General features: G+C 46.0%; 1 protein-coding gene across 1 annotated transcript; it reads left to right on the top strand.

Moving 5' to 3' along the window:
• Window positions 1-306,618: 306,618 nt before the first annotated feature.
• Window positions 306,619-810,503, top strand: B4GALT1 (beta-1,4-galactosyltransferase 1). Its single transcript, XM_086961693.1, has 6 exons — window positions 306,619-307,337; window positions 570,769-571,004; window positions 633,016-633,203; window positions 707,589-707,711; window positions 740,328-740,432; window positions 801,474-810,503. Exons 1-6 carry the CDS (start codon window positions 306,884-306,886, stop codon window positions 801,607-801,609), a joined length of 1,242 nt encoding a protein of 413 aa, XP_086817819.1. The 5' UTR covers window positions 306,619-306,883; the 3' UTR covers window positions 801,610-810,503.
• The last annotated feature ends 342,930 nt before the right edge of the window (window positions 810,504-1,153,433 follow it).

The following is a 1,153,433-nucleotide window of genomic DNA, read 5'->3' as shown; positions in this document are numbered from 1 at the left end:
CCCTCTGAATTTAATCTACATAGAAATTTCTTTGAGATGTGCGGACTTTTGTTTGCCCAATAAAGTCAGTGCCCATCCTTCCATTTAAGAAAAAAAAAGTGTGTGATAACGTGAATCGGTGTATGTTCAAAACATATAAAGAAACAGGGAAAAGGCTTGTCTTCACGTAGTTTATTAGGCCTGTCACTGAAGAGGCGGAATTGATTCCGGTCTAAACTTTTTTTTTAACCCTCTCACTCTCTTTCAATGTTCCAGGTGTGTTTCTAACGTTGACACCCAGGTATTTAACTTGCCCAATTGTAAAGTAAAGGACGGTTCTCCCTACAGGGGCAGCCTTAGGCATGTGCAAGCTGTGCACCTGCACAGGGCCGCCAAACCCCAAGGGCCGCCACGCCAGTATATATCCTTAATATAATAATCCTCTGAGGATGGATACATATTTGTGTGGCGGCCCCTGGCACGGATTTGGCGGCCTCCGGCTCTGTTCCACTTCCACACACCCTGACCCCCCTCTTCACTGGCCTCCGCGCCTGCGTTCCTCCTGGGGCCCCCTACCTACGCTCCCTGCCCAGGGCCGCCATGAGCCTAGAGCCGCCCCTGCTCCCTATGTTACCGGTCAGCCTTCAGTTTTGTCACCGTTTAATCAGAGACTTCTCCGAACCCCGCCCACCCGCCCAGTATGGCTGTTATATGTGATAATTACGTTGGAGGTCAGGATCCAAAATAAAAGGTAACTGAGGCCAAAAGTCTAAGTTTAGACCTAAAGTCTAATTTTACTGGTTGTAAAGTTTGACGTTTAGTCTAAACTTAGACCACAAGTCTAATTTCACTTGTAGTAAATTTAGACTTCATGTCTAAACTTAGACTTTTGGTCTAAACTTAGACTTTTGGTCTAAACTTAGACATTTGATCTAGGGAAAGGCAGTCTGTATTTGGCCTTCATAGATCTGAAGACTACGTTCGACCTGGTATCCCGGGAAAAACTCTGGCTGGTCCTCCAACAACTGGGCATTTCCCCCCAGGTCCTTGATATCATACAACGCATGCATATGACAACTATGCTAAAATTAGGTGGGGATCACAGGGACAACTGACAGAGAGGATCAAGGTGAACAGGGGGGTCCACCAGGGATGCGTGCTGGCCCCCACCCTGTTGCTTTATACATCAACGGGGTGGTTGACTATCTAAGGCAAGAACCAGCAGACGCTCCCACATTGGCGGAGGAGAAGACACCTACCCTCCTGTTTGCCGACAGTACGCTTTTGATCTCCAAATCACCATGTGGTCTCCAGAAACTTTTAAACAGGTTTGGCCATTTTTGTAATTCTTGAGGGTTGATAGTTAATACGACCAAAACAAAACTTATGACCATCAACCCGTCCAAACGTTTCGGAAATGGCATTACTCTCAACAATTCCCCCTTGGATACTGTTGAGTCTTTTGACTACTTGGGAATCCGTGTCTCTAAGAATATGAGGTGGGGTTCCCATCTAGCCAAAATGCTCCTAAGCCATAAGCGGGTGTCTGGGGCTATCGTTCGAGAGCAACATCTATCTGGGAGTAGGCCAGTTGCCCCGGCGCTTACAGTCTACGACGGCAAAGCATTACCCTCGGCCCTATACAGGTCTGATCTCTGGGGCTTCGAGAACGTCAGTGAACTTGCCAAATCTGAAAATAAGTTTATGAGAGATCTTATTTCCCTCCCTGTCTCGACCCCCTTGAAACCTCTATTTTATGATATGGGAAGGCGCTCCATTCAGGCTATTGTACGGTTGCGTCCCCTGCTCTTCTGGGCACGCATAAGAAGGACCGCTGAATTGTCTAACTATGCGGCTGCTCTTGATGAACTGATATTAGCTGACACAGGGAGTAGGATTAAATGAATAACTGACCTCCGACAGCTTTTAACAGACATAGGTTTTAAGGAGGCCTGGGTTAGCCAGGTCCCTCCCAGAAAGCAGGATCTGAAGCGTGCCTATTGGGATTGGGTGCAGTCACGCGAGTTTTTGAACCCCAAAATATGGAAACTTACCGAGGGGTTCTTTGTACACAAATCCATCTGTAAATTGGAACCCTACCTGGATTTTATACAGGTCCCTAGGGATAGGGCCCTGTATGTGAAGCTGAGACTAGGGACCCTTCCCATCAAAAGTGTGACAGCTTCCTGGAATGGGTTTAATTCAACACCTATACCCTGTCCAGGCTGCGCCTACCATAATGAGTCTATTGCACACCTTTTATTCGCCTGTCCGGCTTACAGATTGGCTAGAGCCAAGTGGCTCAAGCCAGTCTGTCAACTGATTGGCCCAATGAATCCTTGTGCCGCACTTCGAATCTTATGCACTGATACATCATCATTGACAGTGATTTGCGGAGTAGCTAAGTTTTTAGGTTGTGCATGGTTGCTACGAAACAAGATCTTGGCAAAAATGGTGATATGTCCCAATAGCTTCGATACGCTTGGCCAACAGCGAGAAAAGGACCTAGGAGTGATTACTGTTTAGCTTAATAGCCTTCATGTTTTTGTTATAATACTTTTACTCTGTGAAATGCACTGCCCTTTCTTATTCTCTATATTTTTTTAATGAATGGATTTTAATATGTAATGTTAATTGTGAAGTATAGCTAGCCTAACTTTAGGCACAGTTTGCCCTACATGGTAGTGCTTCCTTAACTTAACAAATAAAAGTTTGTGGAGAGAGAAGTGGATGGGTGGAGGGCCTCCCAGTCTGGTCCCAGTTCTAATAGACATTGTGGGTTGGGGTTGCTGGTTAACAACTAAGCCTACAAAGCAGTGCTTATTGTGAGCGGGAGCTATCCAGTGCTAAGCACCAACACTTAATTAGTTTCCGGTGCTTGGCACGGGCTAATTGTCAACACCATACTTAAAACAGTCCACCACATGGTGGCGCTGCTCCTCTAATTTAGAGATGAGCAGAACAACGGTAGTTGTCCCTCTTTGTCCCTTCCAACAGCTCCCGAGGCGGCCGACCAGCGGCAACTTCCCAGAGATTCAGCGTTCCAGTTTCTACGTGTGCGAATGAGGGCTCTTGGGGGTGGCATTCACAGATTGTCCACCCCCGTGCAGCTTCGGGCAATTGGCGCAGTCCAGGACAGTAAAGAGTCCTGATTGGCTGGCGCCTAGCGCGAGCAAGCAGGAGCGCAAATTTCTGTGGCGCACTTACTTCGGGCTGTGGTGTGAGGTAGGGTCATTCTTTTGGTGGCGTTGCTTTCCAATTATTTATTATATTTAGCGTGTTAGCACAATGGAAGCAGCAGCTTCTGTCTGGAAAGCCCTGCGCGTGCTGTGTGAAGCCGGGAGGGATAATTTAATTGTCCCCGGAGTTTAATCTGAGGTGTGGGTGGGCTTTGAGAGGCAGAAGAGTGATGGAGCGAGTTTCAGAAATATATTTGTTTTTGACTCGTAAAATCAATTTCCTATAATTGATAACAGTATTAATGATTATTGCATGATTTGTTTTAATCCAACCTAGTTTAAAAGTTTGCATACACTTATTCACTTCAGACAACACGCGGGACTAATGTGCATTTATGTTGCATTTGCAAGTTTGTGATACTTAATTACTAATTATGTCTATCGTTTGTCATTATTAATAGCAGCAGTTTATTCTAAATGGCATGTGCTTATTTTGCTTTTTGTCTGTGTCGTGTCATTTATGTGGCATAGGTTCGTGGAGGATGTCGTTTTGAAGAAGGTTTTTATGATGCAGCATATTTGTGCTTTTTGCTAGATAATGTAAACTAATGGGTTAACATTAGAAAGCTGGGTGGGAAACAGAATCAGTCTCAATTCTTTAATTAACTACTGTTTTGTGTTTGTTTGAATACTAGTTATTCCGAGTGGGCCTCAGACACCCATTTTGCCAAGCAGAGCTGATTTTGATGGCAGAGCAGAAATGATGACTTGATCAGAGTGAAGCCTTCACTCACGTCCTGTGATAAAGAATTTCCTGATAACAAAGGAGTTATGTGCAGGACAGTTGATGGATCGAGTAATGTGCGTTCTTGGAGGAAGTGTCAAGGAAGGACAGATTGCTTTGCTTGCAAAGAAAATGAAATGGAAGTCCATTTTGTGATGTCGAATGTTAATGTTGTAGGAAGCCGAAAGATGGTTTTCAAGAACAATAGGGGCTTATGATGTGCCCTGGACTTGGTCAGGAATGAGTGACACGCTGGTGGACTGACATGCTTCAGCCAATTGAGAAGCAGAATTTATGGTGACATCTTATATTTAGTTACTTAGTTAGTTAGAAAGGTATGAAAACGGATTCCTTGGAGTGGCCCTTGCTGCTGTTTGCCGTATCCTTGATGACGTGCTGAAGAACTTTTGCCGCACGTAAGACTCGTTTCTCTTTATTAAGATTTTCCTTTCCAGGTTGAGACTGAGTTAGACAGGGAATTAGATTTAATATGGTAAATGAACTTTGCAAACAGTTCATTGTTTCCTTACTTGCATTAAAGATGTTGGTTCATTAAGATGTGCCATGATTAATAAAGTTAACATTTGCTAATAAAATGATTTTAAGCTTTACTTGAATATTAAAATTAATTAATAAAATAGATTTTGAAATGACAAGCTGGACTTGTTCTTTTGAATCAGTTATCATGGTAAAATCCATTGCCTACGTGGCTTAATTAAAAGTGTACTTTATTTTATATATGTTAGAATCAAAACTATATGTTAGAATCAAAACTGCAGTTGTAAATACATGTAAATAGATTTCTTTAATTAGGTCACATGATTCAGTTGGCCTATTCTTGTCTCTTATGGGCCTAGAGTTTTAAGTTTTATTCACGGTGAGCATCATGGTAGTGATTATTGAGACAGAATTTCTTCAAGGCCGTTGGATCAATTCCTTGGTAGCAGAGATTGATGGTTACTATGGTAACAACTCGCTACGTATATATACATAGGATTATGACTAAAATATGTTAAGTTCGTATTTGTTATATGTAGTCGAAAGGTTTTTTCCAGCAGCGTGAAAAATCCTAGTTAAATCTGGCCAGAGCAGAGTGTGACTAGAAAAGTTACACAGTGCATTTGCTCTGTTTCAAAAGGTGATATAGAATATATCACTAGTATTGTGGACGTACAATACAAGTTTAGAGATTTAGGTATAAATGGTTGTTGTTTGCGTAGCAAGGAATGTCTATGAAATTGTAACATTGAAGTATAGGGACTGGGTGCCCGTTTTAAAACTCGCTGTGAAAAGAGTAATAGAATTTTTCCGAGCTTGAGTGAAGGGTAAGGAAGCGTCGTCTATTCTTACTGGCGAAACTAGATTTCTAAAGGTTGGTTAAAGTCCTGCGGGAGATTTCATGTATGCATGGTTAGGGTTTTCTGATTGAATGCGTAAAGGTGATTTGAGAAAATAGCGTCGTCTATTTTTGTGAAAGAAATTCTTGAATGTCAGCTAAAAACTATCTCTTTATTAGCGAAACAGGCAGATGGTTTGTTTTTCTGTAGTTACTAATTGAATACATCGAAAGAATTGTTTTTAAAATGGCGCTATGAAAATATTTTGTAAGGGAGGGGTGAGTTTTTGGAGGAAACGCGCACAGCTCCTCTGCAGCGGCGACCTACGTCACAGGGTCCGCGCTGTGATTGGCTAGTATATGTCACAGCAAGCGCATTAATTGGTTCACATGATCGTGACGAGCTGAAAGCAGATTAGTTTGTTCTGAAAACAGGATTTCTATTGGTTGAGCAAGGTAGTGACGTGGCTTAACCTGATTGGCTTGTTGGTGTGTTTCGCGCACGGATTGGTCAGAGTAGCGGAACAGCAAAAATACATACGATCTTTTCTGTATTAAGCAGAACATTTTTAAAATATGAGTAACTGGTATGGGGGTCAGGAAAAGAAGCCTTCATGGTTTCAGAAATTGAAAAATGTATTCAATTCAGACAAGAAAATTGTAACGCGAGGTGGAAAATTACTCCATAAATACAAAACACCTGCAGCGTACATGGAAGGCGAATATGGTTATCATACTGTTCTTTGGTTTGATAATTGGATGTTATATACCAAAGACGATGGTGTATGAGCTTGGTCCGAAGATGGGTCATTTAATCAAAAGATTTTAAGAAATTTGAGAGGAAAAATGATGGCTCTTGTGCCTAAACCTAGACCTACACAATTCGAGGCTCTAGTGGAATGGGAAGTTGAGATGATGGAACTTGAAAGAGAAAATAGAGGTATACCAAGACATCCAAAATTAGATATAAATAGGGAAACACATGAAGATAAGGTTCGTCGTTGGCCAAAATATGACATGTCTGATGGTTTATTTCCAGTCAGAGTAATGGTAACTGACACTCCAAATGAAAAGAAAATCGGAAATAGAGCTAGTCAAATTGATGAAGAATTAGATGATGCAGTTTTAGAAGAAATTTATGCTTCAAATCGCAAACCACCACCCTATCAGGCAAATTCACAGTCTACCCCGAGAGTTTCTTCAGAAACTTCTCCTAGTGCACCTCCAAGAGATTCTAATGAAAATTCACCTGGAGCTAGGTCAAAAGTTAAATCGATTACTCCAAAAGAAAATAGAATTTATACGAAACTTTCAAATCAGAGAAATGATTTTCCAAAAAATAAGGAGAGGGCGGAGAGACTTGAAAATCTGACAAATTCAGAATATTACAAAGCAAAGGAAGATTTAATTCAGCAATTAACAAAAGGAATGGAAGCAGTAACAGTTCCAGTAACAATTGGTCCTGTTGTACCAGTTTTTGACGAAAGAGAAAACAAACATCCAGCTATGACTCCATTAAATGTGGAAATTCATAAAGTAGCTGAAAAATTTTATTCAGAATTATCAGAATTACATCAAGAGAGACTAATGCCAGATTTATCATTTAACCAAAGTTTAACAAGTTTTCAGACACCACCATCTGTTGCAGGTTCTGATTTAAGTTCTCCTGAAAAGAGCACAAGTAAAATAGACTCGATAAGGTCATCGCACATGTCTCAAATCCCTAAAGTTAAAGAATTTGATGTGGCAAAATTAAAAGCAGATTTAAAGGAATTAATTATTGGCACAATTGGAACTAATTGTTTGAAGCAATATCAGGATGATGAGCTGTTATTTATCTGTAAAAGTATACAGTGGAAAACAAAAAAAATATGATCAATTTGAAGAAGTGGCTGCTGAATTAGACATTGATTTGACCGGACATAAACAATTGCAAAAGCATTACAGAGTGGATTTTTCAGAAAGTGATATAGAAAACCTAAATACCATAGGTAGGATTATTCATATAAAAGACTTAATAGTATTCCTAAAAAGATTAAGTGATTTAAACAAATGGAGAGTTAAATGGACAAAAAGAAAGGAAGAAGAGAAAAGAGTTAAAGGAGAAGTCGCTAGTGAATTCCCAATAAGAGAAATAGCTGGCGGAGGTTATGTGCATGTTCCTTGGTCAAGGCAAGACATTTTACTGTTTACTAATGATTTTCCCTGTTTAAGAGAAAAGCTGGTGGAATGGTATCGTCAAGTGGATAGATTCATTAAAGTGTCAAAAGTTCTGTGGATTGATCTGGATGGATTCTTTGACATTGTTGTTCCATCAGATCTTTGGACAGAATCTAAGATTTCTATAAGTTGGCCCAAAGAAGAACCAGCTCGAGATAAAATAACAGGTGCTCCTTCAGCTGATGTCATGGATCTCTATGAAAAAGTAATTGTTTGGTTGAAAAACAAAATTCCTGCAAAAGAAGTAGATTGGGTTAAAATTGACAGAACAAACCAGGAATCAAAAGAATCAGTACATTCATTTTATGAAAGATTACTGCTGGTTTTCAAACAATACAGTGGCTATGAAAAATTAAGCGAAAGTGACATGAGCCATTTTATATACAGATTTGTTTATGGTTTGAAACCTGAAATTGGAAACATGATAAGAAATGGAATTGTGGGTTGGCAGGCACTTTCGATTGATGACATCCTGAGAAAAGCAAAATATTGCAGTGATGAATTAGAAGCAAAACAGAAAAATCTCAAAGAGAAGGCAATGTGGGCACAAGTAACGGTAGCTGAACAGCAGATAGCAACCTTAGAAAATAAAACTTTTCAGCAGACTCCAGGAAAATTCAAAGGAAATTTTGCTAATAAACCTAAATTTAATATAAACATTGAAGAACTGAAACAAAAGTTACCTTGTTTTAATTGCGGCGAAATTGGACACTGGAAACGGGAGTGTAAGAATCCGCCCGGAAATTTTAAAAATTCATCGTTAAATCCACAGATACAGTGTGAGATAAATCAACAGCAACAGCTACAGCGACAGTTAAATGAAATAAGTCAGCAACAACAGCTACAGCGACAGTTAGTGAATCAGCAGAGCCAGGTGAATCAGCAGAGCCAATTGAATCAGCAGAGCCAAATTCCACAGCCACCCTTTCCAAATTTTACAAATGTGCAAAGATTCAATCCTGAGACGGGGTTCAGCGGAGATAATCAAGTAAATAATTCACAAAGAGTGAATGTGCCAAATGTTTCTCAACAATTTTGGATGAATGGAGGAAATGATTCTGAGGATAGTTCATGACGGTGCCTGAGAGAGGAAGAAGAGTGTGTGCTTGGAGCCGCTCTTGAGGTAGATCAGTCTGGTCCATTTGTAAATGGAAAAGTGAATGACAAAGAAATCACTTTCCTTGTGGACACTGGTGCTACCCGTTCTACTGTTAGATCAGTAGAAATTGAAAATATTCCTCTCTCGGGTGAGAAAATCCAGGTAGTTGGAGTAGCAAATCAATACATTAAAACAGATTTAACGGAACCAGTTAAAGTTGAACTTGGAAATTTTGTATATAAACATAGATTTGTTGTTTGTAACAGTAGTCCAGTTAATTTACTAGGAAGAGACATTCTCTGCAAGATGAACTGTAAAATATATTGCTCACCAGATGGTATCGAGCTTCAGACACTAGAAGAAGATGGTTTGTATAAATTAACAATGTTAATGGTTGAAGAAGAAAACAAATGATTTCCTGCATTTGACAAGAACAATTTGCCAGAAGAATTAAAAGAGGCTGTGAATCCAAATATTTGGGATTTAACAGGTGATGAAATGGGTTTGATGAAACATGTTGATCCAGTAAAAATTTCTGTGAAGCAAGGAATAGATTTTCCAAATATTCCCCAGTATAAGATGAAAGCTGAAACAATTCAAGGTGTCATTCCTGTAATTGAAAAATTCATTAAGCAAGGTGTTTTAAAAGAAATTGAGAGTAGTCCCTGTAACTCACCGATTATGGGGATTAAAAAGCCGAACGGAACTTACTGAATAGTTCAGGACCTGAGAAAGGTTAATCAAATTGCGGTCCCTTGCTGCCCAATTGTACCGAACCCAGCGGTAATTCTTTATCAGATTCCACATGATGCAGAATGGTACACAGTTATAGACCTATGTAATGCCTTCTTTACAGTTCCATTACATCCAGAAAGCCAACAAGTTTTTGCATTCAGGTTCCAAGGTCGTATTTTAGCATGGTGTTGTATCCCTCAAGGTTATACTGGGAGTCCATATATCTTTAATCAGTTATTAAGGAAATCCTTGAAAGATTTGGAATTACCTGGAAAATCAATATTAGTCCAATACATTGATGATCTCCTTGTAGCTGCAAAAACAAGAGAAAATTGTATAACAGACACTGTTACTCTTTTAAATCGTCTGGCAGATGAAGGGCACACGGTTTCACCTGCGAAACTACAGTTTTGCAAGCAAGAAGTAAAATAGCTTGGTCACAGAATCGCAAAAGGTATCAGACAAGTGACAATTGAAAGGATCAAAATGATTAAAGCAATACAACCTCCAACAACACAGAGACAGGTCAGAATGTTTTTGGGAATTGTAGGTTATTGTCGCCAATGGATTAGTGGATTTTCAATAATTGCAAAACCACTGCAGAGGCTGACAAAATCTGACATAAAGGATCCAATTACCCTGACAAAGACAGAGATAGAAGCCTTTGAAAAATTAAAGAAAAGTCTGTGTGAAGCTCCAGCATTGGGGATGCCAGACTATGACAAAGAATTTGAACTGTACTGCAGTGAGAGAGAAGGTTGTGCTTTGTCAGTTTTGATTCAGAGACATGGGAAAATGAGAAAGCCAATTGTTTGCTTTTCAGCTGTACTAGACCCTGTTGCTAAAGCATTGCCAGGTTGCTTAAAAGCAGTGGCTGCAACAAGTGTGAGTCTTGAGCAAAGTGAGGGAATCATAATGGGGTTTCCAGTGAAAGTATATGTGCCACACTCAGTTGAAACACTTCTTACCAGAAACAAAACACAGCATCTATCATGTAACAGGTTGACTAAATATGAAAAAGTTATTCTTGGATCAGATAATGTCTCGATTGCCAGATGCATTAATTTAAATCCGTCAACATTATTGCCAGATGGAGTTGTTACTGAAATTAATAATGAAGATGATGTTGATCATGAGTGTTTAGATGTTCTGGAATAGTGTACAAAACCTAGAAAAGACATAAAAGATGTGCCTCTAACAGAGTCAGACATTGTTTACTTTGTTGATGGCTCCTGTTTAAGAACAGATGAAAATTGCAAAAAACACAGTTGAGGGACAGAATGTAGAACAATGTCATACATTAACCCTAGTACAAGGATCTGGGCCTACATCCATAGTTTTTGGCACTCCACACCACCCTGGGTTAGACACTGGCTATATGCAAATCAGCTCTGACCCTGTGCCTCATGGGAACAGTCCATTCCGAACTACCAAGCCATGTCTTTCCCAGACCGGAATCAAGCATCCAAGGACCGGTTTCTGCCTATCAGCCTTCATCAGCCTGGATAGCTTGACTCCAGTGGTGTGGAGAGCCTGGGACTCACGTCTGAGTATACCCAGCACACTCGGGTGAAAATTGTAAAAAACACAGTTGATGGACAGAATGTAGAACAATGTCATACATTCACCCCAGTACAAGGATCTGGGCCTAAATCCATCGTTTTTTTGCACTCCACACCACCCTGGGTTAGACACTGGCTATATGCAAATCAGCTCTGACCCTGTGCCTCATGGGAACAGTCCAGTCCGAACTACCAAGCCATGTCTTTCCCAGACCGGAATCAAGCATCCAAGGACCGGTTTCTGAATATCAGCCTTCATCAGCCTGGATAGCTTGACTCCAGTGGTGTGGAGAGCCTGGGACTCACGTCTGAGTATACCCAGCACATTCGGCGTGAAAATTGCAAAAAACACAGTTGATGGACAGAATGTAGAACAATGTCATACATTCACCCCAGTACAAGGATCTGGGCCTAAATCCATCGTTTTTTTAAACTCCACACCACCCTGGGTTAGACACTGGCTATATGCAAATCAGCTCTGACCCTGTGCCTCATGGGAACAGTCCAGTCCAAACTACCAAGCCATGTCTTTCCCAGACCGGAATCAAGCACCCAAGGACCGGTTTTCCTGCTATCAGCCTTCATCAGCCTGGATAGCTTGACTCCAGTGGTGTGGAGAGCCTGGGACTCACGTCTGAGTACACCCAGCACACTCGGGGTGAAAATTGCAAAAAACACAGTTGATGGACAGAATGTAGAACAATGTCATACATTCACCCCAGTACAAGGATCTGGGCCTAAATCCATCGTTTTTTTCCACTCCACACCACCCTGGGTTAGACACTGGCTATATGCAAATCAGCTCTGACCCTGTGCCTCATGGGAACAGTCCAGTCCGAACTACCAAGCCATGTCTTTCCCAGACCGGAATCAAGCATCCAAGGACCGGTTTCTGGCTGTCAGCCTTCATCAGCCTGGATAGCTTGACTCCAGTGGTGTGGAGAGCCTAGGACTCACGTCTGAGTATACCCAGCACACTCGGGGTGAAAATTGCAAAAAACACAGTTGATGGACAGAATGTAGAACAATGTCATTCATTCACCCCAGTACAAGGATCTGGGCCTAAATCCATTGTTTTTTTGCACTCCACACCACCCTGGGTTAGACACTGGCTATATGCAAATCAGCTCTGACCCTGTACCTCATGGGAACAGTCCAGTCCGAACTACCAAGCCATGTCTTTCCCAGACCGGAATCAAGCATCCAAGGACCGGTTTCTGGCTATCAGCCTTCTTCAGCCTGGATAGCTTGACTCCAGTGGTGTGGAGAGCCTGGGACTCACGTCTGAGTATACCCAGCACACTCGGGGTGAAAATTGCAAAAAACACAGTTGATGGACAGAATGTAGAACAATGTCATACAGTCACCCCAGTACAAGGATCTGGGCCTAAATCCATCATTTTTTTGCACTCCACACCACCCTGGGTTAGACACTGGCTATATGCAAATCAGCTCTGACCCTGTGCCTCATGGGAACAGTCCAGTCCGAACTACCAAGCCATGTCTTTCCCAGACCGGAATCAAGCATCCAAGGACCGGTTTCTGGCTATCAGCCTTCATCCGCCTGGATAGCTTGACTCCAGTGGTGTGGAGAGCCTGGAACTCCCGTCTGAGTATTCCCAGCACACTCGGGGTGAAAATTGCAAAAAACACAGTTGATGGACAGAATGTAGAACAATGTCATTCATTCACCCCAGTACAAGGATCTGGGCCTAAATCCATTGTTTTTTTGCACTCCACACCACCCTGGGTTAGACACTGGCTATATGCAAATCAGCTCTGACCCTGTACCTCATGGGAACAGTCCAGTCCGAACTACCAACCCATGTCTTTCCCAGACCGGAATCAAGCATCCAAGGACCGGTTTCTGGCTATCAGCCTTCTTCAGCCTGGATAGCTTGACTCCAGTGGTGTGGAGAGCCTGGGACTCACGTCTGAGTATACCCAGCACACTCGGGGTGAAAATTGCAAAAAACACAGTTGATGGACAGAATGTAGAACAATGTCATACATTCACCCCAGTACAAGGATCTGGGCCTAAATCCATCATTTTTTTGCACTCCACACCACCCTGGGTTAGACACTGGCTATATGCAAATCAGCTCTGACCCTGTGCCTCATGGGAACAGTCCAGTCCGAACTACCAAGCCATGTCTTTCCCAGACCGGAATCAAGCATCCAAGGACCGGTTTCTGGCTATCAGCCTTCATCAGCCTGGATAGCTTGACTCCAGTGGTGTGGAGAGCCTGGGACTCACGTCTGAGTATACCCAGCACACTCGGGGTGAAAATTGCAAAAAACACAGTTGATGGACAGAATGTAGAACAATGTCATACATTCACCTCAGTACAAGGATCTGGGCCTAAATCCATCGTTTTTTTGCACTCCACACCACCCTGGGTTAGACACTGGCTATATGCAAATCAGCTCTGACCCTGTGCCTCATGGGAACAGTCCAGTCCGAACTACCAAGCCATGTCTTTCCCAGACCGGAATCAGGCATCCAAGGACCGGTTTCTGGCTGTCAGCTTTCATCAGCCTGGATAGCTTGACTCCAGTGTGTGGAGAGCCTGGAACTCCCGTCTGAGTATTCCCAGCACACTCGGGGTGAAAATTGCAAAAAACACTGTTGATGGACAGAATGTAGAACAATGTCATACATTCACCCCAGTACAAGGATCTGGGCCTAAATCCATCGTTTTTTTGCACTCCACACCACCCTGGGTTAGACACTGGCTATATGCAAATCAGCTCTGACCCTGTGCCTCATGGGAACAGTCCAGTCCGAACTACCAAGCCATGTCTTTCCCAGACCGGAATCAAGCATCCAAGGACCGGTTTCTGGCTATCAGCCTTCATCAGCCTGGATAGCTTGACTCCAGTGGTGTGGAGAGCCTGGGACTCATGTCTGAGTATACCCAGCACACTCAGGGTGAAAATTGCAAAAAACACAGTTGATGGACAGAATGTAGAACAATGTCATACATTCACCCCAGTACAAGGATCTGGGCCTAAATCCATCGTTTTTTTGCACTCCACACCACCCTGGGTTAGACACTGGCTATATGCAAATCATCTCTGACCCTGTGCCTCATGGGAACAGTCCCGTCCGAACTACCAAGCCATGTATTTCCCAGACTGGAATCAAGCATCCAAGGAACGGTTTCTGGCTATCAGCCTTCATCAGCCTGGATAGCTTGACTCCAGTGGTGTGGAGAGCCTGGGACTCACGTCTGAGTATACCCAGCACACTCGGGGTGAAAATTGCAAAAAACACAGTTGATGGACAGAATGTAGAACAATGTCATACATTCACCCCAGTACAAGGATCTGGGCCTAAATCCATCGTCTTTTTGCACTCCACACCACCCTGGGTTAGACACTGGCTATATGCAAATCAGCTCTGACCCTGTGCCTCATGGGAACAGTCCAGTCCGAACTACCAAGCCATGTCTTTCCCAGACCGGAATCAAGCATCCAAGGACCGGTTTCTGGCTGTCAGCCTTCATCAGCCTGGATAGCTTGACTCCAGTGGTGTGGAGAGCCTAGGACTCACGTCTGAGTATACCCAGCACACTCGGGGTGAAAATTGCAAAAAACACAGTTGATGGACAGAATGTAGAACAATGTCATGCATTCACCCCAGTACAAGGATCTGGGCCTAAATCCATTGTTTTTTTGCACTCCACACCACCCTGGGTTAGACACTGGCTATATGCAAATCAGCTCTGACCCTGTACCTCATGGGAACAGTCCAGTCCGAACTACCAAGCCATGTCTTTCCCAGACCGGAATCAAGCATCCAAGGACCGGTTTCTGGCTATCAGCCTTCATCCGCCTGGATAGCTTGACTCCAGTGGTGTGGAGAGCCTGGAACTCCCGTCTGAGTATTCCCAGCACACTCGGGGTGAAAATTGCAAAAAACACAGTTGATGGACAGAATGTAGAACAATGTCATACATTCACCCCAGTACAAGGATCTGGGACTAAATCCATCGTTTTTTTGCACTCCACACCACCCTGGGTTAGACACTGGCTATATGCAAATCAGCTCTGACCCTGTGCCTCATGGGAACAGTCCAGTCCGAACTACCAAGCCATGTCTTTCCCAGACCGGAATCAAGCATCCAAGGACTGGTTTCTGGCTATCAGCGTTCATCTGCCTGGATAGCTTGACTCCAGTGGTGTGGAGAGCCTGGGACTCATGTCTGAGTATACCCAGCACACTCAGGGTGAAAATTGCAAAAAACACAGTTGATGGACAGAATGTAGAACAATGTCATACATTCACCCCAGTACAAGGATCTGGGCCTAAATCCATCGTTTTTTTTGCACTCCACACCACCCTGGGTTAGACACTGGCTATATGCAAATCATCTCTGACCCTGTGCCTCATGGGAACAGTCCAGTCCGAACTACCAAGCCATGTATTTCCCAGACTGGAATCAAGCATCCAAGGAACGGTTTATGGCTATCAGCCTTCATCAGCCTGGATAGCTTGACTCCAGTGGTGTGGAGAGCCTGGGACTCACGTCTGAGTATACCCAGCACACTCGGGGTGAAAATTGCAAAAAACACAGTTGATGGACAGAATGTAGAACAATGTCATACATTCACCCCAGTACAAGGATCTGGGCCTAAATCCATCGTTATTTTGCACTCCACACCACCCTGGGTTAGACACTGGCTATATGCAAATCAGCTCTGACCCTGTGCCTCATGGGAACAGTCCAGTCCGAACTACCAAGCCATGTCTTTCCCAGACCGGAATCAAGCATCCAAGGACCGGTTTCTGGCTATCAGCCTTCATCAGCCTGGATAGCTTGACTCCAGTGGTGTGGAGAGCCTGGGACTCAAGTCTGAGTATGCCCAGCACACTCGGGGTGAAAATTGCAAAAAACACAGTTGATGGACAGAATGTAGAACAATGTCATACATTCACCCCAGTACAAGGATCTGGGCCTAAATCCATCATTTTTTTGCACTCCACACCACCCTGGGTTAGACACTGGCTATATGCAAATCAGCTCTGACCCTGTGCCTCATGGGAACAGTCCAGTCCGAACTACCAAGCCATGTCTTTCCCAGACCGGAATCAAGCAGCCAAGGACCGGTTTCTGGCTATAAGAACAGATGAAGGCATTTTGAGAACAGCATATGCAGTTTGCACAGTTGCTGAAGCAGTTGAAGGTTCAACTCTTGATGGAATTCGTTCAGCACAAATAGCATAATTAGTTGCTTTAATTCGTGCCTGTGAAAGAGGAAAAGGGAAAAAAGTTACCATAGTGACTGATAGTCAGTATGGATATGGCGTAGTTCATGACTATGGCCAATTGTGGTCCCAAAGAGGTTATCTAACATCTGCGGGAACTCCAATCAGGAATGCAAAATTGATCAAAAGATTGATTGATGGCATTCAGTTACCTGAGAAAATTGCTGTTGTAAAGTGTGCAGCTCACAAGAAAGGTGATGATTACATTGCCAAAGGAAATCGTTTTGCTGATGAGAATGCGCGATATTGTGCGAAAAACAATGTTTCAGTCAATCGTGAAAGAAATAATGAGCATGTTTTGAACTCTCTTATGCTAATATCTGTAGTAGAAACGTGGCAAGAGGTGAAGGATCTACATGATGAGGAGAAAAACACATGGCTAAAGTCAGGTTGCAGACAGAGGGAGGAAGATGAAGTGTGGGTTTACAAAGATGACAGACCTGTTTTGCCAAGTTGCATGATAGCTGACATGGCTCGGATGTACCATGGCCCAGGACATTTAGGAAGAGATTCCATGATTAGGTAATTTAGAGATATCTGGTATAATCCAAAGTTCAGGCTTATTGCAGAGTCACTTTGCCAAAGATGTTCGATCTGTCAACAGATAAACCCAAACAGGAAAACAGTTGTCAGCATGGGAACCATAGGACGGGAGGGTGGTCCTTTTACCAGGTTGCAAATGGATTTCATTGACATGCCACAACACAATAGACTAAAATATGTTTTAGTGATTGTTTGTCTGTTTTCAAGATGGGTGGAAGCATTTCCAACTCGTCACAATGATTCAATTATTGTGGCAAAATTGCTCTTAAGGGAGATCATACCAAGATACGGATTTCCAATTACTGTTGAAAGTGATCGTGGTACACATTTTGAAAACAGATTGCTCAAACAAATTTGTGAAGCGTTCAATATAGAACAAAAATTGCACTGTGCTTACAGACCAGAGGCATCAGGAGTTGTTGAACAGATTAATGGAACAATCAAAAATAGAATTTAAAAAATGTGTTTAGCTACTGGAATGAAGTGGGCTGACGCTCTTCCACTTATTTTAATGTCTTTAAGAAGTACAACAGACAAGAAGACAGGTTTGAGTCCACATGACATTTTAATGGGAAGAGTAATGAGACAAGCATTTACTCCTGTTGGAAAAATATTGGCAATCAATGAATGTGCAATCATGGAGTATTGTAAGAGTCTTTCTGACATCATGACTTCTGTAATCCATCAGGTGGGAACAGATGTAATTTCAAAAGAAAAGGAGCAAGTTCATGATCTGTTGCCAGGGGACTGGGTGAGAACAAAGATTCATCAGAGGAGAAATTGTTTGGTACCCAGATGGCAGAAAGCAAGACAGGTGATTCTGGTCACTACAAATGCTATTAAATGTTAAGGATTGAAAAGGTGGGTACATGTAAGTCATACCATTCGTGTACCAGCTCCAGAAAAACCTGATGAAGAAAGTGATACAACAACTGATTCAGATTCAGAAGGCGAACCTGAAAATTCAGATTCTGAAGAACGACCAGAAAATCCAGATTTTCAAGATCGACAAGAGGGTCGACATCTGGATGATGATATCAATGTGAGCGAAACATTGAATGAAAAGGATTAGGAAATTGTGATTGAAGATCAAGAAAAAATATCTGAGACAGAAGAAATTCGAAATCGGGAGAGTATTGAAAGGCAAAGTAGTAGCTCTGGAGGCAGGAACAAGAATCCTGAAATTGGGAAGCTAGAAGTAATTCCTGAAGAAAGAGATGAATTACCAAGTACCAGCTATAAGGATCAAGTAGTTCCTAACGGAGTGAAGCTGCCGAGTAAAGAAGTTTATCCTGAAACAAGATTTCAAGTCTCAGATTCTGAAGAAGATACAGATGAGAGTGATGAAAATTCTCAAATAAGAAAGTTCAGAAAAAGAACTTGGAAAACTGAAACCAGTGAGTATGAACCCAAAAAGAAACTGTTAAGAATAGGAGATATTTGGGCAAAAGAAAATCTTAAGTTTAAATTAGTAAAAGAACAGGTTAATGAGATTTCAAGTAAAAAATATAACTCTGAAAAGAAAAATAAAGCTGGAAAGAAAATTGAAGTAATTAGCAGTAGGAGCAAAAAGCCATTGAAACCGAATCAGAAATATAAGTCTCCTGAATGGGCATATATTATTGTACCACCAGTGATTGATGTAAGCAGCAGTAGTCAAGAAGATTTAGAAGAAACAAATAGTGACAACGATTGAAAACTGAAGATTATTTTCTGTTCTTGATGTGGTATATTTTTGGCATAAGGCTGAAGAAATTGTGTTAGGTGACACAAGGTTGAAGAAATTGTGTTAGACACTTTATGGACGTAAGGTCGAAGAAAAGCTGTTAGAGGGTTACAAAAAAAAAAATTAAAAGGGGAGGTATAGTAGTACTAATATTAATATTTTAAATTTTTGAATTTTTGATTTTGTTTGAAAAAAAAATGCCTAGTCACGAGAATTATAGGTGTGCTATTTTGAGGAGATGTTGTAAAATGTCTTCAATTTGTGTGATTTTGATTATCTTAGTATGGTTAATTTTGGCAGTCATCTTCCCTTTTGGCATTAATAAGGAGGATTACAAGACTAATATGACTAGTAAAGCTGAGCTAAAACAGGTTGATCATAATGTTGTAGGTAAAACTAATAGAGTTATTGAGCACAGACCATAGATCCACCGAGATAGATCAATTGGTGATTTTTCTACTAATTCTTTTTCAAGACTTTTGTCAGAATATGTTAAAGTCATGGATGTTAAAGATTGCTATGTCTGTGTGAAGTTACCTGCTTCAGTTTCAGAAGGGGTTAAGTATAATATGTTGCCTCTTACTTATGGCATAACATTCAGTGCGATAGCTAGCTTGTTCTATCAGACTGGTCGTCTGGAGTACTATTACTCAGACCATGATGAGATTTTTGCTAATCTGAAGATTGTAAATAGTTTAAACAAGGTTCGCCCTGCTAAACAGATGAGGAAATTCTTTCTGGTTACTAACAAATTAACCTATGAGTATGCTTATAAAAATAATTTAACCTGTAAAATGAGGCCTGAAGAGAAGTCTTTCCTTAATTTGGTTGAGGAGAGAAGAGCAATATACAAGAGAAATGAAATGCTGAAACAGACAAAATCGAGATTTTGGCAGCAGGAGGATGATAAGCTTAATGGTGGATATACTAATGCTGCTATTCATATAGATGATCCTGTTAGTGGGAAATTTTGTATTAGAAGAGATAACACATTGTATGATAACCATTTTGTGGGTGCAAGCCAATGTGAGGATACCTATAGTATCGTAGGGGGATGGGGATTCAAAGGTTGTAAAGATCCAATTTTCCCTGGAATTTATGTTATTTGTGGGAACAAGGCCTATTTCAGCCTTCCAGATCATTGGTATGGGACGTGTTACCTTGGAATGGTTTTTCCTAAAACATTTCATGTGGACAGGAGTGAGGAGGGTACATTCAAAATTGGTGAACATTTAAACAGATACAAGAGAGAGAGCTTTTCAGAAATTATGGGTGATATTTTTGGTGCGATAATTCCTATGGTGGGAATAACCCTGAATTCGATTAAAATCAGAAAAGTTTCCACAATTGTTGACATATTGTCCACGGATACAGCAAGTGGTTTCCAATTACTCAGCACAGAACTTGTTGCGACTAGAAGTATGGTTTTGCAGAATCGTCTTGCCCTAGATATTCTGCTAGCAAAAGCAAGTGGAGTTTGTAGAATTTTGCATGTACAGCATTGCTGCACATATATTCCAGATAAAAGTCTGAATATTGAGTTGCTTATTAAGAATATCACTGAAATTCATTCTGAGATAGAGCCTATGGAAGATGAAAATTTTTCTGAACGAATGGGCAGGAGATTTGAGGCAATTGGGGATTGGTTTAGACAAATTGGCAGTTCGATCATTGGCAAAGTGCTTTATCCTGTAATAATCATAGTTATTGTGACACTTTGTAAAAAATTAGTTGCATGATTCACAAGAGGAAGAAGCATGTGAGGGAAAAGAGAAGGATTTATAAACATAGAAAAGCTCAGGAGGAGGAAATTGAAATGGAAGAGTTTCGTAGAGCTCAATATGAGAGTTCCAGACAAACTGACGAGACAGGTGTTTAAGAATAATAACCTAAAGAGTGTTCAAAACAGTTCGTTTCTAAATTTAAAATTTGGTAAATTTTTGGTTTGTTTGGTGATTTTAAAATCACCAGATGAGGGAGTTGATGGAGCGAGTTTCAGAAATATATTTGTTTTTGACTCGTAAAATCAATTTCCTATAATTGATAACAGTATTAATGATTATGGCATGATTTATTTTAATCCAACCTAGTTTAAAAGTTTGCATACACTTATTCACTTCAGACAACACGCGGGACTAATGTGCATTTATGTTGCATTTGCAAGTTTGTGATACTTAATTACTAATTATGTCTATTGTTTGTCATTATTAATAGCAGCAGTTTATTCTAAATGGCATGTGCTTATTTTGCTTTTTGTCTGTGTCGTGTCATTTTGTGGCATAGGTTCGTGGAGGATGTCGTTTTGAAGAAGGTTTTTATGATGCAGCATATTTGTGCTTTTTGCTAGATAATGTAAACTAATGGGTTAACATTAGAAAGCTGGGTGGGAAACAGAATCAGTCTCAATTCTTTAATAAACTACTGTTTTGTGTTTGTTTGAATACTAGTTATTCCGAGTGGGCCTCAGGCACCCATTTTGCCAAGCAGAGCTTATTTTGATGGCAGAGCAGAAATGATGACTCGATCAGAGTGAAGCCTTCACTCACGTCCTGTGATAAAGAATTTCCTGCTAACAAAGGAGTTATGTGCAGGACAGTTGATGGATCGAGTAATGTGTGTTCTTGGAGGACGTGTCAAGGACGGACAGATTGCTTTGCTTGCCAAGAAAAGGAAATGGAAGTCCATTTTGTGATGTCGAATGTTACTTTTGTAGGAAGCCGAAAGATGGTTTTCAAGAACAATAGGGGCTTATGATGTGCCCTGGACTTGGTCAGGAATGAGTGACACGCTGGTGGACTGACATGCTTCAGCCAATTGAGAAGCAGAATTTATGGTGACATCTTATATTTAGTTACTTAGTTAGTTAGAAAGGTATAAAAACGGATTCCTTGGAGTGGCCCTTGCTGCTGTTTGCCGTATCCTTGATGACGTGCTGAAGAACTTTTGCCGCAAGTAAGACTCGTTTCTCTTTATTAAGATTTTCCTTTCCAGGTTGAGACTGAGTTAGACAGGGAATTAGATTTAATATGGTAAATTAACTTTGCAAAAAGTTCATTGTTTCCTGACTTGCATTAAAGATGTCGGTTCATTAAGATGTGCCATGATTAATAAAGTTAACATTTGCTAATAAAATGATTTTAAGCTTTACTTGAATATTAAAATTAATTAATAAAATAGATTTTGAAATGACAAGCTGGACTTGTTCTTTTGAATCAGTTATCATGGTAAAATCCATTGCCTACGTGGCTTTATTAAAAGTGTACTTTATTTTATATATGTTAGAATCAAAACTGCAATTGTAAATACATGTAAATAGATTTCTTCAATTAGGTCACATGATTCAGTTGGCCAATTCTTGTCTCTTATGGGCCTAGAGTTTTAAGTTTTATTCACGGTGAGTATCATGGTATGGAGTAGTGATTATTGAGACAGAATTTCTTCAAGGCCGCTGGATCAAGAGAAAGGTATCAAGTGGCATTTCAGCAGCTGTTACTGCTTGCAAGACTAGTGAAGGCTCCCCTGCCACCTCCCACAGAGAGTGTGGAGATTTATTGATTAACAAAGACTCCAACCGGCAGGCTCTAAATACCTCTGCCGCTCCAAGTTTCCTTGGCTCTTCAAAGAGAGGGAGGGTCAGGCCTCGCACATGCGTAGTGCCAAGCTCTCCCCACTCAAGGAGAAGAGACATTATAGGAGCAAAACTGATTAAAAAGGAGAGGGCTAATGTTAAAGATAGCTCAACTTCACCCCTAGTGGCCTGTCAGAACAAAAGGAAGTTTTCCATAGCCTGCAAAACAAAGAAGTGTTAGAATCAAAGAAAGACATTTTTATTTTTGGCAGAAAACGACTAAACACAGCAAATTTAAATATAGCGATTTCTGCAGAAAGGTGCTTGTCACCTATGGTCTCCAGCGAAACATGTGACATAGTTTTGCAGACAGGGCATACACCAATTACTTCAGAAAATTCATGTAAACTATTTAAACAGAATGCTGCCTTTTTAACTCATAATTCAGGGCGTACAGAGCCAGAAAAGGACAAAGAAGGTTCAGTTAAGATACTCAAAAAATAAAAAACACCGGTCCTGTTAACATTGCTAATAACTCAGAATCAGAAGGGCAGTGGGTCTGGATACCTAAATAAATTAACACCGAAGTAAGATTAGTTCATTTGAGGAGTGCAAAGGTTCCTGAGGCTATAAGTTCAAGCGTTTTGCGGTCCACCGAGGAAGAAATGCTGCCAAGCTAAATAAAGAGCAGTAAAGAAGTTTTGAACAGGTCTCTAGCATCCTGCAACGTAAGAAACACAGAAGGCGAGAATTTTCAAGGAAATATTCCCGCACCGTTGGACTGAAAAAGAGCTGCACTCTTCACCAAAGATATAAATTGGAAAGTATATGATGAGGGAATAGGGGACGGGGAATGTCCGCGTGGCAGTATGAGGGGAAGAAAGGAGCAGGGTAATGGGGTGATAGGTGAAGTTTGGATTGATGATGAATTTGAATCTTTGGAAGTAGGGGAAATTGAGGATGATGGGGATCAGTTTAAATTTGTACAGGAGTTGTCTGGGGAAAAGGGGGGGATTACTAAAAATGTCTCCAGAGATTATTTTTTACAGGATAAAGAAAATTAAAATTTGGAAGACTAAGTGCAAAACATCAAAACTCGAGGAAGAAAAGACCAACACTTGAGGTGGACCCTTATAGAGGAACAGGTGAGGTTCAGAAAGGGATTATTAATTAAAGATTATGTGTTGACAAGAATGTGGGAACGGATTGGTGCAAATAAAACTGTAAATTCTACTCAGGTTACAGCTAAGCAGGCGGTTAAAGTAGGAGAGAATTGCGATGCTAAAGTTTCCGTTGCAGAAAGCTCTGATAAGGTTAATAAACTCGAAGGTGGCACAACCGGTGAATCGAGTTTGAGACGTTTGCTTTAGATAGGGTTACCAATGCCCTCAGGATCGCATTGAAATAAGGCTACCAAAGAAAAGATTTGGAAGGGAGAGTTTATAGATGTTTTCAAGCTCCTTCATAGAGAAATACAGTCAAAGGAAGGTTCAAGGGAGGAAGCGTGGGAACTGGCAAAAAGGCCAAGGGTTCCAACCAATATCGATACACAGACATCTGCTTTCCTTATTTTCATGGGCGTTTATTGCAAAAACTTCCCTGATAGTTTAGTGGTGATATTCAAATACTTAGACATAATAAGGAAAGCTTATAGAGAATTTGGAGGTTTGCTTGGCTCCATTACGATGAGAGTATCGAGCTGGATTCATTTTGATTCCAGAAAAACCATGGGGGAAGGTAGATAATGAACTCTGGGTTCAATGGATGTACCCTCAGTGGCCTCCACTTTCCATGCATACCGCAATTGGCTTGGCGGTTCCTATCCAGCCTTTTCAGAACAGACCCACCCCGGGGTGGGGTGGGCAGGTGGAATAAATCTCAAACATTTGTGTCAGGCACCTGCTGGAACTTTAACAAGGGGTGTTGTGCGAAAAATCCTTGCAAATATAAACACGAGTGCTCCAGGTGCAGTAGGAAACATGCCATTCTCCTATGCTTCGGAGATCAGTCAAATTGGGGAGGTGTTATCCAAAACAGAGGGAGAGGTTACGCATTTCAATATGGAAACAAGGGCTTTTACACCAATTAATGTGGAGGTCTTGTGCCACTGGTTAAAATTTTACCCCAAAACAAGCGAAGCAACAATGTTGGAATGGGGGTTCAGAGAGGGGTTTAGGCTAGGTTATTAAGGGCCTAGATGCAGTAGATTTGCTGGAAATTTAAAATCTGTGAACGAGTTCCCTCAAATTGTGGGAAAGAAGCTTTTGATAGAAGTAAGAGAAGGGAAGATGGCAGGCCTGTTTGATTCATGGCCATTTAAAGACCTCATTGTTTCCCCCTCAGGCATCATTCCCAAGAAAACAGAAGGAGAATTCAGAATGTTTCAATATTTATCATAGCCTCTAGGTCTCTCTGTTAACGATTTTATAGCCAAAGAAGATTCCATGGTAAAGTTTGATTCAGTAGATACAGCATTAGGCTTGGTAAAGAAATGGGTGCGGACACTGAACTGGCGAAATGTGAAATCAGAACAGCTTTTTGGCTATTACCAGTACACCCATCAGATTTTTCTTTGCTGGGTATCTATTTTGAAGGAAAAATCTTCGTGGCTAAAGCACTCTTCATCTGTTGCGCAATCTTTTGCAAGCTATCTGAATCTTTCAGCACTTTTTTACAGTGGTTCTTCTCCTTTCGAACTGGACACAAAGATGTGACCCTCTATTTAGATGATTTTTTATTTATGGGAGCTACAGGCTCCCAGCAGTGTGAGAAAGCATTACGAGAATTTCAATTGGTAGCGAGGGACTTGGGAGTACCACTAGCTGACGAAAACAGTGAAGGTCCTAGTTGTTATTTAACTTAACTAGGCATTAAGATAGATACACAGAAAATGGAAGCTAGACTTCCTAATAAGAAAAGCTGATAAATTGACATTGTCTGAGGTTCAATACTTATTGGGACATTTAAATTGTGCTTGCAGAGTAGTTAGGGCAGGCAGAACCTTTTGCAGACGTCTTGGTTTTTCCATGTCAGGCGTTCGGCTACCACATCACAGAATCAGGATATCTGCTAGCATGAGAGCCGAATTTGAGGTGTGGCTAAGGTTTCTAAGAGATTTTAATTGTGTCATGATCTGGTCATTAGACGAAGATTTTGTTTGGCAGATGCAACTATTTTGAGATGGACGCTTCTGGTGCAAATGGTTTCGGCCTATTTTGGGACGGGAAATGGTGCGCAGAACAGTGGACAGTCAATTGAGTTTCAGAAAAGAAAAGCATTGCATTCCTTGAATTTTTTCCATTAATAGTCGCTCTGGCTGTATGGGGAAGAAAGTTAGCGAACAGACAGTGTTGTTTGATGTAGATAATAGAACAGTAGTGGACTTGGTGAATGGTCAGAGAGCCAAGGACAACCAGTTATTAAAGTTGTTACAAAGTTGGGATGCTTAATGTTTAACATAGTTTTCAAAGTAAGACATTTACCGGGTGTGGACAATAACATTGCAGATGCCTTATCTCGTTTTTTGTAGCAGAGATTCCGTATTTTGGTGCCCGGAGCGGATCTGCGTAAGACTTAGGTGCCCAGCGAGGTATGGGATTTAGAAAACTGAAAGCTTATCAACTTATTGAAAACTCTCTGGCAAACAGCACCAAATTAGCCTACAGGAGAGCATGGCTAGAGTTCTTAGATTCAGGTGCTTCTTATAGAGCTCATTCCATCGAAGGGTTGAAGAACCGTAGGGAGGGCATAATTATGTACATTATGATCAACATAGAAAGGAACATTTCTTCCACAGCAGTAGCAGAGAAATTAGCTAGAGTGTCATTTTATGGGAAGTTCTTTTGGGGATATGAGCCATCAGGAGGTGAAATGGGCGGGAGAATTCTTCAAGGTTGGGAGAAAATAAAAAAGAGAGGACTAATAAAACGAGAAACAATCTCTCTAAAATGATTATATAACATAACAAAAGGTTTGCAATCGATTTGTTTCTTGGAATTTGAATATCGGTTACTCAAGCTATGCATGATTTGGCTCTTTTTTGGTGCGTTCCGAATATCTGAATTGGTAGGTAAAGCGCACAATGATGACCTTAAAGTTAAAAATGTTTCTTTTGTTAAACATTCTATATTTATTTTTCTTGAGCGTTCCAAAACAGATAAATTAGGTAAGGATTCCAGAGTATTTTTGCAGACTTAAAGGACAATTATGCCCCAAACTTGGTTAAAATTTCTAGAAGTGGGAGGGGCTGCTTTGCATTTTGTTTTCAGAAATCGAGATGGCTCCCATCTCAAGGCTTCCCAATTGCTGTCAATCTTGAGAAAGACTCTAAACATTTTGGGTGAAAACCCTTTCAATTTTGGTACCCACTCCTTTCGCATTGGTGCGGCTTCAGAACTGGGGCATTGGTCTTCTAACTGTCGTCTACGATATATTATAGAATTAGATTCTGAAGTACACGACCAAGCATATTAATTGTTCTTTCTTTTCAGGTTCGACAACGGATTTCTCATTGTCTCAAAAAGAAGTTTGGATAGTGGGACATTCATTCGTTAAGTGGGCTGCAAAGCAAGCTTAGAAGAGACATTTAGGAAAGAATTTGGGTTTTCGTTCGGAGGAGGTTTCTTTTGTTTGGTTTAAGAAAAGTGGCATGAAGTGGGGTCAGTTAATGCCATTGATGAGTGAACTGTCTTTTAACAATAAACCGACATTATATTATTTCACCTGGGGGAAAATGCTTTAGTGCAGCTATCAGCCTTGGGGTTGCTCATAGAAATAGAGGCTGATTTGGAACTATTAACAAAAAAGTGGGGCAAACCAAAAATCATCTTGACGGCATTGATGCCACGCAGAGTCTGGAGGGCAGCAGAGAGATTCACTGCAGTAGAAAAAGCTAGGAGAAAAGTGAATAGAGAATTACATCATTTTTGTTCAATTAATGGATTTTATTGGTTACCGCATAGTGAAATTACAAAAGAAGATTATCAATTCTTTCAGCACGATGGGGTACATCTTTCTTGTATTGGCAATGAGATTTACATTGTGAATATGAAAGAAATGATTACCAAAAACCTTGCAGGTAAAAGCATGGTGTTGACAGTAAGCTGTTGGGCGACAGCTTCGTTTATATCGATGGTCAATAAAAAAAAATATTTCTATCCTATCCCCAATACCTTTTTCTATCCCTTAACCCCCACACCCCCCCCCGCCCCTCTATTCCCCCTCTCGTCACTATCATCCTTATCTCTTAGCAAAACAATTTACTGGTTCAAAGTTCATTACCTGCTAATTCTGTTGTTTAAGCGAAATTTGTGAAACCTTTTTTTTTTTGTTCACCTGTTTGGTGACATTGGTGCGTTGTGAATAAAAGTTGAAGATATTTTGTATTCCTAAAATACAAAAAAAAATTCACCTGTTTAGCTGCAGTGTATTTTTTGGTGAGCAAAAGTTGAAGTTATGTTATATACCTATATGAATAAATATTTACCTGTTTGGCGACAGTGTGTGTTGTTTATAACAAAAGGTGTTCAGAACAAAGCTTTTCGTTTCTAAACCTAAGAGGGGACAGGAAAAACTCCTGGGTTAGGGTTTCTCCAGGTGGCACAATTGGAGGAGATCAAGACAGGCAGGAAGGGTTGGGGGCATTCTGAATAGATTCGGACAGAGGGAAACCGGGGAACGAGGTTGGAGGCAAGAGGTAGGCAGGAGACGCAGATAGGGGTTGGGGAGGAGGATTACTCAGAACAATGTCGGGGAAGTTTGTTGTGGAGATTTGTTTTATGGGCGGGGTGATAGATTTGAATATGTTTAAGTGAGGCCTGATTCGTATATACACATATATTATTTGAAATTGCTTACCTGTCCAATAAAGCAGCTTTTTACCCAGTTTTGGCATGAGGATGTGCTTATTGCCCGATGCAGGCTCCTGGGGGTGGCATTCGCAGAGTGTCCACACCCGGGCAGCTTCAGGCAATGGCGCAGTTCAGGACAGTAAGCAGTCCTAATTGGCTGGCGCCTAACGCGAGCAAGCAGGAGTGCAAATTTTCTGTGGCGCACTTACTTTGGACTGTGGTGTGAGGTAGGGTCATTCTTTTGGTCCCATCCACCCTAAAAGATATATCATTCAGCAAGGGCAGCATATTTACAAAGTTAGAGAGATTTTGGCGGTTGTCGCTTGGACAGGTGTCAGAATTTGAGGAGATCAAGACAGGCAGGAAGGGTTGGGGGCATTCTGAATAGATTCTGACAGAGGGAAACAGGGAAGCGAGGTTGGAGGCAAGAGATAGGCAGGAGACGTAGATAGGGGTTGGGGAGGAGGATTAGTCAGAACAATGTTGGGGAAGTTTGTTGTGGAGATTTGTTTTACGGTCGGGTGATAGATTTCAATATGTATTAGTGAGGCCTGATTCGTCTATATACATGTATTATTTGAAATTGCTTACCTGTCCAATAAAGCTGTCTTTTACCCCACTTTGGCCTGAGGATGTGCTTATTGCCCGACCAGGGTTAGTGGTCTGGCTGCAGTTTTGGGGGTTAGCGAGGGGACCTCATAGCGTAGTCAGATTTTGATGGTTTAGGAAGGAGAGTGCTGACTCAGCTCTCTCCCGTGATACAATGAGGGGTGCCGCGCCTCTGGGTGCGGTTGGCGCCTATTAGAAACCATGGATGAAAGCAGGGCTTTAAGTGGGCCGGGTCTCAAGGGGTCTGAGCACCAGCAGTTTTTTTCATGGGGCCTCGAAACGGGTCTCTGTCGGGCTCTGTTTTGAGCCCTGACACAGGCAGCCTGTTTTTTTTCCCGGACTGCAATGACCGCTGTTTGCTGTCACTGCAGTCCGGAAAAAAAAGTGCCATGGCTCAAAACAAAGCCTGAGAGACCCGTTTCGAGACAGCACCAGGCACATGGATGTGCGCTGCTCACACTGTTCACTTCTCAGTAGTAGAGAAGTTACAGCATGACGTCATGCCAGGGGAGCGTTGTGGGGGAAGGGAAATCCTTTAAGAGTCATTTTCTTTCTGGATTTCCCTTCTCTTTCTGAAACTCAGGAGCAGCAACATTGTGGTAGGGTCACCATGGATTTAATTGGAAGCTTTGTCAATATTATATACAAGTCACAGTTGCAGCTTATTTATCTTCTGCAAGTAATAACCATTGACAACGCCAATATTCCTTACTTATTGTAGGTATGATGTTACTTGTATCAAATATCTGGATGCAATGACAGAAACAGCAAAATACAAGTCGGGCGGCACATTATGCTAAGCACAGATTTTTTGCGTAAGTGATTTAAAGCCACACCCCTAATTACATTGGCCACGCCCCTTTGAGAGACCCCCCACTTTTTTCATCCCACTTAAAGCCCTGGATGAAAGTATATGTATCAATACTCAGTGTATCAGCCGGGCGTTTCGCAAAGCCATACAAGATTTAATAATATAAAGTACTAATTTTTAAAAAGTGTGCTTGGCTATTCACTCTGTTATCGACAGCATTTACACTTCTAGTCCTATAGAGAATGGTAGGAACACTACAGAGGCTGGAATATATTGTTCTAGACAAAATATCACGAAAGAAGGCAAGAAGGGTATACAGACTTTCAAATTTGTCAGCTACTTCTTTCCGAAGCTGGGTAATGTTTTACATTCCTGTGGCGTGCGATCACCTGTGGTTTACCCACTAGGGGGCACCAAAAGACCAATGGCACCGTGGTGCAATGTTTTGCAATCTGAAAGTAGAGGTTTGCTATTAGAAGACGAGAAATGCCTACGCGTGTTCATAAATGCATTTTTAAGGAAAAGTAGCATATATAACTCTCAAATACAGTTTTCAACATAGGAAGGGAAGCACCTTGGTTTTCATTTTACAGGAGGATATAGTAAAGTGGGTAGACATATGCAAGTTATCGATGCATTCATTTCGAAGGCTGAAGGAGTGATGAGCAGGTTTTTTTATATTTGCTAACAATAGTTTAGCAGATTACAGATAGGCAACACCTGTGAGTAGGGCTCTTTAAACTCTGGAGTCATTATGGACGGTTTAGAGGCCTCGGATGGAAAAGACATTCTAGATAACACTAAACGTGTCCGTTATCTAGGCAATTAAAATGTGAGCAGGAAATATTCTATTGAAAACCCCCAGAGCCCAGGGTGAGTCAGTGATAAAGACGTTGGACCACCAACAGCATGTTCTGATCCGCAACCACAAAACTTTCTCTTGGTGTTACCGAGCAGGGATCGCCATTAAAATAGCAATGACACAATCACATCCTACTGGGACAGGCGGATTTTATTTTCAGGAGGAAAGCCGTTCCTGCACACATGGCCTGTTAGGTGGTGTTGTGTTCTTCTTAGCAGGAATACACAGGAGTCAGGTAAGAATGTTTATACTTCTTTTATTGTTACACTCGTTAGTGCTGCTTCTTGTCCCACATGTGCTCTTGTACCCTTGCCCTTGTAGTCTGAATTCCTCCTCACTCTCCTGACAGGAAGTGGTGTCCGGTTCTCGTCTCCTCCCCACCAGTCGGGTACAGGGTCCTAGGGTCCGATTCACAGAACTAACTTAAGACAAAATCCTAAACTTACTACCATTTTGGTATTCACAGAAGGTACTTACTCATTTTGGTATTCACAGAAGGCACTTGCTCATTTCGGTATTCACAGAAGTCAGGAGTCCTAACTTTAGGACTCCTAAATGCCTTCTGTGAATACCGAAAGTCTTAAAGTTAGGATTTTTCTCAGTTTAGGAGTAGTAAAGTTATGACTCCTAACTGGGGTTGAACCGAATCCCAGTGCGCGTGTGTATAGGCACACCGGGGCTGGATTCCAGGTGGGTGGTCTGTATCATCCTTCATAATTATCGGGACAGTCTGGCTTTACTCTGGCCCACGGGGTGCAGCTCATTGACATGGAGCTAAAGGAATAAAATAGACAAAAATGCATTTGGTGATTCGAAGCTTCTGCCACCGGGATCTTGACATTCAAGGTGGGGGTAGGATCCAGGCCTCCATTTATACAATTTGGTGCGGGAGAAATTAGCATAGGGAGGCCGCCGCCAAAATAGGTTGATCTGCTGGGGTTGCCACCACATGCTGCATATATTTACATTCACACCAATTAACCTGGCACAACTGGGCCACCATTATACTGGCACTAAAGGTGCACAGAGTGCCTGAAGTGTATCATCGCCCCCTCTTTCTTTAGCAAAAGGGTATGACTAGATGGCGAGGGGCCAACTGGGAAGTTGGTGCGCCAGGGTAGAGTCTAGCAGGAAGCACAGTCATCCTGTGGTTCTGGGCAAATCCCATGAAAGTCACATTGTTCTAACTTCCCTTGTGCCTAAGGGCGAACGTTTCCATCAGTAATGCAACCACGGTCCACGTGAAGCCCATGGAAACTGTCAGGCCGGGTTCACGCTATGTAACACGGCAAACCAAGTGGGTTGGGGGGTGGACGGGTCCCAGCACGTCTTTCTTTGAGAGCCTGTTGTTTTCACCATTATGAACATAAGGCTTTAGGTAATGTTCTCTTTTAGGGAGTGCGGCAGCACCAAAGGACATAGATTCAGGTAGACCCAGTGGCACTACATGCCCGAAGATGCCACTAAGCTCCTAACAAGACTTGGTTGCTTCCGTTCATGGAGCGAAATTCATGTCGAGTTACATAGGGTAATCAGTGAGGAGGATCTTGGGGGTGGATATGTAACGCCCCCCCCCACATATTTCTAGTGATGGCTGGCAAAGTGCAAGTTCAAAAGGCAAATTAATGGTACTAATTCAAAATTGATGGTTACTTGTTAAGTACAGTGGGACAATTATAGAAACAGCAATATGATTACCAAGAGAGGAGTTGGCCTAATGGCTAGGGCGTTCGACTTCGGACCTGGGGAACTGGATTTGAGTCTCAGTAACAACGCTGAACATCCTGTGATTCTGGGCAAATCACTCAATCTCCCCGTGCCTAACAAAAATTAATGTGTGCCCTCATGTAACGTAACTGGTGCTATGTAAATCGCTCTGATACCTGATTCCGTTGCGGGTCAAGTTCGCGCTATATAAAACTCTGCAAAAAAAAGCAACTGAAGCATGGGAAGCTGCCTTATATGGGACACTCGCTATAATCTAGCATTGCATCCGCCGTGAGGTACAAACACAGCTGGTCTCCTGGAATCACAGACAGATAAGGATAGCAGGGTCAACAATCTCAGCTGCGAACCTTTGCAGCATTGTTAGGTATTTGCAAATCTGGGGAATTAGGTTCTTAATTTCATCAGTGTAGCATGAAAGGCTCATAATGGGGATCGGGGGCAAAAATCATCTCCTAAAGCAAAAGCGGTGATTTAAACTGGATTTTCTGTTGTGCAATTATGGAACTGTATCCGGCACAGTACGTGGGGTTTCCATTCACAATGGAATATAAATGCCTCCAGTAGATGGCAGCACATAAGCAGTATTTTAATGGGTGATTAAGGTTCTACATCCCTGGAAGGGGCAGTGCAGGCTGTGCTCACAAATCTCGGGGAGCGTCTCGACCTGAGGCGATATACCTGGTCTTCACCAGCGGGCGGTTGCTTTTCGGTTGGATTCCAGGTAAGCTGGTCCTACCACTCGTCCTTTAGTGCTCTCTAAATGGTCAAACAGTTTAAAATGGCACGGTTCTCCACTGTAATCAGCGGGTGAATTGGAATGCATATTCGGCATGAGATATCCATGGCGCCACTGGGTGCAGCACCACAAGATGAAATACCACCCTTCCAGTGCAGTGGGGTAGCCTCCTTTTAATGGATATGGTCTGGGTCAGTGTGTCACAGGCTATTGAGGGGGCATATGGTCCAGGCAGCAAACAAGTAAATGGCATTACACAGTGATCTGCGTGGCAATCAGGACAGGCACTGAACATCTTCCTTCTTTGTGCTCTATGAGGTAGATGGGAGGCAACCAGAATTTACGTTTAGCAGGAAGGGATTTATCAGGCCTCCCGGCACATGGATACATTATGGTTAAGTGATGCCCGTGGTTTCAGAGACCCGGAGGGCACAAATCAAGGTTGGTTACGCTGAGGTAGGTGTTGGGCACTAAGGAACCGTTATTACTAGCACAGAGGCTGTACCTGAGGCCATAGCCTGTTCACCCTGTTATAGCCAGGCCCCATCCGCAACTGGCGGAGGGGCACACAGTTTGCTGTTAGTGGCTTTACCTGCACAGCATATTACGTGGCACACCTCACTGGGTCCCTATCATTTCTTGTAATGTTGACCTCTATGGGCAGGGCTATAATCAAATGGCAGTGGACCTCATATAGAGCGGGATGTATGCCAACAATGCTCAGGTGCTACCCAGCGAGGGGCAGGATCACAGGTGTTGGACCCTCATTCCACACTGTCAGGCATAAGGTGATCCGGATAACCAATGCGGAGTTATTGTAGCCGGATGGGGGCATATGTCTAGTGAAGGGATCGAGCTATTTATCAAACCATTCCATGGGCCATTGAAGTAGGGTCGGGTGGTCAAGCGGTAGGAGGGGGAGGGCGAGAGCACCAGTGACCTCCTCGCCCTGTGGCGGTGTCCCGGGCAAGAAAATGGAGTGGACTCCTTTTTTGCATGGACTTTCTGACCCTGGAACAGGGTGAGCATTCAATGGGGGCTCTGGGCTGGCGGGAGGGGGGACTGAACTGTTGGTGGTCCTGGACTCTCCTGCCCTACCTGAGATGCCTGGGTGTGTATTAAAGACGTTGGGGGGTATCCGGTGTTCAGGAACCTCGGTGGGGGCAAGGAGTTAAGCGGTGGCTTGGTGGTAAGGTCCTCCGGGATGGAAGACTGGAAAGTTACTACTGATAGAACAGTGCAAGTTGGGGCCTGCTGGCACAGCAAGCACAGAGGGATTGATTCATGACCGGAGTGCGTGTCTCGATATCCTGATGACTAACGCCATGTCTGGAATGTAAAGACAATCTGTTGCTAGAACAAGCCTACCTCTTCGGGGCTACAATATATGTGGTTGGTTTACCTGTGCCTGAATAAAATGATCCAGTGTGTTGACAATGAACAAATTAAAGAATAATACTTTAAGGTGTAATAAAAGACTACGCCGTGATAACCAACTATCTGCCTGATCTGTGGTGCCAAATGATGGGGAGGGTAAAGTCGTTATCTCACTGGGGCGATTTGTACAATGTATGCACACTATGACCGGCGCCACCCGCACCTAGGGGCGTGGTGCCCTTAGTGGTCTTTTCTGTTGGAGGACGGAAGTAAGGGGGCCAGGCCCTGCTGACATCATACAAGGGTGCAAGTGGTCCCTCACACGCCAAAGCAACTATAAAAGTGGCGGGAGAGGTCGGGAAACCCTCTTTGTCCCTTCCAACAGCTCCCGAGGTGCAGACCAGTGGCAAATTTCCCACCCACCCATCCCTAAGGCTAAGGACAAGGCTCGAGGTGTCCAGGGCAAGAAAATGGAGTGGACTCTTTTTTTGCGTGGACTGTCTGACCCTGGAACAGGGCAAACATTCAATGGGGGCTCTGGGCTGGCGGGTGGGGGGACTGACCTACTGGTGGTCCTGGACTCCCCTGCCCTACCTGAGAACGTTAAAGACGTTGGGGGGGTATCCGGTGTTCAGGAACCCCGGTGGGGGGTCAGGCGTTAAGCGGTGCCCTGGTGGTAAGTGCCTCCGGGAAGGAGGACTGGAAAGTTACTGCTGACAAAACAGTGCAAGTTGGGGCCTGCTGGCACAGCAAGCACAGAGGGATTGATTCATGACCGGAGTGCGTGTCTCGATATCCTGATGACTAAGGCCATGTCTGGAATGTAAAGACAATCTGTTGCTAGAATAAGCCTACCTCTTCGGGGCTACAATATCTGTGGTTGGTTTACCTATGCCTGAATAAAATGATCCAGTGTGTTGACAATGAACAAATTAAAGAAAAATACTTTAAGGTGTAATAAAAAACTACGCCGTGATGACCAACTATCTGCCTGATGTCTCTCTGTGTTGTCAGATGATAGGGAGGGTAACGTTGTTATCTCACTGGGGCGATTTGCACGATGTATGCACACTATAAGAATACAATCCATACTAATATAATAAAGAGAGAGCCCAAACCTTTGAGGCGCGTAATCTCAGGAACCACAGCACGAATCACAACACCCAATACAGCGTTGGAAAGGGCAGTTGCAGCAGAAGGACATAGGCTATGCAGACGCCCACCATATACATTTAAAAGGTAAAAGAACCGTGCCAGCAAAGTAGTCCCTTGTGGGCGTGTCTGCGTTGTGCTGTCGGCATGTGCTGGGGGCGTGACAAACGCTGGGGGCGTGTGGTACGTTCCGCCCTTCATGCCATGTCTCATATCGTGTGCTAATCCCACCCTGCTCCCTTTAAATACCCCTGCACCCCATAATCATAACCCACCCTTACTCCTTAAAATACCCCAACACCCTTAAGCACTAACCCATCTTAACCCTATAAATATACCCTGTACCCCAAAACCCAAACCTATCCCTAAATCCTAAAAATACCCCCGTACCCCAAAACCCAAACCTAGCCCTGAACCCTATAAATACCCCTGTACCTCAAAACCCAAACCTACCCCTGAACCCTAAAAATACCCCTGTACCCCAAAACCCAAACCTAGCCATGAACCCTAAAAATACCACTGTACCCCAAAACCCAAACCTATCCCTGAAGCCTAAAATACCCCTGTATCCCAAAACCCAAACCTAGCCCTGAACCCTTAAAATACCCCTGTACCCCAAAACCCAAACCTACCCCATAACCCTAAAAATACCCCTGTACCCCAAAACCCAAACCTAGCCCTGAACCCTAAAAATAACCCTGTACCCCAAAACCCAAACCTACCCCTGAACCCTAAAATACCCCTGTACCCCAAACCCCAAACCTAGCCCTGAACCCTTAAAATACCCCTGTACCCCAAAACCCAAACCTACCCCTCAACCCTAAAAATACCCCTATACCCCAAAACCCAAACCTAGCCCTGAACCCTAAAAATACCCCTGTACCCCAAAACCCATACCTATCCCTAAACCCTAAAACTACCCCTGTACCCCAGAACCCAAAACTATATCTGAACCCTTAAAATACCCAAACACCCCAAAACATATACCTCAGTACCCCAAAACATATGCCCCTATACCCATACTTACCTTATCCAAACATTTTAAAAAAACATGCTTTTACCATTCATGCATTTACAACGAATTTCGTTGTAAATGTATGCGTGGTAAAAGCATATAAAATGTAATGCCATGCATTATAATGGCATTGCGGAGTCATGGTACTTTCGTAATGAAAGTATGCGGAGTGATGGTATGCGGAAAGAAAGTTGCGGAATAATGGGTGTTTACCCTCCCCCGGTAAGTACATTGGTGGCATGGTGGCCCACATCTCCTGCAACATACTCATATTTTTTCACCACCCATTTGAAAAATGCACAGGTCCGGGGGCGGGGGGAGGCGAACGCTGCCCTGTCTGAGGGGGGAGATGCTTCATGGGTGATTGCGCAGCCCCGCCCCCCCTAGCGCGATGACGGCGAACATCCCCATACCCCTGAAGGTCCTGTCACTCAATGTTAAAGGGCTCAACTCCCCCAACAAGCGGAATCAGCTATGGCGCTATCTCCTGCACCACTCCCCCGACATTATCCTCCTCCAGGAGACGCACCTTCTGAAGGGGGACACCAGGCGCATGGCGCACCCTAGATATCCCATACAGTTCTGGGCCTCTTCTGACACTAAAACGGCGGGGGTGGCTATTCTCTGCAGGGCTGGCTTTAGACGGGGACCCACGAAACCCTTCAAGAGTGCAGACGGGCGTTTCCTCCGAGCCTCGTGCAGATGGGTAGTGTACAGTTCACCTTGGGTTGTGTATATGCGCCCAACCAGTCGCAGGATAAATATCTCCAAGCGCTCCTGCGGGACCAGCTTCCACCGGGTGACCCTTGCACGATCCTGGGCGGGGACTTCAATCTAGTGTGGGACCCGGAGTTAGACCGAGCGGGGACCTCCTTTAATGGCGCGGGGGCAATGTCTTCTGCCCTTCGGACGCAGATTACAGACCTGGGGCTTGTGGATGTGTGGCGCTACCACAACCCGGGAACCCGGGACTACTCCTTTTATTCTCACTCCCACAGGACGTACTCCCGTATAGATTATCTCTTTACATCCCTTGACTTGACCCGAGATTCCTTGACAGCCGCTATCTCCGACATTTCCTTATCGGACCATGTGCATGTGGAACTTCTGTTACAAGATCCGCTGGCCCGTACCGCTCGGGAGCGGAGGTGGGTACTCCCGCCGAGTGTCCTTCGGGACCCGGAGGATGTTGTTAGCATCCGTGACGCCATAGACTCGTACTTCGCCATTAACGATACCCCGGACTTGCCCTTCCACACGGTCTGGGATGCCTTTAAAGCCACCATTAGAGGCCACATTACCTCCCTGGCGGTGGCGCGAAGGCGGGAGGCGTTTAAGCTAGAAACCGACCTGGCCAGTGAGATCAAACAAGCGGAAACTCGGGACAGAGACTGCCCCTCGCAGGCGACTAAGAGAACGCTCGCCAACCTCAGGGGGCAACTCCGCACGCTGCGCACCAATAAGGCAGAGCGCTCCCTGCTGGCGCTCAAACAACGCTATTACGAGGGCGGGGACAAAATAGGACGCCTGCTGGCAGGCAGACTGCGGGCACGTGCGGCCAGGGCCCACATCGCCAACATCAGGCGGCAGGATGGCACCTGCGCCACCACTGAAAAAGCCAAGCAAGAGGCATTTGTCACCTATTACTCCTCCCTGTATGGAGAGGAGCCTACCTCTGCGGAGGCGCGGGAGGCCGTCCTCACGGACTTCGAGGGATCCCCGCTGTCACCGGCATGTGCGGCCGCGCTGGAAGACCCCCTGCAGGAGGAGGAAATATCAGCGGCCGTCAAAGACCTCCCCCCTGGGAAAACCCCGGGCCCGGACGGCCTGCCGTTGACTTTCTACCGCGTATTTCTGACCCAGCTCCGCCCGCACCTGCTGCGGCTGTACGGTTCCTTCTCTGACTCCACTGGCCCGTCCCCCGACATGGGCCTGGCGGAGATCGCCCTGATCCCTAAACCTGGGAAGGACCCTGACCTGTGCGCCTCCTATCGCCCTTCTGAATACCGATCTCAAGATCTACACCAAGATCCTGGCCAAACGGCTGGACCCGTACATGCCGGGATTGATAAACCCGGACCAGGTGGGTTTCATTCGGGATCGCCAGGGGGCCGATAACGTGCGCAGGTTGGCACATCTAGTGGGGAAGGTGCGACACTGGGACATCCCGGCCTGCCTTCTCTCGCTGGACGCAGAGAAGGCCTTCGACCGGGTCGACTGGACCTTCTTGAGAGCAGCCCTCCAGAAACTTGGTTTCGGTCCCAAAATTATCGCCAGGTGCATGGCCCCCTATCTCGGCCCACAGGCCAGAATCCGGGTCAACGGCCAGCTGACGCCGCCGCTCTCGATACACAGGGGCACGAGGCAGGGGTGCCCACTCTCGCCGCTTTTGTTCGCCCTCGCGGTGGAGCCGCTAGCGGCGCTGATTAGGCGCACTCCTGATATCCACGGAATCCCCCACGGGGGACGCGACAACAAGGTGGCGCTGTTCGCTGATGACCTGATCCTTACTCTTACACGCCCTCGGGACTCCCTCCCGGCGGTGCACGATGCTCTCTCCCTCTTTGAACGAGCGTCTGGCCTTAAAATTAATCACACCAAATCCTGGGCGCTCAACCTCACCATCCCTGAGGAGGAGGTCACTTTCCTGAAAGGGGTAGTGCCCTACCGTTGGGCGGAGAGCCACATAAAGTACTTGGGATTGGACCTGACGCCCCACTTGGACACCTGGTCCGCGCGGAACTGGGCGACCTGCCGCAAAGAAGTCCTGGCGGACCTGCGAAAATGGAAGCCCTTGATGGTTTCCTGGCTGGGGCGGCTCAACGCGGTCAAGATGTCGGTCCTCCCCCGTATTCTCTGTTTTTCAATGTTTGCCCACCCCAATCCCGCTCCACTGCATTAAGAGTCTCCAACGCAACCTCACATCGTTCATTTGGGGAGGTAAACGCCCCCGGTTCTCACAGAAAGTCCTCATGGAACCGAGGGATAGGGGCGGTCTCGCCTGCCCGAACCTTCTCCACTACTACTGGGCGGCGCACCTTCGGTTTGTCATAGAATGGGGTGCGCGCGAGAGCGACAAGCACTGGTTCCACATGGACCGGGTGGTCACGGGGCGCACCATCTGGGACCTGCCTTGGCTGCCGCGAGTGGCGCGCTCCAGGAGTGCGTATATGGCGGTCCCGACGAAAACGGTCCTGGACGTCTGGGACAGAGTAGCGGTGCCCAAAGGCCTTACCACGTTTCCCTCTCCACACACCACCATCGCTGGTAACCCGCACTTTCCCCCCGCAGCCCGGACCCACGCTTTTGAGCGCTGGATACAAGGGGACTGCAGAGTCATAGGGGACCTCTTTCTCGGAGGATCACCTAAATCGTGGCCCGACTGCAGGGAGGAATTCGATCTACCCTCGACCGCCGGCCTACAGTACGCCCAACTGCGCCACTGGACCATGGGAGACGACGTGTACCGGGCTGCCACCAGGGCCTACACGCCCTTCGAGAAACTGGCACGCTCCCTAGGGGGGCTGAAGAGACTTATCTCCCAGATTTATAACATACTGCAGCACCCCACCTCACCACCCGCACACCCCTACCAGAGGCAATGGCAGTTGGTGGCAGGTGCCGACATAACACCTTCTCAGTGGGCCAGGCTGTGGAACGACATCCCCAAAACCTTTCGCAGCATTCCGCAGAGGGAAAACGCCTACAAGATGCTTACGCAATGGTACTATACCCCCCTGAGACTCAGCAAAATGTTCCCGACTGCCTCGCCGCTGTGCTGGAGGTGTGGCACTGCGACTGGAGACTTTGTGCACATCTGGTGGACGTGCCCTACACTATCTGTCTTCTGGAAGGAGGTCCACAGTCACATCAAGAGGGTGTTGGGCTTCCCCCTGCCTGAAGAGGTCTGCACGCTCTTGCTGGGGATTCGACCCTCTGCGCTTAGGGCCCTTACGCGCAGCGACTGGATCCTCACGCTACACATGCTAGGCGCTGCCAAACAACTCATCGCTTTATACTGGAAACGGGCTGAAGCGCCGCCGATAGCCACCTGGTTTGTGCGCCTCTGGCAGGTCCTGGCTATGGAGCTGCTCACGGCGCGGATACAAATGAGAGGCGTGCGCTTCAAGGCAGTGTGGGAACCCCTCGTGCGCCACCTGTGCTCCATCAGCTACGCGCGCCACATGCCCCCTAGGCTTCGCGCTCTGCATCTATTTGAGGACGCCCTTATCCCTGCCGACCTGAGCAGACTATGCCCTTAACTACTCCCCTCAGTGCAGGCACTGTCGCGCCCCGCCACACCACACACCCACTTGTGTTTGCCCCCCTACCGGCAGCCGATATCTTATCCCCTGACCCCTCCCCTTCTCGCCTCTGCTTAACCTTCCTCCGACCTTTCCTTCCTTCCTACTTGCCACTCTGGCTTCCGCCCCCCTTAGGGGCAGTTCGAGACCCGTTGGGCCTTTGGAAAACGTGACACTGCAGTTATCACTTCTATGCGCGCCTCCCCCGCACAACGATGCGGCACTCGCATGTGAACAAATCTTGCCATCACTGCCCCTAAGCCACGCAGCCGGTCCCCTCCGAGGGGTTGTAGGCAGGACGCTGTGTTAATGCTTCATCCCTCCCCTGGATGGCACGCACCCACACGTTCTTTTTATGCGCGGCCGGCCCCGACATGGGGTTGTAGGCTTATCGCTGTGTTCACAATAAAAACAGATTTGAACAAAAAAATGCACAGGTCTCTCTCATTGATGGCCAGCACCGACATACACTTTTAGACACACCTCCCGCCACAAGTTCTAGAATTGCGAACTTTAGAGCTGGGGAGCTACGTTCGAATCTCTGCATCAGCTCAACATCCTGTGACTCTAGGCAAATCGCTTTGTCTCCCCGTGCCTACCACAAATGAATGTGTTCTTCTGTAATGTAAATTATGCTCATGCCATGTTGTCGAGTTCACGCTTTATAATATTGCAAGGAAAAATAAAGTAGGGAAACTCGAGTTCACACACTACTGAATGCGCACTCTTAAGTGCATCAGCAGTGCACTGTGAATCGAAGCGTTTCAAAGGCCTGTCACAGATAAGAAATGCTATCAAAACGAAATCCTACAAAACAATATACTACTGGCCGGCAGCAATTCATACCCGGACAACGTCGGGACGGGCTGCTAGTATACATTAAAATTGCAAAAACCTGCCTCCCCAGCAATTTCTTTAGCTTTGGGGACCTGGCATAATTTGAACTGTCACAATTACATGTGAGAGAGATGGTTAGTAGCTGTTTTGGCAGCGATGAAAAGGGTGATGGGTGGTGCAAGCTGCAGTGGCCTCCTGGCAAGTGCCCTGGCACTTAAAATTTTACAAATTAAGCACTGCGGCAGAGTAGGAGGAGTACAGACAGAGCCATCACATAGAGATTCTAATTTGGTCACTGGTGCTTGTCCTGAGCAACGTAGTCCAGAGAAATCCCAATTACCTCAACCAGATTCCTTCTCAGCAGCGGTTGGAATTCTGGCGATCAGTTTGTGTGAGCCTTGGCATGCACATTTGAAGATCTGGGTAATATTTTTGCAAGAAAGTTTGTCCCACACAAATCTTTGCTGGTGAAGATGTATCAAACGAAAAAGTTTTTCATTCGTTTATCATCCAAGATCGTAGCCTGTATTTGGCCTCTTCATTGAAGGGTGCAATCGGACAGTAAGAGGAGCAGGCTAGGGATTTTAATGGTTTAGGAATACAGTTACATGGCACATTGCCGAAACTGAGATGTAGGACCACCCAGGGCTCAGTTTGTAAAAAAAAAAAAAAATACGTGTCAGGGCGCTAGTCAGGAGGCCACTGCAGCTTACACCACACAATGCCCCTGCCATGCTGCCAATGATAGCAACAACACAACTAATAACTATTACACTACTACAACTGTGACAATTCGGTCTATTTCAGGCCTCCAAAGCTATACGAATGGCTTGGGCGGCAGGTAATAGTCATTTTAATGACTATTGAATTAACAATTAACTACTGTGGTCTTGTCTCAATTAGCCAGACAGTGCCACATGTGGCAGCATGTCTGGCACGCTGTGGTGCTGACAATTAAGTGCCGGTGCCGAGTACTGGAAACCACCAGCTCAAATTAAGCACTGGAACCATCGTTCTTTCTTGTAAACCATGACCAGGAATTCTACAAGGCTTTGTCATATTACTTTATATTGTTCACTTTGGAGCTACCTACGACAAAGCTTTAACAAAGGCCCCTGTGTGAACTGCCTTCTTTAGGGCCTGTATGAAGATGTCTCCTCTCGTCAGAGAATACTTTATTTCGGTTGACGACCATAAAAGCAGCATAAGATAAAAGTCGCGTTGGATTAATAAACAATTCCATAAATAGATTCAAAGCTGGGATTTTCCAAGGGGACAAAGCCATAATAAAAGATATTTCATGTTTAGGTGTAAATAAAATCTGAATAAAAACGTTTGCACTTTAAAACATACGTTTGAGGGTGATGCTGTATAACATCAAATTTTATTAAAGGTAAATCTTTGCTTGGGTTATTATGTTTAGTGTTCATTGAGTGATGGGGTGCAACTGTAGCTAAAAGGTCATTTTTACTGTCAGCTTTTTTTGCTCAGTGTTTGAGTTCTGGCGTTTGCGTAAGTATCCTAGTGCGAATGGGCCAGACTGATTCTAAAAATGTGGCTATTGAGAATATCACACAAGACCCCGTATATGACCTGCAGATGCGCAATGCTTGTTTATATAGCCTTGTTCCAAGGCATCTGTACAAGGGGACAATCCAGCGTCTTCGCTGTTTGGTATATGCAGGGCAAAAAAAGAGTGTCTGTCTCCTGTACTGTGCCACATACCGATCAAGTAACACTACCCCTTGGGTGGCATCTCCATTTGCTGGTAAAAGCTGCGAGTGGCAAAGTCCCCGGCCCTAATTTGATGTATAAAGATCTAGTAACTCCTCCTAATTTGACTGTTCCTCAAAATTGTCTGTGTGTGTGGGAGGATAGCCATACATTTGGTTCTATCAGCATTTATTGCTAGCCCATTGGGAGTACAAAATACATTGATTTGTTCTTGTCTCCTCTGCACTTTCATGGGGGAAATCCAGCCTCTGAATAAAAGTCAATTGCTTCCAGCATTGAGGCTACATATTTTGAACACAATTCTGTGTAGTATTTGGTAAATATGTTCACAATTTCAGAAGTAGAAGTGACAACCTTCTCTGATCCCCTTAACATGAAGAATTCTCTACATTGCATTTCTTAGTTTGTTATGCCAGCATATTATTGCCTTCCTCTGTTAAACTGTATTTAGCAAGAGCTTTAACAGTGCTTGTTTGGTTGTGCTACTGGTCATTTTGTGCATGTTCCACTGGACCCTCTTTGACCGCTCACCTCTCCCCCTCACCGCTTATCTTCCATATATGCGCTTCTTTCAGTAACCTTAAGCTTGCTGATAAAGTCAGCATTGGTGTGTGTCGCAATCGCTTCCTCGAAAATATCGACCCGCAGAAATGCCAACAGCACAGTATACCTACTGCCACTAGATCACCAAGGTAAGCATGCAGGAAGTGTACATTTAGAGCACTAATTCCACATTTAACAACCACCGCTTTATTTTGCAAGTCGACATTGTGTAGTTTATATTGCTGCAGGTTTTGGTATGCTGATGAAATGTCCAATGCCAGCAGTAGAACGGAGGATTCAAGGGAGCTGTATCTTGGGATAGCAATCGTGGTCTGAAAGGTGCCTACAAGACATGTACTTTTTGTCCAAACTTGGATGATCAGGTTTGATAAAAAAAAAAATATATATATATATATATATATTTAGGACCAGCTTCAAAATCGGCCAGAGTACGGTGTCCAGCATGGTTGCTGCCCCCTCTTTAGCTTAGATCTCAAAATAGCTCTTAGTTGACTGAATCAGTCAAGTTCTGAAAGTAAATATTCCAGACAAACCCTAGAATGCATGAACAATGCTTATCTGACAATTGCTATAAAGGTGTTGTTATGGGGACTGGATTGTGCAAATTGATGGCATATGTTAGAGCAATTGTTAAGGTTGTATGAAAAAAATATTGAGCACAAAATATTGTAGCTGGCATATCCACTACCAATGTAATGTGATACGTAGCTAATCATAGATTTATTATTCTTAACTCCAAGCACGTACCTCGATCATATATATAAAATAAATCACGCACCTTTACCACAATGATTCACATGTTCACTCCACATAGATGTACCTTCTCAAAATATATATGCCCATGCTGGTGGGGCATGTTAAAGAATCTTTTCTACATGAAGGATAATAGCATAGTTGTATCCTGTGTCAATAAAAACATGTTTTACTATTTTTTCTGGAAGAGTGAAAGGGAGGTAGATGGTTTCATGCCCAATGGTCAGCCAGCATGGAGCGCGAATGGTTATGTTATGTTTATTATACTTATATAGCGCTTTGTTAACCTGGGGTGTCCTGGTGCTAAGTACTGGTAACCTGGGGGGCAGCAGCCGATTAAAGAGAGAAAAAACATGTTTTAAGATCCCTGCGAAAAGAAGCAAGGTTTGACGTATTTCTAAGATGGAAGGGAAGTTCGTTCCAGGCTTTGGAGGCACAGTAGAGAAAACTTCTACCTCCCCAATTCATTTTCTTAAAGGTGGAAGTTTGGACTAGTTTGGATCCGGAAGAGCGCAAGATTCTGCTTGGAGCATACCATGTGAGTCTAGTTTTCAGAAACATCGGACCAACCCCGTTAACAGCCTTACAGACGACACAGAGTGCCTTAAAGCGTGATCTAAGTGGGACAGGGAGCCAATGCAGTTTCATGAGTTCTCCTTTAATTGAAACAAACCTAGGGGTTCCCGTCAGCAATCTCGCTGCCGCATTCTGGACCAATTGCAATTTGTTCATATGTTGTTTCTGAACATTAAGATAGAGACTGTTGCAATAGTCCAGGCGGGACATGATGAGTGCAGTGATGACCGTCCTTAAGTTATCTGCTGATTTTTAAAATTATTCTGAGGGCCATGAAGCATGCTGAGGTTACCTGATTAACTTGGTCCCCCATGGAAAGTTTGTTGTACACCATGACTCCCAAATTCTTAGCTTTCCTTGAGAGTATGGGGCATGATCCCAGGTCCTCCGGCCACCAATCTGGGGTCCAGACTCTGGGATTATTTCCAAATTGCAGCACCTCAGTTTTGGCTGAGTTAAACTTTAAACAATTGGACGACATCCAGGTGGAAATCAATCAATCAATCAATCAGAGTACTTGTAAAGCACGCTACTTACCCGTGAGGGTCTCAAGGCGCTGAGGGGAGGGGGTGCCACTACTGCTCAAAGAGCCAGGTCTTGAGGAGTCTTCTGAAGGCGAGTAGTTATTGGGTCTGACGTAGGTGGGTAGGGAGGGTGTTCCTGGTCTTGGCGGCGAGGTAGGAGAAGGATCTGTCACCGGAGGTTGTTTGTTGGATGCGGGGGACATCGGCGAGGGCGAGGCTGGTGGAGCGGAGCTGGTGAGTCGGGTGTAGAAGTTGAGTCTGCTGTTCAGGTAGGCTGGTCCGGCGTTGTGGAGTGCTTTGTGTGCGTGGGTGAGGAGCTTGAAGGTGATCCTCTTGTTGACGGGGAGCCAGTATAGGTCTCTCAGGTGGGGGGTGATGTGGCTGCGGCGGGGGACGTTGACGATCAGTCGGGCGGAGGCATTTTGGATGCGTTGTAGTCATTGTAGGTGTTTGGCTGGGATTCCTGCGTAGAGTGTGTTGCTGTAGTCCAGTCTGCTGCTGACGAGGGCCTGTGTCACCGTTCTTCTTGTTTCGGTCGGGATCCACTTGTAGATCCTGCGGAGCATGCAGAGGGTATTGTAGCAGGAGGAGGGGAAACGGCGTTGACCTGTTTAGACATGGAGAGGGAGGAGTCGAGGATGAATCCTAGGTTGCGTGCATGGTCGGTGGGTGCCGGTGCTGCTCCCAGTGTGGTCGGCCACCAGGAGTCGTCTCAGGCTGAGGGGGTGGGTCTGAGGATGAGTACCTCCGTCTTGTCCGAGTTTAGCTTCAGACGGCTGTTCTGCATCCAGTCGGCGACGGCCTTCATTCCTTCGTGGAGGTTGGTTTTGGCGGTGTGCGGGTCCTTAGTGAGGAAGAGGATGAGCTGGGTGTCATCGGTGTAGGAGATGATGTTGAAGTCGTGATGGCAGACCATTTGTGCGAGGGGGGCCATGTAGATGTTGAACAGCCTCGGGCTGAGGGATGAGCCCTGGGGGACGCCTCAGATGATGTTGGTGGCCTCGGATCGGAAGGGCGGAAGGCGAACACTCTGGGTTCTGCCGGAGAGGAAGGATGTGGTCCAGTCAAGGGCCTTCTCTTGGATTCCGGCTTCTAGGAGGCGTGTCCTTAGAGTGTGATGGCAGACCGTGTCGAAGGCAGCTGACAGGTCCGGGAGGATGAGGGCTGATGTTTTGCCGTTGTCTAGTTGGCGCCTGATGTCATCTGTGGCGGCGATGAGGGCTGTCTCGGTGCTGTGGTTTAGTCTGAACCCGGACTGGAACGGGTCCAAGATGTTGTTGTCTTCCAGGTGGCAGGCCAGTTGCATGTTGACGATTTTCTCGATGACCTTCGCCGGGAACGGGAGCAGGGAGATGGGCTGAAAGTTCTTGAGGTCCTTGGGGTCCGCCTTGGGCTTCTTGAGGAGGGCGCTGATTTCGGTGTGTTTCAAGCTTTCCAGGAATGTCGCTGTTTCGAAGGAGATGTTGATGACCTTCCGTAGTTGGGATGCGATGGCATCATCTTCTTTGTCGAATACATGGTGTGGGCACGGGTCTGACGGAGATCCTGAGTGGATGGAGTTCATGACCTTGCATTTCTCATCATCGTTGACGTTGGACCAGGAGGTCAGGCGGTTGGCCGTGGTGGTGTTCACAAGGAAGGTGGGGTCTGGCATAGTCGGGATGGTCAGGGTGTTGAAGCTGTCCTGGATGTCAGCGATCTTGCGGTGGAAGAAGATGGCCAGTGAGTTGCACAGTTCTTGTGAGGGCGGTATGTCGTTGGCGTTGGCGCTGGGGTTGGAGAAATCCTTTACGATGCTGAAGAGCTCTTTGCTGTCGTGCGCGTTGTTATCCAGGCGGTCTTTGAAGGAGGATCTCTTGGCTAATCTGATGAGGAGGTGATGTCTGCGGGTGGCGTCCTTGTGGGCTGCGTGGTTGTCCGGAGTGCGTTCGTGGAGCCATATCTTCTTCAGTTTCTGGCAGGCGCGTTTGGAGGTCTGCAGCTCGTCGGAGAACCAGGTGGCTCTCTTGCTGGTGTGGTTGTTGGAGGGTTTCTTGAGTGGAGCGAGGGTGTTGGCGCAGTCGTCGATCCACTGTCTGAGGTTGCGGGCTGCGGCATCAGAGTTGATGGGGTCGGTGGGTGGGTTCTGAGCGAGGGTGGTGATCAGCTGGTATTCAGTGACTTTGCTCCAGCAGTGGCGAGGCAGCTGTTGGATGCGGTGGTGCGCGGTGGGTTTGTTGAAGGTGAAATGGATGCAAAGGTGGTCGGTCCAGTAGAGTTCGGTGGTGTGGTCGAAGGTGACGTGGGTGCCTGTGGAGAAGATGGGGTCCAGTGTGTGGCCAGCGGCGTGGGTGGGTGCGGTGACGAGTTGTCTGAGGCCGAGGTTGGCAAGGTTGGCAATCAAGGTGGCGGCGTTGTCGTTGTTGTTGTTCTCGAGGTGGAAATTCAGGTCCCTAAGGAGGATGTAGTCTGTGGAGGCGAGTGCGTGGGTGCTGGCGAGGTCGGCGATGGAGTCGTGAATTGTGCTCGGGGTCCGGGTGGTCTGTAGATGAGTGTTCCTCTGAGGGAGGTGGTGGGGTCGGTGTGGATCCGGAATTGCAGGTGTTCAGCGGTTTTGAGGGTGTCGTCTGCGTGGGTGGCGACCTTGAGGGTGGACTTGTGGACGATGGCTATAACCCCTCCGATTGCGTTGGCACGATCCCTGCGGGTGATCTTGTAGCCGTCTGGGATGGCTATGGCGATGTCGGGCGCCGAGGAGTCGTTCCACCAGATCTCGGTCAGGAAGGCCACGAATGGGGCGGAGGTGTCGAGTAGATCCCAAAGCTCAACGGCGTGTTTGCATGCGGAGCGGGTGTTGAGGAGTATGCAGCGTAGGTGTTTGGGTCCGGTCCTTGGAGGTTTGGTGGTTCTGTCACAGGTGAAGCTGCAGGTGTGGCAGGTGAAAAGTCTGTGAGTCCGTTTTGGTGTGGCTTGGAAGCAGGTGTGGTTTCGGCCGGCGTTAAGTGCGTGGAGGATGCTGGCATCGTAGTAGAGTCTGGTGTTGTGGCGGTCACGGGTTCCAGGGGTTCTGGCGCTGGGCCCGGTCCAGGCGCAGACGGGCACGTGCGCCAGCGGCGTGGCCGCTGCGTGCCCGCTGCACGGTCTCCATAAGAGGTAGAAAGGGAGGGAGGAGCTGCTGGAAGGCAGGAGCGGGGTGGCAAATGGTTGTCAGGGGGCGGGGCCACAGGGACGCAACGGCGGGAATGAGGGGCGGCTGTGTGGTGGCGTGGGGAGCGACCTGCCTGTGAGCAGGGTTAAAGGTCGCGCTCATGCAGTTGTGGAACCTCTCCCCTGCCTCCCTTTCCGCTCCCTCCATCAGCGACAACATAATTTGTGTGTCATCAGCGTAGGAGGTGTGCTCGAAACCAAACAACTGAATGACACTGGCCATAGATGCCACCTAGATGTTAAAAAGCGTGGGGCTCAACGGGGAGCCTTGTGGCACCCCACAAGGGAGTGAGAAGGGTTCCGAGATGTTTGCTTCTAGTTCCACTGTCTGAACTCTGTCCGACAAGAAGGAATGTAACAGTTTCCACCCAGAGCCCCTCACCCTGATATCCGAGAGCCTATTCAACAGAATCTTATGGTGGACCGTATCAAAGGCCTCGGATAGGTCCAGGAGGATTAAGATGGCATTTCCTCCCCTATCCACGGCTTCTCTGATTTCCTCGGTTGATTTAATTAGCACCAGTTCCGGACTGTGAAAAGCCCTGAACCCATATTGCGATGGGTCCAAGAAATTATTGGTAGAGATGAAATTACTTATTTGAGTATTCATCTCATTTTCCAAAATTTTGGCCGGTAGTGGGAGCCTGGAAATAGGACGGCAGCTATTCACGTCCTTAGGGTCAAGGGATTGCTTCTTTAGAAGAGGAAGCACCGAGGCTTTTTTCCAGTTTTTAGGAAAGATACCCAACCGTAAAACCGCATTAAGCAAAGGTGTAAGAGCCAATCCGCTAATTTCCGGAATTTATTTTGAGCAATTCCAGCAGGGCAAGGATCACTGGGGGCACCCAATTTTATCTTAAGCAAAGATTTAACCAGATTTGATTTATCAATAGATGAAAAGTGTTCCAGTTCTTCTGCAGGGGCATCTAGGCTTCCTAGATCTGAAGGATTGACCTCCGTCAGAGTGTTTTCAATTCTGCCTGTGAGTGAGGTGAAAATAATTTCTACTTTGGATTTAAAGAACCCTGCTATTTTGTTACAGAATTCTGCATCTCCCCGATTCTTCGGAGTGTAAGGATTAGCTAGTTTAGAGTTCGTTCTAAACAGTTCTTTGGAATTGGACTCAGCCATAGTAATTGGTGTGAAAAATACTCTCTTTTAGCTTCCAAAAGTGTTGCTTGTACCTGGAGATACAAATTCTGTAGTTCTCCCTTTCGGTATTGTCATATGATTTCTGCCAAGTCCTCTCTGCATGTTTATAGACCAGTTTCTTGGCCCTAAGCTCCTCCAAATACCAGGGAGCGGGTGGGGACGTCCGTTTAGGAATCCATTTTTTGAGGGGGACAAGTTGATCACAGGCATCCAGAAGCCAATTGTTATAAGTGGTGGTGGCCTCCTCCACATCCAGCGGAATCTGGTACATGGAGTTTTCTAGAACATTTCCCAGTTTCTCCACAGCCAACTTGCCTCAGGATCTAATTCTGATCTCTTTAGGTTTTGTCTGACCAGAAGAATGGGCCAACAGGCACTTAAGAGCAAACTTAATCATACAGTGATCCGACCATAAGATCGGCAGGATAGAGATCTCATCTATATCCTTACTGTTGGAAAAAATACCATCTAAAGTGTGCCCCTTTTCATGAGTTGGCTCATTCACCCTTTGTGTCAGACCACCGGCGCCCATGATTTGATTAAGCCTTGAGGTATCTTAGAGAAGCGTGCCCAGGGACTCCAGAAAACCACCTTTGGGCCCTGGGGGGTGGTATATAAGCAGCCCTTTAAAGGGTTTATGCAAACGAGCATAAATTTCAAAAGCTAGGGCCTCACACGCCCGGTTAGAGGCTGCGGTAAACTTAAGAGAGAGTATTTCATGATGGATAATGGCAAGCCCTCCCCCTTCTTATTTGGCCGATCCAGTGTATGGCAGAAGAATCCTGAGGGTGTTGCTTTCACCAGATCAGGCCCTGAATTACTATCCTCTCAGGTCTCAGTGATAAAAGTGAGTTTGATCTTATGCTCCTCCAATAGGAGCGCACATTCTAAGCTATTTTTCACTAGTGATCTGGCATTAAGCAGTATACAATTCAGTGAATCCCTAATGCCATGTGCCTTTGTAATTAGATTTTCCTGAAGGATCTTACAATTGCAAACTGGCTGGTTGAGAATGGTAGGCAGGGGCAGCTGACAACAGCTGCACTGAGAGCTCTCTGTGTAATTGCTTGCCCTATCTAAAGACAGCCTGGTGCACTGTAGTAGCCTGCTGCCAGGGTTAAGTTAGTGTAGGACCCTGCTGGAAAAGTGTAATCCACCTACTATGGCACAACCAGGGGGACGGGCCCTGCACCCAGCCAGAGCGCGGACGGGCGCAGACGGGCTTGCCTTTGGCTTGCCTTCAGCACGGCGGCGGCGCACCCGCTGCGCGCATCCGCTGGTGCACGCAACATCGAGCATGCTAAATAGGCTGCCTTCAGTGACATGCTGTGCTTGGCTATGGGAAAGGTTTGATGGGGAAAGGAATGCATTTGGTGGCCTTGCTAGCTATTGATGGAGAGGCTTCTCTCAAGGTTGTTATTGTTTGGGTTGCCTACCTTGGGATGTCTGTGGCTTGCGATGTGATTGGTCAGTTGTAATCCACGCCCTGCTTCTTATGCAAAGGAGAATGGATCATTAGGCTTATTCTGTCTCCTCCTTATCAGGTTGTCTTTCTGCCTTGACCGTCTTCCAGGGGGTTGACTGCTGCATGATACTCCTCCGTTGAAGGGACATGTTGCACCCCCATGGCACTGGTGGTCATAACTCCATCTAGGAACAGCTGGGGCAGCAGACTGACATCCTGAATGCAGCTTTCCAGCAGTGCAAACGGAATAACATGACAGACGGCCGGGGCCTTGGGGAAATCTATTCGACAAGTTTGTCACACATATAAGGATTAGTTACTTTGAATACGTTATGGCCAAAAGGAGAGCCACTGATGCCTTGATATTTACTTTTTCACTATTTAGTAATGTATTGCATCTATTTATATGACAGTTTTATGATTTGTGATTTGAGGACGGTATTGCTTCTTCTTTGCTTTTGTCCATGAACTTTTCTCCCACAGGACAACCAGGGCTGACTATTTACATTCAGAGGGCACCACCCAACATCACAATAATATGTAAAAACCTCTGTTGTGTTACAGAGTGACGGTAAACATCGTTTACAACAATGTTTACACATACAATGTGTGGTTCTGAAATTCTGGACCCTGCTGTAATATGGTACCGAGGCCCAACCCTCGTGTCACAAAATATCATCGTACCATGACGAATTTGGTGTCGGCAGACCGGTAATGAGTAGGACATTATCCCTATGCATTTGCGTCGTGATTGAGTGATGCTAACATCCTTAAATCGTGGTTTCCGTTCCGAACCCTCGGACTCCATTTTGTGAACGGCATCCATCTTATGGCTTGCCCTCATATAGTCAATTGATTGAGGCCGAGCTTGATCTGAAAGGACACGTCTACCTTAGCTGACTTCCCCATGACCTGGCCGAGCTGACTCCACTGCCTCCAGCCAAACCTGTTCGGGCAGTTCCTCGCCCAGTGGCCGAGTAAGATAGCATCAAGGCACAACATGCCATAAACCATTCACCACATACAGACCATGTTTTCTACACACATACACCTGTCCATGTTTCTTGTTTATGGCCAGTTTTACGATGAGGAGGTGCCCGATTTTATTGGGGTTTCATCGATATCTGATGGTAGTTTGGGCCGGGCTGGGCCATCTATCACAAACTGGACATCTAAAATATGGGTTGGCCGACATGACTTTGCTTTTTGCTTTATTGTGGAAATATGTATATGACCGTATTGTAAACTGAAGAATTCTTGCCTGCAGCTGTTATTTTTGTATAAAAGGAGAAGGCTGGTTCTGTAAGAACGAACAGTCTCCTGAGAACTTACATCCCGTGCTGTTGTACTTCTAAGACACTTGTTACTTGGTTGCAGCCAATAAAACTCGATCTCTGACTTCACCTAGAAGACTCTTTGTTTCTGTGGTCCGGAACAGGGAGAACTCAGAGGTCTTCGGGTGTTATCCCCTGGCACCACCAGGTTCCTAAAAACCCGGCACCTCAGCTGGCGCCCAACTCGGGGCGGTATTAAGCGGTATCGGTCCAAGCCAGATGTTCGTGAGGAGCTTCGTGTGAAAATTCCAGAGGACGGCCAGCCACTTCAGCGACCCCTGTATGTCGACGTGGTTCCGAAGGTCTTTGCTGCGAGGTTCCCCCCGTCCCGACGGCTACGAAGGATTGCTGCCCTGACTATCGCCCTGTTTTGGACCCAGTGATCCTTGGTAGAGCGAAACGATAGACGAGTCTTCTAGTGACGTCATCGATCTTCAATACTTCAGTTAAGTATAAGTGGAGCGTCTCCCAGTCCTTAGTTTGATTCTTAGTTTTGGTATCCTTGAGATACACCTTGTTTGGAACTTGCAAGCGCCAAAACCGAGGGATTTGTGTATTCACGAGAATATCGTAAATCAATAATCCCTTGAAGTTTGAAGCTAGACTAGTGAGCAAAGATGCCTGGTCTTAGCAGACTTGGAAACTTGTTTTGTCTTGGTTGTAGTAAGGACTCCCGATTAGAGGATTTGTGTCCGGTTCCTCCGATTGGAACTCCAACATATGAGCTCTATATAAAGCACGGAGTAGGCCCTATCGCATATAATGAGGTATGGATAAAGTACACCAGAAAAGATGGTGTTTTAAAATGGCCCCAATATGGTAGCTTTGACGCAGAAATTTTAGATAACCTCGAGGTCAAACTCTTCAAGAAGAAAGCCCGGCCGGCGATGTTTGACTCTTTTCACTTGTGGCGCAAAGAAGCCAAACAGAAAGAAATGAAACTAGCTAAGAAAAATAAAAGAGGTATGACAATGGTGCAAGCTGCCCTTGCATACAGGGATAATGAGGAAGAGCAGGAAAGTGAACAAATGCTCAGAAGCAAGAAGTTAGCAGTAGATAAATGCTACCCAATGTTGCCGCATGAAGGACAAGGTTCAAAGGGAACATCCGAGAAAGATCCATTAATGTCCCATTTATTGAATTCACCACCCCCATATACATCGAGTATTACTGGACCCCCCGAAGCGTTTTGTTATACCGCGCCCGGCGCACGAAATGCAGCTCTTGCACAAGCACCAGCTCCTCTTCAGCTGGTTCCTACTTCTCCGGCGCAGCCTTCTCAAGGGCCACCACCTTTGCTACATACTACCTCTACTGTTCCTACGACTTTACCTACGGCTCCAACTGTTTTTCATGATACTACTTCTGCCACTGCCACGACTTCCTCTGCTATTGCCTCGACTTCCTCTGTTCATCAGCCTGTCTTTTCCGGCACATCTTCCTCTCCGCAAGCTTCTCCTTCTGTTCGACAGAGAGTGGCAAGTACTGTCACTGGTCTGTTCTCACCCTTCCTTGGGTCGCCTAAAACGACCCCTAAAACAGGACGTAGGCAGTTGCATAGTCAACTGCCTGATTATGAGGAAAGAGAAGTGCTGAATGAGTTAGCACGCAAATGGGTTACTGATACTGTTAGATTCGATGTTCAGTCTGTTATGGAAGTCTTCCGACAGTGGGATGCACCCACTCAAAGATATGTATTCGAAGAGATGTGTGTATATCTTTGCGAAGATTTGGAGACAAATGATCCCAAACGCAAAATGCAGGAATTATTCCGTATGCGATTCAAATTCTATGAAGGCATGATTGTAGGTGCCGATGTTGAAAGAGCAATAGATTTGTTGTTATCTTATAAGTGTAAGGGAAACGTGTCTAGATCACTATATGCGGATGACATGTCATGTAGGAAAAAGGCGCGACAGTACCCTATGAGAGAAGTTCCTCCAGTTTGGAGGGAAGGTGATGCGAATGCAAATCCACCCATTCCACCGCATTTCCAGCGTGTATGGGTATATGTCCCCTGGAAAAGATCTGAAGTTTTAGCACTCAAGCAGACATTACCTGATCCTCGCAAAAATCCTGCAGGATATTATAAGGAGTTATCACAGACTGCAAGCTCATGTATAATGAATTTAGCGGATGTAGACATGTTGTTTGGGAATGTTGTTCCACAGCCCTTGTGGAGTAAGATTCGTCATACAGACCATGACCAAGAATTAGGTGACACATGGGCTAATATTACTGCTGCAGATGCTAGACAAGTTGGTGGTTCCAAACCTGAGCCTTTAGTAGCTGAATTTCCTGGTAGAATTATCATGTACATGAAGACCTTAATGCCTGAATTGCGTGTAAATTGGGACAAGTTGTCTGCGTGCAAGCAGAAGAAAGATGAGAATGTGTCTGACTTTTTCACAAGGTTTGAAGAGACTTTCGTCGACCACAGTGGTCAGGATATGGCTACCGAGGGTGGCCAAAGATTGTTTGTAGACAAATTTGTACATAATTTGCTTCCTGAACTGTGTAATAAATTGAAAGATTCAGAGAGTGCTTGCGCTGTTTCCACGTCAGCGCAGATTTTAGCCACAGCCCAGTACTACGAAAATAGGCGCAAAGACGAGCTCGATAAGGCAGACAAAAAGACTAAAGATTTAAAAACTAAAGTTCTTCTCCAGCAAGCCTATCCGCCTCGCACTCCTAGTCAGCCCAATTATCAGCAACCACAGCAGTATTCGAGAAACTCGCAAGGAAACGAGTTTTCTCATCAGCTTTTACCGTATGGTCCGAATCAGTGTGCGCATTGCAAGGAAGAAGGTCATTTCAAGAATAATTGTCCAGCTTTATTGCGACGTTTAAATGGTGTTTCTGGTTCAAGAGGTAGAGGTGTTCAACAAGCTCCTAGGGGTAGGGGCCGTGGAAATTTCCCCCAGAATACCACTTCTTTTCCGCCTCAGAATTCTATGAATAGCTTTGATCAACAGAATAATGCGTCTTCTAGGTCAGCTCAGTACTATGCTGATGACTATTACGCAGAAAACAAGAATGAGGGTAATAATTGCTAGGACAGCCATGGACAAAGAGAGGGAGTTGTTTCAGTTCCAGTAGATCAGAATGGACCTTATGTTGAGGTGATTACATCAGGAGTGTCAGAACCTTTTCTGCTGGATACTGGTGCTACAAAAAGTTCGATTATGCACTCAAAACTTCCTGGCGCACCTTTGTCTGGCGAAATGAATGTTTCAGTAGGTTTTTATGGCGCCCCGGTTAGACACCCGATCTCTAGTCCTATGCCCCTTTCTGTTGGCCCATGTGAATTAGAAGCACCCCTCATTCTTACAACAGGTTGTGGTGAAAATTTGTTAGGTTTGGATTTGTTAAAGAGATTATATGCAACTTTGTACTGTTCTCCCTCAGGAGTACAACTTACCCTTGGTAAGAAAGTGGTTTCTCCGATGTATCTGTCAAGGGAAAATATCCCAACAGAATTGTCATCTCTTCCAGATGTACTTTGGGCTACTGGTTCTAATGATGTGGGTCTTTTGGAGATAGCGCCGTACGTCATAACATTGAAAGCCAATGTTAGGTTGCCACGTATTCCCCAAACAAGATCTCTAGCGAATGTGAAAAGGCGTTGTTAGCGATCATTTACGATCTGATCAAGAAAGATGTCATTGAAGAGACAACAGGCAACATTTGTAACAGTCCTGTTTTGCCAGTCTTAAAGCGTACTGATCCTTCACAGCCCCCTGTGTACAGATTTGTGATTGATCTCAGAGAAGTGAATAAGATTGTTGTACCACAGTTTCCAGTTGTCCCTGACATTACTGCCCTATTGACTGTGGTTCCAGCTTCAGCCACTTGGTTCTCGGTGATTGACCTGAAGAACGCTTTCTTCAGCATCCCGATTGCTGAGGAGAGCAGAGATATTTTTGGCTTCAATTTAGGAGGACGAAGCTTCCGCTTCAAACGCGCTCCTCAGGGCTATTGTGAGAGTCCATCGATATTCAGTCAGGCTCTGAAAACACAACTTGACACGATTGTTCTACCTGATGGTGCGACTCTGATTCAGTATGTAGACGATCTGCTGATCACTGCAGATACTGAAGAGATTTGCAAGCAAGCCACATTGTCGTTGTTGCGTCATTTATGTGACATGAAGCACAAAGTCTCTCTTTCAAAACTGCAATTTTGTCGACAAGAAGTGACCTACTTAGGTCACATCTTATCGAAGGAGGGAAGGAGACTGACCCCAGAAAGAATACAGGCAATTGCAAGATTGAGTGTCCCAAGGACACAAAGAGAAGTGCGTGATTTCTTGGGCATTACATCGTACTGTAGACAATGGATACCGAATTTTTCACTATTGGCTAAACCTTTGCTGGCACTAATCTGTAAAGACACACCCGATCCTATGCCTTGGTCTGAAGATTGTCAGACAAGTTTCCACGAGTTGCGTGATGCATTGTGTTCGGCTCCTGTGTTGGGCAACCCCGACTATAGTAAGCCTTTTACATTATATGTCCATGAGAAGGAAAGTTGCACATTATCAGTCCTGACACAATACTTTGGGGACAAACAGCGCCCATGCGCGTATTTCTCAGCGACTCTAGACCCTGTAGCTAAGGCATACCAAATTGCTTGAGGGCCACTGCTGCAGCAGCTGTCTGTATTCGACAGTCTGCTGGGTTAGTGATGAATAACACACTGATCGTTATGGTCCCACATGCAGTAGACATTTTACTAAACAGAACGAAGACACAGCATTTAACTGGTGCTCGACTGTCCAGTTATGAGCTGACACTATTAGCAAGTCACATACACATAAAGAGGTGTGATACACTCAACCCCGCTACGTTATTGCCTATTCCGGCAGAGACAGATGAGGTTGAAAAACATGATTGCTGCTTTAGGACAGAAGAAGAGACAAAAGGGAGAATAGACTTGCAGGCCACTCCCCTTCCTGAATGTAATGATACTTTATGGGTTGATGGTTCATGCTTCAAGTTGCCAAATGGTGATGCGACTGCAGCATACGCTGTAACAACATTGCACACAATTGTAGAGACTGCGCGCATTCCCCATAATTCCGCGCAAGCAGCCGAGTAAGTTGCACTTACAAGAGCGTGTGTGTTGGCAAAAGGAAAGCGAGTGAATGTGTATACAGATAGCCAATACGGGGTGCCGCTCGCTCAGAGGTCTCCAGTGTTTGAACTTTGACCGTCGCTACAGGAGTAGCTTGCCAGTGTGGCGTAAATAACAAGGACCCCCTGTTTATACAACGGAATTTGTTTTACAGGGAAAGATAGACAATGTAAGAAAGCTTGCCAGTTTTCCAGCCCTTTCTGCCTTCGGTGTGAGGAGGAAACCACCGGCGAGGCCGCAGAGGAGGTGAGAGGCGTGGCCCCGGGACTGCGAGGATCAGCATCTAATACCATCAGCTGTTTCCTCTTCCCGCGTGAGCCGCGCCTTCTCCCAGTGCCACGCCCCCACCAAAGTGCTCTTTACCTCTCGCGGCCCCCACTTCGCGGGCGCCGCTCGCTCAGAGGTCTCCAGTGTTTGAACTTTGACCGTCGCTACAGGAGTAGCTTGCCAGTGTTCCAGCCCTTTCTGCCTTCGGTGTGAGGAGGAAACCACCGGCGAGGCCGCAGAGGAGGTGAGAGGCGCGGCCCCGGGACTGCGAGGATCAGCATCTAATACCATCAGCTGTTTCCTCTTCCCGCGTGAGCCGCGCCCCCTCCCAGTGCCACGCCTCCCCTCACCCAACAGGAACTTAAGTAAGGTCACTAACGCGCATCGCGGGACGCGCGGGTCGCAGCCCGGGGCTAAGCCCGGGCAAAGGGCGGGCCCTCTACGGCCCTCAGCGGCCAGAGGAGGCCTGGCCGGGCCACCTCTCTTTCCTGTGGACCAACGAGAGATAAAGGTGAGGATCCTAAGACTCTTTATCCTGTCCACTTTGGTATTTAATCACATTGCCCTGATATAAACATGAGGAAGGGTTTCAAACCCGGCAGAGTGCCTGTTCTACGCTCCAAAACCAGACAAAAAGAATCTGTGCCGCAACCAGTCCCTACCCTCACAGCAATTGACATCATGCTACAACAAACTATTGGGGCAGTATCTTCTGCTATCGCTAGCACCGAAAGGAGGCTATCCTTGCCACCAACAATATTTCTGGCTGACACCCAAGAGGCGGCAGTGGACCTTGAGCCGGTAGGTCCTCTACAAGATGCAACTGACGACCTCGATATAAGCCTTGGGGTTACCGCCTCTTTTGCTGATCTTCCATGCGGTCAGCCCTTAATTGATTCTCAGGGAAACCCTCAATTCATATCTCCTGACCCAGTTCCCTCAAGGGTAGATGGGATGTTAACTAGTGTTTCGCCAGCACTAGGGAACATTGATCCTACTAAGAACATCCCTAAGATAAAGAAAATGCCTAAAAATAATCTTAGGAACCACAATTTAGTGTCACCCGCCCCTAATTCTGCATCTGGCATACCTTGCTGGGTCGAAAACATGGTGGCCGATCTAAAATCAGACCTTGAAGCTACGATAACGGCTCACATCAAGCCCTTAATGTCCAAAATTGATAGATTAACATCACTAATCAATACTAAATGGACTAATAAGGCAAGTGGAAATGTGTCCACACAGATGCATGGGAAAACAAAAGAAGCGCCCCTGGGAAACAACACTAACAGCAACCCATCAAAAGATCTTACCACAAAGGCCAAAACCTTACCTGATAAATAAGGAGCAGCAGCACAACATCTGTCTCAAAGGGGGGAAAAAGCTGCTGCACCTCCCCCAACTCCTAGTGGTGTTGAACCTACTTCAAAGCCTCAAACACCTTCCGGTCCTAAAAAAGTGCTTAACCAATCTGCAAAGGGTTCTAAAAGTTTGGCCACCAACTTGACAGCAACTACCTCTCCAAACAAGACTCAAGATCTAAAAACAAGGCCGGCTCGTTTTAAAACAATCAACTTGCCGCCGGAAGTCTCACCCTTTGTGATTGTCCTGACGGGTGTGCCACCACTGAAGGAGGGTAGAAGAGAAACCTTTGTTGAATTGAAAAATAAGTGTGCCCAGTGGCTCCAGCTGCACAAACCACTACCCATTCACATGTGTGGCGAAATACTCGCAGTTAGAAGAGGAGAGTGGGTGGGCAGAAACATCAAGACTATAGCAGGAGATGTTGTAACTGTTAACTTCAGGGATACAGGGGTAGTGAATTATATATGCAATACACCTAGCAGTGGACCTGCTACTCAAATCCATCCACTTCCCTTGTCTTACTTTTTACCCATGCCCCCAGTACAACATCCCCCTAGATTCAGTTTTCCAATTAATAGAGGGTATACACATGCTCCACAACATACTATTCATCAGTGGCAGCAACCATGGCAAGGCCCACCTCCTCTATTTGACCCCTTTGTATCCCAGTTTGCCCACTGGAATAGATTCTGTGCGCTGGATGAGGTAGACTGACTTAATTCTGATGAAGCTTCCTCCATACATTCTGTCATCAATAGGGGCGGGGAGGAGGGTTCTTCAGTCACATCTTATCCGACATGCCCTAATCTCCCAACTGCGACGACCACTAGCCTGACTAAGCTAACATCTTCTGCTCTAGAGAGGGAATGTGTAGAACCCCATAGCCTTAGAGACATTAATGGCACTAGAGGAGAAACCACCAAGGATAAAATAAAAATCCTCAGTTGGAACCTCGCGGGCATCCACAGGACATTGGGTCTGCCCGAGTGGAGTGATTTGGTTGAAGCACATAAGATCTGCATGTTTCAGGAGACCTGGAGCACTGAACCACTCCACCGGGTTGGGTTTGTTACCTATTTTGTCCCTGCAGAGAAACCTAGGCATGGGAAGGGGCGCCCCTCGGGGGGCCTCATTATTTGGGTAAGCATCTCCCTTAACTGCCGAATAACATCTAAGCAGATAAATAACTCAGATATCCTAGGAATTTCTCTGTCCAATCCCTGTAGAGGTTTGACTCTAGATCTTTACAACGTCTATGCTAGAGGCACAAAAAATGGGTGCACCTCATCTGTAATATCTGATCTTGAGGTGCAACTTAGGGACTACAAAGAAGCTGATCATACCCTAGTAGCAGGCGATTTTAACTGCACCTATGAGCCACTTCCCCTGGATGGTATCCCTGACCTAGGTGAAGAAGATAGTAGATGGGGTATTCCTTCACTTTCCATCCCCCCGATTAAGCGTTGGACCCGTAGTGCAGTGCAGTTAAATGCACTAACTTTGGAGTTTGGGCTAAGAGCCACCAATGGCCGTACATCTTCTGACCGGATGGGCGCTCTGACGTTCAACAGGGTTGGTCATACCTCGAGGATTGACTATATTCTGTTGGACTTGGGGCTCTGGAGTTCGGTCGAAGATATGACAATTATACCGACTGTGGAGAGCGACCATAATTCGCTTTCCCTAATCATTACGAATCCCTGGTCCAATGGAGCATTGTTAGCACCACCCAAATGTATACACAAGGTCATTGTCTCCTCCTGTGGAAGACGCCTAAAGTGGAACAAAGTTGCCAGTAACGCTGACAAACTTTCTAGTATAGATGAGGTACTTATGGCCTCACAAGCAGAGATCGATACCATTGATTTAGCCACGGTAGCGGATAGGGCAACACCTATTTTTGAAGCTGCTGTCAAGGCTATAGGGGACATTTTTTGGGTAAGGGGTACTACAGGGAAGAATATGTCCCAGAACAAAACCAAGGGGATGCATGACTGGTATACCGTAGCATGTAGGAAAGCTAAGACTCGGCTAATTGAGGCCGTTAAGGGCAAATCCCAACCCCTAATACAGATAGCCAGGAAAGAACACAAGAGAACACTGGGGCTAGCAAAAAAGGAGTGGGAAGAGGCCTACTGGCCTACCCTTACAGAAGCTAGCTCTAAGAAAGATTCAAAATGTTTTTGGGATACCATAAGAGCTCGAAATAGGCCAGATAGTGACTTGATAACTTGCAACATCCCAAGTCAGGCGTGGGTTAAACACTTTTCAAAGCTTTACACCCGTCAAGATGATCATCTTACTCCTACTGTTTCCAGTGATCCTGAAGGGGGGGTTGTGGCTCCATTATTGTTCCCTCCAATCTGGGACACCCAGCCTAATGACTTCGACTTTACAATTAAGGAAGTGGAATATGCAATAGGCACTATCATTCCCCAAAAAGCGGCTGGCCCGGACGGTATTCCTGGCGACCTCTTGAGATCAGATATCTTGAAGTGGGGAAAACTGATCCACTCCCTACTCGTCGCCATCTGTAGGGGCGCCCCTATCCCCTCTTCGTGGAAAGGGGCAGAGGTTGTCCCTATTTACAAAAAAGGCCCCAGAGAAGATCCATCAAACTATAGGCCCATTAGCCTGTTGGACATCAGCCAAAAAGTAGTCGGCAAGGTTCTACTGGTCAGAATACTAAACTGGGTAGAAGAAAATAAAATCCTTTCTGACTACCAGGCGGGCTTTAGAGTGGGCACCGGGACAATCGAACAAGCTTTTAGACTAATGATGGTGTATTGGAAAGTCATGGTCATAGGCAAGGGCAGTCTTTATCTCGCGTTTATCGATTTAAAGACTGCCTTTGACCTTGTACCTAGGGAGACCCTATGGAATGTATTGGCTGATATGGGGCTGCCTCACTACTTGCTATCACTACTTGCTAGGTTGCACGAAAATAGTTTTGCCCAGATTAGGTGGGGCCCAGGGGGGGAAAAAACAAATAGTATCCCGGTTGAGAGAGGTGTCCGCCAGGGATGTGTGTTAGCTCCCACCCTCTTTTCCCTTTACATCAATGGGGTGGTTGAGCATCTTTGGAAACATCCTTCAGATGAACCATCCCTGGCTGGCGAACGCATACCAACCCTCCTCTTCGCGGATGATACGCTTTTAATATCTAAAACCCCAATAGGCCTCCAAAGGCTCCTAAATAACTTTCAATCCTTCTGCACCAAACGAGGCCTGGTAATCAACACAAGCAAAACTAAATATCTTGTGCTGAATCCTTCCAAAAAAACAGTCCGCTCTCCTACCCTGAACGCTGAACCTTTGGAGAGGGTAGAAGTCTTCGACTATCTTGGGATACGCCTCTCACACAAAATGGAATGGACCCCACATTTGGACAAAATGCTGTTAACTCATAAGAGGATAACAGGAGCTCTCCTGAAAGAACAACGCTCCTGTACAATAAGACCAATAGCTACAGTCCTTGAGATCTATTCGGCCAAAGGGGTCAGTTCTGCTCTCTATGGGGACAAACTTTGGGGGTCATCCATTACTGACGTTTTACCAAGATCCGAGAAGAAATTTTGTAGAGCGATTATGTCTCTCCCGCAGGGCACTCCCACGGTCCCGCTAATGTTGGACTTAGGCTGTCGCCCAATTGATGACCTCGCAAAATTCCGCCCACTTTTGCTATGGGCACGTCTGTGGCGTGTGGAGGAACTCAGTAAATATGCGCAAGGCCTAGCAGAAATCATGTCACTGCCAGGGTGGCACAAAATCAAATGGTTGAGAGATATGAAGACGTTGCTAGTAAATCTGGGCCTAAATGAAGCGTGGATAAATAGAACCTCACCCCCGAAGTTAATTCTTAAGAAACTTTACTGGGACTGGATCCTCCTACAAAGGAACACTAGTACTACCATGGGCAGACTCACGGAGGACTTCTTGAAGTTTAAAGATCAACCTAAACGGGAAGTGTACCTTGACATTATTGAAAAACCTTTTGATAGGGCTTTATACTTCAAATTTAGAGCAGGAACTCTTCCCCTCTATTCTTTTACTTCACGTTGGAAATCTCGTGCACAAACTACAGAGCTTTGCCCAGCATGCCTAGATAAACCAGAGACATTGGCACATCTCATGTTCGAGTGCAGAGAGTATGCAATCCCAAGGAGGGTTTGGCTCAAAAACTTATGTCGGCAGTTGGGTACTAAGAGCCACGTGGCCGCAATCAGGATACTAATGTCTGATAGCCGTGCCACCTATGCTTGCGCCCTAACCAAATTTTTATCATGGGCCTGGTCTATTCGAACTAAAAGGCTAAAATTGACTGTTTAATTCTCCTTTAAATTGATTGCCTAATGAACTGCCTAATGAACTGCTTTGTAAATTTGTAAAAACTAAACGAACTAAAAGGCTAAAATTGACTGTTTAATTCTCTTTTAACTTGATTGCCTAATGAACTGCTTTGCAAACTTTTTTACTAGGTTAAATCTTTATTGTATCTTCACGTTTGCTTTTTTGCTTTTATAATTGATGTATTGTGATTTATGTGTTGCTTTTATGATAATTTTTTATCGAAATAAAGCCTTTTTGACTTGACTAGCCAATACGCCTTCGGCGTGGCTCACAGTTTTGGAAGATTGTGGCGTGAACGTGGGTTCCTGACGTCACATGGTGCAAGAATCCAACATGGTCAGCTAGTGAACGAGCTTCTCGAGTCACTGACCTTGCCACTACAAGTTGCAATTGTGAAATGCAGTGCACACAGAAAGATTCAAGATGATGTTGGTTGTGGGAATGCATTTGCAGATGAAGTTGCGAAAGAGACCGCAAGGAACACAATGAGTTGAATGTATGTTGTAGGTCCTGCGAGATGGATTGCTGATGTGGGTATGTGTGAGGACACTATTGAAAGTGTGAAGTCTATACAATCTGATGCCACTGAAAAAGAGGTGAATGAATGGAGAGAAAGCAAGGGTAGATTGGATGCGAATGGTTGTTGGGTCGAATTGTCAGAGCATCAAAGATGGCTGTTACCCGATGCATATGTGCTTGCAGTGGTGACAATGGCCCATGGAATGGCTCACATTAGTGCGAAAGGAATCTGTAAGTTGTTGGCCCCAGTATGGCAGAATAGTGGTATCCCGAAATGCGCAGAGAATTTGGTCAGGAACTGTATGGTGTGTTTGAAGTACAATCCCGGTAGGGGAACCCCAACTCCAGCTGGTCATTTTGCGCCTCCAACATATCCGTTCGAGGTTTTGCAGCTAGATTTCATCCACATGGAAAGATGCAACAATCTGAAATACGTGCTTGTTGTTGTTTGCGCCTTCTCCAGGTGGGTGGAAGCGTATCCCCTTAAGGACAACACTGCCTTGTCAACTGCCAAAGCCCTTGTCAAAGAATTCTTCCCTAGATTTGGTATGCCTAGAATGATCTGGAGTGATAATGGAAGTGAATTCGTGGGACGAGTGATGAAGAGAGTGTGCGAATGTCTAGGCATACACCAGAAGTTCCACGCTGCAAATCACCCCCAATCAGCGGGATTAGTAGAGTGCTACAACGGCACGTTAAAGTTAAAATTGGCCAAGATCCAAGCCAGCACCGGTCTTAAATGGCCTGACACCTTGCCTTTAGCACTCCTATCTACCAGAATGACTGTCCATTCTAGACTGGGACTTAGCCCCCACGAAATCGTGTTCGGGCGCCCAGCAAACATATGGGGAGTGCCAAGGCCCAAGAAACTAAGGGAGATAGAGCACCCTGTACTGCTTGACTATTTGTGCGAATTGACAACTAAATTGCGTGTTTTACACCAACAGGTTCACAGTTCCTCTCCGCCAGCATCTTATGATCCAGGTCACGCAATTGAACCTGGCACCTGGGTATTGGTGAAAAACTTTCAGAGAACAAAGAACGAACAGCCCAGGTGGACCGGCCCATACCTCGTCCTTCTTTCCACGAGATCAGCCGTTCGGGTGGAAGGAAAGAAGAACTGGATCCACGGGATCCATTGTAAACGGATCCCTCTGCCTCTTCCATATGACCGGTGGGTCCAGGAGGGAATTGCTGACTCTGAGACCGAGTCCGTACCACGCTTTGCACCCTTCAGCGATGCACGATTGATAGGAACTGGTACCGATAAGGAGAGCGATCATATTCTGCAAGGATTTGTGCCACAGTCAATGCAGTTGGACACTACAGAACCTGAAACATTGTTTGAAGACCACACCGTACCTGGGAAACAACGGTACAATCTAAGGCCAAGAGAAACGAACTAATGAAAACAAACTAATAAGACTTTTTTTCCCCCCAAGAACTATTTTTGATTTTACAGCTCTCTCGCCCAGGGAACTTGCTCATTTTTGATTTTCGAACCGCCATCCGGTTCTGCTGCTAGGGTCGCGGTTGACAGTCTGGGGAGTGCAGCTGGAGACGTTTAGGTCAACGGTTCTGGTTGGTCTGAGGGAATTACCCTGGGCTGAACAGAAAGCACTCTTTGGCAGAATCAATCTCCCACCGCGGGCAGCAACTAGAGGATGGAGTTTCCAAGGGTAGAGAGACCTGCTAGATCCACGAACTTTAAAAAGAAAATATGCACTGTGATGGCCAGAAAAAGATTTTTGATAATATGTATTTTAATGTTGTGTAGGATAATGATGTTCTTGATTGGCTATACTTTATTCACATTTTGAGTTACATTTGTAAATAACACTCAGCCCACACCTCCTCCTACTGTTTCTCCGCACTCCCTTCACCCTCTACCTGAACACGAGTCTGCCAGAAGACTAGAATTTGTAAATAACTCATTCATCCAGCTCCTACACCAGCACCAGTCTATAATGAACACATCGAACTGTTGGATATGTGGACTTATGCCGCACACAACAGATAAGGGCATCCCTTACTTCGTCCTGCCATTCAGTTACTATGGTTCTCTGTGGGCTTTCCAGACAATGTTCCTGTTTGCCATAAAACCATATCCCCCGCGTCCCACAGGGAGCAATTCCAGCAACAAGGCACTAGTGGCAGGAATAAGGAATATGAGCAGGGATATCGACACGTATCGAACGATTCCCAAAGATGAGTTTACCCCGTACAGTAGATGGAACATCACTAAGTATGGGATTTCCTTGAGTGAGAGCCAGAAAACAAAGAAATCCTCCCCGGTTTGGATAGTACCCCACCAAGGTCACCTATGTCTGCAAGGTATTGGCAGGGATCCCAAAGCACAGTTGGGGAAGAGCGTATGCACGGAAACGTATGTGTTTGCATCCCGAACTTCCCCTCCATTCTTAGCGGCTAAGGGTACCTACTTCGTCTGCCATGACAAAGTATACACATGGTTGCCCCCTGACTTCTCGGGCACATGTTTTATCTCGTTTCTGCTGCCACCCACCTACACGGCCGGGGCAGATTACCATCGGACAAGGACAGTTAGGGGTGTCGTGAGTCAAGACGACACTGCGGGTCAAGAGTTTGGAGACTTCGCAAAGGGTTTTCTGCCGTTTTGGGGGCCTATGGTGAACATCAGGAACATTCGCCAGTTAACGAGGGTAGTTGAATCCGCCGTGACCGAAACGGCCGGTGCCCTTAGTAACTTGACAGCTGAGCTCCAGTCGGACCGACTTATGACTCTTCAGAACAGGGTTGCCCTAGATGTCATACTTGCAGACTGTGGTGGTGTATGTAGAGTGATCCAATCCAGTTGCTGCATTTTCATCCCTGATAATGCTCCGACAGTGTACCAGGCCATCTCCAAACTGCACAAAATCTCTGATTCCCTTCACGTGGATAAAGGGGATTGGTCCCTGCTAGGGTGGTTCTGGGAACTGATCTCTGCCTGGGGATGGAAAACTCTGATCTTCATTGGGATGATCTTAGCCATTCTGTTTATGTTCTGCCTGTTTGTGCAGTGCGCTCCTGCAATATGTGGCCTCTGTGCTACTTCATGTGTAAGGAAGCCTGTGTCAAGGGACGAATTGAGCAACAGAATGATGCTACAGCAGCATCTCCATGAATTCATGAATACAGATTTGGACTCAGATTAGCATGAGTTATTGCCTAATATGAGGGCAAAAGGAGGGTCTGTGGTTCTGAAATTCTGGACCCTGCTGTAATATGGTACCGAGGCCCAACCCTCGTGTCACAAAATATCATCGTACCATGACGAATTTGGTGTCGACAGACAGGTAGTGAGTAGGACATTATCCCTATGCATTTGCGTCGTGATTGAGTGATGCTAACACCTTCAAATCGTGGTTTCCGTTCCGAACCCTCGGACTCCATTTTGTGAACGGCATCCATCTTATGGCTTGCCCTCATATAGTCAATTGATTGAGGCCGAGCTTGATCTGAAAGGACACGTCCACCTTAGCTGACTTCCCCATGACCTGGCCGAGCTGACTCCACTGCCTCCAGCCAAACCTGTTCGGGCAGTTCCTCGCCCAGTGGCCGAGTAAGATAGCATCAAGGCAAAACATGCCATAAACCATTCAGTACATACAGACCATGTTTTCTACACACATACACCTGTCCATGTTTCTTGTTTATGGCCAGTTTTACGATGAGGAGGTGCCCGATTTTATTGGGGTTTCATCGATATCTGATGGAAGTTCTGGGCCGGGCTGGGCCATCTATCACAAACTGGACATCTAAAATATGGGTTGGCCGACATGACTTTGCTTTTTGCTTTATTGTGGAAATATGTATATGACCGTATTGTAAACTGAAGAATTCTTGCCTGCAGCTGTTATTTTTGTATAAAAGGAGAAGGCTGGTTCTGTAAGAACGAACAGTCTCCTGAGAACTTACATCCCGTGCTGTTGTACTTCTAGGACACTTGTTACTTGGTTGCAGCCAATAAAACTCGATCTCTGACTTCACCTAGAAGACTCTTTGTTTCTGTGGTTCGGAACAGGGAGAACTCAGAGGTCTTCGGGTGTTATCCCCTGGCACCACCAGGTTCCTAAAAACCCGGCACCTCACATGCCATTACAACGCGGTCAATACAAGAACTGCGTTGTTACATCACATGCCATTACAACGCAAGTCGTTACAACGACCTGCTGTAGGGGCAGAAGGTGTTGGATTTTAAATTCAACATCTTCCCTACTGTTGCATAGACTGGAGTTGGAATAGTAAATTATACTATTCCAACATCCAGCGACCTCCTACAGCAAGTCGTTCTAATGAATTGCGTTGTAATGGGTTGCGATGTAACAACGTGGTCGTTGCAATGACCGCCTTGTGATGGCATGCGTTCTAAACGCATGCGGTGTAACATAGCCAGCGACCAGAGGGAGCAAGCTGCGTGAGTTCCGGGTCCTGGTTTAGTCCCCTGTGCTCAATGCCTATTCTTCAAGTTATCGATGGGACAGTGGCGATCCAATAATGGTCTGGCAGTACTTGGAGCTGGAAAAACAACAAGAAAGTAGCCTGGTCCCAAATCAATGTTCGTGTGCCATGTAGAGCCTAGAACCTAGAATCCATTAGTGACACTGGAGTGAAGACACTGAGCTAGAAAAAATCCCATCAGCCCACCCATTTGGTGGAGTATCGTCACGTGGGAGATGTATCATGAATCCAGATCTTAGTCAAGGCATCCAATATTGATGCAAAGATGGATTCTGTAGATATGATCTTAGCCCACAGTGCTTCACTGGTGATGCTAATGGAGTGCAGTGCAGGTGAAAAAAGTGAAAGTGAATATAAAATTGACTCAAAGAACCAAAAATAAGTTTATTGGGTATGGTGCTAGGGTCAAGATTAAAACAACAAAGCCCAATAGTTTTAAATAATAACTATATCGGGGCGTGATGTGGTGGGGTACTTGGAGCTGGTCCGGCAAGACTGAGCAACAGGAAAAGGCGCAGCCACGGTGCATAGACCTAGCTGTAATGGTGTGATTCTGGCACAGAATGCATCTTTAGCACAATCTTTCAGACATGATGCGGAAATGAGGGTTATGCCAATAAAGTTGAAGAACTGTACCATCCCATCTCAACCAACATGGGTTGAGCCATGCATATGTCCGACCACAGCTGGGCAACATGGAAATAGGCAGAACTGGCTTTACCTCATCCGAGACACTGGAATGCTTCACACATCTTGTTTTCTACAATTTTTTCTTTTTACTTTCCCAAGCCTCAAGCTGTAATTCTCTTCGCTCATTGAAGGTCTATACAGTGTTCAACAACATGTTTGAGACTGTCACATGTTCCTCACTGAATGGTTCACCTAAGTAAGATGTGCTAGACTCAAAAGTGCAATATCTGGCGACCTCGTCGGCGTATCTGTTACCCACAGTAACTAAATCATCGCCACTCCAGTGAGCAGCACACTTCACAAATTCTATTTCTTTTGGCAGTTGGAGTGTCATCACAAAATTCATAATGTACAGGCTATTTTGAATTGGGAAACCAGAGGAGGCATTTAACCCTCTCTGTGGCCCCAAATGTCCAAAGCACTGCATAACACCGAATCCATACTGACTTTCCCTGTAAATGGTAACTCTCAACCCATCATACTTACAGCATGCCCTTGTCAGAGCTATCAATTTGTCCGCTTGTGTAGAGGTTGAACAGCACAAGAGGGATGCTTCCACAACCCCATTTATTGTGCAGATGGCGTAAGCTGGTCTTAAAACACCAAGTTAGTCTCCCAGGCAAGAATCATCAATAAAAACATGTTATCAGGTTCCAAAAGTGGTACCTCTAAAATGTATGGTCTCGGTTTCTTGCATAAGTCGGTCACATTGATATAGTTGTGGAGAAGTGTGGCTCACTGGTTAGAGCAGGCAGACCCTGAAGCAGACCCTGAAGCAGAGGTCAGACCCAGGACCAGGGTTCAATTCCTGACGCGGCAGGGTCTTGAGCTCAAATGTCCATGGACTCGATAATTCTCGCTTCGGTGCCTGACCTAATCATGGGTTCACACTCTGCAACTCTGGGCATTAAGCTTGCTTAATCTCCACAACGGCCCCCCGCGGCGGGATGCCTGGCTTTCACCTTGGGGATGCCCTGTAGGGGCTATCTCACAGGGAAAAGCCAGGATGGGTTCCCAAGGCAAGCGCGGAGATACCCCTTCGGGGGTCGATTCAGGCGCTATATAAGAAACATAATAATAATAATAATAAATTCACACTAATCACCTTCCTCAAGGGTGGGCAGAAGTGTTACGGGGTCCAGTGTATTGCACACCCACAGCAAGACAATCTCAGCAGCCAAAATTACAATTTCGTAGGTGCTGAGTTCAAGTACGAGTCATAAGGACCATGGGGGACTATGAAAATGAAAAGGTGGGCCATTACACTGCCATCACGCTGTGCTACAGGATCAAGTATGGCTGAGAAATATGCCACTCGATGCTTTGCCTCCCCATGTGTCTGAGCCAAAGCAAATAGCACGCACCCATCATTTTCATGGCAAAATAAAAAGAACTCTTTGCTGTAGTCTAATATTCCAAGAGAGGGTGTGATATAAAGTAAATTTCTGAGCTATTGAAATGCTCCTACACTTTCCTCATCAACTGGCATAGGGCCATTGACATAATTGTGTGTGAGCCTCTGTAGGAGCTTCACCACAAGCATAACATTGTGAATCTACTGATGATAGTAGCCCATTATTCCCAAGGGCATTCTCACCTCTCTGTGTGGTAGGTTATTTCGTCTTCAGCATTAATGGGATACGCTCATGTGACATTCTCCTTGCTCCTTTCTCAATTTGATGTCCTGTATACCTAACATCTCTCTGGCAATACTGCAATTTGTAAGGAGAAAACCTGTGCCCATTTCCAGCAAGGTGGTTGAGCAGGGCAGTTGTGTCCTGTCTGCATGCCTCTATTGTTACAGATGCCACTAGCAGATCATCAATGTATTGCGCCAATGTTGAACTGCAAAGCAACTGTATGGTCTTTAAATTCTTCTTTGGAATCTGATTAAAGTATGATGGACTTCCTGTATACACTTGAGGAGCTTATCACCATATAAGAGTCTTATCTCGGAGTTTGAACGTGAAGAGATACTGGCCCTCTTCATAGAAACGAATGGAAAAGAATGCCCTACCCAAGTTCTTGACTTTAAACTATTAGGCTCTCTCAGGGAATTTGGAAAGGATAACAGTAGAGTTTGATACTACTGCACCAACCCCAAAGCCATAACCCGAGATTCGCATGGCCTCCCAAATACTTCTTTCAGATTGGCCTGTTTTATCATACTTTTAATGATTTCTGGGGTGAGGCATATTTAATCAGGACAATTTCTTTCCCTATAATAGCTTACTCTTCTTCTTTCACTGTTTCCTTTAAGACAGCTGGAAATTCTTCTTTGGTGAGGACAGGGTACAGCCTAGTTGCATATTCTTGGGATGTTAATTCAAATTCAGCATCAGCTGCCTGTGTCTCCATCTCCTCACCTGCTGGCATGCAGTAAATAAGGCTGTTGAGTTTTCAAAGCAGGTCCCTTTCCAGTAGGTTCAGGGGCTCGAATTGCAAAACACAAACTGGTGATCGAACCTATTCATACTGAGGTTGTTTGTGCACTGCTGTTTCGTGATGCCTACAATCTGAATTTCTCTTCCAAAGAGGGGCTGGTTTGTGACCGCCACCTTTCTGATGGTTGAATGAGTGGCTATAGTATTAATCACAAATTATACAGGATTTCAATTCACTTCACCTTCTATGGGCCACTGATCCACTTCTGAGCCTACCTGGGCTGTGCAATCCTCAATTTCTCTTTCCATCTCTTCTGTTTCGCTTCTATATTGTCACTACAGTATTAGGCATACTTCAAAATGTCATCAAGAGGTTTTGTCTGCTGAGAAATCACATTCTGCTGTATTTGAGAGCAAATCTTCAGGCAAAGCCTAAAGACAAAAGATTAAATGAACCCTCCCATGTTCTCACCAAGTGTGTCAATCATTGCACTATGTCTCATTACATTTGCATTAAGTACTGAAAGAAAGGTTGCATTGACTCCCAGGGCACTTGTGTTATCCTGAAAAATTTGGGCCAATTTACCACACTCTCTCCACAAGACCCTTGTTGTAGATGTGCAGTGACTGCATCATATTTGACTTTTTTACCATGATGTCGTATGAATTGTACATTCTCAAGTAAACCTGTGCATATGTTGGACAATATACATATTGGACTGGTGCAAGACTGATTCTGAGCCCCCCTCAGGATACTTTGGCCTATAGTCCTGATAGCTCACAGTGCACCACCTGTAACCCTAACCTTACAGGGTTGCTCAGCTTAAATCCTACCTTCTGTGCTCAGGAATTGTTATCTCCGCACTTTTGCCCTCTGAAGGAGCGCCCTCACCTCGTTCCACCACAGGGCCCTTACCCCGATTGTTGTGGAGGTTGACGTGCGTTGCACTTCAGCAAGATCACTCGCAGCTGGCGGGGGTCGGTGGAGGTGTGCTCGAACGATCACATGACCTAGAGCTCCCCTCTACTTGTAGCCTGCCATTCCTCATGCGCAGCGGACGGATCAGGTCAGTGTAATTTAACGCTGCCTGCACTTTTAAACCTTCATTTTTTATTTTTTATTTTGCTCAGCTTAAATCCTACCTTCTGTGCTCAGGAATTGTTATCTCCGCACTTTTCCGCACTGAAGGAGCGCCCTCACCTCGTTCCACCGCAGGGCCCCTTCCCTGATTGTTGTGGAGGGTGACGTGCGTTGCACTTCGGCAAGATCACTCGCAGCTGGTGGGGCTCGGTGGAGGTGTGCTCGGATGGTCACATGACCTAGAGCTCCCCTCTAATTTATTAAAAGCCCATGCCATTCCTCACTCGCAGCCAAAGGCAAGCCCGTCTGCGCCTGTCTGCGCCCGACTGGGGCAAGGGGCAGGTAACTATGCCCATTTTAACTCTCATACGGCTACTGCATTGATTCACCTCCATGACAATTGGCCTCTTAGCCCCAGCACTCAAGCCCTTCTCTATTCGTTGGGGGTTTTTAACCCTAGGACCACATTCCCCGAACGCACAGTCCCTCCTACTGTAGTTAACCTCTGCCCCAACCTTGCCAGCCCACTAGATCTCATATCCCCTCCGCCGAGGGGCAAAATTAACAACACCCTGGAAGTCAGCTACTTAAACACCCGCTCACTGGTTAAACATCAATAAGAAATTTTCCAGCTACTTGACTCAGACAAGCCAGATATACTTCTTGTTACGGAAACTTGGCTCACTACGGAGTCGACTCCAGATATTCTCGCGGCAGTGCCCCCAGGCTATTACATCCTCCAAGCCAACAGACCCTCGGGGAAGCCGGGAGGCGGGGTTGCGGCCATAATTCGTCACTCATTCAGGTTTACTGCCTTAAATATCGCTGGCATACCATCAGTTGACAGCCTCATCTTAAAACTCGAATCCTCCCTGTCCCCTCGCATTTGTGTCCTTGTTTACCGCCCCCCTCAACACATGCCTGGTTTTCCCTTACTGTTCGGCGAAATGCTGTCCCAATTAGTCATCAACAACTCTAAAATCTTGATTGTTGGTGACTTTAACTATTGGCCCACAGATGCGAAGGAGAGCACCAGCTCCTCAGACTTCACTGGCCTCCTATCTGGCATGAACTGTACTCAACACATACAGTCCCCTACACACGTTAAGGGACATGTCCTAGACCAAGTTTGGACCTCCAACCTAGAAATCACTCAACCCCTAATCTGTCCGTGCCCTTGGTCAGACCACTACATTATTACATTTTCTATGGCCTGCGCCCCCCACATAAAACAGGTCCTCACAGGGAATCATATGGCAAGAAACTGTAGCAGGGCCAACCTCAGCAAGTTCTACACCCTACTTAACACCTCATCTCCTATTGAAAAGGACTCCTTAGATAGTCAGGCTATCAGTATTAAACATTGGCTTGAATCAGCCAGCGACATCTTCGCACCCTTTAGGAGAATCAAACTCAAGCGCCCCCACGACGCCCAGCGATGGTTCTCGGACTAATTAAAAAATAAGAAACTCACACTCAGGCAGGCTGAACGTAGTTGGAGACGAGACTACGCCCCTGGGAGAAAAGCTCCATTTGTGGCGCTGCTTAAAGACTACAAACAATCAATTCTCTAGGCCAAAACTACATATTTCTCCCTGAAGATCACCAATTCTGCTACCAAGACCAAAGATATATTCTCCATAGTGGAGGAGCTCTCACACCCGGACAGAGTAACAATTAAGCCCCTCCCTTCTCAAACTCTCTGTGACTCCCTCAACCTATACTTCACGGAAAAGATTGCCACAATCGAAAGCAGCATCCCTTCATCCACACCCCCCACCACCCCTGCCACCACTATCAAAAACCCCCAGGTAGTGGACCAAATATCCCTGATATCCAAGGATGAGTTCATCGCTCTAGTAAAAAAGGTTGGCTCAGGCTCCCCCACAGATTGTTGCCCATCTCACATCCTACAAGAAGTTTTCGCCACTTGTCCTAACCCCCCTCTTGCACTCCTCAACAACTCCCTCAGACTAGGCTCAGTTGCCGACTCCTTTAAGATAGCTGAAGTCGTCCCTATTCTGAAAAAACCCAATGCCGACCCTTCCCTGATGAGCAATGTTCGTCCCATCTCGCTGCTCCCTTACCTCAGCAAGCTGCTTGAGGCTCATGTTACCAACTTCCTTAGCTCTTTCATTGAAAATTCTGGGTTCCTTGATCCCCAAAACGCAGGCTTTAGGCCAGCACATTCTACTGAGTTAGTCAATCTCTCAGTCATGGATGAACTTAGGAGGGGAGCTGACCATAACATCAGTCAGGCCTTACTGCTCCTGGATTTGTCGGCCACCTTTGACACTGTCGACCACAACATCTTGATCGACTGTGTCGGCGACGCCGGCATCCAGGGGTCGGCTCTCAGGTGGATTTCCAGCTTCCTTAGCAACCAACACCAGGCCGTCTGCCTTTTCAACTTTTCTGCTGAAAAAGTTAAGCTGACCTGTGGTGTCCCCCAGGGATCCTCCCTCTCCCCCCTTCTTTTCAACCTGTACCTGACTCCCCTTATTCAGTCCCTGCGTGGAAGTAATGTCACTGCTTTTAACTACGCAGACGACATCCAGCTGGTGTTCGACATTGACTCATCAGATCACTCAGTCAATAACTTCCGGTCCACCATGTGCCTCATTAGCGACTGGAAAGTGGCCAATCATTTAAAACTCAACCACGATAAGACTGAGCTGATCCTGACTGGAGGCCTCTCCAACCCGTGGAATTCTAACTTTTGGCCCTTCCCCCTGCCCGGCTGAATCTGTAAAAAGCCTGGGGGTTATAATCTGTAAAGACTTATCCATGAAGTCCCAGATTAGCGCAGTGATATCATCCTGCTTTTTCCACCTCCGCAGAATTCGAAAGATCTCTAGATTCTTAACCACGGAGGCCTTAACTCTGGCTCTTCTGGCCCTGGTCATCTCCCGCATTGACTATGCCAACTCACTTTATGTTGGCATCCCTGCCTACCAGCTCCGCCGTCTGCAAATGGTACAGAACCAGGCTGCTAGACTCATTTTCCACCAACCTAGACACCATCATGTTCGCACTCTGCTCAAAAGTCTTCACTGGCTCCCGGTGGCCAAACGCTGCGAATTCAAACTAGGCTGCATCACCTTCAAAGCATTGGCCGGCATCGGCCCAGCCTTCACTTCCTCTTTGATCCACCGCTATCTCCCCTCTCGTAATCTTCGCCCCTCCCACTTGGCTCTACTCACAACTCCCACTTTCAAACGTAAGATACACGGTGGTCTTAGATTTTCTCTTCTTGCGCCCTTCTGTTGGAATTCACTTCCTCTGGAACTTAGATTAACTACATCTTATACCCACTTCAGATCCCGCCTGAAAACTCTGCTGTTCTGTCAGGCCTACGAGTAACGCAATTCCCTCCTCTCACTCCTGGATGCTGGTTCTGCTGTCTCCCGTTCACAGCGCCATGAAACCGTTTGGTGTAAGTGCGCTTTAAAAATAATTTTAACATAACACAACATAACAGATGGATGTGCAACCTCAGATCTGGACAACCCTGACTCCCCAACAAAATCGTTGTAACGTCTCCAGAACCCTTTCGCTAAGTCACTTATGCATACCCAAAGAGATACACAAGAGATACACACTGTGCGGTTTCAATATTTATTAAAGCATTATTGAAGTGTTATTCTGGAGTAAAATACTTGTGTTGCAATAATTAATAGAAGAAAACAGAATGATGTGATTAACATTACGAGAATCGAGAAAAAGATGAACAGTTCAACCATTTTCAAAATTACAGGAAACTATATGCTTGCATACAAGTAGTGTAATATAGTGCACTCCTACCTAGCGGTTTCTACCCTATCATGTCTAAGGTGAGCGGATCTGCTACATCCCTATCAGGTAGTCTAACTTTCCATTTCCTGTGGGTAAGTGCCAAAAAGCTGTCTGTCCTGGTGTAGAGTTGGACAGCAATCCTTGCATGAGGTAACAGGTATTAGCTGAGCTGGAATTCCAGCATGGACTGACCTCTCGGTGCCAGTGAAATGCTCCTCTGAATAAACAAAGAATTGATGTCATATATATAATAACATACTCTATGTTGCCATGCCGCTATTGTTTATTCTATTGGTATAGCTCTGCCATCAAGCAGCCAAAAACATATACCAACTTCTTGCATGCTGAAATTAGCCCTTTTACAGAATATTCAAGGTGTCTTGATAGGATGCCTATGAAGAGGTGTTGTAAGCAAAACTCAGTGCGAAGAATGTTATCCCATATGTGTACGCAAATGAATGTGTGTCAAATGTCATCGTGAGAGAAGGCAACTTAGGATAGTGTGTATGCATGTAAAATGTTGATTTCCTAACTGGGCCTTATACCTCCATGTGGCAACGGTGAAGGGGGCATTTATGTATGGTGCCCTCACGGGGTCTTGTGTCGGCCAATCCACCACTCACTTTCACTTGGCCCACAATTCTTTGAGGACCACTACTTCAAAGAACATGTCTATCTCTTTCCAGAAGACCTTTGAAATGGTCGCAGTTTCTCTACCTGGGTGCACCACTTATCTGGGTTCTCTCTCAACTTCGGTAGACTGTGAAATAGAAAAGGTCTGCTCAAGGCCATTGGACAGTCACATAAGCTACTTCCTGCACCTCTCTCAGAGAGTACTGTCTTGCTGCCACCTCAGAGTTTTCGCCGTTCTCACCCTCGATTACCTTCTTTTTACTTTTCATCTTCATACTCTCGATCTTAAATCACTGCTCTCTAAACTTTTCCAAGTCACTTTGTTCTCTCTGTTACACTCTAACAATTCTTTAACATAGGTTTTTAATCCTTACTGCTTTACTGTCTCAAATCCCTGTCGATTACGGTTATTCTGAAATTCTTTTGTAACTTTTTTCTTTGGGACAAATCAAATCTGCACTCGTCAGCCTGTTTTTCCATTTTGGCAGGCACCTCTCATTGCACTTCTGAAGCTTCCTTGCTCATATACATCGATTCATTCTCACTGTAGTGTCACAGAAATTCTATTCCCAGATTTCCCTTCACAATCTCCTCAAGCTCAGTTTTCAACTGGGTGACATTTAGGAACCTTTACGCTAGATGAGGGGTGAGATTTCAAGAGTGTAACGGGGTTACTGTTATGAACCAGACACAAGAGGTTGGATCTAGGATATGGTTTATTATCTTCCCTTTGCCAGAGAAATGACACATGCTCAGGACAGTCATGATTCAGAGTGTGAAGGCTTTCTTTTTTTTGTTGACTTCTTATTGGCGTCTTCTCCTACCTGGTCCATCCAACAAACCGTCAAGGAAAACATATCTTGGAGGTGGTTAGTCTACTGTTTATGTTCTGCGAGGATTCTAACTGTCACCACACAGTGCTGTTTTATAATAACAATCATTGTGGGTATTTGTGCAAAGAAAGAAATTTTGGTTGACCAATTATTTGTTGCTCTCTGCTTGTTCCTGCCATTCTACAGAGACATAGATCAAGGTCCTCATGGGCTGTGCCAGTTTTGGGTTTGCCCATGCTCAGGTGCTTACACAGCAGCACAAGTCTTTGGTTTGTCTGAGAATACTCCTGGTCAGCAGAAACGCCTCAGTAGATAGTCCTCTGTCTTTTCTCTACCGTAATGACCTCCCCCTGTCTTACTGTGTGCCAAGTGCAGGACCTGGTCTCTAAATGATAAGGTTACTATCAGATGCACAACAATCGCCTCTTTTTACTTTGTGATTAAGCAGCCCCTTGGTTATGCAAAAATATGGTCCTACTTGACCATCCTCCTTGGTTTTGGCGGTGGCCCAGGCTTGTCATAGGTTGGGGTCCTCCCTCTGGGCTGCGCTAAAACTAAGTGTGTTGGTCTCCAGGGTTTCCTGCGGTAGAAGGGCCAGTGTTAGCTTTAGGGTTGCCTGCGAGAGCGTACTGACTATTATGCTCTCTTTTCTCCTTGCGACTAAAGGGTGTCTTACTCTTACCTGCTTGTATTGGTTCGCCTCTGAATGGACCGCCCTGGAATCAGGTCTGCTTTTCCTACTGTTTCTAATTGGTCATTGAAGCCTTCGTAGTCTATCCCTATGATCATTTCTTCAACCAGATGGGGTACTGCTCCCACCCTCAGGTACTGTTCCTGTCCCCGCCAGTTGGTGTATACTCTGGCCACAGGATACACCCTTCTGCCCCCATAAACACACGCTATCAGGACAGTTTCACCTTCCACCCATTGATGTGGGATTATTCTCTCAACACATACCACAGAGTGTAGACATCCTGATTCTACCAGGGTCTCGGTGGGTTAGGCATTTACTAGGAGCTATTGTTCGAATTTGGATGGACTACCCTCAGCCCAAAAAACCCTCCCCCTTGTATATCTTTCCATAGGCTCAGCTGGTTCACTTCTATGTGGACAATTGCAAGCAATGTGGCCCCATTCTGTGCACTGGAAACATTGGGGACCTTGACCATACTCTCTTCTCTGAGGTAGCATAGGGGGTCTGGTCTCTTGACTGGACTTAAACAATGGTTTCTGGTTGGGAAGGTTTCTCAATTTTGGGTTAGATGGTGGGATGCTACGGGAGGGATCGCATTTAAACTAAGGTGGCATGTGGAAAGCGCAGGCCAGGTCTATGGCCCCAGGAACTGTTACATCTGGGTGCTTCAGAATCCAAGCCCTAGTCTGACTCTGTAGGCCATGGCCTCCAGGAATTGTTCTAAGAAGATCTTACCAATTACTTCCTCCATGCTAGACTCATTGGGTTTCAGTCACTTAGTGCCCAAATCCTGTATCCTATAATAGAGGGTGCATGGGTTATCCTGGTGGTTCCCCCTTTGTTTCTAAACTTGACTCAGTGATGTTTGTTGTCAAGCCCCAGACAGTCTAAAATGGCCTTCTTGAACTCAGATAGGGGGTTCCACCAGAGGGGTTAGCAGCCTGATAGGCTGTTTGTAATTAACCTGGGAGAAGGCGTGCCACATACTGCCCCCCAGCGTTCTGGAGGGCATGTGGCAGGGATAGCTACTCTTTTTAAGTTGGTTAAGAATGAATTGGGGTCATCTCCCCCTTGTTATTTTGGAGTACAGAGCTCGGTACGTTTGGGTGCACTTTGGAACTGGCTATTGTCTATGCGAGACTCTTCAGGGCTGTTTTATGCACCAGTTGATTACTGGCCATGACTGTCGCCAGGGTGGTGAAAGCTGTCTGTAGGTTTTCTCGGTCTTGTTGAGCTGCTTTTCCCTGACCCTCCAAGACCAACTGTGATGTTGCTTGCCCTCCGCAAGTTGTTTTATCATCTTTTCTATTGGTAACGGGTTGGGCCATCCTGTCTCCCCGTTGTTTGAAAGAGAATCCCACTTCTGACACCACTGTAGAGGGTTACAATGATGACCAAGTCACAAGAGGTTGGATGTAGGATATGGTTAATTAGCTTTTCTTTGCTAGAGTAATGACACATGCTCAGGACATTCACGATTCAGAGTATAAGGGCTTTTTTGTATTTTTGACTCCTGATCATCCAAGACGACCCTCAGGGAAAACATATACAAGAGGTGGTTAGTCCACTTTTTATTTCCTTAGAGGAGTCTAACCATCACCACACCGTGCGTTTAATAAAAAGAAAATTCAGTTGATCAATTATTAGTTGCTCTCTGCTTGTTCGTGCCCTTCTGCAGAGATACCAATCAAGAGCCCACCTGGCCCCTGCCCATTCAATTTTGGGTATGCCCATGCTCCAGAGCTCCGGGGCAGTGTTTCTCATGATGTGCTCCCGTGTTGTGCCTTCCTTAGATCCCCACCAAGACTCCCCATGCCTGCGCCCACGAAACTTGCTTCTAAGAACCCCTTCCCAGTACTCGCCTAGGGCCATGACTCCGTCCATGAGTCATGGTGATGAAGCGGGCTGCAGAAAATATTTTATTCTGGCTTGTGGATACAATTCCCCATAACATTAACAAAAGTAATTAATGCACTGTTGCATGATTTATTTTATTAATCCAACCTAGATTAAGTTTGCACCACACATGTACACGCGGGAAACTAATTATATGTGCTCTTGTTGCATTTGCAAGTCTGTTTTTGCAACACATTATTAATATTGTCCTGTTTGTTATGTCTGTACTATTGTCTTTGTCACCATTAATATGCAGCTGATCATTCATGGCATGTGCTATTATATGTGCTTACATGTAAGTCTTATGTTGTGTATTGTCTGTCTGTGTATCATTTAATTATCTTTTTATTCTTTCAGAAACATAAAGCTGGACTACATGAAGAATGGTGGTTATTTTATGTGCTGCTTTAAATGTTTGCTTTTGCTAAATGTTTTTTATTAGTGGGTTAATTAATAATTAATAAGGGACTGGGTGGTACAGAAGGGTTTGCTTTACTTGAATTAATCACTCTTTTTGTGTTTGTTTAAATAATAGCTCAAGAGTGAGCTGAGGCCTAGTCTTTGCTTTGGAGAAAAGTTGGTCGGCCTGAACTGAGCAGAAGGAGCCAAGATGCACGTTGAAAGAAAAAAACTTTCCATGCAAGAGGTTATTGAACTTACTTCTCTGGCTCTGACTTTTAATAAAAAGAGACTCTTACAATGGAGAATATTTTCATGGACTGCTCTGAATGTTCTTATTCAAGGCCGAGGAAGTGACAAGCGTGAATCTGCCGAGCTTAGGTGGAAGTAGATTGGCAACTTTTTGTTGCAATGCCTCGGAAGTTGTTGTCACTCTAATGGACAATGGCACGGTGACGCGCATATTCCCTGGACTGGTAGCTGAGGTGGCCTGACGGCCATAAACCAATCACAGTGCTGAACTTTCCAAAATAATAACATTTAGTTAGTTTTGAGAGCGAAAAATGATATAAAATTGGCTCTCTTGAGGGGTTTGGGACTGTCTTTTCCAGAGGGGCGAAGCGCTGTCGGATTGCCTTGGGAGAGTAAGCATGCTACTGTTTATTATTTGTTTCTCTTTCAGGTTAGAAAATTAACTTAGAGAAAAAGTTATGATTTCTTAAATTCATCATTTTGATCAAGTCTATCTTGACAGCTTACATTGTGCCAATGATTATGTGATTTGAATTAATAAAACTAAATGCTTGATTTTAATAAAGAGAGTTATTAAAGATTTTTCAATTATGAATTTTAAAAAATAAACTTTTCAAAATGACAAGCTGGTCTTGTTTATTGTAGATAGTTTATTGCTAAAAGTTATACAACATATAGTATCCATTCACCTCACTCACTATGTTTATGGGCCTGGTATTGATTGGTAAGTGTGATAGTGGATTGAGTCATCATTTATAAAGAATTTTAGTTTCTGGGCTCCATCAATTTGGTAGCAGAGGATGGTTTATATGTTGTTTTTGACATGCATGTTACATATATGTTGGTATAGACATAGGATTGATGTTTAACAACTGTTAAGTTTTTGGTTATGTCAGATTGTTATATGTAGTCTTAAGGAATTTTTCCAGTAGTGTGAAAGATTCCTGGTTGATTGCCGGCCGGCAAGGTAGTGTGACTAGAAGAGTTACACAGTGCATTTGTCTGTTTCAAAATTGTGGTATAGAATATATCACGTGTTGTGGGCGTACAACACAAGTTTAGGGACCTTAGATTGTATGGTTAAATGTTTAGTGAGGATTGCCTATGAAATTGTAGCATTAAGCAGAGGGACCTGGTGAGCCTGTTTTAAAGCTTTCTGTGAAAAGAGTAGTAGGATTTATTCAAACTTGAGTGAAGGGTGAGATAGCGTCGTCTATTCTTATCAACGCCTGACGTTTTCTGTGGTTGGTTCAAGTCCTGCCAAGAATTTGTGTGTGTATGAGCAGGGTTTTCCTTGTTTGAAAGTGTGTGAATGGTTTGTAAAACTGAAGGGTAGGGTAAGAATTACTCTATTAGCAATTGAAAATATTCTGTGAGAATAGCGTCGTCTATTCCACACTAAGGATACTTGAATGAATGTTTAAAACTATCTCTTTGTTAGAGAAGCAGACAAATGGTTTGGTTTCAATGTTGTTATTAATTGCGTTTTTTATAAAATGATTGGAAACGTTTTTTGAGCCTTAAAGTAAAGAAAAGGCTGTTTTAGGGTATTATAAAGTGTTTTGTGCCATTTAAATACATTTAGAAACAGTGTGCGCTGTTTAAATCCATTTAAAAGTGCCCCGATCGAAAATTTTGAAGGGAGGGGCTGTTTTAGGAGTAAAGCGTGTGGGGAGAGAGCCTGCAACCGCAGCAGCTGCATACGTCAGAGCCTGCCGCGCTCTGATTGGTTAATATGCCTGGAGTGTCTGAGCAAAGTAGCGCTCTCATTGGTTGAGGCGCGATCAATGCTCGAAATACTGTTTTACTTAATAAGTATTTCTTTTTGTTCTGATTTTTGTCTTTGTTTGCAGATTACGCTATTTTAGTAAATACTGGCTTGATTACATTGCCCTAGTCTTGTGAGCTCGTTCAGTAGCGCCCCATCACCAGATTCTTTGTCAATTGCCGTGCTGCGTGTGCTTTTCTTTCATTTAGCTCACACGCTGCGTCCTGTGTTAAATAGTGTCAGAATCGGTGACACGAGTTTCCCACGTGTTCTTGACAAACAGTCTAGTTACACGCGCTCCATCTCGAGCCTTTCCTTTTACTTTACTGCTTGTTAGTGGATCGCTTTGTTTTTTGCCGAGTTTATGCAATGTGCCGAGCATTTTTTGTGAAGGAGGGGGGCTGCTAAGGAGCGAGTGGGAGAGCGGTCTGCAGCGGCTGTTTACGTCAGCCGCCGCGCTCTCATTGGTCCAAGTGCTGTCGCGTCATACACGGAGCCGCGCTCTGATTGGGCGAAGCTCCGTGTATTGTGCGAGGTCAGGGTGAGCCGCACTCTGAGGCTCTGGCAATCTGTAGTTTAATATTTTTTGCCCCTGTGAAAAGTTAACAGCGTGTCAGCTGTCGTCGCGCTGACATTGATTAAAGGCTCTGTTACGCCGCGCTCCCATTGGACGCTAACGCGTCGTGTCACTGGAGAGCCGCGTTCCTATTGGACGAGGCTTCGTGAGCCGCGCTCCTATTGGGCGAAGGTCCGTGGAGACTGAAGCTCTATTGGGCGAGGCTCCGGGGAGGTCTGTGATCGCGCTGTGTAGATGGTATTGAAGAAGCAAGCGCGTGTAATAGAAAGTGACACGCTCTCGTTAGAGCAGCGAGCGCGTATGATAGAAAAGTGACACGCTCTCGTTAGAGGAGCGAGCGTGTATGATAAAAGAGTGATATGGTCTTGTTTATGGTCGCGCAGGTTTCTGAGGAATTGACACGCTCTTGTTTATAATAGGGACGAGCATTTATCTCTGTTGAGGAGTAGAACAGCTGAGAGGAGGCTTTGTGAAGCTCCGTGAGACGAGGTGCATCACGAGGATCAGGAAGGAGTTGGCTGTGACGTGTGTAGTCACATGTTGCGTCCTGATTGGAGGCTGAAAGTTAGCTCTGTCCTGATTGGTTGATGACACTACAGTGTCATAGAGGCCGCGACCGGATTGGTCGAGAGACAGTAGGCATTCTCATTGGCTGAGTGCTGTGTAGCCACACGGTGATTGGTTAAAATACACAAACACATTGTTTACATTTCCCAGAATTGAATTTCCCACGCTATTAATGCTCAAAGCTTTATTTCTTTTAAATTTAAAAATTATTTTGATATTTATCACTGATAATTAGTAAATAATACAGCAATAAAGACCCTGATTAGGATAATAGTAGCAAAGGTGATTAAAATAAGGATATTAATTATTTAATTAATACAAATTAGATAAAAACAGTTGTTTAAAGTTACAAATAAAATTATAAATTTATAGCTTTTGAATTAAAATACAAACATGAGTTATTGGGATGATCATAAAAAAAAGCCTACATGGTTTCAAAAAGTGAAAAATTATTTTAAACCTGACAAGAAAATTGAGACACGTGGTGGTAAATTACTTCATAAGTACAAAACACCTGCAGCCTATATGGAAGGTGAATATGGTTATCATACTGTAATTTGGTTTGATAACTGGATGCAGTATACCAAAAAGGATGGTGTACTAGCCTGGCCAGAAGATGGGTCATTTAATATGAAAGTTTTACCAAATTTGAGAGGAAAGATGATGGATCTTGTACCAAAGCCAAGACCTACACAATTTGAAGCCCTAGTTGAATGGGAGGTTGAGATGATGGAACTTGAACGTGAAAGCAAGTGTACAGCACCTAAATATTCAAAATATGTTGTAAATAAAGAAACACATGAAGATAAAGTGAGACGCTGGAGAAAAGCAGACATGTATGATGGTCTGTATCCCATAAGAATAATGATTAATGAAGATTTAGAACAAAAGACAGCTGGAAGAGGAATTGATGAGGAATTAGATGATGCTGTTTTAGAAGATATTTATGCCACTAAACCCAAACCGCCACCTTATCAAGCAGGTTCTCAATCTACCCCGAGAGTTTCTACAGAAGCTTCTCCAAGTGCACCACCTAGAGAAGTTGAGGAAGGTTCTCCCAGATTTTTAAAATTACCTGGAAGGGTAGGCTCAGTAAATAATTGTAGTACACCTAACAGAAGCAGAGTAGCTTATCAAGAAAATAATTCTGTAAGGAATCAGGAAAGATTACCAGCTGAGCAAGAAATTTCTAGTTATAATAAAGCAAAGCATGATTTAATTGAACAGCTGACAAAAGGTATGGAAGCAGTTACAGTACCAGTAACTATTGGTCCTGTGGTACCAGTTTTTGACCAAGGAGAAAATAGGCAAACAGCCTTAACAGTTCCATTAAATGCTGAAATTCAAAAGGTTGCTGAAAAATTTTATTCAGAACTTTCAGAGATTCATAGAGAAAAATCTATGATGCCAAATTTAACGCTACATGGAAGTTTATCAAGCTCGCAAACACCAACTGTGGCAGGTTCAGACTCAGGTTTGTCAGAAAAAAGTTTAAACAGAACAGAATTATCTCAAAATGGAATGTCCCCTGAAGCCCCTGATTATAAAAAGCTTGATGTGGCTAAATTAAAAGCTGATCTGGAGGAATTGATCATTGGCACAATTGGTACTGATAATTTGAAGTTGTATCAAGATGATGAATTGTTATTCATTTGCAAGAGTATACAGTGGAAAACTAAAAACAGGTATGAACAACTGGAAGAAATGGCTGCTGAGTTAGAAATTAATTTGAGCAAACAAAAACATTTACAGAAACATTACAGGGTGGATTTCTCTGAGAGGGACATTGATAATTTAAATGCTGCTGGAAGAATAGCTCACATAAGAGAATTAATAAGCTTTCTCAGAAAATTAGGTGAATTAGGTAAATGGAGAATAAAATGGTCAAAGAAAGAACAAGATAAAAGACTAAGAAATGATGAAATTTCTGAATTTCCAATGAGAGAAATAGCTGGAGGAGGGTATGTGCATGTTCCTTGGTCTAGACAGGATATTCTTCTGTTTACCAATGATTTTCCACGTTTAAGGGAGAAACCAGTGGAGTGGTACTGTCAGGTAGACAGATTCATAAGAGTGTCAAAAGTTCTGTGGATTGATCTGGATGGATTCTTTGACATTGTTGTTCCATCAGATCTTTGGACAGAATGCAAGATCTCTATAGATTGGCCAAAAGAAGAACCTGCCCGAGATAAAATTACAGGTGCCCCATCAAAAGATGTCATGGACCTTTATAAGAAAGTAATTTATTGGCTGAAAGAGAGAATTCCTTCAAAAGAAGTAGACTGGGTTAAAATAGACAGAACAAATCAGGAACCAAAAGAATCAGTTCATTCATTTTATGAAAGGTTACTGTTAGTCTTTAAACAGTACAGTGGCTATGAAAAATTAAGTGAACAAGACATGAGCCACTTTATATACAGATTTGTATATGGCCTGAGACCTGAAATTGGTGACATGATTAGAAATGGAATTGTTTGTTGGCAATCATTATCAGTTGATGACATCCTGAGAAAAGCAAAATATTGCAGTGATGAGTTAGATGCAAGGCAGAAGAGTCTCAAGGAGAAAGCAATGTGGGCACAGGTGAAGGTAGCTGAGCAGCAACAACAACAACAGTTAGGTTCTATGCAACAGGGAAAGTTTAGGGGTAATTTTAATAATGCTAAGCCAAAATTTAATGTAAATATTGATGAGTTAAAACAAAAGCTCCCATGTTTTAATTGCGGCGAAATTGGACACTGGAAGCGAGAGTGTAAAAACCCGTCCAGAAATTTTAAAAATAATTCATTGAATCCACAGGTGCAGTGTGAATTAAGTCCGCAGCAACAGCAACAGCTACAGCGGCAACTGCATGAGTTAAATCAGCAGCGACAGCTACAGCGACAGATAGTGAACCAGACACAGCAAAGCCAGTTTCAACAACAAAATCAGGTACAGCAGAATCAAATTCAACAGAGTCAGTTACCTCAAGCACCATTTCCTGGTAGTGCTAACACACAGAGATTTTCTCCTGAAACAGGTTTCTGTGGAAATAATTCGGTTAAAAATGTGTCAAAAGTCAACATGACAAATGCTTCTCAATTTTGGTTAAGTGACAAAGAGGTGAGTGATTCATCAGAGGATTACTCATGACGGTGCCTGAGAGAGGAGGAAGAGTGTGTGCTTGGACCCACTCTTGAGGTAGATCAGTCTGGTCCATTTGTTAATGGTAAAGTAAATGATAAAGATATCACTTTCCTTGTGGACACAGGTGCTACCCGTTCTACTGTTAGATCAGCAGAAATAGAAAACCTTCCTCTCTCGGGTGAAACAATTCAAGTTGTAGGTGTAGCTAATCAGCAAATTAGAACCAGTTTGACAGATCCAGTAAAAGTGGAAATAGGCAACTACAAAGATAAACACAGATTTTTAGTTTGTGACAGTAGTCCTGTGAATCTGTTAGGTCGTGATATATTATGCAAAATGAATTGCAGAATATATTGCTCACCAGAAGGCATTGAAATGCAAACAGCAGAAGAAGATGGTCTTTATAAATGGACTATGATGATGGTGGAAGAAGAAAAAACACCACCAATGTTTCCTGTATTTGATAAAAATGATTTGCCAGAAGAGCTCAAAGAGCCAGTTAATCCAGCAATTTGGGACCTAACAGGTAATGATATGGGTCTTATGAAAAATATTGGTCCAGTAAAAATCACTGTTAAACAGGGAGTTGATTTTCCAAATGTTCCTCAATATAAAATGAAGGCAGAGACAATTGAAGGTGTCATTCCTGTGATTGAAAAATTCATAAGTCAAGGAGTATTAAAAGAAATTGAAAGCAGTCCATGCAATTCACCAATTATGGGTATTAAAAAGCCGAATGGAACATACAGAATTGTTCAAGATTTAAGAAAAATTAATCAGATAGTTGTTCCCTGCTGTCCCATTGTTCCAAATCCTGCAGTAATTCTTTACCAGATTCCACATGATGCAGAATGGTACACGGTCATTGACCTGTGCAATGCATTCTTTGCAGTTCCATTACATCCAGATAGCCAGAAAATGTTTGCTTTCAGATTCCAAAATAGGATCCTAGCATGGTGTCGTATCCCTCAAGGGTATACTGAGAGTTCATCTATCTTTAATCAATTATTAAAGAAATCCCTGGAAGATCTAGTGTTGCCTGGTAATTCCACATTGGTACAGTACATTGACGATTTGCTTGTGGCAGCCAAAACACGAGAACATTGTGTTACTGATACCATTACCCTGTTAAATCGTTTGGCAGATGAAGGACATAAAGTCTCTCCAGCAAAATTGCAGTTTTGTAAACAAGAAGTGAAATATCTTGGTCACAGAATTGCAAAAGGAATCAGAAAAGTGACAGTTGAAAGAATTAAAATGATTCGAGCAATACAACCACCGACAACACAGAGACAGGTGAGAATGTTTCTAGGAATGGTTGGTTACTGTCAACAATGGATTAGTGGGTTTTCAGTCATTGCAAAACCACTTCAGAGATTAACAAAGGCAGATGTAAAAGATCCAATTAAATTGTCAGAAATTGAGCTGGAAGCTTTTGAGCAGTTAAAAAAGAGCTTATGTGAAGCTCCTGCTCTGGGTATGCCAGATTATGAAAACGAATTTGAACTCTACTGCAGTGAAAGAGAAGGTTGTGCATTGTCAGTCCTTATTCAAAGGCACTGAAACTTGAGAAAACCAATTGCATACTTTTCAGCTGTTTTGGATCCTGTTGCAAAAGCTTTGCCAGGTTGCTTAAAAGCAGTGGCCGCAACAAGTGTAAGTCTTGAGCAAAGTGAGGGTATCATTATGGGTTTTCCTGTAAAGGTATATGTACCTCATTCAGTTGAAATTCTCCTTACAAGAAGTAGAACTCAACATTTAACAAGCAGCAGATTGACAAAATATGAGAAAACAATTTTGGGTTCAGACAACGTATCAGTTGTTAGATGTGTGAACTTGAACCCTTCCACATTATTGCCTGATGGAGCTATTACTGAGGTAAGTAATGAGGATGACATTGATCATGAATGCCTGGATGTTGTAGATTACTGCACAAAACCAAGACAGGACATAAAAGATGTCCCATTACAGGAATCAGATATAATATATTTTGTGGACGGATCTTGTTTGAGAAATGATGAAGGGATTCTGAGAGCAGCATACTCAGTGTGTACAGTTTCAGATGTTATTGAAGGTTCACCTTTGGATGGAATTCGTTCCGGTCAAATTGCAGAATTAAGTGGTTTAATTCGAGCCTGTGAAAGAGCAGTTGGCAAAAGAGTAACCATAGTGACTGATAGTCAGTATGGTTATGGTGTTGTTCATGATTATGGACAACTGTGGTCCAATAGAGGTTATTTAACTTCTGCAGGAACACCAATTAGAAATGCAAAATTAATCAAAATATTAATTGATGGCATTCAATTACCAGAACAAATAGCAGTAGTGAAGTGTTCAGCTCATAAAAAAGGTGATGATTACATTACCAAAGGAAATGCTTTTGCAGATGAGATGGCAAAATATTGTGCCAGAAACAATTACGCAATCAATCGGGAAAAAGACGAAAGTCACACAATGAATTCTCTCATGCTAATTTCTGTAGTTGAGACATGGCAGGAAGTAAAAGATTTACAGGATGAGGCAAGTGAGGAAGAGAAAGACACATGGCTAAAAGGTGATTGCAGACCAAGAGAGGAAGACGGGATCTGGGTACACAAAGATGGAAGAGTTGTAATGCCAGACAGCATGATTGCTGATATGGCACGATTGTGCCATGGTCAAGGTCATATGGGTAAAGGGTCCATGATTAGATTATTCAGACAAACATGGTACAATGTAAAATTTAGAACAATTGCGGAGTCACTTTGTCAAAGATGTTTAACCTGCCAACAGATGAATGCCCACAAAAAGGTTGTTGTAAGCTTGGGAATCATAGGACGGGAGGGTGGTCCTTTTACCAGATTGCAGATGGATTTTGTTGAAATGCCAAGACATAATGGTCTACATTATATTTTGGTATTTGTTTGTTTGTTTTCAAGATGGGTGGAAGCTTTCCCAACTCGTCATGCCAATGCTGTTACTGTAGCAAAGTTACTTCTAAGAGAAATCATACCTAGGTATGGATTTCCGGTTACCATTGAAAATGATCGTGGAAGGCATTTTGAGAACAGTTTGATGAAAAAGATCTGTAATGCTTTAGACATAGAACAGAAGATGCATTGTGCTTACAGACCACAAGCATCAGGTGTCGTTGAACAAATAAATGGCACTATCAAAAATAGGATCGCAAAGATGTGTGATGCTACAGGAGTAAAGTGGACAGATGCACTTCCACTTGTTCTAATATCAATGAGAAGCATTCCAGATAAAAAGACAGGTCTTAGTCCACACGATATTGTGATGGGCAGAGTGATGAGACAAGCATTTGTTCCAGTTGGCAAATTAATGAGTATTAATGATAGTGCAATCTTTGAGTACTGCCGAAATCTATCTGATGTAATGCATTCTGTATTTCATCACGTGGGAACTGACATTATTTCAAAAGAAAAAGTACAAGCTCATGATTTGCAACCCGGTGATTGGGTCAGAACGAAGGTTCACCGAAGAAGGAACTGTTTATCACCGAGGTGGCAGAAGCCACGTCAAGTTATCCTAATAACAACAAATGCAATTAAATGCAGAGGACTAAAAAGGTGGATTCATCCAAGCCATACAATTCGTGTGTCACCTCCTGAAAATGATGAAGAAGGTGATATTACAGCTTATTCAGATTCAGAAAGAGACCCAGAAGATCCTGATTCTGACACAGATCCTGATTCTGATGATTCTGATGATCAACAAGAAAATCAACATCAAGAGAATCTAGTTGGAAATCAGAACTTGAATAAAGAAGATCTGGAAACTGGAAATCGAGATGTTGAAGATGATGATTTGCTTGAAGAAGAGTCTCTGAGAGAAAAGAGAGATTCAGAAGAAGCAGAAAATTCTGAGCGAGACGAATATCTGAGCAATACCCTTGAAAGGCAAGGAAGAAGTAGCTCTGTGAACAAAAAACTTGAAACTGGGAAGCTGAAGGTGATTCCTGAAGAAGAAGAATTACCAAGTACCAGTAAAGGTATTGTTTCAAACGGAGTGAAGTTGCCGAGTAAAGAAATTCCTAGGTACAGATTTGATGTCTCTGATACAGACACTGAAAGTGATGAAGATTCTGAAATAAGAAAACACAGAAAAAGAGCTTGGAAAACTGAATGTAATGAAAGTGTGCCAAAGAAAAAAGTCTTGAGAAAAGGAGACATTTGGCCTGAAAATAATTTGAAATTCAAACTGGTGAAGAAATCAAAGGATCAGGTCAATGAAGTTTCTAGTCAAGGAAGTGAACTTGAAAAAAGTAACGAAGGTGAAAACAAGAAAATAGAGGTTATTACTCGCAAGACAAAAAGAGTAATTAGGCCAAACCAAAAATATAGATCTCCAGAATGGACATATATAATCATCCCACCTATTGTTGAAGTGGAAAGCAGTGGTCAGGAATTCTTGGAAAGTGACAGAGATTAAAATTGTTAGAAATCAGTTGAGGATCTATTTCCTGGCACAAGGCTGAAGAAAATATGTGTTAGGTAACTTTTTGTTTCCTGGCATAAGGCTGAAGAAAATTTGTTAGGTGACGTTAGGTCGAAGAAATTCTGTTTAGCTAAAAGAAGACATATTTTGTGACACAAGGTCGAAGAAAAACTGTTTAGGGTTAAAATCTTTTAAAAAAAAAAAAAAAAATTTTTAAAAGGGGGGATATAATTTTGATTTTGTTAGTTATATACTGTTAGTTATACTTACATTCCTATTTAAAATTTTTGTTTTTAGAAATGCCTAGATCAGATACTTCTAGGTGTTCAATTTTTAAAAGGTGTTGTAAGATGACCTCAATTTGTGTGATATTATTAATTTTACTTTGGCTAATTTTAGCTGTGGTCTATCCTTTTGATGTTAATAAGCAAAAATCTAAGGCTAATATAACTAGTAAAGTAGAGTCTAATCATGAGAAGCATGCTGGCAAGTCCAGTAGAGTTATTAATCATGATCCACTGTCTCATCAAGATAGATCAATTGGTGATTTTTCAACCAATTCGTTTTCAAGGCTTTTATTTGAATATGTCAAAGTAATGAATGTCAAAGATTGCTACGTGTGCGTAAAATTACCCGCTTCTGTTTCTGAGGGAGTGACATATAATATGTTACCGCTCACTTATGGCATTACCTGTAGTGTGATTGCTAGTCTGTTTTATCAAACTGGTCGTCTGGAGTATTATTACTCAGACTTTGATGAGGTTTTTGCAAATCTCAAAATTGTAAATAGCTTAAACAAAGTAAGATCTGCGAAGCAGAAGAGGGAATTCTTTTTAGTTACTAATGAACTAAACTATGAATACGCCTATAGAAATAATTTAACATGCAAAATGAGAGCTGAAGCAAAGACTTTCCTTAACATGGTTGAGGAGAGAAGGGCTGTTTACAAAAGAAATGAAAAACTAAAACATGCTAAATCCAAATACTGGCAGTTAGAAGATGCTAAATTAAATGGTGTTAATACTAATGCAGCAATACACATAGATGAACCAGTTAGTGGTAAATTTTGCATTAGAAGAGATAATACTTTATATGATAACTTTTTTGTAGGTGCTAGTCAATGTGAAGATACTTATCGTATTGAAGGGGGATGGGAATTCAAAGGTGGAAAGGATCCAATTTTCCCTGGAATTTATTTTATTTGTGGTAATAAGGCTTATTTTAGCCTCCCAGACCACTGGTATAGGACATGTTATCTTGGCCTGGTCTTTCCAAAAATATTTCATGTTGACAGAAATGAAAAAGGTACTTTTGAATTTGGCGAACACTTGAATCAAAATAGACACAAAAGAGAAAGTTTCTCTGAAATCCTGGGAGACATTTTTGGTGCTGTTATTTCTATGGTGGGGATTACAATGAATTCTATCAAAATTAGAAAAGTGTCTACAATTGTAGATAGGTTGTCAACTGATACTGCAAGTGGTTTCCAATTGGTTAGCACAGAACTTGTTGCAACTAGAAGTATGGTTATGCAGAATCGTCTTGCATTAGACATTCTGCTTGCAAAAGAGGGTGGAGTCTGTGGGGTCTTGCATGTCCAACATTGCTGTACTTATATACCTGACAAAAGTCGAGATATAGAGTTACTTGTTAAAAATATCACGCACTTCCATGAGGAAATTGAACCCATGGAGGAGGAAACCTTTACTGAGAAAATTGGGAAAAGAATGGAGGCTATCAAAGATTGGTTTTCAGAACTTGGCAGTTCCATCATTGGCAAAGTGCTCTATCCAGTAATTGTCATTATTATAATGATAATGCTGCTAAAAATTAGTTGTTTGATTCACAAGAGGAGGAAGCGTCAGAATGAAAAGAAAAGAATTTATAAACTCAGAAAGGAACAAGAAAAGGAATATGAATTAGAAGAAATGCGAAGAGTTCAGTTTGATAGAGATAATCAAACAGCTGAAACAGGGGTTTAGGGAAACTAATATCGAGAGAATTCAGTGTGTGTTGTCTCTAAAATGGGTAAAATTTTTCTAAAATTTTTGGTGTGTTGTTTGGTGATTTTTAAATCACCAGATGAGGGAGTTGATGAAGCGGGCTGCAGAAAATATTTTATTCTGGCTTGTGGATACAATTCCCCATAACATTAACAAAAGTAATTAATGCACTGTTGCATGATTTATTTTATTAATCCAACCTAGATTAAGTTTGCACCACACATGTACACGCGGGAAACTAATTATATGTGCTCTTGTTGCATTTGCAAGTCTGTTTTTGTAACACATTATTAATATTGTCCTGTTTGTTATGTCTGTCCTATTGTCTTTGTCACCATTAATATGCAGCTGATCATTCATGGTATGTGCTATTATATGTGCTTACATGTAAGTCTTATGTTGTGTATTGTCTGTCTGTGTATCATTTAATTATCTTTTTATTCTTTCAGAAACATAAAGCTGGACTACATGAAGAATGGTGGTTATTTTATGTGCTGCTTTAAATGTTTGCTTTTGCTAAATGTTTTTTATTAGTGGGTTAATTAATAATTAATAAGGGACTGGGTGGTACAGAAGGGTTTGCTTTACTTGAATTAATCACTCTTTTTGTGTTTGTTTAAATAATAGCTCAAGAGTGAGCTGAGGCCTAGTCTTTGCTTTGGAGAAAAGTTGGTCGGCCTGAACTGAGCAGAAGGAGCCAAGCTGCACGTTGAAAGAAAAAAACTTTCCATGCAAGAGGTTATTGAACTTACTTCTCTGGCTCTGACTTTTTATAAAAAGAGACTCTTACAATGGAGAATATTTTCATGGACTGCTCTGAATGTTCTTATTCAAGGCAGAGGAAGTGACAAGCGTTAATCTGCCGAGCTTAGGTGGAAGTAGATTGGCAACTTTTTGTTGCAATGCCTCGGAAGTTGTTGTCACTCTAATGGACAATGGCACGGTGACGAGCATATTCCCTGGACTGGTAGCTGAGGTGGCCTGACGGCCATAAACCAATCACAGTGCTGAACTTTCCAAAATAATAACATTTAGTTAGTTTTGAGAGCGAAAAATGATATAAAATTGGCTCTCTTGAGGGGTTTGGGACTGTCTTTTCCAGAGGGGCGAAGCGCTGTCGGATTGCCTTGGGAAAGTAAGCATGCTACTGTTTATTATTTGTTTCTCTTTCAGGTTAGAAAATTAACTTTTTTCTAAGTTATGATTTCTTAAATTCATCATTTTGATCAAGTCTATCTTGACAGCTTACATTGTGCCAATGATTATGTGATTTGAATTAATAAAACTAAATGCTTGATTTTAATAAAGAGAGTTATTAAAGATTTTTCAATTATGAATTTAAAAAAATAAACTTTTCAAAATGACAAGCTGGTCTTGTTTCTTGTAGATAGTTTATTGCTAAAAGTTATACAACATATAGTATCCATTCACCTCACTCACTATGTTTATGGGCCTGGTATTGATTGGTAAGTGTGATAGTGGATTGAGTCATCATTTATAAAGAATTTTAGTTTCTGGGCTCCATCAATGGCAATCTCGAACCCGATCGCCTTTCCCCAGGGAGTAGCAGAACTCCTCTTCCTTCAGTCTCTGCTCCTTATCGAGGGTGCTGGTTGGGCCATCTGTCACTCTGACACTCACGTCCTCCTCTCTCTCGGTCCTCGATCAGTATTGCTGTCCTTTGTCTCTCGGTGTTGTCCGTTTCTTCTTGTCTGCTTCCTCCCAAGCCGCATCTGCTTCCTCCTGCTTGCCAGTCATCAGTGTCTCAGTGGTTGGCCTACCTATAAGCGGTGCATCCGATCCAGGTGGTGTGGCTTTTACTGCCATAAGAACGGCTGCCTGCACCATATGCTCGCCACTGGGTTCCAGATCCAGGCTACTACAGCCTGTGATGCCTTGAAATTTTCCACAAGGAGCCTCAGCTGCTGCACCCACTCTTGTGGTAGGAATACTAGTGGGTCAGCCATCCAGAATCCTGGGTGGAGGGGATACCTGTGCCAACTGGAACTTGGAGAATACTTGAAGTTGCCTGAACCCGTGGAGTGCTCATAACTATGTGCATCAGGGGAATGTTCATGCTTATCAAAGTCTGAGATGTAATCAAGGAAACTGGTGACTGAGGGACATTTTGGGGAAGTACAGGTGTCTGCATAGCTTAAAGATGCACTCACCTCTGCAGAAGAGCGTGCTATGATTTCTTCTTCTGGGAGACTCTGGGGTGTTAACACTGTAAGTGAAAGTAAGTTGTACGGTGGGTCTTGATTTTTAAAGGTCATTTAGGAAATCATAATCATCATCAGTCTCTGCTCCTGTGTCATTCTTATGTTTCTTTTTGGTTGGGGATCTCTTCTTCTTGGGGGCGTCACTGGCTATTTTAGTGTAAGTGTCCAATCATGTTTTTCATACGAGATCTTTTGCCTCTCATCATCCTGAACACCTAACCATATACAGATTTTGTTTCGAGTCTGAATCTTATACATTTTATGGCTCTTCTTGTTCACCATCTGTTCCTAAAGACTCAATGCCTTAAATCGTGTGGGTCTAGGTTGGAGCTTCATGTCATGCATACTTATTCTTACATTGTAAAGTTTTGCTATGTGTAAAGTACTCTCTAATGGGAATTGTAGATCCCCAACTTTCTCGGTATACTGGTGTCATTGTTAGAGCCATACATACATCTATAGCCCTTCCTTTCTTGGGTGCCATATCTGCAGCAGATGTTCCCCCTTGCGGTAATTTCTCTTCGTTGGTCAAATATTTTGAAGCCTTCAAAGAATGATACTGCATGTTTCATCAATCTTCAAAAACCACTCAGGTATCCTGAACAAGCCTCTCTCGCAATCGATCCAGTCACAGTGCGGTCTCTATTACCTGTCACCATTCCAAGCATAACCAGGGCAAAAGTCAACTAATCATGGCATGGCTCACGACACCAATTAGCCTATCCCAGCGCAGCACTCTAAGATGCAAGCAGTACAGCAAAATGTCAGTGAACAAAGTTCAATAAACGTTTTTTCTAAACTACTATTGTCTGCTTCTCCTGAACAGAAAAGAATATTACAGTTTGAAGATACAGATGGTGCCTTTCACAACACTCAGAATGACAAAGCAGCAAATTCTTGACCTGCGGGAGCTCACATTTAACCAATATGTTCACTGCCATGCACCAAGGAAGAAACAAAAAAAGATCTAGATTAATGCATTCACACACCTCAATCCTCATAGACATGTAGACAAAAAAACTAGATCTTGAAATAACGGGAGCCAATTCAAAGAACTAATCTAAGACAAAATCCTAAACGTACTACTTTTGGTATTCACTGAAGGCACTTACGATTTTTGGTATTCACAGAATGCACTTATGACTCCTAACTTTACGTCCGCACTCGGGCCGAAATTTCCGCACTCGGCTGAAATTTCCACACCCGGACCGTACTCTAGGCACCTGGACCGTACTCTTCGCACCCAGACCATACTCTCCAGCTAGGGCCATACTCTCCGGCTAGGGTCGTACTCTCCGGCTCGAGCTGTAATCTCCGGCTGGAGCCGGATAAACTGTAATCAATGGGCCGGATCGCAATTTTTACAAAAAGGAACACTAGGAATGTGTGATAGATGGTAGAGGAGGTCATAAAAAACCGGTTGGGCAGGGAAAAGGGTATGGCCAGACACTACATCATAACCCAGAAAAGGTTTCTCCTTTGCATCATGGTACATGCAGTGCACAATTTGCGCTCCCCTCAGTGTTGACTGTGGTGGCAACACTACAGTCAACACTTAGGGGTCGATTATGATGGCGGACGGAAGGACAACCGCCGGCCTGGAGTATGCAGAAATTGCCTTTTTCAGTCTGCCAGCCGCGGCTATTCCGTCCACCATATTAGGATGGGATTCACTGTTAAATTTCCGTACGCCGCGGAAGAACATGCACCGCCATGTAAATACACCCGACTCCGCGGCGGACGTAACCAATCCAGAGACACCACCATACGGAATGACGTCTCCGACTGTCCTCGAAATCACGATGGCGGAAATGACACAGCAAATCGCTGCGGAGAAACCACCAGCCTGAACACGGGGGATTCACCACTGCGGAGAGGCAAAACATTGCAGAGATACCCACCACAGGCAGACCGCCGTCATGGACCCAGCTCTACACGCATTTCCGCTACTCTTCGTGCTCCACCACCAGCAAGTCATGGACCGTCGCTGACGACGACGCAGGTACGCAAACACACCAACCTCTGTCGGAAGGGGAGTACCCTCCGGGGCTGTGACTTGGGGAGGGGGAGGTGCATGTTGGAGGTCAACAATGTATGGTAAACGGATGTATGCAGGTAAGTGAACATATAAATAAATCGAACGAATCTGACCCCACCCACCCAGAACACACACGCACCGCCAACAAGCAGCCACACCACGGACAACGCAACGGAGCAGAGCAGAGCAGACGACGGAAATCATGCCCACAATCAACTACACAGGCAGGCAGGAATGGCTAGGCCACACAGATCACAGGCTCACATACACACACCAACACACAAGGCATACCACACATAAGGAGACATGCTGGCCCACCCTCAGGCCAACCCCACACCTACCACACTAACAGACAGGGGCCCATTCACAACACAGCACAAAAAACAACACTGCTGCACATGCACACACATAAACAACCAACACACACACACGATGAGCCCTGACATGTACACTGACAAAGTCGACACTGAACAACCTACTGTGTATCCACAAATCATGAGTGTGACACATGCACTAAATGAAAAACATCCACATAACCTGGATTGAATGGAAAGTCACTGTTGTACCAAAATAAGCCTCAGAGTACCTCCTCCACCCTTACACAGTCCACAGCCATATTGTAATGACTATCCCCCCAGCCAAACGAAAGGAAACAGTACTGGGCAATGGTAATGTGAAAGTGGCAGACACAGCATTTACGATAGCACCAATATATCAACAATGCAAGGAGACAACCAGGAATAACACAGAGAAACCACTACACAGGAGTAACTTGCTTTATTGCACATAATAGAGTTTGAGTCCTAAAGTACCCAGGAGCATGGCCACTGGATAGAACAGAACAGGTACATCTGAGGCGACACATCAGAGGGGCTAAGAGCATCAACAGCCCATGGTACAGAACAGGTACATCTGAGGCAGCACATGAGAGGGGCTAAGTGCATCAACAGTCCATGGTACAGAACAGGTACATCTGAGGCAGCACATGAATAGGGCAACGAGCATCAACAGTCCATGGTACAGAACAGGTACATCTGAGGCAGCACATGAGTAGGGCAACGAGCATCAACAGCCCATGGCACAGAGCAGGTACATCTGAGGCAGCACATGAGAGGGGCTAAGTGCATCAACAGGCCATGGCACAGAACAGGTACATCTGAGGCAGCGCATGAGAGGGGCTAAGTGCATCAACAGTCCATGGTACAGAGCAGGTACATCTGAGGCAGCACCTGAGAGGGGCTAGGTGCATCAACAGTCCATGGTACAGAACAGGTACATCAGAGGCAGCACATGAGAGGGGCTAAGTGCATCAACAGTTTATGGTACATAACAGGTACATCTGAGGCAGCACATGAGAGGGGCAACGAGCATCAACAGTCCATGGCACAGAACAGGTACATCTGAGGCAGCACATGAGTAGGGCAACAAGCATCAACAGCCCATGGCACAGAGCAGGTACATCTGAGGCAGCACATGAGAGGGGCTAAGTGCATCAACAGGCCATGGCACAGAACAGGTACATCTGAGGCAGCACATGAGTAGGGCAACGAGCATCAACAGTCCATGGCACAGACCAGGTACATCTGAGGCAGCACATGAGTAGGGCAACAAGCATCAACAGCCCATGGCACAGAGCAGGTACATCTGAGGCAGCACATGAGAGGGGCTAAGTGTATCAACAGGCCATGGCACAGAACAGGTACATCTGAGGCAGCACATGAGAGGGGATACGTGCATCAACAGTCCATGGTACAGAGCAGGTACATCTGAGGCAGCACCTGAGAGGGGCTAAGTGCATCAACAGTCCATGGTACAGAACAGGTACATCTGAGGCAGCACATGAGAGGGGCTAAGTGCATCAACAGGCCATGGCACAGAAGAGGTGCATCTGAGGCAGCACATGAGAGGGGCTAAGTGCATCAACAGTTTATGGTACAGAACAGGTACATCTGAGGCAGCACCTGAGAGGGGCGAAGTGCATCAACAGTCCATGGTACAGAACAGGTACATCTGAGGCAGCAAATGAGTAGGGCAACGAGCATCAACAGTCCATGGCACAGAACAGGTACATCTGAGGCAGCACATGAGTAGGGCAACGAGCATCAACATCCCATGGCACAGAGCAGGTACATCTGAGGCAGCACATGAGAGGGGCTAAGTGCATCAACAGTCCATGGCACAGAGCAGGTACATCTGAGGCAGCACATGAGAGGGGCTAAGTGCATCAACAGGCCATGGTACAGAACAGGTACATCTGAGGCAGCGCATGAGTAGGGCAAAGAGCATCAACAGGCCATGGCACAGAACAGGTACATCTGAGGCAGCACATGAGAGGGGCTAAGTGCATCAACAGGCCATGGCACAGAACAGGTACATCTGAGGCAGCACATGAGAGTGGCTAAGTGCATCAACAGTCCATGATACAGAACAGGTACATCTGAGGCAGCACATGAGTAGGGCAACGAGCATCAACAGTCCATGGCACAGAACAGGTACATCTGAGGCAGCACATGAGTAGGGCAACGAGCATCAACAGTCCATGGTATAGAACAGGTACATCTGAGGCAGCACATGAGTAGGGCAATGAGCATCAACAGGCCATGGCACAGAACAGGTACATCTGAGGCAGCACAAGGACGTGTGTCATGCGCACGTCCCATGGACAATAATAATGCAAGGGTGGTTACAATGGACATTCCTGACATCAATTACAATCACATTTCAGTCATGTGAACTGCACCTCACAGTACAGAATCAGGTGGACTGTGTGAGCTTGTAGCCTCGGACACAGTCGCAGGATCTGATACAGGAATGGGAGATACAGGCCCAGTACTAGTGACTGACACATGAGCCATAGACCCAGACACACTGGCAGCACCAGATACAGTAGTGTAAGAGACAGCCACATATCGACTGACTGACACATAAGCCATAGACCCAGACACACTGGCAGTACCAGATGCAGGAATGTGAGACACAGCCACAGATCGACTGACTGACACATGAGCCATAGACCCAGACACACTGGCAGCACCAGATACAGGAGTGTGAGACACAGCCACAGCCTGAGTGACTGACACATGAGCCATAGACCCAGACACACTGGCAGCACCAGATACAGGAGCGTGAGACACAGCCACAGATCTACTGACTGACACATGAGCCATAGACCCAGACACACTGCCAGGACATGTCCTTGTACAGTGACCAACAAATACCATGCCAGCATCTGAGACATGAGAGTGGCGGACACACACAGTGGCAGTACCTGAAACAGGAGAGGGCACTACTGACACAGTCCCACTATCTGACCCATGAGAGTGAACTGCAGCTGACCCACTAGGACCACTGAAATGATGAGCCACAGGGCTGTATGGTCCAGGAGGCAGGGTGGCTGTGGTGAGAGCTGTACTGGAGCGACATAGGGGTGGTCAGGTGTCACCGGTGTGTGTTTCCGTTTCTTTGGGATATGTAAGAGCACCCTGGACATCACTGGACTGGTAAGTGGTGCGGGCTCATCTGAAACATCACCCATCAAAGGTGGATCATGTGCTAGTGGGGGTCTGCTCTCTGGGGACATGTGGTCCTGCCTTCTGCCCTCTGCATCATGTGTAATGGGGGATGCAACAACAGTGTACTGCTTCCTCTGCTTCACCGTGGTGTGGATGGGAGTAGAGGTATGGGGGGACTTCACTGCTGACCCATGTGGTTTACGTTCCTTCACCAACACCAGCTTGAGGGGACGCAGGGGTGATGTATGCCTGTCCTTGGTGGATGTTGTGTCCATGGGAGAACCCTTGGCCCTGGGAGATGCCTGCTCCCTGGGAGGTGCCTTGGCCGTAGGAGACGCCTTGGCCTTAGGAGGTGTCCTGTCTTTGGAATGTGCCTTATCCGTGGGTGGTGCTCTGTCCCTAGGAGTTGGCTGTGTCCCTGTCCTTGGGAGTGTCCCTGTTCTTGGGAGTTGCCCTGTCCTTTGGAGTGTCCCTGTCCTTGGGAGTGTCCCTGTCCTTGGGAGGTGCCCTGTCCTTGGTAGTGTCCCTGACCTTGGGAGGTGCCCTGTCCTTGGGAGTGTCCCTGTCCTTGGGAGGTGCCCTGTCCTTGAGAGTGTCCCTGTCCTTGGTAGTGTCCCTGACCTTGGGAGGTGCTCTGTCCTTGGGAGTGTCCCTGTCCTTGGGAGTTTCCCTGTCCTTGGGAGTGTCCCTGTCCTTGGGAGGTGCCCCGCCCTTGGGAGTGTCCCTGTCCTTGGGAGGTGCCCTGTCCTTGGGAGGTGCCCTTTCCTTGGGAGTGTCCCTTTCCTTGGGAGGTGCCCTTTCCTTGGGAGGTGCCCTTTCCTTGGGAGGTGCTTTGCCTTGGGAGTACTTTTTGAGGGGGATGCCTGTGTGCCATGTGAATCCCTGTCCCCCAACACCCTTGAGGATCCTGTGTGTCAACTCCAGGGTAGCTGGTGTCATGTTCTGTGAAAGATTTCCCTGTCCCAGGGGATGGTGGCTGTGGCCTCCGTGCACTGCCTTGCTGCCTGTGCCTGCTTCTAGTGCAATAGCCAGAAAATTAGGCCTGTTCTGAAATGTCACTCTCCCCTGAGACATTAAGTGGTGTGGATGGGGGAACTGAAGTAGAACCTTGTCTATGCGACTGTTGAATGACTGTGTTGGCTAATGACTGTACTTTTCTGTGGAGACCTGCAACATCGTCATGCATCCTCTCCATGAATGCTACCACCTCACCCAACTTCCTATCGTGGTCCAGGAATGCATTAATCATGTTTGTCTGCCCTACACACAGCTGTCACAGAAGATCAACCGCCTCAGCACTAAGGGCAGTTTGTGTCACAGGGGCAGGAGCAGCGGTGCCTGCACCGAAGGCCACTCTGCTCCCCCTACTCTGGCGAGCACGAGCAGTACTTGTAGCAGTTGGTGGCAGTGTGGGCCCAGTGTGTTGTATACCTACTGAAGGTGTAGATTGTACACTCCCTGTCTCCAACAACAGTACAGACTCACCACCACTACTATTTACTCCAATCGGACATCCTAAAAGAAAAGCTCATACACCGCGGTTACCCGAAGAAACTCATTAAGGAGTCATTCAAAAGAGCAAGATATGCCAACCGAGATCTGATGTTCGATCCTAAAGAATCTGAAAACCTGGAACAATTGGTATATGTCACTCGTCATACGAATATGAATCACAAAATACGACAGATCATCAACTCTAGTTGGCACCTTCTTAATCTGGAAAAAGATCAAGCCTCCCTCAACCGACCGATATTCGCTTTCAAAAGAAACAGAAACCTAAAGAACTACCTTGTTAGGGGAAAAATATCGGAAAGTCCGTCTAGTACTCAAAAGGCTATCACTAATTCAGAACCGATTTTTGGCAACCATAGATGTGGCACATGCCACGCTTGTCCTCATGCAATAATTGGAGAATCCGTGAGTACCACTGAGCGGACCATCTCAGTGGCCCGTAACAAAAAAAATGACCAATTGCAGCCAATGTCATTTACATTATCCTCTGCCCGTGCAATCTCCCATATGTTGGAGAAACAGGACGGGAATGCCGCCTGAGAATCGGGAAACATAAATCCAACATCAGAAACAAAAAAACATCTACCCCCCTGGTCACTCATTGGCTGGACAAAGGCCACAATGAAAAAGACCTCCGATGGTTCATCCTGGAGAAAATTGTGGCACAGCCTGAAGGACTGGGTTTTTCTAAGACCCAGCGGTGCCAGGGATAACACCTGAAACCTTCGTGGGTAACCTGTTCCGGCGTACAAAAGACAGAGGCACGGGACACTTCCTTCGGCGTCAAAGATTCGAGGTTTATTTACTGCAGGGAACACAGAAGCCACAAGAAGTACAACACGTGTAGGTTCTAGGAGACTGCTTCAAATTGTATCTGTGGATCGCTCCTTTTATACAGTTTTCCGTCATAGGATAACATGGTAAACAAAAGATTACAACCCGGTTCCCACAGTAAATGTCATAGGGGTCGCTTTCATGTATTCAGGGTCCGGAACATAATTACAGTAGCATTTGGCAGTTCCCAACTGTAAAAGTACATCTTCCCACCATTAGTGCATTTCGTTCGACTGTAAACGAATCAAGGAAGAGACAAAAACAGGTGCCGAGGAAGACGAGGATAGCGAACAGATCGAAGAGAGTGAAAAAAAGGGGAGGTGTCAGGCCTAATGAATGCGCAACTGAGACAATAGACCAACACGGCAAGATGAGCCTCAAGCGGGGCCATCTGCCTTACAGTGTCATCCCCCTCATCATAAAGACACCCTCAAAGGAACACGTGTCTTCCGCAAGAGTTTGGGAATCCCAGGGTCACGAAGCGGACAGTGTCCGTTCGCTGGCTACTTGAGGGCAAGAAACAAAAATGGATGTCACATCTAAAATGGAACCCGTGGGTTCAGATGAAGAAACCCACGAAACAAACGAACGGTTTAGGCTAGCACAGCGAAAAACGTGTACACCCACTAAACTCGTCATTTGCGGTTCATAGATACCAGACTCGACCATATTCGGGCGAGTCAAAAACATCACTTACAATTGTCACAGAACCTCAGACGCTCCTTTTGCCCTCATGTAGGCAAGCACTAGTCGGAATCAGAATCGATTTCGATATTCATCAGACCATCCAGATATTGCTGCAACATTATCCTATCCATCAGCGCTTCCTTGGTAACAGGCGGCCGCCTTATACACGTCGTAGCACAGAGGCCACATAAGGCAGGACCACACTGCACACAAAGACAACACATGAACAGGAATGCTACAACAACCCCAATGATCATCAGAATCTTCCAACCCCAGGTCGACATCAGGCCCCAAAACCACCCTAGTAGCATCCAATCCCCTATGTCCACGTGTATGGATTCGGAGATCTTATGCAACTTCGAGATGGCTTGATAGACAGTTGGAGCGTTGTCAGGAATGAAAATACAACAGCTCGAATGGATCACCTTACATACTCCACCTCTATCTGCTAAGACGACATTTAAAACCATACGATTTTGTAACGTCATAAGCCTGTCCGCCTGAAGCTCTGCTGTGATATTGCCAAGAGCACTCGGAGTGATATTAGCGGTCGACTCCACCACTCGAGTCAACTGTCTCAGGTTCCTACTATTGATCATAGGTCCCCAAAACGGCAAGAAACCCTTAAAGAAATCTCCTGCTTCTTGACCGGCAGTGTCCTCTTGGCTAATCACGCCTCTCACAACTCTGGTCTTGTGATAATCGGAGGCAACCGTAAAAGTCGGTGGCAGCAAATTTGCAGTATAACAGGTGCCCGAGAAGTCAAGGGGCAACCATGTATATGCACGGTCGTAACAGACAAAGTACATACCCTTGGCAGTCAGGAGAACAGGGGAAGAGAGCATTGGTAAAACATACGTTTCAGTGCAAGCACTCTCCCCAAGGTGAGCTCTCGGGCTTCGACCACGACCTTTCAAACAGAAATTACCAAGGTGGGGTACGATCCATATCGGAGATGAACTTTTAAGCTGTCTATCACCCACTAGCACACTATACTCAGCCTCACTTAGATCTCTATAGGCTCGCACCTCTTCCTCTGGGATAAGCGATGGATCATAGATATCCCTATCTAAATCAGCAATCGCTATTGCCAAAGACTTATGGTACGGGCCGGGACCAAAGTGTGGAGAACGTGGCTCTCGATTGGGGTAGGAATCTAGTGCGCTACGAAACATTGTTTGGAATGCTCGAGCTGAACCCTGGGATCTGTAAGGAAGAACCAAGTACGGAATTCCCTTATCGGTGGTATGTGGCATTAACCCACACACCCAACAATTGGTAGTGTTTATCACCAACTGATGCTGATGAAGGAGCTGAACGAAGGAATTGTTCATAAAGTCCGCACGTCTAACCTGCTCGTGTTGGGGTAAGATGTAGAAGGAATGAGGAGAAACAGTAGAGATAGATTTAAGTTCAGAAGAAGGGGTAGGTGAGGCAGAAGGCAACAATGACTGTATCATATAATACACCCCACCCACCAACAACGAAGAAACAGTTAGGAACAGAAGGAACACCTGAAACATGAAGCATTTGGTACGTGCAATTCTATGCAGTTCGAATCTTTGAGATTGAGTCTTTTCCAATTCCGACAGCTTCGAGAAAGCCATCCTCTAAAACCGTCCGCAACGTTCTTGACGCACTTCGTTCTGTGTAGCAATAGTCAATCCCCAGGAGTTCCTAGGAATCGACGGTCTCCAACCTAGTGTCAGGACCTACTAACCAGAAGGAAGTACCCGCACGGCCCTACGGTCCACCCGGATGTAAGGTACTTTTAATTAAACAATATATACAAAATCTCCTAGCTGTGGAAAGAAACACATATATGCAGAAAAAGACTCAAAATTTACAAAAGTACAGTTATTCAAAAATGTTCAAAGTGATAATGGGGTAACGTGAATGTCAGGGCCGGAAGCAAAAATATTTTTTATTAGTCTCTAGTGTTGGAGCGGAGAAAATATCTGCTTCTCCCAGGACGAGTCTGATCTTCAAACAATTGGCCAGATGATGAAACAGAATCCTGTTGACCAGACAAAGGTTCAGATCTTGAGTTCTTTGATGACAAATGTTCAACAGTATCGTCCTGCTGCACTGAGGTATCTCCCACAGGCTGAGCGTCGCTGAATGGAACAAAGTTCGGTAAAACCTCAGCTTCAGACGAGGCGATGCCCTTCCTCACCCACGAGTCCGCTGGCAAAGGGATCGGTACCTTCTTGGTGTGGGTGGCGTGCACCCAGTGCTTGCGACCCTCCAAACGAACAGCAGTCCTCGTGGCAAGGAGCACCTGGTAGGGTCCGATGAACCTTGGCTCCAGATTTCGTTTTCGGCCAAAGTTCCTCGTAACCACCCAGTCTCCGGGCTGGAGCTGGTGGCCTGGACCCTCCGTCTGCGTCGGCAGTGCTTCAAAGACCTGTTGGTGAATTAACCTCAGTTTAGCAGTCAGATCATGAAGATAATCGATCAACATTGGGTACTCAAGATCAGCGAACACACTGGGTCTAGGTACCCCCCAAACATTGGCAGGACGGCCGAACACAATCTCATATGGGCTGAGCCCTACTCGAGAGTGTACAGTCGCCCTAGTTGACAGAAGAGCTAAGGGCAAAGCGTCAGGCCACGAGAGACCAGTCGTAGCCTGAATCTTCGCGAGTTTTAGTTTGAGAGTTCCATTGTATCCCTCAACCAAACCTGCTGACTGGGGATGGTTGGCGCTATGGAATTTTTGTGTGATTCCAAGGCCCTTACACACACTCTTCATCACACTCCCCACAAACTCACTTCCGTTATCAGACCATAAAATCCGTGGCATTCCATACCGAGGAAAGTATTCATTCAGTAGGACTTTTGCGGTGGACAGAGGGTAGGCTTCGATCCATCGGGAGAATGCGCAAACCACAACTAAAATGTATTTTAGGTTATTGCATCGCTCCATATGGATAAAATCCAACTGAATCACTTCAAAGGGACATGAAGGAGGAGCAAAGTGGCCAGGGGGTGTAGGAGTTCCCTTGCCAGGATTGTACATCATACATATCATGCAATTCTTGACCAATCTCTCAGCACACTTAGCGATACCATCATTCTTCCATACAGGGGACAACAACTTACAAATACCTTTCGCACTAATATGTGACAGGCCGTGTGCCATAGTCACAACAGCTAGCACATACGCATCCGGCAACATCCACCTCTTATTCTCCGACAAATCAATCCAACAGCCATTCGCATCCAGCTTTCCTGTACTCTCTTTCCACTTGGTCTTTTCAGTCTTGGTGGCTTCATTCTGAATCGCTTTCACACTCTCAATAGTGTCTTCACACATACCAGCTTCTGCAGGCCACCTTACCGAACTCGTCACATACATTCTAGTTGTAAGATTTCTTGCAGTCTCCTTAGCAATCTCATCAGCGAACGCATTGCCACGACCAACATCATCCGTCACCTTATGGTGTGCACCACATTTAATAATTGCCACCTGCTTGGGCAATGTAAGTGCGTCCAAAAGATCATTCACAAGCTGTCCATGCTGAATCTTCGTACCATGTGATGTCATAAAACCTCTCTCTCTCCACAATCGTCCAAAGCTATGCGCAACACCGAACGCATACTGACTATCCGTAAACACATTCACCCGTTTCCCTTTGGACAAAACACATGCTCTGGTCAAGGCAATCAGCTCTGCCGCCTGTGCAGAGTTCTGGTTCAATCTCGCAGTCTCCACAACCGTACTCAACGTCACCACAGCATACGCAGTCGTCACATCACCATTCGGCAACTTAAAACACGAACCATCCACATACAAGGTACCATCGGGGTCTTCCAATGGAGTGTTTTTCAGGTCCACACAACCTTTTGTTTCCTCCTCAGTTCGTAAGTAACAGTCGTGCGGTGCTACCTCGTCTGATTCCATATTGGTTGGCAACAAAGTCGCCGGGTTTAGGACATTGCAGCGCTTTATTTGAATGTGACTTGCCAGAAGCGTCAACTCATAACCAGACAACCTTGCGCTCGTCAAGTGTTGGGTTTTCGTACGATTCAAGAGAGTGTCAACTGCATGCGGAACCATCACCGTAAGCATATTATCCATGACCAATCCTGCAGACTGTCGGATGGACACCGCAGCTGCCGCTGTTGCTCTCAAACAACTCGGCAATGCTCTAGCTACTGGGTCCAAGGTCGAGGAAAAATATGCACATGGACGTTGCTTATCACCAAATTGTTGCGTCAAAACACTCAACGCACAACCTTCCCTCTCGTGAACGTATAGTGTAAACGGTTTACTGTAGTCAGGAGTACCTAACACAGGGGCCGAACACAACGCATCACGCAGTTCAGAAAAACTTTTCTGACATTCTTCCGTCCATGGTAAAGGAGTTGGGACATCCTTGCACGTAAGAGCCACCAATGGTTTCGCTAGCAATGAAAAATTTGGAATCCATTGCCTGCAGTATGACGTGATACCTAAAAAGGCACGTACATCTCTCTGAGTTGTTGGCACAGTCATTCGAGCAATCGCTGCAATTCTCTCTGGGGTCAACCGTCTTCCCTCCTTTGACAATAAGTGACCTAGATAGGTTACTTCTTGGCAACAATATTGCAGTTTAGAAGGTGACACCTTGTGATGTAAGTCACAGAGATGCTGCAACAACGACACCGTAGCAATTTTGCAAATGTCCTGTGTGTCCGCAGCCACCAATAAGTCATCGACATATTGGATCAAGGCCGCACCGGCCGGCAACATAAGCGCGTCAAGTTGGCTCTTCAAGGCTTGGCTATATATCGACGGGCTCTCACAATAGCCCTGAGGAGCGCGTTTGAACCTAAAGCTGCGGCCACCTAGAGAGAAACCGAAAAGATCCCTACTCTCCTCAGCAATCGGAATGCTAAAGAAAGAATTCTTCAGATCGATCACTGAGAACCAGGACGCAGATGCTGGAATCAGAGTCAGTAAAGCCGTAATGTCGGGCACCACAGGGAACTGAGGAATCACAATTTTATTCACCTCCCGTAAATCGATGACAAAACGATAAACAGGAGGCTTAGATGGATCAGTGCGTTTCAAGATCGGTAACACAGGGCTGTTACACACGTTTCCCCGAGTCTCTTCGATAACATCTTTTTCGATCAAATCGTAGATGATCGCTAACAGCACTCGCTCACCATCAAGGGATATACGATACTGGGGAATACGTGGTAAACGCACATTAGATTTCACTTGAACAACATAAGGGGAGATGTCAAGCAGGCCCACGTCATTGGGACCTGCTGCCCACAAAGATACAGGAAGAGAACTCAATTCCGGTGGAAGCTTATCGATGGATAAGTACATAGGAGAGATAACTCTCTCGCCCAATGTAAGCTTCACTCCCGCAGGAGAACAATACAAAGTCGCATACAGACGTTTCAGCAAATCCAGGCCCAAAAGATTTTCACCACAACCAGTAGTCAAAATCAAAGGAGCTTGCAGCTCACGAGGCCCAATTGTAAGGGGCAAAGGACGTGAAACCGGATTGCTAACAGGGGCGCCAGAGAATCCAACGGAAACATTTGTTAAGCCAGACAAAGGTGCGCCAGGGAGTTTCGAATGCATGATGGAACTTTTCGCTGCACCAGTGTCCAACAGAAAAGGCTCAACTGCGCCCGAGGTGGCAACTGCGACGTAAGGCCCTCTCTGATCAACCGGAACTGATACTACTCCCTCTCCTTGTCTATGGCTGTCCTAGTAATTACCGTCGTCAGCACCCTGATCGACGTAATAATCATCCACATTGTACTGTGCGGATCTACCTGATGATGATCCACGCTGATCGAAACAATTATTAGAATCAGAGGAATTATTAGAACGATCATTTTGAACACCGCGACCTCTACCTCGTGAAGCCTGTTGAGGACCACTACGGCCTCCTCTAAATGAATTACCACTATTTCGATCACGCAAAACTGGACAATCAAATTTTAAATGACCCTCACCCCTACAATAGGCACACTGATTGTACCCAAGCGTAGATCTCTGCGAAGAAGAGTCATTTCGAGAGTGTGACCTAGATGACTGCGATTGCGATCTATTTCGCTGCTGAGAATCATTCTGATTTGAGCGCGGAGGATATGCTTGTTGCAACAAAACTTTCGTTTTGAGTTCTTTCGTCTTTTTGTCTGCACGATCATTTTCCTCTTTTTCCCTATTTTCGTAATATTGGGCCGTAGCCAATATCTGAGCAGAAGTGGAAACAGCCCACGCACTCTCTGAATTTTTCAATTTGTTGCTTAGGTCCGGCAACAAATTCGACACAAATTTGTCCACAAACAATCTCTGGCCTCCCTCAGTGCCCATATCTTGACCACTGTTATCGATGAATGCCTCCTCAAATCTCGTGAAGAAATCGGAGACACTCTCATCCTTCTTTTGCTTGCAAGTGGACAATTTGTCCCAGTTAACTTTCATAGCTGGCATAAGCGTTTTCATAAGAGTAATTATTCTCTGAGGCAAAGCCGTAATTAACTGTTCAGGCTTAGCCCCACCAACTTGCAAACCATCCGCGGCTCTAAGTGCAGCCCAGTCACCACCTAATTCAGCTGCATGATCTTCCTGACGAATCTTTGCCCATACCGGTTGCGGTACGACATTGCCGAACAGCATATCGATGTCGGCAAGATTCATTATCGTAGCATCCACTAGCTGAGACAATTCTTTATAGTACCCTGCAGGATTCTTGCGAGGGTAAGGCAAAGATTGCTTCACCTGCAAGACTTCCGATCGTTTCCATGGAAGGTGTATCCACACTCTCTGGAAATGTGGCAGGATCGGCAGGGCAGCACCAGGGTTACCTGGCATATACACTGGGGGAACTTCACGCATGGGATACTGGCCAGGCGTTGATATCCATTCCTCTGTTTTGTCTGTAAACAATGCTTGAGGCATTATAGCAGGACGAAAAGATAGCAACTGCTCGACAGCATGTCGAACATTGCTACCCACCATTATTCCGCTCGAAAACTGGAGCTGAAGGTCAGTCAGAGCAGCCAATACATCATCAGCTGCATCTACTGATATCTCATCACGTAAGAGCTTGCACATTTCTTCAAACACGAATCTTTGTGTCAGCTCATTCAATTGAGAAAACGTATCGACAACCATACGTGGAGGATTCCTAAGGGGATATCTAATCCAACTTTTCGCCATATTGTATAGCGTGTCACGTTCCCTACCACCAGGAAGCTGACTCCGTCTTTGGGGAGCATCAGAACCAGCAGACCCAAGAATCGGTCCAAGAGAAGTGTAGAAGTTAGCAGCAACAGTAGGAACACGTCGTCGAACAGACGGGGTAGAAGAGAGAAGCAAAGGGGTAACAATAGAAGAGCCAGAAGCAGAAGGAGCAGCAGGAGTAGCCAAAAGAGTGGAAGTAGCGGGGACAGGAGTATGAGAAGGTATAGACGGAGGAGCAGTAGGAACAGGAGCAGGTAGAGGAACAGGAACAAGAGGAACAGCTACCGGAACAGCAGGTTGAGGAACAGGAGGAACCACGGGAACTGTGGTATCCTGTGCATATGGAGGTGGCGATTTCAGTAGATAAGACAACAAAGGGTCCTCTACTGCTTCCTCTCCCTTCTTATCCGTACCCGTCGGTAAAGCGGGGTAACGTTTGTCAACTGTCATACGCTGCAATCTGTCAAAAATTTCCTTCTCCTTCTCCTCTTTGTCTCGCTGAAACTGCTCTGCATTTTTCATTGTTGTAACGATACCTTCTCTCTTATTACGTTTAAGCTGCTTGATTTCTTTCTGCTTGGCTTCTTTACGCCACAACCGAAAGGAATCAAACATGGCCGGCCTTGCTTTTCTTTGGAACAATTTAGCTTCAAGATTATCTAAAATCGGGGCCTCAAAACTACCATGAGGTGGCCAACTAAGGACACCGTCATCTTTGGTGTAGCGAACCCAACACTCGTTGAATGTGATTGGACCCAAACCATGTCGACTATATAATTCGTAAGTTGGAGTTCCGACTGGAGGTATCAGACACGAGTCCTCCAACCGGGAATCCGCACCACAACCTCTAAAGCAGCTGAACAAAGTACTACGGCTAGGCATCGTGCACACTAACCGAGTTTCACAAACGTCAAGGGTTATAGGATTACAATGTCCCTGCAAAAGTGCAAAAACTCTCGTTTTTTGGCGACTGCAGACGTCAAATAGAACTACAAAGAACAAAATACCAAGAACCACAAATGCAATGGAACCATGCAACAACTAAGCACCCACAACAACAAAGAACTCTGGGAGCGACCCACAAATACTTAACTCAAAGATCAATGGCGTCACCAGGAAGGCCCGTCAATCGTCTAGCTATACCAAGGTCTACGCCAGGCGCCAAAACAGGTCTACAGTCAGGGCAGCAGTCCGTCGCAGCCGTCAGGAGGCGGGGATCTTCGCGGGAAAAGTCGTCGGGCCACTTCTTTCGACAACAGGATCGATGAAGCGGGTGCACCTTCCCTCGGAGATTTCACACGAAGTTCCTCACGATCGTTGGGCTTTGGACCGGTACCACTGATGCAGCCCAACGTTGGGCGCCAACTGAAGGACTGGGTTTTTCTAAGACCCAGCGGTGCCAGGGATAACACCTGAAACCTTCGTGGGTAACCTGTTCCGGCGTAAAAATGACAGAGGCACGGGACACTTCCTTCGGCATCAAAGATTCGAGGTTTATTTACTGCAGGGAACACAGAAGTCACAAGAAGTACAACACGTGTAGGTTCTAGGAGACTGCTTCAAATTGTATCTGTGGATCGCTCCTTTTATACAGTTTTCCGTCATAGGATAACATGGTAAACAAAAGATTACAACCCGGTTCCCACAGTAAATGGCATAGGGGGTCGCTTTCATGTATTCAGGGTCCGGAACATAATTACAGTAGCATTTGGCAGTTCCCAACTGTAAAAGTACATCTTCCCACCATTAGTGCATTTTGTTCGACTGTAAACGAATCAAGGAAGAGACAAAAACAGGTGCCGAGGAAGACGAGGATAGCGAACAGATCGAAGAGAGTGAAAAAAAGGGGAGGTGTCAGGCCTAATGAATGCGCAACTGAGACAATAGACCAACACGGCAAGATGAGCCTCGAGCAGAGCCATCTGCCTTACAGTGTCATCCCCCTCATCATAAAGACACCCTCAAAGGAACACGTGTCTTCCGCAAGAGTTTGGGAATCCCAGGGTCACGAAGCGGACAGTGTCCGTTCGCTGGCTACTTGAGGGCAAGAAACAAAAAAGGATGCCACATCTAAAATGGAACCCGTGGGTTCAGATGAAGAAACCCACGAAACAAACGAACGGTTTAGGCTAGCACAGCGAAAAACGCGTACACCCACTAAACTCGTCATTTGCGGTTCATAGATACCAGACTCGACCATAAACATCACTTACAATTGTCACAGAACCTCAAGCCTGGAGTTGACCCCACCAACCTCCGCAGGAAAAGAGAGGTGTTTTGGATATTTATGTTCAATTCAGTTGCTAAAGGCCATAATGAGGAATGCCCTTGGCAAAATGCCCTTCTGTAAGGCTCCCTTAAGCCCCCACCCCGGGACCTCACTCTGTCCTTTTTGAATCAGAAATACTGGATTTGTGGGCTCTTTTCTCCCTATAGGTGAGAATATAGAAATACCAGTCACTCCAATATGGCCACCGCCTTGATCCCCCCCCCATCCTGTGCCTTTTTCTCTCTCTTTTCCTTCCCTCTACTTTACCCATTCCTAACTGGCCGCCGCCTATCCGCTCTTACTACTCGAGTCTCTTTGCGCTTTTTATACTCTCTTGCGCACCTGACATCTATTAAGATTGTTTCCCTTTAAAAACTCCCGCCTTCTATTCAGGTCCTCTGTTCGCCGATTCTCCCCAGAGGACGCCGCCCAGCGGTCCGTGCTACCGCCCTTTGACCCAGGTAATTAGAACGCTCCTCAGGAGTCTGCAACGTGGAAATAGCGAGGACGCCGACTGATCACTGGAGCCTCCGCTAACCCCTCACTCTTTTATATTTGACAGGACGGTGTGTTAGCCTATCCGTATCTCCAGCAAAGAATTCAATTGATGCCACTGTGACATTTCTCTCCTCACGCATTTTAGGTAAGAGACTTGCCTTCATTCGATCGGCCCGTCTTCAGTGCACGCATATAAACCGCTATCCCCCCGTTCCATCCCTGGGGAGTCTAACACATACTCATTCATTGCAGGGGAAAAAAAAACCCTTATCGTTTTCTCCTGATTGGGAACAGAGAAGACCCTATCCTAATCCTCGGGACCTCAGATTCGGACCCCGATACCCTGTGAGTCCGAATAATAGCGTTGCTTTCTATGATCTGCTTTCCTAACTTCCCCTGCCGACATGAAGACTGCTAGATCCATCACCCTTTTAAAAAAAACTAACTCTAGCAGGTCTACCTTAACATCGCCTAAATATAACTTTGATTCCATTCCTTCCATACCTATTCTAATGTATATTTATGCTTTACACAGGGAGGCAGCTATCGCGATCCCGAGGGATCTACTTAAATGAATAGGAGTCTCCTCTAAGAACTTCTTTCGCGGAACACAGGTCCCCCACACCCCATTCAGGTAAATTCACCCTGTTGGACCCACTATATACTCTCACTGACACATAAGTCATTCTTAGCTGAATCGACAGTCACTATGAAATCAACCGTACTTACTGCCTCCTTTGCTCTTTTTTGAAGTGAGTGGTCTTGTGTTTGATTCCTGACACGCACTCCCACGGTGTTATTCTCTGAACCTCGGAGCCGAAGGGTCTCTGGAAACCGAAAGCTCCACAAAATACCCTCACCCCCTCACTGTGAAACATTGGTAAGTTTCCTATGGGACCGCCTTGTTACTAGACTTGTCCCCATAGGACTCATTTTCCTTAGTCCCATATTTTGCATATCTACCTTCCCCTTCGCTAAAGGCTTTGATGAAATGGCCCCTTGTCCTTAGAGATCAAGTTACTAATCTGAATGAATGTGAGACTGAACTCTTGTGAACACACTTCCTTAGAGGAATTCCTATATGTATTGAGTGACACTTATCAGAGCTGGGACACACGCATTGAGCCAATGTATTGCATAAAAAATGTGTAAGAAAATTACCTTTTAAACCTGTATCCTATATAGACTGTTGTTCAGAAAGTAAATGAAGGATAGGAAATAAATTATGATTAATTAGAAGTATGATGTTAAAGATGTATTATGGTTTATGAATACAAATTTTTTTTAAAATAAGATTCTCCTTCACTTACAGTGCTCATGTCCCCGCCCTGATGAAGATGCAGCCTAAATAGGCCCAGCATCAAAACGCGCGTTGGCGTGACTTCTCTGGATGGCCACTGTGTAGTGTTTGTTTTACCATCTCATGCACACTGTCTTGCCTCCATATTATAATTTTAGCTCTAGTAGCTATCAGATATTTTTACTGCAGGCTGCCATGTACCATCGCTACTGCCTATATATGAGCATATAAATATGACATTGAGTGTGGTTGTGAGTGTCTGTATGTCTAGTGGTTATGAGCGAGAGTATTAGTAGTGGATGACTGTGGGAGTGCGCGGGATTTGAATAAATGTATGTTACCATTAGCCTCTTATGGCACACTGTATAATAGATTCACTATCATTTGATGTTTTATGTGTTTCCGATTATTTATGCTGAACCCCTTAAAAATACGTTAGCTTGACTAATGAAAAATAAAATATATATTTTTCTATAAAATGTGTACGAACTCTATGTGATGAAACGCCAGCTCTGATGTGTAACCCCCTTGTCTCCTTTTGTTTGAGTGTTAGGATCCCCCTGTGGGACCTTGAAAGTTACCCTGGCAGGGTCTCCTCTTGTTCTATTCAGCTGCTATTTCCCCCATTTCCTGCCAGTATCCTAAAACCCCAATGGGGAACCCCCTTCTATTTTGTTGTTGTTGTTCAGATTCACCACCACTGTCTGAAGATGAGGACGATGGGCTCTCCACATGTGAGTCCTCAGGGACAGTTCTGTCCCTCTCTCCGGGACTGCTCTCTTCAGTCTCAGTCTGCGTGAGTGTGATCTCTGATCCGGATGCATTGCCACCACTAAGCTCCATCGTTTGTGGGTCTGTGCCCTCGTCCAAAGCTGAAAAAGAGAGAAAAGAGGTATACCTAAGTGCCACACTCACGTACTGCAAATTCCAAAATCCAAACTTCCTTGACAGCTGACCAACATGTAGCACCCATCCTGCACACGAACCACCCCTACCAGACATCCTCATGTCAAAGAACCGGGGATTGCCTGTGAAACATGTACATCAAACAAACAGGGCAAGTGCATGCAGACCACCACACATGTGATGCCATGGGACCCAGACCTTAATGGCATGTCTGTGGACCCTGCACTACAATGCAACTGGTATGTCCACCTGGCTGACATGGAGGCCAATGCTCACTCCGCAAATGGCACAAACATACAATTGCAGCACAAAAGATACACCACGGATGTCACTACTGTGTCCGAGCAGCAATACATGCATGCACTCACAAGTCACAAACCCATTCAGTGTGCTTACCGCTAGTTTGCTGCTGCTCCCCTCTCAACCGGGCGGATAGGTCAGGATGTGTCACAGCTATGATACGGAGCATTAGAGGGGTCATGGTACGTCGTGCAAGCAAGCCTGATCTTGGAATCACACACAAGGCGGTGGCTGACCACCCATACCAGGCGGTCTGCGGTGGGTGCTGCAATGTGACTAAAAAAGGGGGTACCAACTGCCATTTCCACTTGTACATTCAAATGTATGTGTTAGCCTGCCCCGCCCCGCGGAATGCGTGCTCTGCCATTGCGATGCCAGTGAGTGATGAATTTGAAATGATGCACCATCGCGGTAGCGCGCACATGCGGTTGGCGTTGTGTGACCGTGATGGACCTTGACCATGCAGCAAATGGTACGCAGAATTGCAATATCAAGGATCATATTCTGTGATGGTGGAAGGCATACCCGGATGCCGTGTGTATACACACTGCATGTCTCCGCACACATGTAATGATTGTAGGTGTACATGTGTGTCAGGCCATGTCCAGAAAACGACAATACTCGTTATGTCATGTAAATGGCCCCTGTCCATGTGTCACATTAATGTCCATTTGTTGCATGTGTGATTATGATAATGACCTTGCCAGTGCTTTACAAAGCACAGTGATGTGAGCCCAAGTTGCATCAGATGTGCATGGCAATGTGGTGACATATTGGGTTTGAGGTCACACGTTTGTAGTTGTACACATCTACACAGTCCATTAAGGCTGTGTACCAACATTTTGAAGCAGTCGTGAGTGTGTGTTTTGTGTGTGCAAGTAGCAATGATGGGGGTATACATGCTTTCTGTGTATGCGTCGGTGTGTCGTCTGTTGTATGTCCATGCCTGTCATGTGAGGATGCACAGCATTGTTGGTGGGGTCATGGGTGCATGAAGACAAGGAGGGTGTGTTCCATGTTCGTGTTGTGAGTTCACATCCATGTGTGTCTGTGGGGATGCTTGTCCACACATGGGCCCTCAGTCATGTGATGTTGGCTGTTCTTTCAACATGTGTGCACGTAGCATTGGACATGTTTGCACACAGGATGTTGTTTGTGTGTGAACAGTGTGTGTGCAGTTATTTGTAGTGCCTTACATTTCTGTCACGTCACACATACAATCAGTGTCTGCAACATGTATAATTTGTATTGTGTTGGTCAAGATGTGATAGTGTGGCACAGCTGTGCGGTATTGGACAGTTGACATCTGCTACCATCTACTCCCACAAAGGAGGGCTCCAAATGTGCATCGACCATACAATGTGCTGGAGGACATGGTTGAAGAGGAGGTGATACGCAAATTCCGGCTTGACCAACCGACATTGCAGGACCTTGTAGCACAATTGGCACCTCATCTGCAGCCACGCAGGCCATACCCTGGAGCAATTACACCCACAGCAAAGGTGATGGCGGCACTTCACTTCTTTGTGACAGGCACATTCCAGTACTCAGTTGGTCATGCCGGGGGGATGTCCCAATCCATGTTCAGCATGGTACTGCGGGATGTGCTGGAAGCCATGATGCGTTACAATGATGATTACATCCATTTCCCACGTCCGGCAGAGCTGGCTGTAGTGAAAGGGGACTTCTATGCCCTGGGCCAGATCCCACACATAGTGGGTTACATCGATGGCACACATATTGGTCTAGTTCCACCCCAGGCACGTGAACCCATCTATCGCAATCGGAAGCACTACCATTCTATCAATGTGCAAGTGGTGTGCCTGGCTGACAACATCATCTCACATGTGTGTGCCAGATTTCCTGGGTCCGCACATGACTCACACATCCTGCAGATCAGCATTGTCCCCCAACTGATGGCCAATCTGTGTCAAGAATGTGCGTGGCTTGTAGGTGAGTGTGCTGTGATGACTATTGTGTTGTATGTGTGCCATGCTGTTCACACCATTCCTGGTAATGATGTATGTGTCTGTCATCCCCCCACCTAGGTGACTTTGCGTACCCAAACCGCCCGTGGCTGCTAAGCCCCCACGGAATCCTACTATTCCAGGTGAAATGCGCTATAATGAGGCCCATGGGAAGACACGTAGGGTGGTGGAACGTACTTTTGGACTGCTGAAGTCTAGGTTTCGCTGCCTGGATAAAACCGGAGGGGCCCTGCCATACTCACCCGGCAAAGTATCCAAAATCGTGGTTGCCAGCTGCATGCTCCACAACCTGGTCTTGCGCAAGGATATTGAACTGATCATGGACCCTGCTAACCAACAGGTTGCTCCGCCTCCCATCGCACCCATGTCCAGTGATGAGGATAGTTGGGAGGAATATGGTGTGAACCAGAAGCGTCAGCTCATTGATTGGTACTTTCCTTGATTGTGAGTAACTACCTCTTGTGCTGCAGTTCAATGCATGATGTATGTCTGCTGGTGATGGGTGGATGTGGTGTGTGAATGCTGCCTATTCTGTTATGTTCTGTTTGCACATGTGTGTAGGACATGGTGTACGAGCAATGCTCCCTGATGTGTGTCCTGTGTTCCGCTTACTTTGTGATGATTGTGGTTTGTGGGATGTTGCAGTACGTTGTTGTGTGATGGGTGTGATTCAGTTTCCTGACCTGTGCTTGTTTTTCTCTGATTGTCCCTAGGTCACTCACACAGAGCCATGATTCCAAACAACATTGATCCCTGCACCTACTGATGACAACAATTGAGACAAGCTTAAATATGACCTTTATTGTTAGGACTCAGATTTGTCATAGGCACCTCGTTGGTGAGTTCATGAAGCCCTCACCCACCGACCTAGTTGGTGGCATGCTTCATCATCGGGCCCACCCAGTGACACCTAATGTGTCCCGGGTGTGCTGCGACGCCTGATTACAGCGGAGCTGGTATTATTACTGAGAGTGCAGTGTGAGGTGTAAAGTGAAGTGTGAATTAAAACGGCTTGGCGAGGGTCCCAGTACCCGGGGGTAAATTAAATTTTAATACCTGGGCCCCGTCAGCGTTTAAAATAAGGCTTGGGGATGTTTAAGGGAGGCGAGTTACTACCACCTACATCCATCAGTTGGTCGACATGTTTCAGCCAGTGCCTTAAATTATATCTGGCTTTCCTCAGGACCTTTTTAAAATAGAGAGTAGTGCAGGATAAAAAGGAGTGTAATCCAGGCTATGTGTTACACTCACTAAGGTGTTTCTCTAAGTGTGAGAGGGGATTCCCTTCTCATATATAAGTATGTTATATTTAAATTCTACGCTATCAAACGCTTTCCCTACTGTTGCACCCTCTGGAGTTGGAATAGTCATTTTTAACCCTACGCTATCCAACGCTTTCCCTACTGTTGCACCCTTTGGAGTTGGAATAGTAATTTTTACCCCTACACTTTCCAACGCTTTCCCTACTGTTGCACCCTCTGGAGTTGGAATAGTAATTTTTACCCCTATGCTATCCAACGTTTTCCTTATTGTTATACACTCTGGAGTTGGAATAGTAATTTTTACCTCTACGCTATCCAACGTTTTCCTTACTGTTTTACTCTATGGAGTTGGAATAGTACTTTTTACCCACCCGCTATCCAACGCTTTCCATACTGTTGCACTCTCTGGAGTGGGAATAGTAATTTTTACCCCTACGCTATCCAACGCTTTCCCTACTGTTGCACTCTCTGGAGTGGGAATAGTAATTTTTACCACTACGGTATCTAATGCTTTTCCTACTGTTGCACTCTCTGGAGTGGGAATAGTAATTTTTACCCTTACGCTATCCAACGTTTTCCCTATTGTTTCACTCTCTGGAGTCGGACTAGTAATTTTTACCCTTATGCTATTTAACGCTTTCCCTACTGTTTAATTTTCTGGAGTGGGAATAGTAATTTTACATTCTACGCTATCCAATGTTTTCATCACTGTAGTTTTTTTGGACTTTAAATAGTAGTTTTATTTATTTATGTATTTAATATTTTTTGTATTATTTTAGATACTGTTGTATTTAATTAAGTTTTAAAATATTGAAAGTATATTCAATTTTTTCAATTTATTAAATATATGTGTTTATTTTTATTTATGTTATTATTTTGTGTGTAGATATTTTTGTAATATATAGTAAACTTTAATAATTTATAAGTAATTAAAATAATTAATAAAATGTATTATTAGGTAAGTATATATTATATGTTATGTTTATTTTTAATTAAAGTTATATTATTCACTATGTATTATTTATTAATTTTAAACATTATTAAATATGGTTAAATATGTTTCTTTTATTTATAAGTATTATTTACTTTATTTTACTTTTTTTTTTACAGAAAAAAAAACGATATTTTAAATTACGATTTTTTTAACATCGATATTTTGGTTTCGATATTTTTGTACTTACCATGTTGTAGATAGGGTGTCGATATACTTGCCTTCGATATTCTAGCGTCGATGTTCTGTAGGTCGATATTATGTACGTTGATATTCTGTCATAGATTCCCTACGCCCACCTTTCATTACCCCGACACTCAGCCCGCTGGCATAAGTGCGCCCCTGAGTCATGCATCAACAGTACTTTGTGGCCTCCAAGGAAATGTTTGCAAGTACCCATGGATTAGAGCACAGATTAATGTAGCAAAAAGGGTTAGTTTAGGCAAAAATCGGTTCTTATTATTAAAGAGAACCCCCCAACCTATGGTGTTAAATTTTCAATTCTGAGTTTGTGCTTCTCCAGACCAAGCACTCTTAAACTATACTGCCTACCAGTATGAATGACATCACTCCTACACCTACACCTTGTAACCCTCTAGCTTATGTAACATATCCTACATGCTGATTTACACACTTATTATTGATTGTCTCTGTGTAATTTGTGTGTGATGCAAAGTGCCCTGACACCCGACACTGGTATGAGCGGCGCTATATAACTAATTAAATGCATATGAAAGAGAGTGGTTTTGGAGACTTGAGTAGCATTGTTAAAAGGTGCTGGTGAGGAAAACCGTGGAGGAGGTGGTCACCACCCTCCCCATGGATGCAGAGATGCCAACAAACATTGTTGCACGAGGCCCCACCAGCACCGAGGCCTGCCCTGCACCTGCACCTCCTCATGGCCTCCTCCTCGGATTTCATCACTACCGCCCAAGAAAAGTGTCCCCACTCCCACAGACCTTTCATTTCTTTCAAAGCGCTGGTGATGGCTGGCTTTACTGATCCACTCAGCTATCCACATAAAATACAGATCTGTTCTTTGTAGCAGGCACATTAACCCTCTGCACTTCTTTACGGTGAGTCAAAACTGCCACTAGACAAAACTCTGATCATTCTCTCTCCTGCAGGAACTCTATCACAAGAGTTATCTTGACATTGTTATTGCTGCCTGAAGCACAAGCAACTCTGCAGTATGTGCTTTTAAATCGTAAGTTCTTGCTAAACACAGCGTCCCTTGGGGTCAATGCCTCCTCCCAGGTTAGCGCCTAGTGCGACAGCACCAGTCACACTGCTCTAAAGCAGGTCCTGGAGGAGGGTGACATTTAATGAAAAGGAACTGCAGATAATTACTGAGGAGGTGGTGAAGGCGGGGGTGAAGGTGGTCCGAGGTCTGTGGGGCACCTACGGATAACAAGAAATTGACACAGCACTGTGTCGCAAGTCATTTTGTCAAAAGACCAAAAAAGTCATTTTGTTGCACTGCGCTGCGTTAGTTTTGAATCACAGGGATATGACATATGTACAACAATATGTCCCCATCTCTGTGCTTTCCCCTGCACTGGCGCACAAACTTCTGCCATGCGCCGGCACAGGCACCCTTGCACCATGGTGCAAGGACGCCTTAGTCGTGGGGAAATTGTATTTGTGCAGGAAGGGGCACCCTTCGTACAAAAACAATAGAAATAAAAACATTTCTCCTCATTGCACTTTGCTATGCATTCTGACGCATTTCTAGACTTACGATTCCTCGTAAATCTGGAAATGCATCAGTGAACATGGGTGTTGCGTGGGAACACCCACAGCAACACCCATGTCATGCCCCCTAACATGCAAAGTGTTGCGTAAAAAGGGGCGATATTTACATGCACAGGTAAAGTCAGGCAGGGTGGCTTTACGTGTGCTCAGCAGGTTGCGCACTGTGGGCAGGGGGCTTGAAAATCTGCCCCATTATGTGTACAAAAAAAATCACACTACAATAATAAATCACCTTGCAATAACCACCTCTGTTCCTACTGTACATAGCCAATTAATACTGATTCCATGTACTGCAGCTGGCACCAGTTAGCAGGACTTAAGTAAACATGCAGCACCACCAAGGGGAAGAGGGAGAAGCAGGATTTCTAAGATCTAAGCTCTGGCTTCTACTTCACAAACTCTAGCTGACACTATTGCTCCTACCAGCATAAGCAAAATCATACATGTAACTACTGTGTGTACAAAAGCGACACTGTGTAGATCCACAAGAGCAATAGACACCATACCATGCACTTCTGCAAGTGGCACTGCTGCCTCTACTATACAGGCCTCAGTCTCAGAGCCAAAAACGTCAGCTTCTGTACCCGAGTCCATCATATCTGGGGCCGCCACAGTAGTGGAAAGAGCAGGTTGAGCAAGAACAAGAACACAAGGTTCCCAAGGATGAGGCTGTGCTGACTTTGAGGCATCAGCCGCAGATGATAGATAGGACTTAGAGCCATCATCCCCACATCTAGCACAGCCCACCACCTCTATTAGGAGGATAAGCAGCGGTGGTGGCTGGAGAACTTTGAAGGAGGCGGGATGTAATACCTGCTAGGAGTTTGCCCCATGTTTTTTTTATTTGCCTTGAGAGTCCCCATATGTTAAGAATGACCTTCATTGTGCCAATGGCAGCATTTTGGTATGGGTACCCTTTATGACAAGAATTACATATTATATTCCTGTACTAGAATGTTGCCATTTATAAAGTTCATACACCGTCGGTAACCTTCATGTCAAAAATGTACTTGAGTATTTCAGAGGCAGCATTTTATCATGATTTGCTTCCCACAGCCCGCCATCTCAGCCCTAAATTGCCATGGATGCCCTCTGTGAGGCAAAGAATTACCTCCAATATGCCAACAACAGTTTTTTACCATAGGTGTCCCCTTATGCCTAGTATCACTTCCAGTATTTCATGGTCTGAATTTTACCTTGGGCACCTCCCTTTATGGCAAGAATTACCTGCAATATCCCAGTACCACCATTCTGCCACAGGTGCTCCAAGCCAAGATTTTCCTCCAGCATGTAGGTGCCAACATTTTTCCACAGAGGCCCATATGCTAAGAATTACTTCCAGTATGTCATGGCCTACATTTTGTAAGGGGTGCCCTCCCTTTTGCCAGTAATTCATTCCAATATGCCAGCGGCAGCAGGTTTCCTTGGGTGCCACCATAAGCCCAGAATTATATTGAGAATGCCACGGCCCAGAGTAGGCTTGCAATCATAAAACATGCAAACAAAAACAATGGCACTTACTCAGACTCACACTGTCTCACTCATACTCACTCCCCCTCAAATTCATTCTCTTCCCTCTCCTTCACTCTAGCTACGCTCTCACTCCTGCTCACTATCTCTCACCGTAACTCTCATGCAAACATACTCATACTCACTGGTTCTCACCGTCACTTACAAACACACTTACACACACTCTCCCTTTCACCTTCACTGACTGCACCCTCTGCACCAGACACTAGTGGTAATATGAAAGCCAAGGAAAATGATGATGTTTAGAATGAAATACAGATCTGTGTCTCCGATTGGTGTATCCAGAGGCCAGTGTCCACCTCCCATATGGTCAGTGGGTTGATGAACCCTTTCACTCCTGCGCAGTTCTGGGTGCCCAATCCAAGGGAAGGGTGGTGAAAATAGTGTTAGGTAATGCCATGTGAACCCCCCAAAAGGGGTATTCCTTTAAAATGAACAGGATTGCTCAAACTGTGGGAGAACCAATCTCTTGTGTAAGATTACAGTGGGTGCTGAGGGGAGACTAGGGTGACCACCCATCTGTAATCTTCACCCACCGTCCATGAATTATTCCTAATGTCCGTTGTCCATGATGGACATCTCAACGGATGGCATTTGTCCATAACTTCAGCCCTAGAGCTAAAAGACCAGTCTTACTGTTTAAGTGCCTCGGGTGAAGTGGAAGGTCTCATGTGCCCAGGGGGGTGGCAGACACATGAACGAGAAACAAGCCTTCTGGCGGGGGTGCCGGTTGCCTGAAAAGAGATGTAGATCTGTGCATTTGGTTAATTTGTAAATGTAAAGGTTTCCTGGGAGCGGTAGAGGTGGCATTAATTGATGAAGACCCTTTAGGCTCTCTAAAGACAAACCAAACAGAATTCAGTTCTATGGCCTGCTGGTCGCACACGTAGGCATCTATAGTGCTCACAATAGCTGACAGAGGTTTTATAACATAACATAGTGTATTTCTTACTGAATTTTGAAAACTTGCAATTACTTTTCATTTAAGGTGAGCATTATTTTATATGTAGTTACCTGATGGTGAAAGATTATAAAATAGTCACAGAATATTTCGTTCTTTTAGCTATGCCTTTGATTCTGCCTCCACCCTAACTGAACACATCAGCATTGCACTCAGGATCACAGAATCCATACTTTTTTTAATGCCCTTCGTTCACTGAGAAAGTCAGTGATGTCACCATCTGTTTACTTTCTTAGTACTGCTACTCATTTATAAATGCTACTGTCTACTGGTGATTTCAGTGCACTTATTTTACGCTAGAATAACGACTGTTCAATAAATACTATTGAAAACGTCCCACCCGTTTATTCTGTATATCTCTCTGAGATCAAGTGAGCACGAGTGACTGAGTGAAAAGTAAGTTACTGTTTCCACGGTCCTGAGGGATCAGGGTTGTCATGTCCGATAGTTGCCAAGAACTATTCTCGTGTTGGCGTGTAGATCTCCGGAAGTTCCGGAGATCTACACGCCAACACGAGAGGAGCGCCATGAACAGTTCGAGAGGCCCAAAATTGAAAAAGTGGGACCAGTTCTTAAATTAACACAAGAACAGCGTTTATTACAAATTGACGCCTTATTCTCGACGGCTCCAGAAACACGTGAGAGCATCTGAGTGTATTATTATGCCGTAATGACAAACAAGAAAATATAAGGAAATTATACTATAAGAAACCAAAGAATATTGTGATCAGCACAGCAATGAAAGGCTTATCAAGTATCCATCGATACCTTTAAGATATTGTGATAAAGAAACATTTTTGTCCTGAAGAACGTGCTAATATCAACTGTACACCGAAACGCCGCGTCAACTGTTTTTTTTTTTATGTTCAGAAAGGTTTTATTAAGTTTTAAGACAAAATGAAAAGAACAAGTACAATACAAAAAAGAGGAAGGAATTTACAAGCGTAAGCGATCAAATAATCAATATGAAATGCATTAAACCAAAATACGCAATATAAATATATAATAATAAAATAGAATCGCAATTAAAGAGGAAGGGAAAGGAGGAAAGGGAGGGAGAGGGGAAGGAAAGCACATGTCATAGGGTCATAAAGTCAAAAACTACAGAGTTACAATTAAATTGTAATGCAAAAATAGAACATAAGAAAATATTTAATAATATCATTGCAAAACATATGAATCAATAGGAAACCAAAACGACTGAAATGATTGTGAATTATGAGTAACGCCTTTAAGAGATAGCTGTGCACCTCTTCTCGTAAAGGTAATCCACGACCACCAAGCATGGACTGAAAGAGAAGAAGCATCTTTCCAACAGAAGGTGATAGATTTTAAGGCAGCTGTTATCAGAAAATTAAACAATTTTGCCTCTGACTCAGAAAGGGGATAAGTTAGGGCAATCGATTTGCAAATTAATAAATTAAAGGAAATATCATCTTGTAAAGGTAACATTTTTAAAATAACACTCCAGACTTCCAACCAAAATTTCATAATAACTGGACAGTCAAATAACATATGGCGAAGTGAACCTGGGCTAGCTTTGCAGTGCCAACAAACATCAGAAAGTAACAGTTTAGCATGAAATAGACGTGAAGGAGTCCACAAAGTGTTAAATAATATATAGGCATTGGTTTGATAAAGGGACACTGGGAGCCAGCCAGAGATACCGTCAAGCCATATAGAGGACCATGAATCGTCTGACAGGGAGATAGAAAGTTCCTTGTTCAAGAACGATGAAATAATCTGAACATTGGAGCCCTGTGAGGTAGAATTTTTTTTTAAAAAAACAGAGACAGCTTTAGGGGACGATGTTGCAGCTGTAAGGTAAATTAATAGGTCATTTGTGGTGGACGAGGGAATACCATTGGGAAAGGAATCAAAAATAGAGTTACATAAGAATTGATATTTTAAAAGGTCAGTAGCTGGAAGACCAAACTTTAACTGTATCTGTTCAAAGGGAATAAAAGCATTACCATTAAAAACATCCTTAAGATATAAAATTCCCTTTGAAATCCAAGAGGACCAAAAGGTAATGTTTCTGTTCAATTTAAGTAATGCACTGTGCCACAAAGACAAGTGGATTGTGGAAAGTAGGGGTAATTCAAAATTAGAATCTAAATCATTAATTATCAATCTGGAGGACTTAATGATAGAGGAAAGATGAACAACCTTCGCTGTGGAAGACATTGACATCAATGAAGGCAAAGAAAAGGGTCGTACAATGGAGGCTTTAATATCCAACCAAATTGGAGGCTTTACCATATGTGAAGTATGAAACCAAAGGGTACTCTGCTTTAAAATAAAAGCTTTATGGTAAAGGTGAAAGTCTGGCAGGGAAAAACCAGCCTGAGCCTTAGGAATTTTTAACTTTTTGTAAGCAATACGAGGGATTTTGTTAGACCAAAGGAATTCAGATAAGAGTGTGTCAATAGATTTATAAAAACTAAGAGGAAATTGGGTGGGGATCATTGCTAAAGAGTAGAAAACTTTAGGCGCTATATTCATTTTTATAGATTCCATTCTTCCCCACTAAGTGAGATGAAGGGCAGACCATTTGGACGTTTTGTTTTTAATGTAGTCAATTATGAAATCAGAATTAAGTTTTAATGTAGCTGGCAGCGATGAAGCAAATAGAATACCCAAATACTTAATTTTGGTTGGTTGCCAAAGAATATCTGTGTTTGGGAGCATCTCTGAGGTACAAAACACATTTAAAGGAAAAAATTCAGTTTTGCTTACATTTAATTTGTAACCTGAAACCATAGAGTATTGAGCAATAATGTCTAATAGGGAAGGAACAGAAGAAAGAGGGTTATTAATAAATAATAAAACATCATCTGCATATGCTAAAGTTTTAACAGTAACATCATTGATCGTAATACCCTGAATGTCATCACAAAGGCGAATATAATTAAGAAAAGGTTCAATGCCTAAAAGAAATAATAGTGGAGAAAGGGGACAACCTTGCCTAGTTCCTCTAAAAAGAGGAAACTGACTAGAAATTTGACCATTAATGAACAGACGAGCAGTAGGGGCGAAATATAAAGCAGAAATCATGTGAATAAAAGGGGCACCAAAATCAAAAGACAATAAAGTTTTAAATAAAAATTGCCAGTGAATCTTATCAAATGCTTTCTCAGCATCTAAGGCCATCACTCCCGCAGGAGAGGACAGGTGAGAACTTTGTTCAATAATGTGTAATAGAGTTCTAGTATTATTAGCCGAATATCTATTTTTCATGAAACCAGATTGATCTGGATGAATAATGGAATGGAGTACAGGAGCTAATCTAGTGGCAAGAATTTTCGCATAAAGCTTACAATCCTGGTTAATTAGGGAGATGGGGCGATAATTAGAGACTAAGGTAGGATCTTTATCAGGTTTGGGCAAAACAATAATTAAGGCATCCGGGAAAGAGCCTGAAATAGTACCAGAGGATCCAAAATGAGAGAAAAGGGTATTCAAATAAGGGAGGAGATGAGATTGGAATTCTTCGTAAAATTCTGCTGGGATACCATCCGGACCTGGGGATTTATTCTTGGGAAGTGACTTAATGGCAAGCAAAATCTCTTCAGATGTAATTGGGGAATCTAGACCTGTTCTATCTGATAAGGAAATATGGGGTAAATTGCAGTTACTTAAAAAAGAATCAATTAAAGATTCAGGGCAGTTGTCAGGTTTACTATAAAGGGTGGAATAAAAATTTAAAAATTCTTGTACAATATCATTATGAGAAATAGCTACATTGCCTTGTGTACCTCGTATTGAGGTAATCTGAGTTTTATCTCTTTTAATTCGTAAGTAATTTGCAAGGAGTTTTCCTGATCTATTGATGTTAAAACGAAATCTAGCATTGGACTTTGAAAGTTGAACACCTGCTCTTTGACTAAGGATGGCATTATATTCATAGCGGAGTTTTTGAAGTGTATGTTTGTACTGGGGGTCATTAGAAGAGATAAACAAATGCTCAAATTTTGCAATTTGCTTTTCCAAATGCTTAATGTTAGCGTTAAATTGTTTGTTTTCATGTGCCATAATAGAAATAGTGGTACCTCTGATGTAAGCCTTAAATGCATCCCATCTGGTGACAATTGACGTGGAATCCTCAGGGTTGAACAAAAAATAGTCTTGTATAGCTTGTAATAGTTTAGGTTTATGCTTATCAGTAAGGACAATACTCGAGTTCATACGCTACCTATTTTGTTTAGTAAAAGTAGAGGAGATATTTAAGACAAATGGTATTAAAGCATGGTCTGAAATGTCTATAGTGCCTATAACAGGATTTGTAGCTGACTGAAGTAAGGAGGGTGAAATCAAAAAATAATCAATCCTTGAATGAGAATTATGAGGATTAGAGAAAAAAGAAAACCATTTTTCAGTGGGAAAGTGTAGTCTCCATGCATCAGCCAATTTGGTTGTACTAAGGAAAGTTTTGAAAGCATGAAAAACTTTAGGAGGCCTAAACTTGGTAGTAGAAAGTCTATCAAGTAGCGGATCAATGATCACATTAAAATCCCCTCCAACAATCAAAGGAACTTGTCCCAACTTTAGAACTTCAGTAGATAAGTTAGACCAAAACGATGGGTCATCGGCCGTGGGGCCATATATATTAAGCAAAAAGAAGGTCGAGTCATGGATTTTAACTTTAACAACAATAAATCTACCGTCTGTATCTGTATATTTACTAATAATCTGACAGTGTAATCTCTTAGCAAAGAAAATCGCAACCCCATTTTTCTTACCAAGGGCAGGCGATGAGACAATATTGTCCACCCACTTTTTCTTCATATAGTGCAAAATGGTATCATCAACATGTGTTTCTTGGAGAAAACATATGTCAGCTTTAGATGCACCCAAATAGTCTAAAATTTTAGTTCTTTTAACTGGATGCCGTAGACCTTTAACATTAAGAGAAACAATTTTGATATCATGTGTACTAGCCATAAAGAAGTAAAAAGAGAACGAAAAGAGATGGTAAAGGAAGAGAAGAGAGTGAACAGCCATAGAAGAAAAGTAACTCTACGTAGAAAGCTAGAAAAGGCAAGGAAGGACACAAAAGGAAGAAACAGAAAAGGAGGAAAAAGCTACAAACAGGGCACATAAATAAGGACACAGAGACGCACACCCGTTTCACAAGCATGGCCAGATACCGTTGGAGCCCATGAAGAAAGAAGAATCATCAGGAATGCTCAGACTAATTGCGTTCAGGTAATAGGAGCTTGTGTCTCCATTGATGACGAAGCTTGTTGGTCCAGAAAAAGTCTCAAGTCTTCAGGACGATGAAAAGATTTTGAGAAGGTATCCTTCCAAACTCGCATTGTAGACGGATCAAATAGACCATACTTAAAACCAAGGCTTTTCAATTGTGGACGCAAAGATGAAAATTCCTTGCGAATAGCAACCGTTTCCTTTGCAAAGTCTTGATGGATAAATATTTTGGAGCCATTTACCAGAAGCGAAGGAATGTCTCTAGCTGCTTTCCTTATGAGGACCAAGTGATGGTGACGCAAAACCTTGAAAATCATTTGCCTGGGTTTTGCATGTCGTGGATTCCTGTGTGAGGGAATTCTATGCGCTTTGTCCACCTCAAATTTTTCCGGAAATTTGATATTTAGAAGACCAGGCAGCAAAGACTCCAGGTACAGGCGACAGTCGGAGCCCTCAACTTCCTCCGCCAAATTGAAAATGCGGAGATTATATTGTCTATTACGGTTTTCCAATTCCAATAGCTGGTTATGCATTGGTACTATCTGAGCCATCAAAGGTGTAAAAGCGTCAAGTTTGGTTTTATTGTCCTGAATTTTGATAGAATTATCAGAAACTTTCATGGACATAGACGCCATATCTTTGCGAACATTTTTCACTTCGTTTGCAATAGTATCAGTATTGATGCGTAGCGCTTTAATTTCTTCCAGTATCAGGTTAAGTGAAGGTTCAGAAGTTTCCACAACCTTAGATTTGTTTGAGGGAGGAGACACCTGCTGCTTCCTTTTGTTGTTAGCTAAATTTTTATTATCCATTTTGAGGAGAAAAAATAACTTTTTGTGTCAGAAAAATGTAAAAAACAAATCCACCTCAAAATTTTAAGAAATATGAGGGAAAAGGGTATTAAAAGCTCAAAAAGTTGTAGAAGAAAAGGCAGCTGAAGGGTTAAGTTGAGCCGTGGGAGTGGCTAGGCCCAAGCCAGGCCCTTTCCTCAGAAGTGCACCGCCCCCTGTGTTGATGCAATCGGCAGAACCTGAGCAGAGGCTGGGGAGAGGAGCCAGGAAGCAGACAGAGGGACCCTCGCGCGTTGAAAACGCTCAAAAATCACAGCCAAGGTAGGGGGCCGGCAGAGGAGGCAAGCGCTATGAAAAATGAGCAAACCTTGTGGTAATAATCGTCGATAATCAGCTCATTAGGCTGATGTAATTACGGAGCTCCGGTGGCGGCGGCCATCTTGTCGACGCGCTCGCGCGACTCTCCCGCGTCGACTGTTTTTAATTGTGTCTAAATAACTGTTTTTAACCGCATCGCTGCAGCGGCTTTTCCCGCTGTGTGCGGCAAATTACGAAAAGCAGCTTTACATGACGAGCTCAGCTCGTCATCCGCACACGACCACCGTGGCTGATGACGAGCTGAGCTCGTCATCAGCAGCGAAGGGGTTAAGATTTGTCTCCTAAAAGAGATATAAGCTGTATAGAAATTAGATTGTAACCCTCAAGGAGGCATTTTTATTTTTTATTTTTTATGTACAGAATAAATTGTTTTATTTTAATATCCTTATCTACGCATTGTTGATTAATCTTGCAACACTTTTGTGTCTTTTTCAAACTACAACATTGTGTGTCCCCCTCAACTTAGAGTCCGATCTTTACAAGTGTATTTTTCCTAGAAGTATGTGTTTGGGGTTCCAACGAGGTTCTGGGATTCACATTACAGGAGAACTTTTTTATGAGAGAGGTCGGTAGTCTCCATATCCCTGAGAGAGAAAAAGCTCTGGTCACACTATTGATCCACAAAAAAAACTCAGTATCCTGCCACCGTTACTTTATGTAATTTATCCTGGACTTGAACAGCAGTGCTATGGTCATTATGAGGGCACACTTTGTTAACAGGTAGACCTTGCATTCCGGACTAGGTCCTGATGCAAATGCCATATGAGCGTGATGGTAGGTCGAAAATAAAAAGTTGATGTGCTAGTTTCAAATACAGTCAGGCACTCAGGGCAGGGAAAACGCAATTTTACCATGCACGGGACATTCCCGTCACAGCACGAAGACTCCTTTTAGAAAGCTGCTTTCCTAGTGAGCCTTTGAAATAGATATCACTTACACGGCAGGCTCACGCACACAGAGTGAGGAGGAACTGCACCCCATTTCTTGGTAAGATATACTGTTCCTTTTTGTGTAGAAGCCAAGGTATCACTTTAACCGCCTCTCTCCTCCTTTTGTTTGGCGAGCCTCTTGCTCCCGCCTTTACCTTCCCTGTCCTCGAGACATAATCTTAGACGCCTTTCACACAAACGACTCTGTTCCTTGTTAACTCTTGCAGTACTGTATGCACAGCAGCTCCTGTACCTCAATGGAAGAGAGAGACAGACGAGACGCGTAGCACTGGTTCACCGAAGACGACAAGAGGATGGAAAGAACTAGAAGCCGGTGCGAGTTACAGGATCGGAAAGCTTCAAGTTACAAGCCTGAATGAAGGCGGCGACCGCGGAAGCTCGAGTTTCTCAGCATACATTAATTCATTTGAAGTGTCGACCGTTAAGAAGTCTGCTCGTATGTGATCCAAATCGAAATATTATGTATTACCTTATCAGAAAATCTAGAACAGAAATTTAAAAAGAAAAAAAATCTAGAACAGAATCAAAAGCATAATTTGGGTTCCATGCAGAGGTATGGATTTTGATTTAGAATAGGATTTGACATTTTTGAACTTCAGTGATGTACATTTGAAGGCATTTACAATGCATACATAGAGCTATGACTCTGAGGTATATTGAACGCATTTCTTCTCAGGCATTTAGCTTTTCTAAGGTTCCCACCACCGTTGGTACCTAATGCTGAATACCAAAGCTGACTGGTCTTTCTCCATTAACACATTTTTTTCTATTTTTCCTTTCCTCTTCCAGTTTCTCATTTCTTCCTTTCACTTTCTTACTGTGGGCCAAAGTCTGAAGGTGAAACAAATGCACTGATTCCCACACATGAGTGCCGGTGCCCACCGCCAGTAACCACCCTCACAAATTAAGCCCTGGGTAAACTTTCATTAATGCTGAAGTGGGTCTATTTTCTTATAGTTCACTAAAGGACGATGGTACATCGGTGGTGATGTTCACACTTGGGTGTCTTGCATTTTATTTATTCAACTAACATACCACACGAGTCAGACTCGATTAAGGCTGCATCTGCCTGCCTGGAGCCAAATACTGTGACACAGTGCCACCGGATGCAAAATATATTTTCTAAATGTAAACAGAGCGCAAAATTAGACACAGCATGTCTACCATCAACAAGAAACTAACATGGACTGCGACCATGGGATGAGTATGAAATAAAGTGGTTGCAGCAGCACAAAACCTGCAAAATCAGTAGCATACAGGATGGTACTTGCATAAAGGGATACTGCACACAATTGGAGAGTCCCTTCTCCTCTGATTGGACAGCTAAGAGGCATGAGCAGATGCCTTCTCTCCAAGAGACCGATATATGAGGCTTGGAATGTCCTCTGAGTCACCATAACATCTGGGAACCCTGGCAGGAACATTATAAATTAGAATAGACAGCTGGGGTAAGAGTGGGAACTATAACGAATTATCTTTCATCTCTCGCCCAATAACCTTACTAGTAGCTTTGCACCAGATTCTACTCCATGCTGCTACAGCTCATCTTCACTATGGAAATAAGTGCATGTGCTAAAAGACTCTTAATTTGTACGTGTGTTTATCGAATTTTTTATCATAAAAAGCAACGTTGATGGTCCTATAAAAGGAGGTAAGAAACAAAGCAGACCACAGGCACAATAATTAGAGGTGCAGAGGGCTATAAAATGTGCAGTGGGGATGCCACTTGCTAAGAGGAAACAGTGCTCTGTGGCATCTGCTTTCCTCTGCAGACTAGCCTAGACAAGACTGGGCCAAAAAGAAAGCTAATAAGAGGGCAGATATTGATACATCCTTACTTGCTGATGTCATGCTGCTGCACTCTATCATCCTAAGGTGTCCACCCCAACTTTACAAAGACCAACCACACTTGCATGTGCTGTGGATAATAGGAAAACATGCTGTAATGACCATTCTCTTACAGTGGCGGCCGGTATGTTTTGCAGGGAGCGGGGCGGATGTGACACACACACATGCACACATACACAAAACACTCACAACCATGCATTCAGACACGAGCGCACCACACACACAAACACATTTATTCACAACACTTTCCCAAACATTCATACATGCACACATGCACCAAACAACTAAAACAAAAAAAAACACAATTACCTTCAGCCAGCTCTGCGGTGCCTCAGCAGTTCTAGAAGGCTTAGGACTGCTTCCTTCCCTCATTGGCTGGCCTAAGGTCAGCCAATGAGGGAAGGCAGCAGTCCCAACGTCATCACAGAGTGGGATGGGGTCAGTGAGACTACTGACCCCACCCCACCTCCCTCTGTGATGAAGTGTCACTGATTGACACTCGACCCTGGGCGCTTCGAGGCTTAAAACTGAAGCGCCCTCGTGCAAGGCAATCAGTGACGCTACCCCTCGTCACTGAGGGGATGGCCTCAGCAACCTTTGCTGAACTGAGAACGTCACGCCCACCGGAGCGGTGACTTTTTCAACCCAGCAAAGTTCAGTTGAAGCAGCCAGGAGCTAGCGCTAAACGTGCATGTCTGGCCCCCGGCTGATTGAACTGAAAGTGAACAGTGTCTGTCAGGCTGACCTTTGTTCAGACTGACAGACACTGTTCATGAGGGGCAAGAGGTGCAGGGGTGTGGCCCCTCTGCCCAAATGGACCGGCCGCGCCTGTTCTCTTATCCTTCCCTTGTTAGGTTTGTGACACAACTTGTGCGGTGAACTATTGACATAGCATCAGCAGTCATGTCTCTGGGAGGGCAGATGGGGTCAGGGCCCCAGATCTTTTTGTCATGGCCCCACCTCTCCTTGTGCCCTCCACAACAGATGCTGAATGTACCAGGAGGCGACACTGAAAATAACACGCACAGCACCTTGCCCCACACATTAATTTGCCCAGCCACTTTCTATTGTAAAACAGTGTTGTTTGCTGCCTAGGTGCTGGCTGAGCTAGGGTCCCAAATCCACAGCTGGGCACATTGCGAAAAAAGGATCAGTTTTCGCTGTATAAATGTGATGTGTCCATGCTGCATTTTGGGAAGGTTCTTGTCGCGGGCACTAGGCCTACCACACAAGTGAGGTACCATTTGTATCGGGGGAATGCTGGGTGGGTGAAAGTTTGTGGCTCCCTGTCGATTCTAGAGCTTTCCATCAAAGAAATGTGAGTAAAAAAATGTTTCTTACAAAGTTTGAGGTTGGCTAAAGATTCTTGGTAACCGAACCTGGTAAGATCCACACAAGCCACCCCATTCTGGATTCCCCTGGGTGTCTAGTTTTAAAAAATGCATAGCTTTGCTAGGATTCTTTAGTTGTTGGCTGAGATAGGTTCCCAAATGCACAGCTAGGCTCATTGCAAAAAAAGGGTCAGTTTTCACTGGAAAAATATGATGTGTCCACGTTGCGTGTTGTGCCATTTCCTGTTGTGGACACGAGACCTACCCACACAAGTGGCGTATGTACTGTGTTATCGGGAGACTTAGGGAAACAAAATAATAGAACAAGTGTTATTACCAATTGACTTTCTATGCATTTCTGCCTTCCACATGTAAGACAATATGTAAAAATTGCTAGTATTGGTACCCAAAAATTTTGGAGATTTGCTAATAACCACTGCTTCTAAATTCCATGTTTATTTCCATTATATAGGTTTCCTTGATATCTATTTTCCATTCTTTATATTTTACCAAATTAATTGCTGTATAACCAGTACACAATGAAAAACCATTGCAAGGTGCAGCTCAGTTATTGACTCCGGGTACCTCGGGTACTTGGTGAACCTTTAAGTCCTATATATCCCTGCAACCAGAAGGGTCCAGCAGACGTAACTTTATATTGCTTTAAACAATCTGCCATACTTAGAAGAAGTTAGAGGTGAAAACGTAGGCACAAATGGCTGTTTTTTCAACTAAATTTCAATATTTCTTTTTATTTCAACTGTTAGTTTCTATAGAAAAACATTGAAGGATCTACACAATTGACCCCTTGCTAAATTTAGAATTTTGTCTACCTTTCAGAAATGTATAGTTTTCTGGGATCCATTATTGGTTTTAAACCCATTTCAATCACTAACTGGAAGGAAGTTGAAAGCACAAAAAATAGGAAAAATAGGATATGTCCCAGTAAAATGACAAAACCATGCAGAAGACTTTGGTTTTCTGACAAAAGTCAGCTTGTTCCTAAAAGCACGGACAATGGAGATTTTAGCACTGTAAACCCTTTGCTTATACCAATTTGCAGGGGAAAAAACAGCCACCTTCTTCTGCTGCACGTTTTTCCCCATTTTTCTCAGAAAAACACATTTATCTGTATTTTGGCAATTTTCTCTGCTTCTTCCAGGGGAATCCACAAACCCTGGGTATGTTTAGAATCCTCAGGATATTGGAAGAAAAGGACGCAAAGTTGGCATGGATACCTTATGTGAAGAAAAACTTACAGGAGCTTAAGCGCAAACTATTCCAAATAGCCAAAGAAAGGCTTTGCATGGGTGTGAAGGAGGTGGGGGGGGGGGGGGGGGAGGTCCTAGCAGCGAAGGGGTTAAGAGAGCTGTGGATATTTATTTGTACACAAAATACATGGGTGGATGTATGTAAACATCCATGCACAACCCATGTAATGCTTACCTTAAGCACAGAAATGCAATTTTCCTTTTTTTTTTTAACAAAGCTATGTTAAAACTATCTGATGAGACTATTTCCTCTTTGTGTGTGTGCTGCAAAATGCACCATCTATGCAAAGAGGAAATACCAATGATAAATAAAGGTATTTATACCTGTGCACCAGCCTCAGGAAGACTCACCAGTTTGGTGCAAACCTATGTTTACAAGTCTTTATAAACAAGGGTTTGCATCAAAATACATGGTTGGATGCAAGGAAACACCCAAGCACCGCCCATGTAATACCTTCCTGATGCAAGGGAATGCAAGGTAGGGCAATGTGCTGCCTTGTGTTAGTTTTTTTTTTTTTTACAAAGCCATGCAAACGGGATTTGTGTGGCACTGTAAATCCCAAAATAGATTTTACCCCAGGGTTGTGCCAGAAAATTGACTCAACCCTTGACACAAAATCAGGGCTTCAACTTATACATTCATTTTTTTTTTAACTCTACCGCAAAGAAATTGGCAACAAGGAGAAACTGGACAGTATTCTGTCTGCTTAGTTGGTTAAAAAGTCTGAATTTTAAAACACCTTATGGGGTTAAGGCACCCGCTGCAGAAATCTTTGTGTTTCTACTAAATGTGAGTGAATAATAATAATGGCAAGAAGTCTGGTCATTAAAGCATTTGCCCAAGATACCTATATTTTCTCTAGTCGCCGTTATGAATCAAAGTTCCATAGAGGTTTAATGTGTCTCCTGCAAAGCACATCGTGTGACAGACTTTTGTTTTATGTAGATCAGTGGATTACTGCTTTAAACACAGAGATCTTTTTGTTACTTGCAGTTACAGTGTAATCCTTCTAATATAGCACAGTGAGCTATGAAGGGTGATATGTGACTCCTACACCTTGTAACCCTCACTGTCTCATGTAACATATCTTGTATAATGATTTCCAAACTTGTATGATTCATTGTCAATGTAATGTGTACGTATTATGAAAAGTGCTCTGACACCCTACATTGGGATGAGTAGCACTTTAAACGAAATAACAAAATTCTGGTTTTTAAATTGTTATATTCTGTAAATAAGGGAACAAACCGACACATCTGACATTCTTACAAGCCAGGCATATGTCTTATGTACTAGGACTGACCAAAAAAAAGCATGCCTCTCTTAAATACCTGTGAAGTAATTACAAGCTGTGAGTTTGTGTTTCCTTTCCACTGCATTTGCATTTAGGTGTGAGGCTCGGATAGCTCCCAGCCAGGATACTCAAATAAATTCATTCTTTGTTATGGGCCCAGTTGTAATCTGATGAGCCCCATCGCCTCCATGTTGTTGCTCTGATTGAAAGCAGACAACGTGCAGGTGCTGCTTGATGTCCTGGTGTTTAAAAATTACACCGGGATGAGTTCGGCACATTTTTTAGCAGGCCCAACTTCTTCGCAGGCTGAACGGCGTCCACCATGTCAAAATAGTTGGGGGACGCTGTCCATCCGCATGTACCCCTGACTTGAGCCCTGTTTAGTAGCTGAGGATTGTCAGGGAGAGTGTTTCATGTGCATGTAAATATCCCAAGCGTGTGGTAGATGAACTGACCTGTGCTCACACAGTCCACACTTCCCCCTCCATCGATCACCCCTTCCAAACGTGAACGTGAACCCAGGCACTTTAGGCCTGCCATGCCGGTGCTAGGGCAGCTTTACACGACGGGAGCACCCCTACCTGCTGTGTCTGGGTGATGTGGGTTGCTTTAGCACCTCAAGAGACCAAAAGACCTCACCCATTCATGGGTGAATTCTAGAAATGATGGCCTAAACCAGGTACGCGTACTCCAGGCGCTAGCCCTAAGCTGATCAATCTGCAATGTTCAAGTTTAATTTCCTGAAGATATTAAACTCCATTGCTCACACCCTCCAGCAGTACAATTTTAGCTGTGTTGCACGTTTCACATTTGGTGTGCCAGGGGTGGAGAGTACTACCCGGAATGTGTTCTGTCTCAATGCAGCTCAGGAGTGACTTGTAAGATCTGTTTGTTCCCGTAGATGGCTGGTGTTTCAACAAAAAGGTGAGGTGAGGGCCTGGAGCCATGGTGTCTGCTCACTCCCCTCCCCCTCTCCCCTATAGATGCTACTAAACAGGGTGGCTGACTTTGAAGCTGGGGAACTAGGTTCCAGTCTGGTTGGAGTACTGGCGTAATGGAAACTGAGGGGGCCTTCCTGCACGGTACGTAGAGGGGCCCCCTCCGAGCTCAATTAGTAGCTCTCCGGCCAGAGTGCAGTGCCGAGGGGGCCCCCTGGAGCTTGGGGTCCCCTGCACCGCGGGGGCTGTGGGGGCCTGTGTTACACTCCTGGGTGGGAGGTTCAAACTTCCTGCGATTCTGAGCAAATCACTTAATCTCCCCATGCCTAAAATGAATGTGTCTGTCTGTAATGCAACTGGTGCTAATGTAAAGCACTCTGATACCTTCAGGTCAAGTTCGCGCTAAATAAAACTGCAAAAAAATTATAAGATCACACTTTACTTAATCTACTGCTGTGAGACTTCGTGTGACGGGAGATTGAAAATACCCAGGGCACGACCTGCACACTCCTTTGAAAAAAAAAGACTGACACCACGGAAGGATGGATCCCCAAATGCTCCAATGAAGAAGATTAAAGTCATGAAGAATCCGCAATTTAGGATTGTTCTGGAGGTTTTTCTGTAGTCAGAGGGGCCGGACCAGTGCTTTATATTGTCTTCACCTCAAAACCCCACCATATGAGAAACAAGCATTTGCAACGCGATAGGTCTCGCATTTGTCAGAGTTAGAGCTATTTACTTAATTGACAATGGCTTTTATCTCTGTGTTTTGGTTTGGAGTGTAGTGGATGTATTGACAGAGTCAGAGCTGCAGCACTGCCTAGAAAAGTGAAAATGAAGAATTACCACTCGGACCAGGGAAGCAGCCGAAGCAATGTCTAGAGGAGTTCGCATGAGGAATTACCACTGTGACCAGAGACACAGCAGCAGCACTCCCTAGAGGACTTAGAATGAGAAATTACTGATAAAACCAGAGTAGCAGCTAGCAGCACTGCCTAGAAGACTTAGAATGATGAAATACCGACTGGACCAGAGAAGAGGCTAGTAGCACTGCCTAGAGGACTTAGAATGATGAAATACCGACTGGACCAGAGAAGAGGCTAGTAGCACTGCCTAGAAGACTTAGAATGATGACATACCGACTGGACCAGAGAAGAGGCTAGTAGCACTGCCTAGAGGACTTAGAATGATGACATACCGACTGGACCAGAGAAGAGGCTAGTAGCACTGCCTAGAGGACTTAGAATGATGAAATACCGACTGGACCAGAGAAGAGGCTAGTAGCACTGCCTAGAAGACTTAGAATGATGAAATACCGACTGGACCAGAGAAGAGGCTAGTAGCACTGCCTAGAGGACTTAGAATGAGGAGCTACCACTGGGGCCCGAGAAGCAGCTGCAGAACTGTCTAGCAGACTAAGAATGAGGAATTATGACTGGGAACAGAGAAACAGCTGCAGCACTGTCTAGAGGACTTAGAATGGAGAAATTACTGAAAGGACCATAAAAGCTGCTGCAACTCTGTCTAGAGGACTTAAAATGAGTAATTACCGATGATACCAGAAAGACAGCTGCAGCACTGCCTAGAGGACTTAGAATGAGGAATAACCGAGGGGACCTGAGTAGCAGCTAGCAGCACTGCCTAGAGGACTTCGAATGATGAATTACCAATGGTACCAGAGAAGCAGCACTGAATAAAGGACTAAGAATGAGGAATTACCATTGAGACCAGAGAAGCAGCTGTAGGCCTGCCTAGAGGACCAAGAATGAGGAATTACCACTAGGGCCACAGAAGCAGCAAGCAGTACTGGCTAGAGCACTAACAATGAGGAATTACGACTGGGAACAGAGACGCAGCTACAGCACTGCCTGGGGGACGGAGAAAGGGGAATTACTACTGCGAATAGAGACACAGCTGCCACATTTCTGACCAGTTACAAAAACCAGATTTACAGCCCTGTTTACAGAAATGGAGCAAGGGAGCTCTGAACAAGTGAAACATAATTAATGTTAACAACGAAAGACTGGATGAAAGGGAACAAGCGACTAAAGTCAAATTTCTAACATTCTAACTTTGTGACTGCTCAACTTAATCTTAAGTGGCCCAGACTCTGCAGATCATAAGTGAAAGCTGAGGTGTGAAGGGGAGGACACACAGAGAAACAGTGGGTGGGAGGGAAAAGCAGTAGCACTTGTCAGCTGCTTGCATGTGCAAAATTTTCAGAACACGAGGCAGGTAATCAGAAAAAATTGTGTGCAAAATGAAGCAGCTGCAGCACTGCCTAGAGGACTAAGAATGGGGAATTACCACTGGGAATAGAGACACATCTGCAGCATTGTCTAGCAGACTTAGAATAGAATGACAAACTTACCGAGAGGGCCAACAAAGGTGCTGCAGCACTGCGTAGAGGACTTAAAGTCCCTCCCCTGTACCGCATGCGGATTTTTGCCCCCAATCATGTTGTGGCCAAGTCACGATTTTGGTATTTCGTTTCTCAACTTAAGAAGATGAAGAAGGCTTCCGGAGAAATTGTGTACTGTGGCCAGGTGTTTGATAAGTCTCCGTTGAAAGTTAAGAACTTTGGTATTTGGCTGCGTTACGATTCCCGCAGTGGCACCCACAACATGTACAGGGAGTACAGAGACTTGACAACTGCCAATGCTGTGACACAATGCTATCGGGATATGGGAGCTCGCCATCGTGCCAGAGCCCATTCTATTCAGATTATGAAGGTCGAGGAGATTGCGGCGAGCAAGTGCCGTAGGCCTGCAGTCAAACAGTTCCATGACTCTAAAATCAAGTTCCCTCTGCCTCACAGAGTTCTACGCCGCCAGCACAAACCACGTTTTACCACCAAGAGACCAAATACATTCTTCTAAAAGAGAACTTCTATTGGAGCTGTATAATAAAATTCTAGTTGGAAAAAAAAAAAAAAAAAAAAAAAAAAAAAAAAGAATGAGGAATTACAATGAAACGTGAAAAAAGCTTTTATTGTTCGATTAATTAAAATCATTACAATATGCTAACATTCTAAAATAATTATCTAAAAACCAAATAGATTAAAACCCCTGATTATTGCCACAGTCTAATTCAACCTAAAACATTCATTAAATGTAAATGTGACTGTTTTTGTACTTGTATAGCGCACAGCTACCCGCAGTGGGTTTCCCGGCGCTTGTACGAATACCGCAAGGGAACCCTTCCTGGTTTTCCCCGTGAAGTGTCCACTCCTGGGCACCCCCATGGTGCAGACCAGGCATCCCTCACGTTGTGGGGGCCGTTGTGGAGACTAAGCAAGCTATTGCCCAGAGTTGCAGCGTGGGACCCATGATCAGAATAGGCACTGAGGCGAGAAAATCCAGTCAGGGGAATTAATGAGCCCGAGACCCGCCGGGGCAGGAATCGAACCCTGGTCCCTGGCCAGAGCTCTGCATCGAGGTCTGCCTGCTCTAACCATTGAGCCACACTTCTCCATTATAGTATCATATTCTAGCAATACAGTTTTAGAACAAAGTGCGTTCATTTTTAAGACGAAGGTGTATCCACCTCTCCCCTGCTTCCAGTCCTACAGATTTATTTCTGCGGCTCAGCGTTTGCGGACAGTCCTGCACGGATTAGGTCTGTAAAGTTCCCCAGCCGTGCTGCTATTTAACTTTCTGTAGAAAAAACACAAGTCCGAGATTTCGCTGCATCGCTTGAGGCCCTGAACTCTGCAGATTGGGATGACCAAGCGATACCTCTCACTGGCTAGCTTTGGGCAGCAACACAGCAAATGATACCAGGATTCCTGATGGTAGTCACAAAGTCTGCATGCTACTAATTTGTCCGCACGGGCCCAACTTTGATTAAACTCCACAATGGGTATTGTAAGGAGCCTCATATAAGTGATCTTTTTTCGAGTTTGAACTGATAGTGCCTGCTCAAAATAAGGCTGTGCTTTTCCCACTTTGTAAGAGGCATCCAGTGTGGAAAGATTTGGATGGTGATGCAGACTTTCAAGATCTCTCGCGAATGAAACGTGCTTCACCTGTCTGTTCACTGCTCTTTTCCATGCAGCAATTGAAATATTAACATTGACCAGGTTTTGCTCCTCTATTTCTAGCAATTGAATAGCTCCTGTCAATTGTGCTTGCCATGGTGATCCGCTTTCTTCAAAGATTGTTTTAATTTGTGCTTTCAAGTGCTGATGTAGTATTTTATTGTGTCCCCCAGGCAAGAGATGTCTGGCCGAGAAAGCCCCAGTTCCAGCCTTACTCTGGCTCTCCTGGCCTGTCGTGGGATTGCCAGCACTTTCTTATAAATGGAAGTTTGAAAGCTCATGTAAAAATTGTCAAAGGCGCCGGCAAAGGTTAGGTGGCCATAATTAATTGAGAGCACTGTTTTTGCATTCAGAACTTTCAGGATGGGTTCAGTGGATGGACTATGTAATTTACGATTGAGATTTCACAAGCTGCAAATAATCCCAGCACCTTTATTTCTTAGATATTTCAAATGAGTTGTTGATTTTGCCCCTTCCCTGAGCCTGAGACCCAAGTAGTTGTAATTTTTGCAAGATCTAATTTGCTGATCCCCTAGGCGCCATTGAACTGTCTGTTTTCGATGGTACTTTCCAAAGATGAGGATCTTGGTCTTGTCCTGGTTTACCAGTAGGTTGTTCTTTTGATTAAAGCTATGTAGCGAGTCTAAGGCTTTCTGTAAGCCAGTCCTGGTATGATCCAAAATTACAAGATCGTCGGCATATTGAAGGATTTGCAGCCTCTCGTTCCCAATCTTCGGAATGACTAAGTTTGCCCCTCCAGTGCTTGACCCAGGTCGGATGTATAGATGTTAAAAAGGAGAGGTGCAAGAACGCACCCTTGTTTAAGGGCTATGTTTGTGTGGCCCTTGTTGGTCAGTGACGTTTGACTGGTCTTGATCCTTACCCAGGTCCCATCATATAAATACCTTATTGCCTTTAGCAGCTTTTGGGGAATACCCCAGTTAGTAAGTTTTCTAAATAGTATGCCACGGTCTACCCGGTCGAATTTCTGCACTATAATCTACAAAACAGCAAAACAAAGGAGGTTGAGTGGGCTGGATCGCACGTCTGGACAGGTATCCCAGTACTATGATGTTATCTACTGTGGAACATTGTGGTCTGAATCCTGTTTGGAAAAATGGAAGGATGTTGTTCTCCTCTGCACAGCTTTCCAGTTCCTTCAACAACACTCTAGCATATGCCATTACAATGAGACCAAAGACACAGCTGCAACACTCTCTAGAGGACTTAGAATGAGAAATAACCAAGGAGACCTGAATTGCAGCTAGCAGCACTGCATAGTAGACTTAAAATGAGGAATTACCAACAGAACCAGAGAAGCAGCTAGCAGCACTGTCTAGACTACTTAGAATGAGGAATTATCAATGGTACCAGAGAACCAGCACTGCCTAGAGGACTAAGAATGAGGTATTACCATTGGGACCAGAGAAGCAGCTGCAGCACTGACTAGATGACTAGGAATAAGGAACTACCACTTCGGCCAGAGAAGCAGCAAGCAGCACCGGCTAGAGGAATACGAATGAGGAATTGCCACTGGAAACAGAGACACAACAGCAGCACTGCCTGGGGGACCGAGAAAGGGGAATTACCACTGGGAATAGAGACACAGCTGCCACATTTGTGACCAGTTACAAAAAACAGATTTACAGCCCTGTCAACAGAAACAGAGCAATGGAGTTCCGAAAGAGTGAAACATAATTAATGCTAAAAACGAAAGACTGGATGAAAAGGAACAAGCGAGTAAAGCAAAATTTCTAACATTCTAACTTTGTGACTGCTCAACTCAATCTTAAGTGACTCAGACTCTGCGGATCATAAGTGAAAGCTAAGGTGCAAAGGGAGAACACACAAAGAAACCGTGGGTGGGATGGAAAAGCAGTAACACTTGTCAGCTTCTCGCATTTGCAACATTTCCAGAACACGAGGCGGACAATCAGAAAAAATAGTGTGCAAAATGAAGCGGCTGCAGCACTTACTAGAGGACTAAGAATGGGGAATTACTACTTGGAACAGAGACACAGCTGCAGTATTGTCTAGCGGACTTATAATGGAGAAATTGCCGACAGGACCAAAAAAGATGTTGCAGCACTGTGTAGAGGACTTAGAATGAGTAATTACTGATGAGACCAGAGACACAGCTGCAACACTGCCTAGAGGACTTAGAATGAGGGATAACCGAGGGGACCTGAGTAGCAGCTAGCAGCACTGCCTATGGGCTTAAAATGAAGAATTACCAGCAGAACCAGAGAAGCATCTAGCAGCACTGTCTAGAGGACTTAGCATGAGGAATTACCAATGATACCAGAGAAGCAGCACTGCCTAGAGGACTAAGAATGAGGAGTCACCATTGGGACCAGAGAAGCAGCTGCAGCACTGTCTAGAACACTAAGAATGAGGAATTACCACTGGGACCAGAGAAGCAGCGAGCAGCACCAGCTAGAGGACTAAGAATGAGGAACTGCCACTGGAAACAGAGACACAGCTGCAGCACTGCCTGGGAGACTAAGAAAGGGGAATTACCACTTGGACTAGAGACACAGCTTCCTTATTTGTGACCAGTTAAAGAACCAGATTTACAGCCCTGTTTCAAGAAATGGAGCAACGGAGCTCTGAACCTGTGAAACATAACTAACGCTAACAAATCAAACTGCAGTAGCAAAAGAGAGAGCCCTCGCACAGGGTAAGCGAATAATGGTAGTTACTCCTGTACCTGCCTTGGAGGCAGTGACAAAGCGAGCATTCCAAATGCTAAGGCTTTACATCCAAGATGGATACAATGGGTTAATTCTCTTGCTGCAACAGACGTTGAATATGTTTTTGACCCTTATTTGAAAACACAAGAATTTCTACAATATGAACATGAATGTCCTCTGCCTACTGAAATTCTTCCTCTAGAGCAGTATGAATGTATCATTTATACTGGCTGATCAGCTCAGCCCGCAATTGGGGGTAAACCAGCATTGAGTGCTGCGAGCATGATCGTTAAAAGTCGCTGGCGAGATGGCAAATTCCGGCCAAAGGTCACTAAAACTCAATCTCTAGGAGATTGTACAGCTCAGCGAGCTGAACTACAAGCATTCAAGACGGCGCTTGAAAATACTGATCGCGAATTCCCCACACTCATAGTGTGTGATTTGTATGATTGCATTCAATCTTACAATTAATTCTTGCAGAACTGGATTGAAAACTGTTACAAAGATGCAAAAGGTGGCACAATCAAGCATACGTTGCTTTGGGAACAAGTAGTTCAGTTACGACAAGAACTATAAAAAGCTCACATGATCCATACACTGAGTCATCAAAGTGATGGCGTTCACATTGCTGGGAATTCATTGGCTGATGAAGCAGCAAAAGCAGCTGTGCAAACAGCTTCCGTAGCTGCAATCACTCGTTCAAAAACGAAAATAGACGATGAAATAATGCTAGCTGTCAATGCGACTAGCAAAGGCAGCGGTGCAGCGTTACCTCAAAACTATCCACTCAAATATTCATACATAATTGACGCAAACTCCATTCCTTTTGCTCGAATTCCTGGAGTGGATGATACAGTAATTCCAAACAGGAAACGCAGAATAGCTGTGATACACGAAGCACATTTGGGAGAGGGTCTGATACATCAGGGGATCTTTAAATCTATGCTAGAATTAAAAGAGACATACTGGTGGCCAGGGATAAATGGTCACATTCACACATTTGCAATTAATTGCCCTTACTGCAACAGAGATCACAGCAGAGAACGCAGCCAGATACCTGACTTCAGTGTAGCCCGCCCAGTACAGACACCATTGTTAGAAAGCATTAGACTTTCTACACGCAGACGTCCTTATGGACAGATGTGGTCCCATGAATACTAAGACAAGATTCATTTGGATGTGGCCTCAGTGCTCGGCTGACGCTCAAACTGTTATAAAAGATTAGCAAATCTTTATCGGCACATACGCAGTCGGCACGCTACATTCTGACCAGGGTCCTGCGTTTAGCTCTCGAGCTTACAAAGAGGCCATGGCCAACCTGGGCGTTGCATTGCGGTATTCTAGTCCATTCCATCCTGAGGGAAATTTGGTAGTGGAGAGAAAAAAACGGGACATAAATCAATCTATAACAGCTAGGGTACTAGGCTCGGGTGTCGGGTGGGTCAAAGATCTAATAAGTGTCCAACGTAGTCTTAACAATCTGCCAAGAAGTTCTCTGGGGGTATCACTCCATATGAAATCCTATTTGGAACTATAATGATAGTGCAGGTCCTCGATTGTCACACTTCAGTGGTGGAACAAAAACCCTTTGATATCAAAGATCGTTTGGTTGTTTTACAGAACTTAAATGAAATAAGATCCAGTCAAAGTAACATACTCCTGATGCCAATAACCACTGAAGAGAAACCATCTGTCCCAGCAAGACCTGTCTGGATTCCAAAGATTGGGGATCTAGTCAGAGAAAAGATCGCGGACAAGAAGGAATTTGGGCCTTCTTACAGACAACCAGTACCTGTCCTAGCCATCCACGGATCAAGAACAGTATTACTGCCACCCCTTGCTGGTAAAAAAGAGAACAGGTTTGTGTCCATCAACCTGGTCAAACCACATCATGTGGCCGATAATAAGTAGTAGGCCAAGTGGACTCCAAAGATGTAGCAGACGCCCAAATCTGGCTACTATCCAAGAGGTTCAAACTGAGAGACTCATCACTTTTGAAGAATCTGCAGTGCGAAAAAAGGACTATGCAACAAAGCCATGGAACTTGTACCTCTTGAAACTCAAATAACAGTTCGCCAAGAAGCGCCTGTCTACAATGAAATAGCAACTGACTATACAAATGTAACAAGTGATCAAGTGGTTCCAGTGATTTCAACAAATCCTGAAGAAATCCCAACAATTGACAGAACTGCCTCTGGCTATTTTATTAACTTTGATACGTTTTCCGAGGATCCCAGCGAACCTGAAACGACGCCAAATAAAAAAACATTCAAAGAACAAGCAACAGAACTTTTTCATCAACTGGAAAAGACTTATATGGTTTCACCATGAATTGATCTTTGGATTGTGTTGGGTGTACTTTTTCTTCTACTTTGGTTGACTCTTGTATTTACTTTGGGAATGCTGATAAATGGAAGATATGTTAAAAAGGACACAGCAAGTAAGAACATCAACTTACTCCTCAAGCCACACAAATCATCTCATCTTGAACAAAGAGACTTGTCATCAGTGAACATCACAGCCATTCCTATACCAGGTGGTATGACTTGGGACAGAACAGAATATGACTGTCAGAGACTAAAGCTGATTCTTACCACTGAACTTGCGCAGTAGCAGAAATTGATGATTCCTTGATCTTGCGTGGGAGCTGAAGTAGCTAATTTCCGACTCCCTCTAAAAGATTCCCTAGAGCCCCTTTTAGAACTTGACTCTTTGAAACCCTCCAGGGGGAAGGGGGAGTGGATAAAATAGGAAATGGTAGAAGAGACTGTTCTGGAACTCTTCCTCTGCTTCTCTTGTCTAGTCCGTCCTGCAGACTTTGAATTCAGAAAAACCTAATAATGATAGCAGAAAGGTAATTCTACAGATTCCTACTCTACTCTAAGACTATTTCTATTCTACTCTATCAAATTCTTTACCTAATTTTGTCCAGAGATGTGCTTTTCTTCTCTTACGTCTTTTTGAGGGTTTTCTTATCTTAGTTGTATAAACCTAAAGTAACGAGATTAATCATTAACTTCTGATTTATCTTTTCTTTTCTCTCTTTTTTTTTTGCTCTTAGGGATAAGGACTCTTAGCTCTCTATATAAATTCTATGTCTTTATATCTTCCAAATCCTCTTAGTAATTACTCGACTATTCTATTTCCTAACACTAATTTTATATGTGCCTTTTTGTAAAACTATTTCTTCTTAAGTTAACTAGTGACTGTGGGGGGCGGAGCTTGCCAGCGCCGATAGCGGACGCTTGATTCCTAAGCTCCGCGCCATTGCCAGAAATATCCTTCACTAATCCTTCCGCGGCGGAGCCTTCAGGACCAGAACCGCACTGCTCAACGCCCGCACAACTCCGGTGGTCGGTGCGGGCGGAATTGGGGACATCGGGACTGCACAGACGAGGCTAACGGCGCACTGGGCCGCAGATCTGCGGACTCGATTTGGGCGCACGCCGGCGGACGTGATCTAACGTGCGCCCCTGAAGTGAAGCACCTGCCTGGTGGACGCTAGACCCCCATTGCAACCCGGGAGATAGGCCCGAAGAACTGCAACGAGGGAAGCTGAGAAACGTTCCTGATGCCATTGCAGCTCAACCTCATCGGGGGGCTCGACACAAGCGCTCTAAGGGGGTCTTCACCGAGGTGAGTGGGGGGGTCTCTGTGGGGCACGCAATCGGCTGCCCCCCCTCCATTTGTCCTTGCGGAGCACCATACTGGCCGCTGGCCCCCCCTGAGTGCTAGTAAACAGACTGGGGCGATCCTTGGGGCTACCCTCGCACTGCTGGTCACTCTGCGCCCTTCTGCATTGAGGACTCTGGGCACCTCGGGAGCGGGAACGGCCCTGCGCGCCCGAACGGAGGTAACCTCACCAGTGGAGGCAAGGCAATGTATCACGCCAATGTGCCTGCAGGGAGTGAAGCCTCACCACGGCTGGGTCTTCTCGTGGCCCGGTGAAAGCTCTAATCTCTGCATTGCTCTGAGGGTGCGGAGGAGACACCTACTCCAGAGCCCAACGCCTGGGGGAGGTTGGGCCGCTCTCTGATCTCGGGCGGCCCGCAACGGTCCATCTGCTCTGAGACATAGCCGAATACTGCTGGTGACGCGCGGTGAGAGTGGTGATCTTTCAATTGCCTGGTGCGTGTGGCCTTTGTAGCCTCGAGGTGATTGCTCTAACAGCTTTGCCGGGCCAGGCTTCAAAATGGGTAAAGGGGATAAGACCCAAAGTAAACTCCTCTTTGAGAACCGCCGCACTAAGACCCCCGAGGCCCAGGAGACGGGACCTGCACCCCCGCCTGGAGGTGCAGAAGGCACGATCTACACAGACATTAAGGCTTTACTGGTATCGATGGAGAAGGGCCTTCAAGACAGTATGGCAACCATAGGCACTAGGATTGATGCCCTAACTTAGCGAATGGACCGCATGGCAGAACGTGTGGACAAACATGCGGAGCACCTGGACATGTCTGAGCGGTGCCTAACAGAAGTAGAGGAAGCCCAAACGTAACTGGACAAGGACCGTAAACAAATCGGCAAGCTTCTGCAAGTAATACAAGACAAGTCAGAAGATTTGGAGGCCCGCTCGAGACGATCTAACATACGAATTACTGGAGTTTCGGAGACGACACAAACTGGAAAAATTGAATTCTTTGTCGAAAAACTCCTAACTAAACTGCTGGGTAAAGACGCCTTCTCCCCAATGTTCATCGTAGAGAGGGCACACCGATCACTGGGCCCTCGCCCATGCCCAGGGCCCCCCCCCCCCGAGGCCTATTATTGCCAAACTCTTAAATTACAGGGATAGGGATGCGGCCCTGCGGATCGCCCGAGAAAAGAAGACCCTACAATTTTAAGTCTCTGAAATCTCCTTATATCCGGACTTTACTGCAAAGGTGCAAGAAGAACGCAGACATTTTGCCCCATACAAGAAGCAGCTTCGTGACCTCGGGCTTGATTATGCCATGCTATACCCTGCAAAGCTAAGAATCAACCAGCAGGGCCATTCCCATATCTTCACAGACCCGGAGGATCTACAAAAAGCCTTGAAGGTATGGACTAAAGAACGTCGGAGAGACCCCAGCAGCCAGATGGACGGAGAGGGAAACTACAGCCAACTGGAGGAACAGGACTGAAGGCGCCAAGCAGTATGGTGGTCAAGCTCCACGAGGCGACTCCGCATTTGGAAGGATTACTCTGCCCGGACTCTGAGTCCGGAATTACATTGAACATCGACCTTGCTCCTGGATGAGGAGCATGAACGGGAATCCAGTGCTCAAAAAAGAGAGCAGGCGGACTGGCTTGTGGGTGAGATTATTCCGATCCGTATATTTTTAGGCACCAAGCATGCAGGTGCAGTAGGCATTAAGTTTATGAAAAAGTCTGTTTTGGGTGGGGAAAGGAACTGTCCTGGTATACATCTTGGAAGCTGCGCACTGAGGCTGAGAGACATTGTACCTGTTTAAGTGTGCTTTGATGATTTATGCCGAGATACGAACATATGGCGGTGGCGCTTGGGGTGGTACACAAGCCAGAACTCACCCAAGTTACTAACTGACTTCCTGGCAACCTCGGCCCTAGCGCTGTGTGCACCCGCAGCTCCTTTGGGGGCTTACTAGAGTTTTCATGGGAATGGGGTGGGATGCTGGCATGCTAGGCCGAGTTGGGGTTGGTCTGCTCTGGGAGGGGGTGGAGGGATGTTGGGGTGGGAGAGTTTAGTCATTCAAAGGGAGACATTCAGTGTTACTTCTTACACCAGGCCTACACTGAGCACACAGGTTGCGTTCATAATTGCTGCGCCCACAAACTGTAACGATGGTGACAATGGCGGATGAAGCAGACAACACGCGCTTACCTAGTCTCAGGGCACTCACATGGAATGTACGTGGTCTCAATGACCACAGAGAGGTCAGGAAAGTAATTGGCTACCTACAGCGCCAACGTATAGATTTAGCATTAATTCAGGAGAAGCACCTTCCTATTAACAGTACAATGCTGAAATGTAGGGGTCTAGAAGGGAATGTAGCTGCTGCGGGCTTCACTACACACGCCAGGGGGTCCTGAAATGGGTGAACCCAAAATCCAAGCTAACACTGCAGACCGTAGAGGCGGATTCAGAGGGTCGATACGTCATCTATAGTTGCACTGGCCTTGGCCTGAATTTCGAGTCCCCAACCTTTTATCGGTCCTTGGCGGCCAAGACCAGACAATACAATCCGAATAACCTTTGGTGGAGGGGAGATATGAACCTCACTCTTGACCCCACCCTGGACAGGTCAGCTGGCCCGCACTGTAAGCCATCGGCTGCAGCGGTGGAATTGCAGAGCGCTATGACATGCCTGGGCCTGGAGGATGCCTGGCGGTCCCTCAACCCGCAGCAGGGAGGCTACACACACTACTCTGCGTACAACGACATACATACCAGAATAGACTACTGGCTAATCCCCTCCTCCAGATTAGGACATATCAGTGACTGTAGAGTACTCCCGAGAACACTGTCGAACCACTCTCCTGTGCTCCTGGAGCTGCTAGCTCCGGGCAAGACTATCCCACCATTTACGTGGCAGTTCCCGCCATACTCTTTACTAGATCTGGTATTCAGAAGTGAATAGGCTGAAGCTATTGACGTGTTTTTTTACACTAATCTGGGCTCTGTTGAGAGCTTTCAAACTGTCTGGGAAGCCTTCAAAGTATACATACGGGGAGTAGCAATGTCTAAGCATTCCGGAATACTCAAATCCATTAGGAAGAAACTGCAGACCTAGAGAAACAGCTAGAAGCCCTGGAGGAGAGACAGAGAAAGCGGGCGGACAGTGAGGTGGGAGATGAAATCAAGACATTACTGGCTGAATACCACGAGGAGGCCGACAGGGAAATTAGACATATGCGGAAGTACGCCACGGCTAGGGTATACGGAGAGCGTGACAGACCTAGTGCGGTGTTAGCCGGGAACATTGAAGGGACGAGAAAACGACAGCACATCACAGAGATAAAGTCTCCTAACCGGGGAGGCCCTTACTGATCCTTTTGACATAGCTAATGCTTTTAAGGCCTACTACACAGAACTGTACACGTCGCAGAGTGGGTACCTTGAAGATAACATCGATGACTACCTTAGCCATATTGACATTCCCACATTAACAAACACACATAGGGAATTCCTCATGCTCCCTATTGAGAAAGATGAAATATCAGAGGCTCTGACAGGCATGAAGTCAGGTAGTGCTCCCGGTGCAGACGGCCTCACGGCGGGCTTTTACAAAGCTTTCAAGGCCCAACTGATCCCACACCTGTCGACTCTTTTTGACGATATATGCGCGGAGGGCAGTATGCCTGAGTCGATGAGAGAGGCTCTTCTGGTGACGATAATAAAGCCGGGCAAGCCTAGGGAGGAATGTAGTTCATATAGGCCTCTCTCCCTGCTCTATGTAGACGCAAAGCTATTTGCCAAAGTGTTAGCCACTCGGCTGGCACTCCTGGCACCTAAACTGGTGGCCCCAGAACAGGCGGGTTTTATCCCAAGCAGAAACCTGACATATAATATTCGGACAGTCCTAGGCACAATACAGCATGTCCGACAGGATAGGAAAGCATTGACGGTTTTCCTCGACATGGAAGAGGCCTTCGATTCCGTGGAATGGACGTTCATGAGGAAGGTTTTACTACGCATGGGCTTGGAACTACTTTTCCTCCAAATGGTGGGAGCGCTGTACTGCCGGCCGCGTGCTAGACTCAGATTGAATGACTTGGTCACAGACTCTTTTCCAATCACGAGGGGCACCAGGCAGGGTTGCCCACTCTCGCCTCTGCTATATGCCCTGGTGGCTGAACCACTGGCCTGCACCTTACAGGAGTTCCATGGAAACAAAGGCATATGCTTCCCAAACTATAAAATTGTAATGTCAATGTATGCTGATGACACCTTGCTATATGTCTGGGATCCTGATAACAACCTATCCTCGATCCTCAGGGAAGTAGTTTGTTTTGGTGCACTCTCTGGACTGAAGGTTAACTGGTCGAAATCACTGGCATTCCCCCTGACCCCTATCACGCAACCCACTACCATGGAGTACCCGCTTCACTGGACAACAGACACAATCAGATATCTGGGGGTGCACCTGCACACAGATCCTGAAACCCTATTTAGAGCTAACTATGTAACGGCCTTCAGAAAGTTGGAGGACGATGTGGCGACCTGGTGTAAGCTCCCGCTCTCCCAACTGGGGCGAATTGCTATAATGAAAATGGTTGTGCTCGGGGGCGTGGCTAAGGCGCCGATGTAGGTGGAAGCGGGACTCCGGAGCTCCTCCGTGCCCGCCTCGCACCACCGCATATCCTGAACCCCGGCTCGCACCCAGACCCCTCAAAAGTACATAGGAGGGCAACGGGGGCACGCAGGGTGAGTTTGGAGGACTGGGGGCCCCTGTGTACACCCCCCCTGGACTTAATGATTCGAGCGCGGCTCCCGGAGAGGAGAGCGCCCAAAATGGCGGCCGCCGTCCTGCCCTGAAGTGCCTGGCGGCTGACTCCAGGAGGCGAGGAAGGACCCCCTGACGCGGTGACGACTGACCGCTGGCCGGCGGAGAACCCCCGGAGACCGGACAAAGGTGAGGGGACCTGGCTGGCACACTCGCGGGTGACGCTGAAGGACGAGAGTCGGCGGCCATGCCTGACCCTAAAATGGCACCGGCGGAGACCGAGTGACCGCGTTGGCGGCCGGCGACGGAGCCCCTGGTGCTGCGTGGACCGCTGGACCAGCGCACAACACACGACCCGACCTCCTGGTGGTGGCGTTGGGGGGTGCGCGAGGACACTGGCCGTCAGGGAGAGCGGGGTTTGAGGGACTGACTGCCCTTCCCCCCCCCCTGCCACGAGGCGCCTACCTGGGCTGGGTGGCTGTCTGCGGAGCTGTGGGGGCCGAGTGGAGGCCTGGACCTACGAGCGGCACCTGTCCTGATATCCCGGTGACGGCCTTGCCAGGGAGCCTGTGCCACTGTGGATTGGCAGCACGCGCACAAGGGGGACGAAGAGGGGAACAGGAGACGAGGTGCTGACTCCCCACCCCCATGAGTCCCTGAAGCTCCGGGCGGGAAGAGGTGCCTGCCTGACCGGGGGCGTCCGAGCACAGCGGACCAGGTTCTCATCGGTGACTACCCTGCCTTAGCCTTCTAGGTGCCCGGACCAGGGGCACTGGTGCCACACGACGCCGGCGGAGACTGGCCCTTGAACTGGACCCCACGAGACGCAGGCCCAGTGGACGGAAGGCACGGCGGACCGGAGGCGGACCAAGGACGGAGAGAGGGGGAACATCGGTGGCCACCGCAGGGGCGCTTGACGATCACTGACCGCCAGGATGGTGCGGGGCAACAGCAGGAAGAAAGGCTTCGAGGCCCTGAGGCAGGATGACCCGGGGCACCTCGCCGAGGACGACCCGCCGAGGGAAGGGGCCGGGAGCTCGACCCGCCCACGGGATCCCTCCCTGGGGGACATAATGCAGGCGATTGTGGCGTCGCGGGAGGCACTTGAGAAGCGCATGGACACCATAGGGTCGGACCTAAGCCTGTTGAAGGACGACCACAGGAAACTGAAGGAGCGGGTGACGACCTCAGAGGTGGCCCTGAAAACCTTGCCAGGGGACGTGGCGGAGCTCAAAACGTCATTGGCGGTAATGGCCCAGAAGGTGCGGGTCCTGGAGATCCGAGCAGAGGACAGTGAAGGACGCTCTCGGCGCAATAACCTCCGCCTGGTGGGGGTCCCTGAGAACGCAGAGGGGCGGGATGCGGTCACCTACCTGGAGGGCTGGCTACGATCCGAGGTGGCCCCGGAGGGACTCTCGCCGTTCTTTGCCATTGAGCGCGCACACAGGGTCCCTGCGCGTCCCCCCAAACCGGGGGTGCCTCCGCGCCCGATTGTGCTGCGGCTGCTGCACTTCAGAGACAGAGACCATATACTGCGGAGGGTGAGGGAAATCCCGGACCTGAGAATAGACAACAGCAGGGTCATGGTCTTTCCGGACTTCACCAGAGATGTGCAGAAGCAGCGTGCCTCCTTCCTGGCGCTCAAACGAAAATTGAGATCACTGCACCTGCCCTACGCTATGCTGTTCCCGGCGCGGCTGCGGGTGGTCGATGGGGATCGCACTCACTTTTTCCTGACGCCGCAGGAAGCTTGGAGTTGGTTGGACGCGAGAGGGGAACCGGGCACGGGCCCCACGCCGCAGACCCCCCCCAGGAGACACTCCGCGGAAGGGACACCGACGCGACGATCTGGCTCCCCAACGGGCTGGCAGCAGGAGCGAGCCAAGGCGGTGCAAGCGGTGGCGGCCATCAGCCAGGGGGACGCCAGCCCCTCCAGCAGCGCATCTGAGCAGTCGAAGGACAGCACTCTCAGCCCTGGCTCCAGCAGTGGGCACGAACATTCTGAGACGGACCTGCCGGTGGTGACCCCCCAGACAGCGGAAGGTATCCTTGGCTGAGACGGATCGTGAGACCTTGGCTGCACAAGTAAGATAATGGGACATGCAGGTGGGGGGGGGGGACCGCTTCTGGACGCTCTGCAGTGGGATGCGGATGCCCCCCCGGGACTTCGCACTGGCACCGTGGGGGACGGGGTGAGTCGGGGGGCCTCTCCTGATTGTTGTTAGGGGTAGTGGGGCGGGGGCGGGGGGCTTCGGACCTGTCTGGAGCCGGCATCGCTGCCACTCCAACCCTACTATGTAGTGATACGCTCTTTGATTCTTGAGTTTGGATGGGGTTTCCACGTTGGTTGTCTGTCCGGGGGTGTGGGAGTTGGGGTAGTTTGATTGTGCAGGTTGGGGGGTGGACGGGGGGGGGGACCTAGGCGTGCTGGGGGGGTTGCCGGGAGAGTGAGTGGAGTGGATGGGGCTTGGCAGACTTTGCCATGGGATCCGACTTAGGCTATAGATGTCTCACATGGAACGTAAGGGGGATGCACTCGATGCACAGGCGTCATAAGATCCACTCATATCTGGTCAGGCGGGGCATACACATTGCCTTCCTTCAGGAAACCCATCTGCTGGACAAAGAAGGGAGGGCGCTGCAGCGGCGCTGGAGGGGGCAGGTCTTTCACACCGGCTACTCCGCTTATGCTAGGGGGGTGGCCATCTGGGTGCGGGCGGGGATTCCCTACCAATGCACACAACAGGTGATTGACCCAGAGGGGAGATACATAATGGTGCGCGGCAAGCTGGACGGGAGGGACCTTAACCTGGGTTGCATATACGCCCCAAATGTGGACCAACCTGCATTCCTCGCACAACTGTCCAATAAACTAGCTCAGTTTCTGGTGGAACCCTTGCTCCTGGGCGGCGACTTTAACAGCGTGGCGGACGTTAACCTGGATAGATCCCACCCTCCCCTTCCGAATGCACCAGCTGGTAAACTTGCACTCGCGCGCTCGGCCTGGCAGCGCCGGTGGGGACTGGTTGACTCCTGGAGGGCTAACCATCCGTCGGACAGGGACTACTCCTTCTTCTCCGCTCTCCACGAACTACATGTCCGCATTGACGCCTTCCTATGCTCGCAAGACGTGTACGCGGAGGTGTGCCACAGTGAGTATCTCACGCGCTCGATCTCGGACCACAACCCGCTCCTCATGCGGCTGCGCTGGTCGCAGCTCCGCCCGAGGATCCCGGCTTGGAAGCTCCGCCCTGAGGCACTGGACGATCAGCTCTTCCGTGCCACGATTGCCTCGGGCATTGAGGCATATTTCCAGGAGAACGCGGGTACGGCGGGGTCAGCCGCGACGGAATGGGACGCCTTCAAATCGGTACTTCGGGGCCAGTGCATTGCAACGGCTTCGGGAGTGCGGAGAACGCTACTGGATGACATCGAGAAAGAGGACGAGACCCTGCGGAGACTAGAGAGGGCGAGACCTGAGCGGCCGGACACTCACGAGGCCCTGCTAGAGGCGCGAGAGGCGGTGGCGGCGACAGTGGAGCGTCTCCGATGCTTTGACTACAAGGCCTACCTCACGCGAGCGCACTCGGAACGCGACAAATCGGGGGCTCTCCTGGCCTGGCTGGCCAACCCGTCCCGTCGAAGCTCGGTCATTCTTGAGCTCCGAGACCAGGCGGGGGCGGCGAGGTTCGATCAACAGGGAATTAACGCATTGTTTTATGACTACTACACAGAGCTCTACCGCAGCAGGGTCCTCCCGTCGGCGGAGGAGTTTAGGGCCTTTCTGGAGGGTCTTGACCTACCGGTGCTGGAGGAGGGGATCGCAAAGCGACTTGGGGACAAGATTGAGGAGAGGGAGGTACGGGTTGCCATCAAAAGCATGGCAAGAAATAAGACGCCGGGCACCGATGGATTCCCGACGGAATTCTACCTCACCTACACGGATCTCCTAGCGCCCCGGCTGACGTGGGTTTACAACGAGTCGAGGCGGCTAGGCTGCCTCCCGGCGTCCACGAGAGAGGCGCTGATAGTCCCCCTACTGAAGCCGGGTAAGCAGCCATGGGACAGGTCAGCGTATCGCCCACTGTCCATGCTCAACCTGGACTATAAGATTCTGAGCAAGATCTTGGCGACGCGTTTGCTCCCTCACATGCCCATGCTGGTACATGCGGACCAATCGGGCTTCATCCCGGCCCGCAATACAGCGCTTAACGTGCGGCGACTCCTGCACATACTAGAGGCCGACACTTACGACTGGGATGAGGCAGTGGTGTTTGCTGTCGACATGGAGAAGGCCTTCGACAGCCTGGAATGGCCGTATCTCTTCCATGTGTTGCGAGCGCTGGGCCTGGGCGAAGGCTTCGTAGATTGGACGAGGCTGCTCTATACAAACGCGACGGCAAGGGTCAGGACGGGGAGGATCATCTCTGAGATGTGCGGAGTGGGCAGGGGCACCCGTCAGGGTTGCCCTCTTTCCCCCCTGCTGTTTGCCTTGGCCGTCGAGCCGCTGGCGGCTCGGGCCCGGATGGGGCAGGCGTATCGGGGCCTGGACGTCTATGGTCAAGACCACCACATCGCACTATACGCAGATGATCTGCTGATGTTCCTGGCGGACTCGGCGGACTCCCTGCGAGGAGCTAAGGCCCTCCTGCAATCGCTGGGTAGAATCTCGGGCCTCCGAGTGAACTGGGAGAAGTCCCACCTATTCCCGGCCCGCCCACGGAGGACATGCCCGCAAACTACAGAGGGAGTGACCTGGGAAGAGAGGAGCCTGCGATACCTTGGCACCTCGATCTTCCATGACAGAGCCGATATTCTTGAGGGTAATATCGGTACGGCGATACGGCACACTAGAGAGAATTTCGACTTTTGGGGCACGCTCCCACTGTCGCTCATGGGCAGGGTGGCGTTGCTCAAGATGGTAACCCTCCCGCGGCTGCTTTACTTCTTCGGGACCCTCCCGATCTGGATCCCGGCGAGCTACTTTCGGCGGCTGCGATCGATGGTCATCGGCTTCCTGTGGGGGACGGGAAGGCGCAGGGTGGCCCATGCCACGCTTCTCCGCCCTAGGACGGAAGGAGGTCTAGCGGTGCCGGACTACGAGCTCTACTACTTAGCGGCGCAGCTGCAATGGCTGACACAATGGGTGGCTCGGGCCAGGAGGGGGGAGGATGGAGCAGGAGAACCGGCGGGTCCGGTCCAGGTGTTGTCCCGGATTGTCCTGGGACTTCCGATGGGGGATTTCCACCTCACCCAGGAGTTTGCGACGGCCCGGAAATGCTGGAACAGATATCGCCGGAGATGCGGTGTTACGGTTCCTTACGCACCAGAGATCCCGCTTAGACTCTGCGGGGCGCTTCCGCATGGAGGCTCGTGGCGCGGGCTGAGCGGCTGGGACCAGCAGGGGCTGTCATCCATAGGTGACCTGTACGAAAATGGAGTGATGTTGCCCTTCGACCTCCTGCAGGACCGCTTCGAACTGGCGGGTGGGGACTTCCTTCTTCATGCGGCTTTAACGGCGGCGATCCGCAAACACTGGGGGGCGGGCATTTCGGAGCCACCATTGTCCCTGGGATGTCAGTACGTCGTGATGATGGCAGGGACGGTCAAAGCGGTCACGTGCCTGACTCGACGCATGGTCTCGGAATCCACCGCTCCGCTGCTGACCCTGAAGACGAAATGGGAGGCCGATCTGGCGACTGAGATCCCCGAAGAGGCCTGGAATGGTATACTGGAGGGGGCCCGGAACGGCACGCGCAACGCAAGGTTCCAGCTGGTGCACTTTTATGTCCTACATAGGGCGTATCTGACCCCTGATAAATTACATAAGTACTTCCCGGCTCACCCAGCGTCCTGCCCGCGCTGCCCGGCGGATCCCGCAGATTTCCGACACATGTTCTGGTCCTGTCCCGAGCTGGGGCCCTTCTGGGGGGAGGTGGTGGAGGTCCTGAGGGAGGTGACGGAGAGGGACCTGCAACTCACCATGGCACATTGCATACTACACTGGTTCCCACACACATCAAAGAACAAAGTCACGAGCAAGTTCCTGGACTTGGGGCTTCTCCTGGCGAAGCGGGCCATTACGTCCCAGTGGAAGGCGTCCCGGGGCCCCGTAGTAGAGCGCTGGAAGGCTGAACTGCTTAAATGGGCTAGATGTGAGGGTGAGCTTCGCCTGCGAGCTGCGCTTAGGATAGACAATGACATGGCACTGGAGAGAGCCAGGGCGTGGGAGGGGCTGGTCCTAGATCTCACGCTCCTGGACGAGGAGGAGGAGGAATCCCCGGTACATAGCCCGGCTCCAGAGGGACGCCCGCCTGACGGGGGGGCGGCATAGTCCCGCTCGGCTATTGCACTGCCCTTGCGTTCCATTGAGATGTTTTACGGATGATTGCAGACGAATCCTGGTACCATGCTTCGGGTCTGATCTTGGTGACAAGGTTGAGAGTTCAATTAGGTGATACTCTGGCACGCCTGGGGGGGTGGGGGGGCTGGGTAGGGGGCGGGGAGAGTTGGGGGGGGGGATTCCTGGACGGGGATGACGGGGTAGGAAAAGTTGAGGGGGTTTAGGGGAAGGGGAGGGGGGTATGTTCACGGGAGTTGCACAGAAACTCTTGGCTTCAACTGGACTTGGGACAGGGGAGAGGGAGTGTTAGGTCCGAAAAGCAGCATTGCCGTTTCCCATCCACTTGTTGGCTGTAGCCACGCACAGAATGCTCCAGCGCAGTTTCCTATGTACCTGCGACTTTGCCGCTCGACCTCCGGGGTGCGAGCTGAATGGCTGTGTGATACTGGGGAGTGGGAGCGGAGCTCACACTGAGCATCAAGGGGAATGGCATAAATTGTACTGTATACTTATCTATCATTGCTGCAATAAAAAGATATTTACAAAAAAAAAAATGAAAATGGTTGTGCTCCCCAGATTCTTATTCCTATTTATGACCATTCCGATGGTCCTCCCCAAGTCATTCTTCCAGTGGTTACAACAATTGATGACAAAATTTGCCTGGGAAGGCAGTCAGCCCGTGTAAAATGGACACTCCTCACACTACCTTACTCCATGGGAGGGATTAGCGCGCCTGACCTCGAATTATATTACAGAGTAGCACAGGCCGCTCACTTACACACCTGGATACACGGGAGCCGAGACATACCACACGTGAAAATGGAGACCCTGTTTGCCCGGCCTCTATCACTCCCTCACACGATTTTTTAACCAACAGATCGTAGGACTGGAATACTAGATTCAATCTCGGCCACAAATCACGCGTGGTTCAGTCTTCTGCAGGTACAAAATGGCGCACTGCTGTACTCCCTAATATGCCTATTGATTGGGCCCGGTGGCTGCCTCCTCTCCAGGAGAAGGGGGTAGTTACTGAAATGCAGAAACTGAACATTAAGGTTGTGGGAGACTTGTTCAATGATGGAGTTGTCAAGACTTGGGAACAGGGGACAGGTGATTTGGAGTCACCATCACTCCTGACGAGGTTCCAGTTTTACAGAGTTCGCCATGCGCTTTCTGAACTTTTGGGAGGGGACATGGCAGAGCCCCCAGAGGTGAGAGAGCTCACCCACGTTATCAAGGCCACTTCTCCCCAAAAACTACTGTCTCACTTATACGCACTGTCGCAAACACATAGAGAAAATACGTACACCAAAGCACGACTGGCATGGCAGTCAGATTTACAAATCGTCTTGGATGATGAAATGTGACAATACTGCTGCACCAACACTAGGAAGCTTTCATTAAATGGCCGGCAAAGGCTGGTTCACTTTAAATTCCTAAATAGAATATATTATACACCAGCTAGGCTCTGCAGGTATGGTCTTAGAACCACAGCGGATTATGAGAGGTGTCATGCTCCTGATGCAGGCTTCCTATACCTAGCATGGCAATGCCCTAGAATATGTGACTTCTGGGACAAGATTTTTGCAGAAATGAGCACGGTTGCAGAAATTGACCTCACACCAGACCCTATGATGGCCTTGCTAGGATACCCAAAAAAACTGCCTAGAGCTGCGCATAGACTGGTAGACATGGGGTTATTAATAGCGCGCAGAATTGTAGCACGCTGCTGGATAAGAGGCCCTGCACCGACACCTAAAAGGTGGGCACATGAGATGATATATTGCTGTACGCAGTCGGAGAACTATAGTGAGCTCCTGCCCCCCACCAGTAGACCCAAAAACTTCTGAGGGCTATACCAGACTTACCTGGCTGGCAAAGGGGACAACACCAATGACACAGAGTCATAGGGAGTTTGAGACTGACGGGTGCCAAGGACAGCATAATTGGAACACTGAGTAAACTTTTAGTCTAGTGGAAATAACACAGCTTACTTATGTTAGCCGTGTTATGGACTATGAGCGCCGCCTGCCCCATTTTTTGGGTTGTTGGCTGAATGGCCGTGTATTTACCTGAGTGGAAGAGGTCACATGATTGATTCAATAGGGATGGAATGACAATTAGAGGGATGGGAGGGGGGATTTGGTAATCGCACTCTTGATCACTGTAAGTTACCTTTCTAAAATTTTCAAAATAAAATAATAAAAAAAATTTAAAAAAATAGTGACTGTACACTACTCTACTCTATAAGTGTAAATTCAACTACTCTAGTTCTATAACTGTAATTAGTAATTGCCTCTTTATCTTCTCTTTTCAGAAACAACCATCGTGATTTCCATGCTCAGGTAAGCGCTTTTTATTTCCTGTTCAAAGCAGTCTTAAACGTTGTTAAATAAAAATGTATACATCTTTATTGCCAGTTCAGGGACTTATCTGTATCTTCTTTTCTCTTTCTCTGTTGTCGTCGTGTTGCTACTCTCTCAAAGTGAACTGCTGTGGTTGGAGGTCTCATGACGAATGAAGTGAAGAATTAAATACCGGGTAAGAGCTCCTCTATAATCGGAACTCTCGCGCTCTGTACTTGAACTTGCTGCAACCTTCAAAACGCGCTAAATATATTTGCGCATCAAAACAGCATTTGACAAGACTTTGGGGAACTCAGGAACACTTGACTGCTCTCGGCGGAATCTCAGGTGAAGTGCGCAGCGGTTAGCTTTCGCGCGCTTCACATCACCTGAAACACCTGCGAATCTATAAACAACTAGACCGTCAACCCGCAATCATGGGCATTGGCCATCTTGAGGTTCCTATCATGAATCGGTACTCTCCATTCGTTGCACAGAGAAAACTTAATGTTGTTTTTCTTGCGCATTTTCCATTGAAGAGTGGAAATCAACAGACCATACCGCTTTGGGGTTCTGACAATGACATTCTTGGTCCGGCAGAGCTGTTGAAGATTCCACACCAATTCAAGATTTCCTTGAGTGACTTTTTTCATCTAGTACCTTTTCTGATGATTGGGACTTCAAGACTGTTATTAATATGATGTCAACTTAGAAATGTTTGCAAAGTTTACAGATCATGAATACTTAGAAGGTTCATCAGATTATGAACAAATGTATTGTTTTAATCACTATAGCCATCATTTCGTGTATAAATCTGCAAATCCTAGCAATGTATTAACTTAAAACCAATGGGAACATTATCCAACGCCACCAAAGGGTAGCTCAAAAACATATTTTGGCATGTTTCCAAACTTTTCAGGGTATAATGTTTCAACTCCAGAATCATTTTACTTTAAAAATGTTAAGAAGACAGGAATAAAAAGTATGCTGACAAATACAAAGCAAATTTATTCTGCAGCCTTTTATGCTCAGCTGTCTACATTAGGCTTTGACTTTTGGAAAGACACCATTGAGACAAAAACAGTCTGGGCACAAAGACCTGGCAGGTGCAGGGATTAGAAGCTTTATTTAGAGCCTGCATCATCCCAGAGCGAATAATGTTTTTGAAAGACACTGTTCAGCAGGACATCTTGTCTTGGGTTGGCCAAGATAAAAGATTTAAACAACCCGTCCATACCTACATCTACGACTGATAGCAGTAACACTTCAGAGGGCGTGGTCGACATACATACTATTTTGCTTCACAACAGAACAGATCTTGATTGGAAAAGATGGTTAATCTGGCCCACAAAATGATGGCCTGGTACAAAAGTAACCAGGAAACATGGCGGCAGTCGGCTGACTGCTGCAGTGCTCCGCTCCGCTTCCACCTCTAAGTCCCTAACGCACACTGCTCGCTATGCGATAATTTTGAGTTTGTTTCGAACGTTTTGAGAAGCGTTCCCTTTTTCAAATTATTTCCCGCTCCCTTTACCGAAATCCGCTACGGGAAGCACGCACGCCCCGATGTGCTTCGGTGAATGAGGCAAAGGAGGCGGGCGCCGAGTCACCGGCGAGAAGAGCTCTGTGAGCAGCACACCCAGCGATAGCAGCAGTAGCGGTCAACGCCCTTGTGCTCCGGATCGACGCCTTTCAGCTTCGAAGAGAGAGAGCGCACCTGGGCTTCTTCGGTGGAGGCAGGCCGCTCTGGAGCTGCGCTGGAACAGGCGGGTGAGAAGCCTTCGTGGCAGCCCACAATCAATGAGAGGGAGAAGAAATAGTTTTGTGAAATACCTTTTTCTTATTGCAGTTGTATGAAATATATCAATACAACCCCAACTTGGTCGAAAATTTCAGAAACGCGGTAAGTGTTGATCATGATTTAACATATAAAACCGATACTTCCCTGTTAAGCATCAAAAGTAACTGAAATTTCCTTTTTTCTTTTCTTTTTCTTCTCCCTCTCATTATAGACCCCTGACGGAGGGGCTTTTGCCCCGAAATGCATTGGGTTTTTCAGTTATGATTGTGTTTACTGCACAGTTTTGATTTATTTATATACTAATGCAATGAATTTATGAATTCAATTTGAATGGTATATTGATTATGTACTATTGATGAATAATCAAGTTTATTTGTGATGCTTTAACCTTAAAAATGTGATAAAAACGAAATACTGAATGTACAACTGGAGAATTTAATTTGTTTGTGCGTGCTAGAGTCCTGGTTACTTTTGTACCAGGCCATCATTTTGTTATTTAGTGGGCAGGCACTAATCTAGCGCAGCACATATACCGTTTGAACGTTTAAAACATTGAGTAAAGGAGTGCAGCACCCGTACACATTCATTAATCTGGCCCACAGACACAAACAACTGTCAAGATAGATTCCTGAATAAGACACAAGGGTTCACATTCACTAGGCCTGATCCAAGATATGTTCAGAGACAGCATCCAGGGATAGTAATATCATACAGTGTAGGGAAACTGTGCCTTGAGTGGCTACACAAAGTCTACACTGAAGGAAGTGAAACAACACGTATCTTTACTTAAAGATGGTGCTGACCTGAGGGACTTCTTACAAGGACCGAAAAAACTGTGTCATAAACGTTTTATATACGTCGGTATCTATGCTCTATATAATGAAGCGTGGAAGATTACGCAAGCAGAGACTGCAGACGAATACGAGAAATTGATTGTATTAATTTAGAGAAATCTCTCTCTGTAGTTGACAATGGGTTAACGACTCTGTCATCCAGAATATATTCTTTGGACAGCATATTATCCTCTGCCATTGACATAATGGAATAGGACTTGGTCATGTTGCAACATGGTCAGTCACAATTACGTCCTATCATGCTATTAGGCTGGACGTTACAAAACCTTCGTTCAGACTATGTGCCTTGGCGTTTAATCAACACAACGTCATTGTTTTCTGAATTTAATCTCACAGATAAACAAATCAAATTGGCGCAGAGGGAAACAGACTATACGGTGCTGAGCATTGAAAAACTGGAAAGATTGCCATTTACAGTCGCTGAAAAAACAGCTTTTGAATGGATAATACACGGTACAATCACTCTGCCTGTTACAATTTTCCATTTTCAGTATTGCTTAAAACGTATCCCAGCAGGCCGGTATGAAAGGTAGGGTAAAGAATACATCAAGACATCCTGGGAAGTACCTTACACACACAGATGTTGGAGTGGGGGAAAGAAGTGTTTCTTAGTGGCAATAACAGTGAAAACACACTAAGCGGTTCTCTCCTATTTCAGGGAATAAACTTACATGGTGCCTGCAATGGTTCCTCGAACAACCTATTCTACCACCTGCAAGGTTCACCAGCTGCAGTGATTGATCCAGTTTTTAAGCAACTTTCTAATGGAAGTTATATTATGTTGAATGATCACAGCTGCTATGGCATGTTGCCAGGTTTAGCCTATCTCGTAACTGTGTCAGCCAGGGTCACTTGCTGTATGCAAGTATTGTTTCCAAAAAGGAAGACAGACCGGGAGTCACGGTTATGGCCTTCACTGAACATCTCTTCTATACGAATCGATACTTTGAGCAGAATGAAAGCCATTCTTTTACAAAAAAAACTGTGCCATTGACCTCAGCCAAAGAAACCTATGATATGCAAGTCACAAGGACTTCTGCAGAGGTACACACCCTATTAACTACAAACTGCCCTGTACATTTTTCAGAAATGTTAGGCTGTATCTTAAACATGTCTGATACGAGTGGTATTGTACATGTATTTAAGACGATTTTTTCAGGACTGTTAGCACCTTTTGAAGCAGTCCTAAGAATATGTCCAAACTTCTTGCACTCTGTGTTTGGCGGACTGCCTCTCGTTTTGGGACTCACAGCAGGGATACTATTTTTGCTCCTTTTGCTCCGATATGGCAAGCCAAATCACAAGCGATAACCAGTTCACCATGGAGAACACTCTTCTGGCGATGAAGTGTCGTGAGCGCATAGTCCAAATTTTGGGATTAACTTGTTTAAGAAAATTAAATACCACATGGTTTATGCCATTCAGACCAATCTGGCAGGATTGCATCTTACCTGTTCCACGATGCCTGCTATTTGGAGAAGAATGCGTGTTAGACATCTGTCTCACACTCCCATCAGTCATGCCAATGGATGTTGATGCTTTGCTGGACCCGGTAAAGGCCCATGTGCAGTGTTGTCCCCAGCAGCTACCAATTCTGATGACGGCATTCATTAAGATCCCACAGACGCAAAATGCTGACTGTGAGGTACCAGAGGAAAGCGGCACACAGGTACCATCAAATTCGAACATTGCTAACGCAACCAATGCTGACGGCGATGCTTCACATCTTTGTGCAATTAATCTTCTTAATGAAGTAATCCAACTTTCACCTACAATGGTAGACGAATTCTTTTCAGACTTGATGTTTTCTCCAAACAATAACACTGACTTTTGAATAGCACACAGTGTTCTGAGAGACTGTGAATTTGACCTTCATTTTTTCAAAACAAATTTCTAACTTTGGAACTCTCAGGCTCAGGCTTGGACTCTGCGTTCCTAGTTCGCCCACGTTTATATCATGTGGTTCTATCGAGGGAGGGTGTCGTGGGCTGAGCCTTGCACTCACACTGTGTTAAGTTAGCATCCGTTCATTAGAAGCTTAAACGCCATTTTTGCTTTCCTGCTATGCTTTGCACCCGACACGCAATTTTGATATTGATTAGAGAAGGCTGAGTGTTTTGTTTCACATGAGAATAATTTGTTATGCTACATTTCTAGACTGCCTCGCTAGTTTAGTGTGTATAGTGAGAGCATGGAACATCAAGGTTATCTTGGATACTGTGTCTGTTATTCGGAATGATCCTCGCACGTTCGACCTATAACATATATGCAGGTGTTGCCACGTCTGATACTGGTGCGTTTAATAATGTATTGCGGAGGCATAATTAGACACAGTTGGAGAACATTGGTATCCTAACAGTTTGTGCAGAACTCAATGTGATCCACTACTGCTGAGTACCAGAGGTATGGGACCGTCCATGTAATCCTATGAGACCTTCTGTAGTTATAAACTAACCTGGTAGGTAGGGAGGGTGAAATATAGATATATTTTAAACCTGTTTCCCGTTAGCAATATAAGATGCTTTCTCACTTTGTTTTTTATGGAATAGTAACAATGCTGACAACTTTGTTTCTGATAATATGTTTGGTTGTATTATCTAAGGTACTGTGCATGAGATTACGGTGTTAGAAATAAACATTTCAAACTTGCACGTGTCTTTATTTACTCCATGTTTTGGACTGGTTTAAGACTATAACGAAAGAGTGCTCTTTTTATCTATCTTACTTGAGGTAATCTAAGTCACATGTTCTGGGTTGACTAGTCATTGGTGTTTTTGCTATAGGACGAAGAACCAATGAGTCACTGATTGGTAGTCTGGTAGGGGGTTTGGGTACTAAGGTGGGTTTTGGTACACTGTAATTCATTCAGGTCCTAAGTCTTTATGCACAGTTCTGTGTAGGAGTAGAATTCCTGCAACAGTAGTTACAACAAAAAGCTTGATAAAGGGCCTTGAGTTTGAATCAGAATATGAAATTGAAGAATAATTGATAACCCCAGCCAAGAAAGGGAGCAAGTGTGCAAATTTACAATGTCTTCGGCTGGGGACTTGTTACAATAAAAATGTTCGATAAAGGCCTGCACTTTGAATAGGTATATGAAATAGAAGAATATTTGATAATCACAGCTAATGTATGCAGCAAGTAGTTGTATGTATGTGTGGATGATGTGTTGATTGAGTGGAAGATGAAAAAGGTAAAAAATAAGACAGGTTGGAGACACGCAAACTACCCACTGCCTTGTCAGTGAAGAGAATCTTTGGATTTCCAGCTCATTACACAGATAGGGTGTTGGATTCTGCAGTGGGAGCAAGAGAAACGAGTAGCACATCTAAGGAAGCAAGCTAGTGCATAAAGTACACATAGTGTGCGGTAGTAAGGACGGAAGAAAGGACGGAAGTGTGGAAATTACCCACTGCTATTGATGGGTAGTAGTTATGAAGAAGACTGAATAAAGGGCCTTGACTTTGAATTTGAATTTAAGAAGAATTGATAAGCCCAGCCAAGAAAGGCAGTAAGTAGGTGTGTGTATTTGCGGATGATGTGTTGATTGAGCGGAAAATGAATGAGGTGGAAAAATAAGAGAGGCTGCAGAGATGTAAACTTTCCATTTCTTTGTAAGGGAAGTGGGTGTTTAGTTTTCCAGTGCATATATATATATATATATATATATATATATATATATTACCTACTGGCTATCGCCAGTAGGTATATATAGTTAGAATTTTTTCCCTATGGGACTTTTGAAAATTCTATGTCTAATAACTTTGGCGTTTGTGGACGGAATCGGCTGAAATTTTCAGGAAAATGGCACATTTTGTTTCTGAGCAGCCCCTGAAAATTTGGTGGGGTTTCGTCAAGGGGGGCTGAGAAAAAAGGGGGGTCCCAAAACGCGTTTTTCCCATTCATTTTTCCATAGGGCGGTTGGACTCACTTTTAGCTCGAACGGCTGAATGGATTTGCACGAAACTTGGCAAAATTGTAGGGACTGTTAGCCCGATGTGCCTTTGCTAGGTCTCAATATATGTGCTCCAGTAGTTTTTGAGAAATTAACGTTCAAACCAAGATATATATCTGTAACAGCGCTCTGGGCAGCGATCCGGTCCGCTTACTTTTCGCTTATCGGAACTTTGCGCGCAGAAAGCTGATTGGCTCTCCGGTGTCTGTCAACATTCTAAACAGTCCGGAGCGGACGCCATCTTGTCTCTCGGTAGGATCGAGAGAGAAGAAGAGGTGGAAAACGAAGGGGGAATTTAATGAAAGGGGGCAAGGTATCCCCCTCTTGACCCCCTAGGAATGTTGTTGGGGTTATTAAAGGGTCCCGTGGGGAAAATAAAAAAAAAATGATTTTTCACGGTAGAAGCGCGGCCGCGAACTGGTAGCGAAACGGGAATTCGCCATTTTGTGCTTCGTAAATTAAATTACTAGTTATAAGTGGGTGCGGGAGACGTATCCTAATCCCCTATGTTTCCTGAGGGTGGGTGAGGAGGCTGATATATGTTGATACATCTCTTCCAGCGGCTGTGCGTGAGCTTTTTTTTTTTTTTTGCTGCGTGACAGTCCGGAGCGGCCGCCATCTTGTCTCTCGGTAGGATCGAGAGAGAAGAAAAGGTGAAAAACTAAGGGGGAATTTAATGAAAGGGGGCAAGGTATCCCCCTCTTGACCCCCTAGGAATGTTGTTGGGGTTATTAAAGGGTCCCGTGGGGAAAATAAAAAAAAAATGATTTTTCACGGTAGAAGCGCTTCACGGGCCGCGAACTGGGCCGCAAACTGGTAGCGAAACGGGAATTCGCCATTTTGTGCTTCGTTAATTAAAGTACTAGGTATAAGGGGGTGCGGGAGACATATCCTAATCCCCTATGTTTCCTGAGGGTGGCTGAGGAGGCTGATATATGTTGATATATCTCTTCCAGCGGCTGCGCCATCTTGCCTTTTTTCGAATGCCACAATTTTGTCGTGCACGGCAGCCATTTTAGATGCCAGGCTGGTCCCAGGCTATCACCTACCCCTGCGGATGTAGTTTATGGCCCCAGCTGTAGAGAATTCAGACATGCCAATCCTCCTGATTCAGGCGTGTGAGTACTGATTTCAGTGCTAGTCTCCCGCCTCCCGATTTCTGCAAGCAAAAACCCGGGGGCATATTACGAACAACTAGCGATAATTTTTGTCTATAACTTGTTTAGAGACAAAAATTATCGCCGCACATCGGCGATTTTTATCGCAGATAAACCTTGCTATTATCGCAGAAAAGTCAGCGATATTCATGTATTATCGACCTAATGCTCTTAGCCATGTTATCCACCTCCCATTGGATAACATGGCTAAGAACTGCTCAGGGCAGGTGTTAGATTTTGGAGATATTCGCGCTTAGCGCGAATATCTCCAAAAGTTGGTAATAGAAGGTAGCGATGTTAGGGACTGTTTCCAGTCGCTAACATCTTGGCACGCCACTTTGCATGTCATTAGTGATAAGTATCACTGACATGCAAAGCCGGGCCCAAGATGGTCGCTATCTCCTTTTAGGTGTCACTAACTGGTGTTAGCGACAGTTTGATAATAGGGAAATAATTTTATCTCCGCTTTCATGGTTTTTAAAGCCAAAAAAGCGGAGATAAACCCCCTTGATAATATGCCCCACGATTCCTTGGGGGTTTCAGCTGACAGGGCTTGGTATTGTGTTACATGGTAATTTTTCCATGAAACGTCAGAGGGTCGATGTAGGGGTTCTAGAAGAGGTGATAAACCATTTAAGCCTCATGAACAAGCGCATGGTCTTTTAAAGATTTGTGAAGTACTCGGGGCGGCGGTGTGTGTGTGCCCTCTTTCAGGAGCGGGCGGGGGGGCACTGCCAGCAACTTGCCAGGTCAGGTAGTGTTCAACACGTGTATCACCCTTTCTCTGCCTGCTATTGCGCTCCATGCTTCGGAAAGGTAAGAAAAAGAACGTGCATTTGAGTTTGAAATGTCCGATCCTGCAGCAGCACACTTCCAAAGCCCACACATGACAATAACCCGATTCAAGGCCCCATTCACCCGTTTTTCAAAAAATAGATAACACTCCAACAAATTAAGGTTATAAAACTTTATTAACTTTTAACGATAATGAACAGAACAAAAACTAAAAACATTTAAACATTTATTAACACAAAAAGCAACAATGGTTAGAAGCTGTCTTTTGTGCGAATAGTCCCAAGGCAGCACAACGTGCAGAGTTCTGGACGGCACCCAGGTGATGTCGCCTGGGTGCCGCACTGGTTTAGGGATCCTACAATGCTGCTCCGAAAATTGGCGTGGGGCGTCCCGGGTGGGGCGGGGGGAGGCCTCGTCAGTAGCGGTCTGTTGTGCGAATAGTCCCAAGGCAGCACAACGTGCAGAGTTCTGGACGGCACCCAGGTGATGTCGCCTGGGTGCCGCACTGGTTTAGGGATCCTACAATGCAGCACAGAAAAACAGCGTGGGGCGTCCCGGGTGGTGCGGGGGGAGGCCTCGTCAGTAGCGGTCTGTGTCCAGTGTCACATGGCTGACACAACATGTACGACAGGCACCCAGGTGATGTCCAGTAAACTGCCGCACTGGTTTTGGTATCCTACAATGCTGCTCCGAAAATTGGCGTGCGGCGGCCCGGGGGGGGGGGGGGGGGGGGAGGCGGCGTGAACGGGCCTCCCCAGGTGGCGGCCATCTAGCTGAGTTGCGCTCGCTCTTGCGGCCACAGCGTCTCGCTCACCATGTTGTGGAGTTGCTCCCACTCTTGCAGTGCAGCGATAGGCGGCTGCCACATGGCTGTCAAAATGGCGGACGGCTCTTCGGTTTTGGGCCTGGTCCACTGAAATGGCCCTGGGACACCTTGGAAGTCGGACGCTTGCCTGCTAGGGCTTGGGCTCCATTCTCGAAAAGCGTCCCCTCAGCCGTGAAGATTGTATAAAAGTCTTGGGGGCCCCCGACTCCCGCAGGCTTCCGGTGGGGAGCGGCTGACATGATTGCTCGCGGAATGACCACGACGGAGCCAAGAGATGGTGGTGCTCTCATGCTGACGCCAGCTTCAGTCTGAATGATCCAGAAACAAGGTGGGGCTTTCATCGTTTGGGAAAAAAAAATGTTCTAAACCAATGAAAAGTGTTATTTTTAGGTCATATGACCAAGCCTTCCATCTTTAGGAAACCAAAAGTAAAATGAACCAATGAAAAGTTTTATAAACAAGTCACATGACCTGTTATGCGACATAGGGCTACAAAAAGCGTAGAAAATCCGTTGGCACGTGAGGCGGCGTCAGTAGCGGACCGATGTGCGAATAGGCCGAAGGCAGCACAACGCGCCGAGATCCGGATGGCACCGAGGTGGTGTCCAGCAAATTGCCGCACTGGTGTGGCCATCCTACAATGCTGCGCCGAAAGACGGCGTGTCCAGCTGAATTGCGGTCACTGTTGCGGTACAGTGACTCGAACGCGCCGAGATCCGGATGGCGCCGAGGTGGTGTCCAGCAAATTGCCGTACTGGTGTGGCCATCCTACAATGCTGCGCCGAAAGACGGCGTGTTCAGCTGAGTTCCGGTCACTCTTCCGGCACAGTGACTCGAACGCGCTGAGATCCGGATGGCACCGAGGTGGTGTCCAGCAAGTGGCTGCACTGGTGTGGCCATCCTACAATGCTGCGCCGGAAGTCGGCGTGGGGTGCCCCGTTGGCTTATGAGGTGATGTCAGTAGTGGACTGATGTGTGAATAGGTCGGAACCAGCACAAGGCGCCAAGATCCGAATGGCAAGTCCTGGATGTTGAGTGCCTCAGTTGAGATTTCTGAGCAGTGCTTGTAGAACTGTCTGAAGCTTATTTGCACCTGCTGCAGCTTCACTAGGTCCGGCGGAACTTGTTGCCTTTTCCTTTCTGCTTCTTTTCCTACAATGCGTTTCTTCTGAAGACACGACCAGGTCCCTGAATGTGTGCAGGGGGACGCTATTGAATGAATGAACGCGTCGAGATCTGGATGGCACCGAGGTGGTGTCCAGCAAATTGCCGCACTGGTGTGGCCATCCTACAATGCTGCGCCGAAAGTCGGCGTGGGGTGCCCCGTTGGTTTATGAGGTGATGTCAGTAGCGGACCGATGTGTGAATAGGTCGGAACCAGCACAAGGCGCCCTGCACTGTTGAGCCTTTTTCAATGTCTGTTTTTTGTTCTTTCCCCTCCATCAAAAACAAAACAAAAATACAAGGCGCCAAGATCCGAATGGCAAGTCCTGGATGTTGAGTGCCTCAGTTGAGAGTTCTGAGCAGTGCTTGTAAGACTGTCTGAAGCTTATTTGCACCTGCTGCAGCTTCACTAGGTCCGGCGGAACTTTTTTCCTTTTCCTTTCTGCTTCTTTTCCTACAATGCGTTTCATCTGAAGACACGACCAGGTCCCTGAATGTGTGCAGGGGGACGCTATTGATTGAATGAAAATGGCGGCTTGACACAAAGCTGACTCAAGCGTTACTGTTGGTGCTATACAGACAAAAATTGGTTTTCAGTTTGTACATTCTTCAGGTTTTTTTTTCCATCCAAGTCTGATTGAGAGTTTGTAGAAAAATGGCTTCAGATTTTCCACATACTACTCTTCAACATTCTTCCTAAATGTAACAATGTGAAACTCACTAGGAGAACGGCTGTTTCTGTTTCCTTTCAAAATGCTGCCACCAATATTTTCTGAATGGAAGACACCATCTTGTAACATAAAGGGCCGAAAGGGGTTCTGGTCTGGCCGATGGTTGGTGGAGACATTTTGACTATATCTTGGACCTGCCCGGCCTCGCCCAAAATGGCGCCGGTATAAATGGGACTCGTAACTCTTTGCCCACAAATGTATATCTAGAAAATGTTATTGTAAGTGGCCCTGTCGTATTTTAATTACAAAATGTACGTCCACCGATTCCGCAACTGTTAGACACCTTTGTTCTTGTCACCTAATGGCCCGCTCGTTACGTTCTTCTACAGTGTAAATGTCTCCTCATCATATACGATTTGAGTTTGCTCCGTGGCCGGCCCACGTGGTTATAGGCCCGTATTTGTATACTGACATTTTCACAATAAAGGTTTTTAAAACAAAACACGGTAGTAGTATTTTCATTTGTAAAGTTTTTACTTTTAGTGACTGTTTTCGAATCAGTAAAAGGCAAGTGAAATAAAGCAGTCCAATTACATGACGGATAAAAGGTATAATATGTAGGAACGCAGTAAAGATAAATGGTCAAGGGCAGTTGTGTTTTTCATGTCTGCAACATAAAGTGATCGATAAGAATCTGATAATCAGGCGTATCGGCGACTAAGACAGCAGGCCGAATCTCTTTTACTCAACGGCTCCGTCATGGAAGGAAGAAACGCCCTTTTTCTCGAAAAAGGAATATATTTTACTTGCAAGACAGTTGTAAATTTTCCGGGAAAGTACATTAGCCTGGAATATTATAACATATGTTTGAAAAAAAAATATTGTTCGAAAATAATAAAAAGCGTAATTTTTAGGTCATATGACCAAGCTTTTCATCATTAAATTAACAAAAGTAAAATGAACCAATGAAAAGTTTTATTAACAAGTCACATGACCTGTTATGCTTACGTTACGCGCTGCGCGCCGCGCCTCGGATCACTTCCGGGTGCGCTAACGCGGCGTGTCATAAAACGCATTACGCGACAACGTAGGTCAAGAATATAGTCTAAATGTCTCCACCAACCAGCGTTCAGAACACAACCCCTTTCAGCAGTCCAAAAAGTTCTGTTAAATGACAACAGAGGGGACAGGCAACAAGAACCATCAGTCAAAGAGGGGAGGGCAAGTTCTTCTCTTCCGGGACATGTTTGGGCGCTACCGGAACTGATCGAATTGGTAGTCTACAGTGTTTCTGGATGTTTCAGACTAAAGCTGGCGTCAGCATGAGACCACTACCATCTCGTAGCTCCGTCGTGGCCATTCCACGAGCAATCATGGCAGCCGCTCCCCACCAGAAGCCTGCGGGAGTCGGAGGCCCCCAAGACTTTTGTAGAATCTTCACGGCTGAGGGGACGCTTTTCGAGAATGGGACCCAAGCCCTAGCAGACAAGCGTCCGAGTTCCAAGGTGTCCCAGGGCCATTTTAGTGGACCAGGCCCAAAACCGAAGAGCCGGCCGCCATTTTGAGAGTCCTGTGGCAGCCGCCTATCGCTGCACCGCAAGAGCGGGCGCATCTCAACTACATGGTGAGCGAGACGCTGTAGTCGCAAGAGCGGGCGGAAAACAGCTGAATGGCGGAAGAGGCACAGTGTAGCAAAAGCGGGCGGAATGGCAACTAAAACGATAAAGGGGCGCCTCACTACAGCTTGTCTTCAGGTCAAACGGATTGTGGGACAAGGTCCAGAATTGAAGAGTCATCAAAAGGCAAAAAGTACCGCCGGACCCCGGGAGCCGGCCGCCTATGTCGGGGGCGATCTCAGGCTACACCAGTGCTATAAGACTTGGGGAGGGTGTCGGAGCCAAGCGTCTTCTCCGAGTCCATGGCCATCACAGCGCCCCTCAGGGGCCTCCGTCAAGCTGTTTAGGAAGGTAACATATCACATTGTTTTCTAATGCAGTCAGGTCCACAAACGACACTCACTTACTTTGAGAATAGTGAAGCTGCAGTAGGTGGAAATAAGCTTCAGACAGTGTTACAAGCGCTGCTCAGAACTCTTAACTATGGCACCCAACATCTAGAACTTATGCTATTTGAGAATGGTAGTGACATCGAAGCATCTCAGGGACCAAAACCATTAACGTACTTTCACGTATGAAAATCTTACTTGGGGAGGGGGCAGGAGCGAAGCGCCCCCTCCCAGTCAGCGCCACCACACCGTATGTTGAAAATCTGAAGCCATCGTTCTACAAAGTCAACCAAACTTGGATTGAAAAATCTAGAAAAATGTACAAACTGAAAACCAGTTTTGGTCTGCATAGCATCAGTAACAACGCTTGAGTCAGCTTTGTGTCAAGCCGCCATTTTGATTCAACAAAGCACAGGCATTGAAAAAGGCTGAAATTCAGAACTCTAAACTATGGCACCCAACATCCAGGAGCTTGCTATCCGGATCTTGGAGCCTTGTGCTGTTTTCGATCTATTCACACATCGGTCCACTACTGACATCATCTTATAAACCAACGTTATGTAAATAGTTTTTTAATAAAATGTTTTACCCTGTTTCTTTGCTGGTGTGTTGTCTATATTTTTAATATTTGCATAGGGTTTGTCATTATTTTGTGCGGGATGGGTGATGGAGCCGAGCTGTCTTGCAGCCCTCATGGTGTGGAGCTCAGTTCATCTCACTATTTTCGTATTTCTCAAGAAGGGTTGTTCCTAATATTTCTATTTTAGCGAGGTCAAAAAGAGATCCAATTAGTGGCCTACTGATTTTGCTCGATTACTTTTATTTTTTTACACGATTTTTCACTATCTGCAAAGACTAAACAGAGTATTGCGACTTTGTGCTTGTTTGTAAATAGAGAATGATCCAAAGAGAACCAATTCTAAAACAGTAAATGCTTGGACAACAATCAATCAAATGGAGAGACAAGGAGGTACGACGGATTACAACGGGGGTAAAGGCCTGCGTTAACTACCCTTCTGTATCTGCAAAGAGAGAGTACTACTAAGGCAAAAGAGGGGAGGGGGGGGGGGCAGCGTTCAAAGCACATCAGCGTGCATAAATACGAAAATGTTTTTATCTATCACGTACTTGACATTTTAAAGCTTTTCATATTTGCTATTAAAAAACCAATGAAATTCACAGAAAAAACTATAGGTTATAGTGGATATATAGTTAGGAATTTGCATTTACAAAACCTTGAAAATTCAATGAAAAAACCATAGGTTATAGGCCATATATAGTTAGGAATTAGCATTTACAAAACCTTATTTTACTCGCATAAAACCATTGAAATTCCATATATAGTTAGCTAACTATAAGCGCTAACTATATATCGCGCACCCGCAATCCACTGCTGATGATGTCACATATTACATCATTCATGACATTGTCAGTGACATCACTGATGACATCACTGATGACATCTCAAATGACATCACTGATGACAACTCAAATGATATCAATGATGACATCTCAAATGACATCACTGATGACATCACTGATGACAACTCAAATGACATCACTGATGACATCTCATTTGTCATCACTGATCACATCACTCATGTGATAATACAATGAACCTCTTCAGACTCTAATATAACCTTACATACACTCAGTATAAACAGACACTCACAGACTGTCACTCATCCATGGAGTTACTCACACACCTAGTCAGTCATGCAAAGAATCAATCACACCTCCATTTCCTCAACTATACAGTTATACACATCTTACTTATTCAAACATATAATAACACATATTTACTCTCTTATATAATCCCTGATACAAGCTCACAGTGATCGATACAGCCACTCACACATTCACTGGGTCTTATGTTCAGTTATTTATATATCTCAACTCTCACATGTATTGTGTTTTACATACGTACTTACTTGCACATGTAGCAATGAGAAATCCATTCACTCACCAACACACCCATGCACAGTCAACCGCCCATATAGCTGTTTCCACATGCACTCTTGAACTCATACTCCTAGTGAATCAACTGCTTACACATCTATGCACAGAGTCACGCACCTCCCAGCCACCCCCACACACACTCAGCCTCCCATTCAAATATTTGGGCAACCAATCAATAACCCATATGGCCACTCTTATAGCTACTGATCAACACATGCAGCAGCTTACACAACAACAAACATACTGATGCACGAATTAAGACAGTTTAGTCACTAACCCATGTACTCAGTGAGACACATTTAATCACTCACTCATACAGTCAGTCATGCACCTACTAAATTCTTCATCCAGACACTTATACATCCACTCATTCTTCAATATGTGAAACATATTTAAACTTTACAGACACATACAATCACTGGTTGTTTTGATCAGTGATGTCATCAGTGATGTCACTGACCATGTCATGAATGATGTAATATGTGACATCATCAGCAGTGGATTGCGGGTGCGCGATATATAGTTAGCGCTTATAGTTAGCTAACTATATATGGAATTTCAATGGTTTTATGCGAGTAAAATAAGGTTTTGTAAATGCTAATTCCTAACTATATATGGCCTATAACCTATGTTTTTTTCATTGAATATATATATATATATATATATATATATATATATATATATATATATATATATATATATATATATATATATGTATATATATATATACATATATATATATATATATATATATTCACTGAAAAAAAACATAGGTTTTAGCCTTTTTATAGTTAGGAAGTAGCATTTCAGAAACCTTAGAAATTCACTGAAAAAACCATACGTTTCACACAAGTTATAGTTAGGAATTAGCATTTAAAAAGCCTTTGAAATTCACTGAAAGAAACATAGGTTTCATTCACGTTATAGTGTCAAGACCTAAGTACACTGTCTCTTACCTTTTAGCAATGACTGGTAATCCTGTTGACAGTGTAGAGATTTTCACAGAGACGCAAGGGACCAACTTCCTGAAAACTCTAACTAAGCCTTGCTGACTAAACTTACAGCTAAGCATTAACCAGAACCTTCGGGAAGAGGGCCGGTACTGGACGTTGACTGGAGGGTTGCGTCTTCGACTGTCGACCTGCAGGTTCACAAGAACGATAAAGTTCAGAATCCTATCTATCTGAATAGTATTCCTACTTCTAGTCAACCCCCCCTTGACTCTCAATGTAATTTCTTGCTCTCCCCCATCTGCTTCCTACCTGCGATCAGTCCGGGTCCGTCCACCGTCCAGTATTTCTTTGTCTTGTCGGGGGTGCTGCAGTCTTGGGGATTGTCTTTTAGGATTTTGAAGTCTGCAATTTTAAACAAGAGAAATATTAACAAAACTCCTTTCTCTATTACTTCCTTAGTTCACTCTCTCCTCTTTTTCAGATATCTAATATCTAAAACTTACTTGAATTAACTCTTCTTTTAGATGACATGTGTTTTCTAAATATCCGCAAGAGTGTCCTTTTCCTAAGGGAATGAAACTCACCACAAAAACAACAACTCCAGCAATAATTATCCACTAAGAATTCAGTGAATGAATACTCCTCGACAAGATTTGTATTTCTAATAAACCTAAAACATAATTCTGCAAATCACAATTAACATTCTTGTGAATACCTTGTTAAGGGAAAAACAAACATAGACACCGTGAATCTTTAACCAGATTCAGTAATGGTTTTGACAGTCTAAATATAAATCAGCATTCAAAAGTTCAAATGAGAGAAGTTTTAAGATTTACTCTGAAATCAAAACAATTATTCCAAAACAATTGCAAAAAATAGCTCAGTTCTCTTTCTTGCGTTGGGCGCCTTAAAATTGTCCTCTGAACTTATCTTTTAATTTGGAGCTGGAATCCTAAGCTGCTCGCCGAGTTCTGAAACCTCGCGCTGAAGTAAGCAGTTCTGTAGGCCTTGAAGTCCTATCCCTCGAAGTCTTCCTTGAAGCGCTGGATAGACGTCCGCGATGCTGGTTCTCTGGAAACTCCAAGGCAAAGCGAGGCTTCAGGGAAGGGTGCGGTTTAAATAGCCTGCGCACCAAATGTCAACGTGCGCTTGCACGTTGCAACCGCTTTCAGCCCTCCGCGTGCAGCGCGAGCGGAAGGCTTTCGGCAGACAGCTGATCGAAAGCGCACGCATTTCAGCGTGCGAAGGCTGCTGAAAGAAAGCACACGTATCTCTCGCGTGTGAAGACCCCTCTTGATTCTCAATGTGAAAGCAAGGAACTGGTACTTCTAACGGCCCACGGGCCTGCCTGCAGAGATATTGTAGAATGATAGTTTCACTCATGCAATCACCACGAAATGCCTTTCATAATAAATGTCTCTGAAAGCATGTCTCTGAAAGCAAGTAACCTAAGCATAGAAATCAGTTACAAAATACACAAACATAAACACAAAGAGGTGCTGGTGCACGGGAAAGGGGTGGGTTTTTACAGATGGAAAGAAACCCTTGTCCAAGGTGTAATTCACTGTTGGGTATTTGGCGAGTGTCCCCAGGGAGGAACAGATGGGACTGGAGAATCGTGACAGTACTCCCTCCTCAAGATCCCCCCTAAGACTGGTGCTATGGGTTTGGGTTTCTCAGGATGTTAAGTATGAAATCTTTTCAACATTTTTGGAGCATGTTTTAGATTTTCCAAAGGTTCCCAGGACCTTTCTTCCGGACCGTAACCTTTCCAGTCGATCAAATAAAACAACCTTCCCCTAGATCTCTTGGAATCAAGAATTGTTTTAACTTCATATTCAGGGTTCCCCTCTATCTCAATGGAGGAGGGGGGTTGGACAGATCTAGTTTGGGCGTGAAAAGGCTTGATTAACGATACATGAAAAACTGGATGGATTTGAAATTTGGCAGGTAAGGTTAGTCTTATACATACAGGATTTATGATCTTTTCTATTGGAAAAGGGCCTATATACCTTGGATTAAACTTACGATTCCCTTTTAGCTTCAGATTCTTGGTGCTTAACCACACTTTATCCCCAGGTGAATAAAGCGGAGGTTCAGATCTGTGTTTATCAGCAAACCTCTTTTGATCCTCTTTTGCTTTGGCCAAATTAAAGGCTGCTTGCTCCTGAATAGAGGATAATGTAGAAACATAGTCAGAAATGGCTGGTACATGATTTAGCTCTTTTATCTCTTTAGGAAAAGAATTGGGATGATATCCTAGGTTACAGAAAAAAGGTGACATACCAAGGGAAGAATGATCTACATTGTTGTAAGCAAATTCTAGTTGACTTAAAAGAGTTGACCATTCTTCGCCTATATTTGTCAACATGCACCGAATGAACTGTTCAATGGTTTGATTGGTACGCTCAGTAAGACCATCAGTCTGAGGATGATAGCTAGAGGATAAACGTATGTCCATATTAAGGAGAAACCTTAAACTTTGCCACACTCGTGAAATAAACTGGGACCCTCTGTCCGAAATTACCACTGATGGAATACCATGTAAACGTACTACATTTTCCATAATTAAATGTGCTAATTCCATGCTAGTTGGTAGTTTCTTAAGTGGGACAAAGTGAGCCATGCGTGAAAACTGATCTACAATTGTAAGAATGGTGGTAAACCCCTTCTTAGTGATTGGTAACTCAACAATAAAATCCAGTGAAATAGTGTGCCAAGGTCGAGGTGGTAAAGGTAAAGGATTCAGCAAACCACTTGGACTTTGATGAGATGATTTGTTCTGAACACAAACCCCACAAGTTTCGACATAATGTTGCACATCCTTAAACATTGATGGCCACCAAAAGGTTCTTTTAACTAAATCATAGGTTTTTACCTTACTTGGGTGAGCAGATAAAGTAGTGTCATGATGGAAGTGTAGAATCTTTTCCTTTATCGTGTCAGTAGGTACGAAAATTAGGTTTTGCATGAAGAACAAATCATCTCTTTTCTGTAAATAAGGGTGTGACAGTTTCCATACTTCAAAGTCTTGTTTAGCTAATTCCTTCTTAATGTCAGATATAACATCACAAACCGTAATACTTGCTTGAAATCGGGATATCGGTATTACAGGTTTTACCTCAGACGGAGGATCTATCACAACCTCTCCCATTCTAGACAATGCATCAGCTTTCAAATTTTCTTTACCTGGTCGATAGGTGATGACAAAATTATAATCATTAAAGAACATTGACCATCTCAGTTGCCTAGCAGATAGAGCCTTTACTGATCTCAAGGCTTGAAGGTTTCTATGGTCCGTATATATTGTCACTGGATGTCTTGCTCCCAGCAAATAATGGCGCCATTCCTCAAATGCTGCTTTTATTGCTAGAAGTTCTTTATCCGCAATAGCATAATTCAACTCTGCTTCAGATAACTTTCTAGAGAAATACGCAATGGGATGCATTTGACCTGTATCTACATGTCTTTGCGACAAAATTCCTCCAACAGCAAATTGAGAAGCGTCAGCCTCCACAATAAAGGGCTGACTGGGATCTGGATGAGAAAGAATTGGAGCTGTAATAAACTTCTTTTTAAGTTTCTGAAAGGCTTCTTCAGCTAGTTCTGTCCACTCAAATTTAACTCCTTTCCTCAACAATCTTGTGATTGGAGTGATTGTTTTAGAGAAATCTTGAATGAAGCGGCGGTAGAAATTTGCGAACCCCAAAAAACTTTGAACTTGTTTTACCGAAGATGGACTGGACCAGGATTCTACCGCTTCAACCTTCTTTGGGTCCATTTCTATCCCCTTGGGACTGATGACATATCCCAGGAACTCAACCTTTGAAGCGTGAAACAAGCTTTTTTCCAATTTGACATACAAAGAATTTGCAAGCAGTTTTTTGAGAATAGCTCGGACCTGTTGTATATGCTCTTCTTCTGAATTTGAAAAGATCAGGATGTCATCTATATAGACCACACAACATACATCAATAAACTCATGCAAAACTTCATTTATAAAAAACTGGAAGGCTGCGGGGGCATTGCAAAGACCAAAAGGCATGACTTGGTATTCGAATAATCCAAATTTTGTGCGGAAAGCAGTTTTCCATTCGTCACCCTTTCGTACTCGTACCAAATGGTAAGCTCCCCGCAAGTCCAATTTTGTATAAATGGTTGCTTTCTTGACCTGATCTAGCAAAGTGGGGATCAACGGCAAAGGATATCGGTTTTTTATAGTCACATTGTTCAAGGCTCTATAGTCTATGCACGTGCGCAATTCACCTCCCTTTTTCGGAATAAAAAAGAGAGCTGAGGAGACAGGAGACTTAGAATGACGAATAAAGCCATTGGCTAAATACTCATCCAAGTATTCCCTAAGATGAATATTCTCTTTTTCTGTCAATGCATAGATTCGACTACATGGTAGAGTAGCACCGGGAACAAGATCTATTCTACAGTCAAAGTCTCTGTGTGGTGGGAGAGTATTTGCCTTTTTTTTGTCAAAAACGTCTTGTAGATCCGAGTAAACTGATGGAACCCCTTCTATCGCTAAAACTCTAGGTGAGTTAGAAGGAAAGTCAAACCCTTGAATTATTTCTCCTGATTTTTCCAAAAGGAAACAATTGTTTAAACAATGTGATGACTGAAAGGTTAGAGTCTGAGATACCCAATCTATACCTGGATTGTGTTTTACCAACCAAGGAATCCCCAAAATTAGCTTGAACTGTGGGGCGTCTATGATATCAAACTGTATTTTTTCACGATGAATAGGTGAACAGTCCATCTCAAGGATTTCAGTTTGTTGGCTGATAGGTCCTGAAGTTAACTCCTTGCCATCTACTGCTCTAACTATCTCGGGACAATCCTTTAAAACTGATTCAAAGCCTAACCGAGAGAAAAACTGAGTATCTATAAAGTTTCCCGTAGCTCCAGAGTCTATTACTGCTTCTACTCTTCTAGCTAAAGAGGAAGGCAAAAGACTTCTTAACTCGACTAGGATACCAAAATGCTTACATCCTAAAGGCGGAACAGTAGAGGCCAAACTAGGAATTACACTCGATGAACCGACCTCATCTTTCATCGAGCTTTCTAGTTTTCCGTCGACTCTTGAGTTAACGCAAGATCAGAGGATTTTACCTTAAACTTATTAGGTTTAGTAGGACAGTCTCTTACAAAATGTCCAGTCTTACCGCAGTAAAGACATTGATTTAACTTCCGCCTCTTCTCTTTTTCATCCTTAGAGAGCGGACCTCGAACAGTTCCAATTTGCATTGGTTCCACATGATCTGATTTCGAGCCTACCTCCTTGCCTGATGACGGATTTCTATCTTTAACAAATAAGATCTTATGGTCACTTTTCCCCTTCTCGCCCTTTCTCTCACTAAGACGGTGATTCAATTTAATCACAAGATCGATAAACTCGCTGATATCATCGGGAGGTTCCAAAATCTGAGTTACCATGTCTTTTAGATCTTCTCTAAGACCTCTATAAAAAATGGAAATTCTTTTATCATATGGCCAATTAGTCTCTAAAACCAAACGATTAAATTGGGAGATATAGTGAAGGAGATCAGAAGACCCTTGTTTTAAACTCAATAACTCATTGTCTGCAGACTGCACAAACATATGCTTTGCAAAGATCTTCTTTAACGCCCGTTCAAAGTTTCTAAAATTATACAGAATTGCATCATCCCTTTCTACAAAAGGAATGGACCAAAGGGCAGCATCCCCTCCAAAATACGATAGCATAAAAGCTACCTTGGAGGAGTCATCAGGAAAGGCTGATTTCTTGGCTAAGAAATGTAGATGACATTGTTGCAAAAAGATGGAAAACTTGTTGCAATCTCCATAAAAACGTTCTGGTGGAGCTAACGGCGTGGGCATTGGGGTAACTACCTGAATCTGAGCTCCCCCCCCTGAGTCTGAAGATGAAGCCTGCACACTAACTGTACTCTGCTGGATTGCTGCTTGTAAGGCGGTCATGTCGTTTCGTAAAGAAACATTCTCATCTCTAATATCCTTTAGAACTGCCGCTATGTCTTGCAGGGATACCTGGTCCATTGCGTCTGGGTGAAATATACTTCTTGGGCTTTGCCTTCTGTCAAGACCTAAGTACACTGTCTCTTACCTTTTAGCAATGACTGGTAATCCTGTTGACAGTGTAGAGATTTTCACAGAGACGCAAGGGACCAACTTCCTGAAAACTCTAACTAAGCCTTGCTGACTAAACTTACAGCTAAGCATTAACCAGAACCTTCGGGAAGAGGGCCGGTACTGGACGTTGACTGGAGGGTTGCGTCTTCGACTGTCGACCTGCAGGTTCACAAGAACGATAAAGTTCAGAATCCTATCTATCTGAATAGTATTCCTACTTCTAGTCAACCCCCCCTTGACTCTCAATGTAATTTCTTGCTCTCCCCCATCTGCTTCCTACCTGCGATCAGTCCGGGTCCGTCCACCGTCCAGTATTTCTTTGTCTTGTCGGGGGTGCTGCAGTCTTGGGGATTGTCTTTTAGGATTTTGAAGTCTGCAATTTTAAACAAGAGAAATATTAACAAAACTCCTTTCTCTATTACTTCCTTAGTTCACTCTCTCCTCTTTTTCAGATATCTAATATCTAAAACTTACTTGAATTAACTCTTCTTTTAGATGACATGTGTTTTCTAAATATCCGCAAGAGTGTCCTTTTCCTAAGGGAATGAAACTCACCACAAAAACAACAACTCCAGCAATAATTATCCACTAAGAATTCAGTGAATGAATACTCCTCGACAAGATTTGTATTTCTAATAAACCTAAAACATAATTCTGCAAATCACAATTAACATTCTTGTGAATACCTTGTTAAGGGAAAAACAAACATAGACACCGTGAATCTTTAACCAGATTCAGTAATGGTTTTGACAGTCTAAATATAAATCAGCATTCAAAAGTTCAAATGAGAGAAGTTTTAAGATTTACTCTGAAATCAAAACAATTATTCCAAAACAATTGCAAAAAATAGCTCAGTTCTCTTTCTTGCGTTGGGCGCCTTAAAATTGTCCTCTGAACTTATCTTTTAATTTGGAGCTGGAATCCTAAGCTGCTCGCCGAGTTCTGAAACCTCGCGCTGAAGTAAGCAGTTCTGTAGGCCTTGAAGTCCTATCCCTCGAAGTCTTCCTTGAAGCGCTGGATAGACGTCCGCGATGCTGGTTCTCTGGAAACTCCAAGGCAAAGCGAGGCTTCAGGGAAGGGTGCGGTTTAAATAGCCTGCGCACCAAATGTCAACGTGCGCTTGCACGTTGCAACCGCTTTCAGCCCTCCGCGTGCAGCGCGAGCGGAAGGCTTTCGGCAGACAGCTGATCGAAAGCGCACGCATTTCAGCGTGCGAAGGCTGCTGAAAGAAAGCACACGTATCTCTCGCGTGTGAAGACCCCTCTTGATTCTCAATGTGAAAGCAAGGAACTGGTACTTCTAACGGCCCACGGGCCTGCCTGCAGAGATATTGTAGAATGATAGTTTCACTCATGCAATCACCACGAAATGCCTTTCATAATAAATGTCTCTGAAAGCATGTCTCTGAAAGCAAGTAACCTAAGCATAGAAATCAGTTACAAAATACACAAACATAAACACAAAGAGGTGCTGGTGCACGGGAAAGGGGTGGGTTTTTACAGATGGAAAGAAACCCTTGTCCAAGGTGTAATTCACTGTTGGGTATTTGGCGAGTGTCCCCAGGGAGGAACAGATGGGACTGGAGAATCGTGACATATAGTTAGGAATTTGCATTAAAAAAAACTTAGAAATTCACTGAAAAAACCATAGGTTTCACAAGTTATAGTTAGCTGGGCGTTTCACTCATACAAAACCTTTGAAATTCCCCCGTTATAGTTAGTTCAGCTAACTATAACTCCTGCTCCTGCAATGCACTGCTGATGATGTCACATCTTACATCACTCATGACATGGTCAGTGACATCACTCATGACATCACTGATGACATCTCAAATTACATCACTGATGACATCATCCTTGTGAAAGAGTGGCAGACCTCATCTCACCCTAATATAAGCTTTGATACACACATTCAAAAATAGAACCTACAATATTTTTAAAAATGGAGATACCAATTCCAGTTAGAACAACCTATTCAATAATTCCAAAATATACATACACATCCACTCATTCACCAATAGTTCTATATAGTCACTCATACATGTACTCACTCATCATATGCACTCATACACCTATACATCCTGTTACACACCTACACTTATACATAGAGTTATTCACACATATACTCACACATGCAAATAAACTATCAAACATCCATTTACTTGCATATACAGCTCTACATACACCACTACACTTATTTCTACAGAAACGTACACATACTTACAATCAGTTATAGAAACACATACTTATTTACACAGGACAGGAACTCTTCAAATCTGTCGCTGTCATATATCCTTACTTATATACATCAATACTCACATATACTAGTTTAAAACATATGTACTTACTCATAAATACACTATTGAGGGAGTCATTCACTCACTAACACACCCATACACACAATCATCCACCCATACAGTCCTGCACACATGATGTCTTCAAAACACATACAAACAGTGAGTCAGTCATTCATGCATCTGGGCGCTAAGTAATACCCCTCACCAAACCATACAGACACTCATTCTGATACTCAAAAAACCAACTAATAACCCATATAAACACTCATGTAGCTACTCACTAACCCATGCAGCCACTTATACACAAAGTGAGACACTGAAACAGATATTTACATATTTAAACATTACTCGCTAATACATATATTCACTAAGATATACTTAATAAGTCAGTTATACAATCAATTTTACAAAAAAAACATATAGACACTTATTTACCCATTTATTCTTCCATCAACCTTTAAATATACATATATAAAAATATTTATTTTTCCGAAAGACACACATGCACTGGATGATGTCATCAGTGATGTCATCAGTGATGTCATGAGTGATGTTACTGACCATGTCATGAGTGATGTAATATGTGACATCATCAGCAGTGCATTGCGGGCGCGCAAGTTATAGTTAGCTGAACTAACTATAACGGGGGAATTTCAAAGGTTTTGTATGAGTGAAATGCCCAGCTAACTATAACATGAGTGAAACCTATGTTTTTTCAGAGAATATATATATATCTATCTATCTATATATATATATATATATATATATATATATATATATATATATATATATATATATATATATATATATATATATCTATCTATATATATATATATATATATATATATATTAAACACCCGGGGGAGTCCACCGAGGTATGGCTTGTGTGGATCCCCCAACGTTTTCCTACCCAGAATGCAAAAAAACTGGTTTTTTGTGATTGGCAATTTTGAAGTAATTTCAAAAGGTTTTGGGCCCTTGCCTGTAGCGGGTACTTGACCCACCCACACAAGTGAGGTACCACTTTTCTCAGATGACTTTGGGGAATGCGGGGTGGGTGGAACTTTGTGGATCCACACATATTCCAGAACTTTCCATCACAGAGATGTGAGGAAATGTGTTTTTTGGACAAATTTTGAGGTTTGCAAGGGATTCTGGGTAACAGAACCAGGGGAGAGTCAGACAAGTCACCCCATCCTGGATTCCCCTGGGTGTCTAGTTTTCAAATATGTATAGGTTTGCAAGCTTTCTCTAGGTGCCGGCAGAGCTAGGGTTCCAAATCTACAGCTAGGCACTTTGCAAAAAAAATGTCAGTTTTCACTGTGAAAATGTGGTGTGTCCACGTTGCGTTTTGAGCCGTTATCTTTCGCGGGCACTAAGCCTACCCACACAAGTGAGGTACTATTTTTAGGTCTCGTCTGAGCAAGCGCATGCGCTGTGTATGGCGAGAATTTTAGTTAAGGGCTTCAGAAAATGCTACCACTGTGGCCTAGAGCTTGCATGCATTAGCGCGTGCACGCACGCAGCCGCCAGCTTTCAGCGCCCGAGGCGTGCTTTTATAAAATTTCCTTTTGATGCTTAGTGCGTGTGCACTCCCCCAGCCTTCCCAATTGTTTACTTCTTGCCGCAAGGCCATTTCCTTTTGATGCTTAGAGCGCGTGAATGCACTCTCCCCACCCCTCCCACTTGTTGTTTCTTTTATTAGAGCCAGTCGTTCTCACCTCATTTGTCATAGCTCGTAAATATATATATATCTCCAACGATCAGTCCAAAACAGCAACCAGAGGACACAGCGGGTAAATGAAATCCTTTTAATCAACACCTCCAGCAGCACAAACAACTTCGGCATGATGCATTTCGGCTCATTAGCCTTCCTCAGATGCCGCTGATGACACACAAGTTACACCCTCATCTTCTTTTGAAACTCCACCAGCTCTCTCATTGGTGAGAGTTCAGCTGTCCCCACTTTGATGTCAATACTCTCTGCTACAGTCTCGAGTCCTGGACTGCAGCTCCCAGCATGCCACTGGCTGGGTAAGTGCTACTCTGGGACCCAATGTTCTTAATAAGTGCTGTATTACCTTGCAAAAAGAGAGGTGCTTGCGTTATTTGTCTGGTTAACCTGGTTCAGGGGCTGTTCTGGATTTACCCGAGTCCCATACGTCCGGCCCCAATCTCGAGACTCAGTCGGGCCCCGAAATGCTCGTACAATGACAGCAAACCCCCGTGAAGTCACGGACTGCTCCTGGCAGAGGATGCTTGCTAGGCCTGATCTCGAGGCGATACTGGGCTACTCAATACCTTGAGAATGTACCACGTTGCCAGTAAAAAGCCCAGAACGCTTCAGGACGGGTCCTCCAAACGCGCTCCTGGCAGGCACGACAAATATCACATCAACGATCGCTCCAAAACAGCAACCAGAGGACACAGCGGGGAAAGGAAATCCTTTTAATGAACACCTCCAGCAAAACAAACAACTCCTGCATGATGCATTTCGGCTCATTAGCCTTCCTCAGATGCCGCTGAAATATATATAAAATCTCCAAATCCACTGCCTTTTCAATCTGCTCTTCACCGAGCAAAGCAGGCCCGGACCACAGAGTAAGTGCTTTAATTATTTATTTTGCATCAGCCATAATGCGTTTCGGTCCAGCTGGACCTTGATCACATATGTCACTTCATAGTATTTATAGATGTTATTTAATAAGATGCTTATGGATCACTGTTTTATTTATCTGTCACGATATGTACATATTATCATAACTATTTTATCTACAAGTGCTTCACTATTGAAAAATTGAAGAAAATATAAAATCAAAATAAAATACATTTAAAAAAATAGTTATAAAAATACACAAATCAATTAGCTTCAATTACAGCAAAACTTAAAAGGCTGAGTTCATACAATACAACTTTAAAACTCTATGTATTGTCTTCCTTATACATGTATACCCTTTCTATGTAGTTATGTATCTATATATTTATTACTTTACTCCTACTGTAGAAGAAGAAAAAAACTTTGACTCTCTCCAATACACTACCCTATGTCTCACCTTATACCTCTCTCAATATATCCTCTACCTCCACTCTTTGACTCATTCAAAACCTCATTCTACTACTATGTTCTCCAAAATAACTGTTTCTAGAATCTTCCCCCCTCTGTCCTTCTTTGGCTCACACCAAACCTCATTTTACTGCTAAGATCTCCAAAACAACCATTTCTACATTCTTCCCTCATGTCCCACCTTTGACTGACCCCAAACCTCATTTTACTTCTGTTAGATCCATAATCCCTTTCTAGAGGCTGTTAATAATGATAATAATAAAAACAGCTTGTATAGCGCCTGGTTACACTAGGAAACAGTGTGTCCCCGCGCTGTGTAGTCAGTAAGGTGAGCCGTATCAAAGAAATTACAAATGACTGGGGTCTTTCAGAGAGTCTCATAATTTCGGAAAAAGATGTGTTTTTAGTTTTTGACGGAACCTTGTCTCCGATGTTCCCTCCCCCATCTCTCCTTTTACCCATCCCAACCCTCATGTTACTACTATGAACTCTCAAATATTACCTTCTAGACTCTTCCCTCTTCTATCCCTCCATTATCATATTCAATCCAACCCACAGACTTGCATGTCCACTGCTCAAATTAACTCTAATACTCTGCTGATCCACCACTAATCATTTTTGGGTTCCAGAGTAGCGCCTCATCAGGGGTAGTAAACCCTATATAAATACAATTACAATAGTTTAGCATTTGAAAGAGAATTTCAGTGAGATGCACAGCATGCCAAGCTGGTTGGATGCAAATTAAGGTTCACTGGTGATAGGCCAGCTGGAAAAATCCGCCTGATGGGACCTTTGCACACACAGCAGGAGCTCGAGGCTTTAACTGCGCTAAGTGGTTCGGCTTCCCAGGTAGAGCTAGTTCAGGTTCAGGAGTGTAGCGCCTCAGGAACCTGTCGGTTCTGAGCAGAGATGAAAGCTTCCGGGCGGCATGTGAGCGCTAGCTCCACTGTCATCAACCTGAGCCTGGAATGCTGGGAAGGCCCCTGGTGTCAGAAATTGTAATAATCTGAGGGATCCGTGTGGAATCTGAAGTTTCAGATTTTAAAATCTAGATAACCAGTGGAAACGGTCTGCATTCCACTCCTAAAATGCCTAATCCTAGAGGTAGCCAGTACTTGCCAATAGATAGCCAAGACATGCAGGGACATGAGTAACCTGGGAGACAGCTCTGCCGTCTGAGTCACAAACTTGGAAAATCGGACATCTGGGTAATCGGAGGAATAGTTCTGCTGATCAGATAAGAATTCTGAAATCTCTGCTTTCTGAGATCTCAAAAAATATAAAAAACGGTGTTTAATTTTGTGGACAGGCTTGTTCTCTGACCCAGTGAGATCTAAGTAGTCCTAGAGATGAAGACACTGCAGTCTGAGCCTGCAGTCTGTGTTACTACCCCAAAAATAATTCTGCTTTTTTGTTTTTATTCAGATGTGACAGTCAGTTGTTCTGTCTGTAAGGGGTATAAACTCGCGTAGACGGAAAATGCAGTGAGATAAACCCAGGGAGGGACTCCGGCCGTCTGTGGGTGTTTAATGTAAAGTGGCTTGCGCCACAGTCAACAAAGCTCCCTCTGAAGTCTGCACTCGTCTCAAAGTCTCACACCTTACGCAGCACAGCCGGCTGTGAAACCTAAGGCTCACAGGTTTAACGCCCTGCAAATTGTAACAGTTGGCGGTCTAGTAGCTAACACTCACCCACCCACTACATCCGCAGGCCAGGCATGGCCTGCGGGGCTGCAATAAAAGGGGTGAGGCCGCTCGTGGTCGTCACTTTCGACCGGAGTAGAAGTGTGTGGTCTGGTATCTGTCGAGTAAGCGCTCCTGCCCCTGCGCAAGGTCTCCCTTCGCATAGTGGCGGTTGAATAGCCCCAGGTCTACCCCACGACACTGCCAACGAGCGGAGGGGGCCCAACCCTCGCTCGCACCTCACCTCACATTGCTCCGTGTAGCGGCCGCCTCACGAGCGTGATGGAGCTGCGGTACATCGGCGGAGTGCACACCCCGCCCCCATCCTCAGCGTCTGCTGCGGTCAGTGCGGGAAGCACCCAAGGAGTCTACGGGTCTTCAGACGCCCACGACGGCAAGCTCAGGGCATCCAGGCACGCCCCCGCCATGAATCGGCTCTCCAGGCCCTGCAGAAGAGTTGAGCTGCTCGAGGCCCCATCTGATCGGCTGCTCCCTGCTGCCCAAGAGTTTTGCCACAGACACAGAGAAAGGGAATAATCAAGCACTGGCAAATCCAAGGAACTGCAAAGAAAAAGGAAGGGTGCACATTGGCTGCTCCCAGCTGCCTGAGCGTTTGCCACAGCCACAGAGGAACCAAGCACTGGCAAATCCAAGGAACTGAAAAGGAAAAAGAAGAGAGCACCGGGTGTGACCACGCGCCATTTTCCCCTAGACCCAGCCTGAGCACGTGGCGCACCATCGGCCTGCACACAGTAAAAGACTATCTCCGCCAAGCACTGCCAAGCATGGGAGACGACAACAACACTGCAGTGCCAGCCTGCGCCCCGGTCCAGCACGCTGCATCAGGAGTCCTGCCTCCTTTCAGTGAGCTAGAAGATCCCGTATCAGCCTTCCCTCATTGGAGAATATGGATCGAACGCCTCAACAACTACTTCGTCGCGTACAGGGAAACGGATGAAGTGGTAAAAAGATCCCTGCTACTCCACTATGCAGAAAATTAGATTTTTAAGCTTTTCAAGCACCTACCCAACACAGGGGCGGCTAACGACTATGATGCGGCAGTAACAGCACTACATGGCCATTTTAATCCATAACTGAAACCGAATTACGAAGTCTTTAAGCTCGGACAAGCCCGCCAGAGGGAAGGAGAATCCATGGACATGTTCTATGCACGTCTCTGAGAGCTTGCCAGCACGTGCAATGATGAAGACCAGCCAAAGGAGATCCGGAGACAACTAATCCAGGGGTGCCGCGACAAGACCCTACAAGGACTCATACTGCGCAAACCAAGAATCACGCTTGGGGACATACTGATATTATCCATATCACATGACCTATCCGCAGCGAGAAGGATCCACCCCTAACCAAACCCCACGGGATGCCGGACTCCATCAAGAGGGAACGAGCCGATGCATGAGAACCAAGCCCAGGGGGGACACATTCGGAGACACCCCCAGATCAAGATGCGGATACTGTGGCCATGAACCACATGCCGCCAAAGACTGTCCCGCCCAAGGAAAGACCTGCACCAACTGCAGGATACCTAATCACTTTGCATCTGTCTGCAGAAGGCGCAACAGAAACCAAGACTTCTGAGGGCAGAACCCCCCAACCCGAGCCGTCTGGGAACTATCGGTGACAGACACCATGTCTAATGACCACGCACAGAGGAGACCAGCGAAACACCTGCCAACGGTGGAAGGTTCGTCAGAAGATGACGATGAATATGTGTGTATAGTATCTTTCGCAAGGGAGCTCAAACAGCACCGCTGACCTCAACCCACGTGCATAGTCCAAGTCGCGGGAACGGAGGTTAAGGCGGTCATCGACACAGGAGCGACGGTGAACGTCATGGGCCTACAACAATTCAGAAGCCTACGCCCTCGCCCTCCTATAGTGCCGTCCAAAACCAGAATCTATGCGTATGGAGCGGACACGCCTTTACCGCTGAAGGGGAAGATCTCCGTACCCATTAAAGCAGATGACCTTGAGGTGACGGCGACCATCCATGTCCTCGACAGGGAAGCGGATACCCTACTGAGTAGTCACAATAGGAGAATCTAAAGCTAATCGCTTTCGCCAGACGAATTCGGACATACCAGGTTGAAGAGCTCCTCGGACGATTCCCCGAGCTGTTCCAAGGCCTCGGGTGCATCAAGTGCGACCCTATCAAACTACACATTGACAGATCGGTCGCCTCAGTCGCCCTGTGACACAGGAGAGTTCCTTTCCACCTGCGGCCGCTCGTGGAGAAGGAACTGGAAGCACTAGAAGAAAACTGAGTCATCGAAAAAGTATCCGGGCCGACAAAATGGGTGTCCCCGATGGTCATCGTGGAAAAGCCAAAACAGCCAGGAGCCATACGCCTATGTATCGACATGCGGTTGCCCAATAAAGCAATTAAGAGAGAACGCCACATAACGCCAACAAGGATGACATCATTGCGGATGTCAAGGGATCCAAGTGGTTCTCGAAAATTGACTTAAACGCAGGGTATCACCAACTACCCCTGTCCGAGGAGAGCAGATACCTCACCACTTTCATCACAAATCTAGGGCTCAGAAGATACAAACGGCTGAATTTTGGAATATCCTCGGCGGACGAAGTGTTCCAGAACACGATACGGGAGCTGTTATCAGGCCTACCTGGAGTGCTGAACGTGAGTGACGACATCCTCATCCACTCAACAACGGCCGCCGATCACCACCAACATCTCTGCAGCACGATGAGATGCCTTAGCGAATACAGACCCACACTACACAAAGACAAGTGCCAGTTTTTCCAACCGTCCCTCGAGTTCTTCGGCTACGTCTTCAACCAAGAGGGCATACAGGTAGACCCGAGGAAGTCGCAAGCAATTAAGGATACCCCGGCGCCAAAGACACCGACGGAAGTACGGAGCTTCCTGGGAATGGCCACGTACTGTGGGCGATTTATACCCGGTCTGGCCACCCGGAGCGAGCCGCTGCTGGCCCTCACGAGAGCAGATGCAGCATGGCACTGCGGCCCAAAGGAGGAAGAGGCATTCCAAGGGATAAAAGATGCCCTCCTAGGAGAAGCAACGCTGGCTTACTTTGATCCCGAAAAGCGAACAGAGGTGCTAGTTGATGCAAGCCCTGTAGGACTCGGTGCGGTACTAGCCCAGGAACGTGAGCCAGGCCAGTGGGCCGCCCTAGCATTTGTCAGCAAGTCCCTCACCCCCACCAAAACAAGGTATGCCCAGATTGAGAGCGAAGCGCTCGCCATCAAGTGGGTAAGCAGTCATTTTCATCTGTACCTCCATGGACGTCCGTTTACCATGGTCACCTACCATCAGCCTCTCGTTCCCCTCTTCAAAGGGACCACACCGTATCCACCCCCACGCATTGAGCGCTGGGCCGTCCAGTTGCAACCATACCAAATGGAGGTGGTGTACGGCCCAGGGTCCAAAAACCCGGCTGACTTCCTCTCGAGACACCCAGTTTGGCTGGAGAAGCAAGAAGACGATGAGGAGGTCGAACACTATGCCCATCTGGTGGCGCTGGCAGCATGCCCCCAGAGCATGTCCTTAGACGACATCAGAGAAGCTGCCGCCGAGGATGCAGTCTACGCCAGGACCTTATGTGCGGTGCAAGAAGGTTCGTGGACCAACTACCTTCGCCAGGCCAACACGTGGACCCCAGAAGATTGTGACACTTTAATGAAGATGTGGAGGGTCCGTCACAAACTCAGTGCGACCAACGATGGCGTCCTGTTAAGAGGACCCAGGCTAGTGATCCCACAGAGCCTCCAACATCGGGCAGTCCATTTAGCCCACGGAGGACAACAAGGTATCACCAAAAAGAAAGCGCGGATGCGAGAGAAAGTCTGGTTCCCAGAGCTTGAAGACATGGTCGAAGAATATGTTAGACGCTGCTCATTGTGCCAGCTGGCCAGCGGCCCTGAGAAACCCGTCCCGGTCATCACCGAAGAAGCCTGCACCGTCCCGTGGTCCAAAGTGAGCATAGATTTCGGGAGTTTCCCTGGAGGAAGACACACCGTAGTGTTCATAGACGCATACTCAAATACCCTATAGTGGAACCTGTTGCATCCACTGCGTTCATCCACGTCGGACCAGTGTTAGAGAAAACTTTTGCCATGTTTGGGTTTCCCCAAGAAGTGCGCAGTGACAATGGTCCACCGTTCCAAGGAGCTGAGCTCGCCACGTTCCTCCAACAGCGAGGCATATCTCATCGCCGCATCACCCCTCAGTGGCCTCAAGCCAATGGGGATGTCGAACGTTTTATGCGCACCTTAAACAAAATGGTCCGCATAGCGGTCGTGGAACAAGTCGATCCAGAAGAGAGGCTACACGAATTCTTAAGGGAGTACCGAAGCACCTCCCATTGCACGACCCAACGAAGCCCGTGGGCCCTCATGCTCCATGGGGCTCGCCGAGACCTGCTCCCCACCTACCCAGGGTGGTCACCACCGCAGTTAGAGGTAGAAGTGCAAGAGAGAAGAAGCCGACACAACCAGGATGCCAGCGTTCGTCGACGTGCTCGTCCGTTGATGCGCCACCTCAAGAGTGATCAGCCCTGGAACGACGGTCCTCCTGCGAAACCGGCATCAAGGGGTAAAGTTCAGAACGAATTACGAACCTGGCACCTGGACAGTCACTGCCAACCATTACACCATGATAACCGCACGCAGAGGAGAAAAGGAGGTATCCAGAAACATCTCATGGTTCAAGGAGGTCCCGTCAGCACATCCACGGGAGACCCCAAGTGGCCAGACAAGACCCATTGCCAGTGCTGCACCCCAAGGTTGGGAGGAAGAATCGGCGAGTGGCAGAGCTGAGGAGGCTCCAGAAGCAAACCCACCATCTCAATTTGGAGCCCACTCTGAAGACCCCAGCCTGAGCCTCACCGGCGGGCACACTGGCACCCAAAGATACAGCCTGAGACCGAACCCCCACCCGAGCCAGCGTCTGAGAGACTATGCCTGCTAAAGGTGTCCTGATACCATCGGCTAGAGCAAGTGCAAGTACTGAACTAATGTACTAAACTGTATGACATGTTTAAGACTGTGGTCTTGTGTTTAAGAAAAAGAACTGAGTTGGATAGGGATGTAACAGTTGGCGGTCTAGTAGCCAACACTCACCCACCCACTACATATGCAGGCCAGGCGTGGTCTGCGGGGCTGAAATAAAAGGGGTGCGGCCGCTCGTAGTCGTCACTTCTGACCGGAGTAGAAATGTGTGGTCTGGTATCTGTTGCGTAAGTGCTCCTGCCCCCCACGCAAGGCCTCCCTTCGCATAACGGCAGTTGAATAGCCCCAGGTCTACCCCACGACACAAATGTCAATATAGTCAGAATGGAGTGCAACACCAAGTGTGGAAGGCATCCATCCCCGTGAAGTTCTTTTAAACTGAAATATTTTTTACGCATATACCAGTGCTTAATCTGAGCTGTGGTTTCCGGTGCCTGATACCTGCACTTTATTCTAAACACGGACACCCTACATGGTAATAGTGTTCGTCTGATATCGAGATGAGCACAAGACATTGTTTAATAATTCAATATACATTATTAAGTAATAATACCTGCCACCCAAGCCATACCCAAAGCTTTGGGTGGCCAGGAAAAGTCTGAATTGTCACACTTGTAGGAGGGCACATGTTAGTAGTTGAGTTCATTCTGCTATTAGCACCGATGGCAGGAGCCAGGCGCGCAACGCCCATTGGCTCCAAGGGCTTCAGTCCCCCCCCCCCTCCCCGTCGTGTGTCAGCGGGGGCTGAGACAGCTTCTCCGGCACACACAGCCGCACCCGAGTACATCACAGGTCTTTAAAAGACCATTTATTTGTTAACAAGGCTTTGTTGTTCTTACACCCCTTCTTAGAGCCCCTGCTTCTTCGCTCTGCGGATTGCTGGAAGAATTACCCCCCCCTCAAAATATTTATTAGCCCCCCAAAATGTCACTCTAGTTGCACTTCTGGCAGGAGGAAAGTGGTGGTTCGAGTGGGCTCCTGAGAAGGGCCCTGGCGTTTAATTAAGCAGTAAAAACACCAGAAGAATCATTACACCAGCAGCAGAGTCAATATGAAGACATAGTGGACAGTACAATGTGTATACTTTAACAAAGGGCTTTTGCATAGTACAAACCTGACTCGAAGAAGCAGCCTTGTGCTATACAGGGAACATTCTTAGGGTTGACAAGTAATCTAGTCTCTTCTGTCTTCATGCTTTAGTGCCAATATCGGCAACACTCCTCAGTTCTCACACAGCAACATACATAAATAAACCACAAGACACCTTGTTAGTGGAGAAATTGCTGAAGGTTTATTTGCATAACAAATATGCCAACATGGTGGGTTATCTTACGGGTGTTCCAAGGACAGGCCAGCCCCTATGCCGCCTGCCCGCCTGATGAGCCAAATGACACCGTGGCCGTCGCCAATCGGTGGTTACCAATTTTGAGAGGGGCCACCCCTCCCATCAGTGTATATACTTACTCACGTCCCCCAAAAGGGGGTGGAGCATTCCAGGCAGCCCCCGGTTAATAAGGCCCACAACCGCCTTAGAGGGGACACGCATAGACATCCCCTTAATGTGCTGCTGCATGTACCTTACAGACTCTGGATCGCCCTGTAACTCCTCCACAGCTCTGGGGGTGGCCACCGTCACAACCAGGGCCCCCCACCAAGGTAGGCATCTTTACCTTTATCCTGCTGATTACTGGGCCTCTCCCAGGTCCAGCCAAAACAAGTCCAAGCCCATACCGGACCAGAGGCCAGCATGCCCCTTCTGGACAGGTGCCCCCATCCTTTGTAAACTTCCTGTGGACTTTAGACTGATAACCAAAACCCCTCTGTTCAGGGATGGATGCATAACTTACACCAGGGGGAATTCAATTCTGGCAGCAGGACCCTCTTACCCTGGAAAGTAAAATCATTGCCTCCCAGTTGTCAGACCCCAGTTGTGAGAAGGGAGACACCCCCCCTGCCTGGGCCGCTGCTTCTACAGAAGCTGTTCTAGCGCTGGCACAATTACACCACCCCTGCCAGGGTGGCTTACGGCCGGCTGTCCCCTCAAATGCCTTTGGATTCCCATCGCCCCACCTGTTAGCATGTCCTGCTGGATCTGCAACTGGGAAGGGGACCCAGTATCCGTGGTCTCCGCCTCACTCAGCCCTTCAGGTATATGCGCCCAGGATGACCTAAAACCAATAGTTTGGTGTTGGTTCAATGTCAACATTGCCTGGCTGAAGAGCAATACCTTTGACATGCCACTCCTGACAAGAAGTGCCAATGCGGGTGGAAGTAAGAGTTAACAAACCCGCTTTACTTCCTCTTTTACCCAGTTATCTGTATATAGCACTTGTCGAAGTATGTCCATCATATTCAGTCAGTCACCACCCTAGGTGACGCCTTGCCCTCCCAAATTTCTGCTAGTATACCAGGGAGCAGACAGGACAGTGTGAACCAGAGGGGAACCTTAAGTATGAATACCAGCCCTTTTTTAATACTGGGAAAGCCAAGTGTTCTTTAATACTTTGTAGCCCATTTGTGTTTAACCCAGGGGTTTCCCCAATCTTATGGACCATAGCACACTCGTTGAATTACAACTTCCACAACCTGCATGGCTCCCAGCCAAGGCTATAGGGCAGGAGAATTAGCACATGATATTGGTACTCACTCATTGGTACTCGTTTTATTGACCTCAGAGGATGAACTGCTTAGTGGACCTACTCGGATCTGAACCTGTGACCAGCGCTCAAACCCAAGCCCCTTTTCAGTTCTGCCGCTCTACATGCCTGTGAACTTGTATCCCAGAGCAGACTTCAGGCACTATAACCCATACTTGGACCTGCCGGAGCTAGAAACCCAATTCAAAAAAACCTGCCAACCAGCTAACCACCAACATTGTAGTCCGAATGTTCGCTGACAACTCCCAAGGAAAATTCGCTTCACTGAAGCAACTGGCAACATGCCAACCATTAATCAATTTAACCTTAAATATGACTGTAAAATGTGCTCTGGTAGATGTCCGTATTAGTGTTCCATCCCCTCCATATCAGTACTAACCAGGGCAACCCGCATCCTCTTGGGAATGGCACACTTACGGCCCAGCTGACAGAAAGTGCCTATTCATGTGTAGCCCACGACCTTATGTTTATCACTGACAGTATGAATGAAAGAAGCAAACAGTTCTTGTAGATGCGCGGACTTAGCCCAAATGGGCGTCAAGGCGCCTAAATCAAATGCAGAAGCTAGCAAACTACAAAGTCCTATTTACTCATAGGTAGGCCCTCTTAAAGAAGTAGGTTTTGAGAGCCTTTTTGAAAGACTCGATGGTCGGGAGCATTTTTATTTCTGTGGGAATGGAGTTCCACAGCTGCGGAGCAACCACGGAAAAAGCTCTGGCGCCCCATCTGGCAAGTTTGAAACGATTATTTGAAATTATTGTTCATATGTAGAAATTATTACCCGAAATGTAAGGTGTATCATGAGAAATTGACTGAGATGGCCTCAGAGATTGGAGTCAAAAATGGGGAGACCATGACAGGTGGAGAACAAGTTGATGAGGAAAAAGGAGGAAGCACTAGCAAGTCGAACACTGTCTGAGTACTTACTAAAAGTATCAGGAAGGGCAGAGAGGTTGTGTCCTATGAGAGAAGTACCTGGTGGTGGATATGTTCATGTCCGTGGAGCAAACAGGATAATTTGTCATTTACAAATGATTTCCCAAAATTGAGAGGAAAGACAGTGGAATGGTATAAACAAGTTAAATGGTGAAGGTTTCGAAGGTTCTGTTGAAAGACCTGGATGGCTGTTTGGCATTGTGGTGCCTGCAGATTTGTGGACAGAGTGCAAGATCACAGTTGATTGGCCAAGTGAGGAGTATCCAAGAGATGCTAAAACAGGAGCTCTCCCAGATGATGTGATGAAGAAATATCATCAAGTAATTACTATCTTAAAAGGGAAAATTCCTCCAAAAGAGACAGACTGGGTAAAAATAGAACAACTCAAGAAACAAATGAGTCTGTACATGCCTATTATGAAAGGCTTTTACAAGTATTTAAACAGTACAGTGGTTTTGAAAATATTGGTGATAAGGACATGGGACATTTTGTGTATTAGTTTGTGTATGGTTTGAAACCGGAGATTACTCAGATGATTCAGCAGCATATGCTTTGCTGGCAGAGCAAAAGCATTGACAACATTTCAAAGTACGCCAAATACTGTGGCGATGACATTGAGGCCAGGCATAAAAAGTTAAAAGAGAAAATGATGTGGGCACAAGTGAAATTGGCAGAACAGCAGGAATTACAATTAAATACACAGACTGACAAAGAGATGAACCAGAGTGATCAGGGAATGAATGGTGGTAAATTTAATGGACGAATGAATAGAGAGGATACGAAAAAGAAAATTCCATGTCAGGATGCGGAAAGCTTGGACATTGGAGAAATGAATGTAAGAGTATTCAGAATAATAATGGGAGAAATCTAAATTTAAACCCACAGACGCAGACTGAAGGGGTTAAGAATCAACCACAGCAGGTAGTTAATCCACAGTATCAGGTGCCCCCAGGTCCTATGACAAACTTTGTGAACCATCCAAAACATAATACTGACGCCAGAGTTCCGGGAGGAAGTGGTAAGAAAAATTCTGTGATTTACAATATCTTTAGAAAAGTAATGACAGTGATTCTGATGATTGACGGTGCCTGAGAAGGGAGGAAGAGGAATGCGTACTTGGCACATCTTTGCTGGTAGATCAGTCAGGGCCATTTATTGATGGGAAAGTAGAAGGCAATTATATCACTTTTCTAATGGATACTGGTGCTACCCGTTCTACTGTGAGAAAAGCAGACATCCCAAACCTACCCCTCTTGGGAGATTGCATCCAAGTAGTTGGTCTTTCGAATCAGCAAATTAAAACCCCACTTACAAAACCAATAGAGGTGCACATTGGAAACTTTAAAGATATGCATAGATTTATAGTATGCAATTCTAGTCCTATAAATCTATTAGGTAGGGACTTGTTGTGCAGAATGAATTGCACAATCTATTGCACACCGGATGGTGTTGCATTCCAAACTCCAGATGAAGATATTATCTATAAGGTAATGCTTTCCAAGCAAGATACCGAAATAAATTAAATGTTTTCCCTGCTGACTTCAACTGAATTACCAGAAGAGTTGAAAACCACAGTGAACGTAGAAGTGTGGGATTCTACAGGAAAAGAAATTAGATTAATGGCAAACATAGATCCAGTGAAAGAAGGTGCAGTCTAACCAAACACACAACAATACAAGATGAGTCCAGAAGCAAAAACAGGAGTTGTTCTAGAAATTGAATGAATAATTTAACTAGGCATTTTAAAAGAAATTATGAGTAGTCCTTGTAATTCACCCATAATAGGACTTGAAATGCCTAACGGGAAGTATAGAGTAGGACAGGATTTGAGAAAGATAAATAAATTTGTAGTGCCTAGCTGTCCAGAAGTACCAAATCCTGCAGTGATTTTATACCAGATACCCTGGAATGCAGGTTGGTTTACTTTAATTGATTTGTGTGACTCCTTTTTCTCCATTCCTTTGCATCCAGATAGTCAATATCTGTTTGCCTTTAAGTTTGATGATGGTGTCTTGGCATGGTGCCGAGTTCCTCAAGGGTATATTATTTCTTCGATCTTTAATCAGATCCTGAAAATGTGTTTAGAAACACTAATCATGCCCCAAAAATCAGTCCTGGTGCAGTATATTGATGACCTACTGGTCGCATCAAGGTCTCACGAAGACTGTGTCACTGACTCAATTGCCTTACTGAACCGTTTGACGGAAGGAGGACACTTAGGGGCCGATTCCGATCCGGGTCGGAAAGCACTCCAAACACCGCTCATCCTCCCGCTTTCCCCATGCAAACAGCTTTGCCGGTGCAAAATATAGATTAAATACCGTCTTATATAACTGTGCTTTTAGATTAGAGGATAAGAAGGTTTCTGCCGACAGGTCCAAGGTTCTATAGATATCTATATCTGGATTACTCAGTTTCCCAGCCCAGGATGTTTCTACTTTACCCAGATCATCTGGCATGTTTGCCAACAAAAGCTTATATACCACTCCTATTCTACATAGTTTGTTACTAATTAACTCCATTAGAGGAATTTTCTCAATCATTACCCTTGGCCTATATGCCATTAATTTGCTATTAACCTGTAAGAATTTAAAAACCTGATTAGGCTGTATCCCAAACCTATGTTGTAAATCCAAAAATTGCGGCTGTTGGTTCCCCCCAAAAAATCTCCAATGTTGATTATACCCTTAGCCTCCCACTCCCACCCCACTGAGTCAAAGGCGGATTTTGAAAAAATTGAGCTATAACACAAGGGTGTATACTGTGTCACATGAGGAATTTCCATAAATGTAGATATTTGTTTCCATATACACCCTGCGCTCCTAATGATCTTAAACCTCACTTTATTGTAATAACCATACTCAACTTCTTTTAAAGATAATCCTGCTGCATTCTTTCCTACTGCTAATTCGAATATTGTTGGGATTCTTTCCCCTGTATTCAGGCACTCCCTTTCACCCATCCTCAGTAAGTATGATATTTGATGTAAAAAGGCAGCCCAGAAATATAATGCAATATTTGGGATCGCCAGGCCCCCTCGCTCTTGCGTCCATGCCATTAATTTCAAGGACCTCCTTATTTTACCGTACTGCCAAATAAAATTTGAGAACATCGAGTTAACATTTTTAAGCATACTATCATGAATTGCTACCGGAATTGACCTAAACAAATATAAAAATGTAGGTAAAATGCTCATTTTCAAAAAATGTCCTCTTCTTATAATTGACAGATGGAGGCCGTCGATACTATTTAACTTCAATGCTACAGATTTGGTAAGTGGGTCAAAATTAGCTTTTATTATGTTATCCACATTTGCCATAACCCGTACCCCTAGATAGACTGCAGAATCCGCTTGCCTCTCGTAATCCAAATTTTGCGTACAGACCACAATCGTTTTTTCCTCATTCAAACTGTATCCTGATATTTTACCGAACATCCCTGTTATCTGTGTGATTTCTTCAATTGCTTCCCTGGGGTCAGTAGTTATAATTGCCACGTCATCCACGTAGGCTAGTACTTTTGTTTGATATCCCCTAGTGAAGACTGGTTTAAATTTGTCTGTTCGAAGCCATTTTTCCAGAAGAGGATTTATATATAGAGCAAATAAAATGGGTGAGCAGGGGCATCCCTGCCGGGTTCCCCTGCCTATCAGCACCTCCCCTGACTCCCTACCCATTACCTGAATCCGGGCTTTAGGTCCACTATACATGGCTCTGATTGATCTTATAAATCCCTGGCCAAATCCCTTCAGCTCCAGGACACCCCACAGAAATGCCCATGTGCCCCGATCGAATGCCTTTTCGGCATCTAGGAGGACCATGGCCATCCGTCCCCCCATTACTGACATGATATCAAACAAGGAGATTGTTCTCCGAACATGGTAAAATGTAAATGTAAATTGATACTTGTATAGCGCACTACTCACCCGCAAGGGTCTCAAGGCACTTGTACGAATACCGCTGTGGAACCCATCCTGGCTTTCCCTGTGAGGAGTCCATTCCTGGGCACCCCCAAGGTGGAGGCCTGGCATCCTTAGCGTTGTGGGGGCCGTTGTGGAGATTAAGCAAGCTATTGCCCAGAGTTGCAGAGTGGGACTCCATGACTGGAATAGGCACTGAGGCGAGAATTATCAGGTCCATGGAATTTTTGAGCCTAAGACCCACCGAGGCGGGGAATTGAACCCTGGTCCCGGGCAAGACCTCTGCATCAGGGTCTGCTGCTCTAATCATTGAGCCACACTTCTCCCAGTTGTCAGTGGTCAGTGGTCAGTTGTTTGCCTTCCTGGTATAAAGCCATGTTGCCACAGGGAGACCAGACGGCCAATGACCCCTCCTAGCCTGGTTTCCAAGGTTTTGCAGGGCTCGACAAATCCACTCGACCGCTCGCATTTGCGAGGTAAATTCAATGAGGTCGAGCTATTTTTAGGTCTTACTCGCCCTTTCTGGCGAGTAGGAAAATATACTAACTTTTGTCCTCTGTCTTTACGGAGGTCAAGTAGGTTACTGTTAGGTTGAGGAGATTTTTCAAGGTACTAGACCTGCAGGACTAGTACCATTTTCCAGATTTTTTGAGCCCTGTGTTGAGTATATTTTTATATCTGAATTAATTAGGGAGATTGGTCTATATGACCCTGGGTTCTCCGGTGGTTTCCCCTTCTTCAGGAAGATGACAATTCTAGTATCTCGCCATGATTCTGGGATATTTTCATTATACTGAATCCCCTTAAACAATTCTAATAAGAGAGGTATTATTATGTTGCTTAATACTTTATACAGCTCAAGGGGTTTTTGGTCAGGACCTGTGGATTTTCCAGCAGCGAGGCACAGTAATGCATTTTCAATCTCGCTTTGTGTGATTTCTGCTTCTATTTCATTTTTCTGATCCTCCTTTAACACCTCCCCCAATTTCTCTTTTGATACAACCTGTCTGATATCCTCTGGCCTAATATCCTCTCCCCCTATCCCCAGCGTATAGAAGTTGGTAGTACTCTTTAAAGGCTTTGACTATGTCATCTGAATTGGTAAGTTCCGCACCACACACTTTAATAGTTGCAATATGGTTCTGCACTTGTGTTTGTCTTGTGTGGAGGGCTATCATCCTTCCCACTGATTCTCCGCTCTCGTATAACCTATTATGACCAGATTAATATTCCTCTGCTGCTCTTTCTGTAAGCCACCCATTGATCTCTGCCTTGAGAACCAAAACCTGTTCCTGCTCCTGCACCTGATGCTGCCTTGCCGCCTCCCCCTGCCTTAGTGTGCGTACATGCTCATCTTCTGCTGCCTTCAATCTTCTCGTTACCTCCTTATTTTTTTCTTACACATTGCTCGTTTTCTGGCCACATAGGCAATGGTTTCTCCCCTTATGTCAGCCTTAAACGCATCCCAAACTATTGTTCTTGAGGCACTATATCTGTTAATATCAAAGTAGTCTACTGCCCATTTTCGTATATACTCGATATAAACCTTATCGACAAGTAACTTTTTATCAAACGTCCACCGTCCCCTCTGCTGACTTCCATCTGTTACTTCCACCCCCAAGACTATTGGATTGTAGTCTGATATGATCTTAGGTAGGATTATTATATCAGCCTTATTGACAAGTCCTTGTGTGCAAAAGATATAATCTATCCTTACATATTTCTTATGGGGAAATGAATAGAATGTACTACCCAAACCCGGAAAAATATTTTTGGCCTGTCACACATCCACTAACGTGTGACTCCTTATCAATGATGTAAGTGCTCTATAGACCTTTGGTTTTCGCCGGTGATAACTCCCCTGATTGTTAGCGGCAGATACAGTATCCAGAGCAATGTTAAAATCTCCACATAAACTAGGGGTGTAGGCCATGTTGCCAATTCCACCTCAAGATCTTCGAAAATATGAGGATCATCGTAATTTGACACATATGTTGAGCATATTTTTTTTTTTTTTTTTTTTTTTCACTTTATTCGATTAAATTAAAATCACAAAAGTATGCTATACATTCATAGTTGATTATTGGAGTATATAGAGAAAAAAATTTTTAAAAGCTTAAAAACAAGACACATTATATACAAATACAAAATTTCCTATTTACAAATTTCATTTTACAAAAGTTATAGAAAAATTTAAATGTTTATCCTCGTACTGCACTGTCTGTGGTTTGCTACTCAATTTCATTTAAACATTATGTGGAATGGAGTTTGTTCAATAATATATTTACAATAATATTTACAAACCTATAATACAATCCTATTAACAGTGCTACCCCTACTGGGCATACAGTTTTTAACAAAGGCTAGGACAATTGATTGATGCCTTCGCTCTGTTTCGACGCAACCTGATGGACATAGTGAGAAAGTTTGCCACCCCGTACATGATTAGGGGTGTTTCCATTAACTGTAAAAACAGAAAGGCCGGTTTCACTTGGGTGAACTTGTTATCCTTTAATATGGGCTTAATGTATTTCTCTCTTGCAATTCTGAAAAAAGGACAAAAAAAGAAGAAGTGAAGAGAATCCTGGTCTGAGAAGTCGTCACACTTACAGGGGGCGTTCTCATGTGGCTTACACCATTTATTGTATTCACCCAGCAAGAAGTGAGACTGATCAAAGCGAAATTTAGTGAGAAGCCACCGGTGGAAGGGTTTATTTACTACCGCCAGGTATGGTTCGATAGCTAAAGATGTTATTGTCAAAAAATGGGACCTCACGGTTGGCTTCATAATCTCGCGAGTTTCTCTATCGGCTTCTCTTTTCTTTATGTATTCCAATTTTGCCCAACTGATATCATCTTTTTGTAGGCCTTCAGGATTGGTGTACAACTCAGGGCGGCCCAGATATTGTGCTATTTTCTTAATATAAGAAAGCCACTCGATCTCAGCCACACGATCCCGCCCCATACAGTCTTTTATAATCGTGTGGTTCAAGGTTAAATTGGGATTAAGCCAGGTTTTAATCCATGCCCTCAGCGGTGCAAGAGACAACATATCTTCAATGTAACCCACCCCTAGTTCCATATGTACTGAGTGAGCAGGTGTGGAGTTAGGTAAGCCCAGAACATTTCGCAGAAAAATGTTCTCTGCCCTTTGGATTTGGGTTGTGTTCTTATGTCCCCAGATGGAGGCTCCATATCTTGCTATTGCCAGGGTTTTGGCTTTGTATATGGATAATATAGCCTCAGGTGGTTTGCCGCCTAAACGTTTTGCGAACCCCAATATGGCAGCAGAAGATCTTTTTACTGCTGCGGTCTTGTTCTGGATTTGTGGTGCCCATGTCCCTTTCTCGTCGAACACCACACCTAGATATGTGAAGGTTTTTACCTTAGTAAGTACGGCACCGTTACAGGTCAGGGTTCTGATATTACTTTTTGAATTACCCACAGCCATGACGTGCGATTTTCCTGCGTTAATCACTAAATCCAGCTCTTGCATAAAAGCCCCAAAGGTGTTAAGGAGAAGTTGAAGGCCCCTCGGGGTCCTTGACATCAGCACCGTGTCGTCGGCATATAAGAGTACCGGCGTCACGGAACCACCCATGCAGGGCACATCTGCAGAGGCAGTTTTCAGCGAGTCACCAAGGGAGTTAATATAAAGGGAGAAGAGCATAGGTGCCAAAATGCACCCTTGGCGCACTCCCCTACCCGATTTAAAAAAGGAGGTACAGTTCCCTTCTTGGGTCATGCGGATAGTTGCCTTTAGATCACTGTGGAGTCGCGCCAAAAAATCCACAAGAGCCCGATCCAGTCCCAATTCTAGGAGTATTGTCCACAGCTTTGACCTATTAACTAGATCAAAAGCTGTGGACAAGTCCATGAAGGCCAGGTACATCATCCCCCTTGATGCTACAGTGTATTTGCTAAGTATAAGGTGCAAATTGAGGCATTGGTCTTCTGTACCTCTTGCAGATCTAAACCCATACTGTGCATCACACAAGATGTTTTTGTCGGTTGACCAGGCTGAGATTCTCTCTAGTATTATTTTACCCAAGATTTTAAAAGAGGAATCTAGCAGGGATATGGGTCTGTAGCATCTAGGGTCCCCCCTTTGGCCCTTCTTGAATATGGGGATGATGACAGCTTGTGACCAAGTAGTTGGAGGTCTTATCTTATCTATACCAACTACGTTAAAAACATTAGTAAGAACAACTGACCACATTGCTGAATTTGTTTTGTACATATCTGCGGGTACGCCATCTGGCCCAGGGGCCTTCTGTGATGACATGCCTTCGATAGCACTCTGTACCTCTTTAATGGTAAAACTTAAAAGAGGGGCTTGAATGTCGATTGGCGTTAAATTAACAGGACCTAAGTCAATATTGCTGCCATAAATTTTTTGGAAATGGTCCAGCCATTCCTTCTCAGAGATATTTAGTTCCAATGGCGCATTTTCTTTCCCATTGAACAACGGTGTATTAACAATGGTCCAGAACTTTGCGCTGTCCCTCAGGGTAGCTTTTTCATACAAATCATCCCACGCCTGTTTCTTAATTTCCTTCTTCCTAGCTAGGATATCCTGATTGTATTGTTTCCTGAGCCTCGCCACCTCCATTCTATCACGGGGAACCTTTTTCAGTGCTTTCTGGAGTACTCGGTGTGATTTGGAGCATGCCTTATTGAACCACCCCTCAGCCTTTCTCTCTCTCTTTGTGGCTTTGCATTTTAGGTCATCTGCCACCTGGCGACAGATGGCTTCAAAAGACCCAATGATGTTCCCTTTAAATCTCAGGGGCTCTCTACAAACATTAATATCGCTGCCCACTTTCTCGTTAAGAGAGTGAAAGAACTCCTCTGGAATAACTTTGCTCCATTTCACCCGTCTCCCTTGATCCTTTACAGTGATATCAACAGCGATATCTACTTCTGAGTTTTTATTAAACAGTGATAAAATATTATCCTCCATATTCAACACAACCGGGTTGTGGTCACTATGTATGGTATGTATAGCATTGTAAAAAATAACATTCTGCAACATAACTGGTGAGATAAAAATATAATCTATAATACTGTTACAATCCCTAGCTCTGTAGGTTGGGACCCTTTCATTGCTGTCAAAAAACTCTGGTTCATAAAGTTCGTTTTCTAGAAGCAGATTTTCTAGGGTTGATCCTTTAACAGAGTGTTCAAAATGTGGGGGTTGGAACATATCTACATTCAAATTGTCTATAAAGTGACAGTTTTGCTGGCATAAATGTACATTAAAATCTCCCAACAAAATAAAATATATCGACGCGGTTTGACTCTCTTTAAAATCACACAAAAACTTATTCAGGGAATTGAGATTTTCGATATCACCAGTGCCTTGGGTAGCGTTATAGAAGTTAATGTAAACGCATTTAGATTGATTAGTCAATGTGACTTCCAAGGCTAAAATATTTTGGGATAGACTGTTTATTACTTTTATGGTTCCATTCATTTTTACTGACATTAAAAATTGTAAACCTCCTTTGTTTCGGCCTGAGTTTGAGGGTTGTGCAGCAAGAAAGTAGGATATATACCCATCTATCCAGAAATCACCAACCGTATCCCATGTCTCCTGCAACGCTATCACATCATATTTTTTCAGTATATTCAACCAATTTAAATCTTCCCTTTTAGAGCGGAGTCCTGCAATGTTCCAGCTCATTAGGTTAACTATAGAACCCCTAGCATTGCTATTATTAGTTGTAGACACGGGGTCAGTAACACTATCGTCAGGTATTAGTCAATCAATTTCCTCCAATATGGTAACCCCTATTCCCAGCTCAGCTATGGCCCAACTTCCATACTTACAGCAGCCTTGCGCTTAACTGGCCCCAATGACGTTTTAGCCAAAATGGCTACTCCCCGAACGTTTGATGTTTGCGTTGTAACTGATAATAAATTATACCACTGCACATTCAATAAGTGTCTTTTCCCCCAGGGAAGATGGATCTCTTGAAAGCAAATACCATCAAATGCGTTCACTTTCACCAACGCCCACAACTTGCCCCTTTTGGCTGCATCGTTCAAACCTGCCACATTAATCGAACAGATTTGTATTCTCCCCATCCTAGTTTGGCTCTACCTCTTCCAACCCTTTCTAACATGTACATTAATCTTGTTTTCACACTTCTTTACCATTAGATTCACTACTTTAGTCAATTGTTTTTGTACAATATTTATCTGGCGTTTACATCAGCATCTTCTCTGCATGTGTCTTTTCCGAATCTTTACCCCAAATCCCCTCCCACCCTCCCCTCCGCCCATTCCCCCCCCTCCGAGAGACACTCAGACATTAGTCTGTGTGTGATGATTGCTTCGCACCAACCCGAGTGCCCATGTACAGCCCATTTCTTCATCTTTCTGTTTTAATCTACTCATTTAAATTTTTCACCCGTGCATAATATAAAGCTATAGTAAACCATTCTTTAGATGGAAGGGAACCCCACAATGAATACCATGAAACCGTGAAACCAAGTTTGCTCTTTCCAGCCTGCTCGCCTATATTATTTCGCCCCCTCCCTCTCTCATACCACTAGGCTGTCGAGGTACTCATTGGCTTTTATCTCCGACTGGAAGAACCTGGTTTGCCCACTCCAAATTGCCTTCAATTTTGTGAGGTTATTTAAGAAAGCCTGAGCCTTCTTGTCTTGATAAGGCCTGATCATCTGCCTCAACCTCCACCGTCTTTCAACAGTGGTGTAGCAGAAATCAGGCCTGACAAAATATGACACCCCATCTCTGGTACGTTAGGCCTCGGGCCTTGCTTTTTCAAATATTGCCTGCCATAACAGGAAGCTACCAAAATACACCAATATAGCTCGGGGTAATGACCCTGCCCTAACTGGATGCCTTTGCAGTTTGCACAAAGGGTACGCTATGTGCTCGCTGAATTTCACGAGACCAGTTCCAATCTGTAAGTTCTGGGAGCGAGTCGCTAAACAGTCCGATAACATATCTGCGGATATCCTCTCCCTCTGCCCCTTCAGGTACCCCCAGAACCCGCCAATTGTTCCGTCGTTGGCGATTCTCATGGTCTTCCAGTTTCCACTGGATATCAGTTAACTGTGCTTCTTGGGACCTAGCCAACTCCTGGGTGCTAGCCATATCTGTCTTGGTTGCGCTCATTCGTGTTTCCAAATCTGTCACTCGTTCCCCAAACGTACTGCACGTTTTAGACAGCTGTCGCACCACCCCCTGGAGCTTCCTCATCGCGGCTTGGGCCTTACGGCTGTCTTGTCGAGATTCCTCGCGATGGGCACAAATTGCCTGCATAATGGCCTCAAGTATTAGTGATGTGTTGGCATTGGCACAACTTGCTCCCACCTCCGGAATACCTGTCAGCTGTACTGAGGCAGTATAATCCCATGAAAGCTCTTTCTCCTGTAGGCCTTTCCTCTTCTGGATAGTCCTGAGTCCCCCATCCTCTAAGATCTCCTGCTCACTATCTCTCATTTCTGGATTACTGTTGATTGTGGCCTCGTCTGTCCATTCTCCTCCATTCGAGACAGAATAGAAGTCCAGCTCCTTTTCCGAGTCTTTCTCAGGGTTTCTACTGCTGGGACTCCCCTGATCCTTCTCTAGCTCAGCCTGCAGCGATATCCGGGATGGGGCATCCATATTATTATTGTCCTCTCCCCCTTTAGCAACTTGCGCACTGGTGTTCACGTCTATACAGTTGCCCTCAGACTCGGCTGGGTTGCCACTAGGTCCTGGCCCACCTCCATTGTCCCCATCCACCAGTACCTGGTTGTTTTGTTCAATTTGTTCAAGTTGTAGATCTTCCCGGGATGTGGCACTACTATTCTGTGCAGTGGGTGTGTCTTTAGCTTCGCACACAGGTGCCACCATTGTTACTGCTGCCCCCGCTGTCCCCCTGATGCTGCTGGGCCTCAGGAGGTCCACTACCATATGACCGGTCTGCCTCGTTGCTATTCCTCCTTTTTTTTCCTCTTCGAGGGGGTTTTGACCCCTGAGCCTGTCCTGCTCCTGGTCCCGGTGACCTCTCCTCCATGCGGCTTCAATGGTGTTGGTGGTGTATTTAATGTTTGATCCACAGGTGATTTAGCCGTTAGATTCTTTGAGGCGAGCCTAGTTTTAGCCTTTACTTATGCTGCCACCACTTTTGGGGCCATTTCCAATCCCCTGATTTGTTGCTCGGTATCCCCGAGTGCTGTGGTATCCTTTGCGCACTGCAGCCTCTCAATCTTAGTTCCAAGGCTACCAAAATCACCTACTGATTCTCTCAGACTTAGCTGCTCTGCTCCTACTTGCGCAGTCTACACTTCTACTGAGCCGAAATAAATGCTGGTGTATCCCTCAGATGCAGTCACACATTCCCCATTGGCCAAATCAGTACCTTTTTGCCTTTGCTTTGGGAGTCCTGAGACCAGCAACAGCGGGGGTGCCTGGAACGCCAATCTCCAACCCAGCGTCAGCAACAAGACTCACAGCCTGTGTGAGCCGAGCAGTGCCAACCCGACGCAGGCCGCCAACCGCAGACTCCGCCCCTGCCGGTTCCACGGAGGCAGCGAAGCTGGCGGAGCCGAAGCACAACAAGTGAGCTCCACTGCCTCGCTCCCGTTCTCTAAGCCGCTCATGTCCCCGGCCCTTGAAGCAACTTATTTTCTTAGCCCGAGTGTGTTCTGTATTCTGTATGCAATCCGGGTTAGCAACGTTTCCTTAAGACGGTCTCCACATGCTCTCTCTTTCGTTGAATCTACGGGCCTTGGGTGATGTGGTGCGAGCTACGGTTTTGACCGACCGCCATCTTGCCTCTCACCCACACCCACCCTTTCAAAGGGAACCCCCACCACAGGTAATGGTATTAGGGGGGCCTTTGAGGGGCCACCTGTCTTGCCACTGACCTGACAGGTGACACAGGAGTTGACACGCTCCTTTACTTTTTGATGCATCTGGGGCTAGTAAAAGTGGCTAACTAGCCTTTCCCAAGTCTTGGTTTGGCTCAGATGTCCAGCTAGGGCGATGTCATTAGCTAAAGTTAGGAGAAACTCCCTATACTTCTGAGGCACTACCACTCTCCTATTTGCTCCAGGTTTGGGGTCTCTCGCCTCAGTGTACAGTAGTCCCTCTTCCCAATAAAATCTGTGGGTACCACTGATATCTCCTCTTTCCTGTACAGCAGCTTGCTGTCTCAGGCTTTCAAGAGTTGGGTAGACCTGCTGTCCAAGGCACAGCTCTTCCCTAGAGGGTCCCCCTGGACCTAAGAGTTCAACCTGGTAAGGGTCAAGCTCCATGGGCTCAGTTCCCTCTGGGGTGTCCAAGTCCTCTCCCTGAGGAGAAGGTCCTGATCCTTTTGCTGTATAGAAGTTGGTTCCTCAGTCTTCTTACCTTTTCTCTTAGAAGGTTGGGCCATACTTTCAGGCTCCAACACTTCTTTTTCAACCTGTCTCTTGCTTTGTGCTCTGGTCTTAACACACACCAATTCAGGGATATCCAGCATTGCTGCCTGGGTTTTCAGTTCAACCTCAGCCCATACTGAGGTTTCCAGGTCATTGCCAAGCAGACATGCAGCTGGTAGCTTTGGAGAGGCCACTCCCTGCTTCAGGCCAGTAACTCCCCTCCCCCAGTCTAATGTCACCATATCCATTGCATGGTTAGCGATAACACTATCAGCATTGGTGACAGGGTAAGTTCTCTCAATCAAGTATTGCTCTGGGGAAACCAGTGTGCCTCACACTTTAGTGACACTGGCACCTGTATCCCTCAGAGCTTCTATCACAGTTCCATTAATCCAAGGTAATTGTACTTTTTTAAGTTGGGTGGCCACACAACTAGAGTAGCAAACTTAACTTACCCTTCTGAAACCAGTACTGGTTCAGTGTGCAACCCGATTTGCTCTTGGCACACTGTTGATCCCATATGGAGACTTGCTACCCCAGGAGTAGCTGTAGTAGGACTAGGGGCCTTCTTGCTTGGGCAAGCAGCATCTCCAGTTAAGTGTACCAACGTCTTACAGTTGTTACACCAGGTCTTTAAAGGATCACAGTTCTTTCCCCTGTACCTATTTATGGACAGGGAAGAGTTTTGGGACCAACCCCCCTGTGCAGGTTTGTGGGGCTCTTTAGAAGACTCAGCCTTTTTAACTTGGGGATTCTCACCACATTTCCCCTGGGGAGGTTTTATATCCCCTTTCTTTTGGTCACCCCCAGTGGTTGTTTTTGTCAGCCTTGTCTTGACCTAGTGGTCTGCCTTCTTTCCCCTTCTTTCCCAATTCTTGGGAAGAAATTAGATCTAGGTCTACCAAATGCTGATGTAACTTTTCATTAGTGCAATTACTTAAAATATGCTCTTTCATAAACAGATTGTAAAGTCTATTGAAATCATGCACATTGTGTCCAGTTAAACAGTCGACAGAAAACAACCTAGGCAATTATAACTAGAACTTAATATTACAAAAGAAGTATTAAAGGAAAGAGAGCTACCAATGAATTCAGATTATAATATTTATTAACATATATATTAAAAAGGACATTAATTTCATATACATAAAAAAATCATAACCAGATCAATTAATCACTGTACATAAAAAACTAAACACAACACACACTTTTTGACTTATCATAAAAATAATTCATGTATAAGAAGTGGCACAATAATTCTCAACGCGCATTTCGGCGACCAGCGCCTTCTTCTGGAGGAGCCACGTGTTTTATATAAAGACGATATGTTTAAAATAGGAGCATGAATGGCTCAAAGTATTTCTTTCTTCTTAGTTATTCTCTGTTTAGAAAATATCCAAATGGTGGGCGGCTTATCGGGTCTCAGAACCTGGCGTGGCGTCCGATTTTTACACCACGTTACCATATAAATCTGTGATTTCTGTTTGCGATAGAACCGGGTCTGTTACAAAAAATGAAACAGGCTTGGCCTTCTCGCCGTCTGTACTACAGGTAGACTAATAATTAGCTACGTGGGTGTAAATGTACCCTTCGTGCTGGGAACGTTCCTCCTGATATGGGGAAATTCCTTCTGTTTAGGTTTCTCCTAGCAATGTTGTGAAGAACTCTAACGGTCCGACGGCGAGAGGCGTGGTTCCAGGTACTACATCCGATAAACAAAATGCATTCGTTTATCGGATGTAGCACCTGGAACTCACGTAGCTAATTATTAGTCTACCGGTAGTACAGACGGCGAGAAGGCCAAGCCCGTTTTATTTTTTGTAACAGACCCGGTTCTATCTCAAACAGAAATCACAGATTTATATGGTAACGTGGTGTAAAAATCGGATGCCACGCCAGGTTCTGAGACCCGATAAGCCGCCCACCATTTGGATATTTTCTAAACAGAGAATAACTAAGAAGAAAGAAATACTTTGAGCCATTCATGCTCCTGTTTTAAACATATCGTCTTTATATAAAACACGTGGCTCCTCCAGAAGAAGGCGCTGGTCGCCGAAACGCGCGTCGAGAATTATTGTGCCACTTCTTATACATGAATTATTTTTATGATAAGTCAATAAGTGTGTGTTGTATTTCGTTTTTTATGTACGGTGATTAATTGATCTGGTTATGATTTTTTTATGTATATGAAATTAATGTCCTTTTTAATATATATGTTAATAAATATTATAATCTGAATTCATTGGTAGCTCTCTTTCCTTTAATACTTCTTTTGTAATATTAAGTTCTAGTTATGATTCCCTAGGTTGTTTTCTGTCGACTGTTTATCTATCCCTGACCTAGGAATCACAAACTCTATGTAACCAGGGGGTCCTTGATAATTATACATCCTTGTGTCCAGTTAACCAACCATCTAGTGTTTTAACTGAGTAGTCTACAAAGTCAATCCAGGATTGGTTTTGGGAGCCGCCCTGAATCTAGTTCTATAATCCTCAGTTGTGAGTCCAAATCCCTCAATCAGAGTTCTCTTCATGAGGCCATAAGACCCAACATATGCCCCTGTAAAGGTCATGAGTCTGACTCTGCAGTTACCAGAGAATAGTTCCCAAAGGAGTGTCCCTCAGTGTTACTGCTTCAGTTTTCTCATTTCACAAGCCCTCTCAAAGGCTGTGAACCATTCTGTGATATCATCATTCTCTTCATTTTAGGATCATAAGATTGATCTTAATCCTTATTAAGTAAATTGCTGCCACCATTAATGGGTGCTAGGCTCATCTCTGCTCTCTCCCTTTCTAGAAACATCAACCTGGTCTCTAGATCCAGTCTTTTGACCAGCCTTACTAAAAGGCTGTCCCCCATCATCGAGGCTGTCCTCGGTGTTACCTGATCCACCTGTGTGGGCTCTAGGTGCTAAGAGGTTGATTCTTGGAATCAAGGGTACTTGGACCTTTTTCTCCCTAGGAAGTGGAGGGGATTGATCTACCCGGTCATCCCCTTCCACTCCTTCCTCATATGACTGATCTTCACCATTTTCAGATGGGTGGTCCTTAGCAGACCCAGCCAACAGCTCCTAGAGATTCTGTTTGGTAGGATGGGATCCCATAGTTATGTTTTTAAGTTTGCATAGGGACCTTACCTCCTTGAAAGATAAGTAAAGGTAAGGGGTGAGGTCAAGCTCCTCAACTATGTCATTCTACCCTGCTTCATTCTATGCCACTCGACCTCATTCTACTCTATCCCACTGTAGGAAGCTGTCTCTCTATATTCTATACCAAAGTGAAGTATAGTGCGCACAGAGTCCAGTGGATCCCCAAAGGTAGGCAGAGGTAAAGTTAGATAGCACCTCATTCTCTATTTGTGGTAGTGTGGTCGAGCAGTAAGGCAGTATCAGAGGACAATGTTCAGAATTTGTTGTACCCACTCAATCAGCAAAGGATTTCAGACATTTAAAGACTGAACTTCAGACCAATTGGTTTTGTATAAAAATATTCTTTTAGTTATTTTATTTCCTAGAACCAAGCAAGCCTGGCACAGGTAAGTTGATGAATATTTTGCAGTAAATATACAGTTTGGAATGCAGTTGTAAATGTGCTTTGAAATGGTTACAGTTTGAATTACTGGACATACAATACTGTGGAATGCTGTACGTGTACTTTGTATCGATTTTGCAGGAAAAATTACAGTTACTTTTACATTACTTTTGAAGATTACTTTTTAGATGGATTTTTCTACTCGATGTGATATGCCTTGATATCATACTGGGACATTTCCTGGAGAAAAGGTAAGTAAAGTCAGTTTTGCACAATTGTTATTTTTCAGGTTTCAATACAAATCAACACCACACTTAGAACATTTTTCAGGGAAAAACAGTCACTATGTCCCTATGGAGAAAAATGAAGTTAACGGTTCCCAGGTAAGGAATCGGTCTTTGGAGTTGAGCTTCTGGGGTTAGAACAAAGGTCCCCCCACGGTCAAGGATGCACTCTCATTACACCCTCAGAGGAACTAGGGCGGCTGGGTGCAGTGTGCTGAGGCCAATGGTATCCAATTGTCCAATGGGGGACAGAGGGCTTCCAGTTGCAGTCCCGGAGATCATTAACCCCAAAGTGAATATCATTATAAACTCCTCCCTTCTTGAGGCTTGGGTGCTGAAGGCCTGGAAGCAGGCTAAAATCCTCCCACTTCTAAAAAAGCCCATCCTTGACCCCCAGATCCCAGGGAATTACCGCCCCATCTCCCTCCTGCCCAGTCTAGCCAAAGTTGGTGAAAAGATGGTGACCAGACAACTAACAGAGTTTGTCAAAGGGTCAGATATTCTGCATCCAGCCCAGTCAGGGTTTCAATTGTCCTACAGCCCTGGGTCAGCATTGGTGGAGGTTTCCAAGGCCATTTGCGAGTGTCTGGATGCCAGTGGGAGAGCAGCCTAAGTAATGCTCGACCTATCGGCAGCGTTTGACATGGTTCAACACTCACTGCTGCTTGCCCAGCTCACTGAGAGTGGCGTCTCAGGCTCTGCCTGGGGCTGGCTTAGGTCCTTCCTGGAAGGACAGGTGCAGCAGGTCTGGCTGCCGCTGGCCACATCAGCCCTGCAGCCCGGAGCCACAGGGGTCCCGCAGAGGTCTTCCCTTAGCCCCCTTCTTTTTAACATATATGTCACTCCTCTGGTCTACTTGGTCAAGGACTTGGGGGCTAAGGTGATTGCTAACGCAGATGACACCCAGCTCCTCTTTACCTTGGAAAAGGATGTGGTCTCTGTATCCTCTGTCCAGCGCTGCTTGTCTTCGGTTTTCAAGTGGCTTGCTGCAGTGCAACTCAAATGTAATTCCCCCCCCCCCCCCTCCCCCACCTGGTTTCAGGGACACGATCTGGCCCTCTGGGTTTACCCTACCGACTTCTAATGAAAAATCCCCTAAGAATCTGGGAGTGTGGTTCGAGGACAATTTATCCTTTTCCACCCAGGTTAAGAAGCTCCCAGGCAGCTGATCTGGCCTCCTCAAAACCTTAAGGAGATACCTCCCTCTTCTTCCTAAGCCTGCTAAAGAGACTGTCATCCGCGCTTTGATTCTGGCCCGCTTGGATTACGACAACGCTTTGTACGCGGGCATCCCGGGTTTATGCATTGAATAAAACTTCACGTTGTCCAAAATGCAGCAGCCAGGCTTCTCCTTGGAATTTCCAATAGGAGAAGCGTGCGCGAACATCTACGCTCACTGCACTGGCTTCCCGTAGCCGAACTGGCCAAATTGAAATTCCTTGTCATTGTCCATTGTGCCCTCCATGGTCATGGCCCCGCCTATTTACGGAAGCGGTTTTCCTTCTATTTCCCGCTGAGACAATTACGCTCATCAGCACTCCTTTTAGCTGAAGTGCCCCACTTTATTCGCCACCGGCCGGGCGGCTGTTACCTTGCAGAGAAAGCCGCCCAGGCTTGGAATGCCCTTCCTTTTGCTCTTTGCGATATCCAAGACCCTCTGGTCTTCAAGAAACATCTGAAAACCTACCTCTTTTCCTAGAGTTAGTTTGGCGACCCCTCTTGGTTTCGTGTTGGGACACTCCTTTGAGTAGCTGTGCGCGTTATAAAACAATATAACATAACATAACATAAACTCAAAAGTTATAAACAAAATTTCCCTTTGAAAATCCCCGAACAATATTTATCCACATTCAGGGAATTCAACAGATTTGTCAACTCACATACGCAATCATAATCAATGCTCCACTAAGATTGTATTAGCACTTATATACATATTTAATAAATGTTGTTAAACAGATTACAAAAATACATGTATATCACCATATAAAACAATACAAAACATTTTTAAAACTCTGTGACCCCAAACTAGTGCAATTATGTAATATCAAAAACATCCTGGAAAGGAAAAAGTTTAACTTGTAGAAGACAGTAAACTTTGTCTTATCGTTCTTAATTTGAAATATTAATAGACAGCACACTGCAGGGGAATAACTTCCCTGTCTTTAACTGACTGCTGACTCTTAATCAAATTCAACAAAAGTACTCAGCGTCGATGCATTTCGGTGGGACAGTAGCAGTTAGGCCACCTTCTTCAGACTCACATTTTTCTTTCCTCCTTTCCTTATTCATATGTCATACAGTATGTTACATATGCACCGGTGCTTGAGTATTTTGGGAATTATTGCTCCAATATAGATTATTAGATGCTACTCTGTTGATTCTGGTTATAGCTGGATGTCTTCCCTTTGATTATGGGATGAACAGTGTAATTACTGGTTAAAAGAAAGTTAAATTACACCCTTTTGTTTGTATGAGCAGGGAGAATAATACGGAATATCTTGTGTTATAGTCAACCGGAGCGCATATCCGCAGCTTAGCGTTCTGATGGGTACCGCGTACTCCGGTGCCTCCACTCGGCTGTTTGCTCAATGTGCATTGTCCAGTAATTACACAGGATGCTTGTTTCCGGTCAAGGGAGGACCTGGCTGGGCAGTTCGGTCTGGGCTGTTCCCATGAGGGACAGGGTCAATACTGATTTGCGTATAGCTGGGCCCAAACTGGGGTTGTGTAGTGGGAAAAAGAACAATGGATATAACCCAGATCTCTTGACTGGGGGAGAATGTTTGAATCATTCAGCATTCCATCCATCATTTGTTGCAGTTAAACTTTTCGCCATAAGTGGGATGTGTATGCCTAGACGTGGGTCCCTTGCACACTGTGCCACTGGATTCAAGCTAGCCTGGCTGAAGAAGGGTGAAATACCCCGAAACCGGTCCCAGGATGCTTGTTTCCGGCCAGGGAGGACCTGGCTTAGCAGCTCGGGCTGGACTGTTCCCACAAGGAACAGGGTCAAGACTGATTTGCATATGGCTGGGTCCAAACTGGGGTGGTGTGGTGAGCAAAAGAATGATGGATTTAACGCAGATCCATGTGACTGGGGGTGAATGTTTGCATTGTCCCGCATTCCATCCATCAACTATTTCTTTTGCACGTGTCGCCCTAAGTGGGAAGGGTATGCCTAGATGTGGGTCCCATGCTCACTACACCACTGGATTCAAGCTAGCCTGGCTGATGAAGGGTGACGCCCTGAAACCAGTCCCAAGATGCTTGTTTCCGATCCAGGGAGGACCTGGCTAGGCAGTTTGGACTGGAATGTTCCACAAGGAACAGGGCCAAGACTGATTTGCATATGGCTGGGTCCAAACTGGGGCGGTGTGGTACGCAAAAGAAAGAGGCATTTAACCCAGATCCCTGTGACTGGGGTGAATGTTTGCATTGTCCAGCATTCCGTCCATCAACTGCTTCTTTCGCACATGTCGCCCTAAGTGGGAAGAGTATGCCCAGACGTGGGTCCGATGCTCACTACACCACTGGATTCAAGCTAGCCTGGCTGATGATGGGTGATTCCCTGACCCTGGTCCCAGGATGCTTATTTCCGGTCCAGGAAGAACCTGGCTTAGAAGTTAGGGCTGGAATGTTCCCACAAAGAACAGGGTCAAGACTTATTTGCTATTGGCTGGGTCCAAATTGGGGTGGTGTGGTGAGAAAAATAATTATGGATTTAGCCCAGATCCATGTGACTGGGGGGTGAATCGCCGCCACCGATGACATCCGAGCCCTGATGGACAACGGAGAAACAGCGGCCCTCATCCTCCTAGACCTCTCCGCGGCATTCGACACGGTCTGCCACCGCACCCTAGTACAGCGCCTCAGCAACGTCGGAATCCAGGACAAGGCGCTGGAATGGGTCATCTCCTTCCTCGACGGAAGAACACAGAGAGTCCGCCTACCACCGTACAAGTCAGAAGCCACCGAAGTCATCTGCGGCGTCCCTCAAGGATCCTCGCTGAGCCCCACCCTCTTCAACGTCTATATGAGCCCCCTCGCGGCCATCGCACGCCAGCACAACCTCAACATAATCTCCTACGCCGACGACACCCAACTGATCCTCTCCCTGACCAACGACCCCGCCACCGCCAGAGCCAACCTGCACGAAGGGATGAAAGAGGTAGCCGAGTGGATGACGACCAGCCGCCTGAAACTGAACTCGGACAAGACGGAGGTCCTCATCCTGGGCCCCTCACCCTCCGCCTGGGACGACTCCTGGTGGCCTCCCGCCCTGGGCACCGCAACCAAACCGACAGACCATGCACGCAACCTGGGCTTCATCCTGGACTCCTCCCTCTCCATGACCAGGCAAGTCAACAACGTTTCCTCGGCGTGCTTCAACATCCTATGCATGCTACGGAAGATCTTCTGGTGGATCCCCACCGAGACCAGGAAGACCGTCACCCAGGCCCTCGTCACTAGCCGACTGGACTACGGCAACGCCCTCTATGCCGGTACCACCGCCAAGCTCCAGAAGAGACTCCAGCGGATCCAGAACGCCTCAGCCAGACTCATCCTCGACATCCCACGAACCAGCCACATCTCCGGACACCTGAAAGACCTTCACTGGCTCCCCGTCAACAAAAGAATCACCTTCCGCCTCCTCACCCACGCACACAAAGCCCTACACGACCAAGGCCCGAGCTACCTCAACAGCCGAATCAACTTCTACGCTCCCAAACGCCACCTCCGATCAGCCAACCACGCCCTCGCCGCCGTCCCCCGCATCCGAAGAGCGACTACAGGAGGAAGGTCCTTCTCCTACCTGGCCGCCAAGACCTGGAACTCCCTCCCGACCGACCTGCGCCTGACCCAAGACCACCTCTCCTTCAGGAAGAAGCTGAAGACCTGGCTGTTCGAGCAGTAGCGGCACCCCCCCCCCCCCACCCCCAGCGCCTTGAGACCCTACGGGTATGTAGTGCGCTTTATAAATGTCATTGATTGATTGATTGATTGATTGAATGTTTGCATTGTCCAGCATTCCGTCCATCAACTGTTTCTTTTGTACAGAGAAAAATAACTGACATCTTCAAACACCTCACTTGACAAAAACCTCTAACTCTAGTAAAAGAGAGAAAAATAAACCTCATTTTCCATCAGCAATTAGTTGTAAGACCAACTGATATTTTATCTCTTTCCTTGAACAGACAGCAAATGTGTCAAGATAAACACAAGATTTAATGCCATCTTTAATGCTCATTGCTCATTCACTTCCTGAATTACCAGTGTGGAAATTTGGCAGAGATCGATGTTAGCATTTAGCTGAAGCCATCTTGTTTCCGGCAGCCATTTTGTCAACCATGTGCTTGCCATGTGCTCTTTCCTTCTTCTCTCCCTTTTGCCCCCGGGCTTTGCTCAAAGAACTGGCTATACTTAGCCTCTGCTACTCTGCACATGCTCAGAAGAATTTGTAGCTGCCCATGCACCTGCTTTGAGTTGTTACTGTCAGGATGTTTCTACTAAAGTCAGCAACTGTTGGCTCCTCCTTTTTTGTTGACTGAGCATTTCTGTATGACCATTTATGTATGTACCTCTCCTATGTGTGCTTGTACCACCTTCTTTTGAGCGCCTGTGTGGGTATAAAAGACCCATGGTTCTTCTACTCCTTGTGCTACTTCATACACTACTGAAGGGTGTTGTGTGAATGTAGTTCCACCTCATGAGGTTAATAAAATATCTTTTTGCTATTTCAGTTTCCGTGCCAACTTCTATTTAGTCTGAGGACTTGTGTGCAGAGAAAAGCAAACCCATAGCATTGTTAGGCCTTGCTGAGGCCCACCTCTATAGATTAGTGCCAAACCAAGTGGGGCTCATCGATGACTCGGATGCCCGAAGGAGTGGTCGAAATGGAGGATTGGAATCTCGCTACGGACGATCACTGCCCGAGGAGACTCGCGTCATGGCAACCAGAGCATTTTTTCCTCTCTTCCTGATCTGACCCTCCAGGCGGTTCTGGTCCTTGACTGAGATCTCTTCTGGTGTTCGCCATGCAGAGACCCTTTAGTCGATTGAGAACTTGGCACTTGGAATCTGGAGACTTTTGCATGGTAAGGTTGTTTGTTGCGACGCTTTTGGTTTTAGGAATTGTATGGAAATTGGCCAATATTTGGAATTTGGATATATATGAATTGCAATTTATATAGCCAGGTAATGAGGAGACTTTTCTCTACTTTTTATAAAATGTGAAAGGCACACCGTACTTTAAGTGCCAATTTGCGTATAATATTGCATATACTGCAATATTTTTGGCATGCCTGTTCTTAGCACACTTCGTGGAATGTGTTGCTTTTGTGGAGGTACCAGTATGGAACTTTAGCGGAATCAGCCGGCTCCACCGGAGGGGACACCAAATAGGAACATGTATATTAAAAATGGTATTTCTTCTATAATGTACAGCACTTTATGGAATAAATATACTAGTAAGGATCCTGAGTTGTGCTGGCCTATAAATGGGTCATTTGATCTTAAAATGATTAAGTATGTGGAGCAATGTATGTTTAAACGCAAAAGTAGACAGGGTATGTTTGACTGTGTATGAATGTGGGAGAAAGAAGCGCGTGAACGAGTGAGAAGAGAGCAAGCTTTGATAGAAAAAGAATAACGCAAAAATATTCACACGAAAGAGTTGGAACTAAATAATAAAGAAACAAAGGAAATAAAAGAGAGAGAGGATAGGGAGCGTTGTTTACAGGTAAATGGCCAATACCCTGTCTGACGCCCCTTTACTCTCCCCTCAATAAACCACAAGACGATTCTATATTGTTAGATCGCTCACCGCCACCATATACTTTTCCCTCTCCCCCTACTATTGACTCTGATGATGATATTTCTCCTTCAGATCCGGATAAGTTAGGATCCGATGCTCAACGTCAGACTCGCTCAATTCTACCGGCAGATCATGCAGCCACTCTTAGATCAGCTGCTCGCAAAGCAGCTTGTGATGACATTTCTGCTTCAGATCTTGTAGCTGAAGTACAACAATGGCAGGATAGAGAACAGTTATATTTTGTAGAAATGTTTGCCACAGAAGTAATTGAACGGTTTAGAAAGCATTCCACAGAGTTAGAGCCTGTTGACATAGCAATCGATTATAAACAATTGTGTGATGGTTTTTTTCTCCCTTCCCAGGTGGCTGATTTAATTAGACGCATGGTTAAACTACGAGCTGATGCACTCCGTTTGCAAAAGGAGAAAAAGGCAACTATTGCAGCTGAGCAAACAGTTCAGACCTCCGTGCCACAGTATGACACTTCAGGGACAGATAAGAATGTTGTTGTTCATGGGAAACCTATGCAGGAAGCCGCGCCTTTGTATGTCCCCCCTAAGGGTACGGGAACAGATGATAATAAGGATTCCACGGATGCGAAGGGTTATTTTATGTATAATTGGGTTTAAACTCCATGGAGTAGAGCAGATGTCACGGCTCTTAAAGCTGCTTTACCTGATCAACGGAAAAATCTGTCCGCCTTTTATGAAGAAGTTGAGGGAGTTATTAATTCTTGTACAATTACTTTGTCTGATATTGATACTTTTTTGGGCTTATTCTACCCCCTGATATGTGGAGATCTTTCCGTAAAGTTGATGATTATGTAACTTTTGGGGATGTTTGGAAGAAATTAGAGAGGATCGATTCAGAACGGGAACCCGCCCAGAAACCGCAACAAGTGATTTTAGATCTTCCAAAAGCTATAGTAGTTAAATTGAAAACTCTTATTCCAGCCAAAAAGATAGATTGGACTGTGTTAGCATCCTGTAAGCAAAAGGCAGATGAATCGGTCTCTGAATTCTTTACACGTTTTGGGGAGGCATTCCACGACTTTAGTGGCCAGTCATTGACAGATGACACAGGCAGGCATCTGTTTGTCGATAAATTTGCCGCGAACATGTTGCCAGGAATAGCTAGGCACCTTAAGGCCAGGGAAAGGTCATGGACTACATCTTCTCCACTCTCTCTTTTGACTATGACTCAGTATTATGAAAGTCAGGAATTGGAAGCTAAGGGCAATGAGGACGAGAAGACTAAGGAGTTGAAAATGACGGTTATGCTAGCTCAGGCTTATGGCCTGTCCTATAGAGGTGCTGGCAGAGGTGGACGTGCGTCTTATTGTCCAACCTTACCCACTTACGCTCGACCAATTCTGTCTTCTAATCAGTGTGCGTATTGTAGGAAGATTGGACATTGGGCTGTTGATTGTGAAGCATTGCGTGCTCAGCAGTATCCGGGTGGACGAGGGCAAACGGGAAGCCATCTGGGGTATTCAGGGCCTAGAAGAGGGATGGATGACCATGCTAGGTTTGACACTGTTGCGCATGATCAGAATGCTTTCAATACTTTTGACAGAACTAATATCAAATGTCTGATTATTTATCATCTGTATTGAAAGATTCTGCTTACGCATAGGACTGCCTAGGATGGGGTAAGGAATCAGTTGAAGATCCAGTAGATCAGAAGGGTCCCCATGTTCAAGCACATGTTTTGGGTTCTACTGATCGTTTTCTGGTTGACACAGGAGCTACTCGTAGTGCACTGTCTAAGCAATTAATTCCAAGGGCTCTTCTGTCTGGCTTACACATTACATCAATAGGTTTCGATGGGACACCTTCCCTTAGCCCACTGTCACAACCACTTACATTTTATATTAATAAATTTGCTGCTCCATGTCCATTTTTGCTTTCCCCTAATAAACCGGACAATATTGTGGGTCTTGATATGCTTAAGTATTTTAGGGCTACGATACATTGTTCCCCAGAAGGTGTGCGTCTTTTTTTGAATGATAACTATCCCATGGTTGAAAAGTCTTGTCTCATTAGAGAAAATGTTGCGTTGGCTTAACTTCCTAGTACTTTGTGGGCTACATCAGATACCTATGTGGGACAAATGGTCATTCCACCAGTGCATATTCAGGTGAAGGAGGGTGCTTCATTGCCTCGATTGCCTCGGTATAGAATTTCTCATGAAGGTGAAGAAGCACTCGTACGCATTGTTCATGATCTGATTGATGTGTGGGTTGTGGAAGAAGTACCTTACAATGTTTGTAATAGCCGTTTTCTTCCTATTCTGAAGAAAGACACTGATACTAAAATCTACAGGTTTATCATTGATTTGCGAGAGGTTAACAAGTTTGTAGTGCCACAGTACCCAGTAGTTTCTGACATCACGACACTCCTTACCATGGTTCCTCCGACAGCGACTACCTTTTCTGTGATTGACTTGAAGAATGCTTTCTTCTCAATCCCAATTCATACTGACAGCCGATATCTGTTTCGCTTCTCTTTGAATAATCGCTCCTACAGATTCTGTAGAGTACCTCAAGGGTATACGGAGAGCACCGTTCCCTCTAGGGCGTGCGCGCACCTCCCCAGACGTCAGCGCGCACCACCTCGCGTGGAGCGCGCACACAGGACGTCGCTCGAAGGAGTCGCGTTGCCAGCCTCTTTAAAGTAGCGAGCAGCGTGATCATAAATGAGCGGGCGTGAGGAGTGCCGGTAAGGAAGCGGGGCGGGGCGGGGGCTGGTGGGGATTGTGGCGCTTGCGGCTATGTGGGAGCAGGGCAGACTGTGGCCTTTTGTTTAAATATTGTTGTTAATCAGAGCCCCTTCATGGGCTCCGATTAACATCAATACTTAAACAAAAGGCCACAGTCTGCTCCGCGCTTTACTAACAAAAGCGTAGAGACAGTTTCAAAACACAGCGCATACTTTAGCACACGCTGTGTTTTGAAACTGTCTCTACCATTTTGTTAGTAAAGTGCGGGGCAGACTGTGGCCTTTTGTTTAAGTTTTGATGTTAATTGGAGCCCGTGAAGGGGCTCTGATTAACAACAATATTTAAACAAAAGACCACAGAGGCTGGAGAAATGAGTGGAACAGAAGGCAAGAGGGCAGAAAGGCACAACAAATGAATGGGACTGAGACAGAGAGCAGAAAGGCACAATAAACGAGTGGGACAGAGAGCATAAAGGCACAAAAATCGAGTGGGACAGAGAGCAGAATGGCACAAAAAAACGAGTGGGACAGAGACAGAGGGCAGAAAGGCACAAAAAACGACTGGGAAAGAGAGCAGAAAGGCACAAAAACTAGTGGGACAGAGACAGAGGGCAGAAAGGCACAAAAAACGAGTGGGACAGAGATGGAGGGCAGAAAGGCACAAAAAACAAGTGGGACAGAGGGCAGAAAGGCACAAAAAACGAGTGGGACAGAGACAGAGGGCAGAAAGGCACAAAAAACGAGTGGGACAGAGGGCAGAAAGGCACAAAAAACGAGTGGGACAGAGAGCATAAAGGCACAAAAAATGAGTGGGACAGAGAGCATAAAGGCACAAAAAATGAGTGGGACAGAGGGCAGAAAGGCACAAAAAATTAGTGGGACAGAGGGCAGAAAGGCACAAAAAATTAGTGGGACAGAGACAGAGGGCATAAAGGCACAAAAAACGAGTGGCACAGAGGGCAGACGGGCACAAAAAACTAATGGCACAGAGGCAAAATACAGAAATATAGGGGCAGCTAAGAACAGAAGGCAGAATGAGCAGAGAGGTATGGGGCAGCGAGGGGAACAGAAGGTAATACTGGGCAGAGACACGGGCAGCGAGGGGTACAGAAGGAAAGACCAGGCATAGAGAGCATGGGGACAGCGAGGGGAAAAGAGGGAAGAAAAAGGGGCACGGACCACATACAGGCAGCGGGGAAGACAGACAACAGCAGTCACAGGCACAACAATGAAAATACAGGCAATGCAATAAAACTGCCCTTAAGACCCTTATTGTTGCGGTGTATGTGTGAAAATGCACCATCTTTTCACTTTTTAAAGTATACGTTTTGAGTGCCATTTGGCGCCGCAGACACGCGCGGTTTAGTTCCTGGCGCACATAGCCATGGTTGCAGCACACAGAGACCCTCCACTGCCGCACACAGAGGAAATAAATTAGAGGGAACATTGACGGAGAGTCCTAGTATTTACAGTCGGACATTGAAGAGACAGCCTGATTCTTTCCCTGTGCCGACTGGGGTGGCTCTCATACAATATGTCGATGACATCTTGTGTGCAGCTGATACGCCTGAACAGTGTGAGGAGGGAACACTGTCATTGCTTCTATTTCTTGCATCACACCACCACAAAGTTTCTCAGAAGAAATTGTAGTATTGTACACAGAAGGTTACCTATTAAGGTCACCTCTTGTCTAAGGAGGGACGTGCACTTACATCAGACCGCATTCAAGCTATCTTAGACACACCAGTGCCCCGTACTCAGAAAGATGTCTGCGCATTCATTGGTCTTACCTCTTTTTGTAGGCAATGGATTTTAGGCTTCTCACACATTGTTAAACCTTTGTTGGCTCTTCTGACTAAAGACACTCCAATATCCCTTTCATGGATTAATGAATGTCAGAATGCTTTCCACCAGTTGCGTCAAGCTCTTTGTTCTGCACCAGTATTAGGCACTCCAGATTACACTAATACTTTTACACTCTATGTACTAGAGAGAGATGGGTGTGCACTTTCAGTTTTAGTACAGACACACAGTGACAAGCAACGTCCTTGTGCATATTTTTTTAGCTGTTCTTGATTTAGTTGCTCATGCATTGCCTGGGTGCTTCCGTTCTGTCGCAACGGCAGCTGTGTCTATACGCCAGAGTGAAGGGATAGCTTTGTCACATAGACTGTTGGTGTTAGTACCCCATGCAGTTGATGCCCTTTTTTTTTTGTAAAATATTTATTTATTGTATAGCAAGCAAAAAGGAGGAAATGAAGAGAGAGAAAAAGACAGAAGCAGAACAGACGGCAGGTCCGCAGCAATATTCAAGCAAGGGTTTTGTAAGAATCTCAGACAGAGGCACTTGCGGCAATACACAACATCAATCTGGGCAGTCCTGAAGGCAGTGTATGCCAGCGGAAGTCAAGGAAATCAAAGTCAGCCGCCCCTCGATGCCTCGGCAGTCCTCTCCAAAAGGAAAGTCATTCCAACATAATCAGGGTGCTGCGAAAGCCCCCGGGCAATCAATATCCTCCGTCAGCCATGCAGTGCCGCAACAAGTAAGAAACAACCCCCCCAACTTACCCCCACCCAACCCCCGTCCCCCCCCCCCCCAGGTGGTGGCGCCAACACACGTTCTCAATCTCAGTCCCACAGTTACACAGTCTGGTTAAATCTGGAAGAGGTGAAGGGCACGTAGGGCGGATGGGCATACCGCAGATGGCAAACCTCGTGACAGAAATCGGACCAAAGGTCCCCACCGAAACATACAATTCTTAAAGTTGCCAAAGAAGATGTCCGCCATTCTCTCCATGCTCAATAACCTCCACAGTTTTGCGTGCCATAATGACATAGCTGGGGCCGTCGATTTTTTCCAGGCCGCGGCTAGCGTAAGCTTAGCCGCTCCTAGGCATAGCCATAAAATCTGTTTATCCGCCTTCGTTTGGTATTCCAACAACGGGTCCCGAAGGCCCAGGATGACAAAGGACAAGGAATCCGGGATTGGATATCCCAATATGTCTTTGATATGAGACAAAATTTCGGTCCAAAATGGCCGGATGACCGGGCAGTCCCACCAAATGTGGCGGAAGTCTCCCAACAATCCACAGCCCCTCCAACATCGGTCCGAAGAAGCCGGGAATATGTGATGTAGTTTTGAAGGGTAGAGGTACCAATCTAACATGGTTTTAAGATGGGCTTCCCGCAGGTTCACAGAGTGATTGTGAGCTCTAATATCTCACCAGAAACCCTTCCATTCTTCCTCGGCTATGTCCCAACCCAGGAGAACCTCCCAGTGGTCCATGTAGCGGGGACGAGGAGAGACTACAGTGGTTAGCAAGAGTTTTTATAGAAAGGAATCCGTCCCCTTCATCGTGGAAGTCCGTAGAAGAAAGGCCTCGAAAAGTGAGAATGGTCTAGTAGCCGCCTCTCTCATTCCCCTCGAGGTTGCCCAGTGGGGCAGCTGAGCATGTCGGAAGTGTTCCGTGGGTGGGAGGCCATAGTCACGCATGCAATTATGAAATGAGAGGGGTTCTGTACCGTGGAATAAGTGCGTAAGGGCTCTACAACCTCCCTCCCTCCATAGTCGGAATGTTCCCTCCTGCAACTCCGGTGGAAAGGCCGGATTAAAATGTAAAGGAGTGAAGGGAGAAGGGAACGTTGTCCAACGCTCATCCCCCGTGACCGTGTCCCACACCTTCAAAACAGTGCCAGTGGGCGTGCTGATGTAGGCGTTTTTAGGCCTGTCCACTTTGGGTTTCCAGGCAAGATCCCAGATCGATCTCCCGGCCACACTCCTGTCCATATGCAGCCAGTGTTTCTCAGATTCTTGCTGCGACCATTCCACCAACACCCGCAGCTGTGCGGCTTTATAGTACAAGTGCATATCAGGGAGACCCACTCCTCCCTCCTCCCGTGGGCGCCGCAAAGTTGGGAAGGAGAAGCGCGCCCGGCTCCCATGCCAGATGAATTTCAGCAGAAGAGTCTTAAGGCGCGGGAAGAAGTCCGTCTCCATAGGGATGGGGAGGGCCTGGAAGAGGTACAGAAACCTAGGGAGGAGGACCATCTTGATGGCATGGATACCCAGCCAAGAGATGTATTTCGGCTTCCATCAGTCCAGTTCTCTGCGCACAGCTGCCAGCATAGGCGGGAAGTTTGCTGTGAATAAGGATCCTATAGTAGGAGTCAGGCGGACACCCAGATATAACAGGAAGGCAGGCGCCCATGCCAAAGGCGTGAGCGAGTGCATTCGCTCCAGCTCTGCTGGAGGGAGGGTCAAATTTAAGATATACGATTTATCAAAATTAACCTTAAATCCGGCCACTTCTTCATAGTCGGGCAGCAGAGTCTGTATGTGTGGTAAAGATTGAGCCGGGTCCCCCACCGATAGCAACACGTCGTCCGCAAAAAGGGAGATTTTATGCTGTTCACCCAAAAAGGGGAGTTCCTTTATCTGCTCTCGCTCACGCACCGCAAGGGCCAGAGGTTCAATGCTTAAGGCAAAGAGGAGAGGGGAAAGGGGGCAGCCCTGTCTTGTTCCCCGGGAGTGAGCGAAGCTGGCGGAGCGATGTCCATTAATCACCACTTTAGAGTTGGGAGCGCTGTAGTTCGCACGGATCATTGTGACGAATTGGTGCGAGAAGCCTAAGGCCTCCAGGGTGCGGAACATGAACCCCCAGTTAACCCGGTCAAAGGCTTTTTCTGCATCCAACCCCTTCAGTACTGCCGGGATACGGAACCTGGTGGCCTTCTCTATTAGGTGTATAACCCTCCTCAAATTGTCATGCGTCTGCCGGCCTTTAATAAACCCTGATTGATCCGGGTGGATGATGGCCGGTATCAGATCCTGGAGCCTGCGCGCAATGATAGTGGAATATAGTTTAGCATCAACATTGAGAAGTGCTATCGGACGGTACAACAAGCATTTAGAGAGGTCCTTATCTGGTTTGGGAATCACGGTTATCACGGCTTCGGCCATGGTGCCCGTGGTCCGCCCCGTGATCGCCATTTCGTTGAATAGGGACACCAAGAAATCGCAGAGCTCTGCCACAAAGGATTTGTAAAACAAAGCCGTGTAGCCATCTGGACCCGGCGCCTTGTGGAGCTTCAGATCTCTGATAGCATCCAACACTTCTGATCTGGAGATGGGGGCAGCCAAGAGTTCATTCCACTCCTTCGACACTTGTGGGATGGGAAGGTCAGACAGAAAGCGGTCCTGAGCCGCTTGATCTAGGGAGTCACCCTCGTAGAGCGCCTCATAAAAGCGGCCAAAGATATTTGCCTTATCCACATCTCTGTGTTGTAGTGAACCAGAGGAGTCCAGAATTCCACCAATATAATCCCTCTCCCTCTTGTCCCGGAGCTGACGAGCCAAGTGCCTGCCTATTTTGTTCCCCTGTGAGTAGGAAACGCCGAAGCCGCAGGCGGGTAAACTCTGCACGGTTGTTGTAGTGGGCCCTCAATTTAAACCGCACGGCAGTCAGCGGTCTAAGAGTCAATCTAGACGGGTTAGTTTTGTGTGCTTTTATTTATTTATTTATGGGTTTTTAATGTGCCGGAATCACACCCAGAGGTGTATCTCCGCGCAGTGCTGTCGGAGGGTGCAAAGAGATGGGAGCGCTAGTACTGAAACAGCGTGGTCTTAAGACTCTTCCTGAAGATAGAGTGGCTGGTACACTGCCTAAGAGAAAGGGGAAAGTTATTCCACAGTCGTGGACCCATCACAGAGAGGGCACGTCCTCCCTGTCTGGTCTTGCTGATTCGGGGAACCTGCAGTAACAGCTGGTTACTAGACAGGGCCGGACTGGGAACTGAGAGCAGCCCTGGCAAATTTTGTCAGACCAGCCCCCATCCGGCACGTAGCGAACCAGCCCCCGTCCGGCGCGTAGCGAGCGAGCGCAGCGTGAACAGCGAGAAGTGGTTGGCGCTTCCTGTTTCTGAGTTGTGCTGTCTGCATCTCATGCACTAACTGGAAGTTGCCGAGTTAGTATAAGTAACCACCCGTCTGGTACATAGATTAAAGTAAAATATCTCATCAATATTTTCAAAGCTCAATAAGTCGCAATTAAGCCAAGCGATTCAATACATCACAAATCTCAAAGCCAGGTTTGAGGCAAAAATGTATACATCATATTTATTCACAATATTCAACGATTCTTATGGTACATACACCTAGACTTAGGTATATACAATATCTATTCAAATGCCAACACCACAGTAGCAATATTCATAACAATGTATGTACACCCTGGAGAGACCCAGGCTCAACCCCCCAAATACCACAGTCAAACTATCAATCGCACTACATACATTCCATTCAAATCACACATATCAGTCCCTTGTACGAATAACGCTGTGGAACCCATCCTGGCTTTCCCAGTGAGGTTCCACTCCTGGGCACCCCCAAGGTGGAGGCCAGGCATCCTTAGCGTTGTGGGGGCTGTTGTGGAGATTAAGCAAGCTATTGCCCAGAGTTGCAGAGTGGGACTCCATGATTGGAATAGGCACCGAGGCGAGAATTATCAGGTCCATGGAATTTTGAGCCCAAGACCCGCCGAGGCGGGGAATTGAACCCTGGTCTGGGCTAGACCTCTGTATCAGGGTCTGCCGCTCTAACCATTGAGCCACACTTCTCCTATCAAGAGGGCCTAACAAGAATTATTACTGTGCAAATCTTTTATCTCCACGATTTGTCAGTAGGGGTATTTACCAGCAATACCCTTGCGTACTACAGTAATCTGTGTGATTCGAAATATCAAACGCCGCTCTGCAGGCTTGAATAAAGAGTACTAACAATCCACCCTTAAATTCCTGACTTTTACATATGCAGTTCACAATAAGTACCTCAGGCCTACTGTCTTTATCGTAACTTTTCATAAAAAGCAGTTGAAGCCAAAAGCCAAAAGCCAAAAGCCCTGATCATTGGCTTGCCAAAATAACAATCTCAGTCCTGTGGTACTGATCAGAAGCTTCCCCACTCGGGAAAAAAAAGTGCAATAAAGTAGTCTTTTTCGGAGGAAGCACACATTTCCCCCCCCCCCCCCCCCTGACCCCTGCCCCTGGGCTGTGTTCCTAAACTACTCCACTCCACCCTATCCCCAGTAACTTTTTCGCCCGCCCTTCTCTCAAAACCCTGCAAACTACACCTAAGCCCTTAAAACTACCCTGCCCCCTTAAGTCCTAAGAAGTATTACGATCCCTGCCCTGCCCTGATCCCTAAGATGGCACCCAAGCCCTGAAAACGGCCCCAACCCCACCGCACTTTAAACTACCCCCAACCCCCGCAGCCCTTTAAACTGCCCAAACTCGCCCCAGCCCTGGAAAGTTCCTCGTCCCCTCCCCAACCCAGAAAATTACTCCTGACCCACCCCCAGCCCACAAAACTACTCCTGACCCACCCTCAGCCCACAAAACAACCCCGACCCACCCCCCAGCCCCACTAAAATAACCCAACCCACAAAACACACCTGTGCACGACACATTGTTTAATGGGCACTTTGAAGAGCATTTATTTCAAGGGCGCTAAGGGAACACTGACAGGTCAGTGAGTATCTGCATAGAAATGCACTAATAAATAAATCAATTGTGAACGATAAGTATACAATCTGAAAACACAACTGCACAGTTCAAGAACAAACACTAATAATGCACCTTCCCCTTTACTATGTACAGAAAAGGCTTTGAGACAGTCAATTTTCAGGAGAAGTCATTGATAAAAACAGTTTACAACTCGGCACATTGAATTTGTTAATGCGTTTCCACTCAGTCTGAAGGGCCTTCATCAAAGGAAAAAAGAAGCTTTACAGTTCCACCCACGGCTCTTTAATTTTTACTCTTCCTCAAGAAACTGCCAAATAGAGACAACTGTGCTGGTTAGTTCACTGATGTGGTATAAAATATAGAAAATCAATATTTCAATCTGTCGATGGTATCATTTTAGTGCCTGTATTAAGTTCAGAGAAAGCGAGGAAAGGCCTCGGAAACTTTCTGCTTGAAAACAGAAGCCAAAAATTGATTCTTTGCAGTTGTTTGCTCTATACATTTTGCAAGAGTATACATTGGGGAGAAGCTTCTCTTACAACTAACCAAGCGATAAGCAAAACAAGACAGTAATCTATTTTCTTTCTTTCTAGGGATGTGCGTACCCACAGTTGCACGCAGCACGCGCCAAATGTGCTTGCTTTTGTTCACTGCATATCTTAAAAATAGAGGTGGGGAAGCTATGCGAACGTCGTGAAATTCAATTCTTAAATCTCACAAACATCATGCCGAGAATTTCTTTAAGGAGAAACATAACCGGGGGCGCAGTGAGTAGAGAGAGGTCACAGAACAGTCGCTCAGACGGAGTCAGGGAACACACTGGCAGGAATATGCCCTGTGCCTTCTCAGTGCGGGGGGGGGGGAGGGGGTGGGGGGGAGTCTCCGCTCGCGTGAGCTCTCACCTGCCTGTCTTGTTGACGATCATCTCGTCGTCGAAGCCCTCCCACAGCTCCTTGTCCTGGAGGCACTCTCTCTGATCTGGTACACTGTGAGGCGACGGCCTAGCACCCTTTAAGGTCGGATGGCGGCCGCGGGAGTAAAAAGAAGGGCGTCTGGTGTTGCGCGCACGTTCTCGCGCGCGCAACGCCAGGACGCACTTCTATTTACTCCTGCGGCCGCCTTCCAATAGACCAATACAGACTTATGTGGCTTCTTCTAAGAGAGTGACGTGACGCTATTTGGGGCCGATTTTCAGTCCGACCGTCACAGGCTGTGACGGGCGGACTGAAAATCGGCCCCCAGCCACAAAACCGGCCCCCGTTTTGAAAATCGGCCCCCACCCCCTCCAGCTGACCGGGGGATTTCCCGGTGCCCGGCATTGCCAGTCCGGGCCTGTTACTAGAGCGCAGGTTTCGTGAGGGGCGATGATGGACAAATTTGTCAGCTAGGTAGGATGGCCCTAGGTTATGCAGACTTTTGTGCACCACGCAGCAGGTCCTAAATTCCACCCGTTTCCGGATGGGCAACCAGTGGAGCAGCTTAAGAAGGGGCCGGGATGGAGTTCTGGGTGGGGCATTTGTCACCAGGCGTGCTGCGGTGTTCTGTACTACTTGGAGTTTGTTTAAAACGCCCTCATTGGCCGCTAGGAGAAGACCATTACAGTAGTCCAAGCGACTCAACACGAGAGCCTGAACCAAGGTCTTCCTCGAGCTGTCGGGGAGAAGAGGGAACACCTTCCGAAGGAGGCTGATGACATGAAAACAAGACCCCACCGTGATGTTAACGTGATGTACAAGTGAGAGGTCTTGGTCAAGGCGGACCCCCAGATTTTTCACCACCTGTTTAGGGGAGGGGGCCTCTCCCAGGCTGGTAGGCCACCAGTCAGGGGCCCACCGGATTTTAGCTTCCCCGAACAACATGACTTCTGACTTTCCCACATTACACTGGAGAAAGTTGTTGGCCATCCAACTGGCGACCGCCGTCATGCTACTCGAGAAGGCTTGCCTTACCACAGGGTGAAGGTTTTAAAGGTAAACAACAACTGAGTGTCATCGGCGTATGATATGGGTACAAACCCGTAAGACCTCATAATACTGGCCAGAGAGGCAACATAAACATTAAACAGCGTAGGGCTGAGACAGGAGCCCTGCGGGACTCCTCTAGTGATTTTGGAAGGGGTGGAACTGAAAGTGCCCATGTTCACCTGCTGGGTACGGTCTGTGAGGAAGCTGGTGAACCACGCCAGGGCAGATTTTTCCAAGCCAATCTCCTCTAGTCTTCTTAGAAGAATGGCATGTGATATGGTGTCGAATGCTGCGGATAAGTCCAACAGCACCAACACCACAGACAAACCCCTGTCCAGAGACATACGTATAGTATCCGTGACCGAAAGGAGAGCAGTCTCGGTACTATACTTTGGCCTGAACCCTGATTGAGAATGGTCCAGGCATCCGGCCTGCTCAATGAAACTGGAGAAATGAAGGTTGACATGTTTCCCCATCAGTTTGCCGACAAACGGCAAAAGGGAGATGGGCCTCAAGTTGGACATATCAGACCAAGGGACGGAGGTGTTTTTCCTAATGGGCTTGACAAGGGCATTTTTCCACTCCAGTGGAACTAAACCTTCAGATAACGAGCGGTTAATCAGGGTCTGAATAGTAGGACTAAGAGTGTCTCCTATGAGATGCATCACTCGGGCAGGAACGAGGTCCGCCGGGCAACCTGATTTAATGGTGCCAATCAGTGAATTAACATCGTCCAAACTGATCTCAGGAATGCAGGACAGTTTAGTGGGGCCAGATTCAACAGTCTCGTGCTGAGGGCTTAGAAAGGAATCACTTGTATCGACCAAAATACTAGATTGGGCAATTTTTTGGTAGATAGAGTCGATCTTATTCGAGAGGAACCCAGCAGTGTCATCACACAGTTGTTGGGACACAGTCTCTGGATTTTCACAAGCTACAGGCTTAGTGAAGGTTCAGAGAACCTGATAAAGTATTTTCGGGTCATTGCCTGCCTCAGACAGTTGAGAAATAATATGTTTTTTACGAGCAGCTCTGATATTTCTGTGATAAGATCTCATGGCAGAGTGGTAGCGAAATTTATCTGCTACAGTATGGGAGTTTCTCCAGGTCTTCTCCAACTTCCTGCATACTTTCTTTTCTGCACGCAGTAGATCAGAGTACCATAATTCCTGCCGGCGGTTAGACCGCTGGTTACAGACTCTTAAAGGGGCGATAAGATTAACTGCAGTATTCAGGGCTGCATTGTATTTGGAAAGGGCCATATCCGGGGTATCCGAGGTGGAAATGTTCGGGGGAACAAAGATGTCTCTAAAGGCCTCCACGGACACCTTGTGCCACTGCCTGCGCCATAGAGAGAGAGGGGCAGGTTGGGGGCGATCTTCTGTCAGAATGGGAAGGGAGAAACCTATCACGAAGGTTGCTTGCTCCAAGACGGCTAATTCCGCCTCCAAGTCCTCTCGTTCCTTCCTCCTCAACCTATTGAGGTTAGCGTTGAGGCATAGGCAGGTGCCCCGCAAGGAGGCCTTGCACGCATCCCACGTATTAAAGAGGGAAGTGTCTGCAACCGGGTTGAGGGCCAGAAACTCCCCTATCGCTTTACGCAATTCCTTACAGGAGGTATCATCCCGGACAAGCGCCGGCGGGAAATATCATTTCCTCACCCCGTCACCTCCGGCCGGCCAGTGGAGCCCTAGAACCAGCAAGCTATGGTCTGACAAGAGAGCGGGAAGCCACTAGAATCACGGACATCTCCCCTGAGGGCTTGGCTCACAAAGATATGATCCAAACGGGAATAGGTATGATGAACATGGGAAAAGAAGGTGTAATCTCGCGCCTGTGGAAGCAGGAACCGCCAACTGTCAATCAATCCAAGCTCACTAACCATACTCTGTGTTTCCGTAGAGAAAACCCCAGTGTCCGCTCTCTGGGCTCGGGAGCTGTCTAAGTACTTGTCCCAAACCATGTTGAAATCCCCCATTAGAACCACATGCCCCTCAACAAAGTCCCCCGCCCTATCCAACTGATCTCTAAGAAAAGCATTCTGCCCAGAGTTGGGAACATACATCACCACAAACGTACAGGTTCTGCCGTAAAGCACACCCTTGACCATCAGCCAACGTCCCTCCTTGTCACAGCTGATCCCCATAGGTTGGAAGTGCAGGGACGCTCGGAACAGAAGTGCCACCCCTCTATGTTTAGTAGATGCGGAGGACCTATAGATGAGTGGGAAATGTCTATGACGTAATCGAAGTTCATCTTTACACGCCAGGTGGGTCTCTTGGAGCCCCACAATATCCAAGTGGTGGTCAGACAAATATTTCCAAATTTTCTGGCGCTTCTGAGGGGAGTTGAGGCCCTTTACATTCCATGTCCCAATACTAAGCGGCATGGGAAACAGTCAGAACCCAACTCTGTATGTACGCCTCGACAACCTGCCCACCCTCCCACCCCACCTGTCACGGTCCAACGGCTCCTCAGGATCGGAAGATGCTATATGGGTTCGACCTCCAGCTTTCTCCGTGCTCTAGGAATAAATACCACCGAGCACGATAGTAAGCAGGCAAGGGAAAAAAGGTCCGGGACTGGAAACGATTGTAGACGAGGTTTCTGTAAAGACACAAAGAACACACAGTAAGAGGAGAACCCTATCCTTAATGTCCCTCACTAGATCCCTCTGCTGAATTCCTTCCTACCTGATTCTTCTCAGGACCTCTCCCTTCTACATATGAGATACTTTCTCTCAACACCCGCGTATTTATCTGGAAAATACAAGAATACACACACGGGATTAAATTCACTTCCCTCCCGAAACTCTGACTATATACCTTGGTGTGGGTTTCCATACATACCCTATATTTTCCAGTCCCTTACTTTAAAAGGTTCTACTTCGGCTTCCTTTTTACTGACAAGAAGCCACAGGATTATTTCAGGAAACGAGAACTATAAAAGTTATGACTGTTCTGGTTTGATACCAAGTACCTTCTTCACCAGCTACCAAGTATGGAACTACTTGAACAACACCCCATCAGTTATGCTGCTCTTACCAGTCACCGGAATTGAAGAAGGAATTAAATGTCATTCCGAAAATACCATGGCCCACCGACCATGAGAGGGGGCAATCCTGCGTCTCTCACGTCGGAAGAACTCAATCTGTTTACTGAAACAGATCAACTCGGTTGTGTCACTCGAGAGGGTGCAAATCCAGCGTCTCTCACGTGAACCCAAAACCCCACCACCAGTGTGTAAACAGTATTCAAAACGCCGCACTCGAGAGGGTGAAATCCGGCGTCTCTCCGAATGCCACAAAACGAGTTCTAACACAGTTCCCGAAATCACGAGAGGGTGCAATCCTCGCGTCCCTCGTGTCGGGTAGACTCGATCCTAGTACAAGGTAACCCCGCAGCCGCGGGTTACGGAAACACAATTTCGAACGCTTGTAATCCAGAAGACAGTCACTGAAGCTTCCAATCTCCGATCTCCGAAAAGACAAAATTACGTGCACCGCACTCCAATTCTCGCGGAGTTTTATGTTCTCATTCCTAACCGATGCACGCTAGGCTTTCTGGGATCTGTAGTTTCTGGGCTATCATTGGGTAGGCACAGGTCGGATCCTGACAGTATGCCCCCCTCCCCCGTGCCTCCTAGCGCCCGGCTTCCCTGGATGCAGGCGATAGAAGTCCCGAACAGCCCTAGGAGCATGAACAGCTGTACTCGGCTCCCATGAATCATCTTCAGGCTGGTATCCCTTCCACGAGATGAGAAACCACAGAGTGCCCTGGCGGAATCTCGAGTCCAGAATCCTCCGGACCTCGTACTCCAACTGATCATCCCTCAAAATAGGAGGAGCCGCCGACATTTTCGCCCTCCCTGCTGGCTTCAACAAGCTACAATGGAATACCGGATGTATTCTCAAGTGTACCGGCAATTTCAGTTTATATGCCACTGGATTAATCTTCCGGAGTATGGTATAGGGCCCGATAAAACGTGGATGAAACACGCTATGATAGCGGAATCGGATATTCTTAGTGGAGAGCCATACTCTGTCACCTGCCTTGCACTCCGGCCCATCCTGTCGATGTTTGTCAGCCCATGCTTTGTAAGTTGCCTTAGATTGATTCAAGGTCTTCCGAATGACTTTATGGATTTTTGTCAATTCCTCCACATGAGATGCCACAGAGGGGTGGTTATGCACTTCACTTGGTATTACTATGGGCAAGGTCTTTGCATGGAAACCGTTATTAGCCCTGAATGGCGTTTCCTTGATGGAGCTATGCCAGGTGTTATTATATGAGAGTTCCGCCAGCCACAACATAGAGACCCATGATTGTTCCACCTCTTTCGCATAACACCTCAGATATTTCTTAAGAGTTTGATTCATCCTCTCAGTTTGTCCATCCGACTGAGGATGGAAGCTGGTGGACAAGGCATCCTCTACATGTAGTGCCTTGCACCACATGTGCCAAAACCGGGCAATGAACTGGGGTCCTCTGTCGGACACGATGACTCGCGGAATACCATGTAGACGCACCACTTGTGTTAACAACAGGTGGGCAGTTTGTTTGGCCGTTGGAAGGTTATGGCAGGGTATAAAATGAGCCATTTTAGTAAGGCTATCCACTACCACTAATATGGCGCTGCAGTTCTGATCTTTAGGCAGCCCCACAATGAAGTCCACACTAATGGTATGCCAGGGATGAGAAGGCGTTGGTAGTGGCATTAGTTTCCCCTTTGACCTACACTGCTCCCCCTTTGCCCTAGCACACACCTCACACTGTCCTACCCAGTTCTCCACGTCTTTACCCATACCTCCCCACCAGAAATGGCGTTGTATTAGGAGAAGGGTCTTCTTGTTACCTGGATGACCGGCCACTACAGCATTATGACACCAGTTAAAGGCTTGCAACCTAAGGGAATGCGTGGGTAGATATAACTTTCCATTATACAAGGGTACCCCATGTTTCAGTACTCTGTTGTGATCCTGATTCGCCCAAGCGGACCACTGTATAGCACTCTTCTGCTTCACTACTTGGGACACAAACTGCTCTACTGCATTCGCACACAGCACTTTCTCTGAGGGAATGATGGCCTGTGTTTCTTGTATCGATGTTTCTTTTTCTGTCTGTCTTGACAGTGAGTCAGCCTTCTTATTGTCCGACCCTGGACGGAACGTGACCACAAAGTCAAAACCAGCAAAAAACAACATCCATCTCATCTGTCTCTGTGATAAGTGGCGAGCTGTCTTCATATAGACAAGATTCCGGTGATCCGAATACACCGTGATGGTATGTCTTGCTCCCCATAAATAATGCCTCCACTCCATGAAGGCCTTCTTTATGGCGAACAATTCCTTCTCCGCCACGGTATAATTGGTTTCAGCGGAGGACAGCTTTTTGGACAAAAATGCCACCGGGTGTAATTGTCCAGTATTCTTGTCCCTTTGTGAGAGGATAGCTCCGACCGCGGCATCCGAGGCGTCCGCCTCTACCACAAACAGAACGTCCATTTGGGGATGTTTCAATATGGGGGCCGTACTGAACGCAGTCTTCAAACGATTGAAGGCTTCGTCCGCACCGATCGTCCATTCGAATGATGTCCCTTTTCTCAGCAAACGAGTAATCGGAGCAGCCACTGCCGAGAATTGTGCTATGAATCTTCGGTAATAGTTTGAGAAACCTAAGAAACACTGCACCTCCTTCACACTCTTGGGAGTTGGCCACTGCTGAACTGCCTCCACCTTTCGATCCGCCATACGGAAACCTAAGGGGCTCAATATGACTCCCAAAAACTCCACCTCATCTACTCCGAACTCGCACTTGCTAAGTTTGCAATACAAGCTGTTATCCAATAGCCTCTTCAGAACCAAAATGACGTGACTAGCATGTTGAGGAATAGACCTAGAATACACCAAGATGTCATCTATGTATACAATGACAAACTGGTCTATATAATCCTTCAACACGTCATTTAAAAAGTACTGGAATGCCGCAGGGGCATTGCAAAGACCGAACGGCATTACCAAGTACTCAAATAACCCGTATCGAGTCTTGAAGGCCGTTTTCCACTCATCCCCGCTGCGGATCCTCACCAGATGGTACGCACCCCGGAGGTCCAACCGAGTGTAAATGTTGGCCTCCCTTACTTGGTCCAATAACACAGGGATGAGTGGCAATGGATAACGATTCTTAACTGTCTGCCTATTCAACAGGCGATAATCGATACAGGTTCGCAACTCCCCGTTGGCTTTGGCTATGAAAAACAGAGGTGAAGCCACAGGGGACCGAGAGGGACGAATAAACCCCATGGCACAAAATTCTCTCAAATACTCCTGCAGGTGTTTTGTTTCAGGCTCCGAAAGGGCGTATACTCTACATGAGGGTATCACTGCACCGTCCACCAGATCAATACGACAGTCGTATTCACGGTGAGGTGGCAACGACGCAGCCTTGATTTCACTAAACACCTCACTATACTCCTCATAAACAGATGGTAGGCTAACATCTTTTTCAACGGCTGTAGCTACCTGATACCCTTGTGCTAGAGCAAGCAGATGATGGACCTTTTCTTTCATGTATGAAGCTCGGCATTCAGCCGACTGAAAGCTGGTGGTTTTCTGTCTCCAATCCATAGTAGGATTGTGCAGACCTAACCAAGGCATGCCCAGGATAACCTCATATTGAGGTGCTTCGATGATATTCAGCACGATAGTTTCTACATGCTCCATAGGTTCTCCCGGGAGATGCAGCTGTGTTCTATAATGGGGCCGGACTTCAGCGGAGTGCCATCTACCGCCAGCACTCTTTCTGGTTTGTGCATAGCCACTCTCACCAACCCCAAACGAGCAACCAACCCTTCGTCTATGAAGTTTCCCGTGGCCCCAGAGTCCACCATACTATGGACTGGATGTAGCTTTCCTCGCACTTGTAACAACATAGACAATACGATGTGTGCTTCCGTATTCGTGGCAGAACCCCCTGCAACCGCCATCCTTGTTCCTCGGGTTTTTCTTCCAGCAACAATGATGTACTCTCGGAGTCCCCCATGGCCGCTGGAACAGCCTGAGTCCTTCCCATCGAATACGGACGGCCTTTCTTGGGTTTCACCGTACAATCTTTGACATAATGGCCCTTTTTTCCGCAATACATGCAGAGACCCAAGGTACGGCGACTTTCTCTTTCTGCTCTCGATAAAGGAGCCCTGATAGCTCCTACTTCCATAGGTTCAGCTCCACCTCCCTTCTCCGTGGGAAGACCACCTTCAACTCTCCCCTGACCCCCAAGAGGACGATACCCACGTCTCCGTTCACCCGAACGATCCGCTCGACGATGGTCAAGTCTCAGTGTCAGATTGATAAGATCTGTACAAGTAACTGGCTGTGGATCGATCTGAGCCAGAACATCCTTCAGCTCGTCTGAAAGACCATGATAATATAACGCCATTCTCTTCTCCTCTGGCCAGGCCGTCTCTGCGATCAGACGGTTGAAGGCGGTCATGTATGTAATTAAATCATTACGACCTTGTTTCAAATCAAGAATATCACTGTCTGCACTTAAGGTTGTGGCTCTCCTATCGAATATCCTTTCAAATTCTCTCCGAAAGGCACCCCAATCAGTTAGAAGAGGATCGTCGTTCTTAACCAGAGGCTCTGCCCAATTTGCTGCATCCCCGGTTAAATACGAAATTGCAAATGCTACTCTAGATAAATTCGTGGGGAAAGACGCAGGGCGACATGAAAAATGTAAAGTTATTTGCGTCAAAAAGTTTTGTACAGATGTAGGACTACCAGAATATCGTTCCGGACTGGCCAACGGAATAGGCTGAGGGACTGTAACCTGTACCTGCTGAACACCTGCAGAAGCATTAAAGGGATTTCTGCCCTGTCTCTCTACCTGTTCCTTCAGAGCGGCAGCTTCCGCTCGTGAAGTAACCAACTCTTGTTGAACAAGCAACAATGCGGCCATTACATCTTCCAAGGTAGCCATCACTGGACTACCCGATCAGGAGGAGACTATTTCGTGGGCACGTAATTCTGTCACGGTCCAACGGCTCCTCAGGATCGGAAGATGCTATATGGGTTCCACCTCCAGCTTTCTCCGTGCTCTAGGAATAAATACCACCGAGCACGATAGTAAGCAGGCAAGGGAAAAAAGGTCCGGGACTGGAAACGATTGTAGACGAGGTTTCTGTAAAGACACAAAGAACACACAGTAAGAGGAGAACCCTATCCTTAATGTCCCTCACTAGATCCCTCTGCTGAATTCCTTCCTACCTGATTCTTCTCAGGACCTCTCCCTTCTACATATGAGATACTTTCTCTCAACACCCGGATATTTATCTGGAAAATACAAGAATACACACACGGGGTTAAATTCACTTCCCTCCCGAAACTCTGACTATATACCTTGGTGTGGGTTTCCATACATACCCTATATTTTCCAGTCCCTTACTTTAAAAGGTTCTACTTCGGCTTCCTTTTTACTGACAAGAAGCCACAGGATTATTTCAGGAAACGAGAACTATAAAAGTTATGACTGTTCTGGTTTGATACCAAGTACCTTCTTCACCAGCTACCAAGTATGGAACTACTTGAACAACACCCCATCAGTTATGCTGCTCTTACCAGTCACCGGAATTGAAGAAGGAATTAAATGTCATTCCGAAAATACCATGGCACACCGACCATGAGAGGGGGCAATCCTGCGTCTCTCACGTCGGAAGAACTCAATCTGTTTACTGAAACAGATCAACTCGGTTGTGTCACTCGAGAGGGTGCAAATCCAGCGTCTCTCACGTGAACCCAAAACCCCACCACCAGTGTGTAAACAATATTCAAAACGCCGCACTCGAGAGGGTGAAATCCGGCATCTCTCCGAATGCCACAAAACGAGTTCTAACACAGTTCCCGAAATCACGAGAGGGTGCAATCCTTGCGTCCCTCGTGTCGGGTAGACTCGATCCTAGAACAAGGTAACCCCGCAGCCGCGGGTTACGGAAACACAATTTCGAACGCTTGTAATCCAGAAGACAGTCACTGAAGCTTCCAATCTCCTATCTCCGAAAAGACAAAATTACGTGCACCGCACTCCTATTCTCGCGGAGTTTTATGTTCTCATTCCTAACCGATGCACGCTAGGCTTTCTGGGATCTGTAGTTTCTGGGCTATCATTGGGTAGGCACAGGTCGGATCCTGACACCACCAAAGGCAGCCAGGCAGCTCCTCGAACCCCATCCGTCTAAAGCTCCTCATCGCCCACTCCACTCCCCCCAGATCCCGGCTGCCCAAACCCGGTAACAACTCCAAACCAATAAGCAGTCCCCTCCAGAGGCCTGGCAAGTGAGATCGCAATCGTCTCACAAGTAGAGAGAAAAAAGCAAACTTCACATTCACACCGGATGCCACCACCTCCCATTCCAACCCCCACCCGTTCCCCAACAACCCCCCCCCCCCTCAATTGCTCCCCAGGTCCTTCCCACCTCCCCCCCCAAGACCAAAACCAAAACAAAAACAGTGTACTTAGCAGTCCCAGTGGATAGTAGTTCGTGGAATTCCTCCTGGGTCGGGCCACGGACCGGGATGTCTTCTCCAAAAGTACAATCAAACCCACGGTACCTGAAGTCATGTGCCCCTCCGGCACCTACCAGCTGGAGGCTTACAGATCAAGCAGCTCCTGAGCTTTGCTGGGAAGACGCCAAAGTCGCCGAGGCCACCGAAGCCACAGCATCCCCTCTCTCCAGTAGGTTAGCCGTACGATCAGGCCGCCTACGTTCCATATCCGGGCCCACTCTCTGCCATGAGGAAGAACGCCTACGCCTCCGCGGCGGCGAGCCGCCAGCTTCCTGTGAGGGAGTCACATCGTCCAGACCCAAAAGATCCTTCACCACCTGAAGAGAGCGAATCTGCGCCAGCCTGTTCTCCCACCTGAAGATGATGCGGAAGGGATGACCCCACGAATAGGAAATGCCGCGTTCCCGGAGAAAGGCGGTCACCGGACGGAACTCCCGCCTCTTCTGAAGGGTCGATGCTGGCAGGTCCTGATAGAGCTGCGGACGGTGCTCTCTGAATTGCAGTGATGAGATGGTCCGCGCCTTCCGTAAGATACGTTCTTTCAGCTGGAAATCGTGTACACAAACTAAAATGTCCGGGGGCGGCCCCCCCCCTCTCCTAGGAAGACCGACCCTGTGTACCCTGTCCATTCTGATTTCCTGAACATCATCATCGCCCAACACCTGCAGGAAGAGAGCTTGGACAAATCTCCGCAGATTACCTGCTTCTCCGTCCCACGGTACAGCGCGAATGAGGATGTTGTTCCGGCGGGAACGGTTCTCCAGATCCTCTGTGTGGGTCTGGAGGTCCAAGTTCTGCTCCGTGAGCCGAATGATGTCTTGCTGTAGCTGGTGGACATCGTTCGCCATGCTTAAGTCGTGATCCTCCAAGGTAGCCACCCTCTCTCCAATACCGTCCACATCTCTCCGCACTTCACGGAGGTCCGATGCAAGCTGGGTGCGAAGTTCCGAGATATCTTCTTTAATGGAGGCAAAGAGTTCCATCATAAAGGCCTTGGTCGCTGGGGCCTCATCGTCCGATTTCTTGGGCGATGCGCTGGGTCCGGGGGACGCCAGTTGCTGAGAAATTTTCGCTGCGCCATCCTTCCCAGGCTTCCCTTTGTGTAACGTGGAGGACATCGTGGCACCCCCTAGTCCGAATGCAGCGCACCCCCGATGTCAGGCCAGCCCTCCACCGGATGGTGCGACCGGCGCCTCAACGATCCGCTGCCTGTTGAAGCCAAATGCAGGCGCTCCCCACCGTGCAGGGCCCCCAGTTCTCACTTGCTAGTCCTCCCAGGTAAGACCAACCATTGTGGCAGTGCAACTCCACGTTCCCTCAGGTGCAGCATCAGTAGGAAAGCGCAGAGGACCCCCTGTGAGACCTTCCTAGGTGCCCAGCCCTCGGAGGGCAGCTCCACTGCCAGGCAGCTACAGTCGTCGAGGCGGGTCAAAGCAGGGTGGGGGGAAGAATCTGTGCAGCCGCCGAATCCGCTTTACGCTCAAGGCCGTGCTTGTAGTGTCCACTCTCCAGCCTCAGCAGGCCCCTCACCAGTGCAGCCCCCCGCGCCATCCAGCACAGCACAGCACCCCCCGGCAGTTGGTATGCCAAGGCCCAAAGTCCGGAGGCTCACCCTGCCACGACTCCGCAGCCACCACTGTCTCTCCCCTCTGCAGTGCAGGAAGGTCGGGCCCTCCAGTTACGCAAGGCCAGGGAATACAGGCCTACAGTCCGCCGGGCACCACGGCCCAAGTCCCAGCCGCTGCCGGATCTGAACGAGGTGCAGGGCCTCTCCACTCTGCTGCTAGGGGTCACTACCAGCAGGGGGAAAGCCTCCCAGCACAGCAGCCTCGCCTGAGCAGTCGGGCAGGAACAGAAGGAGGGGGGTAAGGGTGCCGCCGTTCCGCCGGACTCCACCGGCCCGCACCGCTAGAGGTCACGCGGCGGCCGCGGTTCCCGTCTTGGGCGAGGCCTCTCCTCCCTGTCACCCCAACGGCAGTCTCAGTAAGCAGCGAAGCAGGAGCCGCGAACGCCGGGTCCGCTTCTGCCCTCCTCCAGGGTTCGCGCCGTGCAGCCGCGGACAGGAAGTCCAGCCTCCACCGCTACTCAAGGCCGGGGATTACAGGCCGCGCATCGTCGCCACTCCAGGGACCACGTCCAGCCCTCCACAACTCTCGCTCGTGGCTCCGGAGTTGACCTCCACTCTCCGGGGAGCCGAAGCTGACCACGTAGGGCCGAGTAGCACGCCGCTATCAGTGCTAAGCAAGGCTAAGCTGGGCTCGGCACCTGAGGGACTCAAAAAGACGTCTCACTCCGTCGCCATCTTGGCCACACCCCCTTGATGCCCTTTTTAACCAAACTAAAACACAGCATTTAACTAGTGTTAGGTTGACAGGATATGAATTGACACTCTTGGCCCCTCATATCACCTTGAAAAGATGTTCAACCCTGAATACAGCTACCTTGTTGCCATACCCAGCGACTCAGTCTCAGTCACAAGAGTCTCATGATTGTATATTCCTTACTAAGGAACAGACAAAGGGTTGTGTTGATTTGGAAGATACACCCCTCTCAAATGTTGATGGGGAACTGTGGGTTGATGGGTCCTGTTTGAAATTACCAGATGGTACGACATCAGCTGCATATCCAATTACAACACTTCAGACGGTAGTTGAGACAGCTTGTATCCCACAGAAGTCAGCTCAGGCAGCTGAACTAATAGCTTTGACACGAGCGTGTGAACTGAGTACTGACTTGTCTGTGAACATTTATACTGACAGCTGCTATGCTTTCGGAGTGGCTCATGATTTTGCGTTACTCTGGAAGCAAAGAGGCTTTCTTACATCCCATGAGATGCAAATAATGCATGGAGAATTGGTACATAATGTTCTGACTGCCTTGACATACCCAAAGAAAATAGCAATTGTTAAATGTAGCACACACAAGTGACCTATAAAACAGGACAAGGCAATGCCCTCGCAGATCACACATCCCGTGAAACGGAAATGCAGCGAAGCATCACATCTATGTACGTAGTGAAGTCACAGGCTGAACGTTGGCATGATGTTAGGCAGGAAGTGCTAGACATGCAGAGATCTGCTTCTGCAGAAGAACTTGAGCAATGGTCTAAGGGGGGAACATTGGATGATGAGGGCTGTTGGCGAAATAAAGACATGACCAAGTGGAAACTGCCCACAGACTATTTACAACCTATGATTCATATATGGCACATGTTGGAGCTTCCCCGATGACGAAAGTGCTTAGGCAAGTTTGGGAGCATTCAAAAATTGCCGGCACAGCTAAAAACTTTAGTGCAGTCCTTCTTAATTTGTCTTCAGTACAATCCTGGAAAAGGGACATGAACTCCTACAGGAGGGTTTGCTACACCAACTGCACCTTTTGAAGTTTTGCAAATGGCTTACATCCAGATTGAACGCTGTAATAATCTTAAATATGTCCTAGTAGTGGTATGTGCCTTCAGTAAGTGGATAGAGGTGTACAATACAAAATATAATACAGCTCTTACTAAAGCAAAGGTGCTTCTAAAGGAATTCTTCCCAGATTTGGTGTTTGCAAACTTTTATGGAGTGATAACGGACCCCATTTTATTGGGCAAGTTGTTGGGTATGTCCTGAAAGGATTAGGGATTAAGCAGAAGTTACATGCCGCCTTCCATCCACTATGAGCAGGGTTACTGGAGAGATACACTACCTGTCACAGTTGACTGACAGTTTAATTTCTATTCATCAACAGGTTTGAGAAGCTCTTCCTGACAGGTCTGAAGGTGAGAGCCATGGATTACGGCCCGGCGACCATGGCAGGTCCAATCCTTCCAGAGGTCGAGCAGCTTGAAGCCTACGAGGCGCAGCTCAGATAAAAAATCCTCTTAGCAAAGAGAACTGCGGTTCGAGTGACGAACAGGAGGAACAGGGTGCATTCTATAGACTGCAAGAAGGTGCTGTCTACCCTGGTGGAATCTGCTGCCTTGATCGACCATCGAGACATCCTGGATACGGAGAAAGGCCAAGCCAAATCACCTGAAGAACCTGAGGAAGTCTTTCTGGACCATACGATCCCTGGTGTATCCCGATATCAACTGCGGCCCTGGAAAGAAACTTCATTGTTGAAAAAGACTGGTTGAGCAACTGTCCTGGGTTTGTAAAAAACTGAACTGAAGAGGGGGGGGGGGAGTGATCTTCTGTGTAGTGACACCCATCTTAACCCTCAGTGAAAAAACCAACGGCTGCCCAGGGCTTTAGTGCTAAAACAGTTTTGTTACTTCAACAAGATGAATATGCCTGTGGAGGAAAAATCAATTGCTGCAAGGATCTGTGATAAAAAGATAATGTGCAATGTTGGATTTATTGTCACTGTGGTCACTATGGCAGTGATAACTTGGGTTTTAGAGGAAGTGGCTCCTGCTCGACAAATACTGACTACCACTACTCGAGCACCCATTGAACACCACTATTTTACTCTCCCTTATCATGAGCAGAAGTATAGGCAGTCTTATCTGAACAACACGTTCATCCAGATGTTGCACCACACGCACAATGCTATGAACATTACTAACTGTTGGGTGTGTGACTGTGTCGAATGATGCCAGCTCATCAGAAAAAGGGAGGAACACCTTTCATTCTTCTTCCCCTTTCCAACAACGGCTCTTGTCAAGCTTGGTTTGCACTCCTATTTGCTTCTCAAGAGGCTAATATTACTGATATGGCTGTAGGGAGAATAAACTATTATCTTAAAGCAAATTATCCTGATGAAGAAGGTGATCTGCAAGCTAAAGGGACTAAATGGGAGATGGAGGAGTACCGACGAGGAAAGGCTTCTACACATTATGTTTTCCTAAATACTCGAACTGCTAAGGGTAATGGACCATTTGCTGTAGCTGTCACTAGAGTCCGAGCAGATTTGTGTGTGAGTAGTGTTGGGAAAATTCCAGTGGGAAGAAGCAAATGTACTCAGGTTTTGACTATTGATGGTACCAATAAGAGCAGCTTTACGTCTTCACATAATACCTACTTTATTTGTGGAAACAAGGGATACTACTGTCTACCTGTTGGATGGTCTGGAGTCTGTTATGTGTCCTTTTTGCAACCTCCTGTGTTTTTGGCACGTGCATCATATCACAAGGACTATCGATTGTTTGATGACATTTCTAACAACAGATACAAGAGAACAATGAGCAATGATGAGGTGGACCAGACTGACACCGCACTACAGCAATATGTTGACTTTAACTTAAGGCTGTTCTTTTTCGTTGGTGCTGCCTTGAACAGCAGGAAAATCAGACGGTTGACTCATGTTGCGGAAGCTGTGACCAACCAGACAGCTAAAGCATTTGTTAACATCACAGAGGAACTGCAAATTGCAAGGATTGTGCGCTCCAAAATCGTATGGTTCTAGATGTGGTTTTGGCTGATCGAGGTGGTGCATGTTGCATCATCTGAAGTAGCTGTTGTGTAGCCACTCCAGATCATGCCCCTTCAGTTTTTGATGCGATCTCTCAACTCCACAAAATTGCTGCTGAGATCCACCATGATACTGGCACATGGACTTTCGCCAGTTGGTTTTGGACATTGCTCACTACCTGGGGCTGGAAACTTTTGACAGTTCTGTGTATATTATTTGCAATTCTACTGACATGCTGCCTATGTATACAATGTGGTCCAATGCTTTGCTCCATCTGTATCACAAATGCCCAGCGTATACTAGACAAAGAAGTTGATAGACGGATGAAAATAGACATACATGATGTATATTTAGACTTCTCTAGGGTATGAATGTCTTCAGCTAATGCTAAAAGGGTCGCCTGTGGAAATTTAGCAAAGATCGATGTTAGCATTTAGCTGGAGCCATCTTGTTTCCGGTATCCATTTTGTCAACCATGTGCTCTTTCCTTCTTCTCTGTCGTTTGCCCTTGTGCTTTGCTCAAAGAAGTGGCTATACTTAGCCTCTGCTACTCTGCACATGCTCTGAAGAGTTTGTAGCTGTCCATGCACCTGCTTAGGTTTGTTACTGTCAGGATGTTTCTACTAAAATCAGCAACTGCTGGCTCCTTCTTCTTTGTTGACTGTGCAATTCTGTATGACCATTTATGTATGTAACTCTCCTATGTGTGCTTGTACCGCGTTCTTTTGAGCTTCTCTGTGGGTATAAAAGACCCACAGTTCTTCTACTCCTTGCGCTACTTCATACACTGCAAAAGGGTGTTGTGTGAATGTAGTTCCACCTCATGAGGTTAATAAAATATCTTTTTGCTATTTCAGTTTCCGTGCCAACTTCTATTTACTGGTCTGAGGACTTGTGTGCAGAGAAAGACGAACCCCTAGCACTGGTAGGCCTTGCTGAGGCCCACCTCTACAACAGAACACCTGTTCCTTTCCAGCCTAAGTTTACTCACCAGATGGGACTAGTAGATGCTAAAAAAAGCTTGACCTGATAAAATTGTACTCGCAATTGCGAGTGGGCGAGTAGATTTTTCGAGGCCTGGTGGGGGACGTCTCTTGCGACCAGAGCGTCTGGCACAGGAGATTACAAAAATGTCATCATCATTGTCTTCGAATTGGGCAGCGGCCCCTTGCGTGGGCTGTACCTCTGCGTTGGCGGGATCTTCCGGTGTCAGCTAATCTAGGGTCATGGCAGGTTCTCTTGAAGCACCTCCTCTGGGTCGCCCTCTTCCACTGCAGCAGCCACTTGCATAGTGATTGACTCTGCCGCACTTGGAGCATGTCTACCCTATTGCCGGGCACTGTTCCGATGACTTATGATCAAAACCGCAGTACCTGCACTTTTTGCGGTACTTCCCAGGGGTAGTCCACGGCTGAGCCAGCCCCGGGCATCGTTTTATCACGTCCACCATCTCCTCTTTGACCGGGGTTGTCCTCAGTGCTGATGGGGCTGGAGAACTCTTGACCCTGGCAGCTTCCAGTTCATTCTAGCGTGCGAGGATTAGGATTTCATCGAGGGACATTCCGGGTTGGCGGAGTATTTGGCATTGAAGTGGGACGGACTTACATCGCTGTATGATTTGCGCATGGATCTCCTCTCGTTAATCAATATGCTTACGAACTTTCACAGTTTGGGGTAGAACATGTCTACCAACTCTGTGTCTGTCTGCTTAGCTTGATGCAGTTTCAAACGCTCGTAGTCTGGATTCTTCTGGGAGTCGAAATACCTGTTGAGGACAGCAATGGCCGCCTCATAGTCATAATCTTCTCCCGTGTTCAGTAGGGTCTCAAACAGTTCATAGAGCTCATCACCCCCAAAGTGCATCAACAGCGAGTGCTTCACGGCCCCATCGGTCTCTCACATGCACATAAAGTAATGGCTGAGGCATCCGAGCGATAGCCTCCACCGAGGCTGAGCCGTTGCAGGATTGGCTAGCTGGCAGGAGTGGCAGCGGAGTGACAGAGGCATGCGAGTATGGCACAGGTGGCACCTGGTCAGGCTGTAGTTGCTGAGGAGATGGTGGGTCCCCCATTGGCGGTATGGCACAGGCTGCGGACGCACTTGGGACCAGAGACAGTGAGGGTGTGCTAAGGTCACTGATGTGGAGCCTTGCTGATGAGGGCACTCACTCTTGACGATGCCAGGACACTGCTGGTGTGAGGTGGTGGGACTGTGCCTGCGTAGATGGAAGGCCTTGCTGCTTGACTGAGTGTACACATGCAGGGGAGCTTCTTCCTGTGCACTTGTGCAGATTAGCAGCCACTTCATCCCCTTAGACAGTGGCCAGCACATGGGGTAGTAGAGGGAGGGAGGCACGCTGCGCTTGTAGACAGTTATCTGGGACCATCCCTCTGTTGATCTTCCTCTCACCTGCTCTCTTCTCCTCGGGCAGTGAGGCACAACTCAGCCGCTCGTGAAGGTGCTGGCAGCTGTGAGGCATTGGGCCGTCCCCCGCCGGGTAAAGCAGGGCCGCTTTGCTGGGACGCTGCACCCCTGGTCAGGGCTGGCGCTAGGCATGGGCAGTATGGGCAGCTACCCAGGGCCTCGCTTTCAGCCCACCAGCATGGGGCCCAGCACCAGTGCAACACACCACCAAACCTCTTGTGCCCCTGCTGATCCCATTGAAGAAAGGTGTCTTTTTGCAATTGGGGTTACAGGAGAGGATCCCCTCGCTGGGCCTCTCAGGGATGGTATGGGGAGGCTTAGGGGAGGGGGACCCTTCATCTTGTGCAATTGCATTTTGCAGGTGTGTCCGACAATAAGGTCTCCTGCCTGGCTGCCCATTGAGAGACATTGCAGGACACCCATTTCCAGCACTTTATAATCTGCACTGTTTTAACTCTCAGCCCCCAAGCTATTCTCACACCTTCAGCCCGTTATGAGCTGTGAAAGAAGTGCTTGTAGGTAGCGGAGAGGGGAGCTGCGACCCAGGAGGAGTCTGCACAAAGCAGCTTCCGGAGCCCTGATGGTGTCACTTATGTAAATTAGAGGGGCTGTGCACATTCCCCTTCGGCCGGGGCCCCAAAAATCCTATAACCGGCCGTGCCCCTGGTGATGCAAGCCCAATGCAGGCCACGGAGGTAGCTGGCCGCAGCTGCGGGCAGGAGCCCAAAGTACCTGGAGGTGGATGCATGCACCGCTGAGGCCCGTGACGTTGCTGGAGCCGCCAGGATCAGCAGGAGGGGTGGAGTCTGAATACTCCGGCGTCCCAACCACCCAGCAGCAATGGAGCCAGATGGCTGTTGGACAATGCAAGGTTGTTACTCACTTGTTGCCAGTGCGGTGTGTGGCACGAGATATGTGTCTTGGCCTCAGCGATGGACAAAGCTTACGCCGAGTGTCTTTGTTCAGAGAGTGGTCATGTGCGACCACTGTCCCAGGGCTTTAAGTGGGATGAAAATACTGGGCGGCTCTCTCAAGGGGGTGTGAGCAATGTAATTAAGGGCGTGGCTTAAAACACGTAAGCTAAAATTCTGTGCCTAGTATTGTGTGCCACCAGACTTGTATTTTGCTGTTTCTCTCATTGCATCCAGATATATGATACAAGTAACATCATATCTACAAGTCAGGACTTTTGGCTTTCTCAATGGTTGTTAGTGGCTTAAGATAAAGAAGCAGCAACTATGGCTTGTATATAATATTGAAAAAGCTTCCACTTAAAGTCCTGGTGACACCACGATGATGTTACTGCTTCCAAGTTTCCAAAAGAGAAGGAAAATCCAGAGAGAAAATGACTCTCTTTAAAGGTTTTCCCTTCCCCTACAAAGCTCACCTGTCATGACATCATGCTGTAACTTCTCCACTATTGAGAAGTAAGCAGTGTGAGCAAGCGCACATGATGTGCCAGCTGTCACTGCAGTCCGGGAAAAAAAGAACCAACCGGCTGTGCCAGGGCACAAAACAGAGCCCGATATAGACCCGTTTCGAGGCCCTCCTCCAAAAAAATCTACCGGTGCTCAGCACCGGTGAGAGCCGGCCTATTTAAAGCCCTGCTGACTGCCCCTTTATTTATCCCCTACGGCCACGAGGGGTGACAGTGGATACATTTAGGAGGGGAGAGGCTGAGTGGCTGAGTGGCTCTCTACATCGGTCTCCAGAAAAAGGCTACCTCACGTGGACCTGCAAAAGAAATATTAAGCCGTCACATTGGAAAATAAAGTTCAAGTAGCTGGACATCTCGTTGCAAAATTCAAAGTCGCACTTAACTTTGCTATCAGAATTTTAGCGTTTTACATTTGGTAATGAATAATTTTAATGTATTTCAATCCGCTCCAGAGAACTTTACCTAGCTGATCAATCGTGTGGTGTAGTCAGTCAGATGACTGACACACTGTCGATCTCTACATCGGCCTCGTTTTTCCGGAATAGGCTCAAACTTATGTCATGTAACTGGTTGTGTTATACAGTCCTGCCAAGCATCACGCATCAGGTGTGACATTCACGCATTTCAGTGCGGTGTTCCGCATCACCGCACTGAAATGTATTGTCATGCATTTTGCCACCTCAGTGCGCGCCACCAGCTGCATCTCTGCACCGGGCTCTGCTGCTCCCGAGAGACGTGCTGCATTGCTGGGCTGACTCCTAAATAGTTCAATCCGACCGGCATCTGCTCTCAGCTCTCGAGTGCAGAGAGCTACAATGTATCAAATTTCTGCCCGGCAGGCAGCCAACAGAATTATTAGCTGTGCTGCTGTGCGGTTTAGTCATTCACACACAGTCACTGTCTGCTGCCAATTACGGGGGCGGGGTGGTCAGGGAGGACTGCCCTCTCAGCAGTCGATGCAGCTGTTAGTCAAGCAGTGGCACACCATGGGGGCCGTCCCGGGATATCAGGATGATGTGCAGTGATGGACGGTGCCCACACGTCCGGAAGAGGAAGTCAAGGGAGCAGCACTGAGAAACGGCGGGGAATTTGAGACTCTCATTCGACGACTCGAGTCCACGAGTGAGTCAGCCTGGATTGTGAAGAAGACTGCTGTTGCAGTGTGCATAGATTTATGCAGCAGCAGTGCAGTCACGGACCCGGGAAGAGTCTCTGAACTCCACAAGTAAATGTATTATAACTAGTATAAGTACGAGTCATGATCATCTAAAAAAATTTAAAAAGCATCGATCTCATCTGCAGGGCTGCTCGGTCTAATGACCCTTCCGGAGTCAGTGAGCCGGAGTCCTGTTTAGCTTATCTCTCTGCAGTCTCACGTGATTTATTACTACTAACTAGTACATGATGAGTCATGATATTGACATCACAGGTGAGCTTAGTTACGGGAAGCGTCGTAGGCAGAAACTGTTATGGGGAGTAGAGTTTACGATGACGTTACAGAGCTGGAGCGTGATCTCATATGTGTGGGGAAGTGATGCAGTTTGCATGAGTTTGGTGTGTTGTTTTGATGCTTTTCATTTTTGTGTCTCGTAGTGTTTGGAGTTGTCTCTTAGGTATTGTAGATACTTCTGACAAGTTACGTTTTGCACTGCTGCCAGGGTTTCATTGTGCTTATTTATGTGTGACATTTCTTTTTTTTTAAACTTCTTTTTATTGAAAGAAAAACAGTTCCATCATAATACACACTTAGGGGCAGTGAAAGAGCAGAATTAGCTTACAGTGTAAAAACCACATCAGTCCAATCATTAACGGTTATTGGGATGTTCCACCTCCAGTCCAGTGTACCCTCTGGCCTGACTCCGGCCTTCAGTCCGTCCCCTGCCCATCTAGCCATCTACCCTCCGGACTCCCCCTCCTCCCCCATCCCTCCTCCGAAAATGCAGCCCGAAGCCGAGCCTAAAACCATAGCCTCCTTGTAAGGAGGGAACGCAGACATATCACGGGCGATGCCCGACTTGGCAAGGCCTCTCTACTCATCCTCCGAGGCGTCCATCCACTCTCCCCTGTACCTTCTCCAGGCCTGCCAGATCCTTTCCCATTTTCTGGGGCAGCCCCTACTGTTATATATGACCTTCTCCGCCCTCTGGCACCAGTCCAAGTCCCGCTCCCATTCCTCTATTGTTGGTAGCAGGTCACTCCCCCAGAGACGCGCAATATTTCTCTTGGCCACCATGCTCGCAAAGGCCAGCCACACCTTTTCTCCCTTGGGCCATGTTACCACTCCCGTGACTCCTAATATATGCCACCTGGCCTCCAGCGGCACCTCCGCTCCAACCACTTCCTCCATTATGCCTTTCAACCTGACCCAGTAAGAGCGAATTTTGGGGCAATGCCAGAGGATGTGGAAGAATGTACCCTCATACCCGCACCCTCTCAGGCAGAAGCGTGATGTTGTGTATCCCATTTTAAATTGCACCGTGTGTGGGGTGTAAGACCTATGGAGTATACGAAGCTGTACTAGACGGAATCTTGCCTGAATCGCTACTTCCCTGGGGCCCTGTAAGGCCTCGCTCCAATCGTCATCTTCTAGTAAGCCCAAGTCAGGTTCCCACTTTTCCCGCAGTGGCCCGAGTATATCTGGGAGGTTATTGATTAACTTCTTGTAGGTGAGGAGATAGCCTTATCAATCATTGGGTCTAGAAGCAGCCTGTCTTCGAGTGGGGCGTACTCAGGTAGCTGGTCCCCCTGCGATAAGTGTGAAGCTATGGCATGCGCAAATTGTTGGTAGTGGAGAAACTCGCCATTCCCCATCTGGAATTCAGACTGCAAAGAAGCGAATTCCACCACTTGCCCCCTCTTCCAGACATCACCCATAGGTCTATGCCAATGAGGCTCCAGTTATGCAGATCGCGGAGTTTAATTACTTCCCTCAGGAAGTCCCCCTTCCATAGGAGCGTCTGAGCCGTAAGCTTCTTCTCCCAGCTGAGCAACTTCATCGCCCGCTTCCAGATTTGGACCACCACCGCGATCTGGGGGGGTAAGGGCAGACTACGCCATGTCCCAGAATAAAGGGCCGCCAAATAGGTGCCCATGGCTGCCCGATCCACCCGATACGCCGGTTCCTCCTGTGGGGCAAAAACCCAGCCGTTAACATTGGCCAGCTGAGCCACCCAGTAGTAGAGACGGATGTCAGGGACCGCCAGTCCCCCCTCATAGGGACCGCGCTGCAGCTTACCAAGGGCAATCCGCGGGCAGCCACCGCTCCACAGAAGGGAACGTTGCTCCGCCTCCACCGTTTTAAAAACCTGGTCCGGGATCCAAAAGGGGGAGCTCTGCATCACGTATAGCAGCCGTGGCAGGGCCATCATTTTGAAGAGTACCGCTCTCCCCATAAGGGAGACCGGCAGAGTGCGCCAGTGTTGCACGTCGCCGTGCAAGCGGTCAAGTTGTAGCTGTACATTAAGCCGGAGGAACTCAGAGGCCGTCGGCGTAATCCATATCCCGAGGTAGCGAAACGCCTCCTACCACACCAGGCCCTCACATCCTACCACCACGGGCGGTTGGGGTCCCGTCAAAACATAGCTGAGGGATTTACTCCAGTTGATCTGGTATCCGGAATATTCTACAAAAGCACATAGTATAGTCATAAGACGCTGAATCGATTCCACCGGCCTCCAGGTGAATAGTAGGATGTCATCGGCGTAGAGCGAGATACGCTCTTCCCAACCGCCATCCATTGCTATCCCCAACACCCCCGGGTCCCTCCTCACCCAGTGTGCCAGCGGCTCCAGTGCCAGGACAAAGAGGGTCGGAGACAGGGGGAAACCCTGTCTCGTACCACATCCTAGTCGAAACTCACGAGACGTGGCCCCATTCACTCGGACTCGCGCCAGTGGTTCCGCGTACAGCAGTTTCACCCATGAACAGCAGTTCAGTCCGAAACCCAGTTTTTTTAGTACTGCGTAGATATAGCACCATTCGACACTGTCGAAGGCCATATGGGCGTCCAGGAAGAGCAAGGACGCTGGAGCTCCCGCCGGTGCGGTGACTGTCTGTAGGACCCCAAACAGCCGGCGCAGGTTAAGTCTCGTGTTCCGGTGGGGCATGAAGCCCGACTGGTCCGAGTGGACCAATGACCGGATCACCGCCCCAGGCGCGTAGCTAAGATCTTTCCGAGGACCTTCGTCTCGTAGTTGAGTAGGGAGATAGGCCTGTAGGAGCTACAGACACCACATGGTTTCCCCGCCTTGTGGATCACCACGATCATGGCCAAGCGCAAATCCCGCGAAAGGTGACCCACGTCACGCGCCTCAAGGAGCATATTGCATAGATGCGGTGCAATGTGGCTGGCCACACAGCCGAATGCCTCCGCCAGAAACCCGTTGTGTCCCGGGGCCTTTCCCATTTGCAAATCCCCCATGGCCTCTTCTACTTCCTTGACAGTGATTTCAGCCTCCAGCACATCCCTGCCCACCGCTTCCAGGACCAGAAGTTGCAAGGGGGCAAGGAAGTCATGACAGTCTTGGCCAGTACGGGACGTGTGGGGGCGGTAGACCTCTTCATAATAGCGCGCAAAGTCCTCCGCTATAGCCCTACTGGTGGTACTCACCGATCCATCTGGGTGCTCTGTATTCGGTACCCAGCTACGGTCCCGGTCTCTCCTTTCCAACCAGACAATCATTCTGTTCGCCTTGTCACCCATGTCATACACTCTGCGCTGGGTGGCTACTGCGTGCGCCCGTGCTTGGTCCGTCTGGAGATCCCTCACTTCTTTGCTGAGCAGGCGCGCCCTATGCACTCTAACTCGGTCTTGGTCCGGGATGAGCCCTGTCTCGCTGTTCAGAGCCATAATCTCCGCCTCTAAACGCTCCACCTGAGCATATTTATCTTTACGCCTCCGCCCTACTTCGGCTTTTACGGAGCCTACATTCTCAGTAAAATATTGATCCACTCTCTCCCCAAAGCGCTCCTGAAAGTCCTTATCTTTAAAGAGGAAAGAGTCAAGCCGAGGGGGGACGCTCCAGTCCCGGGTGGGACACAACAACTGGACCCCCACCGGTGCATGGTCTGAAATTCCTCTGGCCTGAAGGTGCCCATCTCGGAACAGGTTCATGCTGTCTGCGCGCGTGAAAATATAGTCAATCCTAGAGGAGGACCCATGGGCCGCTGATAGGTGCGTGTACTGTCTGAGGTGCGGGTTATGTGTTCGCCATAGATCAAGGAGACCCATTTCTTGCGTAAAGTCCCTGAGATGGCGAGTCCCCCCCACACCCAACAAGGGCGACGACCTATCCAAGTCTCTGGCCATCTCATCATTCATATCTCCGCCCAGTATTAACGTCCCCGGAGGCAAGTCCAGCAGCAACCGCCCCACATCCGGTAGAGTGAACGTGTGCAACCTTGGGGGTATGTAGAGTGAGCAGAAGTTCAGAGGGCGGCCCTCCCGTTGTGCAGATAGTGCCACATAGCGTCCCAGGGGATCAACCCAACTTTGTCCCAGAACCAATGGCAGTGAGTTTTTTATAAGTATACCCACACCCCTTGAGCCTGTCGTAAAACCAGAGTGTGCATGGAGGGTATACCCGAATCTGTCCAAGGCCCTGCAGTGATTCCCCAACAGATGCGTCTCCTGTAGGAGAACAACATCAGGAGCATGTCTGCGGAGGTACTGTAGAACGACTGTCCATTTGATTTTATTCGGCAGACCGTTCACATTCCAGGATAAAATGTTTATATGTTGCGTCTTAAGTGAGTGTGTGTCTGCCATATCTCCTGCCAGTCCTTAATGTGGAAGAACCATCCCTTCCCTCCCTCCGCCCCCTCCGCCCTGCAAGTGTGTTGATGGAATTAGAACCATGATAGAATACAAAAACCACAGATGAATAAGTGAACCAAGCCCCCCGTTCCCCCCCCACAACAGCCCCCCACTCTGCTACACTGCCATTCCAGCCAACTGCGCCGGACATCCCCAATCAGCAGAGCGCCTGTAGCCCTGAAAAACAATAACCTTAGGGGTGAGTGATGCAGCCAATCCCACCCTAATGTGCGACATTTCTATGTTCGTGATGTGCCTAAGTGTCACGTTTGATTCGATGGGATCATCAGTACGTTTTGGCTCTGAATTTAGATAGTAGGTTTGTGTTGTAAGTAGATTAGGTAGGCAGCAGGACACGTCTTCAGGTTATTAAGATAGATTTAATAAGTTACACAGCAGAGCATTAAACCTCACAGCTGACCAGACCATCAAATGCCAAGGATGGAACCTTCACATACTAGATAGAACACTCCCAGGTATTATGGGAGAATGGTAAGATAGGAACAGTAAGAAAGGACTTCTGACACCATGTAGCCATATCGAAGTAAGTATAAATATACAACATATCTTCTCCCTTTACAGATAAAACAAGAATGAAAGACTCATTTTTTTTTCATTTCATAAGGCTTTATTCGGAGCATAAAGACAATGTCCATAAAAGCACATACATTTACATTACATAAACAATAATCAATAAAAACCATGGTAGAAAATGCAGTACAGAATACATGGTTAAAAACAGTTAAAAAATCATACTAGTCCTTGCCTTAATAGCATGAAGAAGGAAAGTAGCGGTAAAAAAGCAAACGTCATGGTGCGGCATGTTAAAAAGCAACTTCATGGTATCATGTACATTTCTAACTCCAAACTTGATGAAAATGGGTTTTAAAAAGGCTGAACGAAAGTTACCGTAAAGTTTACACAGCAATAGAAAGTGCATAGTGCTTTTGAAGGACTGGGTTCTTTAAGACCCAGCGGTGCCAGGGGACAACACCTGAAACCTTCGTGGGTAACCTGCTCCGGCGTACGAATGACAGAGACACGGGACACTTCCTTCGGCGTCAAAGATTCAAGGTTTATTTACTGCAGGGAAACACAGAAGTCACAGGAAGTACAACGAGTGTAGTTCGGGGAGACTGCTTCAAATTGGTTCTGTGGATCGCTCCTTTTATACAGAATTCTCCCATAGGTTTACATAGCACACAAAGGTTTACAACCCGGTTCCCACAATTATCCCCGAGAGGGGTCGCTTTGGTCACTTTGATACTCATAAGGTCCGGAACATAAGTGCGGAAACATTTGGCGGTTCCCAACTGTAAAAACCCATCTTCCCACCATTAGTACATTCCAATCAGCAGTAAAACAGATCGAAGAAGGAACAAGGACAGGTGCAGAGGAAGATGGAAACAGTAGGGAAATTGGAAAGGGTGTAAAAGGGGAGGTATCGGGAAACACGAGCTACAGGCATCAAAGGGACGTGCCTAATGAGATGCACGGCTGAGACAATAAACCGGCACGGCGAGATGAGCCTCGAGCGGGGCCATCTGCCTTACAGTATCATCCCCCTCATCATAAAGACACTTACAAAGGACATGTGTCTTCCGCAAATATCTTGGGAGCCCCAGGGTCGCGAAGCGGACAACGTCCGTTCGCTGGCTACTTGAGGGCAAGAGACAAAATGGATGCCGTATCTAAGATGGAACCCGTGGGTACAGATGAAAAACCCACGTAACAAACGAACGGTTTAAGTTAGCACAGCGAAACTGCGCACACTTACTAAACTCGTCATTTGCGGTTCGTAGATACCAGACTCGACCATATTCGACGAGTCGAAAACACCACTTACAATTGTCAAGGAACCTCAGACGCTCCTTTTGCCCTCATGTAGGCAAGCACTAGTCGGAATCATACTCGATATTCATCAGACCATCTAGATGTTGCTGTAGCATAGCTCTGTCCAACCGAGTTCCATTGGTAACAGGCGGCTGTCTCATACACGTTGTAGCACAGAGGCCACATAAGGCAGGACCGCACTGCACACAAAGGCAACACGTGAACAGGAACGCCACAACGACTCCGATGATCATCAGAATCTTCCATCCCCAAGTCGACATCAGGCCCCAAAACCACCCAAGTAGCGTCCAATCCCCTACATCCACGTGTATGGATTCAGAGATCTTATGCAACTTGGAGATGGCTTGATAGACAGTCGGAGCGTTATCAGGAATGAAAATACAGCAACTCGAATGGATCACCTTACATACCCCACCTCGATCTGCTAAGATCACGTCTAAAACCATACGGTTTTGTAACGTCATAAGTCTATCCGCCTGAAGTTCTGTGGTGATATTACCAAGGGCACTGGCAGTAATATTAGCTGTTGATTCTACCACTCGAGTCAATTGTCTCAGGTTCCTACTATTAACCATAGGTCCCCAAAACGGGAGGAAACCCTGGAAAAAGTCTCCTGCCTCTTGACCGGCAGTATCCTCTTCGCTAATTACGCCTCTCACAACTCTAGTCTTGTGATAATCTGCATCTACAGTGAACGTCGGAGGCAACAAGTTTGCGATAAAACATGAGCCCATGAAGTCAGAGGGCAACCATGCATACGCACGATCATGACAGACAAAGTAGGTACCCTTGGCAGCCAGAAACACAGGGGACGAGATCATCGGCAGCATGTAATTTTCGGTGCAAGCACTCTCTCCAAGTCGGGCTTTCGATCTTCGGCCACGACCCATTAGACAAAAATTGCCAATGTGGGGTACGACCCATTTCGGAGGCGAGCTTTTAAGCTGTTTATCACTCGTGAGCGCACTATACTCAACCTTACTCAGGACCCTATAGGCTTGTACCTCTTCCACTGGAATGAGCGACGGCTCATAGATATCTCTATCTAAGTCTTCTATCGCTATAGACAAAGGCTTATAGTACGAGCCAGGGCCAAGGTAGGGAGAACGTGGCTCTCGATTGGGGTGAGAATCTAATGCGCTTCGAAACATTGTTTGAAATGCTCGAGCAGACCCTTGGGAACTATACGGTAACACCAGATATGGAATTCCCTTATCCGTAGTATGTGGCATCAACCCACACACCCAACAATTAGTAGTGTTAACCACTAACTGGTGCTGGTGAAGGAGCTGAATAAAGGAATTGTTGCGGAATTCTGCACGTCTAGCCTGTTCGTGTTCGGGTAAGAAGTGAAAAGAATGGGGAGATGCAACAGTGGTAGGTTTAGGATCAGGGGTAGGAGTAGGTATGGCAGGAGATAAGAAACAAGACATCATATAATACACCCCACCCGCCAATAATGCAGAAACAGTCAAAAGCAATACGAATATTTGGAACATAAAACATTTGGTACGACTAAGTTGTTGCAACTTGAACCTTTGCGCCTGAGCTTCTTCCAAGTCCATCAGCTTCGAAAATGCCATCCCCTACGACCGTCCGCAACGTTTCTTGACGCACTTCGTTCTGTGTAGCAGTAGTCAATCCCTAGGAGTTCCCAGGAACCGACGGTCTTTAACCTTGTGTCAAGACCTACTAACCAGAAGGAAGTACACGCGCGGCCCTACGGCCTTTATTCACAATTATGTGTATGCAAAGTGTCTCTCAGCTGTGGAAGCAAAAATATGAGGAACGAAACTCAATGAATATATACAAAAATAATTACAATGATACGAGTGTTCAAACTGATCGTGGAAAACGGGATAATGCAGTTGTCAAGGGACAGAACAGGATTTTTATTAGTCTTTAGTGCTGGATCGCAAAAAGTATCGGGTTTTCCCAGGACGTGTCTGTTCGTCAAACAAAGCATCCGTTGAAGGGACAGCGCCCTGTTGATCAGTTGAAAGTTCTGGTCTTGAGTCTTTAGATGACAAATGTTCAACAGTGTCTTTCTGCTGCACTGAGGATTCTCCGACAGGTTGTGCGTCGCTGAAAGGTACAAACGCCGGCAATCCTTCGGTTTCAGTTGATGCAATGCCTCTCCTCACCCACGAGTCTGCCGGCAACGGAATAGGGACTTTTTTTGTATGGGTGGCATGCACCCAGTTTTTCCGACCCTCTAGACGAACAGCAGTTCTCGTGGCAAGGAGGACCTGGAAGGGTCCAGTGAATCTGGGCTCCAAATTCTTCTTGCGCGAAAAATTGCGCGTCACCACCCAGTCTCCGGGCTGGAGCTGGTGGCCTGGACCCTCCGTCTGCGTCGGCAATGCTTCGTAAACCTGTTGGTGAATTAACCTCAGTTTAGCAGTCAAGTCATGAAGATAATCGATCAACATTGGATACTCAAGATCACAGGACACACCCGGTCTAGGGACCCCCCAAACATTTGCAGGACGACCGAACACTATTTCATAGGGACTAAGCCCTACTCGGGAGTGTACGGTTGCCCTTGTTGACAGTAATGCTAAGGGTAAAGCGTCAGGCCACGAAAGACCAGTCGTAGCCTGAATCTTCGCTAGCTTTAGTTTAAGGGTGCCGTTATACCCTTCAACCAAACCAGCTGACTGGGGATGATTGGCGCTATGGAATTTTTGATTAATTCCAAGGCCCTTACACACACTCTTCATCACACTCCCCACAAACTCACTTCCGTTATCCGACCATACAATCCGAGGCATTCCATACCGAGGAAAGTATTCCTTCAGTAGGATTTTCGCAGTTGACAAAGCAGTGTTGTCCTTAAGAGGGTAGGCTTCGATCCATCGGGAGAATGCGCAAACCACAACTAAAACATACTTCAAGTTATTGCATCTCTCCATATGGATGAAGTCTAGTTGGATCACCTCAAAGGGACATGAAGGGGGAGCAAAACTACCAGGAGGAGTTGGGGTTCCCTTACCAGGATTGTACAACATACATACCATACAATTCTTAACCAAGCGTTCAGCACATTTCGTGATACCATCATTCTTCCACACAGGAGACAACAACTTACAAATACCTTTCGCGCTAATATGTGCTAACCCATGTGCCATTGTCACAACAGCCAGCACATACGCATCCGGTAACATCCATCTCTTATGTTCCGACAAATCAATCCAACAACCATTTGCATCCAACTTTCCCGTACTTTCTTTCCACTTCGTCTTTTCAGTCTCAGTGGCCTCATTCTGAATTGCCTTCACACTCTCGATAGTGTCCTCACACATACTCGACTCTGTAGGCCACCTAACCGAATTCGTCACATACATTCGAGTGCTAAGGTTCCGGGCAGTCTCCTTAGCAGTCTCATCCGCAAACGCATTACCACGACCAACATCATCCGTCACCTTACGATGCGCACTACATTTAACAATCGCTACCTGCTTAGGCAACTTAAGTGCATCCAAAAGATCATTCACAAGCTGACCATGCTGAATCTTCGTACCATGCGATGTCAGAAAACCTCTCTCTCTCCACAATCGTCCAAAGCTATGGGCGACGCCAAAAGCGTATTGGCTGTCGGTAAACACATTCACACGTTTCCCTTTCGCTAACACACACGCTCTAGTTAGAGCGATCAGCTCTGCAGCTTGGGCAGAATTCTGATTTAATCTTGCAGTCTCAACAACAGTATTCAACGTTACAACAGCATATGCAGTAGTCACATCGCCATTCGGCAGTTTAAAACATGAACCATCCACATACAACGTTCCATCTGGGTCTTCCAAAGGAGTGTTTTTAAGGTCCACTCGACCTTTTGTTTCCTCTTCTGTTCTCAAATAACAGTCGTGTTCTGTTATTTCATCTGACTCTGAGCTAATTGGTAACAAAGTCGCCGGATTCAGGACATTACAACGTTTTATCTGAATGTGGCTTGCCAGCAGCGTCAACTCGTACCCAGACAATCTCGCACTCGTCAAGTGCTGGGTTTTCGTACGATTTAAAAGAGTGTCAACTGCATGCGGAACCATCACCGTAAGCATATTATCCATGACCAATCCTGCTGATTGTCGGATGGACACCGCAGCTGCCGCTGTTGCTCTCAAACAACTCGGCAATTGTTAGACGGACCGGGAGGGTCGGCCGAGATTACGGGGAGAGGTCTCCAGGGAGAGCCGTCTCCAACGACTGTACAGATAAGTAACTTCCCCCCCACAGACGGACACCACACAAGATTGAAGGTTCACGAGACTTTATATGCACTTCTTAGGTTACGTTGATATAATACAAGGAGGTCTGGACTCAGGGGTCCCCTCGGTTCTGATCTCTGGTTGAGGAAAAGGGTAGCGGGACAGTCTTAGTTACCAATGAGTTCAATAGCTCTCAATCCTCGAGCTCGGCGTGGTTGCTGATCGGGCCGTGGAGGAGCCAAGCAGGTCCCGAGATGGATGAAGGGTGGTCGACGGGCCGTGGAGAAGCCAAGCAGGTCCCGAGATGGATGAAGGATGGTCGACGGGCCGTGGAGAAGCCAAGCAGGTCCCGATGCAGATGACAGTTACAACGGTCCGCGGCCTCGCCAGCAGATCCGGACGACGGTGAAGGATGAAGGTTACGACGGCTGTGGCAGCGCCACCAGGCAGGATGATGGTGCACAGGACAGAGCTACGGCAGCGCCAGTAGTCCGTCCAGGATGAGTTCTTCTTTCGTCTCTCGACTCCAAGATACAACTGCCTTCCTGTTCTGGAGCTGCCCCAGTTATAGGGCTGGCGTGCTTTGATGTCCGGACCCTCGCACTTGGAGGTCGGGAGGTCCGGGATGAGGGAGTCCAGACACCCAGCAGGGGGGTGGAGCCAGCGCCCGGGGAGGCGATGGGCGAGCGGCACTGGCCGGGGGAGAACCATCGACACCTCTTTCTCCCATTGACTGGCCAAGTAGCTCGCTCACCTCCTGGGTGGAGGGTGGTGCCGGAATGTCTGAGGCCGGGCTAGGCCCAGGGTTGAGGTCGATCGGGGGCCAGGCGGCCTCGTGGCGAAGTGTCCAAGATGGCGGCCCGGGCTGGGCGCGTGGGTCGGCCGTGGATCGGACCCACGAGGTTATCATGCTGGAGAGTTACCCATCCTCTTGGGGACTCTCTTCGTCGAGGCGGAAAAACCGGGACAGGCCATCCGCGTTGGCGTGGTCAGACCCAGGCCGGTGTTCAACGGTAAAGTCCATACCTTGCAAGGAGATGGACCAGCGTAGCAGTTTTGGGTTTTCCCCCCGCATATGCATCAACCACTGCAGGGGTCGGTGGTCAGTCTGCACCCGGAAGTGGGTGCCAAAAAGGTAGGGTCGGAGCTTCTTGAGGGCCCATACCACAGCGAAGGCTTCCCTCTCTATGGTGCTCCAGCGTTGCTCCCGTGGTAGGAGTCTCCGGCTGATGAAGGCCACCGGTTGATCAAGGCCTTCGGTGTTCACCTGGGACAGGACCGCCCCAATGCCCTGGTCGGAGGCGTCCGTCTGGACGACGAACTCCCGGCTGTAGTCTGGGGCCTGGAGTACAGGAGCGGAACACATGGCGGCCTTTAGCTGTTCGAAGGCCGCTTGACACTCTGGGGTCCAGTTCACCTTCTTGGGCTGATTTTTCGACGTGAGTTCGGTGAGAGGCCCCACGATGGTACCATAGTCTTTCACGAACCTTCGGTAGTAGCCCGTGAGGCCCAGGAAGGCTCGCACCTCAGTTTGAGTGTTAGGGGGTTGCCAGTTCTGGATGGCGGCAATTTTCAGTTGAAGAGGGGCCACTAGACCGCTTCCCACTTGGTGTCCGAGGTAGGTCACTGACCCTTGTCCAATTTGACATTTGCTGGCCTTGATCGTGAGGCCAGCTCGCTGAAGGGCTTGCAACACTGCTTGGAGGTGGTGGAGGTGCTCGGTCCAGTGGTGGCTGTACACAGCGATGTCGTCCAGGTAGGCGGCGCTGAACTCTTCGAGCCCCGCCAGGACCTGATTGACGAGCCGTTGGAAAGTCGCTGGGGCATTTTTCATGCCGAAGGGCATGACCGTGAAGTGATAGTGGCCATCGGGGGTGGAGAAGGCAGAACGTTCTTGTGCTCGGGGTGTGAGGCCGATCTGCCAATAGCCTGCCGTTAGATCGAAGATGCTGAGGTAGCGGGCAGCGCCCATTCGGTCGACCAGTTCATCTGCCCGGGGGATGGGGTGTGCGTCCGTTCTGGTGACTTCATTCAGGCCCCGGTAGTCGACACAGAACCGGAGTTCGGGTGTGGTTCCGGGGGCGGCTGCTTTGGGGACCAGTACGACCGGGCTGGCCCATGGACTGTCGGAGGGCTCGATGACCCCGAGCGTGAGCATCTTAGTCACTTCCGCCTGGATGCAGGCCCGTACCCGATCAGGTACGCGGTAGGCCCGGTGGCGGATAGGAGGGCTGTCTCCGGTGTCCACATCGTGCACACACCAGGCAGTGACACCTGGGGTGAGGGAGAACAGGCTGGCAAATCGTGATAGGAGGGCTTGGCACTCTTGGCGTTGTTCCTGGGTGAGGGTCTCCGAGAGTCGGACCCCATCCACGGAGCCGTCTTGCTCCTGGGTCCGCAAGAGGTCAGGGAGAGGCTCGGAGTCGTCCTCAACCCCGTTGTCTGTGGCCATCAAGAGGCTGAGTTCTGTTCGTGCAAAGTGGGGTTTCAGTCTGTTGGTGTGGAGGACTCGGAGCGGATTCCGGGCGGACTCCATATCGATCAGATAGGTGGCGGGTCCCTTGCGCTCGATTACCTTGAAGGGTCCCGTCCATTTGTCTTGGAGAGCGCACGGTTCTGTGGGGGACATTACCCAGACCTGTTGCCCCGGCTCGAATTCAATAGATGAGGCGTTCTGGTCATACCATCTCTTCATGTCCTCTTGACTGGCCTCTAGGTTGGCTTTCGCTAGGTCTCTGAACCGCTGGGACTGGTTGCGGAGGGTGAGGAGGTACCGGAAGACATCTGGAGGACTCTTGGCCGGAGGCAACTCCCAGCCTTCTTTGATCAGGCTGAGTGGCCCCCGTACTGGGTGCCCATAGAGCAGCTCGAATGGGCTGAAGCCTAGGGACTTCTGTGGGACCTCCCGGTAGGCGAAGAGGAGGCACGGCAGCAGCACGTCCCACTGGCGACGGAGGGGTTCTTCCAATCCCCCGATCATCCCTTTTAGTGTGCGATTGAACCGCTCAACAAGTCCGTTTCCTTGGGGGTGATAGGGGGTCGTGAAGCGGTAGGTGACCCCACACTGTTGCCAGAGGGACTTCATGTATTTGGAAATAAAGTTCGTGCCTCTGTCACTGACGACTTCTCGGGGGAACCCCACACGGGAGAAGATCCCCATCAGGGCCCTGCCGACCACTGGGGCTGTGACGGTCCGGAGAGGAATAGCCTCAGGGTAGCGGGTGGCGTGGTCCACTAGTACGAGGATGAAGCGATGGCCTTGTCTTGTACGTGGGTCTAGGGGTCCCACAATGTCTATTCCGACCCTCTCAAATGGGGTTGTGACTACGGGAAAGGGTTGCAGGGGGGCCTTTAATTTGCGGCCGCTCTTCCCACTGGCTTGGCACGTGGGGCAAGATCGGCAATGCTGGTGCACATCGTTTCTCATTTTTGGCCAGAAGAAGTGGGTCACTAGGCGGCTGTAGGTTTTATCTTGTCCCAGGTGCCCTGCCAGGGGGACATCGTGGGCCAGATTTAGCAGGAAGTCTCTAAAGCGGAGTGGCACCACTAGTACTCGGTTGGCCCCCAGCTCGGCGATTCGTTGCTCGCTGTACAGTAGGTCATTGTCCCAGTAGACCCAATGAGTTCCGGAGGTATCCCCTGCGCTTTGGGCGAGCGCTTGTTGTCGGAGTCCCTCAAGGGAGGGACAGGTCTTTTGCTCCTGACGAAATTGTTCTTGTGTGGGCCCCCCTTCTTGAGCCCACTGGTCGAGATTAGCAAGGTCGGAAGGTTGAGCAGGTTCGAGGGGGATGCACTGGTCGGGGGTCTCGGCGGGGGCGACCGGAGGCGGAGGCGCCGGCCATTCTGGTTCTTCCGGGTGATGGTTGGCACGGGCGGCCATAGACCGGGTGGTGACGCACGCCCAGTCTGGGACGCCCAACATCCCCAAATGTTCTTTTCGCTCCACGGCTGCCCACGGGGAGCTTTCCAGGTCATTTCCGAGGAGGCAGTCCACGGGGGCGTCGTCTCGGACCGTTACTTTCAACATGCCGGAGACCCCTCCCCACTCAAAGGGGACGCAGGCCATCCGACACAGACTCTCCGAGTTGTCGGCTGATCGTACAGGGCATAGAATGTTCGGTAGATATTGCTCTGGGGTTACCAGATGACAGCGGACGGCTGTCACACTGGCCCCGGTGTCTCGAAGGGCTTCGGCCCGTTGTCCATTGATGCTCACCCATTGGCCGTACTTCTGGGTGTTAGCGGGTAGGGGGACCCGCGGGACCAGGTCTCTTCCCCCTAAGCACGCGAGAGTCATGGCGGCTGGCTCCCACCCTTGATACTCTTGCTCGTCTGTTTCTTGTTCCTCGGAGATCTGTTCTTCCCCTAGTGCCGCGGCGGTCACCTGGCGGGGTCTTGGGCTCTGATACTGCGGGCAGCTTGGGTCATTTGCATAGTGGCCGACTCGTTGGCATCGGTGACATGTAACATTGGCTTTGTATCCCGGTCGCGCCGGGGTGCTGCCCCGGTTGGCCGGGGGGGTGGTGCTGGTAATGGGGGCGGCCGGAGTGTTGTCTCTTCCTCGTCCTTGGCCCCCTCCTCCTCCTCTGGATCGGTGGTGACCATTGTTGTTCCTGTTCTGCTCGTAGGACCCATTCCGGCCCACTCGGGTGATCTCCCACCGGTCAGCTTCGGCTGCGAGCTGCCGGGGATCGGTTAACTTGCTGTCGAGGAGGTGTTGGCGTAGTTCAATGAAGCAGTTGTTGGACAGATGCTCCCATACCATCAGATTGAACAACTGCTCGTAGGTCGTGACGTTGTTCCCTCTGATCCAGCCTTCGAAGGCTCGGCTAAAGTACGTTACATAGTCCACCCAAGTTGTACCTGGAATGCGTGTGCAGTCTCGGAACCTCTGACGGTACATCTCGGGCGTGAGGCCATAGCGAGTGAGGAGGGCCGCTTTCATATGGTCGTAGGAGGTCATCTGGTGGTCTGGGAGCTGTAACAGAGTATCGCGGCCCTCATTGAGGAATTTGCCCCATAGGCCGGCTCCCCAGTCGGCTCTATCGATCCGGTGCGCAGTCATCGCGATTTCATATGCTTTAAACCATTGCTGGATGTCGTCTTCTCGAAAATATTCTCGGACCACATCCTTGGGGATGTGCACTTTTTTGTCCGTGGTCCCGGGGGTGGACGGTCTGTCGGCCACCCCTAATTCTTTATTCTGTTTGCGCAGGTTGATCTCGGCTAGGTTCCGCTCGTGCTCGTACGTTAGTCTTTTTTCCTCGAGCTCCCTTTGCCTCTGTTTCTCCTCTCTTTCTTCTCGGAGGCGAAGGTGCTCTAAGTTTATTTTTTGCTCGGCCAATTTGAGTTCTATGTCCATCTTGAGTCGGGCCATTTCAAGTTCGTGTAGTCGGGCTTTTTCTCTTTCTTGGATCTCGTCTTGCGAGAGACCCGTTCTTTGCTCTTCAGGGGCCGTGTTGGTCTTTTTCGCGGTGCTTTGCTCCGGGGCTTCGACATCCCCGGTCTCTGCCCAAGATTCTAGGGCATGCTTAAAATCGTCCTTGGTACTTAGTCCGGTGGTAGCGATACCTAGTTCGATACAGAACTGCTTTAGTTCACGATGGCTGTATTCCTCTAGCTTTTCCATTTGGAACTTCTCAGTTGATCCGCTCTCTTTAGTCGACATTGTTGTTCGTTGTGGGGTGAGCTACTCTCTGTACGTTATGCGGTGATTCGGATCGCGCCGCTGGCCACCAATGTTAGACGGACCGGGAGGGTCGGCCGAGATTACGGGGAGAGGTCTCCAGGGAGAGCCGTCTCCAACGACTGTACAGATAAGTAACTTCCCCCCCACAGACGGACACCACACAAGATTGAAGGTTCACGAGACTTTATATGCACTTCTTAGGTTACGTTGATATAATACAAGGAGGTCTGGACTCAGGGGTCCCCTCGGTTCTGATCTCTGGTTGAGGAAAAGGGTAGCGGGACAGTCTTAGTTACCAATGAGTTCAATAGCTCTCAATCCTCGAGCTCGGCGTGGTTGCTGATCGGGCCGTGGAGGAGCCAAGCAGGTCCCGAGATGGATGAAGGGTGGTCGACGGGCCGTGGAGAAGCCAAGCAGGTCCCGAGATGGATGAAGGATGGTCGACGGGCCGTGGAGAAGCCAAGCAGGTCCCGATGCAGATGACAGTTACAACGGTCCGCGGCCTCGCCAGCAGATCCGGACGACGGTGAAGGATGAAGGTTACGACGGCTGTGGCAGCGCCACCAGGCAGGATGATGGTGCACAGGACAGAGCTACGGCAGCGCCAGTAGTCCGTCCAGGATGAGTTCTTCTTTCGTCTCTCGACTCCAAGATACAACTGCCTTCCTGTTCTGGAGCTGCCCCAGTTATAGGGCTGGCGTGCTTTGATGTCCGGACCCTCGCACTTGGAGGTCGGGAGGTCCGGGATGAGGGAGTCCAGACACCCAGCAGGGGGGTGGAGCCAGCGCCCGGGGAGGCGATGGGCGAGCGGCACTGGCCGGGGGAGAACCATCGACACCTCTTTCTCCCATTGACTGGCCAAGTAGCTCGCTCACCTCCTGGGTGGAGGGTGGTGCCGGAATGTCTGAGGCCGGGCTAGGCCCAGGGTTGAGGTCGATCGGGGGCCAGGCGGCCTCGTGGCGAAGTGTCCAAGATGGCGGCCCGGGCTGGGCGCGTGGGTCGGCCGTGGATCGGACCCACGAGGTTATCATGCTCGGGGGCAGGTGTCCCTGAGGGGACGTAGGACGTGCAATGGTGGGGTGTGGTGCTTGTATGACTGGCTCGGGCTTGGTCGAGCCGGGGGAGAGCGGCCCGTCACGTGGCCTGTCCAACAGCAATGCTCTAGCTACCGGGTCCAAGGTCGAGGAAAAATATGCACATGGACGTTGCTTACCACCAAAAGGTTGCGTTAAGACACTCAACGCACAACCTTCTCTCTCGTGAACATATAATGTAAACGGCTTACTGTAGTCAGGAGTACCTAACACAGGAGCCGAACACAATGAATCACGTAATTCAGAAAAACTTTTCTGACATTCTTCCGTCCATGGTAAAGGAGTTGAAACATCCTTGCACGTAAGAGCTACCAATGGTTTCGCTAGCAATGAAAAATTTGGAATCCATTGCCTGCAATACGACGTGATACCTAGAAAGGCACGCACATCTCTTTGGGTTGTTGGCACAGCCATTCGCGCAATCGCTGCAATTCTCTCTGGGGTCAACCGCCTTCCCTCCTTTGACAATAAGTGACCTAGATAGGTTACTTCTTGACAACAATATTGGAGTTTAGAAGGTGACACCTTGTGATTTAACTCGCAGAGATGTTGCAGCAGCGACACCGTAGCAATTTTGCAAATGTCCTGAGTATCTGCAGCTACCAATAAGTCATCAACGTATTGGATTAAGGCCGCACCAGCCGGCAACATGAACGCATCCAGTTGACCCTTCAAGGCTTGACTGTAAATCGATGGACTTTCACAGTAGCCCTGAGGAGCGCGTTTGAGCCGGAAGCTGCGTCCACCAAGAGAGAAACCGAAAAGGTCTCTGCTCTCTTCTGCGATCGGGATGCTGAAGAACGCATTCTTCAAATCAATCACCGAAAACCACGATGCAGAAGCTGGAATCAGAGTCAGTAGCGCCGTGATGTCAGGCACAACGGGGAACTGAGGAATCACAATTTTATTCACCTCCCGTAAATCGATAACAAAACGATAAACAGGTGGTTTCGAAGGATCAGTACGTTTTAGAATGGGCAGTACAGGGCTGTTGCACACGTTTCCCCGTGTTTCTTCAATTACGTCTTTCTCGATCAAATCATAGATGATCGCTAACAATGCTCGTTCACCATCAAGAGAGATACGATACTGGGGAATACGTGGCAACCGCACATTAGATTTCAACTGTACAACATAAGGGGAGATGTCAAGCAGGCCCACGTCATTGGGACCTGTTGCCCACAAAGATGCAGGAAGAGAACTCAATTCCGGTGGAAGCTTATCGAGAGACAAGTACATAGGAGAGACAACCCTCTCTCCTAACGTAAGCTTTACACCCGCTGGAGAACAATACAGAGTTGCATACAAGCGTTTTAGCAAATCCAGGCCTAAAAGATTTTCACCACAACCCGTAGTCAAAATCAACGGAGCTTCTAGTTCACAAGGCCCAATTGTAAGGGGCAAAGGGCGCGAAACTGGATTGCTAACGGGGGCGCCAGAGAATCCAACGGAAACATTTGTTAAGCCAGACAAAGGTGCGCCAGGGAGTTTCGAATGCTTTATGGAACTTTTCGCTGCACCAGTGTCCAACAGAAAAGGCTCAACGACGCCCGATGTAGCAACTGCGACGTAAGGCCCTCTCTGATCAACCGGAACTGATACCACTCCCTCTCCTTGTCTATGGCTGTCCTAGTAATTACTGTCGTCAGTTCCCTGATCGACGTAATAATCGTCTACATTGTACTGCGCAGATCGTCCTTGCGATGATCCACGTTGATCAAAACAATTATCGGAATTTGATGAGTTATCTGAACGGTCATTCTGAGCACCACGACCTCTACCGCGTGATGTCTGCTGTGAACCACCACGACCTCCTCTAGATGAATTACCGCTATTACGATCGTTTAGAACAGGACAATTGAATTTGATATGACCCTCCTGTCTACAATAGGCACATTGGTTGTACCCTAACGAAGATCTTTGGGAAGAGGAGTCATTTCGAGATTGTGAGCGAGTCGATTGCGACTGCGATCTATTCTGTTGCGAAGCATTCTGATTCGAACGTGGGGGATAGGCCTGCTGTAACAACACTTTAGTTTTGAGTTCTTTCGTCTTTTTATCAGCGCGGTCGTTTTCTTCTTTCTCTCTATTCTCATAATATTGTGCTGTGGCCAATATCTGAGCTGAGGTAGAAACGGCCCACGCACTTTCTGAATTCTTCAATTTATTGCTCAAATCGGGCAATAAGTTTGAAACAAATTTGTCTACGAACAACCGCTGACCACCCTCAGTGCTCATATCCTGACCACTATGGTCGATGAATGCCTCCTCGAATCTCGTAAAGAAGTCGGAGACACTCTCGTCCTTCTTCTGTCTACAAGCTGACAATTTGTCCCAATTCACCCTCATAGCTGGCATCAGAGTTTTCATTAGCGTGATTATTCTTTGAGGAAGAGCAGCAATCAACTGCTCGGGTTTAGCACCACCAGTTTGTCGACCATCCGCCGCTACTATGGCAGCCCAATCACCGCCTAATTCATTCGGATGATTTTCCTGCCGAATCTTAGCCCATACCGGTTGCGGTACAACATTGCCAAACAGCATGTCAATATCAGCAAGATTCATTACCGTAGCATCTACGAGCTGCGATAATTCTTTATAATACCCTGCAGGATTTTTGCGAGGGTCAGGCAAAGACTGCTTCACCTGCAACACTTCAGAGCGTTTCCATGGGAGATGTATCCACACTCTCTGGAAGTATGGTAGAATAATGGGATTAGCATTAGGATCGCCTGGCATCCACACTGGTGGAACTTCCCGCATAGGAAATTGACCAGACTCATCTGACTGTCTTTCAACATCCTCAACAAACAAGGCTTGAGGTAAAGGAGTGGGACGGAAAGATAGCAACCGCTCAACAGCACGTCGAACGTTGGTATCCACTATCAGTCCAGTCGAGAACTGAAGCTGTAGGTCAGACAAAGCGGTCAGCACCTCGTCAGGTGCATCGGCCGATATCTGATCGCGAAGGACCTTACACATTTCTTCGAACACGAATCTTTGGGTTGGTATATTGAATTGACAGAATGTATCGAGTACAACACGTGGTGGATTTCTAAGAGGATGTGTCATCCAACCCATCGCCATATTATATAGCGAAGCACGTTCCCTGTTACCGGGAAGCTGACTACGTCTCTGAGGACCATCTGAACCAGCGGACCCAAGGACAGGTCCGAGAGAATGAAAGAAGCTAGCCGCAAGAGGAGAAGTACGACTACGAGTAGAGGGAGAAGTATAGGACACAGGACTAACAAGCGAAGGAGTAGAGACAGAAGCAACAGCAGGAGTTAACAGAGCAGGAGCAGGAGCAGGAGTATGTGGAAGCGGAGGAGCAGTAGGGATAGCAACAGGCAAAGGAGCAGGAACAGTCGGAACAACGGGTGCAGGTTGAGGAACAGGCGGAGGAAGAATAGGTGGAAGAATAGGTACAGGGGGAACCACAGGAGCTGCGGTACCCTGTACATACGGAGGTGGCGACTTCATAAGATAGGACATTAAAGGATCCTCAACTGCTTCTTCCTTCTTTTCCGACTCCGTAGGCAAAGCAGGATAACATTTATCTATAGTCATACGTTGTAGCCTATCAAACACTTCCTTTTCCTTAACCTCCTTGTCACGCTGAAATTGCTCTGCTTTCTTTACAATGGTAGCAACACCATCTCTCTGATTTCGTTTAGTCTGTCTGATTTCTTTCTGTCGGGCTTCTTTACGCCACAACCGAAAGGCATCAAACATGGCCGGCCTTGACTTTTTCTCAAACAATTTAGCCTCTAGGTTATCTAAGATCGGGGTCTCAAAGCTACCATGAGGTGGCCAACTAAGGACACCGTCCTTCTTAGTATAGCGAATCCAATAAGCATTAAAAGTAATCGGGCCTAGCCCATGTTTACTGTACAGTTCATAAGTCGGAGTTCCAACCGGAGGTATCGGACACGAGTCCTCCAGTCGGGAATCCGCACCACAACGTCTGAAACAACTAAACAAAGTACTGCGACCAGGCATCTTGCACACTAGCCGAGTTTCACAAACGTCAAGGGTTACGGGATTTACCAAGTCCCAGCAAAGAGCAAAAACCCTCGGTTTTTGGCGGCTGCAGTCGTCAAACAACACAACAAAGTACCAAGAACTACAAATGCAATGGAACCATGCAACCACTAAGCAACCACAACCAAGAACTCTGGGAGCGACCCACAAATACTTAACTCAAAGATCGATGGCGTCACCAGGAAGGCCCGTCAGTCGTCTCGCTCTACCAAGGTCTACGCCAGGCGCCAAAACAGGTCTACAGTCAGGGCAGCAGTCCGTCGCAGCCGTCAGGAGGCGGGAATCTTCGCGGGAAAAGTCTTCGGGCCACTTGTTTCGACAACAGGATCGATGAAGCGGAGTGCACCTTCCCTCGGAGATTTCACACGAAGTTCCTCACGATCGTCGGGCTTGGACCGGTACCACTGATGCAGCCCAACGTTGGGCGCCAACTGAAGGACTGGGTTCTTTAAGACCCAGCGGTGCCAGGGGACAACACCTGAAACCTTCGTGGGTAACCTGCTCCGGCGTACGAATGACAGAGACACGGGACACTTCCTTCGGCGTCAAAGATTCAAGGTTTATTTACTGCAGGGAAACACAGAAGTCACAGGAAGTACAACGAGTGTAGTTCGGGGAGACTGCTTCAAATTGGGTCTGTGGATCGCTCCTTTTATACAGAATTCTCCCATAGGTTTACATAGCACACAAAGGTTTACAACCCGGTTCCCACAATTATCCCCGAGAGGGGTCGCTTTGGTCACTTTGATACTCATAAGGTCCGGAACATAAGTGCGGAAACATTTGGCGGTTCCCAACTGTAAAAACCCATCTTCCCACCATTAGTACATTCCAATCAGCAGTAAAACAGATCGAAGAAGGAACAAGGACAGGTGCAGAGGAAGATGGAAACAGTAGGGAAATTGGAAACGGTGTAAAAGGGGAGGTATCGGGAAACACGAGCTACAGGCATCAAAGGGACGTGCCTAATGAGATGCACGGCTGAGACAATAAACCGGCACGGCGAGATGAGCCTCGAGCGGGGCCATCTGCCTTACAGTATCATCCCCCTCATCATAAAGACACTTACAAAGGACATGTGTCTTCCGCAAATATCTTGGGAGCCCCAGGGTCGCGAAGCGGACAACGTCCGTTCGCTGGCTACTTGAGGGCAAGAGACAAAATGGATGCCGTATCTAAGATGGAACCCGTGGGTACAGATGAAAAACCCACGTAACAAACGAACGGTTTAAGTTAGCACAGTGAAACTGCGCACACTTACTAAACTCGTCATTTGCGGTTCGTAGATACCAGACTCGACCATATTCGTGCGAGTCGAAAACACCACTTACAATTGTCACGGAACCTCACTTTGTGCTGAAATATTGTCACATGGGCACGGACCAGTCGGATGTTTTTTGTTGCAGGGGAAGGCCACCAGGTGGTGCACGATCCCGAACCTTAGTCTCATTAAGACAAACTGGTGGGAAGCTCTGGTGACATGACTCAAATAGGGTTGGTAGCCCACATTCTCGCAATATCTTCCATAGTGCACACAGGTGGGGAGATTGCCACAGTCCCTCCCCCGCCTCTCTGACTTATAGCTCACGAAGGCAGTCTTCATCTCGGATTTGGACAGACTAGAAGCAACATAGCTATCCTCTCTTATATCGAGACCATAAATCTCTGAAAAACTATTGATGACAAATTTAATCAAAGGAATCTTTAAATGGTTATCGGTAGAGAGACAATCTTCTATGATGGCTCTATTTAGGGAAGTCTCCTCCTTCAACCAAATAGCACGCCATAACATTAATGGTCTTAAGGCAATCAGATCTGAAAGATGTTGGATCCCAAGCTCTCTGTGCACCAGGTCGTTAGGGGCTGATTTGGGCAAACACAGGAGTCTCTTTAAAAAGAGATTTTCCTCCACTTGTAGGCACCCTGCCGTGAAGTGTCCCCAAACCCCAGCACCATAGAGGGCAATGGAAAGGCATCTCAATTGATAGATTTTTAGCATGTCTTTAATCCGTTTGTCCCCTAATTTGGTAGCAAACTTGAACACCCCGTGGGCGCATTTCGCCATCTTGGCCCGAACATTGGTAAGCTCACTAGTCCAGCTACAGTTCTTAGAAAATGTGGTGCCAAGATAGATAATGGTATCCACCGTTTGCACCTTGTGCCCATCGATAAAATAGGAATGGGGTTTCCCTCGCCCTGTTCCACATTCCATAATGTAGGTTTTGGATTTATTGATCAACAACTTTCTATCCTTGATGAACAGCGAGAACCTGTCCATCAGGCGTTGTAGACCTATGGGGGTCCTGGACAAGATCACGGCATCGTCCGCGTAGAGTAATACTGGGACGTTAAGATCATTGATTTTTGGGGCATCTGCCGCAATTGTCTTTAAGACGGAGTCAACTTCATTGATGAAGAGGGTAAAGAGTAGGGGGTCGAGAACACACCCTTGTCTTATGCCACGCCTGATCTTAAACTTTGGGGTGCGCTCACCGCCAGGGCCATAAAGGACACTGGTGCTTAGGTTGGCATAGAGTCGGGCCAGAAAATAAACAATGCCGTCAGGTGCCCCCATTTCTAACAATTTAGAATGATTTATTATCATTCTGGTTGGTGATGTGTCTGTTATAACGTTCACTGCCATTATTTGCCTGTGTATGTGGTAGTTAGGTGAGATGTCGTATTTTGGAGTTGTTTTTCGTTTTTTATTCTATTCTTTTCTTTTCTGCTGTTGTGTAAGGAGGGAGGATGGTTTGTATGTTTAGTTCCTATTCCTATTTCTGGATTTCTCTTTGTTCCATTGTTCAATTTCTATTCCTTTATTTCTCTTGTTGCTTTGCTTGTGACAGGGTGTTCCCCTTTCCCTGTTACTTTCCTTCTTTTGCTTACTTTGCTTGTTTTTATTTCTCTGGTTCTTATTTGTGGTTTCTAGCTTTTGTTTTCTGTATAAGAAAAGGGGATATGTAGTATCCTGCTATTCTCAATGTGATGCCTTTCCACCACCAATTATGTGACAAAAAGGAGTTTGGCCCATGCGGACAGAAGTGGGGTAAGGGCCCAAATACTTTGTTACAAAGAAGGTAACCCACACTTCAATATGTTTTACACCATTCTGTTTTGGGTGAACAGATAAACAAAACTTAATATGTTTATCAAGGAGATTATTTGCGCCGTTTTTATTTTTCAATTTTTGTAGAAAAAAGTTTTTACGTGTACAGAGAAATCACACTGCCATTTGCGTAATAACCAACCAAGTTTGAGGTATTGTTCACTACACAAATCATAAATTTACAAACATAAACAATATGAAAACAGTGAGAAAAAGGTTTTTTGTATACAACAAAGTGAACATGTATCATAAACGGGGGGAGGGAAAGATGTCAAATTGTTTTTTCAAAAACATCAACAAACGCAATTAAGCAAACATATTTCTAACCAAAAGCAATTATTGCCCAAGGAGCAGCCTTTAAATGAATCTGCATGAAAACAAAATAACCTCTCGGAAACAATGTTTATAAGGCTATTGATTCCCAAGTGTTTTTTTACGTATTTCCAAACTTAGGACGTAATCCTGTTCGCCTACGCGTTTCGAGTTTGCAGGGTATCTTCGCAAACTCTCTTCAGGCCCAAATGAATTCTTTCCCCTGTTTCTCAACCTAAGGGGACTTGAGGTAAGTTCGGTTTGTCCAGAGTATTAAAATGGGATTTTTCGAGTCTGTGCGTTTTCTGGATACGTGACTCAGGGGGAATCGAGTGGATTCTTCAATTCTGTGTTCAGAGTTGGGCGTTAATTCGCTTCCCAAACTTTTTTGTTTCGGGAGGGTCCTGGAGCGGTCAACTCTAACTGATGGAATGAGGAAGTGGAACACGCTGACATACCAGCAGATATAGACAAGGATTAGTAAAAGGGAACCGGTCCGCTCCAGGACCCTCCCGAAACAAAAAAGTTTGGGAAGCGAATTAACGCCCAACTCTGAACACAGAATTGAAGAATCCACTCGATTCCCCCTGAGTCACGTATCCAGAAAACGCACAGACTCGAAAAATCCCATTTTAATACTCTGGACAAACCGAACTTACCTCAAGTCCCCTGAGGTTGAGAAACAGGGGAAAGAATTCATTTGGCCCTGAAGAGAGTTTGCGAAGATACCCTGCAAACTCGAAACGCGTAGGCGAACAGGATTACGTCCTAAGTTTGGAAATACGTAAAAAAACACTTGGGAATCAATAGCCTTATAAACATTGTTTCCGAGAGGTTATTTTGTTTCCATGCAGATTCATTTAAAGGCTGCTCCTTGGGCAATAATTGCTTTTGGTTAGAAATATGTTTGCTTAATTGCGTTTGTTGATGTTTTTGAAAAAACAATTTGACATCTTTCCCTCCCCCCGTTTATGATACATGTTCACTTTGTTGTATACAAAAAACCTTTTTCTCACTGTTTTCATATTGTTTATGTTTGTAAATTTATGATTTGTGTAGTGAAAAATACCTCAAACTTGGTTGGTTATTACGCAAATGGCAGTGTGATTTCTCTGTACACGTAAAAACTTTTTTCTACAAAAATTGAAAAATAAAAACGGCGCAAACAATCGCCTTGATAAACATATTAAGTTTTGTTTATCTGTTCACCCAAAACAGAATGGTGTAAAACATATTGAAGTGTGGGTTACCTTCTTTCCACCACCAATGGAATGTTCATTGGAGCAGCTGTCAGAATGTTGGTGTTCTGCCTAGGTAGTGACAGTTGGCTGGGCTGAGCACCTAGATGGATGCTCCTGGTGGGGTTTCCCTATGGTCTCCCTATGGTCTCCTAATGAAGTTGTACTGGTCTCCTATTGAGCTTGAACCGGTCTTGACCTAACTGCTCAATAAATCTACTTGAGAACTACCTACTAGCGTGGACTTCATTACTACATTATGTTATGATCCAAGATGTCGAAGGCACTACTCAAATCTGCAAAGCAGAGATAGAGAGAGCCTTTCTTAGCCTGCGTATATTTCCCAATTAAGAATTCAAGGTTAATGCATTGTTCAATAGTCCCACGTCCCTTTCTAAAGCCATATTGGCAATTGGCCAGTATGCATTTGGATTCGGCCCATTCTTCCAGCCTAACCAAAAGCACCCTGCTCATTATTTTCATTGAGGAACCAAGCAAGGAAATTGGGCGATAGTTCTTCACATCCCCCCATCTCCCTTCTTATAGATTGGAATAATGATGGATTCCTCCCAGGTAGGTGGGACACCCTTACATACAGCAGCATTAAAAACGTTAGTTAGCAACGGGCTCCACAACTCCGGTTCTAGTTTGTACACATCGAAGGGCACCCCATCGGGCCCCTGGGCCTTCCCACCATTACTGGAGGTGATGCTTCCCAGAACTTCAACGGTGGAAATGTCCAGCGGAACGATAGGCCAGCAGTCCTCATGTACACCCATCTGTCTATCCGAATCAAAGATCATGGAGAAGTGGGTAACCCAATTTTCCACACTAACGTTAGCCGTCAATTCGGGCACCTTGTCGCCCTTAAGAAACGGACAGTTAGCTGTGGCCCAAAATAAAGAGGAGTCCGAAGTTGCGGCTGCCTGGTCTAAATTATGCCAGGCCTCTTGCCGTAGTTCGGTCTTCTTGAATGAAAGACTCAAACACATATTAAGAGTTAAAGACTCAAACACATAGTAAGAGTTAAAGCATGGAGAAACACGGAGAAGAAAACATATAACACAAAAAAGGTCAATGACTTCAAAGACTTCCAGATCACAAAGGAAGAGAATAAGGATCAAGATGAGAATGATAATAAAGATCATGATGACCACCTTCTCCCCTTCGATTAACAAACCATGAAGAGCCAGTCTACTCTCTACAAACCATCACTGTGGCCATCAAAAACGGAAATAGACAGTTTACTTTCTCCAATCAGTGTTTGTCCGTCGCGGCTTCCCACTCATTGTTGAAGATAGAACAGTTCAACAAATACCTCAATGGGTGAAAAAGTCCTGAAAGGATGTTCCAGTAGAAAAAAATTTAGGGCCAGATCTCTTGTCCAAGATGACATTCTGGACCAGATGTCTCGGTCCTGGTTCTTTTTCTCTGGTTGTGAGCCTCTAGTTGTGATTAGAGCCTCTGAGTTTCCTTTAAATTATATTTCTTTTGTGGACAAACTGTCTCAGTACTGTGGGCTATACAACCTGGTTCAAATCGCGGAACATTTATCCCGGTTCAAAGAACCACCTTGTCACAACTTTTTGTCGTGGTACTGGAACTCTTGTCCTTCACGAAACTTGGTCGTGGACTCTGCTGGTCCTGGAACTCCCTTTGTCCACTCCCGGTACTGATTGTGGGACTTTTGTCCTCTTCCTGTCCTAGGACGTCCTTTGTCCTCTCGCGGTTAGATTCTGGGACCTTTGTCCCCTTCCGGTTCTGGGACATTCTTCGTCCTCTCCCAGTACTGATTCTGGGACCTTACTTTGTCCCCCTCTGGTTCTGCCGGTCCTTGGACATGTATTGTCCTCTCGTTGATCTGATTATGTCAGTCCCGGTCCAGGTTCAAGACGGACTCTCACAGTCCTTAGTTTTGCCTGAATTGGGTTTGGCTCACAATAGTTTCTCACCAGGTGAATTTTGAAATAGAAATTGCCACTTCCCAATTTCCAATTTGGATTTCATCTCCTGAAATTTACAGTCTTTCAATAACTTTAAACAACGGCATCTCTTCCTCTGACTTTAAGTCTGATTTTTTATTTATTTTTTGTTTGCATGCAATTCTGCCTCACTTGTCTTTGAGCTGCTCTTTGTCAAACACTGGAATAAAATGAATTACTCCCTGCAGAAATTGATGGTGGCTGCCAAACAAGCTTTCCCAATTTATATTTGCAATACAGAATCTACAAATACTTCTTTTTGTGCTTCTTCAGTGACATTACTGTAAAAGCGCTAATGAACATCACCATTAAACTATTTACTGTAACAGTTACTAGATTGACTCTTCTCACTTTTACTCCAAATCCTTAAGTTGTAATGAGAATTGAAAATGAAATCTATATTGTGACGATTGAATTCTTCATTTTATAAAAATGAGCCAAACATATAATATTTCAAAAATCCACTAGGTGGCACTGTTGTCAAGGATTTTACTGAGTAACTGTGTCCATTTGTGTACAAAAAACAAATCTTACGAAGGCTCGTATTAATTACTGTTCTCAGAGCCGCTCCTAGGCCTTCTGAGGCCCCGGGCGAAAGGGAAGATGTGAGGCCCCTCTAATTGCATATTGTGTCGCAAGAAGTGACATCACAGAAACTGACTTCGCAGGACTTTTGATCTTAGTTATTTGGCATCACTGAAGCAAACTAATGTGGATATCAGTAACATGGACAAAAAGTAGAGGGGATGGAAAACGGGTGAGCTGCAAATATCCATGAGTGTAACACTTGCTGGCTCCTTGAAGATTTACTGATTTTGACAGATAAATACAGACAGAAAACATTTCTTTTCTTGTCTGTATTTATTTTTAAATGTGGATAAAAACGGAAATTGGGTTGCTTTTTGAGTAACTCTAAATACTGCCTGCCATGGCTGCCTGCCATGCATGGCTGCCAGGCCAGTAGCTGTGTGGATTGATAGGTTACGGGGCTAAAAAAGAAAGGAGTTTTAGTAAAGAGGCTTTAACAGCAGTAGATATGCACAAGGTTGATTCTGAAATTAGCATATTTCCTTTTAAGTGCATTGATTTATCTTTTGCAGGCAGTGTTTACAGCATTGAAACATGATAGGCATTCAATTATGACAGCATATTTATCGGTTAAATAAATGTAGAAATATAGTAATTTCAGCTTCATTTTTCCACAAAACCAGAAATAAATATGGATAAATACAGATAAAATTGGCAACAAATAAATGTGGATAAATACAGACAGAAAGGGCAAAAAAATAGATACCATAAAACCGGGAGCCCTATTGTTCTTCTAAAGAGGAGCATATGGCAGCCTAAAAATGCCATGCACGGCTGTGCTGTGCCTCGGCCCTCACCTCAAACTGTTGCTCTAAATAGGACTCGAGGGTGACCTAGATGATGGGTGTATTTCATATTCTGATACTAGAAAGAGGTCACAGTTGGCATCGCCAACACTGCAGTCTGAAGTTTTTAACATTGGAGTACATCCCAGGCAACTGCATTTCATTACAGCGAGATTAGCTTTGCTCTCACTCCCTAGGCAAAATCAATGTAGCATCAGGTATTTTTTTGCTTTCAATGCAGCTTTTGCGAAATTTCACACCCTCTAACTCACAGAAGTGGTTACAAAATACCATACTAGTATGTACTCAGTCCTAATTGCCAGCAAGCAAATGCCTTTATCAGGCAAGCTCAGTACCACTCCGATCAGAAGAAAAATGTCATTTTTCAGACACCCAAGTCACAGATTGTAATTCAGTGGGATATGAGAGCACCATACAAGACACCCACTCCTCTGAACAGTGGGTAAGTTGGGTGGGTGGGGGGGGGGGGGGGTAAACGTTTGTGGGCAGTATGAGGTCTCTAGTTAGGAACGTTGGGTTAGCCCCTTAACCGCATCGCTGCTGCGGTGATTTTTCCCCTACGCGGCTTTTTTTCAAAAGCCGCGTTAGATGACGAGCTCAGCTCGTCATCAGCATCGAAGGGGTTAAGGAAACATGACACAAATTTTATTCACCCTTTCTAGTGCAAAGCTATTCTCTACAGTAGAGACTCTACCTCATAACCATCCCCAAATACCCAGACATTGGATCAGAATAATGCACCATTTCAATTACACTATGGGGTCACATCTTGGACACAAATCTAGCAGCAAATAACCTATCTCCTAAGATCCTAACGGTAGGAAGACGGTGTAGTCTTTCAAGGTGCTGCACACATCACAAGGGCCACCTCAGAGTTTGAAGCACAGCAGACCATTCTAATATCCTGATTCCCGCGTTAGCGCTGCAGTGCTGGTGAATGAAAGTGTTCTCAACAACTCTTCATAAAAGATTCTAACTTGAGTTGTTTCATAGCAACCAGATGTCGGTGTTAATTAAAGCTGTAGGTGGTATCGACACTCAATAGCTGAACTTGTTTTTTTAGGTATAATCAGACAATTTTTATTGATTTTCTTGTACAAAAATGAAAATGAATGAATGACAAACAGCAAGCGATGGACCAGCCAGCCAGGTCTCGTCTTTCTTACCTTAAGACGTTAACTCTTTATTTATGCCAGCATTGCCAACCAACAACGCGGCCCGTCCCGAACCGACTCCCGACACCACCCTCCTCCTGGCCAGGGAGCGCACGGCGCGTACGGGGTGCATGCTGCGTCACCAGGTCTGTGCGTCAGTGCTGTTAACTGCAGAGCGGGGGCTGGCCAAAATTATGTCCAGGGCCGTCATTGGTAGCGCTTTTGCGCGCTACCAGATTGACAGCCCTGGGACCCACATCTTTAACGGACTGGCCTGGCGCCCACGCACTGCGCACGGCACCACCACCACCACTAAGCTAGTTGGTCCTCACTAAGCTTGGTGGTGGGGTGCGTGCACGGTAACTGCGGGCCGGCCGGCAGCCCATTTCATGGTGGGCCGGCCGGCGGTGGGCCCACTGCTCTGTGGTCTACTGCGGGGCCAGCGGCGGGGCCCCCCGGAGCGCGAGTTCCTGGGCAGCTGCCCATACCGCCCATGCCTAGGACCGGCCCTGACTGTTCTTCCTCTTTAAGAACAGAACTAACGCACAGATGCATGCAGTAGAGACAAGTTGTGATCCCTTTCACACATATACCATGAAAACATAAACACGTCTTCGGGTTAATAAGATAGATTTATTAAGTTACACAGCAGAGCAGTAAACCTCACAGCTGACCAGACCATCAACTGCCAAGGCTGGAACCTTCACATACTAGATAGAACACTCTTAGGTATTATGGGAGAATGGTAAGATAGGAACAGTAAGAAAGGACTACTGACACCAAGTAGCCATTTTGAAGTATGTATAAATATACAACAGTTTGGATGCATATTGAAAATGACTAAACTACAAAGTACCGGATTTCTGTGGAGAAAGGGACTAACTAGATGGCGCACTTGAAACCCCTTGTTATGTCTCAACCCACTTTTATTCTTACGACCATAGCAGCATTATTGTTAGTAATAAAAAATCTGCTGTCTGCTGTTGAATTCATTCTGTCGGAAGCCTTACAGACAAAGAAAAGAGAAACCTGTGCAAGTAAACATGGAACAGGCACTCTGGAGCACATGCTTAGTCAATGGTCTCTCTGAAATCTAGGGTGGGTACTTTTTTGGAGATACCTGGGTTTTGACGAGGTTATACCTACTGCATCTGAAAAAAGAATTTCACACAAGCATCGATCTGCAGGGCTGCTCTGTCTGATCATCCTCCCGGAGTCAGTGAGCCTGAGTCCTGGTTTAGTTATCTCTCTGCAGCCAGTCTCACCTGATTATCACAGTTATATGCAGGTGCGGGCGGCAGGCTGCTCTGTCTGAGTCTCATCTAGGGCACTGAGAGAGTACAGTAGTTAGGTATAATTAACTTCAAGTCGGGTCAGTGCATGACTGTTAACATGGCTCTCTCTGCAGTGTTCAATGTTCAAAGTGTTTTTTAGTTCTTGCGACCTGCGTGGCACTGCGCGACCTTTAGTAGGTGAAAAACGGGGAAATCAAGCTGACCTAGGAATCGCACACGCTCGTGCGTTTCCTTTTCAGCTCCCCCATTGGCCTTTGCGTGCGTCTTATTCTAAAAGACTGCACGCAATTGGCCTGAAGCACGCGCATAGCTCCTCCCATGGCCTATTGGTGTCTATTACGCGCATCAAGCGGAGCTATGATTGTGGCCACACAGGCGTGACGTGCGCGCCACTTGTTTTTTTTAACATTGCTTGCACTGCAACGTTTATTATATCATCACGGCGAACGCTAAACAGGCCGCCGCACTTTAAATTTTATTGCCATCATGGTGTCCGCTTCACGGGTCACCGCACTGGGCTAAGGGACGGTCATTCGATGCATGGCGCAGAGGATACGTGCCGATTAAAGTTGTGCTTTTACCTAAGTCTATTGAGCTTTTACACTGCGAAATTCGGCAACGAGGATGGAATGTGATTACATCCTTTAATGGTCAGCGTGTGATAACAGTGCGATTGTTGTGTGAAGCGCACTTTCATGACATGCTTGCTTAAGACCCCACTTTCCACCGAGCACAGACAACTCTTCACCACCAGTCCTTGCAAATCTCCGCCCTTTCCAAAAACCTCTAGCTGTTCTCAGCTACATGATTTGCGCTGGGTTGGTCTATTCTCTGGCCTCCTTGAGCCTGACATGCGTCATTGGGAGGTACGTACCAGCTATTACACTACAGTGTGCCTCTGACTGATCCTGGGCGGGCCTCACCGCTATGCTTAAGAACACTATAAACCAAAACACAATACCAGTATTGCCAACTTAATTACACTTGGACCACGGATGATCACTCGAATCGCTGACTGAAACAGTGACTCTCGGAGAACAGTTTTGTCCGAAATCAATCAAAATGTTTTAATTTTTATATCACATATACCATATCAATGGGCAATTTTTGTTTTTTAGATAAACATTTGGATAGCTCCACAGAAGTATGTCAAAACAACAAATAATGAAAACGAGTAGAAAAGACACTTTTTAGACTAATTGACAACTTGCATTCAACATTCATACGGGACAACACACATATAAGTATACATATATACACATTCAAAAGATTCTATTTACAGCATATATTTTTGAAAAACAAAGCATTGGAACAAACAACTAAACAGTTTTCATGTGTTTGAGAGTAAATCAACAATTCCTAATGCTGGATAGAGGAGGTCTACGCGTTTCGATGACCCCTTGTTGTGGGGAAATCTCGTCAGGACCAAAAGCCTGTGAATGAAGAAACAAGATTGGGTCAACTAAGGGGACCGGACTCTACCTCTCAACGTATCAGAAAGGATAAGTGAAACTAATCCTACCTTAGAGTTGCTGGGTTCTCTTTTGAGATTTATACTGTAATAAAAACAGAAGTTCTCATCCATAAGTGGAGGAAGAGGAGATCTACAAAAATGGAAGGACTAGTAAGAGATCTAGTGGTTTAGCTGGTGGTAGCAGTTGCTATCAGTGAACCGGAGACTACTTACATCTAGTTGAAGCGTGGAGACGGGGCTGTTTCCCGGATCCGCACGGTGAAACGCCTTGTTAGATTGATTGGTTCCTGAAAGGAAAAGTGAAGACTACTGTCAGTATTCTTCGTAGGAACTACGTGGGCAGGATGGCTGTTCTATCACGGTTCTGTCAAGTTGTTCCGATATACCTGTAGGTTTGTAGTATGATGAGTATATCTGGGGGTCCACGTTCTTCGGTCTCTGTCAAGTGAATGCAGATACCGTCATCGTCCAGTTCGATGTTTCTTGTCTCGTGTGTCCTGGTTTTTAACTCACTTCCTGGTCATAGGATTTGTGGGGATTGTAGTTTTTAGGATTCGTCGTCATGGAGACGTTGTGTCTGTCATGTGACCTTGTGTAGTCGGGCTCGCAGTCTGCGCAGGAGACGGTAACCCGAATCTTTCCATGTATGAGTTTATAGACGGTAGATCTCAGAGAGTTCGTTAAGGCCATCTGTAGCTGTATTAAACTTGACAATAAGCATGGCTTCGTGGCGAGATAGTTTAGCCTCAATATCTCCTCCTCTGGGGTCTTTTTCGATTTTGGCAATGACTGTCCATTTCAGGTCGTCTAGTGTGTGCTCGTGACTGATCGTGCCGGTGGTTGCTTCTTTTGTTCTCCTGAGGCGAAAAGCCGGGAGCGTGTTTTAAACCTGTTCTTATCTGTTTTTAAAATATTTGAAAGTCACCTACTTTACTTGTGTGCACTCCCTCTTCCTGCTTGGCACTTTAAAACTCTTCGCTTGTGAGGCGCTGCAGCGGAGTTCAGCGCTGCCGCCCTTCCGTCGTCGAGTGAGGCCACGCCCCCTTTCTCGAGGCCACGCCCCCCTCGAGGTCGTAGAGCACTCATAAGGACGCTGAACAAAAGCGCCGGTGGTTGCTTCTTTTGATCTCCTGAGGCGAAAAGCCGGGAGCGTGTTTTAAACCTGTTCTTATCTGTTTTTAAAATATTTGAAAGTCACCTACTTTACTTGTGTGCACTCCCTCTTCTTGCTTGGCACTTTAAAACTCTTCGCTTGTGAGGCGCTGCAGCGGAGTTCAGCGCTGCCGCCCTTCCGTCGTCGAGTGAGGCCACGCCCCCTTTCTCGAGGCCACGCCCCCCTACTGACGTCATCTACAACTATAAAATATGTGCTTCCCTCGGAAGCGCAGCGGACGAGCGCAGCGGGAGCGCCGTTTGCGCGCCGAAGGCGCGCCTAAGGCAAGCCCGTCTGCGCCCGTCCGCGACCGGATCGCGGCCAGCGCTAGTCACGCTGCCTGTGAGAACAGGGCGAACAAGAGGATCGTCTTGCCAAGAGAGAAATTACTAGAACTAAATAAATCCAATATGTGTCAGGCGATTAGTTCTGACCTGGCCAAAACTGCTCTACCATTGATGTGCTCTAAATGCCGCAAAACATTCTGTGATGCTTCTTCATCACAAGTATTACACTTAAAATCAAAAATGAAACCGTCAGCTCATCACGCTGAGACTACTATTAAGGCTGGCTTACTAAACTGCAGATCCCTGCCGAGACATGCTGATGACATCTGGTTGCTATTGGTTGATTCTGAATGGGACGTCTTATTCCTTACGGAAACGTGGTTATCTGAGGAAAATATGGCCTCCATATCATTGGCAGTCCCGCCTGGCTTTAAAATAAGTTTTTCGAATAGAGAAAATGGTAGAAGGGGTGGTGGGGTAGCCATTATCTTTAAAAACAAATTTACATTGGCGTCCTCTACTCCTACCACTCTTTCAGGCATAGAGGGGTTACTTTTTTGCCTTCAAATTAATCCTCAACTATCTGTAGCTGGTCTGATTATTTACAGACCCCCGGATTGCTCCTCAACCAACACCTATGAACTCATGGATTTTATAGTCCAAAGCTCTTTGGCTTATTCATACTTCATTGTAGCTGGCGACTTTAATATTCACGTAGATAGTCCTGATTGCCCCTTGGCCTTGCAACTTATCTCAACACTGGAAGCTGCGAATTTACCCCAAATTATTCTAGAACCTACGCATAAGGCAGGCCATATGCTGGACCTGATTTTTTCCAACATCATGGACATAACCGCTAATCCACCACAGCCACTGCTATGGACGGATCACTTTTTTATCCCTTTTTCATTCTCTCTCTCTCACCAGCACCGAACAAATGGGAGACGTTCATATGTACGTAGAAAATGGGACAATATATCAGCAGACTCCCTTTGCCCCGCTCTTGCAGCTACCCCCCCGGTTCTGTCTTCGGACGTGAACATTGATGCGGCAGCGTTGAATTCCTGGATAGGAAATACGGTGGACATCATAGCCCCGGCAACAGTCGCCATATCACGGAGGGAATCCCCCTCCGCCCCTTGGTTCTCTACTGAGCTGAGGGAAACAAAAAGCGACTGTAAAAGGCTTGAGCGTCTGTGACGGGCAAATTATTGCAACTCAGCAAAAACTCGCTATAAAGAAGCCCTCCATGGTCTACACCAAGCCGTAAGGAAAGCAAAAAAGATATTTTTTGCGTCTTCCATTGAGCGTGCGGAGCAGTCCAGCAAAGAAGTCTTCAAGATTGTTCAATCTTTTTTTAAGCCCTCATCTATTGAGACTGAAGTCACTCCGTCGGAGAAACTCTGCGAGGATATTTCAGATTTTTTTGATAAAAAAATTGAGAAGGTTTATGCCTCTTTCATTAGCCCTGAGCCCACAGTATTGACGGATATGACCGACATAGTGCTGCCCTCCCCCTCCCTAGCCCATTTTCACCCCATTCCCTTGGCCGAGGCCCTGTTGGAAATAAAAAAATGTAAAGCAGGGGCCCCTGACGACCCCTGCCCGCCTAAGCTTTGGTCAATGATGTCGGAGGCGATCGCTCTACCGCTCTTACACATATGGAACACGTCCATTGCATCAGGCATATTTCCGGATTGTTGGAAACATGCCACTCTCCTTCCCCTGAAAAAGAAGCCAAATGGCGCTCCGGATGATCTAAGTAATCTCCGCCCAATCTCCCTTCTAGCAGCCCCGGGCAAAATGCTCGAAAAATTGATACAACGTCAATTGAACAGATTTATCGAGGACAACGAGATTCTGCATGAAACTCAATCAGGCTTCAGATCGGGATTTAGCACCGAGACTGCCCTCATTGAGGTGGCTGAGTCGATTAGATGGTCTTTAGATTCAGGAGCATCAGCCATGCTGGTACTCCTGGATCTATCAGCCGCATTTGATACGGTGGATCACGACAGATTGATCTCACGGCTGAAGGATATAGGACTGAAAGATAAAGCGTTGGGCTGGCTACAATCCTATCTTACAGATCGCTCCCAGAAAGTAGCGCTGGGCACCTTCACCTCAAAACCAAAACACCTCAAGTGTGGCGTCCCTCAGGGGTCGGCTCTCAGCCCATTACTCTTTAATGTTTATTTAGCCCCACTCTTTACCTTGATCTCAAAATGGGGAGTGAAGGCAATTTCGTATGCAGATGATACGCAATTAGTCTTCCCTTTCTCTGACGTATCTGAGGCAGCCTTCAGCAAATTGAGGGGATGTCTTCGGGATATTTCCAGCTGGATGAATACTAACAAATTAAAACTGAATGCGGGCAAAACGGAGGTTGTCTTTTTTGGCAAACATAATCGTCCTCCCTCTGACTTGTGGTGGCCTCCTGAAATGGGTCCCCCTCCTCCTCCTAGCACCTATGCGAAGAACTTAGGTGTCAGATGGGACGAGGGTCTCTCCTTTTCGTCACACATACAACAAGTCACAACTGGCTGTCTTTTCAAACTTAGGAACCTTCGGAAGTTCCTTGCGCTTTTGCCAGCAGACTGCCGAAAAATGGTAGTCCATGCAACAGTTACATCCAGATTGGACTACGCGAATGGCCTATATCTTGGCCTACCCAAATACTTGGTACATCGCCTGCAGATCGTGCAGAATGCGGCTGCGAGACTGCTAAAACACATCCCTTTTAGACAGCATGTCTCTCCGCATCTACACGACCTGCATTGGCTCCCTGTGGCTAGTAGAATAAAGTTCAAAGCTCTAACCTTGGCGTTCAGAGCACTTAAGGGGTCCTGTCCTGATTACTTAAAACTTAGACTCCCCAGGTATCACCAGGAGAGGCACCTGCGTTCTAACGCTCGGCTTCAGCTCCTCGTCCCTCACGCCAAAAAAGCCAGACTCGGTGGCAGGTCCTTCTCTGCTAACACGGCAATTCTTTGGAATACCCTGCCGGTCGCCATCCAAGCTGCCACGACTGAATCCTGTTTCAAGAAGCTAATAAAGACCTGGCTTTTTCCCAGAAAAAATAAGCACTCTCCCCCCTTTTTTGTTTTTCCTTCCTAACAAGAGTTGCCCACCTAGCGCCGGGACACCTCCTTGTGAGGTAGCTGATCGCGCTTTAGAAATATCAGTATTATTATTATTATTATTATCCAATGATTGACAAGGGGGGCAGTTGTGACTTTCTTTTTTATACGGGATTTGTGTTGAGTGATGCGGCATCTAATTTCTTGGCTTGTTTTCCCAATATATAGCATGTCACAGGGACATTTTATGCCGTAGATGACGTATTTTGATTTGCAGTTCGTGAACTTTTCGTGTTTCCAAAAAAGTTGTTTATGTTGAAACAAGCATCCTTCTTCTGTGCTTGCGCAACAAATGCAAGATCCGCATTTGTGGTGACCCTGTATGGGTGGTAGGCCTAGCATGGTGTTAATTGTGGGCGGGTTCTGCTTCACTGCTGCTCGTACAAGGTGGTTGGCCACACTCTGGTCCTTTTTAAAGGCAAATAATGGCTTCTCTTTTAGTGTCTCAGCTACATTTTCTACTAGATGCCAATTTTGTAGAATGGTTTTCTTGAGTTGGTTGGAATTGGGGCAAAATGTTGAGACACATACTATCCTGTCGAGAGATGGTTTTGTCCTTTTTACTAGGAGTGTTTCTCGAGGGATCCACCATACTCTCTTCATAGTTCTTTTGAGTAGTTTGACGGGATAGCCTCTTGATGCTAGATTGTCAGTGAGGTTGGAAGCGTGGAACATGTATTCGTCTTTAAAATGGCAATTTCTTTTTATCCGCAAGTACTGTCCGAAGGGAAGATTTTCTTTTAGGTTTCGCGGATGATTGCTTGTAAAGTGTAAAGCCTTGTTTCTGTCTGTCACTTTCTTAAATAATGTAGTCACCAAGCCTTCATCTGTAGGATATACTTCAACATCGAGGAATGACATTTTTACTTTGGAAAAGTTCATGCTGAACTTGATCTCTTCTGTGCGAGTATTAAGCCACTCGTGAAATTCTTTTAATTCTTCTTCTGATCCTCTCCAAGTTAAGAAGACGTCGTCTATGTAACGACTCCAACTTGTAATATTTTCCGAGTATGGATTTGATTGGTAGACAAATTAGTAGACAAATTTCTCTTCATAGAGTGACATAAATAATACAGCCAATTCTGGGGCGAACGGACACCCCATGGCTACACCGCTTATCTGGTAGAAAAAATCTCCGTTAAAATTGAAACACGAGATGCTACAGAAAAATAGCCAGAAATCCAACGACAGAACTTCAACAATTACTCAACCCAATTTTGGAGAAAGGATTGACAGACGGAATAATTGGGAAGAAAGAATATGAATACCTTAAATGCAACAACCCAAGGATACCCTTATTTTATGTCTTACCCAAAATCCACAAAGACATTAATGCCCCTCCCGGAAGACCAATTGTCTCCGGTTGCGAGTCTCTGTTTGAACCGGTATCAAAGTTTGTAGATTTCTTCCTGAAACCCTTCATGTCCGAGGTGAAGTCATTCCTCCGAGACACGACGGATTTTATAAATAAATTGCCAACTATTCCTTTTGAACAGAATGAAGATTTCCTGGTGACAATGGACGTGAGTTCATTGTACACCCAGATTCCTCAGAGTGACGGCCTGGACGCCATTCAGTACTATCTTGACCAACGACCCAAACCGACTAGAGTACCAACGGATTTTATCATGCAACTAGCTACATTGGCTCTGAAGAAAAACTATTTCAATTTTAACGGAGATTTTTTCTACCAGATAAGCGGTGTAGCCATGGGGTGTCCGTTCGCCCCAGAATTGGCTGTATTATTTATGTCACTCTATGAAGAGAAATTTGTCTACCAATCAAATCCATACTCGGAAAATATTACAAGTTGGAGTCGTTACATAGACGACGTCTTCTTAACTTGGAGAGGTTCAGAAGAAGAATTAAAAGAATTTCACGAGTGGCTTAATACTCGCACAGAAGAGATCAAGTTCAGCATGAACTTTTCCAAAGTAAAAATGTCATTCCTCGATGTTGAAGTATATCCTACAGATGAAGGCTTGGTGACTACATTATTTAAGAAAGTGACAGACAGAAACAAGGCTTTACACTTTACAAGCAATCATCCGCGAAACCTAAAAGAAAATCTTCCCTTCGGACAGTACTTGCGGATAAAAAGAAATTGCCATTTTAAAGACGAATACATGTTCCACGCTTCCAACCTCACTGACAATCTAGCATCAAGAGGCTATCCCGTCAAACTACTCAAAAGAACTATGAAGAGAGTATGGTGGATCCCTCGAGAAACACTCCTAGTAAAAAGGACAAAACCATCTCTCGACAGGATAGTATGTGTCTCAACATTTTGCCCCAATTCCAACCAACTCAAGAAAACCATTCTACAAAATTGGCATCTAGTAGAAAATGTAGCTGAGACACTAAAAGAGAAGCCATTATTTGCCTTTAAAAAGGACCAGAGTGTGGCCAACCACCTTGTACGAGCAGCAGTGAAGCAGAACCCGCCCACAATTAACACCATGCTAGGCCTACCACCCATACAGGGTCACCACAAATGCGGATCTTGCATTTGTTGCGCAAGCACAGAAGAAGGATGCTTGTTTCAACATAAACAACTTTTTTGGAAACACGAAAAGTTCACGAACTGCAAATCAAAATACGTCATCTACGGCATAAAATGTCCCTGTGACATGCTATATATTGGGAAAACAAGCCAAGAAATTAGATGCCGCATCACTCAACACAAATCCCGTATAAAAAAGAAAGTCACAACTGCCCCCCTTGTCAATCATTGGATCAGTCACGAGCACACACTAGACGACCTGAAATGGACAGTCATTGCCAAAATCGAAAAAGACCCCAGAGGAGGAGATATTGAGGCTAAACTATCTCGCCACGAAGCCATGCTTATTGTCAAGTTTAATACAGCTACAGATGGCCTTAACGAACTCTCTGAGATCTACCGTCTATAAACTCATACATGGAAAGATTCGGGTTACCGTCTCCTGCGCAGACTGCGAGCCCGACTACACAAGGTCACATGACAGACACAACGTCTCCATGACGACAAATCCTAAAAACTACAATCCCCACAAATCCTATGACCAGGAAGTGAGTTAAAAACCAGGACACACGAGACAAGAAACATCGAACTGGACGATGCCGGTATCTGCATTCACTTGACAGAGACCGAAGAACGTGGACCCCCAGATATACTCATCATACTACAAACCTACAGGTATATCGGAACAACTTGACAGAACCGTGATAGAACAGCCATCCTGCCCACGTAGTTCCTACGAAGAATACTGACAGTAGTCTTCACTTTTCCTTTCAGGAACCAATCAATCTAACAAGGCGTTTCACCGTGCGGATCCGGGAAACAGCCCCGTCTCCACGCTTCAACTAGATGTAAGTAGTCTCCGGTTCACTGATAGCAACTGCTACCACCAGCTAAACCACTAGATCTCTTACTAGTCCTTCCATTTTTGTAGATCTCCACTTCCTCCACTTATGGATGAGAACTTCTGTTTTTATTACAGTATAAATCTCAAAAGAGAACCCAGCAACTCTAAGGTAGGATTAGTTTCACTTATCCTTTCTGATACGTTGAGAGGTAGAGTCCGGTCCCCTTAGTTGACCCAATCTTGTTTCTTCATTCACAGGCTTTTGGTCCTGACGAGATTTCCCCACAACAAGGGGTCATCGAAACGCGTAGACCTCCTCTATCCAGCATTAGGAATTGTTGATTTACTCTCAAACACATGAAAACTGTTTAGTTGTTTGTTCCAATGCTTTGTTTTTCAAAAATATATGCTGTAAATAGAATCTTTTGAATGTGTATATATGTATACTTATATGTGTGTTGTCCCGTATGAATGTTGAATGCAAGTTGTCAATTTGTCTAAAAAGTGTATTTTCTACTCGTTTTCATTATTTGTTGTTTTGCCATACTTCTGTGGAGCTATCCAAATGTTTATCTAAAAAACAAAAATTGCCCATTGATATGGTATATGTGATATAAAAATTAAAACATTTTGATTGATTTCGGACAAAACTGTTCTCCGAGAGTCACTGTTTCAGTCAGCGATTCGAGTGATCATCCGTGGTCCAAGTGTAATTAAGTTGGCAATACTGGTATTGTGTTTTGGTTTATAGTTTATTGATAGTGAGGCTTGTCCTTATTGCCAGTGAGCCCAGACCCTGTTTTGGTTTTGATGCTTAAGAACACAGCATGCTCATTGTAGCGAGGGTGAAATGCATGTTTGCGGGTCTTGCGCCCTCCTCCTTTTAATTCGCCTGCTGGAGAGCTTTTAATTACACATTCTATCCAAATTTCCAGCATGCAAAATATGCACACAAAACCTGTGTAGAAACCGGTGTAGTGTTACACTTATTTTCACTGCTCTATAAGGCGTGGACGGCAGATAAAGTGGTACAGTGAAACATATACGGTGTGCAGTTCTTTTTCATTCTATCAAAATTTCTAACGTGGAAAATATGCACACAAAACGTGCGTAAGCAACCTGTGTAGCATTGCATTTTTCACTGCTCGCTTAGGGATGCACTGAAGAGTAAAAGTGTTACATTTAAATACATAAGGTGTGAGGTGCTTTTTTACAATAAACAACCAATGGTGGTCTGTCCGTTTATGTATCAGGGAGCTGCCTACATAGCAAAAAATAAGGGTTGTTCTCCAATCTTCGTTAATATTTTGAAAAATAACCATGTATGCTTGTAACCTGCCCGTGAAAACACCATTTGAGAAATTAGGTCAGATGTGCTGAATACCAATCTGAGATTGCGATGCAGAAAAAACTACATTTTGCATGATTAAGGTGTGTGTGTATTTTTGACGGAAAACAAGAGTGTTACTTCCAGAACCTATCCTTTTTAATCCAGTTTTTACGACTTCCCCCACCCCAACCCATCATGCTATCCCTGTTTTTGCGTGCCTCATGTTTACAGCTGTTCAATGCATCTATAACGGATCTGCAGCCAAACACGTCTTTAGCAGTTGTAACGTAGTTATTTTGTTCCCCAAGGTTTACAGGAGACTGGGTGGTGTGAACAGGTTTATTGTATATATATATATATATATATATATATATATATATATATATATATATTAAAGAGCACCGGGAGACACGTCCATGCCATCGCCTGGCCGCTCGCACAGTGCGCACAAAATGGCGGCCACGCATGACGCTGTTACGCAGCCACGTAACAGCTAAACTGCAACACTACATATCTCCCTCTTTTATAAAAATCTTTACACAGGTACACACCAGTCTTACAGTCTTCCAACCCTCCAGTGTTCACCGCTATTCATCGTAGTCCCTGTACCTTGTCGGTATTACCACCGACCTCCGTGAGCGAGTGAGTCTCACCGGTGTGATTGGATGACTCTCCGGACTCTTTTCTCCAGCGGTTGTTGCCCCACTTCTGGCTTCCAGGGGAGTTTCTCTGTCCATAGCTTGGCAGGGGCTGCCCTGGTGCTCCTCACTTCCAGGGTCATATGCTCCTTCCATAACTTCTTCCTCTCCCCTTGTCCATGAGTTCCCATCGCCTTCCGTCGACGGTCTGCTGTCCTCCTGTCGATTCTGGCTTCCTTGATGTTGCTCTTTCTCTCGGGCCCACTGCAATATCTTATTGCATTTTGACATCCTATCTTGGGACCACGTTTTCCCATCGCTCAGCAGTGCAGCCCTGTCGTACACTTCATTCACTTGTAAGGGCTCGCTAAATTTGCTGCCTCCTTTTCTTTTCATCTGGGCCAATTAATTTGACTCTGACCCATTCCCCTCTTTCTAAATTTGTTTCCTTCACATTCCTCCTCTTGTTATAATGTTCAGTGTAGATCCTCTGGCCCTTTTCAAATTATGATCGACCACTGCTGGGGACCATTTGCTTGTGACTGTACATTCCTTCCATACTATGTTGTCCTTTGTGAAAGGGTCACGTCCTCTCAAAATTTGGAAAGCACTGTAGCCTGTGCATGTCGGGGTGATTCTGTACGCCCACAGGGTACTCTTCACTTCCTTTTCCCAGTCCTTTCCCGCTCCTATTTCAGCTTGAATAGAGCCCATTATGACTTGATTGAATCACTCGGCCAGCCCGTTGCCAGCCGGGTGATATATGGAGGTGTGTTTTATCTTAATGCCATTCCTTCTCATAAAGTTATTCCATCTTGCTGAGATGAACTGAGGGCCATTATCACTCAAATGGAACGAGGGATACCTTCTCTAATGAAAGTGGCCGTGAGGAACTTTAGCACTCTCTCCGTGTCCATATCCTCCTGGATGTCTATTTCTGGCCACTTGGAATACCAATCAATGAGCACTGTCATGTATTTTTGTACTACCTGTGCATCCAGCACCGGACCAAGAATGTCTATTGACAACTTTTTCCACGGATTTGCAGGAGTGTCAAAGGTTCCTAGGGAAGGGTGCATCAATGTTTGCGACTTGTACGCACCTTGGCATTGTTCACAATCCCGGTCATATCTTTCAATCATGCTGTCCATCGCTGGCCACCAATACATCAACTTCGCCCTTATTTTTGTTCCTAGGTGACCTTCATGCAGGATGGCCATCAACCGCCTCGTCAGCAAAGCTGGGGGAACAACTTTTTCACCTCAGAATAGGAATATGCCCCGATCTCCTATTGACAGCTCCTCCCTTACTTCAAAGAACTTCCTCAGCTCCGGTTTCATGTGTTTCTTTTCTGGCCACACCCGTAGTATGAAGTGCTTCACTCCTTCCATGTCCTGATCAGCCTCATATGCTCTCTCCCACTCCTGTTCGCTTATTACCCTCTCATGGTCCTCCATGAATGCGACACTGTCTTCTTCATCTTCCAATTGGGAGGGGGCTTCTTCCATGGCGGAGGCTCGACTGAGATAGTCTGTCACTGTGTTCCTTGCTCCTGGAATGTATTCCACATCATACCTGTAATCCAACAGTTTCAGAGTCATTTTGAGTCTGAATCTGGTACCCCAGATGAATTGTCGGAACTTGCCCATGGCTCATACAACAGCCAGCATTTCCTTTTCTATTACGCTGAATTTCTGTTCCATGGGTGAGTGTCCTTGACGCAAAGCTGATGGTGACCATCTCTCCATTTCTCCTCTTTTGCATGAGGATGGCTCCCAGGCCCTTCTCACTGGCATCCGTAGTCAGTATGGATTCCTCTCGTTGATCAAACCCCTGCAAGGGAATGGCCTTGCTGATCTCTTCCTTGATTCTTCGGAACTCTTCGTGAGCCTCCTCAGTACATTCGTAAGTCAACTTGTCTCGTAGGAGCTGACGCAAATGGTGAGTTTTAGAGGAGAAGTGCTGTACAAATTTGCTGTAGTACTCTGCCATTCCAAAGAAGGATCTCACGTCTTCCTTACTCGTCGGTGGAGGTGCTTCACATATGGCGCTAACATTGGCGTGTTTGGGTGTGATCCCTAGATTGCTTATCTCATGACCCAAGTATGTTACTGAGGTCATTCCAAATCGACACTTCTCCCATTTTGCTGTGAGACCGTTCTGTTCCAGAATCTGCAACACTTATCCCAGCTTCTTGTCATGGTCTGTTTGGTCCTTGCCCATCACTAATATGTTGTCCTGGAAGTATTGCACCCCCTCTATGTCCTTGAATAGTCTGTGCATGAGTTTTTTGGAACACCGCCACTGCAGACGCCAACCCGAAGGGCATTCAGGGGAATTGGTAACATCCAAACGGTGTTATGAACGACGTGAGTTTCCGACTCGAGTGATGAAGAGCTATTTGATGGTAGGCTGAGGTGAGGTCAATGGTGGAGAACCACTTTATTCCCTTGGTCTTTGTCAACATCTCATCTATCCTGGGCAGAGGGAATTTTTCCACTATGATGTTCTTGTTTAGCTCCCTCAAGTCCACACATAAGCGGACCTTGCCGTTGGATTTCCTTACCACAACTAAGGGCGCCAACCATTCCGCACAACTTATCGGCTCAATGATTCCATTATCTTCCAGCCTCTGCAATTCTTGCTGCACTGTATCTCTGATGGCTAACGGGATGTTTCTCACCTTGTGAGACACTGGTTTCGCGTCGGTCCTGAGGTCTATCTTGTGTGTAAATTTCGTCAATTTCCCCAGTTTACCTACAAACACTGTGGGGAATTTTTCCCTCAAACTGGAGATGTCGGGTCGTCGTTCCGAGCCAGTCATCAAGACTTGAGTGGCGCCTCCTGGATCTACTTGTATGCCCAGGTCACCTTGATCCAGCCAAGCACTGAGGGGCCCTTTTACGCCACTAACAACTTACACTCCGCACTGCGATCCTTAAATACAAATTTCAACTTTCGAAATCCTACCATGGGGATGGGCTCACCCGTGTAGGTGACCGGTCGAATGTCCGGAGGCTCCAGCCGTGACCCCAGGGTTGCCTTTGAAGCGTTCATCCCACATAGTCCTTTGTATTATGGTGTACGGGGACCTTGAGTCCGCCACCATTTTGATCGGTACTCCCCCTATTATCTGATCACATTGCGGTTTCCTAGAACGGTTGCAGTTGATGCCCAGAATGTGTTCCTCTACACACAGCACGCTGTCCTCTTCTTCCTCTTCTTCGTCTCCTTCTTCCCTTGGCTCCCGAGCTATGTACTTGATTGTTGGCCTCTGCTTTTTGCGGCGGCACACCTTCTCATAATGCCTCACAATTCCACAAAACATGCATTTGGCGCGGAAGGCCGGGCAGCGTTTGTCATACTCTGCATGGGAAGAGCTGCCACATCTGTAACACTCCTTCTTGTTCCTTTTGGTTTGGCTCCTTCCATATTCTGCCCGGGGTGTCCCTTTGGACTGTGTCTTCCCTTCCACAGAAGCTACTTTATCCCTCTCAGGTGGTTCCGCGTTGGTGATCCTGTTGACCATGGGCTTGGTTGCTGCATCTCTTTTAGCCGCCTCTGCGCATCTCTTGGATAGTTCCGCCTTTTTTACCATGGCAATTACTTCCTTCAGCTTGGCGTCTCCATTAGCCCACAGTTTGTCTTGGACGACCGAATTTGTCGTGTGCATGACTATTTGGTCCTTGATGAACTGCAACATACTCATCGATGGACTCTCCTACCACATGTTTCCTTTGTTGGAAATTGTATCGGTCTATGGATGTACACACCGCTGGCCTATAGTGATTGTTCAGATCCTCTATGGCATGCTGAAATACATCGTCATCGCCGTCATGTCGTGGTGCTGGGACTAGGTTCTGGAATACCCTAATACCTTCTGGGCCTAGGTTGAGGAGCAATATCCTTCTTCTTGGAAATTTTTCTCCATTTTCATCTTCTAGCGCTTCCAAGTAGTTCTTAAAGTATTCCCTCCAGTCTTCCCATTTCATCACGGGATCACCTGGCTTGGGAAGGAACGGGATTGGCGTTGTGAGTGACAAGGTTTGGGCACTCATCTCTTCACACCCGACCCACTGTGGTGTGCGCGGTCTGGCTGAGGGCTGGATGCGCCCCCTTCTCTTCGAGGAGCGTGTTCCGCCAGTGCCCTTGATGCTTGGCTGTGTGTTCTTGAGGCCTGCAGTGTGCTGCTGAGGGTGGACCTCTCTTTTCTCCCTTGCTGCGTTGGGCCTTGGTACTCACGGTGGGCAGTTCCTGTCTTTGCCTCCTTGCTGGCTGAGCTTGCCCTGCAGTTCGCACTGTGACTGGGCATGGGTCTGTGCTCTGGACCATGGTGCTCTCCACTGCCGCGCTCTCCCTGTATGTCCACCTGTTACCTCTGGATAGTGATCTCTGTCCTTGTAGGGTGTTGGGTTCAGTGCTCGGTGGCTGGGTGTCTCGTTTAGTTTTTTCTGTGGTTGCCGCTGCCGAGTCCTGGCCTCGTCACCACTGTAATGTGGTTATTTTGTCCCCCAACGATTATAGGAGACTGTGTGTATATATATATATATATATATATTAAAGAGCGCCGGGAGACACGTTTGTGCCGTCGCCTGGCCGCTTGCTCAGTGCGCAAAAAATGGCGGCAACGCATGACGCTGTTATGCAGCCGCGTAACAGCTAGACCGCAACACTACAGTAGTGTGTGTTTTGTAGCGAAAGGAAGTGCATTGGGTATATATTGTACCCCAAAATGCCATTTCCATTGATTTTTATCGTAATTTCAGTGTGTCTGCCACTCATTGTTTGGTGCGGCTGTGTAGCCTGTCTTTAGACACAGAACTAAAATAGTTTGTACACAGAATATAGAATTGTTTCATATCCATTTTATGTAACAAACTAATATATTTGTGATGAATGTAACAAGCATTTGCAATGCAATAAGTCTCGCGTTATTGAAAGTTTGAGCTATTGTGATTGCAAATAATAATGCCACGGCAGTAGTTAAAACTTTCATTAATGCGAGACCTATTGCATTGCAAATGCTTGTTTTCATTTGTGCCGGCCTGCCCGGCAACACACACACTGACGTCTCACACACACACCTGTGTTGTTGACTTACAGTACATTCAGGTTACAGGAGGGAGCACTAGGGTTAGTGTCCTTCCATTTCTGGTGCTCTACAACAGTTTCAAGAAGTTCTTGGAGTTTCTTGTTGCGCAACTGGCTGAAATTTCTGATATTTATATCTTTTCCTCCTCTTCATTGCATGATTTTTGCTCGCGAGAAAGTGTCACTCATAGTCGTTGAAATGTCACTCATAATTTCACTGAAATTATAAAAATGTCACTCATGGCAATCTGAAACATTGGCAGCTATGGCAGCGCTCTACACCGTCTGGTAAAGTTCGCGCTGTATAAAAACGCCTAAATAAATAAACTATGTTATGACCTCCACGGAGAGGCGGCCGAGGAGAATGTTTCTGTTAACGGACATACGAACCTACACAAAAATGTTGCAGTCCTAAAAATCAAGTTCTGCTTTCAACTTTCGATTGCCCCAGGTCCTCAAGTTTTATGCCAAGCGTAACGCTCACGCGTCACGGCGAGAAAAGCGGGCGGGCGGTGAGTCACACGGAGCGGGGGCGAGGCCTCCATGGCTCCAATGACATCCTCCGCTGCCCTCCTGGGACCCCCTCCCAGTCTGTCCGCGATGATGTCACGGGGACGACGGTTGGTGTAGGTGAAGAGAGGGGGGCAGTGGCAGTGCGCGCGAGCCCCTCCTGGTGGTTTCGCACTCTGTGGCCACTGCCCAGCCAGCTATAGAAAGCGTTCGTCAGCGAGGCGGCGCTTCTTTTTGTACTGCTCAACGTCGGGAAAAACTGTTATCTCTCAGACCAATAAAGAAACACACAACACTAGACCAGACCGACATCCTAGCCGCTCCCCCTCCCTTTCCCCCATCCCAAAGCAAACTTCCCAGAGTTGCGCTCTTCATGCGCTTCCTGAGGCGAAGGGGAAAGTTGGCCGCGCCGAGTTTATGAGCCCTGGAGTCTCCGTGGCTGCCGCTGGCATGAAGGACCCCCCGCCCTCTCTGCTGCTGCCGGGAACCTCTCTGCAGAAGGCATGCCGCCTGCTGGTGCTTTTCTGTGCCCTGCACCTCAGTGTCACCTTGGTGTATTACTTGGTTGGCAGCGAGCGGGGCATCTTTTGGTTCTTCGCCGACGTGCAGCAATTCACGGGTGGGGCCCACCGCAATGCCACGCTACCCCCGGCCCCGCGGGAAGAAGCTAGCCTACCGCCCGAGGACCCAGGCGGGGGCAGCAGGATGAATGGGGTCAACGAGGTTCTGGGAGAGGACGCCGAGATACCGTGGCTGCCGGAGAACACTCAGCGCGCCACCCTGAGGACACTGCCAACCCAGGAGGCTCACGGGGTGCCCGCGCTGGCCACTGCCCCCCAGATAGACTGCCCGGAAATGCCACCCCAGCTCGGTAAGCGACTGGAAGAGCTCTCTCTGTTCTCCTTTTCTGACTTCGTTAATTAACTGTTGATGCTTTGTGTTTGTCCCTACCTTTAAATTGAGCAATACAGTTACACAGATTTTAAGTCCCAAAATCGAAACATGATTTCTTTCAGTGTTCATGGACACAGGACCATAGACACCGTACCTTCCAATACAAATAATCTCAATGTCAAAGTGCCCTTTTTGCAGATATGGCAGGTTGAAGGATACGTTACGTAACCCTTTATCTGATGCTAATGCTTGTCAAAAAGCGGCGTCTTTGCCCAAGTATTGTGAGTGGATTGTGATGGTGGAGCAGGGAGATAAGTACACGCGGGCCTTCAGTTAACTTTTCGAGCGAAATAGCGTGCTTTGAATTTTGGAAATCAAGTTGCATTGCTTTGTAAATCTTAAAGCATTAATCCCTTAAATTTGGATATGTATAGGTTCCCTTAACCAGAACGCAAGTAAACCATGACCGGTTTTGCCTTAGTTAGGGGCTCATCAGCCGGGTGCAACTTAGTCCCACTGACACTCACAGTAAGCACGGGTCACACCCATCCAATTTAGGACGACACACTGAAGTATACAACACAGTGAGGATGGGATGCTTGAATTCATCTCAGCCAATGGCGATTACTCGGGATCGCGTCCCAATCCATCCGTTTTCGCCTACAATGCCTCCTCCGTTTGGACCCAGCCACGTAGAAATCAGTCTTGACACTTCTCATGGAGCAGTCCAGCCCTAACTGACCCGCAACCGGAATACAAGCCCTCTCTGCTACAAGTGGACTGCTCTGCTGCTGCCCTGCAACTAGTGGTAGCATGTTTTGCTACTTTTGTCGGTTTTTGCTGGGATGTTTTTGTTCTTCAATCTACAAATTATGCAGATGATAGGTTCAGTGGCGAGTGCAGGAAATATGATGGCCGCAGAATTGCATAATTCCAGTGGTCCTCGGTAAAGGGCTCATACCATGTTATAACGCATTTACAGTGTTTTATAAATGCAGAGGCTTGTTAAATGAAGCTGTAAAGGCAGTGGACCTTAAGCTGTCCCTGTTTATGATTTTGTTTTGCGCGGTGCGTGAAATTGTTGTTTTGCATAAATTATTGTGCTCCACAGGGACCCTGTTAATATATCATACATGGGCCAATAGGTATAATAATTAAGAGATCAACACTTAAAATTAGTTGGGAAGTTATTGCAGCTCTACTCATTCATGAGGATTAAAAACAAATAACTTGGTTGAAAAATACTGCAAAACAAAATATTTATATGACGAATAATGAGTAATTCTTTTCACGGTTGGAAATGTTTAAATATGTTTAAGTATGAAGACAACAGTTCCCCAGGTCATCCTTGATGCACAATATTAACACAAATTGGAAAAAAAATGACCTATTTGGCTAGATTCAGCATTCCTGTTTATAGGCACTGTTCTTTGTATTATACGTGGAGATGTATGTTCACTGAAAAAAAACGAAGCTTAAAGGGACATTATAGTTAGGTGAAAATGTCAGTTCAAACATCATGTTTTAAACTAACATAAGCATTGAAATTCACCTTTTATAGTTATCTCAAGTAACTATAACTCATGCCCTAAACTAACTATAACTTGTTCCCTCACCATGCAGGGTTGTTATCAAAGATGTCGTTTTAGATGTCATTAGGTATGTTAACAATGAAGCCATTGAATATGTCCTGAGTGATGATATATGCAAGATTAGAATTGGTGTATGGCGAGGGCACAAGTGTAACGGATCTACCACACGTGCGATTGGCAGCATAGCAGTAATACTAGCTTGTTAGAATTGACCCAATGAATTGCTCTGATGTAGCTTATATTTTTTTCTTGCTGTATTAAAACTATTGTCTTTTTATGATTTGGCAAAAGAGAATTGTCTGCTGCTTAGGCAGATTTGTGTATATGGTTAATTAATGCAAAGCATTTACTATTAGGACGAGCACTTTAAGACATTCAGGGAGGTGTAAGCTCAGCTTGTGTTACTGACATCGGTACCAAAATAAAAAAATGTACACGTTTGCAATATGCAAAGATTCGCAGCTATTTGTAATGCTCCGAGAATGCTCCAATATACTAGGCAAATACATGCAGAAGAATGGAAGCAAGATTGGCAACTGTTTTAAAAATATCTACCTACATTTTCATAGTTTAGGAAAAGAACAGACAAAAGTAGCAGGCAGTTTGGCTAAACTATCATGCAATATTAAGGGCAACATTAAATACTTTTTCTCTAAGCCATTATTTATTAAAACATGTTTGATGCATGCCATATTTTAAACTAATTAATATTGGGAGAGTCTGTGTAAAAAATCATGAAGGGCATTGGTATGATAAAAAAAGGCCCTATTCTTAAAGTTGCAAAAGTGCAGCAGCAGTTGTATGACTACTTTGGTGCATGTTTCTACTTTCTGGAATTCAAAGAGTGTACAGAAGTAGGCTTACAAACCATACTCCTTGCGCAAACATTTGTTACCTACCTACTACCACTCCCCCCCCCCCCCCCCCGCTTGCACCCCTTGAGTAGATTTTCGGGCACACACATCTTTTTGTACTGAATTCCTTTTAAGAGTGGAAGATCAGCTTTTCCAAGTGCAAGTTAAGGTTAACTGTGTAAAATGCTTTGAGAATTGATTGGGCCCACAATATTTTTGCTCTAACCTTGTATAGTTCATCTAGTAATTAACTGTAAATGAATGTCCTGTTATGCATAAAGCACAAAGTATATGCTTGCAAATAGAACAATGGGAAATGAGGCACATTGAGATGAAGTGACTTCCCAAGAATTACACTATGTGCTTAAGTTGAAAAGGTCAGCCTGTGAGCAGTCTCATTGAATCTCAGTTGGCAGCATAAACACAGACCGGCAAATATCTGGGTTTTCTTACAGTAACATTTTGTGACATTGGGTAAACACTTTAAAAATGTTTTATTCATAACTTCTTTTTATTCAAGATTTGCATGTGTACAGCGAACTAAAATCATATCATTCTTACAGTGGATACAGGATGGATTTCACATTGCTTCTACGTTTGATCAGTTATTCGTTCAGAGCTTATGATCCCATTCGCAGTCACATCATAAGTAGATTAGCGGTGGGTCTTCAGCCATAAGCAGTAATCTCTCTTTTGGAGCAATGATATACTCAAGAATTAACAAAATATATTGAAGAATTGCATGCCAAGCCGTCCAACCAGGAGTCGGGTGGGTGGGGGGGCGATCAGAGGGGAAAATCAGGGGGGGGGGGGGGAAGTCCTTCATATGCATCAGGATAGGGGGACATTGTTAGCCAATCTAGCCCTAGCAGTTAGTTTGTAAAGTGTCACTCCTGGCCACTCGGGGTGTGGGGGAGCGGGACCTCAGTCGGCGTGCGCAAACTGAAATAGAGTTTCAGCGGGCCCCATGCATCCTTAGGCCGGGATTGTGTCGGCAGTAAGTCCCAGTATGCGGGCAACTGTTTCTGGCATAGTGTGGCGTCCCTGATCCAAGTCTCAATTTGTGGTGTCTGCGTCCTGCCCAATGTCATGGCAATGTTTTGCCTGGCAAGTAAAAGGAGCATCGCCACAAGCTTTCTGCTGTCCATCGGGAGGTCTCTAGCTAAGTATCGCTGTCAGTGGGGATCTTACAAGGGAGTTACCTGTCATCTCCTCAAAAACGTCTATCCATTACTAGTGGATCTTGGTGTAATTCCATGCAAGATGACGGAAGGTCTCATCCGGTGAGCAGCATCGCTGACACCACGCCTCTGCAAACAGGCTTACCTTTTGGAACCAGGCTGGTGTCCTGCAGAGGCTAAGCAAGAATTTAAATTGTATGAGGCCCAGTCTGTATTTCAGGGAGAGAGCTCATACTTGCATACAGTAAAATGCCCATTGTTCTTGTGTAATGGAGATGTAAAGTGCGCCCTTCCACTAAAGGTGGGCCCGCGGTGTGTGCACCTGCATTAGGTAAACAATTCAAAGTAAATTTGTCAAAGCACTTCACAAAATTCTTTGTAAGAAACTAGAGTAAAAAGGTAGGAATTGTACTGGTAGAACAATGGTATATTCTGGTTTTAGCAGATTTCAGAACTCTTGCCTGACACAAGTGCTGGCATTTTCAGAGCACTACTGTGATGAAACAGCAACCCTAAGCAGGGAACTTTCATAAACAGTCTGTGAATATTCAAGTTAGTGATACAAGTAGAACTATGGTGGGTTCAGCATCTTTATGGCCAGAAATGTGCCATTATTAGAGCATTGCTAGAATACAAATAGATATGTAAATAAAATATAAAATTGAACAGTCCTCATCTGACACAATACAATGCACAGTTTTGTGGATTCAGCTTGCAATGTGTGTTTGACAGTGTCCACAGTGAAAACGAAGTAACTGTGTGCTTTTCTTTCTTTGTCAAGTGCACACAAGTTGCCAGCTCCATCAGTGAATGATCTCTGAAAAGAGAAAGAAGGCTCACGTTTTAAATCCTAACAACTGTCCCAAACCAGCAAATGGATGGTATCCAAGTCTGTTTGATTACCATTGATCCAGCGCTCTGATTGAAAAACTGTCTCATAAACGCTACCTATCACCTCAATACTCACCATTATTCATGAAACACATATAAAGGCCCATAAACCAATGAGACAGTTTTTGAGCAACTGAATCAGGTGGTATGATTAATAAAACTATTCACATATTATTTACAAAATTATATACAACTGCAGTTTATCTTTCTTTACCATGGTTTTAAACATTCTTTAATCAGACCACTAAGGCGATTGGATCAACTGATGGAAACTAGACCATGAATAAACAAGACCAGCTTGTCTCTTCAAATCTAATTTTATTAATTTTATTTTTCATAAAGGAAAAGCATTTACGTTTTAGAATCTTCATTTTATAAGCAATTAAGAAAGCAGCATTTTGATAAGGAAATGAATTAAAACTGACATCTTCAAAATAAGCTCAGACAAGCATTTTAAAAACAGATAAATAAATGGCATTGTCATTTACAACGCCAATAGCTTAATCTCTCGCAAATGCGAGACCTATTGCATTTGCACCCACACGCACACACACACAGAGCCACCCACACACACAGCCACCCACACACAGAGCCACCTACAAAAAAAAACTAGCCACACAGACAGAGCCCCAACACACACAGAGCCAAGCTAAAACGGGAGGAGTGGGCTGGTTGGCAAGAGACACATGGTAGGGTGGAGGGCGATGTGAAGCAAAAAACAGCCAAGCAATGAGGAGACAACGAACACCAGGGAAGTGGAGCAGCAAAACAATGGAAGGCAGGCAGGAAGGTTCCGAGCAAACTACGACAGTGAATGGGGGGGGGGAGGGTGAGAGGGGACGGTGGTGCGAACCAAGCAAGAATGAAAGGGTGGGCTGGTTGGTATGGTGAAAGCTACAAAAGTTAGTGGTGGGGAAAAACAACGGGCAATCCAGGACAGGTTAACAAACAACAGAAAAAGAGGGCAGCAGGACAAAGGAGGGCGAGAAGGGGGCGGGGCAAACAACAATGATGATAGAGAAGACCGACTGCAAACATATGCACTAGTATGAGGTACTTCAAACAACGTAAAACAAGCATTAAGCACGGACAGCGGGAGGGGGGGCGGGTTAACAGGCACACGGACAGCGGGAGGGGGGAGGGTTAACGGGCACAAGGACAGCGGGAGGGGGGGTGGGAATGGGCACAAGTTACAAGCATACCGGGCAAAGCGAAACATTCACAACACGAGGCAGCAACGAGACACACGAAGACGTAAAAAAAACAGTTTAAAATATAAACAAAATGCTGCTTACCTAATCGCAAATAAAAACAACACCACTCCGGCTAAAGGCACTTCGAAAAAGACGAAAACAACACGGTTAAAAAAAAAAACCACACGCCCACCGCTGCAATGACGTGCTAAAAGGGGCTGGATGAGAAAAAATCGCCGGAACGCCCACGAGTCGCCTCGCAGAATGACGGACGCCTCTGAATTCGTATTGTGCAAACAGCTGCCCTTATGTTTGTCCCGGTGCCGTAAAGGAAGTCAGAATGTATAGTAAACAAAATCAACCTAAAGCAAATCGAAAAACCAAGTTCGACACTGTGCGCTAAAGAAAACTAGTATTTGTACTGTCGAAAACTTTTAACAAAAGCAAGGTAAAGTCTAATATGTCAACCATGTCATCACTAAAAAACATAAAACGGATAAAATCTGAATTGTCGTAAAAGGCTGAAGCTACCTACCTACCACTGTAACCGCGATTGCCATCAGTTATGAATTGCTACTGACAAGGTACTAATGTTGAATAAATTATGTTACTTGGACAGATAGCATCAGATAACTTTCTAAAAAAACAAATGTTTTAACCTTATGAGAGACTGTCCTTTTCAGCGATCATTTTACAATTGAACCTGTACAATTATAATCACCCCTGTTGACTGCTAAGGAACTTTTGTTCTCTACGTGACAATCGGAGCTCAGTAACAGAGGCGTTAACCCAAGGAGCTATGTCACTGTGTATGGAAACTGACTAGCAGGTGACAGGCCCCTGTGGCAGATATTTAAACCTACTTAGCAAAGCTACAGAAATTGAAATCTGTGACCGGTAAGGGGGGCCTACAGACCTGATGAACTGAGGTGGTAAGCCCAATAGGCCACTCCGATACTCGTCGCACAACACAAACTACTTTACTTGCTTCATAGTCTCATCTCATCATATCTTGTCACTTTGAATACGTTTAAATGACTTATGTAACTAATGCACTGTCGACAACTGATATTTTAAAATGTATACATGTTTCGATAAAACAAGTATTATTAATTTTATGAGCTTATTGTTATGGTTTTAGCTAACTAAAACAATAAAGAATATTCGATTTGCCTACAGACTTGTGCACAGGTACCATATCCTACTTGGTAATCCTATTGGATTTGTAACTGTGCCATGTACACGAGGATTGAAACACTTCAAGTAATGCATTATTCTACTGCGCTAATGGGACTGGAAATTGCAACACACAGAATTAAGACAGATTTCTGCAGAGTATGCAATCTCCCACAGAGTTGAGATCCTGGGACTGGGACCGTGCATCTGCCGGTAACACTTGAACATGTAACCCAATGGTTTCACGCAGATTTCGGCAATAGGTGCATTATCCTGCCGAGCTCTCACCAGCGAGTGGCAAGAACCACGGATTCAAGGACTGGAGGGTTATTTGGATGATGTACTGCACATGCCCACTCGGGAGACAATCCACGCTTCAACTGAGACAGAAACGCCAATCGGTGGGAGGCGGCGGGTGGGACGAGCCAAGCTAAAATGGGAGGAGTGGGCTGGTTGGCATGAGCCAAGAGACTCATGGTGGGGTGGAGAGCGATGTGAAGCAAAAAAACAGCCAAGCAATGACGAGACAACAAACACCAGGGAAGTGGAGCAGCAAAACAATGGAAGGCAGGCAGGAAGGGTCAGAGCAAACTACGACAGTGAAGGGGGGGGGGAGGGTGAGAGGGGACGGTGGTGCGAACCAAGCAAGAATGAAAGGGTGGGCTGGTTGGTATGGTGAAAGCTACAAAAGTTGGTGGTGGGGTAAAACAACGGGCAATCCAGGACAGATTAACAAACAGAAAAAGAGCGCAGCAGGACAATGGAGGGCGAGAAGGGGCTGGGGCAAACAACAATGATGATAGAGAAAACCGACTGCAAACATATGCACTCGTATGAGGTGCTTCAAACAATGCAAAACAAACGTTAAGCACGGACAGCGGGAGGGGGGGGCAGGTTAACGGCACGCGGAAAGCGGGAGGGGGGGCGGGTTAACAGGCACACGGACAGCGGGAGGGGGGGCGGGATAACGGGCACACGGACAGCGGGAGGGGGATAGGAAACGTAATCAAAAACAAGAGAACCCCCCCTAAGACTAAATCTATTAAATGGCAAACACTCTAATCCATAACAGACATAATAGTAGTCCCACACCGAGAGTATTTATTTGAAAAACATATATCTATTTATTATTATTTTCTGAAGTTTTCATTTATATATCATACAATAATTAAGGCACAAATGTATATACAATTCTATTTACATATCAAAATGTATGCGGCACATACCCTCTCACACCTTCAAAGGGGGGGCGGGAACGGGCACAAGTTACAAGCATACGTGCAAAGCGAAACGTTCACAACACGAGGCAGCAACGAGACACAAAAAGACGTAAAACAAACAGTTTAAAATATAAACAAAATGCCACTTACCTGATCGAAAATAAAAACAACACCACTCCGGCTAAAGGCACTTCGAAAAAGACGAAAACAACACGGTTAAAAAAAAACCGCCCACCGCCGATGACGTGCTAAAAGGGGCTGGATGAGAAAAAATTGCCGGAACGCCCACGAATCGCCTCGCAGAATGACGGACGCCTCTCTTCCAATGGCTAGCCTCCATTTATGGAGCTAGCCAATGGAAGACAGAGGCGGGACAAAGCCCACATACTTATAAACAAAAGATTTCGCCTGCGCGAAACGCTTCTGCGCAGCTTTCGACAGGCGAAACCTAAAAAACGAAGTATTAGCAAAATAACAGTTTCCCGTTCCCTAAATCTATTTCCCTGACTATTTCCCGCTTCACTTAGAAAGGAAAAATCATTTAAAGTCTGCTGTCCTTACATGCACCAAAGGTCCAACAACATGTCACGTCATTCAGGAATCGGTAAGTAAGAGTTTTTTCCCTGCTCATAGTGACAACTTTATACCTTTCACTCTAGCTAAACTTTCTACATTTTACATTCTTTTAAGCAAATCCGAGCTTTTCATTGGCTGTCCTGTGTCAGTCCATGATAAAAATGTTCAGTCATCTCAAACTCTTGACCAAGTCCAGGCTTCAAATAAGCCCTATTGTCTTTCATTTCCACATCCTTCAGCTTCCTCAAGAAAGTTACTTTTTCCTCGAGTTTCGAACATTTACTTCCTAGCCTTGGCAGACACTTTAAGTTCCTGTCCTTGAGCCTTTTTTTCCATGAGCACATTCAAACATGACCAAAGAACTGCTTTTTCAATCAACGATGTCAATGCAGTAAAAATCTTCACAGCTACGTATGTGCGAAGGCTTCACTCTGGACAAGCTTTTGCGTCTGCGCTCTGTCAGCCATATTTTCTGAACCACCTTTAGGCCTCACTTTGGAAACTATTATTAAACAAACACAAGACATCAATTGTTTAAAGAATTGAGACCTATTCTGTTACCCGCCTCCTTTACTAATTAATCTTGTTATTTATGTTACCTAGCAAAAGCACAGTCAAGCAGCATTATATTTACTTTTCCTTCTCGAACAGCGTGAACTCCATAAGCTCTTTATCACAGAAAAACATAACATAAGCACATAAAATAAGCACATGCTATTAATTTAACTGCCGCATTTAATACTGACAAAGACAATAGACAAGGTTAGTTTATTATTTTTTTCTTTGCATTTGCAACATAGAGCACATTAGTTTATTCCACGTGTACTGATGAATGTATTCTTAAACTAAGTTGATTAGTAATTTCACCACAAGCTTATTAATTTCATTATGGTTATGGGAGATTAACTTCACAAGTTTGAACAAAATCTTGTTCTTCACCTTGCTCCATCAACTTCCAGGCAGGGCTGTCGGGATCACACCTACAGCTTTCTTTTGCTGTGCCTTGTTCCGGGGCTAACTCGTGCTGCTTGCTATTAGATTGTTTTTAAGCCTCTTGTTTAAGAGTTTGTCCTGGAATGCCATGAATGGTGCACTGCCGGGCTCAGAGAATTACTCGATGGAAGTGTTTTGTTGTTTGTGTCTTACAGTTTTGTCGCATCACTTCAGCACCCTAACCATTCCAAAATAACCTTTTCTTACTTTTGAAAAACATATTACTGTTTGATGGCACATACTCTGTGCTCAGTCTTAAGTTGGCTGAAGGACAGTTGTTAATGTGCAAAGGGATCAAATTGATGGAGTGCTAGAAAACCTAATGACACATATTAATAGTTGTCACACACCAAATGGCTAGATCTGCCTGACCAAACCCCGTTTTCCCAAACCCTTGAAAAAGGTTAATGTAATTTCACTTAGAGAGCATGGAACACGATGACATCGGCAGCTCTTGTGATGTTTGAGTGTTCCATGCCTCCAAAGTGACAGTTGCAGACTGAGCTCCTTAGCATGAAGACGTTACTCATGTTTGTACTTGTAATGAAGCAATGGAATCAGCGAGTATATAAAAAATACTTGTTTAAGTGCCATGAAAGGACCCACTGGTGCAAGAGCTAAAGCGTCCAGCTAAGGCGAACTCCAACCGCTTATGCTGGCATTCAAACCAAAGCTCCTGCATCAGTGAATTCCAACTTACATATTCCTGTTCCAAATGACATGCACAATACTAAAACGACATGGATGACTCGAAGTTCTATAATGAACATAAAAGAAAGACCCAATTACCACATGAATCCCTTAACAAAACACAAAAAAGATTCCAAAATATAATCATCACATTTCTTGGGTACCATGGTACTTCTCTTTTGCAACGCAAGATTAACCTCAACAGAGGAGTCAGCACTCTCTTCCACGGTAGATTCTAACTGACGTGCATCAGGAATGGTGTTGCCTCCATCCCCCGTAAAACTTTGAGGAGAAGCACCCGAGTACCATTCTCATCAAACCACACATCATCCTCTACAGACTTTTCCAAAACACATTCTTGCTCCGGTTTGAGAACTACAATAGAACGTTTTGTTCCACCAACCCTTTTCCCTCATTAAAACAGCAGAATCAGTCACCCTTTCCACCTTGAAGGGAACAGTGAACTTAGATGAACCCTTACGGGTCAATGTAGGTTTGATATTGCGTACCCAGTTACCAATTTCCACACTCTTACTTTTAGTTTTGTAACCGATGTCATGATAAGACTTACCACAAACACGAGAAACTTATATTTCCTCTAGCTTTGGCAAAAGAAGATTCAAAAGTGTCCCCCGCCCCACCCCCCCCAAATTCTTCTTGAAAAGAGGCGTCAACAAAGACTTGACCTGTCTACCTCTCATCAAAAAGTATGGAGACACTCCACTCATGCATTAGGGGTTATGTGATAACTCCAAACTTTTTTTTTTTTTTTTTTTTATGTATTAAATATTTTATTGAGCATAAGCAAAAAATGCACCTCATCGATTTCTGCAAGGGCCGCCACCAGTCTAGGGAGGCCGAGATCAGCGACCCCGCGGACGCCCCGCATAGGGCCAGCGGATATGTCATCTTATTAACACAGCAAGCCGCCTACAACCCAAAGGGCCGGCCGCGTCTTAAGAGGTGCTACAACGGTGCAAGCTGGTCAGTGCTAGTGCATTGTAAGAAAAACGAGAATCAAAGAACTGTAAACAACCCCGCCACCCACCCCACCCCAGCCCACCCTTCTCCTTGTCCATTTCCGGGATCTAGCTATAGGCCGTGAACCACCCTCAACAGTCAGTGGATGCCACGCGCGTGGGGCCTGTGCGCTTACGGGTATGTGATTTGGGGTCCGGGAGAGGTGTTTCCGCCAAGCGGAGCAGACGCAGGTAGCGTGGACAGCTCACCTCCCGAAACTCCCCAGTAAGCAAGGCGAGGAATGGCCGCCAAAGCTCCGCAAAGTCCGCCCCCCTCCCCGCTGCCGCCAGCGATAGTTTCTCCATTCCCAGGATTGCCCACAGACAATGAAGCCACCCCAGCTGTTGCGGAGCCTGGGTCGCCCTCCAGTGCGCCACAATGTTCTGGACTGCAGCCCCAAGCGCAAGCGCGATCAGGCGCCCGCGCCAGGATTTCAGAGGATACATGAGTGCGTTTGGGAGGCCTAGCAGAATGTACGCTGGGAAGCGCGGCAGTTGTGTGTCTAGATGTGCATCTATAAGATCCAGGATAGGGTCCCAGTAGGGGCGCAGCGCCTTACAGCTCCAAAGCAGATGTTCCAGTGTCCCTAGTTCCCCACATCCCCTCCAGCATCTGTCACTGATTCGGGCATCCCAGTGGTGTAGTCTCTCAGGGGTGTGGTACCAGTATGTTGCTACCTTCGTCAAGGTCTCGGTAAGGCCAGTGTGGTGCGCCGAGTGTCTGGCTCTATGGTATACCCCCTCCCATTCCTTCCTAGTGAGCTGCCTCCCCAAATCCCTCTCCCACCGGACCTGGCCCGAATTGTATGTGTGTGCCTGCGTGAGCAGCAGCTGCTGATAGAGGTCCGATATCAGCTTCTTGTCGGAGGTGCGTGTCAGCAGCCATCGTTCATAAGGCGTGAGGTGACGTTGGGCTCCGGGCTGGACCGAGGGATGGAGCACCCAGTGGCGCACCTGCAGGTACTGCAAGCGTTCTGATTCGGCCACGCCGTAATCTGCCTTGACCTGCTGGAACGACAGTACGCCCTTGAGATCGAACATGTGTCCTGCCGCGCGGCAGGGTGTCGTCCGCCACGTCGTGAACGTGCCGGCGTCCAAGCCCGGTGTGAAGTCGGGGTTCTCAAAGATAGGAGTCATGGGTGAGGGGAAGGTGGTCAGCCCCTTGGCCACGGCCACTCTATCCCACACCCGCAGGGCTGTGCTGGTGATTGCAGAGGCGTACAGGTTAGGAGGACGGTGTCGGCGCGGGAGGAAGGGCACGCCCTGGAGGGTACGGCCGGCCACTGCCTGATCGAGGAAGAGCCAGTGCTTACCGGACTCCAGCTGGAACCACTCCACAAAGGTGCGCAACTGAGCCGCCTGGAAATACAGTGTGAGGTCTGGCACCCCGACCCCTCCGTTCGCGGGGGGTAGGGTGGCGAGGGTGTGCTTGAACCTGGGTCGCCGGCCGTTCCAGATGAACCGTGACAGTTCCGATTGCGTTTGTTGGAGCCAACCCGTCGGGGGGTCCAGGGGGAGCGTCTGGAACAGGTACAGAATCTGCGGCAGCAGTGTCATTTTGACTGCGGCAATTCTTCCTAACCACGACAGCGTGAGTGGCTTCCAGCGTCGGAGCTGCTCCCGGAGCTTGCGGGTGAGGGCCTCGTAATTGGCCCGCGCAGTGTCTCGGACAGTAGGAGCCAGGCGAACGCCCAGGTACGGGACGGATGCGCCCGACCATTGGATCTGGAATTCCGATTTAATCTCGGCCACCACGTCCGGGCTCAGCGACACATTCAAAGCCTCAGATTTGGCTTCGTTGATCTTGAAGCCCGAGGCCAGGGCGAAGGTGTGCAGCTCCACGAAGAGAGCACGCAGGGATCGCATCGGGTCAGTGAGGGACAGCAGGACGTCGTCGGCGTACAGGCTGATCTTATGCGTGTCGGCCCCGAATTTGATACCTGAGATGTGAGCATGTTGCCGCACCCTCTGGGCCATCGGCTCCATGTATAATGCGAATAGGAGCGGCGACAGCGGGCAACCCTGGCGTGTACCCCTGCCAATGTCGAACCTCGGGGAGGTGTGACCGTTCACCCGTACCGCGGCGTTGGGCCGGCGGTAGCAGTTGAAGATGCGGTGGCGGAGTTTCTCTCCAAAGCCGAAGTGACGGAGGGCCTGGTCGAGGTATGGCCAGTGTACTCTGTCGAAGGCCTTCTCCGCATCAATGGTGAGCAGCATGCAGCCGGGTTTAGTGCGCGATCCGGCCTCAATGAGGTGCAGCACCCGCTTGGTGTTGTCGCTGGTCTGCCGTTGGGGGATAAAGCCCGCTTGGTCGGGGTCTATCAGTTGTTGCATATATGGGGCGATGCGGCTCGCTAGTATGCCAGTGTAGAGCTTCAGGTCTACGTTCAGTAGCGATATGGGTCTGTAGGAGCCGCAGACTGCCGGATCGCGACCGGGTTTGGGAATAACAGAGATCGACGCCTCCAGCAGGTCCGGGTGTATGGCGCCAGGCGTGTCAAACGTGTTGAACAGGTCGCGCAAGAGGGGGGCAAGCTGCTGGCAAAAGGTCTTGTAAAACGCCGCGGTATAGCCGTCGGGTCCCGGGGATTTCCCGACCTTGAGGCGGGCAATGGCCGAGATGACCTCTTCCAGGCCTATGGGCCGCTCCAGAAAGTCCGCCTGGGCTTGGGTAAGGGCGGGGAGGTCCGCACCCCGCACATAGGCTAGGCCGGCGTCCGGATCTAAGTGATCCGCGTCGTAGAGCGCCGCATAGAAATTGCCAAAAGCCGTCGCAATCGCTGCGTTTTCTGTGACCAGGTCGCCACTGGGCAACCGGAGCGAGCGCACCTGTTGCCTCTGGGTTTGCGCCCGAAGTCTACTCGCCAGCAGTCTCCCACAGCGGTCGCCACCGGTATAGTAGACGTGTTTGAGGCGCATCGCGGCGTATTCCGCCACATCTTGGTCCAAGGCCGCTAGCATTTTCCGCTCGGCGCATAGTTGACGCCACGCTCTGGCTGCCCCTGTGCGTTGGTGCATCTGTTCCAATTCCGCCACGCGCTGGGAGAGCTCGGCACGTTTCAGCTCCCTCTCCTTGTTGTTGGCCGTGGCGATGGAGATGATGTCCCCGCGTAGGACCGCTTTGAGGGCTGCCCACTGGGTCGCTTTGGTAGTGTCATCATTGGCGTTGTGCTCCAGGAAACGGTTAATCGCCGTCGTGAGCCGGGCCTGGGTGTCAGGCAGGTGTAAGAGACCGTCCCGCAGCCTCCAGTGCCGTTGTGGAGTCGGCATTGCTCCTACCCGAAGCGTCGCTGCCACCGGGGAGTGGTCCGAGAGCGAGGCTGGCAGTATCTCCACGCTCTCCACTTGTAGCGCCAGCTGCGAGGAGCCCAGAAAATAGTCCAGCCTCGCGTATGTCTTATGCGCCGCCGAGTAGTACGTGTAGGCGGTAGTTTGGGGGTGTGCGTGCCGCCAGAGGTCGATGAGGCCCAGGTCCGTCAGGTGTGCGTGACCCGCCGCCGTGAGCGCCCCTACCTGACCGGATCTCTGACCCGAGCGATCCGCTGTGTTATGAAAGACTATGTTGAGGTCCCCCCCCAGCAGCAAGTGAGTGTGTGTGGTGGCTGTAACGGTCTCTAGAGCTGTATGCAGGAACCTTTCCTGACCCTCGTTCGGGCCATAAACAGAACCCACCAACAAGGTGTGGCCCGCGATTAGGAAGCTATAGAGTAGGAGCCGCCCTTTAACTTCGGCCTCTTTTTGGAGGACTTTCCCCTCAAAGGACTTAGCCACTAGGATCGCCACCCCTGCAGATTTCTTCGGGGAAGAGGAAAAGAACTGCCATGGGAACGCGCGGGATTTGAGTCTATGCTGGTCGCTGCGCACAAGGTGTGTTTCCTGAAGAAGGCAGATATCCGCCTTGGAGCGCTCGAGGTAGGATAATATCGCCCTGCGTTTATTCGGGCTGTTGAGTCCCCGCACATTAAGCGTAAGCACTATGAGGTGTCGTGGCATAACAGGAGTCGTACAAGGAAAGCCAAGCCTGCCCTGCGGCCGGGATCGTGGGCCCGTGGGTCGCGAAAGTCACTGCGCTAGGGATCGCGGCAGAGCACCATTTGGCGACCGAAGCCTCTGGACAAGGAGAACCCCCCCCGCCCCTCCCCCCTCTCTCCCCAGGAACCCCCCAACTCAACCTGCCCCCCCAATCGGAGCAATCGTCCCGCCTGAACCCCCCCCCTCTGTAGTGCAAACTCCCCCCGCTCAACACCCCCCACCCGTAACCCCCCCCAACCCCTTTCCCCAACAAGCAAAGAAACATGGTCTATCATTGTCCCAGGTCCAGCCCCATGGCCGCTGGACCCGTGGTAAGGTAAGTTCGTAGAATGGGAGCAGTGGCGACGTCGCAAGCAGGTCCGCTCACTCAGAGTGCACCAATGCCGGTGAAACGTCAGTGTCATCAGTAGGGAAGGCCAAGGAGCGCGTTGCCCGCGCCCCCGCCGCCGGGCTAGCGGAGCCCGGACCGACTAACTCCTGCACCACCAGTACGTTGCTCCCCCATCGGTCAGCCATTGTTCGCAGGCGCCAGGCCCTGTGCTACCGTCTCCACCGCCGACCTCCGCCCCTCCTCTATCTCCGTGTCCGCCGGGCGTCGCGGCCTGCGTCTGCGCCGCTGTTGCTGCCAGCGGCCTGGGCCCGCTTCATTAGACGATCTGTCCCCTGACGACTCGACATCAGCTCTCGGTTCATCCAGTCCCAGCACCTGGCAGGCGTCTCGAAGAGTGCGTGGTTGGTGTAGGACATTGCCCAGCCGAAACACCAGTCGGAAGGGGTGCCCCCAGCTGTAGGAAATGTTGCGCTGTCTCAGCTCCGCCGTTACCGGCCGGAAGGTGCGCCTCTTCTCCAGAGTGAGTGCAGCCAGGTCTTGGTAAAGCACCGGGGAGTGCCCGCCGAAGGAGATCTTCTCCATGTGGCGAGCCTTGTTCAGGATTTCCTCTTTTGTCTTGTAGTCTTGCACGCACACCAGGATGTCCGGCGGGTTCGTCGCGTTGGCCCTCGGCGGGCCCGTCCGGTGGGCTCTGTCCAGGTGGAGGGGGGCATCCGCTTGACGGCCCAAGACGTGATTGAAGAGACCCTGTGTGAACCGGAAGAGATCCTCTGTGTCTGGGGACAATTTCACTCCTCTGATCCGAATATTATGCCGCCGGGAGCGGTTTTCTAAGTCCTCGGCGTGTGTCTGGAGGTCCACTTGCTGGTCGTGGATGCGAGCCAATTCCTGTCGTAGGGCCTCTATTTCGGCGTCTCGTGTGTCGCTCTTGGTTTCCAGGTCTGCTACTCTCTCCCCTATGGCATCGGTGTCACGGCGGACCTCCCTAATCTCATCCTGAAGTTCCTTCTTTAGGGCATGGATGTCCTCACGCAGGCTAGAGAACAGGGACTCCAAGAAGGACCGCGTGACTGGAGCTTCGGGGTCTGCTTCCTCGGGGGGCGATGAGGCCCCCTCCTTCTTGTCCGTGTCCACTCGGGGGGGTAGAGCCCGCGGGGCCGTTCCGCTTCCCCGTGGTGGGGGGGTGAAGAGGTCCTTGATGGAACGGTCCTTTCTGGGCCTCCCGCCGGACATCTCGCTTCAGGGCCCTCAGGCTCGCCCCTCCGTCGGCTGCGAAGCAAGTCCCAGGCCCTCTGGGCGCCAACCCGGGTCCGGGTGGCTAACGTTGTGGAGGCGGGTCCCCCGCGTTCCCCAAAATCCAGGCGGGCAGCGCAGCGTCGCAGGGCGCGGTAGGGGCGCAGGAAAGGCGTAGGGACTCCGGGTCCAACGGCGAGGCGGGAAATGCCAGCTAGGGAGCCGCCAAGATGGCGTCTGCCGCGTTCCGCCCTGCCTCCTCCAGGGCCAAGAGCGCAGCAAGGTAGCTGGGCCTCCCCACGTCCAGTAGGCCTCTTTCACCTCCGCGGGGGCTGCTGCGGGCGTGCGTGGCTGCTGGTTTTGGTGTCCCTGGGGTACACTCCGCTACAACAGGCAGGGCGCCACGCCAGGGGACGAGGCCTGTAGGTGCAGTCTATATGGGGGCAATCCCGCAGGGGCAGGCCCGCTGGGGGGGGGGGGGGACGCCTGACCTCCCCCACTCCGCACTCCCCCACTCCGCACTCTTCTCCCCTGGGCTCCCCTGGGCTCTTCGGGCCGACTCCGGGCCAAGCTCCGCGGTCTCCTGGTGCCCCACAGTGCCTCCGCGGCGTGGCGTGTGGCGCTCGGTGTCAGTGGCAGCAGTGTGCAGCGGGCAGGCCACCCAAGCCTGTGGTCCCTTGGTGCGGGTCGCTCCACCCCAACCGGGTCAGGCGGGAAGCGGGAGCTCCGCGGAGAGGGGGGGGGGGGGGGCCCGCTGCCACTGTCCTACCCCCCCCTGGTACCTCCGCTCCGCTGCTACGGGTCCGCCTCGAGCCGGGGACACGCGTCTGCTCCGGGGCCTCACCTCCGCGCGCCAGGCGCCGCTGCTGGGTCTTCAGGCGGAGGCCGGTGGCAATCTGGGCAAAGGCCACTCAGCTGTCCCGGGTGCGCTGCAGGTCCGCAGAAGCCCCCACAGACCGCTGTGAGAGGCCTCGCGCAGCTCCGCGCGGGCCGGACCTGCTACTGCCGATCCTGGGCGACTCCGGGCGGCACCGTGGCTCCGCCCACCTCGGCCTCGCTCTCGTCTCCGACCAGGGCTCGGGAGCGCACTAGGCCTCAGGCGCCGTCGCTCTCGCGGTCAGCCGCAAAGGGGATCAGGCTGTCGCTGGACACCAGGCCGGCCCAAAAGTCGTCGCTGCCGCTTCACTGGCGTCGGGTGGTCATCGAGGGTCAGTTGCGGCCGGGTAAGTGCTGGAAATGTGCTTAATTCAGCGGCCGGCGGCGGGAGCTCGGCAAGGCACGTCTGCTCACGCCTCCATCTTGGCCACGCCCTTTTTTTTTTTTTTTTTTTTTTTTTAAATTCAAAGACATCAAGGATGCCCTCCAATGCAGCCTGGATCCCTTCTTTTATGAACCTGTTGGCCCTTTCCACTTGACCATTGGAACGGGGGCAATACAGCGGTGCCCTCTCAGATCGCACACCAAACTTACTTAAGAAATTTTGCTTCTTGGTAGAAATTAATTGCACCACGTTGTCTGACATAAGAGTACAGGTGTTCCCTCAATTCAAAAAATATGTTCTAAAAATAATATAACTATCAATAACCGGGTGTTCCACTAAGGTGTAATACAACCCTTTGGAAAAGTTGTCAATGACAACAATCAAAAACCTCTTCTCCCTGCCCAAACACTCATACTGGCCTGACAAATCAATAGAAGCTTTCTCCCACTGTTCCATAGGAGTGTCCTGAACAGACAAGGGTTCAGTAGAGGCTTTCCAATGTTTGTCAGATTTAACACATACAGAACAGTTATTCACAAACCGCTCAACATAAGCATCCATACCCGGCCACCAGTAGTGAACTTTGTGCAACTTTTTTTTCCAGACACTCCAGGATTCCCAGAATGAGCTAACTGGATACTTTTTTTTCTGAAACCCGCCGGTGGCACAAATAAATCATGCCTCAATAAGATGTCATTTTCAATGCTGAGCTTATTGTTAACATGTGCAAAACTTCGAAGAGGGGTTGCTAAATTCATGCAAGCCTTCCAACCATTAGCCACAAAATGCTTAACTTTTGACAAAACCGTATCAACCGCTACAAAGTCATTCCATTCTTTTTCAGAAATGGCAGAAATACAAGAATTAATGGCATCTATCATAGCCACGACACATTCATGCTGGTCAATGACCTCACCCTCACATTCTTTAACCGGTGGAAGTCTAGATAAACAATCCTCAGTGACATTTTTTCCACCAGGAATGTGTTGAATTTCAAAATTAAACTCCTGCAATCTGGCAATGAGTCTTAGCAGCCTGGACGAAGCATTACCACTCCTAAACAAGTGGCTTGTGATCAGTAACTAAGACGAAAGGTAATCCCCACAAGAAGTTTTAAGGTTTTTCTACTGCCCATACGCAAGCCAAAGCCTCTTTTTCAATGGTGCTATAATGTTTCTCTGCACCTCGAATGCCCCTAGAGATGAAAGAAATAACTCTCTCCTTGCTTTCCACCATCTGTGTAAACACAGCACCTAGTCCAACAGCACTGTCATCAACAGTAACCTAGGATTTGCCCTGAGGGTTAAATGTATTGAGACCAGGAGCTCTAGCTATAAGTTTTTTGACATTATTAACCCCTTGCATATGGCACACATTTGCGCTGTGCGGGCGATCTGAATAGTGGGCGGGATTCGGATGCCCCGTCCGTCCTCCGCACACTCCCACCGTGACGTTGGACGGCCGGGGGCCGTCGGAAGTATGCAAGGGATTAAAGGCTTCATCATGAATAGCAGTCCAAGTAAATGGAGACACTTTTTTTAAAGTTGTCTAAGAGGCTCTATAACAAGGGCATAGCCCGTAATAAACCTGGCATAATATTCGCCTAGACCTAGAAAAGAACGCAATTAATCCTTATCCTGAGGTTTGCTAGCTTTATCCAAGGTGTTACTGAGATCTTCCTTGGGAAATATGCCATTTGAAGTGATCCTATGACCCAAGTAATCAATCTCATTAACTAGAAATTTAAATTTGTCCTTACTCACGGTCATTTCTTTACTTTCTAAAATCTTTTACACATTATCAAGAATGATGTTGTATTGATAACTTGTCTCAGAAAAAATTAAAATGTCATCCTGGAATGACTGCACACCACTCGAAACCTGAAATAAACTCTCAATTAATTTCTGAAATACGCTGGCCGCTGAGGCCAGCCTGAACGGCATTCTTAAAAATCTGTACAGACCAAATAGAGTGATAAACGCAGTTAGATCTTTTGAAGTCTCGTCAAGGACTACTTGGTGGTAAGCCGACTTCAGGTCAATTACTGAAAAATATTTTGCACCATTCACAGCTGCCAACTGTACCTGAATTCTGGGCAAGAGGCAAGTATCTATCACAATGTTTTTGTTCAAAGACCTAAGGTTACACACACAATCTCCAGTCTTGATGTTTCTTAAGGGCATACTTATAAAAAGTATGCATTTCACTGTTGTACAGGCATAGATGTAATTCGCAATGAAAGTGTGTGCATCACTGTGATGCACAAGAAGAAAACCATAAAAAAAATACCAATAGAAACAACGTCTTGTAGTACAGTGTGCGACCCACTGAATCCGCAAAAGATGGTAAAATCCTCCGGAAGACTGAAGAAATGCACACAGAACTGCAGTAAGACTTGAGCTGAGATAAGCAGTTCGTGTGTGAAGACGCAAACAAAGGTAGAAGCAATATGGCTGCCAATTAGCATTAAAACATGCCGAAAAGACCAGCTAAGATGTCCGCCAGTGACTTAGGGTGCGTGGAAAATGTGTGCTGAACGTAGCAGGGAATATTCTCGCAACGGCTGTCGTCAGGCAAGCAGAGACATCACAAGAAGACACAGAAATGCTTGCGTGCAGAGCTTCCTGCACATGCCAATTCCACAGTGTGTGCAGGCTCATGAGCGAACAAGGGCCACAGGCGAACGGTAAGTATAAGGAAAAGTACAGTACCTTGGATTTGAGCTCAAAAATGAATAGTAAGCATTGCTGAAGTAACCCAGAGTCGCAAAGATGGCCTTGAATAATTCCTCCATGCAAGGATGATCAAAAGGCAGGTAACGGCGAAATGAGTCCCTCAAAGGAAATGAAAATTAAACAAAAGCGCAGTTAGGCGGCACTAAAAACAACTCGTCACCATTGTAATGAAGCGATGGAGTCAGCGAGTATATAAAAAATGCTTGTTTATTTAAGTGCCATGAAAGGACCCACTGGTGCAAGAGCTAATGCTTCAAGCTAAACCTAAGCTCTTGCATTAATGAATTCCAAATTACATATTCCAGTTCCACATGACATGCAAAATACTAAAATGACATGGATGCCTCTAAGTTCTATAATGAACATAAAAGAAAGACACGATTACCAAGGGTGCTCATGTTAATAAACCTGTTTATTTCACATTAAGAGTGCAGAGCTCGTCTTTGCAGTATTGGCGACAAGGAGAAAGTGGAAGGTATTTCAGGAAGAAACTCTGTAAGTAGTGTTTATCTATTTGTATTGCAGCATCGTTAGTAGATGTTTAAGAAGTGCGGGCACAGAGACAGGTTTAAACTGAGCGTGCCATCGGGTTCGATTTCAGTCATTCAAGAAGTGTACCGAGGGAAAAGTAGCGGATAAAAAGTATATTTCAGAGGCAAAAGGATCGGGTAAGCGTACATTGGCCACATTAGAACCTTGAGTTTGAGCGCACTGCTTAGGCGTGCCTCAGAATCTCCTCGCGCATAGAGGCGTGGCTCAGCTTTAATTGCCTTTGTGTGTGTGTAGTGTATTTAGTCTTTCTTTCATATCCTTCTTTCACATGCATGTGCATACTAGCTGTTACCTAGCATGCATGCTGTATTTGTGTTTGTACTTGGGTCCATGTTCTGTGTTCCTTCTCCTTGGTTCCTTACTCCAACTCAGCCAGTTGGATTTGGGAACTCATGGAGAAAGGATCATCAGGACGTGGGCTCCTTTTCTTCTGTAAAGTTAACTGAAGTGTTCTACAAAACATCAAGCTGTCTCCGGGCCTGCTTTCTATTATATTACCCACCTCTTCGTTTGGCTACAAGCAACATTTTTTACAAGAAGCCAACTGTCATTTTCTTGAAATCTAACAGGATGGGTCGATCGCTTTCCTCTTATTGCGCAGCCACCAAGACTTCCTTTGAGTTTTATGACGATACCTTGCACAGGGTTATTTTGAGGCGTGTACCTTTTGGCGTGCCCTGCGCAGCGCATATGTCATCAGGCAGGTCATTTACAAGCCTGATTGACGTTCTCTACCCCTTGTACAGCCGTCGCTTCAGGAGCTACACGTGTTACACGCATAAGTGCTACCGTGACAAATGGAGAGGATGTCTGAAATCCTCAACCCGGTCAGGAAGCATCCACAGCACGGCATATCCACCACCACGGAGATCATCCAGCAGCATTTATAACACACAGATACGACTTGCTTAAAGGTATTTGGTGCCTTTGTGAGCAGTTGAACCTGATTTTGATTTTGTGGCTGAAAATTCTTCTGACATTGTTTGAGAAGTTGGCCTGGTATATGCTGTCCAGTAATTAAAGTGGGCACCTTCAGGGGTGTGGAATTTAATAAAATATCTACTTGTCCATGGGGAAGGTTGCTTCATAAATCTACTTGTCCTGTAACAAAATCAACTTGCCCCTTTGGTGCCATGTAGGGCAGCGACAAATTATGGCAGCAATCTCATGATATAAGAGCTCTGATATAGCTAATCTGATTATGCCAGGGCTCATACCATAGTAGTTTTGAATATCCTACAATCCCTTTATGTTGCCACGTTTCCGCAGATCTACATGCTGAGGCTGAAGGTAGTGGTAAGCAATAGTTCCAAGTAATGCTCTTTTGAGTCTGTGAAAACATACTAACTTACATGTTTTAAGAGTTTTCAACAACCCATACTGATAAATGTTGGAAATTTACTCCTGATAATGACGTAAACCTTCTTCCAGAGTTAGGAAAACAGTGGTTGGAGGGAAAGTGAGCTTACAAACATTCAGATTTTCGCATGAGCAAATCTACACATGCAGATTTGCTCATGCTAAAATGCAGGTAACAAATATTTAGGAGTACCATTTCTTGTACTACTTCTGTAAATTGTTGGAAATTCATGAAAGCCATATAGCTGCACTTAATGCAAGGACATACACCATGGGTGCACTTTTGAGACTTTCTTTAATAATAAGGCCCCTAATTAGGTCTGACTTTGACCGTGACCTTTTTAATTAAAATTCTGTCTCTCTCTCTATATAGGCTGGTTTCACTGTGAGTGACATAATTTTGATCATTACCAGTAACTACTGCGGCAGTGTGTACTTTTGGAGACCAAAAAAACCAATGTTTGCTTTTGCCAATGTTTGTTATAATGGTGAAGACCCGGCAGCTTCCACACCAATACGTTTTTATAAAAACGTGCCAAAACAAGTCACACATTGTCAAAACTAAAAAGCTGACCACCAATTTCAGAACTACTGCATTTGCCAATGCTTGTTTATTTTTGTTTTCCATAATCTTATTCAAACTGGTTACACTGATTTCCCATTATGAATATTTTTGGGAAGTACTAGCATGCATCAACACATTACTAAATTATGCTGCAAAGAAATGGTACCTGAAATTTTACAGTAGTTTAGCAAAATGTTTTGTTTCCTACTTTCATTTTTTTATGAACATTTTATTTTAAAAGCAAAGAATCATCAATCTTGCTTTCAAGCTTCTGCAAATATTTGCATCAAATCAGAGAGCATTCTGGGAGCATTATAAATAGCCTCACATTGCTAAACTTTGAAAACGTGTACACTTTTTTTAATACTGGAACCACTGTCAGTGCAGTTGGAGCATGCAACATTTACCTGGAGCGCTCACTCTAATAATAAAGGATTTCAATTAATCAACCATAAATACAAGTTTGAACAGCATTGACACATGGGCAAAAACATTACCTTAACTGTAGACCGTGCCCTTCCTTGATCCATAATGTGGTACTGCAAACTTTGTGGGGCAGGGGGTTGGACCTACTTGTCCCAAGGACAAAATACACATGAAAACTTGTTGCCCTTGACCTCAAACAATATGTCCTGGGCGTCGGTCTATAGGAATTTCACATCCCTGACCTTGTACCTGTCCAAACAACCCTTATAGTGATTTAAGAGGTCAAAGATAACATTAGAAAGCTATGCAAGTGGTAGCTGTGGAGAGCAGCCTTCAGGCTTAGTCTTGAAGGAATGTAAAGCAGCTTGTTTTTACCAGAATGCAACCTTATTGTATTGGTTAAATGAAAGGAGAAGCACACAGTAGTTATAAAAATATGTATTTATTAATATAACACTCTAAATACCTCACAGTATCTGCTACACGCTAATACACACTGGGCTCCAGGGGGAGAACCATATACTAAAATAGTGGTATAAGAACCACAAGACCGTGTCTAGAGGTTGTAGAATTGCTGGGATCCCAAGGAACCCACCAAGGTGAGTAATTAGGGACCCCACGGAGGACGGGTGCAGTGTGAGAACATGACCGCGTGCTACATACAATTCAATCGGAAATTCGCAGTTGCAGTTTTAAAGTTTAAGGACCCTTCCTAGTGGATTACGAAAAAACCCTTTGGGTACTAGGAGGTTCAAGAGCCACCCCAACTGTGGATACCATAGTACCAGAGTTACCTGTCCCAAGGTAGCAGGGTTGATAGGGCCGAAGTGATGTCAGGAACCACCATCGATCTCAATGGAGGACTTCAAGGAAATGCTTCTGCGGAAAAGAAGAAAAGTGTCTGATGGAATTCCAGGGTGGATTCTTGATGAAGAGTACCTGAAAACAGAAGCATCAGAGTCTGGGTCACTCAGGAGTGACCAGGGGCTCGGTAGTCGAATGCCCACCGATGTCTGGTCCTTCAGGTGTGATGATGGAGACCTTGACTTTACAGCTGCAGGGACCAGGAGCCGTCGAGGACGACCAGGAGCCAGGTACGAGCTATCTTATAAAGGATGTTGAATGCTAAGGGATCGGTGTCTGGCGGGAGCACCAACAAGCCTTGGCAGTGGCAGCCCATGAAGAAGATCAAAGAAGGTTACGGTCTGGCCCAGCAAGGACCAGAGGACTCACCACAGCAAGGGAAGTCGGGGCAGGCCTGGAGCAACCAGTGGAGCCGAAGTATAGCAGTGTTGTCCCTCAAATAGACCCACAGGCCGAAGGCACAGGAGTCGCGAGGGGACCTCCTAGCAGTTTCCCAAAGTAACACCTTGCAGGGCACAGAGTGCGAGGAGGCCGAAGTCCTTTGTACGAAATGTGTGCAGAGTTTAGGGCTATCAATAACCCAATGCCCTTAATTGGAAAACGCAAACAAACATATGCACTCGCAAAAGTACACAGTGCACAGGGATTTGGATTATGCGGGCCCCACAGCGGATACTGGCCTCAAACTTGGTGAGAGGGCAGCTTGACCTCAAGGAACGTAGGAACCCACCTCCTGTGTTGCTGAAGTCTAGGAAGTCCGCAGGAGCTCAGGTCAGCAGACCGGTCAGTTGCATTGCAGTGCCAGTGAATGCATGGGAGTGACTCCTTCACCCCAAGGGAGATAACTTCAGTTGTTGATGCTCCACAGGTCCTACATGGAGCCTGTACGGTGCACTGGCACAGACAATGCTTCCGACATAGAGTGAGCCAAAGTCTGGCCCAATCAAAGTCCAGAGTGTCCAGATGGTCGTAGGTCAGTGGTTTCTTGTTCAGAAGCTTGTCCACATCGAATCTAGGGTCTTACAGTCAGGTAAGCCCTTAAGTACCCACTGCAGACTTTCAGGCACTTTGGAAGTGCACACACCCAGCCCCAATACTAAACCCTCTCTGGGAAGTGGTCACACTTCCTTGTGACAGGATGCCTATTATCCTACCTTCCCCATCTCAAGCTTGGCTCAGCAGCAGGAAATGCAGAAATGTGTCTCTGGTAAGCAGCAACCATTTTATGATGCCCGGGTCGAGATGGCTGGTACCGGGAAGACCAGGGACCCCAAGAAACTCACTTCAGAGGGGTGGAATCATACCTCTGCATGATTCCAAGGTTTTTGATACCAAACACAACATGTTTTGCTGCAGCTGTTTTCGAGATGGCATTTTACGCAAGCACATAATGCACCTCTACCTATATGTCTGGCAGCACCCTGCCATCAGGATTGACAAGGCCTGTTAGACGGGTGACTGATTTTAAGTGTAGTGACTTATAGATCTAGTAAACCTATATCTAAAGTAAGTGGTGCATGCACCATCTTACACCAGCTGCAATGGTAGGCCTGTAGTTCCATTTTGCATGGCCTCTCATGGGTGGCATAATACATGCTTCACGCAATGGGAGTCCTCTGGGGTACCTATGCCCTGGGTATATTTGTATCTCATACTAAGAACCGCCAAGGGTACCCCAGTATCCAAACTGGAGTGCACCTAAGTACATGGTATAACATTTAAGGGAGAAAGCAGATAGACTGGGGTCCTGATTTGCAAGAACCCAGTCAGACTAGTCAAAAACAGTGTAACATCAAGCAAAAAGTGGGGGTAACCATAAGAAGCAGACCCTACTTTCCTACACATTGGCTAAATATTTCATAAAGGTGACAATTAAAAAAAATTATTTTTTTTAAAAAATATATTTTTATTGCAGAGTTATAAACCACAGGATACAATTAATCAGCCAGTTCACTCGTGACATCCCCCCGTTCAATAAGAAATCCAAATCGTACACAGCCATTCAGCCCGCATCCCGGAGGCCGGGCGGCATATTACTTCATTCAATAGGAAAACATCACGGTGCACGTCCCATAGGGACCATGGTTGAAATGTCGTTTTGCGTATCTGCTTTTACCCCCCCACCCACAACATCACTCCCGTCAGCCATCCCAGTTATAATCAGTGGTACCGCCCTTGTCGGGACCTGCCCTAGGCGCTATGGATCTGTCACGCCTGGCCGCTCCCCCCAGCCACTCCACACTCCACACAGTACCCACCATCCTAGTAGATCCAAGGTGCCCTAGCGGGCTATCTTCTGATGGCTTCCGGCCCACCCCAAACTCCCATTAACCAGGCCCCCCAAAAACCCCCCCTCCCCTGGCAACTGCTAAGGTGTATGCCTCGTCCTGTCGAGCTAAATGGATCCACTACAGTGCAGGGTATAATACTCTTGTGTTCGCCCCGTGGTGTCCATCGGCTTAGACCTCACCATCCTCATCCTCTACCAAAGAATCACGCAAAGCCTGTACCACTAACTCCCATGCACCCGCCGCATCCAATGCCTTCTCATTCCCCATCTTGACAGCCTGCTTCATCCGGAGCACACTCTCGCAGTCAGACCACCGCAGCAATTCATTCTTCCATCTACGCAGTGAGGGTCCCCCCCTGGATTTCCAATGCCACGTTATTTCCCTCTGCGCCAATATCAGACCCAGGTCAATGAATTTGCTCGTCACCTTGGTGTGTTTGGTATGCGGGAACCAGAGCAGCAGACACGCCGCCATATCGAATTCCACCTCCCTGTCAGTCACTTCGTTCAGGAGTTCCCCTACCTCCGCCCAATAGGTCCCCAAGTGTGAGCACCCCCAAAACAAATGGTCCATGTCCGCTCCTAGAGTCGAACACCGTGGGCATCGGGCATCCGGTACCTGGAAGTACCGCTGTAATTTCTCAGGAGTTAAATAAGCCCTATGAAGCACATAGAAATGTACTTGCTGAAAGCGCGCATTTCTCGTGCCCTTCCACGTGCGCCGCAGGATGTGGCCCCATGCCGTATCCGGTATAGGCCGGCCCACGCTCTCCTCCCATTTAGCCTTGAGCCCTAGGAGCGGTTCCAGTCCCTCGTTCAGCATCCTATTATGGAGGCACGTCACAGCTTTGAACGTACCTGCTGCCATCACCACATATTGGCACGCCATGGTCGTTGTTGGTTCCATGAGCCCCCCTTTCCAGTGCTTCTGCATGGCAGCCACCACTGCCGCGTGTAGGAGGAATCCCCCATCGGGCAGCCCGAACTGGTCCCGGAGCGCTTCGAACGGCGCCAAAGCCCCGTCTATGTATAAGTCACCTACTACCTGCAGTCCCGCCTCTTCCCAATCCAGCAACGGGGACCAGTCACCCCCGTGCGGCAAGGCCGTCAGCATTCCAATCGGGATCTCCGGTGCATAAGGCCGCGACGCCTTCGCTCTCCGAAGGCTCCTCTGCCAGCACAGCCGGAGCGTCCGCTCCTCCATGGTGAGGGCCTGCAACTCGAGCCTCTGTTGCATGATGATATAGGACAGCACGTGGCGTTGAATCCCCCGGTCCCGGTCCTCCTCTGGACCCCGAAACACCCTAGCTACGTTCTGTGTAAGGACCTGCAACTGCGCCGCTAGATAATACAGCTCGAAGTCGGGCACAGCCATGCCCCCTTCTAGCTTGGGGCGAAGTAGCGTGCTCAGGGCCACTCTACGGCGGCCATGCCCCCATAGGAAGCCAATAATCATCGACCTCAGGTCTCTAAAGACCCCCTGGGGAATCCAGACAGGCAGCGTTCGAAAGTAATAGAGGAAGCGGGGGAGCGCCACCATTTTCAAAAGTGCAATCCTACCCAGAACCGTCAGCGGGAGGGTCGACCAGAAAGACAAGCTGCCCCTCAATGCCCGGACACAGCGACCAATGTTGCCCTCCAATAAGTCCGCAGTCGCGTGGTAGATGCGTACACCCAAATAGGTGAAGCAAGAGGGCTCCCACACCACACCCAAGTCGCCGCCAGGGTCTGGCGATCCCGCTCGCAGCGGGAACACACATTTCTTCGCCCAATTGACCTTAAGGCCCTACAGCCGGCCGAACTCAGACAACAGATCCATCGCTCCGACCAATGCCCGCGAGGTATCAGCGAGGTACAGGAGCAAGTCGTCCGCATATAGCGATATGTAATGCCACTGCCCGCCGCTGGCTATCCCCGCATACCTGTCACCTGACCTCGCATGGACCGCCAAGGGTTCCATCGCCAGAGCAAACAATAGGGGGGACAGAGAACAACCCTGTTGCGTGCCCCTGCCCACCGGGTACGCCGCAGACACCAGGCCGCCCAAACGCACTCTCGCTGTCGCCGAGGTATACAAGACCCTCGTCCACCTGCGGAACCCCTCGCCCATGCCAAACCTTTCTAACACTCCATCCAGAAAAGACCATTCCAAACTATCAAAGGCCTTCTCGATGTCTACGGACAGGACCGCCGGAGCTCCCTCCTCGTCCAAGATGGCGTCCATTATTCCCACTAGGCGGCGAATATTCAGCGCCGTGCTCCTCGTGGGTATAAACCCGGCCTGGTCCCTGTGTACCAGGCCCGTCATATGTGGGGCCAGCCTGGTGGCTAGGATTCGGCTCAGAATCTTATAATCTACCGTCAGCATGGATAGCGGGCGATAAGACCTCACATCCGCGGCATCCCTGCCAGGCTTTAGGAGCGGTACAATCAAGGCCTCCCGCATGGACCCAGGCAATACCCCAGCCTCGAAAGCTTCCGTATACACCACCAGCAGCCTGGGAGCCAAGCTATCCACATACTGTTGATAAAATTCAATCGGCAGTCCGTCCACCCCGGGCGTTTTGTTGCGGGCCATATGTTTGATGGCCACTCGTATTTCTGTGAGCGTGATCGGGCTACCCAGCTCCTTCGCGTCCTCCTCGTCCAAGACCGGAAGCTGCCTCTCCCCCAGGTATTCCGCAATGTCCTGAACCTCCACTCCCAGCTGACTCCGGTACAATTCCTCATAATACCCCCTGAAACGTTCCAATACCGCTGCCTGGGAGTACACCATGTCTCCCTGCGCATTACTAATGCTGAGGATCGGGCAGCCCCTAAGTTCCGGGTTAGCTAGTCTGGCCAAGAGGGTACCCACCTTGTCCCTTTCTGCATGTGCCCTGAGGATATACTGCCTGTAGTCATAGCACCTCAAACGTTCCGTCTCGGTGGCAACCACTTCCTTCGCTTCCAATAACTGGGTCTGTAAATCTGGCCTAGCCGGCCTGCGGCGCTCCAAGTCCCTCAAAGTGTCTTCCGCTTTCGTGAGTTCGTTCAACACAGTCGTGCGAGCATTCGAGAACCTACCCAAACACACCCCTCTCACCACCACTTTCATCGCATCCCATTCAGTGGACCTACTCGTGGCCGTGCCCTCATTCACTCCGAAATAGCTATCAATGCCTTGCCGAACCGCATCGCTGAACACAGAATCCTCAAGCGTCTCCGGCCGAAGCCGCCATGTTGGTATCACTGAGCGCTCTCTCTGCCACTGAATGTGTACCAATAGGGGGTTATGATCAGAGATAGTCCTAGCCAGGTACTCCGCATGGGAAATCAATGGGGCTAGGGATCCACCGCAGAGCACCGAATCAATCCTGACATGCAGATCATGGAGAGCAGAATAAAAGGAATAATCCCTGGCTCCCCTGTGCCGCTCCCTCCAGACATCCAGCAACCCCCATCTATCCTGCCAGTCCTTCCTGTGCGCGGCCAACCTGCGCACCGGGGAGTCCACCAGGGGGGGGATGGGACCTATCCAGAGCCACATCCGTGATCGAATTGAAGTCCCCCCCTAACACTATCGGGCCCGCCAGGAAAGAGGCCAAGGACCCCGAGAGGCTATCAAAGTATCGAGCTTGATCAGTATTCGGTGCATATACACAGCAGAAAACCACATCCCGTCCATATAACCTCCCCTCCACCGCCACAAACCGGCCATCCGGATCCACTACTTGATTCAGCACTTGAAAGGGTATCCCCGCCCTCACCCAGATCAACACCCCCCTGGCATACGCTGAGTAAGTGGTGCCGAACACCTGGCCCCGCCATCTTTTCTGCATAGCAGCGCACTCTTTTTTAGTGAGATGAGTCTCCTGGAGCATAGCAATCTGAACCCCCCTGCGTACTAGATAGGCATGGACTTTGTGACGTTTCACCATAGTTCGCAGCCCCCGGACATTCCACGTCAGGCATTTCAAATTAGGTAATGTCCCCATTCCAGCTTCGTACAGTCCGATTCAAATAACGATGGTTCATAGCCCCCCCAATGCAGTTGCCCCCCCCCCCGAACATACCCAAAACAGAAAAACTTCCCAAACCCCACTCCCCAGGACAGAGCACACGAACCCAATGTCCGCCCCCATCCAAACCTTGAACCAAAGTCTTGCACTCTTACCCTGTGGTCTCCACCACAGTCGGCCTTAAGGGCCCAAGGGGGGTGAGTCACCGCCGACCCCAGCAAGCGGAGCCCGCGCCCCGCGCCTTCATCCCCTCCGAAGCACACAGCTCCCCTACCCGGCATCCCGCCCTCCATCAACAGGATACCACCCTACCATGAAGTCTCGATCTAGTCCCAATTCAATCTCAGCCGCAGAAGATACCATCCGATGTCTGTGGGGTCACTATCGGCCCCTTCGAACTTTCCGCCTCTGAGAGTTCCTCTCCCGTCCTGCTACCTTCTCCTCCCGAGTCCGTTTCTGCCCGTTCACTGTTCTGTTGCGACCCTGTAATGGCCGCCGTCGCTGCGAGCGCATCCCTCTTCTCCGCCGCCATTTGAGCCTCCCGTTTCTCCCGCTGGCGCCTGTTGCGGGATCTGATGCGTTGTGATTGCCTCACCCGGGGCTGCTTGGGTTGGTCTCGCCTACTTTTATGCGATCTGTCCGTCCCCGCTCTATACGACTCCAGCCATTGCCACACTTCATCCGGAGTCTGAAAAAAGTGCGTAGAGCCGTCCATAATGATCCGCAGCTTAGCCGGGTAGAGCAAGGAGTACTGGATGCCTTCCTCCCTGAGCTCCTTCTTCACCGCTAGGAACGATGCCCTGTTCTTCTGGACCGCTTGAGTATAGTCCGGGAAGATTGTAACCTTACTGTTCTCCACCTCATACGGGCCCGACATCCTGGCCCGCTGGATGAGGAGATCCCGGTCCTTGTAGTGGAGGAGCCGCACCACCATCGGTCGGGGGGGCGGCCAAGCCCCGGCGGACGAGCAGGTACCCGGTGAGCTCGCTCCAGAGTGAAAAAAGGAGTAAGGCCCTCCGGCGCTACCACAGTGCGGAACCAGTTCTCCATATAGGCCACCGCATCCTCCCCCTCAATCCGTTCCGGCAGGCCTACGACCCGCACGTTGTTCTGTCTATTGCGGCCTTCGGCATCCTCCGCCCTCCGCTCCAGCGAGTCCAGCCGGGCCAATATGTCCGTGATCCTGTGCTCTGCGGTCACCACCGAGGGCTTCAGGTCCAGCAACAGTTGGTCATGGTCCTTGACCCTGTCCGCTAGCTTCGCATGATCCGCGCGTAGCAGCCCCAGGCCCGTGGCCACTTGGGCAATGTCTTGATGCAATGCTTCCTTAGTTGAGGTGATCGCATCAAGTATGGCATCCAAACGCCGGTTCAGCCGCTGTTCTTGGTCGAGCTCCGGGGAGGGACTCTCGCCCAGCCGAGGTGATGTCGCCGAGTCCCCCTCAGCACGTCTCTCGGCCATCGGCCCTCCGATCGCCGCCATCCCAGGGTGCTGCGTCACAGGGCCAGGAGCCCGTTTTGCGTTGGCGCCCGTAGTTCCGTGCCAGTCCCCGGGCACCGGGCCGTGCAATGTCCCCACCGACGCTCTCAGGAGCAATGACCAGTTAGATGAGCTCCGTTCCGTCGCCCCCCTCGGAAGCCTGAGGGGGGAAGGATGAGTCTTAGGGCAGTGGCCAACGAGGGTCCCCAAGCTCCGGGCGAATCTAGTCAGCGTCCTCTGGTCCCAGGACACAGCACCGCCGATCCTAGTGCCTCGATCAGCCGATTGCAGGATCTCTTGCCAGTCGGCGACAACTTGGCTCAGGGCTGAAGTTCGGGGCCGTCGGACCTCCTCGCCGCCATTTTCTTCGCACCCTCGGCAACACCTCGGCCGCCTCTTCAACACGGTCTTCTCGGGGCCAGCAGTCCCCCAGCGACTCTCCGATTGTGCCCAGCTGTCCCCTTACACTTCAGAGGGCAGGAGCGTCATCTCCGGGTCGCCTAGGGTTCCGAAAACAGGAGAATTAGCGGGATTCCGCGCGGAGCTGCGAGCTCACGCCGCCATCCCGATCGGCGTCCAAGCCACGCCCCAATTTAAAAAAATTATAATAAGAATAAATACAACTCAAAGAAAATGTATTTTCTATTGAAAGTTACTTAAGAAAAACGTTTATCATTTTTAACTATTTCCAATAAAACATAGGATATATGGATTTGCAGTTGCGTGTTTACATAAATCTACATTTATTTGCTTGACTCATACATACAAACTTCGTAGTATCATTGCAGTTTGTAACAAATTCACGTTACATTAGCCATTTCTTCCTTTTGTCCCCTATGAGCCTGACTGCTGGCCGTAAGCACTGACCCTGCCCTTTTTTTTTTTTTGAAAACAGATTTCATTGTGTGAACTCACATATCATGCATACCTCTGACACCCAGAGACAAATGCCACCATCAATGTACCAGCTATATCTTTAGTCACATGCATAACAATGAATATCCCTAAACACCCCCCCGCTGATGAATTAGTACCACAGTATGTAATCAATGTGCACACCCCCTCCCTCTCCCCCCTCCCGCACCCTCCCTGCGTGCCAACTCACCCACCTGATGCATAATATAGCAAAACATTACATGCCATGTACAATCCATACCAACTGCCACTGTTCATAGTCCGTGTTCTCCTATCGTCGGGAGGGGGGCCTCCTCGGGTGGCGGGTCACGGTCCAGACCCCGGTAGTCCGCCCACCGTTTCCAGATTTTGAAGTGCTTCCGGGGACAGGCCCTTGCTAGAAATACAGGTTGTCCCAAGCCCATGCAATAGTCCATTCCGTGACCCTGCCCTTTAATGTTTAATTTCTGCATAGAGATCTGTGTATGTGTCCCATTTGTTATGTTTCTTGCTCTGGAGTGCGTCCCCCTCAGCTAGTCTGTGTGTACCCTTCCGCCTGTTGCCGAAGATATTCCCTTAATGGTTGCCATATCTCCCTTGGGCGTCATGTGGGTGATTGTAGCTTGGCATAGATTTAACTTGTGGTGTCGCAATAGGACATGCTCTCAAGCCGCCCCTTAACTGTTGGATTCTGTCTGGTACCCGAACGTATGACTATTTCCCGTTTCGCCAGGAGTACCACTGCCAAAAATCTGCGACTACTTTCGGATAATGGGGAAAAGGGTAACTGTAGTCCAGTCATCTGTTGTAGTTTATCAAATATAGCTTCTCAATAGGTGTTTAATGCCAACATGTCCTAGTCATTTGTAGGAAAGAAGCTGCCAGAAGGTTGCACCTAAGACAATGCGCAAATTTAGTGCCATTTATCCGGGCCATCTGTTGCGGTGTTACGTAGGCCCGTCTTAGCATCTTGATATGAATGAGTTTGTGTCTAGGATTGCACAAGGCTAATGTGGTTTGCCTACAACAGCCTTTCCATATTTTGTCACTGAGCGGCTGCCCTATATCGGTTGACCAAGCATCTCTAGTTTTAGTGTCATGTTGCGGCATCAGAGCAAGGCACTCCTTGTACTGTCGAGAAGTAATGTGCTCCCTGCTACTATCTTTAATAACTAGTGTAAATGGTTCGAACTTGTCTGGCTCTATAGGGTACGTTGGGAGAACATCCCTGAGTGTACGTTGCATACGGGTCAGTACAAACTACTCCATGAATGTGGCAGAAGGGAAACGAGGGTCCTGTGTCCTAGAAAACAAGTGCCCTCCCGGGAACATGTTGCCTATGGTGTCTATCCCAAAGCAAGCCAATGTACGTCTAGTCAGAGCTTCAAGCATCGGGGGTAGCCAAGGATTGGCTAATATTGGTAGTGCCAGTGAATATAATATCTCCCTACCAGTCCTCCTGAGGAGCTTCTACCATGCCCAACTCGCAGTAGAAATTGTTTGCATGTCATGCGGATCCCCTATCAAAAGTTACTTTTAACATTCAGCCTTCCATTATAAATTGGTAAGCTTTGTACATTGACATTTTATAATGAGCAACTTAGCACAACTGGTTCATTTACAGCCTTTTTTACAGTCACCAGGCAAGCCTCCATTAGCATGGAAACAATGGTTTAAAGTTTTCGAAAGTTATTTGGTTGCTTTACGGAAGCTGAAAAGTACTCTCCAAAAAGGAAGGCCGCAATACGTTTCAACAATTTGGGCACTGAAGGGCAACAGGTTTTTGGTGACTTACCTATAATTACGAAGTAGAAAATGAAGTCCGCTGTACTCCTCTGTAATTATAGTGGTGGAAATAGTAATCAATGAAGTTCAATCATTCAGGGTGCTCAGGGTGAACCCCTTCTGCCCAAGAGGGGCAGTGGCACAATGTGGAAGGAAGGACCTTACAGGCGTAAGGTGAGAAACCTGAGCACTCCTCTGTGCTAAATATATGCAAGTTACACACAATTGTTCAAATGTTCAACGTTTAATTCACTTTGTGATTTATGAAGGAATGTTATTCATACTTCTGAATTATAAGTATTCCTTTGGGTGAAAGATGATTCAAGTTTAACTATTGCAGAATAGTTCCATAATCAAAGGGTTAAATACATCAAATACATCATGGTTGTATGTCAATATCCCCGATGCATTTCGAGCTAAATAGCTCTTCTTCAGGGGGTCAATGTAATCTGAAGAAAAAAGGAGGAAATGTTTGAAATTACTGGTCGGGACCCGAGTGGAAAAGTAATCAAGATCAGAAAGAAATAGTAGTGCTACGTAAACGCCGACAGCAAGAACATCGTAAGTGAGGTGACTACGTGCGTACATAAGTTAACTAGTGCCCTGCTACAAACTATGTATAGCCAGTGAGATTAGTACACTTACCCAAGGTGTTGCGCGGTGAACGTGTGGGTACAAAGCTGCGAAAAGGTAAAACGCCGACCGTAGAATACGGAAGTGCCAGAAATGTGCGCGTGCGCAGAATATCAAAGCCAATGGGAATAGAAAGAGGACTGGTATGGTGGGTCACGTGAAGGGAAGAGCGCGAGTGAAACAGTTTTATTAATAAAGCTTTTAGAATGAAAAAAACGGTAGACAATGGATACCTAGATAAAATCAATATGTGAAACACAATGCATGAGAAAAAATGCGTACACACTGATAATGTTGTTTTTAAAAAATGGCTTATGAAAACAGTATAGAAAACGGACAGTGTGAAAAACATCTAGTGAACCGGAGGGTTGGAACAAATGTATGAAGAACATTGCAAGATTAGAAGTCTTTTTTTACTGAGCAGCCAAGTGTACTTTTGGAACGTTTCAACTTCTCTAAAAGGAATACGTGTCCAGAGTAGTCTGTTGAAGATTACGTATCCGCCCTTAGTCATGAAGCAGCTAACTGTAATTTTGGATTTACCTTAGAATCTAGCATTAGAGGTCAATTTGTATTTGGCTGTAAATCTAAGAAAATTCAAGAATGTTTATTAAGTTGCAGGGACCCTACTCTTTCAGAGGTCATAGATTTAGCAAAAGCAATCAAAAGGTCAATTGTCTCAACTGAAAGGATGGGAAATGGGTTAAATAATCATTGTTAATGTATTGCAAGAACTTAACACAGTTAATACTTTATCTTACAGGGGGAAAAACAAAGAACAGGTACAAAAAAGGGCCCTGGTTTTTGTTTTAAATGTGGGTCAAAATTTCATTTAAGCAACTTCAGTGGTTGCCCGGCTTTAGGATAAAGGAGCAACAAGTGTTGCAAAATTGGACACTTTCAAGGAGTGTGTTGGGACAAAGATAACATTCAAGTGCATAATGTTGATGCTAATACCTCCCTTTCTTACATCATGCATCATCTCACACTAGACACAGTTGAGGTTGATTGCAAGCCCGTCAAAGGACCTTTCTTTGAAGCAAATGTTGCTGGGGTTGCATTTCAAATGATGGCTGATTCTGGTGCCCTGATCACCATTGTTTCAGATGTTTTGTACGCTCAACACTGGGGTGAATCGAAAGTTTTACACCCAACTGGTTTCAACCTCAAAGCATATGGAGACCAGGACATCACTGTGTTAGTATTTTTCACTGAAATAATACTGTCTTGGGTGAAGGGTCTCAACAAAAATGTATGTTGATCTCAAAGTCAAACTGATAATTGGCTGGCAAGATCTAGCTAAACTTGGTCTCATGTTAATTCCTGGTTCCAAAATTCCAGTGGTAATTAACCCTGTTGTTGTTGCAACTGTTTATGAATCATCAGTCAAGGATGAAGGGTTTATAAGTATTTTAAAACGTTATCCAGATGTTTTTCATTCCAAAATAGGGACCTGTGTTTTATCATCGGATGAAGTTGAAGGCACACGCTATCCCGATTTTTCACAAACTTAGACCTGTACCTTTGTCAGTGAGGAAAGAACTACAAGCCTTGTTTCAGAACTTGGTGTTGGAAGGTGTGATTGCCCCAACTACCTCTTCTGAATGGGTCAGTCCGATTGTTATAGGGCGTAAAAAGGATGGCGATATTCGTTTGTGGGGACTTATGCACCCTAAAAAACAGCATACATTATAGATTGTCATCCCCTCCCAAAATTCACGACCTTTTGGCTAACCTATCAGATGCAAGGTATTTTTCCCTGTTAGACTTACGATCAGCCTATCACCAGGTACCACTCACTGCAGAATCACAAGACTTAACCTTTGTAACTCCATTTGGGGCTTACAAATTTGTAAGACTCCAATTTGGATTGGCTTCTGCAGCGAGTGTCCAAAAACTCACGAACACCATATTGCTAGACAACCCTGATACCCAACCATATTAGGATGATGTGCTGATCTTTGGCAAGTCTGTTCAAGAACTCAATGAAAGCTTGATTAATGTGTTGTATGTTGTTAAAAAATATGGCATAACCTTGAAACGGAATAAGTATTGTTTCCTAGTTCAAGAACTTGAATACTTGGGTCATCGTGTTTCTGTTAAGGATATTAAACCAACATTTTCTCTGGTGAAAGCCATTTCCAATGTGCTGGCCCCTAAATACAAAGAAGAACTGAAGTCATTCCGGAGGATGAGTGAGTACTATTCATGCGTTGTTCAAAAGTATGCTTTTGTTATGGAACCTCTACGCAGGATGTTAAGAAAAGGGGAAAAGTTCACTTGGAACACCTCTTCAGATCAGGCGTTTGATGCCATAAAAAAGTTAATTGTTCAAGCTCCAGAACTACTCTCATACAAGTCAGGATGCGAGTGAGTGTATTTTGATGGTGGATGTCAGTCAGATTGGTCTTGGTGCTGTACTCCCAAAAGATGCATGATGTGGAACACAGCATTGCTTTTGCCACACGCCTTCTCTTGCAATCTGAGAAGGCTTGCAGCACGATTGAAAGAGAGGCTCTATCGTGCTCTTGGGCAGTAGAAAAGTTTGAGTTTGCTTTGGGGCACACACTTTACACTTCTTACTGATCACAAACTCCATATGCTGAATGGTAACCGTTCAGGTAAAGCCTCTGCAAGACTGGTAAAGCTGTTATCTTCACTCCAAGAGTACATTATTTCCATTAGGCATTCACCTGGTGGAAGAATTGTCAGGGCAGATTGCATGTCTGGGTTTCCGTTGACTGATGTGCAGCCTGATGATGTGAAGAATGATGTGGAATGTGTAGAAGCTAATCTAGATGAGGTACTTTAATTCACAGCTGGCACAGTATCTAAACTCCAGTGAATAGAAGCACAGGACAAGGATGAAATACTTGCTTTGGTCAAAGAGTTTGTAGTTAAGGGTTGGCCAAAAGAGAGATTGTTAGCAACCCCTCAAAACCATTTGCACAAGTTCATAAGGAACTTTAGTTAGTTGACGATGTTCTCCTGAGGAATGACGCATGCATTCATCCCTCTTCCATTAGGGAGCATATCATTGTAGCAGGCCATTCTGGTCACTTGGGTGTAGAAGGCACATGGAAAACAGTTTTACTGGTGGCCGTCCCTGGACACAGAAGTTGCTAACTGGGTATCAAAGTGTCCCACATGTCTACTGTTTGGACAACCCACCTCACACCTTTACATCCATTGGCACTACCAGGAGATGCGTGGTCTAAAGTTGCGATGGATTTTGATGGTCCATTTGACATATTACCAGTCAGTCAAAAATACCTCATTGTTTTGATTGACTACTTTTCAAAATGGGTATATTTTGAGTTTTTGTCCGCACCAACCACTTCAAATGTCATTACATTTTTGCAAAGAGTTTTTGTTATAAAAGGCCCACCTAGAGAATTAATAATGGACAACGCAACTCATTTCAACTACGCACAAATCAGAGTTCTTGGCAAAGCATCATGTGCGACACTTGCAGGTGGTACTATACTCACTTACCTCCAATGGTTTAGTGGAGAGGATGAACAGATTTCTCAAAGTGTCCAAACGGCAATAACTAATAATTTACCAGAGGAAGATTTTTTGAGGGAAAAGGTTTGGTCTTAAGCCAACACACCACATAGCACAACTGGCATTGTGCCTTTCTGCCTCTTGAGGAAAAGGGCACCTAAAAATATTGTGTGACCAGACTGGATCAGAAACCTGCTTTCTAAAGAAAAGCTGTGTTGGTGGGAAGTCAATGATTTGGTCAGAGTGAGTGTATCACAAAAACAGGAGGAACAAAAGCTACTCTATAATGTTAGACATGATGTAAAGTTGGTTGATTTTTGTATGGGTGATTCTGGGTTATGTAAAACTTCACATAGAGTAAGAAAAGGTGAAACATAATTTTCACATCCGCTCAAAGTAACAAAAGTGCCAAAAGGTCACTCCAAATACATGGTGAAGGCTGGTGGAGCAAAAGAGCAGTAGTGAAACTCAACCCAGAGCAAGCATTTTTAATTTAGAAGACACAATGGGTACATTGACTGTAGTCCGTCTTCTGCTGACTTGTGGGTTTCCTCACTCCTGCAGGCTTTACCTGGCTTTCATTCAGTTCTTAAAGATATTGCACAGTCTTTCACCACTTTGACCTCAACCGATGGTCTAACTGAACCTCTTTCACGAGAGGTCACAGAGGAAAGAGTGTCAAAGATATTCTCAGTGCGAATGTTTCATTTGATAAAAGTGGTTCAATGTCTGATGGTTCCTTTCAACAGTGATCCTGTGACTTCATTTCCAATGCACTTAGTGGATCCACTCATGTTCAAAGGTCATCATGCATTGTTACATTACCTACCAGGTGTAAAGATTATCATATGTCCTAATTTAAATGTCATATTGCTTTATAGTTGTGCACATTTGTCTGATACGTTTAGCTGTAGTCAACTTTGTTATAAACTTTTTATTTCTGTAAAAAGGGGGAGACAATGTAGTTTTGGTTAGTCTATTTTCATATAATTTCCCGTACATGTGCATGCTAGCTGTTGCCTAGCATGCACGCTCTATTTATGTTTGTACTTAGATATATGTTCTGTTTTCCTACTCCATGGTTGCCATCTCCAACTCCGCCAGTTGGAGTTGGGAACTGATGGAGAGGATCGTCGGTATGTGGGCTCCTTTTCTTCAATAAAGTTAACTCAAGTTTTCTACAAAATATCAAGCTGTCTCCGAGCCTGCTTTCCATTATATTATCCCCTCTTCAGCGTATGATAACAAGACTATTTCTGTCTCTCGCATGCAATTTAAAGTGATTTACAGCACGACAAAATCATACGAGAAGCAGTCCTACCTGCAGTGAGATGCCATATCTGATAGTCAGCTGTCCTGTAGAGCCTCTATCTAATCTCAACAGGCATGAGATTAACTTGATGCAACTTAAAAAGAGGACTATCATACTCGTCGGCCATATTGGAAAGAGTGATTTTAAAAGTAACCCAGCGCACGTCAGTGATTTGCACGCTATTTAAGGTGACGGTGTTCCCTTGTCAGCTGTTCTGAAAGATTATTTGAGGAAACCAGTGTGAATCTCAGCGATGTGCACGCTTAAGATATTCAAGTTTGTCTACATTGGCATGTGTTTTAACGTGTTGGCTGCTGCCGTCGGCTAACGATCGTCGCGTGCACTACCTTGGTAGTGCTGCGCACGTCTGTTGGCCGACGCTGCCCCAACCGTTTTTCGAACGTTCAGCACTGGAGCTGAACGTTCGACGCAGCCAATGGGTTAAAGCACAGTGCAGCATCCAACGACATGCACAATAATGTGCAACTCTATTGATTTGCCCACTGCTGCAGTGGAGGTTTATGGGGCAAAGTACTACTATTGGCTTGTGCACAGTGTTGCAAATTGGGAATGTTTTTACTGATTTGCATACCTAAAGTACAGAGTACATAGATTTGCATGCATATTCTTTTTCTTTTCTCAAATTGTGCATGTCAAATTGGAAAACTGTGGAAAGTGTACAAATTTGTATACCTACTGAGCAAAGTACATCGATTTGCACACCCACACCCGCTACGACCACAACACAGATTCCCGACCCCAACCACCTAGAATGCATCCTTCTCAACACCCGCTCGGTCCACAGGCACGCCATTGACCTTTGGAACCTACTAGACACCATCTCTCCTGACGTCACCTTCCTAACGGAAACATGGATGAACGCTTCCTCCGCCCCTGACATTGCCATCGCTATCCCTGACGACTATAAGATCACACGCAAGGACCGCACCGACCATACAGGAGGTGGAATCGCTATCGTCCATAAGAAATCAATCCGCATCTCAACCAGCTCTGACGCCAACCTCGCTAACTCCGAACACCTTCACTTCCAGATCCACATCGACCCCAAGACCACACTCAGAGGCACCCTCCTCTACAGACCACCAGGACCCCGCGCAAAATTCAGTGAAGACATCACGGACTTCATCACCCCACACGCGCTCCCCTCCAAAGACTACATCCTTCTGGGAGACCTCAACTTCCACCTTGAAAAGATCAACGACCGCAACACCTCCGCCCTCTTGGACAACCTAGCCAACCTCGGACTTAAACAACTGGTCACTTCCCCCACCCACATTGCAGGTCACACACTCGACCCCATCTTCACCTCCAGCAATCATGTCTCCTTCAGCCACACTACGGATCTCCTCTGGACTGACCACAGCTGCGTTCACTTCACCTACAACAAGCCGAAACCCATCATCCACCTCCAACCAACTCTACAAAGAAACTGGAACAAAATCACCACGGAGCAGATCTCCACATCGCTCCTTCAAACCTCCCCAGCCCCCTCTTCTAACGCCAACGAAGCCGCCTCCAACCTCACCCTTTGGTTATCCAACACCGCCGACACCTTAGCACCACTGAAAAAACGTCAACACAAACTTGGCATCAAGAAGGCCTCATGGTTCAACGATGACCTCAAGAAGTCCAAGAAACTGTGCCGCTCCCTTGAAAAGGCCTGGAAAAAAGACCCATCCACCAGCAACAAGGACGCCTTCAAAAGCGCCATCCGTACTCACCACCAACTGATCCGAAAAGCCAAGAAAACAGCATTCAAGGATCGACTTGACAACAACGCCCACAACAGCAAGGAACTTTTCAACATCGTCAAGGAATTTTCCAACCCCTCGGCCAACTCCAACGACGTCACCCCCTCTCAAACCCTCTGCGACTCCCTAGCCTCTTTTTTCCACAACAAGATTGCTGACATCCACAACAGCTTTGACATCCAACCCGGAAGCCAACCCACCCTACCATCAGCTGACCATCTTCCCCCCGTTAACACCCTTAACGCCTGGAACCCAATCTCCACTGAGGACACCATCCGCCTGATGAATTCCATCCACTCTGGATCCCCCACAGACCCATGCCCTCACCACATCTTCAACAAAGCAGACTCCGTCATAGCTCCGCACCTCCGAGACGTCATCAACTTCTCCTTCAACTCCGCTACCTTCCCAGAAGACTGGAAACACGCTGAACTCACCGCCCTTCTGAAAAAACCAACAGCAGACCCCACCGAACTCAAAAACTACCGCCCCATCTCGCTTCTTCCATTCCCGGCCAAAGTCATCAAGAAAGCTGTCAACAACCAGCTCGCCGCATTCCTCGAAACCAACAAATCCCTCGACTCCTCACAGTCCGGCTTCCGAGCAAAACACAGCACTGAGACCGCCCTCATCGCAGCAACAGACGACATTCGAACTCTACTGGACAATGGAGACACAGTCGCCCTCATCCTCCTCGACCTCTCTGCAGCCTTCGACACAGTCTGCCACAGCACCCTTTTACAACGCCTCAGAAACATCGGAATCCAAGGAAAGGCAATGGAATGGATCACCTCGTTCCTCACCGGAAGAACGCAGAGAGTCCGCCTCCCACCATTCAAGTCCGAGGCCTCTGAAATCATCTGCGGCGTACCACAAGGATCCTCACTCAGTCCCACCCTCTTCAACGTATACATGAGCCCCCTCGCGGCCATCGCACGCCAACACAACCTCAACATCATCTCTTATGCGGATGACACTCAACTGATCCTTTCTCTCACCAATGACCCCAGCACCGCCAAGACTAACCTACACGAAGGAATGAAAGAAGTCGCCGAATTGATGAAACAAAGCCGTCTGAAACTGAACTCAGACAAAACAGAAGTCCTCATCTTAGGTAAATCCCCCTCTGCATGGGACGACTCCTGGTGGCCGGAAGCCCTCGGAAATGCACCCATCCCGACAGACCACGCACGGAACCTTGGCGTCATCCTGGATTCTTCACTCTCAATGAACAGACAAGTCAGCGCCGTATCCTCTTCCTGCTTTAACATTCTTTGCATGCTGAGAAAAACATTTCGCTGGATCCCCACCGAAACAAGGAAAACAGTCACCCACGCTCTAGTCACGAGCCGACTGGACTACGGAAACACCCTCTACGCAGGTACCACCGCTAAACTCCAGAAGAAACTACAACGAATCCAAAACGCCTCAGCCAGGCTCATATTAGACATCCCACGCTACGAACACATCTCTGGTCACCTTAAAGACCTCCACTGGCTACCCGTCAATAAGAGGATTACTTTCCGACTGCTTACCCACGCACACAAATCACTCTACGACATCGGACCAGACTGCCTCAACTCTCGACTGTCTTCTACACCCCCTCCCGCCAACTTCGCTCTTCCAGCCAAGCCTTCGCCACTGTACCTCGCATCAACAAGACCACCATGGGAGGCAGATCCTTCTCATACCTGGCTGCCAAAACATGGAACTCACTCCCCGCTTACCTTCGCCTCACCCAGAATCACCTAGCGTTCAGAAAGCAGCTTAAAACGTGGATTTTTGACAAATAATCCTCCTCCCCTTCCTAAGCGCCTTGAAACCCTCTGGGTATGTAGTGCGCTATATAAATTTTATGACTTATGACTTGACATATTGTGCAAGGCAAAGTTTTATTAACAGCAGAGATAAATATTTTCAGTTCACACAATACAAATGCACCTCCAGCACCTTTACGTCAGGAACCGGGGGCTCCACCATTGGATGGAAATTATGGCTGAAGTCCTTCAAGACTTGCCTTAGGAGCAATAGATGGCCAACGATTTAGACCTAAAAGAAAATAAGAGCTTGATGTACTATTATTTAGGAATAGAGGGTCAAAATGTGTTGGAACCACTTACCAGTTTATTAACTTTCAGAGGATGAAGCCTTTGCTGAATTTGAAGTGGCAGTATTACAATTGGACAAATATTTTCCAAAAATAAAAAATGTTGTGGTGCATAGGTACAAATGTTTTACTAGAATGCAACAACCTAATGAAAGTATAGATACAATTATAACAGCTTTAAAAGTATTGGTGACTAAATGCAAATTTGAAAATGTTTTTTCTCCGTTAATAGCAGGTCGGTTAATTGCAAGATGCTATTCCAAGAAAATTCTGGGAAAATTGTTGACATGCAAAGATCCTTTGTTAGATACAGCAATAGACATTGCAAATAGCAGAGAATGTTCCTATAAGGTTTTGAAGCAATTAGAAGTAGCACTTTTTAAAACCACTATATCAGCAGCATTAGCTTATAAAACATCTCAAAATCAAGATAGTAAGAAACAGAGTTCGACTACAGTCCAGGATACCAGAAAGCTAAGTCTTAACAGTAAGAGTAGAGTTAATACACAATGTAAGTCGCAACAAAAGATGGTTTGTTACAGATGTGATTCGCCTACGCATGTGTCTTCATTTAGATACTGTAACAATGAACCTACAGTGTAGGAATTGTGGCAAAATAGGCCATTATGCTAAAGTGTGTTGAGATCAAAACGTAATAGAATCAAATGTGTTTTCAATGAATATGAAGATGATGAACGTGAAATTAAAAATGATAAAGAATTTGTTCTAGTCATGAAGGATGTGAGTTTACAGGATAAAAATTTAATTGCTGATCCAAATGTTGATGTTTTAATGGGCAATGTGCAAGTCAAACCTTTGGTTGATACAGCAGCCCGTATTATGATTGTGTCTCAAGAGAAGTCTAATGAGTTTTGAAAAAACAAAATTCTATGTCCTCCTTACGTATTTACGGTAGCGTTCAAAGGGAGTAGAATAGGTCTCAGTGGTTACTTTTGGGCATCCATTATTCGGGGAAAGGTTGATGTGGCAAATGGATATCAATGGGTCTACCCACAACCTCAAACAAAGAACATCGGTTTTGTTTCCAGTATAGTTTAATTCTGGCATGGATCCATGAGACCTGTATGAAGGTTCCAATACCATATTGGCATTGTTTGCAAAAAGTGGCTGTCCCAGTTCCCATCTACCACAGTCTTTTAGGAGTATAGTAAGTTTTGTGGACTAAGGCGAGCTTATATGGCCTGGGTACATGGCGCCATCTTGTCTTTGCCCCCTCACCCTTTTCATTGGGACACCGACAATCTTCCTAGCTAGTATGGAATGCTATGGCAACTAATAGGGAGCAATATAGTGGTGAAATGCCCCTACTTGCCAACGGCTCTGGTATCAGTTCAGCTTCCAATGAGTTTTGTTCTGTAAGCTTGGTCAGCTGCTTTTTGTGCAGGTCAAGAGCATATCCTAATTGGAGAAAGGGAAAGAAATGTTATTGTCTAGCATAACTTTCACCTTTGGTTTCTTCAAAGGATTTAATGTGGCTTCCCTCCCACACATTACCCTGACTAGAACTTTCGATGCCATCCCATTCCCTGAATCTCCGAAGCCTTGAGACTTTCATGAGCAATTTACTGTAATGAAGGGTTTCCCGCAAGGGCTTCCTGTGCCATATATGTTTTATGGAACTGTGCCAAGCTAATATCATGACTTTTGAGATCTCCGAGAGTATCTGTAATCTATATTTATAAATTAAAAGGAAGGTGTATAGCCCTGTGGAGGATATAGGCCTAGCTTGAGGCGATGAGCGTAGTCATCTGTCTTTCTGAATAGCCAGTCGTTGATGGTGGCCATTTGGTTTGGCTAATAATAAAGCTGTATGCGAACAACACATAATCTTCCACCACAGGCCACTGTGTTCATTTAACAAATGATTTCTGTAGCAAGTCTGCCTTTTCCCCTTGGTCACTCTAGAGTTTTTGCCTTTTTCTGGACCCTATTTTTGCTTGACCTAAAACACTGTGCACTGTTTCCCCTGCTAAACAGGAGTAAAATTCCTGTTCTTCCTTTGAAAACATTGTTAAATTGGCTTACTCCAATTAACTAATTTATCTACCAGTCCCTAGTATATGGTGTGTATAAAATGTACCCCAGGCCTGGAAGTTGAATGCCGCCTGTGGGCTTCATTACCTATTGTACCATGCACAGAGTGGGCCTATAAATCATGGCTTCATGCTATCATGTGTATCCTGACTTCAGCAGCCTGTATGAATAATTTAGAAGAGGGTAAAATAGTTTGGTCAGAGTTATCATTTTATACAATACATATCTGCCCAAGATCGACCAGGGTAGGGTGGCACCTGTGCAGCTCTTCACCCATCATGTTTATTTCAATTGTTTGAGCCCCAATTTTCTTGTGGGAATAGAAAATGTGAAATCTTAAGTATTTCACAATCTAGGTCCGATTTGGATCTTGTTGTGCTATTGTGCCTTCTGTGCAGTCCATTCCCACTAGGGTGAGCACTCATTTGTCACAGTTTGCCGTCTGGCCTGCGGCTCTCCTGTATGTGTCAAATATTTTCAAAGGCCTTGCCCTTTTAGTAAGTCAGATATTTTTTGGTTTGTTTGGTGTCTTGGGGCAGGGCCAGAAGACATCCTCGGTCTCTATAATTTGCTGTATCAGGTCGACTGAAGCCCAGGCATATTCCTTCTTCTGCCGGTAAGTTTCTGGAGCAGTCCATCAGGGTGATGGGTACTTACTTGGAAGAAGTGCAGGGTGTAAGTGATTTCACCACCACAGCAAATCATAGTGAGTTTAGGGTAATTAAATTAGCTTTGATGCACGAGTGCTTTGTTCATTTCTCACCTGAACTTTACTGTTCAACCGCAAAACCTTACATGGCGTTCCAGCAGTTAATAACTCCTATAGTTCATTGATGAACAATGTACCGAAAACTGTTGGGTTTGGGATCAGACTGAGAGAGGAAGAAATAATGTATGAATTACTACTAGTTCTACTGTTCTGTTTCACGGTTTGTAAGACCCTCTAGCTCCCATCCCCACGAGCCCACTTTTTATGACCTTTGTCTATGGAGACCTCTGATAGGCGGGTGTCGCAACCTTGTATACTCCTCCCACCACCCCTCCATTGTGGCATTAAGGGCGGGTGGGAACAACTGTTCACCAAAATAGGCTGAGGTTTAATGTCACAGAGGTGGCACCGACTTAATTGTAAGGACAATAGTGAACAAGAGTTGGACTAGGATTAATGATGAGGTAACACTTTTATCAGATCTATACAGAGTAACTCCTCGAAACAAGGGGGCAGGGTTGTGTCAATCAGATATCTCAAATATTCCCCTTGATACAGTCAAACCATACAGTCACCCATAAATATCACTTCTGAAGAACTCACACACATGAATTTGTGTTTAAAACAGGCCGAATACCACAAAAAGTTCAAAAAATATATATGGCTTTAATTCAATTATATAATCTAAAAACAGTCTTTTAAAAAATATATGCAAAAATAGACCACACAATTCCTCTTTCAATGTGTGCGCCACCATGTATGTCACTCAGTGCCCTTGCAGTTTATTGATGGTATATAGAGCTTACTGGTTCATTGTAGTTTATGCTTTTCCAATCTCGCCTATGCGGTGGAAAACGTAGTAGCTAAACAACCCCCTTCTTCGGGTCTTTTATGTTGAATATTACTACCTACTCCACTTATCCTCTCCAAATATAATCTGAGGCATCATTAGTTAGATAATGCTTAGATTCAAAGAGATATGAACAAAGCTTATGCCATATATATATTTCAAGCCTTTTGTGGTATTCGGCTTGTAATACAAATGACTGTGTGTGTGTGTGTATGTGTGTTATTCAGATATGAGTTTTATGGGTGAAGTGCAAAGGGATTCTATTGTTTGACTGTATTAAGGGAAATTTTTGAGCTCTATGGTTAAACATTTTTTACTCACAATATCTTAAGTACCTTCTTTGAACAAAAACAGTCTATTAAACCAAAATGCTCAAGAATGGACTGAAGGGATGGAAGGGGGACAGAGTGTTTAATGCAGCAAATGTTTTTTTAAAGATGTTTTTATTGGGGGTTTACATCAAAACTTGTACAAACAGCGGGTTGCACCGCAAGATTCAACAATGCAGCAAACTTTGATAATATTGTTACCAAAAGCTAGAAAAGAAAAACATAGTGCCTAAAAATTATGTTGTACTATGCTATGGCAATGCATATGCAATCTTGCCACGTATGTAATTACAACGCAGTTGTTACAACGATTGTATTGTAACAAAGCATGTCCTTACTCCGCAAGTCAGAACCACGACTTGCTCCAGGGGGGGCGCTGGATGGTGGAATAGTATCATTTACTATTCCAACTCCAGTCTGTGCAACAGTAGGGAAGGTGTTGAATTTTAAATCCAACACCTTCTGGAACCTCTGAAAGTCGTTGTTCCGGCTTGCAGAGTAAGGGCATACGTTATTAAAACGCGGTCGTTGTAACTACGGAATTATAATTGCATGCGGTTTTCCGGATTTCTGGGTAAACTATGCTTACCAAAGGCAATAAACATGTAATTGATATTTTCGCTTTCAAGTCTTTAAGCCATAGTGTATGCAAAACATTTAAGCTGTTCTCATGTTCATGAGGGGCAGGACACATCTGAAGCGGGATGGACAGTTTGAAAAAACAAGAGAGGTCAGTCACGGCCAGCATGACTTGCAGGTTGGCGGGCAGCGAGCGCGCAGGTTTGCGGGGGGTCGTGTTTAATTAAAATGTTAAAACGTACCTTATTGGGTAACGTGCGACTCAATGCCTCAGCTCCTGGCATTTTCCTGCTGCTCTCCTGAACAGGAAGCAGCCACAGGCAGCCTCTATACCCTCCCCCAGCCAATCACAATGTTGCAATGGCAGCGTTGTGATTGTTCGGGACAGTGCCTAACCAGGCACTTATGGGGAGACAATCTACTCTATGTAGGCAGCATGCAGCCTACATAGAGAAAGTGGAAAGTGCACATGACTGGTTTGGTCGGCCCCAGAGGACCGACCAAACAGTAGGGTCGGATTGGGATCACAATTCGGCCCGGGCACTGACGAAAAAAGTGGCCCACATTCAAGAGGCGTGGCCCATTTTTAAGGGGCGTGGTCCACATTCAAGGGGCGTGCCCTTTCATGAAACACTATTTGCACAGACAAGGAATTAAAGTGGGAGGATACTGTTCTTGCACAGGACACAGGGCAAAGGTGCCAATGGCCTACATGCTGAGCAACTAAAAAAAATAGCAAGGCCCCTTTCTGTCACAAAATTATTCCAGCCCTCCAGCACAGGAGCACCTGAAAAGCAGCAAAGCCCCTGCTATTACTAACCTACTTAGCCCTCCCCAGACCTTCAGCTGAGGAGCACATGAACAGAGGTAAGGCCCCTGCAATTAGTAAATTAATCAGCCCTCCAGGCCTCAGGAAAATGTCTTGGCAGGGGAGCACAATGTGAAAGAAGGAAAAACCTGTGATTTATGGTGAACTAAATAGAGTCAGGGATGCTGACTGGAACTAGACTATACTAGGGAAAAACTAATTTCTAAAGATAAGTCATCACAACATGATATGGTAATAGTTAGAATATCAAGCACACTCCATTTATATAACTCCACACAACATTATAATTAATAAACAAAGTATAACAGGTAAACACACAACAATAACATTTGAAAGGTATAAACACAATTTAATAAAATACCTCCCTATGAGGGTTACAATCTAAATAAAATCCAATAAAATATTCACAAAGGTGAAATAAATCTTAAAAGAACTTAAAAAAGGGGGGTCAAAGTGCAAAGGTCGACGCTGCGTTTCGGTGTTCGTTTATATTGTTTACACCGTCTTCAGGACACTTTGACGATTCACAATTAATCTGATATTATAAGAAGTTTCTCTTTTAGCCATTAAGAAGACCTCTTAGTCAACCAGATATATATGCATCATCAGGTATGTATGCATCATCAGTTTCTTCAATTTGCACTGTGACCTGTTTGTCAATTCAAGGTACACAGTAAAGAAACAACGGAGGAGCCACCGGACTTCTTTCTCAATCGGAGTCTATATGGTGCAGTCTTGGGTCCTTTTCTGAATTTTTGAGATCCCACACTTATATAGCCTCTTTCAAACGGTGTATATGTTTGAATAGCAGAGGTTCATCACCTGAAAGTTTTTGGTCGGCCTCCCTGCTCCTCCGTGTTCTGCGTCATCCAAAACACAGCTTTCTGGGTCATCCAAGGTAGCCAGGTAGCCAGGGGGGAGGCTGAGGTGAAGCTTGTGCATGGGAAGTACCTTCCCAGTGTGTTCTGGCAGTTTGAGTGTTTACCATTTACTGTAGTATTACCCTTGTACCTGTGTATGGTACCCTTTTGTAACTTGCACACGTCACTTTTCTCTGGTATCACACTGTATGCTACCTCTCACTTTTGTTTGCTTTAGATACTTGCACAAGTGCCACCATTGCCTACGTAACGTTTGTTCTTGTGCTTTGCAGTATTATACCTCTTCTTTTTATTTTGTACGCTCTTGTAACCTGCACACATATCACTTTTTCCTCCTGTAATGTACCGATTGCTACCTCGTGTATTTTGGTTGCTCACTATTGTCACTTTTGATTCATGTAACTTAACGTTTGCTTTTGTAATTTGTCCACTTGTAATTTTTCTCCTCATATTTTATTGCTGTTCCTTATGTGAAGCGCTCTGACACCTTCGGGTAAAGTGTGCGCTACATAAAATTGCATAAATAAATAAATAAAATAAAAAAATTCCAAACATCACCTGGCCCCCACAGCAAGACCCATTCTTCCTCGTCCACTATGCCCTGAATGTGAAAGGCTGTGGGCGAGGTGCTAAGACTAACACCGTTTCTGGGCTGCATGGGCCCCAGGGGGGCCGAGGGAAAATGGCTCGAAGGCCTGAGAAACACCTGGCCCCCAGGGAGGCTGATTCTTGCAAACAATCACCCATGCCCAGCCTCAGCTTGATTGCTTGGCAGGGCAGGGGTGAAGGAGAGGCCACAGCTGACAATCGCTGTCCGGCCGCACTGCGAGGCTGCTTTCATTTTCTCTGTCTGTCTCGTGCCCTCCGTGGGCCGTTTTTTTTCTCCCCTTTCCTAGTCCACTCTCTGTGGACTGGGACAGGGGAGAAAAAAACGGCCCACAGAGGGCACTAAGGCACCGGCCCTTCGGCCCATTCCCGAATGCCCGCCTTGCCAATCTGCCCCTGCCAAACAGTCGGGGCCCACAGCATTGGGCAGGCCATTTCTCCCCGACCTGGAACCAAACCAGGCATACCCTTCTGCTTTCTCGCAGTGCGAGAAACAGAAACATGAAATAGTATTTAAAATACCATTTTATGTTTCTGCTTCTCGCACTGCGAGAAAGCAGTGGGGCGACGCTCCTCTGCCCTAATGGAGAAGCCATCACTGACAGAGGCACATTTAGAGGATAAGTCTTAGCTTCTGGAGAAAGTCAGATCTTGTATTCTACAACACGGGATAGACAACGGGAATTGTAACTGAAAAAAATGAAACCGCGTCCAGGAGCTCATCCTAGTGAAATAGAGGTGAGGGAGGCCAGAATTGCCGAGTGTGGCTAGTGGTTAATGTCAGTGTTGGAAATGATCATCTTCTACGTGGTATTAACACAGACTTTTTTGCCTTTTTTTCTGAACCCTACTTTTACTGGCTAAAGAGCTCTGTGCACTTTAACCCTGCTAACCTGAGCTAAACTGCTTGTGCTCCTCCTTTCAGCATGATGGAATTGGCATACCCACGATTGGCATACTTAACTTACCTATAAGTACCTGGTTAATGGTACCCCTAGGGTACTAAGGAGACCTATGTTACAGGCGGGTGGCAGCACTCATTGTGCCACCCACTGTAGCAACGATTCAAACGTGACTGCAGTAGCCTGGCTGTGCAGGTTTTTATACTGCATTTTCGATCTGTCAAATAACCCCTTTTTATAGAGCTAACCCCTTCTTTTTTAAATATTAATGCCAGCCTAAATGTTATTTAATTTACTAGCACCTGCCCAGTTTTTTAGAGTGACATGTCCTTTTTTGAGAGACCTGTGAACTTTCTAGTCGCAGTTTTGACTCCTCATAAGTTAGCACATGTCGTTAGTGTGCCTGCTGCAACGAACGTGTAGCTTATGAGACTCCTGTACTAATTGAACTACTTTTTGGGAGATTAAAAAATTATCTAATCTAGAGAGCGTTCCTTGTAGAGGATTTAAATGTGTATTCAGTATCCGGCGAATGATAAAGACGCCAATGATCTATCAGGCCATTATCCTCAAGTATGTCACCCAAAAGAGCTTTATCCGCTGCATTATTCTTATCAAGAGGGCCAGTTTTATCCAAAATTGGATCTCTCACAAGATTCCAATCTCCTCCAATTATATATTGTGAAGCACTGATCTCTGATAGTAAACAATTCAAATGAAGAAAAAAAGATTTTTTCGTGCCTGTCTGGGCATAAACTGATCCCACACAAATATGGGTTTCTCCTATGCGTAGTTTGACAAACCCATATCTTCCATCTGGGTCTTCCCATATTTTTGATATCGTAACTGGTAGAGATTTATGGATAAGGATTGCCACACCACATTTACGGATGGGACCTGCATCTGAGGGTCGTTTTTCCTGTATACTGCTGGGAAACACCTTTCTTACCCATTCTCTACATAGCTTTTCAGATTCCAGCGCCTCAAGATGTGTTTCTTGGAGTAAAGCCACATCTACTTTTTTGTTTGTAAATAAGAAAGTACTTTTTTCCTCCTGATATAATGTGTTAGACCATTAACATTCATGTTATGACACGTGAAGGTCATAGCATATAGACATGCTAACACAAGGAGTGTTAGCATGTCTATATGTATATCAGTGATTTTATGAGGTTTTGATGAGTAATAGACCAATAAATGAGGGTGAGTGCGTTAATTGAATGTATTGAGTACAATATCCAGAGTTAAGTTTATTTTCTGATTAGTCAAACATATTCGAGGGGAGAGGAGTAACTAAACAAAAGAGCACTTTTAATGTTACGTGAAGGTCAATGGGACTTAATAGGAGAAAATTCCTGGAGAAAAGAAAATCAGTGAAAAGAGAAGCAAATAGAAAAGAGCACACTAGATTCAATATAGCTGCAAAGTTATTCTACTTTAAACTTTAAAATTATTTTTTGAAGATCTGAATATTCAAGTACATACAATACTGTCTAGTGACATTTAAATAAATACTAAACCATCAATAATTTGAAAAGTGCAGTGAAAAGTAACTGTATAACATATCAAGAATTTAAACAATTCTATAGGTTCAATAAATTATAGTATTTCATGTCAGATATGATAGAAAAGGTATAATGTAGAGAAATCTACACTATATTAATGTGCATTCCTCGAACGCGCAGCGGGCGAGCGCAATGGGCGCGCCTAAGGGAAGCCCGTCTGCGCCCGACCGGGCCCAGGGGCCAGCCAGGCCGGCCATATCATCACTTATTCGGCCGACTCCTTGAGGGATCTACAGTCCCCCAACCTCACACCCTCCCCCTCTACCATCAGACGCATCCTCACGACCGGTATCGCCCCACCGGATCGGCACTCCACCAACCTGGTCGCATCCCCTAGCCAGCCTATCAAGAGCAATACCACCATCAGAGTTCTATATTTAAACACCCGCTCCTTGGCTAAACATCACGCCGATATCTTCATCCTTCTTTCCAACGAAAAACCGACGTCCTCCTGCTCACTGAAACTTGGCTGACTGCGGACTCACTCCCTGACATTCTGGCAGCCCTCCCCCCAGACTATTACATCCTCCGTGCCGATCAGCCAGGAAACCGCCCTGGGGGCGGGGTAGCGGCCATAATCTCCAAACGCCTTAACTCCAACTCTACTCCATCCACCTCACTCCTGGGAGTAGATAATCTTATCTTTAGCCTAAATACGGATAGCGGGGCTTTAACTATTCTTCTTCTTTACCGCCCCCCCCCCCCCCCAACCGATGCCTTCTTTCGCGGCCACCTTGTCCGATCAATTGATCAACCTCCTCACTTCCCATCCCAGATTCGCCCTTTTCGGCGATCTTAATTACTGGTTTAATGACATCAACGCCGGGCCCCACGCCTCGGAGGCCCTCACCAGTCTCAACCTGTCTCAACAAATCACCTCGCCTACACATATCAAGGGCCTCATTCTAGACCAAATATGGACCCAAAACCTTATTCTCTCCCCCCCCCCCTCCGTCTCACCCTGTACTTGGTCAGGCCACCACTTAATAGATACCACCCTTACGATCAGTGGCAATTCCCCCACCCCACTGATGGCCGGTGGTCTATCCCGCAAATGGAATGCCTACGATTACGAAGGATTTCTTGCGACTCTCTCAGACACCCGCCCTGTCCCCGTTTCATGTACCAACGTTGATGAACTAGAAAGTGACATCTGCCTCTGGCTGCAGTCAGCCAGTGACCAATTTGCCCCCATAATCAAATTTCCACCGACCAGACATCACAACTCCCATAGATGGTTCTCGGACGACCTAAAAAAACTTAAACTGAAGGTACGTCAGTTAGAAAGGGCATGGAGACGCACCTACTCCGAACCAGCCAGATCACAATACATCTCAGCCCGCAGAGACTATAAAACTGCTATAGTTTCCGCCAAATCTACTAATTTCTTTGACAGAATCTCTTCCTCGGACAACAAATCCAAAGAAATTTTCAAAATCATGAACGAACCGACATCTGACGATAGAACCCTTCCAGGTCAGACCCTCACTCAAGAAACTTGCGACGCTCTCAATCTCTTTTTCGTCGAAAAAATTAATAAAATCAAGGCATCGATTTCAACCGCCCCTCAGATCACCACCCCGGAAACTCCCTTTAACAACCCTTCCGTCTTCACCGAATTCCCCCCCATCAATCCTATTTCCCTAGTACAGCTTGCGTCCCGGATAAAATCAGGTTCCCCGAACGACAGCTGTCCACCCTCAGTCCTGCGAAGTGTATGTCATTCCTTACCTGAATACACTCTACCTCTCTTGAACGGCTCGCTCAGCACAGGCACTGTCCCCAGATCCTTCAAAGAAGCCATCTTAGTCCCGCTACTAAAAAAAAACAGGCGCGGAACTCTCCAATTATCGCCCCATATCGCTTCTGCGTTATTTCTCAAAACTCCTCGAAGCACATGTTACTAGATGCCTCTCCAATTTCATTGAGTCCTCTTGCTACTTGGAGCCTAATCAGGCCGGCTTCAGGCCTTCATTTTCTACTGAAGCCGTCATCCTAGCTGTCGTCGATACGCTGAGGAGAAATGCCGACTCAGGAACTCCCCAGGCCCTAGTCCTCTTAGACCTCTCGGCTGCGTTCGACACGGTTGACCACAACATCTTGCTCAACCATGTCGAACAGGCTGGCATCCAGGATTCTGCCCTCAGCTGGATCCGGTCTTTCTTGTCTGGTAGAACCCAAGCCGTCCGGCTGGGCCCCTACACAGCACCCAAGACCTCCACAACTTGCGGAGTCCCCCAGGGCTCCTCCCTGTCACCTTTACTGTTCAATCTGTACCTCCGGCCCCTACTCCACTCACTCCGTAACTGGGACATTACAGTTTATAACTATGCCGACGATCTGCAGATCATTTTTCCACTCAACTCTCCCAATGCGATAGACAACTTTCACTCTGTCATGCTCCATATCCAAGATTGGATGAATTCCAACCAATTGAAGCTTAACCCCGGGAAAACCGAGCTTCTTCTCCCGGGCTCCAGCCCCTCTTTCTGGGGAACCCAGTTCTGGCCCACCGAACTGGGCCTCCCACCGACCCCCTCCACCTCTGTAAAAAGTCTCGGCATGACCATCGACGCCGAACTCTCCCTCCGACCCTATATCGGCTCTGTGATTTCATCCTGTTCTTTCCAACTCAGAAAGATCCGGAAGGTCAGCCACTTGCTCCCCCCACCTGCTCTGATTCAAGTTATCATGTCTCTCGTGCTCTCCCGCTTGGACTTTTCCAACTGCATTTACCACGGACTTCCCAAAACCCTCCTCCATCGTCTTCAGGTGGTCCAAAACCAAGCAGCACGGTTCATCTTTAAATCTCCAAAATGGCAATCTGCCAAACCCTTGATGCACAAACTCCACTGGCTACCCATAGAACAAAGGGTGGCCTTCAAGTTGGGCTGCCTCACATTCAAAGCCCTCCACTGCCCCAGTCCTGCCTTCCTGACTTCCCTCATCACTCCCTACTGTCCAAACCGCAATCTTCGCTCTGCTCATCTTAAATCACTCGTCATACCCAAAACCAGAACCAACAAATTTGGCGGACGAAGGTTTGCCCTTTTGGCTCCAAAGTTCTGGAACTCCCTTCCCCTGACCATCAAATCGAGCAGCTCCCTCCTACATTTTAGGAAGCTGCTCAAAACTTTTCTCTTTCCCCCACCCTGCTAATCCTGCACTAAACCTCAGTCTGTGATCATCTCTGTCCTATAGCGCCAGGAAACTCATGGTGTCAGTGCGCTCTACAAATTCCATTTAATAATAATAATAAAAATCTAAAGTTCATAAGTATAAGTAATATATGATATATATATATATATATATATATATATATATATATATATATATATATATATATATATATATATTCTATAGATACTTTAAATACAATAAATACATATGTAAATAGAAGTATTATTTAACATGTAACACCAAAAATAATTGAACTGATACGTTTTTGGACTATTTGTATATACTAATCACCTTTGGAACATATGAACAATGTAATATATATTAATATATAGGCTTTAATGTAAAAAACTTGAAAACAATTATATAAAGAATGGTAGCATAAACATAATCATATTAAAGAAGGCATATTTTTGCAAGAACCTACTTTTCAACTATAGGAGAATCTGAATAGTTCAATAGCTTCAATGAATTAACATTATATTTCAAATATAATTGATGCAATTCAATTTTGAGGTCTCATGAATCAAGACTGTAAATATTGTACATAAATATATGGACATCCTATGCAGCATGAGCATATTTCATAACATAAAATATTTTCAGTAATATGGATGGAAATAGATTAATATGTATATCATTTAAGAAATAAGTTATAATATATAATGTGATTAATACTCATCCATCGTTTATGCAGTTGCTAATGTTCTCTAAAGCATGAAGAATGAAGAACGTAGGCTAGTAAATGTCTGATGTGAGGAACTCTCAGGATGACTATATGGAAGACATAAGCTAAAGCCATATCACCAATAGAAGGAATATATCATTAAAGCCTATTCTTATCTGATGCTGACTTTAAAGGAGAACGAGATTTGTCTGCAAAGAAGAGGTTTTGTCTTCACGTGTACAATTGAATGTATTCAATATCTCTACCACAAAGACAAGCCTCACTGATATTACGACGTCTGTTAGCTGTCGATTGTTGAGAAGATTTAGGTCCTTGAAAAGTCTGGCATGGTAAAGTATGTTGCTTATCATATCCTGCATAATCGTATCGTCCAAAAAATGCTGCAAATTCTCAGGGTTGTAAAAGTCTTTTGAATCACCGTTTTTGGTAATGCGGAAACTAGCTGGGTCAAACAAACCACATTTGATGTCCATTTTACGCAGTTGAGGCCTCATGGATAGACATGCTTTTCTTCTTTCGTTAGTTTCTCTTGAGAAGTCAGCCGCCATACAGATTTCATGAATATCATATATATATAGGCCTTGAGTGGGCGCCGCCATTAATAATTGCTTCACTTGTTCATGTCTCAAGAAGCAGGCAATGAGTGGTCTCGGACGAGCATCCAATTCTTTGTGGGGAGGGCCGATACGATGTGTCCGTTGAATTTCATGCATGGGGTCGAAGTGAATAACCACCAATTTGGGAAGAATATCGCACAAGAATGCCCTGGCATTCTGATTTTCAATTTTCTCTGGAAAGCCGAAGAAACAAATATTATCTCTTCTGCTACAATCTTCCAGATCAACCTCCATGCTGCGAAGAAGTAATAGTTCTTGATCTCTGTTTTGTACTCAGTCAAGTTTGGTTTCTGCTATTGTTAATCGATGGCCCAGCCCTTCAGTTTTATTATGAAACTGTACAATGTCTGCTTTATTTGACTTGGCCTCTGTCGCTAGAGAAGAGATGTTGGTGTCCATTTCTGTCAAACAACAGCTGATTGTCAATATTTCTTGTAGAGTGCGATCAATCGTTTCCTCTGATATTGCAGTTGAAGCAGTCTGAGGTGGGTTAGACGATGGTAAGGTCGAACATTTCGTAGACATATTGTGTGATTGTTTAAGTACGTCTGCAAAGAGTAATTAGGAGATTTGTTCTCGTGCTTAGGCATTCATACAACTTGTATTTTTAAATATAGTGTGAGTAATTCATATTTATTGTTAGATAAACAATTAGAATTTAAATGTATTTCATATTGTATTAACAGTTGTAAAGTAAGTCTCAAGTTAGAATGGTATTATAATTCTGCTGCTTTTTGGTTACACCATTATGTAAAATGAACTTGTATTTTGACCATTATTTCAGTGATGAGACACCGTCATCCATTCTGCGTATCCGCTGCTTTGAAATATTTATTTCGGTTGGGCAGCTGCTCTATTTGTAGATTATGTACAGAGGCAGTCAGGCAAGGCGGTGGTAATAAGTATGTGGAACACTGTCTTTATAGAATTTAGCTGGTATGTAGTCAATGCAGCTCATTAAAGAAGAAACCACCCAGCGACGGTATAAATACTGTTAGTAATGTAACGTTGTGAAAGTTCAGTGTTTCACAAAGAATGAAAGAAATGTGACTGAAGAAAGGTGCAAATCATCTGTCAATCTCTGCTCTCCAAGAGGAAAAGATTGACGTGAAAAAGCGTCTCCAGAACAATATGCACGCAAACTCCTGTTTCGCGGAAGCGCGGATTATGAGAAACTTTTATCTTTGAGACTGTGGTACACTAAAACACCATTCGTTCACCTCTGTTCCTCAAGAGTAAATGAAATACGTAAAAATACACCTCAATAACAATACGCGTACAAACAAATCTCACATTGAAGCTCTGATTACGAGGAATTATGTTTTATCTGCAGAGCCGCAGTAAATAGAAACATCACATAGGGCACAGAGGCGGGCGGTTTAATAAAACATTGATCTCTGGAGCGTCACCCGTCCTGCTTACATCGGCTACCTCAATTTGAGATGTCTCCAGACTCAAAAAATATCGGAAGCATGAAGAGGTGAAGAAAGCTTGCCTTACTTTATGTTGGTGTCGTGAATAAGTTCCTTCCTGTTGCAGCGAACGTGTATGGAGCCCGTTGTACGCTGGTTTTGACGAGTTCTCACTGGATGGCAGTCGTACGCGAGCTCCGAGGCTTCCGGTATCTCTCAGGGCCTATAAAGCGTGAATGCCTCAGAACTTCTTTACCTCAGAATTAGTGCAAAAGAGGCTCATTTTTAATATGAATTCGAGCCAGCTTCACCTGTAGCGTAAGATGTCTTAAAACCTTCATCACTACATTCCTGGTCACGCTGAGGAGAGCGCCATCTTCATTCGAGGTCCGTCCCGCGGCAGAGCTCAGTCTTCAGGCGGCCATTTTCCTTCGGTGCCAGACCACACCCCAAGGTAAGGCTGTTTGAAAGAGTTTGGAAGGTATATAGCTTAATGGCTATTTTTTAAACTCTTACTTACAAACATTGAGCATGTATCATGGCGATATCTCCAGATAATCTCTCCTATTTTCAATTTTAAATCACCTTTGCCTCTGAGCGCCTATGCCAGCCATTAGGCACATTTACTGACTCAGACTTCATCCATATTTATTATTGTACCACTAGTAAATTATAGCTTGTAATTCATTGCAGGTATTGTAAAAAAAAAAGAGGCAGAAACAAGGGTGAACCACCACTGAAAACGAAAGATTTCTGATTTATGTGATAATCCGGGTCGCAGACACAGTTAATTGAGAAAGGAAAATGCTTCTAACCTTGCTCAAGGAGTTCACACTGAAAGTACGTTTTCAGTTTTTACAACTACAGTGTTTCCAGTCTTCACCAATGCTATTTACCCTTCAAGATTAAAAATGCTTAATGTACCACACATTTCTCACAATATTAGCCCACTGATACTAAAAGAATGTTTTGTGAAAGATTGCACTCCATGAATGTGGGCCACTTTTTTTCTGTTGCCCGGGCCGATTTTTGTGACCAATCTGACCCTGGTGTCTTAGTGGGGTTCTGGGATTCCAATAACGATGCAGTGGGGGTAGGGGTGCCGACGGTTAAGAGCCACTGGTCCAGTTGTTATATCTGTAGTATGCACTTGTACTGCAGACTTGCACAGTGTGCTTTAGGCCACTAATACTGTACGTGCTGAGCATGACACAGGGCATGGCCTTGCATTGGGTGATTTACCAAAACTGAGAATGTGACCGTGCCTGTGTGGGCCACACCAAGTGCAGCGAACTCCATTATACTCGCACGTGGTGTGTGTAGTCATGAGCACTATGTGGTAGAGAAATAATGAAACTACATTAGTGACACATTTCTGTGATGTTGAGTTTCTTCCCAATCCGATTGTATCCAAATGATTTTCAAAAAATCGTAAAGCTTTTTGCACTTTTAGTGAAGATCATTTCTTTTGGTTGAATTTGTGAGCATTTGCTAAGGATGCTTACTGAATTTCATGCACCTGCTCACAGTGTTACCACACTTGACTGCTCGCTTGTTTTCCTTTGGGCTTGCTACGTAGTTATCTCGTCTGTGTTCATGGTTACCAAAGGTTCGTTCCTTGGGGCTTGCTTTGGCAAGCAAAGGCTTTGTAACTAGCATCACCCTGTACCCTGAGGAATCAAACGTGTGCTTGTGGGTAAGTGTACGGAATTTTAGTGACCCCTGAGGTTGTGGACACTTTAACATTTTTGTAGTGAGAAAAAGAGCACACCAGGGCAGAAAAGTACTCTGTACACCAATCGTGCTGAAAACCGCACACACATCAGAAAATGTTGCTTTAAATGCAGTTCTGGTGGTCGATTACAGATCGGGAGCAATGTTCCCGCCCATGCTGATGATCACCCTTACTCCTTGTGCTCGGTTCAGAGCCGGGCTGTGCACTTGATTACACAAAACAATGCGCTTCAAGTTGTAGTAAGCACTGGAGAAAAATAGCAGTGATGAGCGGATCAGTGCTTCAAGTTGCTGCTTCATATTTCACTGCGGAAGTCCTGTGAATTAGGGGGAGGTAGGAACTGTGTAACTGCAGTGCTTAATTTGAAAACAAATAAGTGCAGGGGCCTTCGTGATGAGGCCACCGCCGTTTGCAGCACACATTGCCAGTGCCAGCGCTGCCAATATCAGAACTTACACAACTACTAACCATAACACTGCTACAAATGTGAGAATCCCTGTGCTAAGCCTTTTTTTGGATTAGGCCCCTGTAATTTTTTGACCATATAAGGTACCCACGCCAAATTTGCGACCTTTTCTTCCAACATCATGGGGATTCTAAAGGTACCAAGGGTTTGTGGATTCCCCTGGAGGGGACCCATAAAGTAGCCAAAATGCAGCTACATTTTGGTTCCTTTGGCAAAATGGGAAAAAGGGCTACAGATGAAAGCATCTGTTTTTTCCTTGCAAATGGTATCAACAAAGGGTTTTTTTGTGCTTTCAATCTCCTTCCATTTAATGGTAGAAATGGGTATGAAAGCAATAATGGATCCTGGAAAGCTATAGATTTTAGAAAGTAGACACAATTCTGAATTCAGCAAGCAGTCATTTGTGTAGATCTTTCAAGGTTTCTTTATAGAAACTAAAAGTTGAATATAGGAATAATTGAAAAGTGGTTGAAAGAAAACCGCAATTTGTGTCAACATTTTCACCTGTAACTTCTTCTAATTATGACAGCTGTTTGAAAGCAATATACTGTTACATCCGCTGGACCTTTCTGGTTGTGGGGATATATAGGACTTGTAGGTTCACCAAGAACCCGACGAACCCAGAGCCAATAACTGAGCAGCTTCTTGCAATGGTTTTTAGGTCGAGCCTATGCCATCCCGTAGGGATGGTGGGCGAGATTTATAGTAAGGCTTCCGAAAAGTATCCTCAAACTGCGGATTAGGTACAGTTCATGTGAGGCAGGCGCGTGCACATCGCCAGCCACATCCCACACCTTGCCTCGGCATTAGACTTCAAAGGAAGCCGCTCCCCCGCCACGCAATGCCGTTCACCCGCACCCACCACGCAAGCCGAGAGCTTGTTCTCTTTCGGGCTCCTTCACTCCTTCACTCCCTCTTTCTTTCTTTCTCATTTCCTGTGCCTACCATCTACTGATATGAACATCAAGCGAGCCAGCTGCTAGACCCCTCCTGTCAGCAGCTTTTAATCATATTAAGAAGGCATTAGAGCGTGTTTCGGTGCACACCGGATACCGCTCCCCCAGCTGTACGGGCACCCCTCCCCCCAGCTGCTCCGCTATTACCCCCATCAAACTACACCTTCGTACCCTGTAGTTTACTCCGCTATGCCCCCATCAAACTACACCTCCGTACCCTGTAGTTTACTCTGCTATGCCCCCATCAAACTACACCTCCGTACCCTGCAGTTTACTCCACCATGCTCCTCATTAAACTACAGCTCCGTGCCGTGTGCTCTATCCCCCCCGCATCTCTCTCATCAAACTGCAATGCTAAGCCTCACAGTTCTACTCTTGTTTTTTGCGTTATCAATTGGATTCTGTGCTTTGTTGTGGCCCTTGTTATTGGAATCGGAAGATGGAATAACAGCTGTGCCGACATTTCAGGAAAAGTCTCGTCTGACAATCCTCCCTCTGTTTGCGCCACACAGACAGTGCGATTGTTTATACACGTACCCGTTTTCATGGCCTTTCTATTGAGTGACCATGAAATGGGCCGAGCACCGTGACATTAGAACATGCCCGCAAAATACCATGAAATTAACCTGTTCTGCTTGAGGCCTGGCCCTGCGTCGCCTTTGCGGGCTGTCCAGGAAGTTACTGGCGCTTCCTGTGTTCACTTTCTGGGGGTGTCATTCAGCATGCGTCGTTGGCTATTACCGTCGGTCACTTCCGTTCGATTTTTACTTAAAGATCTTTGTCTCTTTTCCAGTGTATGTTGAGCAAATCTTACGTACACGTGCCTTGTTGCGAAAATGATGCATTCTTAGGTTATACCGAGCCCTGTGCAAACAATTTCCGGCTTTTTGTGTGCATTAGGGCATGCGTGGCACAGGGCAGCGTTCGGAAAAAATGATGGCTTCACAGGTTTTACTCAATGTTTATGTTTTGGCGATTTTTATAGCGCGCAAATACCCTGAGGTGTCTCGGCGCTTTGGGTAATCAGAGAATGACAGTTACAACATTTTTAATGTGGATACAGCCATGTTTTCAATTGTTTCCGGAAGCTGAGGAGGGTTGGGGAGGTTTTGATGGTGAGGGGAAGGGAATTCCATAGTCTGTCTGTAGAAATCACAAAGCATCTATCGCCCCAGTTGGCTTTCCTGGTACGTTGGACGTTGAGCAAGTAAGCAGATGATGAGCGAAGGGTCCTGGAGTTTACAAGTGGACGGAAAGCATATTTAAGGTACTGGGGGCCAGAGTTGTTAATTGCTTTATAAGCAATACAGAGTGCTTTGAATTTCGTACGGCTTCTTACAGGAAGCCAGTGAAGCTGTTGAATGGCGGGTATGACGGAAGTAAACTTCGGTATGCCCAGTAGAATTCTAGTTGAGGCATTTTGCACCAATTGAAGCTTGTTTAGGACTTTTTCCTGCGCATGTCACATTTGGGAAAGTTATAACTATTGGCATTGTAAATGACAAGCTATTAATTTCGCTTTTTTCAAAACCAACACATAAATAAAAAATGTGTCCTTTACAATACCAATAGCTCAAACTTTCCTAATGCGAGACCTATTGCATTGCAAATGCTTTTTAGGTTTCGCCTATTATCATTCGCTTGCGAATGTAATAGGCGAAAATTCAAGTGCTCCATTCGACTGGTCAAACCACTGCGGTTTTTCCACAGTGCATGTGAGTCACGTGACCACAAAAGCGGGTCACGTGACCACACAAGCACGCGCATCTCCCTAATCCGCAAACAGCATTCATTCAAAAACACAGAAACCCACGCCCCCATCCGGCTTCCCTCCGCGCATCTGCCTGCCACACTTCTCCTCCCCTCGCTCGCATTCCCACCCCCCCCCACCAGGCTCTCCCGCCCCCATCCGGCTTCCCTTGTTCTACTGGCTCCTTTGCTCGCACTCCCCCTCCCTTCTTGCCAGCTTTAATCAGGCTCCTTTGTTTCTCGCCTGGTCGTTACTGTGGCCCACTAGCACACACAACTCACATGTGCATCATATGCCTGGGTCATGTTGTCATAAACACGCACACTCATACAGATCACAAAGTTGTGCTGCAAGTAAGCGGTATTAAAACAGCACACTCTAATACACACAACTCCAATCCCAATCACGGGCAACAGCAACTTGGACATGGCTCTGCCTCGCCGTAGTCCCGCGCGCACAATGCCAGCAGCACCTAATGCAGTCACAGGGCAGCAAGTCTGGCCGTGACAGACCCACCTCCAGTCCAGTGTCTGGTGGCGGGGGAGGGGCGGCCCCCCCTCCTACTGCATTTGAGTGGGAATACCCTGGGGAAGCCCTTTTCCCCACAGGCCGGAGAGGAGGGACGGCCCACAGTGCTGAGGAGAGAGCGCTCTTCATACCCTTTTGCTAAGCCTATTCGGGTGCTCCTCCTCTCGCTCCACGGCACTGAGATGAGAACTGTGCCACCCCTCCCCCCGCATAACCCTCCCCACCCGCTCTATCTATGTGGAGGGCCGCACTTCCACTTTCAGCTCTGCGCACATTAAGCTTTAACTAGAACAACATTTTGTAGGATTGTATCACTTCCTCGTGCATTCGGCAAAAAAGGATCACAAGGCAAAATGATCACATGGTCCAGCAAGACCAGGGTGGTGCAAGCTTCACTTCATTAGATAACAAGCACTGGTGTTGCCAATAGGTTTCGCATTTGGAAAGTTGGAGCTATTGATTTTGTAAATGACATTTTATATTTATATATCGTTATTGGCATTGTCAATAACAATATATAAATATAAAATGTCATTTACAAAACCAATAGCTCCAGCTTTCCAAATGCGAAACCTATTGGCAACGCCAGTGCTTGTTTATTATGTACCGAGTATTTAGCAATTTATTTGGGAAAATATATACATGCAAAAATTGGTATGAAAGACATCTATGTATTTCTGAAATTGGAACAAAATATAGAGTTTAGAAACAGTAGATATTTGCACATATCCAAAATTGTGAGTAGCCTTACTAATATGAGAATTATAGGTCATTTTTTAAAATGACTTTTTTACACATTGTCTTTCATTTGGAAGGTAGAAATGCATCAACAATAAATAGGTAATAACAGTTTATATACAGTTCTGTGTTACCCTGAGTCTCCCGATAAAAATGGTACCTCACTTGTATGGGTAGGCCTAGTGCCCGCGACAAGAAACGGCTCAAAAAGCAACGTGGACACACCACATTTTCACAGAAAACTGACCCTTTTTTTGCAAAGTGCCTTGCTGTAGATTTGGAACCGTAGCTCTGCCGGCACCTAGGGAAACCTAGCAAACCTATACATTTTTAAAAACTAGACACCCAAGGGAATCCAAGATGGGGTGACTTGACTGGCTCTCACCAGAAAGTTTCCGACGCCCCGCCTTCAGGCCCGGCAACGAAACTGAAACAGAAACCGAAACTCTCGGCCTCCCACCATGTCGGATCCAAGAAACGGTCGACATCGACACCGAAGCTCCATACAAAGGAAAGCTCAGCATCGAAACATTCCATGTCGAAACCGAAACATGCTTTAACGTCGAAGACTTACTCGACACTGAAAAAATCGGAAACAAGCAAATTCTCGGTGCCGAAAACACAGAACAATGACGGTCAGAAGCAAAGCCACCTTTCGGAACCAAAAACTTTGGTACCGACACAGGAGCAGCAGACAGATCCAAAACAAAAGACTTTGTTTATCGATCCGCAAACTGGCAAAGTGGTGACAAAATCACCGAAAAAGAGGAAGAATGAACTAGATGACAAAGCGATTCCTCCTAAAAAGAGAACAATGGGGACAAATACCACTCCTCCCCTTTCTCCTCAGCCTAGAGACACACCCTCTTCTCCTATTCCTCACACTAGGCCAGCTATTCCTCCACCAAGACCATCTACACCTCAAACAGATGTAGACAGTGATACAGGGGAGAGAGAACCTCATGGAGATGACAACACTATCCCAGATGAGGAAGACCCATGGGAAAATTATGATGCAGGGTTAGACGATGATAACGATCCAGAATTATACCCCTCAAAACCTTCACCACCTGATGATAATACAGGTTTTGTGCAGTTGAATAATAGGGCAGCTAAATACCATAAGGTAGATTTACAAACAGAACCTCAAATAGAGGATTTCCTTTTAGAAACACTACCTGCTGCAAAAAAAAGAACATCAGGCACACTACCTATGCTAAAGGGTCTTCTCAATCACACAGCAGACATATTCAAAGACCCTGTGAGGGTTAGGGTATTAAACCCAAGAATTGATAAAAATATAAGGCAGCCCCAAAGGACCCAATATTTATCAAAGGGCAAGTACCTCTGGACTCGCTTGTAGTTACAAACGCTCGTAAAAGAGCAAATTCATTATCTACAGGAGAAGCTCCTCCTCCTGATAAGGAGTCCAAGCTAATAGATGCATCAGGCAAAAGGGTAGCATCCCAAGCAGCAAACAGCTGGTGCATAGCTAATACACAAGCGCTACTTGCACGCTATGATAGAGCGCATTATGATGAGTTAGAAAAACTCATCACACATCTCCCTAAGGAACATCAAAAAAGGGCAGATCAGCTTATACAGGAAGGGAAGATAATAACTAACACTTCCATTAAGTGCGCATTAGACGCAGCAGACACTGCAGCAAGATCCATCAACACCAGTATCATGTTAAGAAGACATGCATGGCTTAGGGTCTCAGGGTTCAAACAAGAAGTACAAACATCTTTATTGAACCAGCCTTTTGATCAAAAAACACTTTTCGGCTCAGGTACAGATGATACTTTAGAAAACTTGAAAAAAGACACAGAAACGGCTAAATCAATGGGAGCTTTACAACAACCAACTCAAAGGGGTTCCTTTCGTAGGTCCACCTGTAGAGGGGGGTCAAAAAATACAGGCACAAGCCAACAATCTACCTCTTTTACACCAACATCACCCAGAGGTAATTCAAGAGGCAGTTACAGAGGTAACAACAACAAGGGTAGAGGTCGCAGAAATAATAACAACCGCAACTCCCCAACCCCAAAACAGTGACTTAATACAACTCCCCCCAGACCATATAACACCGGTCGGGGGACGTTTATCACAGTTCCTACCTGTCTGGGAAAACATCACATCAGACAGGTGGGTGAGACAGATTATCCAACATGGTTATTGCCTAGAACTCACAGCTACCCCACCAAACATCAGCGTCCAATGAGTCAAGATCATCTAACATTGTTAAAACAATAAGTACTATCACTACTACAAAAGCATGCCATAGAGAAGGTTCCAAAACACCAGCAAGGGACAGTAGTATACTCTCTATACTTCCTAATCCCCAAAAAAGACGGGTCTCTAAGACCAATCTTAGACCTGAGACCTCTCAATGCATACATAAACTCGGAACATTTCCACATGGTCACGCCCTAACAAGTACTTCCTTTACTGAAGAAAGGGGACTTTTTTTCTACACTGGATCTAAAAGACGCTTACTTTCACATCCCAATTCACAAAGCCCACAGAAAATACCTCAGGTTTGTAGTAGAAGGACAACATTATCAGTTCAAAGTCCTTCCGTTTGGGGTCACAACAGCACCAAGGGTGTTCACAAAATGCCTAGCAGTAGTTATAGCACACCTAAGAAGACAAGAAATACATGTCTTCCCTTACTTGGACGATTGGCTAATAAAAGCCAAGTCACAGGAAGAATGTCTTCAAAACACACAAAAGACCTTTCAATTGCTGCACCAGCTAGGGTTTACGGTGAACTACACAAAATCCCACCTACAACCAAACAAGATTCAACAATACCTAGGGGCTACTATAGACACAGAAAAAGCCAAAGTATACCCCAATCCAATCAGGATTCAAACAATGATCACGTTGATCCAAAAATTTCAACCACAACACTCACTAACAGCTCGAGTGTTCATGCAGCTGCTAGGGATGATGTCCTCCTGCATACTGCTTATACCATATGCCAAACTACAAATGCGTCCACTGCAAGAGTGTCTAGCGACACAGTGGAATCAGGCTCAAGGTCAGATTACAGATCTGGTGTTGGTAGACGACCGCACACATCGCTCTCTGAAGTGATGGAACACAACAAACATTTCCAAGGGACGGTCGTTCCTAGAACCGATTCCACAAGTGATACTAACAGCGGATGCATCGCTCACCGGATGGGGAGCGCATATGGAGAAATATACAGTACAGGGAAAATGGAGTGTACAGCAAAAAAGACTGCACATCAATTATCTGGAACTACTAGCAGTGTTTCTAGCATTGAAAGCTTTCCAAATGCAAATCCTCAACAAAGCAGTGCTAATCAGAACAGACAACATGACTGCAATGTATTACATTCAAAAACAGGGGGGGACACACTCTCTCCAACTATCCAGACTAGCACAGGACATTTGGAGATGGGCCATTCCTCAAAAGATCTATCTGTTAGCCAAACACCTACCAGGAGTTCAAAATCAGATACCAGACATCCTAAGCAGAGAGTCAGAACAAATACACGAATGGGAACTGCACAACCAAATACTGCAGCCATTCTTCCAAAGATGGGGACAACCAGAGATAGATCTCTTTGCCACTCATCAGAACGCAAAATGCCAAAACTTCGCATCCAGGTACCCACACCACCTGTCCCAGGGCAATGCGCTATGGATAAATTGGTCCAACAAATTTACTTACGCTTTTCCCCCTCTCCCGCTAATTCCATTAGTGGTTCGGAAACTGCAACAACATTCAATGACAATGATACTAGTAGCACCCACGTGGGCAAGACAGCCGTGGTTCACCACGCTACTGCAATTCTCACAGGTGCCACATCAAAAGCTGAGATTATTACCCTTGCACCTTACACAGAACCATGGAGAAATAATGCACCCAGATCCCAAACAATTGAACCTAGCGATCTGGCTCCTGAGGTCATAGAATTTGGATACTTAGATTTACCTCCAGACTGTATGTAAATCATTAAGCAAGCAAGACGTCCTACCACCAGAGCATGCTATGCAGCAAAGTGGAAAAGGTTTGCTGTATACTGTAACAGTAACAGTAACAACATCAACCCTCTGGATGCATCCACTAAACAGATTATTTACTATTTACTACACTTGCAGCAATGTAACCTTGCCTACACCTCTATTAGAGTACATCGTGCAGCTATAGCGGCGTACCTACAAAACAGACAACATCTTTCCCTGTTTAAAGTACCAGCAATAAAAGCTTTCATGGAAGGCCTCAAGAGTCATTCCACCAAGACTACCGCCTGCCCCAGTCTGGAATCTCAACATAGTACTTACCAGACTAATGGGACCACCTTTCGAACCTATGCATAGGTATGAAATACAATTCCTCACATGGTAGGTGGCCTTTCTTATAGCTATTACTTCACTCAGAAGAGTAAGTGAATTGCAAGCATTTACAATACAAGAACAATTTCTGCAGTTACACCAAAATAAAGTGGTTCTTAGAACAAACCCAAAATTCTTGCCTAAAGTAATTTCAGCATTCCACATCAATCAGCCAGTGGAACTACCGGTCTTCTTTCCAAAACCACAGACGGTAGCAGAAAGAGCCCTACATACATTAGATGTCAGAAGGGCGATATTGTACTACATAGAAAGAACACAAACTTTCAGAAAGACAAAACAGCTATTGGTAGCGTTTTCTCCTACACATAAGGGCAATCCTATCTCTAAAGCAGGCATTGCCAGGTGGATTGTAAAATGTATACAAATATGCTACTTAAAAGCAAAGAGGACATTAACTGTTCCTCCTAGAGCTCACTCTACACGTAAACTAGGAGCATCTATGGCATTCTTAGGAAACATTCCCCTGGATGACATATGCAAAGCCGCTACCTGGGTTACACCGCATACCTTCACAAAACACTACTGTGTAGATGTGCAGGCAACACAACAGGCTAGAGTGGGACAAGCTGTACTAAAGACTTTATTTCAGACTGTTGCAACAGACACTGGTGACCACCGCTAGGGAGATAACTGCTGTATAGTCTATTCATGCGCCGGGAAACCTCCGGGTAGCTGTGCGCTTAACAAATGTAATTATAAATAAATAAATAAATAAATAAAATTCATAATGTACCATCTGCAGCCCATATGCCTCGAACGGAATATGCTACTTACCAGTATGCATCTGTTCTTGGCATAGAGGGCTGCAGAGTGGTACATGCCCTCCCAGCCTCCCAGGAAACCTGTGTCTGTTCCAACACTATCTTATTTAGATACACTTACATGGGCATTTCTATCTGTATTCTATCATACTACTCCATCTAACCCTACTATGGCAAAACAATCTAAGGATGGAGCCGATGCCCATGCAAACTAGCACCCAAAGGAGAAGTCACCAGTCTCGTGACGACAAAAGACTTCTCCACGAGAAAAACAAGTGCAATCATCCGAGCCCAACACCAGATGGCGATCTATTCATAATGTACCACTCTGCAGCCCTCTATGCCAAGAACAGATGCATACTGGTAAGTAGCATATTCCATACAAAGGGCTTTGATCTTATGAGGCATGAAACAAACTGCTACTGTTAATAGGACCTACATTGTTTAAAGGAAGATAATTTTGAATAAATGAAAGAAAGTAACTTATTGCAAAAATCGTGCTTTTCTTTGTATATTGAAAAATCGACTTTAAAGGGTGAAGCTCAGACAACAATCAAAAGACCAAACATTTGAGGGCTACGTAAAGTAGATACTGTATGTCAGTACTACAATGATCCATCTTACTCAGGCGTTGTGACAGCACTCATTCCGCCTAATTTTATACTTCGTTACAAAAGGGGGTGGTGATGGACGGAGCATCTGAATCAATCAAACACTCACACCCAGTCAAAATATCTGGTTTTAATCCATCACCGTTCTTTAGCCCACTCTGCCACCCCAGGTCAGACATGGCTATATGCAAATCAGTCTGACCCTGTGCCTCATGGGAACAGTCCAGCCCGAACTGCCAAGCCATGTCTTCCTTGGACCGGAAACAAGCTTCCGAGGACCGGTTTCTCGCATTTTAGCCGTCTTCAGCCCGGCTTGCTTGAATCCAGTGGCAAAGTGAGCAAGGGACTCACGTCTGAGCATACCCTGCCACACTTATGGCGGCCAAAAGCAATACAAAAGGGGGTGGTGATGGACGGAGCATCACCCCCTTTTGTACCGTAATTTTATACTTCAGCATGTTTTCTGAAAAACAAACGCTGAACACCGTAGGTATATTTCGTACCCCTCAGTGGTTAATAAATTATCCTTTGGCAACCATTGGAGTGTGCAGGAGGATGCGAAAGATAAGGTACGAAAACCCAGACAGGTGCTTTGCCCAGCAATACACGGTGCTTTGCTTTGTGGGAAACATTTGACTCTTCTATGTCCGTTGTTAAACAGAAGTGCAAACGTAGGAGCAGAGCAGCACAACTTTGTTTCCCAGCGATGGCTTCCTCGGTCTGTAACGGAATTCTAAGGCACAAATCAATGCACGCGCTCCTGACTGCGACCATGCGCTCCTGGCTGCGATCAGTCAAGCAGGGAGCAGTCGTAAAAGAATCAGCTGCCTGGGAGTTGATTGCGCTCAGACAGAGGTCACGCAGAGATCACAACTTTCAGTGTGTGGCTGTTATCAGAAACTTGAGACTTAACTATCTCCAACAGAGAGCAGAAGGAGCATAACCTATCTCTTTATTGATTGCTGATGGGTCAATCAATATGACCGTAGCCATCATGAACTCTGACCTGCATGATAGATGTGAGAGAAGAAGCAACTTTACGAGCTATGACAAATGAGGTGAGAACGACTGGCTCTAATAAAAGAAACAACAAGTGGGAGGGGTGGGGAGAGTGCATTCACGCGCTCTAAGCATCAAAAGGAAATGGCCTTGCGGCAAGAAGTAAACAAGTGGGAGGGCTGGGGGAGTGCACACGCACTAAGCATCAAAAGGAAATTTTATAAAAGCACGCCTCGGGCGCTGAAAGCTGGCGGCTGCGTGCGTGCACGCGCTAATGCATGCAAGCTCTAGGCCACAGTGGTAGCATTTTCTGAAGCCCTTAACTAAAATTCTCGCCATACACAGCGCATGCGCTTGCTCAGAGGAGACCTAAAAATAGTACCTCACTTGTGTGGGTAGGCTTAGTGCCCGCGAAAGATAACGGCTCAAAACGCAACGTGGACACACCACATTTTCACAGTGAAAACTGACATTTTTTTTGCAAAGTGCCTAGCTGTAGATTTGGAACCCTAGCTCTGCCGGCACCTAGAGAAAGCTTGCAAACCTATACATATTTGAAAACTAGACACCCAGGGGAATCCAGGATGGGGTGACTTGTCTGACTCTCCCCTGGTTCTGTTACCCAGAATCCCTTGCAAACCTCACAATTTGTCCAAAAAACACATTTCCTCACATCTCTGTGATGGAAAGTTCTGGAATATGTGTGGATCCAACGCGTTTCAGCCTCACAGGGCTTTGTGAACAAAGCCCTGTGAGGCTGAAACATGTTGGTGGGGTGAAGCTCTGATTAAAAGGCTTTAATCAGAAATTTGGTGTGCCGCTCCCTTTGTGACACAAAAATATATATATATATTTGAAGGATCGTTCTCCAAAGGAATAACTAACAGCAGACCCAGGAGTGCAGGTGAAGTTTAATTTATTTCAAATAAGTGCAGCAACAACAACCGGCATGACGCGTTTCAGCCTCAACTGAGGCCTTGATCACATGATATATATATGTGTGTGTGTGTATATGTATATATATATATATACATATCTTTTTAAATACAAATATAAACGCATGCATACATATACATACATATGCATGTTATGTACATGAAAGTTTGAAAAACACTAATAAAAGCAAATCTCAAAAGCCACCTAATTACAAACAGAATTGCTTTAACTAGGGCAAGACCTATTGCATTTTCAATGCTTGTTCTCTGAAGACTTTGAGGAATGCAGGGTGGTTGGAATTTTGTGGATCCATCCAAATTCCAGAACTTTCTATCACAAAGTTTGAGGAAACTGTGTTTTTTCCACCCACAAATGTTGCGCTAGGGACCAAAATCCACAGGTAGGAACATTGCTTAAAACAAGTCTGTACATGTTGAGCTTTCTGCCTCCCTGGGGGGGAATTGGGGTGGGTAGCTGCCCCGATATACCCCCAAGGGGGGCAGAAAGTTTGTGGCTATTGTTATTGGGGGCATTGGTATGGCTATTCTGGGCAGCCCCCACACCCACGCATAAAACAAGCCAGAGGAATCGCTGGCGCCTAGTGGGCTTTCTGCCCCCCCCCCCTGTTGAGGGCTGCCTCTGCGCTCCATAGACACAAGATTGCTGAGGCCATTGACAGTTTCTTCTGTGCCAATAAACCAGAAGACGCGCCATTGGCAGTGAAGTTGGATACCTCAAGATGATCTTTAGTGGGATCTGTACAGCTTTTGAAGTGTGGGTTAGGCAAGAGATACAAAATTGGTGGATCAGAACCTGGCAAGCTCCCAAATGGAAGAAAAAGCACATTAGGAGAAACCTACAAAGCAGGGACTACTGACCAACATTGCCCATTAGTGGGACTGCTGAATGTTCTTTGCACAACCAGAGGAAAACTGAAACAGTCTCTCTTAGATCGTTTTATTAAAAAGATAATAATGCAGACCAGCTTCTATCAATACACCCAAGTGTTAGGCTGACCAAAGCCTATGTCTCTAACATGCGTTCATTGGCAGGCCAATCGGTTGATGAGGAAAAGCCATGGACAATTGGCTCTTTAAGAACTTTTATCAAAGTACATTAGGGGCACCGAAACTGAGGCTGATTTCCTCTGAGGTAGAACTGTCCAATCTACTCCTTAGAACTGGATAGACCAGTGGCAATAGAGGAAGTCTACTTGGCGATTGACCCAGATGGTGCTGCTCTACTGGACTGAGTTCAGATGGTCTTAAAGTGAAAAATAATTATTTTTAATTCTTACACCCAAATATGGGTGTTTCAGAGTCTATGTGGATGCTGGATATTACCCTCATTTTGAAACCCAGGAATGACCTAACCAAATGAGAGACTTCATTTGATGGCTGTGTCATATACATTTTATTTAGATTAATTCACTCCCTTGCTTATTGTATATTTTTCAAGCCCATCTGGTCCCAATTTTGAGGCTAGGATTAGCTGAGCTCCAGAACTATTCTCTACAATGTATCTGGGCTGAGAACTGATCTACAATCTTCTCTTAAGCTCTTGGTGGCACAGAAGAATGGTGGGGTAAAGGTATTGCCACATCTGTGTAAATATTAGCATTTGCTGCACTTGATGATGCGCAATGAACGGGTAGTAGGAATCGGATAGGAAGTGGATTCACATGAATGCAGCAGTGGTGGGTTAACCCGTCTGCGAACTAGCCTAGCCTGGCTGAACAGGGAATCTAGACACAAATATTTACGTGAGACAAGTTATGGAGGGCACGCTGAAGGTTTTGGACACAACCTCAGTGAAGCTTGTTTTCACTTTCTTTCCATCTCCACAGACTCTAATACTAGCAAACCATCCATTCTCCCCAGCTGTGGAAGATAAGGCGTTTGTGAATTGGAATGTTGGGGGCATGCAGTCAGAACATATCAAAACCTTCCATTCCTGCAGTGGACAGGAATTCAGACCCACGGAACAAGAGAGGCAAGGCTTTCTTCTGCTACAACACTGTTGTCTCCATCCACTGCATAAAGAACCAGCCATTGGATTACTGGCACCCTGTAAGAGTTTAATCTTATGACTGAATAGGTCATCTTGCTAAAGGCTGAACAAACAAGCATTTGCAATTTAAAAGGTCTCGCATTTATGAGAGTTTGAGCTAGTGGCATTGCAAATAACCATGCCTTTTATTTATGTGTTGATTTTTAAAACATATACAAAAGGTGTTGTCATTTACAATTCTAATAGCTTAAAATCTCGCAAATGCCAGACCTATTGCATTACAAATGCTTGCTTATAAAACCGCCCCATGCCGCACACTCACTTTAATGTTGGGCACACCCTTTCTTTAGACGTCCCATGTCTAAAGAAAGGTGCAAGGCTGACATTAATGTGAAATCGCGGCATGGGGTGCTTGTTCCAAATAAAGCATTTGTTAAGCTTCATAGCATGTGCACAAGTGCTATGCTGTGCAGGGACCATTTTTTCAAAGATAAAGCGCAGCGTCCATGATCGGGCACCGCACAGTCAGGAAAACAGTATGGGTTAGGGAGAGCCTGTCGTACCTGCAACAGCAGCTAGAATAAAATTAATGAAGAAAATAGTGCTCACAGACTGTAGATAAAACAGACTGTGTACCAACACAAGTAAAAAGTCCTATCATCATGGGTGGTTACAAAAGCAGATAAGGCGGTACTATGGAGGGATACTAAGCCTATTCAGGAATCAAATGCAACCATTTTTAAAGGACTGTAACAGGAGCCAATTGAAAAGAAGGGCGAAAAATGGACAGAGCTTCAAGTCCATACCTGAATACAGCATGCCTTGCAGAGCTGCTCTGCGCATGTGCTGGCCAGGCTCAACCTAAAAACATGGGATTGTAGTTTGGGAGAATGATCGATCTGGGGAGCATGGGAAAAGTTCTGGGTTCTGGACAGGCACACAGCAGAGCGGCCGATGCATTCTATATTGGATGGAGATATATATATATATATATCTCCAGATTTCGTCACCTTCTTCAAGAAACGACAGGGGACCCAATGGCTCTTAAAAGGCAGGTTTATTTAGCAATCAGCATGACTCGTTTCGGTGATTACCTTCTTCAGATTCTGACCATGTACTGCACTGGTGCCAGAAACAGTCCTGTTTAGAATAGCGAGTGCTGCCTCCCCATTGGTGGAAATACCAGGACTGCAATATCCAGCATCCCTCTTGTCAGATGATGGAACAGGCTGCCAGGACCCAGTGTCTCTTCCTTTAGACCAAATCAGCCCGCCTATTATGACCAAAGCCTTCTGCAGCCTCAGTAGCGGACGAATCCGAGGAGCAGTGCGACAATGCTACGTGCTCCACCGTGAAGTCACAGTCCAATTTCAGGCCAAGAAATCGGCCTCCTGTGGCCGCAGCGTTACAAGCACCTTTTGATCCCTCAAAAGTCACCTCCTTGTTGCCACTGGCGTGCTTGTCTCGTTAAGGCGGGTCCCCCTACTTGCGCTGTGGCCGCACAACAAATATCCAGATTTCATCACCTTCTTCAAGAAACAGGGGACCCAATGGCTCGTAACAGGTAGGTTTATTTAGCAATCAGCATGACGCGTTTTGGTGATTAACTTCTTTACCCACGTACTGCACTGGTGCCAGAAACAGTCCTGTTTTAAATAGCGAGTGCTGCCTCCCCATTGGTGGAAATACCAGGACTGCAATATCCAGCATCCCTCTTGTCGGATGATGGAACAGGCTGCTAGGACCCAGTGTCTCTTCCTTTAGACCAAACAAGCCCGCCTATTATGACCAAAGCCTTCTGCAGCCTCCGTAGCGGGCGAATCCGAGGAGCTGCGCGACAATGCTACGCGCTCCACCGTGAAGTCACAGGCCAATTTCAGGCCGAGAAATCGGCCTCCCGTGGCCGCAGCGTTACAAGCACCTTTTGATCCCTCAAAATTCACCTCCTTGTTGCCACTGGCGTGCTTGTTTCGTTAGGGCGGGTCCCCCTACTTGCGCTGTGGCCGCACAACAAATATCCAGATTTCATCACCTTCTTCAAGAAACGACAGGGGACCCAATATATATAGGGAATATATATATATATCCTCGAACTCCGTGAAATTGTTGCAGCAGCCTGCTTGTATCGCCTGCTCCAATTAACACGGACCTGGTTCCGGTGCAAATTTATTTATTTACGCATGCTTGTCGCCATAACGTTTCGGCTCGAAAAGAGCCTTGTTCACATGACAACGTGAATACAAGAACACACATTTTTAAAGTGACCATTACCCTACACGTGATACTGATTGTCAAAATAGACATAGAAAACAGATTCAATCTGCCACTTTGATATATATATACAGGTACATTCGATATTATTAGATGTTATGTGCAAATGTGCAGTAATTGATACATTGTATCTAAATCATCAGATATGCTTATTAATTTCTTAAATACTAGATATAAAAAATGGGTATTTAAAAGCATTGCAACTTTGTTTGTTAATACAAAAACGAGATCAGGTTGTGCAAGATTGCTCTATATATATATATATATATATATATATATATATATATATATAATCACACCAACAAGATGCTCCTCAGGGGGATCCCTCGTCTTCGTAGGGGTGGCTCAATTCCGGTGGAGCAGCCGGTAATAAAAATCACCAAAAAACACGGGGTTCCATCGGGCACTCAGGTCAAATAACACACAAGACTCCCGTCGCTTAAGTCAAATAATCCTGGTTTATTAGAGCCATAAACCAAACGTGACACGTTTCGCACTTCAAGAGCGCTTGTTCACACAGTTTGGAAAAATAAAGTTACTCCATTTTAACAATTCTCGTAACAGCAAAAGAGTGGTCATAGAAAGCGGACTGACACGTAAAGGTAGGCGCCATCATTCAATGTGTTAACTCTGATTATGTGTAAAAGTGAAATACATTGTCACAATCCTCATGTATAAAACACAAAACAAGTCTGCAAACTATGCACTTCATCTGTACATACATTCACATCATAATTCAAATATAATTGTAACGGCGAGACGAATGTATTTTTCGCAATGCATTGTTGGTAACGTAGTTCATCGTCCCTAATTTCAAAACAATAATTTGAACAATATCAATGTAGTAAGTCACGAGAATAGCATATGTGTGCTAGTGCAGGAAATGAATAATTGTGGTTCTCACGTGTATTACCTCTGTTACCGATGGAACCCCGTGTTTTTTGGTGATCTATATATATCGATAATGTTTATATACTTGCAATTACTGACATGACTGTGTAAACCTGACGCCAGAGCATTCAGGTAACCCCAATATATTCAGAATCTGGCTTGTGCAAAATAGCCGTTAATGTGGAAAATATTGCAAATATAACTATTGACTGAGCACCCCACTCATCATGATCAAGTAAAGTGCATAGATCATTGAAGACCGTATACAAAACAATCGAATCATTGTGTTTTCTATTTAGAAAATTTTTGGACCTTGTCAAAATTGCGGGATAAATCCCCATATGCCTGGTCCAATCATATAGTACCATCGTGGACTGTAAATACTTACAGCTGTGCAAAATAGTGCAAAAAAAGTACTATGTGTGTGTAAAAGAACAAACTACTGAATATAATTAGTTTTTAACGAGAAAGCAGTAAACATCATATTTATCGCTAGCTATATGAGTGGACTGAGCCCAATCACACTCAAGATCTCCTTACAGTAACCTACTATCAATATAATTATAATCATCTTAATAGGAATTGTATTGGACGTAATGTCATAGAGGAAAAGAGGAATAAAGTGCATCAGTACAAAAATTCATAACAGATGTTTGATATGAGTACCAACCCCCCTCACCATGACTGGTTTGAACCTGAGTGACAGTGGATTATGAAGAACAAAGATATTTTAAAACACATTAAGATAATAAATAGTATATAAATGATTAAAAAAATGATTAAAAAATCACTAGAAAACCATTCACTAATATATACAGGTAATTAAAGTGTCTATTGAACCCCGAATGCTAAGACCTGTTTGTTAATACCCAAGGCTGGTGTGCAAATCTTCCGTAATATTTAATCCACCCGGCTGTTTAGAGTCTAGACGGAGGATATATTTTGTTCCAGTTTTCAAAGCATAGCTTCTCTGTCCCCTCCACGTCTGCTCGCTATCACAGCATCGATAACATAGAATTTTAGCCCTTTGTTGTTACTTTGGTGTACTTCTTTAAAGTGGCGGGCTACCGGGTAGGTATTGTCTTGGCTTGTGATAGCCCTTAGGTGCTGCAGGATGCGCTTATGCGCCACCAACTTTGTACTCCCTACATACCTAAGGGAACATGGACATTGGAGCACATAAATGGCATACTCAGTTTTGCATGTTAAAACCTTGTCTATTTTGTGTTCCTTATCACTGAACCCATCTTTGTAAATCTTGGTGTTAACACCATGTGTACATGATTTGCAGGTTTTGCACTTAAAAAAGCCCCTATTGGTTTGTAACCAAGTTGTTTTTTCCATAATTTCGGGGTTAGTATTAATGAGGCGATCCCTCATAGAGGGTGCTCGGCTGTATGTAAGGGTTGCCTTGTGTGGTAGGGTAGGACCAATGATGGGATCACATTTTAGTGTCGACCAATTACGGTTGATAATACCATATAGCTCTCGATGTTGTTTATTAAAACCTGTAATGATCCTAAAATCATGTTGTGGTTTGTTGGCACTATTTGGACATACAGAGCTACCACTTGGAATTGTGGGATCATATTTGGTCAACAGATCCCATCTTTCTTTGAGTTTGGATTTGGTAATGGCCCTATCCACCAATTCTTCTGAATATCCCCTTTCTAGGAATCTGATCTTGCTAGTGGTCTGTGCCTCCCCTAGTTCAGTCTCACTGCTACATACCCTGCGTAATCGCAACATCTCGCATATGGTATACTTGCTATCAGATTGTTTGGGTGAGCACTAGCCGCATGCAAAATTGTATTGCCGGCTGTCTCCTTTCTGAAGAGCCTGGTCTCAATCTTGTTATTCTCAATATAAACCTCGGTATCCAAAATGGTTACACTGGTCTGGCTCATTGTAACCGGGAATTTTAGATTGACCTTGTTGATATTAATCGCTTTTACAAATTCCTCGGCGTCCTCTTTCCCACCATTCCATACAACAAACAAGTCGTCTATGAAACAATACCATGCAATGATGTTCAAGTTGAATACCTCACTGTATTCTGCTTTGAGGACCAGTTCCTCCCAAGCTCCCATGTGTAAACATGCGTAGCTTGGGGAGAAACTGGCCCCCATCGCAACTCCTTGTAGCTGACGATAAAGTAGACTATTGAACATGAACACGTTGTTGTTCAAACATATACGAAGCATTATAAGTAGCATAGCATTGTGATCATTGTATTGCTCTGCCCGTCCGGATAAATAATACTGTACTGCAGCAACCCCATCATTTTTTTTTAAATTATATTTTTATTGCAGAGTTATAAACAGCAGGAAAAAAGTAAACAGCCAGTGCACTTGTGGGCCCCCCCCGTCCAATAACAGTTCACAGTTGTACACAGCCATTCAGCCCGCATCCCGGGGGCCGGGCGGCATATCAGATCGCTCTAGAGGAGCACAACACAGTGTACGTCCCATTGGGACCCTGGCGTAAGATCGTTTTACGTATCTGCTTTTACCCCCCCACCCGTAACAACATTCCCGTCAGCCATCCCCATGGTATCAACGTAATTGCCCCCGTCGGGGCCTGCTCTAGGCTATTCGGGCCTTCGTGCCAGGCCGTCCCACCCAATCAGTCCGCCCGCCACTCAATACCCCCTGTCCCAGTGGGTCTAGGCCTCCAACAGCAACCCTCCAATGGCTTCCGGCCCCCCCCAGCCCCCCTACAACTAACCCCCCAACGCCCCCCCCCCCCTGGCAACTGCTAAGGTGTGTACTTCGCTCTACCGAACTGGATGGTTCCATTACAGTGCGTAATGACATACTTCTGTGTTCGCCCCGCGGTGTCCAGCGGCTTAGTCCTCGCCGTCCTCGTCCTCAACCAAAGCATCACGCAGAGCCTGTACCACTAACTCCCATGCACGCGCCGCATCCAGAGCCTTCTCATTCCCCAACTTCACTGCTTGATTCATCCGGAGCACGCTCTCGCAGTCAGACCATCGCAGCAACTCACTCTTCCATCTACGCAATGAGGGACCCCCCCTGGCCTTCCAGTGCCACAATATTTCCCTTTGAGCCAATATCAGACCCAGATCTATGAATTTACTGGTCACCTTGGTGTGCTTAGTATGCGGGAACCAGAGCAATAGACACGTCGCCATGTCGAATTCTACCTCCCTGTCAGTCACTTCATTCAGGAGTTCCCCTACCTCCGCCCAATAAGTTCCTAGTTGTGGACACCCCCAAAACAAGTGGTCCATGTCCGCCCCTAGGGACGAGCACCGGGGGCAACAGGCATCCGGCACCCGAAAGTGCCGCTGTAGTTTCTCTGGGGTTAGATAGGCCCTATGGAGCACATAAAAATGGACCTGCTGAAAGCGCGCGTTCCTGGTGCCCTTCCACGTGCGTCGCAGGATATGGCCCCATGCCGTGTCCGGTATGGGCCGGCCAACGCTCCCCTCCCATTTAGCTTTGAGCCCATGGAGTGGTTCTAGCCCGTCGTTCAGCATCCTATTATGGAGGCACGTTACAGCTTTGAATGTACCAGCCGCCATCACCACATATTGGCATGCCATAGTCGTCGCAGGTTCCAGGAGCCCCTCCTTCCAGTGCTTTTGTATGGCAGCCACTACAGCCGCGTGTAGTAGGAAGCCCCCCTCAGGCAGTCCGAACTGGTCCCGGAGCACGTCGAACGGTGCCAACGCCCCATCAATATACAAGTCACCCACCACCTGCAACCCCGCGTCCTCCCAATCCATCAACGGGGACCAATCCCCTCCGTGCGGCAAAGCCGTCAACATCCCGATCGGAATCTCCGGGGCATAAGGCCGTGATGCCCTCGCTCTCCGGAGGCTCCTCTGCCAGCACAGCCGGAGCGTCCGCTCCTCCATGGTGAGGGCCCGTAATTCGAGCCGTTGCTGCATAATGATGTACGACAGCACGTGGCGCTGTATCCCCCGACCCCGGTCTTCCTCCGGCCCCCGGAACACCCTGGCTACGTTCTGCGTAAGGACCTGCAACTGCGCCGCTAAATAATACAGCTCCAGGTCGGGTACGGCCATGCCCCCCTCCAGCTTGGGGCGAAGTAGCGTGCTCAAGGCTATCCTGCGACGGCCATGCCCCCACAGAAAGCCAATAATCATTGACCGCAGTTCCTTAAACACCCCCTGGGGAATCCAGACAGGTAGCGTTCGGAAATAATAAAGGAAGCGGGGGAGCGCCACCATTTTCAACAACGCTATCCTGCCCAGAACTGTCAGCGGGAGGGTCGACCAGAAAGACAAGCTACCCCGCAGTGACCGGACACAACGGCCAATGTTACCCTCCAAAAGGTCAGTAGCCGAGTGGTAGATGCGGACACCCAAGTAGGTGATGCAAGAGGGTTCCCACACCACACCCAGGTCGCTGCTAGGGGCTGGCGATCCCGCTCTCAGCGGAAACACGCAGGTCTTCGCCCAATTGACCTTAAGGCCCGACAGTCGGCCGAACTCGGACAGCAGATCCATCGCTCCACCCAGTGCCCCCGAAGTGTCAGCTAGGTATAGGAGCAGGTCATCCGCATAGAGCGATATATAATGCCATTGCCCATCACTCACCATTCCCGCGTATCGTTCGCCTGACCTCGCATGGGCCGCCAAGGGTTCCATCGCCAGGGCAAACAACAGAGGGGAGAGAGAGCATCCCTGTCGTGTTCCCCTGCCCACCGGATACGCGGCAGATACCAGGCCGCCCAACCGAACTCTCGCCGTCGCCGAATTATACAAGACCCTCGTCCACCTCCGAAACCCATCGCCCATGCCAAACCGCTCCAGCACTCCATCCAAGAAAGGCCATTCCAAACTATCGAAGGCCTTCTCGATATCCACGGACAGAACCGCCGGCGACCCCTCTCCATCCAAGATGGCGTCCATTATTCCCACCAGGCGGCGGATATTCATCGCCGTGCTCCTCGTGGGTATAAACCCGGCCTGATCCCTGTGCACCAGGCCCGTCATGTGCGGGGCTAGTCTAGAGGCTAAAATGCGACTCAGGATCTTATAGTCCACCGTTAGCATGGACAGCGGGCGATAAGATCTCACGTCCGCGGCATCCCGGCCGGGCTTGAGGAGTGGCACTATCAAGGCCTCCCGCATGGAGGCAGGCAACGCCCCCTTCTCGAAGGCCTCCGTATACACCACCAGCAGCCTGGGCGCCAGAGCGTCTACATAGTGCTGATAAAACTCGATTGGGAGTCCGTCCACCCCGGGCGTCTTATTACGGGCCATCTGTTTGATAGCCACTCGAATTTCCGTTAGCGTGATCGGGCTACCCAGGTCCTTCGCGTCGTCCTCGTCCAAGACCGGAAGCGGCCTCTCCCCCAGGTACTCCACGATGTCCTGGACCCCCACTCCCAGCTGGCTCCGGTACAATTCCTCATAGTAACCCCTAAAGCGGTCCAATACAGCTGCCTGGGAGTACACCATCTCTCCCCGCGCGTCAATAATGCTGAGGATCGGGCAACCCCTAAGTTCCGGGCTAGCTAATCTGGCTAAGAGGGTACCCACCTTGTCCCTTTCTGCGTGTGCCCTGATAATGTACTGCCTATAATCATAGCATCGCAAACGTTCCGTCTCCGCGGCTACCGCTTCCTTCGCTTCCAATAACTGGGCCTGTAGATCTGGCCTAGTGGGCCTGCGGCACTCCAGGTCCCTCAAAGCTTCCTCCGCTTTCATTAAGTCATTCAGCACAGTCGTTCGAGCATTCGAGAACCTGCCCAAGCACACCCCTCTCACCACCACTTTCATTGCATCCCATTCAACAGACCTGCTCGTCGCCGTTCCTTCGTTCACACCGAAATAACTATCAATACCCTGCCGGACCGCATCGTCGAACACAGAATCCTCTAGCGTCTCCGGACGAAGCCGCCATGTTGGTATTGCTGAGCGCTCCCTCTGCCATTGGATATGTACCAACAGGGGGTTATGATCGGATATCGTCCTAGCAAGGTACTCAGCATGGGTAATCATTGGGGCTAGGGAGCTCCCGCAAAGCACCGAATCAATCCTGACATGTAAATCATGTAGAGCGGAATAAAAGGAGTAATCCCTGGTTCCCCTGTGCCTCTCCCTCCAGACATCCAGTAACCCCCATCGTTCTTGCCAGTCCTTCCTGTGCGCGGCCAGCCTGCGCACAGGAGAGTCTACTAGGGGGGGATGGGACCTATCCAGAGCCACATCCGTAATCGAATTGAAGTCCCCCCCTAGCACTATTGGGCCCGCCAGGAAAGAGGCCAAGGACCCCGAGAGGCTATCAAAGTATCGGCCTTGGTCAGAGTTCGGTGCATAAACACAACATAAAACCACATCCCGTCCATACAATCTCCCTTCCACCGCTACATACCTGCCATCCGAATCTATTACCTGATTCAGCACCTGAAAGGGTATCCCCGCCCTCACCCAGATCAAGACCCCCCTGGCATACGCCGAATAAGTGGTGCCAAAAACCTGGCCCCGCCACCTTTTCTGCAAGGCAGCGCACTCTTTTTTGGTAAGGTGAGTCTCCTGGAGCATGGCTATCTGAACCCCCCTGCGTACCAGGTATGCATGTACTTTGTGGCGTTTCACCATAGTCCGCAGCCCCCGGACATTCCACGTCAGGCATTTCAGATTAGGTAACGTCCCCATACCAAGTCCGTACAGTCCGAATTAAACTCCGACGGTCCATGACCCCCCCAATGCAGTTGCCCCCCCCCAAACAACCCCAAAACTGAAACATTCCCCAAACCCCACTCCCCAGGACAGAGCACACGAACCCAATGGCCGCCCCCATCCAAACCTTGATGCAACTTCTCGCACACTTACCCTGTGGTCTCCACCACAGTCGGCCTTAAGGGCCTAGGGGGGGTGAGTCGCCGCCGACCCCAGCTAGCGGAGCCCGCGTCCCGCCCTTCATCCCCTCTGATACCCTCAGCTCCCCCACCCGGCAACCCGCCCTCCAGCAACAGGATATCACCCTACCATGAAGTCTCAGTCTAGGCCAAAGTCTATCTTAGCCGCAGCAAATATTATCCGAGGTCTGTGGGGTCACTGTCGGCCCCTTCTGGCTCTCTGCCTCCGAAAGTTCCTCTCCTGTTCTGCTGCCTTCTCCTCCCGAGTCCGTTTCGGCCCGTTCACTGTTCTGTTGCGACCCTGTAATGGCCGCCGTCGCTGCTAGTGCATCCCTCTTCTCCGCCGCCATTTGAGCCTCCCGCTTCTCCCGCTGGCGCCTGTTGCGGGACCTGATGCGTTGTGACTGCCGCACCCGGGGCTGCTTGGGCTGGTCTCGCCTACTTTGGTGTGTCCTGTCCGTCCCCGCTCTGTACGATTCAAGCCAGTGCCAAACTTCGTCCGGAGTGAGGAAAAAGTGTGTGGTGCCATCCATGATAATCCGCAGCTTGGCCGGGTAGAGCAAGGAGTACTGAATGCCTTCCTCCCTGAGCTCCTTCTTCACAGCCAGGAACGATGCCCTGTCCTTCTGGACCGCCTGCGTATAGTCCGGAAAGATCGTTACCTTGCTGTTCTCCACCCCATAAGGGCCCGACATCCTGGCCCGCTGGATGAGGAGGTCTCGGTCTTTGTAGTGGAGGAGCCGCACCACCATCGGTCGGGGGGGGCGGCCCAGCCCCGGCGGGCGAGCGGGCACCCGGTGAGCTCGCTCCAGAGTGAAAAAAGGAGTAAGCCCCTCCGGCGCCACCACAGTGCGGAACCAGTTCTCCATGTAGGCCACCGCATCCTCCCCCTCAATCCGTTCCGGCAGGCCTACGACCCGCACGTTGTTCCGCCTATTGCGGCCTTCGGCATCCTCCGCCCTCCGCTCTAGAGTGTCCAGTCGGGCCAAAATGTCTGTAATCCTGTGCTCCGCGGTCACCACCGAGGGCTTCAGGTCCAGCAACAGTTGGTCATGATCCTTGACCCGATCCGCCAGCTTCGCGTGGTCCGCGCGTAGTAGCCCCAGGCCCGTGGCCACTTGGGCAATGTCGTTGTGCAACGCCTCCTTGGTGGAAGTGATCGCCTCAAGGATGGCATCCAAGCGCCGGTTCAGCCGCTGTTCCTGGTCAAGCTCCGGGGAGGGACTCTCACCCAGCCGGGTCGATGTCGCCGAGTCCCCCTCGCGGCTCCCGGGCATCGGCCCTCCGATCGCCGCCATGTCAGGGTGCTGCGTCACAAGTCCGGTCACCCGTACTGTGGGTGCTCCCGTGGGTCCGTGCCGATTACCGGGTACCGAGCAATGCAATGCCACCGCCAATGGTCTCAGGAGCAATGATCAGGCGGATGAGCTCCGTTCCGTCACCCCCACTGGACCTGTGGGGGGAGGATGAGCCGTGGGACGGTGGCCAACTAGAACCCCCGATCTCCTGGGCGAATCGGGCAGCGTCCCCCCGGTCTCAGGGCTTCGCGCCGCCAATCCCAGTGCGTCGGGCAGCCGGGTGCAAGGTCCCTCTCTGCTTGGCGACAGTCGGACTCAGGGCTGAAGTTCAGGACCGTCCGACCTCCACGCCGCCATTTTCTTCCCACCCCGGTCTACACCTCGTCCGCCTCTTCCTCGATCTCCCCGGGGCCAGCAGTCCCCCAGCGATTCACCGATTACGTCCAGCTGTCCCCTCACCCTTCAGAGGGTAGGAACGTCGTCTCCGGGTCGCCTAGGGTCCCGAAAAACAGGAGAATTAGCGGGATTCCGCGCGGAGCTGCGAGCTCACGCCGCCATCCCGATCGGCGTCCAAGCCACGCCCCGCAGCAACCCCATCATCATGTAATATGCTCGTATATAAAGCAGACACATCAATTGCCAACATCCAATAACCCTCTACCCACTCAATGGCTTGCAATTTGAATAGAAACTCCCCAGTGTCCTGAATGTAAGAGAGCAGTGATTTAACCAGACCCTGCAGGAAGTAGTCTATGTATACCGAAGTTTTTTCTAATAATCCACCCCTGGCCGAGATGATAGGCCAGCCAGCGGGGTTTGCCATGTCTGTCCTTATGCACTTTTGGGATGAAGTAGATGAATGGGATTATCGAATGATCATTCTTCAATTACTTGTATTCGTCATCAGAAAGCATTCTCTTGTTTTTCCATTTGGACAGTTTTGAATGGTACTCCACTTGCATTGCTTTCGCTTTAGCCATGTTAGTTCGTTCATAGTGTTCTCTATTGTTTAGCTGTGGGTATGCTTCTTTATTGTACATTGGTTTTGTGAGGAGTACAATGTTCCCACCTTTGTCACTTCCCTGTACTATGGTTTCCTTGTCATCACTTAATTTCTGTATCAATGCCTCATACTGATTTTTCCTCATATCAAATTTATGGGTTTTTTTACTTACTTTTTCATACAAATCCTTGATCGGGGAAATGACATTTTCATTAAATATATCAATTGAATCCCGGGGCAGGAGTGGACTGAATTTCGAGGCAGGTTTGAATGGAGTGGCGGGTGATATTTGCTTTATTCCCTGATTACTTGCAGATTCACTGATCCTGTGAGTTGTTCCCACTCCAAAATCTGCCCCTTCTGTCATCCATAGATCTATTATCCCACTGGGCATGGTTGATCGAGATGCCGTGATATTGTCAGCGCTCTCATGTGCCACATCAGTAGCCGGATTTTTATTTTTCATTAAATGGAATTTTCGTGATTTCAACTTGCGCACTGCTTTGTAGACATCAATTCTTGGGGCAGCATAGTTCATCTTTGTTTGAGGGGCATATGATAAACCAAGTTTTAAAATGTTTTCTTCTTCCTTGGTTAGCTGTGTTGAGGTCAGGTTTATGATAGAAGTTTCATTTGCTAATTTATCTACTACTTTTTGGCCGCCCATTGCCCCCTGCCTCTCTTTTTGAATGTTGCTCCTCTTCCTTGCCCTGCATCTCTGCCTGCATTTGTAGTTTGCGTGTTTCCTCCGTAATTCCTTTGTACGTGCGGTCGCAGTGACTGCATTCTCTCCTGGCACAAAAAATGAATTTCTTCGCCCGGTAATGGTTTGGTGATATTACTCGCTTCCATCTTGCCTCGTTGGTCAGAGTCAGATTCACTGCCTGCCCCAGAGCTTATGTCTGATATAGTTGAGTCAGTTTGATCCTTACTTCTTATTGTTGTTTTTACTTGTCCTTGGGCCTTATTTTTAGTTCCCCGATAGGCATCATATTTTTTGGAGAAGGTAAAGATATATCCTAGCTTGTAGTCATTGCGGTCGCGTTTAAATTTATACGCCTTTCTATCCATTATTTTTGTCTGTTCTTCTTTGAGTTTATCATTCATTTCCTCCGTCAGTTTTTTCTTTTCCTCATTTTCCTCAGTAGCATCCAATTCCTCATACAATGTGGCGATTTCTTTTAGCAATTGCGCCCTGTCTATCTCCGCATATTTCACCAATATGAGCACCAGTCGCCGTGAAGCCTTGAAATTGCTCTCGGCCCATTCCTTCATGAGGTCCGGGTTCGGATTTCAGTAGCGTGGTGCTGTTAATATACGTAAACCCCTTGGTATCCGGTTTACGTCGATATAACGTTGCAGGGACTTTGCTTCCCACCATTTGCTCTGTTCGTTTCTGAGCTTTTTTTCCAAAACTTTAAATTTGTCTTTTAGATTGCTGTTTTTAATAGTAGGCTCACTGCTGCTTTTATCCCTTATATTTGATGGTATCGTAGGCTGTCTGAAAACATTTTCATGGCAGTAGCCTCTCGTTCCTTCACGTTGTCGGCCGACATTTTTGTGAAGCACAATATGCAATTTGATTATTTTTCAGGGGATCATAGAACGGGTTCAAAACTTCTCCTCGAACCACGTAGCCCCTGTGCACCACAACTCTCCACCCCTGGACCAAATGAAAATATGAATACAACACTCTATCCCAAAATTACAGACTGGGTAATAGAAATGTCAGTATTGTTCAGATTTCATAAATAATGTCTGTGCAAATACATAGGGACAAATCATATTTAAACAAATGTCAAAATGACATAAAAGTTAGCGCATGTTTAAATAAAATGCATCAATTATATGAATGGTAACAAGAACAAACAACATTAATAATTGCATAATACATCATCTCAATTATACAATTGAACTTGAAACATTACATATATTACTCACTTATTATCATCGCATTCATGAACTGCGCCCAAAACTATCCCTTTCATTGACTTTTGAAACATGGTCCAGACCCTATCTACACCATGATCTCCAGAAAGTGCCAGTGGTAAAGTGCATGTCAAAGAAATGGTGATTTATATATGTCTAATAATTACCTCTATAATAACCCCAACAAGAATCTAAATAGACATGGGACAAATCATAAAATGTCTACTGGGCCCAGCCGGGTTCAATGTCATGGGGTTAAAAAGTTGGGACGAGAAAAAGACATAAAAGAGGAGCAAAATCTGAAAAAGGCAATTAATCAATCATAGTTAAGACTGGGAACAGATAGATAGAATAATTTTTAATTTAATGGTTGTTTTTAGGATCAAAATACGAAAATACGAATAAAATGGACAGAAACATAAGGTCAAACATAGATCTATTTCGAGTATATTGAGTCCTTAGCCATTCCAGAGACAGTCAATAATACCGGACGCGTGTGTCAATAAATACCATAAAACCAATTGTTCATAAATCAAAGTTTCATAAATTCATGGTTAAATACATAAAAACTGACCACAAGACCGACATAAAAACCATCAATGCTAAAATGACTAAAAACCAATAAATATCAACTAGAATAGTTAGAATACAGTTTCCTTCATAAAATCGTCAATTTCATATTTATACATCTATGTTGCAACCCGGTAGAAAAACCCAAAATAAAAAATTGCCCTATAAATAATGATGCAGATCCTCACAGATATTAAGACCTCTTAGACTCTTGGTATCTAGTTCAATGATGTATTTTGTTTCCAATTGCCTAAGGGTCTTTTCCCTGTTGCCTCCCCTCTTATTCAGTGGGACACTGTCAATCACAAAATATTGCAGAATAGTAAGATTGTTGTTGTGTTGTGTCTTGACGTGTCTGGCAACAGGGTATGTTGGATCTGAATTGACAGTAGCCCTCAAATGCTGCAAAATACGAGCATGGACTTGAAGCTTGGTGCTTCCTACGTATCTGAGTCCGCAAATGCATTTTAAAACATAAACGGCATAGTCGGTTCTGCAAGTAAAATGTCCACTTATTTTGATTGGAACCTCTGAGAAAGCATTTGAATAAGAATTAGTGTTAATACCAAACTTGCATGCCCTGCATGTGCTGCATTTGAAAAAACCTTTTTTAGGGGACAGCCAGTTACTTTTGTTGTAGAGTTCTGGGCTAGTTTTAACAAGGTCACTCCGCATGGAGTGTGCCTTGCGATAAGTAAAATTGGGTTTACCCGGTAATACTTCCTGTAGAACAGCATCAGTGAGAACTATTAGCCATTGTGTATTAATGATTTTTTTGATAGAATGTGACTGTTTACTGTAAGTTGAAATAAATCTGCAAGAATTCGCAGGTTCAGTATTGACCCTTGTGATAGGGTCAACCAAAACATCAGATGTATCCACTATTTTAATCAACTCGGACCAGTCTTTTTTATTAGCCCTTTTCATTGCCAAGTCAAGTTTATGTGGATCATAGCCACGTTCAATTAATCTACACTTAGCAGCTGTTTGAGCTTCTGTTAATGCAGACTCAGTGCTGCATGCCCTACGGATTCTCAAAAATTCTCCATAGGGCAAACTGGCAATAGTATGGTGGGGGTGAAAACTGGAGGCATGTAAGTGTGTATTGCCTGCAGCTGGCTTTCTATATAGACTAGTTTCAATAGTATTGTTGCAAATTTCCACCTTAATATCCAAAAAAGTGGTTGATACTGGATCGATATGGGATGTAAATTTGAGATTTAATTCATTTACATTTAAGACGTCTACAAATGCTTTCGCCTCCTCCTCATTACCTCTCCAAATTATAAAAACAGTGCCTTGTGCTGTTTTTTGAGGACATGCTCCTCCCACCAGCCTACATGTAAACATGCATAGCTGGGGGAGAAGCATGCCCCCATTGCCACGCCCTGTTTTTATTTATAGACTTTACCATCAAACATGAACATATTGTTAAAAGGACACCATTTTATCATTCCTAAAAACATTTTGTTGTGTTGATACATGTCTATGTTCCTATGCCTAAGATAGAATTCTACAGCATGGAGACCATCATCATGTCTGATGGAAGTATATAATGAGGCTATGTCCAAAGTTAAAAACAAATAGTCCTGGGCCCACTGTACAATGTGTAATTTAGATAAAAAGTCTCTGGAATCCTGTAAAAAAGTAGGCAATGATATTACATGTTCCTGAAGGAAAAAGTATACATATCTGGATGTACATTCAAAAGTGCTATTGATTGCCGATATAATGGGTCGTCCCTGCGATGGGTCCAGTCCCCTGTGCACCGCAACTCTCCACCCCTGATATATATGTATGTATGTATGTATGTATGCATGTATATATGTATGTATGCATGTATATATATATATATATATATATATATATATATATATATATATATATATATATATATATATATATATATATATATATATATATATATATATATATATATATATATATATATATATATATATATATATATATATATATATACCAGCAATCTTCACCACCGCTGCAGTGAAATGAAGAGTCGGACCCCTGTTGGCAAGGTAAGATTTATTTTGTACCTCTCAACGGGCGACGCGTTTCGAGCATCACATGCTCTTGTTCACACAGCGTACACCCGGTCAGCTTTGATTTTATATACTTTTCTTGGTGTTGCTCCACCTCTTAAGTGAGTCACAAGGTCAGTAGTAAACATAAACAAAGTACTTTAGTTTACAAAAGGATCCTATTTACAAATTACATATTCACATTGTGGAAAATGAACATGATGCCTTATCTTATCAACTGGCTTTGAAGAAACATATTAATTCCTGCATGAATGATGCCTAATAATCAGCAGATATGGATTAAACAGTGTATCTAAGGTGCATTATGAAGGGCATTACATTAACGTGATCAAAAAATGATAATCAATACAGATAAAACATAGAATACATTCTATGAATCCCATATTTACAATAATTGTACATGATTTACAAATTTACATATTGCGGCTTAAATGCATTTGGTTCCACTGGAACCAATTACTCGATCACCTAATTGTTTTATTGGATGTTACATGCCTACTATCCTGCACCTCCTGGGATACTACTATGTATACCACCACTGAAACATGTTACCTCTTTATGCCTGGCATATGGATATGTTATGTTCCCTGTATATACTATTGTTTGTTGGACCTAACAAGACCTGTGTTACATAAAAATTGGTGACTTCAAACGTGATACCCTCCATTCCGAAGCTAAAGGAAGGTTGATCTATACCGTGTAACAAGTTTGTTTCATTCCTTACAGCGTTTCAGACCCCTGTTTTTTTATCCAAAAAAAAACAAACCTATTTACAACTGTGGTGTATACATACATATTTACAAATGTGGATGACAACTGACAATACAAAAACAGAAAATTTCATTTATCATCAATATTTACAATGTACGGTCTGAAATGGTATTTCGGGCTACATAAATTCAGCTTTTTCTCTTTGTTGTTACTTATGTACAACCGTTTTCCAGCATAGCACTACATCACACAGCAGTCCTCATAATTCACTGATTTACTTCTGTAGGGAACTTCCCTTGTAATGGAAACACAAATTTTGAAATTTACAGTCAAAAACGGAGCTTCAATCAACGAAATGCCAGAAAGTTATACAGGAAGTCATTTGATTCTATGGCAGGACCGGAGGCTCAGATTATGCTTTTCTTTCTCCGCAATTTATTATAACATAAAAAACACAGCAGCTTCAGAAAAGCTTACAATGAAAAAATGCTTATATCTCAACAAAAGTGAAGCATTATCCATAAAACAATCCAAGAAAAAGTCTCTGGGACTACAACTCCCATCGTCCCAATATAGTCAGTGTCCACGGAGTCCTTCCACCATGTCTACCATCCATAGATAGGCAGTCCCTTCTCCATGGTCTCCCTCTTTCTTCGCTGCTCACGCAGCCAGATAAGTGTTTTCCTTTTCTTCCCGGGTTAAATGACACAGCTGGTGGGGGAGGAATTCTGTTGTTGCATTGTTTTGGGGGCTGCGGGGTCTCTGTTGTCTTCTTTCCTTTCACAGAGCCCCAGGTGAGTCGCGGAAGCGCCGTTTCGCTTCCTTCGCGACTTTTGTTCCCGTGTACTTGTTGCGGTGCGCTGCCAACCGCTAGAGGGCGATGCCGCGTCTCGTTTATTTATTTATTTATTTATGTAGTTTGTAGAGCGCACAGCTACCCCCGAGGGGGTGTCCAGGCGCTAGAACCTGAACCTCCAGGGGAGAGGAGAGGAGCATGGAGGGAAAACAGCAGAGTAAATCAGAGTCCAGAGAAGAGCCAGGTTTTGAGTCTGGCCCGGAAGATGGATTCGGAGGGACAGAATCTCAGATCGATTGGCAGAGCGTTCCACAGTTTTGCCACAATAACACTGAACCCTCTGCCACCCATTCTAGAGAGTCTGAAACGGGGAGAGATCAGAAGGCGGAGGTCGTTGGATCTCAAGGATCTGATGGAACGGGAAATTGAGACACGTTTTTTCAGGTAGTTGGGTCCGAGATCGTTGATGGCTCGGTAGGCCAGGGTAAGGATCTTGAACTGGATACGGCTGGCCACTGGTAGCCAGTGAAGTTCCTTACGATAAGCGGAGACTGATTGACGGTAGGGAATATTGCCAATCAATCTGGCCGCCGCATTCTGGACAATCTGAAGCCGGTCTATCAGGTATTGGGGGGCTCCAGCATAAAGGCTGTTAGCATAATCCAGGTGGGACGTGATGAGGGCATGGGTAACTGTACGGCGGGAATCCAGAGGGAGATAGGGGAGTATCTTTTTGATCATGCGCAACTTCAGGAAGCAGGCAGAGGTCACTTTATTGACCTGAGTTTTGCATGAGAGGGAGTCGTCAAACTGGAAGCCCAGGTTGCGAGCAGAGTGGACGGGAGAGGGAGCGGGATCAAGTGCCGTGGGCCACCACCAAGAGGAAGGGATGGAATTTTTCTGGTTAAAAAACAGCACCTCTGTCTTGTCTGCATTGAGTCTAAGGTGGTTTTCAGACATCCAGCCACTGATGTTGTTGAGACACTGGCGGAAGTTGGTGAACGCGGAGTCAGAGTGGTCTCTGAAGGAAAACACCAGCTGAGTATCGTCAGCATAGGAGACCACCCTGACTCCGTAGGACTCCACAACGTCGGCCAGTGGGGCAAGATAGATGTTAAAAAACAGAGGGCTGAGGGCAGAGCCCTGTGGCACACCGCATGACAAGGGTTTTTCCTCCGATTTAAAAGGCCGCAACAATACCCTCTGACTTCTTCCTGAAAGGAAGGACTCGATCCAGCTAAAGGCAGTGCCGCCAATGCCAATCTGTTTGAGTCGGTCAAGGAGGATGAGGTGGGAGACCGTATCAAATGCAGCGGACAGGTCGAGGAGGACTAGCATGGCCTCCTCGCCCCTGTCCACGCATTCCCGAATTGTTTCCGATACTTCCAGCAATGCCGTCTCTGTGCTGAATCCCGCCCGAAATCCAGATTGTGAGTCGTGTAGTAGAGAGTTGCTTTCCAAATACTCCGTGAGTTGCAACTGCACGGCTTTTTCCAGGACCTTTGCGGGTTTGGGGAGAAGGGAAATGGGACGGTAGTTGGCGAAAACAGTGGGATCAGCATCAGCCTTTTTTAGGATGGGAATCACCAAGGCCTCCTTCCAAGTGGTAGGAAAAAAGCCATGGTGAAGGGAGGCGTTCCAGATGGAGAGGAAGGAGCAGGCTAGCGCGGGGGCCAGCTCTCCCATGAGTTTAGCAGGGACAGGGTCAGAGGGAGCACCAGATTTGCAGTGGATGAGTAACCTAATAGCATCGTCCCGGGTGAGTTTATTGAAGGATAGGAAGGACGGAGAAGCTGGGGGATTTGTGGAAGGAGGCAGGGAGACTAGCCCTTTAGGGAAGGAGATACAAAGCTTGTTTATTTTTTCAAGGAAGTAGTCAGAAAGTCCCTCGCACAGGGCCTGACTCGCAGAGGTCTGAGTGGTTCTAGCCGGAGGATTAATGAAGTCTTTGACAATGGTGAAGAGGGTTTTTGAAGAGTTTTTGGCATTGGCAATTTGAAGGGAGAAATGATCTTTCATAGTGATTTTTTTATTTTTGAGGAATTTTTTCAAGGCAGATTTGTAGGTAAATTTAGCTTCAGGGTCATAGTTTAGTCTCCACTTCCGTTCGAGTGCTTTGCATCTGCTTTTTTCCTCACGGAGGGAGGTGGAGAACCAGGGAGCGGAGGGGCGAGATATAGTGGAGGCAATGATTTTCTGGGGAGCAATGGAGTCAATAGCATTGATAAGGGCAGTATTTAGCCTAGAGACATTTTCGTCAATATCAGAGGATAGATGATCCGTCTGGAAGTGGAATACCGGGTCCAAGGTGGCACATGTGACTTTGTGCCACTTTCTTCCCAACTCCTTCCTAGGGGCCAGGGGGACAGATTTCCGGCCTAGGGCAAGAGAGAAGGGGATAAGATAGTGGTCGGACCAGGTAAGGGGGAGGGGAGGGAAGACAGTGATAGTCGGAAAATTGGCGAAAATAAGGTCTAAGGTGTGACCAGCCACATGAGTGGGACCGGTGACTAATTGTGTGAGGTTCAGACTATCCATGATTTCCAGCAGATTGTTCGCCTTCACGCAGAGAGGGTTGTCTACGTGGAGGTTAAAGTCACCTAGGACTAGAAAACATTGGTGTTTAAGGGATAGATCAGCCAGCTGGTGGGTAAGAGCAGTAAGAGAAAGGGAGGCGGCGGTTGGGGGGTTATAAACTAAGGTGCCAGCCAGTATAACTGCCGCGGAGTCAGATACAGAGAAGTACAAGGCTTCAATTATACCAATGTTGGTAAGTTTGGTAGTGGTCAGCTGAAGATGAGATTTGAGGATGACGGCTAGTCCGCCTCCAGTTTTTCCTCCAGCCCGGTTAATGCATTTTATGTCGTAGCCTGGTGGGATGGCCAGATAGATGTCCGGAGAGGAGGAATCAGTGATCCAGGACTCAGTGAGAAATAAAATATCCCACTCGTCAGAGGAGATAGACATCCAGATGTCGTTAGCATGACGGGGGAGAGACCGGCAGTTGACCAAGCCTGCTTTCAGCGTCCTGTGGTTAGATGCGGGGAGCTGCGGTGTGGGATGAGAAGGCAAACGAGATAGGTAGGACGGGAGAGTGAAGTTGCATTGAGAGCAATGGAAAGGAACGGATTCTAAATGGTCTGGGTTGCAGAGGGTAATGGCCGGGCAGTGGGAGGGATTAAGTAGGTGTAGTTGGGAGTTAGTCCAGCACGTGCGGGTGGAATCGGTGGAACAGGCAGGGGGTCTGGCCCTGGGCTCGGTCCAGGCCCGGACGGGCCCAGACGGGCTTGCCTTTGGCGCACCTTCGGCGCGCTGACGGCGCGCCCGCTGCGCCCGTCCGCTGCGCTTCCTAGCGAGACACATGATTTATGACTGTGGGGGAGGGCGTCACGGGGGTGTGGCCAGCTGAGGTGGGCGTGTCTGACGTTGCGCCTCGCCCTCGGTAGTGGCGAAGAGAAAGTATCGTTGCAGCGCTAGATCCGCTGTTTGTGAGCAAGGAGGTGAGTGGAATTAAAAGTAGCAGAGTATCACACAGCAATAAATTTTAAAATTACAAGCTCACTCGCGGCTTCCGCCTCAGGAGACTCGAGGTTCAGAGTGTCGCGCTTTCCAGCTGCGCGCACTTTTATATTCGAATTAGGGGGCGTGGCCAGCTGAGGTGGGCGTGTCTGACGTCGCGCCTCGCCCTCGGTAATGGCGAAGAGAAAGTATCGTTGCAGCGCTAGATCCGCTGTTTGTGAGCAAGGAGGTGAGTGGAATTAAAAGTAGCAGAGTATCACACAGCAATAAATTTTAAAAATTACAAGCTCACTCCCGGCTTCCGCCTCAGGAGACTCGAGGTTCAGAGTGCCGCGCTTTCCAGCTGCGCGCACTTTTATATTCGAATTAGGGGGCGTGGCCAGCTGAGGTGGGCGTGTCTGACGTCGCGCCTCGCCCTCGGTAATGGTGAAGAGAAAGTATTGTTGCAGCGCTAGATCCGCTGTTTGTGAGCAAGGAGGTGAGTGGAATTAAAAGTAGCAGAGTATCACACAGCAATAAATTTTAAAAATTACAAGCTCACTCCCGGCTTCCGCCTCAGGAGACTCGAGGTTCAGAGTGTCGCGCTTTCCAGCTGCGCGCACTTTTATATTCGAATTAGGGGGCGTGGCCAGCTGAGGTGGGCGTGTCTGACGTCGCGCCTCGCCCTCGGTAATGGCGAAGAGAAAGTATCGTTGCAGCGCTAGATCTGCTGTTTGTGAGCAAGGAGGTGAGTGGAATTAAAAGTAGCAGAGTATCACACAGCAATAAATTTTAAAAATTACAAGCTCACTCCCGGCTTCCGCCTCAGGAGACTCGAGGTTCAGGAGTTGGTCTCCAGCGCGGCATTTTCCTCACGGAGGAGCCGCGCTGAGGAGACCAACTGCAGCGGAGCCGTGCCCTCGAGCTGCCTCTTGAACGCCCGGTTTTTCCGGGTCTCTAGCCCCCATTTGCCCATTTGCCTTTGTTGAACGCCCCTGTGGGGTCTGTACAGCGGTTCTGTACCGCAGCTGACGCCTTGTGGCAAGTTTTTGCACTCTTTTCTTGATAACGGTGTGGTAGCGCGCTAAGAGGTGGCTGACCTGGTCCCTGGAGGTGGGTCTGCGCGCTGTGGGGGTGAGTGCTCCCTATTCCTGCCAGTCCCTGGCGTAAAACTTTATTGCAGTCCTCCGGTCTGCCCACATTGTTATAACACCCACGTTGGTTGGGTTGTGTGTGAATCTTGATACTGGTGTGGTGGCATGGAGGGCGAGTACTACGAAGATGACTCGCAGTCCTATCTGCAGGATGAGGAGTTCTATCAAGCTGTGGATAGTTCCATTTACCGTTGCGTGACGGAGGTAGTAGCTCCTATGGAGGAGCGTCTCTCCGCGCGCATTGTGGAGGAATACGCCAAGCTAGCCCAGGTGCAGGGAGGGCTTCCATATTCCCCCCCCCCTCCCCGCTCCTAAGAAGCCATGCAGGGAGGGGTTGTCGGAGGGCGCCCAGGGGGTGGACAAGGGAGCCTTTGAGCGTCTGCGTGACATTTTTCCTCTGTAGTGGCTCTTGAAACTGCCCCTACGTCTCCAGGGGATTCCCCAGATTCGGACGGGGATGGAGAGTCGGTGCGCTCTTGGCGGCCTTCGAGCTCGTCCGCCGAGTTACCGCGGGACAGCTCAGATATGCTGGACCCGGATGAGATCATTCATCCGCGGTCCGCGGCCTGGTTCCCGGGCGACAAGGTGGCGAAGTTCGTGTCTAGCCGGTTGCGCAAGCCTCTGGAGAAAGAGGCAAGGGGGTGCCTTTGTGGGGCATGCCCTATGCCTACCTTAGAGGGTAAAGTGGCCATGACACCGGATTTAGATCCTAAGATGGCGACCTTTCTAGCGAAATTTATGAAGGACCCGCGGAAAGGAATCGACCGATCCTGGCGGTCGTGCCAGGATAAGCTGCTTGACGCAGTGGGGCCCATTACGAAAATCCTTGATACGGCGGAGGAAGCTAAGGTCACTGGGACTGCCATTTCTCCCGACGTCCTGTCGAATTGGGCGCAGAGGGTGATTATATTTTTAGGCAACGCCAACTGTGCCCTTTCGACCGAATGCCGAATGTCTTTCCTGATTAAACTTGATCCGAAGTTGGGAGACCTAGCCTCTTCTGAGGCGGGGGCGGTTGTCCAGGGCGGTCTTTTTGGAGAGCCGTTTATTAAAGAGTTGGGCAAGTTTGTTTCAACCTTCACCTCCCTGGATAAGGCCCAGACCAGTATTAACCGCGTCTTCCAGCAGCGTTTCTCCCAAGGGGCCGGTCGCGGTAGGGGCAGCTCGACCGGCCATGGCGGGCAGAATGCCGGCAATAGAGGGCAAGGCTCCGGGCGAGGGCAGTACAACACCTCAGCCAATTTCAACTCCTTCTACCCTACAAGAGGGCAACGCTTCGGAGGTCGAGGCTTCAAAAAGAACTCCGGCGCCAACAACAACGGTGAGTGATCTACCTGCGGAGCAGGTTCGGATTGTCGGTCGGTTAGCGGCCTTTCAGGGGGCATGGGAGGACCTTACAGCGGATGCGTGGGTGTTGCAGACCATCCGCGGCTTTCACATCGAATTCTACGACCAACCCTATCAGGTGGGTACCCCACGCCCTATAACCTTCTCGGTGTCAGATGCTCAGTTGGTAGACGAAGAGGTCGCGGAGCTCCTCCGCAAAGGGGCCATTCGTCAGTCAACTCGGCACCCTTCAGGGTTCATCAGCAATCTTTGCTTGGTAGACAAGCCCAGCAGTGGCCGTCGGCCGGTAATCAACCTCAAAGAATTCAACGGATGGTTGGTTTACCGTCATTTCAAAATGGAGGGGATTCATCTTCTTCGGGACGTACTCCTCCCGCGAGATTGGTTGGTGTGGTTGGGTCTCAAGGACGCTTATCTAGTGGTTCCGATCAATCCCCCGCACCGTCGCTTCCTGCAGTTCCTCTGGAGGGAACGGATGTTCAAGTTTACCGCCCTGCCGTTCGGGCTATCCTCTGCCCCGTGGTGTTTCACGAAAGTGTTACATCCCGTGGTGGAGTTCCTGCGGGGGCAGGGGATACGCCTGATCGTCTATTTGGACGACATTTTGCTGATGGCGCAATGTCCACACAGTTTGCTTTCCCAGCTGCGGCAGACTGTGGACCTCCTGCAAGAGCTCTGCTTTATCATCAACGGTACAAAGTCGGTTCTCGTGCCTTCTCAGAAGGTAGAATTCTTGGGTTTCGTCACAGATTCCGCCGACGCTTCCCTCAGTCTTCCGTCGTGGAAATTGTCCAAAATCAAGCATGTCTTGCGGCAGACAATAGCAAAGCCCTGCACGTCGTTGCGGCAAGTGGCCAGAGTGGTGGGGCTTCTGTCGTCCTCGATCCAAGCCATCTTTCAGGGCCCTCTTCATTACAGGGCCCTTCAGCGTCTCAAGGCTTACCATCTGCGCAGGGACATGTCTTACGACCAGATGGTTCCCTTCTCGGAGGAGGTGAAGGACGAGATGTCGTGGTGGCTAACCCACATGGAGGCCTGGAATGGCTGAGCGATTTTCGGGTCTACCCCGGATCTCGTTATCGAGTCCGATGCCAGCAGGGTCGGATAGGGGCGCGCTGTGGAGATTTTTCCACAGGCGGCACCTGGTCTTTGGAAGAACAGAAGATGCTTATCAACTGTCTAGAACTTCTGGCAGGTTCATTCGCAGTACGCTGCTGGGCCGGAGACTCAGTGAAGTTGTGTGTGCTCTTGAAGATGGACAATATGTCGGCAGTTCGATATGTGAACCACCTAGGGGTTCGAAGTCTCGGGCACTGGCGAATTTGGCAAAACAGTTCTGGGATTACTGTCTGGACCGTCACGTTTCTGTGACGGCGTAGTACCTACCGGGCCAGGCCAACCAAGTTGTGGACTGGCACTCCAGATACCTTTTGGGATTCTAGTCTGTGGATGTTCAGGTTTTTCGCTGGCTGAACGAGCTGTGGGGTCCTTTCTCAGTATGACCTGTTTGCGTCCCGCTTGGACCATCAACTTCCGAGGTTCTTCAGTTGGAGGCCGGATCCGCTGGCAGAGGCCACGGACGCTTTCCTCCAGGACTGGAGCCAGGAGAGACCCTTTGCGTTTCCCCCCTTTTCGATGGTGATGCGGTCGGCGGCTCAGGTTCGCCGGCAGGTGTTGGAGCTGGTTCTAGTGACGCCGTTTTGGCGGTACCAAGTCTGGTTTCCAGTTCTTCTGGAACTTTCCTGGGATTCTCCAATCCTACTCCCCCAGTTTCCTCACCTGCTTCTCAATCCAGATCGGGAGCCGCATCATCTCATCGTTCAGGGCCCTCTCCGCCTCATGGCATGGAGGCTTTCAGGAGACGTTGGTCGCTCCCAGGCCTTTCGAGATCGGCTGAGGGACTTTTGTCCAAGGCCTGGGCAGTCAGTACGTTGAAGCGCTACAAATCCGCTTGGTCTAAGTGGGTTCGTTGGTGTCTTCGACGGAGCTTGGATCCCTTGGTCGCGGAAGTCGTTCCCCTGTTGAATTTTTTTGCGGAACTGGCCGTGGAAGGGTTTGCATACCGCACAATCAATGCTATGCGTTCAGCTATCTCGGCAGCACACCGTCCAGTTGCTGGTTCCCCTATTGGGATTCATCCTTTTGTGTGCCGGCTTTTGCGGGGCATCCGGTTGTCATTGCCTCCGGAGCCGCGATACTCTGTCCTTTGGGATGTCAATGTGGTGTTGAACCTTTTTCTATCCTGGCAGCCTAATAGGTATCTATCCTTCAAGGAACTCTCGGCGAAGTTGGCAATGCTGTTATGCTTAGTGTCCTGTTGCAGAGTGTCAGATGTGCGTGCTTTGGATGTTTAAGCACGCGTATTTTCACCGATGGAGTCACTTTCACGATTGGTCGCCGCACAAAATCGGCTTCTAGGACCATTTCGTACCTGGCTTTTGTGGATGCTCCGAAGTTGGGTGTTGTTCAGTGTCTGAAAGCTTATGAGGATGTGACTTGGGACATTCGCCCTCCGGGCGAGAGACAGTTGTTGATTGCCTTGCGAAAACCACACCATGCAGTCTCTTCCCGCACCATAGCCAGGTGGGTGCGCTGGGTCATGCAGGAGGCAGGCATTGATACCAAACGTTTCGGAGCTCACTCTGCCAGGGGGGCCATGGCCTCTAAGGCTTTCTCTGCAGGAGCTCGTTTAGAGGATTTGCTGCGGGCCGCTGACTGGTCCTCCGATTCCACCTTTAAGAGGTTTTACTTTAAACCTGTGGTGGATATTGCTCATTTGGTGGTAAGTAAGCTTTGAACTAGCATAATCTGAGCCTCCGGTCCTGCCATAGAATCGAAATTTGCCTAGCTAATGTAACAGTAAGTTTCAATTCTATTAAGGACACGGAGGCGAGGATTATCCCACCCAGGACGTCTTCGAACGACATCCCGCCCGTATGACAGTAACTAATCAGGTTTTGATGGTTTATTCCTCGTGGTTGAATTTGGTCATGTTGATGTTTATTTCAGTCGTAAGCACATATATTTTCAGTTACAACGCTTATGCTGCTTTATTTTTTCTCTTAGGAAATGATGGTTCCAAGCCAGACCAATGAACTGAGTGCGTAATTCGCGCGAAGAAAGAGGAAGATCATGGAGAAGGGACTGCCTATCTATGGATGGTAGACATGGTGGAAGGACTCCATGGACACTGACTATATTGGGACGATGGGAGTTGTAGTCCCAGAGACTTTTTCTTGGATTGTTTTATGGATAATGCTTCACTTTTGTTGAGATATAAGCATTTTTTCATTGTAAGCTTTTCTGAGGCTGCTGTGTTTTTTCTATTATAATAAATTGGGGAGAAAGAAAAGCATAATCCTCGCCTCCGTGTCCTTAATAGAATTGAAACTTACCGTTACATTAGCTAGGCAAATTTCGATTCTACAGGAAATTGTGTAGATCTTCAGTTGTATTGAGCCTGTTGGGATATTTACTATCAAGCTCCACTATATATCTCCCTCCTTCTTAGGGTCTTCTCTCTATCACCTCCTCTTCTGGGGGGCGCCACTGCGTCTATCACATAATAGGAGAGACATGTCAGATCATTGTTGTGTGTGGATCTGAAGTGGCGAGCTACAGGATATGCACTGTCATTGTTCACTATTGCCCTTAGATGTTGTAATATCCTGACGTGCACCTGTAATTTAGTGCACGTTTAGTGCAGGCCACAGGTCACGTCAGGACATAAATTGCATATTCACTGTGACAGTTGTAATTGCCTCTGATAGCTATGCTGGCCTTGTTGAAGGGGGTATTATAATGTGTGGTATTGATACCAAATTTACACGCCCGACACGTCAAGCACTTGAAGAAACCATCTTTGAGTTTGAGCCAGGTGCTGCCACCACCTAGCTCAGGGCTCGATTTGACTATACAATTGTGCATGCTTCTGGCTTTTCTATACGTTATAGTTGGAGTCTTGGGGAGTCCATCATTAAGGATCCCATCTGTCATTAGAATTGGCCAGTGTTTTTTGACAATGGATTTGATCTATCGTTCCTGCCTGCTGAAAGATAGAATCAGGTGCGGAGCTTCATTGTCATTAGATTCCTTCAGGATCTCAGATTGCAAAAGGGATTCCCTAGATATTTCTCGACTTTTAGCTAGGGCCCTTTGTAATGTTGCATTGCTAAATCCCCTAGCTTTTAATATTGCCAACATTGATTGAGCTTCTCTTTCGAAAATTTCAGGAGTGCTGCTGATTCTTTTTAAACGCAGCAGTTCCCCATAGGGGATATTTTCAATTACATGTTTGCGGTGTCCACTGCTGGCATGCAGAATGCAATTGCCAGCAGTGGATTTACGGAAAAGTGATGTGACTATGGTGTTGTCCTTCACTGAAATATCTACATCAAGGAATTCAGACTTGAGTTTATTTATGCTGGAGGTAAAAAACAAATTGTCTTGATTTTGATTTAATGCATTGACAAACTCTTGGGCACTAGATTAGTCACCCTCCCATACACAAAACACATAATCTATGAAACGCATCCAGTATTTCACATGATTAAAACCGGGTGTGACGACAAGACTCCGCTCCTCCCACCAGCCTACGTGTAAACACGCTTTGCTAGGGGAGAAGCAGGATCCCATCGCCACACCCCTAACCTGTTTCCAAATGTCTTTTCCAAACATGAAAAAATTATTATGGAGGCACCAATTCACCAGTTCACACATCATCTTATTGTGGCCATAATACTCACACGTTCTCTGTTCAAAAAAATGTTTGACAGCTTCGACACCTTTGGAGTGATCAATGCAGGTATATAACGACTCGATGTCCAGAGTCACGAAGCACCAATCCTTGTGTCATTGAATTTGATTTAACGTATTAAAAAAGTCTCCTGTGTCTTTCAAATATGGCAGACTCCTGACCAGGTCCTGGAGGAAAAAATCAATATAGCGAGAAATGTTTTCACTCATCCTATTGATGGCTGATATTATTGGTCTGCCTGGAGTTGGTGTCTTCATCTTATGCACTTTCGGAATTAAATACAATATCCATATCACAGGGTGTTCCACATGCAAAAAGTCGAACTCAGTGGATGTTATGGAGTTCAATCTTTTGTAAGATGATAAAAAAAATTTCAGTCCTTCGCTTGCTTTTTTGTAGGCCAGGCCATTGGATCTTACATAGCAATTAGTCATTTAATTGCCTCATGGCTTCAATGATGTAGTCCTTTTTTTGCCATAAAACAATATTTCTGCCTTTATCTGACTTGTTTATTACCACTTCCTGGTTTTGCTTAAGTTTGTTCATCAACGTTGTGTATTGATTATGTTCAAAAGACTGGATTTGCCTCTGTCCCCTCACTTGCCAATTGAGTTTCTTTAAGTCTTCCAGTATACATTCGTGGTAAATGTCCACAGCATCTTTAGGCATAACAGGCATAAATGTGATTGATGGTTTGAATGGACTGTCGCCTGCTCCTTTCTGTTTTATGGCAATGTTTTGTAATTCCTGCTGTGTACTGGGGAGTTCCGTATTGTCAATGTTGCTATTAGATTTGTGCCCATCGCACAGCTCACAAAGTGTAAGTAAAAGTTTAGTATCTTTTGCGGTTGGAACCGAGGTTTTGCGACTTTTTGATGGTTCGATATCGTTTGGTCGTTCACCCACTTAAGGAGATGATTTGGTGGAAAAAACTTTTTAATTTTGAGCTTTCTAATGAAGCGGAACACATCTGCCCTTGTTTTGGAATAATTAAACGTACTTTCAGGGCAGTAATTTAACCCCAGGGCTAGAAGCTGTTCCTCCGCAGCAGTTAAAATTACATCCGATATAATAACAGGTAGGTTTTTTATTTCAGCATGGCATAATGCGTTTCGGACGTAATGCCTTTATCAAATGCCTGCTGCAACATTAGTCCTCACAGCCAGTCAGCCTTCATGTAGTACATATCGTTTTTCCATTGGTGGAAAATCCAGGTGGCTTGTATTGTTTTGACCAACCACTGTGGCTGCATCGGCAAACCACAAACCTAGAATGCACTGCCACTGCACCTCGGGTGAATGTCCAGCATCAACACCACTTAATCTCATAATGAGTCCTGGATGTTTAAAAACGTGCTCCTGCTGTATGGCGACCAAGTTGCTGGTGAAAAAAACTTCCCACCTGGGTCCCGCCATTCACCTCAACCACAAAGTCCAAATGCAGAGTGCCCTGTGGCCTCGGATTCAGTGAACCTGAACCTTCCGTGAAGTCACGGTGCTGCATATATATATGAATATATATATGAATATATGAATCTTCACTCCTTTCACGAATATTTGTATTCAGCCAGTCATAAACATGACGCGTTTCAGCCACTGCTTTCGTCTGATGTTACTTAACATGTTGAACACGCTACTTATTTACAGTTGTTATAAACCGTTTCTCTTTTGGACACAGGCCTCTAACAGTTCATGCGTGCTGTGCTTAAAATCAATGTCAAGTTTTTCATTTTTTTTTTCTATTTTGTGAATCAGCTGCAACTTGCTGAATATGGCTCAAAGAAGAGAAAGTTCCCTAGAATGTACGCAGGGATGCTTTGGTCATAAAAAGAGCAGATGGCTTCAACAGAGTCAGTGTCAGAAAGGTCTGCAAGGCACAAACAACAAGTGCGTAGAGACCCACGTGGATCAAACATGTTTTTTTTCACTCCTACCTCTTTGATCATTATACTTTTTAGGTGATAGATCCTGCGAAATGTTCATCAGGGAGTGTAGCACATATTGCTTTGATGTGAAACATCCCTCCTATCCACTAAGAATCCCCCACCCCCCAACCCTCCAAACAACACAACAAACAAACTCGCCTGAATATATTCATCGCAGGATCTCGCTGGCGAGATTTTGTTTTCCAGAGTGGGGCTTGACCCCGCCCCTCTTCTTCATTGGCTAGCTTCCTAAACGGAGGCCAGCCACTGGAGGAGAGGAGCGTCTGTCCATTTAAGCCCCGTCTTTTTCGGATTCGGGGGTGTGTTTTTAGGTTCTTTCTCTGCTCTTCCCATTGGCTGGAATTTTACATTCCAACCAATGGGAAGAGGAGAGAAAGAAAAACACGCCACCCAGTCGGAAAATGACGGGGCTTTTCTGAGAGTAATTTCTGCTTGACCGCCACAGGAAGAAGTATAGAAGCTGCCGGAGCGGGGCTCCCCTGGTTAAGGGAGAGCCCCGCAGAAGCCCCTGGTGCAGCCCAACGGCGAAGGGGGCGCAAGGCACATTGCCGGTGCCTGCCCCCACCGCGGGAGAAGCAAGGGAAAACGTCAGAGTCCTCCGTCCCACCCAGTGAGTGGTCGCTTTTCTTGCCTCTGTTCCCTACATTGCGGGGTCTGATATTAGCTCCTTTGGGGCATCTGCTGCGGGAAGAGAGTTGATTCTTCCGGATTTGCACAGGGTTAATTAAATAAGAGTGTTCTCCAGGGAGTTGAAGGGTGGACTCCGGTGTTTGCCTCAGCCATCCATGGCTGCACTTAACATGTCCTGACTCCCGAATTGCAAACAGACACTTTGGGGCTGTTGATTTTGCTGCTAGGTGCCACTAAATGATTTTTTGCAGCGAGACCTCGATCGGCGCAAAATGGCGGCCCCGGAAGGAACTTGCCGTTAAACTCTCCTACAGGGAAACTCTCCTGTCCCTGTGCCGCGACCTGAGCTCATGGTGCCCATCTGGGGTTTTGGACCTGCCTGATTGTCCATCTGTCATTGGCACACTGCGGAAGGGCTGTGTTCCGCGCTCGCTCTTCTGCACATCAGGACGGTCAGCCGCCATTCCAGGATCCGACTCATTGAGGTGAGGTGAAGGCGCTGCGGCCCCTGCCTGTTCCGGCGGCTAGGGGAAGAGAAGCATTCTGAGGGACCTGAGAGTGGCAGACTTGCACAGAACGCGCCCGAACATAGCATACACTTACTGCTGTCATCCTGTTGTTCCCTGTGCGGCCTGGGACTCTCCCGCCTCCATGAACGCAGCCTCAATGGTCCGAACTAATGCTGGGGCATATCCATCTACTTGGAGCCCTCTCGTTGCCGGTGTTGCCCGCTCCAGTGTCGCGGTCTCTGCTCTGGCAGCCCGGCGCTCCTATCTGTTTCTGCGCCACCTGTCATGCCTGCAATGAATCACTGCAGAACGTAGCGCCATCGCGCCCTCAGGTAGGCAGCGGAACGAAGTGATTGCACTGTCGGAGGGACCGGAAGGAGAACTGTATGCAGAGGAATTACTTGTGTTTTATCTGCAATTTGGCTGACATACTGTGTACACCGGGGCCTCTGTTTTAATTGCCGCCTTCCTGCCTTTACAATTTCCACCTCTGTGGCCTGGCGCAGCGGCTGGGGAGTGAGCGGCTAGCTTGAATCATTGCCGGCGATACACCCTCCTGAAATCGTGCCTTCAGAACTGGGGGCCCTTGAATTGCCTCATTGTTTTCCCCATCTGCTGTGGTTACAGCATGTCTCTACGCTACGTGGCGCTGCTTTGAATAACGTTCATCGCTGACTGTGAACCGACCCACTGTGACCTCATGTGTGCTGCTGTGCGGGGAGATTGCGTGATGTGATCACCATGGTTCTTTGTGAACTCTTTGTGGCTGCAGTGCTGTGCGCTACCCACCTCACTGGAAAGCTAAGTGTAGAAGTACTTCGCCTGTGTTTGCTATAAGTTTACTACTCTTTCCTATCCTGGCGCAGGAGTCAGCTCCCAACGCAGTTGCAGATCTCCCGGTGAGCACTGCATTGGACATCTGGGTCACCGGTGAGTTGGGGCCTGCCCGCCATTAGCAATCCTGACTGGGGCGGGACCTGGCTTAGCAACGGCTGCTACGCTGGCATTTACTTTAGGGGAATACCTAGCTGACCAACTAGATTTCCTCCCCTAGCGCCCCCAGCTGCTGATAGGGGGCAAAGTCTGAGGGCCCGCTATCTGTACAGGAGGGAGAGCTGAGCTGATGCTGGCGATGGGGGGCACGAGTCTTTAGTGTGTGTGGTTCTGTGTGTGAGGTTCTGTGTGTGAGGTTCTGTGTGTGAGGTTCTGTGTGTGAGGTTCTGTGTGTGAGGTTCTGTGTGTGAGGTTCTGTGTGTGAGGTTCTGTATGTGAGGTTCTGTGTGTGGCTCTGTGTGTGTGGCTCTGTGTGTGTGGCTCTGTGTGTGTGGCTCTGTGTGTGTGGCTCTGTGTGTGGCTCTGTGTGTGGCTCTGTGTGTGGCTCTGTGTGTGGCTCTGTGTGTGGCTCTGTGTGTGGCTCTGTGTGTGGCTCTGTGTGTGGCTCTGTGTGTGGTTCTGTGTGTGTGGTTCTGTGTGTGTGGTTCTGTGTGTGTGTGGTTCTCTGTGTGTGTGTGTCTGGCTCTGTGTGTGTGTGTGTCTGGCTCTGTGTGTGTGTGTCTGGCTCTGTGTGTGTGTCTGGCTCTGTGTGTGTGTCTGGCTCTGTGTGTGTGTGGCTCTGTGTGTGTGTGTGTGTGTCTGGCTCTGTGTGTGTGTGTGTGTGTGGCTCTGTGTGTGTGTGTGGCTCTCTCTGTGTGGCTCTGTGTGTGGCTCTCTCTGTGTGGCTCTCTCTGTGTGGCTCTCTCTGTGTGGCTCTCTCTGTGTGGCTCTCTGTGTGTGTGTGTGTGTGGCTCTGTGTGTGTGTGTGGCTCTCTGTGTGGCTCTCTGTGTGTGTGTGTGTGGCTCTGTGTGTGTGTGGCTCTGTGTGTCTGTGTGTGTGTGGCTGTGTGTGTGTGTGGCTCTGTGTGTCTGTGTGTGTGTGGCTGTGTGTGTGAGGCTCTGTGTCTGCTAATACTCTCTACTACTCTAATGCTCACCTATTGCCATTGTAAATGACAATATCATTTATTTGTTTTTTTTTTTAAACGAAAAATGAAAATGCCATTTGCAATGCCAATAGCTCTAACTTTAACAAATACGAGACCATTGCATTGTAAATGCTTGTTTTCCTTCTTCTTTCGGTGCATACATGAAGAGTTAATGCGTCTCAACAAAGAATATGGCGGAAGTGGTCAGTAAAGGCAAATATCCCTAGACGTTTTAATTTGGTTTTATTGAAGAATATAAACTATGCAGTTTTGGGCTTCCAGAGAAAAAAATCAAACAGTAAAGAAAGTGTGGCAAAAGAGTGGCTTTACTTCTCTAGCGCTTGGGGCTGAACAAATCTCCTCTATGCGTTATGAGCAGACATACTCTGGTCGGTCCTTGTGTTTCTCCGGCTTGGTGTGAACAATGACCCCTCCCGTCTTGAACTGCGGCGACAACAGACTGTGCACAACAATGCGCTCACTTCTCATGTGGGCATACTGCAGAAACCTCCCTATGAGTACAAAACTATAAACTGTGTAGGGGACCTCAGTAGCTCATGTGAACAACCCTTTGCTATCCCCCCACACACACCTTATCTCTGATCGTGACAACCTCCCGTGTAGTTGCAATAAACTCTCGCAGAGCTCTGAGCTCCATGCGGCGAGAAGCCACCAGCGCACTTGGCCCATTTGGTAGTTTTGCAGCTCTCTCAAAACTTGCATTTGCAAAGCAATTGGTCTCACATTCACGCAAGTTTAAGCTATTGGCATTGCAAATGACAATGCCTTTTATTTATGTTTAAAAACATAAAGGAAGAGGATGGAAAACTAAGTACGTTTGTTTTTTCGTTAGACATTTTTCCAGTGAAATTGTGTATACATTAGAGGTGATGAGGCAGCTTACTATATAAATAGAAGTTACAATGCCTTGAAAAGGCATAAGGCAGAGTAGCTGAAGGAAAGGTCGGAAAGCACCAGCATTAACTAAGGGGGTGATTACGATGCTGGAAGGCCCGCCACCGCCAGCCGTGCTGTGGCGGACCATCAGACAGCATTTTTTCCCCCAGCCAAATTAGGATGGTACGGGGAATCGGACCGCGACCGTGGCAGGCGCAAAGACCGCCCGCCACAGGCAATCGTTCCGATTGCCTGGTGGAGCGGTCAGCATCTGTAAAATGGTGGCGGTGCCTGCTAGGCACCGTCCACCAAATTACAATGCTGTTTGCAGCCAGCCTTTCCGTGACAGGTAAACAACTATTGAAAGGCTGGCACGAATTGGTTTCGGGGGCCTGTTGTGGGGGAAAGTGGTACCACTACATTTCCCTGCATTAAGTGGTAGGCACCGCTTGGTGCCTGACATGTAGTGCAGGGAAAGGCACAACATGCATTTTTCACATTTCGTCGGGTGCTGTAGCCAGCACCACCCGCCGCAGTGGTAAAGATGCAAGATGCAACCCTAGAGTGGCGGTCGCATCGTGATTCTACGTGCGGGAGCACCGCCATACAGCCGGGCGATCCCAAGCACCACCACGATGGCGGGCGGACTCAAGCCCGCCCGCCATTGTAATGACCCCCTAAATCTTTATTAATTTGTCAAGAACAGCAGACAGAGCATGTGGAAAGAAGTGTTTCGACAGGAGCTCAGACCAGCTTCTTTGGGAGTAGCCTGTTCTTTTCTTGCTCACGATTTCAATATGCACTTTAGATTGAATTTTGTTTAGTGCCACAACAGTACACTGTCTCGAGGTAAGCCTTTTGGTTATGAGCTTAATAAAACCGCTCTTTCGGTAGATTTTCAAGGTTCTTCAGAAAGCGACACTCCAGTCTGGTGACGCTTTGAATGGTTTCTGCTTCCCGGTTTAATGTTCCTGTGAAAGGTTACTGATATTGCATTACCTTCTCAGATCTATTCTCCTATTGAGATCCAGTCTTATAAGCTTACTTTGTTTTTTACGTCTAGACTTTACTATACTTGGAGTAGAACAAGGACGTTTATTTTCTTTTCGTTAATAGCTTGCACTGATACCAGTAAAATCATTAAGCACAAAACACTCTAACAAAGGGATTTGCGAAGCTAGTCCATTTTTATTATCTGTACTATTTTGCATTCATATTCGGACATTGTACCGTGTGAGTATTTTGTGTTCTCTAACAAATAGATAAGTTAGTTTGCTGTACAAATGGCAACACTATGAATTTTTTTTCGAAACAGCATGCTTGGAGAGTTAACGTTTAATATATGCTCTTCGGGTTAGAAGTAGAAAACACACTAATCCCATGGGCTCAGCGTTGTTCTCTGTAGGCAATATTTCCATTACCGTGTTTGCTGAGCCAGTGATCCGATCAGCAAACTCAATTCTAAGACGTGGGAAAGCACGCTTTAAAGTGATTTTTTTTCCTTTTTCCGATGCCGTTGATAGATATTCTCCATGTGTTTGAAAATGTTTTGTCCGATCATTCTGGTAAACCTTACACAATTTGCAGTTAGCTGTTGCAGTGAAGAATGTAGTTTCACAAATCACTAAAAGTGGCACTAACAGGCCTATTTCCCTGTTACACTACCCTGCAAAAGGGACGGAAAATATGTGAAACAAATACCTAGCATCCCACCTCACTGATGACTGAACACCACCTCCTTGGCACCCCTCAGTCCTGATTCAGGCCCAACCACAGAGACCGCCCTCCTCGCCGCCATGAACATCCAGATGATTGTGGGCACTGGTGACACTGCATTCCTTATATTGCTGGATCTTTCCGCTTCCTTCTACCCCAGCTCCCTACCCATCCTTATCGAACACCTGCAACAAGCCAGCAACCAAGGTCCCACTGGAATTGCTCATTCCTGACTGGCCAAATCCATTCGGTCAGCCTGAACTCCTTCACCTCGAATGCAGTCAATCTCGCCTGCGGAGTTCTACAAGGGTCCTCACTCAGGCCAACTCTGTTCAACACCTACACGACCGTACTCACCAGCATCATCCGCACCCAAGAATCAACATCATATCCTATGGTGATGACACCTAGCTCATACGCTCCCTCTCAGACAAGAAAAGAACACCTGGACCAATTTCTCCACCTGCATGACCGAAATTGTTAGAAAGATGAAAACTAATTACCTCACGCTCAAAACAGACAAGACGGAAGTAGTAATCATGGGCAAAGACACCCTGCTCTGTGACTTCACCTGGTGGCCTTCCAAATATGGACCCATACCTCTCCCAGCAAATCATGCAAAGAGCCTCAGAATAGTAATCAGCAGTCAACACAGGATGACCAGCCAAATGAACGCAGCCTCCATCTCCTGCTTCCACACTTTCCTCACCGAAGCCGTCATCACTAGTGAGCTGGACTACAGCAACACACACACTATGCTAGAATCAACACTCAACTGACCAGAATAATACCGACTATCAAAACTCAGCAACCAGGCTCAGCCTCAAACTCCCAGCCCACACTACCATCACACCGTTTCTCAAAGACATCCACTGTCTCCCAAACCACAAATGAGCACTCCAAACTCCTCATGCACATGAACAAAGCCTTACACAACATTGCCCCCATGCAGGGAGAATCTGGATTTCATTATAGGCACGGAGGCTAGTATTATGGGATCACTGACAAAATTGGAACACAATATATTGTGTAAAAAATATAGAGGACCAAAATATCGAGAAGGTAAGTGCAAATAGGCAAGTATGGATTTGCTATTCTGAACTCCACATCTACGTACCCTAAAGATATACATATATATATATATATATATTGTCAAGGCACATACATGTGGAGTTATAAATAGTAAAACTTTACTTACCTGTAGAAACTTAAATGTTCTATATTTTTGTTCTCGAGCTTCTTGACACAGTATTTTGTCCCACGATAAATTTGGTTCAGGTATTCAGTTTAAACACCAGTATTCTGTAAAGAACTTGAATTGCTGTTCCCTGCAGCCAATCTTAAACAAACCTCTATGCATCATAAAAACACATTTTCCAAAATAGAGTGCTCTATTTATTTCTTTGTAAAGCCTCAGCAGTCTCTCCTCTTCCTCTTTTTAGGCTGTGTTGACTCTGCATTCCACAGTATCCTTTCTAAATCTCAGCATGTCCCCTTCATGAAATCATATTGCAGGTTCTCTGTAAAGCAAAAACAATATCATAACATCTGATCCGGACTCATTAAAAATTTCTACTTTTTTTCCTTATTAAAGAAAACCATATCCAATATCTATTAATCCAATCTTCTTTTTTTTCTCCATCCCAGTCTTTCTTCTCTACATTTTTTCCTCCATGAACAGAAGGGAGATGTAGGTGGAATAATGTGATAATGCTAACCTGGGTCAATAAAAAACATTAGGTTCTCTCTTCAATAACAATTTGAGAATTGCCATTTCATTACAAGGCCGGAGGCTAGCATTATGCATGTTGAAAGCCCTGGATTACCACATTGGCCACATGCTCTACCGGACACAAATACAATCTTGCAGACTTTGCTTGCATTAGACCAATCTGCTGCTCTTGAATTCTATGTCAGGACCGGAGGCTTCAGATTATGCTATATCTTCCTTCGCTTTATTAACATAAAGAAACCACAGCAGCTTAGGAAAAGATATAATAAGAACAAAAAATGCTTTAAACATAAAGCATTGACGTAATGTTCAACAAAAAATCAACAACAACTCCCAAGAGTCTCTTTGTTATAATCATAGTCCACAGTCCTTTGTCACTGTTCATCATCCCTATATAACCGGACTTCCCATCATCTTCCTCCTCTTTCTTCGCTGCTCCCGCAGCCAGATAAGTGCTTTTCTATTTGTCTTCTTTTATTGTGCTTGATGTCTTGCGGTCTTTGGGGACTCCTTGCATGGTTTATTTCCTTTCAGAGTCCCCTAGTTGCGGGAACGTTCTGCCGTTCCTACGCGACTTTTTTTCCCACTTGTGTGCGGTGTGTACATAGACCGCAAGGGGGCGGCCTGTCGCCTCGCCGACCCTCCGGCGCGCCTCCGCGGTGCGAGGAGCCGCGCCGTGGGGTCTGCTTGCGCAGGGGCCGACCCTCGCGTACCCCTCTGACACCTGGTGCTCCGGGTCTGTACTTCACAAATTGACGCCCTTTGGGGTCTGTATGGCGGTTTTGACCGCGTGAATCGCCTTCGGGCGAGATCTGTGCACCTCTTTATTCGTGTGTGGCCTAGCGCGCTTGAGGGGTACGTAGACCCGGTCCCGGCGAGGAGGGTCTGCGCGCTTGGGGGTTGGTGCAGCCCACCTGCCACGTCAGCTGGCCCAAAACGTGATCGCAGCCGCTGGGCCTGCCCACATTCGAGAACTTTCTCGGTTGCCGCCCTCTTGGGTGCCCCGCATTTGCCCTTGGTTCCGACATGGAAGGGGAGTATGATGAGGAGGCCTGCCCCTATCTGCAGGATGATGAGTTTTATCAGGCGGTGGACAGCTCCATCTATCGTTGTGTGACGGAGGTGGTAGGGCCCATGGAGGACCGCCTTTCGGCCCGCATCGTAGAGGAGTGTGCCAAGCTGGCAGCGGCGCAGGTGCCGCCGCCCCCCGAGCTCCCGGGGACGTCCGGCGGGTTGCCGCCCGCTCCGAAGAGACCCCGGGGTGAGGGGCCTTCATCGGAGGCCCAAGGCGTGGATAAGGGCGCCTTCGAGCGTCTTCGTGACGCCTTCCTGGCCAAGGCGACGGCGGTGCCTCCGACACCCTTGGTGGACCCTGGCACTTCGGGCGGTCTGTCAACGGCGCCCGCCTCCCCGATCTACGACTCTCCGGACACGGATGACGACGGGGAGTCGACCCGGTCTTGGCTCCCGGCGCCTTCGGGAAAGGAGATGCCCCGAGATGAGTCGGGCATGTTGGACCCGGACGAGATCGTCCACCCCCGATCCGCGGCCTGGGCCCCGGGGGAGACGGTGGCGAAGTTTGTCGCGGGCCGGCTGCGCAAGCCCCTGGAGAAGGAGGCGAGGGGTTGCCTGCGCGGGGAATGCCCTCGGCCTACTTTGGAGGGGAAGGTGGCTATGACCCCAGAATTGGACCCCAAGATGGCCACCTTCCTGGCGAAATTCATGAAGGACCCCAGGAAGGGGATCGATCGGTCCTGGCGGGCCTGCCAGGACAAGCTGTTGGATGCGGTCGGGCCCGCCACGAAGATCCTCGATATGGCGGAGGAGGCTCGAGCGAATGGCACCGCCATTTCACCGGAGGTGCTCTCCAACTGGGCCCAGAGGGTGATCGTCTTCTTGGGCAACGCCAACTGTGCCCTGTCCACGGAGCGGCGGCGGTCGCTCCTTATTAAGCTGGACCCGAAGCTGGGGGACCTGGCCTCGTCGGAGGCAGGTGCCGTGGCCCAGGGTGGCCTCTTCGGTGAACCTTTCATCCGCGAGCTTGGGAAGTTCGTGAACACGTTCACGTCGCTGGACAAGGCCCAGTCCAGCATCAAGAGGGTGTTTCACCAGCGTTTTTCTGGAGGGGCCGGTCGCGGCAGGGGCCGCGCGATCGGCCGTGGTCAGCAGACCAACAACCGTGGACAAGGCTCCGGAAGAGGTCAGTACCAGACCTCGGCCAACTACACCAATTTCTACCCCACGAGGGGACAACGCTATGGTGGAAGAGGATTCCAAAAGAAGTCCGGACAGGGAAATGCCCCCGGTAAGTGTACTTTGCTTGGATCAAGTTCCGATTGGGGGGCGGCTGGCAAGCTTTTACGGGGAGTGGGAGTTGCTCACTGCCGATGCTTGGGTTTTGCAAACTGTGAGAGGTTTCCATATAGAGTTTCACGACCAGCCAACTCAGGTGAGGCCCCCGCGCCCAATGGTTTTCTCAGATTCCGACGCGCGATTGATAGACGGGGAGGTCTCGGACTTGCTGCGCAAGGGAGCCATCCGCCTATCAACGCGCCACCCGCATGGGTTCCTCAGCAACGTCTTCTTGGTAGACAAGACGGATGGGGGCAAGAGGCCTGTGATCAATCTCAAGGAATTCAATGGGTGGTTGGTCTACCGTCACTTCAAGATGGAGGGGATCCACCTCCTTCGGGACGTGCTCCTCCCTCGGGATTGGATGGTGCGACTGGATCTCAAGGATGCCTACTTGGTCGTTCCCATCCACCCCCCTCATCGTCGTTTCCTACAATTCCTGTGGGACGGCCAGGTGTTCGAATTCACCGCCCTGCCGTTCGGCCTTTCTTCGGCCCCGTGGTGCTTCACGAAGGTCCTTCACCCGGTAGTGGAGTTTCTCAGAAGCCAGGGGGTCCGTATGATAGTATACTTAGACGACATCCTCCTCATAGGGCAGTGCCCGGAGGTGCTGGCAGGACAACTGCGTCAAGCGGTCAGCCTGCTTCAGAGACTGGGGTTCGTCGTCAACGGCTCCAAGTCGGTCTTGGTTCCCACTCAGCAGATCACCTTTTTAGGTTTCGTGGTGGACTCGGTGCAGGCGGTCTTGAGCCTACCGAGCCGGAAGGTCGCAAAGATACGGCACCTGCTTCGGCAGACGATCGCGAGGGATCGTACGTCACTGCGCCATGTCGCCAAGGTGGTGGGTCTTCTGTCGTCCTCCATCCAGGCGATTTTCCCAGGCCCGCTGCACTACAGGGCTCTTCAGCGCCTGAAAGCGCAGCATTTGCGCCGTGGGATGTGTTACGATCAGTGGGTTCCCCTCACGGACGAAGTGAAGGAGGAGATGTCATGGTGGCTGCCTCACATGGAGGCATGGAATGGGCGAGCGATCTTCGGGTCAGCTCCGGACTTAATCATAGAGTCCGACGCCAGCAGGTCGGGCTGGGGCGCCCGGTGCGGGGATTTTTCCACCGGCGGCGCCTGGTCGTCAGAAGAACAACAATTGCATATCCATTGTTTGGAGCTCCTTGCGGGCTCCTTCGCGGTTCGCTGTTGGACCAAAGATTCGGTCAAGGCTTGTGTCCTGCTCCGGATGGACAATGTTTCGGCGGTCCGATATGTGAACCACCTGGGAGGTCCTCGGTCCCGCGCCTTGGCGGACTTAGCGAAGGACTTCTGGGATTATTGCCTGTCTCGTCACATTGCGGTGACGGCGGAGTATCTGCCAGGCCAGTCCAATCAGGTAGCGGATTGGCACTCTCGACATCTCAGGGATGCCAGCCAGTGGAAACTGGATCCGGGAGTCTTCCGGTGGCTACACTCCCTTTGGGGCCCCTTCTCGGTGGACCTCTTCGCGTCCCGTCTCGACCACCAGCTGCCGCGGTTTTACAGCTGGAGGCCGGACCCTCTGGCGGAGGCCACGGACGCGTTCTTGCAGGATTGGAGTCGGGAACAGCCGTTTGCGTTTCCCCCGTTCTCCATGATCATGCGAACGGCGGCTCAAATACGCCGCCAGGGTGCGGACCTGGTGTTGGTTACACCGCTGTGGAGGTCTCAAGTATGGTTTCCGGTTCTTCTGGAACTTTCCTGGGATTTTCCAATCCTACTCCCCCTGTTTCCTCTGCTCCTGACGAGCCCGGATCGGGAACCTCACCCTCTCGTCATGCAGAACACTCTCCGCCTCGTGGCGTGGAGGCTCTCAGGAGACGCTGGACGCTCCCGGGCCTTTCGGGGTCAGCTGAGCACTTGCTCTCCAAAGCATGGGCCGATAGTACGACGAAGCGTTACAGATCCGCTTGGCTTAAGTGGATGCGTTGGTGTTTACGAAGGGATTTGGATCCCGTGGTCGCCGGCCTTGTTCCCGTGCTGAATTTCCTGGCTCATTTGGCCGACAAGGGTTTGGCGTATAGAACGATCAATGCTATCCGGTCGGCGATTTCTGCGGGCCATGATAACATCGATGGCCATCCGGTAGGGGAACACCCTTTTGTGTGCCGGCTTCTGCGAGCGGTTCGCCTCGCGCTGCCGCCAGAGCCCAGGTACTCCGTCCTTTGGGACGTCAATTTGGTCCTGAACCTGTTCCTATCGTGGCCAGCGAATTCTTATCTGTCTCTGAAGGAGCTTTCGGCGAAATTAGCCATGTTGTTATGTCTGGTCTCTTGTAGGCGCGTCTCGGACGTGCGCGCGCTGGATGTTTATGCACGCATTTTTTCCCCGGAGGGGGTTACTTTTACGGTGGGTCGACGCACTAAGACGTCGTCGCGTTCCATTTCTTATCCAGCCTTTACTGACACTCCTAAGTTGTGTGTCGTGCAATGCCTCAAAGCATATGAGGACCTGACCTTGGATCTACGCCCTCCGGGCGAGCGTCAGTTGTTGATTGCCCTGCGGAAGCCACACAAAGCTGTCTCCTCCCCCACCATCGCTAGGTGGGTGCGTTGGGTCATGCAAGAAGCGGGCATCAATACTTCTCTCTTTGGAGCACACTCCGCCAGGGGGGCCATGGCCTCTAAGGCATTCTCGGTGGGTGCTCGTCTGGAGGACCTTATGCGAGCGGCGGACTGGTCCTCGGATTCCACCTTCAAGAGGTTTTATTTTAAGCCGGTGGTGGATTTAGCTCAGTTGGTGGTAAGTAAGCTTTAAACTAGCATAATCTGAAGCCTCCGGTCCTGACATAGAATCGAAATTTGCCTAGCTTACGTAACGGTAAGTTTCAATTCTATTAAGGACACGGAGGCGAGGATTATCCCACCCGGACTACGGTGGTGTCTCTACCCACCCGTATGGCAGTAAGTAAAGCGTTTTCCTTTACGTTGTCTGTACTGTGTTGTTCACTGAATGCTCCTCGCCTTGTTGTAGCCTTTTCCTGGGCCACCTCGCTGATGCTGTTCCTTTTTTGGCAGGCAACGACGGTGCTAAACAGGACCAATGAGGCTTAAGCGTGATCTGCGCGAAGAAAGAGGAGGAAGATGATGGGAAGTCCGGTTATATAGGGATGATGAACAGTGACAAAGGACTGTGGACTATGATTATAACAAAGAGACTCTTGGGAGTTGTTGTTGATTTTTTGTTGAACATTACGTCAATGCTTTATGTTTAAAGCATTTTTTGTTCTTATTATATCTTTTCCTAAGCTGCTGTGGTTTCTTTATGTTAATAAAGCGAAGGAAGATATAGCATAATCCTCGCCTCCGTGTCCTTAATAGAATTGAAACTTACCGTTACGTAAGCTAGGCAAATTTCGATTCTCACTTAGAATGAATCCAGACCAAAAACCCTCACTTGCCATAGTACCTCTAGAAGAGTGTGCTCCAAATCTAGATAAATCCACACCCAACTCTTTCATCACAGATTTCACCTATCCTGCCATAGTAGCTATACAAACTACAGTGCAGGGTTTTAGATATGAAACCAACAATTGATCCACGTTGCGTCCTACGCTTGTCTTGTTTATCTGCGGTCAGCCCACAATATGTAACGTATTGTAATGCTCAAAACTCGGATAACACCCATTATTAGACATAGTCTTGGTTCTCTTCCACACTTCAAATGTACGCCTTTAGTACTGTAATCAGGACTGGACTCGTCGTGCTGGTCACCGGGCGTTTCCCTTGTGGGCCGCCAGGGTGGGGCCGGCTTTGGGCCCTTGGGGGGCCAGTTTTGTTACAGGGCCGTTTTTGCAGCATATCAATAGCGGCCCCTGTCACAAAACCGGCCCTGGTTGTGTTAGGTTGATTACCTGTTGATGACCTCTTAAGGAATCACTGAGTCGGGCATCCCTCTTTCTGGCGTATACCCTAACCCAATGCTATACTTTATACTACCTTGTTAAAGTGTATTTATTGATACTATCAGAACGCGGTTGACTGCAACCTTCGTTTTTGTGTGCTGAACAGAGGGGTGTTATTTAGACATTACTATATTGAAGATACATCAAGACTAAAGAGCTTGACCTTTGATTGCGAGAATTTGAGACCTTATCAGCCCTGAAGAAGTCTTTTTGTGCTACAGCACAAGATGAAATACGAGTTGGCTATTTGTGAAATTTGCATCAAGCTCTATCTTGAAAAACAACCTGGGCTATCTGTGAAATTTGCATCAAGCTGTATCTTGAATAACAACCTGGTTGAACTGTGGATATCTGTGAATACAATAGTATCTTGGAAAATCGACCTGATGGAATAAAGACAAAAATTTGGAACAAGTTCATTGAATTTGCTGGTATATTTTGGACTGGAAATTGTGACTTTGTGTGCTCGGGGTAGACCCCCTTGTGTTATGTTGTATCTTGTTTGGAGGTAGTATGTGGTAGAATTAGTAACCAACCACTCTTCCCCTTATAGCACCAATTTAGATATATTTCTTTAGCGTGTTACATTGCCTTTTACATCAGTTGAGTGCCTAGAGTGTGGTCTTTACCTGGTTACCAAGTTGAGATTGCTATGATTCTCTATCATTGTGGTATTAAGGGGGTGATGAGAGCCACTTAGTGGCCCGGATGTACAAGGCAGCAGTGGCATTTCTCCCATGCCATGATGTGAGTGTGCGGGCAGCATGGGAGCGCGATCTTGGGTACACCTTGACCGATGTGCAGTGGGGGCGGTGTTGTGTTCAGATACGCCCTGTGTCTCCAAATCACAGGCAACTGCTGCATTTTAAATTTCTATGGAGGGCATACATGACCCCTAGTAAGATGCATTGTATGGATCCCACTCGTCAGCACGCGTGCCCGCGGAGTCTCTCACCTGGGGGCAATTTTGCACACATGACGTGGACCTGCCCTAGAATAGAGGATTATTGGAGGTAAATTTCTAGAGAGGTGTCCCGGATGATGGAGGTTGAGATTGAGCCATCGCCCGTATTAGCACTGTTGGGATATGTTCACATTCTCCCTAAGTCCAAACTTTGCTTGTTGCCATGGCGCTACTGCTCACTAAGAGTGAAATTGCTATCAAATGTGCCAGCCTGCAGCCCCCCATACTTGCTGCATGGCTTTATAGTATGACGTTTTGCAACACCACCAGCGACACATATGCTCAGCTACAGCCGCAGGCTTCTCGACCTGTAGACATCTGGCAGATGCTCCGTCCATCACCAACCCCTTTTGTACCGCAAACTTATCTTTTGGCAGCACAAAACTCCCCTTGGCCTACACATTTGTAAAGGTATATTTGCTTTGTGTTGTCCCTCTGATTCAGGACTATTGCACTCAAAAGCTGGTTCTTTTGTAAGGAAGGCCTACCAGTGGATTAATATCTGGCACTGTTCGGGACCCTATATTTCGTGCTATGTCTGTACATGTTACCCTGCTATGTAGGATGGTACTGCATGTCTCTACCTATATTGCTACTCTGTAACGCTATGTACATTGTGTTTTCTTTATTTTGTTCTTTGTAAACTCAATAAAAAATTAAAAAAGAGATTCTCTATCATTACTAGCTTACTCTCTGTGGCCTTTCAATATTTTAAATAGGTTGCCATCAAGAGGGATTCACTGTGAGTTCCAAATCCTGTCTCTCGCCTCTTTCATCCCTCACCTTTTGCACTCCTCCTGGTTTAAAAGCCAGGAGGAATTCTTCATTCCTCTCTTTGCCCTTGTTCGCTTCGAGGGGTAGTGATAATGATAGTGAAAATATTTATAGAGCGAACTGCTGCTCAAGAGTGTCCTGCCACTATATAGTCTGAGGAAAAAAGCAGCAGATGGCAATTAGTGAGAGAAAAGCCACGTCTTAAGCTTTTTCTTGAAAACCGCTGAATGTATGTCCTTATTCCGCTGTATTTCTCCCCGCAGGGAATCACAATGCGGTCGTGACAACGACCGTGTTGTGATTCCGCATACCATTACTCCGCAAGTCAGAACGACGACTTACGGAGGGGGGGGGTGCAGGATGTTGTAACAGTATAATTTACTTTTCCAACTCCAGTCTGTCCAGACACTAGGGAAGGTGTTGGATTTTAAATTCAACACCTTCCCCCCTCTCCCCTTCGCAAGTTGTTGTTCCGACTTGCGGTGTAATGGTATGCGGTAACAACGCGGTCATTGTTACGACCGCGTTGTGTTTCCCTGCGGGGAGAAAGATTTGTGGTAAACATTGTTTACCAAAACAGCTTCAGCCTTTGTTTGATGCAAGTCAAGAGGGATCTTGTTCCACCCTACAGGGCCCAGGACAGAACAAGACTGACCGCGTACTGTAGCCAAACGCTAGGGTCCTTGGACAGATGGCTACCAGACTAGCATAAGATTCTCTCATGACAATAAAGAGCAATCCTAGCTGAAAGATAGTCAGGTCCAGACTGATGGGAGGGTTCTATGCCTCAAGAGAACTGCTTTAAAAATGTTCTATATGTTTTTCAATGGGAGAGCAGTGCAGATTGTTCTTGATGTTAGGTGTGTTTCTGATTTTTTTTTTTTAGGCGTGTCCGCAGTGATTTTTGTCTCCATGATGTCTGTGCTGGTTTAGCCCCACCCTTCCCTTCTCATGCTGTGCAGTTCATTTGCATTTACTAACCAGGCAAATATTGATTTCATCATTTTAAACAGCGCGCTTTCACATTCCTAGTAGCTGCTACACGCCTGCCAGCGCTGCTGCTCCCCGGACTCCTATGACACCCCCACCCTCCGCCCCCACTCCTGAGCCCCAGAAGCAGCATTGCCACCCGGTCTCAAATGCCATCCTGCAGGAACAAAGCGGGCGGCAATGCAAGGTTACTGGCACAAGATTAGTTTTTAGGGCTTGGCTGCATGGGCTGCGCACATGCGTAGTCTCGCTGGTGAGATTTTATGTTTGTGAGAGCTTTCAGTAACGGGCTTTAAGCCCCCTGCCCCTCTTTTCCATTGGCCGTCGTCACCTTTTATGCTAAATGGTGGCCAGCCATTGGGAAAGAGGTTTGTATGACGTACACTTTTCTCTTTTACAGACGGCCCACTTGGATGGGCTCGCCTGATTTAAGTTTGTTGCAGAAGGATTCTTATCTTCATGGGGCCATGTGTTTCAAAGACATGGACCCATAAAGACAAGCTCTGCCGCGTGTTTATTTTTGCATATCACTTTCACTTTAAAGTGAAAGCGAGCTGCAAAAATAAGCCACGGCTGCCTGGCGAGCGCTTGTTTTAACATTCAGTTCATGGTGGTTTCAAGACACCCACGCTCAGTTTTTTGGGGTGTGTTTTCGTAATGCTTTTTTTGTTTTTATTTTGATGACGTCCTTGAAAACCCAAACAATGCAAATGTCTGCCCGAGCCGTCATGCTATGTCCCGTTGGCATTGTGCATTTTCGCTGAAAGAGCTCCCGCTGTAATTGTAAGCACTTGAGCCGGAGGGGGCCGCCTGGTCCAGAAGGCTGCGCCGCCTCACCTCTCTGTGCACAGGGTGCAGGGAGCTGTAGGAGGTGCCCAGCAGTTCTGCAGAGACCTGCGGAGTCCTGCAGATGCACTTTGCACAATCCACTTCCTGGAGCTGCACTCTGCCCAGGGCTGGAGACTGCACTGCTCTCTAGATGCCTGCGTGCTGGAGCCTCTCTGTAACAAACAGGCTTACGGAGTTGCAGAGCCGTTTTGAGAAGTTGAATCCTAGGCTGGGGCACTCGGCTCAGATTTCGGCCACTGCGTTCGAGAAAGTTCTGACTGGGACACTTCAGCACAGGGGGACGAGACTTCCATTTCTGCACATGTCCTGCACACGTCAGCCATCAATGGATGTTGTTTGTTTAAGGAATGATGGATTTTGGGTCCAAAGACTCCACAGGCAGCCTCTACGGGTCTGACGCTGAGAAAGACAGAAACGGGCAGAGTACCGCTTTGATTGCAGTGAGCAGGTCAGGCTGGTTTCTATCAATGTGGAAAGATCTGTGGAGGGGACATGTTCTGGCAGCAGGTTTGGGGGTGTCGTCGACGCTTCTGCTGGCGGCCTTTCTTCGTGGCTCTAGGGGTGGCTGCCTCTCTTCTATACTCTGATGCCCAATGGGAGTGAGCCATGGACACAGCCCCCCGTTCCCAGCATCTCACAGGACCACGAGGAAGGGCGCCCTCCACCTCTCCTTACAGCCTGTCCTGGGACCAGCGTCAAGCAATCCAGCAGGTAAGAGTGCAGAGCCCGGGTGTCTAATAAACGTTAGTATTGGCACGAGCAGTGGAGGACAGTGCCAGTGTCATTCAGGTCTGGGGGTCCAGCAGGCATGCAAGTGACGTGGTTAATGCCGATATTGAGCAGAATAATGTGATGTTTGTGAATTGTGTTGAACTTAGTATGGTTAAATTGGCATAGTGTTACCTACACATGATTGTGGATTGTGCAGTTCCATAACGAGTGTGAACTAGATGGCAGTGATTATATATTTCAATTTATTTCTTCTGTAATGGTATAAAAGTGGATCAAGTGGGAAATTGTTAACCTCCCCTCGCAGCAAAGAGAGGAGGTGTTAATGTTGTGTCAGCATTTCATGGGCAGGAAGTGACGGGACTTGCATATTGGATCACATATTTGAAACTTCAATACCCTGTATGTAGTAGTTTTTACTGTACCTTGGTTATGACAAAAGCATACTCCTCATCTGTGTGTCCTTTATAGAATTAAAACTGTCAGACGCGAATGCAAGGACATTTTGTCTCTACTCAGTAACCTCAAACCAGCAGGCTCATTTGTGTCTGAGCTTGGCTGGCTCCTTAGACAGTTAATTACCCATTTCACTTACATTATTCTCGACCTAAAGAACCTCTCCATTAGGAAAAGCATATGTTGCTAACACTTTAAAAGAATTGTTGATCACCCTTATTGTTACACTAGTAAATCTCTCATTGTGATCCAGTCACCTTTTGGCCCATTACCACATTTTCAGTCTAGGCAAACATCTGGGTAAAAACAATAAAAATCGAAAAGTTGTATCCTTTTTTTGAACCATAAGAACATTTGTCATGTCTATTCTGGCATACGGATACATTGTGGGATTAAAAAATAAAAAGAGAACTGCTGGATTTTGGCATGAAGCCATGAAGTTCACTGACAAAGGTACTGCCTCCATGGTCAGCCCCCTGGCACAGCAGTCGCATCCTGATAGAGTATTTGGACATCAAGTCATGGGCTTTGGAGGGCATAAGAACAAGTTAGGCTGTTTTGCTATACTTCACGAATTGCACTACTTGGGTGTAGTGTGCCCTCACTACCTTTGTCTAAAGCCTTTTGTAATGTCTCAACTTCTGCCCTCTTTTCAGTCTCTACAGACCCGTCCCGTCATAGAGATTTGGATGTCATGTGTGACATAAAAGCCTGGATGTCTGCTAAATTCTTTCAATCAAAAGTTTGAAAACAGAGGGTATCATTTTTGGGACCACCCAATTATCCTGGTGTAAACATTAAGATAGCAAAGAAGGTTTCAGAACTTGGGGGTAGTATTTCATGTGGATACCACCCAGATCTTTCAGGATGTCAGTGGACAGATCTGCTTTTATCAACTGTACAGATTAAAATCCCTCCTCCCTCTCCTCACTTATAAAGATAAACCTTGGTGATAGGGACAGGGATCAATTTTCCCCTGGATTACTAAAACACCTTATATATTGAAATATCAAAGACCTTAATACTCAGGCTCCAGAGAGCACAAAAAGCAGCAGGGTAATAAAAGGGCTCATAAAAAGGGATTGCAAACTAATGCCCAATTATGAATTTTCTGGCAATGTTTTGGGGTAGAATTATTTATGGTCATCAGGTTAACAGACATTCTGCCTGATGTCAAAATATATATATTTTTCCCAGTTTGTAAATTATTTATTTTTTTACTTCAGTTTTTGAAAGGGGTATGGCTAAACATTCTTTTTGCTTCAAATATGAAAGGAAAGTATTTTTGTTTATCTTTTAAGCAGTACTGCAACAACTTTGTCAGCAGATTAAATGAATAACTGCTGTATTGGCAGTACAATACCAACAGGATCCACATTTCTAATCTTATGTAAATTCTACCAACATAGTGTTGGTTTCACACATAGGACTCCCTGCAGAAGAATAGGAAGGCCACGTTGTCAGATAATGAATAGTGCAAAAGCCAGACACAAGCTTTCAAATTCAAGGACAATTTCATGGATATATATGAGCCGAGGACAAGTAAATTGAATCAGGAAATTTCCCTGAAAATCAGTTAATAATAGTAAACTTACGCTCAATTAATCAATCTGAGAAAAACTTACCAGGAGTTGATCTATAGTGGCAGCTTTATACATTTTCCAATGTTGTCAATCTTTTCAACACAGAATGAGTTGATGGTGTTGCATTTGTTTGTGGATTAAGTTGTGATGGGTCTAATATGGTGTGGATTTGAAGACATTTGTTCCTATTACATACGTCTGTGATGTCAAATGTGTAGTAGTATATGGCTGTGGCTGCAGTGATAAGGGTTGTGTATGTGAAGTACAAACTTTTCAGTTCTGTCAAGTTTTCCTTTAATTATTGTTTGTACCATTTTTCATGTGCAGATGGAGTGTTTTCTGGTAGAGGATTCTTCAATATACCAAAGAGTACAACTTTCTGTTTTTGTGGATTGTAGTTTTATTATAGCGTTGCTTGGCTTGTTTTGGTTAACTGGTATGGGGTAGATTGAGAAGTGAATGGTAACATGACCTCTAAAATACAGCTGTGTTGGTGGGTGGCATTCATGGAATTGTATGGCTTTTGCACGTTGATAGCAGAAAAGCACAACTCTGGATCAGTCTTAGCCAACATCTAAGAGCCACACTCATCCTTCCAGACTTCAAAAGAACTGCAAAGACCATTTATTTCAAGAAAGTCTCTTCCATCATCTCTGGACCTACACCACTAATGTAACAAGCATTGAAAATGCAATAGGTCTCGCCTTTTATTAAGTTAAAGCCATTTGCTTTGCTATACAATACCATTAGCACAGCAAATGGCTTTAACTTAATCAAAGGCGAGATCTATTGCATTTCTAATGTTTGTTGTCAGTGTGTCCACTTGAAGTGAATGTGTGAACATTGCAGGCAGGAGTTACCCCTGGAAGTATGAACTTTTGCAGGTCATTCTGAACATAAACTTTCAAATATTCCCTTCAGGGCCTTCAATTTCACGACACTAACCACGCATGCCATCATTCCGTCATGAATACATGCCTGACCAGTTAGGGACGCGGACACTGGGTCTGTTTTTGTTGGTGAATAAAATATGAATGGTATAATACAGGTTTTGCAATATTCTGTGTTGTACAACTTTGGATCAGAGTCACAATGTCTCATTTCTTGTGTTTGTGGAATCATTTGTGAAACACGCTACTCGGGCCCCATGTGCTCATGCTGTCTAAGAGTGCTTGTTTCATGGGTCTCATTACAACATACTTGTTCCTCTTCATGGTCCCCAGTAAGTCAGATAACCTTCATCCATCATGCCTCAGTATCGGTAGAACAAGTGAAGGTACCAGAGGTGCAGTACAAACTAGAATGTGCAATGCAATGAAAGTTTGAGCTACTAGCATTGCATTATTTGCAATGCCAAAAGTTCCGACTTTTAGTATTGCGAGACCTATTGCATTGCAAATGCTTGTTATTTACCTATTTTGGTGCTTGCTCATCTCCATGAGGCAGTTTCTTGTCAGCTGCATATCTCAGTGTATATTAAATATAAAATCCAATTTAAAATTCTCTACCTGGTTGCTGTGAGCACAGTCTCTATCCAAGTAGAGACTCTTGATGACTACCATTAAGTAATCTGGTAATAGTTAATCGCTCTGATAATCCGTTTCTGCAGAATAAGAGACTGATCTTAAATCAACCATAGTTTACCATTTAATGTCATCCTTGTACAGCCCTTCTAGCTGTATATGAACACACTTCAAGCTGATGCCGCAATCGACTAGACCACAAACAGCAAAGACGACATTCATTTCTGTATAGGAGTTTAGGCTGGAAGAGGCAGCAGTGTTAGGTACACAAGACGAATTTAAGTGAAAGAAATCACCTACCAACAATAAGGATAATTCGAAATGCAGCATGACAAACTAGTGACGAAATTCATCTCTCAACTTGTGAGACTCCGTGTTTGGAGACACTGGGGCAGAGTTGGTGGAGAACAATAGATATTAGATATATATATTTTAAGGTTGAATAACCCTGAAGTATACAAATAATGCAGGCAACACACTCAGGCTGGGGAGGTACCGCTTGCAGGAACAAATGTCACTTCCATTGCAATTCCATAAGAAAAGAAAATGTGGTTTAATATAGTGTTGCTCACAGGTTAGGGAAAACTATAACTGAGATAGCAGGGCCACCAGAATGTTAAATGCACTCTTCACAGGTATTCACACAGGTCTTGGGATTTACTATTAACACTAGTAGATAATTCAAACAGTGGACTGCATGCCTAGCAACATTTCTGCATTTGAAGCCCTGCCAGAGCCTTGGAGGCCTTTTTAGGTCTCGCCTAGACGAAAGCAAAAGCGAAGCTTTTGCTGTCTATGCGAGACAACTTATGTTGCCACTTTTCTGGGAATATTGTGGACATCAGACTGTTACGAGCTTTTTCTGCTGTAGTCAGGCTGTCACGAGCTTCTCCTTTGGAGATTTGACCTCGTGAGCGCGCCTTGACTGCATCTAATGGGCCGTGCGCTTCCTTTAGTCAGTTTCACTTTGACGCCTGCACTTTCAAAGTGAAATGAAACAATGTGTCTGGTAGTTGTTCATGTGGAGTGCCTTCTGACCTCGTGAGCGCGCCTTGACTGCATCTAATGTGTGTGGCTTTTTTTTTCAACGTGGCTTGCTTCAGTCAGTTTCACTTTTAAGGTGCAGGCGTCAATGGGTCTGGTACTTGTTTTATTTCCATTTAATGCTCTTTGGAACAACAATTTTATATTACTTGTGTGTATTACCACTGGCCAGAATTTTAAAGACTTATATTCACGCAGGTGAAATAATACTATTGTGATTAGGGCCGATTTTTGGAGTCTGACCGTTCAGAGTGCAGAGTGGAGCTTCAGAGTGGAGCTTCAGAGTGGAGCTTCAGAGTGGAGCTTCAGAGTGGAGCTTCAGAGTGGAGCTTCAGAGTGGAGCTTCAGAGTGGAGCTTCAGAGTGGAGCTTCAGAGTGGAGCTTCAGAGTGGAGCTTCAGAGTGCAGAGTGGAGCTTCAGAGTGCAGAGTGGAGCTTCAGAGTGCAGAGTGGAGCTTAAGAGTAGAGCTTAAGAGTAGAGCTTCAGAGTGGAGCTTCAGAGTGCAGAGTGGAGCTTCAGAGTGCAGAGTGGAGCTTAAGAGTAGAGCTTAAGAGTAGAGCTTCAGAGTGGAGCTTCAGAGTGCAGAGTGGAGCTTCAGAGTGCAGAGTGGAGCTTCAGAGTGGAGCTTCAGAGTGGAGCTTCAGAGTGGAGCTTCAGAGTGGAGCTTCAGAGTGGAGCTTCAGAGTGGAGCTTCAGAGTGGAGCTTCAGAGTGGAGCTTCAGAGTGCAGAGTGGAGCTTCAGAGTGCAGAGTGGAGCTTCAGAGTGCAGAGTGGAGCTTCAGAGTGCAGAGTGGAGCTTCAGAGTGGAGCTTCAGAGTGGAGCTTCAGAGTGGAGCTTCAGAGTGGAGCTTCAGAGTGGAGCTTCAGAGTGGAGCTTCAGAGTGGAGAGTGGAGCTTCAGAGTGGAGCTTCAGAGTGCAGAGTGGAGCTTCAGAGTGGAGCTTCAGAGTGCAGAGTGGAGCTTCAGAGTGCAGAGTGGAGCTTCAGAGTGCAGAGTGGAGCTTCAGAGTGGAGCTTCAGAGTGCAGAGTGGAGCTTCAGAGTGGAGCTTCAGAGTGGAGCTTCAGAGTGGAGCTTCAGAGTGCAGAGTGGAGCTTCAGAGTGGAGCTTCAGAGTGCAGAGTGGAGCTTCAGAGTGGAGCTTCAGAGTGGAGCTTCAGAGTGGAGCTTCAGAGTGCAGAGTGGAGCTTCAGAGTGGAGCTTCAGAGTGCAGAGTGGAGCTTCAGAGTGGAGCTTCAGAGTGCAGAGTGGAGCTTCAGAGTGCAGAGTGGAGCTTCAGAGTGGAGCTTCAGAGTGGAGCTTCAGAGTGGAGCTTCAGAGTGGAGCTTCAGAGTGGAGCTTCAGAGTGGAGCTTCAGAGTGGAGCTTCAGAGTGGAGCTTCAGAGTGGAGCTTCAGAGTGGAGCTTCAGAGTGGAGCTTCAGAGTGGAGCTTCAGAGTGCAGAGTGGAGCTTCAGAGTGCAGAGTGGAGCTTCAGAGTGCAGAGTGGAGCTTCAGAGTGCAGAGTGGAGCTTCAGAGTGGAGCTTAAGAGTGGAGCTTAAGAGTGCAGAGTGGAGCTTCAGAGTGGAGCTTCAGAGTGGAGCTTCAGAGTGGAGCTTCAGAGTGGAGCTTCAGAGTGGAGCTTCAGAGTGGAGCTTCAGAGTGGAGCTTCAGAGTGGAGCTTCAGAGTGCAGAGTGGAGCTTCAGAGTGCAGAGTGGAGCTTCAGAGTGCAGAGTGGAGCTTCAGAGTGCAGAGTGGAGCTTCAGAGTGCAGAGTGGAGCTTCAGAGTGGAGCTTCAGAGTGCAGAGTGGAGCTTCAGAGTGGAGCTTCAGAGTGCAGAGTGGAGCTTCAGAGTGCAGCTTCAGAGTGCAGAGTGGAGCTTCAGAGTGGAGCTTCAGAGTGCAGAGTGGAGCTTCAGAGTGGAGCTTCAGAGTGCAGAGTGGAGCTTCAGAGTGGAGCTTCAGAGTGCAGAGTGGAGCTTCAGAGTGGAGCTTCAGAGTGCAGAGTGGAGCTTCAGAGTGGAGCTTCAGAGTGCAGAGTGGAGCTTCAGAGTGGAGCTTCAGAGTGCAGAGTGGAGCTTCAGAGTGGAGCTTCAGAGTGCAGAGTGGAGCTTCAGAGTGCAGAGTGGAGCTTCAGAGTGCAGAGTGGAGCTTCAGAGTGGAGCTTCAGAGTGCAGAGTGGAGCTTCAGAGTGGAGCTTCAGAGTGGAGCTTCAGAGTGGAGCTTCAGAGTGGAGCTTCAGAGTGGAGCGTGGAGCTTCAGAGTGGAGAGTGGAGAGTGGAGCTTCAGAGTGGAGAGTGGAGCTTCAGAGTGCAGAGTGGAGCTTCAGAATGCAGAGTGGAGCTTCAGAATGCAGAGTGGAGCTTCAGAGTGTCAAGAGCAATGCCAATAGCTCTAACTTTAACAAAGGCAAAACCATTGCATTGTAAATGCTTGTTATTTTACCGAATCACATGCTCATGCTGCTGCCTGGTTTGTCTACATGCACACAGGCAGAATCACTCGGTACAAAATGGCTCCTGTTCACTCGCCAGTACGGTCTTGCGCCGCCCCACCTTCCCCCTGCCAAATACATTCATTCCAAATACTGCTTATTTTCATATCAGACTGACTTCTCACATCTGGGATAGCAGGGGCACCTTCCACAGTGATTAGTGCTTCACAAAAAATAATTCTCGGCTAGCGCTCAGAAGCCTTGAAGCTTCGATTGAATGACACTGCAGTTTGATGCCCCGCTCGTTTTTTGATGCTATGCGTTCCAGACACTGATTTTATTAAGACTCACTTGGAGCTCTAAACTGTCACTTGATCTTTCTTTGGGTCATTTCGTTTGCCCGGAAGGACTAACATATCTGTGAAACCCTCTTCTTTTATAGTTTGAGCATCGTCTTCGTTTAGCAGGATAACATTATACATTTGAAAATACAAATATCCGGGAAGAGAAGAGAGCAAATCTCCGCGATGTTGGGCATTCTCCTATCATAAAGGAAGCGTGTTGGTGGGACCTGTGGCATCTAACGCATCATTTAACCCTATATGCGTGGGCACCTACCACAATAATGTATAGGATGAGTTTGTTCCGTTCCTGTTTTTAATTTGATGTAAAACTCAAATCACTGCACACTCTCTACTACACACTCTCTACTACACACTCTCTACTACAGTCACTACTCTCTACTACACACTCCCTACTACAGTCACTACTCTCTACTACACATTCTGCTACACACTCTCTACTACAGTCACTACTCTCTGCTACGCACTCTACTCTCTACTACACTCTACTACACACTCTCTACTACACACTCTACTACACACTCTCTACTACAGTCACTACTCTCTGCTACGCACTCTACTCTCTACTACACACTCTCTACTACACACTCTCTACTACACACTCTACTACACACTCTCTACTACAGTCGCTACTCTCTACTACACACTGTACTACACACTCTACTACAGTCACTACTCTCTACTACACACTACTACACACTCTCTACTACAGTCACTACTCTCTACTACACACTCACTACACACTCACTACTACAGCCACTACTGTTCTTCGACACACTCTATACTAGACACTCTCTACTACACACTATCTACTACAGTCACTACTCTCTACTACACACTGTACTACACACTCTACTACAGTCACTACTCTCTACTACACACTACTACACACTCTCTACTACAGTCACTACTCTCTACTACACACTCTACTACACACTCACTACACACTCACTACTACAGCCACTACTCTCTTCGACACACTCTATACTAGACACTCTCTACTACACACTATCTACTACAGTCACTACTTACTACACTCTCTACTACACACTCTACTACACACTCTACTACACACTCTACTACACACTCTACTACACACTCTACATTACACACTCTACATTACACACTCTACATTACACACTCTACATTACACACTCTACATTACACACTCTCTACTACACACTCTCTACTACACACTCTCTACTACACACTCTACACTACACACTCTACTACACTCTACTACACACACGCTCTACTACACACTCTACTACACACCCTCTACTACTCTCTACTACTCTACTACACATTCTCTACTACTCTACTACACACTCACTACTTTCTACTACACTCTACTACAGACTCTCCACTCTCTACTCCACACTCTCTACTTCAATCTCTCTAATTCAATCTCTCTAATTCAATCTCTCTACCTCAATCTCTTTACTTCAATCTCTCTACTTCAATCTCTCTACTTCACATTCTGTATTACACACTCTCTACTACACACTCACTACTCTCTAGTACACACTCTCTACTACACACTCTACTACACTCCCTACTACACATTCTCCTACACACTCTACTACACACTCACCACTCTACTACACACTCACCACTCTACTACACACTCACTAGTCTCTACTGCTCACTCTCTACTACACACTCTCTACTACACACTCTCTACTACACACTCTTCTACACACTCACTACTCTCTACTACACACTCACTACTCTCTACTACACACTCACTACTCTCTACTACACACTCACTACTCTCTACTACACACTCTACTACTCACTTACTACTCTCTACTCACTCTCTACTACTCACTACTACTCTCTCTACTACTCACTACTACTCTCTCTACTACTCTCTCTACTACTCACTCTCTACTACTCACTCTCTACTGCTCATGACAATGCCATTTATTTATCTGTTTCCAAAACCAACACATACATAAAACATTTGTCATTTACAATGCCAAAAGCGCTAACTTTTGCAAAGGCGAGACCGTTGCATTGTAAATGCTTGTTTCTTCAACCAGGCTGCAGCTACTAACTGTGCAAGGCTAAAATAGTGACCTTTTCTTGGTTTACTTGGCTGTCCTCCCATAACTTTCTCCTGTTTGATTTCAAGTAAATATTAACATCCAGCCACCTCCACTACATGCAGTGCTGTTAACCTTGTGCCCCCACTACTCATGCCCTAACTCTTCATCATGGCCACCGTGCAGGGAGTTTTAACAACCCTTCCCCTCGCCTCTCCTCGTCTTCCATTTGCTTGTTCGGATAGCAGCCTCTATCATTCGGGCAGCTGAGTTTATTGGGGTGTAGATCTGCTGAGGTGTGACTTCGGCCCCTTTTTGTCTGCAGAGTGTATTTGAAGTTTGTGCTCGCCCCTGAGATTGTGTGTGTACCGTGGGTAGGGATGTGTGTATGTCTTGTCACAGCAGGTTGAGTGTGCACACAGATGGATTTGCATATGTCAGTAGGGCATGTCTTTGAAGGGTGCGTGTTGGAGGGTCGGTAGGAACGTCTGCGTGGTGGATGTCATTTCAGCAGGCTGTCTGAGGAATGTATTTCTGCAAACAGTGTGTGTTTCTTGCTGGATGGAGGAGTACGCCTGCTATGATGGGTATGTTTAACGTTGAAGGGTGTGTCTGCCATAGCTGTCTCTGCAGGGTCTGCCTTTGTGCTGCTGTGGAGAATGAGCATCAAAGAATGTGTCTCTTCAGTGTGTGAGAGTTAATGTTACTTTGAAAATGTATGTGCGGTTCTACGTAGTATGTCCTCGCATCTGCACTCTGCATAATAGAGACCTATGTGATCTGAAGGTTAAACATCTGCTCCCTCAACTATCTTCTCTCCCATCCTTGGGACATGGTCTGGCGAACTGAAGAGCAAACAGATAAGAAGAGAAAAGATGGAAAGGTGACAGAAAAGAAGTAATTAAACAGAAATAGCATTAATAAAACAGAAAAAGTAAAGAAAATCCAAATGTTATTAGCAAAATTATAGGAAAGGATAAACCACAGGCCAAGGAACAAGAGAGAAGAGTTGGTGGAAAAGGGGAAAAGAATGAGCAATTAAAAGTAATAAAGAAACTAAATTGTATATTGGTTAAAATGTGATTGAGATGCCACATTAAATGGGCCTAGACTTATAGCTGTAATCTGCAGTTTACTGAATGCCAGGCCTGGTTGAACAGTGCAGTGGGTTAATAATTGAGGTTTAGCATGCATATGGCAGGTTTTAATCACAAAACTATGCACAGATCAGTGTGTATTGTTTAGTCACGTATTATAATCCCATGAAGAAAATACAGTAGGTTAAAGCACTCGGTGAAAGACTTATTTTTTTACTTTTGTATCACAGGTTCCAATTTTAGATAAATCTCCATACTCCTTATACCAGCAGAGTGCTGAAGAGGTTAAAACTTAAAAACACGAATGGAAACATTTACTCTCTGAATGTACCAGTATTACATGTAGAAGCCCCTCATGCCCTGGACATGTTTTTGTTTGTAAACTAAGAAAAATTTTAACTTTGGCACTGTTGCAAAGTATTACATTCATTTTGCAATTTCAGGAAAATAAAAAATGAGTTAGTTCCAGCCAGATAATGATGTATATGTAGTATTTGGGACAATTTGGATTTCTTTACTGGACAAGTAGATTTCAGTAATATTTTACCCCTTAGACAGGTACATTTTCTAACGAATTCCGCAACCCTGGTCTATCTTAAGTTTGATGTTCACTTATTCATTTATCGATCTTTCCTGAAACATTGCCTGGCCACTGTTTACATCTGATTCTAGTAACAGTGTGTCCCATCCAACAAATCATAATGGGGAGTTTTTAAAGATTAGACTCGCTGAACATTATTGCCCTCAGTTAGTTCACTGCCCAACGTAATACTTTTTGTGAACACTGAACGTTTTCTACTGTGCCAAAAAAAGGAAAACTACAAGTGTTGTAAAGCGAATACAGTCATCAAGGAAATCTCTGTCCCTGACTCATGACTCCAAAAAGGTTGACCAATCGCAAAACTAACAATTTCACTTCGTTATCAATGAATTCATTACACCAATTAGGCTTCAATATGTATGAATGATGTGATATGCCACTTCCAGTGGCAAACTCGGCAGACATTGGCAAAGCCAATAGGCCGTGCCTTTGTGAGCAACTGGCTTGGTCAATGTTTCTCACCAGTGCTGTACAGCATTGGCAAACAGAAATGTTTTTTTACCAATGTTATGCAGCATCAGAAAAAAGAAAGAAAGAAAAATAATTGCAATGACCTGTAGACGCACACAAGTCATGATACTATGGCAACCTAGCATGCTGATGTATGTGTATGCATCTATTACCAAGTATGTGTATGCATAGTTTTTGATTTTAAATGTATTGTGCTAATTTGGCAGAAGCCATGTGGAACGAGCAATAACAAACAAAAAAGTTAGCATTGGCAAAGCCAATAGGTCTTGGGTTTATGTGCTAATGCATTTAAAGATAGAAATGCAGAGCTGCTGCTTCCATGTGGTATTGCATTGAAGCAAGGCACAGTGTTAAAATCCACTGTAGGTAATTGGCAGACTGCCTGCTAGCCCTAAAAGGAGGGGAAGATTTGAGAGAGACAGTATTCGTCGTCATTACAGAGGAATGATCATGGAACACACAATTCAAGCGCAGTACCATGTCACAACTGATTTGTATGCAATATCAGCTAACACAACGAATAATACTTATGGTGAACAAAAACAGGTATTTTTACTTTAGCAACAGCTTTGTGGTGCTTATCTTGTTCTATGGGAAGTACATGGCCTTTCCATTGTGTGATTAAGACTTCCTCTTGCTGTGGCTCTAGAAAAAGAGCTTTCTAAAAAATGTTATCTGCCTGTTTTAAAAAAAAATATTTTTATTAACTTTGTTCGATGACTCAAAGAATATATAGCAGTGTTCAATTGGCATGAAATATGATAGCAATTCATTGTACATTCAGAGGCATACAATACAGTATTGTAAAACCACAACCAGTGTCACTCTTATCCTGCACCCCCCCCCCATTGTTCGGTACTTCCGCCAGGGACCCCAGATGCTCCTCCATTTCTTCCTGCAACCCCTGGCCTTATGCATCGTTTCCTCTGCCCTCAGGCACCAATCCAAATCTCGTTGCCACTGGTCCCATTGTGAGGCCTCCTGCGCCCCTCAACCCCTGGCTATATTCCTTTTGGCCACCCCGGCCGCCAAGGCCAGCCCGATCTCATTGTACCTTGACCAGTCTGTCGGCCCTTTAATCAGTAATAGAAGCCACCTAGGTTCCACCGGGACTGGCGATCCCACCACTGTCGCCATAGTGTGGGCCACCCTGGTTCAGAAAGGTACCACATTTGGACAATCCCAGAGAATATGAAAGAAAGTTCCCTCCTCTTGGCAACCCCTCGCACACAAGGGAGACTGGCTCCTGCCCCACGAGAACAGGTGAGTTTGCATGTAATACACCCAGTGCAAGAATTTTAATTGGACAAGACGGAACCTAATCCGTATCGTGATTTCGCAAGGGCTCTGCAGGGCGTCCTGCCAATCGTCATCTTCCAGGCTGCCGATATCTTCTTTCCATCTCGCCCGCAGAGACAGCAGGGGGCCAGGCATATTATCTATGAGTTTGTGATAGATAGTGGCCGTGGGTTTCTCTAAGATGGGGTCAAGCAGGAGCCTGTCTTCCATAGGTGAGTACTCCGGGACTGAAGTGTCTGTGTGGATATGGGTGCGTAGGGTGTGCGTGAGACACAAGTAGTGGTAGTGTTGGGAGTCATGCATTTGATACTCTTTCTTGAGGTAGTCGAAGGACCTAGGGGCGCCCCTCTTCCAAACATCACTCAGATATTCCATCCCAATCAGCTTCCAGCCCTTGAAACCGGCTAGCCTTTTCACCTCCGTTAACTGGTCCCTAAACCAGATCGGGGTCCTACCCGTTATAGTACCCGTCCACCCCAGGAATTTATTGGCCTCCCTCCAGCACTTCAGCACCACTCCTGTATGTGAGGGTAAGTCCCTCTGATTCTTCCGCGAGTATAAAAGAGGTTCACAGTTGCCCCCCGGCATGGCATATCTATCCACCCTATAAGCCGGTTCCGACCCCGCCACATACATCCAGTCATTAATCACCTGTAGCTGAGACGCCCAATAATACAACTGGACGTCCGGTAGAGCCAGCCCCCCGTCATACACCCCCTGCGTGAGTTTACGCAAATCTATTCTCTGGTTCCCACCATCCCAGAGCAGCGTTCGCCGAGGACCGGATACGGCATATTCTGCAGGATATAGAGGAGGCGCGGCAATGCTAACATTTTGAAGAGTGCGGCACGTCCCATCAGGGTGAGAGGCAAGGACCTCCAGTGAGCTACATCCGATGCTAACCACGCCAAATGCGGCTCTAGATTTTTCGTGAAGAACTCCGCCCTGTCCCTAGAGACATACACCCCGAGGTATTTAAATCCCTCAGTAACTACCAAGGCTGGACCCGAGAGCAGATAGATCAGGGACTTTGCCCAATTAATCTTGTAGCCGGAGTAACTACCAAATAGCTCAAAAGAGAGGGAGCGCCATAGAGTGGTAGGGTCTGGCCATGTAGTGGACAATGTCGTCAGCGTATAAAGATATACGCTCCTCCCACTCATCTGTAAGCACCAGGCCCCAGAAAGACCGGTCTCTTCCAATCCAGTGGGCCAGTGGCTCCAGAGCCTGGGTGAAGAGGAGAGGAGACAAAGGGCACCCCTGCCATGGTACCCCGCCGCAGGGAAAACTCACGGGACATCACTCCGTTAACCCGCACCCTTGCCACCGGCTGTTCATACAACAGATGCACCCAGCTGCAAAAGACCGGCCCGAAGTCCAAACGTTGCAGGACCATGAATAAGTACGCCATTCGATACTGTCAAAGGCCATTGAGGCGTCCAGCGCCATCAACGCCGTTTGGGTGTCGCCCACGTCCTCTGTCATATACAGCACCCCGTTGAGCCGTCGTAAGTTATGCCGAGTGCTCCTGGGGGGAATGAAGCCAGACTGCTCCACATGGGCAAGTCAGGTAGAACTGAGAGCAGTTGCGTTGCCAAGGCTTTAGTCAACACCTTGGCCTCCACGTTCAGGAGTGATATAGGGCGATAAGACGAGCATTGGTCAGCCGGTTTCCCAGCCTTGTGGATGACCATGATCATGACATCCCGTTCTCGCTTCAAGGAACATTCGCCTCAGGGGTTCAATCACAACGTTGAAATGCAACAAACTAGGGATTAAGGCAAAGTGCTTGCACTACTGGTAGAATACCACAACTGAGTCAAAGTAGAAGGTGCTAGATCCAGGAGCGTAATCCCCATACGATCCTAACAAGGAGTTGAGAAACTCTACTCCCTAATTGACATACACCTGAGATTTGGTCTGCACCCGTCAAAATTCAATTTCTCATTCCAAATAACAGAAAGTATTATTATGATAACAATAACTCATAAGTACAAAATATGTAATTTGTTTCCCCAAAAGGACAGCAAAACAAAGAGTCTTCACTTCAGTTCTTTCTTTTATTCAGTTTTCTTTTAAAAGTTGCAGAAAGCCAGATAGCCAACGCGTTTCGTCCGTTACCGGACTTCTTCAGGGTTATACAAAACACATATTTACAAAGTGCTATTTACAAATATATATAAAAAACAATATAACCACACTACAAGAACCAGAACTTGACAAGATTGTTTTTTGATTCTATTTAAGATTTCATTTGGGAAAACATACTAAGGAGGCATTGATAACAATATAGACTTCAACTTCCACATAGTGTGTGTATATTTACATAAAGGATATATCTGCTAAAATAAGAACAGAATAGCACAGTGTCACATATTTTCATATCGTTCACATTCTCATGTATATAATTGTTCATACCTAAGAATAATAATCCTTTTAAAGTACCATGAACAAAGTTCATTTAAGATACATAGAAAGAAGGAAAGGGGTTCGTTTAATATACCTGAATGACTTCCAACAAATGGCAGGTTCATTTAAAATTCATACAGCTGATTATTTGTTGATCTGTCAATACAATAACCCCCCAAAAAATAGATGTAGAGATGTATTTCACATTGTATATTCAATAATCGTATTGTTACACTATCAAACCCCCCTGTTCGTTCTCAACAGTTTCATAAAGTCAAATAATCAGTAGATGTCCCAAGAACCAGTCACATCCATGGGGTCCTCATATGGCAATTTCAAGTTTTTATAATGCACAGGTAGAGCCATCATTTATTAAAATAATGCAAGACTGATTTTATTAGGAAGCCGAATATAGGGAAAGCCATCATTCATTAAAGTGCTACGAGACTGACTTGTTCGAAAGTGGTACGTGTATGATATCTCAGTACTCACTTATTTATATTCTTGTTATTATGTTGAAAAGAGCGCTCCTATGTATTGACGATAGGTTCAGTGTTAATAATCTCAATCAAAGAATAAAGCCTAAAGACAAGATCAAATAGGAAAATTTCTTTTTTAGGAAAGTTCTAATTTCTTAATTTTTAATTCTAAACATTTTTATTTTATTATATAAAACCTCATCCATGTGTTCAATTAATTAAGATTGATAAGCAATCTCCAAAAGGTAGCTGCTTCTATTTATACAAATTAAAAAATATATAACAGAGCATACATCACAAGTCACAACCGATTTCCGATATGGCAGACATCTTTAAGAGGGGGCCCCATATTGTAATCCGTGTCACCCCCACTGTTACTCAAAACCTAACACTGTCCCAAAGGCTGGTACCCATGTTTAACTGTGCCGTCTACAGTTATGCATCTTATTTCTCATCAATTTGACGGTAGTCGTTGTTCAAGAAAAAAGTTAGACACCACTGGGCACATATTACTAGATAACATCACGTATTTACTAGTGCCGGCAGTTTAAAAAATGCAACCGAGTACGTTATCGTTTCGATTCTCGTTCCTATATTAAACTGTGCGGTCTATGGGTTTTTATATACTTTCTGTACACCGCTTTTATACTGATTTTTAGCCGTTTATTCAAGAGACACACCCTCGACCATTTAGAGTGACTAACAAAAATCTAAAATAATGACGGTGTCCATAATGAAAGTCCACCATTTAAACACTACTGGGCACCTGTTGCTTGATAGTATCACGTATTTATTAGTACCAACAGTTAGTTAAAAAACACAACAAACAAGCATGTGCGTTATTGTTTCAAATCTCGTTATAACACACCATTATCGTATGCTAACTCAGTCCTTTACCATGAAAGCGATAAATTTATCCAGATCCTTATCTAAAAACATATCGGTAATTTGTAGCAACATTTTTTTAGGAAACGGGCGTCGCATTCAAGGATACATCGTAGTCACCTCATTCAAGCGCCATTTTGAAGTGGCAGATGCAGTGCTACAGGAATATAGGTAATACCCAAAATAACACAACTATAACCACACTGTTTAGGAATTACTGAACTTCCGTGAGTCTAAAAGAAGACTCAAAAGAAGGCTTAACCTGTCCTTGTAAAACGCTGCTACGCTACCCCTACTTACCACAAAAATACGTGGTTGTCGGTCACAATGCGGTCGTCTGGTTCACTCGTTTACTGAGTGGCCAGTCATTTTATAGGTGTAGTCTAAGCAATTAAAACCAATTAGTCATTTGGATTATTATCCTTAGGTATGAACAATTATATACATGAGAATGTGAACCATATGAACATATGTGAAACTGTGCTATTCTGTTCTTATTATAGCAGATATATCCATTATATGTAAATATACACACACTATGTGGAAGTTGAAGTCTATATTGTTACCAATGCCGCCTTAGTATGTTTTCCCAAATGAAATCTTAAATAGAATCAAAAAACAATCTTGTAAAGTTCTGGTTCTTGTAGTGTGGTTATATTGTTTTTTATATATATATTTGTAAATAGCACTTTGTAAATATGCGTTATGTATTTTGTATTTTGTATAGCCCTGAAGAAGTCCGGTAACGGACTAAACGTGTTGGCTATCTGGCTTTCTGCAAATTTTAAAAGAAAACTGAATAAAAGAAAGAACTGAAGTGAAGACTCTTTGTTTTGCTGTCCTTTTGGGAAAACAAATTACATATTTTGTACTTATGAGTGATTGTTATCATAATAATACTTTCTGTCAATCACAACGTTGGCCTGTCTCTTGTAGATTTCAACTGGGAGGCCATTGGGCCCCTGCGCTTTCCCGGCCTGAAGTTCGTTAAGGGCTTCACCCAGTTCCAGTACCGTGAGGTCCGCCACTAGGCTATCGGTTTGCTCCTGGGGTAGTGAAGGAAGGACGAAATCCCGTAGGAACTCCTCACAGTCAGATTCCGATCTGGTACACACCGGGGTGTATACCCTCTCCTAGTAAGACGCTAAGGACTCTGCTATGTCGATCCCCGCCGCTACCAATGAGCCCGACTCGTTCCTCACTTCCGAGACCCAGGATTGCTCCTGTGTCCTAGGCTCGAGCCATGCTAATAGCTTCATACTTTTATCCCCGGCATCATATATCCAATGTTGCGTGGCAAGGGAATAGGCGCGCGCCTCACCCTCCGCCAATGAGCGAAGTTCTTGTTGCTTGAGGGCAAGCTTGTGACTGTGCGCCACTGAGGGGACCCCACCCACCCCTGTTCCAGCGCCTCCACTTCCCGCTCCAACTGCGCAATCTGAAGTGCTTCTTCCTTCTTTTGAGCGCCAATAAACGCCTGGACCTGGCCCCTCAAGACTGTCTTAAATGCTTCCCACAAGGTTAACTGGGAATCAACCGAGCCTGGTTCTCAGCAAAGTATAGTTGGGAGCTCTCCCGCAACTTATTGACTATAGAATAGTCATTGAGGCGCCATGGGTCTCTCCACGGGAAGGCCGCCCTTGCCGTTACCGCCCCTTTGAGAGCGACGCCCACCGGTGAATGATCTGGGATTCCCTGGGCCATAATGCAGGAGTCCGCGAAGTCGCCCAATTGGTCCACCCTGGCCAAGAGGTGAACTATTCTAGAGAAGGACCCATGTCGGGCAGAGTAAAAAGTGTATTGTCTTTGTGTGGGTGATGTGCGCGCCATATGTCGCTGAGGCCCATTGCTGTGGCGAAGCTTCACAAGCCTGCTTCTCCCCTATTACCCTGCCTCTCTCCCAAGCGGTCCAGGTCCGTATCCATGACCGCGTTAGTGTCTCCTCCCAATACCAGAGTACCCCACGGAAGATTCGCCATGGTGGGTCCCAAGTTTCACATATGTCAGGGCATGCAATCCGGGTGGGATATAGCAGGAGCTAAACACTAGCGTGCAACCCTCTCATTTGGCCGCCACCGCCACCATACATCCCGAGTCGTCCTCCCACGTGCCTGTGACAATCATTGGAAGGGCTTTACGGACGAGAATCCCCACCCCCCTGGAGCCAGAAGTGAACCCAGAATGGGCCACCATCTTGTAGCCAAACCGGTCCAATGCCCTGCAAGCATTACCCCGCAAATGTCTCCTGTAGGAGAACTATGTCCGGGGCATGGCGCTTTACATACTGCAGGACTAATGTACGCTTTATTTTATTGCCCAAACCATTCACGTTCCACGACCAGATCCTTATCCGTGACTGGTCACCCATTGAAGTACAACAACGTAGACGGTTTCGGATCTCTCACATGCCACTGCTTGCTGCTGTAAGCTACATTTGAATTTGAAACGCCATGAGCCAACCATAAACATTCCCACAAAACACTGCCCCTCCAACACGTGCCCCCTTCCCTGCCTCCCTCCTAAGTGGGCCCCCAAATACCCACCTCTTGAACACGCAGAGTGCCTGTCGCCCCGTCCACCCCACACCAACAGAATGAGGGAACATAAACCTGCATCCGCAGAAGAAGACATACTTAAGTGGCAGAGTGCACACCTCATGGAAGAAACCTGCTGCATGGACCCCACCCCCCCAGCCCCCTCCCCACCAAACACACTGAACCAATGCCGAAGGCCTTGAATGGTGAACCATAAACACAATGTGAGCCCAAACCTTACAGCAATTGAAAAGTTCACTGTACCACTATAGTCACTTGATCGGTGTCTGTTCAATCTGCTGGGGCTTTCGTGATTGGCTGTCGCTGTTCTGGGTCCCTTGACCAGCCCGGCTGTATGGGAAGCGTTGTGACCCGTTCTGGCGGCCCACGGTCCGCCAACCCTCCATCCAGTCGCTCGCCTCAGTCGGGGAGTAAAAAAAGAACGCTTTATCACCATCCAGGATCATGAGACGTGCATGATATAACATCATGTACTTTATTCCTTGCTCCCTGAGGGCCCTCGTGACCCCTTCAAATGATCTACGCTGACGCTGTACATTGATCGTAAAGTCCGGGAAAAAACGATTCGTGGGATTGTCCAGATGCAGGTCCCCTGACACCATTGACGCCTCCAGGATGGCATCCCGGTCTCTATAGTTCAGGATACGGGCAATAATGGTGCGCGGAGGGACCCCAGGCTTGGGCCTCCCCCCCCAAGCAAACGGTGAGCTTTTTCCATCGAGAAGAAGTTAGATAGGCGCTTCGGCTTGAGTTGCTTGAGTATAAGATCCTCCACAAACCAGTCCGTAGACGGCCTCTGCATGACCTCCGGCACGCCCACGATACTAATATTATTGCGCCACGCCCGGCCTTCCTGATCCTGAAGGTGGGTGGCAATATCGGCTTGGTTCTTCGTTAGTGTGGCTAACTGCTCCTCGAGCCTCTTTGTTTTAGACTGCAAACTGCCGATGCCACTTTCAGCCTCCGTGACCTTATCTGACATCTTTCTCAAGTCCATGCTGAGTAAATTGACTTCTTCGGTCCCGAGTCCAGCTTGGGCTCCATGGTGCCCGCATCTCTTTTATGGTGCCACACATCTCCATGATAGCCAACATGATGTCCTTACGCGATCGGTCTGTCCCATTGTTCGTTGCCTCGCTTCGCTGGCTCCCTCCCTGATGATCATCCTCCCTCCCCATGCTGACCGTATATTTATCTATGTGGTTGGCCTGGCCTTGTGCCAGCGGTCTGTTGCGGCCCATGGTCTTGGAATCCACCTCTGCAGTAGATTCAGCCTGCTCCCGGGCCAACCCCAGGACACTCACCGGGATGTTGCCTTCACTCTTGGACTTGGTCCGCTGGGTACGGCACCCCCCTTTCGCGCACAATGACTCTAGTCCACTCTTGGTCCGTCCCGCCGCTAAACCTGGCCACAATCCCAACTGCTCCCTTTCCGTCCCAGGCCGACGCCTGCACGCGGGCCCAGGCACAGATCAGGCCCAGAGATGCGGGGGAACACTGATGCACAGCAGTAGGACCTCCACTTGTCCCAGGGATCAGCCAACACCACAGAAGCCGCCAAATATCGAATGGAATGTGAGCCAGAGCCTGCCCTACTGTGCCTCATTCGCTCCTGTCGCCAGACTTAGGTACCCGTGGGCGCTCCAGACGCCACCTTGCCATGGCTGCCAATGCATTTTCACCTCGTGGGGGGGGGGGGGGTGGGGGGGGGGGGGGGAGTCTAATGATGATGGCCCTTCCACACGGCCCAAATCACGCTTCACTCTGCCACCGCAGGCCAGCTCAGCTACAACCAGGCCTGAACAGATCCTCGTGTCCCTCCGGGCTGCTTTGCTGTCTATCTACAGGGCACCTCCACCCACCAGGCTGGGCTGCACCCGCCTGCAAGTCACACGAACCTTTGTTTGCCTGGGAACCGCTGTCCTACCTGCAGCACCCCCAGGCACCGCAGACTGCCTCTGCACAATTCTCTGCACAGGGCCAGCCGTGGCACACCCGACCCTTGCCTTCACAACGCTCCTTGTATCATCGATGTCCCCCGCCTTCCGGATCGGGACAGGCTGCCCCCAGCGTCCACGAGCCCGCTGCCACCAGAACAGGGGTCGCACTTCCAAGCGGGGTGGAGCGTCCAACGGTGTCAGTCTTCTAGGATCCACACAACCCTCATCGGCCGCCGCCTGCCAGCAGCCTCGTCTGGTCCCCGTCAGGCACCAGGATTCAATGACAGCTCACAGCAGCAGCGGGCGCCATTTTCGAACGGCCAGACTCACAGCCCGGGCCCCGAATCAGCAGCCTGGGAATACCGCTGTATGCAGTCCAGTGTCTCCGCAATGTCCCCAGGTGGTAGGTACCGCTCAAAAGCTCGGATGGAGGGTGTAATTGGTGTTTCTGCTAGAGCAGCTCGCCTAATGTGTGGCCATCTTCTTTGGCTGGAGGCCATGCCCCCGCTTGTTGTTATTCTTCATGATGTTTGATCATCCTCAAGTGTTAAAAACTGCTACACAAATAACAGTAAAATAGGCCCTGTTGTGCGATAGCAAACAGACATACCTTAAAGATCCATAAAAGGCAGTAAAATTCAAATAAAAAATGAAATTTGAAGGCGACTGTGTTTGTATTTTTATAAATCTATAAACCTAGTGGCCTAATGCTCTAAAGTAATTCTAGAGCTCATGCCATGCACTGCTAATTACCCTCCATATTACATCACTCATGACATAATCTATCATTGAGAGCAGGACTGCAACAACTGAAATGACATAATTTATGACAAGACTATGTGTGGCGGGTGCATGAGTATAGTTCCTACAGATAACTATAGCTGGTTAATTTCAGTGGTTCTTTGAGTTTAAAATTTTACGTTGCCACTGAAATGTTAACCAAACTATGTTACTTTAACCTTAGGACCAAGTTTCCATAAGAAAAGCATTTGTTTGTTTGCTAACAACTTAAGCAGTTTGAGAAATCTTCATGACACTTTCCAAAAAACACATGTTCTTCCACCTCCGCTCCATCCTGAAACGTTTCAGAGTGATCTGTCAAGCAGGGGGTCGAGATAAAGAGGCTGTCCCAAAACCCTTTTCACTCATTAATGTTTCCAAAGGAACTTTAGATACAGCTCCTGCTCAATCGCCTGATTGGATTTACACCAGATTTGGCAGAATGCTAGATCTAGGGCCAGAAAAGGTGCTTTTGTGATTTGGTAAATCTATTGAGTAGTTTATGATCAATTAAGGCTAAATAATTGTATATTTCACACCACGGAAGATCCTCTGGGCTGATAGATCCCAACCCATCAAAAGAATAAAAAAGACATAAGGGGGCACGGTAGTGATACCCTGACCCCCTTGGCCTTGTGTTCTGGGACCCAAAACGGAAATTGTGGAGGATATGCAAACCTCAGGCAAAATGCAACCCCCCCAAAAAAACTAGCGTGGGCTCGAGGCTACTAATAACCCCCCTGATCCCTGCAAGGATTGGTCAGGGCTTAGGGGATGGTGCTAAACATTCCTTCTGGGAAGGGTAGGCCCCTCTTGAGTGCCTGGGAGGCCCCAGCGTCCTCATCCCCTGGGGCCGGCATGGAAAAATAACGGGCTGGGGTGCTTAATTCCATACAAAAGGAAAGAGATGCCTCGTTGCCCCATTCCTTGAGCCTTGATTGGCCCTGTGGACCCCATCCTCAGGGATGAATATAACTTCAAAATGAGGGAAGCGTGCCACCCACTATTCCTAGATTCTAAATTGACTAGCAAACCCTTCCCCCCGTGCTAGCTTAATTGTGGTTTTCTGGAAGCTTAACCCAGGGACAGAAAAACGTATGTCTGCTCTTACCTGGCAGGGCATTTATAAAACTCCTGCAGGGTGGGTACTGACATGCCTTCCCTGCTTGCAGGAACTGACGCTGGGATGGCTTGTCTGCTCTCACTCAATGGGAACTTTAAAAATTGTCCTGCCTGGTGGAACAGACTGGTTCTCGGTGGCAGCAAACAAAATAGCTGCTCCAACCAGTCGGGGACAATGCTGGCTTTTTCAGCACTGAAGTTGGGTGCTACCCCCACAGGTCTCAACTTACTATTTGGAGGGTGCCGCGGGTGGGCACCAGAACACCCACCCAAAAGGACAACAAGTGCGATGTGTGCGGTGCCCGGGGCCTATTGAGGCTCGGGATTGGGGCCATTTGCCTCCCTTCCCTCTACAAATATCTTTTTCCCCGGAGGGTGGGGTCCCCTGGGGCCACTATTTGCTCAGGAAGGGAGGCTGTGCCCCCCTCTCTTTAACTGAAAAACAACCAAAGAAAGACCCAGGAGATGTGGTCCCCGAGGCTCAAAGTGGCTTAGGGAGGGGGTCCATGCGCTAGTGGTTTTGGCGCATGTCCTGGCTCCAGGCCAGCCCCTAAGGCCAGTCCCAAGGTGTGCAGGACTGAAGGCCTTGTGTGGCGTGGGATTGGCTGCCTGAGTGGGGTTGGCTACAGGGACTGGCCACAAACATGGCTGGTTATACGTAGGGTAATAAATATTACTTTACAGTTTAAGAAAACTTAGAAATTCACTGAAAAAACAAAGGTTGAAATAAAGTTATAGTTGGGTAAAAAGTAAAGTGACCTAACATTTTAAACATGCAAAGCACCTGAAATTCACCAGTTCTAGTAATCAGAAGTAACTATAACTTGTGGCGTAAGCCAATTATAACTCGCACCCTCGCCATGAGCTACTAATTACCCCACATAGTCCATCCCTCATAGTCCATCCCTCAAAACCTCTTCTATTACACCATTGATAATATCACTGCAACATTCGCAATTAAATTATTGATGAGAAAACCGAGCATGGCGAAGGTGTGAGTTATAGTTTTTCTCAAGTTTAACTCGTGCCCTAGAGAAACTATAACTGGTGAACTATAATGTTACTTTAAAAGTTTTTGAGGGAGATGGATGGAGATATCTATTACGATTTGTATAAGCAGCAGAAAGTAGAATATCTTCGTGTCTTAGATTTCTCTATAAACCGAAGGAAAGTCAGCAAGTATGAACCGGCTTGGTTAATTGATAGGCAGCCAGTAAGGTATCGTCATTAAAATACTTCTAAAATCTTAGAAGCAGAGTTAGTTATTACACGGGTGGGTGAAGTGGATGCAGCATTTTTATGCACAGCAATATTGTATTATTTTATAAATGAATTGGGTTTTACTTTTTATATTTGAAAATTGAAAACCTGTAGATAACTCACTACATGTTGTTGTACTCTCCCACACCTAAGAGGTCACAATAATTAGGTGAGCAATTTAAGGGCAATAATTAGGTGAACAACTTAAAAGGGCGGATCCAGTTAGTTGCAAACAGCGTCTGTCTGTGCAACTATGCAAATAACGCAAGTCCTTTTACAAGCAGAATGTTGGACATGCATACGGTGAAAAGTTTGTTTGCAGCATAGCATCCTTTGAAAACGTCTGTTCCTGTTTTGGTCTTTGTGTCACAATGAGCTAGAAAAACCGAGTTGTGAATGAATCTACAAGAGCCCCAGCAGAATATACCATTTTGTAAACCACATCTACACTTTCTACATTGTGTTCATTGGAGGTAGGGAATCGAGCTGGCACCGATCAAAGTATTTTGTATATTATGTGTGCCAGCATAAGTAAAGGAGAATTTCACCAGCAGCAATCTCACTTTTTCATTAAATGCAACATTCATCGGGACAATACACAATTCGTTTTTTTGGGTGAGAAAAACATTCATAAGTTTGACAGTTTTGTTAAAAGCCCACGCCTAAGCGTGGCTTTTTTTGGCCAGCTCCTATTCCCTCCCGACACACACATGCTGCTCTGCCTTAGGACTAGATTCTGGTACAATAACGATGACACTGAGAGCTGACGCTTCAAAGGAAAATTGAGAGGTGGTAGGCCGTTCTCTGCCTCAACTGAAAGCACGAAAAGCAGTCCAAATTGATTCCTGCCGCAACCAAAAGGTAACTGGGTAATTTGAGTTTTAAATTATCTTTACATTCCTCGGCTCTTTGAGGGCCATTCAATTAATTTTCATCGACTGGGTTGAGAACAGATTGAAGGGTAGCCATGTTGTTATGTTTTTTTTTTTTTAATTATTTTTATTAACAAAGGACGAAACAGGTGGCAATCATCACATTCAAGCGTTATTTCGGCTACATTTTAAGCGCACGGAATCTCAGAACATATACATTAAACACAGTGTAGAGGTATACAAAGGTACATCAAACAGAGTTCACATTACAAGTGGTTCGTCATTTAGAGCGGTCTGGGGGGGGTTCACAGATGTTTCCTCTGTATTCGTTCCAGGTGGACCATATCTGCGTCCACTTCCGAGGGCATCCCCGTGCCTCATACACCGTCTTCTCCTGAAGCATACACCACTCCATATCGGACCTCCATTGTCCAATCTTAGGAGGTTGAGCCCCTCCCCACAACCTTGCAATGTTTCTTTTAGCAACCATAAATCCTAGAGTGGCCCACACTTTACCACTATGTGACAGGTCCGTAGGTTCCCAGATGTTCAACAGGCATTTTTTGGCTTCAAGCCTGACCTCCACCTCCCACACCTCCTGCATACAGCGGGTCACTCGGGTCCAGTAGTGTGTCAACCGCGGGCAGTCCCAAAGTATGTGGAAGAAGGTCCCCACCTCTCCACACCCCCGCCTACAAAGTCCATCTGCACTTCGGCCCATTCGCTGCAATCTAGTCCCTGAGAGGTAGACACGATGTAGGATTTTTAGTTGAATGAGCCAAAGTCTGGCCGAGATAGCCACCTCCTTAGGGGACGCCAGTGCAATTCTCCATTCCTCCTCATCTATCTCTAGTCCATCAGCTTCCCATTTACCCATGAGGGGGGACAGTAGGTCAGGGGACTGATTAATGATTTTTTTGTACGTGAGTGAGATTGCGTGTTCGGGGAGGTGACCATCAAGGAGCCTGTCCTCCAGCAGTGAGGAGGCAGGGGGCTGCGTTCCCGCAGGAATGTTGGCTTGGAGGGAGTGTCTGACCTGCGTGTATCTGAAGTATTCCGTGTGAGCTAGTTCGTATGTTTGCTGGAGTGATGCAAATGGTATCATCCCCTTCAGGCCCCACAGATCTCGGATGTGAGAAATGCCTATGAGGTCCCAGTTACGGAACCCCTTAGTGCGGCCAAGCCTGCCGAACCTCTCCGAGACCCACAGGTGGGTGGCCATCGTGAGGACATCAGCCCAACCTAGTGTGCGCTGTACAACATGCCACAGCTGGACCGAGTGGTGTGTAGGCCCCGTAAGCAGGTATCGTCCCGGTTTGGAGTAGAGTGCCGCCTCGAAGTTCCCGCCCTGTAGCAGCCATCGGTCCATACCGAACGCCGGGTCGTTCCCATCGCTGTAGGTGCTTTGGGTAATGGCAGCGAGATGCGCTGCCCAGTAGTATTTGCGGATGTCAGGAAGTGCTATTCCACCGTCTAACCTTCCCAGGGTCAATTTCTGTATGGAGATGTGGGGCATTCCAGACCATAACAGTTCCCTTTGTGTGGCCTCAATAGAGGCGAAGTATGCCTTCGGGACCAGGTCCAGGTGGTTTTGTAGGGCGTACAGGAACCTAGGCAGTGTCATCATTTTGAAGAGTGCTGCCCGCCCGAGGAGGGACAGCGGGAGTCGCCGCCAGGAGGCAGTGTCTCTCTTGAACCGCTGGAGAGGCGGAAGGAGGTTCTTCTCGTATCTCACCTCCGGATCTTTGGATATGAATACCCACAGGTAGCGGAACCCCTCGGTGGCCACCGTGATAGGGCAGTTCCTTTGGAGCACGGGAACCTCTCCCTGTAGTACGTAGAGAACGAATATGCTCCAGTTGATGCTGTAGCCAGGGTTTTTCCCAAAGTTGTTAATGATGTCCATGACCACTATTAGGGACTTGCGGGGTTTAGTGAGGTATAGTAGGACATCATCCGCGTAAAGCGAAATCCTGTCCTCCCAGCCATCAGTCCAGCGTGTTCCCTTCAGGGATAGATCTTGCCTAATCCTCGCGGCCAGGGGCTCTAGTGAGAGGGCAAAGAGGAGGGGCGAGAGGGGACAGCCCTGTCTCGTTCCCCGTCCAAGATCAAAAATTGTGGAAATGTTATTGTTAATGGAGACTTGGGCTAAGGGGGCTTTGTACAGGAGGTGCACCCACCCTATAAAGCTAGGGCCAAATCCGAATTTGCGGAGGACCGCCATCATATAGGACCACTCAAGCGGGTCAAACGCCATCGTAGCGTCAAGGGAGAGCAACACCGCATCCTCTTGGAGAGTGTGGCAACAGCCAAGAACTCCATGCAGCCGTCGGAGGTTGAGCGCAGTGTTCCGGTGTGGCATAAAGCCAGGCTGGTCCGGGTGGACTAGAGCGGGGAGGACCGGTTTTAGTCTGTTGGCGAGGACTTTGGGCAATATTTTGGGCTCAGCATTCAGAAGGGATATGGGCCTGTAGGAGGCACAGGAGTCTCTGGGTTTCCCTTCTTTGTGGATGGCCACTATCGTGGCTATGCACTGATCTTGCGGCAAAATACCTAGTTCCTTGCATTCCTCGAACATCTTTTTTAGGTGTGGGCCGGGGCCAGAGGGGTTTAGCTTATATAGTTCTATTGGTAAGCCATTTGGCCTTAAAGCCTTTCCAGATTGAAGGTCTCCGATTGCTCGGGTAAGTTCTTCAACGGTGATCGGCGCCTCTAGGTCCTCTCTCTCCAAGTCTGAGAGAGAGGGCATTCGAATATCTGTCAATAAGGAGACCGAGTCCTCCTCTGGCCCGTTACTGTATACTTTTTGGTAATGTGACGCAAATTCCCTAACGATGTCTCGGGATTCGGTAAGTAGAAACTAGACTCCGTTCGGAGTTCAGCGACTATTCTGTGTGCCTGTTATTTTTTGTCTAACCAGGCAATGAGCTTTCCCGCCTTGTCCCCTTGGTCGTACAACCTACCCTCTTTGTCCCTGGCTATGGTCTTGGCCGCATCAGTGACTAGGGCGCTCTATATTCCGCTGCCTTCAGTTCCATAAGATGAACTGCCGCAGGCTTACCCCCTGCGTTAGCCTCTGCTTCTCGCTGTAAAAGGTCTCTCTCCATACTTATAATTTGCTCTGCACGCTCCTTCCGGCGACCGGAGATTGCCGATAGGGCCTCTCCTCTAAGCACGGTTTTAAAGCCCTCCCAGAGCACTGTGGACGAGTCCACCGTACCATCGTTTTCTGCGAAGTAACGGTCTATAGAAAGTAGGAGACTACGTCTGATGGGTTCGCAGCGCAGGTACCACGCGTTAATCGGCGACGTGCAGCCCTCTTGTTTGTCGCCCATTGTGAGGTAGGCCATCAGCGGCGAGTGCTCTGAGATTCCTCTCGCCAGGTGTGTAACCTCCTGGAGTGTTGTGTCGTGATGTTGTGGCGCTAGTATGTAGTCGAGGCGTGAGAACGATCAGTGTGGGCCCGAGAAGAAGGTGTACTGTGTGTCTCGTGGGTGGCGGGTGCGCCAAAATTCTAGAAGGCCGAATGCATCTAGAAAGTCAGTGAGCCATCTGTGACCCTGTGGGATGTCTCTAGGTGGAAATCTGTCTAGGGTCCCTGACACTAGAGCGTTAGTCACCCCCTATCAGAAGGCGCCCTTCGGGAAGCGAAAGGATCAGCTTACCCAGATCTTGGTATAATTGTGTCTGAAGACCAGGTGCTATATAGGCCGTGACTAGGTTAACCTTATAACCCTCCCAGGAACCTGACAACGCAGCGACGCGCCCCAGGGGGTCTGAGTCTGAATGCTCTATGACTAAGGGGAAGTTGCACCGAAGCAGTATGCCTACCCCGCGTGATCCTGAAGTGAAACATGAGTGTGCCGCCATATAGTAGCCCCACCGGTTCAGTGCGTGGCATGCATTGCCTAATAGATGTGTTTCCTGCAGGAGTACTACGTCAGGGAGGTGTCTTTTGATAGCCTGTAGAACGATGGTGTGTATGAGCTTTTCCCCCAGTCTGTTGACGTTCCAACTAAGTACTTTTAGACTCTTATCCCACTTCATCAAGACGTGTATCAACTATCTGATTCTCCCTTCAAACCTCCTGCAAGCGTAGAGAACAGTATTTTTGGCCTGAGGCCCTGCACAGAGTAGCGTTACTTTTCCCAGAGCAATAGCATGATTGACGTGACATTGCAAAATCCACGAAACAGATCCCAACCACCTCCCATCCCTTTCCACCCACTTCCCCAACACCCTGTGCTCCATTCCCCCGCCCTGCTCCGCATGTTTAGAACGACCCACATCCCCAATTAGCAGAGTGCCTTTCGCCTGAGTTACACACCCCTGAATAGGAAGAAACTACAACTCTAAACAACCCGTCTTCCCTCTAGATGGACCTTTCACTTGGAGCGTGTATTGGCCCAGCCCCACCCGCTGCCCGCGACCCTCCCCCCACCACTTCAATATAAGAATTGTCCACAAGTCCTGCAACTTGGAATGCCCAGTGTCTACACTTAGTTATGATGCCAGGTGGGTCACTAAACCCCTTTGGGTCGGCACCTCAGGGCCAATAGCAACAGATCAATATACAAAGTGACACTTATCGGCATTGTAGGTCTCTCGTTTCTCGCCTCAGGACGTCTCGCTGCTGTGCCCCTCATCTCGGACTCGCGGAGCGGGATCTCCAGGAGTGTTGACTTTGAACATCTTGTTCAGATCTCCCGGCCGTAGAGCCTGGGGATGAAGTCCGGGTGTCTCTCCAGTTCTGACCTTCCGCACCCTCGCCTGCAGCGGGCACCTCCTTATCAATCCAGTCCTGCACCTCCGACAGCGAAGTGAAAAAGAAGGATTTGTCTCCCACGAGAACCTTGAGTTTGGCAGGGAAAAACATCATGTATTTGATGCCTTTTTCTCGGAGCGCCCTCTTCACACCCGCAAAGGATCTCCTCTCCCGCTGGACCTGGAGGGTGAAGTCAGGGAAGAATCGAATTGTGGCGTTCTCGTAGAGTAGGTCCCCAGTTTGTCTGGCGCCTGCAGGACGGCGTCTCTGTCTCTGTAGTTGAGAATTTTAGCGATGATAGTCCTCTGCGGTGCTCCCGGTTTAGGTTTTGGGATGGGCGCCCGGTGTGCACGCTCAATAGTGAATATTTTGGATAGGCGTTTTGGCTTGAGGTGATTAAGGATTAAGTCCTCAACAAAGAGCTCCACACTGGGCCCCTCGAGGTCCTCCGGAACACCTACAAGGCAGACGTTACTTCTTCGGGCCCTTCCTTCCTGGTTGTCCAGCCGTATCGTCATCTGACAGTGTTGATGGACCAGGTCATTTACGCGCCTTTCCAGTTGCTTAGTAGACGTCTGCAGGTCCGCAATGTTGGCCTCATTAGCCTTAGTCTTTTCCGACGTTTTGTTAACGTCAGCTCGGAAGAGGTTAACCTCTATGGCCATTTTGTCTACTTTGGTTTCCAGGTTCGTGCCCAGTGATTGAACGACCGTCTTGATACTGGCCAGCGACGGTTCTTTCGGACTCTGTCGGTCGTCTGCCGGCACCTCCGTCTGCGGCGTGCCCCTCTGCACTGTGTATTTGTCGAGGTTATTCGCTTGGGTGGACGTTCCCTGCTTAGGCCTCATAGTTGCGCTTCAGTTGTAGACCAGTCCCGTGGGTAGGAACGGTGATTTGTCGCAATAGAGACCCGCAGGGGACAGCGGGAGAAGGTCACCAGGAGGGACGCTACCAGAACACGCGCCGTGGCTCTTCAGAATGTAGTCTCGCCGCAGCCGCCCCTCCAGAGCACCAGCGCGTCAACCGGCCGGGCAGTGGATCCCACTGCGTAGAGGACAGGACCGCCAGGTCAGGCAGAGTAGTATGTGCTTCAAGAAAGTGCGTTAAGGGCCAAAGAGTATGTAGCAAGTGATAAGAGCACCAAGGGCCGCACAAACAGGCCACCCGGCACTGCTGTGATTTACTGGCAGGGTTGGTGACCGCCTTCGGGCCGTCCCGCCAAAACTGCAGTTCAGGGACCACTTCTCCGACGATAAGGCACTTCTGCTCATCAGACCCAGGCACAATAGGGCCACAGCCACCCAGCACAAGTGCGCCGGCGCTCCGGAGGCCACAGCCGGTTCCGCCTTCTTCGGTGCCCCGCTGTCTCTCACTGGCCTCCTGCCTCCTAAGCCCGGTGCGCCACACTCACAGTCCCACCGGCGTTGCGCCGAGGTTTCTCGCACCCAGAGAGCCTCACCATCACGGGGTGCCGCATGGAGGAAGTCGGGCACCTGCTCCAGGGCTCAGTCCGCCCCGCAGATATTAGGCCGCAATCCGGGGCCTCGCGTAGCGCGGCCCGCCGGCCGCGATGCACTCTCTTCTTGGGCCTTCCCCCGGGCCGCCACTCTGAGGGCCGCTTCTCGGCAGTGGAAAGACGCAGAGGGGCCGGAGTTAGACCGCTATTCTCTTCTCTTCTCCTGTGCCGATCTGCTGTTCTCTTCCACCCCACCTCCTTCTTTAACTCCCTGTTCTCTTCTCCTGTGCTGATCTGCTGCTCTCTTCCACCCCTCCTCCTTCTTTAACTCCCTGTTCTTTTCTCCCATGCTGATCTGCTGCTCTCTTCCACCTGCCCCCTTCTCCAACTCGGTTTTCTTCTCCCGTGCTGATCTGCTGCTCTCTTCCACCCACCTCTTTCTATAACTCCCTGTTCTCTATCTATCGCCATCTATCTATCTATCTATCTGTCTGTCTGTCTGTCTGTCTATCTATTATCTATCGCCCTCACTCTATCTATCGCCCTCACTTTATCTATCTATCCTATCTATCTATCTATCTATCTATCTATCTATCTATCTATCTATCTATCTATCTATCTATCTATCTATATATCTATCTATCTATCTATCTATCGCCCTCACTCTATCTATTGCACCACCACAGCATCACTCAGGGGCACCACAACATCACTCAGGGGCACCACAACATCACTCAGGGGCACCACAACATCACTCAGGGGCACCACAACATCACTCAGGGGCACCACAACATCACTCAGGGGCACCACAACATCACTATGCGCTACTACAGCATCACTGAACGCCACCGCATCACTCGTCGCCACCACAACATCAATCTGTGCAACTATTCAACAACAACTGGTTCAAATATGTTCTCTCAATGTGTCAAGCTTTATTACAAATGTCACAAAAATATGTTAATATTTCACTTCTGTTCTTGGATTTTCGCCACAATAAAATACACTGAACATAATCTTCACAAAAGTTATTTACTGAAGTTTAAGCTATTGCCATTATAAACTACAATAACTTTTATTTAAGGATTAATTATTTAAAAAAAAATAATAGCCATTGTTATTTGTAATATCAATACATCTAAGTCACGTAAATACAAAACATGTTGCATTACAAATGCTATAGGTGTCACATTTGCAAAAGTTAAAAGTATTGGCATTGTAAATGACAAAGCTATTAATTTCCTTATTTTCAAAACCAACACATAAATAAAAAAATTGTCATTTACAAGACCAATAGCTCGAACTTTCCTAATGCAAGACCTATTGCATTGCAAATGCTTGTTTTTCATTTGTCACCTTGAGTGGGACGGGTGTGGACAGACGTGAGACGGGTATGGACAGACGTGGGACAGGTATGGACAGACGTGGGTCCCGTGCTCTCCATGCCACTGGAGTCAAGCTATCCTTGCTGATGAGGGCTGAAAGTCCGAAACCGGTCCTAGGATGCTTATTTCCAGTCCAGGATGGACCTGGCCTGGCAGTTCGGGCTGGACTGGTCCCATGGGGCACAGGGTTAAGACTGTTTTGCATATGGCTGGTTCCAAACTGGAATGGCATGGTGAGCAAAAAAAAAATTGATTTGGGCCCAGATCTCTGTACTGGGGTAAATGTATGACATTGTTCTGCATTCTGTCCATTAATTGTTCTTTTTGCATTAGCCTGCAATTGCAGGCACGACTTTCTCTCCCGCAACCTTTTTTTTTTTTTTAACCAAGCATGCTGTTCACCTTTCTATATGCAGGCAGGCCATATTTACTCTAAGAAACAAAGTCTTTTTTTTTCCAAAGTGCACCATGCAGCGCTTTCAATTTAAAGGTGGGCGTGCCCCTTTCTTTAGATGCGACTCGCTGTATTCAATTTAACAAACTTTTTGTAATACCTCCCCATGCCATGCTTTCAATTTAATGGCGGCCGCGCTTGCATGCACGGTTCTTCTTGCTGGCCCTGATGCACCAAGGGCTGAGGCTCGGACGTCAGCGTGACATGGCGTGCTGCATCTGGACAGCAACAGTGTGTCCATTTCTCAAGAGGGAACTAAGTAGGAAGTTAAGTTACCAGTGAGGTGAGCGGCGATGCGAGCCGGTGGAAGTTATGGATTTGTTTCTTTAGTTTCAGTTTGATCAGCAGCCACTGCTCGCACCGCTGCCTGTGCCGAATTGATGCCTCATCATGCCGCTGCAGGATAACTTAATGCTATCTGCCTGAAAAAAAAATTTCTTCTTCTAAATAAATGTTTGTTTGGTTTAGAGGTCGCTTAGCTTCAATGCTCACTCCAGATTCCGGTCCTCGGAAGCTTGTTTCCGGTCCAGGGAAGACATGACTTGGCAATTCGGGCTGGACTGATCCCATGAGGCACAGGGTCAGACTGATTTGCATATAGCCATGTCTGAACTGGGGTGGCAGAGTGGGCTAAAGAACGGTGATGGATTAAACCCAGATCTTTTGACTGGGTGTGAGTGTTTGATTGATTCAGATGCTCCGTCCATCACCACCCCCTTTTGTACCGCTTTTGGCCGCCATAAGTGTGGTAGGGTATGCTCAGACGTGAGTCCCTTGCTCACTTTGCCACTGGATTCAAGCAAGCCGGGCTGAAGACGGTTGGAATGCCAGAAACCGGTCCTCGGACGCTTGTTTCTGGTCCAGGGAAGACATGGCTTGGTAGTTCGGGCTGGACTGTTCCCATGAGGCACAGGGTCAGACGGATTTGCATATAGCCATGTCTGAACTGGGGTGGCAGAGTGGGCTAAAGAACAGTGATGGATTAAACCCAGATCTTTTGACTGGGTGTGAGTGTTTGATTGATTCAGATGCTCCGTCCATCACCACCCCCTTTTGTACCGTGTTTGGTTTAGAGGTCGCTTAGCTTCAATGCTCACTCCAGATTCTGTCATGTGTATTGATTGTACTGCATAATTTGTTTTCTTTAAACAAAGGGACTGATTTCCTTAAATAACAGTGAGTAATCAGCTGGTGAGCAGGCAGATTAAAGGAATATTTGCTAGTCTCCACATTTATTGGAATCTGTCGTTTAAAACAAATATATATTTACTTCTGATAAATTATGGAAAATACTGCCCAGGTGTGACATCGTTGCCCTCATTTATTGGCTTTGGAACTGTGTGTTCAGCAACACTAGCATTGCATGCAATCTATAGGGCTGGCTGTCACGTACTTGCCGTTTAGAACCACTGCCCTTAACTTTATTATCCTAATTTTGTGGTGTTCATTTCATCAACCTCGGAAGGTTGATAAATTGACCGACCCACTTGCTTTCAAAACAGTGCCTACACTTCCTGAACACCGATTTCCTGTTATTTTGCATTCGTGGCATCTGTTTGTTTTTAGATCCGCCCGAGTCCCTCTCGTTTACATCGTTATCATTGCCACTGATTCAACGCCCCACTGTTGCTGCTCATGAGGTTTGGTTGTTTAAGGTTCTACCTGTCTGTCTCTGTGTAGTGTCAGCACAGTTTGCAGGATAAATGTCTGGCTGTCAAGAGCTTAGGGCTCGGAGGTTTCCCGTTTCAGCTGTCAAACTTGAGCAAACCAACATGTTCTAGTAAAAGTGGTCTCACTTGGAAGCAGCGTACAGTGGCATGCCCGTGGTTTACTGAACACTACCTTTAGGCACGAGCTTTGGGCGCTGGTGGTGGAGTTCCCCGGATTTGTAGTCTCTGTCCCTTTTGGGGGAGATGGTGGATAATGGTGGCAGTCATCTTTCCATTGGCGCGTACAATTGTCAGTGATGACTCTGTTCCCCAAGCCCTCATTTCTATTGCCACAGTTCCTTTGAGGGATACAATTGGATTATGGCGGAGTGGTCCTCGGACATTGTCAATGCTCTAATCTTTCTTTTAAGATAAATTGCATTGCATGGTCTTTTCATCTGTACAGCGATTTCTTTCCTCTTGCAAGGCCCTAGTCACGTTTTCATCGTAGAATAATAGACTACTCTCTTTGTTGTGCATGTTTGATAGTGTGTCTGTACGGAAAGAGTCTATTGTTGGCGTGTTTGAAGTTTGGGGATTTTGTTCCACTCATGTTGCAGTAAACTTCTAGCGGTTTTTAAGCATGGCCTGTAGAAAGACATGTAGGAAGTTATATGCATTTAGCATTACTATATATAGCTTACCATTGAAGGTGGTGTATCAGGTCCACTAGAGCTTAGAGGACATAGCAATCTAAGTATAACCACAGACACAACTGTGTAGGGCCGGTCGAGGACCACCAAACAAACTGTGTTGATGCAACACACACACACACACACACACTCCCTCACACACACACACACACTCACTCACACACACTTTTTTCCGTGACCGGTCTGCGAAGCCCACACAACGCAGTGAGATTCAAGTAATTATAATCACAGCCCTCCTCAGTTGAGAATCCACGATGTACCACCCAGTACTGATGGAGGACATTCCGCATGCGTCAGTAGAGCATTCACTGGGTCGACCCAGAAGCAATGGAGGCTCGGGTTCCGCATCACCTTGATAAAGAGGTTGGCTTGTAATCAGGGAAACGGAGAGGAGATGTCATTCTAACCCTACTTTCTGTTGGATGGTTTCTGGATATGCTCATGTGTGTAGGGGGCCCTACTTGCTGAATACTGCAGCCCTGTGATACAAAATGAAGATTGCTTTATTGTGTATTCATGTTATTAGCCCATCTTTCATTTAACGCAAATCTAGGATAATTTCTGTTATTTGAAGACGAAGTGTCTCGTAAAAATGCTTTCGTCACTGCATCGGATTTCTTCTAAAGGGAGTTCTCCTTTTCTTAACTGTATTAATTGCCCCTGAGCTTAAACATGCACTTTGTACTTCTAGCCCTCACGAGAAGCAAGGCTGGTAGTAACTACGCCTCTTTTACTTTACTTGATTGCAAGAATAGAGTAATGAGTACAGCTTATTTTCGAAATCTCTAGATGAGCGATCTATTACCTGCTACAACATCTGCTTCTAATTCCTTTTTTAGGTCGAGCTGGAGAAAGCATGCGAAGCATGCTGGAGTCCAGCTCGACAACTATAGCCGCCCGTCTCCTGGGAATCTGAGACAGGGGCCGGGCACGAGCGTCAACTTCACCTCATGGGCGCACACACCCAGCCTGGTGCCGTGCACATCCCCTGCCTCAGATTCACAGCAAGACAGGCTCTCGCCCGCGCGCACACACAGCCACTCTCTCGCATGCGCACACACATACACCCACGCAGGCACACAGACCCACATATACACACGCACAGCTAACAGACACACAGTCACACATATACATACACACGCACAGCTACACACACGCGCACACACACAGCTACACCCCCCTCCCCCTCTTACCTCACCGGGCTTCCCGATGTTCTTCACTCGGGCCCCCTCCTGGGACCTGGGACTTCAGCTGCCGGACTTGGGGGGGGCTGCCCGCGCATGCGCGGCATTTGTAACTGGGGCTCTAAAGAATAAAAGTTAGAAATTCCGCGCATGCGTGGGCAGCCCCCGCCCTCCTAGGTCTCCTCATAGCCGGGATAGAGACCTAGTTTTATCGCGGATTCACGTCCGCCCGTCCGCCCGCCCGACTTTTTTACAGAAACAGAAATAAGCCCAGCGCTCTTAAGAAATCAATTATTCTTCCCGAATTTCTGACCAAATATTCACGTGGTGCGAGCGAGAAGAGATCGGGTGAGTTGATCAGTGAAAAACTCTCAGATGTTTATTGTTTTCACAGTTGTGGCAGACAGAAGGGCCAGGCGCGGTCTAAAGTGGTTGTAAAGCCAGGGGCCTTGCAGTATTTGCTCACTTATGACAACATTTTCTTATAATTTACAATTCATCATCTTCTTTCCTAGTACAAACCAGCAAAAACCTTAAAAAGACATAGCAATCGCATCTTAAGACGCTTTATAGGAGTGGGTCTTTTGGACAGAAAAATACATTTAAAAACACAACAAAGCCCATTTGTTTGAGCCTCAGCAGAGCAGACATTTGAGAGAACGGAGAATGCCTGTAGTTTTAGTGGCGCCGAGGAGTTTATAAATGGCGCCTGAGAATCAACATCCCACCCCGAGCCCTGCTTCCCCCTTCACCTGTTTCTGTGTTTAGCTTTTGGTAATCAGGATATTTTACACCGAGTGTAATATCTCCCACCCCTATTTCCTTCCTAAACTCTACATTCTGTACCTCCACCCCACACGCCCTCTCCCCCACCCACCACACACGCTGCTGAAGTGCCATGGTATTGATTAACCCTTTCAGTGCTAAAGATTGGGTTTCTCCTTTTCCAAAAGGCTAAGTTTGCCATCTGAGAGGAAAGATAGGGGCATTGTTGTTCTGCTCAAGTGCCCCCTCCCAGACTTGCAGGCCTGGCTTGGGGTGTAAACTTCAAACACCTCTCGCAAAGCAGAGCACACCAGTTGTTGAGATGACAAACTGGGCCTGCCTGATTGAATGACAGTGGGCGAGGCAGTGACAGCTTTCCCTTCCAATTGATACCCAAAATCCAGGCGTGAATTATGATAAAAAGCACGTCCACGCCGTGGCGGGGAGAGCGAATCTGCAGTGTTTTTAAAGGCCCCTTGCAGCTCCACCCACACAAGACGGGGGCCATGGCCTGCTCTGTCCGGAGCCCTGAAAGAGTTAATGGTCCCCGGCAGCATTGATAAGTCGTGATGGCCTCCGAGATTTAAATGGGTTTCTGGCCCGTGAGAGGTGGAGGGTTTCTGCCTCTCTCCACCGCCTTTGAATCCTACCCCCCTGGCTGGGAGTTTGGCCCTAATTGCATACATGGCATTCCTTCTGGATGGGTGGTATCACCTTTTACAACCCCCCACCCCTTCCTCAGGGAAGGCCTGTAAAAACCTTTCAGGTTCCACCGAACAAAATCAATAGGACGGACTGGGCTGTGTGCCATAAAAATTAGAACACAATGAGCGCCACACCATGGTGCAGTGTAAAGGACGGAGCAGACGCCTGCTAACGCCAGCGGTGGAACAGGATTTTTTCAAATTATTTTATTGTTATTTGACTGTGATTCCCATCCTTGTTAAGGGGAGCTCCCCCAGAGAGAAGAAACAAGCGAGAAAAAAAACCTTTATTAGTGAGCCTCACTTGGGACTTTCTTCACAAACTAAGGGGACACTTGGAAAGAAAAGGAAAACATTAATTTTGTCATAAAAGCTCTGGAGGATTTATTTGTCAGGCATCAGATAGTTTGTGATTTTTATGATGATGTTGTAGACCTGAACGTCAGCTTCAAGTCGCTTTTAATAATGTCAGGGACACCCTCTCGCCCTTCCATAGCTGCAACTATCTTTGTTTTATATAGAAATGTTCTAATTAATCACACAGACTCCTCTGGTGCTCACGTATCTCTTTGATGTAGGTGTTTTTCAGAATGAAAATTAGGTCAGAATTGTGAATCATTTGAGTGTATTTTAGTCCTAATCTTGCCCCTTTCATTATTCTTGTTGATGTCCAATTTCGTATTTCTTCTTTAATCAATTACAGTTCAAGGGATGGTGAAAATATGTGGTTTCCAATTTGTCAGACAAGTTCTAAAGTGCCTCAAGCAGTGCAAATAATAAAGTAATTCATTGATTCGTAACAAATAATGCACAATCCCCAGTGGAATAGCACAGCCCTTAAAGTACTGTCAGTGGAAGTTTAGCAGATATATCTTTTGCGTTTCCCTCATGAACACTTGCTCTGTAGGAAGTTAGCTGTTTATTCTTGTTATGTGGTTGCGAAATGTGAATGTTCTTATGCTCTTTGTAAATATTCAGGTTTCATTTCTTAAATTGCACTAAGTATGAGAAGGAAATAATTTCCATATGTGTTTGTTAAATGCATACTAATGTCAGCGCAACCTCATGTAATTAGGTTAAAAGAAGCTTAGCACCTATAAAAATGTGTACACAACACATCGCAGTAATGAGATATGTTATACCGTAGAAAGCTTCCATGTCGCAGGAGGGCATTACTCACTAGAATGGAACAAACAAATGTCGATTTGAGACTCCCAGAATCCCCTCTGCCCCAAAATAGAGGGGGGCTGGGGGCTCCCTAGTAATCTGTCTTTAATGATCAGCCACACAGTCAAATAGTAGGCTGTAGCATGGTGCAGAGGACCTTTCTGCCTTTTATGCCCTCTGAAGGCTTAATACCTGAAGGTACTTGAAAGCTTACCACGCAGTGCCACATAATTACACGCCACATAATTACACTGCACTCAATGCAACATACACTCCAAATACCACTCAGTGCCACATAATTACACGCCAAATAATTACATTGCACTCAATGCAACTTACACTCCAAATACCACTCAGTGCCACATAATTACACGCCACATAATTACACTCTACTCAATGCAACATAAATACACTTAATCTATCTCTCTATCGCCATCCCTCTAGCTGTCTATCTATTGCACTCACTCTATCTATCGCCATCACTCTATCTATCGTGGAGAAGTGTGGCTCAATGGTTAGAGCGGCAGACCCTGATGCAGAGGTCTAGCCTGGGACCAGGGTTCAATTCCCCGCCTCGGCGGGTCTTGAGCTCAAAATTCCACGGACCTGATAATTCTCGCCTCGGTGCCTATTCTAATCATGGAGTCCCACTCTGCAACTCTGGGCAATAGCTTGCTTAATCTCCACATTGGCCCCCACAACGCTAAGGATGCCTGGCCCCCACCCTGGGGTGCCCAGGAGTGGACGCCTCACAGGGAAAGCCAGGACCGGTTCCACAGCGGTATTCGTACAACTGCCTTGAGACCCTTGCGGGTGAGCAGTGCGCTATACAAGTATCAATTTACATTTTTTTTTAAAACACCTTTATTAATGCAAATAGGTACATACACGGCTTGCAGCCTACAACCCCCCCCCCCCCCCCTCCCCCCCCCCCCCCGGGCCGGCAATGCAACAGAACATATATATTCAGCAATCATGTGTCTAGTAATACACAGCCATGTGCCGTCAATCCTGGGGTACGGCGGCGCAAGGGTTCCTAAGAGAATATATTTTGACCGCAAGGAACAGTTGGAACCATGGCAGAGCATCATGCAAAAGTCCACAGAAATGATACAGTAGGTCCGTGTAAGCCTTATCCTCAGAAGTAAGAAATGAAGGTGCATTTTATATTGAAAGAAACCCCCCCCCTCTCCTAGTGCACCCCCCTCTATATACAACACCCCCTGAACCCCCCCCCCAACTATGCAACCAGTTCGCTGACCTTCATGCTGCAAAAAGCTACTCTACGTGATGCTCTAGTGCTCGTGACTTCCCGCCCTGAGTATACCTGCCCCAGAGTGTGCAGTGTGTGCTCAGTGCTCCTCCAGTGAGCGGCCTGTGTATTACACAGCTGACATCATACTACGGTGTGTCCAGGTATCCATACTCCACCCAGCCACCGCTGACTCCAACAGGTGCCCATCTAACGTCTCTCCCTATACCGCCATGAAGAGCCTTCACCAATGTGTAAATCACTGCGTACCCTCCACCCCTACCCGCTGTGTATCGGCAATGTCTTCTCTAGTGTGTCTAAAGGTGTTATATAGACCCCAGAAGATTTTGGGGCAACTGCTGGGGGGAAGAAGCTCGCTGTAGTGTTCAGTTTGCGTGCAGCAGTATACCATGTCTCTGGCCCACCGCTTCTTTGTTGGCGTCGGACCCCTCATCCAGCACTGTGCTACTGTACGTCTTGCCAATAGTAGGCCCATGTCTGTCAATGGCCTGCATGCCATCGGTAACGCCTTCGAGTAGCCCAGCAGTGCTAAGGCCGGGTCAACAGGAAGTTCATAATTCAGTATCTCGCTCAGCTCCGCGATTACTGCTGCCCAGAACTCGTATATCCTGCGGCATCCCCACGCCAGGTGGAGGAAATCAGCCACAGGCGCATGGCAACCCTCGCACTCAGGGGATTGCCGAAGGCCATAACGGTGTAGCCGCTCTGGGGTGTAGTACACCCTCTGCAAGAATTTAAAATGGATCAACCTGTGGCGTCCATTCAGGGACAGCTTTCTGGTGTTAACGCAACAATATTTCCACATAGGGTCATCTATCGTGATCTCCAGGTCACTCTGCCAGGCGAGGCGGGCCTTAGAGGGTTCCTGCGCCCTATGCGGGGTAATGGCCTTGTATAAGTGTGCTGTCATATGTCGTGATGATGCAGTGTCTATGATATGGGAAAGTTCCGGGAGGTCTGGCGGCTCATCCAAGTCTGGGCCCAGAACCTCCTTCAGGGCACTTCAGACTCTGTGAAAGTGGAACCGCTGTAGCAGCGTTGGGCGATCTACTCCCTGGGCTATCTGGTCCCATGTTTTAACTTTCCCTTCCGCAAACATCGCACCCGCCGTCTTAATCCCTAGCTCGTGCAAGGCCCGGACAACACCCTTCTCTTCGATAGGGGATAGCCACTGCATCCACTTCACCGCCATTAAGGGGGAGTAAATCAACTCTCCTCCCCTGGCCTTCAGCAACGAGTTCCAGGCATGCATTGTAGCCGTAATAGAGTCCAGCACTCCAATTCTGCGGTCTGCGGGAGTGCAGACCGTGGCGGGGAGTGGAAGAGGGTCCGCAAAGAGTTGTTCCATCCGCACATGTGGGATGTTCCTCTCACCATGAATCCACGTATGCAAATGGGCGGCCTGAGCCACCCCATAGTATCGCTCAAGATCATGCGCTCCAAGCTCCACCGAGCTCATACAGAAGCGTGAGTGTGCTCCACTTGACCCTTGGCTGCCGACCACCCCAGGCCAATCTAACCATCAGTTTCGTTAAGTTCCCAAAGAAGGCTTTCAAGAGTATAATGGGCAGAGTATTGAACAGTAAAAGTAATCGCAGTAGAATCACCATCTTCATGATAGCTATTCGGCCCATCAGGGAGAGAGGGAGTTTGCACCACTTTTCCACATCATCCTCACACTTACTGAAGGCAACACCATAGTTCTCGCGGAACAATACCTCCGCATTCGTGTGAATCATAATGCCAAGATATCTCACCGGGTCTGTCGACCAGTGCAGAGGATATTCCATGTCAAAGTGGTCAGTCACCGGAGTCAACGGGATCACCACTGATTTCTCCCAAGTATCAATTTACATTTACATTTACATATCTATCTATCGCCCTTACTCTATCTGTCTATCGATCGCCCTCACTCTGTCTGTCTGTCTGTCTGTCTGTATCTATCTATCGCCCCTTCCCTCTATCTATCACTCTCTATCTATCTATCGCACTCTATCTATCGCTATCTATCTATCGCCCTCTATCTATCGCCCCTCCCTCTATCTATCGCCCTCTATCTATCGCCCCCTCCCTCTATCTATCGCCCTCTATCGCCCTCTATCTATCACCCCCTCCCTCTATCTATCTCTCTCTATCTATCTATCGCCCCCTCCCTCTACCTATCGCTCTCTATCTATCTATCTATCGCCCTCTATCTATCTATCGCCCTCAATCTATCGCCCCTCCCTCTATCTATCACCCTCTATCTATCTATCGTCCCCTCCCTCTATCTATCGCTCTCTATCTATCTATCCCCCCTCTATCTATCGCTCTCTATCGCCCCTCCCTCTATCTAACGCCCCCTCCCTCTATCTATCGCTCTCTATCTATCTATCCCCCCCTCTATCTATCGCTCTCTATCTATCTATTACCCCCTCCCTCTATCGCCCCCTCCCACTATCGCTCTCTATCTATCTATCGCCCCCTCCCTCTATCTATCGCTCTCACTCTATCTATCTATCGCATCACCATAGCATCATTCAGCATCAGAGGCACCACAACATCACTCAGCACCACCACAGCATCTATCTGTGCAACCATTCAACAACAACTGGTTCAAATATGTTCTCTCAATGTTTCAAGCTTTATTACAAATGTCACAAAAACCTGTTAATATTTCACTTCTGTTCTTGGATTTTCATCACAATAAAATACAATGAACATAATCTTTACAAAAGTTATTTACAAAAGCTATTGCCATTATAAATTACAATAACTTTTATATTGCATTACAAATGCTATAGGTGTCACATTTGCCAAAGTTAAAACTATTGGCATTGTAAATGACAAAGCTATTAATTTCGCTATTTTCAAAAACAACACATAACTAAAAAAATTGTCATTTACAATACCAATAGCTCAAACTTTCCTAATGCGAGACCTATTGCATTGCAAGTGCTTGTTTTTATCTTTTTTGCAGCAAACAAGTATTACAATGCTCGGTTAACTGAATACAATGTGCCTACAGTTTGAAACAGCGTTTTTGGTCAATAATAAGACAGTACATGGTCTCAACATTGAGCAAGTATACATTTCATCCACCCTCAGGCATTCCTTTGTGGTTGCTAATAGGTTTGCCAGTATTTTTCCATTGTTTATCCCAACTGAGAGGCAATTTGACACAATGCGCTTAGATAGACGTAGTCCAATAGACAATGTCTCTGTCGCATATGCATTGAGAAACGTTAAAGGATATAAACTACAAAAACATTACAAAGTGAATGTGTCAAATAAGAGACAAGTTAAAAGAAAAAAGAGAAGAAAAGAAAGGGGCGGAGGTAGCCAGCACAATCCTCAAAGTTTATGATTAACATATAAGGGTACCTTAGTTTATAAAGCCTTTTCCCATCCCTGACAGCTCAGGGCTAGTTATCCCCCTCCTCCACCAACGCCATCCATGTGAGTGCTCTGAAAAGTAATGGTACCTACATTTTCATTAACCTCAGCCTTTGCTGGCATCTTGGTTGTTATTCTGACATGGGTCAAACGGCTTATTCTTGTTGATGGATTTACTGCATGAAACGTGGGAGCCAACATGCAATATTCAGATGATGTATTAAGTCTTGTGTTAAGGAGCTGTGGAAAACAAATAAAGGGAAATGTTGGTTCTCACAAATACTACAGCGTTCTGGGTAACGGATTAATGGCACTTTGTGATATCCCTATGCTTGTGCATTCTCTTTTTCAGAACAATTTATTGGTATTTAACGTTAATAGCAATGCATTACAATCGCATCTTTATAGTGTTACATTTCATCTCTTGAGTAAATAACTTCCTAAGTAATTCCTTAAATTAGATTTTCCAGTTGCTACGAAAACATTGATTAGGCCAGAGTAATTCAGCCATGGTCCCCATACTTTGTCTTTTTTTGGGGGGGGACACTCGCATGGTAGACCTCCTTTTCGGTGATTGCGTAGACGTCCATGCCTCTTGTCCATTTAGATATCGTTGACATCTGTTCTGTCCTCCAGTTGCTCACAATGTGTATTTTCCCTATCGGCCAACCTATCCCAATCATTGTATGTGTATACTGTGAGCCCTGCCACTCTACCGTTATTCCCAATAGACATGTTTTTGGTGGGCTATCTACTGGTTGGCTTAATGCTTGCAAAAATATTTTCTATTCTCTGCCAATATTCCTAAATCTTTTGGTATTTGAAAGCTATGTGGAAGTAGTCAGCTTTTTCTGCTGTGCATTGTGAACACGGAAAATCCCTGAGCCCCATTTTATAAAGGATGTTAGGGTAGTGGTAACATCCATGTAGGTATTTCGCTTGGATGTGATGTAGTTGTGCCAATATGGGCAGTTCACAAGGTGCCATTCTGGCTTCTATCCATTCCTAATCTTCAAGTGGCCCAGTGTTCAATCCCATGCCCATTGTAATACCATTAAGCGATTTAGTGCATTTATTGTTTGAGACTGATAAATGTGTGATGTTTAATGTCTTCCTGATGGTACTATGCTATCTTAGTTTACAAGGGGCTGAATTCTGGGAGGGAGTACAGCTTTTGTTCGGTCTGATCAATTGCATATCACAATTGCTGATACCTATAACATTGTGTATGTTGTAGCCCATATCCCTTAGAAAGCATCTTGAAGGACTTAAGGTGACTGCATCCCTATAGGATTCCCCCATTTGAAATAGCTATGAGGCTCAATTGACGGTTACCCTTCCAGTTTTGCTGCTTGTTTAAGTTTGGTGCCATGCCAGAGAAGGGTTTCACATGTTGCTACATTTATTTGTTTTAAAAATAAATTGCAATGCTCTACACCAGCAGAAGAACACCGTTTTTGGTTGGTACTGGAAGGGAGGTGGAGAATCAGGCTATATATAGGTAATGTCACAGTGCTGATCTTTCCCACGTGTAACGTGCACCCCAGATAGAGGGATCATCCCTGTTGCCAAATATTTACTTGTTTACAGTGAGAAGTTGTGAGGTCCAATAATACAAGTCAAATGCCTGTCATTTCCAGTCTGCTATTGTATGTCTAGATGCATTTTTTGCAAGAGATTTTGGGGTGTTACCCTTGCAAACGAATTTCCTGACTTTACCTTTCACGGTGTCAAAGAATTGTGTGGCACTTCCCCCGTATCTTTTTGGACCACATATAATATTCTGGGGAAAGCTGTCATTTTGAAACTGACGACTGCCTAGCATGCTGATGTGAACACTGTCCTGTGCTTGCTTTGAAATCTTGGCAGAAATTTATCAGAGGAGGCCAAAATAAGTTCCCATCAAGATATTGCTTCTGAGGATATATGTATTCCTAAGTACTTGAAGATGTTCAGTAACCTGAGCCTGAAGCCCACCACTCTACTGCACTTCCTTCCTGCATTTTCAGCCTGCATTGGGAAGACAGACGATTTCTTCCAATTTACCTCTAGACTAAAGGCCTCACTTTAGAGGCTAAATATTTGCACAAACTACTCTCCCGTCCATTTAGTATCACAGAGGTAAAACCCTATTCCTGCCATCTCTTGTGTTGTCCCATTTGAATCCCTGCATAAGCCCATCCATCTTAATCCGGTTTGCCGGGACGTTCTGTTGTAAATGCGAAAAATGGTGAGGAAGCGGGCATCCTTGCCTAGTAACCTGCACAACAGGAAATGGAGACAACCTTACTCCATTTATCTTCACCTGTGCCCAAAGTGATTGAGATAGAGCCATGAGAACAAGGCTGAAATACATTTTTTGATGGACTTACCATAAGAATTGCCACATAAAGGAAGAAAATGGTTTCCCAAAGTATATTCCTAGTGCGCTAGTCCCAGGCTGCCTTTGGATGCGAACCAATACTGATTGTTGGCAATATCGGATATCCCTGCCTGGCATTGCGTTATTTTGGTCTTTCTGGAGTAAGGAAGTTATTACTCCTGATAGCCTATTTGTGAGAATTCCCATATTATTTTAACCTCCGTATTAATTAAAGCACTTGGGCAGGCTGGTTTTAAGATTACAAAATAGTTGCTTCACTAAGGTCTCTGGACAAAGTGCCAATAAGAGTTGCTTTGTTAAATAATGTCAGGAAATGAGGAGTTAGCTATGATGCCCGATTCTTAAGGAATTCCACTGTTAGTCTCTTTGGGCCTTATGTCATACCGGTTTGCGTGGAAGTCAGGGTTTGCTATCTCCTCTTTGAATAAGGGCTCTTATTCTAATTCAGTCAGTGTGGGAATTGGCAGTACCATGAGCAGGGGTCGCTTCTGTGGTCTTTTGTTAACAAAGCACCACTTATAAAGTTGCCTGCAGTACTCAGCAAAGGCTGCAGCAGTTCTGACCACATTGGTTTCCATTGTTTTCATGTTTCAGGTAGCATTGTCACAGCTGGCTAGCAAGTAAATAAGCTTGCCGGGCATACACCTGTGTCATGCTCGCAGATCTTTGAGGCGAGCCATATTGTCCGGGCCTTCTCCTATACCATAGTTTAGAGTTAGTGAGATGCGTTCTCTAGTTGTCAGAGTATAGTCTCTTCCGTAGTTGACATAAACTCTCATGTGTGTACATTCATGCATCTCTGCCCCTAATTACTTGGCTCTTTCCTGGTGAGCTAGGCGGATTTTCGGCATCTGAAGTCTGTGTCTCACTTATGCTAAAGGCACATGATGTCCTCATTCACATTTTAAGACAACTCACAATTTCATATCTGATCCCTCAAAGCACCTTCCCTTAAAAAAAGCCCCTCCTCGAAGATGTCAAAATCAAAGGTGAAATGGGGCAAAGGAGACATTAAGCACTAGCAATGACAGTAGGTCTGGCTTTAAAGGAATGTTGTATGGTAGTGTGAAGCACTACAAGTAAGTAGCACTGGAATAGATAAGTATTTGTGTGGAAGAAAAATACAGTAGAATAATCTTGGTGTCGGTTAAAAGATCACGTTACAATTGCACTGTCAAGCTAGAATTAAAATTATTGTAGATTAATGACTGCCCTCCCCCGTCTGTATTGGGACAAGATAAATTGTCTAGTTATCTAAGACAATTTAATAACATTCCAATTGTGTGTGTGTGCCCCTGAAATTTCAACTTGGGCAGCGGGATGAATAACAACATGATCAAAACTCTGTGATGAGCAGGCACTTTTTTTGTGGAAGGACACAATTTCTGCTCAATCAAAACATGTACTCGAAGCTCCCAGCATGTGGGTGGAGCCAAAGACCTTCCTTAGTGATGCTCACTTAACTGTCAGGTGACAGCTGCGTTGTCAAGCCACACCATACAAAGTAGATATGGTATCAATGGGAAGTAGTCACAAACATCATTGCTAATTTCTTTAAAAGAATAATGGACAGAAGAAATGTCTTAACCTGTATCTTCCCAATCGTATGCTTACAACAGAGATGGCTGCATGTTTGAACTCCCCTGCATCCACACTTCCAATAACTATTTCAGGGGAAAAAAGATGAACTTGCACTGACAAAATCAGAAGACAGTGCGATTCGATCCACATGTAGGCTATGAGGGAGTCCTTTTTCAATCAATGATATCACCCTTCCTGATGCTCAAAATGTTGTGCTATTAGCAAAAAGAATATACAAATAGAGACTGTAACAATAAAAATATGGCGACCTCTAGGGCTCGATTCCAGCAAATTCATTCTACATAATTCCTTAATTGATTTGAAAGGCCTACTCTCCTGCAAGGGAAGAACCGGAATGAACAGCAAGTGTTTCTTTGTAGGAGGTTTAAGCTGTTCGAACAGTGAAGACGAGGAAGACATTGGGTGTCTTTCCATTTGAGGGTCACTGTGGTTACTTCTAGTGGAAGACTAGACTCCACCACATGAGGCATACGATGGGGTGCCCCATCTATTTTGGAGAGTGACAGTGCACTTAATCATGTTGTCTCCCTTCCTGTAACGGCGATTCTGCTGCTGCAAGAGGTCCTTCAGTTTGCGAACCAAGCCATTGGAGCACATATTTTTCTGGGTCCTTGTTCTTTTTCTTCTTCTTCTTCCCTTGTCCTGAAGAGGCCTGAATGGATGCGCCGAAACGAGTCAACTTTTGGGATTTGGAGGAGTCCAATTAACCCGTTGGCTATTGGCCGACGGCAGCACTACCTCGCTGGTGCTGCCGTCGGCCAATGGCCGACGCAACCGCGCCCGTTTTTTAAAAAGGCCGCAAAAAAGTGGAAGCAGCCAACGGGTTAAGTACCAAATTTTCAACTATTTCAATAGTGTGATATTTGTTTTTGATGACCTTCTGTGTAGCCTGACTGGGCTACTTCCTTTATGGACTGCTACTGATTAATAAGTATTGCAACTATACTGATAAACTGTTCGGATGATAGACTAAGTACATGTATATGTTTTATATGTACTGTTTTGTGATTGTCACTGTAGGATGTGTGAAATAATACATTTGGTTATGCTGTTAATGTGCCATTTGTTTGTCTGATGATACACACCCAAAACTAGGAGATGGATTTGCGTGTGATTGAAGTCAAATAAATGATGTTTAGTGTAGTGATATACAGTACTAGTGATTAATTGATATTTTCACTGTCAGAGTCACGATTCCATTTGTTCCCACCTCTTACCAATTTATTTCTATGCTATACCTTATTCTCAGGATGTGGTGAGATAAAGATGGCAAATCCCTAGACTGTGGAGTTTACTCTCCTTTTTAGCCTTTGAAGATATAGAAGACTGTGAGGGGTTGCTCCCCATCATGAGGCTGCTCTCCCACTCTGAAACTGAAGGATCACCTACGTTTGTCGTATATGAACTGCATGCATAACATCTTCACCTCAATAATGCAGCCAGTAGAACAGGATCATATTTTAGTCGTCCAAACTAGTATTCTACAAAGTTTTACCTCAGAGCGATGATTGAGCAATTTCTGAAATGTTTACAACTGCAGAGAAATGAACAACAAACTGAATTCGTGGGGATGGGTGGTACTTTAAAAACAAAACGGTGCCAAGTCAGGCCAAATCATAGAAAGGATCGATTTGTCCAAGTAAAAAGACTTCTGTTTCAGAGCCTGGGGCGAGATAGCCTCTTTTCAAATGTTACAGAAGGAGACCCAAATGTATGTTTTAATCCTTATGAATCTTTAATTGTAATCACAGAGGTGGCTTTGGGCACCATGTTTTCTGGGACAGTGCTTCTCTCCAAGGCCTCAAAAAAGAGATTTCGAAGCCAAGAGAAAGCTCTTGGCCAGTGTTTCCAATTTTCAAGGTCCACATACCTTTAGAGGAAGAATATTAATTGCATACTCCTATCATAAAGAAGAGACGGACATTTTGGAGAATTGATCGAAAATGCTTTTGAAAAGTAAAGTTTGCAGAGAGGGCTGACATCATGGAAGTCGAACTACCAAATCTAGAGTCACTTTTTGCTAAGGGCTGCAAGATCTGAACATAAATGACTTGGGTAACTACTTTTACTAAGAATCACAGACCCAAAATTCTCGCTCCCCAATAGTACAAACCTGATTGTCATAGTGCCCTGGATTCATTCCGAAATGATTAGACAAGAGAAGAGGGTCAACAGTCCATACTGGAGGGTCCCCTTGCTCTTATCTCGACTTGGAATGTCCCTGTTGAACACCTCAGTGAGGTTAGCCTATGTTTTTCCAGCAGGCATGGATAGGGTGCACCCCCGCTGAATAGGTCAAGACGCTGAACATATTTAATAGTCTCCCCAGTATGAGGGCATTGCCTTTGGAGGGCTGCTACCTGGTTAAACTGATGAAGACCACTCAAAGTGCCAATAGTAATGTGGAGGACATCATAATGTTTACCACATTGCCTCTGAACTTGTCTACAATATAGTGATGCATTGAAAGTGGTTGATGTGGACATTAGGGCAGTGACATCTTGGAGGGCAGCAAGATGAGCGGATCAACGTGGATCTTGTTGGTAGAAAATCAAATGTCTCTAAGTTTCTAACCCCATTTATGAGTAAAATGTGCCTCATAATTCCTTTCCAGATTGCCTAACTTAGTTCAACAAATATAAGAATTTACAAATTAGGGTATAGGCTAACCAAAGACCAGTGAACGTGCCTCAGCAAGACACGTACTGCGAAACTCTAAGTACAATAACTGGAGTTGGATGCCAGCAGTGCTGTATTCTACCCATCCATGTCCCTTACAGTGCTAACAAAACCCTAGACCTACTTAGCTGAAAAATAGCAGTTATGGCACAATACCTTGCCAATCTTGCTTTGAAGTGGTTCCTGAACAGGACATAGTTGTTTTACAAGAGGCCTGGCTATTAAAATAATTCTTGTTGCTCAATTTGTTTACCCATTGCCACTTCTGCTGCCACAGAGATCCACAAGGAGAATTTACTATCTGTCAGCAAGGAATGGAATTATTCCAGGCTTAACTCTCAAAAAAATAGTTTAGCAGGCTTCGCATTGAACATTCCTTTAAGGTTCAACTGAAAAATGTTTACCCCTGCCCGGTATGGCAAAAACATGTTTGCATTAGTAATGCAAAACAGTAGACAATTGGTCCTTGGTAGATTCAATCCACTCAAATACTGCTGGGCGACTATAATTAGCAAATATAACATTAGATTCGGTTTTGAAATCTGAAATAATTATCAAAAATGAATGTTGGAGTCTATTACCATAATAACTATCACATAGATTCATCATCGGCATGTTTTGCGAGTCTGTAATAGCGATTATTAAGGAATCGCTATTACAGACTCGCAAAACGGGATTCATGTAGATATGGCAATATTTATTGCGATTTCTACAGCTTCCTTATTTGCGATTAGCTAATTGCTAATCGCAAATAAGGAATAACTCCCCATTCATTCCTATGAGCCTAAAGGCCCATAGGAATGAATGGGAAGACATATCAATGTGCGAATCGCTATTAGTGATTCGCATGTTGAGTTTGCGATTTCAAGGGTGCAGGGGTGTCCAAAGGACACCCTGTTGCACCCCTGAAATGATACTGGATGCTGGTGTTACGCACACATATGTCCCAAGGACATGTGTGTGTGTAACACACAACTTAGAAAAATGCACTTAAGTGCATTTTTCTAAATTTCCGCTATTTACCACAAGGTTTGACTTGGCGGTAAATAGCCGCCCAAAGTTGCGAAATCGCAATTTTTAAATGTTTCATGAATTGCATGAAAGGAATCTCAAATAGAGATTCCTTAAATTCAATTCCTCGCAAATTTGCGATTTCTATAATATTGAATTTTGCATTTGGGATGATGAATACCAAATGCAAAAATTGCGCTCACAAAGGGCCAGATTCTCAGAATTTGGCCCTTTGCAAGCCGATTTTCCCTTGATGAATCTGGCCGTATGCAATCTAAAATGTGATCAACAAGGTAAATTGGTTTATGGTGGTTCTCTAGGTAGAACCGGACTACGAATAATGTGGTGCAGAGGAAGGGTTTCATTAATATTAATTTACATTTTTTGTGCATCCATATTTGTGGAGTAAAACTAAGGGCTTGATTATTTTGAATCAATGAGAATGTGATCATAATCCCCTACACCTAAAATTTCAAATGCTACCTTCCTCATACACTGACCTTTAATCTCACGTGGAGAAATTAACAGTTTGGAAGCAATAAACTGTAAGAAAATTGACCCAAGTTGACCAGAATCTAAGTAGCGCTCTAGAAGGAGTTTTAGAATCCTCAACAGCCAAATCTTCTGATTTGATTTAGCAAGATCATAATGAGAGTTTGAGTCCTATTAACAAATTTTGCTAGAAAGAGTGGGGACCAAACAGAGAAAGGCAGAGATGGTTGTGGATGTATTTGGGAATTGAGAAAAAAGAAGCATTCACAGTTTTGGGCAATCTCCACTCTGAAATGCTCTAATCAAAAGGGCAACATAGCACAAGTTAATAAGGAAAGTGGAAGACTTGCTGAGGGAAATGGGACGAGGTGGCCATAGCACTACAAGGAGAGGGTATGCTTATTTTCTGGCAAATATTAAAAAGCTAAAGACCCACCTGTTCTCCAAATAACACCATTCGGCTACCTTCCCTCTCAATAGGAGTCAAGTTACATAGCGCGGGGATGCCCTTGGGTCACCAGGCGCTTTAGAAATCGCTAAAATAAATAAATAAATAAATAAATATTGGCCAAGGTAATAGGAAAGAAGTGTTTTAAAGAGTGGCCCTCGTAGAACTAAAGAGGTGGTACTCACTCTTTGACTCTCTGTATAAAGCTAATGGGGACTAAGCAGGCCAAAGCTTCTGGAAGGTTAATTAACCATTAACGATGATCTGATGCTCACAGTTCCTACTGAGGTACAGGTACGTTTTTATCACAAGAAATATTAGAATGCTGGGTGATGGAAATTTTGTACATAACTTTCCCACAAAGAAATGTCAGGGAATGGCTGATATTAGCCAAATATTTCCATTTGTAGTGCATTCTGGGTACGAAAAGGTAGTGGGATCAAAGCAAGTCACACTACCCTGGTCTCCCCAGGGGCGTCTAATTTTCAGAAAAGACTGCTGTTGGTAGGTTTCCCTCCATGTCAGGTCCAAGTACAGCAGCTACCCACATCACAGGAATGGGTCACTCTTTAACGAAACATTTTGTCATCAGATTGCATTTCAGGGCATTCCCTTTCACGTCCAATACGTCCACCTAGAGAATTGGGGTATTGTTTAATCAAGAGAGGTATGAGAGCACAGAGTAGTGGAACGAACGTTTGCTATTATCAACTGAATTTCTTTTCATTTGGCTTCCAAATATGTAAATGCGTAAGAAAGAACCCATTTTTGATAACGTTCCTCCGATTCACAGGACTGCAGGGATAATACCAAATCAGGTTTGTACAAATAACCAGTATTAGTAAAGTCAATGCCTAGATCACATTTATAAGACGGCATAGGTTACAATCATGGGCGTTTTTTTACTTGCTATAGTTTACAGTATGAATTGAAGCCTGGTTGGCACAGAGTGAACTGTCATTATAAACTATGACCTGAAGGGGCACATTACTTTTGTAAATCTGCTATAGTGGCAAAAAATACAGATGAAGAAAACACTGTCATATATTTGTTTCCTATTTTGTTTGTAATGTGTTGGATTTTTAATGATTAGCTTTTTCTGGGAAAACCTTACATTATCTACCCAAATTCCTAATGTATAACTCTCCGTTTTCATATCTGTTTCCTCTGCAAAGGGAAACTAGGTAGAAAGCACAAAAAAGAGGCACATTTAACTATCCGTTCAAAAAATGCAAAAGTCTGGTAAAACAGATATACATATATTTTACAACTCTGCCTGCCCCTGAAAACTGGGAGGAGGGTGAATTTGACATTGTAAACCTTTTGTTGATGCCCTTTTTTAGAAATAAAAAACTATACACTTCCTTGCACAGCACTTTCCCTCCATTTTTCCTAATAAATAAAATCTGAAATTGTGCTATATTATGGCAATGTCCTCGGTTCCCTCCAGGGTATTTAACAAACCCTGTGTATCTTTAGCATTCCCAGAATTTAATTTGTAGTGGTGGGTGGGAGGGAGGGGAGGGGGGAGGCTCAGGTAAAGGACATACATTTGACTTTTCTTTTTTTTTTTTCAAATGTGTTTTATTAATTTTTTCAATAAAAGCAATGATAGACATCTTGATACAATATAAAGGCATCAGGCATATACAGCTGGCGGGACAGACGAGCATGTCTTCCCTCAGGACCAGATGACAAGGGAGGTTTAAATACCTAAAGGGAATATGGATGTCAGGAAAGCGGCTAGTGACCGCTGCAAGAAGATACAATAAGGAAATCAACAACCAAACCCACCCCTCCAACCGCAAACCAATCCCCCCTCCCCCACCCCATCCAGTGTGCCAAGTACCGGCATGAAGTTTATCAGTGGACCAATGTTGACCGGTGTAAGTGACCAAGTGTTCAATGAGGGTCGCATGGAACATCAGTGAGGCGTAGAACTCGAAGATACCTAGGGCAAGGGACTTCATTGAATTCTTTGGATAGAAGAGACAGCAGTGGAAGCCATATTTTACGGAAAGTGGTGGTAGAATTTGTGATTGTGGCTTGTATGCGTTCCATTCCAAGGGTGAACCAGAGTTTATGTAGCCACCCCGTGCGGGTGGGCTTGGTGGTTGAGCCCCACAATGATAAGATGTGCTGTGTGGCCGCTTGCATAGTGTAATGATGGGAAGTCCACACGTAGATTAGTATTTAGTGATGCTTTATTCTAAGATGTAAAGGGAGACCCCACCAGGAGCATCCAACATGGTGCTCAGCCCAGCCAACTGTAATCTCAGGCAGATCACCAACATTCTGTTAGATGCATCACATCAACATTCTAATAGAGGTAGAGAGGGAAGAGCATCCAACATGGTGCTCAGCCCAGCCAACTGTAATCTCAGGCAGATCACCAACATTCTGTTAGATGCATCACATCAACATTCTAATAGAGGTAGAGAGGGAAGGCATAGGGAATAACAAGATACTACACATAGCGATCCCCATTTGATGACCCCTCATCGATTTTAGTGGGAAGGTGAGTGCATTGGGCAGGCCGAGAATAGTATAGGCCGGGAATATCTGTATCAAAGGTGGAGTTGATGTCATCCAGTATTGCCTCCCAGTAACTCCGGAGTTCTGGGCATTCCCAGAGAAGATGTTATGTTATAAAGGCTTTTGTAGCGCGCTCTATTACTAAAAATAGTATCCTGCCCTGTTCCCCGCAACCCCTCCAGCACAGCGCGCTACGCGCTGGATTTCCTTTGTGTAGGCGGACCGGGGTGAGGTGCCAATATATTGCTAGTTTCACCGCTGCCTCTCTGGCTGCCGTATTGCGTGTGGTGTGTGAGGCTCTGTGAGAAGTTGGCCTGATATGTAGTGTTTCCAATTCTGGAACCACTGGGTATCAGTCCAAACAAACCCCAAAGATGTCTGGTTGTAAGTCAACCTTGTTAGACAAGCTATCCTAGTGGTAGCATGGACTAAGCAGCCTTAAAGGCTTAACTTAAGAGGTCGTGTTAAGCGAGCTGTTTTACCACATACAATCCTGTAATCAAATGAAAGGACACCACACAAGTATATATTATAAGAATATATGTATTTATTTCTAAATTACTCCCCAGTACTCTTTATGAGGAAAGGGGGCACAAGCGTTAAATCAAAAGCACAGTAAAACATATAAAGTTGCACAATTATGGATGAGGGCGGGTGGCCACTCAGACCATATACTAAAAAAGTGGTATAAGTAACACTTATCGAACAATGGTTAGGCCTAGGGCCTAGAGATTCGCTGGGAGCAGTCAGGACTAGCAATGATGAAGTCGGGAGTAGCCCACAGGAGACGGGTGCAGCACGGAAAGTGCGGCGCGCACCAATGCACTGTCAATGGTGCGTAAAAGTTAGTTAAAGTGAATTAAAAGATACTTCCGCTGAACCTAGGAACACAAAACTTTAGACACAGACCCTAGAGGTGTGTACCAGTGTGGGAACACCGGCGTTGCAATGTTACCTCACCCACAGGCCGTGGGTGCACAGGGTCGAAGTGGCGTCGGGTTCTGTCACGCAGGTTCTTGGTGCTTGAAGCTGTTGCAGCTGCAGGCGCTGTGAAGCAGAAGTGTCCGGTGCGATCCAAGGGTGGATCGAAGTAGAAAAGTACCTGAAAGCAGAGGGGACAGAGTCTGGGTCACTCAGCAGTGACCAGGGTGGAACCAGGACGGAACCAGGCAATGTCGGGCGCAGTCAGGCGGTTGTCGATAGGCTTCTCTCCGCTGTCACGTGGGCTCTGGGGCATCTGCGACGTCCAGGAGCAGGTCACGATCTGTCCCACGTAGGCTCTCGCCGTCAGCACCGTCGGCTTCAAGATTGCAGCAAACAGCACTTGGCAAAAGCAATCCACGCGGAACCGGGAGATTGCTTATCACTCGAACCAGGAGGGTCAGAGTGGGGGCTCCTTTTCACAGGAGCTGGTGCAGATCTGGAGCAACCAGAAAAGCGAGTCGTATTTCAAGTTTCGTCGGCACAGGGGCCACAAGCCAGCTGGCAAGTGACCGGGCCAACGCGTCGAGCCCACACAAGCAGAAGGGCCCCACGCAGCACTCGTCGAGTGTGGAGGGGTGAGCTTTGGTGCAAGTGGAGCTCGGGGCTGGGGCTTCTCAAACCCCGGTGCACAGCTTCGAGGGTCACTCGTGGGCTGCACGGTCAGCGTCTCGTGGCCTTTTCAAGATGGCGTGCCCCACGCTTCCGGTCGCCTCCACGGGTCTCAGCTCTGCAGGGACTGTGGATCGGGCAGGTAGAAGGCAGGCAAGCTTGATCTCGTCGATCTCTGTCGCTCGAGTTCCGGCGGGAACTGCAACAAAGCAAGGGTCGAGGGCTGGATGGTGCCTGTTTGCACAGGGTGGTCACTCCTTGACCACAAGGGAGATTCTTCAGTCTTCTCACGTCGTGTAGAAAGTCGAAGGGTCCAGAATTCGTTTCTTATGTTTCTTCAGGATGATCTGAGTTGCATTGGGACTGCTCCCCCTCTTATTCGAATCTGGGGGGTTGGACATCCTGCTAGGTCCCCTCCTATGGGTGGGACCCAGGAAGGGGGTGGTTACACCCCTCTCCTTTGATCCTGGCCGCGCTGGGACAGGGGCTGGGAGGCCCCAGAACCGGTTTGGCCGGATTATGCAAGGGGCAGCCTTGTGCTCCCCAGGCAGTGTCTGGTTTCTTTGAAACCTCCCTACTCCAATCCACTATCTCCTGTCTGGGGTGGTTTGACACCGCCCTGTGACAGGAAACTCTTTGTCCAGGCCTCCTCTGCCGAGTTTCGGTCAGCAGCAGGAGGCCAGACCCGTGTCTGTGGCAGGGGCATCCATTTTGTGGATCTGAGGCTCATTTTAAATCAACCGCGTTTCAGTAAAGTAACATGTCTTCTCCCTCTAGAAGGGTGGAATGCTACCCCCGTCGCCAGAACTGGCGAGGGGGTAGTATTCCAATTCGTATGACACCTTACACGACATGTTTTGATAAAGCCAAACCAAAGTTGCTATATAACCGCGAGGATTATAAGGCGCTTAAGAGTATATGGTATGGCATTATCCCGGATCAGCTTAGGGAGTTGTTCCCGACAGCTGCAGACAGGCTCAGCTCATGCCAGAGCTCCATCTCACATAAAACCACGCACTCTGCCTCCAGGATTGATGAGGCCTTCCATAGGAGTGGCTTACAGGCTATATATGTGTCCAGATATAGGTTTAGATATAGGTATACTATATCTAAGCAAGGAGTGATTACACTCACTTGCCCCAGCTGAGTGATCAGCCAGTTGTGTCAATTTAAGAACCAGCCAGGGGTGGCAAAAGCTATGCTTCAGCCCCTGGTAGGCCTTGGTGGCACCTATGCCCTGAGCACCTATAGTGCATGGTACAGGGGCTGACAAGGAGTCCATTTCCAATTGTGGTATGTACCTATAGCACATGTATTATAAATTTAGAGAGAGAACAGCAGGCTGGGGGTCTGATTAGCAGGCCCACAGCCTCAGTAAGTCGAAAACCAGTGAAGCAAAAAGCAAAAATTGGGGTGACCATAGGATAGCAGACCCTACTCTCCTACACAACCCCCCCCCCCCAAACGCAGGGACATTAAACTTAACCTTGACCAGATAAGTCTTCATGTTCTAAGTGGAAGTACCTGGAGAGACCATCTGCATTACCATGGTCAGTCCCTGGGCGGTGCTCCACTGTAAAGTCCATCCCCTGTAGGGAAATGGACCACCTGAGCAGTTTGGGATTTTCACCCTTCATCTGATTTAGCCACAAGAGGGGCTTATGGTCTGTCTGAATTAGGAAGTGAGTACCAAACAAGTATGGCCTCAACTTCTTCAGGGCCCAAACCACAGCAAAGGCCTCCCTCTCAATAGCTGACCAACGTTTCTCCCTGGGGGTCAGCCTTCTGCTAATAAAAGCAATGGGCTGGTCTTGACCATCTTGATTAAGTTGTGAAAGCACAGCTCCCACCCCCAACTCAGAAGCATCTGTCTGTACAATGAACTGTTTGGAGTAGTCAGGACTCTTCAGGATAGGTGCAGAGCACATGGCCTTCTTCAGGTCATCAAATGCCTTTTGACAGCTAACTGTCCACTGAACCTTTTTGGGCATCTTCTTGGATGTCAAGTCATTCAATGGTGTCACAATGGACCCATAGTTCTTTACAAATTTTCTGTAATACCCAGTCAGGCCCAAGAAGGCTCTGACTTGTGTCTGGGTAGTTGGAGGAGCCCAGTCCTGTATGGTCTGGATCTTGCTCTCCAGTGGTTGAACTTGAACCCCACCTACTAGGTGGCCCAAGTACACAACCTTGCTCTGCCCTATCTGGCACTTAGTAGCCTTGATAGTCAGGCCTGCCTTTTGCAGGGCCTCCAGAACCTTCTTCAGGTGGATCAGGTGATCCTCCCAGGTGGAGCTAAAGACAGCAATATCATCTAGATATGCTGCACAAAAGTCATCCAACCCAGCAAGGACTTGATTCACCAACCTTTGGAAGGTGGCAGGTGCATTCTTCAAACCAAAGGGCATTACCACAAACTGATAATGTCCACTAGGGGTAGAGAATGCTGTTTTGGCTTTTGACTCTTCAGCTAGTCTGATTTGCCAGTAGCCAGCTGTCAAATCAAATGTGCTCAGAAACTTGGCAGAAGCCAATTTATCAATGAGCTCATCTGCTCTTGGAATGGGATGAGCATCTGTCCTAGTGACAGCATTGAGACCTCTGTAGTCCACACAAAACCTCATTTCTCTCTTCCCATCTTTGGTATGAGGTTTTGGCACAAGGACCACTGGGCTAGCCCATGGGCTCTCTGATGGCTCAATCACTCCAAGCTCCAACATCTTTTGCACCTCAGCCTTTATACAATCCCTGACATGGTCAGGTTGCCTGTAGATCTTATTCTTCACAGGCAGATTGTCACCAGTGTCCACCTCATGGGTGCACCAGTTAGTCTGACTGGGTGAGAGTGAAAACAAATGTCTGTGGGCCTGCAACACCTGTCTGCAGTCCACCTGTTGCTGCTCAGTGAGGCTGCCTGCCAAGGCTACTCCATCAACTGAACCATCATCAGGGTTCTGGGAAAGCAGGTCTGGGAGAGGGTCACTCTCTTCCTCCTGTTCCCCATCTGTGGCCATGAGGAGACTCATGTCCTCCCTGTCAACAAATGCTTTCAAACGATTCACATGGAGCACCATGTGGGGGCTCCTAGGGGTACCAAAGTCAACCAAGTAGGTGACTTCTCCCTTCTTTTCAATGATAGGGTAGGGTCCAGTCCATTGGTCCTGGAGAGCTGCTGGCCCCACTGGGTCCAACACCCACACCTTCTGCCCTGGCTGGTACTCAACCAGAACAGCCTTTTGGTCATGCCAAGCTTTCTGTAATTCTTGACTTGCCTCAAGGTTTTTGGATGCTCTCTCTATGTATTCAGCCATCCTGGAGCGGAGACCAAGTACATAGTCCACAATGTCTAGTTTAGGCTTTTTGAGAGGTAACTCCCATCCTTCCTTCACCAAACTCAGTGGACCCCTTACAGGGTGGCCAAACAAAAGTTCAAAAGGGCTGTAGCCAACCCCCTTCTGTGGGACCTCTCTGTAAGCAAAGAGCAAGCAGGGTAAAAGGATGTCCCATTTCCGCCTAAGCTTCTCTGGTAAACCTTTTATCATTCCCTTTAGGGTCTTGTTGAACCTTTCCACAAGCCCATTGCACTGTGGATGGTAGGGTGTGGTAAACTTATAGTTTACTCCACACTCTTTCCACATTGCTTTTAAGTATCCAGACATAAAGTTGGTACCTCTGTCTGAAAGAACCTCCTTTGGAAAGCCCACTCTTGAGAAAACTGCAATGAGGGCTTTTGCCACCACAGGAGCTGTGGTGGTCCTCAGGGGAATTGCCTCTGGATACCTGGTGGCATGATCCACTACCACCAGTATAAATCTGTGCCCAGATGCTGTTGGAGGATCCATGGGACCCACAATGTCTATTCCAACTCTTTCAAAGGGTACCCCCACCACAGGTAGTGGTATCAGGGGGGCCTTTGTTGTGCCACCTGACTTACCACTGGCTTGGCAAGTGACACAGGAGCGACAAAACTCCTTGACATTTTCTGACATGTGAGGCCAGTGAAAGTGTGGAACAAGCCTGTCCCAAGTCTTATTCTGGCCTAAGTGTCCTGCAAGGGGAATATCATGGGCCAAGGTAAGAAGGAAGCCCCTAAACTTCAAAGGTATAACCAACCTCCTGGTTGTGCCAGGCTTGGGGTCTCTAGCCTCTGAATAAAGGAGTCCTTCATCCCAATACACTTTATGGGTACCTTGAGCATTCCCTGCAGCCTCAGCAGCAGCTTGCTGTCTGAGGGGTTCAAGTGAAGGGCAATCTAATTGGGCCTGCCCCAGGTCTGCCCTTGAGGGTCCCCCTGTCCCCAGAAACTCAACCTGATCAGGTTCAAGCTCCTCTGAGACAGTCTCCTCTTGGACTGCAGAATCAGTTTCCTGTGAAACTTGATCCTCAACCTGGGGCAAGTGGGAAGGCACAGCCTTAACCCTCTTGCTCCTTCTCTTGGGTTGTGGTTGGTCTATTGTTTCAAGATCCACCACTGGTTCAGGAAGGCACTTCTTAGCCTGAGACCGCAAGGACATGAGCTGAAATCCCTAGCATTTCTGCATGAGTCCTGTACTCCACTTCTGACCAAACTGAGCTTTCAAGATCATTGCCTAACAGACAGTCTACTGGGAGGTCTGCACTCACAACAACTTTCTTTAGGCCATCTACCCCTCCCCAGGAGAAGTTCACAACAGCCACACTATGGGAAGTAGTGGAGTTGCTTGCATTGGTCACTAGGTAACTTTCACCTAGTACAATCTGTCCAGGGTCCACAAAGCCAGGTGTCACCATTGTGACACTGGCACAAGTGTCCCTGTAGGCCTGAGCCAGTTTCTCATTGATTAAGGGAGTCTGCCTATATTTGCCCAGGTTACTGGGGCTTACTGCAGTGGCCAAAGATAAGTCCACATCATATAGGAGAACTGCCTGTGTGGGGATTCTGACTAGGCCAGATTCCACCTCAGTACCCAGGGTCAACCCTACTAAACCCTTTGGCTGTGTACCACCACTGTTAACTGTACTAGGGGGTGCAGGTGCTTTAGGAGCTGCAGTGGTGGGGACTGGATTTTTCTTAGTGCATTCACTGCCCCAGTGTGAAACTGATTTGCAGGTATTACATCAAGGTTTCTTTGGGCCATCATTCTTCTTTTTCTTGTTTCCATTTTGGGAACCCCCCTCCTTATTGCTAGTTTGGGGGCCTGAAGACTTCTGGTCTTTTTCTTTATCTTTCTGATTCCCACCCTTCTGGTCTGTTTTCTTCTGGTCACCTTGGTTCTGGTTTTTCTGCTTAATCCTTGTTCTGACCCATTTGTCTGCCTTCTTTCACAATTCTTGGGGAGAGGTCAAATCAGAGTCAACAAGGTATTGATGCAACAGCTGGTTCTGACAGTTATTAAGGATCTGCTCTCTCATCATAAGATTGTACAATCCTGTATAGTCTGAAACTTTACTTCCCTGCAGCCAACCCTCCAGAGCCTTAGTGGCACAATCTACAAAATCAGTCCAGTCCTGAGTCTGTGCTTTTTGGGTGTCTCTGAACAACAACCTGTATTGCTCAGTGGTTAGGCCAAACCCTTCAATAAGAGCACTCTTCAGAACAGAGTAGTTTTTGGCATCCTCAGGTCTAACAGTGAGGAGCCTGTCCCTCCCTTTCTCAGAAAAGGAGTACCATAAAATTGCTGCCCACTGATCCTCAGGGACCTGCTGTACCATGCAGGCCCTCTCAAGAGCAGTCATCCATTTGTGGATATCATCCCCTTCCTTGTAGGGGGGCACAATTTTTGTCAGGTTTCTATTGTCATAGGCCCTGTCTTTTTCTTTAGGAACTTTGCTGCCACCAGTGGCATCTAAGCCACACAATTTTCTTTCTCTTGCTAAAGCAAGTTTAGCTTGAGCCAAGGCTACCTCTTCCCTTTCTATTTGGAGTTGGACAGCCCTCATCCTGGCCCTATGCTCTTTTCTCTGGGAGGAAGTCATCCCTCTTTGAGATTCTCTTGAGGCACTAGAAAGATGAGAGTCCCCTGATGGAGATCTCACCCTCCTGTTGCCTGGGAGAATTTTGTTATGAGATCTGGAGTGGTGCTGGCCCTCTCCATTCTCATGTAGGTCCAAGTTGGCCTGGTTAAGCCTGGCAACCTGTACCTGGTTTCCCCCCTGATCCTGATCTTCAGGCTCTTCTAAATCAGTCTTCCTCTTCCTCCTCCTCCACTACTTCATTGTCAGGAAGATCCTCATTCTCAGGGGAGTTTATCCCTTCACCTGTTTCTAAGGGAGCCTGACTCACCTTATCTAAGTCATCCTTTTCTAGGATAGCTATTAGGGAAGGAATGGTAGGGCCTCTGCCCCTTTTTAGCCCCCTGGCTGTGCACAAGGCACTCAGGTCTTTGTGGCTAAGGTTGTCATATCTGGATGTTGTCCCTATAGGATCAACTATTACAGGAGCAGAGCCTGAGGCTCTACCTGTATCAGACATGACTGCTAGTGAGGTGTAAGTGATGCACTTACCTACACTAAGTGGTTTCCTACTGTACCTTGCTAGTGAGTTGTAGTCAGGGTGTGCTAATCCCTTTAATCTACAACTACTAAGTTCAGTAGAACTTAATATGCTAAGCTTTTGATTTATATGTACCTAGAGGTACTTGATGTGATCTTTCAATTTGATAAAGATTGCAATGGTAAAACAAACAGCAAGCTCAAATCCGCACCACTGCACACCAATGTGAGAAGTTGGCCTGATATGTAGTGTTTCCAATTCTGGAACCACTGGGTATCAGTCCAAACAAACCCCAAAGATGTCTGGTTGTAAGTCAACCTTGTTAGACAAGCTATCCTAGTGGTAGCATGGACTAAGCAGCCTTAAAGGCTTAACTTAAGAGGTCGTGTTAAGCGAGCTGTTTTACCACATACAATCCTGTAATCAAATGAAAGGACACCACACAAGTATATATTATAAGAATATATGTATTTATTTCTAAATTACTCCCCAGTACTCTTTATGAGGAAAGGGGCACAAGCGTTAAATCAAAAGCACAGTAAAACATATAAAGTTGCACAATTATGGATGAGGGCGGGTGGCCACTCAGACATATGCTAAAAAAGTGGTATAAGTAACACTTATCGAACAATGGTTAGGCCTAGGGCCTAGAGATTCGCTGGGAGCAGTCAGGACTAGCAATGATGAAGTCGGGAGTAGCCCACAGGAGACGGGTGCAGCACGGAAAGTGCGGCGCGCACCAATGCACTGTCAATGGTGCGTAAAAGTTAGTTAAAGTGAATTAAAAGATACTTCCGCTGAACCTAGGAACACAAAACTTTAGACACAGACCCTAGAGGTGTGTACCAGTGTGGGAACACCGGCGTTGCAATGTTACCTCACCCACAGGCCGTGGGTGCACAGGGTTGAAGTGGAGTCGGGTTCTGTCACGCAGGTTCTTGGTGCTTGAAGCTGTTGCAGCTGCAGGCGCTGTGAAGCAGAAGTGTCCGGTGCGATCCAAGGGTGGATCGAAGTAGAAAAGTACCTGAAAGCAGAGGGGACAGAGTCTGGGTCACTCAGCAGTGACCAGGGTGGAACCAGGACGGAACCAGGCAATGTCGGGCGCAGTCAGGCGGTTGTCGATAGGCTTCTCTCCGCTGTCACGTGGGCTCTGGGGCATCTGCGACGTCCAGGAGCAGGTCACGATCTGTCCCACGTAGGCTCTCGCCGTCAGCACCGTCGGCTTCAAGATTGCAGCAAACAGCACTTGGCAAAAGCAATCCACGCGGAACCGGGAGATTGCTTATCACTCGAACCAGGAGGGTCAGAGTGGGGGCTCCTTTTCACAGGAGCTGGTGCAGATCTGGAGCAACCAGAAAAGCGAGTCGTATTTCAAGTTTTGTCGGCACAGGGGCCACAAGCCAGCTGGCAAGTGACCGGGCCAATGCGTCGAGCCCACACAAGCAGAAGGGCCCCACGCAGCACTCGTCGAGTGTGGAGGGGTGAGCTTTGGTGCAAGTGGAGCTCGGGGCTGGGGCTTCTCAAACCCCGGTGCACAGCTTCGAGGGTCACTCGTGGGCTGCACGGTCAGCGTCTCGTGGCCTTTTCAAGATGGCATGCCCCACGCTTCCGGTCGCCTCCACGGGTCTCAGCTCTGCAGGGACTGTGGATCGGGCAGGTAGAAGGCAGGCAAGCTTGATCTCGTCGATCTCTGTCGCTCGAGTTCCGGCGGGAACTGCAACAAAGCAAGGGTCGAGGGCTGGATGGTGCCTGTTTGCACAGGGTGGTCACTCCTTGACCACAAGGGAGATTCTTCAGTCTTCTCACGTCGTGTAGAAAGTCGAAGGGTCCAGAATTCGTTTCTTATGTTTCTTCAGGATGATCTGAGTTGCATTGGGACTGCTCCCCCTCTTATTCGAATCTGGGGGGTTGGACATCCTGCTAGGTCCCCTCCTATGGGTGGGACCCAGGAAGGGGGTGGTTACACCCCTCTCCTTTGATCCTGGCCGCGCTGGGACAGGGGCTGGGAGGCCCCAGAACCGGTTTGGCCGGATTATGCAAGGGGCAGCCTTGTGCTCCCCAGGCAGTGTCTGGTTTCTTTGAAACCTCCCTACTCCAATCCACTATCTCCTGTCTGGGGTGGTTTGACACCGCCCTGTGACAGGAAACTCTTTGTCCAGGCCTCCTCTGCCGAGTTTCGGTCAGCAGCAGGAGGCCAGACCCGTGTCTGTGGCAGGGGCATCCATTTTGTGGATCTGAGGCTCATTTTAAATCAACCGCGTTTCAGTAAAGTAACATGTCTTCTCCCTCTAGAAGGGTGGAATGCTACCCCCGTCGCCAGAACTGGCGAGGGGGTAGTATTCCAATTCGTATGACACCTTACACGACATGTTTTGATAAAGCCAAACCAAAGTTGCTATATAACCGCGAGGATTATAAGGCGCTTAAGAGTATATGGTATGGCATTGTCCCGGATCAGCTTAGGGAGTTGTTCCAGACAGCTGCAGACAGGCTCAGCTCATGCCAGAGCTCCATCTCACATAAAACCACGCACTCTGCCTCCAGGATTGATGAGGCCTTCCATAGGAGTGGCTTACAGGCTATATATGTGTCCAGATATAGGTTTAGATATAGGTATACTATATCTAAGCAAGGAGTGATTACACTCACTTGCCCCAGCTGAGTGATCAGCCAGTTGTGTCAATTTAAGAAACAGCCAGGGGTGGCAAAAGCTATGCTTCAGCCCCTGGTAGGCCTTGGTGGCACCTATGCCCTGAGCACCTATAGTGCATGGTACAGGGGCTGACAAGGAGTCCATTTCCAATTGTGGTATGTACCTATAGCACATGTATTATAAATTTAGAGAGAGAACAGCAGGCTGGGGGTCTGATTAGCAGGCCCACAGCCTCAGTAAGTCGAAAACCAGTGAAGCAAAAAGCAAAAATTGGGGTGACCATAGGATAGCAGACCCTACTCTCCTACAGGCTCTGTAATACACATCCCTCCACTCTCTAGGAGTCAGCATCCTCCCTAGCTCAGCCTCCCAGCGCCTCTGACCCGGTGTCTTATCTGGACTAGGTGGTGGTGTAAGCATCTTGTAAATTTCTGAGATGAGATGTTTGTCTGTGTCCTTAGTGATTAGCCACTTCTCGAAGGTCGTCTTTGGGCGCCCTACCAGTGTAACAGTGGGAGGGTTGTTGAGCCAGTGTCGAAGTTGAAAGTATTGGAAGATGTGGGGGTTGTCTATTCCGTATCCTTGTTTAATTTCGGAAAGGGGGAGAAAGCCCTCTGTGTCAAAAAGATCTCCGCCGCAGCGAAACTCGGTACCGCGCCATTGTGAGAACGCACGTGGATCATTGCCCGGAGGAAATTCCGGGTTGTCTAATATGGGAGTGAATGGGGACGGGAAGGTCGTCAGTTCCCTCTTGAGGGCAACACTATCCCAGACCTTCAAAGTCGTGCGGGTAATAGGGGATTTCAATAGGTAACGTGGCCGGTGTTGTTTGGTAAGGAATGGGATCCTCCAAAGTGGGGTTTGAGCCATGGCCCTATCCTGGAAGAGCCATCTTTTCTCCGATTCCGGCCTGTACCACTCCACCAAATAGCGGAGCTGAGAGGCTTGAAAATATTGCAGCAGATTCGGGATGCCAAGGCCCCCCTCATCCATACTCCTAAATGCTAGCTGTTTATAGATACGTTTGCGGTGACCTTTCCAGATGAAGTTGTGGAGATCAGCCTGTAGGTCCTATAAAGTGCCCACAGGGGGCATGACCGGGAGGGTCTGAAAAAGATAGAGAATACTAGGCAGAATGGACATTTTCACAGCCGCAACCCTCCCTAAAAGAGAGAGAGGTTGTTTCAACCAGCGTGCGAGATCCGTCCAGATCTCGGTTGTCAAGGATTTGTAATTAGTAAGGACAGTTGAGTCTGTCGAGGAGGTAAGGGTGATTCCCAGGTATGGGATATTTGTGGAGAGCTGAAGACCACTTCCCCCGGCAATGGCGGGGTCATTGTACTGCGCGTTCTTTCCCAGCGGTAATATCGGGGATTTCCCTCTGTAGATGCAAAATCCCGAAATGGAACCAAATTTGTCAAGTTCCTCCATAATGGTGGTGTAAGAGCGGGCAGGGTGGTCAAGGGCTGCTATGACGTCATCAGCGTAGAGGCTGATCGTGTGGGGCTTGTGGCCAAAGGTGATGCCTTGAATGTCGGGGTTATCCCGAACCTTCTGTGCCAGAGGTTCTATGTAAAGGGCAAACAGAAGGGGGGAAAGAGGGCACCCCTGTCTGGTGCCGCGCTGGATCTCAAATGGGTCTCAGCGTAAGCCGCCTAGTCGTACTTTGGCCTGGGGATGGCAATAACAACTAGCAATCCAAGCTTGAAATCTGTCCCCTAACCCGAAGTGCTTTAGGACTCGTAAGTAAGGCCATTACACGCGGTCAAACGCTTTTTCAGCATCAATACTAAGTAGCGCGGAGTCCGAGGATTGAAAGTGGGCCTTGTCAATCAAGTGCAGTATCCTTTTGGGGATTGGTGTCACTACAACGCATGCTTTTACATCGCATGCCTTTACAACGCGGTTTTTACCACGCAGTCCATTACAACGCATAATGCTTTGAGGCGCTGGATAGTGAATTATTTAATTTACTATTCCAACTCCAGTCCCCGTGGATAGCAGGGAAGGTGTTGGATAGTAAATTAAATATATTCCCTATCTTAGAGCGCCCCCCAGCGCAATGCGTTGTAATGGTATGCGATGTAATGGTTGCGATGTAATGGTAGTGCGTTGTAAAAAATGCGTTGTAAGTGATGTTCCCCCCTTTTGGTGTTGTCACTACATTGTCGATTGGACACAAAGCCCGATTGGTCTGGTTCCAAAGTCCCCGACAAGCAGGGGCCAAGACGCGCAGCAAGAATACCAGTGAAGAGCTTCAGGTCGAGGTTCAGTAATGAAATAGGGCGGAAGGCAGAGCAATGCGTGGGTTTCTTACCCAGTTTGGGCAATACTACCACCTCAGCAGCCAACATATCCGGGGGGATGGAGCCCGGCCCCTCAAAGGAATTAAAGAGGCGGGTAAGCTCCGGAGCCACCTGTGGACTAAAGGTCTTGTAAAATCCTCCCGAGAAGGCGCCTGGCCCCGGGGATTTAAGCGGGCGTAGCCGGGATATGGCCGCCAACACCTCGTCCTGGTGAATGGGGGCTTCCAAGGCATCTATGTTTGCCTGGGAGAATTCGGTGACCGCCGTTGTGTCCAGGTACGTCTCGATATTCTCTGGGGACGTCACCTCAGCCCCGTACAGCGAGGCATAGTAAGATCGGAACGACTCGGCTACCTGGGTGTCCTCCGTGAGAACCGCACCAGTATCGTCTATGAGGTCAGTGATCTTGGAGCGCTGGGTCTTGGTCTTCAAGGCGCTAGCCAGCAAACTACCTGTTTTGTTACCACCAACATAATAGGTATGTCGAAGGCGGAGGGCGGCGAATTGTGGCCCTGTCCGTATCCAGGCTGGCTAGTTGGGCTCTGGCCGCTTTTAACGGTCTCCACACACGGGGAGCGCAGGTGCGACTGTGTACTCTTTCCAGTTCCGAGACCTGTGCGGTGAGACCATCTCGTTTCGCTTTGCGGTCTTTAGCCTCAGCGGCAGCTATGGCAAGAAGTTCGCCCCGGACAACAGACTTAAGAGCCCCCCACAGAGCTGTCACAGGTATCCCCGGCGTGTCGTTGGTAGCTAGATAGTCATTAATGCTGTCGCTGATCCTTTTAGTAACCTCTGGTCGCTGCAGTAGGGTTTCGCGCAAGCGCCACGAGCCTTGAGGGTGAGGGGGTGCTCGGATCTTGATCAACATCTCCACCGCATCATGATCCGAAATGGCCGCGGGTATTATATTGATCTCATCTAGAGTTGCAAGCAATTCCGAGGAACCCAATAAGTAATCGAGCCTGGCATACGTGTGATGTACGTGTGAGTAAAATGTGAATTGTGATGCTTGTGGGTGAGCGTCTCTCCAGAAGTCCACCATACCCCTCTCCTTTAGCCATTCGAGCCCAGTTGTCGAAATCGCCCCAGTATCCCCATATCTGCGTCCCGACCTATCTGTGTGGGTATCCATGACTATGTTAAGATCCCCGCCCAGAAGTAAAAGAGAAGCAGAGGATTGAAGTGACTCAGAGACTGCGCTCTTTAGAAATGTCTCCTTACCCGTATTCGGGGCGTAGATAGAACCAATCGTGAGGTGTGTGTTGCCAATCCGGAATGTGTATGCCAGGAGGCGGCCCTTAATGTCCCCAATTTTGTCCCCTACCTTTCCTTTAAAGTGTTTCGATATCAGAATTGCCACTCTTGCCTTCTTCGTGGGGAGAGAGGAAAAAACACTGTTGTGGGAAGGCACGGGATCGCATTCTATGCCAGTCTTTGGGCAGGAGATGAGTCTCCTGTAATAAGCAGACATCAGCACCAGAGTGTTCAAGGTAGGATATAACCGCCCTTCTTTTGATGGGGTTGTTCAGCCCCTTCACATTGAGAGTTAATACTTTCAGCTTGGTGTCAGCCATGAGAAGGTGAGTGTGTGGTATAGCGCGAGATTGGAGATATAACTAGTCTGTCATTGAAGAAACCTGTATGGCACACTGGAACCCACCCTCGGTCCCTCCCGTACCCCCCAAACCCTTCCCTCCCGTGATCCCCAAACCCCTCCCAAACCAAGTCCCATCCCAAACATCCCTGTCTAGAACCCGCTCCCCACCCCAACTTTGGTCCCCCTCCCCTCCCTCCCGGAGAGGTAGCCGGTCCTGTCATCGCCCCCGAGGACTCGTCGAGATCTATTCCCAGGAGTGTTCATGTGTCCTGCAAGGATCGGAGCTGATGTAGGGATCCATTCCATTTAAAGATTATGCGAAAGGGATGGCCCCACGAATATAGAACACCCTTTTCTCGCAGGAACGATGTGACCGGTTTGAAGGATTTCCTCTTCTGCAGGGTGAGGGCTGAGAGGTCCTGGTATAACAATAACGATATGGAGTGGCCTTGGAAGGTGAGGGGCTTTTTCTTACGGGCCTCCTGAAGAATACGCTCTTTTAACGGAAAGTCCGGAAGGAATGCTAGGATGTCCGGGGGTGGAGCAGAAGTGCGGCGCTCCAGACCCACCCTGTGCGCTCTGTCAATGCGTATGACCAGGCCTTCATCGTCCCCCAAGATGTCTCTGAATAAACCCTGCAAAGAAGAGGGCAACGTCTGACCCTTCCATTTTGAGTGGCACACATCGGACCCTTATGTTGTTTCTTCGAGACTGGTTTTCAAGGTCTTCGGCGTGGGCCTGCAGGTCCATCTGCTGGTCTTTGAGACGCACCACCTCCTGCTGCAGTTGCGCTATTTCTTCTCCTTTGGAGAGATCGGCCTCCTCCACCGCCGCCACCCGCTCTCCCAGTCCGTCCACATCCCTGCGCAGTTCTCTAAACTCTCCCGCCATGTCCTGTTTCAACATCTGGAAATCGTCTCTCAAGGTGTTAAAGAGCGTTTCCAAGAAGGATTTGGTGATGGGGGTGTACGTGTTGTCCGATTCCGGGACGGTCCTTGGCGTCCCCATGTGTGCAGGGCTTTTGTCTCCCTTGGGGGCGCCTTTTCCCAGCACCTCCGTGATTGTTCAGCCGGCCCTACGGTGGCCCGTGGCCATGATGCGTGGAGATACCAGCCGCAGGGAGCCGCCAGCTGCTATCTCAGGAATGAGAGCAGAGCCAGTATGTAGGTGTGTAGCAGCAGCCGAGTAGTATAGGCGTTTAATGGCGTCCCTGCAGCCGGTGCCTGCCTGTCTGTGATGTTGGCCCTCACGTGTCCCCCATGAGCCGGCACCGCAAGTATGTTCAATCCCTGGTTCTCCGCCACCGGGCCCAGGCCTTGGATCTCAGCCCACCTTCGCAGGACTGCTCCCCAATGCTATTCCTCGGCGGTACCCACCGTCGTCGTCACAGTCTCTTAGTGTACTGCGCCTGCAGTCCGATTCCGGCGGCAACACTAGGCCCAGAAGCCGGGGACTCAATTCCGCCCTTCAGGCAGCAAGGCACCACCCCCTCTCCGGGTGAGCGCGCACTCACCGGCGTTTCGGCATGGGCCGCTGTGCCGCTTCTCACCGCCGGCAGATCCGCTCCTTCTCCCGGACCGCTAGGGCAGTGACAGTGTGGGAGGGAGACACCGCCTCAGACTAAGCCCTCGGACCAGGCCTCCAAGCCGGGGGCTCGAGTGACGCGGCAGTCCGTCAGTGTCGGCCTCGGTCCGCCGCCGCTCCCACAGTGGTGGGCTGCGTCGGGACGACTTCCGCAGCCCAACGCCGCTCCTCGGTTCGTCTCTCACCGGGGCTCAGGCTCTCCAGCAGGCAAGGGCCGCAGATCTCTTCGCCGGTGTCCCCGCGCTGCCTCCCACAAGATGGCGGGTCCGGCCTCCGCCGGGAAGGAGAGCGTGTTCAGGGACGCTACGGGACAGCGGCAGCCGCCGGCAGCAGCTGAATCCGGCCCGGGAGGTCTCGGGCCCCCAGCGTTCATTTTTAGGGGGCTGCTGTGAGGGGTACAGGCGAATTCAGGTCAGGAATGGGGATTTGAGCCGGGAGCCTCACTCGGCAACGTCCGTCCTGGTCGCCATCTTTGCCACGCCCCCTTTGATACTTTTCTAAAGGCTAAAGTGTGACGTCCAACAAACATAACAAAAAAGACAAAGCTCTAAGGGTGGAAAAGCAACTTCAGTAAAAGGGTTAATCATTGTTCATTTATTTAAATAAATTGTGCTTTTTACAACTACTGCCTGGGTGATTAGAAATGTCTTTTTATTAACATGACCTGGGAGAGAGATGGGATGCATATTTTAAGCACGGTGTGTTATTTTTTTAAAGGCTGTCTGGAGGCTTTGGGACATAATGAGTGCACGTGGGTGCATCAGACCCGTGTAGCTTCCGTCTTCCCTCTCTGCTCTTAACATCGGGCAAGAAGAGTTTACTTTCACTGGGCTGAAATACATATCCATGGCACTTTTTCGCCCTTCTGGTGTGCGAAGGCTCGCTGGCAGGCAGTTTAGTTAATAAGGTATGTCATGTCACCATCCGCAGGGCTTCAATGTGAGCCATGGCTGAATTAATTACAGCCTGAAGGAACAGAACAACACATTACTTAAAGGAGTGTCAAATATGACCTCACACAGCGTAAAAGATTGATTGAGAATCTCTGCGAAGTGCAAAAATGCGAGGCTTTAAAACAGCTGGCTTGCAACACTTGTTAACTAGCGGAAAATACCCGTTTGACGCGTACTGCTCTTGCAATTTACATACTAAATTGCCAGGGAAACGACCCCCCCACGTTGATTTCAGAGCAGGCAGACAGCATAGAATTTAAATCTGCTGACCTTTGCACCAAGGACAACGTGTCTGCCACAGTAAGACTGTAGGTAAATGTTTTTCAAATGAGTAGAAAACTGCAGGTTTACCTGCTCTGAGTTAGCCTCTTTCGCTTTTCAGATCGACAACACTTGAGTCTGATTTGTTCATGCACTGGATTAAGTCCTTTGAGCTATGTGATCTATCCATCTATCTATCGATTGCTCGATCGATCTCACTTAAACTTTATTCGGTTTTAAATAATTAATCCATAAAGAAACGAGATAAAAAAAATACAACATGCAATCCACCGAGGGACATACCCAGTTTAACCATAATATATACAAAAATTAGAAATGTGTAATTACCAAGACTTCACGAACTCAGTGATGGTACCAGTTTATAATTCATTCTGGAGAAGACAATAGACCCATACGTGTGATCAGATTGTTGGTTGTGCGGGCGGAGCAAGATAAAGTGCATAGTGCCAGAGGTAGTATTAGGGGTCAAGCTTGACGTCTCATGGGCTTATGGCCTCATATCCTTATCGTTTCAGACACCATGTCATAATGTATGAATTTTCCAATCTTTGCGAACATTGTTTGATTCTGAACATGATGCCGATTCTATGTGCTGTTATCATATGCTTCCTTGCATTTACTCTTTCTGTTGCCGCACATACATTTTGTGTCAACTTTGTTTTTCTTTTTACACACACGTAACTTTGAGTTCCTGCTGTTGAAATTTCGTGTTCCACAATGTTGCTCTCTGCTTGTAGCTTGACTTTGTACATGATTGACAATAGAAATGGAGCTTTACAAAGAATAGTCTGATGATTTGTACAGAAGGTTATGCCTATTAATATTCTTTCTCATTACTTTCACTTAATCCATTTTTATTACTTTTTTTCTCCTTTATACCTTTATAATGCTATCAGCACCCTTGATAACATTGCCATCCCCGGGAGTAACTCTTCTCTCCAGTCCATCCACACTCAGGCAGGTTAGCGGACTATTTGCCCTGTCTCAAGGGATCTACATTTAGGCCCCTTTTTTATGTCGATGATACCGGCGATTTACTCGCTTCCTGTTCCTGCACGGGTTAGCGGTCCAGCGTTCTAACTAGACACCAGGTTTTCCCGCCCATTTCCATTATAACTACTGAGTACCGGCACATCCCTCACTTGCCAGCCCCTTAGGAAGACAGGACCCGTCTCTCCGCTGCCATATCCCAGGTAAGAGTCCCCCCAGATAACAGTACTTGACTACGCCCCCCTGTTTGACTCTTATGCAGGGCTAGTCTGGAATCTCATGCCCTTGTTTAGTCTTTATTTTGCTAGGCATTAGCTGGTTTGAGACGGATGTACCCGCCCGTCTCTGAGTCCACAGTGACTCACTATCGCTGATTCTTTCAACCCAGACCCCAGACGCCGGGTCCGAAATATCACCGGCTATACAGTGAGTCAACTTTTCATGCCCACACGTCTTAACTTTCTTGTGGGTTCCCTGCCTTCACCTGTTACTTACTGCCCCCCCCTGCCTTTTCTTTTCTTTCAACAGGACCGTTACCTCATTTGTGCTTACAGGTATTTCTTACGCCGAAACCTTTGCTGCTGCGCCAGGATGCTCCCACCCGCCCATCCCCCTTTTTTTCTTTTTCTACGGTAACCTTACCATTCTTTCTTTACTCACCTCGTGGCCGCAATTCGTTCTAAAACCTTTTTTACATAAACCATGTGATCACTTTTCGCTCATTGATTTCTGGATTAAGACTGGTCTTAACAACACCATAGCAACTTTTGTTTTTCATCGAGGCCATTGATTACCTGTGCATGTAATTTATCGTTTGGGTATCTAGACTTTCTTAAGCCTGACTTGAATGTGAACCTTTCGTTCTATTATCTTAAACATTAACTCTTTTTGCATGTCATTTAAGTTATATGACCTGAAAATATCTGTCTCTGACTGCCCCTGGACCTTTTTAACACTGTTTTTTCACGAAGTGGTAATGTTTTGCTTTTTGTTCATAGTCCGGGTTTTTACCCTTCTCCATGAATGAAATGTTGATTGAATTTCTCTGTCTAACTAGCCAATCTGCTTGTTCTTTTGAATGGAACGTCTTTTTGATTTTTTCATTTGTTGCCGGCATAACCGATGAGACTTATTTTCCAGACTGTATGGTTGTCTTTTTTTCTAAACCTATATAATTCTTACTGTTGATACTGTTACCTACCATTCCAATTCTCACCATTTCACGCGTCACGTTATCCTCTTTTTTGGGTTCCTAGCCAGAGTACCGACTCTGTCCTTCTAGATTATTGATATTGGTTGTTTTTTGATTTCTTGTGTTTCTTCTCAGTATTCACGGAACCATATTTGTATATTTCCTCACCTGGTTTCCATCTATCTCATGTGTGATGTCACTACCTAACGTGCAAAATTTATTTATTTTTTTCTCGATTTCACATCCATAAGGGTTTTCACTCACATAAGGTGATCTTCTGTGCTATGCACCATTTCACAGACAATACGCCAAGTACATATTTTTCAATACTGTACTATGTTTTTCATCTCACCCCCAGCCCTGAAGAGTCACAGGCTCATTGCCCGCTTGACGGAACACGTGTCGGCTGGTCATTTGCTTTTGAAGTTACCTTTCAACAAAGGACTTTCTATCGTGTCCACTTTGTTTCATTTACTACCTATTGTGTTCTTTTGATTAAGCATGATGCATGTATACACCTCGCTTAACGTGTGCACAGGATTCTTGTCATAATTACCGAGTGGGCCCTGGCCACTCTCTGCAGAGGTTTCGGGGTCTCCTCTGACCTTGCTGCACAGTCTTCCTTATTGTTGTTTTTTACCTAACACACACCGCTACCAGTTAAGGCGCCACACTTCCTGTACACGTCAAACCCCTCCACAGAACCCGCAGTCAGGCTAATTAGTCACAGCTTGCCCTAAGCCTGATCGTGGATTAAAAAAAATTATGCACATAAAAGACAGTATTACCCGTCAACATTTGTAAAAAATAAATAAACGCAGGCCGTACTTGGCTAAAGTTAGCCTTTTTTCAAAATAGGAATAAAAAATTATTTTATGGGGGGGTATCATAAAATAGGCAAAACATCCTAAAATTAACTATATCCTGTGGAGATTTCCCATCGCATGGAGCACATTCTATGGCAGTATTTTTATGATACTTTGTCACGTTACCACACGTTAATATGTAATGATGGATATTTTTAACTGCAGATTTCTCAACTTTTGAATATCCCCCAGATTGGCTCCAAAGAATCTTTTAGCAGTGCTCACGTGTGCCGAAAGATTTGTATGTACTTGTACTTTATGGAGTGCGAACCTAGTTAAAAAATGATGGTTGCATTATTTGGTCTGCACTGACTCTTTAGTGCTCCAGAAGTCATGGAACAGAGTCGCATGTAAGTACCACCTTTACATGCTGACTTCCGTCCCTTCTTTGTAAGGCTTCCAACGTGGATCTGAAAATCTGTTACCAACTTTGTCGGCCTTCCGACTCTATATCTTTCACATTGTGCTAGCTAGAGAAGAATGTCATCACTGAAGACAACTGGATTAAAATTCGTTAAAACTGCAGGAAGTAGATGTCCGTCATAGCGGCACAATGTGTTCCTTTGATGCTTTGATGCTTCGGCTCGAGCCAAAATGTTTAAGTTATATGAATGGGATCCAAAGTCAGAGAGATTAGGGGAATTATTGATGCTACCTCCTAGCCCATGAAACAGGACAGGCCTGTTTCGGAACTTTGACCCCCGAGGGCCTACCTGCAGATATTTTTATTTATTTATTTAGGTTTCTTGTAGAGCGCTAACAATCATCCCAAAGGGATATCACGGCGCTAAGTTTGCTAAAGTACGGGTGCAGTGGGCATCGTTGCTTGATTTAGTCGAAGTGGGGGAACAGGAAAGTTTTTAGTTTTTTCCTAAATGCCAGGTGGCATTCTGTGAGTCGGAGGGCCACAGGCAGTTCGTTCCACTTCCTTGCTGCGACGTGGGAAAAGGCTCGTTCGCCCATCTTGGCTCTTTTAACCCGGGGGATGCTAGCTAGCGCCGAAAGTTGAGAGCGGAGGTTTCTGGTGGGAGTGTAGAAGTGAATCCTGTTTCTCAGTATGAGAGGTCCTGTCTGATGCAGTGCTCTATGAGTGATGCATAACATTTTAAAAGTTGCTCTTTGCTTCATTGGCAGCCAGTGCAGATCACGCAGGCAGTTTGAGGCCGAGTCGTATTTCCTTTTCATGCAGATGGCTTTGGCTGCTGCGTTCTGCACCAATTGAAGTTTGGTGAATAGGTACTCCGCCATGCCTACGAACAAGGAGTTTCCATAGTCCAGCCTACTCATCAAGAGAGACTGAACTAGGATCCTTCTGCACTCTATTGGAACCCATGGAAAGACTCTTTTGAGCATTTTCAGGGTTGCAAAGCCTTTGCCGCATATAGTGGCTACATGAGTTTTCATGGAGAGGGAGGTGTCAATAGTTATTCCAAGGTTCTTCGCTGTTGATGTCGGGGCAGGAGGGACACCCAGGGCTTCCGGCCACCAGGTGTCGTTCCACAGTTCAGTATGGCCTCCGAACAACAGTATCTCTGATTTGTCTGCATTTAGCTTAAGATAGTGCTTGTGCATCCAGTCAGCCAAATCAGAGAGACAGTTTATAAGCCTATCCTTGGGGTTATCCTCCTCATCCAAAATTACAGTAAGTTGGGTGTCATCAGCATAGGAACAGATTTCAACACCCCATCTTCTGCCAACTTCAGCGAGGGAAGACACGAAAACATTAAACATGGTAGGGCTTAGCGAGGCCCCTTGCGGGACCCCGTATTTGATAGTCCGGCGAGGGGATGAGAAATTGCCCAGGTGCACTGATTGTGATCTTTCCGATAGGAAAGACCGCAGCCATCCCAGTGCTCTGTCCCTGATGCCCCTGGATGCCAAGGTTTCCAGGAGCAGATTGTGGGGGACAGTGTCGAATGCTGCCGAGAGGTCTAACAGGATTAGGGCAACTGTTTTCCCCTGGTCCACATGCATTCTGATGTTGTCAAGCACAGCAAGGAGAGTAGTTTCAGTGCTGTTGTTGGCCCTAAATCCTGTTTGTGTAATGTCTAGGAGGTTGTTTGTTTCGAGAAAACTGACCAGTTGCCTGTTGACCAGTTTCTCTAGGACTTTCGACAGATAGGGAAGTTGGGAGATGGGTCTATAGTTGGCCGGGTTGTTGATATCAAGACCTGCTTTTTTTTAGAAGGGGGTGACTGTGGCATTCTTCCAGCTGGATGGAAATTCTGCTGTTTCTAGTGAATGATTCAGCACCTGGGTTACTGCAGGGCAAATCAGAGGAATGAGTTGCCGGAAAATATGGTGGGGGCAAGGGTCCAAGGGGGAGCCGGATTTAATTTCGAGCATTGCTTTGCCTACTTCCTCTTCGGAGAATGGGCCGAAGCTAGTGCAGTGGGCATGGGAGGTGGGTGGCTCGTGTTCCTCCGGGAGGCCCGTCTCAGGATTGGGGAAGGAAGAATAGATCTTGTCTATCTTTTCACAAAAGAAGTTGTTCATTTTGTCACAGCTGATTTGCGAGGGAACCAGATTAGATGATAAGCTGGGCGGGCAGCATAGCTCTTTGACAATTTTAAAGAGCTCTTTGGAGGAGTCTTTCTTCTCTAGAATTCTATTGGAAAAGTAGTCCTTTTTTTGCCTTTCTAATGGCTTTAGTATATTGCGACAGTTCTTTTTTGTAAATTGACCTGGTCTCTTGGGATCTCGTTAGCCTCCATTTGTGTTCGAGCATAGTGCATTTCCTTTTTAGTGATTTTAGTTCCTGGCCGTACCACTTTTCAGACATAGTGCGCCTGGGTTTAGGATTCCGGCACTGTCGAGTACAGTGCTCTAGAGCCGTTGCGATGTGGTCCTGAAGTCTATCTGTTGCTTCATCAACACTTGTTACTCCAGAAGGGGGATGTACAAAATGTTTCTTAAAAGTTTCAACCTTGAAGTTCGCAAAACTTCGTTTATGGGTTGCTAACTGACGAGAAGGCCTGGTATTTTTGACCGGTAGGTGAATATCAAATTCAACCATAAAGTGGTCTGTCCACGGTAATGGTCTTATCCCTGAGATGGAGATAGGGTTAATATTGGAGAAAATCAGGTCGAGGGTATGTCCGGCCCGGTGGGTTGGTTGCTTAATTCGCTGAGACAGCTGCAGTATCTCCATATTTTCAGTTAATTGTTTAGTAAGGGTGTTATTACTATCATCATAGTGGATATTAAAATCCCCTAGGAGTAATATGTTTTTGTTCTGAAGACAAATTGGCATGACTTGTGCTAAAAGATGAGTGTTGAATTCCGCGGTGCAGCCCGGGGGGTTATAGATGATGGCTCCACAAAATAGGATGGTGGAGTTAGTGGATAGGGAAAATGCCATAACTTCGTGGATACCGACCTGAGTGATCATTTCCTGTCTACAAGTAAATGAGTCTTTAAACAGTAGTGCTACCCCCCCTCCCTTCTTTTTCTTCCTATTAAGGTTGAGAATTTTGTAGTTGTCTGGGAGGGCCGTGGCAATATCCTGAGTATTATGGGTATCTAACCAAGTCTCTGTGAGAAAGGCTAGGTCTGGTTGGTCATTTTCTAGAATATCCCATACTTCGATTGCATGTTTGGGGAGGGACCTTCCGTTAAGGTGGATACATTTTAGAGTCACTTCAAGGGAAGCGGGAATGGTGGGGCAGTGCCAGGGGTTGCTCAGCCAGTGGCAGTTCCGACAGCTGACTGGTCCCACGGTGTTTAAGGGTTCCAGTTGTGTACATGATGCTTGGGTCTGAGAGTTAGCGGTGTTGAATTTTCTTAGCTCGCTCCCTGAGTAGGTGATGGAGCGTTTGCTCAGAGGCCGTGGGTGGCTGGCGGGTGGGACAGGGATTGTGGCCCCGGGTCCCGGTCTGTCGCGGACGGGCGCAGACGGGCTGACGACGCGCCCGCTGCGCCCGTCCGCTGCGCTTCCGGCGTGGTGGCTCCATTTTGTAGTGGCGAGGGGCGGGAGGGTGGGAGGGGCTGAGCACTCGCCTGCTCGCCCTGCTCCTGCCCTCACCCAAGATGGCGGGGACCCCGGCAGCGTTTACTCGGCTGCACTGGGGAACATCAGTGGCACATCGTGGTGAGTGGCAACGCTAAATTGGGCTCTCGGTTTTGTCAGACTTATTAAATCAGCCGAACAATTTTAAACATATAAAAACAATTTCGCCAAGTTTTTTAAAATCGCTAGTACAGTGTACAAAATAGCAGATTAAAAGTCCCGGCTTTCCGCCTCAGGACGCTTTTAACTTACACTCCACGTTCAGTAGCAAACACTGAGGGAATGCGCGCTGGATCTTTTGTAGTGGCGAGGGGCGGGAGGGTGGGAGGGGCTGATCACTCGCCTGCTCGCCCTGCTCCTGCCCTCACCCAAGATGGCGGGGACCCCGGCAGCGTTTACTCGGCTGCACTGGGGAACATCAAGGGCACATCGTGGTGAGTGGCAACGCTAAATTGGGCTCTCGGTTTTGTCAGACTTATTAAATCAGCCGAACAATTTTAAACATATAAAAACAATTTCGCCAAGTTTTTAAAATCGCTAGTACAGTGTGCAAAATAGCAGATTAAAAGTCCCGGCTTTCCGCCTCAAGACGCTTTTAACTTACACTCCACGTTCAGTAGCAAATTTAAAATGCTCACATTGACTCGGTTCCTATCTGCTCTGGACTGGGAGACTGGATGGTCTCCTTGGACTTGCAGAACGCCTCTTTTCATGTACCCATGCTGCCTATGATTCCAGGTGGGCTAGGAACACTTTCAATTTGCCTACTCCCCTTCGGCTTCACCTCCACCCCTAGGGTGCTTGCGAAAGTGATGCCTGTGTTCACAGCCCATCTATGCAGATGAGTTGTTCCGGTATTCCTGTACATTGACGACTGGCTGGTGAAAGTGAGACTTCTATAGTCAGTCATAGACCACCTCTGAATGATGACAGAACTCCTAATATTGTTGAGTTTTACCATAAATCAGTGCAAGTCTCACCTCATTCCCTCACAAAAACTTCAATTTTTGGGGGTGATTCTGGATGTAGTGAAGTTCAAGGCATTTCCTTCGCTGCTTTGAGTTTGTGACATTCGGGTTGTTGTCCTGGTATTTTAGATTGATCTTGAATCCCAGTGAGGGTGGCTCTGAGGCTTCTTGATCTGGGGGCAAGTGCATTACTAGAAAAGATCTTTCTCAGCTTCTCCTTTACATTAGGGAGAACTTTGGGTCCGATCCTCCATCGGCGTAAAAAAACGAGTGGTTATTTCCAAAAGTTCAAAATGTGAAGTGTTAGCTGCCCTATCCCCTCGAAGGTCAGTGATCTGACTTTCAGGAATTGAAAGGATCTAGATCAAGCTAGAGATTCTAAGTTGCTGCTGAAATCCTACACACTCGAAGAGGGAAAAAGAGTTCTTCCACAGTACATTGAGGTGGATTCTATCTTGCCACCACTAATTGGCCGCTCCTCCCAGAATCCAGAATACTAATGACTGTTCGCCTACATATCAACTGAATTGGAAAGTAGGATTTTGGCTGAAGAAATGTTTTGGTGCATTCAATTTGTTGTTAAAGAGCATCTGCCAACTCAGCGTACACCTTGCAGTCGTAGGTTATTGACTTTCAATGGTTTATGGAGACCTTCCAGGAAGGTATAGATGTCTTTAAGATACAGGTTAAGATGGAACAGCGAGCCAAATATCTTGTGGATGTGTCATCTGACATAATTATGCCTGCTGTGGTTACTTTATGTTTCGCAATTGTAGCTAGAAGGAATCAAGCTTGTGACTTAAAGGCTGACTTTTTGGAGAAGACATGTTTCTAAATCATCATCTTTGATGAGAAGAAACTCTTTGGGAATGAACTTGACAATATGATAAGGAAGTTCTTTAAAAAACACACATGGTCTTACAAGGCCTCTTCTGCTAAACCTTCCAAGGATAATTGCCTAAAAAGGAAACAAAGTCTTATTCTTCAAAGAGAAGAAAGTGTCAACCGAAGACGACAGGCAACCTAGGATTTGGTGACCAGGAAGAGGAATCCAAACATTGCTGTTTCTCCTCCACTTGTATCAGATTAAATCAGTGGGAGAATCATGGATTTTCACGACTCTTGGCTCAGTTCATTCTCAACTTTGGGTTTTGAATCTGATCAAGAGAGGTTGTATTCTAGCATTTGACTCCGTGCCTCCCAGCAGCATGATGGCGTCCCTACACCTGTACCCAGAGATTCACGCTAGAATGAGGCCCAGTGTCCCAGCATTTTGGCATTTTTATCAAAGAAAGCAATCATTCCGGTGCCCCAGGTGAAGATGGGTCATAATGTACACAGTTCTACTACTGGTACAGAAGATTTCAGTAGACCAGGGGCAGCTGCTCCATTTGAGGTGAGGAGCGTTACATCCACACGCCCCAGAGCTGAAAAATAAAACGGTTATAAAGTTAATTTATTACCATTTTATTTTTCAGCAACTGACCCGTCCTGGACGAAGTGTCACGATGGGGTGGTGAAGTAATTAAAAGCAAGACATCAAAGTGGAGAGACACATACTTTATTGCCCGTTTCTTACAATTAACTCTTACAGCACAACAAGCAAGAGCATCAACTCTTACAGGTGAACAAAACTTGGATAAACATTTAGGTACATTGTGAGGTGACTTGAGTTTTACCCAATCACCTACACACATTTTTTAATTAAATTCTTTAAAAGTTAGTCAAATTGGACTGTTTAGATGAGCCACACATCTCAGGTGAGTCCCTCCTCTTGATAAGAGAACCCCATTTTTTCATCCACGCAGGACAAAGATGAAATTAAGCTTCTCTACCTCTAAGTAGTTTAAACTGACTTGAACCAGTGATGGCACTTGGTGTTGACGTTGTACCCGCAAAATGCTTTGAACTGCTTCTTTGATATCAATTTTCGAGGATACAACCCACTAAATACACTCCACAAGAATGCGGTTGGTCCTCTCAATGAAACCATTTGCCTGCGGATGAGAAAGAGCCACACGTTTGTGAATAATACCAGATTGGCATAAGAATTCAGACCTTTATCATGAAGTAAATTGTACTCCGTTGTCTGAAACTATTTCTTTAGGAAATCCTTCTCTTGCAAATAAACTTTGAACATTTTTTATAACTTCCATTTAATTTGGATCAGATATAAAATGAACCTCCCACCATTTACTAAAATAATCTACTACCACTAGAGCAAATTTGTACTTACTTGGCAGAATATTAAATGGTCCGACAAAGTCCACTACCAATTTTAACCAAGGACCATCAGGAAGCGTGTCTTCTTGGACATGAGGCAAGAATATCTTTACAACCTTGTCACTTGAATTACATGTCATGCAACCTTCTACCACAACATTAATCTGACGATCTATAGAGGGACACAAATAATAGCTATGAATTCTCTTTTTAGTGTTCGTTTGTCAAAGATGTCCCTCATGTCCGAAATCAATAATACGACTTCTCAATGACTCAGGTGGGACAAACTTATCACCTCACATGATCATCCCACCCTCCTCTAAGGTGAGGTCAATAGCAATTTTTGCAAAAGGATGAAAATGGCACTCAAGATATTTTTCTTTAGGCCATCCCGAAACAATATAGTTTTTAAAATCTTTGAGAATAAGATCAGATTCCATAGCAGAAAACCAATCTTGTTCAGTAAAACACCCCAAAGAACTTGCATCTACAGCAGCAATTAGACATTTCTCATCAACATTTTTTTCTAAATCATGTGTAGAAAGAGGAAGAGGAAACCTAGATAGAAAATCAGCTTGTGTGTTCTTTCCTCCTGGTATATGTGCAACACGAAAATTGTATTGTAATAACTTAGAACTAAGTCTGGCAATCCTTGGAGTATGATCTTTCACACCTTTTCCTTGAAGAATGGGAACAAGTGGTTTGTGATCTGTTAGAAGATTAAAACTTTTCCCCCACAAAAAACATATGAACCTCTCAATGGCCCAACAACGTGCAAGCAACTCACGTTCAATTACTGAGTAATTTTTTTCGCTTGGTCGTAAAGCCCGTGAGGCAAACCCCACTGTAAATTCTTTCCCCTGTTTAACTTAAGAAATCATGCCCCCCAGGCCATATAAACTAGCATCAACTGACAGAGTATATTTTAGACTGGGATCAAAAGGTGTAAGAATTTGACAAGACCCCCAACTCCTTTTTTTTAAGCAGGTAAATTCATCTTGACAAACATCATCCCATTTGAAAATGGCTCTTTTCTTAAGTAGTTATCTCATGTGTACAGTCTTCATTGAAAAGTTTGGAATAAACTTAGAATAAAATTCACACATACCTAAAAATGAAGAAACCATTTCTTTTGATGAAGGACTGGGAGCATTGACAATGGCCTGAAAAAGACCCTCCCTGGGTACAATTCCTTCTCCTGAAATGTGATGTCCTAAATATTCAATGGATTGTATACCAAAAATACATTTGAGTATATGTACCACAATGCCTTTAGATTGTAACCTTTCCAAAACAGAATGAAGATTTGTCATGTGACTTTTTACAATTTCTTGCTACTAGAATGTCATCCTGATAAACAACCGTATCAGTGACACCCTCTAATACCTTTTCCATTATTCGTTGGAAGACTGATGCGCCGAGGCCAGCCCAAACGGCATTCTCTTGAATTGAAATGTACCTATGGGTGATACAAATGCTGTAACATGTTTAATTGCAGGCTCTAATTCAATTTGATGATAAGCCAATGCCAAATCGATTTTAGAAAAGTATTTCGCACCAGTAAACTTAGACAAAATATCGTCAATACGAGGGAGAGGGTGGGAATCAACCCAAATTTCTCTATTTACACTGCGTAAGTCAATACAGACCCTAAGACTTCCATTTTTTTCCCATCTCCCGACCAACGGAGACAACCAAAGAGATGACTCAATGGGTTCAATTACACCTGATTAACACATTTTCCAGAGTTCAACTGACAGATCATCTCTTACACTAAAAGGTACATTAGGTAATTTGTGCTTAATTGGAGTTGCCCCTTCTTTCACCTTGATAAAATGTTTGAACCCAGTAATACCTCCTAAGTTATTTCCAAAAACCTTAGGAAACTTGCAAAACCAGGACGTAGAGGTTCCATTAACACTGTGTTCTTCCACAACAGAAACATGTACTTTAGTGCCTGGCCTAAGTGTAATGCCAAATATCCCTTGATGGCACCATCCTAATATGCTGAGCGCTTTTTTAGCTACATACACTTTGTTTGTTCTTAAATACCAGAGATGTTTAAAAAAAACAGATATTTCAATTTTTCTTCCCTCATAAGAAACTGGACTCCTTTCCGGCGGATTAAGTGGTTTTTCATTTCATGCCTTCTCAAACAGTTCGTCTGTAATCATTGTCATACGCGCCCCCGAATCAACCAAAAGATTAAGGGGTTTATTATCTACTAAGATCTCAACCACCAGGTCAATACAATCTTCAGAATCATCTTTGACGACAACAACTAAATCAGATAAAGAACTAACAACCTCACATTCTACCTCAACTGGCTTGTCATCTTCATCATATACCACACTCATGCTTCCTTTATATTTGCATACTTTTGCAAAATGACCCGGTTTTCCACATTTGTGAGATAATGCAGTCTTAGCTGGACAAATCTTAGAATTAGGAAAATGATCAGCAAAACCACAGTTACCACACACGTTCTTTGAGACAAAATGCTTTCTTTCATATTTGTTAGATACATATCTTGAACATATAGATTCATTACGTGGCTTGAACAATGGAGCTTTAACTTTTAAATTTTTCTCTCCAGCATCTGTAACAGCTCCAACCAGAGTTTTGTCTAGTTTCAACTCCTTTTTCGACTTTTGAGACAATTCAATACTCTTAACTATAGAAATTGTCTCTTCTTATGAAGGATATTTAAGAGTAAGCAATTTCTTTTGCACTTTCCTATCATTAGTATGAACAACAATTTGATTGCGAATAAGCTGCAATGTAAAATGTTTAAACTTACATTCAGACGCAAGTATACGAAGTGCTGCAACATAAGCAACTACATTCTCATCCTTTTCCTGTTCTCTAGTAAAAAACTTATGTCTAGCCACCACAAGACTGCTTTCTACATCAAATTGTTTGTGCAACATTTTAACCGTTTATTGATATTCATCTAACTCATCCTCACCTTCAACTACCTCAAGAGGGGGAAGATGTTCTAAAACAGCCTGCCCTTCAAAACCTAAATTGTGTTCCAAGATAAAAAGTTTCCTCTGTGCACTAAACCTACTCCCTCCCATTGCTCCTAAGTTTTTCTCAAAAGCCCTGAACCACACCTTCCACCTAACCGGTGGATCCCCTGGAAGCTGCAAAAATGGTGGAGGAGCTTGTACGTTCTGCATATTCAAAATGTTTTTTAATAAGTACTCAGCTTAAAACTAACCATGTAATATTAGAAAAAATTGAGGTTAAATATAAACCTGACTATAACAGTGAGATAATGGGTGCAATAATTCCACCTAATGAGCAAAAATAATTATACACAGTGTAACATTTAGTATAAAAAATATATATATATTATAGTCTGATCCTGAATGTTCAAATTGTATATGTATTTACCAAGAATGTAGGTAAAATGTTTGAAGAAGATCATGAATTCCTTTCCTTGGATCCGATAGTTTTCTTTAGTTGTCCAAAGTACATCTACATAAATAAATATAGATTAAAACTGTGCATCTCACCTCTACCAAATGCACACTCGTCATGTCCATGAATAATACACCAATATACTTGCCCAAATTGAAAAAAACAGTTCAATCACATGCGCATTACAAACTAGTTTGACAGTTTAACACATGTGAAGACTTGACGTGGCTTGTATCCTGTATAACAACATATTTCCTTTGTCAACCTTCAGCGTAGACAATGCAGATGTCGGATTCACAAGGTTAACGTAGCCGACGTTCAGCGTAAATAACACATTCACCAAGCTGACGTAGTTGAAACGCACCGGATTCACTGAGCTGACGTATCCACCATTCAGCGCAGACGCCGCAGTCACTAAGCTGACGTAGCAAAGATTCAGACGACGTAGTTCACACTCACCAATATTAGGGAGAATTCGACGACGTCATCATTCACTCAAAAGCTACTGAACAGTTAACTTTTGCGACCGGCAGGAACAGTAAGCTACAACAGGGTAAGTGTCACACTCGATTTAGTATTTTGTTGTTGAAAAATCCACACGCAGGGAGTGACAAAACATTCAAAAAAAGAACTTGCGTTATCACAATGATAGTTTTTTTTTTAAGGCTCAGCTCCTCCATACATATTGGAACACTTTAAATTCTTCTCTTCAATAGAAACAAAGTACTTCCTTTCTTTAATGAAAGCGGAGTTCACAGAGCTTTTCACTGATTGTGAAATGAGTTTACAGAGCTTCTTCACGACTATACCGAGATCCAAGATCCCATCGGTATTAAGCTTTATGCCAATGACATTCAGATGACACTGGATAATCCACAATTAATATATAGGGTCGTTCAAGGGCATCAAAGAAGAAGCTGCACACTTGGGTGGTGGGCTAACGGCCAGTCCTCGTTGCCAAATTGAAGTAATTAAAAGCAAGACATCAAATTGGAGAGACAAAAACTTTATTGTCCGTTAGCCACAGCAGCTCCCAGGAAACTGACAAGTCATCACAGATGATGAACATTCAAACATCACCATTCTATTACTATGGGGATGGGGTGACATAATGGTAACATGTGGGAAGAGGGATTAAATACTAGAAAGGAGAGGAAGAGGAAGATTACTACAGGTGGGCCAGCACTGCCGAGCGGCAGCAGCAGGGAGCTGAGCGCTTTAAAATGTGCATATCTCTTTGGCTTGCCATCTTGGGACGGCCAGCCAGACATGTGCATGTTAAAGTTCTCTAATCTAGTTGTTTAAGACAGCTAGGTTAGAGAAAGTGCAGGCCTCCAGTGCAGATAGGAGCTCTGAGAGAGGCCCCTCTAGCCAATCCTGGCGCTGCTCTCATGTTTTGAGAAAAGCACCAGGATTGGTTAGTACGGTTTCCTGGTCCCGAGATGGAGCCTGCCTGCCAGAGAAGATCGAAGCGTAGTTAATTGCTCTGGTGTCAAGCACTGACTTCCTTGCAACATTAGATTTACAGGACAACAACTTACAGGCCTAGCCACCTGGCTCATCCCAAACACCTATGATTTGCAGTACAGGACTCAAACTTTCATTTCAGGTTTCTCCCGTTCAGTCTGAAGTCTGCCCCTCAAATGTCCAAAAAGGTGTTAGCACTGTTGTTGGCATTACTTATTCAGCACAGGATCTGTGTCCAACCTTATTTGGACGAATATCTGGTCCTCTCATCATCTCAGTAGCAAGCTACTGATCATGTGCACAATGTCCTGGATATGTTGACAAGCCATGGATTTCTTATAAATCTCAAGAAATCTCAGCTAGTGCAGACGAGGGGCAAACTTTTAAAGGGGCAAGGTTCCGTACAGAACAAGGAGTGGTTACCTTACCAGAGAAAAGAGTGTTGAAATTTCATCGTATTTCAGATCAACTGGAAAGAGATGTGATCAGACTGCAAATTTGGCATTTTCTCACCTTCTGTTTCACGAAACAGAATGGACAACATGATAGCAGAATCTTATATAAAGCATCAGTGCGGGACAAGGGCTTCCTTGCTTTCAGCAACTTCAGGCCAGATTTGCCTGGGCAGTAGCCAGTATCAGTTCTCTGAGAGAAGTATACATTAAGGGGGACTCTCAATGTTCAAGTAGACAGGTTAAGTCTGGAAATTCAGAGTGTGGATCTGTTTGCGACCTCTTACAGTTGCCAACTTCCTCCGTTTTGTTCAAGGACAAGGGAAGCCAACTCCTAGGGCATGGGCACTCTATCTTGTCCTTGGCCAAGGGACCTCATGTATGCTTTTCTTCCGTTCCCTATGATTTGTCTATTTCTGTTCAGGGTGAGGTGGAAGAAGAATTGTATGATCCTGATTGCTCCAGCCAGGCATTGCTCATCTTGTTTTCATCTGCTGGTAGCAATAAAGGGAGATCAGGAATGGTTGTTACCAACAGTGCCATCTCCTGTAGTCTTTCCCAATCACTAGACTACCTTTCTAATAAGACTCTAGTTAATGGCCTAGTAGTGAAAGGGCAGGATTAAAATCCAGGGGGTTGTCTGATTCTGTCTATTGTTCAGTTCAGGCTTCCAGAATACCATCTACTCTTTCTTCTTACTAAAGGCACTGGACATCTTTTAGGAAGTGGTGTTCAGATAGATAGTGTTTGCCGCTTTCTGTTACTCTTACTCAGATTCCAGACTTCCTCTAGGATGATTTTTACTTAGACTACTATATTCTAGCCTTAGAATCTAGTGGGCCATGATCAAAGCATCTACAGAGTGCTTCAGTAATCTGAAGGATGGTCAGGGGCTAGTGCAAAGATTATTCAAGGAATTTGATAATATCCATCCTGCAGTTCTTTTTTCTTGTCCAGCCTGGGATCGCCCAAGCCTCTTCACTCAATTGACATCAAGATCCTAACATTTAAAGGTATTTTTCCTTGTGACCATCATTTTGGCCAGAAGGTTGAGCGAGTTGGGTTCTCTCCCCTGCACACTAGCTTTCTTTTGGATGTTCGAAAACAGAATTATGCTGAGTCCAGCTCCACCGTTTATTCATATGGTTAACTCCTCTTTTCATGCTCAGCAGGAGGTTATCTTACCTGTATTCTTTCCAAATCCACAGTATCCTGAGGAGGTTGCGTTTTATTCTATGAATGTGATTAAAGCATTGTTAGTCGATCTTGATACGGTGGCTGATTTTAGACTCTCTTCTTCCCTACTTTGGAACATCGGTCATGCCAAAAAGTGTTTGAAGTCGCTCGTCTAATTCTGGATTAATGGGTCAGGGCTTTAATTTCTTTCCTGTACAATGAATATTGGCTTCCATCTCCCTCTGGACATCCTAGCTGATCAGCAAGAGACATGCCTACTACTCTAACAAAGTTTCAGGGGCTTCATTGAAAGCAATTTGTAGAGTGTCCGCCTTGTCGGCTCCATCCAAATTTATTAAGCACTTGCAGGGTGGTACAAGGTCGGGAAATGGAGTACGTTTTGGTTCAGAAGTTCTGCCTGCTGTGGAATAAATAGTGGAAATGAATTTCAGAATAACATTTTTTTCTTTGTGCAGAAATGTACAGTTCTAGTGTTTTTTGGCCTTAGGTCTATCTCAACATGTAGTTGAGCAAAGGAAGAGGCACTAGGGGGGTAATACTTTGGTAACTACTGGCAATTGCATTGGTTAATTATTTCTTCTCTTCTGCGTTGTTCCACCAGTCTAACTCTAATGGCATGAGCTTGGTGAAATAAACCAATGATGTGGAGCGGGGAAGGTACTTTTTATTTTGAATTTTTTGCCGGTGTGTCTAAGAGGCGCAAGGACTTCAACTTGTAATTGATCAAATCTAGAAATGGACTCTGAGTAATGCAATTACTCGAGCTTTTGCAGAACTGAACTAAATTGGACTAGGCCCATGCTACACTCCCTTGTGCCTTATGCTGAACCATTTAGCAATGTGTGACCACCTAGGTAGTCTGGTACTGGCATTGCCGCGCTTTGGGCCAGATGTACGATCCTTGTATTTTGCAACTTGCAATATGCACTCAATTGCGAGTTGCAAATTGCGAAGCTCAATTTACAATGTACTACAGTGTCAGAGACTGTGATTATGATTCCCATTGGGGTCTCAAAATGCGAGGCTCATGAATATTAATAACCCACTCACAATTTGCAACCCCATTGGTAAGGGCTGGCCCTCCCAGGGATGGAGACCTGCTGGATTTTCCCCTGCATTTGCAAAGGGGAAGGATTGCCCTGGGAACCCCTTCCCTTTTGCGAGAGAATTACCACCCTCTTGAAGAGGGTGGTAATTTGCTAGTGTTTTGCGATCACAATTGAGGTTGCAAACCATTCATTCATGGCTTTGGGGTCGCTACTAGGAAGGGAACGCCACTTCGTAAAAGCGACTCGCAATTCCTAAATAGCGATGTGCAAATACATTGCAACTCGCTATTTAGGAATTGTACATGGCCCTGTGACATTTTGCATGCGCAAACTGGTCGCAAACCCGTTTGCGCATGCAAAATAGGGTCGTACATATGGCTCATAGTTCTATAAACTCATCAAAACAAAAAAAAATAGTTATGAAATTTATCAGTGGCTGGCACATAACATGCACAGTCACGAGGACAACAGAGTTGTTACATGTAGCTTTCATTACAAATTATGGACGACCAATATCAAGAAATAACAGGAAAACAGCACTGGACAAGTCATTCCCAATGGACATTGCAAAACTCAGGACACATCTCTGCATAATTACGGAAGATGCTTATTTTAATTAAATGGCAAAATGCAAGGTGTATTTGAATTTCTGCAGTGCTGCACAAATCTAATGGGAAATCCGTGAAGAGCAAGAGGGCTCCCACAGGATCCATGTCAGAGAGAAGGACAAACCCATAGACGGCTCCAGCCATTGCAGCGGGAAGTGCCAGCGTTTAACTCATGAAAAGATTTGTGCCCGCACCTATAGATTAAAATAAATAAATAAATTAGGCACTTACCGACAAACTGTGGAAAAGAATGAAATTAAAAATATGGGGACTGAAGTAATGTGGAGGAATGTTGAATCGCAGAATATGTGTAAGAACCAGCAGCTTTTATCAATTTAGTGAATCACTTTTTTTTCAACAAAACCACACACGGTGCGCGTTGTCCGTAATTTCTGCAAAAAGCCTTCCTGTAGTCTTATTTTTTATTTGTTTTACCCTGCTAGCTATTGGCTCTAAGGCTACGCACAGAACGTGTTGTGTGCAACCGATGTAGCCATGTGTAGGAAAGAGATTTGTCTGTTATTTACAAGTGTGTTAATTCTCACAATACTACACTGCAAAAGTGAAATTCAGTGTTCTCACTACCATACAACATCAATCGCGTTGAAAAAACTGCTTAGTGTTTCTTAGAATGTGTGTAACAGTAACCTAGGGGAGGACAACAACTGACATAATTGTAACCATGCCTGTAAAATCAGATTTACCTCATCGTATAGATACGTCTCAGTTTTATTTAAAAAAAACTTTCTTTATAACTATTACACAACACATGGCTTAATCCAGCATGGAGGTCTGCTTAAACTAATTAATTGGGTACTTTGTTTCCATACTATTGGAATGAGCCTGCATACCAAGGCAGGTCATGCTCGGTGAGAGGTCTGAGCTGCTCCTGCTACACCCGTTCCGTTTAACTTGTGCCTCGTGCGCTATTTCCATCCCTGTGGCTTTTGTGACAAGTGTTTGAGATTGGAGGGGTTCCTAGTTTTGCAGACCACCGTAGGCTATTTCCTAAACGGATATTGCTTAACATTAGTGAAGCTTGAGAATGAACTGTGCGTCATTGTTCTTGGTAAACGTTTCATTTGAAATGGACCATGTGAAATAAAGATTGCTTCATGGTCAGGGAAAGCATGTTCACTTCTCGAGTTGGTTTTATGCATTTTTCACTGTCGCGTTCTCCTCAGCTTAGTAGCATAGCATGTAAATGAATCACACCGCATACAGCGCTGGGATTACAGGACTTTATTCTCCAGAGTGTGTAGCCGTTCACCGACGGGTACTGCGTCATGAATTAAGTCCCAAAGGCGAAACCTATTGAATATGCCAGTGCTTGTTGTCGGAGTAACCAATCCGCCAACCTCTAAGTAAGCCCCAGGTGTGCAGGGTGCGAGATCTTGGTGCGTGCATGCACACGATGCGCAGGCAGGACTGTGGTTCCCAGAGATGCCTGGATTAAATAGGAAGCCAGATTCCTTTCTACGTAAGGAATTTCGTCATTGCGGAGTTTAACCCTAATCTCCCCGTTACAAACAAATTAAAGGCTGGCCTGTTCATTTCCTCCCATTCAACTTTGCCAGCACCCTTGGCATGACTCCTGGTGGCCAATCTGTGCACCTATGCGGCTATGGGGTGGAGTTGGTTGGCACCACATATGTAACACTAGGCCATGGGGATTGACCAGTTACTCACCGGTAATATTCATTACTCCGAGTCGTAGCCCTCCCCGTCCCAGTCCTAACTACATGAGCATAGCTCCTCCCACCAGAAACTCCCAAGCAACTTGAAACCCATCCCTTCCCATCCCTTCCCTCCAGGCCACACCCATACCCTGAGGCATATAACCCTGTGACCTGCCAATCAACAACCTGTACCCAAAAAGGGAGGGATGGGAACCTGGACTGGGACGGGGAGGGCTACGACTCGGAGTAATGAATATTACCGGTGAGTAACCGGTCATTACCTCCTCGTCAGCCCTCCCAGTCCCAGTCCTAACTACATGAGCAGATACCAAAGCAATAATCGGCTTCACTCAGTAGCAAAAAACAGACTTTATTAAAGCACAGAAAAGTCACACCACCGGAGTAGAACGCAACACAGCGTCCCCAAACCCAGCAGAATCAGTCCCCCCAACCACCAAACGATAATGGGACATAAAGGTGTGCGGAGAACTCCAGGTAGCAGCCCTGCAGATTTCAGCCATGGAAGCCCCCTGAAAACAAGCCCAGGAAGCCGCCACCCCCCGAGTCGACCTTCCCTGAACAGACCCCGGAGCCAACACACCACAGGCCTCATACGCAGCACCCACAGCCCAGCGCAGCCAACGACTGAGGGTAGCCCCAGAAGGCTTAAGACCCTGACCAGCCAGGCCAAAGGTCACAAAAAGGGATTCCACCTTACGAAATGGCCCAGTACGCAACAAATAGATCTCTAGAACCCTCCGAACGTCCAAACAGTGCAGCCGCACCTCAACCTCTGAAAGAGGATCAGGACATAAAACAGGCAAAACCAGATCCGCAGAGCAGTGAAAAGAGGAAGGGACCTTGGGAACAAAGGAAGGATCAGGCCGCAGTACCACCCGATCAGGAAAGAAACGTAAAAAAGGGGCCGAACAAAGCAAGGAGCCCAACTCCCCAATCCGCCTAGCCGACGTAATAGCCACCAGGAACAGCACCTTGATCGTCAGAAACCTCAAAGACACCTCCAGCAGAGGCTCAAAGGGAGCCCCCTGCAAAGCCCCCAAAACCAGAGGCAGATCCCAACTAGGAGCAAAGGACCGAATGACAGGCTTCTGAAGGAAGCAACTCCGCAACAAACGGGACACCAGGGGAACCACCGGGTCACAGACCGAACCCCGAAAGGCCCGAACAGCAGCCCACTGAGCCCTCAGGGAGGACACAGCCAGAGCCAAGTCAAAGCCGTCCTTCAAAAAGTCAAAGACCAGTACCGGATCCACCTCCAATGCAGACCACCCACGCGCCGTACACCAAGACTGAAAAGAAACCCAATGCCGGGCATAGGATTTGAGAGTCGAAGGGCGCCTGGACCTCTGAATAAATTCCGCCACAGAAGGAGAACACCCCAACGCCACAAGGTTCATCCTCTCAACAGCCAACCCGCCAGCCTCAGGCGGACCAGACACTCCCGAGACAGAGGGGGAAATGACAAGGGACAAGGGACCACCGGCAACCTCCAGCAAGGCCCCACTGCCAACTTCAATAACAGAGGGAACCAAGGCCGCCTGGACCAATCCGGAGCCACCAGGATCACCGAAGCCCGATCCAATTTGACCTTCAGCAGAACACGCGGCAGCAGGGCAATAGGGGGAAAGGCATACATCAGGCCCCCCTCCCACCGGAAGGACAGGGCATCCACCCTCCAAACCTCGGCAGAGCGAACCAGAGAACAAAACGTCTCCCTCAAGGCGTTCCCCGGGGCTGCAAACAGGTCCTCCACCGGGACCCCGAACCGGGCCATCAGGCAACGAAAGACTTCCTGAGACAGGCACAAGTCCGACAGGGAGGGAAACACCCTGCTCAGGCGATCCGCCTCTGAGTTCAAAATCCCAGGCAGATGTAAAGCCCTCAGAGACAACAAGTGAGACTCCGCCCACAGGCCTATACTTTGAGTCAACAAATTGAGGGAAGCCACCCTCGCGCTCCCCTGGTGGTTGATATAACACACCACCACCGTGTTGTCCGACCGCATCATCACATCCCTCTGGAGGACCCAAGGCAGAAAATGAGACGACGCCAACTGAACCGCCTTCAATTCCCGCCAATTCGAGGACATCTCCGCCTCCGGCACAGACCAAAGACCCTGCACAGACTCCCGACCCAAGATCGCACCCCAACCCAGTTCGCTGGCGTCGGTCGTCAGGACCAACCTCACTTGGGACACAAAGGGCGAGCCCTGTAAGAGGTTCCGATCCACCAGCCACCAGGACAACTCCCGGGCGATAGACACACTCCCCGGAACCAACAGCTCGTAATTCAGAGATGCAAAGAGACAGAGAAGCCAAACCGGCACGCCCTCGGCGCGATGAAAAAGCCAGCCACACACCCCCCCTCCCTCCCCGGGTGTACCCGCTAGAGCAGGGAACGAACCCGGAAGAGGGGAGGCCGCAGCAGGGAGTCACCACCCCACACCAGGCAGTCCGGATCCCCAACCCCACGGTCCCGCTACAGCAGGGACTCAAAGCAAATGCCCACAAGGTAAAATAAAAACGGGCACAATAGGGGTCAAAAAACGGGCGCTTAACATCCCGTCTCACACTTACCAGACAGGAGGCCAATTCCAGTGCCACCCTCGATGAAGTCTGCTCGGAAGTGATTCCGCAGAAAAAACAAACAGGTTGTTGATTGGCAGGTCACAGGGTTTTATGCCTCAGGGTATGGGTGTGGCCTGGAGGGAAGGGATGGGTTTCAAGTTGCTTGGGAGTTTCTGGTGGGAGGAGCTATGCTCATGTAGTTAGGACTGGGACAGGGAGGGCTGACGAGGAGGTAATGGGGTGGAGTTGGTTGGCACCACATATGTAACACCAGGCCATGGGGATTTGGTACACGAGGCCTGGGTTTACCACTGAAATTGTTTCAAGCTCTTTCTAAAGCCATCTGAAAACGCTAATCGCTAATCCGCAGGACGACCGGGGGCTGCTGGAGTAAGAAAAAGTATTTTACATTTTACATTTGATAGAAAACGCTTCCAAATTTGGACAACGCCGTTTTTTTTCTATTTAAAAAAATAGTAAGTATGCAGTGAAAAGCAATGGCCCGGAGGAGACTGCCATTGCGATGGGGTCTCTTTTTGATGCGCAACCTTCTCACCTCCAGATCAGAAAACCTCCGTCTCTCCCAGGAACAGTAAACTACCACAAAAAATAAGACCTCTTTCCTTCATCTGAGGGACCCTGCCGCGTGGACAAGAGACTGTACCCTAACTGAACTACTTATGTACGAAAAAACAAACATTTGTCCGGCTGGCTCGCCTTCACATAGGGGCGGGGAGTAGGGCGACTATGAGGTTTGTTACGCAGAATCACAAAGCACTGCATTGTTTTTACCAGCCATATAACGCTAAGAAAAAAATGATAAACATTACAAAAATACAATTACTGTCATTTATGCACCGACTACAGCTACCAGAATGCATTAGTGTACTAAATGAAAGCGAAGGGGTCGAACAGTGTTAAGATGACTGTTGTGCCAATTTAGGGCTAGAGAACGCAAGGAGAATTAGCAGAACTAGGAAAGAGGGTGTCAGCACAAAGGTACAGAGTGACATGGGTAACCAACAATAATTTATTGTATCAGCTCATAGCATTTCAACAATAGATGTTGTAACAGGAACCAGTTACGTACAACGCTTTCTTTATATGACCACTGAACAGGATGTAGGTTCCTTGGATGGTGTTTTTTTAAACCGGAAAAAATAAAACTAGATATTTCAATATACAGTTGTACTGCTTTGGTGTGATAAAACAGCGAAAGAGAATTGTGAAGACGCGTTCTACAATAAGGCTGCTTTCTAGGGGCTAATGGGTCAGAGATTCTCCAGAGCTAATGCATTATAAACAGCTGGAGAGACTCCAGGCACAATGATAAACACCGAGAGAAGTGGGTGTGAGTGGGAAATGTCCAGGAACTCCGGCCCAGAGAGGTTTACAAACTGAATGGCACTAAGCCTGCATTGGCAAAGCCAAACAGTCTGACTGTAGCAAGCAGGCAAAGTGCTTTGCTTTTTCTTTTTTATTGCAAAATATGAACACTGCCTTCTAAAATACCCTTTAATCATAATGTAATACAATGGTACGAGTGCTACCTAGAAATAACTGGACTTTAGTATAGACACCCTTTAGTTTATATGCAATACAGAAAAATATGATAACTGCCACAAGGCAGTACAATTGACTTCTACTTGCTGTAAATTATAGATTATTTTCTTAGACAAAGATAACTAAAATAAACAAGCATTTGAAAAGTTGATGGGGCAGGCTTTGGCAAACGGGTATGTTGTTATTGTTTTTATTGTAAGAATAAGCCACAATAAAAGAAATGTAATAAACTTGGCCACCTAAACATGACCACCGTGTACATATGCTTTCATTTTTTTTATTTCAATTGAGATGTACTAATGTGCAGTTTTGCTACTTGTTATATACCACAAGCCTGTCAGTTGTCATGCATGTTATTATATTTGAAGAACAATCACCAGCTAACAAAGCACTGAAATCGCAGGCAGCTACAGTGTTACAATGTCACCTAAACATTTTAACTTTAAAAAGGAGACACCATCTAACTGACCGTCTGTGGTGTGGCAAAATAAACAGCCTTTTTAAACCATCTAAAAACAACAAAAATAAAAAAGCAGTTGGAACCCGGTTCATCATTGAAGAGATTTTATTTGAACTGTTTGAAGGTGAATGTGAACAAAGTGCACAGGCGTTGTTTGTACAGTCACTCAGAGTTAAGGGAGCTGATCTGTAAAGTTGGCGGCCCTCTTCCCCATACAGTATGGGTAGAAGAAAAATGTGAATGACAATCTTGCAGACCAGTGGGTGAGAAGGCTGACCGAAAGCCCCTCTATGTATTTTTTATAGTAAGTATATCGGTTTTGGACAAACAGTCCGGGACGCCAAAGGGCCATAATTAAAAAATAATAAATAATGCAAAGGAAACAAAGGCAAATGAAAGCCCTAGAAAGGAAGTGCACATCTTTGTAGGTGGGTGTACACTTGATCAAACACTACGCTCTCAGCCATACAAAGTGAAAAAGCAATGGTTAGCGTCTGCTGGCCAATTCCCACCACATGCTCTATGCTGCAGTGGGTGGAAACAGGGCTTTAAGCGGGCCATCAGCGCCGGCAGTTCACAAAAAAAAATATGTGCAGAGACGGGTCCCTATCGGGCTCTCAATTTTTGCCTTATTTCTGCGCTCTCTAGTATTTGAAATATCGAGGGGCGGGCCTTTCACAGATAGCCAACCCACACTTCTAAAACAGCGACCTTGGTGTCGCTCTTCATGGGCAGGCCCTGTATAGCCTTCAGATCCCGTGCCTAAGGTAAACAGAAACCGCAACACACTGATCGAAAGCTGCAGCGCTAGCCATAATAATGAGTTTACAGTAGAACACAGTGTCAAGATGCAGCGGGGTTGTCTTATTAAAAGTATAACACCTTGTTATGTAATGTTAGTGCTCGTTATCACGTTACAGGTGAAATACAGCTGAGGAGTGACTTGCAAATAGTGCCCCGTTTAAAGGGCGAGGGTACTGTAAATACTTATAGCGCACTTCAATTTCAGGGAGGAGGCCCGGATTGCCCACAAGAAACAAGTGATTGCATGGAAGACAAGCCCGGGAGTTGTGTGCGCGCACGCGATTGACGCGGCCGCCAAAGTGAAAGTGATTGCGGGCTGGAAGGGCTCCCATGAAGTATGCACTTAATGAGCCATGACAGAAGCGCGTAACCGCAAGCTCTAGGACAGTGATAGCATTTTCTGAAGCCCTTACTAAAAGTCTCGCCAGAGTAGAGCATGTGCTGGCTCAGGCGAGACCTAAAAAGAAGCGGGGGACTAACCTAGTTAGGCAGTATGCAAGTGACATCAGGGAGCGCGACAATCCAGTGCGCAACATCACACATGGCATCACAGGAATTGACATCATAGAAAGTGGCATCATAAGCCACGACTTTACAGGAAGACATCAGATTTAAAGCCCTCACGTATATGTCTAGCATGTCTATCGTGTATTTTTGAGCGCTTTACATGGATAATAGCACAGTGAGCTATGGAAGATATGTGACTTCTACACCTTGCAGTCCCCCAGTTTTATGTAACACATCCTGTACCTTCATTTACAAACTTATATAATGTATTGTACATGTATTATAAGCGTGTTGAAGTAAATTGCGGTGACACCCTGCATTGGGCTATACAAGACAAAATAGTGGTACTTCAAATCCTCCTAAGGGGTAGTAAGCTCTAAATAAATTAAATTTGCTTTGTGTAAATACTGGGAAAGACAGACACATCTGTGATTCATACAGTGCATGCATATCTCCTAAACAGGGACTGAAAAAAGTGAAAAGCTGCCACTCAAGTATGTGTGAAGTGTTAAGTAGGTGTGAGTCTTTGTTTCCCCTCCACTTCATTTGCATCAGGTGTGAGGCTCTTGACTGCTCCCAGCCAAGAGACTCGAACAAAAGGAGGCTAGATGACCCCTCAAATTCGGCCTTTGTTATGGGCCCAGCAGGAGCATTAAATAAGAAAGCCCCGTCCCTGCCTGCACATTTTTGCTTTTTGCAGATGGAAACCAGACAACGTGCAGGGCCTGCTGAAACTGTCCCAGTGTTTGGAAATTACACCGGGGCTAGTTCAGCACACTATTCAATGGGGCCCAAATTCTTGGCAGGTTGGACGGCGTTCACCCTGTGAAAATAGTGAGTGGACGCCGTCCACCCGCATGTATCCCCGACACTTAAGTCATTAGATTGTGGAGTCCGTTAGGGACCAGAGTGGTACTGAGCTCTATAATAAACAAGAAACTACACTCACCTCCTCCCACTATCGGACATTTGGAGCGAATGGCAGTGAAAATCTGTCATAGAACTTTGCCAAACCTACCTTCTGTTCATGTCCAGTGTCTTAACAAAACTCAAAACCCCCAAAGGTTTCTACTCCTGTTGTACAGCAGATTGACCGTTGATCAGCATGGCTAAAAGTATGAAGGAAAAAAAGGCTATGCTCAAGGGAGAACAGACACGAGAAGAAGAAGGCAATCCATTAAATAAGAAGCAAGCTAAACCAGAGTGACAATAAAACCAACCATTAGTAAGTAATTGCCGGGCTCTAAGCCCCGCTGGATATTTTTGGTATGGTCTAAAAGAGGCTTTTGCCTACAGACAGCTATAATCTGTCTGTAGCCAAAACCTAACAAAGCGTAAACCTTTATTGTAAAACACATGAGACAACGAGATGCCCATATAGTGGTTATACTGCACAGCCTGAGACCAAAAAAACTGGGATCCATCTCTGCTTCCTTGGTTGGCCAAACTGTGTGATTCTAGGCAATTTTTTTTTTACATGGCCTCTTTTTTTCTTCATTATCACATATAAAAGCACCTTGAAATTAGTGAGTTCAGGATCTACGCTGGACAAAAACTTTGTATGTGTTTGATTTAATAGACTAATACTTAGGATCCTGCAATCCCTGTATGAAAGCCTGTCTAAATTTCCTTACTGCAATTACGTTGGTGTGTCTTTAGTCACCTGTGATAACAAAATGAGATAGCTGCTCAACTGTTATTACACTGGAGGTGTGACATCATATCGCCTCCACCCACAGCTAGCAGCCAAAGTGAAAGGCAGGATACAGTGTATAATTCCAGCTGCACTTCATGGTTTATATCTCTTTATTGATTTATCATCAACAGGAAAGAAAGGAAAACAAGTAATACTGAATCAACAACATATGGGGCCCATCTGTCAGGGCCAAGTGCTCTGTAGGGTGTCAATCTTCAAACCCCCAACTACCACCCCACGTTCCGGACCTAGTGAGTGCTATGAAGGAGAGAAATGAGAGACAGAGAAGGGAAAAAAAGGGAGGGGAAGATCGTAGCCTGTCTCATGCCCTGAAGTGACGTATGTCATGATCTCCAGGTAGAGGCTACGGAAGGCCTCGGCCAATCTTAGGAGCCGTAGATATTTGGGGCAGGTAAGTTCCCTCAATTTGGGTGTCAGTAGGATTAGAAATAGTCCCAACATTTCAGGTAAAGAAGCACTTTGGTTAGACAAGGGGAGAGTGATACGCTCCATCCCTAAGATATGCCATAACCGGTGTAACCATCCTATGTGTGGGTAGCAGCCCTGAGTCCTAGTGGGAAAAAATGTTCTGTGGAGCCACCCCTAGGGCCATGTCGCTATGTTTACCTCTCTTTGACCTAAGGGGAAAGTGAGGGGATTGGGGAGTCCCAATACAAAGTAGGCTAGGAATCTGGGGAGTAACGTGTCGAAGTGTGTGTCTATATCTGAGAGTACTTGCTCCCAGTACGGCTGTATTTTAGAGCAGTTCCATAAAGTGCGCAGTAACGTGGCGGGTTGCCGGCATTGACACTAGCATTCCGGCGATCTGGGTGAGTTATACCTTTCTGTCCACTATGCAGGCATTATCGGATACATTTTTTTTAACTTAATCTATTTGGTCATTATGATCAAATTCTAAATGTTGTAATAAATATTGTGCTTTAAAAATAAAGTTAATATATAAAAGCTATGCTATATTTTACTTCTAAACAGGCTTTCACAAGTGCAGTCATAATTTGAATGGTGCAGCAGGTGCAGTGGCACCGGGCCAAAAGTTGTCAGAACTCTTCTAAACACTTAATATTGCTATATTTTATTACTATACAGGCAGACACAATTGCTGTTATCTTGCAGTTAAAAGGGACTGGATTGAGTGGTGCAGCAGGTGTGGTGGCACTGGGGCCAACAGCTCTAGGAAACCCACTAAATCCAGAATATTGCTAAATTTTACTACTAAACAGGCTGTCACAAGTGTAGTTATCTAGCAGGCACTAGGGCCATGATTTCAATAGTGCTGCAGGTGCAGTGACACCGGGGCCAACAGTTTGCAGAACTCATCTAAACACCAAATATTTATCTATATAAAACTACTAAATAAGCAGTTGCTAGTGCAGTTACCTTGCAGGCACTAGGGTCATGATTTCAATGGTGCAGCAGGTGCAGTGACACATTGACTAAAGCTCTAGGAACCCCTGTAAAACACCAAATATTGCAATATTTCACTACTAAACAGGCAGTCACATCTGCAGTTATCTTGCAGGCACTAGGGGCATGATTTGAATGGTGCAGCTGGTGCTGTGGCACCTGGGCCAAACGTTGTCATAACTCCTTTAAACCCATATTCCTGTTACATCAATGAATTCTATTATTTCCCACTCATTTCATTTTTCAAACTTCTACTATTACTTAGCCTCACTAGACCTCTAGTATCAGCACGATATATTGCCTTTTTGTACATAAACAAGTCATAACACTTTAACAAACTTTCTGTAACTTATATTGTACAACTACTCAACAAGCTAGAACTTGCAACAAAAACAGCGTATTATTAATCACATAGGCGAAACCTAATGCCTTTACCAATGCCTGTTATTTATGTATGTATTTATTTTGTGCAGTTTTATATAGCGTGTACTCGACCTGAAGGTATTGAAGCACTTTACATGAGCACCAGTTACATTACACAAGGATACATACATTTTTTTAGACATGGGGAGATCAAGTGGTTTGCCCAGAATCACAGGATGTTGAGCCAATGCAGCTACTCAAACCTGGTTCCCCAGTTCAAAAGTCGACAGCTCTGACCGGGACCCCACATCCTCTCCACAGCCTCATCCATACTGAAGTGCATTCAGTACAGCCTTCGTCTTTTTTAGAAGGTGGTGCAATAGTAGATGAACCATCACTTAATTAAAGAAGAGGTGCACCTTGGGCACAGACAGTGCGGGCAGGATGGCAAGCATAAGCCACTTGCAGGCTCTGCTGGTTATGGGCTCGAGGTTCCAACAGGAACTCAAGCTGAGCTAGAGCCAGGCTTTAGACTCTAGACTAGCTTGAGCTTTAAGTGGCTCGCCCACCTCTAATCAGACCTGTTGTTAGTGTGGATTCTTTCAACGTTTTGAAAAGTAGATGTTGCCTAGTAGGTCTTTCTTATTTGGAGTAGTTCAGCTATGTCGTAAGTAACTATTCTGTAGACATGCACACAAATGCCGCACTCTTCAAAAGATTGTGAATGCGCGTGCACCAGGTGCGATGCAATCCCAGTCTTAGTACTGTTCAGAGACACACTGTTTTCACTGTTCAGAGAGGCCGATGTGGGACAGTTCCCCTGTGATGTCTATCTGACTGCAGTAAAGTACTCATAAGGCCACCCTTTCATCTCTGTTAGAAAGGGTGGCCTGTTCGCCATGAACCTCTTACCCTCTGACTGCCCTGCTGAATAGGACCATCAATATGTACGCCGCCCATCGGACTAAAGGGGCCATAAGGCCTCTTTTTGTCGGACTATCCTGCTTGGGAGCTATTGGGAGCCTCACACCTAGATTCAATGGAGGGGATACAAAGACTCACATCCTATCACTTCACAGGTACTGCACACATGCTTTTGAATTTGTTCAGTCCCTGTTTATTAGAGATATGCGTACACTGAAAGAATCTCAGATGTGTTGATCGCCACAGTATTTATACAAATAACAATTTAAGTGCCACTATTTTGTTTTATTTCTTTTATAGCTTTTTAGCACTATTCATCCCAATGCAGGGTGTCAGAGCGCTTTGCATCACATGAACAGATTTTACGTTGACAGTAAATCATGTGTGTGTACATCAATATAAAGGATGTGTTACATAAGAGAGTGAGAGTTACAAGGTGTAGGAGCCACATGCCCTTCATACCTCACTGTGCTATTTTAGAAGGATTACAATTTATGAACTGCAAGTAAAAAGAGAATCTCTGTCTTAAAAGCAGTAACACACTTACCCATTTACATAAAATAAAAATCTGTCATCTGCGTGTTGTGTTACATAATGTACTTGGCAGGAGACACAATAACCCCCTATGCTACTTTGGTTCAAAACTAGGACTAGGCAAAACACAGCTCTCTCCAGCAAATACTTTAACCTCCAGAGTTATATTACCATTTTTATTATTCCCTGAGATTTAGCTGGCGCACAAAGATCTCTTAGCAGGTGCCTTAACCCTTAAGATAGTTTGAAATACGAACATTGCAACCAGTTAATCAGAACAAATTTACTGCCATATTTGTCTGTGCTGTCAATTTCTTTGTGGCAATGTTTAAAGAAAATAAATGCAACATCTAATTTGTTAAATATTGTAATGCACTCATGATAGACCTGCTAGACATATATGAGGTCTTAATATCTGATGCCACTTCCTGGGATGCCATATACAATGTCACTTCCTGTGATGGCCCTTCCTGTAATGTAACACCCAGTGATGTCACTTCCTGTGATATCAGGCACGGTGCTGTACACAGTCACTCCCATTCTGCCTAACTTGGTGAGTCCCCTAACTTCATTTTTTTAAGGACTTGAGCCCTGATTGCATTCACAAGGTTCGACCCGCCCCACACCAACTCTAGGCTGTCTTGATCCATTACTGCGTATCCCAATCCCATACTAAGTGCTATGTTGTAGCTCTACATTGAAGAGATTGCCTTGCTTTGATTGGGCAGGGGGCAAGGTGCTGTAATTTTATGGTCATTTGAAGTTTGATTTTTATTGTCCTAGGGCAGTCTGAGCTACAGTATGTACAGTGAAAAAATATCAAGAAAAATACACGTCTTAATATATACACCAGGACTCGAAACCAAGTATCCCAAACTCTGGTAAAGGCACATGCTGCTCTTCCTGTTTTCTAGTAATTCTTTGAGACTATATAAATTTTTAGAGAACTCCTGTTACCTCATCCCCTGCCCATCATACTTTGGCGGCTTCTTTCCAATATCTGTCAAACAGGCATTTAAACATTCTGTCATTGACAACGTTTCTAGGACATGCATGGGAAGGGCAGACAGGATGGACTGAACCCGAATTTCCCAGAAGAGGAACATCTCACTTCTGCAAACCAATACTTTTACTCAGTAAAAAGTTGAGTGAAATAGGTTGTGTAAAATCAAGTTTATAGGATTGAGAAGATCCAATGTTGGTGGAGAAGAAAGTTTATTCCAAGAAGGAATCGTCCCATCCATCCAGTAGGTTGCGTCAGGTTCAAGTGACAATCCTAACCTGCAGTTCCCTAGTACCAGGTTCTATCACCATGGTGCTACTCAAATACATACAGTTTAAGACCGGCTTATAATGATGTGGAGAATACAGTGAATTACAGAATACAGTGATTTATAGTACATTACTACACACCTTCCCTCTTTACACAAAAGATTAAAAAAATAGGTGAAGGATGTGGTAACATCAACTAAAAGTAAAACAAAGCTTAAGGCTCTGAACATAACAATTATGACATAACATAGTCTTTGAACCTTGAGAGTTGTCTTGCAAGCCTTCTCCCTCTTTGAGATACCACATTCTTGCTTTCCTTGTAAGGTGCAGACGTCATTGCACGTGATGAAGATTAATTTAAAGACTGACCATTATCCTCATTACCTGCTAACTTGCTGTTCTTGATTACAACCACTCTATTGAGATTCCAAATGCGTGAATCTTCAGTTTTTATGGCATTCGGTAAAACTTTGACCACTTAATGTGGTCTCTGAAACAAAACTGGACACTTTTCTACCAAAAGGGTCTCTAATCATGACATAATCTCCAATTTTTACATGAGTGATCTTGACACCTTTCTTAGAGTCAAAAGTCAACTTCCGTGCCTCAATCCTTTGACGTTCCTTAAGCTTCCACTTACCCTCCGAAATTGTCAGCCCCTTTCTTGATTCAGCTTCATTAACCCAATAAGGAGCAATTAACGTGTTGGGGGCACCTTCCCTCGTCTCGGGATGATATAATGAACACAGCTTGTGCCTGATGGAACAACTTAATAAGTTCTCTTCCATGTCCTTGGAGACTAATTGGACTCCATTGTCTGTTAGTATGACCCCAGGTAAGCCTCTCCATCCAAAAACCTCCCTGAGAAACGAAACAACATGCTTAGTGTCAATGCCCCTAGTAACTTAACTTCTGGCCATCTGGAATACATATCAATGAGTACAAATACATAATTTCCACAACCATTCCCTTGTATGTGCCCCAAAATATCAAATGCTAGTTCTTCCTTAGGCCCTTTGGGACGCTCTCTGACGACCATGGGTTGTACTCTAGGTTTTAGACTCTTTTCACTCAAGCTGCAAGGTACACATTCTCCCACCAGACGTTCGAACTGCAGATCCATACCAGGCCACCAATAGTTAAGTCTAAGCCTTTCTTTCGTTTTTGACATTCCCTGATGTCCTTGATGAGCCAAATCCAGACGTTCTTGACAAAGAGAAACAGGTGGAACCAATCTGGTTCCTCAAAATATAAGACCTTCACATTCAGACAGTTTATGCCTTCCAATACTTTGCACAGTCACCCTTGACCTTGTTGTCCCACCCTTCCTTGAGTAACGAGGCCAGCTCAAGAAATTCTTTGTCCATAGCACACTCCTCACGCCATCTGTTATCTTTCATCCCATCATTTTCAATGCTGCAAACCCATTCATTTGGTTTGTCTTCTTCAGAATTCAAATCACCTTCATTTTGTGGAACAAGCCGCGAAAGAGTATCTCCTATTCTATTGGTTCCTGGCAGATAGTCAACTTCAAAGTCATATCCCTGGAGCGCAACCACCCACTTGGATATTCTTCCAGAAATTGCATTAATGCCTTTTTTATTAAACACTTGGCAAAGAGGTTTGTGATCAGTCAACACAACAAATTTCAAACCCCACAGGAGGCTTTTGAGTTTCTTTACGGCCCAGTGTAGAGCAAGTGGCTCCCTTTCTATGACTGAATAACGCAACTCAGCCTCTCGAAGGCTTTGTGACAGAAAAAGAATCTCACTTTCTTTTTCCCCACCTCTTTGTTGCAGGACGGCTCCCAAACCTTTCATGCTGGCATCTGTGATGAGAATTTTTTTCTTATAGGGATCAAAACTCCTCAACTTAGGAGTGCTTCTAAGCATTTATTTACTTCTTTAAACTCTGCTTCACAAACATCAGAACAGATCAAATCTACCCCCTTGAACAATAACTTTCGCATATTGACACACTTCACAGCAACTCATCCTTTCATAAAAACATCAGACAGGATGGGCAGTAACATAGAATATTTATATGTATTAATTTTATTAATGCTAACAATTGTAAAACAGTATTAGTGAATAGCCAATTAAATGTCTCATGACTGTTTCCTAGACAGCTTAGACAGGCTCCAAAAAAAAAAGAGAGAAAACATAAATTTGCCTACCCTTAATTTGTAGAGGAAATAGCCTCCTTCCCCCATTTCGACAGTAGGAAAACCTAAAAAACAGGTTGACACTATCTACTTCTATTTGTGGCACCTGGGTACAAATACACTTGTAGGAGGTAAATAGCTCATGCCGCTAGCTAGAAAACATTAATAACCAACCACCAATCCCTTAGAAAGTATACTAGTTGTAACATGAGGTTGAATTAATTCAAACTAAATCCCATTGCCTTATTATCTCAGCCCTTGCACAGTAATCTTCAAACTAAAAGCCTTAGTGCTACATACAGGCGAGAGCTATTGTCTTAATCAGAGCCCACATAAACCATTATATTGCCTTCTGTTCATATGAGTGCACAAAAACGTGCTTTTGCCAAAAATAGTAAGCACAACTTCTCTTCTCTACCTGCGCTGTCATCTTGTCTTTCAAAAAGTTTCAGAGGTCGAAGTGTCAAAGCAAACCTTGCTCTGAGCCCTGCTAGGCTGCTAAATGCAGAACTCGACCTTTAACCCTTACCAGCTGCCCTATTTTTGTGCAAGGCTTTCCATGCGGCTTTCCCAAATCAAAGCAACTATGAAGAATCACAGCTGAAAGGCAGTCCTGTTCATTCCTGTTTTCCAGTAATTTAGTGGTACGCTTAATAACTTCTGCTGTTTTTTTTAGATTTAGTTTCATTTGTGTGCAGTGTGCTTTTCTAGCAGTATAGAGGCCAGCTATTCATTCTATACTTACATGTGTGCATTTACTGAAGCCTGAGATCAGCTTGAACGCTGCTCTGAGTGGCAGAACTGCTTTTAAACAGTGAATTTTGCCTAATTTCGACTTTATTCATTTTTGAGTGCCCCAAACACCAATCTACAATGTTTTGGCATATTAGTCAACCCCAGAGTGTCCTCTACATATCCCAGAGATGGGGAATCAGAAATGTATAAGGTACACCCTTATAAAAATGAGTTTTGTACGCCTGGGTAAAGTGACTTTTCACATTTTAGTTCCCCTCTATTGCGGTACAGCACTGCTTAAATTCATCTTTGATGCTAGGAGTTCACAGTATGATAATTAGGCATTATAAATATAAAGAAACGTTTTAGTGCACTTATTTTTAATGAACATTTTTGTTTTCATATAATCAAAATTTCTTTAAAAAAAACATTTTTTTTAATAACACCAACCCTTTTGATGGTTATAAAAAGGCATTAAGAAAGGAAAATCCCTACTTTCATTTTTTTTCTCTATTATCCTAAATAAAGAAACTGTTTTTTGTAACTTTTAAGATTAGTCTGTAATGCAGGCTTTTATACCAGGTTTACACTGACTTAAAATCTAGTTGACTTAGCAGTTTCCTTGTGGCTTGCGGTCAGGAATAGCCATGTGCTATTGACGCAGCAGTTGCTGTGACCAGCAGGCGTCAAATTCTCACGCCTTTCAAGCCAGCACAAATATATCGTTCTGTTTTTTTTTTATATATATTTATAGTTTTATTGTTTTCTTGAAAGGAAATACAGCAATACATAACAAAAATCCAGCTTGAATACATACAACATACAAGACTTAAAAGTTCAAACAAAATGGTTAGATCCAGTCAGCAATAGGTGCCCAAATTTTCTCCCCCAAAGCTCTTCTTTTGATCCCTTTTAACTTATAAATAGCAGACTCAGTATTATACATAAACAGTAGTTTTTCACGCCAGGTAAAAAAATAAGGAGGGTCTGGGTTAATCCACTCCCTAGTAATACACGCTCTGGCTACCACCATACAAATAAATAAGAAATAAGTTACTGGTTTTGATCTGGAGGGAATAAGCTCAATACCCAATAACACCATCTCGGTGGTTACCGTAATATCACATTTAAGAACAACAGCAAGAAAACTTTCAATTTGTTGAAAAAAAGCCCTAAGTTTGGGGCGAAGAAAAAACGTATGCAAATCATCAGCTGCGTATAACCCACAGCGACTACAATTCGTTCCAGTGGTCGTACTCCATTTAGCAACCTTACTTGGAGTGTAATAAAGGTTATGTATGCACATAAAATGCTGAGATTTCATCATCCCTGTAATCAAGCATTCTGAAGCACACTTAACGGAAGACAAAACATCAATACCAGGGATACCTAATTTATTAGCCCATTTCGACTGGCACTGTTCCATATCGTCCCCACATTCTTGAATCAAGCTTAAATAAAGAGAACCTATAGGGGCTTTTTTCTGCAAAAGTTCCAATAAAGGAATTTTTGTCATTCTAACTAAAGTAGTAAATGAAAAACTCTGTAAAAAAACTACGGATCTGAAGAAATGTAAAAAAGTCATTTCTTGGCAAAGAAAAGTTGTTCTCTAGTTCCTGGAATGAAGCAATTTGACCGTTAAAAAATAAATCACCTAAATATCGTAGTCCTTTCTGCTCCCACCTATAAATCGTTAAATCACAGAAAATAGCTGGCAGAAGGCCAGGCGATGCTAAGGGGGTATAGGCACTTAATTTGGATAAGCCCAGATGCTTTCGCACTTTTTGCCAAGCTCCAAAAGCTGCCTTCAACGTCTTATACTTTGTTTTTTATGATAACTGGGCTCAACAACCTTAAGAAAACTACCTTTCACTTTCTCACCCATAGTCATTTCGAATATCGTTGGAATTTGACAAGCAGGTATGTTTACTCTATCTCCCATTATAAGAGGACTAATAAATTGAAGTGTTGCCGCTAAGTAATAAAATAAAAAGTAAGGGACATTCCATCCCCCACACTCATTACCATTTTTTTAAGGGCTTTACGATGGCGTTTATAGCCCCACAAAAACCTAGAAGTAGTCCTTTCTAAGTTTTTAAAACAGAGAGAATGAAATTCCAGCGGTATAGTACGGTGCATATACAGCACTTTTGGTAGGATCAGCATTTTTAAAATGTTAAGTCTACCATACAGTGATAGATGTAAGTGATCTAAGCGCTGTAACATAGTATTAATTTGTGCTATCACAGGTTTTATGTTAAGTTCCGGTATTTTCTCTATGGGCAATGATATCTTAATTCCCAAATATGTGACCTCTGAGATGGTAGAGATATTCGGGGGTGGATTATCCCCAGAAAATAGGATCTGTGTTTTCTCCAGGTTAAGTTTATAACCGGAGAATGATCCAAATTGTTTAGCAAGATCATTAATTGCCGGAAGAGCTGTCTGGACATCGGTGGTGGTTATCCCAATATCATCGGCAAAAGCCAATGCTCGATAGTTAGTATTGGCTAAATAAATAGGTCTACTCTCTTGTTCCAAAATAAAACTGTTAATTAAGGGGTCAATATAAAATGCAAAAAGTAAATGCGAACAGGGACATCCTTGACGGGTGCCCCTGGTGATTAAAAAAAAAAGGGGAAGCTTGGCCATTGATTCGACTACAAGCTTTTGGAGCGGTATACATGTGCCGTTAGAAAGCCTGGACCTAATCCCTTCCTGGCTAACACGTCCCACAGATAAACCCAGGCAACCCAGTCAAAGGCTTTTTCAGCGTCTAAAAATACGAGTCTGACATTAGACCGGGGTGCCTGGGACCAATCAAGATACGTGATCACCCGTCGAATATGATCCGCAGTGTCACGGGCAGGAATGAAACCATGTTGATATTTGGAAACTAGCGGAGAAATAATATTGGATAATCGCGAGGCAAGAATTTTAGATTTTCTTTTACTATCGGCGTTTATAAGTGAAATGGGACGAAAAGATGACGGTAGCAGAGGGGGTTTGCCCTTTTTAAGAAATACAGTTATTATAGAGTCATGCCATGACTGAGGGGCAATGCCTTGTTGAGCTCTTAAAAATAAATCCACCAGTTATAATCTTAGAATACCACGAAAATGCTTAAAAAACTCCAGGGGAATAGCATAAGGACCTACAGCTTTTCCAGAAGCTAAGGACAACAGTGACAACTCAATCTCATCCCAAGTAATTGGCAGATCCAGCTTCTCCCTCTCCTGTGTAGATAAAATACCATTCAAAGCAGATTTGGTAAATGGAGTAATCTGGTCTATGCAATCTCCTACCACATCCTCAGTATATAGTTTAGAATAAAAGTCGCAAAACACTTTAAGTATATCAGCAGTTTTGTTAACAGTTGCCCCTGCAGTATTTTTAATTTTGTCAATACTAGCAAACACAGCTTTTTGCCTTGCCCTCTTGGCCAAATGTTTTCCTGAATTTTCCCCTACTTCATAAACCTCCGTTCGAAAAGCAGCAAGTTGCTGAGCAAACTTTAAAGCAAATCCTTGATGGATCTTGACCTTACGAGCCTGTAGCTTCTTAGTAATGGTGTCTGTGGCTAGTCCCTTGTTACAAGCCTGCATGAGCTGAATCTCTAACAGTCTCAGATTATTCATCTCTGTTTCCTCTTTCTTTCGAGTCTCCCTCTGTTTTCTTATTGAGTAGCTCAAAGTTTCTCCTCGAACCCCACACTTAAATGTATTCCAAACTACCTCTGCAGAAGCGGGTCCCCTGTTATTAGCAAAAAACTCAGGAATCCAGGTATTCATATGCTCAACGTAGGATAAGTCAAACAGAAGCTTACGATCAAAAGACCACGGCCGGGGGCTGAATGGAATGTTTAGATCAAAACTAAGAGTAATGGGATTGTGATCCGATATCATTTTTGGTAACACCCTATATTCCATTTGAGCAAGTTCGTTATGTAAAGTCCTAGCAACGAAAAAATAATCCAGCCTAAAGTGTCTTTGATGGGGGGCAGAAAAAAAAGTGCAGCCAAAAGTCCCCCCCTTCTTTCATACCCCACATCTATCAATCTATGCTCTTGAACAATCCCCTTAACTGCTTTGAATACATTCTTTTTTCTCCCTGCAAATGGAGTATTTCCGCAAATGTCAAATGTTTCATCCAAATGCAAGTTAAAGTCCCCACATAATATTAGCCGAGGTGGCCATGGAGCTAACTCCACACTTAATTGATGAAATACTGTGGGGCCATCGACAGTAGAAGCATAAACCGAACAAATAGTAATGGTCGATCCCCCAAGTTTGAGTTCGGCAATAACCCATCGTCCCAATGGATCTTCTTTAATTCTTTTAACTTCACCCAGCCCAAACCTCTTTAAAATGGCCAACCCCCTTATTGTAGAGCTTTGACGAGAGCACCCCACAACCTCCAATCCAAGATCCTTGAGCCATCCTCTATTTGCCCAAGAGACATGGGTCTCCTGAATACAGATTAAATCTGTCCGCATAACTTTAAACATCTGAGCCATTATACCCCTTTTTCTTTTATCGTTTAAACCACAAACATTAATGGAGCAAATCGATAATCTAACCATTTTCTTGTATTAGTACAATTCTGCAATTAAGCTTGCAATAACAAAAAATTCCAAAATTTGTCACCACCCGCAAAAAAATCCTAAACACCAAAACTAGGCGTCCTTCAGCTGTACTTCCTTGCACCCTCTCCCACCCACACACCCCCCCAACCCACCCCCCCAACCCACCCTCCTCCCAAAACCCCACCACCGGAAGCTTAAGGGCAAATGCCCTCATTGATGGAAAGTGAGTGTAAACTATGTGATTCTACCCGAGCTGACCAGACCCATATTGTACCTTACCCCCAGCAAAAAAATAAAAAAGGGCAAACCACGAAGAGCATAAAGAAAGTGTATGATCCTTATCCCATCTCTGCTACATTGCATCTTAGGATTGCTGTGCTTTAACCTCAGACACAAAAAAAATAGTTTTCCCCTTATGCACAACCTCGAGTTTTGCAGGGTTTAGTAGAAAAACTTACCCCCCCTTAGACTGAATTGGTGCCATTAGCTGTTTAAACCTCCAACGTTGCTGCAGTGTTACCGGGCAGAAATCGGGCCGTACAAAGAACAAGCCCTCTCTAGTCTTTAAAGGTCTAGCCAAATCATACAAGATCTCATGAAGCAAATAGTTTTGTAGGTATATGAGGATAGCTCTTGGGTTCTTATTTTCCCCCCCCATATTGCGTTTTTGATTAAAAGGAAAGCAATGAGCTCTTATAATTTCTTTATCCCAGTCCCATCCTTTGAGATCTGGAAAAGCATCCGAGAAGACCTCGACAACAAAACGACGAGTGTCTCTTTCCTCTGATTGTTCAGCTATCCCCAATATGCGCAAGTTATTGCGCCGTGCGCGATTCTCCAGGTCGGTCAGCTTCCAGTCAATATCTTGTCTGGTATTCTCCAAGTCCTTAATTGACGTTTTCTGTGTGGATAGTTCATCTTCCACGGCAGAAATCCGAGCTTCAGTCTCCTGTACTCTCGAATTAGTTTAATTGCTGGATTTAGCTAAGCGACGAACGACGTTCTGCAGTTTACGAACAGCTCCTTGGGTGCGGAGCCCCTCTGCCTTGGTCTCCTCTCTATGAGCCATGATTAACCTGTACATAGAGGTTTGCAGCTTATAGATAGATTTTAGTGTAATTTCCTCGTCTCCCTCCAACAGTTCTGGGAATTCAGCCTGGATTTTTGATGCCGCTCCAACCCCTTCCAACTGAGGTTGGTCTATCACACCTGAGTTTTCACCTGCGAGGGGGTTCTGTACCTCCACAACCCTTCGAACTGTGTTAGGAGCTCCTTCATTCACCAGGAAATCGGAACCAAGAAGTTCTTCCTCAGAAGTTTGATTGCAATCATCGGCCCAGTCTTTTGAAAGCGAGTGACCATTATTAATCAACTCCTCACCAAACTCCCCATCAGATGCTACCGAAACATCGGACATGGAGTAGAATTGTCCCCCCGATTCAATAGATTCTGCATCATTTGTAGTTAGGCCATTGACCCGTGGCGAGACTCTGACCTCCTCCACCACTTGACAAAGTTCTACTAAGTCATCATCACTGCCCTTTTCGAGGGAGGGAGGCCCTCCATCTCCAGCTGTGGACGAAATCAAATTTGTGGGGGTCTGAAATAAGAGAGTTGCACCCAGGTTTTTGGGTACAGCACCAGACAGGTCAGTAGCAGGTCCTTGCGCACTTCCTTGGATACGAACTCCAGGCATCTGACTACTGCTCTTGGATGAAGCAGCGAAGTTCTTCTTTCTAAATAAATCAGGTATTACTGGCTCCTTAATGACCCCATTCTGCTGACGAGCTCGAATCTCAGGGATATCTCTACTAAGCGAATTAAGCTCTGTCGCTGACGAAATATTTTCCACAGCATTGGACGTCATACTAGCAGCGTTGGCTGAGTTAATATCAGCTTTTTTTGTCCCTCTGCCTTTAGGCGCCATAATTGTCGCTTAAACAATAAAGAGGCTTTGAAGTTTCTAGCAGCCTGCTTACTGCTTACGATGCTGTATTAATATATAGCAATATATAGCAATGCCGGATAACAGTCCGACAGAGAAACGGGCAGAAGCGGCAAGTTTCTTTGAGACTTGTTGCAAACTACTTACTGCTACTAGAAATGTCCTGGGCAGGTGTGCCTTCAATGAAAGAAGAAATGGGAGCAAGCCTGTTCGAGTAGCGTAGGTGTTTGTAATAATGTATCCACTCCCAGCTTTCTTCTCGCGTCTGCGTCTTACACCTCTTGCAGCTGCTCTGTAGCTGCTCCAGCTTCTGACGGCGAGAACGATACGTCCCCGTAACAGCCTTGCAGCTCTCCGAAACAAGCGCCAGCAGAACAACGTCTTCAGCCCTTTGCACGCCTCTGTTTTTCCCCGCCTACCGCCTCCGCTACAGAGTGAAGCTCTCCACAGCTCTCGCCGCTACGGACTGAGGCTCTCCGCTGCTCTTGCAGCTCTCACCGACTCTCCGCGGCTCCAGATACCGCTGAGCTGACCCCAGTAAGCACGCCGGCCCTGAAGCGCAGCACCATACGCTCAAAGGGGCTTATACAAAACAGCAGCATCAGACAGCGAGCCGGCCGGACCTCAGGTAGGACGCCACACAGTTCCTCACTCGGCTGCAGTAGAAGACGCCATCTTGCTTCCTCGATCAGGAATAGCCTTGTGCTATTGTCGCAGCTGTTGCTGTGACCAGCAGGCGTCAAATTCTCACGCCTTTCAAGCCAGCACAAATATATCGTTCTGGGGGGGCGCTAGAGGGCGCACTAGCTGAATGGCTGCACCTTCGTGAGGCTCCAGCAGCCTGGCATGACAATCCTGAATTGATCCTACTTTCCCTGCACGCACCCGCCCGAAAATCCCCACGGAGGGGCATCTGGCACCACTCCACCCTCGGTGCGACTTTGGAGGCTCTACCCCCTCGGACGCCGAAGTTACAACTGGCGGAACTCCTGGCCGACGTGAGCCTGACTGCTGCGGTGCCGGACCTCGGCTCCCAGATCTACGCGAGCCCCCGGCTCACCACGAGGCAGGCAGGCCCTCCGACCTTGGCGAATGGCCCGCCCAGGGCTTACAGAGTGTCCGGTGTGATCGGCGGCGGAGGGCATTACGGTGAGCACTATATGCGGAGCTGGGGCAGAGGGGGTGTGGTGCTCCCACCGGCTTTACCCACCTGAGGCCCCCTTTTGCTGTCAACAAAGAAAGGAGATTCTGGCGCGCTTAGCTTTGCCGGCTGTTACCTGCAGGGCGCCCGTGACCCCTACCAGCCCGCCTAGGACCTGGCTGTATCCAGACTAAATGCCCGCTCTCTGCCGCTTCGTTTGCACTCTGACGGCGCTTACGTTTTGGGGCTCCTTGGTGCTCCCTCGAGGGCCTTCACATTTGCTGGGCGAGTCCTGCACCTTGACATCTCTATCTGCACTTCTCCTCGCTTCACACCGTCTTTAGGAGGACTGCCCTGAGAGCGCCCCTGCTGCCTGGTGCCAAGGTTGGAACAGGGGAGTCTTGGCCTACATTGAACTGCCTGGCGTGGGACTGCTATCTCTGGCGCCGATTCACGTCCTGCCACCGTGCGGAAAGAGCCTGGACGCAGGGGCACACTTTATCTTACTGAGCCGTAATGGGGATGCTCCTACCCCTTTAGGCGCTACGTCCTTTGCTGGGGTTCCTGCGCTTTCTCCTGCGGGGCCTGTCTACACCTGCACTGCACTATTGTCGCGGAGAGCCACCCCGCAAACACTTGCTGAGCTTCCCCCACTACCTGGCACGTTGGTTGCAGAAACGGCGTTGCTGCACCGCACTACATAGTGTTTGGCCGCTATATCATCCACAAGCCCTGCTCCGACGGCGGTGCGAACAGCGCAAAGGCGCATAAAGTCCATACATATCTTTGCCGACATGGGGAAGCCGGACAGTCGCCAACCCAAACTGCAGTTTGAAACTGCATCGCAGGAAAAGGGGACTCGTCACACAGGAGACGCTGTGCCACCCCGAAGCCCGGTCACGGAGGCCTCAACGTCGACCCTACTGACCCCGGATATGGCCGCCATCCTGCAAGAAATGCGACAGGGCTTTGCGACGGTGGTCGACAAAGTGGACAGGCTCACATCTCGGATGGACAGCATTGCCCAAAAGATGGATGTCCATGAAGAACGCATATCTGAGGCGGAACGCAGAATATCGGCAAATGATGACGCGACCGCGGCACATGACACTCGCCTTGCCAGAATGGACAATGTCTTGAGGGTAATCGCTGCCAAAAACGAGGAGTTGGAAGCCAGGAGCCGGCGGAATAACATTCGCGTCACGGGCATTCCGGAATCGACCAACACGGGGAGGATGGAACTGTATATCGAGAAACTGCTTACGGCAACAGTGGGGGCAGAAGCTCTTTCGGCTCACTTTATTGTGGAACGCGCACATCGCTCCCTTGGGCCTCAACCCCAACCGGGGACCCCACCGCGACCCATAATTGCACGCCTGCTCAACTACCGAGATCGCGATGCGGCGCTAAGAGCAGCCAGAGCGAACCAGAACCTGACATATGATGGCGTGCCCTTCTCGATATACCCTGACTTTACCCCGGTGGTTCAAGAACAGTGACGGAAATTTCTTGCTGTTAAAAGGAAGCTTCGTGACTTGAACATTGACTATGCTCTCCTGTACCCTGCCAAGTTACGAGTCACTCACCAGGGTACACAGCACTTTTTTCTCAACCCACAACAGGTCGAAGACTACCTTAAAACCCTGCCCAAAAGACCCAAGCGGACTGCGGACGCTGAAGACTTAAATACATCTGGTCCCGAATGAGTGGCGGCTGGCTCTCTTCGGTTCCTCCTCCTGCAATTGATTGGTTCATCCTCACTCCCCTCGATGGTAGGGGGAACTCATCCTGCTTGGAGATGGCTGCGGCTGCCCCTGGGGTGCCATGGACGGGTGTTGGACTGCAGGTGGTAATGTATGCCAGGCCCCACCCCCTTCATCCCTCTCTGCTCCGAGGGTGACCCCCAGGGTGGACATGCACGGAGTGGGATGGCTGGGGGTGGTGGACCGTGCACCTCTGATGACCCCAACTGGGTGTTCCCCAATGACATTCACGTGGCTGTTTGTTTGTTGGTTGCTATTTAGCACTGTTTTGGTTTATGGGTGGGGGGTGGGAATGGGATGCTGGCGAGTTGGGGTGGCTTCAGTGGGTGGGGGGTGGTGGACTGACAATTGGGCAGAACGGGCTGACGCTGAGCGATGTGGACCCTCCTTTGGAAGCTCTGGGATGCTTTGTTGTGTATGGTTACATATTGAGAACTGTCTGTCCTTTCTCCAGCTAGGTCCGGTTGCTGGAGTTGTCGGGGGGGGGATGGGGGGAGAGGTCCGCTGGGTATTCTGTTGGGATTCAAGTTTTGACATGTGCATGTTGTGTTCTGAACTCACATATTTGCCCTTTGGAGGGCTCCTTGATTTTATTCCGGGGATGCGGGGGCGGGATGGGTGTGCTGCACATTACTTATGGTGGGGGTGTGGCGGAGGGGTTGGGGACGATTCCTTTCTGTTCCATTTTTTGTTCCCACTTGAGGGCGATGGGCTGGTCCGACTGGATGATGATCTGATTGTTGCTAAGGGTGGATTGGTCGCCTCCCATGCTTTCATCCTGCAGTTATTGTATTACACGATTACATGGATGACACGCGCCTAACTGTGATTACTTGGAATGTGAGAGGGCTGGGAGATCATAGGAAGAGGAGACAAATACTGAGCTACCTTGATCGTCACAATGTTCACATTGCTTTCCTACAGGAAACGCATTTTGCGCCCCACAAATCGCAAGCCTTTGGGAGTAGGTGGGCTTCTCACTCAATATTTGCTAACTACTCCTCATATGCACGAGGTACGGCCATTCTTGTTAAGAGATCCACACCCTTTCGGCCTGCTGGCTCCAGGGTGGATCCCCAGGGGAGGTATTGTTTACTTTGGGGTAGACTAGGACACATGTCAGTAACGCTTGTCTGTTGTTATGGGCCCAACACGGATGACCCACAATTCTTTACCTCTCTATGGGCGGCAATAGTTGAGACAGGACCACAACACATCATATGGGGAGGAGATTTCAACGTGTCCCTGCACCCCCCCCTGGATAGATCACACCCCGCCCCGCACCACTATACTAATGGGCGCGAAGTCCTTAAAGCGACAATTGCCGGTAACAATCTCGTTGACGCCTGGCGGTCACACTGCGGGACTAGAGAGGAGGGTACACACTTTACAGCGCAGGCTAAGTCATGGGCGCGACTTGACTATTTCCTCTTAACCTCACAACTCTTTACAGCGCTAATACATGCGTCACATCTCCCCAGGACGTACTCAGATCACTCCCCCGTTTTGATCACGTTGACTGGTTCTGAGCTTGGCCCCCCGGTGACGGCGTGGCGCATGCAGCCCACTATGTTATTGGACGCGATGTTCCAGGAGGAGCTCCGTGATGAATGCTTAGATTTCTTCAAACGCAATAAAGACTCTGTACAAGACGTTGAGACCATATGGGATGCCTTTAAGTCCACACTCCGAGGCTTATGTATATCGAAGGGCTCGGGAGTGCTCAAGAGCATAATGGCTCGTTTACGCAGCATAGAGGCTGACTTACGCAGTGCTGAAAGCCGCCTTAGGGCAAACCCTGACAATACGACCCTCGCTACCATTCGCAACAAATTGTCGGAATTCTCTGAAGAGGCTGCTCGCGAGGTAAAGTTTAGGAACAAATACTGGGTGGCCAGGCGATATGGGGAGGGTGAGAGGCCGGGGAAGGCACTAGCAGCGACGGTCAAACTAATGCGATCTCCGACGATAATATTAGAACTTGAGACGGCGGAGGGGCTGAAACTTAGAGACACCACCCAAATCCTTAACGAATTTGTGTGGCATTATGGTGTACTGTACTCCACTAGCAGACATGGTGAACTCACATTGGATGACTATCTGGCAGATGTCTCCTTAGGTTGGTTGAGTGATGCGCAGAGGTCCTTCTTGAACGCCCCTTTTGACTTGGATGAGGTCAGGGAAGCTATTATGGGCATGAAATCGGGTAAGGCCACCGGATTAGATGGCATACCTATAGAATTCTATAAGACGTTTATTGACTTCATGGCACCGGTGTTGCGGGAAGTTTTTGAAGACGCACTGGAGGTGGGCCATCTCCCTGCCTCCATGAGAGTTGCCCTCATTACATCGCTGCTTAGGCCAGGGAAACCCGCCTCGAGCTGCGACTCCTACAGACCTTTGTCCCTATTAAACTGCGACGTTAAAATCCTTGCGAAACTAATTGCAACGCGCATCAGCCTCCTCCTGCCTGCTCTTATCCTTCCGGACCAGGCCGGATTTGTCCCTGGAAGGGCTACATCACATAATCTCCGTACTTTTTTCTCAGTATACGACTCCGTCCATGAGGACCTCCCAATGGCAGCCATTTTTTTGGACGCCACCAAGGCGTTTGACTCGCTCGAGTGGGACTATGTGTTTAAAGTTCTGGAGCGAATGGGTTTCCCACCTCTCTTTATTTCCTGGATTAAATTGCTGTATACGCATCCAACTGCCAGAGTACTCATCAATGGGAAATTGTCGTCGGACTTCCCGATCACCAGGGGGACAAGGCAGGGATGCCCCCTGTCCCCCCTTCTTTTTGCCATAGCCACTGAACCCCTGGCGGCTAAGCTGCGACAACATCATCAGGACAGGGCACTGCGCTGCTTTCAGAGACAGTTACTCGTCTCTATGTATGCTGATGATATCACCCTCTATGTTCGCCACCCAAGCGAGAACTTACATCCCATACTCCGTGAATTCATTCGGTTTGGTGCTCTTTCGGGGGTTCAAATCCACTGGAAGAAATCATGTATCTTCCCCCTTACTGCCGCGACAGTTCAGTTCCCGCTGGAATTCCCACTTGCCTGGAGCACAGGGGATTTTAAATACCTGGGTATACATGTGGAAAAGAGTAGAGAAGAACTGATTCGGGCGAATTATGGCACTGTGATGGACAGGATGAGCGACAACATATCTAGGTGGATCACGCTCCCTCTTTCCATGGCGGGACGTGCCTCTTTAGTCAAAATGGTCATACTCCCTCAACTTTTGTACTTATTCTTGAACATTCCGTACCACCCCGGATCCCACTTCTTTCGTCTGCTACGCTCAGAATTGCTCCGACTAGTGTGGGGTGGTAAAACACCCAGACTCAAATGGGAGATCCTTGTCCGGCCGTTCTCACAAGGGGGATTTGGAATCCCTGACTTTGAGCTCTATTACCGAGCTGCTCAGGCCCACTATGCATACTTTTGGGTGCGCCAGCAGAGATATATGCCTCAACTGGCGGCTGAGCACTGGTTGGCACACCCGATCGCTATTGAAGGCGCGCTCTATTCCCAGGTTGAGGGTAGGGACAAGACCCCTTCCACTGTGTCGAGCACGGTGACGGCATGGCACTCTATTGTGTCTAAGCTGGACTTGCACTTCCTATACGCACCGAAACTGCCGCTGGCCTATCACCCACAGCTGCCGCTCCTACAAGAGGCTGGCTTTCAAAAATTATTAAAAAAGATTGGTGTCACTACATGGGGAGACTTGTACCTAGATGGCGTCTTCCGAACTAGGGAACATTTATATGAGAGCATTCACCCAACACCCCTGGACTTGTTTTATTATGTCAGGCTCAGGCACGGACTGCGAGCTATCACGCCTGATTTCCCCTGTGAGCCCCCGGTGCTACCTCCCTTACAAAACATGCTGCTTCACGACCACCCTATTAAACTGGTGTCTGCACTCTATAAATGTATACGGGCCAACACGACATACACTGCTCTGCCCGCTAGGCAGAAATGGGAACAGGATCTAGCCTTGACTTTCACGGACACACAATGGGAATTTTGCCTACAGCAAACTGAGCGCATATCGTCTAACAGCCGGTTTAGGATAATCCACTATAAATTCCTGCACAGGTTGTACCACACTCCAGCGCGCCTACACAGATTCCAGCTTAGGCCTACAGATGCCTGCGACAGGTGTGGGGCCCCAGGGGCTGATTTCCTTCACCTTGCATGGGGATGTCCTGAAGTGAATAGATACTGGACTCAGGTCTTTCAGGCCCTCTCCAAAATGATACACATAACGGTGGATCCATCCCCATTGGTAGCCCTGCTGGGATATGTTGCACCTCTCCAAGCGGCTCACCGCAAATATGTGGCACTGGCAATGCTTCTGGCTAAACGCAGGGTGGCCTGTAGATGGGGGAGGGGAAGAGCGCCCAAATTCAAGGATTGGATGAGTGATATGGTGTACTGCCAGGAGCAATTGCATACCTATTCTGAACTACTGCCGCCTGCTTCTAGGCCTACTGATATATGGGCCCCGTTGCAATGTTATTTGATAACTGATCCGCCCGAGGATGACAGCAATTGAAGTTAGGCAGTAGAGACCCTTCGATGATATTTCTTGGTCTTGCAATGTAGCACCTGGACTGCTATATATGGCATGATGTGGTTGCTGCTCCCTCCCCCCCCCCCATTCCCGCCCGAGGCTGACAGCAATTGAAGTTGGGAAGTAATGATCCTTATGGTCTCTTGACTCTGCCAACCCCGTACCTACCGAGATTAGATATGCCCGCCTGGATGCCTATGTGCCCCCCCCCCCCCCCGGCACCCCTGAGTTTGTATAGACACTGCACATGTTACTGGTTATAAAAAAAAAAAATCGAAAAAACTCGAGACTCATTTGTTTAGCTGTGAAGACGCTGCATTTGTCATTTAGATGGTACTGTTGGCAGAACTGTTTTAGCACACATGCATGTTGGAAATGATTTGTATTTATGTATGCACTGATAGCGGCCGGCCTCCGGGTTGTTGGTGAAAAGCTGTGTATTCCTGACAATGCTCAATAAATGTCTTGAACCAAAAAAAACAAAAAAAAATATATCGTTCTGTAATGTGTGTTTAGTTCAGCAACAACTAACTCACTCAGATGATGTGAATGCCTTTCATTGTCTAATACAGTGTATCTAAGGAAAATGCTGTAACATTTTGTATTTTAGTCATAATTATTGCAAAACACACAATTTAGTTTTTCTTCCTCTGTATGAGGCGTATTTTAATCCTATTGAATGTGAATTCTAATGTTATCGTTAGCATTCTGGCAATTTGTACACATGTATAGTTTCTTAATTTGTCAATTTTAATGATAGCGTGCTGCTATTTAGCATATGTTACATAATTCATTTCGGGATTATTTTTTTAATGTATTTTATTTAATGATATTTTGCATAACAGAATGATGACAAAAACAAACAAACACATTGAGCTAATTCCAGACATTTTCAGAAGGGGGTCATACACTCAGAACACACAATACAGAGCGCTTTAGGCTAGCTATTCTTACACAAAGAGCGCAATCGCTACTTACTCACACAAGTACCACCGATGTCAAATCACAAACCACATAGACATTTAAGCACACATTTAACCCACAAATCAACACTTATGACAGAAACAAAAGACAGCCCACAGACTGTACTTCAACCAAACCATTTGTAAATACTAATTGTAAGTCATATTTACAAGAAGAGCTTCTCAAAAGTAGCTCTAAAGACTCCGCAAAAAACAGCCAAAAGACTTTTCCATGTTCAAGAAGCCAAAATGCACCAAATTCGCTAGTTTTGGCTGGCAGAACACTCAAATAGCGCTCTGCATATCACTACTTAGAAAAGTTTAAAGTGTACAAATCAGGATCCTTTTTCATGTACATTTTTAATTCCATGGGGTACTTAGTCACCAAGGAATGAATACGTTTTTATACCTAAACCTATTTAAGTTTCCCCTCTAGGGGAGCCGGCTGATTCCATTCTAATTCCATTATGGTACCTCCAAGAAAGCAACACATTCTACGATGTGTGCTAAGAACAGGCATGCCAAAAATATTGCAGCATATGCAATATTATACGTAATGTAGCACTTATCTCAATGTGTGACGTTCAAGTTTTATAAAAAGTTGAGAAAATCTCCTCATCACCTCTCTATATAAATTGCAATTCTTACATATCCAAATTCCAAATATTTGCCAATTTCCATACAATTCCAAAACCAAAAAGCGTCGCAAGAAACAACCTTACCAAGCACAAATCTCCATCCTCTCACTGCCAGGTTCTGAGTGACCTAACAGTTGTTTTAGAATACTCAATCCAAAAGGGTTCTCCGTCAGGAGTGGTTAACATTTGGAGGATCAAACCAGAAATATACTGGGCTGCAGAGACAGAGAATCTCAGTGCGCAGGGTACCTCCTTAGTAGAGTTTTGTCCTCCTCAGTAGATTCCTGTCTCCTGTCAAGACCACTCCCTTGGATAGCCGCTTCTCTGATGAGGTCCACGTTTCGGACGCCATTTGAAGAAATATAAACCTCCTAAGGTTCACTGATACACCTGGTCCTTTTAAACCAACAAAGAAGAGATTGGCACAGAAGCTGTGAAAATATATTTATTAACCTCAGATGAGGGAGACTACGTCAGACAGTACCCCCAGGCCACTGTAGGAGGCATTCTATGGAGTAAAGAGAACAGGGGCCTTATATATACATAGGTTACAGAGTCAGCATAAAACCAAGGGGGGGTCCTGGCACATAAAAGTATACTTACTGACTAATATGGCTATACAAAATTTGCTTGCTCAACAAAGTGGAAACATTTGAAACATTTCTCCTTACATCAGCAAGAATAGCTTGACAGTTATAACATAAGAGCAGATGCATTCTGACAGCTAGGCCTTTCTGACCATGTGCAAAGCTCTGGAAGAGGGAAAAAGCACATGGCAAGCACATGGCTAACTAAGATGGCTGCCAAGTACAAAATGGCTTTCAGCTCATGCTAACAGAGATCCCTGCCATCTTTAACACGCTGACATTGATTGACTAGAACTTGGCCAAGACCATTAATATGTAAGTAACAAATAAAAGGGGCAAGCACGCAGCCTTGTCTCACCCCTTTTCTAATTGGGAATTTGGCTGTTACATTCACCCATATTTCCGTATCGGACCCTTGCGCCTGCGTCTCGGTATAGCTGCCTCATGAAGTTTATAAATGGTAGTTTGACTCCCATTTCCTCAAGCCTACTCCAGAGTCCGTCATGTCTCACACAATCGAACGCAGAGCTGAGGTCCACAAAGGCCAGAAATAGCTTCCCCTGCTTAGCTCGCGTATATTTATCTAACAATTGGCTTAAATGTAGTCCCTTTTCGATTGTCCCTAGACCCTGACGACAGCCATATTGTAGTTCGGAGATGACACCTGTATCTTCCGCCCATGTCTCCAATCTGTTTAATATGATATGGCCTGTCACTTTAAGAAAATAATCTAAAACGGAAATCGGTCGATAACGTGGGCATATTACAATCACCCTTTTTAAATATCGGGACCAAGAGCAGTTCGAGCCAGGATGGAATAAAGCCATGATGTCAGCTAGCTGTTAGGCAAAAGTTAGCAACGGGCTCTAGAGAGAAGAATTTGACTTATACCAGTCAGCAGGGACTCCGTCCTGGCCCGGAGCTTTACCCCCTGCACTGGCATTTATGGGTATGAACACTTCATCTATTGAGAAATGAAAATCAAGGGGAAACAAATTTAAAATTCAGGCTCTGGAAGAAGTTTGGATTCAGCTAGTGGCGCTACCTGCTACTCGTCATTATATAATGTAGTAAAATGATCCACCGATTTATCCTCACTGATAGCGTTTTCTATTGTTGGAAGATCTCTGGGAGCTAAAAAAGGCGCATTAACTGCCTTCCAGAAACTAATATGGTCTTTGCATAAGGATGCTTCATGAAGGGCCCCCCAGGATTCAGCTCTGTGTCTCCTTACGTTCTTTTAGCGCACGTCTATAGGCACTTGTAGCCATGCTAATTTCCAGCTGGTTTTTGTTAGGTTTGTGTGAGACTTTTTTCAAAGCTTTATGGGCTTTTGTGCATTGAAAGTCAAGCCACCCCTTTTTCTTAGACTGACACTTTTTGGTTTCCACAGTTAAACTCTTCTTAATCTCTATGGAGATAGAACCAAAGTAGTTCAAAACATCCACATAAACAGTGGACTCATTAAGGCAAACAAAAAAAAATCAGATTTGCATTTAGCTAAAAGTGATTTAGTGAACTCGACTGGTTCTACTTTAGACCAGATCAGGGAGTACCCATTAGTTCTATTAAGAGCAAGATTATGCGCAAAATGCTCTGAAATTCCCTCTGTGTTTAACACACTACTTGGTAGTTGGAAGGTGATACTCATAGGATAATTGTCACTCATTGCGTTGGAATGCATCTCAAAATTAGTCAGCCTACTTGAATGGTGATTTGAGAACAAAATAAAATCAATAATAGAACCAAGCCCTGTGCCATTGTAAGTACAGCTAAATGGAACTGTAGGCGTACATAGTTCATTTGCGAACCCCAAATCAAATAAAAACAAAAGTGAATTTAGAAGGCCCCCACAGGTAGTGTGTGGAAAATTTGCATAATCAGCACCTTTTCTAAGGGCTAAGCCACAGGTACCCCCCTTTGCATGTGAACACAAGACATGATTAAAAACCCCTCCCCAAACACCACACATATCTTTGGCCATATCATTCTGTAGAATAGACAGATCGTTCTGTAATTTGTTCAGCACACCCACAAACTGCTCCTTGGGAATATTGTTATAAAAGTTTAACAGAGCAACGCAGTGCTTTTTAGGTCTCGTGGCGTTAACCGCGCGTAAGCGCGGTCTTGCCAGAGACCTATAGTCAGCGACACAGCTTTCCAGGAGACAGGAGCTGTCCGCGCGCATCTTGAAGAAGGCGATCGGAGCGGGCCACGCGCGAACGCGCACGCTGTGGCCTTCTCCTGTCTCCTGGGAAGCGCAAACACACACGCATGCGCAGACACACAGACCCACACGAGCGCCCATACATGCACGCACACATACAGAGACTTCCCCCCCGCCCGCACACATACACACACGCGCGCACACACGTGCGCACACACACACACACACGTGCGCACCGAGACCGCCCCCCCCCCCCGCCGCCTAGAAATGTGAGCACCAACCTAAAAGGTCTCGCTCTGGGCCCCCACCGCTCCTCACCTGCCTCACCAGTTCTCCAAATTGTGTTCTACTCTCTGTAGCAGAGTGAGGTCAAAATGTCACCGCCGGCCGCTCGATGTCTAGCGCGGCTCACAGGCCGCGAGCGGCTCATCGGTGCCCAACAGCTCCTGCATACAATTGTTGCGGTTGACAATGCTTCCGCGCTCAGCTGCGGCCCCGGCAGCAACCAGGAAAACCACGGAGGCACGGACCTGGGGCACTCTCTTCACTAAGCAGAGTTAGCGGTCATCGTCAGGTCAGGGCTGGGGTCCGGGCACCCGCACAACTCCGGGTCCATGCCACACTCTGGCACCAGCTCACAACGGCAGTCGCAGGCCGGGCCACGCGCAACACTCCGATGTTGGGTGGCTGGGGCTCCGCGGTCCACTGCAGCTCCGGAGGTCGCATATTGCAGCCCAGGGAATGTGTTGACCGGGACGACAGGTAGGATATCGTGAATTTAGGATTTACAGCAGGATTGTGTCGGATTACTACGGGGCTATGTGAGCCGGGCTAAGACACGCCCCCCCATGCTGGTTGTCATTGCACGCGCACGTCTTGTTTTTCAAGCGATCGCGAAAGTGAAAGCAATCTCTTTGTCTGCCGTGCCTCCCGGGCTCGCTACGAGAGGGAGCTGTGAATAATAAATGCCGGCAGCCCCGTGCTGAGGTGCATCATCAGAGCTGTGTTAATAATAACTGCGTCAGCCCAGTGCTGAGGTGCATCATCAGAGCTGTGTGAATAATAACTGCGTCAGCCCCGTGCTGAGGTGCATCATCAGAGCTGTGTGAATAATAACAGCTGTGAGCCCGTGCCTGAGGTGCATCATCAGAGCTGTGTGAATAATAACTGTGTCAGCCCCGTGCTGAGGTACATAATCAGAGCTGTGTGAATAATAACAGCTGTGAGCCCATGCCTGAGGTGCATCATCAGAGCTGTGTGAATAATAACTGCGTCAGCCCCGTGCGTGAGGTGCATCATCAGAGCTGTGTGAATAATAACTGCGTCAGCCCCGTGCTGAGGTGCATCATCAGAGCTGTGTGAATAATAACTGCGTCAGCCCCGTGCTGAGGTGCATCATCAGAGCTGTGTGAATAATAACAGCTGTGAGCCTGTGCCTGAGGTGCATCATCAGACCTGTGTGAATAACTGTGGTGAGCCCGTGCCTGAGGTGCATCATCAGAGCTGTGTGAATAATAACTGGGTCAGCCCCGTGCGTGAGGTGCATCATCAGAGTTGTGTGAATAATAACAGCTGTGAGCCCGTGCCTGAGGTGCATCATCAGAGCTGTGTGAATAATAACTGCGTCAGCCCCGTGCGTGAGGTGCATCATCAGTGCTGTGTGAATAATAACAGCTGTGAGCAACAACATACTCTTGCACACACACTCACTGCTCACCAATTCAAAGTTTGCTAAAAATTTTATGCAGTGCATTGTCATACACAATGCCAATAACTCAAACTTTAATGCTGCGAGACCTATTGCATTGTAATGCTTGTTTTTCACATGTAACAAGACAATCTGATAGTAAATGGTTGAAGTCATGAGTACATTCTTATTGATGTTTACTCGTATTAGAGACATAAGTGAACAGGCCTCTCTTGTTTCTCCCATGTTCTGTGGTTTCCGCTGGTGAGTGGAAAGTTTTATAGCCATTGATATGCAAACTTTTCTCCAGCCAGTTACTTATAGACACAGTATGGTAAAATCTTCAACACAACGTAACCTCATAGGATCACTGACATTAGTTTGAAGCCCGCGACATTCCAAAATACTATATTACAAATAGGCGACCTGCTCTTGCCGCCTTCACACTGTGTGATGGCCTTAACATGGCGTACGATTTTATATTGTTGGACTGTATGAGCCAATGTATCCTGAGTACATACTGAGGTCTTACCTAGAGGGGCTAGATTAAAACTTTTGACCGTGGTGGCTGGCGTATTTATGGGTGTAGCAGATATTCCGAGAGATGCAAGTACATCAGATCCCTCTATTTGGATACCACTTGCATCAGGGGCATTGGGTCAATGTATGTCTTCTAGAGTGGGTAAAATGTCAAAACAATTAGATACCAGGACATTATAAGACTCGGATGAAGTAGCCGAGGGGCCCCTGTTCTGTATTCGTGTGTGAGTTGCACAATAAGGTTGATGAAAGTACCCAAAGGCAGAGTGTTAATGCCCGTAAGCGTTATCTGTTGGTTACCAGCTCTAGATAGAATCGTCTGTGTTAAATGTGGAGACCGAAAAGTCCGTACTACACAGTCTCCAGCCAAAGATTTGTGGTCTCTACCAACCCAGGTAACCCTTCTAGCCATTTTACATTCCGCAAATAAAGCCTCTATTAAACCTGTTTTTGTGCCCAACCAAAAAAAAGCTTTACTTCCCAGGGCATCCCCTGATTCACTTGTCTGCGTTATAAGGACTGGGACGTTGACCAGAACTATAGTGTTAGGAGTTGCTGCCGGGGGTAAGTCGAGCGTACGTGCATCCATAAAGACTTGGATTGGGGAGGAGGAACTGGCTGCTGTTTTCTCTTATATTCGATATGGCAGGAACCCTCAAAATGGAATCTGGAATGCAGTTTGCTGGATTCACATTAATAGTAGAAGGGTTTGGGTCCATGGCCTGTTGATCTAAAATTCATTAATGACATCATAGGGCCAACCCTTTCATATGGGTCTATGCGTGAAGCTTGGCCTGCGGGCTGATGTGCTTGGTCCATATAGGGACAAATGTCAGTATAAACCTTTGTGGCGGAGTGCTGAGTACCTACTTTGTGTTTTAGTATATCCTCAATTTCCTCTACTCTAGCCATTAGCTTAGTTAATATATCACTTACAGTTTTATGTAAATCATCTTTTTTATCTACAATCTTAGATATCAGCTGACTGGTCCATAATTAGGACTTTATTGGAGGGTGAGGTCTTCCTAGCAACGTCGGGTTTGCTTGCTTTGTTCCTTTTTTCCCCGCTTCTTTTTAATATCTGTCCTAAGTGATGATTGAATTGGCTCTATATGATTAGGGATACATAGGGGTTTCTAGATCGCTTAGACATGGCTGAGTGTCGCAATCCAGATCGCTCACATATATATTCCCTGATGTTTTTTTAACACAACCATTCCGAGGTAATTGACCAGGTGCGACCTCTGGTTGGCTAGTTAGAAAGGCATTGTGTACAACTGCCTGAGGGCTCCTAGCTACCCCACCATCTGCCTTCCCTCTTGTTAGTGACTCTTCAACTGAATTTATTTGTTTTTCAATGGTCCCATAGCCCTGATCAGATAGTTCATTAAAGATTTCTGTGCACCCCCTGGTGGTTTGGAAGTGTTCCCCAATTTTCTCTTGCCCTTCCGCACCCTCCCTCTCAGGAAAAACAAAAAGAATTACAACACACTCAGAACGGTAAATGAGGTAGAGAAAGCCTCAGTAAAAACGGATGCCTACAGCGTTAAAGCCCCCTAACATGCAGTTTCCCTAATCAGCAAATGTCTCAAGTCAATTCCCCCACAGTAGCGGAAGCTCAAACTTCACTTGACAGTTCCAATTAAATCCTGTGGTTACTTGTCTTTGTTAATATAGGGCCTCAGGCGGCCTCCTGTTTTTGATCAACGAGATAGACGATCTGGAGATAGTTGTACAAAAGACTTACCCCCCCTAGACTCAAACCTCTGTTAGTGGATTTTTCAGGGGGTGGCCCAGCCGAATGCTTATGTAGCGCTCCTGCTCTGAATTTCCAGCGTGGCATGGCGTGGTCCCTCCCCTCTCGGCCAGGGATCAATGGAGCAGTAATAAAGCGCTCCGTTCAATGAGACAGGACAGGGACAGTGGTCAAAGTGCTTCGAGCTTCTTTAGCTGCCAAAAAACACAAGTGTCAGTAGAATGAGGGTCCCCAATAGTGTAATAATACAAATGAGTCATCCAGTCTTCCTTTTATTGTCCAAATCTTTCTTTAATTGTTTGATTCTCTGCCAGCCAACATGTGTTTCATCAGTGGGTGTGCCTCACCCTACGACTTCCTCAGAGCTGTAATCCACAGTTGCACTCTGAAGTCAGTAGAATATATCCCCAATTTAAAAAGAAGAGTAGCAGTGTTGAATACATCAGAATACAAAATAGGTGTGTCTTCACCTATAAAAACCTGTGATCCGTGTCTGGGCCGAAAGTTCAGGAACCTCTGTCTCAGCGAGTGCGGCCGGGGATATATTCTACTGACTTCACAGTACAACTGTGAATTACAGCCCTAAGGAAGTCGTAAGGACGACTGGATGACTCATTTGTATTAACACACTATTGCGTGTGGTGAGACTTGTTTCAACCTTGACATGGTAACCTTTTCTTCAGCGATGAGGGACTTTTTATTTCTAAATTGCGCAGGCAAAGCCAGGCTTTTCTCATTTACAAATTATCTTTCTCTACCCCTCGCAGAGAAAATGTTTTGTTCCAGGGAGCCGGGCAGCAATCCTGGACGGACTGTGCAGAGGCTGGGTTGGTAGCGAAGGATTGTATCTATCCTGGGCAGGGTTGGATTGGGATAAAAAATCGTCCCGGGCACACCCATAAACAAGCATTTACAATGCAACAGTCTCGCCTTCGAAAAAGTTAGAGCTATTGACATTATTATTTATTTTTAAAAAAATTATTATTTGAAACATTTATAAAGCGCAACTGTCACCTGACAGGTATCCTGGCGCTGAGAGCTTACTCCTAAAATGGAAAGAGACGGGAGGCTAAGGGAATTAAAGATGACCGGGATTAGGGAATAGCCAAGTTTTAATTCGCTTTCTGAATGGCAGGAGTTGTGGAATTTGGCGAATGTCGACCGGCAGCCTGTTCCAAAGTTTGGCGGCGGCCACTCTGAAGGATCTTCCCCCGGTCCTTACCTTGTGAAATCTGGGTACCGACACAAGGCAGGTTGAGGTGGATCGAAGAGTTCTGATGGGGGTGTACCAGGAAAACATTTTTTGTAGGGATCTGGGGCCCGTTCCGTGTAGAGCCTTAAAAACAAGGCAGAGTGCTTTAAAAGCTATTCTCTACTTCAAAGGGAGCCAATGTAGTTCGGCTAAGGCTGCTGTGGCCGAGGATCTCCTGGTCCAACCCAGGGCAAGTTTGGCTGCAGCAGACTGGACTCTTTGGAGTCTGTCCAGTAGAACAGCTGGGGACTCGAGCAGAAGAGCATTGCAGTAGTCAAGGCGACTAAGGATAGTACACCTGACTATTAGTGCTCGGGCCTGGGCGGGGAGTAGTGGCATGATTTTACGTAAAGAACGTAGTAGCGCCGAGCAGGTAGAGACTGTTTTGGTTACCTGCGTTTCCATGCTGATGTTGCTGTTTAGCATAACACCCGGATTGCGGACACTAGTGACCGGCTGTGGTTTTCCTGGATTTTCCGGGGGCCAGAATTCTGTAGGAAATAGACGAGGAATCCGGCTCCCAGAGCAGAACAGGACCTCGGTCTTGAAGGAATTGAATTGCAGGGAATTCAAGTGCAGCCAGCCGGCTGTGTCTCTTAAGCAGTCATGGAACGATTCCATGGGGATTGAGTCATCCCCCTCCCAGGAGAGGATGAGCTGAGTGTCATCCGCGTAGTTTACAGTTTTCAGTCTGTGGGATTTGATTAAAGTGACCAGTGGTTTTAGATAAACGTTAAAAAGGATCGGGCTGATGGACGATCCCTGGGGTACACCGTGAAGCACTGGGGAAAAAGTGGATTGAAAAGGGGGAAGGGACACAGCCTGTTTCCTATCTCTTAGGTATGAATGGAACCAGAGCAGGGCGGTGCCGTCGACCCCTGCCTCTCTAAGCCTCTTCAGCAGAATCCCATGGTTAACCGTATCGAATGCGGCAGACAGGTCCAATAGGATCAAGGCCACTGCATGGCCCCTGTCTGCATGGCATCCGAAGTTCTTCCATGGCTGTAAGCACAGCCGTTTCGGTGCCATGGGCTGGGCGAAAACCGAATTGGAAGTCGTCCAGGATGTGATTCTGCTCAAGATGTGTCGAGAGACAGGAGCTGACCCATCGTTCCACCACTTTCGCTGGAAAGGGTAGAAGCGATATAGGTCGAAAGTTGGATAGGCACTCTGGGTTCAAGGAGGGTTTTTTCAGCAGCGGGGTGATGAGTGCTTGCTTCCAGGGGGTGGGGACAAATCCACAGCACATTGTAAATGACAATCTTTTTATTTATGTGTTGGTTTTGAAAACAGATAAATAAATGGCATTGTCATTTACAATCCCAATAGCTTAATCTCTCGCAGATACGAGACCTATTGCATTTGCACCTACACACAGAGAGCCACACACGGCCACACACACACGGCCACACACACACACACGGCCACACACACACACACGGCCACACACACACACACACGCGGCCACACACACACACACACGGCCACACACACACACACACACACACACGGCAACACACACGGCAACACACACGGCAACACACACGGCCACACACACGGCCACACGGACACACACACACGCACACACACACACACACACCCACACACACACACACACCCCCCCCCCATATGACTGCTCCCTAGTTCCTAGGGATGTACACTTTCCCAGGTTCCTTCATCCTAGACCACCTGCGGCGCGTTCTAAAATAGGATTTAATTATAATTGAATGCGATTTTATATAGTGCGAACATTACCCCAAGATGTGATATGGGAGTGACATACTACTAGGCATGGTGCAAACTACGGAGGAAAGGATTGAGTAACGATTTGCGGCGAAAGGGCATGCTGAAGCAGGAAAGTGCCGAGGATTACACAAGAACTACACACAGTAGGACGGCTGGGGCCCTATGGTGACTGCGGGCGAGGATCTTCAGACTCACCAGTCGGGCACATGGGGCGCAAATGGCGGGGAAGACGGCCTGCCTATGGTGACTGCGGGCGAGGATCTTCAGGCTCACCAGTTGTGCACATTAACAGAGGAGGAGGAGGGAGGGGGCGCAAATGGCGGGGAAGATGGCCTGCCTATGGTGACTGCGGGCGAGGATCTTCAGGCTCACCAGTCGGGTACATTAACAGAGGAGGAGAGGGGGGCGCAACTGGCGGGGAAGATGGCCTGCCTATGGTGACTGCGGGCGAGGATCTTCAGACTCACCAGTCTGGTACATTAACAGAGGAGGAGGGGGTGGCGCAAATGGCGGGGAAGACGGCCTGCCTATGGTGACTGCGGGCGAGGATCTTCAAACTCACCAGTCGGGCACATTAACAGAGGAGGAGGAGGGTGGGGGGGGCGCAAATGGTGGGGAAGACGGCCTGCCTATGGTGACTGCGGGCGAGGATCTTCAGACTCACCAGTCGGGCACATCAACAGAGGAGGAGGAGGGGGGGGTGCAAACGGCGGGTAAGACGGCCTGAGCTCTGACAGGAATATCACCCGCCAACAAGCCTTTCAGTCACGAGTAGTAGCGCCGCATGCCCCCGGCCTGAGGAGCACTTCTGTCTGCTCCTCCCTTGGTACACCGGCAGTAACTTCAGGCCCCGCTCCGGCTACCTCCACACCGGCCTGTGTCCCGGCAAGTAACCCGTTCCCCGGCCCCTCTCCCGCCGGACCACGCGCACCTTGTGGCAGTATGGGCAGCTGGTCTTGCTAAACACCACGGCTCCTCAGGTCCACGCGGCTGCCGGTGGTGTGTGGCATGTTTGCAGCCAGTAGGAAAGATTTCTAGAAAACGCAACAAAAGTAAAGCACACGCCTTACACTTTTACAGGAACACTTTTGTCTGTAAGCCCCGTCCTTTTTAGACTGGGGGCGTGTTTTTGACTGAGAACATCACTAGGTAGCAAGAAAGTCAAAAACATTCCCCCCAATCCGAAAAGTACGGGGCTTAGATCCAAAGAAGAACGTCACTGGGACCTCTTCTCCAATGGAGAAGAGGGGCAGGGCTTAACCTCGCTACTCCAAGTCATTAAATCTCGCCAGTGAGACTGCGCATGTGCGCAGCCTACGCTAGCCAAGACCTAAAAATGGCCCACATTTGCATATAGCCATTTCCTCAGAACACTGCTTCAGCGAAGTTTAATGAAAAGAAAGGGGGTGGGGGGCATGTTTTATTAACTTCACTTAGATAAAATAAAATGCATAGATTAGTTCACACTGCTAAGCTACACATAAATGCAAGTGAGACCACTTCTGCTCAGGCCCCCCGCCCCCACTCAATCAGCATACATTAATGGGCCGGTCTAGCGAGAGAAAGAGAGTGATACCTCAGCCCATCTGCCTCTAGAAAGGCCACTCAGGAACCCACTGGGCTGCTGGCGGCATCCTCTCCGCACAGACAGCCGCCAGGCAGCCCAAAAATCAGCCCACAGCTAGAACTCGGCTACCAGCCCTCCGGCCATTTCCTGAGGGCCTGCATTACCAATCCGACCCAGATCCCGGAAGGAGGAGTGGGCAGCAGCAGGCAGTGTGTGCTCCAGCTGACCATGGCCGCCAGCGACATAGACAGGTCTTCGCAGCGTACTGCAGCATGCTCACCCGTTTGCATTCACCGGTGCCGCCCGTCCCTGCGGGCTGCAGATTATGTAGATATATCACTCATGAGCTCTACTGTTTTGTAGATGGAGGGGAGGTGGAGAACGCAATTGCAATTTTATGAGGCTTAAAAAATGTGTGTGCGTGGCTGTGTTGGGGGTCTACCAATTAAGGATCTGCTTCTTCATGAGAAGGGATTGTTACTTTAAACAAATAAGCACCTCTTAGTTTATCTTACACTGCCTAGGAGAGGGGTGCTCACATACATCACATTACCTGAGATATGCTCTACATATTGTACTTGGTACATTGTGGTTATAAGAGGGGCATACACACAGAAGGTTCAAGGTCCTGTAGCATTACCATACGAAGAGGAAAAGGTTGACAGAAAGTTAGTGCTCTGACCGGTTGGTTTGTTTTGCCCTCTGAGACACAGTGAACGCTACTGAGGCTGTTTTCCTAGGTTTGGCACTGAGATGTATTGCTCAATGCTGTTTCTAAATGATGTACTTCTTTTGCATGTCAGGGTTGTAGTTTGATGCGATTACGTTTAAAATTTGATCGTTGTATTCTGATGTTAGAGTAGTTTGCATTTTTACTCTAATTCAGTGTTTCTTCAGTAGAGTTTATGCAATTCTGGACAGGCGCCTCTAATGCTAGGATGCTAGGCTGTAGCAATAGGGTAAACAGGCGTCCCGGATTTGCCCGTTCTGTCCCGATTTTGCGCCAGCTGTCCCGGCACATTTCAGGAAATTAAGCTCATGTCCTGGTTTTTAGAGAGGGTCGGCTGAAAACGGCAGGAGGTATCTTTTCATGTTTTGCAAAGCAGGAATAGTTGGCTCCTGTTATAAGAAAGCAATTTAATTAACAGGCATGCTACTAGCTCTAAAATGGCATTTCATGTACGTTCTTACTGCCTCTTCTGTAATTCTCTGCTAAGGAGTACTGTCATTCTGTGCGCTGGGTTGAAATAAAATTGTAGTTCTTCTCCTAAATTTGGGAAATTTCCCTGCTTTTGGCTTTAGCATTCTGGTCTCCCTATGTAGCAACATTTGATTTGAGCATTTATAGAGCGCACAACTTCCCCGAGGCGTCTAGGTTGTCAACATCTGGGGCCCCGCCCTCATCTCCCTTCTGCAGAGAACAGCTGTTTCCAGTACTCTCTGAAGCGGAGGTAGGAGGTTGAGAGCACTGGGTGAAAATTAAAATCTGCTGTACAAACGTTTTACAATGACCTTGCGGTGGTCCCCACACTGCCCCCTCATCCTGTGCAGCAGAAGTATAGACTGGGAGGGTGGTGCTGATGAGGAACCAGAGTTTCGGTAGGCCGTTTACGAGTAGGTAGCTTTGCTGCTGACGCCAGCACCGGATTATTCAGACACTGTGCTCACTTTGATCTGAAGTTGTCGCTTGGAAGCAGACGTGTGTTTTATTGTATAGCAAATTGAAATCATGCACCACTGTGGTGACACTTGAATATTCATCTATTTGCAAGATGGAAGTTAGTGTGGTCCAATAAACTTGTAGAACCGGTACAATGATCTCTTTTGGAAAAATGCCTCCAGCTTGATTTGGATTTGTGCATGCCTGTGGCTGTGACAGCCCGGGTACTGTGGTATAGCGCTATGCACTTAGCTGAACTCGACTTCTTTGGACTTTCTTGTGTCCACTGCAGTATTTACTTACCAACAGACTTGTGTTTGTCTTGATATCCTGCTGTTGGGTCGACACTCTGTGTGTGACTATTAATAGTGTTTATTATGTACTAACTGCAGACGAGATAATCCTGTCTGGCTGCTATATTACTGTTTGAATATGTGCTCAGTCTAAAAGTGACCTGCTCGGCAACATCTCGCTAAACTGTTACCTCTTTACTTTGCTCCTAAAACTTTAAAATTTACAATCCTCTTACAATTGTGGAATTGTATCCGCACTTTCTACATATTTTATTGCACCCACTTGCCTATTGGACAAAAAAATTTCCTACACAGATTTAAGTATCTGTCGTGCACAATTCTTTGTAACGATTGATGTCTGGATAAAGAACACTCTGGTTGTGAGGCTCTTCTAGTTCTCTGGGTAATCTCCAAAAGAGCAAACGATGTATCTTCCTTTTTTTGCATGCACAGATAACAAGCACTCGAACCACTCTCCCTGCACTCATACACTGCTCCCACACCGCTTATTAATTCCATAGGCGAAACCTAATGCATTTGCCAATGCTTGTTAGACTTGACTGTAGGCTAATGCCTTTTGCGTGCACACAGTATGCCTGCTGTCTGCCATTGGTTGCAAGTCGTGTCGGAGAGGTGCTTGTGCAGTATGTTAGTGTACAGGTGAGGAAAGGGCCATACTTATCATGTATAAGTGCCACCCCTTTTCTGCACTTGACTGTTTTTAGCCCTCGCCTGGCGTTAGCAGCGCGCATGCGCTGCTCTCTCCATGCTAGGGCCTTTTGCGATCAAATAAGCCAAAGCTGAATATGCACCCGTAGGGATGGATAAACATGGCTGCTCTCGCCATTGACACAAAGCAAAACATGCATGCGTACGTACGGGCAGTGGACAGTCCGACACCATCTTGCTTTGCTTCTGCCAAAAGCTTTCACACGCGCGAGCATGGTGACGTGCTTTTAATAAGCTTGAACTTAGCGCAATCGCTTTCACTTTCTCAGCCGTGCTTGTTTTAAAAAAAAATGAAATCGGGTAGATTTTTTTCCATGTTTCTTTTTGACTTCTTCGTTTAAATGCCAGTAAATGACACAATAGAAACATTATACTGAAACACTGAAGAGAGAGAGAGAGAGAGAGAGAGAGCTGGGGTTTCAGCTGATTGTAATCTCTGGACCAACACTTAAGTTTGCTACTCGGTTGTACTGACTTCAGTCTGGAAATAACGGATAATGCTGGAGCATACATCAGAAAATAAGACGTATGCATTTCAGAAGGAAGGCGCACTGTCAAATCACTGAAACAAAAATCTAGGTATACAAAACATCAACACCGTTATATGTCATGTATATTAATTTGCTGAATCAAATCATTTTAGAAATATAAAAATCATGAAAATCTTTAATATTTATACTAAACAGAACATGGCGGCAAGAAAGATCAGAACAACGGTGCGACCAGCAGTACAACAATGGAGCAGTGAGGCCCTAGGGGAAACCCGCCTCAGGGCGACGAGGAAGGGGGAAGACTGGGGATAAAGTAAGAGGTTGTAGGGAAAGCTGTAAAGCAGCACAAGTTAAACCCCCTGTAGCTGCGACTGCCGGCTTGCCCTTGGGTGTCCTTAGGAGTCCATAAGGCGGTCCCAGGAGAAACCAAGCATTGAAAATGCAATAGGTCTCGCTTTTGATTAAGTTAAAGTAATTTGATTTGCTATACAATACCATTAGCAAAGCAAATGGCTTAATCAAAGGCGAGCCCCATTGCATTTTCAATGCTTGTTTTTCTCCTTACCAATTTGAAGACTCCACTAGACGTGTGACACTTTTGGTGTCTTTGTGATTGTGTATAGTGGCGAATTCCTCTCCGCTTCTGTACAGCTCGCTTTTGAAATGTGCTCATTTTAATGCAAATGACAAAGGAAGTATTTTGAGCTGTGAACCTCATTATTAAAACTTGTTTTGTTTATTTTCAGTCGGCCCGCTCCTGATTGAATTTTCTAAACCAGTGAATATGGAAGAAGATAGGAAGGCGAACCCCGAAGTCCGGGAAGGCGGACGCTTTACTCCAAAGAACTGCAGAGCTCTCCAGAAAGTAGCCCTCATAATTCCCTTTAGAAATCGTGAGGAGCACTTGAAATACTGGCTGCATTATTTGCACCCCATCCTGCAGCGACAACAACTCGATTATGGGGTGTATGTCATTGATCAGGTAAGATGGCAGTATGTGCTACCTAGAATCCCTTAACTCAAACCCCAGTGTGACAAGACAACACACCCTCTTGGTTAACTTGCAATCTGTATCGAACCTGACTGCACTGTCATGCACTTAAGAAGAGAGAAGGATAGTTATGGGACATAGACTAGCATTGTGTTTAGCGCCATGGGTTTCTCGTTCTCGCATTGTGTTATTTTGAGTGAAAGACTGGTAATTTGGTCATTCTTCAGCAGTGTTTCCTTTTCTGATTAATAATCCTAAAATGATTCGCCACTGTTAGGCGGGACTTCGGTGACCACAATTTAAACCCTTTTCTTTATTTTTTTTAACATTCTACGTTTTCTTAGAAATGTATAAAGTGAGGGGGCATGGATCTGTCCACAAAAGAGATGGCAGCTCTTCTGTATTTTCCTAAGAGCTCTCAGTGCTGCACCATTCGCTGACGACTATGGAGGCTATATGGGCTGAATTGATGGTGAGAACGGGCGCAGATGGTGGAATAATGCTGGAGCCAATGACTACGGACCCGTGAGCTTGGAGTTCCGCACCGGCCTGCATATTTATCCGGTCCAATTGCTGTTGCCCCAATTCCGGGGGCATGCCTCTGACCCCACCGTGCTTGGGCAGCGCCTGGGCTGGCTTTTTGGGAGTACGGAGTGCCCATGACGCTGCGGCGACCAAGAAGAGTGAGAGGTGAAGCTCTGTCAAGGATTGCCAAGATGGCGGCGTTCTGCCTAAGAGCTCTCGGACCGGTGGAGGTGGAGATGGGCCACCAGTCCTGAGTGAACGCCTGCCTTGCTTTGGAGATCGCGCTGGGGCTCTGCTGACCTGGATTCACCTTCTGGGGGCCGCTGAGGTGAGCACTGCCCGCTGCAGTGCTCTCCTGACCTGGAGACTCGAGAGCCGCAACGGAGCCCCCGCGCGCTTGATTGTGATCCCGGTGGCTGGTTTAAACCCGGATTGGGCTCTGCTGTTGCTGCGGCGCTTAGATCCTGCGGTCTGCAGGAAGGGGGCCCCCCATTGGACACCCCGACAGTGCCTTGCTGCTGAGTGGGACAGTACTCTAGATGTCAGCGCCATTTTCTTGCTGGTGAGGCGGGTGGTGATCCCCGGTTGCGGCACTGCTGCAGTGCATTGCGACCTCCTTGAACTGCTGAAGCGGAAGACTCCTGGTGGTGACTGGTGACTGAAGGTGGGGACCTCCTGGGCGGACTGCCACGCCACGGCCAGGCCAACGTGAATGCTGCTATTTATTTCCGGGGCCTGGATATCGAGACTGGGATTGCCCTCGGAGGGTTGTGCACCCCTTCTTGCTGTCTGTGACTGAGCAGTGCGGAACCCGGGCATATGCCCTCGGGGTCTCTAATCCTGTGCCCCACAGTCTGGTGGAGGAAGCGGTCGCTGTCGGGCCATCGCTGCGGGCCCCCGCTTTCCTTTGGGGCTTTGATCCTGCCGGGGAGGCAGCCGAGCTCTGCTCCTGCTGGATCTACCGCATGCTGAGTCTCTTTCCTGGAGGAGGACGGGGTACCCGGCCTCCGGGTGCTTTATGTCACTGACTTTTTAGCACTGCTCGTGGTGTTTGGGACCCGGTGCCAGGAACTTGAGTTCTCCATAGCTAATCAATGGGGGCAATATCTGGTCACCACTGTTGACCTGGCACGTGGATTGCCACTTCCACCGGTCTTGGCGGACGAGCTGGTTCGCACCAGTGTTCATCTATACTTGGTGAGTGACGTCATTCCTCTGGGGGTATGGGAAAACCCAGGGGCAAACAACTGGGTGCTCTCCCAGGCCAAGATGAGCCGGCCTTGGTGCACAGGCGACCGGATTCCCCAGAACCGCCGGCTGACAACTTAGTTCAGCAGCAAATGGCCCAGATATTGCAGGCTATAGCGGACACTAAAGATACTCTGCATCAGGATATTGCCAATGTGGCTGTGGGGCTCAGGCTCCTACAGGCAGAACATACTAAGCTGGCTGACCGGGTGAAGCAAACGGAGGCCTCCCTGGCAGATATGACAGTGGTGCAGTAGTCTCTCTCTGCCCAGATGGGGGACATCTCTCACAGAGTTCAGTTGCTGGAGAAGAGGGCTGAGGATGCTGAAGGGCATAATTGCTGAAATCACATATGAGTGCTGGGTCTCCAGGAGAAGGTTCTAATATGATCACCTACCTGGAGGGCCGGACTTGTGATGTGGTGGCAGCTGCTGAGCTGACCCAGTTTTATACCTTAGAGAGAGCCCATTGTTTCCCTGCCCGACCTCCGGCACAGAGAAGTCCTCCCAGACTGGTGGTCGCCCGACTCCTTCACTACAAAGACAGGGATGTCCTGCTGCAGAAGGCGTGCTCATCGGGGCCCTAGCAAAGTTTCGATCTTCCCTGAATATACTTGGAGTTCCAGCATCGCCGCACATCCTTTTAAGCGGTCAAGAGGGCCTTGTGTGATGAGGGGCTCCAGTACTCCTTGATGTTCCCGGCTTGACTGCGTATTCTACATGGCAAGACACACTTTTGCGATGATCCTTAGGAGGCTTGGGACTGGATTGAATCTTACCAAACTGGCCGTGGACCGACGGAGCGAAGACACACACCTCCCCCTGGGGACAGCTCCTGCGAAGAGCTTGAAGGACAAGACATCGTCGTGGACCCCTGCGGACACCTAGTGCCTTCCATACAGAGAGGGAGAGGACTGCTGCGCTGTGGGCTGTATCAGGACCGTCGCAGGATCATACGATGCCGCCCATGGCAGACACTGGGTCGGACAAGGCCTTCTGATGGCTCGGCCAAGGAGGTGTCCCAAGATGACAGTGTTAAGTTACCGCATGTTACTCCAGGCACAGCTGATGATATTATTTGAGTGCTCTGCTGCCTTTACTAGAGCTCCGTGGCTCTTTCTCTTACCTCTTGGCTGCCGCTTCTTCTTTTCCCGGGCTTCCCGGCGCTAACCTATCTTTTTTGGCACTGTAGTGATAATGGGAAGGTGGGGGAGGGTTACTAAGTTCTCTGGTATGCGCACCCGGATATGGGGCAATGTATGTTTCTAAAGGCACAGACGCTGCTTTGATTATTGCTTGCCTTGCTAACCGACGTTGGATTATAGCTGCTTTCCCCTTTGCTCCTCTGTAGTTACTAGAGGATACCGAGTGTATAGTTAGTTTGGATGGGGACTAGTGTTTTAGTACCTGTTCTGGGGAGGGGGAGTTGGGGGTTTCTTTTCTTTTGTAATGGGATGTTTCTGGGAACCCGGCGTGTAATTTTCAGGGGGTTTCTATGATACTTTGTACCGCTCTCTCGTGGGTTTGTTACTTGACTTAAAATGTATATCATGGAATGTCAGGGGCATGCATACAATGGTGCGCCATCACAAAATACATGCGTACCTAGTACATAGAGGGGTCTAATAGCTTTCCTTCAGGAGACATTACACGCCAAGAGGGTCTTCCTCTGCAGCGTAGATGGCAGGACCAGGTTTTCTATGCAACTTATTCTGCCTTTGCGCGAAGAGTTTTAATATGGGTCAGGGCAGGGGTTCCTTTCCAGTCCACACACCAATTAGCAGACCCAGAAGGGAGGTATGTAATGGTTACGGGACGATAAAATGGCAGGGAATTAGTGCTGAACAAGGTTCATGCCCCCAACTGGCCTTCTTTACCCAGCTGTCCGGGAAACTGGTGCAATATCTAACAGGGTCAGTGATTATGGGCGGGAACTTTGACCCGATTTTTTTTTTTTTTTAATCTTTATTTGTAGTACATGCAGTTACAAGTATGGGCCTAGAACCATCCCATCCCATCCCATGCTAAACAGAATGAGAATACTGCAAGCAATATGTATAGTTATAGCAGTTTGAAACCCGGGGTCATAAAATAACGGTACATAGCTTGTAATCAGACACAACAGATTGAAATCAGGATTTAAGAGGTTCATTTTCAAAAAAGAAACTAAGGAAGAGGTGTCGCACAGTCGTACACAGTCCCGCAATAGTGTGCAAATCAGGATATCTACAGTGTTAATACGAAGGAAATATCGGGGGGTAAGATATACAAAGCAGAAGAAATGCAGGCGCAACCCCAGCGTGTAGCAAGTCTAACTCCCGCCCCTCATCACCAAACATACCGCAAAGAACATGAGCGACGACGACACTAAAAAGAGAAGAAAGACTAAAGGACCATAGAAACAAATATCGCTCAACCACCCATCCCGCAACCCCCCACCCTGCACACCCGCAGAAGGCCATGGCCTACCCCCCCAGCAGCGTGCCTGTCGCCCTAATAGAGACCCGAAATATAGAAAGATAGAGAAAAGAGGAAAAGAAAATAAGCGGAGGAGGGCCCTCATCGTGCCGCCCGGCCCCGCCCTTCGCCCCTACACCTCGGAAATCCCAGAAAGGAAGTAATACTGTAATGAAGAATAACCAATCCCAAGCACAATAGCGATGAAATATCGATCGAACATACCCACTGCACTGTCTGTCAACAATAAAGCCAATAGACCATGAACCACTTCATCCCTGACCCTGTCTAGCAGCGGTACCGCCAGAAGTCCAGTCATTAATCAATTTAAAGCACAGTCCTGAGGGTCCAAACAATATGGGTGGATCCGGGTTTGGCGCAGACCCAGAAAAGCACAACAATCCAAGTCCATCTAAGTACCGACAGCAAAGATCAGACAATATCAACTCCGGTCTCGGGAACTTCCAAAAGCTCACAGATAATAACACCATCCAGGAGAGGAGAGTCACACAGTTTGGCCACCGCTGCGGCATAACCAGGCCAGTCCAAGAGAGAAAATAGCGCTCCATCCCCAGCCGCCAGTTGGACATGTGTCCCAAGGAGACATCCATACGAGCAATCAAGTCGGTCCGCGCGGGCACGGGAGCCCGAACCTCGAGCGGCTCCCGGTGCCTCTGCGGAGCTGGAACTTCCTCCATGGACTCAGCAGCAAGTTCATCGGCAGCCCCCTGGAATCGGACCGTGGCCGTTAGAGACGGCGAGACAGCAATGGCGTCCATTCTTTCACCCAGGTCCCAGGCATGGCAAATCATGGTCTTGTGCAAAACTGTTAGGGCAGCCAACACGTCCCAGGGTGTAAACTCCTGCGTATGTTGCGAGCATCCCGGCCCCATCCGTGCAACAGCCACCTGACGTGGACGCGGGCCGAAGAGGAGAGCACCAGCCGCCATCTTAATCCAGTCGGCCCCATCCCTCTTCACCACTGTCAGGGACCATGCCTCACCTCGAGGGCGCCACGGGATGCGTCCCTGGGGCAAAAAGCTGTGAGGCAGGCTCCTGAAAGGAGAGCCACCAAAAGGCTAAAATCCCTGCCAGGCCCCGGGAGTCGCCCGCCTATGTCAGGGGCAGTCCTTGGCTATGCCCGGGCACCAAAGTTTGGGGAGGGGGCAGGAGGCATGCGCCCCCTCCGATCCTGTGCCACCACACTGCCCCTCAAGGGTCACCGTCCAGCGGACCGGGTCTTCACCGCTAGCAGCGGTCCTTCATGTCAACGGCACCCACCGAAAGGCCCCCCCCACCGCCATCTACGGCCGCCGATGCTGCAGCTTCGGCCGGAGGCCCTGCCGAGTCAACGCCCCGGTCTCATCGCCGCGTGGGCCGCGGAGCCGTCGGGGACGGTTCTCAGGATCTGCTGCACGCAGGAGCTTCGGGAGCAAACGGTAGGTGCTCGTTTTCTTTCTCCTATTCTTTTGACCCGATTTTTGATGTCTCCCTGGATAGGTCTCATCCCCTCCTCCTTGATGCACCTATTTATAAGGTTTCTAAGGCTCGATGGGATTGGCAGCAGAGATGGGGGTTAGTTGATACTTGGAGGGCACTCCACCCGAGAGTTTGTCATTACTCCTTCTTTTCGGCTCTCAATGAGCTCCAGGTTCGTTTAGATGAGATTCTCTGTTCCCCAGATATTCACATGTCAAGCAGAGTAAATACCTCACCAGAACAATCTCAGATCATAACCCACTACTACTGAGGATACATTGGGCCTGTGGCGTCCAACAATTCCGGCATGGCGCTTAAATCCAGAACTGTTAGAAGATAAGGCCTTTCGAGCGGTGGTGGGTACTGGCATTACTCAATATTTCCTAGAGAATACTGGTACGGCCTCTTCATCTGCTGTAGAGTGGGATGCTTTTTAAGCTGTATTACAAGGTCACTGCATTACCAAAATGATGGGGGTGCATAGGACGCTCTTATGAGAGATAGCGACTGTGGACCAGCGTCTGCATGAAGTGGAACAGGAGAGGCCTGTGCATCTTGATAGACAACAGGATTTACTGGAGGCGAGGGCGGCGGTTGCCACACAGGTCGAGAGATTGCGCTGTTTTGATTATAAAAAACATTTTGCGGCACTCATGCAGAGCGCAACAATTCCGGAGTGGCGTTTGCCAATCCCGCTAGGCGAGGGACGGTCATATTAGAATTGTGTAGCCCAACTGGGGAAATTTGCTATACCCAGCAAGGGGTTAACAATCAGTTCCTTGCTTATAAGTGTGAGAAGTTAGCCTGGCATGTGATGTCCACTAGTTCTAGTGGGCACCTTTCACCAGTCTAATCGACCCTTATTGGTGGTGGTTGTAAAGTCAACCTTATAGAAAGCTATCCTAGGAGTAGCAGTGGCGAGCAGTCTTCAGGCTAAGATATATGTATTTATTCTAAACACAACCCCTCTGCACTCTTTATCAGGTCAGAGGTAAAAGTACAATACAAGTTACTTAATTAGCATACGATAAGTTGCACAGTATATGTTTTGCCCTAGGGGCCTCACAAACCATATACTAAAATAGTGGTATAAGAACCACGTGAGAATTAGAAAACAGGCCTGGAGCCTGTGGAATCGCTGGGGCTACTCTAAACAACCAAAGGTTAGAATGTAGGAGGCCCACGGGAGACCTGTGCAGTGACTAAACACAGCATCGGGTTACCATTGACTTTCTATGGGAAACAAACAAGTTACAAATTTGCAAATTAAGGACACTTCTAAATAAACTACGATGGAACCCTTTTAGACTTAGACACTAGGAGGACCAATACCCTCGAGACTACCAGAGTACTCGTGTTACCTCACCCATGGAAGCCGGGTGCATAGGTCTCTTTTGGAGTCGGGTTTCGTCGTCGATTTCAATGGAGATCTGCAAAGAAGTGCTGCAGGCGACCAGAGAAAAAGTGTCCGGGTGGATCCAAGGGTGGATCGAAGATCTGTAGAACCTGAAAGCAGAAGGGGCAGAGCCTGCCCACTTGCCAGTTACCAGGGTGGCGATAGGAAGATGCCACCAGATGTCGGGTGATTTCAGGTGAAAAGGTGAAGTTTGTCTCTTCAGCCACGAGGACCAGGAGGCATCGATGACGACCAGGAGCTGGATCCGAGCTGTCCCACGAAGGATCTAGTTGACTGTGGTGTCGGTATCTGGATGGGACCCAACCAGCCTTGGCAAACGCAACCCACGCAGGATGTCTAGATTGGCTTTGGTGAAGACCAGCAAGGTCTGTGGAACTTCTCCTTTGCAGCGAAGTTGGAGCAAGCCTGGAGCAACCAGCAAAGCAAGTTAGATTAAAGGGTTGTCTTCTTGGGGGCTCACTAGCCAACGGACTAGGAACCGCGAAGATGCGTCGAGCAGAAATGCACAAAGCGAGCCCACGGGCCACTCGTAGAGTGTGGAGCTCTGTGCTTTGGTGCAAAAGGTGCTCGGGTCTGGGGCTTCAAGCACCCCAATGCACAACTTCAGGATACCTTGGGAAGTCGATGCAGGTAGCAAAATGCAGGATGTCCAGGAGTTCCGGTCCCACGTCTCTCGTGTCAGCCACGGGTCTCGGCTTTGCTGTGAGCGAAGGTCGGGTCAGAGATGTCTGGAAGTCCGTGTCCTGTGTCGCAGATTCTTCAGGATCTGGCGGGAACCTGGAAAATGCAGACCAGCAAAGATGCTTTTGGTGCCTGTTTGAACAGGGTGATCACTCCTTGACCACAAGGGAGATGTCTTCAGTCTTCCAGTCGAAATGGAATGTCGAAGGTCCAGGATATATGATTCAGAGTTTCGTCCAGGGTAATCTAAGGTCTTAGGGACTGGGATCCTATACTTATACTAAGTTTAGGGGTTGGACTAACTTTAAGGTCCTTCCTATGGGTGGACCTGGGGTGGGGGTGGTTACACCCCTTCCCCTTTGTCCAGTTTCGCGCCAGAGATGGGGCTGAGTGCCCCAGCAGCCGGTTTGAACTGGGAAATGCATGGAGCACCTAGTGTGCCCCAGGCAGTGTCTGGAAAGCATTCACTGAATGCAGCCCTCCCTGCCCCAATACACAAAGATCCTGTCTGAGGAGGTGCCAGCACCTCCCTGGGCAGGAAACCTATTGTCCAGGCCTCCCCTGCCGGAGTTTTGTCCAGCAGCAGGAGGGCAGACTCGTGACTGTGGCAGCAGCATCCATTTTCTGATGCTGAGGCTCTGTTTAACTTTAACCAGGTAAACCAGTAACTACATGTCTTCTCCCTCTAGAAGGGTGGAATGCTACCCCCAGCCGCCAGAACTGGCGGGGGGTAGTATTCCAAAGTGTTTGACACCTTACACGACATGTTTTGATAAAGCCAAACCAAAGTTATCTATATCATAGAACAGCTATAAGGAGATGGTTCCGAAAGCTGCAGAGGGGCTCAGCTCATGCTAGGGCACCCTCTCACATAAAACCAAGCACTCTGCCTTCAGATTGTCAAGGCCTGCCATAGGAGTGACTAATAGGTGTATAATTGTTTATGTGTATATATAGATATAGGTATACTATATCTAATTAAGGGGTGATTACACCAACTTACCCAGGCTGTGTAAACAGACCTGTGGTGGCAGTTTGGAAGGCAAACCAGGGGTGGCACTATACATGCTGCAGCCCCTGGTAGGCCTAGGGTGCTTCTATGCCCTGGGTACCTATGGTACACTATACAGGGGCTTTCAAGGGTGACCCAGTACCTAAAGTACATGGTATCAATTTAGAGAGAGAACAGCTGGGCTGTGGGCCTGATTAGCAGATCCCCAGCCACACTAAAGTCGAAAAACCAGAGAATCAAAGCAAAAAGTGGGGGTAACCATAGGAAGCAGACCCTACTCTCCTACAATAAGGATCTTTATCAGAGCAAGGTGCTGTTGAACGAAGGGGCCCTTGAAGAGTTTTTAGCTGCAGCTGCCCTTCCAAAGTTAGACAGGATGCAGGTGGAGCTGCAGGGTCAAGATATAACCATTGGGGAAGTTAGGGAAGCGATCAAACACATGGCGCGGAGCAAAACGCCTGGGGCAGATGGTCTGCTGATTGAATTTTATTTGACCTACATTGACCTGCTGGCTTCTAAATTGGTGCTCCTTTATAATATGGCGAAGCGAGCAGGGCAACTGCCTGCCACCACTCGCGAACTTATTATTATTCCACTACTGAAACCGGGAAAGCCGCCCTCTGATCAGACCGCTTATCGTCCGCTGTGCATGCTCACCACTGACTATAAGATTTTGAGTCGAATCTTGGCAACCAGACTGCTCCCGCATATGGTCCATTTAATACATAGAGAGCAAGCGGGATTTTTCCCGACCAGGAACACAACCATAAATGTGAGATGCCTGGTTCGTATATAAGAAGCTGACACTTATCTGAAGGAATCCGCTTTTGTTTCAGCAGTAAATATTGAGAAAGCTTTCGACAGTCTCGAATGGCCCTATTTATTTCAAGTCATGCGCAATTTTTGCTTGGGAGATAGTTTTGTGGATTGGATGGCTTTAATATACAAGCACTCCACTGCTAGGGTTAAAACGGGTCGACTGTTCTCGGACGCTTGCGCTGTGAGCCGTAGGATACAGCAGGGCTGCCCGCTCTCCCCTCTGTTATTTGCCCTGGCTGTGGGGCCACTTAACGTCCCAGGCCAGGACGGGGCTTTGCGTGCATGGTCAATTCCATCACATCGCGCTTTATGCCGATGACCTACTCATGTGTTTAGCGAATACCGCATACGCCCTCGTTGGAGCAAAGCGTCTACTTTATGACCTTGGCGCTGTTGCTGGACTCAAAGTCAACTGGGCAAAGTCTTGCCTGTTCCTCGCTGCCCCATTGGCTGATGGCCCTTTGCATACAGATGGGGTGCACTGAGAATACCGCTGCCTGACGTATCTGGGGACCCAATTCTATCATACACAGGCTAACTTGCTGGAAGGTAATGTGGGTAGAGCGATCCGGGATCTTAAAAGTAACCTTCAATTTAGGGAAACTCTGCCTCTCTCGTGGCTGTCCGAGTGGCCCGCCTTAAGATGGTGACCCTCCCCAGGCTGCTGTACTATTTTCAAACCCTCCCAGTTTGGATACCTGCTTTGATTTTTAAACAACTTCAGTCAATGATTACGGGGTTTCTCTGTACTGCTGGTAGACGGAGGGTGGCGCTGAAAATACAAATGTGACTGAAATCCGAAGGCGGGCTGGTGGTTCCGGATTTCGAGACTTACTATTTAGCAGCCCAATTACAGTGACTTACCCAAGCAGTAGCATTGGAATTTGGTGGGCCGGACGGACAAGACGACGGGCAGGTCCCCGGGCAGGTCCTCTCCTGAATTATCTTACAACTGCCTCTGGGGCTTAAGATACTCCCTAACGAATTGAGGACTTTTCGGCTTAGCTGGAATTGGAGTCAGAGGAGGGCACAGATCACCCATCATTATGCTCCTGAGATCCCTTTGGCCATGTGCCACGCTCTACCCCATGGGGGCAATTGGACCATGCTGACCACCTGGAAGGAGTAAGGTCTGTCTACATTGGGGGATTTATATGAGGATAGCATTTTGCTTCCCTTTGGTACATTACAGGAAAGGTTTGATCCACCTCGCTGGGACTTTCTGCTCCACTCGGCCCTAGTGGTGGGCATCAAGAGGCATTGGAGGGAGTAGCTAACAGAACCACAGACTTCAATGGCCTGCCAATACGTAGTGTTAGTGGCGGGTAACTTTAAGGCAGTTACCTGCCTCTATAGACGAATGACACATGAGGTATTGACCCTGTTGCTGGCACTGCACCAGAAGTGGGAGGAGGACTTGGGTGAAGAGATAACTGAGAAAATATGGGCAGAGTTGGTTGAGCGGGCGTGGAAAAGCACTAGGAATGCCTGTTTCCAACTGGTGCATTTTTTTATACTGCACAGGGCGTATCTTACCCTGGCAAAAAATAATAAATATTTTGGCACGGATGCAGCGAGTTGCCCGCACTGCAACACGGAGGGTGCGGTCTTCCGTCACATGATGTGGGGCTGCCCTCAGCTTGGGACTTATTGAGAGGAGGTAGTTACACTACTCCGCGATATCACTGAGAGAGAGGTAGAGCCCACTATAGGCATTTGCTTGCTGCATTGGTTTCCCCACACATCCAAGAATAAGATCACTAGTAAATTTTTAAACGTAGGCCTTCTATTGGCCAAACGAGACATTACAGTGCATTGGAAATCAAAGAAGGGCCCAAGCGTCCAGCGATGGAAGGCTGACCTCCTTAAATGGGCGGAATGTGAAGGCACCGTTAGATTACAGCTGGCTAACCGGGGAAATAGTGATAGAGCTTTGGAAGCAGCAAGGGCTTGGGAAGCATTAGTGGTCTTGCTGAAAGTCCTAGATGCTGATTTGGACAAAGATACCCTGGCTGATGACCTGGCGGTTCTGCCCCAACCACAGTATACTCACTACCTTACTATATGTAACTATTGCGTCCCTTATTACACTTGCCTCTGGCATAGACGAACTCCTTGATACTTGTTGTAGCAGACCTTTATTCTGGTCCCTTGTGATACACCTTGCTGTTTCCATAATTTTTGTTCTATTTGACACGCCGGGGAGGGGGAGGGTTAAGAGGGGGGGGGGGGGGTTCGTTTGGTAGTCCTGAATGTGCAGCAAGGATGCTTTTCTCATTACGCTCATTGACAACTGGTCGTTATTAATATATTGGCTTCTCAAGGGTCCTGTTGACATCTGGTGCATTTGTATTGAAGTACTGTACGTAATAACTATGTCTGACACTTGTCCCTGGCTGCGACCAGGTTGTATTGTCGCTATATGAGCACCTGCTTGCCTATGTATCCTGGAAATTATTGCATTGCTTTGTTTTGGAATTAATAAAAATATATCAAAAGAAAAAAGAAAATGGGCGCAGATCTCACATATGACTCGACAAACTAAGCGACTAAACATAGCACTCCTAACTGTGTTTCGGCCTGCAATGCTTGCTCAAACAGGGCCCCGTAGACCATGGTTTGCTGCAATAGACACAGTGGGAAATCGCGAGCGGCAGAGTAGTTTCTCAATGCCATCGACAAGCACCACTTAGGCATGTTGCAAAGTAGCTCTACGCCTCATCGAATACAGCCTCTACACCAGCCCCGTAAATTGCAGAACTGTTGGGAGGTGTACGACACCGTTCCAGCATGGGGCTGACCTGATGCATGGACTCCCTGCCTACCCTGATCTGTAATTTAGCTGAACAACACTCTACCAGTTCTGCAGTGCCAGGTGTGTTGATGGCAAAGCTCTAACGTTACAATCACAGGAACTGCAGTGCAACTGCACTAACGGTGACTGAATGATGCATGCACTGCACTGATTTTATTTAACTCCATGAGATTTCCACCATAAACGTGACCCACCTAAAGGGCTACTGACTAAATCTTAATGCTCACTGACTGGCCTGATCCTGATGGATCTCACTGTTGGGGCTCTCATCAGTAGTCCTATTGCTGGCACTAATGACCTCCCTGCGTAACCCTGGCACCCTGAACATTGGTCAGCCCCAAGACAACCCCACGTTTTGAGGCCTCAATCATTCATCTCGGGTCATAAAACAGGGAGGGAGCACACTCCTGACCTCTCAACCGGGTCGCCCCTTCGCATTCTGGTACATGGAGTTCACACAATTCAGGACAAAGTTCGTAAGTATTACACCAAGGTTGGTGCAAGCAGGTGCTTGGTACAAGGTATCTCTAGACACGAGACATGGCTCGTGTTTCAGGATAGTATCCTTCATCAGTAGAGATCAGTCTGGGGTGGCTAAGAGGCTGCCAAACAATCCAGGCTTCGTTGCCTCTCGGGCGTGGAGGTGCTTCGCCTATAGCTCGTCAGCTACGGAGGCTCACGGGAGCCCCAAAAACAGGAAACCGGGAGGGAGCACACTCCTGACCACTCAACCGGGTCACCCCTTCGCATTCTGGTACATGGAGTTCACACGATTCAGGACAAAGTTCGTAAGTATTACACCAAGGTTGGTGCAAGCAGGTGCTTAGTACCAGGTATCTCTAGACATGAGACATGGCTCGTGTTTCAGGATAGTATCCTTCATCAGTAGAGATCAGTCTGGGGTGGCTAAGAGGCTGCCAAACAATCCAGGCTTCGTTGCCTCTTGGGCGCGGAGGTGCTTCGCCTATAGCTCGTCAGCTACGGAGGCTCACAGGAGCCCCAAAAACAGGAAACAGGGAAGGGTGCACACTCCTGACCTCTCAACCAGGTCGCCCCTTCACATTCTGGTACATGGAGTTCACACGATTCAGGACAAAGTTCGTAAGTATTACACCAAGGTTAGTGCAAGCAGGTGCTTGGTACAAGGTATCTCTAGACACGAGACATGGCACGTGTTTCAGGATAGTATCCTTCATCAGTAGAGATCAGTCTGGGGTGGCTAAGAGGCTGCCAAACAATCCAGGCTTCGTTGCCTCTCGGGCCATGACATCTTGATGTCTTTCCTGGTGAACCTCTCTCCGATAAGGTCAGATAGCTGTACTCAAACCTGTTGCTGAATTGACCCTAGGAATGCCAATTTCCCCTACATTCTGTGTCCAGCATTGGTCCTAACCAACACTGTTCATTAGACTATGGTCCCAAATTCCCAGGTTCTGGCTTGGCCCACTATGCACGTTCAGAATGAGTACTAGGTCATTCCTGTAGGCTCTTGGTCATGCTGGAAGCTGAGTGTTTATTTTGGTGTCTGGACTTCTCATGGGCTGACTGTTGCGGACTAGAAAGACCACATGGAGAAGGAAGGGAAAGACCGGAAGGGCAGCCTTAAAAGATCAAAACATGAACCCCCCTCTTCCAGAATCCCATAAAAGAAAAACACAATAACTTAAATACTTTAGAGGCAAACGTGAGCTAACTCAACAAGGTCCATTACATGGCTCACAGCACCAAAACAAATACTAATATCTTATAAGAGGAGGCCTCTGGGATTCGCAAAGATCTAAAGGACCTTAATCTCAGGATAGCCAATGCAGAATTGGAATGGTGAAAGGCCGTATATCTGCTCAACATAACAGCCTGACGAGATCCTATATGAAGATGATCTTGCTTAAATAGGAAATTACAAATTTTGAGGACCGCAACAGGCATAGCAATCTTTGGATTTTTGGTCTCCTTGAAGATGTAGATTCGGATGACCCCTCTGTGGTTGTCTTTCTGAAAAGTGGCTTCCGACGGTCCTGGGCCTTTTCTTTGACCGAGACTTTGTATTTGAACACGCTCATCGGATTCCCACTCACAAAACCAAAGCTGCTGCAACTCCATGAGTTCTAATCTTTAAATACCTTCGACACAGACATACCGAGTTGATTCAGACATGCATGGGGAAAGGCAGTTCACTCCGATGGAAGAGCGCCAGGGTAGCCATCTCTCAGGACTTTGCAAGAGATACAGTCACCGGTAGGAAGGGCTCTGAGGAAAACCCTTGCAGACTGGGCAATGCAATACTCCTTCGTGGGCCCGTCCAAGTTCAGAATTGTCTTCAAAGACCGAACACACATTTTTAGGAACCTGCAGAACTGATAACCTTTATTGACAATACTTTTGAGTCAAAGATGGAGGCAAACAATGACAAGTCTGCCTGATCTGGTTGATGCGGATGTGTGTTCTGTGGCCTACATCAGCCTTGGGCCCAATCAAGGCCATGTGTCTGCCTTGTCCACTTATCTATTCTCAAGACGCCTGGGCATTCAACCCCACATCTGTATATCTTTCCCCACTGCTTTGGTTTGGAGTCACCTGTGACAGTGGGCGATGGATTTCCAGGAACATGACAATTTGATACTTTTCTACCTAGTATTTTACGTACCATGTCTTATTGCATGTTTGGATATTCCGGTCAAATTTGTTCTCCTATGGACTTTATCAGTAGTTTGTGTTGATCTCTTTCTTGCCTCATTGTCCCCATCAGACCACTAACTGCAGTTCCAGGCCTCTGGCCTGTAGTTCCACCTTAATTCTGAGGATGACATACTGTGCTGTAATGTTTTAACGTCCTCTCAGTTTCTCATTGTCCTCATTATATATGCATAATTGCTTTTTCTATCCTCAAGCCAACTGGTATTCTTGATTGTGCATCTGGTAGGCTGAGCTGGCATCGTTCTCGTGTCCTGGCTACACTGTTTGTTTAGACCTAATCCTGGGGCCGCCTCTCTTGCATTGTGGCATTCTCAAACTACCAGGACATTCTGTACCCCCGAGTGCAGGCCCTGCTTTTTCTGTCAATTTGGTCCTCTTGGATATATCTTAGACTGTGGTCTGGTTTGCTTAGTTTACTCGTATATCTATGCACTATTACTAATGTGTATTTTTTTGTGCTGTTTTACCCCAATTCTCTACAATGCTCCTTGGGGGACTGTCTTCATCTGTACAACTGTCTTTTAGTTGCTGCAGGCTTAGGGGTGGATTCGTGTGGTTCGACTTTATCTATATGTTAAACCAGCCGTCCTCTTTAAACTATTTGTTGCATGAGTAATGATTCTAGTATTAGGGGATTCATGCAGCTGGTTACTTGCAGATGTTGTTACTGTTTATGTTCCTCTTTTTATTGGATCACTATGTTGTCATTTAACTACACAGTTAACCTGTCTTACTCTGTAACTGCTGATGGGGGGTGCTGTCTATTGCTCTCCTTGAGATCCTTCTCCCACCTTTTAGGTAGTCTTCATGTTGTTTGGCTTTAACCTTTTCTTCTCTTCTTTATCTTTACAATATTTCTCTTCTTTGGGGCCAATGCACCCTCTACTGTGCATCCCCCCTACTGGTTGCTACTTAACCAGCAATCACCACTTGCACCAAATAGTTCATTATGGCCCTATTCCACCTGACCTATGTCTTCTCTAAAAGATGTTTCTCTAAACACAAAAAGGCTTAACCATCCTGTGAAGTGTAGGAAGCTCTCAGATTATTGCAACTCACTGAAGGCGGACATAGTATTTCTACGGCAAAAAAAGATTGGCTATAAAGAAGCTCTTTCTATGCACAATAGTTGGGTACATAACCTTTTGTGCTCCCCGGCAATGTCTAAGAAAAATGGAGTAGTTAACGTAACATCCAGGAATTCCAGCCTTTCAAGCATTACCTCGGACCAGGATGGCAGTGGCAGATGGCTGATTACCCAACTTCAAGCAGGAAACTCAGAAGGGGTTGCAATAAACATATACGCTCCGAACACTGAGGACCCTGCCTTCTAGTTCAAATTAGCCATCAAAACAACACTGCTTCCCACAAGGTCCTGTGTCATTTTGGAGGGTACTTTAACTTACCAAAGGATACTATTCTAGATAGGAATTCAGTATTTAAATGCAGAGCCCATGAAGCAAAGCCCTCACTCTGTACAACGCATGTGCTAGCAAATGTTTGAAGGGTACTTAATCCTACCGGTAACGACTTCATCTTCTCCCCCACAGTTTCTTCTGAATTGATTACAATTTGTTTGATAATTCACCCTCACAAGACACTTGCTCTTCTGCTATTAAACCCATCACCATCTCTGATCATGCAGCTATCACTCTTTCTATTCTGCCACCTCAGACTAAAACCTGATCGTGGCAAATGATTACGGAAATTCTAGAGAATGAAGCACAAGCTCGGGAATTAAGCCAAGAGTTAGCATTGTTCTTCCTCAGTCTCTTCTCTTGTGATGCTTTGGGATACCCTGAAAATGCTTTTTTCGCGGTCAAGTAATAAACTGTAAGTCTAAGAAAAAAAAAAATTCGGATCTCCCTAGACAAAGTTGGAGTTGGACAAAAACCATGAAATTCTATTCAGAAGTTCGAAAGACCCTTCTGAAGAAAATGAAATATATTACAAAATTGTATGTAAATTTGCAAGTTTGTGAGTCCAGGTCCCGGAATCTGAATGATTATTCTATTTAATAAAGGGGGCAAAACACTTGCTGCCTACTAAAAATTCAAGGAGAACTCCACATTGATTTCTAATATTAAAGACCGCTGAAGCTCCACCAAAACGAGTGATATTCTCACAATCTTAAAAATATTTTATACCGAGCTATATTCCCACTCTGTTTCAACTCCCAAGGATATCTGCTTAAAGTTTCTTCAGTCCCTATTAATTTGTATTATCTCTAACAGAGATGATACGATGTTAACCGAGCCAATAGAGCAGAGCGAGATCCAGAAAATTATGAAGCTCATTCCATCCAGGAAGGCACCTGCACAGGATGCCTCCCCATTAGGTTTTTACAAAACCTTGGAGTCTGTAATGAGGGTCCCATTAGAACGTTTGCTTGACAACTTTGTGTCTGCAGGGGAAGTTACGGGTATTGCTGGGGAAGCCATCCTTGTAGTAATCCCCAAAGAGAGAAAGGATTCTTCCGATTCCCAAAAACTGTAGACCGATTTCTTTAATAAACATGGAATCTAAATTTATGGCAAAATATTAGCATCCTGACCCGCTTTTTTTAATAACAAAGCTAATTTCAGGATTTGTCAAAGTCAGGCCAGCAAGTGATAACATTCAATTGTTCTGCCATGTTTTGGTAAAGAATCCTTTCTGTAAGCTCCCACTGCGGCAGCCATAGCTCTGTGTGCAGTGAAAGCCTTCGATAAGGCTTCCTGGCCTTTTCTAAAGGCTATACTAACTAGGTGCAATCCTTGAGGGTGGCTGCTGTTGGGGGGGGGGGGGTATATCAAAATGATCCTGGCCTTATATGCCAAGCCTACCGCACGAATCAGAGTTGATGGAGAGCTATCCTCCCTGGTTCTACTCCAGCAGGGCATTCGTCAAGGGTGCCCACTGTCCCACTGCTCTTTTTATTGGCTATTGACCCCCTGAATTTTCTGTTGAATATATCTGCAGACATTGAAGGGACGAGGATTGGGATATGGTCTTTAAAACTGCTGCTTATGCGGATGACATTTTAATCTTCTCTGAAGAAACGGACATGGCTATTCCTACCATATTGGATATAGTCAACAAGTTCTCCTTTTTTTCGGGGTGCTCTTTAAATAGCAAAAACACTGAACTGATGCCTCTTAATGTCCTCTGTACCTCCTCTTGTCTGGGTACCTCCCAGTTTCAGAAACAACCTAAAATCATTAACTACTTGGGCGCCTGGTTCTGTAGTAATGTGACCGAATCTGTCTCCCAGAGCGAAAGCAAAACAATAAAATTAAAGACCTCCGATCAGCATCTTCCGCCAAATTTATATCATGGTGAGGAAGGTTGGACACTCTGAGGATGGTGCATTTCTAATGGCTCAAGACATATGTTGGTTGGACCTGAACCCTGCTGATGTCCGGTGTTGGCTTCGGATTGAAAGATAGATTAGCTACCCAATTCCATTATCGGCGACTTTGACTATGCCCCACCAAAATTTTGCCCACTCCCACGTCATTCTAAACAACACGATTAAAGCCCTATTATTTTTAGACCAGCTTCTGACCCCCAACATCAATAAATCTCTTTCCACTTCTTTATGGGACAATACGAAGCTCTTAACGTCTACCCAATTAGCTTTAGACATGGAAGGGGCCAAAAGAAGTATTGATTTCCCTTGTCTCAGATTTATACATAGACAAGGAGCTCCTCTCATTTACGGCTTTACAAGGGAAGTATGCATTACTTAACTTGGATTTTTATGATTTCATGAAGCTCAAGGCAAGAATTTCTAAACTAGGACCATTTCACTTCACCCCTTTTGTTTGCTACTCTTAAACTTATCCAATCAGGTGGGCATGTAGCCTCCAAGGTCTCTAAAATAATTCACGAAGGTTTCACCCTACCGACATCTTGCATGGGAACCAAATGGGCTAGTAACTTTACTGCAAGGGTATGACTCCACGGATAATACTCCTGGGGTAAGATAGGTTCCTCCCTGCTTCAAGGCAAACTTGTTCCTTTGCTGCTACAAATTAAATTCATTCTACCCCACCCGCTCTACTAGACCACTAGTAAACATTTTAGACTGAAACTGAAGGATACAGATACCTGCTAGTCCTGCGGAACAATGTGTGGTGATGTGGGAGACATGTTATTTTCATGCTCCTATCTTACTCCATACTATCAAGATCTAGCAACTCAATGAAGTAAAGTATTCAACACTATTGTCTTGTTGGACTTTCTGTCTATCTATCTTGGTCCACATGCTTCTGGGAAATCCCTCAAACTCACCGATCTCACGCTCTTTGAAAGGTTGACCACCATTGCGATTAAAGTTATTTTAATCGATTGGAAAGTATTCAAAAATGTCTCTCAGCATGCTTATATCTTAGAGCACAAACTCTGCCCAACCACATCACACTTGCAAACCAGTCCCATCTATGTGTGTCTGGGCAACCTTTGGCTCTTTTATAAATAATCTAGAGTAACAGACCATTGATCTTGCCCACTGCCGGACTCCAGTTGCCCTGGTCAGGCGATGTCATACTTGTGGCCCTAGCAACCTACTACTTGTCTCTATTTTTACTCTCTCTGCTCTCTTCTCGTTTCCCTTTCTCTCCTTTTCTTCTATTCATCTTTTGTTTCACAGTCTATGGGTGTGAATGTACTCTTGTCATCTTCTCTCGAAGTACAGTTTAGAGTTTGGGAACACGCACCAGTATCTAGTCCACTAATGATATTACATTAGATGTATATATATTTAACTTTGACCAATACTGGTAGTGTGCACTTATAATCGATTGTATGACATGGGTACCAAGATTTCAATGCTTTTCGATAAAAAATTTGGTTGCCCTTGCATTTTTGTATTTATTCTCCGGAACACTGGTAAACAAACTTGACTGTTAGTCTGGATGGAGAGGGTTTCTCTTTTTGTACTGCACTAAAACTCCCAAAAAATCTTTTGGAACAAAAGATAAGAAAAGTATAAAGTGAGAATACAGGAACCAAAGTCAGTTCATGTTTTATAAGCCTCCCACTATAGTGAGCATTGCTTACCTTAGGGTGAAGAGGTCTGTCCTCAAGTAGCTATTTTACTAGAAGTTTTTTTTCTGACTGGACAGAGTGGGATCTAGGAACACCTTTCAGGTTAGTCACCACTTTCTTTGCTTAGAAGAGGTGCTCTTTTTCCCCTATAAGACATTTCCTGTATGTTTAGCTTTAATCTGATTTTTTATCAGAGATAAAGGTTGACCGTTTCCCTTCTCTGGATAATATGGGTTTAGTGCAAATAATGCAGCCTGTGTGATGGCAAAGTGTTGGGTGTAGACAGGCACTCAAATGCCTGTACTGGCTTCCTCCTAACCATTACTTCCACGCCATCAGGCAGAATCAGTTCAAGCTGTTTTATCTCATAATTTTGGACGCATGAATGTTTGCTTTTTGACACTCTAGAAGCCCTTTCACGCAGAAGAGATATATCCCGAAAATTCAAGCTTGTTGGACCAAGTCAGTTCTATGTCTTTGACTCCTGTAGTCCTCTAAGATGGGAGAGCAGGTGCAAGTCTCTAGAGTCTGACTCTGTCTTCTTTTGGAGGTTGTTCTGCTTATTCTATATTGACGTAATCAGCAACACAGAAGTGTCCTGGGGACTTGGCAGAAGCCCCTCCCACAGAATTCTGTTGAAGGCCCCATGATTAGGCTGTAACATCAACAAAGAAGATCCATTTACTCTTTTGTCAGGCAGACAGCTTGACTAGGCATTTTATAGAATCGCATGAGTGAGAACATTACCTAGATGTTGCGTGCTCTTTTTTTGACCCCTGTGAAGAGTGCCTGGTCCATCTAGTTGTGACAGAAAACAATACAAATGGTATCCAAGCTAGGATGTCTTGAGAATTCAATGTTGATAGTCTGGTCCATGGAACAATTGTATTCCTTTTAAATGATTCCATTGATTCTGAAGACTGTGAGTACGCCAAGAGATCAGTGTCCACAATATCAGCTATCTAGGCAAGGAAAACGAGGTACATGGCTCCTCTAAGAATATTCACAGAATCTTACATTACACTTTCTTGCAGCCAGGATTTGATGTCCAGGTTACATGCAAGAGCAGGATCTACCACCACAGCCTGAGCTCCCTACTTTGATTACATGGCACTTGAAATCAGTCAAAACAGACACTTTACTTGACTACTACATGAATTTCCTTGACTTAGATCTACCAGTCATCTATTTTTCATTACTGCACTCTGTGAGTCATTGTATCGTGGTTACTTTTGAAGGGGCCGGCCATTCATGATATTTTTGATCGGTTGAAAAGAGAGTACTTCTCCTTCCAGAAATTGTATCTGCTGCTCCCCCTTGGAACTCAATGTGGTTCCATCTCAACTAATGAGTTCACCATTTGTGCATATGCACAAATTTGAAATTAAATCACTGGCCATGGTTGCTGTCTTGGTTAGAGCACCTTGGTGAGAAGAATTGGTGTGATGGAAGTGCTGTCAGTGGATGAGCCATTCACTGTTTTCCATTGAGCTAAGATGATGCATAAAGCTCTTCCTTCATTCTTAACACCATTGGTGCGGTGCAGATTTACCCTGTGCGCTGACCATCATCGATTCCCATTGTTCATGACCAGCTCAGCTCGTCATGAGTGTACGAGAGGTGTACCTCATGACGAGCTGAGCTCGTCATGAGCATCGAAGGGGTTAATGAAGGTAGCGTCAGGTTTTCATATGAAACATGCTATTTCCTTGCCAGCTTTCTTCTGGATTCTGAGGTTTCTGCTCAGCCTGCTTTCTACTTGCTTAACATGAGAAGTCTTTTGAAACAATATATTTAAAGGCCTAAGTCATCATGGAGAGTCTGGTTACCTGTCCTCAAAGTAGTACTGTTAAACAGGTCACTCTTAATTAATTTCTTCTTAAAAATGGGGACATTCAGTTTTTCACTAAAGCAGGCAGACCTCTCTCAGCTTGTACTTTGACACACACAAGTGAAGTGTTCAAGCCTACTTTTTCTCTTCTTGAACTTGTAATGTAGCGAATTAGAGGTCTTTGCATACCTCATGTGCTCAGTATTGCTTAGATTCAGAGGCTAGAGATGATGCTCTAGCAGGACAGGAGTCCCAATCTAATTTCCCCTTCCCAGTTATGACTAGGCGCGTGATATGATTGGACTAATGACAGCCATTATAGATATACTGAGGAAGGGCAAAGATAGCCTTTTTTTGAAGACTTCACCTCACAACAATACGTCAGTGAGTTGGTTTGACAAGACTTGTTCGAAAGCCCTCAAAAACCTGCATCAAGCACTTCGAGCCACTCCAAGAGATCAAAATCTGATAATTGGCTTGAGTAGCTAGGATTAGGGGGCTGCGGGAGGAAGCATGGGAGAACCTGTCTAGGGCAGCAGAGACAAATAACCCACAGGATTTCTGGAGTTAAATAAATGTACCATTTTTGAACGAGGAGTCTTATCCCACTTTAGATACTCATGTGGGAGAGGAAGGCTATGTGGCCATTTTGAGCATATCTTTGAAGGAAGTGATGAGTTGCTGGATCCGTCTTATACTGTTTCGCAGAATCCTCTTTAGGAGACCCTGGTAGTCAATATTTAAGAGCTGAGACTGGGCTCTTGGCACAATGTACCCATTTATAAGCTCCAGGCCCAGACTGGGTCCACCTACCAAGACATCTGGATTAATTTTTTTAACAAATATTTTTAATACTATAAGTAGAGTGGGACCCCCAGCTTCTTGGAATACATCGGAAATAGTTCCCATATACAAAAAAGGGGAATAGGTCGAATCCAAAAAACTATAGACTTATCTCCCTTTTAGATAGTACTGCAAAATTGTTAGGGCGACTTCTGTTGAACAGACTGGAGGCGTGGGTCACAGAGAAGAACATTTTACTACTGGTACAATATGGTTTCCAGAAAGGCAAGGGAACAATTGATCAATGTCTTAACGTAAGTCTAATTATAGCAAAATACACAGCGGTTCGATCCGAAAAAATACATATGGCCTTTATGGATCTGTCGGCCGCTTTTGATTGTGCTTCCCTCCCCAAACTGTGGGCCATCATGGAGGAAATGGGCATTGACCCCCCAATAATTGTTTTTATTCGTCAAATGTATGCCCAGGCCACTGCTTGTGTTCGGTACGGTAGGGATGGGGAATGCACTAAGCTGTTTAAAATAAAAGGGGGGTTAAGACAGGGCCGGGTCCTTGCCCCTTTTCGGTTTTCACTATATACCAATGGTATACAGGAAGCTGTGATTGTAGTAACACACGATCTACTAACCTTAAATGCAGTATACCTCTTCCAATTCTTCTTTACGCAGATTATGCAGTATTGATCGCAAAAACTGGGATGGGCTTACAGAAATTGATTGCAGCCTATTCAAAATGTATGTCCAGTCTGGATCTTCGAATGAATGAAAGAGTCAAATAATAACTTTATTGCGTGATTTAAAAAACCATTGCAAGTACAGGATTTAGAAGGTATCAAAAAGTGTCATTTAAAATACGTTTAAAAGTTCATTTAAAAGAGTGAATAAGTAATAATCAATATGGGTAAGTAATGTCAGATATGGGTAAAAGTGACTGGTGAAGCCTGCCAGGTCATTTTGCCAGGAGTGACCACAGACTGTGGACCCCTCACAAAGTTTTTTTGCTGCGTGATCCATAAATCTGACAAGGGCACAGTTTAATTTAGTGTTCCTCGGATCGAAGCAAGCTAGGACTGCTGCCCTACATGTTCTAATCATTTTTGTATTCCATAGATGCTTGAAGAGGGCCCGTCTTTCAGTCAGCAGCTTGGGGCAAAGACAAATGATATGTATTATGTCTTCCTTATATTCCCAGCAAAGTCAGCATGAGTCTCGTCCTTGCTCTCTTTTCCATTTTGGCAAATGAACCAACAAGTTAAGAACTCCCAGTCTCAATTTTAAAAAGCTTAATTTTGTTTGTGCATTGAAGGATACGGTTAGATACTGCTGTGGGATCAACAAGGAATACGATTGCAGAGTCAGCCACCCATGACTTCTTTTAGCTAGGCGCGCCTTGTCTTCGACTATTGAAAGCTGTTTGGTGCTTATTTTCGCCAGCCTTTTGAATTCATTCTGAGTTACATACATGCTCCAGAGATCCTTTAGGCATAGGGTTGTTAGCCCTTTTAACCAGTAATCATGGCCTGCTCGCCATGAATTCGATTGAAGGGTGGCCCACAAGTAATGTCCTAGGCTGCCTTCCTTTGACGACCTCAGTTTGTGACAACACACAAGAAAAGTCATAGCCCTGGCAAGTGGTTGATGGCAAATTCCCAGTTCCAACCTTATTTGTGCGGGTGATGTTTGGGGTGGTAGCTTAAACACTGATCTATATATTTTTGTAATAATTTTGTCCAATTGGCCGCTGTCCAGACCTTTTAGGACTTCGCTACCATAGGTTAGAGTAGGGATGATTTTTGCCTGTGCAGCCTGTATAGTTGGTGCGAAAGTTGGGCCTTGTAGTTTCTTCTGAATTGAACCAATTGCAAAGGCAAGTGCAGCACCCTTCCTTTTTTGTTGTTCTAAATGAGATTTATAGCTATCGTTGTTGTTGAAAATAACTCCCAGATACTTATGGCTGTGTGATTCCACAACACATTCCTTGTTCAAATTCCAAGACAGTTTTTTTGCTTTCCCCGGACGGACTGCCAACATTTTCGTCTTCTTATTGTTGATTTGGAGCTCGTTCTTAATTGCGTATTCAGAGGTCGCATCCAGGAGCCTTTGCATTCCAATCTTTGTTTTGCTGAGGAGGACCACGTCATCAGCATACAAAAGGTTTGACAGCAGCAGATCAGCCACTTTAGGGGCGTGAGAATTAACCTTATTTAGGGCGTCAGGAAGGTCAGATAAAAATAGGTTAAAAAGTATCAGGGCCAGAACACAACCCTGCTTTAAGCCTTTTGTTGTCGGAATTGGGCGTGATAATCTCGAGCCGTCCCCGATCTTAATCCTGACACATGTATCTTGATGTAGAAGTTGTATGGCTCTTAAGAGGTCAGGTGGAATATTGAGTCTGGACAACTTCTGCCATTACTTTGATCTGTTCACATTGTCGAAGGCCGCTTGAAAGTCAATGAACCCCATGTAGAGTGGGCAGGAGCTAAATTTTGCTTGGTCAATCAGGCAGGAGAGGGTCATGAGATTGACTGAAGTGCCAGTGTTGATTGTAAAACCAGTCTGGTTTGGAGGAATGATGGAGTTTTCGTCCACCCATGCCCTGAGTGAGTTGAGCAGCAGACCCGCGAAGTACTTAGCCTCATTGTCGATAAGGGCAATGAGGCGATAGTTCCCAGGGGAATTTTTTTCTCCGCCTTTAAAAAGTGGTGCCAGGATCGATCCCCGCCAAGCAGGTGGTATGATGTTATTGTACAGGATTGAGTTAAATAAGATGCTTAACTTCTCAGCCCAGAAGGTAACGTCTTCCTTGTACAAGGCCTGGGGGATTCCTCCTGGGCCTGGTGCCCCGTCATTCCGATCCTTTTTTATCAGTTTCACAATTTCTGCCTTGTCGATAGTTGTTGGATCCTTGCTATTATGAGTCAAAGAGCACACGTTTGATATTTCCATTTTTTGGTCTCCCTTAAGGTGTTCCTTCATTAGGGGGTTTGTTGTGTTCTGGACTGTAACCCGATCAGCATCTTTTTGGCCCGCGTTATCATCGGAGGGGGAGCTCTGGTGTTCATTAAAGTGAAGATAGAGGAAATCAACCCACTCTGACTCCAGTATACATGAAGAAGCGACTTTAGGTGCGCGCCCGGATGCACTGTTAATTGTGCGCCAAAATCTGGCGGAGTTGTTTGTTTTGATGTCATGCTGTAATTTGGCCCAAAACAAGTTCCATTGGTTTCTGCGCAGCTCACTTTTGACTTTCTTAAGGTAGTTACGGGCCTCTCTCAGTTTTGATATTTTTATGGGGTCCGTTGGATCAGTTTTTAACGCCCGCCATGATCGATTCATGGTTCTAGTTGCGGATTGTATCACAGGATTCGAACTAGACATGTTCATTTGCCTAGTCTGGGCTGTGTGCTTTATCAGTTTCCCATGTTTGTGAATTAGTTCGGTTACAAATGCTGACCAGTTGGCGATTGTGTCTTCCGGGCACCTACTGTGACGCTCAATAGATTGTTTTGCCTCTGTTGCTATCTGTTGAAAATTACTGAATGAGCATTTGATTCGTTTTAGATTGATTCTAAAACTCTCAGATGGCAATGCCCTTTCTTCTTCAAGTTGCACGAGACTGGTCATCAGTGATATCTCTTGGGGACAGTGGTCGCTTTCTGTTCTGCTCCTAAGGCGGTAGCATGTTATTTGGTTGAGTAATGAAAGGCTGACAAGGGTATAGTCGATTAGTGAAGTACCCTTTTTCGATAAGTAGGAGAAGCGGGGAGGCTTATCTAGAGGAAAACGCCCATTTAGAGCTCTAAGCCCCAAGTTTTCGAGGTTACCTTGTAGGGAACGTCCCTTTGGGTCATCTTTGTGCCATCCTGGCAGGTCCTGCGGAGGTATCTCCCAAATACTATCATGTGATTTGGTGACCTCATTTTTTTGTAGGTCTGACATTAACCACATGTTAAAGTCACCTGTTAGTAAAATATCTGGATCAAGAGGTCCCGATTTCACTCTCACTACTGTTGCTATAACTTCTTCTACAAAGGATTGCTTTGCAGCTGTGTTTGGGCGGACATAGGCGTTTATTAAGTTCAAAGTTCCGCGTTGGCTTTTATTAGAAGTATAGGAGATTCCCACGCACTGAACACAATGTGATGAACCCAACTTGTCCCAGGAGGAAACGACATTTTTCGTTGATATGTAGATTGCTAGGCCACCACTCCCTCTTCCTAAGCGTTTCTGTTTGTGAGCTGGAATGTGGTGAGTTTTGAAGCCTTCTATATGCTGCGGTTCAGAAAGCCATGTTTCTTGTAGTAGAAGTATCTCGAACTCCTGGAAATAGGATGTTATGGCGTTGTCCTCGAGTTTTCTTGTTAGGCCGTTGATGTTCCATGAACAGATCTTTAGAGGAGGCTTTTCATTTCGATGTTCCCTGTTCGACTGTCATCGTAAGAGTCGGGTAGTGTTCAGAGTGCCAGCCACCCATGACCATTTGCCAACCTCTTCCTGATCCCTAGTGGGTATATGCCCATCTTCTCTTGGATTCCTCTGTTTGTACTCAAGGCTGGGGGTTTTATTGCGCGCTCCCCTGAGAACTGAGTACACAGCTCCCCTCTCTACTAGTCTATGTTCACTGGCTTGACTTGCCTGCAGGACATGGGGATAACCCGCTTCCCTGCCCGGTTGTATCAGTATCCCCCATTGCTTAAAGGTGTTGGTTTGCCCTAAGATTTTATTCATTGCTTCTAAGGAGCTCCAGGTGACCTTGGTTGTTTCATTAGTTTGGCCTTGGCACGGTCCAATAAATTCAATCGATGTAATGTCTTGTGAGGTTATTTCGTTTGACAGTCCTGTTGCTTGTATCAGTTTAATAATGTTTCCCCGGTTTAGGACGTTGTGACTGCCTTTTGACTTATATTCCGGGTAGAAGAGGGTGAAGAGAGCATCCCCACTCAGTGATGTGCTGAACAGTCTTGGAGTTACCTCTATTTTTCCGCACTAGACATCTGAACTGCTTTTGTAGTAGGGCCCTTGGAGTGGGCCTCATTCAGCACCCTGTCAGGCCTATCGTTTTTTCCAGTCCCTCGACTCCCTTAACACTGGCTGGAATTGCGCCCTGTCGCTTGTTATCACAGCTTGTGGCGTCTACCTGGATTGTGATCGTAGCGCCACCAAGTTGGATTGTCCTGTGGCAGGGGAATTGGCTCTGGGCCATTATATTCTGCGTGATAAGTGTATTTGGAGGATCCATGAGGGTGATTATGTTGTGCTCTTTTATCCCGCTGTACACCCTTTTTTCAAGGGGGGCCATTATCGATGGAGCAGGGGAAGTGCCACTCGTCATTTTTCCGCTGTCACGCGTGATTGGTTTTTCTCCCCTTATGGTTGTTGGTTTTTCCTCACTTAAGGTTGTTGGTTCGGAGAAATTTTTTGGGTCGTCGTTATCTGTGGCTACTGGACGTCTTAGAGTGTTAAACATAGGGTAGAGGCTTAGATCTTGTTTGCCCCTTCTCGTTTTGTTATGTCCTTTCCGCTTCCTCTGCCTTTTCACGTTTCCCACAGAATTTTCCAGGTTTTGTTCGATTGCGGAGGGAGGGGTGATGTTTTCCTTGCTGGTGACCGGAGAGGAATTAAAACGGCAAGCTTGCCCAGATGGATCTTGGGGTTGGGAGAATTTGGTTCCTGCGACCACCATTGGCCCTGAGTTTGAAACTGTGTTTATGTGCGGATCTTCACTTAGGTCTCCCAGGTTTGCATCACTGCCATTCCCAGCGGTGGTTTGAACTTTTGCTATTTCTTTTAGGTCTGCCACAAGCTTTTCCATGACCCCAGGGAGTGAGCTGAGTTTCTCCACTATAGGTGTACAGTCACAACCTTGTTGCGGATGGTCAGCCGCTTCTTGGGCCCGTCTGATCAAGCTGTTTAAGTTTGAAATCCTGTCGTCAATTTTGACGACGTACACAGCAAGTGTGTTTAGAAGGCTAATTTGAATGTCCATTTTGTCCGCTTGATAAGACATTGCATTGGCTGATTTTTGAAGAATGTCAAGGGCGATCGTCCATGCCTCCTCTTGTGAGTGGCCATCGCGTTTGTCCTGCCTTGGTGACGCTTGTGGCTGAGGATGCTCAGAGGTAATGTTCCCGTATGGGAGCGGCATTTTCTCCCACCTCTTTGACCCAAAGTGGGAGAATTCTTTCACCCCTCCATCTAGTTCCTCTGTGGTTTCCTCTGTATTTTCAGCAGGCTCTAATTCTCTCACTCTATGCTGTTTATGTTTGGCTGTGTCGATTTCGACGCCCCTGAGAGAGATACCAAATCCATCCGTCATCAAAGCCCCAGCACTATCCATTCCCAGATGGTTTGGGAAGCCCCCATTTTGACTGCATGGGATGCTGAAGCTAGCTTCGTGCAGCATTCGATTTAGATCTTCTGAGTTACTGGTTTCCTCTCCAATTGATTCTATTTGGAGATCCAGAGAGTCGATTACTGCGTTGATTTTGACGACGGGGGGTGGAGCAGGGTTAACCTGACACACTTGCTGGGCTGAGATTTCCTTAGTTACTTGACTACCTCTGGCCTCAGCCGTATGTGCCACTGACCAAGGCTTGCTGGTGACGGGGGCTGACATGTGGCTGCTTTGTGGGGTCCAAGTCGGCCCTTTTACAGCAGAGCTGCCATTAATGATGGTCACTAGAGGACTGAGGGGGCTCGGATGGCCCATTATGTTCCTGTTGCTTGAGAAAGCTGCGGATCCGACATCTTTAAGAAAACAAAATTTCGATGTTATCCTGGGTTGGTTACCGCAGGATTTATGGGCTATCCTATCAGGGCCCGTTTGAGTCATGCTTTCTATATTATCAGAGACATTCAACAGGAGGTTTGATGTCTGCTCAGAGTCCATAATTGACTTTGCAGTTTTCCCTTTCCCTTTGCTTTTCTTCTTCTTTTGTGGGCTCGATAACCTCACCCTACCAGATCTCATCTCAAGTAGACAGGGATCAAGGTACGGGGAGTGAGAGTGGCAGAAAGGTGGAGCAGCACAAAACCCCTACCTCGGTCCTCCGCCACCACCACTTCAGCCAGTGCTTCGTCCACTTGTCTCCGGCCACTTATCCAGTAATCCAGCAATCGAGAAACGCTCACAGCGGCTCCCCAGCTCCTACTCCTGCTCCACTCTGCTCTCAAATCCGCGGCACAGCTCTGCTCAGCAGTGCCAAAAAAATTTGATTACTGCAAGATATCCACCAGATGTCCACCAGATGTCCAGGGGATAGGCGCAGGCCGGACTCTTTACTCCGTGCCAACCCCTACGTCTCGACGGCACTCCTGCGGTGGAAGAAGCTCTGACCGTGACTCTTCCTCTACAGTAGTGCTTAGATTTCACACTTATCTGAAGCTGGGTGCGGTACTGTTGTCGTGGTGGTGCAGCCTATTACCTGTTACCTACACTATTGAGCAATTGAGCATTTGCAGGGAATAGGCAACTGATGAAAAGACTGATGAAAAGACTGAAGAGCAAGGCCTAGGTCAGGTCAGGTCAGGTCTGGTCCGTTAGGCGCAGAAGCTCGAGACCCAGAGCCGCAGTATCCCTTAAACTCGTCTGCACTGCCCCTGGAACAATCACAAAGCTTCTCCCGAGCTCTACCCAGGCCAAAGTAGTAATAGTGGTAGTAATTCCGCCGCCACCGCCGAACACACAGCCTGCCGGGCACTCCCCCACTTGCGGCACGTGCGCTTCTGGCAACTCGCTGCGATCTGCTCCCCCTGTGCACAGCTGCTTCTATCACCAGCCAATACTGACAACAGCCGGTGCCCTCATTCTCTTATTCCTGACCTTTCAGTCTCCGTCCTCCAGCCTCTCACCCCGAGTTCACCTGGGCCACAGAGCCCCCGTGGCAGCCTCAACTTCACCGAGGTCACTGTGAAAGGGTCAGATGGAGCGCCGCGTCAATTCCACCAGCTGAGCTCAACCAGCCTCTACCGGCGTCCGCAGGCCGCCTCCACAGGCCACGCTCAATCCCCCGCCGGGTGCCGCTGAGCGTAGGTGGGCACCTGGAACCGAGAGCTGGAAGCTTCCCACCGGTACCGGACAGGGAAGCTCTCGACACGTATACCAAAGTGGCTCTCCTTCTGCTCACTGCACTGCCTGCCGATCTTCAAATGAATGAAGATAAATCTTTTGCGCTGGTGGCAGGTACTCGCCCTAACAAACGCCCAATGCTTCACATAGAGCAGCTCAAATTGACAGTGGTTTTACTTACCTGGGGGTTGTATTTGATAGAAAAAGCACTTGGTCCAATATGTTGAGCAATAGAGCTCTTGCCATGGAGAAAAGCGTGAGGAGCTCTTGCCATGGAGAAAAGCGTGAGGGACATATCTTCCTTTACTAAGAAGTTGGGAGCCAAGAGGATTGATGGTGTAAAAAAAAAGGTGTATGCTGCAAAAGCTGTTACTGCAGCATCTAATTAGGCTGGGGCCTGGTGGCAATTGACCAACTGCAAAGAATAGAACATAGTTTCTTTAAAAGAATGTTACACTCCCAAGCAACTGCGCAAATTACATCTGACACACTGAGTTGGATGCCACATATCTCAGATGTAGTGAGACTTGCCCTGATTAAGCTATGGCACTCGATTTGGAAGAGAGATACGGTCACTGTGACTCATAATATCATTATTAAGGACTGTTTGGCCCTAGACAACGCACACAAGATTGCTTGGTTGTGATATGTTATATCAGTGCTGTAGAGTTTGGGGCTGGGGGACCTATCTGTTAACCCGTCTAGCTGTAGAACTATGTCCAAAGATGGAGTTAAGCTAATATTCTTGGACAAATCTGCAAGTGATCGTGCTGATGCTAGTCGCATTAAAAACTCAGTAAACCCATATCTTACATGCCCCCTTTCCACTCTGGTGAATGAGTCATATTTGATATTCGTGACAAACCCCAACATTGTTTTATCCTCGCCAGCTTCTGTATGAATTTTTAATACTTTGTCAATAATTGATCTTCCAGTGTGCATCTGTGATGAAAGTTCTGTACAGTCTGATTTGCATATACTATTCTTCTGTGAATTTTATACCACATATAGAAAGAGGTTCAGCCTCCCCCTTTTGCGAAAGTGTCATTTTAAACAATGCCATCCTGCACTTTACTATATTAGACAACCATCTAATCCTTTTATCTGTAATAGTACGGCATCGTTTTTATGGTCCTCATGGACTAACAGGAAAGTATTGACAGAATGGGATAGTGGAGGGGGAAAGGGAAATACTGGACACTAAGACATTAGGACTGATGGCACGATGTGGTTTTGCCATTTTAATGGTGATTGTGATATGATATTTATGTATATTTTATGATAATACCAAATTATTGGATATGTTTGTTAGATTAGCAATGCAAAAAGGAATAATTGAAACAAATTTTTGAATGCACAATGCACTTTATATTATTGGGAAGATTAATCTCAAAGCAACACTCCACCTCCAAGTGGTGGGGTGCCCACATTTGAAGGCACAGTGAATTTTATATATCTGTTTATGTGGTGTTTGTATATGCAGTTGATTTTTAATGATGAATTTTTACTGATGTGATATTTTTTTAGAGATGCCTTTTTTAACCATGTACTTTATATGCCTTGGAAACAATGAGAAATACAGATGATTGCATGATTGTCTTTGCTTTATGCTTGATGCTAAGGGTATACATCTGGGGAGGATTCTTTTATTTATTTATTTATTTATTCAAAGTTTTATATAGCGCGAACAGGATCCTTACAGATATCAGAGCGCTTCACAAAGACAGGGAGGGGCAATAGGAGTAAACAGAGATAATGGGAACAGTATAATAGTCAGTGACATGGTAATAACATGGATGATAAAAACAAACATAAAACCAATCCATATATGATCAGGTAAATAACATGGTAACATGGTAATAACATGGTAATAACATGGTAAGTAACATGGTAATAACATGGATGATAAAAACAAACATAAAACCAATCCATATATGATAAGGTAAGGGAGTAGTATAGAGCAGCACAGGTCATTGATCCGACTACAATGGCGTACAGGTGGATCAGTAAACCAACGTGTATCATATCTTGGTCGGTAGTAAGAGAGTAGCGTAATAGTGCCCCCAACAAGTCAAGTATAGTGCCAGGGGATAGGCAGAGCAGCGGTACAAGCAATGCAGAGTCTCTGACCCAACATCTGTAGCGATCAGGAGATCTTGGCCAGAAGCATTGTTTTCACCTCTTTCTTGAAGAGTGCAGTGGAGGTGATTAGCCTTGTTTCAGGAGGGAGCGCATTCCAGATCCTGGGTGCCATTCCAGAGAAGGAGCGTTTGTAAGTTTTCGCTTTCCGAAATCTACGAGGTTTCAGGAGTAGATTTTTAGCACTCCTATTGGATCTCGAACCTCCTGATATAGACAGCTTTTGAGCGAGGTAGTTGGGTGCCTTGTGGTGCACGGCCGCGTGTGTCATAGTTGCAATTTTTAGCTGTATTCTGGCTTCAAAAGGCAGCCATTTTAGAGACTTTAGGTCTGGGGATATGTGCGAGTGCTTTCTAGAGCCAGTAATGAGTCTCGCGGCAGCGTTCAGGGAGGCTCTTAAGGGTGCTGTTGTGGATTGTGGGAGACCGCTGAGGGTCGCAATTCCGTAGTCTATTCGAGGGATGACTAGAGCTTGTACAGCAGTTTGGAAGTCTTTGGCCGGGAGGAAGGGTTTAATTTTCCTCAGCGTGTTAATTTGGAAATTAGCTGCTTTTGTGGCTTTGCTGACGTGCTGCTGCATGTCGAGCTTGGCGTCGAGTGTGATGCCTAGGGATTTCGCCGAGTCCACGATGGTAGGTTGGACATTGAGTGCTGTTAGGTTGTTGAGCCAGGTTTGGGTGGTGGAGATTTTCGCCGGAGGTGAGATGAGTAGGAACTCAGTTTTTTGAGCATTCAGTTTGAGGTGATTATCGGCCAGCCAGGATTGGGTGTTAATAAGCGTGGAATTCAGCTGTTTGATATCTTCCGGGGACTGTAACTTTAGGTAGAGTTGTGTGTCATCAGCGTACATATGGAATTGAACATTGGATGCTTGAAGCAAGGTGGCGAGGGGTTCCATAACGAGGTTGAACAGTGTAGGAGAGAGGGTGGATCCTTGTGGAACCCCTAGATCTGCAGGCACAGGTGTAGATAGTACATTGTCGATCTTGAACCTCTGAGACCGGTTGTGAAGGAAAGACGAAAACCATTTGAGAACAGTTCCCGATAGCCCCATCCTAGTACTTAGCAGCTCCAACAAGTTCTCATGTTTGACCGTGTCAAATGCTGACGAGAGATCAAGAAGGATGAGGAGGCAGGACTCATTACGATCCAGAATTTGGAGGGCGTCATCAATTATGTGTGTCATAGCTGTTTCCGTGCTATGTTTCGCTCTGAAACCTGATTGATGAGGGTTGAGGAGGTCAAATTGATCAATGTGTTTTGTTAGTTGGAGTTGGACACATTTCTCCAACAGTTTGGCCAGGGTGGGGATATTGGTGATGGGCTGATAATTGTTTAGGTCAGACGGATCAGCTGTAGGTTTCTTGAGTATAGGCGTGACTTGCCCCACCTTAAGGGAGTCTGGAATGTGTCCTTGTTGCAAAGAGCTGTTAATGATCTTGGTCCAGAGAGGGAGGAGCAAGGGGATAAAGTCTTTTACAGCATTAGCAGGTAGAGGGTCTGTGAGGTGATTAGAGGGCTTCAAAGTGCAGAGCAGTTTGTGTATAGCTTCTTCCGAGTAGGTGTCGAAGTACTGCCAGGATGCCTTGTTTTTAGGTTGAGTGTCAGCCATTCTGGTGTAGTTGGAGTATCGATTTACATCCATGATGAGGTCATTTCTTATGTTGTCAGTCTTATGTTTAAAGAAAGCAGAGAAGGCTTCACAGTGTGGAGTGTCATTTGTTGTGCTATTTGATTGTGTGGGTTGTGCCTTTGTTTGGGTCTTGATTAGCTCGAACAGTTTTCTTGGCCTATTCTTCGCTTGGTCCAACTGGCGGCTGAAGAAGTCCGACTTTGTGCGCTTTATTTTCCTAAAGTAGGCATTTCTCTTGTTCTTGAGCTTTTTGAGATGCAGTGCTGAAGGGTCCGATCTCCAGGTGCGCTCTGCCATTCGCATATTACGCCTTTCGTCATTGAGACTGTCATCATACCAGGGGTTAGAAATTTTGGTGGAGACTCTCTTCAGTTGCAGAGGGGCGACTTCATTGACTATTGTATTCATAGAGTCAAGGTAGTGGTCAGTCAGTGATTGAACATCTGAGGCACCTGAAGGGGGAAGGAGGAGGTTGCCGATGTGGGGAGGTAGGGTGGAGGGGTTAAGATTCTTCAAATCCCTTTTCCATGTTTTGGATTTGATTGGTTGAGTAGGGTTAGGTTTAACTTTTTCGTTGATAAAGAAGGTGATAATGCGGTGATCTGACCAATCGCAGGGTAGAATCGCTTCCAGTTGAATAGCGTTCTCTTTGGCAATGATGAGATCGAGTATCGCGCCTCTGTCGTGTGTTGGTTTATCGCATAATTGGGTGAGGTCAAGCGCATTGAGGAAAGTTTTTAGACTATTCACTGAAGTGTCTTTCTGATCGTTCCAGTGGAGATTGAAGTCACCCAGGTAGACTTGAGTGGTCTGCCGACCGGCGTTGGAAGTGATCAGGTCCATGACTTGTTGGGTGAATATGAGATTGTCACCAGGCGGGTGATAAATGAGATGTAGAGTACATACTTGTTTGCCCTCACTGATGATGTCTAGGCAGAGGAGTTCACAGGAGGAGAGGGAGGGTGAGGTGACTTGAGTAACGGAGAGGTTGCTCTTAACAATGCATGCAATTCCCCCGCCCGTCTTGCCAGGAGACCTGTCCAGCCTAATGATGTGATAGTTGGGGGGGACTAGTATGTCCATAATCGGGGTAGAGGCTTCAGTGAGCCACGTTTCCGTTAGAAAGGCTAGGTCTAGCTCCCTATTTGAGACAAGATCCGCGATGTCGGAGGAATGTCTCTGGGCCGATCTGCAGTTTAGTAGGATGCATTTGAGTTTGGGAGAGAGAAGGGTGGTCGAGCTTTCTAGTGTGAGGGGAACTTTCCTGAGGTTGTTAGGGACGGAGCCTCTGTTGTTGAGTGTTGGGAGCCTCAGAGCGTTTGTGGGAATTGTGGGTATGGGGATGTGCGAATTGGAAAAACCTTTTACCGGACCTGGGCCATAAGAGCGTAGGAGAGAGCAAAGGTCGAGGTCCGACAAGGGGCTGAGAACATGACGGGGGCGGTGGGAGTTATTGCGAACGGGGATAGTGGACCATTGCTGGTGTCGTCGGGGGCGAGTGTATGTAGGAAGGGTGCGTCGTTTGTAAGGTAATGGGATGGTGGGAGGTAGACTGGGCTGTGAGGAGAGAAGGTCTTTGATTGCGTGGATGTCTTTTTTGATTTGTAAAGTTTCCTCCTTGACTTGTTGGAGTGTGGATAAGGTCAAGTCAGGAGGGTTGATGAGGTGTTCCGCGGTGCTAATGGGTGGGATGGTATTCAAGGTGTGGACGTGTTTGTGGGCGAGGGGTGTGAGTGGTGAAGGTGAGGCAGGCGGAGGGTGGGAAGCATAGATAGTGACTTCAGTGGGAGACGGTACAGGTGAGTAGAAGAGTGAGTGAAGGTTGAAGACAGTGGGGGAGACAGGAGGGTAGTGAGGGCTAAGAATAGGAGGTGGGAGAGAGGGGGGTGATAGGGTAAGTGAGGAGGTATGTTCTGTATCTTGTGTTGGGAGGGGGATGACGTTATGAGTGGGAGTGGGGAGGGAGCGGGGAAGGGAGAGGTGTCTGCCATGGGGGGGATGGGGTGGTTGGGTGGATAAACTCCGAGTGATGGTGTGTGTAGATGTAGGCGTGTTGTGGGTGGGAGTTGTTGTGTCGGGTGTGAGAGACACGTGGGTGGGAGTGGAGAGAGAGATGGGGAGGGAGAGGTGTCTGTCGAGGGGGAGATGGGAGGGGGTGGATAAACTTTGGGCGGTGGCTTGTTCAAATGGTGGAGTGTTGTGGGTGGGGGATGATCTGTCCGAGGGGAGAGGGATGGAGGGGGTGTGTGTGGGGATAAGAAGTGTCATGTTGGAGGGGCTACTAGTATGTGCGGTGGGGATATTCGTGACTGTCCTTGGGGAGTGGCCATTTACCTTAATAGTTCTCCAGCAAGGGGTGCTATTCAGATTCATAACTGACTACGCCCTCATGTTAGAAGGTCTTTGACAGCTTACATCTCCTGACAAAATAATTGATTAAAATGACTGCTTGTGGACTCGTGTATCTAGCACGAAATAAGCCCTGATCACGGTTCAAAGAGGTTTTAATTCAATTTAATTTCTTATTTCCGCTTAATCTAACGTTACATATTACCGAGAAAATTAGAAAGTTAGAAAAGTGTGTTTAAAAAAGTGGAGGTTTAGTGGTACTCCCGAGGCCCAGCTTGGGGGTAGGTAATGGTTGTATGATAATGAATCTGCGGAGGATCCCTTACCTGGTAAGTATTGTTTCAGGTAAGTAACTTTTGCTTATTGGTGCATTGGTATTCTATTTTTCTCTTCTACTACTCCCAGTGGCCTCATTCACAGATTGGAAAGCAGTGAAGTGAGGACTCACCAATGGGTTATATAGCAGACAATAAAATCCACAAGGTGTGGCTTAAAGGATGATTTGTTAATAATACTGTTTAGATGCAGCAGTCTAATAAAGAACTCCACGTTTTTGGATGATGTTAAGAGGGTCTCCCGAATTGCAGTAGAATTTTGGGGGACGGGGCCTAAGTTATGGTTTGTAATGCTTATATTACTATTACAAGATTTTCGGTATTCCAAGGGAACAACCATAAGCCAGAGATTAAATCTTTTCTACAGTTTGCTGCTACTTTGTGACTGCGGTAGGGACCCGCTCGCAGCCAACCAATACTGTAACAGAACATAATAAATACGTTGCATGAGACTGGATGAACCAATGTTTAGATCCTAATCTAATAACATGAACAAAGGAATTCAAACTAATCTGTAAATTCCTTCTGTTGAATCTGATGTGGAACACATTGAAATAAAATACATGTCTCTCTCTGCTGTCTAGACAGATAACGTCTTTTGAGTATCTCACCTTTGGCTCCATCCTGCCTTTGTTCGTTCCTTTGTTATGGTCCTAGCAACAGCCACTGCTACAAGGAGTGTCACTTCTTTGATCTGCCGTGGTACTCTTTCCTCTTCACGTCTATCTCCTCCCATTAATCTCTTAGAAAAGAACGAGAAGTACAGAGGAGCTGAAAGCATTATCTACAAATTTGGTAATCGGGCAAAAAGAAAACGTTGAGGCTTCTGTTGTTTGCAATCCTTCACTCACACAAGACATCATCCACATTTTTTTAAATATTTGCAAAATCAATTTGAATTGTCCAATAGCTCGCCATCCCACGCCCATCCCACAGTACTGCTTGCGCTCTTCTGCCAGCATCAGATTATATTCACCATTGAAACAAATCTTGCTGGCCAAATCACACCACCCACATGCAGTGTTTAATTGTAAAAAAGATAAAATGAATAAATAAGTGCCTGGGCCCAAATATGTATTACTGCCCATTGGAATGATGGAATTTCTCAGCCATTAAAAATATCACGCAATTAAAGGCTTGTTACTTGTTTGTGTTTATCTACTGCATACTTCTCAAAAAATGGAAATTTTAAACCAGCATTCCATGGTTAAAATGAAAGTTTGGTTGCCGAAATTGTAAACGAGTAGAACAATTTTTAAGGATCCTGCTCACTGATTAAAAAATAAATCCCTGCAGCGTAATTGCTCTTTCGAGAAACATCAGTTAACATCAAATCTATTTTCTAAAGTTATGTAATTAGTTATTAATATTAAATTGTGGAACCTTCTATTTATTTATTTATTTATTTAAACTTATAAGGCGCACGGCTACCCGCAGTGGGTTTCCCGGCGCCAAGGGATAGACTGAAGAAGAAAGAACTACCAGGCATCAATGAGTGGAGCTACCAAAAGACTGTTCAAAATTATTGCTGGAAAAGCCAAGTTTTTAAGCCCTTGCGAAACCGAAGAAGATCTGTTTCCAACTTCAGCCTCACAGGCAGAGCATTCCAGGATTTGGTGCCCAAATGAGAAAACGAGCAGCTGACCATCTTCACTAACCTAAATCTAGGAACAGTGAAATCTCCTTTTTCTGAGGATCTCAGACTGCGACTAGGTATGTAAGCATGAATGAGATTCTGTAGATACCTCGGGGCAGAGCCCGGTTTTATCTTAAAGATGTAACATAAGGCCTTGAATTTGATTCTATTCATTATTCTCAGCCAGTGCTGGTCACGAAAAGCTTGAGAAGCAGATGTTTTCCGAGGAACATTGCGTAACTGCCGTGCGGCCGCGTTTTGAACAACCTGAAGTTTGTTCAAAGTTGTCAAATCGGCACCAAGATAAATGACTTTCCCGTAGTCCAGGCGAGATATTACCAAGGCCTGGGCTACCGTCCTTTGTGTAGAGGCAGGAAGCATCCACAAAATTTTTTGAAGCCATCTCAAGGTTGTAAAACAGATAGAAGCCACCTTGACGGCCTGTTGTTGCATTGTAAGCTTTTCATCAATTAAGAATCAGAGATTGCGAACCTGGGTCACGGGTTGCGGGGTAAGACCCATACTCTCGGGCCAGTGTTGAGGGCCCCAGAGATCTTTATCCTTGCCCAGGATCACAATCTTGGTCTTATCTCCATTTAACTTAAGGAAATTCTCCTGCATCCACCTTGCCACCTGGGACAGGCCCTGCTTAAGAGCCGAAGTATTATTACCTTCCCTGTTAGACAGGGAGAAAATGATTTGTGTGTCATGGGCGTAAGAAAATGTCAAACCAGCTTCCTCCACAATGGTGGCCAGGGGTCTAACATAGATGTTAAATAGTAATGGGTTAAGAATAGACCCCTGGGGAACGCCATACGCTGATGCACAAGTTTTTGAGGATGCTTTAGCCGAAAAAACCTGGAAGGTACGCTCACTTAAAAAAGAAGCAATCCAAGCCAGAGCTGGACCCCCAACTCCCAGAGATTGGAGAGATGTGAGAAGAATGGAATGGGACACGGTATCGAACGCTGCACTTAAATCCAAAAGGATAAGTGCAGATGTTTCCCCGCTATCGATACCGTGCCGTAAATTCTCAGTAACTCCCAAGAGTGTAGTCTCTGTGGAGTGGTGTGCTCTAAATCCAGATTGTGATGGATGTAAAAAGCCCAGACTCTCTACCAAGAGAGTTAGTTGTGAATTAATGTGCCTTTCTAGAATTTTCGAAAAAATAGGCAACAACGAAATGGGCCTACAATTGGATAGATTTGAAACATCCGCTCCAGCCTTTTCAGCAGAGGGACTACCATCGCGTGTTTCCATTTCTGTGGAACACATAATTCTATCAGTTAGGCATTAAGGAGCTTCATCACCACTCAATTGGTCAGATTTGATTTTCTGGTACCATTAGTTTGAGGCACCCAATATATTCCTATTGTAACTGAGAGACTGAAGACCTAAATCATGTTGTCTTCCTCTGTCTTCGTTCATTGGCTACATTTTTGTAAATTTTACTTAAAAGCGATTTTAAAAGGTACAATGTTGATACCTTTTCTGAAGCAGTTACTTGAATATCAACTTAAATCACCTGATGTCTGCAATTGATTGTATATTTTCTAAAAAAGTAAAAAAATCCTTTATTTGAACTGAATTTGGTCATTTTATTAATCTTGTTGAGCATGCATTATTTGAAATATTTCTGCAGCTTTTGGCAGTTTCTGATCATGTTTAAGACTTTGTGTAGTCATGGTGTGGTGGCCATGGTTAAAAGGGCATGTTAAACCTGGCATGTGAAAGTGAGAATAACTTAAGAGCGCTCTTGTTTTGGCGTTTGAGTCAAGTTTGAGCTAAGCAGAGGGAAACATCCTTTACAACGCAACTGTTACTCCGCCCTACCATTACGACGCAACTTTTACAACGCAAGTCATTACAACGACTTGCGCTGGGGGGCGCTCCAGGATAGGGAATAGGTTAATTTACTATCCAACACCTTCCCTACTATCCACGGGGACTGGAGTTGGAATAGTAAATTAAACTATTCACTATCCAGCGCCCCCCAACGCAAGTAGTTGTAAAGACTTGCGTTGTAAAAGTTGCGTCGTAATGGCATGCGTTGTAACAGCATGCATTGTAACGACGTACATTCCTAAGCAGAATCCCAAAACTGCCAATTTGCAACTGTGGGCTGCAATTTGTGACAAAATATGTGAAAGGAGTGGTTTGTATGAGGCTGCAGAATGTTGCTTTATCCTCCTGGTTCCAATTCAAAATCTCCAGAATTGTACAATATGTAATTATTATTCAGTGGGGTTGTATGTTGGCTAACAGAAAACAGAAGCTATTACATCACAAAGCATAGGATGCAATAGCTTTGACAACTTAAGTGATCATGGTTACAGTTTAAACCATGTATTCAGATAAAATGTTTTTGTAGGACATTTCGCAAGTAGAGGCTGAAACTGAGTTAAGAGTGAAAGGTATTACAGATAGTGTATCCAGTGATTTTACCTTTACTAGTCTCCTCCCTGTTCTGCGCATTTTGACACCTACAGTAATCGTTTAATGGGCACAGGAAAGAATAAAGAAATTCAATTGTAATATTTGGGTGCTAGAAATGGGGGTCTCTAGTTGGCAGAGGTATGTACCTTTGTCCAAGTAGGGATCCTTGCTTCTAGTCAGGGTAAGGGGGATATTAACTTTAGATCCCCCCTGCTCATTCCCTTGGTAGCTTGTCACAAGCAGATAGGCTTATCCCAAAGCCAATGTATAAAGTATGTTTTACTCAAGACACACAGTAACACAGTGAAAACACCAGAAATGAACACCACACCAGTTTAAAAAAAGAAAGTATGCTTATCTAAACTAAACAATATCAAAACAACAAAAATCCAACATACATATGCCAAAATATTACTTAAAAACAGTTACTTGCAGAAATAGCACTTGTGGAAACAAATAGCTCCACCTGGGTGTATTATGACGTCATGACAGGCATAAATCCAAAGTATGGAGCCGATCGCAAGGTGCGTAGTGTCGGCATGGAGTCACACGGACCACAAACTACAGAACCTAGGAAAACAAAGTCTATGGACTGTGCACGACGTCATGGAGGTGAGGCGTCGGTGTCGAGGCTGGTTCCCTGGTTGCCACGGGGAGGTGAGGCGTTGTGTATGCGAGCAGGCGACGTGTTGAGTCCAGGACAGGGGAAGATGGTGGAGTCGGTGGTGAGGCGATGCGAAGTCAAAGAGCTTGTGAAGTCACCATCGTCTGTTATCGGCTCCATGATAAAGGGATGCTGGCGCTGGTGTTGATTAGAGCGCTGTTGTCGGGGAGGCTGATAACTGCCGGCGGCAAACGGGATTAGAGCTGTGGTGCAGGCAGGGCGGTACATCGTGCACTTCACGAGCAGTGCCCCTGCCTTCGGTGCAGGTCGCTGCGTCAATGACCGAACATTTCCCTCAGTTACAGAGAAGCAAGATGGCGCTGTGTGAGAGGAGCCGCAGAGCAGCAGCGGTGATATGGTGCAACGTGAGTCCATAAACCCCCAGTAATGGCGATAATTCACTTTTTTCTTTCGGGCAGAAGGAATGAGGAATGAATAACCAAATCTAATGCTGTACCTTACTGCCTGGAAAGCCGGGATTGCAGGCCTAGGAGCGGGGGTCGGGCTGCTCAGGTTGCTGGTTAGCGTCCTGGCGCTTTGGATCCGGCGCCGGCAGCGTTGTGGGCGTGGTAGCGGAGCATGCCGAGCCAGGAGAGCCGAGCAGAGCGGCACGAGATGGCAGAGCCGGCACCTGAGTTTGGGAGATATGGGCCCTAAAGCGACGGCAGGAGCAGCTGCAAAAGCAGCAGAGGCAGCTGCCAAGAGAAAAGCACAAGCAGCTCAAGCCACGGAGCAACCCGAGCAGGAGACAACGGAGGAAATATCCCCACCCAAGCTGTGTACGCCTACGGGGGAATCTTCAAAAAAGGGGAAGCATGCCTCAGTGAGATTGCGGCAAGCCCCCTCTATTCCTGAGCTGTTTGCCCGGAGTGGTAAAGGACAGAATACCAAGGATGTGAACGCCGGCACGACAGATGCTCAGGAGCCCGCCCAGGTATCCGCCCTACAGGAGGGCCCGTGACAGGTACGAGTGCTGTATGTACCCCTTTGCCAGAAGATGTTGTGGTACGGATTGGTGGCCCACTTGAAGGCTTGATTGCGGCGGGGGAACAAGGGCAAAGGTCTGCAGGGACTGATGGGCTAGTAGCTGGGCTAGCAGCTGGGAGTAATGTCGTTAATGAAACAGCTGCTGCATCCGCACCCGTATATGTTGGCCAACCAGAGGCGGTTTTAGGGCAAGGACTGGAAACAGGAGAGGATGGGGGAGAAGAGGCAACGATGTCATGCCCCCCCTGGTCCAAACGACCCTAATGGATGATAAAGATCAGGAGAAGGAGAAAGAGAAGGATAGCAGCGAGCGTTTTTTTTTCTGTCTCAGAGGAAGCCGAATGGTCAGACGACGATAGAAGCTCATCCCAGGGGGGAAGTGACCTTGAGTCCGACAGTGATATAGAACAGAACCCCCCCAGTACAGCTAAAAGACCAGCTGACCAAGGGAACGCTCATGATCAACCTTCTCGGGACTTAACGTGGGACCATTCATCAGCTATGCCACTACAGGGAAGCCCTAATGTTGAGGTTCCAGCATCTCATCCCCCCCCCCCTCCTAGATGTTATTTATCAGACTCTCCTCACGCATAGGGAAGAAGCGCGTCAGGACAGTCCGAAATCGCAAGCGGCAATGCGTAAGATGCAAGGTGTCGTTAGAAAGCTGTCCAAAGCATACATCAATGTGGGGGATAGAGTCACTAATCTGGAGGAAAGGATTGTAGACTGAATCAGAGGCCGCTGCAGCCACCACCAAAGTTGAGTCTCAAAGTACCCAGGTTGTTGATATCCAGTGGAAACTGGAGGATATGGAAAACAGGTTAAGGCGCAATAACCTACGGGTGCTGGGGATACCAGAAGGGGCAGAGGGATCAGATGCTAGGGCCTAGATGATTAATCTTTTTAAGACTGCATTCCCAGAACTTTCTGAATGGAACTGGTCGGAAGAAATCCAGAGGACACACCGCACTCTGTTTAGGGTCCGTCCGGGGACAAGAAGTAGTGACCAGCCAAGGGCAGTCTTTTTTTTTTAAACATTTTTATTTGCATTTTAGTGTAACTCAACAATTCAATCATGTCATCTTCAGCGCACATTTCCCGCTCTCCCATTCTCCACCTCCCTCCCCAAACATCTCTAGCTAGTTCCAAAGCAATGTAATCCAGAGTCCTAAGTGCAATAGTACAGTAGTCTCTCATATTCGGCCTGCGATGTCTCCCTAGTTGGCTTAGACACATTCTTGATTCCCCTATATATATATATATATATATATATATATATATATATATATATATATATATATATATATATATATATATATATATATATATATATATATATATATATATATATATATATATCCTTCATAGCCCAGCATCCAGCCCGTGATATGTTCTCCATTTACCCCATACCTTATGGAACTTCTTCGGGCATCCCCTCGCCTTGTAAGTGACCCTTTCAGCGGCCATGTAATGGTCCATCCCTCTCCTCCATTCCTTCAATTCTGGTGATTCTGGCGCTACCCAATGTTTAGCTATGTCCCGTTTGGCCATTACCAACGCCAGAACCAAAAAGATCAGCAGGGGACGAGCCAGATCTACGTCATTTGTCATTCCTAGAAGGGCCAATTTGGGCTCTGGGGCGATAGGGGTCTCCAACACCTCACTTAACTCCGTGAATATAGTTCCCCAATATGCTTGGATTGTAGTGCATGTCCATATGATGTGGTAGAAGTCTCCTCCAGTCTCCCTGTATCTAAGGCATCTAGTGTCTTCCGTCCGTCCCATTTTATGAAGCCTCACTCTATCATAGTATGTTCTGTGCAGCACATTAAACTGGATGAGTCGCAGTCTAGACTTTTTGGCCACCTCCCTGCGATGTGTTAGGACCATTTCCCAATCAATGTCCTCCATGTCCCCCACCTCACTCTCCCATGTTCTCCTGAGTTTCTCCAGGTCCCCTAGCATATTGTTTGTTAATGTTCTATATGTGAGAGATACAGCTTTTTCTTGTACCTGTTCCTGTAACAACCTACCCTCTAGAGGTGCATAATCCGGTAGTTCGTCTAGTGGTATTTTTTCCGCTCTCCAGGCGTGTCGTAACTGGGCATATTTGAAGAACTGCGTGCGGTGCAGTCCAAATTCGGACCTCAGTGCTGCGAATGATTTCAGGTCTCCCCCCTGCCACTATGTCGCCCAAGGTGGAGATCCCAATATCGTCCCACCTCCGGAAGCCTTTTAGCATATTCAATTCCACGAGCCACACACAGTGCCAAATCGGCGTCTGGCGGGTGGGTTTCTTTCCCCAGCCAGAGCGGCGCATCGCCTTTTCCCACAGTTGTAGGGTAGTACTCGTAGCGGGGAGAAGCTGTCCTCGTCGAGCGACGCCGTACAGATAGTACAGCAATGGACTGACTGAGAGTTTATGTCTCTCAAGAGCATAGGTGGGGTGGTCTGCCGGTGCATGCATCCAATCGTTGATCGGGGCTATATGTTCCGCCCAGTAGTATGCCTCCAAATTCGAGAGCGAGATCCCTCCCCTGTATTGATGGCGTTGGAGTGTGCGCAGTGCCACTCTGGATTTTTTACCCAGCCACAGGAAGGACCTAAGTTCCGCCTGAATCTTCCCAAAGATTTTGGTCGGGAGAGGGTAGTACTCATTCTCTAGAGCATATAAAAATTTGGGGAGTGTGATCATCTTAAACATAGCCGCCCGGCCCAGTATGGTTAGAGGGAGCTGCCTCCACCGGGTCGCGTCCTCTATAAAATTCAACATTATTTGTTCTATGTTCCGTTGGTAGGACTGTGTGCAATCCAGGGTGTCATACACTCCAGGGTATTTAAACCCCTCCACTGTCGTCAACAACCTTCCAGGAAGGTCTGGCCAGCTTCCCTGTCCCTTGGGATCATAGAGGACCGACTTGTGCCAGTTTACCTGGTACCCCGCATGCCTGCCATACCGTTCCAGTTCCAGAAATATTTCCGGAATTGTGGATTCCGGTTGTGTAATGTATAAGAGGATGTCATCCGCATAGAGCGATATTTTTTCGTCTGCAGAGTCCGACTCACTCCGTCTGAATCCCCTAATGGCTACATTCTGGCGCACTCTAGCTGCCAGCACCTCTATCGTGAGTGCGAACAGGAGGGGGGACAACGGGCAGCCTTGTCTGGTCCCCCTTTGGACTGGGAATTCCCTCGATACAGCCCGTTCGCTCTCACCTTAGCTCTAGGTTCTGTATAGAGCAATTGAACCCATTTCCGGAATTTGGGGCCGAAACCGAACTTTTGCAGGACACCCTCAAGAAATGTCCAATGTACCGCGTCATAAGCTTTCTCAGCGTCAAGGGAGAGGAACCAGTGTGGATCCTCCCTTTCTCTTACTTCTTGCGACCAATTGTGGGTACGTCAGAGATTTAACCTAGTGGCCCTATTCGGGAGGAACCCTGTTTGATCGAGATGTACTAGTTCCGATGCCACCAGGCGAAGGCGTAATGCTAGAATAGTTGACAGAAGTTTCGCCTCTATATTCAAGAGGGAGATAGGGCGGTACGACGCACAATCGTCGTGTGGCTTCCCTTCCTTGTGTATCGGGACTATTATTGCCAGACTCAGATCTGGGGGGAGTCTCCCCTCCTCCAACACCCCGTCGAAAAGTCCCTTTAGATGGGGTGTCAAGAGGTCCGCCGTATGTTTACAAAATTCGGCCGGGTACCCGTTGGGACCCGGGGTTTTACCCGGTCTTAGCCAAGCCAGGGCCTTGGTGATGTCGTCAAGAGCAATGTCGGCCTCTAGGCCTTGATGGGCCTCAGAGGGTAGGGTCGGTAATTCAACCGTTTCCATGTACTGTAGCGCCTCATCACAAGTTCCTAAATCTCTAGCTCAGTAGAAGCTTTCATAATGGTCTGCAAATGTCTCGGCAATAATAGCATCTGATCTTATCAGTACTCCCTTAGTGTCTCTGATTTGCTCCACCCATCTCGCTGCGCGCTCTTTTTTACTTAGCCACGCCAGTAGTTTGCCCGACTTATCCCCCACATCATACAGCCGATACAACGTGGATAGTGCCTGGGTTTTGGCCTCTCCCGTGACCAACTCTCTGTACTGTCTCTGTGTATCTGTCAGTCGCCTGAGAGTCCCCGTCTCTTTCGAGACCTGGTATTCCCTCTCCAGATCCAGAATGCTTGTCTCCAGTGCCACTGTGTCAGCATGGAGCTTCCTCCGTTCAGCCGCTAATCTATTCTGTGCATTGGCTCTCATGACCGTTTTTAGAGCCTCCCACAATGTTACTCTGGAGTGGACCGTCCCTTCATTGTCGGCCACATAAACCTTCACGTCTGCTCTCAGACCCTTTAATACGCTCACATTTTGTTAATCCCATGCCGTCAATCTCCATGACCCTCCACTCCTATCTCTCCCCAATCCCACTCTTGCTAGAAGTGGGGAGTGATCAGAGATCCGTCTTGCCTTATATTCCACCGTGTCGTCTATTGCCAGGTGTTGCCTGGACATAAAGATGTAATCCAGCCTCGAGAACACTTTATGCGAGCCCGAGAAGGAGTAGGTCCTCTGGTCTGAGTGTAACCACCTCCACACGTCTGTGAGTCCCATGTTTGTAATCATTTGGGACAGGGAGGTCCGGGTCTGGTCTCTGGACGCCAGTCCCGTCCGGTCCATCCCTGGGTCCATCACATCATTAAAATCCCCACCAAGGATCTGTATAGTGTCAGCTGTGTCAAGGAGTATATCCACTACTTTCTTAAGCGTGTTGGCCTGAAGTTATGGGGGGGGCGTTTTCTGACAGTATCGTGTACTCGCGTCTGTTCCAAGTCCCCTTCACCCCCACGTACGTCCTCTCTGTATCAGTCCATGTTTTAGCTATGTGGAACGGTGTAGTTTTCTTCAGAATTATGGCCACTCCTCTCGAGCCGGTGGTGTATCCTGCATGTGCTAGAACCTTGTAGTGTCCTCTAGCTAGGAATGCACAATTTGTCCCCTTGAGGTGCGTTTCCTGCAATAGTGTTATGTCAGAGCTTAGCCGTTTAAAGTAGGAATTCACCAGACCCCACTTAATCTTACTGCCTAGGCCGTTTACGTTCCATGTTAGGACGCTGAATCCCCTTTGGTCTCTGTGGTTTTTTCTATTGTCACCCGAGAATCTGCTGTGTGTGCGGCTTAGTGTAGTCTGCCCCCTGCGGGGAGGTGTCTCCCGGAAGACTTGAATGTGCAGCTAGTATGACATGATCGTTCCCCCCCTCCCCCCTTCACCCCCAACTCCCCTACTCCCCCCCCCCCCCCCCTCTGGTACCTATGGCCCCTCCATTAAGGAACTTTGAACAACCCCAACTTTTCCCCTCCCCCATCAGTCCCACCATCTACCTCCCTCTGTGATAGGACCTATTGGCGGGAAAAGGTCTGTTGCCCCCCCTGGTGTCTCTCCCCTCTTCTGACCTACCCCAACTTGGCACCCTACAAGAACTAGGAAGGATACTTTCCCACAGTGCCCACAGTTCTATGAGGTAGTTCGTGATAAGAAAAGGAAAAATACAATAATAACCAAACAGTACTTAATGAAAAATAACAATTGAGAGGCATGCTGCCCGCCAGTCTAGCCTATATCTCTTCCATCCAGCGTGATTCATGTTCAAGTATTGAGGTCCTTGTCCTCGCCCCGCACTGGGGCACTGCATGTAGGCGGGTCCCTCTCCAGCTCGTTGATGGCAGCCAACAGCGGATGAAGTGACTGATCTTCCTCCTCATTGCTCCCTGTCGTAGCACCACCAGTGTCGCCCTCATCCTCTGGACGTTCCTTAGCGGCTAGAGCACAAAATCTGGATCCCGCTTGGGTATCCTGACGTGGGGAGGCAGGGTCTCGGTGTCTCCTAGGGGACCTAGTCTGTGAGGGGTACGGCGGCGTCTGTGTCTTCCTTGTCCCCCGTAGTCTGCGCTGTCGCTGTGGTTTCACCATCTCCCAGAGGTTGCCAGTTGTGGGGCCCTCCAACTCCCTGTTCAGCTCGCCCCCTTCACCTCTCCGGGATGGTGGGCGTTCTTCTAGCCATTGCCATGCGTCATCCGGATGAGTGAAGAAGTGGGTCTTTTCCTTATATATTACTTTAAGTTTAGCTGGGAAAAGGAGCATATATTGTATCATATATATCAACAATAAGAGAGGAAAGGGTTCAAAGGACACTCCTCTACCCCAGTCTGGATATAACCAACAACAAAGGAGTGACTATCAAAAACAAAACTGAACAAAAATATATCTAAAGTGAAGTGGAAAGTGGAAAAAATAAACAAAACTTTTTTGTATTACCCTCACTCACCCGACTATTGGGTGACATGCTTCATCATTGGGTATTTTTCACCAGGTAGGTAAAAGACCTATCTGGTGTGCTACGACACCTGCTGTTGCAGTGGAGCTGGTTATGAGTAAAATCAGTGAAAATAGTGATGGTGATAAAGTTAAAAAGGTGCGGACATTGATCCAAACCAAACTTTAATGAAGATCAATGTGGGCATCTATGTAAAAAAGATGACGAGGACAATATAGACTATAAATTTGAGTCAAATTATCCTAGTCATGGAGTCAAATGGTCGACATGTTTCTGCTCTTAGGGGCCAATTAGGCCGAGCTTTCATCAGGACCAAGCCAAAGTTCAACACTGGGCGGTGTGCGCACTCTAAGGTGTACCCTGACCTCAGCGTTCCCTCAAATATTTCTTAACTCACGGTTCTGAATACCGGTTTTGCCTGGAATTTCCAGGTTTTGGTATGTGAACCCGAAGTCTGTCTCACATCATGGGCAAAGTGGTGGGGGTTACTTCACACCGGAGGGATTTGCACTCCGATGGCTCCCCGCGTAGTGACCTAACCAGTACACTACCACCGCCCATATATTGTATCTTCAGATCACTAAGTTTAGCTTTTACTGTGTCAAAGGAGCGTCTCATTTTCTGTACCTCTCTGCTGTAGTCCGGGAAGATCATTATTTGTGAGTTTTCTACTCGTATCTCACCCAGCTTCCTGGCTTCTCGCAAGATCGCCATGAGTGCTCTGTGAGCCCTTTCAATGATGAGAGTTGGAAAATGTCGCTTGGGGCAGCATTTCGATCAGCCATGTGCACAAGAACTCCGCCGTATTGGACCCCTTGATTCCTTCCCTAAATCCCACAAAGCGGAGGTTGTTGCGTCTTGCCCTGTTTTCGGCATCATCAACTTTCCACAGCAGTTGCTTATGGGAGTCCGTCAGTTCTTTGACATCTTTCCGTAGGTCATGTATGACATCCTCTGCTTCGCTCAGCCTCGTTTCCGCCGTAGTTATTGTTAATGTAACTTATATAGCGTATGGCTACCCCAACGACGGGGCGTCCCAGCGCTTGTGGACGTGCCTAAGGACAGGGCAACCTAGCTTGTGAGAGTGACCTGTAATGCCTCGTAGGTACCCTAGATGGAGGGGAACAACCAGGTTTTGATTTGTTTTCTAAAGGACAGATAGTTCTTTGTAGCACGCATTTCCGAGGGGATTGAATTCCACAGTTTCGGGGCCAAATACCTGAAGGAACGGCCGCCAGCTCTGCTCCTCCGAATTTTGATAGTACAGGCAAGGTGAAGGTCCGCCGAGCGGAGAGCACGTGTAGGAACATAGAAGGAACACAGACCTCGCAAGATTTGAGCGCCAGAATAATGAAGAATTTTGTGAATTAGACAGAGGGTCTTGAAGTGGATACATTGTTTTACAGGTAGCCAATGTATACGCCGCAGAATTTGGGACGTATGACAGTGTTTTTGGTAGTGCAAACAGAATGCGAGCGGCTGCATTCTGGGCCCTTTGGAGTCTGTTAATAGCTGTCCAGTTGGAGCCAAGCATTAAGACATTACAATAGTCTATATGCGATAGAACCAGGGCTTGGACAATCGTCTGGCGTACAGGTGGTTCAAAAAAGCCCAAAATGGGTTTGAGAGACCGTAAATGACCATAACACGTGCCTGCCACTCTTTTTGCGTGGGACTCTAGAGCGAGTGAGTTATCCACAGTCACGCCCAAGTTTTTAACTTCCTTCTTAGGGGTGGGAGGTGGGCCTAACGTTGGGGGCCACCAGTGATCATCCCACTTGTGTGTATCCTTGCCAATCAGAAGTACCTCCGTTTTTGATGAATTTAGCTGCAGGCAGTTCACGGTCATCCAGCTTGAAATGGCCAGAATATCTTCTTGTAATTTGGCTCGCTCTGTATCGGTGTTATTGGAAAAGGAGAAAATGAGTTGCGTATCGTCCGCGTATGAGATTAATTTGATCTTACTTTCTCTAGCCAACACAGCCAGAGGGCAGACATACACGTTAAACAAAGTTGGGCTGAGAGCCGACCCCTGCGAAACACCACAGCACAGCGGAAGCCTGCTGGATGAGTACGGCGGAGCATGGACCTGGAAGGAACGGCCCGATAGAAACGACACAAACCAATCCAGGGCTCCATCTCGGACTCCGATCTCCCAGAGTCTTAAAAATAGGATCTCATGGGAGACCGTGTCAAACGCCGCACTCAAATCCAGCAGGACTAGAGCAGACGTGCCACCCAGATCCTGTGCCGCCTTCAGTTGTTCCGTGATGGCCAACAGGGCAGATTCCGTGCTGTGGTTAGACCGGAATCCGTTTTGCAAATCATCCAGAATCCCCTTAATCTCCAAGTAGTCAGTCAGGATGGAATTCACGTGCGCTTCTGCCACCTTGGCCAAGTAAGGTAACAGGGAGATAGGTCTGAAGATTTAAGGCCTTGCAGGGTCTAAGGTGGGCTTTCTGAATAGAGGGACAACCTTGGCGTGTTTCCACGAGTTAGGGATGGTGGCTGACTAAAAAGATTTATTAATCAGTTCCCGACCCTCCACCAGGATAGGATCCTGGAAGTGGTGACTCTCTCCGTGAGGTTACGGAAATCCTGCTGTAGTAGGTTGACCTCCACTCCCACCTCTCCTATTTTCACCTCTAGGGCCGCTCGAGAGGCCTGAATATCTTCCCTGGACGCCTGTATCGCTCCCATCATTAGGGCCGTGTCCGAGCCACTGCAAACTTATCTATGGGTCCATGCTTCAGGGTCTTGGGGATCGCGTCCTTCTTCCCCATACCGGCCCGGTCTCGCAGCCTGGGAAGGTGGAGGGTGAGGTCTGTGTTCCTTGCGGCGTTCCGGCCTCCGCTCCGGCCCTCCACTGCGCCGCCTCTGTGGGCTTCGTCTGACTCTGTAAATGCCTTCCTTGTCCGCCTTTCACCACTGTCCCGAAAGTCTAGGGTTTCGCCCTGCTAAGGGTCACACTCCGCGGTGCAGTGTTTCTCGCCATGGCCAGGGCGCGCAGAACGGCGTGGCCGTCGTGTGATGAGGGTAACTCAGTGCATTGGATCAAGCAGTGTGGCCATGTCCTTATCCCGTTCCCGGCCCTGCGTTGCCAACAGTCTCGCTATCGCACATGCGGGAGTGGTTGTAAAGAGCGGAGGAATTATATTGCCACAGTGTTGCAGCACTGCCTATTCCTTGCCCCCCCGAAAGTTGTGGCGCTTTGGGTCTTCTGGGACTATCGCCGGTGACTTGTGTAGGGCAGGACCATCAGTTTCGCTCGGGCCTGGGGAGACACGGGGGAGACTAGTGGCACCCGGCTCCAATCTCTCTCCCCTTACCCCAGGAAGCGCCCGAGCCATCACCTGGGCCTATGTCCTTCTGTGATCAGCCTTGGCCATCTCTAGTGAGGTGCCCCGTGTGTCTCGTCCGCTCCTCCCGACCGTCGATATTTAGCGGGGGGAGACGGGCAGGAACCAGACCACGTCTCCTCCTCAGCTTGTGTGTCCCTCGGATGAGCTGTTGTGCCCGCAGTAGGTGCAGGGGGAGCGCGGGCAGATTCTCCCTCTGTCTTTTTTTCCCCGGAGGTGTCCGTAGCTTGTTGGGCCATTCCCTCGGTCCGGTAGCTCCCATCCGCCCGATGCTCTCTCCCGGGTATATGGCCAGGCTCCCCACCTCTGACGGCAGTCCGGGGAGTGCAATAACGTGGGCTCCTGTCCCGTCCGGACTCGCGGTCGATCTGGCCCACAGCTCCGATCTAGGCTGCGGTGGGCGCCGCCATTTTGGATCCGAGTTCGGATCGGCGCACTGGAGCTTTCCCGATGTGTTTCTTCCTCCGATCGGCCCCCAGGAGTCACCAGGGCCGCCTCCGTGGTCCGTGTGTTGCCCACTACCTTTTGGAGGGATTAAAGGGTTGCTGGATGGGGTAAGTGCAGTCGGATAAAGTCGGCTCGGCGGAGCTGCGGCAAAGTGCGGCTCACTCGGCCATGTTGCTGGCCACACCTCAAGCCAAGGGCAGTCTTAATATTTTTGGGCAATTTTATTCTCCGACAAGCCATATCGTAAAAGGCCCGACCCGAGGCAAGAAGGTCTAGCGAGGGGGTGTCTTTTTTTCATTAGGCCAGACTTTTGCCACGCAACAGTTGAGAGGCGTTGGAGACTAAGACAACTGATCAAACCTCTCCAGGATAAACATATGCAAGTGTATCTTGTTAATCCAGCACAGCTCAAGGTTGTGAGAGATGGCCGGACCCAATATTTCTCTTCTGAAGTAAAGGCAAAGGAGTTTCTGGACTCTCTGGGTACTTAGTGGCAAGTTGATAGCAGAGTGAATAAGGAGAGTGTGGGCCCGGGATTGGGATGTTTGGCACTACGGGGTTGGTTTGTGGTATCGTATTTGTATTTGCTTGAATGGCTACAATTTTCTAATGGCATATTCTTTATCCATCAATGTTCTGATACCCGGTCCAAACCCAGGGTTCTCTGCGGGGCCCTTCCCCCCTCTCCGCCGGGGGAGGGGAGTACTTTGGTATTTAACTCTTCTCTCTTTTTTTTGTTTTGTAATTGGATGTTGCACCTATGCATCTCCGCTGCTGCATTCGCACATCACAAGCCCAGACTTCGGTCTGAGCACTTCAAGTGGGAGGAGGAAGGGGATTGGGCTAGGGAGGGGTTCAGGAGGGTTTGGGGGTCAGCGGGTGTGGGGGTATGGGGGAAAAGCAAAAAAAGAAAAGAGAATTTATGGTACAAAGTTTGTTTCTTTTTCTAATATAGGATATGGTATCTATGCTAGGAGAGCTTTTTATACCCAATTTCTGGCAATAAAAATGATAGAAATGCTTGAAATAAAAAATGTCGAGCCTTAGTATATACTTGATTAATATAGGCGGGCTGAACGATTGGAAAAAAGGGCCAGATTGTCCGAGTTTTTTAAAACAGAGCCCATTGACATCCTGTGTCTTCAGGAAACAAATCCACCATGGGCGAAAAAACAGCTTCTCAGGGTTGGCGGCTGTGACATTCTGGCATGCTCATCTGAGACTTCAACAGTAAGGGGGGTGACGATCCTAGGTAAAACGGTATTGGGCGAGGCCAAACAGCTTAAAACGGATGCGTTAGGTAGATGGGCTCTGGTTGAGATGGAATGTGGGCTAACAATATGTTGGATATATGGATCTAATCAAGATGACCCCGAAGTATTCGAAATATTGGAGGGGGAACTGGCAACCTGGCCCGTTCCCATTCTGGTATGCGGGGATTTCAATATATCAGCTAACCTGGCCGACAGAAGTCTGTATACTGGTATAAAGCCCAAGGTGTATAGGGCACTCTGCTCCCTGGTGCAGATGCATGGACTAATAGATGTATGGGGTGCGAAGGAGCCGGGCGATCCAGGGTTCACATTTTTCATACCCACATCAGAAGTACACCAAACTGGATTATATTCTAATTTCATCTACAGAAATAAGTAAAGTTAATATCAGGAAGCTCCCCAAGGTCCTCTCGGATCATAGCCCACTGGCAATTAGGTATCATGGGGTAGAGCCAGTTAGAAAACAAAGGGCGTGGACATTCAATAGGAAACTTCTGGCTGACACCCCTTTTGTTGAGTATCTGAGGAAATGGGCTCGTGAGTTTTTTTAGGCCAATCGCTATGATGCATCTAGAAATTGTGTCTGGGATACGTTCAAAGCCGCATTGAGAGGGGAGACAACTAGCTATACCGCCCAAGCTAGGAAAAAAATCACAGGTGGGAAAGGACAAGCACCTAGCAGATTTGGCCAAGGCAGAAGGCAGAAACAGTTGGCCGAGAAAGCAGCGTCAGAATATTGGACATATAGAGGGTAAATGTACGAGACAGGGGAGCAGGCAGGCAAGGCACTGGCGCTGAGGATCAGGCAGGACAACACGAAAAATATAATAACTAGAATCCAGGAGAATGGGCGCGAGTTTGTGGAACCACAGGATATTCTTGGGGTATTCGCAAACTTTTACCAAACCTTATACAAGGAAGAGAGAGTGCGTGAGTTGCCACATGAAAATTACCAGGATGGAGGACCCAAACTGGGTGAGTTTGAGAGGGAAAAGCTAGAGAGTTAAGACGGTCGATGAAGTCCGGGAGGCATTATTAGATCTGGCGGCCGGCAAAGCAGTGGGACCAGATGGCATCCCATTGGAGCTATATAAGCGTCTCTCGGTCGAGGTGGTTCCAATGCTGTTAGATCTCTTTAATGGAATTATGTGCACTGGGATAATACCTGAAACATGGAAGGACACAAATATAGTGGTTTTCCATAAAACAAGGGAAGCCGAAAGAAAATCCTGGGTCCTATAGGCCGATCTCTCTTTTAAACTCAGACAATAAGCTCTATGCGAAGATTCTGGCTACGCGTCTGGGGAGGGTCATTGGCGGGCTGGTTTCCCCCTGGCAGCATGGCTTTATTCCAGGGCGAGGAACAACGGACCATATTAGAAGGGCAATTTCGCTGCTCGAGGCCTATGCTGCTGGGGGTCGCTATGATCCTCCTCGACGCGGAAAAAGCCTTGGATCGCGTCAGATGGCACTACCTGTGGGGTGTCCTTGTGGGGAGAGGCTTCGGTCAAAGAATCCTGACGGCTATAAAAGCCATGTATTCCGATCCGGCCGCCAGAATACAGATGATGGGTGAGTGTTCAGATAAATTCACGATAACTAGGGGCACCCGTCACGGGTGTCCCTGCTCACCCATCCTATTTGCGCTTTATATCGATCCACTGGTTAGGCAAATACTGGGGAATTGTGTGATCAAGCCAGTAATAACCAATGGATTCGAGAGCAAAATATTAGCCTATGCTGACGATCTGGCAGTGATTTCATCAGAACCTGCCGAGGCTATGCGAATATTGGTGGAGATCACTAGGGAATTTGGATACCACTCTGGATATCGTCTGAATGAGGCGAAAACCCAGGTAATATGCTCAAAGAACATTATTAAGTCCGATCAAAGGTATGTTGACTCAGCAACATATCTTGGGGTGATAATCAATGCAGCAACAGGATCAATTATCCAGGATAATTTTGACCCACTTATTAAAAAAATTTAGAAAGATCTGAAGAGATTGGACACGTTGCGCCTATCTCTTATAGGTAGGACAAATGTGCTCAAAATGACCATGCTGCCTAAAATCCTCTACTTGTTCCGCTCCATTCCTTTCTTAATTGAGGAGGGGGTGATTAAAAAAATCGAGTCTATCTTTAACAGCTTTCTGTGGCAATACGGGAAGATAAGACGGCCATTAAAATATATGATCCTCCCGCAGGAACGTGGGGGCTTGGAGTCCCGAATTTAAGGTACTATCACTGGGCCTGTCTGCTGACACAGATGTCGATTCTATTTGATCCAGTGTCAAGCAAAAGGCACACCCAAGACCCGACATCTGAGCTCAATGATATTCCATCGAGGAGCTATTAATGGGAAAGGAGGCTTTGGGCGCCCTGCTAAGGAAAACGGATCGCAGATATTTTAAGAAAATGCGCTACAAGGTTTCTGTAAGCGCCTGGGAGCTGTGGAAAACACTCCAGAAAGTGTTACAAGTTCAAAGGATTAATCTATATACGCCGTTGTGTAAATCAGGCCATTTTCCTAATTTGAGCCTGGACAGTGCATGGAAATGCTGGGAACAGCAGGGCATTCGGACAGTGGGGGACATAATGAAGGATGGCAGTATCATGAGTTTTAACGCCATCCAGCAGAAGTATGGCCTACCCATTCGTCAAAGTTTTAAATACGTTCAGGTCTTGCAAACGCTTAAAGCTATAATACCTGGCATATCCCCAGGTATTTGTTGTCCTGTGTTGGAATACTTATTAAAAGGGCGGAATAGGATCAAAGTTATATATCAGGACTTAATTGAAAGGGTGTCTGATGATCTGGAGAAACATGAGGCTGTCTGGGCAGTTAAACTGCAGGATCCGGACTCGGATCTCGATAAAGCCCTATATCTGGATAAGCTGGTATTACGGTCATCAAATCTGAAGGTACAACATTTTAAAACACTCTTTAATCTTTATTTTACACCCTCTAAATTTTTTGATTGGGGTATGACGGTGGACAACAACTGCACCAGATGTCAGAAAGGCCCGGGGGATTTACTGCACATGTTCTATTATTGTGAGAAACTTAGCTTGATTAAAGGCGAGATCGAGAAATTCCTGGAGGGGCTGCTAGGCTCTAAGATCAGCCTATCCCCGACAGTGGTGATTCTCGGGAGTGATAGTAAGATGGGTCTTAATAGTGAGACGGAAGCATTTATCTTTTTAGCCGTTGCGGTATTGCGTATTCTTCTGTCAGCGGCTTGGAAAGATTCAAATGCCCCATCCTTTCAAATGTGGCTGACCAGGCTCCTCGGTATTCACAATATCAAATCTACATTGTATGTGCATAAGGGTAGGAAAACACGTGAGTTTGGTTGCAAAATATGGGCACCCTTGAAAGATTGGAGGGATGGGCAATTGTAAATTTGGGCCAAGGTATGTGTATTGTGATATATGATTGTAATCTATGTCGGGTACATGCTATGAAGTCCTTGTAAATGTTTGAAACCACGCTCCCCTTCTGGTAGGATTATATTTATATCTATTTATTGTATGATAACGAATTGTATTATGATATCCTGTGATCTTTGGCATTTCGAAATCTCTTCTACGATCATGATTACTTTTATTTTTGTACCAATATAAATTCTCAATAAAAAATAAAAAAATTAAAAAAGGTTACTTGCAGAAATAGCACTTGTAGAAACAAATAGCTCCACCTGGAGGTATTATGCTGTCATGACAGGCATACATCCAAAGTATGGAGCCGATCGCAAGGTGCGTAGTGTCGGCATGGAGTCACACGGACCACAAACTACAGAACCTTGGAAAACAAAGTCTATGGACTGTGCACGGCGCCATGGAGGTGAGGCATCGGTGTCGAGGCTGGTTCCCTGGTTGCCACAGGGAGGTGAGGCGTTGTGTCTGCGAGCAGGCGACGTGTTGAGTCCAGGACAGGGGAAGATGGTGGCGTCGGTGGTGAGGCGATGTGAAGTCAAAGAGCTTGTGAAGTCACCATTGTCTGTTATCGGCTCCATGATAACTGGATACTGGCGCTGGTGGTGACGGTGTTAATTAGAGCGCTGTTGTCAGGAAAGCTGATAACTGCCGGCGGCAAACGGGATTAGAGCTGTGGTGCAGGCAGGGCGGTACATTGTGCACTTCACGAGCAGTGCCCCTGCCTTCGGTGCAGGTCGCTGCGTCAATCACCGCGTCATAGTTGTTTTTCTTGCTTTCTTTGAGTTTCATCCAGCTCCCATCAGCAGGAACAACCTCCAGAGGCCCAGAACTAGAACAAGCACCTCCTGACAGGTCAGAACTCTCAGCAGTGGAGTTAAGGGTGGCTGGTGGTGAAGTGTTTGTGTCTCTGAGTCTTCAGAATAGGAGGCCAGTGCACACAAGCCCTTGAACATTCTTCTTCAAGCAGTTTCTCAGCAAAGTTCCAGTCTTTGTCCTATTACTAGCAGAAGCAGCAACTGCAGGCCTACCTAGCAAATTACACAGCAAAGGGGCAGTACTCCTTATAGCTCTCCAGTTCTTCTCCTTGGCAAAAGGTTCCTCTTGAGTCCGGAAGTGATCTAATTCTCTGGAGTTTAAGGTCCACTACTTATACCACATGTTGTCTTGGTTCTCCTTGTGGCAAGGGTCTCTGAGCCCAGCCCAAACCAATTCTGTACTCTCTAGTGCAGCATCACTACAGGAGGTGGAGAAAGCATTGTGCAGAGGAGACACTGTCTATTCAGGTGTAAGTGAAACTCCTCCCACCACTCTAAATGCAGCCAAGGTCTATTCAGCTCAGCTCTGAGTCACCCAAGAATGTCAGGACACACCTCAAACACCCATTCCTCCCGGTGACTGTCTACAGTGAATACGCACCCGCAGTCCCTGTCACTCCAAAACCAGACAGTCAATACTCAAACCAGCAGAGGCAATCAGAATGGTTAAAAAAGAAAAGGCCTACTATCTAAAAGTGGCATTTTCAAACACAATTTAAAAACCATCTCCCTAAGAAGATCTGTTATTAACCCCTTCCCTGCTCATGACGAGCTCAGCTCGTCATGAGGCACGGTTGAGCTGTGCTTATGACGAGCTGAGCTCGTCATGAACAATGAGGAATTCAAGTAATCAGCACAGGAGGAAAATGCCTCTAGCAGCCAAGGTGTTAAATTCTGATTTTAAGGAGCCTAAACTCCATTCTCTATTTTGTCTCAATAGAAAGTTATACTTCTAAGATGTTACAAAGTAACTCCCATGTTAGCCTATAGGACAGATACCCTTTCAATAGTGAAAAACGAAATTGGCAGTGTTTCACTATCATGACATGTAAAACACATCAGCACATGTCCTACCTATTACCTACGCTGCACCCTGACCTTGGGCCTACCTGAGGGGTCCCTTACATGGAAGAAAGTGGAAGGTATGGACTATCAAGTTGGGGCATTTGCCAGGTCGACATGGCAGTTTAAAACTGGCTGCAGACCCTGCAGTGGCAGATCTGAGATACCTTTTACACGGCTACTCATGTGGGTGGCACAATCAGTGCTGCAGGCCCACTAGTAGCATTTGTATTACAGGCCCTGGCATACTTCAGTGCACTTTACTGGGGGCTTACCAGTAAATCAGTCATGCCAACCATACCTAACCAATCATAATAATTTACACAGGGAGCACTTGCACTTTGACACTTAGACACTTATCAGCAGGGGCAAAGTGTCCAAAGCATGTAAGCCAGCAAAAACGAAATCCAGCCCAGCATAAAAAATACAGGAAATAGAGGCAAAACGTCAGGGGGCATCAAGCCAAGGATGCCAAGTCTAACATTGGGTAAATAGTAAGCAGCTGTTCGTGTGCATGCCTACTACTGCTTTTATGTAGCGCCTTAAAGGAGACCCTTTTCTTTTATTATGATGTTTAAAACATTTATACTATCAATTCAGGTGTTCCCATGTTTTCATTCTTTATCTAGGTGAGCCTCTTAGTCCTACAGCTATCAGTAAGTATTAGGAAGAACACTTGCTTACTCTGTCGTGGCTTGATGTGTATAAGTGATAGGGGGTAAGAGGCCTTACGGCCCTGCTGTTTCTCTGTTTTTAGTCAAGCATAGAAAAGTAAGTAATATTGTATCTATCGCCCAACTGATGATTTTTTTTGCAAGTTGAACCAATACCGTTGCTTCTTGTGTTTGGTATTCGCATAGCATGGTGGCCATCCTGTCTAGGTCCAACACCCATCCCGTGCCAGAAAGCAAAGAACTTGGGCATCTGGTTTGATACTGACCTTACCTTCGGCCCCCAGATCAATCAGGTGGTCGGATCATGCTTTGGGACCCTCAAAAGTCTCAGGAAGACTTTGAAGTTTCTACCTATGAGAGCCCGACAAACCTTGGTGCATGCACTAGTCACATCAAAGATGGACTATGGCAATCTTCTCTATTTAGGGACCTTGGAGAAGAATCTCAGCCGCCTACAGGTCCTACAGAATGCCGCTGCCCGACTAGTGCTTAGACTACCCAGAAGAGCCGCATCTGCAGCAGCCCTCCGGTCTCTGCATTGGCTCCCGGTCAGAAGCAGGGTAGAATTCAAAGTACTGTGCACGTGCCATCGGATCATCAATGGGAGATCTCCTCTCCCTTTGCAAGGACTTCTGACGCCTTACGAGCCGTCCCGCTCTTTGAGATCCTCCGGCTCTGGACTCCTGGTTATTCCCAAGGTGTCTAGAGCACGGATGGGCGGAAGATCCTTCAGGTACCTTGCAGCCTCGAGATGGAACAAACTACCCATGGCACTGAGATTAGAGCCATCAGAATCAATTTTTAGAGCCAAGCTTAAAACTGCACTATTCGCTCAGTAAGGTATGTCGCTTCTGTAGGTTCCAGTTAGAGTCTCTCCTCAGCGCGGGGACACGCCGCTGTTGCGTCACCATGCGCTCTACAAAACCCCCTAAATAGAAATAGAAATAATGCAAACACATATACCTAAGAAACCATGTTTTCTTCCAAAACAAAAATATATGGCTTCTGTTTGACCTAAACTGTGTCACCAGTAAGATTCCATTCATTTGCTTGTCCATGTCGTACCAATATTTTTCGTTCACTTAACTTCAAAATTCGTTTGAAAGAAATCACTGAGCATTGAAGGTTCTAACATTCATTATCACAACATACTTATGCTTCCTCCTCCAAATATCAAACTACAAGCAAAATGTGCACCCTTTATGCTATGGTAATGCAATACAGATCTAGAATGCTGTAAATACTGTAAAGCTGCTAATGCTATGTGGTTTGGAGGCATAAAATATTAAATTTGATATGGCCTCCCCAGCCAAGATAGTCTGTCATGTGACCAAATTAATTTTAGAGAAAATGGTTTGATATTATGCAGTGGGAGAAGTATAATTTCAAATGCACCCTGTGCCTTCATTGTTCTTGCAGTACTTTGGCGTGCCGTTATGCTGTCGATACCTATTTTTCTGTTGTTTTCTAATCATTTCAAACAGTACTGTTATTCAAGTGAAATGAGTTGTAGCTCCTAAAAACTGTTTTAATTTCTGCAAAACAGGATGGCGATGCAACCTTCAACCGTGCTAAACTTCTGAATGTAGGTTATGCTGAGGCCTTAAAGGAGTATGACTATGACTGCTTTGTATTTAGTGACGTTGACTTGATTCCAATGGATGATCGGAATATTTACAAGTGTTACGACCAACCAAGACACCTCTCTGTATCAATGGACAAATTTGGATTCAGGTAGGTGCCCATCTGTTATCAAGCTGTTCTATCACGTTCAATTATAATCATTTATCATTCTGGCTTTACAGAAGAGTGGTTGCACAAAGCTTTAGTACTAAGAATACCATGTACAACCGAATAAATGTGCACTGCAAAATTACATCTATTTTCAGGAGGTTGATGCAGGCTGCTGATCGCTTAAGAAACAAAACAGATGTCATACAAAGTTACCGGCGCACCACAGACGCATAGGTTCATAAGAGAACAAGCATTTGCAATGAAATAGGTCTCGCATTAATTAAGTTTGAGCTATTGGCATTGCTAAATATTGCAACACCAATTGCAACCAAAGTCTATAAATTGTAGGCCAAAACAATGTGTTTTTTTTTTGTAGCAATGGTGGCATGCTGCGCTTTAGATGAATATGTTTAAAAGTAAAGTGCGCCATACTGCGATTGCTACAATAGTTAATTGTGGATGCGTTAACAATTGATGTGTGCACTGATGGCTGGTGGTGTGTGTGCCTGTAGAAATTGTGCACTGATGGCTGGTGGTGTGTGTGGCTGGCGGTGTGTGTGCCTGGTGGAAGTGTGCACTGCCGGCTGGTGATGCGTGTGCCTGGTGGAAGTGTGCACTGCTGGCTGGTGGTGTGTGTGCCTGGTGGAAGCGTGCACGGACGGCTGGTGGTGTGTGTGCCTGGTGAAAGCGTGCACTGATGGCTGGTGGTGTGTACCTGGTGAAAGCGTGCCCTGACGGCTGGTGGTGTGTGTGTGTGTGTGTGTGTGTGTGTGTGTGTGTGTGTGTGTGCCTGGTGAAAGCGTGCACTGACGGCTGGTGGTGTGTGTGTTCCTGGTGAAAGCGTGCACTGATGGCTGGTGGTGTGTGTGTGCCTGGTGAAAGCGTGCACTGACATCTGGTGGTGTGTGCCTGGTGGAAGCGTGCACTGATGGCTGGTGGTGTTTGTGCCCGGTGAAAGCGTGCACTGATGACTGGTATTTGTGCCTGGTGAAAGTGTGCACGGATGGGGTGTGGTTGTGTCTGTGGTTGTGTGTCTGTGGTTGTGTGTCTGTGGTTGTGTGTGTGTGGTTGTGTGTGTGGTTGTGTGTGTGGTTGGTTGTGTGTGTGGTTGGTTGTGTGTGTGGTTGTATGTGTGGGTGTGGTTGTGTGTGTGTGTGGTTGTATGTGTGCTTGTATGTGTGGGTGTGGTTGTGTGTCGCTGTGTGTGGTTGTATGTGTGGTTGTGTGTGTGAGGTTGTGTGTGTGCTGTGTGTGTGTGGTTGTGTGTGTGGTTGTGTGTGGGTGCGGTTGTGTGTGGATGGGTGTGGCTGTGTGTGGTTGTGTGTGTGGTTGTGTGTCTGTTTGTGTGTGGTTGTATGTGTGGTTGTGGTTGTGTGTGTGGTGTGTGTGCGTGTGTGGTTGTACTCACGAAAATACTGTGGCTATTCACGGCAGTGTTTTGGTACTCCTAGAAACCGCAGTGAAGGTGTTCAGATTAGGCACTGCCACGCTCGTGAATGCCTTACCACATGCATAGCAGGAGTCAAAAGTGCTTCGGCACTGCACACTGCCACCACCACACCACCAGTGCTGGAGTCCTGAAAGGGAGCAAAGGGGCCCTTGTATCATACCTCAGTCAAGCTAAAAGCACCAGTGAAGGTCTTACTGTAAACAGCAGGAGTCAATGGTGCTTCGGCACTGCACACCACGCACTACCCCCCACCACGCCACCAGTGCTGGAGGCCTGGAAGGTAGCAAGAGGTCCTGTATCATAATAAAAGCACCAATGAATGCAGGAATCAATGGTGCTTCGGCACTACACATCAAAGAAAGAGAGAGAATGCATGTGTGCATGAGTGCCTGTGTGTGCGCGCGAGGGCGAGAGAGAAAGTGTGTGTGCATGGGTGTGTGTATGTCTGTGTGTGGAGAGCGCGAGAGAGAGCGTGCATGTGTGTGCATGCGTGTGAGAGAGCAAGAGCGCGCATGTGTCCGTGCATGGGTGTGTGTGAAAGAGAGAGAGTGCATGTGTTTGTGCGTGTGTGTGAGTGAGAGAATGTGTGTGTGCGTGTGGCTGTGTGTGTGAGAGAGAGCGTGCATGTGAGTGAGAGGGGGAGAGAGAAAGAAAGCAGAGAGCCTGCTTGTGTGAGTATGCGTGTGTGTGAGTGCGAGAGAGCGTGCCTGTGAGAAAGAGAGAGCGTGCACGTGTGCGTGCCTGTGTGTGTGTGTGTGTGTGAGAGAGAGAGAGGAGGAGAGGGAGACAGAGAGAGCGTGCATGTGTGCGTGCATGCATGTGTGAGAGAGGGAGAGAGAGAGCTTGTGTGCGTGAAAGAGAGAGAGAGTTGATGCTGCATGGCAGAGCATGTTTGGGGATCCCACAGCAACCCTCGAACCCCTCTAGGCATGTATTTCGTGGAAAACATGAATATGAGTCCAACTCGAGGTTTGTAGGCGTGTGTAGGGCACCCTGCCATCCCAGAACAGTAGACTGAATGTTAACTCTGATACCGGTACGAGAATGGAGTTTTATGAAGCGCATGTTAGTAAGGTGACTTCTGCGTAGTTCGTGGTAATTATGGCACAGAATCTGGTCAGACCACAAGCTACAGAAGGATGCGATTTCCACTAAGCCCTCTGTGCCCTAAATGGGTTATTAACCCCGGTCCCAAATTAATTTAACTGTTTTTGAAAGTTAAGAACGTACACAGCATCAAAGGGCTGGCCGAGAAGGGAGGGGGGAATGCGAGGAGCCAAAATGAAACTGACAACAAACAGTAAGGTCAGTGCATTTAAATGCAGATTTTGGCTAGCATATCATCTCATTAACAAGGAACTCTCAGAACTTCGATTTCGACAGTGAATGCTACATCACTCTTAAGGCGATGTAAGGTCTCTGAGTGCATACTATTGCAAGGTGAACTTTAAAAAAACAACAAAGTGTTTGCTTTTGTCAGTGCTTGTTTATTATTTCCTTTCAGTTGAAAGAAGCAACTTTTTTTCCAACTAATGCCGGGTTAAAAACGTCTTAACCGAGTTGTGACACTGATGTGCTGTGAAATCACTTATCCACGACTCTTTTAACGGAAGTGCCGATTAATCATACTCATGACAGCACCCAAATGTTTTAGCATCCGGTGGTCGTGGTAAACCACTAAAAACACACTATTTGATGGGTGATTATGAAATAGACAAGGGCTGTCATTCTTCATTCAGTTGCACGGGGGAGGAACAGACTGCAGGGGATTTGCATCTCAAACACATGCATTTAGGCGCTGCTCCTAAGGAACAGGACCTATGCTTAATCCACCCTATGTGAAGTTAAAAGATACAAAGGTGCCCCCCACCCCACGTCCTGTTTGCATTTGAGAAGCGCCTCGTCCGTCTGCCTGTCTTGGGTTTGATTGATGTACTGGCTCGAGATTAGATGCACAGCTGAAGCTCCAAAGATAATTGCTTGCCTCTCTGTCAATCATATGGAAAATAGGCCGGCAACGTGTTCTCTGTAGTTTGGAGTGCAGAAGTGATTTAAAGCGCATAGAAGATGTGTACCGTGCATTAGAGAAGATGCTCGAACAGTACCATCTCTCCTCGCCACAAAACTTACCTGGGTTATTCAATGTGTTTGTAAATTAGCGTTCGTATAGCGCTTGAAACTATGGGTGTGGCGCCGCCACAAAACCTACCTCTGTTACTCACGGTGTTTGTAAATTAGCATTCGTATAGCGCTTCAAACTACAGGCGTGGCTCAGCCACAAAACTTACCTCTGTTACTCACGGTGTTTGTAAATTAGCATTCGTATAGCGCTTCAAACGACTGGCGTGGCTCAGCCACAAAACCTACCTCTGTTACTCACGGTGTTTGTAAATTAGCATTCGTATAGCGCTTCAAACTACAGGCGTGGCTCAGCCACAAAACCTACCTCTGTTACTCACGGTGTTTGTAAATTAGCATTCGTATAGCGCTTGAAACTACAGGCGTGGCTCCGCCACAAAAGCTAGCAGTGTTATTCAAGGTGTTTGTAAATTAGCATTCGAATATCGCTTGAAACTATGGGCGTGGCTCCGCTACAAAAGCTAGCTCTGTTATTGAAGGTGTTTGCAAATTAGCGTTCGTATAGCACTTCATACTTTAGAGCACTGTGCTGTTGAGGCTATCCAGGCTCTATTTATGCTTTGGTGTACGGACTCTGGAACGCTTTTAGTGTTGTGTGTGTGTGTGGGGGGGGGGATGTTGCTCCTGTTGTATCACTGCAGGAGTGTTGCGCTTTGACACGAGTATGGCTCAGTAGGGTGCCAGAAGGAAGTTTGGAATCATAGTGATGACATATTGTATTTGTAGGCACAAATCCCCACTTGGGTGTCCACCTGGTGAAGTCCGTAACCAGTGGTCACTCTTTCACCTCCGCTAAGTAGACTGGTGACTGACACTGAGAGGCATCCGAAAAATAAGTAAGCTGGGGTACATGGCAGGAAGGACACAGGTGAATTTTGCCAGTGGAAGTCGTAAGAGGGCAGAAGAAGGAGCTGGGCAGCAATGCAGCTCAGTGGTAGAAAAGCAGAGAAGAGGACATCTTGAAAGGAAGAGTGCAGATTAAAAGGCTTCCAATAACAAGGAAAAGTGACGTGGCCGCGCGCCCGCCCGTGAAAGTGATTGCGATCAAAGAGAAAGACAGATGGCGGCGCGATCGCGATCAAGTGAGAACTAAAAACAGGGAAGATGGAGGTTAAGTCTGAGGGCCGTACAGAGCTGGGATCTACGTCTCTCTGTCCAACCTGTTTAAAAAGCACATGAGTTTAGGTCTCCATCATCCATCAAAATGTGTAAGTGGGAGAACGTCATTCTTTTTTTCTTTCCATTAAAAAGGCTAATGAGGAAAAAAAAGATTCATAACATGTTCAATAGCTCTGTAAAGCTATGGTGCATTAGGAGGATATGCGTTTTCGAAATACTTTTTTTTCAATTTAATTCGCACATACAGTGTAGCTTATTCGTTCACAGTTTACATAGCATGTCATATTTATGCATATACATACATTAATAATTTCCATTGGTTCGCGCAGCAAGGTCTAGTGTTTAACTCTTCATTGCCCCACATTTCAGTGACAAAAACCCAGCATGGTTTACAGCACGTCATTTGTCATTTGATATTACATTACGTTACACATGGAAATTATCCCACAAACCATACCCCCTGCGCTTAGTGGCTAAGAAAACAAGCCAGCACTGGGAGGGGTGCTGGGCACGAAGGAAGGAGAAATGTGAGTCACAGCGGCCGTGAAGTGTGAAGCAGATCCCTTTGAAGCTCTCGGAGGCAGGAGCAAATGGTAAGGGGAGGAGAAATGCTGCTGGGGTGAATGCCTGAGGCCAAATCCGGATCGTAAAAGTCAGCTTTGTGGATGGACGGCATTAGGTCTCTCTACGAGACCTAAAAAGCAGGGGTCTTGTGCCCTTCTAAATGTTATAATTAGTTCAAGATCCTTCACGGTTGCTTGAATTTTTTTGCCTGTTTTAACAAATTGATTTTTAATTATTGTGTTTTTTAATTATACACCCAGATATTGATTGATATTCATTAACACAATTCATTCTATGTCCTTCCCATGACACAATTATTGGACAGAGCCTTTTGCCATAGAGGGGCAGTCAATCTTGAAAATATTCATCCATACTAATATAATAAAGAGAGAGCCCAAACCTTTGAGGCGGGTAATCTCAGGAACCACAGCACCAATCACAACACCCAATACAGCGTTGGAAAGGGCAGTTGCAGCAGAAGGACATAGGCTATGCAGTCGCCCAACATATACATTTAAAAGGTAAAAGAACCATGCCAGCAAAGTAGTCCCTGGTGGGCGTGTCTGCGTTGTGCTGTGGGCGTGTGCTGTGGGCGTGACAAACGCTGGGGGCGTGTGGTACGTTCCGCCCTTCATGCCATATCTCATATCATGTGCTAATCCCACCCTGCTCCCTTTAAATACCCCTGCACTCCATAATCATAACCCACCCTTACTCCTTAAAATATCCCAACACCCTTAAACACTAACCCATCTTAACCCTATAAATATACCCTGTACCCCAAAACCCAAACCTATCCCTAAACCCTAAAAATACCCCTGTACCACAAAACCCAAACCTAGCCGTGAACCCTAAAAATACCCCTGTACCACAAAACCCAAACCTATCCCGAAACCCTAAAAAATCCCCTGTACCCCAAAACCCAAACCTAGCCATGAACCCTAAAAATACCACTGTACCCCAAAACCCAAACCTACCCCTGAACCCTAAAATACCCCTGCACCCCAAAACCCAAACCTACCCCTGAACCCTAAAAATAACCCTGTACCCCAAAACCCAAACCTACCCCTGAACCCTAAAATACCTCTGTACCCCAAAACCAGCCCTGAACCCTAAAAATACCCCTTTATCCCAAAACCCAAACCTAGCCCTGAACCCTTAAAATACCCCTGTACCCCAAAACCCAAACCTACCCCTGAACCCTAAAAATACCCCTGTACCCCAAAACCCAAACCTATCCCTAAACCCTAAAACTACCCCTGTAACCCATAACCCAAAACTATATCTGAACCCTTAAAATACCCAAACACCCCAAAACATATACCTCAGTATCCCAAAACATATACCCCTATACCCATACTTACCTTATCCAAACATTAAAAAAAAACATACTTTTACCATTTATGCATTTACAACGAATTTAGTTGTAAATGTATGTGTGGTAAAAGCATATAAAATGTAATGCCATGCGTTATAATGGCATTGCGGAGTCATGATACTTTCGTAATGAAAGTGTGCGGAGGGATGGTATGCGGAAAGAAAGTTGCGGAATAATGGGTGTTTACCCTCCCCTGGTAAGTACATTGGTGGCACTGCGGCCCACATCTCCAGCAACATACTCATATTTTTTCACCACCCAGTTGAAAAATGCACAGGTCTCTCTCATTGATGACCAGCACCGACATACACTTTTAGACACACCTCCCACCACAAATTCTAGAATTGCGAACTTTAGAGCTGGGGAGCTACGTTCAAATCTCGGCATCAGCTCAACATCCTGTGATTCCAGGCAAATCGCTTTGTCTTCCCGTGCCTACCACAAATGAATGTGTTCTTCTGTAATGTAAATTGTGCTCATGCCATGTTGTCGAGTTCGCGCTATATAATATTGCAAGGAAAAATAAAGTAGGGAAACTCGAGTTCACACACTACTGAACGTGCACACTTAAGTGCATCAGCAGTGCACTGTGATTCGGAGCGTTTCACAGGCCTGTCACAGATAAGAAATGCTATCAAAACGAAATCCTACAAAACAATATAGTACTGGCCGGCAGCAATTCATACCAGGACAACGTCGGGACGGGCTGCTAGTTTTAAACATAAATCAGTGGCTTCGAGGAATCAATGTAGGCCAGTTGGGGTTCTATCACACATTCCTTTATCGTCAGCATGCATTGGGCATTTCATGTACAGTGATCCCAACTTTAATGGTGATTGTATGTTTGTACTTTATTGTGCTCTCTTTGAAGGGCATGGATATACAGATCAAATACGTGGGGCCAGTAGGTAAGCTGGTACACTGGTAGAGGGAAGACCTACGACTTACAAAGCACCATTGCAAGGAGCAAGAGTGTCATTAGCGACTCATCCAAAATGACAGCGATGAACAGACCTACAAATCAGCCTTCCAACACTACCACCAGCAGCTCGGAGCCACCAAGTGGGCAACTTCGACTGAATGTAAAACACACAATAAATAGCTCTGACCTGCTGGACCACCATCACTTCCATGGTAACTGCCACCACCATGCACTCCATCCACTCGGGCACCCACTGTGAACCTTGTAGGCACTTCGCCTTCTACAAACTACAAGCCCATTTCCCTGCTACTCTACCTGGCAAACGTCTTGGAGAAACTTGTCGATAAACAACTAAAGACTGACTAAACATCTCAAAAACATCTCTCCTGGACTCATCCCAGTTTGGATTCAAACCTAGCCACAGCACCAAAACCGCCCATTTGCCTCCACAGACAGCATCCTCTTCCTCAAGTAACAAAGTGGCACCACCGCCTTCTTCCTCCTTGATCTCTCCACAGCATTTGACTGTCTCCCAACTGATCCCAATCCAAGGCCTCTACAAGTCAGGAAAAAGCGGATAACAAGCATTGAAAATGCAATAGGTCTCGCCTTTGATTAAGTGAAAGCCATTTGCTTTGCTAATGGTATTGTATAGCAAAGTAAATGGCTTTAACTTAATGAAAGGCAAGACCTATTGCATTTTTAATGCTTGTTCCTGTTGCTCACAGTTAGTGTCCAGGTCCTGAATGCAGATTCTACACAATATACGGGACACAATTTAGTTTTCAATGATAAGTCAGGAACGTGAGACGCGAACAACGAGGTGGAAAAGAGAAGCAATGAATAAAAAAAAGTTTATGCGCATCAACTTGGGAGGCCAAGTTGCGCGCTGATGATCTAAAGCGGTGGCATGAAGGTCCCAAATTGAGGCAAGTCCCATGCTGATCACGTCTGAGAATTCGAGGGGATTCCACTGTCATGAAGAAGGTCTGGACATGAGGTCTCCAAAGGAGTTAGGGGCTGCACCATACATAAAGAAAAAATCGTGCCAGCCTGCCTCAAGCACTCCTCACAAGCAGCCCTGCCTGCCAATCACATAAACTTCCTGTGCCTGAATGTGCCCTTGTGTAACATAACCGGAGTTCATGTAAAGCAATCCAATACCTTTGGGTATTGTATTGTAATTGCATTTATATAGCACTTACTACCCCTGACTGGGTCGTCAAAGCACTTTTTAGGCGAGTAGCACGCTACTCCGGAACCCATAATGGATTAGTGTTGAGTTAATATAGTGAAATATGAAAGTAATTTGAGTGGAGGATAGGTTAGTCAGTTAATTGGATTCAGAAGGATAGCAGAGGGATAAAAGGGGGGAAAAGGCTGGCATTTATATAGGGCTTCTTACCCCTAATGGGGTGTTAAAGCACATTCTTGGAGAGTAGCAGGCTACTCCGGAACCCATAAGGATTAGTGGTGAATTAGTGTAGTGAAATATGAAAGTAATTTGAGTTGTGGATAGTAGTCAGTTATTTGGATTGAGAAGAACAGTGGAAGGATAGTCATGTCAATTTTATTGTATAAAATTATAAAAAATTATTACAAAATGCATTTAGATCATCATAGAACATAAAACACGTGTTAAAATATTAGCAAATAGAAACTGTTTGCCAAATGACAAAGTAAATGTCATATATTTCAATTTGGTGGTGTGATTCCATGTTCATCTTGCTGCAAGAGAGATTGGGCTTTCATCATATATCTGACCCCCCTGCAGGCCAACACAGGACATGATCCATCTAGCCATCGAATTATAGCTTGCCTACATGTCCGAATGTTCAATTTGTTAAAATTTTTCTTTAAAAGCCGTCTCCTCAAATCCTTAAGCGCCGGGTAAACACATAGTAAGTGCGTTAATGTTTCATTTTGATATCCACATAAACGACAATGGGGGTCAGTGTGACAATTTATCCAGGATGGTAACAAATCCTTTGAAAACTGTAGTCCTAGTCGATGTTTTATATATCTTTGTTTTAGGGAACTATTAAAGTGGCATTCCAGGTAGGTCTGTGGTTTTATCCCGGAATATGAATTTATCACAGTCCACCCGTGTCGTCTTTTTGCGGTATTTATTTTATCTTCCAGATAGGATTCCCATTTGACCGCGTTGTTTGCAATTTTGTCAAAAGTATGTCTATCTGGCCTTGTGTCCCAAATTTCTTCAATTCCTACACAGTTAAGGGATTGGGACAGATAGCCTCCCCAACTGTTTGGAACGTGCAGTTTCTGCTGGGTGTCGATTTCTTTCCAGCACAGGTTGTCCAATGAGTCTTCTTCTGAGATGCGTATTTTATGACAGAGTTTCACAAAGGTTCCCATACTGCGAAACTTCTGATTTAGAAGGCCAAATTCTAGACGAACCTGCGCCGGTGCCGATGATTTTGGGAGGTTTAGAACTGCCTTGTATACTTTTGTTTGTAGGCTGTTTAACAGCCCTGCTTCTTTGCCACACCAGGTGGCCAGTGCGTATGACAAGGAGGGTAGGGTTTGTGCTTTTATCACTTTCAGCAGGTGTGTATAATTTGGACAACTTCGTTTTTTTTGTAATTGCCGGTATGCGTTGATCAGAGACTGTGCTTTAGCTTTTAGATCGATTTTATGTTCTTTATTCGTCGGCCCTCGTCCCAATTTCAAACCTAAGTACTTATATGATGTTTCCTCCTTTATTGGAGAACTATTTGCATACCATTTGAATGTTGGCTTTTTTGGATCCACAATGCGGACAACTTTAGTTTTGTCTTTATTCAGTTCCAAACATTCGTGTTCCAAATAAGTTGTCAAATTGTTGATCGATCTTTGCAGGCCTATTGGTGTTTGCAGGAAAGGGATAGGAATTTTTTGACAACTAGGGTGGATGGCATTCCCCGACCTCCATGTGGCTGACAATGTCTGCCATGTAAAGGTTGAATAAACTTGGGGCCAGTACACAGCCTTGTTTTAAGCCCTGTTGTGTTCTAATTTCGGCCGTTAGGCTGCTACCGTCTCCCAATTTTACTCGAGCCCAGGTGTTACTGTACAAGCCTATAATAGCCTCCAATAGCTTCTTCGGGATACCCCATGATCTTAGTTTTTCCCATAGCCGGGTTCTGTTCACTCTGTCAAAGGCTGATCGCAGGTCTATAAAGCAAGCGTACAGTCTTGTCTTCCTTTTTTCAGCTTTTTCCTTCAGGAGCGCCAGAGTTATCAAGTTTGTTAGTGTACCGGTCCTTGGCCGGAAACCAGTTTGGAACATTGGTATTATTTTCGTGTCTTCCATCCAGTCCTGAAGAAGTGATAGTAGGCATGACCCGTATAATTTTGCCTCAACATCCATCAGCTAAATCAGCCTGTAGTTCCCCGGCTTGTTGTGATCACCTTGTATGAAAAAGGGGTGAATTATACTCCCATTCCAGGATCTCGGCAGTTTGTTCTGATTGTATATTGAATTGAAGAATGGTGTTAAGTATTCTGCCCAGAATTCAGGTGAATATTTAAAGATAGTTTGGAAGCCCGTTAGGACCCGCTGAACCCTCTTTTTTCAGGGGATTTATTATAGCTTTAAGCTGGTCTGTTGTTACTATGGTGTTGGGCATGGCGTTCACTAGTTTTTCTGATTTACTAACTAGTGTGTTTTCACGTTTGTTCTCATTTCCACTACCCAAAGATTGCTTCAGATTTTCATCTGGTGGATTATCTCCTTTTCCTAGGATAGTTTCCGCATGTTCGGAGTTTCTAGTGCACAATTTGCACTCTGGTTTACAGGGCCTCTTTTCACCATCCATCCTGTCGATAAACATGTTTTCAACATGCTGAGTCCATGTACTTTCTCCAATGCCTGCCTCCTGTCTTAGGGTGTTCCCCCTTGTCAGTTTGTTGATAATACCCCAAAATGTTCTGGCGTTTTTGTGTTTCCCGGCAATTAGTAAGTTTGTCCACATTTCCTCTTGGTACAATGTTTTTGCACTACTTAGCATGATCTTATATCTTTTTCGCATGACTTTCAATTTTGATTTATTTGATTTTATTCCACTTTTTATCAATAATGCCTGCTTGCGGACTTCTCGTGCGATTTTTCTTTTTTCTTCCCTCAGGGTGATTGTATACCAAGGCTTTTTCCCAGTATTGAATCTTCTTGAATTTTGATTTGTGATTGGGGGATTTCTTGTTACTGCTTCACATAGATGTTCCCATGTTTTTACCGGATTTTCTTTTTCTTCCGATGTTAGAATAAGCAGTTCATTTTTTAATTTGTCTCTTGTTGGTTTTATATCCTTACCTCCCCATTTCAGTTTACGTAGATTGAATTTTTCGGTATGCTGGATGACGGTGTTTTGTTTTTCCGTCTTGGTGACCAGCATTTTTATTTTAGTAATTAGAGGGAAATGATCACTTTCCACACGTTGCACCACTGAAAATGCACTCACCTTCGATATCAGGCTGTTGCTCAGTATTGTGAAGTCTATTGTTGACTTTTGATTACCGCTTACAAAAGTTATAGGTATGCCACTGTCCCCACTGTCTTTCTTATTTAGAATAAAAAGGCCCAGTTCTTCAAGAGCTTGAGTTATTTTGTTATCTTTTGTTAGATTGCTATTAAAATCACCTGATATAATCATGGAGTGCGACTCATGAGTGCTTTGCAAGGCCCTGATCAAGGTTAGTAGTGTAATCAGTTTTTCATTTTTCTCCTTCTTTTCCGGGTGTACATAAACGTTAAGCACTAGTAGATTGCAAGTACCTTAACCAGAGACCAACTTCTCCGTAAGTTTTATTACTTGTATCCAGTTTACCACAGTGTCTACTTCATCCGAATGCCATCTGTATTGTTGGGCGATATACGTTGATAAACCTCCTCTAGGGTGACCAAAGTTAGAGAGTTTTTCGGCGAGGACGTGGAACTCGATAAAGCCCGGGATGGAGATTTGGCGCAGGTTCCGGGTTTCTTGTAGCAGTATTAAGTCCTGTTGATCCAAGAAGTTTGCGGTTTCGTGGTCATGCCACATACTATTAAAACCATGAACGTTCCAGGAGCAGAGGCTGATCGTGTGTGGGTTTGCAGCAATGGATTCCTTTTGATTACCAATTATTATCCGTGGGTGTAATGTTGTATCTTCTTTTAAATGACTGGACATGTTAGGAACATTTATTGCTCAAAGCCGATGCCACCCAGGACCAATCAGTTATCTGTTCCTGAGCGCCTCCTTGCGCCACTGCATTTTCGTGTCTCCTTATATTTTGTGTTATGTTTTTTTGCGGAGTTACTGCACACGCTCCTTTTAGACATGATTTTTGGGTGTTCCCCTCTTCAATTTTCTTTTTACCTACGGTTAAGGTTTTTAAAAGTGGAAATGGATATTTTTTCTGTTTGTCTCGCCTCAGTGCTATGCCCCAGGCTTCAAAGGAGAAACTCATTGCAAGTATTCTATCAACTATGTCTTTGGATGACCAGGTGGTTAAGGACTCTTCTACCTCTGAAATATTTTTTGTACACCTAAGTTCTACAGACAAAAGATCTTGGGATTCTATGTTGTTCAGTTCTGGGATTTCTCTTAATAGCCGCATTATATTACCTCTATTCAGGAAGGCTTGGCGCCCTATTGTCTGGAATTCCGGTATAAATGCCAGTTTATTGTTTGTTTCTGCTTGTGTTTGTGAGCTCGTTTTAGCTTTTGTATCTTCTTCTGATTTTGTATTTTGTGTTGTTTCCCCATTTACGGTTATTCTTCTCCCTTGTCTCAGTGTTTTTATTATTAGTTCTTCATATGAACCGTCTGTTCTTTTAAAGTAGGTGATTGGTTCATTAATCCTGTCCGTATTTTTATCAATGTTCGTGTTTTGTAGTATATGAGTACACCTTGTTTGTTTGTTTGCTTGATAAATACTGCAGGTTCGTCCATCTTCGTTTGAATTAATATTTATTGGTGTTTTTTTGTTTACCTTTTCATCTGCTCTTTTTATGGATTGACTTTGGTTAGTTTATCTATTATATTTTGTTTGGTATCCGCGTTGATTGGGTCATTTTGGTACCTTGTTTCCTGGTTTGCTGGTTTGACCTGAAGTGTTTGCGTTTCGTCTATCTGGTGGATCGTTACTATCTGATTTATACAGGCCTCTTGAGTTAAGACCCTTTCGTCAGTCTCATCTTGAATCTTATCTTTATCCTGAGTTCCTGGGGGTTTTTTTTGTTTCTTTTTCTGGCTATTTGGTTGTATAATCCCTTGTGTCTGTTTTGATTTTGAGGAGGTTGGGAGGAGTGGGGATTCTATAATCAGGCTGGTCCCATTCACAGCATTTGACTGGGCTGATTGGTCCGGGGGCATGTCTATATGTTTTGAAACAGTTACTTCAGAAGCTGGTTTCTCTTTCTTAGTAGTGGTATGATGAAAGATGGGATAGGTATGAATATCTGTTGAAGGTTGGATTTTAAGTTGATCCCTCCCTTTCCTAGCGCGTCTTCTTTGTCTTTTTGTTAACTTGACTTTAGTATGGATTATTGCGTGTTATGCCTCCTCTATTTGACCTGCTTCATTGTCCGATTTTTCTTTACTTCTCTTGCTTATTTCTTCCTCTACATAGCTGTTTTGGGTAGAATCTCTTACTATGTATTGGCTTCCAATTTCAACGTCAGATATTATTGCCACAGTATTGCTCATAGTTTTGGTGTTATGTTTTGTATCCATTGATGATTGAACCACCCTTAGTATGTCATTTAGTATTACTGGTAAATTTGACATATTATCCACTAATTTGCCACATACACAGCTTGGCTGGATAGTCTCTGTGCGGAATCCCTTATCAACCCTCCCTAGAAGCATGGGTGCCATGTGGTCCAACCTGGTGTTTATACCTGAAATATGGCCCGCTATGAGATTTATCAAGTCGATTTGAACGTCCATTTTATCCGACTGGAAGTTCAGTGCTTTGATTGCCTGGTCTAAGGTGTTTAATAATGTTTTACTCCATGGGGACTTATCTTCTTCTTTGGGCGGTGTTTCCTGTACATCTAATTCTTCGTCTGCCCTGCTCATTGATGATATCGTAATTGGAGATTCCTGGTTTAAGTTGTTTTTTGACCATCCTTTTGTTTTGTTTTGGCCTTTGTCCCGTTCGTGGGAGTTGACACTTGGATGCAATGGTGTAGATTCCAGTCGTCCGTTACCCCCTGGTCCGTTTTTCTCATGTTCTTGTGATCTATAATTGGCATGCGGACCTTGGCTGGTCTTTAGGTGTGCTTCTAACTGAGAATGGGTGGTTTTTTCCATTCCTGTTTGTATGCCCAAGCTTATGTCGTCAGGTAGGGAGAAGGAGGTTGGCCATGAGTCATCCTGTGCAGTAATTTGCCCCGCCACTAATTTATTCCTTGGTGTTACTTCTTCCACCTTGCCCTTGCCCTTGTCCTTGGTCTTTTTTCTTATCTTTCATGAGTTTGGGAGTCGTTCCTATTTATTTGGGCTATTACCAAAATGGAATTGCCACAGCCAATGTTACTATTTTGCTTGACGAAAGACCGAGAGATTTGTTTCTGGTCAGGTGGATTGTTTATTGGACTACTCTCACTATGAGTGTCCTGTGGATCGTTTTTCTTTTCCTTTATACTATTTGATTGTAGCTGCACATTCTCTTTTACACTTGGTGGCGGTGTGATTGGGCTTGATTGGAGGGCTTGTTCCTGCGTTTGCCCGTAAATTGACGTCATGGGGTCCTTTAGAAAAAAGAATTTTTGGATCCCTATATTACTTTGTTTTGAACTTGGGGTTGTTAGCTCAGGTGCCAACACTAATCTCTCTCTTTGTTGTGCCATCCTCTTCCTTTTTCTACTTGACTTTTGTGTGCCCTGGTTCCTGTCTTCTTCGTCATTTCTTGACCTTACACTTATGTTGTGCCGCACTTTTCCAGATCTCATTCTTTCAGGTCTATTTAATTGGATTAAACCTGGCAGCCTGGTATCTGTGCCCGTTGTACCACCTCTACCACTTCTCCTCCAAATCCCACTCCACCTCCACTCCCCCTCCCAAGCCTGTCTGTCCCTCTAAATAGGAATAGCTGCCGTCAGGGAGGATAGCGAGATGCGGTTTGCGGAGTCTAGCGAGGTGTAGCGTATGAGGTGTGGTAACTACTGGCTTTGAAAGTCACTTTTGGAAGTCAGTTTTACCAGGTAATTTGGTAAAGCCAGGTGGAGCCCTTGTGTGAGCTATTTGACATACAGTTAGTCTGCTGTTAGTCCGCCAATAGTCTGCCAAGAGTCTGCCTCGACTGTTAAGTAGTGTCAGGAGGATATTTCCATTAGTTACGTGTTTGTCCGAAAGGGCAGTTTAATAATGCTTAGTTTAGTGCATAAAATGCGAAAAGTAAAATTCATAGAATGCTTGTTGACACAATTAAAATGCGTTTAGGATGTTTGCCAGTAATACCGCCAGTGCGGGGACCTCCCACCCATGAGGGCTTGCTGCAGCTGTGTCTATAATCAGTTGCCTGGTCTGCCAAATCTTTCGTTTTTGCTGATGACTTTTTGCTCGGCTATTGACTCTATTATTGTTTTCATTGTTTGGTTTTTTTTGGCTCTCTGCTGCTCTCTGCTGGCCACAGGCAGCAATGCTCATTAAGTCAAAAAGATCAAAAAGTTGATGGATTCAATAGAATGAAATCGCCAAAAGACCAAGCTCCGAGCGCCAAGCGAAGGTTTATTTTGAACGAGAATCAACTCGCACCCCAGTCAGCTTGCGTGGGATCCGTGATACATCAGGCGCTCCCTCGCCCCCCCTTCCTCATTGTTTGCAGGCAGGGGGAATATGTACAAATATGACCGTGTACAGAGGCCGAGCTGGGGGCAGAGATGGGGGGTTCCTGAAAACGCTGGTTCTGTGAGCCTCACCTCGTCTCGCCGCCGCTTTGCCGTCTCCCGCAGCTTGTCTGATGATCCCCCGCAGCCCCTGAGTTAGTGCCGCTCGCACCCGAGGTGCCGTTCCTTTACCGGCGGCGAGCAGCTTGGGAGCTTGGGACCGGCGGCACTGTTGGAATGTCGACGGTGATCCGTGTGCTCCGAATGCATCTCGATCACAGCTCTGGCACTGCTGCGCTCTCTCTGCTCGCTGGCGCCCTCTCAGCTTCCGCCAAAAAATGGAAGTGTGATTCAATCCTTTATCAGCGGAAGGATAGAAGAGGGAAAAAGGTTTGCATTTATGTAGCGTTTGTTACCCCAGCAAGATTGTCATGTAGAGGCGTTTAAAACTGTGATTGGGGGGAAGCACTGTCAGCCATCTCAGGTAAACGGAAAGAAAAGCGCTCTCAGGTCACGGCAGTTGAGGCAGATCTCGCAGAACTTGAGAAGGAGGCGCTCGAAAAAGGGGCCAGTACGAATCGACACAAGTTGCAGATCAAGTTGGCAGAGTAAAAAGCATTGGTTTCTCAAGAGGCCCAGACGGTGGCTAGGCATAGGATGGGTAGGCTGTATGATCAGGGCGACAAAGCCGGAAAACTCATCGCCTGGCTCGACAAAAAGCAGCAGGCCAGAAAGGTAGTGCCGATAATACACACGGTATCCGGGACGTTACTCACAGAGCCTCGGGACATAGTGGACGAATTTGCTAAACACTACAAACAGGTTTACATGCGGGTATCTGACCGTCCAGAGGAGGACTCTATAGCCCTCCTCGTCGACATACGAATGCCGTGCCTATCGGATGATGATCGGGAAGCCATTGATAGCCCCCTCACGGAGGCCGAAATACAGCGGGAAATAGGAGAACTCCGTCCAGGGAAAGCGCTGGGTCCCAACGGCCTCCCAATAGAATTGTACAAGCTTAAACCTGAGGCTATTAGTAAACACCTTAAATCCATGTTTGAAACCAGCAGGAAGACGGGAATACTGCTGCGCGACCAACGCATAGCTACTATAGTGGCGATCCCAAAAGAAGGGAAACCCAAAGAATCCTGTGCCTCTTATAGGCCAATATCCCTTCTCAACGCGGAGCCCAAAATACTGGCAAAAACACTCGCCAACCGGCTTAAGTCGGTACTGAGTACATTGGTCCATCCTGACCAGTCAGGCTTTATGCCACAACGCAATACAGCCCTCAATATTCGACGCCTACACGGAGTGATCGGGCAACGCCATAGACTGCGGGAAGACGCGGTTGTGGTCTCCCTGGACGCCACCATGGCGTTTGACACCCTAGAGTGGCCCTACATGTTTGCTGTCCTACGCAAATTGGGCTTCGGACCCCAATTTATAACTTGGGTCCGTCTTCTTTATTCCGAACCGCTGGCACAGGTACTGGTGAACAACAAGGTATCGGAGGTCTTCACTATAGAGCGGGGGACTAGGCAGGGCTGCCCCCTTTCTCCCCTCCTGTTTGCCCTTTCCTTGGAATCTTTAGCAGCCTGGATCAGACAAGACGTCTACCTGAGAGGAATAGAGTGGGCGGAGGGATGGGAAGACAAAATATCCCTCTACGCAGATGATATTCTTCTATACCTCTGCAAGCCACGAAGATCGATACTTGCGGCACTTGACATCTTCGCAAGCTTTGGTCGAAATTCCGGCTTCTGAGTCAACTGGAGCGAATCGTATCTTTACGTCCTGCGCGGGGACCCCCCAAGGCTCCCCGACACGTGTCCCATCACAGTTGCGGAGGACGGCTTCAAATACCTGGGAGTTTTCATCTCCACGGACAAGGCCTTGTCCTACGAGCGTAATCTTCAACCACCCCTAAGACGACTTCAGAGCGAGGCCAAGTCCTGGCAGAACCTGCCTTTGTCGTTACTGGGCCGAGCTGCCTTATTTAAAATGATGGTGCTGCCAAGGTTCCTCTACGCCCTCCAAAATTACCCTGACCTGGTGCCTAATGCTTACTTTACAGCAATTGAGGCGGCTCAACGTGACCTCCTGTGGGCAGGCGGCCCGCGCATTGCATTGTCAAAACTCACACTGGGATGGTATGACGGTGGCATAGCCCTCCCCGACATCCGTAAATACTACTGGGCAGCCCATCTTGCAGCAATCAATTAAGGGACATATGGGGATGGTAATGATCCGGCATATGGGATGGACAGATGGCTACTCCCTGGGGGGAACTATGAAATTGCACTCTACTCTAAGACGGGCAGACATCAACTCACTGGGCCTACACAACACTCGGTACAGATATGGCACATAGCCCATAAGAAACTAGGATGGTCAGAGGTCCTCACCATGGCTACACCACTCTGGGCCTCTGAAAAGTTAGGCAACCTGGGTCGCACAAAAGGGTTCCGGAACTGGGACCTGATTGGGATCTCCCAAATAAAAGACATCTGGGGTCCTAAAGGTATTCACACGTTTGCTCACCTGCAGGAAACGTACGAGCTGGCGCACACCGAATACTTCAGATATATGCAGGTGAGGCACTCCCTTCAGGCAAATATCCCACCTAACACTAAACTGCCTCAAATCTCCCCTCTTGAAGACAGACTACTAGATGGCCATATGCCAGAACACGCCATATCTCTCACAAACAAAAAACTAATCAATAATACCCCCGACCTGCTCCTTCCCCTGAAAGAGAAATGGATTGCCGATGGGCTGGAAATTGACGAGGAAGAATGGATGTAAGCTCTTGCCTCACCGCGTGAGGTGGTGATATCAGCCCGATTGCGCCTAATTCAACTGAAAATACTGCATAGAATTTATATTTTGTGTACGAGGCTGCAAATGATGGGGAGAGGGGGGGACGGGCTATGCAGAAGGGGATGTGGTGCAACAGGTACCTTTTTTCATATACAGTGGGGATGCCAAAAAGTGCAAAAGTACTGGAGAAGGGTGGTGCACTGCATGCAGGATGTGTGGGAGGTGGAGATTCGCCTAGAGGCCAAGAGATGTCTTAACATTTGGGAACCCACGGACCTATCGCCAAAAGGGAAACTTTGGGTAATGCTTTGGCAGATGGTGGCGAAGAGAAACATTGCTAGATTGTGGGGTGACCCTAATCCACCGAAGCTGAGAGACTGGCAGTGTGACATGGACTGGTGTATGCTGCAGGAAAAGACAGTATATATAACGAGAGGGTGTCCTCGTAAGTGGGTGGAAATATGGTCCAGGTGGAACGATTACATCTGTGAGTCTCCTCATACCACGCAGACCAGCTCTTTGGACATATAATGCATCTCATTACTAAATGACTCTAAGCACTTAAACACGATTAGATATCATATACGTACCGGAACTGCGCTGTACTCGATTGTGCTGTAACTTAACGACCAAGTTAGTGGGAAGTTTGTTCTTTGTTTGTTCCTTTTTAAAAAAAAAAAAATTAAACTGTGGACCTTCTCCTATGCACTAAAATATAAAAATAGACCTTCATCATCCTGCCGTATACTTCATGATCTCATGCACATGCACTTTAAAACGCCACTGTACCTCCGGGTTGACGGCACAGGGGCTGTGTCTTTCATGCTATGGTAACAACACTGCTTTGATTGTTTGGCTGGCCCGTTGTGTTGTAGGCGAGAATTTTGTATAATGTGATCTGCTAAATAAAGGTCTTAAAAAAAAAAAAAAGATTGTCATGTAGGTCACTCACATTTTACAGTAAGATAAATAAAAATAAACTCCATTTAAAAGAATAAGCAGTCATGTGTCAGAATACTAGACTGAATGACAAGATACAACACAAAATTCCCTGTCATCTTTAATGCTCATTGACCTTAGGAGCTCCAGCAGCACCTGCGCCTCTATCCCAGAGTATATGCATGCTTTGCTACTCTTTACTGAAAGCCCAGTTCTGCAGCCCTCAGCTTTGCTACCCCTGTCTGCCCTTCTCAGTTCCACCGCCCCAGGGATTGCCGACTCTGCTATCCCGGAATGAACCCTCAGCTCTAGCAGTATTACCTCCAGCGCTGCTGCCTAAGTATGAGCGGCTGCCCCTCGAACCTATACCAATGCCACAGGTGCAGACCCAATTTTACAAATTAAGACTCCTGCCTCATCCCCTTTGTAGAGTCTCACGCCTAATCCCCTTTGCAGAGTCTCACGTCTCATCCCCTTTGCAAACCGATGACCATTTTCTCTGCTATCCAAACGCCTTAGGTTTACAGGTTACACCATCCTTAACAAGCACGCCAGCCGGCCCTACAACACCTGAATCATTCCCCCACGATGGTCAGATTTGGCCCAGGCCGATACCTGCTCTGCTGTCCGCTTTCACTGCAGCGTGCCAGTGCGTTAAACATGGAGCTGCCACCCACCTCAAACACCCCTTCTTCGTCAAACTCCTCAGTCATTGCTCTCCGCCATGCTAATCCGCTGCACTCCGGGAAATGTCCAAATGTTGCCTGTATGTTGTCGTCCTGGAGCGCACCTTGGAAGAGACGCAGGAGGGCAGGAGCGTTACCCCATGAGCGTGCAAGTTCCCTGCGGCTCGCGCGTTCACAGACCGGTGTCTGCTCGTGCACCGGTCTGTGCCACTTGGGGAGGGAAGACAAAGACAACAAGATCCCAGAAGACGTCTGTATCACCGAGCTTCGGTAACAATGCCCCCTCCACCACCACGACCTCAGCTTCTCCATTACGAACCTCAACAAATGGACCACCACCTGCTCAGACTCCATGGCTCCCCTAAAACCGCCTTCATAACCTGGGCCAGGTGGCAAGCAAGCTGGTACACAGAGGACCTCGAGCTCACCGAGTGTCACTGCAAGGATATGGAACGATGGTGGCGCTACACACACACACCGCAAGACACCTACAAATCAGCCCTGTAGATTTACCACCAACTAATCAGAACCACCAAGAGCCTGGCCCTCACCAATAGGATGCAAAACAGCCCGACACCTCGAAAGAAATCTTCATCATAGTGAAGAAATTCCTATTCCCTTCCACCAGCTTCATGCCCATCATCCTCTCAAAGAAACTCTGTTTCCTACGCTCTCATTACTTCAACAACAAAATCATCATCTCCAACAACTCTGCCTCCAACCGGACCTCACAACCCTACATCCCAGACCCTTCCCATCCTGACTCAGGCCTACCACGGCAAAGACAGCCCTCCTCGTGCCCACCAAACACTGGGATGAAGAGATCTTTAACGAACGAAGAAATAGTTGATAAGTAAAAATAATGTACCTTAAGATACAAGGTTTCAAATGTAAGTCTCATAAACCTTAGTAAAAAACACAAAACAAACGTAACCTAAATGTGCGCCATGATCCTTCACACATTTTGCGTCATACACCTAGCTCCGCAATCTATGACATCAGTACTGAATAAATACAAAGGAAATATTGCCCTCTAGTGGATATAAGTTGCTAAAACAATCTAACAATACTGATTAAAACATCTTCGATAGAAAGATGTGACATGGCATCCGTTTAGAAAGGGTGCAGGTACCTGTGCTGGCATACACAATTTTGAAAACATATTTTCAATGGACATTTCGCTGTAGTGACATTTATTATGTTACATTACGGATGAGTGGAAATCTTGCACCCCTGCCTACCACGCCACCCCTTCAGCACAGCTCTACTGTCTCAGGCTTAACGACACGACTTCGGCAGTTTTTATACTAAAAGGTATTTGTTTTGTCACTATAAACATAGAGCAGGCAGTTCGGAAAAAAGAATGCAATTCAGGAACAAGTCGGCCTGGAGCGCGCCTTGGAAGAGACGCGGGAGGGCAGGAGCATGACGCCGTGAGCGTGCCCGTTGGCGTTTCCTGCGGCTCGCGCGTTCACAGACCGGTGTCTGCTCGTGCACCGGTCTGTACCACTTGGGAGACCTTCACAACGACAATAAGGCTCGCTAGCGGCAGCGCTTCGGGCTGCAACGCCAGGCGAGGCCTTAAAAGCTCTTATATGGTTAATCTATTTCCTTATAGGCCACAAGTAGATGATCTGCATAGTCCCTTGCACCTCCGAATCCTCCAGCCTGATAAGTAGTGTACCCCAGAGATCTTCTCGGGCCCAACGCTCGTCAACATCTACATAAGCCCGCTCACAAACATAATCAAACACATGGCTTACACATTTTCCCATATGCAGACAACCTGCAGCTCATCCTTTCCTTTTCCAAGTATACCCCCCAGCACCCAAGCAGATTTCATCGAATCTATGTCCGAAGTCACCCACTGGATAAAATCAAATCAAACAAACTCCGACAAGGCAGAGGTGGTACTCTTCTGAAAAGACACTACGCTTTGGTTCTCGGCCTGGTGGCCATCCGAACTGGAACAAACACACAGCCTGTCCAGCCAGGCCAGGAACTTAGGGATCAAGATTGACAGTTATATATCTATGTCCAGCCAGATTAACTTAGTCGACACCTTCTCCCTTCACACCCTGAAGAACATATGGAGAGTCTTCAGCTGGCTTCCTTTAAACACTCGTCGACCCATCACTCAAGCTCTAATCACTAGTGAGCTAGACAGTGGGAACACTCGCTATGTAGGAATCTCTGCCCATCTTACCAAGAGGCTCCAGATCATCCAGAACATAGCAGCCAGACTCATACTCAACCCCACATCCACATATCCACTCACCTCAAAGACCTCGACTGGCTCCCCATCCACAAGCGCACTCTTTTCAAACTTTTCACACACACATAAAAAGCTCTGCACAACCCAGGTGGCACCTACCTGCAAAACTGGTCTTACTCTTTATAACTGAATCATGGTTGGGAGATGACTTGGCTCCAGTGTTGCATGAAACCGTTCCTGTAGGCTATCAAACTATCACACAAAAACATATAGGCAAAAGAGGCTATGGACTAACTGTTGTGTTCAAGCAAACAATAAAAATCACTAAAGCTGACATTTCTTTACAAGGTTGTGAGGTCCTCTTCACTAGATCAACCCTACACCACCATTCTCCTTTAACTTCCTACTTATTTACAGTCCTCCACCTAGCAATGCAACATTCCCAAATTCATTCCTAGAGTCTATTTCAAACCTGATAACACTACACTCCAGCCTATGCATTCCGAGTGACCTCAACATTTGGTTTGATAAACCCAATATGCCCCTTTCAAAAACCATCATCTCTGGCCTTGACACACTGAACCTACATCAGATCGTCCACAAACCCACACACATGGCTGGACACATCCTAGATGTCATTTCTGCAAATCCAGAACTAGTTAACTTTTAAATGATTACTCCAGTCATGTGGTCAGACCACCATTTGCTTTCTTACATAAAACACCACAAAGCAACCAACACACCTAAAGCCACCTTACATGAATCCACCTATCAACTGTGGAACAAACTTAATTTTGAATATTTAGAAACACAACCAACATGTGGTAAATGGTTCTATGTATTTTCCCTCTCTACCACTTTATGAGAATGTCCTGTGACATCATGGAATGTTAGTGTACCTCCCTGTGTGGAGATTGTCAGTTGGTCATCTGAGGCTGAGGAGCTGGTAGCTCTCTCCTGGTGGGGTTTCTCCTTGTAACTTCCTATCCTGTAACCTGCCACCTAACTACCTGTCAATAAAGAGGGATCTTCTACTACACCTTGACTACGCATCCTTGTTTGTTTACCACATTTTGGCGACGTTTCTTGGACTAACCTATGCTGCACATGAAGAGGACTGTAACTGAGCACTAAGGAAAGCAAGGACTGTTTTGGGATCCAGTCAAAATTTAAACAGAAGTAAGTTTACGTGACTCAGCTATAAGGAGACCAAGAGCCATGTTTTGAAGCTGATGAATCTACCTGTCAACTAGGAACAAGTGTCTACTTAACCAAGTAAATTTTAAAAGAAGGAACCTAAATTTGCATTAAAGGTAACGCCCAGCAAACCCCACCAGTGTCCTTTTCCACTTGGACAGGGCGTCTGTTTTGTGAAGGAGCTAACTGCCAGCCTGCTGTCATCTGGAGATTGTCTGCCTCCAGCTTTAAAAGCGAGTGTGACCCAGCTGGCCTGATCAACCTGTTGTGTCTCTGTTGCTTTTACACCTTGACAGTTCGCCCTCGCTACATTTTACTGTGGGACTTGTGAGACAACTGTGTTCTCCCACATTTCTTAGGTGAGCTTTTGCCTTCATGGACGCGCCGGGCGCAAGCAGTACTCCCTTCACAACAGCCAACACTATTCTTCCTGTGTCTGCTCACAACTTCTAACTCTTTCAGCGTCTGCAAGCAGCGTGTCTGGAATTTTTGCGGTGAGTGGGGACACATTTGAGGTGTTTTCTGTACTTTTATTTTTGTTCTACTTTGAGGCGGTTGAGCTCCTACAAGTTAATAAATCAACTGCCATGGCGCGCACACATTCTTACCCGCCTAGTGGAGCTCGCGTCTTGCCCTGTGTGACGTCTTCCCCTCTGCCGCTGTCTCCTCCTTGGCGTCTCTGGACAGCACATCATCGCCATGACCCGTCCGGCGCTGACGTGACGACGTGCCTCCATTTTGTTTGCTTTTACTGCGCAAGTCCGCGCAGTATGTACTGGATCGTTTGCTCCTTTCACTTGGCTGTCAGCTATACTGTTTTTCATGGTCCGCTCCAGTCTGCCTTCTGTGCAAGTCGTTCAGCGAATGGTTGAACTTCAGCAGCGTTTGTTTTCGGAGTCCTACCGAGAATGTTTTCCTTGACTTTCTTCATGTTATTAAGCATTTCCATTCGGATGTGTTTTTTTAAAAAGTTTTTCGGCATTTCTCGGCACATTTGGGACTTACCACTTAAAGGAGGAGCTTCTTGCAAGAACTCGGGTGAGACAGTAATTTCGTGACTCTTTTTACATTTTAAATATCTTCATTTCGATGCTTTTAAGCTTCCTCTACTTCGTTGGTTGCATTTGAGTCTTGCCACTTTCAAGAGGGGGTGTTTACAGGAACCTGGGGATTGTGGATGTCCTACCTTTAGACGTACTCCTGGTTAGAGGATGCCTGCATGTCACCCTACTTAGTTTCCTGCTGTGAAGTCTTTCATAAGAACCTTTGGACAATTCTGGATAAGAAGACCTCGGGTGAGATATCGCTCACCGGAGCTGAATTCTTTTGTTTATTCTTATGCTTCAACTTATTTGTTTTTCAGTGTATGTTGTGGGTTGGTGTGTGTGTTGAGCATAATGGATTGTTATATTTACCTTTGGGAGGTTGTTGTATGTCAGTGGTTGTTTTATGCTGTACTCTACTTTTGTGAGTTTGAGTTCGGTTCCTAAGGCAATGTTATAACCCTACGGTGTACCCTTATTTAGGGGAGGGTGTGTGGCCAGTCAATGCCATATTTTGTAACTAGGGCGATGTTGTACCTTATGGTGTACCCTGTATATTTATAGGGGATGTTGTAGTTTTGGTCTCACAGGGTGTGTATCCTGTGTTTCACCCTGCTTGGGCAGCTAGGGTGTTTGTGTCTAATTCATACCTCATCCATGTACTTAGGGTTAGTACTTATGGTGTACCCTTACTAAGGGGAGGTTGTGGGGTTGTGGTGCCAGTCAGTGCCTACATTTTGCTTCCTAGGGTCTTGTTGTTACCCTTTGGAGAAGTTACATTGCGCACTTTCACGTGGTGTACCCTTTTATTAGGGGAGGTTGTCTGCATGTAACTATTTTGTTCAAAAGTTTCAAGGATTGGTATCCTTGTGTACCCTTTTCTGGGGAAGGTGGTGTGCGTTGTCAGCGCCGCCATTAAGTGATGTTGCGTTGAACAATTTCTATATTGTTCAATTGTGTACCCTTTTGTTAGGGGAGGTTGGCTGTGTTGGTCTAAGTTGCATCACTCTATGTGGGTTGTCGGGGTGCGTTGTCAGCGCTACCTCTTGGTGTAGTTACGCCACTATTGCCAGTGTGCGGCTACTGTGTACTTTGTTCCAGGGGCGTTAGTTTCCTCTGGTGTACCCTTTCCTGGGGAGTTGTTTCGTTCCACAGTTTAAAGGTTGCCTTGTTTGGTGTACCCTTGGAGGGGAGGTTGTTAGTGCTTGTCATGCACTAATCTTTATTGCAAGACATTCCCTTTTTCTGTGTAGGTTGCTATGTTCATCGTATTGTGCTTATTTCCATCTGCACTGATTTTGTCATTAAGTTGTTACACCCTGCTTGATTTGCCAGGATCGCTACCTTGTTTTATTAAGGAGGGTGGATGGGCATGTTATGTAATTTGCATTTAGTTCATCTGTGCATCTTATGTTTATCTTTCTACATGCCTCTTTTTATTGTCCTTTGTTTTTGCTTTCATGCTTGAGTTTCCTTCTTTTCAAATTGTCTCTTTTACTAGCTCTTGTGTCTACAGTCTCCTCTGAATCCTTCTGCTCCGTCTTGACTTCTTACTAGCTGTTGTTTGTTAACGGAAGAGGATGTGTGGTAAATGGTTCTATGTATTTTCCCTCTCTACCACTTTATGAGAATGTCCTGTGACATCATGGAATGTTAGTGTGCCTCCCTGTGTGGAGATTGTCAGTTGGTCATCTGAGGCTGAGGAGCTGGTAGCTCTCTCCTGGTGGGGTTTCTCCTTGTAACTTTCTATCCTGTAACCTGCCACCTAACTACCTGTCAATAAAGAGGGATCTTCTACTACACCTGGACTACGCATCCTTGTTTGTTTACCACACAACATCCAACACAGATCTAGACACAATACATTCTGTTAAAATACTATATGAGTGGCTACAGGAAGCTTTGTATAGCCGAACACCACTCCGAACAACAACCGACAAAAGAAAACAGGCACCTTGGAGAAATACATAACTAAACGAGACAAAACAACAAATTAGAAAGCTGCAACACACCTGGCTCAAAACAAAGAGGAATCGAGATTAACTTCACCTACAGAAACTTACAATATCATACAAGTCAGCTAATAAAAAAACTAAAAATTATACTATTGACAGAATTTAAAATACTAAATAAGCAAATAAAGTTTTTCAAAATTCTCACAGAATTTCATGAACCTAAATGCATAGAAAGAACCCCATTACTCAAGACTTCATGGACAAACTGGCAAATCATTACACAACCAAAGCAGACATGTTGGACTCCTATTTAAAACAAAGGAAAACCCCCAGTGCCCACCCATTTCCAAAAATACTCTCCAAGAGTAAGCTAATCTAGCCTCTCCATTACTTCAAACAAATATCACAAAGTGAATTCATGGATCTGGTCAAAGCAAACAGGCTTTCCAGCAGCCCTACTGGCCCTTATCCTCCACAAATATTCAAGAACATTCTTCTAACTACCTCTGCTGCCACACCAGTAAGAAGAATCATCAATAATTATTTAACTATGGGAATTTTTTCAGAAGACTTAAAAATGGCATACATACGTCCATCATTAAAGAAAACTAACCTGGCCTGCTTGACCCCGACAGCCACAGATCGATTACAAAAGGACATTTCCTGGCAAACTGATAGAAAGAGCAACATTTGCCCAGATGTCGCAATTCATTGAAGGTAACTCCATACTTTCCAACTTCCGAAAAAGGATTCCGTCCAGGAAGAGTCACAGAATCTGCCATCATTGCCATCTGGGATAACCATAAAAACACAGTAGACCGCAACGGGGTTGCTGCACTACTCCTCTTGGAACTCTCAGCTGCCTTCGACACAGTTGATCATGACACTCTAATCCAAATACTCTACAAAGCCGGCATAGAGGAGACTACCCTCGACTGGATTACATCCTACCTTCAAAACAGAACAAATGTCACTCATTCTCCACCTTTCTCATCCAACCCGTACTTCACAGAAGCAGGGGTCCCACAGGCTCTATTCCCCTCACCCGTGCTGTACAACCTCTATAAAAAAGTCATTATCAGCAATCGTCAAGGAATTTCAGCTCACATGCTATAACTTTGCAGACACACAAATACTTCTTAAACTGGAAAGGCTCAAAGACATTGGAAACTCACCAATAAGTTGCATCCGAGATGTTGATCAGTGGATGACATGGAGCTAACTCAAATTCCCCCAAAAAATAGCCACATGTGGCGATTGGAATAATAATGACTCACTTTGTGCCCGGCCTGACGATCTGGGACCATCTGCTAAATATCTAAGGAAGAAAGAAACCTTGGAAATACCATGGCTCCAAGTAATTCATAAATTCCCAAGTGGACAAATTAGCACGTATCAAGCTTCATTACTATGAAAACTCTGCAACACATCTTCACCCACCTGGGATTTCCACACAAGGTCCAAGCAACTATCTCTTGTACTGTCTAAACTTGATAATGCCAATGGCCTATACCATGGATCATCGTTATCAACTATTAAGACTACTACGGATTCAGAACCTTGCTGCCAGACTATTCTTACATGTAAAGCCACAAGCCCACACTTTCCCCTGCCTTGAGGGCGCTACATTGGTTACCGATTGTCAGAAGATCCACATTCAAGCTGCTTTGTATCACCCACAAAGCAATACATGGAACAGGACCGCTTTTCATCAGGAATAAAATCACCAAGTACATTCAACAAAGGAGCCTCTGCTCTAGAGTGGCACCTCGCCTCAAAATCCCACTACACAAAAAAAAAAAACACCATAGGTGGCACATCTTGCTTCATTCAAACAGCCACACTATTGAATTCATCACCTCCAAACATAAGATGCAAAGATAACTATCTTATCTTCAGAAGACTACTCAAGAGCTGTCTCTTTCTTACATATCCCCCATACTCAAATACAAATGTGCCCCATATCCCTGTGTATATAAACACTTAATTTGATTATATGTGTATCTAGATATGTGTATTTGCTGATATAAATAGGTATAATATGTACTTATGTATCTATATATCTATTCTTTTACTCTTACTGTAACAAAAAATATCTTTGACTCTCTCCAATGCTCTACCCTATATATAGTTCACCCTAAAACTCTCTCAATTTATCCTCTACCTCCACTCTCTGACTCATCCCAAACCTCATTCTACTACTACGATCTCTGAAATAACCCTTTCTAGACTCTTCCCTCCTTGGATCACCCCAAACCTCATTTTAATACTATGATCTCCCAAACAAACTTTGTAAATTCTTCCCTCACCTATTCCTCTTTTGACTCATCCCAAGAATCATTTTACTACTACTCTCTTGCTAGTCCAATTCTAGAGATTCTTCCCTCCTAAATCTTGCTTTATACTCACCCCAAACCTCATCTTACTACTGTGATCTCCCAATAAACACTTTCTAGACTCTTCCCTCTTCTATCCCCCATTATTTGTTTCATCCATCTAAGAGACTCACATATCCACCACTTAAATTGACTCAAATTTCACTATACTAATCCACCACTAATTCTTTTTGGGCTTGGTAGTAGCATGCTGCTTGCCGTAAAGCACTTTGACGCCTCAACAAGGGTAGTAAGCACTATATAAACACAATTATAATACAATACCCTGCGTTGTTTCCCCCCTCGTGTTGCTCGTGCCCTTTCTTGTTTCTTCTGCCTCATCTGCTTTTTTCTTTATAGTTACCCATTCTACTCAGATTTCTACATAAACTGAAAAAAACACCTGCATCATTTTCCTAGGCAAGCTCATGTATAGTGTGCATGCCTAAAAATGATGCAGGGAGCAGCAGCAACGGCTTTTTTTCATTCTTTAGTCAAGAGGAAAAGCATACCCTATAAGATGTGTATGGGCCAGGCCCAGTGGTAGTAATGTGTGCAGGTATGGAGAAGGAAGCATTACAGAATGGTTCTATGGAACAACAGGGGAGCTCTAGATCCTGTGAGAGTATGCCTGTGAGCCATGGAGGTTGGGGTGGGAAAGCCGGATACTCTGACGCCAGAGCCCGTGTGATGGAAGGTGAGAGGGCGGTTACCTGTGGCTTTAGGCTAACAGACACTGTTTTGTTTTGCCACCTTCTCGCTGGGAACCTATATTTGCGGAGGTAAAGATCTTAAGCTAAGGACAATGAAATGAAAAGAAGAAAACCCATCCCAAGGCAAACAGAAAGAAATGTGGAAAACTGTCTGTTGCGACCCTTCTGTTCTCAGTAGCACCTCTGTGATCATCTACATCTCATGGCACAAAGCAGTACTGGATGGGGCTGTAAATATTTCTCAGATATCAGATCCTTGACACTAAAGAGCACATTCCCCATGTTTTGTCAGCATCATACTCTCTAATATAGGAAGTGAATTTGAATCCTTTGACACAATTGTTGGCTCTTTTACATAAACCACTGATGAAATCTGTGTCCTGGGCTGGGGACTGATGTATTGGCTGACCTTCTGCGTCTTGTACGTGGGAGAGTGGCATCTTTTTGGACCCTCTGTATCTACTACACTGCTTCTCGTGATATTAACATATAGCTATGTCTCCAACAAAAACCTCAGGACCGCTCCTTTTTGGGGAGGCATTTAGGGGTCTAAAACAGACATCTGTAGCAGCACCCACGACCCATCTCAGCATCACCTTGGGTAGCATATTGCACGAAATCACAGCTGTGGGATCTAGATTTTACACAATGGGCAATAACATAATCACGCTGACGATGAAAATCAAGTCAATCAGAACAGATTTTGCTTCCCTTCTTAACAGATTGACATAGAAGCAGAAAAGTTTGGAGAACATAGATGATCATTTGGACTCGATTTCAGATTGCAAACAGCAGGTTTGGCGCCTATGCAGAAAAATTAGGCCTTGAGGGTTGGCCCAGACAGGCTATTGTACACCTTCGCAGCATACGTGATTGAATGATGATGTTGCACCAAAGCACCTATTCGCCCCCAGAAATTGTACAATAAAAAGTGTAGGGAAGCTCACACTGACCTGATCAAAGCTGTTAAGTCCCGGAATATGGGTATAGTGAAAGCGGCTAGACTAACATACAGGAAAATACAGAGAGAAGCCAAATTGGAGTGGGAGGACAAGTACTGGTTAGACCTACTTGAAGCTTCCACATCCAATAACCCCATTAAATTCTGGGAAATAGTTAAGTGGGGGAAGGATCCGGATGCACGCATCCCCGTAAACCATGTGTCCCCCACCGAGTGGGTGACCTTTTACTCATCCCAGTTCTGTGCTGTGAATCCCATGCCACCCAGTACTCTGGGTATGGCATCCCATCTCTCTATTCAAAGCGAGACCATCATCTTCACAGAAGGTGAGGTCGAGCTTGCATTAAATCTCACTATGCGAGGGAAAGCACCAGGCATGGATCTTATACCCGCCGACTTGTTCAAAGCCAACCCCACTCTGTGGACACCATATATCACCAAGGTGGCAAATTCCATAGCTGCAGGAGCAAGAATACCCAAATCTTGGAAGGGGGCGGAGATTTTACCGATTTTTAAAAAGGGCAGTAGGTCAAACCCAGGTAATTACCGCCCGATCAGTCTTATAGACTCCATGCAAAAACTCATCGCTCGCATGGTTCTGGGTAGGGTCCAAGGCTGGATCGAAATGGAGGACATTCTATCTCCAATGCAGGCGGGCTTCAGATCAGGAACCAGTACCATCGATCAGGTGTTCAGATTCTGCCTGATCTACTGGAAGGTGGTACTGCTTGGCGGCGGTACCATCTTCGCAGCGTTCATTGATCTGAAGTCCGCCTTCGATCTAGTCCCGAGGGACAAACTGTGGGCAGTATTGAGGAGTTTGGGAATGCCCGTAGAACTGCTTGATTTGATAATCAAATTGCACGATGAGAATTTTGCGAGGGTAAGGTGGGGAGGACAGGGTCAAGTGACAGAACCTTTCCCAGTTACCCGTGGTGTCCGCCAGGGGTGTGTACTGGCACCCACCCTTTTCTTATTGTTCATCGACCAAGTGGTCAAATTCTTCGAATCAACCCCGACTGATGCCCCAATGCTGGCAGGACAGCGTTTCCCAATGCTCATCTTTGCTGATGACACCTTACTCCTCTCCAGAACTCGTGGCGGACTACAGCGGGCTTTGGACCGCTTTGAGGAGTTTTGTGCCATCAGCGGCCTCAAGGTGAACGTGGGAAAAACCAAATTTATGGTGTTAACAAAGAACTGCCCTGTCCAGAGTTCAGTTAGTATGGGTGGTGTCAATCTGGACCAGGTAGAGAGTATGATATATCTGGGGGTCACGTTAGATAGTCGTTTGAAATGGAAAGCCCAAGTTGGTGCTCAACATCTCAAGCTTGCCCGACTGACCGGCTGCCTCCTTAGTGAGCAAAGGAAATCTATCACTAAGCGGGTCACCCCAGCACTCAAAATCTATGATGCAAAAATCAATCCCGCGATTTTGTATGGTGCAGATTTGTGGGGCCATATGGATCTTACGGGTCTGTTTAAAATACAATGTAAATTTCTCCGAAGCTTGGTGGGTTTGCCACAGTCGTCCCCCTCTATTCCCCTCTGCCTGGATTTGGGCTGTCCTCCGATTAATGATATGGCCAGATTTAGACTGGTTGCCTTCTGGAGGCGCCTATGGACCTCCCCTGACCTTACCTTATTTGCAAATGGGGTAGCAGAAGTTAGGTCAATCATGGGATCGGGGAAAATCCCCTGGTTCCAAATGGTAAAATCTATCCTAGTGGACATGGGTTTAGAGCAGCTCTGGTTATCCCCTGCCACCAGTACCTTTCCATCTAAACTGGCACTTAAAGAGTTGTATTGGGCTACGCTCCGTCTGAACAGAATCAATGCCTCAAGCTCCACTAATCTCACGGGTAGGTTCCTCACTTTCAAACTGGACCCTTCTCGCGAAAAATATTGGGACACGGTTTCTAAATCCTTAGATAGGAAACTATATCACCAGTTTCGGGTGGGAACATTACCACTGAACACCTTTACGAAAAACTGGCCATCAAGCACCACGGACCATTGTAAATGGTGCCCAGGCCATAAGGAAACTGTGGGTCATTTTTTGTTTGCTTGCCCCAGATACCAGGCACCAAGGGCCAAATGGTTAAAACCACTGTTCCAGCGCCTGCCCATTAGGAAATCTGAAGAGGCCATTCATGTATTAAAAACTAATACACTTGAAATTATCACAGTGTGTACGGCCAAATACCTGGGCTGGGCCTGGATACTCAGGGCAAAACAATAGTTCAACCTTGGATTGTTATTAATGCACTGATGGTCAGAGCATCCTTTTCGTAAAGTTTGCCTATCTGCTCCTGTTAATGATTTCTTCCTATTGTGATTTATCTATATTGTCCCTTTTTTTTACAAATTATTGCTTGATATTTATTTGTAAACCCTTCTCCCTATAAGGAGAACTTGTTTTAGGATTGTCTTTAAACTGTTTAATGTTCATTTCATGGTCAAGGAATATCTATTTATCGTCAATTAATGTTTGTTATTATATGTCTTTTATGATTATTTTAATCGAAATAAAGACTCTAAAACCTGAAACCTGATGATGTTGCAGGGTTTCTAATATTCCTTCCTGAACTCCTGGGTGTAACCTTATACCGACCTCTTGAATACCACAGAGCATGAAGGATTTGTTCATAAACACAATAGGGATGCATCTCTAAGTCTGGTCATAGCATGCTTCCTGCGACATGTCAAGCTCATTAAGTGATCCAAACCGCTTTAAACACAGTCCATGAGAGTTTGAGTCACAACATTATAATTTCTGCCGACTTCTCTTTTGAAACCAAAATGAAATACAAAGCCTTTCTGGCCTTAAACACTGGGCTCCGTAAAGGGGATGTTTTATACGATCTGCTGCAACCCTCAACAATGTGAATTGCTGTTGTCAAATCCTCAGATTACACAGAACGGCACAACTTGGACAGCATAGAATCCACAAACCTGGATTGTACCCCCTTTACAATTCACGAAGCCTGAAACCTGTTCCTCACATCAAATCGCAGAGACAGAAATTACTGGGGAACTGAAACATAAACAACATCACATTTGGCCGGATAAGAAGGGCCTGGGCAAGCTGGTATAGACAATCCCTAGGGATGGAGATAGGCCCAGATCTCCACACAAACCCACTCTCCAGAGCCTGGCAACCGGACCCCTCCCCCTTTTCTTTTTCACATGGTCCTTAGACATCCAATATACAATTGACAGATTCCTTTATTTCTCTCTCTGGCCATGAATATTGGTGGGGCTTATATAGCAGATATCACGATGATGATTATTTATTCGTGTTTTGTTAATCGTACTAAGCGAACCGGACTGTTAAGAAAGTCATCATGAAGCCAGATCCAAGTGAAGGAAAATTTTCCCTTGGCACAAAAGGAATGGAAAACTATGGACATTCAGATGCTCCAAGGGGAGTCACATTTCAGGAAAGGACCATGTTAAATGGCTTAATTGTATTTTAATGTATCCGTTTCAATTCGTGTTTCAGATGGAAGAGAGTTCCATTGTGGGGATGCAGACCCCAACAATTATCTTCCACCTACTGTAATGGATTTGTTGTTAGGAATTTTTAACAATACTTTGTCCACTGACCTAAGGGAATGAGAATGGACCAGCTGTAGCTTATGCATTGCATATTTAGGCAGATATAAAGGCAGCGCATTACAGTATTTGAATTGAGAGGGGAAATAGACAGGGTGAGTTCTACCTTTCCGGAACTTGCAAACTGACTCCGAGATGTCCAGTCTTTAGACCAGAATCTGTTTAATGGCGTAGACGGTTCCAGCAGAGTCAATGCTGCTGGAATAACTTGTTCAAGTCTGCGACTGCCGCTGTCTCAGTTCTGCAGCCAAAATGGAAGCTAGCTTGTCTGGGATACTGCAAGTGGTTGGTTACTATGTACTTTCATAAATGAGAAAAAAAACTGACTTCTCAAGTAGTTTAGCCGCACTTTGGTTACTGAGAAATGGGATGGTAATTTCCCAGATTTTCAGGACTATATCTGTGAAACTTGTTGGCAGGGTTAAAGACCTATTGACAGAGAGATTGCTCATGCTGATTTATATTTTCTCTCTGTGGGTCTAGCAGACATTGGTAGGGAGGGGCACAGCACAGACCACGGACCACTTGTATTTTGTGAAAAAGGCCACTTTATCGAAACAGGTGCAAATTACAAACTTTATCTGGGCAATCCGCCATACAAAACTAAAATGTTGCTATACATGAATTGAACTATCGAATATTCTACCCCCACTTCTACTGTACCACCCACATACCACACTCCACAACTATCTCATTCGTACTTTAGTGCATTTCAACATTTTGCAACTTGAACTTTCCCCTACAGCCTATGACTGCATGCATTATCATCTAAGGAACTAAACTTCCTGTCTTTAACCTTGACCGCCCTGTTCTGTTGCTTTCTGGGCATAGCTGCAGATCATTACGGTTTAAGCCATGGTTGAAGTGGTCCTTAATTGTTTTTCTCACTGTATGCCACTGACCCCTGGATAAGTGACGAAGCGCAGTGACAGACTGGGCACTGGCCCCAGAGTGGCCACTGACTCACAGATCAGAGGCCGGCAGGCAGAGAGCAGGATGTTTAGAAGCACAGGAGAGAGCAACACAATCACATGGCTCTCTCCACCCCAGCCACTCCCCCCAGATTGCACCGGTCAGATTAATTAACCATACTAGACCACCCTTCCAGTAAGTTATACTGACAACCAGAAGCATGTTTTCCTTTAATTCATATTTCAGATGCACTTGAACAAATCTCTCCAGACGTCGCCTTCCTAACAGAAACATGGATGAACGCTTCCTCCGCCCCAGACATCACCATTGCCATCCCTGAAGACTATAAGATCACACGCAAGGACCGTACCGGCCACACAGGAGGAGGAATCGCTATCGTCCATAAAAAATGAATCCACATCTCAACCAGCTCTGACGTCAATCTCGCCAACTCTGAACACCTTCACTTCCAGATCCACATCGACCCCAAGACCACACTCAGAGGCACCCTCCTTTACAGGCCACCAGGACCCCGCGCACAATTCAGTGAAGACATCACGGACTTCATCACTCCACACGCGCTCCCCTCCAAAGATTACATCCTTCTGGGAGATCTCAATTTTCACCTTGAAAAGAACAACGACCGCAACACCACCACCCTCTTGGACAACCTCGCCAACCTCGGACTTAAACAACTGGTCACTTCCCCCACCCACATCGCAGGTCACACTCTCGACCCTATCTTCACCTCCAGCAATCACGTCTCCTTCAGCCACACTACGGCTCTCCTCTGGACTGACCACAGCTGCGTTCACTTTACCTACAACAAGCCTAAACCCATCAACCACCCCCAACCAACTCTGCAAAGAAACTGGAACAAAATCACCATCGACCAGATCTCCTCATCGCTCCTTCTAAACACCCCAGCCCACTCTTCAAACCCCGACCAAGCCGCCACCAACTTCACCCTATGGTTATCCAACAGCGCCGACATCCTAGCACCACTGAAAAAACGACAAAGCAAACCTGGCAGCAAGAAGGCCTCATGGTTCAACGATGATCTTAAGAAGTCCAAGAAACTCTGCCGCTCCCTTGAGAAGGCCTGGAAAAAAGACCCAACCACCAGCACCAAGGACGCCTTCAAAAACGCCACCCGCATACACCACCAACTAATCCGAAAGGCCAAGAAAACCGCCTTCAAGGATCGACTAGATAGCAACGCCCACAACAGCAAGGAACTTTTCAACATCGTCAAGGAATTTACCAACCCCTCGGCCAACTCCAACGACATCACCCCCTCTCAAGCCCTCTGCGACTCCCTAGCTTCATTCTTCCACAACAAAATTGCAGACATCCACAACAGCTTCGACAACCAACCCGGAGACCAACCCATCCAACCATATGCTGAACATTCACCCCCCTTGAACATCCTTAACGACTGGAACCCAATCTCCACTGAGGACACCATCCGCCTGATGAACTCCATCCACTCAGGATCCCCCACAGACCCATGCCCTCACCACATCTTCAACAAAGCAGACTCCGTCATAGCACCGCACCTCCGAGACGTCATCAACTGCTCCTTCAACTCCGCCACCTTCCCGGAAAGCTGGAAACACGCTGAACTCAGCGCCCTTCTGAAAAAACCCACAGCGGACCCCACCGAACTCAAAAATTACCGCCCCATCTCGCTCCTTCCATTCCCGGCCAAAGTCATAGAGAAAGCTGTCAACAACCAGCTCGCCGCCTTCCTCGAAACCAACAAATCCCTTGACTCCTCACAGTCCGGCTTCCGAGCCAAACACAGCACTGAGACCGCCCTCATCGCAGCAACAGACGACATTCGAACTCTACTGGACAATGGAGACACAGTCGCCCTCATCCTCCTCGACCTCTCCGCAGCCTTCGACACAGTCTGCCACAGCACCCTTCTACAGCGCCTCAGAAACATCGGAATACAAGGAAAAGCACTTGAATGGATCACCTCGTTCCTCACCGGAAGAACCCAGAGAGTCCGCCTTCCACCATTCAAGTCAGAGGCCACTGAAGTCATTTGCGGTGTTCCACAAGGATCCTCACTCAGCCCCACCCTCTTCAACGTATACATGAGCCCCCTCGCGGCCATCGCCCGCCAACACAACCTCAACATCATCTCCTACGCGGATGACACTCCACTGATCCTTTCACTCACCAATGACCCTAGCACCGCCAAAACTAACCTACACGAAGGAATGAAAGAAGTTGCCGAATGGATGAAACACAGCCGTCTGAAACTGAACTCAGATAAAACAGAAGTCCTCATCTTAGGTACATCCCCCTCCGCATGGGACGACTCTTGGTGGCCGGAAGCCCTTGGAAAAGCACCCATCCCGACAGACCACGCACGGAACCTAGGCGTCATCCTGGATTCCTCACTTTCAATGAACAGACAAGTCAACGCCGTCTCCTCATCCTGCTTCAACATTCTGCGCATGCTCAAAAAAACATTTCGCTGGATCCCCACCGAAACTAGGGAAATGGTCACCCACGCTCTGGTCACGAGCCGACTGGACTACAGAAACACCCTCTACGCAGGTACTACTGCTAAACTCCAGAAAAAAATTCCAACGAATCCAAAACGCCTCAGCCAGGATCATATTAGACATCCCGCGTAAAGAACACATCTCTGGTCACCTGAAAAACCTCCACTGGCTTCCCGTCAATAAGAGGATCACTTTCCGGCTCCTAACTCACGCACACAAAGCACTATACGAAATCGGACCAGAATGCCTCAACACACGACTGTCCTTCTACACCCCCTCCCGCCAACTACGATCTTCCAACCAAGCCCTCGCCACTGTACCTCGCATCAACAAAACCACCATGGGAGGTAGATCCTTCTCCTACCTGGCAGCTAAAACATGGAACTCACTTCCCACTTACCTTCGCCTTACCCAGAACCACCTAGCATTCAGAAAGCAACTTAAAACGTGGATATTTGACAAGTAATCCCCCACCCCTCCCTAAGCGCCTTGAGACCCTCTGGGTATGTAGAGCGCTATATAAATTCTATGACTTGACTTGACTTGACACCGAGAAGGAATGGGTGGTACATTTAGGAAAAATTGCCAGGCTTGCAGATAAAAAAACTTCTGTTTTCATAAATGTAAAAAACATCTTTAAACAAGAATTCAACAAGAGTTTGGACCTGCGGCGGGCAGAATGCCACAAATATCTTTTTCCAGTGCCCGTTTTAGATACATTTGCAGAAGCAGCAATTTTCTTCACCTCTCCACAGAACTTCCTTAAGAGCAAATCTAAAGCAAAAATATATATATATTTTTTATTTGTATTTTGCACTTTGATCATCCTACTCCTTAACTAGCCAGTTTTTTATTAAAGTACTTTAACTTAACAACAGACCCTGGACGTTCAATTATGTTGCTATGTTTGTATACCTGAAACGGATTTATTCCACTCAGACAGCATAATTCCTCTATTTGCTTGTGGTTATGCTAGACTATTACACTGATCTCTCTCTACCGCCATGCCTCATATTTACATCTCTAGCTCATCGAACTGGAATTTTTGGGGCTGCAAAGCAAAATCTGGACTCATAATCCCCGGACGCCATTATGTTTGAGGATAGGCCGACCTCTTACAGAAAACCACGGGTTTCTACTCCTAAACCTCAACTATGGAAATTATACATTCTGTGGCTAGGACCATTCATGCTTCTGCCAAGCATTCAATCAACTTCTTGGAGCAACTGCATTATGTTCCGAGTATGCAAATAATTACAGCAACAAAAAGCTTATTACACTTCTCTTTGACAGAGCATAACATGCAGACATCAATGGTCCAACAAAGAAAAATGCAAAAAATAGAAGAGTTTAAAAAAAATACTTGTTTTTCTTGAGGATGAAAATCGTGCTTAGTATTATGGGTATCGATTTATGCTGTGTCGAATGTATTTCTAATTTATATGTCCGAGGTAGAGGTCTGACGAAATATGTATGTTGATGGCCGACGCTTTACCTTCCTCTTAAATACTTCTTTTTAATGCATAATATGTGATGTCTGAGCCGTATTAAGGTATTTAACACCCATTCCTTACCACCACTCTGAAATGTTGTTTACCGCGTGTTGGGCTTCTTTTAGAGATCCTCTTGCGCCTCAATAAATACAAATGCAGCGCTTCGATGCTGCGAGGCGAATGTAAGCGCTACACACAAAATATGAATTACATCTACCAGACAGATAGAAGTAGGACGGGGCAGCAGCGTAGGTCTCTGGTCTCTCAATGAAAGCGCTGAAGGGCGCGGGGAGAGCATCACTGGAGAGGCGCAGATGCCTTGCAATCGGGAAAACAAAGCCGCGAGTGGTGCGCGCGCCTTTCCTGCCATATGCTTTGAATTATCACGCACTATAATTGAAAGCAATATGTCAGGAAATGCGCGTAACAGACACCAATAGGCCAGTGGCGGAGCTATGCGCCCGCCTCTGACCTATGGTATGCTCGCTTTTAAACAAAAGCACACACGAAGGCCAATAGCAGACCGGAAAGGAAAAAACACACGCACGAGCGTGTGGAATTTGTGGAATTTACAGGTCCATTTTTAAAACGCCTGTAAAAGGGCTTTTCGCATCGCTTTCGCTCTGCGAGCCCTAAAAAAAAAAGCAGTATGAAAACGGAAAGATGATTAAAGGACCACATCCCTATGAAATAACATCCTACTTAGTCCTTACAGTTTACCTTACTGTAAAAGCTAAGCACTCATCATCCTATGAATTATATATATATGGTGCTGCTTGGATGCCATGCACTAAAGCCAGTCTTCAAATAAATGATCTTGTTCAGTTTGATACTGTAGTTGTCATAAAAGAACAAGTGGCCTTCTCCAAAATGAAAGAGCGTAAATCAGACAAGATGAGAAAAAGGTTGGGATTTGCACTGTTTTACTCTGCTCCCCACAATGTGACAGCCATAACCAAAGGACAGAGTTCCAAGAACGCAGTCCTACTGCCCCCTGCCTTCAACTGCGCCGGCCGCTCCTCCAGGCACCATCTCCCATGCCAATACATGCCAAAACCCACACCCCCTGCCGTATCCGAGAATATTTGCACATCCCAACCCAGATCTTCCTGCCTGGCTAAGGGAATCCCATTGAAGGAATTCAAGAAAAAGCCCCACTTCCTAAGATTTGTCTTAACCCCTGCTGACATGCGCACATGATGATGTGGCACCAAGGTACCAGAAAGAGCCAAGTCCAACATCCTGCAAAATGTTCTCCCAACCGAGACCAGCCACAATGCAAAATTTAGGTGCCCCAGCAACACTTGAATCTCCCGCACTTTCACCTTCTCCTTAGTCCGCATGCTAGTCAACAACGCCTGCAATACTTCCTTTTAGTCCTGTGGCAACTGATCCTCCATTGCTTGAGAATCCATTTCAATCCCCAGCAAGGGCAACACCGTACTAATGCCCACAGTTTTCTCAGGTGCCATAGGCATACCCAAGTCCCCCATGAGCTCTTCAAAACTTACCAGCATCTGCTGGCAGTCTACAGAGCCAGGTTCCCCGACAAAAAAGAAATCATCCAAGTAAGGTGTCACCAGCTTATGGCCTGTACACCATATAAAGAGCCACTGCAAGAATGAACCGAAACACTCAAACAGTTCACATGAGATTGCACATCCCATGGCAGAGCCTTGTCCACGTACCATAGCTCTTCACATTGCATGTCCAATAGTTGAAAATCATCTGAATGAACCAGAAACAGCTGAAAAGTTGACTTGATATTTCGCTTTGCTATCTGTGCTCCTAGTTCCGCCGTCATCACCAGTGACATGGCCATGTCCACTTTGGAATATGACATTGATGCCATGCCTAAATCTCACAAAAAGAAGAGGGATAATAAAGCTACGTGAAGGTAGATAAGTGTGTGGGAATGCACCAACTTTGTAAACACCGCCCTCACACACAGCAAGCTCCAGCGTTGGGCTGACACAGAGGTGTGTTAGCAGCCCTATGATGAAGCATGACACAGCTTTCTGTGTGAGGGCAGTTTTTACAAAGTTGGTGCATTCCCACACCCTTATCTACTTTCACGTAGCTTTATTATCCCTCTTCTTTTTGTGAGATTTGAACTATTGAGCGGGAGGTCGAAGAGGGTTTGTTATCCTCTCACCCCACTGTATCTTGTGTTTTTTTATTGACGCCATGCCCTCAGAAATGAAATCATTAACCGACCCGCCCTCTGGCCAGGAAAGGTGCTGGATTGATTGAAACTGCCATTATTCTTTATTGGGTACCACACCATTTGGATACACAATCATATTTTCCATTGGCCAGTCACCAAAGGAGCCTGCCGTCCTCCCTTCCAATACCTTTTTGTCCATTTTGTCCTGCACCACCTGTCTGTGATCCCTTGTGGACTGCAAATTTTCTGCCCGTATCTGAACCCAGAGGGCCCTCGTACCCCAAACTAAAACCCCCCTTTGAAACTATCCCACAATGCCCTTGCCTCCTCTGGCTGATTGTAAAACCCCACCCAGTGCTCCAACCTGTCCACTTTATCCAGAGTATGATCCTTATGTGCCAGACCCTTGTGCTCCCTTCCTCCTCTGTTGCCATATCACTGTTGCTTGTAGTGTTTCCCCTGACCGCTAGCATATGACTGCCACTGTCCAGCATTTGATCCCTGGTGTTCCCCCGCAGCCCTGAAGCAATGAATGAATGTGTGTCTATCCGCACACTTGAAACACCCATGCCAAAATGTGCAGTACTCCCTGGGACACAACCCCTTGTTGTAGTTCACTATGCTAGCCGGCGTCCTGGCTCTTACCTGGCTCCAAGGTTGGTGCCAGTACAAATGCTTGCATCCTCACCACTGGCCTCAGCATTCCCAACACCAAACTCTGCCAAGCCTCACTGCCTCATTTTTTTGTTTGAATATATTTTATTAGTTTTTCAGCGTTTAAGTCCATTACACACTTAGTTATTTCACGAGAGGAAATGATAGACATAATCTGCACATCATCACATCGACAATTTAGTACATTTGGCAATATATGGTAAGTTGTTGAACACACATCACATTGCTTTAACAGGGTTAACGGAAAATGTAGAACAAGATGGTGACCATTTGCATCCGCTAGCGTGGCGTCGTATGGTGTCTTGTGCATTATGGTTCGAGACATGGGGATAAGATATGATGTGGGGCGGCGTGTTCTTTCGTTTGTGCTCCTTCCCTTGATCTCACCTGCATAGTCAGTTTGTGGTGTCTACCCCAGCGTTGAGTTGCAATGTGAAGTGGTCCTGAGTAAACAGATAGTTGTAGCTAATATTATATTCACAGTTTTATAACAAACGCGTCATGGGGGGGGAACTGTTTTGACACCCGAACTTAACCAAAAGAGAGAGAACAAGGAAAGGAATATGGCCCAAAAAGGAAAAGGTGAGGGTAAAGGGTTGGTGTGTCGGGAAGAATGTCCATGTGTTTCCAAGGAGGTAAGCTTCCAGTTCTGGGGCAAGGGCGCGCGGTGGTCAGGGCCGCCTGTGGGGTGGGTCTCCTCCATGAAGGTGATGGGGGGGAGGGGGGAAGAAGCGGTACCATAGGGTCCGATGGGCACCGGGGGGGTCAGCGTCGTGGCGGTAGGGGTCCTAGGTGGGTGTCATGTTAGGTCTCTGCAGCACCGTCTCGTCATGCAGGTGCGAGTTGTGTCCTTCACCAGGTTGGACCGATGAGGCGTCTGAGGGGATACAATGTGTTCTATCTCTGCCTTTGCCCAGGTCCTGCCCAGGGATGGGTGTCACTCAAGTGATCCCCTGTTCTAGGCTCGCCTGCTGAAAGGATATCAGTATTTCGTCCCATAGCTGTGCAATGGGGAATTTCCTCAGTCCCGCCGTCTCTTCCCTGCGCAGCACAATACCCTCCGCTCTCGCCCAGTTATCAAAGGAAGCTTACCAATGTTTGGCGCGTGGGGGTTCGTTCTTTTTCCACCGCTTGGTGAGCAAGCGCTTGGCTGTAATTAGTCCCAGGTCCCGGAACCTGGCCGGAACCCTGTTTAATCTGGTCCTCTTGTATAGTCCCAGAACGCAAGCCTCCCATGTGTGTGGCAGGTCATCGCCAGTGCTCGGCTTCAGCAGGGTGGTCACCGTGTTCCAATATGCCGATATGATGGGGCAGGCCCAGAGCGTGTGTAGGAGGTCTGTATCGACCAGGGAGCATCTGGGGCACGCGGTATTAGTGGCCGAGAAGTATTTGTTAATCTTGTCTGGTGACAGGTAAGCACAGTGTAGTATGTAATATTGTATTGTCTTGAATCGGGAGTTGCGTGGGATATTGGTTGGGCTGGCCAGCACCACTGCCCTTTCTTTGGCTGTCCATGCTCTCCCTCTATCCACCTCCCATTTATCTCGTAATTGTTGGGTAGGGTGTTGTGTGTGTGTTAGAAGAGCTTTTGTCAGCCAGTTGACCATGTGCGTGCCATTGCCCATAACATGGAGGTATTGTATGAAGTGATGTGTCGGCGGTTCTTCGGTTATGTCTCCCCAAGGGCGCGCAAGTGAGTGTGTTATGGACACATGCAGGAGGAATTGTCCGGCTGGCAGGCCTGTGTCTCTCGCCAGTGCCTCAAAGGGAAGCAATGCGCCGTTCGCGTAGAAGTCGCCCAGTGTCTCCACCCCAGCCTGCACCCATCTGTCCAGCATTGCCTCTGTCACCACTCCGCCGTCTCTGGGGGTACCCAATAGCGGGAGTGCCGTGGCATAGGGCCTCACCTCGCGTGTTAATTTTAAGGTGCATAGGAAGCATCTGCGGGCTACAGCTACATGTAGCTGTGTTGGGCAGGGGGCTCTGTTCAGGGGGTGAAACAGCGCATACGCCTGCGCATGGGTCCAGACCGTAGCGTCCGTAGCGGTATCATCTAGGTTCCTGTCGCTTAGCCATCCCGTCACCCACTGCATCTGGGCTGCCAGGTAATACAGTTCCAGGTTGGGGACCGCGAGGCCCCCGGCCTCCGTGGGGGCATATAGCTTTGTCAAAGCTACACGGGGTCTGCCAGTGTTCCAGATGAGGTTCCGGAGTAGTTTCTCTAGCTCCTGGAATAACCGAGTTGGAACATATGTTGGGATATTGGCATAATAATATAGTAGCCTCGGCAAGTCTATCATTTTTATGAGCGCAATGCGGCTAGGCACGTTCAGAGGGAGTGTCTTCCAAAACTTTATTTGCGCTTGTAGGGAGGAGATAGCCCTGACCAGGTTCCCGTCCAGTATGTCTGGCGGGTCTCTGTAAATGTGTATTCCGAGGTACCTGAACGTCGTAGGGTACCAGGTGAGTCTCCCGCCATTGATGGTAATGTTGCATTCCTGTGTTTCTGGACTGAAGGAGTACGCTCCTGATTTGGCCCAGTTGACTTTGAGTCCCGACATGGACTCGAAGGTCCGAAAGATATCCAATAGGGATTGTGGTATGAGGGTCAGGTCTCTGATATATATAGGAGTAAATCATCCGCGTAGAGCGAGACCGTATGCAGGCCATCTGCCAGCGGGATCCCCCATTCCTCTCCCTGCGCCCTCAACAATGCTGCGAGGGGTTCCATGGCCATCGAGAATAGCAACGGAGACAGGGGGCAGTCTTGCTTGGTCCCCCTCCGCACCTGGATTTCGTCCGACAACAGCCTGCCTGTGCGCACACGTACGGTCGGCTTTTGATAAAGCAGTCTCACCATGTCGATGTAGTCGTCCCAGAGGTTGTATTTCTCCAGCGTTGCCCTGATGTAGGGCCACTCGACAGAGTCAAAGGCCTTCTCGAGGTCCAAGACAAGGCATCCCGATCGGGGCCATTGGTGGGTGGCATAAGTTTGTACTCTAAACAGTCTGCGTATGTTGCGGTATGTGCTACGCGCGGGTACAAATTCGTCTGGTCTTGGTGCACAAGGGTTGGGACCAGTGGGGCCAGGCGCTGGGCTAAGGCAGAGGCAAGTATTTTGTAATCGGTATTCAGTAGTGCCAGCAGCCGGTAAGAGCCAATTTGTGTGCCATCCCTGCCGGGTTTTAGGAGGGAGATGAGAGTGGCCTCATTCAACGTGGGGGGAAGAGCGAAGTCCTCAACGGCAGCTGCATACATTTTTAACAGTTCGGGAATTAGAACATCTGAATATGCTTTGTAGTATTCAGCTGGTAACCCGTCAGGGCCTGGGGATTTACCATTCGACAAGGCAAAGATAACGGTACGGAGCTCCTTGGGTGTGAGTGGCGCCCCTAGGTCATCCTGCTGCGTAGCAGTCAGCTCCGGTAGCTGTATGGCCGAGAGATAGTTTGCGATATCCGTGGTGGAGACCCGAAGTTGGGAGCGATATAGAGCCTGATAGTGGCCCGTGAAGGCCTTGTGTATTTGAGCCTGTGTGCATACCACCTCACCTCCGTCAGTACATATTGCAGATATGGGCGCCAAGCGGTTGTCCTGCTTGATTAGCCAAGCCAATAATTTTCCAGGCTTATCACTGAGATGGTGCGTGCATGCCGAGTGGGCCGTGTAATTGACATGGCATAGCCGTTCCAGTAGTCGTGCGTGTTCTGTGCGTGTTGTGAGCAGTGGTCCATCTGCGCCCCCTATTGCCTCCTGTTCCCTCCGGAGTAGGTCGGCCTCTGAGTGCCAGGTCCCTCTCTAGCTGCTTCTGTAAGTGTCCCTATGTGCCTAGACAGTGTCCCCTGATTACAGCCTCAAAGGCTTGTATTGTTTGTGCGGAAAGGGAGTCGCGGAAGGGGGCATCTTAGAGTAATGCTGGCTGCAGTCTCCAAGTTGGGACGGGCAGGTGGGGCCGATCCCATGCTATTTTTAGGGTATGTGGGTTGTGACCGAAGTGGGTGCGGCACATATAGCACGTGTCTGTGACAAGAGGTAGAAGGTCCGTGGCTATCATGTACCTGTCTAATCGTACGTGTAAGGTGTGCGCTCCCGAGAAGTAGAAGTATACTCTGGAGGTGGGGTTGCGTGTGGGCCAAGCGTTGTGAAGTCCCCACCGTGTCGCCCAGTTAGTGAGAGCTTTCATGGCTCCATGTGCCAGTGTGCCGGGGTGGGGTGGGGAGGAACGGTCCAGTGCAGCATCCAGTATGCAATTATAGTAGCTTCCCAGTATACAGGGGATGCCATGCCAGGGCGCCAGTTTTGTGGATAGCTGCGCAAAGAAATCACCTTGGTCAGTATTGGGGGAGTATAGGGAGGCAAGAACCACCAGCTGCCCATCTAATCGGCCCTGAACCATCACATACCTGCCCTCAGGGTCTATGTGTGAGTGTGTGATCGTGAAGGGGGTCCCGGGTCTCACCCATAGCAGCGCTCTGCGGGCATAGGAGGAGTATTCCGTGGCATGTAATTGCCCACGCCATCTACAGCGCAGTGTCTGCGCTTCCGTCTTATTTAAATGTGTCTCCTGCAGGAGCGCGATGTGTACCCGGTGGCGCTTGAGGTAGGAGTAAATTTGATACCTGTGCGAAGGTGTGTGCATACCTCTGACGTTCCAGGTGCATATGTGTATCTCGTTCATTGTATCACATTAGGTAATCCCCACATCTGCCCTCCACCTCATCCCCACCCCAGGAGCCCGTCCCCACAACCCCCACGTACCCCCGCCGTCCATCCACAAAGACATCTTCGGTGACACCAAAATTGTTTCTTTAAAAGGGCAAAAAGGTTGGGGATCAAGGAACGTAATAGACCATGAAGTATTAAACCAATAAAAAATACCAAAAGGTCGGTTGCTGAACATGCCGCCGTCCAAACTCTCAAGTGAGATATGCAACCTTTGAATTCAGGGGGTCGCCAAATGGCAGGTACAGCTGCGGCGTTAGAACAGGACAGTCAGTGGAGAGGGCATCGCCCCTTCCCAGGCCTTGGAAAGCAGGTAATGCCCGGCTAAGAGCTTGCTAGTCTATTGTACCATGAGCCACTATGCATGTGTCCCTTCGGCGCGGATCATAGTTGGGCCGATGGGATAGTTCAGTGTGCCCCGTCCGTGAATGAGCCTTCAATAGTCAGTGCCCAGCATGTGTGGGCGACACAGGGCTAACACCAGCGTGGCATCACATCGCCGGGGAGACATCGAAAGGTAGTACTCACTGCGTATCCCGACCATGGTTGTATGCTTCGACCGGGGCCTCGCCCCGGGCGCACACCAGTCCGTAGTCCAATAGGGACATTCACGGGTCCAGACCCGAGCCGCGCCCGTCGGGGGTGTCCCACCAGAGATCGGTGATGTTGTCAATTAATCAGATCTGCAGTTTGCGGTGTTACGTCCGGTCGTTCCACTGATTGCTGAGAGTCAGGAATTCCATAGATAGCCTCGTCATCGCTCGGGAAATCCCTGGAGCTGGCCTCCAGAGCCGGATTTGATGATCAGGAACTGCTTATTTCCGTGACTTTACAGAGAGCGTCCTGCTGCTCAAGGAGGTAAAGTTCTGGGGATGGAGAGTGTTCTGTTGACCCCTGTGGCCGGTGGATTGACGGTGTCTTGTGCCTGCGGCGTCTCTGCGGTCCGCGGGCGCGTGCCGTCGTGGTGGACCCTGATGTTCGCCTGGGTGTCGAGTCCACTCCATTGTCCAGCCAGGCCTCGGTGTCCTCCGGGCTGGTAAAGAAGTGCGTTTTGTCCTGTGCCACCACCCTTAGTTTGGCTGGAAGGAGGAGGGAGTATTTGAGGCCGGCATTGCACAGTCGCTGTTTCACCGCTAGGAAGGAGAGTCTCTGGCGCTGTACCTGGACTGTATAGTCAGGAAAGAACATTACTTTAGCGTTGTCTATCTGGACGTCCCCGATCTTCCTGGTTTCGCGCAGGATTGAATCCCGGTCTCGGTAATTCAAGATTCGGTGGAGTAGTGGTCTAGGATTGGATCCTGTGGGTAGGGATCTCGTCGGCACTCTGTGTGCGCGCTCCACCACGAAGTGTGGGGACAGGGCGCCTTCTGGTAGCATTGCCCTCAGCCAGTCTTCCACACGCTGCGTAGGGTCCTTCCCTCAAGCCTCACTGCCTCATGTTAGCTGGATGTCCCTCCAAAGTGCCAACCCGTGCCTCTACAGCTTCTCTCCTACTTGTACCCGCCTTCCTCAAGGCTCCCTTTATCATAAACCAACAGCGTCATACTCATAGGGTCGCCCACCCTAGTCCAACTCAGGCCTGCACTCATTCCTTGTCGAGTTACAGTTGCTCTTAATTGAGTCATGTGCCCGTAGGTAGCATCCCTGGAGACTGTAACTACCCCACCATACCGCTCTGCCGACCACACCAGTCTGTCCATCACGCTGTAATAGCTGGAGGCCGTTCTAGACTTTCCTGTCGGTGGAGCTAACAAGGTCGCACCGGACATTCTTCTGCCAGCTGCATAGGGTCTCCCGACGCTGTATGACGAATTGTATTGGGCCAGCCATCACTTCACCTTGGTCCACTTGAGCCACACTAAGCTCTCCAGAGTCTGGAAACGAGTGTAGCACCTCAACCTGGAAAAAGACGACAGGACTGTGCTGTGTTAGAAGTATATATGATGTTTTGCCTCCTGTGTTCCATTGCATATTTGTCTGCAGTTTCTTAGCAGTTAGTACTGTTGTGAGCCAGGCTTTAGCTTGCTAAATGTCATACCTGGGCAGTACAGGCAGCATTTACACAGTTGTGTTAATATATTGTGCTCAATATTAGAGTGTCCCATGTGGGGAGCTGCGAACACTGAAATGCTTTATATTGCTTGCAGAAGGGGACTGTTAAAAGTTAAGGTGATGACAGAGGAGAACACTTTCTGTGCCTCCAAAAGCCTCAGGAATAGTAGCTTTGGGAAAATTACTGAATATTGACACGCAGCTAAATACAATTTCTAGAGGCAAAATGGGATGACAACGCCACCTTTTCTGCTATTTTATGAAAAAAGTCCTTCCATTAAAGTCAAGGAATGGTGTGTAGCGTATTGAAGTGGTTGTTCCATCTTATTTGTAATATAGCTGCTGTTGACGAGATGTTTTTAAAACATTCATCGCCTTGACAGAATAAAACTTTAGCTGATGGAGGACTAAGATTTGTTCTGGGGGTACCAGATCCCTGAAGGAAAGCTTTTTCGTAGCTGCAGCAGGAAAATGCTCATGTAAAAAAAATGTTAATTTGTTTTTAATAATTTGTAATACAGGCCTTCATACATGAGAAAGGTAACTTCAAAGAAAACTTACCTAACGTGAATGAGCAAATATGTAGAGTTTGATTGATATACCCCAATTGTACTTTGCACTACAGCATCCAGAAATAAGTAGGTATAGTGTTGTCAGTGATATTTAAGTATGAAACAGTGAAAGTCCTTTTAGCCATTTTGAGTGCCCATACAGTGCCCAGATTACATAATTAAGAGACGCTCACATGTTTATACCAATGCTTTAACTGGAATTCATGGGGATAGATGTATGTACGACTGGTCACAAAATACAGGCCATAATTTGGAAGCAGTATTTTGCCCCCAGTCTGGTAATTTGCGAAGTGACTTTTGTACTAATAGGTCATTTTGCAAATTACTAATTGGTAGTGGGTCGCAATTGGACCTACCACATCAATATTAACCCCTTCAGTGCTGCGCGAATTCCGCTGCGGTGCTGAAGGTTCTAAAGAACCTATGGACTCATGACGGAACACAGGCCAACCGACGCTCATGACGGAACCGTTCCGTCATGAGCACCGAAGGGGCTAAGAAGGTACACAGACCACCATATCTGTGATTTTTTTAAATAAAGCAATTTTGTTTAATGCAGTCTATTTTCTTTAAAGGAAAACGGGATGTGTTTAAATATAAAAATTAAATGTTTCATTTTTAGGTCGCGCCTGAGCCAGCGCATGTGTTGCTCTGGCGAGACATTTAGTAAGTGGGGCTTAAGAAATGCGACCACAAGCTTTTGCTTGTGGCCTAAAGCTTGTGGTTACACGAGCATGCACGCGTGCAGCTGCCATCTGGCTTTCTGTCATTGCTCATTCAGCCTTACAACCCTTACAGCGCGCTCCCTCCCCCACCAAAGAGCGTGTCTCGCGTCTTGCTTAAAGAAGCCATAAAGGATAAGTGACTTTGGTACTGTTTTAACTTGTTTTTAAAATCTCTCATTGGCATCTTTCATATGTTGTGATTTATTGACCAACCCTTCCTTTTTAACGGCGCCGCTTATTTGACACGCGGTCCCAGTCTGTAAGAGGGGGGCATCCGTGCTTGTCGGGGTCAGCGGTCTAGTCTTTGTTATCCAGGGCTACTTACAACTCTTACAGCGCGCTCCTCCCCCTCCCCCACCACCGATTGCGTCTCGCAGCTGCGGTCTTGCTTAAAGAAGCCATAAAGGGTAAGTAACTGCATTTACTTTATGGAGAAAGCATTTAATTGCAATCAACCTAGAATACGCCTTACAGCCTAAACTTCTTTCCTTGTTATTACAATAACTTTATTTTTACCCTGAAAAATGCCCGTTAAGCATCCAGGCAAACACAAACCTGCTCCTTTCGAACGTCATTTCAGTTTCCCTGTCCTGTCACCGCCCCCCCATGCGTTGCCCGTAACACATTTCCCGTTCAAGCCACTGAAGTCACTGATCAGAGCCAGCACCCCCCACGTCCCTCGCACAACCGAGCTCGATTCGCCTGCCTTGCATTTTCCCCTCCCATCATTATGAACTCCTTCCGCCTGCTTTTCCTTTTACCAGACGGGCCCAGACCCTATCCTCCAAGCGGCAATCAACAAACCAACAAATGCCCAAAGGACCTCCTGTATCAAAAAGGGCTTGATACCCAAAACAGTCTCACTTAAAAGTATGAGGAGTCCTCAACCCCTACTGCTTTTAAAGCTGAATTCTCTGGAAACAACAGCCTCTTGCTGAATGTCTACTACTTCCAGTTGTGTCCAGGGATAACAAGGCTTCTCAACGGTTACTACATCCCTTGCCGACCACGCCCACACTCCGGCAGAGTGGATTTCAGCAATCGTCTAACACCCAGGCTTTAAACCATTCCCTTCCAAACTGGGGTATCGCAATCTTGATTTAGCGTTTTAAATAACGTACAGAAGAAGGTGACTACTCTAAACTAACACGTAGGCTTATGGGTTCCTTAATTAAAATGGAGCACTTCTTTTTTGGAAGTGGTGAGAGTAGATGCGATGCTACAAGTGGATAATGTCACTGTTTGGTTAAGCCACCAGTTGTAAAGCAAGGACACACAGGACACGAAATGGAAGTATAAAATGAGTCATGCAAGTGCACAAGAAGGTAACTCGCAAGCAAAGGGCAGTGTGGCTTGCGATTCTTAATTTTTCCCCTTGTGCATTTGAATCTGTTAGCCTAGTGTAGACAGATCTGCCGACCTTAGAGCAGGGGAACCAGGTTCGAGCTTCTGCGTCGGCTCAACGTCCTGTGATTTGGGGCAAATCACTTAAATTCTCTATGCCTACCAAAAATGAATGTGTCCTTTTGTAACGTAACTGGTGGTCATGTAAAGGGCTCGATTACCTTGGGGTTGAGTTTGCGCTATATAAAACTGTAAAAAAACAAAAAACCCAACAAAAACTTGCTCAGCTGTGAGGTATCCGCCATTGAGATGAGCTGCTCCTGGAAGTCCCCTCTGCACTGAGGGAACTTCCATCCCTCCCCCGACAGAGAGAGTGCGGGTGTATAATAACTACTCTTCCCAGATTGGCTGCTCTTACAACCAATGACAGAGCGGATTAACCCAGCAACGAGCAGTTTTCGCCCCCTACTTGAGAGCCACAACTCCCCGCTGACGTACACTGTCAATCAGACGCATTGCAGGAAGTGGCCAGGCTTTGGAGATTTCCAAGTTAATATTTGTTTATTTCTCTATTGCGATCATTGTTCTTTGTTTTGAAAGCCACAACCCTTTAGCTAAATGCGAGTCATCTGGCAGGTTTCAACCAAGCCTTTTGGCAGGTGGAGCGCTCGTTGCTTTTGGGAAGGCGGAAGGTGTGTGTCCATATTAAGCAGTATGCTATTTTAGGCGAGGGAGTCCTGCATTTGAATGTTTGTAGTTTCCTCAAATAGAAACTGGAATTTGTGCACTCCAATTGGGACAGTTCTGACCTGACGGCTTCCTATTAAAACACCCTGAGCTACACCGAATATAAGACGCCAAAGCTGCAGAAAGAAGCCTGCCAAAACGTTCATGTTTAAATTGCTGACAAAATGTTTTGTGGTCCTAGCTTTTGATGGTAATTTGCATTTTGAACCTTTGCAAACCTTTTTGTTCATTGTGCCTATGTCAGTTTTGTCTTGAGGGAGTAATACGATTCGGAAATGCAAAGTTAGTATCTTGGCCTAAACTTTAGCCTTAATTTGAACAACATTTTGAGTTTTGTTGTTCCAGGTGTGAGAATTGGTCGTACCTCTCTGCATCTCTGAATCAGTATCACCGATGTGAGTGTCAGAGGCCACAGGCCCACTGTCCCTCAGGATTGCAAATGTGAAGGTTGCGCCTGATCCCTGTATATGCCAGCTGTGAGAATTGGTCGTACCTCTCTGCATTAGTATCACTGATGTGAGGGTCAGATGCTGCAGGCCCACTGTCCCTCAGGATTGCAAATGTGAAGGTTGCGCCTGATCCCTGTATATGCCAGCTGTGAGAATTGGTCGTACCTCTCTGCATTAGTATCACTGATGTGAGGGTCAGATGCTGCAGGCCCACTATCCCTCAGGATTGCAAATGTGAAGGTTGCACCGGATCCCTATTTACTTCAGCTGTGAGATTAGGTCACATCTCTCTGCATCAGTATCACATGGGAGGCCAGAGTCCTCCTGTCCCTCAGGTTTAAGGCTCTGAGATTCCGAGAGCTGACACGGCCTGTCCCTCATTTTTATTTACTGCCTCTACCTCCTGCTATTCACACGCTTACATACAATGCATCCAAACTATAAGACTTTTTCTTAGTAAAAATATCTCCTCCTTTAATGAAAAAATTATTTTGTAAACAGCGTTAAGAATGTTATTTTTTATGACCTTTTGGGAGCACGTTTTGGGGAGGGACATTACAGATGGGAAAGGATCCCATATCTGGAGGGATATCTCCAAGCATAATAGATCACTGGCTCTCCGAGAAGCCCACTATAAACCCTATACGATTGGTACCTATACCCCACTAAGCTTCTACGCATCTTTCCTGACACCTCAGATCTTTGTTGGCGGGGTGTGGGCTCCAGGGAGACTTTAGGCATATATGGTGGCACTGCCCTAAGATTCGGCCTTTTTGGGACGAGATTCTTTCTCATATCAAAGACATATTGGGATACCCGTTTCCAGCCTCCACTGACTTTGCTGTCCTTGGCCTCCGAGATGCCCTCCTGACTAGGCAAACTAAGGCTGACAAAGCGATTTTGTGGTCCAGTCTGGGGGCAGCCAAACTCACTTTAGCAGCTGCATGGAAGGAGACAGAGGCCCGGCAATTTCGTTGTGGCATGCGCGATTATGGAGGATCATATCCATGGAGCGCCTAGCGGACATTTTCCAGAGTGTCTATGAGGACTTTGTGCTTCGTTGGGGGCCTCTGGTGACCTTTTTGTCTCGTGGTCTCCCCTCAGTGGTCTGTCCACCGACTGTGCGGGCCATGCACCTCTTCCTGTTATAGGTTCTCTCTACTTGATCCCAATGGCCTTAGGGGGCTCCTTAGCTTATACTACGGAACGGCCTGAATCTCACCACTAGTTGATGCACCAATGTTTTATTCTGTCTCAGCTGTATTATTTTCATTCTGTTTTCATTAGCATTTTGTCACCACCGGATTGGGGAGGGAGGGGGGGATTTGTTTGTTTTGGGGAAGGGGTGTTATATGTTCTTGAAACAGGCATCATACATTTTGTACAGGTCTGTAGCAGTCATGGGGATCATGCGAAGCTGAACCTATCATAGCTGTTGGTATTGCAACCCTGGAAACTGCACGCCCCATTGTGCCATTGTGGGTGTTGTCTTTTGTATATGAAATGGTTTGATGCTTAATAATAAAAAGACAAATTTGAGAAAAGAAAATATTTTTTTTTAAAACAAAACAGTTCATAAATAGTTCGTAAAATATTTTTAAAGAAGAGGTGCACCTTCTGATTTAGTGCTCTCTTGTAAGTGAGCTCCAGAGCGGGTCTTATAATATCATGATCTTAGAGGCTCCATATTGTTTCGGTGTGTCCCATGTTACTTCATTATTTTAGAGTCTGTTATTGTTCAGGCTGTGTAGCATGTGAATTAGCCTACTGAACTGCTGCAAAATTAATTATTTTAGAGCTCAGCTTCTGTGTCCGCTTCTTGTCCTCTATTCCCATTAGTAGAAGGCCTTAGTTATGAATTAAAAGTAGGAATTACGAAAACAAGCATTAGCATAGCCAATAGGTCTCGCCTATGGGACCTTATAAGTGTTTAGCCATGCAACAGTCGATGTTGTTGCACCAAGGATATTGTGCTGCATAACTAAATACTTATAAGGTCCCCAAAGCGAGACCTGTTGGCTAGCCAATGCTTGTTATTTTTTAAGAGCAGGCAGTGATTTGTGGAACCACGGCCTGCTCTTAAATATTTTTCTAATGGGCATTTTGGTTGTAAAATACTAGTACATACCATTATAATTTGGTATTTGGAAGGGACGCCCTAAACAAGCTCCTTCCAAATACCAAACCATTATTAGCTTGTAAACCCAAATAGCGATATGGTGATGTGTTAACAAATCGCGTTTGCAAATAGCCCGATTCTATGAATCAGGCCGTTAGCAACTGCAAAAAAGTTACCCTGGCTCCCACAGTTTCATATTGGGGGCAGTATATGTTTAAGGTCATTAACCTCAATCATGAAGGTGAAGAGTGTGGGTGGAGAGGGGCTCCATATGGAAGGGTTTTAAGGCATGTTATTAAATCAAGGACGTTTCTGTCAACATTTTGAAACCGGTTTTAATTTTACCTACTATTTAATCTGTTGATGTACAGACAGCATGCATCTGGCTACCAAAGGTGGATGCTTACTGTCAATTTCAAACAGTAAGTGAAGCCTGAAGAGTCCGAGTTCTTCGGCGTGTTCAACGTGGCAATTTGAGGACATAGAGACTAAAATGGGAGCCCATGCTTCCTGTAAGGCTGAACTAGTCGATCGCCCCCATTGCTGAGCAACAAACTGATTATTTCCAAGTGACTCGGCGCTTGATACAGCCTCAAGCAAGAGACCTAGAGAGCAAGGGTGGGGTCAAAGGATTTATCAGGGTGCGCCAGAGACAGAACTCAGGCTGTTATCAGGGAGTCAGAAGTGGGCTAAGCCAGTCACAGATCTGTAAATAGCCTGGTTTGCTACTTAAAATTGTTTGTTTTGAAAAAGCATAATCCATACGGAAATTCCTCCATAAAGAAAATAGCTTTGAAGAAATGCATTTCAGTTGACAATAACAATCGTAACCATTTCTTACTTTAAACGTGCAATATCTTATACTTGTTCCTCAAAAGTACGAAATCTTTCCTACCAACCATTAAAACTCTCTGTAGCTAATAGACTACTTTTTTTTTTATCCAGAGGGAAATGTACCTTATTCTTAAGTCCTTGCCTTCACCTTCCAGAAAATCACGTGCTCCGGTTTCCAAGAAAACTTTGACGTTTCCAGCAAGGCCTTTTGTCTAGTTGCGCCGGCCCGTGCAAGGAAGGCCCCTTGTCCCTCCTAATAGGCAGCTGGCAAAGGATACTTAAACTTCTTGTTCGAGGGAATCATATTAAAATTACAGGCATTTCTTCTTGCTGCCTGCCTTTTGTAGAATGTATCCGGTTGTTAGATTTGTATCTAACTTCTCGCAGATCAATGTTTGACAGCGCACTGGCTGGTACTATATGTGAGCAACAGAAAAAATGATTTCAGAGTACCCCTTAGAGAGGGGCTTAGGACCCGCCCACACTTTGGCTTCCTTGAGTACAGCAGAGCATTGCCAGAACGCGCGTGTTCTCTTGAAATTAGTTGATTCTACTGCACTTTTTGGGTTTCGCCTGGGGCCGGAGCTACAGGAGAAATCTAATGTCCCTACAGTGTGGGGCTTAGTCCCGCCCTCTGTTCCATTGGCTAGCTCCATAAATGGAGGCTAGCCATTGGAACAGAGATCTGTCTGTCATGGCCGGACCAGATTCGTGGGCGTTCCTGCAATTTTTTCCCTCTCCACCCTTTTCGCATCGTCATCGCGGCCGTGGGCGGGGTTTATTTTTTTTTGTCTTCTGTTTGTTTTCTTCCCATTCTGCGGCCAACCGCCGCCGGAAGAAGTCCAGGTGAGTGCCCGTTCCCGCCCCACCCCTCCCACTGACCGTGCGCCGTTCCCGCCCCCTCCCTCCCGCTGTCCGTGCACCGTTTCCGCCCCCCCCCCCTCTGTCCGTTCCCGCCCCCCCCTCCCGCTGTCAGTGCGCCGTTCCCGCCCCCACTTCCGCTGTCCTCCATCTATTGAATATGCTGGCTCTTTAAGCCGCTCGACTTCCCGAGTATGCTACGGGACATATTACCTTGCCCATCGGATACCCCCACAGCCTCCCTGGCCGCTGCACTCGGTGAAAAAACCTCCTTTCCCTTGGCGTGTTCTGTGCGGCTGTCCTGGGCACTGAAGACTGCTTTATAGCGCCTCCCTGTGAACCGGAACTCCTCAAGGCGCTGCCCGCGTGACTTGGCATAGTGCTCCGCTCACTGTGTGGATGGGGCCCGTTGTGTCTGTGTTTTAGGAAGTCAGCGCTGTAATTGGGGAAGCGCCCCTGGCATGCGTGTGACCCCCTGAGCTTGTGACTAGTCGCCATGGTTGGCTCAGAAGGAAAGGCCTCAGGGAAGAGTGCATAAGAAACTCGGCGGCCCCAGTAAAACACAGCACAGTACATCTACAGTAGTAAAGAGGGTACGGTAACCGCTATGTATACCCAGAGTTTCAATTCAATGACTAGCCCAAGTCTCGATCAAACTTGGGGAATAACAGGATGATTTGGCGGCATGTCCGTTTGCACCTATGGTTTGATGGTCATGCATGTGTGTATGTATGTGTGTGAGACGTTCGACGCTCACCTGGCTACATAATGGAAAACTCCACGTCACACAGGGCGGAGGGGTGAGAAGTCAGAAGGTAATGTATAATAGCTTAGGATAACAGTACAGATAATTGCCAAACGTCGTTATCCGAAGAAAACCTGGAAACCATATTTACCGTATATACAGAATTTGGTTTTAAATAATGGATGTTTCGAGCGATTGCGCTTTTCAATGCGGCAGTTGCCGTGTAGCTGGACACAATGATATCTGACGTGTAAACAAACTTCTGTGCCGGTAGAGACTTATCACCCAGCACAATGCGGGGCATTCTTCAGCCGAGGGGCTCCGGGGCCCAATTATCACATCTGCCTTATCCTGCGGGAGGGGCTCTCGGCAGACTCGTGTCTGACACTGTGTGCTCTGCAGACGGGGAGGGGGCAGTGCAAGACATTAGTGTCAGTGTTCTGGGGAGGAGACAGGAGCGTGGTGGGGTGAACTGAAAACAACCCTTTACGACGTGTTATTTTCTTTTTTTCTAAAGAACTCGGTATGTCTCGTGTTCCGTGGGAGGAGACAGTTCAGTTAAGATTGTTCCAAGCGCTGTAAAGCAGCATTTGAGTCAATTCACGAGCCTACAGGTTTGCTTAAAATCTGACCTTTTACGTATTTGCATACGATCGAATATTGCTAAATTTCAAAATTCAAATGAGTAAAAACCGCGACAGCATTTGCAGTTTATTTCACGCGGACATTCCGATCTAAGCAGCCGGGATTCCGATTCTGTGATACGAAGCCTGGGGGCACCTGCAGAGAGGTGTTTTCTCGAAAATCCACTTGACCGACTGCAATGATGTATTCCATCCAGATGTAGGGAAGCATATGGGCTTTAGACAAAAAAAACTATACGTCTGGCAGAAAACAACGTAGTTACTGTTGTTAATAAAAAAATGACAAGAATAGACTCCTTTACTTAGACCATCTTTCGCTCCCTTCAAAATGACAAGATACGATACAACTAGAACTAGCAGGAATTCAGAGCCGCCAGTTGGCCTTGTAGATGCCTTTCTTCGAAAACCTACCATGAGCTTTTAGCTAATGTCAATTTACTTTCAGGGTCTTCCAATTTAGAACTTCCCATTGTCTGTAGGGACTGGCTGGATGTCGCGCAGTACGTCATGCTTAATTTGTTCACCGATAGGTGCCGGAGCCAAAGGTTTTGTTTAGAAACCTGCCGCCTGACCGTGCTACGAATTTCGCGGTGGGCTGGGGGGGGGGGGGGCGGGGGGCAAATACCAAGACGGGTCGTCTTGATTCCACCTTATGTCTCTTTAATCTAGCACTTGCCTGTGCCGTGCGTCACACGTGCAAAACCGGGCCTACTTGTCAGCCACAGGAGCTTTTATCTCAGTGTATCTGTATAAATCCAAACACCCATATGCCAACAACGGAATCTGGTGGAAATGGGAGGGTAGGGCTGCGGAGAGGTCAGTCTCTCTCGGAAGGAAGGAGATGAGAGGGGTGGGACTGAAGTGGCTTTTTAACAGCGCGTGCAAAAACGTGTGTTTAGGTTCTTTGAAATGCGCTTTACCTCGTTTGGCTCGCTCTTTGCACTTTTAGGGTCTACCAGGCAGTGCTTATTTGCATTTTCGTAATATTGTCATTACTCAAGCAGCACCTGTGTGTGTGTGTGTCACTAATATCTAGCTTGGCAATACTTACTTTTTCAACCTTGGAAGGATGATAGCCCCCAATTGACTTGCAGCTATTCAAAATCGTGATCTGCAGGTCACATTACACCGAAGAAACGCGTTCTGTAGCTGAGCGGTCATTCGGATCGTATAACTTTGTATCACTAACATAAGAAAGGGACCCCGGAAGTGCCGCGTGGAGCCCCAAGGAACAATCAGCCGACACAAGACCTGACCTGAGGCAGAATTCTTTTGTTAGAGATAAACATCTCTCGCCGTGTTTTTAACAAGAACATATTTTGGAAAACATTAATGACTGACAATTACTTCACCAATCAACAAATTACAGTTCTTGGCAAATATTAATGCTCCCCATACAGATGACGCTAAAGTAGACATGTTAATTTATCCAGCCCAATTCACAATTTTCGTGAGCCCACTATGTGACTCTTCTCCTGGTTCTTAACATCCCCAGAAACCAGATAAAAGATCCCACCCGTAATAAGAAAGTCCCCCAAAATATTGCTTCCTCAGAGTCACTCGGATACAAATCTAAAATAACCATGCCAGAAGTAAGCCACCCCTGTAGGGCCCCGAGCCTCAAGAAAAGAGATGGGCTGAGCAGCCGGACCAATAATGGATACCCTGGCACAGATCACATCCCTCAAAACCCAAAAGAGCTAAAACAATGGAGCCCCCAGCCAAATGCGGGCCAGACACTGCTGTGGCAGCACCCACCCTCAACCAAAATATTTGTAAGGCTCCCAAATGCCCCATTGGAGGCTCAAGATGAAAACAGCCAATCATACAAATTCAATAATACAGAATTGTTTCTGAAGTGAGCTGCATTGCTAACCATAATCCTCCCGCCCCAAAATACTACAGTTCTAGAAGAAGAAAAGTATCAACCATGCAACTGTAAACAAGCCATAAAAACGCTTCTATTACAACAATGCAACCCCTAAAACTGAAAACTCCCAAACCTGAAAGGGATATGTTGATGGGAATACTGACTGGCAGGGATCACGTGAGGAGGTGCTTGGAGGTCATTCAACAAAAGAGGCTGCCCAACTCTTAACCCCCACCTTTTATAGGTAGTTGACCCACACACAGTCATCCCTTTTCCACGCCAAGAAACGCCCGCGCCACCCACATCTTCCTCCGGAAGAAGAACTTTGCCAAACAGATCCCCATGATCATAGGCACTGCTGTATTTCGAGAGGCTTCACCTGACCGTTGCATTCATTCCTGGAGGCTTTTTCTTGCATGTCGTATCCAACATTGCAATCCATCTGAAGGGTATTGGGTCAATTTCCAAGCACTTGCCTGTGTCATGAATGTCGGCTTCTCAAGTGCCAGGGTGGAGTGGGGCATTGCTAGATCATGACCCGAAAGAAAGGAAGAGGAACAGGATTGCCTGCTAGGAGCAAGTTTGGACAAGGGAGTTGGGGTTGGTTTGTCTCACATCAAAATCAGTCTCTCCCAAGGTAGCTAAACAGACTACAACCTGCTTTTGAACATAAAACCTACAGATTGGACGGATCTGAAGTGCACATATAATCTCTTCTCAAAGCACAGTAAGGAATGCAAAAGATGACTGTGGTGGATGTAAAACCTGAATGTCCAACTAAAATCCTTTTTAAGTTTCGCCTCGCCGAAGGCTGCGCTCTGCGCAGCTTTTCGGCGCAGGCGAAATCTAATGTTAGAAAGAGTGTGGCTTGAATCCGCCCCTCTGTTCCATTGGCTAGCTCCATAAATGGAGGCTAGCCATTGGAACAGAGATCTGTACGTCATGGCCGGACCAGATTCGTGGGCGTTCCCGCGATTTCTTCCCTCCGCAACGTCATGCGGCCGTGGGCGGGGTTTGTGTCCCGCAGAATGTGGGAGTCCCGCTGCAGTTAATTAGCACGTCATGTGGCTGTGGGCGGATGTTATTTTTTTTTTTTTCGACGCCATGTTTTGATCATTTGCCGGATCAATGTCCAGGTGAGTGCCCCCCCCTCCCGCTGCCCGTTTCCGCCCCCTCCCGCTGTCTGTGTGCCCGCCCGCCCACCTCCCGCTGTCTGTGTGCCCGCCCGCCCCCCTCCCGCTGTCCGTGTGACCAGTTTAAAGAGACCTAGAAAAAAAACGATTCTGTCCAGTGTTCCGTGTGCCTGCCCGCCCCCCTCCCGCTGTCTGTGTTAGTAGTTGTTACACGTGAGTCACAAGATGGTTCTCATGTGCAATAGTGGTCCGGTTTACACTACGTGATTTACTTGTGACCTTGTTACACTAAGGTACACACGGTACAAGGTCCAAGCAAGTAAACTCAATTTTTTGTTAGGTGGAAGTTGTTGCACAGACTGTTCTGCCAACGGCGAGGTAATGCAAATGCCAAAAGGAGAGTGCTGCACGCTAACAAGCAGTCTAAAAAAGCACATGCAATCGCTTGGGCGTCAACTAGCTTGGACCATTAGCGCTGCTAGTTCAAGAACCACGACGGCTGCCAGCAAGGCTTAGAGGCAAAACAACTCTGATCTGCAAATCCATAAACTGCCCGGTGTTGACCGCTCCATTTGTGGCAGCAATAAATCAAATAACACCTAAACGAAACTGGCAAGAATGTATCATTAGAGGATTTTTTTGGTAAAAATAAGTTCTCTGTTCTAACCCCACTACGAGACTCCACCTGCTCCATAGCCACTTTAAACATCCCGGATGTTATAGAATCCCTTACTATGTCCTTTGCTAAACAAAATTATGAGGGACGACAACTCAATCATCGAAATGTCCTCAGCCCTTTGTTGTGAGATCAAGCTCTGCTAGCATGCTGGCCAAAGACAGAGGGAAGCACACCTTGCTCTCATAGCTCCTGCCCCCAATGTTTATTCTCAGCACTACGAGTTAATTACTCCCCAATGATGTTAATTATTACTTTCACCCGGGTCCACAGCCCTCGAGTGCAAGCAGGTGGCACTCTCGCGCAGGGTGCCAGCATGGAAAACCCAGAGCCGGCAGTTAGCAGGCATTGTGTTGGAACAGGTAGACTCTCTCAATGCCACTCAGGCCCACAAGGACCATCACTATGACATAAATGACACAGCTACCCGGCAGCAAAACATTTTTTTTTAAATCAACAACTCCGCAGGCCGACCGCCGCCGGAAGAAGTCCAGGTGAGTGCTTTGTTTTTTTGTTTTATTTTTCTTGCCTTCTGTTTGATTGTGCCCGTTCCCGCCCCCCTCCCGCTGTTTGATTGTGCCCGTTCCCACCCCCCTCCTGCTGTCTGTGTGCCTGTTCCCGCCCCCCCTCCCGCTGTGCGGGTGCCCGTTAGCCCCCCCCCCCCCCCCCGCTGTCCGTGTCTTCTGTTTTGAATATTTTTCCATACGTTTGATATGCGGTTCTACACGGCATGCAGCAATTTAGTAAATATATTTCCATACGGGTGACCCTTGAGCCGAGCTAACTGGGTACAAGGGGTGCCCTTAGGGGGGCGGTCTGCAGAAATACGGGGGCGCAGTTTAGGGACCTTCAACAAATGGGCATCCCTTGCTGGAGTTTTATATCCTGCGGTCTGCATGTCTATAGCCCCTGCTAACACCTGTTCGGACTCGCAGCGCTTTTAGTGTGTGAACTTAACCAGGTGAGATGTGAGGAGTGCAGAAATCGTGGCTAATATTAAGGTCATAAAGGCAAATGTCTTGCGGTGCCGAACCCCATTACTCACCCCCTTTTCGACCCCAAATATTTGCTAACTTCGAAAATGGTATTTATGAATTAAAAATAGATTGTCGTTGGACCAGGAGTATGTGTGCCTTTTGTCGAATGTATTTCGCAGTGAATCCAATATGAGTTAATAAGGCAACATTACAGCCTCCACCAGAGAAACGTTTTGTTTCCTCAAACAATGCTGAAGTTTCCCCCCTTTTCCTACGTGTAATGGCCCACTTTCTGCCTGGCATAAAAAAAACTCTTGTTACGAGTATTGTAGGGCCGGTGCCTCCTCCTGTGCAGAAAATAGCCCCACGAGGCGGCGAACAAGCTCTATAAAATGCGCACTGTAATGTTCAGATAGCAGGCGGCACAACTACACATGAAAAGGGGGGTCGGGGGGGCAGATTCGAAGTGATTTATAAACCCATTGCACGTATTTCTCGTGTATGTCTTCGCAATACATGTTTTAATGAAAATGAGAAAAATTAAACCTTGTAAAATGTTCACTAACCGCATTTCTTAAAACATAATGCGTCTCATGTGAGACATGTTTATGCACCCCCCCCCTTCTCCCACAGGAAGGGGGGGGGGCTCCCCTATGTGGGCAGGGTGGCAGCGTGCCAGGCCAGCGGCACACTGGAAGCGCCTGTGATCTGCGGTATAAACTCCCCCCGTGAACAGTGCATGCATGATGCACCCAGTCCCATGCTCCAGGGGTGAATAATAAACGAGCACAGGCAAAGCCAATAGGTCCGGCCTGCCTGCCAGGCTTTGACGATACCTGCTTGGTTTTGCCAGTGGTTTTGTAAATCTGTAATATTGTGAAAGCTGCCGGGCCCTTTCCTAAAAAAAAAAAGGTCTGAACTCAAAAAAATCACTTTGTGTATGGATGTGCTGCTGTAGGAGGTTGAATGCCGTCACTCACATTGAAATGAGCCAATGGGAGGAAGCAATATCTGAATGACAACAATAACAGACCAATGGATGAAGAGGGTTGGGTGAAAGACCATATAAGGAAGTATGTCACACATGTAATGTTAACTAAATGGAAAAGTCTTGGCTGACGCTGAAAACTAAAAACAAACTTTCTATTGGCTCCATGTTCGGAGCAGGTCTTTTACTGTGTGCACATATACACGCCTGGCTGCCGTGCCAAACCTGGCACCCCTGTGCCTACAGGGCCACGGTGAATGCCAGTTGAGAAACCTGTGTGTGCCCCATTGGGCGGTGGAATATTGTATTTTACCCACTCTAGGTTGATGTGCGTAATGCCCCGTGTCTGTAAGCTGAGTGCTCAGTATGACACAGATGTCAGCAGGTTCAGAAAAATATTATGGTTGGCAGCTAGGTTTTTGTTTTCCAGCTGGTGGAGCTGATTTTGCACTGTGTATCGTGGTTGACGGGCCTTGGCATGCACTGTGTTTTGCTATAAAGCTTCATGTGTAGGGTATGGTAAAGCTTCATGTGTAGGGTATGGTAGTTGAACTGCACATCATAGGCTACATAGGTAGGTGCTTGCAGTGTATTTTGGTGACATAGATCTGCTCAGTATAGGTGACATAGCAGAGTGCTTACAATATGTGAACGAGCTAGGTTGAATATATATGTACAAAATAAGCATGCATTCTTTACAGTGTGCAGCTGCCTACAAATGTGTACTCATTACAGAGCGTTGGTGCACAGTCCTCAACTTATTTTCTGTACTGTGTGTGTGGGGCTCTGTTTGTGGGTGGCTCTGTGTGTGTGTGTGTGGGTGGCTCTGTGTGTGTGTGGGTGCAAATGCAATAGGTCTCGCTATTGCAATAGCTATTGGCATTGTAAATGACAATGCCATTTATTTATCAGTTTTCAAAAACAAAACACATAAATAAAAAAATTGTCATTTACAATGCCAATAGCTCTAACTTTTACAAAGGCGAAACCGTTGCATTGTAAATGCTTGTTGTCTCGTGGGAAAGCTTATGCTCAAAACAGGACCGAGATGGTCATGGCGGCAAGCCATTGATCAAGGCTATAGGCCTGATCTGTTTGTGATTAAAAGTTACCATAAAGGCAGTAGGCTTGCCATATTAACTGTACAAACCATGCTATAATTAATAGGCATTTAAGGGGTTGTTAGTTTAAACTCTGTGATAAAGCCTGCTGTGGGATATTTTGTTACAAGCAATCTGGCAGATATCACAGCAGGCAAGGGTTTTGGTATTGGTTACTCGCATGGAAGATTTGCACTGTGATGATCTCTCTTGGATCCTTTTAGGAGGGATAATCCTTTGTTTTGCTAACTGTCATTTTGTAGACATTTGTAATTTCATGACTGTATGCCTGATGGTTGACACTTGTGGGAAAGTTTATGCTTATTACAGTAGTCTGTTGGTTATGATGATAAATCATTTGTGGTACCATTACGTTGCTGCTTAGATTGTAGTATTTCCAAATTCTCTCTCCCTCTCTTTCTGTATATGTCGCTGTATATATATATATATATATATATATATATAGAGAGAGAGAGAAGAAAAGCGAAGCCCAACTCAGTGCCACACTGGCCTTTAATGTGTCTCAGGAAAGGCAGTACATCAACCCTGACGCATTTCGGCCGTTGAATATGGCCTTGTTCACAGGTGAGGCAATTCACAATCTGTAAAATCGCACATCTTCAATCACAATGATCACATGACACAGTGCAGTACTACTGTTTCCACAATGCACCTGTATTATTATTACGAACTGCGGTAGATATACAATTATGCTGGATAACCCCATAGTCCAAAACAGATTCATATCCCGGTGCTCAAACTGTGATGTTGTACAAATCATACTTTAATAGCATTTCATTTCATCTCATTTTCTTTTCATTTCATTCGAACATTACAGTGCACTTGGATTTGACTGTGAGATGAAACACTATTGAGCACGATTTTTACAACATCACAGTTGTAAGAATCAGTAGCGGACGGATACTAGAATCAACAGACCCCAGATTTCGAGGGCAGACTGAGGTGGTGCGGAGGTGATGCTCAATGATACTCAGGTGGTGCTGAGTGAGGTTGTGGTGTGCTGATGTGGAGTTGATGCTAAGGTACTACTGATTGCTGCTGAGTTTCTGCTGAGTCATGCTAAGATGGTACCGTGCTGGTGCTCAGGGGGTGCTGCGGTGATGCGGAGGTGATACTTCGCTGATGCTGAAGTGTTGCTGTGTTGGTAGAGGTGGGGTTGCAAGGGTGGTGCTGTGCTGATGTTGAGGTGGTGCTGCACTAATACTGAGTTGGTGCTGCACTGGTGGTGGTGCACCAATGATTAGGAGGGGGTACTGTGCTGATCCTGAGATTATGCTGTGCTGAGGTGGTGCTCAGGTGATGCAGCGTTCTACTGACATGGTGCTGAGGTGGTGGTGTGCTTGTGCAGAGGTGGTGCTGAGTGATACTGAGGTGGTGTTCAGTGATGTAAAGTGATGCTTTGGTGCTCTAGTGTTGCTGTGCTCAGATGGTGCCGAGTGATGCAGAGATGGTGCTATGCTGGTGCTAAGGTGATGCTACACTGGTGCTAAGGTGGCGCTGTGCTGATACTGAGGTGGTGCTGTGGTAGTGTTGAGTGAGGCTGAGATGGTGCAGTGATGCTGACTGATGCTGTGTTGGTGCTGGGTAATGCTGTGCAGATGCGTTGATGCTAAGGTAGTGGTGCTGCACTGATGCTGAGGTACTGCTTCACTGCTCATGAGGAGGTGCTGTGCTGGTGCTGAGTAATGCTGAGGTGGTGCAGTCCTGGTGTCATTGTGCTTTAGTGCTGTTGAGTGACACTTAGGTGGTGCTGCAGTGGTGCTAAGTGAGGTTGACTGGTGCTGAGGTAGTGCTACCTGCACTGATGCTGAGGTGGTGCTACGTTGATGGTTGGTGCTACAGTGTTGTGGTGCACTGGATGCTGTGGTGCTGTGCTGATGCCGAGATTGTGCTGTGCTGATGTGTTACTGTGCTGTTGCTGATGTGTTACTGTGCTGTTGCTGATGTGTTACTGTGCTGTTGCTGAGATGGTGCTGTGCTGATGCTGTACTGGTGCTGAGGTGGTCCGGAGTGATACTGGGGTACGTAAAAGAAAGCAAGTTGATGGCCTAAGTATTGGGAGGGGGCCCACATGTGCTGTAAGATGGAGTAGTGAAACTAAGAGCTACAAAAGTGAAGTTAACGGGCTACCGACCGGTTCGTTTGAACGTTCTTTCTTTGCCCATCAATCTTCAAAAAGCACCGGTCCACCCAAATGTGCAGCCCTACACGTGCACTCAGCCATGATGCACGATTCTCAGGCCATATAATGCACTGTTTGCTTTTGATAATCTATGACATTTATGTTCTGAAATTCCACCTGCTTACATTGTCTCAAACCGTCTGAAGAGGATAAAGTGCAATGCGTCGGCAACAGGCAAAACAACTAAATAAACATACATATACATTAGATTAAACACAACAGCACCATTATTGGTTCATAGTAAAAAAAAAAATTAAAGCTTAAAGTAGCTACGGGGGAGCGAAGAGAAAGAGCTGCAACAAGCATAAGGCGTTTTAGCGCTAAGACAGAAACTGGTTGTGGGGGCACAGCATGCGAACACAAGAGAGTTAAAACTTTGAGAGAAAGTCTCCTGTGTGGTGTGATTGCTACGCATAAGTACCTTGTTGATTAGTTACACTTTACAAATGAATGGATTCCTATCCCACTTAAGTGGTTCAAAAGAACTGCCTTTACCACTGTGTACTGGGAGTGGATAGAAGACTAGTTTTACCAGTTGAACACTTTCAGGGCAAAAGTAGGTCGAAGGACAGCTCACAAGATCCAGTGAACTCAGAAGCAGCACTGTATCTTTCATCACAGCCGAACTAGCCTATTTTGTAACATGGTTTGAATATTTATGTTCAATGTCGGACTATTCAATAGTTATTTTTTTCCGTGCCAGTGTGCTGTGTGCCTCATTCAAACAACAAAAGCAATATTTTCAATTCATAACAACCTACTGTGAGAACAGTGTGTGAAACATGAACGGGTGCGGTTATACTGACGCACGCATTGCAAAATAACACATTTGGTTTTATTAGTCATTAACAAAGGATTAATCTGCCATACAATAATCCTTAACTTGACTTGCAAATATAGCATGCATTACCTGATAAAGCCAATAGGTCTGGTTTTTATACACAGGATGTGCTTATTTACGACCAGAAGATTTGAGGCCCACATTAGGCAGTAAAAACAAATAATATGCTACACAAACTAGCAGGCACTAAAATGCAGGCAACTTCCACTCGGGCACACACACAAGCACATATAAAACTAGCAGACCAGTATATGATACATGCTAATTGACAATATAAATGCATGATCACACACGCATTAAAACCCTTGATCCTGTCACCAAGCAGGTCGCTCCCCTCACCGCCACGCAGCCCCCTTGTGTGACCTCAGCCCCTGTTGCTGCTGCTCGTAACTGGTTTGTGCCCCGCTAATACTGCCTGCTTCTTGCTCATTTGTATTTACTGTGCCTCTTCTGTTTTCTCTCTTTACACCCTTGTGCCCCCTTGCCTCGTGTGACCCCCGCCCGCTCCCCACTCCGTGTTCCCGCCGCAACGTCCCCTGCTGCCCCGCCCCCCTGCATTCCCATTCACCACCCCGCTCCCGCCTCCCAGCTGCTCTTCCCTCCCTCATCCTTTCATATGGAGGCCACGCAGCGGCCGCGCCTAAGGCAAGCCCGTCTGCGCCTATCCACGCCCAGCGCCAGGACCCCTGGCCCCTGCACACACCACGTTGCCCGCCTCCGCTACGACTTCAGCACCCTACACGCACTCAACACCTGACGATCACGCACCTGCTGCCTGGCCGCCCCAAAGCGCACCCAAGGACCCTTCGCCTGCCGGAACTGCAGCTTCACCAGCATTCGGCCCGCCAACCTCCTCAACAAGAATCCCAACTTCCTCAGATGCATCCTGCTCAACACCCGCTCTGCCCGCCCACACGTGGTCGAACTCTGGGACCTACTCAACACCAACGCCCCAGATGTCGCCTTCCTGACGGAGACCTGGCTGACCGCCTCCTCAGGACCGGATATCGCCATAGCCATCCCGGAAGGCTACAAGATCACCTGCATGGACCGCACCAACAGAATAGGAGGAGGAATTGCCATCGTTCACAGAAACACTCTCAAAATATCAACAGACCCCGGTGACACCCTCCGCACCGCCGAACACCTGCACTTCCAGATCCACACTGACCCGCACACCACCCTCGGAGGTACCCTCTTCTACAGACCCCTCGGACCCCGACCACAGTTCAGCGACTCTATCGCTGACTTCATCAGCCCACACACCCTCGCCTCCACAGACTACATCCTCCTCGGGGACCTGAACTTCCACCTCGAGAACAACAACAACGACAAATCCTCCACCCTGATCGGCAACCTCGGACTCAGACAACTCGTCGGAACACCCACGCACTCTGCCAGCAACACGCTAGTCTCCATCTTTTCAGCAAGCTCCCACGTCATCTTCGATCCACCACCGAACTCCACTGGACCAACCACCGCTGCATCCACTTCACCTTCCGGAAACCCACCACACACCACCGCACCCAGCAGACACCTCGCCGCAGCTGGGGCAAGATCACCGATGACCAGCCAACCATCGCCCAGAGCCCACCCGCAGACCCGACCGAAGCCGCAGCCTCAGACAATGGATCAATGACTGCGCCAACACCCTCTCCCCGCTCAAGAAGCCCCTCAACACCCACACTAGCAAGAGAGTCAACTGGTTCACCGAAGACCTCCAGGTCTCCAAGCGAACCTGCCGAAAACTAGAAAAAAATTGGACCCGCGAAAGAACACCGGAAAGCCACACAGCCCACAGGAACGCGACCCGCCGACACCACCAACTCATCAGATCCGCCAAAATGACCGCCTTCAGAGACCACAAAGAGCTCTTCAGCATCGTGAAGGAACTCTCCATCCACTGCTCCAACACCAACGACATCCCACCGTCACAAGACCTATGCGACTCACTGGCCACCTTCTTCCATCGCAAGATCGCAAACATCCACAACAGCTTCGACGCTGTCACCACCCCGGCAACCGCCAACACCCCCCGCTCCCACGACCACCAACCGCCTGTGCGCCTGGACCAACATCAATGATGACAACACCATCAATATCATGAACACCGTCCACTCCGGATCCCCGGAAGACCCCTGCCCACACCACATCTTCAACAAAGCCAGCAGCACCATTGCACCCCACCACCGGAAAACCATCAACATCTCCTTCGAGACAGCGACCTTCCCGGAGAGCTGGAAGCACACAGAGATCAACGCCTTACTTAAGAAATCCAAGTCAGACCCCAAAGACCTCAAGAACTTCCGACCTATCTCCCTCCTCCTGTTCCCAGCAAAGGTCACCGAAAAGGCAGTCAAAAAACAACTGACCAACTTCCTCGAAGAGAACAACATCCTGGACCCATCCCAGTCCGGGTTCCGCAGCAACCACAGCACTGAAACTGCTCTCATCTCCGCCACCGACGACATCAGGCTCCTGCTTGACAACAAAGAAACCGCGGCCCTCATCCTCCTGGACCTGTCAGCCGCTTTCGACACAGTCTGCCATCGCACACTAAGAGCAGGCCTCCACGACACCGGAATCTAAGAGAAGGCTCTGGACTGGACCACCTCCTTCCTCTCCGGGAGAACTCAGAGCGTCCGCCCCTCCCCATTCCGCTCCGAAACCACCAAGATCTGCGGCGTACCCCAAGGCTCATCCCTCAGCCCAACGCTGTTCAACGTCTACATGGCACCAATCGCCCATGCCGCCCAACAACACGACCTAAACATCATCTACTACACCGACGACACCCAGCTGATCTCTCGCTCACCAAGGCCGCAAAAACCAACCTCAACGAAGGAATGAAGGCCGTCACCGACTGGATGAGGAACAGCCGATTGAATCTGAACTCGGACAAGATGGAGGTCCTCTTCCTCGGTTCCACTCCCTCAGCCTGGGACGACTCCTGGTGGCCGACGGTACTAGGAACACCTGCGTATCTCAACAGACGACTCAGCCTCTACAACGCCGCCCGCCAGCTCCGCAGACCGCGCCCTTGCCACCGTCCTCCGCATCCGAGGAGTTACCACCGGCGGCAAATCATTCTCCCATCTCGCCGCTGAGACGTGGAACACCCTACCCATCAGCCCACGGCAGACCGAAGACCTCCTAACCTTCAGGAGACTCCTCAAGACCTGGCTCTTCGAACAGAAGCAGCGCTGCCCCCATTCCACCCCCCCACCCCCACCCCAAGCGCCTTTAGACCGTCACGGGTATGAAGTGCTCTTTACAAATGCTATGATTGATTGAAACCCAACAACGGATGCGGTCACAGAATCCATTATTAAGCAGAGCTATGAGGGTTCAGTATAATCTGCTATTGGTGCTGCCACAGAGACAAGATGCAAGGTCACAACAACCTTGAAGGTCAGACATGGAAACTGCATCCAGGGCACCTGAATGTTAAAGAAGGATTTTGTGGCACGCGTGGACAGATCTGCTGTTCGGGCTACAAAGTAGCACCATAAAGAAATTACAGTTTACTCTGGAAAAAATAGAATATTAACCACATTTTAAAAGTCCTAGTAATACAGAGGCCTCCGGTTTAGGGGGACCAGACAGAAATATTGGCAGGCCTGGCCCCACTTGTTCCCCCCGTTGCTACAGCCCTTGGAAATACCTCCAGATAAGTGTGTCCTTGTTGAAAAGCATTGAGTAAAGTCTTCAGAACTGTTACGTTAATAATTGGCAAATACCATTGAAATAAGACCTGTGAAAGTAATGAAAAGGATACATGCTATCTGTTTCGCGAAAATGTAGACTCCACATAATAGTGGAAGTCGAAAGGATTACCATGTCAGAACGAAAATCTAAGTCCTTGGAATCCTTTGCTTTTAGTTGCAACTAATTACAGCAGTAGTAAAATTGGATCCCTGGGGTGAGTAGTGAAGCAGGAGGAGGGGCTATCACTCGCTCTAACAGAAAGAATCCTTTAAAAGCGTGGTTGGCCAACAGAAATGTTCACTAAGCTAACTTGCCTGGGCTCCAAACAAGAAACCAAGAAAGGGACTTTGGAAATCAATCCATCAATAGGGGGCCAGCATTTCTGATTGGCACAGCAGGGAGTGAGTGTCCGTTGATGGGCTTGGTTCAAGCCCATATTGTAGATACATAAAGTCTCTCAGAGCAGCACATGCACGCAGACTCTAGGCTTGACCTAAAAAAGAACAAGGTAATGATTCTTGTCTTTATTTCCTTTTTTCTCTCTTTTTTTGGAAATTATCACACGTGTAGTGTAGTGTAAACAGCCACAGCCAATGCGTTTTGTCCATAGAACGACTGATTTTCTGCAGGACAGAGCGGTGCAGCAGGCTGACGCCAGTCATACACCAGTTGTAGTGTTTCACAGAGCCTATTGGTCTGCCTCACCACCATTACTAATTTGATTAGCCTTCAACTGTCAAGACCACCTCCAGGCCTGTTTTTATCGTAGCATCTACCTGGCATCACTGTGGACGATGAAGACGGATTAATCATATCCCTTGACTATTAATATCATGCATCCTCTCAGGGGTCATACATTTTAACCGCACCAAAATGAGGATGTTAGGCCGCCCTGTCCCAGTGAATACACCTACCCTGAAGAAGTCCATTATATGGACAAAACGTGTTTGCTGTGGCTGTTTCCACTACACATGTTCTTTTTGGGTTATTATGGAGCATCTCTAAGTCGTATATACATTCTGCTGCCACCCATGACATCATATGGCAATAGGTCATCCCACATAAGCCATTGACTCTCTTGCCCTGAGTAATGACATTTGTCTGATCATGTGCACATCTACCTGAGAATAGGTGTGAATCTGTTCCTAAGCTGCTGGGGCAGTCCTTTAGCTTTCCAGTGTTTTTCTTTTATGTGTCCCTTTTCATTTCTTCCCCTCTTCTCGTTTTCTAAAGCATACTGCATCTCAGACAGTGCTAATAGGCCATTTGCTTCTTGTTCCTTTCACTACTTGCAGTACGCTGTACCCTGCCTGGCTACTGCTTCTATGTTGGTTCTAAATGCAGGAGCCATCTTGGAACTTCAAAACATCAATATACTGCATACAAAGCAATAGTAATACTGCGACACACTGCAATGTTTAATTTTGTTATTGCAAGCAAGTGCCTGCCATGTTTATGGCATGGTTTATATTTTCGTTTGCTTTATTGTACATATTTTATTGAGTTTGTGTTTGTTTTATTGTGGTCATGTAAGTGAGTGAATGCAATAATGAGGCAGTGAATGGATTCATAAGTTCACAGATGAGTAGTTGACAGAATGCATGCATTATGTCTCAGTGAGCGCCTAAACCCAGTGCTTAATTTGAAATTAAGAGTGCCAGTGCCTGAAGCTGCTGACACTGGCCTGCCAAATATCAAGGCTGATAATCTTAAATTCACCTCATGCATCTTTAATCAACAACCAGACTCTCCCCGCCCACTTATCTCACTCTTTCAGGTTCCTGCTTTCTCTTTGTGATGGCTTTTCCATCTCTCTATTCCCCCGTCTTTCCCTGGTTTGGACATTTCCCGAGAGTAAGTGAGAGAAAAACACATTCAGGAAAAATAAGTACTGATCCCCAAAAATAAGTGCCGGTGGCAGCCACCAACTCAAAATTAAGTACGGCCTAAGCCCATTGATAACCGAAAAGACACTTTCAGCTTTAAGTCAGACCTATTTGCATTGCCAATGCCTGTTGCTCCTTTTATGTGTACTGATGATTTGCCACTCTTAGCCATTTTGCAACTGTTTGTCTTTCACCAGTTTCACTCATTGGCGAAAGGTTATACGGTGGCACATCAGCCATAATTTTCAGTTTAATATTTTTGTCATTTTCCCTCTCTTTCTGTTCACCATAAGATTATCCGAAGTCGGACCTAGACACTGGACTGAATTACCACATTTAACATTTATACCTTTGCAACAGTCTAACAAAAAGAGATAGAAGCCGTGTTGGTGGCACCATGCAATGTGTTGTGAATCCTTGTTCGTGTAGAATTGCAAATATTGTTAAGCTGTACTAAAACGCAAATCTGGTTAACCTTTTGTGATTATTGTTTTTGTCCATCTAGGTTGCCATACAACCAGTTCTTCGGAGGTGTGTCTGCTTTAAGCAAGGCTCAGTACCAAAGGATTAACGGCCTACCTAACAATTATTGGGGATGGGGAGGAGAAGATGATGACATATATAACAGGTAAACTTTAAATCGGTTGAAATGAACTACAGCCTTTTGAAAAAACAAAACGCAATCGTCTAAGCAGTATCCTGTTCTCAGGCAGTAACCCGTGCTTAACCATTTAATGCTTCTTGTCTCGTTATCGGATTCTTGAAATGTTTTACATTCCTGCGTTAATCTTTTGTTACTGTTTTCCTATCCCTTTCTTCAATATTATTTCTTACTTTTCTCTCATCCTCTCTCTTGCTGTGGTTTGCAGTCTGATTATTAAAAATAGGTCCCAGTCCCCAAAAATACCTGCTGATGCCCATTAGATGCAACCACTGGCACAAATTAAGCACAGGAAGCAACATTCCAACTAATGTTACTCCAGTGGTACTTGCCATGCTTTAAATAAAATGAGCATCTTAAGAACATGTAGACAATGAAACTGGTTGTATGTTAACTATCAATATCCAACTTCGCATGTGTCCATTTTATTACAAAGCATGGCCTAAGATTAAAGAATGTATGAATGTTAATTACTTAAGTTTTTTCTTAAGTGGCTACCGACTTGAATGCACAGTTCAATGGTTCTGACCTTTATTTACTCACTCATTTTTTTTACCTTTTTTCTCCATATTCATGTGGATCGCCCCATGGCTCCTCTAATTTACGGTGCTAAAAGCACACCTTCTTCAAAGACTACTACAACACCTTGCATTAAAAGTTCACTTACTCTCCTCAGCTACCCCTTCCAGCATTTTGTTGACTCTTATCTTTGCCCTTAACCATGTACACTGCTCTTCTTCCTTTGTTAGATTAACACTCTACAAATACAGCATACATATATAGAATTGGAAATTGGTTGTCTACTGTCAGTTACAATAACAGTTGAACACGTGGCAGAAGTATGTATTAAATAAGGCCCCTCCCAATGCCAAGGACCCAAATGGATTATCCATAAAAATATTTTAGAAGGCCCCATGATAGCGGAGTCACTGCCCAAGTATTTATTACCCTCTTGAATGTAAGCTACTTACTGGTCATTTGAGGGGAGCCATTCCACTTGAAATTTTCAAGCAGGGTGAATCTCGTAATCATGGCGACAACAGATCATCATTATCTATGTTAAATCCCCCAGTGAAACTTTGTTACCCACAAGATAGAACTTTGGGTTTAGCCGAATTAAGATCTTACCTTATTCAAAACTCAATACCCCTGGTAACCAGGTTTAGATAGGGCGCACTACCATAAGTAAGGGTAAAGTAACAGTGTCACGAGTAAATTCAGTCCATCAAAAGGGTGGAAAAGAGGTCGGCTACCAGACAACCCCACAACACCCACGTAGTGGGCACTAAATTAATGTACATACAATCCTCCCTGACCACTATAATTTTCCTCACAGCCCATCTGCATGAGCTGCATCTGCCACAACAATAGAAACCTTTTCATTGGTTACCTAACCAATTTGTGTTTGTTACTCCTCTGGGGTAGCTGGGACTTACAATATTGGATAAGGTAATTCCTTTTCTAAAAGTAATGCTGGGTTTCTCTTCCAAACATGGGGAGACATCCCCATCACTCCTCAACAGGTGCCAGTACTTAGAAAGCAGTCCATATAGTTTATGGCTCCCTTCACCAAAATTAGTGACCATTCTGACTATCTCTTGCTTGTCTCCTGTTAATGGAGATCTGATTTTAGTCCTGAGGGTCTCTTCCCTCTTACGTCTGGTTGCCCTTGTCTTTGCTTTATTAATGACCCTCTCATGTTACCCTCTGGCTCTGAATCTAGATGTCATGTCATCAAGGTTAATCTTCAAAGTTTCGCTGTTCTGAGCAGTTTCTCTGTGCTCTTAACATCTCTCCATATGGGATGGCGTTAATTTGACTTTTAGGGTGACAGCTACTCGCATGTAACAATGCATTGCAACTCGTCTCCTTACGAAACATTCTACTATACAGTTTGCCCTTCTCAACAAACAATTCAATGTCTAGAAAAACAAGGTGTTCAAGATTGTGTGCTGTAGAGAATCGTATATGAACTTCATTAGTATTCAGATAATCAAAAAATTCCTTCATTTCTTCTACTGTCCCTGTCCAAATAAGGAGAAAGTCATCTATATATATGTAGTAGAAATAGTCATAAATACAATTTGCAATTTGTTGAGCTAAGGATATCCAAAAGGAGGGATCACCAACCGTAGGGGCGTATATATTTGGTAAAGAAACTGTAGCATTACCAATCAAAAGTTTAGTAAACAACCGTCTGCCTCTTTCATCAGAACATTGTGACAGTAATTTAACAGAAAGTGATTTAGGACATAAGGTTAGGACCCCATTGCGCTTGCCATCTCCTGGTGAGTAAAAAAAACCTCCTCAACCCAGCCTCTCTTTAATTTTATTGATTACTCTGCTGTTAAATAGAATTCCTGCAAACAAGCTATGTCCGCACCCAATTTGGCTAGATTAGTCAGCACTCTTTGCCTTTTATTAGGTGAATGCAAACCTCTGACATTCTGAGAGACAAGATTTAAAGTAATGGGATGAATGAGAGAATAAATATAAGCCAACAAGAAATATATTTAAAAAACGGCCAACTATCCGTAAAACAGAACAAACTTGTTGGAGAGGGAGGAAGATAAAAATAAAGATGTATGTTTATATGTGACAATTGTATTGTAAGGTAAGAAAAAGCAATATGTGTAAGACTGAAAGAAGAATAATAAGGTAAGAATAAGTAAGGGAAATATAAGTGGAAGAATAGGGCAAGATAAATGAAAGAGAATAGGTAAAGTGACACAGTATGCGAAAATAAGTTAGAAATAAAAGACAGAAAAGAGGTGAAGGAGAAAGAACTTGCTTTGAAAGATAGTAAAGGAAAAAAAACTGTAACTAGAAGTAGTCCAAAACATATAAAGGGTGAGGGGGAGGAGGCCGCATGGAACAATGACATGTCCAGACTCCACAAGGTGAGGCGGGGGAGACTTCAGGATAAACGACCACAAGACAAATAAGTCAGACAATACAGAGAAGAAACCTGTAGGGAGAAAAAAATGATTAGAGCAATTAAAGCATTGTTGAATTGAAAGCAGTTAACTTAACTTTCTAGAGTTTAAGATTACGAAATTACAGTACCGAACAATAAAATTCCAGTAAGATAAACAAGCCAGTATCTGAACTGGTAAATTATCTATGAACTTCATAAGAAATTGACCAGATTAAACATATAAGGCTGTGTCCCAAAAATACTACGAAAGGGGGCGTGGCTAGCAGCCGATGATGGCGGCAGCAACCTAGAGAGGCTCCCGTAGCGCGACGGCTTCCCGCATCAATCCTCATGCCTATCCGCTCAACAATTAACCCAGAAGGGGTGTCCCGGGTCCGGTGACCGAACGACGGCTGCAGGAGAAATTTGGGAGCGTTTTCGCCCCGGGAAGAGGAAGAAGGAACTACTTTGGCTAATCTCAGAAGTGCGGCCTGGTGGCAAGAGTGCAACCGCGGTGGCTGAGTTGAGTTCTATCCGGGCGGAAGTGGACCTTCACCGGCGCGGCCTAACGGAAGTGCCCGCAGCGACCGCAGATCGACACCGGCGGACCCTCGGACTGGCGGGTCCTTCTTGGTCACTCAACTTCTGGCTCTAACTCTCCGGTGCCAAGGCGGAGCAGTGGATTACGGCGGCGATTACCACAACTGAAGTTCGAAAGTCACTGCGTAGTCGCCGCCATTTTGCACCTCGTCTGCCAGTGCTGATGCAGACTCACAGCCGAAGGGTCTAAAACGCTATTAGTGACTTGCAAACTGTACCTGGCGTGTCTCTCTGCCAAGACGCCTTGGCGCCACTGGACAAAGGAGGCCTGCTTACCCTTCTACTGAGAGTGCTCAGACGTCGAACCACAATGGCGGGGAAGGGACCCCGACAAACCGCCGCTCAGGCGAAGCTCGACAAATTCGCCTACGACAAACAGACACTTTCCCAGTCGGAGCAGCGCAAATCTCTGGGCAAAGGCGCAGACAATGATGGGGCTAAGAAGGCTACCCTGGAAGATGTCCTACTCGCCCTTGTGCAGGTTCAGGCGACGGTGGGCGCGACTGCTACCGAGGTGACCCTGATACGAGCGGACCTCCAGAAGATGAGTGAAAGAGTTAAACAGGTGGAGGTGGTAGCCAAATCGCTGGTGGAGGATGTCTCTGACCTACAGGTAGCGATGGAAAAGTTGCAGGCTGATAATAAACTCCTGAAAGACAAACTGGATGATCATGAGGGGCGCCCCAGGCGGAACAACGTCCGCATTTTGGGGGTCCCGGAATCTGAAACTAAAGGGGCCATGGACTTGTACGTGGAGGATTTGATCAAAAATCAGCTAGCCCCCAAGGGACTCTCCAACTTCTTCACAGTAGAACGAGCCCATAGGGTACCCGGTGGAACACCTAAGCCAGGGGCCCTCCCGAGTCCGATCCTGGCGAGACTTTTCAACTTCAGGGATCGTGATACGATCCTACAGGTGGCCAGGGTGGCACCACCTATCCAGATCCAAAACTCGCGCATATCCTTTTTTCCGGATTACACAGCGGAGGTCACGAGAAAGAGGAGAACATTTCTGGAGGTGAAGAAGACGCTCCGTGAACAGGAACTGCCGTACTCGATGATGTACCCGGCCCGGCTACGAGTGGTGGCCGACAAGAAGGTCTGGTTTTTTGACTCTCCTGAGGTGGCAAGGGACTGGCTGGAGGGATGGCGCACAGTGGATCGCACGTCTGGCCGACAACGCAACAGGCCCCAGAACGACAGCCGGCCCGGCTCACAGACTTCGGCTAGAAGGAGTGCGAGTGCATCGCCAACGCAAGACCTATCCGGGGCTGCCGGAGGCAGCTGAGATCAACAGGCCGCGAACTGTTTAGACTTTGACTTCCTCGCGCATTGGTTGCACAACTATGTCGTTTCTGGACGCCGGCCTGGACATCCCGAGGGCAGCAAGGGGGCCGTCTGCTTTGGGGGACACTCTCCCCCGACGTGCAAGTACTCTGTTTGCAGGATGGATTAAGCGCTCTGCTAAGTTGGGGTGGCGGGCAGTTGTAGGTCCGTTAAGCAGGGAGGCAGGGTGGGAAGGGGTGAGGGGGGTTGGTTTGTTTTCATGGGAAATTCACTAAGTCGATCAAGAACTGTGAAGTGTGTTACTGTTGGAATTGTGTTGTTGCGGGTGCGCTTGATTCCTTCTGGACGTTTCGTGTGTTGTGTGATTAAAGATGGCGGATGAACAACTCAATGCCGTGAGGCGGGATGGAGCGCAGACTAGTGGCTCCGTCCTCCGAATACTTTCCTGGAACGTAAGGGGCCTAGGGGACAAGGTGAAACGTGGCCTAGTTCTATCTGAGCTGAAGCGACGTAAATCAGAAATAGCACTCTTGCAAGAAACTCATTTGGTGGGAGGGGCTACCAAGGCCTTAGACAGGAGAGGGTATAAGATGGTTGTACACTCAGAATTTTCATCTGGTTCACGGGGCACGGGTGTCCTGATTAAAAAATCCTCGCACTTCATTATACTGAGTACGAAAGCCGATAATCAGGGATGCTTTGCGGCAGTAGTGGGGCAGTGGGACGGTCGTCCGTTGACAGTGGTTTCGGTGTATGTTCCGCCGTCCCTACATTCAGTGATGCTCCCAGCCTGGGTGACTTCTTGTTATCTCTCCCGGACGGTGATGTGATCTTGGGAGGGGACTTCAATGCAGCTGCGGACCCGCAGCTTGACAGGTTTCCGGTAGCTGCTTTGCCGGGGGGACCCTCCCGGTTTCAGCGATTCCTAGAGGCACTGGGACTGATAGATATTTGGCGACATGTTCACCCTCTGGTCAGACAATACACGTTCCACTCCACAGTCCATAACAGTCTCTCCCGCATTGATTATTTTTTGGCGTTGGGGGAGGGGATACAGCGAGTAGACACAGTAGACATACACCCCGTAGCATTTCAGATCACTCTCCGTTAACTCTCACCATTTCCACCCAGACAAAGTCACGTCGCCGCATATACCCTATTCAGGCCTCTTACCTTAAAGTCCCGAAAATCAGGAGGGCTCTTCAAAGGGCCACGGAGCAATACTTTGTTGAGAACGAATCGACTGTGGCGTCCGCCGAGGTTCTCTGGGAGGCCTATAAAACAGTGTTGAGGGGACAGGCTATAAGCTCCATAACGGCGCATAGGAGGGAACAAGCAGCTGAGCAATCTACACTCGAGCTCCAATTGCGCGCAGCCACAACCACGCACGAGGCTGACCCCACAGAAGACACAGCACATAATCTTGCGCTCCAGCAATGACTATACACAGACCATGCACGTCTCACAGTACAGGGACATATCACTGAGACACAGAATTGGGTGTACGATGCAGGTGACAAGGCGGGAAAGATGTTAGCCTGGCTTGATAAGAGAGGGGGTAGCTCCAAAGGGATTCAGCAAGTGAAAGATGGGAATGGTGCGATGCTGACTGACCCCGAACAGGTAGTGGAGGCACTGGCGGCCCACTTCGAAAAGGTGTATACTCCTGAAAGGGAGGTGACCGCGATTATGGCCCAATGTGCGCTGAGCGACATAGACATCCCGAAACTGCAACCGGAGGCTATGGCCGACCTGGATGCGGCATTAACCGCCGACGAACTGAGAATAGCCATAGGGGCGCTCAAACCCGGAAAAGCACTCGGTCCGAACGGCATTCCGGTCGAATGGTACCAGGCGCGCTCTGAGGACCTTTGTCCTTATCTAATTAAAATCTATGAGGAATGCCGCGAGAGGGGGCAGCTCCCACTGGATCAACGGACGGCCACGATTGTGGCTATACCAAAGCCCGGCAAGCCTCGGGAGGAATGCTCATCCTACCGCCCCATCTCCCTACTTAATGCAGAGAGTAAAATCTTGGCGAAGCTCCTGGCCAACCGACTGCTGGCCCACCTGCCTGATCTTATCCACCCAGATCAGTCGGGGTTCATGCCTCATAGAAACACGGCGCTCAATCTTCGTAGGGTCCATGGGGTGTTGGCGAGGGCGGACCAAATTAGTGATAGTGCAGTTATATTGGCCCTGGACGCGAAGATGGCTTTCGACCTGGTGGAGTGGGTCTACCTTTTCGAGGTATTGTCTCACATGGGCTTCGGCCCGAACTAAATATCTTGGATACGGCTACTCTACGCGGCACCTGTGGCACATGTGGTTGCAAATGGCCACATTTCACGCACGTTTCCACTTGGGAGGGGCACCCGGCAGGGTTGCCCTCTGTCTCCCCTGCTCTTCGCGCTAACCCTGGAACCTCTGGCTAATCGCATAAGACAAACTCCCTTGCTTAAGGGAATACAATGGAAGGAGGGATGGGAAGACCGCTTGTCCCTCTATGCGGACGACATGCTGGTGTATCTGACTGATCCCGAGCGTGGAGTTCCGGCTCTTCAGGACTTGTGCGACGAGCATCACCAGGTTTCTGTTTACACCATAAATTGGAGCAAGTCGGAGATGTACGTGTTGGCGGGTCAGACCCCGACACTCGGACCAGACTGCCCCCTGAGATTGGCTGGTTCCTCCTTTAAATATTTGGGCATCCATGTCACGGGGGACCCACTTGAATACAAGAGACGGAACTTGATACCACCGCTGGAGCGTCTCAAGCAGGACGCCAGCTTTTGGGCAGGGTTGCCATTAACTATGCTGGGGAAGGCAGCGTTGTACAAAATGAAATCCCTGCCCCGCTTTCTGTACATCCTAGATAACACACCATTCCCGGTGGCAGCGGGATATTTCAGGAAGGTTGCAGCGGTGGTTTCGGGGCTATTGTGGGGCAATTGGCCGGCGCGCATAGCTCAAGCTAAACTCTACAGAGGCTGGTATGATGGGGGCATTGCACTTCCGAACTTACACTTGTACTACTGGGCAGCACAACCTAGGCTCATTAATCAGTGGCTACACGCCCCACAGTCTGACCCGGCATTCCAAGCAGATAGGGCGCAGTTGGGCCTCAATAACATACTTGCCCCACTTTATGATCGGAGAAAGTTGAGACTGCTCACAGGACCCACTAAACTCACTGTGGAAACCTGGCACGCAGCGACAGCTGCGCTAGGATGGAAGGGGAAGATCACAAAACTCACCCCGCTCTGGGACGCACGTGTCTTGGCCAATTTGAGAATTAGCAAGGGATTTTCCCTCTGGGACTCCATCGGCATCTCCACGGTGGGAGACATGTGGGAGCGGGGAGATGTTATTTCATTCACCCGCCTGAGAGAGATATATGACCTGGGGCCGCACGAATCATACCGATACGTGCAGATTCGCCATGCACTGCTCTCGGCCATCCCCTCCGGATCGACTCTCCCTGAGTCCTCCCCACTGGAGGATCGCCTCCTGACCGACTACATGGTGGAGAGGGCAACTTCCCTGACGTACCGTAAGCTCCTAAACAATTTGCCAGATCCTCTGGCTCCCCTCAAGGAAAGGTGGGAACAGGAGGTGGGCGCCCTAGATGAGTACGAGTGGAACGAGGCTCTGGCTTCACCAAAAGAGGTGGGCATCTCGGCTAGGATGAGACTAGTCCAGCTTAAGGTCCTTCACAGGGTATACTACACGAGGACACTGCTACACCGCATCCACAGAACACCACACCCATTTTGTTTGCGTGGCTGCGGGGAAGAGGGCACCTTCTTCCACACGTTTTGGGACTGCCCACGCATACAAAATTATTGGCGACAAATACTGCGTACTGTGTCCCAGGTGCTAGAGATCTCGGTTCTCCCGGAGCCAAGGCGGTGTCTCCTCAACGTATGGGACCCGACAGATCTGTCCCGACATGGTCGACTCTGGGTGACACTGGGAATGATTGTAGCGAAACGGGACATAGCACAGCGTTGGGGGGCGGCAGACCTTCCAACAACGTCACAATGGTGCATGAATATGGACAGGACAATGGTAACTGAAAGGGCGGTGTACTTAAGTCGGGCTTGTCCAGGCAAGTGGAATAAGGTATGGTCCCCATGGAATGCGTATCGAGGCGACATTTGCGAGCCACTGCCAGAGGACGATCCGCTGGATTCGGATGACGAGGGGGGGATGGAGTGAGGGGGAGTTGTTGAGGTAGAGGGACCTTTCGGGAGGGAAGTGGGGGGGTAGCAGTTTCTATACATCCTACACTAGATCCAAGATAATACACGGCACCTTTTCCTGTCCTGGGGATTCTTCCTACAGCTAACCTGCAATGTTATTTATCAATGATCGCACTGTGATTTCCTGTTGTTCTTCTGGTTCCTTTTTTATTTTTCTTCAAAAAACAAAAACAAAAACCGCATTTAATTTGTATGACACGTGTGCTAATGACCTTCCTTTATTTCTGTGGCGAGCCTTTCATTACAGTGGCTTCTTTACCTCATGGACATTATTTCTGCAAGGCTGTCATTGCTATTTCCTTTCGGCCCCTCGGGGTTGTAGGCGACTTGCTGTGTAACTGTGAGAAGGTACAATAAAGGTTTTCAAAAAAAAAAAAATACTACGAAAGAAGAATCATCTGGGGCGTGAGTTAGAAAAAATCCATCTTTTCCGGACATTGTGAGTTGAGGAAACTTTTGAGCTTGATCAGATCTTCGCAAGTGATTGTGTTATTGTTGAAGGTCACTTTGAATAAGCATGGGTGGAACAAGCCAAATCGTGCGTCAACAGCGCAAAGCCGGTTTCATGGCCAGAAATTATTTTTGTCTGTCTGCTGTAGACTTTGCATAGTCCTGTGAGAAGAAAAGCTGATTTCCAGATGATGAAATTCGCTTCAAGGACCTAACTGCGGTCAATACCTTAGGAAGATCCATGTAATAGAGTATGACTTCTATTAGTTTTCGCATGGTACATGACAAGGAATGAAGAGGACCCAATCTGTGAGCACTATAGGGTCAGAGCCTTCTGAACCCTCCGGCAGACCATATATACGAAGATTCCACCTATTCCTATTTTCAAGGTTTTCAATCTGCTTCTGAAAAGATGCAACCTGAGATTGAAGGACTGCAACCTGAGCGCGAGCTGAGATCGGGGAATGCACATTTTGTTCAACCGCAGTGATTCTCTCTTCCATCTTTGCCCATCCGTCTGTCAAAACTTGTATTTTGGAGTTTGTCTCCTCTACAAATCGGCATAGTGCACGGATTTCCACCAGAACAAGATCCATTGAGACTGACGTGGGTTGTTTTGGCAGAGAAGGAGAATCCTTTTTCAGCTGTTTGGCTGACACCTTGGTGGCTACAGAAGAAGTAGGGTCACTTTTAGGAGAGGAATTCAAAGAATCATCCATTTTGGCAATGCAGGTGTAGAGATGTGAACGAGCAACACGAGCGATTTGTGGGCACCACCAATCACCTACTGTTTTCAGTCTGCCCATAAATGGGTTGACCTGAGCCAATATCTCCTCAGAATATCAACTAAGCAATTGGGACTGTTAGTAGTAGTGACAGCAGATGCCCCAAACTCCAGGGATGAAACTGCAACTAGAAAGAATGCATTGCAAAGTCACAGCCTGTGAAGATTATCTTGAAAAATTCCATACTTTTTTTTTTTAAATAAATTTTTATTAGGAGTTGCAAAAGGATGTTCATTCAGCAGATGTAAAGTCAAACGTGAACAACAACTTCTCCATAATCAGTGCCACCGATAAAAGCTGGATCTGCACATACTCATCATAGTATTGTAATAGAGTTTTTTGGGTTCATTCCGACCTTTCCCATCCCTCCGCCCCCTCCTCAGTCTGCTCGTCCCCTGGGTTCCAAGGGAACATGTATGGTGATAAATAGTCATACATTATCAAATCACACACAGCTGTAGAGTCAATCTACAATTAATGCAGGCTTTCAGTGACCCCCGGGCCTCCTCCGTCCAGAAATCCCCACCCCAACTGCCGCTCCAAGGCACTACCGGAGAGAAAAATTCCATACATTTGTCAGAAATAATATCAATGACTAGGTAGGAAAAAGAAAAAAAACATTTGTTGGTCTAACCAAAAGGGTATCTGCGAGGCCAGCTGATGCGTGATAGAGACACTAGACAGTAAATGAGAAGCAGTAAAGCATAAATTCGGTAATCTGCAGGTAAGTAGGATGTCAATGTCAGATATTCTTGTAGAGCGCACTTATCACCGGAAGGTCTCAAGGCGCTTGCAACAAAAAACAGTGATACAAACAGCAACCCAAACCCGACGGCATGTTTAATGAGGGAAAAACCAGGTTTTCAGCTTTTTACGAAAACATTTGTGGTCCACTATGGACAAGAGATGTGATGGTAATTTATTCCATAGCATGGGGGCAAGATAAGAAAAAGAGCGGCCACCATTACGGGACCTATGAATTCAAGCCTGAACAAGGTATGATTTAGTACCAGACCTTAACGATCTTCCCGGTAGGTACCATTGAAGTTTTTTGCCAGTGCCGTACATTATCTTGTGTGTGAGACTTAAGATTTTAAAATGGCCTCTTTGTCGCACCGGAAGCCAATGAAGGGTTTTGAGATTTGGGACAGAAGGAGATCTAGGAGGAAGATTAAAACAAGTCTGGCCGCGGTATTCTGATGGATCTGAAACTTGGAAAGCAGATCTTCATTAAGTGCTGTGAACAGGGCATTGCCATAATCAAGACGTCTGATGACTAGACCCTGCACCAAAGGTTTCCTAGCTTCGATAAGTAGTCACTTAAAGATTTTACGGAGATTGCGCAAAATCCCATAGCAGGCACCTAGAACCTGGTTTACATGAGTTTTCATGGACAGAGAACTGCAGACTTAGGAGAGGGACATAAGCCTAATTCCGAAGGCCACCAGTCTTGCATCCAGAATTCCTCAGCTTTACCAAATAAAATGATCTCCGTTTTGCTGCCATTTAGTTGTAACTTGTTTCTACTCATCCAGTTGTTTATTTGGATCATACAGCTCTTGAAACGAGAATGTGTGCCAACGTAATCAGAACCACCGGTGGCAAGCACTTGGGTATCGTCGGCATAGGACACAGTCTCAAAACCGTACAATCTAATGATACTGGCTAAATGTGTTAATTTAAATTAAACAGCATGGGACTGAGAATAGAGATGTGTGGGACCCCAAATGTGACAGGACGACTACATGAGATTAATGAGTCTACAAGAACGGTGGTGAAGTGGTCCATCAGATAACTCTCAAACCAGCCCAAGCCCTTCCCTCTGACACCCACCTCCCACAGTCGATGTTTCAAAATACTGTGGGAGATGGTATCGAAGGCTGCAGACAAATCAAGGAGAACCAGAATTGCTGGTTCTCCTTTGTCCAATGTGAGCCTGATGTTATCAAGTAATCTCTACGACTGCAGTCTCCGTACCATGGGCAGCCCGGAAGCCGGATTGTGAGGAGTCCAGGAGACCATGGTTCTCTAGGTGGGCAGTGAGCTGTTTGTTGACTAGATGCTCCAATACCTTCCCAAAATAGGGTAGCAAGGAGATGGGACGATAGTGGACTGGTAGATTGGGTTCAGCTGAAGTATCACTGCAAAAGATTAGAGAAGCAGATAATGCCAAACCGACTAGAACCTGCATAGAGTCAATGATGGCAGTAGAAAGGCAAGAACTAGACAGCTCAGTCTAGGCAGACAATTATCCTTTTAAATTTGGTAAAATATCACAGTACTTTGTAGCAATGAAGACATTTGAAAACGTATGATGCAAAAATATCGTCCCTAGCACCAACGACAGAGAGAGAGAAGCCCTGGTTAAATTTCAGAGAGAAAAAAGAAATGGGCCATTATATTATTGCTCAGTAGTTGCATCATTGCCTTCAGGTTCCTCACAGTACTGAAAAAAAAGCCTTTTGAGATTTGAAATAAGAAGCACGAAATCCACAAAGAAAAAGAGGCTCCTCTCAGTTCGCGGGCATTTTTAAAATGGCAGTGGTTCCGAAGGCCGCCTGCTTATTTTCGCTGTTCTCACTGGAGAAGCGTTACAAAATCCCTCGTCTGTACCGCCAACACCAGGCTAGTCACTGTAACGCCGCCATCTTTCTTGGGTGCTAGCCACGCCCCCAGCCATAGACATTCCTGATGATCAAGATTCTCCCTTCTGAGTACTACATTGCAAAATTTTACTAAGAGACCATTTAATCCTTTACCTCATTTAGTGTCCTCCCGCTTCCAGCTGCCTTGGCGTATGGTTTCACATCTTGGATTCCACTTGATAAAGAGGCCCACCAACTACACCTGCCTCAGCTTATACAGGAATGGGCAGTCACATGGTTCCCATGAATGCGACAGTGCGTTCAAGTGAAACCGCTATGTTTTATTCGCCATAACTAATGCTTCACCAGGGACACGCCATGCTAAACAAAACTATATCATTCATTTCGCATCAGTCATATAAACCAGTTTTACAGATCACATTAAAAACTTCAGAAACCATTAGCAACTCTATGTGAGCACCACCGATATTTCTTCATCTTATCATATCTTAATTACACTTCTTGGACACAATTACATCTCAAAATCGCACAGCGGGTCAAAAGGACCAACATTTAACGTACGGTCACATATACCTGCATCCATCTCTAGCCAATTACTCTAGGAATAACAATGGAAGACAACATGGGAAGACAGGCAGAGGATTCATTTAAATGACTGCAAACCAGGATAAGTAAACCTCCTACAATCCATCATATTTTGATAAATGTCTGCGAAACACAGAAGGATAAAAATGCATATGATTAAATTTCGTTAAATATACATGGACGTTTCATGATCGCCCATGCCGCAGTGCATGCACCCAAATTTTGATCCTTTTAATAACCACACTTGTAATCACAATGTATTCTACCCACCCCCAACTTAGTCATGACACATAATATTCTGCTAAACTTCCATGTGTTTTGTTAAACTATATGGTGGTGGCCTACACCGCTGTATCATATCTTTAGTATGCATCATCTTAATCTGCATGTAGAACCTCATTCCAACATTTGGGTCACACACCCGAGTAAGATGAAAAAAATCAGTCCTAGTGAGCACCTAGCTACGATAATGAGCAGGGCAATAAGCAGCACACAAAAAACAGATTACACCTTTGGATTAGCCTTGCTGGCCAACCCCCTGTATAGAAACAGGGGTGTGGAATTAAAAACAATATATTCTTGTCCATGGGACATGTTGCTTTATAAATCTTCTTGTCCTGTAAATAAATCCACTTGTCCCTTTGGTGTTTATTACAACTTATGCCAGCAATCTCATTATATATAAGCTCCTATAATAGCCTCTTTGATTATGCCAGGCTCATATTGTAGTAGGGTTTGAATAGCAGTTCACTGATTTTACCACCTTTCGGCACATCTACATACTAGGGCTGGCGATACCAGTTAGCAATAGTTTCAGTGTTGGAATGCCCATTTAAGTCTGTGCAAACCTACAAACTTGCATGTTTTAGGGTTTTTTTCCAACTCTTCTCTAATCTTTTTGCAAAGATTGAAAGAAAAAAAGAAAGTTTGAAAATGTACTGCCTACAGCGGCAGAAGTAAAATTACTTCCAGGGTTGGGAACAAAGGAGTTGGAGGAAAAGTGATATTGTAAACGTTCAGCTGTTTATTGCATGAACAAATATACACATACATATTTGCTCATGCTAAAATGCAGTTTAGAAGTATTTTCTGGGAGTATCATTTCCTGGCCTACCTCTGTAAATGCTTGAAAATTTATGAAAGTTGTAAATCTGCAGAAATGCAAGGAGAAATGCCATGGGCGCACTTCTGTGAGAATTGGGCACCTAATTAGATCTAGCGTTAACCAAGACCTTTTTTTTAAATTAAAATTATATCTCTTTATTTGTCTGTCGGCTGGTTTTACTGCGAGTTAAAGGATTCTGCTCTTTCACAAGGAGCACATCGGCCCTTTTTGCCAAGGATTACTATGGCAATGTGTGCTTTTTGAGACCAAAAAGTATTTTTGCCAATATTGTTTACAATGGATTCAACCCAGATCTGTTACTCGGGGTGAGTGTCTGAAAAGTTTCAACGAGCCGTCCATTATCTCCTTGTGTTTGCTTTGTTCACCCTAAGTTGGCAGGGTATGTCCAGACGTGGGTCCCTTGCTCACTTTACCTCTGGCTTCAAGCTTGCCTGGCTAGCCTGGCTGATGAAGGGTGTTACCCAGAAACCGGTCCCATGATGCTTGTTTCAGGGTCAGGGAAGACCTGGCTTGGTAGTTCGGGCTGGACTATTCTCATGAGGCTCAAGACTTATTTGCATATAGCTGGGTCTAAACTGAGGTGGCAAAGTGAGCTAAAGAATGATGATGGATTCAACCCAGATCTGTGACTAGGGGTAAGTGGTTGAAAAGTTTCAGTGCTCCTTCCATTATCTCCTTGTGTTTGCCAGGGCCTGGCAGGTCCCACAACAATAAAGGTTTACTAAAACCATGCCGAAACGAAGCATGCATTGACAAAACACGGAATACAACTGTCAGACCTATTGGCTTTGCCGATGCAGGTTTATTTTCATGTTTCCCATAATCTTGTTGAAACTAAGAGCATTCTGGGAGCATTGAACGTAGCTTCATATTGTTAAACTCTGTAAACGTGTGTACACATTTTTATCCTTGAACAGCTGTCATTAGTGCTGTCCGAGCTAACAATATTTCTTTAGAGCACTCACCCTAATAATGAAGGCTTTACATTAATGAACCATATATAGAAGTTTAAACAACATTAACTTGTGGACACAAATATTACCTTAACTGCAGACCAATCTTCACGGATCCATAATGTACTATAAACTGGCAGCCAAAGGGTTTGTGCTGCAGGGGTGTGGGCCTTCTTGTCCCAATGACAAAATAAATATGAAAACTTGTCCTTGACTCCAATCAATATGTTCTGGGCTTTGGGCTAAAGGAACTCCACGCCCCTGAGATAGGTTGAGAGGATTCACCCTTTTCGTTTCATGTGTTAACTGCTGGTGAGTGGTCACTAAGGTTGATTTAACTAATGATTTCTTTCCCTGTATTGTTCATTTTCTTAGCGGGTTGGCCATCAAGGCTAATCCAAAGGGTTAATCTTATTTTGTGTTCTGCTTATTGCGCTGCTTATTAGTGTAGCTGGGTGCTCACCAGGACTGATGCAATTGTTGGAATAGGGTTCTATATGCAGATTATGTTGATGCATCCTCAAGATATGATACCGTGGTGTAGGCGACCACCATGTGGTTTAACATAACACATGGGAATTCAGCAGAATATTATGTATGATTGAGTGTAAGTTGGATTCAATGGTTGGGGTAGGATACAATAAATTGTGCTTACAAGTGTGGTTATTGAAAAGGATGAACATTTGGGTGCATGCACTGATGCATGGGCAATGATGGAAAGCCCATGTATATCTAAAGGAGCTGAATCATATGTGATTTTATCCCCCTGTGTTTCACAGGCTTTTGTCAAAATATGATGAATTATAGACAGTTTACTTACCCTGGTTTGCAGTCATTAAAATGGATCCTCTGCCTATATTCCCCATCTTATCTTCCAGTGTTATTCCTAGCGTAATTGGCTAGAAATGAATGCAGGTTGATGCGAGTGTTCATTAGTTATATGTTCGTCCTTTTGTCCTGCTGCACAATTTTGATATGTAATTGTGTCCAAAAAGTAGTATATAGAGACGATTTGATGGAGGAATGTCGATGGTGCTCACATGGAGGTGCCAATGTGTTTTGTATTGTTTAATGTGGCCTGTATACTTGGTTTATACAACTGATGCGAAATAAATGACATAGTTTGGTTCAGCACGGCGTGTCACTATTGAAGCATTACATCTGATAAAGAAAACATATTGGTTTCACTTTAACGTGCAATCGCATCCATGGGGAGCATGTGACCACCTGTTCCTATATAAGTTGAGGCAGATGTAAGGGCGGGCCCCGTTATCAAGTGGATTCTGACATGAAACACTGTACGCCATGGTAGCTTGAAGCAGGAGGACACTAAATGATGTACGGTCTTAAGCGGTCTCTTTGTAAAATGTTGCCACATTGAACTCGGAAGGTGGAATCTTGATTATCGCAAATGGCTATGGCTGCCTGGGACATGTTCAAATGCTTTGAAAGTGTGATTTAAAGTTTCATCGCCAAACCTGGTAAATATGATGGCGTTTTGAAAACCATGCTCAGTGGAGCTTATGTGATAACATTTTAGCTGTTGTAAATGGGCCACCGTACGCGAATTAGACACTATTTGCAATGCATTGTAACATTGGCCACAAGATGAGAAACCTTGACACCAGATGTGGGTGTGGTCGCCTGCACATGAATGCTGTGTGGCTGCGGGCGAAATTTTAGTTGCCTTACTTGTTTTATGCAATGGCAGTTTTAGATATCATATCGCGCAGAGCTTATTCGATGAAATCCTCTCTGGTTCAAACTGGTTCGCTGTAAGAAGATTATACATACTATGTTGAGTGCCGCTGTATTATTTAGGATTTGAGTGTGGGCGGTGACCAATTGTTACTCTGTGCTCGATACCCAAAAGCTTTGCAGCCGCTAGAACACATTAGTCATAGTCATCATAGTCATAATTTCTTGTATAGCGCACATATCACAGAAGTCTCAAGGCGCTTAGCAACAAACGACAACCAAGTGAAGAAGGGGGGAAATGGAGAGGAGATTAGTTGGGAAAGAGCCAGGTTTTTAAGCCCTTACGAAAAGCCCGATGATTGGAGAGGGACAGCAGATGTGCAGGTAGTTTGTTCCATAGTTGGGGGGCTAAATAAGAAAAGGCTCTACAGCCCATTCTCGATGTTCTAGCCCTAGGCTGTACCAGAAGTGCTTTAGTACTAGACCTTAAGGTTCTGGAGGGTTTGTACCTGGCCACTTTCTCAACAAGATAGGAAGGCCCAGTCCCATGTAGAAGTTTATGTGTGAGACTAAGGATCTTAACCCCTTCGATGCTCATGACGAGCTCAGCTCGTCATGAGGCACGGTTGAGCTGTGCTGATGACGAGCTGTTAAACTGGCTTCTTTGTCCATTGCCCTGTGGGTTATTAGCGAAAGGGGTTACCTTACATTGGAGAGTATGCTTATTACAGTGTCATTGTGGATGATATGAGAAGGATAGAGGGGAAAATATTTTATGTGCTACAATTGAGGGAGGACTGAGTGTTTACTTTGGAGCTACGACGCAATATTGAGCGGAAGGCATATTGGAGATATGAGACTGAGGAACGCGAACACATGGGGGTGACACTAGGCGGTGACCTTTTTATGATCTGTCCTTCACACAGAATAAGTACACGCGTATTATTTCATTGTAGGTGTTGCATACAGGGGCTTAATGGCCGTAACTGATCAATATGTTGGGATCGGTTAAGAATGTGAGGAGCTGATGAATACAAGGGATCAGGATCATACCAACAATAGGTGGAATCGAATAATAATTTCTCCTATTGGCAACTACAAAATTTAACTTGGTATGCAAAGTAACTGTAATGACTCATATGATTCACTGGTAAACAGTCATAATATCGATTCCAAAATATAGAATGGACATAATATCGAAGTAAAAATATAGAATGGACAAAATATCGAATGGACACAATATAGTGGTTAAAAATATCGAATTGAAGGTAAGTAGTATCGAGTGTCAAAATATCGAAGTATACAATATAGGCATTAAATATATCGAATTTTTAATAATATCAATTTTTTTAAAGTGTTTTGTATGTTAGTATATGTGTGAAAAGTGTAAATTTTTTGTAATGTATGTTTAATTTATTTTAAGTAATTATTTTATGTTATTTAATTTTTGCATAATTTAATTCTGTAGCGGGTTGTGGGTTTATAGGGGAATGGGGGGGGAGTAATTTAATTTTATTAAATTAAATATTAATTTTGAGCAATTTATTTTTAATTAAATTTAGCTTTTTAGTTCTGTAGCGGGTTGTGGGTTTATAGGGGAATAGGGTGGGAAGTAATTTAATTGTAGTAATTAAATATTTTTATGTATTTATTGGTATTCATTTTGAATTTATTGTTAATTTTTAATTGGTAATTATTTTTATTAATTGGCAATTCATTTTTATTTATTGATTAATTGTTAATTATGTTAATTTTCTTAATGTATTTCCTGTAGCGCGTTGTGGGTTTATAGGGGATTAGGGTGGGAAGTAATTTAATTGTAATTAAGTAAATATTTTTTTTATTTATTGGTATTGATTTTAAATGTACTGTTAATTAATTTTTAATTGGTAATTAATTTCTATTAATTGGCAATTAATTTCTATTAATTGGTAATTCTTTTGTATTAATTAAATATTTGATCATTATGATTTTATTAATGTATTTTCTGTAATGGGTTATGGGTTTAGAGGGGAATTGGGTGGGAAGTAATGTAATTGTAAGTACATATTAAACATACTTTCTGTGTATTGATAATTTACTGTTACTAATTGGTATTCATTTTTATAATTAATTAGTTTTTGTTATTGACAATTAATTAGTTAAATAATTATGAATAGGTAATTAATTTTTTATAACTAATATGTATTTGTATTTCTAATTAATTATTACATCATATTAAATTGGTTATTAATTTCAATTAATGTTTTATTGGTATTGATATTTAATTTATTTTTAATAATACATTAAATCATTACTTTCCCTACTGTTAAACACACTGGAGTGGGAATAGTAATTTTTACCCTCCCGCTATCCAACGCTTTCCCTACTGTTGCACTCTCTGGACTGGGAATAGTCATTTTTACCCCTACGCTATCCAACCCTTTCCCTACTGTTGCACTCTCTGGAGTGGGAATAGTATTTTTTGCCCCAACGCTTTCCCCACTGTTGTACTCTCTGGAGTGGAAATAGTAATTTTTACCCTCCCGCTATCCAACGCTTTCCCTACTGTTGCACTCTCTGGAGTGGGAATAGTAATTTGTACCCTTACGCTATCCAATGCTTTCCCTACTGTTGCACTCTCTGGAGTGGGAAAAGTATTTTTTACCCTCCTGCTATCCAAAGCTTTCCCTACTGGTGCACTCTCTGGAGTGGGAATAGTAATTTTTACCCCTAAGCTATCAAAAACTTTCCCTACTGTTGCACTCTCTGGAGTGGGAATAGTAATTCTTACTCCTACGCTATCCAACGCTGTCCCTACTGTTGCACTCACTGGAGTGGGAATAGTATTTTTTACCCCTACTCTAGCCAACACTTTCCCTACTGTTACACTCACTGGAGTGGTAATATTACATTTTATCCTCCTGTTATCCTACGGTAAAAATATTGTATATTTTTTATTAATATTACATTAATAAATATGTATTAAAATAAAATTGTATGTTGTTTTTACTTTAATTATCTTATTTTTAAGGTTATTTGAGTATTTTTAAGTATGTTTTAGTTAATTATATTTATTATTTCATTAATTTTAAATTACTTTTAAGACATTAAAAAAAATCGATATTTTGACTGACTATATTTTTTACAGACTATATTTTGGATTCGATATTTTTGTACTTACCTGTTTGTAGATAGGAATTCGATATTTTGGCATTCTATATTTTGGCAACGATATTTTGGGAAGTCTATATTTTGTCATTCTATATTATGTCAGTGATCCGATTCACTGTGGGACATCTATTAGGGGTGCACTGGAGTTATACATACCTGTTGAAGAATTTTGTGCTATTTTCTGCCATCCCATGAAGGAAGAATATTAAATGGGCACAAAGTAGATGCTGCTGGTGTCACAAATGTAAGGATCTTATAAATTTGAACCAACAGCTTGAGATGATTGATCCATTCATAGCAATGGTCTGAGACCTCTATATTTCCAAGTAAATTGAATTAATCAATCAAAAGTCCCACAAGTTAAGAGCATATACACATTGATCAGCTTCACCCAATTTATGCATGTATTTATGAAAAACACATAAAGACAACAGCATCCATTTCCAGAAACAGTACAATAGATTAATCTATTGTCTCAATCTCAAACCAAGAGTATAAAATTCAATTTGCAAGTCAGTACAAAATATAAATTGCCCCGAATAGAGCGTGCAGCATAGCAAAGGGTGCCAAGAAAATGTGAAGTGATTGAAGAAGAAAAAGGGGGAGAAAAAATCAAAGAGGTGACATAAAATTCAAATACTTTTTAAAGAGCAGTACCGGACCCACAAGTAACCGATCTGCATAACCTAGCCACTTAATTAATGAAAAACACTCTCTCCTTCTTAACTTAAGACAAAATTATATGTCATTAATATCTGCACACAATTGTAGAGAGATAAATAGGTGGTCCAGGTTTTTTAATAAGGTGTCGACGTTTCGACTCGTCTTAGGGCCTTTCGGTTAGTTATGCCTGGGCCATGCGAGTCTTCTTCAGGACATTAGATACGGGGCAAACAGGGATCTTTATGATGACCCTATAAGGAAGATAGATAATCATAAATTGGAGCCGTTGCCGGGGCATATGGACCTCAGATTCATGCCCAAAATTATCAATTGCTTACCCTTCTAAGAGTCAAGGTAGTGATAATTCCCACATTGGATGGATCAATCAATTAAATCCTAAAAACAAGGAGCACCGGAACACCATCAGCACCATAACAATAAATTGTATAATGGATGTTCATCAACATCCGACATAGTGCAATGTTTACCTTAAAAAATTCTCTGCTGAGTGTGCTGGTACGATAGTTAACCAGGACTCTGTAAAACAATAAAGAGCCTGTATAAGGATACACACCACTGCAATGTTTAACCTCTTGGCTGCTAGGCGTTTTCCCGCTGTGTGCTGGAAAATGCCACTTTAGTGGCACCATGACGAGCTCAGCTCGTCATCAGCACACGACACCCGTGGGTGATGACGAGCTGAGCTCGTCATCAGCATCGAAAGGGTTAATCTCATAGCCAAGACACGGTAATTGAAGGACAATTTGCCTATTCAGTAGTCCAATCTGTGTGGAATTCCTCTCCCTCTATTTTTTTCAATGGTCCAACATACGGTGGTGCACACCACACCAATTATTCGTGCAACCAGGAGGCTGTAATATTATAAACTATTATACAGAACAAGGGTACCCAAAGGAAATTTAGACAGGGACCTTGGGCAATTTCATGTTATAGAGAACAGTGGTCCCTATTCAGGGAGAATACAGTGTGATTGATAACCATACACTAGAATAGAATGTAGGTCTTTTGTCCAGCCGGACAAGAATTTATTTTCATAATATTTTTCAAAAGTAGTATCAAATAAAACATTCAGATGACAAGTGGGCACAGCAGTGACCCACAGAACACAAGACAGAACAACAAACACAGAATTGGCCAAAAGGCAAGCCAAAATGGGTCGGTACACTTGTATGTACTCAGTATAGACAGACACAAATTAATCATTTAACACCGTTGCACAATGTGTTATAGCTTAAGTCTGGTGCATAGGGTGTTTGGGTGTCAACGACGTTTCGATGCCAACATTAAATATAGGGCATCATCTTCAGGACAAACAAATAATGCATTGCTGTCTTGATAATAATGTATGACACCTTTTTTACAATTCTTTACATACAAAAAAGGAAGAAGGGGGAGAAAAAATGGAAAGGAAGAATTTTAACCACATATGTTTTCAGCATAACGTTTGTGACTTAGGTGCTTGGATTTGCGTGATCAGTGTGGACTGAATTTCATGCAGAAGTGGTGACATTTCTTTGGTTTATACTGAGTGATGATTGAAATTCGTGTCGCAGTGACGACGTTAAAAAGGAGTTGGTTGAAGTGATGATTTATGGTCCTTAGTGCAGTTTCGTCATGACATCGTGAATTATTGCAGTGATTTAACGGAGAAAAGACAAGTGAGTATGATAAAAACCAGTTGGCATATTAAAAAACGACGAATCGGCGCAGTGCCTGATCATGAGCAAGGTGTTCCCAGTGAGTCAGGAGGAACAGAAACGGCGCGTGCGAGAGTGAAACAAATATTCTCGTGGGTGAACCCCGGGGGGGCAATGGGGAAATTACCTAAAGTGGCAGAGAATCAACGGTTCACTATAGGCGCGAGGGCGCTCAGCATCTGGACTTTGGGGGTTGCTGCTTGATCAAGTTATCTAGCATAGCGAAACGCGTCGGTTGTCTCCAGATACCTTATGAATTAAAGACTGAATAATTGGGAACTTTACAACTTGTAAGTGCGTTTCACTTTATCTTTGAAAGAAGATTGTTTTGGGAATATTTGGTGGTGAGGCTCCACCACGGATTATGCACCGGATTTAGAAGCGCCCGAGGTCTGTGCACGCAGGAGCCATCTTCGGGGATATATGTATATATATATATATATTTATATATATATAACACGTGAACAAGGGCAATTCTGCTTGAAACACGTCGTGTTGTGCGGTTGTAGAATAATAAAACAACTTGCCTAATATCCTGCGGGGGCGGGGTCTGAGTCTCCTTCGCTGCCTCCACTTTCCTCGTGGTGGGTTGGAAGTTATGGGAGCCAATCACTGTGGATATATATATATATATATATACAGCCAATGCAAAGATATGCCGCACTCCATAAATCTCCCCTGTGTTTGCCAGTGGCCCGGTGGCAGTGGGCTGACCGGTGAACGCTTGGAGAGCTTTGCCTGCACTTCCCAGCATTTCGCCCCGCTGAATGCGAGCGGAGGCGCTACAACATCGCGCACTGTATTTTTAACTGCAACTAACCGTTTTTAAACTTATGCAGGTTCAGACTTGATTTCTCTTCCCAGAGGTGAGCTGCCGGCTGGGGCTGATCGTGTTTGCGGGCTCCCAGCGGCAGCGGGCGCCATCTTCGGTTGGGCTGATTTCCTATCCCAGCCCTGCCACTCCCCCACCGCTCCGCCCCTATTTAAACGGGCAGTATGAGTCAGCGCAGCGGACGAGCGCAGCGGGCGCGACGTAGGCGCGCCGGAGTTGCGCCTGAGTTAAGCCCGTCTGCGCCCGTCCGCGGCCGGCCGGGGCTAGGGGCACGAGACGCTGCCCGTCCAATTATGTACTCACCTTCACAGCTTTGCTCGTATTGGGCCTCAGGTACCATTGCCCCCTCAGTAACTACTCATTTGATACATCTTGGCCTGTTCACCCCCTCCCCTTGTCTCCCTCCCCGGATCATCTCACACTTAGCCTCGTCATCTACTACGCCTTTCCTCCCCTCCCTACCCCTTGTTCCGGTATTCAACACTTCGGCCACACTCCTTAACACTAGGTCTGCGGTCAACCATCAGTACGAGCTATTCGATTACATTGACACCCATGAACCAGATCTCTTATTCTTAACTGAGACCTGATTCAAGGCCGACTCCCTGCCTAATGTGCTAGCCGCATTACCCCCTTCATAGTCCGCCATTCGGGCGGATCGCCCAGAGGGTAAGCGAGGCGGTGGAGTGGCCCTAATAGCCCGTACTGATCTCAGTTTTCAGATTCTCCCCTCCCCCCCTATCCCTGACGTAGACTACCTTGTAGCCCGTTCGACTTCCCACCAGGCACCCCTTACTTTCGTTTTAATTTACCGCCCTCCCCAACCACCCCTTCTTTTCTCTCAAGCATTCAGACTCTCCTGGTTACTCTGGTGATCAACAACTCATCAGTACTAGTCCTAGGGGACCTCAACTACTGGCCTAACGACCCTGCTGAGAGTCTTCAATCCAAAGAGTTCACTGACCTCATGATCAGCCTGAACTTCTCATCGCTCATCCACAGTTCCACCCACATACACGGCCACATGTTAGACCAAATCTGGGCGTTGAATGTCCCGTCCACATCCCCTACAATATCCCCGTGTACCTGGTCAGATCATTCCATCATCACCTTTGCCCTTGCTTTAGCCCCGAGGATCAAACCTCAGCTCCCCAAGAACACCTGGGTCAGGAAATGGGGCAAAACTGACATGCCTTCTCTCTGCTCGACCTTGACCAAAACCAGCCCTGACCTTTCAGGCCTTGCAGCTACTTCCCAGCTGGCCGCTATTAACAACTGGCTGACCCTGGCGGGTGACGAATTCGCACCCCTGAGGCGGCTCACAGTCAAACGGGCCCATGCAGCTAATCGGTGGTTCACCCCTGACCTAAAAGAAAAGAAACTAGCTGCAAGGAGAGCCGAGCGAGCTTGGAGAAGAACCTATAGCCCCGCGCTAAAGACAACTTACTTGTCTGTTTTACAAATTTATAAAAAGGGCATCCTTGAGGCCAAAACAGAGTACTATACGAGCAGGATAATTGCAGCAGAGTCCCACTCGAAGGAAATCTTCTCTACCGTCCACGAACTTGCATCATCTAGCAGAACTACGGCCACTATCCCCCCTTCCCAGTCCCTCTGCAACTCGCTTAACGAGTTTTTCATTGACAAAGTTGCCAAAATCAAACTCCATATTCCTCCGCCCTCCCCTACATTTGTCAATCCCTCCCCACCTCCTACGGCCCTTAAACTGAACACTATTCCGCTGTTAACCAACGACACGCTTCCCCCGCTGCTTCATCGGGTTAAATCGGGCTCCCCCCTGGACTTTGCCCCAGCCCATATCCTTAGGGAAATCTATCTGGCCTGCCCTACCCCACCCCTGACTCTTCTCAACGACTCGCTTAGAAATGGCATTGTCCCCAGTCCACACAAATCAGCGGTTGTCATCCCTATTATAAAAAAACCTGATGCAGATCCATCCTCCCCTTCCAATTACCGCCCTATCTCCCTCCTGCCCTACTTAGCAAAAGTTCTCGAAACCTACGTCACGACCACCCTGAGTACCCACGTAGAGGCAAACCACTGCCTCTCTCCCTGCCAAGCCGGCTTCTGCCCCCTGCACTCTACGGAGAAGGTGGTGATTTCAGTAATGGACGAGCTGCGTGAAGGTATTGACATCAACCTTCCGCAAGCCCTGATCCTCCTGGACCTGTCCGCCGCTTTTGACACGGTGGACCACTCCATCCTCCTCAACCGTGTCAGGGCGGCGGGCATAGAGGGCTTGGCCTTCTCATGGCTCGAGTCCTTCTTAGCCGGGAGAGCTCAAGCGGTCCATCTGGCTGGCTTCACCGCGGCCTCCCGCAAGCTGGAGTGCGGGGTCCCCCAGGGTTCATCACTTTCCCCTCTTTTGTTTAACTTATACATTTATCCCCTTATTTTTATGTTACAGCAGCTGGAGGTCACGGTGTTTAACTACGCCGATGACCTCCAGCTAATCTTCAACCTTTCCCACTCATCTTCATCCGCCCAGAATGTCCAGACAGTCATGACGTTCATTCAGGACTGGATGAACTGCAACCACCTCAAACTCAACCAGGACAAGATCGAGCTGGTCTTGACCGGAGGTGGTTGCAGTCCGTGGTCCCCCTCTTTCTGGCCCTCATCACTTGGTGTCCCTCCACTCCCTGTACCTAAAGTTAAAACTCTTTGGATCCTCCTTAACTCACATCTTTCTGTCCATTCACAAGTTGGTTCAGTGGTCTCCTCCTGTTTTTTTTCACTCAGAATAATCAGGAAAGTCTCCCGTTTTTTTTCCCCCTCTGCCTTAAAAATTATCGTGCTGGCCATGGTACTATCGCGCATTGATTATGGCAACATAATCTATAATGGGGCCCCTGCCTACGCGATCCACCGCCTGCAGTTGGTACAGAATCAGGCTGCCCGCCTGATTCACGGCCTACCTAAGTACCACCGGGCCACTCCACTCCTCAAAGCACTACATTGGCTCCCGGTGAGAGAGCGCGCCCTCTTCAAACTTGGCTGCCTCACTTATCAGGCCAGGTCAGGTACTGCCCCCGAGTTCATATGCTCAGCTATCAAGCCCTATCTTCCAGGCAGAGAACTCCGCTCCTCTCATATGGCTCTTTTAGCCACCCCCCGTTTTAAAAAACAGAAGGCTGGTGGAGCGAAATTCGCTGTTCTTGCCCCAGTCTTCTGGAACTCTCTCCCTGCTGCCCTTCGCACATCGCCTTCCTACTTACAGTTCCGGAAGGATCTTAAAACCTTCCTATTTGTGCGAGCCTACATTGCCTAGCCTCTCCCAGCTGCCGCCGTCCACTGCATCATACATAGCGCCATGAAACCACCTGGTAAAAGTGCGCTGAATAAATGTTTTTAAATTCAAATTCAAATTCTTCGGTAATTCTTATTTATTCAGAACACCGTTACTACACAAACTCATTTCAACCTCAGAGGGTCTTTCTGAGACTGAGGTCGAAACCTGTTGGTGTAGTAGCGAAGTTCTGAATAAATAAGAATTACCGAAATTTAGTAAGGGTGGCGTATTTTTGCATTGGATATTAAGTTTGAGCTTTATAGTTCAGCCCCAGGCCAGCACCCGCAGTTGAGCGCGCTGAGTAGAACCAAATTGCTGGCAATATGCACACATGCCAACACGTGTGTGTGTGTGTTATTCTTTGTCTTTTTACATCCTTGTGGAAGTTCACATGTGGGGAATGAAACACGTTGGCTGTTTGATGTTATCACCAAAGAAAATAAAGATGATTTGGAATGTGTGCCATTTGGAATTGGACTCTTGATTGAGTGAATTGTAACAGTATTGGTGTACCACCATTTGTGAAATTTAAATATTTAATGCATGCAGTAGGAAGTAAAGGAGCAGCTCCGTAATGGCACATGAAATATATGGGCCATACAGAAAATGCGAGAGATTGGAGGGGGTTGTTGGTGGCATGGGCATACTGTCTTAATAGGCAGACAAATAGAGCAAGACATAGGATGTTTATACAGGACATCTTAAGGATTTTTGGGGACACTGGGTCAAATATATTTTGTGGACCCCCTTTTCGGAAGAACCTTGAATTTACTACTAACCATTTCATCATTCGTGCTCTCTAAGACCACTTCACAGGCAATTTCATCTTAAAATCAATTGGGGCCCTACGCATAAACATATTTTTGGGGACCCATACTTGGAATTAATTAGTGGTACAAATTAGACGTCTTCAAAAATGCAATGCTCCATACTGATACCTCGGTAGGAAAGGACTACAATTTAAAAGTGGCTATCCACTTACAAGAACTACACCCACAACCCTTCAAACATGTAAGACAGACTTTGAACACAAGTGAATTCAAATAAACAAAGGTATTAAGAATTTTTGCTTAAATTCCACTCTTGAACATCTGGGATGATTTGCATCCTTTTTAGGAACATTGTATGCTAATTATACACCTTATTTAAACATCTGACTATGATTCAAGTTTTTTATGTAGTGTTGAGATCAGCACGAAAACAACCGGATGGCACTCTGGAAAACCGAGATTTGTTTCATATACATTTGGTTTTCGATCTTTAAATTGAATGAGATTGGCAACATTTTGAGATCTCTTTTGTACGTCTTCTCTGTGTAGGTGTGGAACTTGATGCAGCATGAAGGAATGTCAGACGAGAGTTAGAATATGTGCCGATGAGTGTTAGTGGGGTGTTGCAGAAGACTTAGCATTCTGGAGAAAGCAAAAAACACTTTTAAAATATTGTGATTTACACAGGTGGGTTAGAATCCCATCCTTATCACCAATATTTTAATGAAGATGATGCTCTTCGGTTAAGTTGGAAAGACACATCAAGCTTCAAATGATAGCTTAATGTATGTGGTTATATAAAACGTACTCTGTTACATACTCCACCAGGATCAAACCGCTTTCTTGCATGGTACTCCTCAGCAACTGACTGACAGTCTAATGCATTTTACTATTCTCTCCACTACCTCTCTTTAACTATCAAGTTCTAAATCTGGGAAGAGCAGAAAAGCACACTGACGTAATGTAATACACTCCAAAAGTAAAAAATGCACTGAAATATAAACATGGGCTTTATTAGCCCTTTATGCTGCCTTGACAAATTCAACCGTAGTCATAATATTATTAGTGTAGGTGGAAAAATATTATCAAATGGAATGTAATTAATATGCATGTTTCTGATGGATCGTTCTAAATGCAGATTCCTCACCTTGTGAGTCCCACAGCGCCAGACTGCAGCCATAAATTTGCAGGACACAGCGGGTGAAACATTGACCATAGTTCTGACTCCCATCTTGCCTCCCGACATGATGACCTGGAGCCACATAAAGCCACCATATCCATTCCCCTTTTTTCCATATCTGAAAAAGTGAATCCTGAGCTATGCTCAGACCTATTTTTTTCAATTTCGCCAGTTTCGTAACATCTCAACTTTAGCAGTGTGCAGAGATGTTGCTCCTAAAGAGAACTAGTTTCAATCTGCGATATGCATCGTCTGAAAAACATTGTGGTGATAAATCCAAACTATGTATGGTTATGGTGCCTTGGGACCAAACATGACTCCAAATTGTTTGACAAGTGTTCTTGATTCAACCAAAGTTATTCAGGGACAGAGATGTCAAATTCTACGTCCCTGGACACAAATAATGATGTCATTATAAGTCAAGGAAGAAGCAACCCAGAGGCTCCGAGATGTCCAGATGGTTCTGATCCAGGGGTAGATCATACAATCCGCATTTGCACAACCCAACTCCAACTCCATCTTCAGTTTCTGGCTCAGACCCTATGCCAAACTTGGGTGGGGTTGGGGGGCAATGTGCCCGAGTTTCCAAGGCCATTGTCTACTCTGCAACAGTTTCCAGCCTTCAAAGATGCCATGCTGCAGCTCCCTTTGGTGCTTGTTCCAGCTCTACAAACCAGTTTAGGCTTCCAGTCGAACGTTTGCCAGCGGGCCCTTCCCCAGGCTGGGGCTGATGAGTGCTCCCCTCTAGGCACTCTTGTCTCGACTACATGTTTCGGGAGGATCGGAGGACATTTTTGCATTTGATTCGAGCACCATTCCAGGGCTCCTACACGTCTTTCATGATGAAGATGACAATGAGGACGTAGATTATTTACTTATACCTCATCATTCAAATATTGGCTTCTAACTCAGTTTGCTTCATGTCATTGGCTAGGATACCTTTCTGGAGTTTGCACTGGATACACCTGTATGTCATCCCACAGAGGAAAGTGTGTCCCTTGGGGTAATATTTTTAACTGCTTCAGAAGGGAATTATGCCTCCCCTACAAACTTTGTATCCCGCTTGTCGACCTTTCAACCTTTGTTGCCTTTCAACAGTGTCCTCCCTGACTCAATCCTGGCTGCTTGATCAATACCATATTCAAGTCCGGCAGTGAGTCACCACATCTTGAGAATTCACAGGAAAATGGCAAGTGAACCCAGACTTTTGAAACAAGTTTCAGCCTCAGGAAGCTTTGTGGTACATTAGTAAAATATATTTGAATTATTTCCCTACTGCTCAGCCTGACAGAGTAAAAAAGAATTAACGCTATGGGCGAAAGTCTTTTCTTCTGCCATTTAGGCAGTATGCTGCAATACTGCAGTTTGATGGGCCCTTACAGACATGCCTTTATGACATGGCACACAAAGTCATTCCATCTTGGCCAGAAGACTGAAGCATTTGCTCAGGAGGTACATGATGGTCAGGATTGCTGCAAGGTATAGTCTACATTCTGGACTGGATATTACAGATTGTGTAGCCTGTGCTACGAGCACACGATCATCATGAAATGCCTGTATATGTTCCAGGGATGTAGGCTTTTTGGTGAGAACAGCCTTACAGGGATGTAAAGACTGGAGACCCATGGCCCAGTGAACGATAGCCCAGTCACTGGGTTTCCTTTTTCCTGCTTGCCAATACAATCAGCAATATTGAATGCTCAGAGAATATTCAAGACGTGTCTCCTATTGCCGCAACATCCCTCTCGCCTACAGCAACCCACGCAGGTAGAAGAGTGGTGTCCCTAGAGGTTCTGATGCTTAAGTGATGGCTGGCATTTCGAGGGATTTGTCAGACCGTCATTTAGTTGATTACATGTGGCGTCTGCACCCAGAGGGGACACAGCGAATCTTCGCCCAGGGAGCGTTCCCTCAGAGGACCGTTTGCTAGCTCTGAAAATAAATACTCATTGTCCAGCCACTTGCACTATTTATCTGTGTCCTCAAGGGTCTCTAGGCAAGCTTTCTGCCTTAGGCGGGACTCTAACTTCTTATACACATTTCCCCCCCGTGCCACTGATCCTGCAGGTCCTTATGTAAGTCAGGGTTAACCAAGTACAGCTGACTCCATTGGCTGCTGTTTGCGCTAGATGGGTGTGGTACTTGACACGGAGCATCTGACTCCCACTTAAGGAGGATATGCTGATCCAGCAGCAAGGAACAGTGCTGCACCCAAACTTCCACAATCTACACCATCATGCATGGAAATTGATCAGAACCAGCAGAGTGATTTTGATCTTCTGTCTGCGGTGATTCATATTTTTTTGACTACTCCTCATTCTTCCACTAAATCAGTTTATTCAGGTGGCTGGTTCTAGTTTGTTGCTCGGTGGAAAAAGAAGCAAGTTGGTATGCTACAGACTAGATTGTCTGATATACTTGGTGTTCTCTTTGGTCCATCCTGGGTTTGCTATAGGCACTGTCTGTGGTTACGTATCAACCTCTTTGGCTTTCCGTTGTTGCTTGATCTGCTCTTAATATTTAAATGCTACTTTGAGATGCATTTTCTAAAAGGGGTTTCACATTTGTTTCTTCTTTCTCCCTTTGTTCTGCTGTAGTTTGACCTCAATTGGTTTCTAATGTTTTTGGTGAGTGCTCCTTTTGATCCTCTTTCAAATTGTACTCTGAAACTATTAACTCTGAAGACCATGTTTGTCATTGCCATTGCTTCAGCGCATCCCTCAGCGAGCAGAAAGGCTTGTCAGTTCAACCTCTTTTGCGGGAGCAATGCTTTGGTAACATTTTACAAGAGGAGGGATCTGGTGAGAGAAGCATCCATCAGAAGAATAAGTTACATATCTTTGGTAATGCTCATTCCGGTGAATGCTCTATCTGACTACAGAGTCCTCACCGCCTGCCCACTTCACAGGTCTGTGGAGTGGACTCTTGATATAAGCAAGGTCCCATGGTGTCTTTCGCACACTGCCAGTGAAGATCAGTTCTGTTTGATATGCTCTGTTTTCTTTGTTGCAGAATGCTGTAATGGTCAAACTAACATCTGCAAATAGGAGCGCTGCCTTTGTGTGGCTCTGTCATCATGTCCCGTTTCAGGGCAGAGTCCCAATTGAGGTCAGGAGTGCCACTTGTTGGATCCAGTTTGGCACCTTAGCAGATTCTCAAGGTGAGGAATCTGCTATAAGATCTAGTATCCACCCAAAACGTGTTACAGAAGGTAAGTAGCTTACTCTAGTAGTAATTTTCAGTCTAGTTTTGAATTCACCATGCTCCATGAAAGATGTTTTTAAATTCATTATCTCTTAAAAATGATATTCACTTGCTAAAGCTTTCATTTCAAACAAAACTTTGAAGATATTCTCACATGTGGCGTTCTATTGAAATATTAATTTGCTATCAAGCATTTGTTTTAATATAATAATGAATACCAATTGAACCAATGACTACATTGGTTTTAAATTAAAATACTACAAGGAGATTGAATGGTTTTCTGCCTCTTTCACATACTTACACATTACTTCTTTCATAGGCAAATATACGTTTTCGCTTTTACTCTGAAGACCTCTATACTAGTGATAACTTTGAACCTACATTCCTTATTATTATACTTATCTTACATAATATATAGCTATTGCATTATTTTCAAGGCATGCATTTGCAATTGTAAAATGCAGGTTTATTTTTGCAGGATAGTTTCTAGAGGGATGGGTATATCTCGCCCAGATGCCATCATTGGAAAATGCCGCATGATTCATCATGACAGAGACCGAAAGAACGACCCCAACCCACAAAGGTACAGGTTTCTCACATTGTTATTAAAGATTTATAAAGTGCTGTAACACCCTTCTTTCTCTTGGTACTCAGGACGTCTGACCACAGGGCAGATGGTTTGGAAAGACCTCCAGGGATTATAAAGATTGAATAGGAGTTTTTAAATCCTTCCTTAGGTGGAAGTGCACTAAAGTAGATCAAAGACCTAAAAGCAGAGCCAGTCTGTGCCTATGATATGTAGCCGCTTTGTCAGTGCTTATAGGCATACTTTATGGCAAAAAAAGCATTCAGAAATGGTTATCCATGCGCATACGTTTGGACAGCTATCCTAAGATGTTTTTGTCATATAGAATAGCATTCAAAGATGGCAACTGCTTTGGCACTCACACTTGAAAGGGATGCCACCTTTGAATGTTTTTTTTTTAATATAAAGTATTAGGAAAATAATTTTTACATTGTCAACCAGTCCAAGATGGCTTCCTACAGTCAGAATTTTAAACCTGATGGAAACCTGTTATGAAGAATTAAATAAGATTCAACACAGAAGCAGGAGCACTTACTTTCTTTATAATATGGTAACAAAACACGTGTATAATGGAATAAGAAAATATTTCAAATTATATAGGAGGATGCACGCACCTTCTTCAAAATAGTTCCACGATTAAAGCCTGATGTCAACCTACAGAAAGAAAGGGAAAGAACATTTAAATGTTCCTCTTTAAAACGGAGCAGGCAAAAAACACTGAGGCAACTTGTCAATCCATTGGTAGAGAATAGGTTGCTTTTACCCCAGACTTTTCACAGAATTAGTGGGATTGAGCATGGTCAAAAACTGGTGGCAATATGAACATTGTCAAAGTTTGTGATTTACACCAGCAATCAGGATTTCTGTCTTATCCGTGTTACGTTTAAGCCAGTGGTGATTCATAGATATTCTTACTTCTGATAGACAATGCTTCAGAGAGGAATCATCTGCAGGACGACAACTCACTCTAAATATGAGTTTGATGCATCCGCATAGGTGTACAGATTAAAATCGTGTAAACAGATTGAAATAACTGTAGTTCTGGATGAAAGTTGAACTTTGTAGTTGACTGTGAAAGATCAGGGCATTAACATGTCAGCATCAGTAGTTAGATGAAAGTAATATAGTACTGCGATAATTACAGTTTCCGTAACTCTTTTAGATTGGAAATTCTCATTGTAGGATTGCATTTTAGAAATAAGGATAAAGATCTAGCCGCATATGATTCCGTAATCTTATCTGTGGCAGGTAGAAGGTTGATAGAATTATAATTTTTTTTTTTAATGTGTTTGAGTTTACAACACATAAAACATTACATTCCAACTATCCCCCTCCCCCTAGTCTGACTTTAGTTACAAGTACTGTATGAGCAACAGTGTGACAATCCTCCGTCAGGTGTATACACAGCCATTTAGCCAACAACCCTTAGATGGGCAGGCGGCATTCGCGCTAGAACTACAAGCATGTACGCCTCTGGTCTACACATCCCTCCTTCCTCAGAGGGAGTCCTCCTCAGAGCTACGTCCATGCGGTATTTGCCCGGCACACCAGTATGTCAATTCCCCCCCCCCCCCCCCCCCCCCCCTCCTCCCATATCCACAGTCTAGGGTCGCTGTTCGCCCTCCGCGGTATGAGTGTCGCTACTGCTTGTAAGGTATGTTTGGTATAGCCCCCAGAAGTTTTTCGGGCGACTGGTAGGAGGAAGCAGTTCGCTGTAGTTTTCAGACTGTGTACAGCAGATCCTGTGCCCAACGCTTTAGGTGTAGGCGTTGGGCCCCGCATCCAGCAGCAGGCTACTACCCTTCAGGCCAGCAGCAGCCCCATGTCCACTAATCGTCGTGCGGCCCTTGGAAGTTTCTTGGTGTATCCCAGGAGCGCCAGTGCAGGGTCAGGTGTAAGTTCTATTTCCACTATTCTACTAATCTCCGTAAAGACCTTATCCCAGAATTCCCATATTACCGGGCATTGCCATGCCAGGTGCATGAAGTCGGCGTTGAGGCATGGCATCTCACACAGTCCGCAGTGTCGCGGAGGCCGTACCTGCGCAGCCGGGCTGGTGTGTAGTATACCATGTTGAGGAACTTGAAATGCACTAGCCGGTGTCTGCCGTTAAGTGATAGCTTCCTAGTGTTGGTGCAGCAGTATCGCCACATGTCATCATCTATCATTAGCTGCAGGTCAGTCTGCCATGCAAGGCGTGCCTTTGTGTATGTATGTTCCCTGTGCGCCTGTGATATTTTATACAAGTTGGACAACAATTTCCGAGGAGTCTTCGCTTTGATGATATACATGAGTTCCGGCATCTCAGGCGGCTCAGCCATATCCTCACCTAGCAATTCTGTAAGCGCGCGCCACACCCTATGGAACTGAAAGCGGGTCAGCAGTGGCGCATCTTCTCTGTTATTTGTCGCTTGCTCCCAAGTCTTGGCTGTCCCGTCTTGGAACAAATCTCTTGCCACTGTAATGCCTATGTTGTGTAGTGCACTTACGACTCCTTTCTCTTTGACAGGGGCCAGCCATCTGGCCCAGTCCACTGGCATTATTGGGGTATACAGTAGAGCGTCCCCGCAACTGTAGGAGATTGTGCCATGCATGATTAGTAGCGGCGATTGAGTCTTATACGCCAGTTCTACGATCCACCGGATTAAAGATCGTGGATGGGAGCGAGAGGGGGTTAGCAAAGATTGTTTCCATTCGGACATGTGAGATAGTGCCATCGCCGTGCAGCCAGGTATGCAGGTGTGCTGCCTGTGCCACTCTATAATATAGCACCAAGTCCGGGGCACTAAGCAAACATGAATTGTAAAGTTTTTAACTATGCCGACGATACGCAGCTGTTGCTGAGTATCGATAATACACCATCGGCTCAGTCCTCGGCCCAAGACATACTACGATTTACAGTGAATTGGATGTCGTCCAATTTGCTGAAAATCAATCCAGATAAAACGGAAGTGCTCGTAGTCTCAACCTCTACTTCCCCCTGGAATGATTTGTTTTGGCCACAAGAACTAGGACCTACCCCAAGGCCGTGCCCTAGTGTCAAGAGTCTTGGGATGAAAATTGACCAGGAACTCTCGATGGTCAACCAAGTATCCGCTGTAGTTGGTTCCTGCACCAACCTGATCAGGCAACTGCGTAAACTCGCCCCCCTGCTCTCGAGGAATATGCTGCGAACCATTGTCTCAGCCACTATAGTGTCTAGAATAGACTATGGCAACGCGCTGTACCTCGGCCTTCCAAAAAACTCCATCAACCGTCTTCAGGTTATCCTGAACGACGCAGCACGCTTGATCTTTGGACTGCCGAGGAGGACTCATGCCTCCCCTCTGCTCTATAGGCTACATTGGCTGCCTATAGCGCAGAGAGTAGAATTTAAGAGTATGTGTATCTGCCACAAAGCAATCCACGGACAGGCGCCAGCCTACATAAAAGAAAGGCTCGAGATATACGAACATAAGCGCGCCCTGCGATCGTCCGGATCTTTTCTGCTATCTCCACGTTTCAAGTTAACAACAAAAGGAGGCAGATCTTTTTCAGTTCAGGCTCCTACCATCTGGAATAAGTTACCGGAGGCGCTTCGCAGAGAACCTAATCTTCTCCATTTTAGGAAGTCCCTGAAAACCTTACTCTTTAAAGACGCCTTCCCATCTCAATAGTCGGCTACCAGATCAGACACCTCTATACTCTTATTTCATCTTTGTTGCTGTACTTGGTCAGTAGCGCTTTGAGACCTGTCGGTGAGTTGGCGCGATACAAAACCCAGTTTAAAAAAAAAAAAAAAAGCCCCCCCATACTATAAGGTAATGTGAGTACCGTCCACTTGACCCGGGGCTGCTTCCCTGCCCAAGCCAGCTTGATCATGAGCTGAGTTAATTGTTTGAAGAAGGATTTAGGGAGTACTATCGGGAGGGTCATAAACAGGAACAGGAATTTTGGCAACACCACCATCTTCATGATGGATATACGCCCCAGTAGTGAGAGGGGGAGCCTGCACTATGCTTCAACGTCGACCTCCAGCCTGCTGAAGGCCGTGCCGTAGTTTGCTCTAAACAGTATCTCTGCATCGGTGTGGAGTTGTATTCCTAGGTACCTGACTGTATCAGTGGTCCATTGCAGTGGATATTCCATTTCGATAATCTGCGTGATCGGATATAAGGGAAAGGCTAGTGATTTTGACCAGTTGACCTTCAGGCCCGATAGTGCGCCAAAGCGAACCACCTCTCTCAGCACTGAGGTCAAGTTGTTTTCAGGGTCTCGGACGTACAATAAAGTGTCGTCCGCGTACATAGTCACCAATATTTTATATGTGGGGAAGCCTATGCTTTCATTGCCATGATACTCTCGAAGTGCACAGGCTAACGGCTCGGCAACCAGGGCGTATAGTAGGGGCAAAAGTGGGCACCCCTGTCTAGTGCCTCTACTGATGGGAAAATCGCTGGTCACCAGATTGCCCAGGCGGAGTCTAGCCCTCGGGGAGTTGTACAGTGCCCCTATGATCTGAAGGAATGGTAGCCCCAGGCCCATCCGCTGCAGTACCAAGCGCATGAATGGCCACTCAACGGAGTCGAAAGCTTTTTCCATGTCTAGAAATACAGCCAAAGCTTTCCTGTCCTGCCGCACATGTTGCATCATGCCCAGGACCGTTCGGATGTTATATGTTCGGTTCCTGATGGGAATGAAACCGGCCTGTTTAGGGGCGACCAGCAGGGGCGCCAGAAGCGCCAGACGATTAGCCAGTACTTTAGTTAACAGTTTGATGTCTACATTTAGTAGGGAAAGCGGCCTATATGAGCTGCATTGTCCCGAGGTTTGCCTGGTTTTGGTATCGCGACCAGCAACGCCTCCCTCATGGATTGTGGCATACTACCCTCCACGCAAATATCATCGAAGAGTGCGGAGAGGTGCGGGAGTAGTTTTTCCTTAAAGCCCTTGTAGAACCCTACAGTGAGGCCGTCTACACCCGGTGCACTGCCAGAACGCATACCTGTCAAAGCCTCTATGATTTCATCTTTCTATATCGGGTGCATCAGGAATTCCCTGTGCGCGTTGGTCAGCAAGGGAATATCAATATGGTCAAGGTAGTCGATGATGTCTTACTCAAGGTCTCCGCTTTTAGACTTATATAGTTCAGCATAATAGGCCGTAAAGACTCTAGCTATGTCTGCTTCCTCTGTCATCACCACTCCCTCCTCCTACTTGGTGATGATGGGACGCGGCGGGGCCCCTGGGCGAGGTCGCGGGCCAAGAGAGCGATGCGCGCGTTCCACTATGTACACTGGCGAAAAAAATGACTCTCCCAGCGAGGAGCTGTTCCACAAATTTTTCCATAACGCCAGTTTGTGTTGTCTCTGGAACGCCTGTGATGAGTATGTTAGAGTGACTCGACTGCGCCTCCAAATCTTCCGTCTTCTCTTGGAGAGTTTGCATGAGTTTCCCTAGTTTCTTGCGGTCTGTATCCAGTTCCGTTTGCGCCTCCTCGACCTCTGTTAGGCGTCGTTCGGACATGTCCAGGCGCTCCGCGTGTTTGTCGACACGCTCCGCCATGCGGTCCATTCGGTAGGTGAGTGAGTCTATTTTATAGCCGATCGACGCCATACTGTCCTGAAGGCCTTTTTCCATGGCCAGCAGCATATTTTTAATGTCCGAGTAGTCCGTATTCGCCACTGCGCCCGCCGGATTGGTTACCTCTGTCTCTGGAATGTCTGTGGACTTGGCGCGTCGCTGCTCAAATGGGAGCCTGGTCTGGGTTTTATCACCTTTCCCCATGTCAATGTCCTGCAGTCATCTCTGGCTGGCCGGGCTGCAATTTGGTGCTAGGGCAGATAGACTGCGGAAGTGCAACTCCGTTGCAGTGCCCAGCAAGGCGTCTGGTGTAGAGTTCCCACCAGATCGTTCCCTGGTGTGCCGCTGGTCTGGAGCGCCGCTACCCAACCGCTGCGCTACAGGTGATCCCCACAAAGGTCCGGCCGCAGTGGCGTGGGCGCCGCGTCTGCCGTGCTGTCCGCTCGTCGTGCCGCCAAGCCTGCCCAAAGGGGGGGGAGCAGAAGGGGGGGGAGACCGTCGCCCTCTCTCAGCCTCAACAACGCACTTGCTATCAATGTCAGGCAGGTGACCTTAGGGATGTGCAGCTGTGGTCGCAGTCAATCTGTTGCAGTGTCGGCCATTAGGCCTCCAGATCACCGTCTATGGCCATCCGTTTTAGGAATGCTGCGGCTGTGTCTCGCGTTGATATGGACACTCTAGGGCAAGTGCCACCAGTCCTCCACTGTTGCTGCTACGGTAGTACAGTAGCCCCCACTACTGCAGGACTCTCCTCTGCATCTCTCCCCAATTCGCGCCAACCTCAGAGTCCCGGGAGGCCTGCATTGGAGCGCCCCACCGGCAGCACAGCCTCGCCGCAGAGGAGGGCCCACTGTGCCCAGCAGCTGTCCAGGCGCGCTAGTCTGTGGGGGGGGGTGGGGGGGGGGAGAGGTTGGGTGTAGTGTACCTCTCCCCTTTCGATTTTCGGCCCGCAGCACTCCCTGCGCCCAGGCCTCTGACATCACTGGCCCAAGCCACCTCATAGGGCCGCACGTCGCAGCACGCAGGCCGGCCACAAAATTACTCTGGAGCGTGGCTCGCAGCCCCCCTCGCCAAAGGATTATGCTCCACTGTCGGAGCGCTCCGCAACGTCCGCAAGCACGATTTCGGGCACCAGAGGATGCCCGGGTGTCGCGGATAGCAGGTACCGGATTCGGGAGTCAGGGCGCAAGCTGGTGAAGGATTATGAAGGATTTTACTAGGGCAGCGGCGCGGAGCTCAGCGATTACTCGTCCGCCATTGCCGCCGACAAGCTCCGCCCCCGATAGAATGATAATTAGTAGAAGATCAAGACTAGGGTTCTCCAAGAGGAGGAGTACTGTGGCAGATTTCTAAAAATTAGAACACTTCCTGAGGCTTGGGAGGAGTTCAAAATGTCAAGAAGGGGATTTAACAGCATGGCTTTCAACTGATGGAGAAAACGGACAGAGATCAGATCTAGGGCAGAATGTGGCTTTCATTGATCAAGTAGTTGATTTAGCCTGGGGTGTTCTGTTAAATCAACATTTTTCCAAAGGATAGTTGGCATTTCAATAGGAAGAAAATAAACTGACTACTAGGGACAATTCATCTGCAATATTTTCTCTGATTGCTCACAGAAAGAATGAGAGATAAACTGAGGCTCACAATCAAGAAGGATATTAGTTGAATATACCACCTCACTAAGCATCCTTTTCCCCACGCAGGCAATTACAACGCACACCATTACTCCTCAAGTCGTAACAATGACTCGGTCTAGAGGGGGCGTTGGATGTTAGAATAATATAATTTACTATTCCAACTCCAGTATGTTCTACAGTAGGGAAGGTGTTGGATTTAAATCCAACATCTTCTGACCCCTCCGCAAGTCTTTGTTCCGACTTATTTTTCAACTGTTCTCCTACAGTGTTTGCATTTAAGATTCTTTTGCAGCAGTACTGGTTGAACACCTATCCAATAGAATATTTGGATAACACCGTTTTATGTTCTTATTTTATTACTGGCACCATAGGTACATTTCCAATTATGTTCAATACATTTGGATTCTCATTTCAGCTTATTTGCAGAATTATGAAACCTACAGATAAAGCAGATGATTGGTGATGTTCAGTGTAGCGGCAGAAGTAGATGAGGTATCTAGAGCAGACGAAATATTGATATTTACATTTATAGAGCATGCACATTCACACGGAAAGAGCATTGTGGCGCTAGCAAAGAAGGGGATTAAAACAGGGTAAGGAGCAATACAGAGAGAATAAGTCCGCTTTGTGAAATTCAAGTTGCCCTTTCTCTGATATCATTTTGAAAGGAATAGCATTTCAGGTCTGAGCTATGATGAATGAAAATGCATGACCTGCCCAAGGGCTCCTTTCTGTATCTGGGGACTGATACAAAATAGCAGTACTGGAACATAGAGGACTTGATTGAATAATGCAGAAAAGAGTGAGGTCATGTAGATCACAGTAGAAAGACTATGGCGGGCTCTGTCACAAAAGTGAAGAGTCTTGAATAGGCAGTGTTTCTGAATGAAAAGCCAATGTAAATGACTATATGGTAAGTGATAGGAGTCTGCTTATTAAGATGAATGAGTTGAAGTCTCTTCAGTTCCATTCTCATGAATACTACAAAGAGGGAATTGCAACAGTCTAACATGGAGGAGACAGTGGTTTATTAGTTTTCTCCCCATTGTCACCAGGAAAATGATAGGGTTTTCCTAATGAACTTTTATTGGAAAACAGGTAAAAGTGAGTTTGTTTATGTGGGGTTAAAAACTAAGTTGTTGATCAAAGATGATGCCTAAATTTACGACTGAGGGAGAATGGGTGGGAGCAGGGCAGGGTTGATCAGCCACCAACCATGTAATCAGAGTGAGGGATAGCCAATGTGCCAGTACGAGCACAGTACAGATCATACTTGACCGAAGGATGTATGAACTGCCAATATTGAAGGATTGTACCAGAGGTCCATAGGTGGTATGTTATTTTCCACTAGTTTATAAAGAAAGTGTGAACTGGTCAGGGCAATGATGGTACTTCTAACTGCAGACTCCTCACCTTTACCTCCTGGCACAATTTTCTTTTTCTCTCCGCAATTCCCTCATGCGCCCACATTGGTGGCATCATGCAGCTCTTCATCAGGTCGGTCCGGCCCCAGAAGAGATGTCAGGCCCACAATGTAACCACCACCTCTGCGCTTCAAGGTCAGTTCTGTTCGTTCCGCTCCTTCCCATGCAGATCTGGAGCTCTCTCCCTTGATTTCTGTCATCCTGGCAGACTTCTTTTCCAAAATTTGTCCAGTGTGCAAGCGACATGTCTCCTCCTCAAAACGACAGGTTTCAAACTCTGCAAGAGTTTCCAGAAACCTATTTCAAGGTCTGTTTCTGGTGTATGGGCTTCTCGCATGATTTGACTGTGTGATAAATGTTCTTGGATGATTCCGAAGGCCAACCGGGACTGCAAAGCCAAATTCTACGTCACTGAGCACGACAGAAAAACTCTGAAGCCCTGGTCTCGCTTAAAGTTGCAGAAGCGTTCTAGATCCCGATGCTGTCCCTGAGAGCGGTTGCTGTCCCATTACAGTTTTTCAGGTTCCGTTGAAAAAGGAGAAACCGAAAAATATAAAACATGGCTTCCCAATCTCACCAGGAGAAGTCATGAAGATGCTAGTACTCCTCCAAGTCTCATTCGAAGTCTCACACTTCAGAACTGATCCCCATGGGAGACGCCGTCTAGCCAGAGTTCTCAGGACCATTGACGATGCTGCAACAGATTAAAGCCTTCAAAGAGGCTATGTTGCAGATCTTTGCTACTCTTTAGGATCCCTCTGGTGCGTCTCTGTGCCCTGTGGAGGCCTCCAGTTGGGTTACCACAGACTGATCGGTCCCTGATGCCACATGCACCTCTCGATACGCATCCGGGGTCGGCCCAACTCCGGGACCAATGTCTGCTCCCTGTTCTCCCCCTACTGCACTGATGTTTGTGCCCGGGGCCTCTTTATTGACAGCAGCATTGAGGCCGCTGATGCTAGAGAAGGAACCCATAGTCCTTTCTAAGCGAATACTCCACAACCTCTATTGACATTGCTCCCAACTCAACTACAAGATGGTGACGGCGATGACACATCATAACTATTTGGTGATGAGAACCTATTTCTGGACCTACAAAAGTCCAGTGGCCTCTCCCCTCCACACAGGAATCTGCCTAATTTGTGATGGTGTTAAGGATGGTTGCAGAAGTGCTTGACCTTCAACTTTCCTCAGTAGAGGTGTTAGACTTGGCATGGTTTCCCCTGACTTTTTGCCTTCTGACCTCCTGTTTTGCTGACATCATGTTTGTTGGCTTTAGGATTCTGTGCACCTCCGATGATGTGCACTCTCTTTCCTGTAAAACTTTTTTGGCCTCTGTTTTGATGTCCCCTGGAAGCTGTTCCAGATATGAAGCAATTTCGGACCACATTTGCGATCATATCCGAGAACCACCAGGGAATTCACCTCCCTTGCCGTAAGCGCTGACGTGAGTAAAAACTGCTTACCAAACTTATCAAGGAGCCTACCTGTTCGAGGCATGTGGGCTGCTGAATTCATATCTGTGCTTAGATCGCCGCCTAGTGTTGGGGCCGGATGATTGCACATTGTTGTCCTGGAAGAGTCTTCGAAGTATCACGAGATAGGTGGCTCCTCCCCTCCCCTGGACTACAGTGCGCATGGGCATCGCCTCCATCCCCAGATTGTTTTTTACCGCCATTGGGTTCGGATGTGTTTCGGTTCCCTCTGTCGGAATCGATAGTTGTTTAACTTTCCTAAGGGTCTTTAGGCTTGGCGTCGGTATTGTCTTTCGTTCGGGTTTGTCTGTTCTTCAGCTCCGAACTCTTGCTGCCCTTCCGCGTGCTGTCGGCGCGGACGGGCCTACACGACGCTCCAGACATGGAACGAACTCCGTTTAAGAGGTGCCCGGTGTGCACCTCAAAGTATTCACACCTCGACGTGCACCCAGTGTGCAACAAATGTTTGTCGCCGGACCATGATGAGGCCAGGTGTATGGCCTGCTCAAAGTTCCGGTGTAAGAAGACTCTCAAGCTTCGTCGGGCCGCTAGACTCCAGGCCCAGTTATCGGCGCCCCCGCCAGACAACATCTTCGAAGAAGACGTTGGAGACGACAATCTCTTTCAAGTTTCGGACTCTAGCCCGGCGTCGGAGGAAGAAAACTACGACGCGGGAGACGAGGAGTTTGATGAAGTCGTCGGTGAGGTAGGGGACGACGATGAGGCCATTGCCACCGTGGAGGATAGCTCGGAGGAGGAGCATCCTCAAACTGACTCAGGGGTCAACCCCCACTATACGGCCCAGGTCGAGGGATCGCCTTCGGGCCTTACCCAAGACCTCATTAATCGTCCCACGGCCTCGCCTCCGGGCCCGGCCACGGACATTTCTGATGAGCCACTCCCGTTGAAGAAAACGAAAGTGAAGCCATCGGGGTCCACACCAACGGTTTCGAAACCGAAAGTGAAAGTCACACTGGTGGGACAGAAGGCTCCAGAGGCCTCAATGTCTAAGAAATTCAAAATGGCCGACATCAAGAGCCACGCCAACATGGCCGACCCGAAGACCCCGGTGTCGAAGGCGAAGACGACCGACGCGGCCGCGTCGGCGCCGAAGGTGGTCGAGGTCGATGACCCGAAGAAAGCTCCGAAGAAGCGTCAGGACGACTCCAAAGCTCTGGCTGCGCCGACTCCGGCCGTCAAGGCCAAGGATGGTGATGTGTCGGCTCCGAAGACCGTGCCTCTCGCCGACCCGACTCCGGACTCGGGGAAATCGCTCGAGCCGGTCCAGCCCTCCCCGGCCTTAACAAAAAAGGTCGTGGAGTCCCTGCAGCGGATTCGGAAGGACGCTGTGGCTCCCGAACCGAAGGATGTGGCGCCGAAGCCTACACCGAAGCCGGCAAAGGCGCAGACGCCTATCCACTTCACGCTGCCGCCGAAGACGACGCCGAAGGCTTTCGCTCCGAGGCATGGGGCCGGGGTGCCCTTGAAGGTGGTGTCAACGCCCAAGGCGTCATTGGTAGTGCCGAAGCCTCGGCTCCAGCCACTCGCAGATGAGGAGCGTCGAGAGGTTATCATCGACGCCAACACCGGGAAGCTCTCTCTCCTTAAAAGGAAGATCACCACAGAGCCGGTGTTGGAACATTTTCGTATTCCACTCAAGAACAAGAAGGACTCTGCGGGTACTTCTGCCCCTATAGAGCCTGCATCTCCACATAATTTGGAACTTTCACCGACGCATTCTAACGCTGGGGAAAGTGACGGAGATGAGGAGGACGAGTACAATTATCTAGCATACTCGGATCCAGAGGAGGTACATGAACCTTGGTCTGCCGGAGGCGACCCTGAGGACCCTCAGTCGGGTCATGAACCGCAGCTTTTTGCAGCGAAGACTTCTCCAACAGAGGACTCTGCAGCCTTCAACGCTCTGATTGAGAGAGCTGCAGCTAATCATGATGTCGACCTACATGCAGATCCTGTGGATGTCGATTTTCTGTTTGACACTTTCTCAGTGGCTGAAAAGTCAGTCAAGACATTGCCTATGCTCAAGGGAGTGCTGAAGCACGCGCCAGAGGTTTTCAGGGAGCCCACTCGGGCGCGAGTCATCAATCCTCGTATTGACAAAAAATACAAGGCAGCGCCCTCGGATCCAACGTACATCAAGGGACACTTGCCACTGGATTCTTTGGTTGTATCCAACGCACGTAAGCGGGCGAATTCGCAGACCACGGGTGACGCTCCTCCCCCAGACAAGGAGTCAAAAATATTTGAAGCCTCAGGGAAACGAATTGCTGCGCAGGCAGCTAATATTTGGCGCATTTCAAACACGCAGGCCCTACTTGCACGCTACGATAGGGCGCACTACGACACCCTAGAAACACTTCTGCAGCACTTACCTGATCAGTACAAGGAGGCAGGTGAAATGTTGATTCAGGAGGGGAAGCTGATCACCAACGCTTCCATCAAATGTGCGCTGGACGTGGCTGATACCGCCTCCAGGGCGATAAACACTAGCGTGTTGCTGCGGAGACATTCATGGCTTAGAATATCAGGCTTCAAACCAGATATACAGACAACCATCTTGAACCAAACAGTTAATCCAGACCACCTGTTTGGCCCCGAGGTGGATACGACCCTTGAAAAAATGAAGAAAGACACGGACACTGCTAAGTCTATGGGGGCCCTCCAGTCTCAGCAGTTTCGGGGTGGTTCCTTTCGCCGCTCCAATAACAGAGGCACCTCAAGGGGTCAGGCATCACAATCCACGCAGTACTATAAGAGCAACACCCAAACCTCATACACCAACAAAGGTAGAGGTGGTTACAGGGGCAACAACGTCAAAGGCAGGGGACGTGGAAACAACAGCTCCAGGTCCTCCTCCACCAACAAACAGTGACGCCTTGTCACTGCCCCCCGACCACACAACACCGGTCGGGGGGAGACTCCAGCAGTTCCTGCCCGCGTGGAAATCCATCACCACGGACAGGTGGGTCAAATCTCTTATCCAGTACGGTTACTGTCTGGAACTTACTTCCACTCCACCAAACATACCTCCAAGAAACCGTCCTATGTCCGGCGAACACTTGCACTTGTTGCAGCAGGAAGTTCAAGTCATGCTGCAAAAAGGGGCAATAGAGCTCGTTCCACTGCAAGAAAGGGGAACAGGAGTTTACTCTCTGTACTTTCTAATCCCCAAAAAGGACGGATCCCTCAGGCCCATCCTGGACCTCAGGCCCCTCAACTGGTACATTCTATCGGAGCACTTCCATATGCTCACGTTGCAGCAAGTCCTCCCTCTGCTTCGACAGGGGGACTTCCTGGCTACGCTGGATCTCAAGGATGCATACTTTCATATCCCCCTGCATCCTTCCCACAGGAAGTACCTCAGATTCACGATTCAAGACCAGCACTACCAGTTATGGGTTCTGCCTTTCGGGGTCACCACAGCGCCAAGAGTCTTTACAAAGTGCCTGGCGACTGTGGCGGCGCATCTACGATGCCAGAACGTCCACGTCTATCCCTATCTGGACGACTGGCTCATTCAGGCAAAGTCAGAACAGCAGTGCGCCGACCACGTGTCCCGCACCATTCATCTCCTGCACGATCTGGGATTCTCGCTGAACTATCCAAAATCCCATCTCCAACCCGCCCATATACAGCAGTATCTGGGCGCGACAATAGACACTCTGGCAGCCACTGCGCAGCCAAATTCAGTGAGAATCGCCAGTATCCAAACGCTGATCCAACGATTCAGACCTCAGCACTCGCTTCCAGCGAAGGTGTTTATGCAGTTGATAGGCATGATGGCCTCCTGCATCTCCATCGTCCCACACGCGAGACTACATATGCGTCCGCTTCAGGAGTGCCTAGCACGTCAGTGGACTCAGGCTCATGGGCAACTGACAGACCTAGTGTTGGTGAGCGGTCGGGCATACAACTCTCTGCATTGGTGGAATCCACAAAACCTTTGCAAGGGCCGACCGTTCCAGGAGCCTGTGCCACAGATTATCCTGACAACGGACGCTTCTCTCCAGGGATGGGGAGCGCATGTACTCCACTACACAGTGCAGGGACTATGGACACTACAGCAAAGGAAGATGCACATCAACGTTTTGGAACTGATGGCAATCTTCATGGCCTTGAAGGCATTCAAAGTACATCTGTGCAACAAGGTCGTGTTGATCCGGACGGACAACATGACGGCCATGTACTACATTCAGAGGCAGGGGGGCACACACTCTCCGCAGCGGTCTCATCTGGCTCAGAGCATGTGGAAGTGGGCCATTCAGAGGAACATCTTCCTCATGGCGGAGCATCTCCCGGGCAAAGACAACCAGATGGCGGACCTGCTCAGCAGGCACAGCCACCAAATGCACGAGTGGGAGATACATCCATCAGTACTCCAACCGTACTTCCAAAGGTGGGGTCATCCAGACATAGACCTGTTCGCCACATAGGAGAACGAAAAATGCCAAAGCTTCGCCGCCAGGTTCCCACACCCGCAATCGCAGGGCAATGCGATGTGGATGAACTGGTCAGGCAGATTTGCGTACGCTTTTCCCCCAGCACCTCTGATACCGCTGGTGGCACGCAAACTCAGGTAGCACTCGATGACTCTCGTCCTGGTTGCTCCAACGTGGGCTCGTCAACCATGGTACACCACATTTCTGGAACTCTCCGTGGTACCGCATCAAAGGCTTCATCTCACACCCAGCCTTCTGACGCAGAGCCATGGCGACATTCAGCACCCAGATCCGCAACAGCTCAACCTGGCGATCTGGCTCCTGAAGTCCTAGAGTTTGGCTACCTCAATCTTCCCCCCGATTGCATGGACATCATTCGGGAGGCAAGGAAGCCCACTACTAGAGCTTGTTATGCGGCTAAATGGAAACGGTTTGTCATTTACTGGGTAAACCACGATATTGACCCGCTAGATGCTTCCATTCAGAACATCATTTGTTACCTGTTCCACCTGTACCAATGCAATTTGGCGTATTCTTCCATCCGCATTCACTTGTCTGCAATGGCAGCATACCTCCAGAATAGGCAACACCTATCACTTTTTAAGGTCCCTGCTATCAAGGCTTTTCTGGAAGGACTCAAAAGGGTCATTCCACCACGGACACCACCAGCTCCGGAATGGAACCTCAATGTGGTTCTTACAAGGCTGATGGGTCCTCCCTTTGAGCCACTGCACTCTTGTGAGCTTCAGTTTCTGACTTGGAAGGTGGCTTTCTTAGTAGCAATTACATCGCTACGGAGGGTTAGTGAGTTGCAGGCGCTCACCATCCAAGAACCTTTCTTCCAAGTACACGCTAACAGGGTGGTGCTCCGCACTAACCCTAAATTCTTACCCAAGGTTGTATCTCAATTCCACATGAACCAGACAATTGAGTTGCCAGTGTTTTTTCAAAACCCAGAGTCGCTGGCGGAGCGGATGCTCCACACCCTTGACGTTAAAAGAGCCTTAATGTACTACATTGACAGGACAAAGGATTTTCGTAAGACCAAGCAACTTTTTGTTGCATTTGCCTCACACCACAAGGGAAACGCTACCTCCAAAGCTGGTATCGCTAGGTGGATCGTGAAATGCATTCAGATCTGTTACGCTAAGGCTAAACGCACTCTCACAATTCCACCAAGAGCCCACTCCACCAGAAAGTTGGGGGCCTCTATGGCTTTCCTAGGTAACATTCCCTTAGAAGATATTTGTAGGGCAGCCACATGGTCTACCACACATACTTTTACTAAACATTACTGTGTAGACGTGCACTCCAAACAGCAGGCAGCTGTTGGTCAGGCTGTTCTCAAAACACTTTTTCAGACTGCTGCAGCTGGCACGGGCGGCCGCCAATAATGGGAGGACTGCTATGTATTCTATGCACAGATATGAATTCAGCAGCCCACATGCCTCGAACTGCAAATGCTACTTACCAGTATGCATCTGTTCTTGGCATGTAGGGCTGCTGACATTCATATCGCCCACCCTCCTCCCCGGCGCCTGTAGCAGCTGCAGTATTCATATATATATATGCTCATAGCATGGTCATCACTCACATACTTCACTCCATCTCTGCCAATGGCTAAAAACAATCTGGGGATGGAGGCGATGCCCATGCGCACTGTAGTCCAGGGGAGGAGCCACCTATCTCGTGATACTTCGAAGACTCTTCCAGGACAACAATGTGCAATCATCCGGACCCAACACTAGGCGGCGATCTATGCACAGATATGAATGTCAGCAGCCCTACATGCCAAGAACAGATGCATAATGGTAAGTAGCATTTGCATCCTTGTTTGGAGGCTCTGAGATTAGCGCTGAGGGATTCTTACGCTGGGCTGCCTGTGTGATATCTGAATCAGGCTTTGGATGACCAGTGAGACCTGCAGGGCCATCAATCTGTGGCCTTGCATTTTTTATTCAAGCACTGTAGGACTGCAGTTACTCTTGCCAGATGTTTCATTACTTTTAAGCCCTCCTGCCATTTGTAGCTCACAATGGGCATAGCTCTCACACTTCTCCGAAAGGGCTCCTTGAAATAATACAGAAAGCAGTCCGCTTGCATGGCTGGCATGGGCTGATTGAACCTTTTTTCTGCCCTCGCTAGCAGGTTATGGAATGCCCCAATGACTTCAAGTGGGAAATCCACTGGAGTTGGTGATGGAGATGATGTTTTAGGTAATAGATAATTATCTCATTCCGTATGAGGTTCGCAGAGCTTCCCCTTTTCTCTGTCATCAGATGTTGCTGAGTATTGCAGGAGAACTGTTTGTGGAGTATGTCTTACCCATGTAGGCAGTAACAATCATCTGTGGTGTGGAGTAGATGGATGCCCGAATGGAGATCTTACAGGTGATGAAGCATGTACAGTAGTAGATGAAGTTGGTTTGAAATGCTTCCTGTAATCGGAGAGCATGAATTACAGATCTGTAACTAATGAAGAAGACAGACACACCATTTTGTCTTTGTATTGCTGGTGGTATTGGTCTTGAGGGGCGTAGTGTCTTTGCTCCTCATACTTACCCTCATCCTAATAGTCTTCCTGGCACTTCACATGCAGCTCGGATGGGCTGTGCACAACCCCAAAAGGCACATCCTCATGCGAATCTTCTTCATCCAGTAGATGGGCTTGTAGCAATGGGGATACCATGCTTGGAGAGGTATTTGCAGTAGTTAAATATTTTATGTTGTCTTGTTTTTGAATGTTACCTCTCGTTGACTGGATCATTGACTAGGTCATCAACAGCAACATCAAAAGAGCAGTGTCTTCCTTCAACAGGAGAGACTTAGTTATCGTCGATGGAGGAACCATCTTCACTGTCGTGACGAGGTCAGAGTAATCTACAGTGGTGATGGTCTAGGTGTATGAGCTATTGACGAAGATGTCGTCATCAAGAAAGACAAAGTCGTAGTCAGGGTGGAGAGGGTGCTTGTGGTAGTTCCTATTGGTAAGAAGGAGGTAGAGACAGTTGCGTTACACATACGCATTACGCCTACCGTGTGTATTTGGAGATACCTTTTTAATCAATTTTAAACATACGTGAGAGCCCAGCAGCCGTACTGCGGTGATTACGCTTGTCGAACCCGCGTTGTTGCATCTCTACTAACACCTAGCAAGAAATCAGACCCTGAGAAGTTGGTTAACTCATTGGATTACTGGTGATTGCTAAACATATGAGATACTTACCCGGAGCAGTTTTGCTTTAATCCATAGTATGAAGAAATTGTTGGGAAAGCATTTCATGTAAGCCTGATGAAGGTGGTTTGACCTTAGACTCCACCGAAACGCGTCGCGCATAAAAAACAAGGAGGATTGTGTACTAACTGTTTAGAAAATAATTCTGACATTGTTTTCTGAATTTAATTTTCTGTCTCTACCTCCTTCTTACCAATAGGAATTAATTGCTTCCTTACTTCTAATGTTCTTCCCCCCTTTTTTAATCTTTTTTTAACCATTGTTGAATGATTGTTTTTTAAAACATTGCATTGCATAATAAATTGTCCAGGACTTTTTTCATAATTTCACTTGTGTTTTGCCTCATAAGTATAGTATGTTTTTTGTTTATGTGTTGTTGCCTTGAATGGTTTGTCAAACGTCTGTTACTTTAAGAAGGTGCCCCAAAAAGATTTTTTGCTTGACCTAAGAGTCTACCTGGTACCCCATCCCTTTGGTCGTGGGGTCCCTCTCTCTTTTATTAGACTTAATCTTTCTGCCTCATAGAAGTGTGGACTGAGTCACTTTAATTTGCCATCCCAACCTTTTGGTCACTTGGTGCCAAAGATTGACCTTTTGTTGTGTTGGGCCCATTAAAAGCTGATGTGTGGGATTTGTATATAGCGCATGTCTGTGGTCTGTGGGAGTAGTCTATCCATCTGGTACGCAGGGTGATTGCGCGACCCGTGCACCCACTGGTTGACCCCTGCTAGTCGGGCCGCCCATGCATTCGGATGTTTAGCAGGGAGATCCCCCCATCAAACGATCCTTTCATATGTTTTTGTATGGCTATCCATGGGGGTTTCCCATCCCACAGTAGTGTTCTCATCTCACTTTCTATGGTAGTAAAGTACGTTTCCGGGACTGGGAAGGGTGTGTTTTGCAGCCTATAAAAGCATTGTGGCAGGGCATCATAAAAGGGCAGTCCAGCCTAGCAGGGACAGTGGTAAAGCTCTCCAGTGTCGTGATTCGTTTTGCGGTCGTTTAAGGGTGGCCTAGTAGATTGTGTTTATAGAGGAGGGCTGGATTCCTTGTAGCATAGAGTCCTAAGTTGCGGACACCTTCCTCAATCACCGTCACTGCACAGTTCGGCTGTAGTTTTGGGGTGGATCCGTGGAGGATAAATAGTACAAATTTGGACTAGTTGATGGTATAATCAGAGTATTTCTAAAAAAAATTGAAGATTTGAAGATTGAAAAATTGAAGATTTGCATAGTTGTAATTTTGTATCAATGCAGCGACGTCACATAGAGCAGAATATCGTCCGCATATAACGGGTTTCTGTCCTCCCATCCCTCTGTCAAACGCAGCCCTCTGTTCTGCGGATTCTAGCCCATTAACATTCCAGGAGAGTAGACCGAGGGATGGTTTCATAGTTAGGCGCCATCGGAGTTTGATAGTGTGTATCTCTCATCACTCCTTCCTTGATGTGATAGTGATTACGGAAATAGTAATGAGATTGGGTTGTATGCTGTCGCCTTGCTGTTGTCCATCGCCGCAGTGTTTGGTTCGTACACGAGAGACGACCGCCGGGAAACAACAGAGGAGGGATTGCCTACAGCGGCACACCACCGCAGAGGTCACGGACCCGTTTCCTCATCTTGGCGCTATATAGAATCCCCTCCCGGCTACCCGCCTTACAGAATAGCGAGATACAGCGCTATATTTTCATATGGAAATTACCAGTGGGTTACAATAGTTCTATCCATACACTGCAACTGACCACTTTGTCAAACAGCTTCGACTGTTTCTTATGAATACAGAAAACCCATCGCGTGAAAGTGAGCCTTTAGAGACCCAGACTTACTCCAACCACACTTTGGAATTGGAGTGAAGCCCTGAAGAGTCGTGTGACTCAACCGCACACGACGAAACACGTGTCGGCGATTGTATTATTCTCAAGTCTGGAGAAAATTAAACAACTTGCTGTGACAAGAAGATTTACACCAAAGAACCTGCTTCTGCGCTTCTTTTTAACTTTTGGTCATTGTACCTTGTTTAGATGAACACATATGTAGTTGCGAGAGCTTATCCTTGTCATTTAGTCGTGTTTGTGTATAGTGTGCCATAACATTTTAGCAAAAATTACCTCAATTCCTTCCCCAACTTATGTAAACTGTGTGGTTTGTAGTTCCGATATTAACTTGAAGAATCTCATCCCCCCTTCCTGCATGACAGTTTATAAACAGCCCGCATCCCCAACATTGCAGAGCTCCTGTCATCCCTCCCCAACCAAGATCTAGGTCTAGGTCTTCCTCCCAGATCTCGTTGGGCTCCTACAATTGAGAAATAGTTTGAAAGTCCACTGGGTTGTAGGTATTTCAGGATCAGGTTCTCAAAAAAGAGATCTGCCGCATGTCCCTCCGCTCTTGGGCACCCCACTAATGCGAATGCCGTTCCTTCTGGATCTGCCTCCATACTCTTCTAGTTTTGTTTCGAATGCCTTCGACGTGGGTTGCAGACCTTTTTTAAAAAAAAAAAAATTATTTTGCAAGGTTTATAATAGAAGAAGGGAAGAGAGAAAAAAGAAGAGGGTCTAGCAAGAGGGAAGAAGAAGGAACAGGCGACATCCCGCCATGTAACCCCACACAGGGGGTGCTGTGGAACATTCTAGCTGACAAGATTGACATGTAGAAAAAGTCTCATGATCCAAACCCCAGCACTCGTGAGGCGCACCCACGTCTCCATAGCTAGTCCAAAGTCTCAGAAGTAAGGGGCGGTTCAAGCCTGATCATAAACCAAAGGTAGGCCACGCCGTTTGCTCTTATATGCAAATCGTGTCGCAACCAAAAAAGTTAACATTCCCAACTCCACAACTCACCCACCTCCCCCCTCCCCACCCCCCCCCCCCCACCCCAACCCTAGAGGTGGCGACCATCATTCATTCATATCATCACTATACAAACAGGTGACTAAAGTTGGAAGAGGTGTAACGTGCGAAGCGCTGAGGGGCAGACTGCTGATGGCAATCCCCGGGACAAAAACCTGACCAGAGGGCCCCAGGTGAACATTAAGTTTTTAAAATTCCCCAGAAAGATATCTGAAAGTCTCTCCATACTCAAGAGACGCCACAGTCGTGCATGCCATAAGGAAATAGCTGGAGTTGTCGGGCTCTTCCAGGCAGCCGCCAATGTCAGTTTGGCCGCTCCAAAACACAGCCATAAAATGCGTTTATCCGCTCATGTTTGATGTTGAAGCAGCGGATCACGAAGCCCCAGCAGGACAAATTCCAGTGAATCCGGGACCGGGTAACCCACCACCTCTTTGATGTGCGAGAGGATCTCGGACCAGAACGGCCGGATGGTTGGACAATCCCACCAGATGTGGCGAAAGTCTCCTAACTCCCCACAGCCCCGCCAACACCTATCGGAGGATGCAGGGAATATTCGATGTAATTTAGATGGATACAAGTACCAATCGAATATAAGCTTCATGTGAGCCTCCCTCAGATCTGTGGAATGGTTATGCGCCGTCACATCCCTCCAAAGATTCCTCCACTCAGTGTCAGAAATGTCCCTTCCTAGTGTAGTCTCCCAGTGGTCCATATATCGAGGTCGGGGGGACACCGCGGTGTCAAGGAGCATCCCGTACAGAAAGGAGATCGTCCCTTTCATGGTGGATGTGCGGAGGATAAAAGTTTCAAATTACGTCAACGGCCTCGTAGCAGCATCCACCACTCCAGGTGACGTCGCCCAATGTAGAAGTTGAAGATGACGGAAGCGCTCAGTAGGCAGGACACCATAGTCCCTCATACAGTTGTGGAACGTAAGCGGTGCTGAGCCATGGAATAGGTGGGTGAGGGCCCTACACCCACCCTCTCTCCAAGTCCTAAAGGGACCATCCGTCAGAGCTGGCGGAAAGGCCGGATTGAAGTGAATGGGAGTTAATGGGGACGGGAACGTGGTCCACCGGTCATCGCCACTAACCGTGTCCCAGACTTTCAGCACCGTGTTAGTGGGGGTGCTAATATATGCGTTCCTGGGCCGGTCCGCCTTAGGTTTCCAGGCCAGGTCCCAAATGGACCGTCCTACCACGCTCCGCTCCATATGAAGCCAATGCTTCTCCGACAGCTGCTGGGACCATTCCACCAGTACTCTCAATTGGGCAGCCTTATAATACAAGTGCATGTCCGGAAACCCCACCCCCCCCTCCACCCGTGGCCGTCGAAGAACCGCATAGGAAAGCCGTGCCCAGCCACCCTGCCAGACGAAGCTCAGCATCAGAGTCTTGAGCCGGCGGAAATAATCCACCCCTATCGGAATGGGCAGGGCCTGGAAGAGATACAAGAGTTTGGGAAGGAGGACCATTTTAAGGGCATGAACCCTACCCAACCATGAGATAAATTTCGGTTTCCATCTCTCCAGCTCCGTACGGATCATTGCCAGCATTGGTGGGAAGTTGGCCTGGAACAGTGCGCCCAGGGTAGAGGTCAGCCGCACACCCAGATATAATAGGGACGAGGTCGCCCACGAGAGTGGAGTAAGCGAGCGGACCCGCTGAACCTCCTCGGGCGGGAGAGTCAGATTCAAAATGTATGATTTATTGAAATTAACTCTGAACCCGGCCACCGTCTCGAAGTCCGAAAGCACCGTGTGGACATGTGGTAACGATAGCGCCGGGTCACGGATAGAGAGCAACACATCGTCCGCGAATAGCGAAATCTTGTGCTGTTCACCCGTAAAGGGAAGGCCCAAGATCCGTTCATTGTCTCGAATCGCTAAGGCCAGCGGCTCTATGCTTAGTGCGAATAGGAGTGGCGAGAGCGGGCAGCCCTGACGCGTGCCGCGGGAATGACAGAATCTCCCAGATCTACAGCCATTTACCAGCACCCGGGAGGTAGGGTTGTTGTAGTTGGCCTCAAGCATTTTAATGAAGTGAGGCGAAAAGCCGAAGGCCACCAGTGTACGATGTAAAAAACCCCAGTCAACACGATCAAACGCTTTTTCCGCGTCGATTCCTACAATCACTGCCGGTAAGCGAAACCGCTCAGCCTTCTCAATCAGATGGATTACGCGGCGCAGGTTGTCATGAGTCTGTCGACCTTTGATAAACCCGGACTGGTCTGGGTGGATTAGAGCCGGCATCAGATCCCGCAGGCGGCCGGCAAATATAGACGAGTATAACTTAGCGTCCAGATTAAGGAGCGCTATCGGTCGGTAAGATGCGCACTCAGAGGGATCCTTCCCCGGCTTGGGGAGGATGGTAATTAAGGCCTCAGCCATAGTGTCCGAAGTCCTCCCTTCAGATGCCATTGCATTAAAGAGGGAGACCAAGAAGTCACAGATGTCCGAAGCGAATGTTTTGTAGAACTGGGCCGTGTAGCCATCGGGGCCCGGGGCCTTGTGAAGTTTCAGGGCCTTGATGGCATCAAGTACCTCCTCCCTGGAGATGGGGGAAGAAAGCAAGTCATTCCATTCTTTGGAAACCTGTGGGATAGGAAGACCCCCTAGAAACGCTTCTTGGGCCTCAGGGACCAGGGCATCGTTGGAATAGAGATCTGCGTAGAAGCGACCAAAAAGGGCCGCCTTGTCTGCGTCCTTATGCCGAACAACACCAATATGGTCCCGTATACCCCCTATGTAATCCCTCTCACGTTTATCACGGAGCTGCCTGGCCAAATGACGCCCCACCTTGTTCCCCTGGGAATAGGAGATTCGTCGGAGACGCAGGAGGGTAAATTCAGCCCGGTTATTGTAGTGGGCCCTCAATTTTCCCCGAACCGCCGTGAAAGGCCGAAGGGTCACCCTAGATGGGTTCGCCTTGTGCGCCTGCTCAAGCGTAGCCAGCTCCGCCTCCAGGGCCTCCCTTTCACGCCGTCTAAGCTTATTAAGGTTCGCGTTGAGGGCGAGACACATACCTCGTATAGAGGCCTTACACGCATCCCACGTGGTGTACACCGACGTATCGGAAGGCGGGTTAAGAGCAAAAAAGTCTCCAATAGCCCTCCGCAGCGCGGTACAAGAGACGTCATCCCGCACCAACGCCGCAGGAAAGTACCACTTCCGCCAGCCGTCCCCCCCCATCGACCAGTGTAGCCCTAGTACCACTAAGCTGTGGTCAGACATCGAGAGCGGAAGGATACTAGCTAGAGTGACATTCCCCCTAAGGGCCTGGCTGACAAAAATGTGATCTATGCGAGAGTATGTGTGATGTACATGTGAAAAGAACGTGTAATCCTTTGCCTGAGGGTGCATGAAGCGCCAGCTATCCACCAATCCCAGGTCGCCTAGTTGTCGCTGCGTAGCCCCTGAGAAGACCCCAGTGTCTGCCCGGCGCGCCCCCGAGCCATCCATATCCCTGTCCCACACCATGTTAAAGTCCCCCAGCAGTATCAAATGTCCTTCCACAAAGTCCCCCATTTTGTCCATCAAGCATTGCATAAACCCATTCTGGCCAGCATTCGGAGCATAAATCACCACAAACGTACACTGGCGGCCATACAGCGAGCCCTTCACCATGAGCCAGCGGCCCTCCCTATCACCACTCACCCCCAGGGGCTGAAAATGGAGAGAGGCCTTGAACATGAGAGCCACTCCCCTATGTTTAGTGGAAGCCGATGCCCTGTAGATAAGGGGAAATTGTCTATGCCGGAGCCGCAGCTCATCCTTTCTGGCCAGGTGGGTCTCCTGTAGGGCAACTACATCCAGGTGGTGGTCCAACAAGTACTTCCATAGTTTCTGGCGCTTCTGCGGGGAATTGAGACCCTTCACTTTCCAGCTACCTATACTAACAGGCATAAAGACAATAGGGGGCTCCGCTCAATACATGCGTGTAAGAAACTCAGTGCCCGACTTAGGGACCCCACCCACCATCCCTCCACACCACCCCAGTGCTGGTCCACTTTCACACAACCCCCTCCAGGCTCCAGACCACTCCATTCACCCAGCCAATCCAAGTCGACAGACCTCCAGAAGTCCCGCAGACGGGACGATACAATGAGTTCAGTACTCTCAGAACAGTCGCACAGTGATCCCAAGCACAACGTCCCTGGCATCCTACGCCCATGAGGATCCACACACCACCCTTCCCAGGGGCCTGAACAGCAAAACCTACAAGGGAAACAGAAGATGGACCACCCCCCATCCAGCCCAGGATACCAGATGCGACGGAGAACGCCACTAGCATCTCCCACACCCCACAGTCACCTACCCTGGTCGCCACCACACTTCCCCCCCTTCCCCATCCCCAACCCCAACTGACCCTCCCCATCTCTGGTCCCCAGAACTCCCCGATCCCAGAGCCCCCCCCCCCCCCGCTCCCCCCCCCACACAAGAAGCAACATAGAACTTAAAGCATAAAACCTGAGTTGTACAGTCAACAGTTCCAGCAGGTCACGGTCCAAAGGGCCCCCTCTGGACTGGTAACGGGAGGGGGGGCACCAATCTAGTGGCCCCCAGGGCCACGGTCCGGGGTGTCTTCTCCAAAGTACAATAGAACCCCCGGAACCTCAGGGTCAGAGCCCCTCCGACGCCATCAGCGATAAAGGGGTCATGCCGCACCAGAGCTCGTTTGCGAATCTGCCAAAGTGGCGGAGGCCACCGATGCTACCGCAGCATCCCTTTCCTGCACACTAGCCGTGCGATCCGGCCGCCTCCGATCCGGGGAGGGACCGACTCTATGCCAGGAAGAAGAGCGACGTCGCCTCCTGGAAGGTGAGGAGCGACTCTCTTGAGAAGGTGACACATCCTCCAGCCCCAAAAGATCAGCCGCCGCCTGTACGGAGCTTATCTGCGCCAGTCGATTCTGCCAACGGAAGATGATCCGGAGTGGATGTCCCCAAGAGTAAGAGATGTTGTTCTCCCGCAGGAAGGTGGTCACAGGACGGAACTCCCTCCGCTTCCGAAGAGTCGACGCAGCCAGATCTTGGTAGAGTTGCGGATGGTGGCCTCTAAACTGCAGGGAAGAGATGGTCCTAGCTTGACGCAAGATATGTTCCTTCAGCTGAAAGTCGTGCACACATGCGAGAATATCCGGAGGCGGTCCCCCCCCTCGCCTGGGCAACCCCACTCTGTGCACTCTGTCCATCCTTACTTCCTGCACGCCCTCATCGTCCAGGATCTGCACGAACAGGGCCTGAACATATTCACGGAGGTCCCCTGCTTCTCCGCCCCACGGCACTGCTTTGACGCGGATGTTGTTCCGCCTGGAGCGGTTCTCCAAGTCCTCCGTGTGTGTTTGCAAATCCAAATTTTGTTCCGTGAGGCGGATAATGTCTTGTTGCAGCTGATGGACATCATTCGCCAAACTTATTCAAAAGGTAAACAGTCTGATTAAAACATAGAAAGTGTCAGTGAACTAGAGGCTATGTATCTAGCTGTATGTGCCCTACTCTCGATCGGTCAACATGTTTAGTTCCTATTGCGTCTGGACCATCTTGGCACTTCCTCAGGACCAAAGTGGACGCTATCTACACAAGTAGGTAAGTGAAAACTACATACCACTTTCTCAGGTCAATAACCTATACCGTTGTCTAGTGATGGCTGCAACGGCACCCGGCGGTCCTTTTTGGATCCAGCGTACACGGGCGCTCCGTCAATGACCTACCCTGCCGCCGGATCTGGGCACAATAGGCACGAAACATGTTGACTGATCGAGAGTAGGGCACATACATCTAGAGACTTCGACCAGCTTCACTGATATTCCGGGAACGGTCCCCGCGATTATCCTCTAGTTGGCACAAGTCTTTTATGTTAAAGTCTCCTGCTACTATGCACACCTGCCCCAGGTACTCGTAGAGGGTTGCTTAAATCATCTCTGTGATATTCCTGACAGTGGCCATTTTTACATCCCTGTGCGAATTCACAACCAGGTTTATAACCATAATGGAGGAAGAACTTCCATCTAGTACCTGGCCGTTTATACCGAGCACCTGCACGTCCCAAGAGGAGTAAGTCCATACTTTTCCTTTGGCCTGCAAGTCTAGTTTCACATACGCTGAAAGTCTGCCCTTGGGTCTTCCAAAAAGATTTCTTCTGTGGGCGGTTGTGTGAATTGTTTGGAACCCAGGAATGGAGATAGGCTTGGTCGACCACATTTCTTGCAGGCATAGTATGCCTCTAGTGTGCAAGTACTCCAAAGCGTTTTTATGTTCCATTAGGGAAGACAAACCTGCCACGTACCAGTCGATTATCTTCATCATAATTCTTGAGAGCTTTGTATTTTTCCCATCCTCGCTAGGGATTTGACCACCCATCTGTTAGGAGGGCTGCTGAAAGCCACGCCCAGTCAGACATTTCCGAGCGTGTATGTGCTGTAGGTTCCGTGGCGCAGTGCCTGTCTTCTGTGCCCCTAGTCAATTATACTGTGATCTTTTTTTTCCCAAGCCACTGGATTTGTTTGTTTTATTCTTCTCAGGATGCTGCTTTCTGTTGCACCAGGGAATGTTGCCTCTGTGATAGCATGGGGGGTATTTTTCAGTCACTGGTTTGTTGATGAGTATGCCCCATTCTTTGAATAGCCTGTTTTCCGCTATAATGTTTTGCAAATCAATACTGTTGGACCACTCTCTGTTAATGTAGATTCTTATTGGCTAATCTAGCCATAGGTTTCTGTGATCCATGTTAGGTGCTCCAATCTAAGATGAGAGAGAGAGGGTATGTTGCATAGGAGATGTGTAATGCTTGACATGTTTAAAATGTCCCTGGGTCCTCTCACCTTGAATTCTGAAGTGAAAATCGGAGCTGTAGGTTGGATGGCGGTAAGTGAGCCTCGTTTTCTCCATATCCCTTAGAGCAGAGGTCTTCAAACTTTTGTAGCTTAAGCCCCCCCAGCTGAATTCTTTTAGATGTTGGGCCCCCCCACCACCTGACAGAAATTTCTGGACTCGACCGCCACGCGCACATTCCGGGCATATTAAGCTCATGTCCCGGTTTTTGGAGAGGGTCGACTAAAAACAGGGGGAGGTGTTTTTTATGTTTTACAAAGCAGGGATAGTTAGCAGTTGTACCTGATTAACAATCCACTGTGAGTGGACCATTTCCCACTGGGTGATAAACATTTGATATTCTTCAAATATTTTCTGTAAATTCGAACTCCCTATTCTGGTTAATGCCTTTAAGAGGGGCGGTGGTGTGTGTTTCTTCCCAAAGTTGCTGCCGAGGTCTCCTCAGATGTAAAGACCTGTTGGCATTCGATCGCCCCCGGTCAGGCCGACCCATGGTCTCTTTACTCATGTGCCCAGAGCTGATAATCTAAGTAACCGGGGCCCACAACTCTGCCACTAGCCAGATCAGACCCCCTCTGCTGCTGGGTGCTAGGGTTGCATCTTTAGTAATGGTGCCCTGCGCAGGGTTGCCTTACTATCTGAACCGGTCCCTCCCATTGAGGTGAGGTGGTCTTGCTGGACCCAGTCCTTAAGCCCAGTGCGGTGCCTCCTGCCAGTCTTCATGTGTGTCCAGATCTGTGCATCCCAAACTGCCCACAGCCTCTCTCGACCCAGGCGTGCCACAGATTCTCCCCATTTCAGCCCCGCAGTCTCCTCTCAGGCTGGCACAGCTCTGCATTTCATCCCCGCAGTCTCCTCTCAGGCTGGCACCGCTCCGCATTTCAGCTCCACATTCTCCTTGCGCTGGCTCAGCCTGGCCCTCTCCTTATGGCACTACCTGGCCCTGTTCTTATTTTAGTCCCTGGGTCTCCTCACGCTGGCCCTCCTCCTTATTTCAGGCAGCTGTCTCCCCAAGCTTGTTCTGCATTGCCATTCCCCTTGGATGGAATCTACATGGCATTTATGAGGGTTTCCCCAGTCTGTTGCTGTTAATAACCTTGATTGTCCACTTACATCAGTACAAATTTGGGGACTTCAGTGCACTTTTAAATTCAAGCCACACTATTTATTTATTTATTTATTGACATTTGTAGAGCGCGGCGAATACCCGTGGGCGTCTCGGCGCTAGTTAAGGGATGGATCAGCAACTGGGGTAAAGAAGATATACAAGGCTATTGGTCAAATAACCACGTCTTTAGCTGTTTGCGGAATGTGAACAGGGAGGGACTTGCTCAGATATGTGCAGGAAGGGTGTTCCATAGTCTAGGGGCGGCAACCAGGAAACGCCTGTCCTAGTGCAAGGCACAGAACTATTGTCCTCTGTTGAACTACCAACCATCTCCTCCTTTGTACTTTTGGCTTCATGCTGAGAGAAAAGAATTGATATGTGTGAATTGGCGCATTCAGAAGTAGTCAGAACATGTCCGAGCAGCCTGAACACGTGGCATTTATGTACCAGGCTCTCAAAATCTTAACTTATGCTTCGCAAGTTATATTCCAGTTCCAAATCTTAAAGATGTGGAGTTTGGACTTAATTCCAGGCAAGTTTGAAGTGTACCTTGTACTATATGGAACGGCCTTAGGTGTCCTTCTGAAGGATTGAGTGGCAACATTTGTTTATCTTTGGATCCCTCTTGGAGCAGATGGAGTACATGCAGATGCACTTTCTCCCATAATGGGTTCTCTGCAGCCCTGTCTGGGAGAAAATGCAGCATAATATAGTGACATTTGTGATCTTTCTCCCTGTCTGTGGGTGCTTTTCTGGTCCCTTATTTCGTTTCTTTGCTGCCACTGGTGAGGCTTACCAGTCTCTTAGTAGCCAGTTTCATTGCACATATGTAGACCCATCAAGCTACTTAAATCAAAGACTGGTCTATGGCATTGGTGTATATTACTATCCCTGTGTTCGAGTAGCATCCCTCTGATCCATTGACCTAATCTGCATGTGTTGACTCTGTATTAGTCTTGTCACCTGATTCTTTAGCCACTTGTTTTTGTTAGGCGCGGGAAGATTAACCCCTTCACTGCTGGCCCGTTTCCGCCCCGTGCGGTAAACAAACGAACAGGGGCGGGGCATGACGAACCCCAGCCGTCATCAGCACACGAGCACCGTAGTGCATGACGGCTGGGGTTCGTCATCAGCATGGAAGGGGTTAAGTGATTTGCCCAGAATCACAGGATGTTGAGTTTCATTGCAGAGACTCGAACTCTGGAAACTTTGTCTCCGTTCTGGGAAGAGCTAACTCTCCCAGTAGGGTGTTAATGCAGCTGCAGTGGGAGGCAGGATGTCTCCTCTGCTAAAACCGAAAGCAAACAAACAGACACGCTTTCAGTTTTAGCAGAGGAGACCCCTCGCCTTCAACTGCAGCTGAAGCGGTCAGCTCGTTGAATTAACCCCCTCCTGGGAGAGTTAACAGGACAAAAGAACAGGCACCTCCTGCCCCATCGATCTTCCCTCCCTCCCCCTTCCACATACCGGAGTCTTCTTGCACGGACGCAGGGAACAAAGGTGAGATTGAAGTGGAGTGCGCGCCCCCCCTGGGAAGGTGTCGCTCCCCCCAGGGGGGCGCTGTTAAAAAGGGTTCCAAAGACAACCGGTAACCAAAGACCCTTTTATGTTGCCCGGCGGTATCGCCTCTATGACCCACCGATATTAATCAAATGAAGAAGCAGGCGCTGGAGACTGGAAGGCAGGAAACGAGGATTTTATTCTCTCCGGAGGAGAACACATCAATTCAGACAGCAAGTATCGTCACGAGGTGCTCTAACCACATCTCTGAGGCCTGGCCTCTTATACTAGGGTTTATGACCTTTATTGCACATAACACATTCTCGCAATACTTTAGTACTTGAAAGAACATCCTCGGAATCTCCCCTTCAGACCCGTTCCCACATACATTTACAGTTGGATTCCCCACCCCGGTCACAACAGGTGATGGTTGTCGCACAGCAGGGCATTCCGCCGATTCACGGAATGCATGGGGTTGGTCGGATCTCATGGGGTGGGGGCTTTGATCGATTCGGGGGTCTTTTGATGGGGAGGGGAAGCTTCCTACTGTACGGGGTAATAAACAGTATCCGCAGAGCCAGGTGGCGGCCTGGGAACAGGGAAGACAAACGGGGACACGGGAAAAGGGGGTTTGCATCAAAAGGGTTTGAGGCCATGAAAGGAATGAGGGGAGGTGTCGCGCTGGGAACAGGATGGGATTCCGTGGTGAAGCTGCGCTGAAGAGGGGTTTATGACCCAAGGCATGAGAGAGCGGGGGTTGTCAGCGTGCGGGGGAATGCTTACGAGGTTAAGAGAGAGAGAGACGCGCTGGTTATCAGCGAGGGGCAGGGAGGCCATGGCATTCAAAATGGCTGCCGCTTACGCGCACGAATGGGCTTGGAAAGGGGCAAGATGGCGCCGATAATGTTCACCAAGTTTGAGTTATTTTCCACAGTCCTCCCTTTAACATTTCCAAGACATCTTGCTGGCCTATTTCCTATCTACACCTATATGCAGCGATCATAAGTAAGGGAGAGGGGACTTAGGCGAAAGAACTGTACATAAACATCACATTATAAACATCATATTGAAAAATCTCATCATTTAGTAGGCGGGTTCATCGTTAAGTTGGTTGCAGAAAAAGTCATTGTAATGCAATATCAGACTAGAATTATGTAGCGAGGGCGTTGGGTACAAATCATAGAATAAGAACTGGTAAGTTATCATATAAGTAAGTCCTTTTTGTATACGGCGGGTGCATAGTCAGTCCAATGGTGGTTGGGAGAGAAATGAGATACAGTAAAAATATATATATCAGAGTTCTCGTTGTCCTTTGTCGTCTTCTGTCGGCACTGTTGAGCACCTGGATTACCTATCAACAGAAATGTTCATGTGGATTGAGTCGTTGGGGGTCTGCGGGTAGGGGTGCATTCTGTTTGGTTTTCGTCAGACCTCGTAGGAGGAATGCGTTACGGTTTTGGAGCAGGTGCATCTTCTTCCGCAATGCAGAGCATAGATTTGCAATGGAAAATGCAATTGTTCCAGAATTGGGAGATCTGTTCGTTTCTTGAGTCTCTGTGGTGGGCATTTCCTGTTGCTTCCATCATCTTCAAGGTGCTTGGTAGCGGGCAGAACCACAGACTTTGTTTATCTTTTCTTCGGGGGCGACCCTTGGTGGAGTTCTAGGTCACCGTTCTGGGATTTAACATAGTTCGTGGTCTACTTAGTCGGAGCTCCCTCCCTTCTGACGCAGGGAGTACTCTTCTCTGGGTAGCTCAGTAGGATTTGGAGGAACTTGGGAGTTCGGGTGGAAAGGTGCGGGTGTGAACAGTCCTTATGGTAGGTCGGAGGAGGAGGGGATGGAGCAAGGCCAGGTCGGGAACAGATCAGGGGGACGGAGGGTTTGCGACAGGCGGGTCCGTAACCATGTTCAGAGAGCGGGGACTTTTTGGCACATGTTGATCATAGAGCAGGGGCTTCAGGTCAGCCCTTTCCTTAGCTTTGTTTGAAACAGTGCCCCGTCCTGCGTCTCCTTACTGCTGTGGTCTCGCCTCGGCCTCCGTCGCTGATGTTCCACCATCCGCAGTCAGGCCGCGTGCTCCCACATCCGGTCTCTTTCCCCTCCGACAGTGATACCCTTAAATGAGTGTTGAAAAGACAGTCTTTAGAGATTTTGCAGAAAAAGGTAATTACATAAATCTATTTTCTCTCCCAACACCAAGCAACTGGGGTAAGCACTCGCTACATTTGAGATTTTTGCGGCTAACGTATAAACAATTGATGATGGATTTGCTGGATTCCTTACAACTTCCTTTTGTTGGCTAATTCTTTGACGCTTTGATGATTATTACGTTCATTTGTCATATGTCTATTATAGTAGATGTCAGTTCTTCTGGCAGAGACCCATTTCCCTAGTACGAGTTTTGCAAGGCTAGGCTGGTCTTCAGGGCCTTGTATTTTACAAAAAGTGCAACGTGCTATTCACCATAGTCTGATAGGCATCCTTCTGAGGGATGAACATAGGCTAAACAAGTCTTCATTACATCAAAACATCTTATTTTCAGCAAGGCTTACAGCAACAAGGTCTTTCGATTTTCGATCTAATTTTTAACTTTGCATACATCTTTCTAACTTTCTATATAAATCCTCGCAACCTGGTTACTACAAAAACTCGGGGGGTGGTTTGCGATAATTATTAAACTTATCCTCGGGGAAGGTGGGATCTTATGAAAAACGATTAGGAACACAGCGAATCGGAGCAAGGGGCGTTTTTCAAGTTCTCGTTCAGGGCAGCTGATACCAAACTGGGGGCATTTTGGGTAGATGGGGGTGTCTCGATCATTTCTTACAGCTTGGGGTACGGAGACAATTTTCAATGGGGATGGTCGCATTACCACAGACATATTTTATCATAGAAGCCACTGACAAATAGTTCCCTGAGAGTGGGTCAAATTTAGGGAACCTTAGTCGTCTTACCTGTCCCTTTTCCTATCGGTCAATTTAAATTTCATCCATATTTTAGTAGAAAAAGGAGAGGTAGTAACGTGGTACCGATACAATTTTATTTAGGACATATTTGTGCAAATACTTGTGGTATTTGGGGCCAATCAGGAGGTGCACCAGGTTCGCCAATTAGGTGCCAGTTGCTAGGAAGAGGGAAAGTGTGGAGGGGTGGAAGAGTGAGTGAGAGAGAGAGAGAGAGAGAGAGAGAGAGAGAGAGAGAGAGAGTAAGAGAGAGAGAGAGAGAGAGAGAGAGAGAGAGAGAGAGAGAGAGAGAGAGAGAGAGAGAGAGACAGACAGACAATAGGCCAAACAGTACACGTGGGACATAGAGAATGACCGTGTATTGTTTGGGCTATTCAGTGCGTTACCCAACGTTTAGACGTTTCGGGTCTGTGTTAGGATGTAGAAAAGCATGCAGTTTTGGGACAGAAAAGCATTAGATCTAGTACAAAAAGGTCGTGCATTGGGTAGGGCGTCCTTTTTGCGTCGTTTTGCAGCGCTAGTCCGTCTTCATGCATCGGGCGTGACGTGGTTCCAGATCCCTTATGATACTCTAATCGGGTTTCTAATGTAACCTGCAGAGGGAAAAAGGGGGAAAAAGGGGTGGTAGGGGGACAACATTTGAACACATCAAATGTACGGACACGAAAGTCCTTTACTTACCACATACTCGTACTTATCTCTTCGGGATATAATCCCTTAGGGTTTTAGTTTCCGAAAGTCAAGGGGGGCGGGAAATGTGATAGGTGGTTCATGGGGAGGTTCGAGGATGGCATTAAGGATCGTGTGTAGAGAAACGCTTAAAAAGGAATCAGAGGTGCCTAGCGTGAGGTACCCGGTTTTGTAGATGTATCCGGCCTTCGGGATCCTTAAATCATTCCCAAAGCTGTGGGGTTCTAAGACATATCAGTTCTTCGTTTTAACCCGGTACCTTAGTATCTTCGACCACCATATCTTAATAACATTTTATCAATCACACCGTTTTACTTTACCCATTCTCAGAAGTCGAGGTCCTTCTTCATACGTCAGTTCCTGAGCTTAGTCGCATATCTTGGAGGCAGCGTATCATACCTTTGATTCGACCATCAACCCAGGGCCGAACAACCATTTCTCGGATAACCTTAAAAAAAAAAAAGCAGAACAGTTGCGCACAGAAAAACCCTCCCACCGATACCCGCATTTACAAAAGTATGCGATGCCTATCCGTAGCTTTTTAAGACCTTTATTTGTAGAATTATTCAGTACGTAAAATGTGAGAGCGCAATTCATATTTAGGCCTGACATGTCGTCGATGGAAGCACATACAGTGGGGGGTTATTTTGTAGCACAAGAACATGCAAAAAAGGTCTAATTAATTATTTGCAAGTAACCAAAAAACATTTCATTGCGTGACGAAGGAATCAGGGGCATTTCAGTTCATAAATGGAAACACAGTCAAGCTCATCGTAATCACATTTCCTAGATGTAAACCGCGGGTGTGCATCATAAACGACGTTATGTATCAGTTACAACAAATATCAAAAATAAATTGTTCATTGAAATCAACATTTTACGGAACCCTTCTTAAATGTTCGCCAAGTGAACCCTCCTCCCTTTCTCATCGAGTGCACAATGGTTCGTATATATATCTTAGTACATCAAGTTTCATTAGCTAAGGAATACCACGAGGCATCCGTTAGTTTCTATTGATACCGGCGCCATTTTGGGCGAGGCCGGTTTAGTCCGGAAGTAGCATCAGGGGCAAAATATCCCCGACAATTGGCGGTTGGACCAGAGTCCCTTTCGGCAGTTCAAAAAACTGTGCTAGCAGAGGGGCTGGTGGTGTGGACCGTCAATCAAGAGAGGGAGGGGGTAAAGTCTTTCTTACCGGGTCATGTTGATGTTCAGCCGGAACTTACTCGAGTTCGTTAGCCCATAATGTTCCTGGGTGGTTCAGACGGAAGCTGATGCAGACACGAGAGCACCGCCATCTTGTTGCTAAGCCGTGGTTATTTCATTTGAGATCAATGCAACTGTTCCTCACCGGAAGCCTGAAGGGGCCGAGGGCTCTTGGGACTTTGGTAGAATCTTCAAAGTCGAGGGGATGTTTGTCGATGGTGGGGGCTTGCGCCCAGGTGGGCAAGTGCCCGAGTTGCAATTTCGGACAAAGTTACTCCAGCGGCCTAGACCCGCCTTTCGAGGGCCCAGACGCCATTCTGAGACCCTGTGGCAGCCACCTTTGCCGTATCCATCAGGAGTGGAAGAAAACTTCTTGTGATGGCGAAAGACAGAGCATCATGCGGCTGGAGCAGGACATTTTGGTTCGGGGCGCCAGGGTGCAGCAGTGGAGCCTTCATCTGGGGAGGTGAGGGAGGCTCACCCGTGCCGTCTCCCTCTCCCGGCGCATCCTACACCGTCCCTTGGAATCAGGGGCGCACATGATGACCACCCTACACCCCTGATTCCGACTCTTGGGGGACCACTGTACATCCGGTGCTCCGTAAATATGCCCGTCGGACATTGTATGTCCTGTGCTAAGGAAATATACCAGCCGGGTCTTGTATGTCCTGTGTTGCGGAAATATACCAGTCGGGCATTATATTTCCTGTGCAGCGTAGGTATATGGCCGTCGCCCGGCTGGAGGACATCGGCGTCGGGCCAGGGCAGGGAAGCCTCCTACCTGTGGAGGTGGAAGAGGCTCGTCCGCGTCGCCTCTTCCTCCCTGCCCACCCTGCATCCGTTCGATGGAGAAATTCGTGATGGCCGGACCAGGAGATACGAGGGAGGGGGTCATTTGCAGCCGCCCCCTCCCTACTCGCGGCCCGGGGGACGCCATCCCTGGAAGGGTAGTATGGGAAGACCATTTCATTGCCTGCTGTGTGGAGTCTCCAGTACCTTCTCGCCAGCGATCTCTTTTTGGCCCATGGTTGCTGGCAGGCCCCGCCCCACACGTGCTATGTGTTTCGGATGGGCGGGACCATCGAACTGTTACATTGGAAGACTTCCGGAGTGAGCATAATATGTTTTGTATTTTTCCTATTAGTAAAGTTTGTTTTTTAGAGAGTTCTACTAGTTATTCTATTTACTGTTGGTTGTGTGTTTTACCGTAATTAAATCCTAAGTTATATAATAGACGCTTGGCTTTCTTGAGTCTTTTCTCTAACGGGGGGTTGTTTACACTGACCTGCAGTTGTGTTTGTTTTTCAGAGTGGGGGAGCAACAGAGAGCAATCAGTCCCAGAACTCTAACATGTCATTAAAATTGGTCTGACGAAATCTGTGCCACCGAGCATAATCAAACGGGGTGGTCCTGTCTGTTCTGTCTGCACTAGTCTGATTGGTTTTTATCTCACGCCTTTTTCCTTTCTGTCGGTCTGTCCTTTCTGTCAACCCTCCATTCTTACCTATGCTTTGCAGAGTCGGGCATTGGGCTTTCCAGTGTCCAAGACATTTACAGAAAGCACATTGGTTTTGTTTTAAGTCTGTCCGTCCTGTGCGTAATGTCGGGGGATTACCTTCGGGTCGTTGTGTTCCGGGGTTGGCTTGTCGGCACATCCCTTTACACCGTTCGCTTTTCATGTCTACTCCTCGGGACTGTGCCATCGCTGGCCCTTCCCTTTGCCTACTAGACGTTTGGAGGGTTGTCCGTCGTGTCCCTTCACCTTTTCTAAATTCGTCGCCTTCCCTTCGTCGTGCAGCTTCTTTGCGCCACATACCGAGACTATCGAGCATAATAGGTGTTGTTTCATTCCTACGAAGGGCTATTTCTACCGTTTCTATTTTGTCAAGATCAAAGGATCCTCTCAGTGGCCACTGTCTTTCTCGATCCTTTTTCGTATATTTATGCCACAGCTCACTGTAGGCTATAGCGATTAATCCATGCTTCATGAACATGTCCTTATTAGGGGTGCCTTCCAGCGGAGCCGGATGGTTCATCTCTAATAAGCGGTCCGGGTAAAACAGGCTACTAACCAGTGGGGAGAAGACAGGCATGACGGATCGCAATGGGATAATAGTCAGCACTACCTATCTTATCACTGCGCGCAAAGACTAGATAGAATATTTCTATTCTACGTTGTTTGCACGTAGTGAATACCTCATGAACCAATTCTGAGCAATCAATCAATGTTAGGCCAAAAATAAAAAATCAATATGGTCAATGGGAAGAATAAGTAGGCTCGCAAAGGTTCGCGTCACCTACCCTTTCACTATCTGCAAAGAGGGGACCTATTTTTCCCTGTTTGCAGACAGAGAATCTCCAGAAAACAATCTATAACAGTTAATCAATGGGGGGAAGGGGCAATTGTTCAGTGGGGGAGAAAGATAGGTCCGACGGGTGCGTACCTATCCTTCGCTGTTTATAAAGGGAGAGCCTGTTGTTTCTCCGTTTGTAGACAGTGAATCTCCAATAAATTAACAAAAAGTAATACTAGTATTTTCTCAACAATTATCAATCACTTTCAATTATCTATCACTTTCGCAATTCGTCGTGTTTACACGACCTTACCCGGACCGCATGGACAGTTTCTCGTCTTCCGAATCCAGCGCCCGATCGTCCTCTTCTCTTCGTACTTCTCGTGGCACTCCTGATGGTTCCCAGTCAGGACCGCAGATCACTCGAGAGAGGTCTGTTCAGAACCAGTGAAGTTCGGATGATCGGCTGTCAGACAAGGGTCTATCGGACAGGGTACCTTCCGATCGTTGCAGTCGTTCACTCTGTCGTCGGGACCTCTCCCACTGGATCCACAAGTCGCTGATGGGCCCCACGTTTGGGACGCCAATTGTTAAAAAGGGTTCCAAAGACAACCGGTAACCAAAGACCCTTTTATGTTGCCCGGCGGTATCGCCTCTATGACCCACCGATATTAATCAAATGAAGAAGCAGGCGCTGGAGACTGGAAGGCAGGAAACGAGGATTTTATTCTCTCCGGAGGAGAACACATCAATTCAGACAGCAAGTATCGTCACGAGGTGCTCTAACCACATCTCTGAGGCCTGGCCTCTTATACTAGGGTTTATGACCTTTATTGCACATAACACATTCTCGCAATACTTTAGTACTTGAAAGAACATCCTCGGAATCTCCCCTTCAGACCCGTTCCCACATACATTTACAGTTGGATTCCCCACCCCGGTCACAACAGGTGATGGTTGTCGCACAGCAGGGCATTCCGCCGATTCACGGAATGCATGGGGTTGGTCGGATCTCATGGGGTGGGGGCTTTGATCGATTCGGGGGTCTTTTGATGGGGAGGGGAAGCTTCCTACTGTACGGGGTAATAAACAGTATCCGCAGAGCCAGGTGGCGGCCTGGGAACAGGGAAGACAAACGGGGACACAGGAAAAGGGGGTTTGCATCAAAAGGGTTTGAGGCCATGAAAGGAATGAGGGGAGGTGTCGCGCTGGGAACAGGATGGGATTCCGTGGTGAAGCTGCGCTGAAGAGGGGTTTATGACCCAAGGCATGAGAGAGCGGGGGTTGTCAGCGTGCGGGGGAATGCTTACGAGGTTAAGAGAGAGAGAGACGCGCTGGTTATCAGCGAGGGGCAGGGAGGCCATGGCATTCAAAATGGCTGCCGCTTACGCGCACGAATGGGCTTGGAAAGGGGCAAGATGGCGCCGATAATGTTCACCAAGTTTGAGTTATTTTCCACAGCGCGCCCCAAAGATTGAAGAACACTGCCTTAGAGGGTGAAGGATGACAGTTTGCTCTTACGCTGTGAGTCTGCAAGAGGAGTTGTCTCGGGCCCTGCTCGAACTGAGCGATGCTGGTTGAGCTGACCCGCTCCAACTCTACTTGAGCCGATGGAGCTGTATCAGAGACAGTTCGTTGGTCATTCATGGTATGATTATACCAGTTCACTGCATGGGGTGCAATTGATGAAATATTCGATCCCTGGTGAGGCTGTTCTGCCCTAGTTGAGCCCTTCCACAGCAGCACAGATTTGGGTGTCCCTAACCTGGGTGTGCCCGAGTGTACAGCTGTTGCCAGGGCTTTACCCTGGGGCATAGTTAAGCATGTGTTCGCTCAACAAAGCTTAAGTTGAATATCCCGTTCACGGCCTGTGAGCAGGTTTTAATGTGTACTCTTGGTGCCATTGCCTGTGTGTAACTTTCCTTTTTCCCATGTATGTCCCGGAGCAAAATTGATTCAGTGCTTGCCTTTGTGGGTTTCCTTTCTAAATCGGTGGTTTGTTTTGCTTGTAACAGCTAATTGGATAAGCAATGTGTTGCTGCTATTTGTTGGAAGATAAATAAATCTGCAGCCCCTCTGAGCTATTTATTTTTCCATTGTCGCCCCTCTTCTGCAAGTTATTTGATGCTGGTGTTTGCAATCATATGCCTTTTTTTGCAACTCAGTCTAAACTTTTTTTTTACTGTTTATGGGAGATTTCCAAAGTTTTTTCTTTTGTTAACTGTACCCATGTGACCTCTGCTGTCATCCCACTTGTGTGGCTGACACTCAATGGCACATGTTCTATGCGATCTTCAGAGCTGATGTATTGAGCACCTGTTCCTCTTGTTGATTGTGATGAATTTCCTCAATAGGTGAGATTGTTTTATTATCTTTTTGTATCTTATTATTGATGTGGCTTTGAGTTCCACCACTAGTGGACTCCTGAGTTCCGAGTTCCGAGGTCCGCGTATGCTTCACGTCTATAGTTCTACCATTGTCGATGGTTGCTGTTTCCTTCATTGCCTTTGGCTTTGTTTGAGAAGACATGCTCCCACACTGCATGTTATTTACTTTGTTGGATTTACAGTGTTTTAATAACGGGATTAGTAGTTCTTGCAGTGAGGTACATTTTCAATCATGGCGTTACTTATGCTACTTGCTGGCGCGCTCTCGTCTTTATATTTGTTTACCCAGTGGTCTACCTTTATGTTTAGCGTGTCTAGTTTCTTGTCAATTGTAAGCATGCTCTGGGTAAGCATGTTTGTTAGCGGCACTTGTATTTCTAGCTTATGCGAATGCCAGGTGAGGGATTTGACAGATGCCACTAAAGAAAAGTTTATTGTATGTATGATGGAGTCGGGACCCTTCCCACTGGTTGATGTGAGGTTCGAGGAGTAATCCCCTTGTATGCGTTGTCCTCAATGCGGTCCTAGCTTTTGCCTTCATGAGGGGATCAACAGTGTCATACCTGGAAACGTGCTGTAGGATTTTCGGGTGATGTCCAACAATCGCATAAGGACATGCCTTCTGAAATCACCTGTCGCTTTACGGATCAGATGTAGTAAGTGCTTGAGAGCTTTAAGGAAAGCAAAGTGACAGCATGCTCTCTTGACCTAGAATTTCCCAGCAATGCTGCCCCTTACTAGGCCTCAGAAGAGGTTTACACCAGAGAACATGGCACATCTCGCTGCAGTGACAGTCCACTTTCCAGGCCTTTCAAGGCAGAGGTCGGGGATCTGGCTATGGGCGTCCTGGCCTCCAGGGGCAACGAGCTACCTACCCAGTTTCCTCCCCCCAAAATGCATCCTCCAAAATCCTCCCTCCCCAGCGTTGCTGTAGTTGAAAACCCCCTTCGGTCCGCTGTTATCAGCGCATTGTCACCCAGTTAAAGGATAAGTTATTACCTGCATGGGTGGCGGAGCATATAATCAAACAGATGGGTGCTCCAAATATTCCAACATCGTTACACCCTTCCTTACTACCCCTCTAAATGTACCACCCACACCACAGTGGCTTCCAGAGGGCCACTTGTTCATTCTGCAAAGGGAAGTTGAAGCTGTCTTGGAGATGGTAGCTAGGAGAATGTACTGCATCAGAAAATCTACTGGATCCACATGGATGCTACTCCTATTACCTTCTGGTGCCGAAGAAGGATGGAGGACAATTTTAGACCTTTGTCCTCTGAACTTTTTCCTCAAGAAGGACTAGTTCAAGATGCTCATCCTGGCTCATGTTCAATCTGCTCTGGACCTAGGTAACTGCATAGTGGCATTTGATTTGCAGGATACCTATTTCCACATTCCCATCTTGCAGTCCCTGTGATTTAATGTAGGCCAGTTTGCAGTGCTCCCCTTCGACCTTACAATTGCCCCTCTGGTGTCGACGAAAGTGATAGTGGTGGTCCCCATCCATCTTTGGAGGTTGTGAATGCCTTTCTTCCCACACCTCAATGACAAGTTATTGAAGGTAGGCTTGCCTAAAACAGCCGTCAACCACCTCCAGATGATGGACAGCTTGTCGATATCTCAGGAATTTCTAATCAACATACCAAATTCACAGCTGACTCCTTGACAGAGGCTCCCTATCATAGGGGTGATCCTGAGCACGGTGCCATTTTCAATCTTTCCTCTGCCTCATTGAATCAAGGACATTTAGGCTATGATCCAAATGTTTCAAGCTTTTACATGGGTTTGGGTGAGAGCAGCTCTTTGTCTTCTTAGCCTCTTGGCACTCTTGTATCTTGCTAGTGGACCACACCGCAAGCTCTACAGTGGGATCTGAATATGCCTTTGGCTCAGCACCAAGGGAACCTTTCTGATTCCATCTGAATGGCAGAGGAAAGTGCAACCGATCTGCAGTGGTGCCTGCTGCACCGCAGTTGGACCAGTGGCAGACTCCCCTCTCTACCCTATCCAGAGCTAACAGTTGCCACGGATGCACCGCTGCTGGGATGGGTAGTTTATCTGGGTGAGGAAGAGATCAGAGTACTCTAGTCTTCGGCAGAAACCTACCTCCACCTCAACTATTTGAAGATGGAAGGAATTCAATTGGCATTGAAAGCTTTTCTCCTGTCTGTCAAGGGAGACTGGACAGAAGTTCTCATGGACAACACCACCTCAATGTGGCACTGCAACAAGCAGGACGAAGTGGGGCAATAGGTTCTGTAGCAGGAGGGTCTGTGCCTCTGAAACTAGACTGAGTCGTTTAAGCATCTCCCTGGTCATACAACACCTGGCCATACAAAACCAGCCATTATCTTTAAACACCAAAGCAGACAAGCTCAGCCGGTTCTGCATAACTGATTAAGTTTGGCGGGTGCACTCAGAGGTGGCACACAGTGTCTTCTAGTGATGGGGTTGAACCCTGGCTCGACCTTTTCACTACTGCAGAGAATGTGCCGTGTCCAGGCTTTTGTGTTCACTGGAGTTCCTAAGGCACCTTTGCGCAAAGTTGCTTTTCTATTGGAGCTTGAAACCCCTATTCACCTTCCTGTCTCCAACTCTCCTGCTCAAAGTTGTGAAGAGAATTAGGATTGACTGAGCCCAAGTCATCCTAGTGGCTCCCAATTGGGCCAAGGAAGTGTGGTACCCAGAACTTCGCAACAACAGGGCAAAGTTCTGCATCCGAACCTGCACAGCTTCCACCTCCCTTTTCTTTAGACTTAGCAGCAACAATTAATGCACTTCAATCTCCTTCCCCAGTCACCCCCCGCATTAGTTTAATGTGATTTTGCTAGCCAGGCATCTCTCAATTAAATCCATCTATGCAGGATGCTGGGTGAAGTTTGTTGTTTGGTGTTCTTCCTGACACATCCAATTCTTTGTACAATACATTGTCTGATGTCTTACTTTTCTCCTTATAGCCATCCCAGCATGAACTTGCTGTAGCAAAAGTTGAAGGTTTTTTGTCGGACTTACCTGTCTTTTTTACGATTGCTGGATAAGCCATCTCGGTTTAAGTCACCTGTGGTGATGCATGTTTTGAAAGGACTGAAATCTATGTTCCTGCCAGAACCCTTTGTGATCCCCCAGGGGACCTCAACCCAGTTTTCACATTTCTGATGTGCACTCCATGCATAGTTACCCGCTGAGGCTGCTCACATTGATGACAGTGTTCCTCATTGTGATCATATCTCCTCGTAGCATGAGTGAGCTGCAAGAACTTTCTGTCCACCAGCGGTACACCACTTTCTTCCTGGACAAGTCTTGTCGCATGAGTGAGCTGCAAGAACTTTCTGTCCACCAGCGGTTCACCACTTTCTTCCTGGAGAAGTTAGTGTCAAGGACTAAAGCAACATCCTGAAGGTTGTAATGCCCTTCCACATTGGAAAGCCTAATATTCTGACAGAGTTCATCACCCCATTTCATCCATTGAAGGAGGAAGAGGGACTTCATTGTCTGGATCTGAAGTGAGGTTTGAGCTTTTACATTGATCGCACCAAAGACCACTGAGCGGACGATCAGGTCTTTGTGGGGTCTTCTGGGGCCAAAAAGGAAAAGTGAACCATCTGCAGATGATTTGTTCTTTGTATAAGGAGCTGATACGGACTGGTTAAAAAGCAGTCTCCGGAAGGCCTGCAGGCTCATTCAACCAGAACCAAAGCTGCTATCACCGCATTGGTGCATGGAGTGCCTGTACTGGACATCTGCAAGGCTGTATTCTAGATGTCCGTTCATACATGCATGAAGCACTAGTGCCTGCACATGTAGGTCCAGCGGTAAGGGTACTTTGCCAACTCAGTGCTACAGGATTTCACTGTCTGTGCCATTCCACAGACCGCCAACTAAAAGGTACTGCTCTGATATCTATTCACAAGGTGGGTAATCCATAGGCAGAAGTATGCTTCAGAAGAATAAGTTGCGCCGTTTCTGGTGGACACTCTTTCTAATCTCAGATTCCTCACTGACCTGCGCTTCTCCCTATTCTGTGAAATGGACTCTTTTGGTCCTTTCTAAAAAAAAGATCCCCCTCTAGAGGTCTGCACACTGGCACAATCTTATTATTAAGTGCTCTGCATCCGACGGCGTGGACCGATATCAGGAAGAGTCCAGCCGTCAATGTGCAGAGGTAGCAGTTATAATGCAGCCCTGACATCACTTCTGTAGCAAGATGGGCTTGACGCAGAGACACACTACACCATCTTCCGGAGGCTGAGTAAATTGCGGAGAAAAAAATGGCACATCCAATCTGGCAAAAGAGGTATTCCCAAGCTGAGCCTTCTGTGGTAAATAAGACTACCACCGCAAAGAGCATTACCAATGGTAAGTAAATTGTTCGTTGAGTCGTGGCCAGGGTAAATTTGACTTAAAATTATCTTGCTAGCTGTAAACAAAATGGAGTTGGAGGAAATGAGGCCATCAAGTGGGATAGCTAAGTTTGAACTAACTAGTAGGGTAACCAACCGTCCGTAAATTTCACGGACCGTCTGTGATTTGGTCCTCACGTCCATTGTCTGTGATGATCCGTTTTACGAGCGCCTTTTGTCTGTAATTTTGTGCATTGCAAGTGCAGCGCAGTTCCCCTGCAAGAAGCCTCAACTCCCTGATGGGGCAGCCTCACACTCCTCCTCAAGAGCAGTCTTACCCCGCCTGTTGTCATTCTGAATGCCCGCTAATTGTCACATACAGAATTACATTTGGCCAGTCTGGTGTGTTAAAGCATGGGGTGGCTGCCTCCTGCCTTGGTCTGGGGCATGGCATTTTGGTTTTAACAATGCATAAAGAAACATTTTGCACCTCACAAGATGAGAGAAACCTACAGAATGCAGTTCATGAAAAGAAGGCAGCGAAAGAAGTTAAAAAGAAGGGGTTATAGTTCTTTCACAGTCTCATCATTTTAGAAATGAAGCATTTTCAATATTATATACAATGAAGCCATAATTGCTGCTTTTTTGTTTTATGCAACTCACAACCATTGACAAAGCCAATAGTCCTGGATTGTTGTAGGTGTAAATAACAGAAGTCGAAGAATATCAGTCGTGCAGCACCCTATGCTAAGCACAGATTTTGCGCTTGCATGTTTTAAGCCACGCCCTTAATTACATCGGACACACCCTTTAGAGAGACCCCTAAGATTTTTCATCCCACTTATAGCCCTGGAAACAACACCATTTAGCAGTCACCTCACGGCCTGGCACTGTGCACAATGCATGACTTATTTCTTCCAAGTTTTCAGATTGCCTATATGCAGGGGCATAGTTTACCCTTGAAAAGGTGGGTGAGTGAGTAAGTGAAGGGATAGGCGGATGGCTAGATGGATGAGTGAAACGGTTATTGGATGAGTGAAAGGGTGAATGGATGGATAATGAGAGAAAGGATGTATGGATGAGTGAGTGGAAGGATAGATGAGAGAAAGGGTAAATAAATAGATGTATGGGTGGAATGGTGGATGTATGAATTAAAGGGTGGACGTATGGGTGGAATGGTGTATGGATTGGTAAAAGGGTGGATGGAAGAGTAAAAGGGTGGCTGGATGGGTGAAAGGGTGGATGGATGAGTAAAAGGATGGATAGATGTGAAAGAGTGGATGATGGGCGAATGAATGGGTGGATGGATGAGTGAAATATTGGATGGATTGATGAATTGATAAGTGAAAAGGTAAATGGATGGACGCATGAGTGAAAGGATGGATGTAAGCATGGATGAGTGAGTGAAAGGGAGGGTAGATGGGCAAAAGGATGAGTGGATGAGTGAAAGGGTGGATGTAAGGATGGATGAGTGAGTGAAAGATAGGGTAGAAAGGCAAAAGGATAGATGGATGAGTGATAGGGTCAATAGGTGGATTAATGAGAGAATGAGTGGATGGGTGGGTTGATGGATGAGTGAAGGGATGGCGAGCGAAAGGGAGGATGGATTGATGAGTGAAAGTAGGGATGTATGATTGACAGGATTGTTAGGTGAATGGGTGTAAGGATGAGTGAAAAGAAGGATGTTTGTAAAAGTTTAAGAATGCATAGATGAGTGATAGGGAGGGTGAAGAGCTGGAAGAAATGATGGATGAGTGAAATGGTGGACGGACGAGTGGCTGGTTGAATGGATGGATGGATGAGTAAGTGAAAGGATGGGTGAGAGGGTAAATGGTTAGATGGATGAGTGAATGGATGGATGGAAGTGTGAATGGATGAGTGAAAGGATGGATGGATGGATGGAGGGATGAATGAAAGGATGGATGGAAGGATAGATGATGCATAGGTTTTGAAAATGGTTGAATAGTTTTGGATATGGATGGGCACACAGATGGAAGGACAGAATGAATGGTGAAAGACTGAATGATGGATGTAAGAATGAATGGATGTCACACCCCCAGGTGACTCAACCCGCCCTCCCAAACCGACACATGACATCAGGCAGTAAGCGTGGAATTCGAACTTGAAATGCTCCTTCTGCCTGCCAAAAAGAAGAAACTAATCCCTTGTACGGCACCGTGTTACCACAAGAGACGTTCCGCTGTTGTGCCGCTGGGCTGCGCTGCTCCTGTGCCACCAGGAAACCGTGCAAGCAGCCATCCATCTGCCCCGAGGTCATGAGAGATGCAGGAGGGCACAGCTCTGTGCAGCCCTTATGCTGGGAAAGGCGGGCAAGACAACATAACTTGCACTTGCAGACAACAGCACTGACGTGATTCAAGTCCCTTCCACCGCAATTTGTTTTTCTTTTTAAATTTTGTACCCTAACAATATTTCCCCCCGGGCAATAGCCCCTGTGGACCCGCCCATGCAGCGCTACTGCCTACCATCTGACTTTTATACCTTAGCCCTCAATGTCTTTAGTAATATTTACTATACATTGACTTTTACATTTATGAGTCAATGTCTTTTTATAATATGTGTGTGATGTAATGCACTCTGACACCTTGCCGTACATCAGATGAGTAGCGCTAGAAAAGAAATTAAATACACATGAGAGAGGGTCTATGTGAAGATGATGGGCACCATTGGAGGGTGGTAGCAAGGCCGGCTGGCTGTACCCGCATCACACTTGTACGAAGTGTACAAGTGTGACTTGTAAGCAATAGGTACTGTGTCTCCTTCATTAAAAGTAAGGTACGTAAAACCCACCGCCCCAGGGATGATTCTTATTACCAGGTTGGTGTGGTTATCACGAGTCAGTAAGAATTTAGATTCCAAAAGATCAGCCTGCAAAGAATGCAGAATAGCTGAATGTTCTGGCAGCCAGCAAGATTTGGTAAAAGTTGGTTGTTTCAAAGCATACAAAGGCTTGATACGCTGGGCATATTCAGGAATATATGTACGCCCAAAATTCAAAAATCCCAGCAAGGACTGTAATTGTTTCAGAGTTGTAGGAGCGCGCAGTTGTGCGCACTTCTCCAAGAAGTGAGGAGCCAATCCTCGACCTTCATTGTTGAGCTCATAGCCCAGGAACAACACTGTGTACTCTGCAGTGTGGGACTTTGCAAAGTTTAATTTGTAACCAAAGTCCGCAAAGTTACAAATTATGCGGTCAACGCGACACAGATACGCCCAAAGCTTGTCGTCTGTGAGATAAATGTCATCCACATACGAACACACATCCGTGTCAATCCTCTCCAACAGAGAGACAATACGGGCAGCAAACACGCCTGGACTATTCTTATAGCCCATAGGTAATCTTTTATACTGGAGTTGTTTGCAGCCATAGGTAAAACTGGTCCACTGGGAGCTCATTCCGTCCAAATTGTGGGCAAAAAAAAGTTGGAAATGTCAAGTGTGGTTTTAAATCGTTTCCGCGCGAGACCATCAACTAAAGCAGAGCCGTGCGTATTCTGTACTGCACAGGTACGGCAATGCAAGTTCAAATGCCGGTAATCCAATACCAAACGATATGAGCCGTCAGGCTTTGTCACAGTAAAAAGAGGGTTATTCATCGGTGACACACTAGTTTCAATTACACCTTGATATTCCAATTGTTCAAGGATTTACGCAACAGAAGCCTTAGCTTCACGCCGGATGGGATATTGAGGTTGAGGCTGTGGCATAGACCGTAAGGGAATCTCGTGGTGTGGGAAAAAAATGTCCCATCCACAATGTGTACGGTACAGAGCCGGCGCAAGGGCCTTAGCCCACTCTTGTGCAAAATTCAACGCATGCTCTTGCGAGACTGTGTGCGAGAAGCCAGGGAGGGTTACCTCCTCCCCTCTCGTAGCTGGGAGCACAAAAGGTGGGGGCCAGTCAGCCTCCGCTAACAAAATGCCATAGGTAGACGTAAGATTTTCCCAAAATACCCCTTTTATGGTACGTTTGATGTCACCTTCAATTAGAAGGGCAATGTTAAAAAGTGTCTATCAGGGGGAGCTACTCTAGTATCAGCTGCCTCAACAACAACATATTGGTCAGTCGCTGTCACCTTCAGTAGCGGACGCAGGGCCTCTCGCACTATGGTAATCTATGCCGCGCTGTACAGCAAGGTCAGAGCCCATGTCTGATTCCGAAGCTGCGTTCTCACTATCTGTAGCATATCTCGCTGTTAAAGCAGCAACTTTCTTTTTCTGAAACTGGGGTCTTTTCAGTGTAGAATCATCCTGCTTACCTTTACTGTCTTTCGGGCGGGGCTGGTCGCGTCCCTGCTGGCCACCCCCACCTCTGCCGCCTCCTCCACCACCAGTCGATGAGGCCGATGATTCCTGAAAAGAACGAGGAGAGCGTTGTTCAGAAACCTGAAAAAGATCAGGAGATTTCATTGTCGCGCGAGTCATAAATACGTTCTGTAGGCGCAGGCACTGGTGATACAGGACGAGACTCCTGTTTCTGTTGTTGTTGTTTACCCTTTTTCTGTTTTTTCGGACAATTCTGCTTTTTGGCCTTGGGCTGTTCGTCAGTCTCTGACTTTGGCCCTTGGGGTTGCTTTTTCTCTTTAGTGGAAAATGGCTTGACTCCCAAACTATTGCGGCCCACGGTCTTACAAGCCGCCACAATAATTCTCGGTAACTGTCGGGGCTTGTCGGCATCGGTTACAGCCTGCAAAGCATTAGACCCCTGAAAGCTCACAGCATCTCCTTTGACATTCGCAAGAACGAGATCGGAAACCACGTCAAAACTGCTGCAGACGCGCATACCCAATTCAACCGCTGCCTCAGGTTCCTGCTCATCTTGAACACGCTTAACGACCGTCGGAAGGACAGTCATTGACGGTGTGCCGAAGCATATCGTATACACTGCCGCAAAGATCTTACCCCATGACTCAGTCACCAGCTTCTGGGATCAAGTCTTTAGGCATGCTAATTGTCAGAATCCTGTGTTTCTCACCAGGAGTTGTGTTAGGAAATACCGCTTCCAGCTGGTCAAACTTCTCGGCAAGCCAGAAAGGAAAATCATCCTTATTCTGGGGGCGCCTGCCCATCACAGCGTTGACCATCACAGGACTGAGCTTCATTCCGCCCTGTCCGGCAGGAAGCGCTGCACCACCTGGTGGCCCGCCCGGGAGATTGCGGGTAATGTATTGCACTAACGACCTAATTACGCTAATTGCGACTACATGTAGTTGTCTTAATTCAGCAACGGTACATGCCCCGTGCTGAGGATGAGGTGTAAATCCAGCCAAAACAGTCCAAGTCGCGCCTGGAATGGACAAAGGACCTAACCTCGGTGTTGTCAAAGTGTGGGGTAGGACGCCATTAAACTAAATTCTGTGCTGCCGAGGGTTAATCGTAACTTCCTGTGTCCTATAGGGAGCATATTCCAGAGGCATGGCAGAGGGAGTGTATGTGTCGAACACATTGGTATTTGCGTTCACAGCTAGGAAGGTCACCCAGGAACAAAACATTTTGTATGGGTAAGCCACTTCCGCGCTCACTACCATGATCACAGCCATGCCATCCACGGTGACATTATAATTCTGCTAGTGATTGCGCACCACAATGCGACTATGTTGCGGAAAGTCCACTGCGGCCATAGCAACACAGAAAGGAAAAAGTACAATGAAACGTACGTAGCACAACTGGGTAGAAATTCAAAGAAACCGTTTTGAAAGATTCAAGCTTGAAAAGACCTATGTAAGTATAGGTAGGTTTGTCCGACACCACTGTCTTCCGGGAACAATAGTGAAGGGTGTTAAGGACCGATATAAGTACTACTCAAGTGTCATGTAATAAGACCACCAACAGTTGGGCGCCATGTCGCAGGGATCCTGCTCATACACAGAACTGTGCATAGAGACTTGGAACCTCGGTGAATTAGGGTGTGCCAAAACTCACTTTAGTATCCAAAATCCCCTACCAGACTAGCAATCAGTGTCTCACTGGTTCTTACACACCCCCAATGATTAGACAACCCAGAACATGGACTTAGAACACCTCAGGTAACGTGGAACACATGAACACTCTTTCGTTATACTAACATACCAGTCCAGAACGAGGAGTAAATGATGACACGTGCAAGTTTGAAATATTTATTTCTAATGCAGTGTTCTCAAGCGCAGTTACTTCGCTAATACAAGCAAACATATTATAAGGAATAAGGTTAACAGCATGGTTACAATTCCATAAAATACAAAGGGAGAAAGGATGTTAAAATGCTAAAGGGAAAAGATCTAAATTGAACCTCAGTTTACCCTCCCTAGCTAGTGTATTATATTATATCTACAGAAGGTCTCTTTGGGTTTAGAAGGGCGGGCCCATACCTTAGGATTCAGCAGAAATGGTTCACATCATCTCCTGCACCAACTCTCTGCATGCGAATATTCATCAAGTGTGTAACTCATGCTTCTCGCAGTGCATTATTAATCGCGCCTAAAACCCAAAGTTGGCCACAGCTGCATATGTATTATGTCTAGCCAGTGCGCTGATCAAACCGAACAACAAGCGCTTTGTTGAAATAACCTTGAAGGCCTCAGCACTCACTGTACAGGCATAGCTTACCAAGCAAGGTTGATATTGTAAGCAAACATATTATTCTCTTGTGAAGCAAAATATTCAACTAGGCGAAAAGCTTTAATAATAAAATGTGTCCTGTGCAGAGGCTGCAGAAAAGGAAAAAGGTGTTTAAACTTCTAACATGCTCATGCTAACATAACACAGTGCAAAGGTAAAACCAGACCACATGACAGTTTAATAATCTATACCACAGGCCCTGCATGTACCATTCCTGAGGGTGAAATTCCTGGAAAAGGAATTTGGGGCCCTTTCAGGATATCTAGTAAATAATTTGAAGTTGGAGGTGATGTGCTGGAATATACCATGTCGGAGTTGGAATTTCAAGCAGAGATTAGGTATCTTGGTATTACAATTTTTAAATCCACTGGAGGCTATTCCGAAGAACAACTTGGAGAGGGTGGCAAATTAGGTCGATGTCTTGCTTACTAGATGGAGGAAACTACCTCTGACAATATACGGATGAGTCAATTTAATCAAGATGGTGATGTGACCTAAATTGACATAACTTTTTTAACTGCATTCCTTTAACATTCCCAGGATCTGCAATGTATAGGAATGAGAAGAAAATAGTGCGCTTTATATTGGTACCTAGAGGGGCCCGGCTTGCATGGAAAAAACTGAGGCATAGGCTTGAAAAGAGGGGTACGGCCCTCCCGTACCTGAAGCTCTACTGCATAGCTTTCCAGTCAAACTGTAGGATGCTCCTGGGTAAACCAGTGGCCTCAAAATGGGGAGCTGTGCTAGGAGAGATAGTAAGGGAGTTTGGCTCTGAAAGAATATTGTGTAAGTTTGGGGCGAAGAATTGTTTTTAAATGGTCCGCTCAAAGGTTTTCAAGGCTGCTTTGCTCCTTTGGCTCGGATTAAGGAGGATAATGGGTGTGGGTTATTTTTCAGACTTTACCCCTGAGTGAATTATGGACAGGTTGAGCGACCCTTTGCTGAGAGCAAGGTTCGAAGTTTGGGAGGAGTTGGACTTTATATACTCCTCTTCCATATGCCGCACAAGTTGGTCACCAAGCTTTACGCTTTCTCGCTTGCGTCTGCTCACATATCTTCTGATCGGGCGCGGGAGGCGTGGAGTGCGGACCTGGGCCTGGATATATCGGAGGCCGACTTGCTTTACTGCTGTAATCAGACCAAAAAGCTGTCCCTGAACCACCGGCTCAGCTTAATTCACTTCAAGTACTTACACAGGCTATACCGCACCCCTTTGCAGCTCCATCGGCTTGGGCTTGTCCCAGGGAATAATTGTCTGCGCTGCGCTGGCCCTGCCGCGGACTTCGCCCACTTGGCATGGCTTTATCCTAAGGTTTCCGAGTTCTGGTTGGCAGTGTACTCAATCATCTCTGACATTACTAGCTCTGTCATTACACCCGATCCCCCCCCGTGTGCCTCCTGGGATTTGTTACGTTCTGCCTTGACGCCTCTCGCCCCCTTATCTCGAAGCTACTGGTGCTTGCCAGGCGTAGGGTGGCCATGTGTTGGGGCGGCGACCTGCTCCTGAGGCTGAGAGTTGGTTAGAGGATGCCTCCCGGTGCCAGACGCTCCTGTCTGAGCTCTGGGACTTAATGCCTGTCAGATTCAGCCCTGTAGACATCTGGGCCCCACTGGTCTCCTACCTCCTCTCCCGCTCTCACCCCAGCGGCGCTTCCTCTCCCGCGCTCCCCACCGGCCCTTGGTCTGCGGCGGCTGCCGGTGCTGGTCGATGACTGCTCCTCTCCTCCTTCTTCACTTGCACCCTTGTTGCTCCAGATTTTCGGCTAGGTCCACTCTTACATGTGTGCTCCCCCCCCTGAGGTCTGTGACTCTGATATTGTTTAGCTGTGTTTTTTTTTTATTATGTCGGATTACCATGCTGCTGTGAATGTCACCATATCTGTATTTTGCCACATTTTCCTATGATGCATCCTGTCGATATGTGCTTTGGTGCTGTACGATGTACTGTGTCTGTCTTGATGCTCTAATAAAGGGTTTTTTTTTAATTTAAAAAAAAAAAGTTTGGGAGGAGTTATTTACAGTACAGGAAGACTCAGATCTCCCGCTCCGGATTCAAATATCTTCAGTTGTCTTCTTGGTTTGCGGCCAATTTGAAGGAGATAGGAGGGGTGTGGGAATTAGTCAGAATTGCAGGACGGAGCTCCGATGGCTGAAGAGGTCGTATGTGTTATTGGAGGCTTCATGATGCCCAGGATAAGAAACTGAAGACCCCATACTCTGTTTGGGAAGAATGTATTCATGAGACTGAGCTGCAAAAAGTATGGCAAAGCTCTCTATACGTAATCTATTCAGTGGTAAAACCAGTCAATCTGAAGCGTAACTGTGGTAAATGCTTCTATGTATTTTCCCTCTCTACCACTTTATGAGAATGTCCTGTGACATCATGGAATGTTAGTGTGCCTCCCTGTGTAAAGGTTGTCAGTTGGTCATCTGAGGCTGAGGAGCTGGTAGCTCTCTCCTGGTGGGGTTTCTCCCTGTTACTTACTATCCTGTAACCTGCCACCTAACTACCTGTCAATAAAGAGGGATCTTCCACTACACCTGGACTACGCATCATTGTTTGTGTACCACAGTTTGGCGACGTTTTTTTTTGGACTAACCTATGCTGCACTTAAAGAGGACTGTAACTGAGCACTAAGGAAACCAAGGACTGTTGTGTGAACTAAGAACAAGTGTTTACTTAAGGACTAACCAATTTTAAAAGAGGAACCTGAACCTAAACTAGAAGGTAACGCCCAGCTAACCCCACCAGTGTCCTTTTCAACTTGGACAGCCTCCACCCTGGGCGTCTGTTTTCTGAAGGAGTCAACTGCCATCTTACTGTCATCTGGACATTGCCTGCCTCCAGCCACAAAAGCGTCTGAGTTTCAGCTGGCCTGATCACCCTACTGCTTCTCTACGGCTTTTGTACTGTGACAGTTCGCCCTTTTTCCATCTACTGTGGAACAGGTGAGACCAGTGTGTTCTTCCACAGTGTGGGCACAGTGTGGGCACTTGTTATCCTGTGAGCCTGCTGTGTCTGCTTTCACGGAGTTGCCCCGGCGCTGGCAGTGCCTTCTCCTTCACAACAGCCACCATCTATGATGTTTGCTCGCAGCTGAGTGTTTCATCAGTTTGTCAGTTTGTCAATTTGCGGAGTTTTACCGAGGTTCAGTGTTCATGTGTGGTCTACAGCTGACTCTTGTGGGAAGACCGACGGACACCCTTTGTCAGCCATTGTCGAGTGTGCAGAGGAATGCCAGCTGTTGCGCTTATCTAAAGATGCAGAGGCAAGTTGTGCGCGTCTACTGAGGGACAGTCTATGATATATTTTTTTTTTTTTTGGGGTTGGGTTTCGCATTACTTTTCCTTTCTCGCCGCGCTACTCAGGACAGTTCAACGGTCACACTGTTTTCAAAATAAGTGCGCGAGCTGGGTGATGTGTCTATTCCTTACCTCATTGTCGCGGCGAGCACCTCAGTGGCCATTCTGACGTTTGTGGAACTCAGCTGGTTCTCGGATACTCTTGCCCAGCACTAACGTGCCGAGAGCCACCCTGCGCAGCGTAAGCTGCGTGCCGCCATTTTGGGTTTGCCATTGTTTTGCCAGTCTGCCGCAGCTATCCACGCCGATCTGTTTTCACAGCAACGGACTCTGACAGTCACGGCGCGTCTACGCAAAGCTTTTGTTTGTTTTGGAATTGTTACTGCGAGCAATAAGTTTGACTCAACCGCACACACGCTGTTTGTGTATCCATCTTCAGGTCTCAAAGTACTTTCCTCCTGCGCATCAGCGCATCTGTGCATCTACTACAGGTCTCGAGTTTCTTGTTTCCTTAAAAGGAGGATCCTGCGATCTACTTTCCTGGACTTGCCTGCATGTCACCCTATTTTGTTTCCTGCTGTGAAGTTTCTCATCAGAACTTTTGGAAAATCCTGGCTAAGAAGACCTCGGGTGAGATATCGCTCACCGGAGCTGAATTCTTTTGTTTATTCTTATGCTTATGCTTCAACTCATTTGTTTTTCAGTGTATGTTGTGGGTTGGTGTGTGTGTGTTGAGCATAATGGATTGTTATATTTATTTATTTGGGAGGTTGTGGTATGTCAGTGGTTGTTTTATGCTGTACCCTACCATTTGGGTTCGGTTCCTAAGGCAATGTTTTTAATCCTAAGGTGTACCCTTATTTAGGGGAGGGTCTGTGGCCAGTCAATGCCATACTTTGAAACTAGGGGGATGTTGTACCTTTTGGTGTACCCTGTATATTTATAGGGGATGCTGTAGTTTTTGGTCTCACAGGGTGGGTATCCTGTGTGTCACCCTGCTCGTGCAGTTAGGGTGTTTGTGTCTCATCTTACCCCATCCATGTACTTAGGGTTAGTACTTATGGTGTACCCTTACTTAGGGGAGGTTCTGGGGTTGTGGTGCCAGTCAGTGCCTACATGTGGTTTCCTAGGGTCTTGTCGTTACTATTTGGAGATGTTACGTTGCGCACACTATTTTTCTCCAAAGTTTCAAAGATTAGTTTTCTTTGTGTACCCTTTTCTGGGGAAGGTGGTGTGCGTTGTCAGCGCCGCCACTTAGTGATGTTATCTTGAATAATTCCTACATTGTTCAATGGTGTACCCTTTTGTTTGGGGAGGAGTTGCATCACTCTATGTGGGTTGTCGGGGTGCGTTGTCAGCGCTACCTCTTGGTGTAGTTGTGCCACTATTGCGTGGCCACTGTCTATTTTGTTCCAGGGGTGTTATGTTCCTCTGGTGTACCCTTTCCTGGGGAGTTGTTTTGTTCCACGGTTTTAAGGTTGCCTTTCTATGTGTACCCTTTATGGGCAGGTTGTTAGTGCACGTCATGCACTAGTCTCTTTTGCAAGGCATTCCTTTTTCTGTAGGTTGCTATGTTCATCTTTTTGTGCTTATTTCCATCTGCACTGATTTTGTGATTATGTTGTTACACCCTGCTTGATTTGCCAGGATCGCTACCTTGTTTTATTAAGGAGGGTGGATGGGCATGTTATATAATTTGCATTTAGTTTATCTGTGCATCTTATGTTTATCTTTCTACATGCCTCTTTTTATTGTCCTTTGTTTCTGCTTTCTTGCTTGAGTTTCCTGCTTTTCAATATGTTCCTTTGATTAGCTTTTGTGTCTACAGTCTCCTCTGAATCCTTCTGCTCCGTCTTAACTTCTTTCTTGCTGTTGTTTGTTAACGGAAGAGGATGTGTGGTAAATGCTTCTATGTATTTTCCCTCTCTACCACTTTATGAGAATGTCCTGTGACATCATGGAATGTTAGTGTGCCTCCCTGTGTAAAGATTGTCAGTTGGTCATCTGAGGCTGAGGAGCTGGTAGCTCTCTCCTGGTGGGGTTTCTCCCTGTTACTTACTATCCTGTAACCTGCCACCTAACTACCTGTCAATAAAGAGGGATCTTCCACTACACCTGGACTACGCATCATTGTTTGTGTACCACAGTAACCACTTCTACACTATTAATAGATTGTTGTGGACTCCCAAAAGATAGCAAAGTGTGTACAAGAACCTATGCCCAGATGTTGCAGGTTTATTTTTCTAAGAGCTGAAGACCAACATGTCTTTTTGTACATGCCCTGAGATAAAAGCCTATTAGCGGGTCGTTGAGGATGTGGTTCGTGATTTTTTTCAGGATGAACATTAAGTTAAGCCTAACTTTAGTTTTAGTGGGAGTGGAAATCTCTCCCAGACAACTGCAGTCCAGATCACAACAAGCGTTGTTATTTTACTTGATGCTCGTATCTAGGACGGAGATTTGTAAACGTCGGACAGATCCGTCGCTTCCAAGAGTGATGGATTGGCTTCAAGCAGTGAGATACAATTGCCTAAACCTCGTTCCTGGTTTAGACTGGCGTGGCAAGGGCCAGTGAAAGTACGTAGCAGGCAGAGGGCTGGAAAGTGTTTACAGAAGGGGCCTGACGTTGCAGTAATGGTGATATGAGAGCTAAATAAAAAAAAATTAAAACGACCTAACATCATCACACAAAGAACAACACAGCTTCTGTATGACCCTTTGACACCTGCAATGGTGGTCAGTCTGTGAACAGGAACGGGTCTAATAATTCTCCTTGTTGCTCAGCTGTTTCCTTCATATTACAGTACTATCAGAAGTCATGACATAAGAATCTGGCGGATGGCAGTGTATGGACTCCTAAGAAAGGATTCACTGTACTGAGTAACTTGTATTGTCTGCCCTAATCCCAAATCAGACATTCAGAAATTGGGGTTGTATCAAACTCAGACGATTGCAGCTGCTTTCTTTATCTTGGCTATTGTTGCAGAAAATATTTGTCTGCGCTGTGGCAAGAACTCCATGTGAAATGTAAGGCATTTTTAGGTCACACCTATTGTCAGAATTTAAGCAAGACTTGTTGTGGACTACACAAAAAACTTAGTGATCTTAAAGCCAACCCATTGTTAACACTGGTTAGCTTTTTTATAACTTTAATTTGCTTACTTATTATTCTATGGTTTCCTGCAAAGACTGTGGTTATTTGTAATAGGTAACAGCTGTATTCTAAGTTAACACATAGCTCCTCACGGCTTACACGCCCTGTAATGAATCCCTTCAGCTTATTTCCATCACTTAGGTTACCCAACAGTCAGGCTCGAGCAGAGAAGAACGTTTTTTAAACCAGCACCACACTTCTAACCCCTTAAGGCACAAACATTGCACAACAAAAAACCCAAAACAATTCCATAAAAAAGTTGAACACAACATTGCCTATGTCTGTAACATTGCATATGCCTATTCAGGCTACAACAACAAAACTATAAATACGTATAATAACTATATAATGAGTTGATACATTTACATTAACCTGTTTAGGATTCAACAAAGACAAGGGTATAAATATGCAGAAAAGATCATACATTATATACCATTAACACACCAAATATTCCATGAAGCTTTCTGCCAGGTACAAGTGCTACCATACCTAGAGACATTCACAAGTTGCAAAATACCTTCAAACTGGGTTTCTTTACAAGGCTGACTATGGGCATTATTCTCTGTACCTGCTGCTTCCCAGTGAATTCTCTGTCTGGTTAAAAGTTTTATTTTCCTCAAGACAGTTCTCCTCAGAAGCACCTTCAGTAGACCTGTTCAATGGAAGACTAATACCACCCTCACATACATCCTCCTCCCACAACCAGTCATTTTAGATCACAGGTTGTGTCTCTTCTTTTCAGTTTTCAGTTAGAGCTAATTTACTGGAATACCACTTCTTGTCATAACTAAACCTGGTAGCATTGGTAAAAATCTTAAGGAGATGAGCCATTAGCTATAATTTCTGTCCCCTTCCCTAGATTTAGCTGACGTCTTAACTCCAGCCCAATCCACTAATTCTAGAGTCACATCCTTGACTCCGTGTTTCAGATCATAGATTTATTTCTAAATTTGTTGTGCCTTCATTATATGTGCTTTCAATACTGCAGAAGACCGAATCTACCTTACAACCTCCAGATAGCCATACACAATTATCCTTGGTACACAGAAATTAGATTTGTTACCCTGCTCATTGATTTAATTCAACTTTTCCTTCCACAAACGCAATATCTGGGCATCATACCATAGGATTACATTTTCACTTAGCAAGTTTCTTTTTGTTATGTTGTGTGTTTTTTAACTGCACTTTTTCTCCTTCTTGTGCTATACTTTTTTAAAACGTTTATTTGATCAACACCAGGATTTTAATATTTATTTTGCCACTGCTACATCTCCAAAGCTGGTGTTCTTTGGGTTTCTTAGATTTTCCTTAGGAAGCTCCGTGAAGGCGTCTTTGAGTTATATGCGTGTTCAAGGCAGGCTGTGACCAGTAATAACCAATTATCCTGCTTATTATTCGTGGTGCCTAACCCTTTTACATGTGACCCATATAAGTGCTGAAACGTAAGAGCTAAAGAACCAACGAGCCCGCAGTAGAAGTTTCTAGCTAGAAGTACCTAAGAGAAATATGTCAAGGAGTTCTCTTTTGTCCAAGTTGTCAGCTCCTAGCTGTCTGATCATGTGGATCTGACAAAGATGTAGTTGAAGCCCGTATCCCTGGCTAGGCCGTCCTAAATGCATTGCCTAAAGTTCAGTTGTTTGCAGTGGTGGTTGCCTCTGAAGTAGGGAGGTGAGGAGGGGGAGAGGATGTATTCAAATAAAGAAATAAACATACTTTCTCTGCTGTGCTGCATCTCCCACTGCCGCACATCTTTCCTCCGTCCTGAAAGGAAAATTTGCTGGAAGCACCGTAAAGACCCAGGCTTCCGGACTCTCCTAGCCCAACACAATGCTGCAGTAGCAACATCGTGATTGGTCTTAGCGTCCTGTTTGGATGCTCAGGTAGTGGCTGAGAGCCTGGGCATGTTCTCCATGGGGCTGTGCAACCCAGCCCAATGGAGAACATGCCAAGTGCTCATGACGGTTTGGCTGGGCCTAGAGGGCACTTAGAGGACTGCAAATCACTCCTCCCCATCTCGGGTGTAGGAGCCCAGCCCCGATTCCCGCATTGAAAAATACAATAACATCCTGTTATCATTATTATAATTTTATTTTTATTTTCTGTACTGCTAAAATAGCAGTGGGGCGACGCTCCTCTGCCTTAGAGGAGGAGCACCACTGGTTGTTGGGTAGGCATTTTTTTAAATCTACGAAAATGAAATTCCTCTGAATCATCCTGTCCCTAGTCAGTAGAAGTAAGTGTTTGCTTCCTTGAGGCTCCTTCCTAGGCACACATGTTGTGTTACAACCCACTCTCTGTAGAAAGTAGCACCTTTCACTGGAGCCAGTCTTTGTTGCTGAAGCGCCTTTTAGGTTTTGCCTACCAGACCAATCAAACTGTCTGGTTCTGAAAGACCTATTGTGGCATTGAGCCCAACCATTGCTTACCATTTAGCTTTACGTTCACTCTCATTTCGTTTCTCCTTATTCAATGGCTTGCCTTGTTGATCTTACATTTATCCCTCCTCAGTACCATCCCCTGTTAACCATTCATTTGCTTAACTGACTTGTATCCTTCCACTGCTCACTTTTAGGGAACTATATTTTCATTTCCTTTGATAGCTCCATGAAGAGGGCATGTGTTTTCTAGTTCCTCACCCTCACGTTCTGCTTCTCTCCTCCAAACACCTGCCCCCTCTCACGCTGCCTTACTTGCTTACTCCCTTGTTTGCTGCTCTCATGCATGCTTCTCTCACGCCCCACGTCCTGTTTTGCTCTCCCCCTTGTGTGAACTTCTTTCCTATGTGCTTTATGTTGCTCTCTACATTGTGTGCTGCTTTGCCCCTCCTCTCCCATCTGATTTTGTTTTCCACCCTCACCTAACCCCCCTTTACAATCCCCCCACCCCATCCCCAACTGCTTCTCTGATGCAGGCTTTTAAAAAGATTTTTGCGGACCTGACTGCTGCCATTTGGTGCCCTGGGCTCTCTGACACATATATTTCTTTTCCCCTTTTTTCATTTTTTATATAACAATGTAAGGGGCTTGTCCACCATTTTAGATCGGTAAACTCAAAAGGCCATGTTGCACACATAATTCTGTAGATGTATGTGCCCAAGCTTGGTGACACACCAAGCGCCTACAGAATGACACGACCGCAACAGCGGCTAAACTATTGCAGCTTTTTATTTTTGTCTTATTAGTGCAACAGCAAAAAAACATTATTTTTTGCCCATACTGCACAGCATTGGCAAAGCCAAGAGGTTCAAAATGCAAGACCTATCCAATTTACCAGTGTTAGTTCATCTGCACAACATGTCCAATGTGACCAAACACCCCTTCACATTTATTTTTGTGACTGAAACCTGTTCAGATCCTCTGCTGTGGTTATGTAGATCATTGGTTATGTACAAGGACCAGGTAGCTTTGGTTCCTGAAGAACATGGATTTCTTAATCCATAAACTTCTTAATTTGCTTGATCATCATGCAAACCTAGTGCAGTTACTGACAAGTAGTCCTTTCAGGCGTGTCTAAAAATAGCCAATTGCTGCAGAGGGTTCCACAGTGTGACAGGTAAAAAAGGCAGCTGCATGTGTCCATGCTTACACATAAATGTTAAAGCTGACGATTCCGTTTACTGTCACATTTCCTATTAGGCAAAGGATAACTTTCAAGCGAGTGATGATGCTAGTACGTTGCAGTTATGCTTTTGAATTGTAAAGGTGGAGCTTAGTGGGGAAGATTTATGCAGTGGTAGTATGTCACAAATGTTTTTTGCACTGTCTTAAATACAGACACACTTTGATAAAGTTAATAAAATAAATACTTGGGACTTAAATTCTTCACTATGTTACCCAATAAATCGGTCCTTTACTGAAATAGGAAATTGGCACAGAATCGTAATTGTCTAATTGAACCTCATTGGTTCAGCTAACCAGAAATTGCCCTTTGAAGATTGCATGTCATCTTGTAAGGTCCTTTGAGAATCATACATGTTTAATGTTCCTTTCTTGAATTGACAGATTTAACAGGATTGCCCACACAAGAGAAACGATGAACTCGGATGGTATTAATTCCCTGTCGTATAAAGTGGTGAAGATCGACAAGTTTCCGTTCTATACAAGAATCTCAGTGGACATTGGCCTGCCGCAAAGATAGTACATCTGAGGACTAGCTGCAAAATGGAGCAGAAATCTTTATTTTTTTAAACATGCTGGAGTGCCTTGCAGACTTCTTTTCCCACGGGGACAAAATGACCTCGGGTGCCTTTGAAGATGCCATTACCAGTGTCCCAAGTTATTTGAACATTGGGATCCAGTTCATTCCAATTATGTTGTCTCATATCAATTTCTAGTTTTCCAGGATGATTTGTATTTCTTTGAAATAAGTTGGGATTGTAAATAAGAGTTGTATATGTTTATATTAGAGTATGACCAAATATGTATTGAATGTAACACTCGGTCTTTTTTATATTTTTACTGAAGGGTGTCATTGCTCACAAAAGCCTAGCAAACTGAAGCACCGTACCCACCAACTCGGTGGGGTTTCAAAAGAACTCTGCTCCGAATGCTCTTAAAATGCCTGTAAAGCGCAGAACATGCTGCTAAAAATTATTCATACGTTAGCATTTTTGAAAAATAATGGAGGAAATCATTGACAAAGTGAAATGACCAATGCTTTTTTTTTTTTATAAAGAAATTTTGTAGAACATTTTCCCACAATTGTTTAGCTTCGGTACATTACTTGATTAGCAGGTTTGGTGAAACCAGACCTTGATTTTATTTATCACACCAACACCTTGAGTGTTCCATGCTGTGTCTGTCCTCGTATAGACAAGGATTGTCTTCTGGTCTGAAAGTCTAAAATGTTGTGGGGTAGGAGACTAAGACTGTCAATGTGCCTTTGACTGCTACTGTCACTAGTGGCCTTGAAGCTTATTTTATAACAGGTCTGTGTGATTTGTTAACAGGCCAGTGTGGTGCCGTTTCAGTGATAGCCACATTTCTTTTACCTTTACTGTATCTGAAAGAACAATATCTCAGGTTTTTGCACTTTTCCCAGTAGTTGTCTACGATTACTTTGTTGTTCTTAAGTCCTATTTATCATAGGCTTTTCCAGTACAATCAATACCCAGAGGGACCTCTTCAAAACCTTAATCATTTCTCTTCTCCTCCATTAATCTTTAGTTGTACTTAGCTATCCATTGATATTGTTTATATAAATTGCCTTTTAGATGTTCTTTTTGTACACTGTTGTACAGTTTACACAAAACAGAACTTTCATACACGTTTTCTGTCAATTATACATGTCCCACTGTGTGCTTCTGTGCCCAGTATGTATTCACCTTGATGAAATACGTTTTCTAAAGAAGTTAAACATTACTAATGACCTATTGTGACATATGCCTGTGTGAATTTATAGACTTGTTAGCCATAAATCATTCCAGCTTCTTTGGCCACTGATTATTTTTAAACAGTGGTATTGCTCGTGTGACTTTCCTCTTGCTAACCTTTCCTGTAGACTTTGTTCCTCCTCACTTTGAACTAGCAACTAAGCATCATGCCCTAATTACTTGCCAGTAATTACATTACTTCAAGTCATATTCCCTTTTCTTGTAATGCATAATCAAGGTGAACTCTTACCTCACAAGACACCCGTACCAAGAAAATCTTGTAAATGAAGGCACCTCCCACCACTACTTCTCCTGGTTCCAAAGCTCATACCCAAAACAAATCCGCTATCCTGGCCAGTATTGGAAGGGCAGGAGGAAAGTAGGAATGAAAGCGATGGAGTAGGACTCAGAGAAAATCAATTACCGCTAAGAAATTCGGGCATTACACGTTCATCCTTCCCTCGCTTGAACTCATGAGAGCTAGCAAAAAAATAAACACTGGACAGCTGTAGGTGAAGGCTGAGAGTCAAGAGGGCTTTTATTGTTCGTAAAAATGAAAGTAGCATGTGCCCTATCACTTAATGGAGAACAGTGCTCCAGATCCCAGACCAGCACTTAGCTCCATTTCATCTGAAACCCTATAGGGTTTAATAAAAGTTGCTGGGGAGGACCACGCAGATGCCCTGCAAATCCTAGCAATTGTGGTCCTTGTAACTCTGCCAAGGAAGACAACACACTCCTGCTGGATCTCCCCTGTATCTTTAGAGAGGGTATTTGACCCTCTGTCTTTTAGGCTAGAAAAATTAGTGATCAAACCCATGTACTCAGAGAAAGTTTCTGGTTTTCAGCCTTCATAGCTGGGACAGTTATAAAAGTAGATTCCACTTTTCTAAAATAATTCACCCTCTGTAAATGGATAAGAGCCCTTCTCATGTCTAAACAATGAAACTTCTGTTTCTCCTCCATAGATGTTGATGGACAGAAGTCTAGAAGAATCATGTCTTGTTCCCTATAAAAACGTAAATTCAATTTCAGAATGAAAAAAGGAATGAGCCTCAGTACCAGTACAATCCTATCCTGAAAAATGCTACTGAAAGGATGCCTATATGACTAGGTTCCCGACTCCCCCAGTCTCGTTGTGGAAGTAATGGCTACCAAGAAGGTTTTAAGAGTTTGTCTTTAAATCCACTTTCTCTAAGGGCTCAAAGTGGAAATGCCTCCAAAACCAATAAAAGATCCCAAGATGGAAATAGTCTAAGAGGGATTGGACAGTTGTTAGCCAAGTCCTTAAAAAGACAAGATATTAATCCACATACTCATCCTTTAGGTTTCTCCAGAAGCTCATAAAAGCCATAATGGTTGCTGACTGGACTTTCAAAGTAGCTATTCTCAGTCACAATTTAGGTCCATCCTGTACAAATTCCAGAATTTGCATCTGATCCACAGTAGTGGGATCCAAGCCCTTCTTACAGAACCACAGACTAAAAGTCCTGCAACGCCTCTCTTTGGATTTAAGGGTAGAGGTCCTTCTGGAAGATAAAGTAAAGGCTAGATCCTCCTGTAGACCCTGATTTCTTAAATCTCTCACTTTCAGGCCATCAGCCTGAGTTTCCTTAGAGACTCCTGTCCCAACATCAGGAAGAGAAGAGGGAATGGGACAGTCTGAAGTCTCCATTCTCATTCCTCTGACACCTTTAAGGCTGCCAGAAGAAGAAACCAGTTAGAGCTGGGACATGCTTTGCCAACCAGAATTGCATGTGCTCTCTCCTTACTCAGTCTCACTAGAAATCCTCTGAATTAGGGAAAATGAGGAAACGCATAGAGAAGACCCTGGGGCCACCAGCATGAAAGAGCATCTGTGGCTGAAGCACCTTCCTCCCTTCCCCGTGAACAAAACCTTGGGACTTAGGTATATATTCCGGAAGCAAAAACATCTATCACTCATCGACTTTATCAATACGCTATCCGCTTAACATTTCTGAGTGAAGGTAGAAGTCCAGAAATTAAGGGGGTTCACTGTTCAGGTTGTCCACTACAATGCTACAAAACCCCTGAATATGAATCCCTAAGATTGAAATCAGCATCTGCTGTGCCCAGCGAAATATTGTGTAGTATCCCAGCAAGAGAAGGAGATCTTGTACCGTTCTGCTTGTTGACATAGGCCTTGGCCATCATCTTGCCTGTCTGGATAACACCACCAACTCAAATCCTCCTTCACCTTTTGGCTTAGTGCGTTTCTCATTGTCAAATCGTGTGAAACTGGCAACTAGTTCTCCAGTGTCTATGCCATCACCTTTTACAGTTGACACCTTGCCCATGGAAAAGGAAAGATTGTAGCTGCTGACTCTTCCCTAACGGTTAGTCAAGGAGATACCCTAGGTTCTTTTTGGCCCTGTATTTTCTTTGGTTCCTGCAAAGTCACTATTACGTCATCTGTGCTGAATCTTGCCCCTATAAAGCAAAGACCCTGTGACAGGTTTAAGTTGGAACTTTTCCAATTTATAAGGAAGCTATGATCCTGAAGTACAGATAGTACCCTACGGATATAGGCAATAACCTACTCTCTTAATGGTGCTTGGATGTGCCAGTCATCTGAACATCGGCAAAAAAACAAAACACTCTAGGTAGGGATAGAAGAGAAGCCAATATCTTTATGAAAACCCTAGGAGAGGATTTTATGTGACTTTCCCATTGCAAACCTAAAAATCTTTGGTGAATTTCTGGCATACTACTGTAAAGATAGGCGACCTGTAAATATATGAATGTGATAAAGCACTAGGAGTTTATCATTGGAATTACGGATTGAAGAGTGAACAATCTGAAATGGACAGTCCTGACCCATCAGTTCACTTACTTTTAAATCCAGAACTGACCAGAAGGAGCTTGACGCATTCTGAACAGAAACAGGACTGAGGATGCCTGCTTTCTTGTTCTGACTTTGGGATTGGAATGATGGTTTTTTTCCAATAAATTCTGTATTCCTGGCAGAAAAGCCTTCTGTTTAGTGGTGTCTTTAGCACTGGCACCTACAAAAAGTATTTAGAATAGCCGTTGTTGTCTTCACTTAAGACCCATTGATCTGAGCCATCCATCTCCCAGAGCTGAAGTTATTCCTGAACACTTCCTTCAACTGCCCCCCTAATTTGGTAACTCCATCATGGTCAGGATTTCCTCTTTGCAGAACTGACCTGCTTTGAAACATTCCTCTTGCTTGATTACTTCTTTAGCTGGTACGTTCTACTCCTGAATGAAGATGATTTCGATTTATTCTTTAGAGAAGTCTTGGAGAAAAAAAAAAACCTTCGGTGACTTGGCTTCCCCTCGCATTTTTGTTCTTTGAACTCCTTAGTTATCACAGTGTCCAATTGTTAGCCAAACATCATGTGACCTTAAAACAGTCTTTTCTGCTGCCTTTGCCTTCCACTTCCTTATCTGGAGGTTCCTCCTCGCCGACCCTACTGAACCAGAAGTCACAGCATTGCTCTAATTACATTAAAAGAGATGTCAGCCAGTAGCCTGTCCCGCTGTTCCATAGTCTCCAGTAATTCGGAGCATTACTGACCCTCTTTGAAAAAGTCCTTAACGATAGACTTGCCCACATATGCTATGCTTTGTAAGTACATGCTTTAAGCGCTAGGTTCTCAGCTAAAAATACCTTTCTTAAAAACTGAGTCCATCTTCTTATCTATTGATGCAGAATCCTCTGGATTTATTGAGGTTCTCCAAATCAGGGTGGCCAGGATTGCATCTTTAATCTTGTTAGAGACTCCTCCCCTCTAAAATAGATTTTGGGGAAACCTTGGCACTGGCGCCCAATCCAGTTCCTCCCATTCACCTATAACCTGGTCCTTTAAAAGGCATGACCATGGTATAGAATAAGGTTTCTCCATCATCATCCCCTTTTAAAGGATGCAACCCCAAATTACCCATGACTATAGAATGTCTATCAACTACTCTCTTTTGACATAGGTGCCGGCTGAAGGTGTTGGCACAAATGAGTGAGTTTGAGAAAAGTCCTAGGGAAATGTGTATTAGCAGACTTTGATCTCATTGTTATCCTGGCTATCTTTTTAGGTTTTTCAGCCAAAGCCTTCGTCACTCCTCCTTCAGTCATCTCCTCTTCAGAGGTGGTGTGTCCCTCGGAGGAGAGTGACTATCCACCAACCTAGAATATCTGGCCAGAATTGGAGTCTTAGCAGAGGAAGAAGTCAAAATATGACTTGTCTTGGCTGATCTCTAGCCCACAATGGATAAATGGCTATGTGTGCAAATCTCCGACTCCTTAAATTGTGTGGTAGACCTTTAAAATCACCAATGAAGTGCCCATTTTCAAAAAAGTAGACCAATGAGTGCAGAGAAAATGACCACCACTCCTGATTGTCAGAAACAAGCATCTACATTTTTTAAAATGTAAGCACATTTGGCCTTAGAGGCAACTTGCCCACCTCAATCCTACAGGGAGCTCTGCTCCCTCCATAACGCAATGTCTTAAGCACGATGCATGTTTCCTTCTGACCTGGAAGGTGCAGCCAAAGCCACCAGGTAGCCAGCCAGACAGCTGCTCCAGCAAACGCTTCCATCGGTTGCCCAGGGTGCAGTTCAGGAGCTTTTAAGTGAACAAAGAGTTCCCTTGCCAGAGAACACCCCATGCCCCGACGGGTAAGATAATCCATCGATCCTGAAAATAAAGAAAAATAAACCAACAAGGATTTGCCACCACCGGCTTTTGGTAGGTCACAGAGACTACGGAAAAAACGTAGAAGTGGAGGGGCAGGGGCTTGTATTTATGTATGTCCTGAGGGGCAAGAGGGCCTCCTTGGTTATGAATTCAAGCAAGACAGGGATGTAGGGGTAATGGCGATACATAGATGTGTGTGTGCTAATTGAGTAAAGTTCATACCTGACTGGGTGCACAGAATTCAAACCTGGTTCAACTAATGGGATTTGTTCTACGTTTCTAATGAAACATTAGGCCTTGACATTGTCCCCTTATCCACAGATGTTATAAACTCCTACTTGCAAAATGGAATTCTGCCTGACTTTGGTCAAAGACAAGCATATTGGTTTTGTAATTAAAAAAAGATTCAGACTCAAACCCTAAAAAAGGGGTTATTAAAGGGAGACCAATGCAAACTAAGTTGACTACTTACTGCTGCTGCAGTGTGTCCACACCAAGCCCGCTAAAGCACCATATGTGCATCCATTGTAAGGTAGGCAATTTAAAATACTTAATGGCCTTTTGCATAAAGAGTGATCTCTCGTGACGTTTTACTGGGGTTGAGAGATTGTCAAGTATTGCATTAAATTATGCCATTTTTAAGGGTGAAAACACTGCAAGCAGGAGTGATATCACACCCCCTTTGCATTTTGATGATGCCATAGAAAGTATCATCCCCTGACCTTCGACACTGATGGCTTCTCAAGAAGGACTCCAAAGAGCATTTGATCTTGATGAAACCACATACATTGGATAGAAAAAATACTACAATAATTGCAATAATAAGGTACAATATTTTACAGCAGTGGATAACAGGCAAGCATTAATAGCGTAAGGGAATACATGCATATCTCTGTTGCAAGCACTGGATGCCTCTAATGACACACTTTTCATCATTTCCATGAAATAGATAGAATGATAATCAGGTCGGTACCACAGGGGCGAAAATACTCAGGAGATGCCCCCCAGATCATAGGGGCTGTAATGGAAGCCATATCCCTAAATGATGATCTTGCTGGACTAAGAAGATCCCATCCAAAAATGTACAGCTTACTTGAAAAATCCTAAAACCAGCCATTCCTACTCTGCGTTGTTGCAGAAAAACTACAAGCGACATATCAAATAGGCTTATTTCATAGATAATTGTTTTCATGAAGACTGCGAGGAAGGACCATTATATTCCTGTATATATAACAACCGTTCTCACATGGCAGTAGTGTCTTTAGTGACATTGCACCTTCTAAGCCTCATAAAGCTATGTTTTTTCTCCATTACACAGTTTACTCTGCCACTTACTATCAGGGAGAATTTGTTGACTACTGTAGGCCAAGATATGTTGGCTCCAGTGATCAATGTTTGTTTCTTACATCACCAAATGTGTGACCGTTTCTTATGGGCAAGTTAAACAGCAACACCTTATTTCTTCAACTGCACTGGCTTCTATCGACTTGGGTTATGGTGTTCTGCTTTCTATGCTAAAACTGTTCAGCTTCTGTTCTAATAACCAATATCTTGTTTCCATGGTCTTCACTTCTTTCTTAATGCAGTTAAAAAGTAGGTCTTGTCAGGCTCTCGATGTATGCAAATGTGAGCAATAATGTTGCTGTTCAGTTTCTGCTTTAATTTTGTTGTTTGTTTTAAGAATTATACTTCCAGCGATTGTGTTTTTTGTTTTCCTTTAATTTTCTAATTTTAATTTTTGATTTTGTTTGACTAATATTTTCTTTCAGTTTCTCTGGACCCACTTTCGTGCCTTGCTATACTGGTTAGGAAACGTTGGTGTAGCCTACTTTCTTTTTGAAAAGGAACAAATTAGATTTTGAATCCTGGTACAAGTGCACTAAACCCAGACCCAGGTTTTGATAAGCTCTTTGACAAATCATTGTTAACTGCAGCCTTGAGGTCATGCTGCCTAAACGGCTTGGATTCTAGCCAAATCACCTAACTTTCCGTTCGATACACGGTCCATTGGCAATTCAGCCAAAGGCTGTTAGCAAAATTGGTTTAGACATTTGTACAATGGAAAATGGCAACTCGTTTCACAAACTTCAATATTGGCTGAGGTTAGTAGCATGTCAACAAGAGGAACATTCACTTTAAACTCCATTCATACTTAAATGCACCATATGTACATTTCTGCAAACAATTCGGAAGTGGTTATTTTGTTCACATACCCTAAAATTACAAGCACTTTTTTTCTTCGTTTCTCTTTACCTGTGGTACAGGTATGTACATCCTTACTTCAGGTCACTCATTGTTTGAGTTTTTGTTTGTTCGGGCAAGTTTACTTTAATACATTCGGATTCCCTGTGGCATGGATGCACATTGTTACAAGCGTCTGTGCGGGGTCGCCTAAACTGAATACATAATTCACTTATCTGACCTTTATCTTCAAGCCCATATTTGAGATTGTGAGTGTTCAGCAATGACTTCTCTGTTCTTGGGTCCATTTTCCATCTCTACCTCCGCTTTAATGCTGTTCTTAAAAGAATGTTTCTTGGTGTGTGTGTGTGTGCTATAGTAGAGATCTCCAGATAAGGTGTGGCCAGACCCAGATGTGCCAAAGAATGAACCTCTTAATCACCAATGCATTTTTTGTGGTAACTTTCTAACATTAGCATTCTATGATGTAGTGGTCTGTCCTGTCGAAACATGGAGTAACAGAGGCTTAGACTGCAGTGTAGTTTCCTTTGTGGGGCGAACACTGTATTGGGCTTTATACATATAAGTAAATAACACAATTAATTATGTTCTTTATTTCTTCTAATGTCATAAATGCATATTCTGTTCTCATTGCAGTTTACATCATTCCATTGAGCCTACAGAGTGCCTTCAGAAATATGGTTACAGATGTGAATCAAACCTCTACTGTTTTGTATTTGTTCTACTATTTAAGTGCCTTTTTGAGTTTATTCTCCTGACAATAAAGACCTGTTAAGTGTATGCATTTGCCGTACTATATTTCTGCTTCCTGCTAAAGTAATAATCTGCACGAAAACAAACAAGTGTGTCATCTGTTTTTTTAAATATTTTGTTCTTTCATGTACTCTTAGTATAACTTCCATGACTCAGAACCCACTTATTTCACGTTTATTTCAACTTTGATCTCTGCCAATGTAAGCAATACGAGCACAAACAACGTACAATTTACATTAAGAATATATTATTTTTCATAAGTTCCCCTAACTATAAAAATAACTTTAAATCAAGTCTCTCCGCATCCCTTTCCTTGAAGACCATGGGGGATTGGTATTGAATACTTACCCTGAGACTGTAACTGGAGAGCGCCCACTTGTCTGTTGGTACCCAATCAATTTATATAAAAATAACTTTCCTAGCTTAAAACAAAATTGCATATCCTCACAGTTCAGCATATGTAATAAGAGTTTACTCACTCTGCAGATTTGCAGTTTTCTAAAAGTTGGCAGTAGCGTGCTTAATGATCTCATGATTCGGAGTTTGAGACACTAAATTACATATTGTACATTTGGTTTCCTGAGTCCACTTTTTTATCCAGATGTTACTCCTTTGTAGAACCGGTGGATAGCCTAGCCTTCAATTCAATACCCACCTCCTAATTTCATAGGACTGAATGACAAATATTTTGAGGGACTCCCACCTTTATAGTATCTGCTAAAGACTCTTACCTAGGGCCTATTTTATACACCTCGATCTGATTTGTGACTTCCTTGTTTAATTGCAGTCTTAATTTTTTTATTCCCAATCAAGTTGCTCAATGCAATAAAGTCCTCTCCAACATTCAAATTCAATCAATAGAAAATATATCAAAGATTGCATGCCGAGGGCTATTGAGCTGGCCTTTTTAGAAGTTATGTAACAACATGCTGAAACAATATGGCAAATACTACTCAGTTGCTGTAGTAATAGGATGCCAGAATGATTATACTCTTGACTAATTTTTAAAAATAATGCTGGTTATTCCAAGTTCTAGCCTTATTGCAAACTCAAGCGTGCCGTTGGCAAGTCTCTGCCAACAGTTCTATTATAATTCTGAAGACCATCAAGAAGGAAATCAGTAAAAGTTCATTAGAAGAACGAGAGGCATAATGACCATCCAAGCTCCACTCTGACAAAACAGCTTTAGAACCATCAACTGTAAAATCCTTAAGAACATACCAATAGCATGAATACGGGTGGCAAAGAGAGGAATGGGAAAGAAATAGTGGGAGTGGTGAAAACATTAACTGCTAGAATGACCAGATAATGATAACTTATCTTCTTTTCGTAATTGATTGTGCAGTCATAAAGTCTTTGTGCCATGTTAGCACTCTCTTGTTCCTCTGGATCCCTGTGGGTTCCTCTTCAACATCATATGAGAAGTCTGTTTGATGAGGTTCACCTTTTTCGAGACACTGAGCTATAGGACAACTAGATAGTCTGTATATGCTCCATGTCCCACCACCCTCCATAATCATTGCATTCTTTTTTAACTTGTTCAACTTTTAAAGGTTTGAAAAAGCCACAGTCCTTTACCTTAAGTAGATCAGACATGTTAACAAATACTAAGTCTTCTGCATTTCACCTTTGTTTTTGTTCCATGGTTATATTGTATTTTTCCTTGTAATAAGTTGATGTTTGCTCACCAACTCTCTCTCTATGCACCCACCTAGGCTCGCCACTGTTCAACCAATTTGGCGTCAGTTTGGTTCCTGGTAGTTTGCATTTATGTGAGAACAATGGAGAGATTTGTCTTCCAGATCACCTGAAATAGCAGCTATAAGGATGCATTCTTTAATCCAGGTGTCTACAGAAAGTTCACCGCGAGCTACCAGTAGCTCGCAGACACCTTCAGAGTAGCTTGTAGCATTGAGTTCATTTTGAAATGAGCACAGGGTCACATTTTACTTTTACAGTTAAGGGAAGGCTATGTTTATTTTACATTATTATAATCAGGCTGCAGATAGCAGGGCCTGATAATGAGCAGTGCTCAGTGAGATTAATGGGCCAGGCTGGGACACAGGTGAAGAACTGAAGTATTTTAAGTCCTTGTCTACTCAATAGTGGAGCATGAGAATACAATGGTATTTCTGAATGCCTTTAAATGGGAGAAACTTAAAATCAAAAGTTACCGTTAATGATTAAGTCAACTCTTCGTTTTAATGTTCTCCTATTTCAAAGTGTCACATTTACAAACAGCAGGCCCTTGCTCTCAATGGCTTGTAGGCACAGTGCCATATTTATATCTGAACACCGCAGTCCTTTCTATGAAACACTGTCTAAATGTGTTTTTTCCTCTTTAAATAAAGCCAATTATGTCTAAATGTTGTATAAAGCTCATTTCTTCACTTTACTCCCATTCAAACAGATGGTTGTATTTTTCTGTTATAACATGACATAGTATCTACAGGCCTCTAGGAGCAAGATGCCTGCTGTTTGTAAACATAATACTTGGAAATGGGAAAAAATGAGTTTTATGGACTCTATATAAACATAAAGTTATCTCTTATGTTTCATTATCTCCCATTTCAAAGTGTTGCCTTTACAAAAACCAGGCATTTAGCTCCCAGTGGCTGGTAGATACGGTTCCATATTTATCACTCAAAATTGAAGTCATTTGTTATGATATTTATTGTATAATGTGTCCATGTTATTTCATTTATTTGATGCATTATCTCATGCTTTATATCATATCTTGGATAAGGAATTGTTCCAAGTCTATAATGTATTTTATTTCATTTTGTAATATGAATGATTTGTGCCTTTATGGGTACTTTGCTTGGCCGAAATAAAGATTTTGATAACACAGTCAATATTTTGAGTGCGAGAAACTTGAAGTGCAGAAAAATGTTCCATATAATGAACATTTTTGCAGAACATATTTCAGCACTTTAAATTTCTCCCATTTAAAAAAAAAAATAATTGTTTGTGTTATACACTTAACAGTGCCACATATGGTGAATGGCATGTCCTGTATCACAAGTCCATACGACACAGGCTCTCAGTCACCCATACAGATATATACCTCATTCTTATGCACACATGTTCATCTATCCTCAAAGACCATGCTCTCACTGACACACATGGCAGCCCTGTGATAGTGCCCCTAGTCAAAGTATTTTGATCAAACCATAGTATTTGGCTCTATGGACATTAGTCTTAAAGTCAATTACGTTAGTTGATTGTTGGGGGTGTCTGGTAGCAGTGCACAAGTTGCATAGCCTTCAGTAGCTCACCATGATTTTCACTAATCAGAAGTCACTCTCATTATAGAAAAGGTTGGAGACCTCTGCTTTAATCATTCTGTTTCCCTGTTCAACTAAACTATTGGCTTTATGATAGCACAAAGCAGTTTTAAAATGCCAATTAGACATTACAGTGAGAAATTCTTTAAATTCATCAGAAGGGAACAGTACTCCATTATCTGTCACCAACATGCTGGGAATAACCTCATTTATAAACGTGTCTCCCAATGAGTCTTAGAATATGTGTGGTGATATGGTTCACTACTTCAGTCACAACCCAATCAGAGTGCTAACCTAACAGCACTAACATATACTTTCCAACCCATGTCAATTGTTTGAGGGGAGCCACAATAGCTTGCTACCTTGTCCCAAAGTTAGAGGGGATTTTCCACTAGGGATGATGGAGTTTTCCTAGTGATCTTAAACGTATCACTTGTTCCATATTCAAGACAGTCTTTGACTTTGTTTCCAATTATAGTGTCCATACCTGAGAACCACTCAACCCGTTTGACGTTTGTGTTGTTTGGGTCAATGCTACGTTCATCTCAAATTGTATCGGTCTGCATGAATCATTTTAAAGCTCCATTACAAGCCATAACAGTGGTGTGAGTATTTACATTCATTCCAGCATCTTATTTGCATTTGTTTCTATCTGCTCGAATGCGGTTATCAAATCAATATAGACAACGGATGGGGAAACAAGATTTGCAGATATAAGCAAACATCCTTGGAGGAACGATTCCTCCGGAGTCTGATCTGGAATATTGGCATTATCCCAGAAGTCACCACTAAATGCTCCTGTCCTTTAAAAAAATGTCTTTGGGAAAATTATGCCTGAAATGGCCATGAGTGCCATCAGACTATCACTTAGTGCTTGGGACCAAAAGACTGTATTATGTGTAATTAAGGCAAACGTGGGGTATTCTAACACTGATGCCCAAATATGTGTTTGAAGTTCTATTAAGTTATCAAAAATCCCTACTGGGCCCTGGGCCTTCCAGGAGTTTGTAGAGCTAGTTTGATCCTCTAGTCCACTAATTGATGGGGAGAAATATTTTCATTTACATACTAATTATCTGTGTGGGATCACTTCTTATATTTCCATTTCTCTTCAGTCTTAGGAACTGCCATTGAAACATATTATATATAATGAATTATATTAGTACACCTATTAAATGCCACACTTGCATTTGTTGGAGAGTGGTTTGTACCACATAAATAGGCACGGAAATGTGCTGTCTGAAATAAGAAGACATAGGTCTGAAAATGCAGGAGTTGAGTCGGGAGTGACACTACTTATTTAAACAATTAAATAATAAATGTTAAAGGCACATCATTAATCAAAAATAACACCATGTAATCTAGCAAGTAACAAGTGTCAAAGACACCTCGCAGATCCTAAGCAAAAACATGCAATCCAGTCAATTTAAAATCACGGCAATACAAAGAGAGAGAGAGTGTAATTGAATATCAAAGTGTAATGAAGCATTATAACCTTTATCAAAAATGCTAAATAAATCCATTAGCTAGGAGAACTTCTTTAGTGAAAAAATACACTGTAAGAGGTGGTCAATGAATGAACCAGTAATAGCCCTTTTCTCCAATTTTAATGAGGAACCGTTGACCGCAAGATCTAACTTTGGCAAGTGCTTGACCGCAGACCATAACAAAAGTTGAACATTTTATCAATAACTAATTGTGTCACTTGTCGGAAGCTTTAGGGCGGAATCTCCTTATATGGTACATAGTGCATAGAAAGGTTATTGTCATTTTAAGCCACGTGGCTGGCTAGTTTTCAAAGCAAGCATAACACCAGGTGAGAAGATGTGGAAAGTTAAAGTTAGCCCCCACCCCTACTCTTACCCTATCTTGTTCTTCAAGATGACTGATGCATCCTGGTATTGCTACATCTTCTTGATGTTCAAAAAGATATGCACACAGAGGACGGGGCGGAGAGGGGGGCCTAGTGACTTGTTTATCAGAAAGCAGTGACCTGCGGTTCATGGCCTTCACAGGAGAGATAGATCTAATCTTTTTAGATGGGCATGAGGCCTCCTATTTCAGTGAATGCTTAAGGCAGAAAGGACAATTTAGTACACCCTTACCTATTGATTGACATGGACATTCAGGACTATCATGCTTCAGATGTCGCAACTATAGCTGAGGCATTATATGGTAAAACTAGACCCTGCTTCATGTTCTGTGATTATATGTGTCCTTAGAGACAGAAGGCTTTATAATGGGGTTGAAAGTTAAAATAAAACTTAACTGATTATTTATTTATTTATTATTTTATATTCTTATAAAGCGCCAGACTAGACCCCCGAAGGGGTATCTCCGCGCTATTGCTGTACCACGAGAGTGTGCTAAATCCAAGTGTGTATCTGATATAGGGTGCAGAAGCTGGAAGGCAGTTATTTGTCAGGATACAAATACGTTTTTAGAGTCTTTCGGAAACTCAGATGACTGGGGATTGATCTGAGTTCTGCCGGCAAAGAATTCCAGAGTGCTGGTCCGGCATAAGCTAACGCACGACCACCTTGTCTGGCCTTTTTTACTCTTGGTGTCTGCAAGAGCTGCTGATGACTGGAGCGCAGAGGTCGCCCAGGGATGTAGGACTGAAAGATCTTGGCCATGTATTTAGGGCCCTCTCCTATCATGCTCTTGTGTATGGTGCATAAAGTTTTGAATTGGACTCGCTTCCTCACTGGGAGCCAGTGGAGTCTCAGCAGCAGGGGATTAGAAGGGGTCCTTGCTGGAGCGTTCAGGACAATCCTTGCTGCTGTATTTTGGATTACTTGCAGTTTACTGAGCTGCTCCTCGTTTGCTCCGAGGAGCAGCCCATTGCAGTAATCCACCCTGCTGATGACCAGAGCCTGCACCAGCGTTTTTCTGTGGTGGTCTGGTATGTAGGGGAAGACTCGTCTCAACATCCCAATAGCCCGGAAGCAGGTGCCAGCAACCTGATTAACATGTCCCTTAAAGGTAAGTTGCTGATCGAAGAGCACTCCCAGGTTCCTAACAGAGCTCTTAGGGGTGGGGACAGGACCTAGCTCCACGGGCCACCAGTCGGATGACCAATATGTTGCCGCTTGTCCAAAACACATGACCTCCGTTTTCCCCACATTACACTGCAGACAGTTAGTTGACATCCAGTCTGCAATGGCTCTCATGCCATCTGCAAAAGATCTTTTTATTGCAGATGTGAGAGTTTTGAAAGGGAAAAGGAGTTGGGTGTCGTCGGCATACGACACCGGGGTGAACCCGAAAGATCTAGCTAAGTTGGCTAGGGGTGCCACATACACATTGAAAAGTGTAGGACTAAGGCATGAGCCTTGTGGCACTCCCTTATTGAGCTCCCTTAGCGTGGATTTGTGGGAGCCCAGCCTAACTTCTTGGACACGACCAGTCAAAAAGCTCTTCATCCATGTCAGAGCCTCTCCCTCCACACCCACCTCACCTAGGCGATCAAGAAGCACCGTGTGAGACACCGTATCGAAAGCGGCGGAAAGGTCCAACAGCACCAGAATCATGGAGCTGCCCTCATCCAGTGCCATTCTGATGTTATTGGTCACTGTCTGAAGGGCTGATTCTGTGCTGTGGTTTGGCCTGAAACCAGATTGTGAATAGTCCAGGCCATCCGTCGCTTCCAGATGTTGAGAAAGATAGGTGTTCACGTGCCTCTCAGTAACCTTGCCCAGGTAAGGCAGGAGGGAGATAGGTCGTAAGTTGGAGAGGTCTGTCCAAGGAGAAGATGCCTTTTTTCTAATCGGGTTCACCACCGCCCTTTTCCAATCTGCAGGAACCTGACCTTTCTTTAGGCAGATGTTAATCACATCCAGCATGTGCGGACCTACAGATCAACTGTAATGAACACATAATTCTTTTCCAGATCAATATATTTGGACTCCTAACGTACTATTTGAGCAATTGTTATTATGAACTTTAGGGTGTCTGTATAAGTCTTTGAGTGCTCCCTTGTCGTCAGTTTGCTTATGTATCACATTTATGTTCTGTAAATGTTTCTTAATCTTTTTTCTCTACTTTCTTAGTGGTGCAGGACTCCTGCTGCAATTATGTATCATGCTTTATTGAATATATAGATATTATTTTGCAGCATGAAATCTCTTCTAGAGTCGCCAGCTTTGCACAATCCCATCATCTAGTGATAGTGTCCAGAAGTGCTGTTATTGTTCTCAAAGTTGAGCTCCTATGACGTTGACCTTAATCCCACAATGCCATTGTACGTGCCCACCATTTGAGATTCCTTTTGTTCCGCCATTGGTAAGGAGGTGCATCAAAAGTCTCCCAACTTATTTTCAACATAAGTTGCTGAGTACTTGGAAATCCTCTGAGGCAGTCAAAAGAACAGAGATCAGGGGCGTGGCCAAGATGGCGGCGAGTGAGACGTCTTGCTCGGTCCCTCCGTTGCCGCTTTTGTTTAAAGCGTTGTTATTAGCCCTGCAGAGTTCCCTGTCCGAAGCCCACGGCCGCTACCTGCCATCCGGACACTGCCCGGGAGGTCTCCGAGGAGCGAGCTGCCGTTCTGAGGCGGCGTAGCGGACTTGCTGGGCGCGGCCTTTCTACGGCGCGTGGCCACGGTGTTGCGCCCTGTGCTGCCGGAGCCTGCTTCCGACGTGCGACTGCGGGAGTCCCCGGCGCTGAAGGCCGGACTCGACGAGGACCCCACGGAGGGTCTATGGACAACGCGGCGCTGCACTTAGGGCTAGCGGGCCACTACCGGAGTGCCCGACGGAGCATCCACGACTGCCCGGCTCGCTGGTGGTGTGCCCATGCGGCGCTGAACGGACTTGCACCGGACGACACCGAACGGACCCCGAAGGGCCTGTGGAGGAGATCACCGCGCGGGGAGCAGTGGCGAGCCTCGGGGAGCCCGCACTGCACGCCCACCGCCCCGTGAACCATGTTCATGCCCCTCCTGCCCGGGCTCGCGAAGACCCGCCTTTGCCTGGTGGTGGTGACGCAGCTGAATCGGGTCCGCGGTTACAGGACGGAGCCGTTGACAAAAGACCCGCAGAAGGATTGGCCCAGTGCCCTTGGTGTTCGGGCGGCTGGAGACGCCCCACGAAGCGACCCACGGGTGCCACGCGTTGACCACTGCCTTGGTGCACCAGAGGGGAAGAAGCAACAGGGCGCCGACCATTGTCTCGGTACTCCGGAGGGGAAGAAGCAGCATGGCGTCGAACAGACCGAAAAAGGACAAACCCCCGAAAGATGGGGTTCCGAAGAGCTCGCCGCTGCGACCCATGCCGGTGGCTGATAAGCACCACAGTCTGGATGACAATGAAGCCCCTGCCACCAAAGCTTTTATGCGAGAGCTCTTCACAGCCATAAAGGAGGACATCCAGGAGCTGCGGACTCAGCTAGCCTCAGATTTGAGGGAAGTGAGGAGGGATGTCGACGCCATTGGAGACAGAGTTGCAACCCTGGAGGAGCATAACTTGGGGACGGCCGGAGACCTACATCAGCTTCAGCAAGACGTTCTACGCCTCACGGAGCAGAACTTAGACCTGCAGGCTCATGCGGAGGATCTAGAGAATAGATTCCGGCACAATAATGTCAGGATCAGAGCAGTCCCGTGGAAAGGAGAGGGAACAGACCTACGGGAATACGTTGACGGCCTCTTTCGCCACATCCTACAAGAGGAAGACCTCCGAGAGATTCAGTTGGACAGAGTTCACAGGGTCGGCCTTCCGCGTGGATCTAATGCACCTCCCCCTGATCTCCTGGTATGTGTCCACGATTTTCAGCTCAAAGAACGGATACTGAGGAAGGCACGCGAGCACACTCCCCTCGTGTTTCGTGACCATCGCCCGGTGCTATACCAGGATTTGGCGGCCTCCACTCTGGCCAAGCTTAGAGACTTTCGGCCGATCACCACCTTCCTACGTGAGCAGGGGGTCCCCTATTCCTGGGGGCATCCTTTCAGACTGGTCTTCAGGTGGAAAGGCAAGTTGATCCAGGTGCGGTCCTTGGAGGCGGCTCGTGAACTGTTGGGGCTGGATGATTCTGAGACCCGGTCGGAATCTCCGTCCTCCCCTTCGAGGCGACGTCGTCGCTCAGCGGAGTGGCAAACTGTGGGCAAACCAGCGAAACCTGCAGGTCCGGATTTATCCATTAGCCTGAAGGAGAGGGGGGCGGCCGGGCTTCTGTGGCGAAGGTGACGGAGACCCCGACGGATCCTGATTCCTGTCTTCGCACGCTTGACCTCTGCAGGATGACGGCTGGCGTCAGAGGGACCCATCGCCTGGACTCAGATGGGTAATGTAGTGTCATGCCCGCCAAGACTAATGTCCTGCATCAGGACCTGGGTGGTTGGTGGGGTTAGGTCCATGCCCCCAGCCCTTTGGACTTTTGTGACGGACTATCGTTCCCTCCTTTTGCCTATTATGCCGGGGGGTTCTGTCAGGTTGTTGGGGGTTTTGTTTCTGGGGTGGTTCCTGTGTGGGGGAGTTGGGCTGGGGGGTTTGGGGGGGAGGGGGGACTTTGCATCAGCTGTTAAATGCCTCCATTTCACAGCTGTATGATCTGCTGCCAATATGTGCTGTGCCTTGCCTTATGCATTTCTGCCCCGTGCCTTCATACTGATGGGTGCGTGCTCTGAGCGCTTTCGCAGGCCATGCTCGGTCTTGGTTTTGCCTCGGGACACAAGCGATACTGACCTAGTTAGATTGGGATGGCTATGGAACTAAAAGTGGTGAGCCCTAATGTTCGGGGACTAAACAATCCAGTGAAACGCTCTGCTGTCCTGTCCCTACTCGAACAGTCTGGGGGTGATGTCTGCGTACATACACTACTAGGCCTCCCACACCCTGCTTGCTTCCCTCTTCGCACGCCGCTAGGGCGACAAATTGCACTAGGATTGCTGACTGCACGACAGGTCCTGCTAGCGCGTTGAGGCTCCCCAGACGTCCCGGATGTGCGTGACTGGTTGATGCGCCTGTGGCATGTCTTGGCGATGGAACGGCTCTCCTTGAATATGGATGGTAGAGGGTCCGGGTATGCTTCCCTCTGGGCTCCGTTTCTGAGTCTTCTATCTAAGGAATTCAGAGAGGTTACATGCCCCAAGTACCTGCAAATCCTGCAGCCTATTCCTCTGGATCCAGTGGGGGCTGTTCCGGGGCTCTAACTTCTGGGGCTCGGTCTGCTTGGAATGGAGCGGTGTGTGTGCTATAAGGTTCTGAGCTGATGGGGAGTGGGGAGGGAGGGTGGGGGCATGGGGGGGGATCGTCTAGGGGAGGAGGGTTGGAGGGGGGTGGGGATGTGTTCTTTGTTTTTTTTCTTTGTTCTGGCTGGTTCTCTTTTCTATGAAAATTGCGTACTCTGCTATGCCAGTGGGGAATGCCTATGGTTTTTACTACGCAGGACCGCCCTCCGGGTTGTAGGTCCGAATGCCGTGTTTAATTACTGCTTGCTTACGCCCTGCCGGCGAGTCGATGTAGGCAGCTGGGCTGTGTATAAAGCTAACTTGCCGCATAATAAACTGTTTGATTCTAAAAAAGAACAGAGATCAGCGCTCAACGTTGGAGAGTGTTTTTTCGGAGGTTTGTCCAAAGAGATCGACATCCAAAGAATGTTTCTTGAATGACTTGGGATCCCTGGGGTTCCTCAACACCATTTTATAGCATGAGCACACACTTTAAACTTTGTCCAAACTACCACCAAAAGTAAACGACAAAACATCCAGTTGGCATGTTCTGCTTGCCTGAAGACCATAAGTCGGAGCACTGTGTTCTGTGCTTGGTGTCAAATGGAAAACATTAATGCACAAGGACAAGATCCTTCAAGCATATTGGGTAAGCACAAACACATCAGGTGTGTTGGAGATTGAGAAGCAAAGGAAGAGTGCTCCATCGATGGAGGAAATGGGTTTCTTCGACGACAATGAGGTAGATGCGTAGGAGGACCAGAAGAAACACAAGGCAAGGTTTACGAAGTCAGAAAGAAACACTGTAAAAACCCTAAGCCCCCACTTGCCTGAAAATCATTTGATTCGTCATAAGTCAAGACAGCCAGGCATATTCCCAAGATGGTGAAGCTTGGTTCTTCAAGCGATATTGCAGAGTCACTAAGGGCGAAGCCCTCGATACAGAAGAAACTAGCAGTTGAAGGAGCTCAGACCCCTTCCAATCCAACCTGGAAAGAGAAATCCACTGGTTAGACTAAGCCGAAAGGCATGCCCTTGACTTTGGACGTGATCAAGAGTGGATAGGGAAGGGGAGATGGGTGCCCTAGAAGGAGAGGCTCATGGAGAGGAGCATAAGACTTTTGAAGCGAGTGACATTGAGAAAAAGACAAGGGCCTTAAATGTCAAAATAGAAAATCTTATGAGAAAGAAGAGAGCCTTCAAGAAAGTCATGATTCCCTTTAAAGTGGCTAGACCGATAGGCCATAAAATGAGCTTGTAGGACACATTAGTTGAGGAACAGTAAGAAATTCTAGAAGAAGGTCAGGATACAGATGTGGGAGAAGAAGGGGAAGTTATCTTTGGTGTTGACCCTAAAAACCTAAGTGTAGGCGATACACAGAGGGAAATGTTGTGGAAAGACATTGAGGCTAACTTGCCTTTAGAGAAGATGGAGTCCTATCCTTTTTGGCCTTCTTACCCTGATGCCATCCCCACATACCAATTAGTGGTGCTAAAGGCAGCAGAGGCATTTGAATTAAAGATAGAGGGGGAAAGGTGACATGTTTTCTCCTTGAAACACTTGCTCCTACATACAAACGTAATCAATATCGCACCATGCTCTCAAGCCTCATGCAAGTAGGATGGGAAGTTTTCTCCAAATCAGCGACATTCGAAGCAGTAACACCACAGATACAGTAAAAATGCAGTGCAACAGCACAGAACCCTAAATATATCCAAGTTCATGTTGAGCCAGATTCACTGATTGCCTCCACAACAAGGAAAAGAGCAATGTTCCCAGCATATATGGGGCTCCATCCAGAGAAGCGAAGTAAAAGAATGGAGGAAGTAGGAAGAACAATTTAGCTGCCGCCCTGCAGTGGCAGATTTCCAAGTCCAACTTGACGTGCGCATACGGGAGGCACTCGTACTTTTAGCGCTATTATTTGGAATTGTTTTTATGTGTTTTTAGCTAAGTTTTAAATCTCTGGCACATTGCACTTTACTGAACTTCCTCTCAGGGCCCCTACCTCAGCTGCCTTCTGCCCCAACAAGTGGGTTAGTATTCTAGCGCCTGCTCACTATTTAATCCATGGCATTCTAGTCGCGCAGCAGACGCACGCTTTATGAGGCACTCGCGCTTTCAGCGATATTATTTAGAATTGTTTTAATGTGTTTTAACTAAATTTTAAATCTCTGGCTCATTGCACTTTACTAAACTTCCACTCAGGGCCTCTACCTCAGCTGCCTTCTGCCCCACACCCCCTGGTCCACTGCGGGCTTGCCCGTTTGTTGTGGAGGGTGTCTGGGACTTCCTGGTTCTCTCCTCCCGGTCTTTCCTGGGGGCGGAACAAACTGGTTAGGGCTCTAGGCAAGCCAGTCTGCTCACTTCTGCGCCTGTTCCGTGGCCAGCGTCAGCCATGCTGTTGGATGACACCCTAGTTCCCCGTCCCAACATCTATCAGAACTTTATAATATTGCAGCTGACCTGTCGCTTAAACATCCACATTTTATGATCCTTGGCGATTTTAACTTGAATGTGGATGACATTCACTGCACTAAAGCGGGTCAGTTCCTAGAAACTCTGAAAGGCCTTAATTTGACTCGGCGGGTTAGCGGCCCCACCCATTGAGCCGGCCATACGCTATACTTACTGTTTACTAACAATCCTAATATGACCACAGCACCGCCTATACCTCTTATGTGGTCCGACCATTTCTTAACCCTCTCGTTTGACTAATTTCTCTATGGCCCGGGATTATAGTAGGAAATGGTTTAAAATTACCTGGAACACTATGGCCCCTGCCCTCTCCTGCACTCCTCTACAGCTGGTTGGGGATTCGGAACTAGATGTATCTAATTTTAATAGCTGGCTCCTCTCAGCCCTTGATACCATTGCTCCCTTGCAATCTATTGTCTCCTCCAGACAAAAACCATCAGCCCCCTGGTTTACCCCGGTTTTGCATGCCGAAAAAAAGCTGATGTAAGAAACTTGAGCGGAGCTGGAGATTATCCTATGATCCGGAGACTAAATTAATCTATAAAGCTGCCATTAAGTATTTTCACAAACTTAAGCGCTCGGCAATGAGAGAGTATTTTATCAATAAAGTTAATACTGCCGGAAACTCTTTAAAAACCCTTTTTAAAATAGTGAAAGACTTTACTAAGCCTCCCACTTTGTCAAGCACAATCCCTCCCACCCAGTATATCTGTAATGGGCTATCAGATTGCTTTCATGATAAAATTCTAGACATATACTCAACGTTTGTCCCTACACCTGATATCCAGGTTCAAGACACTGTTGTAGCTAATAGTGATGCATTCACGTCCTTTCACTTGATCCTTCATTGATACATCGCTACAAAAACTTCTCCCCTGCAAATTAGGCTCTCCAAAGGATCCCTGCCCAGCACAACTATTTAGCTCTTTAGCCCCCCTTATTATTTCTCCTTTTAATTTTATCTGGAACTCTGCTCTGCGCACTGGGATTTTCCCTTCGACCTGGAAACAGGCCATGTTAATACCTATTCTAAAAAAACTGACGCTGATCCTCTGTTTTTAAAAACTTCAGCTCTATTTCTCTTCTACCAAAACCAGCCCAAGTCCTGGAAAAAGTAGTCCTGGAGCAACTATCTAGCTATCTCGAGTCCTGTCATCTTTTCCATGACTCGCAGTCTGTGTTTAGACCCAGTTATAGCACTGAGACTGCCCTCCTTGAGGTCTCTGAGACTGTTAGCGAAAGTGTGGGCGCATGCGAAGCAGCGATATGAGTGCTTCTGAACCTGTCAACGACATTCGATACGGTCTCTCATGCTATTTTGCTTGAGAGACTTTACAGTCTCGGGAATCAGGGCACTCCTCTGTCCTGGATTGGATCCTTCCTAAGTGGCCACACTCAATAAGTCTCTCTTCAACCATTTATTTCCAAGGAGAAACCCCCGAGTTGTGGAGTCCCTCAGGGCTCTGCTCTGAGCCCACTAATTTTAGGTCTCGGCTAGCGTTGCAGCTCGCATGTGCGGCACGCTCGGCGAGACAATTGTGAGAGAGGAGATTTTAGAAGGGGACATGTAGCCCGCCCATCATTTTCATTGGGTTGCATCAGCGTTTATGCTAAACGCTGCCTTCCCATTGAAAATGATGCTCTTTGACCACTGCCTTTTCTCACTTTTATCTGGCCCATCCGGACTTGCACGTCTGCTTCACGGCTGTTGTGAAGCAATTTCTTATCTCAAAATCAGCCGCGTGTTTATTTTTGCATCGTGCTTTCACTTAAAGTGAAAGCGCAATGCAAAAATAAACACGCAGCTGATGTTGAGATAAGAAATTGGTCTAGTTCTTTACATTGTTTGGGGGTCGGGATGTCCCCATCTTAGATTTGGGCAAGTTGTGAAATGCGTCACAGTGTTGTGAAATGGCATGATCGTACTCTGAATGAATATGGGTTTTATAAAGTGCTCCTTCAGCCACTGGCGGCATCTTGGCGCTAGGAGAATCTGAGAGAATCTGTAGCTGTGATCTCACGAGAACTATTCAAGAGCTCATTTGTGAGAGAGGAGATTTCAGAAGGAGACTTGAAGCCCCGCCCATCATTTTCATTGGGTTGCATCAGCGTTTATGCTAAACGCTGCCTTCCCATTGAAAATGATGCTCTTTGGCCACTGCCCTTTCTCCCTTTTGTCTGGCCCATCCAGACTTGCTAGTCTACTTCACGGCTGTTGTGAAGCAATTTCTTATCTCAACATCAGCCGCATGTTTATTTCTGCATCAAGCTTTCACTTAAAGTGAAAGCGCAATGCAAAAATAAACACGCTGCTGATGTTGAGATAAGAAATTGGTCTAGTTCTTCACATTGTTTAGGGGTCGCGGTGTCCCCATCTTAGATTTGGGCAAGTTGTGAAATGCGTCACAGTGATGTGAAAGGGCATGATCGTACTCTGAATGAATATGGGTTTTATAAAGCGCTCCTTCAGCCACTGGCTTGCTCTTGGCGCTAGGAAAATCTGAGCGAATCTGTAGCTGTGATCTCACGAGAACTCTTCAACAGCTCATTTTAAGGAGTATTTGCTGCCTGTGTACGTGTGTGCTGGTGATTTTCAGCATGATTAGTCCCTTGTCGTGACCATCCATGTGGATTGGGCGCTGAGGCCTGGCCTCCTTCTTTGTGCACGTGCGTCATTCAGGCTTCTGTTCTGCCCTCTTGGTTTCTGCCAGAGTTGATTAAACTCTGCTCGCCGCTGAGCCTTGGGTTAGCTTCTCGCCAGATTAGGGCATCATCAGGGGGGGCGGGATCACCATCTGGTGAAGGCAGATCTAGTATTTCAGGAACCAGAGCCTCGAACTGCGGGAAGAATCCGGAGCCCACGCATCCTTCGGTTGTATGCACACAGCTGATGACGGCTGCTGCAGCATCCTCGAACGCCTCCTGCACATGGGTCTAGAGGAGCGGGTACCGCCGAAGACAGTCCCTGCTCTCCTCTCCTTATGCACAGCACGAGCACTGTGTGCGGAGTCCACGTATCCTTCAGTTGTGTGCACCCAGGCGATGATGGCTGCTGCAGCATCCGCAAACGTCTACTGCACACGGGTCTAGAGCAGCAGGAACCGCTAAAGACAGTCTCTGCTCTCCCCTCCTTGTGCTTGTGCACAGCACAAGGGCTTCAGGAGGGGCGCTGCCCCCACGTACACAGATCTAATAGCAGCCCTTGCAGCAGTGGAGTTGTGCACACTGCTGACGCTGAGGAGATCTACACTCAGGCTGTGCCGAGCTCAGGGCGTTACCTGCACCTCTACGCTGCTTGTGTGCACTTCCATTATCATCACCTGATGGTTTCACGCTGTGGTCACAGTCAACAGCTTCTGCGTCCTTTAAAGTGTGTGGACACACACGAGGTCTGTGTGTGGTGTGTCTGTGTCTCCCCATGTCCCCGTCCGTTTGTACTAAATATAATTGTAAACCGCACTAAACAAGCATTTGCAATGCAATAGGTCTCGCATTTACGCGAGTTTGAGCTATTGACATTGCAAATAATAATGCCTTTTATTTTTTTTTCATTTTTAAAACATAAATAACAGGCAGTGTCATTTACAATGCCAATAGCTTAAACTTGCGTAAATGCGAGACCTAGTGCATTTCAAATGCTTGTTTAATGTATATCTTTCTCCTCTGGCCACACTGGTAGAATCCTGTGGCGTCAGAGTGATCTCTTATGCTGACAACACAAAATTGGTGTTTTCATTTAAAGATTACTCTGAAGCAGCCTGCTCTAATTTCAGATGCTGTCTGTGTAACATCTCCACCGGGATGTCACTAAATACGCTTAGGCTCAACTCAAACAAAACGGAAGTGTTGTTTTTTAATCAAAAAAACCCTCTGCCACTATTTTGGTGGCCATCTGAGTTGAATCTTCCCCCCCCTCCCTCCCCCTCTGGAACCTTTGGACTCAGCTAGGAATTTTGGATTCCGGTTTGACAATGACCTATCCTGTAAATCTCAAATCAACAAGGTCTCCTCGGCTTGTTTTGGTAAATTGCATATGCTCCGTAAAATTCTCCCTTCTCTCCCTCTGGAGTCTCGCTGGACCATTATTCATGCCCTGATCACCTCACATCCAGACTATGCAAATAGTCTATACGCAGGGGCTCCAGCCTACCTTATCAAACGCTTGCAGATTGTTCAGAATACGGCTGCAAGGCTGATTTGTAACATCCCATATCGCCACTTGAACTCACCCCACCTGAAGAAGGTCCACTGGCTTCCAGTGATTAAACGTATCCAGTTTAAGTCACTGGTTTTGGCTTTTAGAGCAATTCAGGGTCGAGGTCCAGCCTACCTTAGAGTTCGACTTAAGCATTCTCAGTCCAAACGCTCACTTAGATCGAACCATCTCCGCCTCATGATAACTCCCAGTTTCCGACGCTCCAGAATGGGTGGCAGAGCTTTTGCAGTGATTACTACCAAAACTTGGAATAGCCTGCCACTGTCTCTGCGTATGGCTGAATCTGAAACCTTTTTCCGACAGGCCCTGAAAAGCTGGCTGTTTTCCAACTCTTAGCCCTCTATTGGTACCTGCAACTGCCGCCTTTCTTAGTGCCAGGACACCCCCGTTGTGGGTAGATGAGCGCTTTATAAGTTTCAAAATAATAATAATGTTACAGAAAGATACAACATCTGCAATTGTCTGGAAAATAAGTATGCTGTGTGCACCACCTCTGAAACTCGAATAGACTTATTAGTTACCAAATAGGGTAAAAGTTAGCACAGTGCCAAGAAGTATCAGAATAAGGGTATTAGGATTGTAGAACTCAACAATGCTAGAATTTTTCTTATTTTTGTTTACCAAAACCTTTTGTGGTTACCATTCTTGTCTTATGTACTAGATTGGTATTTTAAAATACTTGAAAATACATATCCTATTTATTAATGCTATTTGAGTGTATTGCTCATTAACAAAAGAGAGTTTGAAGTTCCACTGTGTCCCTGGGCTCATCTTATGAAACTGATTATTACCAGAAAGAACTTCCTATGCATTATTGTCAGTGGGTTGCAGTCCAACTGGATTTCTAATTGAGGTTGCCACATTGACCTTATTGCCAGGGATTAGAAATCTGAGCTCTATGACTCTAGGGGGACCTTTGCAAATGTATCAAGCAAACAAGAGGGCTCCTTTAAGAGTCTAGTTTTGTAGTGGCACTTCAGGACTCTAATCTCCCACCATTCCCTCAAAAGGGTCTTAATACATTCTCAATGACAAACTTTTTGATGGAGACACATCCTCAATCTTACTGTGTGCAGTTCTTGTAGTCTACAAATCTAAGTCCTTTTTATTTTAAGTCACTATTTATTTCTCAAATTAGTTTTCATATTTAGACACATTAAGTAGGGCAGACGAGACATCAGCCACTTTTTGGCAGATGCCATGTATCCACTAAACGCAAAATAAGGCACTACATTATCTCAAGGTAAAGAGACATTTTCTGAAACCGAATTATGAGACCCAATCCCGCTTTCATGTACTTTAGGATCAATACAGTTCTGGTATTATTTGAAAGGGTGAATATTGTTCTTACCACAAAGGTGATCTCTTCATCTTCATACTTGGTAACTGCTTTAGAACAATAAGTAAGAATGCCCTGCTTAATTTAACCCATTAAGGCTTTCTAATTTAAACACATTGAACTGTTTAGCTGATATGTGGAACTGATTGTACGGATTTTATGGGATTTTCTTTTACTCCTTTCATATACGATCAACTCCACTTAGGAAAAGATAATAGAATCTTTAGCTGGAATAGTGTTTTTATTGGGTCGGTGGGTATTTCACGCACCACCAGTTTGCCAGACTCTCCTAGGATGACGAGGAGTTCCATGCCAAATGCAACTTCGTCAGGCGGATCAGAAATTACCAATCTCGCCTTGGTCTTTCTGACACGTGACAAGCATATTCCAATAAGCCTTGAGGGACCCTGATGCTATTGTTACAAGAGTCAAACTAATGTTGGCCAAAGTACCTGTTTCATTTCAATCAAATGAAACTCTGTGTGATTAAATGTAGAAATGTACTCTACAAATAATATGAATCTGCACAGCAAACTACAGCCTCTCTGGGATTATTGATATGATGGTAAGAAGTAAAAAGCAAACAAACCAATAATTTAAGGATTCTTATACCTTAAATCTAAATATTGTCATGCAGGAAAAAATAGGCTTTAGTAGAAAGAGAGAACTGTCAATTACTGGGATCAACTTCTGGCATAACGTAATCTTCCCAGAAGAACAGTCCAAACAATAATTATGGTGTTGTTATATATTGTTTATTGTCAAATTTAAGTTATTGAATTTAAATCCTAATTGTAATTCAATGTTGGAGAGTGATGCATGTCGTATGGTTAACTTTAAGAGGCACCTACCTGATATGTTTTCAGCTTAGGTTTAGCCTGTCCAGCCTTTGTGACATGTATGTGACCCTTCACCCCTCAAGTCATTTTCGAAGACTCTGGTCCTGTTGTTGTTTGGAACACTGCGCCTCTGCGGACACCTTCTCCCAATTCCATTGGTCTTTGCCGTTGCAGACACTAGTCTGAGGGAAAGGTCTGTATGGTACTGAAAGGAAATGTATTGTATCATCTTGGCAACTCATTATCAGGTAAACAAATGTAAAATAAAAAGTGCAAGGACTTTTAAGAGAGAACAGACACAGTATTTAACCATTCTTTCTCCAAAAAGAACAAATTAAGCTGTTTCAAGTCATGTAAAACAATGCATTGAGGATGCAGGTTGTTTTTTGATGGTTGATTAGCACTATCCCCACCATTTATGTTCTCCACAGACAAGTACAGCATGGAACTCAAATATATAATAAGGTGACCAGGTATGAAGTAAGCGCACAACAAGAGTATGGCAATCAGTAAATAGTATTCCTTACACACCCAGAAGAACTCTTCTGGTTGAAACATTCAATACAAATCTTTGCTGAGCAATTTCCATCGTATATATACAATACTGTTATGTCAATCCAAATTAGTTTAGCAATTGTCCACAGTATTTAGAGTCAAAGTGTCCAAAAGTCAAATCCAACTTAGTAAAGTCGCCTCTATGAAAACACCAAGGTATGTTGTTACAGCATCATTTCCATGTATTTAACTCCTGGTTTCCATCAATCACAACATAGCAGCCAACACGTTTCGTCTGGCATTAATATCATGCCTTTCGACTTCTTCAGGGCTGCAACCCAAGAAGATAATAGCATTTACAACTCAAAAACTTTGTAAATTCTATAACACTATTTACAACTAATTGTTTAAGTTAAGGGGAACACCTGCGTGTAGGGACAAGCCTGAGTTCATGTGTTTTTGTAATATAAACAAATTGTAGATCACCGGAATAAAATAATGCATACCCTGGTGTAGAAGTCAAACAAGAAACGACCCAAAAGTCCCGAAGTTGTTAGACACGAGTATTAAAATTTTTAATTACCAGGAAAGGTATTCCTCAAATTAGATTTCCAAAAATAAAACCAAAGTCAGACCCTGAAACAATAGTAGACAATCCTTAGCTCCGCAGTTGATAAAAACTTCTAATATCGGAAACAATGTGTAAACTAATGCTGTACTTACTCTAATAATGGTAAAGTATAATATTGAAAAAGATCCTCAATTGTAAATATCCACTGTAGTCCTGCCAATAGCTTAACATCCGTCAAACATTTCCTGTAACAGAAATCGGGAGAGTAGTCTCACTAAAGCAACCTAATTGTACATTATTACGTTGCTCAGTACGTTAGCCATATCACTCACCTCCATTGAAAAGAACTATCTCAAAAGAATGCAGTCAAAGTAATCCTTAAATTAAAGTTGCAAGTTTGCCGTATTATCCAGGTTTTTGCAGACACAGGTATGTGTAGTCATACTGTTTAAAGAAGAAAGAAGGAACGGACATATAGTTCTTAGGTTCCAAATTCGTGCAAATATCGTTCAAACTACATCTCTCTAATAACCAGGCGGCTTACCTCCAGAACTATCTCAAAAGAATGCAGTCAGAGTAATCCTTAAATAAAAGTTGCAAGTTTGCCGTATTATCCGGGTTTTTGAAGACACGGGTACGTGTAGTCATACTGTTTAAAGAAAAAAGAAGGAACGGACATATAGTTCTTAGGTTCCAAATTTGTGCAAAATAACGTTCAGACTACATCTCTCTAATAACAAGGCAGCTTACCTCCAGTACACTGCGAGTATGCTCTGATCGGAGTCACAATCGGCAGCTAGCATGCAACACGAGCGCCATATTTGTTTTAAAGTCTCATTGAAAAGTGTAGGGAAATGGTCGCCATCTTGTAATATCACAAGTCTCTATTTTACCATGTATAAAAAACGACTTGCTGATAAAATCGATTTAATATAAGCTGACGTTTATCAAGTGTTACGTATTCTCACTCCATGTTCCAACAGGGAGAAATAATGTATTATCACTACCAATGTAAAACGTAAACAACACACTAATATTAAACCATGAATACTGTTGTGTACTATATTTTTAAATGTAAATAATCAACTAGGTCACATCTCAAATATTACGAATTAATTTCAACAATGGTCCCTACACCTCAAAGAAAAAATATTTTCTCACAAGTTCATAAAAGGTTTCGTGTAGTAAAACTGGTAACAATAGTATTCGAACCCCCGTCATAGGGATAACACACCAGAGCTCCAATGCGTGATGCCACCACTGCCGTCTGTGAACCCGATGACAAATATAATACTCTATAACTTGGGTAATATAAAGAAGATGTAAATAAATGAATCTCTCTCAGCGTCGCAGGAGCTTCAGACTACCCACATATGCCTCAGAGTCCCAACCTCGAGCATACTTGGAAATCACACTGTGAAGTAAATATATTAGTAAGTAGTTAGCGGGGGATAGTGATGTGACATCTCATCGAGGGATACAGATATAAGGCAGATCGAATAAAGTACAGTGTAATAACAATAAAGAAACAGATCTACACTCCTTAGTATAGTACATGGTCATAATATACTAAATACAATAATTACATTTAAATAATCACTGTCTTCAATAAACAGAGGTTATGCCAAGACAAAATATCTCTAATATCAGTTGTTATACAAATTAGGTATATTAATCACAGGCTTTTCATTGGTAATTCTGACATATATCTTGCATTTACAGAACAAATAGTTTAATCACCTAAGAAGGACTGTAGTTCTGGGTCTAAGTTTAATCCTTCCTCAACTGCTCGTAAAACCATAATCCATCTCGCTTCCCTACGTCTCAATTTCAGAATTCTATTTCCACCTCTTTTGTCTACACTAACATGTTCTATTCCGTGATATGTAAATTCATGGTTGACAGAGTCATCCCGATTTTGGATGGCATGGGAGGCAATGGGGTATCGGGTATCCCCATTCTTGAGAGCACGAAAGTGTTCCATCATCCGATCACTCAGTCGTCTCACTGTAGATCCAACATAGATTTTTCCACACGTACATGCTATTATATAGATAACAAACGTGGTTTCACAATTAATAAATGATTGGATTTTGAAACTCCCAGTATTGTTATATTCAAAAGATGAACGTTTCTTAGTTGCCCATCTACAGCAGCTGCAAAGGCCACAGTAGTAAAAACCTACAGGTTTGATACGTAACCAATGTTCTGACAATCTAGGTTTAATGGGTTTAGGGTAACTGGGGCTTACCATATTTGCAATTGTGATACCTTTTCTAAATGTCAAACTGGGCCTATCAGTTAAGTATGGTACTAAGTCTCCATCTGTTCTCAATAATTGCCAATGTTTATTTAGAATGGCATACAGTTTGTGACTCCCTGCTCCAAAATTGGTAATCATCCTCACCTTCTGCAGTTTCTTAGTCACTTCACTGCTATTCCTAGGTTTAAGTGTGTCTTCTCTCCTCAGTTTGGTAGCTCTTTCATGTGCTTTCATAATAACCTTATCTTTATAGCCTCTGCTTTTAAATCTTCTAGTCATATCCTTGAGATTATTATTAAAATCACCATCATCCGAACAATTCCTCCTGGCTCTCAACATCTCACCAAAAGGAATAGCTTCTATTTGGCTTTTAGGGTGGCAACTATCTGCACGTAAAAGTGCATTACAACTAGTCTCCTTCCGAAACATTCTACTACATAATTTGTCATCTTTTACAAACAGTTCAATATCCAGAAAGTTAAGATGTTCATGGTCATGGTGTGTAGTGAATGTCATATTCTGATTGTTAGAATTCAAATAAGAAAAGAATGAGTTAAGTTCCTCTGGGGTACCCCTCCAAATCAATAGACAATCGTCAATGAATCGTCCCCAGAAGCAAATATGGTCAATCCACTCCTGACCTTTAGGGCCCCAGATCCACTCCGCCTCTAGGCGACCCATAAACAGGTTCGCGAAGGACAGAGCAAACCTGGAACCCATCGCCGTTCCAAGTTTCTGTCTATACCAGGTCTCCTCATACAGAAAAAAGTTATTCTCCAGTACCATTTTGGTCATTTCTAAAATCATCATTGTGTGATCTAGGTATTCTGCTGGTCTCTGATTCAGAAAGTGCTCTAGAGCCTGTATACCTAACTCATGATTTATATTAGAGTATAAAGAAACAACATCTAAGGTTGCTAAAATCATGTCAGGTTTCCAGTTAACATCATTCATAATATTAAGAATATGTTTAGTATCTTCTATGTGGGAAGGCAGATTCTGAACAAATGGTCTCAAATACAGATCTACAAATTGTGAAAGTCTTTCTGTAGGTCCACCAATTCCGGAAATTATGGGCCTGCCTGGTGGTTTCTCACGATTTTTATGTATTTTTGGCAGAGTATACAGGCATGGGGCCCTTGGACATTCAACTCTCAAATACAAATATTCTTCATGATCAAGTAAAGTACTTTCGTAACCTTGCTTCAGTTTGGTATTAATCATAGTCATAGTTAATGGATTAGTACTTATTTTCTCATAATACCTAGAATCACTGAGTTGAGAAAAAATTTCAGAATCATAATCTTTTTTTGTCCATAACCACGATGTTGCCATCTTTATCGGCCATACGTATTATGATGTCAGGTTGCGATGATAGTTCCTTGAGAGCTACCCTTTCATCAGGTTTTAGATTACCTCCAACAAATTTCTTCTTATTGTTACGTTCCCTTTTGATCAAATTATCTATATCAGCGGTCACAGATTTATAAAAACAGAACAAGGTGGCTGTACAGGAAGATTTGACAACACAACTAGATGCCGCTGTCGTTAATGCAGGAGTGATTCATTCTCCAAGTCCCAGTAGAAGCAGTCAACTGCTCTCTGGCGTGGACGTCTCTGCAGCCTTAAAGACATACGCCGCATTATGTGAGCTGTCGCCCAACCTGTCCGTGCGCCGCACTGCGGGCACCACACCCCCAGCCTCATTCCTGGGTGAAGCACAGAAACTGTTCCCTGTTGAGAGTTACCGACTACACGGCCTATCGCTGGCCAACGTGCAGAATCACGACCCCCAGTCCCCGTCCTGAAGAGAACCTGGAATCAAGCCGGTTCGAAACGCGTCGACATTTCCACCCTGTGGCAAACACCAGGGGTGCCCCTAGGATAGAATTTTGCCAAATATTTTGGATCCTAGTTGAGCAACCCAGTTATAAATATAGAATCACAGGATTGGTTGACAGGCAGGCTTTCCATTCTACCACCTCCGCCTGTCCCATGGTCCCATAGTCCGATGGACTGGTCACATACTTTCTTTAAACCTTGAAGTTTTTGCACTGTATAGTATCACAATTCACATTGGTCACTGAATTTTGTATTGTTTTTTTGTGTGTCTTGCCTAACTGTGTCGCTTGATTCATGTTTGTTAATGCTGTAAATTTGTAAAAAATTGTACATTTGTAGATATTGTTTCCATGAAACCACTGTCGTAACAGTTGTGTTGTTTGTGCTCGTGTCCCTAAATCTTTAAAAAACTTGAGTTCAAAAAAGAAAAAGAAATTTGCTTTGGGATTCTTGCCCTTTGTTCACGTGGTATATATTGACTACGTGGCATCTAGTTGTGTTGTCAAATCTTCCTGTCCAGCCACCTTGTTCTGTTTTTTCCTATTGTTGAGATCCAGGCTGGGCAGACGTTGGATCCAATACCTTCACTGTTTTACAGACAGATTTATAAAAAGCATCAACCACATTACCTGCCGACCGTTGCGGCGTCCATTTTGATTTAACTTTAAGCCCACTAGAGGTAGCATAACCAGAATTGATCTCTAAATCCCCCAAAAGAGAACTAACAGTCACAGGGTCTTCCTCATTTTCAGTCAGTGACAGCAAAAGTTTGGTATCATATACCTCTTGTATGGTAATATTACTGAATACTGGTATACTAACCACTCTTGTATTGTTACTGTCCTGTTTCAAAAAATGTTTTTTCAATTTAAAAGTCTCGCAAATTTGTACAAATCAATCTTAACTGAAAACCAATCAACACGTACAGTTGGACAATATCCCAAACCTTTCTTTAATACAGACACCATACTTTTTGATAGTACAACTGATGAAAGGTTAACAATCTCAATTTCATTAGTCCCTTTATTCACTTCCTCCAGGATCGTAGTCTCATTCCTGGCCTTACTTCTTCTGCCTTTGCCTCTGCTCCCTCTCCTTGTCTTTCTCCTAGGTTGTTGCCATACCTTGGTGTTTTCATAGAGGCGACTTTACTAAGTTGCATTTGACTTTTGGACACTTTGACTCTAAATACTGTGGACAATTGCTAAACTAATTTGGATTGACATAACAGTATTGTATATATACGATCGAAATTGCTCAGCAAAGATTTGTATTGAATACAGCATGGAACTCCACATGCTAGCTGTGACAGGTGCCCTTCTGATAGATACTTCGAACTTCAGATTACAATAGATACCAAATCAGTGCCTCCTAAAGACGGAGAGCCTGTGAAGATCAAAAAGTTTTGTAGAACTGAGTGTCCTTCCCACTGGATCTGGCTGTCAAGGCAAAGGCGTTTTATGAATGTATGCACCAATGTCCACATCACAGCCTGGCAGGTATCTAGTACAGACACTCCATATGCCAATGCAAAGGTTGTGGCCTTTGTAGGAAGCTGACTCTCCATATAGTGTACCAAAATGAGGTTCACTTTGTAGATAGTCCAGGTATCTCTTACTAGTGGACAGGGGCTTTCTCTAGCAATCCCAAGGTGCTCTATTTGTGGTAGTGCGGTTGAGCTTCCTTAGGCTTATCAGAGGGGAGTGGTAAGCATCTGCTGCATACAGAGATTCCATGAATGAAACACACACTCAAGGAAATCCAACACCAATTTAGAAAAATACCATTTTTATATTAATTTAGACACTAATATCTACGAAATTAGGTAATTACTTTTCAAGTTAGCGATTTTCAGGCACTTGGAAAATACAACTGTCATATTTGAGACATGAGCCTCAAACTCTGTAATATTATCCTTTAGGGGAAGTCTATTCTGTATAGGATCACCTACCATCAACTTACAAGGGTAGTTCTTCTTGACTTAAGTTTGGGGACAAGGTCCTTAGAACCTCCAGCATTTTTAGGTTACCTGCCCTGGTGTGTCAGGGTGTAGAGGTGCTGGCCACAAGGGTAGCCTCGAACGCTACAGCTGAAGTTCTATGGAGAAACGTATAAGCAGAAAAATACTGCAAGTGGGGACTTTAGGACATGTCAGTTGGAAGCCAAAGGGGGTTCCGTTCTTAAGGGTCTTTGGAGCAAGGGTGCACAGTTGGTAAGCTTGTATTTTGGCTGTGGAGCTCTGGTGCAGAGGTGTTTTATCCGGCGGTTTGCTTGCGTTAGAAGCTCTCACTTTGAGGGTCGACGTGGAGATGGGTAGAAAACAGCACAGCAGGGCGACTCAGTGCTGGCCTTGGTGAAGCTGATGCCCCTCATCAGCAGGTCGGTCATGGCAGTGTACGTGTCTGGACTGGAAAATAAGTAAGCCTTGCTTGCGGCAAGGGGTCTGGTACCCCTGGTATTGGTGCAGGGTGGTTCCTGGGGTTCTGGCATCTCCAAACTTGGTGGGAAGACGGATTTGACCTCCTGGAGCACAGTTGACCTCCTCCTGGGTGGCTGCTCCGTCAGTGGATCAGGTAGTCAGCAGTTCGGTGTACTGGAAGTTGAGGTTGGTGCATGCAGGTGGCAGGGAAGCGGCTCCATTACTTCAAGGGAAATGCAGACAGGTTAGCACATTGCTGGCAGCCATTCCATTCTTTTGGAGGATGCACAGCTGCAGGACTAGTCAAGTTTTTGCAATTGTTGAGACAGAAGCAGACAGGCAGGGTTAGGCACAAAGTCCACAGGCAATCTTCAGTTGTTGTTTACCCTTCTTTGGTCAGGTGAATCTGAGTTCCTAGTGTCAGGGGGCCAAATAAATACTGAATTTAGGGGAGTTAGCAGGAGTGACGGGTAGTAGTCAATGCACTACTTACCTCCTATATGACCACTTCCTGTGGGGAGTGGGCATAACCCTGACCCAGAGTTTCTAGTTAAGGTGGAATCCGTCTTTCATTGAGTACATCACGTAGCCCACTTTAGGGGTGTGACTAGCCTGGTGGTGCAACACACCTACTGCATAGCTAATTTCTCACCTACGCTGGTGCCAAATGGACCTCAAGGCAGGGGGTGGCATCTACCATGTCTGGAGGAAGCCAAGGTTACATATCAAAGGCAGTAGGGACTTTAAAGTCCCTTGGCCTTGATATGCAAGGTCACTAGCATCCTGCCGGAGGAGGTATGAACACCTTCCTCCAGAGCAGGATTGCTTTTGGCCTCAAGCAGCGCGGGTTCTCACCTGCAGTGGTCAGAAACATTTCTGTGGCGGCAGGCTGGACAGGACCAGTCACCACACTAGAGAACTAGTAGGTTTCAGGGGGCACCTGCTATGTACCCTCTTGAATCATAACATAATAAATCCAATAATGGAATCAGTAGTGATTTATTAAGACACAGTGTTTGATATCAAACACCATAGGCTTCAACAAACCCATCATGTAGCAGGGGAACTCGTAATGACAATTGCCTAGTACATATACTTAAGATGGCTTCCCTGTTCACTTGTACCATCTAGTAATTGAAGTATACAGCACTGGGGCACATCTGCTCAGGCAGATATGTCCTCATATGTCATGTAATGCACCCTGCCTTCGGGCTAAAAGGCTTGCTGTATGGGTGACTTACATATATTACATACAGTGACTTTGGCATGGCACACAATGAGTGTGCCTTGTCGTGTTTTCACTCATTGTTTGCACCATGACACAGTCTGCGATGGCAGGCTGAATGTAATTTATATCACGGTCCCTTAGGGTGGCATAATATACGCTGCAGCCCTTAGGAACCCTCTTTGGTACCCATGCCACCAGGGGTACCACTTAGTAGGGGCTTACAGGGTGCCAATTGCGTGACAATTAGATAATTTACCCTTGTTATAGGGAAAGAACACTGACACTAGGGCCTGGTTAGCAGGCACCCAGTGCACATAAGTTGAAAAACATCAGTACCAGTGTCAAAAGGTTTGGGTGAACATGAAAAAAGAGGCACTTTCCTACAGCCTTCATCCTGGAGGAATGGGCTCTTGCACCTTTTGGGGAATACTTCATGGGCAGTGCAGCATAGCAGATCTTAAAGCACAACCTTCCCTTGCAACAGAAAAAAACACACAAATGTTGATTGTCTACTCAATGGCCTTTGGTACAATGTAAACACTCTAATATAACTGATACAAGGAAAACTATGAACCATGAATAAATGAAACTAATGATAGTAAATTTGTATTTCTGAAATAGATTACCGATTATAAAAAATAAATCTGTATGGTGATCTATATTTCTGTTATTAACCTGCTCGATTCGGTAACCACTTCCCATATTAATAACACTCTGGTCCCTAAATCCATCATGAGTAGCAATGTCCCATATATTCTCACCTGTACTTCAAGAACTCTTTCACAATTCCGGCAATCCTTCTCCTGTATTCTCTCTGTCTATTCTGGCAGGGCTCCTATATTTTGAGTTTAGTCTTGCAATAGGATCCTTGCTTTGTGCTTCACAAGCAGTAACATTTTTGGTCGCCTTACAAATAATGCCCAAAAATGTTCGAAGTGTTTGGCTGCCTAGTGGAACACTGCCTGTCTGCATCATTCCCCCCCCCTCCCTATAACCCCTACTCTGCCTAGTGGAACACTGCCTGTCTGCATCATTCCCCACCCCCCTATAACCCCCCACTCTTTGGAAATGTCATATGTTATGGTGCTTCACAACCCTACTCTCCCTGCTCCATATCCTCCATGGCATATGCCATCCCCTGCTTCATTTGATTCAAGTCAGTTGCAAATAAATAATAAATCTGTATTTGCAAAGCACGAACTAATCCCCTTTACGGGTCTCAAGGCGCTGAGGGCCTTTGTGGAAATTAAGTGAGCTATTGCCCTGAGTGCTGAGCTGAGCTGCCCCCAGAGCCGGAGATCGAACCATGAACCCTGTGCTCCAAAGTCAGCTTCCCTGGCTGCGGCACCACACCTCTCCACATTTGCAAGGACTCAAGATGCAAACTCCCACAGGACATCAGTCGGTGTTGGGTGGGGGTTGGCGCAACCTTTACACATTGCTTAGCTTAACAAGTATACGTGAACTGTCTGCCATCCACAGGTCTAAATATTCCTTTTGGCTTCATTGTGCATTCATCCTGACGACGTTTGCACACCACTGCTTGTGTGGTGTCTACTGATATCTGTGTTGAGGACTATTTCCTCTGTCTTTTTTGTGAGGATGTTTGCGTGTGCATACTCGTAAGCCTCCATGTTGGCCCATGCACCTTGGTTTCTGGCACTCACTGAAATTTCCTGGCATTTTGTTAGGTCAACCATGGGTCCTAACTGCCAGGCTCTGATTCCTCACTCCCTCCTCTCGATTTCTGCTCCTACCCTCGCCTGCTTTCTCATTTCATCTCATTGCCAGTTAGAGGCCTTCTCACCACTGCTCATTTTTGGGGAATGTCAGTGCTTTTGCAGGTCTCTTTCACCTTAGCCCTCTTCTTCCATCCACTTTCCTCTTACCCCTAGTGCTTTGGTACGGCACTAGAATGGCATTAACCCCCAGATTCATCAAACCCAAATTCTGCGAATTATAAATTGCGAGAAATACCGAATCGCAATTTAGAATTTGCAGAATGGGATTCATGAACAAATGCGACCAAATAAAAAAGCGAATCGGAAATGGCCACAATTGCCATTTGCGATTTTGCTCAAATCACAAAAAAATCGCAGAATCGGCCTTTTACCGTGTAGAAATTGCGATCTCGCAGATACCGAAATCGCAAATTGCGATCATGCTAATTGCGAGATCGCAAAAACGGGAAGTCTCATTTCGAGCACAGTGATGACATCACAACCAGGAAGCAGGCAGTTCCCTCCCTCATTCTGCATACTGAGCCTGAAAGTGGAAGCAGCACTGGCCAGAGCTCCACTCCAGACCACCTCCAGCTGAAATTCAGGAGACACCCCACAGCAGAAAATGTCCCAGGAAGCAGCAGGGAGCAGTGTCTCAGGAAGGAAAAGAAAAATCAAATTTTCTGAGCAAGAATTGGAATACTTAATAGAGGGAGTGAGCAAAGATCATGACCGGCTTTTCGGGAAGGACTCAAGGAGGGGGCCTGAGGCGGAAAAAAGGCGCATTTGGATGCGCATCCGCGCCAAAGTAAATGCAGTGGGAGTGACCCAGCGCTCCATGACGACTTGAAGAAGAGGTGGTATGACCTCAGAGGGCGTGCCAAGGAAAGAATTGCAGAGAGGCTGGGGGAGCGAGTTGCAACTGGAGGAGGAGAGCCCACTGTACCACCCAACACCCCACTGGAGGACCTTGTGGAGGACACCCTGAATCCCGAGGCATGCGTGGGGGTAACCCGGCTGGACTCCTCCCGACCCACCCAAAAATCCCAAGGTAAGTGCCATGCGACTGCGACCCTGTCCCCTAACAATGGCCATGACCCCAGAGCAACACATTAGAAACCCCAGTCATGCAGCCCATGCACACCAGAAAAGCCACATTACATTGTTTAGCCCCATACAGCCAGACCTGTCCAGTGAGAGTCAGTCCTACAGCCAGTCAGGGAATGCCAGCCTGCATGCATGTAGCAATCTCCCATGTGCAAGAAACATGTCATTAATCAACTTCCACTTTACATCACAGGTGGCGCTGAAGAACCCAGCACCGATAGTGAGGCCCTGCATATAGACGACAATCCAGAGGACACGGAGGGATAGGTCCATCCTTCCCCTCAACCAGGATCATCAGGGCCTGCACCAGCACCAGCAGTAGTACCACCACCTGCCCCTGTGGACAGTGCCACCCCTGCAACCACAGGCGCGCCACAACCACCTGGTGTGACACCCATGCCAGTGGCACTGGCAACTACAGCTGCAGCACGTAAGCAGACAAGGCGCACAGCTACTGTGAGATCACATTCCAGCGGGCTGGTGAGGGAGCCACGCGACACAACCCCACGCGCCGGCAGGGGGGTGAATGTCCGGGTACCTGGCCTGTCAATTGAGCGTTGTATGCTCCGCGTACACCAAAAGCAGGCATATCACTTGACAGCCATCCACCTGCAGCTGCACAAGACTGCACAGAATGTGGGGCAGCTCAGTGACAGAATGGAGAGGATGACCACTGCTGTCGAGGAAAACACCCAGGTCATGTTGACCCAGCGGGACGTCAACTGCCACCGCCAGCTGCTGACCCGCCTGTCAGCGTACACAAGCTCGAACTACATTATTGGGAATGCCACCTCCCAACTCTCACGTCGCTCATTGGCAATGCAAATACAAATGGTGCAGTGGCGGCTGGTGATTTTTGAAAGTGGTAGGGCGTAAACGTGATTGTGTGTTGTGCTGCAAGCCATCCTGATTGACTAAAGAGGAACTGGAGGGACTCTTGCGGCAAGGAAGAAGAAAAAATGGGCTAAATGGTGCAAGTTACAGCAAATTTCAGAAAGCGAGTATATTTATAAAAGTAACACATTTAACCCTGTCCCATATCTCACTTCATTCCTCTTAGCCTGACTGCAATATTTTAAAACAGGAGGGTTTAAAATAATACTTTCATGCACCTCACCCTTTATTTAGCAACACAGAGGCTTCTCTTAAAAATGCAAGTTAAGATAAGTGTCCCACAAAAGTCATCAGCGCTCACTGCAAACACACACACGGGCCAACATTTTAAAGTGCTTTACCATCAGCATGTAATGTTAAGCTATTGGGAGATATGGAAAGAAGGACACTGAAATCAAACGACCTGATGTTAAGGTACTACTGGTATTGTCTCGCAACTAAATAGTAAACTCTTTATCATTTATAGTGCGAGCCTTGGAAGGAGAAACAACAGGATCTTTCAATTTAAATGTAGAGATATTACACAAGGCACTTGGCTACAGTGGGAGACGTATATGCGCTTTGTGTGCACTGCAGAAGTATTGATGGATAGTAAACTGTCCACAATTAACCATAAATCAATCCACAATGAAATAATTGCTAATGCAAAACAATTACTGAGACCCGAACACATGGGGCTTTTAGAATGTGCTAATGGATGGATTTATATTGTATTCTAGGGTTACCCAGGGCCAAGGGCTTTCCACGGCCAGCAAGTTGAGTCTTGCTTCCTATCATTTTATGCAGCAAATGCCTGTGTCTTTGAAGTGAGGTGCCTACCGCGTTTGGGCTTCAAAGTCGTGGGCAAAGACCTGCTTAATTGCACTTTCCAGCCTTCGCAGCTGTCAGTTCTGCAGCAGGATGGTCGGCCTGGATTCAGTAGTGCTGTTTGCATATTCGAATAGTACAACTGTGAGAGTTATTGACTGCGCCTCCCTCGCTGGACAGGATAAAAAACAGAACGTGGGACCGGCCCAGAGGTAACTCTGAGCCGAACATTTCGCACAGGCCACCTACTCTGATCATCCCATAATTACGTTATGACAGAGAACCCCTTTCACACAATAGATTTTAGAATATTCAGAAGCGAAGGGCTCGAAGCACGTCGGACATTTCTTGCCTTTTTTTTTACTGTCTGGCGAGTGCCTGGTTTCCATGTCGGAAAGTAAACAGAAAAGGCACTGTAAAATGAGCGTCTCCTTTGATCTCATTTCCACTGATAATGGGTCCCTCAAACAGCGCGAGCTGAAAGAGGCAGTGAACTCTCGTTCTGTTTAATTTTGCATCTCTACTCTCTCCCATCTATTTTTTCGGTTTCAGAGACACTTAAAGAACGCCTTTTATCAAACTCAAAGCTACACACTTTGCATACTTTTTTGTAAAAGATCTATTTTCAGTTTCAGTTTTATCAGTCACCCGCCTCGCTTTAATACAACCTATAAATGAAACGCTGGGTTAAATGTTCGTTCGGAGAAAGCGTCTTGCTAATTTTGTAAAGTTTCTTTGAGGATAGCCTTGCACAAAGGATCGGGACCTCTATCTGAGAAGCGCTAGGAAGCACCGGGGGTGTGCGCAGAGTGCGAGTGGCTCCAAGAGACAGCCCGGTGCGCGATGCTAGATTCCTACATGTTCACAGTCGCGGTGGGGGGGATTGAAAATGGGGTCATCGCGCACCAGATGGGATGAGGGGGGAGGCGGGAGGGGTCTAAGGGAAAAAGAAAAGATATAAAATAAAGTGGTAAACTTAACTTACTGTACCGAGAGTCTCGACTCCCGCCCTCGGGTTTTCAATTCCTGCAGCGCTCGTCGTCATCAGGAAGGCGGCAAACAGCCTCCCTCCCCTCCATCGCAGCCAGCGCTGTGATTGGTGCGGCCGGCTGCCCCACCTGCGTCATTTCTCTCTGTATGCTGCAGCATACAGAGAGAACAGGGTGAGTGGGCGGGGTTTCTCGAGGGCAGGGGGGAGCGGCTTGGGGGTGCGGCTTGTCCACTGTTGTTAATACTGTCTGTTTGGGCTGCCTCAGGCTGCCCAAGCAGTCAGTATGAACAACAGTGGGGAAGCCACTCCCCCAAGCCGCTCCCCCCTGCCCTCGAGAAACCCCGCCCACCCACAACCAAGAACTGCTGCTTTCTCGGCGGTGCGAGAAGACAGAAACAAATGGTAGTTATTAAAGTAATAACTACCATTTGTTTCTGCCTTTTCACATGGCGAAAAAGAAGGGGGGCGGCGCCCAAACGCCCCCATAGAGGAGCCGCCACTGAAATGGTGCAATGCTGCCAGGATGTCGCTAGGGCACTGGAGCAAGTCACCACTGCAGTGCAGAGTCTGCAGGTGACTGGCCATGGCCAGGCAGGTGGGGGGGATGACGCAAGTGAGGGCAATTCCAGCCACAGCAGCCTGTCGTTGCCACTGGTGACAGTACCCCGCCGCAGCACCAGGCCCACTGCTGCCTCACGGGCAAATGCTGAGGAAGAGATGGAAAGGCGACTGGGAGCGTCCGCCCGGAGGCGCCACTGACAATTTATTGTGTACCATGCAGGGCCATGCTGATGAAACAAGCATGCCCTCCTCACATACATGGGGATGTATGAGTCAATACAGCTCTCATGTAACTGTAAGAAAAAATGCCACATTATTGTGAAAAAAACAATAATATTTATTCAGTACCAGTTAATCTGACTCATGTCATTATTTCAATTGTCATGCATGAGTGAAGTGTTGGGTGAGGGGAGTGGGTGCACTAGAAACAGTTAATTGTGATTTTGTTGCAGCACCTATGTCCTTCAGCAGGATTCTCCCCGTGTGCATGATGCACATGTGCAGGTGGGCGGTTGTCCCCTTCCGACTCACTGCCAGAGTTCTCTACAGGTATCCGGCGCTTGGTAGCAATGTTGTGGAGTATTGCACACACGGCCACGATGCGGCAGCAGACCTCAGGCTGGTATTTGAGGGCCCCACCAGTCTTGTGAAGTATGCGGAATCGGCTCTTCAAAAGCCCAAATGTCCTCTCAATGCAATTTCTTGTGCGGATGTGTGCAGCATTGTAACGCCGTTGCTGTGGTGTGGCAGGGTTGAGGTATGGGGTGAGGAGGTACTCACGGAGACCGTAGGCGCTGTCACCTGAATAAAAGGAGCAGAGGGTGAGTGCCTGTTATGTGCAGCTACATGGTCACAATGTACTATTTGTTGGCATGTGTACTTACCTAGAAGGTTTCCTTCGCCAAAGTCTCCCCTGGCCAGTCGTGTGTGCATGCCGCTGTGCCGGAATATGAAGGAGTCATGTGTGCTCCCCGGGTATTGTGCTGGATATTCAGGGAGTGGTAGGACTTGCGGTTCCGGTACAGGTAGTCTGTTTGTACAGGTGGGCAGATGTGGATGTGGGTTTTCGACAAAAAACAACCTAGGCAACTGGTGTTTTAAGACATACAACAATGTAATGTATATAAGGACAATTGGCTACAGATTATTACAAAAATACTTGTTTTATTATAAGTTTTTAAACATTTAAGAAAACCAATGACACAAATGTAGTTAAAAATGACCAATGAACAAAATTTGAATCACATATCGTACAATATCAATAGAATTCATACATTCAAAACATTTTATATAAACAAAGATTTAAAAAGATTAAAATTCGAAGTGGCGGAATGGGTCTCTACGCGCGTTTCGGCGAACCAGCGCCTTCTTCTGGAGTAGCCACATAAACTCTAAAAAGTACATATAAAGAAAGAACAATAATTATACATGGATTAATTAAAAGTAAACACATAGTATCTTGCGTTCTAACTAAGTAGCCAATTTGTACCTTTTCTAATCAAAAATATTCATACATTTTTAGGTTTCGCTGGGGGACGGAGCTGGAAGCTCCGCCTCCAGAGAAATCTCTTGTTAGGTTTCGCTGGGGGACGGAGCTGGAAGCTCCGCCTCCAGAGAAATTTCTTGATTGCAGTAGTGACTCTGGAATACGCCCCCCTGTCCCATTGGCTAGCTCCATAAATGGAGGCTAGCCATTGGAACAGAGAGGCGTCCGTCATGGCCGGACCAGATTCGGGGGCGTTCCCGAGAATCTTTGGCTTTTGGCTACGTCATGATACGTCAGCCAAAAGCCGGGAACGCCCCCGAATCTGGTCCGGCCGGGCCGTGCTTGCTGCTGTCCTGCCTTACTCTGTGTCCCTCCTCCAGCCGTCCCCCCTCCCCCCTCCCCGCTGTCCTGTGCACGTTTCCCGCCGGCCGTCCGTGTCCCCTTCCCCTCCCACAGAAGCAAAACAACCCTTGTGTCCCATTGTCTTTGCAGCATTCCCTCCCCTCCCACAGCAGATCCCCGCCTCCCGAGCCGCAGCTGATCCCCGCTCTCCCCGCCTCCCTCTCCCCTCCCACAGCAGATTCCTGCCTCCCTCTCCCCTCCCACAGCAGATCCCCGCCTCCCTCTCCCCTCCAACAGCAGATCCCCGCCTCCCGAGCCGCAGCCGGTCCCGATGCCGTTGTAACACGGCCTCCGCTCTCCCCCTCCCCTCCCACAGCAGATCCCCGCCTCCCCCTCCCCTCCCACAGCAGATCCCCGCCTCCCGAGCCGGCCGAAATAGATACATTATCAGAGCCGTGCTTGGGCGTAAAACGTCTGAGGAGAAAAGATACGCCGTCGCTCTGAAAGGAATTCGCAGAGCTGCAGCGTGTTTCCAAGTCGTCTGCACTCACACGCGTTCTGTATATTTTTTTTCTTGAACTTCCTGGTCTTACATAAATGCTGCAACAATAACTCGGCAGGATGCCCCCACCGACCAGCCCACCTGTGGTCTATACCCCGGATATGAGTAGGGAGGTGCGGCTTTTAAAATTCGGGGGCACAGTAGTTTTATGACAAAGAGCTACTTTGAAACATATAGTCTACAACAAAGGAGTACGATATTTTTGTTAAGCACTAAAAACAGAAAAACATTTATTTCCAGAAGCTAAAACTAAAAACGCGTCACCGATTAATAATAGTAAAACAGAATTGGCACACACTACTGTGAAATAATAAAAACTACCAAGTAACCCTTACTTATCAGCAAACTATGCAATGACATAACAATAACAGGCCGACCGCAGTGGGAGGACGTAGTCTGTCTGGCATGTTATGGAAAATTCAACAAAGGGTCACGTGCACACCCGGGGCTGGAAGTAGAGCAGTTCACTTCTAAGGCAAACTTAAAATAACTCTAACCAAATGTTGTTACTGCCCATACGTATGCGAACGCTTGCGTGCAACGGTGTCTCTCTGCTATTCCAGGAAGTGCACAGAGGTTAACTGCAAGGAAGGAGTATTTCATGTGTATTTGTGCATGTCAAAAAATGGAAGGTCCCACACTTGATCCCCCGTATATTCCCAGAGCTCTCTACAGTGAACCGAATCTGACACGCCCACTCCCCTTTCCAAGTGGGCTACAGTGGGCAGCTTACCGTACCATGTGCGACGAACTGTCTGCTACTTATCACCTTTCCTGCCCGTTCCATAATTGCAGTTTAGAAGATTGCACAAGGGAATGCATGTGTACACCATGGAGCTTATTTACAAGCCCCCCATGCGCTGCCTGTGCGTCACTTTTCCCCCATGTTAAAAGTCACGCACAGGTGGCGCAAAGCAAGGGACTTATAAATAAGCTTCCAGAAGTTTGCGCAATTTTTCTTTCCAATGCCCATTCATTTCTGCCCACACGGTTTCCCGCATCCACGCGTCAGCTCCTAAGTGCAACATTCTCCGCTTAGGTGCACTCTCCCCGACTTCTTTGCAAATTTCATCAGCTGTGTGCACTCTGACACAGTGTCTGTGCGCTTACTTCCACATGCAGACAGACTGCCCATTCTGTCTCCACGCGCTAGACCTGGATGTGGTGCCCCCATGCACACGGTCATGCATGCACAAGTGCCACCCGGCTGGTCTGACGCGCTTGGTGTGGGTGCCCCCATGCAGTCATGCATGCACAAGTGCCACCCGGCTGGTCTGACGCGCTGGGTATGGGAGCCCCCATGCACACGGTCATGCATGCACAAGTGCCACCCGGCTGGTCTGCGCTGCCCACCTGTAGATCTGAGGCTTGCAATCCCGGCGGTGTGCACAGCTGATCCTCTCTAAGAGAAGTGTCGCGCGCGTTCGCTCTGCAAAGTCTGCAATGCTGTCCCAGCCCGCGTGCCCCCTGTTTTAACCTGTGAGTGCGCGGAATTCCCAGGCCGGCGCGTGCTGAGCCTGGCCAATCAGAGGCTCGAGCGCACCCTATTGGAAGCCTTCGAGGCAGCATCATTTCGGGGAAATCAGGCCGTTGAAAAATATAGAGCTGCCGGGGAAGTCCGCCGCCTCCTCCCTCTCCTCCCCGATTGAAGCGGCCGCCGTTTCCAAACAATGCCGCTCTGGCTTCCTCTGCTGGCGCCGCGCACGCCACTCACAGCGCTATAATGCATGTGCCGCGGAGCAACGAGACCCGCAGTCAGCTGCAGGATTTACGCTGGCCAACTTTTTCTCTGATAAATTAACATTTCCTTTTCAATTCCTCCGGTGTTTATGGGAGTCTCCCAAATATAGGGGCTTTTTCATGTGAGGCTTAAGACACCTCAGCGTTACTTTTTCAAGGCTCCGGCGGCGCAAGCCGCTCAAACATGTCCACGAGGCCACGCAAAGCAATTCTGCGTGGCGTAGAATGACCTCAAGATATGCAGTAAGGCAAAGGAGCACACGTTGCTGCATCAAGGAGGCACTCCAAAGGTGTTGCAGTGGGTTTTCAGAGGGGAAGCAGGATGAGGGCGAGGCACCTGGGAGTGGGGCTGGTGCACCCGGAAGAGGGGCGCAGGACACATGCGTCAGGCAGCGAGGCTCCTTCGCCAGGGCGAGGGGTGTACCACCGTGGGGAGCAGGGTGGGGGTGTTCAGTTGCACAAGGGAGATAGACACTGGCACCTGCAGCAGGGAAAGGGGCTCCTGCAAGGGGGGGCTGTGAAGGGCAGCTGCACGAGGAGACAGAAATGGGGCACCCGCAGAAGGAGTGAAGGGCAGCTGCCCCGGGTGAGGGGCACCTGCAGCGGGGTAGGAACACGTGCAGCACGGAGCAGGGCTTCGGATGAGGGAAAGTGACTGACTGGTCGATAAGAGAGCGGGCGCAGCAGGAAGACACCCGCTAGACCAGGGAGACCAGGGCGGCGACACCGCGGCGGAACCAGGGCTGCTGCCTTCAGGACAGGGTGGCTTGCTTTAGCATGAGGGTGGGCACACGTTGCTGCACTGAGTTCATTGGGCATGCAGTTGGCAGCGCTAGGTTGGGTATGGCAGCACCAATGTGGCCCTGCTGACTGGACCAGGGCGAGGACTGACAACGCAATTTCTCTTTTCAACCTGCGCCTCACAACAACCAAGTGCGTCCTTGTAAAAGAAAGCAGTAGAGACCGGGGCCTTTCTTTTAGAGGGGCACTCCTCTTAAAAAAAAAAAAAGTTTTCTCAGTCCCGTTTACAATTATGCTGTTTGTTATGAGGTGATGCACAACAGATACTTGAAACTCCACGGGTCTGCAACAGGGCCTCTCCTCTTGATACTCTTCTGCAGGAGTAAATGCACAAGCCAGTTTTCATTGTAGTGCAAAATGATAAGTGAAATAGTTGCAATACAAATCACATTTGCGAGAGATTAAGCTATTGCCATTGTAAATGACAATGCCATTTATTTATCTGTTTTCAAAACTAACACATAAATAAAAAGTTTGTCATTCATAATGCCAATAGTTCAAACTTTTCCAAAGGCGAAACCGTTGCATTGTAAATGCTTGTTTTCATTTCCTTGCATTATCTGAGTAGTTAGAGAGAGTAACTTTACTAACTCAAGCAAATTAAATTTAAAGACAACAAATAACAAAGGATATCCCTATCTTGACTTTTACTCTCAAAATAGATAATCTGATATATGGATTTTCGAATATAAAAAAGAAGACCAGACCAAACTATCAAAGTCCATATAACCAGCTTGCGACAAATCTCTGGTTGGCGGGAACTACATTGATAGGCTGCATCTAATCAGGTAAACTTGAAAAGAGCCCTATAAACATATATAATTAAAGAAGGCCAAAAGCACTGTACAGATTAAACAAAAGAGGTGTACTATCTTTTTTCCTCTAAAGCGCCTGTAACACTCTATCAACAAAGAGAATACTCGGGCAACAAATTGGATCGCTATCAACTCGAGCTGTATTTTCATTATTGCTTGTAAGTATCAACTGCTTATAAGAAATTGATTTTGTAAAAAAATCATTAAAAGTCAGAGTTGAGAATAGCAGTCAAGAATGTTTCTCCACTCTAAATATATACACACTAAGAGGCCAATATGCCTAGAAGGCCACTGTTTAAATTGTTTTTGATGCATTTTACACTAGTTTTTCACAAAATCCTTGTTGAAAGACAGAGAGTGAATCTATGTTTATCAGCCCCTCTGGACCCTTTATCCTAATGATAACTACTCAGATAATGCAAGGAAATGAAAAAAATGTATGAATATTTTTGATTAGAAAAGGTACAAATTGGCTACGTAGTTAGAACGCAAGATACTATGTGTTTACTTTTAATTAATCCATGTATAATTATTATTCTTTCTTTATATGTACTTTTTAGAGTTTATGTGGCTACTCCAGAAGAAGGCGCTGGTTCGCCGAAACGCACGTAGAGACCCATTCCGCCACTTAGATTTTTAATCTTTTTAAATCTTTGTTTATATAAAATGTTTTGAATGTATGAATTCTATTGATATTGTACGATATATGATTCAAATTTTGTTCATTGGTCATTTTTAACTACATTTGTGTCATTGGTTTTCTTAAATGTTTAAAAACTTATAATAAAACAAGTATTTTTGGAATAATCTGTAGCCAATTGTCCTTATATACATTACATTGTTGTATGTCTTAAAACACCAGTTGCCTAGGTTGTTTTTTGTCGAAAGCTTTGTTTTCCCTGACCTAGGAACCATTGTATCCACACTTTCAGGGGGTCCTTGTTGAATACACGTCAGATGTGGATGTGGGTACAGTCAATGCATCCTACTACATGTGGGAATTGCGCATGTTGTAGAAATCAAGCTTGGTTTGATTCAAGTCCTGTTGGGTGGTCGGGAATGTGATGTGATGGTGTAGCCGGGTCAGCATTGCCTCCAGGAAACTCCTTAGGCAGCGGGACATGGTGCTCTGGGAGATCCCCCCTGCAACGGCAACTACCCCCTGGAAGCTTCCGGAGGCCAGGAGGTACAGGCTGCACAAGACCTGGACATGGGTGGGCACGGCATTGGTCCTCCTTGTTGGGTGCTACATCAGGGGGTCCAGGTCCCGGATCAGCTTGGTGATCATTGCCCCATTCAGGCAGTACTTTCAGGCAGTACTTGGAGTAGATTTGCTCCTCAGTTTGGCCCAAAGGGTGATCGGCTGGTGGAATATTCGCTCATGGATCCTGCACCTGTTCCTTGCTGCAGCCTGGAGCCTTCGCCGCCTGACCACCATGTAGAGTCCTGGCATTGTGTGAGTCCACATGCTCCTACTGTGTCTCCTTAAGTGTGTTTGGTCAGGCCTGCACCTGGGGCTAGTTTAGTTTTTTTTCATTTTTTTTTGGTATTGACTTCATGGTATGGGTTCTCCTTAAATTTTCCGATTTTTCGCTATTTGCGAGTTTTCATGAATTGTGTTTGCAATTATTTAGCGAGTTCGCAAAATAGTTCACAGAATACTTGGATTCTCGCTAATTCCGATTCGCTAAAGGGGTTCCACCTAGATTCTGTGAATTATTTTGCAATTTCGCAAAATAATTTTTATGAATTCACAATTATGGATTTTTTTACTCCATGAATTGCTTTACTTTTGTTTGCGATCGCAATAGCTAATTTGCAGCTATTGCGATTGCTATTTTGGTTGATGAATCTGGCTGAAAGTGTTTTACAAATCAACTCCTCAACATTGTATTGGATTGGAACGTTTACATAGCGCTTCCTATGCTTATGAGGAGTGCTGAAGCGTTTGTCAACATGGGTAGCACATTACACTGTATGGTGTGTGGTTGGAAGTGATTTCCTTTGTTTTGATTCTGTGTGGGATGTGTTTCCATGTCTTGTGTGATGACCCCCAAGGTGTGGTTTATCGTATTATTGGATGCCGTGTGTGTAGGAGTGTGATGGATAAAGTGTGAGACTGAGGCGCACAGTTTATGGTTTTCAGTGGGCTGGTAGCTTTGATAAGTTCTGCATGTCCCTTTATGGAATTTATTAGGATCATAGTCCACTTAACTGGTTACTGCACTGGGATGTGGATTATGAAATATTTTGTTTAAAGTTTATGGTCCTGAACAAGCATAGGTTAAGGGGAAAACATGGTGGAGAGATCTGATGAGATGGACTTTGTTAATATCCCATGTCAAGAAGCAGTCATAGTATGTAGCTTGCAGGCTGCAATGTTGGACTAAATTAAGGTCCGCTGTTGGCTAGCGGCATGTGGCATATTCCATATTCCATGCCGGTTCAGTTCCTGATGGGTGGCTTATTGCTCTCGACTGATACTGTACAGTGTGAAGGACAAACGTCGTACCAGTGTTATCTTATGTGAGTGTAAGAGTGTTAAGCCTTATAACAGAATTATTATGCAGTCTGTATGAATTACAATTGACTAGCCAACCGCTGAGTGTTATGGTATTAGTCTAGGCCAGGTGGGTGATGTGTTTTGATGTGTGGACGTTGACATCTAAAGTGTCGGTATGCTAACATGTTGATGCATGTTTATTTGTATATTGCTCGTATTCCATGAGATTGACCGTATGATCTGTTTTAGCGTGAGTGGATACACATTATTTTTTGCCAGTGCTTGTCTTCTTTACTGTCTGGGATTTTGACTTCCAGTATTTATCATTTGAAAGGAAAAGATAGACATATCCATTTTTTAAGGAAAACCCGCAACAGGATAGTTTCTAACACAGGACTTCGGGCAACTTGAAACCTCTTCTGTCTTTGTCCTTTCCTCCTGGAATGTTTCCTTCCTTCTTCCTCCCATTGAGTCACTCATTTTCTTCCTCAATTGCCATCTCTTCTTCATCCCCCCCCCTCCACCTAGCTCTCTCTTCCTCCTACTGACTCCTTTACCCCCTCCATCTTTCTTCTGTTTCCCAAATGTACCAAACATAAGTAACATTTACATTCGATATGGTACATTCTACTAGATTCCTTTAGCATGCTGGTACTTGTAGTTCTGGATGACCGGAAATGCAAAGCTACAAATATCAGAATACAGAGGAATATCTTGGCTGGGCAAGCTGTTTAAACCTGGCTATGGGCAGCTTTAGATCTCTGATCTATTATCTTCTCCCTGCATCGCTCTGTGAGGTTTCTGTTCTTGCCTCATGGTCGTCTCTCCTCGCTTTCAGCAGCTCTCTGTTGCCTTCCTTCCTCCATCTCTCCCCGCGTTTCGCTTAATCGCCCCTTTCGAGCTCCTCATCTGTTTTTTCCTCCCCTCTTCTGCTTCTATTTCACCGAGCTTCCTCTCAGAATTCAGTGGCTATACCTGAGGCGCATAAATTGGCACCTCACGTTCTGTTTGCACAACTTGACAAATACATAGTAAAGTGTTTACTGAGAACATGCAGTTCACGGTCAGACGTAGGGTGCATTTATTGAAACGCAAACATACTGTGTCTTTTGTAGATCACAAGATTAACGTCTCTAGGCAGGTCCCAAGTAGTGCTGAATTGAAATTGTGGTTTGATTTTTAGCTTTGTGCAGAGAAAGCCAACATTTTATTAAAGGTTTAAAAGTATACATTACCGTTTACGTGCACTGTGTCTTTACTGTGCTTGATCTGCAGCACAAAAGAGGCTGTCTAAATCAAGATGGTATCACATTGCAAAACAGCTTTAAAAACACCAGATTGCCTGCCTTGCAAGATGTAGAGAAGCGTCATAAGGAATACAACTTATTAGTACAGATATGAGATCTAGTAGAACTTCACCAAATCTGCAGCATTGATGGAATCCACCTTGAGCCTATTAAAAGGCGTCGCCGCCTGGTATAGCCCCAGGTGGAAGGCTAATAATTCTCTTAGAACATTACACTCACTATGACTAGACTGCTCAATTAAACAGAAATAATGTAATGTAACCGGAGGCCTATACCAGGCATTATTGGAGAGCGCCACTTCATTGTCTTCACTGGTGCCCCCAATATTCCAGTGCTCTAACATAGTCTTAGAGCCCGAACTAGCAGGCACTAACGTCCATTAAAGGCCTGCTCCAGCGTTAAAGGCCCAAACCTTATTTTAGTGGGTCTTTAATGGCAGGTAGAGCCCGCTAGCAGGGCTCTAAGGCTATTAGAACATTCTGCCCCTAGAGGGTAGAATGTTCTAATTAGTGAAAAACAAAGGCACTCGGAGCCGGAGAGGGTTTCAATCCCCTCATGCTCCAAGAGGCCTTTGTTCAGAGAAGCAGCTGTGAAAGGAAAACAACATTGGAATGTTGCTCTCTGGGAGTCTACCGGCCTGTAGAAGCTCCGAGCACTCCATTGTCTACAATGGCGTGCTCAACATTCCAAACTTCTAGTATGATCTCATAGCTGACTGCTGAGTGCTTAACTGTCTGTTAAAGGTCCTCTCCGTCCTTATAGTCCCTAGCTGCACCATGGTTCTCTTCCTTTAACAAACTGTCTTGCACAAAGCAGAAGCTCTATAAGGCTACTATAATATTCCACCCACTGATAGTAGAATGTTCTAAATTAGCAAGCATTGGCTAATCCAATAAAATCTCTCCTATGAGAGCTGATGGTGTTGTCAAAGTTTTTTTTAGCCATGTAATACAGGAGTGTGACTACTCCGCTGCATGGCTAAAAGTGGGGGGAAAAGCTCTATGACTTGGTCACTGCTGGCCAGGATTTAAACAACACGGATAGCAGAGGGGGCAATCAACAACACAAATAGTGGGTAGGGACAAGCAACAACACAGACAGCATTAGGGGGCAAGCAACAACACGGACAGTGGGTGGAGGCAAGTAACTACATGGATAGCAGGTGGGGGCAAGCAATAACATGGACAGTGGGTGGAGGCAAGCAACAACATGGACAGTGGGTGGAGGCAAGCAACAACATGGACAGTGGGTGGAGGCAAGCAACAACGAGGACAGCGGCAGGAGGCAAGCTACAACATGGATAACGGAAAGGGGCAAGCAACAACAGGGACAGGGGTAGGGGCAAGCAACAACACAGACACTGGGTGGAGGCAAGCTGCAACATGGATAGCAGGTGGGGGCAAGCAATAACATGGGCAGTGGGAAGGCACAAGCAACAACACGGACAGTGAGTGGAGGCAAGCAGCAAAACAGACAGCTGGAGAAGACTGGACAAACAACAACATGACAATGAGTAAGGACAAGCAAAAACATGGACAGAGTGGGACAGCAACTATGCGGATAACAGGGAGGGACCATTGACAACACTGGCAGCTGGTGGGAGCAAGCAACAGCATGCATGAGGCAAGCAACAAAATGTTCAGTGGGAGGGGCAAGCAACAACAACGGACAGCAGGAGGGGGCAAGCAGTAACAAATGAGAAGCAAGCAAATGAGAGTGATGATGAAGCCACCAAAGGTAAACAGTGAGTAGGCACTAAACTAACAAAACAAAATAAACTAACAGTAAGCTAACAAAATGTTTTCCAAGCAACAGCGCAGGCAAGTCCTGAAAATGGAGAAACAGAATACAAACATTGGAATGTTGGAACAGAAGACCTACCCAAGCCATTATTGACCCTGAACCACTCCACTGTCTTCAGTGGTACTTCCAACATGTCAATGTACTAATTACTATTGAACAGGATTAGATCACCTTGGAGTTGAAAGCTCTCATTAAAGAAGCTGCATTTAAAGGAGACATGAGTCAGATGAGACTTTGAAGGAGCTGAAAGAAGCCAACAATTAATTGTTCACTGAACATTAGATCAATTGTAGGACCCTGACGCATGAATATTACATATTTCACTATTATCAGTATGGCTATTGAGCACTAGATCCAACACCATAAATACATGTATCTGTGACTTCAGAAATGGAAAAGGTGATGGGATTCATGTTTTGTTTGGACAGTTGAGTGGGATTTGTTGTACATCAAGGTGCTATTAATTAACACTATTTTTTGCACAAAACTAAGAAACCCCTTATTTCAAGTTAAGACACTGAATGCCCTTTCAATGCTACCACAGTGCGAAGAGGTGAGGATTTGCTCAAATGGTTCAAAAGGAAGATTCCTTGTGCCAGTTGGCTGACACTTGAATGCCGTCCATCTTGACAAACTGCACAATATTAGAGATCATGAACCTTACCAATGATTATGCTTTAACTAGGTAGATGTTCAGGCCACCTTCCTGCATAAAATTTGCACCCATCTGGAAAGAGTTAGAGTGGAAACTGAGAGCAATGGTGGAGAAAGCATGGCCCACTGAAATCACTGATGTTTATCAATTAATTGAACATTAAGAAAGAGGCCCTAGATCATAAAGAAAATGTACAATATCTGTCACAGGGATGCTGAAGTGATGTAAGTGTATCAGCATTCTACATGAACAAAAGTCCTTAAAAAACACAATAAAATTACAATAAATATAGACTGGAATCAGTGCTATATTAAAGGTGTCCAGCTGGACGATCAATGTAATGTAAAAATATAAAACGATTAAGAGCACAGTAATAAGGTGGGACACAGTCCTGCATCCTACACAAACACAAAACAGTTACATTTGGACAAAAACATTTCAGGCGAGACAAGAGTAGCTTGCAGCCAATATTAATAATTAGGGCAAGCTTTTCAAAAAACAGTTAGTGCACTTGTTTTAACACATTGGATTGATGTGCATACTGTTAAAACAAGTCGACGATGTTTCGATCCTTCAAAACAATACTAGGATCATCATCAGGACGGGTATAATACAAGCCTGAATTTATACACTGCCTTGGAGCCATTGTGCGGGCCGATTCAGGAAGAACGTGAAGGCTCAGATAGAGATTCCGATGGAGCTTAAAAGGGTGCTGCAATGAATGGTCCTTAAGTGATGGTATTGCGGTATGCAGGTAGAGTCAATAATGGAGGGATAGTTGTGGAACTCTAGCCGGTGATTGCTAGGTCCGGGGCTGGATGAAAATTACACTGGCAGCCCGTTGGAGCAAGATTCTGATCCAAGGCATAGTGGCTGGTGTATCAGAAGGCACTATCATTTAGTGTTAACACTTTTTTATTCCCGAATCCCTGGAATTTTCGACAACTTTTTGTGTGAAAAATAAAGGGCATCACAGAGTAGGAACCAGGATTTTTGCACGCAGTGAGCTGCCAATATCATTGAAGAACCAACTTGTGACACTGTCCCTCAATGTTCCATATCATGGTGGAAAAAAGAAGGGATATGGAGGAGACGTTTGCCCCCAACTCCATTAGGGCAACCATGCTTAGGAAGGCTAAACTTCTGTTGTTAACACCATAATCCTGTCTCTCTGTAGTAAGATTGGAAACTATTATGGCCTAGAAAAGCAATAAACACTGTAGAGCAAGAAACTTTCCAAATATGCTAACAGAGTACCCACGAATCGCAAAAACAAAAACTCTATAATCAAAAGGAGCCACTCGTATCCATTGGTTCAAATGGTCTGAAGTACCAAAACAATTAATTATCAATATAAACATTAATGAGGAAAACTCAGCAGATCTCTGGAAAATGTATAATTTAATTCATTATCAAAAAATTCATATATACAATATATAGAAATTAAAAACAATATGCATCAAATAGACAAAATAAAAAGCAAGCACCCCTGTAAAAGAAGAACCTGAAAATGTTTGCAGAACTAATCACAGAAAGTGGAAAAACAGTAAATATCAATCAATTGATCAATCATTGCGGAATTTTCTGAATTAATCACAGAAAGTGGAATAGGAGTAAATGTCTACCAATCGATCAATCAATCAGGAATTTCTAAAGTGCACAGCTACTCGTAGAGTGTCCCAGCCCTGATAGAGCAGACCCCAGGCTAGCCCACCCCCAAACAACCCAGGCAGCAAACCCTAATGAGCAATCTCAAACAGTCAGAATTTTAAGGCCTTCCGAGATTGGACCTCACTTTCTATCTTGCCGATCTGCAAGGAGAGGCGATTCCAGGACAAAGCCATGAAGGAGAAGGAAGCGTTGCCCCACTTTTTGCATTTAGTAGTCCAGCATCTGTGGATCTGAGGGTCCTAGCAGGGCAGGATTGAAATAATCTATTTGAGAGACAGTAAGGGCTAGCACCATGGATTGCTCTGTTTGACAGGACCAAGGATTTAAATTGAATTCTCTCCTTAATTGGCAGGCAGTTCAAGTCTTTCAAATGAGGGGAGGTAGACACCCGAAATGTAAAGTCCTAGTAGCAACATGGTGGTCTTCGAATAGTTTCCATATATTGATACGTATAAGACACACCCTCATTCATCACACATTCATTGAACACAGGTGTATCTTCACTAACTTTCCGACTCAAGCTTTTCAATGCAAACAAGTAATGTTATATGCAATCATTGGTGTTCCTGATTATCACTGGTGACATTTGGGTTGTCTAATTTTTGGTAGATCAACTGCTCTGTTTAATATCGCTAGTCTTACCACACATCATCCACTATTTTGTGCAGGATCGTGCTATTTAGTTCACATATTTTTTTGTGCTGACCATATTCCTTGGCATGTGTGAAACATGGGAAATATTTTAATTTTCCCAACGGATATATCGATACAGGACTTCCATCACAAACAAGTAATCTTGTTACTGCAAATATTGATGTCCTTGTGTATCCTCAATGACTCATGGGCTTCCCTACTGCCTTAGATCGCCTGTTTAGTTTCTTTCTGTCAGTCCTAGGGATATTTTTTACTTTATTGAAGGACAGCTTGAATTGGACAGCTACAAGTAGTTAGGGAACAACAAACCTGTACAATTTTAATCTTTATATGGGCTAGCCATCCTCGCCTTGTATAGGAGTATGTCATTGTCCCTGTAGTAAAGGAGGCGTGCCACTACCAGTCTGTTGGCCCCCCCCATAAGAGGCTGATGGGTCAGGACCTTATGTGCCCTTTATAAGGCAAACCATTTCTAGAATCCTTGAGGTTAGGGGGCACCTCTGTGAGCAACCTACGGTTCCAGGTTCAGGACCATGTCCGTTCACTCAATGCCCTCTGGCAGGCCCACCACTGTGTTATCATGTCGACTTCTGTCCTCCACATCTTCTGCCCAATATTGCAAGAAAAAAACCCTCTCTGTAAGGTCTAAGATTTATTGCTGATCAACTTTATATCCGGGTGGATTTCTTTCAATGTGTCCGCTGTGTGTTTAACCTGGTCAGTTACTTTAACTTGGTCATCATGTGGGAGGCCAATGTCAACTGCCATGGTGTCAATCTTAGACTCCAAGGCCTCCCTAGAGGCTGATATTTCCTCCTGTATTTTGCCAAACATATTTTGCAGGCCGAAGTCCACCCCAGATGCTCTTAATTTTCTGGCCTTGGCTTACCACATGTTGTCAAATTGTGGTGTCTTCACACTATCACCAATTCTGCCAGCACCTCTCCGAAAGTGTACATTCCAATAGGCCAGGTCCTGGGTCAGTTTCTCAGTACCTCTGAGGTTCCTTTGCTTCGCCAACAATGTATAAATTCCAGTTCCTCAAGTCTGTCCAACAAGTACATGAAACAAATGTTGATGGCCCCTCCAGCGTCATTGGGACCTACAAGCTGCAACAAGTGCCCAGCGCCAGACCCCCTGGTCCTCGTAATGCCCACCCCTCCCGCATTACTTACGATGCCACCACCCTCCTAGCCCTTAACCCCGGCCGTTCCCCCAACTGCGTCCAAGCCGCTCCTGGACACACCCATGGACCCTTCTCCTGCAACTCCTGCAAGTTCGACGGCACCAAGAACAACTCCTCATCTACGAACACACAACAGATATCCAACCCCAACCACCTACAATGCATCCTGCTCAACACCCGCTCAGCCCACAGGCACGCCATCGACCTCTGGAATCTACTAGACACCATCTCTCCGGACGTCGCCTTCCTAACAGAAACATGGATGAACGCCTCTTCTGCCCCAGACATCACCATTGCCATCCCGGAAGGCTATAAGATCATTCGTAAGGACCGTACCGGCCACACAGGAGGAGGCATCGCTATCGTCCATAAGAAATCCATCCGCATCTCAACCAGCTCAGACGTCAATCTCGCCAACACCGAACACCTTCACTTCCAGATCCACATCGACCCCAAGACCACACTCAGAGGCACCCTCCTTTACAGGCCACCAGGACCCCGCGCACAATTTAGTGAAGACATCACGGACTTCATCACTCCACACTCGCTCCCCTCCGAGGATTACATCCTTTTGGGAGACCTCAACTTTCACCTTGAAAAGAACAACGACCACAACACCACCACCCTTCTGGACAACCTCGCCAACCTCGGACTCAAACAACTTGTCACTACCCCCACCCACATCGCAGGTCACACACTCGACCCTATCTTCACCTCCAGCAAACATGTCTCCTCAGCCACACCACAGCTCTCCTTTGGACTGACCACAGCTGCGTTCACTTTACCTACAACAAGCCCACATCCAACAACCACCCCCAACCCACTCTGCAAAGAAACTGGAACAAAATCACCATCGACCAGATCTCCACATCGCTTCTTCTAAACCCCCCAGCCCACTCCTCAAACCCCGACCAAGCAGCCACCAACCTCACCCAATGGTTATCCAACAGCGCCGACATCCTAGCACCACTGAAAAAACGACAAATCAAACTAGGCAGCAAGAAGGCCTCCTGGTTCAACGATGATCTTAAGAAATCCAAGAAACTCTGTCGCTCCCTTGAGAAGGCCTGGAAAAAAGACCCAACCACCAGCACCAAGGACGCCTTCAAAAACGCCACCCGCATACACCACCAACTGATCCGGAATGCCAAGAAAGCCGCTTTCAAGGACCGACTAGATAACGTCCACAACAGCAAGGAATTATTCAACATCGTCAAGGAATTTACCAACCCCTCAGCCAACTCCAACGACATCACCCCCTCCCAAGCCCTCTGCGACTCCCTAGCCTCATTCTTCCACAACAAAATTGCAGACATCCACAACAGCTTCGACAACCGACCCGAAGACCAACCCACCCAACCCCCTGCAGGACCCCCACGCCCCTTGAACATCCTCAATGACTGGAAGCCAATCTCCACTGAGGACACCATCCGTCTGATGAACTCTATCCACTCAGGATCCCCCACAGACCCATGCCCTCACCACATCTTTAACAAAGCAGACTCCATTATAGCACCGCACCTCCGAGACGTTATCAACTGCTCCCTCAACTCCGCAACCTTCCCGGAAAGCTGGAAACATGCCGAACTCAGCGCCCTCCTGAAGAAACCCACAGCTGACCCCACCGAACTCAAAAACTACTGCCCTATCTCACTCCTTCCATTCCCGGCCAAAGTCATCGAGAAAGCGGTCAACAACCAGCTCGCCGCATTCCTCGAAACCAACAAATCCCTCGACTCCTCACAATCCGGCTTCCGAGCCAAGCACAGCACTGAAACCGCCCTCATCGCAGCAACAGACGACATTCGAACTCTACTGGACAATGGAGACACAGTCGCCCTCATCCTCCTCGACCTCTCCGCAGCCTTCGACACGGTCTGTCATAGCACCCTTTTACAACGCCTCAGAAACGTCGGAATCCAAGGAAAAGCACTGGAATGGATCACCTCGTTCCTCACCGGAAGAACCCAGAGAGTCCGCCTTCCACCATTCAAGTCAGAGGCCACTGAAGTCATCTGCGGCGTACCACAAGGATCTTCACTCAGCCCCACCCTCTTCAACGTATACATGAGCCCCCTCGCGGTCATCGCACGCCAACACAACCTCAACATCATCTCCTACGCCGATGACACTCAACTGATCCTATCTCTCACCAGAGACCCTAACACTGCCAAAACCAACCTGCATGAAGGAATGAAAGAAGTAGCCGACTGGATGAAACACAGCCGTCTGAAACTGAACTCAGACAAAACAGAAGTCCTCATCCTAGGCACCTCCCCCTCCGCCTGGGATGACTCTTGGTGGCCAGAGGCCCTTGGAAAAGCACCCATCCCGACGGACCACGCACGGAACCTGGGCGTCATCCTGGATTCCTCACTCTCGATGAACAGACAAGTCAACGCCGTTTCTTCATCTTGCTTCAACATTCTTCGCATGCTCTAAAAAACATTTCGTTGGATCCCCACCGAAACTAGAAAAACGGTCACCCACGCTCTGGTCACGAGCCGACTGGACTACGGAAACACCCTCTACGCCGGTACCACCGCAAAACTCCAGAAAAAACTCCAACGCATCCAGAACGCCTCAGCCAGGCTCATATTAGACATCCCGCGTAAAGAACACATCTCTGGTCACCTGAAAAACCTCCACTGGCTCCCCGTCAATAAGAGGATTACTTTCCGGCTCCTGACCCACGCACACAAAGCACTCTACGAAATCGGACCCGAATGCCTCAACACACGACTGTCCTTCTACACCCCCTCCCGCCAGCTACGATCCTCCAACCAAGCCCTTGCCACTGTACCTCGCATCAACAAAACCACCATGGGAGGTAGATCCTTCTCCTACCTGGCAGCTAAAACCTGGAACTCTCTTCCCACTCACCTTTGCCTTACTCAGAACCACCTAGCATTCAGAAAGCAACTTAAAACGTGGATATTTGACAAGTAATTCCCCACCCTTCTTCAAGCGCCTTGAGACCCTCTGGGTATGTAGCGCGCTATATACATTTATTGACTTGACTTGACTATTTTCAGTGCACAGTCCATGCAACATTTTTATCTCCTAATATCTGTCTGATTTTGGCTCACCTCTTCCGCAGTCACACTGGACTTTTTAGTTATTTCGGGGATCTGAAACCTCATGTCCTGTTGTTTCCCCCCATGGTCAGCACACCTCCACCTACTTAAGCAGGCACCAACTCGCCACCAGGGCCCTGCTGCAAGCACAGTTGATAATCACCTCGCCATCCATGGCCTGCAAAACTCAGCCCACATGCCCTGCACACATTGTGGGTTTGGGCCCAGTTGTTGGTCACAAGATCTCGTTAACAGGGATCAGGTGGTTGCAGAGTTAAAAGGAAAAGGGCTGGTCATTCATCTGCCTCCGTACCCTGGGGCCAGTCCTGTTTCATCATGTGCTCTGCAAAACTTGTATAGCAAGCGCCTATTCTCTCCTACAAGCACCTGTGATCATCACACTGCCGTCCTGGGTTTGCAGGACTTGGCCTGTATATACTGCACTTGTTGTAGGTTGGATCCCAGTTATAGGTCACCAGATCTCAGGCCCCCCAATGTGCTAGGTAAACAAGTGGTAGGTGATAGCAGGGCTACATGTAAAGGGGTTCAGCTGCTTACCTGTTTCAGTATCCAGGGGACCAGTTCTGTTTCACCTGGAACCTCTGAATCCAGTAAGGCCCCTACCTTTGTCAGCCCTCATCTGAGAGAGTCAAGGTCTCTAAACCACAATCCTGAACTTCAGTGCTGCTGCCCTCTTCTCATGTGGTGGCCGGGTTTGTTAGGAAGTGCTCCACTTCAGGACTTGCCTCCACCCTAGGCCCAAATGCTGCTTTCTCCCTGCACAGCTACATATCCCCCCCAGTCACTGGCAACACTGTCCCAATTCCTAGTGAACCACTCACCGCCTGTTCACTATGTCAGGAGGGATGCCGCGAGTTGTACCCTGCACACAGAGACACTGGTAGCCTTGTAGTATTATTTAAAGTCTTCTTTATTGGTTCCAGTTCAGGGTAGTATCAATCTCACTTCAGCCATGTACCAGCTCCTACATCTCCTACACCAGCCCCACCAGGAGCAGCCTGCCTAGCTGCTCAGCCCATCTCCAACTGTCATCAGCCATCCACACAGGCACCGAGGCATTCCATTCATCACGGTCACACCAACGTTCCATTGCCATCTCTCACTCTGGCTGAGCAGCTGGGAGGACCTAAGCTGTTAACATAAAAATTTAATACTTAGGATATAACATTATTACTTTCCTTTTAAAATGAAAACAAAAATTACAATTCTAAAGAAAAGAACTATACACAAGAAAGCGGTAATGTTCATAACTCGGGGATGCAACTAAAAGTAAAACAGCACAAAAGAGAGAACAATGCAAATTAAGAAAAGATGCGCAAAATATGACATATAAAAATGTGCATAAATATCCCCATCCTCCCTCGTGAAAATTATTAACACATTTCAAAGCATGAAATAAATTATTAAGTCACAAACAATGTTAAAACGCAGAGAAGGGAAACTAATAAAAACTTCGCCAGAGTATAAACACTGAGTACCTTTAGGAAGGAATAAAATTGTCAAGCAGTAATAATCTCCAAGGGATAATAAATACCAAGCAAGCAATAACCCATCCTGCACAAAAAAATTAGAAAAGAATGTAGTAAGGAGTGGACACATCCCACGACTAACACCCGAGGCCAAAAACAGACAGCAAGGGTGAACCAACACTAATATGCACGTGTACCACAATATGGACCACATAGAGGGTATACAGAGTGAGACTCAGCTCGACTTACACACAACCACATTAGAAGTGCAGGGCGACTCACACAGAACAACCCTAACCAGTGATGTGCAGGGTGACTTACACTCGACAACATCTGACCAAATGTGTTCGGCCAAACGTGCAACGCAAGACGACTTACACACATTGATCATGACACAAAAACTCAAGTGTAATGTCAACACAACATAAAGAGGTGGGAAACCACCCACCAAGACCAGAACCACCCTCATGTAAGGAAGAACCTGTGATGTCCACCAACCAGGTGACTAGGACGTCCCAACCAATTAAACAGCATAAAACTGTGGCATCACGAAGTAAAATAAACTTTAAACAAAGGAACTATATTGCTAATACAGTGTAAATAGGTTCTGACATAGAACATTACGACACTACAGGAAAATCAAACACTGTAGAACACTAAAGACTTGTGCCCCTCACCGGTAAGCGACAACTCACCCGAATGTTCACAATAAACTGCCATACTTGAGGTATCTTTCCTTCAGGCATTTCAAAATTAACCTAGTACACTTCATGGGCAAAGAGCACAACTCCACTGAAGTACGATGTAGAAGAGATTACATTTTTATGGCACGGAGTATCTCCAAGATGAATAAGGTGACTGCCTCACGACTGTGCCCAATGTTGAAGTTGAAGTTGAAAAGATTTATTAAGCGCTCTAACACCCAACGGTTTCTTGGCGCTATGAATTGACAGCAATGAAGGGATGCCGGGAGATTACTGCAATGGTAAAGCTAAGGAAGAGAGATGAGTTTTTAAAGCTTTACGAAAGTCCATGTAAACAGAAATGGACCTAATGGTAAAGGAGAGAGCGTTCCAGATGCGGGGGCAAGGGTAGAAAACCGCATGCCTCCCTGTTTTTTCCTCCGAAAGCGAGGTACATCCAGAAGTACCTGAGTGGAGGAGCGGAGGCTTCTGTTGGGAAGATAGGCACGAATCTTTGAGTTGACGAAGGCTGGAGCAGTGCCAGCTAGGGCCATGAAAGTCAGGCAGCCCATCTTAAATAGGGATCACTGAGAGATGGGCAGCCAGTGAAGAGATTTAAGCAGAGGGGTAATACGGTGGGACTTGGGGAGCCTGTGAATAAGGCGTGCTGCTTGATTTTGGATAAGTTGAAGGCGCCGAAGCTTGTAAGCCGGGATGCCTACATACAGGCCATTGCCATAATCCAGACGGGAAAAGATCATGGCCAAGATGATGAGTTTGAGGGCTTCGACGGAAAAGAAGCGGGAGATTTTGCGAATAATTCGGAGGGACAAAAAACAGGCAGAGACAATGGAGCTGATCTGGGGACGCATAGTCAGGTCTTGGCTGATTTGGATACCCAAGGTTTTAACTTTAGTGGAAGGTGAGGGAGGGGAAACGAGGGCAGGGGCCAGAAGGCGGGGGACCAGGGGCTGGGAAGGCCACCAGTGAGGACCAACTCCGCCTTATCAGGATTGAGGTTTAGGTGATTATGATTCATCCAGTCATAGATGAATGTCAGTGAGGTGTGAAACTTGAGGATAGAGTCATGGGAGGAGGAAAGGTCGAAAATGAGCTGGAGGTCATCGGCATAGTTAAATACTGATACCTCCATTTTTTGTAGGGCGGCTATGAGAGGGTGGATATAGAGGTTAAAGAGGAGGGGAGAAAGAGAAGAACCCTGGGGGACCCCGCAAGAAACAGAGCAGGAGGGAGCAGAAAAGCCCTCCAGCTGGACGGCCTGTGTCCGATCCTGTAAGAAGGAAGCGAGCCAGGCCAGGGCAGTCCCCTGGATGCGGGCGCCCCCGACACGGTCGAGGAGGATGGAGTGGTCGACCAGATCGAGGAGAACAAGGGCCTGGGGGGGAGTTGATATCCGCACTCCTCCTGAGCTCATCCAGGACGGAAAGAACAACAGATTCCGTTGAGTGGGCTGGACGAAAGCCGGCCTGATGGGGGGGCCAAAAGGTGGTTCTCCTCGACTTTCCGCCTCAGGAGTTGCGGGGAAGCGGAATACAGTGGGGAGGGGAGGGAAAAATGAGGGTAAGTGCACAAGCGGCGAAATTAAAAACAAACCAACAATTTTTAAAATAAGCAGTTAAAGGTGCTCCTGGCTTTCCGCCTCAGGAGTTGTTGAGAATGTGGTCAAAGCTGCGCACGATGCCCAGAGCACGACTTAAGAACTGGCGGGAGTGGCTGTGCAACTGCACCGCCGACCCAGGGCTTCCCCCAAGATGGCGTGTGTCCTCGCCGTTCCCCTGCTGCAGTGCCTAATCGGCTGTGCGGGGGAGCGGAGTACAGTGAGGAGGGGAGGGAAGAATGATGGAAAGTGCACAAGCGGCAAAATTAAAAACAAGCAAACAATTTTTAAAATAAGCAGTCAAAGGTGCTCCCGGCTTTCCGCCTCAGGAGTTGTTGAGAATGTGGTCAGTCTTAACCTCACAACTATGCCCAATGTTCAGTCTTAAAATAGACTCAAAATGAAAAAAATTACCTGTGGTTATACGTTGTTTCAAAAACATGCAGCACCAATATTAAAACTGCAGTCGATCTTGCCAATACGACGTACCCTGACACCTTCTAATTACACAAAAACCAGAAATGCAGCCCAATGAAACAGTACAACATTTCAGGTCACGTGTGTTTTGATTGAGATCGCTGAAAAGCTCCACTGCGCCACTCACCTTTAAAAAAAAACTTCGCTACACTGGTTGCAGAAATTAAGACTCCTGTACCGCAACTTCAGTCCTCCCCACAAAAGTCGCTGCCTCCACAACGTACAACTCGCGCTGTCACCAGACTGCATGACGTCATGTGGAAACTTTATTGAGAACTCTATCGCAGCACACACAGTGCAGCGTGGTTAGCAATTACGATGGGAAGATAACAATAATGAAGAGTGTGCCAGCCCCAAGATGGCGGCACATTTTTGGCGTTGTGTCGGGTGGTTCACGGCACGCTTGTGCACTCAATACAAGCGAAGCCAGAACAAAGATCCGAAGCAAACAGGAACGTCACTGAATATTCCAAAATCGTGAATGCAAGACGACGTCACTGAAGAGTCAACGCGCGGCACCCATGTAGGTAAGTGTGCTCGCGGAGCTCATGGCTCGTGACTCTGATTTTAAATCACGCATGTCAGTTAAACTGACAAAGATGCAAGGAGGACTCCACTGAAAATAAAAATAAAAGACAAATAATGCCTCACCAAATAAGCTGTGTTGCTCCTGTTAACACTCCTTGGAAAATAAATGCGTGCCAGTAACACACCAAGTGAGCAAATCCCCAAGCTCTCCTCAGTAAGAGTATTCAAGTAGGGCTCATCATGTCCAGGTTAGCAAAGTAATGGTAGAAATAGGGCACTTCACAACACAAAGAAGTAAAATGACACTTCTGTTCATATGCCAATAGGCAAACATTGTGCAGACCCATAGATGGAGACATCTGTAGCAGCGCTTGTGGATTTCACAGGTCTGTTCGATATTTTCTGAAGAAAATAGATCTCCAGGCACATTACTCCCACGCTGTTAAATGAGCATACTTGTACTTTCTATGTGCCAACAAACGCCAATGTTTGCAGAACCACACCACTCCTGTGTGGCACCTGTGAATTAGTTTCACTGAGTCAATCCAAAACTCACATCTGTGCAGCCACATTTCCTTTATGCAGTAGATACATCCATACGGCAGATACAAAAGGACGTGGTAGGGTGAAAGTTAGTCCATTCCTACCCTAACATACAGACCATACCTGTGGTCAAAACCATGGAGTAAGTTCAGGCTGGACACACACGGTGACATCCGTCGGATGACATGGACACTGGTGGGGCTCGCTTGCCTTTTGCTCGATTCTGGTTCATGTAGTACCTTAATTTTCTCATAGTTTCGCAGATAACTGGATTTCTTTAGTAGTATCTTAGTTTCTATTCTGTCCTTAAGCACACTTGGGTCCAGGTCCCCTCGTCGCCAAATCAAATGTTGTACCCTGCACACAGAGACACTAGTAGCCTTGTAGTATTATTTAAAGTCTTCTTTATTGGTTCCAGTTCAGGGTAGTATCAATCTCACTTCAGCCATGTACCAGCTCCTACATCTCCTACACCAGCCCCACCAGGAGCAGCCTGCCTAGCTGCTCAGCCCATCTCCAACTGTCACCACTCATCCACACAGGCACCCAGGCATTCCATTCATCACAGTCACACCAATGTTCCATTGCCATCTCTCACTCTGGCTAATCAGCTAGGAGGACCTAAGCTGATTACATAAAAATGTAATACTTAGGATAGAACACCACAGATTCACTTGCTGTGGCAAATCCCCGTGCCTCACCTTCCAGGATCTTTTCCAGTACAGAGCAAGCACGCTTTCCATCATGGATGTCCTGCTTCACCTCATCCTTGCTCTGCAGGCGCCCTATAATCTCTCACCCTTGGACTCCACTCTTCCCGTTCTCCAATGAATTGTCTCCAAATCAAGGTAGTCTGGGTTTGTTCTGTTCATCTTGCCCTGAGTACAGGGTACCCTGATCTCTGATGCCTTTGAAGGGTCTTCAGATGCCTGGGAGTATTGACGGATCAAGGGTCCAGGCCAGGAGCTCAGCTCAGCAGTTGGCCATGCTCCCGCTTATTGTGTATTATTATTTGTGTTCTAGTGCAGAAGTTCTAAACCTTTTGACTCTGGTGACCTGCACTGAATAGCTATTGAAAGCAATTTCTACAATTTGAACCTCAAAAAATACAAAAATCGAGAACAAAACTTTAATGGGAAGGTTAGAGCTTTTCAAAATGTAATGATTTTATTTGTAAGAAACAAAGATATGTTAGACTCCAGCCCTTTTGCACCTAAAACATCCTCCCATTTAGTTGGCACATACTAGTGATTGAGTCGAGACCACCAATTATCCATTCTACTGTTTGCTGTACTTGTGCTGCTCTCACGAATCAAGCTAAGGATACTACATTAATTTTTAGCCTTTAATCTCAAACCCTTTCACATTTACTGAATGCTTTAAAATGTTCAATTTTAAATTTAGGTTTTTTATTTCTATATGCCATATATTTCATTTTTTTTCAAACAGTCACGGATACCCTGAGTAAGTGCTGCTGACCTCCCCAGGGTCTGCAGGCCACAGGTTAAGAACTACTGTCCTTGTGCCCAAAGAACTTGATTATTGAAATGGAGTACAATAATAGACAGTACCCACATTTGACAAGCAACCTATACCTATATATTGTGTTTGAAGGACTGGTTCATTAATATTCCGAGTGCCTTGCATAATTTCACATCAGGCACATAGGAAGTCCCTAAACTAGTTTCCAATCGTGGTGGCCCTCCAAGCAAGCATCATCGTTGCATTTATCTTATTGGCCCATTGTAAACAAATATGAGGTGGCCTTAAATTAGTAAACTAGAATTTCAAACAGACGGGCATTACTACATGCACAAAATGTCTTTTTACGTACATAAAAAAAAATCATAAATAATCTTGCATCTACATTGAAGTTGGACGTCCTGGGCCCAATTCATCAAAAAAATCATTAATCTGCACTTACAGAGTGATGCCTCTTCGGATTAGATTTACATTTTCCTATTTTCAAAACTCTTCTTAAGGAGGTCCAGAAAACTGTATCTGTTTTTAGCTGTCCAGGTATGTTCCTGGGAAAGCCATTTGACCTTCAATTTTAAGCTTTTGAAATTGAGTACCAAAAACCCTAAAAAAAGATATACTTCGGCTGCCTTAAGCCATTGATTCCTTTGCTTGAAGAAAGTGTCATTTATCATTTGATTGGATAATTAATTATATAATCCCAGCCATTGAATGCTACCATTTCAGTTCAGGGACAAGAATATATCAGTCTGCTTTTTCCCTTCCATCTTAGATTGCTCTTCTCTAGGAATCCTTTAGTGGAGGCTGAGGTCTGACCTCAGGCTAATTCAAAATTTGCAAACATTTGTGACAAGAATTTTCAATTCTATTAAGGACTAGGAGGCGAGGATTATGCTTTCTCATTTCTTTAATGAAATGCTCAGCAGCCAATCAAAAAACAAAACTACAAATCCCATGAACACTTGGGAATGACCCTAGAGGAAACACTATATAAGGTCCATAAATCAGTCCTTCTTCCTCTTTCTTTGGGTAAGCAGTTCGACATCAAAAAACAATCCTAGGTAGAGCAACAGCAACAGTTCCAAGCAAGCCGCCGAAATCCACAGGATCTTGTAACCGAAGATGGAAGCATCCGGGATCCGGGCGCAAGGAGACGGAGGAGACTCTCGAGGTAGATCAACCACATCACTTCTGGTCAGAACCTGTAACAGATACAGAGCCGTAATATCCCAATAATGGAGAAAAGTAAAGGTATACAGGGGAGGGAAAGTCAGAAAAAATTTGTAACTGTAACAGTATGCAATTTTATACAGTACATGACAATACCAATATAATTACAATCCGGGTGGGATAATCCTCGCCTCCTAGTCCTTAAAAGAATTGAAAATTCTTGTCACAAATGTTTGCAAATTTTGAATTCTATGTCAGGACAGGAGGCTCCGATTATGCTTGTTTAAAGCTCGTCCACCACAACAGAGGCAACACTAACAATCGGTTTATAATAAAATTGTTTGAAAACAGAGTCTGAAGACCAGTCTGCAGCTTTCATTATGTCAAACAGAGTAACACCCATGGAGTAGGCTTTTGAGGCCATTGCCCCTCTAGCAGAATGTGCCCCAAACACAGAAACATCAATGCCTGCCTCAGACATGAGCCAGCGCACCCAGCGAGCTAAAGTAGCCGGTGCAACAGGACGGAAAGGCTTCTGCAAGGCTATCAAAAACTGACCTTGCATGTCCGCGCGTAAAGAAGCGGTACTCACCTCGTAATCCTTCAAGCATTGTACAACACAAAGATTGGGATGATCCGGAAAAGAAGGATACGTTATGGAGGAGGTGTTGGTTTTAGGCCTCCTCGAGAGAGTGAAAGTAACACCTTCGGGGGTGAAGGAACGACCGGCCAGGTCTAAAGCCCGAATATCCGAAACACGTTTGCAAGAAACTAAACACAATAACATGGTCAGTTTTGCAGACAACTGTTTACGGGATAATAGAAGATTAGAAGGCCAAGCCTCCAAGTATTTCAGGACAACCGAAACATCCCACAAAGACACATATTTTGGTGTGGGAGGTTTCGCAAAGCGAATTCCTTTCAGTAGTTTGGAAAGTAAATGATGTTCACCAACAGGCTTACCATCAATGTGGACATGGCCCGCAGAAATGGCCGACCTAAAACTGCTAACGGTCCGATACGCTAGACCGAATGTGGCCAATGAAGTCAAGAAATTAATGACTAGACTGATATCTGCTGAAACGGGATCAGCCTCCCGTTGAACACACCAATCACTCCAGCGTTTCCAGGCTCCTCGATACCGCTTGTGGGTATTGGGAGACCAGGCGTTATTAATGAAGTTGGCAGGTTCGCTAGAAATGCCTGGGACCGACCAACGCTCCCCGAGATTCGCCACACTAGCAACTGGAGAGTGCCGGTGAGAATGAGGGGATGCGGATCTCCGAGAGTATCCTGCAACAGATTCCGCTTCAGGGGAAGAAGGAGGGGAGGTGCACAGCACATTTCCAAGAGAACCGGGAACCACGCTTGAGCCTTCCACAAGGGAGCAATCAGAATCAGCTCCGCTCGAAAGCGTTTGGTGTAAGCAAGGACTCTCGGAAGCATCATAAATGGGGGAAATGCATAGCAAAGAGTCGATGGCCACTGCTGGAGAAAGGCATCCGTGGCAGAGCTAAGGGGTCCGGTCTCCAGCTGTAAAACTGGGGAAGCTGCGCATTGAGGCGAGAGGCAAAAAGGTCCAGGTGACACTGGCCCCAGTGGCGAAGAATGGCGCGGAAGACTCGAGGGTGAAGTCTCCAGTCGCTGAAATCCCGAAGATGTCGGGAGTGCCAATCCGCAACCTGATTGTTGCGGCCCGGGCGATACTCTGCAATAACCGTGATCTTCCGGTGGAGGCAAAAATGCCAAAAATCCTTGGCAATCTCCGCCAAAATCTTGGACCGTGTCCCGCCCAGTTTGTTGACATAGCGGACTGCCGACACGTTGTCCATGCGGAGAAGAATGCAACAGTTCGCTTGCAGGGGGGAAAAACACCGAATCGCAAAGGAACCCGCTAGGAGTTCCAGACAATTGATATGGAGAGATAACTCCTGGGGGGACCAACGACCCCCCGTCGAGACTGACCCGCAACGGGCTCCCCAACCCCATCGACTGGCATCCGATCCGATCACCAGTTCTGGAGACGAACCGAATAGGGCTCGACCGTTCCAGGCCTCCATGTGGTCCAGCCACCACTGCATCTCCATCCGCACCTCCTCTGAGAGAGGAATTTGATCTGAATAGCGGAGACCTTTCCGAAGATGCTGAATCTTCAGGCGTTGCATCGCCCGGTAATGTAGAGGACCTGGAAAAATCGCCTGAATCGAAGACGCTAGAAGACCTACCACTCGTGCCAACGACCTCAGTGACACAGTCTGTCTGGAAATAACAGATGTCAACTCTCTCCGGATGTAGCGGAGCTTCTGATTGGGCAGAAGAAGCTGACAAGTCAATGAATCTATTTGAAACCCCAGAAAATCGATAGACTGAGTGGGAACCAAAACCGATTTGGGAACATTGACCAGAAAACCCAGAGACTGCAAGAGTGTGATGGACCACTCCAGGTGTTGCAGAAGCTTGAGAGGGCAATCCGCCATAAAAAGAATGTCGTCCAGGTAAATAATCAAACGGACCCCCCTGGAACGAAGATGCTCTACAACCGGCCTCAGCAATTTCGTGAAGCACCATGGTGCTGACGAAAGGCCGAATGGGAGAACCTGATATTCGTACCATTGATTCAGCCATTGAAACTGTAGGAATCTGCGATGGGGTTTGTAAATCGGGATAGATAAATAAGCATCTTTCAGGTCCAGACGGACCATCCAATCCCCTTCCCGTAGGAGATCCCGCAGAAGATGGATACCCTCCATCTTGAAGTGTCTGTAGATCACCCCGCTGTTGAAGTCCTTCAGGTTGAGAACTAGGCGAGACCCGCCTCCTTTTTTCTCGACCAGAAAGACTGAACTGACAAAGCCCCGTGGAAGGCGTTGGGTAGGAACAATCGCCCCCTTGGAGAGGAGCACCTCGATCTCCTCCGACAGACAAGTCTGAGAGTGACTGGAAAAAAGTAGAGGGGTCGGCAGACAGGTTTGATGTATTGGATGATAGAACTCTATCTTGAAACCTTGAACGGTTTCTAACACCCAAGCATCGTTGGAGATCATGCGCCAATTGTTCAGAAAATATTGCACTCTGCCCCCCAACATTACATCGCATGCTTGAATTAAGCTCACCTGTAGCTCCGGAATCTTGATATTGGCCTTGGTGGCCACCGGAACGTCCCTTGCCGTATTGTCCTTTTCCTTTACGGGAAGGATAGAAGTTGGCGCGGGTGGAGTAGCCAGAGTCGTATTGACCACCACGTTGCTGCGAGCCATCCCTCTGGGACTGTTGTTAAGATCCACGGCCGAACGATCGTCCCCTTTGTCGTCCGGCCTTGGTGAAAACCGGACGCATGGCCCGGCGCAAGGATGCCTGCGCTTTATCTATGCCGCTGAAGGCAGACACAAACTTAGTCAACTCCTTTAAGAAGGGCTGTCCAAATAGAAGGCCCTGCGCTTCTGGACCGGCCTCAGAGGTAGCCAATTCCGCCAACTTCGGATCTAGTTTCAGGAGAATGGATCGACGATGTTCTGCTGAAATGGCACAATTAACGTTCCCAAACATGCATACGGCCCTCTGGGCCCATTCTATGAGTTCGTCAGGGTTAACTGTCGCCGAGGCTTCCTTGGCCTTGAAACCCAGGTCTAGGATCTTAGATAGGGGACCCAACATGTCCATTAACTTATCCTGACAAGACCGCCAGGAACGGTCCAGGCCCTTCTTTGGGTCTTTAGAATATTTTTTAAGGTAGGTGACCATCATAGGGTCCACCTCCGGAGTCTCTGCAATATGGTCTGCCAGGTCCGGCCTCGGGCACTCCGAGCGAAGCCGAGCTCGGACTGGCGCCTCAAAGGGCTGGCGGACATGCGCCTCCAGGTAGGCTGCCACCGCTGGAGCAGGCAACCAAGAAGTCGAATTCGGATGAATAATATCCTCCGGTTCGAAATTTAGAAGAATAGGACGCTCGGGAGTGTCAACAAAGTGCTCCTTGCGAAGGCGCTTCTTAGGAGGTGAAGTGTCGTGACCAGAGGAGGCCTGAGCAGGATCTGAATCCTCCAAATATTGTGACGCAGAAGTTTTTGATTTTTCAGAAGCCAAAACCTTCGCCAACCTTTAAAAAACCAATTTATGAGGGTTGTGAGGAGACTTCGTAGACTTCTGGGAAGGCGGTAACCAACCCTGTTGAATAGCATAGTCATTCAGGTGACGCTTGAGGGGATTAATAGCCCGAACCAGAGCCTTATTCACCGAAAGTTGAACACCTTTGTCTAATTCCTCCACTAGGTTATATTCCATGGAGTCATCCTCCTCCTCGTCATAAAAGCAGTCATCATCTGCGTCATAGTACTCAGCCATCGCACTTAAGTGCAGAATTTCAATGCCCACAAGATGACTGACTAAGTATGGAGTATCAAGGATACCAATAAGGGGGAGTGACAACCCCAAGCAGGCTGACTGAGAAAGGTACGGACCAAACTCAATTTATCAAAATTCGAATGTGGAGGGAGATAAGCCTGCCAAACTCACTCTAGGCAGAGCCTATGCACAGAAATAACTACCACAGCACTTTCCTGTGCTCCGGCGTCGAAAGTTCAGGGCTATGGGCGTAAGCGCTGGTGAGAAGCGTTCCTTCACTCGACCGGCGTGAGGCGAACAGCCAGAAACCGGAAACAAGCAGTGCGCATGCGCGACGCTGCTGCCTCTGAAACACCGGCTCGAGAGCGCTCGCGCTCTCCCAAGAAGCCGACGACCCCTGCTCCCACTCCACCAAGCAACCAGGCACAACAAAGCGGCCAAGTGCAAGGAGGTGAACACACGCTCCCAGGAAGACACGCCGCAACGGACGCAGAAAAGAACGGCACCGAAGCCGAGCAAGGGTACACAGGCGCTGCGCACAGAATAATACAAGCAGCGAAATGTAAGGCAAGTGTACACAATAAGGCAATAACAACAATACCAATAAATGCAATGCAAGAAAGGTAAAGTGACTTAACTGGCTGCGGAGCAGCAAAGAAAGAGGAAGAAGGACTGATTTATGGACCTTATATAGTGTTTCCTCTAGGGTCATTCCCAAGTGTTCATGGGATTTGTAGTTTTGTTTTTTGATTGGCTGCTGAGCATTTCATTAAAGAACTGAGAAAGCATAATCGGAGCCTCCTGTCCTGACATAGAATTGGGCAAACATCCTGAACAACGACTCCGAATCTCACGAAAGCCGAGCCACGACTTGCCCGAACAACGGCTCAGCCTTAACCACGCACATGCGTCGTTAAGGCTGAGTGTTCGGGCAGGGCGGAGTTCATTGTGGCGTCGATGTATGTGATGCAGTGAATCCGACACTAAACATTGTCTCCTGGGTGTGTGCTCTGCATGTTGAGTAAAACCTTCACAAAACTACTCCACACTGTCACAATTATTGAACTACCGTCGGCGACTGCTGAGAAGTTGATGTCTGTTCGGAACAAGACACTTGTGCGAGCGCTCACTGGTAGTATTAACTGACTAATGGTATTAATGCTGGAGTAAGAATGCATGTATCTTCACCGAATTCCCCACACACCGTGAAGGTGGGAAGGTGACGCTCATTGTCCTTCAATGTAGCTCGCTTTTGTGTCCCTTTTTTTTAAGCGTTAACGTAATTGTATTTAAAAAACATTTCCAGAGTACGACATTAATGTTTTTTATTAAATACATTTAGAAATTAAATTGAAGGCCACGACATCGATGCAAAGTGCAGCAACGCGAAGACAGTTGTGTTTGTACCATCAGTAGTAATATTAGTAATAATAATTGTTTTTGTTCTCAACCAGATAGGTGTGATAGCAACAGAAAAAACGTTTACCTTTACACCTTGTTCCATATGGTAATTGCTGTTAATGCTGACATTTCTATTGTTTTCATCAACATGTTACTTTTTACATAAAACTGGTCCCTGTGATACTAATATTTTAGTATAATATACGGAGGCAGAGAGGGGGGGGGGGGCAGAGTAACGTTCCAGTCTCGGCGTAGGTTCAACATCTTGTGATTCTGGGCAAATCACTTAGTCTCCTTGTGCCTACTAAAAATGAATGTGTCCTGGTGTAATGTAAATGGTGTGCGTGTTAAAGCACTCCAATACCTTTGGTTCGAGTTCGCACAATATAACGAAAAACTGCAAACTGCAAAAAAAACAAGGGTATCCCTGAACCTCTATCTATTACATGATTATTTACGCATCTCTGGGGTGCTGTTTGTCAGCGTCAGACACTGAGTGACGCTTGATCTAAGCACAGAACACAGGGGTGACTTTTGAAAACCTTAAAATATACTCCAATATGGGTTCATTATTTTATAAATCGCCAGAATGGTAATGTGTCACACGCTTAAAGCATTTAGCCCTGCTTTGACTAGTTGTTTCTTTTGTGCAAGTGGCTCTGTGCACTAATTATGTGAAACCGTTTATATTTCTCCATTTGTTTTTTTTCCCTGATTCTAGCAAGTTAGATGGACAGTGCATGGACTGAAAGTTATAATGCTTCGACTGAGATAGTGGGGGGGTTCGCGTGAACGGTTGTAAAATGCACTTGGCGCTGCCCTGTTATTTAAAAATAGAAAAGGTAGCACCTTATGGGGGCCAAACATGGAGGTTTTCTGTCAAGTAATCCGGAGGCGAGAGGCGTGACCTCAGATCTGACTGGTTTAATTTTTATCTCTGTTACGCTGTCACTGTACAATGCCCAACAGGGCAGACGATTCTATTACAGGACCGGAGGCTTCAGATTATGCTTCTCTTTCTTTACTGTATAAAACACAGCAGCCAATAAACATACAGATTGCAAATGTGCCCCTAGTGCTTAGCGCTTATGTATTTTCTTATGTGTTGCTGGTTTTCTGTTTATTTGGGGCTTTGTGGACTTTAGCACGGGCTTCCCCGCTGTGTATTCCTCGCCGAAGGTTGGCGGTTTGGCAGGCGCGCCTCGCGCTTAATCGGAGCTCTGCTCCGGCTTCCAGAACGGAGCGCCTAGCGGCGCGAGAGTCAGGGAATGACCGCTTGACGGTCGCGCCTACCTCGGACTTCCACTAGTGCCCTCGTCCCTTGGCAGGCTGCGCGAGGGCTCCCCTAATCGCCCGGACGCCAAGGTGAGCCGCAAACCACACGGCAGGAGCGTGTAGCACAACGCGCACCCATTGGGCTTGTTTTCTAGTAGGTTTTGGGCACGCATTGGGCTACACACGCCGAATGCCGTTTCTTCCCCATTCACACACCGGACAGTGATCGGAATTGGTAGTTTTCACGCCTGACTGGCTGTAAGAACAGTATTTGCCTTGGATTGGAGTGGCACACGCTCCTTGTATTTATATTTTGGCTCTGACGCCCTGCTGGGCTGCAATAATTCATTACAGCATCTGCTGATGTGGTTTCTAGCCTGACTCTATCATAAAGTTACAGTGTGCTTGGGGCTGACCCCCCCCTGACTCCTCTAGTGCCTACCTCTTCGGATTAGGGTGTGTTGTCTCAGTTTTACCGCAATTCATTATGGATTATGGGTATTATTACGATGAGGAGGCGGAGGAAGGACCCTATGAAGAGCAGCACTCTGCTGCAGTGGAGGATAAAATTGTGGAGGCCCTGGATGCATCAGTCCAGGCCTCGGTTAGTAAGGCAGTGGAAAGTGCAGTGCCAGCTACTGTACAACAAGCATTGGCGGCAGCATTGAAGCCGATCACCAAACAGCTCGAGAGCTTCGCTAAGCGCCATGGCTATGCCAAAAACAAGCCCGGTAAAAAGCAGACACCAACTCCGCAGGCAGGTTCCGCAGAACAATGGCCACACTCTAGCGCTTTGGGCTCTCTTCCGACCCCGTCCAATTCAGATCACCCTTATGCAAGCAGTGGTAAGGCGAAGTGTAAACAGCATTACGTGGACACTGATACCACCGCCACCACTGACACCGATACTACCGACACAGATGATAAACAGCCCCCGAAGAAGAGGGCAAAGAAAGCTGCCTCTTCGGCTTCAGAACCCGCTCCTCCCGACACTCTGTTTACTTTCAACCCTTCGGAAATTATGCATCCCGGTCCAAAGATTGGGTCCCGGCCCCGGCTGTGACACATTATCTAGAGGAGAATCTAAGGAAAGGGTTCGATAAAGAGGTCCGTAACAGACTGCGGTCTGAGTGTCCCCGTCCTGATCTTCCCCACAGGGTTGCTGAGACCCCAGAGATCGACGCCAGCATGCTAACGTTCTTGAAGAAGTTCGCCAAGGACCCCAAGAAAGGTTTGGATCGTGCCTGGAGGGGATGCCAGGATAAGGTGCTAGAGGTGGTGGGACCCCTAGCCAAGATCTTAGAAATGGCTTTGCATGCCAAAGAGACCAACGTCATTATAGATCCGGATATTCTGGCGGGTTGGACCCAGCGCGCAATCTGTCTCCTCGGTAATGCTAACTGCTCAGTGTCATCGGAACGGCGCAAGTCGCTGTTAAAGAGAATGGATTCGAATTTGACTGAGCTAGCTACAGCTGAGCCTGGTCCCCTCGCAGAGGGCAATCTCTTTGGAGATCGTTTTGTGAAGGACGTTTTAAAATACGTGGGAACCTTCACTTCCCTGGACAAGGCCCAATCAGGCATCAAGCGGGCCCTGCAGAATAACCTTTTTAATAGGGCCGGACGAGGCAGGGGACGCTCGCCAGGCCGTTTCGGCAATCAAGGTCCCCCCAGAGGTGATTTCGGAAGAGGTCGAGGTGATTGGGACTCGACAAGAGGAGGTCCCTTCTATCCGCAACGTCGCAGATACTCCAGAAACAAATATCATGGAGGCAGCAACAGGGCAGGCTTCCACGCCCAGAACAATTCAGGTGAGCGCTCTGGATTGCTTTTGCCTGCGTTTGAGGGGTCGCACGATGTTTTTCTTACACAATTGGAGTCTCCTGACTCAAGATGCATGGGTCCTCCAGACCATTCAAGGGTTTCACCTAGTATTCTATCAGACCCCCACACAGAGGGTGGCCCTGAAGGCTCTCCCTTTTTCCCGACCAGAGGCGAGTTCTATAGACAGCGAAATAGAAGAATTGCTTCTCAAACGAGCCATAGCAAGGTGCGAGTACAACCTGCACGGGTTTTGCAGCAATATCTTCCTTGTACAGAAAAGGGGCGGAGGTAACAGGCTTGTGTTAAACCTGAAGGATTTCAATTACTTCCTAGTCTACAACCATTTTCAAGATGGAGGGGATCCATCTGTTAACAGATCTTTTACAGTCAGGGGAATGGATGGTGCGTTTAGACCTGAAAGATGCTTATCTTTGCGTCCCCATCTATCGTCCTCACCGTCATTTCCTTCAGTTTCAGTGGAGAGGACGTTGGTTCGAATATTCGGCCCTTCCTTTTGGGCTTTCCTCGGCTTCTTGGTGTTTCACCAAGGTGATGAAGCCGGTGGTAGCGCACCTGAGAGAACAGGGGGTGCGTCTCATTATTTACCTAGACGACATTCTAATTTTAGCTCACCGTCCGGAGCTGGTGTTGAGGCATCTTCAGATGACCATATCCCTTCTCCAGAATCTAGGATTTGTAATAAACAAAGACAAATCTGCCCTAATTCCGTCGCAGGAGATGGACTTTCTGGGTTTTGTGATCAACTCGCGGATAGCGCAGTTGAGTATGCCGAAGTCGAAGTTGAAGGACTTGAAGAAAGAGATCATATCTCTTTTGAGCAAACAGGTGACCTCACTCAGGTCGGTTGCCAGAGTAGTAGGGTTGTTGGCCTCGTCAGTGCAAGCTATTTTTCCAGGTCCTCTACACTACAGGGCTCTGCAGAGACTCAAAATCCAGCACCTTCAGGGAGGGCTGGCCTACTCGGACTTGATCCCGCTGACTCAGGAAGTGCGGGACGAGATGCAATGGTGGCTAAACCACGTGGAGGCGTGGAACGGCAGGGCCATCTTCGGCTCCGTGCCGGAAGTAGTCATAGAATCAGACGCCAGCCTATGGGGCTGGGGCGCGCGTTGTGGCGAAGTTTCCACAGGAGGAAGATGGTCGCAAGAAGAACTAAAGTTGCACATAAATTGTCTGGAGCTCCTAGCGGGCACCTTCGCGATCAAGACGCTCTCACCCCAGAAAAGCTTGTGTTGCATCCTCCTTCGGATGGACAACGTGTCTGCGGTTCGATATATAAACAAGCTGGGGGGACGAGATCATCCATGCTGGTGGAGATAGCCAAGGATTTTTGGCATTATTGTCTCAGTCATCAGATCGCGGTAATTGCGGAGTACATTCCGGGGCAGTCCAATGTAATAGCGGACTTACAGTGATTGGCAGCTGCTCCCCAAGATATTCACTTGGTTACAGGACCTATGGGGTCCGTGCCAGAGGGACCTATTTGCGTCCAGGCTGAACAGTCAACTTCCCAGGTTTTTCAGCTGGAGGCCGGATCCAGCAGCGGAGGCGACGGATGCATTCTTGCAGGACTGGTCGGGGGAGGTGAACTATGCGTTTCCCCCCTTTCTATTGATTCCACGAGTGGCCTCTCACATTCTCAAGCAGAAGGCCGAGGGGATTCTAGTGACGCCTCTGTGGCAGTCGCAACCATGGTTCCCGATGTTGTTAGGGATGTGTTGCGACCTCCCCAGGAGACTTCCATGGTAGGAGTCGCTATTGCTGGGACCAGCGCGGGAACAGCACCCGCTAATTATGTCTCGGAGCCTCACACTGATGGCATGGAGGCTTTCAGGCAACAGTGGTACGTGCCTGGAATTTCGGGAACGGCTAGCGATTTCATTAAGCAAGCCTGGGCTCCCTCCACGAGGAAAAGGTACTCTTCAGCCTGGAAGAGTTGGTTATGTTGGTGCGTGGAACGGGATCTGGATCCCGTGGGGGCAGGAATTTCTCACGTAGTAAATTTCTTGTCGGACAAAGCGACTAGCGGTTTGGCCTACAGATCTGTGAACAATTTCCGGTCGGCCATTTCGGTGGGACACGCCCGCATTGACGGGAAACCGGTGGGCTTGCATCCCTTGGTTTGCAAGCTACTTAAGGGCATACGGGTAGCGATCCCTCCCAAGCCAAAATATTCGGGGCTTTGGGATGTCTCTTCAGTTATTAAATTTCTGGACAACTGGCCATCTAACGACTTGCTTTCTAGGAAGCAGTTGTCAGCAAAGTTAGCAATGCTGTTATGTTTGTCAGCATGCAGGAGATCATCGGACGTTCGTGCCTTGGATATTGCAGGTAGAGTATTTACTCCGGAGGGAGTTTCTTTTACTATTACAGGTCGCACGAAAACACTTTCTAGACACATTGAGTATAATGCCTTTCCTAGTAATCCAAAATTATGTGTGGTCCAATGCTTGAAATCATACGAGGAGTGTACTCGTACTGTAAGGCCCTCGGGGGTCACACAGCTTTTGATAGCTGTGCAAAAGCCATTTAAACCTGTGTCCTCGGCTACTATAGCGAGATGGCTGAAATTTATCATGAAGGAGTCTGGTATTGATGTTCAATTGTTCGGGGCGCACTCGGTGCGAGGTGCCATGGCTTCAAAATCGTATCTGTTGGGGGCTAATATTCAAGATATAATGCATTGTGCAGATTGGTCGTCTGAGTCGACATTCAAACAGTTTTATTATAAGCCGGTGGGAGACATTACTTCTGTGGTATTTAATACAGCTTTGAACTAGCATAATCTGAAGCCTCCGGTCCTGTAATAGAATCAAAAATTAGCTAGCATTCGCGCCAAGAATTTTCAATTCTATTAAGGACACGGAGGCGAGGATTATCCCACCCGGCTATGTTTAATGTATGATCATGCTTGCCCACCCGTTGCTTTTATGAATACTCTGTTATTTACAGCAGTTACGGGTTGTTTATTTGGTTTTTTCCAGGCAATGACAAGTACAAAGAGTAAGAAGTCTTCCGTTGAAGAATGATGTTGGAACAAGGTTCCTGTTATTCCATGTTGGAGAAGTTTATAGACTGTTTATGGTTCATGGACTTGTGCAGTTCGGTCAAAGAAAGAGGAAGCTGGAGGTGTGACCTAGGCTCTTATGGGTGCTGAAGGGGGTGTGGCTACGCCAAGCATCATGTACTTTGAAGTTTTATTTGCACTAAACTGTATGTTTATTGACTGCTGTGTTTTATACAGTAAAGAAAGAGAAGCATAATCCTCGCCTCCGTGTCCTTAACAGAATTGAAAATTCTTGGCGCAAATGCTAGCTAATTTTTGATTTATCATCATGTATGTATTTTAATATCTGTGGTCATTTTAGGGTGGGTGTAATTAGTTATTAAGGGGTGGGGGATCGGGGTACTAGATGGAAAGCATTTTTTAACACGCATTCTTTTACCTCGAAAAAACGTGGTGCAGTAATGCGTGGTAAAAAAAAGTCGTGGTTTAGACGAGGTCATGGTTGCGGCCTTGTTGTTAGGAAAGCCGTGGTTGTGGAACTTGTTGTTCCAACATACAATCAACCCAGAGATTTACCAGCCCCTTCCTGCTTTCCCCTGAATGCACTGGCGCCTGCTCTTCATTGGATCTAGGGTCCGGCCCATCAGCTTAATTCTAGCCAGGGTGGCAGGTGATTTGGCTGCTAATGTGTGGTATTCACCATACTTTAATGTTGTATATGTTACTGTGCCTATAACATTGTTGCAAGTGTAGCGGAAGCCCGGGACTTTTCGAGTAGTCTGCTAGCCAGGTGACGGATGCTCCTGAACTCTCCAGTTTGATCGTCTGTTGTAGGTCTCACTAATGGAATAAAGACAACTACTTGTTCCTTCCACTTAGATTTCTCATTTATGGTTCTTTCATCTACTACCCACCAATCCCCTTATTACATATTTGGCAGCGGGCGAGTTTTATTGAAGAAACCGTTAAGACAGTGGAGGTTGGTGCCCCACGAAAATTGTGGGTCGACATAAATAAAATGAAACAACATGTAAAGACACTATGTTCACCGTTCCACCTGCCTATCTTCAGCGGGCGGCGGCCCGCCATCCCACACGTGCACACCAGGCCGTGAGAGGCCTGCAATGTGCAGTCGTAGTCGTAGACATCGACTGCTTCTCTGGAGGTGAGCGTGCTGAGCCTCACGAGGCACTTGGGCGGGAGCACAGTCTGTAGTCAAAATGAAAAAAAATAAAAATAAATAAATAAACTCTACAAAGATCAAGGACAATCAGTCTGCAAGTTGTGCATCCTACGAGCACAGGGCAGTTTGTACACTAAAGGGCTCCCCATCATCCTGGCAACCTCCACCAATGACACTTTCCTTTTGAGAAAAAAGGGCGATCCTACAGGAGGCCTGGTGGATGCAGGTACACCTGAAAAAACCATACAAATGGGGAAAAGGTTAGACAAATAAAGACGCATAAGTATTCTGAAAATGCACGGCAAGGCGAAGGGGCACACACTGTAAGACAGGTCAATCACAGAAGGAGGAAAGCAAGACCCCACCTGACAGACAGCTACAATGAGCGCACCACCTCAAGCAGGGGCAGCCGGCCCACTGGCAGGGGCAGCTGCACCGGCCCAACACCACAGCCTTGCCGCGGTGACTCCATTCCCACCGTTCAGCGATGTCGCTGACCCTGCAATGGCGGTCCCCCATTGAAAGTTCTGGCTAGAGCGCCTCAACCACTGGCTAGAGCGCCCAGCTGAACGTGACAGTCAGCCACACAAGCCCAGATAGAAACCACCAATCGTAAGGCAAGCCTCGCACTAGGTGCCCAGTCACCATCCTTGTGTGTGGGCGAGTATGCTGTTGTGAAAGACAGTTAGCCCGGGTGGAAGTTCCGGTCACCCTATGGAGAGTCATCGCTATCCAAGAGACCATGGTCTCCGCTCAACGAGCCACGCGAATAGTGACCAGAAACATATCCTGGTTCAAGAAGGTGCATGGGCTTTGCTTGAGTCAGGAGTGGGACACTAATACAGAGATTGAAGCAGATTCACTGGCGGGCCCTACGCCACCTCCTGCGACACCCAGGGGAAATTGACGGCTTGCAAGGACCGACAGAGCAACCCCAGATGCCAGTTTACCAAGCCAGAGCATCAAGAGTATGCATTTGACCTGCAGCCCAACTGAAGCAGGGTCCAACTCCAGCTCCCAGAGCCAGGCGTATGGTCTCCGGCAAAACCCTGCACCCAACCAATGGCTCAGAGACTTTGTATGCGTTCTACCTCGATCATGATGTCAAGGTAATTGGTAGCCACTAAAGAAAAGCAGGGATGTAGAGAGCCACCCTGGCTCTCCTTAACACTGTTGCAAATGTAAACAGCGAAAGACCACTTGGGGTCTTTGCCCACACTGCAACACTGTGTGTGTGTGTGTGTCTGCGTGTGTACTTCCAGGGACCTGGGTTGGCGGCATGCACCCGCGGGCTCACCATCCAGACAACATACAAATAAACATTTACATTTAAAAATTGAAAAACAAGGTGCACATACCTTCTTAGCCTGCAGCACTCCTTCGTTTTCCTCCAGCCGGCTCCAGACTCCTCTAGTTTATCTGCATTACCTTTCTTATTCACTGTGTAGCATGGCATCAAGTCAAAATGTAATACAACCACCTCCATTTCTGCAACAACCAGATAAACCGAGAAAAGTGGAAGCAATGAGAAATATTTTGGAGAATTATTCGGCAGCTGTAGATTAAACTAAATATGTTATTTTGAGAAAAATGTCACTTCTTTTTAATCATCTAGGTATTGCAAGGCGGAGAGGTATTGATAATCTTCCTGTAGAAAATGCACCCAATGAAGAATCCACTGATTGGAAGGTGACTTTAGAGGCCAAGGAAACGATGCAGAGAAAATATTCCAAAGATAATAGGGGCATATTTACAAGTCCCTAATGCCAGAGGAACGTCACTTTTTTCGACGTTCCTTTGGCGATACAGGCTTTGCCTTGTTTACAAGGCAGCGTTGGACAGCTCCAACGAGTCACACATTGGGTAGCAGGAAGCTTGGATCCAGATCGGAGGAAGCCCCCATTCACCCCGGATAGGGCAGATGTCATGAGCGCGTTAATGGGCACCATTAAACTGCGAAGGATGAGCTCCTCAGAACATAGAGTGCTGAGGCGCTGCTGGGCTACATACCTACAAAAAACAAAGGCCAACCGTCCTTACTCCCCAGAGATGTCAGTGGCATTACTAGAGGCGCTCCCGCATGGGGGTCACTGGAGAGAGTTAGAAGAATGGGCGCAAGCGGGGGGGTCATTAAAATAGGGGATCTTAATAGAGACTGGGAACTACTTCCATTTGCGGACTTCCGAGCAGATTGGGACATCCCACAGGGACACTTTTTATTATATGGGCCGGTCATAGGGTCCATGCGCAGACACTGGGGACAGGAGACAACTGAGCCACCTACACACTCCACATGCGAATATGTAAATTTACCAGGGGGCATCATCAAAGTTGTATCGTGCCTCTACTGAGCCATTTGACGAGATTCCACGCAGCCACTGGAGGGGCTATGGGCCAAGTGGGAGGAGGACCTTGGTACTCCCATAGAGGATAAGGATTGGGAAACTACACTCCTGAGGCCTACTAGGGTATTCCGCAATGCACGATTCCAGTTAATTAGCTTTTACACTTTGCATAGAGCATACATCACACCAGACAGAATCAATTGATATTTTCACCGAGATGATGCAAGCTGCCCAGGCAGTATCTAGCTACATCCATATGATGTGGAGCTGTCCACAGCTTGAAGGGTACTGGCAAGAAGTGATTAGGGAAACAGCGCGTGTCACAGGGAAAGAGATATCATGCACCCCAAACCACGTGCTGCATAACCTGTTTCCCCACTCCGCCAAGACCATAGTCACTGCGAGGTTCCAGGACCCAGCTTATATATTAGCAAAGCGCAAATTAAGGAACAAGTGGAATGCCCCAGCGGGCCCTAGTGTACTAAACTGGAAGCGGGAATTGGAGAAATGGGCAGGCTGCGAAAAAAGAATACTGCTCCAGAACGCACAGCGCGCATTAGGCGGACCGGAGAGAGCGCAGGCTTGGGGAGCTGTAGTAGATGACCTGAGAAATGCAGACCGGGAGTCCATTCCCAGCACCCCACAGGCCAGATCCCGACCAGATAGCCCTAACAACCACGATCAGAAGAGGGAGTAATGTGCATAACAAAACAAACGCAGCCGCACAGCGCCTACAGCCCTGAGGGTTTGGGTGAGACCGAACTCGGTAGAGAAATACGGAGATTGACCTAGACCACACATAAGGCGGGAGCCAAAGTGACCGATTAGTCGACAGCAGCGAGGGGCGGGGGGAAAGTTGGGGAGGAAATATTAGACCACCTCACTGGAATTTGTGCGCCTTACAACTGGAACAGCATAGTTAGGTGAAGCATGTCAAGAAATAGGATGCATGGAGTGAACAACAGCTGACTAGACAGTGAATGTAAATCTGACATGCTAACCAAGAGCGTATGTGAACAAGAAAAGAAATGAGAATATATTACTATAGCCAAAATGCAAATAAAATGTGTTAAAAAAACACAAGGCAGAGTTAAGCCACTGACTGTGGCTCAATGCTGCCTTGTAAATAAGGTACTGTTAGACTTGGTATCTTTTGGCGTGTTTTCCCTGATTTTTGCTTTCTGACCTTGTGGTATTTTTACTCTGTTTTTGCTGGCTTAGTGTCTCTGCACACTTTTCTCACTGCTGATCAGTGGTAAAGTGCAAGTGCTCCTTTTGTAAACTGTGTTATGGATTGGTGTTTCCATTATTGGCATATTTGCTAGGTAGAAAAATAAAGTTTAGTATGCCTGAACTCAGAATCTAAAGATGCATCTTTTAGTGAAGGTAATTTTTACATTCTGTGTTTGAAAATACCACTTTTACAAAGTAGGTATTTTATTGCTTAGCAATCCAGCAGGCCTCTGCTGGGTTTGTGGAATGGCTGTCAGGGTTTTGGGTGACAGGGGCTGGGGAGCAGCAGAGGCTCCAGATAGTCTAGGTCGGTCAGGAAAGGGCTGATTAGACCTGGGCTGCATTTAAAGAAGGGGGAGGAGATTTCCTTGCACCTGAATGGGCCTGGTCTGCCTCTGACAATGCCGTCTACACCTCCTTCCAGGAAGCCACGCCAGGGAGGGCCAAACTGGTTCTGGCTGGGCACAGACACTCTCTTCCTGAGAGGACAGAGGATTTTGTAGTATAAATATTTGGGCCCAAACCCCTGAACTTTAGCACTCTTTTGGACCAAGAAGACTGCCAAGAAGAAGAGCTGACGAAGCTCTGAGGAGGAACTACCACTTTGCAGTGTGCTTTCCTGTGTTGGCCTGCAGTAGCTGCTTCTGTCTTGGGCAGTGAAAGGACTGGACTGAACTTTCTGCAATCTAATTTTGTGAGGTTCTCTAAGGGCTTGAGGTAGAGCTTGACCCCTGTTCAAGAAGTCTCAGGAACAGCGAAGACTTCAAGTTCTTCTGCCCTTAGCACAGGGGACTGTTTGTTTTTTTACTGCTACAGAAGAAAAAGCAATCTAATGCCACTGCCAACTCCGTGTCCTGAAGACACAGCAGAGGGCACCGCCGCTATGCCGTACCGTGACCCTGGTCTCACCGACGTCACCTGCTGCTGCCGCCACACAGTCGCTGCTTGCACCGCGACCTGTGGACCCCGCACTCCGCATCGCCTCACTTCACGACGCCGCCTTGGCATCCCCGATGCCGCCGCTCCACGCCCAAATCGATGCCGCTGCTTGCACCGTGAGTCGAGGGCACCGCTCATAAAGTTACATGATGCACTGCCTTCATCCCACATTGCAGCCTTGGCCTACCAGTGCCATTGACTCCAGTTCGTCAGCCGACAACAGCGTATCCGCTATGATGACGCCGCTGCTTGCACCTTGACCTGCCAGCACCGCGACGAGCACCGCATCCCTTTGCACCAGAGCCCCTTCACACCACAGCACCCATCGCTTGCTGACGCCATCGCTCTTGACTTCAACCATTTGAAGTTCAATCTGCAATGCGTGTGACTTCAAGGGCCCTACAACTCCTGCACCGACCTCCGAAACCAACGCCTGCTTTCGAAAGCTCAAGGAGAGGTCGCCGACGCTCTGCATTTCTAAAGGTACTGTTTTGTGGGTCTTCCTGACACTGCAGCTGGCCCGTGATGCCGCGGTCAGCCAGAACAGTTGATATTTGTTTGTTCACTACGCCATGATAGCCCCAGAGGGAGCTATTGACTTCAAGGAACTGTTTTTCAAGGTTATTTTGGTAACTGAAGACTTCTAAGTACTGTATTGTGGATTTTTATTGGTTTTGGTCTTGTCTTAAGTATATAAAAATATTGGAAAGTTTTCTAAACTGGTGTGGTGTCCTTTTGTAGTGCTTACACTGTATTACTCTTGGTTATGTGCAAATGCTTTACACACTGCCTCTAAGGTTAGCCTGACTGCTCGTGCCAAGCTACCAAGGAGGTGAGCAGGTGTTATTTTAGGAGTGTAACTCCCTTATACTGAATAAGAAGGAGGTTCACTACTTGGACAAAGATGCAAGCCCTTGCCAACTAGAGACCTCCATTTCTAATAGGCACCCTTTCACGCTATACTTATGGTAAAAGGGGGAGGCAATGGGTGTTGTGGTGGGAGTTCCATCGCAACACCCATTGATTTTGACGTTGCCCCATATTTACAAGGGTGCCGTAAATATGTGGCAGGCCCAAAATTAAGACCAAAAAAATACCTGATTTTAACATGGCAAAATGAGGAAAAAGGCTTTATTTCTCCTCATTTTGCTATTTCTATGTGTGCTGCATTGTGCAGCACACAGAAACCGCAAAACCCATGCATGTTTTTTTGTGTGCAGAAAGGTGCCCCTTCCTGCACAAAAATAATCATTTTAAAATGATGAGTTGCAACTTCTATGTGTGCTGCACAATGCAAATCAGAACACATAGATGTTACAAATCGCCATTTAAGATTGTTTATGTGCAAGATGGGACACCTTCCTGCACATAAACAATCATTCCCACAACACAGGCACCTTTGGACTATTGTGCAAGGGTGCCTGTGCTGGGGCTAGGCAGCTTTAATTAGTAGTTATCAAGAAGGGGAGAGGGTGATCAATAGATCCGAAGGGCACTCGTTACCACTCAAGAAAGTGGAAGGTCCAGTTACAGCCTGTGCCCCCACCAAGTCAATGTTAACAAAAAGGGTAGCTGAACTGTTCCTGATAGAGAAGAAGCTGTGTGTTAGGCGTGACCATGGGTGTAGATGTGACACCCTTGGGCATCCATTTTGTTGGAAATATTTGCCTCACACACCCGAATGGGTGTCATGCTTCATCATCGGCGTTGCTCCTCGTCGGGGAGGCGGTGCAATCCCCGACGGGCTCACCTCAAAGATCAGCTTTAATTAGTGCCATAGCAGGGGGAAATTAAGGTCTGCACTGTATTGTAAATACGTTACAGCCCTGCATTTCCAAACTGGCGGAGCGCAGTTTTAAGTCAAGAAGACTTAACACCGCGATCCGTCGCTTTCCTTGTAAATATACCTTACTGGAAAGGCATCGCTTTTTTAAGCCCCAACACAATAGTGATGAGTCAGTCTGAGAATTTATTGCTGTGTTAAATGTACTTGTTTCTATTTGCGAAATTGAGAACAGTATGGAAAATTACATTAGAGACCAATTTGTGTTTAATTCCTTCTCTAATAAAACATAGGAGAGGTTGCAAACCTATAGAAACTGGCACTATTAAAAGGAATAGATGTGGCAAAAAAGTAATGAAAGATCAATTGTTTACTTACAAGCTCGGTTGAGTCAAGAAGGGATATCACTTGTGGGTTGCATCACTGAGGAAAATCCGGTTTGTGGACCAAACAATAAATGAAGCAGGAATGAGAGAGGACAAACTAACTGCTATAGATGTAGCAACAGGAATCATCTAGGAAATAATGCATCCTGCTCTGCATTAGGAAAAAACGGGAGCAGCAGGAAGATGGGGCATTTTCAATCCATATTTACGGATTCTGGATGCAATGTAAAAATGAGCAGTGGTAATGTTCAGGAAGTGTTGATAAACTTAGTAAAGTGTTACTGACTACAGAAACAGGGATAATTGTTATTAATGAAAGTACGATCAATGGACCCTTATGTGAAGCTAGAATTGATAGTGTACCTTTAGTGGTGATAGCAGATTCAAGCACACCCATCATAGTTGACACACTCTTTCACAAATATTGGTCTGGTGAGATTTCTTTGAGAGACTCGCATAAATATAAAATTCTTTGGGGATAACAATGTACCTATGTTTGGTTATTTAATTGCACAATTGGAATGTCTAGCAAGAAAAACTATAAAAACTATTTATGTTGCTGCCAAGGAATAGGATAATATAGGGTGGATGGACATAGCTAAATTGGGCATGTGGTTGAGACCAGCTAACGAAAGTCCCATTGTACTTCGTGAGATGCCAATTGTTGCATTGAAGGGTACTGAAACCCTTTTTGAACAGGTGTTATCAACATTTCCTGGAGTTTTAAAAATAAGATTGGAAGGATTATGGGATTCGAACATTGTTTTAAGATGAATGAGCATGCTACTCCCATTGTTCACAATGTCCGACCTTTACCACTTAGGGGTAGAAAGGACCTAAAAGTTATATTTGATAAACTGTAATCTGAAGGCATAACACAGTCTACTAAATCTTCAGAGTGGATCTCTCTCCGGTCGTTTTAGGAAACAGTCTGATGACCATGTTTACGAATAGACATTTTCACACTAAATAAGAATATTTTGATTGATCGTTATCCCTTCTATGTGAACATTATGCCTGTTTTGTCCCGGGGTACGCTTTAACAGTACGCCTACTAAGATCATTACTCAAAACAGGGTCAAGGTTTTATTGGTCAATGCAGGTTGGTAATGTCTTTGAGGAAGTTGAATGCACCCACGTTAAATGTCGTATACTTGTAAAGCGCACCTGCCCCAGCAAAGGGGTGTCCCGGAGCTGTATGAACCCATCCTGGCTTTCCCTGTGAGATGGTCACTCCTGGGCATCTCTGAGTGAAGACAAGCATCCCCGGCGCTGATGGGGCCGTTAGTAGAGATTAAGCAAGCTATTGCCCAGAGTTGATGAGTGGGTTGGTAGGAGTAGGCACCTAGGGGAGAATTATCGAGTCCGCTGACCCTGGTCCAAGACCCTGCCGCGTCGGGAATCGAACACTGGTCCCGGGCCGACCTCTGCTTCCGGGTCTGCTGCCTCTAACCAGTGAGCCACACCACTCCACCTATTAAGACGATGTTCCTGAAGAGAAATGTGCTATAACTGTCAATCCCAGTTTAAGTCAAATAGGTGCAGTGTTCTGGAAGTTAGTTAATGGTAAAGAAATCACAGTTGTGTTTGCATCAAGAACACTAAAGAAAGCAGAGGCTAATTACATATACCTGGGAAACCAGCTTGGACAATTACACTGACCACAATCCCTTGGTATATCCCTTAAGTATAAAAAGCTTGTGAAAAGCTTCAGCCGGCTTAGTTAGATTTGTGTCTAAGTTGCAATAGTATGATATGCCTGTTAAATATATTCAAGGTGGGAGAACCTTCTAAACTGATTATATTGCTCAGTTGCTTTGAACAAGTAATCAGGAGCATGATGACGATAGCAATAATGAGTGTGTCGTAGCAGCAACTGATGCCATTTCCGAAAGTAAAGGTATACTGGTTGTCGGGCAGTTCTTGTGATGCAGTTTTACAAGTTTTCAAATTCATTAAGGAAGGTTGGTCACATACAAGATGGCTTTCTATTAATTTAAAAAGTAGGCTCTAAGCTTTTATGGGAGAACAGACTTTGTTTGAGGAACAGGCTCTTTATACAACCTGCAAGCAGAATTATGTGACTTTATCATCAAATTTGCACAGGTGTCATTAAGTTTCTCTGCAAAAAATGTAAGCAATGTTACTGATGGCCATTAATGGACAATCATGTTTATGTCATAATTAACATATGCCTGGAGTGTGTGGTGTGAGATGAGCCATGGAAAACATTTGAAAACCTCTACACACCGTGCCACTTTCTATTGGTCCCTGTGACAAGGTTTCTTTTATTGGATTGTGCAGGGCTTTTTATTTACTTCCTTCTGAAATGAGTCAGCTAACAGTTTGGTACACTAGTCTTCAAAATCGTAACATTTTTTCATTTGTTGATTCACCAAATCCTAAGAATATAATTACTTTTTTGGAAAAGGTTTTTTATCTAGGCATGTTCCTCTTCAAATAGCTGCAGATAATGGTACACACTTTACATCAAAAGAGATGGGTAATATCTTTGAAACTCAAAGCGTCAAACACCTTCAAGTGACTCCATGCAGTCCTTCAGCAAACAAGCTTGTTGAAAAGGCAAATTGCTTTTCGAACGAAGGTGTACAAACGGCTTTATCTGCAGGACTCCATATTTGCAGCTATCTTAGGGACAACATGTTGGCATATACTATATATTGGCATTCTGCTACAGGTGTATTGCATTTTAAATTAAGAGGTAGGAATCCTCGCTCCAAACTGCTACCTGAGTGGTTAAGATTAACAGGCCATTTAAACGTGAATTTAGATGATAACGATAAAGAATATCGCATGAGAGAAATACTTACAAGCAAGGTAAAAAAAAAAAGAAAATGTTGATTGCTGGACAATTGTAAAGGAATTAGACATCAAAGTTGGTAGCTGGATGCTAATAATAAAACATTCAAGGTGGAGAGCGGAGAATGTGAATGTTCCGTTCCAGAGGGAGTTTTGAAAGAAGTCAACATGCTTCGATTTCATTGTTGAAATAAAAGTAGTATTGTGCCTTTTTCTAATCCGCAAGCTGAAATTTTCAATCAAACATACCCAGGTGTGGGTGTAGCTGAGCAGAATAATGAGATTTCAGATTCAATAGTATTCACTGAATTTACTTCAGGTCTTTAAACTAAATCTGTTGTTTCTTCTAGGAATAACTTTTCTGAGATGTTGATGTTACAAACTCTTCTACTCATACCTCGGCTATGTCTGGTACTTCCAATGGGTTTAATGAAATGTTACAAATTGTTAACTTCTGTACATCCTCACATAACAATAACCTAGAACAAAAGTGTAAAACACGTAGCAGGTGTGATATTAAATTACCTGCAAAGATTGCTTAATTGTGATCTATTGTAGAACAATTGTTTTTTGTGTGTCTGTTTTGTTATTATGAGGAAAGTGGGTTTTTTCTAGTATTCACCATACTTTAATGTTTTATCATTTACTGTGTCTTTAATGTTGTTAACAAATAGAGCTAAGGTGTCGGGTTTTCAAGCAATATGCTATTGACTTGTTGGATGCTCCTGAACTCTTCAGTTCATTTGTCTGCCATAGGTCGTACTTCTGAATAAAAAAAACGACTTGTTTCTTGCACTCAGATTTCTCCTTCGTGGTTCTTTCTATTACTAATCACCAATCTCCTCATCATGGTTTGGGTGGAGTTGTGTACCCCAAAATCCTTGCACGTGATATGGCTGCTTATGAAAGCAGGGATTGCTTGATGGTTGCCTGCAGCAGGGCCCACCCTATATCTGTGAGCAACCAGCAGGAAAGTACAGACCACCTCGTCCCCACAGTACACGCTCTTCTAAAACCTGCAAATATCTGCAGACCATGATGTCTGAAAGAAAGTGCAAACTCATTGTCAAACAATGCAAATCACTGCTCAGCAGCTTTGACGAAGTTGAATGTTGTTTGCGTATCTCCAAGTGTGAAACAATGTGAGCACAAGCAGAATGTTTTCATATCCACAAACCTGTACTACTTTTAATACAGCAAGTTATAGGTTTTCACTATAATCTAGTCACCTTGGATGAGTTGACTAGTACTTTTTTTATCTTGCAGACGATTATGGGCCTGATTTGTAGTTTGAGGGGCAGCATCCTCTCCATCAAGGTGGCTCAGGACATTACGTCAGCCACACAGATGGACTACAGACTACAGTCGTCGGCCCAGCGGTCACCTCTGTACGTTGAAAAACCTGACACCACGGCGGTTCCTTTGAATGTAGAAACAGCTTAATGCATGGCTACTGCTGGTTTTAATGGCTGTTCACCATGTGTTTTCAATGTTTTTGTTCTTCTGAAACAAACTTTTTTAAAGAAAGACAATAAACTAGGGGGCATATTACCAAGATTAAGCGATAATTATTGTTTAACACGGTTAGCGGCAATATTATTATCACCGAGCTCCGCCGATTTTTATCGCAGATAAACCTTGCAATTATCAAGGTTTATCTCAAAAGCGATAAAAATCGGTCGAAATGCATGACTATCGCTGAAAAGTCTGCGATATTAATGCATTACCGAGCTAATGCTCTTAGCCATGTGTTCCACCTACCATTGGATAACATGGCTAAGAACTGCTCTGGGTAGGCGTTATCTTTTAGAGATATTCGCGCTTAGTGCGAATATTTCCAAAAGTACGCCATTGTAGGTAAGAGGAGATAGCGATGTTAGTGACTGTTTACAGTCGCTAACATCTTGGCACGCCCACTTTGCATGTCATAAGCGATAAATATCGCTGACATGCAAAGCGAGTCCCAAGATGATCGATATCTCCTACTAGCTGTCGCTGACTGATGTTAGCTACAGCTAGGTAATAGGGTGATAAAATTATCGCCGTTTTAGCGGGAAAAATTCCTGTTAAAGTGGCCATAAGACCCTTGGTCCTTTCTCTGATGGTCCATACTCCTCCGCCATCACACAAGGTTTTCTGCTGTCTGAGCCAACAAGGTCTGCAAGGACAGGATACTTTCTAAGGTTTGTAACAGAGTACCCCGTCCACCAAACCCGAAACCGTGCCCACATACGTACAGAGATTCATTCTCCTGGTTGCAGTTACGGTGCTACCATAACATTGTGCGTCCGATAAATCAAGAGCTGTTTACATGAAAAGCATTATGAGCATGCAAATATTCTGCTCTGGCACCATGCCCACTGATTCTCTTGTTCTCTTGCCCGCACCCTTTCTCTCTCTTGTGAAGCCAGATTTAGCCCTCACAATAAATATGTGCTGTCATGAATGAAATGTTTTTATTACATGTTAAGTGCTTGCTTGAATTTCAGCCCATCGTATTTCACAAAGCCTATTTAATCTGATTTAGTTCATTGATAACATTCCTTTTCCTCTGACGTATTTTCGAGAGGCATTTCTGGAGCTTGTTATTCATTAGGGAACGCAAATAAAAGTTTATGTGGATGTACAGGCGTGAGTGCTCATAAAGTTACAAACGTCTTTTCCACTTGAAATGTGTCAGGGAGCAAGAAAGGAAAAGGTCAAGTGTGTCAAGTGATAACATTCGCTGTTCAATTTGGTAAAAAAAAAGTGTGGAAAAGTGCACCAGAAACATGACTGGGTGATTCTGAGATTTTGTACTTTTGACTATTCAAAGCCAAAACAATGCACTGGGTGGACCCACACAGTGGACACCCACCCTTTTAGCAGATCACTCCATGTTACAAGGACACCATCATATGTGCTGGTCTTTCTCTTCAAAATTAACTGCATCAGTTGATTCATATGAAACAATGACTACAAGTCCCAGAGTGCCTTGATTAGTGGACGAGCATAGTGTTCTGACATGAAGTGAAATATGCACCCACACCAAACTTTCAGTGTTGCATTGGAAAGGGTTTACCTGATGACTCCAGGTCTCAAGAGCACTCCATTTCCAGACCTGGACTTGTCATTTGCAAATCAGGGTATTCTGGGGGTTATGTCCCACTTTCACCTGAAGAAATATGGCCGACACCTGAAAAGGGTGACTTGTTGAAGGAAGCACAGGACTGGAGGCAGGAAGGGAGGTATTGGAGGAAGATTAAGAGGCAAAAAAGGGAGGCGTTGGAAGATCTATCAGTCCTGGATATCGTGCAATTATCCTAATTTCATAAATGATTAAAATATTAGCACTCTGTGTGATTTTTTATTCTAAAACCTGTAAAAATATATATTAAAAGACAAAAATGTAAAAATAGTTTCCACACAAGACTCACATTTGTTATATAAGGCTCTTAAAAGGATAAGCTCACCAATGTTTCTGCAGAAGATACATGAATTGAATAGGCGGGTGTATGTGAAGCAGCGCAATTCAGGCTCCACCCTTATACGTTATGATTATGCAATTTTATACTCGCAATTGACATGAAATGTAATCATTATAGGTGCGATGTATACGCGTATACACTAATTTTCAGTTTAAACATGTATGCTTGTATTCTTTAGTCGTGTTTTAATAGTTATACTTCGTTATATTTACATATGTAAACATGTACTATTTCACTCACGTTTTGCAATTATTCTCCAAGATACATATGTGCACGTATAACCATGTATTAGAAGTACATATTAAATCCTTAGGTAAACGTAGCCTGACCATAGGAATCAGTTGAAATGCATTTTGCTTGTCAGCATGTTCTGTCTTTCTTTGCAAGTTTATTATCCTGATTCTCGTTAGTTAGAGAAAGGTTTTTCTTTTGTATAAGACTGCTGGTAGCCAGGCCTAGAGGAAGAACTTTGCAGTGAACGCTGAGAATTAAAGGTCGAAAGAGGCCTTCTGTTCATCATGTACAGGGGCGTAGCTAGAGCTTGGGGCGCCCGGGGCTATCCCGCGGATTGCCGCCCCATGCAGCTAGTGTGAGAGTGCCCAGGGGCGGCGTTAGGCATGTGCAAGCTGTGCACCTGCACAGGGCCACTAAACCCCAGGGGCCACCACGTCAATATATATCCTTAATATAATAATCCTCTGAGGATGAATAGATATTTGCGTGGCGGCCCCTGGCAGGGATTTGGCGGCCTCCGGCTCTGTTCCACTTCCTAACACTCTGACCCCCCCCTCCTGAGCTCCTGGGGGTTCCGCCCTGCCCAGACAACCTCTTCCGGGGCCCCCTACCTATGCTCCCTGCCCAGGGCCACCATGAGCCTAGAGCCGCCCCTGGAGTGCCTCTTTGGAGGAGCAGGAGCTCCATGTGATGCAGGCCAGGCCGGGCCTAAAGCGCTGCGCTCCTCTTGTTGGGAGGATGGGAGCACTGCCACAATTTTTTTTTGTTTATTTAGTTTTTAGTAACAATTGAGTACACATACATCACGTTGGTCTACATTTCTAGTGAGCATGAATACATTTACACATTGCGTCATTACAGCATAATACAAGTTGTCATGATGTACAGAGGTTTAGCGCATATCCAGGTTTGTCATATTATTCTCTTTTTTTCTGGTACTGTATTAATGTCTATGATGGTCACATTGTAAGTATTGCGTCTGTCTCGCCCTTTACAGTGCAGAATGTGGCCGCAGGCATATATTTAAGCTTTCACACAGATGTTTATTTTACGTAATATCTCAAAGGGGTGCCCCTGTGTCCTAACGTGTGTATTTCTCTGCCTCTTGTGAGTATATTTGCACCACACGTTTCCAGGTGTTTTAATTATTCTCATAAAATATTTCTTCTTTCAATCGATGTAGCATAAAAAATAAAAGGCAGTGGAAAATCAATTGTCTTATCAATATCTGAGGCGCACCACCACACACCCATTTTATACTCAATTTCACTCTAACGCCCTACAAAAGCATTTGCACAACATCGCGTAAACACACTCTTGTTTGAACACACTCATACAAGGCTGCAAGCACACGTAAGCTGAGGGCCTGCTGAAACCAGTCTGGGAAAGGAAGAAAGTTTGAACTGCTGATGTACCTGTTTCGTAGGTGAATGGAAGTGTACATTGTTCCTACCTGTGTTGTACTGTCTGTGTATGGGGAAACTTTGCATTGCTGCTTCACCTACTTTGTGTTCATTCCTTGTGATATGGACATTGCACCCTACTGCTATGCAATAATTGTGGGATTTCTTTTTAGCGAAAAGTGGAAAATTCATTTTACAGCAAAGTTAAACTGTGAGCTTTGTCAGTGTTTACTTTAACAATGCAATTGACTCGCACATTTTAGAGGATTTCTGATGACATTTTCTTAAGAAAAACTATCTGAACACCTGAAAACTCAGTGTAATCTCTATTTTGCCCACGTTTCCCTGAGCCAATACTTTATAATAATGTGTCTGCATGATGGAATGAGTGCAATAATGGACAATGTGGATGCATGAATAAACGCCTATATGTATATTTGAAAGGGCCTGTGAGAGCATGAGTGATTGACCAATCTATCCACACGAACACAAAAAATCTCGAAGAACACTTGCAATGATTTAAATAAAAAAGACTGGACATATTGGCTTTGCCAATGCTTGTTTATTTATTGCTATTGCAGACAATCCTTTACTTAACAAAGAGACTGACATCGGGGTAGGCTGAATGCCTCGGTAACAGCAATTACTGGAATTAGAAAAACAAAGACCTTCTTACTTTCAGACTCGTCTGCACCCAGGTAGCTTCAAACCAAGGCATTGGTCTGTTTACATTCTGAAATATTTGCTGAGTTTAGGGCGGCAGAAGACAGGCGGTACCTGCCTCAAAAATGGTGCCACCCGGGGCGGACCGCCCCCCACGCCCCCCCCCCCCCCCTAGCTACGCCACTGATCATGTACAAGGACGGAGAGATGTTTACGGTTGAGAACTGCATTGCGTTGGAGCCACTAGCTGCGTAGGTCCACCGGACCCTCCCATGGGGAGGTGGGGGAGGGGGGGGCAGTTGTGATGATGGAAGGAGCATATTTCGTTATATGCTGATTATATGCTGTTCTACCTTCTATCCGCACCCAACAATGGGGGCGATTACGATGGCGGACGGAAGGACGACCGCCGGCCTGGAGTAGGAGGAAAATGCCTTTTACAGTCCGCAAGCCGCGGATAGTCCGTCCGCCATATTAGGATGGGAAGCACTGTCAAATTTCCATACGCTGCGAAGAACGTGAACCGCCGCGTAAATACACCGGACCCCGCGGCGGACGTAACCAATCCAGAGACACCGCCGTACGGAATGACGTCTCGACCGTCCTCAAAATCACGATGGCGGAAACCACACAGCAAATATTAGTGGAAAAACCACCAGCCTGAACACGGCGGAACCACCACAGCTGAGAGGCAAAACATTGCAGAGAGACCCACCACAGTCAGACCACCGTCATGGACCCAGTTCTACACGCATTCCCGCTACTCTTCGTGCTCCACCACCAGCAAGTCATGGACCGTCGCCAACGATGATGCAGGTACGCAAACACACCAGCCGCGGTCGGTAGGGGAGTACCTGCCGGGGCGGTGACATGGGGAGGGGAAGGGGCAGGGTGGGGGTTAGTAATGTATAGATAATGGATGTTTGCAGGTAAGTAAACTTATATATAAATCAAACGAATTTCGTTGCGCGCACTGCATACCCAAATGCGATGCAGTGCACGCAACGAAATTCGTTTGATTCATATATATGTTCACTTACCTGCAAACATCCATTATCCATACATTACTAAACCCCACCCTGCCCCTCCCCTTCCCCACGTCACCGCCCCGGCAGGTACTCCCCTACTGACCGCGGCTGCAACACACACACCACGCACGTGTCGAAGCCCCTGCCCACAACAGAACCCCAGGTCTGGACATGAACTCACATACATGCACCACCAGCAAAACCACCTGGGCACAACTGACCCCACTCACCCAGAACACACACGCACAGCGAACAAACAGCCACACCACGGACAACGCAATGTAGCGGAGAAGACGACGGAAACCATGCCCACAATCAACTAGGTAGGCAGGCAGGCAGGAATGGCTTGGCCACACAGCTCACAGGCCCACATACACACACCAACGCACAAGGCATATCACACATAAGGAGACATGCTGGCCCAACCTCACACTTACCCTGCTAACAGACAGGGGCCCATACACCACACACCACAAAAACAACCCTGCTGCACACACATCAACAACTAACACACACACGATGAGCCCTGACATGTTGACAGACAAAGTCGAAACTGAACAACCTACTGGGTACCCACAAATCATGAGTGTGACACATGCACCATATGAAAAACATCCACATAACCTGCAGTGCATGGGAAGCCACTGTTGTCCCAAAATAAGCCTCAAAGTGCCTCCCCCACCTTTACACAGTCCACAGCCACATTGTAATGACTTTCACCCCTGCCAAATGAAAGGAAACAGTGCTGGGCAATGGTAATGTGAAAGTGGCAGACACAGCATCTACGACAGCAGCAATATATCAACAATGCAAGGAGACAACCAGGAATGACACAGATAAACCACAACATAGGAGTAACTTGCTTTATTGCACATCATAGAGGTTGACTTTGTGAGTAGCCAGGAGCATGCCCACTGGATAGAACAGAGCAGGTGCATCTGAGGCAGAACATGAGAGGGCACAATGTAGCAACATAACAGCAACAGGGCAGTGTGCACAACAGAGCAGGTACATCTGAGGCAGCACATGAGAGGGGCAAAGAGCATCAACAGTCTATGGTACAGAGCAGGTACATCTGAGGCAGCACATGAGAGGGTCTAAGTGCATCAACAGTCCATGGTGCAGAACAGAGCAGGTACATCTGAGGCAGCACATGAGAGGGGCAAAGAGCATCAACAGTCCATGGTACAGAGCAGGTACATCTGAGGCAGCACATGAGAGGGGCAAAGAGCATCAACAGTCCATGGTACAGAGCAGGTACATCTGAGGCAGCACATGAGAGGGGCTAAGTGCATCAACAGTCCATGGTACAGAACAGAGCAGGTACATCTGAGGCAGCACATGAGAGGGGCAAAGAGCATCAACAGTCCATGGTACAGAGCAGGTACATCTGAGGCAGCACATGAGAGGGCACAATGCAGCAACATAACAACAACAGGGGAGTGTGCACAACAGAGAATGTACATCTGAGGCAGCACAAGGACGTGTGGACAGTCCCATGGAGAATAATATTGCAAGGGTGGTTACAATGGACAGTCCAGACATCAAGTACAATGACATTTGAGTGATGGGAAATGCACCTCACAGCACAGAATCAGGTGGACTGTGGGATCCCGTAGCTTCGGACACAGTTGCAGGACCTGATACAGGAGTGTGAGAAACAGCCACAGCTCTACTGACTGACACATGAGCCATAGACCCAGACACACTGGCAGGACCTGAGACAGGAGTGTGAGACACAGCCACAGCTCTAGAGACTGACACATGAGCGATAGACCCAGACACACTGGTAGGACCTGATACAGGAGTGTGAGAAACAGCCACAGCTCTACTGACTGACACATGAGCCATAGACCCAGACACACTGGCAGGACCTGAGACAGGAGTGTGAGACACAGCCACAGCTCTAGAAACTGACACATGAGCGATAGACTCAGACACACTGGTAGGACCTGAGATAGGAGTGTGAGAAACAGCCACAACTCTAGTGACTGACATATGAGCGATAGACCCAGCCACACTGGCAGAACCTGATACAGGAGTGTGAGAAACAGCCACAGCTCTAGTGACTGACACATGAGCGATAGACCTGCTTCAGGGTCTGCCGCTTCTAACCAGTGAGCCGCACTTCTCCACTGACACATGAGCGATAGACCCAGATACACTGGCAGGACCTGTCCCTGGACAGTGACCAACAAATACCATGCCAGCATCTGAGACATGAGAGTGGAGGACACACACAGTGGCAGTACCCGAAACAGGAGAGGGCACAACTGCCACAGTGCTACTACATGAGGCATGACAGCGAACAACGGACACAGTGCCACTATCTGACACATGAGAGTGAACTGCAGCTGACCCACTAGGACCACTGAAAGGATGAGCCAGAGGGCTGTATGGGCCAGGAGGCAGCGTGTCTCTGGGAGCTGGGGACAGCTGTACTGGAGCGACATTGGGGCGGTCAGGTGTCACTGGTGTGTGTTTCCATTTCTTTGGGATTTGCAAGGCCACCCTGGACATGTCTGGACTGGTAAGTGGTGCGGGGTCATCAGAAACATCATCCATCAAATGCGGATCATTTGCTGGTGGGGGTCTGCTCTCTGGGGACGTGCTGGACCCTGCTTGACGCTTGTTTTTGCCCTGCCTTCTGCCCTCTGCATCATGTGTAACGGGGGATGCAACAACAGTGTACTCCTTCCTCTGCTTCACCGGGGTGTGGATGGGAGTAGAGATAAGGGGGGACTCCACCTCTGACACATGTGGTTTACATTCCTTCACCAACACCAGCTTCAGGGGACGCATGGGTGATGGATGTCTGTCCTTGGTGTATGTCCGGTCCATGGGAGACGCCTTGGCCCTGGGAGGTGTCTGCTCCCTGGGAGGTGCCTTGGCCGTGTAAAACGCCTTGGCCTTAGGAGGTGTCCTGTCTCTGTAATGTGCCTTATCCGTGGGCGGTGCTCTGTCCCTGGGAGGTGCCCTGTCCATTGAAGGTGCCCTGTCCCTTGTAGGGGCCCTGTCCTTGGGAGTATCCCTGTCCTTTGTAGGGGCCCGGTCCTTGGGAGGTGCCTTGTCCTTTGTAGTGGCCCTGTCCTTGGGAGTGTCCCTGTCCTTTGTAGTGGCCCTGTCCTTGGGAGTGTCCCTGTCCTTGGGATTGCCCCTGTCCTTGGGAGTGTCCCTGTCCTTGGGAGTGGCCCTGTCCTTGGGAGTGTCCATGTCCTTTGTAGTGGCCCGGTCCTTGGGAGGTGTCCTGTCCTTTGTAGTGGCCCGGTCCTTGGGAGGTGCCCTGTCCTTTGTAGTGGCCCGGTCCTTGGGAGGTGCCATGTCCTTTGTAGTGGCCCTGTCCTTGGGAGTGTCCCTGTCCTTTGTAGTGGCCCTGTCCTTGGGAGTGTCCCTGTCCTTGGGAGTGTCCCTGTCCTTTGTAGTGGCCCTGTCCTTGGGAGTGTCCCTGTCCTTGGGAGTGGCCCTGTCCGTGGGAGTGTCCCTGTCCTTTGTAGTGGCCCGGTCCGTGGGAGGTGCCCTGTCCTTGGGAGGTGGCCCCATCCTTGGAAGTGACCCTGTCCTTGGGAGGTGGCTGCTCCTTGTGAGGAGCCGTGTCCGTGGTTGGTGTCCTGTCCTTTGCGGATGCCCTGTCCTTGGTCTCTGCCTTGTCCATGAGATGTTCCTTGCCCCTGGGAGTACCTTTTGAGGGGGATGGCTGTGTGCCCTGTGAATCTGTGTCCCCCATCACCCCTTGAGGGTCCTGTGTGTCATCTCCATGGTAGGTAATGTCGTGTTCTGTGAGAGATTTCCCTTTCCTAGGGGATGGTGTCTGTGGCCTCCGTTGCCTGCCTTGCTGCCTGTGCCTGCTTCTAGTGCAATACCCAGAAAATGAGACCAGTTCAGAAATGTCACTCTCCCCTGAGACACTAAGTGGTGTGGATGGGGGAACTGAAGTAGAACCATGTACATGTGAATATTGAATGGCTGCAGACACTGTGTTGGATAAGGACTGTACTGTCCTGTGGAGACCAGCAACATCATCATACATCCCCTCCATAATTGCTACCACCTGCCCCACCTTCCTGTTGTGGTCCAGGAATGCATTTATCATGTTTGTCTGCCCTACACACAGCTGTCGCATCAGATCAACCGCCTCAGCACTAAGGGCAGTTTGTGTCACAGGGGCAGGGGCAGCAGTGCCTGCACCAAAGGCCACTCTTCTCCCCCTACTCTGGCGAGCACGAGCAGGACTTGTTGCAGTTGGTGGCAGTGTGGGCCCAGTGTGTTGTGTACCGATTGAAGGTGCAGATTGTCCACTCCCTGTGTCTACCAACACTGATGACTCACCACCGCTGTCTGAAGATGAGGACGATGGTGTCTCCACATGTGAGTCCTCAGAGATAGTTCTGTTCCCCTCTTGGGGCTGTTCTCTTCAGTCTCAGTCTGCGTTTGTGTGATCTCTGATCCGGATGCATTGCCACCACTTAGCTCCGTCGTTTGTCTGTCAGTGCCCTCGTCCAAAGCTGAAAGTGAGAGATAAGAGGTATACATAAGTGCCACACTCACGTCTTGCAAATTACAAAATCCAAACTTCCTTGACTGCTGAACAACATGTCGCACCCATCCTGCACATGAACCACCCCTACCAGACATCCTCATGTCAAAGAATCAGTGGGCCCTCTGACACATGTACATGAAACAAACAGGGAAAGTGATAGCAGACCACCACACATGTGATGCCATCGGACCACAGACCTGAATGGCATTTCCTGGGCCCCTGCACTACAATGCAACTGGTATGTCCAGCTGGCTGACATGGATGCTAACTCTCACTCCGCTAATGCCACCAACATGCAATAGCAGCACAACATATACACCATGGAGGCCACTACTGTGTCTCACCAGCAATACATGCATGCACTCCCAAGTCACAAACACATTCAGTGTGCTTACCGCTAGTTTGCTGCTGCTCCCCTCTCAACCATGCGGACAGGTCAGGATGTGTCACAGCTATGATACGTAGCAGTAGAGGGGTCATGGTACGTCGTGCAAGCCGGCCTGATCTGGGAATCAGCCCCAGTGTCATCTCCGCCACATTCTTGCTGAGCCTGGAGGTGTCTTCCCACCGCTTGTGGCAGTGTTTGTGTCGCCTGTTGCACACACCCACTGCCCGTACATCACGTGCTATGGCCCTCCACAATGCCTTGCGATGGTACAGCTTGACCTACCATAATGGGAGACAAGAAGGGGCAAGACAGTGAACAGTTGGCCGTTCACACAGATAGATGGTACAGGTATCTGTCAGCAGCCATGCACAGTACAACATATGTGACTGACAGGTCAATATGGCATTAGTCCATCATGGAAAGCAGGTGAGGTACACACCCACAAGATAGATGTGATCAGTCATGACCCAGCACAGCCACAAGACTACACATGTCATGTTTGTGACCCCTCAAAGATAACACTTCGCAGCATAGAGGTCAATCAGTCAGTGACAGAACCAGGAACACATCACAGCGTGCCTGGCCTGCTGGGGCATACCCACGCTGCCTCCCACAGAACCCCGCCCAGATTGCAGAGGCCAGGAATCAGGGAGCACCTCATGCACACCAACATGTCCCCCACTGCACTTACCACCTGTTCTGGGGCACCGTAGAGCCGTTCATAGTGGCGGAGCACACCGTCCACAAGGACCTCCAGCTCCTCTGCACTGAAGGGACGGGACCGGGTCTCTCCAACTCTCGCCATGGCAAGGTCCAGGACACTGGCACAACAGCAGCTGTTGGTGGAGTGGGCAGCAACAGCAGGTAGAGGTGATGGGTGCAGGCAGCAGTGGCCGGAAGCAGTGGATGTGTGGTGCTCCAATTCACACATTTATAGGGCCCTGAGCTGATATCAGTGGCACACGTCTGCAGCAATTGGTGTTCCCGGGCTGCCTCATTCAAAATGAGCCAATGACTGGCCCCGCTGTGGCGGTGCACGGCTTCCGCTTTTTGGGGAATCGCGGTACCTATTTCCATTGGCTGCATGTGCAAGGACCATCACGGTCACACACCGCCAACCGCTTGTGCGCACTACTGCGATGGTGCATCATTTGAAAATCATCACTCGCTGGCCTGGCAATGGCGGAGCACGCATTCCGTGGGGGCGGGGCAGGCTAACAGGTACATTTGAATGTGCAAGGGGAAATGGCAGTTGGTATCCCCCCTTTCAGTCACATAGCGGCACCCACCATCGGGTGCGGGCGGTTACCCAACTCCGGGTGCGGGCAGTGGGTGCTGCTATGTGTATTGATGATACCGTGGCATGGATGGCCATGGCCAGTCACCCACCACCGGGTGCGGGCGGTAGGTGCTGCTATGTGTATTGATGATACCGTGGCGAGGATGGCCATGGCCGGTCACCCACCGCCGGGTGCGGGCGGTGGGTGCCGCTATGTGGATTGATGTTACCGTGGCATGGATGGCCATGGCCGGTCACCCACCGCTGGGTGCGGGCGGTGGGTGCCGCTATGTGGATTGATGTTACCGTGTCATGGATGGCCTTGGCCGGTCACACACCGCCGGGTCAGGGCTTTGGGTGCCGCTATGTGTATTGATTTTTTTTTAAACATAGTTTATTGAGTTTTGCGTATCAAACCATACAGCAGAATAAGGACAAGTACAAGGATCACAACAACATATCCAGGTAGGGTAAAGCAGCACCGTACAAAATCCACAATAAGCACATACATGTGTACGAAGTTCAATCTGCACTGCACCAATGCTACATACAACCACCACACATACTACATCAGTATAATATAAAGCAATACATACAATAAATCCCAAGAAAAACAATACCCCAACACCCCCACCCCTGAGTGCACGGTCTCTGCCTACCCGTTACATACTGTACTGAAATACACAGTGGGTATCCACAATAAGAAAAGAAAAGAAAAAAGGGGTCCGGTCCGCACCTTCAGCTTTGCACTAAGTTCCAACCCTGCTTTATGGCACACATTCGACAAAAGACATTACTGTGCTGTACCTCTATATCCTAGACAACACATTCCAAATCCTGTGATCGCATCCCCTCTAACATTACTTCCCATTCGAGAGAGATCGGGTTTTGCGCGGGCCTCTAATTTCTTCTCTGCGGAGCGCCATGCCTTCTGCACCACCCCAACGTAACAGTTCTGTGTACCATACACACACCTCCGAGGATTTGCGAGATTTTCACCTCATAGTAATATTCCTAATAGCAAGGAGAAATGCAAGGTTTACACTGCACCTTCCAAAAGACATCTCGGACATAGGTTTTGTGTTTGGTGAAACATCTTGTCTAGTCTATTCGGGGTCAGATATGCACGATGTAGCACTATCATTTGTATGAATTTGAATTTGGCATTACGTGGGATCTTTCTAGGGTGCTCCAACACTTTCGACCATTCCTTCTCCGACATTTCCTTACCCATATCCAGATTCCACAGGGTCTTCAGTGTGTGCAGAGAAACCCTCGTGTGTGTACTAATACCAGCGTACAGCCATTTAACCAGATGACGCCCACCACCCATATAATATACCATCTTAATCAATTCGTTCTCAGGCGGTGCGGTTCCTTGCGGAGCCCAATGCGTTCTGATAAACCTAACCAATGCAGCATGTGTTAGATACACATGTGCTGGGGCGCCAGTCTGAGTCGTAAACATATCATGGTCCATTCTGGTCTCTTCCCCAAACAAATCCGCCACCGTACTAACACCCACATCCAGCCAGGGCGACAATCTGCACCTCGTAAGCCTACCACTTGCCAACGTAATGCCCAACAATGGTATGTTCCCTGCATATCTTTGCGTCGTGCGTGTATACTGCAACGCGGCCCTCCAGCACCGTATAGCTGTCTGCAGTAATGGGGGAAGGTCCGGCGAGGCCCTGACACCTGGCAGCCACCAAGCGTGTAGTGACCCACTATCCAAGTTCGCAGCTGTACAGTCGATCTCCTGCAGATTGCGGCCCGCCGTCCAATACGACAACCATTGCAGCTGGCAGGCGTATTAATACGCACAAAAATCTGGCATCCCCAGGCCACCCGCCGCAGTCCCGACTTGTAGTTTTTTAAGTGTAATACGTCGCCGACCCTTACCCCATATGAGGTCTGTCACCAGAGTGTCAAGGAGGCCAAAAGTATGGTGCGGCACAACCACTGGCAAGTTCGTTAAGTAATACATCAGGCGCGGTAACATAACCATTTTCGCTATAGCTGCTCTGCCCGATATAGAGAGCGGCAAAGCACTCCAGAAGCCGACACTAGCCCTCAATGCTCTGATCGCTTTATTCAAATTGCCCTTCAACATGTCCACATGTTTTCTATACATTTGGATACCTAAATATTTGAACGTCGACTGTGCGACCTGGATTGTAGTGTCTCCAATAGCAACCTCCGCAGCACCCTCCTGTTCCACAAAGAAAAATACATGTGTTTTTGTGGTATTGATGGCCAGTCCCGATATCCATTTGAAGCCGTGAAACGCCTCAAACAACACGGACAGTGGTTTGCGAAGATCCGAAATATACTGAAGGATATCATCGGCGTATGCCGAAAATAAGTGAGTCGTGTTACCTATCCAAATTCCCCAGTCGAGGAAATCTCGGCGTAACATTTGGGCCAACGGTTCTAACGCCAATATAAAAAGGAGGGGGGACAACGGAAAACCTTGTCTCGTCCCCTTATGTATGGGATATGCCTCTGATATATGCCCACCTGTTCTAGTGCGTGCCGTGGGGGCGCTATATAACATTCGTATCCACGTTATGTATTCTATTGGTATTCCAAATTTCCCCAGTGCTTGGAACATATATTCCCAGTGTATGGAATCGAAGGCTTGTCTAAGGTCTAATGAAAGACAGCCGGCATATGAATAATGCTTCGGGGCCTCTGACAATAAATAATGTAGCTTCCTTATATTAAGGGAAGTGCTGCGAGTGGTCAAAAAACCTGTTTGGTCTATATGTATCAGCTTGGACAAATGTGGGAGCAGCCTATTTGCTAATACCTTACTCAAAATGTTGTATTCCATGGACAGTAACGATAACGGTCGATAATTTGCCATATCCGAGTGATCTCTTCCTGGTTTAGGTAGTGTAATTACCAGGGCTTGGTCCGTCGTAGCAGGTGGAAAGCCCGTTTCCCACACCTCTTTATATAAGTCCACTAATTGGGGCACCAGTACCTCTGCATACGTAACATAGAATTCTATGGGGAGCCCATCAAGACCCGGTGTTTTATTGCGCGGTAGTCGCTTCATCGCCACCCTAATCTCCTGTGGTGTAATGGGCCCTATTAGTCCCTCTTGCTGCAATTCGGGAATTGTCGGATACGTCAGGGCGGACAGAAAATCATCTGTTTGGCTCACAGCAGTGCCATCAGGAACCCCATACAATGTGGCATAATAGTCGCGGAACGCCGCATTAATCTCCCCTTGGGTGGAGACCACATCTCCATTGGCTTTAACAATCCGAGGTATGACCACTGACTGGGGGCTATCGCATATAATGCGAGCCAACAATGCACCCACCTTGTCGGCCTCACTGTGGGTGCGCTGTGAAAATGCCTTATAATCAACTACCCTCAGAGATTTCAACAATTCCGCTTGACGGATTCGCGCCTCCTGCAGAGGGCCTGTTTTACCCACATCCGTGTAATACAACAATAGACCCAATCCCAAGGCGTCAAGGCATATGCACTGGCATTAGGTAATGGTATGCATGACTAGCTACCAGCCTTTTTAATACAAACAGCATATAATCATCTCCCTATGAATAAAGTTGGTTAAGGGAACTGTGTGCTTTGTTTTTAGGCACTTATTTATGTTTGTGTTTGTCACTAGCAGAGATTTCTGCTTTCCACTGTTTGTCACAATTTTTGTTGTTTGTTTTGGACACACTTTTCCTTTCTTCTTATTTCCTTTGAGAAGCAAGTGACTACCGATGATGAGACAGGGGCTTGTCTGGAAATTACATACCAGTTACCCCGTTGGTGGTGTTTCCGTGAGGAGTCACTTGTTCCTCGCACATTTTTCTAGTAAGAATTTTGTCCAACATGAGTGTGTGGATGTTTGCGACCTACTCTTTTGGGTCACAATATTTGTTGTTCTGTGGTACTGTCTGGGAGAACAGGTTTGCCTTTTAACGTAGGCGGAGTACAGTGCATTATCTCCTTATAAATTGTATAAGAGAGGGATTGGGAGCTGGATATTTTGACTGCCCCATGGTTAAAGTCACTGATATGCCTTGACGCCTTGGGATTGGGTCTATTGTTGTATTACAAGTTTTGAGTGGAGGGCGACCCTTTCCTTATTCCCTCTTAGCTCCTAGTGAGTGTTTGATTACCCACATCCGTAACAGCCTCTTTCTCTAATGTGGCCAGAGTCTCCTCCACCTCCACCAGTGATTTATGTAATTCCTGCCGTACATCCACTGTCGTGCAGGGCCGTTTCTCGGTGTTTTACCGCCCTAGGCGAGAATTGAAAAATGCTGCCCCCTCCCATTTACTACCATAACTCCCATCCAGGCTAGAGAGGCGCACCCTCTAATGCCGAACACTTCTATGTTACTCTCATTTACTATCAGGAAACACGATCACAACAGTCAGTCCTGCAAACGACCTGAATGAAAGGCCCAAGCCAGACCGTTACGGTAGCCATATACTCATAGAACTATGTGCACGGATGCCCATTAGAGCCTTGTGTTTAAATACCACTGAGGCGTCAAGTGCACCTCGTTTTCAAAACCAGAAACTAAAAAAATAGTAACTTGCATTGCTCACTCACCCAGTAGCTGTCCTCAGTACCCCTCAGTGAACACAGTCTTCAATGCTCACTCCATCAGTACCTACCCTCAGTACCCCTCACTCAACATAGTCTTCAATGCTCAATTGACCCGTATCAGTCCTGAGAGACCCTCGGTGAGTACCAATCCTTAATGTCCTTCGCTCAGTGCCAGTCCGCATAAACCCTCTCCAGTGACAGTCCTTGGTGCCCCTCTGTTAGTAGCAGTCCTCAGCGCCAGTCTTTGGAACACCTCGCTCAGTACCAGTCCACAGTGCCCCTCTGTGAATACCAATCCTCAAGACATTCTGTGAGTACCAATCGTCGGTACCAGTCTTCAGTGCCTTACACTATCATTCAATCGGTGCCAGTCGTCAATGCCTCTCAGTGAGTAGTACCCCCTCAGCACCTCTCTCTCAGTGACAGAATGTGCGTGTTTGTGAGATGTCTTGTATCACCAGTACTTTTTTTGAGTTCAACAATCAAGCGTGCTAAAGCACACTTCCTCTTCTGACGCATTAGGTAGTGGTAGTCAGCAGCGTGCTTGGCCTATACACCATAGAGCGTTTACATTTTAGTGTATATATAGATTTTTTGTTTGTTTTATAACCGGCTGAACTAATGTTTTTTTTTCTATTTTATTATCAATTCTAATTTGTTTAGTAATATTGAAAGAGGTGCTGGCTAAAATTAACAAATTATGTTTATTTCTGGCAGAATTATTCGGAGTTCTGAGTTTTCCGTGCAAGAGTAGATCGTCCAGTCCAGGTTTTCGCTTTACACTCAGGGATTTGTAGTCCTGTTGAAAACCTGGACTGGACGATCTACTCTCGACTCGAGCCCTGTCACCCAACACACAATAAATCCAGCAGTTTTGTAATTAGTCAACTGCACATTCAGTCCTCCTTCGCATATACTTTCACCATATGCATATCGCCACAAAATAATTACCCATATCAAACACATGCAGTCTTTGAATTTGATGAAGAGTTTGTGCTTACTCTGATAAATTTGCCTACAAGAAGCTAGAGCCTGTTTTTCTTATACCCGATGCAAAACAAGGATTTATCTAGACTCGTGTTATGTTTTAACGTTAATAATCATGTGAAGGTGGCATGGTCAACAAATATGGCAGCGTAGACGTACCATGTTAAAGCTCCCAACGTGGAGGCCCAAATATCTGATCAATCCTGCGGCCCTGGTTGAGCAAAGTCCCTGCAGAGTGTGGCATTAAACCCCTGCACCCCGCCTGCATTTAGGGACAGAGTCTCTGCAGCGGATGGTCCTGAGACTGGGTCGCGGGTACAGTCTGGTGCAGCACTGTCCTATCAGGGGTCGGCGTTACCCGGGGAGAGGCAGGACTGCCTGACACCGAGATGCTTGCGCTGAGTGCAGAGAGGTGGCACCTGGGCTATCAGTGGGCTGATGCCCCAGCCGCTGGAAAAGGAAGGATAGGTGAGGCTGAGAGAGGGGCTGTGCTGCAGTGGAGGAACAGGGAGACAGGACAGCCAGAGTTCTCAACGGGCGGAGGTCTGAAAGGGAACTGCGGAGCTCTGTTCCTTATGATGTGCCTCTGCCCGATTCAGAACGGCCTCACGCTTGGAAGGGGCGTGGATGAGTCCCAGACACAAACAGACAGGAGACGGCAGCATCGGGTGCCGCTGGTAAGCCCGAGATGGCCCAATGCGCCCTGTGAACCGGCTTCAGCATTGTATTACCCCCCGATCCCCTGCCACCTTCTTGTATCTGCTGCGGGCAGGGCCGTTTCTACCATTAGACAGTCTAGGCGGCTGCATAGCTTTACTTTCGTAGGTTCAAATGAAAAAAAAATCCCCCTTTTGCCGCCCTAGCCTTTTTGCCGCCCTAGGCGGCCGCCTAGTCTTGCCTAATGGTAGAAACGGCCCTGCTGTCGTGCCAATAGCCTTCCCGCGAACCACCACTTTAAATGCGTCCCATTCTATCAGTCTATTCATGGCAATGTTACTGTTATCCACAAAGTAATGTTCGATGGTGTCAGAGAGGGCACTCCGGAAGACCTGGTCTTCCAGGAGTTGTGGCCAGAGGCGCCACGTCGGAACAGGTGTTGGAATCCTACCCCATGTAATGACGGACTCCAGGGGGTTATGATCTGAGAAAGTTTTGGGGAGATAAGTGGACTCAATCACCTGCATCGCTATCCCGCTGGAGCAGAGTAACCTATCTATTCTCGTGTGTAGGTCGTGAACTATAGAATAATATGAGTATTCCCTATGCAATGGATGTCGCATGCGCCACACATCATGTAAACCCCACCCCTCTGTCCACTGCTGTAGCGCCTCAGCTTGTTTCTGTACCCCAGTGCCCTGTACTGGCGGGTGCGACCTATCTAATGATACATCTAGCACAACATTGCAGTCATCCGCCAGTATCCACGGATACTTGGCCCATCCCGCTAAAGCCCCACTCAACGCGTTCCAAAATTGATCTTGTTCGTAATTAGGGGTATAAAAATTCCCAAGGATCACCAATTGGCTGTCTAGCGTCCCTTTAACAAACACATACCTACCCAATTTGTCAACCCTCTGCTCCTGCGCAACAAAAGGCACCCCATGTCTTATTCAAATTGTGGTACCTCTGACATAATTAGAATAGAAGGTGGAAAATACCTGCCTCCTCCATTTCTTTTGAAGTTTCACAACCTCACTGTCTATCATGTGTGACTCTTGCAGGTAGACTATTTGCACCTTCCGGCGCTGCAATTGAGCATGTATCCTGTGCCTTTTATGTATCGTGCCCATACCCCTTATATTCCAACTTATAATTTTGTACTTCCCAGGTGTACACATCTGTAATATCGACTGGATACTCTAACAGCAATGGCACACAATTCAAGGCCTTGCCCCATCCCAATTCCCCCAATACTCGGTCCAACCTGAGAACTGCATCGGACCAAAACCTTAACCAACTGTTCCATTATTCAGTAATCAGCAATAAATTCAAAAATTGAATGAACAGATGGAAAACAAAAAGGGAACACCTAGAGCGCCTTCGCCATATGGGGGCCTGCACTCTGCACATGGTACAGCACAACAAGTATCAGCTAGGGGGAGCTTCTACGGTACAAGAGCACTAATTATGATGCCTAAAAGAAATTAACCATATTGTCTAGCGGACAAGCCTAATCAAGCGCAGCTGCAGCGTGTGAATCCAACATAAAAGGACAATACTTGTATGAGTCCATCACCCAAACAGGTCCGTAATCAGCTGCGGAGTCGCCGAAGGAAACAAAGCCACACTACCCTCATGGTCTGAGCCATGGAGTCCTCCTCTTCCCTAGAGGATTTATTGGTCATCCTTGGCGCATTCGTGAAGGTCGCCGTGGCGAATACCGCTTGTTGTTTGGTCTTCTGTATCTGCTGCGAGGTAACTCGCGCACGCCCGTTGATCCTCCTCAATTGACGACCCCTACGCCCAGACAAGGTACCCTCGAAGGACTTCTGCTGCTCCTCCGCAAACGCAGCCATCTCCTCCGCATTGGTAAGTTCCATCACCTCCAGCCAATCCTCTACATCCCAGGGCTCTCAAAAAAGTACGATTTCTGTTCATGGACTACTTTGAGCTGTGCAGGGAACAATAATGCATACTGCAGCTTCAGATCTCGGAGTCTCCACTTCACCGCCATAAAGGAGGACCTTTGCTTCTGCACGAGCATCGTGTAATCGGGAAACAGAGAAATCCTTGCATTCTCAAAGTTGATCGGCGCCATCACCCTGGCTCTTTGCAGCAGAACATCTCGGTCACAGTAGTTCAATAACTTTACTATGAGGGGCCTTGGAGGAGCACCCGGTTTTGGTCGTCCAGTAGGTATTCTATGCGCCCGCTCTATGCAATACTGTGAGGAGAGCCCCTCTGTCATGACATGATCTTTGAACCACTGCTCCATATACCTGGCCGCCTCCGGTTCTTCACTTCTCTCCGGAAGGCCAACCACCCGGATGTTATTTCTTCGTGCCCTTCCTTCCGCATCTTCAACCCGTTCCAATAAAGTGGACACCTGCGTTTGCAACTGCTTCACATCCGTCTCCGTTTGTTTCTGTTTGGGCGACAGCTCAGCCAGAGTCATTCCATGCTCTTTCACTGTCTCCGCGGGTTTGACATGGTCCGCCCTGAGCAAGTTCAATCCTGTGGAGAGGGACCCTATTTGAAGCTCAAGTGCCTTCGGTGTATCGCGCACCTCTTGTAGAATAAGGTCCAACTTGTCCTCCGTTCGGGCTTCCCTGGTTGGGGGGATACCTCCCGAGCCCATCGCCTCATCCGTACCACCAAGACCCATGTGTGGCTGGTCTGCGTCACTGTGGTCCTGCTGTTTTGACTTGGCCCGTCCTACTTTGCCCATTGTTTGCAGAGTATGTGCGCACCAGGGGAATATGCAAGGCAAGAAGGGTCCACATGCATAAAGGCCCTCTCCACCGCGGGGTTTATTGGGGTATCAAACTTGCCAAGCCATTCCTGCCCCCTGCGTGCGGCGCTCGTGTTCACATAGGGTCCAGCAACCTATGCAGTCCCCACCAGCACCGCAGGAACCTATAGTGAGGCTGGCATCCGCCCCATCGACGTTAGGGATAGATAACCAAGCCTCCGCAGCGGCCGTTCCTCATGCTGGACCCAGTGACAAAGGTGGGGATGATAGCACCTGAGTAGTGATAGAAAAAATCCAGGCGACAACTCACATAGTAGTGCCTTGCTCCTCCCAAGATCATTCAGTCCCAGCACTATGTTAGAGTAGAGCGGTGTAGACCCCAACAGGTACTTGCAGTATAACAGGCCAGCAGCAGTGAATAAATGCAGCAAAGTAGAGCCCCTGTCGTGGGTGCAGTAAAGGCCCTCTGAAGTTCGCCCATCCGTCCACAAAGCAGAAGCAGCCCACCGTGGCTTACCTTCAGTCCACACAGGAACGTCGGACAGGGCACAGATGGGCAGCCACCTCCCTACAGCTCCAATCTCAGGTCAGCAGGCAGCCGAGTCACAAATGGCCACCATCTTCACAGGGCCCACTCGCCAGTTCACCGCACCGGTGTGCACACAGGCCCCACACCGCACCATCAGGTATAGGAGCCTCCAGTCTTCCCCATGCAGCGTCCACTCCTCACTACAGGCGCCAATGCGCAGGTCACCATGATCCAATCTGTCACTCCCCACCGGGGCCCGTCACCAGAGCGCACCAGGCCTCACCGCATCCCCAGCCTCGCATAGGTGCGTGCTCCGAATTCACGCCACAGGCTCCCTCTTGCCCGGCCACAGAAGCGTAGATCCGGGCGGACAGGGTTGTTGGCTGCACACCACAGTATGCGCCCCGCCGGCAGCGCCGTCCCGCACTACCGCTCCAGTCCCAGGAGGACGGGCCCTAGTAAACCGCGGCGGTGTCACTCCAAGTCGACAGCCGCTCCTCCTCTGTCTGCACCATGCGGTTTCAGCAATGCCGGCACACCGCACCTCCACTGCTGCAGGTAATCAGCTCCAAGTGCCCCGGTCCAACTCACAGCCACCCACTGCAGCTATCGGCCTCCATGTATAAAGATCTGGCACATTTATTACAAGATTTTTAAAGCTCGAGTCCGGAGCTCTCCTAACAAGCAACCGCCATGCTCAGCTGCTGGCCACGCCCCCGCTATGTGTATTGATGATACCGTGGAATGGATGGCCATGGCCGGTCACCCACCGCCGGGTGCGGGCGGTGGGTGCCGCTATGTGTATTGATGATACCGTGGCATGGATGGCCATTGTCGGTCACCCACCGCCGGGTCCGGGTGGTGGGTGCCGCTATGTGTATTGATGTTACGGTGGCATGGATGGCCATGGCCGGTCACCCACCGCCCGCACCCAGCGGTGGGTAACCACCAGGAGCAGGCGGTGGGTAACCGGCCTTGGCCATCCATGCCACAGTAACATCAAAACACATAGCGGCACCCACCGCCCGCACCAGGCGGTGGGTAACCGCCCGCACCCGGCGGTGGGTGTTGCTATGTGACTGAAAAGGGGGATACCAACTGCCATTTCCACTTGCACATTCAAATGTATCTGTTAGCCTGCCCCGCCCCCGCGGAATGCATGCTCCGCCATTGCCAGGCCAGCGAGTGATGATTTTCAAATGATGCACCATCGCGGTAGCGCGCACATGGGGTTGGCGGTGTGTGACCGTGATGGACCTTGACCATGCAGCCAATGGTACGCACAATTGCAGTAGCAAGGATCCTTTTCTATGATGGCGGACGGCGTACCCTGACGCGGTGTAAAGAAACACTGCATGTCTCTGCACACATGCAATGATGATAGGTGTACATGTGTATCAGGGCATGTCCGGAATGCCTCAAAACACATCATGTTCTGTCAATGGCCCGTGTCCACGTGTCTCCTCAATGTCCATTTGTTGCATGTGTGATCATACTAATGACATTGCCTGTGGTTGTCAAAGGACAGTGATGTGAGCTCAAGTTGCGTCAGATGTGCATGGCAATGTGGTGACATCTTGGTTTTGAGGTCACACGTTTCAAAGTGTACACATCTACACGGTCCATTAAGGCTGTGTACCCACAGTTTGATCCAGTCGTAAGTCGTAACGATACCACTTTGATGGTCACACCGAATAAAAGTTTTCTTTTGTCATCAAAGTAGGTATTTTTAATCACCAGGATTAGTTTCCTTCTCTTTTCTTTTCTGAGCACTGCAAATTTATTTGCCCCTTCCACTCACACACTATCCTCTGTTGGTTGGATGTGGTTCTTAAGGGTCCAACATTTGGCTACCTCAGACTCTCCCTGAGGAAAAGCCCATAGGACACCTTTCTTTTCACCAACCCAGATGACGAAATTCCACTGATGAGTGGGCGGATGGGTACTATGTTCTAACTTTCTAAACCCTGTATCTTCCTTTCCTCACCTCTATGACATAATAGTGTCATGTGCTCAAGATCAACGGTTTGATCTGAACACTCATACTGGACACAATCTGGTCCTGTCAGTTCTTCACTTCATAGACTCTTAGTACCTCTCTTGTTTTTTGTAGTAGTAGTTGGGGGACAAGGTACTTACATTGTCTATAAACTAACTCCCCTAGGACCCCCCAATACTCTGTTGTATTTTTGTTGGATAACCACTCCCTCCAAACAGATGTTTGCTGCCCCATGAGGTCCACAATTTGTCCCATACGGTTGTCCATGGACCTCAACAGCTGGCGGGTCTCAAGTGAGTCTTGGCACACCATATCCGCCTGTGCCTGCGACAACTCGTACGACGCATGCACTCTTGAAATGGCATCCAGGGTCTCAGTCCCAGGATTGGGTGGGTCTTGTCCCTAACCTCGCCTTGCACCTGCCCTCCTGTTTGAAAGCTGTGGCCTCACCTGTGTCCTCACCCGTCCACTCTCCCTGCTAGCCTGTGATGTTGATGGTCCACCATCGTCCAATAGGTCAAGGAGGGTGGCACAGGCAGGAGTGGTGGTGGTGGTTGTAGCTGCACAGGTCACAATGGCAGTAGTTGCTGTGGTTCCACTGGCCAAGGTGATGGGGGCAGGGATGTCCTGGGAGCCTGATGGCCCTGGGAGTATAGGCGGACCGGCATCGCCCTCTGCACCCGAGGTGTCGAGGGAATCATCACCGGAGAGTCTATGCTGAGAGGGGGGCGAATGGTGCTGGCTGTTGCTGCTTTCTCCTGCCAGTTCTCGGTCACCTGAGGGACAAGAATTTAAGAATCAATGCTGTGGACATGACAGGTTTGTTGTTGTTGGAGGGTGCACATGGGAATTTGGAGTACAGACTTCCCCTCAAACCCACCCCTCCCTGTGAAGATGGCTACCTACCTGTAAGTTTGAAGAGGGACATGCACTGGTCAGCACATGGTGGGGTACTCCATCTTGCTCTGGGTGGGACAAGGGGGCCTGTTGGAAGTTGTAGTGCTGGCCTCTTACACACCCCCACCCTCCCTGTAGACATGGGGTCCTATTGGGAGTTGTAGTGCTGGCCTCTCACACCCTCCCTGTAGACATGGGGGCCTGTTGGGAGTTGTGGTGCTGGCCTCTCACACACCCCACCCTCCCTGTAGACATGGGGGCCTGTTGGGAGTTGTAGTGCTGGCCTCTCACATCCCCATCCCCCCTGTAGACATGGGGGGCTGTTGGGAGATATAGTGCTGGCCTCTCACCCATCCCCCACCCTCCCTGTAGACATGAGGGCCTGTTGGGGGTTGCAGTGCTGGCCTCTCACCCACCCCCACCCTCCCTGTAGACATGGGGGCCTGTTGGGAGTTGTACTGCTGGCCTCTCACCCACCCCACCCTCCCTGTAGACATGGGGGCCTGTTGGGAATTGTAGTGCTGACCTCTCACACCCCCCACCCTCCCTGTAGACATGGGGCCTGTTGGGAGTTGTAGTGCTGGCCTCTCACCCACCCCACCCTCCCTGTAGACATGGGGGCCTGTTGGGAGTTGTAGTGCTGGCCTCTCACATCCCCACCCCCCCTGTAGACATGGGGGTCTGTTGGGAGATATAGTGCTGGCCTCTCACCCATCCCCCAACCTCCCTGTAGACATGAGGGCCTGTTGGGAGTTGTAGTGCTGGCCTCTCACCCACCCCACCCTCCCTGTAGACATGGGGGCCTGTTGGGAGTTGTAGTGCTGGCCTCTCACCCACCCCACCCTCCCTGTAGACATGGGGGCCTGTTGGGAGTTGTAGTGCTGGCCTCTCACCTACCCCCACCCTCCCTGTAGACATGGTGGCCTGTTGGGAGTTGTAGTGCTGGCCTCTCACCCACCCCCACCCTCCCTGTAGACATGGGGGCCTGTTGGGAGTTGTAGTGCTGGCCTGTCACCCACCCCACCCTCCCTGTAGACATGGGGGGCCTGTTGGGAGTTGTAGTGCTGGCCTCTCACAAACCCCCACCCTCCCTGTAGACATGGGGGGCTGTTGGGAGTTGTAGTGCTAGTCTCTCACCCATCCCCACCCTCCCTGTAGACATGGGGGCCTGTTGGGAGTTGTAGTGCTGGCCTCGCACACCCCCCACCCTCCCTGTAGACATGGGGGCCTGTTGGGAGTTGTAGTGCTGGCCTCTCACCCACCCCCACCCTCCCTGTAGATATGGGGGCCTGTTGGGAGTTGTAGTGGTGGCCTCTCACCCACCCCCACCCTCCCTGTAGACATGGGGGGCTGTTGGTAGTTGTAGTGCTGGCCTCTCACCCACCCCCACCCTCCCTGTAGACATGGGGGCCTGTTGGGAGTTGTAGTGCTGGCCTCTCACCCACCCCCACCCTCCCTGTAGACATGGGGGCCTGTTGGGAGTTGTAGTGCTGGCCTGTCACCCACCCCACCCTCCCTGCAGACATGGGGGGCCTGTTGGGAGTTGTAGTGCTGGCCTCTCACAAACCCCCACCCTCCCTGTAGACATGGGGGGCTGTTGGGAGTTGTAGTGCTGGCCTCTCACCCACCCCACCCTCCCTGTAGACATGGGGGCCTGTTGGGAGTTGTAGTGCAGGTCTCTCACCCATCCCCACCCTCCCTGTAGACGTGGGGGCCTCTTGGGAGTTGTAGTGCTGGCCTCTCACACCTCCCACCCTCCCTGTAGACATGGGGGCCTGTTGGGAGTTGTAGTGCTGTCCTCTCACCCACCCCCACCCTCCCTGTAGATATCGGGGCCTGTTGGGAGTTGTAGTGGTGGCCTCTCACCCACCCCCACCCTCCCTGTAGACATGGGGGCCTGATGGGAGTTGTGGTGTTAGCTGCTTGACCACATGCAAGCCTGGGAACGTAGGGGGCTACATTTGTAGTTGATCATGGTGGGTGCATTTGAGCCCTGGGCTTCACATTTGGGTGACTGGGTGGTCCACATGCATGGACAGTAGCCTGGGAGATGTGTCTTAGCAGTTGTGCAAGGCAGGACATAACAGTGTGATAGTGGTCATTGGTTTGTACTTACCAGCCTCCATTCCCTCATCTATTCATTCCAGGCTCTCAGGGTGCAGTGTGCCGAGCACCTTCTCCTCCCATTCGGTGTATGGTATTTGATCCATGGGAGTGCCACCGCCAGTGTAAGCATGGGCGAATTTTGCGAATCTCGCGTTCGCGAATTTTGCGGATGTGCGAACTCGTAATTCGCAAAATCCGCGAATTCTCGCGAATTTTTTTTTTGTGTTCGTGCGGGTTTCTGCCAGTTCGCGAGGGTTTTGTACAATTTCGCAAACGCGAACTTACCTGTCGGGTCGCAAGTTTTGCGAACTTGTTATTTCTACGTGTCCAGCCTGTTTGGGACACTCTTCTTCATCACTGCCACTCTCTGTCACCACTGCCACTCTCTGACTACTCATGCCACCCTCTGGCCCACCCACGCCACCCTCTGTTTCATCACAGCACCCTCTGGTTGTCCAGTCAGTGTACATTATTGTGGCAAAGCAAAGCACACCTTCCCTGCCTCAAGTGACCTGAATTAATTTGGGGCTGATTAATGTGTCACAGAATATTTTTTTAGCTGGCACCTGCTTCCTTAGTGCTTCCTGATTAGTGATCTTTTGCACTTGCTAAGTGCTTTCATTGTTGCAAAATTAGTTACAACACCTGCCCTGCCCCAACTGACAATAATGAATTAGGGGCTGATTAATGGATTTGAACTTCCAGCCTGGCTCCTGCTTGTCTCCCTTAGCTGTAATTCAGGACCTTTGTGGCATATGTGTAACTATTCTGAGGTTCAGAGCAGGGTCACATAATAGTTGCAAGTAGGCAACTGAACTCTGGAGGGGCCCCTCAGGAAGCACTACAGGAAATGGCTACTAATGATGAGCCTGAACTTTTGAACCTGGTAAGTAGTTTCAGTTTTGCTAAGATCGTATTTCTGCAATTTAGCGCTTATTCGCGGGGCGCGAAGTTGTACTGGGAAGCCGCGAACTCATGCGAACAGTGCGAGCAAGCCATAAAATCCGCTGCTCGCGGATTTGCGGATTTTGCGGGAGATTCGCGAATCTCGCGGATTGCGAATTTACCGAAAATCCGCAAAATCCGCGAGCGAAACGGATTTTCCGCCCATGCTTACGCCAGTGTCGTGTGCCCGCAGGTGGTTCTTGGATCTGATGCCTTTCACCCTTGCCTTGAGGTCGTGTCACTGCCTCTGGATATCGTGTTTGGTGCGTGGTACGGTCCCTGAAGCATTCACTCTGGTCACTATCCTGTCCCACATAGTGGTTTTAGTTGCCAAGGTGGTCTGCTGCACTAGGGTACCGAAGAGATGTGGTTCGACACAGATGATTTCATCCACCATGACCTTCAACTCACTCTCTGTAAACATGGGGTTTTTCTTGGGGGCCATGTTGCGTGATGTGCAAGGTGTTGGGGGTGTTGGGTGTGCAGGTGTGTGGTATGTAGGGATGATGTTGTGGGGGTTGGTGTGTTGGTGTGCAGGTTGTATGTGTGTTTGTGTGTGTCTGTTGTGTGTGATGTGTGCTTCTTTCTTGCAGATGTGCTGTGATGCAAAGGATTGTGGTAATGGGAGGGATTCATTTTATACTCTGTGTGGTAGTTGTGTCTCAATGGTTTTTTGCAGTCAGGTGTTCTGTGGGTGTAGAGACTTGGATGCTCTTGTTTGTGCTGGGGGTGTGGTATTGGGGCGTGTAGTTGTTGGGGGTGGGTGTTCCAGGTGGGTGTGTGTCCTGTTTTTTTGGTGTACTACTTACTTCCGTCCGCCATTTTTGTTTCGGTTTGACGGCAGGGGTGATGTTCGTTTGGTCCTTCCGCAGCCAAGCTCCGTTTGTCGTTGTTTTTTGTCTGCGGCGGTCGTGGACGGTGGTGAGTTCCGTTGGAATGACAGGGTTATCCTAATCGTGCGGGCGGTCCCTCCGCAGGTCTGGCGGAGGTTGGGCCTGTTTCCGCGGGCATTGCGTCCGCGGCGGAAGGTGTTTCTGTGGTACTGTCCACGTGTGGCGGTCTTTGGTGTGATCTGTCCGCCTCGGTCGGTGTGTGATGGCGGAAATATCCTAATCGCACCGGCGGTTTATCCGGGGTGCTGTCGGGAGTATATTTGCTGCGACCATGGCGGTCTGACCCGTTTCCGTCCGCCATCGTAATCGGCCTCAATGTCGGCAGTAGCTTTTCCATATCTTTGGGGGATCACACCGCTTACCGCATTAACTTGAATACATTTTGCATGTACTTCCCTGGTGGATGGGGTGCCTGCTCTGCCATAGAGGAGTACTATACCTATAGCGCTCAAGGGCTTTACGTATCTAGGCGTATAAGTCACACAAGATGCCACTGAGATTTTGAAACAGAACCTATATGAGTTTTTTGACAGGTTTCACCGGGATATGAGTCACTGGAGGACTCTGCCTCTGTCTTAGGGCGAAAGTAGCAACCTTTTGTTCCAAAGTATGGGTAGGAAGGCTTGAGAAGCTAACTGTACAGATTTGTTTGTCTTTTGATGTTTATATAAATTGAAATGGTCCAAATCCCTTTTTGTTTTTGATGTATTTTAGATGTTGTGATAAAGGATAATAATTTAAGAATGTATTGTTTCAATTGGATTTGGAGATCATATGTGACTAGGGAAATTAATGCAAATAAATATGAAGGGTCTGTGTACCTATAAATTGGTATTAATTCATTTTTTACCTACGTTAAATAGTGCGGTATCTAATCCTCAACATCATCCAGTTTTCTCCATGTGTATACAAAATAATTGTCTTTCCTCGGTTCTTGTATGTCCTTCGAAATTCCCCATTTCCTGCGCCTCTGGCCTTCTTTTGCAAAATATACCAAGAAGTCTACGTTCTGTGGGATGGGGAGTGCCAAGATAGAGCTTCACAAACTATAGAGGTGGATCGATGATGGTGGCCTTGCTGTCCCCTTAAATATTACTAGGCCTCGCAGGTTGTATTGATAAATAAGTGGGTGTACGCAGATCGACATGAGGCGGTACTCAAAATGTACAGGGAGTCAATTGGCCCGGGGGACTACCCTGCGCTACTGCATAGGAGAGGGTGGAGAGAAACTGCCAGTGGATACTCGAACAGTGGTGAAGTTGTGGTCGGCGGCCATGAGATTCCTGGGATGTGCATGGGGGTGATGGAACAGACCACCCCCCACCCCGGTGGAACAATTACATTTATTTATTTATTTATTTATTTATTTATTTATTTATTTATTAATAATATTTATAGACCCATGGGCGTCTCGGCGCTAAGATATCTGCAATATTTAACCAGTGAGGAGGGGATCTGAGTTTACTGATTAAAAAGCCAGGTCTTGAGTTGTTTGAGAAAGGACCAGAGTGAAGGGCTTGTTTTAATCGAATGAGGCAGAGTATTCCATAGCTTAGGGGCTGACACCAGGAATCTTCTATCTCCCCATGAAACAGATTTGGTACGAGGAACCACAAGATCATTTAGACTGGAGGAGCATAATGTTCTGGGGGGACAGTAAGGGGTCAGGTTTTGAATGAGAAAGGCTGGTCCCAGGTTGTGCAAGGCCTTGTACACTATGCAGAGAGTTTTGAATTTTATCCTATTTCTGATGGGTAGCCAGTGTAAATCTCTGATGGTCTCCGAAGCAGATTGATATTTGGGGATTCTTCCCAGGAGCCTGGCGGCTGAATTTTGAATAATTTGCATTTTGTTTAAGACTCTTTCTTGTGCATTTAGGAACAATACGTTACAATAATCCAAGGTGGACAGTACCAGGGAAGTTACCAAGGTTTTGCCAGCTGTATTGGGAAGGAAGGGAAGGATTTTCTTGATGAGTCTCAGTTTGTGAAAGGCGGAGGAAGTAATCTGGTTGGCATGTGGGAGAAAGATAAGGCGGTCATCGAAAATAACTCCCAGGTTACTCACCTTGCTAACAGGCTCAGGGGGAGGACCTAATGACGAGGGCCACCAGCGGGAGGACCATTCCGGGGTCAAATGTCCGAAGATAACTACTTCCGTCTTGTCGGAATTTAATTTTAGGCAATTGGAGGCCATCCAGTTCCCAATTGCCAACATGCCCAATTTGAGATCATCAGCTATTTTATGGCCATCATTCTTAATGGCAAGGACCAGCTGAGTGTTGTCTGCATAGGAAGTAAGGCTCATCCCATGTGCTCGAATGATATTAGCTAGGTCCGACACATAGATGTTAAAAAGTGTCGGACTTAGGGATGAGCCTTGAGGTACTCCGCATGGCAGCGACAGGGTGGAAGAATGGAAGGATCCCATTGTGACCACCTGAGTCCTATCAGCCAGAAAGGAGGCCAAAAGTTTCTTGGCATTTTGTTGGACACCCATGTTTTCGACACGGTCGATCAAAATAGCATGATCGACCGTGTCGAAAGCCGCCGATAAATCAAGCAGTATTAAGACTGCTGTCCCCCCGGCGTCACAGATGGATCTAATATCATCCGCGGCTTTAATCAAAGCTGTCTCTGTCCCATGGAATTGGCGAAAGCCAAACTGGGATTCGTCAAGTAGATGATGTTCCTCTATAAAGGCCGAGAGTTGTAAATTCAGTGCTTTTTCGGCTATTTTTGCCAGAACTGGAAGGCTAGCGATTGGACGGTAGCTCTTTAATTCTTCCATGTCAAGATGTGGCTTCTTTAACAGCGGTTTGATGAGAGTCTTTTTTGAAGTGACTGAGTAGATGCCTGTTCTGAACATGGAGTTGCAAATTGAAGTAATGGCAAGAAGAACCGCTTCAATAACAGGTAGTAATACTTTAAGAGGACATGGGTCAAGTGCAGAGCCCGATCTAATAGTAGATATAATGTCCGCGATCTGGGAACTGGAGATGTCTGCAAACTGAGTGAGAATGGGACCAGTACGGGAGGCGGTAGACAAAATAGAGGGAGTTTTGGTGTTATTGGCAAAGGCAGAGTAAATGTCGTTGACCTTACTAAAAAAGAAGTTGGCCAGGGCGTCTCAGAGAGATTGGGAGGGAGGTGGAGTCAGGTTGGGGGAGTAGCCAGCTAGCTACTTGGTGGTTTCATACAGTGCCTTATTGGAGTTTTTGGCTAGTTCAATTCTATCGCTAAAGAACTTTTTCTTGGCCTCACTAATCATGGTTTTGTATTTGGCCACCGTTTCTTTATACTTAGTTTTGGCCTCTTCAGAGTAGTCTTTTCGCCAGTGCCTCTCTTTGTTCCTGCACTGTTTTTTCTGTGTTCTTAAGACCTCCGAATACCAGGGGGCCGACGGGGCAGATCTGTTACGGGACCGTTGTTTAACCGGGGTCAGAGAGGTGGCCGCAGAACCCACCCACTCATAGAATTGTGTGGTGGCAATGTTAGGGTCGGCTGATAGAGAGGGATTGGAATTAGTCAAGAGTATTTCCAGGCTGGAACAATCAATGTCGTTCCACGCCAGGAACGGCTGACGGGGATTAGAGGGTGATGTAGAGGCACCAGAGTCGTGAATGGTCAGTGAAGCCAAGATAACATGGTGGTCTGACCAAGTGAGGGGAAGGATTTGAGAAACATGTAAATCCACTAAATTAGTGAAAATGCCATCCAGTATATGGCCCCCATCATGTGTGGGTGATTTGACCAACAGTGGGAGACCAAAGATTGTCATATCCGCTAAGAAAGCAGCGGTGTCTTTATCCTCGGTTTTGTCAAAATGAAAGTTGAAGTCACCAAGGACAGTTAGGGAGCTGTCGAGGGCTGACGATTCCAAGATGGACCTAAAATCAGAGATGAATCCGGTCCTTGATCCCGGTGGTCGATACAAGAGGATCCCTTTGAAGTTATAGGAGGGAGTCAACCTGATGGAAAATTAGTATGGCTTCGCAGGAAGATAGCGAGATCATGTTAGTTCTGACAGTGAATGCATCGCGTAAAATGACTGCAATCCCGCCGCCTTTCTTACGCTGTCTATCCAATCTATGGATAGAAAAGCCTTTAGGAACTGCAATCACTAAATCTGGGTCGGACGAGCTGTCCATCCAGGTTTCGCTCATAAATAACATATCTAGATTTTTATCCTCTATCAAGTCAGCTATGTCCTGTCGGTGTTTGCCGAGTGAGCGGACATTGGTAAGGGCCATTGAGTAGGACTTCAGTGATATATCATTGGTACTGAGAGGAGAATTAAGATGGAGGGGCATCGAAGATTTACAGCAGGGGCAGAGTTGGGCAGAGTTTCCAACAAGGAGCAGTGGGTGAAGTATAAGACATGACTGATGGTGAGGGGGACGCAACTGCAGGAGCTTATTCGATGTGTATATACCTCGTGGGGCTAGAGAATCTGGACCAGGGGGAGTGGCCCTTGGCCCGGTCCAGGCGCGGACGGGCGCAGACGGGCTTGCCTTTGGCGCGCCTTCGGCGCGCCGCCAGCGCGGACGGGTGGGTCTGTTGTTTTTATCCGTGGTTGGGGTGGGTGGGAGGAGGGTGGGAGGAACGATCAGCTAGACCGCCAGCCTTCTCCTGACCAAGATGGCGGCTGAAGTGGCTGGACTGAGTTGCCAGCGCCTAGTAACGGCGGCGCTGTGTCAGGCAGGTCGGGAAGCAACCTCGGGCGACGCAAATCTCGCACCAAGGTGGGGACTAATGTTTAAAAACTGCCAGCTAAAATATATACAGTTGTTAAAAAACGTTATTATTATGTCAATAACGAACGCGCTATCAGAATAGAGAGCACAAGAGAGCGCAGAGGTCCCCCGGCTTCCGCCTCAGGAGTGAAATAAGCAAATACCACTGGGAGATTTCGGCACACCCTTAAGTATCCTGGGAGGGCGGGAGGAACGATCAGCTAGACCGCCAGCCTTCCCCTGACCAAGATGGCAGCTGAAGTGGCTGGACTGAGTTGCCAACGCCTAGTAACGGCGGCGCTGTGTCAGGCAGGTCGGGAAGCATGCTTTCGTAGGTGGAAGCCCTATCTGGTTTCTCTCGCTAGGGGCTCCTGGACATTGACAGTTTGGGAGATTTGTGGAAAGGGACTGGGCCCTTTCCCTTCAAGACACTTCAGGGTGAATATAGTTTGCTATTGTTACCTACAGATGGTTCATGCCCTAAGGGTACACATCATAGGTGAAGTACATATAGCAGAGTCCTCCCCCTTGGAGGACAACTTTGTACTTGATCGTATGCTGGACAAGGCCATATCACAAACTTATAGGAAAATAATGAAGAATGCCCTGGATGCACTGGGTTCCCTGAGAGATAAGCGGGTGGAGTACCTGAGGGAGATGGATGATGAGGAATGGGGAGAGGCATTACAGGGCCCCAAAGGTGTAGAAATAAGAGCGGGTTTCGACTTTTCCAGATCCGTATCTTGTACAGGTCCTATTACTCGAAAGCACTGCTGCACAACATAGGGAAGGCGACCACCTATCATTGTGTAAGCGGCCAGAGGGCACGTTTATGTATATTCTGTGGCCATGCCTAGTTATCCAGACCTTCTGGGACAGGGTGACGAGAGTGATGTCAAGGGTTGTGGCAATTGAGGTCCCAACGGATGCCAAGTGGCTTCTTCTAAGCATGCATGGAAAGAATGACTGCCTAAATACACAACGTTTTGGCTAGAAGTGGCGGCTGGGGTGGCTAAGAGGGATGAGGCGTGGTCGTGGGGCGCACCAACCACTCCTGAATTTCGTGAATGGGTAAAAGACATAGACTGGTGCCAGCAGGTCGAAAAAGTTGTGTACGAGGGCCGGGGTTTCCCCAGAAAATAGGAAAAGGTAATGGGTGGCTGAAGTGCCTACTGTGAGCACGGGGTCACCTAGAGGTAGATGAGATAAAGATGATATGATGGGGATGCCTACTGCATTGCTGTCAGGGTGTTGGGGGTGTGCAGTCATTTATGTACTTTTGATTGGCAATGTGTCACTATGCTATGTTGCTGTATACAATACTAATGTGCTGCACTCTGAAAAGTATCCACCTCACTGTATTTTTACAGCCGTGTTCAAAATAAAAAGTGGTTTAAAAAAAATCAGTTTGAGAACTGCAGATCCAGTTTGATGCGATTTGAAACTAACAGGATGTTGCAGATGCACTCAAGTAATGATTTGATTGGTCCCTGTGGTGTGAAAGGAGATAAGGACATTCAGGGGCGTAGCTAGAGCTTGTGGCGCCCGGGGCTACCCCTCAGATTGCCGCCCCCTGGGGGGGGGGGGTGCTGGTGAAAAAGGTCGGCGAGCACTTCAAAGATGTCAGAGTCTGCGAGGAGAGACACGTAGTATTGCTGCTAACAGTTTCCTCGATCATGCAAGTTACATGCACATACATGACACGGTCAAAGGCTAGACAGTTGAATACAACAGTGACTGTCAGTACAAAAGAGAACACACAGACTGCATGATCTATCTGGGGATTCAGAAAACCCACATGTGACATCCATCAGAGAGCTCTGTGAACAATTACCCTCAGCACAAAGCAAACAACCACATACATGACACTCTTCAGGGCTTCTGTACCAGTTGCAGCACATATCAAAAACATGAAATGCGTTTATGTACCTGTGAGTACTGGTACATTTAAAGCACTGCCACTGCCCTTTTCCCTATGACCAAGCTCATCATGTCTCTTGCTGGTTCCGTGCCTTTACATCCAAATGTCCTCTCCACTTGCCTCTCATCTTTACCCAGCCTCTATCTATCTCTCGCTGGCTCTGCCTCTCTTACTCCCATCTCTCGCTTACTATCTCCACAAGTCTCTTACATTTTCTCACTGGTCCCTACATATATATATATAATCCAATAACACTTGTTAAGAAGAAATGCACCAGATTTTTGAAAGTACACATTTGTGTTAAAATGCAATTTACAAGTCCATTAATGATTTTAGAACTCAGCTAATATCTTGCAATTTTATCTGAAAAAGCCACATTCCTAACTTCACCTGTCACCTCACTTTACATTCCTCCCAGTCCCTCCCTTGTCCTTTTATGTCTCATCTTTCTCCCAACCAAAGGCATGACCAGTTTCATGGGAGCTAATTCCTGGAGTGTTCCAACGGTCCCTGCTGTACATTGCCCTATGGCCAGGGCTAAATTCACACCAATTGTCCCAGTACCCTGGTCAGTCCCTGACCCTGTTATCTTGTAAATGCAGCAATATGTGTGTGGCACTCAAAGGAAAGCAGCTCTGGTGCTAAACAAAAAGCGCCTTTGTGAAGGTCGAGTATTGTATTGCACTGCCACACGCTTTAGTAGTGCCAGTCCAATACACTAAATGGGACTAGATGACTGTCTGGCAGTCCCAGCCCATTTCACTCACCTAAGGGCCTGTGAGTCAGCCATCTCAGGCATTTGCAGCAGCTGCAGTTTTAAGATCTTCTCAGAGTTTCTCTATGCTTGCCTGTGCTCAAGTGAGTCTAATTTCAAATATTTATAAGTTTCCCTCGTCTTCATTGTATGGCTTGCAAGACAGTGTGTCACTCATAGTAGTTGAAATGCCACTCATACTGAAATTAGATGTCGTTACACATAGCATAGGTATTTGAAACCTTGGCAGCTATGCATCATAGCCCCACCATCACCCTGGTATGTCTCTGTCTGCCCCCATCTGACTGGACTCGACTCCGATACGACTCTCTTGGAGCAAAGGTTGTTGCAAGCAGAGGCACGTCCGAGAGCACCTACGTCATAGCCAGCACCGACAACCAATCAGCAGGGTCGTACACCTGACAGTACCTTATTCATTTACCAGGTCGTCTTCTGACTTCCATGCTAAGCTCTCCAGTATCTCTGTACGTCACAGGTGAGGTAATGACAATACAGTCAAAACCATGTATTTAATACGGTTGTGTTTGATATGCAAGGGGGGCACTATGATATAGCATGGGTGCAGCAATCACAGGTCAGTGGAAATAATTACCACCCTGCACCTAGGTGCAGCGTCTATGTCTATAAAATGTGGCAAAGATTAGCTCTAAACTCTCAAGTACAGTCTCAAATACCAGGCACAGCACAGCCTCAAACACGCAGACACAACCATCACACATCCATAAGCCAAGACATGTCTTCAAATGACGGACCAGGCTCAAACTCCCTGTTACAGCTTCAAATGCCTACATACAGCCTCAAATGAACCAGTACAGTCATAATTCCCTTACATATAATCATCATATTTTAAGGTTTAGCCTTAAAAGCAGGCTCATGATCAGGGTGGATAGATTTAGGATCAATAGGAACACATTGGCTTCTGTCTCAATGACACTGAGAGATGGATGACCCATGATTAATTACAACTGAGTGGAACCAAGGTTTGGGTCATCCAATTAGGTGCTGCGCTAATCATTGAACCCTGTGCTTTCTGGCCTCATTTCCCCAGCCAAATCATCAACGACGCTGAGAAAGCCACACTGAGGGAGTGATTCAGATAGATGCCTTGAAATGGGCTAGTTAAGAAGCTCATTAGGAGTATACACTTCCACCGGTCTGATGTAAAGAACACCCAGCTGATACTCACGGTACTCAGATAAGCTTGAGGGTATTAATTCATTCTAGACATGAATATTCAAGCGGCTCATACATAGTTATCTCTAATGTTGTCTTGAAGCTTGAGGTGTTGCAATGTTATGATCATGCCAAGTGTCAGTGACATATGGATAGAAGGAGGCCTGGCCTGGCTGACTTCACAGAGGAGCCGCATTCCTAGTGTATCATGTATGCTATACTTTGAAGCCTATTGTCTAAAGCCTTAATTATGAACTATTGGACCCCATCACAAAACAATTAACGCAGTGTTTAATCTATCTCACATTGCATCATTAGCAGCGTGTTCACATCTCATTAGGTCGCACATCGATAGATCCGCCACGGCCTGCTTTGCTCCACACCACTAACAGCGGACGGATGGAGTCCAGTTAAACAGCGTGCGGGGCAGTTTGAAGAGAATCACTGAGCGGTGACGGCGTAAGGGTCTGCATGATGCGTGTCCAGCAAAGACGGGGCCTGGGAGAGCCTGCAATAATGACTGGATTCCATCGCACCTCACAACTTGAAATGGCCTGCTCATTCTAACTAAAAATTAGGCGGCCACTGTCAGCCCAAACCCTTCCAAACCCACTACTGCTCCACCAAAACAGCGCCCCTGTGGTTTCTCTACGCAGCGCATGCCAGCGCTCCTCTAGGTTTTGCTTTCCTCATTCCATGAGTCGGCTGCATGAATGTCATCAGGCCTCTGGGCCCCACTGAGCATATTCTTTACCATGAGTCTTCACCTTCGGTGTTGTCAGCCCTCCGTCCTAACAGGCTACAACTAGAATTCCAAAGTGGCAGCTTTGTGTTCTTTGATAAAGCCCAGGAAACAGTGGAACGGGCAGATATTGCACTTTTGATATGCTTGCACCTTACACTCGAAAATTTGAATGAGTCTCTCTCACCTGAATGGTCAATTACTTTATCGTGTGTCTGTCGCGCAGAGTGCCGTCCGCGGCTCACATGCAGCCACAGCCCACAGCAGTGAGACAGGGCAGCTGCAGCAGGGCCAGGCAGGCAACGCAACGGCAAGAAGAATGGTGGCGGTCTCCTCTCCACACTCCTCGACACGACGGGAGGGGCCGGCGGTGAGCGCGCAGCGCGTAACGGCGTGAGGGCTGGCCCAAAATGTTACAGGGCCGTCATTGGTTGTGGCTGTGTGCACCGCGCACGCTACCTGATTGACGGCCCTGTGAGCGAGGCTGGGAGGTGGGGGCCCTGAGAGTTGATGACGTCGTGATCAGGTGCTTCGAATCGGAAGTGGAACAAACGCAACCCCGACATACATTTATAATTAAATAATGCATGGTCCATGGTGGCGTGCTAACTCAAAGTGTCCTGGTACTGGTAGTGTACCCGTAACCCAGGAGGTACCGTGAATGATGCTATGTGTAAACTAAAGCACCGCTGGGCCACGGGCCACCGCGCCGCCCTAGTCACAGCTCAAGTCACAGGCCTCCTCCAGACAGTCAGTCAGTGAGAGTGCCGGCCCGCCAGCGCGGCCGCCTCAAAAAAGGTGCCACCTGGGGCGGACCGCCCCACCCCCCCTAGCTACGCGGGTGAGGACATTTCTGAATCTCCTATTACTTCGTGTTCTCACAGTTGGAAGGCAGAGATTCCTTGTAGACGTCAACAGGAGTAGACCTTTCTGCTTTTCTTATTTTGCAAGGGTGAAGCTTCATGCTACACACTTATTTCTCTTTTGAAGTCTGATCATGCTGACACCTTCTATGCTCCAGAACTTGAGATCTTGGTAGATGATCCTATATTTGGTTTATGTTTAGAAGAGAGAACTGAAGTTTCTTTATGGAACATCTGCCTGATTTTATCTTTTTTCTTTATTGTTGTGGCTATCACAATTCTGTATCTCATTTTATTGAGCCTCAGATTAGTGAGATATTTCAGCTTATCTGCTGTATTGCTGTACCTATTGAAATTATCACTGGTTGCATATATACTGAATTGTTGATTGGTAATCCAAGATAAAACCAGTCAACCTTAAATTTGGCAATTCCTGGTCCTTATTATGGATTCACATTGGTTTCACAGGTTGGAAATGCACTGTTGATGTCTTCTCCCTTTCAGTGCTTCACGTCGACCAACAAAGGTCCATAGGACCAATGGGTAAAACTCTTTAACGCATAGATTACGAGATATATTTTAAGAATTATTTCAGATTTACATTGCTAGACAGCTTAGGGGACAACGGTGGATGATATGTTAAGTGAAGGAATTAAGGTAATTGACATGGATTCTATTTTATCCCATCATAGGTCTCTACCATTTTTCAGTCTATTGATAATAGCAAAGGTTGTACTGGGTGAGCTAATACTCTCAGGGGATTTGCACTTAGTCACAGTGAAAACAAAGACCCATCAGATAAATTCACAGCATCTGCAAACGCCATATCAAAGCTTGTCAAGAGGAAAAAGAAATATCTAGGACTTAAAGACATTAGGAGAGAGACACGTCCTCACAGGGAGGATTCCACCTTTTTCATAGACACACATCTTCTTCCATTGGAATGAACATCTTCTATTGACTAAGAAATCAACAAGGGATATTAGGGAGGTCTACGTTGATAGCATAACAGTTCTGGAACATGATTAAATCACAGACAATATTATAGGAGCCATGATTGAATCAACAAGCAGATGGGTTTAAGTAGGGAATTACTACCTCGGGGTTCATCAATAGGGAGGGATGAGGAATTACTGTGTCCGTTTCTTTCCCCGTAATAGGAATACAAGTTAATCAAAAAATGAAAAGGGACACTTGTTACACCTTACAACCTTAGGTTTAAGGAAGACGAGTACCCTCAAAAACTCAATGCAATTCGGAGTGCGGTATATGTGTTTCATCCGCCCCGCATTGAAGTTATGGCAGTTATCATTGGGTTTTCTTCAGTGCGTTAGCTGCCAGCCTCATCCAGAGGCACCTCTGGGTTGTTTGGTGCAGTGTCCAAAGATTGAGGGTTTCCCCACTTACAAAGTGAAAAAAGGAAAAGAAAAATGATGTGCAAAAATTAATTAAAAGTGAGAAAATAACCCCAAGGATTTATTGAGGGGTAGATTCCCAGTTGGTTTAAAAAAGTTGGTACTTAATGCAGACCGGGTTACTAGGTCTATAAGTATTAGAGTTGTTGTGAATTTGTCGACATGTTTCAGCTCCTTAGGCCCTAGGGGTCTGTGGAGCTTTCGTCAGGACTTACAAAAACAAAAATATACTCACACTATTTGTGAAGTATCAGTTTAGTCTTTTCAAGATATGAGCAATTGTCCGGTTTCTGAAAGAGAATTGCATGTTAGTACAGGCAAACATACTCCTTTCCAAAATTCAATTTCTACACAATGGGGGAAAAAACAGGGGTTGTCCTTTTGTGGAACAAAGCTAAATTCAACTCTATTTAGGAATCAGGGGGAGGAGGGTTTTAGGGTTCAGTTGTTATAGACGCATGGTGAATTTATGAAAATATCTGAAATGCAGGATAGATGTTATGATCCACATATTTATCTTTAGGTGAATTTTACTAGGTGCCCCATGATAGGTGGTCAGAAATTATTACATTGCATGGTACTCAAAATAGGGCTGTTAGTAAAGGGCTAAGTTTGTATTTCCCAAATATATTCTTGGGTGGAGGCTCAGCAAAGATTGGGCGAAACCTGAGAGTAAGGTCCCGTTCTAGGGACAAAGTCCGTATTAATATACTGGTATCATAAGGAGGGCAGAATCACTGTGAACATTTTTGTACCTAGTGAATGCGTTACAGATGCTGGGTTCTCTAATCGCTTTGTAAATGGAAAACACTAAGTGCCGGGTGAGGCGATGTGCACAATGCGGTTGGTGAATAAGGGGGGGGGCTTGACTCGTATTTTCAAGCTGACTGTAAATTAAAACATGGGTTGGGAGGAACACCATAGCAAGGTCCAGTTCTAAAAAGCAACATGCGCCTGGAACGCTGATGTGCTTCAACAAAGCACACCCAATTGAAAACAAATGGCGCTGAGCGAATGCAGGTCAAACCAATGGAAAACGCTTGGCGCCGAAAAGAAATAAGCACAGTGTAACTTTTTTATTTAAGAAACAAGCGTCCTACCTGAATTTGCAGAACTTTTGGCTACAGCGGGGGAGATCGCTTGTTGAGCGCAGAGCTGTTAGAGTTAGTGAAGAGAGGGCGTAGGGTTAGACAGGAATAGGAGGGACGCTGCATCTTACCAAGAACTTGAAGGTCTCTCTCTGTCAGCGCCATTACCCGCGTGTGGAAAATTTCCTGACTAGTGCTGGCTCTGCCCCCGGATATTGATGGTGTTCCGGTTGCTCTGTTTTAAAGGGGCCGTATTCAGGTAGTCAGTTGTGTTTAAAGGAGCCTGCTTATTTTTATTCCTATTCGTTAAGAGATAGGTATTTCTTAATGCTGTGATTGTTGTCACGAGACATACTAGTCATTTACACCATTATTGTTCGGTGACCTTGTATAGATGGATTTTTAACTTTTCAGTATTCAGTGAGTAATGTCATAATTCAGGGGTTATGTTAACTCTCATTGAGATGCTATCAGGTGCATGAGGTCAACGCGCAAAATGGTGCCACGCGATGTTATCATTTAGCCCGTGTTCATAAGTGCGCAATCGGTCCACCCACCTCTGCTCCTTTTCATACAGTACTTTTTCTGCATTCTGTGACTTGTCCGTCAGCATCTCGATCACTGTCCAATGTATGTCATCGCAGGAATGGTTCATTTCAATCAAATGTGAACATAGTTTGGTAGTGTTCTTCTTCAGCCTGATATTACTTTTATGTTCGCTAATTCGTGTTTTGATTTTGCGACATGTCATCCCTATATACTGTTTTTTACAGGGGCAGCTCACCATATAGATAACATGAGAGGAATTGCAGGTAGTATGTTGTTTTTGTGTCCATGTAAAACTTTCTGATAACTGTAGTGTTTTGGAAACTGATGTAGTCTTACATGCGGCACACATCCCACAGGGATAATGTCCTGTTATGGGTGTCATTGTTGCATCTCTTGTTAAGGTTGCTGATTTTTGATTTTGAGGGCGAGTGTGCACTAGGGCGTCTTTTAGTTTTTTTGATCTGCGATTCGCGAATCTAGGTTTTGGCCAACCAAATTTTCCTGTGTTCAGGATGTGCCAATTTTTATTTATACGTTTTTGTATGGCATATGTTGCTGGATTAAAGGTGGTCACACAGGTTGTAAGATCTGGTATTGGTTCTTTTTGGTGAGTTTGTAAAAGGCACTCTCTTTGTTGATTACTGGCTCTTTTTTTGCACTTCCCGATTGTTTTTTCGGTGTAGTCCCTCTTTTTCAATTTAGTACTAAGTTCTTCTGCTTGGATTTTATAATCTTCATTTTTGCTGCAATTTCTTTTAAGCCTTAGAAATTGGCTATAGGGTAAGTTATCCCTGAGTGGTTTAGGGTGATAACTTTTATACAATAACAGGCTGTTCTTGGCCGTTGGTTTCGTATAGGTCTTAGTTTGCAGTATGTTGTTTTCAGTGAAGATAGTGAGATCCAGGAAGTCCAATTTTTGGTTGCTAGAGCTATATGTAAAATTGAGCCAGGGGTCCAAACTGTTGAGCCAGACTATAAATTGAGGCAGGTCTTTTTGAGTGTCCCAAATCAATAAAATGTCATCAATGTATCTCTTCCAGTATAATATACTGGAAGAGTATGGATTGGTTTCATTGAGGACATGTTGGGTTTCAAATTGGCTAACATATAGTCCGGCCACCGAAGGCGCAAAAGCGCTGCCCATGGATGTTCCATGGACTTGAATGTACAGGTTGCCATCGTATTCAAAAAAGTTCTCCTTTAACGCCAATTTACAGCACTCGAGAATAAAGTGTCTTGGAGTGTTGTAGTGCCATTCTTCCATATAGAGGACATCCTCTAGCATCTGTAATGGTTCTTCCTGTGGTAGGCTGGTGAACAGTGACTCAACGTCTAGCCCAACCAAAGTCATTGTATTTGGGTCAAACGGAGTATCCATGATTTGTGACAAAAGGTCCCTGGTATCCATAATGTAGGTTTCTGTTTTTTGTTGGTAGTTTCTGGGATAGGGTCGGTCCTCGAGCTACAATCCAAGTTCGCCGACGAATACCTCAAACCAATGGTCCAAAAATGAAACCAATTCATACTCTTCCAGTATATTATACTGGAAGAGATACATTGATGACATTTTATTGATTTGGGACACTCAAAAAGACCTGCCTCAATTTATAGTCTGGCTCAACAGTTTGGACCCCTGGCTCAATTTTACATATACCTCTAGCAACCAAAAATTGGACTTCCTGGATCTCACTATCTTCACTGAAAACAACATACTGCAAACTAAGACCTATACGAAACCAACGGCCAAGAACAGCCTGTTATCGTATAAAAGTTATCACCCTAAACCACTCAGGGATAACTTACCCTATAGCCAATTTCTAAGGCTTAAAAGAAATTGCAGCAAAAATGAAAATTATAAAATCCAAGCAGAAGAACTTAGTACTAAATTGAAAAAGAGGGACTACACCGAAAAAACAATCAGGAAGTGCAAAAAAAGAGCCAGTAATCAACAAAGAGAGTGCCTTTTACAAACTCACCAAAAAGAACCAATACCAGATCTTACAACCTGTGTGACCACCTTTAATCCAGCAACATATGCCATACAAAAATGTATAAATAAAAATTGGCACATCCTGAACACAGGAAAATTTGATTGGCCAAAACCTAGATTCGCGAATCGCAGATCAAAAAACCTAAAAGACGCCCTAGTGCACACTCGCCCTCAAAAGCAAAAATCAGCAACCTTAACAAGAGATGCAACAATGACACCCATAACAGGACATTATCCCTGTGGGATGTGTGCCGCATGTAAGACTACATCAGTTTCCAAAACACTACAGTTATCAGAAAGTTTTACATGGACACAAAAACAACATACTACCTGCAATTCCTCTCATGTTATCTATATGGTGAGCTGCCCCTGTAAAAAACAGTATATAGGGATGACATGTCGCAAAATCAAAACACGAATTAGCGAACATAAAAGTAATATCAGGCTGAAGAAGAACACTACCAAACTATGTTCACATTTTATTGAAATGAACCATTCCTGCGATGACATACATTGGACAGTGATCGAGATGCTGACGGACAAGTCACAAAATGCAGAAAAAGTACTGTATGAAAAGGAGCAGAGGTGGGTGGACCGATTGCGCACTTATGAACACGGGCTAAATGATAACATCGCGTGGCACCAATTTGCGTGTTGACCTCATGCACCTGATAGCATCTCAATGAGAGTTAACATACCCCTGAATTATGACATTACTCACTGAATACTGAAAAGTTAAAAATCCATCTATACAAGGTCACCGAACAATAATGGTGTAAATGACTAGTATGTCTCGTGACAACAATCACAGCATTAAGAAATACCTATCTCTTAACGAATAGGAATAAAAATAAGCAGGCTCCTTTAAACACAATTGACTACCTGAATACGGCCCCTTTAAAACAGAGCAACCGGAACACCATCGATATCCGGGGGCAGAGCCAGCACTAGTCGAGAAATTTTCCACACGCGGGAAATGGCGCTAACAGAGAGAGACCTTCAAGTTCTTGGTAAGATGCAGCGTCCCTCCTATTCCTGTCTAACCCTACGCCCTCTCTTCACTAACTACAACAGCTCTGCGCTCAACAAGCGATCTCCCCCGCTGTAGCCAAAAGTTCTGCAAATTCAGGTAGGACGCTTGTTTCTTAAATAAAAAAGTTACACTGTGCTTATTTCTTTTCGGCGCCAAGCGTTTTCCATTGGTTTGACCTGCATTCGCTCAGCGCCATTTGTTTTCAATTGGGTGTGCTTTGTTGGAGCACATCAGCGTTCCAGGCGCATGTTGCTTTTTAGAACTGGACTTTGCTATGGTGTTCCTCCCAACCCATGTTTTAATTTACAGTCAGCTTGAAAATACGAGTCAAGCCCCCCCCTTATTCACCAACCGCATTGTGCACATCGCCTCACCCGGCACTTAGTGTTTTCCATTTACAAAGCGATTAGAGAACCCAGCATCTGTAACGCATTCACTAGGTACAAAAATGTTCACAGTGATTCTGCGCTCCTTATGATACCAGTATATTAATAGGGACTTTGTCCCTAGAACGGGACCTTACTCTCAGGTTTCGCCCAATCTTTGCTGAGCCTCCACCCAAGAATATATCCGTGGCGCATGTGCGGTGCCTTTTTAAAGCACACTTGGCTGGTGTTATTTGACACACGCGCACTAAGGCGCAGAGAGTAGTGTATGCTAAACGCTAATGAACACGCATGCGCGAGTGGAAAGGCGCCTCTTTTGACACTAATTGGTCGTTCTAACAGGCGATTAGTCCAATCAACGACGGTATAAATACACCTTTGACTGTCCAGTCTGTACCTCCGCTTCCTCTTGGATGACTGAGAGAGGTACCGACGGACAGGTGAGTTATTCAGGGGCTATGTTGGGCTGGTTTGAGCTGTTTACAGTCCTTCCTCATTTGTCTGAGACTCCTCCAGCTTAACGTTGTTTTCCTGGTATTTTACATAACAAAACCCCCCTGTCTACCTCTTCACTTCTTGTAAATAGTAAGAGCAGAAATGGGTTGTTACTTTTTATATTTTTCTAACAACAACATTAATAAATGGGACACTATGCTGATCCTGTGTGAGTTGGTCATGGTCCTGATGGTGTGGGGTCCAGTACTCTGTGAACCAGGTTTTCTATGCAGAGCCATTGAGCGGGACACAAAGTTTTGATCTAATGTGTGTCCTTATTGTTCTTTTGCATATTAGAGCGGGCCTCAATTTCCCGAGTAGGTTGCCGGGTGAGGTGAGGTCTTCTCCCACACAGAGCTGGGTGAGTATCTCAGTGGAGGCTAATACCTCTCTGTGAAAGAGATTTAATACTCTTTATCTGGCGCTGAGTAAATATAACTTACGCCTGTGTGTTGTTTGTACAGTTTCTTTGTTTTGAGTGGCTATATATGTTTGTTGTGAATTGTTTTTTATATCAACAGGAACAGAAATACTTATGTCTCAAGGATACATTGGGGCTCCAAGGTCCTCTGAGACTCCTGTACTGTAAAGTATTATTGTTTATTCACATTTTCACTTCACCTTGTAATATTGCAGTAGCTAATTTCACCATTGGGTCCTGAAGAAAGCCGGATAACCCATCCAATAGGCTGAAACTTGTCGACCGTCCTGCACAGCGCCACTTTGTAGTTATTAATTTCCACTACAGGGCGTGGTTTTAACTTTGACACCTAGACAATCTCTAATAAACATACTTTTTGTCTAGTTAGTTAATTTTAATCATCACTTTCACTTAAGCACTGCACCTCATTTTTTCCACTCTTCGAGCATTATCTTGGCTAGAGTCTCTTGAAGATCCATATCCGTACCGTCATCTGATGGTCTGGGTGATATTGAGATCAAACCACAACTCCCACATGACGATACTCCGCCAAAATAAGGGTGGTCAGATGGGAATTTCTCAGCCAGATATGACTCATCACACATAGTATGTCGCTTCCTCTTACCTTAGTCTTCTGTACTACAACACACATCTCCTTGACCGGGCATCCCCTTTTTGTGGTTTGGTAATTTGTAGGGGAATGGGATGCTAGGTCGGTAAATATCCCCTTGACCCTCTTTATATAGTATTCTTTTTGTCTCACATGACCCACCAGGATGGGTGCAAAGTAGTTCCCAGGAGCACAGGGAAAGACCAGTGGCGGCCACTGGTTAAAAAACATGGTGTGGTGCAATGGCACCAAACTCACCATATGTGCCACACTTCTTCTCCTGGTGTTCCACGAGCAGGAATTGAAGGCCTTCTTTCCTGCTCAGTGGAACGCACATCCAACCAATCCTGAAGCTGCTCTCATCAGTGTGAGAGCAGCTTCAGAATTGATGGGAGCAGCCTAATCCAGCGTTCATTTTGAGGCTGGGGGCCTATTTCGCAGCCGGGGGATTGCTGGGCCTACAGTGTGGATGTTGGGCTGGGCATATGTAGCCAGCCGGCCATCCCAACATGCACACTGAAAGGGGCAGCAGTGGTCCTGCATCAGCAGGATTAAGCCCTGCCACCGGCTCAGATTCGCGATGTGGCAGGTGGCAAAATAAAATGGCATTAGTATGCCATTTTATTTATGTGTGTTTGCCTGCTGTGCCTGCAGCAGGCTTGACAACTCTCCTCCGCTCTTGTGGAGGAGCTGCTGCTGGGAAAGTCTGTCACAGATAAGACACCAAGAGATGAGGTACGAGAAAAGTACACTTTTTTCCATAAAATAAAGAGCATTACAAGTAGGCATCCAATGAATCAGTTAACCCCAACTGGGGAATATATTACTTCCAACCTCCCCCATGCACCCTCCTCCAGATTAAATGTCAACACTATCCATATATAGACAACAGTTACCTTAAGGCATTTTACAATCACAGTGCGAGCGTGCCCTAACATAGCATATGAATACCTAATCAGCTTTTAAAGGGGAAACATAATATGTGAGCACGAGCGAGACAGCATACACGATGTCAATACGTTTGTGCACAACTACACTCAACAATTGGACCCTAGCATCATGACGCAAACACTAGTGGGAACCCAAACGAGGCGAGGCAACCCTCTACTTGTTGTAACATCAGGCACACTGATAATCATTGTGGAATAGACCCAGAAGGCATATTTATTTACCTGTTCATCTTGTTTTGGTAATCTGTTTATATAACCACATTCGGGCAGTAATTATATTGAACTTGACTGCACACACGAGGAAGGAACTGCTCCTGTACCAAACCATACAACACTGTATTACGAGATATTAGCTTGTCAATGTGTATGGTTTGGGGAGGAGGTGGTACAACACTGAAGAGCTGACGAATTGCAACGTGAAAATGATTGAAAAGCACTATTGTAAAACTGATAAAAAAGAATAAAAACATTTTTTTCCTAAAAAGAGCAAAAGTTGTTTCGTCAATATAAGCAACTTTTAAAATCATTTGGTTGACATACATGCAAAAAATTTTGCTCTTAAACTCTTAGGTGCACATGCATCATTCTAAATACTAGTCGCCCCTTTGCGACTGGTATTTTTGCATTTGGGATGCATCAATCCAAATGCAAAATCGCAATTTGAGTAATCGCAAAATTTGCGATAACTTAAATTGCAAATGCATTTAGGGAATCGCAAATTGCGATTTTCTAAATGCAATGCATCATAAAAAAATGCAATTTGGCAACTAGGAATCGCAAAAGTGCATTTTTCAAAGTTCAATATTGCACACACACACACCCTTGGGGCAAGTGAGTGTGCAACATGTGGTCAATTGCTCATTTCAGGGGTGCATCAGGATGTCCTTTTGGCACCCATGCACCCTTGAAATTGCATGCGCAATTTGTCAGTACCCTTTTGGTACTCACAAATTGCGCATGCAATTCCCATTTATCCCTATGTCCAAATTTCCCAAACACTAGTCATTTAACCTTGCTCTCCCACAATCTAAAAAAATACTCATTTTCTCAGTCACCAATTAATTAAATGAAGCACAACCGGAGATCAAAGTTTTATTTAAAAAAAGATAACTTCCCAAGTAGCCAATCTATTGCATTTATCAATGTTTATTTCTGTCTTTTCTTTTTACTGATGTTGAGTAGCATCAGAAAAAAGCATTGACATAGCCAATTGGTGTACATTGGAACTAACCAAAAAGGAGAGACTGGTTAGATTTGCAAATACAAATGCTTCAAAAAAATAAAAATAGACCATGTCCATTAAAGGGACAGCTGCTACATTCAATACAATTGTTTCCTACTTGGGAACATTAACCCTTTCGATGCTGATGACGAGCTCAGCTCGTCATCACCCACGGGTGTCGTGTGCTGATGACGAGCTGAGCTCGTCATGGTGCCACTAAAATGGCATTTTCCAGCACAGGGGGGGAAAACGCCCAGCAGCCATGTGGTTAAGAGAAGCATGCAATGGTCTCCTACACCACTGACTATGCTTCTGGGCCCACTCGATATGATTCCCAGGGAACAAACTGTCCCCCAGGGACAACTTCCCCTCCCTTTATGAATCTGCCACCAACTGCTTTGGGGTATTAAAAACTTTTTAATGGTTTGCAACCAAAATTGGGGTTGCAAAGCATCAATACATTCCGTTGCGACTCCCAAATAGGAGGAGTTGACCCTTTCATCCCCTCCCCTCTTTGAAATTTTTATTAGGTTGAAAAATACTTTATACGAGACAGCAAGACTTTTGTGACTAATAAATAGTGTTTTGTCCATAGCAAAGTACTATTTTATGGTCACAAAGCCTTTTGTTTTGCTTGCATACTTCGTGATTGCAAAAGAGTTTGCTCCAGGATGCCCTAATATCTTTGCCTGTAGACCAAGACCAATCTTTGAGCATCATGCACAGGACTATGGAGGTGACTTAGCAGGGGTGGATTCCTCATTAGGGTTCTGAGGCTAAACCCCCTGGAAATGTATTCCTTCACATTCCTGTACAAATATGAAATAGATCGATTAATCTAGAGATACGATCGTAACAAAACTGATGTATTTAAGCCTAGGCTGTCTGTCCCAGGCTGCCTACCCCGCCTCGCTCTGAATCAGGAGACTGGAGCCAGGCAGTAAATCAACTTTTTGAACTGGGACATACAAAGCAGGGATTCCTGTTCTAAAGCCCTTCATAATGAACCATTGCCATTGTAGTCTATGGCAGTATTCTCTATAGACCAGTCAGCATCATGGTTTAGTGCATTGGAATCTGTTACAAAGATGAAAAGGTGAGAAGACCAGGTGAAGTAGATAGGTTCCCAGCTTTATTCATAAGATCACTTCTTGGTTACAGGTATAAGATGTATTAAGTCAGATCCTTTAAAGTGCCCCACCAGGAGCAGGCTCCTCACTGCTCAGCCCATCCAAACCAACTGATTCACTCTTCCAATCCAAACACAATCAACATTCTATCTGACCTCATCATAGGCTGAGCAGCAAGGGAGAGAACTTCTGTAGGGAGAGTGCATTGAGTAAAAGGTTTATTACAACTGAATCCCCTCCCTGAGTGAGAGCAGCTGTCCATCATTCACAGATCTCACCCATTCCCATTCGTCAAATGTTGGACACTGTTTTGGTGCGCTGTCCTCAGTAATGGTACGTGTTAGAATGCAAATCTTTTATTATGTATTTTGTTCCGAGTCCCCCTTGCCACCCTAGCCTCCCCCACGGTGACATCCCAGGACCTGGCTCACATCGCTGGCCCCCTTAGAAGTGGAACTGCAGCATTTGCTTCCCCGTGAAATGGATGCAAAAGACAAGCAGGCCAGTGTTCTTGTTGCCCTGTGAAGTTGATACAACTATCGGAGTCAAGGGCAAAGACGAAATATGTGCTTACAATAGACAGTTATCTGCTGTATGACATTAAAACTGGTCCGATCTTCAGGCCCTTAACAACATTAATGCCAAAAACATGGACTGATTCATAAACAATGAGTGTTAATGCATGTCAGCGATGTAGTTCCTCTCTTATTTCAAGTTTTACTTAATGTTGCCTCCCTCGATAGTTATCTATTTAATCATGTTGTGTTTCTGTCTGTGTTTTTATCCGTGCACTTTGAGCTGTGCAGATGTTTATAAGGGGCTTTAATTGAGAGCTCTCACACTGACGCTGAAGCCAAAGCAATGTGCCTGTCAGTGGGTTGGAATCTCTGCAGAGACCACAGAACAATGGTCATGCATTCCTGTTGTAATTGCAATTATGTGAAAATGTGTTTGAAGTGGGTGCACAGATGGCAAAATATTTACAGGGCAAAAGTAAAAGTAAAATAAATTCCTTAAATGTGAGTGAGTGCAGTGTATGCTTGGACGTGGGGAAGTGAGATAGATGCAAGGAAGTGCATTCGGGTTAGAGTGAAAAGAGGTTGATGAGGAAGAAAGAGAGGTGGTTAAAGATGTTCAGATCTTTTTTTTTTTTATTCTTCTGGACGAGGATCCAGCCTGGACCCCACGTTTGTCCTTTAAGCTTGCCCGTGTTGTTCACTACATAAAAGTCATATCAAATTTTTACGTTACACCACTTTCACATGCCACCAGCCGCCACTGTGACTGAGAGTTTGGCGAACCGAGTAGTTCCATCAGAAATCATCTGTAAAGCAGTGCTCCGTCATATAGGCCCTTTCGCCCAATTTAGAATTTGGCAGATTGATAGTTCAACTTCAAACCTCTGCTGATTCCGACATTTTTGTATTCCTCTGCCAACAGAGTAATCCAGCAAATGTGGTGGACTAATGTAATATCAGCAATACCTCTTCCTTTCATATTCAGAGTTTCCCTTTCCATCAACATAACTATAGTGGGACCACCTCCACCAATGAGATGGCAGAAACAAAAGACCACAAACTGGCTGAAATTTGCTCTCAATAATTTTGTATAATGTTTTTGTTTTTGCAGTGCGCTGGAGTGTACCTCTCTATAGTGAAGGAGAGGAAGCCAATCAACCTCAAAATCGAAGATACGTTCTCATTGTTGTCCTTTACCTTGTAAAAACGTGCATTTTATTTCAGCACCCATCTCTACATTGCTGCCGACCTTAATATTTACAGGTCAGATACACAAACTAAATGTATGGGGGTTATCCAGCATTTCTTTTAACACGTACAGTGTTAGTTAAGTTTTTAAATGTATGTTGCATTTTGATAAGTGCTTAAACATGTAATCCATCTTTTTTTTAAACGCGTATTTTATAATCTGGATTAAAAGCAAAATATTGCCAACCTTGGGCCTCATTAGGGTGGCGGTGAATCCGCATCCTCCGGGCCGGCGAAAGCCACCGCCGGCCCGGAGGATGCGGATTCAACCACCGCGGCCACAGAAAACACCCACCGCCAGATTAGGATGGCGGTGGGATTGCGGTGGGACCAGCGGCGGATGGCAGGTCCGTCTGCCGCTGATCCGCGGGGTGTGGAGGGCTATTTGGTGGCGGTGTCTGCAAGACACCGTCAGCCAAATTAAGATGTGCATTGTAGCATGCTTTTCCACGGCGGCTTTTCCGCTGTGGAAAAGCATGTGGTCTTTGGTGTTTGGGGGCCCGTTGTGGGCCCCAAGGGTGTCGGGGGTGGGGGGTGCACATGGGGGGTATCTATGGTACCCTCCAGCATTTACATGCAGAAAGCAGCAGGCACTGCGCGGTGCCTGCCGTTTTGTGCATGTAAATGTAAAACATGCATTTTTAACCATGTGGCGGGTGCTGCTTCAAGCAAGATTAAAGATACAGGATGTGACCGCCAGGGTGGTGGTCACATCCTAATTGCACCAGAGGGACCGCCGCTGCCCCTGCGGATGGTCCCTCCACCTCAGGGTGGCGGACGGACGCAGGTCCGTCCGCCACCCTAATGAGGCCCCTTGTTAGGAGAATTAAATGAAGTTTAGAGGAATCCCCTAAGGTGACAACTTGGCTGGAAAAGCAGATCTTGAAGGTACTAAATTTCTTTTTTTCCAAACAATTTTTATTGAGATTTTACATTTTACAATTCTGGTAAATACAGGTAACAGCGGAAGGTACTAGCAAGAGCCAAACAAGTACTCTCCAGGCATGGGACTCACTGATAGGAGATTTGCGATGCTCCCAGCTAGATCACATCCCACGACAGCCAGGTTAAAGAACAAAGGACAAGGGAGACCGCAGTTCCACCAGTGACCGCTGAGCCTGTGTCCAGGCCAGGTCGCCCCCACGCTCCTCTGCTGCCTGCTACCTCCAGAGCTCCTCCAGAGCCCCCAAGCTCCTGGTTGCCGCTTCTTCCTGCCTCGGGTGACCCAGCCGCCGCTGAGCCGCCCGCCCGCACCAGACTCTTCCCGCCGCTGCGTCCCTGCGGTCCCGCCCCCGCCAGCCCATTCACGGCCCTGCTCCCGCCACCCAGCTGACCCTCCCTCCCGGCTCCTTACTTATGACGCCCACGCGTACGCGCAGCGGGCGCGCCGAAGGCGCGCCAAAGACAAGCCCGTCTGCGCCCGTCCGCGCCGGGACCGCGCTCAGCGCCAGAACCCCTGGCCCCCGCAGATGCCAACCCACCCACCGGACTTACGACACCGCCACCCTCAATGCACTCAACACCGGCCGGATCCCCGGTTGCTACCGAGCCACCCCGAGACGCACCCACGGACCCTTCACCTGCCAATCCTGCAACTTCTCCTGCATTCGGACCTGCAACGCACCCGCCAAGCCGAGCACCAGCAGCAACCACCTGAAATGCATCCTGCTCAACACCCGCTCCGTCCATAGACACGCAGTGGAACTCTGGAACGTGCTCGACACCACATCTCCAGATGTCGCCTTCCTCACGGAAACCTGGATGAGCGCCTCCTCAGCGCCTGACATCGCCATCGCCATCCCGGACGCATACAAGATCACCCTGAGGGACCGCGTCAACCAGACAGGAGGAGGCATCGCCATCGTCCACAAGAACACCATCCGCATCACGACCAACTCCGACGACACCTTCACAGCCGCCGAACATCTTCACTTCCAGATACACACCGACCCCAAGACCACACTCAGAGGCACTCTCATCTACAGACCCCCAGGACCCCGCACACAATTCAGCGAAGACATTGCAGACTTCATCAGCCCACACGCCCTCTCCTCCGCTGACTACATCCTCCTAGGGGACCCCAACTTCCACCTGGAGAACAACAATGACAGCAACACCACCACCCTGCTGGACAACCTTGCCAACCTCGGACTCAAGCAACTGATGAACACCCCCACTCACTACGCCGGCCACACGCTTGACCCACTCTTCTCCTCTAGCAAGTACATCTCCTTCAGCCACTCCACTGGACAGACCACAGCTGCGTCCACTTCAGCTTCAGAGGGACCACGACTCACCACCATCCGCAACAGGTTCCCCGCAGGAGCTGGAACAAGATGACCACCGACCACCTCACCACTTCACTGAACCTGAATCCTCCCGCCAGCTCAACGGACCCCAACCAAGCAGCCGACAACCTCACACAGTGGATCATCAACTGCGCTGACGACCTCGCACCCCTGAAAAACCATCCCAGCAGGCCCGGCAGCAAGAAAGCTTCCTGGTTCAATGACGATCTCAAGAACTCCAAGAAGAACAGCCGTACCCTCGAGAAAGCCTGGCGCAAAGACCCGACTACAGACAACAGGACTACCCTCAAGCACGCCACCCGCAAACACCACCAGCTGATCCACACCACCAAGAAGACAGCATTCAAGGAACGACTAGACAACAACTCACACAACAGCAAGGAACTCTTCAGCATTGTCAAAGAGCTCTCCAACCCCAGCGCCGGAACCAACGACATCACCCCCTCACAAGAACTCTGCAACTCACTCGCCTCGTTCTTCCACAGCAAGATCGCCAACATACACAACGGCTTCGGCACACAGACCATACACCCAACCATCGAACCAGCGCCCCCCACCACACCCTCCGCGCCTGGACCCTGGTCAGCACCGAAGACACCATCCACACGATGAACACCATCCACTCCGGATCACCAACTGACCCATGCCCCCACCACGTCTTCAACAAGGCCGACTCCGTCATCGCACCCCAACTCCGAGACGTCATCAACTGCTCCTTCAACACCGCCACCTTCCCGGAGAGCTGGAAGCATGCCGAACTCAGCGCCCTCCTGAAGAAACGATCAGCAGACCCCACTGACCTCAAGAACTACCGCCCCATCTCGCTTCTCCCTTTTCCTGCCAAAATCATCGAGAAGACCGTCAACAGACAGCTTGGCGCCTTCCTTGAGACGAACGGATCCCTCGACCTCTCGCAGTCCGGCTTCCGAGCCAACCACAGCACCGAGACCGCCCTCATCGCAGCCACTGACGACATCCGAGTCATGCTCGACAACGGGGAAACAGCGGCCCTCATCCTCCTGGACCTCTCTGCAGCGTTCAACACTGTCTGCCACCGCACCCTAGTGCAGCGCCTCAGCAACATCGGAATCCAAGAGAAGGCACTAGAATGGATCATCTCGTTCCTCGCAGGAAGAACCCAGAGTCCGCCTCCCCCCGTTCAGATCCGAGGCCACCGAAGTCATCTGCGGCGTACCACAAGGATCATCACTCAGCCCCACCCTCTTCAACGTCTACATGAGCCCCCTCACGGCCATCGCACGCCAACACAACCTCAACATCATCTCCTACGCCGACGACACCCAGCTGATCCTCTCCTTCACCAACGACCCAGCCACCACCAGAACCAACCTACATGAAGGGATGAATGACGTAGCCGATTGGATGATGAACAGCCGCCTGAAACTGAACTCAGACAAGACGGAAGTCCTCATCCTTGGATCATCACCCTCTGCCTGGGACGACTCCTGGCTGCGCACCCAAACCAACGGACCATGCACGCAACCTGGGCTTCATCCTGGACTCCTCCCTCACGATGACCAAACAAGTCAACGCCGTCTCATCATCATGTTTCAACATCCTACGCATGCTCCATAAGATCTTCCGATGGATCCCCACCGAAACCAGGAAGACGGTCACCCAGGCACTCGTCACCAGCCGACTGGACTACAGAAACACCCTCTACACCGGAACCACAGCCAAACTACAGAAAAGACTCCAACGCATCCAGAACGCCTCCGCACGACTCATCCTGGACAGCCACATCTTCGGACACCTGAGAGACCTGCACTGGCTGCCCGTCAACAAGAGAATCACGTTCCGACTCCTCACCCATGCACACAAGGCTCTCCACGACCTGGGCCCCAGGTACCTCAACAACCGCCTGACCTTCTACACTCCCACCCGCCAGCTACGATCGACCAGCCACGCCCTCGCCGCCGTTCCACGCATCCGAAGAGCCACCATGGGAGGAAGATCCTTCTCCTACCTGGCAGCCAAGACATGGAACTCCCTCCCCATCCACCTCCGTCAGACCCAAGACCACCTCTCCTTCAGGAAGCAACTCAAGACCTCGCTGTTCGAGCAGTAGCAACCCCCCTCCCCCAAGCGCCTTGAGACCCTCCGGGTGAGTAGCGTGCTATACAAATTTCTTGATTGATTGATTGATTGACCACAATAAAACAATCATCTCCTTGGGTCTTGCTTGAGCATAAATGTAATCTGACAGGTAGGACAATTGTGACAGTCAAAATGTTACACAAATCACACAAAATCATATGGGAGCAAAAAACTGCCATAGACCAAAAACAGTGGGTAATGGTATACCAACTGTTGAAGGATAAAAACCAGGCCTGCTTCTGGCACTACATCAACAAATTAAAAATTCCAAAGGCACAAGGGACAATTTTGTTGTCGAAGGAGCCTGGATAGATATGTGGGAGAACGATACTCAGACCGGTCTACATCTCCCGCCCAAACAGCCAAAGGGGGGAGCGAGGACTCAAACCAGAGCTCCTCCCCGGAAACAATTCTCGCCGCTTTATTTTGCAGAACAATAATGTTAGTGAAAAAAGATGGCGCACCTGGTTCCAATGGCCTTCCAGCTAGCATATTTAAGTGTGCCCTGGACATATGGGCAAGGCTGTTAACTCCCCTCTTTAATCATGCATACTTAGCAGGCAAGCCCCAGATGCATGGAGGGATTCTACTCGGTGCTCCATATTTAGAAAAGGAGACCGGTCAAATCCAACAAACTACCACCTTATCACTCTCTTGGACCTAGAGGCAAAAGCCTTTGCCCGAGCCCTATTGAAACAGCTGGAGTCCTGGGCTAGCGAACACGAAGTCCTGACTTTCTTCCAGACTGGTTTTCAAGACTCCATCAACAGTCATTATATTGCAGCGCTTCCATATTTGAGTCATCACGTCACACAGATAAATCAATGGTGTCTGAAGGGGGAAGTGTGACCTCAACTTCCACGGAAACCTAGTGAATAACTATCAATAGCTTTTTTTTTTATTTATAGCACAAACTTGACACGAAGGCATCAGAGCGCTTCACAGTGTCAACATAGTAGTAATTCTGCGGTTCACATATTACATATTCGGGTAGACATACAGGCAAAATGGCAGTACGTTTGTGAAACAATATGAAGGTATTAGGAACAGTTGTTGATATATTTTAGAGGTAGAAACAGCTTGTAAGGGTAGATATTGTTATATATATATATATATATATATATATATATATATATATATATATATATATATATCTCCAAACACAAGGTTGCCCTCACAGAAAGAGCCACACATGTTGCTCTTTCTGTGAGGGCAACCTCGTGTTTGGATGTATTGCGGCTAGTCTGGCAGCGAAAGAGCTCCGCCGCCGGAACATGGCGGATCTGCAGCGTTCGTAAACACGGGCGTTGCTTTAGAATGAGGAGGCTATTATTTTTGGAGGTTCAGGGACAGGGGGAGCGATATGCCTTCGCAACCCACCCATTTGGCGCAAGAATTTCGAACTATGTGTCAGAATCGGTCATTGTTGGGTCGCTGTCGGCGCAATGCGTGGGGTCTGGCTGCCTCTTTCCACGAACCACATATCCCAGAGGGCCAAGGGTGAAGCTGCGCGAGACGTAGCCGCGCAGCCCAGGAAACATAAGCCAGACTTGCAGCGAGAACGGAGCCGATAATTCTTGTGGTGAACCGGAGAGTAAAGAGGTCGCGCATCCGTGGTGGAAATCGTGAGTAAGATTTACGGTGTGTTTTCCGGCTGGAAACACACGGATTCGGAAACCAGTGGAACTGACGCTGGTTGTACTTTAGGGAGTGACGGACACGGCTGTGTTCGTCAGGTTACCCCTTTTTGCCTTCTTTGAAGTACTGGAGCTGGGTTTCCCGAGTAAGAGAATCGCGGCTGAGTTTTCTCACTTTGGGGAAAGCTTTTGGAGAAAACATTATAACTTCGGAGAGAACATTTCCGGAATAAATATTGACTGCGGTACTTCAGGGAATAGCCACAAAATCTCACAGTGTTGTGAGGATTACAGGACTGTGAATTACGGACAAGTGCAGGTTACACTACCGATAATTCCGCTTTATTATTTGTTTGCGGGAAGAAGCTTTTCCAAGGTGCAGTTAACCTTCAAGTTATCGTTTGTTCTGTGTTTTCTTTCGACAACTTGTTTGTGTTTTTTCACACTACAGGAGAGGAACCAGGGGGGTACCTAGTTACAACGGAAGAGTGGAACAAGGCAGTCAATTGTCAGAACTTGGTAGGTGAGGTGTGATACGAAGCATATAGTGAATGGTGAAGCTATTGAATATTACATGTTCACCCCTTTGTTACTCCCCTACCAGATAGTTACCACTGATAGGACCTTCCCTTCCTCTCCTGCATCTAAAGACTTTGAGTTTTCCTTTTCAGGTATACTTGACTATAAGTGTGAAAAGAGTAATATTCATCAGTAGGGTGATTCTGTGTCCTAGGATAGATAGGGAGGGGTGTGAAACTAAATCCTTTGTTTTGTCATTTCAGATCTCCCTCCCCGCTGTCCCCTTCCTTTCCCGCGATTGCGGAACCCTCCTACTGCTCTGTGAATTATACCAGGTCACGGGTGGGTTGCGTGAGAGCGGGTATAGGACTTTCGACACAGCCCCGAGGAGAAGTGTATCGGAGCCTGACAGAATTATCGGCCCACGAAAACGATCCTCCTCTTGGCTGTGTTGAAGGAAAATGGCCACTATGGACGACGTTCTGGCTGCCCTAGCTTTAGTTCAAACGGAACTAGCTGCCTCCAATAGAGAGGTCGCTGCTTCCAGAGCGGAGAACGCTCAGATAAAGGCCCGTTTGGATAGCGTACAAGTGAATCCATTCAGCGCAGGGGCTAGCACTTCTACTCCCCCCTCCCTAGTAGTAGAAATCCCCACACAAATTCCACTAGCTCCCCCCGAGAGGTTTTATGGGGATAACAAAAAGGTACAAGTGTTCATGACGCAAGTACGCCTACATTTCATGTGTAAACCAAAGATGTTTATGACAAATCAAGCCCGAGTGGCTTTTTTGATCTCTTATCTAGGAGGGGAAGCAGCACAGTGGGCGGTTCCCATAGTACGCAGAGATGACCCTCTACTACACGATTGGGATGAATTCCGGTTAGAGTTCGAAAAGACCTTCCACCGCAGAGCTGAAACGTTTTCAGCAGACCGAGAGCTATTGGTACTTAAACAAGGCACGTCAGATCTGGTCTCCTATTTGAACAACTTTCGTCGCCTGGTTGCTGAAACAGATTGGCCCGAGGTCAAACAGTCTGCTTTATTCTATCAAGGTTTAAACGATGAAATGAAGGACGTACTGGCACACGTAGACCAGCAGCCACGTACATGCTCTGCACTAATAGAACTTTCTCTTCGTTTAGACCACCGTATAAGGGAGCGTAAAGGTGAATTACGAAAGAAGGAGCCTGTGGTAATGGTACATGAGCGAAGAGGAGGGAACAGTGAAAAACCTACGTCCGCTCAGGAGGCTATGGAGATTGGGGCTGTTCGGGCATCTTTGTCCTTTAGCGAGAAAGAACACCGCAGGAAGAACGGACTTTGCCTATATTGCGGTAAAAAGGGGCATTACCTAAGGGAATGTCCAGTAAAACCAAAACCCGGAAGGTTCAGGACTGGCCAGACCGCAGCTGGAACCTTGGAAGAGAAATCGGAAAACTCCAAAGCTTGAGAGTGAAAGGAGGGCAACCCTCAAGCCGAAACACTATCCCTTCAATTATGGCCTGTTGTGAACAAGAAAAGAATCACGTCTTCCTGTCTATGATATTGGTGATGGAAACTGGAGAACAAAGTGCAAAGGCTATGGTGGATTCCGGAGCCACTGGATGTTTTATGGATTATTCAGAGGCAGAAAGACTGGGTATACCGCTCATTGAAAAGAAACAACCTGAACCAGTCTATGCGGTAGATGGTAGTGAATTGATTGCAGGACCCATAAGATACCACACGCCGGAATATCCGTGCATCAGTAATGAACTGCATCAGGAGACCATTTCCTTTAACATTATCCAAGCTCTACAGTATGGCATCATTTTGGGGCTTCCTTGGCTTCAAAAACATGAACCATACATCCATTGGACCTCGAGGACGATTGAATTCGTCTCGGAATTTTGCAAAGACCAGTGTTTGGTTTCTATTACGAGTCCCTCTCAGTCCTTGACAAGAGTTTACAACATCGCCACAGCGGCCAAAAAAGAAGTACAACTCCCGTCATGTTATGCCCAGTACGCAAAAGTTTTCAGTGAAGAGCAGGCGGAGGCACTCCCGCCTCACAGAGCTTTCGATTGTCGAATTAACCTGGTTCCAGGAGCAGAAATACCAAACGGCAGGCTCTACGCTCTTACTATACCAGAAAATGAATATCTGAGAAAATATCTGGACAAGTATTTGGCTTTAGGGTATATACGCCACTCTCGGTCGCCTGCATCTTCGCCCCTATTTTTTATCCCGAAAGCCAACGGGGATAAGAGATGTTGCATAGACTATCGCGCCTTGAACACCATCACGGTAAAAAAACAGTATCCTTTACCTTTGATTCCTGTTTTGTTAGAACAAGTCAGAACGGCCACCATTTACACGAAACTGGATTTGCGAGGAGCCTACCATCTGGTCCGCATAAGAAAGGGCGATGAATGGAAGACGGCCTTCAAGACGCGGTATGGGCTCTTTGAGTATCTAGTGAGGCCCTTTGGATTGTGCAACGCCCCCGCTGCGTTTCAATTCTTTTTAAACGAGGTGTTGAGGGAGTTTCTAGATCTCTTTGTAGTCATATACATCGATGATATCCTCGTATATTCCACCAAAACGAGTGAACATCCATATCATGTGAAACAGGTGTTGGGTGCCCTAATGAAACATCATCTCTATTGTAAGATCACGAAATGCGAATTTCATGTAAACACCGTCGAGTTTTTGGGAGTGATGCTTACACCTTCAGGCCAGGTCATGGCGGAAAGAAAAGTGCAGGCCATAAAAGAATGGCCTCGTCCATGCACAGTCAAAGATGTACAATGTCTATTGGGGTTTGCGAACTTTTATAGGAGGTTCATCTGCGGATTCTCTGCCATGGTAACCCCCTTGACCCGTCTGACGAGGAAGAATGTTCAGTTTCATTGGAATGCCGAGGCACAACACGCTATTGATGGGTTAAAAGACGCATTCATCAGTGCTCCTGTACTAACTCATGCCAACCCCGCCTTGCCATTTATTGTTGAAGCGGATGCGTCCGAAGTCACCCTGGGGGCGGTTCTTTCCCAACGACAGGAAGACACAGGCATGTTACATCCTATCGCCTTCATGTCCAGAAAGCTCAACCCGGCGGAAATCAATTACACAATAGCCGAAAAGGAGTTACTGGCTATCAGAGACGCCTTTGTGGAGTGGAGGCATTGGCTATTAGGAGCGGTTCATCAAGTAACGGTTTATACTGACCATCGCAACCTACAATTCATACGAGCAGCCCATCACTTGACCCCTAGACAATTACGCTGGATGCTATTCTTTGAAGAATATCAATTCATAGTCACCTACAGACCCGGAGCGATGAACAAAAAAGCAGACGCATTGACCCGACAGGAACATCCGGTGTTACATACTCAAACCCCGAATAGATCCATCATAGATCCATCTAAAGTGGTGTGTGTGATTCAAACCAGCGACTTTGTGCAATCCTTGCGGTCCGGGATACAATCCTGTGTGTGGAGGACCTGGCTTCGGCATCATCCAGAATGGCGGTTGCGACAAGGGGTGGCCATGAAAGGAAAACAAGTGCTAGTGCCCACTAAAGCCTTACAGCGTATGGTGTTTCACTGGTGTCATGAAATGCCCAGCGCAGGACATATGGGATATGTGAAAACATTGGAGAAGGCATTGAGACAGTTTTGGTGGCCCTCCATTCGTCTGGATTTGAAACGATGGGGAAACCTGTGTATGCAATGTGCCAGGATGAAATCAGATCGACAACAACCTCAAGGTCTTCTGCTACCCTTACCAACCCCCGAAATGCCTTGGGAAAGTATTTCTGTGGACTTCATAGTGGGGCTGCCAAGAGACCAAGGGAAAACTGCCATCATCGTAGTAGTGGACTTCCTTACAAAGATGGGCCATTTTATCGCTTGTGACAAAGTGCCTACTGCGGGTCATTTAGCTCATCTCCTGTTGACACAAATAGTTAGATTGCATGGGCTTCCGAAAGTGATAGTGTCGGACACGGGGGCCCAATTCACTGCAGGATTTTGGATAGTGTGGTGTGCTGAGTTACAGATTTCATCTTCTTTATCAACCAGTTTCCATCCACAGTCAGACGGCCAAACCGAGAGACTGAATCAGTCGTTGAAACAGTACCTCCGATGCTATGTTCAGGCAGACACAGATTCTTGGGTGGATTGGTTGTGGGTGGCGGAGCTGGCCTACAACAGCACACAACACTCTTCAACAGGTCATTCTCCTTTCTTCAGCAATTATGGCCATCATCCTAGGGTGAATCCATTAATCCTCCCCAGAACCGCTGTTAGATTGCCAGACGTCAAGACACGATTGTTGCGCATTCGCAGGATTCTCCTGGCGACGCGCAAGAATCTTGTTCAGGCCAAGGGGAGATACAAGGCTCAGGCGGATAAACATCGTAGACCGAGTCCTGTATACAAAAAAGGGGATTTGGTGTGGTTATCCACTAAACACATCAAATTCCGGAGATATAGTGTGTTTAATCCCAAATTCATTGGGCCCTATCGGGTGGTGCGAATGATTAATTCAGTGGCAGTGAAGTTACGGTTGCCTGCTCATTTACGCATACACCCTGTGTTTCACGTGTCCCTTCTGAAGCCTTCACGAAGCCCTGTTCATCGTCCTCCTGTATCAGTGTGGGTGCAGAATGAGTCTGAATACGAGGTGTTGCGAGTGTTGGATTCCAGATGGGTGAGGGGGAGGCTTCAATATCTGCTCTCTTGGAAAGGTTATGGGCCTGAGGAGAATTCATGGGAACCTGCAGGGTCTGTTCATGCTCCACGGTTGGTGTCTCGGTTCCACAACCGACATCCGGATAAACCGGCTCCTGGACAGCGCCCCTTGTGAAGGGGGATGTACTGTCAGAATCGGTCATTGTTGGGTCGCTGTCCGCGCAATGCGTGGGGTCTGGCTGCCTCTTTCCACGAACCACATATCCCAGAGGGCCAAGGGTGAAGCTGCGCGAGACGTAGCCGTGCAGCCCAGGAAACATAAGCCAGACTTGCAGCGAGAACGGAGCCGATAATTCTTGTGGTGAACCGGAGAGTAAAGAGGTCGTGCATCCATGGTGGAAATCGTGAGTAAGATTTACGGTGTGTTTTCCGGCTGGAAACACACGGATTCGGAAACCAGTGGAACTGACGCTGGTTGTACTTTAGGGAGTGACGGACACGGCGGTGTTCATCAGGTTACCCCTTTTTGCCTTCTTTGAAGTACTGGAGCTGGGTTTCCCGAGTAGAGAATCGCGGCTGCGTTTTCTCACTTTGGGGAAAGCTTTTGGAGAAAACATTATAACTTCGGAGAGAACATTTCCGGAATAAATATTGACTGTGGTACTTCAGGGAATAGCCACAAAATCTCACAGTGTTGTGAGGGTTACAGGACTGTGAATTACGGACAAGTGCAGGTTACACTACAGATAATTCCGCTTTATTATTTGTTTGCGGGAAGAAGCTTTTCCAAGGTGCAGTTAACCTTCAACTTATCGTTTGTTCTCTGTTTTCTTTCGACAACTTGTTTGTCTTTTTTCACACTACAGGAGAGGAACCAGGGGGGTACCTAGTTACAACGGAAGAGTGGAACAAGGCAGTCAATTGTCAGAACTTGGTAGGTGAGGTGTGATACGAAGCATATAGTGAATGGTGAAGCTATTGAATATTACATGTTCACCCCTTTGTTACTCCCCTACCATATAGTTACCACTGATAGGACCTTCCCTTCCTCTCCTGCATCTAAAGACTTTGAGTTTTCCTTTTCAGGTATGCTTGACTATAAGTGTGAAAAGAGTAATATTCATCAGTAGGGTGATTCTGTGTCCTAGGATAGATAGGGAGGGGTGTGAAATTAAATCCTGTGTTTTGTCATTTCAGATCTCCCTCCCCGCTGTCCCCTTCCTTTCCCGCGATTGCGGAACCCTCCTACTGCTCTGTGAATTATACCAGGTCACGGGTGGGTTGCGTGAGAGCGGGTATAGGACTTTCGACACAGCCCGAGGAGAAGTGTATCAGAGCCTGACACTATGCAGCAGTACCCACTGGGGTTGATATTGCGCGGACTACAAGGACCAGGAGGCAACTTTGCTGAGGCGATTGGACGATATTTAAAAGACAGGTAGTCCGCATCAAGGCTGTTGCTTTTTGCCACATAGCATGTGATCAAGGACTATACATGTCCGAAAAACGTCAAGCTGGCATTTACTTTGTGTTGTGGGGGCAGGCCGCCCTGGCTGTTGTCCAGGAATAAACGGCGATAACTCCTTATGTGTGGCTCTTTCTTTGAGGGCAACCTTGTGTTTGGATATATATATATATATATATATATATTTTTTTAACTTCGTTTCTTCTTCCCACGATTACCACAGATGAAGTCACGGCACAGCAACAGGTTAGTTCACGGATTTCATTTACACACCATGTGCAAAATAAAGTGCATCAATAAACGGACGGTCTACGCGTTTCGGCTCCTTGCCTTCAACTGGACCATAGAGTCCTCGAGTCTAGACCTCATTTTAAAATAGTGCTAAGTGTAAGTACCCTCTTCCCTTTCCTTGGTCATCTAGACCTACAACCCTGCACAGTGGTTTCAGGCGGCACATTCTCGTGGCCAGTTTAGATTTCTATATTATCGTGAAGTACTCATATTAAATCAAACCGTACAAACCACAGTATAATATGTACATATTTACATTTTTACAATTATAATTCCCTTTTTCCTTATGTACAGTTCCAATTATATAATCATTGTCTGATTAAATGATGTTTTTCTGTTTTCGGAAAAGTACTCTATTATTTCCACATTTATGGGCTTATTCATTTTTCAACATATTTTCATAGCCACACCAAAGTTCAACCGATGTATATACAATATTTCACATACTCATAATTGATATCCCAATCATTATTTACAAATATGTACATATTCAGTTGATCCTAAATTGTATGGCAATTTTATATTTGGGCTAGGGGGTTGACCATTCAAGATATCTGTGAAGTACATTTCATCAATTAAGTCCACATCCCAATCATCCCTTTATTCTATGTTTATCTTTGTATGCCCACCCATGTTTATCCTGTACAAAAAAGCAGGGGAACTTTAAATGTTATTGTGGTTTGGGTTCTAACTTATATGCTGTATCCAGTTTTTCCTCACATCTATTTACATAATTTGCCATATTAATTATGTACACTAATTACACTCCTCTGATATGAAAAATAAGTCTCTTATTTACATCACCTCATCTTCTATCTATAAGTGTAAATGCAGTTCGGCATCCAGATTATGTCCAAAAGGCACCTCAGTTCCCATGCCTAATATCATTCTGGATTCAAGTCTTCTCAGTTGTAGAGTTTGATCTCCACCCCTTTCTGAGATTTTACTTAGCTTGATTCCTGAATATTTTAATAGGGTGGGGTTGCTCTGATGGTGTTTGGCAAAATGTGTGGCCATCGGGTAGCATGGGTCCTTGTTTTTAATCGCCCTTAAGTGCTGAAGTATTCTTAATTTCAACTTATTTATCGTGCTCCCGATGTAAAACTTGTCACAAGGACATTGTAATCTGTAAACCACACACTTGGATTCACATGTGATGTGGTCCTTGATTTTCTCTGTTTTGCCGCTTTGCAGCTTATATTCTTTAATGTTCACTCCATGCTCGCAGGCCTTGCACTTGTAGCATCTCCAGAACCCTGGAGCAGTCAACCAAGTTAGTTTGCTCCCTTCTCTTAGTTCAAGATGGCTTTGTGTTAAGATATCTCTTAGAGAGGAGGTTTTTCGATATGCAATGCTTGGATGCGTTGTGTAGGTCATTTTCAAGGTTTCATCCAGGAGTAAAACTTGCCAATGTTTTTGTAGCGCCCTTTTTATTTCGGTGCTTTGATTGTCAAAATCCATGATTAATCTAGTTACTTCATTCTCATGATTAGTTTCCAAGTCTATGATGTTTTCAGGCCTTTTGTTTCTTGGTACCAGTAGATCCGTTCTGTTTCTCATGGTCATTCTGGATTTTGCAGAGGATATTACTTCCTCAGGATATCCCCTCTCAAGGTACCGAAGGCTCATTTTGTTTATTTTCTCCTCCAAATCTTCTTGTTCAGAGCAGTTTCTTTTAGCTCGCAACATTTGGCCATATGGAATGCTCCATTTTAATCTTACAGGATGTCCACTATTCGCGTGGAGGATGCTGTTGCATGATGTTGGTTTCCTGTGGATCTTGGAACACAATTTATTGTCTCTCACGAATATTTCCACATCTAGGAAGATCAGATTCATAGAGCTAATTGTCGAGGTGAAGTGTAGATTATAATCATTTTCCTCTAAGGATCCAATAAATGATCTTAATGAGTTCTCATCTACTTCCCATATGATGAACAAGTCATCTATGAAACGACACCAAAGTTTTATTCTGGATCCATCCTTGTTTTCCTTTTCTTTCTTCACTACCTCCCTTTCCCATGCCCCCATCAGGAGGTTCGCATAAGTGGGCGCAAATGATGTCCCCATTGCGGTCCTTTGCTTTTGGAGATACATTTCCCCCAGGAACAGGAAAGCATTGTGTGTCAAGCAGTAGTGAAGCATATCTAATAGCCTTGCTGTGTGTTCCAACAAATTAACTGAGCGTGCTTCTAGTGCATTTCTCACAGCTTTTATACCATCTTCATGGTGGATTGAGGTATAAAGAGAGGCAACATCTATAGTTGCCATTAAGTAAGTTGGTTTCCATTCACTTTCAGAGATCTTTTTTAAGAAATCCATTGTATGCCTCAGAAAAGATGGTAGGGCTGTCACATAGTTCATTAGGAATATGTCTATGAATCTCGATGTAGATTCCAATAATGACCCTATGGAACTCACGATTGGTCTTCCTGGAGGGCGTATAAGGGATTTGTGCACTTTTGGTAAAAAGCATATCGTGGCAACAATTGGGTTTTCAGTTTTTAGATAGCAATACTCATCGAAATCAAGTAGGCCTCTTTCTTTCCAGCACAATAACATGGAATGATATTCACTAGTCTATTCTTCCATTGGGCTTTTCATTAGTTTTTCATAGTGTTCTTGGTTCTTAAGTTGCCTATTCGCTTCCTCGATGTAACTGGATACGTCCTGTACAACGAGATTGCAACCTTTATCAGAGGATTTGATAATTATTGTTGCATCGTCTTTTAATTCGGACATGGCTTTATACTCTTGTGGTGAAAGATTTTGTTTCTTCTTCACAGCCTTGGCCGATTTATCTGCGATCCTCGTAATTTCTTCAACCATTAGTTCGTGAAACAAATCCACTTTGTTACCCGGTGGAAGTTGTGGACAGAATCTGGAATTTCTTCTTAAACCGCTATTGCTTCCAAAATTTGTAGGTATCCCCAAGGTGTCACAGAACGCAATTTCCATTTGTGGAGATATTGTATTATCCTCCTGACTTGTTGAGGGGCTCTCCTTTATTGATGCGAGAGTTATCAATCATAGCTGGTAAATCTTTTTGTATGACAGTAGATAGTGTTTTATTTGTCTTGGGGGCATGTGTTCTAGAATCCTTTTCAGCAAAGTATTTTTTCAGTTTTACTTTGCGGCAAAATTTATATAAGTCAATGCGTGCATTTGGTACATTCATACTTTTCGTAGGGCAATAAGACAGACCTCTATTCAAAAGTCTTAGCTGTATATCTGTCAATTCTTTGCTTGATAAATTTATAACTATATTGTTAGATATTGTCATTTTTTTCTTCATTGCTACTTTTGCTTTCCTTTGCCTCTTCTTGGTTTGGTTTCTTTTTCCACCCCTTCTGGTTTTTGGTTTATCGGGGGTTTCTTTGGTGGTCATTGCTCCCTTCCCCACGCATTGGGTCTGCCTCTTCCTCTCTGTCGCGTCACCATGTGTGCTAACTGTATTTCCCCCCGAAAATCCAGTGGTGTACTGTTGGATTCTCCTTCAACAGAGCTCTCTTCTGAGCTATCAACTTCTTCCGTTGGTTCAGTGACTGTATCCATGTTCTTGTCCATTGCCACATGGCTCCTCAGGGTATCATATTTACGTCCGAATGTGTATATTCGCCCGTTTGTATAATCCAACCTATCTCTGGTAAATTTGTTGGCCTTCCCTTTTCCCACCTCCATTTCGTGTTTTGCTACCTTCTTTTCCATATTCTCAATGATTTCTTTATTCTCTTCCGATGTGGGGATATCTGCGAGTTCAGTTTCTAATGCCGTTATTATGCTAGTGATCTTCTCAAGTTTCCTTTCGGCATGGATGATCAAAGTTCTCATTAATTTGAAGGAGCATTCATTTGTATCCGTTTGCCATAGTTTAATTAAGTCCATATCCAAATCATTCAGAGTTGGCATCATAAGGATCCTCAATCCTCGCGGAATTCTTTTGTATTCAATATATTTCTCAAGTGTTGTTTTCTCCCACCACTTGTTTATTTCTTGAATACGCTGTAATTGCAGCTCTCTAACTATGGTTGCAATCGTTCTTTCCTTTGTTTTTTCTCCTCCATCCCCTTTAGATTTTATGATTGCAGCAGGGGGGTTGTCATCATTTAATAACTCGCTCGCCCTCAATTGGCGATTTCTGGATTTGTCTGCCATTCTTTACAGTGCAGGGTTGACTTTGTTAATTTCTTGTTGATGTCTCGTTATTTTTGCCAGGTGTGTCCTTTATTCTAAGTTTAGGGTTGACAGCTTCCTTCTATCAAAGTTCGCTGGCTTCCCATGTGTCTGTTGCTCCTAGTGAACACTATGTGTTCATTCGGCTCTTGATATGCTGCACGGCCCCTTTAAGGGATATTGAGTTTCTCCGAGGTTTACAATGTTTCTTCTCGGCTCCCCCTCCGGGTGATTTTCAATTGCCAATCTACCCCGCACATCGCGGGCGTTTGCCAGGTTATGGATTGTAAAGCGCGCAGGATCTCTCACGATTCTTGTACTTCTGTAAGTGATTCTAAGTGTTTTTTGAAATCGCTTTCCTTTTCCCGCTACACCCCGGCTACCGTTCCCGATGGTTTGTTCACCGACAGGAGGCTGCCGTCTCACACCGCCTCCGCCGCGCTGCAAAGCAAAGCGAAACCGACACTCCCCTCAGCCAGTTCACTCACCGTCGGGTCCTTCGCCGTCTCAATCCTCCGCAATCTCCATTCACTGCGAATCTTCATACGCATGCATCGCGGAGCCCCCGGCAGTTGCAGCAGAGACGTCGGTCGTTTATTCTCCAAATCGTGCTTACTGGATCTCAATCACTTCCGACCGCTTCACCTCATCCAAGAGTGCCTGTGATACGCGTTCCAGTATACGCGCTAAATTTTACTTCGTTTCTTCTTCCCACGATTACCACAGATGAAGACACGGCACAGCAACAGGTTAGTTCACGGATTTTTTTTACACACCATGTGCAAAATAAAGTGCATCAATAAACGGACGGTCTACGCGTTTCGGCTCCTTGCCTTCAACTGGACCATAGAGTCTTCGAGTCTAGACCTCATTTTAAAATAGTGCTAAGTGTAAGTACCCTCTTCCCTTTCCTTGGTCATCTAGACCAATATATATATATATATATATATATACTAGCAGCCTGCCCCGACCTTGTCTGGGAGCAATCAGGCTTCAGGACCCCCGCCCGCCCCGGCCCCCGCCTGCCCCAACATTGTAAGTGGGTCCCCCGGAGTAGCAGCCCGTCCCGACCTTGGCTTCAGGGCCTCCGCCCACCCCAACATTGTCCGTGGGTCCCCCGGAGCCTTACCTCATCTGCTGCACCTCCCCGCGCTCCTGAGTTCACCGGTCCGCCGCTCCTCGTCGCTCCTCGCCGCTCCTTGCCGCTCCTTGCCGCTCCTCCCCTCTTCTCCCCGCCTGTCCGTCGCTCCTCTCCGCTCCTCCCAGCCTGTCCGCCGCTCCTCACAGCTCCTCCCCGCCTGTCCGCCGCTCCTCCCCGCGCTCATGTCCGCCGCTCCTCCTCGCGCCCCTGGACGTCGCTCCTCCCCGCGCTCCTGATGTCAGCACGCACGTCGCGGCCGGCGCTTCTTCCATGGGACTACTTTTTTTTCTCGTAAATTTTTTAAATAACGTATATTTTTAAAATTTATATAGCCTATGTCCATCTGCACACCCTGACAATTTCAGCGATGTATCGGGTGTGTGGATTGGCGCTGTGGTTCCTGAGTTTACCCGCCTCAAAGGTTCAAAGTTCTTCCTTTATCATAGTAGTATAGATTTCCACGCCAGTATTCTTTGAAATCTTGCTTCCCCTTCCCCTGTTTTCTACCTCATTTAGTAAGAACTTTGTCTCTATTAGTTAAATAATCACTGCTAATGCCTGTTCCAGACTACAGGCCATAAGTTTGAATCCTACCAAGGCCAACACACCCTTCCATCCTTCCGAGGACAGTCCACTGAGAACCATCAAATCTGGGAAAAGAAGAACTCATTGATAACAGCACTTTAAAATGACAAAATGGTGGTATGGATAGCTAAATAAAAATAAGTTGGCATTATTTTCTCTCCCACAATCAGTAACACCTCTGCTGCTACAGACGGGCATTATGAAGATCACACAGTGGCATAGTATACACCTGGACAGTGAATTTCGACCATGAAAATGTTTTCTTCGCCCCGATTGCTGCTGGAAATCAAAATGTCCGGGGAGCAAGTGGTACATAAATGTTCATACATTTAAACATGCGCACAGCTGCCTGAGGGTTACTAATTCATTAGGCCCAGGGCGCGGAACCAGTTAATTATAATCTGGGTTAATTGAACTATGTGGCGGGGACGATCATGCCTCAGAGTTGACTTCATTTGATGGCAAGAAAAGGCAAACTATGTAGCATAATGCATTGCATTTTGTGATAGTATTACTTCATTATTACAATTCTTAACACTGTCTGCGCGTCGGTTTTACTTCGTTAATAAAAGTTTAACACCCTGATATAGCAATATTCAAGAGAAAGGTGACCAGTCAAACTTTGTGAGGGGCCTTCCATTGCACTGCAACTTGTAACCACACTTTTAGTCACTGTTGATCGGTGTGAGCTACAAACAGAACATTCTTTTTGTTAAAATCTTCAGATTATGCAGCAGTTGATGGATAATGTGGCAAATGTGGCAAACGACTCGAAAATAGCATGAGTGCAGTGACCATGTTTATAAGCACTTGCACAGGAAGACTCTCCTCAGACCCCCCAAAACGCGAAAAGAGGAGTGCAGAGGGAGGCCTAGCTACGAACCTTACCCGAGTTTTGGAAAAAGAACAGCGAAGCACGTCTTTTCCTAGAAGCAAAACTCATGTGCTCTACTCCTATTCTTGTAGTGTTGGGTCAGGTAAGAGCAATGAGTGTTAGATGACTGGATCTACAAATCATTAACGTGTCCTACACATTTCTTCTTGCGCCATGAGTACTACATACATTCAAACGGAGCTCCCGGTCTCTGCCGGAACCAACAACACGTCATTAATAATTACGGCGCAGAGGCACAGCAGAGGCACAGCACTGATGTCAGCACGCACGTCGCGGCCGGAGCTACTTCCATGGGACTACTTTTTTTTTCTCGTAAATTTTTTAACTAACGTATATTTTTTTAATTTATATAGCCTATGTCCATCTGCACACCCTGACAATTTCAACGATGTATCGGGTTTGTGGATTGGCGCTGTGGTTCCCGAGTTTACCCGCCTCAAAGGTTCAAAGTTCTTCCTTTATAATAGTATATGTATATATATATATATATATTATATATATATATATCATGTTTTTAGGCTTACTAGGTGGTTTCAATGTATGACTTGCTGTTGTCTTTCTTTTCCCCATCTTGTTCGCCCGCCTCAGTTCAGATAAAATGTATGTCTTACTTGTAGCTCAAATATACAGGGAATGAAGTATCCTTCTTGAAATCCAGAAGCAGTACCTTTATATTTCACAATTACCTGGAGAAATAAGACCAAGCGAGGGGGCCCAGCCCGGCCTCCTTCGGTCTCTGACGGGCCGGGCTTTGCCCGGGCCCGTCCTGTGTGCGTACCGTGCAGCGGGGCCTGATCTCGCTTAATGCGCTGCCTGCCGCGAGTTTCGTGACGTGTGTGGCTCCTGTCGCAACACGTTCTGGGGCTTGGAGTCCACAGGAAGGTGCGGTGTGCTTTTTCGTTGCTTCCCAGCTCGGGAAGTAAAGTGCGGCGTGCTGGTGATTGCGGTAGCCAAATGCCAAGGCATTAAGTGCGGCGTGCAAAGAACAGTTCAGAGAGTCAAAAAGCACCAAACCTACTTAGGCTGGCAGTAAAAGCATGGACGTTCAGAAGAGTAAAGTAAAGAGGAAATTGAAGAACAGTATCTCGAGATGGCTATAGACTCCCATTACCAGATGATGGCCCAGCCTCGTCCACTGCAGTTGTCTGCGAGGGATTAAATGGAGAGGCCTCTCCCTCTCTCGCACAAGAGTGATGCAATCTGGGAGACTAAGTCCGACCTCAGCTGGCCGGTGATAAAAGAAAGTGTTGTTGCGGGCCAGGAAGCCTGTTCAGCGTGTCCCACGCTAGTAGCTCTCTAACTCCATACTTATTCACCCGCCCTATTGTGCTTCCTTGTGGCCCTGTTGCCACGTTGGTACCTGCAGTCTTCCTCCGATCCCCTCTGGAGCCCAGCTGCAGTCATTTCACCTTCTTGTGATCTTCCCACTGTCTTTCCCTCGATATGCCGCATATGTATTGGCGGTCGCCAGTAGGCAGTTATAGTTAGGACCTGATTTCTATTAAAAAGCTGTTTTTGATTTGCAAATAACTTTGGCGTTGTTTGACGAATCTTTGCGCAATTTTTAAAACTATCGGTAAAATCACTTCAGCTGGTTTCATGAAAATATCAGGGTGAAACCTAAAGAGGGGGCGAGAAAAAGGGGGGGTCCCAAAATGCTTTTTCTCCATGATAATTTCCATAGGAAACATTAGACACAGCTACAGCCGGAACAGCAGGACGGAATTACACCAAATTTGTCAGACAGGTAGCTCTTGGTCCAAAAAGCATTCTTTTTGTTAAATGGTGTAAACATGTTCAGTAGTTCCTGAAAAATGTAAAGATTTCTCAGATATACAACCGCGGCTGCGGTGGATACGCGAACCCTCCCGATCTCATGCCTGAGATCTGATTTGTTGCTAACACTTCAAACCAGGGAGTGTTGGCAGCCATCTTGTCACAAGCAAAAACCCTGACTCCCTAGGCATGTTCTGGCGGTCCCAGAGGGACCCCAGGTCCAAAAAAAAGCATTTTTTTAAACGTTTTCGGCGGGAGATGCATGGATCTGCGAACCTGGCCAAAATGTTTTATAAAACAAAGCGCGGGCTCCTGCACTTTATTTAATTTGTGGCAGAGGGAGTGGAGGCATAGGAGATAAAGGTGCAGAGACTTGGTCTTCACTTGGCAGGTGGCAGCACGGGTCTGTCACAGTCGTTAGAAGGGCGGGTTTAAAAATTTGATGAGGAGAAGGAGTTTAAATTTTGACTTGAAGTGAGGGAAAGATCGATTTTCGCATAAGTCTTGAGGTAGAGCGTTACAGATTCTGGGGACATTTCCGGAGAAAGAGAAGTAGCAGGCACAAGATTTGTCTTTCTTGAATTTAGGCAGAATCAAAAGGAGGCTGTTTGAGTTTCTTAGAGGTCTCTTTTGACCAGCGTAGATCGTTTATTTGAGAGGAAGGTTGGTTTTTCCATGTGTGGAGCTTTGTGAGTTATGCATGCAGTTTTGAAAATAGCTCTTGCCTCTGTTGGGAGCCAATTGAGCTGCTTAAGAGTGGGAGTGATGTGGTCATGTCGCCTTTCTCCCGACAGTAGCCTGGCTGCAGTGTGGAGTGTTGCTTTCAGATGGCCTAAGTATGTTTTGGGGCACCCGTAATAGTTGTGTTGTCATAGTCCAGCTTGGGGCGGATGAGGGCTTGCACAACAGTCTTTAGGTTATCATGGGGTATGCAGGATTTGACTATTTTCTAGGTGTTTTAGCGAGTAGGAGGCACTTTTTGCAGAGGGAGTTATGTGCTCCTTCATGCTTAAGTGACTGTTGAGATTTTCCTGTAGAGTTGGGTGTTATCCGCTTAGAGGTGATAGCCAACTTTAGCTTGTTTCATGATCTCTTTGAGAGGTTCCATGTAGAGGTGGATTCGGGCAGGGGGCAGGGTTGATCCTTGCCGGATATCTTGCGAGGTTGGCGTTGCATTTGAGATTTCATTGTTGAATTTGATTAGCTGTATGCACTTGTTTAGGAAAGAGGAAAACCACTGAACGACAATTCTTTTAATGCTTGCTCTCTTCGAGGGGGTGTTCAGGAGGATGTCATGGTTGACAGTGTCGAAGGCGGCTGATAAATCCAGGAGGAGTAGGAGGCATGCCTGTCCTTCGTCCAAAGATATGTTAAGATTGTCTCTGACAATATAGCTGTCTCTGTGCTGCAGCCTTTCATGAAACCGACTGGAAGGTGTCATGTAAGTTGAATTTTTCAATATGTGTGTTGAGTTACGCGAGCACACATTTTTAAATGGTTTTAGCGGGGAGAGGGAGGTTAGATATGGGTCATTCGGGTCAGCATCCATTTTTTTGATGAGGGGGAATTACCTGGACGAGTTTAAGGGGAGCCGGCATGGAGCCACTTGACAGGGAGGAGTTCATGATTTTAGCCCATATAGGAGAGATAATGTGGCTGAGCTTTTTCACAAGTGCCTCCAGGAGGGGCTCGGAGATGTGCGCTGTCGGCTTCATATTTGCCAGTATATTGCGGACTTCTTCTTCACTGACAAGGTTGAATTCAGACCAGGATGCATTGTTTTTCAGTTGCAGGGAGTTGAGGTTAGATGGTTGTGCTGGTGAGGGGAGGTAAGCTATTTTTGGAGGGGGAGTTCGGGATGGCCCCTTCCATAATCGCCATCCATGGTGTAAGGTAGCGGGAGTGAGGCTCTAGAGAAAGTTTGATATTAGATACCTTTTCAGAGAAAAATGCTGCAAATTCTTCAGTGTTTGGTTGAATTGTTAATTTCATGTTGGGAGAAAGAGGATGTTTGCTGCTTGATAATGCTGAATAGTTCTTTGGTCTGTTCTTGGACTGGTCCAGCTATTCTCGGAAAAAGGACGATTTTTATCTGAAGATATATTTTTTGTATTTTTGGCATTCGCCCCTTAGGATCAAGACATTAGATTCAGATGGTTGATGTCTTCAGGTTCTTTCAGCTGACTGGAGTTGACACATTTCTATGTTTATGTCGTTATTAAACCAGGATCTGGAGGGCATACTGCTAGACTTCTTCAGTTTTGAAGGAATAACTGTTTCGAGGAGTTCTGTCATTTTTTTTTTGTGTTAATGGTGGGTGAAATGATTGCTGGTGGAGAGGCCAGGCGGGGGTAGGATTTAGGAGTTCACTAGTGTTTCTAACTGTGCTTGGAAGATTTGTTGGAAGTTCCTCTCCCAGTGCTTGAGACAGCTGGGTTTGGGGTAGGCCTTTGGATGGAAGGTATTGAGCAGGAAAAGTAATCAGATGGTAATTGGTCCAGCCCGATGAAAGGATGGAGTGCAGGTAAATTGTGTTGTGTTTAGAGATTATTGCGTCAATGGTAGAGCCCTTGTTGTGGGTTTGTTTCTTGCAGTTCTCTGTGAGATCGTTTGCTTCCAAGAATGTGATAAGAGTTTTTACTGAAGATTCCTTTGCATTGTTCAGATGTAGATTAAGGTCTCCTAATCTAATTTCAGAGCAGTCACTTAGGGAGTTTAGTGAAATTAGGTCGGCTAAGTCTTTGAGTAATCCAGGTTATCACCTGGAGTGTGATAGACAAGATGGAATTCGATGGGGATGGGGTATTTGAGGGGAGCTGAACAACTAAATATTCAAATGAGGGGTTGTTGATAGTAGGGAAGTGTGTAAGACAAAGATCATTTTTGTGTATAACAGCTACTCTGCCCCCCTTGTGTACCTTGCAATCGCTGCAAATGACTTAGTAGCCCTGTGGGATGAGGAGATTGATGTAAGGGGATGGGAGCTCTGTTAGCCATGTTTCAGTGGGAAAGCATATGTCGATGTTGTGTTGTATGATGGCATCCACTATACCAGTGGCCTGTCTAACTGCTTATTGGCAGTTCAGGAGCAGGCAGAAGGGCAAAGGTGGTGATTTTGACAAAGGTTGACAGGGTTGGATGGTGGTTCGATGTGCAGGCAGCCTGGGCGGGTGAGTGGCATGCAGGTTCCTATTCCAGTTTAGGATGACCCGGATTGTACCAAGGCCTGTTTGGTTTATGGCACTTTCAGAGTTGTTGATCGCTGCTTCTGCTACCCACTGTGGCAATCCGGCTGTGCTATATCTGGTATTGGCGTGTTGGTGCATGTAGGGGGTGGCTTCGCTAGGGGTGTGGGCTGTGGGGTCAGGACAGGTGTGTGAGGCAGGGTCGCTGTTCGGCATAGGTGCAGGGGGTCAAGGCAAGGAATGATTAGTCCTTGTATCACTGCTAAGCAATTACATTTCTTCTTGGAAATAGCTGACTTTGAGTTCTAGGTGGGTAATTATAGCAGTTGAGAGTTAACTGGAGTTTCTGTAGGGAGGGGGGTATGTTTGCATTCATTGAAGCCTAGAGTGGGGTCTGGGGACGGCCCCACCCTATTGGGATTGGTAAGCTCAGCGGGGCTGGTTTAAGGAGATAGTACTAGATGGGCAGTGGATGTGCACCAAGGGGAGGGAGAAGGTAATTCTGGCAGTGAAGTCGCAGGGTCAAGGCTTCCAGGGGTGGGGGGCTGAAGGGGATACGTCAGGGGAGCTAGTGGGATTGATTGATGGGGTAGAGGGTTGCACAAGGGATGGTAGGGGTGCGTGGATCCAATCTCTGGCGTAGAGGAGGGGGGTTTGTTCTATTGAGGAGGAGAGGGAGGTGGTTGTGGGACTGGGTGGCGATGAGGTGGTTGGTTCACTGGGGGAGAGGGCACAGTGGCTGTGTGCCAGATGACAGTGTTGAGGATAGTTCTCTGTGGGAGGGGAGGGGAGGGGGATAGAACTAGGACCAGGTGTCCATGGAGAGTTTTGTTCTCTGGGAGAAGGGAGGGGGGTGGAAGTGGGGCCTGACAGCAATGAGGTTCAGAGCGTGTGGAAGTGATGGTTAGGATTTGTTCAGAGGCTTGGGTTAGGATGTTCCCAGATCATTAAACGTTAATGGAGACTTCTCCTCTGAAGGACTGCAATGGAGATATGTTGAGCGTTGTTCGATAGGGAACTTTGGTAGTGTTAGTTACGTGTAGGTGTTGATGAAAGTTTGTTCTCCATTTGGCAGATTTTTTTGTGTGGAAGATGAAGTCCATCTTACGGCCTCCATGGGTTGGACTGTAGTAGACGTCTGCTAATAGTGTTTCAGGGTAACCTTTGAGAACGTTGTGCTTTAATTTTTTGCAGCTGTTTTGGAGAGGGATCTTGGAAATTTGATGCCAAATTAGTTGGGGCCATGCCTTTCCATGACAGTGCTGTGGTGAGCCGGTGTTGAGATATTTTTTTATTGCAGTATCAGTGATCTGATTTTCAGGGTAAAACTGGGCTATCAGATGTCTTGGTAGTAGGCCACTATTTCTAGCATGGGGCCATAAAATACAAGCACAGTGTAGGCAGGAGGTGTCCACAAATAGTCACTGCGTTGGCCAGTAGATATAAAAAATACCAGCATAACCACAGGGGGTCCTTATTAGCATGAGGTAGGCAGAGTTGTCTTGAGAACAGAGGTCCTAGTGTGTGCATAAGTACATGTTAGACGTTCAAACTCCTAATGCAAAAATGTACTTCCAGCAGTCTCTGAAAGTTAATGATAAGTGGACAAGGATCTAATATGAGTGTGAGGTGGACAACAACATTATGAGGACTGACCTACAATTATGTGAATCTGTAGGTGTGTACATTCATACAGTCTCAGAGTAAACAGTTGGAGTCCTACTAAGGAGGATAAGCCCGAGCCAGCTCTAGTTGAAGAATCTCTAGATGAACATTCTTTGGTAGAAACTCTACTGATTGAAGCCCAAGATCTGCAGTTGAAAAAGTAGCCCAAAAACAAAGCTTCTATCTGAGAGGTAGCCCAAAGCTAGATGCCTATTGCTGAGGCAGCCCAATTTTTCTACAACAGTGTAGCCAAACAATAGGGGGTAAAGATGATCAAAAGAACCTTGTTAGGTCCTGTAGCACTTTGGATGCCGGACATCTCCATGCAGTGCCCCTGAAGCTTTACCAACAATCCTTGTGTTGTGTCAGGATTCTCTAAACCCACTAGTGGTAGTGGTGTGTCACACAGGTGGGGGATGACTCTGGGGACCTTCAGATAAATGGGGTAAGTCTCTCCGATTCCTGTGACCCTCCCCAGTGGCAGGCTCCCCACTTACCTCCGCAGACACCACACAGATCAGGGGGGTCCACACCGCCCTGATCCCAGGACTCCTTGTCCCATGCAGGTAGAAGGAATGCAAGTGGACCCGAGGAGCCAGAGAATGTCAGGCTTCCGCCGGGGGCAAGAAAGTGTACGCCCCATGCAACTCTGCCAATCCAGCCGTTTCCTTCATTTTCTGTACACACTGTCTCCCTGCCAGTAAGGGTGGGTTTGCCCACTGGTCCCGTCTGAGAGCCAATGCAGCAGAGAGTCCCCTCTCCTGGTTGCCTTACTGTTCTTGGGCAACAAGAGCCGGCCTGAAGCACCTAGTGGAGGGAAAAGCAAACATTAAAATTGGTTTGCCGGTATGCTCCCCAAGCTGCTGTACACCTTCTCCACAATGGCACTGCAACATGGGCAACTCCCCGCTCCCACTCTCCAACATGCTTTGGTCACAAGCGGAGGTGATTTCAGATGCTCCTGTCGCTCGTCAATGCCGATGATGAGCTGGCTGGTGCCTACAGATAGGCGCTCCTGGGCTTGTCCTCCAATGTAGCCTCACCGTCCCAGGGCACCAAGGGCTGATCAGCCTTTGCCTACCAAAGTGGGGCAGACAGCAGAGAGGGGTGACTGTGCACTCACCACATAGCAGTGTGGTCCGATTTCCTCACTCTACTCATCAATCTCTGGCTAGTTGTAGAGAATGAGCTGACGGTTGTTTACAAGCAGTCATCTACAGACATTACAGTGTCTCATTTTGGCCAGTGTCACAGACCTCATTTCGGTCCTCACCCAGCTCGCCAATGCCCGTGCTATCAATCCACCAAGGTGTTATGGGTTGCGCTAGACTGCGGTTACTATAGGGCAAGTGCTACTGGACTTATCCCAAAAATCCAGCCCCTGCCAGGGACCTCTGCTCAGACCTTGGTCTGCTCAGTCCTCGTCCCTGTTTGTTGTTCAAGACTCGCTTCGTGTTGGTCTCTGGCCTTGTCCCAGGTTCCCCATCTCTGCTCCAATGGTCGATGGCTTGATGATGGGCTTTTTCCTTGGAATTTGCACCTTAGCAGAGGGAGCTCCGACCTGAACTCCCTGCCAGTCGGCCATCTTGGTTACTCAACATTTGGAATCTTATGAAGATGAAATCATTTAACTCTGTTAACTCATACATTTGAAATTAGAGAGGTGTTCCCAAATGACACAACGGCGCAGTGAATGTGAAGTAACTGAGTAAGAAGTGCGCTAGTGTTATGCAATTTATACGTTAACAGTGTCTATAGAGGGTGCACAGTTGTTTGATCTCAACTCTAACTGAGAGTTACAGGCTCCTGAATTTCTTAAACAGTACAGTACACTACTATAGTGTCAATATTGAGACCCATTGAGGTTATTTGTAGAAGGCTATCATCAGGACGAGGAATGGGAACCACCCATCAGGTAGTAGTCATGCAGCAAATGAACAGTACATTCAGGAATTAATCCGCATATCATAGGTTTTTGAGGATCCTTCACAAATACCCTCAAGGGGTCCAAACGTTGACACTATAGTAGTGTTCTGTAATGTGTACGTGAGATATTTCACATATGGTTCTCATTGTTATAATTCTTCCTATGCAGGAATCCTTCTTCCTTTGGGTATACTGATCACTTGTTGAAACATGCAAGTTCAAAATGCTGTTGACATTATGTCGGCTGAAAAAGATTTGGATTATTACACATACACGCACAAACACACACACTCATAAATATATATATACACACACACACACATATATATAATGGAATCATTATGAATTACCGATTATTTCATGAACATTGCTGAAACATTTCTTTTTGCTGTTCCTTCTTTTTTATTATGTAACATTTCACGCTGCCTGCACTATTTTGAGTACATTTATGCACTTTGCACTTGGGACACATTTTCTCAATGCTGCTCGAACTTTAAAAGCTATTTAATATCTATTTTTTCCACAACCCTGGATCTTACTTCTCTCTTCTTTCTGTCTTTAGATTATATAAATAATATCTCCAAAATAGTATGAAGTATATTATTGTTTGCTCGGATGATACCTTTAGGACATTGTTTTTTGTTGGAGCATCTATTGTGACACACAATGGAGTGGCAGTGGAAACACAAATGCAAAGCTTCTGTTGGTTGTCTGGTGGTTACAGTTGTACGGAACAAAATCCTTCTCAAATTCAATTGTAATGTAATGTAATGTAAAGTGGATTTGTAGAGTGCTGCTTGTCATCTGTGAGGATATCCAGGCCTTTTTGTTATAAAGGCCTCCTAATTATATTTTGCTTTTCTAATAAGCAACATAAGGCGGGGTGGATGTTCCAGAATAAATAATATATCAAGATTTTTACACTAACATGTTCCTTACATTCAAGAAGAACAACATTATTTTTGGACTGAGCAATGCTGGCTGCTAAATAAGCGTATCATGTGTAACAGATTTAATTGTTTTTAAGTTAAAATAATGTTTTAAGCAGCAAAAAAATACATTTCAATGAGTCTTGTAAAGATTGTTCAAATCACATCAATGTTATGTTCCAAGAGATTTTAAAGACACTTCAAATTGTAAGTCAATTGGTTGAATTTTTATTATACAAGTCAAAACCCTTCTGTGTCCCATTTTCAGGAACTAAAACTGGCACCTGCCATCTGAATGTACTGCTGTCTAGATGTGTGAATTGCTAACAGGACAAACCAAATGTCACTTGTTTATCATGTAGTATTGTCCCTACTTTGACAGAATGGTCTATGGACCAGAACTTGGGAAAATAGAATGAGGCCTATACTATCACAGGCACATGTAGCTAACACCTGGGACTGGAACTTGCCTTTCAGTCCCTAGTCAGGCTAGGCTGTAACCAATCCCAGTAAGAGATGAGCTGTTCATGTAACGTGCTTTCAATGATCTGAGAGCTGGGTCTTCTAATTTCCATGTGCATACATTGGGGGGGGGGGGGCAATACGAGCTCTGCAGATGGTAATTTTGATTCAACCATGATTCAATGAATGTGTAAATTACACAGTTGAATTTTTGGAGGTAACTCACACAGAAAATGTGGAAAAGTGTGTATGTATAGGTGTGGGTAAGTTAAGAAACATGGTTGTAAATTATATGTTATACAAATTAATTGAAAACATATTGATTCCATTCATTCTGAATGCATATAAAATACCTCATTTTTTATTCTATATGTTTTATTAGAGAAGTACAGGAGCAGTGTTACGGAAGTAAACCAGAGTGTATCCATAAAAGGCAAATAAATATCACAGCATGGCCCCAACAACGTAGAACGAGAGAGAGACCAATAAAGTGCATACGTGCATAGCAGTAATCTAATTAATAAGTGATCTTAGATTGATTTCACAGCTTTTACATTGATTGACCTATATAGGTCAGAAAAATAAAGTGCAACTGTGCAAAGTGCAATTACAACGCATTAGTACTTAATTTATCATAAAAATAAAAAATGTCATCCAACAATAAATAACCTCCTCCTGATTTGAATCATATAACAAACGGTGTTGAAAGTGCAAATAGAACAAATAAAACCCAATACCATTCCTACTATATTCACATTGATTAATTTATAAAAAGCAGAGAAAAGCTTGCCCATCCTAAATCGTCGACTGCCAGTAACTCTCTTTGCATACGTTTCCTCAAATCTATATGTCCTACACATTTTACTAATCCAATGACCCAGCGTTGGCTGCTGAGTTGTTTGCTAATTCTGTAAGATAAGTGTTCTTTCCACAGTAACCAATATCAATATAAAATACTGCTGGTGTTTCCTAAGGCATTTAACCTCCCTGGAAGAACCAGATTGAACCAACATACATGATGGGTCAATTGCAATGGACACACAATGAGAAATAGTTATAAAAACTTCAGTCCAAAGTTTCTGTAGATGGCTACATTGAAAGAAATATGTGTACCCAACCGCCTGCATCCTGCTTGTTACATCTAAAACAGTGTGCTCATAGTGGGATATATCTTATATAATGTTGACAGTGTATAATACAGCAACCATCTTGACAACAAATTCCTCAATAACTCATCTCGCAGAGCAATGGCCACTCCTTTAAATTAAATTTACAGCCTGTCTCAGAATGAATTTTCTTCAATTTGTCCAAGATATATTTTCCCCCTTTTTTGCTGTGGTGCAACAGATGGTACCATGTACCTATCCCCAATGTCTTGATCGCCATCTGTCTGACAATCTGATATGTGGACTCACTCAGAGTACTATAATTACTTTCTTTTAAACTCACAATCTGAATAAAACGTAAACATAAAGCAGTACTTAGATTACCGCTTGCATCTGAGCCATATTCCATGTGATTAATCTCTCAAAATTTCAAAAAAATCCAAAATGCACAAGTCTTTACGCCAGAAATAAACCACCAGCTGGGCAATCCTGAATAATGGTATAGGCATGATAGGCTGAAATATTTAGAGAATTAAAAAACACCTGGGTTCTCCGTGACGCCAGTAGCACCTTATATCTTGTTTTCTTGGGGAGTTTTGCTACTCGTAGAAAAGTTGGCAACTTAGTTGCACTTTCATTTATCATATGGTTCAAAAAAGGAAGTTATCATGAACTGAGTTTGATTCACCTATTTGTCTTATCAAATTGACCAGAGATGCCTGATAATTACTTGCAAAATGGGTTAGTGCTAAGCCCCTGTATGATGTATTCAGTTGAAGTTTAGCTAATTTTACTTGAGCCTGTTTATTATTCCATACGAATTTCCAAATCAGACCATCCAGTTCTTTAAAAAAAGAATTAGGAACTTTCAAAGGGAGGTTAATAAAAATGAAATAAGAGCAGTGGGAGAACTGACATTTTGAACCATAGATACCTGTATAACTAATGATAAATTCAGTAACGTCCATTTATCTAGAAGTCTCTTCACCTTTGCTAACATCCTTCCGTAATTTAATGAGAACAGATCCGCATATTGTTCTGTGTCTTGAATCCCAAGCTATCTAATAGGGGCGAACTATACATGTGGTAAGCATGCTGGAGTCTCTGCGGGAGTCAAATTAAATGTAAGAGTTTCTGTCTTTGTTTGGTTCACCTTACAGCCCCCAATGTTTGTAAAATTGTCAATTTCATCCAATGCATTCTTCATATTTGAGAGATAAAATTATAAAATCTGCATATCATTTTATTTTCGGCATCCCTACCATAGGGGGTATGATCTGTGCATTAGCCCGAATTTTAACTGTGAGTGGTTCAATAAATAGAGCAAACTGCAGGGGGGATATTTGGACATCTCTGCCAAGTGCCCCTGTTAATATTTACTCTCCCTGCTTCTTTTCTAATCATAATAATCTTAGCTTCCGCTTAGCTATATAGTTCTTTTTGCATACCTATCAGCTGATTAGGAATCCAAAACTTCTCTAACATCAAAAATAGGGCCCGCCAATCCACCAAATCAAAAGCCTTCTTGGCGTCCATCATCAGTATTGCTGCCTTAATCGGATTAGCTGGGAACTGTATTTAACAGACTAATCGGTCAAAATGAATTAGGATCAAAAGGATCTTTATCTTTTTTAAGAAATAGAATCACTACCGACTCCTTGAATCCCTTAGGAACAGCTGCTCCCTCTTTTATTTGATTAAAAAGATTGTATAAAACGAAGTAATTAATCTTGAAACCTCTTCTACACTTCTACAGGGATCCCGTCAGAGCCACAAGCTTTAGCATTGGGCATATTTTTCAATGCCTCTTCAACTTCTAGTGATTTTACAGTAGAGTTCACTTGCTGGATATGTTCCCACGATACTTGTGGCAGCTCTAATGAATCAAAATATGAGATTTGATCACGCTCTGCTATTATCTGCATTTCATAAAAAAATTCAAATGCAAGAGAAAAATATCCACAATCTTCCGATTATCCTCTACTAATTGATTAGACATTGAATCCCTCAACTGGTTTATTATTTGGGAGCTCTTCTGACTTTTGGAACACCATGCTAAAAATTTGCCAATCTGCTGGTTCCCCTCATAGAGTTTGAGTTGGCATGCTTTACTCCCTATGATTTCTTCTACCAAAAAAAAGACTCTAAGCTCCTCATTAGTTTTAGATAATTCCTGCTGCCATATTTTTTGCCATTGTTTCTCAATTGAGGCTGCATTTATCTTTTGTCTGGCGTTGTCCACAGCGGCTTGCAGCCCCTCCACCTTTTACTTACGCTGGTTAGCCATTCGTGCTTTATAGGAGATAACTTGTCCTTTAAAGGTGGCTTTAAAAGCCTCCCAGGCTGTGAACATAGAGGCAGTATTTGAATTAAATTTGAAGAACTCCTTAATAAAAACTTTTGTCTATTTTAACCAAGTAGGATCCTCCAGCAATGATTGTCAAACTGCCAGCTTGCTTTTTTCTTAGGGATAAACTGAAGGGAGTATATAAATGAGACTACCAAATGATCTGAAAAGGAGTTGGCAAAAATCTTAGTCCTAGCATTAGCCAGCAGTTTGTCTACATAAAATAAATCCAGTCTTGAAGCTGTTCTATATGTGGAAGAGTAACAGATGAACTGGGAGAAGCCCGGGCGTCCCTCACTCCATGGAACTACAAGCGCTAAATCTGTTTTTATCGTATTTATTAACCTTGCTGTCTTAGGTTTCAATTGGTGCTTAGTTTTATTGGAGGTGTAAAGTTTCAGATTTTGAATAAAATTAAAGTCGCCCTCAATGATCAAGGCACCTTTTGATTGTATTGCTGTATCATACATTTTTTCTTTCGATGAAGTATCATCATCAATGGGGCCATAATAACTCACCAGATTTAGCACTATTTCATCAAATTTAACTTTAATCCAAAGCCATCTCCCCCTCTTGTCCTGATTTATTTCCAATCAATTGAATTTGATAATAAAATCCCAATGCCTCAAGCTTCTGCAGTTTTGGAAGATAAATATGCATAAGGATATTTCTTTGGAAGGTACTTCCTGGTAGTATTAGTACTAAAATTAGTTTCTTCTAAAAAGATTCTTTCTGGAGCAAATGTGTCTAACCATTTCAACAAATCACCCGCTTACTTGGACTTAAAAGCCCATTCATATTGCAAGAAATTCTTCTATTTTCAGAAATTTCAAACTGTATCCATTTTACCATTAATATTGTGGCTTCCCTCTCATTACCTTCTCTTATACCACCGGATATGCATTGTTGCACATTAGCTCTTGGCCTGCTCATTTCTTTAGTGTGAAACCTCCCACACACCGCTCAACGTTCTTCTCCCTCCCCTTTCCCAGCACTGAGAACCTCCCCACCCACCAGCCCTGGGCCCGCCCTACACCAATAGGTGCCATGGTGTTGCAGCTGGCACCCAAAAACGCTTTCCTACAACTGGAAGACAAAAAAAAGTAAAAGAAAAAAGCCAACAATTAGAAATACACTCCAGACTAGACAAACAAGAGTTATGCCACCTATTGAACATTCAAGCTTTATCTTGAGATAACTATGATAGCAAAAGGTTCACATCTTCAATAGAAGAGAAAATGTGCAAATGTGGAACAAAAGTCCAGGAGAAGTCCAGCAGGTCCATAATTTTGGACCTTACACCCCCTCTCGGGACCACAGTTAGGTCTCTGGGGGGGTGGGGGAGGCGTATGACGTCAGCCTGGATTGCGTCCTCAGAGTTCTGCAGTCAAGCATGGGGACTCTGCTTGCTACATATAAAATACCTCAAGTAGAAAGCAAATATAGTTTGTGTTAAAGTTGAAAAAGATGTTATTTTACTATTCTATGAGCATAATGAGTGAATGTGTATCTCTACATATATGAAAAGTATGAGATCTGTATTACACAGCCTAATGAGAGACAATAATGTTACATTGTTAGCATCATATAAACATTATCCATAAAATGTTATAAAGTGGTTGAAACACACCAAATCAACAAAGAGTCTACACTCATAAAGTGTCTCCATCTTTTAAACATTTTTGGCTAATTCTTCACAAACTCACCAGCCTAAACTCTACCAGTGTTTCCTGTAATGCCTTGAGTGTGAAGAATGGACAGCTCTTTCTCCCTTCAGGGCTTGAGATTGAAGGAACTAGAAGAAGCATCACCAGTTGCTAGGGCTTCTCCAAGGAATGGGTTGTACTCTTCCCAACAGGTCATTCTAACACTTGAGAATGTGTTCCTGTTAGTGCTTATGTGAATTAACTGCATTTACCCTAGACACTATTCTGTCCCACATTTGCATTCTCTGACTCATGATTGTGTTTGTACCAGGGCACCAAATAATTGTGGATCAACATTCATAATTTCATCGCCCATAATGGTCAATTAATTCTCTGAAAACTTAGAGGCTCTACCTGCCATTTCCAAATCTGAAAAAATAAACAAAGATAAACTACTGCTAAAACAAACTTGACGTGTGAAGACAAAGAAAGGCGCACTCTGAGTAGAGGCTTACCATTTTTTTTTTTTGATTTCAAATCATATTTTATTTATTAATCATAACAGAGATGATAGCGGCAAGAAAACATCAAAAGAATTACAATCATGTTGCCAGAGTACCGCAACCAGACATGGGTTATTACACAAAACAATACGTATACAGTAAAGAAAAATAAAGTACCATCCTTGCATTCACATTTTTGTACATAGTTCCGCAGAGCCCTCTGTCCAAGCCAAGTCATATCACACCATGTATGTTGCACCATTCCTGCTTCATGGTTCTAAGGTTGTCAAGCCCGTGAGCCCAAGATATAGCCGTCACAGTTCACGCAACACAGAGCCCATAATTCACTGAGAACGGACCTCATCGTATGGAGCTTCAAGGTGGGTCAAAGATGAAGGAGGCTCGGTCCAGTGAAGACCATAATTTTTTGTTGGTGACCTGCCATGGTGATGAGTGTAACGCGGGGTTGTCAGTGCCCCTAATGCAGGACAGCCATTCCCTCCAGGCATTGAAGGAGACCTCACCCGTTGATTTCCAATTACACAGGATCACCTTACATGCTAAAGTCAGTAGGAGATCCATGAGCTGGCGGTCATGGTCACCTTTTAGTGATGGATCTAATGCCCCTAGGAGAATGTAGATGAATTCCCTCGTAGGGTGTATGTGGAGCGTGTGTGCAATGTAGTCAAAGATTTTTGCCCAGAAGGCGTGGAGCATGGGGCAATCAAACAACATGTGCGAAAGGTCACCAATACCAGAGGAGCAGTTCCAGCAATCCGGTGTGTCCCGTAGGCCAATCTTAAATAGCCTCTGTGGGGTCCAAAATGCTCTGTTGATAATCATATATTTCGTTTGTGATAGTATCGGCGATACCTTGTGCGTGAGTGCTGATGCATGTATCCTGACCCAGTCTATACTTATGCCAGTGTTGTTTGTTTCTGATTCCCATTTCAACTCATTGCGCTTCATTGATTTGCTGGCCGTTGGCGCGAGTGGTTTGTATATTTTAGAGACAAAATGTCCAGTGGATTGAAAGTGGGGTAGCATAGTTTTTAGCCAAGGCTTCACTAGTTTGAATGTTTTAGTGGATAGGGCCGATTTTAGTTTTAAAAAGGCATAAAAGTCTATCGGCAACAGGGAGTGTCTGGCCTGTAGAGTCGAGAATGGCAATGGCATATTATCTTCGTACAGATCAGAGATCACATTAAGACCTTTATCGGACCAGTGGTCCCATACGACAGGTGATCCACTGATTTTAATGGACGGGTTACGCCATAAGGACGCAGAGGAGGAATTGTGGAATCGTTGACCATTGGCATGAGCGCGATCTAACCGCAGGAGGGCTCTCTTGGTATTGAGCATTATGTATTTAGAGTTCGTGAGATGTGAGAGGTCCATTGTTAGGACTGCAGATAGCGGGGTTTTGCCCATAATGGACTTTTCAATGTTGATCCATAAGGGCGTGTATACAGGATCCTCGATAAACCAGGAGGCTCCTTGCTTACAGAGAAAGGCGGTCTGGTAATTCCTGAAATTTGGCAACCCTAATCCCCCTTTAAGCTTTGGAAGTTGCAATTTTTTCATGGCAATTCTCGGCTTCTTACCTTTCCACAGGAAGTCTGAGATCAGTTTTTCAATCCTATGTAAAAAGTCCTCCGTGAAGGTCATGGGGAGCATACATGCCATATAATTCACCAAGGGACTGATCATCATTTTTAGTGTTTCAGCCCTGCCCCACCACGAAAGAAATTTAGGGGACCACCCATCCAACAGTTTTTGTATTTTCTTGTAGAGTATCTCCTCATTAATTTTTAAGGTGGATATCAAGTCTTTTTCAAATTCCATGCCTAAATATTTAAAACTCTTCGACTGCCAGGTAAGCCCGGAGTCGCCCAGGATGGCTTTATCACATAGATTATTCAACGACTTCACCTCAGTTTTATCCTTGTTCAAGGAGTATCCAGAAACAGCTGAGAAGTCATCTATTGTGGACATTAGCGCAGGGATAGCCTTAGCAGCTTGTTCGCTCATGACTAACACGTCGTCTGCATAAGCCGTGAGTTTAATTGTACAGTCAGTGAATCGGATTCCAGCGATGTCAGGGTTTTCCCTTATGTAGTACAGAAAAGGCTCAATAGCCAGGAGGAATAAGGACGGGGACAATGGACATCCCTGTCTAGTACCCTGCTCTAGACCAAATGGGGAGGAAAAAGCGCCGCCAGCTCGTACTCTAGCAGAGGGACAGGCATAGAGGGACATGACTAATTTAGTGAATGTGGGACCCAGGTCAAATTTATGTAGTACAGCATTTAAGTAACCCCAGTCTACTTTGTCGAACGCTTTTTCAGCGTCTAGTGTGATGGCGATGGTGGGTGTAGCTAAGAGTTTCGCCTTCTCAATGACATGAGCCAGGATTCTCGTATTGTCGCTCGAGAGCCTGTTCTTCAGAAAACCGGCTTGCGAGGGATGTATAAGAGACGGCAGGACTCTTTGAATGCGATTTGCTAGAATTGATGCTAGGAGCTTACAATCTAAATTTATCAGTGAGATAGGCCTGTAGTTTTTGGGGAGTTTGTGGTCCTTGCCTTCCTTGGGTATTACCGCAATCACAGCCTCTGCCATAGTCCCCTTAACTTTACCTGTATTGGTGATTTCATGAAAGACCTCTAGGAGAGGGGTGGAGAGAATATGGCCAAAGGACTTATAAAATTGTGCTGTATAGCCGTCAGGCCCAGGGGCTTTCCCCTTTTTGAGAGACTTGATCGCGCCAATAACCTCAGATTCAGAGATTGGTTCATTCAAGGAGTCTCTTTCCGCAGCCGTTGGTGTTGGGAGCGTGCAGTTGGAGAGGTATTTCTCCATTTTTACGCTGTCTACATGCATGTTCTTAGCATAAAGTTTCTCGTAAAAGCCCTTGAAGATATTCGCAATCTTAGTGGGGTCAGAGTTAGGAGTCCCATTGTCATCGAGTAAGGATGCAATGGTATTCTTTTGGATTTTAAATTTAAGATAAGCGGCTAATCCCTTCCCGGCTTTGTTCGAGTCACAAATTTTGAAACGCTTCCTCCTGTCTAACCAAATTCCCGCCTTTTCACTAATAAGTTTGTTATAGGTGTATTTCTGGTTGGACAGTTCAGTAAGAACCTCAGGGTTTCTATTTCTCAAGTATGTGTGCTGGAGTTTTGCAATGTCCTCCTCCAATTTTAACAAGGCTGCAGTGCGGTTCTTATTAATTGCAGACGACATTTTTATAATAACCCCCCTTATGGTGGATTTCAACGCATCCCATCGAGTGGTGTCTGAAGTGTCCCCTCTCTTGTTTAATAACAAAAAGTCTTTTATGGCAGTGTCAAGGGTTTCTTTGTGCTTTGTGTCAGTGATAATGGTGTCATTGAATCGCCACATAGATTGACGGGTGGTCGGTTTAATATTAGACAATGTAAGGGAGATGCAGGAATGATCAGATACTAATCTGGGAGCAATGTCCGCGTCCTCAACTCTTGCCACCGCATTATTAGATATGAGTATATAGTCGATTCTTGAGAACGAGTCATGCGGTGGGGAATAGAATGAGTAATCTCTGCCATCAGGGTGCATCAAGCGCCACGTGTCCACCAAATGAAACCTATGGCACAGTTTCATGAATGCCTTATGGGCCTTCCCCGGGCGAAAGGCGCATTTAGAGTCTCTATCTAGTATTGGGTCGTGTGGGAGGTTGAAGTCGCCCGCCAAAATATGGACTGCTGTGTCGGGGATGGAGTTTATCTGCTTCGTTAAGCCTAACCAGAAGGACGGATCATGTGTATTTGGGGCATAGATAGTCGTGATAAAGAAGTCAGTGTCATCCTTGAGTAGTCTCGCTGAGACCCATCTGCCTTTCGTATCTGATGCACTAGAGACTATTTCCACATTCGCATTTTTAGCCACTAGCATTACCACCCCATTCTTTTTTGAAATCGCCTCAGAGCCTATCACTTCGGTATAATACTTATTGCGTAGTGTGTGGAATTGCTTTGCTTCCAGTTTCGTTTCTTGCAATAAGGCTATATCTCCATGCTGTCTTCGTAAATAGTCAAGTATCTTTTGGCGTTTAACTGGCTGGTTGAGTCCTTTTACATTCAATGATAGTATTTTAAGGTTAGTTACAGTTGTCGTTCCTATCGGAGTGTCTATAACAGCAGCCATCAACTAAGCATCCAGTAATATCGTCTCATAACACATGTGTATACATAAGGACTAGGCCGTGGAAGCAGTCTCATTCCCCTTAAGGAGTCGACAGCATCTTTTGACAGACATGATGTGGGGCTAGGACAGTATGCAGGATACAGAGGTACAGAGTATAAGCTTCGGAACATAATGTGGTACATTGGATGTAAGCTAGTATGCAAGGCGGACAGAATTAAGCAAAACCATATACAAAATAACAAAACAACCCCTCCCTTCCTCCCTTCCAACCTCCCACCGCCCTCCTCCCTCACCCACTTCCCACCCCTCCCTCCCCAATAGTAGATACAACAGAACATGGCGACTCAGGAATGACGACCAATCGGCCGCCTCCAAGCAACTTACTCTTAATTACGATTCTACAGGCTGCAATCCTAATACTGAGGAATTAGCCCAAATGTGTTAGCAACAACAAACAATAAACAATAAACAGCGCTGGTGCCAGAACATTAAACACAGGTAAAGCACTGCTTTGGGTTCAGTGTCGGGACCAAATATATCAGTACTTGCAAAGAATTATCGTAAGCGGGGTCAACAACAGGTCAACAGTACAGCAGGGCATAGTGCCTCTTTAAGGCCCATAAGGGGCATGAACAGTATCATGGTAGCATGTTATCATATCATCTTATCATCTTATCACATTAGCATTAGCATTAGCATAGGTATGGTGTCGTGGTTGCGGTAGCAAGGATAGAACCATACTGAGGCAGCTCATAATGATATTTGTTTCAAGGTGAAGGTTCATCCGAACGTTCAAGGGATCGGTCTAATAGTTCTAATCTAGATATCTAATCTATCTAATCTAGATATTTCAGGTTAAGGGTTCACCAGATAGTTCAAGGGCTCGTTCCAATATAGATCTGTCATCAGGTGAATAGCTGAGATAGGGCCCAAGGGTACAGAGTACATTACCGTGTCATTACCGTCCAAAGGCCACTAATGCTCATCAACCAGGCATCAAGTCCAAGACAAGAGAGCCGCATATCAGGTCCAGTTCAGATAGGCACTTTTATAAGAGTTCCGGAGTATGCGATTGGTAGAACAAAATTTCAAAATCAGAGTTTATCCGAGGCCAGACGCAGAGGCTCCCTGTTGTTCTGGGGGGGAGACTTCCATATTGCCATCACCACGGTCAAACAGGAGTTGTCGTAGTTTTCGCGGATCTAAGAACACATGGGATATGCCTTGTATCGTCACTCTAAACTTAGTTGGACCGATAAAGCCATACAGATGACCAAGTGACTTTAGTTGGGGTCTCATTGCAAGGAATGCTTTTCTGATCTCCATAGTTTCCTTACTGAAGTCCTGTGAGATGAAGATTTTTTGGCCTTTCCATAGTACGTGGTTGTGTTTACGAGCGAAGGCGAGTATCTGTTCTGTATGCTGGTACCTTAGTGGTTTGCACACAATCGCTCTTGGGCCCTTTTGGTCCTTTGAGATTCGCCCTGGCACCCTATGCGCCCTGTCAAACTCCAGTGGCTGAGTGAAAGTTAGATTTGTGGCCTGCGTGAACCACTCCTCGAGGAAGGGTATGCAGGACTCATGTTTCTCCTCCGATTTCTCCGGCATACCAAAAATTCTTAGATTCCCTCTTCTGTTTCTGTCCTCCAACTCTGCAACCTTCCTCACGAGATGGTCAGAGCACAAGGAAAGGTTCTTGACAGCTCCACATGTTTTATTTTCAAGGTCTTCCAATTTGCTTATCCTTGTCTCGGTGTCGGTTAATCTCGAGTTGATGTCCTTAATGTCTTGGCGGATAGCGACAACCTCTTCCTTGGTAGATTTGGCCAAGTCCCTGACTTCTTCTAGCCTGCTCAAGATTGTTTCGACGGCTTCCTCCATTTTTTTCCCTTTGATCGGTGTCGGTGGGTTAGATTTCAGGCGTTTGGCAGCTGCACCATTCTCCTTTTCTCCCATATTGTGAATGCTTAGGCGATGGGTTGTACAGGCGTCTTGGGGTTACAGGCATGTAGCGATGAGACCACGTATGTTTGGATTGCGGAGTATACGCCCCTCCCTTTTCAAAGATGTTCTTTATAGCTGCTCCTTGTGAATATCAGCTCGTGAGGGTAATTACAGCAGTAGACCAACAGTAGACAGGCAGGTAGCCACAAGTAGGTAAGCACCTAATACGCTGCGGGGTCCCCTACTCGAAGCAGCAAACCCTTGCTCTTTATCCAGTGCCGCACGTGGCTTCACTTTACTCAACTTCCTGCATACGAGAAGTTTATGCTTTTCGCGGCAGGGTGATGTACCATTCAGTCTGCCATCATGGAGATAGATGAGTTAAAGAGTCTGTGGTTGTACGACCCGTAGTACACACAGACAATCAATGTGCCGCAGTGAGGGGGGGGGGGACGTGTAAAAGTCATCAGATGCAGACGTGCACTGTGTTTTCCAAGAACGCCCGTAAACACTATGATGTTATGAGGGCAGTACACTACTTGTGAGGGCGGTACACTACTTCGCTGAGCCCCACGATCAGCCGTCAATTTGTTGGAGCGCTTTGGGTTTTCAGATGCTGCGCTGTTGTGTGCCGGTGTTTTCGCGCTCTTTTCACGCCTTTTTCTAGCGTCTTAGGCTCCCGCTGCTGCCCCGGTGAGCGAACTTGGCGCCCTGGTTCAGTCGCGCTGTCGTTTTATACATTAACACATTTCTTGGCAGAGATTTTTGGCATCCATATTGATCTCACAGCTATCTCAGGCATCATTCCAATTTACGCAGTTTCAGCTCAGACCTTCAATCATCGTCATACACCACCTAGGCATTGTGGGCGCTGACAGACTTGAGATTAGTGGAAGTGTTCAGTTACTTAAAGCGCTAAATTCAATGTAGAGCGCATGATGGGCAGAGTAATTGTGGAGTTCAGCTCCTCGTGGGTACAACCAGAGGCAACACTGCATTAGAGCCCTGGATGGCTCGAGCGCGGTAGCAGACATGCTGGGAAGCCGCCATTTTAGCTAATTAGCCCCTACGCTGCATTTTCACGAGCTGCACGTTTTGCCAGCAGCATGTTACCAACAGCGTACTCCTGTGAGGTTCTTCTACTCACGATTCCGTTGCTGTAGCTTGCATTTCAATGCGGGCGGGCGCTTCCAATCAGTGACTCATGATGAGACCGGGGCCCCGGGAGACCGCGTGGATGTGTCCGGAGGCGGGCTCCGGCGTGAAACGCACTTCCTCCGGTCAGGGGAAAAACGGTCCGTTTAATCCCGTTTCTCTCGACGGATCAAGCCCAAACTTCTCCCATTTGTAGTTCTGGCGTTCCGACGGCCAGGCACCCGTTTTGGTCCGGGTTGGAGTCGGATCGCAGCCCTTGTATGGCAATTGCTCACAGTCGCTTGGAGGAGGACAGGATTAAGCCGCCATCATTCCGGCGTCCAAGCCACGCCCCCGAGGCTTACCATTTTTAATGCTAGAATCAGGTGAATGGTTTCTGGTGATGAAATTCAGTTGGGTGTGTTTAAGGACGCCGGTGTTAGTCATATTGCAAAGGAAAGTTTGACAGGTACGTCTGCCAATTTGATTCGCACTCCTCCCTGAGCACAAGAGCAGACTTGTCATTCTGTAATCCGGCTGATGATTGCCACATACAGAATGACAATGGGGAATACTAGGCTCCTCAAAGGATTTCCCGAAAATTCTGAAATATATGTATTTAATGGTGGGGGATTTATTCCAATGGACACATTTTAGCCTGTTTTGCTCCACAAGCAGATAAAATGTCAGCTTGGCCTGGACACACATATTTTGTCGCACGAAGTTAGAGTTGTTGAATTCATCGAAATGGTACCTATTCTGTACAGAATGGTACCAGTATAGTGCGGCGACCCATGGGAGGGGGTGGAAAACTCCCCACTTAATGGACATTTGTCACAGCCATGTTTAGATGGGTTCCTCTTTCTGAATCTAACCCGTCCCTTTTGAGTATCGAGCAGTTGTAACTCACTCAAGTATTGTCTTTTCTGACTCCAGTTCATGAGTAGAACTGTGCATTTTAGATAGCAACGAGTGCTCTCAAATTAGAGCAGCGACTTACTTGATACCATACCAAGATGCTGGAGGATAGCTGCCAGCCACTAGCGTCTTCAGAGGGTGCCAGGTGGTGCCCTGCCCAGGCTCTATTTGTTCATCCTTAGAGAATGCAAGATGGCTCAATGAGTTCCATGCTCACTGCTGGCATCCGAATCCCAACAAAGCTGACTCAGCCTATCATCCTGCTAAGGTTAGTAATATGAGTCATGATGTGGCCTCCTCCTACCTCAGTGCACAGCAGGGCATTCTTTTAGATGGATGAAAGGTAAACCGCCCATGCTGCAACGTGAGAAAACAGTTTATATAAAGAAGCCTGTGAAGTTAAAAAGAGTGGCTTATCGTTCTTTCACTGTCTCATCATTTTAGAACCCACGCATTTTTAATATCATATTCAACAGCCATGGTTGCTGCTTTTTTATTTTGAGCAACTAACAACCATTGACAAAGCCAATAGTCCTGGCTTGTTGTTGGTGTAATGATGCTTGCTGTATTATATATCTGGATGCAATGACAGAAACTACATAATACCAGTCGGGTGGAACACTATGCTAAGCACATCTTTTTAGCCTAGGTGTTTTAAGTCACACCCTTAATTACATCGAAGACCCCCTATGGAGAAACCCCCCCAGTTTTTTACCCCACTTAAGGCCCTGGAAACAACACCTTGACACAGTCACCTCACGTCCTGGCACTGTTCATCATGCATGACTCATGACTTCTAAGTTTTCAGATTACCTATGTGCAGGGGCATAGTGAGCCCTCCCCGACCACACCCCACCCCACCCCACCCCTTTGCTTTAGGAACTACAGCAGGGTGAAGTTCTTGATGGGCCTTTTCTGTCTGCAACTCTGCAGAGAAAGGCTCAGCTCATAATGTGAAAAGGTGGGTGACTAAAAAATAGAAGGAATGTGTGAATGGCTGGATGGATTAGTGAAAGGATGAATGCATGAATGAAAGGATTAATAGATAGATAATGAAAGAAAGAATGGATGAGTGAGTGGAAGGATGGATGAGAGAAAAGGTAAATAGATGGATGTTTGGTTGGAAGGGTAGATAGATGGGTAAAAGGGTGAGTGAACGGATGGATGGATGAATGAAAGGGTAGATGATGGGCGAGTGAATTGGTGGATGGATGAGTGAAAGGATGGATGGATTGATGAATTGATAAGTGAAAGGGTGTTTGGATGGATCAGTGAAAGGGTGGATGTAAGGATTGATGAGTGAGTGAAAGGGGGTAGATGGGCAAAAGGATGGATAGATGAGTGAAGAAGTAAAAGGGTGGATGGATGAGAGAACTGATGGATGGATGAGTGAAAGGATGGATGAGTAATAGGGTCAATGGATGAATTCATGAATGGATGAGTGGATGGGTGGGTGGATGGAAGGATGGATGGATGGATAAGTGAATGGATTATGGAGGGAGAGAAAGGGGGATGAATGACTGAAAGGGTGAATGGGTGGAAGGATAAGTGACTGGGTTGATTGATGAGTAAGGGAAAGGATGGCTGAATGGGTGAAAGGGTAACTGGCTGGATGGATGAGTGAATAGATGGATGGGTGGAAGTGTGGATGGATGAGTGTATGGATGGACAGAGGGAAAGGGTGGATGGGTGAATAGTGGATGGATGAGTGAAAGGGTGGATGGAGCGATGGATGAGTGAAATGGCTGGAAGGATACATGGTGGATAGGTTTGCAAATGGTGGATTATGTTTGGATATAGATAGGCACACAGATGGAAGGACAGAATGAATGGTGAAAGACTGAATGATAGATAAAAGAATGATTACACCTTGTAGCACACATTATCTTAAGTAACATTTCCTATACATTGACTTTCAAGTTTATATGAGTCATTGTCTCCACATGATGTGTGTGTGATATAACACACTCCGACACCCTGCCCTACTTACTTGGATTGAGTAGCACTATAAAAGAAATTAAATACACATGAGGGACGGTCTATGTGAAAATGAGGGGCACTGTTAGGATTTACGTCCAGTCCCCTTTCTGTGACCATGCACTATCCATCACATGACTTACCTGAATGGGGGATTTAAGCTGTGCACTCCCCTTCCTTTTTGCTTGGTATCTTTTCTAGGTTTGGTTCCAGGTCCTGGGTGTGTTTTCTGTCCCGTTTTGAAGACTCCGGTGCTTGTAGGCTCATAGGCACCTCTTGATACGTTTCCCCCTGCTTCCTGTTTCGTACTTTGTTCGTTTGGATTATCCTCCCTGCCACCCTCCCATATCCCTTATCCCGTGGACCCTGTTGTGGAATCCATACTGTTCACCGATGGTCTCGGTTTTGGCAGTTCCGGGTTTTGTGTCAGAACCTAGCGCTTTGGGGTTCTGGGGCTCCAGTACCCTCATAGGAGACTTTGCGGTTTGAAGACTGTAATTTGGGTGGTGCCGGGAAGCCGCTTTGTGACTTTCTGTATGAACGCACGGCGGTGCGTTTTCCTAGCGGTTCCGGCTTCCGCATCTTTTTTCTCTACTCGACGTCGTTGTACAGATTTGGGAGCATTCGGCGTCCGAGGATTCTGAACGGAGCAAGAGAAAGGACTCTGTTTCCACTGTTCGAGGAGTTTGCCCTATTACCGTTAATTTCTTTTGGAGAACCTCGATCCCTTTTTACTAAAGTGTTTTTTTTTTCTGTCATATGTAGACTTTTTTCCCCTATTGCTGTTAAGGAGAAGGGTTGGGATTAATATTTTCGAATTGCCTTCCTGGATTGGACTCCATTACAGAAACAGAGAGCAAGTCTAGAGAGGACCACGGCCCCCACTGGACTACCTTTGCATGAAATTCTGGTAAGACAGTTAAAGTTGTGATGGGTATGGCATGGTCATGGTAGACAGCGGGAGGGGTCTGGTGTATGTCAGTATTGATTAGTAATGTTGTGCCTTGTTTTATAGGTGCAGTCACGTGGAGGGTCTAACAGGAGTAGAAGTGGTTCTCTTGTCTCTCTTCCTTGTTTTTCGCTTTTTCCCTCTCCCACCCTCTCCCGGTGTTCATCTGCTTTCTCATCGTGTCTTATCCGGTGAGTGGCACATGGGCAGGGGAAGCGGATTGGGCCATACGTCGTTCCTGCAGTGTGGTGGGCATTTTGAAGTGGAATCCAACAAGCACCATTGGAAGTGGTAGCAAGGCTGCACTGGCCGACCGGGCATCAGATGTTTCCCTGGGAGGCTGTAAGGGGGGGGGGGCAGTTTTATGACTGAGGGCTGGCACTGCAAAGATCCTTGTATATTCAGTAGTTTTCAATCAACAATAAAAGCGTCCCCACTTTTATTCAGGTCTGGTTCACCATTGTCTAGTGACTAATACCTGTTTGAACGAGATGCAAGTTTTGAATCGCCAAAGGTAGCAAGCTGCGGGCATATTGAAAAAACGTAAAGCGCACGATTGTCTCAACCTAATATAAACTTATTTTGACTTGTACTAAAGTGGTTGTCTATTTACTTACTTTTATACTATTGTGAGACCTCCTCTGACGTGTCTGTAAAACTTGCCTTTCTTCCTAAAGTTTTGTCCTGAATATTGACCTTCTGTCCTGAATTTTTGTCCCAAATTTTGACCCTTTGTCCTGAATTTTTACATTCGCCGTCCTGAATTTGCACCCATGCCAGTTGGTCACCCTAGTGATGACAACTCCCCTGCCCCGGCCCAATCATAGTTCATGATTCACAGATACTTGCCCCCTTTGAGGGTGGGATATGTAAAATTAAAAGGGTATAACTTGAGTGACTTAAGATTAGGAGAGAGAGAGCTGCTACGAAGAGACGTTGATGCTGAGTGAGGAGTGGGCGAGAACAGCTACTGGAGAAGAACAGACTGAGAATATTCAATACTTAAGACAGCTTTACTAGATTGAAGATATGCAGAAGAATATCGAGGAGGGAGAGAGTATAAGAGAGGGATGCGCTCCGGTGCATTGGTTTCTAGAGAAGTGTAGTAAGTATGAACCTATCCTGCACTTGTCCTACAGTCTTTGCCTCCTTAGTTTAACAGGTGACCTCCACCAACCCTTTTGGCCAGGGGTTGGGTTTCCATTTCACCATTAGGTAACTAAAATTATTTGTCTTAAATTTGCATATTTCTTTGTAAAGAATGAGATATGTTGTCCTTTGTCTCTTCATCTTTCACTCCTAATGCATTGAGATTGTTGGATGTATTTGTGTATTTAAATGTTCTCTCCCATGAAAGTTGATGGAGTTTGCATTGCAAATCTGTATAATTAAGTGCTCATTTTGTTTGAATATTTAGATAAAATCTATTGAATCTTACTTGGAGTCTGTGATCATTTTATTGAAAAGCTATGAGATAGATTCATGAATTTGTTAATATCACCATCAACTACTTGACTAATGGTCCATTGACCAAAGGAATAGTGTTGATCTGTGAAGATTAGTTAGGCATTGACTAATTCAGATCAAAGAAAAACAAAACTTGACCCCCAGCGATACAGTCAGAAAATCTGAGTGTGTATGTGGGCCCATTGTGAGTGATATGTTGATTTAGGAAAAGTTTATCCTGGCCTTTTGCTGGATCGGTTTTTCTGGTAGCAGAGTGATGGTTATTATCGATTCGTTTGGTGATTATTGATCATTGATTATTGACTATTGTTCTGACTTATTGACTTTGGGCCCGATTCACAGAACTAACTTAGAAAAAATCCTAAACTTACTACCATTTTGGTATTCACAGAAGGCACTTACTCATTTTGGTATTCACAGAAGGCACTTACTCATTTCGGTATTCACAGAAGTTAGGAGTCCTAACTTTAGGACTCCCAAATGCCTTCTGTGAATACCGAAAGTCTTAAAGTTAGGATTTTTCTCAATTTAGTAGTAGTAAAGTTAGGACTCCTAACTTTAGGTCTCCTAAATACCTACTGCTCCAAGTGCCCCCTTGATGGGATCTCCATTGGTTCCACAAGTTCTACATTATCCAACAGTCATTTGAGCATTGCAGGAAAAAAAAAGGGATGCATTGAACAAAACTGAAGAAGAGATAATTCAGAAGATAAATCAGTTAGGCTTAAATGCGGAAGCACTGAAAGTACCAGTAACGATTGGTCCTGTGATTCCATTGTATGGTGGCAAACGAGGTACACCAAAGTCCCAAACTGTGGCACCTTCACAGAATAGGGCTAGAAAGGAGAGGATTGTGATAGATGTTCAACTTAGTGAGAGTGAATAGACTGTTTCATTAATGGATCTCCCAAGTATTGAGGTTGTGACGGAAACCCCAAAAAGAATTTCACCCATGACTGTGAGAAGAAAAGTACCAACTGTCACTTCAGTGGCAGGGGGTTCCACTGGGTTTTCTCCTGAAGATCTAGAGGAATCGGCAAAAGGATTAGAAAAGAAGAAACCTCAAACTATTGATGTAAGTAAGTTAAGGGTGGACTTAGAAGAAATTATCATTGGTACAATAGGTCTTGATAGATTGGTTTCTTATGAAGATGAAGAGTTTTTATTTATATGTAAGAGTATAACTTGGAGAGCAAAGAATTAGCATGAGTTAATAGCGGAAGTCTTCTTAGAATTTTGAATAAATATAGAAAATCACGTACTGCAGAAGCACTATAGAGCAAAATTTACTGAAAGGGATTTAGAAAGCTTGAATGCGTTAGGAAGGAGACTGCAGATAAAATAATTGATACACCTCCTAAAGAAATGGGGAGATGTAGATCATTGGGGAAGTAGATGGACTAAGGAAAGAGAGGAGGCAATTGCTAAAGAGTTATCTGCATTTCCAATGAGAGAAGTGGAGCAGGTTGAAAAGATGTGTCCGATAAGAGAAGTTCCAGGTGGTGGATATGTTCACGTTCCATGGAGCAGACAGGATATTTTGTGTTTTACAAATGACTTCCCGAGGTTGAGAGAGAAACCCTTTGAATGGTACAAGCAGGTGGAGAGTTTTGTCAAGTTATCAAAGGTTTTGTTGAAAGATTTGGATGGTCTGTTTGATTAGTGGTACCGACAGATTTGCTGACAGAATGTAAGATTACAGTTTATTGGCCCACCGAAGAATATCCTAGAGATGCGAGAACAGGAGCTCCTTCAGAGGAAGTAATGAAAAAATACAATCAGGTGATTACTTTTCTGAAAGGGAAAATTCCGCCTAAGGAAACAGATTGGGTTAAGATAGACAGGACAACTCAAGAACATAAAGAGTCAGTGCATACATGTCACAAAAGGTTATTGCAGGTGTTTAAACAGTATAGTGGATTTGAGAACACCAGTGGTAAATATATGGGACATTTTGTATATAGATTTGTCTATGGATTAAGATCAGAAATTAGTCTGATGATTCAGCAGCATAGGCTTTGTTGGCAAAGCATGCCGATCAATGACATTCTGAAGTATGCAAAATGCTGCAGTGATGACATTGATGCAAAGCATAACAAGCATTTGCAATGCAATAGGTCTTGCATTTGCAAGAGTTTGAGCTATTAGCATTGTAAATGACAATGTCTTTTAGTTATGTGTTTTGAAAACCTGCAAGCGGTGTGATATACAGGCACTTGGTACTTATAGTAGGTGCTTACGAGAAGCAAGGCTGGCAGTAAGTGCACCATTTTTACTGCCAGCCCTGCTTTTCGTAAGCAAGGACTATTAGTACAAAGTGAGTGTTTATGCAGCGCTTGCAAGTTTTCACACATAAATAAAAGACTTTGATATTTACAATGCCAATAGCTCAAACTCTCGAAATTGTGAGGACTATTCCATTGAAATGCTTGTTTTAATATAGCGCTTTATGCTCTAATAATGTCAGCAATTAGGGGCATAACAGATTTAAAATGGACCTAAGGACAATTGTTTCATATAAAGTTTTTTTATTTTTTCTACACAAGCAGCTGAGAAAGTGTCCTGGTTTTTAAAAAAGTGTTGCTTCTGCTAATTGTTACCTTATTCAGTGGCTAATTCCTTTTTTAGAGTGACATCATCCAGCTAAAAAGCACGTCGAATATCTGAGTCACTAATCGCCAGAGCAAGCTTTAGTTTTTGCTTTGGTTTTATCCTAATGTAAAACTAAATACAAAATTCTTTAGAACAGGCAATATAAATGAATGCACTAGGAGCAACTGTTCAAGAGAAAGAGATTGTTATCTAATGTCGTAGGCGGAAATAGTTTAGAGTTGTGTTCTATTGTTGAAAGATGAACTTTGAGGGAAGGACTGCAGCAGTGAACTTTCTGGCAGGGGAACGTAAAGTTACAATCTGCTGATTTTTTCCCAATCAGGCTTTCCTTTCAAGTTGAAGATGAAAGAGGTGAAGGAGACAGAAGTGCACTGCGACACACGGAACCTTACTTGATTCTCTCAGAAAGAGTCAGGATGTGTGGATGACAATATTTGCTTCCCGTATCTCCCACAGCTTCAAGCCAATTTACATACAGCGCCACAAAGTCTTACTTAAACATCCGATACGGTAGGCGCGGCTGTTTAAAGACCGGCACTTACGCATACAAGGCCTCAAAAACCAAACCTAGCCCTGAACCCTAAAAATAACCCTGTACCCCAAAACACAAACCAACCCCTGACCCCTAAAATTACCTGTACCCCAAAACCCAAACCTAGCCCTGAACCCTAAAAATACCCCTGTACCCCAAAACCCAAACCTAGCCCTGAACTCTTAAAATACCCATGTACCCCAAAACCCAAACCTACCCCTGAACTCTAAAAATACCCCTATACCCCAAAACCCAAACCTAGCCCTGAACCCTAAAAATACCCCTGTACCCCAAAACCCATACCTTTCCCTAAACCCTAAAACTACCCTGCACCCCATAACCCAAAACTATATCTGAACCCTTGAAATACACCCCAAAACCTATACCTCAGTACCCCAAAACATATACCTCTATACCCATACTTACCTTATCCAAACATTTAAAAAAAACATGCTTTTACCATTCATGCATTTACAACGAATTTCGTTGTAAATGTGTGCGTGGTAAAAGCATATAAAATGTAATGCCATGCGTTATAATGGCAGCATTGCAGAGTCATGGTACTTTCGTAATGAAAGTATGCGGAGTGATGGTATGCGGAAAGAAAGTTGCGGAATAATGGGTGTTTACCCTCCCCCGGTAAGTACATTGGTGGCACCGCGGCCCACATCTCCAGCAACATACTCATATTTTTTCACCACCCATTTAAAAAAATGCACAGGTCTCTCTCATTGATGGCCAGAACCGACATACACTTTTAGACATATCTCCCGCCACAAGTTCTAGAATTGCGAACTTTAGAGCTGGGGAGCTACGTTCGAATCTCGGCATCAGCTCAACATCCTGTGATTCCAGGCAAATCGCTTTGTCTCCCCGTGCCTACCACAAATGAATGTGTTCTTCTGTAATGTAAATTGCGCTCATGCCATGTTGTCGAGTTTCGCTATATAATTTTGCGAGGAAAAAAAAAGTAGGGAAACTCGAGTTCACACACTACTGAACGCGCACTCTTAAGTGCATCAGCAGTGCACTGTGAATCAGAACGTTTCACAGGCCTGTCACAGATAAGAAATGCTATCAAAACGAAATCCTACAAAACAATATACTACTGGCCGGCAGCAATTCATACCCGGACAACGTCGTAACGGGCTGCTAGTAACAATATAAATGGAAAGACTGCGTGCGTTGGTGGCTGTGATTTGCTCGAGGAACTACACTGTCAGGCCAACAGCTATATAACTGAGCAGTGAGTGCAGCGAACAGCTGCCAGCATGTCGATAGGAGTACGCAACGAGAGGTGGTGGAATCTCCACCGGATTGGTATTTCATTAAAATTATGTGCAGAACTCAATAATTCAATCTCTCAACAGACAAGTACATTTATCACAAGTTATAGTAAAAAAAAAGACTAGCGAACTGAGTCTACTGCACCTGTCAATGTGACAGAAATCAGAGTGGAGCAATGGCATAGTGCTATTTTACATCCTGATTGCGTCAAAGCACTGGCATCAGACAACACAAAGAGATGGGTAGAACAGTACCATTGAATGCTTATGTCACTCTTAGAATCAGCGACACTGTCACTATTATCCAAAAGGGTGAATGGTGTTCCATTACTTTAAGTACACCAAACAAAGAGGGAGAGGATGTGACGTAAACACCAGGCGCTGCCGAATTTCGAGCTAGGGAATCGGGTTCCAGTCTCGGCGTCGGCTCCACATTCTGCGATTCTGGGCAAAGCACTTAACCCCTTCGATGCTCGTGACGGAACGGTTCCGTCATGAGCATCGGTTGAGCTGTGCTCATGACGGAACCGTTCCGTCATGACCACACCCAATTCTGAGGATGCAGCACATCAGGAAAATCTCCTTAGCAGCGATGAGGTTAATCTGAATAATCTCCCCACCTATTGACAAATAAATGTGCTCATGTAATGTAAGTGTTGCTGATGTAAAGCACTCCGATACTTACAGGTCAACCGCGCTGTATAACATTGCAACAAGCGACGAGCAGAACCACTAAAGACACAAGCTGGGCTTGTAGAACAGGAAAGGGCAGCAGTAAAAACAAGCTCTTGGCATTGCTGTGGGGAGGGGGGAGGAGAAATGCGAGACACGGCCTGGCTGCCGTGAAAAGTGTGAAGCAGGGGGTGGGGAAAGAGAAATGGGAAACTCGGCCTGGCGGCCGTGAAGTGTGAACAAGCAACAAATGGCTTTCATGTGGTGATGCGAGGCAGGCGGATAGAAGCGCGTTCACGAGACCACATGCACTTCTGGAAATCCGCATTTTTCAGAGCTTAGTTTAGCTCTTAGTTTAGCCCCAATAATCTTGTCCTATTCATTCCTTGCGGAATGGAATAGGACGAGACCTAAAAAAGTTTAAAGAGAAAATGATGTGGGCACAAGTGAAGATAGCAGAATGCCAAGAAGCAAATTCAAATTCCCAAATAGATAATCAGATGAATGGACAGAATCAGAGTCGTCAAGTTTTCAATGAAAGTAAAGGAAAAGGAAGAATGAGTAGAGAAGAAGCGAGAAAGATATCCTTGTCATGAGTGTGGAAAGCTTGGACATTGGAAGAATGAGTGTATCCATTGATGCAGAATGAGGGGGTTGTGAACCAACATCAACAGCAGCAGATAGTTACTCCTCAGTTACAGGTCCCTCAAGCCCCTTTGCCCAAAAATGTGAATGCTCAGGTGCAGAGATACAGTGTGAATACCGGATTCCAAGGAGAAAGTGGTAAGAATACACAGACCGTTCAACAGTTTTGGATGCAGAGTGATGTGGATGAATCAGGAATGTTGCAATGGCGGTGCCTGAGGGGGGAGAGGAGTGCGTACTTGGCACATCCTTAGTGGTAGATTAGTCAGGTCCATTTATTGATGGGAAGGTTGAGGGCAATGATATCACTTTTCTAGTGGACACTGGTGCTACTCGTTCTACTGTGAGAGCAGCAGGAATCCCACACCTACCCCTCCCGGGATAAACTATCCAAGTTGTAGGAGTTTCAAACAAGCAGATTAGGACCCCGATCACAAAACCAATAGAAGTGAATATTGGAAGTTTCAAAGACATGCATCGATTTATGGTATGTGATTTGAGTCCGTTAATCCTATTAGTTAGGGACTTGTTGTACAAGATGAACTGTACCATCTTTTGTACGCCTGATGGTGTAGCTCTTCAAACATCGGATGAAGATGTAGTTTTTAAAATGATGCTAGATAAATAGGGAACTGAGGTGGATGAGATGTTTTCACTTCTTACTGAAAGAGATTTGCCTGATGAATTAAGAGATGCAATGAGGTCAGGTGTGTGGGATTTTACCGGAAAGGAAGTTGGTCTAATGGCTGAAGTGGACCCTGTCAAAGTTATGGTAAAGGAAGGTGCAATATACCCAAACACCCCACAATATAAAATGAGTCCTGGAGTAAAAGCAGGAGTTGCCCAAGTAATTGATCAAATGATTTAGGAAGGAATTTTGAAAGAAATATTTGGCAGTCCTTATAATTGGCCAATCGTGGGACTGAAGAAGCCTCGTGGAAAATATAGGCTAGTGCAAGATCTGAGGAAAATCAATAAAATAGTAAAACCCAGTTGTCCTGTAGTACCAAACCCAGCAGTGATTCTTCATCAGATACCATGGGATGCTCATTGGTATACTGTAATTGATTTGTGCCAAGGGATATTTTCAATTCCATTGCACCCAGTTAGACAATATCTTTTTCCTTTCCGGTTTGAAGATCATGTTTTGACATGGTGCCGAGTTCCTCAAGGGTACACTGAAAGTCCGTCAATATTCAACCAGATTTTTAAAAAGTGGTAAGAGACATTGGTAATGACAGGAAATTCAGTTTTGGTTCAGTACATTGGTGACCTATTGGTAGCATCAATGACAAAATAAGCTTGTGTCACTGAAACAATAGCTTTACTGAACCATTTGGCCGAAGGAGGACACAAAGTGTCCCCGAACATGTTACAATTTGTGAATGGAGTCAGAAAGGTGACGCCAGAAAGATAAGAGTGATTCGACAAATGAGTTTGCTTAAAACTAAGAAAGAAGTACAAAAGTTTTTGGGAGTGGTTGGATATTGTCGTCAATGGATACGTGGATTTTCACTGTTGGCAAAACCTTTAATAAGGTTGACATGAAAGGAAATGACAGACCCGATTGAGTAGGATGATGAAAGTGAAGAAGCATTCATAACATTTTAAAGTTGTTTGTTTCAGGCCCCAGCCTTAGGAATACCAGACTATACAAAATAACTTGCATTGTTTTGTTGTGAAAGAGAATGGTCTGCACTTTCGGTGCTAACTTAGAGACATGGATTGACTCTCCTTCCCGTATCATACTTTTCTGCTACCCTTGACCCAGTGGCTGCAGCATTGCCTGGCTGTTTAAAAGCAGTAGCTGCTACTTGTGTGAGTCTGGAGCAAAGTGAATCGATTGTGATGGGACATCCTGTCAAAGTGTATGCGCCACATTCAGTTGAGATCCTTTTAACAAGGACTCATACTCAACATTTGAACCCTAGTCGGTTGACTAAGTATGAAAGAGTAATTTTGGGTGCTGAGAATGTAAGTGTGATAAGATGTACCATGGTGAACCCAGCAACCTTGTTGCCTGATTTTTATTGTGAAGAAGTGAAAGAAGAAGTGGATCCAGATTGTCTGGATGTGACAGAGATGTGTACCAAGCCACACATGTTTGTTGATGGGTCTTGCTTGAGAAGAGCAAATGGAGTACTGATGTCCGGTTATGCTGTATGTACTGTGTCACTTATTATAGAAGCTTCCTGTCTAAGAGGAGTCAAGTCCGCTCAAATTGCTGAGTTGTTTGCATTGATGAGGGCTTGCAAAGTTGGAAAGAAATTGAGAGTAACCATGTTTACGGACCGTCAATATGGTTTCGGGTGGTACATGATTTTGGCCAATTGTGGCTACAAAGGGGATTTCTGACTTCTCCAGGATCTCCCATATGAAATGGCAAAGATGTTAAAGAACTATTGTAAGCATTACTATTGCCAAAAGAAATTGCAGTGGTCAAATGTGCTCCACTTAAGTCAGGAAATGATTATGTGACAGTGGGTAATCGGTACAAGAAACACAATGTCTTTGAACAGAGGGATGGAAAAGGAAGTTACCAATTGCCAACACATGTTTTCCTCTGCCTTTGAACCATGGGATGAAGTTAGACAATTACAGGATGAAGCAGACTTGAAAGAAAAGGAATGTTGGATCAAAACAGGTTGCACAAGAAGGATTGATGATGAAGTATGGGTGTGTCCAGATGGTAGACCAATAATGCCAGACAGCTTGTTGTCACAAATGTCAATAGTGTATCATGGAGTTGCACACGTTGGGAAGCATGCCATGAACAAACAGTTCAGACAGATATGGTTTAATCCCAAGTTCAGGATAGTTGCAAAGTTGCCAAAGATGTTTGACTTGCCAATTGCAAAACCCAGGAAGGAAAACGGTGGTTAGTTGGGGTAAAATTGGGAAAGCAGAAGGACCATTCACAAGATTGCAACTAGACTTCATCTAGTTGCCACCAAGCCATGGTTTGAAATATGTCCTTTTCTTTGTTTGTCTATTTTCTCGATGGGTTGAAGCATATCCATCGAGAAGGAACGACAGCCCAAGAGTTGATAAACTACTGTTAAGAGACCTTATACCAAGATTTGGATTTCCAGTCACTTTAGAATCAGATAGAGGATCTAATTTGAATAATAAGATAATTAAATTAATTTGTGAAGCTTTTCAGAATTGAACAGAAGTTACTTTGTGCCTATCGACTAGAAGCCTCTGCAGTGGTCGAGCAGCTCAGTGGCACAATAAAATCCAGGTTAGGAAAAGTCTGTGCATCCACTTCACTGAAATGGCCTGATGCATTGCCTATTGCATTGATGAGCCTTAGGAGCATTCCTGATCGAAGAACAGGATTAAACCCTTATGAAATCCTCATGGGAAGAGCAATGAGACAAGCATTTATACCTAGAAACAAATTGATGTATATAACTGATGATTTAATATTGTACTATTGAAAAGGACTTGCTGATCTGGTACGTTCTGTGTCACACCAGGTTGGAAAAGATCCAAATGCAGCATAGCCAAATCAAGCTCATGATTTGTGTCCTGGAGACTGGGTCATGATAAAAAAGCATACAAGGAAATCGTGCTTGGAACCCAGGTGGAAAGAACCACATCAAGTCATATTGGTCATGATAACAGCAGTAAAGTGTGCAGGGATTCAGAACTGGATCCACGTAAGTCATACTCAAAGAGTCCCAAGTCCACCTGATCAACCAAAGCAGCAACTGGTAGAACAAAGAAAAGAACCAGAAGTTGAGAGTTGTGAAGTCAAAGAAATCAGAGAAACAGACTCTGAAGAACGCAATGACGATGAACAACCAAGTACAAGTCAAATAGTGTGGCCCCCAGTTACTGGGACTGAAGAGACTGCTGTAAAGACCAGAGGAGAGTTTGAGTTTGAGAGACCAAAACGGAGTGAGCAAAATCCAGAAGAATCGGCTATAGAAATCCCAAATTCAGCCCAGCTAGAAATAGAAGAATAACTCATTGCAGAAAACTTAGATCAGGTTCAGTTACAAGAAGAAAATGAAGGGAAGACTATTACTGAAAATTCAAATACAGCTCAATTGGGAAAAGGGAAAGAATTTGCTGAAGAAAATTTAGATCAAAAGAAGAAGAAAAGAGAGTAGAAAGTCAGGAACAAGAACAAACAACAGAAGAAAAAGTAGGGAATCCAGAGCAAAGAGAAAATAAAAGAACACTTGAAATAGGTGAAGAAGGCGGAAGGGCAGTACAGACAAAGAGAGGTAGAAAGGAAGATTGCTGGCCAAGTGGAGTGAAAAGACTGAGATACATTATAAGAAGAAAACCAGAGAAGAGACTAGAACAAGTAGATGAGGTATCAAGTCAGGCTGAACAAGAACAAACAAGAACAAAATCATTAAGGTCATCAAAAAGAGCAAAGGTTCCAAGTAGAAAGTATAGAGTGCAGAGGGAGAGGCAAGATGGCGGCTGAGTGAGTTGGCCGTTTGCTGCTCTCTGACCACGGACCATGGATTGAGCTAAAAATCATAGCAGCAGGGACAGACAAGATTTATGGAGCATATAGCACTGATGGTTGTCATAAGCTATAAAAAAGTAAGGTGAAGAAAAGGAGGAGACTAAGAAAGCGAAGCGGAGGACAGACTGGAATGGATGCAGCGCTTTCGTACCTAGAGCTCTGCCCCGGCCCCGCCCAGTGTGGAGTAGTGCTCTGCTGTGGAGAGCCTGCAAAGGCGTTCTCAGCTTGTCTGGCGGTTTCGGCGTTTGGCGGAATGAAGAGGGACCACTGCCTGCGGTGTTCAGATTTTCGTCAGACGTGCTCCTCAGTTATGGTCCGAAGATTCCTTTCGTGACGGAGTAAAGGGGAAGGCGCTCTCAGGAGTGGGCGCTGGTTTATCCCCCAAAGCGGTTGCATCTGCGTACTCCCATCCGAAGCTACGTGGGAAGAAGCAAAACTCTAATGCAGCAAGTGTTCTGCTCAAGCTGGATGAAAAGAAAACCGGAGTGGAGCACAACCGGCAGCCGAGCCTACGGTTCTGGAAATGCTGCCAGCAACGCCAGCGATAAAACATCCACAGCAGCAAGAAAACACAGCAGGTAAGCAGTACCGGGGGGCAATATGGACAGGGGAGATGGAATCAGGGAGGTGGATGGTCTAACTCTCCTAGCATCAGATGAAACACGGATTGTGAATACAGATTCGATATTGAAGTATGCAAATCTAGTCAACATACTCAACTTACTCAACCTCCTCTCCCGCCAATCAACCCCTCCTGCCTGCAACCAGAGATAGGAGCTCTTAATGATGGAGATGTTACAGTGGGGCCAGGACTTCAAGAAAATCACACCATATTAGGGTCCATTACTCCTATCAATACTCCAGGAGGCGTTATGGCCATGGCTACTAATCATGCTACATCTTCGAATCATAGCGAGCAGGACTTCTATTCACTGTCCAATGGTATTTGGTCGGTATCAGGTTCAGCCTCCGAGTCCCTTGAGGACTCTAGTGAAGAAAACGTAGATACAGGGAAAATAGATATGACAGCTACAATGCGCAAAGCAGCAAGAAGGATAACCCATCCCAGTCCACGAAAAAAAAGTCGAATTTGGAACTACCTGGGAGCAGATCTGCTTAATACTAATGCAGTACCATCGGCTAAAAGTGAGAATGTACCTCCTCCAGTACCTCCAACGCTGGATACAGTTATCCAATGTATACTCTCTCATCGTGAAGAAACACGCCAAGACAGCAAACGTGTACAGAAGACAATGCGAAACATTCAAGGGGCAGTTAGTAAAGTTGCAAAATCCTGTGCTGTTATTAATGAATATCTTACAACCCTGGAAGCTCGTACTGAAGCGTCGGAAAATGATGTAGCAATTACACGTATAAACACCACTGCACATGGTGAGCAATTAATCGATATACAATGGAAGCTTGAGGACTATGAAAACAGGCAATGCTGAAATAATTTACGAGTCCTGGGCGTACCGGAGGGAAAGGAAGGGGCAGACACTCATATGTATATGGTTGATATCCTATCCAAGGCATTCCCAGATCTGGAGGGCTGGAATTAGGAAATGGAAGCTCAAAGAGTCCATTGTGTCCCTTTTAATCTCAAGCTACCTGTAAAACCCAATACAAAACCTTGCGCCATACTTGTCTACTTGGGTAATTTTGTACTTCGGCAGGCAATATATGACAAAGCAAAATCAACAACGAAATGCAGCGGCGGGGACTACTCCTTCTTTGTCCAACCAGACTTCTTCCATTTTACGGAAGAAAGACAATGGTGTCTTCGACAGATGATAAAACCAGTGCAAGATCGAGGGGGGCAAGCATATCTTCTAAATCCAGCCCATCTAAAAATAATAATAGGAGAACATGTTTGCTTTTTCAACTCAGAAATTAAAGTGAAAGAATATTTGGAGAACCGGGACTTGAAATCATAGATTGATTTTGAGATTGAGCCTTATGCTTTCCAATTACTTTTTATTCTTCTTTTTCTTTTCTTGAATATAGTAATATAAGGCCTGTGTTTATAAATATATGTTTTCAATTATTTACCTGTCCTAACTTTTAGCTAGTTAAACTTTCGAGTCAGGGGGCAGCAAACATCACAGCCTGCTAGTAGTTTGAATGCCTTTCTACATGGGAAGGGTGGGGGGGGTGGGACTCAAAGGGGGTTCAAGGGCACATTTGTAGGGTGGGTGAAGGAAGGGAGGGGGAAGGGAGGGTGGTGGAAAGGATGCAGGGTGGAAGGGTAACAGGAAGGGGGAAACATTTTTTGATGCAATAAAAAAGAAATATGAAATAACAGTTATCAGTTGGCAAGGGCGAATAAGGCAGGGGAAGCTAAATAGTTTAAATGGGTAAGATTACTATTTGTTCGGTTAATGTAGGCGGCCTTAAAGATAGGCTAAAGTGTATCAGAGTTGCAGAAAAATTAAGAGGTTTAAATGCTGACATAATATGTCAGCAAGAAAAGTATATCCCTTGGGGGAACCGAGATATGCCAGCCATAAGGGGGTATAATCTGTTAGCCTGCTTCTCACAAACTTCAACTATTAGAGGGGCTACGATTCATGTGAGAAATTGTTTTGGGTCAGCCAGTTGGTTCTGGGTGATAAATGGGGGAGATGGGCTACTGTACAACTCCGCATGGGACTGACCATCTGCACAATATATGGGTCAAATGAAGATGATCCACAGATTTTTAACAACCTAGAAGTTGAGGTAGCATCATGGCCGGGCCCGTTTATATTCTGTGGGGATCTGAATATTCACTATCAGAAGGGATGTGGTAGCACTCAGAAATATCAAGGAAGAAAACCCCATGTTCGCCAAGTACCTTTGGCTTTACAAATTAGCTACGACCTGCGAGATGTCTGGGGGACAAAACATCTGACAGATCCTGGCTATACATGTTTTTCAAATTCCCACAAGAACTTTTTTAGGCTTGATTATTTTTTGGTGTCATCCTGTTTAATTTCAACTGCAGGCATAACAAAATTACCCAAATTACTCTCAGATCACAATTATCTACTTATGGATTTGATACTTCCAAATGTAGATCATCCACAAGTGAAATGGACAGTTCACAGATCACTATTATTCAACAATATTTATCTTGAATATATTAAAAAATGGGTTATAGAATACTACGAGATCAATCAATATAGCTCCTCACGCAATGTGGCCTGGGATAGCTTTAAAGCTGGTCTCCGGGGGAAACAATCAGTTTCATGGGGAAAGCTATACAACAAGAAAAGAGGGAAATTAATATGTTGATATCCGCATTGGGAGAACTTGAAAAAGAATATATAGAGGCAATTAGACAAAATCAAGAAAGAGAAGAAGTAATATTACGCCAAAAGATAGCGATTACAAAAGCTGAATTAAACAACTACTTATATTTTAAGAAGGGGGCAGCTATCTATCAAACACACAAGTTTGAGTGATATAAATGTGCTGAGACCTTCGGTAAGGTTCTTGCTTTACGGACTAAGCAGAAAGTAGCTAGAAATAACATAATGGAAATCAAGGGACATGATGAAGTGTTATATAAAGAAAAGATGGATATCATTAAGACCTTCGAGAAATTTTATTAGGATTTATATCAGCAGGGTAATAATGATCCTATGCCTGCCAACAACAGATTTTTGGTAACCAACGCAGGCTCAGCGAAGAAATGCGGCAAAAGATGGATAGAGAAATAACCAAGGAAGAAGTTCTCTCCGCCCTTCAAACTATGGCTTTAGGAAAAGCGGCAGGCCCGGATAGGATCCCACTGGAGCTTTACAAAGCAATCCAAGAGGAAATAGTCCCTATCCTTTTAGATCTGTTCCTTACAATACAGTATAGTGGGATCCTTCCTGAGTCTTGGCAAAGGGCAGATATTGTGTTTTTTAAAAAAAAAGGGGAAACCTGCAGATCATTCTGCTTCGTACAGACCTATATCCCTCATGAATGTTGATACAAAATTATATTCAAACATTTTAGCCACCAGGTTAGGAAGGATCATAGCTCATCTTGTCTCTCCATGGCAGCACAGCTTTATACCAACGAGAGGCACCACAGACGACATCAGACGTGCTATAGCCTTACTAGATATAACTGCGACAACTGGCGAGAAGATGACTATAATCCTCCTGGACGCGGAGAAGGCGTTTGATTGTGTGGCATCGCAGTATCTATGGACAACGATGGTACAGAGAGGTTTTGACAGCTATACAAGCAATGTATTATAGGCCATATGCTAAATTAAATATAATGGGGCAGGAATCAATCTCTATTGAGATTGCAAGGGGGTCGAGACAGGGGTGTCCCTGTTGTCCAATACTATTTGCTCTGTATATTGACATTTTTATTGAGCAAATTCTCCAAGATCAAAATATCGCCCCAGTTAATTGTAATGGATATGAGACAAAAATATTGGCCTATGCCGATGACTTGGCAATAGCAACAATGGACCCAGAAAAAGCAATTTTACAAATCCAGAAACTAGCTGAGGAACATGGTAAAAAATCAGGATATCTGCTAAAAGCAGGGAAAACCCAGATCTTATGCAATACCAAAACCCTGTGTAGTGATCCTCGAAGATTAACCGAGGTAATTTATTTAGGTATTACGATTACCAGTGATATAGATGCCATCTGGAAAATAAATATGACACCCATAATTAACAAGATCAGCATGGATCTGCTCCGTTTAGATAGACTTCAGCTAACACTTATAGGGCGGTGCAATGTTCTAAAAATGGTTATGCTCCCCAAAATTCTATATATGTTCAGCTCTATTCTAGTAGAAATCGAGGATCATTTTTTAAAGAAAATAGATAGTAATTTTGCCTGGAAATATTCTAAAGTCTGGTGGACAAGATCGAGGAGGATGGTCTGCTCCCAATATTAGACGTTATCATTTTTCATGCTTCCTATAGCAAATGGCTTTTGTGATCATTCCAGGTATAGGGATCATATAATATAATATAGCTGGGGATCTCCCTTCGATATATGAGCTAGCTATAGGTATAAATGCTCAAGGGGTACTATTATAAAAAAAACTAAATTTAAGATACTGATAGCAATTTGGAAAATCTGGAAAAGGATGGTCGGCCTTGTGAAAATTCCCATATATATTAGATATACTCCATTGTGGCGATCTCCCCCTTTTTCCTATATCAATGTAGGATAAGCTGGCTGGCCAAGCAATGGGAGGAGAAGGGAATTCTGAGGGTGGCGGACCTTTCCTCAATAGAACAAAGACTGTTGTTTTTGGAGCTACAGCAAAGATATGGTATATAGGATGGAACACATTTTAAATATAGGCAGTTTACGAGCTTTTTAAACAAAATGAAGGAGAAGGGACTCTCCCTGCAAAGGAACTCCCTAATAGAAACTATTTCTCAGTCCCAGATCAAAATTAAAAACATATATAAAATTCTAATAGGTACACTTCCGGATGATCTTGGTGTGGTAGAAACTAAATGGTTTGAAAAAACTGGAGACCACAATATTGATATATATCGCTCCCTGAACTTATCCAAAGAGGCATTTCTCGCTGTAACTTTAAAAGCCCAACACTACTATACAATATATGACATCTATTTTACTCCTGAAAAATTACATTGCTGGGGGAAAAGGAGGACGATAAATGTCCTAGGTGTGATCAAGGGCCACGGGACATAATTTGCATGTTTTATAGCTGCAAGAAATTAGATCCATTAATAAAACAAATAGAAACATTTCTGACAGCAGCTGTAGAGAACTCTATCAAAATATCCCAACTTTAATGCTGTTAGAGTGCGATGAGAAGGTATAATGTGATCACCGTAAGAGTATATTTCTTTTTATTGCTGTTGCTGTAATACGACTTCTTATTGCCACTCATTGGAAAGATCCAGATCATCCTCGCTTTCAAGCTTGGATACGTTGTCTACTGGCTATATATTATCTTGAGAAATCTCTAAAGAAATGTAAAGGTCGGGCCGCGCGTAAGCGAGGTAGAGAGATCTGGGCCCCAATGGAAAAATGGATTATTAGGCAGACCGGTGTGTAAAAGGAATAGGCTGTAATATGGTTTGTGGATCGTGAGATCGGCAAGAATTGATTGAGTATTGAAATGTTTTTTTCTCGATCCGGCTGTCATTCGCCTATATGTTTCTCATGTTTCTCATTTTTGCTTAACTCTTATGTTTTCAGTCTTTACAATGTAAATATATATGAAATATGGAGTTATAAGCTCTTGCCTAATTAGACACCAGAGGTAATTATATGTGAGAAATATTTATCTTTTTTTTTTATTCTGTAAATGCTCTCCAAACAATAAAAAAGAAAGTATAAAGCTCCAGAGTGGACCTACATTATTCTTGAAGACTTTGAAAATCTTGATCTGAATGAAGAACAAAAAAGTGACACTTTTGAAGGGTCTGATGAAAAGGAATTGAGACCACCTTAAAGACTTTCCATTTTCATAAAAGGTGGATTCTATTGAAAATATATTGAAACAAGGACCCAGAGGAAAGGCTAAAGCTGAAAGCATTTTTTAAGTGGGGATCACACAGAGGTTTTACATATTTTATCTTAGAAAGAAACTAAATTTAGAACTTACTTTAGAAATAAAAAAATGGCGGAATTAAAAGTAACTGAACATCCAAAATCTAACCTAAAACAACGATGTGTTAAATGTTGTCTATGTAGTATTACAATATTAATATTGATGTGGGTTTTGTTAACTCTTGTAATACCTGTCTTAATAATAACTGATAATAAGAATGACACAAAAGTTAAGTGAGATAGTAAGTGTGGTTACTAAGAATGCTACTGCTACAGAATTAACACAAGCGGATAAAAGCATGTATTATTGTAGAGACAATGGATGTGATTGATTGTTATGCTTGCATGAAACTTCCTACTTCTGTCTGGGAAGGTGTAACGTATCATTACCTTACATTAACTTATGGTGTGTCTTGTAGTTTTGTAACTAGTTTGTTCTATGTTACTGGTAAGTAGCAATACTTTTATAGTAAGATGAATTTAGTCTTTTCTGAAATTCCTATAAGAAGAATTATGAATCCAGTACTTAGTTTTACAAATGCAGAGTTTATGGGAGAATTCTTTCTATCAACGAATCCCATAGACATAACATACCCATTCAGAAATCCCACAGACATAACATACGCACACAGAAATAATCTAACATGCCTCTTGCATGATAAAGAAAAAGATTTTCTGATTTTAGTAGAAGAAAGAAAGCACAAGTCCCATATACCTCCATGGCTTGCATTAGAAGGGGAATATAAGAAAGACGAGCCTCATGCTGCAATGTCCCTGGACTTGGCAAAAATGGGGAAATTCTGTCTTCATGGATTAATAATAGTTTATTCATTGGTACTAGTGAATGTGAACATACCTTCCTAATAATGGGGGAATTGAGACTAAAAGGAGGAACTGATCTTGGATTTCCGGGAATTTACTATGTGTGTGGTCCTCATCCTCAGACCCACCCCATCAGCCTGGGATGACTCCTGGTGGCCCACATTGCTACACACAGCCCCGAAACCCACCGACCACGCACGCAACCTGGGGTTCATCCTCGACTCTGCCCTCCCCATGACCAAGCAAGTCAACGCATTCTCCGCGTCCTGCTTCAACACCCTCCGAATGCTCCACAGGATCTTCAAATGGATCCCTTCCAACACGAGAAAAACCGTCACCCAGGCCCTCATCACCAGCAGACTCGACTACGGGAATGCCCTCTACTCAGGAACAACAACCAAGCTCCTTAGACGACTACAACAAATTCAGAACGCCTCGGCATGACTGATCCTTGACGTCCGCCGACGCAGCCACATCACACTCCACCTGAGAGGCCTACACTAACTCCCCGTCAACAAGAGGATCACCTTCAAACTCCTCATCCACGCACACAAAGCACTGCACAACACCGGACCAACATACCTCAATGACCGACTCAGCTTCCACACCCCCACCCGCAGCCTCCGCTCTGCCAACCTCGCCCTCGCCACAGTCCCTCGCATCCGGAAAACCACCACCGGCGGCAGATCCTTCTCCTACCTCGCCGCCAAGACCTGGAACGCTCTCCCTACCAGCCTACGACAGACCCAGGACCTGCAGGCCTTCAGAAGACTTCTCAAGACCTAGCTCTTCGATAAGTAGCAGCCCCCCCAGCGCCTTGAGACCCTCACGGGTATGTAGCGCGCTTTAGAAATGCATTGATTGATTGGTAAAAATGCCTAATATAGGTTACCTGCACGATGGTATGGCAGTTGTTACATTGCCATTTTATTTCCAAAGGTGTACAACATTAATATGAACAATGAAATGAGTGATATGAGTGATATAAGTATAGGACTAACAAGAAATAGGACAGCAAGTTTTACCAAAAAGTGATACATTTGGTGCATTGATACTGTCAGTTGGAGTCACATTAAGCTTTCATAAAATATGTTTGTTGTACGATGTCGTTGACCGGTTATCTACTGATACTGCTGGAGGATTCCTAATGATCAATACTGAAATGGTGGCGATCAGATCTATGGTTTTGCAAAATAGACTTGCCCTTGATAGTCTTTTGGCAAAAGAGGGTGGAGTCTGTGGCATGTTCAAAGTTCAACACTGCTGTACATATATCCCAGATAAAAGTAAAGGAATTGAGGGATATATACATACTAATATAATAAAGAGAGAGCCCAAACTTTTGAGGCGGGTAATCTCAGGAACCACAGCACCAATCACAACACCCAATACAGTGTTGGAAAGGGCAGTTGCAGCAGAAGGATATAGGCTATGCAGACGCCCACCATATACATTTAAAAGGTAAAAGAACCATGCCAGCAAAGTAGTCCCTTGTGGGCGTGTCTGCGTTTTGCTGTGGGCGTGTGCTGGGGGCGTGACAAATGCTGGGGGCGTGTGATACATTCCGCCCTTCATGCCATGTCTCATATTGTGTGCTAATCCCACCCTGCTCCCTTTAAATACCCCTACACCCCATAATCATAACCCACCCTTACTCCTTAAAATACCCCAACACCCTTAAACACTAACCCATCTTAACCCTATAAATATACCCTGTACCCCAAAACCCAAACCTATCCCTAAACCCTAAAAATACCCCTGTACCCCAAACCCAAACCTAGCCCTGAACCCTATAAATACCCCTGTACCTCAAAACCGAAACCTACCCCTGAACCCTAAAAATACAGCTGTACCGCTGTACCCCAACACCCAAACCTAGCCCTGAACCCTAAAAATACCACTGTAGCCTAAAACCCAAACCTACCCCTGAACCCTAAAATATCCCTGTACCCCAAAACCCAAACCTAGCCCTGAACCCTTAAAATACCCCTGTACCCCAAAACCCAAACCTACCCCTGAACCCTAAAAATACCCCTGTACCCCAAAACCCAAACCTAGTCCTGAACCATAAAAATAACCCTTTACCCCAAAACCCAAACCTACCCCTGAACCCTAAAATACCCCTGTACCCCAAAACCCAAACCTAGACCTGAACCCTAAAAATACCCCTGTACCCCAAAACCCAAACCTACCCCTGAACCCTAAAAATACCCCTATACCCCAAAGACAAAACCTAGCCCTGAACCCTAAAAATACCCCTGTAACCCAAAACCCATACCTATCCCTAAACCCTAAAACTACCCCTGTACCCCATAACCCAAAATTATATCTGAACCCTTAAAAGACCCAAACACCACAAAACATATACCTCAGTACCCCAAAACATATACCCCTATACTGATAGTTACCTTATCCAAACATTTAAAAGAACTATGCTTTTACCATTCATGCATTTACAACGAATTTCGTTGTAAATGTATCCATGGTAAAAGCATATAAAATGTAATGCCATGCGTTATAATGGCATTGCGGAGTCATGGTACTTTCGTAATGAAAGTATGTGGAGTGATGGTATGCGGAAAGAAAGTTGTGGAATAATGGGTGTTTACCCTCCCCCGGTAAGTATATTGGTGGCACGCCGGCCCACATCTCCAGCAACATACTCATATTTTTTCCCCGCCCATTTGAAAAATGCACAGGTCCCTCTCACTGATGGCCAGCACCGACATACACTTTTAGACACACCTCCCGCCACAAGTTCTAGAATTGCGAACTTTAGAGCTGGGAAGCTACGTTCGAATCTCGGCATCAGCGCAACATCCTGTGATTCCAGGCAAATCGCTTTGTCTCCCCGTGCCTACCACAAACAAATGTGTTCTTCTGTAATGTAAATTGTGCTGATGCCATGTTGTCGAGTTTGCGCTATATAATATTGCAAGGCAAAATAAAGTAGGGAAACTTAAATTCACACACTACTGAACACGCACTCTTAAGTGCATCAGCAGTGCACTGTGAATCGGAGCGTTTCACAGGCCTGTCACAGATAAGAAATGCTATCAAAACGAAATCCTACTAAACAATATACTACTGGCCAGCAGCAATTCATACCCGGACAACGTCGGGAAGGGCTGCTAGTCAAGAATATTTCGAAGATTTATAATGATTTGACCCAACTAGAGGTTGACGGTGCATGGGAAAGATTTAGCAAAAGTCTTCCTGAATTAGGTAATTGGTTTTCCACCTTTGAAAGAAGTTTATTAGGAAAAATAGTGATACCTACAATTTCAATAGCATTAATGATATTAATGATAGTAGTCACGTATAGGTTTTGTGAGAGAAAATTGAAGACAAGGTCAATGATTGAAATGAAGAACAAAAGATGGGAAGAAAGAGAAAGTGGGAAGAGATTGAGTTAGGAGAAATGAAAGACAATCTGTATGGTAGAATGAAAGGGATGAACATAAAAGAAAGAAATAAAGAAGGTATAAAAACAAAGGTAGACACTAAAATCTAATTGGCAATTTGCAATGATAGGTATTTTATGATGGCTCTAAAATATCAGAGGGGGGATTGATGGAGCAATGATTCAAAGAAAAGAAATTTGCTCGAATCACGTCTCGTTAACAAGTATAAATAGTAACTTAAAAGAAAAATTAACATACACACGACATTCGCATACGGGGAAAAAGGCTTTCTGTTTGCTTAATTAACAAAGAATAATGTGCCACATAACTGAAATCCTGCTTAAAACCGAAAATCGCTTTGCGCATGTGCAAACCCTTCCCGCGTAAATAACAACGCGTTTAACCCACGTGAGAGGAAAACTCTCACGTATGCGCAAAGAGTTGCTAACTGTAGGTCTTGAAGTACTGCGTGCCTGGCATATGCTTGCGTGAACGTAAAAGAGCTGCCGCTGACAATACTTTCGCTTAACAAAGAAAATAACATGGGATAGAGTAGAAGTGGGTGGTAAACAGTGATAATAACATATTTAAGAAATTAACCTCTGTTTATGATTTTTTTATCAATAGTGTGCGTTTTGACCTGATGTGTTAAGACAAAAGTAAAGATGGCGGGTGAAACAATACGAAAGTTGAGTCTACGCATTAGAGTACTGCAATGACCTGCTTACCGGGACATTGATCGGCTGCCAAGAACCAAGGACGTGTGCTTGGGAAGGTTCCTCAACAGAAGAAATCATATAAAATTGTATCTATCTATTTTGTGAAATGCATTTGAAAGAAAGTGTCCTGAAAATTTAATAAATTAAGTGGGAAGGGTTTACTAAACAAAGAATTAGTTAAGAATTCTGGGATGATCGCATGAGGTGATGAAAACTCCCCATGCCCCGGCCCAATCATAGTTCATGATTCACAGATACTTGCAACCTTTGAGGATGGGACATGCAAAATTAAAAGGGCATAACTTAAGTGACTTAAGATTAGGAGAGAGAGAGAGAGCTGCTACGAAGCTACGTTGATTCTAAATGAGGAGTGGGCGAGAGCCGCTACTGGGGAAGAACAAACTGAGAAGATTCAATACTTAAGACAGCTTGACTAGATTGAAGATTTGTGGAAGAATATCGAGGAGGGAGAGAATATAAGAGAGGGATGCGCTCCGGTGCGTCGGGTTCTAGAGAAGTGTAGAAATATAAACCTATCCTGCACATGTCCTACAGTATTTGTCTCCTGACTTTAACAGGTGACCTCCACCAAATCTTTTGGCGAGGGGTTTGGTTTCCCATTTCACCATCAGGTAACTAAAATTATTTGTCTTAAATTTGCATATTGCTTTGCAAAGTATGAGATAGTATGTCCTTTGTCTCTTCATATATCCATCCTAATGCATGGAGATTGTTGGATGTATTTGTGTATTTAAATGTTATTTGAGAAATGTATTTTTTCTCCCATGAAACTTGATGGAGTTTGCACTGTTAATCTGTATAAATGAGCGTTCATTTTGATTTAATTATTTAGATGAAATCTATTGAATCTTACTTGGAGTCGGTGATCATTTTATTGAAAAGCTATAAGATAGATTAATGAATTTGTTAATATCACCATCAACTAACCGACTAATGGTCCATTGACCAAAGAAAGAGTGTTCATCTGTGAAAATTAGTTAGGCATTGATTAAATCAGATCAAAGAGAAATAAAACTTGACCCCAAGCGAAACAGTCAGGAAATCTGAGTGTGTATATTGGCCCATTGTTAGTGATACGTTGATTTGTGAAAAGCTTATCTGGCCTTTCGCTGGATCACCAGCATTGACCAAATAGTAACTGATGATAAAGGTATTGGGTCCGGATGACAGAAATGAATACATCATAATGGGCAATATACATTAAGGACAAACTCTAAATGCGGTGGGCTGCATACCATCACCCTGTCGGATAGATGGAGTACTCTGTGACAGTGGAACAGTGGACCTTACTCCAACTCTACATCAGACCCTATCGCAGAAGGATATTTCACTTCACTAAACAGATATAACAAAATATTGAGACCCCTAGTCCTTATATGTTTATTTGTATTTTTTTAGCAATTCAATCCACTCATTTCATATTTTTTTTATGGAAACAACTGAATAACATAATGAAAATCAAGACAGGCAAAATTAATACACAGACACAATATACATGCGAAAAAGCAGATAGGATTTTTTCTGAAGTATTTAAATACTGTTGGAGTTAGAGAAAATCTCAAGTAAACTGGCAGGCCTTTTTAAAGTTATGAGGCCAGCAAAACAAGGGACTTGAAATGGGATGAAGCACAAGAAGGTCACAGACAAACAAAGAGACCTTGATTAGCAGGGTGTAACTGTCTGGTAAGTTGGTTAAGGTGAAATAAATCAATGAGTTGAGAAATCAGTAAAAACAAGATAGATAAAGTGAATTATGATCTGAATTTCTAAGTCCTAATAAAATGTGAATGGGAGAGCAGAAAAAGATTTGAAATGAAAGTAGAACATTCAGAGGAAGACCTACATAGAGGGTACAACACTATTGAAAACAAGTCAGAACAATTCCATGAATAAGACGTTTTGAAGGGAGGAAAAGCATGGCTTATCATATTATTGAATGCTAAAATGTGTTTGACAGGGTAGGCTGGTACTTGGAGAAAGCTTTGGGAACATTTGGTTTTGGGGGAACATGATTGGATTTTTGGGCCTGATTTACAAATTGCATTTTGTAGTACTAAAGTAGTGCTATAGTAGTACTGTAGTGAGTACTACTTACTCGCTACAGAATCCAGTTCACAAACCCCAGGGATGAAATGTCCACCTCTCCTAGCTTTTCTATGGGGTGACCTCCACACACGTAAGTTTACCAAATAGTAGCAAAAGTGGGGAATCACTACTACAGAATGGGAAGGAATTAGTATAAAGTATTCCAGTAGTGATGGCCCAGTGTCACCCCATATACATATTGAGCATTAGCACAGACACAAGGAACTGCATATTGAATTTAAAGTTCACAACCATATATTTCTTTTCTATTCAGAGTCTGTATAAATTAGATTGGGCATTCTCATGCTTTCCCGACATCCTTTTCCTAGAGGGTACAGACAAAAAGGACATATCAAGTTTCTGAAACGGCAGGTTTCTGGCCTTTGTTCCTGACTCTAGTAGACTTTGCAAGTGCCCTTTTCAAGAGCTATACTCTAACCTTAACTTGATTCCTTGAAAAATATTGTGTTTCAGGGCAAAGTAACATTGTGGTAGAAATATTACATCTGATATGTGTATTAAATGCTTGCAAGGGTCAGGATTACAATTTACTGTGAAATAATCACCCTCACACTACATTTGCATACCTATTCAGTGTACGGTCTGTAACCCTTAGCAGCTGGGTTCTCAGCGCTTGGATACCCTCATGGGTGACTAGCCACACTTTGCACACTTTCTTGGGTGCCGAGTGTGGTTGGATGTGAAGCTCTAATGGTCCATCTTCAGTGACCCGCTGACAGCTTTCTTCACAATGAAGAGATTACTTTTTGCAGAAACGGAGGTCGCTACCATTGAAGGTCCATCCGGATAGTAGTTTCTTAATTTTTCACTGGCGCTGCCATGCTAGTTGAAATGTTTTGTTTGTCACAGTTCAATAACAGATCGTGGCAGCCATTTAAATTTTTTGTGCAACGCTAATGTTTGAAAATACCACTTCCTCATCATGAAGGGGCCATTTTTTACATAAAACTCATGAGCACCATTGTCATTTATTAGAACATTGGAATGTTGGGAACTCCATTGAAGACAATTGAGTGCTCCATGCTTTTACGGGCCGGTAAAGGCCTGCAAAGCAACATTCCAATGTTGTTTTCAAGGCCACTCGGAGCCCAAGGGAATTTAAACCCCTCGAATTCTGAGAGGCCTTTGTTTTATTTGTTGGAACATTCTGCCCTCTAGTGGCAGAATGTTCTAATAGACTTATAGCCCTTCATAACTGGGTTATACCGGCTATTAAAGTCCCGCTCCCTTGTTAAAGTCCCTCGCCTTTGGCTCAGGCCTTTAACGCTGGAGCAGGCCTTTTACAGCCAGTATAGCCCACTACGAAGTGCTATAATGCTATAATATATGGATGGTCCTGTAGCTGTATGAGCTACTTTTGGATGCCTTCTTATCTTGCAGTATTATGAACCACCATTTTAACCTCTGCTTCAACCACATTATAAGACGAGCTGTACACGCCTATCAACATTGGAGTATACATCATGGTTAAGGTACTGTTAATGCTGTCTCTTCCATTATAATATACGCAGAAGGCTAACACTGACCTAATTCTGTGGGTCAGTGCATTTCACTTCTTTCATGTAATTGTCTAGGCACCTTCTGTCTGTGGATTCTTTTACAAATATTAATACTTCAGTAACTGTTTGAACTTCTTCCATTTTGAAGACCTATTTTATTGAGTTTGCATGGGGAGGATATGTCATTGAAAACCTCCTCACATAACATCTTCTGGTGCATTAAAGTGTCATAGTACCTCTAGTTCAAGTTCAATTTCAGAAATTTATATAGCGCACTACTCACCCGGAGGGTCTCAAGGCGCTTGGGGAGGAGGGTGCATTTACTTATCGAATATCCAAGTTTTTAGTTGCTTTCTGAAGGAGAAGTGGTTTTGAGTAAGGCGGAGGTGGTGGGGAGGGAATTCCAGGTCTTGGCCGCTAAGTAGGAGAAGGATCTTCCCCCCATGGTGGATCTGTGGATGCGCGGAATTGCGGCGAGGGCTTGATTGGAAGATCGAAGTTGGCGGGTGGGGGTGTAGAAGGACAGTCTAGTATTGAGGCATTCGGGTCCTAGGTCATAGAGGGCTTTGTGTGCATGGGTGAGGAGCCGGAACGTTATTCTCTTGTTGACGGGGAGCCAGTGGAGATCTTTCAGGTGGTTGGAAATGTGAGCTTGACGAGGGATGTCCAGTATGAATCTGGCTGATGCGTTTTGGATGCGTTGGAGTTTTTTCTGTAGTTTGGCAGTGGTTCCGGCGTAGAGGGTGTTTCCGTAATCCAGACGGCTGGTGACCAGTGCGTGGGTGACCGTCTTTCTTGTTTCAGTGGGGATCCAGCGGAATACTTTTTTGAGCATGCGTAGGATGTTGAAGCAGGATGATGAGACGGCATTGGCTTGTCTGGACATCGAGAGGGAGGAGTCCAGGATGAAGCCCAGGTTGCGTGCGTGATCCGTTGGTGTGGGTGCGGTTCCCAGGGCTGGTGGCCACCAAGAGTCATCCCAGGCTGAGGGGGATGAGCCTAAGATGAGGACTTCCGTTTTGTCCGAGTTCAGTTTTAAACGGCTGTTCTTCATCCACTCGGCTACTTCTTTCATTCCTTCGTGTAGGTTAGTTTTGGCGGCGTTCGGGTCTTTGGTGAGGGAGAGGATCAGTTGGGTGTCGTCTGCGTAGGAGATGATGTTGAGGTTGTGTTGGCGTGCGATGGATGCGAGGGGACTCATGTATACGTTGAAGAGGGTGGGACTGAGTGATGATCCTTGTGGTACGCTGCAAATGACTTCGGTGGCCTCTGATTTGAAGGGGGGGAGGCGGACTCTCTGGGTTCTTCCGGCGAGGAACGATATGATCCATTCCAGTGCTTTTCCGTGTATTCCGACATTGCTGAGTCGTTGTATGAGGGTGCTATGACAGACTGTGTCGAAGGCTGCGGAGAGGTCAAGTAGGATGAGGGCAACTGTAAACTGTATCTCCGTTGTCCAGTAGTGTGAGGATGTCATCTGTTGCTGCGATGAGAGCGGTTTCGGTGCTGTGTTTGGCTCGGAAACCGGACTGTGAAGGGTCGAGGGATTTATTGGATTCGAGGAAGGTGGCTAGCTGGCTGTTGACGGCTTTTTCAATGACTTTGGTGGGGAATGGGAGGAGTGAGATGGGCCGGTAGTTCTTAAGTTCGGTGGGGTCTGCTGTGGGTTTCTTCAGAAGGGCGCTGAGTTCAGCATGTTTCCAGATTTCCGGGAAGGTGGTGGAGTTGAAGGAGCAATTGATGATATTGCGGAGATGGGGGTGCGATGATGGAGTCTGCTTTGTTGAAAATGTGGTGGGGACATGGGTCGGTTGGCGATCCTGAGTGGATGGAGTTCATCAGGCGGATGGTGTCTTCTGTGGAGATTGGGTTCCAGGCATAAAGGTTGTTAGAGGACGGTGTTGGGTCGCAGATGGGTGGAGTGGGCAGGTCTTCGGCCTGGTTTTCAAAGCTGTTATGTATTTCGGCGATTTTGTTGTGGAAGAATGAGGATAGAGAGTCGCAGAGCTCTTGGGAGGGAGAGATGTCGTTGGTGCCGGCGGTGGGGTTGGTGAATTCTTTGACGATGTTGAATAGTTCCTTGCTGTTTTGGGTATTGTTGTGAAGTCGATCCTTGAATGCTGATTTCTTGGTGGATCTGATTAGTTGGTGGTGTTTGCGGGTGGCGTTCTTGAAGGTGGCTAGGTTATCAGTGGTTTGGTTTTTTCTCCAGGCTTTCTCGAGAGTACGACAGAGCTTCTTGGATTTCTTAAGGTCATCGTTGAACCAGGGGGCTTTATTGCTACCTTGCTTGATTAGATGGTTTTTCAAGGGTGCAAGTTCGTCAGCACTCTGGGTGATCCATTGTGTGAGTTTAGTGGCTGCTTGGTTTGGGTCCGATGATTTGGTGGGGGGGTTTTGGTGAAGCTATGTGAAGAGTTGTTCGGTGGTGATTTTGTTCCAATTTCTTCGCGGAATAGGTAGTGGGGGGTTGTGGGTCGTGGACTTTTTGTAGTTGAAGTGAACGCAGCTGTGGTCCGTCCAATGGAGTGCTGTGGTGTGATCGAAGGAGATGTGTTTGCTGGAGGTGAAGATAGGATCGAGCGTGTGTCTGGCGTTGTGGGTAGGGGTGTCTACGAGTTGTTTGAGTCCTAGATTGGCCAGGTTATCCAGAAGGGTGGAGGTGTTGCTGTCACATGTAAATGCGATAGTTCAGATTATTCCAGGTCCCCAAAGCTTAAGGGATGGCTGGGGAGACAGGTATTAGTAATTTTCTAATGTAATTGTGTTCCTAAACAACTGTGATACTGCTCATCTCTAAATCACATGACCAGTGCCACCCTGTGGCAGACTGCCGTAAGTGTGGTGTTGACAATTAGGTACCGGTGCCGAGCACCGGAAACCAATTAAGTGTCGGTGCTCAGCACCGGAAAGCTCTGGCTCAAATTAAGCACTGAGTACCTCGCAAGTCTCTTTCGTTAAAAAATAGATCTCATAAGGACAGAAAGAGCCTCTCAAAAACTTGAATCACCTCTTGTAGGTATTTGTAAAACTTAATCATCCAACAAATAAGAGATCAAAAAGAGAACCACCCTTTCCTGTGAATTCTCCATCATCTATCCCAATTGAATTAATACTGAAGTGAATAAGTGCTTGGAAACCATTCATGGAAGACAATAACAAGGCTGTACAGAATCTCGAAGACAAATGGTCCTTAATGGACAAAAGAGTTTTGGAATTAGAACAACAAGTAAGTGACATTCTGGGTACTGCTATCATAATAGATACATTGCAAATGAAGGTCAATGACTTAAAGAGGGACGCTGAGGATTTAAAAAACAGAAACCTCAGAAATAATTTGTGGATTTATGGTTTACCAACAATTACGGAAGGTTCAGATCCCATCAATTTCTTCAAAGACTTTTTTCCAAAAGTTCTGTAGCTATCTTTTTCTATGTACTTAAACTTTTATTGAGTACGTAGATTAAGCTCACAGTCTGTTTTTAAACCTAGAGGTGTCATTATCCTGTTCCTGGAACATACTGACCTGATTAAAGTGCTTAACGTAATCCAATTAAAGTAACAGATTATATCATCAACTCACAAACTTAATTTCTCTCAGGTTTTGGCTAAAGTTACATCAGAAGAAGGAAACAATGTTTGGAACTTCGACCACAGTTAAGAGCTACAAATGTTAGATTTGGTTTTATTCACCCTTGTAAATGTAGGGCAACTTATAAAGATAAAATAGTAGCATATGAGGATCTTTGAAACCTCAAGGACTCTCTACGCAGTTGTAGAGAATAAGTGACAAAGACAGCATTGTTCTTATATGTTTTGCTTGGTTAATAGCATCTTTTTGCTGATGATCTTTCCTTTTACTTTATAATTACTCTATTTTTTCTTCATATGATTATGGCTTTCTGGCCATTTGGAGTGGCTCTCTTGTCCATCATTGCCTAGTAGTTCCCCCAGTACCCTTTGGCACAGCAGAATTCCTCTTACAGGTATGTCTTTTGGTTGTCATTTAAATGGCATGTACTGTCTCTTCCTTAGGTTTCTGTATCATTTCTGTCTTCTTCCTTGCAGGAAAGTAGGATCTGCTTTTATTGTTACCCTCACTTTTTGCCTGGTGCTATGCTGTTTCTGACTAGTCTGACTGGGGTCCTGCTATCCAGGGCCCCAGTCTCTGTGCTTTATCCCCTAAATTGGTATGGTAAGTACTTGGGTACATCCCAGATTGGACATTGGTGTGCCCTTATCAGGCCCTAGTATGTTGTACTGAAGTACCCAGGACATAGATACACCAGGTGTCCCCCATGGGCTGAAGCATGCATAAGTCCACCCATGGGGGACCACTCAAACTGTAAGTACATGCATGCCATTGCAGCCTGTGTAAGCTGGTGCTAGCACCACTTAGGAAAGGTATAGGTTCCCCTATATCTTGGTCAGAACACTTAAAACCTATAAGTCACCCCTAAAGCAGGCCTTTCAATCCTGAAGGCAGGGTGCTCAGTTCTAAGTGTGAGGGTGATCCTGCATGAGTAGGAAACCCCTACAACCTTTGGAGTCCATTCTCCTGGGTTGCAAGTGCACCAGCCATTACGATGCATATAGTGCCCATCTCTAACCTGGTTGTAATGAACTCTGTCATGTTTGGTATCAAACATGTTGGAATCAGACCCCCAGTGCTCCTGGTACCAGTCTTCTAGACTTGGACAGCCCAACGTGGCTGCTGCTGACCAAAGACACAATTCTGCCCTCCTGCTGCTGAGCTAAGATCCAGCAGGTGAAGGCAGAACAATAGGTATCCTGTCACAAGAAGGTGAGGCCACCTCCCAGACGGGGTTTAGTGTATTGGAGCAGTGTGGGAGCACTTGCCAGCACCACTCAGTCTGCTTGAAGGGCACACTTGGTGCCCTCCTTACATTGTCCAGTTCAAAGCAGCTCAGGGAGCCGTTGGCTCCTGCTCTGGCGCGAAACTGGACAAAGGACATGGGAGTATCCTCCCCACTGTCTGATCCCCTCCTCTGGGAGAGAAACCTGAATTCTCCCAACCCTTTCCTTAGGGTACTTAAGGGCTTACCTGAGGGTGGGTCCCTAGATTCGTCACGGGACAAGATTCATTTCAAGGCACCACTTCTTCTTTGACCGTCTGGGCACTAGGGACTTTGCTGGACGTTGCTCTGGGTATCAAGGCTGCAACTGGGATGACTCCTGCTGCTCCTGATCTCATTGCCCTGCCCATCTGCTGCAAGTCTGTGCTTGTGCTCCATACAGAAACCTTACAAGGCCTGTGGGCACCCAAGACACCTGAAGTAATCTCCCTTGAAGTGAAGCAGTCACCACAACTATGCTGACTGGTCTGCTGATCCTGGGCTCCTACAGACTTCGAAAGGCTCAGAAACACAGGCAGTGGTTCTTCACATCCATTGAGGCCTGCCCTGTCCTCTCACCAAGTTTGGGGTCTGTATCCCTCGTTTGAGCCACAGGACCCGACCTCCTGTGCACCACATCAACTTGCTGTTGCAAAGGCCTGTTGGCTTCCTTCCTCCAAGATCGCCGGGCTCTAAGTAGCCCCACCCTCAAAAACTCTCCCTTGACCAAGATCTTCATCCACACCTTATCACTTGCATCTTTAGCGAGCTGCTCGAGGTCCTATTGTGACTCCAGTGCCTCCGGCATGTGGGTCCTCCTGATGGTCTCCTTTGATTTCCATGGGTTGCCCTTATTGCTCTGGGTCATCCCTGACTCCCCTGCTTGAGGTGACTCACCTGGACCTTGCTGGCCCCAACACTGTACCTTCTTTACTTTCCTTGTTGGTTGCAGTTGCAAAGGCTTGTTGGTGCTTCCGATGGACACTGACCCCTCAACTCTTGTCATCTGATGTTGGACAGCTTATGACCGGCTCCCAGTCTTCCAGAGAGTTACCTGGTCCTCACAGCTGCATTTTCAAGGTCAATGTCAGCTCGCCTGCAACACCTGACATTGATGGGCATTCGTCTTCCGTGCCTCCTGGTGACTTCGAATGGCATAGATTCTGTCCCCTCTGTTTGCTGGTACTTCTCAACTTGAATCCACCTTTGGTTTCCATTGGACACTGACACTTTCACCTTCTCCAACAGCAGCATCTTTCTGAAGTCCTCCTTTCAGTTTGACTGGGGATTCTGACACCACTTCACCCCTGTGCACCCCTATGCACCAGCTTCCCTTTTGTTGGTATCCTGGTTCCCCGGATATCCACGGGTGCGGTGGCTCTCCAACCTTCTGTCTTCCACAGGGTATCTTCGGGGCCAACTGGGAAAGGTCCTTCTTCTTTAAAATTGCAACTTGACGTAACCATTGACTAGTATTGAGCTTGCGGTCGTGTTCCCATTCAGCACACGGCCTCTGTGGGGTTCCTGGTTACTTACCTCGGGTGGTATTTCTACATCTTCTGGGTATAGTCTCGACTCGAGCTGTGGCTTGCATACCACTATTTTAGTATATGGTTTGGTCTACCGCTAGCGACCACTGTGTATCCGTGCTACTTTTATAACCACAGAGATTCTATCAAAAAAGTGAATAAGTGATATTTTTATATATAATTTTTTCTATTTACAACCGGGTGCTAGGCTCTCTCTTACACATGGAAAGATGGGAGCACAATGTGCTTGTTAAAATACCCCTCACACTCTAAAAAACCAGGTAGAGTCATGCTTCATCATAGGGGTCTTCCCTCCCCTATAACGGGACGGGGCGTGCTACGACCAGACGAAATACGCGGGAGCACTAAGATGTGACAGAGGCTATGTGTAGGTGTATAGGAGTCAGTGAAAGTGTAGGGACCTAACACTAGTGAGTGTGCAAAAAGTGAGAAAAATGAAAAAGATTTAAAAATTCCCTGGCTTGGTAGAAAAAAACAAATTTATTAGCTTCTCCAGCTGGGAACATTAAGAAGGGGTTGTGTGGTAGAGCATTAGCTACTACCTTGTCGACATGTTTCGTAAGCAGTCCCCTACTGCTTACTCATCAGGACCAAAAGAACAGTCCCTACTGTTATTTACTCAGTTTCTAACAAGTAATGCCTACTGTCCTATAAACAACCAACAAAAATAAGTTGGTTGTTTAGGCCTCAGGGCATGAGTTGGCCCAAGTGAGGCAGAAAAAATCGACCTAATATGGTCTCTGTAAGAAAAAAGGAAGAGAAAAACCAACATAAATGTATGCATGGACATTGTTTTCTGAATGGGGAAGAAAACAAACAAACGAACAGGTTTTTTTCTTTTCTTGTAGGGGACCACAATTTCAAATACTTAAAGCGGTTCTTTTTTCATACATAAAAATCAGCATGTAATCATGTGTCTCTCGGCATCACTGCCCTTTATGGGAGACACCAATGGTACCGTTTTGTCGGGACCTTTATCATAGTATCACACACAGACAACAACAATCGTGACTCAATGCACTTACAACAGACTAACAAAAGAGAGGAGAGGGGGACCTCCTTGCTAATGTTTCTGAAATGGTAATGGTGACATACTTATCTCAGCAGTTATCTATGCCCCATGAGGTTTGCAGGCGAGGGGTAATCTGCGCAGTTTACTATGAAAAACAAAGTTTCATTTTAGGTGTTTGTTTAAAAAAGCGCAGCGAGATATTAGTGCGTTTATCTGCCCCGCGACACGTTTATTAAAGACTCAAGGTCGGAGTCTATTACTTACGTCTCTGCTAGGAAAAAGAAAGCATTGTTCCTACCCCCGTGCACCTCTGAGGATTGCCGGGCTCAAGTGGCTCGGTGTTTTAGAAAGCCTCTGTGCTTCCGCGTTCGTTACGCGCTGGGTGCCGCCCCTTTCCCCTGTGCTAGAGCGTAAACCAGCTAATATGGCGGCCTGTTTTTGGCACGGCGGAGGGGCAAAGGAAGCGGAAGTCTTTTTTCGATGTCAATTGAACAGAATCCAAGTGAAGCGATAATGTTATAAACCCTTATTGCACACAAATTCCACGTACATTACAATTGGTACAGTATTTTAAGATGTATTTAAAAAAGATTCTGTTATTGATACAGCCTCGTGGTGATAATTGATATTTCAAAAATAGGGGGGTTGAGGCTGGATACTTGTTATAGCAATATGTAAAAGAAGGGTTTCCTTGGGGCTTGATACTTATTACAGCAGTGGATCTGTATATATGATGTTTGCGCAGTATGCTTATGAAGTATATATAGAGACTTATCGCTGGTAAGATCTCATGGTGGCAATGACTGCTGAAGGGAGGTATAGTAGAACTAGCCTACAATTGGCTCCAGGGTATATCATCATTTAATCCATGTTTGTGTGACTGGATGCGAAAAACCCATCGTTGTTCTTTTTCCAGCAGGAATCTTTCGTTGCTTACTAGTTCTATTACTGTCCATTTAATTTCCTCGGGTTTGTGGTTCATTTCGAGGAAATGGTTGGTCAGTTTTGTACTTGTTTTTCTGCATTTGATTGTGCTCTTATGTTCACCAATCCTTACCTTGATTGCCCTGCTTGTCATGCCTACATATTCCAGTTGGCATGGGCAGGTAATCAGATATACAACATTCGCACTGTTGCAGTTACTGAATGCCCTCTGCTCCCAGACGGTGCCATTCCTGAAAGTTATTTCTTTGCTTTTTTTGGTTAGTCCACATACCTTGCATCCGCCACATGGGTAGTGACCCTGGACAAAGTTGGGGTCTCTTTGTATATTGATGTTAGATTTTGGTCTTGTGTGGACCAGGACATCCCTCAAGCTCTTTGCTTTCTTGTGTGCGAACATGGGTTTCGATATATCTAACCCACCACTGTTCAGGATTTTCCAATTCTTGTTAATGATCTTATTCACTAGATTGGAGCTGGTGTTATAAGTAGTCACACAGATTGGACGTTTTTCTTCCTCTTTTGCTGTTTTTTCTTCCAACAGGCTTTCCCGGCAATTGTTTCTTGCTCGTGTGTAGGCCTGATTTATAACATGGTCAGGGTACATCCGTGCTTTTAGTTTCTTTTTGAGGTCGCTTGACTGGGTTTTAAAAGTCTCAATCTCAGTACAGTTCCTGCGTAGGCGCAGGAACTGCCCATATGGTAGATTGTCCCGCAGATGTTTAGGGTGGAAGCTATTGTACATGAGAAGGCAGTTCTTGGAAGTGCTTTTAAAATGAGTCGTGGTCATCAGTTTCCCATCTTTGGGAAAAATATTTAGATCCAGAAAAACCAAGTTGCTCCTGGATACCGTGCTGGTGAACCTTAGGAATTCGTCCTGCAGATTTAGCCAGGTTAGGAACTGTTCCGAACCCTTTTCATCTCCATCCCAGATGATAAGGATATCATCGATGTAACGTTTCCATAGTTTTATCTTGGGTCTGAATGGGTTATTGGGGTTCAATATTTTTGTTACCTCTAGATGGTGTACGTACAAACCAGCTATACTAGGGGCAAATGTACTTCCCATACTGGTCCCATGCTTTTGTATATACAGAGTGCCTTCGTACTCAAAAAAGTTCTCCTTCAAAGCCAATGCACAACAGTTCATTACCACATTACGCGGTGTTTGGTATTCCCAAAAGTCCTCAAACAGAACATCCTCAATGATGTCTAGGGTGGCTTGGTGGGGCAGGCTAGTATACAGACTTTCAACATCACAGCTGATTAGCAGCTGGGATTCAGGGTCAAAACGTATCTCTTCCAGAAGGTTTAGCACTTCTTTTGTATCCTTCAGATACGTAGATGTTTTTTGGACCATTGGTCTTAGAAATGCGTCTGCGAACCTAGAAACTGGTTCCAGAACCGACCCAATACCCGAGACGATCGGTCTCCCGGGAGGGTTCTGGAGGTTTTTGTGGATCTTTGGTAGGGTATAAAGGTAGGGGGTTCTTGGATTTTTTTGGATTAGAAAATCCCCCTCCTTTTTGGTGATCCAATCGTGCGACAGTGCCTCCTCGACCATGGTGCCTATCTTCGTTTGTATGCTAATCGTAGGATCATTGTTAATGACTCTGTAGTTTCTTTCATCCTGCAGTAGCCTTCTACACTCCTTGTCATAGTCTTCCACGTTCTGTATCACCGTTGCACCACCCTTATCGGCAGGTTTTATTATTAGTCTTCTGTTGTTGCTCAGGTCGCGTAGAGCCTGTCTCTCTTCACTAGTAGTGTTCTGAAAAACGCGCTTTTCATTTGGGTTTATGTTCTCCAAATCCTTCATTACTGCCTTTTCAAAGGCAAGGAGTTCGACTGGAAGGGTGTTGTCCAAGGGTGTAAAATTGGATTTCGGTCTCAGATTTGTATCCCCATGGTCTGAGGTGTCCTCTTTGTCTTTAAAGAACACTTGCAGTTTTAAGCGTTGCATGAATTCTTGGACTTCTTGGCAAAGATGGAATTTGTCCATGTTGGCTGTAGGCACATATCCCAGGCCTTTTTCCAAAACCCTTCTTTGCGGAGGGGTGAGTTCAGTGTCTGAAAGGTCGACAATCAAGCTCACTTCTTGCTCGTTGTGGCACCCGTCATGCTCCTTGTTGAGACTCGGGGAGTTTCTTCTTCCTCGGTATTCCAGTGGACTGTGGACCCTCTCCGGTTCCTTCCTTTCGTTCGTCCTTGGCGCGCCCCTAAAAAAGGAGCCGATGGATCAAAGTATCCGTAGTCCTGTTGTTGATAGCCCCAGGTGGGGTATGGTCCTTGTGGATGCTGGAAGGGTGGTGGTCCATATGGTTGTTGCTGATGGTACATCATGGGAGGGTTGAAGGTATTCCATCCTCTTGAACCCCTGAAATTAGGTCTGCGGAAATTCCTCCTATTTCCACGTGACCTCAGGCTTCTATTTCTACTTGAGCTTGAGCTGTTTGAACCTGAGTCAGATGTTTCGTCATCTGTTACGTTGTCATTAGTTGTTTTATAATCGTCCCTGATATAGGGATAGATCCTCTCCTTTGTCCATCGGCTGTTGTCTTTCTTTAATTTATCATATTTACTGTCTTTTAGAGTAGTTTCAAACTCATTCAAGGTTTTGTTCATTTCGTCTAAATATTTCTTGATATCAGCTGGAGATTCATAGCTTTTGATACGTACTTCTATAGTCTGTATCTCCACTTTTAGCTCACTGGCCAATCTACTCGCTGTTTTTATAATAAGGACTATCCAGTCCCTAGTACATCGCCATGAAATTTTAGACCAATCTATTTTGAAGGTTTTATCATGTAGAAAGATGAATGGTTCGTTGCGGACAACAAGGCCAGATGGTGCGGTATTTACCTTTAAATATTCAGACATTAGTAATCCATGGAGGGCTGTCTTGATTTGTGTCTTCCTTAGCTCCTCCAACTCATCCCAATCATTGTTTTTATTTGAAGGGCCCGTAGTGTTCAGGCCGTCGAAGGTTCCCAGGGATGCCATCAGATTTGAGATTTCATCTTCAGTGAAGGCTAGGCCTAGGTCGGCCATTGTAGCGCGAGGTGAGGTCAATAAGGGGTCCCCTTTGTCTATCAGGAGTTAGTTGTGTAGTGCAGAATCACTCTTGAAGTAGTGGTGAACCAGAAAAAATGTTCAATTCTTTAGTAGCTCCTGCAGCTGTGCGCTGCCAGTAGATCCAAACCAAAAAGGAGAAGCGTAGAGGTACTGATAGAATCACCCTCCAAAGTAAGCTTTTATAACCACAGAGATTCTATCAAAAAAGTGAATAAGTGATATTTTTATATATAATTTTTTCCATTTACAACCGGGTGCTAGGCTCTCTCTTACACATGGAAAGATGGGAGCACAATGTGCTTGTTAAAATACCCCTCACACTCTAAAAAACCAGGTAGAGTCATGCTTCATCATAGGGGTCTTCCCGCCCCTATAACGGGACGGGGCGTGCTACGACCAGACGAAATACGCGGGAGCACTAAGATGTGACAGAGGCTATGTGTAGGTGTATAGGAGTCAGTGAAAGTGTAGGGACCTAACACTAGTGAGTGTGCAAAAAGTGAGAAAAATGAAAAAGATTTAAAAATTCCCTGGCTTGGTAGAAAAAACAAATTTATTAGCTTCTCCAGCTGGGAACATTAAGAAGGGGTTGTGTGGTAGAGCATTAGCTACTACCTTGTCGACATGTTTCGTAAGCAGTCCCCTACTGCTTACTCATCAGGACCAAAAGAACAGTCCCTACTGTTATTTACTCAGTTTCTAACAAGTAATGCCTACTGTCCTATAAACAACCAACAAAAATAAGTTGGTTGTTTAGGCCTCAGGGCATGAGTTGGCCCAAGTGAGGCAGAAAAAATCGACCTAATATGGTCTCTGTAAGAAAAAAGGAAGAGAAAAACCAACATAAATTTATGCATGGACATTGTTTTCTGAATGGGGAAGAAAACAAACAAACGAACAGGTTTTTTCTTTTCTTGTAGGGGACCACAATTTCAAATACTTAAAGCGGTTCTTTTTTCATACATGAAAATCAGCATGTAATCATGTGTCTCTCGGCATCACTGCCCTTTATGGGAGACACCAATGGTACCGTTTTGTCGGGACCTTTATCATAGTATCACACACACACAACAACAATCGTGACTCAATGCACTTACAACAGACTAACAAAAGAGAGGGGAGGGGGACCTCCTTGCTAATGTTTCTGAAATGGTAATGGTGACATACTTATCTCAGCAGTTATCTATGTCCCATGAGGTTTGCAGGCGAGGGGTAATCTGCGCAGTTTACTATGAAAAACAAAGTTTCATTTTAGGTGTTTGTTTAAAAAAGCGCAGCGAGATATTAGTGCGTTTATCTGCCCCCGCGACCCGTTTATTAAAGACTCAAGGTCGGAGTATATTACTTACGTCTCTGCTAGCAAAAAGAAAGCATTGTTCCTACCCCCGTGCACCTCCGAGGATTGCCGGGCTCAAGTGGCTCGGTGTTTTAGAAAGCCTCTGTGCTTCCGCGTTCGTTACGCGCTGGGTGCCGCCCCTTTCCCCTGTGCTAGAGCGTCAACCAGCTAATATGGCGGCCTGTTTTTGGCACGGCGGAGGGGCAAAGGAAGCGGAAGTCTTTTTTCGATGTCAATTGAACAGAATCCAAGTGAAGCGATAATGTTATAAACCCTTATTGCACACAAATTCCACGTACATTACAATTGGTACAGTATTTTAAGATGTATTTAAAAAAGATTCTGTTATTGATACAGCCTCGTGGTGATAATTGATATTTCAAAAATAGGGGGGTTGAGGCTGGATACTTGTTATAGCAATATGTAAAAGAAGGGTTTCCTTGGGGCTTGATACTTATTACAGCAGTGGATCTGTATATATGATGTTTGCGCAGTATGCTTATGAAGTATATATAGAGACTTATCGCTGGTAAGATCTCATGGTGGCAATGACTGCTGAAGGGAGGTATAGTAGAACTAGCCTACAATTGGCTCCAGGGTATGTCATCATTTAATCCATGTTTGTGTGACTGGATGCGAAAAACCCATTGTTGTTCTTTTTCCAGCAGGAATCTTTCGTTGCTTACTAGTTCTATTACTGTCCATTTAATTTCCTCGGGTTTGTGGTTCATTTCGAGGAAATGGTTGGTCAGTTTTGTACTTGTTTTTCTGCATTTGATTGTGCTCTTATGTTCACCAATCCTTACCTTGATTGCCCTGCTTGTCATGCCTACATATTCCAGTTGGCATGGGCAGGTAATCAGATATACAACATTCGCACTGTTGCAGTTACTGAATGCCCTCTGCTCCCAGACGGTGCCATTCCTGAAAGTTATTTCTTTGCTTTTTTTGGTTAGTCCACATACCTTGCATCCGCCACATGGGTAGTGACCCTGGACAAAGTTGGGGTCTCTTTGTATATTGATGTTAGATTTTGGTCTTGTGTGGACCAGGACATCCCTCAAGCTCTTTGCTTTCTTGTGTGCGAACATGGGTTTCGATATATCTAACCCACCACTGTTCAGGATTTTCCAATTCTTGTTAATGATCTTAGTCACTAGATTGGAGCTGGTGTTATAAGTAGTCACACAGATTGGACGTTTTTCTTCCTCTTTTGCTGTTTTTTCTTCCAACAGGCTTTCCCGGCAATTGTTTCTTGCTCGTGTGTAGGCCTGATTTATAACATGGTCAGGGTACATCCGTGCTTTTAGTTTCTTTTTGAGGTCGCTTGACTGGGTTTTAAAAGTCTCAATCTCAGTACAGTTCCTGCGTAGGCGCAGGAACTGCCCATATGGTAGATTGTCCCGCAGATGTTTAGGGTGGAAGCTATTGTACATGAGAAGGCAGTTCTTGGAAGTGCTTTTAAAATGAGTCGTGGTCATCAGTTTCCCATCTTTGGGAAAAATATTTAGATCCAGAAAAACCAAGTTGCTCCTGGATACCGTGCTGGTGAACCTTAGGAATTCGTCCTGCAGATTTAGCCAGGTTAGGAACTGTTCCTAACCCTTTTCATCTCCATCCCAGATGATAAGGATATCATCGATGTAACGTTTCCATAGTTTTATCTTGGGTCTGAATGGGTTATTGGGGTTCAATATTTTTGTTACCTCTAGATGGTGTACGTACAAACCAGCTATACTAGGGGCAAATGTACTTCCCATACTGGTCCCATGCTTTTGTATATACAGAGTGCCTTCGTACTCAAAAAAGTTCTCCTTCAAAGCCAATGCACAACAGTTCATTACCACATTACGCGGTGTTTGGTATTCCCAAAAGTCCTCAAACAGAACATCCTCAATGATGTCTAGGGTGGCTTGGTGGGGCAGGCTAGTATACAGACTTTCAACATCACAGCTGATTAGCAGCTGGGATTCAGGGTCAAAACGTATCTCTTCCAGAAGGTTTAGCACTTCTTTTGTATCCTTCAGATACGTAGATGTTTTTTGGACCATTGGTCTTAGAAATGCGTCTGCGAACCTAGAAACTGGTTCCAGAACCGACCCAATACCCGAGACGATCAGTCTCCCGGGAGGGTTCTGGAGGTTTTTGTGGATCTTTGGTAGGGTATAAAGGTAGGGGGTTCTTGGATTTTTTTGGATTAGAAAATCCCCCTCCTTTTTGGTGATCCAATCGTGCGACAGTGCCTCCTCGACCATGGTGCCTATCTTCGTTTGTATGCTAATCGTAGGATCATTGTTAATGACTCTGTAGTTTCTTTCATCCTGCAGTAGCCTTCTACACTCCTTGTCATAGTCTTCCACGTTCTGTATCACCGTTGCACCACCCTTATCGGCAGGTTTTATTATTAGTCTTCTGTTGTTGCTCAGGTCGCGTAGAGCCTGTCTCTCTTCACTAGTAGTGTTCTGAAAAACTCGCTTTTCATTTGGGTTTATGTTCTCCAAATCCTTCATTACTGCCTTTTCAAAGGCAAGGAGTTCGACTGGAAGGGTGTTGTCCAAGGGTGTAAAATTGGATTTCGGTCTCAGATTTGTATCCCCATGGTCTGAGGTGTCCTCTTTGTCTTTAAAGAACACTTGCAGTTTTAAGCGTCGCATGAATTCTTGGACTTCTTGGCAAAGATGGAATTTGTCCATGTTGGCTGTAGGCACATATCCCAGGCCTTTTTCCAAAACCCTTCTTTGCGGAGGGGTGAGTTCAGTGTCTGAAAGGTCGACAATCAAGCTCACTTCTTGCTCGTTGTGGCACCCGTCATGCTCCTTGTTGAGACTCGGGGAGTTTCTTCTTCCTCGGTATTCCAGTGGACTGTGGACCCTCTCCGGTTCCTTCCTTTCGTTCGTCCTTGGCGCGCCCCTAAAAAAGGAGCCGATGGATCAAAGTATCCGTAGTCCTGTTGTTGATAGCCCCAGGTGGGGTATGGTCCTTGTGGATGCTGGAAGGGTGGTGGTCCATATGGTTGTTGCTGATGGTACATCATGGGAGGGTTGAAGGTATTCCATCCTCTTGAACCCCTGAAATTAGGTCTGCGGAAATTCCTCCTATTTCCACGTGACCTCGGGCTTCTATTTCTACTTGAGCTTGAGCTGTTTGAACCTGAGTCAGATGTTTCGTCATCTGTTACGTTGTCATTAGTTGTTTTATAATCGTCCCTGATATAGGGATAGATCCTCTCCTTTGTCCATCGGCTGTTGTCTTTCTTTAATTTATCATATTTACTGTCTTTTAGAGTAGTTTCAAACTCATTCAAGGTTTTGTTCATTTCGTCTAAATATTTCTTGATATCAGCTGGAGATTCATAGCTTTTGATACGTACTTCTATAGTCTGTATCTCCACTTTTAGCTCACTGGCCAATCTACTCGCTGTTTTTATAATAAGGACTATCCAGTCCCTAGTACATCGCCATGAAATTTTAGACCAATCTATTTTGAAGGTTTTATCATGTAGAAAGATGAATGGTTCGTTGCGGACAACAAGGCCAGATGGTGCGGTATTTACCTTTAAATATTCAGACATTAGTAATCCATGGAGGGCTGTCTTGATTTGTGTCTTCCTTAGCTCCTCCAACTCATCCCAATCATTGTTTTTATTTGAAGGGCCCGTAGTGTTCAGGCCGTCGAAGGTTCCCAGGGATGCCATCAGATTTGAGATTTCATCTTCAGTGAAGGCTAGGCCTAGGTCGGCCATTGTAGCGCGAGGTGAGGTCAATAAGGGGTCCCCTTTGTCTATCAGGAGTTAGTTGTGTAGTGCAGAATCACTCTTGAAGTAGTGGTGAACCAGAAAAAATGTTCAATTCTTTAGTAGCTCCTGCAGCTGTGCGCTGCCAGTAGATCCAAACCAAAAAGGAGAAGCGTAGAGGTACTGATAGAATCACCCTCCAAAGTAAGCTTTTATAACCACAGAGATTCTATCAAAAAAGTGAATAAGTGATATTTTTATATATAATTTTTTCCATTTACAACCGGGTGCTAGGCTCTCTCTTACACATGGAAAGATGGGAGCACAATGTGCTTGTTAAAATACCCCTCACACTCTAAAAAACCAGGTAGAGTCATGCTTCATCATAGGGGTCTTCCCGCCCCTATAACGGGATGGGGCGTGCTACGACCAGACGAAATACGCGGGAGCACTAAGATGTGACAGAGGCTATGTGTAGGTGTATAGGAGTCAGTGAAAGTGTAGGGACCTAACACTAGTGAGTGTGCAAAAAGTGAGAAAAATGAAAAAGATTTAAAAATTCCCTGGCTTGGTAGAAAAAAACAAATGTATTAGCTTCTCCAGCTGGGAACATTAAGAAGGGGTTGTGTGGTAGAGCATTAGCTACTACCTTGTCGACATGTTTCGTAAGCAGTCCCCTACTGCTTACTCATCAGGACCAAAAGAACAGTCCCTACTGTTATTTACTCAGTTTCTAACAAGTAATGCCTACTGTCCTATAAACAACCAACAAAAATAAGTTGGTTGTTTAGGCCTCAGGGCATGAGTTGGCCCAAGTGAGGCAGAAAAAATCGACCTAATATGGTCTCTGTAAGAAAAAAGGAAGAGAAAAACCAACATAAATTTATGCATGGACATTGTTTTCTGAATGGGGAAGAAAACAAACAAACGAACAGGTTTTTTCTTTTCTTGTAGGGGACCACAATTTCAAATACTTAAAGCGGTTCTTTTTTCATACATGAAAATCAGCATGTAATCATGTGTCTCTCGGCATCACTGCCCTTTATGGGAGACACCAATGGTACCGTTTTGTCGGGACCTTTATCATAGTATCACACACACACAACAACAATCGTGACTCAATGCACTTACAACAGACTAACAAAGAGAGGGGAGGGGGACCTCCTTGCTAATGTTTCTGAAATGGTAATGGTGACATACTTATCTCAGCAGTTATCTATGCCCCATGAGGTTTGCAGGCGAGGGGTAATCTGCGCAGTTTACTATGAAAAACAAAGTTTCATTTTAGGTGTTTGTTTAAAAAAGCGCAGCGAGATATTAGTGCGTTTATCTGCCCCCGCGACCCGTTTATTAAAGACTCAAGGTCGGAGTATATTACTTACGTCTCTGCTAGCAAAAAGAAAGCATTGTTCCTACTCCCGTGCACCTCCGAGGATTGCCGGGCTCAAGTGGCTCGGTGTTTTAGAAAGCCTCTGTGCTTCCGCGTTCGTTACGCGCTGGGTGCCGCCCCTTTCCCCTGTGCTAGAGCGTAAACCAGCTAATATGGCGGCCTGTTTTTGGCACGGCGGAGGGGCAAAGGAAGCGGAAGTCTTTTTTCGATGTCAATTGAACAGAATCCAAGTGAAGCGATAATGTTATAAACCCTTATTGCACACAAATTCCACGTACATTACAATTGGTACAGTATTTTAAGATGTATTTAAAAAAGATTCTGTTATTGATACAGCCTCGTGGTGATAATTGATATTTCAAAAATAGGGGGGTTGAGGCTGGATACTTGTTATAGCAATATGTAAAAGAAGGGTTTCCTTGGGGCTTGATACTTATTACAGCAGTGGATCTGTATATATGATGTTTGCGCAGTATGCTTATGAAGTATATATAGAGACTTATCGCTGGTAAGATCTCATGGTGGCAATGACTGCTGAAGGGAGGTATAGTAGAACTAGCCTACAATTGGCTCCAGGGTATGTCATCATTTAATCCATGTTTGTGTGACTGGATGCGAAAAACCCATCGTTGTTCTTTTTCCAGCAGGAATCTTTCGTTGCTTACTAGTTCTATTACTGTCCATTTAATTTCCTCGGGTTTGTGGTTCATTTCGAGGAAATGGTTGGTCAGTTTTGTACTTGTTTTTCTGCATTTGATTGTGCTCTTATGTTCACCAATCCTTACCTTGATTGCCCTACTTGTCATGCCTACATATTCCAGTTGGCATGGGCAGGTAATCAGATATACAACATTCGCACTGTTGCAGTTACTGAATGCCCTCTGCTCCCAGACGGTGCCATTCCTGAAAGTTATTTCTTTGCTTTTTTTGGTTAGTCCACATACCTTGCATCCGCCACATGGGTAGTGACCCTGGACAAAGTTGGGGTCTCTTTGTATATTGATGTTAGATTTTGGTCTTGTGTGGACCAGGACATCCCTCAAGCTCTTTGCTTTCTTGTGTGCGAACATGGGTTTCGATATATCTAACCCACCACTGTTCAGGATTTTCCAATTCTTGTTAATGATCTTAGTCACTAGATTGGAGCTGGTGTTATAAGTAGTCACACAGATTGGACGTTTTTCTTCCTCTTTTGCTGTTTTTTCTTCCAACAGGCTTTCCCGGCAATTGTTTCTTGCTCGTGTGTAGGCCTGATTTATAACATGGTCAGGGTACATCCGTGCTTTTAGTTTCTTTTTGAGGTCGCTTGACTGGGTTTTAAAAGTCTCAATCTCAGTACAGTTCCTGCGTAGGCGCAGGAACTGCCCATATGGTAGATTGTCCCGCAGATGTTTAGGGTGGAAGCTATTGTACATGAGAAGGCAGTTCTTGGAAGTGCTTTTAAAATGAGTCGTGGTCATCAGTTTCCCATCTTTGGGAAAAATATTTAGATCCAGAAAAACCAAGTTGCTCCTGGATACCGTGCTGGTGAACCTTAGGAATTCGTCCTGCAGATTTAGCCAGGTTAGGAACTGTTCCTAACCCTTTTCATCTCCATCCCAGATGATAAGGATATCATCGATGTAACGTTTCCATAGTTTTATCTTGGGTCTGAATGGGTTATTGGGGTTCAATATTTTTGTTACCTCTAGATGGTGTACGTACAAACCAGCTATACTAGGGGCAAATGTACTTCCCATACTGGTCCCATGCTTTTGTATATACAGAGTGCCTTCGTACTCAAAAAAGTTCTCCTTCAAAGCCAATGCACAACAGTTCATTACCACATTACGCGGTGTTTGGTATTCCCAAAAGTCCTCAAACAGAACATCCTCAATGATGTCTAGGGTGGCTTGGTGGGGCAGGCTAGTATACAGACTTTCAACATCACAGCTGATTAGCAGCTGGGATTCAGGGTCAAAACGTATCTCTTCCAGAAGGTTTAGCACTTCTTTTGTATCCTTCAGATACGTAGATGTTTTTTGGACCATTGGTCTTAGAAATGCGTCTGCGAACCTAGAAACTGGTTCCAGAACCGACCCAATACCCGAGACGATCAGTCTCCCGGGAGGGTTCTGGAGGTTTTTGTGGATCTTTGGTAGGGTATAAAGGTAGGGGGTTCTTGGATTTTTTTGGATTAGAAAATCCCCCTCCTTTTTGGTGATCCAATCGTGCGACAGTGCCTCCTCGACCATGGTGCCTATCTTCGTTTGTATGCTAATCGTAGGATCATTGTTAATGACTCTGTAGTTTCTTTCATCCTGCAGTAGCCTTCTACACTCCTTGTCATAGTCTTCCACGTTCTGTATCACCGTTGCACCACCCTTATCGGCAGGTTTTATTATTAGTCTTCTGTTGTTGCTCAGGTCGCGTAGAGCCTGTCTCTCTTCACTAGTAGTGTTCTGAAAAACGCGCTTTTCATTTGGGTTTATGTTCTCCAAATCCTTCATTACTGCCTTTTCAAAGGCAAGGAGTTCGACTGGAAGGGTGTTGTCCAAGGGTGTAAAATTGGATTTCGGTCTCAGATTTGTATCCCCATGGTCTGAGGTGTCCTCTTTGTCTTTAAAGAACACTTGCAGTTTTAAGCGTCGCATGAATTCTTGGACTTCTTGGCAAAGATGGAATTTGTCCATGTTGGCTGTAGGCACATATCCCAGGCCTTTTTCCAAAACCCTTCTTTGCGGAGGGGTGAGTTCAGTGTCTGAAAGGTCGACAATCAAGCTCACTTCTTGCTCGTTGTGGCACCCGTCATGCTCCTTGTTGAGACTCGGGGAGTTTCTTCTTCCTCGGTATTCCAGTGGACTGTGGACCCTCTCCGGTTCCTTCCTTTCGTTCGTCCTTGGCGCGCCCCTAAAAAAGGAGCCGATGGATCAAAGTATCCGTAGTCCTGTTGTTGATAGCCCCAGGTGGGGTATGGTCCTTGTGGATGCTGGAAGGGTGGTGGTCCATATGGTTGTTGCTGATGGTACATCATGGGAGGGTTGAAGGTATTCCATCCTCTTGAACCCCTGAAATTAGGTCTGCGGAAATTCCTCCTATTTCCACGTGACCTCGGGCTTCTATTTCTACTTGAGCTTGAGCTGTTTGAACCTGAGTCAGATGTTTCGTCATCTGCTCCGTTGTCATTAGTTGTTTTATAATCGTCCCTGATATAGGGATAGATCCTCTCCTTTGTCCATCGGCTGTTGTCTTTCTTTAATTTATCATATTTACTGTCTTTTAGAGTAGTTTCAAACTCATTCAAGGTTTTGTTCATTTCGTCTAAATATTTCTTGATATCAGCTGGAGATTCATAGCTTTTGATACGTACTTCTATAGTCTGTATCTCCACTTTTAGCTCACTGGCCAATCTACTCGCTGTTTTTATAATAAGGACTATCCAGTCCCTAGTACATCGCCATGAAATTTTAGACCTGTCTATTTTGAAGGTTTTTATCATGTAGAAAGATGAATGGTTCGTTGCGGACAACAAGGCCAGATGGTGCGGTATTTACCTTTAAATATTCAGACATTAGTAATCCATGGAGGGCTGTCTTGATTTGTGTCTTCCTTAGCTCCTCCAACTCATCCCAATCATTGTTTTTATTTGAAGGGCCCGTAGTGTTCAGGCCGTCGAAGGTTCCCAGGGATGCCATCAGATTTGAGATTTCATCTTCAGTGAAGGCTAGGCCTAGGTCGGCCATTGTAGCGCGAGGTGAGGTCAATAAGGGGTCCCCTTTGTCTATCAGGAGTTAGTTGTGTAGTGCAGAATCACTCTTGAAGTAGTGGTGAACCAGAAAAAATGTTCAATTCTTTAGTAGCTCCTGCAGCTGTGCGCTGCCAGTAGATCCAAACCAAAAAGGAGAAGCGTAGAGGTACTGATAGAATCACCCTCCAAAGTAAGCTTTTATAACCACAGAGATTCTATCAAAAAAGTGAATAAGTGATATTTTTATATATAATTTTTTCCATTTACAACCGGGTGCTAGGCTCTCTCTTACACATGGAAAGATGTGAGCACAATGTGCTTGTTAAAATACCCCTCACACTCTAAAAAACCAGGTAGAGTCATGCTTCATCATAGGGGTCTTCCCGCCCCTATAACGGGACGGGGCGTGCTACGACCAGACGAAATACGCGGGAGCACTAAGATGTGACAGAGGCTATGTGTAGGTGTATAGGAGTCAGTGAAAGTGTAGGGACCTAACACTAGTGAGTGTGCAAAAAGTGAGAAAAATGAAAAAGATTTAAAAATTCCCTGGCTTGGTAGAAAAAAACAAATTTATTAGCTTCTCCAGCTGGGAACATTAAGAAGGGGTTGTGTGGTAGAGCATTAGCTACTACCTTGTCGACATGTTTCGTAAGCAGTCCCCTACTGCTTACTCATCAGGACCAAAAGAACAGTCCCTACTGTTATTTACTCAGTTTCTAACAAGTAATGCCTACTGTCCTATAAACAACCAACAAAAATAAGTTGGTTGTTTAGGCCTCAGGGCATGAGTTGGCCCAAGTGAGGCAGAAAAAATCGACCTAATATGGTCTCTGTAAGAAAAAAGGAAGAGAAAAACCAACATAAATTTATGCATGGACATTGTTTTCTGAATGGGGAAGAAAACAAACAAACGAACAGGTTTTTTCTTTTCTTGTAGGGGACCACAATTTCAAATACTTAAAGCGGTTCTTTTTTCATACATAAAAATCAGCATGTAATCATGTGTCTCTCGGCATCACTGCCCTTTATGGGAGACACCAATGGTACCGTTTTGTCGGGACCTTTATCATAGTATCACACACACACAACAACAATCGTGACTCAATGCACTTACAACAGACTAACAAAAGAGAGGGGAGGGGGACCTCCTTGCTAATGTTTCTGAAATGGTAATGGTGACATACTTATCTCAGCAGTTATCTATGCCCCATGAGGTTTGCAGGCGAGGGGTAATCTGCGCAGTTTACTATGAAAAACAAAGTTTCATTTTAGGTGTTTGTTTAAAAAAGCGCAGCGAGATATTAGTGCGTTTATCTGCCCCGCGACACGTTTATTAAAGACTCAAGGTCGGAGTCTATTACTTACGTCTCTGCTAGGAAAAAGAAAGCATTGTTCCTACCCCCGTGCACCTCTGAGGATTGCCGGGCTCAAGTGGCTCGGTGTTTTAGAAAGCCTCTGTGCTTCCGCGTTCGTTACGCGCTGGGTGCCGCCCCTTTCCCCTGTGCTAGAGCGTAAACCAGCTAATATGGCGGCCTGTTTTTGGCACGGCGGAGGGGCAAAGGAAGCGGAAGTCTTTTTTCGATGTCAATTGAACAGAATCCAAGTGAAGCGATAATGTTATAAACCCTTATTGCACACAAATTCCACGTACATTACAATTGGTACAGTATTTTAAGATGTATTTAAAAAAGATTCTGTTATTGATACAGCCTCGTGGTGATAATTGATATTTCAAAAATAGGGGGGTTGAGGCTGGATACTTGGTATAGCAATATGTAAAAGAAGGGTTTCCTTGGGGCTTGATACTTATTACAGCAGTGGATCTGTATATATGATGTTTGCGCAGTATGCTTATGAAGTATATATAGAGACTTATCGCTGGTAAGATCTCATGGTGGCAATGACTGCTGAAGGGAGGTATAGTAGAACTAGCCTACAATTGGCTCCAGGGTATGTCATCATTTAATCCATGTTTGTGTGACTGGATGCGAAAAACCCATCGTTGTTCTTTTTCCAGCAGGAATCTTTCGTTGCTTACTAGTTCTATTACTGTCCATTTAATTTCCTCGGGTTTGTGGTTCATTTCGAGGAAATGGTTGGTCAGTTTTGTACTTGTTTTTCTGCATTTGATTGTGCTCTTATGTTCACCAATCCTTACCTTGATTGCCCTGCTTGTCATGCCTACATATTCCAGTTGGCATGGGCAGGTAATCAGATATACAACATTCGCACTGTTGCAGTTACTGAATGCCCTCTGCTCCCAGACGGTGCCATTCCTGAAAGTTATTTCTTTGCTTTTTTTGGTTAGTCCACATACCTTGCATCCGCCACATGGGTAGTGACCCTGGACAAAGTTGGGGTCTCTTTGTATATTGATGTTAGATTTTGGTCTTGTGTGGACCAGGACATCCCTCAAGCTCTTTGCTTTCTTGTGTGCGAACATGGGTTTCGATATATCTAACCCACCACTGTTCAGGATTTTCCAATTCTTGTTAATGATCTTAGTCACTAGATTGGAGCTGGTGTTATAAGTAGTCACACAGATTGGACGTTTTTCTTCCTCTTTTGCTGTTTTTTCTTCCAACAGGCTTTCCCGGCAATTGTTTCTTGCTCGTGTGTAGGCCTGATTTATAACATGGTCAGGGTACATCCGTGCTTTTAGTTTCTTTTTGAGGTCGCTTGACTGGGTTTTAAAAGTCTCAATCTCAGTACAGTTCCTGCGTAGGCGCAGGAACTGCCCATATGGTAGATTGTCCCGCAGATGTTTAGGGTGGAAGCTATTGTACATGAGAAGGCAGTTCTTGGAAGTGCTTTTAAAATGAGTCGTGGTCATCAGTTTCCCATCTTTGGGAAAAATATTTAGATCCAGAAAAACCAAGTTGCTCCTGGATACCGTGCTGGTGAACCTTAGGAATTCGTCCTGCAGATTTAGCCAGGTTAGGAACTGTTCCGAACCCTTTTCATCTCCATCCCAGATGATAAGGATATCATCGATGTAACGTTTCCATAGTTTTATCTTGGGTCTGAATGGGTTATTGGGGTTCAATATTTTTGTTACCTCTAGATGGTGTACGTACAAACCAGCTATACTAGGGGCAAATGTACTTCCCATACTGGTCCCATGCTTTTGTATATACAGAGTGCCTTCGTACTCAAAAAAGTTCTCCTTCAAAGCCAATGCACAACAGTTCATTACCACATTACGCGGTGTTTGGTATTCCCAAAAGTCCTCAAACAGAACATCCTCAATGATGTCTAGGGTGGCTTGGTGGGGCAGGCTAGTATACAGACTTTCAACATCACAGCTGATTAGCAGCTGGGATTCAGGGTCAAAACGTATCTCTTCCAGAAGGTTTAGCACTTCTTTTGTATCCTTCAGATACGTAGATGTTTTTTGGACCATTGGTCTTAGAAATGCGTCTGCGAACCTAGAAACTGGTTCCAGAACCGACCCAATACCCGAGACGATCGGTCTCCCGGGAGGGTTCTGGAGGTTTTTGTGGATCTTTGGTAGGGTATAAAGGTAGGGGGTTCTTGGATTTTTTTGGATTAGAAAATCCCCCTCCTTTTTGGTGATCCAATCGTGCGACAGTGCCTCCTCGACCATGGTGCCTATCTTCGTTTGTATGCTAATCGTAGGATCATTGTTAATGACTCTGTAGTTTCTTTCATCCTGCAGTAGCCTTCTACACTCCTTGTCATAGTCTTCCACGTTCTGTATCACCGTTGCACCACCCTTATCGGCAGGTTTTATTATTAGTCTTCTGTTGTTGCTCAGGTCGCGTAGAGCCTGTCTCTCTTCACTAGTAGTGTTCTGAAAAACGCGCTTTTCATTTGGGTTTATGTTCTCCAAATCCTTCATTACTGCCTTTTCAAAGGCAAGGAGTTCGACTGGAAGGGTGTTGTCCAAGGGTGTAAAATTGGATTTCGGTCTCAGATTTGTATCCCCATGGTCTGAGGTGTCCTCTTTGTCTTTAAAGAACACTTGCAGTTTTAAGCGTCGCATGAATTCTTGGACTTCTTGGCAAAGATGGAATTTGTCCATGTTGGCTGTAGGCACATATCCCAGGCCTTTTTCCAAAACCCTTCTTTGCGGAGGGGTGAGTTCAGTGTCTGAAAGGTTGACAATCAAGCTCACTTCTTGCTCGTTGTGGCACCCGTCATGCTCCTTGTTGAGACTCGGGGAGTTTCTTCTTCCTCGGTATTCCAGTGGACTGTGGACCCTCTCCAGTTCCTTCCTTTCGTTCGTCCTTGGCGCGCCCCTAAAAAAGGAGCCGATGGATCAAAGTATCCGTAGTCCTGTTGTTGATGGCCCCAGGTGGGGTATGGTCCTTGTGGATGCTGGAAGGGTGGTGGTCCATATGGTTGTTGCTGATGGTACATCATGGGAGGGTTGAAGGTATTCCATCCTCTTGAACCCCTGAAATTAGGTCTGCGGAAATTCCTCCTATTTCCACGTGACCTCGGGCTTCTATTTCTACTTGAGCTTGAGCTGTTTGAACCTGAGTCAGATGTTTCGTCATCTGTTACGTTGTCATTAGTTGTTTTATAATCGTCCCTGATATAGGGATAGATCCTCTCCTTTGTCCATCGGCTGTTGTCTTTCTTTAATTTATCATATTTACTGTCTTTTAGAGTAGTTTCAAACTCATTCAAGGTTTTGTTCATTTCGTCTAAATATTTCTTGATATCAGCTGGAGATTCATAGCTTTTGATACGTACTTCTATAGTCTGTATCTCCACTTTTAGCTCACTGGCCAATCTACTCGCTGTTTTTATAATAAGGACTATCCAGTCCCTAGTACATCGCCATGAAATTTTAGACCAATCTATTTTGAAGGTTTTATCATGTAGAAAGATGAATGGTTCGTTGCGGACAACAAGGCCAGATGGTGCGGTATTTACCTTTAAATATTCAGACATTAGTAATCCATGGAGGGCTGTCTTGATTTGTGTCTTCCTTAGCTCCTCCAACTCATCCCAATCATTGTTTTTATTTGAAGGGCCCGTAGTGTTCAGGCCGTCGAAGGTTCCCAGGGATGCCATCAGATTTGAGATTTCATCTTCAGTGAAGGCTAGGCCTAGGTCGGCCATTGTAGCGCGAGGTGAGGTCAATAAGGGGTCCCCTTTGTCTATCAGGAGTTAGTTGTGTAGTGCAGAATCACTCTTGAAGTAGTGGTGAACCAGAAAAAATGTTCAATTCTTTAGTAGCTCCTGCAGCTGTGCGCTGCCAGTAGATCCAAACCAAAAAGGAGAAGCGTAGAGGTACTGATAGAATCACCCTCCAAAGTAAGCTTTTATAACCACAGAGATTCTATCAAAAAAGTGAATAAGTGATATTTTTATATATAATTTTTTCCCTTTACAACCGGGTGCTAGGCTCTCTCTTACACATGGAAAGATGGGAGCACAATGTGCTTGTTAAAATACCCCTCACACTCTAAAAAACCAGGTAGAGTCATGCTTCATCATAGGGGTCTTCCCGCCCCTATAACGGGACGGGGCGTGCTACGACCAGACGAAATACGCGGGAGCACTAAGATGTGACAGAGGCTATGTGTAGGTGTATAGGAGTCAGTGAAAGTGTAGGGACCTAACACTAGTGAGTGTGCAAAAAGTGAGAAAAATGAAAAAGATTTAAAAATTCCCTGGCTTGGTAGAAAAAAACAAATTTATTAGCTTCTCCAGCTGGGAACATTAAGAAGGGGTTGTGTGGTAGAGCATTAGCTACTACCTTGTCGACATGTTTCGTAAGCAGTCCCCTACTGCTTACTCATCAGGACCAAAAGAACAGTCCCTACTGTTATTTACTCAGTTTCTAACAAGTAATGCCTACTGTCCTATAAACAACCAACAAAAATAAGTTGGTTGTTTAGGCCTCAGGGCATGAGTTGGCCCAAGTGAGGCAGAAAAAATCGACCTAATATGGTCTCTGTAAGAAAAAAGGAAGAGAAAAACCAACATAAATTTATGCATGGACATTGTTTTCTGAATGGGGAAGAAAACAAACAAACGAACAGGTTTTTTCTTTTCTTGTAGGGGACCACAATTTCAAATACTTAAAGCGGTTATTTTTTCATACATAAAAATCAGCATGTAATCATGTGTCTCTCGGCATCACTGCCCTTTATGGGAGACACCAATGGTACCGTTTTGTCGGGACCTTTATCATAGTATCACACACACACAACAACAATCGTGACTCAATGCACTTACAACAGACTAACAAAAGAGAGGGGAGGGGGACCTCCTTGCTAATGTTTCTGAAATGGTAATGGTGACATACTTATCTCAGCAGTTATCTATGCCCCATGAGGTTTGCAGGCGAGGGGTAATCTGCGCAGTTTACTATGAAAAACAAAGTTTCATTTTAGGTGTTTGTTTAAAAAAGCGCAGCGAGATATTAGTGCGTTTATCTGCCCCCGCGACCCGTTTATTAAAGACTCAAGGTCGGAGTCTATTACTTACGTCTCTGCTAGCAAAAAGAAAGCATTGTTCCTACCCCCGTGCACCTCCGAGGATTGCCGGGCTCAAGTGGCTCGGTGTTTTAGAAAGCCTCTGTGCTTCCGCGTTCGTTACGCGCTGGGTGCCGCCCCTTTCCCCTGTGCTAGAGCGTCAACCAGCTAATATGGCGGCCTGTTTTTGGCACGGCGGAGGGGCAAAGGAAGCGGAAGTCTTTTTTCGATGTCAATTGAACAGAATCCAAGTGAAGCGATAATGTTATAAACCCTTATTGCACACAAATTCCACGTACATTACAATTGGTACAGTATTTTAAGATGTATTTAAAAAAGATTCTGTTATTGATACAGCCTCGTGGGAAGTACATTTGCCCCTAGTATAGCTGGTTTGTACGTACACCATCTAGAGGTAACAAAAATATTGAACCCCAATAACCCATTCAGACCCAAGATAAAACTATGGAAACGTTACATCGATGATATCCTTATCATCTGGGATGGAGATGAAAAGGGTTCGGAACAGTTCCTAACCTGGCTAAATCTGCAGGACGAATTCCTAAGGTTAACCAGCACGGTATCCAGGAGCAACTTGGTTTTTCTGGATCTAAATATTTTTCCCAAAGATGGGAAACTGATGACCACGACTCATTTTAAAAGCACTTCCAAGAACTGCCTTCTCATGTACAATAGCTTCCACCCTAAACATCTGCGGGACAATCTACCATATGGGCAGTTCCTGCGCCTACGCAGGAACTGTACTGAGATTGAGACTTTTAAAACCCAGTCAAGCGACCTCAAAAAGAAACTAAAAGCACGGATGTACCCTGACCATGTTATAAATCAGGCCTACACACGAGCAAGAAACAATTGCCGGGAAAGCCTGTTGGAAGAAAAAACAGCAAAAGAGGAAGAAAAACGTCCAATCTGTGTGACTACTTATAACACCAGCTCCAATCTAGTGACTAAGATCATTAACAAGAATTGGAAAATCCTGAACAGTGGTGGGTTAGATATATCGAAACCCATGTTCGCACACAAGAAAGCAAAGAGCTTGAGGGATGTCCTGGTCCTCACAAGACCAAAATCTAACATCAATATACAAAGAGACCCCAACTTTGTCCAGGGTCACTACCCATGTGGCGGATGCAAGGTATGTGGACTAACCAAAAAAAGCAAAGAAATAACTTTCAGGAATGGCACCGTCTGGGAGCAGAGGGCATTCAGTAACTGCAACACTGCGAATGTTGTATATCTGATTACCTGCCCATGCCAACAGGAATATGTAGGCATGACAAGCAGGGCAATCAAGGTAAGGATTGGTGAACATAAGAGCACAATCAAATGCAGAAAAACAAGTACAAAACTGACCAACCATTTCCTCGAAATGAACCACAAACCCGAGGAAATTAAATGGACAGTAATAGAACTAGTAAGCAACAAAAGATTCCTGCTGGAAAAAGAACAACGATGGGTTTTTCGCATCCAGTCACACAAACATGGATTAAATGATGACATACCCTGGAGCCAATTGTAGGCTAGTTCTACTATACCTCCCTTCAGCAGTCATTGCCACCATGAGATCTTACCAGCGATAAGTCTCTATATATACTTCATAAGCATACTGCGCAAACATCATATATACAGATCCACTGCTGTAATAAGTATCAAGCCCCAAGGAAACCCTTCTTTTGCATATTGCTATAACAAGTATCCAGCCTCAACCCCCCTATTTTTGAAATATCAATTATCACCACGAGGCTGTATCAATAACAGAATCTTTTTTAAATACATCTTAAAATACTGTACCAATTGTAATGTACGTGGAATTTGTGTGCAATAAGGGTTTATAACATTATCGCTTCACTTGGATTCTGTTCAATTGACATCGAAAAAAGACTTCCGCTTCCTTTGCCCCTCCGCCGTGCCAAAAACAGGCCGCCATATTAGCTGGTTGACGCTCTAGCACAGGGGAAAGGGGCGGCACCCAGCGCGTAACGAACGCGGAAGCACAGAGGCTTTCTAAAACACCGAGCCACTTGAGCCCGGCAATCCTCGGAGGTAGGAACAATGCTTTCTTTTTGCTAGCAGAGACGTAAGTAATAGACTCCGACCTTGAGTCTTTAATAAACGGGCCGCGGGGGCAGATAAACGCACTAATATCTCGCTGCGCTTTTTTAAACAAACACCTAAAATGAAACTTTGTTTTTCATAGTAAACTGCGCAGATTACCCCTCGCCTGCAAACCTCATGGGGCATAGATAACTGTTGAGATAAGTATGTCACCATTACCATTTCAGAAACATTAGCAAGGAGGTCCCCCTCCCCTCTCTTTTGTTAGTCTGTTGTAAGTGCATTGAGTCACGATTGTTGTTGTGTGTGTGTGATACTATGATAAAGGTCCCGACAAAACGGTACCATTGGTGTCTCCCATAAAGGGCAGTGATGCCGAGAGACACATGATTACATGCTGATTTTTATGTATGAAAAAAGAACCGCTTTAAGTATTTGAAATTGTGGTCCCCTACAAGAAAAGAAAAAACCTGTTTGTTTGTTTGTTTTCTTCCCCATTCAGAAAACAATGTCCATGCATAAATTTATGTTGGTTTTTCTCTTCCTTTTTTCTTACAGAGACCATATTAGGTCGATTTTTTCTGCCTCACTTGGGCCAACTCATGCCCTGAGGCCTAAACAACCAACTTATTTTTGTTGGTTGTTTATAGGACAGTAGGCATTACTTGTTAGAAACTGAGTAAATAACAGTAGGGACTGTTCTTTTGGTCCTGATGAGTAAGCAGTAGGGGACTGCTTACGAAACATGTCGACAAGGTAGTAGCTAATGCTCTACCACACAACCCCTTCTTAATGTTCCCAGCTGGAGAAGCTAATAAATTTGTTTTTTTCTACCAAGCCAGGGAATTTTTAAATCTTTTTCATTTTTCTCACTTTTTGCACACTCACTAGTGTTAGGTCCCTACACTTTCACTGACTCCTATACACCTACACATAGCCTCTGTCACATCTTAGTGCTCCCGCGTATTTCGTCTGGTCGTAGCACGCCCCGTCCCGTTATAGGGGCGGGAAGACCCCTATGATGAAGCATGACTCTACCTGGTTTTTTAGAGTGTGAGGGGTATTTTAACAAGCACATTGTGCTCCCATCTTTCCATGTGTAAGAGAGAGCCTAGCACCCGGTTGTAAATGGAAAAAATTATATATAAAAATATCACTTATTCACTTTTTTGATAGAATCTCTGTGGTTATAAAAGCTTACTTTGGAGGGTGATTCTATCAGTACCTCTACGCTTCTCCTTTTTGGTTTGTATCCGTGCTACTTACCTGTTTCTATTGAAAAGTATTGTGTATATCTCCGGCTAGGAGATATCTGTATGTGTTAGTGAGCGTCTTTTAATAAATACATATTTTTATAAATACACGGTGTGGTTCTTTTTCACTTAATCTATATCTATAAGATTATGTTCTGGTAAAACTAGCCGCTTCACACTCCTTCTGGACTAAGCCTGAAAGCTGCTCTCCACAACTACAACTTAGAGAGCTTTTTAAGGTTGTCTAAGACCATTAAAATCCCCCTATGGGTTGTCTGGATTAGTGCAGGGTGCCCACTTACATAAGTGTGCACCATATACCAAGCCAGCTTCTCACATTCCTCTTTTGTCTTTGCTAGACTTTCCTTTCTTTCTTTTCTGACAATCCAGTAGTGTACGCGAATGCCCATTTTTTATTCTAAGATTAACATATTTATTCCTTATTACGTTTCTCACATTATTGGAGCATACGTTAATTGTATTTCACGATTATTTACTTAACACTTAATTCAGAGTAATATCATGGAATATCAAGGGTTTAGGTAACTCAAATAAGAGGCAAAGAGGTCTGTCTCCATTGGCAAGATCACATGCTGATATTTCTCTCCTGCAAAAGACCCATTTACCTGAATCAGAAGTGTTAAAACTTCACAGATGTCAGTGCGTGAATGTCTTTGTATTGCCAGCTATACAAAAAAAAATGGTACTATCATTCTTATTAACAAACGTTTGAATGTTGAAGTTTTATCACAGTCCCAGGATACTGAGAGTAGATGGCTTGTAGTTGAACTGCTGATCTACTAGATCCCACTTACCATTTTAATGTGTATGGTTCCACAGCAGTAGAAAATTCCATTTTGAATTATATCAACTTTCAAATTCTGAGTGTAAATTCAGCCTTATAGCACACACTACAATAGACAAGAAGTCCAGACTTCCAGCATTGTACTTATTCTTCAACGTTTATGAGTTGCTTTATTCAGGGATCAGCTTTAATCAACTTTGCCAATCCAACCAGTTTCTCTCACGCATACTACAATGATGCGAACAATATCAATGTGTTCCTGCAGTGCAGGCTTCCCTCACTCAGACAATACCCATACCTCATTCATACGGCATCTATGTACAAAATTACCTTAACTCAATGGCACAATTGTTGTACAGCCCCTCCTGGGCTCTTCTAGAGTTAGGCCTAGTCTCCTAGGTACACTATCCCTGGTCCGAATTGAAAACGGTTTACTCCAGTTTTCTTTCCTCTTTCAACACTCCTATCAGATACAGAGGGTGTTAAGAAACCCTCCTGCACTAAGTTTGCATTTAACAAAAAATATGAGGTTGAGGCTTACCTACCTCCAGCCCACTTGTTTCTTTGAGTGCTGGGTGAATCTATTTCTACGCTTACTGCTTCTGTTTTCTATGGTATGCCGTTCGTATTGTTTAAAAGAAAAAGCTACCCTTTCTGATAGCTGCCAGTGGCCGGATCTAGCTCACCACAGGCCGTCAGGCTTGCAGTAAAGAGTGTTGCCAATTGCACCTCATTCTTCCAAAATGCGAGCAGAGTGGGCTCGGGTGGTCAGTGCTTAATTTGAGCTGGAGCTTTCAGGTGCTGAGCACCTGCACTTAATTGGTGTCCGGTGCTCGGCCCGGCACCTAATTGTCAACACTACATTTAGGGAAGTCTGCCACAAGGTGGTGCTGTTCATGTAATTTAGAGATGAACAGTTTATCAGTTGTTTAGGAAAACAATATACGTTAAAAAATAACTAATACCTACCTCCCCAGCCATTCCTTTAGCTGTGGGGACATTGAGTAATCGGAACTGTCGCATTTACATGCGAGAGAGATGGTTAGTAGATGTTTTATCAGTGATGACAGGGGCGATGGGTGGTGCAAGCTGCAGTTGCCTCCTGTTCAGAGCCCTGGCACTTAATATTTTACAAATTAATCACTGGGCTAGATCCTCCTGTCCCCAGGCTGCAGTCTGGGTACCTGCCGTGATCCGCTCTTATGCTGGCTTGCCAAATATTGAAGCAGGTTAGCAAAAAGGAGAACAGCGAGGTTTGGCAATCAGGAACAATTTAAGTTTAATTAAACAATAATGTCGGGGAATAACAGCCATATTTCTTACAGCTACGTGCTGAAATAAAATTTGCATTAGGTACATGGCATGCTTTATAGTACTGTAAGTGGGAGCAATAAAGTGAAGCTCCAGCCCCTTTGGGAAGGAAATGGTAGTACAGTGTGTCATAAATTGTGTGTTTAGGTGCTAGATCGCACTCTGATAGAAGGGGCCATATGGAGGTCACATTCTGAGGTGGCCCAGTGTGTCATGTGTGTTATCTAGTGTGACGCCTACTACTTGCCATTGTTTAGGCTTTATCTGATTAATGCAACTGATCGGCTGCTCTGGCATCGTGTCCTTGGGCCGAATGCAGGCCCTCTGCTGGGCATTTATTTGTGCTTATGAGTGTGTGCATCTGACTGATTTCTTCAGGTATTACATCCTGGGGCCATATGTGATTTACTGTTGCAATTGTCCAGGTGTGTTTGAGTCTTGTTCTTTATCTGGTGTTTCTATCACAAGAAGCACTTGGGGTGAACAGAGGGGAGCTATGTTATGTTTATCTTATAAAGGGTCACTCTGAAACCGATACAAGTGTTTTATGGTGAATTTAGGTAGTGCCGGCAACAAATATTCTGTGGGGTGCTGGGTCTTTCTATAAATTGATCCGATGCTAACATTACTTTAATCTGGTTTAAGGCTCCATGTCTCCTGGCAGCATGTCATGGGAGGCACAGAGGACTTCTGACTACAGACAGACCTGCCTCTTTCAGAAAGGATCACAAACTCTTTCTCAGTGAAAAGATTGTGTTATTGTTGTCTGTGGTCCAGAAGAGCCTGGTTAGCGGGATCACATTACCATTCTGTCTCGCTTTGTTATCTTAATCAGCTGTTTACATTGCCGCGCGCGCTCCTGGCTAGCACACAAACCTTTTGTAGACTGTTTCTTCTTATGTGCCAGCTGCTCTCCAAGCCCTTGCATGCATTCTTTAAGGGCGCACCTCCGCTGACATAACAAACATTCTACAAATGGTTACACTATTCACCCCGCTCTCAAAACGCGTGTTTTCTTGTGCGCGTGTTAGTCTTTGGGGGTGCTTTTAATTTGCGAATTCTGGTCATATGTCATTCTCTGTTTTTTTGCACGTATTGACTACTTGTTCATTATTTGATTGTTGTTACACTGTGTACCCTGCTCTCAAAATGTGCATTTACTTGTGTGTGTGTTAGTCTTTGGGGTGCATCATATGCAAATTCTGGTCATATGTGCACTATCTGTTTTCTTGCGCGTATTGACTACTTTTTCATAATTTGATTGTTCTACTGTGCATCCCGCTCTCAAATCACTGATTTTCTTGTGTGCACATTAGTCTTTTGCGGTGCTTCATATGTGATGTCTGGTCATATGCGCACTCATTGTTTTACAGAGCATATTGACTACTACGTCATAATCTGACTGTTCTAATGTGCACCCCGCTCTCAAAACGTTCATTTTCTTGTGTGCGTGTTAGTCTTTGGGGGTGCTTCACATGCGAATTCTGGTCATACGAGTACTCTCTTTTTTCTGTTATGGGTTAGGGACACCCTACTACCCAAGGTGCTGTTTGCAGTTTGGGTCCTAAGACCCAAACTATATACAATAATTTATAAAATCGGAAACCCAAGCACTCTATAAGTATCACAAAAGTGTGAGATCTAAACAGTAAGGATTATGTTAGCAAAGAAATACAGTTTGCTAACACATTCATTATTCTTTGACAACAATGGAGTTGTGCACTACCAGGATATCCAAGCAGTAATAATGAAGCTCAATCAGTTCCTTCGTTGCAAAAGTCTTTAATGATATAAATACAAAGTGTAAAAACAACAGCCAAGCAATAGCCAAAGCGTTTCGTTCTTAGAACTTCGTCAGGGCAGTCAGTAAAGTTGAACAATAATCATCTCGATCTGTCATGCCTTGAACATCGTGGAGTAAAATGGTCTTTCAGAGACGTGCGCCACTATGATAAGGGCCACGTTATAGAACTGTCCGTCAAGCGTCTCGACGAGGTGCCGGGTATCTCCTGGAAGGAGATACCCAGCACGCGTTGGCTATTGCTTGGCTGTTGTTTTTACACTTTGGATTTATATCATTAAAGACTTTTGCAACGAAGGAACTGATTGAGCTTCATTATTACTGCTTGGATATCCTGGTAGTGCACAGCTCCATTATCGTCAGTGACTTTCTTCCCATTCTCATGGGTTGTACCCCGCAACGGTGGGTGCAGGAGTTATGTTTGCACACTAACAGTTTAGAAGTACTCTTCAGATACCTACGGAAATAATCAGGGGTTGGTGCGGCACCTGGAGTCCACCGTTGGCATTCTGCATCTGTTATCATTCAATATTCTTGTATTCTTCTGCACATTCCACTTTTACAGAATAAACCGTATTTCTATGCTAACAAAATCCTTAAAGTTTGGATCTCACACTTTGTGATACTTATACAGTGCATTGGTCTCCATTTAATAAATATTCTTCATAATTTGATTGTTGTTCTTCTGTGCACCTTGCTCTCAAAACATGCATTTTCTTGTGTGCGCGTTAGCCTTTGGGGGGTTCTTCACAATTTTTCCAATCATATTTGTTAAAACATATATATATATATAGTAACATACTATAATTAAATAAGATACTATTATATTACCGTACGATAGCAGAAGTGTAAAAAATACTATTCCCACTCCAAAGAGTGCAAGCGTAGGGAAAGCATTGGATAGCGTAGGGGTTAAAATTACTATTCCCATTCCAGTGGGTGCAACAGTAGGGAAAGCATTGGATAGCGTAGGGGTTAAAATTTCTATTCCCACTCCAGTGAGTGCAACAGTAGGGAAAGGGTTGGATAGCGTAGGGGTTTAAATTACTATTCCCACTCCAGTGGGTGCAACAGTAGGGAAAGCGTTGGATAGCGTAGGGGTTAAAATTACTATTCCCACTCCAAAGAGTGCAACAGTAAGGAAAGCGTTGGATAGCGTAGGGGTAAAAATTACTATTCCCACTCCAGTGGGTGCAACAGTAGGGAAAGCGTTGGATAGCGTAGGGGTTAAAATTACTATTCCCACTCCAAAGAGTGCAACAGTAGGGAAAGCATTGGATAGCGTAGGGGTAACAATTACTATTCCCACTCCAGTGGGTGCAACAGTAGGGAAAGCGTTGGATAGCGTAGGGGTTAAAATTACTATTCCCACTCCAGTGGGTGCAACAGTAGGGAAAGCGTTGGATAGCGTAGGGGTAAAAATTACTATTCCCACTCCAGTGGGTGCAACAGTAGGGAAAGCGTTGGATAGTGTAGGGGTTAAAATTACTATTCCCACTCCAGTGGGTGCAACAGTAGGGAAAGTGTTGGATAGCGTAGGGGTTAAAATTACTATTCCCACTCCAGTGGGTGCAACAGTAGGGAAAGCGTTGGATAGCGTAGGGGTTAAAATTACTATTCCCACTCCAGTGGGTGCAACAGTAGGGAAAGTGTTGGATAGCGTAGGGGTTAAAATTACTATTCCCACTCGAGAGAATACAACATTAGGGAAAGTAAATACCTCATTAATAATTATAAAATGTATTATTGAATATCTATTAATAATTAATTAAAACTAATTAATATTTGTATACAATTTATTAATTAATATATTATATTTACTAATTAACAATAATTATTTCTATTGATTACCTATTAATACTAATTAATAAAAATATTTACTAAAAATTATTTTATAATGAAAAAGTATTTAACAATGATTTGAAATTAAATAAATATAAATAAATGTAATTAATTAATTATTTATAATTTAATCACTTCACACCCAATTCCCCTATGAAAACTCACAACCCGCTACAAAATAATTTAGTAAAATTTACATAATTACCAATTAATCAATTAATTAAAATTAATTACCAATTAAAATTTAATTAATTAACTATTATAAATTAATTAAGTATTAATTTAAATTTACTATCAATAAATAAATTTAAATATTTAATTAATTATAATTAAAATACTTCCCACCCTATTCCCCTATAAACCCACAACCCGCTACAGAATTAAATTACGCAATGATTATAAAAACAAAAATCATTAATAAAAATTAATTATAACATAAATAAATACTTTTCACACATATTATACCATAAAAATACACTATAAAAAATTAGATATTATTAAAAATTCGATATTTTTTACTATCTATATTTTTAACAGTCGATATTATATCACTTACCTTAAAAACAATATTTTGGTCATCTATATTCTGTCCTGTCGATATTTTGTCCAGTCTATATTTAAAAGTCGATATTATGTCCAGTCGATATTTTGGAGTCGATATTATGTCTGTGCACCGGGCAGCCCCACTGACCTGATATGCAGACAAGACTTTGTAGCCCTCCTCACTTTTGTTTGCAGAGAGCGGCTACAAAGTGGACAAAAAAGTACAACATGTACTACAGGAGGTCAGCTATTTGGGTCAGCTGCTCTCATCCTCAAAAAGATGGATCACACCCGAGCAAAGACACACCATTAGAGCAATAATACCACCCCAAACAAAGAGGGAGATGCAAAAATTCCTCTGGCTCTTCAACTAGGCCAGGCAATGGGTCTTAGTAGCCCCCTTGCTGTCCGCAATGAAGAATGCAAAGTCCAGTGGTACCCAACTGACGTGGCCCCTTGATATATGGATTCTTTCACCCAATTAAAAGAAGAAATCACGGACACACCCATACTTGGGACCCCAGGCTATAACACGGAGTACTTACTGTTCGTACTTACTGTTCTGCCATAGCGATGGATGGGTGATGACAGCAGTGCTCACCCAGGAGTACCCCTTAGGGCTCAAACCCACTGCATTTTACAGTAGTCAACTCAACTCTGTAATGCAGGGACATTTCCCTTGCGTGCAGGCCCTGGCTTTTCCAGCCTCTGCTGTGGACAAAAGCACCTCCATTGTCATTTGGGCACCCATCACCCTGTACACTGAAAATGCTGTGTTCGCCATCATACAGAAAGGAAAAGGCACCCTGACTAGCCAAATAGTCTTAGGATATAGCTTATGCTATCCAGACTAGTGCTCAACATAGTGCGGGCCATATCGTCAACCCAGCCACCTTCATTGACTATAAAGTACAAGAAGGACAGGAAGTCCATGACAGCCTGGTGCAGGCACCAGATGAATCCACCATGCCAGAAGAAGACCCAATCCCCAATATTAAAGTCATGTTCATAGCTGGTTTCTGTTTCATAGATCAAGAAACCGGTGTTAGGCACACAGGAGCAGAAGTGGCCACAAGAGATAGTTGACATCTTCAGATTCTCTGCAGATCACAGCACACCTGACATTGGTCGGTGTCTCTCTGCTCAAGCAGCCAAATTGGTGGCACTCATTAAGACCCTCACACAAGGCACAGGGGACACCATCACAGTATATTCTGACTCAGCGTATATTACAACTACTGTACATTTCAGTATTAGCAGATGGAAGAGAAGGTACTTCCTCAAATATGATGGCACACCAGTAATGCGCAGGGATCTGTTAGAACTCCTCATCAATGCATTGATACTGCCAAAACAAGTAGCAGTCGTCAGAAACACCTCCCATACAGGACTTTATCTCCCGGGGCAACACACTAGCTTACCGGGCTACAAAAGAGGTGGGCTACAGGACCACAGGAGCCATCCACGAGTTTCCAGTACAGGAAGCTGAGAAGCAACCTCCAGAGGACTCCTCATCACCTTCAGGGCCGGACTGGCTACTGGGCGTTTTGGTGTGCTGCCAAGCTGGGGGCTGATTTCACTGCAGTGGGGGCTGACGTCGTTGATGGGGACCTGCGTGTGCTTCTAAATAAACAAAACAAAACGAATGGTTTGAAGCAAACGCAGGTCCCCATCAATGAAATCAGCCCCCAGCTTGGCAGCACACCAAAACGCCCGGTAGCCAGTCTGGCCCTGATCACCTTCCAAACTACAGTACACTAAGGCGGCTAGATTATACCGCAGGAAAATACAGGAAGCTGCTCTCCCACATGCACAAGAACTCAGGGAATGTAGGGGAATCACACAGACCCCCCCCCCACAATATCATCTACGGAGACACATTTACAGGGAGGCCTGTCATGCCCCAAAGCCTACTCTACACCACCCAAACCAGCTCAACCTCCTGGCACGCACCCATAAAGAAAGCATGATCACCCACTCACAGCTAGACTGGTTTATTCCCTACACAGCAGAAATGATCTCTATGTACCTAAATGAGTGTACAGTATGTCAGCTGCACTCACCTAAGCCCACAATGAAGACCATAGCCTCATCTATCCCGAGACCCTCTGGCCATTCCAGACACTATACATAGATTTCATAGACATGATTGCCAGGTGTGCCACTTATCAATATCTAATAGTGGTGATCCGCCCCTTCACTAGGTGGCTAGAAGCAGGCTTCTCCTCACACTGCAATACTAAAGCCACAGCTACCTTTCTGGTTCAAGAAGCCATACCCAGGTGGGGGGTACCAGAGGTCATCTGATCAGACAACGGTCGACATTTCGTAAACAAAATGCTCAAAAACATCTATACCCTGATGGGCATAACCCACAAGCTAGTCTCAGTATACCACACCCAAAGCAATGGCGTAGTGGAACGCCTCAACAGCCTTCTAAAAATCAAGCTCAGCAAACTGTTCACTACCAAAAGTAAGAAATGACTGCATTGCTTGTCCCTAGCCCTTTTTGCTCTAAGGAACATACCAATCAGAGACTACCACCTGACCCCCCCATCAGTCACTGGTAGGTCAATTCAGACACCAATACCTCAGAGCACGAACCAAACTAAGTGCAGGTGCAGGGTTCAGCTTCAAGGCCTTAGGTAATGTAATGTAATGTAATGTAATGTATATGTATATATATATATATATATATATACTAGCAGCCCGTCCCGACCTTGTCCGGGAGCAACAGGCTTTCCCGCCCCCTGCCCACCCCGACATTGTCCAGCAGCCCTGGCCCCTGCCCGGCCCGTCCCCCGCCTGCCCCGACCCCCGCCTGCCCTGCCCCGGCCTGCCTCGACATGGGTCCCCTTACCTCAGCCGCCGCTCCTCCCGCCTGTCCGCTGCTCCCACCTTTGCTGGCCTGTCCGCTGCTCCTCACGTCACCGCTCCTCCCCCGCGCCATGTCCGCCACTCCTCGTCGCACTCCTGGATGCCGCTCTTCCCCACGCTCCTGACGTGAGCACGCACGTCGCGGCCGGCGCTACTTCGGAGGGACTACTTTTTTTTTTTACTGTAAATTTTTTAAATAACGTTTTAAAAAAAATTTATATAGCCTATAACCATCTACACACCCTGACGATTCCAACGGTGTATCTGGTGTGTGGATTGGCGCTGTGGTTCCCGAGTTTACCCGCCTCAAAGGCTGAAAGTTCTTCCTTTATTATAGTAGTGTATATATATATATATATATATATATATATATATATATATATATATATATATATATACCACGTGACTCCTCCTTGGATTTCTCGGTGTCTCAGAATATATGATTATGAATTGACCAAAGCTTGCAGGCTACTCTCTAAACAGGTTACCCAAAGGAAGGCGGTGTGCCCCTCTGTAGGCCTACCCTACACCAAATTGCAGCTCGGCGACCAAGTCCTGATCCGCAACTTTCATTGCCAGTGGGGAGACAGCAAGTTTGAAGGGCCCTTCAAAGTAATCTTTTCAACTCCTTTTACAGCTGCCAAGGTAGAAGGGAAAGGGTCATGGTACCATTTCTCACATATTTGCCTGGACCCATCACTACCACCACCACCAAAGGAATCACCATCACAGACTTTTCCAATATGAACTATGAACACTTTAGGAACAGAAGCACCCATAGGTCTTCCCCACAGACTCGTGAACACTTTGGAGATAGGAGCGCCCCTTAGGGCTAATCCCAAACTTTGCGAACACTTTGCAGATAGGAGTGACCATAGGGCTCCTCCAGACTTTACATCGACTCTTTCATACCCCATCTAAAAATATTCACCCGTGTATTGTCTTTTGCCGTCTGTGCTCTGATGTTTGTTCAGCTATGTGTCACTGTACATGAACAGGTCAAGTTTCAAGCAAGGTCACCAGGTAAAGTGGTCCAGCGTGAGTCCCAAGATCTAACCCACTTGACATACAACTTCACCACATACAACGACGGCATCCCACATGCATTACATTGCGCACTATTACACAGCACATGATATCAGCACGACCTAAGTGCAGGGTCAAGCATCATCCAGCTCCTCCTATGTTTGCTCATTGATACCCCATGCAGTAGGCTCAGATAGACTATTCCTGGCCCAGCAGGTACCGCCCAACAAAACCTCATGCCTCATACACTTATACCTATGCCGAATAAAAGCCAAACTCCAGCCCAACATTGTAGCACCACAAGCAGTCACAGTGAACCTAACCAAGTATGATATCGTACCCAAAGTCCTTTACATCCTGACAGAGCAGGATGAGATCCAATCCAAGCTAGACAAACTCAAGTAAAACGGGCAAACATGGTATTGGAACACAAGGCCTAGAACTAGCCCCCACAAGGGTTTCTTAGAGCTCACCAATCTCTCAGCCCAGTGCAATAACGTGTGCCCACAAGTATCAACCTCAGAACCAAGGCTAGTTCTTAGTGTAATGGGAGCCATATTTATGAACAACATGTGCACCCTACAACTAATATGTGCCTGTGTGAAGAAGGTACCCTGAAAACAGGGGGAATTCACCTGGTTTGGACATCCAGTGATCCACAAGCCAGAAAGGGGAACCCCCATGCGTAGTACTCAGACATAAACAGCTAGGGTAGTAGTTGATAACTCAACTAGATGGTGAAATGTTAACATCTTATCAAATATAGAAAGGTCCCACTCTTAGGAGTCCAGCACACCACAGAACAACTGTTGCCTGGCTACCCTAATACACCACAAAACACTTGTTACGATTTCAGAGAGGCCCTTCTCCATTTTAACATAACACAGCTGCCCTCAGCTCACCCATAGCACTTCCTGTGATGGAAACACAAGATATTTAAACAAGCCTGTAACAACCTGGAAGATTGTAGCAGTAAATCACATATAGCTCAGGATGCAATACATAAAGAAATGAGTCAGATGCACACACTCATAAATGCAACTACATACACAGAAGAGGGCCTGCATTCGGCACTGTCACATGATGCCAGAGCAGCCAGTCAGTTGGATTCATCAGATAAAGCCCAAACAATGATTAGTAAGTGTCACCCTAGATAATGCACATGACACACCCAGCCACCTGGACCACCTCAGAATGTGACCTCAGTTGCTATTTATGACCCTTGCTCTCACAGTGGAATTAAGCATCTAAACGTCCAATTTATGACTCAGTGTACTAGTATTTCTGCCCAAAGGGGGCCCAGCTTTACTTTATTGCACCTACAGGACAGTATAAAGCATGCCATGAACCTAATACAAATTGAATTCCAGCTCCCAAAAACAAGAGATGTGACTGCTAATACTGGCCATTATTGTTTAAATCAATTTTAACTGTTGCAGATAGCCAAGCCTCGCTGTTCTCCTTTTTTGATAATCAGACCCTACTTCAACCGCATCACTGATTGGCACTGAATTGGACCCTGGATGCAGCCCCAGCCCTCCCTTCTCTACTCTATTGATCTGCTGACCAGACCCTGAAAATAAATGTACTTAGAGAACTTCATGAAAAGTAATTTATATTAATTTGTAACATGACCTCTATATTTTCCTTTGCTTAGTGATGATTACTGCAGGTTTTAAAGTGCTTTCTTCTTTCTGCTATTTGAAGTATGTACTGCAGGCCTTTAAAATGGAAGTAGAAAATCGGCCAGTTGGCAGTCCTATAGGTAGGTGACAGGCACTGAGTGGCTAAAAGCTTTGAATTTACAGTACCCTTCCCCCCATTATCCTCAAAAAGGCTCGGGCGTCTGCAGTACCCGAAGGGTAGGGAGGCTGCCAGAGGGCAGAGCATTCCTGCTTCACCCTGAACTGGAGGGGTATGAAGTCATAATATCGAGGTTTAAATATCAATATGCCATAATATCGATGTTTAAATTTCGATGTCACAGAATATCGACCTGCAAGAATATTGTCAACAAGAATTTCGACATGCAGCTAAGAAATATTGTTTTACTTAATATCGAAGTTAGTAATATCGTAAGTAAAAATATTGCTGCTTATATTATCAAATTGTTTTGGGGTGTTCTGTATGTTAATATATGTGTTAGACGTATAGCCTATTTTTCTAATGTATGATTGAATTTTTTACAAGTACTTAATTTCATGTTAATTTTTGCGTATTATGGTTCTTTAGCGGATTGTGGATTTAAAGGACAATAGGGTGGGAAGTAATTTAATTATAATATATTAATTATTAATTTTTTAGAAGTTATTATTTAAAAAAATATGTATATTGTGTTTTAGTTCTGTAGCGGGCTGTGGGTTTATAGGGGAATAGGGTGGGAAGTAATGTAATTGAAAGTAATCAATTAATAATGGTATTACTTCATATTTTTGTATTTAATAATGTATATTGTTAATTGTGTTAATTAATGTGTTATTAATTAATGTATAATTGGTTATTAATCATTAATAATTAATTGGTAAATATGTTTATTGTGTACTGTTTTTAGGAGCGGGTTGTGGTTTTATAGGGGAGCAGGGTGGGAAGTAATTTAATTATAATTAATTAATTAATAATTTTAATAATGCTTAATGATGTTAATATTTTATATTAATTATGTTAACAATTGGGGGCGTGGCTTGGAAGCCAAGATGGCTGCATAACTTTGCGGCGCTCCGGAGCCCCGACGAAAGACCCCTGATATCCGTAAAGAATCCTGCAAACGAGCGCTGTACCCTGCAGGGATCGGGTGCCGCCGACTTCCGACGCTGCTGGTTGAAACTCCGAGCCCGTTCCGACCCCGGGAAGTCGAGTACCGGGGGTCGGCGGTTCTGGGCCTACGCGGCGGAGGAGGGCTGTGGAGGCATCGGCCTCGAGTTTGTGCAGGGCCGGCCCTGGAGTGTGGACGGGCGGCCGTGGGTGGGAGGGCACGGCGGAGGTGACCGCAAAACTGGTCCCTACCCCACTCCCCCCGAGCGGCGCCCTTGATGATAGATGGACATGCTGGTGGTGGCATTGTAAGGGACCAGGATCGCCACTGTGTGTTGAAGAGAGCCCCCCCTGCCACGTGTGTACCCGGGGGTGCGGAGAGCGGAGAACAGCTTACTTTGAGAGGTGAGGTGCGGTCGGGCCCTGCAGAGCCCTGAGGTGCGAACCCCCGCCCTCCCCACTGGATATCTGGGACACCCGTGGACTCAGGGTGCGGACAGACTGGGACCTCTGCTACTGGCCTGGTGGAGTGCGTGGAGAGCTGTGACAGGTGGTGAGGTGCAACAGGCCCCCCTCCTCTGGTGCACGGTGGAGAGTTGTGCCAGTCAGGGGCTGAGGGGGTGAAGTCCCTGGCACGTAGATCCTGCAGGAGGCGGCGCCAAATTCCTGGTTGGCGGCATAGGGCGGGGGAGACGGAGGGGGCCTGGTGCCCTCTGAGTGGACTGGTGGAAGGGGCTGCCACAGAGGCCTAGATTGACAGGGGCGCACGACTGGGCAGATACTTGCGAAAAGTGCGCCTCTGGGTGTTGTGTGGACGAGGAGGGCCTCGTCCCTAGGCCCCCCCCTAGCCGGCTGGGGCGGGAGGCTTGAGATTCACCGCCGCACAGAGACATGCGGGGAAAAAACTCAGGGCGACACAGTCGAACACCATGGATAACTACATGGTGGAGCAGGGGGCCCGAGTGCGACTCGCCCTGGGACCACTGAGGAGCCTGCTGAACCCTCTCTGACCTCTATAATGCAGGCCTTTCAATCCCTGGGCCCCACTTTAGAGTCTAAGATAGACAAGGTGTCTATTGAACTGACGCTCCAACGAGAGAATCTGAACAAAACGTCGGAAAAGGCCTCCCAGAATGCAGCTGCAGTGGTGGAACTTCAGGGGTCTGCAAAAACGTTGCGAAAACAGGTCCAGCAGCTCACGCAGCAGAGGCAGATGGCGGCGCAGCTTGAGGATCAGGAAGGGCGGGCCCGCCGCAATAACCTCCGAGTGGTTGGTGTGCCGGAAAAAATGGAAGGAACTAGCGTTGAACTCTTTTTGGAGGATCTCATCCTCAACCGCCTGCGGCCCAAGAGACTGTCTAAATTCTTTGTTATCGAGCGGGCACACAGGGCCCCGGTGCCACCACCTCGACCGGGGAACCCACCGCGCCCCATCATTGAGCGAGTGCTCAACTACAGGGACCGAGATGCCATCCTGCAGGCGGCCCGCCAGCATGGGAACCTACGCATTGACAATGCCGTTATCTGGTTCTTTCCGGACTTTATGCTGAAGGTACAGTGGGAGCGCTGTTCATTTGATGGCGTCAAATAAGTGCTCCGAGAGCGTGGCCTGCAATACATGATGTTCTTCCCGGCACGACTCAAGATCCTGGCAGACGTAAAATCCTTCTTCTTCACTGTTCCAGAGGAGGTAGATGCCTGGCTGGAGGAATGGGGGCACCCGCGACGGATCCCAGACCGAAGGGGCAGCTGGAGGAACATGGCGCCCCACCTCCGGTGTCATCCGTAGTCTCTGCTGTGGGGGAGCAGCGGGACCAGGGCAGGCAGCGGCCAACGGGGAGGAGAAGTACCCGCAGTTTGTGGGCATTGCCAGACTTGGGGTGATGGACTGCAGCAAGGAGTGGCGGACTGTTTGTTCTTTTCTGGACACGTAATGTGTTATGGTGCTCTGTGCATTGCCTCTTGGGGTAAGCAAGGGGCGGGAGGTTCTGCCCCAGTTGGTGGCTTTGAGGGGGGATGCCCGGGGGCCCTGTCTGTCTCTTCGTCTTTTTGCTGCACTGATGTAGGGGCCCGATGTGGGTTTCCTGGCTTGTTCCTCCATTAGCAAACCCTGCCGGGGGTGGGGGCGCGCTATAGAACAGCGCATGTTTTGGACTAGGGGTCGGACGAGGGGTCTCGGACGTTGGTCTTGACCAAGACACTTGCTCTCTGAGTTTTTCGTGACAAGGGCTACAGGCGCTCTGCTTGTTGGGGATGTCTGGCGCTGTTGGCTGGCATGGCAGGGTGGCAGGGTGGGGGGATGGTGGGGACAGTAGGGATTGGGGTTTTGGTTTTAGTATATATGTTTTGTTTATGTATTATATGCTTGTTTTGAGTCCATTGAAGCACCCACTTGGCAGGTGGGACTGGAGTGGTGGGGGGATTGGGTTGCTGCCCCTTAGTCTTACCAGGAAAAATGGCTGGGTCACACACACCTAAGGTCCAACACCTTGATACATTATCCTGGAATGTGAACGGCCTGCAGAATAAGATTAAACGGACTGTGGGACTTCAATATTTGCGTAGGCACGCCCCTGATGTGGTACTCCTCCAGGAGACACACCTGCTGGGTAATCACTGCAGGGCCCTGGACAGGCTTGGCTATACCCTGCGAGCCCATTCGGGCTTCAGGACAGGCTCTAGGGGTGTCGGCATCCTGATTAAAAATTCTCTGCCTCTTGGTCTGGGGCGCTGCTGGTCTGATCCTCTAAGGCGCTTCGTGGCGCTGTCTGCACAATGGGAGGGACGCATCCTGAACTTCTGCTCACTGTATATACCTCCGAAGCTTCATGCGTCAGCCCTCCCTGATGTTGGAAAATTACTATTGGATCTGCCTGTAGGGACCTTGATCATGGGTGGAGACATGAACGATGTGATGACTAGGGAAGTGGATAGGTCACAGTCCGCGCAGGCGGGGGGGGACTAGCCACCTCAGGGACTTTGCACAGGCACTGGGCCTGGTTGATCTGTGGAGGACACACAACCCACAAGCTAGGCAATATACACATGTCTCCGCAGCCCATGGGACCTCCTCTAGAATAGACTACATATTTACATCCACACACTGCCTGAACCTTTTTCGAGACGGTCACCACAAAGCTAGAGGGATCTCTGATCATGCTCCGGTTGGGGTCCAGCTAGTAGGTCCCAGGCGTGCTTGGACTATCCCGCCTCGACTTGATGTCTTCTTGTTTAAAGACAGGGACTTTCAGGAGAAATTCCGAGAGAGGGTGGAATATTATTTCAGTGACAATGTTGGCTCCGTAAGCTCCCCAGGGATAGTGTGGGAGGCATATAAGACAGTGGCCAGGGATTTTGTACAGGCCGAGGTCGGGAGACGACAGAAAGAAAAGTATGTACAGGTTGAGAGGTTGGAGCTGGAGCTTCAGGAGCTGGAGAGTCAGACAGGGCTTACCCCGACTCAAGATAGAGACCGGCAGCACAGGGCACGCCTCCTGAGTAAGGAGATACAAGATGTTCTAATGGATCAGGCGAGGTCACACGCACTGCCACCCAGCGGAGGGTGTATGACTTAGGTGACAAGGCCAACAAAATGATTGCTTGGTTATAAAAGAGGGACCGGGACCGTAGCTGGGTGTCGAGGATAGAGCATCCGGATGGGTCGGTTAGCACCACGAGCGTGGCAATAGCGGAGGATTTCGTGAGTTATTACGAGGAGGTCTACCGATCTCACACAACTAGAGACGCGCAGGAATGCCGCGACTTCCTGGCCCCCTTACAGCTACCCATACTGGACTCCGCAGACAGAGATGCACTAGAAGCGGCTATAACGGTTAGGGAGGTAGAGGAGGCCATGGGGGACCTGCAGACGGGAAAGGCTCCAGGACCTAATGGGTTCCCGGCTGAGGCTTTTTGGGTGTGTGGCTAGCCGCACAGCGCCGCACATGTGTAACATGTTCCTAGAGGCGCGGGAGACGGGGCGACTACCGAGAGATTTGCGGGTAGCAACCATTGTTGTGGTCCACAAGCCTGTAAACCGCAGGAGATATGTAGTTCCTACAGACCTATCTCCCTCCTCAACTATGAAACGAAGGTACTGGGGAAGATCCTGGCCACGCGCCTAGGTGCAGTGATACAGTCGCTGGTCCACCCGGATCAGTTGGGCTTCATGCCCCATAAAAGCACTCGTCTCAATCTGCTGCGCCTGTTTGGGGTTCTACAGGCAATGGCCACGCGCAACGACGTGCCAGCGACGTTGCTCTCTCTCGACGCCCACATGGCCTTTGATAGTATTGAATGGCGATACATTTATGCAGTTTTGGAGAAATTGGGCTTTAGAAACAACTTCTGCGCCTGAGTGAAACTGCTCTATGCAGAACCTTTGGCGAGAGTACGGGTCAATGGAGCTCTCTCGCGTGAATTCCGTTTGGGGCGGCACAAGGCAAGGCTGCCCCCTCTCCCCAACCCTCTTTGCCCTTGCGCTGGAACCACTGGCGCATTGGGTACGGGTGGACCCTGAGGTGTTGGGCATAGACCTAGGAGGCAGGTGGGAGGAGCGCATATCCTTATATGCTGATGACATTTTGCCATATACCCAGCGACCGACCGACTCTATACAAAGACTGATGGTCATGTTGCGTGTGTTCGGGGACTACTCTGGGTACCGCATCAACTGGAGCAAATCCTTGGGCTATGTCCTGGCGGGACCCCAACCACACACGGTGGATGGCTGCGAAGGCCTGGTCTGGAATACTGCCGTCCGATATCTGGGGATATGGGTCTCGCCGTCTGAATCTGAATTCCTCAGCCTCAATGTCCAGGCACAACTGGACCGCCTCCACAGCGATGTGTTGCACTGGAGAACCCTCCCGGTCTCCTTAATGGGCCGGGCTGTTTTATTTAAAATGATGGCCCTGCCTCGCCTGCTCTATATCCTGCAGAGCTCCCCCTTCCCGATCCCGGAGTCTGTTTTCAAAACGGTGGAGTCTCAGCAACGCTCCCTGGTATGGAGTGGTGGGTGTCCGAGGATTGCCCTCCGAAAATTGCAGCGCAGCCCCTATGAAGGGGGACTGGCGCTTCCCGATATTCGCCTATATTACTGGGCCACTCAGTTGATCAATGTGAATGGTTGGGTGTTTGCCCCGCAGGAGTAACCCGCTTACCGGGTGGATCGTATGGCCCTGGGTGCGGACACCTATCTGGCGGCTCTGTACTCGAGGACCAGGCGTGGACGGTCCTTACCTCCGCAAACCGCGGCGGTGGTAGGGGTGTGGAGACGGGCAACGAAGTTGCTTGGGTGGGAAGCGAAGCTAACTGAGCAAACACCTCTTTGGAAAGGGGATTTTCTCTGAGAGGTTGTGAAACTCCGAGACCTGCGCCAATGGAGCCTAATAGGTATATGCACACTGGGAGACGTATGGAAGAGGGGGCAATTGGTGGATTTTGCGACCTTGCAGGTGGACTTCCAAATGGGAGATGGTGAATTCTTGCATTAACAACAGTTTAAACACGCCCTACTTACACACATGACAACTGGGGTCCAGCCCCCTGAATACGCCCCGCTAGAGGACAGGCTTCTGTTGGATCCTATGATCGATAAAGCCATCTCACTTACTTACAAGAAACGTATTAATAACATCCCGGACATACTGGGTCCACTGAGGGAAAAGTGGGAGTCGGACCTTGGTTTATTAGAGGACGACGACTGGAGTGAGGCCCTACAGTGTCCTCGTGAGGTGGCAATTCGGGCTAGATTCCGGTTGGTCCAGCTGCGCATCCTCCACAGGTCCTACACCCTGCGAACGGTTCAGTATAGGATGGGGTTTGCGACCACACAATTGTGCTTGAGAGGCAGTGGAGAAGAAGGCATATTCTTCCACATTCTGTGGGACTGCCCTAGAATCAGACCATACTGGATTAGTTTGGTGGACATTATGGTGGAGGTGGTAGGGGCGGAAGTGCCGCTGGAGGCTCGCTGGCACGTTCTGGGAGTGACTGGTGACGTAACGTGGCCTAAAGGTGACAAAACATGGTTGGCATTGGCAAGCATGGTGGCCAAAAGGAATATTGCTCGCCTTTAAGGGAGTGAGCTAACACTGACTGTGGAGGAATAGATACGTGATATTGATTGGTGCCAGAGGGCCGAGAAGTTGATTTACAGTAGTCGGGGCTGCCCCAAGAAATGGGAAAAGATCTGGCAGGCATGAAGGAGGTATAGAGGAGAATGGATGGACTCCCTGGAGGCCTCCCCAACGGGTTGAGGGTGTTTATTGGCGGGCACGCCCCCATTACATGACGTGTCTTGTATGCCTACGAGTGCTCCCCTTGGTTTCCTGGTCACTGGCCTATGACGATCAGAAATATCAACTGCATAGGGGTGGGATGGATGGTGATGGAGGGTGGGATGGGACTTGGGTCGGGGAGGGGGGATTGGTCGGGTGATAAGGATGCTTTTGGCACAATTGATTTGGTTTTTAAATTGCTTGTTAATTGTTATTAATTAATTAATTGTTAATTAATTTTGTTAATTGAGTATTATTTTACAATAATGGTGGTGTTGTTTATAAGGGAATATGGTGGGAGGTTAATTATTTTTGACCAATTCATTATTTCTTAAATAATGTTAATTAGTTTGCAGGAGTGGGAATACCAAATTATTCCCCTCAGCTATCCAACACTTTCCCTACTGTTGCATTAGCTGGAGTGGGAATAGTAAATGATTCCCCTATGCTATCCAACACTTTCCCTACTGTTGTACTTGTTGGAGTTGGAATCGTAATTTTTACTCACCCGCTATCCAATACTTTCCCTACTGTTGCACTCACTGGAGTGGGAATAGTAATTTTTACCCCCTGCTATCCAATACTTTCCCTACTGTTGCACTCGCTGGAGTGGGTATAGTAATTTTTACGCACCACTATCCAACACTTTTACACTTTCCCTACTGTTGCACTTACTGGAGTGGGAATAGTAATTTTTACCCACCCGCTAAGCAACACTTTCCATACTGGTGCACTCACTGGAGTAGGAATAGTAACTGTTACCCCTCCCCTATCCAACGCTTTTCCTACTGTTACTCTTGTTGGATGGGAATATTAATTCATACCTCTCCGTTATCCAACACTTTCCCTAATGTTGCACTCACTGGAGTGGGAATAGTAATTTTTACCCACCACTATCCACCACTTTCCCTACTGTTGCATTTGCTGGAGTGGGAATAGTAATTTTAACCCCTGCACTATCCAACACTTTTCTTACTGTTACACTCCATGGAGTGGGAATAGTAAATTATTCCCCCCCCGCTATCCAACACTTTCCCTACTGTTGCACTTGCTGGAGTGGGAATAGTAAATGATTCCCCTCCGCTATCCAACACTTTCCCTACTGTTGGACTCTCTGGAGTGGGAAAAGTAATTGTATCCCCTATGCTATCCAACTTTTTCCCCACTGTTATAGTTAATGTAGTTTAAATTTTTTTTTGACAAATACATATTAGTTTAATATGTGTATATATATATATATATATATATATATATATATATATATATATATATATATATATTATAATTTTCATTATATTTCAAACATTTTATAATTCAATAAAACAATTATTTAGTAATATTAAGTTAATATGTATATTTATTTTTAAATATGTATGTTTAATATTTTTATAGTACATTTATTATTTATAATTTTTACCTTGTTTTAATAATTCTAACTATGTTTTTATTAATTATATTTATTATTTAATTAATTTCATATTATTTTTAATACATTTAAAAAGAACAATATTTTAAACAACAATTTGTTAAACAACAATATTTTGGTTTCGATATTTTTGTACTTACCTTTGTACAGATAGGATGTTGATATTCTGTCCAACGATATTCTGTACTCGATATTCTTGTAGGTCGACATTCGGTCCGTCGATATTCTGTCAGTGATCCCACAACAACACCCTCTCCCAAAACACTACAGGAGAATACTCGTACTCTGCTTTGGTGGGTGGGGGAAGAGATGTTTAGTGCTGCTGCACCTGGGGTCTCTGTGTGTGTGTGTGCATGCAGGGTGAATGGTGAGTGCTTTGATTGTACAAGTGCAGGGTGAGCGATGTGCCTTTGTGACTGCAGTGAAAGGTGTGTGACTGAATGAGCGGGGGAGAGTGGTGTGCATGTATGAGTGCATGGGTCATAGTTGCCAAGTTTCCAAGTTCCCTGCATGACTAGCTAGGCCAGTCCCTTTTTTTCCTCTGAATTTTGGGACTTGCTGACTTATTAAACCAACTATAAATGCGGGACCACAATTCCCAGAATTCTAAGAACAAACTCCTCCTTTCTTAACTAGTAACGCATTGAACTGGGAAACGTGGCAGCTATGCAAGGTGAGTAATGAGATTCCACTGGGTGAGTGGTAAGACTGTATGAGTGCAGGATGAAGGGTGTGGCCTTGTGAGTGTTGTGAACTGTGTGCCTTTATGATTTGATTTGATTTGATTTGATTTTTCCATTTCTAAAGCGCGCGAATGCCCGGAGGCGTCTTGGCGCTATGATTTGTCCATTTATCAACGAAGAGTGTGATGTGTGACTGTATGAGTATAGAGCGATGGCCTTTCAAGTGTGCAGGGTGCGGGCGTGAATGCACTGGATGAAAGGTTTGACCTTGTGAGCAGTATGCTTGTGTGAGTGTAGGGTGAGTCAAACAATGTGGGTCTGATTGCAGGGTGAGCAGAACAATTTTTTGTGTGACTGATGTGTCTGCTTGAGTGCAAGGAGAGTGGAAAGTCTTTGTGAGCCCATTTACACCTTTTAATCAGAAACTTGTTGCAAGGTTTCTTGAAATGTATGAGGAGAATCCACCGTTTTCACCCTTTTTTTTCTAATATTTTCTTGCAGGTGAAGACCCCCTCCCCCACAGCTCCCCCGTATGTTTGTTTCAAGTTCAATTTCATTTTATATTCAGCTTAAACCTTTCTGCCCCACAGTTTTTAAAATGCAGCAGCCACCACTGACTTTTTCACTGCTAAGCAGAGCTAAAGTGCTTGAGCTTACTCCCTAAAGCATGGTTAAATTGGATTATACCTGAACTAAATATTTAGTTTACTTAATAGTCCCTAGTTAAGTGGTATGCCATATACGAAGGGCTGGTAAACTAAATGCTACTAGTAGGCCTGCAGCACGTATTGCGCCACCCCCCTAAGTAACCCTTAAAACATGTCCCAGGTCTGCTGTTGCGGCCTGTTGGCAGTTTTAAACTGCCTATGCGACCCAGCAAAAAACAAAAACATTGCCAAGACTTAAGCCCCTTTTTATTTATTATATATAGGTCACCAATAAAGTAGGCCGTAGATAGCCCAAAGGGCAGTGTGCATTGTATTTAAAAAGTTGGGCATGTAATTTTAAGTTGGGAGTTCGGGCTGAACTACTCCCATGAGGAGCCGAGTCAAGAGTTATTTTCATATGGCTATGTCCAAACTGAGGTGGCATGGTGGAGAAAAAACGATGCGGCCCAGAGCGATTGCCAGTGACTAAAATGAATGTAAGCATTCCATCCATCACCTTGTTGTTTTTAACTTTTGATTGGGAGCAGGTTGGAAAGACATGTTTTTTGTGTCTGAGGAACTGTAATTTAAAATCCTTTTTAATGGTAAAGTCAGATTTTAAGTCACAATTCTGTAAATGCCGCTATTAGAAAGTTGACATTTTCTTGTTGTATCTATTTGGTGCCTCAAGCCTGTTCCTGGGCCACATGATTGGGTGTTGTTGTCTGGGGGCCAATGTGCACTTTTCCCAGACAGCCGCACAGCATAGGGATCAGGAGTGCCTGGATGGGCAACCACAGGCAAGTTGGGGGGCGAGCCATGCACAGTCCCACTTGCACTTCAAATGACTGTCCCTGCTGTCACACAAAGTACTTCACATTAGCCTATTGTACCTACATACACTAGGACCAGGGCAGGGAGGCAGGAAATTCCAGACACTTCTATGAAGAGAATCCTCCAGAAGTTTCTCCTACTTCAAAAGAGGCACAGAGTATAACAAATATGACCCTCTCTTCAGATCCCTTCTGGACCTGTGGAAGACTCTGAAGCGGGACTGCTCTGCTGCCCTGCTACCTAACGAAATAGGACTGAACCTGCACCTTGAACCCAGGACCACCAGAAGGACTCGAAGGACTAGGTGACTTGTCTCCAGTTATAAGCTACAGGGACACAACAAGCTCCGATACCCTTGAATCCTGCACCTGGACTCTGCCTGCTGTGAATCCTAACTCTCCAAGTGGGGCCTTTTTAGTCCTTGACAATTGGAAGTGGGCATAAAGGTGCTCTGCCAGCCCAGCTGTTGTACCAGCATAGAACCGACGCAACCCGACCCAGCCTTTGCAGCTCCTCATCGAAACAGGCTTAGCACAATGCAACTCAGCACAGATCTCTCATCCTAACCTTCACAGCTCCTCATCGGAACTGTGGAAGTGCGACACAACTTGACATGGACCTCGCCTCACAGCCACCGCAGCTCCTCATCGGAACCAACACAGTGCAACTTAATTGGATGCATGCCCCGCATTGCTCCTCGGAACCGCTGCTGTGCGGTGCAACACCCTACATCAAGCACATATGGTAAAGCTATGAGCAGGCCTAATTGGTCCCTGTATCTGACCCATCACGGTTAGCCTGAACTTGTGCATTTACCCCCGCCCGGAGCAAATAAATAACCACAGTTGGCACTTTGTGCTTTTGAACACAATTTTTACCTAAACCTTTAAAATTGCATATCTCCGGTTCTACGAATTGGAATTTTATTGTTTTGGTGTAAAATACTGTAATAAAATCTACTCTATTTTTCTAAATTGATGTGGTATTTTTCTTGTGTTGTGTTTTTTACTTTATTACTGTTTGTGTCAAATATAAATACTAATACATTGCCTCTAAGTAAAGCCTGACTGCTTTTGTGCTAAGCTACCAGATGATTAAGTGCAGGTTAATATAGTGACTTTTTGTGGTTCGTCTTGATAAGGATCATGGTTGTTGATTGAGTAGTGTTTTTCACCCTCACCCCCACACCAACAAGCAAATTCCTCATAATCAGTATTCCTTTTTCTATACTGATCATATTTTTAGGTAGTGTTTCTTCTAATTGAGAAATACTGCCTCATCCACCTAAGGGGATTGATATTTTGATTGCTGTAACATTTCATCAAATTACTTCACGTTTGAAAAATTCTATGGATGTTACATATAAAGCTTGGTGGTATGAAGATTGCTTCCATCATAGCCTTGAAAGAGCATATATAACTCCTCTTACTTTATCTCTTAAAAGGGAACAGTTGTGGTTGCCTCTAACAACATTCCTTAGCAACCCTAATTTTGATTGTTAGAATTTATTGTTAAAGAAGTTACTGAACCTTCTTTGAATAGGTTATCCAGACCCTCCAGGATTTAATATAGGCCAGCATCTATTGAGAGAAACATTTGGACAGGGCCATTGTGCTGTTCAAATACTTGGATATTATTTGGAAGGCGCAGATGCATTTTGTGGGTTATGTTTGGCTTAGTTATGATGAGGAATTCAGGGTTAGAGTCAGCATCAGTCCGGGAAAATCATGAGGGGGATGTGTATTCTGAATTTTTGGCTGCAGTGGATGTTTTCCAACCAGCTACCAGCCACTACTCACACGGGTGGTAGCCTCCCTGCCACTAACCGGCCCTTTCAGCCCTGCTCAACATGGTGGGGGGTATGTGCCAAAAAGTACAGGACCCAATGTGGGGGCATGTTGAAACTTTAGTAAAGGTTTCAGCTCGAGACACCCCTGCAAATTCAAAAATGAGTGCTCCAAATGTAGGGAGAGACACCCATTAAGCAGTGTTTTGCCTTGACCAGCCCAGTTAAACAACAACAGGCGGAGAGGGTGAGGGGGCATCAGAGACCAGTTAGGCATAAGGCCTCCGGAGCCAGTTAGGGTAGAGAGATTGATCCCCTGGCTGGGGTCATACTCAGCTAGGGAGGCAACGTTGAGATTGGAGTGGAGCTTTAGGATGGGTTTTGGGTTGGATACCAAGGGCCAAGGTGGGTAGAGAAATTGCAATCGGTTAAGGCTTTGCTGAGAGTAGTGGCAGCTAAACTGGAGAAAGAGGTTGAGGCAGGGAGAATAATAGACCCTTTCTATGAATGGCCCTTAGGGAATTTAATCATATACCCCCTGGGGGTGGTACCCAAAAAACGGGAGAGGAGTTCAGGATGATTCATTACCTGTCCTGGTTTGAGGGATCCTTAGTGAATGATTTCATTGCCACGGAAGACACAAAAGTGGTGTATGCCTCTGTGGAAGTTGTAGTGCACTTGGTGAGGCAGCGTGGGAGGGGGGTGGAGCCATCCAAATGTGATATCAAGTCTGCCTTTCGGATTTTGCCCATAAACCTAGAGGATTCTCCATTGTTGGGCATGCAATTTGGTAGGGCTATCCATGTAGACAGAGTTTCACCAATGGGCTGTACCATATCCTGTGCACTGTTTGATGCTTTCAGCACTTTTCTGCAGTGGGTCTTCTAAAAAAAAAGTGGGCACAAGGAAGTGTCTCATTATCTATATGATTTTCTGTTTGTAGGAAGAAAGAACACAGGTGAGTGTCGCAAGGTGTTGAGGCAATTTGAGAAGTTGGCAGGTGAAGTGGGGGGTGCCCTTAGCCCTGGAGAAAACAGAAGGCCCCAGTACTGTTTTGACATTTTTGGGCATTGAACTGGACACGGAGGAGTTGGCGGCAAGGTTGGCAAGGGCAGGAAATTCATCACTTTTTGAATGAAGTGATTGGTTGGAGGCAAGTGGAGTTGAGGAGCATGCTAAAGCTGTTTGGTTTCTTGAATTTCGCATGTAGGGTGGAAGGAGTTTTTGCAAGAGGCTGGGCATGGCGATGTCCGGTGAGATTTTACTGCATCACAGAGTGTGGATTTCCTTGGTGGTGCATGCGACCTCTGTATCTGGAGAACCTTTTTTGAGAGCCTTAATGCTGTTTCCGGAAGATGACACAATTTGGCAGGTTCTGATTTTTTCACATGCGTATGGAACACGCGGTATTGGCCTTTTCTGGAAAGGGAGGGGGTGTGTGGAAAGACAGCAGCCACACTACTTGAGCAAGGGGAGAAGCATTGCCTTTCTGGAGTCATTCCTATTGCTGGCACTAGCAGTGTAAGGAGGGAAATTGGCCAAGTGAACAGCGATGTTCAACGTAGACAACATGGCAGCAGTGGACTTGGTGAACAGACAGTGAGCATGAGGCCTTAGGGTTCGACAGTTTACTTTTCATTGCTTAAAACAGAACATTATTTTCAGTGTGAAACATGTGCCATGGGTTAACAATGGCATGGCAGGCTCCTTATCTAATTCACAGTGGCAATGTTTTCGCAGTGTGGCACCAGGAGCAGAGCACAGAAAGACCCACTACCAGTAGATATTTGGGCATGGGGAGAATGAGAATGATTGGACTGTTGGAGAGTGCTTTTGCTGAGTCCATGAGAAAAGTTAGCAACTGGCATGGAAAGAGATCAAGAGTTTTGAAGGGAATTCACAGATGTCAACGCTGCAGGAGAACAGAAGCAAGGAAAGAAGAGTTATATATTTTGAGTTGTCTTTAATTGATAAAGGTTTCTCGCCCATAACCATTGCAGGCAAATTGGCTGGTATTTCATTTTACGGCAAGTTGTAATGGGGTTTTGACAAAGCATGGGATGAGATTTTGGGGAGTGTTCTTAATGGGTGGGGTAGAGAGGGGTGGTTATGATCAGTTTGAGGTTGCATCTTTGAGATTATGCATGCCGTGGATGCTTTTTCGCACGTTCAGGGTGTCGAGTTGCTAGGATCTGCCAAGTAGTCAGGAGTTGTGCATAGCTAGATAAATCTTGAGAAGACATAATTAAGGATCTGGTTGAGGTGCTCAAAGACAGGCCAGGCGGGTTAGCGGAGATAGGTGTGGCTTCAATAGGGGGGCAGGGCCGAGATGTGCCTGGTGAGGAAGTGGAGTAAGTTTCAGGTGCCACTAGGGTGGAGTCAGAATGCTGTATTTTGTTATGAGCGGGGAAAGGGCTACTGCTTTCCATATGCTGGCAGTGCTGTGCATGGCTTTGTGGAAATTGGGAGTGGACCCTGATAAACTTGTGACGCATTAATTTATGATTGATGTAGCCACAGCTGTGGTGCTATAAGGCAACAACGGTCCTTAACTTAATTAGATATTAAACAAGCAGTTAATGAAATATAGACAACGATGTGTACTATAAGACAAAAAGTACCCAGCCGGATACTGATTTAATCAATGTAAGAAGATCAAAAAGGATACAGTGAACAATTTTTACAGTGGGGTACAATCCTGTATCCAATACATATAACACATAAAAAGGAAGAGAGGAAATCAAGACAGATAAAGAGAAGGTAAGTCCGGCAATTTTGAAGCAAGGGGACGCTTACCTAAAGGGTTTGTGAATAACCTAGCTGTCCCCATGTAGTAAGCACAATTTAGTGACTAGTGTGCAACTACATAAACAGTCGACGGCGTTTCGATCCTATACAGATTAAGGATCATCATCAGGACTAACGGTACATTGCCTGAGTTTTTGGTATTGCAATTAGTGTTATGCAAGCCTGTGGAAAAATTGGAGGAAAGGCAAGGAAATAAAAAATGATTACAAATTAGAAGTAAGAGATTAAAAGACCAACACAGTTTAGACATACTGATGCCAGACCATGCTTAAGGTGACAACCTTCCATACATGAGTTAAACTGTGTAAGGTGTCACTCAGTCAATGCAAGTAAGTGACATTTGTGGGCAATGTTACGGGGGCCAAGTATAAGGTGCTAGAGTTTGTTAGGTGAAGGAGATTCCTGCAAGCGCATGGGGTTACTGTGAGGGGCCGCTAAAGGCATGGGTAGGACTGGGTGGCATACCTTGCGAGCAAGCAGAACCGGTAACGATGCTGGGGGCCTGGATCGGTCCCAGTGGGAGTAGCAAGTGAAACTGAGTGAACAGGTCCTTACGGTGGAAGGCCTGGAATTCCTGGGGACCGGCTGTAGGGATAGGCCGGTATGTGGAAGAAGCCCGGGAGGTGATGTCGGTTCTGTGGAGGGAATAGCAACTATGAGCAATTCTGGATGTGAGAAAAGGCGAGGGCAGTGGCGGTTAGAGTTACGGGCGCTTACCAATGCCCGTGGCAGGTGCTGCCAGCGAGGGGCGGGTTGTTTGGAGGACCGGCGGAGGATCCGTTTGCTTTGTAAGCCGATCTCTGGGGAAACATGGGAGAAAACCGGTCAATGTCATCCGGGCAAGCCGGGTGAGCGGGCGAATGGAGAGGGAGAGGAGTCAGGTTTACCTTAGCACTCTTGATCGAGTAGTCCAAAATCGCTGCCGGACAGAATGGCTCGTATCAGCGGCGGTGGTGAATGGGAAGTTCCAGCCAGGGTTAAAGTAGACGTGTGGCGGCCATCATGTGAGAGGCGGAATTGAACGTTGCGTGACTACGTGAGAAACTATGGGGCAGCCATCTTGGTAGTGGAATCGCCGCGAGTAGGGTGAAAATAACTCGCTAATGGAGGAGGAAGGACAGTGGTTTAACCCTAATGTCCTAAGGTACAAGTGAAGAGGGGGACCTAACCCAATGTATAACACGGGGGAGTGCGAGGAGCATGGAGTGGGGGCAATAGCCCGGGGCACTGTAGGATGTCAAGGCAACCTCATGAACATGAAGTGAAAATTTAACAGTAAAGTCGATACAGTATTTACAATATTTACAATGAGGTCAATTCAGTAGTACGCAAAAATTAAACAGAGGAGAGCAATTGTGAAGGTTAAAGGAGAGACGTCCAGTCCTCATTTCTGTTGAGCCCACTTCTTATGCTGTCCATTAGGATGATCATTTTGAGTTCCTCCTTATTCAGTAGGAGGGACATGTCGCCTCCACGTTGCGGCAATTTCAAAGCTTTGAGAACAGTCCATCTAATGCCATTTTCAATGTGGCATTCCTGCATGAAGTGCTCACCCAATGGGGCGTTGGGGGTCTTACATCGGACCCTGCTGCGATGCTGTCCGATTCTTGTTTTAAACTTCTGTTTTGTCTGGCCAATGTAGACTTTGAGACACAGACATTGAATAAGGTAGATGACATCACTGGTATTACAGTTTGTGAATGATTGACAATGTATCTGTACATTGTTGAATTTGAAGGATCTGCCTTCCATGGTGGAATCACACACAATACACGAACCACATTTAGCATGCCCTATTAAAGGAGTTTGGCCCCAGTGCGCATCTAGTGTCTGGCGCTGAGTGGGACTCGGAAGTGCTGCTCTCACAAGGTGATCCTTAAGGTTAGAACTTTTGCGAAATGCAAATAGCGGCCTTTCAATTTTAAGTACCCCTGCATTTAGCAGGGGCCAATGTTTCAGTATGCATTTCCTTAAAACATTGGAGACAGGCGAAAGGTGGTAACGCAAGCAATTTTAGCACTAGTATCCTTAGGCTTGGGGCTCAGAAGCGCCTCTCTAGGGCAATACTATGCTCTTTTGACCGCCCTGCGGACGAGTCTCTTGGGGTAGCCTCTTTCTTTCAATTTGTTGGAAAGTGTGGTAGCTTCCTTGAAGTAATTCTCTTTGGCAAAACAATTCCTTCTTATTCTGAGAAATTGAGAGTATGGTAGTGAGTCCCTAAGTGCCCTGGGGTGGTTGCTTGAGTAAATTAATAGCGTGTTCCGCTCTGTGGGTTTGCGATACAATCTAGTATGGAGAGCGCCTTCAGCATGATAGATGGTTAAATCCAGAAAGGAGATAGTGGATTTGTCCACAGTACTGGTGAACGCCAAGCCAGAGCAGTTGTTATTGAGCCAGTGGAGGAACTGTTGGACACTGTCAAGACTTTGATACCAAATGAGAAAAATGTCGTCAATATATCACCTCCAAATGGAGATGGCAGACGAAAAGGGGTTGGTGGGGGATAGTATAGTGTGTCTCAATGTAGTCCATGAAAAGTATAGCCATATTGGGGGCAAAAATAGCCCCCATAGACGTACCCTTGACCTGCTGGTAGTATCGCTGGTCAAAAGTGAATAAATGCCTCGTGAGGCATAAAGCCAGTAACTGGAGAATGAAGAGAGAGGGTACCCGATGAGGTCTCTGCCTAGAGTCAAGAATATTCTGTATTACCAGCAATGCTTCTGTTTGGGGTATATTAGTGTACAGCGATTCAACGTCTAACGTACAAAGTAGTTCGTTACCCTCAGAGAAAGGAAGATCTTCAATAAGATTAACCATCGCCATGCTATCTCTCACGTAGCATTGGGTAATGGGCACAAAGTATTTGATAAAAAAATTGACAAAATGGCCAAGGGGCTCTAAAATAGATCCACAGCCTGACACTATTGGTCTACCAGGTGGATTGGTGACGCTTTTGTGGACCTTAGGGAGGGTATAAATGACGGGTGTTCTTGGTGATTTGACATTGAGAAAGAGGAACTCTTTCTGACTGATGTACCCTGCCTCTAATGCCTCTGTAGTTATTTTAGAAATAGCAGCTTGTAATTCTTTGGTAGGGTTGGTTGGAAGTTTGATATAATGGTCAGTGTTAGCCTGTTGCCTGAGAATCTCAGTGGTGTAGGTGTCTCTGTCTTGAAGGACAATACCTCTCCCCTTGTCCGCACTTTTGATGATCATAGTGTCTAAAGATTTAAGGGATCTAATGGCTTTCTTCTCTTCAAGTGGCAAGTTATAAGGAATGTATTTCTTGGATTCCTTAAGGGATGTCAGATCTTTAGTAAACATTTTTTTCCCGAAAGTAATTACTTCGGGTGGGACCATCCCCACTGTGGGGGAGAAGGATGGCGGGGGCCTGAAGGGGGTGTTGGAGATACCCAAGGGTGAGGGATTAAGTTGAAAGAAAGCTTCAAGTCTTATCCTACGGAAAAACCTCAGGATTTCTGTGTGCAAGTCAAGAAAATCAGTGGGTATGGTAGGCACAAAGGAAAGTCCTTTTTTAAGGAGAGATGTTTCGGCAGGGGAGAGATTGTGTGTAGATAAATTGAAAATTGGAATAATCTGTGCACTTGGTGGATTATCAGTTGGTTGATTCACCATTGATAAAACTTCTGGCGTGTCTGCCGCTCTCCCGGCGGATTGTACCAACGTGGTACTCGTTTGACTCTGCCTCGTTTGGGTGTGTCGTGCTGGCTTTGCCCTAAAAAATTACTATTATTAGGGCCTTGGTTCCTTGAGGGACCTGAGTTTTCTGTACAGTCAGCGCTATCAGAAGAATCAATGGAGGAGTCAGAGAAGCCGACAAGAGTTTGCCGTTGGTTGAAATGACCCCAAGGTCTACTATTGCGTGGGTTTGAATATGCCCTAATAGTGTAGAAATCTTTCTACACCTTTCTGTAGGTATGGGTAGGTGGTTTCAATGTGATATGCCTTGTTGTCTTTTTTGACTTTATCAGTCTTTTTATTTTGTTCAATTCTGTAGAAGCCTTCTACAGTTTTCGAAACTCGATCGAGTAGCGTCTTAGCCTCAGGGACTGTGTTAGTTTCTTGAAGCTTTTTCTCAATGGTATCAATTTCTATGGCAAGAGCTGTCAAGGTTTCTGTTGCGATTTCAATGCCCAACACAAATCAATGTCTTGAACAAGTGGTACCGATGTGGCTGAAGTTATGGATGTATTTGTGGTTGTCGGTGAATATTGAGGTGCCAGGTTTTTAGGAACCCGGTGGTGCCAGGGGATAACACCCGAAGACCTCTGAGTTCTCCCTGTTCCGGACCACAGAAACACAGAGTCTTGTAGGTGAAGTCAGAGATCGAGTTTTATTGGCTGCAACCAAGTAACAAGTGTCCTAGAAGTACAACAGCACGGGATGTAGATTCTCAGGAGACTGTTTTACAGAACTAGCCTTCTCCTTTTATACAAAAATAACAGCTGTAGGCAAGAATTCCTCAGTTTACGATACGGTCATATACATATTTCCACAATAAAGCAAAAAGCAAAGTCATGACGGCCAACCCATATTTTAGATGTCCGGTTTGTGATAGATGACCCAGCCCGGTCCAGAACTACCATCAGATATCGATGAAACCCCAATAAATCGGACACCTCCTCATCGTAAAACCGGCCATAAACAAGAAACATGGACAGGTGTATGTGTGTGGATAACATGGTTTGTATGTAGTGAATGGTTTATGGCATGTTGTGCCTTGATGCTATCTTACTCGGCCACTGGGCGAGGGACTGCCCGAACAGGTTTGGCTGGAGGCAGCGGAGTCAGCTCGGCCAGGTCATGGGGGAGTCAGCTAAGGTGGACGTGTCCTTTCAGATCAAACTCGGCCTTAATCAATTGACTATATGAGGGCAAGACACAAGATGGATGCCGCTCACAAAATGGAGTCTGAGGGTTCGGGACGGAAATCATGATTTAAGGGTGACAGCATCACTCAAACAGGACGTAAACGTATAGGGATAATGTCCTAATCATTACCGGTCTGTAGACACCAAATTCGTCATGGTACAATGATATTTTGTGACACGAGTGTTGTACCATGGTACCCTGTTATGGCAGGGTCCAGATTTTCAGAACCACAGACCCTCCTTTTGCCCTCATATTAGGCAATGACTCATGCTAATCTGAGTCCACATCTGTATTCATGAAGTCATGGAGATGCTGCTGTAGCATCATCCTGTTGCTCAATTCGTCCCTTGACACAGGCTTCCTTACACATGATGTAGCACAGAGGCCACATATTGCAGGAGCGCACTGCACAAACAGGCAGAACAGGAACAGAATAGCTAAGATAAGCCCTGCCCTTAAATACTTCGATGCCGCAACTCGCCAATTGGTGGTGCAAGCAACGGTTTTGGCGCGGTTGGACTATGCCAGCTCCCTTTTTATAGGATTAAACCAGGCTGAGTTAACTCGACTTCAAAGAGTGCAGAACGCTGCGGCCAGAGCGATCGTAGGTCTTCCTAGGTTTTGCTCGGCCGGTCCATCTTTGCGAGCCTTGCATTGGTTACCCGTTAGGCAGCGGATCCACTTTAAAGTTTTGTGCCTTTCCTTCAAAATTCTGAAGGGCCTATCACCTCCCTTACTGCACCAACTTTTGCGCCCTTACATCCCGGGCCGCACTCTGCGCTCGCTAGACCAAGAATTAGCGGTAGCCCCTCGGTTCAAACTCAGTCGGGTGGGGGGCCGCTCTTTTAAGGTGCGGGCAGCCGCACTCTGGAACGCTCTCCCTTTGAAACTCCGGACCTTTGGTGACCTGCTCTCCTTCCGCAAGGCCGCTAAAACTCATTTATTTTCTGAGCTTTGTTAAATCCTTCACTCCCCAATTTCTTAATAATTATTTCTGTTCCCCAGTTGTGTTGTGTTCGCCACCTTGTCGGTGCGCCGGGACGCTCCTTCGCTGGAGCAGCCGTGCGCAATACAAATAGCACTAACATAACATAACAGATCATCCCAATGAATATCAGAATTTTCCATCCCCAGGCAGATATCAGTTCCCAGAACCACCCTAGCAGGGACCAGTCCCCTTTATCCATGTGAATGGAATCAGAGATTTTATGCAGTTTGGAGATGGCCTGGTACACTGTCGGAGCATTATCAGGGATGAAAATGCAGCAACTGGATTGGATCACTCTACATATCCCGCCTCGGTCTGCAAGTATGGTATCCAGGGCAACCCTATTTTGAAGAGTCATAAGTCGGTCCGACTGGAGCTCAACAGTCAAGTTACTAAGGGCACCGGCCATTTCAATCACGGCGGATTCAACTATCCTCGTCAATTGGCGAATGTTCCTGCTGTTCACCATAGGCCCCCAAAACGGCAGAAAACCCTTTGCGAAGTCTCCAAACTCTTGACCCGCAGTGTCGTCTTGACTCACGACACCCCTAACTGTCCTTGTCCGATGGTAATCTGCCTCGGCCATGTAGGTGGGTGGCAGCAGAAACGAGAGAAAACATGTGCCCGAGAAGTCAGGGGGCAACCATGTATATGCTCTGTCGTGGCAGACGAAGTAGGTACCCTTAGCTGCTAGGAATGAAGGGGAGGTCTGAGATGAGAGAACATAGGTCTCAGTACAGACATTCTTCCCTAACTGGGCTCGAGGGTTGTTGCCATTTCCCTGCAGACATAGATGACATTGGTGGGGTACTATCCAGATTGGGGAGGATTTCTTTGCTTTCTGACTCTCAGCCAAGGAAATCCCATACTTAGTTATATTCCATCGACTGTATGGTATAAGCTCATCTTTGGGGGTCGTTCTAACCGTGTCGATATCCCTACTCATATCTCTGATTCCTGCCACTAGTGCCTTGTTGTTTGAATTTTTCCCTGGAACATATGGTTTGAGGGCAAACAGGAACATGGTCTGGAAAGCCCACAGAGAACCATGATAACTAAATGGCAGGACAAAATACGGAATACCCTTGTCTGTGGTGTGTGGTATAAGTCCACATACCCAGCCAACCTTGGCGCTACCCGTATAGACGCCGACAGGACCCCCCAATCGGAAGGCAAGCAAGAGAAAAACGCCAGCGACTCCAGCAGCCTCCGCACAGTCGATAATATGAGGACACCTGCGTGTTGACGCCCTGAAGCCCACAGACCCCCACTATATATGCAGCTGACGTGAATCTAAGACTACCAATGCGACCAGAACCGTCAACAGACCCACAACTTAAGAACTATTAATCCTAATATACAAGTTATCAACACATCACCTACTGTGCATCAGCAACACGCAGCCTCGCAGCAACTAGGAGGTTCCTCACAGTCATTTTTTATTTCACAGCTTAACACTGGAAGCTTTTCCGTAAATAGCAAGATATATGAAAATAGAAAATCGGAAATAAATAGACAAAACATATTAAAGCGCTCAAGCCCTCTAGACAGACTATCCATCTCTGACTACATCCGTGTGAGAACCATCGCCAACCACTCGTTCAGGTCCACTTGGATACCTACATGGCTCCCTGATGAAGGCCCTCAGCCGAAACGCGCGTAGAAGACATATTTAGCCATGTTTTAATGTACATTTGTGCCAAAACAAACCTCCGCTTTGTCAATCATGAAATATGTATAAAATTTAACAATATATGTTTGTATATGTAGATAATGTCACATATATAATGGAGGCATGCACACAATAATCATGTATATTCATACAACAATGTTTTTTATCATAATGAATATTTAATAAAATAATTTTGTACCATGCATTCTGTTTAACCACCGTTTGTGCTGTCATTAGTCCGCTTTAGTCCTTTGTTTAAATATTAGTTCCTAATTATTTCTTTTCAAATACCTTTCCCATCCCGAATTAGGAACTCTAGTCAGGGATACCCCTTCTTCCTTACATATATAAGTCCACATACCCAACAGTTCGTCGTGTTCATCACAGATTGGTGCTGGTGTAGGAGTTGGACGAATGAATTATTTACAAATTCTAATCTTCTGGCAGACTCGTGTTCGGGTAGAGGGTGAAAAGAATGCGGGGAAATAGTAGGAGGAGGTGTGGGCTGAGTGTTGTGTATGAATGGAACTCGAAAAATGAACAGAGCATAGCCAATTAAAAACATTATTATGCTACACAACATTAAAATGCATATTACTAGAAATCATTTTCTTGCCATTACAGTGCATATTTTCTTTTCAAAGTTCGTAGATCTAGCAGGTCTCTCTACCCTAGAAAACTCCATCCTCTAGTTGCTGCCCGCGGTGGGAGATTGATTCTGCTCAGGGGTGCTTCTGTTCAGTCCAGGGTAATTCCCTTAGACCAACCAGAACCGTCGACCTAAACGTCTCCAGCTGCACTTCCCAAGACTGTGGCAACCGCGACCCTAGCAGCAGAACCGGATGGCGGTTCGAAAATCAAAAATGAGCAAGTTCCCTGGGCGAGAGAGCTGTAAAATCAAAAATAGTTCTAGGGGGAAAGAAAAATCTTATTAGTTTGCTTTTATTAGTCCGTTTTTCTTGGCCTCAGATTATACCGTTGTTTTCCAGGTATGGTGTGGTCTTGAAACAAAGCTTCAGGTTCTGTAGTGTCCAACTGCATTGACGGTGGCATAAATCCTTGCAGAATATGATCACTCTCTTTATCGGTACCAGTTCCTTTCAATCGTGCATCGCTGAAGGGTGCAAAGCGTGGTACGGACTCTGTTTTAGAGTCGGCAATTCCCTCCTGGATCCACCGGTCATATGGAAGGGGCAGCGGGACCCGTTTGCAATGGGAGCCGTGCACCCAATTCCTCTTGCCGTGGACACGAACGGCGGAGCGGGTAGTCAGTAGGACTTGAAAGGGTCCGGTCCAGCGAGGCTCCTCGTTCTTGGTCCGCTGGAAATTCCGCACTAGGACCCAGGAGCCGGGTTCAATGGCGTGGCCTGGATCATCAGATGCTGGCGGAGAGGAGCTGTGGACCTGTTGGTGTAAAACACGCAATTTAGTTCTCAATTCGTGCAAATAGTCAAGCAGTACAGGGTGCTCTATCTCGCTGAGTTTCTTGGGCCTTGGCACTCCCCATATATTAGCTGGGCGGCCGAACACTATCTCGTGAGGGCTAAGTCCCAGTCGAGAATGGGCAGTCATTCTGGTAGATAGGAGTGCTAAGGGCAGGGCGTCAGGCCATTTAAGACCTGTGCTGGCTTGGATCTTGGCCAATTTCAGCTTTAACGTACCGTTGTAGCATTCTACTAATCCAGCTGATTGGGGGTGATTTGCAGCGTGGAACTTCTGGTGTATGCCTAGACACTCACACACTCTCTTCATCACTCGACCCACGAATTCACTTCCATTATCACTCCAGACGATTCTAGGCATACCAAATCTAGGGAAGAATTCTTTGACAAGGGCTTTGGCTGTGGACAAAGCAGTATTGTCCTTAAGGGGATACGCTTCCACCCACCTGGAGAAGGCGCAAACAACAACAAGCACGTTTTTCAGATTGTTGCACCTCTCCATGTGGATGAAATCGAGCTGCAAAACCTCGAACGGATACGTTGGAGGCGCAAAATGACCAGCTGGAGTTGGAGTTCCCCTACTGGGATTGTACTTCAAACACACCATACAGTTCTTGACCAAGTTCTCTGCACATTTTGGGATGCCACTATTCTGCCATACTGGGGCCAACAACTTACAGATTCCTTTCACGCTGATATGAGCCATCCCATGGGCCATTGTCACCACTGCAAGTACATATGCGTCGGGTAACAGCCATCTTTGATGTTCTGACAATTCGACCCAACAACCATTCGCGTCCAATCTTCCCTTGCTTTCTCTCCATTCATTCACCTCTTTCTCAGTGGCCTCGGACTGTATAGATTTCACACTTTCAATAGTGTCTTCACACATACTCACATCAGCAATCCATCTCGCAGGACCCACAACATACATTCGACTCATTGTGTTCCTTGTAGTCTCTTTCGCAACTTCATCTGCAAATGCATTCCCACGACCAACATCATCTTGAATCTTTCTGTGTGCACTGCATTTTACAACCACAACTTGTAGTGGCAAGGTCAGTGACTCGAGAAGCTCGTTAACTAGCTGACCATGCTGTATCTTTGCCCCATGCGACGTCAGGAACCCACGTTCACGCCACAATCGTCCAAAACTATGAGCCATGCCAAAGGCGTATTGGCTATCTGTATACACATTCACTCGTTTTCCTTTTGCCAACACACACGCTCTTGTAAGTGCAATTAACTCTGCTGCTTGCGCAGAATGGTGTGGTATACGTGCAGTTTCCACAAACGTGTGCAATGTTGTCACAGCTTATGCTGCAGTCGTATCACCATTTGGCAACTTGAAGCATGAACCATCAACCCATAAAGCATCATTACATTCAGGAAGGGGAGTGTCCAATATGTCTACTCTCTCTTTTGTCTCTTCTTCTGTCCTAAAACAGCAGTCATGCATTTCGACCTCATCTGTCTCTGTTGGAATGGGCAATAACGTGGCGGGGTTGAGTGCATCGCACCTCTTTATGTGTATGTGACTCGCTAACAGTGTCAGCTCATAACTTGACAGTCGGGCACTAGTTAAGTGCTGTGTCTTTGTTCTGTTTAGCAAAATGTCTACTGCATGTGGGACCATAACGATCAGTGTGTTATTCATTACTTATCCAGCAGACTGTCGAACACAGACAGCTGCTGCAGCAGTGGCCCTTAAGCAACTTGGAAATGCCTTAGCTACAGGATATAGAGTCGCGGAAAAATACGCGCATGGATGCTGTTTGTCCCCAAAGGATTGTGTCAGGACTGATAATGCGCAACCTTCCTTCTCATGGACGTATAATGTGAAAGGTTTACTGTAGTTGGGGTTACCCAACACAGGAGCTGAACACAATGCATTACGCAACTCGTGAAAACTCTTCTGACTATCTTCAAACCAATGCACAGGATTGGGTATATCTTTACGGATTAGTGCCAGCAAAGGTTTGGCTAACAATGAGAAATTTGGTATCCATTGCCTGCAATATGATGTAATGCCCAAGAAAGCACGCACTTCTCTCTGTGTCCGTGGGACACTCAATCTTGCAATTGCCTGTATTCTCTCTGGGGTCAGTCTCCTTCCCTCCTTCGATAAGATGTGACCTAGGTAGGTCACTTCTTGTCAACAAAATTGTAATTTCGAAAGAGAGACTTTGTGCTTCATGTCACATAAACGACGCAACAATGACAATGTGGCTTTCTTGCAAATCTCTTCAGTATCTGCAGCGACTAGCAAATCGTCTACATACTGAATAAGAGTTGCACCATCAGGTAGAACAATTGTGTCAAGTTGTGATTTCAGAGCTTGACTGAATATAGACGGACTTTCGCAGTAGCCTTGAGGAGCGCGTTTGAAGCGGAAGCTTCGTCCTCCTAAATTGAAGCCAAAAATATTTCTGCTCTCCTCGGCAATAGGGATGCTGAAGAAAGCGTTCTTCAGATCAATCACCGAGAACCAAGTGGCTGAAACTGGAACCATAGTTAATAGGGCAGTAATGTCGGGAACAACTGGAAACTGTGGTACAACAATCTTATTCACTTCTCTGAGATCAATCACAAATCTGTACACAGGTGGTTGAGATGGATCGGTACGCTTTAAGACTGGCAAAATAGGACTGTTACAAATGTTGCCTGTTGTCTCTTCAATGACATCTTTCTTAATCAGATCGTAAACGATCGCTAACAACGCCTTTTCGCATTAGGTAGAGATCTTGTATTGGGGAATACGTGGCAACCTAACATTGGCCCGCAATGCTATGACATATGGCGCTATCTCCAAAAGACCCACATCATTAGAGCCAGTAGCCCAAAGGACGTCCGGAAGTGATGACAATTCTGTTGGTATATTTTCCTTTGACAAATACATAGGAGAAATCACTTTCTTACCTAGGGTAAGTTGTACTCCCGAAGGAGAACAGTACAAAGTCGCATACAATCTCTTTAACAAATCCAAACCTAACAAGTTTTCGCCACAACCTGTTGTAAGAATGAGGGGTGCTTCTTATTCACATGGCCCAACAGAAAGGGGCATAGGACTAGAAATCGGGTTTCTAACAGGGGCGCCAGAAAAACCTACTGAAACGTTCATTTCGCCAGACAAAGGTGCGCCAGGAAGTTTTGAGTGCATAATAGAACTTTTTGTAGCACCAGTATCCAGCAGAAAAGGTTCCGACACTCCTGATGTAATCACCTCAACATAAGGTCCATTCTGATCTACTGGAACCTAAACAACTCCCTCTCTTTGTCCATGGCTGTCCTAGCAATCATTACCCTCAATCTCGTTTTCTGCATAGTAGTCATCAGCATAGTACTGAGCTGACCTAGAAGACGCATTATTCTGTTGAACAAAGCTATTCATAGAATTCTGAGGCGGAAAAGGACGAGCATTCTGGGGGACATTTCCACGGCCCCTTCCCCTAGGAGCCTGCTGAAGACCTCTACCTCTTGGACCAGAAACACCATTCAAACGTCGCGATAGAGCTGGACAACTACTCTTGAAATGACCCTCTTCTTTGCAATAAGCACACTGATTCGGACCATAAGGTAAACGCGGTTGAGAAGACTCATTTCTTTGTGAGTTTCTCGAATACTGCTGAGGTTGCTGATAATCAGGCTGACTAGTAGTGCGAGGCGGATAGGCTTGCTGGAGAAGGACTTAGTTTTCAAATCTTTAGTCTTTTTGTCTGCCTTATCTAGCTTGTCTTTGCGCCTATTTTCGTAGTACTGGGCTGTGGCTAAAATCTGCGCTAATGTGGAAACAGCCCAAGCACTCTCTGAATCTTTCAATTTATTACACAGTTCAGGAAGCAGATTATGTACGAACTTGTCTACAAACAATCTTTGGCCACCCTCGGTAGCCATATCCTGACCACTATGGTCGACGAAAGTCTCTTCAAATCTCGTGAAAAAGTCAGACACATTCTCATCTTTCTTCTGCTTGCATGCAGACAACTTGTCCCAATTCACACGTAATTCAGGCATTAAAGTCTTCATATATGTGATAATTCTACCAGGAAGTTCTGCTACTAAAGGCTCAGGCTTAGAACCACCAACTTGTCTAGCATCAGCAGCAGTGATATTAGCCCACGTGTCACCTAATTCTTGATCATGATCTGCATGACGAATCTTACTCCGTAAAGGCTGTGGAACAACATTCCAAAACAACATGTCTACATCGGCTAAATTCATTATACATGAGCTGGCAGTCTGTGATAGCTCCTTATAATACCCTGCAGGATTTTTACGATGATCAGGCAATGTCTGTTTTAGAGCTAAAACTTCAGATCTTTTCCATGGAACATGTACCCATACACGCTGGAAATGCGGCGGAATCGCTGGATTCGCGTTCGCATCACCTTCCCTCCAAACTGGAGGAACCTCTCTCATGGGGTATTGTCGCGCCTTTTTCCTACCTGACATGTCATCCTCATACAGTGATCTAGAGACGTTTCCCTTACTCCCATAAGATAACAATAAGTCCATTGCTCGTTCAACATCAGCCCCTTCAATCATGCCTTCGTAGAACTTGAAACGCATACGGAATAATTCCTTCATTTTGCGTTTTGGATCATTTGTCTCCAAATCTTCGCAAAGATATACACACATCTCTTCGAATACATATCTCTGAGTGGGTGCATCCCACTGACGGAAAACTTCCATAACAGACTGAACATTATACTTTACAGTATCAGTAACCCATTTGCGTGCTAACTCATTCAGCACTACTCTTTCCTCATAATCAGGCAGTTGACTACGCAACTGTCTACAACCTGTTTTAGGGGTCGTCTTAGGCGACCCAAAGAAAGGTGAGAACAGACCAGTGACAGTACTTGCCACTCTCTGTCGGACAGAAGGAGAAGCTTGCGGAGAGGCAGATGTGCCTGAAAAGACAGGCTGAGGTAAAGAGGAAGTCGAGGCAGTGGCAGAAGTAGTATCATGATAAACAGTCGGAGCAGTAGGTAAAGTCGGAGAAACAGCGGATGGAGTATGTAGCAAAGGCGGCGGCCCTTGAGAGGGTTGCGCCGTAGAGGTAGAAGCCAGCTGAAGAGGAGCTGGTGTTTGCGTAAGAACTGGAGTTCGCGCACCGGGGCGCGGTATAACGAAACGCTTCGGGGGTGCATTAGCACTTAGTGCATATGGGGGTGGTGAATTCAGTAAATGGGACATTAATGGATCCTTTTCTGATGTCTCTTTTGAACCTTGCCCTTCATGTGGCAACATTGGGTAGCACCTATCTACTGCTAATTTCTTGCTTCTGAGCACTTGTTCACTCTCTTGCTCTTCCTCATTATCCCTGTATGCAACGGCGGCTTGCACCATTGACATACCTCTTTTATTTTTCTTTGCTAATTTCATTTCTTTCTGTTTGGCTTCTTTGCGCCATAAGCGAAAAGAGTCAAACATCGCCGGCCGGGCTTTCTTCTTAAACAGTTTGACCTCGAGGTTATCTAAGATTTCTGTGCCAAAGCTACCATATTGGGGCCATTGTAAAACACCATCCTTTCTGGTGTATTTTATCCATACTTCATTATATGTGATAGGGCTTTATATAGAGCTCATATGTTGGAGTTCCGATCGGAGGAACCGGACACAAATCCTCTAATCGGGAGTGCTTACTACAACGGAGACAAAACAAGTTTCCAAGTCTGCTAAAACCAGGCATCTTCGCTCACTAGTCTAGCTTCAAACTTCAAAGGATTATCGACTACAATATTTTCGTGAATACACGAATCCCTTGGTTTTGGCGCTTGCAAGTTCCAAACAAGGTGTATCTCGAGGATACCAAAACTAAGAACAAAACTAAGGACCGGGAGACGCTCCACTTATACTTAACTGAAGTATTGATGATCGATGACGTCACTCGAAGACTCGTCTATCGTTTCGCTCTACCAAGTATCGATGGGTCCAAAACAGGGCGATAGTCAGGGCAGCAGTCCTTCGTAGCCGTCGGGAAGCGGGGAACCTCGCAGCAAAGACCTTCGGAACCACGTCGACATACAGGGGTCGCTGAAGTGGCTGGCCGTCCTCTGGAATTTTCACACAAAGCTCCTCACGAACATCTGGCTTGGACCGTCACCGCTTGATACCGCCCCGAGCTGGGCGCCAACTGAGGTGCCGGGTTTTTAGGAACCTGGTGGTGCCAGGGGATAACACCCGAAGACCTCTGAGTTCTCCCTGTTCCGGACCACAGAAACACAGAGTCTTTTAGGTGAAGTCAGAGATCGAGTTTTATTGGCTGCAACCAAGTAACAAGTGTCCTAGAAGTACAACAGCACGGGATGTAGATTCTCAGGAGACTGTTCGTTTTTACAGAACTAGCCTTCTCCTTTTATACAAAAATAACAGCTGTAGGCAAGAATTCCTCAGTTTACGATACGGTCATATACATATTTCCACAATAAAGCAAAAAGCAAAGTCATGACGGCCAACCCATATTTTAGATGTCCGGTTTGTGATAGATGACCCAGTCCGGTCCAGAACTACCATCAGATATCGATGAAACCCCAATAAAATCGGGCACCTCCTCATCGTAAAACCGGCCATAAACAAGAAACATGGACAGGTGTATGTGTGTGGATAACATGGTTTGTATGTAGTGAATGGTTTATGGCATGTTATGCCTTGATGCTATCTTACTCGGCCACTGGGCGAGGGACTGCCCGAACAGGTTTGGCTGGAGGCAGCGGAGTCAGCTCGGCCAGGTCATGGGGGAGTCAGCTAAGGTGGACGTGTCCTTTCAGATCAAACTCGGCCTTAATCAATTGACTATATGAGGGCAAGACACAAGATGGATGCCGCTCACAAAATGGAGTCTGAGGGTTCGGGACGGAAATCATGATTTAAGGGTGACAGCATCACTCAAACAGGACGTAAACGTATAGGGATAATGTCCTAATCATTACCGGTCTTTAGACACCAAATTCGTCATGGTACAATGATATTTTGTGACACGAGTGTTGTACCATGGTACCCTGTTATGGCAGGGTCCAGATTTTCAGAACCACAATATCCCAGGGATATTACGGACCTGGAGGCCAACAGGAATGATGTCAGCTTTCAAATATTATCTATCTGCTTAATTCAGAACCTCTGTCCATCACCACCCCCTATTCTGAATCGTTTTGTCCACCATAAGCGTGGAAGGGTATACTCAGATGTGAGTCCCTTGCTCATTGCACCATCAGGATTCAAGCAAGCCGGGCCGATGACGGCTGTAATGCCAGAAACCGGTCCCCGGAAGCTTGTTTCCTTCCCAGTGAAAGAATTGGCTTGGTAGTTTGGTTTGCCCTGTTCCCATGATGCACTGGGACAGGGACAGACTAATTTGCATGTAGCCAGGTTCTGAGCTGGGATGGTGCAGTGAGCTAAAAAACGGTGATGGATCAAGCCCTGATCTGTTGACTGGGTAGGAGTATTCTGCTTAATTCAGAAACTCTGTCCATCACCACCCCCTTTTCTGAATCGTTTTGTCCACCATAAGCGTGGAAGGGTATACTCAGATGTGAGTCCCTTGCTCATTGCACCATCAGGATTCAAGCAAGCCGGGCCGATGACGGCTGTAATGGCAGAAACCGGTCCCCGGAAGCTTGTTTCCTTCCCAGTGAAAGAATTGGCTTGGTAGTTTGGTTTGCCCTGTTCCCATGATGCACTGGGACAGGGACAGACTAATTTGCATGTAGCCAGGTTCTGAGCTGGGATGGTGCAGTGAGCTAAAAAACGGTGATGGATCAAGCCCTGATCTGTTGACTGGGTAGGAGTATTCTGCTTAATTCAGAAACTCTGTCCATCACCACCCCCTTTTCAAATATTATCTAAGCATAAGTGTCATCAATTGAAGACGTACTTGTTTTTTCCGTAGTTTCTCTAATTGGTCTGGTAGAGGTGAAGTGACATTAGAGGGGGTTGTATCGGTAGAGTCAGAGAAGAGAGAAGGTCCCTCACAGATCTTTTTAATGTATTCATCCGAATATAGCGAAGCTAGGTCAGACATACTATGCTGGTAGGAAGGTGACAAGCATAAAATGTGCAGAAACAATACAATATATACAAAGGTACAGGGGAACGAACTCAAGGAGGAAGTGGAATGGAAACTAATCCCTTGCAATCCAGTGATTGCGCAACATACAGTTTTAAAGAAACAAGGGAACCCTCTAGATAGTCAAGGACCAGGGGTAACAGTATTATAAGGCAACAATGGTCCTTAACTTAATTAGATATTAAACAAGCAGTTAATGAAATATAGACAACAATGTGTAATATAAGCCAAAAAGTACCCCGCCGGAAACTGATTTAATCAATGTAAGAAGATCAAAAAGGATACAGTGAACAATTTTTACAGTGGGATACAATCCTGTATCCAATACATATATCACATAAAAAGGAAGAGAGGAAATCAAGACAGATAAAGAGGAGGTAAGTCAGGCTATTTTGAAGTGAGGGGACGCTTACTTAAAGGGTTTGTGAATAGCCTAGGTGCGGATTTCGAATAGTATAATTTACTATTCTAACACCAGTCCCCGTGGACCCTAGGGAAGGTGTTGGGATAGTAAATTAACTATTTTTAAACCTTTAGCGCCCTCCAGCGCAAGTCGTGGTAACGACTTGCGTTGTAAGGGGTGCGTGGTAAAGGTACCACGTTGTCAAAACTTAGTGGTAAACAATGTTTACCATCCTATCTAGTTTTACTACCGGTCTACATGCAGTGAGGATACTCCTAATCTGCACATATTTAACATACTGATTATTTGGAATTCCGAACTCCTGCTGCAGCCTGAAAAAATGGGAGACTTGCTCTCCACCATAGAGTTCTCCAATTGTAACCGCACCTAGCTCTTCTCATACTTTCCCCATATAATCGTAAAAAGAAGAGCGAAGAACGCCACAAGGGAGTATAACGATAAATCTTAGGTTTCGCCATGAATTTTGAAACTCATTTCCATATCCTCCACGCACTATATACTACCTTGAAGCAAATCTTTTTATAATAACTCTGCACCATTTGTCTCAGCAGCAACCCGGGAGCTTCCTTCCCTATGGCAAACTCATATACTGTAGGTATTCTCAGAACCCGTTCAGTCTCCTTGTCTCTATCTATTATAAACAAGGAGATCATCTGATGGAGAAGAGCCGCCCAGTAGTATAATGTAATATTAGGAATTGAAAGCCCCCCTTTATCCTGTTGGAGAGTTAAATACTTTAATGACCTTCTCAAATTCCCATATTGTCAGATAAAATTAGAGAAGATTGATTCCAAGGTCTTCAATAAGTGGTCATCCACAGCAAGCGGAATTGAGCGAAATAAGTACAAGATTTTAGGCAGCATAGTCATTTAAGAAAAAATTCCCTCTCCCGATTATAGATCGATGCAGCCCATTTACTCTTTTTAGATCCATGGCTATGGTCTTTACCAGGTGGTCAAAGTTAATCTTCACAATCTCGTCCATTCTTGAACTAATGCAGACCCACAGGTAAACTGCAGATTCTGCTCGTCGAGAATCATTAAAATCGATATTATCTGTGCAAATAACAACAGTCTTCTCTTTATTCAATGAATAACCTGATAGAAGCCCATATCCCTCAGCTATCTGAATAATCTCCCTAATTGCCTCTGTTGGATCTGTCCTTAACACTGCAACATCATCGGCATAAGCCAATAGCTTGGTCTCGTACCCCCTAATTATCACAGGTTTGATCTCCTGACTCTGCAGTAACTTTACCACCAAGGGGTTTATATTTAGAGCAAATAAGATGGGGGAACAGGGGCACCCTTGCCTGGTTCCCCTAAATATTAATATATTAGCCAAATTTTTCCCCAGCAATTGTAGTCCGGCTACTGAGTCAAAATACATAGCTTTAATAGCCTTTATAAATTGTGGTTCAAAATCTTCTAACTCCAGTATCACCCACAGAAACCTCCAGGATACCCAATCAAAGGCCTTCTCGGAATTGAGGAGGATGATAGCCACCTGGCCCCCAGTTCCGGCCATGATGTCGAATAGCGATATAATCCTCCGAATATCATCTGTTGTGTCTTTTCCGGGGATAAACCCATTTTGACAGGGGGAGATCAGATATCCTATAACCCTCCCTAATCGATTAGCCAAAATCTTCTAATAGATTTTCGTATCTGAATTAATTAAAGATATCGACCGATAGGAGGCTGAATTATCTATTGGTTTTCCTTTCTTTGGAAAGATGATGATATCCGTCTCTTTCCAGGATTCTGGAGCGTTTCCACTATATTGAACACCCCTAAAAAGATCAAGTAAAAGAGGGACTATCAAAGTTCTTAGTATCCTATACACTTCCAGGGGTATCTTATCAGGGCCAGCAGCCTTCCCTGTAGCCATTTCTTGCAATGCTACCTGAACCTTCTCAAGTGAGATATCCTTTTCTAGATCATCTTTATTTAAACTATCCAACACCTCGCCAAGGTCAGCATTAGTTACCATATGGGATATAACCTGTAGTGTTCCAGCTGTACCCGTATCATTCTGGTACATCAATTGATAATAATCCCGAAACACCCTTAATATATCATCTGTATCGATATACGTTTGACTGTTTTTTTTAATAGAAGATATTAAATTCAGAGCTGTTTTCTGCCGGGTGCGAAGGGCTAGTCTCTTCCCAACTAGCTCACCATTTTCGTGAGAATTATTCCACTCGGACTGATATTCTTCTGCCGATCTCTGCATAACCCAGCTATTTATTTCCACCTTATGAGCAAATATTTGATGCTGGGTTTGAACCATCTTGCAGCCTTGTGCTATTAGTAGAACATGCTCTTATTTTGCCTCCGCTAGACTACGCATCAATTGTTAATTCTTGGCCTCCCACTGTTTCCTTGCCCTGGCAACAAAGCTAATTGTTTCACCCCTAAGGCCAGCCTTAAAAGAATCCCACATAGCCCCCCTACCGGCACTATATCTGTTTATGTCAAAGAATTCTTGTGTCCATTTCTTGATATGCTCAATATAAACATTATTTACCAGAGGTTTCCTATCAAAGGACCATTTGCTTTGAGTTCTTTTGAAGTTTTTGACTTCAATCTCCAAAATTAATGGATTGTAATCAGTGATCACCTTAGGATCTTTCCTAATACCAACTCCGTTAAGTAAATTCCTCATACCTAGAAAATAATCCATCCTGACATATTTCCTATGGGGGCAGGAATAATATGTATACCCCGGGTTGTTAAGGTTTTTCATAGCCCAAATATCAACCAAACCATGACTACTCATAAGAGATGATAAAACTCTATATACCCTTGGCTTTCATCTGTGGTATGCCCCTTGATTTAGCTGCCCATGACGAGGATCGCGAGAGATATTAAAATCTCTGCACAAAATTAATGGACAAGGCTATGCTGCAAACTCCAGCTCAAGATCTTCAAAGATCTGTGGGTCGTCCTGATTTGGTCCATATATCGCACACACTGTAAGCCCTGCCTCTAGCTCTACCATTGCCCCCAGTGCATCCGCAGCTTTGTGTTTAACCTGTTCTAAACCAGTCTTTTCAAAGATTGCCCCTCCTCAAGTATTTGCGCTTTGAGACGTCCATGCCAGCATATTATAACCTTCAATACCCATCCAACCCTTTTCCCGCCATGGGATATGGGTCTCCTGCAGACACACTACGTCAAAGGCATTCATCCTCACAAACTCAGCCAGCCTTAACCTTTTCCCTCTATCATTCAACCCTGCCACGTTCAATGAGCAGATAGTTAGCCTCGCCATCTGAATTTAAATCTGTGCCCACCTGGAGATCTTCTGTTTATTTCTTTCCCCTCTAATAGTACAATGATCTGTTTTTTCTCCTTTTTTATACCATACACACATTTCTTTATCATCTCTGGGTATGTTTTTTCTTGAGTTTCCCCCCCACTCCTACCACCCCCCTTACTCCACCCCCTTCCTCCCATCCTCCCCTCCTCCCCTCCTTCCTCCCCCCTACCCAACACCACCCTCGAGAGGCGCTCAGACTGTGGTCTGTGCACAATGGATGTGACGCACAGAACTGAGAGCCCTAAAATTCTCACCCTTATGTTCCCAAACACATGGTACCTTAAAACCAAAGCAAAACCCCCACTTATTCACCCCACACATTTTCTCACTCTTTTTTAAAAAACTTTTATAAAGTCTCCTGTGCTCAATTCCTTTCTTTCTGAGTTAGTTCTGAACTAATCCTTTCTATCCTGTAAGGCCATCCAGACATTCTTTAGCTTTGATTTCTGACACAAAAAATCGTGTTTGCCCCCGCCAGGTCACTTTTAGCCGAGCTGGATTTTTCAAGAAAGCTTGTGCGTTTTTGTCCTGGAATGGTTTGATCAATTGCTGCAGCCGCCATCACCTTTCGACGGTAGTGTGGCAGAAATCCGGTCAGACGAAAAAGGAGAATCCACCCCTAGTCCTCCTTGCTTCGGGTCTGGCCTTTTCAAAAATAACTTGGTGCAGCAGGAAGTTACTGAAAATATACTAGAGTGGCTCGTGATAATGTACCTTTCCTCACTGGCTATTTTTGTACAAACGGGATCCGATGGGGGCGTTGCACCTCTTGGGCCCGGTTCCAGTCTGTTAACTCCGGAACCGCATCTCTTAAAAAATCCACGACATATGAGCGGATATCTGCCCCTCGACCCCCTCAGAAACCCCGAGCACCTGCAAGTTGTTACGCCTCTAGCGGTTGTCGTGCTCCTCCAGTTTCCATTGTATGTCAACTAACTAGGCCTCATGAGACTTAGCGCTTGGGTAGTTATACGGTCAGATTCTTTGGTAACAATCCTAGACTTAAGATCAGGCAGCTGCTCCCCTATGACAATGCAGGTTTTGGTCAGCTTCCTTACCAGCGCCTGCACCTTTCGCATAGCTTACTGGGCCATACTTCCATCTTAACGTGTCTCATCACAATGCAGCAATATGGCCTGAAAGATGGCTTCTAGCGTGGGAGGAGTTGGTCCATTCAGATTCTGAGACTGGTTGCCCACTAGGCAGGGGACTGTAATCCCAGGTAAGATCACTGTCTCCCGGCTTTCTTTTTTTCTTCTGCACAGGTTTGGCCTGGGCTCCATCAACCTCGTCCATATCACTATTACTAATATCAGTAGAGGTGGCCAAGTCATCTTCTGATCACTCACCCCCATCTGACACAGAACAGAAATAGTCACTTGGCTCCTTATCCAGATCCTTATCCAGGTTCTTCTCCAAGTTTGTCTTGTCAGCCATACCAACCCCCTGAGATCCCTCTGTCAGAGTTAAACATGCGGAACGTAGTAAGTCTTCTGGCCTGTAATCTGCCAATGCCTGAGATGGGGGAGCTAAATCGGCCTGGAGGAAAGCACCCTCACCCCCACCCAGATTTGCCTCAAATAGGCTAGCTTCCTGATTATCCGAATTTATTATGTCTGTGCCACTTTCCCCCCTCCCACGTTAGCTGTCAGTGGGAGAGGGTGGTTATCCACTCCTGGCCTACCTTCCTTCCCTGCAGGGTTCAGATCCTGGCTGCCTTCATACATTGCAGGAGAGCCGACTACCTCTGGCAGCTTCTCCATGCCTCGCACAGGGCTGCCGTTACACAGACCTGTATCGCCGAGAGTCTGAGCCGTCTTCCCCACAGGGCCTCTCATCAGCTCAACCACTGTAGGGCCGGCCGGGAGTAGTTTCCCAGTGGCCCGCCTCTTCCTCTCTTCTCCAGGGCTTGTTCACGTTGCTCGCGCAGCTCTAGTTGCTGACCTCGGGGCCCCTGCCGAGGCGTCTCTGCAGGCGAAGCAGCGTGGCCTCAATATTCATTTGCCTCCAGATGGCCCTTAGGTGCGAGACGAGTAGCCCTTGATTTAACTGGGTTTGGTCCCATATCATCTACAATTATGGAAGCTGATGTATCAAACAGGTAAGATTCGCCAAACTGTCATTCCGGCTCCACTCTAATCAGTCTGTTGATATGCCACAGAACCGCCAGCCCAATTATAGTTCCATTCAGGTGCACGTAGCTCCCAACAGCTCTCGGGGGACTTTGTATCTCTTCGCTTCGCATTTCGGAGGTCATCTCCACGTATCTCCTTACTTCAGCATGTAGATATTTTAAGGTTTCTCTACTCGTCTGTGCGCTGCACGGTCTTAGGCGACCGCCATCTTGCCTCTCTCTCGCTCTGAATATATTCTTTAGATCATCCAATCACAGGGCAGAAGGTTACTGAACAGTAAGAAATTCGAAAACGTTTTCTTCAACATTAATCTGATATTTATCAGACTCAATAAACCGCATCCAGGAGTCTTATTAATCAGTATTATGCTTCATTGACTTTGCCCCTTCTATCCAAATCAAATTTCCAGGCGATGTTAAAGCCTTTAACTTCTTTGGAGATACAACAAGCCCTAAATCTAATGGCCAACGCAAAAGCCTGTGGAAATGACGGTCTACCCACAGCATTATTCAAAACATTTTCAAGCAAGCTTCTTCCATTTTCAGTCTATCTATTTAATTTCCTTAAAAGTGGGGGCAAGATCCTCTCAGCCTTTCAAGAAGCACAACAACTAATACATCCAGATCAGACTGGGTTTGTGGCAGGGCGTTTATTGTCTTCAAATACTCAGTTTCTGATTCAGGCCATAAATTATTTTTCAGAAAATCATGTACAAGCCCTAGCTATGATGATCAATGCAGAGATGGCATTCGATCTGGTAAAATGGAAGCCTTATTTTATAGCGAAAGAAAATTTGGTTTTCCTCCCCAGGTTATTTTGATGCTAGCCGGTCGGTATAATGCACCCAAGCAAAGCTGGAGGTAAATTACAGGGTAGCAGGATTAATTAGGATCAAAAGAGGCACACCTCAAGGGTGCCCCCGTCCCCGGTTTCATTTACTTTCTTTATAGGAAGAATTATTTTATAGCGTAAGAAAATGTAGTTTTCCTCCCCAGGTTATTTTGATGCTAACCAATCTGTATAATGCACCAAGGCAAAGCTGGTGGTATATTCCAGGGTAGCAGGATTAATTAGGATAAAAAGAGGCACACATCAAGGGTGCCCCCTCCCCGGTTTTATTTACTTTCTTTATAGAACCACTTGCAATACAAATTCACAGCAGGGCAAATATAAAGTCCCCAATGTTGAGGATGGCAAAGCTAAAATTATTTGCCGATGACATGATTCTAGATGTCAACCCTGCTAATGACAATATAGAACATGCTTTCCAGATTATTACAGATTTTACAAAGATAGAGGGTAATTGACGATCTCCCATTATCACTAAAGTCTCGTGCTAAGGTAGGGCCCCCAATTAGATATCTTGGTATAGCTGCTACAAAGAACTTCTCCAGCCTCTTTCATTTGAACTATACCAAAATGTTATTCAAAATCAAGGGTTTGCTTGTCAGGTGGTCTCTGCTCCCCTTGACTATAATAGGGCGTATAATGGTCAACATTTTTATTCTACCACTATTCATTTTTTTATTCTCTAATCTCCTTTTAAAAGTTCCTAATCGTTTTTTTTCAGTAACTAGATTCAGCTGTGAGGAGATTTAAATGGACCAAAAAATCTGCAAGGCTTAAGCTAGGGGTCCTACAACTCGATAAATGACAAGGTGCTTTAACATGCCCCAATATTCACATTTATTAACAGGCAGCACTACTCGATGCACTTTCGTGCTATTTAATCAGGTTAAAACATCAGATAAGTATTTCTTAGAGAAAATGATTCAAGAATCAGCTACGAGCTTACCAGTTTTCATAATAACAGCAAAGTTACCAAGAAAAACAAGATATAAATTCCTTGAAGACATTTCTGGGGGGATGAATGCATTGGGAAAAGTCTTTGAAACTCCTTTTAATGTTTGTCCAGTCCAGCTGCAGGAGAGTAAATATATGGGTTTGTCCCATGTAGAGAAGGAAATTAGATTGTGGAATTCTGTGAGATTCAAAACATTGGGCGACATTTTTAGACAAGTGAAAATTATCTCATGGCAGGAATTAGAGAACGGGCTGGCCCACAATGTGTACACCACTTTTTAAGTTTTAATAAAATCGCACATTTTCTCCAGGCTCAATGTAAAGATGTAAATCAAGGGACTCAATCGATAAGCAGAGAACTTGTTATAAGCCAATTATTAGGTATAGGTATTTGGTATGGATTCCAGCAGAATCTCTCCGCGAACCCAGATTTAGCAGCTTTTCTATCAAAGATACAGGACAAAACTGAATCTAGGGTTTCAGCGAACGATGGGCAATTAATCGCAGAGGTAGGAAATAAATCCCAGGGCCTTCGGGCAGCTAATTTGAAAAGATTGGCATTTTTGTCTAGATGGCTATCATAATATACCCTGGAGAATCTCCACAAGATGGATCCTATGGTGCCTAAGTACTGTTTCTGCTGCCATCAAACAGGTCAAGGGGGTTCCCTGTAAGGAGCGCATACGCACCTCTTTCACCCCGAGCGCGCAGTGTCCTATGTGAAGCGCACACACAGCAGATCCTTCGAGAGCGTTTGCATCACCAGGAGTGGCATGTTACCTTTTTATGGCAGCCTGTGCACGCATTCAGCAGCAAGAAGCTCTTGCACTTGCTGCATTTCCTTTCTTAATGGAGCGCGGCTGCGGGCTGATTGTGGGCCTTTGGAATAATATTTATGTTGATTGCAGTGCATGATGGTGCTGTGATTAACAGGAATAGTTTGACAGAGGTCCACAAACAGCCTACAGCCGGGCTCCATTAAGAAAAGACATGCATCAAGTTCAAAAGCATGACGTCATCAGTGGCGGACGGTGACATTTGCAAGGCGTAAAATGATTGTCATACTTCACCGTAGCGAGCGAGCGATCCGAGCGAGCCTGAACACCCTAAGGGGGGTTTGGAAAATTTTGAAAAAATTGTGGGAAAATGGTGCATTTTGAAGCACATTTGAGAAAGCAGGAAGGTTAATAAAGCAATTGTGAAAGTCCAATTATTACATTATTAAAGAGATGTCATATAACATAGGTAGCTGCTTATTCAGTATAACCATAGAGCTTTATAACTTTTCCATGTGTATTATGTCCGTTCCCGTCCCACATGCACAACTCTCACCGCACCTGCAAACACTCTATTCCACCCATCATTTATGTGCACTTGTCGCTCTTGCACGGCAATAAAGTTTCCTCTTTTAAATTGGTTCATTGCGCTTTGCTGAATTTATATTTCAATTATATAGTACTTGCTATCTTTTACGAGCCCAATCTATAGTTTGTACTCGTGTTGGGGCCACAGACAATAAACAAATATAAATCCTATATCCAGACTCTACCCAGCATTAGTCATGCCAGTTTACATAGCTAAAGGTTTACACAATACTAGCAAAGCTATTACCACAAGAACACAATGTGCATATTTTTATAGCATTTATGTAGCCAGGTCCCTGCTGCCGAGCAGTAGCAATATTTTGTTTACAGACAACACCCGCCCGCTGCTTTTAACCCGCCACGTCCAACTCCTTGCTCTCTGTTGTTTTACCCACTCCTGCTTCTGCCACCTCTCACACACTCACGCATATCCCCAAGGGTATTGGAATGCTTTATATGAGCACAATATACATTATAGATAGACGCTTTCATTTTTTTGTGTTTTCGATTACACATGGGGGGGGTAAGTGATTTGCCCAGGATCACAGAATGCAGAGCCAACGCCAAGACGTTCACCCAGTTCCCCAGTTTCAAGGTTGGCAGCTTTGCCTTCTCATGCATTTGTTGTGTGAAGTGAACCCACCACCCTCGCTTGCCGCCATTGTTTTAAACAACCCCCCTGCTTTTAAAACACCACCTCCTCCTCCCACTATCTGTTGATTTACCCACCCTCATCTCCAAACCGAAAAAAAACAAATAATAAATAGAAAAGTGCTTAAATGCATATTCTAAAAGTCAATAATTCCTCAATACTCCAAAATAATAGTAATCCAAGCAGCATTGGTGCTTCATCTCTGTGACACACTGACATGGAAGTCTCTATGGGAATGTTTGGGTTGCACAGGCTCGCATTAATTTGAATGTTAAGTAATACGAGATGCGTAAAGATTTCGTTCTGTTAAAAAACATAGACCTCTGCAAAAAATGATGCATGGTGGCAGCAATGCATGCCAGTCAGTCGAGAGGTTCCCCCAGCTGCCTAAATAGGAAATGTTAATTAGCTAAGTGAGGTAGGAATACTGATGACTTTAAAATATAATTAAACTTGAGCTGTTGAGCAGAGGTACGTACAACGGAGGCCCCCACCTCCCACCGAGGCATCTGCAAGACTGCGGCATGGGGCTGCGTCCTGCAGTGCTTGGAGCCACCCCACCCCAGCTCTGCATGGCGCTCGATAGCTGGCAGTGGCACTGAGGCCTCGGGGGTGGGTACAGGAGGCCTGCGGTGTCGGAGGGGCTGGCAGGGGTCAGTAGCGCAGGGATGTAACAGATAGAGAGGTTTACCAACAGGCCACCTCGGTGCAGTAAGGTGTCGGAGGGGCTGGCAGGGATCAGTAGCGCAGGGATACTGTATTGATGGAGCAAGGATTTGCCCGTAAAACGCCTTGCTCGTATGCAAAACCCTTGTCTAAACTGCATAATAATATTAACCTCGTTATTCGTCATTTATAAAGCGTTTTCCCAACACGCGGGTGTCCCCAGGATGCTTGCTTGTTTGTCTTTTCGTACTAAAACGAAGCTTGCACTGAAAATGGCTGCTTTGCCGAAATTCAGTCTGCGCATGCGTCGGTCATACCCATGTGATGTGACGCACTCGCATTCTGGAGGGATTCTGTGCTCATGCGCATTGATGCTAAACATGGCCGCTTGTCTCTCACCACGCTCTCTGCTCGCTGCAGCTGCTTTAGCCTATCTGTCTTTTCGCACTAATCCTTAATGCTATAGTCATTATAAAGTAAGGGTTGGTTAAGTTTTATCTTGGTATACAGTGCGATCGTTTTTATGTATGATTTTAATTTGTTTTCGCTTACTTTTCATGTACCGCGTCTTTGTGGGCTGGGGAAATCATGAGCGGAGCCATACTTGAAGCTCTGCTGGGCACCGTCACATGACCGGAGAAAGTTCCAACCGCGCAGAAGCTAAATCTAGCCAGCTGGCTCCTGAAGCACAATGCGCCTGGGAACATCGCTGGGAATACGGAGTCTTACCTTGGAAAAAGCAATACTGTTGCTACCTATTGTGAACTGTCCTGTACTACTGTATTCCATGCATGGGAACGTGAACTCGGGGGGCGGGTGTGCAAAATTGAATATTAAACATGAGAAAACTGAATTCTAGGAGGTGGTAATGACCGCACCACCTCTCCTGACCAATCACAATGTGGGAAACTGTCACTTGCAACATTAGTGGGTGGTCTAGGGGTTCCCAAAACCGTATAATTGCCCTAGTTTAGCTTAGGAAAATTGTCCGACTTGTCCGAGTAGCAGACCTGTCACTGACCCTACGATCTCAATAGGTGCTCATTCTGAAAGTGCTGCGGAGCACTTTGTCCATACTTTCCACAATCTCCTAAGGGGTGGAAAATCCTAAGTGCTGGGGAAGCACTTTGCTGGGGAATTCGAAAAATCCAATCGGGGTTTCTGGCGGATTACTTGCAGGAGGGGGTAACGCAGGCGTTGCTGTCCGAAGCTGTGGGTGTTGGTCGTACCCTGGGAGGCCCAGTCTTTGACCTGAACCTGAGGGGTATCCTGTCCTTACTGTCCGTGAGCTGTACCTGCTCGCATTCTGACATTCCCTTTCTGAGGGTCCCTGTCCCCGTCTTCCCAACTGACCCGTGGCCAGGGTTGGTCTTCAATCTGAACTAGGTAAATATAGATTGTGGGTTTACGTCTCTCTCTCTCTCTCGCTCTCTCTCTCTCTCTTTTATCTGATCGGGTAAAAGCATTCTTACCTGTGTTATTGTTTTATTGCCATTGCAATTATATGTGTCTAAATTTTAGTTGGTTCCTTCTCTCCCCCCATCCTTTAGAAACTCATTGATTTTATAAAACCATAGCATGTTCCCGGTTTTTCCCCTTTCCTTTTGTGGTTTGCAGTGAACTTAGCAAGAATAGCTTAAATACTTAGGTTAAGTACATGTTCTAGGTCTCATCCCCAATCCTACGTTCTAGTATAAAATTGCAGTGACTAGTTTTTGTTCTAAAACTTCTACCTTTAGTTTCTCATATATCCTAATGGTCTTATTTTTGATGCAAAGTTACCTATTGGTGTTGATTTTAATGTTTGATATATTACTCTGTGTATCGCTTATTATCTTGGCATCTTCTCTTTGAATTCTTATATAAAGTTTCTTTGACTTCATCAGGTGTCTGTGGTCATTTTACAGAATTGTGGAAAGTATATTACTGATTTTAAAGTGTATTGGATGTTAGGCCTGTCTACTATTTTCCCTAATAGCTCCAGGTCCGTCGTAAGAATTGTGCCCGTGGTAAGTCGGGTACATGGTAAGCAGAGGTAAATCCAAACTTGATTACTCTTAGCAGCGTGCAGGAGGAGAAATCCTCACCCCGGATCACCCAATCAAAATTAGTGGAGTAATAAAAGGTTTCTTTTCACGCCAAGGGCCCAGTGCGTGTGAAGGAATTGGTAACTCGGGTGACCTGGGGAAAACTGCGCGCTCTAGCAGTAATTTCTGGCAGCCAGAGGATGGTTTGGACTAGTTAGATTAGGTAGACAGGATAGGTCATAAACAAACCGTGAAAATAAAACGTGCTGCTGATTTCTACTGTATTTTTTCGAAATTTATGAAATGTTTTTTTTTATATAAATGTACATGATTTTGCATTGCTGCTATAAATATTGCATGTTGAATTAACCCAGAATTGTTTGTAAATGTTCAGTGTAGTCCGAATCCCCGGGGAAGTATTTTAGCTAAACGGTGAGTAGAATCCGGTTAGCTGTTGAAGTCACTAAGTTTGAATCATTAGTGCAGGGTTAAAAGAGTAACTGGAAGCACTAATTAGGACCTTTGTTTCTGGAGTGAATGATAGCTACGAGTCCATTATAAAACTTTCATTGCGATATCACCTAGTAAGGGTCGCATACGGAAGGAGTAGTAGGGTCTCCGAGGCTTGTCTGGTAAGTAAAATAGATCGCTGGTGAAATCCTGGCTCAGTACATATCCCCGACTAAGGTGGATGAGCCAGAAGAATAACGGGTTCTATGTTACTAGTGTGAAGGGACAGGCAAAGAAGTCTATCCAGAGTGAATGAAAAGTAGACAGAAGTGGTTTACTAGTAGCGAAAGAAAAGTCTTTTCTCTCTTTAGAACACTCAGACATAGTGGCAAACGTTGTGTGTTATTGACTAAAACTTGCACTCGCACTTTAGAGAGAGTAAAAAGTTTCCGTTACCTTGTGAAGGAGGGAGTCAGTCGGAGAGCTGCTCTGACGTCACTCCGTGCCGCGCTGGTATTGGTCAAAACAGCGGGTGGGTAGCGGAGCTGAATTTGTAAAGGAGGGGTGAGCGCCGAAGCGTGAGACTCTGTCTTGCGAAAAGGCCGCGCACCCATTGGTTAACCGTAGTTGTATTCTCTGACCTGATTGGGTGGTGCGAAATAAAAGTCGCGCTAACATTGGAAGCACAAAAGTAAACAAAATTAATCAAGCCGAGTTAGAAGCGAGTCTGGAGAGTTGCATGTGGTATCCAGATTTCATACCGAATCCAAAGTACCTAGGATTTCATAAGGATCAGCTTATACGAGGTAGACCGCACATGATGTATGGAATAAAGAGAAAATTGTCATTCTCGGATAAAGTAAAGAATTTTTTCAAAACTGACAAGCCCATTAGAACAAGGGAAGGCGTACTCATTCCCCCGCCAAATACCCCTGCCTCTTTCATGTTGTTTGATAAAGGGTATCACACTTGTGTCTGGCTAGAAAATTGGGCAAAGTATACTGTAGATGACGGAGTCCTAGCATTCCCTGTTGAAGGTACATTTAATGGTCGGATCCTGTTTAACTTAAGGACCCGCATGAATGAATTACACCCTAGACCTAGGTTGACCCAGTACGAAGCTTTGGAGGAATGGGAGATTGAGGCTGCAGAGAGAGATAAACCCCGAATGGATAAGGGAGTGAGTAAGTGGTATCCCAGACTTCCAACGCCAACCAAAGAGCAGAAAATGAAACAGTGGAGGCAGTCTATGTTAACTGAAGGGCTGTTCCCCATGATGGGGGTATTAGAGGAGAAAAGAGGAAAAAGTAAAGAAAAGACCCATCACCTAGCACCTATGGGGGACATAGAAGATGAACACCTGGAAGACTTGTTAATGAAGAATTCACCTCCCTATGTAGCAGAATCAGAACCGGTGCATTCTCAAAATCCCTTTACAAATTACCCCCGAAGTAGGAGGGATAGTGAGACAGACGGGACAGCTACAAGCAGTAAACATAGTGGAAGGGATGGGTTTTGCAGACCTAAATCCACAGTCCCGAATTATCAGCCATTCGGGGAAAGTCCCCCTCGATTGGTTGCCCCGACTGCCCCGAGTATTTATCCGTCCCTAGTACCTCAGGTATTGCATGGCAATTCTGCTGAAAGGGGGTTGCAGGAAAAAGAGAGAGAAGCCCTGACTAAACAGCGAGAGGAATTAGTCAGAACTATTGCCCAGATGCATCCCCATCCTGATTCCTTGACCATTCCGGTAACTATTGGTCCTGCTATCCCAATGTATAAAAATGACCTGACTAGTCCCCTTCCTCCTGTTATCACCCCAATACTGCCTACTCCTAGCTTCCAGACCCCGAGGAAGGAAGTATTCATAGATGAGGATCAGGAAAGTGAGTGTGAATCTGGAAGTTTGATGGATCTGCCCATAAGGGAGTCAAGGGCCAGTGTAGTAGGGACAAGAAGTCAGCCCAGACAAAAGGAAGTGGTGATTGAAAGTGCAACTGGAATTAGGAACGCCTCTTTAGTTTCCCCTGAAGAATTAGACAGATGGACAAAGGAGATAGAGAAGGAGACCGCTCCCCAACCTAAAGCATTGGAAATATATAAATTAAGAATAGAAATAGAAGAAATGATGGCTGGGAACGTGGGAGTTGAGCGCCTGAGCTCGTATAATGAAGAAGAGTTACTATTCATCAGTAAAAATCTTACCCGGAGTGCTAGAGTGCTCCATGAAAAGATAATGGATGCCGCCACAGAAATGGGAGTTGATGTTAGTCGCTCCAAAATTCTTCAGAAACCTTACAGAGTAGACTTCTCAGACAAGGATTTAGAAAGCCTGAATGTGATGGGAAAGCAGATCCAAGTAAGAGAGTTGTTGAAAATCCTGCAGAAATGGGGCGAAGTGGGGAAATGGAGAACAAGGTGGGCAAAGAAAAAGGAAGGCAGCAGGGCTGGGTCCGTAACTTCAGAATTCGTATTAAAGGAAGTAACCCCAACAGAAAAATTGTGCCCCATGAGAGAGGTCCCGGGAGGAAAATATGTCCATGTCCCTTGGTCCAGACAAGACATTGTGTCATTTACAAACGACTTCCCGAAATTACGTGAGAAACCAGTTGACTGGTACAGACAGGTAGAACGTTTCATAAAAGTTCAGAAATGCCTGCTGAAAGACCTGGATGGGTTTTTCGACATTGTGGTCCCTGTAGATCTGTGGACGGAATGTAAGATAGAAATTGATTGGCCTAATGATGAATATCCCAGGGATGAGAAAACGGGGGCCCCTTCACCGGATGTAATGAGGAAATATGACCAGGTCATACAGTACCTTAAGAAAAAGGTGCCAGCAAAGGAGACGGATTGGACCCGTATAGATAGAACCACCCAAGAACGTGATGAAACGGTGCATTCATTTTATGAAAGGTTACTGCAGGTATTCAAAACTTACAGTGGTATCGACAATGTAGACATGAAAGACATGACGCATTTCAGTTACAGGTTTGTGCTAGGATTAAGGCCTGAAATCTCACAATGGATTCGAGATAACAAAATCAGTTGGCAGGGAAAACCCATAGATGATGTCCTGAAATATGCAAAATACTGCGAAGATGAAATCGAGAATAAAAAGAAAGCTCTCAAGGAGAAAGTGATGTGGGCACAGGTAAAATTAGCTGAACAGCAAGAAAAACAGTTGAGTAAAATGACTTCTGATAATAGTGTTCCGAATACCAATTCTGGGGGGGGAGGAAAGCCCAGACCTAAAATGAGTCGTGAAGAGGCCATGAAAAAGTTTCCGTGCCATGGGTGCGGCCAGATGGGGCATTGGAGAGACGAGTGTCCACACCTACAGGCCGGTAATGCCCCTGTAAATGGTTTAAATCCACAGGTGCCGAAAGAGGGGACAAGAAAACCCCAGCAACAGGTAAAATTACCTCCAGTACCCCGCGCTCCTAGACAGAATTTTAAGAGTCAGGGTCAGCAGAATGAGAGGGCGGAAGTATGGGAGGTTGAGAGTGAAAGAAATGCAGTCATTCCACAGTACTTGCTAAATGATACCTTCCTTTGTGAAGATCAAGATTGACGGGGCCTGAGAGGGGAGGATGAGGAGTGCGTACTTGGCGCCTCCTTACCGGTAGACCAGACTGGACCATACATTGAAGGAAAGGTAGAGGGAAAAGACGTCACCTTTCTGTTGGACACTGGTGCTACCAGATCTACTGTAAGAACAGTGGATGTTCCTAACCTACCCCTCTCGGGAGAAGCAATCCAAGTAGTGGGAGTCTCGAATCAGATAATAAGTACCCCTGTAACTGAACCAATGGAGATTTCTATAGGAAATTTCAAGGAAATGCACAGATTTGTGGTCTGTGATTCCAGTCCTGTAAACCTACTAGGACGTGATTTGTTGTGCAAGATGCGGTGTACCATTTTCTGCACACCAAATGGCGTTGAAATTCAGACCCCCGATGAAGATGGCCTGTACAAACTGATGTTAGTCAGACAAGATGCTGATATCAAGCCTTTGACAATTGAGGATTTACCTGAGGAACTCCAGCTAAGAGTGGTACCAGAAGTGTGGGATTTCACAGGAAAAGATGTAGGCCTGATGGCAAATGTGGACCCAGTTAAAATAGCAATAAAAACTAATGCTGTATACCCGAAAACCAGACAGTACAAAATGAGTGCAGAAGTAAAGGCAGGAGTAGCGACTGAAATTACGAGGCTGCTCGAAGCAGAAATAATAGAAGAAGTGTTGAGCAGCCCCTGTAATTCGCCTATCATTGGGATCAAAAAGCCTAGTGGGAAGTACCGGGTGGTGCAAGATTTGCGCAAGGTAAACCAAATTGTTGTGCCTTGCTGTCCTATTGTACCCAACCCTGCAGTAATACTATACCAGATTCCCTGGAATGCAGAATGGTTCACTGTCATCGATCTGTGCCACGCATTCTTTTCCATCCCATTGCATCCCGAAAGCAAATTCCTTTTCAGTTTTGAATTTGACAGCCATATCTATGTCTGGAATCGTGTCCCCCAGGGGTACACCGAAAGTCCATCGATTTTCAACCAGATACTGAAAAAGTGCCTTGAATCCCTAGTGCTGCCAAGAGAGTCTGTTTTGGTGCAGTACATAGATGACCTGTTAGTGGCATCTAAAACCCAGTCTGACTGTGTCACTGACACAATTGCCTTGCTGAATCACCTAGGAAAAGGAGGACATAAAGTGTCGCCTGACAAATTACAATTCTGTAAAAACTCAGTAAAATATCTGGGGCACCAGATAGAAAAAGGAATAAGGAAGGTCACTACCGAAAGGATCAAAATAATTAAAGCAATGGAACTGCCCACCACCCAGAAAGAGGTGAGAATGTTCTTGGGAGTTGTGGGTTACTGCAGACAATGGATTGTAGGATTTGCAGCTCTAGCCCGACCCCTGATAAATATGACAAAGAAAGGAGTGGAAGACCCCGTCCACTGGGACAGTGAAAGCATGAATGCTTGGGTAACTCTGAGAAACTGTCTATGTACCACACCTGCATTGGGTATGCCTGAGTACACTAAGCCCTTTGAGCTGTTCTGTGACACGAGAGAGAATTGTGCTCTTTCGGTCCTGACCCAGGAGCACGGATTAGTCAGAAGACCGGTAGCCTACTTTTCGGCCACCCTAGATCCAGTGGCTGCTGGACTGCCTGGCTGCTTAAAAGCCGTTGCTGCTACTTGCGTCAGTCTGGAACAGAGTGAGAACATTGTCATGGGACATCCCGTCACTGTCTATGTTCCTCATTCTGTTGTCATCCTACTGACTAGAACTAAGACCCAGTACCTCACACCTAGTCGGCTGACTAAGTATGAGAGAATTCTGATTGGTGCTGAAAATGTAACTATTTCCCGGTGCAATGTCCTAAACCCTGCGACACTGTTACCCGTCCCTCTGGATGTGGACTCTGATGAGGAAGGGGAACATAATTGCATCGATCTAACTGAATATAGCACAAAACCCCGTCCAGACATCCGTGAAATAGCGCTACTTGACGGGGATAAAACAATGTTCGTGGATGGCTCGTGTTTGAGACATGAGAGTGGAAGTCTAAGTGCTGCCTATGCTGTGGTTACACTGACAGGAACCATCGAGGCATCCTACATGCGCGAGGTGAAATCTGCACAAGTGGCGGAGCTCATCGCGTTAACTCGAGCATGCAAGAGGGGAAAGAACAAAAGAATTACTGTTTACACAGACAGTCAGTACTGTTTCGGGGTTGTTCATGACTTCGGCCAATTGTGGTTACAAAGAGAATTCATGACTTCCTCAGGCACACCTATCCGAAATGGGAAGGTGGTGCATGACTTACTGGAAGCTATCCAATTACCCAAAGAATTGGCTGTGGTCAAGTGTGCGGCTCACAGATCTGGAAATGATGATGTGACTGCCGGTAATAGGTACGCTGACCAAATTGCACAGTTTTGTGCCCGACACCATATGTCCCTACAAATTGCCCTGTGGGATGGAACCAGCTGCCAACTTATGTTGTTTGAGAATGTGTCAACGTGGGACGAATTAAAAGAGTTGCAACAAGCCACAGACAGGCAAGAAAAGGGCAGGTGGGCCGCAAATGGATGCGAGTTGAGAGAAGATGGTGTGGTGGTGAATCCGGCTGGGAGGCCTGTGCTGCCTGATAGTTTGATCGACCCCATGGTCAGAATGATACATGAGCCAACACATATGGGAAGAGATGCGATGTGTCGGGTGTTTGAACAGGTGTTCTGTAATTCAAAGTTCAAGAACCAGGCGGAAAGGCTTTGCCAGAGGTGCCTAGTGTGTCAGCAATTCAATGCAGGAAAGAAGACAGTAGTAAAGCAGAGCACTATTGGAAAGGCAGTAGGGCCCTTCGTTAGAATGCAGGCAGACTTCATAACCATGCCCAGATGCAAAGGATATAGATATGTCTTAGTCATAGTATGTCTATTCTCCAGGTGGGTGGAAGCATATCCAGCTAAGAAAAATGACGCTATCACCACAGCCAAATTGTTGCTCAGGGAGTTGATACCTAGGTATGGGATCCCAGAGACAATCGAAACGGACCAAGGTGGGCATTTTGCCAACGATGTCCTAGAGGAACTCTGTAAAGCATTCAAAATGAAGCAAAGATTGCACTGCGCCTACCATCCAGAGGCTTCTGGGGTAGTGGAACAAATAAATGGCACCCTGAAGTCCAGATTGGGAAAAATGTGTGATTCCACAAAAATGAACTGGATAGAGGCTTTACCCCTGGTGCTGATGAGTTTGAGAAGTATCCCGAATCGAAAGACTGGCCTAAGTCCCCATGAAGTGTTGATGGGAAGAGTGATGCGCCAGGCATGGGTACCCGGAAACAAACTGCTAAGCATTTCTGATGATATGGTGATAGAATACTGCAAGCAGCTGGGTGACCAAGTGCGTTCTCTCGCTCAGCAGATTGGAGAGACAGAAGACGAGTGGCCAAGGGATCCAGCACACAATCTGCAACCAGGAGACTGGGTGGTGTTAAAGAAACACACCCGGAGCAGTTGCCTGAAGCCAAGGTGGGGAAAGCCACGACAAGTGATCCTCGTCACTACCACTGCTGTGAAGTGTGCTGGTGTACCGAAGTGGATCCACGCTAGCCACACAAAGCGGGTATCTGGAGAAAACGCGACTGGAGCTGAAGGCAGCGCAGCTGAAGAGGCTTCCGAGGAAGAAAGTCCGGAGCTAGCTGACATCGAACTGCCGAGCACAAGTCGAGACGTTGAATGGTATCCCGCCGACGAACCGGTTCATGATCCAATACGAACCCGGAAATATTCTTACTTAGACAGTGAGTGGGATAGTCCAGGTGAGTCAGAAATAGAAGAAGAAGGTCAGGTCAACGAAAGCCACAAAACACCTGATCAGGACATAGGCCAAGTAGGGTCAGATCAAGACCTCGAGACTCCTCCTGAAACTCCGGAGCCGAGAAAGGGACAGTTAGAAGTTAGAGCTGACGTTCATGCAGAAGAAAGCGAAGAGATCGAAGAGCATGAACAGGAACAGATAGAACTAGATCAAAGTGCTCAGACAACGGAAACAACAGTAATCAAAAATAAGAAGAAAGTGCGTTTTGAATCTGAGCAGGGTCAGAATAGGGACCAGGCAGAAGAAATAGACGAAAGACCTGGAACTAGTCAGACAGGCAGGGAAACAGGAGTGCCACATCAAAAAGTGAAAAGAGTGCACGAGGAAGGCGAAGTCTCCTCAACCACCGGGAGGCACGGAGGAAGAAGTGCACCCCGATACGTCAAGAGACTAAGGCTCAGACTAAAGACAGTCGAAGAAAACGATAAAGACCGGAAAAGGGCTCAAAGTGAAAGAAATGCAGCCCAAGGCAAATCGCTGAGAAAGAGCGATAGAATAAAGAAACAGAACCGACTGTATCGGAGCCCTGAGTGGACGTACTTTGTGTTGGAGGAAATTGACGAGCCAAACCACAGTGGCAACAGTGACAACGAGTCCATTGCTGATCGGAGTTCGGACGAAGACCCTCCTTGAGAGAGCCCTGAAGTGAGCCTTTGGGCCAAAGAAACGAAGAGGGGTAGCAAAAGCCACCTGTAAGCTAAAAATGTCTGATCCGAGTGTCTCTGGGAGATCCCGGTGTGGGTGTCTCAAAACCTGTTGTAAGATATGCTTGTGTAGTGTAGCTATGCTAATAGTAATGTGGATAGGACTAACCGTTTTTCTACCCTTTATGATAAGTAGAAATCCAAACTTGTCCCCTACTGAACCCGAAGCAGTAGATGTAGGGGTTGTACAGACTGCAGAAACACCACGAAGACTAGAAAGACGCGACAAAAGAGTAGGACTGACACACACACGACCTAATTTAGAAGCACCAGATGAGGATGGACTACATTTTCACAAAATGAGAAACAGGACGCATCTAAATGTTTTTGCTAACTTGTTAGTGCATTATGTAGAAGCTATGGAAATAGAGGACTGTTATGTCTGCATGAAGCTACCAACATCAGTGGCTGAAGGCGTGACATACCACCATCTACCTTTGACCTATGGAATCTCCTGTAGTATATTAGCTAGCTTGTTCTATAGAAGCACCTTGCAGTACTATTATTCAAATGATCACGTAGTATTTTCTGAACTTCCTGTTAGAGGACATTTGAACCGTGTACATACTACAAGTGACGTGACCCGCTATATGGGAGAATATTTCCTGACTATAGGTAACATAGACTTAGATCAAGCAAGAGAAGACAATCTGACCTGTTCACTGCAAGAGCAGGAAAAGATGTTTATAAAAATGGCAGACAGAAGGAGAGAAAAATTTCAGAAGAAGGCAAATGACGAGAAGGATAGAATCCCTAGGTGGGCTGAGCACATGGATAACACCTCAGAAGGCGAAGCCAGTCCTGCCTTGTTGCTGGATTTTGAAAGAAAGGGGAAACTTTGTATCCATAGGGAAAAGACAGAGTACTATAACAATGTATTCATCGGTTCCAGCGAGTGTGAACATAATTATAAGGTAATTGGAGGCTGGGGATTCAAAAATGGGTCAGAACCTGTGTTTCCCGGAATATATTATATATGTGGGAACAAGGCTTATTTCAAATTGCCGGATCACTGGTATGGAAGCTGCTATTTTGGCATTGTTTTCCCGAAAATATACCATGTGAATAATGCAGCTGGAAGCGATGATGAAACTAATGGCTTAGTGCGTAGTAGGCGCGAAAGTGTAGGTGAAATTATAGGTGATATTTTTAGTGCACTGATACCTGGAATGGGGGTAGTTCTGAACACCCATAGAATCTGCAAACTGTCTACAGTAGTGGACCGGTTATCAACGGATACTGCTGCTGGTTTCCTGCTGGTCAATACTGAAATGGTTGCGATCAGATCAATGGTTTTACAAAATCGTCTTGCCCTTGACACCCTATTAGCAAAAGAGGGCGGAGTCTGTAGAATGCTGAAAGCGCAACATTGTTGCACCTACATTCCTGATAAAAGTATCGAATTAAAACAATATGTGAAGAACATAACTCATTTGGAAAGGGAACTCAAACCATTGGAGGTTGACAGTGCCTGGACGAGACTGACTGGAGGTCTCTCCTCTATAGGTAGTTGGTTTACTAACTTAGGTAGGAATATTTTGTGGAAAATACTGATGCCAATAGTTATAATAGGTGTGGTTGTATTGATCATTTTTATCTGCTGCAAATGTCAAAAGTGCAAAAAGAAATATACAGTAAATCCGAGGGGGGTGAAAAGAAATATTGATGATTTAGAATTAGAAGAGTTGAAGAGTGCAATTTACAAAAAGGCGAAAAATGACCACTCTCATAGAGAAGCTGCAAGAAAACTCAACGACAAATTTGTTGAAATTCGGATGAGTGATGTGGATGAATGAGAAAAGTTGGCATCTGTTTCCTTCATGTAGTGATGATAGTAAATATCATCAAAGAGGGGATTGATGGAGCAAGGATTTGCCCGTAAAACGCCTTGCTCGTATGCAAAACCCTTGTCTAAACTGCATAATAATATTAACCTCGTTATTCGTCATTTATAAAGCGTTTTCCCAACACGCGGGTGTCCCCAGGATGCTTGCTTGTTTGTCTTTTCGTACTAAAACGAAGCTTGCACTGAAAATGGCTGCTTTGCCGAAATTCAGTCTGCGCATGCGTCGGTCATACCCATGTGATGTGACGCACTCGCATTCTGGAGGGATTCTGTGCTCATGCGCATTGATGCTAAACATGGCCGCTTGTCTCTCACCACGCTCTCTGCTCGCTGCAGCTGCTTTAGCCTATCTGTCTTTTCGCACTAATCCTTAATGCTATAGTCATTATAAAGTAAGGGTTGGTTAAGTTTTATCTTGGTATACAGTGCGATCGTTTTTATGTATGATTTTAATTTGTTTTCGCTTACTTTTCATGTACCGCGTCTTTGTGGGCTGGGGAAATCATGAGCGGAGCCATACTTGAAGCTCTGCTGGGCACCGTCACATGACCGGAGAAAGTTCCAACCGCGCAGAAGCTAAATCTAGCCAGCTGGCTCCTGAAGCACAATGCGCCTGGGAACATCGCTGGGAATACGGAGTCTTACCTTGGAAAAAGCAATACTGTTGCTACCTATTGTGAACTGTCCTGTACTACTGTATTCCATGCATGGGAACGTGAACTCGGGGGGCGGGTCTGCAAAATTGAATATTAAACATGAGAAAACTGAATTCTAGGAGGTGGTAATGACCGCACCACCTCTCCTGACCAATCACAATGTGGGAAACTGTCACTTGCAACATTAGTGGGTGGTCTAGGGGTTCCCAAAACCGTATAATTGCCCTAGTTTAGCTTAGGAAAATTGTCCGACTTGTCCGAGTAGCAGACCTGTCACTGACCCTACGATCTCAATAGGTGCTCATTCTGAAAGTGCTGCGGAGCACTTTGTCCATACTTTCCACAATCTCCTAAGGGGTGGAAAATCCTAAGTGCTGGGGAAGCACTTTGCTGGGGAATTCGAAAAATCCAATCGGGGTTTCTGGCGGATTACTTGCAGGAGGGGGTAACGCAGGCGTTGCTGTCCGAAGCTGTGGGTGTTGGTCGTACCCTGGGAGGCCCAGTCTTTGACCTGAACCTGAGGGGTATCCTGTCCTTACTGTCCGTGAGCTGTACCTGCTCGCATTCTGACATTCCCTTTCTGAGGGTCCCTGTCCCCGTCTTCCCAACTGACCCGTGGCCAGGGTTGGTCTTCAATCTGAACTAGGTAAATATAGATTGTGGGTTTACGTCTCTCTCTCTCTCTCGCTCTCTCTCTCTCTCTTTTATCTGATCGGGTAAAAGCATTCTTACCTGTGTTATTGTTTTATTGCCATTGCAATTATATGTGTCTAAATTTTAGTTGGTTCCTTCTCTCCCCCCATCCTTTAGAAACTCATTGATTTTATAAAACCATAGCATGTTCCCGGTTTTTCCCCTTTCCTTTTGTGGTTTGCAGTGAACTTAGCAAGAATAGCTTAAATACTTAGGTTAAGTACATGTTCTAGGTCTCATCCCCAATCCTACGTTCTAGTATAAAATTGCAGTGACTAGTTTTTGTTCTAAAACTTCTACCTTTAGTTTCTCATATATCCTAATGGTCTTATTTTTGATGCAAAGTTACCTATTGGTGTTGATTTTAATGTTTGATATATTACTCTGTGTATCGCTTATTATCTTGGCATCTTCTCTTTGAATTCTTATATAAAGTTTCTTTGACTTCATCAGGTGTCTGTGGTCATTTTACAGAATTGTGGAAAGTATATTACTGATTTTAAAGTGTATTGGATGTTAGGCCTGTCTACTATTTTCCCTAATAGCTCCAGGTCCGTCGTAAGAATTGTGCCCGTGGTAAGTCGGGTACATGGTAAGCAGAGGTAAATCCAAACTTGATTACTCTTAGCAGCGTGCAGGAGGAGAAATCCTCACCCCGGATCACCCAATCAAAATTAGTGGAGTAATAAAAGGTTTCTTTTCACGCCAAGGGCCCAGTGCGTGTGAAGGAATTGGTAACTCGGGTGACCTGGGGAAAACTGCGCGCTCTAGCAGTGTAACATGGGATGGAGAGGTTTACCCTCAGTGCAGGTCCGGAGTCAGTAGCGCACGGATGCCGTGTAACATGGGATGGAGTCTACGCCATACTTGCCGGCCACTGGGCTGGGTGAGGGGCAGCTTGACTACCATGACAAATAACAAAATGGTGATAATGGCGACGCCATTATCACCATTTTGTTATTTGTCATGGTAGTTGAGCTGCCCCTCACCCAGCCCAGTGGCCGGAAAGCAGTCGGTGCGCAGGTGACATGTCGCAGCAGTTACTGGAGGCTGCCTCTCAGGCCGGGTTTAGCCTTAGGTGCGCACTGCCACGCAGCCAAAACAAATTCTGTGTGTCTAATCTATTCGTCATATTCTAAATAGATTAGACACACAGATTTGTTTTGTCTGCATGCGCACTTAATACTTACTGCCTCCGAGCTCCGACTCTGAGCCGAGGCCTGCCTGAGGCAGGCTTAATACGCCACGAACCACCAGCCCAGTCGTCAGACAATTGCGGCCCGCCCGACATCAGATGATGCACGCCGGCCCACCCATCCACCCCAGCCAGGCACACGCCCCCCTTGCTGTACTGTAAAGTGCATGTAAGTGTATCATTTAAATAAGTTGCATGGCACGCTGCGGCGCGCTCATGCATTCTCTTGTGTTTGTGTTACATCATCATTTTACTTGTATTCCAACATGCTGCACGCACTTCTGAAGAGAATGTTTCTCTTCAAAAGTGCGTCCCTCGTGTCATGCTGGACACAGTTGAGCATTAACTGTACCTGTGTCAGTTTCTCCACGGATCCGTTCCTGGCAAGCTGCGCTCCTGTGATCTGCTGTTCCTTTTACAAATAAACTATTATTTAATAGTTTCTACTGCTTCATCTTCATTGCCATCTTACTTTACATATTGGCGACAAGGACTACGGCGATCCCGGCAATTCCGACAGCATTTCACCATTTTTGCGCATTGTTCTGAAAAATACCTGCATTTACATATGCGCTTCGCTTCAAAACCTTCACTTTCCTTCTCTGAGACCGGAAACCTCGTCATCGCACTACGCTGCAGTGAGTTTCTAGAAATGTATTCATTTTTGTTCACTCCTGACAGCCTACTGGTTGATTCCTCGAGCGCTTTCTAACGCGCATGACGTCATTTGCCTACGTCATCACGCTCACGCTCTGGGGGCCATTTTGTTTCACTCGTTTCCATGACAACATTTACCGAGTGATTTTCGAGTCTGTTTCTTCAGTTTTCAACAGCGAGCGCACCGAATTAAAAAGGTATTTATTTGAAAGAAACTTAAGACTTTAATACAGTTACTTCATTCACTTTATATACTGTACTAAGAATTTTTAAAAGACTTTTACAAAGCTTTCTATTTACATTATGGCCACTAATCAACAAATTGTATACTTGAATCATTTTTTACCTAATCCTGGTAAGCCCAAAGAGTCATGGAAGTTGTGGTTCATTAGTTTTGAAAATTACCTAGTGGCAATTGGTGCAGATGAATACTCTGCAAAAAGGAAGCTGGCTATTTTATATAGCCATTTGGGAACTGCTGGAAAAGAAATTTTCAACAACCTTCCTTTGTCTGTACCTCCATCAGGAGATGGAGAAGGATGGAATGTTTTCACAGATGCAGTCTTAAGATTGAATAAAAAATTTATTGATCAGCCCAGTGTTATGATGGAACGTTTCAACTTCATGAAAAGGAAACAACATCAAGATGAGTCTGTAGAGGACTTCATCTCTGTTTTGAGAAATTTGGCTGCGGAATGCAATTTTGGAGCATATCTAGACACTGTTTTAAGAGACCAGTTTGTCTACAACTGCTATCACAAAAAGATTCAGGAGAGGATTTTGAGTTGTCGTGACCCCACATTAAATGAAGTGTTAGACATGGCCAAAAGCGTAGAAAGGTCGATTGTCTCTTCGAGATGCATCACCGATGGAAATCTTCTTCAACATGAAAAGGATGTACAAATTAATGCTGTCCTTCAAAAAAACTCATCATTTAAACCTTTTCAAAAGAAATTTAATTCTTATTGCTTTAGATGTGGATCAAAAAGTCACCTTAGTAACAGCCCCACATGTCCTGCTTTGGGTAAAAAGTGTACTTTTTGTAGCAAAATTGGTCACTTTAATATTGTCTGCAGAAACAGGAAAGCAGTTAGAATCAATAACCTTTCTTCTGTTGAAGATCCTCATGTAAATGTTTCTAACGTTGACATGTCTTTCTTGCAATCTCCATTTGATGATCTTCACATTAACTCAATTCAAAATGTTGATTCTAACCTGTCTATCCCTGAAAGGAAAATTCTCTCCATTGATTTAGTTGAGCTTGATCTCGATACTACACGTGTCAAAGACCCCACTTGCTGTGTAATTGTTGATGATGTAAAATTGGATATGATGGCAGATTCGGGGGCACCTGTTACCATCATCTCTAATACTTTATTTGATGAAATCTGGAGCAAGAGTGTAACTTTATCTCCGCTTGACATCATTCCCAAAGCCTATAATAGGAAAAGTATTGATATGTTAGGATATTTTATTACAAGAATTGAATGTTTAGGTAGGTTTACTACAACGAAAGTATATATTGCTATTGATGGAAAACTTATTGTTGGATGGCAAGATTTGGCTAGAATGGGTTTGAAATTGGTTCCTGGTTCTGATACACCAGTTCAAATCAATGAGACCTCAATTTATAATGTAGTTCATGAGGAAGACTTGGAGATTCAGAATTTAATATCTGAATTCCCGGAGGTTTTCAAAGATTCTGTGGGCTACATCAAAGATTTTGAGCATCTGATCAGATTGAAACCCAATGCCATTCCTGTCTGCCATAAACTGAGGAATGTTCCTTTGAATATAAGAGATGAACTTAAAAAAGTCCTAGACAACTTAGTTTCAGAAGGTATTATTGTCCCTACCAATTCTTCTTTATGGGTTAGTCCCATAGTTGTCGTTAAGAAAAAGGATTCCTCGATTCGTTTGTGTGCAGATTTGCGCTCCCTTAATCAAAACATTATTGTGGATTGCCATCCCTTACCTAAAATTCAAGAATTGTTGACAGGCATTTCGGAATCCAAAATTTTCTCACTTTTGGACCTCAAGAGTGCGTACCATCAGATTCCTCTCTCGAGGTCCTTCTCTGAGTTAACAACTTTCATAACTCCTTTCGGGGCATTCAAATATCTCAGACTCCCTTTTGGCTTGGCTTCTGCCGCCAGTGTCTTCCAAAAATTCATGGACACAATTTTGCACGACATCCCAAATGTACAAGCCTATCAGGATGATGTTCTGATTCATTCGAAAAATAGATCAGAGCATTTTAAAGTGTTAAGGAAAGTTTTGTCTCGCTTTCAAGAAGTTGGCATAACTCTGGGTGTTAAGAAATGTATATTTATGGTAAAAGAACTGGACTATCTGGGTCATAGTATTTCTGTACATGGTATTAAACCCAAGATTTGTTTAACCAAAGCCATTTCCAATGTTGCTGTCCCTAAAGATAAGGATGCCTTAAGGTCATTTCTTGGGCTTGCTGAGTACTATTCACGCTTCATTCAAAATTATTCTCAGTTTGTCCAACCTCTCCGCACCTTACTCATGAAAGATATTAAGTTCATTTGGTCTGAAGAAGCTAACAAGGCTTTTGACACTGTAAAAAAGGTTATTGTGGAAGCACCTGCCCTATCGTCATTCAATCCAAGTTTAGAATGTACCATTGCTGTTGACGCTAGTCAAAGGGGTTTAGGTGCAGTGTTAACTCAAAGAGACTCTTGTAGGGAGAATACTATAGGTTTTGCGTCAAGAGCCTTAAATGTAGCTGAGTCTCATTATAGCACTATTGAAAGAGAAGCCCTTGCCTGTTCCTGGGCAATTGAGAAATTTAAAACATTTATCTGGGGATCACACTTTATTCTCCTCAGTGATCACAAGCCCTTACTTCATCTTCTCAATGGTAATGGAACAGGCAAGGCTTCTTCTAGATTAGTTCGCATTTTGTCTAAACTACATGAGTACAATTTTACCATTAGACACATTTCAGGTGGCAATAATTTGCGAGCTGATGCTCTTTCAAGACTTACTTTACTTGAAAATGATGTTGAGGATGATTCCGTTGATGATGTTGAGTCTGTGGTTGCATCCATAGAAGAGTTGGTCCTTTCACCTTTTTGTATATCAGAGACTGAATGGAAGCATAGTTGCTCTGAAGATTCAGTTCTTCTCAATGTTAAAAATCTAATTGTTTCTGGTTGGCCAAGAATTCGCTCTCTTCCTGCGCCTTTGAAAGTCTTTGCTCAGGTGTCTGATGAACTTTCCATTGCTAATGATATCATTTTTAGGGGTGATTTATGTGTCCCACCTCTAGGTATTAGGAAAAAACTTTTTGACTTTGCTCATCAGGGACACCTTGGCGTTGGCAGCACCTCAAGGAAATTGAAGGAACACTTTTGGTGGCCTGGTTTAGATGGGGATGTTTCTAACTGGATTGAGTCTTGTTCTACTTGTCTGGTTTCGGATAAGCACTGGAAGACACCCCTTTTACCTTTGCATACAGTTCCTTTTCCTGCTGAAGCTTGGCAAAAGCTGGCTATTGATTTCTCTGGTCCTTGGGAGGTGTTACCTAGTAATAAACGTTTTATTGTTTCACTGGTTGACTATCATTCTAAGTGGTGAGCTTTTGAGTTCTCAGATTCTCCCACTTCTGTTGCTGCCATTGATTTCCTCAGTAAAATTTTTCTCTCTGAGGGTCCCCCTAGGGAATTAGTCAGTGACAATGGCTCTCATTTTTGTTCATCCTCTTTTGAGTCATTTCTTAAGTCATATGATATCAAACATCTTAAAGTGGCACTATACTCTCCTTCATCCAATGGACTAATTGAGAGGATGAATAGGTTTTTCAAGGAGGGAATACAGACCGCTGTGTCTTCTAGTTTGGATGTAGAAAAATTCCTTAGGGGCGAATTATGGTCTTACTTAGTTACCCCTCATAGTACAACTGGCGTTTCCCCTTTCAGACTTCTAAGAAAAAGAAATCCAAATGGGAATATTTGCCCATCTTGGATAAAAGACTTGAAAGTTAAGGACAACGTTTGCTTAGCTTGCAACAACAAGGAGATTGTCAAAGTAAATGTTGCTTCAAAACAATTGGTCCAACAGAAAAACTTTAATTCAAAATTGGTTTCTTCTATTCAACCTTTCAATGTAGGAGACTGGGTCATGGTTAAATTTAATAGTAAGGTTAAAAAAGGTCTATCTACCTTTTCTTTACCTACACAGGTCCTCAAAGTTTCCAAAGGTTCTCTCTTCCTTGATGGAAGGGGGTGGTGGAGTAAGCGTGTCATTGTCAGACTTACTCCCGAACAGGCAAGGAAAATCGCCTCAAGTAAATATGTAAATGAATCTTCCTCATCTTCTTTTTTTCCTTTAGGTACCACTTCTGATGAACATTATGAACTTTCACCTAACACTTCTCCTTGTTCTCGAATTTCAACACCCAACTCAAATTTTGTTGAAAATTCTAATGTCAATGAATCAATGTGTAATGATACTGTTAACTCTCATGTTGTTGCAACCTCTTCTCATGTTTCCACTGACAGGTCTCACAGAAATTGTTCTCTTCCTTCTCGTTTTAAGGATTATTTTCTTTCTTAAGTTTTCACTTTTCTTTTATCTTTTATTTTATGTAAATAGGGAGAAGATGTAAAGTGCATGTAAGTGTATCATTTAAATAAGTTGCATGGCACGCTGCGGCGCGCTCATGCATTCTCTTGTGTTTGTGTTACATCATCATTTTACTTGTATTCCAACATGCTGCACGCACTTCTGAAGAGAATGTTTCTCTTCAAAAGTGCGTCCCTCGTGTCATGCTGGACACAGTTGAGCATTAACTGTACCTGTGTCAGTTTCTCCACGGATCCGTTCCTGGCAAGCTGCGCTCCTGTGATCTGCTGTTCCTTTTACAAATAAACTATTATTTAATAGTTTCTACTGCTTCATCTTCATTGCCATCTTACTTTACATGTACACACACAGACACTGTGTCACACAGTCACTGTGTAACAAAAAAAAACTTACTTTGACTATGACTGTACTTGTCTTAGTGTACACTACAAACAGCGGCGAGCCAAGCACGAGGTGAGCAGAGCACTACTACACACACGACGACGACTGGACAGGACACTCTTGTGACTCGTAGTCTCGTGACTCGTGTACTGTAGCACAGGCACTAGCGCGCCGGGCGCGGTGACGTCAACACTAGAGGAAATGCCTGGCCAATCCACTGCATGGCTTCGCATACGCCATGGTGTGATTGGCCATGCAGTGCGACATGAGCAGCCACCACCACACCCACGCGCGGGGGCACCATCTGTAGTCAGCGCGGTGACTCCAGCCAATCCTGGCACAGCGCTACTGCGCCAGGATTGGCTAAGAGCAGGGGTTATTCCTGCCCATAATGAGACCCGGGGGACCGGGTCCCTGCCAATCTCTGAGTTACAATTTAGGGAGGACAGAAGCAGTACTGCATGTGTGCATGCAGAGGCCAGTACTATAAATTACTAGGCCTGAAATTGACATGCGCACACTGACACTCACTGCTGCAGATGCTGGCTAACTAAATCTCCATTCTGATGTGCTGTCACTCACTGCTGCAGCCCCGCCCCAACAGTCCTTCCGCAGCGCGATGTCCCCCGTTCAGTCGGGCTTGAACTTCATCTGTTTGAAAAAAGTAAACTGGTACAGTCCACCTGTTCTCAACAAAGACCCAATTAAACGTACAGAAAGAGGAGCCCCATGTAGATGTGCAGACATCACCAAAATATCCTAAGGTCAGTAACATACATGTGTATTTGTGCGAAACATTTACCATAGCACTCTAGGCACAAGATTTATATAGATCAGTTTTTGAGTCCTTATTTAGAAGTAAATCAAAGTATTACTCTATTTAAAACGCCAGTCCATGCTTTGGTGGGTAGCCTAACAACAAATACATTTCTTTGTGTATATTGCAAGGATCTAATGCTTATAGAACAGTCCTAGAAAACGGCAATACCGTTGCTCTTACGTCGACTTTTATATATATAAGTCATCATACATATGGGTCATGTTAATCTGACTTTGTTGAGAGCAATATGCAGTAAATATGTCCCCAGAAAAAGTATTATGTCTTTTAAGTTTAAATACCCCCCGTAGTTAATCATAATCAGTTGGTAAAATAAGTAATGTTATAAGAACTTCCAACTTGATAGTGTTGAATATACATCATTAATAACTGAACGCGAATTTAAAGTTCTATTTGGAATAATCGTATCTTGAAAAACATTATAAATAATTTTCACCTTAATTAATCATTTAATTTATATTTTTTTCACTTTTCGTATTGCTTGAACTTCATCTCTTTGAAAAAATAAACTGGTACAGTCCATCTGTTCTCAACAAAGACCCAATTAAACGTACAGAAAGAGGAGCCCCATGTAGATGTGCAGACATCACCAAAATATCCTAAGGTCAGTAACATACATGTGTACTTGTGCGAAACATTTACCATAACACTCTAGGCACAAGATTTATATAGATCAGTTTTTGAGTTCATATATTAAAAGTAGTAAACCTTGTTTTATAGGTACTGCGAAAGATAATGGCATAAGGAACTAAGAGACCCTTGTCCTTGCTTTTATCTAAAAATTTGGCATTCCATATGTCTTGCATCAGTCGCAGAAATAACATCTATGTTTTGTGGGACGTATAGGCAAAATCATATAAATGGCATTAGGCATGTATAGATCTTTGCCTTAGCTATCTCTTTATGTGTTATATTTAGGACTGTATACATCAGTCGCAAACATAGAGCTAATGTTGATTTATATATATATATATATATAAACAAGATATTCTTGTAATTGTAAACTTCAGGTTATGAATAAACTAAACCCTCAGATTCCTATAACTGACATGAGTATATTTATACTTACAGAGGTATAATTACCAGTATCAAAATTCAAAGAAGATACACAAGACCCTCTCTTTTTCCTTTTTGAATACCAATAACTATATGCGGAGGACAAGTAAATAAAACAAACATTGTGGTAAGTACCATATAAATCAACAACTTCCCTAATAATTGTCTTTAAAGAATTATAAATATGAATACAGATAACTACGTGATCTGAATCGCACATGTACAAATGGACTAAGATAAGACATTGCATCTATCTCTATACTGATGTAGATATGAAGAAATCTATAAAATGTAGAGCAGTGACTATATAATCAGTTTTAAATCTAGATTTAAAATTAGTTATTTGCAAATCACAACTATATTATTCATCTTGTACTACAGATACAAAAGATTAACTCCAGGAGATATCCTTAGAACATCGCTTGAAAACGTCACTTTGATTGAAGATCTACTACTATTATATATATATATATATATATATATATATATATATAATATAATCATGGTAAGCAAGGCTTTGCAATGATCATATAATCCTCAAAGTAAAGAAGCTAAAATCTTGGATTTATTAGATAGCATTGCTCTTATAGTACAGATCTAAGAAGGTAAATGTATCTATTTTTTCAGCTTCCTTTAAACTTCTAAAATATATGCGAATGATACATCGCCATCTCCAAAAAAAAGATTTCATATCTTCGTAAACCTATAAATTAGTGATGGTAAGCATGTTATTTATATACGTTGGTGCAATTCAACACTCTGTAACCAGTCTCTTTTGGCTTAACTGAATCATAGCCTTATGTCTAATAATTGAAATGTCAAAAGATATGTATATGAATTACTTGTATGACAATAGCAACCTTATGACTTTACATCCAACTGCAAATGAAATAGTTTGCCAATTTTTTAGACTGCTATATAACATCAAAAAATTGGGGTCTTTCGAAAACTAGATAGGGAGAGTTAGTAAGCATCAAAACAGTAATGATGATATTGTTGCATATATGTTTGTCTGTGTTTTTTAACAATATAAAATAAATTAGAGAAAAATGTGAAAATAATTCTCATATAAAATAATATAAAATAGAAAATAATTTTTTAAATAAAAAATATTTTTTTTTTAATTATTTAGTTTTATGTTATGTATTCACAAATCAGAGCTATGGTGTGAGCTCTACAAGATGTATATTTAACACTATGCCCGGTGTGCAATTTTTCCCAGCAAATTATTTCCCTGTCAGGGGGGGCGCGAAAGGGCGCCAGGCAAGATGGCCGCACGAATGTGAGGCTCCGCCAGATCGAGCCAACATCCTTCTTGAAATCCTGCAAAATCTGTCCCTGTAACACCCCAGCAAAGCGTGCTTACCTCTGGGAGTGAGGTAGCAGCGACTGGCTGTCCGTGTGCCCCTCTGGCCGGCCCGACGGTGTGTGCTGCCGACTGCTCTACCGGCTGGGCCCTGACAGCGTGGCGTACTGGGACGGCCCTGCGTTGGAGGTCTGCCCGCAGGGACGGAATCCTGTGGTGCCCGGCGTACATTCCTGCGGAGTCGGAGCGGCTGGTTGGCCCTGTTGGGACTGGAGGAGCGGCACTGGGCTGCGGCGAAGGAGAAGCGGTCGTTGCCTGGCTTGTCTCTGGCGTCTGCCAGTTGCGGTGAGTGGGGAGGCGGCCTGGGACAGCCCGGGGCTGCGGAGGTGGTGCTGGGCCGTACTGGGCCGCTCCGCGCGAGCTGTGGCTGGTGGGGGCGGGGCGTGATCCGGCGCGGCTGTGGGGGCCGACTTGGCTGGTGTCGGCTCTGTGGAGCTGCAGAGGCTCCTGCGGCGGGCTGCCTGGGTCTGCGGCGGTGAAGGTGCTGTGGGTGACGGCGGACTGCCCGGCGGTCAGCTGGAGAACGGTGGGGCTTGCCGGGAGGCCGTGGCTCCTGCTCTACCGGCCACTGGTGCCCCCGGGGGACTGGATTGCTGCTCCGGTGCTGCTGCTGCATTGGCCTGAAGCTGCGATACTGTCTGGCGGCATCTTGGGATCTGTGGACCGTCCTGGTGACTGGGGCTACTGAAGGCCTGTAAGGCCGTGATTGGTACCTGGAAAGCTCCACGCTGGGCCCTGCTTTCCTGCGCGTTACTGGCTGGTGGTGCTGCCTGTCGGTTGCTGGCACTTCTTCTCCCTGGTGGTGGTGTCTGCCACCTTATCTTCGTTGCTGGCTATCCTGCTTGCTTGGCTAGTGGTTGCTGCTGATACGGCGTGGGCTATTGGTGACGGTGTGCTGGCGCTATGGGCAGGCCTGAAAGGAATCAGCCCAAATTGACATTTGATGCCAGAAAATCCACGACGTCAGCCTCGCAGATGCCGCCGGACGCGGAACCTGCAGGGGCGTCTGGGGGTACACCTAATTTGGAGGCTGTACTGGTGGCGATGCAAAAAACGCTGCAGTCCATAGAAGGTACCATGGAGGCAGTGAATCACAGGCTGGACCATATGGCATCTCAATTTGAGAGACAAAATGAGCGCATGGGAGAAGTTGAACAAAGAGTGTCTGCCGTCGAGGATGGTCTGGCCACTACTTCCAACAAGGTGTTCAACATGGAGCGTGTTTTGGAGGTCATCCAGGCCAAGAATGAGGAGTTGGAAGGACGGTCCCGGCGCAATAATATCCGCGTCACGGGGCTGCCGGAGTCCACCAATGTGGGTCGGATGGAGGATTTTATGGAGCGCCTGTTGTTGGACATTTTTGGAGCGGATCAGCTGTCCCGAGTGTTCATAGTAGAGCGGGCACATCGGTCATTGGCGAAGCGTCTAGTCCCTGGAGCGACGCCCCGTCCCATCATTGCCCGCATACTCAATTACAAAGACAGAGATGTGATTCTGCGACTGGCTCGTGAGAAGGGCACCATTGACTATCAGGGTAATAAACTTGAATTTTATCCTGATTTCACAGTGGCGGTACAGACAGCGAGGAAGGAATTCCAGGTGGTCAAGCAAATGCTCAGGGCAGAAGACATTCCATATGCCATGCTCTATCCGGCCCGCCTCCGCATCGGACCCCCGGCGGACAATAAAGTGCAATTTTTGCATTTGGGATGCATCATCCCAAATGCAAAAATCGCAAATAGAGAATTCGCTAAATTGCGATTGTTTGCATTTAAGGAATCTCAAATTGAGATTCCTTAAATGCAATGCATGAAAGTATCAAAAATAGCGAATTCGCTAATAGGGCACGCAAATTACCACGAAGTACAACTTCATGGTAATTTGCAAAAACTTTGAAAAATGCACTTTTGTGCATTTTTCAAAGTTTCATGTTGCGCACACACATGCCCTAAGGGCATGTGTGTGCGCAACATATGTGTACAGATCACATTCAGGGGTGTAACAGGGTGTCCTTTGGACACCCCTGCACCCTTGAACTCGCAATCTCAATTTGCGAATCGCTAATTGCGATTCGCAAATTGAGATTGTCTTCCCATTCATTCCTATGGGCCTCTAGGCCCATAGGAATTAATGGGGAGGTATTCATTAATTGCGACTCGCAATTTGCGAGTCGCAATTAAGGAATTCTAAGGAATCGCTATTTTTATAGTGATTGCTTGATGCATTCCATTTTGCTATTCCTTATTAGCGATTCCTTATTTTTCGCTAATAAGGAATCGCAAAATGGATGCTTGATGCATCTGGCCCAAAATCTTTACATCTCCTAAGGCAGCCATGGAGTATGCGAAGAAACAAAAAAAACGGAAACGAGACTCTAATGCAGCGCAAGATGCGGAGGAGGAGCTGCGCGATGCAGCGGCATAGGACTCTGCTCTCCTTCGGTGTCATTGATGATACTGGCAATACTAGTTGAGTCCTCACTGTGCGATGCTGCTCCACTCTTCTCATAGACTAATTGATGCCTGTACACTGTCGTGGTGGACTGCTGGGTCTGTGCGCTATTGTATTCCTCTTGTTCTTATCAGTGACCTGGCCGCAGAGCTGTGACGAATGTACTGTTCTTTGCTTACATGTTGGGTTTGATGCACGGTTGCTGGGTGGAGGCGGGATGTGACCATTGAGCTGCTACGACAGAGGGACTATGGCTCTGGAGGGGGGACATGCTGCACTGTTGTTTGCTATATTGTTGGTTGAGGATGGGCTCCTGGGCCTCTGCGCAGTCCCTTATAGATGGGTTGCACCTGCTCTCTGGATGAGGTCTTGAGGATGGCTGCTTCCTGGGAGGGTTTCTATTGTCCTGTTGCTGTGCCCGCTCCCAGTTATACATTGCAATTGCTGATGACTGTACTGCTGCCTCCTCCACTGATTGCGGCTGGGATGCTTTAGCAGGAGCCGCGGCCCTGGGGGTTTGGGGAGGACAGGCTAGATGGTTTGCTCGATCCCCTCCTGCTTAGCTTGCTAGTGGGAGTTTGGCACCTCTACGCCCCCACATATGGGAGCTCCCCACAATTGGTTTGGTGCGACAGTTGGGGTGTGGGCACTGAGGGGTTGGGGTTGGCTTTGGCAGGTTGGGGGTGCTGAAGTGGGTGGGGGGTGGAGATCAGGTTGCCAGGGTTTTTGGTTCTGGGGGGGGAGTTTTGCACATGGGGGTACATGCAGGGAGGGTTTGTTTAACGATGCTGGGCGCTGCCTCTGGTGGGAAATGGAAGGACTGTCATTGTTGCTGTGTATTGGCCGGAAAGTGCCTTTGAGACCAAATGGTTAAATATATGTACTATCTGCTATTCTTTCTAGGGGGGGTACGCTGAATTGGATAACGTGGAATGTGCGGGGTCTTAACAGACCACAAAAGACTAGGCAGATGCTTGCATACTTGACTAGACACGCTGTACAGGTGGCCTTCTTGCAGGAGACACATCTCAGTGGACAGGCGGCTACGGCGATCGCTTGCCATTGGGCTGGTACCAAGGTGGCCACTTCATACTCCTCTTATGCCTGTGGTGTTATTATTCTCATTAAAAAAGGCATCCCATTTGTGAATCTGCATGAGGAAGTCGATCAGGAAGGCCGCTTTATCATATTGCACGGAAAACTGTGTGGTACGCTTGTCACGATGGTTAATGTGTATGGACCCAACATCGATGATCCGTATTTTTATGTCACGTTGTGGATTAAGATCTATCAGCTACCTCCCTCGGCGATTCTCTGTGGGGGGGACCTGAATGTGACGCTGGATCAAGGGTTGGATAAAAAGGAAACGCGCCAATCGTCCATGAAGCGTGCATGTGGGGCTGTCAGGGATGGGATGGAGGTGCTGGGGCTGGTGGATGTGTGGCGCCTGGGTCATCCTGGAGTGCGGGAAGGCACCTGCTATACCTCTGCTCATGATACATGGTCGAGGTTGGATTACTGGTTGGTGACGAAAGATGTGAGTGGCTGGGTGGCGAGATCTGAGCATCTGGCTCGTACTTTATCCGATCACGCTCCTGTTTTGATGGAGGTCCAGCTACCGTCGCATGCGCATGTACCGTTTGCCTGGCGGATGCCTGCCGGTGGTCTGAACGATCAGGTTATGCGAGAGGATTTACGTGCAGAGATTGAAATGTTTTTTGATTAAAATGTTGGTTCGTGTCCAGTGCGGGTGTGCTGTGGGTGGTGTATCGGCATGCAGGCCGGGGTACTCAAATCGCTTAGGAATTCAATGGAACGGTTGGAACGTGAGTTGTTAAGTCTGGAGCGACGGTCTGAACTGGAGCCCTCCGCTCGCTTACTGGCGGACGTGCGCCGAAAGGTCTCTGAGTACAACGAGCTGGCGGATCAGGAGGTTCAGTACCTATCCAAGCGTGCCAAAGCACGGTACTATGGCGAGGGTGGCAGGCCCGGACGGGGCCTGGCGGACAGGCTACTCGAACCCTGGGCTAAACAGTGCACAGTGCAGGAGATCAGGGAGGGCGATAGGACTGTGACGGATGCGGAGGGTGTCTTGGATTGTTTCACTCGTTACTACGCTAATATGTATGCGCATAAGGACACGGCAGACGACGGGGAAATCGCTGACTATCTAGAGGACATCGCACTGGTCTGGCTCTCGAAGGGGCAGCAGGACTTTCTGATGCACCATGTCACTGAAGGCGAACTGAGAGATGCGATTGCGGCTTTGCCGAGCGGCAAGGCCGCCGGTACGGATGGCTTGCCGCCGGAATTCTATAAGGAGTATGTGGATTTGTTACTGCCACATCTGGCGATGGTGTTGGAGGAGGCCTTTGACTGTGGGCAACTACCTCTGACGCTGAGGGAGGCCTTGCTGGTGGTCCTTCCGAAGCCCGGCAAACCTCTGGATCGCTGTGAGTCCTACCGGCCGTTGTCATTGATGAACACAGACGTTAAGATTATCGCCAAGGTGTTGGCCACGCGCTTGCAATTATTGTTGCCGGTGATGGTGCTGCCGGACCAATCTGGATTCGTCCCGGCGCGTTCCACCACACATAACCTCAGAGCACTGTTCGCGGTCCTACACTTACTCAAACCTGACTTGGCTGCGGAGACGGTCCTCTTGGACGCTGCCAAAGCGTTCAACTCCGTTGCCTGGATTTACATGATGGCCATACTGCATCGTATGGGGGTGCCGTTCTTCTTCACATCGCTAATTGCTTTGTTGTACACTAATCCTGTGGCCCGAGTGCGAGTGAATGGACGCGTGTCGGAACCGTTCGCCATACAAAGGGGCACGAGGCAGGGGTGCCCGCTCTCGCCGTTACTGTTTGCCATCATTATAGAACCGCTAGCCTGTATTTTGCGTCAGCGACATGCAGCCTCGTCCCTTTGTTTCCGTCTACGTTCCCTGGCGGTATCCATGTACGCGGATGACATGGTCCTTTATGTTCGAGAACCTGACAGATATCTAGATGGGGTGCTCAGGGAATACGTGCGGTTTGAGCGCTTCTCCGGCTTGTCGATCAACTGGGGAAATGCTGGGGTCCTACCCCTGACGGCTGTTACGCGCCCATGCCCGTTAGAATTCCCTTTGGAATGGGCTGACGAACCTGTCCGCTATTTGGGTGTCTGGATACATAGAGAAGCCCAAGAAATGATTCGGGCTAATTATGGTGTGGCCATTTCCAACTTGGAAGACCAAGTGGCGCGCTGGACTAGGCTGCCGCTATCGTTCGCAGACCGCGTGGCTTTGATTAAAATGGTGGTGCTCCCCAAATTCTTATATTATTTTGTCAACATCCCGCTCCATTTGACGTCGAGTTTTTTCACAACGTTGCAGTCACTACTTACTACTTTAGCTTGGGGGGGGAAGAAACCGCGTGTGAAATGGGACACCCTGACTAAGTCATATGAGAAGGGTGGCTTTGCGGTGCCTGACATGAAGCTCTATTATCTATGTGCGCAGGCGCATTTTGCCTCGTAATGGGTCTTGGCTCCGCCATATACTCCGCACGTAGCAATCGAGGCGGCAGCAGTGCAACCGCTGCCGTTGAAGGCGATGCTTGTAAACTCACATTCTGTATATGACCGGGACGAGGTGGACACGGTGCAGAACACGGTGAGAGCGTGGCAGGAATTGGGCAGACGCGCTGGTTCGTTGCCTCTCTATGCGCCGGCCATGCCACTGCTTCATCATGAACACATCTCAGTATCGAGGGAGATAGGGGCTCTGCATCACCTGCAGGATGCCGGCATAACCACGATGGGGGACGTCTTTCCGGCAGGCCACTTTCTGGAATTATCGCCCATACTGTATATGTAAAGAAGAAGGGGTATCCCCGACTAGAGTTCCTAATTCGGGATGGATATAGTATTTGAAAAGAAAAAATTAGGAACTAATATTTAGACAAAGGACAGAGACGGACTAATGACAGCACAAACTGTGATTAAACAAAATGCATGGTACAAAATTATTTTATTAAATATTCATTATGGTAAAAAACATTGTTATTTAAATATACATGATTATTGCGTGCAAGCCTCCATTATACATGTGACTTTTTATCTACATATATAGACATATATTGTTAGATCCTATACATATTTCATGATTTATAAATTGAGGTCTGTGCGGAGGCTTGTTTTAGCACATATGTACATTAAAACATGGCTAAGTATGTCTTCTACGCGCGTTTCGGCTGAGGGCCTTCATCAGGGAGCCATGTAGGTATCCAAGTGGACCTGAAAGTGTACTTGGTATTGGTTCTCACACAGGTGCAATTAAAATTTCAGAGTAGTCTGAGATGGATGGTCTGTCTTGAGGACTTGAGCACTTTGATGTGTTTTATCAATCTGTTTCTGGTTTTCTATTCTCACATATCTTGTTATTTAAGAGTGAGCTTCTGGTATTAAGCTGTGAGGTTACTCCTATTTGGTGAGAGGCTGCGTACTGCTGATGCCCAGTAGATGATGTGCAGATAACCTGTTTACTAGATTTAGTAGTTCTCAAGATGGGGGTCTGTTGACGGTTCTGGTCGCATTGGCAGTCTTAGATTTGCGTCAACTGCATATGCATTGGGGGTCTGTAGGTTTCTGAGCGTTAACAGGCGGGTGCCGTCATGTTGATGGCAGTACGGAGACACATGGAGTGACTGATGTTTTTCTTTCGATCGCCTTCCGATTGGGGGGTCCTGTCGGCGTCTGTATGGGTAGCGCCAAGGATGGCGCTACCCATACAGACGCCGACAGGACCCCCCAATCGGAAGGCGATGGGAGGCTGTATGGGTAGCGCCAAGGATGGCGCTACCCATACAGACGCCGACAGGACCCCCCAATCGGAAGGCGATCGAAAGAAAAACATCAGTCACTCCATGTGTCTCCGTACTGCCATCAACATGATGGCACCCGCCTGTTAACGCTCAGAAACCTACAGACCCCCAATGCATATGCAGTTGACGCAAATCTAAGACTGCCAATGCGACCAGAACCGTCAACAGACCCCCATCTTGAGAACTACTAAATCTAGTAAACAGGTTATCTGCACATCATCTACTGGGCATCAGCAGTACGCAGCCTCTCACCAAACAGGAGTAACCTCACAGCTTAATACCAGAAGCTCACTCTTAAATAACAAGATATGTGAGAATAGAAAACCAGAAACAGATTGATAAAACACATCAAAGTGCTCAAGTCCTCGAAACAGACCATCCATCTCAGACTACTCTGAAATTTCAATTGCACCCGTGTGAGAACCAATACCAAGTACACGTTCAGGTCCACTTGGATACCTACATGGCTCCCTGATGAAGGCCCTCAGCCGAAACGCGCGTAGAAGACATACTTAGCCATGTTTTAATGTACATATGTGCTAAAACAAGCCTCCGCACAGACCTCAATTTATAAATCATGAAATATGTATAGGATCTAACAATATATGTCTATATATGTAGATAAAAAGTCACATGTATAATGGAGGCATGCACGCAATAATCATGTATATTTAAATAACAATGTTTTTTACCATAATGAATATTTAATAAAATAATTTTGTACCATGCATTTTGTTTAATCACAGTTTGTGCTGTCATTAGTCCGTCTCTGTCCTTTGTCTAATTATCGCCCATACTGGACTGCACAAATAATGTCACCATGGCTACCTTTGTGTATGTCCGATTGAGAGCCGCAGTGCGCGCTCATTATCCGACTTTTCCGTTAGAGCCGCCCACGCAGACTGCGCTACAGTTCATGTACACTGCTACTTCTAGAGTCAAAATGGTGTCGAGGTTGTACAAACTTTCACAAGATGAAGAGGGTGGTGTGGATCTTGCTGCGAAGGCTAGATGGGATGCGTGTCTGCTAGAGCCGCTTCTGGAGGATGAATGGGAGGAGTGCTGTGCCATGACCGGGAAGTTTGCTGTTAATGGTAACTTCAGACTATTGCATTATAAATTCTTGCAGCAATGGTATTATACACCGGAGCAACTCTTTAAATTTGGCCTGCGTGACTCCCCTATGTGTGTGCGATGTGGGGCTGCTGTGGCTGACTTTCTGCATCTGGCTTGGACATGCCCGCGAGTGTCTAGGTTTTGGGTGGCGGTGACTGAGGCGTTATCTGCTATGACCTCGGTGTCTATTGATGCGACGCCGCGGGTATGTTTGCTGGGAATGGTGTCTGGAGTGCCTTTGGGCGCTCGCCGGTTGGTGGCTCTGGCGCTGCAACTTGCTAAGCGCAGTGTGGCGACCTGCTGGGGGGGAGAAGGGCACCGGATGTAAAAACTTGGTTAAAGGACATGACATGTTGTCGAGATCAATTGACGTGCTACTATGAAGAACTACCAGAACGTTCCCGTCCCCGCGACATCTGGGGTCCGTATACCACCTATATGCTGGCGCAATTGTCTGATGATGGTTAGCTCTGCCTGTGTGAGGGTTGCTATTGAAAAGGATGCCTGATGGGAAGGATGGGCTACAGGACCTCCTGCTCTTTTAAATTGCTGCTTTGTGTTGAGGCCTTTCAACCTGCGCTGGTTGCCTGGACGGTGTCTGACCGCGGTTGGCGTAGCCCTTGCCTGTGGTTGACCCCTCTGAACTGCTGCTCGTCTTTGACTCCCTTGTTTTCTGGCTTGACTTCTGCTATGCTGCACTTCACTCCTGGGGGGGTGGTCCACCCGCATCGTATCTGCGATCCCATGTATTGTTGCTTACCTGCTGTGTTACTCCAAGGGGGGAGGGTGGGGGGGTAGTGTAGTTTCTACTGTTCTTGTTCAGTTTTTTGAAAAAAACACAAAATGAGACCTCAGATGACTTCTAACTGCCTACCAGATATGTTTCCATACTCTATGATGCTAGTTGCTGACTGGTGCGCCACCGGGCCTATGGCTGTCGGTAACATGGCTGTGTACTATGACTTGTTTGCGCTTCTGATTACATCATTTGCGGCCGGCCCGCTGGGTTGTAGGCCGGAGGCTGTGTAACTGTACTTCAGATAATAAAGGTCTTCAAAAAAAAAAAAAGTTATTTCCCTGTCAGGGTATTATCCTAATTTCAGGTGGCCCCTAGTTGTGTTTTTCAAGTCAGTTTATCTCGCAGCCTGTCTGTGTGGAGTGTATTCATTCTATCATTTTTTTCAATTTTGGATTTCTTTTCCTTTTTTATCTTTTGCATTATCACTGGTTCAATAGGTTTGGTTAGGCCGTCAACTTTACTTAGACCTTTTAACATGCGTGGACATAATTGATTTCAAATGTTTATTATCAATATAGAGTAAATGATTTTTGCAATATTAAATAATTGACTCAATAAAAATTAATCGGTTATACTGGTAGATACCATGGCTAACCTACCAACATTCGGTTTCTCAGACGAGCAATTTGCAAACATGGTAGGAACTATATCTAGCTTTAATGACCAACCACAGGGACTAACCGACAAAAATGAGGATGCAATAACATTGTTAGGCCTTCAAAAGAAAATGAGGATAATTGAACTGCATGGCAAGTTTATGTTAGATTACCTAAAGGCAGGAGTGATTCCACAGGGTTTGAGGGTTCGTAATATACCCGGCCTATTTGTTCAAATAAAAGAGTTTCTAGAGAAATGGGCCTTAATCTCTAATCGATGCTCAAGAGACTATATGATGCTTATAGTAGAAACAGATAAACAAGTACTAGATCAACTGGCATCAGAAATTTCAGATTTAGAAAGTAAAATTGAAGCATCAGGAATATTAGAAGAGTCAAAAAAGAAACTGGAAGAGAAAGAAAAGGGCCTAGGCTCCTAAACAGATTATTTAACCAAACGTAAAATTGACAAGCTAAATAAAGATATAAAATTCTATAGCAAAACAGGTAGATATTATAACCAGCCAGAAACTCAAATGGGGCAAATTGACCAATATACCAGCCGACAGGTTGGTTATAACAAAAATATCAATACTTTCTCTGATTCGTCCGACTCGGAGGGAGATGGATACTATGGAGCAACAAATGGAGCTCAAAGATATGGAAACAGTAGACCAAGAGGTTCCAATGGTTTTTTAGGGAGACGCCCAAATCGAAGAGTGAATTGGAGATCGCAATATCCGACGCGGTTCCAACACAATCCACATCCAGAATACATTCAGTTTCAACCAGAACCACCAATGAGTTACAATCAGTATCTGGAAACAAGGTACAAGCGCTATTGGAGAGAGTAAAAACTGTACCAATATTCAACTTAAGTGGCACAGCCCTATCACCCACGGTTATATCAGTCCTTACTAAAGGACTAACTTTTGCTCCCCATTCAGGGCTAAATAAATTAAATTCGAACTGTTTAGAGACTTACAAGTTTTTTTCCGAAAGGTGAGATTAAAAATATTTTTTTCCAACTCACACAGGGTAGCAGATACTGCTAACCGATCGGGTTTATCCCCTAAGTCCACCTTCACTCCTAGCCTTGATCAACTACCATCAGAAGTGGCAACCTTTGAAAAGGTGTTGCTCAAGAAATTTGCCAATATAACGAAATATGTTAAAAAAACACCTTTTAACATGAGTCAAGAAGAATATAAGGCCTTGGATACATTGAAGAAAGACAAAGTAATAAAGACCTGCAACAAAGGAGGTGGAATAGTTGTCTATGACACCATCACCTATGTAGCAAAAATGCAAGAAATGCTAAGTGACACTAGGTTTTATTTACCTATCACCAAAGATCCAACTAAGCAGGTTATGGCAAAGATCCGCAAACTAACCAATAGAGCATTGCTTGAAGGTGACATATGTCAAAAGGAATGGGAATATCTGAATGTAAAAACACCCAGAATGGCTAGAATCTATGGAATACCTAAAATACATAAAAACAGCACAGATCCTCCGCTCAGGCCCATAGTTACAACTATAGGGTCAGTTACTGAGTCACTTGCAAAATACGTTGATGCCTTGCTTTGCTCACATGTGTCTAAGACCCCAGCTTTTGTCCAAGACACTAGGCACATTATCAACCTAGTAGAGAATGCACGTTTTTTAAGTGATCTGTAATATCTAGTAACTATGGATATAGAAGCCTTATACAGCAATATCCCCATTGATGGAGCGATATTAGCTGTACATTGGTTCATCAAGAAATATAAAATCCAGTGTCCGACTATATTTGTCCTGGAATCTCTCAAGATAATATTGTCAGATAATGTGTTTGAATTTAACACACGTCTTTTTAAACAACAGCAAGGCGTCAGTATGGGTGCATCCTGCGCCCCAACTGTAGCAAATATCTATATGACGTACTTTGAACATCAAAACATTTTCAATGAAATTGCGCCGTTTTTTGAATCTGTGACCAATTGTTCGCGATTCATTGACGATGTTTTCTTTATATGGATTGATACTTATGAAAATGTATTGCAGTTCATTGACTGGATTATTGTATGTGATGATAATATTCATTTCACACATTCGATCAGTCAAGAAAGAGTGGAGTTTCTGGATGTGGTGATCAAGTGTTGCGGGGGTTCTCTGGCTGTTGATTTATTTGTTAAACCAACGGTCAGGAACACCCTGTTGCACTATGATAGCTATCACCCCCTAGTACAAAAAAATAGTATCCCCTTTGGGGAATTTTTGCGACTTAGATGCAATTGTACTTCAATCATAGATTATGACAACAAAGCAGAAAATATGAAATCTAAATTTCTGGTCAGGGGTTACCCTAAAAAGATTGTTCGCGATTCGTATAAAAGGGACTGATTTTACGATCAACAACATCTTTTACATCATAATAAGACAAAACAAGAGCCGGCCTTAATCTTCATCACGCGTCATTCTATTTAAATGACCGTATAAAACAAGCAGTATACTCCACCTGGCAGATTCTAAATGCAGATGCACCTACGAAAGACACCTTAACGAAGCCAATGTTTGCATATAAACGGAATCAAAACATCAAAGATCATATAGTACACTCCCGCATGAAATCAGGAAGTGTATCCAAACAAATGAGTATCACTGGACTACAACCAGTGATAGGCAACTTTAAGTGCACTAACTGCAAGTCCTGTGAGGCAGCAATAGAATCACCAACTTTACAATTTAATGGCCACACAATAACAGCTAATGACCTAAACAACTGCAAGACTGCAAATGTGATTTATCTGATAATTTGCCCTTGCTGTTTAGGCTATGTTGGGGAAACTGGTAGGGCCTTGAATGTAAGGCTAACCGAACACAGGTCTGCCATAAGGACAAAAAAAAGTGTCGGCACCTATTGTGAACCATTACTTAGAAAAATAACATAAGCCTGAACAATTGACGTGGTTCATACTAGAGCGTATCTTGCAAAAAGAAGGAAAATCCATGGAGGCCATTCGAAAAGTAAGAGAGGTTTACTGGATTTTTATTCTCAACACAGTTCAAAATGGTTTAAATCAAGAAATACCATGGGATCAGGCGATCCAATAGAAATATAGACATTCCTAGATGCTTAATTAATTCTTATCTTTTGTGGAATCTGCCAAGCTTTCTATTAATGTTAATAGTAATGCACTAACCATCTTGAACTTAAGGGCTCTTGAGCTCAACATAGTATTTAATACAAGAATAAGTACGTTTGACCCTGTTTACTCAGACACAAAGATTGAATGAAATATTTGCCGGGCAAGCGTACTCTATGGTAGAGTACATGGGATAATCTACCAGCATAAATATAGATATGATCATATTTGTAGGACTTAAAGAGTGATAGCGCCATAAATAAGTGAATATATCAATAATGTCCTCTTCATACCAACTTAGATGGCTGACACATAACCATGTCAATATGTTTGTGTTAAGCTACTTATTAAAAATATCGTTATCAACTAATCCTTGCAATTTATTCTCAACCATTAAGTATAAAATGTCCTTGTGAGATCTATAAAATAAATCGTAGTATTAAGGAATTATAATAATCAGATCTGGTGCTCAAACTATTTATACCCAAATTTTGAGATTGACCTACTGTAAGATGGCCGCCAAATAAGCAAGGAATGAATTCAGCCCGAATTATATTAGATCCGAATATCTTCGATATCTATGTATCTTTGGTATAGTTACCATCTTAAATATAATATATTGTTCCATTTTGAGTTGGGTATCCACATAAAATAATTATAATATTGTTACATCGGAGGTCATTTGAAATAAAAATTCCCTCCTTGTTCCATTTTATTTGTTGGCATTGACGCCTTCACTATAAACGTTAACTTATAGCTCTCTAGCTGAGGCAAACACATCAAATACATATCAACTTGGACTTTACAGTTCCTCTAGTACCAATCCTTTTTTATTATACCTAGACATTTTAAGATGGCTCCCACTTTTAACACATATCAGCGCTACTCATGAGCTGTCAAGTGATGAGGTTACGTAAACCGCCATCACGTAGCGCGCGTAATTAGGAGCAATTTGTATTTAAATACCGAACAAGACGCGACTCACGTTTGTGTATCGGGTTCCAAACATGCCGGTAGCCTGGATTTTCATTTAACAGGTAAGATGCTAATATCGAAGTTAGGTCTGCTGAAATCTAGAGTAAATATTTAGAAGTAAATCAAAGTATTACTCTATTTAAAACGTCAGTCCATGCTTTGGTGGGTAGCCTAACAACAAATACATTTCTTCGTGTATATTGCAAGGACCTAATACTTATAGAACAGTCCTAGAAAATGGCAATACCGTTGCTCTTACGTCGACTTTTATATATAAGTCACCATACATATGGGCCATGTTAATCTGACTTTGTTGAGAGCAATATGCAGTAAATATGCCCCCCGAAAAAGTATTATCAGCTAGATTAATCAAAGACCCGTTTTGCGAGTCTTTAATAGCGATTCATAAGGAATCGCTATTAAGGACTTGCAAAACGGGATTCATGTAGGAATTGCAAAAAATATTGTGATTCCTACATCTTCCTTATTTGCGATTAGCAAATTGCTAATCGCAAATAAGGAATAACTCCCCATTCATTCCTTTGGGCCTAAAGGCCCATAGGAATAAATGGGGAGTATTCCTTATTTGCGATTAGCAATTAGCTAATCCCAAATAAGATAGAGATTTCAAGGGTGCCAAGGGTGTCCAAAGGACACCCTGTAGCACCCCTGAAATGCAAATTTACACAGGTGTTGCGCACACACATGTCCAAAGGACATGTGTGTGTGTAACATGCAACAGAGAAAAATGCACTAAAGTGCTTTTTTCTATTTTTTCGCTATTTACCACGAAGTCAGACTTCGTGGTAAATAGCGACCAAATATTGCGAATTTGCAATTTCAAATTGGTTAATGAATTGCATTTAAGGAATTCTCTAATAGAGATTCCTTAAATCCAATTCCTCGCAAATATGCGATTTCGCAAATAGCGGTTTTTAGGTCGGAGGCCTAAAAGGCTGCGCTTGCGCAGACTTAGGCTGGAGATTTAATGACTCTTAGTGCGCTGTAGGTTCCGCCTCCCTACCCTGTCTCTCCTTCATTGGCTGGCTTCCTAAACGGAGGCCAGCCATTGGAGGAGAGATCAGTCACTCCGATGTAGCCCCGTCCTTTTCGGATTTGGGGGCGTAATTTTTGATGTTCTTTAGACAGTGACGTTGTCCGTCACTCAGAACATCAAAACCACGCCCCCAAATTCGAAAAAATCTCGGAGCTTGTGTCCGCCATTTTCGATCCTTCGCAGTGAAGGTAAGGTCGTGTCTGTTTCCCTCCGTGCCTTCTTCCCCCTGTCTGTTTCCCGCCCCGCTCTCCGTGTATTTTCGCTGTCCGTGTCTGTTTGTGCCTTCTTCCCCCTGTCTGTTTCCCGCTCTCCGTGTATTTGAGCGCCTCGGCTGCTCCTCCTTCACCATTTCCCTGATCCTTGGTGCCCGCTGTAGCAGCCCATAGTTCCCGGGTCTGGCGTAGGGGGCAGCAGTTTTGGCTCTGTCGGCCACCGGCAGCAGTGATTATTGCTGTGTAATGATGGAGGCAGAATCCACTTCCCGCCATGTCTTGGGGGCAACTAGGCTAGTATCGGGTGTCCCGCTCCCCCCCCTCCCTCCGCCCGCAGTTCTCCTTTGTCCCGCCCCCCCCTCCCTCCGCCCGCAGCTATCGTCGCTCCCTTTTGAATCATTGCAGGCCTGTGGGGTCCCTCTCATTACCTGGAATCCCATTTTGTCCCGGGCCCCATTATCCCCCCAGGAACCCATTCAGCCGCCCCGGGGACCCCCCCTCTTCCCAGCCGGGCCCAGCAGTCACGGCAGCGCTACCATTCAGTAGGCCCAGCTGGAGTTACAATCACAGGCCTGCCTTCGTCTTACGCCTGCTCAGCGGGAGCCTAAATACACCCAAGCGGTGCCCGGGCTCCGGGGAGGGGGCAGAGGCTGTTTACACCCCCCCGCACCTGAGGACACGACAGGTAGAACAGGACCCTCACGAACCACAACCTGTAAATTTTTTATTCCTGCATCTCCCCATGTAATCATTTGGCACTTTTCTCGTGGTTGCTGACAGCGTGCTTTTCAATTTTCTGGTCCTGTGCAGCCCTCGCCCCTGCAGTCGTCTCGCTACAGTCGAGCCACGGGCAGAGAAAGGGGGACACCTATGCTGTTAAGGGGGGTGGGAGGGGTCCAGACATACCCTGAGCTCGAAGGGTCTGGTGCCTTGCAGAAGACGTGGGATATAAACATTTGGCGACGGGGAAACGAGGTAAGCGGTCGGAACGGAAAAATAAATCAGTAGGTTACACCTTCGCTGATCCAATAAGTACCCCGTGCCTTGCCGCCCCCTCCCCCCAAAACATAACCCAACGTCCCTAATATATGTTGATTTATTTGGCTGCTGCCAAGTGAGGTTTGCCCACTAGTGTCGCGGCGTGCCGCGTTGGTAAAGCTACTTCTGCGGTCGCATCAGTGCATGTGGGGTGGACTCGAGGATGCGATTTTGTTGTTGAAGCGATTGAGCGTCACTGGGGAGTTCTCTTTGCTTCGAGTGGGATAGTGATAGTTTTTTTTTTTGTTCAACTGCGACTGAAATGAGGATTAAAGTTTCACTCACTGTGCACCTGTCATATTGGACGCCTGAATGTGCGCGCTTCTATGTGGTTGTTATTACTATGTCTGCCTGAGGCTGTGTGTGGTTGCCATGTGAGTGCAGTCCAAGGGACGCGTGTACGCGCAGCCTCATGCACACGTGTGCCTTCCAGTGCCTGCCTCCTTATCCACTGAAGCGTGTCAGCACGTGTAGTCATGTTTTCTTCTGCCATGACATATTTTATTGCGAGTTTCTGTTACGGCGGATGTGCGTTGCTGCCCGTGTGTCTCTATTTGAGGTGCTTCGGGTGTTGGCGTGTGTGTGTAACTGTCAATGATGCTGTGCAGGTGCTGGTATGCACATATGCATGTAAGGGCGACTAGTTATCTTAATGGTGTTGTACTGATTGGTGTTTACTGCCATTGCTACTGTATGTGTGCGTCAGTGTAGGGAATACTCCTGTGCGATTAGCAGTGATGTATGAGGAGGTGTATTGTGGGGTCTTTGTGGCTGCTTCTGTTGATTTGTGTGCACCAGCGTGCCTGAGCGTGTTGCTGTTCCTGTCAATGGTGCCGCGTATGTGTTGATGAATGTCTGTGCTATTCAGTGATGCCATAAATGGGGTTTTAAACTGTGCCCGGGTTCCTAGCGCTGGCAGTACAGCATTTGGCTTGTTGCTGTCTATGTGTGAGTCTGTGTCTTCGTAGCAATGTATGTGCGCTAGCATGTCTGTTACTGTGCGTGCGTGTTAATGATAGGAATGCTACGTGTGTTTTGTTAGTGTTGCAGTCTGTGATACTTTGGTGTCTGTTGCTGTCAGGGAAGAGGTATGAATGGCGACTGCCTTACCATCGGAGATGCAGCTGGTGTTTTGTGCCTTGTGTCACTTGAGGATGTGTTAGTGTGCTTGTTTTCCTCTGTTCTGCTCTGTGTGCAGTTTGTGGCACTGTTAGCGATACAGTGAGTGTGCAGGTGTGTTTGTATCAAAGAGGCTGTTCTGTTGTGTCCTGTTCTGTAACTGTGTGGTTGTGTAATGTACTGTGTTGTGTGTCTTTGTCGGGGATGCTGCGCCTGTGTTACTGCTCAGGTATAATACCATGCGAGTTCTGTTATTGTGTGTTACGCTGGAAGCATATTGTTGTAGCGGTTTCTGTAGCACTATGTTGTGTAGCTGTGTGTCAATGACGTGTGTTAGTGTATGAGATGTTGTCTGTAGGTGTGTCTGTCACACTTGTGTAGGTGATTTACTGGGACTTTCCCGGTTTATAAGTTCTGTTCTGGTAAAGATAGCACAAGGGCCAGTTTTCAGAGAGGGTAGACTGAACGCAGAAGAAAATCGTTCATGTGCTTCAGTGTAGGATTAATAAGCAGCCCTTATCATAAATTGTCAGAAAGCACTTTAATGAACACATGGGACAATATGTGCAAACGCGTCCTTAATACCGCACGGCGGACAGTTGTCTGGTCAGGGTTTTGAATTTGTAACTTGCATGACGTCTGCTGCTAACAGTATCCTAATCCATAGTGAGCTGCAGAACTCGGACTGGAGCAGCTCGAGCCCTCTGGGTACACACGGTTCCCTGGAGTGGAGAGACGCGCTCTCGCTCCCTCGTCCCACCCGCCTACTCCCCTTGTGTCTAGAGATGCAGAGCTCGCGAAAGCCCTTGGCCGCCGAGGCTGCCCTTGCCGGCCCTGCCATATAGGATTAAGTCTGGTGTGGCAACATCTCCTGCTTACGGCAGCCGCACAGGGCTGCGGTAGCGACACGGGCTGCGGGAGTCTCGCGGAACAGGAAGTCAAGAGGCCACTCAATGTTATCTCCATTTGGGTCTCTGCAAGCCCAGCTCCTTCTTCTCTTCTGACCTCCATCTTGGCAAACCCCAAGTGTCCTTGGCTCCAGCTAGCCGCTCTGCGGTAGGCCTTTCTGCTAGCGAGAGACCTCTGTGGTTGGCAGTGCCCTGTTTCTGGACATGGCTAAATGAGGCCCTTTGGAGCGGTCGCCCTGTGCCCGAAGACAGAGCGAGATAGGCGGACTACCACACTGCCTCGATAGCTTTGCATGCGATGAAGAGGACGTTCTGGCTGGTCCCCGCATGAGATGTCCTATCTTAAAGCGCCTGGACGCCAGCTCGAGCGCTTCGACGGTCTCTCCCTCATTTACTGGTAATGGTTCTTCGGCCTAGCCTGGCTGCGCCCACGGTGACTGTACAAGAGTGCGGCTCTGTCCTCAACAGTGTCTTTCACGGCATACCTGTGTTTTGTGCCTATAGGCGCCTCTGTCGGTCTACCTGTGTGTGTCGGGAGAGGGGGGCTGGTGATACTCGAAGTAGGGCCCTGCTGACAGTGAGTGTGTACAGTAGCGATATCTGCATAAGTGCTTGTGTCGGTTTTTTTCCATTGGTGTATCATTTCTGTGGGTGTCTGTGTTTGCCTGCTGTATTTCTTAAAGCCTTTGTGTTTTCATTTTGATACTTTAATGTTAGTATGTGTTGGAGCCGTTTGTTGTTTATCTGTCTTTAGGTCTCTGCTACAGAGAGTTTTGGCTCGAGCTGACTGTAGGCATACCTATTATTGCCAACGCAAAATATATACTTAGAGTGGACCTTGGGCCTGTCTGAGTTGTTGCTCTTGATCCATGGTTTTCCTCTCTATACATGTGTGTGCCTGGGCCAGGAGCATTCTGGTCTTCCAGTGTTGTGATTGGATGACGTGTATCTTTTCACTGTGTACTTAAAGGACTCTCTTTTTAGGTATCGCCGTCCACACAGCGCACCTACCTGGTTGCAAAAGACCTATTGTGTTCTTTCCTTGGTTGGCTTTATTGTCACTCTCAGTTGCTCGCTTCTTCCTTGATCATGGCTTGCATTCTCATTCTTCTGCTTCTACCTCCCCATGTCCACAGTCTCTTCCTCATCCTCTTGATTTGATTTCTTGTATCCTTCCACTGCTCACAGTAGGACAACTACTTTTTTTCTTTCAGTGCTCCATGGGTGTCCATGTGCTTTCTAGCTCCCTCGGTTGTGAGCTGCTTTCCTCATCCAAACAACCCCCCCCACCCTCAGCGCTTGCGCTCTGTGTTGCTCTCTCCCTCTTGTGCAGGTCTTTCTTATGTGGCTCTCTCCATACACCTGAATTCCATATTGCTCTCTCCCTCGTGTGCTGCTCTCTATCTGCTTCTCCTCCACCACCACACTTCATGTTGCTCTCTCCCTCGTGTGCTGCTCTCTATCTGCTTCTCCTCCACCACCACACTTCATGTTGCTCTCTCCCTCGTGTGCTGCTCTCTATCTGCTTCTCCTCCACCACCACACTTCAAGTTGCTCTCTCCCTCGGGTGCTGCTCTCTATCTGCTTCACCGCCAACACCACACTTCATGATGCTCCCTCCCTTGTGTGCTGCTCTCTATCTGCTTCACCACCACACTTCGTGTTGCTCACTCCCTCGTGTGCTCATGGTCGGCTTCGATACTGTTGGTGACTGTGCCTCCATGCCCGGCATAAGACTTCAATAGCTCCCTTCCTGTTAGACCATATGCCACATATTACTGTTTGTTCCTTTGCTGTGATCAGCATTTGGTGTTCTCTGAGAACTTCGCATCCTATTGGCAACAATGTGGCAACATTATGTTACTCGCAGTTATTCCCGCATAGCGCTTCAATGCATAGGTACTAAGAAGTGTTTGTGTAACTTGCAACTTGCGTTTCACGCAACAGGAACATTCATTTGAAAGAGCGCAAATATATATTCAATACTTTTCAAATTTTGGTGGAACACGCCACACGAACAGACTGTACTGACAAATCTTCCGTTTGTATACATCTAGATCATTTGGACTGTAGTATTGGCAGGATTGAGTTTATTGCAATTGCGCTACACGTTAGGCAACAGTATTTTATTGAAAGGTCACTGTGGCTCAAAATCAGTATTACAATATACATGCAGGACAAAATTTTAAAGCGCATGATGGCAAACTGTATACATTTTTACACCTCCTGTTCATTATTTTCATTCGGTGAAATCAATGTTAGTACGGTTTTTATTTTCATGATCAGGGTGGTTTTAAAAGCAGTGTTTAATCTGATGACTCGCTGATTGATAAAGGCTGTTCACAGCCGAAACGTGTCTCAGTGATTTTTCTGCAGTGTGTGGTGGGACCTAACCTCATTAAACTGGCTGGAATAATGAATTCTCGTGTGTGTGCCCCCTTTTTAGGTCGAGGACTCCGTTGCACTGGGGATATACATGCATCCCTGCAGAATAACCTAGGTTGGCGTGTGTGACACAGCATCAGGAGTGGTGTGCAGCATGTCTGTGTGTGTGGCTCTGTCTGTGTGTGTGGCTGTGTGTGTGGCTCTGTCTGTGTGTGTGGCTCTGTCTGTGTGTGTGGCTCTGTATGGATAGCTTTTTTTGTAGGTGGCTCTATGTGTGGGTGGCTCTTTCTGTGTGAGGGTGGCTCTGTGTAGGTGGCTCTGTGTGTGTAGGTGGCTCTATGTGAATGACACTGTGTGGGCGGCTCTATATATGTGTGTGGGTGGCTCTGTGTGGGTGCAAATGCAATAGCTCATGCATATACGAGCAATTAAGCTATTGGCATTGTAAATGACTGCCATTTATTTAACGATTAAGCTATTGGCAATGTAAATGACAATGCTATTTATTTATGATAAAAAAAGATGTCATGAGCAATGCCAATAGCTCTACCTTTAATAATGCCGAGACCATTGCATTGTAAATGCTTGTTGCATTTGGGATGATGAATCCCAAATGCAAAAATTGCACTTGCAAAGGACCAGATTCTCAGAATCTGGCCCTTTGCGAGCGCAATTTAGCTTGATGAATCTAGCTGCTAGTCTTTTAACTTTAAATACCCCCCGTAGTTCATCATAATCAGTTGGTAAAATAAGAAATGCTATAAGAACTTCCAACTTGATAGTGTTGAATATACATCATTAATAACTGAACGTGAATTTGAAGTTCTATTTGGAATATTCGTATCTTGAAAAACATTATAAATAATTTTCACCTTAATTAATCATTTAATTTATATCTTTTTCACTTTTCGTATTGCTTGAACTTCATCTCTTTGAAAATATAAACTGGTACAGTTCATCTGTTCATAACAAAGACCCAATTAAACGTACAGAAAGAGGAGCCCCATGTAGATGTGCAGATATCGCCAAAATATCCTAAGGTCAGTAACATACATGTGTATTTGTGCGAAACATTTACCATAACACTCTAGGCACAAGATTTATATAGATCAGTTTTTGAGTTCTTATATTAAAAGTAGTAAACCTTGTGTTATAGGTACTGGGAAAGATAATGGCATAAGCAACTAAGAGACCCTTGTCCTTGCTTTTATCTAAAAATTTGGCATTCCATATGTCTTGCATCAGTCGCAGAAATAACATCTATCTTCTGTGGGAAATATAGGCAAAATCATAAATGGCATGAGGCATGTATAGATCTTTGCCTTAGCTATCTCTTTATGTGTTATATTTAGGACTGTATATATCAGTCGCAAAAATAGAGCTAATGTTGATTTCCAAATATATATAAACAAGATATTCTTGTAATTGTAAACTTCAGGTTATGAATAAACTAAACCCTCAGAATCCTATAACTGACATGAGTATATTTATACTTACAGAGGTATAAATACCAGTATCAAAATTCAAAGAAGATACACAAGACCCTCTCTTTTTCCTTTTTGAATACCAATAACTATACGCGGAGGACAAGTAAATAAAACAAACATTGTGGTAAGTACTATATAAATCAACAGCTTCCCTAATAATTGTCTTTAAAGAATTCTAAATATGAATACAGATAACTACGTGATCTGAATCGCACATGTACAAATAGACTAAGATAAGACATTGCATCTATCTCTATACTGATGTAGATATGAAGAAATCTATAAAATGTAGAACAGTGACTATAAAATCAGTTTTAAATCTAGATTTAAATTAGTTATTTGTAAATCACAACTATATTATTCATCTTGTACTACAGATACAAAAGATTAACTCCAGGAGATATCCTTAGGACATCGCTTGAAAACTTACTTTGATTGAAGATCTACTGCTATTATATATATAATATAATCATGGTAAGCAAGGCTTTGCAATGATCTTATAATCCTCAAAGTAAAGAAGCTAAAATCTTGGATTTATTAGATAGCATTGCTCTTATAGTACAGATCTAAGACGGTAAATGTATCTATTTTTTCAGCTTCCTTTAAACTTCTAAAATATATGCGAATGATACATCGCCATCTCCAAAAAAAAGATTTCATATCTTCGTAAACCTATAAATTAGCGTAGGTAAGCATGTTATTTATATACTCCCAACTATCTTTTGTATAGTTAGTAAAATCGAAAGATAAATGACTAACTAGGGAAATAAAGTGTGGTTACTGGCGTGTTCCTTTATTTTAACATATAGATATGTTTCCATTATGTCTACACAATGTTTTTACCAGCATAGAAAGTATGATTAATAGCGTCTGTTGTTGTAGGTCTTCCCAACCTAGAGAACCAAATATAATACTAAGTAGGCTCTTGTAGCCACCACTTATAGTTTAAGATAAGATAGTTTAGTCTCACACTATGACTCTGATTTAAATATGTTTTTTTGTTAAACTCTCCCTTTATTTTTAGCAAAATTTGGTGTGAATACCCTGATGAAGGCTGTCGCCGAAACGCGTTGGTGCAATTCAACACTCTGTAACCGGTCTCTTTTGGCTTAACTGCATCATAGCCTTATGTGTAATAATTGAAATGTCAAAAGATATGTATATGAATAACTTGTAAAGTTTTGTTCATCTATGACAATAGCAACCTTTTGACTTTATATCCAACTGCAAATGAAATAGTTTGCCAATTTTTTAGACAGCTATATAACATTAAAAAATTGGGGTCTTTCAAAAACTAGATAGGGAAAGTTAGTAAGCATCAAAACAGTAATGATGATATCGTTGCATATATGTTTGTGTTTTTTAACAATATAAAATAAATTTGAGAAAAATGTGAAAATA

Source organism: Lissotriton vulgaris, chromosome 3_1 (genome assembly GCF_964263255.1).
Source record: "Lissotriton vulgaris chromosome 3_1, aLisVul1.2, whole genome shotgun sequence".
NCBI lineage: Eukaryota > Metazoa > Chordata > Amphibia > Caudata > Salamandridae > Lissotriton > Lissotriton vulgaris.
The sequence above is the reverse complement of the archived record's forward strand: the minus strand, read 5'-3'. Positions and strand labels throughout refer to the sequence as shown.

What these genes read in the sequence shown, in the direction of transcription:
- B4GALT1 (XM_086961693.1), top strand. Translation starts at nt 306,884, where the DNA reads ATGAGCCCTGGAGTCTCCGTGGCTGCCGCTGGCATGAAGGACCCCCCG. An exon ending in GATGATGACATATATAACAG is followed by an intron (nt 707,712 to 740,327) that starts GTAAACTTTAAA and finishes TTATTTTTGCAG; the next exon opens with GATAGTTTCTAGAGGGATGG. An exon ending in AACGACCCCAACCCACAAAG is followed by an intron (nt 740,433 to 801,473) that starts GTACAGGTTTCT and finishes TTGAATTGACAG; the next exon opens with ATTTAACAGGATTGCCCACA.